At 38.9% G+C, this 1153433-nt stretch overlaps 15 protein-coding genes, 2 long non-coding RNA genes and 1 other non-coding gene across 66 annotated transcripts in view; 8 read left to right on the forward strand and 10 right to left on the reverse strand.

Moving 5' to 3' along the window:
* Positions 1–467: 467 nt before the first annotated feature.
* PARG (poly(ADP-ribose) glycohydrolase) lies at positions 468–70207 on the reverse strand. Of its 2 annotated transcripts, none has more exons than XM_075758709.1 (18): positions 70148–70207; positions 66436–66502; positions 62935–63918; positions 60268–60454; positions 59008–59130; positions 57639–57722; positions 56481–56555; positions 39561–39653; positions 37088–37245; positions 24501–24580; positions 21978–22038; positions 21250–21325; positions 18770–18917; positions 13209–13287; positions 12309–12417; positions 8392–8497; positions 4725–4853; positions 468–3985 (listed from the first exon to the last, which is right to left on the reverse strand). In XM_075758709.1, the coding sequence occupies exons 3-18, from the start codon at positions 63873–63875 to the stop codon at positions 3822–3824; spliced, it is 2613 nt and encodes an 870-aa protein (XP_075614824.1). In that variant the 5' UTR covers positions 63876–63918; positions 66436–66502; positions 70148–70207; the 3' UTR covers positions 468–3821. The 2 variants fall into 2 exon arrangements, with proteins under 2 accessions (XP_075614824.1, XP_075614823.1); XM_075758708.1 differs by having other exon boundaries at positions 69697–70150.
* On the forward strand, positions 70200–88740 carry TIMM23B (translocase of inner mitochondrial membrane 23 homolog B). The gene is made up of 7 exons (XM_075758720.1): positions 70200–70370; positions 70926–70984; positions 74292–74385; positions 74609–74693; positions 77003–77061; positions 79670–79780; positions 88077–88740. The coding sequence occupies exons 1-7, from the start codon at positions 70274–70276 to the stop codon at positions 88190–88192; spliced, it is 621 nt and encodes a 206-aa protein (XP_075614835.1). The 5' UTR covers positions 70200–70273; the 3' UTR covers positions 88193–88740.
* Positions 76175–76377, forward strand: LOC142602672 (small nucleolar RNA SNORA74). The gene has a single exon (XR_012836436.1). It is a non-coding gene; the product is annotated as a small nucleolar RNA SNORA74 (small nucleolar RNA).
* Positions 88741–92769: 4029 nt separating the features above from the next.
* On the reverse strand, positions 92770–106070 carry NCOA4 (nuclear receptor coactivator 4). 9 transcript variants are annotated; one of them, XM_075758716.1, is made up of 10 exons: positions 105973–106070; positions 99777–99930; positions 99186–99326; positions 98974–99062; positions 98382–98490; positions 97678–97749; positions 96839–96982; positions 95602–96609; positions 95138–95227; positions 92770–94605 (listed from the first exon to the last, which is right to left on the reverse strand). In XM_075758716.1, exons 2-10 carry the CDS (start codon positions 99915–99917, stop codon positions 94600–94602), a joined length of 1800 nt encoding a protein of 599 aa, XP_075614831.1. In that variant the 5' UTR covers positions 99918–99930; positions 105973–106070; the 3' UTR covers positions 92770–94599. The 9 variants fall into 9 exon arrangements, with proteins under 9 accessions (XP_075614831.1, XP_075614827.1, XP_075614834.1 ...); XM_075758712.1 differs by having other exon boundaries at positions 96839–96985; XM_075758719.1 differs by lacking the exon at positions 105973–106070 and adding an exon at positions 105487–105613.
* An 11433-nt stretch (positions 106071–117503) lies between these two features.
* Positions 117504–154429, reverse strand: GPRIN2 (G protein regulated inducer of neurite outgrowth 2). 5 transcript variants are annotated; one of them, XM_075758721.1, is made up of 6 exons: positions 154304–154429; positions 152204–152382; positions 151825–151876; positions 147988–149160; positions 146096–146180; positions 117504–120157 (listed from the first exon to the last, which is right to left on the reverse strand). In XM_075758721.1, exon 6 carries the CDS (start codon positions 120139–120141, stop codon positions 118354–118356), a length of 1788 nt encoding a protein of 595 aa, XP_075614836.1. In that variant the 5' UTR covers positions 120142–120157; positions 146096–146180; positions 147988–149160; positions 151825–151876; positions 152204–152382; positions 154304–154429; the 3' UTR covers positions 117504–118353. The 5 variants fall into 5 exon arrangements, with proteins under 5 accessions (XP_075614836.1, XP_075614837.1, XP_075614838.1 ...); XM_075758722.1 differs by lacking the exon at positions 147988–149160; XM_075758723.1 differs by lacking the exons at positions 147988–149160; positions 152204–152382 and having other exon boundaries at positions 154304–154418.
* On the forward strand, positions 148339–158856 carry SYT15 (synaptotagmin 15). Its single transcript, XM_075758727.1, is given in 9 exon segments — positions 148339–148402; positions 151751–151949; positions 152602–152744; positions 153257–153506; positions 153508–153550; positions 154401–154571; positions 155084–155204; positions 157248–157427; positions 158720–158856. Coding segments are annotated over 9 exon segments (1251 nt in total). The 5' UTR covers positions 148339–148395.
* Positions 158857–161831: 2975 nt separating this feature from the next.
* On the reverse strand, positions 161832–185229 carry SHLD2 (shieldin complex subunit 2). Of its 6 annotated transcripts, none has more exons than XM_075758729.1 (10): positions 184890–185223; positions 183493–183565; positions 175770–179740; positions 174426–174533; positions 173422–173616; positions 170955–171089; positions 168513–168719; positions 167452–167686; positions 163743–163858; positions 161834–163123 (listed from the first exon to the last, which is right to left on the reverse strand). In XM_075758729.1, exons 3-10 carry the CDS (start codon positions 177280–177282, stop codon positions 162951–162953), a joined length of 2682 nt encoding a protein of 893 aa, XP_075614844.1. In that variant the 5' UTR covers positions 177283–179740; positions 183493–183565; positions 184890–185223; the 3' UTR covers positions 161834–162950. The 6 variants fall into 6 exon arrangements, with proteins under 6 accessions (XP_075614846.1, XP_075614844.1, XP_075614845.1 ...); XM_075758730.1 differs by having other exon boundaries at positions 175770–178248; positions 184886–185223; XM_075758728.1 differs by having other exon boundaries at positions 175770–178248; positions 183440–183565; positions 184886–185223.
* A 16546-nt stretch (positions 185230–201775) lies between these two features.
* On the forward strand, positions 201776–232453 carry GLUD1 (glutamate dehydrogenase 1). The gene is made up of 13 exons (XM_075758733.1): positions 201776–202323; positions 214159–214239; positions 215068–215123; positions 216008–216071; positions 217702–217796; positions 221960–222139; positions 223900–224037; positions 225129–225266; positions 225392–225472; positions 226328–226451; positions 227719–227810; positions 230101–230163; positions 230807–232453. The coding sequence occupies exons 1-13, from the start codon at positions 201891–201893 to the stop codon at positions 230924–230926; spliced, it is 1665 nt and encodes a 554-aa protein (XP_075614848.1). The 5' UTR covers positions 201776–201890; the 3' UTR covers positions 230927–232453.
* A 13849-nt stretch (positions 232454–246302) lies between these two features.
* On the reverse strand, positions 246303–249722 carry LOC104640758 (uncharacterized). The gene is made up of 3 exons (XM_010309226.2): positions 249453–249722; positions 248026–248088; positions 246303–246723 (listed from the first exon to the last, which is right to left on the reverse strand). The coding sequence occupies exons 1-3, from the start codon at positions 249511–249513 to the stop codon at positions 246617–246619; spliced, it is 231 nt and encodes a 76-aa protein (XP_010307528.1). The 5' UTR covers positions 249514–249722; the 3' UTR covers positions 246303–246616.
* A 1420-nt stretch (positions 249723–251142) lies between these two features.
* LOC142602504 (uncharacterized) lies at positions 251143–256920 on the reverse strand. The gene is made up of 3 exons (XR_012836247.1): positions 256885–256920; positions 253274–253409; positions 251143–251276 (listed from the first exon to the last, which is right to left on the reverse strand). It is a non-coding gene; the product is annotated as an uncharacterized LOC142602504 (long non-coding RNA).
* Positions 256921–257754: 834 nt separating this feature from the next.
* SNCG (synuclein gamma) lies at positions 257755–277808 on the reverse strand. The gene is made up of 7 exons (XM_075758768.1): positions 277703–277808; positions 274630–274760; positions 273211–274338; positions 268068–268109; positions 267033–267160; positions 259291–259377; positions 257755–258150 (listed from the first exon to the last, which is right to left on the reverse strand). Exons 3-7 carry the CDS (start codon positions 273731–273733, stop codon positions 258130–258132), a joined length of 801 nt encoding a protein of 266 aa, XP_075614883.1. The 5' UTR covers positions 273734–274338; positions 274630–274760; positions 277703–277808; the 3' UTR covers positions 257755–258129.
* Positions 277809–281146: 3338 nt separating this feature from the next.
* MMRN2 (multimerin 2) lies at positions 281147–306175 on the forward strand. The gene is given in 12 exon segments (XM_010302426.2): positions 281147–281759; positions 294143–294265; positions 295504–295610; positions 297081–297149; positions 298403–298576; positions 299666–299689; positions 299692–299731; positions 299733–299829; positions 299831–299882; positions 299885–300060; positions 300063–301575; positions 302574–306175. Coding segments are annotated over 12 exon segments (3048 nt in total). The 5' UTR covers positions 281147–281475; the 3' UTR covers positions 302963–306175.
* A 1840-nt stretch (positions 306176–308015) lies between these two features.
* On the reverse strand, positions 308016–394509 carry BMPR1A (bone morphogenetic protein receptor type 1A). Of its 2 annotated transcripts, XM_075758766.1 has the most exons (13): positions 394135–394509; positions 354382–354503; positions 334152–334359; positions 322896–323058; positions 320929–321031; positions 319489–319588; positions 318274–318373; positions 317235–317379; positions 316272–316464; positions 315583–315880; positions 314647–314822; positions 313751–313881; positions 308016–312749 (listed from the first exon to the last, which is right to left on the reverse strand). In XM_075758766.1, exons 3-13 carry the CDS (start codon positions 334216–334218, stop codon positions 312624–312626), a joined length of 1602 nt encoding a protein of 533 aa, XP_075614881.1. In that variant the 5' UTR covers positions 334219–334359; positions 354382–354503; positions 394135–394509; the 3' UTR covers positions 308016–312623. The 2 variants fall into 2 exon arrangements, with proteins under 2 accessions (XP_075614881.1, XP_075614882.1); XM_075758767.1 differs by lacking the exon at positions 354382–354503.
* Positions 394510–404353: 9844 nt separating this feature from the next.
* On the reverse strand, positions 404354–532547 carry LDB3 (LIM domain binding 3). 21 transcript variants are annotated; one of them, XM_075758740.1, is made up of 18 exons: positions 532164–532392; positions 525693–525815; positions 491915–492066; positions 476494–476569; positions 469051–469457; positions 454798–454967; positions 453785–453821; positions 439114–439149; positions 437199–437405; positions 432774–432938; positions 431020–431127; positions 425886–425933; positions 423068–423195; positions 416552–416852; positions 415150–415330; positions 412827–412947; positions 411288–411403; positions 404354–409043 (listed from the first exon to the last, which is right to left on the reverse strand). In XM_075758740.1, exons 2-18 carry the CDS (start codon positions 525783–525785, stop codon positions 408954–408956), a joined length of 2436 nt encoding a protein of 811 aa, XP_075614855.1. In that variant the 5' UTR covers positions 525786–525815; positions 532164–532392; the 3' UTR covers positions 404354–408953. The 21 variants fall into 21 exon arrangements, with proteins under 21 accessions (XP_075614855.1, XP_075614856.1, XP_075614859.1 ...); XM_075758741.1 differs by lacking the exon at positions 532164–532392 and adding an exon at positions 526562–526671; XM_075758744.1 differs by lacking the exons at positions 469051–469457; positions 532164–532392 and adding exons at positions 460666–460869; positions 464287–464309 and having other exon boundaries at positions 525693–525908.
* LOC142602638 (uncharacterized) lies at positions 434345–445206 on the forward strand. Its single transcript, XR_012836390.1, has 3 exons — positions 434345–436339; positions 437009–437167; positions 444946–445206. It is a non-coding gene; the product is annotated as an uncharacterized LOC142602638 (long non-coding RNA).
* On the forward strand, positions 532459–690780 carry WAPL (WAPL cohesin release factor). 5 transcript variants are annotated; one of them, XM_075758737.1, is made up of 20 exons: positions 532459–532562; positions 539319–539446; positions 591268–591426; positions 623319–623842; positions 641210–642259; positions 648145–648263; positions 662269–662364; positions 665502–665654; positions 665903–666039; positions 668065–668176; positions 673217–673444; positions 678488–678599; positions 679611–679708; positions 681248–681324; positions 682483–682658; positions 682968–683083; positions 683793–683954; positions 685248–685455; positions 686652–686740; positions 687820–688014. In XM_075758737.1, exons 4-20 carry the CDS (start codon positions 623341–623343, stop codon positions 687997–687999), a joined length of 3615 nt encoding a protein of 1204 aa, XP_075614852.1. In that variant the 5' UTR covers positions 532459–532562; positions 539319–539446; positions 591268–591426; positions 623319–623340; the 3' UTR covers positions 688000–688014. The 5 variants fall into 5 exon arrangements, with proteins under 5 accessions (XP_075614852.1, XP_075614851.1, XP_075614853.1 ...); XM_075758736.1 differs by lacking the exon at positions 532459–532562 and having other exon boundaries at positions 539315–539446; XM_075758738.1 differs by lacking the exons at positions 532459–532562; positions 539319–539446; positions 591268–591426 and adding exons at positions 619533–619897; positions 688290–690780 and having other exon boundaries at positions 687820–687915.
* Positions 539792–571897, reverse strand: OPN4 (opsin 4). Of its 3 annotated transcripts, none has more exons than XM_075758765.1 (12): positions 571539–571897; positions 571332–571451; positions 563651–563793; positions 562216–562349; positions 560835–561038; positions 558805–558976; positions 557749–557913; positions 554335–554442; positions 553008–553188; positions 549754–549906; positions 549153–549221; positions 539792–547813 (listed from the first exon to the last, which is right to left on the reverse strand). In XM_075758765.1, the coding sequence occupies exons 2-12, from the start codon at positions 571356–571358 to the stop codon at positions 547622–547624; spliced, it is 1548 nt and encodes a 515-aa protein (XP_075614880.1). In that variant the 5' UTR covers positions 571359–571451; positions 571539–571897; the 3' UTR covers positions 539792–547621. The 3 variants fall into 3 exon arrangements, with proteins under 3 accessions (XP_075614880.1, XP_075614879.1, XP_075614877.1); XM_075758764.1 differs by lacking the exon at positions 571539–571897 and adding an exon at positions 569844–570081 and having other exon boundaries at positions 562225–562349; positions 571332–571390; XM_075758762.1 differs by lacking the exon at positions 571539–571897 and adding an exon at positions 569844–570081 and having other exon boundaries at positions 571332–571390.
* A 79370-nt stretch (positions 690781–770150) lies between the features above and the next one.
* Positions 770151–1153433, forward strand: part of GRID1 (glutamate ionotropic receptor delta type subunit 1) — a 533234-nt gene continuing 149951 nt past the window's right edge. For all 4 annotated transcript variants that reach the window (XM_075758773.1, XM_075758769.1, XM_075758772.1 and 1 more), the window contains exons 1-4: positions 770151–770567; positions 772782–772937; positions 989377–989661; positions 1070057–1070262. In XM_075758773.1, the coding sequence (XP_075614888.1) occupies positions 770489–770567; positions 772782–772937; positions 989377–989661; positions 1070057–1070262 (726 nt within the window). In that variant the 5' untranslated portion in view covers positions 770151–770488. The remainder of the gene's footprint in view (positions 770568–772781; positions 772938–989376; positions 989662–1070056; positions 1070263–1153433) is intronic.

Here is a 1153433-nt window from a genome sequence, read left to right on the forward strand (position 1 = left end):
ATATTTTCATTTAGGATGTCAATGCCACTTTTACAAACCATGCAAACATTTATGCAACATTTTTGTTATTTATATCTTTTTAGGGTTTTATTTGCTTTTATTTAGTTATATTTCCTTCACAAAGTTCAAAGAATAATCAAACACTTAAGTCACTTACCAAAAGCAAATTGGGAATTAACATGGAAATGCCTGCATACAGCCATACACACATATGAAATCTCACTCTCATGCCAACAGCCTTCCAATTTACAGTAGTTACTTCCTTTTTATATTGCTATGCAGATGGGAGGAGCAACCACTACAATATTGTACAGTAAGAATAAACTACTTAGCTACATTTTGTGCCAAAATACTTGAATTGTTACATTTACTGCTAGAACTATCTGTAGTATTGTGCCATGTACATTCAGATGTGCTGGAATTTCTGTCCTGGAAAGTATATTATGAGACAAAGCACACAATATTGCTTCAGTCAGAATTTTTTAATCTTATTCCTACAAAATCATGTAAACATTAGCATACAGATCCAGAAAAATCAATATAATATAATGGTGCATAAACTGTAAGTTTAGACGAATGTCAGGAACACTTCAACAGTTTATAAATTAATATATACAGTAATGGGTACTCATCATTAGATAAGAACACCTCAGAACTGAGGAATTTAGGTGCAAGAGCTGTAAAACAGAAGTGCTCCGACACCAAACTTGACTATGAGGCAACATTGCAATCTAGGTGACTGCCTGTTGTTGTTTCATATTGAGCATTCAATTTAGCTGCTAAAAAGTATAAAACAAAAGTTTTGGTAGGAAGTTTATTTTTATTCGAAATCATATAGCACACATCCCTAAAGTAATAAAAAACCCAAAAAATTGGAATACTCCATAAACAGGTTTCTAGAAGAGTGAAACTGAAGCTTATGAGGCTGCACAAAGAGATCATCAGCATCTCCACTCCATGCTACTTCAAACAGAGCACCAAAAGGCATCTCCAGCTAGAGAAATCATGTCAGGTAGTTTATAAATGGAGAGTGGTGGGTAGAGGGAAAAAGAAAGAAACAGAGCACATATCGGGCTGATGCAATATTCCTGTTTCCACATGCAGCATTCCAGGCAGTTTAGCTCTTTATTGAGTTAGAAAGTCATGGGAATGTAACACCATTGTTAGTTTGTTAACTCTGGGCTATTTTGCTTAAAAAAAAAAAACAAACAAAAAACCAACAACAAAACAACAAAGAAAAATACAATCATCAGCCTGTCTGCGATCAAAGTCACATACAAAGTGTTCTTACAGCACTGCCCTTTACGGAATCACGGACACACAGTAGAACACGGGATCTATCACTTATTCAGACAACACTTTAAACAGGAAAAGGAGTTATTTTCCTTTTCTGCTGTCCATACAACCATATTTCATTGGGGGGGGGGGGGGGGGGGGGGGGAATGTATGGTAAACATATCCTAGAGAATGATCTCAAATAAAAGGCATTCTTCCCCATATTAGAAAATTCTCAGATATCAGTGAAAATACGGATTGCATAAAATGATTAGGATTATCCTAGAAATGCTTGACACTGCAAAAAGTCTCTTAACTGGATACCCTACAATACCATCTTCAGAGAATCTTTCCAAAGTTAAACATATTTTTCTGTTTCTACAGTTGAAGTAGAATTTTATGCCATCTTGTTTTGGTACATTTTTCATACCTGACAAATCACTTCCCCTCACTATGAAAATTAATATTGCACTAATAAAGATGTATTTATTTACAATAAAGGGGAAGTCATATCTAGCTTTTTGCTATATTTTCTTCCAGTTGTTCAGGAACAAATTCTATTCACTTGTTCTATAGGAAATCCTGAGTAGCAAGGTGAAGATTTGGCAGATAGCACCAATTTTCCATCACTTGTCTTAATTAATAGGTACATTTATAATCAGTGATGCATTTATAAGTACGATCATAGTTGAACCTAAATGCCCAAATAAGAACTTATTATAAAACACTGTTACTCCTATGGCCAGAATCTGAGCAAATGCTGTAACACCAGGAGCAGGAGAAAAGTTTTCCACCGACTCTGAGGACACAAACACAGAAAAAGGCCTGAAATTCTAACTCAAATCTTTTCCTTCTAATGGATGGGGGTGAGGAAAACTACAGCTGGAGGGAAGAATGGGGAGAGACCCTTAAGCTGCTGTGTCTGTCATCTTCCAAGCTGCCCACTTCACATTCATGCAAAGGTGCAGCGCTCCGAAGGTGTTTATAAATGACCCAAACTCTTTGCTGTTGCTTCCGCCAGAGCAGCTCAAGCAGCGAGTGCTTTACTGTAAGCCAGACTGCCAACAGCTTCCAGCATTTAATTACCACGTTGTATTTCAGGCTTGGAGAGGTTTTATCTGACATTAGCCAAAGGATTTGTTGATACTAGAGCCTTTGCTCACTACATTTCCTGCTACCGTTTTCACTTGTATTGCTGAACTGGTAATAGCAACCATGACAGACCAGAAAATCTAACACAGAAGAGGCTAAACTTAGGAATTTGGGCTGAAACTTAAACTGAGTTTAATCTACTAATAGATAAAAGTTTCATTGATTGGCCCTGTACATAGGCCTGGAAAAGTTTTATCACAGATCTGCAGTTTTGTGTAAACTACTCATGTACTACAGCAACACTGGTTTGGTATTCACAGAGATAGTAACAGCACAGTTTCTACACCTCTTTTGCCCTCTCTCCATTGTTATCGTTCCCATGCCTAAAAAGACACAGGCACAAACACCTAACAAGACTTCATGTTCTTACCTGCAGACTTTCCTCCCACTGATACGTGATTGCCATTTCCTCACTCACGTTATCCCACAGGGATCTTACACTCACATATATGCATATTGTGCTAAAGGAGAACTTATATGACAATATAAACACAACTAGCAAACCTTAATTCAAATGATATGGCCAACAACAGTGAACCCTGAGAAACTTCAAATATACCAACGTGTCCAAGATCTTGTCCAATGCTGTAACAAACAGCACCAACGAAATGGTATTGAAGAGTTTCATGTGAAAGTGTTTCCCTCTGCTTCTAACTTCGGTCACGTTTCTCATTTTCTCACCCTCCCATACCTCGTTTTTTCTCTACTTCTTCATGCTAACTTTTATGTTTGACTCAAAAAAGACAATGCAGTTGTGAAATGCATTATAGTTCCTCCAAAATCTTTCCATTTTTAACCATTTATTAAAAAACGAAAGATTAAAACCAGGACATTTTAAGTTAAATGAATGAAAAAGTTGATAAGAACAATGAAGGTACTGTGGCAGGCTTACACAGGTAATCAAATTATTACAATTTTCAGTAAGAATGATCATGACAATGCTTCTCTCTAAACTCATCCCAGGAGTTACATGGCTGCCTGTACTCCAGCACTAAGCTTACATAAGAAATCTAGGTAAGATCTCTGAAAAATAAAGGCAAAGGAGTACAGAGAAATCTTCTGAAGTCTTTCAGCAGTCTCTTGACTGAAATACAAACGTATACCGGAATATCCTGCTTAACAAGGTATAATGCAAACCAGATTTACCAAAGAAATCTTTTCTGTACACACATGAACAGGGTTTTCATGTATGAAACCACCAAACAAAAAAATCTCATCTCGCAAAGGTGGTGTTTTTTTGGTTTGGGGTTTTTTTTTTTTGGTCTGGGTGTTACACATGACTACCAATGCTGTCAATATATATTAAGTTAAGCCAATTCATACATTATACCCAGCAATTCACACAATATACCAGTGGGAGGAAAGGAATAATATTCTGATCAAATACATTTATTTTAATCCTCAAAGCACAACCCTTTTTCTTCATCATCATCATCAGAATCTGCATAGGACTCAACGGCATTGTATATGAAAGAGTACAGCTTGATATCTGGTCCTGAAGTAGAACAGCTTCTGCATTCTTCATTGTAATATCTCAGTAACAGCCTGTAAATGTCCCCTTAAAAATAAAAAGAAATAATTAAAAAAACATGTAAGATCATGCCGTATGAAGAATGTATGACTGCAGCTGAAGACTCGAAATGCACACTCCCATTGCGGTAGTTCTTTAAACAAGCAGTGAAAGGAGGCAGGCAACTGTGTAAGGGGAATGCGCCTGTTTCCAAGTTTGTTCAGAACGCAGGGTGGGGTCCCTCAGCTTTCTGCACAAGCTATCCCAACATTAGGCTTTCATACATATTACCTACAAACGTACTTTCAATTACCTAGCTTTGTGCTTCTGTTCCAGAAATTAGACATTTAACAATTACAGTGGGCAATGGATACAGTGCTTTTGTTGTCTTGCCACTGGATAACACATCTGACCACATCTTGCAGGATCAAGCCAGAACCACTATAAGACAAATCTACATTGAGAATGCGTAAGCAGATTTTCCCTTTTTAAAGCATTTTGAATTATATTAATAACTTTCACAAACCTTCTGTCTACCACATGTATCTGTATTCTGGAGCATAACTCCCAAGTGAATTAGAAGAGGATTCTAGAAGCCGCCTAACAGACTAACACTGCACAGCTGACCCTGAATCAGAAGAGTTCCCCACACTAGAAACAGGTACAAATAAAGTGAGACCCATTTGTTTGTGTTCAGGACTTGATGACAATAATTCTTACCGCATAATTTCTACCTACAGAGATGGTTAAGTCTCTTTGCTGCATGAAAAGATTTCTTTATGCTCACCAATAGTTTGGCCCTTCTCACAGAGAAAAGTGTGCATGCTGTAAATATCCTGCATCAGCTCCACATCTCCAAAGGTAAAATAAACAATATCACGTCCAGCCTCAGCAGCTGCCAATATCTGTATTAAGGCTGAAACAACAAAAAAAGATTACACACATGAATACAGGATAAAACAGTTTGCTGAAGGGAAAAACACAGCCTGAGTTTACAGCAAATAATCATACTACCCATTGCCAGCTGAACACTGCAGAGCAGTTTGAACAATAGGTAGATAGGTATTACTTCCACTTTTAAACCAAAGTAAATACCGGGCACTGCAGCTCAGAGTGTTGAAGTATTCTGCTGGAGTCACTACTCACAACCACCTTTACCTTCTAGACAAGCAACGTGCTCAAAAATCAAAGGGTTTTTAATGGTCCTCCCCCGGCCCCCAAACAGCATGCGGCCATTAATTATCCAATAAATGTGCATGACAGCATAAGATGACAGAGCACCATCTTGCACCCTGGTTTAAGCTGCTTGCTTCGAGTCACAAATAGTGGGGTAAAAAGCATCCATTTACTAGATCACAATTTCCATTCTCTGCCACCCTTCAGAAGGCATGGAGCCAACCCCTTCACTAGGTAAGCTACACAAAGCAGGAGCTGACCCAACTTTTAGCTCCCAAGAGGAGATCTGTGGTTCTGCAGCCTCTTCTTGCACAATTTAATGTGTGCATTTTACCTATAATAGAAGTATGCAGCATGAAATACGATGGCTCGTTCTGACCTATAAAAAGCAAGTGGCAATGCCAGGAATGCAATTCAGGTTATTCAACTTCCAGCTTTATGTCAAACTTGCTGGACCAAGCTGCATCCCAAGTCCTGTCAATGGCTAACATTACAAGATAGAAAATATGGAAAAGAAAGAAGAATGCTTCCTATCTTGGAAACAGATTTTTGAAGATTCATTTTGATACATCATATGGGGCATTGATCAGTAGTCCAGCTGCATCAAGCTAATGACCCATGGCAATGGGAGAAAGTGGCTCTGGTCCAGCTGCATTTTCTCCCTTCTCACCCACCTCCTGTCTTCTCTGCAGCAATCAGGTGCCCATCAGACATCTCACTAAGCCAATTCCATTCACCAACCTGGCAGAGAAGTTATACAACAAAACAATAAAAGCTAATCATTTGCTGCTAGATTAGCAGTCGAATTGGCCAAGTGAAGGGTTTGCTAAGAGCCAGAGCTGATGCAAGGGAGGACACCAGACCATATGACCAAGAACAGCAAAGGGGAGAATCAAAACCAGGACCCTTTTAGGTAGCAGCAAACTATGACAAGAGCGCAGCTTCTTCACCAGCCAGCACTGCGAGGCTGCAGGGTCAGAGGTACGCCATCAATCACACGTTCATTTCAGGTAATGTTACAACAGTCCAAATAATGGACCCCAGCAGCAACTATTTAATCTATTGCAGCTTGTCTTATTTCAGAGCCTATGGGTGTGGTTCTGATATTAATTCTTTCCTTTTCACCCAGTAGAGTTAATTAAAATGTGATTAATGTTGTCTTTGTGAAGATTAATTTTAAATAAAACAGCATACATATTGCATTACCACCTGCCAGTGGAAACTACACAGAAAGCCGTTCATAGCTTAGCTCAAGAGTCTTTCACATTTCTAAACAGAGAGCTAATAAAATACTGCATTCTTTAAGCAAAACCACCTCTTGTAAACCCATAGCTAAAGTTATAAATTACATGATTCACATGTGAAATTAATCTCAATCTGAGAACACTATTTTAATTAAACTACTAAACCAGCTGTGGATTTGGTAAAGCTTCAGTAGTTCAGCTTTTAAAGGGTCTAATTAACTAGCTTGCATAAGGGAACAGAACCTAATGAATCTTATTATTCATTCCAAACAAACAATGCAGTTTCACTTTAAAGAAGATATGAAAAATATACTACTGTTTATTTTGCAGGTGCAACAATGTCACACTGGGTTAAACACCCAATACTCCTTGTGTGGTTGCCCAGCATGTAAGTTCAGAACTGCAGTACTACCATGGTAGCACCTCAATATTGTGCACATTTACATGAAGCAAGATGTGTACTTTTCTCTCCTTCCACTAATCCTACAAGCATCTTTCCAAAGTTGATAGCTCAATAAAAATAAAAATAAAAAGTTGATAGTTCAATCTTCCTATTGAACTGTATGTCCTCAGATGAATAAGAACACCAATTCAGCTAAAGAGTACTTTCTCACAATCATTGTAAGTTAAATTTATGTATGAGATGACTCATCAGATCATCTCTTTTGCATTTTCAATAAAACAACACTTTTCCAATCTTTAGACTGTTGCACAGAGCCCCTGCAGCTAGTAATCATTAAATTATCCTCTGGCTTGAGAAGCAAGACAAGATCTTCCAACTTCTCCCAGTTATATAAAGATTATTTTTTCAGTATTCAAAGTCCTAAGTTCATACTAAAATTTTGTGGAAATATCCCTAACTTAGCTGGAATCTGACTTGTTTATGTGCCAGAAAGCCAGATTATTTTTTTCCTCCCTTAAGACGACTTTAGTTTTCACATCATCTGTGACCTTGAGTGAAACCATATTTTATACACAATCATGTTAAACCTTCCTAACATAATCATAATCAAGTATGATCAGATCCTGCAGTAAATACTGCTTCTGATATGGATGGTCTGCACTTCACAGCCCATTTTATCTAATGGAAATCAAAAAACAACTGTCAGGAAATCAATAAGCATTGAGGGGAAAAAAAAAAAAGATGCTCAATGAATGAAACACATTAGGAAAACAAACTAATGAAGTTGGTAGCCTCATGATTGTTTGTCTCACTGTAACCACCTAAAGCTGTTCAGAAAAGCAATTTTAAATACTCTCCAAATGTTTGAAAACAACAAAAATGTAAATTTCTACTTAGAACTATATGAATCAGGATAACAATTTAAATGTCAGGATCCATCAATTCTTGACTTGATGGGAAAAAGACTTGAATGAATGTAGGCATGTGATATCTGCTGCATTATAAATACTCTAATTAAGAATAAAAGAACATGAGAGAGTGAGTGATATAGCAGGCAAGCCAGGAAAGAGAGAAGCATGTCTGAGTGACTGGAAACCTCTCTGGCATACAGCAATATATTAAGGAGCAAAACTGAACATGAAGCATTACCAGCAAGTTTTTGCAAAGCCTTGCAAATTACCAGATACTTTAAACAGCTTTGCAGAGATACAAATTTTAGGCATAATCTAAAAAGACTGCTCCAGGAAGGTCAACTGATTTACATGACTGAGAACTGCAATGAGCATGCTCTTTTGTGAACTACTATTACGTGCCCATGCTTTTGAAGGTTTTAGTGCTACAGGTCCTTGTAAACCCAGGATTTCACCACCATGTACTTACCTCAAACTTCAAACTGAAAACAGCATGTAAAAGCAGCGTGCATTTTTATTGTTTAAGGCCACATTACTCATGGCCTAAAGATCAAAGCTAACGAACCAGTTCTACAGAGGGTTTAGCTATTATTTAAATTCCTGGCTATAACGTATTAATACAAACAAAACCAAAAAACTTGAACAACAACAACAAAAGGCCAAGAATCAAAATCTAAGTTATTTCATTCATTTGGACATTGATGAATTGCTACAATTTACCTTTTAATCTGGAGTCCCCTCCAAAGGCACCACATCCCCAGTTTCCTGTGGCTATTGCAGAGAGATGTTGAGGTGGAACATTGGGTCTAGAGAAGCCACAGTAGGCCTGCAGGCAGACAAGAGATGATCGCAATCTGGCACGATATTTGCAAACAATAAGATGATAACAATCATCAGTATTGTCTTATAGCAATACCAATTCAAACCACTTCAATGCACCACTAGTCTTCCTTTAAATTTAAGGTCAATCACTAAAGAATTTAAGACAAGAAGAAATAGATATAGGCGCTGACTCCTAGGGATTTCATCACAGCTATAGGGTACCACAATTCAGAGTTTGCATAAGGAACACTTACACATCATCAGGTGCATGCAGCTTCTTGGGCTCTCTCAAGTCAGGGCTACTAGCGTGCTTAACGTCCAAAGCACATTTATACAAAACTAGAGGGTCAAGCAGGCTGCGTGGACAGTAATTCTCCAAACTCCCTTCTCTCAGGGAGGGACATGGATTGGTGTTGCAACAGAATGCCATTTTCTTTTCAGTTTTTATTTAACAGGCATGTATTTCCTCAACTTGCCAGGACATGGAGAACAAAAACTGTCTTGTCAGACACTGTAAGAAAGTCAGCAAATACTTGGAAGGACTTCAGCAGCAATGAATATCTAAGGAAGTGCTCCCCTGTGATTTTTTCATAGCAAATAAAGGATAAAAGTAAAACTAATCACTCTTTTTAAAAGGGAGACAATGCACCAGTATTTTAAATAGGTTTCACCTAGGAATACAGAAATAGGAAAGCTTTCTGTGCAGTTTTAAAGCAGTTAACATGGGAAACAGAAGAGCTGTTCCTTTACAACTACATAAATGAATCTGGTTTTAAGTGGTACACAACTTCAAAGATATTGTATCTCATTATTTAGAAGTTGTGTGATGTTTACTGTTGGTTTGTTTTCATATAAAACTGTTACATATAGTTCTCACAGTTAATGCAGTCTGAAACATAACTGTTCTGCACATCAGAATTCTTTTGGAAACATTTCTTGCCAGATATGAAACTGTAGCTTTTTTTAATCAGTGACTATCAAAATAGGCTAAATGACATTTATAATTGGGCTTGCAATTCCACTCATAAGTCAGTTGTTCCTTAGCATTTGGAAAGTGGAACTTGCAACTGGAAAAAATTATTGCTAGTGAAAGTCTTTATTAGGCAATAATCTCAAGGGGCCAGCAAGGATGAAACAGTGACATCTCTTACACTTATATCTGCAAATCTTCATGCTGAAATTGGATACAATGACCTTTTTTTTTTTCTTATTCTGAACAGTTGACTTTAGACAATATTAATCTTGTTTTCTGAGTATGGGTTAAACCAGAAACAAGGATCAGCCCTTACCTTTTGAAAAAACTAACCGAGAATGAACAGCTGGTTCTTTAAAACAAATAGTTCTTATAAAGGAGAAATCATATAGACATATAAGCAAATACAAGTTGTAAGAAGAATCACTAAGTTGTTTCAATCATTTCCTAATATCTAACAAAATAACAGACAAAAGAACCACTGGACGCTGAGCTGTGTCTACTAATACTTAATACACTCATATTTAAAAGCCCGTGTGCATATACTGTGCTTACTGAGTCCTGATTTATTAAATCATAATAGAGTTGCAGCTTATTCCATCAACTTGTTTTCACCCACAGAAAAATCTTAAGGTTAATATTAATCTTAAATCAAACTGAAAAAAACCACCGCAGTAATTTCAAAAATAATTGATTTGTTAAAATATTATAGAACCTCCAATAAACTTAATGAATTTTTTACTGTGGTAAACAGAGAATTAACTGAGGCTTAAAATTTTCTTTAAATACCAATCAGTCCTCATCAAACAACATCAGCCAAACCAATACACTGTATAAAAGTTGCACAGATCTACCATAATTAATTTTAAAAATCCAAACGCAGTCAATAATATTGAAAATTGTAGGCAGATCATAAATTCACTAGAGTAGGTAATTTGAATTTTGTACTAAGATATCACTGAAGTTTGCAAAATTTATTTACTGTCTTTTTCAGGGATAATTTCATTACCGACCATGAAGAAACAAGCTGATGAATGTTACTTTAGTCAAGATGCTAAGGTTTTACGACTAAATTAAATTTGTCCTTCAGCACCGTACATCATTTCGGGGGCGGGGGGGAAGATGAGCTCTCAGGAATATTCCCTTTCCAGCTGAGAATTAGGAACACACTGCCCTATGTTTGAATTCATTTAAAATGCATCCTATATTATTCTATATCCTCCTATACTACAGAAAGCAGATGACCAACAAAGTATTGTGCCCTTACATTTAACACTCTAGCTAAAGCACAGGCCTGCTCCATCTATAAACATAGACTTTATCCTTAGCATCTTTTGAATCCAAATATAACCACAGTAATATAGTATAACTGTATAAGCATTCTTGTACTCAACTGCCCAGTAAAAATAGCATTGCCATTGTTATGACAGGCCACAGACCTTTCACTACCTATGCCTTATACTAACCAAAGCCCTCATTCTGGCCCATTAGCTTTCTTATTAACTTAAGAGAATTAAGCTGCAGATTGATACCAGGCACCTCTTGTTAGGAGAGAAAATTTATGTGTGGGATAACAGCAAAGGCCTTGAAAACACTGGCACAGGTTGAAAGCTAAGGCCTCACAACTATGAGCAGCTCGCTGATGGCAATTACTAGTCACTGAAAAAGTACAACCTCAAGAGTCAGGAAAAGACTGCTTTAGCTTCGAGAACAGCCGCAGTAGCAAAGGAAGAAGAAAAAACAAGTAACATGAAAATCTCAGTCATGCAACGTGATAAAGCATCTGCTGTGGCTTGGGAAAGTAACCCCATGTTCCCAAACATTATCCAGCACATAGCCCAGGGCAGAGACCAAGGGCTGGGAACCATCTAGAAACTCAAATATCTTATTTAAGGACAAGATCCCAAATTAGGGAGGGCGAGGGAGAAAAAAAAAAAAAAAACAAAAAAAACAAACCACATGCCCACTGCAGTTCCAGCTTCCCTTGTCAAAGAACTCTTCACCCTGGCAACTTTGATGACTAAGACTATCAAGAACCATAGCCATTGGAGCAGCGCAGTTTTGATACACACAGCTAACGTTGGGTAAGGTCAAAGACTGACTCCTTTGAATACATAGTGATGATGATTAATAATGTATAAGAATTATTAGTAGGAAGTGTGTTGTTTCTGAATGTCAGTCAAAGTTTTGTTTAAAGGATTAAACAGGCCTGATTTATCGGACTTCTGAACATCCCCATCACTAAGTTCTAACTGGCATGTACATACACATACTCACTTGCAACAGCCCTTACAGCTATTGTGCAAATAAAGATAGGAGATTTACCAACAGTTGGATCTGTTTTCGAGACAACATCAATATATGAAAAGATAACCTCCCAGGTAATACGGCAATACCCCAGGGAGCAAACAACAAAGGTGGGGAAAAAAGCAAGTGGCACCATATTTATGACCTGTCACCACGTCAAAACACGAGGAACCCCCTTCTCCACCTTGACTGAGTAGGATTCAGCAGAGCCAATCACAGGAAGAGAACTTAAAAACTTAAATTAGAAGCAGGACAGGGAAGAGTTAACAAAATATATATATAAATTTCATTTATATTTTTGTAAGTTAAATAAAATACACCTTTGAATAGCATATCAAAGGATAAGAGTCATTCTATTTGAAAAGTTTCTGCTTTAACATGTGACAGCAAAACCCTGAAAATACACCTTTTGTAAGAGACACAACTAAGCAAGAACTTCCTTAGCAGAAGACAATAATACAAAAATATTTGAAAAGGTGCTATAAACATTAATGAAACAGCCTTAGACTGCAGGCCACTGTAAGAAGTTACTGGCCTTGTTGAGCTCTCTTCTAATTTTCTCCGGACCAAACTGATCAAGGAAACGTCTGAAGTGAAATGCATCTATAGCAACAATTTCAGTGTAGCGTCGCTGCCATTCATCCCTAAAATTGGAGGGAGGAGAAAAGTAGATGCCATTAGTTGTTTAATACTGGAGATATAATCATGATCCAAAATGAGCAATTCCCTGCAAAGCTTCTCTGTTAGAAGCAGCTAGAAAAGTGAGCTCATAACAGACAACGGAGCACTTTTTTGTGGCTTGGGTATGAAAGCAGCATCAGAAATCAGACAGGTTTTCCTATAAATTTAAAAATACTCTGGCTAGACTTTGGGCATAAACGTGAAACAAATCTAATTACATGGCACTATTTATTAAGTATGTAAGAACAGTGCAAGGTCAAAGAAAAGCACTTTGGCTCTCTGTCTTCCTCCAACATTTAAATAAGAGTACATTGTGTATGTTTCTATATCAAATGAATAATTTTGTGTATACACTATTTTAACATTGTTGGAGAAAAAGTCAAGAGCTCAGAACTTTCTACTCAGATTCATGATATTAAATCTTATCTGCCACATATGAGCTGCACTGTGGCACCTGAGGTATAATTGTCAAACTTCTTGTGACATTAGAATCCACCGTTCAGTCAGTACATTAACAAAAATTTGGATTAAATACGTATAAAATATGTTGGTTTAAGAACTGACATATTGGGAGGTACCATTTATTAGCATTAATATGAGATAACTTTCTTAGCTTGTTGGCTCTACTAAAGAGCAGGATCAAACAGTCAAATTCTCTATTAAGGGAAATACTAGGAAATACTTAAAGCACCAAGTTTTCACATTTATAACATTTATTTGTTCCTTCATTTGAAATATTTGTGCAGAACTTTACCTTGGGGTCTTATCTTCATGGCTTCTTGCCCACCGGTAAGTTTCTGCATAGCCTGTATACTCACTGTACTGCTCAGTACCTGAAACAAACGATTTTCCACATTACATACAAAATACGTACATATTTTTTCACTTGGCAAATCTTTCATAGGAATCACTGCTTCTCCAAATGAACATACAGTTCTCAGAAGCAATGGAAAATTGAAATTCATATCTGCACCAAGAATACAAGAAGCTTCTTTTCCACAGATGATGTGTAGCATCCACCATAGAACATGACAAGTGCAGATCTATATATGCTGTCCAGTACATATCAAAATACTTTTCAACTTTGCCACTCAACTTCAATAGCTTCTTAATAAACTGCCTGTCATCTCTAAGTTTTACTGGCTAATATCTGGTTAACAAAGACTATGAGCCTTTGTGCCACCAGCATCTTGCTTTACTTTTTTCTTTTTTGAGGCTACTACTTGTAAACACAATGATAAAACAGTCACTCCACTACTGAAAATGTGGCAACCCTACTTCATCACAATTTAGCAAACATCTAGGCCGACAGTTTAGGAAACATGAGAAGAAAAATATAAAGAGATTCAAAAGTGCAAGTGATGAGCTATGTTTATACATTTTATTTCTCTGTTAAAGTTTTATTTCTCTAACAAAATTAAAATCCATAAAGCCAAAGAAAACCTTGACGCTCAGAAACCTAGCGGATTTCCAACATGCCAATGTTACCCAGTTTGTTGCCCTACACTCTCGAGGGCAACCTTACATCAAGATAGGTAGGACTGTTAAGCATCCTATAGTCTCATTGCCCAATAAATCACTTCTTTCCCTTGTTATGGTTTTGTTTTACATTTGTTGAGCATGATTCCTGCACTGTGGTTCCTGACACGAATTCTCAGATACCACAGCAATTAGTGGCACCAAGTGGACCGAAAGGCCGCTGCCCTCAGCTGCGGCAGTCAGCACCAAGAAACTACTTCCGTAAAAGCTCAAGGACCCACAAAACCATGCTCTGGAATGTGCTTGGCTGCTCTGTGAAAGAGTCCAGCAGGGTATCTTGGCAGGCATTAAGGGCTATAAGTAGCTCATTAAGACATCCAGTAATTTTAGCTATTATGCTCTATGCCAACTCCTTTTCAAAGGTTTATCTCAAGACCAAGAAAGAGAGCATTTTAACTGAGAGTAAGGATCATAATCTTTCTAAATGGCTGCCTTTTACCTCATTTTGCCAAACTTCAGGACTTTGCTTCAAAACCTGGGGATGCACAAATGCTTCAAAGAAATACTACTAAAGTAATGCCACAGCAAAAATCACAACTTTTCCCCATTTTGAGCTCATGACAGCTGAATTTCAGAAGTAGAGGACTGAAAAGAATACCTTGTTTGGAAAATCTCGGCTCATACAGGCACAGTTTGGCACAAGTTATAAACAATAAGAGTAAGAAGAGAGGTGTTAAGCAACCCCTTAATTACAAACAGTGACACCAGCTATGCCTATAAATATAACCGAAAAATAGGTTTTAGAGAGACATGTAAGTCAACAGCAGAAAACATATGATTACTAAGTCAAGAGTAATGCCTAACTATTGCACAGATCGGTGATACTGAGAATACAAATGTTTAAATTTAATCTCCAAGTTTTTCAATCTCTAAATAAAAATAAAAGTTGAACAAACAGAAACATAAAACTATTCACTTTTAACCTCATCTGACAAGGGAATTTGAACGCTTGCTTTCAGTAGTCTCAAGCACAGGAAACACAGGCTGTTTAAAACTGTTTAAAATGATGCATATACTTCGAGACATTTTCCCCATTTACCCAAATTAATTTTAATGGAAAAGACTTATCAGCACTTCTTTAACTCATCTGCCATGTTATCCACTCATCATTTATTTGGATTTGTCTAGATGATTAACCATACTGAGGGCACAGAAATTCCACAAGGCTATTTTGAAAAGTTGCTATGCAAAATGAGGGGGATGGTAAAAGATTCCTCACCAAAAATTCACTTCCTGTTAAAAAAAAAAAAAAAAAATCAAAGTCCCAAAAATTCTGATGGCAGAATATGCCTAAATATTCACACACCCCCATGCCCTCATACAAAGGACAAGAGTGAGAGCAGCTGAAATATTCAGAAGTCAGCCTTCTAATTGAATTGCAGGCTATCAACCTTCAGTAAGACTTTTCCTGACTTAGGTAAAATGCAGTTTTACTGATATGCTTGGAAAAAGCGTCTGCGTAAACAGTAAGACAGACAAGGAAAGTGAGAGCTTCTTTTCTGAGAGGTCTCTTTAGGGGACAACCTAGCAAAACTTCCAGCTTTGAAAAGAAAGTATTTCCTTTGGTGTCTTGCATGTGGAAGAAAAGACTAGGTTATCAAGATATTGTAACAGGATAGATTAAACGACAGTCAAAGTATTAAGCTGACTTTCTCAAGGTTCATTGTTTTCATTAATTTTTACAGAAGTGCAGTGTCTGATGATGAGAGCACCAGGAAACAAACAAGCAGATACACACATATATTTAAAAAAAAATGTATCAACAACAGAGAAACTCAAAGAAATCACACAAACTCTAAACTCATGTCCCAGAAATCCAAAGTTAATGAAAATCAATGGGTTTTCATAAGTGAAGCTCTGGAAATTTGTCAGACAAAAATGGATATTCAACTGGCAGTACTTTTGCCTGAGAACTACTGGGATACAAACTGCTGTTGCCGGGAGAACAGGAGCACTATAAGATAAATTAGATATGCTAACATTTCTGGTGAATCTTTTTCCTTCCCATTAAAAAAAAAGGTAAAAAAAGCCAAGCCACAAATACAGCATAATAGCACAATTCCATCAGAACTTTAAAAACAAACTACAAATACTAAAAAAGCCTAGAGTCAAAAGAAAGTATATACAAGTATCATTCAAAAATACATTCTTTATGAAACTTGTAATAGTTACAGCATCAAACAGTGAAACTGCCAAGTGTTAGTGCTTATGGGACTTCATCCATCTAGAAAGAGTTACAATTATTACTAAAAATAAATATTTATGTCTCAGACTCCATAGTCTAGCTTTTCATTTGCATATGATCTGTATGGCATTATAAAGTTCCCAGGGACAGGGAAAAACGCCACCATACTGACCGTCCAGTATTTCTTAAGAGCTACAAATTCTACCTCTGAAGAGGCAGTACTACTGACACTGAATAAAAAGGAATACATGTGAAAAGTGCAAAAGTATAGTTTTGCAGTGACCAATATAAACACACATTTACTGCCAAAAGTGAGGCGAAGGTCCTTCTCTCCCTTTCAATCAGTTGTTCTGATCCTTATCTCGTGCCACCGTTAGTCTTCTACCTCTCCACACAGTGGCACGATCAGCCTGCTAAATCCAGCTGAAAACCAATTTTTCCCCTATGAGTAAGTTTTCAGCTGAACCAATTATCTGATCTCATTTACTGCACGGGTAATGTGCTTAGAAGTCTCTGAAAATGCATCGCTAAGAGGCAGTCAGGACTGGCCATTGTTCAATCTGTAGATTTAAAGCAAACATGGAACAATAGCTTCATCTGCTCTTAACACTGCCCGCGTATATGTAAACTCAAAGAAGGAAAAAACCAACAAAAACAAAAAACTGAATTAAAACACTGGCATTTATTCACAGCTCTACCAGAAACGCAGCTGTGGGAATCTTTGGCACTGCTGCTGACATTTCTGTAGGTAGCTGTCTGTGTTGAAGAACCTGACTGTTTGCATGACCAGTTCCATATTCATTACAGCAGTGATCTTAACCAGATGCTGTGCAATCACAACAAATTTAATTTCTCTCCAATTTCTCAGGCTCTTCTGCAAATTTAAGCTACACAGTTATACCCATTAGGCCGCTGAGTCAAGATGCATCACAAAGAATGTAATTTATCACAAGGATTGTGACACGCAGTGGAGACTTGGCTAAGAACCAAGGTGGAAGAGCTCCAGGGATGAAATGAAAATGATGGAATGACCGTTTCCATTAGAGAAGAACACCATATCACAAATACTAATGGCAAAACACTATAAAGCACTCAAGAAAACTAAAAGAATATTGCCACAGTGAAAAAACATCCTCATCTTTATTTGTTCATGCCAAATCGCTATTTTCTGCAGGAGGATGGAAGAAAGTCTTTCAAAACATTCATTTAGTGTTTTCCCCCAATCAGTTCCTACACAGACTGATAGCTGAGCTCTGTTTTTACCCTCCCCAGAACAGCCTCACCCAGAGGAGGGTACTTCAATATGTTAATCTTGTTGTAGTTCCATATCCAAAATACATGACAGAAATCAGCCATGGCCAAGAATTTTCTGACTCATTTTTTTAGAAAGGTAATCACAAAAGCCAATTTATCAAAAAGTTTTCACAGAAAAGGCATTAAATTTTGGCAGGGTGGAAAAACAAAATAAAATACTGTCTTAAAAAGATTGCAAAGTGTAAGACTGAAAACAAAAGATGCTGTGCCCAGTACAATCAATAGTTCAGGGCAGAGTAATATTTCCAAGATCTAAGCTCAAATTTCTACTGTGCATGTATGTGAGAGAAAGAACTGCTTTTCCAAGAAATGTGTTCTACTACCTGTAGAAATTCCTGACTGTTTAGGTAGCTCAGGTAATCAACATTTTTACTATAGTAGACTGAAAAACATACAATATACTTAATCTATTACAATATTTGCCCAGAGGATCTCTCTGATCAATTTTTTTTTCTTTAAAGTTATTCTTTAGAGTAAATAAAGATTATAGCATCACTTTATGTTTCAGTCATGAAAAATGCTCACTGTGTTCCCGTGTTTAGAACTGAGACACACACAGCATGACCTGGGCCTCTGCAGTTCTTACCAGTGATATTTGGTGTTTTGATCCAATGGATAATAAAACATTCCAAGTTCTATGACAGTGGTGGAAACAAAAGGAAAAACACTTTCAGCAGAGCACTGGACAGACAGAGCATCTACCTACACAGCCCCTCAACAACATACTGGAGAAGCATTTAGGTTTTGATGTTGTAATTACAAACCCTTAACTAACTTACAAGTAACACAAACACGTGTTCATAACTTACAAGATCAAAATGCTTAAGAGACTTCCTGCCTTTCTATCTTTTTTAATGGATGCTGATTTTCTCCTTTTCCACTTCCTCCCCTTTTTGGTAACCAGAAGGCAGTTCCTTTTTCTCAGGGTTTTCAACCTCACTGATCACAAAATATTACACATTCCAGACAGGAACAAACCCCCCCTGTTTAACATAACAGAAGCATTACCTGCTAACAGCTCCTAAACACATTTGTATAGGATAAAGTTCTTTCTGCTTTCTGTCACTTTTTTTTTTACCCTCCACAAAACATCTATTGGAACAGCAGTCCTACAGTCTTAAGAGGTGGGGTGAAGAAGGAAGCTCTTTGTCAAGTGAGTATTGACTTTTTTTCTTCCTTACCCCCACACTATTTAAACATGCTAAACTTCAACTTGAAATATATTTTCTATATATAAAACCAGAATAAGATATGAAACATTTTCTGCAAAGACTAACCTGTGATGATAAGACATTCATTGTGATCCAAGACTTCAGTGATGAGCCTAGATACAATCAGTTCTGGGTTGATTAAAAACCGAATTTCTTCTTGTACTAGTCCTGCCCCGGTCACACCACCTCCAACAAAACGGTTTGCAAAGTCAACCTAACAAAAATATATTCAGGAGGATTATGAGATAAATAGCACAAAATCCTTTCATTTACCTTGGTAAATAAAGTCCTATATACATTTCAAAAATTCTGTTGAAATCTGCTGCTGTCACTTAAAAATAAAAGCAGCAGGACAGAGCCTGATTAACAGCATACCTTTCTCTTTTTTTCCTTTCTACTTCTCAGAGAACTTAAAACAAGTGAGAAATTAGACAGCAAAATAAAGTTTTGTATCTCAAATGCTCTGAATCCAAGTTTTGTGAGTTTTCTTTGAAGAGCACATATTTAAGAATAAAACACATTTCAGTAAATGTCAAAGATTAAAATAGTAAATCACAGTATTCTTTGTACATTTTATGGACATTGAAGAAGTATTAAGTTGTCCTTTAATAAGCATTCTGCCCCAGCTGTCCACACTGAAGCATTTTTAGATTACCATTGCCCCTGTACCAGTTATTCTGTACCTAAAAGAATCTCTTATGAATTCTCCTTGAAACGTACTTGAACAAGGCAAGTCATTTTGATCATTAAGCTTTCTGCCTGAAATAGAAAAGCTCTGGACTATTTTTTGCTGCATAATACATATTTTGCAAATTACATTCTTATGTAGACAACAGTTTTTAAAGGGTTTGATTTATTCAATAAAGTGATTACTATTTATGCAAATTAACTGCCCATAAAAATTTATAATTTGAAAAGGTCACTTCACCTTTCAAATGCTATTAGCTTCTAACTGATTTTTATTTAGACAGCTGATGAGAACACATTTACAGGAAGGGAACAAAAGTTGCTGGAGTGACATGAACACCTGTGTAGGTTACAAACTGATTCAGGAGTCAGAGTCAAGTTTAAAGCACACCAAGAGCTAGCCACTACAACAGCAAGTGTTCCTGAAGTCTATCCTGGAAATACCAACCCGCTTCAGTTGTTAAAGATTTGCTGAACTTGACTACAATACAAACAAGTAGCATGAAAACTACCCATAAGTTCAGTGCGTCAGGGCCCCAAATGCACTTTAACTGTGCTGAGTAGCCTCACCTTGGGCCCCCATTCGCCCCCAGCATGCAGCTCCTGTACAAACACACACTCTTGTCCTGGACCTCACCTAAGACACGTCATGTATGGGCCCACGGCCAGCCCTGTCCTCTGCTGATGTCCACCTGCTGACCGGACACCTAGGACTGACCTTGGTGACCTGACTCACCCGTTGCCTTTGTCTGATGACAACCAGCCTGTCAGCAGAAACCGTTATTGTCACTGTCCCTGCTCTGCTTGTCCCAGCCAGCAACCCTGCCCGCTGAAGCTGGCGTTACTGTGGACTCCTGCATTGTCTTGCCTTGGTCATCCTGCTCCCTCCTGGAGTGAGCGCTCTTCCTCTGAGCAGAGATATTTTGTTTGATAAGACTTGAAATAGGCAGGAGGAAAAATATCACATCCTAGGCAATACCCACTTTTACAGTGTGCAACAGAAACAGTACACGAAAAGGCATAATCCAACCTTCTCTCACCTTTGAGGTTATAGTACGGTTGAGTATTGAGACAGCAGAAAAATGGTTACTACTGAGAAGTTGCTGAGTTCTTAATAATTTCAATACACCTTTGAGTGCTCAAGTTTCATAAAGTCATGAGACATTTTAAAGTCTGAGCAAAAAGCATTGCAGAAAAAAAGTCCTCCTGTTCTCCTTCCTCCTCTTCCTTTGCAGCACTTGTTCCTGGCTAAAGAAGCTGTAATTCTTCTTTGGTAAATGAACTCTAAAAGGCAATTTTTTTTTTTTTTTTTTTTTTTTTAAAAGAACAACAAACCCCAAACAACTAATTTGAAAACTCAAATGTGTTTCTTGATATCGATATGGACAGGACATCCTCCTTAAGAATTTCTTTTGCTGACTGGCTCCCAGACCGAAACAGTGGTGCTGGCAGCAGCAAGGAAGTCTCCTGAACCACTGACCTGGTCACTGTCTGGGGCACAAAAATAATTTTTTAAAAATACACTGAAACCCTTGACAACTCATCAAAATCACAGCCTGAAACTTTCATCTTGTCAATCTTTGATCCTGGTTTGAACCAAAAGACCTGAAGCTGTCCAGGGCTTGTGATTTTCTGTCAGCTCTTTCTGTACCAGGTACATGTGCAAACCAAGATGAGCTGGGGAATACTGACAAGTACTAAGACTGCCCATGGAATTAATTTTGATGTTTCTTTTACACTGCATAACATCTTGTCATTTAAATCAAACGAAGATAAATGCATAATTTCATTAAGCTGGCAGGCCATAAAGTATGACAAAAACATGACATAAGGCCACATTCACTGTTATATGCCCTTACCTGTAGCATACCTTGTCCATTGCTTTCGATGGTGCCTTCGTAGGTGACATGCAATCTAGACAGTTTTTTCTGAGATCTATCATTGAGGAAAAATATTGTACAGAAAGTATGATTACAGAATCTTCAAAGGCATCCATTTTAAAAGAAAATCCACCTAAACTTCTTACACACATTAAACATAGGGGTTTAAAAAAAGCCCCGAAGGATTAAAGAAAATGCATTTGCCTTTCAGAAACAATCTGTAAAGGTTTAACATAGCCAATTGTTCAGTTCCTCCACCTCTTTTACCACAAACCCCCAAATTTGAGATTGAAGTTCTATGTCTTTCATGCAAGTTTGTCCTACATTACCTTGCTAACCAGCAAGAAAGCTGCAACACTTGTGTTTTCATGTTGGTTATCACCCGTACTTCATTATATTTCCTGTCATTTCTGAAATCAAGTCATCTCTCTTTTTCCCACTTAAGCAACAGCACCAAAGATGTGCTACTGTTTTAAAAATTCACTTAAGACTTGTTGACTTCACAGGCAAACAAACATACTGGAAAACTAAGGGCACTCAAACTACTTGTGGCCGTTCACCCACTTCCTTCTGTACTTCTCTCCATAACAATCCATACCAAACATTGTTTTCTGTAGTACTTCCAGGCCTGAATCAATTCCATATGAATGGGATTCAGTTATCATTGATTTAAGTAATTTCTTACATTAACAGGATGTTTGACTTACCTTTCCCAGTCTGGAAACTCCTGGAGACACTGTCTTGTAAATGTCACCAATCCTGTAGGTCCTACAAGCAAACCAGCCCCAGAGGAAAATGTATTAACTGCTGGAACTTTAGTCCTTAGATTATTTTAAGTGGTAAGCTTTTAAAATTACAACAAACAATTTTTGGCAGAAACATAAGAGCTTAACCTTCCTCAAGAGCAGTTTTGAATCTTCCCCTGACAACCCATGCTCAAATTGAAAACAAGTAACATGAAGACCAAAATAGTCAATTCTCTTGTCCCTTTGAAGCTTGAGCATTTTTCTTTTTCCAGATCAAGAAACAACTATTTCGCAAGTGAATCTTCACTACTAGAAAGACTCGATAATTGAAGTAAAATGTGCTGCCACTTAGAAAAAAAGAAATTGTGAACCTTTAGAGATGACTACTGTTCAGTGTTAACAAGCAATGCACAGAGTACTCAACCTATGGAGGGATGAAGCAGCAGCTCGTATTTCCAGGAAAGTCCTACTATGTCAATAAAGATGCAGTGTTAGTGGATTCCAAGTCAAGCTGTTTTCAGACCTGCCAGGATGCTAGTGAAATTCACTGTATTCCAACTCAGAAAAGATGCCTGCTCTCAAGAGAAAAAGAGGAGCCATTGCTCATTGCAGGAAGGATGCATTATCATCTTCTCTCCTTATTTTACTAAAAAAAAAAATTCAGTTTTGCAACAGAAAGAAAATATCAACCTTTTGTTAGGTGATGCCATCCTAATAAAAACTTCATTTGAGACTTGTTTCTTTGCTCCAGTAAGTCTACTGCGCTGGCTTGTGAAAAACATTCAAAAGTTTGTATGTAAAGCACAAACATATCCTTCCAAAAGCCTTAAATAATTGTCTGCTTTTCTTCAAAATTATAGCGGTTTAGGGAAAAAAAGGGTTGCTTGCTCTTAAAAAAAGTGCACAGCTTTCCGTAATCAAGTGATTTTCCACAGGGGAACTCTGGTATCAGCAGCAATTTTTTATAAATTAAGCATTCACCTTTTGAGCACAAAGTCCTTAGCTGATATAGTCTCCACTGTATTCTTTTACAAGGAATTCAATTACCATTTACAGTAAGAAGAGTTGCAAAATTACTACAGTAATTTATATAGAGCTAGGTTACTTCAGTCTTACTAATTCGTTGGACAAAAAAGAACAAGAAATGGGCTCTTTTAAAGGTATGATAGGAATTTTTAATTCAAGAAAAGAGCACTCAAGAATGTCATTAAATAGTATTTAAAGTTACAATGTTAAGAAACCTAATACAGTAGTTTCATAAAGCACGTTCCCAACAGTTTTCATATGCACAGGGGGTCAGGGACAGCTGCATAAATTTAGGATTTGGTTTGCATGAAAACATTATTACTCAAGTATTAAAAAAGCTAGTATACTATATCTCTTCTCAGTCCCGCACATAGATCACAATTTACTTTTTACCTCAGAGATTTAGTTCTATTGACATTGCTGAAAGTTTGATAGCTGAAACAGGACGTAACTGCATTTAATTTGTGGTGAATTAAAATGATGAACTGAAGATGGACTGAATCAAGTAAAGGGATTTTTATATTTAATAGCTTAAAGCTGGCTTTCTTTTAAAACAAGCCCTTCTGAGAATATGAAGCTAACAGTGAAATACTGGCACGTAAAGAAAAAATTCTTTTAAAAAAATACTATAGTAAGGATATTGCTGCAGATGTGATGTATGCTACTGCAGTAAAATCTCTTTCTTTTCCAAAATACGATATAAAAGCTCTAATACAGTTCTCACAAAAATAAATCTATTTTTGAAAGCTTATGCAGATGTTCAAATTTACGGTAACAACAGAAGATCTGTCTACGCACACTAAGAAAAATATCATACTAACTTATAAAAGAGTTTGGGATATCTCATGTCTTGCTATCAGTAGTTTTAGTTAACTGGGCAAACCTCACAGCAGCTTTGCTTTGGGATAAAAGAAGAGAAAAACCTGAAGTATCAACACACGTAGGCAAAAATCCCTCAGAACTACAAATGTTCTAGTCAAAGGACTAAATGTGCATAATTTGAAGCTTGATTCAGAATCTTTAAGTCTGTGATTTTGATGACTACATATGGTGCTAAGTTCACTCTACAGTCTCACTCTGATGCGGGGCAGCAAGTAGTTGCATACATTACAAACATTATACATATGTATATTTATATATACACATATACATATTTGTATAGACACTTTTTATTTTTATATATAAAGGGGGGTGAAAATATATCTGTATATATTTTACACACCCCCCATATCTATCTCTCTCAGAAAAAAGAAAACAGAATAAGCTCCATACAAAACAAATTAATTGCATGCATCATCCATATGAGAAGTGACATTAATATGAATATCAGTGTACTTAGCAAGCTGGCTTTTGTTACATACTTCCATCATAATGATGCATAGTCATTTCTAAATCTAATGGGATTAAATTTTTCATGTATCTGTTTTGTAGCTAAAAAAAAAAAAGTAAAGGATATACTTTTTTCTGTGACTCTCCTAAAATAGCAGAAAAGGGTCTTAAGTTTCTCAGGCTTCCGTGGTGACCGTCCTTCAAACAATCTGAAAAACAAGAAATAAAAGCAATTAATTAGATTTCAGGGATATAGTGTAATTAGGCTACTTATTAATTGTGATTTGATTTTTTAACTATTATGCACATATTTCAATTATCCTTGCATTTAGATACTCTAGTGTGGAAAGTAAGTCTCTAGACAGCCCCTCTGTAACACAGGTCTTTGGGAGTAACAAGTTCACTTGCTAAGTTGCTGATGAAGACACTAAGTGAACATCCATCTCACTCATACTGATTTTGTAATATAAAAAAATACGATTTCAATATGAACACCCCGAAAAGCTACTAGTTTTATTTGAAACAGACTGGCTCGGATTAAAATAAATGTCTGAGGGGTGACAATATGTATGTTGAGTACTCCAAGATCCAAACGTCTTACCCTACTCTCAGCTCAGTGAGTTGCAGAGAAGAATTAATGCAACCATATTGCTTTCAAGAGTTGCACTGCACCAGCAGCATTTCTAAAGAAAAGAACCTACCCCCAACAGAAATGGCTTCATCCACTGGGCTACTACTGGCATTCGAATATTCATTTGTAAAAACCTACGCATTAAAAAGAAGCATCCTATTTTTAGCCATTAAGTGAATATATTCTTTTAAGGTTAGCTGAAATACTTTTACTGCATCATCTATCTTCCAGCAACTTGAACACGTATTACTTAATTTCACTTCCAACAAGTGACAAGGCATTGTTATTGACAGCACATAATGGAATTTATCCAGAAGGAAGAACAGAAGCGACTTCGGAAATAATATGCTTTGAGTAGGAAGTTCACTAAAAGATGTCTGATAGAGTGAAAGCCCTGAGGATGTAAGATTCTCCCCCAATAAACAGTCTAAGTAAAGGAATGACACAACATTATTCATTTGTTTCCATGCACTGGAATGACAACCTGCCTTTAAAACCAGAATGCTGTCAGGTGAATTTAGCTTTTAGTAGTGAAGTGAACCAGATTTTTTCAGTATTTAAAAATTCTTAGGAAGTATATATGCTGAAGAGATCAATTTCACCCAAAATCTATATTAAGTCAGAGAAAATTTTAAAAGGGTTAAAAAGGTTATATGAAACTTTTTTATTCTTTGAATAATCAATTTGGACTTAAACAGTCTATTTTAAAATAGGTCAAATTGCAAATTCTATCAAGGGGTTGTGCTTGCACAACTAATGAAGGGTTCATAAACGAAAAAGTTTGTGTATGTGTGTGCGCGCAGGTCTTGCCTAAATTATCTCTGACCTTTGATCAGGAAGTCTCATTTAAACTGGTTAATTTATCTCTTTGTCCAGTCACGCTTTTACTAGTTGTTTGTCTCTTTACATCAAATTGAAATCTTGCTTATGTTGCAAACTCTGAGGAGAGAGTTCTTCATGTCACACAAGCAATACATGATTCGGCATAACTAGCAGACTGGGCAGGGGAAGTCCAGAATTGGAAAAGCTGTGCCTGAAATAAGTCAGATCAAGCCAAAAGGCTATGGTAAGGCAAATGAACTTGGTTTCATCCATTACAATTACTCATCAAAATGAAGTCACTCTGCCAAGTAGGGAATTTCAACCAAATATTTTTTTTAATCTGAAGTGTTCAGAATGTCTTTTCTCTTGTTAAAAGCTGTGATAACCACCTATAATTACAATAATGAGAAGAGATATCTGTATTTCTCTTCTAGTCCTATATGGCAGGGTAAAAAACACAGGGCAACACAAAAGAATCTGAAAAGCTCTGGGTTCTGACACAGGCATCCCTTGCTGTAAAGTGATATGCCATATAGTGTGAACAGAAGAACACTGTGGCATTCAAAATTATCTGTATTTTGACCTAGTAGCTATATGCATCCAGTAACTACATGCATCAGATTTTTTACAGCAGTTAGCACAAGAGCTCTTATCACCCTTCTCTTCACAGTATTTGCTTTTCTTATATATGATGTAAAATAAATTGTACTTTCTCTCTGAAAAGCCACTGTTAAATACAGAAAAATACATTTTCGAAAATTATTTATTTATTAAAAAAAGCAGGCAACACCAGTTCCTGCACACATAGTTTAGGACTGAACTGACCAGAAATGATGTTTATTCAAAAGAGAACACACTCATGAAAGGATCGCCATTTATGGCAGGTTGCTGACACCATGTCCTAGAGTAATATGCTTGGAATTACTTCATATTTTCTGTGTGTAGAATTCACCTTTATTAGTGAGCTAGTGGCAAAATGAAGATGGCTATCTGCAAATATGTGTTTTATTATATATATGTTTACAAAATGCAAGTATATTACAATATACTAGTATATTACTGCCATATTTTCATATAACCAGACCAAGGAACTCTTGTCTTCAGCTATTTCAAGTAAAAGTACTTTACAACATTAGGAATTTGTTTGAAATGCCAAAATTCCCACAGATTAATGGGCTATGAATTAGCCTTAAACCCTCACAGTATCTAATTAAGGTTATTGATAGTCATTCAGTTTAATTTGATTGCTTCATATGTTCTTTCAAATTTCCACAGAAATCATATCACAATGACATCAATGATTTGTAAGACTTTCACCAAGCTAAAGTCAGAAGAAAAGCCCAAGAGGAAAAACAACACTCCCCCTCCATACACGCAGGCAGCCAAGCATCCCTAAGTGCAGTACAAAGTAACTAGTCATCTTTGTGAATGCAACAGTAAAAGCAAGTGATATTTATTTACAACAACTGAAAATGGTCCAGTCCTGCTCTATTAAGTGAGGATGTAACATGGCAAAGCTATGAAGATTTTAACCTCAAACCTTACTTCCACAATGATCAATTGGGCAACATTATGAGAAGTTTTCTTTCTGAAGCAAGTATCTCTATTTTGAAGAACAAAGCTAGATGAGGGCATCAATAAGATATTGAATAAAATTCTTCTTCAATCTCTGAGACACAGATCCTACTAAAAAAAACACTCAAAGTTAAGTGGAAACCACATAATCAATTTCCTGACAGAACCACCCAAGGCCAAACCCCATTCATTCCAGGTAAAGAACTCATCCAAATGAAGTGCACTGTAAATCAAATGCAAAGCACTGCAAGCCCACTTTCAGTCGAAGTAATTGAAATATTACTGGCAACTGCATATGTAAGCTGTTTTGCTTTGTACAAGATGTTCCCACTGCCATGCACCTAACTTCAATTTAGCAGATACAGGAGCTAAGAAAACTCACAGGGCCGATCACCAAACACAGCTGTAAATTCATCTCTGGCTCTCCAGCTTCCAGCTGGGGTAGTGGCAATGTTAATCAAATAAAGGACCTCTATAGAGAAACACTTAAGTATTCCGAGGAATCAAGATCAGAGATTTAAAAACATAATAAGGTAGATGTGTGAACAACGTCATAAACACAAAGTAGATTGTTAAAGTCATTGCGGCTAAATGAAAACTCTTTTCTAGCAAATATTCAGACACCTAATTTAATTGTTCTGAAGAGAAATCCTATATATGAGAAATAAAATACTAAAAATAAGAACTTGTATTGGAAAAATGTAAAAAAATTTTAAAATTACTCAACAACTGTCAGTAAATATACAGTAAAGTTACAAGACAATTGTTTATGCTATTTCAATAATTATTACAAAAATACAGGCATGTTTTGCAATAGAATTTTCATAAAATGTTAGGGTGGAAAAAGGCATTTTAAAAGTGTAATCAGTATTTGGGTTTTTGCAGTCTCATTGACTGCAAACTCAAAATTGTCTCATTTTCAAATAGCACTTTCACCTTAGAAAGCTGGAGCCAAAAGCTCTAAAGAACCTGCTCCTGAGTCCTTCGACAAGTGCCTCAGCCAGTGGTGCAAACAGTTCTGTAACCAAACACTAACATGGTAATTTCAGCATTATTGCGCAAGTGTGTCGTCTTTTCAGGAAGAACAGAAGCAAAGACTGCACATCAAATACAGACACGTTGGAGTAATCCATGCTCACACAACGTTTTATAGATTTTTTGAAGTATCTTGACAAGTAGCAAGGTACTTCAAAGGGTGCATTTCCAATGATGCAACATGAACAGGATTTAATAACATTAAGAGCTACACAAAAATGACCTCGGCAAGCATATAGTTTACTAGGGAAAAGTTGAGCCAGCTTAAGTAAACAGTTTTGAAATACGTTGTTTCCGATTGAGGTATAATTACAATATAGTCGTTTACTTGTAAAATTTAATTTCCAAGGAGCTAAATTGATCCCTTGATGTTACTCGAAGAACTGGCTCCAGTAATTTTACAAGCAGAAGGAACCATTACAATCATGTGGTTTAACCTCCCAGTTAAATAATTTCAGTATCAGTATTTCCATCCCCAGCCTGTATCTTCCCATCCCAGGCTGGGCTTCCTTTGAGCGCTACTTTGCAAAGACTATCACCATGTCTTTAAATTGAAACTGGAACCTCTCATAAAACTCAGAAAGCTGTCCACACTCTAACAATATGCAAAAATTTGCAATATGGATCGTACTTCAAAGAATAGTTCCCATAAATCCACAGCATTTCACATGCACTGATTGCAAAAGTGTGCATAGACAAATTTATAGCTGTGGTCCCCACAGTTAACTACTTGTGCTTTTTCTTACCTACCACAGCCACTAAAAAGTGCCTTTTTCTTTACTACTACAGTTGAAGACACACTCATACTGTTTCTTATATTTTAGCATGATCTCACTAAAGATAATACTGCATCTGAGCAAGTGCAAGACATTTTACTAAAACCTCATATAGATGAATTTCACCCAGTAAAGGGACTGAGCAGGGGGAAGGATGGCAAGTTAAGGCAGAAATGAAAATACTGACATGACCATCAATCTAAAGAACAGAGCTTTAGTCTAAGGTATAGAATGGCAAAACACTTGGGGAAAAAATAAACCAGGAATCTTACTTTTTCTATCTTGGTGCATTTCAAGCCTAAACTGATCTGGTGTATACATGCAGGGGTGGAAATACTATGCTTACGTATGTTACTGTCAAACTTGTATTACTCTCTATATGATTGAGGGCTACTTTCATTAAAAGGCTGAGCCTTCTCAATTGTTAGCAATCTCAACAGGAACCACTAAAATTTCATACTGATACACAGCACCCTGAAGGAAAAACTAATCTAGTGTTGAACAGCACAATAAAGTCATCATTTAGGATTACGTCAGTTGCACTGGGGAGCACACAGAAGCATCTCTTACATCTTTCTCTCAGTGGGGGGGGGGGGAGGCAGCGACTTCCAAAACCAGAAGAGAAAAATTAAACTCTTTTTCCAAAAACAGTATCATGTTTTTAGTGAAGTCTTTTTTTTAAGCTTTGATTTGCAATGCTAAGCATAGTTGATCAAAACACTTTGTTTCAATATGGGTTCTGTCACAATATTATTTGACATTTTTATTCAACTATGCTCAAGGTAACTTCAGTCACATGCACATTAAGGACTACCTATAGATATCAGTGTATCTAATATCTAGGAAATCTGTATGCATTAATGTGCACAGAGAGAATCTCATCACATAAGCGTTGGAATGCGTATATAATTACATGTGCTTATCACATGAATGCACCGGATAAAGAACAATCTCTTTCTCTAAATATATGGAGGTAATTCAGCCTACCACATAGGAATAACTGAAATAACATTAATTACTTGAGTCCTTTGCCTGAAGTACTTTCAGAGAAAGCTTTTTCAATTGATTAGGGTTCCCCTCCCCATACAGAAATATTTATCTGCCTTTTAAACCAGAGTCCCGCACCACTACAGCTTCACTTCAATGAAAGAGATGGAGGATAGTTCCAGTCACTTACTGATCAAGGACTTTTTATGAAGAACAGAGCTGCAACGAGTGTTTCATTGCTACCATTTACACTCCTGTGTAAATGAATTGGACAATTCATTCCTGCTTATATACCTGTATTTTGTGATTAACAATACCTCAGACCCACTCTGGTCTCCAAAGCACCCCAGAGGGTGAGCAAGACAATCCATTACAATAAAGGAAGAAAATACTTTTGTACCATTCATAAAATAAAAAAAAAAATTAAATAGTGTTTATTTCATCTTTATCTCATGCTTTTTTAATTTATTTTTTGTGCATGTTTTAGAATATATTAGTACAGTAGCACATGTATATAAGTAAATAAATATGCATATATTGGGGGTGCATGCTCAAAAAATTTTTACTGATAGGTATGTGTGATCAAAGAAGTTTGAGACCATTGCCCTAGACAGCTTTAAATACTTAAATGTCAATTACATAACTTAAGATGAGGAAACCTTAGCAAATTTAAAATGGGAAAATCTTATATCCAATATAAAGTATAAACCCCTTCTAGTAAAGTCCTGCAGCCATTGAAAAAATATTTTAAGTGAGAAATAAAAGTAAGGCTATTCAAAATATCAGAACTTCATGAAATTTGGACTTATTTATAGAAATCAAAAGCAAAATAATCCAGATGAGAAATTCCTCCCAGAGAGATGAAAGGCAAACAAAATAACTAGCGCTCCGAGAGCACAAAAGGAAATGCCCCTGTCCCAATCTTGCACTTCCCAATAGGAAAGCGTAGCTCAACCTTACACAAGTCAGATACAGTAACCTCAGTTCTGCTTTTCTGGTGCCTCGTCCATGTGCCTTCCACTTAACAACATCAATTCTACCTTTCTGTATTAGAACTGCCTTCCTTTTCTCAGTTTATACAGGAAGTAATTTAGAGTTTTTGAATTCCCTTGGTATCAAGTAGGAGAAAAACAACATATTTAATAAATAATTCAATCTCATAGGCAATTTCTTACTAACTGTCATGTGTCACAGGTACAAGCTGTTGTCATCTCAAAGTTATTTAAGAACATTGTACTATTCAACACCCTTAGGTTTAGTTAGAACATCTTTAGATTAAATAGTGACTTTTAAGATTTGTATAAATAAAAAAATTGAGCAATATAGTTTTGTTGGTAATCTAGATGCAAAAGCTATCTTTCCATCTCACACACTCACATTGTTATTCTCTGTGCTTTTCATTTTGTATTTTTGTTTATTGTGGCAAGTAACTTGGAACATTATAAACCTGTTTTAAGAAAAAATTTTGGTGATTTATGCATCTTAAAATTCATCAGATTGATACTTGACTTAGGAAATAAGATGCTAACTCCAAGTATTCGACACCAAGGAATAGCAGGGTAAAATGAGATTCTAAAAAGAAAGGCATCCCACAGCATGGTACAACTAAGTTCTGGACTAAATGACTGTATTTATTAAGCTAACAAAGTATTCAGATTGAAGATCGAGTACTGTTTTAATCACTATAGCAAAGTAATAATGCCAGACTTGTTAAGAATAGCGTCCTTTTAAAGTTGTCAATTCAAAGAGTATTTCATCATTTACCACACACAAATGTTGATTTAAAATTTTTCAGAAAATTATACTCTAAGTATTCCATCCCAGACTAATTAGAACATAGACCTAAGGCAGGCATAACAGAAGCAGTTTTGTAGGATAAGTGTCTATAAGCTCAGAAAACCTAGAACCATTTTTCAGAGGAGCAATGCATCTCTCCATCCAAATCAAGTTCTCTCCAAGTTGCTAGATAATTTATTCCTCAGAGAATACTATTAATGTTGCAAAATTGATGTTGTTTATGAAGAGACAATTGCATTACTAGTAAATCAGATTTCAATTCTCCTGCATAAATGTACTATACAGTTTGCCCATTTCCTTTCATATATTATACATTCCATAAAAGACATATATATCTTAACTGGTGGGTTTTTTCCCCTCATTTCCAATCACTTGAAATTACTTTAAAGGTTTGTTTGATAGATATGAAGAAATTCAGTCCTAGTGGAATACTGGTGGTTTCAGACCAGAGCATCCACTAATATATAGGTCAAAAGATCCACCAGGCTTATGTCATTAGACATACAACCTTCAATTATGAATATAACCTCAATTGCTTTGATGGGAGCTATTACAGATGCGTAATATCTCCAGTTTAACTATGGTAGCTTTTTGCAAAAGGAAAACAGAGGAGTTATTGTAACTTGACACAACAGCTAAGAATGGCTCTGCAGCAGGTCCACAGAGCAAAGTGAGTCCTTGACAAGCCTGTCTCCTTTTTGGTCATCCAGAACACTGACTCAAGATTGTAGAATTGTTTTCCTTGTATTTTGCTTTTACATATAATCAAACTAGATAGTTTCCTAAATTACCAAATTCTATAGCTTGGTCAACGGAGGAAAAAACTCCACAGACCAACGTCTTGTGCGACAGTGGACTGTACCAATTTCGTTACCTTCTCAAAAAGAAATGCAAGAAAGCATTTGCTTAGGGACGTGGTTTAGTGGTTGGATTTAGCAGTGCTACGTTAATGGCTGGACTTGATCTTAAGTGTCTTTTCCAACAAAAACAATTCTATGACAGTTCAATCTCATCTTCAACACATTTCCAGAGGTGAGGGACAACCACCATTTCTCCCTTTTTATGAAAATGCTATGTTACACCACAAACTATTCACAAAGATTAATTATAAGCATCACCATAAGAAACTACTTTAAACTTTGAAAGCAACATCATATTTGTAGAGATGATCTCAGAAGAGTCAATGCAATTCATGCTCCACATTCAACCAGCATGCAATTTCTGTGAAAAATTTATCAGTAAGAGAAATAAATGGCAAATTATTTTTCTTTTCTGATGGGATATTTTTGCGTAAACCTGATCAATTTCCATGTTATATATTATAAAAACATTTAAAAAAAGAAAAATCGATCTTTTTACATTTAGCTTGATATTTTGAAAAGAAGTAGTATTTTATGCTATTTAGTATGATCTAACATTTGGCCACTGAACAGAGGGCATTCTATCTACTAAAATTCATAAATGTTCAAGCTTTCCAAGTTAAACTATGGATGCCATTTTATTAACTACATTTTTAATGAATTATGGTATTAATGACTTAAGAATCATAATAGGCCCATCCTTGCCAAGTACGAAAGGGAAAAATTTAATTAAATTACTGAGTATTTAATTATCCACAAGGGACTTTCAGTCTGTAGCATGATGAACAATCAAAATAGACGGTCAGTGTCACAACATACTGTTGAAGTAAGTGTTTCAGTGTGAAAAGAGAAATGCTTTTTTTCCTCATCGCATCTGGCAAGACCAAACCGGAGATGACAGGTAAAGCACAGATGATTTATGTTAATACTAACACATAAAACGGCCTTCCTCCTTATCAGTTGCAGTTATTAGTACATCCACCAGCATTCCAGCAACTTGCCATCATCATCGTAGTTACCATTGCCAAGCGCTGGTGCACCAGAAAACGCTTAACGGCAGCAGAGGGAGGAAGAGTAAATTCTTATTATCTTGCACTGAGTGTCTGTTGTTTTGTCAGACAGATTTGTATCTTGGAGCAAGAGTGGAAGTCACAATATGCAAGTTAATACCACATAAAAACATAAAACATGGAGAAGACTGAGATGGAAGAGGGAATAGACAGCACTTAAATGTAGAAACCATAACTATTTTATAGTGTATAAAAATGTACTAATATTTAAGTCTGCATAAAGTGAATTGATAAATGACTGCTGTGTAAAACTGAAAACACAAGAAACAGCTTATGCAGTTGTGTTTCTAACTTAAGGCACAAGTATTTTTTTCCCCCAGTCTCAAAGATTTGAGAGGAGGAAGCCTTTTGTACAAATGTAGAAAGGGCATGCATAGTGGAGTCAAGGACCACCACATTTGCCAAAGGAAAATTCCCTCAAACGCTAGCATCCACTCAGTAATTTTGCTTTCTCAAGGAACTGCGGCAGGTTATTTTTTTTGTACCCAAAGAACAAAGTCATTCACTCACAGCCATGTAGCAAATGAATTATGCTGAGGAAAGAACTAAGCCTGAAAAAAGCTGCAGACCATAACACTGTGGGGAGAAAGGGTTGCTGTGTGGAACAATCTGTTACACCCATCCCTCAGCATCCCAGAGCAGAGCCGCAGCATCCAAAGCTTTTACATCAAAACATTGTTATAAAGAGGAAAAAGTCACAAACATTTTAACTTCAGTCATTGCCTACTACCTTTTGAATATAACTAGCTTCATGAAAGGCTTTTTTGTAAAAGCTGAAAATACACACTGCAATGGACCAAATTTACAAGTCTGAAACAATAGCTGGAAACACGACATTTTATTCTCTGTTACTGAAGAAATAACTTTTCAGGGTGAGAAAATACAGGGTTGACAGGAAGAAAAATGGATACTATCCATCTTCCTTCTCCCTCCCCATTTTAGATTTCAAGCAAGCAGGTTACATGCAGTAGTGCATAGAAAACTGTAAGTTCTTGTAGTACTCTCTCCACTCACTCACTCCAATCCCCTTTTGCTTTTATCCCGATAGTCCTCCTCTCACTGACACATTCCTTCTTTATTTTATCCACTGCCTGTCACACCTCTATTCTATTTCACTAATCTGTTCATCAAATGCAAAACACATGGGGCAGAGGGGGAGGAATTTTGGTCCAAGAAATGGTTAAGCAAAAAAAGGACTGAAAAAAATGAAACTGTAACTATATATAAATCACAAATTGGCAAACACTGAGGAGCAAACACTTTTAATCCTCAGGAACGAAAGGACATCAACTTCCCTTCTTTTCTCCAGTTTGGCAACAATATTATTGCACTTAGACAAATAAAAATGGCTTTCTACCCTATATGACTAAAGGCTGAGCATTACCTCATCCATAATGCAAGACTGCTGTATTACCCCTCTTAAATAACATTGTTGGAACTTACTATGAGTGATAGCACTAGGAAGCCAAGCCACAAAACAAAGGATGACTGACTGGAATAGGGTAGAAAATCCTAAATAGTTAGTACTTTATACTGGTCATTATTTAAGTCTATAGCAGGAAACTATTTACCTAATAATTTGCCAAGGCTTTTTTATTTAAAATGAGTTAAAAATATTATACCCCAAATTAACCACTAGTACTGTACTACTGCGACTTTACATTGCTGTGCAATGTTCATAGAAGAGAATATGAATCTACTCCAGTGATTTAACAGCATTTTATTCTGTAATTGGTGAGAATTTACCTGCTTGATTTATTACATACTTAAGTTACAACTAGTACCTTAAAGTCCTTTTTTAAAAAAAAAAAAAAAAAAATCAGCTAGAAGTGTGTAGCTGGTGCAAACAGAATTCTTTCCGGAACTTTAGTGTCTTCTTTCACTGCTCTGAACATAAATATTTTTTCATGCATGGATGGTACTTTTCATTTATTTGTTTTTATGAACTATTGGTGGAAAAATATGCTGAATTGTATGGTGCATCAATGCCCACCCACACTTCTCTTCTGTAACCCACTGCACCGTTGGAATAAACACCAAGACAGTGAGCCTTTTTCCAGTATAGTTTTCTGGTCTCTGTTCCGAAATATACAGTGTAGAGAAACCTGTGCTAGCCCTTAAAGCCAGCAAGCACCAAAACTATTATTACTGCATCAGCATGCCTGACAATTTATTCTGGGAAGTTCTAGTCTAATATAGCTCTTATGGCACACGTACCCAAGCATGCTGGATCACAGGTATCAGTAGTTTCATATTTCATCTCAGTGTTCAGAGCATGCGTTAACGTGAGGAATAAGAAAAACTCTAGATCAATAATCTATCCAAGCTCCAGCCTAATAAACTTAAGGTTGATCTACACAGACTTGTATAGAAGTAAGCAGAGGACAACAAACTCTCATTTCTAATCTATAAGTCCATGTGAATCATAATATTCTGCAGCAGGAAATATTTCCATTCTCTTCCTCTATTTAAAATTGAAATAAGCATATTTAAAAAATAAAAGATGTGAAGAAAAATTCCTAATCAAATATGCCTGTAAGCTAGTGTTGAGGAAAAAAGAATAAGCATTTGTTTAGAAATCAGAGTATCTTTAAATTCTTATGGTGGTCTTTAAACCTTTTAGGCTAACTTGTAGCATAAAGGACAGGTTTATTTTAACATGCAGCTCTGCAATTGCCTTGAAATGATAAGAGATTGTATAGATGCTGAAGCATCAAGTCCTATTGATCTGACAATGCACAGATCACCACTGCTGACACAAAGGAGACAACAGAAAAATGGCTGAGGAAACACTGACCTTTAGTTTAAAGACATATAGAACACTCAAAGCACAACTCAAATATATACCATTCGCAGATCAATGGCTTATGAGGAGGTAGAGAATCATATCAGCCTAATTATGCCAAAGCAAGAGCTTGTCTGTGCATGTGTATGCATGAAAAAAAGAAAAATTTGGAATATTAAACATGTCTTCCTGGGAACAAGATCCTTTCTTAAATAGTTGCATAGTTTTCTTGTCCCTTAGAGGTAAACAGAAAAGGCAGAAAGCAAACCACTGAAATTAATGACAAACATGAGAGAAACAATGAGTTTCTTCCCTAAATGACAACAGTAATATTTTCATTGAAGGGTTATCATCTTCATTTACTCCAGAGTGCCATACCTGTTGAAGTTAATGTCTGGATAACTAGAATACTCAGACTTCATCTTTGCATTGCGACGTGGAAAAGTACAGAAGAAAGCATTGGCCAGAAAACTAGCGATCTGTTCCTGTGACATTGTGATGGAGTGATTCATCTTTTGTTTCAGTAGAGGTATTGGCTACCAATAAAAGAAGTGAGGGGGAGGGAGGGAAGGAGAGAGAAAAATAATTAGCATACCCATTTTAAAAGAAAAAACAGGAGCACAAAATTACATTTGTTAAATTAGAGCAAGAGTAATTTAGGGCATTGGTGAACCCTTTAATCAGCAGAACCATTAAAGTCAAGAACAGTTTATTCCAGACAATTTGGAAAAAGCTTGCTTGACAAACTGCAGATTTCTAATCAATAATAAAAAGAAAGACCAAAAAACCACAACTTATCAAACAAAACCAAGGGGAAGGGGGAGCGGGGGAATAGACAGGATGTTGCAAATCCTGAGCAATCTTAAAAACTGAAGTAAAAACCCACTTTCAATAGCTGCATAGTTAAGAACCCTTAAGGAATGCTTTCAGCTGCAATAACCATGCTTTGTACTTTACAAAGAAAGGTGGAAGTCATACCACAGATCATCACCCTACGACTTGCTTTAATTGTTTTCCATCTTACTTGAAGAAATAACACTGATAACATTTGCAGAAAGTGCATGATTATCCATTCTTTTACAATCAGAATGAGCAAAAAGCTCAGCTTTACTTTGGTCTTCAGTTTGGAGTTTTATTTGACTCTAGTCAGGGCTTCTTTAACATAAGAAGAAACAAGGAGGGAGGAACCAAAATACAAACCTGAAGTGTTATACATCTTCCATTTTATCAGGCTTTAGCCTCCCGATTCGGAATTTTTGCTCATGACATTCATGGCATGTTGGGTTTTTTTAATTATGTGATAATACTGGTGTTGGTGGGGAAATCATTCTGACTGCCAAGAAGTCCAGTAACAGTTATGATGAATCCACTTGACAGGAGAAAGAGAACACAGTTTTCACCTCTTCTTCCAATATTCTCAGCTGTCATCATTAGCCTAGCTCCAAGGAGAGCTGAGCAGCTACATTTTAATCCTTTTACTTGTGAATACAGAAATTGCTACTAATTTAGACTGTTGAATACACAGCTCTGCTTACTCCAGATAACAAACAAGTTTTCCTTCATTCTTATAGCTACTACATTCACTGAATCTCATTCTGACTTCTATTTGATTAACAAGGTATACTGTGATGTCTGAAATCACACAGCTAGAGGGGAAAAAAAGCCTGAGAAGCTCTCTCTAATAAGTTCTACAAGCCTATAAAAGAAGAATATTTTTGGACAGTATGTTCTATGGGAATAAATTTAGCTTTCTGTCTAACCAAAAAAAATGAGTCTGACAAAGTTCTTCACAATTTACGCTGCCTAACAGTACATTATCTTTATAAAAGGCATTTCTACATGAACTTGCAAGTCAAAAAAACCAAAAATTAAAATGCAAGCAATCACACCCTTCTTCAGGGCAATATTTACTGCTGATCTTTTGTTTTCTTCTTTTTTTTAAAAAAAGGGTAAAAAAGTGAATTCAAGTTAAACGTGAAGAAATAACTAACTTGTTGCTTTGGTAGAACTCCTATTCATCAGCACTTCGGTTTTCATTTAAGTCATTTTCATTTGTGCTTGACTGTGTTCAAAAACTACACAGCATTCTCAAAAACTTCCCCATCAAGTGACTAGTAAAAAAAATTTTAAGAAATAGTCATACTGTTTGAAATTATGTATCTACTGTAGGACCCCTGCAGCATAACAAGGTAGGGAGAGATTTTCCCTGCTCCTGTCCAATAAAATCACTTTAGAAAATTGTAACAAAGGCACTTAAAATTTAGAGTCATTACCCTGCTACTGTGTTACCTATCATACATTCTAATTTACTTGATCAGTCCTACGCACTTCTACCAGCTTTACAATGTACAGAACTGATTCTCACAACAATAATAAAGAATTAGTTACGGTTTCCATGTGCACAAGTATTGTGATGCTCAAACTAGAGTAAGATATGCTCCCAAGTAAACAAAGGCTTTATGAAAATATTACTTCTATGATTAAAAAAAATTCTAAAATAAAAACCTAGATGTTTTAAGATTATTCAAGTATTTCAGTTTATAAGTGTGATTTTCAAACCTGAAAGGTTTCATGGTCATTTCATTTAAGAAAAGCAAGACGCAACTCCAGCAGATAGAAAGGAAAGTGTTACTGAAGTTCAGGCTAAAAATATGACAGCAGGATATTTTTTTTTTACATTCTATTATATCATCATAGATGTGCATTGTTTGTTCTTCACCCTAAGCTTAAGCTACATTCAACACAAAAACTATAGCTTTTAAGACCATAACATGATCCTGATGTTTTGACCTTAGCCATCAGTCACAGTTTACAGAAAAGTGGTCTGCCACAGAGGGCTCTGTTGACTTACCTGGGTGCAGATACTAGGTAGACAGAGTGCCAGTTTGACCATATCAGGAAGAATGGACTGGAACAAATGTTGAGCCTCTGCATCTTCAAGAACCTGTTAAAAAGAAAGAAGAGGCAGGGGGTAGGGGCAGGAATAGAAAAGAAAAAAAGCTTTTTACCCCAGAAATAATGATTGTACAAAAAGTTTATGAAAACAGGACACATCCAGAAGAAATGAGAGAAGAACATAGGTCCTATTAGCTTCATGCAAATTTGTAGCATTTTTCATGGTAGCACCTCACTGCATTTTACCTTGCAATAATCCACTAATCAAAACACAGAAACAACTCTCAAAAGTTGCAGATGAGAAAACATGTCACCAAATGCCCTATAAAGGAACCTTGAGTAAGTTCTCATTTGACTCTTTCCAAAGCAATGAGCCAAATTCTCAACTGGTAACAATCACTACCTAACTGCAAAAGTACTGAACAATTTACTTAACTCCTATTAAGGACATACGGAATGCACTGCTTGGTCAGGTCAGTGGTCCTCAGCAGCAGCAACAGGAAATGCTATGTAAGAAGAGCATGCAAGCCTGGCCACTTTCTGCTGTCCACCCCTACCACGTTCCCCCAAGAACTGTAACCGTTGGATTACATACATTAAAGGATGCAGCCTGCCTGGTCCCACATGCTGAAGTTACAGGAAGAGACTGAAAAGATGCAAGACAGCTGATCCTATGACTATTTTAGCTGCCACTCTCTACCTGCTCTAACATTCTTCCTGAGAAGGAGAGACCAGAACTGACAACACTCAAAAAAAAATGGACACAACAGTGTTTCACAAGGCTTCTCAAAGCTTTTACACTCAAGACCAAGTCACATCAAACCCTCCTTGCCCTATTCTCAATTCCCTTCCTGACACTGTTGACATGTTTGGCTGCCAAAGTGGATTAAGCCAATGTATTCAAAGTCCGGGATTTCTCTTCTAAGTTGCAACTGCCAGTTCTGAGCTCAACATCATGAACCCACCCATACTCCCATTCATGTATCACACGCCTATTTTTAAAAGGTGCAAAAAGGTTCTTTATGGTGGGCAATGCTGTTCTAAGAAAAGCTAGGATAGGCACATGAATGGGAGGTTGTGAAAAGAAAAGCAACATAAAGCAGTGCAGTTGCAATACACAAAGCGGCACAAAAGCATGCCATATCCTCAAAAGTCTCATATTCTGCCATATGAACGGGCTGAAGTAAGATCAAGCAGATAAAAGCACATTCTTCGTCTTCCTGTGCAGTAGTGTAGTTTTCCCCTGGATCTAGGGATCTGGGTACCAGACATGATTGGCTGTTAGATTTGCAGGCTGTGTTTAAGGCAAAAAGCAGAGAGAACATGCAACTTGCACTACAGCTGGGGAATGGAAGATGAAGGTTCAGCCTTCTGCCTCCCTCCTCCCTCTACATCCAGGGAATCTGTATTTGAGACAACTACCTTCTACCAGTTTCTAGAATAAAATAATTCAAATTCTGAAACAGTGGCTTTACTAAAGAATATTATTTTTCAAGTAAAACTGTTAGAAAATAATTTGATTTACTACCAATTTCACACAAAACCAATAGCAGACAGAATGAATAAAACAGCATTAAGGTATTATCAACTTCAGTCTCTGCAACACTTAAGACTAATTGTGAAATCACAGAAAGTGATCTTTTTAATCATATAATCAAAGCTTTGTAATTCGCACTTCAATGAAAAGTTTCACACAGACTTCAGAGCGTAAAAGAGATACTGGCAATTTTCATGAGAAGAAAATACGGTGCCTCTGTTTCAAAGCATACTGTTCCCCATAAATGCCAAACAAAAATATTGTTTGAAGGCTAACAACTTCTTTTCTTCTAAGATCATTAAAATAACTATCGAAGTATCTCTGCTCTATTCTCTCTGGCTCCAAGTGATATAAAGGGATAAGAGTGCTCAGGAAGTTAAAAAACAAAACAAACAAATGCTCAAAGGATGAACAACTTAGGGTATGGAAGGTGGGAAAATAAAACAATGCCAATACCTACACAGTTACTTGCCATGCATTATGTAAGCTCCCCATGGAAACATACAAACAAGGTTTTTAAATTGAAGTTTTAAATTGAAACAAGAACTTACAAAGAACAGCAAGCCCAGGAAATGTGAAAATCATTTGATATAATATAGGAGGAATCCAAGTAATATACAGCTTATTACTGAAAGTCAACTTTTTTTTCTTTTCTTAGGTTAAGAAATGAACAAGATACATCTCTCTCCTGCTGTTGGCTGCATATGCACGTACATATTTGCACACTAAGTCAGATATTGAAAATTATGACCTAACCTTTAACATCATCTACTTCAGCAAGAAACTTTGTTCTGTTCTTAGGCACAATGTTTTTAAGTGCCATAAAGTAACAAAATGAGAATTTAAAGGCTGCAATTTCAGATCTCAATACATAAAATGAATACGGAAGTTAAATCTATTCAAAAGATGACATTTAACCTCAGATGTCTACCAGGCTGTCAAATTCTGATATTCTCTCCCCTTCGGGTAACACTTCCTCTCTTTTAAAGTTGACATATAAATAGTGGCTGCCATGCTTTGCTGACTACCACAGACTATACAGTATCACTTATCTGATGACACATTATGGCACCAGACTTTGTCATAGCTGTCAAGACTTCAACCTTTTCTTTATGCTTCTTTGAAAACAATATAATAGTACTATGAGACAATTTCTTCCCAAAACAGAAGCAGGACCAGCAATTGCACAGCTCAGTTCTGATGCAGAATGCATAACTACAAAGGTCACTTTTTAAACTCTGAAATTCTACTTTTCCTTCTGCTTACCTTCCGAATGTTGTACCAGAACATGTTCTTCTCTCTACATTATTTCTATGCATGACTTTTACTAGACCTCCACTAATGAAAACCTCACAATTTGGAGCTGATAATGCCCAGCAGTGTTCTTGTTGGACTTCAGACAGATTATTCTTACACAAAAATTACAAATAAGGTAGGGTTTTTGGTGAAAAGCATTAGGTGCCACGAAAACCTTACTACATTTTCACGAGATAAGTCGCTGAAAGGACCCCACAACTTTAAGATTATAATTGTGAGTTCACAGACCTTGCCAAGAAACTCCTAACTCTGCATCGTTCTCTAATCAAACCACCAAGCACTGTAAGCATACCTGTTTTGAATACTCCCCTATTTAGGCAAAAGGTCTCAAATATTGCAGGGAAGCACATCAATAGTTTTTCAAGCTCAAACACAGTTTTTTCTTCCCACAAATATCATAACTTCACAAAATAGCTGCTGCAGTGCAGTCTAAGAACTCTCATTCAACTGCAGGTGCTGGGTTTTTTGTTGTTTTTTTGGGTTGTGGGGGTTTTTTTTGTTTGATTTTTGTTTTTTAATAGCAAACACCTTTTTCTCCCTAATAAACTTTCTCCCTAAAAATAACTCCTTGGGGAGCTACTCAGCCCTGTGCTTCTTATTTGTATCTTGAGGCTATAACTTGTTATTAAACAGTGGCAGTAAGCCAGAAAAACATAGCCTTCCTTGGTTTAAGTTTCTAAAAAAACCCAAACAAACCCCCAAACCCCCAAAAAATCTCTACCCCCAACAACAACAAACCACCCCCAAAAACTGTAACTTGAGTCACAGCTACATCCATGTAATCATAACTCAAACCCTTTCTGCCCATGGACTCTTCCTGTACAGGTAACATTCCTATGAGGTGTCTATGAAAAAGAACACCTGCAAACCCCTGGCTGCTTGGCCTTCATCCTCTTTTGACCACTAAACCAGCATGTCACCACAGCTGCATCTTTGTAGACCAACCATTGTCACTGCATATTCTCAGCTATGCTTGGTGCAACACAGAGCCTGGTTTTATCTGTGAGTCTTTTCAGACTTTGAAAACAACAAAAAAAACCCCAACAAAACCACTCAATCACAGAAAGTAAAAGGATTCCAGGACGTAGAGTGCTGACACCACAGCTCCATCTGACAGACATCCCATGATGCAAATGCCAACCTGGGAGAACCTAGCAACAGCACAGAGAATACCTGGTCACAGAACTGAATGAAGATTTATTTAGAAGGAAAACTCTCTTCAGGAAGCAGGGACTTGTACTGATGTAAAACCCAGCACATTTAGAGTCACATTACATATTCTACTTACTTGGTGCTGCTGAAACAGGGATGTGCCATGCTATCACCACAAATGCAAACACATACTCCCCCACATCTCACCAGTTCCCATGCTCATGTGATCATTTCCTGAGATCCTTCAGCTTACCAACGCTACACGAAAATAACTTGGGGGTAGTCTTCCTCTGCATTAAGAAGTCATGCATTATTAGATGTTGTGCAGGGTGGGTGGTAGGTGAAACAGAACCAGTCACACCCCTTGGCAATGGACTACAAAGGCAGATACCAGTTCCAACTCTTCTCACTGAAAAAGCAGTAATATTCTAGATAGTACGAAGCTGTTATAGCAAACACCTCACTTTGAAGTAAATCATCTACTGCAGGAACATCAGCACTGATTCAGTAACATACTTTTAACTGAACAAACTTTTTCAAGGCTACAGCTATGCAAACATTAAGAGAAAAGATTGGATTTTCATTTTTAAAAAACTAACATTTGTTTTATAATTTAAGGAATTCTAAAATATGAAATGGTGGTCAACAATTTTAAATTTTAAACAAAGGAAAATACATTAAGTATCATAGCAATTTTGTTTTTAAACAATTGATCTGTTTCTCCTTTCCTTATTATGCAAACATGTGAGTTGCAGCTTCCTTCAGGATTTGAAACAAAAACAAAAATATATTGTTGACCTTATTTATAGTCCTCCAATCATGCAAAAAATTATTTAGGAATGAAATAAAAGCAGGGGTTATACCCCAAGGGAAAAGCGTATGGAATCAGAGTTGCAAAGCATGACTTGGCTTTTGCCAAAGAAATCACTTGGCAATTTCATCAGTATTTGCGCTGGAGTGACTGATTAAATGAACACAACTTCGGGCTCCAATTCATAAGATGCAAATGGTTCAGCGAGCCGTAGCAAGGTAAGAGCTCTTGGCCAAACCTGCATTGCAATTTTGCAAAATGAACATTTATACTGCAAAGAGTCCTGACTAAACACTGCCATAAGTAATGACTTCTTGTCACTATAAACCAGTCCTCCAAAACGTAATGAACGAGTATGCTTGACAGTCCTAATAAGAAGGATCTGAGGTAGGACAGGGTGATAGTGATGGTAGAGAGTTTAAATCTAAATCTGACAGCTCATCAAACCAAACAAACTGCACATACAGAACACAAATTTGGACAGCTCTATCTATCACATGAGAAGGTAGAGTCATCACGCCAACAGGCAACCAGCATGCTAGGACAGCAATGGCTTAACGCTTTCAATTTGTTTAGGTTTATTTCCCCACATTAACTTTTGTGTCAGGACGAGCACTCACTGAAACACGTTCTTAAGGATGAAGGGCAAAACCAGAGTGCTTCCTTCAGATTTTGTGTCCTATTTCCTAATTCTTAATGGATTTTGACCTTCTGACTTTTTCCTTCCCGGCTGCCATAACGCTTCATGCATTTTCTTAGAATTACTTTGCTTCAGTTTGTGTTTGTAAGTGTTCTGTACCATCAGTTACTATGCTGAACTGTCTTTACAGTAACAGCTTTCCTAATTATTTTAATGTAAGACATCACATGGTCAGAGGTGATAATAGCCTCCTAATTAATTAGACAAACTGTGTAACTTCTATGTACTCTATTCGCAGAAAGTTCATTCTCCTAATTTCAGGAATATTTTTTATTATTATTTTTATTTCTTCACTATCTTCAATTTGCCTCAAATAAAAAAATTTCTGTATATTTTTACAGATCATTAAAATCCACATAATGAATAGTTCCAAGCTGAAAAACTTGGTTGCAAATAGAGGTGTAGCAAATAAAGGCATATATAGCCCACCTAGACATAACATTATTATTAAACCTCCTTCAAGTCTGCAATTCAAAGAAAATAACAAAGAATGACATGTGAACAAAGCAATACTATTCACATTCTCACAAACAGAAATATTTGCTTAGTGCTGCATGCAAGGAATATGCAGGTGTAACATGCCACAAAGTCAAAGATAACTCAGAATGGTCTCCTGAAAAATATTTGATCAACTTCTGTAATTTTGTAATTTCGGTGAGGGTAACAGGGAAAGCAAAAAAACTGAGGGGAAAAAAGTAAAAAAATACATTTGGGAAACAAAGACAATAGGAACTTGTATGTGAAGGTTTAACTTCTTTTTAAGACTGTTAACAGTCTTGTTCTACCCATAAGCATTTAAAATGCTTTTTTTTATTCAATGCATAGACTGTATCTCCCTTCCAAAGGCTCCTGGTTCACTGTCAAATGACATGTGAGAGTCCAAGCGCACTCTTGCACCTCAGACTGCTAACCCATTACTCCCTTTCTTCCCATAATCATTGTGTAAGTGCTTTTAAACATTATGGAATCCTAAAAGCAGGCTCTCAATCTGTTTTTGGAACAGCTGGGAAAAAAAGCATAACACCCCCCCCCCCCCCGACAAGGAGCCTAAACAAGTTCTTACTGGGTGACTTTGAAAGCTAATATATTAACTTAATACAGCTCCAATAAATCAAAAGAAGCTTCACCAAGTCATACTCTCTATAAATCCTTTTCTTCTGGATAGGGAGTAGATAAATTCTGCTTAAACATTGTGCCACAACTATCAATGTATCTGAGACAAAGACACTAGGCTGCAACACACTAAGTTGTATGCCTATGTAAAACAGACTCTTTGTCATGATGTAAAACATTATACATATAAACAAGATTGAAACCTAGAAGCAAAACATGTGTCTGTGTGTTTTGGTTGCCATTTTAAGTTAATGAACCTCCAAAACTGCAGGAAAGAATACTCTCATCTGCCTCCTTTAGTTCCCTTACAAAACTAATTCAGTAGGAAACACACTTAGCTGTCAAATCCATCCCATTTTTTGAGCACTTGTCTGATTAGAAACCAGAGGAAGGACAAAGTAATCTTTGGAGGGAAAAGGGGAAAAAACCATAACACTGGATTATGCGGAGAAGAATCTTATTTGAGAAGAAGAATGCTTCTGACATTTATCAAAACCACAAACTGACACTTCAAAAGGAAAAGAGAAGACAGCTTACAAGGCAGAGGTTAATTCATTTTTGTTTAATTTTTTTCCCCCTGAAGACTCATTCACGTCTTCTGCCAATCCAACCCTGGAATGATCTCTCAGGTGTATCATCCCTAACAACGGCAGCTTTGTTTTCAAAGCTTTTCAACATTCTAAATAAAATCTGAGAGAAAAATGTATATTTATTTTTCCATCTCCTCTTAATGATTCCAGAAGCCCAGTTTATACTTCCAAGGTACTGGGAATCTAACCTCAATCATTCTCATTACCAGTGAGTGAAATATCAGTCCCAGTTCTCTACAGGTCACCAATAGACTCTACCTGTGTGCTCTTGCAAAGCGATTCTATCATGAGTAGAAGCATCACAACCATTTCCAAAGCAGCAGCAGAGTCCTAGGAAGAAAAGTCAAATACTGCTTTCTGAATACTTCGAGTTATTCTTGGGAAGTACAACGTAGGGGAAAGGACAAGGACAATGATGTTTCTACAGCAGGGCTGTAACATGAGGGTGAAAAAAAAAAAAAATCTTTCATCTGACTGACACAAGCTAAGGGTGAAACGATCCATTTCCAGGTTCATTCAAAACCTTCACCTCTCTATAAACATAGTACTTGGGGAAAAATGTTTTATGCTGCTATGATTTTAAAAACATCTGCTAAGAACCACAATGTGAAAGCATTCAAAAGCCATCAGATATTTAGCTACAAATTTTTTCAACCACTTTTGAATCTGGTAACTTTGGCACTAAAAGCTTTGTGAAACAACATACCCTTACGAAAGCTGTATTTTCTTTAACATTACCAAAAAAAAAAGAGTCAAGCACAGACAGAAGGGGAAAAAGAAGGATCAACTAAAGATAACGTAATAGCATTGCAGATGTGAGCAAAACTAGAGACTATGTTTTACTTGATTATCAATATTATAGACTCAAAACAACCAATATCTTGCGAAAAATATGCCGTAATTAACATTGGTCAAATAAGACCTTCACACCATCTCCAGGGTACAAAGTCTGCCACCTTTGCCACCTTAAACCTGCTCTTTAAAGAATGCATGGCAACTAATAACAAATTCCAAATATAAACAAATTCAGTTTTTCAGATTAAAAAGTGGGAGAAAAATCTGGAATATAGTTACAATACACTTGATTTATGCCTTCATAGTAATCCTAACAACGACTTTATCGCTTCCCTGCTTCCATGTACACTTTGTCAGAGAGTATTTCTCTTGAAAGCTTTTACCATCACCAGTCTGTTTGTTTTTTTTTTTTTAATTCTAACTGCTCCAGACATTTAAAAAAAAAAAAATCTAAAGGCACAAAGCAGCTAGGGAAAGCCATCACAATCAAAGGAAGCTTCTCTTAGTCATTTGGGATAGATAGGTCAGCACAGATAAATGATGATTTATACAAAATCCAATAGAAGCAAAGAAATCCTTTTGTCAGCCTCCTGCCCCTAAAACAAAACAAGCAGCTATCAGAAGATAGCTTCTAAACCCAGAACATTTACATTCACTAGATTTGTTTCTTTTCTTTTTTAAACAGGAATGTTCTCCATACAGCGAAAACCTATGGAAGAGATTCTCAGGATGTATCTTTACATTGTCTCAAAGCAGAAAGTATCCACAAACACTTAAGACACAATTAAAACTCTATATCTGGTATGCGTAGATATTCCTTCTCTGGTAATTCAGAGTCAATAGTCTGATGCAATAGTCATTGTGATGACGCTTACAAAATACCACTTAAAAGACACTTAACTGTCTTGCTGAGAAAGCACAGAAAACTAACAATAAGCCTGCAATTCAGTACTCAATCCTATTTCTCCTCTACAATGCTTAGCTTCTAATGTTTTGAATGTGTTCAAGATGCATATTCGCCCTCACTCCAGAAAGGCTCACAATTTGTTCAATATGGGGACAAACTCCTTTCTGCTACTGTGAAAAGAAAACCCTTCACAGCACACTCAAAAGACCTTTTCAGTTTAGATTTTAAAAAGGTAATCTGATGTAATGAAAATTGTTTGAAAACATCTGGACTAAAATGAAATCCAGCAAGGAGCAATGGATAGGCTATTTTCAGCCTTGGGACATTTTGCTCCTTGCTTAAAAGCCTGCATTTGTAGTGCTGACATCTCTGCACAATGCTCACTTCTGTTAGTACTGTCCAAACAATTATAAAAATGATTTATCAAAAATCCAGTCACCAGAACAATTTGGTACTTTAAAATTCCTTATATCACTGACTACAACAATCATTTTTTGAAGCACATACAGGAAAGACTGACATAGTTCATAAGACCTGCTAGGAGACAAGAGTGGGGTAAAGCTTTATTAGAACATAAAAATCTCTGAAGATATGCATGTACTTAACAGTAGTAGTAGTGGGTGCTCTTAAACAGTCTGGTCTTTTTCAAATGAGTGAAAATCCAGAGCTCAACCATAAGCCAACTAGACTATACTACAGTTGCATCATCTTCAGATGTTGCATTTATAGTCTTTTTTTGGATGAAAAGTGGAAGTACAATTTCCAAAATTGTACACAATTTCCAAAATTTCTTAAAGTTATTAAGTTTAAGGTTATTAAACTAAGGTTATTAAGGTTAAGACCACACACACGTAAAAGTCTGTGGTTTTGTGGCTGTTCGAAATTTTGCAATTGAAGTAGAATATTTCATTGACAAGACACTTAATTTCATTCAAATCAGCTCAGTTCTCTCAAAACACAACCAATTCTTCTTAGAGAAACAGCAGACATATTGCCAATATTTGCACATCTGATTTTTCTGCTCAGTTCTCAAACATTTCATACACTCCATCTTAACTCACTTGCATCTGACATTTTCTGAAAGTACCAAGCTCATGCCAAATGTGCTGGTATACTCCATAGCAACATACATTCAAATGAGAAACCATAGTTTGGGGGGGGGAAAAAAAAAACCACCAAAGATTCTTTAGATAATATCCTACGTTTTACTAGGTTTATGTCACAATTCAGAAATTCAATAACATACATTTGTTAGGTTTTTCAGTGAAATATAAGAGTTTCTTCTATTTATTTTAATTATTCCTAAGTGCAAAGCATTAACTAACAGAAACAAGACTCATTGTAATATGCTCCACCACTCCCCGCTCCAAGAATATTCTCCTAAATTCTGGAATCTGCACAGAACACCTACAGTAAAAAAAAAAGTGTTCTTACAAGTGTATGCACATATCCATACGAATATTGCTAGGCCAAAATTTAAATAGTAAGGATTTGTGCAAATGAAAAATAATTTCTAGTATAACGCTTAACTTTAATTTTTCAAGAAAAGACTTTTGGAAGAGCAAAACATCTGTAATATGGATGTGTGTTACTTATGGAAAATAGAAAACCTGTATTTATAAATTAATTTATTTACATATTTATCTTGCATATTATATATTAATAAGTTTTTTATTATATTTGTAAGTGACATTTATAGAAAATTTGAAAAAGGTATTAAGTGAGGTTCTAGAAATTCACAGGCAGACACTTGCATGTAAAAGCAGACAATAATGAAGCTTCACATATTGACTGTTGCGGACTTTTAAAAGGATCTAGCATCCAGAAGCATGACAGTCATGCAAGTTTTAATGGAAAGAAGCAGGGAGAAATGGGATTCCTTTTCTAATCCTGTTTCAAAACTAATTACAACTGTAATTGTACAACAAACATTTTTAATAGCCCATATTCTATATCATGTAAAAGTACAATGAAAGGGTGAAGAAAAATAACAATATATTCCTTCAGCTTGACAACTGACCTTGTTTTCTTGCTACATAGCTTTTTTATCAGATTTTAGGATAAGCTGAGATTCGTGCCATTAAAAAAACCCCTGCTAACAGCCAGTTTTGAGGCTAAAACCAGTGAACTCATGCTTGACTGGAAAAGGAGAAAAAGGAGCACAGATAAAGTGGTCTGGTACATACTTCCTTTTCCTTCATGCTGCAGGTTCTTCTCTGCAATTAAGCATAGACAGGAGAAGAAACTGGGCTTTTTAAAGAGCATTATCATGTTTCTTTCAACCTCACACAAAAATACAAATGTAAAGGTTATACAGCTTCTTTCATGATAGAAAAGGATTTCCTGAATGCTGAATTCATATGAGAATCAACAGCAAATATGCAGATCCTGGTCATTAAATAGATTGACTGCCTTCAAAGAGCTTTCCCAAAAGGCAAAAAGACCACAAGACATCCATAAATAGGCACTGCAGACACACACATGCTGTTTCTTACACTAAAAGTCAAATCTAATGGTTCGAAACTGAGTATTATACAGTGGTAAATGAGAATGCCTTTATAAAGATACTGATAGCATATCCCCTTTAAGTCTTCCTACTTGCATCAAGTAGGCACCAAGGACAAAGTTCTGCTGAGAGCCTGGAAAAGCAAATTTTAAAAGGCATAAGTGCCTTCAAGTGAGGTTGATTTTAAATGTCAATTATCTTTATTATTTTATCCTCCTAAAAGAGGCTACTGTATAGATCCCCATGCCTTTCTGGCAGCAACATCTCATATTGGTACTACGCCACAATACAGCCTGCGTGACAAGGCCACTTCTGCCTCTCAACTTCAACTCGGCAAAGTCATAAGAATGTAAAAATGGACAAAACTTCATGAAAGCTCCAAAACCTGTCTGATAGTGATCAACAAAAGATGCCTAGAAAAGTCTAAGAGCAAGAAAAGCAAGTAATCAGCAGCACTTCCTCACAATGTCCTTTACTCGTAGTAATCAGTTTCAGAAATTTCCAGAGTCCATCACAGTATCTCTGTATGTCAATGGGATCTTTCTACCAGCAATTTCTCCAAATCCCTTCAAAGCCTGATGTAAAGCCATAGCATCCTCTACATTCCCTGATAAGGAGTTCCACAGCCTTTTCAGTATCTAAGTAATTATTTTTGTCTGGTTTTGAAACCCTTACCCACTAGGAACACTCATCTGGTGTCCTTTAATTGTTGCACTAAAAGAATGAACAGCCATTTCGTCTTCACTCTCTCTTACATTCATTTCGGACACCACTGTTATACCCTTTCCTAACTTCTCTCTTAACTAAGATGAAAAGATGAGACAGTCCTAGTTTATTTAGAAAGTCCTCATATGGAAACTACTACATACTTTCACACCATTCCTGACTTTGCTCATTAAATCTTCTCCATTTCACAAACACAAACTTTCTGAGCTTGATCATCTTGATGGAGAGTCCAGACAAACAAAAATAGTTACAGATACAATATGAATCTGCAAGATGTACTGTGATCCATTTTTCAGATGACTCAGAGAAGCTCTGAGACAATCACTGTCTATGCCACACAAATTTACTTAAACTCCCATCTTCAGTCCATGCTTCTTAAGAGATCAAACTTACGTCTAAACTATTTGCAATTTCCAATACATGAGCAATCACCAGAGGTTACAGTTTGTCTTTTAATGACATGCCTAAGTACTGGATTGAATCCTTTGCAGCACTGAAGAGCATACAGACATTACTTCACAAAGTAACTTTTTAAACACAAATATTCTGGGAATTCTAAATGCTAACAGTCCTGTATACGTAACTTGAGTCCCTCTCTCTGTTTTGCATGTACAAAAAAGCAGCAAGAGTAGCTAAAAATCAGATAACTAGATCTGATTCTTTCCTTTTACTGAAGCATTATCAGGGGAGCCTATAACTTAGATAACTAGCAAGAAAGGATTGAAAAGCATATGAGCATATTCCTTTATTTTCTGACACTAAAATGATGCAAATGCTATGGTTCTCCAAGTTTTAAAGGAGTTTAGAAGTCTGAAATTAAACCACGGGAGCAATAAAAGTGCCCATTGTTGCCTCATTGCCTGCGAAGTTCTTTTTTGTCACTTTAAGTGTCTGTCTTAATAACAAATTACTGAAAAATATGTAAGTATTGCTGCTAAATCTCAGAAGTTTTAGATGGGACCAAATAACTCAGTTTGATACAGCTCTACTGTAAAGGACAAAAAGTTGTGAGGCTGCTCACTGACTGGTTCATCTCAGAAGAGCTCAGGTGTTAATGATGACAGAGGTTCTATATCATGAAGGTTCCTGAAGCTTCACAACATAAATCCTGCTGACTTAAGTTCTTCTACACTACGCAACTAAAACTGAATTTAAAAGAAGGATCACCTTTAAAGAAAGTTATACACTACTTATAGAATGTCATGTCATTTTCAGATTTAAACACTTCTCTATTCCTGAAAGAGTAGGACAGATGCAAGCAATAAGAGGAAGAGTTCATGAAGCAACATTAACAAGAACTATGCTTAAGCTCTAAGAGACGTTAAAGCAATACAATAAAATAAAGCATGTTCAGAACAAGCAGGTTCAATCTACAGCAGCAGACCGTGTGACTGTCTTAAATGATAAAGCCCTACTTCTTCCTTTAAATAAAGTTGCTGTTGTTGCAGATTAGTCTAAAATATAAGTCTTGAATGACCTCACTAGACTTTATTTCATGCATTTGTGAAAAAGCAAAAGAATTTGGTCTTGCCTGGAAGTGGAAGGGCAAATCTACAAGAAAGAAAAAAAAAACACCACTACTACAGTATGCAGCACTGTTGATCAAAATCATGTAATAAATACCCAACCTATCATCATTCACATAAATAAAACTCATCTACACCACACTGTGGTCCCAAGACAGCTTCATTCACAGCAGTTTCCTCACATTTCCTTTTCTGCTTGTTTACTCTTTCCTGTTTGACTTCTGGAGAAAGAGATGCAAGGATGACTTCCAAGTGACAAAATCTTGCAAGTAAGAAGAAAAATGTTAGCACTAATAATTTTCATCCACTAAGTAATAACTTGAATAAATCCTAAGCCTGTTTGCCAATGTTAACAAACAGATGGCAAAACAAATCAATACAACAGTGAGGAAATTCTGTACAGGACAACAAAACTGTCAGATGTTGAAGCAAATAAGACCCCAAGAGCTTTATGTATATTATTGATGGGTGCTATGAACTTTTTAAAACAAACAAAAACCTCCAAGCTTTCAAATGTACTTCGCTGTACAAATAGGAATTTTACTTCCACACATAGGCTAGCATCCAAAAGATTCTTTTGAAAATAGTGTGAGGGCTCCCTCTTTTGACAACACTTTGAACAAACTGTAGAACTAGTCAGCCTATATGTGTCCAGGTATGGCGGTTTGGAAAATTCCTGGCTCACATACATGATACTTACTTCCCACTAGTTAAGAAAGCTGAAAGTGTTTTACTCTTAAAGGAAAATAACTTAAGTCCAAGAAACTAGTAATTGTCATTATTATTCTTTGAATCTTACAAGTAGGATTTAAAAGTCATGCATATTTTGACTGTGTAACTTGGAAGGAAACTACTTAAAATAGGAAACTCAATGTAAGACTGATATGAAAGCGTTTAACAGATTAATAGGTAAGATGAGCTGTGTCCAGAATCAGAAGATAAAATAACAAATGGTACTTCATAATTTATCAAGCACAGACCTATTGAAATAATATCTGAATACAGTGGCCTCACAAATCATTAAAATAGACATCATTAGATTTGTGGACCCAGCTCCCTTCTAAATCAGACCACAGAATCCTTGGTTAAGAATGCACTGGAAGTCAATAGTGCCGAAGAATATAAATCGGTCTTTGAGAATCACAGACTGTGTTTTAATCTTTTTCTTTTAATATATACATGTGACTTTCGCACTTTGTTGACCTGCTGCCCCTCCCTCCCTCCTGGCTGATTACTCAAGCCAGCTTTCCTTTCAACCAAGCCTCTCAACTTTTGCTGAGCAAATATCACCTGAAACAGTGCCCCTGCTCCCTCAAAGGCATAAGGTAAACAAGAAAATACATGGGCCAATGGTAAGCCCTTAATCATTTAACTCTCAAATATAGTAAGTCCAAAATTCACACTTGACTACAGCTAGTATATTTAGGTTATTTCCACAGAGGATCAACTTTTCACTCTATAGCTGCTCACTTAAGCAGACTGCAAACAATCTTTGAAAACAGCTGTCTTGTTAATTTACAAAGCTTGAAGAGTTCACACATCCCAAGATGTATCCTCTCCATACGTTCTGTTCACTAAACTCAATACATTCAATAAACACAGCCAGGGTAAGATTTTTCTATTGTGGTCTACAAGGAGCCACTGCCTTACAGTGCTTCACTGTTCCTTATTTAATATACTGCTGCACACTCTTCACCTTGGTCTAAAATCTATGTTTTGAAACAGCTCTCCTCCCTTCATCTGGGAACCTCACAAATAAATCATCATTCTCAGGTGATAGAAATTGCCTTTTCACCCTCAGTGAAAGATTGATGCCCAATACACCATTTATTTCCCTATTGTTCCTCACTTCTCTGGAGACAGCTGATATTACTTACTCTCCCTGGCTGATGATCTCTGAATCTAATCACCCATAGTTTCCAAACTCCCAGATGCACAATATGAATGCATCGGGACAGGCTCAGTTGTGTTTGTAGCAATATGCAAATTTGGCACATTCCTAACTCAGATTTTTAAATAAACAGTGCTTATACTTTAAAACATTCTAATAATTTAAATATGTATTCTTTAATAACACAAGAGTGAACAGTTAAGCGGGCCAAGTTAATTTTGGTTAGTACAAGAGTCAACAGGAGCAAAGAGGCCAAATGTCCACAGTCTGTCATCCAGCCGTGACAGCCTGAAAAACAGAGACATGCCACAGATGAGAGGAGGGAGCACTACACTGGCAAGATGGGCAAACACAGTAGCTCTCACGACTAGCAAATATGATACCACTGGTATTTTTATAAGTACCTTCTGTCAGTAATAACAAGGCTGTGTGGCATGCAAAACAAAACTCATTCTGTAAAATAGCAGTCCCTGCATGCAATGGAAATAGGCAACAGAAAGAACAGTTCCTCTGATCACATGAATTAAGCAGATACCTATTTTAAACATAAGTAACTAACAAAATTAACTTCAAATCAAATTTAGTTTCCACTGAACCTTAATACAGCTTAGCAACAAGAAAACAAGCACACGTGTTTTAAAAGCACTTCTGAGTTGGTGGAAGAAAAACACAACAATTTCTATTGCATCTCATTTAATCTCCCACACTGCTTTAATTAGCACAGTTTCTTATCGTCAGTCAGGATGTACATTAGTCCAACTTGCATTTGTCGCCTACTATTCATTTTTATTTTCCATCCTCTTCCAGGAAGGTAATAAAGTCATAAAAACCACCACAAACTTTCAAAGGCTCTACAGTTTAAATTCATCATCTCAGCACACAGCAAAATTTTACTGCTAGACCAGCAAAGCACACTCTATACAAACACCACCATAATATAACATTTGTTTAAGAAAGGAAAAAAAGAGCAACACTTTTTAAAACAAGAAACCATTACACTGGAAACACTAATGGAATTTCTTAATAAATCTGGTTTTCATAAGACAGAGAAAAGGCATTTCTCATCTTCAGTAACCTGAGGTGTTACTGAAGCATCTAAACTACCTGCTTAAGATTTAAAATGTGTCCAGTTTATAAAGTATAATTATCATGTCAACTGAAGTTAACAAATAACTGTCCACATAAACGATGACTGTAAAACCTTTACTTTTGAAACCGCAAATAAAGCCAAAAGCATTGAGACATATAAACAAAGTAGTCATTTGTATTTTACATTTCTTCCTATTTTAAATCAACTTGGTTTACCTTCTCACAGAAGTCAGTAAGAGCTGTGAAGTCCCATTTCTTGGAATAAGCAACGTTGTACCTCAGTATGGCCTCCTACGGAAAGGGCACAACAAAATAAAGCCTAGAGATACTTGTTAACAGAAGAAAAGATTGCATGAAGTTTCCTTTTTGAAGCAACAGTACCATCTAGTGGCTAAAACCTGTCACAGAGCCTACCAAAATTCATAAAACTACTATTATGATGCGACTCCATGATACTGAATCCTGGTTTTTAGGTTTAGTATTGAATAAGCTTTAGTCTACTGGGTTTTCCTCCTAGCACAAAAGAATATCCTGCTTGGATCTTCTTACAACATACAACATAAACATTCCCCACTCCATACTTGCTCTGTTTAATACCAGAACAGTGTCCCTCAGCAATATAGCAGAAGTTTTACCAGCTGAGGAGCTTAAAGAATCAGAACCACAACAAAATTAAATAGGCTTTTTACAACAGCCACCTTTAAAAAATTATCAAGAAAAAGGGTCAAATAAAATATTATTATCAAGAGAAGTTTCATTAGTTGCCGGGGGAGCACTATTTATTTGTTTAAAGTTTATCTGCAGCTTTTGCATCCTCCTCCTTCCCTGCCTTTCAAGTATAATCTGAATTATATTATTCTTCATTAAAAAAACATAACAATTCTAAGCTGCTCCAAATTAGAATTCATTAAAAGTCAATGAGAACTATAAAAGTCATCAACAGAGCATTAGTCTCCAAATCTACAGATTTTTGTCAGCAGCTTGAATTGTTGCAATTTTAGTGGAGTATACTGGTGTGAACAGTTACTGTTTCAAACTCTCTCACCTGTGCATTGCCCTGCCATCTGGTTATAGAAAAACCCTACATACTACATTTACCACTAATTAGTAGATACTGCTGGACACATGCAGCTTTGTGTAGACTTATAAAAGACAATTCATTTTAATAGTACATAATAAATTCAGTGGTAACACTTAAGACTTATTAATTAAGACCATTAATTCATTAGGGAATCCCTTAACAGCCTAGATTTTTTGAAATTTATTTTTATAAGTGATTAAACAACTAGGACTGAGCCAGAATCACTAAAAGTACACGGACAGCCTGAATGTACTTATATGCATATAGACTTGATTTCATATTAACAAGCTTACCTTCAAATCATGTGAGCAAGTAAATTTGTTAAGTAAGGCAGTTTGGATTAATTCCCATCGACTTCCAGCAGTTCTATCTCCGTTCTTTAAAACAAAAGCCCAAAACAAAGGCAGATTAAGTTATTCAGAAAGACATAAATACTACTAATTGTCTTCCTTGCCACTTTTTTTTTTTTAAATAAAAGTTTGCTTTATCTGTGAAGTTCTTTAAAAATAAACCACGTATTTTGAGTGACCGTAACTTCTAGTCCACTGCACTTTACTTCCTTAAGAGCTCCTTTTTAACTGAAGCATTCACAAAACTCATAGAGCTCTTTTCCACACATGCAGCACTCTTCCTCACGTCATCTCAAGGACAAATAACGTTCAGTACATTCCTCATGCATAAAGTGGATTTTGCAGATAAAACACAACCACAGTTTATAAAATCCAGAACTCAAATATAAACTGAACTGACTTTATAAAAACATAATATTAAGAACAGTAAAGACACAGACTATAAAAGCATATTGCTGTGGCTGACTTTCGCACCAACCCAAATTTAAGACATCCTGTGATACTTTTCCTCAACAGAAAGTCTTATTGCCCGTTGCAGGGAATAATGACATTTCTTATGAGACTACCACAAGGGCAGAGACAACTCATCTTGCTCAACTGGCAACAAAGACCTTATCAACACTATATCTGAAACATCAATTAAATTCATTTTACACTGTATCTGTAAAATTGATAAATGAAAATATTGGGTATTTCCTAGAGGCTATAAAAATTCTCTGTTCCAGATTCAAGTATCAATCAGTATACAATCTTTACTACAGGACACGTTGATTTTATTCACCACAATCTAAAGTATTTCAGTGGGTATGTTTAAGTCTCAAGCAGTGACAAGAAATACCAGATCAACAAACCATGCAGGGCCAACTCTAATCTCTCCGCCACTGCTTTAGCAGAACGGCAGTCAGATACACCTTACTATCAGCAATACCTGACAATATTATAATCAAAATGTCATTACAAATTCATTCACATTTGTTGGCATCCCAAATTGCTTCCCAGAAAAAATATATAACGTATAAATACATAAGTCTATAAATATATTTATAAGCTTATATTCCATATAAGTATAGAAATATATACACCATCAAATCAATGGCTAGGTAAAATAATTAATAGGGAAAAAAAAATAAAAATCTTCTGCTCTGCCTGAAGCATCACGACCCAGAATCCAGCTTTTCAGACCAGGTACGTTCATCTACTTGATTTTTCAATTTCATACACACAGTTTGCCAACTAGGCAGATGCAGTAAACGGAAAAACTCATCTATATGTAAACAAACTCACTTGATTACACAACCGTAAATTATCTTACCTCATCCTCCACAGGGTACAAATTTTGTTCTGAGCAGGGCATTTTAACATGTTTGTTGTCCCATAAATCTTTGTAGTGAGTTGGAAAAGGTTTAGGCACCTCTCCTTCCCTCAGAAGATCTACCTGCAACACAGAAGGAGGGGGGAAAAAAAGCTCAGACTCTACTTTCAAGTTTTTAAATGGAAGAAAAAAAAAAAAGTAAGCAGAAACATAGTTATAAAAAAAGCTCTCATCCACAGTCATCCTTTTTGGAAAGGGGAAAGCTACAAACTAACCACACAGTGGCTATTCATTTCAGAAAAAATCCATCTGTTACTCCTACATTATACTTGGCGAAAAGACCACCACCTTATCATTCGACCTCTTGAAACACATCAAAATTATTTTATGTCCAATTATCAGCTAAGGCCTCCTTATTGATGAATTTAAGTATCTACAGAGTTTCATCCTAATATTTGCAAAACGTAGTTTCAAATGTAACCATACTTGTGTGTAGAAATAACATTTTTTTAACCTAAAGTTGAAGAGGATGAGAAATCATTATCGATAATAGCAATATTTCAAGTTTACTCCACAGAATATCAGAAATGTAAAAGTAAATAACATGATGATCTTAAAGACTTAATCTGCTATGTGTACGGCATTCTGGCAACACTGATTCTCTCAGAATTTGCATTCAAACTTAATGTGCTTTTCTTTTGTTTGGGATTTATTCATGACCCTACAGGTTTCTGGTCACATGCTTTATTTCAACAATAATTTGACTGCATGCTACTCCAAATCTGATATATTTGCCTGTAATCCTTTGATCTAAAATGCTAAATGGTAAAATTGCTAAAAACTCCTCTTCAGTCTTTGTCTTTTTCCTATTTGGAATATCTTGAACCCAAAACAGAATCATATTCAAAGAAAAATATAACATGAAAATGTTGAAGTACAAATTTTACTTGCAGACATATTTAAAATTCCCAGAGTTTACATCTCAGACAAGAAATTCTATATAAAAGAAAAACACTTGTCCCTAACAAGCCAGAGGCAGTAAAAACATAATTACATTTCTTCTGGATCTTAATATCCTAATGCCATGCATCAGAAAAGTTAAGTTTTCAGGAAAATCAGTTGCCCCAGTCTGCTCACAAGGAATGGCAAAGAAAGATCTCCACAACCTGCTTAATACTATAAGACTGACATTTGGCATTTCCTATTATTGACCAATTCAGTAAGAAATTTAATTTCAAGTAACACACTGAATTATCGTACTCTGACGGTTACTGTATGATTGGCTGAGGGTCGCAGATGAGGAAGACGGGCCCCACACATAGGCATTCTTCTCATCTCTTCAATCGGTGTCCCAAACCATTTCTTATTAGTTGGAAGAGGAGGTGGCATATATTTAGGAATCTTTCTTCCTGGCCTTTGGGGTTTGAATTCACACTTTTCTTTCCTGCTGTTGAAATAAAATATGTTAAAACATTTTATTTCCACTGAAAAACCTGGTAGGCAAACACACAAGGTTACGTTTATAACAGACAGTTTATTTGCTAGCCTTTGCTGTGGCCCTAGGCAAAAGCTTTGAGGAAAACCCCTGCCATCAACAACCACCTCCTCCCCAACCCACACAACTACACAATGTCTATGAAAACACTCTTTTCCACAGGCTTACAAACACCTCCACAGGACTGCAGTGGGTTAGCAAGACAGGGTTTTCCTCTACAGAGTCATGCTCTTTCCCAACAGGATCTACTTAGCCAGGGGCAGCAGACTCACTGGTCACTGCATTTGTCAGGATACCCTCTACAGCCCCTTCTCAACTGTTAGAAAACAAGACACATGTGCATGCACAGATGTACTAAAAAAAATACCAAACTTCTCAATGACTCTTTCACTCTAGGGTTGCATTTTTCATGTCAGGCGTACAATACTTGCAATGGAAGTAGAAATTGAAAAGTAATCCAAAAACCACTTGCAAAATTCAAATACATGCAAAAGCAGATGAACTAATCCTCTTTAACGATCAAAGGTGTTTGCATGGATCTATGATATTTTAGGGAAAAAAAATCTGAATCTGCTGTATGTTTGATGTAACATACCAGATGTTTCTCTTGCAAGAGAAAGTACTCAGCATGAAATGCAGAACAAGTTAAAAGCCTACACTTTGAGGTACTGTTTAGACCTCTAAATTCCCCATAGTGAACGTACTCCACCCTTGGATAAAGACGTTGTTCAACCAGTTCACTGTGTCTATGCATATGCCGGTATTGTCTGGTGCAGACAATGCCTCCAACCTGGCCAATGACAACCAAATGGTGTAGCCACATCGGCATGACATGGGGTACAGGCCCACTGTGCTCATCTGCGACCCAAAGGATAATTCTGGCATAGCATTACTGACAACTGAAACCTGTTTAACACACTACTGCTGCTTTCTCCGCAAGTTAAGACCTGAGCCACTCTATTATCAGCTGTAGACCTGGCCTAACGAAACCCAGGAGGAAAGCTTTTAAGATTTTCTAATTGCTCTCTTAAGCACTACAGGCAATACCACTCTTTTGCCTAGCACTGACGTTTATAACCTTGTTTAGGCCCCCCCCCAAAAAAAAGAAAAAATAATCTCTGCTGACTTATACCCTACTTCACTAATTATTCTGTAAGGCACTGTTAGGATTCCTATCTATCCACACAGCAAAACTTTAGCATGAGTTTGCCTTCTCCAATGTGGATTTACTGCAACACACTCTAGCACCAACAAATGCAAGCCTCAACCTCTGCTGCTTTGCTACAACAGTAATTCATTTAAACTAGTGAAAAGAGTACTCTCTAAACCCATCATTTTAACTTTTATGACCCCCTTTTCCATACTTTTTTAGCAAATTCTTCATCCATCCATTTTTCCCAAGAACCACCTTTTTTGTTTTCCAAATACACTCTCAGCCTACTCATCTCTTCAGATTTCTGAAACGCAAGCTCCTGCCGCTAGTTAGCCACCTTCTGTCACCCTCTTCTTCATTTCCTTCAGAAGTATGGCTCGTGCTGCTCTTCACATCCAGAAAGGAATTCCCAGTAAAGGTGTGCAAAACTACTTTCTTGCCTTACTCAAAGGACATGAGTCTACTGAGATAATTGCTGCTTACACCAACACACACAGTTCTCTTATTTCTGCTTTCTCCTTTACTGTTTATTCAATTTCTCAGCTCCCGCTGAAATCTGAGCTCCTCAGAGCAGAGATTATCCTTTTGTACGTACACGAGACCTTGCATGTGGAGCCCTGGGTCATGCTCAGGGCTTCTATTTCCACTGATGTAACATGTAATCACCAGTCCGTCTCTCTCCCAAATTATGAATAAAGCAAAAAAAAAAACAAAAAACAAACCAAACAAACCCACAAACAAAAAAACCAACAAACCAAAACACACATCTCTACAACTGCTTTCAAAAATGAAATTTTTCATGTCTATTTCAATCAGTAGCACTAATGCTTCAACAAAACAGATTCAGAATTTTGACAGATGAAACTAAAAAAAAAAAAACAAACAAGAAAACATCAATTTCTTCAAGCATTCTGAATGAAATCACAAATGCTAGAGCTACACTCCATAAAAGACTCTTGTACCACCATTCATTTTCAAGCATTAAAAATCCCATGGTCTTAAATCACTTTGATAATCAACTTCCTACAGTGTCTTTAATTCCCCAATTTTAACAGATCTCTAATGATTTAAAAAGTTGCACTGGACAAATACATCCTTTAAAAAAACCACAAGTAGTCCCATTGAAAATAAGTTACTTCAAGCTTACATCAAAGTTGTCTTTGTGTCTAAACGTACATTTTGCAAAATTCTTCCTACCATCCAGCCTCCAAAGTGCTATCACCAGAGGAAATTTTTGAGCCTGAAAAAAAACCAGATGAAGAGGCACACAGAACGCTACCTTTTCTCCTCAACTTTAGGTATCCTCATGAAGTGAGAGGTGATTTTGGAGTCTCTCTTCACACCCTGTTTTGCACCTTTGCATTCTGACGATGGAGCAGGAGAGATCCCAGGTGGCTTTGTATGCAGACTGTCCTCTTTAACAGAATTATCTATTTCCTCAAAGCTTTCACAGCCTTTGGCAGAAAAACATGACTTTCTTGACTCCAGTTCAGCATCCCCATATTGAATTCTAAAAGATTTGTTTATGGATTTTGACATATTAATCTCCTCTCGCTCATCAAGAAATGGACTCGTTTCTTCATCAGCCTCTGACCCATGACAGCTATTTTTAGAGTTATCTACATCCATTGGCGACTCTGGTTCACTTTCTTTCTCAAAAGCAGGTGAATCCCCCGAACTGCTCTGATATTTGCTCAGTTTCCCAGGACCTCCAATATCAGATATACAAGCATCACAGCCAGCATCTGAAAGTGGACTTTCTGGAACTACATCTCTTTCTTCTTGTTCACCCATTAAACAGACAGAATTGCAACTCTTCAGCTTCTGTGAGTTGCATGAAGCCACTTGTCCATCTGTCTCGGTGTCTTTTGAAGAAAGTTTTGTATTTCCCATTTTCAAGGACCGGCCTGATGATAATTTCCTCTGAGTCCAATTGTCACTGCTTTCTTCACAGCCTCTCTGTGCCAGCTTGCCAGTTTTGTGCATCTGATCGATGTTGGCGTTTTTAAAGAGGTCTCCAGACTGCATCCCCCTCACAGGCTCTGTGTCTAGGACTGGATCTTTGTCCTCAGCCTCCCAGTTACACATACTCCCTGTCTGAGGCAAGTTCACATGCTTTGCGCCAACTTCCACAGATATTTTTGAATAATTCTGCTGACAAACATTCTCTAGCTTTGCCACATCATGCTCACAAAAGTTCTCTTTCTTAATGGAGGTCATCTTGGGATTTGCTTCAGTATTGTTATTAATTTTGCTGTGTAAGCTGTGGAAGAGAAGTAAGGGAATTTAAAGTCTCATCTCCAAATGAAATTTCTGTGTGTGTATATATATATTTTTAAAGGAAAGATTATAAGCATAAAATAGAAACTACAGAACTTTACCCATTAAACTCTGAGTTAGCACTACCAGGATCAACAAGTTCTACTGCACTGGGGAACACAGCTCAGTAACAACCTATTTACGTTCAAAGACTCCAAAGGATGATGAATCAGTTCCTTACCTTAGGAATCTATGCCAGTGATTCATTATCCTTATTTTCAAATCTAAACAGTATTAAGCTATTATTTAGTTATTTTCTTCAGATGAAAAAAAGTTAGAAGTCATGACAAAGTCCTCCTTAACTTTCATTTAAATCAGTTAAATACAGTGAGCAAGGAAATCAATGGTTTTGTAACCACTCCCCCAGAGCTACAAATTCATCTTTTAGAAGAGCAGGACACAGTAGTCCATAGTCTCAAAAACATCTTATTACTTCCTTATTTTTTGAAGAGTTGTGGGCTACTTATAAAAATCACAGTACAAAAGCATGAGTAAAATATATTCAGATCTGATAATAAAAATTAAAAGACATATTAAATCAATTATCGTTTTGAAGATAAAAATAACCTAATTTGCCCTGTGCTGTCTTACACAAAGAATGGAAAGAAATGTGTCCTAACGGTTACACAGAGAAATGAAGAGAGTTTTGTATGAGCAGATGAAACTTCAAGACATTGGCAAGTCATTTCACACTTATGTAGTAATTTTTGTGTCAGTGTGTTGATAAAGAAAATACTTAAGACACCATATAAATACTAAAAACCCCTGACTAGTCTTGGTGAATAGATCGCTTTGAAAAATACCTTCTCCTGAATGTATTGTTACAACTTCGTATATAACCAATGCAAACGAAGCACACTAAACTCTGTGTGTCTGGTCATTCCCCAATTTTCCATCTACACTAAATAAGAAAATACGCAATTATCACACAATCCTAAATTCAGTAACTAAACATTTTAATGCTGAAGGCATTAATTCTCTCCATGAATGATAACTGATCCTCTTCTAAAAGAGCACTCTGGATAAAGAGAGAGTATTCACTTCTTTACCACTACAGAACAAAAAGAAAAAAAAGGGGCTTGGAGCAACATATGATAGCTTAGAACTTCCCCCATAGGGAGATTATTTGAAAACAAAAGGATTTTAGAGGGTTTCATGTTATGATAATTTAATTCCCCATCTATGCATTTGTTCCTGCACTACAAATTTTGATGAACAAAAGTGAAAGTTGTATTACTGCTGCCATCTTAATAAATGACTGTTTAAAGGTATTGACAACATCTGTTGCCAACTTCAGAAATCAAATCTAACACAAAGACAGTGTTCAAATTCAAATAAATTAAAACTATGCTAAATACAATACAAAGGCACATGAAGTGCTCACATGACTAACCTGCCGCTTAAAACTGACTAGGCTGTAATCTGTCAGCAAGGCTGAAGGAGAGCATATAAAAGCAATACTCTAAAGTGAATCTTAAAAAAAATTAAAAAAAAAAACATTCCTTCCTTAAGCACCCTCTTAAGATCTTTCCTCTACTGCAACCTGTGAGCCTGTAACTGAGTTCTGTGTACTTTTATATTAATTATCATCACAAGGTTTCCTACTTTCTCTTGAACATTTTAGCACTGATATGGATTTCAGTTTCTATTTATTAACAAACATCAATAAAAAAATATCAATGACCATATTTACAATGGCAATTATAGAAAAGTAATATCTGATATTCCTCTGATATTAAACTCTTAGGAGTTTAATTTTAACGCTGCCTTGCAAACATTGCTCCTGACAGACTACATCAGCAGAAAATACCAAAATTTACCTGGTGCCATTCAGTAGCAAAACTTTCATAACATCTTTCACAAAATAATGTGAATACGTATTTGAGCACCTGTCAATTCTGGTCCAAATTAAATCAAGTTGCACATGCTTATACTACAATCACGGTCCAATGAGACAAACTAAAACATACTTTTGCCTGTAAATTAACAACAGAACTGAGTTGAATGCAGGACAGTCAGCCAAAATGTGTAACTGTTATTACCCTATATTAAATAAAGGTAAGAGCTGAGCTGTTGACTAAGGACACAGTCTGATACTACAGCTAACCCAATCTAGTGGTTAGAAGCAGCAGTCCCACTTTGCCTTCCCTTGCTGCAGTTTGCCATCTTTTTCTTGCAGGAGCAGCCATATTTATTTACCACAGTGAGGTGTTTCAGAAAGTTAAGTCATCAGAAAAGTCTGGGTTTAGCAGTTAGAGGGGAGGGGTGGGGGACTAATTAGCTTTTCATAGTGAAACTCTGTCAGTTAGTTATACTCAAGAGGATGTGCCAAGGTAAGGAAAGCAGTAGAAATGGGGTTGCCTTTTTTCAGTAGTTAGCTGTACTGGCAATCTGCACTTTTAGTTTCCCACAGACCCAATCAAAGAACACAACATATGAATAGGTATGCTGCACATTTTACCTTTTGGACTCAGTTGTCTTGGGTCCTTTATTCTCCAACCAAGCGGTAATTGTCCGTTGCTTACAAACTGAAAAAAAAACAAACCACAGTTCACTACATTATTACATGGAACATGATAAAACTGCAACATGATTGCATATGAATATGATAACGTGTATTGCATGAAGATAAAACCACCTCAATTAAGTTCTCATTATCATCTCTACTACAGGGAGCATCCAGACACTAACACTATTAAAACTACATGTGATACAATATTTAATTTGTATCAGTCAGCAGCTGTAGCTTCTGTAAAATCTTTATAAATGCTAGGCTTGGTGTGTGGTGTTTGTTTGTCATGGTTTTTTTTAATCCAACATTTTTTCTTAATATGGTTAAACACACACAGTGAATCTCTAGATTAAAAAAAAAAACCACAAACAACCACAACTTGAACTTTCCAGCTCTCATTATCACCTTTAATCACCACCACCACTGCGAGCCCTGACAGCTTTCTGCTGAATTTTAGAATAAAGAGACAGCATGTCATAACTTAAATAAACAGACCTATCAATTAGGCATCTTAAAAGACCCAGCTGAGAACCTTATTTGTATGTAGCATACTGTGAAACATGAGACTCGATATAAAAATTGGACACATTAGAAGTGACGAGCACTGAGAAAAGGACTTTTTTTTCCCCTCCAACCATAAACAATTTGTAAAGCCTACCAATGCTTACTCCCCTAAACAGCAACAAAATGTGAAGGACACCTTTTTTTTTTTTTTTCAGATTTTCTACCAAGAATGCAGCTCCAGTGAATGTGATCAGTCTTATCTCTGTGATGTTGCAGTTCAGATAAGCCTTCAATAGAACAGCAGCACACGAACTAATTATGTAGAGACTTGAGGGGGGGGGGAAGAGAGAGAAAATACTTAGAGCAGTTATTTCACAACTGGAAAGTAATCTTCGTTAGTATAAGAAGGGGTTTGTGGGTTTGTTTTGTTGTTGTTTAATGGTAATTCTGAAAATTTGGCAATGGGCTTCAGTTCCTTTTTTTTCCTTTCGCCAAGAGAAGTTATCTACCTGCCACTGCTGACTGTGCTTGACTGTGCAAGGTGTTTACTCACTGCTTTCAACTGGGAAAGCAAAATTTGTAGTTCCCTACTGCAACAGTAGTTTTGCAGAACTTAAAAACCAGTACAGCAGATTTGGCTATTCTGATTAATAATCACCACTGAAAGACTCAGCATTTTACTGCAAAAGGAGGTTGTGTAACTTGTAGCATAGCTAGCTTAGGCCATAGGTGACTTATGAGACATTATTTCAAAAACAACTTCCCTAACATTCAAGGCCTTGAACACTTTTCCACAGCTGGTTATCAAGTAGCCTCATCAAAAGTACAGAATTTCTAGAATGAAAAAGTAATCCTCAGAAAATATTTAAACTGTTTCAAGTTCTTCTGAAACAGCACAAACAACAGCACAAAATTGCCACCATGTGGCTAGGTCACCAGGGAGCAATGCCAAGCCATATGTGGATCAGAAGCACAAGGATACCTGTGCCATACTCAGCCATTCAATTTTTCAACAAATGCTCAGCTTCACCCTACTCAGACAAAAATAATAGCTTGATGGATTTTATGAACTTAAAGATGTTTATTTCTAAAGATTCACTGAAATTGAAGTATATTAGTCATTCTGTTTACCAAATTTCACCTTCTTATATTTGAAGCGTTAACCCAAACTGCCTACAGGAAGGGGGAAAGCAGCAGCCAAAAAAACCCAACCAAACCCAACTTGAAGAGACATGTTGAAACATGGGATGAATAAACCTCTCCAAAGGCAGCTAACTACCTCTTGAGGTATAAACTTGTGTTGAGAAAGTAATAATTATTCATTAGCACAATAAATAGAAATGACAGCAGCACAGAACAAAATGGCTTAGCTCCGAACTTTCACGTGTGATTCACCATTTAAGCTGTATAACCAACATAAGACACCATTTTTCTTTAATACTACTAATATGCTTTTTGCTACAGATAAGGTGGTAAAAACATGAGGCAACAAAAAGACAACATACGCTTACATTCAGTGTAAACAATAAAACCAGACTTTGGTGTAATTTTTTTAAAGTGGTCTCTAAATTTCTATTCAAGATTCCCCAAATCACTCCTCAGGACCTACCACTAAGAAAAACAACTGGATTTTTAGAAGATTCTTATTTATCACTCTGTTGGAGTGCAAACATCTACCTTCAAACTATTATCTATTCAAAGTTGCCTCTCAGTTACTGGTTACTGAGGTTTAACTCATCAACCAAAGACCATAGCAAATGTTTGTTTTTTCCTTCCCCGCACTGCTTTCTATTCCTGAAATGGGTACTTTATTGTGCATTAAAATTCTATTTTAACAGTGTTAGCTTCCTTAAATTATTTCTATTTAGAGTTATGTGGGAGCTTTTTCCACGCAGGTTTGTTACACAGCAGGAGCACCCAACATGACCAGCAGCACCCTAGGCCTGGGGCCACATGCCCACGTGGGTTCCTGCCATCACCCTTAGCTCCCCCTGCCCTGACAGCCCGGCACAGCACCCCGCTGAACATCACTTCTCTTGCAGCAAGTATTTGTCCTCACACGTACCAAGCGCACTACCTTTAGCAGCTTACACCTCACTTGGATAACTGCATTGTCACTGGAAGTTTGTAAAAAAGTGGGCACAAAGCCAGAATTAACCCATCCAGTTACCCAAAGCCGTCTCCAAAGCCAAGCAACCCGCACTGCCACACACCTCTGGGCTCGGGGACATGCTGGCTCCGGGAAACCAAGTTAGAGACGATTCAAGCCCGACATTGCAGGCCAGCTCCGGGGAGGCTACGTGCAGCGGCACAAGCGGCCTGTCGCCATTTAACGCTGCCCTCCCTTCAACGTATCGCGCGAAGAGAAGCACAGCACAGACGCGACGTCCCTCTCAGGTGCTTACTGCAGGTCGGCGGAACCCCCGCCCCGCCGCCTCCTCCCCCCAAGCCCCAGGCGCGGCGGGACGGAATAGGACAGGACGGCGAGGGCCACCGAGCAGCGCTCCGGCCCGGCCTGGGCAAGCACAGCACTGCCTCGGTTTTGCAGGCAGAGCCGTCCCGTCCCCTGACTCCCCGAAACCGCCCAAGCCGCCAAAAGGAGGGAGAGGGGCGAGGGAACCCCCGGCGAACCCCCTTCCGCACCCAGCCCTCGTCTGGCCGCTCCCCCCTGCTCCGGGGGACCGGGCAGCCCCGGCCGGTACAAACCTTTGTTCCCCACGGCGGTGGCGGGGCTGCCGCCGCCGGAGCTGCTGCCCCCGGGCCCCTCCTGGAGGGGACCGAGCGACAGCAGCCACTCTCCCTGGGAGCCGCCGCCGGGGCTGGGGGTGCTCGGCCGGGCTCTCTTCCGAGGGGGGTCCCGCCCGCAGCCCGCACTCATCCTCGGCGGGCCCGCCTCCGCCCGCCTCAGCCGCGCGGGCCCGCCAGCGGCCGCTGGGGCCAGGCGGCGGCCGCCCCCCGGGGACGGCGCGGCGATGCAGCGAAGGCGGCTCTACCCCTCCGCATGCCTCCGGCCCGCGGCGCCGGGCTCGTACCGCCAGCCACCCCCTCGGCAGGAGGCACGGAAAGAGCGGCGAGGCCGAGCCGCGTCCAGCGAGGCGGGCCAGGGGCTGCCGCCGCTCGCACCAAAATGGCTCCCCGCCCGCCTCACCCCTCTCACCATGGCGACCGCGCTCCGCCCCCGCCGGCAGCGGCCGCGCGGGCCGGAAAGCAGCGCGGCGCGCTTTACGGCGGCGCGAGGAGGTCGTTGCTGCGGCGGGCGGCCGGCGCGAGGCCCGGCGGCGCCATGGAGGGCGGCGGCAACTCCAAGGGCACGGGCCTCGGCGGCCTCTTCGGCGCCGGAGGGGCAGGGTACTCCCACGCCGACCTGGCCGGGGTGCCACGTGAGTACCGGCGCGCGGGGCCGACCGGCGCGGCCTGTGGCGGGTTGGGGAGGGAGACAGACAGACAGACAGGCTGGCATCCGCTTCCCGTCAGCGGGGCAGGGCCGCGCTCGGAAATCAACATGGCGCGGCCCCTCAGGGGCCGGACCGCTGCCCGGCCGCGCCTCCAGCGAACCGGGGCTCTGCGGGCCGCCTCGCCCGCATGGAGCCGAGCCACAGCGCTTTCTCCGGCTGCCCCTGCCGGGGGGCTTGGGAGAGGGGAGGGAGACAGCTTCTGCTACAGCTACAGCCAGTCCCTCGGCGGTGGCAGCGTGTTGCGACGGGCACTGGTTACAGAGACGTCGTGCCCATCCCATCCCATCCGTACCGCTGCTTTTCACTCCCTCAAAACAGGGGGCTGTCAGTCGGTGCCATATTTTAGTCAGTTGTGCAACTTAGCGGCAGAATTTTCACTGCTTTCACGCATGAGGTCTGCCTTCTTTTAACCTACTGGACATGGAATTGTAACTAGGGGAATTGGTGTTAAAGTGTGCAAATTTTTTTTTTTCCTTTCAGTAACTGGAATGAGTCCTTTGTCTCCATATCTAAACTTGGACCCCAGGTATCTAGTACAGGTGAGAAGGTGGTTTGGTTTTATTGTGTTGAACTCAATTCCATGTTTGTGCGGTTACATGTGAACACCTTGAAAATCCTGCAGTGGTACTTAAGTCTTGAACTGATGAACAGTTGTAAGAAATGATTTTTCCAGTATTGTTGCTAGTAAAACCTTGCATTGTCATGGTATCTAAGAGAAGAAAACCAGTTTTAATATAGAGGATAAGTAGGACTGTTGTGTCAATATAAGGCTGCCACTATTGCAAAGAGGTTCCCATTCCTACTCTGAGGCACACAGCCCCAACACACTGTTGCACAAGCTCTGGCATTTGTCACACTCTCCACTGAACCCCTTCAGTTATTGAGAGCAGCCAGAAACTCTCCACTCTTTTGATGGATTAGTTTTCTGTACTGTGATGAGTTCTGTCTGTTTACAGAGGTGTTCGACCAAACCCCAGATCTGATACAGGCTTTGTCATCATGTGCTGTCATGACAGCAGCAGCAAATTTCACACCACTTTCCTTAAGGCATTTCCCAGCCGAAGGGAGACCATCATGAAGTAGAGCTTTCTGTTCTGTTCTACAGAATAACATAGCTATTGTACTTACACAGCTTAATATTAGTTAACATAAAATGATGGCCTATAGGCCACCATAAGGAACACAAAATAATTTAAAATCCTATAATGTTTTCCTTTCTCAGCAGTATTAACTGTAGAAGAAAAGGTTGTAAGTTAATCCTATAAGTATGCATATCTTAATTTTATTTAGTTATATATTTATATACATAGCTTATATTGTCTGAGAACATTAAATTCTGCAGAAGTAGCACTGAAGGTCAGCAGTTGTATCTGCTAATCTGTGTGCCTTTTGTTTCATGGTACACTGGGTCACTGCTTCTTTTGTAAATTGAAAGCTCTGAATGCAGTTGTGGGGGCTGTTTTTTATATGTCTCTTTCACTAGAAGCTGTTGTAGTCAAGATTACAACATAACGTTCCCATAATGGTGGAAAACAGGAGATATGGCTTTGTTTGAAGTGGATTCACTAGCATGATTATCTTGCCTGCTGTTGTTGAGTGGTTGAAAAAAATGTTAAGTTTTGTTTAGCCCTCTTCCAAAAATACTCTGAAGTTGGCTTGTTTAGTTAGTACAGTATATCTGTGAACATGTTGGTGTTAAAAATGGTATAACAGGTTTTGGAACAAAATGCATGTATATTAATAGATTATTTTTTTAAAAAAAGGTTGTCTTAAAAGAAAAGAAGGTATTGGCTTTAGCATCATGAGTGACTTGTAACAGTTCTAAAAATACCTATTGACGTCACACTAGAGGCCATGGTTTGTGTTGTAACACTTCACTGATCTTTATGTTTAGCACTAGCGAATACATTGAAATAAAAGGAAATTCCATTTAAATGTGAGAATTTTTTTTTTTACTTGAACAACTCGCCCAGACGAGCTGCGGGGTCTCCATCCTTGGAGATGCACAAACCCCGGGTGTGGCCCTGAGCAGCCAGCACTAACTGACCCTGCTTTGAGCAAGGAGGTTGCACTAAACACTTCGCAGGTCCCTGGCGACCTTAACCATTCTGTGATTCTAAGAATACAAGGGAAAAGATGTAGCTAATATTTTAAAACACAAGAACTTAAATTACTAGCCTTTAAAATTGGTTTGTCTATGAAAGTGTGCGTGCAGGGGTGAGGGTCTGTAGTATTTAAAGACCATCCATTTGCTTTCAGAATGCAGAAAGTCAGCCTTATTAGGAATCTTACATTTTGATCCTGGCCTTCCCATAATAACAAATGCTGCAGTGGTACGGGTGACTTTAAAACCCACTTTCTGTGTTAGTCCATTAAGGAAGGCACAAACCTTCATTATGCAAAATGCATTTTCTGCAATGCTTGTTAACTTCAGCAGGTATCCATTATAAAATAGTGTGCCAGCCCTTGTGACAAACCTAGAGGGTGGGCTTCCTAGGTTGTTGTCTCTATAGAAACATAGAGGTTACATACAGACAGTGATTGCTTCATCCTGACTTTTTGGACAATAGTGAAAACTAAGGAACTGCTAACTAGTGTACGCACTGAATTGCTCCAAATACCTAGTTACAGGGAAGATAGAAACCATATTATAGGTTCAGTATATTGATAAAGTATTAACAATTTTAAAAGCTGTGTATTTTTTCTGTATTGCTATCCACATTTAGTGCCAAGTATGGACTAAGAAAACCCCTTAGAATGCAATTACTTGAGCCTGCGGTTGTTGTGGTCATATATATGAGTTAAATGGGGGGTGAATAGTACTATGGAAAGCACAGAAGCATTAAAAAGAGATCTTACTGCTTTAGCACCTTATCAACACATGTACATCTTGTCAGTGTCTCATATTGAAAAAATGCTTTGGCCTACCTTATTTCTACACATATGCTAGTTATTCTAGCCCATTTCTCTGGCTTTTTAGATCAGTCTGATTTATGAGAACACAAGCCTGTCCTTGTGGGAGAAGGTTCCACAAGTAAAAAACTACCAGCCTCACATGTTTCATGCCTGATCATCACTTGTTTTGAATGTATTCCTTGCTTTTTTTGTGTCTTCATAATAGTTCACTTATTTCAGTGCAAGGAAATATTTCTTTTGGTACAAAGGCCGTCTTTCTTTAGTATCAGAGTAGTGAGAAACCTTAATGCCTTACTGCTTCAGTATAGGTTGCTCAGTGAGGAAACAGTGCTGCATAACCAGACAAGAAGGTTTTTAAAAGACAGTGAGTCTTGTATTGTCTGCTGCAAGATATAATAAATAATTAAGCAAATATTCATTAAAAAAAAGAAACAAACAAACCAGCAATGCAAATTCCTTGGCTGGCTGATGTAATTTATAAAAAATTAGGACAGCTAGGGAAAAAAAAAGCTTGCAGTCAGTTTATCTATTTAAAGTCTTTACATTCTTATTAAAGTACACACTTTAGTGTATTCCATCTCTGTGCTAGTGTACACAAGAGGTTTCCAGAAACACTGGTTGTATGTGTTTTTTATTTAGTTTGTTGTATGGACTAAAGAAAAAAAAAATATGGCCTACATGAGGGGTGGTGAGGCACTGGCACAGGTTGCCCGGAGAAGCTGTGGCTGCCCCCTCCCTGGAAGTGTTCAAGGCCAGGTTGGATGGGGCTTTTGGCAATGTGGTCTAGTGGAGGGTGTCCCTGCCCATGGCAAGGGGATGGAACTGGATGATCTTTGAGGTCCCTTCCAACCCAAACCATTCTTTGATTCTACGCTTTTGGAGCGGGTACCCTTGGAAAATACAACGGTGTTTGTTTTGTTTCCCCCCCAGGATACAGATGAGTTTATCTTGCCCACAGGAGCCAACAAAACTCGAGGCAGATTTGAGCTGGCCTTTTTTACCATTGGAGGATGTTGTATGACAGGTAGGTGGTTGTGTTTTTGTCTATTCCCAGCTGTCCAGGTAACACCTATGTATTACAGTAATTGACAAGATTGTAAATGTCTTGTTCTGCAATCTAGTCATACATAAACAGCTATTTGACTTCAGTCTGTATGCTGAAGTCTATTCTCAGTATTTGTTTCTAGTGTTGTTCTTTTTGTTCCTTTTTCTTCTTAAAAAGTAATAACTGGTGTTCTGCTAACTAGGGGCAGCATTTGGTGCGCTGAATGGTTTGCGACTTGGCTTGAAGGAGACGCAGAATATGGCGTGGTCAAAACCTAGAAATGTACAGTAAGTGTTTAATCTTTAAAAAGTACACCTTGTTGACATAGTTCTTTCTTCCAGCTTGTACAAGGTGAGATGTGAATATACTGCAAAAATAAATGTATTTTTGTGTCTTTAGTGGGGACAAACGAGAGTCAGTTTTTGTCTTCAAGTTATGAAATGGTTTTAGTTATGATGTTCAGTTCAAGCTTTTTGCTTTTCATTTAGTGACAATTGGTATGTCCTCTGACTTACCTTAAATGTTTAAGAATAAATTACTACTTTGGTATTTCCTAGAAATCTACTTCAAAGTCAAAACAGTGGTTTTCTGCATTGAAATATTCCCAGAAGCAGCACAGTTTCCTTTAAGTTATTTTTTGCTGTCACTTACCTGAGAGCGAGTTCTCTCTTCTTTCCCAAACTTTTCAGCACCAGGAAGAGATTAAAATGCAGAAGCTGGGCCTACCTGGATTTGCATTAGGGATGACATTGGTGCATGCTGCTGAGCAACTGTTGCGTGATGGAAGTTGTTCTGGATTACGGTGTCCACGAACACCCGTAGTGTTGCCGTGCTTTCACCTTACCTGACTGAAAGAACGCAGTAAAGATAGGAACACATTTTTCCAGCAGTATGCTTCTCCTAGAATTATTGGTAGTGTAGACATAACCATAAGAAAACTTAAGTGCCTGTGAAGGAGACATGGGAAACTACAAGAGTGGAATAACTGGGGGAAACCATTTTTACCCCCTCAATACTTTGGAAAAAGGGAATTTTAGAGGAGGAATTTAATATTTCCTAGTACAGTTTGTACTGGCTCTGCTCCTTCTTAAATTCCGTTTCTGTATTCTTTATCCCCATCTCTACAGGTAGAACCAAAATATTCCCCACTAATAATTATGACTCTTCTATAATGTTCTAGATGAATAGAATTGCATTCTACGTATTCAGAATGAACAGACAAAAAGAGAGTTTGATGGCCGAGCCCAGCAGGTGGCAGTCAGTGCACATGCTGCTTTTAGTCCTTGTCCTTCCAAGGGAAAAGGCCTCTTGAAGGTCATCACCTTGAAACAGTGTATTAAGTTTCATGTTTTCCTAATCAGATGCAGGGAAGAGACTTACCTAGCTAGATTTCCTTCAAAGTTATCCTTAACGTACACAGATAGTTTTTATGAATTTGAATTTTGCTGTTAATCCCTGACATCAAATATCTTACAGTATGTCATGGTTATTAAAATTATTAATTTTCTCATCAATTCAGAATTTATGTAATGTTCACAAAATGGGGGCGGGCGTTGTAATTAGGGGGGAATTGTCAATACCCTAGCCTCTTGGATTTTTTTCTCTTGTTTCAAAATTAAGTTTTCCATTATTGTTTAGTTCATTACCTAACCATATTCAGTAATGGCCTGTGTCTCCTAATGAAAATTATAAAAAAAGAAAAGTAGTGGAAAATTAAATCAGAAGGAATATGTATGACACTTCCATTGCTTTAAATGATAAACTAAGTTCCAGTGGTAGTCAGCTGTCCAGAGCAGTACCATGCCTGTGATAGTGTTACACTGCTGGGAGATAAAGATCAGTCATTTCTTCTGGCTGCTGTTGTCACTGTTCTGGAGACAGCTGATGCCAAAAAGAAGTGGCATTGTGCTTCCTTGAGAGTGCACTAAAGATTCGCTTTCCCTCTTTAGTGCTAGTCTGGAAGCATACATACAAAAATACTCAGGGTGCTTTACATTGTGTTGGGTGCTAAGTTTGACAAGTGGAAGTGCTGAAGATTGCCTCTTTTCTTCCTGACTTGCTTTGGTTCAGACTTGCTTTTAATACCCACCCCATTTGTTCAGGCATCACCATGCTCCCTGCCACGTGGTCCCTTATTGCTTGCACCTTGTAGAAGAGCACTCTAGCTTTCTTGGAGCTCTTTGATGCAGTTAAGTCAGCATAAGTGTATCAAGTCATTCTCAGTAGCTATGTATAGTTACCACGTAAGGAACATTTATTAACTAGGGTTAGAAAGTCATTTGAAGGGAAGAAATTGGATTCTTGTCAAGGTGCAAGTTTGACTTGAAAAGAGAGAAAGATTTTTTTTTTTTAAGACTTGACAGGACTAAATATTTGCGTTCAGTATTGCCTGCATTACTATTTATAGTTTGCGTGATAGAGGAGATTATGTATTAACAAGCTCTGTAGTTTTTCCTTACTGTTTTATTTTGAGTCATTATTCCAGTTTTATTAATCAAATGTATAGTGTAAACACATTACACCTATTATCATAAACACTGCCTCAATGTAAACACAGAGAGCTAAAGGTTTTAATGCCTTTTTAACTCCTTTATAGAATTCTAAATATGGTGACAAGGCAAGGAGCATTATGGGCTAACACTCTGGGATCTCTGGGTAAGTAAACTCGTTATTTTGTAGGGAAAACAATTTAAACATGTAACTGTTTGATGAGAAAGTGTATTCTCTAAGTTTTCATAATGAAATCCATCAGGGAAAACTGCAGGTTTTTTCTCTTTGGGACATGAGGGTATTTCATTAAACATTGAAGAGGAAATTAAAGGCTAAAAAAGGATCTGAAGCATAAGTAGCCAAAAGCCTGTAATTAAACCCCAGTATTTTTAGTATATTACCAACAAAAACACTAGCTATTGGAATAACAGGAATAACTGAAAATTATGGATAATGCTTGCTTGTTAATAAATTCCAGTCAATTCACAACTTAAGGCAAAAATTATAATTGAAAACTTCTGAAATAACTTTAATAACCTAAGAAGAGACTCAGTGGTCATGTGAGCAACTTCCTGGTCTGTTTCCAGTTAAAGAGTGAACAAAATGTCTGTGGAAGAAATGTGATAGTGACTACAAAGATTTATCCTTTTGTGATGGTAGCTTAGCTAGAAAAATCACATATGATACAAGCCACTTCAAATCTTAATGTTGCTTATTACTAATACAGCTTAGGAAAAAAAGAGAAGAGAGAATGATCAAAAGCCTGATGTCTGAGAAAAACTTCTGTGAACTGAGGTTTGGTGCAGGGAGGGGAGTGGGAAATAAAATCACATCAGTTGCTTCATAAAACCAACTTCAGATGATTTCATAAACGTTAGTGGAATAACTAATGCTCTAGAGAATACAAGCTCTTTGGCTTCTCCCCCCTGCAATCTTAAAAGACCAGAGGGTGCTCAGTTACTTTGAAAGGAGAAATCCAAAACTGGTGAAATTATTTTCAAGTTTAATGATGGAACTTATTGCCCCGCAAAGTGGTAATAGAAGAGAAATTAGCAATATTTAAAACAGAAGTTACATCATGTTATAACTCAGTCTACTTATATTTGAATTTTGAAAAAATGCATCAAAGTGTAGACTAAGTTGCATTTATTACATTTTCTTTCAGCCTTATTTCTAAAGAGTAGATTAGCTTGCCCTTTAACTCAGACATCAGCTTTTGAGGCATAATATAGAGGCCATAGTTAGAGGCGGGATTCTGAACTACAGTGAGAATGGCACTTTTCGTAAGAGATGCTTATTGCCTAGTAGGTTTTATGGCGGGATTTTTTTTCTTGTTGTCTTTTCTTATTTTCTATTCCAAATCTAATCAAAACATGTCTGAAAACTGAGATGCAGGCACACTGCAGTTCAAGGTTCCAGGTTAAGTGACACATTAACAGGTTTTTACAGCTGTGTTTGAAGAAAGATTACTCAAGAAAATGTTTGTGCATTCCAGTAACAAATTGTTATTTTTCTTATAAATTATGGCCTCCCGAGTCACAGAATTAAGCAGAACGTGATATTTTGGTATAGCTCTGCCTTGTCCTAGCTACCAGACAAGTTCCTATCAAGGAGCTGAAGTATTTTGTGAAGTATTTTTGTATCTTACTTCATTTGTGCAGTGTTTCTGTATCTCAAAGATTCCTTTTGTCACTACTGACAATTTTTGTCATTCTGTTCCTGAACAGAGGTAGCAACATCTGTGTTAAACTGTTTTTAAAAAAATGTTGAATTCAGCTTTTCCTTTCCCTCATTGTTAATACTACATGCTACTAAGACAAGGTAAAATACATTGCTTATGCTGAATGGAGAAAGATGCTACTGTTCAAATCATTGACATTAATATGGTTGCTTAATTTACGTGCCTTTTAGCAGCAGGAAAAACTTCAAATTCTTGGAGGACAAGGGATAAATTAAAGTGGCATGGTGCCTTTATCACTTTAAAATGATGACATAGTCTACTCTTCTTTGCAGCATGACATATGATTATATCACGAGGGTGCCTTCTCCCTTCTTCAAAATGCATACATTATATATGTATCCATATATCCATACTAAAAGCCCATGCATTTATCTTTCTAATCCTTCCCAGGACAGTCTCCAAAGTTCTCCCAAAGCGAAAGGCCCTTTAGGGACAAAGTTTTCTTATGCAGTTAAAGGTGAAGCAGCTGCAAATATCAAATCCCAAGCAATCTAATAGTCATTTATAAGAGAAGTGTAGCCCATTGTACTCCAGCCGTTGATGACATGATCTGAATGCTGCACTTAACTCGTACTTCATCTCGGTCACACACGGGCAACAATTTTCTCTGCTACCTAGCAAGTATTGTTGAGTTTAGTTTCATGCCATCCACAGAAGACAATCTAAAACCTGACAGAGTTTAACCCTCAAAACTTTTTTAAACAAATTTGAACTAGCAAAATGGGCTTAAACTTCAGTCAGTGCTTTGTATCACATATTTATCATGTCTTGAGGCAATACTAGATGTCATGAAGAATGCTACTTTATAACCAGACTATAGCTAAAGAAAAATTATCTGTAAAACAGAAATAGGTCTGGAAAAACACAAAGATGGGATTTTACAGAGGATTTCCCCTCCTTTAAAAAAACAGAAAGTCTGTGCTTCAGAACCATAGTCTAAATAGTACACCAAACCTGGCTTCTAAGCCTTGTATCTCAGAGAATGGGAATTTTAACTTGAATTTTTTAATGCGGTCTTTTTTCCCCCCCCAGCTCTACTTTACAGTGCGTTCGGAGTCATCATTGAAAAAACACGAGGTGCAGAAGATGACCTGAACACCATAGCTGCTGGAACCTTGACAGGAATGCTATACAAAAGCACTGGTAGAGTAACAAAGTGTTTCTAGTTTTCCTCCTCTTGTGCTTTATCCTAGTTATTAGGATTCTCATTACTTTTACTAAATACTGTCCTGCTCTGAAAATTGGCGGTGTAAAAATGGTACACTAGGAACTAAAACCTATTAGGGGATACTGAACTAATGCACACATTGTTTTTCACACAGCTAAGACTACTTAAGGAAAACTTGCGCTTAAAAAAAAAAAATCTAGCTGGATTAAATAGAATTCTTTCTAACTTGCATAGGACTAACAATAATCATGAGAGCCAAATTATGTGTGTTATACATATGTACTGAAGAAGCACTCAAACGTTTACTCAGATGTATAGTGAGATTGTATAAAATGCATAGCCAGGTCATTCTTAGCCATGTTTTTCAGGTATAGCAGGAATAAAACCAATAGTTTCTCAAGTCCATGAGCAAATGCAGGCAAATGGGAACTACCTTCTAAAGTGAAAGGGGGCAGTGGAGGGGAGGGATACACAGAACACAGCTTGACTGCATCAAGATGAAACTTATTACAAGTGATTCCTGTGATAGTACCTGCAGCTGCAAAAAAACCTGCACCCAGAGAAACTGATACATTTATAAAGTTATTACTTAGCTGTTTGTGAAACTGTTGTCTTGTGGTAGGACTCTAGTCTTTGCATAGTGGTCAAAACCAACAATGTTATTTGAGAACAGGATGGATTTAAGGTTAGTTTGCTGACGCATACTGAATTGTTTACAGAAGAGAGGGTCTGAGCTTCATCAGCAAAACACCTGTAACACATATATCAAGCTCAACAATTTGGAGGGATCATCTTTTTTAAATGACTACTGGGTACCACAGATTGACATTACCACAGGAAAAAAGCATAAGTTTTAAGTACCTCGATAAAGGTTTGGCTAGATGATTCACCTGTATTTTACTGAGGAGATTATTATAGAATTAACCTATGTACTTTTACATATCTAACTTAGCCGAAGTGTTCCTGAAGGCCAGCTTTATATGTGGGGCAAAACAGTTTGAGACGTGTTATTTTCCTGGTGATCTAGACTAATTGAAACCAAAAATAATTGGCTTGAGCAGCCTTCACAAATACTTGCTTGTGCACTTAACCTTGCAAGAGCACGTAGCTGTCTTGTAATCAGCTACTTATTTGGGATTTCATGAGTGATATGCCACACTACCAACAACAGCTGGATAGGGTAGCAGTACAGAAGTCTAACATTTTCTGTAGGAAGTTATTAAGAAGGATAACTGCCATCTTACACTCTAGCAGAAGCTTTCCCCCTTACCTTTCAGAAGTATAGAGCTGGCATGATGGGCAATTTTTTTTGGCACAGTGCAACCATGGATAACTACTCCAGTCATATGCAGAGTCATCTGACACTACAAACATTTTTCTTACCAGAACACAGTGAGATTTTTGTTTTGTAACATAAGATCTACTGAGCTAATAGTAGCACTGATAAAGGTAAATGTAGTCAATAAGTGTATTCATTACAGTATTGTATTTCAAGTATGTGGCATGCATATGAACTGTAGTGCACAGAAACTCAGAAGAAGTGTTTTTCACTATATGCAGGAAATTTGAGTGGCATGATAGACCTTAAAGTTCAAGGATTAGCTCTGGAAGTTAAAAAGATGATATTCACATCTGTTTGAAGAGTTTAATTCCAATCTTATTTTCCTTTTTTTTCTTTCATGTTTTGTCCCTCTTGCTTCTCCCATGCTTTCTCTCCTGTCATCTTACGCCAGAATGCCCTTCCTTATTCTGTATTGTATATCTTGCTTCTAAGTTATGCCTTTACCCAGCATCAATATACATTTACCTAAAAAACCTTGAGTATTTGAACCATACACAAAAGATAAGTTCACATCTATGACGTATATCAAGATTGTAACCACTTCCTGTGTTACACAGAATGTCACATTGGCATTAAAAAAAGGAAAATTTGAAAGGCAACAGGGACATTTCTATGACAAATCCCCATATTTTAGTGTTGTCTGGAAACTCCCACAAACATGCCATTTCAAATCAAGGCTGTTCTGTAGTCCACAAAGGATGGATACAGACTTGGAGGCAGTGCTGTTCAAACACTCAGACTTCCCACTTCCATCATTCCTGTTTTGTAAAGAGATCAGGAATGTATTTAAGAAGAATCTGTATAAAGTATGGCACATTTTTTATTATGACTTTCTGGTTCATGTTTAAACATTGCACTGATAGAAGAATCACATCAACAACCTGCTGCACTGAAAAATACTCGTGTATGCTACAAAGCCTAGATTGAATTTCTGAAACAAATGTTTAAGCCTTTGCTGTGGGGCGTGAGTGGACAGGGAAAAAAAAAAGATAGTGGGAAGACTTTTTGAAGGCTGAGATTTGTTGCCCCAAACTGGACCCAGTTTTCACAATTTGTCCTTGTAGAGGTGTTAATCATTACCAAAATGCCAGCAAACAAAAAAGGCTTTCCAAAATACCCACGTTCTAAAGCAATTAGATTGTGAGCAGTTTTGTGCAAGGCTACTTAACAGCATTAAAGTGAGGACTGCGGAAGTTCAGCCCTCCTGTGTTCACTGGAAGCGGTGTTAGTCACTGAAAGTTCCCCACTGCAATTGACTAAGGCAGTTAAGTCCCCAAGACTTCTGATGGTCCTCCTTGGCGTGAGTCAGACACTGTTAACTTGCCATTATACACCAAGTGTTAGCTGGAATCCCACCCTACTGTGTGGCTTAGGCTAACTGATGTTGAATTGAGTTTGAAAGTAGAACTGATTTGAGGAGTTCTGAAACAGCACACTAGTTGATCCCTTTGACCAAAGGGATCTCTAGCTTTCACGTTTATTTGAAATGAAATTTAATACCAAGATCACTTACTAGATTTTACCCCAAATATAGCAATATGAGTACAGTATTAACTTGTTACACTAGACTTGCAACTTCTATGGAAGATTCGCTTTGAGCTCGCAACTTAAACTGAATGTTCTGGGTAGAAGTTGAGTGACGGAGAAAACCCTTTCTGTTCCTTTGCCAGTGGCGTATGTAGTAGAAGTGTTGTTGCAGCTTAGTCAATCCTGTTGGAGTTAGGATATCAGACTCCCTTTTAGCAAAAGTCCACAAGGATGGCTTTTCCATTTAATAAGATATTATTGTTCAATTTCAAGCAAAGGCAGAAATTAAGATCTGTTATACCAAGTTTTTTCTGATAAATGCTACAAAGCAGAAATACTAACATATCTTAAAACAAATTATTATTTAGCCCTGTTGCATGCATTTTCAACCTCTTTTCTAGCTCAAACATCTTTGTTTTTTCATAGTTGTATTAGTCTCTGAAAGTAGCAAAAATCAAAGAGATGATTGTCAGCATGCACTGTGTCACTATTTCTCCCTCCCACTAGGAAAATGCACTTGGTTCCAGTCATCATGTCACAAAGGTACTGCTGACTGAGGACCTTACACGCCTCAAGCATGCAGGATTGATCACTTAAGAAAAAGATACTGAGCTAGGTGGGACTTTGGTCTGACCCAGTGTGACAGCCATTAATTTCTCATTGAAATTCCTGTCAGAGACTTCAGTAACCAAAGTTGTTAAATAACCTTTACCTTTTATCTAAAGGTTACGCAGGTTGTAGATGTTCTTTTTCTTAGATAATTTTTTTTTCCACTCTTGAGGTTAAGGAAAACCAGAACGAAAATGAAGTAATGCTTTGAACAAACTAAACTGTTTTATTTACTGTATTTCTGTGCAGTAGGAACCCAATACTAGATAGAGCATCTCATGCCTTTTGCACAATAGATGTTACATAATGTGATATAAAATGGTGTGCATCTGAAAAGAAGGGAATTGCATGCTAGCAAGAGCTGAAGGGAGTAGTTGTCATTTTAAGACCTCAGAACACAACCCTGAAAAGTCAATACATTATGAATTAATTAACAAGGGCTAAATGTTTTATTGCTAGCAGTAAAGTCTGGCCAGAGCTAAAGATCAGTTTTGTGAGATTCAGTTGGGTAGGTGTTCAGGGCAGTTGTGTTAGCTAGCTATTTCTTGAGCTTAATCTGTGTTTTTCTTTGGGCCAGACAGGGGTTTGGGGTTTTTTTTCTTGTTTGTGTTTGGTGGGGAGGGCGAAAGAGGAGCTTTTTGCAGACTACTGCAGGTATGGCTCTGGGAGATCTCTTTTTCCTGCATTATTTGGAGAAAAGCAAGTAAAGGATTTGCTTCTGAACTTTGAAGTTAATTTCTAAAATGCCTGACAGCCCTTAAGAACCTCTGTCAAAACCTGCTTTTAATGTAGTAAGTCTATAGGACTATTAATTAAATGGTGTTTAGTGAAAGGATTTTGTTTCAGGTCTGAAGTAAGGAAGAGATAAGGGCAAAGTACAAGTAGATGCTATGGGTAACAGCTTGTTGAGGCTTTCTTTAGTACTTGAGGGCTAATGTCTAAGAATACACATGGCCACCAAGAGCAGTGCTGGCTTCTGCCCAGCTCTGCTAGGCAGAAACTGTGAACTAACTTCTCAGTGCTGCAGGGATTTGCAGAGTTCTGGCTGCCATGTACAGTAGCTGAAGTAGTCTCCTGTCAGTCAGGTGCTGCTGCTTTCACTCAGTGACAAAACAGGGAATTTTAATAATGTTTGCAAAGTAATTTCAATGATTTTAATATTTCTAAACTTGTAAATTATATTGTAAATTCTTACTGGTTTTCTAATTTAGCCTTCACAACAGATTAACTATAGGAAATTTTCCTTTTTTCAAGCTTTGTTGTTTCTGTATTTTAACCACTGTCTTACCTGCAGCAGTATGAAAGTGGAACATGCTTTTCTGGAATGTATCTTATTTCCAAAAAGAAGTTTCCATTTCCTCAGTACTTCCTGTACCCACAGACTTTGCCTCCACTTACAAGATTTCATAAGATGACCCCCATGGAACAGTAGGAGGAAACTGCTAGAATTTTCTAACATAGGACCACCCACAGTTGTTCAAAAAAATGTCTGCCTGATGGTTCAGAGGGTCTGGTTAGCTACTACTGACGAATTTGGAGCAAAACTGAGGTTGCCTTGTACACTTGAAAAGTCAAGCCCTTTAATTCATTTAAAAATATTTTTGTTCCTGGAAGCTCTAAAGGAAGAAAAACTGTTTGCATTCTGAATATAAGAGAGATTGGAAGACAGAAAACTAATCACAACTTAACTATTACACTTCTTTTGTTTGGCATAAATATGTGGGTCTGGGTTTTCAGTTAAGGTATTTCTAATGCTTGCTGTTGTATGGTTCTTGCTTTAAACATCCCAGGATAGTGGAGTAACACAGTCTGAAAACAGAGACAGTAAGGTCCTAAACAGAAGATTTTGCCCTTGTGGTATGCAATATAGATAATGGGTTTACCTAGTATATGGGTCAAATTCATTGTTAGGAGTGGCTCATGCCATGAAGAAATGCAAAGTAGTGCCATTAGAACACGGTGTGCCATTGCATAGTGTACTCTGAAACCTATTTTAAATGCATAGAAGTGGGACAGTTCTCTATGGCTTTAGCTGTTGCACCCTTTCACCAGAGAACTAAATTCTCAGTTAGACACCATTAGATGTGTCTGTTGGAAACCCATAGCAGTTCTCAACTATTGTGCAAGTTGCCTGATCTCAAAATACCTGCTTTCAGAAGTGTCTGTCAGCTGGAACTTGAAGTTATCTTACTCAGACATGCAAGATTAGAGGCTTACGACTATGTTTCTAGCAGGGGTTGTCAAGGCAGACGCAGTATCAGAGGATTGCAGAGGAGGGGTGGGAACGCGTTCTATCTTGCAGACACAGCTGGGATGGGAGTGGAGAATTTTATTATTTTTAACAAGGTAATCTTCTCAGAGGGCTTAACATTTCTTGCCTAGCAACTGGGCTGCGTTCTACAGTACATTACTGTTTGAAGTCTGCCACAGACCTGGAGGTGTTTACTTAAATACAAATCTAACCAGTTGGGAAATAAAAAACACTTACCCCTTTTTTCTGTAATTACTGCGGATAGTTCAGAAACCAGGTGCAACTGCTACCAAACAAATTACTGGTAAAATTTTGTAGCAGAGGCATAGGGAACCTGGTAGAAAAGCACTGTGTCCAAGTCTGCATGGATGCTACAAAGTGGCTGAGCTATCCAAATTAGATGCCTTTCTTGCACAGTCCTAACTTCATCAAATCTGGAGCCAGGCTTGAGCAGCCTCCAACCTACTTCTCTTCCATAGGAAGAATATGATTTTAAGGGAAAAGAAAAGAAATTGAACCCAGGGAGCTGAGGGAAAAGTCTATGGGAATAGTCATAGCTCTGTACTGCGTTGCGTTCTGTGAGGATGTTCCATGTTTCATACATTTCCCTGTACACCAGAATGGTTAGGAGCCCTCTCTGGGGGTTTCTTCTGTGAGCAATTGTTTCCTAGTACAAATAGCAGAAAAATCAGGATCTAATGTTTTATTCATTTTGTTCCAAAAGTAATGAGGACTTAGTATTTTTACAGACTCAAATACTTGTTTTGCACAGTGTCCTTTAGATTTCACCTGTGGCTTTTTGCCAGAAGCTGCTTGTCCGCGGTTAGTTCTGTGTACCCAGCTGCAATCCCTTCATGTAAAAAGCTTTTTGTGCAACAAATTTAGGATGAATTATCAAAAATAGAAGTCTACATTTGCATTCTTAAATCCTGATTTAGGCACATAGATGCATAAACAGTATGGCTTTCTTTAGAGCTGTTGAGTTCTCAACAGTTAGGGCAGTGAACTCAGGCTTATATCCCCAAAACTTCTCAAATTGTCACAGCTAGTCTGGCAATGAAACTTCTAGAAACTATGGCTAAACATGATCTCTAGTACAAAGTCCAACTTCTGCACCTTCTTGGTTTCATTACGTGCCTGGGCAATGTGAGTAGGTTTAACAATTCCAGTGAAATCCATTTAACCTTGCAGTCTCAATCTATCTGATGCCAACAGCTTCTTGCCCCACTACAAGCCTAAATTCAATTCTGAGAGACAACTTTATGATGCAGAATGGGGAAAAAAAAAATTAAAAAAATCACTGGTTACTGAGATGCCTTTCTTTTCCAGTTTGAGGAACCTGAATTCCACTGTCAGTTTTACCCATAAAGCAGGCAGGTTTTATCTAGCTGTAAGCAGAAACTGGCCTTGTTCTATATACTGTACACATTATCTAACTTGTTTCTGCTGGGATCAATAAACATTGCAGAATCAAACTGAAGTTTTCCTAGTGCTGAGGGTCATACTCTCAGGTGTTCCTGTGCACTTCTAGTGCATTGTGGGAACTTTACCAAAGCACTTTCTGCTACTGAGGAATAGAAACATTCTGCTGTTTAGTAAAATTAACAAAAGTCTCTACTTCTGCCCCTGTACACCACAACCCTCACGTGGGTGGAATGGAGTTGTGATGCCATCTGACTCCTAGCTTCACCCAGGTGCGCTGGCTGCTGGTAGTAGCTAAACTTGCCCTGTATTTTTACTTTCGCACCTTGCAGAAGCTTCAAGTCTTGGGTGAGCAGTAAAAAATAAAAAACCACCAGAATTTTTTTTTAAATTGTCTGTGTGACTCAATTTTTGCCATTGCAAGATGATAATTTTGAAGATTAATGGTAACAATAAAGAAAATTGTTCAATGTATGCCCTAGTAAATTCTTGCCAGTTGATTCCTTTCATCTACTTTTTGGTTTAATTTTTTTTCCAAAAGGCTTTAAAATGCCAAAGACACAAAAGCTGTGCTAAGTTCTGCATGATGGCCCTCATGAACCTCTGGCACCCCAGGTCACGTCCACATCAGCTGCTGTTTTGTTCACTTCCCTCCTGCCCTTTCTGCTTCCCCCAAACCTAGTTACTGTAACTGGTTAACATGATTATTATTTGTCATCTGAAATCCTAAATGGAGGAGTTCTTACAGCAGGAAGAGATCATATCTGTCTGTAAACACCTGTGTTGAGGACAGATAGAATAAAGTAGGACTTGGGAAAAGCCATCTTCGCTTCAAGTGTTCTATAGTGGTTCACTCAGGCAGTAGTGCTAGCGTAGTGTGAGAGGAAGGCATACCAGCAGAATTAGTGTCGGGATCAGAAATGACCTTTCTTGAGCCTGGCAGCAGGTTTGAGAGGAGGGTAGAATTAGCACAGGTACCCTTTCTGGAAAGTTATTCAAAAAAGAAAAACTGAGCTTCATTAAGATGCCTCTGACTTTGAACAGCTTCTTAGAAGTTGCCGTAGCTGAGTATTTCCTCAGGTGCAACTTTAATGGGTTTTAATCTGTTTTTCTTTTTCAGGTGGAATGCGTGGGATAGCACGAGGTGGCATTGCAGGCCTGACGCTTACTGGCCTTTACGCTCTATATAACAACTGGGAGCACATGAAGGGCTCCATAGCCCGGCAGTCCCTCTGAGCAGGGCAGCCAACGCTGGACAGAGGACACGCTTGCATAGTCACCAATCAAATCAGTTGCGAGATCTGTCTGGTGCCCCTTCCTATTTTATTTACGATTAGTGTGAAACCGAAGGAAGCTATGCTGGGAGGAACCTCCTGACGCAATGTAGCTGGACTGGTCCTTTCCTTCCTGCCAGCCGGTTGCTGGAGAGGCAGCAATATTTGTTGGACCTGCAAGTGAGCAGAGTGGCCACCGAGATAGAGTCTCCCTGACACGCTCACCAGCTAGCCCTGGGCCAGAGCTACAAGGCATGCTCCGGTCCTGTAGCTGTGCCTGCTGTGCTACCAGGTTTGTTCGGTTCCATGTACTGCAACAACAGCGCTGTGTAATAAAGTCTGTGTCCATAGAGCTGTTCACTACGGTCTTTCAGCATGCATCACCCAGCCAGCGCCAGCAGGAGCCTGAAGTAGCAACCGGCACAGGGCAAGGCTTGTTATTCCGGCAGTGCAGGGTAAGCTGTAAAAAGGGATGTCATCGTTAATAAAAAGGGTGGTACTTGCACAATACCGTTTCTATGCTTTGCTGTTCCTACTCCTGATGAGACAAAAATGTGCTGCATCCAGTGACCTCTTAGTTTTGTTTTGAAGGACTGATGTGATAAAATCCCAGGGGAGTCAGTGGGTAAGGGGAAGTGAACCAACAGGCTGGTTGTCTCCTGATGTGAGGTGATGGTGAGGCATACCAGGGCTTGACTCTGCTCCTTTATTTGCCCTGATAAATAAGGAACTGATTGCTGTTGCAGAACAGCTGCCAGTGCATTATGAAGACACTTGGGTGCTCCAGGATCCTAGAACTTATTTAGCCAACAGTTAGAAACCAAGCAGTATAAATACTCCTCTCATTACCTATTATAGGATTTTTAATTAGTGACAAGCTTTTTCCCCTCAAGTAATATTTGTAGGTTATTGGCAGAATAAAGAAGTGTGATGAACCTACACCTTCTCCAGTGTTAAACCATGTACCAAGCATTGTCTGCAGATGATAGACAGTAAGTTGTGAATTAGTTCAATAATTGGAGTTATTGTGTAACACTCATTGCTTCAGTTTTTAAATAATTAAACAGGTCTGAGATAGTATGAAGGCAGGGCAGGGGAAAAACAAGAGTTACTGCTCAACAGACAACAATGCAAAACAAGAGTTTACTTTGAGTCTCCCTACTGAAACAGCTCTTGATAACTACATTGCATTGCACAAAACAGAAACACTAAAAGAAGTAGTAGAAGGAAGGTGATAGCTCTTACCTTCCTCTGAGAAGAAACACAGCTTTGCCCAGAAGCCTCTTGAAGAGGTAATGACTCCTGAGACTAGCTTTTTATAGAGCAAGTGCTCATGCTAACAAGCCATCACAGTTGAACTCAATTAGCTGTGCTTGAGTACCAGGTCAAAGTAGATGCTTTATGTAGCACTTAACTAGATGTAGCATAAAGGAAAGAAAACGGGTCTTTCCTCTCCTGCTTTTGTAAATGCTGTTTCTTGTTAAGCCTTATGTTCTGCTGTCTTTTAGTGGGCTGCGTATCCCTGTTGTAGTGTTAGAGCTGGGCCATCTAGCACCTGTTTTTCAAGGGCTGTACTACCAAAGAAGCTGTCCTTTACTCGCCGGCTGTAGAAAGGTGACATAGGCACCAGCTGTGCAGCACTGTCACGTAGGACATCGGGAAACCACATGCACTTTCTTCCTGAGCTTTTTCTCTCCCTGTTGGCATCAATGAGTTTGTCCCCACTCATGTTTCTTGGTGACCATTAACAGGACTTGTACTCCTGTATACTGGACAGTGCTGGATTACGGATTGATAGCTGCTTTGGGGGCTGCCGGTGGGCAAGGGTTGCTTTTTAAGTGTCAGGAACTTATCAATGTATCTTTTAGGTTTTCTAGAAACTTTTTCAGGACTGAAATGTGACGCAGGAGCTCTGCCCCTAATTGAAGTGGGAAAGCTGTGAAGCTTAACAAATGTCTTTCCTCCTTGAGTTGCACTGGAGGTAATGTAGGAACACGGTCTTGTAAGTTCAGTTGCTGCAATCTTAAGGCTAGGCCAACTCTTGAGAGAGCTTAGCATGTTATCTGGTCTGCAATAACCTCACATTTCCTGGAGTTGCTTGTCTCAGGGGTAGAGCTGAGTGCATTTTTCAGAAATAGCTGTGTTTCTAGGGCTATTAAAAGCTTTGGTTCATAACCTGTTTGTATATGGAGTGATCTATAGCTTGAGCTATGGAAATACAACCAGCACAGAGGCAGCAGTGAGGGAGGTGAATTTTAAGTATGGAATACAGGAACATCTTTATCATGTTCTATGTCAAGACTTGCTGTATCACAACTTAATGGCAAACAATCGCTATAAAGTTGCTACTTAAAGATGTGACCAAAAGTATATCCCAGTTCAGTAGGAATAAAAGGAAGTAAAGTCACATTGCAAAGAGGATTTGGCAAGTAAGTTACCGTACTCCCATGCAGTATTACATAAACGTGGGCATGGGAGACCTTGGCCAGTGTGAAGAGCGGTGAGTTACCCTCTTGCAGCGCCAGACATGGCATCTAGTTTTGCTGATAGAGCGGAGACGGCTTTCCACACTGCGGCAGTGAGTGAGGGAGTCTGAGGCAACCTGTGTAAGGAAGGCTTTTTGAATTTTGTAAAGCTGCTTTTGTGTCATCTTTGGAACAGGGAAAGGCAAACCACTTTCACCATTCCCTGTCAGCAAGTGACTTCTTTTACGGTTGAGGGAATTTGTTGAAAAAAAAATCTCTAGTCATGTAGTAGGAATCTCCAGCTTCAGCTATGAAGCAGAGGCTGCTTCTGAAAACAGGAGGGAAACGTATATTAGGGCAAAAAAGTGATCCAGTGTTCATAGCCTGTGTTTCCTCTGACCTAATCTAGGACTGAAAAAGGAGGGGGGAAATCTGTTTTTATGCTTTAACAAAAGGTTACCCCTGTGCTTGATAAATTCTAGATAGGAAATTGGTATGTTTTAAGTGGAGCTTTGTGTACTCTGTGAGTATGGGCCTGTGCTGTTGAATGCCAGGCACCGCAGGGACACCCCAGGGGGTCCTACAGCAGTTTTGGTACTTTCCCAGCAGTTCCCCCCAGATGCTTCTTCCCCGTCAGCCACGCTCTCCCCGTCCTGTGGGTGCTGCTGCCAGACTTGCACTGCAGCACCTTTGGGTCCCAGGAGTCGAACGGCCCAGTGCCACGGGAACCCCGCGAGCAGCCCTGCTCCAGGTAGCAGCTACTCGTAGGGAAGGACGCCTCCCCTGCCACTGTGCCCTCCTGCTCCTGTGTGTAAAAGGCTGCAGTAGCGTCTGTCACCTCACAGCTTTGTAAAGGGTTTCCCCAGGCTCCACGTGTGTTGAACAGAGGAAATAGCGGTTTCATGTCTTGACTCACCTAGTCTGTACTGCAGCCTGCGCTGCCAGCATGAGTGACAGCCTGCCAAGTGCTGCCCTTTCCCCCTCTCTCCTCTGCTGTCTCAAGTCTGGGCTCCCACCTGCAATTAGGCATAAAGCTCCACACTTTCCCCAATACGTGCATTATGTCACCACAAAGCATTTTGGTTATTCTGCACAGAAGCAAGTTAGGAGGATTCATTTGTCACAGAAATTCCACTGAGGGAAAAGCAGGAGGTAACTGCTCCAGCTCCATGGGGAAGGAGAGAAGTACAGTTGAGCATTTCAGAGAGGACCCCATTCCTCAATACAATCTGATACTCTAACTGCTCAAAAAAAGGTTTCCAAATGTTATACAGAGAGGCCCTGAGTAGCATTCTCTGCTCCAGCCATTCTATCTTCCTTGTCTTTGAAAGGAGAAAATACCTGCAGCATTATCCCCTCATCTCTGAAAGCTATACTCAGGATACATGGGCAGGAGTGCTGCAGGTGGCTGCCTATAACAAAGAAGCTCTAGTCCATTTATAAGAGCTGTGTAGGCACAGCCACACATGAAATTCAAAGTTATTGTGGTTGAAAGACTGCCAGGCCCAGCTGCTCACTGTCTCATGAGCATGTTCACTTCATGCTCCACTGCAGCCTAGATTAAGTTACTTCTAGTTTAAAGGAAAGGAAAATCCTCAGAGGAGGAACAAAACATGCAGGGAGGCTGATGTTCAAAAACCAGGAGAGCAGAAGACAGAGAGGAACTAACTTCCACTTGTGCAGCCAGACCAAAGAGGTTCTACAGCCATGGGAGAAGAGGCCTGAAGGCCACTAAGATCTGTAAATCCTCCTTAAGTATTCAAGAGTGATAGGAAACAAACGTCATTTTGTCTAAATCCATATTTCTTAACAGCAGCAGTGGAAAGGCTGGGTGATTTAGACATACCAGCTGATTCTCCAGGGCCTTGTGCTGCAGCACGTACCTGCTGCCAGGGCTCCCTGGCTTTGACAGCGCAGCTGTGCGCAACTGCGGGTAGCGGTGAAATAAAGAATGAAAACCTGAACCAGTGCAGGGATGGAAGCACAGCTGCAGTGGCATCCACACAGGAGTTAACTAGGCAACGTGCCACAACAGTTTTTGTTCACCATCTTGCAAAGGAGACATACCACACCCTTTGGTTGCAATCATTTTTTAATGGAAAAGACTAATCAATGTTTTACATAAATATCAATTAGTGACAACAAGTCAGTTGAGTAAGTAAAGGAATACATACCCCCAAGTTTTAAAGGCTCATAATGAATTGACAAAGTAGCACACAATGACAACTACAAGGAATTATAAGAGGTGGGCTGCACATCAATCACCTTCATTAAGTTCAACTGCTAATCAAATTAGGCTGTTCAATATTGGAGTTAGTCACAGTGCAGTCTTCCCATGCAGCAACAAGGACATGTTCAAAGGGGAAAGCGAACTTCAAAAACATCTTTCCGCTTCCAGCGGAAAGCCCCAGCCATGGCAGTATGAAAGCCTCAAGTGGTCCAGTGCTGTTAAGCCCTTTTGGGGGTCTGCTTTCAGAGGTGCAGTATCCCCCTCAGACTAAAAAACTTACTTTTAACCAAACACACAGGTTCTATCACATGGGAATGCGTTCATGCTGCGAAGTGATACCAAGGCTGGATCTTGCTAATCATCTCTTTTCCACAGTGTTGTGAGGAACTGAAATCACTTTTATTCCCAGGCAGGCTGCAGGGATGGGGACAACGGGAGGCTATTTTTATAGTCATTAAGAGCCATTTCTTAAGTGAGTAGAAGTTGGAGTAGAAGTTGCACCAGAAACTACGTAACTTCACAGTTTTCCATGCAAGCTGACAGGCGTGATCCACATTTCCATCTAACATCTCTGCACTCCTTCCTGCGGGCTCAAAATGCTAAATACCTAAAGAGGTATTGCTCACATTATGTCCACAGCTACGGGGATCAGAGTAACTTGACCCCACTTTCATATGGATAACAGCATGGAAACACACAGCTTACGTGTCTTTGAAATGGATCAGTAGGAGCCACGCAGTTTGCCAAGTTAGTGTTTCCCAGTTAAACAGCATGACATCAAATCTGATGAAAAGGCATCAAATTCCCCAAATATTACTTTTAAATATTATGTGGCTAAGATGCCTGCTTTCCAGTGGTTTAGTCAATGAAAGTTCATTATGAGTTATCTACAACTAGCAGAAACATACACATTTCATCTTACAGCTGTTTCAGTGAAATTCAAATAGTTATTAAATGCTGGGGACACGGTAGGATCTGACCTACTGATGCATGAAAATTAACACCCCACCCTTTCTCTGAATGGCTCAAAAATTTGCAAGAAAAGTTTTCATTCAAAACTAAGTTACCAGTTCTCCTGTCGTGTGTCAGGTCCCATGAATACATGTCTTTTTCAGAATCTGGACTACACATACTCAGCCAGGAGACACACCAATACAAGATGCAAATGAAACCTTTAAAGTTAGCAACTGCTCAATAAAAGAAATTGCGTCCAAATACAGCCTAAATTACCTTGCAATCCCAGTAAGCTGGAACCCAACTCATGACAAAGTTGCAGCAGTTAAAGGAACGGCAACATATCTGAAGTCACTGCCACAGGTGGACATTTCACAGCACCAGAGAGGTTTTGCTTTGTATTTGCACTGGCTTCAACATACTTTAAGTGACAACCCATTAAAGAAGATGCATGTAGTCCCAGAACAGATACAAATTTACTAACACCTCTATAGTATCAGATTGCTTATGCTCAGTGGGTTTACATTGCAGAATTAATCATAACAAAAAGGCATCTTCTGCACCGTAACTCTATTATATGAGTAATCTTCCTTTTTGTTATAATTTTAGAAGAAAAAGCAGATGGCCAAACACAAACACAAGAATTCAGCTGGCTGCAGTCACTCAGCATGATGTGCGATTCATCAGCATGAAGAGGACAATTTCAATGCTTCCAGTTCTTCACATCTAAACAAATTTAAAATTGGGTTATTCTCTTTGATAAACAGAAAGCAACACTTTTGGAAAAACACATGTATAAGACAGCCTAGAAAAAAAAAAAACCATACTAAAATACTTCCTAGAAATGAGTATCTTGCCTTTTAGGGTTTAAAGTACGCCTGCTAAGAAGGACTTTTTTCATGAATTTCAAAAACAATGATAAAGAGTTATCTTGGCAGAAAGGAGAAACATGACGCCAGCTGTAAATGCACTACTGAGATAAGAAAGAAGCTGCCTGGAAATTTAGATGTTAATTGCACGTTCTAGTTACAACAGAAGTTACCAAGATTTTACCAAGTGTCAATCAGTTGAAGAGTGATTTAGTCAAGAACAGAGGTAATTCCCACCCTGGCTTGCCATCAAAAGAGGAGAAATAATGAGAAAATAGAATGGTCCAAGCTGTTAAAAAGGTATATGGGGAGAAAAATCACAATGCTGTGAAACATTCCGTACAGAGAACTCTGAAGACATCAGTTATCAGCCATCATCCGTATCCTACCTGTAAAGGAGTCCGATACAGCCATTTTTCTTTGTCTCCATTGAGTTTCATACAGGCAAAAAGGTCACAAACTGTAGGAAGGTCGAAGTCCTGAAAGAGAAGTCACCTTAATTACTGATCTCCAAACATAAATACATTCTGATGCATCTTCGAATTCAGTCAAGTGTTCTGTCAAAGAAAATAAAACTGACTTCTGAGTCCTGGAGATGAATACTGTCTTCACTTACTAAGACGAGCTATACTTCAAAATTAACTTGTTTTGTGTTAAACACTGGTCTCATCTACTTAAGTAACTAAGTAATAATCACTGAAAACATTAAAAGTGCTAAGAAACCTAAAAATTGTCAGTCAGTATTATCCAGAAGAGCTATGAACTTGGAAGAGAAGGCAGGCATTAAATTCAGTAGAACAATAGATCTGGCACATTGGCTTAAGACACAGCAGTAACAAAAACTTATGCTCACTTGTGCTTTCTTGCGTTGAAGCCATTTATCTTCTGCTGGAGGCGGGTTAGCGTTTTCTAGGTTGTTTGAAGTCAAGACCCAACTGTTTACATTCAAGGGGAGGTGGAATGGAGCCAAGAGGTCTAGGAAAGGACTCTTCGAACTATTATCTGCTTTTTCCCTACTCGCCTTTTCTTCTGCACTTTCTGCTTTGTGCTCAGACTTGGCTAGCCAGCTTGTCAGAGGCCTTTCGAGCAATACTTTCAAGGGTTCTGCGATCTCTGCTGAATAATCTGCTTTCTCTGCACTAATGGGTTCCCCTGTGAGCTGCTGTGCGGGGTTAAGCCAGGCATTGGCAGCAGGCTTGGTCTTCTGCTCAGGGTTTGGTACATCTTTGTGGCTGACTGGAACTCCATTTTTATCCTTCCCTTCTTTCTTCAGAAGCCATTTACACAGAGCCTCTTTTCCACAGTTTTCATCACACACGCACTCTGAAAAGCTGGCACACAGCTCATTAGCTTTGCACACATCTTCCACCTTAAATGGGGCCTGGGGATGCTGAAGCAGCCAAGCACTTACAGCAGATGTAGCGGGTGATTTCTTTCCATCAAGATGCTCGTTCAGGCACTTCAGGTTTCCCAGGTTCTCGATTTCCACACTTTTGATCTGGCTGCCACGACAACTGGTACACGTTTCAGCTTTGAGGAGCCAATCATTCAAATTAAATTCTTCCATAAAGGGTTTAAATTCATACTTCCATTTCTCATCTGAAGCACTACTTCCATTTTCTGTGTCAGGAGTAATCAGCCAGTCAGAAAGGTCCATCTCTTCTTGTCCAAGGGATTCCAATCCCTCCACCTTTTCAACTGTGGAAAAGGACAAGTTGAAAATAGAGGTGGAGTCCTTGCGTCCAGGGGAGTCTGTCTTCCCAGCAACATCACGCTGTTGATTCTGCAGCAGCCAGTTTTCCAAATCTTTCAGATTTCCCCAGGCTTGCTCAAAATAACAGACTTTGGAAGAATTTGAATCCTAGTAAAGACACATTGAAATGCATCTATTAACACTAAAAGACAACGTTCAGTAACTATTTGCACAGTTACAACTTGGAGTATTCTGACAGTAAGTGCAAAAGTATTAGTTGAACATGAGGCAGAGTGAAGAGAATTACAGAAGGTTTAATTCACACTATATTCTGCCTGCAATTGGATATTATGTTTTCCCCTTTATTAAAAACTGGGTTAGTGCATAAAGGCCTTACCTGGCTGGGCTCTGACACACATTTTTGTGTAACCCATTCCTCAAGGTTGGTGCTGGGAACATATGGAGCCTGGCAAACACCCACAGGTCTGCTTCCAAGTAGCCAGTCAGAAAGCGAGGCACTCACTGTCCCACACAGCGTCTTCTGCTGAGAAAGAACGTTCTTGGTTAAGAGAGAATCTAATTGCTGAGGCAGTCTATAGTGAACATCAAAGTGTTCACTTTGATGTCACTGCAGGCATCAGTGTCTCTGAACCAAAAGAAAACCCAGTCCCTTCTAATTAAGGAAGAAGTAAATCTTCAATTGCCTATATGACGTTAAGCCCCTGCACCGATAGATTGTTTTGTGATCCCAGATTCTTCAGAGAGCAAGTGACAAGAAAGGGAAACAACAAACTTGTACAGCGCACAGTTCTGATATGTGTAACCCAGCCATGACCACAATTCCGACTGCAATTCCCGTTACTAATTTGCTACCCTCCTTCACTGATACTGCTTCTGTGCAGAGCTCAGTATAAGATTTCCCATCATTTTCTGCATTACATGGAATCGGAGTGTTCAAAGTCCCAACCTGACAACATCAAGGAATATTCAGTTACAAAATTCTGCCTGACAGTCACACTCCGAATTCACTTTCATACTATGTTCTTGCCCATCTGTTCCTGGAGCAGCTAGAACATCAGATCGCTAATGGTCACCACAGTGACTGTTACAGGCTACTGAAACATCTTAACAAACAAACAGAAGTCATTACTCAAGCAAGCTAACATATTGTGCACTTAAGCTCTCCTTCTCCTTTTAATGCAATTAAACATTCACAGATACAAGTCTTAATCTTACCTGCTCGCGGTTCATTAGGGCACAATTCTGCCCTGGGAACCAGGGAGAAGTATTCTCTCTCTCTGAGGTTTGCTGGAAGGATAGAAAAGTTAATTTAAATCTGAATTTCATCCAGTTTCTAGAATGAATTCTACAATAAAGCACAGTTACAACTGGTCAGTTCTTTGTGGCTAACAACTTTCTCAACATTTAAAAACAGAATGAAGAAAGATTTACTACAAAAATACGACCTTCAGTCCACTTGCTTTAAGAGAATTATCTCCAATAATACAGGAGATACACTGCTTACATGGGAATCCCAAAATATTTATATCACAGAAAGCCATCTACAATGTATAAATATTAATAAATATTAGTATCTGAAGAAAACCATAACATTACTTTTCAGTTGCTGGAACAGAGTAAGAATATAATCATCATGCCTTCAGTATCAGCCAACATATATTAAAATGACATGTACGTAACTAGATCTAAGCTCAGTCAAAATCAGAACTACATGCAATAGTTAATAAACCACATGAAACTATATGACTCGTACACAAGATCCATTCGAGCTATAATTATAATCACTTGGAATATATTGCACTACTTTCTCAAAAAAAGTTTGGTTGATTGGTTTGGGTTTTTGTGTTTTGTTTGTTTGGTTTTTTTGTTTTTGTTTTTTTTTTTCAAATATTCCAACCCAGGAAAGTCTTGGTGCTTACCATCGTTTTAATTGAACCAAATGAGGTAATTGCCTGGCGAAGGTAAGATGTGTCAGCCTCAAAATTCAGGATGGAAGACTCCTCTGGTTTAAGAGTAAGACTTTCCAGTCTGAAAGGGTAAGATGACAGTTACAGAAAGAAAAAAAAAAAATCATCATCACTTGTCATGTTTTAGGTATCAATCCATTATTCCATAAAAAGGCTTCCAAACTGACTTGGCACTAATTCGGTAACAGGAAGACTTTTAATGCTTGCATAAAGAGATACTTATCTACAAACCAAGAACAGAATAAATAGCCAGCAAAACACAAGTTTCACCTTCTTGCTTCAATTGCCAACAATTAACATTTGAAATCTGCACCAACGAGTACCTCCACTGGTCATTATAGTCCCGTGTTATCAATCTAAGATAAAAAAGATGAGAGGAATCATACCTCAAACTGCTTTAAAGATCCTATTTCTAGGAACCATTAAAAATATGGAAACAGTGAGCTAGATCTATTATTAGTTCTATTAGGATAAAAAATCAGATTAAATTCATAAGTCAAAATAAATACCAATTGTATTAACTTGCATCATAAAATACATTTACCTCTCCAGGCAAACTGAAATCTGGTTTGCTAGTTCGTTACTACAGGAGCGTTCCAGCTGATGAATAAGGCAATTGAATTGTCCCAAATACTGCATGGAAGACAAAACACGTGTTATTGTTTTGGCTTCTAAGATTAAAATTGAGAAAATACTTGCAAGGACAATGTTGACTTAAAAATGCCAGTGCATTTTTGATTTGCAACCAAATCTTACCCAATAGAGCTGCTGTGCCTGCTGCTGCAGGGCCTCCTCTTTCAGCTGCTGAATGAGATCTACCTGCTCAAACAGCCAAACTTCACGACTGCGCAGGCATTCCAGGTGGCGGCTTATGTGGCTGTGAATCTTGGCTTTTACCTGTAAGGTAACGTGTACCGTTTCTAGCACATCTGTCAAAGTATGAACAAGCATGTGCTGCGCTGATTACAAAATAGTATTTGTCACAGCTAAGTGGTATTTTTGGAGCAATTTATTTCTCAAAGACTGACCACAGTCACTTACAGCACCATATGACTCAAGTTAGTAAAAGTTCCAAGGCTACCTTTAAAGAAGTATCAAAGAACAATGTTATTTGCAATATCTCTCTATTCTGATGTTTCAGCCAACAACTTCAGTAAATTATGCGTGCCTAAGCTAGTAATACAGGAATACCTTTGAGAGCATGACCAAGTTACAAAGCAAGATGCTTGCCAGTCTCTCGGAAAATTTCAGACCATCATCATAATAGAAAGTACTCTGGAATAATAAAAGCTGTCATTATAGTCATGTTTGTTATTAAAACATTTTTTAAGAAGAATTTAAAATTACCTCCTGCCAGTTCTCTTTAATCTGTTGTTCAGCTTTCACAATTCCAGATATAGCTGTTTCCAAGTCCTTCTTTGCTTGAAGGCACTTTGCCAGAGGCTCAATGCTGCAGGAATTTCTACTTCTATCTTGTGATGGACTCATTCTTGAAGTGTTCCTAAAACACAATGAACAAAAATTTCTTAATAATTTCTATTCCTCTTTAACGGAAGAGGAAGGGCATCATATGAAGAACCATCTGCTCTACTTCACTATAAAGGTGAACAAAAAGAAACCCCCCCTTAAGACCCTTCACTGATGCAAGTTTTCTAAACATAGACAAAGCTTTCTCCAGGAGCGTAACAGTCTCTTAAATGCCTTGGCCCACGGAGTTTGCACAATCACAGGAAAATCAACAGATATTTGACAACAGCTTCAACCACAGAAGCTTAGGCAATCCTCCCCCACCATTCACCTTCCTCTGGCTTTTATGCCCAGCCAGCAAACTGCAGCAGCTGAGGGCTGCTTCAGGCAAGGATCAGCAGCTCTACAGGAGCTGGGGAAAAATGGCCTGGCAAGGGGCAGGAACTGTTTCAGTTACCCTTTTTTTCAGCTGCAGGCAAATGGAACTGGCAATACAGTTTGCTCAGCTGAAAAACCAAGTGTTGATACGCAGATCACTCTTCACTAAGCTGCAAAGACCAAAACTTACAGCTGCTGCCTGTCATTTTTGTGGTGGTCACAGCCACATTACCGTACTCGGCTTCAGCATATCCTCAAGTAAAAGGAGCTCAGATACAAAAATTCTATAGAAGTTACACTGGTAAGGATTCAGCAAGTAAGGAAAAAAAGCTGAATATGGATTTTTAGTAAAAATGGGAAGCGTCAATATAAGCATTTTTTTCTAAGCAGTGGTATTTTGTTACCAAAGAGTTTCAGTTCTGTTAGTTTCATGAAATTCCTGAAGTACTAACTAAAGATTCATAGTAAACATTCTATCTAAAACAAGTCTTCAGCAATGACAGCTACGGAAATTCCCAGCAGAATTAATTAAAATGTACATGTGTGCCAATCTAAATACTTCATAGATTTTACCACTCCTCTAGAGAGAACTGAAAAGAATATTTTGAATATGACAAGACGACCACGGAGCTTGTGCCACTGAGCAGCTATTTAGTCTGCAATTTCCAAGCCCCACGACCATATAAACTGCAACCCAGAAATCCTTCTACAGCCAAGACCCACCAGACACATATAAGTTGTGCACTTCAGAGAGCTAGGAGTGGGTTGCTAGCGGAAGCCGAGAGAAAAAGCAGGTTTCGCTGTGAGGCAGCAGCAGAGGCCGCATCTCCCTTGGTTCCCTCCACTCCACAGGCTTCCCGTCTGCCAGGTGCCCCCAGCCATGAGACACACAGCAGGCACAGAAGCCACCCCAAGCCCCGGCACACAACTCAATCCTACCCTCACCATAATATCTCATCTCCTAGGAAGCGCAGAGCGCAACGACGAGAGAAGTGAACTTGAATTTATTTTTTAAGGTTGTGTTAATTCTACACCAAAGAAGACAGGGTGCAGAAGTCCAACATACATCATTGTCCATTCTGTGCTATGAATGCCAGTTTTGTCCTTGTATTTGCATATTCTAATTCATTCACAGGTTCAATTCCTTAAGGTTTCATGACCTTCACCTTGCTACCAATGTTCAATAAAAGGTAAGCTTTCTCTTCACAACACCCCTTAGTTTTTTATCTTGCTTGTCAACTCTTACATCTACAACCTATGGAAAAACAAAAGTGGGAGCCCTAGCTCTCAGATGTAAACTAGAAGTATTAAAGTAAAGGCAGAGATATATCCAGCCAAGAAAACAAGGATATATTAAAAGCTGTCATATACTCAAAAGTAAACAAAAAAAAGGATATTGTTCTTTATTATTTCATTCATTATACTCTTATGAAACAACCAAGTCAAAGTCTGAAGGGCTAAACATAATTGCCATGTTTGCTCACACAGCAGATAATGTACTTAAAAGACTTTTGTGAAAATTATGTTAAGCCGTGTATCTACAAATGCCAAGTCCAAAGCATGCTGCATTGCCATTTCGGTGTTTCACTTCTCACTGGCAACTTCGCACTAGCACAGTCAAATTTAAGAAACTTACATATGCTCCTCTAATGAGCTCTGAAAATATGTGTGCTTGTTGCTTTTCTGGTTTTTCATTTGATCCCACGAGTCTCCAAAATGTATACAGAAAGAATGAATGCTGCTTTCCCGCAGCCAGCCAGCTCTTGTAAAATGGCTGTTCTTATGCTTGGTCAAAAATTAGCCAATAAAGCTAACGTTACAGTTGAGGATGAGAGTCATTCCATCCTTCTTTTCAATTTCCACAAGCCTCTAAGAAAAACAAGCGGGGGTAGCCACCTATTTCCTCGCTTCCCAATTATCACCAAATAGCACTAGGAGTTTAAGACATTGTCAGGTCCCACGCTCTGAGATACCCGAGACCACACACTTAGGCTCAACAGTAACAAAATACGATTACTACTGTACTTGGATACACGGTTGCAATACAGTTACCAGTTTTGCCAATTTCCACGTCACCGAACTGTTTCCAACCACACGGAGGTATCCCACCACGGGTATATTGCATCACGGGACGCACGCACCCACCCACCCCCGCCATCAGCTGAATTCGCACTTACTTTCCGGGCGAACGCAACAACCCAGCAGCGCCCTACTTAGGGAGCTGCGGCCATTTCCAACCCTCCGTTCCGCAGAACCACGGCCTCCAAAATGCTTTTAAGCAGTCACGCGCAACCGCCTTCAGCCCCGCTGCAAATTCCGCCCCAAATACTCGCTCGCTGAAGGCGAGGCGAGGCGAGGCGAGGCGAGCCGAGCCGAGCCGAGCCGAGCCGAGCCGATCCCGCCCCCGGAGCCCCGCCCGCCGGCAGCCCCTCCGCGCCCCGCGCCTTATCGGGGCGGCCAGCCCGCGCCCCGCCCCGCGGCCACAGCGCCCGGCCGCGCCCGCACGTCGGCAGCGGCAGGGGGAGGAGCCGGAACCGCCCCGGGGGCGCGGGAGGGCCGGGCCGGGGGCGCTGACCTGGACCAGCCTCTCCACAGGGCGGGGATCGGGCCCGAGCACATCCATTTTACCATTTACCCACGGCGGGGCCCCGGCCGCGCTCCCCTCCCCCGCCTTCCCTTCCAAAATACCGAGTGCCTCCCGCCACCCCGCTGGCAGTTTGAACCGCAAAACCAGAACGTTTTGCAACAAAAACCACTATTTGTTGCAACTTCAGAAGTGTGGCAACGCGCCCTTTTCATGTAATGAGTGCAACAAAGCACACCCGAGCGCTAAGGCACTCAGCAAATGTTTCTTCTGCAGCAACGAAGGCTAAAAGGGCTGCGAGCCTCCACAGCAGCAAAATCAAACCTTCCGTCCCTGGCCGCGCACAAACCTAGGCACCGAGAGGCTCCCCAGCCCAGCGCTGCACCGGAGAAGTCGCAGAAATCTGTCTGATAATAAACCGCTAAGATGCGGTTAACTCCTGGAGGGACTGAAACAACACTTAGGTGCACAATTCCTACCACATCTGCTCTTGCTTCCACAATTTGACATGCAGATGAGGAAAGCACAAGTACATGTCTGCGGGGAATTAGTAAAAATGTTATAGCTATGAAACCAAAAGAACGGTCCAAATGAGGCAGGAAAATCATATTATTGTTCCTAATCACAAAATAACTACCAGCCTTTACAGGCAGATTCCTGGCTGTTTCCATTAACACCCAAAAGCCTTACTGGAGGGGCATCACTGCACGGACTCTGCAGCCAAAACTTCCAGTCACAGTATTGCTTCTCCTAGTGCTCTGCACTATCTCCAGGCTGCCTGCCCTCCACCCCCGAGGCGTGACTTCCATATTTGTCTTCTTTTGCTTTTATCTGTAGATCAGAAACTGCTGGACAAAAATACTTTTTTTTTACATTTTCATTAAATATCGCGTGGCTGGGGAGCAGAGGCGGAGTGGAGAACCCTTCCTCGCCTACGCAATCTGCTAACAGGCCAGCAGAAAACTGGTTTTACCAGCTTTTCACTTTCAGCACAACCATCTCCGCTGCCACTTGGGAAGATCATTGTTTTCCATTTCAAACGGGTGTTGAACAACCTCAGAAAGATGGCTGTGTTGAGCTTTCGGTGGGAAAAACTGCTGAAGGGAGCAAAACCTCACGTTGAACAGGCTCTATTTATAAATACGGAACGATTTCTTCCAGTTGGTAGGACAAGGCTGTTCCAAAGGTCTATCTGACTAGACTTCATGTGGTTTTAAAACAGCTGGCTTGTTTGAACTGAAATCCCTCCTCATTTCCATTTTACCCCACCAAAAAAAACAGTAGTTCCTCTTAAGTAACTATCCCAAATTAGGTACATGGGACTTGTGGTCAGGGAATGAAGTACTGTAAGTACACGAGCCGAATCACAGAAATTTCCATTTACATCCAAACATAACAAGCATTTTATATAGTACAGCATCAACACCATGAGCCAATATCTGTGTGGAGCTTCTGCTAGAGGGATTATTTTACTGCAAAAGAAGCGTGTACCACCGTATTTTGTAAGTCACAAGCCACGTGCAGAAAAAAATGACCTTCAATGGTTGTGAGTAAGAGAGAAAGTAAAAGTTAACACCTGAAGGAATAATAATTAAAGTTTCCAGTGATACATTTTCTAAAATTCAAGTAACTTTTACCTGCCTGCACTGTATGGGATCTGTGCCACAAACCTGAACACACACAGCTGCCTTTTCAGTCTGTTTTAGCCCTGGAAGAGCCCAGCCGGTGCACAAAGCACACACCCCGAGACAGGGGCACGAGAGCTGGGCTCCAAAGAGTCGCAAGTCACCAGTGCAGCTGAGACAAGAAGCTTGAGCATCATTTTATTCCATCGATCGTAAATATATTTTTAAGTACAGCACAGCAAGCGCATAAGTAAAATCACAAAGTATCTGAACATGAAGGCCTGAAATCACTATGCCATAACTACATACAATACCAAAGTAGATATCCCAGAACAGAAAAGACACAGTGTTATCTTAACGCAGATTTTACATTACAACACAACCATCTTTCAGACTTCTGCATTTAAAACCCCTTGGAAAACAAGTGACAAATCCCTTACTTTGCTTGAAGCATATGGCCCCAAAGATAGCATGGCCACGCTCTTTGTATATCCACCAATACAATGTTACGCACTTGCAGAGTTATGAACGGTATTTTTTAAATGACCATTAGCTTTTTTACTCTCCCATGACTGCATACCTTACCTAAAACTCCGGCGAAAGACAATCTTGTTCCTCTGACAGTTTTTCCCTTTAACCCCAGCCACAAATAACGAGTTTAAAGCTGAAAGAATGACTAACAAAATCCCTGAAAGCTCTGGCTCAAACCACCTGCCGTTACCTAACAACGGATGCTTTCCAAACTTTCAGTAAGCACGGTGCACGACAACTCCTGATCGATTCTAACCTAGCCTAGAACTGCTTATACAACCTTTGCAAAGCACAGCTGCTGACGAAAGAGTCTGACTTTTCAATTAAGGAGGGAGAGGACTTTAAGACCGCTAGCAGCCTCGCTTCTCACGGGCATAACAAGAAAGCGAGATCATTAAAAAAAAAAAAACAAACCCATGTCTTCGATTTCGCTCAATGTTAGCCCTCCACCACAGAACTATAATTTCCCGACCTGCTCGGTCGTGCCCGACCCCAACGACTTTCAGCCGGTTACTCTGGGTCGCATCCAAAGAGGGATGCCGTGCGCGGCCGGACCGCCGGACACCGCACCTCCCACCGGGCGCCTTACGGCTCTGCCCGGCCCCAGCACCACCCTGCACGCCGGGCCCAGCAGCGCTCCGCCCGCACTGCCTGCGCGGAAACCCGGCCCGGTAGCGCCACGACACGCGGGGGTGCAGCCGCCACCTCCCAAACAACCGGGACGCACGTTTCTCTTAAATCAGCCGGCGGCGACGCCGGGATTCCCGAGAGAAAGCCCTCACAGAAATTAACGACACACCACCGTCCCGCCCGCGGCTAGGAAGCGCGTGTTCGCCCGCGTGTCCTGTCCTCCCCCGCTCGCAACCGCCGCCAGCCCGACCCGCGGGGGACTCCGGCCCTGTCACTTGCACCCCCCGCGGCCGCAGCGGCCGGCGGCCCCCGGTGAGGCTCCGCTTACCGGCGTCCGGCGCAGCGGTGCCCCCTCAGCCCAGCGCCGCCGCAGCTGCCCGGCGACCAACGGCCGCTCTCGCGAGAGCGCCGCCTTCCAACCGCCCCGCCCGCCCCCTGGCGGCGCGGCGGAGCGGCTGCGGGGCTGGGCGGTGGTTGGCGCCGCCGTAGCGGCGGGTGCGGGGGCGGTGAAACCCGGCAGCACGGAGGCAGAGCGGGGGGGAAATGCTGTTCCCTAAACCAGCCTAAAACCGTGAATCACAGCTAAACCAGCACACCAAACGCTGCCGGCTGCAGCGCGGTGGCCGCCGTCCGTCGTGCCTGAAAGGGTGCCGGCTCCTGCGCGGCCCCGGCGCCTCCGTCCCGGTCCCGCACCGCCCTCAGGGCCTGCCGTGGCGGTGGCGCCTCGCCTCCAGGCAGGGCGGGAGGGCGGCCGTGCTGGTGAGGCCGGCCCGAAGCTCGCCAGCCCGTGGGCTTCCAGCGCCGGTGCGGCCCGCGGCAGCCCAGCGGCCCGGCAGAGTCGCCCCGCCGAGGTGCCGGCAGCCCTGCCCCGCCACGGCGTCTCCCCTAGCACAAGGCCTTGCCGCTCGTGATCCCCGGCGTCCCCCCGCCCTCCCCTCCGCCATTTTCCGTGCCCTGGTGGGAGAGCTGCTCGGCAGGCAGGGGGGCTGCCCCGCTCCCTCACCCCGCACAGATCGCTGGCGGCCGAACCGCGCCGCCCTGAACGTCTCCAGGCGGCACGTGTTGAAGCCCACGGCCGACGGCCGGGCCTGCTCCGAGAACTCAGACGGCACCGGGCCGCCCTCCTCACCCGCGACAACACAAAGCAGAGGAGAAAGATGAAGCACAGAACACGTCAGGGCATGGGGCAAGCCATCGGTTTCCGTCTTTTTCGTGCCCGCTGGAAAATTCCCAGTGTGCATTGTTTGGCTTGGCTTTACACAGTACCTTTTTTTGTTTGTGTTTGTCTTTTCCAGGTGCAAAGCAGAGCAGAACATTTCCTAATACTTGTCATCACTGTTTTCAGCTGGGAAAAGGATCCAGTTACTATTCTGGAGGGTAGCAGGAGCGGGTGCTGCCCGTGCTTTTAGCTGTTCAAGGCAAGGAGATCTCAGCCTTCCCGGGACCACCCAGCCAGCCCCTCCATGAATGCGTGTCTGTGTAGCGCTGCCTTTCATAGGTGTTTGCGCAGTACTTAAAACATACATTAACAGAGAGAAAGGACTTCAAATGGAAACTAAGTAGCTGTGCAGCTCTGCATACGTGTGGCAGCCAAATCACCATTTCCTACATACAGGAGCTCCTCTGGGCATGGACCAAGGAGCCGTTCTTTGGAACAGGATCTTACTTGTGGATAGGGCTCGTGGCTGCAGCCACAGTACAAATAATTCAACACTTTGACGTAAGAGAAAGTAGAAGTCAGCCACCTAATCCCAGATACGCTTGTTACCCTAGGAACCTGCATTTCAGGTATTTGGCTTCTTCGTCTAAACACGTGGGAGACAGTGGCTGTGCTATATGATCCTTCTCTGTGTATTTGGATTTAAGAGAAAATAGTGCCGACTCCATCTGACCTTGAAAACCAGCAGTACTCGTGTACCTGTTGTGTCCCCCCATCCAGTTACCCAGCAGGACTGTCCTGGGAAAAGGGAGAAGCCTCTCTTGGGCAGGCAGGCGCAGTGGACAAAGCAGTTGTTTGCCATTATGTCTTCCACAGGCTTGACCAAGGCAATATCATAATCCCAATGGTTTGAGTGGTTTTTGTGGAACCACTCATGGTGGTAGATTTGCTTCACGCGGTACGGTCTCTGTGTGGATTCTTTGTGGCTAAGGTTATGCTTTCCTAGGAGGATTCACCAGTTGGGATACATCTTCCATCTCGCTCCTATAGGAATTTCAGAGTAGGGAAACATATGCATGTTTTTAACAGGCTCTTTCCTCCCATGACTGATGGGAGTACGCGCCACTCCTCCCTCTGCCATACCCTTAGCCACACCAGATCTGCCTTTTCACCCAAACCTACGTAGCAGATCAAAAAATGAAATTTAAAATGGCATTAGCCTAAGCAAAGAACAAATTGGTAGTCTGCTAAAATAGGGGCAGAAGGTTGGATAGAGATGCAATGTTATGGGAAAATAAACAAGAAGATCTCCTCACATTCAAACAGCCGCAAAGATGGAGGCTTACGTACTGTGTTGTTCCTCAGTGCTGGATAAAACTGTGTATCAGTATTGACACTAGGCCTCCAACCAGTACAAAAAGAAGCATTCTAGATGTGTAAAAGGGATCTACAGACACATCAAAGACAGCTAATGAGGATTAATGCATGTGACTTTTCCCTTGGGAAGTGTATGACACCACATAATATGGTCCTGTACCCAAAATTCAGTACTATTTCTTGCTGAATGGGAAACATGCACATAGTCCTGCAGCGTGAAGCCCATCCTTCCTGCCAAACCACCACTTGACTTTGCCTTGATTCAGCAAAAGTGCTTACTGACCCTCTTGGTACACTCAAAGATGTTCTTCCTTGCTTGGCTGCAGCGTGAGAATAAAGGGCAGGGCAGGATTCATCCTCCCCACCTTGAAACAGAAGCCTCGATATAGAAGTGGAAGCTTTTCCTGCAGTTCTTAAGTACTGGCCTGCCAAACTGTACTATTCTGCACCACCCCAAACACAAAGAGCTTGAGGAATGTTCTCTGCTGTGATGATTTTATAGGAAATTTTATGGAGTTCATGCACATGTTCTTAAAAGAACATTTTCTGGTTCCTGTTTAGACCATTTCTATTTCAATAACTGCAGTAATTTAGTTGAAGAAAATCAGTTGTGTTAACTTCTACGTTTAACACCCCATAATGTAATTTCCCTGTTCTGCAACTCTGCCACACAGTTCAGCAGCACATCGCTGCTTTTCAAGAGGGACATAAAGAAGTGCAGCACGCTGAGAGCAGCGCAGCGTGCGCAGCGCAGCTGGAGGTGAAGCCAGATGCCAAGGCAGTCTAACAAGCTGACGGCAGCTCCTCTCAGAGACAGCAATGGTCCCAAAGCGGAGCATGAAATTATACAAGAGTCGTCATTGTAGGCGTCAAGGAAATTCAGGCAGCTCCCGGGGGAATCGCCAGTTGTTTCAAGCTCTGCCGTGGGAAGCCGGCTGTTTTCAGTTTGTCCCTGCCAGCCCAGGCGCGCGGCCCTCCCTCCCATCCTCTCTGACGTGTGTCCTTGGTCCCTTCCAGGCAGGCCGTGACCCGGCACTCGGTCACAGCTGTGCGCCAGATCCATCCCCAGCGTTCCCCCTGAGCTCCTCCTGCCCGTGGCCTGAGGCCGACCTCGCAGCCACCAACCTGCCCAAGGAGCCGAGCGGGGCAGCGGTCAGTTGTGCTTAAGTCCAAGGCTTTACTTCCCTGCAGGGGACTTTGAAATTCTCTGTGCTGTATTTACTCATCTTGAATCTTTGCTTTTTGTGTCGAGCTACGTCAGTGCCAGAGATAAACTAAATATTTTTAACTCCCACACAAACGGTTTCATATCAAGACTGCACACAGATGTTTTAACAACCTTTTCCTGCACTCCGCAATCAGCCTTTTCTTTAGTTTAAGGATTTCTCATTTCTGCAAACTTTTTTTACTTACTGTCTATCCCACTTCACATGAAACAGAAGTACAGAACACCTGACTCCACATGCATCTTTCATTTAACGAGGTTCCCACACAGGTTTTCTGTAGCTTCTCCAGGAACTCCCTTCTGGAAGCAACAGGCTGCAGTGAGAACCCAGCGTTTGTGAGAGTCCCGCCATGGATGTGAACAAATCTCTCACTTGTTGTGGTCCAAACCTGTCAATGCAAAAAAACAACAACAGAAGTTTTAACGGAAGAAGCGTCATCCCTGAGTAGAGGGATAGAGAAAACGAACGGATTTAACTTGTGATAACAGAAACGCTCTCTTCTGCAGTAGGGACTACTAGCAATTGTAGAGATGCCATGCTGACAAACACCTGAACGTTTGGGTATGTGTGTACCGACATGGCTGGGCATAGGCTATGGAGTCCCAATATCCTCACTGCATGCATGATGAAGTAGTACATAAATACTTTGTGATACAGGAAAAAGCTGGTGTCTGGCACAGGGTAGGAGCCTCCAAATTTAATATCCCCAATAAAGAGAAGGGTTTTTTTCGTATAAAGGCATATAATACCCCAATATTCCTTTTTTCTATGAGAGAAATAACAAAAAACTTAAATGAGGAGAAAACGCACAGGGAAGAAGCAGACCTGGTGACCCAAGTGCGGCGCTGGCCCCACCACAAACACCTGTATTTGAACACAATTTGTTCTATCACAAACATAGATTCAACCTGTAGTGAAACAGCTGTGTTGTTTTGGTCACTAAACATTGTGAACTTTCCCCCCCTCCCATATATATGTATATACACACACACACACACAAACACACATATTCCAGTCAAAATTGGAGCAGGAAAGGCTTAAAGCACAAGGGCTGTTTTATCTGACAACTGTGCTGTGTTATGGCTCTAGGGATTGCTCTCATTAAAGTGAAGAAGTGGGTTGTTGAGCTAGAGGCATCACACAATCAAAACAGGTCTCTTCTGCTTTCTCAGAAACGCTTGTCTCATCTTTTTCCAAGATCCTTTTTAAGAAAGTAGCTACAGCAGCGTGGCACTAAATTAACCCCTAATTCTACTGTTAGAGCGAGGCTGATGCTGAAAATAGCATAACATTTAGCAAACACAGATCACTGTGAAACCAAGGAAGAAATTACAACACAACCCATCACACCATGACATCAAATTAATGTACAAGCTTTCCTAAAAATGGATTCTCTGAGGCAATGGCATTTGTAGGGTTTTCCAGATAATGTGAATGCGAGACAGCATTCAATTTACCTACATGCAGGAATTTCTGCGCAGTCCCAATCTGGGGCGAAGCAGTTTGCACTACAGCCAGCGCCAGAGGCAGGCTAAGCAAATTACAACCATTGCAAAAAGCAACCAGAGGAGATTAAAGGACCGACTCTTTATACGTGTGTCATTACTGAGGGTGTTGTGTCGGGGCAGGGAAAGGATCGGAAATGCCAGCTCCTGCAGTTGCTGTCAGGGCAGCGCAGCGCAGGTCAGATCACGGCACCCAAGCCTGGATGGTTGTGTGCGCTTCAGGCACTGCGAAGAGCTGCCCGTCAGCAGTTGTGCACTGGAAAGCACAAAGGGAAGGGTGTATCGGCAAGGTTTGCTGCGCAGGGAGCCGTGACCCCATCTCTGCTTTACAGTAAAATTGTGGGAGGTGAGCAGGGACCAGAAAATGCAGGGGATAAAGAGCGGGTCTGCAGTGCCAGGCTGTGCGCCGGCCACCGAGCGCCAGGTGGAGCTAGAAGATGTAACCCAGGCCAGCAGTTCCCAAAAGCTCCTGACCCGGATTCATTATGTTACACTACCTTTAACACCACGGGGGACGAAATCTTTCCTTCCTTACACTGCTGAGCCACCTGTGACACCATTGTTGCTGGAGTTGTCTTTGCTGCCCGAAGGCGAGCTGGAGGTGGCTGGAACGGGATGGAGGTCTGCAGTGTCATTTCCTCGCTTGTGTTTCCCTGCTTTGTCTTCTAAGCTTCCTGCACACGTCGTCCGAGTGGCGTAGTCCGTAGTATGTTAAAAGGCTGATAATAAGATAGATGGCATCTGTTTAGGTCACAGATAAGATTAATGCCTCTAAAGACTTACAAGCTACTGCTTAGTACTCTGCTATCTGAACACATTGGTACATGTGATGGCTGTCGGCTCGAGACGCAGCACTTCTACAGCTTGAGAAAGGTGGAAGGCGGACACCCGAGTGACCACGGCAAAGGATACGCACCTTTCCCTTCGCTGATGCAGACCAGAGTACAAGCCACAAGCAACTGGATACTGGATACACTCATCCTAGCCTGCAGAGGTGAAAAAGGAGCATGTCCATTTTTATACAGGGCAGAACTGACTGCAGGTTTCTTTTTGAGTGAGAAAAAGAACAAAATTCTCACTAACCCACACATCACCTACAAAGCTTACCCGTCTCTTCCCTTTTATAAACCATGTAGGTCTCCAGAGCTGTGCCCCGGACTGTAACATCAGCAGAAAGCACCACGGCTCCCTGCCCCAGCAGGCACACAGCACTTGCAGACACGAGCAGCCCAGGGCTCTGCGCAAAGCTCACAGGCATTAGATTCGCCTTATTTGCAGAGGGTCAGCTGGATCTTGTGACCTGTGTAAATAACAACGCTTTGAAAAGAAGCTTAATAGGCACATTGTGTTCTTCAATTCAGATCTGTGGTTCTGAATGGAGGGAAAAGAAATACAACTGCGAAAGCAAAACTCGCTTCAGTCTTACAGATCTGAAGTCCCCTGAAAGACGCAGGTGAGTGATGCAGCGAGTCCCACCAAGTTATTTAACTGGTACCGTAGGAGTTGATTAGAATCATTTATTTCCAACTCATAAACTCACATGCTGCCTCCTCCTCTCTTGCCAATTAACAGCATTACTTAGCACTAATAGACTGCTTTCATTTTCAAGGGGCTTAAGACGACAAATTAATCACCTCAACATGTCTGAAAGGAACAGATGGTAATGAAGTATTAACATTGCGATTTCACAGTTGGAAAAGCTCCTGAGAGTGGGGGCTAGCAGTGTCTGGAGGGCACCTCGCCCCACTCCCTGTTTGGAGCCGGGGTTCCTGGGTCTCGTCCCTGCTCCGAGATTCTGCTTTATCCCAGCCTCACCACACGTTACTTTTCCTAAGCAAAACTGCATGGTTTTTCTTATTCCGTCTTTAACATGGAGTAACATCCTTCTAGACGGCCTCTTACCTCAGCACATCTTCAGGTCATTACTGCTTTGGATTTAAAAGACTAAATGTCTATCCAATAATGCAATTAGTCCAGCTTGCCATTATTTCTTACTGGCTATAAGCAGAGAAGCGATCAGGAAGAAATACATTCCCCTGTCCGTACAGTGGAGATGCTTTTCCGCCCTGAAACATCTTTGGTTCCAGTTGGGCACAGAACAGCTGATTGCATTCTCCTTCCTGCTCACTCCCCCCTCAGAGGACCACGGGCACAAAGCCGTGTCGCTCCACAGTGACAGCTGTACAACACATGATTTCTTAAGCTCTGTCTGGAAAAGAAGCTTGTTCTAGAGCAGGGGTTCCTACAGCAAACCCTGAGTACGAAGGGTGAGATCTGTGGCCATCCTGAGCAGAACCAGCTCAGGATCCAGGCTGTAGCAACTAAAGGTCCCTTCCAGCAGCACGAGGCCAAAGGCAAGTGGTCTGCAAGCACTGCAGACTGAACTGGGGGTGAGAGTGCCCACAGCACGCCCGGCACAGGGCTACCGGCTTCGCAGAGCCTCTCAGCTGCGTACCCCCATCCCCGCCGCCGTCTCCTCATCACCCTGGGGCAGCAGGAATCGCCAGGAAGTTTGTTATGGGGCACCTGTGTTACTGCGCCGGGGTGAAATTGGTTAGGTGGCCCTCCCAGCGGATCCCCAGCTATTAATCAACCTGTCACAAACACAACTCTAGAAAGCGATTTCTCACAACAAGTTGATATTTTCAGGAGAAAACCAAACAAATACATAAAATGATTTTAAAACTAACTGACATTGACGAAGCAACTTTTTAGTTTGTTGGGTTGTTTTTTCTTTTAAAGAATTGACTTAACCATGGAGGGTTTTTATTTAAAACATTGAGTGAATATCCTCTATTTCAGTATTTAACCCCACAAAGATTATCTCAAATTACAACTGTGCAATGATAATAGTCAGTCAGTGTCAAATGTATGACAGGTTTTGGCCTCTCCTCCAGGAACAGTAAAAGTAAATATGGTGATACGTTTCCTTTGTCACTAGAGCAAAATAATAATTCAGAGTGAAATGAATTATTAGAACTCTTTCAGAGCTATTCCATCAGCATACTGATATTAGTATCAATTCCCTTCAATCTGAAGGACTACCACTGACCTAAGCACCTCAGAGCATTATCAATGCCATCAAGTATCACAATACAGTTCGATCCTTCTGGAGACACTAGTGTCTAGGGATGACATAACATATCCAAAATACTGCATTACCAGGTGGCTGGTCACATATTTTAAGGGAAAAAAGGAGCACTGAGGGAAAAAGGTTAAGCTCCCAGCATACCAGCACAGCCCTCACTGACAGTTTGTGCGAAAGGCAACACCAATTTGATCAGCCGTACATGGAACTTGAGCGTTCAGACTGGGGAGCAGAGGCAACGTCATGCAATGCAAACTGGTTTTCAAGTGGGCTCAAGAATATAATACACCCTGATTTCACCCTAGCTTGACAAGCATCTGTGTTCAGCATTGACCCGCCCAGTTACAAATCTACTATACGTTTTCCTTCTACTTTATTTATATTTAAAAGTAGAATGTAATGGATTTGGATTTTCCTAAGTTAGACAACAGTAAAAAACAGAGATAGAGTTCTCACATTTACAAGAGTAACACTTGAACAGAGCACTAATATGAAGAATGCTTAATATACAATCTGACTGCATTTAAATTTTTAAAAAATTTGAACCCAAATGCAAAGTAAATCCAAATTCCCCCTTTTTTAAGAGGCATCCATCATACAGGTGACACAACTTATTTTATCTGTGTAGCTAATATTCAGATGAGTTGTTTGATTTTTCCCTCAGATCTCCATTAATATACCTTGTATTTTAATCCTTTCCAAAAGCATAGGAAATCTTCAAAAGCAAACACTATTTTTGATACCAACAGCGACTCCAATCAGAGTCACAATGCCTGTAATGAATGAGTGTCTGTCTTGATTAACAAATCATTGGTGTCCTTTCCCGTTGCTTGTCATTTATTTTTCTCATCCAGGAATGATAATCAGTGTTTAACACTGCAACAGCGAATCCATACCAATGCATGAATGATAGGTAATTCACACCAGAGCTGTATGAAATCCAAGAGTTGATCCAGCTTTTATAGTATTGTGTTGGGTTTGCGTGGCAAGGTTTTGGTAGCGGGGGGCTACAGGGGTGGCTTCTGTGAGAAGCTGCTAGAAGCTTCCCCTGTGTCTGACAGAGCCAATGCCAGCCGGCTCCAAGACAGACCCGCCGCTGGCCAAGGCCAAGCCAATCAGCACCTCTGTGATAACATATTTAAGAAAGAGAAAAAAAACAGTTAGAGAGCTTTTGCAGCCAGAGAGAGGAGTGAGAAGATGTAAGAACATCTGCAGACACCAAGGTCAGTGCAGAAGGAGGGGCAGGAGGTGCTCCAGGCGCTGGAGCAAGATTCCCCTGCAGCCCGTGGTGAAGACCATGGTGAAGCAGGCTGTCCCCCTGCAGCCCATGGAGGGAGGATGAGGGGGTGTAGAGATTCCACCTGCAGCCCGTGGAGGACCCCACGCCAGAGCAGGTGGAGACACCTGAAGGAGGCTGTGGCCTCTGGGAAGCCCACGCTGGAGCAAGCTCCTGGCAGGACCTGTGGACCCATGGAGAGAGGAGCCCATGCCAGAGCAGGTTTGCTGACAGGACTTGTGACCCCGTGGGGGCCCCACGCTGGAGCAGTTTGCTCCTGAAGGTCTGCACCCCGTGGAGGAGACTCATGTTGGAGAAGGTCGTGAAGGACTGTCTCCCGTGAGAGGGACCCCACGCTGGAGCGGGGGAACGAGGAGTCCTTCCCATGAGGGTGAAGAAGCGGCAGAAACACCGCGTGATGAACTGACCGTAACCCCCACTCCCCGTCCCCCTGTGCCACTGAGGGGGGCAGAGGTTGAAGCCGGGAGTGAAGTTGAGCCCGGGAAGATGGGAGGGGTGGGGGGAGGTGTTTTTAAGATTTGGTTTTATTTCTCATTCCTCTACTCTGTTTTGCTTAGTAATAAACGAGATGAATTCCCTCTCTAAGTTCGGTCTGTTTTGCTCGTGATGATAATTAGGGAATGATCTCTCCCTGTCCTTATCTCGACCCGTAAGTTTTTTTTTCATTGTACCTTTTCTCCCCTGTCTAATGAAAGAGGGGAGTGATAGAGCAGCTCTGGTGGGCACCTGGCCCTCAGCCAGGGTCAACCCACCACAAGTATACAAGAGCCAAAGCACCCAAACAACTTTGCCATATTGTTCCCGTCCCTTCTGCAAACTCTCTCTCTCTCTCTGACCGGGTTGATACTGGTCCTACTTTATCATCTTCCTAGAGTTGGGGGCTTTATTTTGGAAGGGTGCTTGGGATGGCAGGGGTGGGAAGGAGAATCAAGATTATTCCACATGTCAAATAGCTTGAAAGCATGGATTGCGATGGTCATGGGCACAAGGTACACTCGCCATTTTAAAGCTGTAGTTTGTTCAAATCTTTAATTTTCCTGCACACCTGAGGACAAGCTAACAAACACAAGGTTTTAGGCTGCTATAATGCTTAAAATTCTCAAAGTGTAATATTTGAAGAAAGGAAGACATCAATGTTTGGTACTGTTTATGATACCCAGGACCATAAAATAAGCCCATATAGAAACTGTTTAGCGAAACGCTAAGTAACAGAAGTGTTTTTGAGTTACTCATTACTTCTAGTAAAGTTTTAACAAAAGGAACTTTAACATCTTGGATCATTATCAAAACTTGGATGCTCACAGCTACAGATGTATCCTGAGTAAGGCATCGTATTCCAGCGGTTTAAGACTTGGTTTGTATAAAACTCATTTTGAGATCAGACTTTACTGAGGCCAAAGTCCTAGGGTGTGAATGAAGCCTCCTGAACTCAAAGCAAGATTTATAGCAGCCAGCTCTGTTTAATTCCACTTTGTCCATGAATGAAAATTTGATCCTGAACTACTCTACGCTATTAAATTGATGCATCACAGCACATTCCAGCTAGCAGGACCTATATTTAAGGATTTTATAGGTGAAATTTTAAAGCTGCCGTAAGCACCAGGGGCTCCTGTTCATATACAAATGTCAGGTGAATGTTATGCAGCCAGCCTGCTTACTTACTGGAACAAAACCCAAACCAAAACAACAAAAGCACAACCACACAGATTTAAAGAAAGAATGGATAATTCCACAGCACTAAGTTCTCTGATATTGCAAGCCTTCCTTTGAGACTGAAATGAATATTTCTCCTCTCTCTCCATCAAAAAATATTGCACACTCCTAGTTTCCTGAAGAATCTTAGACATTGACCAAAGGCCATATATGAAATAATGGTCTCAGCTTCCTTGACAAACCTTTCACTTCAAACGTGCCCGGCACTACGGCTGCATTACAGTATCATAAAAGGTTTCTCACTGGGAAATTGTTGGCAAAGTTGGTTTTGGGAGAAAAGAAATGTTTAAGCTGCCCATGTGACCAAGGCACTAGGAACAAATAACCTTAGAGCTGTACTGTGGTGAAGACACAAAGTCTCACTTTCAGCAGACTTGACAGCAGACCGGATAGGGAACACAAGGCAAGGGAAGGGTACATACAAACTGTCACCTGTGGTTTATGCAACAACAAAAGAACCACTGTTCAGGATACATGCACATAAAAAGAAGTCACTGGAAATTACTTTTAATATAAGCAAAGCAAAACTGCTTATGATTTGTAGGGTATGATAGCGTGACAGGCTAATCTGAGCAGCTTTTGCTTCATGTCTCTAAACCAAGCATTCGGTAAGTAATTCACATTACATGAGTCATCTTTGGTAATACTGTACATTTGTGTCAATCACTCGGTAAACATCAGTTCTGGATATTTAGAATGTAATTCATCATAACTACAAACTAATTTGAAAGTTGCAGGAGCATCCTCCAACTGTACATCAGCTTGCAAAGGGAAGAGTTCAGACTAGCAATATCGAAATTACTTCACAAGTTATGTGGCAAAATTTACAATTCTTTGTCATACAGCATTACACTAGTTTGTCATTTTGCCTACAGTTAAAGTGGGCTTATAGTCAGCGTTATTATAAATTAACAGCAAAGTAGCTCCCAAGCAATTTAAGGGAGTAGGATTGAAAGATAAGAACTTTGATTAAAGCATCATTTTCTAATTTTGTTTTCTAAACCTAAATTATTAAAATACAGAAAAAAAAATCATTATTTTAAAAAGACATCATTTAGAAAAGAAGTCTCATTCCTTACAATATGATTTTAAACTAACATAGAAGAATAAAACAGTGCTACATTAAATACAGTCAAGTCCATTCAGATGGCATGATGTAGGTACAACCTTATGTCCTGTTACACGGCCCAGCCACGGGTTTTTCCTTGCTTTGATATGTATTTGAACTTTTCCCACTTATCCTGAAGTGGATTGTCCACATGTATTGTGTTAACACGTAAGAATCAGCATTTATTTACAATTTAAGAGCAGCACAGCTGTCCTACAGCTGCCCTACAGCTGTGCTCACTCCACTGCAGTACTGGAACGAGTACAGCAGCTCGGATATCTCAGAGAGTGCATCATTGTTCTGAATGGCCTTTTTTTCCCCATTTTATCAGAAGATGGCTCCTCATTACTTTTCCCAGCCAGCTGAGCAGGCTCTGTCTGGAATTGTTCTATTTGAATTTCCAGATGTTTTTGAATGGCTAACCCAAGGACTTCTGGGTCCACAGATGCCCCATACACTTCCCATGTCATTCCTTCGTCATCCCATCTCACTTCACGTACTGGAGATTTCGGTGCCTCCAAGTCTTGCTCCAGGTTCACCTCCGGGAACACATGTGGGTGGCCTTCTGCTGCAGCTGCTGGGCTTGTTGCCACAGATTTGCATTCCATGGTTGGAAGAGTTTGTACCTCGGCATCTCTACGCTCAAGAGCTGGTTTCAGTCCTTTAGTTAAATCATTCATAGAGGTCATAGTCCACATATCCTTAGTTGTCATTACCATGTCTGCACCTTGCTGGCTGCTAAAGGCAACACAGGCAGCCTTTGTTTCTGGAGGAGCTTTCTCTTGCTGAGCACAGTGGTGAGTATGTTGCAGTTGTTCTCCCGGAATGCTACAGCACTTCAGGACTCTCTTGGCATCCATGCCTGATTCACTTACTGAAGATACCAGCTTAGGATATGTCAGAATGTCTGAAGTAGAAAAGGAATGAAAATAGCCAGGTGTTGCCTGCTCTTTCCCTGACTCGCTAACCGAGCATACCAACCGCGGAACAAGTTGTATAGATGGTATGGGCAAAGAATGGCAATAGGCGGGGACAGTAGCATCCACTTTCATACAAGCGTCCTGCCTTATATTACAGGGCCCTGCAGAATTGTTATGAACTGTCATCACCATGGGGGAGTATGCAGAGTTTGGAATACTACCATAAGTCAGACCACCATGCATAATCCCAGTGGCTTGACTGAACATTGTCCTGTTTGAGAAACCATTTCCAGGCATGTGGGGTCCTAGAACAGCAGTGTGAAATGTTCCAGGATCTGTGTAAACAGTAGTATTACATGGAATACCACCACTGTCGAAGCTATTTGTGGGTACTTTTTGGTCTCTAGGTAGAACTGGAAGATGAGTCATAAGGTTTTGACAGTGAGATGCATTTGCATTTGTTTCTGATCCATATCTCTGTGTTTGGAAAGACATCCTAGCCACTGGCGGACCATGCCTGCAGCTAGAAGAGCTTAGGCCGGAGTGAGTAGGACTGGTTTCTATGTGAGCGACGTAAGCCTGCTGTTTGCAACTGCAAGTTAGGTCTGAGTGGCTTCTCTGAAGGGCAGTTTCACACACGCTTTGCTGGTATACAATGCAGGCTGAAGAAACATTCTCAACAGTGCTGCTCTTTACACACATCTTAGTGTCCCCCATTTCCCAAGATGCTGGGGACTGTTCAGTGATAAGACAATGGTTTGTAGTCTTAGTTCTGCTCTGTGAATTGTCATCGTCTGACTGATCGCTTATGGTTTGGACCACTGATCCAAGTCCCATCACCCCATGCTGCGAGGACCATCCAGGACTCGGCACACTCCTGGCGTCACTCTCGTTTTCCAGGGTATGGCAGATGGTGCTACTGTGGCTTTTCTTCAGCTCCTGTTTGTTGCTTTGCCTTTCCTCTAAACTTGATTGCCCAGTACAGGCCAGACTTGAGGAGCTCTTTGACAGGGGGTGACTGTTGACATTCAAGAGACCGTGACAAGTAGAACTTAGTGCATCGTGGTAGGAATGAGTGTGGAGCTGGTGGCCGTCAGCTGACATGGCAATAAAGAGAGATCTGCAAGAAATAGTGGAGAAAAAACAAACAAAAAAAAAATTGAGAAGGAAATATATGCACTGGAAACTATAATCCCTATTGATCTTCTGCTTGGGCTTCTTGCTTTTCACAGTTCACAAATACTTCTAAAAAAGCACTGTACTGTAGTCTCTGTGTACTCAGACTGGCCAGTTTCCATTTTCAGTTTCCACAAAGGGTTTTTCCCTGAATTAGATTCAGGATTTATTTAAGTTCTGTGGGGTTTTATTGTTGTTGGTTTTTTTTTTTTTTCAATTTCATAAAACACAGAAGAAAAAAAAATCTTGGTTTCGACTTTTTAACAATAACAATCTCAACATTGCCAAGTTCTCCCCTGAAATTACCGGAGCCATTTTTAGGACATCCAGAGATGTCATATAACTTAAGCAAAGACAGAAGCACTTTTAAACAAGGTAGCTTTTCCCCACAGTGTTCATTAGCCTACAGTGTTAACTGTATCATCAAATGAAAAAACTGTTCAGTTTTTAGTCTCTTGACATTGCTATTTTGGAAGTTATCCAATCACTGCTGAAGCTTTCAAACATTAACAAAGCCTCAACAACAGAGCAAGTTCTCCCTTTTCCCACTACCCTTCTAAACAAGCTTCTCTGGATTTCCTGTCATAAGAAGATTGCTATTTTAGTCAACTGTTTTCCCAAGTGTACAGTAGATGCGGACAAAACTGTTTTGATCACCTGTGCAGAGGAGACATGACATGAAACCCCAGGAAATGAGCTCTGCCAGGCCCGTGTGGAATCAGTGCCAGTGTTCCCAGAACAAGTGATGCTGGGAAACACGGGGCGAAGACACGCAGCTGGCCCACAACAGGGTCAGTGGGCTTTCTAGAGGATAGAATGTAGCAGCAAAGAGGAATCCAGTCAGAGGCTGGAGGTGAAACTCCCGTAGGAACCACTGAGCTGTACAGAAAGCCTGCATCTCAGCACAGAGTCTGTTAGGCGCTTCAAGGGCATAGTTTGGGTTTCTTGTGCCAATCACCTTTGGGAATCCACAAGTTCACTGAAATAAAAATGAATGTGTGAAACAAGACAAGCATGTACACGTGGTGGACAAAAGCAATCTGTGAATGCAACAGGAAAGTTCACTCACAACACCAAGAGACCAGTGGCTGCAAGGGCTCACATTGAAATGTCTCAGTGAGAAGCTTTTAATATATGATCCTTTTAATAAGATATTTACAGGCTCAAAGAGTCATCTACCAACATAACTGATGAAAAGCACGCCTTTTGCTCCATCCACAAACCAAGAGCTCTACTGCTGATCCAGACAGCTATCAGTGCTTACACTTGTAATTCCATTCTCATTGTTACCTTTGCCAGGCTAATAGTTCAGGTTGCAATTTTCCCATCACCTGAAATCCACTTGCGTTGGCTGTTTTCCCATGACGGAATTAAATTGAACAAGACAACATTAAAACATAACAATGTTTGTGATGACTTTGAGAAGCTTCTCATTGTGGGCTGTGTAGTAGGGACTTGTGATTGGCAGTAGTATCCTCTAGCATTAGGGTTTGCTCAAATTTGGACTGTATGCAGAAAAAAGGCAGTTTCCCCTCCTTCATACGTGCTTGTTCAGTTAGAAGTTAAACTCATTACAGACTCCACCCGCATCAAGCCTGCCCTGTACGCCATGCACCCTCTCTGGCCTGTGGGAGTCCTCAGATGCCACCAGCCTGTGGAGAACACAAAAGCATGTGTTTTCTTCTGGGAATGGAATTTCAGATTCCTGGGCTAGAGGCGCTGCCGAGTGCAGCTGCAGTCAAAGCAACCGCTTCTTGCCAGGCTGGACATCAATGTATTTCTGCATGTTTTTCAAAAGCCCTCACAAAACCTCACTCAACACTTAGAAAAGAAGCAAGAACTGGGATAGTGACAGTTTTAAAGCACTTCACTCATCTCCTCCAGCATGTTATCTATCCAGCAGCCACTTACGCATATGAGTATAGTCTGTCACATAGAGTTCAAGGGAGTCAATAGGATTAAACACCAGAGCATAGCTGTCTGCAAGGTGAAGACCTTACATTTAATCTCTTTAAAAGATAACACCTGCAAAGGCTCTCACACACACTGGGATGAAACAACAGTTACTAATGGAAATCCTCAGTCACAAATATTGAGTCTCAAGTGAAAGGCAGCTTCAAACATATCCAGTTACAGATGATATAAGGCTGTGCAAACTTTGAGGAGCTCTCTCACAAAGTTTACAAGGTTCAAATATGCATATATGCACAGATACCAAGACCTCTATTGGCTTCTTTATGTAGCATTAACTGCAGAAACCTCTGTAACTGGAGGAAGTGATACAAATTTGAGATTGATTCATCACTTGAATGTGAAGAAACACATTCAGATGAATGAAACAGTCCAAATATATTGACATCACTGCAAACAACATCCAGTGTGATGTTTGCAATGAAACCTTTGGAGAACTCTGCAGAGATTTATTTTTGCCTCACCCACATAGGCTCCAACTGCAGCTGAAATCAAGACCAAACATGGGCCAATGCTACATATATTACATATGTACAGAAACGCATATAACATTATAACCAGCAACTACCAACAGCATTTGAACATCTCTGCTCAGATAGACCAGTGTTCCGTGCTAGCACAATTGTAACAATTATCCTGTGACTTTTGGACCTTAAAAACAAGAGGAACAATCACCAGTTCAGTAAAACAGCATCTCACTTGATACTTCAGGACATGGTTAAGGATGGGGAAAAAAATGGTAAAAAAGAAAACAAAGCCCCATTCAAACAAGATGAATCAGCTTTCTTTAGAATAACGCACTTTCCTATCGTGTTGAAATCCAAAGTTACGTTTTCCCGGACAGCCTGAACACTTTCCCATTTATAGGCTGCCAATTGCTTCCCCTCTCCATTCCCTGCTCCTTTTCCCCACTCTGGAAAGACCTTTGAGCTCTTACACAACCAGCACATTTTGCCCCCTGGCAGAGGCAGGGCCCTGAGCCAGAGCTGCGCAAGTGGAGCTCTGCATGGAGGGTGATGGCTGCAAAACAAATCAATGCTTGAGAGACCCGGCCTTTCCTCACCTCTTCTGCAGCCAAATGTTGCCACAGCATTTCACAGAGACAGAAGTGAGCATGCGGATGTCCCACAAACTACATCAGCTTGCTGACTCTGATTTTTTTTTTTTTTTTAAACTGGCTTAGCTCTCACTACATCAAATCATCAATCCAGCCACACCGATCACTAACGTCAGCACAGGGAGGAAACAGAAGACCACTCCCTGTTGCAGAAACACAAACTTACTAATGGCATAAACCCAGAGCAAACCTGCACACGCGGTGCCCTTCTTTCCAGGACTTTGGTAATGGCAAAAGTGTCTGGATGGCCATACCAACACACATACCAGGGAGGCATTGGCAGCAGGTACGGAAAATGCTGTGACAAACTTTTTAAAACAACAACCAAAAAAAACCCCAAACCAAAACATGGAACCTCTCTAATTTCACAGTCATGCAATGTCATTGTATTTTGTGAATCACCTAATTGGGAATGGATTACCTGTGTGAAACATGGATATAAATACAGCTGACTTAGTGGGTACTTAGGGACCTGGAACAACTTTTTTTTTGTGCATGTTGGGTGGAAAAGTCTGCTTTGCTTAACTGTTTTTTAAAAAGTAAATACATAATCTATAGGAAAGTATTTTTACTCAAAAATACCTATCGCAGATTCTCAGTTGATCTGAGAGATTTTTGTTTTGAAATTCAAAGGAAATCTGCACCTAAATACACAAACAAGAAAGCATGAACTTTGAGGCAGATATCCCACTATGAATATATAGAAAATTGTTAGACAAGCAGAGAAAGGATTAGGATAGAAATGGAATTAACATCCACTATTTTTGGCTTAGCTTCAGATAGCTTATGAGGGGATCTAGGCTGCTTTCACTAATTCCACTGAACTACTTTAAAGCAACAAATGTGTATTTTGCTATGACTTATGATTAAAGTTGCAACCTATTTAATGCACTAGTAAATTTAGTCTCAGAATATGAAATATCATGTATGTTATCAACTGAAAGACATTCACTGGTAAAATAACTATGATTCCAAAATTCTTCAGTATTTCTGTATTCTGTGCCTGTACTTTTAATTACAATTTTGGTAACAAACACAAGTGCATATAAAGTAGAATAATTCCTTACTATCACGTCAATATGTAAAGCAAGATTTCATGTAATATATGATAGCACGTAATATTTCAGTATGATCGTATTTAGCTTCTGCATTATGTATTTGCTAGTGATTACTTTCTCCCCTGCATTAGCAGGCTTCACAAGAGCGATATGATAAACAAGACATCCACAAAACAAATCAGTTTTCATAATGAGGATAGTAACATGGGATATTAACATAAGAGGATGCGTTAATAACAAAAGAAATCCAGCCATGCATGCATTTCCTCCAACAAGCAAAGAAAGAAACTACAAATATGCTATAAAAGTAACTCAGCTGTTGGATCCTTACCCGAGGAAAGGATGTTTTTGAGTATTGTCTTGAGCAAAAATCTGCACAACTTAGCAAGTTGTACCACACTGTGCTCTTGTGTAAGTACTCTGTTACTACAGTGTCCTGGTTTCAGTCGGGATAGAGTTAACTTTCTTTCTAGCAGCTGGTACAGTGCTGTGTTTTGGATTTAGGATGAGAATAATGTTGATAACACAACAGTATTTTAGTTGCCGCCAAGCAGTCAAGGACTTTTCAGCTTCTCATGCTGGCCTGCCAGCGAGAAGGTGCTGGTGGTGGGGCACCCAAGAAGCCGGGAGGGGACACAACCAGGACAGCTGACCCGGACTGGCCAAAGGGATATTCCATACCATATGACATCATGCTCTGTATATAACTGGGGGAGCTGGCCAGGAGGCAGCATTGGCTCTGGGTGGTGAGCAATTGTGCTGTGCATCACTTATTTTGTATATTCTATTATCATTACTATTATTATTCTCTTCCTTGTCTGTCCTATTAAGCAGTCTTTATCTCAACCCATGGGTTTTACTTTTTTTTTTTTTAATTGTCTCTCCCATCCCGCTGGGACGGGAGAAGAGAGTGAACGGCTGTGTGGTTGTTTTAGCTGCTTGCTGGGTTAAACCGTGACATACAGTAGCTAAACATATTGTGATGCAGTATGAATCGCCCAATAAATCAAACAATACAAGTTAGTTGCAGAATTGGGAAGAGACAAAGAGGAATTTAATTTGAAATTTAATACTGTTTACTAGAAAAATACATGCAATGCCAGACACTTATTTCTCTAAGTTTTCCACAGTTTATTTTTGCTTTATATAACTGTGATGGTCAACCCACAAATCAACAAGACTTGTAATAGTGAGTGCAGGCTGTTTCACCCTTCTTCACTTTGCTGATCATGCAATCAGAAAAAAAATAAATTTCGTCATACATTTCATTTTGTGCTTTCAAAACCAGCATCTGACTGCAAAATAAGTGATAAAAATCAGAGCCGGTTTCAGAGGTGAGAGCATTAATATGTAATATGCAAATGTGGAATATGGAAGAGCTAGGTGACTTGATCCATGTCAAAATTTTTGGATGATGACTGTTAATTTCAGGTACTGACCAGGACCTTCCAGGGTAAGCACTACAAGACACGAGACGTTAGGAGGTTGCAAGGTCTTTGACCAAAATTTGCTCCTATATTTGCATCATTCTGGCCCCGCTGCAATAATCAGCTTCCTAAGACAAGCACAGAATTTCTGCAATAGCACCAAACTCCAAGACAAACACATGTATGTTTTATACAAGGAGAATAGCGTGATTTTAATTATGAGGTTGGCTTCAATAGAAGGCTGCTATATGTAGGTTCTTAACTATTTAATCTTATTACAGACACCTTGGTTATGAATTTGAAAAGGCAAGAGCAGTTTATGGCTAAAATGACAGAACTTTAATTACAACCTAAGGGGCAGCTGTCACAGCCATAAACACTGCTGACACCTGCCTGGAACACAAGACAGCACACTCAGAAATAACTAAATTTATGCCTAAACAGCCAAGTTAACTTTGGTACCAGAAGCATTGCAGGATATTCACACTGTGTTCTCTTCAGGCCTGGTATTTTAAGCAATGTGTCTTCCTTGTTGGCGTCTACAACTGAACTTCTAAGGTAGACGTTTACCATAGTAAAATGACAAAAAGAACACCTTCTAATATGACATTAATTTCTTTTAGAGCTGTATTCACTCTGAAGAGACTCATACCACCAAAATTAAAAAAATCGAGTATGGTCATGTCTAAATATTTTTGTCCCTGCTTGCCCACATTGAGAATTACTGGTAACTTGCACAAGATAAGAAAGATCTGTTTTGCACTTACACAGAGATTGACATGCTAGTATTATGAGACCTGATGGCCTCTCTCTAACTACAGTCCCCTGAAAGTAGTAGTCCATTAACAGTAATCACTAATATCTACTGTTGGGCAGGGGGGTTGTCAAATCACTTGAAAGGCATTGACAAAACAGGATTAGCCATGGTAAAAAGCTTAGAGATTCAAGTGCCTGGGATTAGGTTTTTGTTTTAATTGTTATTTTATTTTGTGAAGTGTAAGGGAAAGGAAGAAATAGAGGATTTAAAATAAGGGAAAAGGTATCACTCATCAGGGAACTTCAAGGACTTTCTCTAAATTCTGTAAATACATCTATATCAATGCAACTAGATTAATACAGAATCAGGTTGAGACCCCAATTACTTAACCTTTAATCCATCATCTTCCTTTAGGCTTTCCATTTTGGAATAGCATTATAAATTAACAATGCCTTGTTCAGTTCAATCTGCTAATGCCCTCTTGTAAATATTTTGGGTCATCTTATAATGTTTCCAAGTATCAGACAGTACTGGTCTAGGCATCTACAAATACCCTCAGATGCACACAACAGACAAGTGCATAGTGTGTATGTGAATGAATGGGATTACTTTTCAGTTCTGCACCACGGGAAGCACCACCGACAGCGGTGCATGTCCCCGGGACCATAATTCACTTGTAGGAAGAAAAGTACATTTGACAGGCTAGAAGACACCAGAAGAGTTATGACACTCAGTACCCAGCACAGCAAAAGCATAGATTGTGTATGTTTTACATACATATAAGCTGACTAGTCACAGCTTTTCTTTAATTTCTGTTAATTATCACTTTGCCTGTCAGGCTTGGCTTGATATTTCCAGCCCTGACTTTGTCGTTTCCCCAACTGAATCTGAGCATGCTGGACAGATAAGTCTCTGCACTAACTGGCAACAAGATGAAAAAGAGAGTGCCTTTTTTACTGAGTATTAATGAACCTCAGCTATTTCCTTACTTAGGACCCAAGCAGAGATCTCTTCTCCCAAACATTGAAGTTAGCATGAATAGCCTGATGAGCAATGACCTCACCAGTGAAAAATAAAACAGTTGCCATGTCAGACAGTGAACAGAGTCAAGCATTTGCAGATACATTTACCTCAAGACTATTGTGTCCATAATTATCCCAACAGCATAAGAAAAGTCATGCCAAGAGGATGTGCATTTGCTTTTAAGAAACAGCAGGGGCAGCCCACAGCCCTGGTAGTGTCTGAGCCAGGAAAGAAGAGCTGGGAACTCTAAATTCTAAAATGAAAAAGGCTAAAATGAGAGTGCCATGAGAGAACAGCCTGAGAAGGATGAACCAAAGGATACTATTTTAATGACAACTTTAATTGAATTCCCAGAAAGGAGAATTTACGTGGGGCTGTAAATAAATTATTGGGAAACCAGAGGGGTGCACTCTATCACAAGGCAGCCATGTGTTGGAATGTGGTCCTGACACTGCCACGTGATGCGCTGTGCAACTACGCATCCTCTTCACCACCTTTCTTTCATCATCTGTCCCAGAAACAACTTTAAAGTACTCTTAGGATTTTGATCTTTTTTAGAAGACATCTATAAGCAAAATATCACTCCTACTATGTCTCCATGTGCATATAGACCTACCTCAGTATACAAGCTGCCCTGCGATATACCCGACAGCTAAAATATGAGATACTGTGCAGTCATATTTGATGGTCACTGGTAGTATTTGACAGCTCACTTTAAAGTTTGTCTTTTCAGTCAGAAGACCTAAAACTTTTTCATGAAAAATGAAATATGCTGATACAGTCAGCTTTTGGCAGCTGGGGCTTTAAAAAAACCAAACATCAAATATCACAACAGCAGGCAACACTGACCTAGAATCATGCTTACACTGAACAGTGTGTGCCTACAGAAGTGGTACATTAATATAATTGCCTTTCTGGTTTAAGTAGAACAGAATTATGCAAAATGAAACTGTTAATTCAGCTGCCAGGTTTACGTTGTTAAGAATTGCTGGCTACTGATATCCACTGGCAGTACAGAAGTCCTGCGAGAAAAACATTTCTTTAGAAAATTTTCATAATTTCTTTAGAAATTAATCTTTAATGAACAAAGTTTGCAGTAACCTATCTACATTTGGATTTATTTCAGAGATACAGACACCAGTGAACCATTTCCTCTTCACACCAGACAATCAAATCCTAATCCATCACATGTACCAATTTGGAGGGGACAGGGTCAGTCAGGTACTAAACAACTCATCCTCCTCAGAGCTCCCTGTTTGGGTCCACTTTTCTGTCCTGAACAGACTATCCCCAAAGCAGACCCATTGATCCAGAATTCTTTAAGAAACACATGGCCATAGCTTCCTCAGCAAGCCTCTACCTATCAGAGGCCCAAGTCTGCAAACTGGCTGAATCACAGTTGCCTGTGAAGCATCACAAACTTAATCGTACAGAAAACAAAAAACCCGGTTATGGCCTGCTTCCAATCTTACAGCAGGGGGAGTACAGCTACATATTAATGCAATCTGCTTACAAGAGACCAGCAATCTGCACGTCTAAAACTCCACCCAAACTAGGTAAGTGATTAAAATATCCACTTGCAAATTCATGTGTCTTAGAAGAAAATATTCAAATAGTCTTTGCTGTTTACTTGAAAGCTTAACATCAACAGTTAGAGGGAAGACATGTACTCAGCTTGGCTTAGCCATCCTGCCCTATGGGCATCCTAGCTTTAACTTCAGAGTTCAGCACTGTAGTTAGTTCCTTTTGAGTACGAGGGCAATGAGATACTCCACCCTCACAAATGAACAACGTGCATCTGACACCTAACGCTCTGTCACACAATCTGTGTGAGTTGATGGACAGCTAGTGTGTGTGTGCTCTGTGCTGGCTAGAAGGAGGTGGTCAAAGCGCCGAGCTCAGTCTCCATCTAACATGCCCAGCTTCCTAGAGAAACTCACTCACTCAGGTGCAGTGTTATGACGATAGTGATCACAGCTTTATCACTGGTTACGATGGCAGACAAAGCAAGCTCAAACCTGTCTTAAAAACACTGACTAGATATAGCTCCAAGTACAGCAGCTTTCATGTTCACGTATCATCCTTAACAGAAGGATGGCAATTCCTACAGTGGCATCAAACATGGTGACATAAACAAAAGTAACAGTAACATGAAGGTCTCCAAACACCTCTGTTAGGATAAAGGAAGACAATGTTTACAGATTGAAATATGCCCCACCAAAACAATCAAAAGATGGTTCATTCTTCTTCTACATGCAATAGTTTAATCTCTTTCCTGCCTAAAAAAACCTGGCAACTTCTCTAGCAAGATCTAGCAGTTTACCCTCATTTCTTGTTCCCTTATTTTTCCTTGTGACTGAACACTAAACAAGGGCTACAAACCCCCATTTAATTCTTGGTTTAAAAAACAGTGTTTATGAACTGTACACAAAACACTGGAGAAAAGAAAGATTCAAAAAGGCAGTCCATCTACCTCTAGAAGTTGCTCTCAGCAGTGGTAGGGAGAAGACTGACTTCTAGATTATAGTCTGACAGAAGACTGACTTCTACATTATAAAAAAACAATTGCTCAGTAATTAGAGGAAACAATTCCCTTCTAATTCTGTCTGTGCTCACTGACATACTGTATGACCTTGAGCAAGTCATTCAGTTTGTGACTCAGTTTACTCATCTGTGACTCAGGGATTAGATGCAGAAGCCCTGATGTAGGTATTTAAAAGCTTAATTCATGATTGCAAAGCACTCTGAAATCCCAGAATGAAAGATATTAAATGTAAGACATTGAAAAGAATGTACTCTGGCCCTTCTTTTGTAATATTTGGTTTGAAAGGAATAAATAGAGCATCTCTACGTGAAGTTCTTGTTGAACATGCAGAAAACTCATCTTACTGGTGAAGTTCAGACACTATCCATGCCTTAGAAGCATGTGTTTAAAGCACCCCCTCCTCCAGCTTCCCAGCATCAGGTGAGGATGAGTAATCTTAAGGATTCCAAATACCTTAAACCAGTATTAACAGAATTTCTCATATGTATATATTGTGTATCATATTATATATATATTATATATATACGGTACATTATTATATATTATATATACGGTACATTATTATATATTATATATATGGTATATATATGTATTTTATATATATACGGTACATTAAGTAGGAATGACTTATTGTAAGTAGATTCATTATACCTTTTTAAGCAGAGCTGTCACAACTGCAGACCACGTCTTGCAGTGCTGCATTCACTTACAAACTTTTATTTACTATGATGAACTTTTCTTGAAAATCTCTCTGGCAGAGAGATTCTGTGACAAATTTAAGTCTCTGGTTCACACTGCAAGCTGCCTTTTATATATCTTTAAACTGGAAAAGAACTGGCAATCTCCATTCAGAGGGATAAGTGGCGCTACACACATATAGTCAAGTGAGTATTGAAAAGGACTAAAAATACTATCTAATCATGTTTCATAGCGTTGCTCAAAGTTCCCATTGCCTGCCTGTAGTGTAAGCTAGCTTTGAAACTACATAAACAAAGAATACGGGAGGAAAAAGGAAGAACAAGTTTCCTTTTACAAACTTGATATTTTGTCAAGTAACAGTTATTATGGCAAAGTGGGTGGGTGTGTCTCAAAAAAGCAACTGTCCCAGTTACTCTGTGGTCTAATCAGACCTATGTGGGCAACTATTAGTTTTCACAACAATATGTGGGCAAAAATAGTTTTCAGAAAAAATCTGAAAGGGATGAAAGGCACCATTAGTGCTTGGCTAGAGAAAAGCCCATGCTCACAAGATGCTATCCAAAGCTTGTTTGAAACCACAGACCTTAAGGAGAGAAAAAACAAGACACAGTAAAGCAACAGACTAAAGCTTGCAAATGTTTTGTCAAAGTATGTGAAGAACTTCCTCAATAACTTATGTTTACACCCTGCTTTATGTACACAAGCAAGTTTCCCCTCTTCTTAGTTAGTCTCAACTACAAAATGAGCTGCAGAAGCCTCTACTTCCTTATTAACATTTAATAATGTCAGAAACACAAAATATTGAGGTATAAATTCGTAACAACTCAGGAGCTACAAGCCAATGCAGGTTCCTGTCATCACCAGGGTAGAGGAAGATCCCACCTGTATGACATGAACAGCTAGAGGACAACTCTTTAAGCATCTGCTGTTAACTGCTAGCAACAAGATACTGATTATAAAGAATTAAGTCTCTGCTACAGGAATTGTTTGCTTTTCAAACATTGGTTTGACCATATTTAAGGCCCAAGTGGACAAAACCCTCAGAAATCTGATCTGACCTCAGAGCTGCCTCTGCTTTGAGCAGGAGGTTGGAACAGATGAGTTCCCAAGGTCCCTTCCAAACCGAATGACTAAATTATCTTTTTTTTTTTTTATTGTTTTCATAATTTTGTGCTCTTATCTGTCATTGCCAATGAGAAGTTTTCATATAGCTTCTCATCCTGAGCTTCAAAAGAAGCTGGAATGTGCAACCATTTTGCAATATTAAACTCTTTGTTTAAATGATTAGTGGAATTAGTGGAAATGAGGTAAAACAGGAATGACTTTTGAAAGGAACCACAAAGTGATCCCTGTATTCTACAGACAATGTGATCCATATGAAGGAGGCAATGAACTCCAAAAGTTTCTTTCTGATCTCTTAGCACCTTTCTTGTTACTAAATCAACAAGAGCATTCCACCCCTTCCACAGTTTAGAGACCACTCAGAACCAAATAAAAATGCTAAGATGTATTTTTTCCTTGACAACAAGACATACTTATCCACCCTGTTCAGTCATAAACACTGAACTTGCCCAGCAGATTCTTTGCAGAAAGCAGTAAAGTAATTTTCAGTCTAAAAAAAAAAAAAAAATCCAGTTTAGAAGAGTTAGGGTGGCTTTGCATATTCATCATCTCTCCAATTTCCATGTCAGGTTTGCTTAGTTTGAGATGGAAAGGAAGTCAGATCTTTCAATTCAGCTCAGATGAACTGGGTTCTGTCAGTCTCACGCACTGTTGACTACAGTAAAGCTCTCCAAGTCAAATGAAGGTCTATACAGCTGCTCAATCCCATTAATCTTCATTTGCACACTCAGGTGTGCCCTTGCTAAAGCTTAATTAGCAAATATTCTGCAGATAGAGAAATACTCTTGCTCCTTTCTCTGTTTTGTATTAAATTCACACTGAGTAAGAGTTAAGCTATAAGATCATTTACAGCCTGAGATTCATGCTATAGTGTTGTTCTTGGGCCAGAATGGTTGGGACTACAAGCAAGAAAACATCACGTACATCTGCCAAAGATAAAAACTTTTGTTTCTTTTAGGAAGTAAGAGAATTGTCCAATGGCTTGATGGTCACTTGCAACAATAAAACTACTGGCATTTGATAACAAATATAGGATTATTTTTTTTTCTGATTCATTGAAAAATACTTATAGAAGACAAAAAACAAATACCATTAACAATGCTCTGTCAGGCTCCTGAGCCTTTGAAAGTGTCTTTCCCAGGCTGCATTCTCCTGCAAATTGTATAACCACTTGCCATATCCAAATACAAGGGACCAGTGAAGTACACTCCATCCTCATTTTAAAACATTAACTATAGGGGAAAGGAATGGAGAATTCAGCCTCTTTAATCTCCAGAAGAGTTGCTGAAGAAGGAAGAGGATTTTGCTGCTGTTCTGCACAGAACCAACCAGCCAGCAGACAGGTGTAACATTATATCGTATCACTGGTACAGCAAATACTCATCTGGAGTGTTTTAAAGCTACCTCCAATTTACCCATTGCCCTTAATAGAAAGAAAATTAAACTTCAGAAGTATAATGACTATCAATAACAATTTTTGTCTGTTCCACCCTCCCTCATACACTCTTATTTTCAAGCGTATTTTGAATATGTACAGTTTACTATGGAAGGAAAAACGTGGATTTGGTATGGTTATCTAATGGGGAATTATCACATTTGGTATTATAAACCAGCTCAGACATCACAAGGCTATATGCAGTTTACTGCTTTTGTTGTTTATGTAGTCCTAGATGATTGTCAGAAACTAAACTGTAACTGCAGCTCTCTCTAGAGTACAGCTAAGATAAAATGTCTGGATAGTAAAAAAATCAACAAAACCCTACGATCAGAGAAGAGTGTTTTACAGAGTAACTGAGCCACAACATGAAAACATGATGCTCTCATCTAATCCACTCTCATAAATGAAACCTTCCCCAAACCTAATTCTTTTCCACAAAGACTCCATGCAGAGGTCTTTGAACTCGGATCTTACTGCAATCTAAGTCCTGCAAACATTCAGACATACGCTGAACCTTAAACATGCAAACAATTGTTTGCAAGCTTTAATCAACATCTTGGTTCAAGGAAATCAATATTTTTGTATCAGATGATTGCTTTGAAGCATGAGTCACTGGAAAAGAGGTAGGTTTTGATCTTTATATGGTCCATCTTATTTTTGCACGAGCTCTACATCTTACAAAATATATTTATCCAATGGTTATCTTTCCAGCCACCTTTCATGCTTAGAGTTCTCTAAACAGAAATGACTGCTTGCTCTCCCCCTCCCTTTTAAACCCCTTCCCCTAAAACCAGAAGTACATCAGCACAAAGTCTTACTTTTAATCATAGGAGGTTATAAACTACAACATATGCACAACGCTCTTGTAGTATGTTTTTTGATTTAAAACATTTACTCTAGTGACAATAAAAAGTCAAACTAAATCAAATCTTTGACTTCAGAAAAGACGTGTCAGTTTAAGAGAAAATTTTATTGGTCATTCTAAATAGTGATTGATCATTTATCTAGACAAGAAGGGTGTAAAACAAAGCTGATATGCAGAAGGCACTTAAATACTCCTCAGTTTTTTTCTAGTGTTGGATATTAACTTCTTAGGAATTTCAAACACATGTGGCATACATGGTGGAAAAAACAAGGGAAACCATTCTCTGGCAGATTAGTACTAAAAGGTAACAATTTACAGGAATACCATTTACTCTTTTTTTTTTTTTTTTAGTGTCAAAACGCCAACATACACACAAAAGATAATCAAAAAAGCATCTTCATAAACTTGCCGATGTGCAAAGGAATAAGATGAATGGGATTATGGAGGTTTTTCTCCCCCAAAGAAACAGTGACAAGTATATTCTAGAAACACTTGCTGAAAGACAAATACATTCACATCTAAGTGAAAAACACCAGCACAAAAAAACCCACCTTCTGCAGAACTACAATAAATTCAATTAAAGCTCAGAGCCATAGTTCCCATCATTTCAGTAAAACAGAAAACTACTATTTCCTGGTCTTTTCAGTCCAGCTATCAACCCCCTGCTGCAAACACAGCACTTACAGAAGCCTGGGTCTGTCTCTGTGCAGCTCCTCTCCCTTCCCCTCATCTGCTTTGTTACTCTTAAAGACCTGCTGGCAAAACAGAGAGGATTCGGTGTCCTTACAGGAGACAAGAAAACGGGCAATGCATGACTCCAGTAGTCCTTACCTTCCCCCTACTCAGAGATTGCACATCCAGCTTCCCTGTCCAAGTTACTTGGAGGGCATTTAAAAAAGATGCTCAGAAATCTGAGAACAAAAGCCAAAAGAGTTCAGATTTCCTTCAGAAACTGGGCTCCTTGATCCGCCTGATGCTGTTGACACTAAGGTGAGCATATGATAAGGGGAAGGAGGAGGGATTGTTAGAGAGCATCAAAGGCAGGAGCCTGGGAGATGGGGTTTCTTCTGCCTAGATGTAACGCCCCTTCCTGCCTCCCCCCTTGGCTGGAGAGGAAATAAAATGGAGCCTGGGAGGGAGGGAGATAATCCTGCAGCTTCATCTGATTAGAGAAACTGGGCCTGTGCAGAGCCGGCAATGCTGCCAGGGAAGCACAGGGAGGGGAGGCAAAGAGGGGCAGGAAGAGGAGGAGCAGAGGGGGAAGAATAGAAATAAGGGAAAAAGGAAAATTATAAATGGTATACAAAGGAACTGGCGCATTGGCCAAGCCACCCTGGATATGCTCAATTTCTACCCTCATGTAAATGTGAAATCACCAGTAGGAAACACCCATTGCTCCTGGTAATCTGAAGCAATCAAAAAAACCCCACAACAAAACAAACCCAAACCCCAGAATGCACCAGCTGTATAGGCGTGGACTGGGAACAAGGATGCCCAATGGTTTGAAAAGAGTGAGCTGAGTAGGGAGAAATGGAAAAAGCAGTATGCTACAGATAATTGCCAAGTTTGCCATGGACAGGTGTCATGGTTTTGCCCCAGCTGGCAACTAAGCTCCACACAGCTGCTTGCTCACTCCCCCCCGCGGTGGGATGGGGGAGAGAATCTGAAGAGTAAAAGTGAGAAAACTCGTGGGTTGAGATAAATGGGCTGCAAAACCAGTCATTTTCTATGTGCTTCCAGGCTTTGTTCCTAAGACACCCACACACACACATTCACTGAGTGATTACTCCCTCGGGCTACAGGTCAGGAAGCACTTCAATAGTTAACAGCCATGCACGGGTCAGCAGCAGCTTTCTGGCTGCTTTATTTTACTTACTTTACTACAATGAAGCAGAGTAAGCACTTGAAGTCAGCTGTTTGAGCTGACCTTGTGCATCCTTCCTGCAAGGCTGGAAACAGAAGTTCCTTGAACCTATCCCTTCCAGAGCATTCTTATCAGTGTTCCTGGTGGCCCAGGATCATGCCCAGGTGACTCTCCCCAGAACATTATAGGACTACAATGCTGCTGCAGGGAGAGGACAACTCTACGGCATTTTACTTCCTTCCTTATTCCAGCAAAAGACCTTTGGCTGATGCGATGAGATGCATCCCTGGCACTCGTACCTCTTCCAACATTGTTCCACCGGTGCCAGTAGCCAGCTGTGGAACAGCTCGGTGTATGATCCTTCCAAATGCATCTTCCAAACTTGTCCCAAGTTGCCCAGATGATGTCCCAAGAACATACAAAGGATACAATGTGAGGATAATACTGCATTTCTCTTTTTCTTTAAAGCCTCTATAGGAGGAAGTTGCATAACTCTCTTGTCCTGGATTTGGTAGGTCCAGCAAGGTTGACTATTTTCATTAAAAAGCATCAAAATGCACTTACTGAAAGATACTGGTGACCAACTTTTCCCTCAACAGGTTACACACCTGGACATCCATAATGATGTGATTCGCATACAGCTTTTTCATTTTACATTTAATGAGAAAAGGTGTAAAGATGTCTCAAATTCAAATTTGGAGAATTTCTTTCTTTAATAAAATTGACAGTTAACGGAAACCGTGAAGTCAATAGCCTACAGATACATTAGGCTAAATCCAGACAATGTTGATGAATTTGTTTTGGGAAGAAGGGAAACATTGTTTTTCAACAGGGTATTTGCAGAACAGTTCTGCCAGGGTTGCTCAGCCTGACTAGCATTCATATTTCCCCAATGTCATGGTTTAGCCACGACACTCCAAGTTTAGCCAAGAACTCCACCCAGGGTTTAAACATGTGAGAATGTGTTTAATTTCATGAAATTAAAAGTCCTACGCACAGCCATGGAAAAGAGATTTCAAAATTACTATTTACTGATTTGGGTGCTTGAAAATCAGAAGAAAACAAGCCACCAGCCCCATGACTTTGAGTCACATCATGTGAGGGAAGGCAGTTAGCTCCGCTTGCCTGCTGAAGAAGGGCAGCACCGGGCAGAGCTGTCAGGCCCGCAGGCCAGTTTTTGTCACCCCAGCCTCCATCCGGGCAATCAGGGCTTCCACATTCAAGACAGAAACAGCCTAGGCCCAGCCCAGAAGCCCTCTGTCTAACCTAAAATTCACTAACCATGCTTTGGTCAGCTACGCCTTTTCAGAAGGGTGTATGGGGTGGGAAAACCATTCTGATCTCTTGGTTCCTCCTTGAGACCTAAAAACTTGTACTGAAGCCCTCCACTCACTCCTTCCCATTTGTAACTCTACAGCCTTTGCTTGCACTGCCCGGACTGCTGTCATTTGTAGCAACTTTTTCATGCCAGGTGGGGAGATTTGGACCCACCCAGACTGTGGTCGCTGAACTCCTCCATCAGCCATGAACCTCCCAAGCTCTGCTGCTGGCAGAGCTGCTCTCTGAGGAGGCAGGTTCAAGTGCCCCTGATGGGAGAACGCCCTACTGGAAGTGCCTAAGCTGACTCACAAAATGCTGCTTCAATTTGTTCATGTATCTCTGTCTGGGGGGTCTGTATGCAAACCCTGGAAGGCTGATATTTGCTGTCTGTTGATTCAAAGCCACTTAAGCCAGTGAAACTGCACCTGCAACCAGGCTGATTTTAGCTTAATGCATTTCTGGAGTACGGTCTAGTCTACAACAATAATGTAGCCCTCCAGGAACAATATGCTGTCTTGTGGGTAATACTGCTCATTTGCTTGAATGTTATCTGCCACAGTCAATTTAGATCAGGTCTTGGATATCTCCATTGTAAAGTATTTTTGAGTGTTTCTGAAGAGTAGCAGCACTTTAGTGCAGTCTGAGAGCTCCTTCAAGATAATAACTGATGCGCCATAGCCAAACTTAACTTTTACTGTGCCTATAACCAGCCAGGAGGTCTCCACTCCAGATACTGCCAGCCCCTTACTGAAATTGCCATTCTGTATGCAGTGCCAGGCTTTCAGGTTTTGCTTATACTCGGATACCCAAAATAATTCCAGTCAGTTCAATATAGGAGCTAGCATAGCAAGTGTTTTCACATGCACTTGAGGCAAGTGAAATGCATCTGAGATTGTCTGAAAACATAAAACTGACCATCATCTTCTATTTGATGTAAGAAGTACAATTATTTCTAACATAGACTTTTACAAAGAAAGCAATTGTGTCAGATAAGCAATATCACAAAAACCTCAAATTAAAATTTTAGATAAACATGCAACAGCTGTAATTCAGAGATAATTTACAGATAGAATCCATCTGATCACATGTTAATGTTCTACTTAAGAAAGCAATGCCATTTATACATAAATGCTTAATTTATTAAAAATATCTGCAACTCTAAACCATCTTATCATGTACAGGAATTATTTAAGAAAATGAGCTCTTCTCAAATTCTCAGACTTCCTAGTACTAAGAACTAGACCCAGAAAGTAGCGTTTGGGTATCTATGTCCAAATAACCCTCCGAATCATGACCTCCCACTGTTGTCATTTCCCCGAAGTGTAAACCAGCCTGTGTTATTTCTGCATTCCTTCCCCTTCTCCTACCACTCCTGGCACTCATCAGACTCCACAGTGAAAACCTTACACTGCAGGGTTAGATGAGCACTATTGCTACGGCCAAGTGCGAATACATGGCGGGGAGGGTGTGTGTTTGTAAAACCACACCAGCTTGGACTGGCCTTGACTGCTGTAGAACAACCTGCTTGCGCTAGTGTGCGTGAACATTTTTAGCCTGCATAAGACAGTGCTCGGCATTAACAACTTGAGGATCCACTGAGAATTATGGGAAAAAGTGAGAATGAACACGGCAATCTTTTCTAGTGATTAGTCAAAACGCAGACAGGAGACTGGGGTTCAGTCTCGATTCTAAGGGTGGTTTATTCATTTAATCCAATGAGCATTCTGTGTTACAAAACCTGAGACTGAACCCTTCCCCTAGAGATCCATATTGCCTGAGTTGCACTACGATGCATATGAAAGCCTAATAAAAAGTCACTGTTAAAAAGCAGTAACAGCCTTACTCTTTAAGGACTCCCACTATTATGTACTGAAGGTAGATCAATAGAAAATTACATTTTTATACATCTAATTAAGGATATGCCAGGTTAGGGAGGGTCTGTATATCTATTTTTAGAAAAAAAATAGCTGTCAGACACATGCGAGCAGCATGATTACTTCTGCTTCCTCTGCCTGGGAGAAGGTAACTGCTGGTCAGACAGTCCATTGTAGCAAGTATGGTCTATGAATAAGCCTCTATTCTGCAATTTTATTTTTCTGTGAAAAGGAAGATGATTTGCGTGGGTTTATCTCATCTGTTGATTTTATAAACTCATTACAAAATCTGCCAGGTCCTCTACATTCATCTTTCTTGGGAATAATGCTGTAACACTACTGGCATCACTTTTTCATGGAGCAACATAGAGGTAGTACTCTTCTTTGTGGGATTAATCTTTTTGAAAGGTGTCAGGGTTTTTAGTACCGTGAAAACCGGTGGTTTTGAGCGTGTCATCTCCTTTCTTTTTCATCTTGGATTTAAGAGCAGCTTTCTCAGCAAAGCAGCTCAGTTCTTTTGCCTTTATTTTGCCTTGGCAGTTTGCAAGTCAACCTGCTGATATAAGCAATCTCGTATATTTCAAAGACAGCAAATCTCTACACAGCACTGTTTTTTTGTTTGGTTATCAAATGAATAGGACAACAGCTGATTATGGAGAATGCAAACAAGAACCCTCTTTCAAGCATATTTTGTTATAAACTAAAGATTTCATGAGGTCAAACCTTAAATCTCATCTTAAGCCAAGGGACTATCACATGGACACTCTGCTCTCACTTCTCCTTTTCCCAGATCTCATTTCCTCCCATGCACAACCAACAGAATGTCTCCCCTGTTCTCTACAGTTGCTTAACATCCAGTACCAAAAAGCAATAAATAATCGCACAAAAAAATAACCCTTCAAGCCAGTTTTGGGGTAGCTTTAAGCTGCCTTTCATGCAATAAGGGCTTTGGCCTTTTTGAGAATTTAATCACATGTTTAACTTTGCTCTGCATTTCATTGCTAGGCTTCCATCTGTTCCGCTACTCTCAACTGGAAAGGAGGCAAACCAGCACCACATAAGCCAGCAGGGCTCCCAAGGCCTGCTCCCAGAAAAAAAAAAAACCACAGTACAAAATATTACCATTTGAGAAGTCACAAATAATTCTGCCCTTCATGACTTGTCCACCAAGACACTCTTGCAAATTTGGATCTGAACTCTTTTCAAAAACACATTCATGTATATACTAAACCTCTTTAGTTTACTTTTGCAAATGGTGTGATTCAAAAAAATTATTTGGTCTTTGGACAACAAATAAAAACAAAAGTATCGGAGTCTTTTCTAGATCTTAGCTGGTACCCAGGGCTGAGTGCTGTGAACAAAGCCTGCTGTAGAGACAGTTAGCTCTACTTAATGGGAGCCAAGCATCTAAATAAAGGCTTGAACTTTGATGCTTCAATTGCCAGATGTAAAATGAGGAAATGGTATCAGGGAGAAGCTGAGGAAAGTACCAAGGGAAACACTGTACAATAGGAAAGTACTGCAGCCTAGGAGCATGATTTCTGACCCTGATGCACTTTGAAAAAAACATAGCTCTGCAGCTCCAAGAAAGGCTTTGTTTTCTCATATGACCCAGAATATTCCCAAGCAGTTTAGACCACAGTCATCATAATATAGCTGTATGTTGGCCCCATGGCCTGTGGATTGACTCCAGCCCACCTAACACTCCTAATCCAGCCTCCCTTTCCCTAGACAAGATGCTTGGGCAGCACACCCATTCCCATTTCTGCCCCATGCAGCAGGAGCCTTCCTATACTGGTCTCCCAGATTTCTCTTAGATGAGCTGAGAGGCTCATCCAGGATATGCTGGGAGAGAGTATGATGGAAGGAAGAGAGACTGAGGACAGAGGCTTCAGGAAAGTTGGGGGAATTTGAAGAGGATTTGGATCTAGTCACTGGAGCTGCCTATATCAGACTGCCCTCACGAGGCATGACCCTTGGTTAAATGAAACAGAGACAAAATTATTATGCAACCAATATACCAGGGTGACATTCCAAATTAGACACAAGCTAAGAGCAACAGCGCTGTATATTAAATAAGGCTTGCACAAATGAGACCTATGAAGTAGTACGCACAGATGTCAGAGCAGCCCCACAGCAAGGGAATAATGCTATTTCAAGTGTATCCAGCGCCAGCCCAGCGAGATGGACTGTAAGCCCCCGGCTAGCTCTGCCTGCAATAATCTGCAGGGTTGACTCTGTGACAGATTGAAATGCAGTAACAGTGTTTATGCAACTAAATCTTGTTCTAATCTATTAGTTTATGTAACCTCTGCTCATGGACATACTGACTTAAAGGTCTCAGGAATCTAAAGAAAACCTCCTTTTTTAACACTCTCTCATCCTCCAACCCCTGGTTGCCAAATAAGCAAATAAATTGTCAGAGATCTCATTCATTCTCTTTGAGGAAAAATTACGTGGGTAGGGGGAAGAAAAGGTATCAACTAAAGTCCTAAAACCCAGTGTAATTGTCTATACATACAACCAAAGTTATGTAACAAGCTGGCTAATAGTAGGCAGGAGTCCTTCAGGTTAGCATTTCCAACAACAGAATGTACCATTTGAGCCTCAGGCTGGGAAAGGGACAGAAATTGTTTACTTGGCTCCTAGGGAAAAAATACTGCTTTCTAACATTCAGGCGTTACCTTTCCAAGTAAAGCAAGGCAACGATACCTGTGGGAATGCCACTAATTCTTCTTAGCTTGAAAGATTTACTTTCTTCCTTCTCATATTTCTTGCATTTCCTACAACATTTTCACATATATTTTAAATGAGGAGCTAACAGGAACAGCGTGCAGCATTCTTGCCACAGCAGTCATAGTTCTAGTGATTACTACATGAAGTGTGGCCACATCAGCTTATTTTGGCCCTTCCTGTCTAGGCTCTAACCTAGATTTGTGAAAGGATTTGAGTTAAGATGAACCCTTTTTGGTGTTTTGGGGTTGTGGGTTTGGTTTTTTTGTTTGTTTGTTTTTTACTGCCAATTGAATAGGTCACATAGCTGCTGCAATGTTGCCCATGTGACATTGGTTAGCTACACTATCCTTAATTTCTAACCCTTTGTATTGAGGATTCATGCACAGCCAAAGCCGAGTGATATTACTTGGAATTAAATGTATTTGGAGCCAAATCCCATTGTATTAGGTGTATTTAGAAGAAGTCATGTATTTTTGACCTATCAGTACTAGACAAATATTCCGTAAACGGATCAGGTATTCCTTATTATTTGTTGCAAAAGCAGTATAAGAACAGTCATGGTGCCTTATTCCACATAGTCCCTTGACATATTAGGATGGTCTCCTAGGGGATTCTGTGATGATATTGAGCCGTTTATTCTGGCAGAGCCAGGAGCTGGGTCCAGACAAGGTCAGTCACATTTTGGCTCTGCCCTGTGCGGCGGTTTGCGAAGGAAAGCCAGCAGAGAGCCCAACGGTGGTGCCCGCCCGGCAGTCTCCCAGCTGCTTTGCCAAGAAAAAGGAATCACTTCTGCAGATGAAATAAGGACTTAATTATATGAAAAGTTTATTCTTTTTTCCCTACACTTGGGATTTTTTAAATGTTTTTCTTACATCCTTGACCCTCAGGATGTCACTACATTCTTTCCCAGGCTTTTGGGTGGTGTTTTTGTTTTGTTTTGTTTTTTAAACACAAACATGTGTAGGACAGCACCTGTAAATTTGTTGCTGCTATACATGGAGCAGTTTTAGGTGCATGTGCTTGCAGAAACAACTGTAAGTTAAAGCAAACAGCTCTTCAGCTTTCAGTATCCCATTCCAATTATATATGCTCCCAAAAACAAACATCAAATTTTGCTCTCAAGTTAAAAGTTTGCATCCCATAAGGCTGTACCAATTAGAGCTACATTACATATGGTATAACTGCTATGCCATTTATATGATTTTGGGCTTTCCTACACTTCACCCAAATTTTAAGATGCATTCCTGTCCACAGATTCATCTGCCTGTTCAGCAATCCCTCCCCGTTTGTCTTAGGGTACTCATACCTTATTTACATTATGTCTGGTCTAAATCCATTATCTGTTCCAGAGGCAGAGAGAGTTAGGAAATATTGCCTAAAATGAAAACTAGCCTTGCCTTAGAGCACCATTTGTTGTTCATCACTACAGCTGTGTGAACACTTTATTTTGCTTGTGTACATAAGTAATTTTGCAAAGCCTCGTCAAAGTTATGAAGTTTAGATTACTATTACCAAGGCTAGGTAGTGTACAAAACCAGAACAAAAAGCCAGATATTGCCCCAAAAAAGCTTTAAAGCCATGCAAGCCAGAGCTCCGCACGTAATTTTCTCTGCAAAAATCTCTACAGACCTCATACACATTATCTGTGAACTTACAGCTTATTAATAAATGTAATTTTAAAGGAATGTTTTGTGCTTTTTCTTTTTTTCTTAAAACAGCACCAGCTGCTAACTTTCTTAATGCAATTTACACTAGCAAAAACCCCACAACCATGAGAACATGTACTAGTAAAAGCAGATTTGGTACGTCTGAAATTCCTATTGTAAAACACAGGAAGGAAAAGTCAATTGAAAGGAATAAAAGTTCACATTTTCTGCATTCTGTTTCATACAACAACAAGAACAAAATCCACCTTTAAGAGAACTTTTTGGTTTGCTCTACTGATTCACACCAAAGTCCAACTTTGGACAGGAGGTGGTGCTATAGCTTGCATAAATTTTATTATTAGGCAACACCAACAGTTAAAGCATACTAAAAGGAAAAGGTTAAAAAAAAAAAAGAGAAACATTCTGATTTCTGTAGAAGTGCTGATATGTGGACTTTACTATGTATACTTTCATATCAGTAGGTACAATATAACACTGCTGAAAAGATTTGTAAGAAGGCCCTAAAAACAAAGCAAATACATTGTGTGTTCATGTCTGTCAGGGACTTCAAATACCTCACAAAAGATGAGTATCAAAGTAAAAAGATGAGTACGGAAATAATCTGTCTTGCACAGCATGCTCTGTGCAAGCTGTAGCAGTTTTTCAGGTGCCCAAGGCTCCATGGACCAGTTCTGTGCCAGAAAAAATCTGATGGGAGAGATATGCTCAGGTGAAGGTTTGCACAGGTCCAGAAAGCATCCTGCCTGCCTCTCCCTGAAGAGTATCAAGGTTAGCTGCAGTGTCAGGGGTTTTACTGGGCTAAGATGAAATACCAAAGCAGGAATTCAAACCCCTTAACTAGGTGCATGCTATCTTGACACATCCCCCTTTCTTCTTTTGCTGTCTATCTCCCTAGGCCCTTCTAGAGGCACCAAACACAGCAGCTTTTGAAGATTTTTCCCTGTTGTTCATGTTGGCCCTGTCTCTGTTCCCATTTCATACCTGTAATTTTACTGGGAGAGCTGTTCTGGATAGTAGGATGAGACACTCTGAGTGCTTAAAAGCAACTACTGTCAACAGCAAAGTTGAGAGAAAACAACTCTGGCAGACTCATTCCCTTCTGGATGCACTTACTCTCCCATTCCCATCTTTTCTTTTGAAAGGAAACTAACGAATGGCTCCCAGAATGAATCCAAAGTATGTTTTATGACAGATTAGATCTTTCTTTCACATTTTCCTTTCTGAAACAGTCAATTATCCGTAGCCTGCTAAAGCCAAGAACTAGATGTTAGTCCAAGGCCAATAGTAGATTGTGGGAGAAATTTTTATCTCACACAAGTGTGAATCTGGAGGAACTATAAAACTATATTAAACAATCTATAAAATAAGGATAACAATAACTATTATTTTAAAAAGCTTTTATGATGATTAACTACCAGTAATTAATGCTGGCACAGAAATCAGGAGCCTGGGAATGAAAGGTACTATAGAAATTCTAGGTACTCATTATTTCTGCCATTCATAATTATACTTCTTGATGTAATCTGTTTGTTGTACCTAGGGTGCCCATCAATGCTCCCTGTAGACCCTAATCTATTACATCCCTGACTGATTCACCAGCCTCAATAAAATTAGTCACAGTTTAATTGGGGGGGGGTCCACTTTTTCTAGATGCCATTCCAGCTGAAGATACAACCAATGTGAAAGTCAAAATTCACAAAGAAAGTGAATTCACAAAATTCACAAAGGAAGTGGGTGCGAAGGCAGAAGAACTCGAATACATTTCACTTAAAAAGCCTGGATTTAAAGATCATTCTAGGTCTGCTAAATAGGATTAAAAAAAAATAAATTAAAAATCCTTTCATTGAAAAGGATCTGTTATAACCTTAAGATCATTAATAAATTACAGTAGCAACTAGACATGAGAGGGAAACTGTCAACTGAATTATGCCAGAATTACTTATAATTAGAAAGATCTACCAATGCTTGTGATTCTACAGCTATTTCTTCTTTAAGTACTTCTCTATCACAGGGTGTTCCTACAAATGACATTAAGGAATTACATGCAGTCAACTTGATTGTAAACAGAACGTATAAAAGGTGCTGAGCAAATATTTCACAAAGATATCCAATTTAAAAAATACATACATTTCAATGTCACCCACTGTAGTGGAATTTATAAGAATATCAGATGATAAATGATGCAGACACATTACTTAAGTTGATATCTCATAAGCAAAGTAATGACACTGTTTTTAAATTAACACATTTTAGAAAAGTGGTTTGTGACAGAATATTCTTTAGCTTGAGTGTTCTGACTTTTTAAATCAATTCCTTAGGAGGCTATAACCCATTTCCAACTCCTCTTTCTATTTTTCAGAGGGTTTAAGAGCAACATTACAGCAGATTTTGAGGCTTACCTTTTCTACACATCTCCTTCCAGTGGCCACATGTTCCTTTCCAGCACCAGTTTCAGCTTTGCCAAAGAAAGAAGAAAGCCTCCACCTGAGCAACCATAAAAATAATATCATCATTTCAGCATTCAAAACAAGACTAACTACCACAGAAGCAAGGAAATTGCCTATAAGCAAAGTGGTGTCAGACATACACAGTAAAAACTACAGTGTTTAGCATCTCCCCAGATGAGCTACACAATTTCATGAGAACATGTATTTTCAAAAACACAATAGGCATGTGCCACCAGATTTAGAAAAACACACCACAAAGGCAAACATACTTAAGAAATACGTATTACTATTTGGGGGCCTGACTCCTTACTTTTGTTGCTAATACTACAAAAATCATTAAGTTGAGGAGAATACAGCATCCTTTATCCTGTATTCTAAACTAGGATGTCTTGGTGCTTATTCTGAAGTATAGTAACTACAATTCTGTAGTTACAAATGGAATTTTTATGTGGGCTTTTAAACACCAAGGTTTTACTGCAAGAAGTGAGACCTGGATATGCACACTACAGTTTACATTACAAAAAATGCACCAGAAACCTAAAATATTTATAGTATAGTACTTAGGTCCACAAAACATTAAACTCGCAGTTTGCTCTCAGCTGTTCCAGAGAAAAATTTTCTCTGAGAGCACAAAATTATTTTTCAAATCCAACAGGTGAGAAACACAAGTGAGTAAATATTGACAGCATCAACTGAGAAGCAGAGAGTGTGAATCAATCCTGGTCAAAGCTGGAATGCGCAGAATACATATTTATTAAAGTAATACTATATACCTGAAATGAACAAACTTGTTAAAATGCCCAAACTTAGGACATTTCCAGAATTCTCTCTGATACAACAGTGAAGTTACAGTATGTGAATGTGTAACGTGAAGCAGATCAACGTTGTCTTGTATTTGAACTTAGAGCTGAGCTTTTAAAACAATAAAGGAAATCATACCAGCTTCTGGCTGGAAGCAATCAGGACCATAATCAGACACACAGTGGACACAGAGAAACATCCTTCATCTGTTGCTCCTGAGCTCTCCTCTGCCACATGCTAGAAGCACACACATTCAGACGTGTGGCAAACAGTATTTATATGTTTGGTTTCTATTAATCAATTTTAGTTCCTTCAAGTGTAGTAATGTATAGGATGAAAAAGGGAACCTGTAAAGAATTAGGGCGAAGAAGGAGGGTATAATTGTGTTTCTCATGTCCTGTATTTATTTGATCTAAATACTTTCTTTTTATGGAGGACTCTAATAGAAAAAGCTAACCATACTACATCCACAGCAGGACATTTTAAATGCAATTAAAAGAATTCTAAGATTGCACAGAAACAGATGACATTTCATTAGAATCCTACTGGTTTAACTCCTATGCATTTCTTGGGCTTTTAGATTAAACAGTACTATGCAAATGCATGCAATAGTTGCAAATAGAAAAAATATATATAATACAAACAGTTGTTAAATTATAGGTATGGATTCTTGTCATATCAGCTGAGAAAGAAGGAAGCATTAGCAGGCAAGAAGATGTGAAGGTGAATAATTTTGTTTCTGAACTATGCATGAGTAATTTTGTTAGTTAAGATCTGTTTGGCTACACACGCAAGAGATTAAAGATCACTACATTTATAAATACAAACAGGAAAAGCTGTAATTGCAGTTTTCTAAGTAGACTTTCTATGGTTCTGCTTATGCATTTTGTTAAAATTTTGAAATCCTAATTCCTTGCCCCCCCCAAAAAAAATTTCAGAATTAAGCTACTAATATTCTTTTTCTGATCATAATAGTAGTTTTTAAAGTTATCTCACATAGCCAACGTCACACAGGGTTTTTTTATGGCTGACAGATGATTTACCTAGTACAACGGCTACTTCTCTGCATATTTCCACATCTCCCTCCCCAGATGTGACAGCTGAAGAGCTATTAAAAACCCGCGATGGTAGTCCTGCCCAGCCCGCGCTCCTGGGGCTGACAGCGTAGGCTGGCTCGGCACAAGGAGCCTAGGAAAGGTTGGAACTTCTTCCCAATACGTCCCGTCCCTTTTTTCTGAGTGGAACCAGAGATACCTCTATTTTAACTCGTGTTTCCAGTCTCCCGTGCGCGACCCATGAGGGGGCGGGCCGGGGAGGGGCTGCCCCAGGGCGCCGCCGGCCCTTAAATAGCGGGGTGCGTGGGGGTGCCAGGTAGTCGCCGCCTGCGAGCGAGCGAAGCAGGCCCCAGCGGCGGTGGGACCGCGGCCGTGACCGCAGGGCATCGAGCACCCATGCCCGGTAAGTGCCGGTGGGAGCGCGGGGCGGCCCCGCTGCGGCTCTGCCGGGGCAGGAGGGAGGGGAGCGCTCGGCTCGGCTTCTCCGCAGCCCCGCTCGGCCGCTGGCACCCGCCGGGACGCTACAGCTTTTGCCCTCCTCGGAGAACAGGTAGGAGCCGCCGCCGCGGTGCGCAGCCCTGCTCAGCCCGCCGCCGCGCTAGCACTTCGGAGAAGTTTAGGTAAGAAATCAACTCAAACCTGCCTCTGAAGTTAAAGGGACAAAAACCTATCCGACCTTCTTCTGGAACCGGCTAAGGAAAGATCAGCCTGTAACCTGCAGGGCTGTTCGGCATCTGCAATCTTAGTCCATGCCCGGAGCACTTTGCTGTCAGAGGACAACTTGGCTCTGGGAGATAACACAGCAAGTGCAAAAAGTTTACCTCCCACCCTAAATAATGTGAGGTTTATACTGTACATGTTTATAGTGTAAATGTTAATAAATCTACATATTTATATAGAGATTAAAGCTCTTGAGAGAACTGCCTGGTTGTAACTCCAAAAGGCTTACTGCAAAGTTTAAGAAAAGCTTATTAAAAAGAAGCATATCACCAGACACTACACAAGAAGGGATCCAAACCCAAGAGAGACAGATGATGACCATCAACATTCTGCTGTGCTACGATAAGCCTGGCACCTATTAACAGTGGACAGTCCTCCAGCACAGGCCACCTGGAGATGAAGTGGTGCAACAGGTCTCTTCCATCTCCAGCTGCCACAATCCTATACCACCACAGAATACAATACATCAATTTCTCATCATGAGAGGTAGTTATTTAAAAAGATAGACACATTTTCTCCTTGCACACAATGGATTCAATGTATTTCAATGGTTGATTGTGACCAGTGCAGTGTTCAGCCGTTGCTGATGAGATAATAAAAGCAAGCCAAATTCTCCTTACTGAAATGAATAACATTTTACCTTATGTCTACCACTGTGTAAAAAAAACCCAAAAAGCAGAATTTGAGCTAATGGCAGTGGGTGGGTCATAAATACTTAACATCATTCTGCAGTGAACAAATTCAGGACATTAAACTCATTAGCAAAGAGACTAGAAACTCATTCTCTAACTCCGAAATCAGTGCACAGCTACTGTACCATATGCTGCATTACAGCAGACCCCAGCTTACTGTCTGTCCTTTATGGTAAATGGTTAGGGGAAAACACAGGACTGCTGCTGAGAGCATTAAAGACTTGGGAATGGAGAGGACAAGTTAAACAGTCCCACTGAGCTTGCTTGAAATGTTAACCTTTAAGATACCTATGTCACAGTAAAACCACCAGCCATATAAACATTTGTATCATTGATAGTACACCTATATTAACTGAAGCATTAATTTCTGTTATGTTCATGGGCATTAAATTAAAGCTTTTTTTCTGTCAGACCTTCTAAGCTGTAATAAAATGGCAATCTAACTGAAGACATACTTGAGCATGCCCTCCAAAACTAAGATGAGCTCTGAGAATTTCCATGCTCAGGACTGCATTTGTTACACATTTCCTCATACTGTGCATTCTTATAAACAAAGTTATCAGTGTAGCACAACCAGACTTGTCTCTGTATTAATATTAATCCATACTAAATAGGTACTCATTTTCTGTTCCTCAGAATAAGTCTTGTATTGATACTATTGTACGAATAGCCCAGCTAAATCCTGAAACATATTCAGCCCACCTACCAGCTGCAAGGACAGCAAAGTGTCTGTTGCTGTGGTATAGCCATGAGCAGGGTGGTTGCTTGTGGGAAACATGAGTGTTATATGACCCATGGGGAAGCAGCTAGCCAGTTCCTGCAGAGCACTAAGGCAACACACCTGGAGGGGAGCTGCAAAAATAAGTTGGCTCCTATGACTGTACCAAAGGCAGGAAAATGAGATAGGGTCAGATAAAGGCCTTTGAGGCACTATGGCCAGGTTAATTTTACAGCACAAGGTATTTACATAAGTGTTCTGTAGCTGAAGGACATTTCATATCACTTATTGCAACATGGCAACAGTGAAAAACATCAGTAATACATGTATTTGCAACTCACTTCCTATACTCTTTATAGCTCTAATAAATAAACTGTATCAAATTAGTTTTGAATTCTTATTCAAAACTACTACTAGTGTTGACTGAGTATTTTGTGCTTGCATTGTCTTTATTTACTTATACCATCATACAGAGGTGGCTAAGTGCAAGGTATCTACCAAGTACGGACAGATAAAAAGGAGAAAGGAATAAAGCATGATCACAGTTATCCCTACCTAGAAGCAGGGAAGAGGAAAAAAAGGCCAGTACCAGTTGTGGGAGAACACCAGGTTGCTTCAATTTCAGGGGAGAGCCAAGAACTGGCAGTACACAGTACTCAGCTGACCCTGAGCTGCCTCCCATGGCTGCAGAGTAATTCTGCAGCTTGAGGCTCATTTTCAGATTAAGGATATTCTGGTAGGATCAATTCTCCACTGAGACATAGTCATGTCTTGACACACCAGTAGTTGTTTAGCAGTATGCCAAGACAGGCTGGGTATAAGGTACAGTGCAAAAGTGGTCTTTCCAGCCTTTTATTCTAACATACTCAGCTAACATGAGAAAAAAAAAAATGAACTGAGCACATTACCAATTGCCAACCCTTGCTCTAGTGAGAAATTCTTGGAACAGAATGCCTCATATATTAGAGGCATGTATTAAATTTTCTATTTTATTAGTATAAAAACACAAACCCCATATTACACAAGATTTGGTTTTATCTGAAGTAATCAAGATTCAGGAAACAATGTTTAATGGTTACTTAAGTTTGACTTTACAGATCAGGAAGCACATACATCCTTAGAAAGAAAACAACCCAGAGCTTTGCTTTGTTCCTTGTGCCAGGATCTAGTCTCAATTCAACATAGGTCAATAGTTGGAAGAACAAACCAAAATAATGCTACCTTTCATATTAGGTGCTCCCAGGTTTTCTTTTTCTTCTGTTATGAAAGCTTTAGCACATCTGCCATGCTAAGGTAAATGTTTATGCTAATGTAAAATAAGAGTCCAAACAACTTCTTGGGTTTTGGAGGGTTTTTTTCTGTCTATAGTCTCTTACATCGCCATCAATGCCAGCATATCTGAACACTTTCTAATCTCTCATTGCCAATGTCATACATCTTCAGGTGTTGCATCATGCTATAAACCAAAGACAAATGTGCATGTGAGCAGAATGTTTCATTTGAAAATCATTTTGGAATGTAAATCAAATAAATTTGTCAGCTTTATTATTCCCATCTACCCCTAAAACATACATAACTTTGATCCTCCTATGATGCTTTATGTGCTTCCATATTTGAACAGAACAAGCAGTTGCTGTAGCTGGAGGTATAATAGGAGGGATCCTTTTATTTGTTCTCATTGGAATAACTGCATACCTGCTCTGGAAGAAGTTTTGCTGCCTCCTCTCTTATGAAAAGCTCACCAGTCCTGTCAAAACAACAAATGCATATGCCATCTTTCAGGATCAATCCACTTCTGAAATTCAACCAAAATGCACAAGGTATATATTTTAAAAGCATACACTATTGGTAATTTATTTCAATTTGTCAAATCTCAAATGAGGGGGTAATCTAAGTATCTGCATGTACGCAAATAAACGAGACCCCTAAATTACATGAGAACATCAGCCATGTTCTCTTTTGTTCCTTTAGGAAAATACTTTCTCTAATTATGAACACAATGATTATTTCCAATTTATGTAAAAGAGAGAATACATTGAAGTGTAATTGGTACAAGGATAGCTTTATCTGTTACCTAGACAAATTCAGCCTATGTTCCAGAGTCATTCCTGCTGGTCTCATAATGAAGCATCTGAGAACCAAACAGGACCTCAATTCAGAAAGGAGACTCTCTTAAAAAGTTAGTTACTGCAGGGCTTTGGGGCTCTCAAACAAGTAGCTGCAGTTAATTCTTCCTTTCCTTTGAAAGATCAACTGTGAAGGAGAAGAAAGGAAAAAAGTGAGGGATCTGACCAAAGAATTAAGATCTCATGTCCCTCACTGGACCTTCAGGCATGATACAAATACAATCAATGGCATCTCCATAGAATTTTTACAAAATTGTGAGATAAGAATAGTAAACTTTTTACTGTTAATAAGTTTGGTTTCCATATTTAAATGAGAAGAGTCAGTAGCTATTGTTGTCTTGAGCAGATCCAGAAGTGTTCCATTTATCATTCCCCCAACACTGCACAGGCAAGACTGGACTAACCTGACAAACAAAGAACATGTTCAGGAAGACAGTGACCCCTACATGATTCCTCAGGCTGGGCCACGGTCATCATTTCATTCTTTGGGTATGGCATTGCAAAAACAGGACTCTTTAAGGATGTTCTTTTAAAGGGTAACTTTATTATTATGAAGCATGTTTATTGGGGGCATACCAGACAGTGTTACACAGTACAAGCCCTAAACACTATGTATTTTTTTTTACATATGTAGGAATTGGGCTAGAACATTGCCATTCAGGTCCCAGTGCTGTGGGACTTTGCACATATGGCAAATAAAGCAAATCTCTCTTGTGTTTTGTAAAGGCACAACATGAGTGTAACTCAGGTGGTGTCTGATTCATCCCCAGAGTTGCAGATTGCAACAACAAATACCCAAAACTATCAAGGTACAGTCACAGGAACAGAAAGTGGTGTAGCCTAAAACTACTCCCCCAAATTTGAGGGAAAGAGAATACCAAGTTTAAGCAAAAATGGATTATTAATAAGAGATGTGATATCCCTAATATAGCAGTGGTTATAAAAATGCCTGCTACAGTCTTGAGACTAATCTGAGGGTGCTTGTCTTTTATTTCATGAAGCTGGAGCTTATGTTGTAGGGACCATTAACCCAGAGCTGTACAAGTTTCCTGAAGACAAAAGTGAGACAGATTTTCCTGAAGGCAACATTGGCCGCCTCTGGTTCTCCATAGAATACGAGCAAGAATCAGAAAGGCTCCTTATCTCCTTGATCAAAGTGAGGAAGCTGCAGCCTCCTGCCGATTCCTGCAGTCTGTTTGTGAAAATCTACTTGCTGCCTGATGAAAGCAGCTACCTGCAGTCCAAAACAAAACAAAACCCTTAACCCACAGTTTGATGAAAACTTTGTTTTTCAGGTACTTTTCCGTTTGATGAAGCAGATTTTTGGTTGCAAGTATTGACTTGTCAAACTACAGTACAGGTTTTGTGAATTTTTTTTTTTTTTTTTTTAACACAAACTTCTGCCAAGATAGAAGTTGTTTTCACTGGAGAGAGGATTTATTACTGGGGCTTCTGGAGATCCAAGGCTACTTAGGTCTGCAGCTCCAGAACTGATCTTATTTGTGGTCTGCACCAAAGCTGAGGATTCCAGAACTTACCCTGGGAGTGATGAGAACTCCAGTTTGAATTATGGCTGAGCAGCTCAGCCTAGCAGCTCTGGAAGTCTAGAAGCAACCTAAACTGAACTAATGTTTTCATAGCTTTTAGTTTCTTTACTGTGGAAGTAGGCTAGAAACAAGAACTCATGAGATGTCTGGTACAGTATGTACTGTACATACATACTTGTATGTATGGTGCTGTAAAGCTAGGAGCTTGGCTCCCTATGCCGAGAGGCTTTGAGCAGGTGTCACAAGACAAAAGCCTTAAACCCCAAAAAGGTTGTGTTTCAGACAACTGAAAAATCAAAGTTTACAGATTTCTAGACATTTGTGTCTGGAAGTGAATGCATCATATAACACTAGATCTATGAGTTGAAAAACCACCAGCTATCTTTGTATTTTTCAAATTAACTCATTCTATTTTAGCTTGGATCCTTAGACTCCTGCATAGCTAAACTTCAGGCAAATTAGAAAGTAGACTTCAAATAATCAAAGGAAATCTCCACCTACCTTTAACATACTTTGAAAAATTCTTCCTCTGAAGTCATGCTAGAGTAGAGATTTCACGTTTTACAATTATTAATGTATTCTTCCTTTCCCTGTACAGGTTTCTAGTAGAATGTTGCTCCAAAGGACTCTGAAGTTTTTGGTTTATCATGTTGATCAACAGAAAAAGCATCATCTCCTAGGCCAAGTTATCTTCCCACTGAAAAATGAAACATTAACTGATTGCAACAAACTAGTCATATGGAGAGATCTGGAGAAAGAGAACTTGGAGGTATGTGATACTAGGCACTACTTGAAATTGCAGAACCTGTGTCATCTTACAAGTATTGGAGGGGTATAGCTGAAGTAGAAGTGTGTAGTATCAAACACATCAATGCAAAAGTATTGATAAACATTTGGAATCAAAATTCCCATCTTACCAACCTGCAGATTCAGAGCTGTTGTATAGGGATTATCCAACTGCTCAGAAACAGTCACATGAGTTAGGAGACATAAGAAAGCCCCTTTTGTTATTTGCTTGGTTTGAATTAGTAAGAGCAGAAAAAAAACAGAAGAGGCAAGGCAATAGGCATCACCTGGAAGAGACAGGAATTCAAATGTTCAGGAAGGCTGATTAATTGGTTCTATCAAACATCACAACAGTGTAAGTAAAGCCATTATAATGCACTCACATGCCTTGGTGTGGCAGAAACCACTAGCACAAAGAACTTTTTTCCCCCTGTTTGTCTGTGTGAAGAGAGAGTTTTTCAGACATATCTGAAAAGTGTTCTTCTGCTTCCAAAGCCTCCTTCAGAGTACGGTGATATCCAGTTCTCCCTCAGCTACAATGACTACCTTGGCCATCTCACTGTAATGGTTCTGAGGGCAAGGGGATTAAAGATCCAGGAGGAGAGCCATGCTGTCAGTAAGTGTGATTTCCTCTCTGCTATCAGCTCCAGAATTCCTGTTTTAATTTACTCCTTCCTCATCTGTCCACCCAGGCTTGCACTGAGTGACTCTGAAGAGAAAAAAAAATAAACATCCATGTGATTTAACTTGACTGGAAACAAGCCATACTTTGTTACTGGGGTAATTAGATTTTGATAGCTCAGCTCTGCTGTTTTGGTTTTGCTTCATAAGAAATGGTTTGTCTCATGTCATCAGTAGCAATTTTTTTCTCCTGCTTTAATACAGTGAGCAACATCCTTTTATCCCTTTGCTGCACTCCAGTCCAGAGAAGGTAGCATTTCAGAAGATACTGACATTAACAGAATTGCCTCAAGGCAAAAGCCCAGAGGTAACAGGTGCAGAACAACTGCTTATGCTGAACAGCTGTCCTGGGTAGAACTGAACTGGGAAAAATAAGTCCCATTTTAGGACAGCCTGGCTGTTGTTCAAAGGACCATGTCATGGAGTCACAATTTTTCTCCCTTAGTGCAGTGGGGGTTTCCCTGGTACATCATGCTCATGTGTCCTTGGCCTCAGAGATTTTGGCTAGAGATTACCTCAAAATGCTGTTTAAAATCTAAAACACAGCAGAAATAGATGGAAGAAACAAACTTGTGTTTGAATCTGTAGTGATTTTTTTGAAGGGCCTTGAAACTAAACAATATAAATGTAAAATACACCCAGCAGTTAAAAAGAAAAGAGGTTTAGGTCTCTATATACACATATCAACTGTGAAGTTTTTCTGAGGTTTGAAGTGGGCTGTTACAAGGATGTTTAACTTTAGAAACAATGCCCTCTAAATGAGTAAGTCTACATTCACAGTGCTAAAGATAAGTTTTCTCTGTTTAGGTTCAAACTCATAAATGAAAAAATGCACAGTAAAACAATGAGAATATGGAGGTTTCCCGCAAGCAGAATCATACCTTGTGCACTTGGAAGAAAAATGCGTGAAGCAGTAAAAAAGTAAGGAAAAGTCAGACTGTGCAAGTAGTTTACATAGTAACTCTTTCGACATATAGCACTGAGGTAGCAGCTCTGTCAAAGAAGTCTGTTCCGGTAACGCTGAACTCCCTGAAACAGTAACGACAGCCTACTGGATCTGTGGAAATAACAAGGAGATATTAGGAATCTCTCAATGCTGTCTCAGTCTTGACATTTCTAATAATTTTTGCTATACAGATGAATCTTAATGAACTGAATAGCAGGGAGTAATAAACACAGTAGCAGCATGGAATCTATTGCTGCTTCACTGGAAAAGAACAAGTCTTTAGTTATCAATTAAGATGAAATTTCTGCATGCTAGTCACTGAATTTTGTAGAAGGGTAGGGAAGAATGGAAAATTTCAGGCTGCTTTGGCAAAGATCTGAATAAAACCATAATGCAATACAGGTCCCATTAGGAAGCAAAGCAAGATTTGTGTTGTTTTTGTTCCCACACTCACGCACAATTTTTATGATTTTTTTAGAAGAGCAGATATCATTGATCTTTTCCTCAAATTTTCTACAGAATCCCTTACCACAGGACTAGAAGTCATTAGTAAAACCTTTTGTTTAAGGATTCTTCTTTGATTAGGAGAATCTGTTCCCCTGAAATGTATCCACTCCAAGCACAGGCTGCAGTTCTACAATATGGCTCCTCCATCACAGCCTCTCTTGTGTTGGATCAATCATGTGATCAAATACATGAAATTAACTACTGACCCAACAAACTAAGCCTTCAAAAATGTCTCCATCAAATGAAGGGAAGGTACAGGAATTTAAGATCAAGGACGCAAGGTAAGAATATGACTGCTTCCTTTAACAGCTCTTACACTGGGAAGTGTACTGCAAAACTGTACCCTAAGTACTTTGCGTCCTCCCTGCTTAATGTTATGCATTGCCATGCTGCCATGTATGTTTCATGAATCATTCATGATCTAATTTTATACTTAATATTGACTCCTGAAAGCAAGAAATTACTTAAGCCTTCTCCCAACTGCCTCTGATGTATTTTCTTCTTAAATTTCTTTTTTCCCCCAAGGTGTATATGTCAAAGTCTCACTAATGAACCATAACAAATTAATCAAAAGTAAAAAGACAGCAGCTGTTCTGGGATCTCCCAATCCAGTGTATAATGAAACCTTCCGTTTCAAGGCAGATCAGACGGATCTGGATACAGCAAGCCTGAGTCTATCTGTGCTCCAGAGTATCAATGGCGAAAGTAAGCTACATACATTATTACAGTTAAGATATCATAGATCTCTCACATATTGCAGAGACATTTAAATCTGGGAAGAATTAATTCATTTTCAGCAATAATCAATATAAAAGGTTTGGGGTACGTCACAGGTGTTTCTTTAAAAAGCAGAACAGCTTATTTGAAGTGTACATTTCTCTTTCAGACACTGAAGATAAATTTAATGGAAGACACAAATAAAATAACTGTAGGCTAGTCACTGCCAGTACAGGTGCTGTAGTTTTGTTTCACTCTGATATCCTAAGAAAACAAGTATATGCAATTACATTTTGTGAACACTTGTGTGCATAATCTTCAACCTCCAAAATTTTGAAGCCATTCACTGTTCTTAATTAAAATTCCTATTCCTCTTTCAAATTTGGTTATCACAGCAGTTCAAGCAGTGAGAAAAGAAGAGATTACAAACATCTCCATTCCCTGGCAGAAAGCCTGATGCTTGAGGTCACCTCATACTTGCTGTCAGAGAATCCATTAAGGAGTTCTGCTTAGAGAAGCAAATCAGAATTCAGTATTTCCACTGCTCACAACAAAAACATCTTCCCTGCAGTACAAAGATGATCTCAGTGATGAAACATTAATACCCTTATTTGGATTCATACACTCCTAAAAAAATTCCTTTAGGTGAGATTTTGGGCAGGTGCTTTGGCTTTGAGGATCGACAAGAACTAGGATCAAGTCTTTCATAATTTTCACTGGCAGACATCCAAAAGCTTTACAAACATTGTGAAACTCATGTAAGGCAGGTTCATGTTATTTTCCCCATCCACAGTTGAAAAGTTCAGCCACGAAGAAACAATCTGCTCATCAGCAGAGGGTGGTCTGTGGCAACCCACATATTGTGACTCCCAGCTGCCTCAGTAATCAAATCTAGTCTTTCCCAAGCTAGAGCATCATATGAATCCCACTGAGGTTGCTGATGCCCAAAACTAGGGCATACTTCCACAGTACACTTGAGGTAGAGGGGCAGGGCAGACAGATCTGTGCACCTTATATTGATTCTAGTTTAGAGTGCGGGCAATAGGGTAGGCCTGAATTGGCTAAACACTGACTTACTGCAGTACTTTTAAAATGCTGAATCTTAGCATGTAAGAACTATAGAACTTGAAATCCAGAGTGAATTCCTTGACAAGAGTTTGGTTTAAAAATAACTTTCAGAACATGCATTAGGGAAATACAAGCTAGTATTCTAATGTAGGTAAGGATTCCAGAGAAGCACTCACAGGTGTTAACCGCTAACTGCTTTCTTTTTTTCCCAGAAACACATCTGCTAGGACATCTAGTAGTTGGACCTTTCATGTATACCCACAGCAGAGAACTAGAACACTGGAATGAAATGATCAGCAAGCCGAAGGAGTTGGTTAAACGATGGCACGCTCTCTGCCACAGCTTGTAGAAAGCACACATGAAAGAGCAACCTTAAAATGGAAGAGTTCTATCTTTCATAATCTAATGACAAAGTGGACAAAATCTTTGAACATTTTACACTCTTAAGTAGACAAGAATAAAATAAGTAAATTCAAACACAAAGAGAAGACTTGGTCCCTGGCAGGCTGGAACTCTATCTTTCCTATCTTCAAAATATATTTCCAATTTAATTAATATGCAGCAGAGTAAACAAAACAAGACAACAAACATGATGTCCCAGTATTAGTTATTTTGAATAGTAAATTCCAATTCTTGGTTGTGAGTTCTGGGCACAAATGATAATCCATCATGTAGACAGAACCCAAAATGACTTAAGAATTGTCAGTGATGATACCAGGCCTAACTGTCCACCGCATTGCATCACCACAGGCAGAACAGCTTCACCAGAAGGGACGGAAGCCCAGTAAGCATGCCAAAAGAGACAAAACCCAAAAGATGTTGACTGACTTCAATTTACAATTTATTTAAAATAGCAGCATTATATTTAAAACGTTGTTTCAAGATGAACAATGGAAAGCATTGTGTTTATTGATCAAAAACCTAGAAGCACCTGTTCACATCCCTCAGCACAGTATTTCTTGCAGTAATTCAGTTAAATTTTTTCAGCTAACCCACTGCACACTGTGTTGACACTAAGGGATAAGCATAAAAGAAGTCCTGAAGACACAAATGATTGGAGGTTTGCAAGAATACTGGAGTACTCTGAGAAAGACAATGGGCCTGTCCTGTCCTTACATATTTCTCCCTAAACACATCTCTGCTGGCAACAGAGCATTGATTACAAGAGCCTTAAGTTTGACCTAGTATGACCACTCCTACATTGAAAATCCAATTAGCTTGAGCCCCCAGGACATACATCTGTTTTAGTGGTAGAGTTTTCTCCATTAAATAAATTACTGTTCTATAAAATAATTCAGAGCAATTATTTTAAGTCAAAATAAAGTAAATAGGACATCCTTCTCCTTGATTGTTCACTGGGGACCTGAACTCTGTACCTCTCGCACCATACAGTCATAAACCAGACACACAGACTATTGCAACAAAACATTTTGTACAATTATGTTCCAAGAGGACTGTGATCTCTGCAGCTGAAATAAAGCCAACTTCCTTTCAAACAGGATACAGTATTAATTAATTCAATATATTAAAAAAATGAGGATTCTCTGGGGAGATGAGAACACTTTCCATTTTGATAACATTGTTATTATCTAAAGTAAATATTATGAATGAGAATACATCTGGAGAAGAACTGTAAGATAACAGACTCCACTTCATCTCATCCTCCATTTGAAATGTTACATGGTACCCTCAGTCGGTCTTGCTAACTGCACCATTGGATATAAGATGAGCCCAGACTCATTACATTTAATTGAATTTTACAAAATGTTCAACCTTCTGTTAAATGAGTAATGCCAGCACCCCAACCCCAAAGAGCTGTTTTCAAATTTTACTCCTACAAAACCACTGAAAACCAATCTAATAGGCAACATGTTCGATCTGGGAAGGAAAGCTATATATAAACTGTATAATAACTATATTACTACTATAAAGCAATTTTACCAATTATATTATGCCCCTCTATGATATAAATCACACTAACAAGCATTAAAGATCTTAAAAGTAAACTGTTAAGAATGTTTCAGACATGTTTACTAGGTTATGCAGGAAGATGCAGGTAATGTACAGTGGCTTTTAACATAAATACCTCTGAAGTGGGAAGTCACCTGACTTCATGTACAATGCGGACCAAGTAATAAAACAATACATCATATTAATGCGGTCTCTTTTTTGCCCTTCTTAAAGTACCAATACTTCTAGTTTCTGTGTTGAATAATTCAGCTAAAATCCCAAAGAAACATTTTTAAATGCACTTACCAATAAACTTGACTTTGCCCAAGGTCATCCAAGTGAAGTAAATAAGAAAGGTCCCTTTTGACTCATTCTGAACAAAAGAATTATTCCAGAAAAGTGAGAAACATTATTAAATAAGGAGTTATAATACAGCGATGTCAATTGTCACATAATAGAGCATTTTTTTTTACCTACTACCTTTTACAGATCATCCATCAGGTCTTATGCTTGAGACTTGTATCAAGATGAAGGAGGAAGAATGATTACAAGACCTCTCCATGGCTAACAGTGCTTCGTTTGCTCTAAAAAATGTTAAAATTTTACGAAAATACATAGCACAGAAAACCCTCATCCAAGAAATACACAAGAAATAGATATAAGATCATACAAGATGTGACACACTCCTCAATACTTCCCATTACTATTGACAAATACAGAAATTTCTAAAGCTCTGCAATAAGTCTAGCATGTAACTTCATGAAAGTACAACCCTGTCAAATGACAGTCAGAGCAATTTATCACCATTTTAGAACAGACATTGTGCCGGTTTTGGCTGGAACGGAGCTAATTTTCTTCATAGTAGCTGGTACATGGCTATGTTTTGGATCTGTGCTGAAAACAGTGCTGTGTTGATAGCCCAGGGATGTTTTCGTTACTGCTGAACAGTGCTTACACAAAGTCAAGGCCTTTTCTGCTTCTCATCCCACCCCACCAGTGAGTAGGCTGGGGATGGGCAAGGAGTTGCGAGGGGACACAGCCGGGACAGGTGCCCCCAACTGACCAAAGGGATATTCCATATCATATAGCATCAGGCTCAGCATATAAAGCTGGAGGTAGAAGGAGGAAGGGGGGGGACACATTCAGAGTGATGGCATTTGTCTTCCCAAGTAACCATTGTGCATGATGGAGCCCTGCTTTCCTGGAGATGGCTGAACATCTGCCTGCCCATGGGCAGTGGTGAATGAATTCCTTGGGTTTTTACTTTGCTTCTGCATAGCTTTTTGCTTTACCTGTTAAACTGTCCATCTCTCAACCCAGGAGTTCTTTTTACTCTTCTTTAGCCACTTTCAAGAACAGCACATGAAAGCTATTCAGTCCTATTACTTGCATTATAGTACATTTGACAACTTTAAATTTATAAATTTAGTTTTGAGAACAGTTCTATGTTTGAAGCCTAAAGATAGCTGAAACAGTACATGCGGAAACTGATTTTCTAAATGAGAACTGTGCAGGTAGAGATCTGCAAGGATCTAGCCAGACAGCAAATATGGTTCATAACTTACAGTTTCTATCAGCTTCTGTAAAAGGAACAATTTATATCAAAGATATTTATATCAGAGAAAAATACTGATCTATGTATTTAATAACTTTTACAGATTAATATTTATGAGATTGTTACTCTGAAGTCAGGTGCAGTCATTTACTCAGTCTTACTGATAAAAATCACTATCAGAATACACTAAGACTTTAAAAAGAATTAAATTAATTTCTAAATCTGATCAAGTTGGGAGAAAATTTTGCAGACCTGTGTTAAACTGATTAAATTGGCTTAAGGTGATTAAGTTTATTTGCCAGCTTATGCTGGATAAATACTACAACAATTAAACAATTTAAAGGGTCCATAAAAGAATGTACCAGTTTAAACTGTTTTAAACCTTTTAATTAAAATCTGTGCAATAACTTTTAGATACACAAAATTAGATTCAGTGAGACAGTTCTGTTTTACAAGAGAAAACAATGGCAGCAAAATTGCTGAGGGTAAGTGGCAGAGATTCTGCTGTTTAAAGGAAAGCAACCAAAATAGCAAAGCAAGCAAAGACATAACCAAGTTACAGATAATGTATACAATCAGACAAAGAAAAATCTTAACTAAAATATTATTACTGAATCATGGCTGTCTTCCTCTAACCTGCCATATCTGAGAAACATTCAGTCTCAATACTAGTGAACTTTTCTAGGGAGAAAGGGAAAACAGATACCCAGTAAGAGTTAAAGAAAAATACATGTATAAAAATATACTTTATGACAATTTATCAGTATTACAGCAGCAGTATACACTAGTAGCAGATATTCCATGCCAGTCTTTTTTTTTAAGTTAAAAACAAAATCCTTTCTTGTATTCTTAAGAATATTTGCTTCCTTGATTTTTCTGGTTTGCCATCTGTGTGTTCCTATGGTCTTTGTTTCTCAGTTATTGCAGAGGTCAATGCTTCAAAGATCAAGATGAAAGTTTAGCAGATGGAAATCCTTTTGCAAAGGATAGCTGTTTTCATCTAGAACAAAATGGCTCCTAATTTCCAACAAATAGGATGCTTCTGTATCTGCCAGCAGCAAATGACACAGATCTGCTACTATTATGCTGTATGTTATATCTGAAGAGGGCACTGCAAAAGACAGAACAACCCAATTTACTCTTTATTTTTATAATAGCACCTAACATTCAAGTTCTACCTCCATGAAAGCTACACTGAATTACTGGAAGTGTAGCTCAACATGAGTAGAAAATTAGCTTTTGGTTTTTAATAATTTTTAAAAGCAATGTGCTAAGACTGTTTCTCATTAAACTAACACCTGAGAGGTGTTTTACATGATTCACAAGTCAGACAGGATGTATCAAGGGAAGCCTGCCTGAAACATTGCTTAGTTATTTAGCTGGTATGCTTTCATGAGGTATTTCTAAAAAAACTGCTAAAAGATTTTATTTTGCATATAAGAAATCTATTTACTTACTGAATACTTAGTTATATAATACATAATAAATGTTCACACCATCTCAACTCTTCTTGTTGCTACATCAACTCTGAACTTCCAAGTTTGTCAGACAGTAACTGAAGTGTTCTCTTTGAGGTTGGGTTTGGTTTTTTGAAATCTCATACAATATAAGCAATCATCATATTTCCAGAACGATCTCATACCAATTTTACATTATCAATAATTCAAAGTTTTACTTCCATTGTGAACTTTGCTGCCTGTTTCTATCACAAGAAATTAATGAAACTGTACCTACTAATCTGTTCAACCAGTCTGCAGGAATATTGAGGAAGATTTTTTCCATTAACTCAGACACCACATGAACATAAATTTCATGTCCTCCATCTTCTACTGTCATCAAAGCGGGTCTAGATCAGAAAACAAAAGACTCTGGAAAGTTAGCTGCTATGTTTTTTGATTGAAGCAAAATTTCTGAATGAAAGTAATATAATGTAGTACTATTCTCCAACATAACACCAAGAACTAGAACTACAATCTCTATGCACTCATCTGTCAAATCTGTAGAGCTAAAATGAGCTTGAGATATATACACTGAATTTACTACTCAATGTTAAAATAACTTCTAAAGCTATCAAGTAAGTCTTACTTTCAGACAACTGCAGAAAATAATGTCTTAGTAGTGGTCTTTTCCTGGAAGACAAAGAACTGCACTGTTATGAAGTTATGTTATTCATGGCTTTGAACTTTAAATATTTAAAGTATAAATGTTAATATGTAAGTATATGTACCTACAAATATACAAGGGGTACATAAAGATTTGAAATGCAAAGCAGGGAAACAAGCTTAGGTGTATCACTTGGAATTGTATCATCTCTATCAACATCACCTAATATTGTCTGTCTTAATACACCACTTCATAGCCACTATATTACCAAGACAGTACGTCTTGTACTACGACAAATACCAAATGGTTTCACATACGACTAAACAAGTAAAATCACTCCTCTTCCTGGAAACCATTTTCTACATAGGATATGGTCAATAGTATTCCTGTTAGGTCTGAAATGAACCCAGTTAGGGACTGTTGTCCCACACACACTTATTTCCAAATTTTGCCTTTTCACATGATTCAAAAGTGATGTTGGATGACAGACAATTGGTAAGAAGTGATCCTTTTTGTAGTACAGGCATTCCATACATTTCAAGTGTTTGCCTTCTTTCCAACCTGTCATTATTGATGCCATACTTTTTTATTCTTCCCTCAAATAAGTCCTTGCTATTTGTTTTTGCTATGCTTCTGTGAAATGATACCTTAGCAGTCCTCTATAGTGATGTTCAACAGGTACTTTCTGCTTGCTTTCAAGCTTCTGAGTGATTTTACTAAGCCTAATAATAATTTATAAAGCTGATGCAGCTTCTACCCAACAAATGCTCTTTGACTGCCCTGAGACTATGTGCAATTTGACCTGCAACATCCGCACCATCACGATCCCCACGCTTTTTAGAAAATCTGCACTGCTCTGATCAAAGCAGGATGCAATGCTCAAATCCTGACCATCCCACAGAAGAAACTAAAATAGTAAACATCAGGACATACCACAATAATGTAAATCCTGATTGTAGCCATACTGAAACAGTATATGTTAAAGTAATAAAATAAGGCACAATCGTCTTCAGTGCAGAACTTTTCAATGGGAGATGCTCCCAAACGGAATAAAATATGCTCACTGCAGAGACAGCAGAAATGAAAGAAAGGCAGTCATGTCAAGAGACTAGCAGAACTGCACTGTCCAACAGGACAGTCAGCCAGTATTTCAGTATATTGACAATTGGAGAATGTTATTAACAGATTAATTCAGTTAGCATGATGCAGAACATACCTGACAGCATTAATTTGAATGCCTGTGAGGCACAAAGGCAAATGACTACAAATATACCACTTTCCCAAGTAGGCAAATCCTTTGACTTGCCATCTGTTAATCTAAAAGCTACTGCTAAATTTCATAATCTTAAGTGATCAAAAGAGATAAAAGAACTCCATGTCTGATTATCTGTGAGATTATTTAAAGTCTGTTAGTTTAGACAGAAACCAAGGCCCTGACTATTTGTCATCATTAAAGACCGTTGGCTCCCTTCATGAGAGAAAGCTTAACAATACACTTACATGCTCACCTTCCCAAGTAATTGTGGACAATTGCTATTTTATCTCAGAAGTGTATTTTGGTTTAGACAATCTATGCTGAAGTACAAGAAAATTATTATGACTTCCAAAAATACTAAGTTAACATTTTTGAAACAGTATTATTAACTGAAATATTTTTGCAGAGAAATGTACTAAGAGATGTTGCAACATTTAAAGCTTTCAAAGCCATAGGCAAATGTAGTCTGCAGATGTAACTCACAAACCAAGTAATGCATTAGGAAAGATTAACTTTGCTTCATTTCTGGTTATTATATGCTGACTACCTGTTTTTCAGTTCATATTCTATGTTTTAACAAGTATGCGGTGTTTAGTATTACTACATCTACTCATACTAAGTAAAAAATACTATGCAGATTTTACTCCCAAGGAGATGCTGGTAGCTTTTGCATAGCTAGAAATAGAGCATACTGAATTTACTACCTCCTTATAGTGAGGGATTAAAACCAAATCTGAGATAAAGGGGCATAAATTAGCAAACTGCAGAAAAGTGTAACTTTCTACTGGTTGTACATACAGTTTTATAAACAAGACTAACACTAACCATTGACATATCAAGCTACTGAGTAGCACAATAAAGCTAGGACAACATATTTAGTTAATAAGTTAATTTCATTTTAACAAGATATTTCTTTAGCAAGAGATTTTTTTTTCTCCTGTTAAGATGTAAGTGTACTAAGTTATCTTACAATACAGAATTTGGAAATACTACTAAGGAGATGCATTCTTAGTAAACTAAACAGAGCGAAATTTCAGTGCAAAAATGACAGACTTGACTTTGAAGAAGTTGTGCATTTAAGTTCCACTTCAAGACGTGTTCATACGCTAAGAATACAAACATTGGAAATATTAATCATTCTTCTATCATCTTTTGTGCATAAGTAAATTGAGGTCATTCAGGAACCTGAGAGGTCCTAATCTTAAGAAAGGGGGGGAATCTTTTTCTGTTAGGTAAGAAACTTTTTGGACTTAATCCACCCTTACAGGAAAATAAATAGCATATAAACTTAAAGATGCAAGACTATTTTACCTCGAGGAAAAAGACTAAGTCAATACCTTGTTAGACAAATGGGATTCTAGTATTTAAATCAAAGCCAAGAGAGGAACTATTGAGTATGCAATGATTCATTAAACTCACTATGAAATAGTTTAGGAATAATTTTGGTAGAAAATTTACATACTCTAGAATTCTATTACATCTATGATTGTTTCAACCTTCTCTACCTGCAGGTCTTTCAAGTTGCCATGACACATTTCAAAAGCCCAAGATGAATTTAAAAATTGAACAATTAATGTTGTTCCTACATCAAGCGGATCCGTTTAGTTTATTTTCTCAAGTAAACGTGCATATACATCTTGTCTCAGTGCCATCTACTGATAATTTAGCATCTTTGTTCTCTATGAGAATATTTATTCAAAACATTTGTTAAAATTATTTCTGCAAGGCTAAAATTGATTGATTCACACCATTTCAAAAACTTAGGCTGCGACAAAATGCCCAAGTTTTCCTTTGATCCTCAAACTTCTCCATCTTAGCTTACTGACACAGTACTGGATAAACCTTGCTACTGTATGATACAGTATTCAAAGAAATTAAAAAGTTAGATTTAAACGAAGAATATAACCTATGAATAATAGCAACATAATACAGCAATTCAAGAATAACTCCTTGAAAATTCATTAGAAAAACAGGAACTACTAGCCACACCGTAAGTATAGAATTCTATATATGGGGAAATTAAAATGGAGAAAGTTTTAGTTTACTTCCCTAATAGTACACATTATTTTCATTTTGTTTACCTGTAGAATGTTTTTACTTTGTTGTACGGCAAACATCTAATACATTGCTTGTAGATCATGTTCTCATCTGCCTGTAGTTCCAAACCACATTTAGCACACCCTGAATACGTAATCATAGGCAGAGAAGCCAAAACATACTCCAGTGAAGTGTCAGCACGGAAGACAAGTTGTTTGTATTGACCAGTTGAAATGGTAAACTTCAGTTCTAAGACACGAGCTTTCACTTGAACCACTCCTACAAAACAATTTCAATCAAATCTGCAGTCATTTACAACTGAAAGCAAAAGCAAGGGTTACAGCTGATTTACGATCAAAATACTTATCAATAAAACTATGATTTTTTTTCCTGTAGTAGCACATGCTTATATTTTTTGAGATGATTTATGCAGTGAAAAGTCATTGTGGTTAAATATTATTTTAAAATGTATAAGAGTACTACATTTTTAGGTACTATGGTGGTAGATTCCAATATAGAAGAGCCTGAATAAGAGATCAAGAGATTAGAATTGTACATATGATTCCCATTTGCTTTTCTTTCATACTAATTCAGAGACACTGAAAAGCATAGCTTTAACAACTTATCTTTCCATTATTTATACATAAACTAGAGTTAAATGCTGCAATACCAACTTTAAATACTACTTAGTGTTTAACAACCTTAATCTTCTAGGTTTGCCTGAGAAGGGGTGACTTTTGTATAAAATATATTCTTTGTTCTTTTGTAAGAAATTTTCTATAGCAGTAGCTATGTTACTCTTGCTTTACAGAATTCGAGTTTTGGAGAAATACCATTCAACAAACTTTCAGTGATTAAGCATTTCTCCCTGTGTTCCACAGCTATCTTGGTATGGTACCACATACCACACCTATCTCACCTCTGGGCTCATTGAATGAAGGGTGCCTTCACAGTTTGGCTGGGTACTGAACAGCAGCCTCCAGAATAAATTCAAAGTCCCAGAACTGTGCTAACTTTAAAAAAAACATTTTATTTGATCAGAGCATCTATTTTGCTTGGTTATGCACTGCACAACAGACATTAGAGCTATGGATAACAACCTTACCTGAGCATTTTTCCTCCAAATGTGCTGAGAGCTTTGTCATCTGCATGAGGGATGTTTTGCTTTTCTGAAACTTTTCTTTAAATTCAATTGCCCTTTTATCATCATCAAACAAGCACTCATAGGATGACCATGGAGTTGTGTGCAGTTCAAAGTCACCTGAGACAGAACTATGTTGGACCAGCAGATATTTAAAGTCCCATATGTGATCTACAGAACAAAAAGAAACCAGAAGAGTTTACTTTCTATGTCTTCATTAATTTATAAAAAGCCATGGTCACTTACATGTTTGAGAAACAAATTAGCAAGACATTCTCGTATGGTCAGCTCTGGCAACTTTATTTCAAGCCTGATGACATGTAGGGTTTTCCCTTTCCCTATAAACTATGCATGAGTCCTCCCACAACAGAACAATGCTTTCATTTCACTGGTACTGCATTCAGCTTTCAAGGCAATTCAACTTTTTGAAAAAGAAACCAGTTCTGAAATTTCTTGTCAGCTCTAGTAAGGAAAAGTTGGCAGTGTCTAGAAGAAAAAAAATCTTCAAGTTATTAATCACCTTCCATCTTTAGTAGAACATTAAGAAGAGGGACATAGCCTCACAATGCTCTGATTTAAAAATATTAATTTTTCCATCTTCCAGTTGACTCCGTAATAAAGAAAAATACTTTAAAAATTGAGATCACATAATAATATATTTTGGGTTGTCCTTCACCTTGTTATAAGAATCCAGTTGTCACCTATGAATCAAGTCTGATAACCATTTAGGCTGTAATTTTTCCTCCATGTTTGCTCAAGCTGAAAGTTGCAGCCAAAGTAATTGTCTTTGGAAATAAGGTTAGAAAATATAGATTTTTTTTAATGTATTCAAGTGTCCATACAAACATCTTATTAGCATGTTTTTGTATTTTCATATTTTGGATCAGTTTGACTTTCGGCGGTTGCTTGCTAAAATTGCAAGCTCCTGAGAAATCTGCTGTCAGTGTTTTACAGTAAAATACTCCAAAAAAACTTCTCTGAGCAGTCTAGTTTCACACACCTCCTATCTGAATAGAGATCTTGCAGCCCCCCAAAACTGAGCATGTTCCAGTTCAAAGAAAGATTCAGGCAGTAACTCTAGAGCAACACTGAGTGAACAGGAGGAAAAAAACAGGCACTTGGCAAGAGGGGATATATGGAAGCAGGACAGTTGAACTAGGGTACAAGGTCTGGTTGATACCTGAATTTAACCTATTCAGATCTTCAACATTACCCTGTTGATTAGAAAACTGATCACAAAACATGGGGAAACTATACGTCACTAAGTTTACAGAAAATTATTTAATGAAATAAATCTTTTTTGTAATCCAAACAAGATGAGTGTAAAGCATAACTTGAACATCTGATGACTTTATACTGAAAATTTGGACTGATTTAGCAAGAAATGAAAAATGTAACTTACTGGCAACAATTTTTAGATGCTCTAGCACTGTATAGTCTTGTGCACTTTATTTTAAGCATGTAGAGAATTTAAAAATTGCAAGTCTTCATATCTTCCTCTATAATATTATGAGGTTTCTAATCTGTTAGTACAACCAGTAAAGATGTACCACAGCTGATCTATGACTCCTAGCAAGGATGGACATCACGCTCTTCCCACAACTCACTCATACTTTAGCTGTTGCATTGTGAATGCTTTAGTTTCATGGGAATTTATCTTTTTGGCTATCTTACTGGGATCAAATGTTCATGGTTTGTCTGTGATTAAGTACTTTGCACTATACAAAAACTGGCTTTTTAGGCAGATATATCCAGCACTTCAAGTAATACGGCATTTATTTCCTATGTGTATCCGTTGCTCAGAAATACAAATTAAAATTACTTAAAACTAGTTTCACTTATTTTAAAAGAACAAAGCCAGGAATAAACCAAAAATTGGCAGTAGTCACTGCTAAAACACAGGCTATGTAATTCTTGCAAGAGATGCTTTTCATCAGTTACAGCTAGGCTTGATAGCAAGACCATTAGGATATAAAGCTTGACACCTGTAGTAAGGTGGAAAGCAGAGAATGAAAATCAGAAGTAAAGAAAACAGCAATTCATACTAAACCAGACAATAAAGAAGACTCAGCAAAACTGATAACATAGTTAACACAAGGTTTTTTTTATAGTTCCATAACTAGGCACCAGTGTCTTGTGTCTAGATTCAAGACACCATCTTGCATCTAGATTCAAGTTTCTAATTACTCATGCTTTCTCAATCTTACAAAGTGAGTGCATTCAAATGATGCTGCTGATGGCACTGCTTCTGAACAGAGGAGACGTGTTAGAATAGGTATCAGATATGTTGCCCTTCCAAGGGAACTATTAAAGGTTGAATGGAAAAGTGTTACCAGCTGAGCATTTTAGATATTAATAGCATCACAAAAATCCTTTTACAGCTACTTCTAGGTTCAAGGATTTTACCTTTTCTCCTTTGAAGTTGAGGGCACCAGGCAGCCCCTGCTCCCCACAGCACCATCCTATAGCGTTGATCTCTGTTCTGTTCTACTGTTAGAATAATTTTTCTTTGGTTGCCACCTCTGTAGCTGTATACAGATTCTGAAAAAGTTTCAAGTTATAGGACTTCTACAGTAAAAAGCATATAAGCACACAAACCCCCACATGCCTCAATACTAAGATGAAATCATGCTATATTGTATTTTATGGTACAGTTGTAAGCAAACAAGAATATACCTACAATTTCTTCAAGACAGAATGAGAGAGATCCAATTTCTTTAGCAACATGAATTTAGCTTGAAGGAATGCATGAAGTATATTAATTTATCTTTATCCACCTAAATACTCAGCAACTGGACATCTCCCTTTGAAACAGCAGGCATCTGAGTACCTTTCAGCTCCGACTCATCCTGACTGGTAAAGTGGAAAGAAATTGTGCTCAATCTCAGCAACAGACTGTCATAATTGGCAGTTAAAGTTCCTGTAACTTCTGTGGAATACACCAAAAGAAACATTTCTCTAGAAGTTTTCACATAAAGAAAGCTATAGTCACACACAAGCCCACTAAGAGGGTTAGCAACAGTATCTATAAATCAAAAACAATTAAGATCTCTATAGCACTCTTACCCAGGAACTGAGTTTCAGTTCAACACAAACTACAATATTTTTCTTAAACTAGTATTTTTTTGAACAAGAACTCTTGCTTTAAATACCTAACAGTTTGGAGATTTATGTACAATAATAAATTATGAAGATTTCTATCTACAAAATTCTCCATTTATAATGAAAAAAGCATGATATTATATTGACAGTGTGGGTAATAAATTGAATGTAATACAAGATAATAGTGCAATATGATCAAATTTAAGTGTAAAGCTTGAAGTCAATCACTGAGAAACAGTGGTACTGTAAAGAGGAAGACTCCTTTTCCAGGTGGGAACAGTGGTCTTTAACTGCCCAAAGCATGTTAAAAATACATAGCAAGGCACTGCATGAAATACTGAGAATGCCTCAAGATAACTTGTTTTTGTTCATTTCAGAAGGTGGAAAAGATGCTAGGAAGCAGCTGTAAAGCCTGATTACGAAGAAATAGAAACAAATTATCAATTTTAACATGGAAAATTGCTTCAGCAAAAGGAATCCTGAAATAACTGCATTCACAATTAGAAGAAAAGGAATGAGTGACAGAAGAATAAACTCACAAAAAATCAGTACAGGGAGCATTGACCATGATTATTCAGGGGAGAGGAGTCTTTATTATAAAAATATTCAGGAAACTCAGATTTCCAAAACAAATTGTATTAATGAGGTAGTTCTCTGTCATGCCTATGCAGAAGAAATAGGATTATCACAGTAAGACATCTTAGTAATTTCACACTGTGCATTTTCCAGCACTGAAAACCAAAAGTTGTACAAATGCACACAAGTAAGGATTATCATAAAGAAATATAGCACATATTTAAGAAACCAGGAATGCTTAGCTTTAAAAATTTAAGTAGGAAAAAATAGAAAGAAACAAACAAGAAATGTTCCAAATAAAACACTAGAAAAGAGCAACACAGTTCCATTATAAAGGCAAGTAAATCCTAAACCAGTAGCATAACTAATAACTTATTTTATTCTGAAAAACACAGGACTTATAGCACAATCAAAATTTCCTTTAATGACAGGATGCTTACATGAAAGGCAGTTGGCAGCTGAGCTTTGAATTAGTAAAGCTTGACTGTCCCACATGACATTTTCGTAAGCCGGCCCCCTTTCTCAAGCAGGGGTCTACAGCAAGAATGTATCTCTCCAATTTCAAGAGCCATAAAAAACACATTTACGTTCCTCCACCATAACTGCAGTATCATCCTCTTTTCAGCACTCCTGCTACATGCACCTACCTTCCCTTGAAAAGATTTCAAGCCCACACTCCTCAAGATAATTCCTGCTTCATTCCACCTCCCAACACTATACTTCGTATCTGCATCTCTCTCCAATCCTCCATCTTACTGAAGATCAGGTACCACACTATTTGGAGCTGTGGAGATGCTCAAGCCATCTCACTGACAAGTCAGTACATTAGTAACAGCAGTATGCGGTGAGTGCTCATCCCTTAGTGAACACACCAATCCCTCAGTGGGTAGGAACGCTGATCAGTGCCCACTGCCTACATGCTTCTCCCACAGACATGTATGCTGTTGATCAGCACCAGTGTGCAGTAACCTCCTTTCAGCAGCTGACTACAGTTGTTAGAGAAACGGAGTTAGAGACAAGAAGGTACTAACTACTATGTCTCCCATGAGTGGACCATTACAAAGGTTTTACTTGCGACTCCTATGCCAAACAGTGGCGATAGGATGGGAAACAACCAGAATTGCCTTGCAAAATTACTATTTAAGTTTTACCTGTTGTTAAGTGTTGGAAGTTGAAGTCCAGTGCATGAATTTACCTGTTAATACAACAATGTTGATAATTTTCAAGATGGCGTGAACCAATGTATTTGGCTGGAGCTGGTCAAGCTGCATGTATTGAACACTGTCCAGTCTCTGAACTTTTCTTCGTGGAATGTTTCCAAAGTAGGGAAATTCTGATGATATGTATGCCAATAAGCCATGGAGAACACCACCATCCACTATAGGATAAACTTATATGAAAAAACAAAGTTAAAGGGACACCCTTTTTTTTTAAGCTTGGAAGTACAAAATTTGTCAGTGTAAATATGTACCAACTAATAAAACCAAAGCCATTTCACAATAATTCTAAGGCAAGAAATTCTTGAGATGTGTAACACTTGATCCACTATTACACCGTACTTCATCTGCCTCCTTTTCTTAACATCCTAAAGTTAAGCTAATTACACCAAGAACAGGAAAGAAATCTTGTATCACAGCTTGGTAAGAGTAGCCATTCTCAATCACTTACCCCACAACCTGCCATAAATAGCTGGCAATAGTGGACATCAAGAGGACAGGAAGAACAATGCAAGTTCTTGGTGATACTTCCATTGTATTTTCCCCTTAGTCTCCAGCCCTGCAGAGCTCAAGTATCTTTAAAGACTTTGTGCTTAATAGCCTGCAATGAATTACCTTCCCTGAATGGATCTACTTACTCTACAAACCTCTAAAATTTTTGCAAAAAATTTAATTGTCATGAAGTCTCAGACATCTTATGGTTGATTCCTGGGATCAAGCTTAGTTTAAGAAAAAGCAGTTAAGAATTAAGTTTTTCAGAGTTTTGAAAGGTACATGCAGTTTTATAGTAGAGCTGGGTGATTACTAATCTGATGTCACCATGCCCACAGGTGTTCCTGTCATACTTTCCTAGAGTGTTTTCTACCTCAGTTGTTCACATTTCCAATCTACCCTGTGTATGAGGTATTGCCAACAAAATTGAGTACTTTAAAATAGTTACTTCACTGTGATTTTTGTGGAAACTTATGCACTATAATCTTACATTCTTCTGGATTGAGAGCCGAGCAGTTCCCCAGATTCAATAACTGACTGGTAAATGTAGACTGCAGCATGATTTCTCCACACCAGAGATTCTCGTACACTATTATATCTGCAAGATTAGAGCAATCTTAATCAACTCATGTATCGACAATATTGAAGTGTATCATACTTTTCTTGACTAGAAAACCATCACACATACAGATGTGAAACAGTTTGAAAGATCACTTGGAAACAAAGTGATTTTTTTTTTACTCTACCAACACCATTTACATTAATCAAATTTTCTCAGTAGTTTTATGTAATTCTTCAATTCATATAAAATATTCAATAGTCTTAGAGCAGGTACTGTGTAAGTGAAGTGGGTGACTGTATTGGGTAAATTACTGTGCAACATTTCAGAATGAGTAATAAAGTACTAGGCTTACCCAGAAACACTTTTGACATATTTTGAGATAAGAATGTCTAAGCAGAAAAGAAAAAACCCAGCTCACCTTCAATCTCTAAAATATCCCTTTGCACCCCCCCATAAGTACTTAAAGAACTCTTAACAAAGAAATAGGCATCTTACACTGTAATAGTAGTCAAACAATTTTATATTGTGTAATTTTTTGCATATTGCAAAATCTAAATGGCTAGATCACTATAAAGTTCTGGTCAACTCCAGCCCTATAACCAATATTGCAACTAATTTATAGTACTGCATTCTCTCACATAAGATATGTTCTTAGAGAGGGGTTTGCTCCTCTTAGGTATTAAGGAGTACAAAGGATTTATCAGGAGGCATCTTCATTATCATCTGACATGTTATGAAAGAGGTGAACTGCAAAGAGCATTTTATATTTCTGCAGTGTATGCCAGTTACTAACTCACAACATGATCCATCTCAAGATGCTAGTGCTAAGCTACAAAGTCTTCACAGGAGGAAAAGTATCTCTCATCCTGAAACTGAACATAACATCACAATTTTCTGGTCCATCTGCTGGTCTGACCGCAGAGAGTTACAAAAAAGTCTATAAATGAAATAACACATCTGTACCTTTCAGGAACAACTGTTTTAAAACAACACTGACAGGTTATGGAATACACCTGACTACCTATGACACTGCTGTAGTGTTGATGCACTGCTGTGTCTCAGACCAAAGACTACATAAGAAACTTCTACAGGACAGTCGATGTTCCACTGGCAGGATGATTGAGAATTCAAAGTGATGTTGAGTGATGTAAGTGATACAAGAAACTTACAAATGCTTAACCATAGTTCCAAATTATTGGTTACATATTGTTCTACTTCACACAGCCATTTTAAAGATCCACATTTTAAAAAGGCACATAAAGGAATTCTCACCTGTAAGCAGTACAATATCCCCAGGAAACACAGTGAGTGACCAAAATGCAGCACCACGCCACAGCACCACCTTTCTCTCAATTTCTGACTGGTCAATAACTGCAATTGTTGCTACAGGAACTTTACATGAAGATTTTAGTCTAGTCTTCACCTGTATTTCTTTGACATGACAAGGATGTACTACTGTGACCAAAACATTGTACTTTTGATTTTTGCAGCAGCAGTTCTTAAGTGGTGATAGTTTCTTTTGAAGTTTCTTGAACTCTGTCATCCTCTCATCATCTACTCTCATCCCAAGACCAGCTGGAGAAGAATTCAGTTTAGTCCTCTTTGATTTCAGCTGTCTGTTAAATGCTGAGGGAAAAATATGAAAGGAATCTTCACAGTTGTGGGCTCTTTCAGAAGAGCTCTTATGACAACTCTCTACTTGAGAGCACAATATTCCTGAGCTTAATGGTTCGATATGGATTTCATCTAAAAATTGCTCATCAGGAACTTTAAGTTCTTGAGACTTTTCTGTCTTTTCCTGAGCACTTCCTTCTTGTTTTGTGGCTTCAATGCAAACATTTTTCCCATCGCCCTCAGAGTTGAAAAGTTCAAGGGAACTTGTATACTCTTCCTCATATTCATTTCCAGCCACATTAAGACATGATCCAACAGCAGAATAAAATTGGAAATGATCACATTGCCTTTCTTCAGGTGTTTTGCCTGCTTCTGTTTCTGATAGTTTTATGATTCTTTCCTGCATCTCATTCTGATCCCATGCAAAAATAGCCATCTGACCTGAAGTCATTATACTACGAAATTCAGTATCTGTTGACACTGCAAAGTCTGAACAATCACTTGGTTCTCCTTTTGGTTTTGACTCTTGATTTTGGGGGAAACACATATCCAGATATCGACTTAAATGTTCATGGTGATCACTTCTACAATCTGATTGAACATCTTGTCCCACAGACCTTAGCTGTATGGTAATCTGCTTAGTACTGGCAACCAAATCAGAAATGTCAGAGCTGTTAACTTCTAAATGACTAGCTTTTCTTTCAGTGAGGTTTGAACAACAGCCATGTGATTGTGTATCTTTTCTAGCCGATTCTGCAAATTTTTGCGGAAGGTGTTGATCTGCAGCCTGATTTACATTTGCATGAGTGCATCTATCTGTAGATATTTGACAATCAGAATAAATCAAACTTTCAGTCTTTTTAGGTGTGATGGTACAAGTTACTGCTACAGGCACATGAGATGTCAAATATTCTTTTGCTACCATTAATCTTCCCTGTTCAGAGCTGTCATCATTTGTAGGAACTGCTGTGACTATAGAGCTTTCTGCCCGAGACACTAATTGGTCAGCACTTTTGACTTTTTCAGAAAAAAGACTATGTGTATCACAAAAACAGCGGAGTTCTCTCCACTTTTCAGCAGCTGGTGCTGAACTACTTTGCTCTGACACTTCCAGCAAGCTTGGAATACTGGGTGCTCCCACAAAAATATGAATTTGAGGTCTTTTTGACATTTTTGATTGCTGCGTAAGTTTCACTTTAAACAATGTGCTTTCTGTAATAAGCACACTAAATATTAGTAAATGCAAACAATTGCATTTGGCCTTTTCTTAGCAATTTAAATACCCAAAAGTCAAAGGAGTATTTCATATTTTAACTGGTATAAACACTACTTTACTACCTAAAGCCTATAAAATTAAGTGTACAAAATAAAAAATGGAAGTTATTGTGTCAAACTTGCATAGTAAAATAAATTTACAGTAGGGCTTAATTTCTGATTTTGATACTTGGAAACACATAGAGGTACGATTATAGTTAAGTTGAATTTAAGTTTAATTATTGAGCAGGCTTATCTTAATTTATTATTGCTTAAGACAAATATGAATTCAATATTCAGTACTTCATTTTAATTCATGTGAAATAAATGCCTGTAAAACTTTCACAGCATGATTAAGTTAATTTCATCTCCCAGAAAATTTAAATTTCAGCTAAATGATTAAAAATACTAGAGCTATTTAAAATTACTTTAAAAGTTTGCTAGAAATGCAGTATTTTACATGCTGCTTTAGCATGAAAATACTGTTTTAATTGATTATTTTATGAAATGGAAAGTTTCAGAATATTACTGATAAATTATAATTATTTAATAAGCATTAAGAGGTCAGTGAAACTTGAGCAGATGATTTCCAATTTGCTTTAATTCATTTATATAGTATCATACTACCCAAGAAGGGTAGCTAATCAAATTTTGAAGCTAGTTAAAAATAAGCCCACCTTACACAGCACAAAAAAGACCATTTAGTTTTAAATTTCTGCTGTACTATAATTTTAAAGTTCTCAGCTACGGCCACAAGTGTTCATTAAAATACAGACACCTAACTTCATGTTTTGGAAGTGTTGTTAAGAGAAGTTGCTGCAATAAGCAATTCTGCAGAGGCTGGAAACGGAACACCAGAAATTAAGTTCAGGCGCTAAACCAGCTGCAAACAGAAGAAAAAGAGCATTGAAACAGATACAGCATTGAAAAAGGTTTAAATTTTTCATTTAGCACTTATTAAATTAACAGCCATTTTCCTAACAACCCACTAGGGGTCGATAAATCTGCACATTCATAAAGTTCATAGTAACATGGAAAAACTATAAACATCCTGGAACACTAATCTCTAGTATATTACAGGTATAACTGGAAAAACAGCCACTAAAATTAGATATATCATAATACAAAGAAGCTACAAAACATAGTAACTGGTATCACTCAGTTTTATGTTCATTGCAAAGCAAATAATACTTAAGATTGGAGTACCCAGACTTCTACAGTTGTACATTTAAATTTAGGCTCATAAGAATGCAACTTTCAAAGGACAATTCCCACACTCATGAAAGTCTTAAGTTATAAGAACAGTAATTTACAAATAACCAAAAAGAATTTACAGTTCAACCTTAAAATAATGGATTAGGTAAAAAAGGAAAGACAAAGCAAAGTGACAGTGAAGTTGAATCCCTAAAGAAGTGATGTTAAGTTTTGTAGATAAAAGACTACCCAATATATAAGGAGGTTCAAGCGAATAAAAGGTTCAAATGAATTACAAAAGATTTCTTCCACATATATGCTATAGCACAAAAGAGGTTGAACAGCAGGATTCTGATGCAAGTCCATGCCATTTCTAAAGAACCTGCACACCATGCAGAGATTAATGAAATAATCATTCATTTCGAAACTGGGCTTTGGTAGAGTGAGCAGCTCTTTCACTTCAAACTTTACCTTCTTCTACAAGGGCTGAATACCAACCCATCACAAATATAAGATACCATCTTACTCCATTCTTACTGTCTTGTCACCAAAATTCCCAAGCATTTCTGCATCAAGTTTCAGGGAAAAAGAAAACTTAAGTAAACCAATAAATGTTTGTGACAAGATAACTTGCTTACCTGCTTTCTATACCTTCAGAGTAAGCTTATAAAACAGTGTTCTAAGTTTTCCTATAAGGAAAAAAATGAGATTCAACTACACTGTAAATGAGCCCCTTGAATACATCTGTTTTTGATGAGTTCTGAGGACACTATAAGGGCAATTTGGTTGCTAAATAGTGAGATTAGAACAGTATGTTTAGAGGCCAGCTTAAAACCTGGAATTGCAAGACCTTTCAGAGATTTCGTATTCATAGAAAAGTTGGTGTTTAAGATGCCATAAAGTACTCAAAATTAAAATCAAAAAGCTGTCAAGTGTTCTAGATTACTTCATGTCAATCTAATGCAGGACTTCATACTGTATTAGAGCAAAGTTTTGCACTTTATAGCTTAAAACCAGAAAACAGTAACAAAGGAAAGCTTTTAGGTAACTATATATTTCATAGGCTAAATGTACCTTTTCAATACTTGAAGTTCAGTATAAAAGTTTAAGATCCTAGAAATGCAGCTGTATTTCACTCTACATCTGGAGATATCCCATGTCATATTTCAAATGTATTCTTCCTTTAATCAGGGTTGAACAATGAACTAATCAGTTAACACTTGAATGAAAAAAAATCACTGAAGAATCATATTCAAGCATGGGAAGTAGACAGAATTACAAACAAAAACCCCATATTAAAACCATGGAAACTAACTTTGCTTTTAATTCCTAACCACTACTATACTATTTTTAATGGAAAGCTTTACTCATCTATGAAAACAACGCATGTAAATCTAAGTGCATCCCAATAACCTCAAACTTTCTTCTCAATGTGTGTATATATATATACACACACACACAAACTCTTTATGCAGAGTCTGAATTAGACGAAGCTGTTATCTTTGCATACTTACGGTCTTTATAAAATCTATTTACTATTTTTATCCTTGAGATTCAACTGGATGAATTTTTGCATTAAGACAAGATCTTTGTGGCAAAAGAAGAGGTTTAGTTTTAGATTTAAATAAGGGGAAAAAAGAAGAAATGGAAAGATATATATAACAGTAAAATTACATTTCATGATTTTCATTTGTAATGGATCAATTCATTTTGTGGTTTAAGTAGTTTTGCTTGCACTACAATATTAAGTAGTGTGTGTGTGAGGATTAGAATATAGCAAAAAAAAGTATCTATTATCTCCAGTTAAGGAAGTAAGGGTACATCACAACATAAGATTAATGAAAGAACAGACTGTTAAAAATAAAGGAACAAATAACTGGAAAGATTATGAAGATGAGGTTAGGAACAGGGAAGGTTGCATTCCCAAGTCTCAAGATAAGCCACTCTTGCATCAGAAATGAATCCCACTAGCCCTCATCTTTATGAGGTAAACTACCCACTTGGACATGTATTGAAATATTATAAATAATAAAAAGACAACTACTGTGCCCCTTCCACTTTTTTTTTCCCTCCTTGAGGATTTTATTTTGTGGACCTGGAAGATCTTGGCATAGTCTCACCATGTACTCTAAAAAAGCTAATTCCTCTTGCAACTGCAGGATTTTGGACTCAAGTTATAGCAGGCATGACACTGCCAAATACAATTGAAAAAATCTCTTCATTCTCTTCCAGAAAAACTCATTTTTTTTACAGCTGCATTTATAAATACACATTAAGATCTGTGACTAATATTAAGGAGTACTTTGAAAATACTTTTTAAAAAAAGTACCTGAATATTTGCTTTTATAAGCACACCTTATACCTAGGTAGCATTGACATGACAAAAATGTATGAATAATAAATGGTGACTTATTCACTACAGTACTAAACCCCCCAATGACAAAAGTCTGTGAACTACTGATCACAAAATAAACTGAACACTGCCAAGATCTACTACTTTATACATGTAGGACAAATGATGTCATGAAACAAATAAATTTCCCCGAAATAGATTAAATTGAATTTACAACAGAATGACAGCTATGCCAGCTTCTAGTACAAAGATGACTTTACAATAAATGTGAGTCTCTACACAAATGTATTCTGAATAAATATCTGGTATATAAGAACACACCTGAAATAGTATTGCATATAAAACATATGCAATTGCATTAATAGCACTAATTAAGATGCCAGCAATACTTTAATAGGAAAACACTTTTCAAAATAAAAATACTTCTATACCTTAGTAAACAGTTATACAGTGTTTTATCAGCCCACTTTAACTATTACTTCTCTTGGTTTTTGTCATGTTTAAAGATTAATAAAAGTTATACATAAATTCAGAAAGTTTTCCTTAACTTTCCAGTTCCACAACTTCTCTAAACTTAGGATTTTCTTTCCTGATTCATATTTTGCAATGCAAACATATTACATCAGAGCAATTGAATCTTGATGTTGTTTAATGAATTTTTGCAAATAAAATATCATGTATTTTCAAAACCTAAAATTTTGATTTCTCTTAAGCTATTTAAAGCTTAGAAATGGTAAGTGACCTCTGCCTACTTCCCGGTTCACCTAATGAGTCCACTATCAAATGACCTGCTTTGGCAATTTCCGAGCGACTCTTTAGTTCAAAGATACCAAACTCCAGTAGCAGGAATCACCATTACTTATAATCATTTAAGTCTGTAAATCAGAAAAAAATTAAAGTTTGGGTAAATTCTCTGTATGCAAAACTGTTTTATGAATCTTTGCTTTGTTTCTTTAGAACAGTATTATTACTTAATCAGTTTTGTTAGTGAAGTTCTTTGCCTTGTTTTGAAGAAAGTCTGAAAGAACAGCTTTTATTACAGATCTTAAAAAATGAGCAAAAAATTGTCAATCATATTAGCAAAATGTCACTGCCACAAAAAAATCCATTTTTATACTGTAGCTAAATTTATCTGTGGGTAGACAGGGGTTAACTACACCAAAGATAACAGGAACTAAAGCTCATAAAGATATAACTGAAACCTGAATGTGCATATCCATTATACCTGTTAATTATTACACCATTTCTTAATTTGTGGAAAGGTGCTCTATTCATAATAGCCAATGAAAGCCTAGCTTTTTATCTCTGAAATGGTCAGAGTCTGATTGACGGGTCAATGATCTATTAAAAAGCAGTAACTACATCAGCAAGTTCTACATTTGCAAGATACTGCAACTAAAGTTAAATATACCTATTACAAGAAATAAATTATGGTACCTAGCGTATTTCTCCTGACCTAAATGTAAGACAGGAAATTTAAATTTAAAGGTTTTTAAAATTAACAGCTATGTCATTAACAGTTTGTTAATCTCTAGTGATTTGCTATACATAGGACAAAATTTAAAATAGCTTTAAGTATCCTCTTCCAATAGTTAAATACTCTAGGAACATTGTGTGGTGCTACATATATGGCCTTAAATTACCCTTAAGATACTTTAGAAGTACTCATTACTTACTCCATATTTCACTATTCATTAACAGTATTCACTCACAAGGATAATCACTTAAGCATTAGGCCACGGTAATGTAAAGAGGGTGACACAGCTTTAGTTTCCTATCACTCCTAAATATTAATGGTAGTCAGATGCCTAAATCCCTGTTTTTAAAAGTTACATCCAAATATAGTTTCATCAAGTTTTTACTTAAGCCCTATACACTGAAAGTAAACCACACTAATTCTACCTCTGGGTAACAGTTTCTTTATGTCTGTTACACAGTACAGCTTCAAGCTCTAAATAAAATTACAGAAATAAGACAGCAATGCACCAGAAGACAAAGGATTGGAGCAATATAATGTGAAAATGTAACTTCCCCCCCCCCCCGGAATTCTCATACACCCCCAACACTGACGGATTAGGATTTTTTAGGTAAAAAACGTATATTCTTTTAACTTGCAGCTTTGATTTGGTACAGCTCGATGAATATCCTAACCTGTAAGTAGTTAATAACTTGATTCCTGTGATATGCACAAGCAATTATACTGTCCTTTATGGGATGAGAAGCTCGCCCTGTAGATATCAAAATAGGATATTCTTTAAATTCTAAATTTTTATTTCTACTATGAACTTTCTCCTCGCTCATTTGCACTTGATTTTACACTTCTATCCATAGTATAAACAAAATTAAAGCACTGTTTCACTGACCTTACAAAAGAAGAAACTGAGTTAATAGCCATCTTCAGAATACTTAGTTTCAGTTCAATTCAAGCTGTAGGGTTTTGTTTTTTTTAAACTAGCTCATCCCATATGATGGTAGAGTAGAAAATATACTAAGACACTAGCTAACCAAAGGAAAAATAGAAATAAACCTCTGGATGCAGAGTTCTGATTACATCACAGGAAACTCTTCTGGCGCTTTTACCATGCTGCTCAAATCTTCCTCCAAAATGCAACTTTGTCTTTTTAAGAGCCAGGTACTGTAGCTGTACTATAACCTAAAAAAATGAAGACACAGCAAGCAATGTAGTAACAGTTTCATACATCTAGAATCTGAAACACCTTGAGGATGAAGTGATGAACACATATGTCTGCTAGCAACTTGCGCAAGAGAAGGATGATCTCTATGCCAACAACTCATTCCAGCACTGCAAGTGAATTAATATACCAGCAACAGCACCTATCCTCCAAAACAATAAGAAGTTTGGTCCAAATATATGTATTAAGAACCCAATGGAAAATAAAAACTGCTACAAGAAATCAAGCTAAGCAACTCATAGCTGAATCAATCTTATTCTCTACTTAAGAACAAGGGATGTATCGTATGGGCTCAAAAGACAATTATACCTCTAAGTGAACGGCAGTTCAAGATTTAAGTGGGTTGATTTAGACTAGGCTAGTGGGACCTAACAAGAAGTCAAGAGAACATGCATGTGGGAGAAAGGACATGTACATATGGGCAACTGGGGAAATGGATAGGATAGGTAATTACAGGTCTTATTTTTGTCATCCTTTATTTAGTAAGGATAACTATCACCAAGTATCTTTCATCCAAGTTTTAATACCAAGATTTCAGGCAAAGACTGTAGTCCTATACCTGACTTGGTGTAAAATTACTTTTTACTAAACAAGATGGTTATTTGACTCACATAATAATGTTTCTGGAATACTGTACACAGAGGCAGCTGTTGACCAGACACAGTGGTATAGCAAGAATCCTGCTAGTCAGTATCTAAATTTATGAAAATAAGTCTTCATTTGCCTACATCAGTACCTGTAATAATTACTATACAGTTACCTCTAAATGCTATCTGAATAGAGATTATTACTGACCATAAAATAATTTTAGTACTTATTATTTATAATAAATAGCAGCAATACTAATCCATTCAAGTATTTAGTTCTTGTCACTGGCTACTACCAGAGGACTACACCACCATTTGGCCTCAAGACATGTACAGCTGGTTTACAAATACATAAAAGCTGTATTTGGCAATATATAGCCATAAAACAACATGTATCCAAACTTTTTTCCTTATCTGCAGCACTTTCAGTAACAAAACACTTTGAGTACAAAACATCTATGATTAAGGCATTGCAATAGAAACATTCCTAAATATTCCCACAGCACAAGCAGGGAGATGGGTAATTTAAACCAAAAATCAGTGTTTTGAGAAGTTCCATACAGTTTGACATTTTTCAAAAGTTACATCAAAACACTGAATAAAAGGCTAAAACCACTAAGTCATGCTTCATAACTATTAAAATGAATAAGGTAAGCAATCAAATGGCATTGCTAACATTTAGTGTGTACCAACTTGCCTGCAGGATCAAGTTGTGCTCTAAAAGGAAAATATTTTCCTTGATCTGAAATAAAGACATTTCTTTTGTAAATACAAGTTTGAATCAGAGGTATCTACTCAGCAGTTGCATCAGCCATTTTACTTTAAAAGGATTATTTTTTGGAACCAAATGATGCAAGAGACTGAACACTGACAGTACATTTTCAATTCAGCCAGAGAGATAGTCTTGATTGTGTTTGAAAATTAGAGTAAAGGTAATAGGCTTTTGTGATTAACTTGACAATTCTTTCCTCATTGCCTTTCTGCCTCGAAAGACCTCCTTTTAAGTAAATGCTATTTATTGACTTTTGTTTTGCAATACACATAATTAACAACATATGAACATACAGTGGCTGTTACAAACAAAAGAAGTTAAAAGTTCTGAAGATCAGTGACCTTTTGAGTAGGAAAGATAAAGGTAAAAGGTCAAAGATACACAAAAGTGCTGTGCCTGTTTTGTTAAAGGACACTCATTCCCCAAAACCTCATTTTTGAGAACTATTTAGGAATAGTTATAATGAACTGCTATACCTTCTGCCAAGAAAGATATTCTTCCAGATATTTCAGCATCTTCAAAAACCTCAAAATATTAGAATGACATTATCTCAGCTTTTTTAAAAGAATGGTTACGTTTGCAGAAAACTATCCACAGGTATCTTTACCAATGAAAATCTATTTTAGGACTTAAACCTTCTGATAAACTGAAGTTGATAAAACTATACAGAACCTAAGATGAAAGTGAGGCAACTGGTCAAAGAAGCATGATCTTAATAGCCCTATTTCCATATGATTAACTGCCTGTCAATTTGATTTATTAGGATTGGAAGATAAGAAACCCAAGATATCAGGCTAGTATCAGCTTTTAGTTTCTTCTTTTTAAAGTCTTCTATTTTCTTAAACTGATTTTTTTTTTTACCAAGCAGGAAAATAACTTTTTTCTAAACTGAGCAACAATTCACTGAGCTTTGATTTAATGGATTTCTGTAAAAATAGAAAAGCAAATACCTTTCAGCTTGACTTAGTAATACAAATGCCAGAACATCACTATAATAATGTGCAATAAGCATTATAATACTAATAAAGTACATCTTCCTGCACAAATCCAGTGTATTTCTCAAAAAATATCTTATTTAGGCTCAAATTATGTGAGCTGGTACTTCACATTATGAAAGTTATTGGAATCCATCCTCCACACAATTACATACATCACTGGTTAACTGGTTATAGCACACAACCATAATGAAAGGCTGCTCTCTGTTGTAGTTGTTGTAGTGGCTTGGGAAAGAGAATTTACTCCCCCGTATTGTATGTGGCTTCCACGCTATGGTAAGAAAAAAATATATATTTACAATACAAAGCCACCACTTATTTTCTCACCTTTACAAAAGTCTCACTCAAAAAAGATGAAGTTTTATAACTAAAAAAATTATTCTGACTGCACATTCATAGACAAAAGTGGGATATCATCAATGTTTTTGACAACAGCTGTAGGTAAGACTGTGCTAGTGCTTTGGTACTGTGGGAGACAGGGTGTTGAAAAGGTATCGTTCATAGGTGGGATAAATCAGTACACTTAAGTAAACTAAATGTTAATAAAATGCCTTTCACAAGCAGATATGTTAGCAGTAGACTAACAAAAGTCACACTTCCTCTTGTATTTAAGGCAAGTGGGGTATTTTTTCATTTGTCAGCATCACTAAATTCAAGTTAGATGTCTGTTAACTAAAAAAAACCAGCCATCCACTTGAAGTCATATTAGGAGCACGCAAGTCACCACTAGATCAAGATGTGCTTCAAGGCTGTGCAAAACTAGAAACTACACAAGCAGCTCCAGAAGCAGCCAGATGGCATACAAGCCCACAAGACCTCTGTTAGACCAACAGCTCCATCCAGAGTTCATTTACCTCCTCACTGTTTATTCAGCATCTCTCCAAAAAAGCAAATATTTAACTGTCCTGTAAACAAACAACAGCAAGTATTTTTTCACAGGACTGAGCCTATGGCACCAGACCTTTTCTACTCTTTCCCTACCCTGAGCCACATTCTGCACATTTTATCTATTTCTGTAGTATACAACTACATCCTTCATGTGGTATCATTAGTGTATTTTTGTGAGGTTCAAAGTAACTGGCAAACTGATATACTGAATAGCTGATGTCCCCAATACTTTCATATCTCAGGAAGATGAAAGCTGGCTTCATACAAAATATCTATAAATCTAAAGTCTCAAAAGGAAAGTTCATAACACAAGCTCCTGATGTGAGCGTTGTGTTTTAAACAAAACCACTGACAGATGTTAACTACATGGTAGTACTGACTTTTATATCCAAATCTCCAGTATTTTTGTTCTTAAAAGTGCAAAGAAATTTCCAAGTTATTTTAGGATCTTCCTGTTACACATGCTACACATACACCCCCCCCTCCAAGAATACACTTCAGCCTTAACAACTGAAGAAGATGTTCTCCTGTATCTAGAAGCTGAGAGAATTAAGAGGGTTTTTTTTCCAGAGATAAAGCTCCCTTAAGGAAATATAACCTTCAGACTTGGGCCAAGCTGGCTCCATACAATAGTGGATAGCACTACAAACACCACAGATGGTTCACTGCACACACCTGACTATTATGGCTACAGAAGCAACATACCTACCAACTTTATAAAACTGTATGAATGCCAGCCAAGCAAGTGCTCTTTCAGACATATTACAGCTAAGGAGTAAAGTTGTTAATTTACTAGAGCACTGCAGAAAAAAAATCAAGATAATTTCAGAGTATTTGAAGTTAGTGAAAACTACAGAAAAACTTCTGGGAACAGAAATAGTGTTTTAAAGTCCTTTAGCATTTACCTAGCAAAAAATTAAGATATGATACATAAAGGAAATTAGCATTAGCTTTTTAATACATAAACCTTTACATTTCAATGGTTTAGATAGATGTTAGTTTAGCAAACTGGTTAAGCTTTAACAGAGAACAGGTGACACTGAGTAACTATCAACACAGCTGACTGAGCCAAAGGTGCCTTTTAGATGCAAATTTCCCTGTTTCAAAGGGGTAACTTTTCTCTCAGACTTTTAAGGCAGCAATGCACTTACAGTAGCTATTCAAAATAATTGGATTACAGTTCAAAAAGTTGTAGATCAGTTTCTATCCTACTACGCCCATAAAAGTGAAATGAAATCATCACAATTGAACAAAACCTGTGAACAAAATGCTTGAAACATTGATTTATGGCCTGCACATACATCTACCCTTTTCCATGATAATTCAGCTGTCTGAAAACACCTCAAGCAAAATCAGACCACACAAGGTATGGTGTTATAAGTCATCTTGGGGCTCTACTGTTGTCAGTCCTAGTGCACAGCAGCACAACCACTGATAAAAACCTTCTGTACCTATGTTCTCAGTAAAGATGTATCATTTTCTTCACTGTTTTTACATTAGAGGCAATAACTCATTTATTTTCTGTACCATGCTAATATGATGATTGCTGTGTACCTTCACTCAGTTGCCTTTAATGTGATAACTTTTACAAATTATTATTACTTGCAGTACTACATAGTTCTCATTTGAGGTGCATTACAGTTAGGAGTTGAGACCAGCCCTATCTGCCTGACTCGAAGCCAATCTGAAAAGCCTTCAACATCATTTATTTCCCCCTCACCATTTTAAAATTCTGCCCACCCTAACTGTTCCATCATGTGCTTTGGGAGAAAGTCCAGCCAAGTATACACAGACTTACCATGTTCACACACACCAGCAACCCACGTAGCAAAAAGCACCTTTCTCCAGAGAGAAGCTGATACTCTAGATGATCAAATCAACAAACTATGTTGGCAAAACCAACAATAAACATGAAGGAATCATGAAATTTTAAGTTGTGTAACCTTCAAAGCTCCTAAAGCATGAAGAGTTAAGAATGGAAACTAAAGAGGTTTATCTGTTTATCCATTCATCATGCAAAAGCTGCTCCAAGCTGAAGTAAAACTATAAATTGCTTCTGAGTATAATTCAATGTAATGAGGAAAGACTACAGATTTAACAAATGCTCACTTCAGTTTACTGAATACTTTGCAGACTGAAACTGTAATCCTGTTTGCAAACACAATTTTTTCTGTCTACCAGATGTTGCAAGTTCTATACTTGATGTTTACTGGGATAGAAACAATATGACACAAGGCCAATGTGGCTACTAGTCTTCTAACATAATTTTTATCCACACAACCATGTGAGCTGATATACAAAGCTAAAATCACAGTAGTCTTCAGAAAAATATTTTAAATAACACTAGTAGTAAGTTTTCATATAGAATAGAAACATCAGTGTCAATTTAGAAATTTATCTTTTTAAGAAGAGTTCTGTTTAATGCCCCAGTACACAAATAAGTTTGGTACTAAAAGTAGCTCTGAATAGTTTTTTGTAATCTGCCCTTATTCTCTGTCAACTGACATACTTTTATGGAAAGACAGTTACAACTATGTATGACTTATGGTACATCAGCTTCATGTGCACACAGGTGAAATTTTATCTTCTGTAAAGACCTGAAAGATGAAAATTAGAGGCAAATTATGATTAATGCAGGGAGGTAAAGAAATACAGGGAATTTGCTATCCATCCCATACCAAACTATTTTCTTATTTAGCTAATGATTTGAGTAACTCTAGATTTTACTTGCTTGTGTTAGGAAGTACATGAAATGTAAATAATCAGCTATTGTAATATCAAGCATATAACAGGTAATGAGTAAATACACATTGGCTGTCCTTCCCATAAATTTCACATTAAGACTGGTTTACATGAGCTTACTTTAAAAGACTTTAAAATTAGCAGGTAAAGCAGAAAGCCAAAAAGCTATTATATTAAACATACGACCTATTATCTTTCTCCAGAGATTAGTAACCTTTACAACTGACCAGAGAAAGAAGAATTCAAAAAGCAGTAGTTTTTCTATCTTAGCTAATGTTCTGAGTTATCCGACATCTCATTGCAAGAGCTATACTGATGTTTACACTATAGATACATATATATAAAGCTTTATCTTGCAGCTAAAACTAATGTACCATCCAAATTAATGGTAGTTTAGGAGCCATGAGCTCATAACAACAAATATTAAATGAAATATAGCAACATTTCATGTTAATCATTATGAAACACTGGAGCAGAAGAAAAATCTAAAAGTTAAAATAAAAATAAATATACATAAACCCAAAGTAATTATCACATTGTCAGCACAAAGCTAAAAAGCAAGAAATGAAGATTCAGTTTATCGTATGGAAGTCAAATTAAAAAAATAGTTGAAGGCATCTTTCCCAAAATAAAGACAGTATTCATTCATTAAGTAGAAGGTATTCACTGACAAGTGAGAACCAAAATACTATCATGTTAACTGAAAGCTTTTCTCAACAGCTGTACATTACAATAGATTATACAATATATATGAACTGCAGCTGCCAACAGAAAAATCATGCAGAAAGCTGAATAGTCAGATCACAGTGAGAAAAAAAATTAGTAAGTGATGGGGTATGGATTGAAGGCTTTAATCTTCACAAAATAAGCAAGTGCAAGTACTTGATTTGATGAAGCTGGGAAAAAAACATTCAAAGCAGTGGTCATTTAAATTGTATTCCTCATTAAAAAAGGCAAATATAGGAGAGAGAAGAGGTAACACAATAATGTATAAAAGAATTAAGAACTATAGTGTGATTACACAGTAATTCTTTTATACATTATGGTGTTACTTGATGCCCCTTTCTCAGTTTGGCTGAGAAGTTTTACTCCACCAGCTCTCAAGGAAAGTAAAATTCTAATCCCAAATGGGAACCAGCTGTCAATTTCCTTTACCTATGCCTACCCCTTTAACCTGGGAAACACAGTGTTTAGAATACAAGTACTTATATTTTAAATTCAGGTAATTTTTGAGTCTGAAGCCCTGATCCTGAAAGCTACTCTATGCAGATACCATTCTTCAGGTACCCCAAAAAGACACACTGTTTAGTGGGAATCTCAGACTTTCAATGGGTATGTAAAAATGGAAAGAAAGGCTGTCCATCAGTAGTATCTTTCACTGCTGAGCAAAGCAAAGCCACTTGTACTGTACTCTTGTATAGAATGGTGGTGTTATGCAAAGTTTTTTCCTCTCCAATCAGAGCCCAGCTTCTTAAGACTGCAAACATCATAAAAATCAAAGACCATTAAAAAATACGTTGAGTAAAACTTATCTTTAAAAAATCTCACTCTTGTAGACATTATTTTAGAAAGGAGTGGGGAAACCTTACTTGAGACTTTGGAAGAATGGGGTTTGACCTATTCAACTGCTCATCTAGTATAAATAAAAATACAGCATAGCAGGGACTGAAGCAGTTCCCATTTAAAAGTTATCTAGGGTTTTCCACATTACATTAGATTCCTAGTTGGTTCCAGGCTCCATGACAGAAATTTGCCATCACACTACATACTAGTAACAGTATAATAATTCAAGAGTAGTCTAATCCCATTATCCAAAGGAAGAAATACTGACTTCTCAGGTCAAGAACTAGATCTCAAGAGCAGTACTATTGGAAGAGAGTTTGTCATTTATCTTTAGGATTAGTAGTGCTTTACAAGCATTGATGCAACAAGGGCTTTGATCTTGACTGATTATCCTACTGTAGGAATGAAAGTCTCACACCTGAGAAGTCAGAGCTTTGTCCACTGGGGTTACATTTCTGCACATAGGAAGACCAGGGAATAGCTAAAATGCTATGTTTGTACTCTCAACAGGTCAATTAGAATTAGCAGTCCCTGGAGTTAAAGATCCGATAGTCACCTTGGTCCATCTCATCTCCAGATTTTATATTCTCTTATGATCTAGGATTGGAAAACCAAATAGGGGAAAAAAAGTGCAGACAAAGCTCAAGAAATTACACTGCTTTAAAGATGTTGATCTGACATTCTCAGCAAAAAGGCACAATCATATCTACACTGGCACATTTCCAAAGAAATCATGCCAATTCCAGTATCTATTTCCTTTGTTTATTGAGTAATTTCACCTTACCTGGCATTTTAGAAATTTTTATAACCAAATATAGTCACAGGTCAAGTTATATTACCTTCTCTTCACCTGTCATCTATTTGCTCAATGAAGACTTGCTGAAAGACTGATTTTTTTTTTAGACTGTAGGAAAATCCTACATAACTTATATTTTTCATTATCTTCAACATAAAATGAATGAACTGTAGTTCCATTAGAGCTCATGTTTCTGTTCCTAACAGGGAAAAAACTGAGTAAATGTAATACGCTCTGATAAAGTATAAACATTCAAGGGAAGAAGGGTTTTACTTATCACTTAGACAACCTAAGACTTTCCTGTATTTCTTGAGAAAACCTAAGTTTGACAGGAAAGAAAAACTATCAGTTTACTAGAAAAGCAAATTCCATGAGTTTCTCATTGAGAATAATTATTGTCCATGCTTTGTAATTTCTGACCTATATTCATTCAGATATGAGGACCATACAAGTTTGCATAAGCAGCTCAGTTCCAAATGACACTTAATGTATTTGTCCTCCCCATACCTTTAAGTAGGGGAAAAATTATCATCTGTTTTTCTTATGGGAACTCAGGTTAGAAAAGATTAAGTAATTTACTTTGACTCTCACAGTAAGCTGAAACAAATGGTGAACACACTCTGTAGGAATCTTTCATACTCATACTTTAAACATTGCACTATCATTCCCCAGTGATTAATTCTTTGTCTTTTTGATAAGTCAAAGCTATCCTTTTCATCTCAACTTTCTAGCTTGTCTATTGAGATTTTAACATTCATCATCTCTAGCTAGCCCATTTCTATAGCTGCAATTTTCTCTCTTCCTGCAATACAAGATTCATTGTCCTCCTCAGTTAAAGGCTTTTATTCCTTACTTGAGGTCTTAGGTGCTGGCTCACACCAGCATAAAATAATCAAATGATTCAAAGTTGGTATTAACACAGGGCACCCAGTGTTACTTTTTTTGGTTTAGTTCTTGAACCTCACACAATATTTGAAAAATGTTTTCTCTTACCTTATGTATTGTGCAGAACCTACCCATACAACTAGCCTTAGTTTTCAAAACATTAAGAATGACTTTAAAATTCAAAGTCCTGTGGTAGCACACTATATTCTGATGTGACTTTAAGACTCATACACTCTGGGGAGAAAAGGGTGATGAGAATACAATGTTTTGCCAAATACAATATCTTTTCTTTTAGTTAACAGGCCCATTAATTTCTTTGGCTTAAAATAACCTTCACTGAATTAGCCATGTAATAAACAAGAATAAATTAAACCTAAACCTAAATAACACTAATGGCCTTGCACTACAAGTGCAGGTTCACTGGTAGGTGAGGCGTAAAGTATACAGGGGGAACAGAACAATGAAGGAGACTGGCTTCTTTTTCCTTCCTTCTCTATTACCTTCATGAGGTATTTGTCACATGAAGAAACTCAATTTCTGCTTATATAGCCCAATGATACATTTATTTACATAAAATGCCACAATGCTAGAGTAGACTATAAATCTGAGATGAACATACAGCATACACTGTTCAAGAAAGTTGGTTTCTAATAATTGTGAACAATCCAAAAGCATACATTATTTAGATTGCCAGCTAGTTTTCCTTTACAAAATTAAAGGCAAGCACCATCTTATCTGAAAAACTGATAAGACAAAACAAAAGAAATCAAGATAAGCTTTTACAAATTCCATCACAATTTTAACTCATTTAGTCAGATGACAGCAATATAATACTCCTTCCAACATCAGAAAATCTGTTACCGATGATGTGCTGAGGCTCTACCTTACCAGTATTTCAAAATAAGCTTACCTTCAACCTACTGACTTTTAAACGAAAAAGCAGAAGTAGAACAGATAAATTAGACATTATCTTGCCAACACCATCAAGATTAGACAATAAATAATAATCAAGAAAAACCTAAACAGCACACAATCTTCAGATGTTGATTAAAAGAAATGTTTATCCAAATCAGATTCTATAGGAGTGCTGAGGGTTTATGGCAGCACGTGCAAACTGTTCTCATGTCAACTGCCAATATCCCTTGGATGCTCCCCACTTCTCTGGACACTACTAGGCCCACCCCATCCTTGGTCCTTAAGGTGTTCACTGCTCCCACAGCAGCAACAAGTAACCATGACCGCAACAACGCCTCCAGAAGATATTCAGGATAAACAGATTTTTGTCTGTGGCAGGTTTTCCCACAACTCCATAAGCTGGCACTTATGTCTGACGCTGCATGGCTATATATTTAACATGACTGCCATATGGGCACCTAAACACCATAAATAATATGTGATTTTAAGGAATTCCAGCTTCTCCACAGAAGGACATTATAATAAACCAAGTTTTTTAACTAGAAAACAGACCAAAAGGACCAGAAAAATATTTAACTTTTAAAATATAGTGTTTTCAAAAATTGTTCAAATGTGGTCAAGATGGGACAACTTAATTAAAACAAATATTTTTTATTCTGACCTATTTTCCCATTCTGAGATTCCTCTGGGATGAGCTATATAGCAGTGACATTTTGCACTGGATCTCTACATCCAGTGGGTACCAAGAAAAATCTTTAGGTCTGGAAAAGATGACCAAGAAAAGATATCACATACAGATTTTTAGTATCCAGCATAACCAGTGATTTTTAGGAAATCCATAATGTGTTGAAAAAATACTAGGCAGTGTACTACTGGAATTTCCTGATATACAACCCCAATTGATTTTGTTAACAGAAATGCAAAGAAAAGCACTACAGGAGACTAGTATTCTCCAGTTCTTCTTTTCCAAAGCTTTAACATTTGTTATTTAAACAATATGTACTTTGCTTATGTCAACAACTTCTGATTGTCAATTGACTATTAAAGCAAGAAAAAACTGGTTTGCAGTCTCTGATGCTGTGATTCCAGGCTGTTAAGATCTCAGGTATAATTTTCAGTCAGACAGCCAAGGCCACCAAGAGTTGCAAAAACCATTCATTTCAATTGTCAATGTTACTTTCAAACAATTCTAGTTCACTCCTGGCAAACGATACTTTCTACTATCTGTTTGCTGTGTTGACTAAAATAGAGAGCAATTCACTAAAATACAGTGTAATTTCCAGGAAATAAACTGACTGAAGTACCTACTTTCCCTCCTAACCCTATTTAAGGCAACAAAGCTTGTATGCTCACAGTGCACACCTGTGAAGGTTTTTATGCCTGTATACCTGCCAGCTTTCCCATAACTAGCTTTTTGCATCAGCTAATTTCAAACACATTTAACAGTTAGATGGGAATCTCAAATGTGTTGGGTTTGGTAAGTATCATCCCCTCTTTTGTCTTTTAAACTAGAAATGAGGAAAAACCAATTAAGAGCTAAAGATTACTCCACAAAACCGCAAAACAGCTGCTTTAACAGATTCTCACTGATAGAGGAACTGAGAAGAGAAAAGACTTCACATTGACCTGCAAAAGACTCTATATCACTTCATGAAGGGCCATGCTGACTGAAAGGTAACTGAAATCAGATTAATTTGTTACCAACTTCAGTAAGCTTCAGATCAAATCTGCAGGCTCCAGAGAAAGTTACCTTTTGTCCTACCCATCTGAAAACCAGAAGTGGCATTACAGGAAATAAGTGGTATAAAAAACATATTTTATATTTCTCAGTTATATTACCTGGAAATGCCTATTAGTAACATATTGGCAGTAACAGTATCAAAACATGATATTTTTCGTATATCTACAGACTGTCTAAACAAGATATGAGGACATTATCTCCTGTATACATGAAGAGCTTTTTATATCTCTTCTGTCACAGAGCTGAAGTAACCAGTTGGCAACCTCAGTCATCATGCACAGCAACAATATAAACAGATGGAGACAGACAGTCTTTAAAGCTGATAAACATAAGCACCACCACTTTTCATGGCAATCAAAATTGTATTTACTCATAAGGTAGTTAGTTATCAGAATTTATTCAATATTTTCTGACTTATGCAGCAGAATTATTAACATTTTAAAAGCCCAAGAAACTGCCCTCGGACACCTGCTCTGAAATGTTGCTAATTAGTCCACTTACTGAAGGTTTTTCAAGTACCTTTCACTGAGAGAATTAGGAACCCCTGTGAAATTCACATTCCAGATAACTCACTTTAGCATTTCCTAAAGAAAGTCCCTACCATGCTAAACCTTCCAACTTTACTTGTACACTTATGGGTTTCACTTGCTACTTTTACAGTGCTAGACAGGCAAAAAGTTACTATTTATATATGAACAAGATGTTAGCAGCTTATACTTGAATTCAGCAATCATGAAAATAGTTAAAATGAATAATACAAAAATAATGTTAAATAATCAGACCACAGGTACCTAAGCATCTAATTAACACAAAGTATTGAAAGCTTTAAAGTCTTTATCTCAACAGAAAATAATCCAGATGCCACAGAGTTGGAGAAGAGGTATTACAGAAAGCACATCTCAGATTTGCAGCATGCACAAATCTAACTTCGGCAGCCTGCCTGGAAAACCACCAAGTTCAGGTTCTTTTGTATCAAGGCAAAGGGAGCAATTAAAGAAAACCTGCCAGTCTGCTCTCCAGCTTTGGTATGGCTGAACACAGCTGGACCTATTTATAAAGGAAAGAAAAATTATCTTATGGACCTCAGCTACAGCATTCATAGGTCTTCACTAGAATTTTAAATTCAGCTGACTCCCCCTTAGTCTCCAAGCCAATATTTCTAAGTATCAACACCTTACACTGCCAGTAAAATGCCTTTTTGTCAGCTCTAGTCTCTAATTTGTTGTAAAGAGATGTCTGAAACAGATTTCTAGTCAAGTGTCCATTTTGTAAAAATGCTTGTATAGGCAGGTCACAAGTCAAAGTCATCTTCTGGGATTCACCTAATTGATGTGTTGCCTGTAACAGCATCTTACAGAGCCAGCCCTCTAGCAACACCCTAAAGCTAGACAATCGCACCACACTTCTCATTCCATCCCTGTTATATCATGTACTGGCTTGGCATAAAAGGGAAGAATATAACCAAGAAATGTGGCACATAGATTCAGATTTAAGTGATAAATAGAGTATAACAACTTATTCACAAATTTGGAATTGAAATTAGGCTCAGATTAGATTCCTTAGATTCTTTAAACTGTAGTGTATTGATTTTATAAAAATACACATATTTAAAAGACCACATGCTTTATCAACATTTCCCCCATTATTCTGAAGACTGAGTGCTGGTACGACATTTTCCTGCAGACAAAGAAACAGCCATCTCTTCTCTACTTTCACATTCCATGCCAAAAATAATTATACATGAAGTTTCACTTAAAAGCATTGTGAAGGTGGAAAATACAATCCATAAAATTAAGAAATATTTCTAGCTAAAGACCTGCAAAAGCATTAGATTGCTCTTTGATAGTATTTTAACATATTTTGTCACACTATGCAGGCAGGTCCAATGCAGCAGGACTACTGTGAAGTCCTACATACTTGCTGCCTACTTGTATAGCTTCTATTTAACAGACACATGCACAGGATCTCAACCAAGAGGAATATGAATAGGACCACAGGGAGTATTCCTGACAGATTCACATCCTTCCATTCTCCCAGTAACTATTATTCAACCATCCACAGATCTGTTAACTCAGAGGCTGAACAGTTTTTCCTTCAGCAACAGTTTGGGATGAGACAGTAAAGCCAGCTCTCAGCTATTTAGTTTTACTATCAAGGTCTACATAAAGCAATACAACATAACACTTAAGTACAAGAAAAATAACCATTTTTTTGCTACTTCTGGTAAAATGAGGAAAGGAAACATAGTTGCTCATATAGGCAATTCAAAGGGGAACAAGAACTTGCTTTGACTTGTGTAATATTCTAAATTATCCCACTGGGCTAGAACTTCTGTTTTACAGCTTGCCACGTTATTTCTGGAATCACTAGAAAAAATGTAAGTGTTACCAATATTTGGACTTTACCTCAATCAATTCTTTAAGCAAAGATTAGGAACTGCCAAATGCTTCATGTAATATGTATGGCTGACAGCTTAAAATGAAGCTTGCTGAAACAACTTAATTCCATTTGTGGAATATTTCAAAATCCATTTCTGTTCCCAGAAGAAAATTTGTTTATCACAAAGGAATTTGTTCTCTCCCCACTGTACGGATCAACTTTGTTGTCTAATGGATGTTCAGACCATAGAGCCTCTGAACTGGAGGCAATTCCAGGGTTACCCTGGATTCGAAGGGCTTAGCCAGACTAGGTGCAGAGTTATTCAGAGCCTTGTGAGGATCTCTAATTTCCAGCTTCTCTGCTCTCTCTCACCTACTTTGGCAAGCCAGTAAGGAGACTGGGATGCAAACTAGGGACAGCTCTCCTAGCTGCTGAGAATCTAGTACATCCTGGGAACATTTTAGCCAAATTGACAAACTTTGATAGAGAACACTGAGCTGAACCTAAGTGAACTTGTAATTTTAATAAACATATTTTCCATGTATGATGCTATTAATGATTTTAAACATAGGAAGAAAGATTATCTTAGTCACCTACATATTCTCAAATAGCTAAAGCTTCAAATAATATAATGGATTAAAGCAGAAAGCACTGGATGCCTAAGATCACTTTTTCAATAAAACTTTAAAAGAGTAAATTTGACTCTACCTGGTATGAAAATTATAGTTTACACCTTAAAACTGTGGGTTGCTTCAGGAAGGCACAATACAGTGTTTATTATTGTTCTTATATATAATAAAAATAATCTGTTAAAATTATACATAAAGATACTTTAGAAGAAGCTTCTGAAATTAAATCAACTTGTCTCCCTCACCTATACTTCACAGATTTTAAATAAAAACTTATATCAATCTATCATGTATATACAGTTACATATAACCTTGTTGCAGAGCCCATGAATCATACAGACAATTCCTACCACACAGGTACCAAGTTTTCTCTGTGTATCTCTCTTCAGATGCAGGTCTAAGACCAACATTCAATAATAAACTCTGGTTGAGACGAGAAGAAGTTACCTTTTACTTCATCCAAGGGATTTTTTTTTTTTACTGATGCTACTCAAATGTGAATCTTCTGCTGGTACCCCATACGCTATACAAGAACAAAGAAGATACAGTTAATCTTTTATTATTGCAATTACCACTTTCACACCTACTAAAACTAATTCTAAAATGTAAATTTTAATTTCCTCTGACAAATGCTTTTTGCTTCAACTGCTTACCACTTATCGTACAAGAAGATTGGATTAGGACATATGACTCCTGTTCTTATTTTTCTTGAATATCCTCATGCAGTAGGGTTACTCTTGCCTCCACAAGGGATTTTAAGCAAACAAAAGTGTGGTAGAGACCTGCTGAGGTCGGTAAAGTACCTGTAAATTGTACACATGACTTCATTAAAAAAAAGTGCTATTTTTTCATTTACAATATTTAAAGACTAAGGAATTTAACACACTGATTCATTCAACCTTTGTGTCTGCGAAATAGTATTGCAAATAACGTACAGAACCAGGCAAAAATAATTAGCTAATAAGGACTAATTTCCACAATAGCTTTCACCACCTTCTTTCCTACACATTTACAAAAGTTAAGAGCTTGTACAGAAGTTGAGCTTTAGCTAAGGAGAACCTGGAAATGATAGAAATCAAGTATTGGCTCAAAACTGACAGAACCACCGAGAACATTGCAGTTCTGTGAACCGAAAATGGAAAACAATAGAAGTTGTCTATAAACCACCTTCAGCACATACAGAAAAACATAAATAAGCTTGTTTCTGAAGCCCTGCGGGAACACCCAAACAACCAACCCGCATAAGAATAAGCTTCTTTCTTGCTTTTGTTTCCATATCACTTGCTATCAAGGATCTTTGTTCTCTAGACTATGGTTACAAACCATCCTCATTACAGATAAGAGGCAATCATGGTCCTTATGACAACTTCTTCGGAATCTTAGGATACAGAAACAACATGAAATCAAGATAAAATTTGAGTATCAGTTATCTGAAAAGTTTATGTGTATTGAAAGAGCCTGTAACTAAGCTTCCTTCTGACAAATACACACAAAAGTTATATTACTTTCCCACAAGCCTTGCAGCACAACCCTTGGATGTCCACAGTGGTTAGAGTGATTCCCATAGAGATAAAGAACTTCCTGGTTATTCCCACCCTAAGGACATTGGTCTCCCACATGCCTGAACAGAAAAAAAACCCCTATATTTTCCAATTAGCAGCACAGTCCTACAGAAAGTGAACAAATCGCTTATTTCTTCTAAAACAAATGTGGCAAGAATGCTGCAATACCCTGTCTCCCAAGCCCTGAAAGCAGACCTTACAGCTTAAAACAACATTCTTAGAGATGTACTGAAAAGTCCAAGCTACACATCAAGCAACTCCCCTTAACGGACCAAGACCTGAGTAGACAAAGCAGCTGCATTAGCAGATGGCACAGTACCAATTTGAAGCTTCTGTCCCCATTTAACTGGAGTCAATCAAACACATGCAGATAAGCTAGGTTTTCTTAACAGGCTCCCTTCAAAAGGGGTTTTCACACAAACTGTACTTTCCCCAAAGAATTTTGTATGCTCCACTATGCAGAAGTACCCTTATGTGTATTCGTACTCGCAGCAGGAGAGGCCGCGGGTTTTTTGCCCAGAAGGGCAAAAGAGAAGACAAAGTTTTCAAGGTTTTCTCTTCTTCATGCAGCCTGAAGACAAAGAAAAATAGATCCAAACAGCTGTGCTATTTTCCAAACAAATACTGCTGCACCATTTCAGACTTTTTTCCAGTTATGCTAAAAAATATAGATGGTTAAGTGGCTAGAAGTGTCTTACATTAAAAAAAGCTATTTGTTATTTTTTATATAAGTGAGTTGAAACATACAGGTCAGTACCACCCAAGACAGAGTAAGAGAGAAGCACAAATGCATTTAACATGGGTTTCATTGTATATAGCAGAACACAACGGATATACTGAGAGAACTGGCAAGCATTAAAAACCTAATAAACAACGTTTTTATTATTTACCATTATATTATCTTAACAAATCAGTTCTCCAGAAGGGCACGCGACAGCCAGGCCAAGTCTCCTTCGCCCAGAGCCCTCCAGTAGCCCTGCCGAGCATAGAACCGGGGAGGCGGCGTTGGAGACCGGCTAGAGGCGCACACTTGTGCTGTAGGGAAAGCTACTTGCTCCGGGTTCTTCACCAGCAACTGCGCTTTCCCAGAGCAGGGCGAGGGAGCAAAGCACAAGCCGAGAAGTACCTCAGCCAGCGAGGGACAGTCTCCGCCCGTCAGCGACCGTTAACGGTCACCAGCGGGAGAGGCAGCCCACAACCGCGCGCACTAGGCGCGAGCGCGCAGTAACTCGCAGCTCCGCAAGAGAAAAAGGAAGCGATCCCGGCGGGAAGCGGCGGTGAGGCGGGGCCGCCTGCTACACACACGCCTGCCTGCCTGGCCAGCCGGCCGCCCCTTCCCGCCGCCGACCTACCGAAGCCCGTAGGGGGAGCGGCCGGGAGCGCCCGCGCCCTCCTCCACCCTCACAGCCAAGCCCCACGCGCGCAGCCACCAACACCCGTAACCAGCGCGCGCACCATTACCCTGCGGACGGGAGCGGCTTAGTAGGGAGGGGCGGGGGGCGTGCACCGCCCCCAGCGCGCATGCTCGCCACACCCCCTCCGTCCCGTCCATAGCGAGACTCCCGCGCGCCGCGCCCCCTTTCCCCTCCGCGAATCCCGCCGGGGGCGGGGCGGAGAGGAAGGGGCGCAGGCGCAGTCGGAAGGCGCGGCGTCCTACTGCCCCCCCCCCCCGGCGCCCCTCTCTGTCGCCCCCCCCCCCCCCCCCCCCCCGGCCGTTTAAAGGCGGCGGCGGCGGCGCCTCGCGCCTATTGTGGCCACAGCGCCGGGATCCGCCACCGGCACCCCGCTGCTCCCGTCCGCGCGCGTAGCGGAAGCGCCGGCAGCCGCCGCCATGTACCGCTACTTGGGGGAGCTGCTGGCGTCCCGCCTGGCAGCCGGATCGGTGCTGGCGGGCGCGGAGCCGGGCGGGCCGGCGGTGGCAGCCGGCGGGGCGGCAGCAGCGGCGGCATGGGGCCGGGGCCGGTGCCCGCGGCGACACTACTGCGAGGCGGCGAAGAAGGAGGACGATCCCAACTTCTTCAAGATGGTGGAGGGGTTCTTCGACCGCGGCGCCAGCATCGTGGAGGACAAGCTGGTGGAGGGGCTGCGCACCCGAGAGAGCATGGAGGACCGGCGCCACCGCGTCCGCGGCATCCTCCGCATCATCAAGCCCTGCAACCATGTGCTCAGCGTCTCCTTCCCTATTAAGCGCGACAACGGCGAGTGGGAGGTGATCGAGGGCTACCGGGCGCAGCACAGCCAGCACCGTACCCCCTGCAAGGGAGGTGAGACCTGCCGCCCCCCCCATACCCGCCCACCCGGTGCCCGGGCCCGCGGAGGGCCGTGCGGCCGTGCCCGCAGCGGCGCTGCCCTGCCCTTCTCCTACCCGGCGGCCGCTCTCCCGCCGCGGGGCGGGCGGTTCCCGCGCTCCTCTCCCTGAGGTACCGGGGCGGGGTGCGTGGGGTGACGCTTGGCTCCCCACTGCCCGCCCGGCCAGCGACCGTTAACAACGGTTCTGGCGAGGCTAGGCAGCAGCAGCCTCCCTCTGTCACCCGCGATATCTGGTATCTGAAGGGAAGGCGGCCCCAGGAGCAGAGCGGTTCCTACTCGGCCCTTCGGCGGTCTGCTGCCCGGGCTCCCCACGCGTGACCTCCTGGTTAGCCTAGGTGCAAGGTCCCACGGCGGCCGGTGGCACCGGCTTGGCCGCAGACACCGCTGGCCAGGCAAGGCAAAGGGTGCGAGGGCAGCCTGTGTAATTAGCCGGTGTGACTCAAACCTCAGTTGTGGTTGTTGGAAAACGCGTGGAAACTCCGCGCTTGAAGGGTCTGCTCTTGAGGCAGGAGGTGGAGAAGCCGTCCCTTAACATTGTATTGTATTTGCAAAACAAGCATGCTTGCCCAGAAAACGTCAGTAGAGAAAAATAACAAGTTTTCCCAGTTACCGTCTGGATACACAGGAAGAGCCAAAAGTGATTTTTCCACGGAAAGCTGATTTGGTATAGGTGAGGCCAGTGGCATGCCTGTGCCAGGGGACTGGGAGGGTGAATCCCACGGGGACTGAGCAGAGCTGAGCTCATGTGGGATCAGCTTTGGTCTCAGAGGAATTAAACTCCCTTTCAGTCTGGGATAGATGGCATTTCCTTGAAAAACAAACACAGATGCACTTCAGCATAACTTATTCGGGAGCTCTGATCTTTGTGGACAGTTGAGTATTGGAGACCATTTCAGGACTGTCTTAAACCAGAGCTTCTTTAGCCTGTAAATACGTTTCTTTTTCTTCAGCGTACACCAACTTTGTGGTAAATAATGATGGTTGCAGAAAGCAACATTTTCTCTCTGATTTCTTATCAATGAAGACCTCTGACTTATTCTAGAATAGAGTAGGAGGGTGGTTTTGATAATCAGTTCAGCTGGTGTGTTTATATGACATGGGAATTTTTCTCTTTGCAGCACAAATAATCTGTCCTGTTAATGTAGTTCCTAACTTTCCAAAATCAAATATGTAGTAAGCATCCTGTGACATGTTTAATTCTTACCCAACAGAGGCTAACTCAAAACGTCTGGTGATTACTTGGAACAAGAGTTACTGGCATCAGACTTAGTTGTAGCTGAAGTTGGGTATGGCTGAAGCTTACTCTCTGTGGAGCTGCTGTTTCTCTGCATTGCTATAAATTCTTTTAAAATACTGATTGTTATTACACTTGTGTTTTGTCACTGCTTAAGTTAAGTTACTTTTTGCTGCTGCTTACAAGAAGTCCTTTTCTGTACAGCCTGTGTAACACTTAAGATCCCCGCTTGTGTAATAAAATACAGTTCAGTGGCAAATGAAGTAAAAAGGTAGTATTTAACATATGATAACTTCTAATATTTCACATTAGTATTGCTCAGAACTGAAAGAATTAATGTTTTCAGAACAAAGAGTTATAAAATACTCTGTACATGATCAAAAAACACCAATTGAGTGATTGATTCTGATGCAGAACCTCAAGAGAATGTCTTGATTTTCAGTAGCATTTCTTATGCCTGTCTGCACTGACACTGGAGCAAGCACTGGAGCGTTTATGGAAAGTTACAGCTGTAAATTTCAAGGCAGTTGGAAATGACAGCTAAAGTAAATACTGTGTCTCAACACTTTGTCCTTTTCTTCCTGTGCCACTCCCCACCCCCAATGGGTTTAGGGAAGGAATTGCAAATGATATTTTCTTTCCACTCTTTTCAGTGTAGTGATCATAAATGGATTTCACCTTCTAATGCTCTCTAGGAATTTGCTCGCTATCAGATGACAGACCTGGCTTTGTATTAAATTTAAATGGGACATGTGATAAGTGTAGATCGACTGCTTGAAACCTGCTATGAAAAAAGGTGGGAGGAAGTAGAACATTTCTACTTACACTGCAAAGAAAAGGAGTGGTAAAGATATTTCTGCCTTTATGGTACATTGGATCCACTGGAAATGCACCAGCAACTTTTGTCTAAAAGTGATTTTTAAACTAGAATCTGGTAGATTCCACAAGGAAAATAGCATAAAGCCCAATGAAATACAACTCAGACTCCATAATAGTACGATACAGGAAAACTTGCTCAAGTGAGTGTCTCACACTCTGTGGAGTCCAGAGTCTGATGCGAGTAATTCACACCAGCAAGAAGCACCAAGGGACATAAAGCCACCTTTTGAAAGAAGGCATGAGTTGGCATCTGGAAGGCTTGCAGAGCAGGAGTAACACAGCTTCCAGATATTTTCACGTGCAGAATTGGGAAGTTTAACTTTGCACTTACTGAAAAGTAAAATTTTCAAAAATAACGTTCCCCATACCAGTTGTACGTTTTTTTTGAAGGATTTGTGTTTTGTACTAAGATAGCTTTTAGTTACTGCTAGGTAATCGCTAGCAAGTAGGGATGCTTTGTCATCTCTGTCATTCTTCTAAGGAGCATTGTACTATAAATGCTCATCTCTTGTATTTCTTGAGGTTTACACGTTATATCAATTGTAATCAAATTTGGCTTTACATCTTTAAGTACATTTGTAGGAAAAGTACATGGTATGCCCAGCTTATTACTAATAAGCTGAAGGATAAGATGCTGTTTAAAGAATATTGAATACTGTTCTATATGCAGATTAGACAAATAATCAAGTGCACTTTAAGATTCAAGTATGAAATGCAGGAAAACAAATGTTTTTAGGTCTTTTAAAGACTGTCTTCCTTTAATTTAGTTCCTAATTTCTTTTTATACACCCATACCAAAATCCTTCACTAATGATTGTATTACTTCTGTACACTATTTTTGCTTATAAACTCATTTAGAGATTTAGCCATGAGCTAATGAAGAATTTATACTGTAAATCAAATTAAAGAATCTTGATTTAAATGCTCTAAACCTGGAGACAGCTCAATTACTTGAGGGAACTGAGACTAAATAAACATTTGAATTATCTGCACTTTAGCAGCACCTTCTGTTTCTACTGAATGTTTTTAGCTTAACATTACAGCAGTTAGATTATGTTCCTTCTGTCACAGATGTCATCTTCAATTTCTTTGCCTGCTTATTCTCTTCTAGGGTGAAACCTTAACCCCTGTTTAGTAGTCTAGCCCAAGTCTGGAAAATGCCAAACTTCTTAATGCGAGGTTGATCTTTATGAAGCAGTCTTACATTTTTTGCATAGGCAAACTTCTACACCTTGGTGGGAAACTTGACTGTCATATTTCTATTTAAGAAGTACAATGCTCTTAATACCCTAGTTCTAACAATCTAAAGCATATTTAATAAAAAAAGGAAGTTATTTAGTGGCTTACCCTACTCTCCTCTCTCCCTGCAAAACAGGTGTAGAAACACAAGACAACCTGATGTACTGGACACAGTAGTCACTACATGGTAGTGCAGGTGATTCTTCACTGGGTCAAGAGCAGAGCTTTTCAGGAAAACTGGCTCTCAGTAGAGAAACATGCTTTTTTTCCGATTTATAACTTGTGAGGTTTTTCCACCTCGTTGAGATAACTCGGAAATAACATTTCTTGTTGCATCCTGTGGTGCTTACCTATTTTATTGTTGTAGAAATGAATCCTTAATTCTACTTTGGGGGTTGCAAACCTTTACAACTCGAGAAGGTGGCAATTCTTTTTCTTTTGGTGTGCCTCTCTTCTGTGCTTTAGGAATCTTTACGGAATGGTCATGAACATACCCATTTAAGTGGTAGGCCTCGCAGTATGTCCAGCATGCAAGTCCAGGTTTTAAAGACTCTATTTTCTGCAATGTAACTGTTTGCTGGAAAGGAAAATTAACTAGAAGCCTCCTCATCCCATTGAGAACATGGAGATAAGCAATTTTCTTGTGTGTTGGAACTCAAGTTGCTTATGTTCCAAACTTAGCATTTATATAACTGGATTGATGCAGCGTGGTAGCTGAAGTAATGCTGTGGGTCAGATCACTCTTTCCTTTGCTTATGCGGTGACTTGCGTGCTAGTGGCCAGCACTAACAGGAAACCACAGCTGCTCTTGTTCACTGCACTGACAGCTGCCTAAAGAACTAAAACAAACCAAACAAGGCACAGGAAATGAGATGGCTGAATACGGATGGCTGTTGAAAAGTACTCTGGCCATTCCTACTTAAAACAATGAATCTTTGTAAATAATTTTACCAGGTTCTATGAGAGGTATAATACCGGTTATGCTCCTTTTTCTTGTGGTTGTTGATGGCTGTTTTCATTAATAGGTCAGTTTCAGAGAAAAGAATAGTGAAAATAACCAACGTGCAGATAAGAATAAGCTTATTGAATTCCTACCTGCTTAGTAGTATGGAAATGATTCCGTGTTTGTTAGGCAGCATTTACTACAGGGATAAAGCTATTAAGTGGTTTTAAAACTTTTTAAAGCCTTTTCATGTTAACTGACTGTCCAACAGGTCTGTAATCAATGAAACCAAATGAATCAGAGTTGGGAAACAGCCTAACCTTTTGTTTATGCTCACCCAAATTGCCTTAACCAAGTCTCAATGGCTCCCTCAGTTCCGAAAGGCTTTAACACCATCTTTAGTTCTAGACTAGATTTAGTCTGACTTTCACTTGCATAGGCATTTTGAAAAGCTTTGTCATACGTTACTTCAAAGTTCACTATCTGTATATAGAGACAGATGATTCTTAGTTTATTTGTTCAGTTGACTTGGAGATGAATGAATCTGATTTCCTGTGTGGTGCTGCTTTGGCTGGTTAGTGGAAGGAACTATTCTGCATTACAGAACTTTGCTATCTTCTGATTTTGGCTGCTTTTCTTCTGCCTATCAGGATTTATCCTCCTCACTTGACTTATGAGTTCATGATAATAAGCTTCTTACTGCATAAGGTGACATTTATTTGTGCTATCATTGCTGCAGTTTTCCAGTTGCAGAGGTCTAAGGCTGGTGCATATCTCAGTGCCCAGTCACCAAATAGCTGCTGTTGTACACATTACCTTGTCTGAAACAGTATATGTACATCATGATGGTAACCTTACTTGCAAAAGAAAAAGCTTTACATACAAGAGTTGGACCAGAACAACCCTACGTGTTGCCTTGGCTACTGTGACATCGTTTATTCCCTTTTGTAAGTGAGGAAAGTGAGAAATAGTGCTATAAAGTATCTTCACTTCAGCAGAGCTCTTTTTATCCTGGGGTTGTATTGGTGGCTTTGCTTTTTTAAGTCATGCATGGATGAAAGTTCTGAGGTTGTGTCTTTGGACCAGGGGTCTCAGAGGGTAAGACACGGAAATGTACCCTAGGGACCATGCAGCAGATGGAACTGTAAAATAGACCATCTGTAACCTGAAATAAACCATGGAAACTGATCTAACTTCAAAGGAATATGAGAGTTTTACAGGAAAAAAGGTAATTAGCGTAACTGTGGTAATGCTTGCAGTGTTATAGCTAAAGCTTATATGAGTGCCTTATTTTCATAGGTTTCTCTTTTCTTATTGTAGTGTACCTAACTTTACAATTAGTACAGCAGCGGATATATACTTAAATTGCAAATTGAAAAAAAACCCACAAGACTAGGAATGAGTGTCCTGTGCTTTTGCTGTCCTTTAATAAACTAATTGCAGTTCTCAGTGAACCTGTACCAGTTTTGTGGTTTTACCTCTGATACTCTTGCAGGAACCAATGCCCTTGCTCTTCTGGCTATGAATCTTTTCAGTCTCAGCTTTTTCATATAATCAGCTCATAGTGTTTGTGCAGTAGCCAGCTTTGTCCTTGATCTTAAATAGTTGTTTTCCCTTGCTACTGTTGGCTCCTTGTCTATTTATAGAGAGATCATACCTCTCTCAGCATTGGGCTTTCTGGATAAACACATGTTGGAGGGACTGAGGAGGGGAATCTCTTGCGTGATAGCCTCCCTCCTGCACTCTGGGTCATCCTAGCAGGTATTCTTTGTTGCATGAACTGCAACAACTCCATCTTGTCAGGAAGTAAACTCTTAGGCAGAGAGTGGAATTTGCCTGCTTCATGTCAGCACTATGGTGGCTTATTGTTTTGTGGCTCCTATCGCATTTGGACTCATCAGGGCCAACTCGTGTGTTATTTCCGCCCTCTGCACACAGCCATGCATGTGGTATTAATATCTGCATGGAAGTAGTGTTACTGCATCTCTCTGTGTCAGTCCTTGTTACTACAGTGTTGAGTGTGGCTTAATGAACAACCTAATCCTTTAGGTAGGGTTGATGTAGTTCTACAGGTGACACTCTACTTTATAACCATATTTCTAAGAGCATAAGTTCAGGTGATATGTGCATGCCAGGTGATATGCTAAATTTACCATATTTGCATTTGAAACACAGGATCTTACTAATGCACCACAGGGTTTTTTTTACTAGAGAATATTCTCAGGTTTTCTTCTCTGCATGGAATGAAATAAACATATGCATATATGTTTAAGTATATTTCAAGTATAAGTACAGCTTATTAAAAGTGTACAAGAAGTGGTATAGTGAAGTATTCTGTCTGGTTGAGTACCTTAATGGTCACCAAATAGATACTTGTGGTTAAATCAGAATGGTGGGATGTGTCCATAGGGGAATCTCTTTCCCACCCCAGGTTATAGCTGGCTAATGCTTTGTGGGAAGAGATAAATATTTTTATCTCCTCTCTTGGCAGTTAGTGAATTGAATTTAGGAATGAGTAATTCTTATTGCTGATTGGCGTACAGTGTTCTTGTTTTCAGCACTGAATTACTCATCTTGCTTTGTTAGGTTTGACTGGAATTTCTTCATCTTCAATAATTACAAATTTGTCATTGTGCTGTTTACCCCACTTTCCAAATGGTTAAATAAGGCTAAGCAGTTTCCTTATAGGGAAGGCTGCATTGTTTTTCTGGATTTAGAAAAATGTACTTGTTCTGAAAGAGCCTAAGGATTGCTTGGAAGATCTGTTTATACTGTGTTTGTTGTCAATGATTACATAGAGTTTGACAGTAGTATAATCACAGTCTCACTTGCTAACTTCCCAAACTTCATCTAAATTAAAATGTTACACATAATCCAGAGTTAAAACATTAAGGAACTAAGGCATTGCAATAAATGCTGGAGCTGAACAGTTTGAACAAGGTGAGCATCTTTACTGAAGCTCCTTTAGACTCTGGATGTAATATCAGCTGTGGACAGGGCTGTTAACCCACAAAGCCACTGCAGAATACACTGTTGCTAATTGGGAGGTTAATATGGCTGTAGTCAGTCCTAAAAGCTTTCAAAGGAGATCATGAACTCTGTCTTGCTGAGTGCTGTATGGGTAGCGTAGGATAGTTGCTGCCCTGAAACGCTTGTTCTGGTGAGCAAGCATTTTGCAAATAGAGGTGAGCAGAACAAATGCACCATCTTAACAAGAACTGTCATCTGTAAAGGACCCAAATTAGTTTCAAAGTTCAAAAGATGATCACATCTAGAAGAAAACACTGAAGTCAAAGCAGGACAAAAGCCTCGGTTACATATTAATGATTCAGGCTGAGATGCAAATCTGTTCCAGGTTGTGGGGAACTTGAGAGACTTGCTAAGATTTGCAAGATGTTTAGTGCAGGAGGAGTAGTTTACCAAGTGTTTTGCGCTGAACTGTTACTATGGCAACTGTTTAGTTTTGAGACTTGTTTTTGAATACTTTATGGTCGGTAGTGGTGAGGGAATACACAAATAGTACCATTTAAGATCAGTGTACTAGAAGATCAGGAAATAATTACACTAACTTCCCTAAATGTAGATTTTTAGGCATACTAGAAAGGCAGTAATTGTCCTTGAAAGTTGGTGGGTTTGTATACCATGTTTCCTAAGGAAACATAATAAACACACTGAACATCACAGAACATACTGAAATCTGTGCAACATAAAATCTAGTAGGATATATAGCCAGTTTTCTCTGAAATCAAGATCTTTGTTACATGCCTGTTAGTACACTTCTTAGTACAAACCTGCTGATTAAAATAGTAACTGACTGCTATTATCATGGAATCCAAAATACAATCTTGCTGATAATTACTACTTTGACATTTATATAACAAAATACTAGTGTGTTTTAAATGCTTTCCTACCTCAATTTTGGAAAAGTGAAAGAAGCTAAGCTTAAATCATGAGCAAATTTTACTTTGATCAAAACAATTATTGGGCTCAGTGCAAGAGGTAACAGGCTGAAGTATAAGATCTCCAAAATACAGATCATAAAAAAGAAGTTTTAAAAGCAAAGACACTTGAATGTGATGATAAAACCTTCTCTTTATACTGACCAGTAATAAAACAAAATTAAAATGAAAACATTTCCTCATCTGATAGGTCTTGTGCTTAGAAAAACAAAGTGTCTCTCAGCACACTTCTTGGGGTGTGGCAAAGGAAGAGAATTCTCAACTAGAACAAGAATTTGTATGTTTTCCAGTGAAAAGTATTTTCCATGGCAGTGAGTCACACTGTAACTTGAGGCTTTATTCAAACTATTTTTTGTAGCTAGTTTGCTGTAAAAGTCATAAGTTTCCAGAGACTTACTGTGTGGGACTTGCCAGGGTTTATAAAAATTATAATCTTGCTGCGTAGCAGTGACTTTCATTTTCTTACGTATTAAGAATCTTTAAAAAAACAAACCCAGTATTCTCTCTGTGTATGTGGTCCATTTTTAGACTCAGGCTATTGAATGCATAGTAACACTGCCAAAAGAACCATACAAATGCATGGCAGTACTCTCCTTCTGCCAAATTAGGAAGCTGTCAAAATAAATTTCACTGATGTCCAAATAGAATAGAAATTAAGTCTTTTATCTTTGTGCATCCCCTTGCAGATGGAATGTACAGCATTCTCAGATGCCTGCTTCTCATCAGTCCTAACAGCTTAGCACAAATAACTTCCCTGTCAAGAGATGGGCCTCCTGTAGAGTAATTACAATTCCTGGAAAACAGTAACTGGCCAAATTATGAAAAGGAATGAAACATTAATGCATGTTAAATGTCATCCACTCGTGCCACAGAAGCAAAAAGTTGCCATGCCTGTCAGGGAACCTGGAATCCACACCCTGAACGATGCCTGACACTGTAATGAAAGTTCTTAGCAGATAAGCTGAAGCAAAGAGGCTAGTGAAGTCAGCACAACTCTCAGAATTTACTAGCCTCCCACTTATGAAGATAAAGCCAGCAGACAAGCCATTTCAATTAAAGCTATTTAAAAAGCTAAAAAGAAGCTAAATCTTGTCAAAAATATGAAGTTGTCCAGAAAAGGACAGTTTCAGTCTCAAGTCTAAAAGTTTTCCCTGTTCTGGTCTATGTACATGGGTGACAAAGACATTTCAGCTGAAAGCCTTTCAGTACTTTGTTAGTCTTGAGGCTTTTTCCCTAGTTCCCTTGGTAAAAAAGTTTAATATTTATTACAGTAAACTTTACTATAAACTTTATAGTAACCCTTGACTGTAATACAAGGAACCTGGAGATGTAACTGCTTTGCATGTGTTTGAGTCTTCTAGTTAAACTGCTGCTTGTTCACCTTCTCAGATCCCATCTTCCATACGATGTGCAGAAAGAGGCTGCTCTCTCCTTTTGTATTTTGTTTCCCTGTTAAAACTGTACAAAATAACTATCCCTAAGTATTTAGTCCCCCTGCTGCTTTCCATATGTCAACAAACAACATTTTGTGTGCCTGCAGGAGTATAGCTATAGCAAAACTGCTTTGTGTATGCAACTTGAAGTTTGAGTAAATATATGGGTTGAATAAATACACAGTGATCTAGTTCGGCTGGGGGTGGAAGGGCAGGGTTCATTTTTGCCCAGCATAGGCTGTGGCTTCAGACTTGGCTGGCTTAAGCAATGCTCAGATGAGGCCTGTCCCCAGAGTAGCTGCTCAACCAAGAGGGAACGATGTCCCTAGGCAGGACAGTCAGTGCCGTAGGTGGTGCTTGTTCTTGCTCAGGGCTTGACAGAAGGATAACTGCTCCTCTGAAGGATCGGAGTAAGACATGTTAAAAAACCCACATGTGTTGTAACTTCAACTGGTCTGTTTGGCTCTGGTAGATTCCACTTAAATTTCAAATATTACTTCATGTGAGAAGGTTCTTGAAAGCACAGACATTAACACCTTACAGCTACCTACATCAGAAACTAGTTAGTTTGCTTTTGGAGACCACCCTTCCCCATGTACAAACTAAATTTAAATTCTGTTCTGCAGAGGCATAGTACTTTAACTGATTGAACTCGCATAAGAAAGCAGCACTTGGCCCTCAGCTTTATTTGAGCAGCACTCAGTTCATTTCAAACTGGGATTGTTTCCAGAGCATTCAGGAATGGCTTTCATAGCAACACAGTGCTTTAGTTTGGATAATGTATGCTGGCCTTTTTTTCACTCCTGAGGACCTGAATATGGTCTTCTCTTTACTTAATAGGAAATTTGTGATGCCTTGTCCTAGCATCTAAAGGACACTCTGTGCCTGCTACAAACCACCGTGCAACTTGGCACAACCTACAGCCAAGGATTAGGGGAGTAGAGGTGGGGATAATAAATTCTTCATGGTTCTGTTATATGCTCAATGATGTAGGAGAACCTTGGATAGAAGCTAACATATAGCTGTAGGGATGTTTATTTTTCTGTGGCCATATGACTTTGGGCACCATATTGATCTTAAATGTCATGTTTAGGCTCCTGTAGTTCTGCATATGTGACCTGTCAGTTTGATTAAATATTTTCTACTCTGCAGCTACCTCCAGAATACGTCAATTTTAATTTTGAGTTCAATCAATTTACTGGACAACTACAATCCATTTTGAGAAGACTGGTAGGAGTCAGGCAGGTGACAGATCTCCCTAACTTTGTGTAATCATTTTCCACTCAGTTTTGAACTGCCTTGATGGCTGGGATCACCCATTTTGCATCTGAGCCACCAGGAGACCACAACAGTTTGAATTTGCATCTGGACCATGTGTCAGCACACACTTGCAGTTCAGCTGAATGACTCAGAACAAGGAATGCAGGTGTGGGCTGGCTTCCACATGGGTGCGGGATGGGTGGCCTGGTCACACAAGCTTGCAGGGGTAGAGTTATTCCATAAAAGTGTTTTGAACGAATTTGAATTAGTGGAGTGGCTTGCTGCTTTCTGTTATGTGGCTGTGCCTAGCAGCCAGAGCTCTGAAGCTACATATGGTTTTGTTGGACCACAGCCAACATATTGCAAGGCTCATCACTTAACAGGAGCTTGCATTACTCTAACAAAGAGATCTTGATTATAACCTGTACTGTTAAGTTACATTCAGGAGTAAAGTTCATCTTGTATATACAATGAATGAAGTCCAGAGCAAAAGATCTTACGGGATACTGATAAGCTTTATCAGCTTCTTGAAAACTCTACTCGGAGTTACCTATCAGCTTGGCTCATCTTCCTTCCAAGGAATACTCATTTCTGTTCCAAAGTTGAGTGCTGCTGTTAAACTACTTAATAGAGAATTGCTGAATTCTTGAATTTCTGCTAAGTAAAAGATAGATATTTAAGTAGGAAAATGGGGGATTGTTCTTTAAGCCTTGAAGCAAATAAGTTGATAAATTACATACCTGCATGTTATAGATGGCTTGTCTAGAATTAACTTTCCCAATTTATAAATACCTGTGAAGTTGTTCAGTGAATACCTTTTTTTTCTCATGTGTCTTTTGCAGGTATTCGTTATAGTTTGGATGTTAGTGTGGATGAAGTGAAAGCCTTAGCATCTCTAATGACATACAAATGTGCTGTGGTTGGTAAGTGATAACTTTTCAAGCAAAGATAAAATCTTTAATTTAAATCAGTATTGATGTAATTTACAGAAAAGCATCTAAAGAATTAAGTTTTAGACACTAATCTCTGACTAAAATCTGTAGCAAGATGGGAAAAATACATTGTGAGAAAAATAATAATACATATTCCCTCTGCTGTTACTGTAGATACTTGAATAAAATTACCTTTTCATTTGAACAGTCCAAATTCTCCTAGTTACCCCCTCCTGTAAAAGTACTGCTCTTGAACTCAAGTCAAAGTATGAAAAACTTGGATTAGGAGGGGGCTAATTTTAGGGGGAACAGATGGAGGCTGTAAAGGATTCAGGCAGAGCTGCTGTAGAGAGAGAAGGATAAAATTCCTTTATGGGTCATAAAGAAGTATAGTTCATACATGACTGCTAAACTGTAGGTGAGTTTGGAGAGAATCTGCACATTATGTATAAGAAAACAAAATACTACTTAATCTATATAGACACACTTCACTTAGGACTTCCAAAGTAAAATTTCTGAGCTAAACCAGTAAAATATGAACATAAAACTTATTGTTTCTACAAGTACGAGAGCTTGAAGCATAGAAAATTTAAATCATGAGCTTCTAAGTTTCAAAGACCATTTTCAAGCTGCCCTTGAAAGATTTCCCATTTTCATAGAAGTACCTAGATGAGATTATAGCTTACGCTTGTAGAGCCCTAAATGTGGCAAAACCAAATTCAATGCTAAAAATCAAAGATATAATTCCTCACACATATTACTGATGCATTCTGCCTTTATTGTGAAAAAGTAAAATGATTTTCCTTTGCATTCTTGTAGATGTGCCATTTGGTGGGGCAAAGGCTGGTGTCAAGATCAATCCCAAGAACTACACAGTAAGCTTAATCATAGCTAAAAATTCGGTTACCTACAGTACTGAAGCCAGCCAGTTAAAAAAACTCTTCTAAGGGCATTATTGACCACTTAAAACTTCCTGCCACTTCTGCCTCTGTAAAGGCTGAATTTAGCTTGTGCATGCAATAGGTAGGAAAAGAATTTTTTAAAAGTGTGTGTTTCAGAGGTGTAATACCTCAATTAATTAATTTCTTACTTTTTTTTCTTAAAGTCATAAGACTACAAATAATTTGGAACCTGAATTTTTTTTTAAGTTGGTACTGTTAATAAAGGCTTAAATTAAATTACTCTTAGAAAAAAGTTAATGGTTTTGTTTATTTTGACAAATAGTTTTATGCTCCATTAAACCTTTCTATGCAGTGTTCCAGTGTAAATAATAACTAACTTGGCTTATAAAAAGTTTACTGCAGGCTTACCTTTTTGCCCTAATTAAAATAACTTGTACAGAAAGGAATACTAGAATACATAACAGATATTCTAAGCTCAAGACTCCTGTAAGGATTTGTGTGAAGTCGTTCTACTGCGTTGATTATGCAACCGGCAGGCAGCTCTTGCTGGTTATAAATCTCTTACATAGGGTATCAGATTTATTTGCTGGAAATCTCTGCTACAAGCACAGGTGGTTCTTCCTGTGCCACACTCCTCACTTCTTGTGCATCAGAATGTATGGAAAGAAAGCCAAATGTTTCCTTGTGCTGCCTGAATACTAAGGGTCTGTTAGGGAGTGGCATATAAATTATATAAATATATGAATCATCCTTTCTTGTAAAAGAAAAGGGCATCTGTTTATGTTTGGGCATAAGTTCTAGCAAATATTCATAAACACTAATGATTTCTTGTGATATTTATTGCGTTTTGTTTATAGGACAATGAGTTGGAAAAGATCACAAGAAGGTTTACCATGGAGCTGGCAAAAAAGGGCTTTATTGGTATGTTGTGCAATTTTACTATTAAAATTTAGGGATCTGATTTATTGTGCATTGGCAGTGTCCACTATAAAGTATCCTTAAATAACCATATTTTTGAGAGCTGTAAATAATTTGGGTATAGAACTTTCAGCAAAGAGCCACAGAGAATTAAGTCATTGCGTCTTAGTGCATTTTAAAGGGAACTGTGTCTTAACTTTTTTCTGGTGGCTGTTCTGCTATGATAAACCACAAAAGCTGAGCTCACAGGATCCAGAATGAATCACATTTCTCTTAGAGGTAGATTATAAAATTGTGACCAAGTTTGTTGCAATTTTAATCTCTAATATCAAGCTCTTCACTGTTACTATTTCCTGTAGTCTCAGTTGAGGCTTTTGGCAGATATCTGAGGAAACAGAGGAAGGAAATAGAAGATCCACCCCAGAGAAAGTTGATGGCTTCACCCATGGCAACCACAGGCTGCAAGAGAAGCATAGGCAAGAAGCATAGGTGCCTGTTGTAACAGAACCTCAGCTTCTGTAATGTTAGTAGGTGTTTCATACAGACTTTGAACCCTGAATGGTCTGGAGTTGCTATCTGGAAGTCTCCTCTGGAGAAAGCTGAATGTTACTAGCTTGACTTGTAATTAAATGGAGGAGGTTCTTATTCAAGTGAATAATGAGGCATGTAACTAGTTAAAGGTGTGTCATGTATTCCTGATGTCTGACTGCCCCTGGGAACATATATCCATTTATCTGCGTTTTCTTGCTCTTCAGCTAGAGTGTTTCTCATCTAAATTAAGCTTCTGCATAAACACACTTATTGATGTTATATGTGACTAAGGTAATACTATACGCTATGCCAGCTATAGTGATTGTTAGTTCAGTGACAATTAAAATGGTTTGATTCAATTTGTTCTCCTTTTTGGCTCTATGGTTAGCACTATGCAGTTTTCACAAACCTTTTAAAAATACTTAGAAAAAAGGTAGAGGCAGAGCTGCGTTTAAAATCTTGCTGAGCAAGTCCCTCTGATTTTAAATAGGTTAGCCAAATGCTATTTTTAGTTATCTAGAAAAAACAGACAGAATTTGCTTTTATTGCAACAGATGCATGAAAGTTCTTTCAAAGGTTATTTCATCAAGAAAGATGTCTCTTTCTTGAAGTGAGGGGTAAAATCAAATGCATGTGCTACAATGCAACGACTAGGAACAGCCTATCATCAATTTTTAAACTCACCCAGGAACAAAAAGGAAATTCTAATGCAAAAAAAAGTGAATTAACATCATGGTATATAAAAATCATACCTAGATAGTGCCCTTCCAGTTGTTACAGCAATGATCATCAAAACCATAAGAATATAAATATGCTTTATTGCATTATCTTACTCTGACTTTTTATTGACAAACTGATCTTCATTTTACTGAATGGCTTGTGCGAACGGTTGGAGGTTTTGACAGTATTGTAAAAATGTGTGATACGGCATCTAAAACTGAACCCAATCCAGAAGAATTTGTTCCTTGCATAATAAACTGAGGATTAAACAGGAAAAAGGTTCTTCTCTGCCAAGCCCTGCACAGTTCCCAAGGGAATAATGGTTGAAGATAACTGTTCATGTTATCTTAAGCTTAAGAGCTTTTTTCACTGTTGCCAACAGGACCTGGTGTTGACGTGCCTGCTCCTGATATGAGCACAGGGGAGAGGGAGATGTCCTGGATTGCTGACACCTATGCCAGTACCATAGGACACTATGTAAGTTTTGACCAGAGGCTTGAAGTAGAAAAGCTTTCTTGGTCTTTGCAGAAATCTTTTTTGTCTAGAAATTTATTACCATGCTGCTTAATCGTGTAATGTTTTTTAATTATGTGGATCTAAATATATTCTTTCAAACTGTAACAACTTAATCAGTGTGAGGTTTTTAGGGTACAGTTAAGGTTAAGTAAACTTAACTTTAAGGTTAATGTTTTTATACTGGCTTTAAATTAAGTTTGTCTGATACAATACTGATTGCACTGTTCAGCAAAAAGAAAATACACTGTTTTTAAAGGTCTCATACTTAGCGTAGAATTGGTTTCTATTTCTACCGTTTCCCTCTGTTTTGCATTAGTACTATAATTACTAATTTAAAGTTGTTAAACAATTAGTTCATAGCAGTTGGTATAAAGTACTGAAATCTTTCCATTTCAAACTACTGAATTTACAGATGTTATTGAATAAATGCTCTGGTTTTGTGCACTCAAGACCATGTAAGTTTATTTCACACTGTTGGTATAACCTGTAAAAGTATTAGTTGTCTGTGTAACAAGTAACAAGTAATCAGTGTAGACTTCAGGAAATTCTCCAAAATGTAAAGCAAGAGGATGCTGATACAATTTATTGCCCACAAGGCAATAAAAAATTAAGTTTAGGTTTTTAAAAATTAGTGTTTAATTATAGCCCTTAATTTAGCCTTTGTCCTTATGTCAGTTTCTGGGTTATTTGTACCTATTTTGACTGTACCAAAAACATCATTGTTGACCAAACACTTTTGCTGTATACCTTCGACAGGTTGAACAAAAAAAAAAAAAAGTATTATGGACAACTTATTTCTTAAGGCTCTACTGTCTATGCTACCCAAGCGTTCTAGCTTTTCTTTCAGATGTTGTTTCTGCTACTCCCACAGGCTATACTTTGCTAAGGAGTCTTGTCATAGCGTTGTATTAGTGTATTAATATGCTAAGCTATCGTATGTTTGCCTATCCCAGCTCCTTTTGAATTGAAAAGATTCTTTCTTTTCACTTTCTGCAGTCCCTTGTAATAGTTCCTCAGAAATAGAGCAGGGTGTACACCCCCAGTAATAAGGCATTACAGCCACCAATACATATTTCTCTCTGGCATGTCTGTTCAAGACATAGCCTGGCTTTCCTGAGGCAGTCTCTTGGCAGAATACTTGTCTTGTGCTGTCTGATGCCTTTAATAATAAGAGAAGGGGATGGCACAGGTTATTCTTGATCTGAAATACAGTACAAGGTATTTTATGGGGGAGGGAAAGGAATGTTGGAGGAATAGGCTGTGGCATGCTGATCAGTTGACTTAAATCACTTTTACACAGAACAGTCTGTTAGATAGGGGTATCAGTGTAAAACATTACTTGCTTTTTGTTATTCACATATGTAAATGTATATTTTTTATTTAAAACTTTAAACTTAATAAAAAGCCAAAATTATGACTTCAGAAAGACTTCCACATGCAGAGTGGCAACTTGCTCCCCCAGTCATAACTTAAAATTCCAGCATTTAAGAAAACTACTGCCTCAAAGCATTTTAGGTTTTAACATTTAACTCATTGCAATAAAACATGTATTTCACCGTGATACAACAGCGTTACTATATTACAACTGTCACACAAGGCAGAGTGAATTAAAGAATTGAAATAAGGAAAAATTAGATTGGTTTACTTAATTTTGTTCGATTGCTTCTTTGTACGTGGAAGAGAGAATGGTAGCCGTAGTGGAACTTATGAGCTATTGTGGAGAATGACCAAGCGTAGAGAAGAAAGGTGGGAACTCTGGCAAGGCTGCAAAAAGTGGAATAATCTATCAAGACCAGTTTGTAGAGGAAGGTGTTTCAGATAACTATCTGGTTGAGACACCAAGAACAAAAATAAAGGTGATTAAGGAACTACTGAATATATAAAAGTGGCCATAGGGGAAGGAGGGAAGGGAACTGAGAGCAGAAAATGACCATTGAACAAAAGTGAAACCCTAATTCGGAAAACAGATGGAAGCTATGCGAGGGATTACATTCAATTGAGTGGAAAGATAACTCTTAGGTTAGAGGGATCTGAGAAATCTACAAACCTGATGAGTCAGCGTGGTTGCACATACGCGTTCAGGGAGTTTGAAGTGGGAAGGAAAAGTCAAATAACAGGTACCAACAGATAGGGGAAGTCTGCTCAAAACCTAATGTACAGAGCCAGGATGCTGGAGAGACAAGGAGAAAATTATTGCAGTATGGAAAGGGGTTAAGAAATGAGCAAAAGTTCAGTGTCTGAACTTCACCAGCTAAATTCCTATACTATTAGTACTAATACAGAAGTCTTTAATGCTAGCCATAAGCCATTTTACAAGCTGCTTGTTAAAAGCCCTGCTTTTCTTTTTGGCCCAAGATGTGTTAAACATTTTTTTGATTGATTTAAAAACAAAGTTTTTAGGACTTTGACATTGACTGTGGTTTGTATATGTGACTTCAAGAAGACCCAGACCTGCCCTCACCCCATGCTCTGTTTTCTTGCTAAACCATGCAAGTCTTTAATAACTACCATGTTAACTGTTCCAGAAAATCCATCTTAAGTTGCTAGATCACTGAATTATATATGGCTAAAGTTTTTGATTAAATTTATCCTTTCCACTCTTCTGTACTTCCTGATACACCCAACTGACTTTTGGGACATGTGAAAGGACTTAAATAAGTACATTCTGTGGATTGTGGGAGGCTGTATTTCTTTAAGTATTTATAAAACATACTTCTTCCTCCATGAATGCATGAAGGCTAAAATGTAGTTTCAATCTGAAACACAATGAAAGCTTAAAAATACATCAAAACGCGAGGGCAAGTTGTTCCTGGCAAAACACCATCACAGATCTTGTTTATAGTCGAGATGCCACCAGAGGGAGCATACAGCTTAATGCGACCAATGCAGCTATATTTTGTGAAACTGAATTAGGAATGTTGTGGCAAGCCCAGCATCACTTTTAGTGTTTTTAAAGAAGGGTTATCTTTGGCTTAATATGGTTAACTCACTGTCATTTTCAAATAATAAGTAGTTTTTGTTTCTATTACAGCTCTAATTGTCTCCTGCCATTCTGCCTCCACTTACTTTTGTCTGCTCCTTTCCTTCCTTCTCCCCAAGCATCTTGCAGTCACACCACAGGCATGCAAATATGTTTGGCACAAGTGATGGAGAGGGGGGAGCCTCCCGGTGAATATGTGGCTGGTGGAATAGAAACCCATCCGGCTGCTGGCAGACTCATTTCAGTGGATTCCCTTTCATCCCTACTCTTGCACTTGTGTTGGATGCCAAGCCACTGTGTGACTGTGCTCCTCGGGTGTAGGGAGCATGGGAACCAGAGGTGACAGAAGAGGGAGGCCCAAACAGTGTCTAGTTTAGAAGAAATTTTTTCAAGTTATTAATTTCAATTTGAAAAAAAAACAGCTTTGTTTTAAAATAGTCTATTTTATCTTGGCTAACTGTCTAGCATATGGAAAACTTAATTTTATTACCACCAAATTAATGATAGAGGCTTGATTGTATCTACTGTTTTTCTGAATAAAAGTAGTAAATGCTTACCTAACTTTTCCCATATGACCTTTGTACTGTAGATTTTTCTCTGAGATCAAACATCACTGTGTTCTGACAACAGGAAGGTATTAGGCCTGTATTGTTGTTTCTAAATAACTGAATTTGGTGTAAAGGAACACTAAACACCATTTAAAGATGATTAAACAGCTTTAGCTATGACCAGTCCAAGGATACATCTGAGCCCTTTAAAAGATTAAAATGTCAAGAACAATAATGGAAATTATGGCAGTAATAGGAGCTAATTTTGAGAAACACATCTCTCAAAGCTTTTTGATTTGTCAAAGGTCTGCTCTTTGCTAACAGTTCACGTATACACTTAAATGCAATAAAAAAATTACAGACCGTATCCAATACTGCATCACACAACTTTTCCATCATCTGCTAGAGTACTTCTGAGATGCTGTTCACACAAGCTCAGGAAGGAAATAATCTTTACAGACTAAATGTATATAAAGTATATAATTTTCTGACTCTCACGATTCCTGTTTTCCTTTATCTTTAAAGTGTACAAAACCTCTTGTTCCAGCTGTTCTTTGATTGATTCCATAGCTCACAAGTCCTTCACTGTTTTACAGGATATTAATGCACATGCATGTGTGACTGGTAAACCCATCAGCCAGGGTGGGATCCACGGGCGTATATCTGCAACTGGTCGTGGTCTCTTCCATGGAATTGAAAATTTCATCAATGAAGCATCATATATGAGTATATTGGGAATGACTCCTGGATTTGGGGATAAAACATTTGCTGTTCAGGTAACTTTTTTCCTTCAACTGCAGGGAAAAAGTAGTAAACAAACTTCCAGTAGAGCTGCTTTTAAAAAGGGCTGTAGCAATAAATCCTGTTAGGATTTTATGACTTCTAAGTTAACCTTTACTCTCAAACTTTAGAAACACTTTTCAAGCAACATAAGTGCCCTTTATTTTTTGGACTGTTTTTTAAAAACTGAACTTTCGATTGCACTCTACAAGCACAAAGCTGAATCTCCAGTCTTTATAAACATAGGCTGCAAAGAACAAAGTGAAATACTATTGCAGAAGTTCTTAAAGGCATTGCACACTTTTCAGTGAGCTGTGACACTGTTTCTGCCTACACAAAATTTGTTGCACTGTTTTATAATAAAAAAAATTTAGGGAGAGAAGGAATTGGGGGCTATGTTGTTCTTCCACTATGGAATGAGCAGTTGGAAAAGTGGAAACTGAGACCTTACCCTAAATTTGTGGGGTTGAATGTACGTTTTTGGTGTTCACGAGACTTCAGGATTTATGTAGTTGAATTTTGAAGGGGTTTGGTATTCAGTAATATGCGTTATTCTTAAAATTTTGAAGAAAGAACTGGTTCTGTTCAGTTTTGAACAGTATGTGAAATGGAGGATTTGAGGGATTGCTTTGTTTTGTTGTTTCTAGTACCAATGCATTGGTGGTTACAAACAGCAGAGTAATTGTAACCTCCAAGTTGTCCTCTAGTTAACCAGTGGGCTGAAACAAACATCTGTACCCTGCACGGACCCAGCAGCACACTCCTCTCCCTGCACTTTGGCATTTTCATGCTGGCAGAGGTCTAACCAACAAGCACTTAAGCATAACTTAGACTGAAAAACATGGCCAAAGGAATAGCTGAAGATTCCTTTATGAAAACAAGGATACAGTATTGTGAAGAAACCTAGTGCATAACAAACTGTTGTATTGAAGTTTCCTTCTAATATATAAACAAAAATCCTAAATATAATTGGAGCTGCGTTATACAGAAATTTAATATTCAACTTTTTTCCTGGCACAGAATCTTACTACAAACTTTTGACATGGATCCTGTGACCTTTTGGTCTGACATGTGTGTTTACTTCCAAAATGTTGAATAATGGCCTGGAATTAGGTTTTCTATACCTGTAGGCATGTAAAACATGCTAAAGAACTGCAAGATTATCTAAATTTAAATTATAGGCAGTCTGTTTTGTACAGGACCACTTCAGAAATGTATTAAAAATTACATAGCTTCTTACTAGTTTGTATATTTTTATGTGAAGAATTAATTATATTCTTGTTTAATGCTTTCCATTCTAGAGTGGTTTTACACTTGTAAGCCTTCCTTACCCAAATTAAATGAAAATATTCCTGGCCTGCAAATGTTAGTCAAACCTTAGAATGGTCATACAAAAATCGATGAATCCCTCTAAGACAGTGCCAGTTACAAAATACATACACATAACATTCTCATGTTGATAAACATCATAGTTTTGACACTTTCATAGTAGCATTAACACTTCCCTTCTCTCTTTCCAGTATAAAAAACTTAGCACAACTGTACACTGCTGTCTACAATGCAGAATTTTGAGAGTGGTATTCAGACCAGAATGCATGTGGATTTCTTCCATCTTTCCTGTACACATCATCTAATGCCAAGACATGCCAATAGATGAACTACTACTTAAAGCTATTCAAAGCTATGTAAGCCTTAGCAGTAATAATCATTTTAGTTGAAGGGTTAACTACTTTTCCCTTTCTCTTTCTGCCTTCAGGGATTTGGTAACGTGGGCTTGCATTCTATGAGATACTTGCATCGTTTTGGAGCAAAGTGCGTTGCTGTTGGAGAGTTTAATGGTTCTATCTGGAATCCTGATGGGATTGATCCAAAGGAACTAGAAGATTACAAATTGGTATGAAACTTAGCTGAGCAGAAATAGTTTCATTTTTGTCAGCTTTTGCAACCACATAGGATGATTGTAGACTGGTGTTAATTTGTGATATTTAGATCATACTGCAATTAGTACTTACAAAATGGCTTAAGAATGTTGACTCTTCTGGCTTTCTCCTTATCCCCGATAGGAATGCAGGTGGTATTTTTTAAGTCTTTGACCTGACTCTCATAAAAATGGCAAGGGCTTGCATGTACGCAAGCTAATTACTTTGATTTCAGCGTTGGAGTTCATAATTATTTTGCATTTCTTATGACTAAACTAGGAACGATGTCTCAAGGAAACAGGACAGGAAGGTTCCTGAAGGATTCCTGGCTGAGGATCACAAACATGTGGACATTTAAGACTTCAAAGTGCACTTTTGCTGCTTCTTACCTCTTGTGTGTTTTCAAAAAAATGAAAGCCTGTCTGGCAGTGTGACTTCAATATGTAGTTTATAATGAAAACTGGATATGGTCTTTTTATTTCAGTTTCCAAGTGAAGCAGTCTTGAGGGAACAGTTCACAGGCACTAAAATACAATCTTCTACTTAGAGTTTCTAAGGAGCTTATTTAATGTGTCATTTTATAAAGGGAGTATTCAAATGTCTTTATCACCCCCTTTATCAAAAGAATGAAAAGATTCTCTCACTAAACAAAGGCTATCATTGTACTGAATTTTAAAATGGTACTTCTAAATCTTATGTGATGCAAGTTACCCTGCATGTAACAGACTGGTGGGTCATTTCAGTTGTTTGAAAACTATTGCACTTGCCATGTATTTTAGGAGTTGAGAGAGACAATTTATTTTTTTTAATACTCCAGAGCGCAGATGGTTATCAATGTCTTTGGCCAGAGAGCAGTTATGTCTAAATCATAGGAATTTTGACTGTTCTCCAAGCTTTGTAGCTTGCTTTTTATGCCTAATCTAAGTGAAGATGGCAATTATGTTGTGTGCTGTCTTTCTAGTACTGTTGCTTTTCCCTGCTTTCTTTTTTGAAAGTTAGAAGAAGGGAAAGCAGTCATACAAGTACACACACACTAAAACCACTCTGATTTGTTTCCTTCAAACAGCAACACGGGACAATTATGGGCTTCCCTAAAGCACAGACACTTGAGGGCAGTATTCTGGAAACAGACTGTGACATTCTCATCCCTGCTGCCAGCGAGAAGCAGTTGACTAAGGCCAATGCTCACAAGGTTAAAGCAAAAGTAAGTTGTAGAGTTCAAATGCAAATGAAAAATAGAGAAGGCCTATTTAAATACTAATATTCAATAATTATCACGGACAGAAACAAACATACACCTCTGACTTACTCTGCTGTGATTCCTTTCAGATTATTGCTGAAGGTGCCAATGGGCCTACGACTCCTGAAGCTGACAAAATCTTTTTGGAGCGGAATATCATGGTTATACCTGTAAGGTTCTATTATGACCTTTGATTTTCATTACAAGGGTAATATTTATGTGAATTGTAGCAAGATGTTATTTATTGAAGATTTTTATTAATAGCTATTTGTTCTCTTAAAAGTGTTTTTTAACAACTGATGTCTAGGAAATGGGTGTCAGTGTTGCTTAAGATTGGTAATAATTAAAGATCTCACTGCAACTGTAAATGACCAAAGATAGCTATTGCATGAAGGCTGCATATTTCACAGAGAGAACAATCCACAATTAGTTCTTAAATATGTAGTTTTGCATTTTGGAGTATTAGCTGACATTTGCTCAACTAAATAGTCCACTAAGCAAGGGAAGAAGGCAGAGTAAATACACTGGCCAATTTGTTTGCAAACATCGTGTCTCTGGGTGATGCTCTGACAGAACTGTGTAGTGTAGATTGTATAGAGTAAATCTTGCCTAGAGCGATAACTTGAAAGAATAAGACGTATCCAGGTATAATGATAACCTGTTCCCAGAGAAAGGGTGTTCTCATCAAGTGATATTGATAGAAAGAGTGGTTGATCTTCAGCCATCTCACTGAGATGGCCTAAGAAAGCCCTAATTTTCTTGATTAAAAACTTCTGCTAAAATAAAGTAGTCAGTCAAGCACACCTGAACTTCACATGTTCTGAAGTCAAGTCCTGTTTTAAATCAGAAGTAATCCCTGGACTGCAGAAGGGGATAAGTGCTGTCATGTAAGAATAACAATCGGATTGTCTTCTACACTGCAGTTTAATACTTTGCACATAATATTTCTGCTTTCTTTTCCTTAATGCAATAGAGCTGTCATTGTCATATGGTCACAATTCAAGACATTTACTATTTCTGTGCAGGATCTTTACCTGAATGCTGGTGGTGTAACAGTATCCTATTTTGAGTGGCTGAAAAACTTGAACCATGTCAGCTATGGCCGCTTGACTTTTAAGTATGAAAGGGATTCAAACTACCACTTGCTCAGTAAGTGCTCAGTTCCACTTTCACTCATTGTTTAATAGATTGAACTAGCAAACACCAAATGTGGGAGAAATGAATACACAACTATTTTAAATTCACCTCAATTTCCCACAAGTCTATTATTGCTGCATACTGAAGAGTAGGGAAGATTTGATAGATTAACTGACTTGCAACTCAGATAAGTTAAATGCATATTTTTTTTAGTTATCTTTTAATTCCTAAAGGGATACTCTCCTCAGTGTTGTGAAAATACTGAACTCAAGCCATTTACCTGAAATATTTATTACTTCTTAATAAACATCTTTCAGCTGTGCACTTGGTATTTGAGAAGTAATCAAAATTTGAGTGGGTAACGTTGTTGTGCACATACAGTAATAGAGGATTTCTATAAAGGGCAATAATATAGTTAGTACAGGCACTGTAAAAATCTGCTTATGGCCTACAGCTCCACTTAGGGTCATTCTGTGCTTCCCAGTTTATGGGCCAGAATACCGATTACATGGAGACAGGAAGCTTAATGGAGAACAACTGCAGGGTATTGCTCCATTTTAAACAATATTTTTTAGAAAACATCTGGGAATGTTGGGACATTGGATTTGACAAAACATAGACCTGAACATAGACCTGTTTTTTAGTAATACCTTTTCTCATAAATGATACCTTTTAATGTGTTTCTAAAGTGGTTGAGGGTTATGGCAATTCTAATGTAAATCCCTTTCTTAACTTCAGTATTGTGTCGTCTGAGATACTCCATGATGTTGTTTAGGAAACCTTACTAATTAAATTTCAAGAACTAAGATGAAATAAGTATCAATTCAAAATACCAAAGCACTTCTCATGTAGTAAGGAAAAACTTAAAATTCCACATGGGCTTTTTTCTTAGCAAACAGTGTGTATGCAGAGTGCAATAGGAGACAATTGATTGCTTTAATGTCAAGAAATATTTTGTCTAATGCTATCTATCAAGTTACGAAAGTCAATCCAGATTTCTCTATCAACTTTATGAGGTTAGCAAAGTGGGAGCAGTAAATCCAGAGTTGCTTGCCATGTGACTACACTATAGCAATATTACTACTAATATTGGAGACATTCACTTATAGAAACAGAAAAAGTAACATCTTTTCTTAGAAAACAAAAATTTTTTTTGCCCCAATCCCATAGTCTGCATTTCATGCCATTGAATGCTCAAAGTCCTGGGGTCAGCTCCCTTTTTGGGGAGCACATTGCTTTCCTTGTCGGTTACCTTGCCTCTGCTTTTTTTCCTTTCTAGTGTCTGTCCAGGAAAGCTTGGAAAGAAAATTTGGGAAACATGGTGGGACTATTCCCGTTGTGCCTACAGCAGAATTTCAAGATAGGATATCAGTAAGTAGTAGTTACTGTAACGGTATTCTGGTATTATAACTGCAATATAAATTTTACCCTTGTAGCTGTTACAGAGGTTTTTGCCCCAAGCACGGCATTAGTCATACTTAGCCTATGACCAAACAAATAAAGCAAATGATCTGAACGGCTTAGGAATACTGGAAGTAAACTATTTTTTCTTTCTTTTATTTGAGCCCTTGAAAAATGCCTTCAATATTGTTAAAAAGCTACAGTTTTAATACAGATGCATTTTATATTTGTAACTAGCGTTAGATTACATGTTGCTGTTCATATACTGGAGTTTTTCAGAGCAACAGACTATCTCCATTATTTAGACAAACCATGTGAGGGTTTGGGTTTTTTTACCAGGTAAGAGGCAGGGAATGATTCTTTTTGCAGGCCAGTAAGGAGAGCTTAGAAACCTATGTTTTTCCTAATACTTTTGTTTGCTATGAAACGCTTGATATTTCTGCTGGCTAACCTGATAAATACATAGATTCCATAATTTCTTTGAACCCTAGCTATCAAAGACTATGGAGCTCTTGTAGTGGGAAATACTGCCTCAAACATTACCAGAATTTATTTTGGAGATATTGTTGATATAGTTTGCCTAGGTATCCAAACAACTTTCAACAAGGTCCCACACCACAGACAGTTCCGTACACCATTTCTGTAACAGCAGGCTAATGTAGACAAGAGGTGGGTGAAAAATTATAGAATGTTCCTCTAAGACTAAATTAATGGGCAAATAAATGTCAGGTAAAATTCATTGTTATCTAATGTGTAGCAATACATGGTGAGGAAAGTTTCATATAAAATGATGACTAGTGAGATTGTCCATTTGCATTCAAATGAAAGATCTGGAGGTAATGACAAAATATAAGCTTAGAAATCCATAGGAATCATAAAGCAAATACAGTGTTAAAAGTTGTTCTGAAGGGAAAAGATTAGGACTGACTAATAATGCCACAAAGTAAGTCCAGAGTGTGTCTACCTTCTGAATACTGCATGCAGGTTAGGTCTCTGTATCTTGAAACATTGTAGATGTGGAAGAAGTTCAGAGCAAGATCACAAGAATAATCAAGAGATACGGAAGCTTTTCATACATGGAACAATGAACTAACCTAGGTCCTATTGGCCTGAACACTGAGGTGAAGACAGTAACCTATAGACTGAGTGGTGTGAAAATGGATGGGTAAGGATAGATTGTTCACTGGAAGGGAGGGTGAAAGAGAAGGAGATACGTTCGAACAAAACCAGCAGAGTGAGGTGCAGAATGAAGAATGGGGATGGTTCCTAGCACAGCAAACAGTTAAGATGCATAATACTCTGCCAAGAGATGTATGGAAGCTAAAAGGCTTGGTCAGTTTGGTTTCTAAACACAAGCGCAGGAGGAGATGGGACAAATGATTGGGGGGAAAAATCCAGAGAGTTGTGAAAAACGTTAAACCATGCTTCCTCAGGAACAAATCAGGGGAAAGGCATGTAAACATGGGCCACTGTCAGATGATAGAAATAGACTTTAGCATGATCCAGTACGATGCTAGGATTTTCATCAATGTTAGGCTGACTGAATAGCATGATAGATAAGTTCTGTGGCTTAAAGCAATTGCTGTGATCTCTTAAACTCAAGCCATAGAAACTGGCCTAGTAATTTCTACATCCAGCCCGAATTGGTATTTGAGGGAAAGCATGTATTTTGTGAAGCCAGGTCTCAAATTATTAGTCAGTTACAGCAGTCAGGATAATGGAATATTGAAACTAATATTCAATCATACTAATTCAGGCTATCTTCAATTATTTATTTTTCGATGTATTTAAACTTTAATGGGAACAAAGTTATTGTATTGCTTAGGGCTAATACAATGTTGAGTATACGAATTGGAGATCCATGCCCTTCGTAAAACCTGACCGTGTTCAAAACGATTGCAAGTAGCTTCTATGGGTTATTAACTCTTGGGAGCTTTTATGTTTTAACATTTACTGTGTGTTCTGAAGACTGAAAACAGTAGTTACAACATCCATAAAAATTGCTAGCATCATGCATCTAGAAGCTAGGCATATAAAAGTCTTCAGTGCTTACGTCTGAGGTTTTAGAATTGAATTGACCATAATTAGCTCTTCAAGTAACACAGTAAAGGCAATTTACATTCTTACACCAGTCATTAGAAGAAAATGAGCGAGCAAGGTTGAGTAATTATGGGAATCCAACATGTCATTGTCCATAATACAGGACTAGTACCTTTTTGTGTTTTGGATTACACACTGATTTTGTTCCCTGTTCTTGCAGGGTGCATCTGAGAAGGACATTGTCCACTCTGGGTTGGCTTACACAATGGAGCGTTCTGCCCGAGTAAGTATTGCATTAGTAAATATACTTATAGGAAAAAACTTACATGACTTTGTGACAGTTTTTGAATGGGTTGTACAGAATTTCTTTGCAATTAAAGGAGTAGAGAAACAGTTCATGATAATGGAGGTCACTGTGAGTAAGAGGTATTTCTCCTCTGTGCCAGGGTGGCTAGCTTTCACTGGGTATAGTAAACATCAGAGACTAATACATGAAAGTATTAGTCAGGAAGTATTTTCAAGTAGAAGCTGTAGTAATTAGATACTTTTTAGTTGTCCTCTTGTACCTGACTAATCTGGGACGCATACCTAGGAGTGCTTTACTTTACCGTCAGCAGTTTTAGATTAATCCCTCTGTGCAGTATTTTTAGTTAGTGGGGCAAAGACTACTTGAGACATCTTGTCACTCCCTGTATCTGAGGTACACACGGATCCAAGACCTGGAAAGGGACACTGTAGTAATCTGAGAGATTTTCTTCCCTTTAAGATCTCAGGATCAAGAATTTTCAGAATTGATCCCCAAAGGATTGGAGCTCTAATACCAGTCTAGCAGCTCTTACACTCCTAACTTGGATCCTCCAAGGGAAATCTAGTGTCATTCTTAGGGAGAAACTTGCAGAAATCACATATAACCTTTTCTATTTCAGCAAATCATGCGTACTGCCATGAAGTACAACCTGGGCCTGGACCTGAGAACAGCTGCCTATGTCAATGCAATTGAGAAAGTCTTCAAAGTGTACAATGAGGCCGGCCTGACCTTTACATAAACAGGCATTACCGCTCCTTACTGTATCCCATCCCTCTCGCCGTTAATGTACCTACCCTCTTCTTGAGAAAGCTTATCACAAGTTTACATGTAACCACAAAATTTTCTTTTCTTCTGACATTATAGTGGATTCTATTCTCAATTAGTTTCAGTCCAAACTAGTCTTTTTTTTAACAATAAAAATCCATGGATTAGGAAATTGTATACAAGTATACATCTGAAGATAACAGTTCATCTGCACTTGTGGGGGCCATTCTGGGTATTTTGCCTACAAAACAAAAATGGTACATTTTATGTATGAAAGAGTGGTCTTGCCACCTGAGCCACTTCTCAGACTTCAGATCAGATACTGTACTAGATGAGCACATAGCTCATTATTACTTCATGCACTTTTGTTTAATGATGTAATTTTGGCTTTGGCACTTTCAGTTAGGCCTTGTATGATCAATGCTGTGGCATTGTCAAAGGAAGAACGGGCCTCCAGCAGGGATTAACTTTGATAGGAGTCTAATTTTTATTTGTAGTAAAGCTTCAGGCCTGATTCTCTTAGGCAATGTTTTTTTCTTTAACTGTGCTGCTGTTACAGGACTGCCTTTTATTGCTTTTTCAAGCTAGCTTGACTATCACCATGAAGTATGTAGAGGTGACAGACTAATATTTTTGTAAGCTGAAACTATCAAGCAACTCTAGTTACATTTTTAATCAAGTATCTACATAATTATAGGTTGTTTCCTTTTTTTAGAAAAAAGGAATTTGGTAAGCAATCATACTTAGGTTTTTTGGAATGCTTTTTCAGTCTTTTCATTTCAGAGGCTTTTTGAGAATTAGATACTGCCTCAGTGAACAACTAAAGTGAAACTGAATCTAGAAATCATTGGCCAAACTACAGAGGAGCTAGAATGCTGCTATAAACTTAATCCACTGTCTTAACACACACAGCCTTTTTTCTTTTTAGTTCCCCATCAGAAGGTCGTGAAAGTTTTGAACATACTAGAATACAACAAAATGGACCTCAACACAATATTGGATCAAGCACAGTTTTCAAAGTGTAAGGCTTTTGTCCAGTGGAGTCCCCTTGAAGTGCCAGATGTTATTTATGTAATGAATATGAATGTTTTTTTTAAAAGACAACTTAGTCCCTCCCAGAAACTCATGCTTTTTTTCTAACTACTTTGTAACTGCATGACATAACCTGGAGAGAAGAGCAGATATTAAAAAAAATTGACCTTTCCAAACCTACTATGCTGGTGTATTACTGTTTTCTATTTCATTGAGTAGCTTTCCCTAGTTACAATCAGTCTGTGACTCTTCACAGCACACTTTTTTTATTCATTACATGCCTACTGCTAAGATACTGTCTCTGAGTTATCCTGTGGGTCTCGGTCTCTTGAACTTGCCTGTCAACAAGATTTTTGAAGTTGAATATATTTGGTAAATCATTTCAGGTCTTTACTGTGTCCTCTCAAATATGTGTGAAGAACTATTCTGATAGTTAGCATTGAGCAATAAACCTGTGTGATGCATTTAACTAGTGGCTTACTCCATCCTATATGCTGATATCCAGGGTTATAAAAGTACTTCACATCACTTAAGTGCAGTGTGTGTGTGTATATACTGGCATTTATTTTTTTAAAAGATGAGAATCCTTTGAGCATGAAGGAATTACTGTCATCAAGGTACAGATCTCTAAACACAAGATCTGTATGTTGGATCATACTTTTCAGTGCAGTTTTTATGTAAACATTTATGAATTGTTACAGTTCAACTCTGAGAAATTGTAACCTACCAAAACTCTGATGCTAAAAACCTAACAAATATAGTTGTATTATTGACAGGAGAAAGTATCTTAAAAGCTGAGTTGCATTATCTAGCAGCAAAGTTGTTGAAAGCAAAGTGCAAGAGTAGTGAAGAGACATGGCTAATTTACTATTGTTCTCCCTCCCCGCCCCCCATTTCCTCTCCAGCTCAGGAAGCACCTCTAATTTGGCTGTGCAAACTCAAAAAATGGGGCCCTTTCAGTGTTGGAGCATATGGAAGGCTGGCATAGATAGCTGACTGGGCTCTCTTCTGCATCCTACTCAGTTTGAGCGGAAAAAAAAGCCAAGAGCTGCACAATTCCCCAGTTCATTAACATCTTAGATTCTTGTACACCCATACATTAACACTTCTTTTCCCAGGACATCATGAAAGAAAGCAGACCTACCACCAGGTATGATTTTACCAGAGATGAGCCCTGAAGGTTAACTGGATTTCTCCTCAGCCAACTTGATTGCAACAGTTACTGCCCTCTTGTTAACACGGGCAGCGTTGGAGACCTCTGAGACATGAATCTGAACATGTCCAAAAGCTGGTGCAGGGAGAACTTAGGGTACTTTTTATCAAATAATTGAGATTCTTGAGGAGATCGATACTTGGAGTCTGACTTAAGATTACAGCACATCAGCTGATTTGCCCTTTGCTTGTAGCTAAATGCAGGATCCACGCTATCAGTGAATCCACACTTCCTGTGATGGATAGCCTGTTCTGAAATAGTCTTGTACATTAAGGCTACACGGGTGCTGAGCATTGCTGAACTTGGTTCCAATGTGATCAGACAGTTAAAAAAAAGTAAAATTGCACATTCCTTACCACATTTTGCAGCACCTACCTCTCAAGACCTGGCAACAGCAACAAGAAAGTGGTAAAATTTTACACAGTTGCTGTGAGTTAATGTGGTTTTAGAGGCTTGGGTGCAAAGCAGCTCTAGCCTTTTCCCAGCCCCTAGCCACAGCTGCAAAAAGCAATCACGCTCTGGGATGTAGGTTATATGTATAACCTGGGGTTTGGTATTGTTCTTTTTACTGTAACTGCAATTAGGTGTTAGACCACAGTTCTTGGGGATTGCTCCCCTCCTTACATACACACAAGTTTTATCTTCTAGCTACCAACATTGTCACCACTGCTATTCACTTACACACCACTACACATTCACCAGGAAACATGGTAGTTTGTTTGGCATGGAGCCAGTCAGTACCTGAAGGTAGATTTCAGCACAGATTTGAACCTGCTCTGAAATACACTTACTACGCAGAGCAAGACACATCCTTACCATAGTAGGTATTTGTAATCTCTCATGCAGTATTAAGTGCTGATTATGTAGGTGGTTTGTGTGTAATAGTGGCTCAGGAAGTACTCTGAAGCTGCAAGTGAATTTCATAAGGATCACTACTACAATGGTTTGGCATACGTGCTGCCTGCAAGCTACTAAAAACATCTCTCTACTATACAGAAGAGCAAGTAGAACAATCATTTTTCATTCCTGTGAAGAACTCAGACCTACATCCATTTTCATTGATGGCAACTGTCACCGTCAGGAGGAAGGGCTGGCGCAATGATAATTCTTGCTGTGATTTCAAGGTGCCAAGTATGTGACCTTTAAATTACTCTGTTAGACTCACCAGTTACTAATATCAGATTCCTTACTCATTCCAACAGCAAAACACTTCTTCCCTCCACACTGCGTGCGGCATTACACATAATACTGTGCTGTGCAGAGCTGCGGAAGTTGTACCAACGATCCAGCTCAGGCAGGGCCAGGCAGTTCAGTGGGGAGCCGAGTGCTCTGCTGGCAGCGATGCCGCCTTCTGCTGTTAGCGTTAGTTTGAGTATCTCAGTGCTCTTTTACAGTGGTTATGTATACCTAAACACACCTGAATCTTCGTCGGCACAGTATCTAGCTGCAGTTTTACAGATAAGACCAGAAGTATGAGCAGAGTCACAGAAGCGCACAGGTGCTTACCTTGTAACGGCTGGTTAGGTGCTCAGCTTGTGCTGCTTGCACACATGGGATCACAACTTACACTCAGTGACAAAATGGGAGAGAGACAAATCTCGAGTCTTTGGCTTTATGTTGTGCCCACTCCGAGCCATCCCTTAGCTCATAAAAAAGAGCATGTTTGCATTAATAGCATAACAGAGCTTTAGCTCTCTGCTCTGTAAAGTAATCCAGTCTTTCTAGACCAGTGATTGTAAATGGTTTTTAATATGTGTAACCAAAGCATTCCTAAGGAATACACACAAGACAGATAGAGTGGAAGTATTTTCTTTATTTAAGAGTACATGTAGTAGAAACTTGTTTACAAAAATTTCAGTGGTGTTTGTTACATTTTTATCTTCATTGTCCAAAGCTTTTGCCCCATGAAGTTGCTTGATTCGCTACATTTTTTACAGCTTTTTCACCGGTTTCAGCAACTTTGTAGACTTCATCAAGAGCTTTAAAAACAGAAAAAAACAAAGGTAACCATAGCATCACGGCAATACCTTTCCCTCCCCGTGCGGGACAAGGGGCAAGGCAGGGTTGGGGAACCTATCTGGGAGTTCACCGATGTGACATTATTGAAACACACAGAATCGTGAGCGTACCTTTCTGACCAGCATCCTTAGCCTGTTCCACTGCTTGCTGCACAGTCTGGCCCACCGCGTTAGCTGGAATAAAGAGAAAAACAAGTATAAATCAAGCAGTCTTTACCCTTCCCCTAAACTCAGTAATCACATTTTAGAAGGGTTTGCAAAACATTTCAGGGTGAGAAGATGAAAATTATTCTATAAGGGTGGGCACTCTAGTCTAGCGGGAGAGAGATGCTATTAGTAAGCTGGCTGTGGTTCCCCACATTATCCCGTATCTTGGTACAGATGAAGCTTATGGAAGCTACAACATCTGTCACCTACAGTTTCAGAAAACAAACCCTAATAGAGACTCAGGTGCAATGAAACCTTCCTTTTACGGAGCCTGGCTAGGATCTGCAGAGAGCAAGCTTGGGCAGTTCTGTTGGTAAAGATTCTGCCACTGACTGCATAAAGCCTGATGCTCGCTGTTTACAAAGCGGCATGCTGTTAAGAGCAGCACATCAAAATTCAGTGAATACTCTAATACCTGCTCTTGTAGCTAGAGAAAATTTTGTTCTGTAAGAGACCAGACTAGTTTTAAAGGCATGGAATTGTTCCATAGAGGAGACTTGTTGAGACATGAGGAGCAAGAGAAGGTATTGTCTTGAAGTGGAAGAACTGCAGCCTAGAAAATAGTGATAAATACTTGGATGATTGGCCTCCAGGAGCTATGATCAGGGAAGTCTTGCTCACAAGAGTCAAATAAAAGTTTGGGGCAAGTGGCCTTCAGCTGAACCTGTATTTGTTTTATTGCCCCTGGCTCCAAATGCTACCTTTTAAAAAAATATTTATGTGTTCTGCACAACAGACAGTGAAGGGGGGGGCTGACTGAGCAAGCCAGATTCCTGGTGGAAACTGCATGAGGGAGAAGTGCCAGGGTGAAGAAGGACATTTAAGTGGACTGAGAACAACTAAAACTTCAAAGGTCTCCAGGCTTGGATTGAATGGCTTTTCATCAGTAGTTGTTTCGTTAAGTGCCTTGTAAAACCAGTGGCCTATTTCACCTTGGGTTTGTAGGACACTTTCTACCGCTTGAAAGACGTGCTAATTCTCATCGTGCATCATCTTTTGCTGCAGTTTCCTAACACGAATGAGGCACATTGCTCATAAGGTGCGGCTAAGGAAAATGCTTCCTGTAGCAATCTTGGGTCACAGCTGATTTCGTGGCTCCTTTTAGGAACGACGGGGGTAGGTGCTAATTTTAGCTTGGGCTTGCAAACTTGCAAAGCCCAGTTGCATCACTCCGATTTTAGCAATGGCTCGTGGGGCTGTGCCTTCAGGGCACGAGGAGGCACGACAGGAGTAGTTCAGAGACGAGATAATTAACAGTTGTACAGCCACCAGTTGGACAGTTTTCTTCTAGTTAAACACTAGCATAAAATTCCCCTTTGTTTTCATTTAAATGGAGATTTGGAGGGTAGCCCTATTTATAATAGTCCCAGTTCTGACACTGATGCAACATGAGTTCAGCATTACATGCTGCGTATTTACTGCTCGTCATCAAGGTACGCGCTGATGGCACAGAAGTGAGCAGCCAGAGTCAGACCCGTGCCCGGGATCCGACCCCGGCTGGAAGGGCTGTGCTGTGGCACAGGACTTGCTGGGCTGATGCGTGCAGGGTGCAGGCAAAGAACGTCTTCGGACCGCTGGTATCTGAGGAACTGGTTCGGCTTCAAGTGCTTGGGACAGAAGAAGGACTGCTGCCACGATTTAAAAACTTTGCTCTTAGAGTTTGTTGACACCTAAACACTGAGTTCAATCAGCTGAAAACCGAGATTACTACTCAGCTCCTTCAAGATGACAAATACTACTTCTGAAATAGCCACATCAGTCTTCTAACATAGGAAGCCATAGATAAATGTTTCCACGATATTAAAAAACCCTTTAGAAACATCAAAACACCTCCAGAAATATGCATTTCTATGGCTGCTCTACAGCAAAAGCAAAATGAAGAAGTCTTTATTTGAAAACAAAAATTGATGGCTACCCTCCTATTGCCCACATCCTGGTGTTTCAGCATAAAAACAGTTGATTTAAGAATCACCTTTGGAAAGGCGGCAGTGGATGCAGGATTAGGCATCTTTCATCTCCTTAGCAAACTGAACCAAGGATAGACGGTAAATTAGGCATCCCACTTGCTTCATTGAGGACATAACCTGCCAGTAATATTTCTACTGCATTTGAAGTCACAGACAAAGCTGGTTTTGAGAGTTTACTTAAGTGTCATGTAAAGAAATATGAACCAGTCTCCACTGCTCCTGTGTTATACTAAGCACAAACATTTCAGGAATCGCACCAGTGCGGATCTCTGTGTTAAAGCTTCACTAACAATGGCTCGTCTAAGTGGCACATTATTTAAAGTCAGGGCCGATCCTGCGAGCCTCTCTGCAGGAGTAAACTTGGCGCAGGTGCCCCGAGCCCCTGCAACTGCCCCCTTTGGCTTTCGGGGGGGCGAGCGGCTGCGACACCAGCCAGGCTGGAGCACGGACAGCAGAACGGAGCTGACATAACTGCGTGTATTTGTGCAGCACTGAGGGGATCAAAGCCCTCAGAGCTTCAGGAAACTAATCCACTACTGCAAACCTCATATTTCTCATGGCTGTTCACATCAGAAAACAAAGCCCTAGATAAGCAGCCTTGCCTCCCCTCTTGGCTTTCTGCTGGCCTCTTCTCTCTTCAGTGCATCCTCTAGACACCCACACAGTAAAAGTCGGAGTGGGAGAAGTTGTGGGAAGCCAGTAGTAAATATCGGTCCTTCATTTACTATAGTGTTAGAGGGTTTGGAGAATACAGGACATAGTGACTGCACCCTTGAGGAAAGCATCGATAGAGTTCGTGCCTGAGACAGATTTGCTCCCAGCTGCAGGGGTGGGAGCAGGACACACACTCTAACACCCAAGGTGCAGGAGGAGGGAAAGCAGAGATTTGTATTTACCTGCCACCTGTGCGGTGCTTTCAGCTTGTTGCGTGGCTTCCTCGGCAAGCTTCTTCCCAATCCCGAACATGGCTGCGCTCCGTCCTCTCTCCCCGCAGAGGATGGGTGAGTGAATCGCTAAATTCGGTTCTGTTACAATGTTTGGCAAAGTGCAGCTTTTTATAGACAAAGCAGGACTCCTCCCAGCAGTTACAGGGCAAATGCAAACTGGAACAGTGAAAAGCCAGGAGCCCTTGTTGGGTGATTAATACACGAGGCATAAAAGGGTGAAGAGACATGAGTGTTTACTGTTTTCCTCCCCAGAGAGAGGGTGTGGATTAATCAGCACAAGTTTTCCTTGGCCCAGGAATGAAGGCTTTGTTTTTCCACGTCGAGGAGTTGGTAAACAGCATGCATGCCACAGCTGTCCCGACCAAAGGCTCCCGAGCCCATGCTGCGGGAGGAGATACAGGCAGGCACAGCCCACTGTGAACTGGGCAGAAAAACCTTGCATCGCAAAACACTCAGCTGAAGAATTGCTTAAATCAACTTTGGCATTTCAAAACCTTACATAGAAAAGTATCCAGTCTCAGATGATTCCTGCCGACATTTTTTTCCTCCCCGATGGGACTTAAAATTCATGGCTATAAAGAGAAACAGGAGGAGCTAACTCTGCTTCTTAAAGTATCTGATGAAATCTTTGTTGTGTTAGACGACAGTAACAATCTCACAGTGCATCACAATTAATATTTTAACCCCTTGTTTCCAATGCCTGGCTCCAAAGAGTGAAGAGAAAACGTTTGCATGCTTCCCCTCTGTCCCCCCAGCGAACACTGGAACGGGCTCCAGGGCCGTGGGCCAGAGGGCTGCAGCCCCGCAGCCTCTGCCTGCCCTTACCGGGGCCAGGCGCCGCTGAGCTGCCACGCCAGGCTCGCACCGCCTGCCCCGAGCGACAAAAAGCTGAGCTGCCGCCTTGTTCCCCTGGCCAGAGCCCGCGGGGTGGGACACGGCACAGGGCCGGGCTGCGCGGGACGGGACGGCCGGAGGCAGGCTGCCAAGCACGCCGTCCCCTTCCTCTCACGGGACTCCTGTGTGTTGTCCAGCCAGCCGAGAGCTGCTCTCACCTCAAACATCTAGGTTTATTTTTTTTTCCTATGATCACCTGCTTTCTAGTAGAACCTACTTTTGTGCCCTTTCACACTGAACAGGAGCTTTCGCTCTGCTGATCAAATAATTGTTGCTGAAAAGGGGGGAAAAAGTGTAACCTACCTCAGAACACGGGGTTTATTATTCAAACTGACCTTCTGCCTACAGTTACCACCACAACAGGCTCTAGGAATACCTCTCCTGATCCCAGACATGTTGTTTCATGAACAACAATTCCTCTACAATATCCCTTCCAGCACTACAGCAAAAGTTCTGTTTTCTTCCAACCATTGCAGTTTCTTACTGACCACGAAGCCCTTCTTTATGTCATGTGAATACCACGTGGAAGGTTTTCTGGGAGTGGGGAGGGGCTTCTCTGCATTGTTTTATCTTCTGACAGAAGGAAAGGGCTTAGTCACCACATCTGAAAGCAAATTCTACCAGAATACGCTCACAAAAACCAGAAGGAATGTAACAATTTTGGTTTTAGATTAACATCTTCCTTGACATCAAGTCAAGATGCATTGACGAAGTTCAGAACTGACCTATGACGCAGAAAACCCCCTGAAACGTTTCGGATAATTCAGAGCAGCATTTGACCCATGGAAATTCATGGCACAGCAGCGGGGCGGTAAAATGCCCCCATTGTTCCCTGCAACATCCGCAGTCACCCACGGCTGGCCTTGCTTGCAGGAAACAGCAATTTCCTAGTCCTGCTCGGCTGCTGCTCCAGTTACTGACAGGGAGAGATGTGGGAAGACAGCGAGACTCAGAGTCAGCAATAGCCTTGTGTATTTAGCGAGGTGACTGTTTACGTTGTGGAGAGACACTAGAGATGCCCCTCTTCATGCTGTCTTAGCTGCAAAGCGACGACAGTTCCCGCTCTCCTATGCTCCAATACTGCAAACGCAGCTCTGTTTTCAAAAGCCACAGCATCGCTAAGTCGTGAGCAACTTCCACGGGAGCAGCTCGGTACAGCACCGGCACTGATGCTTTGACTTCCCGATAAGCATGAGCATAGAAATAAAGTTACAGAAACAATCCTAATTATATTATGCCAACACACTGCGGGTACATGTGGAATCATAACAGTAGCGAGAGTACACGCCATTGCCATACGCCCTACAAACAGGTGAAGGTGATATTTGCCTCACAGGAGTGAAAACATAACAGCATTAAAACACACAGCAGTTTTCAAATATAAAAAGGATGGACCTATTTCCTGTTACTATATATAGACTAAAACCACAGAAGATCAGTGAAGAGGTGTAGTTCTCTGCCGGCAGCAGGATTTTCATCACATACGCATTTAAACTGACATTAGATTGCATTCAGCGCCGCAGCTTTCACCACCCATCGTTGCAGCAGCACACGTCTCGCTAACCGCGTTTCCTAACTTCACACGAGCACAGGCGGCGCAGGTGCGTAGCAGCACCGTGGCTTTCTATAACACGAGCTGCCCCTCCGCGCCATGGCTGCTACTTCTCAGAGCGAGCGATGCCAGCACAGCTTGCTGAACACACGGGTTAAAGCCGCCGAGGCACGAACACGTACACACCCTAAGCCCAGCCACCAGCCAGCACGGGCACGTGCAGAGCTCGAGCGCGGAGACAAAACCCTGCGTCCTTTGCCACGGGCGCAGGCTGCGGGACACCCACCGCGGCCTGGCTGAACGCCGCCGCCCGCCAGCACCCACCACCGGCAGATACCTCAGCCTCTCCCGCGGGGTCACGTCCCACCGCCACACAGCCACGGCTCCCGGGGGGGGGGGGGGCAGAAATCACAGCGCTGGGGGCAAAGCCACGCCACATCACAGCAACCGCGCCACCGACACGACGCGCCACCAGCTTCCCTCCTCCCTGCAAAGCACACAGCTGCCTCACATGCCCCACTCCTACCTGCCCACCATGTCTGCAGCCAGGAACAACCCAAGCCCCTGCCCGCAGCCCCTTTAAAGCCTCCCCAGCCCCCGCCCCCGCCCGGGCAGAGCCGGGCAGCCCCAGCCCAGGTGCAGGCAGGTTTTAGGGAACGGCCCCTCTGCCCCAGCCCAGCCTGCAGCAGGGTCCTTATTTGCCAAACCCTGCAAGGTTTCAAGTGGAGGGGCAATCTATGCAGTTTGTGAGAGATGAATTTAAAACACGAAAAGAAGGTTGCTTTGGTCCCCTTGGCAGCAATCCCCAGTGGACCCAGTGCCGCCACAGGCTCTGGGAGCAGACGGTGCTGGCAGCGCCAAAAAGAAGCTGGACAACATCACAGACAACAGATCTGTTCATACCCAGAGACTCCAGGGAGCGGCCGGGATAAACCCTCCAACATAGTTCATCCAGCAATCATAGTTGCTCGGAGTAGGAGGGGAAGGCTGCAGAGCACGGCCCGTCCTGCCCAGGCTCCCTGAGTCCTATTGCCACCGCTCGCTGCTGCTGCTGCTCTCGGGGAAGGAGACAGCCTGGGGCAGGGGAGTCAGCCGACACTTTTTCAGGTCGTAGTGTAATGGCATAACGCAGTCAAAGCACGCAGCCAACACGGCAGCTTCACGCCCAGCACGTATCAGTGGTACGTGGAGAATAGCATTTGATGCAGCAACAGCTTACTCAACTTTATGTTTCTTGGTTTTACGTTTAGGAGGGCGAGTTTCTTTCTGCAGGCGTGCTGCCCCATCTCATGGCGAGCGGTTTCTCCATGGCACCCTCACGAAGCAGCGAGCTGTGCCCGCACTCGTGCCCCACGAGCCCTGGCACTGCCTCGGCTGCGGCTCCTTCCTGGCGCCCACTGGCCTCCTGCACCAGCCACCCGCGTCCTGCCTGCGCCCTGTCCGCGTCCCATCGCTCAGCCCCGGGTCCCCGGGCTGCGGCTGTGCCAGCAAAGCCCCCTGCAGCAGCCCCCCAGCCCAGGGAGGGACGAGAGGAGCCTGTGGGGTCTGGGTCAGGGGCGCGGGGTGCGCCACAGGGGTGAGAACCTGATTAAATGCAACAAGGGGGACTTGGGGAAAGAGGTAAAAAGGCGGAGGGTTAGCCCTAAAGGATGAAGGAGGCTGTATTTCATCGATGGTTAGACACGGGAAATGAAACGTGCAGCTAAAGCAACAAGGTGTGAGAGGGGGGCCCAGGGGAAACCAAGGCAAGGTGAGGTGATGCTGACAGGCTTGGGGGGCTGCTCGTGCCAAGGCCGACGGAAGAGCAGGAAGAAAGTGCTCCAAAAGTGTGTGCTCTCTGCTGTGTAGCAGTGTCACCGAAATCCGGGAATAAACCTCGTAACACCAATGTAGTGTTAAAAGGCAGGCATTCTTTATTGCAGCGCTGGATGCACGGGGGATAGTTCCACCTAACGTGCATACCTAGCCTACGAACACGCACATATTTATATTCTCAATACACACATGGTCACAATTACATCACATAGTTACATAGTTACTTCATTATGATTGGTGTAAAACTTTCTCGCTTTGCTTTTAAAGCTATATACTTAAAGAAATTCAGAGAGCATGCCCAGTGAGGGGTGGTCGTACCTTGGAGGTGGGTAGTTTTTAGCATGGAGGTGTGTTTTGGTATTATAATGAGATTATAATGAACAAAGTTCACTCAAAGGACATGATTTTGACAGAAAATGAAATATTATTTGGCTCATGTACCAACCATGCAGTTTATCAGTTCCATGGTACATACCAACCTCTCAGGTTCTCATTCCTAAAATGTTTTTCTCATTCCTTATTACTGCTAATAATCTCATCTTGATCCCATCACCATGGTTAAAAAGTTAAACACATCGGTTACAGCAGCTCTGCTCTCCCAGCTGTTAAAATTCACCACGAAGGCAAGAGACGCTCAAAGGGCACTCCTGCTTGCCTGGGCTTGGTCTGGGAGTTGCAAAGAAAGGAATAAAGAAAAATCTATATGTGAACTGTTACTATAAAAAAATATTGTGAACTGTTACTAAGTGGGAAGAAGTAGCTACTTGTAAAACAGGTTTGTTTGCATGAAATTTCCTGTAATTTCCTATCTGAAGGCAAAAGGGAAACTAAACAAGCATCACTTATGTGTGTACGTGCATGTGTACTGTCGTGGTACCGGCAGCGGCTGCAGGGCTGACACAAACCAGGAGAAGCATCTATTGAGGCAGGGCTTATGACCAAAGTGAAAATGGCTCATGCAAATCTTTTTTGGAGGCCGTTGGCCCCTGTGGTGCGGGGGTTGCGGAGCCCGGCCCAGTGGCACAGAACAGGAACACAGGCTGGGGTGTCCTGCTGGGGAAACTGCACGGGAACCTGATAAAGGGCACCAGGGTGGGGGAGAGGTGGTGAGGATTTAAAAAAAAAAAAAAAAAAAAAAAAATCACCTTTGCATTTTGCCACGTAATGGGAAACTGCAGCCACAAAGACAGGTTTCAAAAAGCTCGGATCTTTGACAGCCCACAGACCATTAACCAAAGCATTCACCTGAGATGAGAATTCATGTGTTCTTGGGCAAAGGAAGGAACCGAAGGTGGATTTCGAGCAGTCTGGTAAAATCTGTGCCCCCTGCGTCCCTGCCCTGCTGAGCTGCAAAGGGGAGATGGGGCGGCTGCTTGTCCCCCAGCCACCCTGGGAAGGTCTCTGGGGCGTGCGAGTGGGGCACAGGGCAGGTGGTGCTTGTACCGGGCAGCCCGGCCAGGCCGGCACATGAATCCCCTGCGCTCAGCACTCGGTGCCTCAGGCAGGTGTGGGCACACCCAAAAGCAAATTGCAGGAAATTTGAGAACTCAGGTGTTGGATATCTTCACGTGTCTCTTGGGCCGATGGCACATGAGCTGGTAGGAGCTCTAAGGATGTCCAGTCTGCTCTTACACAACGTCTGGAGCCTTCAGGTGGGATGGGAAGGCACAGTCCTGGGTTGGGACATGGCTCCCTGCACGATGCACGAGGGAGAGACAGCCCCAAATGCTTTAAGGCCAAAGAGCACTGTGAGTAGGGCAGTGACCTTCTTTGCGGAGCGAAGCTCTGAAGCTTAGACCTAGAAACACTCGCCAGCAAGTGAGTCAGACTCACAGGTGCCTGTGGCACGGCATCCACCCTCGGGACAAAAGAGATGTGACATAGCCTCATCAGGCTCCTAGGACTGGTGCCGAAGTAGCAAGGGCATCCCTGTGCTGGGGACCAAGAGTCAGGACCTGCCTCCTGGTGCTCCTCGGCCGGATGGAGAAAGACGCTTCTCCTCTCTGGACTGGGTGGATGACCTCCCGTGGTCCCTGCGGCCAGGCGGTCCAGCCCCGACCCTGCCAGTGCTGCTGCCAACACTGGGCCAGAGCAGCGCTCGGTGACAACTGGTGCAGTTACACTGAAAGTGCTGCCTGTGACCAGAACAAGGGAACATAAAAACCACGCACCAGCGGTCAGGGCTGTGCTCCCCGCACACAAAGCAGCAGGAATAGAACCAGTCATGTAAGGGGATAACTGGCAAAAACTCCACAACTGTTCAATTTTTTTTTTTTTTTCCAATATGAACTAAGAAATGGTTTGCAGGAAAAAAAAAAAGGTGTGATGGAGAGTGGTGCATGGACCACTGTCAGCCACAAACACAGCACCGGCGTCTGAAATGCCGAGCCTAAAGAGCTCATTCTCTGAAGATTTCACCATCAGGGAGGTAACCATGGAAAGTACAAAATAATTAAGTACTATTGAAGGTTGCCCAGTAACTGAGAGTGCAATAGACTAATGTTTTTTGTGTAAGCTTGCACTTGGGTAAATATTTAGGCTTTTAAAGCTTTAAATGACAGTGGACATTGCATTGGGACGCTCTGTGCAAAGCCCTGGATGATGTTTACTCACAGATGGTCTATTACTTAGAGGGTCCTCTAAAGGCTTTTCGGTCTGTGCAGGCCTTCCGCAAACTGTAGCGGTCTTTGGGCTCGGCGCTGTGGCAGTCTCTCCTAGGACCGCATTCGCAACGGTTGGCGCACACACGGCTTCCAAAAACCCCTGGTCAGCCCCAGCTCTTGGTCAACAGGTGCCAGACAGCAGTATCTCAACCCGGCCCGGATTGCCCTATTTCATTAAATCCGGATGGTTTGGGTTATTCTTTGGTTTTCTTTTGTAAGGCCCAGATTAGCTTTTTACTGAAATCAGGCTGGTAAGGCTTCAAACCAGGAGGAAAAAAAAAAAAAAAAAGAAAAGAGAAGAGAAAAGAAAAGAAAGAAAAGAAAGGAAATATTGCCTAGCAATGAGAAACACCCAAAGGCCAGGGTACGAGCACTCGCTGTGAGCAAGTGGGTATTAGTGCCTGCTGTTGACAGAGGCAGCGCTAAGTGGGCACCCTGTCTGGCTGCAGCAGCCTCTGATTGCCCAGCAAGCAGCAATCTAAAATAAATATTTCCATCTCCTAGGCAAGAAGATTGCCCACTCGCCTCTCCCGTGCCGGCTCCATCCCAGTGCGCCACGGCCTCTGTGAGCGGGCAGCCGCTCCGCAGCGCGGCCAGGGCTGCCTGCAAGCGCCGCTCAGACGCCGCAGCTCAGGCATGATTAGAGATGTGCCGAGCACCCCGCCGTGCCGTCGCTCACCTCGGCGCTGCCGGTCCTCTTCAGCGTTCGTGCTGCAAGTGCGCATTGCCATAAAGTGTCCAATTTATTTCCCCGTGAGATTGTTGTGGCTTTGAATCAAAAAGCAAAAGAGATCCGCAAGGCATTGTACTATCCTTCGCTGGAAGCCCAATAGAATAACGAGAGTACAAAACCAGGTGATGTATTCCTGGGTGGTGAAAATCTTACGATACATTTTATTTATCTTAATCTGAAAATAGAGCAGATGGGAACAAACGAACAACTGACATGAAATATAACCCCAGCTGAACTTTCGATTACTGGAAGGAAACTCTGTTTCATCACACGAATGTTCTGGAGTACGAACAGTGTCACCGGTTTTGCAAATGCACTCAGCAAATGTGGCAATAAGCATTGCGCTGTTGTAAGAGCGGGGCAAAAACATTGCTGAAGCCTTCTAAGTGATGTTGAAGATTTTGAACGGATGTTACATGATGTGCTAAAAGATGTATTTTTTCCTATATGAAGGATGAGAGGGGCCTTTTGCCTTAAAACTTTGTGTTTGGAGAGAGAAATTATCCAGATCTCAAACAGGTTTTGGTTTTCCACACAAAGGAGCAGGGAATTGCAGACCAAAGACAGATTTTTTTTTACCAAAGAGAGATTTTTACATGCAATACAGTTTGCTTAAATTAGCATTATTTCTTAAATCCACATTTTTTCCCAAGGCCAGACATTGCTTCTGCAGCTTGTCCGGTTGCTTTTTCTACCCCATCTTGCGCCAACTTGGAAGCCTTGTCGATAGCTGCAAGACAGGGAACAAGATAAACAAAAAGCTTGAAAAATGCAACGTGGTTTAATATTTATGATGGAAGGGGGAGGTGTGAAAATTATTAGATTATAAAAATACAGGAATATATATCTTTTTTTTTAAAAAAAAGGTTTCCCCACAGGTGGTTATAGTTGGGTTTGGCAGAATGTATTTAGGATGAGCTGCAAAATAGGGGGGGTGACGTGGAAGTTTTGGGTGCTGAGCTGAAGCAATATGAGATGAATGATGGGACAAAGCTGGAACAGGTCGATTTTGGTCTAAGTGTAGCCCGGCTGATGGAGGAGGGTGCTGTGAATACTGGGACGTTTGGGATAGACAACCCTATCAAGGGCTAGGGAAGGTGAAGGATACTTCCCCTTCCCAGTTGCTCATTTGAGGCACTGCTGGTGAGAGCTGTGCTCGGCTGTGGGCGCAGGGTCACCCCCGCACAGGGCCCGACGTGGGTTGGGACGGGAAACCGCAGCAGGGTCTCAGCAGGAGGGAGGAGACCCTCCCAAACGGGGCACAGCCTCTCCCTCCTCTCTGGGGTCTCGGATGTATTTTGGCAATTTTGCTGCCTTCCCGTCTAACGTTAACAAGCGCCCAGCTCCTGCCTTCTCATCCCATCACGGAGCTGTAGAGGGTACCTGCTCTGAGCAGATATTGCCAACACATTTTGGTTTTCATTAAAATTAGCAACTTCTAGATCCCAAGTTGCTAATTCTCCCCTCATTCTTAGAAAATTATTACAATTAAGTGAGAACTGCCTAGGTTTTCAGTTGAACTTGTCCCCAGTCCTCAGAAACGAGGTGCCAACACTTTCCTGAGGGCACCTTTCCCGCTGCAGGATCATTAACGTTTGACCCCGGCGCTGCCTCGGCAGGCCCTGGGGGCCGATGTGGGGCTGGACCTGGGTGGACGCCTGCCCTCCGGGCTGGGGAAGCAAGACGTATCACAGGGTTACCTAATCCTCAAGAAAAAACAACCAAGTTTTTTCCATGCTGTTCCTACAAGTGTTCTATAAAAGAAGCCAAAATCTGAGTTGTCATGCGTGAGACTTGGTGGCCGGGAGGGAGTCAGCTACAGTGGTACGTCTGCCAATAAACGCACGGAGCTCCTAAGGAACAGATCCTGAAATCTGGTCCCGTGAGACTTGTAAGAGGCCAAAAATTGTCAGTGAAACCACGGGCTTTCAGGCTGAGCGCACCCGTGGGACAGAGAGGAATGAGCACTGCCCGCTGCTGGCTTGTGCTGAGCTGCTCCGTCGCTTCTTGATTTGAACGCTATTTCTCCTACCTTTCTGGCTTGCATCTGTAATCTGGTTGACTGCATCCTGAGTAGCCTGTCCCAATGTGTTTGCTGTAATTAAGGACAAAAAAAATTCATTTCCAGATCTTCACGTTTCTGCTTATAGGAATTCCCTACGTCGTTCAGCTTTTCTGCATGTCCACAGAGGGTTATGCCCCTGGCAAGAGATCAGGCGGGGAGGGAGCAGGCTGAGGCCGTGTGCTGCGCTCGTGGGCACCCTGGGAACTATCGGTGTTGCCAGAGCAGCTTGCTATGAGATTAGCGCTCACCTAGCACCTATGGGCAGCTGAGCAAATTCACGACAGATAAGAAGATAACATAAAAAGGAGATAAAGAAGCAAAGATTAGCAGTGAGTTCGAATGATGACATTTAGCTGCCAGTTGCTTATTTTACACTACACTTGCTGTTGTTGATTTTTCTAGCTTATTCTGCTCAGAGAAGTTTGGCCCTCTAGCACGCATTTTCTTTGTGCGCCATTTGGGAGTTTTCCAAAATGGAAGTGTTTTCCAAAATGGAAGCAAACACGTTCAACAGAGCAGGACAGGAAAAGGGAGATTTTACAAACAAGATATTAATAGAAGAGGAGCAGAAGCTAGATATGTAATGGATCAACTCCAGAATATAAAGCATTTAAAAAGTGAGATGCCATGGAATTGTAAGATGTCTGGCAGTTTTTGAGGAATATAAAACCCTAGCATAAGCTATACACATGTTGACATTTTTCATTTAAAGGAAAAGCTATTATGCTTTCCATTGAAAAATCGCTAATAATAATACAGCGCTTGGCCGTACAACATGGGCATAGCTATGACAGAAACGTGTGCACAGATTGTTTTTTTAAACTCTACAAAGTCTGGTGATCACTGCTGGAGAAGAATACAACAGAAACATACTTGTACTACTTATTACAAACAGTCTGTTGCAATCAATATAGTTATTACCAGAAGGCATTGATAGTCAAGCCAAGTAGCAAACATTAATCAAAGGTTAGCTCCAACTTCTTAAAAGGAAAGCAGTTTAAAAACCTCTGCAGAGCATGAGGAAAGACCACCCTGAGCAAAGTAAATGCCAGACACAAAAGGTTATTACTACCAAACCAGGCTTCACTGCTCTGAAAACACAGAGTTTAAAGATCAGTTTGGGGAGCGATAAGGGTTGGATGATGTTCAGCAGCTGCTGAGGGAGCTGTGGGTGGGTGGGGGTGGTTGTCCACGCTGAGCCGAGAGCCATGGCCAGCCTGGGACCTTCTCCAGGTGACAACCAAAACTTGGCCCCCCAGGAACCAAAAGAAAAGGGAACGCCGTATCCTGCTAGCACTGCTGAAGCTAGTGGTGTAACTTCAGATCGTGGTTTCTGCAAGCGAAAGCGGCAGCTAAGCCCCCCCAACTATAGAAGGACATTTAGTCTTTCTTACCAGCATCTTTTGCTGCACCTTCAGCCTGTTCCTTCAGTCCCTGGAAGTTTTTACCCGACATTGTGGCTTCTGACACCTGTAAACACTCCTCCGCTTCAATAAAACTGAAGTGTCTGGCGATGTATAGCACACCACGCGAGGGGTGTCCTGACCTGTCCTGGTTTTATATGCGTGCCAGGAGACCTGCTGATGCTTTTGGGGGTGATTGGTACAATGGGTGGAGTTTGAATGTGAGGAATGAGCACTGAAAATACACACAGAAAAGCCATTTATTTATCCTTCCCAATGAGAGGGTGTGCCCAGGTGGAGATTTCTGCTTCATCGCATTGTCTTTGTTTATAAGTCTGATTTTTTTTTTTTTTTTTAAATCAAAACCACAAAAAAACCCTGTTCCACCACCACAGACAGAGAAAACCACTCAACTGAGCTTTGTGAGGAGTGCTGGAAAACTACTGAAGTAGCAGTGCCGGGGCACGGGCAACTTTTGTCCCCGCCGGGCTTCTTTCTCCTTCCTTCATCCTGAGCTGAACCTCCTGAGAACAGAAAAGAGCCCAAACTTCATCCATTTTTCAGCAGTTTTAGTCACAATCCCCTTTTCTTGCCAGATGGGATACTGTTAGAGTTGTAATTTACATGTATTTTTATAAGAAACTGCAAATCTGGTCATCTTTCCAGTTGCCGGCTCAGGTCGGATTGCAAAACCCTGGGTTAGGCAGGTAACCCATGTCAGCACTAGCACTTCTCAGGGGAAGGGAAAAAAAGAAGCCAAATTAGCAAAACCAGCTTTTCCAAGTGTAGCTTTGTATTATGGGTTTTGTTATTACAGAAATAACGTTTAAAATAATTTCCTTACCTAGCTTCACTACATTAATAAAAATTTCTGGCTTTAACCTCTGGCATTTCATGGATTTCCACCAGCCTGTAGAATTTATGTTTTCTGCCACCAATCCCCAGTACAAGGAAACTTTGTGCAAATAAACTATTGGCAGAGTCGGGGGCCAAAGGTCTCGTCGGCTTTGTGGGGCTCGGATTCCTCATCGCCATCTTCCAGCGTACAAAGCATCTCGGTTCAGATGGTCACACTCATACCCATATTCATCTTCTTGAGGAAAGCTTTTTTTGTTGAGAAATGGGCACGAGAACAAGATGCCGTGAGTAAACTAGGGTGGGAAGTGCCAGTGCTCATAAGTTTAGTACCTCATTAGTACCCAAGTGAGGAAGAGCAGCAGAAAACAAGGTTAAATGCATTCCTCTGCCGCTCCTATTCAGCCTGTCATTTCAGAGAGCCCTTTCCAACTTTCGCACCGCTGGCACCGCTCATTTATTATTTCAAACAGCAATTCTCTTTCCCCCTCGACAGGTCAATTAGCATTTTAATTATATATTCACCTCAGGCATCTTTTTCAATTCCTTGCTGATTTGTTTTTCTGAACAATTTTCTTACCTGGATTTGGAAAATGTCGGATGAAAGGCACCCAATATTTTGGGGCTCCTGGCATTTTTTGGACAAAACCACTAACATAGACCTACTTATCTTTCTTGCCCAAACCCGGGAACCTAGCAACAACAAACCCATAACAAACAGGCGGATTTCAGCCGTTCTCAGCCCCCTTAGCCAGATTGCTGCCGCCTTGATAACTTTGTGCAGAGCGCTCGTGAGAGCAAGGAGGCGGCTCTCCAGCACCCGCCAGGCAGCTCCTCACGGCCCGAAGGAGGACATGCCCAGCCTCCGGCACCAAATACCTTCCAGCTGCCCTCCCGGCTCTTTGCTGCTGCTGGATTTCCAGCTCCGGGGCCCCGCTGACGCTGGCTGGGGTACCCTGCCTGAAAGGGGGAACGGGAGGTTGGGACAACATTTAAAACTGATGCACGCTTACACCGAGTATTAAACATGCACCGCATTATAGCAAGATTTCAGGGACTCCTGAGCAGTTCTGGTAAATATTGCGCTCTAATTCTGCTCTGACAGCTGCCTAGATTACCCCATTCTACTATTATTTACTATTATTCTAATATATTTACTATTATTCTTCCAAGTGGAAAGCTTTGTTCGGCACTTTGGACTCAATATGGGTGTCAGATCCGTGCCACTTTACCTTGCTTTACCTCCTGATCAAAACATTAAGTAGCACGAATTTGTGAGTAAAACCCACACCACTGTCAGCATAGCAGCATGACGCCTCATCTAATGTAATCTTATCCTTAGCATTAATATCATTATCCTGATTCCAAGGAGAGAAGGAAAAAAAAAAAAAAAGCAAAGAAAGCAAATTACACTTGCCTGGCAACCTGACACGGTGCGATCATTATAATGCAGCCCTGAGTAGAGGGAAAAGGGACCTTTGGTATAGTATGTATTTATCCCATATGATGGGACAAATGGTCTGTGCATCAGGTGGCTCACAGAGTTACAAAACCACATCAGAAAATTAATGGAATGTATTGCATCGTCTTTATTCACTTTGTGAGTTAACATTACTCTTCTAAAGCTAACATGAAGCATTTTGAACCGATATTAGATATAGAGTGCTCAGATATAAAAAGGATTATTGACCTGAGCAAAAATGAGGATTTGAGTTTCATCTGCTCAGAAATTGACAGCAATTTATCCCTGAGTTTTCATTTTGTTCTGTTATGAATATTGAAACTACTAATGTAGATTGGATCTATACCTGGATTTTGTAAGAAACATATTTCTCAAAAGAATTTAACCTTCTCTTGGCCTCTAAAGAGAATAATAGCACAAGAGAAACTGTTGAAAGCTTTTCCTGAGACAGACTGTTCAAGAAATAGTAAAAATAAAATAGTAACTGATTTCTGATTACAGATCAATGAACTAAGCGAACTAATTATATGGCTTTAAATTAATTGCTGTCCTGGTTCAGGCTATAGGTCATCTGACTTACATGTCACTGCGGATATCTCCTGACACTAGGTATTTGTGATGGGATTCCATGGGTCTCTTACAAGTGTCTTGGGAAGTGTTGGAGCTCATGACGAGCTGGATGCCCCAGCTGGGCATCAGCCCTTCCCGTGACTGCAGCGGGAGCTCCACGCACTTGTGGCTGCCCTGGGAAACCAATGGCTACCTTCTCAAGAAACTCAACTTTCAAATGTGCAATCGTCTGAAATGCTGTGTTTCCGCTATCCTGAACATCTGGGTGAAAAAAGGAGCGTTTTCAATAACTTTTCCTCCTCATGAATCCCTGTCTTTGCTTTGACTCTTTTGTATGCTTTTCGATAGCCCGTCACCGCTGCCAGAGAAGATCCAGCCATCACTTGATGGACCTGCTGGCAACTATTGTGGGATTGTTCAGTTCTCAACTATGCTGTCTCACGACGAGAAAAGCTAGGGGTGGAGTGCGGTATTATAAAGTATTTTGAAAGCTAAACGCCGAAACACTCCAGCCTGTGTGCTCTTTGTCTCCTGACATCTCCACGGTATTGACCCAACGCTCCAGCCCCTAAGTACATCTGCAGTTTCTGCTCCTGTTCCTCCTGGGCATTACCTGTTTCTGAATGGGTTTCCTGGTCTTTGCATCATTCGGTGTGCCCTAAAGTCTACTCAGACTGCCTACAGGTGGATTTTGCTCCATTCAGCTCTCGGTATCTGCTGAGACTGCAGACAGAAATCCTGGCTAACGCCAGCTGGGGCGGGTACCGTGGTCTGCAGGCAGAGCCGTACGCCATGGTGCTCGTGAAATGTCAGGCTATTGCAAAAGTTACTCCTCCTGGTAATGCCAGGGCATGTCACTGAAGTTGTTTGGCCAGAACTGAGATGTGAAAAAGTGTCACCACCCCCAGCAGCGCTGTCTGCTCACCTCTGACGGGTAACTTGTCTCACTGACACGCTTCTCCCGTGCCTGGTTCCTTGGGATTTTTCTCCATATTCTGCCCCTTCTCGGTCTGTTGCCTGTGAGCAGTAGGTTGTTTCTGTTTGGGGGCAAAACCCCAAAACTGATTTCTTAATTGTTAGGAGGGCTCCATGACCCACAGCTCACTCTGGAGCTGGTTCACAACCCTAAAGACGTGCCCCGAGCAGCTGTGAGTCACTCTGAAAGCTAAATCTGAGGCACTGCAGGGAAATTAGAAATTGTTCCGGTTTCCTTCCCTTTCTCACCTCTTCTATATCAGTAACAGGAACCCTCCTGTTTTTATTACCTGATGAAGACAAGAGGTAATTGATCAGAGCTAGAGCTCATGTTTTACACATGAAAATGGGCAGATGGAGTTAATTATATGGGAAGTGTTTAAATTGATGTGTTTTGTTCAATTATAATTTTACCCTTTTTTAAAAATCCAATGAAGTATCAGGGCTGAAGAGTTTTACACAGACCATTCCCGAAATTAATGAAGTGTGCGGTGTTCAACACCCTCAGGTGCTAAAAGAGCCTGCGGAAGGGATGTGATGTTTACATCAAGAAGTATAACTGTTTTGAGAAACAGAATTTTTTGCTGATAAAAAGAGGATCGAACTAAAGCTGTTCTAATGAAGCTAAATTAGCCCTTCAGTTCAAATACAGGAATATATTTCTGGGAGAAAAGTAGGTCTAACTGATTCTTCATTTACTTGGGTGGCAACATTATTCAGAAATCATTAGCCAGCTCTGCTTCAAAGCATGAGATCAAAGTAAGGCCAGTACATATAGATTTCTTTACCTTCTGGTTTCTCAATCTTCAGGCAACGTCTAAGTGAAGTGCCCAGTTTCTGCCATCTTCTGGAGCACTGAAGACTAAAACCATGCTTAAAGACTGGGATTTTTGTAGTCTCATGATATCCTGCAGCTTGAGTATTAGGAAAGAAAAAACAAATTGTCTGGGCTTTAAATCAGAAGGGGTAAAAAGATGAGAAAGGCTTGACCACCACTTCAACATCTGGCACAGGGCTAGGGAAAGAAATAACTAGTCCTATCCCAGGAGTGGCTAGGAAAGCCGAGGATGGGAGGTGGGAGGTAAGCCGAGGGCGAGGACTACGGGAGGGCTGTGGATCTCTTTCTAGGCGCACTGAAGAAGAAGTGCCGTGGCTCTACCCCACTGGCACGCGGCCGTGCTGCCCACCCCACCTGGGGCTCAGTGGGAGAGGAAAGGTGGAGAAGCAGAGCTACCGAGCACGCTTCCTTCCCACCCTGGAATCCACCCGAAAAAAAAAAAAAAAAGCAGTGCCAAAGCTCGACAGAGAAACTTTGCACTGCGAACAGACCTGTGCGAAGTTGTGCAGGCAGGGGTTTTAGCTGACGTCTAGAAAGCTTTTAACCTGAGTTTCTTCTGATACGCTATTAACAGTATGCAGTATCTTCTTGTGATTTGGTAGGGTTTCAATGCATTTATGAAACAGTTAAAATAAGCTACATTTCAATATAGAAAAAAAGTCTCAAAATGGTGAGAATGTGTGATTGCGTATCCTTTATGGAGAACAGTATTAAAAAACCCTAGCCCTTCAGCTTATAATTGGGTGCTCTTTGAGTTCAGTTTTAGGGCATGCATGACATAGACATGAAAAATACGACTTTCAGATGCAGTGGGATTTTAGGAAGTGTATTATTACCTGATTTACATTTAAATTAGTGGAATGCACACTGAGATATTGTGGAGAGTGCCACTGCTTTCTCATCTGCAGCCCAGACAAACATCTCTGAAGAATCAAGCCCTGCATGCCCTTGGCTAAAATGTAATTGTGGGGGAGCTCTCAAAGGCTATGAACTGCATCCGAACAAATCACTTAAAGCTTAACTGCAGTTTTACATGGTAAGTAAGTTTTGCTGTTACAAGGGGGGGAAAAAAAAAATCAGCATTTTGCTGGTCATTTGTAAGGTAAAGTTGAGGCAACACTTGGCAGTGGCTGTTCCTGGCTCGTTGGATCACCACGGAGGTGTGAGCGTGAGCACCCGGAGTCACGTCATCGGGGACGGACTGCGGCCCTGCCGCGCTGGGCACTGAGTGCAGTGGGATTAAATTAACAGCCTCTACGAGAGAGGTATCACACAGACAAGGTCCACTTAAATAATTCACAGGGTGAGATGTGTAAAAGAAACTCTTGATTGCCCAGACCATGACCTGTTAGCAAAAAATTATTTTCCTAGTGTTTGCCTCCATCAGCTTTTACTGGGGCAGGGAGACTCCAGGCATCTCCCGTGTGAAAGCACCTTCTGCTGCAGGATGTTTTCTGATGCATCTCCTCCACTTGTTCATTTTTCAGTTTCCTTCCATCACCTCTCGTTATGCTTGTCTGAATACTCATTAAAAGTACAGACTTCTTTTCAACGCAGCGAACCCAGATGTACAGCGAAGTTTAATTAAATAATTAATAGATAATCTTTGAATAATTAATAGATAATCTTTTGGTTCTTTTGGCCGGTCTGGGGAAGCAAGAAGAGGAAACCGAGGCTCACGGAGCCATTGCACAGGCACAGCACTACCCTGTTCCCCCTCACTGATGCAGGATGCTCACGTGGGAGGAAACCACGTGTCCTGATTTCTGTCTCTAAGGCTTGTGATTGCCTTCTGCAACACGCATAAACACTCCTCCCAGCTCTGACTGCAACGGGACTAGAGCTCTCAGTGAGGTGAGCAGCAGGCAGGTGCAGACGCAGATCTTTAGGAAGCATTCAGACACTCTTGGTGCCCATGTTAGGCAATAGTTGAGCAGTGTTTTACACTCATGGTTCTAGATATAGGTGTGCAAATACCAGTTAAATCTGTTCCTTCCTGCATCAAAGAAGATGCTATAGGACAGCATATCGATGTGGAGTGCTGCAAGCCTCTCTCCTAAGGAGCTACGCAGCTCAGTACCACAGAGCAGCGTGCCTGCACTCTTAGCTCGGCAATTATCATTCTCTCCTGGTTTAAGTCCTTTTGAACCAGGGGCGAAGCCTGCCTGAGAGACGGGCGTTCAGGGAGCAGCTTACTCCTTGCGTGGAGTTACAGCCTGGCCCAGCCGATACCTGCTCTGCCTCCCACGTGGGCTGTAGCTAGTGAGGCTCTCGCCTCCCCTCTTTCCCCCTGCCTGGCAGAACATTTATTTTGTATCCTCATAAAGCAAAGCTTTGGAGCAGAGGGTTTTTTCCCTGTCTCTCTCTAGCGAGGACTAAGAATAGAGTCCAGCCTCCTGCTGCTGGGTGTGAGTATCGTGGCCCTTTATGCCCTCTTACCTTGGCCTCAGTTTTAGTTATTCTGTTTAATTGGCAATTTCTGCAGATGTTTTGCAGGACACCAGAAAAGAGCATGCACGTAGGGGATATAACTTCCTTTGAGGGGCCTTGTTATCTCTGCTAGGGCTCTTTTGTTCCCATTCCTTGTCGAGATCAAACATCCACTTGGATAGAAATCCTGTGGTCTCTGCAAGGCAAAGCTTTACGTGCATTGTTAATGTGTGAGAGGCTGGTATTACACGTGATGGATCCTTCCATGCTACAGCAAGTCTCGCTTGTAATACCTTTTGTAGTCATCATCATTATGCAGCTTAATGAAGATTAACGGTCTGATTTTGAAGTGGCTTAAATCTCTACAGTTTACACTGGCTTCTCATGGATTTGTGGGTGCTCTGCCTGTAGGTGAATAAAAGACCCCATTTTTAGATCTATATTTACTGACACGCTTTAGACTCATCCTTCATTATTTACAGCAATGAGCTTGTAGCAACATTTTCCCATTCCCTACGTTTGTGAACACGGAAGGTCTCTACTGCTCTCACTCAGCAGCTTATCTGCAGACCTGACCGACTGCTGTAACTGGTACCAGTCCCAGTGTTTGCCTTGCACCAGTAATTTTCCTTTGGCACCTGTTATCAGACTCATGCATTTCACAGGAATCCTGCCTGTCCCCGCCAGCACTAACGGAGCTCTGATCTAACAGGTCAGTGCCCATCATGTTTCTTTAATTACCTTCTAGCCGTTCGTTACACCTAGAAGTTGTCAGGATAGAATTTTCAAGCTCGGGTGTAAGCAGAATAAACAGCAAAGAACAAATGCAAACTGAGCTCAAAGTGACTTTCATGTTCCTTCAGAAAGCCTCCTTTTTTTTCCCCAATTTCCCCCATGCACTGTCTCTTGAACATGGGGAAATATTTAAAAAGTGAAACCTCTGTTTTTCAGCCCTGAGAGACAGAAAGCTGGCCTACCTAGGCTATTGACTTCAGAAATACAATTTTCATTATTCCCTGTCTTTTACATCACGATCTAAGGCCCCTACAGTCCTGAGATCCTTGTATTTTAACATCACACCTTTACAGGAAGAGTTCATCGGTTTGGAAGGATCAACGTCTAAAATATGCACATGAAACTGACAAAACAAAAAACGTGTTCAAACACTTCTTTTATTAGTTAAAAAAAAAAAAAAAAAAAGAATATTTCCACGATACCTAGAGATCCCAAGTGCCAGTGCAGATGGACGCAAGACACAGCTCAGTGAGTCCGACCAGAACGCGCAAAGCGAACGGGTCAGGAAGCCAGGAGGGAGGTGGGGAGGGAGACACGCACCCCGGTGCACGGCTGCACTTTACTTACAATCAGAGGGGTCTGGCTCACACATATTGCACGATTGGTTTATGAGGCAAGTGAAAGACTACAGAGCTGAATGTAGTTAGGCTATGGAGAGCGGGATTTTCCTGTTGTAGTGTCAGCTAATAGTTCCATGTATGCTCTTGGAATGCTCTCTCTTGAGCTAGAAGTCCCTAAGTTGATTAGTTGCCTTCATTTTCACCCTGTGAGAGAAGTAAGACAGGAAAATAGTTAAATATTTCCAGTGGAAAACATATATAAATAAAATTAGGAGAAACATCAATGCTGGTAGTCACCACATAAAAACCCCATAAACAACTGCATAACAAAAAGGACCGTATGTGGTGCAGAAAATAAAGGAATTATCCCTTCCTTCTGGGAGCCAGACAGACTCCCGCCGTAAGTCAGACCTCCGGGGAAAACGAGGATGTGACTTCACTTGTGGTTGAGGTCTGTGCTTTCCGCTGCCAGGTCTGCCTCCCGCTCCGACATGCAGCCCGACGTTAGCACTTGTGCAGCCATGAAGTGAGTCGGATTAGCAGGGTTCATTTTTGGGACCGGCACCAGGAGGGCGATGGCTGGCAGAAGGTGGTAGGCGCAAGCTGAGACTTTTGGGAGCTTCACGCACCGTGAAAACAGTCTGAGCTTCGGGGAAGCTGAAAAATGGGGAGGTTGGGTGCAGACAATACTGCGGGGCTTGTGGAATGGGCAGCCAAAGGCCTTAGGACTGAAAATGTAAAGGAAATACCACACAAAAAGTGTCTGACCATTTAAAGCATCCATGCTGAACAATAAGAGGTCGTCCTCCCTCGTTCAAGAGCTGAAACTGGCCCAGAGGCTGACATTTGACCCAGGACAAAAGGACAGTGCAGGTAGAATAGATCAAAAATTAAAAGAACTTATAGAAAAATCTAACCTGTCCTCGAAAGATCTATAGAAAAATCTAACCCGTTATCTAAAGCTCTTCTAAAGCATGGCTACAACCAGGAAGAAGTTATTCCGTGTGATGATGAAACCATAGCAAAGCATTAACTATTATACGTGCATTTACACCCCAAAATCAGCCCAAATCAGACAGCAGTTTACAATCTGCACAATGTGTCACTCACGGCAAATTCTTTGTCCCAAAAAAGGAAGTGGCAAAAGCGAGAACCAAAATGCTCAATTTTGTCAAATAACTCAGGAAAGTGGGAATATCGATGGGCTCCGTGCGCGGCAGAGCCGTAACCACAGAAAGCAAAGGGGAGATTGTCCCGGGGAAAACCAGTCACCCAGAAAAAGCCCACGTGCGGTCTGGAGACCCCAGGGACCCCGGGGAAGTCAGGACCGTGGCATCACCTTACCTCTCCGCCGCCGCCTGTGCTTGCTGCCGGGGCCCCCTCTCCCGCCACCCCCGGCTGCTCGGGCAGCTGCGGCGCTGCCAGGTCCTCCTGCCAAGTCACAAGAGAGACGTTTGTCCTTAATGCCACACGCAGAGTCATCACCCTAATCTTAGACAGACTATTTGAGCAGTCTGTGTGAAATGGGTTTGAGTGTTACACAGGCAAATAAAATACCAGGTTTAATAGACGGCAAACATTGCGCAAAATCAATTTTTTGTGCAGCTCGTTAGAGCAGATGTCTATGAAAAAGTAATTAAATTTCTTACAGCTTGGTTTAGGGTCTTTTTCATACAGAAAATCAGTTCTTTTTCTGAAGTTTTATTTCCTGTCATCAAGACCAGAGTTTTGGCTCCCTCAATATGAAGAAATTGGGGAGGAACAAATAAATTTACCTGGAGTAAGAAAGATTACGCCTAGCCTTTCCCTAACCACTCATTGCATAGACTAATACTAATTTCAGATACAGCAGTATTGTGATGGCATTAACGTCATGCCTCAGATAAAATATCATTGCCAAATGAAAAGCTTTCCTTCGTGTTTGAAGTCCAAGCATTTTCATCAACACTTTGGGCTCTTTTAGCTACGTCCCCACATCTTTCAGCTACCTTCCTATTCAAAGAAAGAGAGAAAAGATGTATTATTACTAGGCAATTACTTTACACATGATTTTTTCACATGGGAAGGGGGAGACAAAAATCCTGAACATACTGGATGTGCACAGGGGATGGAGAGAAACCAGAAATTCACCTTTGTGGAATCAGCCGGCAAGAACAGGAGGAAGCAGAAATAGCAGGACCTCTATAGTCCAGCCCCAAATCACCAGGGAACTCTGCTAAAATTACAATGCTTCTTTGTTTCCTCTGAGCACGTGTGCCCAGCACCATCCCTAAATTTTCACTGTCTTTTCCCATATGAAGTCAGAGTCACCAGGGAAGGAACCTGACAGACGTATATTACCTAAAGGAAAAGTCAACTTTGCACAGAAGGGAGACATATCATTTGAATTTCAGGATTTTGGAAGCATGAGGCTTTAAAACACTTTACGTGCATGTAGGACCATATAAGAAGGACTACACCCTACAACTTAACAGCGCACATTAGGTCAAAGCACGTAAACAGCCTCAAATTGTATTTTAAAGCTTTACAAGCAGTTTTTCTGGCTGTTAGGTGGAAATAAAAGAAACGAGATTCCTGTGATGCAAGCCAATGACAAGGCAGAGGTTCATAGCTCTTTTGCAGGTGGGGTTACCAGCTGCCGTGAGAAATTGTGAAGGTGGAACAAAGGCAACGGCCCGAGGCGCTGAGCTGCCCCAGGAAAACTGGGGGACAGCTGACAGGAACACAGGGACAAGTGCAGTACACCCCATCTTTCTACAGGGCACGACCACCTACGCTTCCTGCGGGCAGGGAGCTCAGCTCTGGCAGAGGTGGAAACAGCCACGGAAAAGGGGATGCCTTCCTTAGGATATCGCATCTGAGAGCGATGGGTGGGCTGAAGAATCCCCGTTCGGCTGTTGTGCTGCTTATTACATGCCTTAAATTGTACTTTTTGCCAAGACTCTGCTCCAGAAGGATAAAAGTGACTCATCCATCTATTTTTAGAAAGGGAAGCAACCATGTTTCTGGAGAGCGTTTCTAAACTGTAGTGGAGGAACCAGCACAATCACAGGATGAAGAGGTGTCAGGCCGTGTTAGGGACGTCGCCTCACAGCCTTTTTCTCACGCGCTTCCCACCCTGCCCAGAATAGCGAGCGTGAGATGAGGAAGGGCTGCATTCTTCAGCTGGGCGTCAGCTGGCTGGGGATTTCAGTGACTAGTCAGGAAAACAATATATAGAGGAGAACCATGTGGTGTAAGGGGCTTCACTTGGGATGAAGAGCCAGAAATTCCTGGGTACCAACCCCAGCTGTAACAGCGAGTCACAGCGTGATGCAGGCAAGAGAGCAACGGTGAAAATCCAGCTTCAGTAGAGGACACCAAGAACTTAGCCATGCCTTTCAGTGTTCATCTCCTCATTAAAAGGCACAAAATGTTCTAAGGGAAAGACATGTTGCAACCTTGAAGCAATTAGTAGTGCTCCTCCTATTCTTAAATGGCAAGCGGATTTTTTTCCCTCTCAAATTGTTTTGTCTTAGAAAAAGTATTTAAAATGGGGAGAAAAAAAAAAGGATTTAGTGTGTTATGGGCTGTTTTCTTCTATTTTTTTGGGGGGGGAGAAGGTTGAATCTTTTTGGCTAGAAAAGAGAGAAAAATGAAGTAGCTTAACATAATAGTCAAGTGAAACAAGACCTTAGAATTCATTACAGGAATACCACACAAATTTTTAAATATTTTATACGTATATAAATATATTTGTATACAGAATATATATACTATAGAAGGTTTATATATATAAAATACAATCTTTCTCTGAGGTTATGAAACATAGTTACATGTTCAGGTATCACTTAATGGAAAACTCAACCAACTAGGATTTGCCATTTATTATAGGCTTCAGGGTTCATATATTTTAATATGTTTTTAAAAAACAGATTTTGAAAGTCCATAGATTTTGGAAAAAAAAAAAATTAACTACAATTTAATTCTTCAGATTTCTCTGTTTCACGGGTTCTATGAAATTCCCTTTTTCAGCTCAGTGACCGTGCTGTACATTTCACTGGCTGAGTCCATACATGAAATGGAATTTATATTTTTATCCATATTATGTATAGGCCAGTGGGGTTTTTTTGCCATCTCCGCAAATTCTGAGATAAACAACCTTATCTAACAGAGAAAGCATGCAGAGTCTAAATGCTGGATGCTGGAACATTACTCATCAAAATCTCAACAAATTCAGGGGGAAGAAGGTTTTCTTTTTTTATTATTACTATTCTAAGGCTATAAAAGCAGAGAGGTTCACTGGCAACTGCTACAAATTTAACAGCCCACAATGGGACATGGATCGCATAAAGGTGGAGAAACGTTCAGCCTCCTGTAGTGCTCTTGACCTTGGGCGTTGGAGGAAAAGCAATGCTACTTGGCTGTATCCCCACACCACTCCCTTGTAATCCCTCAGGCAGCCTGACGGGTCCTATGGACGGGCTGTCCTGGATGGCTTTTGGGCGGAATGTGCTCAGAGTGATGCTGACAGCTCTGACTAGGAGGTCAACCCGTGATTGAAGTGAGTGGACCCACTGACAGGACAGACAGTTGGGCACACAGGGTTCCTGTCTTACCCTACAAATCCAGGTGAGCTCCTGGGGTAGATCTGTTTTCATCCAGCTCACAGCCAGACTCTCTCAGGGTTTTCTGGGGCTGCTTATACAAATAATACATATTTAATAATGTTTACATTATTATCCCACAGGATTACTGGGGCACAGCCTTTAGCCATGCAGCACACACACAGTCTCATAGACTTTAAGGCTTCACCAGCGCCCCTAACCCAACTATTCTGCCCATGAAAAATGTACACCTGGATGCACTAACGAGGCTGAGAGGGAAGCACAGAAACAGTGCCTGCAGGCAGAGTACCCCACCCCACGCTACTTTTGCAGTCTGTCTCCCCTGCTCCATGGGACGCTGAAGGATACCACGGGGATGCATCACTGCATCAGCGAAGTACAATGAAGCTTGAATACAAAAGGGAAGAGTTTTGACTATTTATTCTACTTAATTGCAACGTAGTTTGGCTGCTGCTTTCCCTGCTCCTCCTACTTAGCAGCTCTGCTCTCAGTGGCCTCTCAGATGCCCTTGGTTGCTCTCTCCTAGTGGCACTCACCCTGCCCAAACTAACTTAAACAGGGAGGTCACTCATCAGTTTCTGCTTCTAATTGCCTCGGTGCGACTGTCTTAGTGTCAGTGGCATTGCAGGGTTTAAGTGAAGAGAATTAAGGCCATGAACGTCAACCGTTTGTATTCAAAATGTGCAGTGGTTATGAAAGCGATAAGCTGCGGTACGGGTATGGTACACGTGCGCTAGATCAAACAGAGAGAAACGATGTGATCCAACGAACATGCCCGGTGGTTGCACATAACTGACAACTGCTCAAATAATTAATGGAGTGGAATAAAATAAAAAGATCAAACCCAATTCAAAATGACAGAGCAGCGAACTGACAACTAAACCATATAAAAACTGACAGAGCAAATAGATCTAAAGGGAAGATCTAGGTGGAAGGTGTAGGGAAGCATCAGCTACTGGGGAAATTCCTCCAGTCCCCGAGGGACATTTTGTGAGGGGGGTGTGTGTGTGTACGTACACGCGTTTGTTCCCAACCACATGGTGTCTGCAATGCAGCAAACTTTGCGCTGTGTCATGCAGACAAAGAATTAATCCTCTTCTAAGACAGGGATATTTAGTGGGTGGTTATCTCACTGAAATCCCTTAATGTCCACCCCAGCGACTGGGATGGGTGCAGAGCCACAGACAAAACACATTATTGATGGGTGTCATTCCTTTGCATATCAGAAAAATTGTGAAGGGTTTATAGTTTTATAACTTAGATATTTTTTACTTAATACTTAAAACAGTCCTCCAAAACAGTCAATACTTTCTTGTAGTCAGTTAGTGACCAGGACTGTGCCAAAGCCCTACGAGGCAATGCCAACGCTACTCGAGGTTGCTCTTGTCTGGCGCTTGGCATCCCTCCGTAGGCGTAGAGTTACTGCAGCCCCATTTCCTTCTGCCCGGCTCCAAGGCAGGCTGCCAACCGCCCCATGTGTGTCCACATTTCAGTGCCTGCTGTGCTCCTCAAAGAGCTGAATTCTTCCAACATGACACACTCCCCATGGCCAAAGTTGCCATCTGATATGCCCACATAGCTCAACCACCCTGTGGCTGCTGCCCTGAGCAAATCTTAATCCAGAATCCTTAGAGTTTCCCACTCCTTGCTAGTATGTGTCTGTCACTGATCCCAGCTGTCAAGTGCACAGATTAAATGTCAACGAGCTCTCCATAATTGATATTAATATTGGGAACGCTGAGCTGGGGACATGCCTTCTAGGCCACTCGTCTCCCCAGATTCAGGTCATCCTGCAGCGCTGCTCAGTCCTCACCATGCATTCACCCAGATCCCCTGGTGCTTTAACCAACCCCTCTCTAAAGTCAGCAGGGAACAACACTGGAGATAGTTGAAAACATAAATAATACATTAGCAACTGCTCTTTGCAATTAGAAAGGAGGAGGACTGGATGGAGCATGAACAATCTCAGGACTGGAAGCAAAAGTTCTCTCAAACTTCAGGGGCTGGAACACTTGTCTATAATTTCAGGATTGCAAGGCTTTAACAGTAGGTATTAATTTTTTTAAACATCTAACTGCTATATCTTATCACTCTCCTTAGTGTATCTCCAGTGGGGGTCTCAAATGCGTTACAGTGCCCAGCGCTGCTCCGGGCAGCCGCTGGCTGTATTTCCGTTAGCAAATTGTGCAGCACAATAGGAGCAGACCTGGAGAGAAAACAGCTGGTGCCCAGAGCCCAGCACAACCCCTCGACTCCTTTCAGAGGTTTCCCACTGGGGCAGCTCTGGCCCCATGGCCATTAACCATTAGCACTTGGGATGCACTCAGTGTGCGTATGGTGCTCAATCTTCCACGTCACTGCTATCCAAAAGGTGTCTAGCGGATGTAACTGAAGTATGGTGAGTGAGGATGACTACAAGATTTGCACTCCTAAACTAAGCTGAACTAAATCAGTAGAGTAGATGACCCCTCTCTCACGGAAACAAACACCTTTGCTGAATTTCTTTCTCCTATGACTCCTTTTGCCTTGCTTTTCTCCTCCTGCTTTCATTCTGCTGCCTACCTCTGCTATTTGGCGTGACACCATGATATTATATCCAAAGCAGTTTCCTGGCTCCCTCATTTAGTTTGCCCTTCGGCATGTTACACATCCCACTTTTTTTTCTTCTTAATCAATGCCCATCTTAACTCTAAGCAGGTGGACATTGACAGAAGACACCAGAATGACAGTTCAGATGCTTAATTCCTTAACCCTCTGGAAAACTCATGGCTTTAGTATATTGCCTGCAGTCTGCATCATCCTGAACCATCACGAGGGTGAAGGAATCGCTGATTTTCTAAGGGACTACCTGCACAAGGATGGAAACAGATAACATCGACTGGTTTGAGCTCTGAAATTATCACCTGTAAGTTATAGCTTGTCAGTCTTTGAGGGGGGCTCTCACTTAGGACAAAAGGGGAAGAGGATTGCTGCTGCTCACTCCTGGCCAGAAGGTGAGACAGTTAGGTATCTGCAGGACAGATTCCTACCATCAGCAAATTCCTAGCTCTCCTGGGTCAAGCACGCCGAGCCTGGTCAGTCAAAAGGTAAGAGGGAGTAGTCTGGCCTTATGGAATTAGGAATCACTGGTTGCATTCCTGCAGCCTAACTGCTGTTTTCTGGGACGAGAGATTAATCTTATCCCAAGGGCTTAGCAGAACTTCTGTATCTGCCCTTTTCACATGCTTTCAGGAGGACATTCTGCGTCACTCATAGCTGCTGTTCTCCTCTTTTGTTAGGCTATTCTCTCTGGATTATATGGTGTGTAGAAGTTTTGTTTCACATCACAATGTATTTACGTGCAGGTCAGGAAATTCATCAGCCAACTGTCTGAACAATTAAAATAATTTTGGCCAGCCTTGCTTTGCTTTGATTCTGGGCTTGGGTTTGTTGTGACTCATCTAGCTCATGTCGCTATCAATGCTATTGACCACAGCCCTGTGAGGAGGGGACACGCAGCCGGGCTTACCAAAGAGCTGCCAAATATTAGCCTCATGTACTGTAAAAATGGTTGCTGCTTGTTACCACCCGGTGAAAGCATCTTCTCTAATGATCAATTTTGGCTTCATCTAGGGAGCTGTTCTGCTCCTTCACATGCCCCTTAATCCCCTCACTTGAAGCAACCTTGTTTGTCAAAAGAGGCTGGAGGACAGGAGACACCTTGTCTGAATCTGGCTTAATCCGTGCACAATTTGGGTCACGTGGCCTTCATCAACAAGAGCTTGGTTGTTGTCAAAACCAGCACAAAGCAGAGCAGGAGGGCCAGGCTCTCTGCTGGGATGGGCTTTGCCTGAATTGCTGCTGCCCTCTGCTGCCTGCAGAGCTGCCGGGGCCGCACGCTGACGCCGGGTGCGAGGGCAAGCGCTGAGCCCCTCCGCCTTCACACCCAGCACGGCCCGGAGCTCTGACTCCGGCCAGATGCTCATGGCGGCCTGGCCGCAATTCTACTCGAGTCCCTGGAAAAAATGCTTTTCTACATTCGTAAGAAAACAGGGAGCCGGACTCTTGCCAGCAGTGCCCACTGATGGGACATGGGACAATGGGCACAAATTGATTAACGTGTCCATCCAAACACAAGAAAACACATATTTTTTTCCTGTGAGGGCGGTCAAATGCTGGCACAGGTTTCCCAGAGAGGTTGTGGAGTCTCCAGCCGTGGAGATGTTCAAAACCCAACCAGACAGAGTCCTGAGCAACCTGCTGTCTTTGACCCTAAGGGGGTCGGACCAGATGATCTCAAGAGGTCCCTTCCAAACTAAACAATTCTGTGATTATATATAAAGTATTATACAATAATATTAAGCATTCTATAAGAGCAGATACTGCAGAAAGCCTCTCATCAAATAGGTAAAACCATCAACCGTAAACGTTTGCAGATATTTTAAGTGTAATCCAAAGACAATTCTTCTGTCCTACACATTACTGAAGAAGCAAACATACCTTTTTTACAACTCCTGTAGTGGCCACGATGGTCTCTGCTCCTTCTACAGTCTTGTTTGCCACTGTGTTCACGCTGGCTACTACTGCTTCTCCCACCACATTGGCCTGCTCTTTGGTCTTCTCAGCAACTGGGATTTCAACAAAAGCAGAAAGTCAATGAGGTAGGCGCTGCCAAAAAGCTGCCAAATCCACTGGGACCGATCGCAAATGATTGCGTCAAGGTAAGAGAAAAAATCAGCCCTGGTACAGTCCTTATGTGGATTTTTTTATATGAGATCACATCTGAATTTAGATCATGTATATGAGGGTTTTGTCTGACTCAAAATGCTGCTCAGAGAGCAGCATTGCAGCCTGTCAGTCTTTGTGGGCAATTGGAGAACGAAAAAATCACTGTAAGATACTAAGAGACAATTGTACAAATAAGGTATTTTGCCTTGCAGACTGTGTATGACCTCTCTCCAGGTAACTTCTGTTTGATTTAATAAACCTGGGTAGGGGGGAGAATAAAAAAAAAAAATAAAAAGAGTAATTCAGTCATGAAATTCTCTAGGGAAAGGATCCATAAATCTCTCTTCAAGGCAGTTCAGATGTCTGCCCTGCCTTGGAGCTTGGGATACCTAGAAGGATCCCTTAGGGTCCCTGACTCTGTGACTGCCTGACAGGAGTCTCCCAAAGACCACAGTTTTGGCCCAACAGGACCCGATGTAAGTAAATCCTCTCAGCATGCTGGGCAGAACTCTTGACATTGTGAAATGTCTAAATGGCTGTGAATCATCTGAGTTTGCCAAGTGACAGTTGTTAGATTTTTTTTTTGACCTGCTTTACTGATTAAATATTTTCTCCCATCCACGTGGACTGCAAATGCTAGACCCTGAACTGTCGCTCCTGGCAAGCATCCTCCATTCATCAAATGGAAGGTCACGCAGACCAGTGGTGTCCCCCAGAGCCTTTCCATTTGGCAGGAATGATGGCCTTATCATGAGGTCCAGCAACACATCACAGATTTCCACATCCCTCTCGGGACTGTGCCCTTACCTGAGGTCACACTTTGCACTACACCTTCCTTGGTTTTGGTACCTGTGAAAGGAAACACACGATTCATCAGTGCTACCTGGTGAAGAACCTCCTGGTTTCTGGACATGGACGGCTTTTTGTTCTTAGGAGGCACACTGGGGAGCCGTGGTGCTGCTGGTGCCTCCTGCTAAGACATGAGCCGTTCACACAGCCAGCAGAAGCGACCAGCTTCCTTCCCCAATAAAGTCAATGAGTACCTTTGTGTCAGGAGTTGGATAACTTCAACCGCAAATTGTCTGGAGATGCCTAGATCTGAAAAATCTTGATAATACTATGCTGAAGTATGAAAAATTGTCCCTGGAATATTTCCAAAATAAATAAAAAAAACATACAAAAAACCAACCAGTCGAGTGGAGGTAAATCAATGTTAAGCTAATTGTAAAAAAATGAATGTATATTAAGTCACCTGGTAAAATCTCATCTACTTCAGTCTTTCAAAACAAGGATTCACACCCGTGACTCTCTCCTGCCTTTCAGCAGGATACTTGGCTGCAGTGGTCATTTAAAGCTTCATTCTATACCTCTAATAAAGACTCTGAAGAAACTTGAGGCTGAATTTACAGAACAACCACTCACTCACTACACACCTACTTACTAGGTTCCCATTTCGGTGCCACAGCCTAGGCTGTAAGTGCCTGCTCACAGCAATACGCTGAATGCAGAAGGTTTTATCTCAAATTACGAAAGTACACCATATGTATGCTTACATTGTAATTTATCTCGCTGTTCTCAAGGCAGAAAAACTAACAGGATGTGAGGGCATTCAGTTTGCAACACAAGTAGCCCTTAAGGAATAATTAACCTCTGCAGTTTTCCACCAAGCTTGAACTGACCTGCTATACATCCCTTCTATTCGTATACTGCAGCACGTATGTTCAATCATACAGTAGACGGGCAGCTCCCACAGTAACTAGATGCTTCTTCACATTACAAAAATAAAGGATCAAATTTATCTCTGTTGGAAGTTAAATAAACATGTGCCAAAAGGCTTCACTGGCCCCACTTTACTGTAGTTTGTAAATCATCTGCGCCTATACAGGCTCTTTTCAAGTTTCCCATACTGATACAACAAAAGGATTGTTATGGGCAACTGTCAAAATGACAGAAATAGAGTGCCGGGCAGATCTTTAACTCCAGAGGTACTGGGGCATCCACGGGTGTGGTGGGAGAAATCAGCTACAAACCGCACCTCGGTCTCAGTACCGGCCTGAGAAGCAAAACAGGTGCAGTGCCCCGATAACAACCGATCCAGCCCAGCGCTGTTCTGCCTGATACACGTTACGCATTATTGAATGCAATTCTCAATTGTCGAGTTATTTTGGTGGTGGCAATGGTTGCCTGGGGCAGAAGAAAGCTCTTCTACTACAACACGCCCCCAACGTTTCACTCCACTCTCCCAAACCGTGTTAAAACCAAAGAGATGAAATCTTTGTACTTTATACTTGTTACTGCTGTAAACTGCAATTCCTAATGATGCATATGGCGCGTGTGCATTGCTGTAAACTGGATTTAATAACGACGTGCATGATAAAACAATGTGCACAGAAGCACAGCAGTGAGCAGAGCAGATGCAAGTGCCAAGCCATGAACGTGAGCTCCTGAACGGGCCGAACGCACGCAGTTCCTTTCAGTCGCCACCCTGCTTCAGTTTCTCTCCCAGCACCGTTCCAATAAAAGACTGCCACGGTATTGATTTGACATACAAGATGATCTTACATCAGACACAGATGTTCAAGCTTAGCTCTTCCTTGCTGTTTTTTGGTCAAAGAGCAGTTGTTCGGTAAGCAAAGTATATAATTTGCTGTACTAGCCTTGCATACATTTCAGTTTTGTGGTAAACATGCTTAGTGAGACAAGAGCTGTATTTCAGTGGAATTTTTTTACCAGACTTTTGATTTAAGATCACTATCTGGGCTCAGTTCTTTTGCTGGGGGGAGTGGGTGGGTGCCGTATTTTGTGATGGAAAATAATTCCAGAAAGGAGGAACGCAGGTAGAAGAAAAATAGCTGAATGCATTTCACAACAGAAGCAATGGCAGCGGGAAGTGCCACCACCGCATCTTGGGGAGAGCTCGCCTCATCTTCCTAACCCCGTCATCTCCCGACCACACCCAATGACTCAGGCTCAGCATCCATTACGCATCACATGAAATCTGACCTTCCGGCGTATACCCTTGCCAGCAACCCGCATCTGTTGGATCAGAAAGCAATCACCTGATGCTCAATCTCATTTCGCTCATTAGTCCTTGCCTGCAGCTTGTGTACACAGAATTAAAAGTTCATGCATTCTACCTCTTCTGAGTGCTGTGAGTCATCTGTAAGAGCTTTGGAATCGCAAGGGTGCGACCGAGATGGTGGAGCGCTGTGCAGTGGGAAAAGGTTTTTAGTAGAAAAGGATATTATGATGTGTTTTAAGTCCTGCAGGAGTTCGTGCTGGAGCCACTTTAAGTAGAGCTTGGTGCATTGGGGCTTTCTGCGACATGCATGATCAAAAGCTGGTCTGGAAAACTAGAAGTGTATTCTCTGTTGAGGCTTCCTGAATTGTAGTATTAAACAGTACTAATGACCTTATACTCAATACTCTGATGCAGCTTTGCATTAACTTCATTAATTAGCTTCAGCATCACTTATCGCCCTATTTAAACCAAATAAAAAGACAGCCCATTGAATCAAATTCTGGATTAACTGTGCAAGAACTGACAACCACTTCAGTGTACACAGTGGCTGTTGCAATTTGGAGAGCAGACAGTGATTTTACTAAGCAATAAGCAGACAGTGATTTTACTTCTCTCCCCTACACGTTCAGCAAGCCATGTGGTGGGCAGGAGCACCCCACAGTTGTGACTCCCCCGGCGATGGCAGCATCTCTAACCAGCTATGAACCGCATTGCGGTGCTAGCACGGGAGGGAGGCACCTCGGGCTCTGGCAAGGGTTGTGGGAACTGAACCTGCGTGGCTTGGGGAGGAGAAACGAGGTGGCCGCAGAGCCCTGGTGACAATGTCCGCTCCAGGCAGGTGCCTCTGAATGAGCGCTGTTTTTTTTCTCCTGGGGTGGCAGCAGCAAGTGACTCACCAGATGTGGTGGTTGTGCCCAGACGGCTGGAATCCTCCTTAGAGAGTCAGCGATGAGTTAACAAACCTGAATAAAAGTCAAGGATACACTTCTTCCACCCTAGGCATTGGGGTTTTTCCCCCCTTTCCTGAATTTCTGAAAAGACCCTCAAGCTTTTATACAAGTATTATTTTCTCCTAGCATCCAAAAATTCAGGTTGCATCGCCTAACACTCCAGACCAAGCTGCTAGGATAGGGCTCTGCAAAGGAAGGAGCAGGGAAGGAACAGTTCAGGTCTCTGATTAACCCGTCACGCAGCACACAGTGAGAAAAGGCAGCACATACAAAATACTAATCATTCCATATACCTGGCCTCCACCTTCTCTGCTTTTTTAAAAATAAATTCTCTGAGCTAATCAGCATCCGGCCTTTACTTTTCCTGCCTCCGAAAGACTGAATATTCCCCAAAGGGCTGAGCACTCCCCAGCGTGCAACAGGAATGGAACCAGCCCCAAGGCAAAGCACTACCCAGTGCATGACAGGGCAGGAACCGGTGGTATATCAAAAAATGCAACAAATCAAAACAAAAAAACAAAAGGAGAAAGCACTTCATCTTCACCTTGATCCTTATTTGATCCTTATTCAGAAATTTAGGTTTTAAGAAGGCTTTTAGAAAACTTTATTGAAAAGGTTAGAATCTCATAAGCAGACTCTGTACCTCATAGTTGTACAAAAATGAAAACCAGGTCTCAGTATGGAGATGTACACATGGATATGTACAACATGACTGAACAGAGATGTGAGGAATTACGTATAAAAATTTGGAATAATCCTTGCCGACATTGATCAAATCAGGAAGCAGCCGGAGCAGTAGGGATGCCACAATTTGACACCTAGACGTGATGTTTCACAGGCTGGTGTTTCAGTTACTGTGGTTAGTTTAATTATTTACAGGGATGCTGTTTACCTTTTTTCTTGCAAGTCAGCTTCAAACTGAAATGCGAACTGTTACATATGTTCATTTACAGCATGCCAATAGTTGTGTTGAAAATTTTGGGATGAAGACATTCCCAGATCCGCTACACAGAAAATTTGTATTTAATTTGTAATGTACAAATATATACCTGTAGCTATTGTTAATATAGCTGTTTTAAATATAGTAACTACATAGAGCTGTGGATGTTGCAGCACGACAGCAGGAAGAGCCTGCACGTAAACTTTCCTACTAAAAAAACCAAACCCCTCTCTCTCACATCTAGCAAACATAAAAAGCTGTGTGAGGTGCAGCAATCAGCACCAAGGTAATCAGTCTTGGGAACATAAGACTGCGTAAATTTTATAATTCCTGGAATATCTGACCATCCAGCCATATAATTATATGCACTAGATAGGGGAGATAGCGGGTTTCAAAGGTGACCTTGAAGGGGAGGTTTCTGAAGCAGCACATTAACTGAGAGAGGTCTCTAGCAGGACATCAGACATGCTGATTTCCAGATCCTATCCTTTGGGCAAAGTGAACTGGGAGTCTCTTGTACAGCAAGATTAATGTGTGCAAGGGAACGAAACAGGTCGGTGAACAAGAGAAGGATTTCAGGATAAAATGGTATGTGCGGTGGGGAAACAGATGCATCCTGCAATCCCCACCCAATAACACTGCTGGCCCCTCTCGGGGACCTCCTCAGCATGTCTCTTGCAGCGTGGAGGTGAGGTGGAGATCAGCAGTGCTCGGATGGTTGGAGAGTGAGTGACTCACCCCGCAAACAATCAGTGAACAGTCATAACAGAAACCTTCCACCTGGGCATCTGCTCCTTCACATTGCACTAGTTCTGCCTCCCCTGAAGTAACGGTCATTTCTAAGCCTAAATTGCAGTTGGGGAAACTGAGGCACAAGGAGGATGTGGCACCCCAGGCTTACTGAGCTGAGGATGTTATCCCGACCTCCTGCTGTTCACTTCCAAGCTTTAGCCACAATATAATTTCCTCAGACTTTCTCAGAGATGACCTATGCAGCAGTTCATGCTCAAATACAGATTGAAAATAGTTCTCTCTTACCCACATACATCACCCCTTCTTTAGTCTTCTCTGCAGCCTCCGTCACTCCCTGCTTGGTCTTTTCTGCAGCAGCCACCACACCTTCTTTAGCAATAGAGAAACCTTTCTTAAAGACATCCATCCTTGTTGCTTGCGAGGGTATTACCTGGACGATCTGAGTGAGGGACAGCAGCAAAAAGCACCTCAAGCCCGGGACTGCAATATGCAGCCTGACCCTCGGCGGATGCTCGGTTTCTCTGCCAGTCTCTGCCTTTGCTCTTACTCCTCCGGTGGACGAAGGCAGTGTGGCAAACCTCGCAGCCCTTGCTGTCTCTTGTTGATGAAGTGCGCTGCAGTGTAGCCAATGCCTGCAAACAGCTGATACTGAAATATTAATGATATGGATCTGCTTGGGAAGATTTAAGAAGGGAGGGGGAGAGGAGGAGGACGACGACATTGGTGGGTAAGGGACCATCTGGAAAATTTCCAGACAGATAAAGCTTTTAAAATATGCTGCAATGCTCTCACTCAAGGATGCTCTCATGTGAGGAGGAAGACTTTTTATCTAAAGAGCTGAGTTCCTGAAAGGGCATCTCCCTGAGGCTGCAGCAGGAGGCAAACACTAGCTTTCCTGGGTTCCCAGAGGGTGGAGAGCATGTAAAGCTGGTAGCGTTTATAGCAAACAAACAGGGTCAGGTTTCTTGGTCTGGCAGTTACCAGAATCCACCCTGCACAAAATGGTAACAAGAATGTTATTTCTAGTAAATGCTGAGAGAAAAGGGGAACCAGCTAAAGCTTGGTGCTCAAGTGAAGGGGGCTGAAAGTCCCACTTGCCATGTTTGTAATTTCTGAAGGCATTTAGTATAAATTATGGTTTTTGCTTGGCTGTACATCCCGCTACAACAGCTCATTTCTGAAAAATCAGATACCTGTTGGGGGAAATCCTGTTTCCTATTTGTTTCTCCGAGTTGCTGTAGACAGAGCTCTGCTCGGCCACTGCAGAGTGAGATGATGTTTTACACTGACGCCATCGCTCACGTCGGAGGTCTGTGCTGCAGAGCACAGCGGGGAGAGAAAATCATCCAGTGGAGAACCGACTGGGGAGATCTTACAGTTTGCACAGAGGATCCAACCAGCCTCAAGGCCTCGCTAGGAAAAATACCAAAACGTACATGCATTAATCACAGTTGGATATCCTAATGTGCTTAAACTCCAGCTAAATTGTTTTCTGAAGTAGATTCCAAGTGGCTCAAATCAGCTATTCTCCCACTAATAAACTGAAATTCAGTGCAAGCACCTGTGAAAGCAACTGCTGGTACAACAAGGTGATTATTTATTTTTTTTATTATTATTTAATGGTTCCATATCTGGAACTACGGAAACCATGCAACATCGGACTCTGAGCACAAACCCTGACCGGCTTTGGCTGCTTTTCCTTACCATGCAAACAGAATATGAAATTCAGAGGTTTAACTGCGTTACGGGAGGGTAGCACATAGTAACATCATGAAGCCGTCCGTAAGCCACTGTTGCCACAAGTTATCAGCCTGGAAGGGCCTAATGGGGAATGACTACACAGAAAAGAAAAAAGTCTGAATAAAAAATGGCATGTCTGTACATACATGCAGATAAGTACGCAAACATAGTTCTTACTATGCAGAAGAATATTTCTTTAGGTTTTGAGAGTGTTTTTTTACTCCATACTAAAACAATTGAAAGACTGTTGAAAAATATCATATAGATTTCTTAATCTTTTCCTTACTTATAAATGAAGAAAAAATTTCCATTTGAATGTAAAGCATCAAACCTCTGACAGATCAGACTAATAAATTTATCAATTGTTAATTAAGAAAAAAAGTGCAAGATTCAGGTGAAGGCCATCACAACATACCAATTATTCTAAGAGCTCTTACTGTCTGTCCTAGACTGCTGCAACAAGGAGTGAAAAAAGGTTTTCTTGCCATCTTTCAAAATTTCCTTTAGGTGGCTGACTGACCACTACCCAAAGTGGACATCTGGTGCTTGTTTCTGCTCCTAGGACATTCTTAAGTTAGAGATATCTGCATCTTATTGCATCATACAACCAGTGGTTTAATCTAGCTGCACTTGGAGTCAGTCGCAAGATCCCCATTGATTTCATTAGGCACGGGGCAGGAGCCTTGTTTTTACTGTGTTTGGTAAAGAGTGAATTTACCGTCTTTGGGAATTGCCACAGGACCCATGTACTCTTTCACTAGGCTTTCAAAGAGCGTTAAAGCAGAGCACAGAGCTTCCCAGGCTTACGGGTTTTACTGGTATGTTCAAGAGAGCACCTAGCCCGATAAAGCTGAGACATGTATTTTGATTTTGTTAAGCTATTGTTCTGTCATTGTGATTTGTCCAACTGAATTCTACATATTTTGCATTGCTATAAAAGGTAAAAAATACATGAAATATCAAGCCATCCTGGGATATGAAACATGAATCATCATCAGATTGAATTAGCTGGTACTTGAGCGGGATACTCCTTTCCTGCGTTCTCCTCTCCCGATGACCTTCAGAAAAAGCTCACAAGAGGCATTTAAATGCCATTGGATCACTCCCAAGGCAGCAGGCAGTTTGCACAGGCATTGTTTTACCTTGAAACCCTTTTAGGAAAGCTCTGGACTCAGGACAAACATCGTAGGTGATCTATATAGGGCAAGCATCGACAGCGGCTCCTGAACGTTTGCCACCCCATGGCAACTGCGGTACCCTATTTCTATTCTGAGCAGAGGATTCAATCCTGATTTGTTGCCAATCCTGCCTCCGGTGAACCTAACAACAGGAGTCAATGTAAGCCAACTGTGGCTTTCAGATTTTGCTAGGATCTCAACTTTGTGCCTGAAAAACAATTTTCCCCTTGTATTAGATAACATAATCAGCAGCTAAAGAGAAGCTCCTCCAACGGGCAATTCAGAGAACCAAAGTTCCCATCTCACCTGGCAGCAACGTCTTTTTCTCTATTATCTACCTTGGTACACTGGTGAGAAGCCAGTTAAGCTAGACATTAAGTTCCCATTTTTTTTAATTGAGTTTAATTCATATTACTTTGTAAACAAATTTGTATCTCACAAACATTCAGCTGATCTGCGTAATACCAAAAGAAAGCCTGGTCTTGATTTGTGCCAAGACAAACCATTCAATGGTGCTCATTTAAAGTCTGAATTCTGGCTGCTCAGGCTTGTCCACTGAGTCTCCCTGGAAGTGTTCAAGGCCAGGCTGGATGGGGCTTTGGGCAACGTGGTCTAGTGGAGGGTGTCCCTGCCCATGGCAAGGGGATGGAACTGGATGATCTTTGAGGTCCCTTCCAACCCAAACCATTCTGTGATTCCATGATTCTCTTGCTGCATAGCACCGTAGTTTCCGGAGAGTCTCTGAAAGGTGCAGTTCTTCATCTCCCATGTGCCTAAACCTCTCTCTGGGTGTTGATGGCTAATATCTGGAAACAGGCTGGTGCAATGCCTGCCAGTAATTCTGGAATATGAGCAAGAGAAGTCGTACTCAAGTCTACCTATTCCCAAAGCACAGACGCAAAGGAAAGAGAACGCAAAGCAGAAACCAAGATTCTCTGTCCTCTACAGCCTGATTTTTTCTTTGTGTCTGCAACAGATTAAACCCGGACTTTATTTAATTTGTGTCTCTACCCTCTTTAATTTTTCCAGTTGCTAGTTACTCTGCATACAAAACCTTAGCCTTGTCCTTTAACGATGAACTTACGCTGGAGACTAACAGCTGACAAAGTCATCTTGCTGGATGAAAGGAGTGGGATTTGGTCATATTCTATTGAAGTATATAAATGGTGTATGATGTGAAAGACAGGTAAGGAAAGGAAAGGCAGACTGCTTTTGTGGCTGGTAAATATCCTTTGTTCGGGACGTTTTTGTATGAGAATAATATTGACAGTAACAGGATCAAACCTTGCTCTATATAAACAGAAATTCTCCCTCTCTCTCTCCATTTATGAAAACTTCAAAATGCTGAAAAGAGAACTGTCTCAGATCATTCATTTTCATGCCCTAACGAAAACAAGCAGTTCTGTCTGACATCCTCTTGGCAAACAGTTTAGGACTTGAATCCCTGCATGTATGCTTGCATAGTTAATGAGCAATTTCCTCTGCCAGCCAGCGAAGGCTGATGGACAAGCCATTTTTAAGGCACACAGAGCGAGCAGAGTGCTGCCAGTACAGCAGTCTTCAGTGACTGATCTCTGCTGTCGAATGCCATTGATAGCATTTGAGCAAACTAATAAAAATATAGTCAGCAAGAATTCATCTTCCTCCTCTGAAGGACAGACCACTGAAAGGAATCGCTTCCTAGTCCAGCAGCTTCTCTCCCAACACTCCTCTCCCCATGCTCCCCTTCCCTAGAACTCCTGCACAGGCACGTGTGTGCATCGGCAGCGGGCAGGGAATGAGACAGCGTTTTCCAGATCTGAAAACCAATGCCTAATGAGAAGTTATCCCCTTGCTGTGCAGCTATCAACAAAACTGACCTATTCATCTTCCCAGACGTAAAATCCTTTCAGTTATTCAGTCTGCTTCAGAGATTTGGAACTGGAATATATGAATCTAAAGGAACAGATGCTTATTAAAATAATTCCAGCTTTTCAAACATTTTTTCCAAGGCTTTCTTTTTTTTTCCCCTTTCAAATATTCAGATGCTGAATTTAAGGCTGTAATATAGATTTAAGAGCATTGTGGAGCAGGCAGTGAATCTGGGAAGATACAAACCAAACAAAAAATGGACTCTATTAATTGAAAATTTAATTTCTAAGGGCTCTTTCTCCAGAGAGAAACCGAGTGGAATAGCCAGTGTGTTTGCTTCCCAAGTACATACAAGCCATTGATCAAGCGTATTGTTTGGCACTGTTCACTGTGCGGCCACCCATCTCTTATCGAAATGTAGCTGCAGGGCTCTGACTCTAAAACAAACAGAAAGGGGCCAAGATGAGATCTGCCATCTTCCGCAGATTATCCAGAAGACGGTGACGCTATTTGACAACTTGATTATGGAATTGCAACTGGGACATTGAATTCTTGGTACAGGCAACACTGGAGGGGGTTAAGAGCTGTGTTTAATGCAAGTGGTTATAACTGCTAGACAAAGCTAGGGTAGTCATGGCAGTTAACTGCAGGATCCCAGGGCATACAGATGAATCTGGTGTAACTGGCAATATCAATTCTTTCAAGACTGAAAACTGTTTGAAGAAGCATTTCTCAGAAATGCTTGGGGGAAAAGTATTTTCATGAATAAGGACACAGGAAAAAAAAGCCACTAATATCTAGGGACCAAGAGTGGATGAACAATATCTGTCCCTTGTAAAATTTAGTTGCCAAAATAGAGTGCAAGTGGGGTGGGTTTTTTCACTAGTTGTTCTGAGAACTACTAGAAAATTCTGAGAAGTATCGAGGCAGCTCCAAACATCTCTGCACTACTATTATCATGTCACTTACGGGGTTTCAAGTATAGATTTGGAGCAACACCTATATTCCAATAATTTTCCAAACTATGTTTTAAATTTGATTTATCTCACCCCTTTCTTCCATTCCAGCAGTGGCACCCAGCTCCATAAGGTATACCAAGCCTAAATTAGGCAACTGAACAGTGAGTAAGTATCTATTGGTATTAGCTGGCGCACAGCTGATCTTCTCATCCAGCAGGTACCTCCTAGAAGAGACTGACCTCAGAAGGCAATGAGCAAATTGTTACAGCACATGACCTTATATGTCTGTTTTCCCTGGTTCCACACTAAAGCACCACCTCAAAAAAAAAAAAGTAGAAGAGATAAAGCTGGGATTTATCTTGTCACAACTAAATGGGTACTCCTCATATCTGTTCCTCTATGGATGTTAAGCAAGAACACTTATAACTCAGTCTGCCAATAAATCAAATGCTATGAACCAACAATATAACCTGAATAGACACCCCAAATCAGCACAGTTATCAGACAGAAATCTTAACTAGTGTAGTTTAGTAAGGAGGGTCCTCTGAATAATTCATAGCTGCCATGTGTTCATGGCAGCATCCTATGCTATGCCCATCACAAGGAAAGAGATGTCAGTCCCCAGTGTGCTCAATATTTTAACATCTTTCATAACTGCTACCAAAAAGTCCTGCTAAATTATTAACTTTCAAGTGGCTGAGTAATCTGTGCCTCTCAATTGCCACACTCGTAGGTAGCACCATTACAGAGGCACAGAGAATGGGTTCTTGCACCTGAAGGAGAAGCAGATGTTTTGAGCCAGGAGGACGGCAGAGAAACATTGCCCCACCACTTGGGAGGTATCACATCCATGAAGAATAAAGATTTAATGGATGAGTTAAGACTACATGGAAAGGTATATATTGAAAGACAAGTCCAAAGGGTTTGGAAGTAGGTCACAAGTGGGACTTAACTTCAGTATCTGTAGCACAAAATCACTTTTCTGCAAGCCATGATCACACAGCAGTTTAGGTTTTAAGCCTGTTGTTTGTTTGGTCTCATGTTTGTTTCAGTTCCTTCCCAATAATAGGTCTTATTAAGTAAACAAACATAATGTTTAGGTCATATCCAGTTACTTGTAAGAAATGCACATTTGTATGTGAAACATGGCACATAAAATATTCACACATTAACATGTATTATAGCAGGATGCACGCAATTCTGAAATAAAAGCAGCAGGAAGGAACAGAGGGAAATTGCTTATTTCTTTCAGTCTTCAGTCCAGAACTTGTGATTTCATCTCCCTGGAGAGGTGACTACAACAGCAAGAGCAGGTTTTGCCCTTAAAATTATCAAAATCTCTCTGCGCTTTGCCCCACATGCCACTGTTGCTGCCCTAGGGCCTCATTGCTCTTACACAGCGGTGTCTGTCACAGGGCAGTAAGGACATTTCTGCAGTTTTCTAGGATCTTCCATTAAGCATAGACGAAGGGCAGTCAGGAGGGGGGTTCATACCCAACCAGTGATGAGGAAATGCAAATCCACAGCCTTTAATGACAAGGCCTTTCACAATCCTAGAGATATTATTCTCTGCTTTTAGCTGGCATTGAAATGACTCCAGAAAAACTTTATATTTAATGCTCCGCAGGACATACTGAACTTTGGGCTGCATATCTCATCATTCAATCTGAGACATGATCTTGCAGTCCTGCACCATAATTCCCACCTGTTCTGTAGTGGAGCATCTTTCTCCCTCATTTTGTTCTCAAAAATGCCAGAATGCATCACCCTGCAAGACAGTGAGAAAAGAAAGACAGTTTATAATAGCAACAAAACTAAAAGCAGCACCATCAAGTGAATCAAAACCAGTAATAAAACTACATCCAACTTTTTTTTTTTTTTTTTTTTTAAAAAGTTATTAGGGTGAGGTGACAGAGGTAGCTCTTTACAGCAGCTCTTGGTAAATGTTTTTTGTAAAGCTAATTAAAAATGCACAAAGACATCAGGTGTGAGACCCAGAGATGAAAAGTCAAACAGAAATTCTTAAGAATGCTCAATAATCCTGACCATTCTAAAGGTCTACTTCCACTTTGATGGGAACAGAATATGATTCAGAGTTACCTTGCAAAGGCCACACAAAAATGGATGTCTGTAAGCTCTTTTTTGTTCTGCATTTACCCTGAATACATTAATGACCATAATTTGTTGTACATACCACAAATGTACAATGTCCATGATGGTTGGACTTGATGATCTTAGAGGTCTTTTCCAACCTTAAAGATTCTATGATTCTATATTCTGTTGCTAAAGCCAGGGTATTTCAGCCTTTAAAAAAAAATTAATGTGCAGACACTGGAGCAAGCAGGTCTGTGACATTTTCTGGCACTGTAACGAGAGTCTGTTACACCACTCAGTATTTTCTTTCCTTTCTTTTCTCTTCCTTTCCTTTAAAGCTAACATCCTTTTCCTGTGCCTGAGGGAGAAGGCAGTTGATAAAAGCCAAGTTCCTGTTCACAGATAAGTTTAGAAGGCAGCCAAACTCAGAAGTTCCTTGAATAAGCTATATTCCTACCACCTTTCCCCCCCCCCTCTGTCAGAGACGTTTGAGCCCCACACAGGAACCAGACTCACATTGTTCAATAGCCACGGACGTTTCCACAGTAGCTGGGAGGGTCGAAAGCTTTTTCCGCTCTTTGTTACAAATCTTTTTTTTTTTTTTTCCCCCCTTCCTTCTTCCAACTTTCCAGTTAAAGAATATTGCCGGGGCATTCCTGAACTAATCCAGGCTAAGCTTCAGAGAAGAGAACAAGAGACAGGTGTAACTGGGTGGGAAAAAACCCACGATGCTAGTGAAGCTTTTGCTCATCTGTAATACAGTAGGATTGGCAGAGCTGGTCAGACACTCAGACCATCATGGGCATCGTGATGGGTCAGTGCACAGCTCAAAGCCACAAATTTATGAGACCGCTGCATATCCCCAGAGGACTCCTCTGTCACACGAGGAAGAAGGTTACTGGGAGGCAGAAGGGCTCAGGGAGGATACTCAAGATTACCCTTCACGTGTGATCTCCTCACATCAGGGGGAGAGAGAGGATTTTGAAGCTGCAAGCCCAGAGTCCCGAAACGGGTAAGTACCCCAATGTATCTGTCTTACACATAACGACAGGGCAATCCTGTCTGATACCTTTATATCCTGTTGATAAAGGACCATTTTCATTAGAAGTTTCTTATTAAAGTATATTAGACTTTAGGGATCAATCTATATGCAAATGGGGGTGTGTGTGTGTGAAATGTTTTCACTGCAGAAACAAAAAGCTGAATTGCTTGCGGGGGATGAAACCACAGATGGGATCGGTTCTTTGTCCTAGTCTGATACGGCAGAACGGGGTTAGAGGTTTGGAGATACCTGGCAGATGTGCAGCCTTCCAGTTCTGCTGTAGCACCATAAAACAAAACACTATTTCTGGCAAAGCAGAACTAGATGAAATTCATTTACCGACTTTTTCTCATCACAAACCAATGCAGATTCCTTTTGCTGACTGTGGCAACCTTTGCCCACCATTGGAATGTGCCAGCCTGCAGACTTGGGCCTTGGGAATGGAAGGGGAAAGAGAATGACAGGATGTTAGCAAAATAAAAATAGTGAGGAGTAAATATAACAAAGGAATAATAAATAAGCATGAAAATTACTAGAAATTCAGTCCCCCAAAAGGTTTTCATGACAGCAAAATGCTTCTCATGGTAACCTGTAGCAGAAGAGTAGCCACCCTGAGTGGAAAAGGCATGTACTTCACTAGAAGGATTTCCAAACACTGTGATTTTTGTAAGTTTTACAGGGCATGTAAGTAGGTCTCTAAATGCTTAAAATAGATGAAAACCAAGCAGGACAGGGAATGAATCTTTTAAAGCCCTGATGGATGGGTACTGCAGAGCCTTGTTTGGGAGAGCAGAAACAGCAGCACAGTGAGTGCTGTTCACAGCTCAGTGCTTTAGGATGCCCTGGTATTTTTCCCTTCAAATACTCTTGAGGAAAAGAAGAAAGGGAGATGGAAAGAGACTATAAAACCTTGCTCATGCCATGCTTCCCTTTCATGCAAACTAAAGTATGCCATCTTGTTTCTAATCTCATCTACATGTAAAATTAAGGTGTCCCTTCTGCATATAGCATGGTGTGTGTATTAAAACCCTATTGTCCTTCACACCACATCTTCCCACAAATCTCTACCTCCTACCATTAACCTTAAGTCATTTTCTAAAGCCTGTAAATGTTGACTTCCAGTTTTCTGATGTGTAGTGTTCGATAATGACATGCACTGTTAATTCACCAACTCCTGGTTAATGCATTTCAGACAGTGGCAGAGGAAGGAAAACAAAGCCTAAGTGGTACTCTGGGCTTTCACGTCATATTGCAAGGTGGTAATCATTTGATTGCTCATTAAAATGCCAAAAGCATTCTGAAAACTGTAAGTACTATGAAAATCCAACAGTGTAGAAAGGTGCATGTATAGGTCAGCAAGATGCTGTCATACACTGTCCTAATAGGGATTTCTTTCTTTGCTATGTAACTTTGTTCAGCACCAGCTTGTGTAATTCAGCTCAGCACCAGCTATTACTCATCCTCATTTCCTCCCGAGAAATACTTCCTCCTTTTATGGAGATAGTTGCATAATGAGTCAAATCATAACATTCTTCCCAATTATAAAGCTATGCTGATGACTACAGGGAATCAAAATCTAGCCTGGCAGTAACTTTAAGGTATTTGTTCTTTTGCTACAGCTATCACATTTATAGTGCACACACGGACAGAAAGCTGGTACGTCTTATGAAAGAAATTTGAGACTTTGAGAGGAATTATGCCAAGGGGAGACAGTATGAATAAGAATGGACAGCATGGCTCCCCTTGTACCTGCACTCCAAATTCTAAAAGTCATTGCAAATGGTTGAAGCAATGTACCTTCAGAGCCTGAAGTCCTCAAGCGCATGCCAGGTGCTTACAGCTCAAGTACCCTGCTACGCACAGACAACAAGTTGTCATGAATCTGGTACTTCCTCCCTACATGTGTGACACATGCCCTGGAAAAAAAACATTGAGGAACTGGGCTTATATCTCTAAAGGGAGGAGCAAGAAGAAAAGCATCAGGAGTTAATCAGGAGTTAAGAGATATAGGGAGATAAAGACATGCCATAAAGAAGCCTGGGGTGGTGGAGATTAATTTTCTACCAAAACTATCTCCCATTTCTAGTTTGCTTTTGAAATAAGAAAACACTTTATTTTCAGAACTAGGAAACAAACAGAGTCTATGGTAACTTTGTCTCTGAGACAAAGTTTTGACTTTCATCATTTTCTAACAAAACTGATGTGGTTTCTTTCCATCCTCTTGCTATTTTTCCCTATGTATTAGGAATAGTGGTTGTTACAAAATATTCTTAGGTTTTTTTACAAATTTATAGTATTATTTTTCTTATTGCAGTTATTTGAATACTTGAGACCATCATAACTAATATGTCCAAGGTAATTGGTCAGAATCCTCTGGTTTCTGTTTCAACATGTAAAGGTGAAATGACTCATTAGATCCTAGTCAAGTGCTTGGATATGTTACTTTACTAATGAATTCCTCTTCTAACAACAAGATTATTCCAGTAAGAGTTTTAAAATAAGAAAATCAGTAAGAAGTCATGGGCCTTTAGGTGATGTTTTTAAAAGACAAACGTGTGGATAATAATCATCTTGTTTCAACTCTTCTTTAGAGAAAGAACTAGGTAATCTCAGTTCAGTATCTCAGTTCTTGCTTATATCTGAGTGAGCAGGAGAAGCTCTGCATGTTCAAAGTGGACAAGTATTTGTACATGTTACTTACAAAATCAAAACCATCAAAAAAAAGGGCCAATTTTCCAAAGGAAACCACCTTTTTTTTTTTTTTTTTTTCCTCCCCAGCAGCTATGCCTTACATGAGCTGATTCATTTGACTTTAGGTATTTTATTCTATGGCTGAGGTAAATGGACCCATGTGTACCCAAACTTTCAGCAGAATGAAATAAGGAAATGAAAGCACAAGTATATGAAGAAATCTGTACTGTGAAATTGCTGGACTTTATTAGCATTTGCTTTAGCAATGTGAGATGGAGTAAGAACAGTAAAAACAGATTCTGGATTTCATAAATACTCAATGCATAATACCCAAAATAGTTCATAAATACATTTTCACTCTTCATTTCCCATATAAAACAGATGCCTAATACAGATGTTCATAGGAATGCTCTGTCATTACTGGTGGCTTTCTGATATGTGGATACAAGCAGCTAAAACCAGGCTTGAAAAACTGCCCAGGACATGACCAGATACATGGAAGATCTAAAAGTGACCCAGTAAATAACAAATAAGAGCTTGCATTAACTTTGCATTAGTTTGTCCTGTACTCTAATACTTACCACTAGGTGTAACCAATTCAACTGCTGCCTGATCAAGCCATATTGAAAGGAATAATAAATAAGTCAATGAGATAATAGACCACTGTTTTTATCCTGACAATTGCTATGTGGATGACACACCTGATAGCTTAAACTGAAAGACACCTGGGAGATTTTTCTTTCTTTAGAGCCACTTCCATCAAATACTTGGCAATGACACATGCCTGAGCAAGGCATGGTGCTGAGCTGAGCCCAGGGGAGCTGAAGGAGAGGGCCACATAAGTATACAGCTGCGTGCCCTCCCTTAGGCTGTACAATTCAGACCCGGGCAGAGAGAACTGGACACAGATCTCCTTCCTCACATGGCTGTATGGGGGCCAGGAGCATGGTGACCCAAGCCTTTGAAACGAAAGATTTCCTGGCCCTCGGAAGAACGCACTATCTTCTCTATACCCTTGCCATGAACTTACCTCTGTTGATCAGAGATCCATGGAAAGATCTCTGCAGTAATTACACTCAGAAAGCCTTGTTTTTTCTCCCTACAAATAGATTATTTCTCAAATCAAGCAACACACTGAAGCACCATTAGTGGAGCACTGTAGCCCAAGCAAGGTTCCTATCTTTTCTCAGCACTGAGCAGAATTGCAGACAGCTGGCTTTAATCTAATCCATGTGCCCACAACACCAAGAACAGTCAGGCTGATACCTCAAGATTTCATGCACATAGTGTTCATATTTCACTAAAAAAAAAAATAAAAAAAAAAAAATAAATGAAGCATCTAAAAGGTGCAATCCCACCACACATTAGCTCTGATGGCAAAGCCCAAAGCTGCCTGTACCCTGAGTTGGCCTGACCTGCCTGTCAAGTAACACCGTAAACCAGATCCCCTAAGATTTCCAGGTTAAAAATAATCTTAGGAAAAAGCAGAAGTTATTTTTAACTTTCCCCCTCAGTAACCACACTGACAGAGGTGGTCCCCAAATGGATGGCTCAGCCCGTAAGGGAAAGATGGACTGTGGTGATGAAATGGGAAGGAGCAGAGCAACTAAAGCTGGTTTCCCTGACGATGACAGTCTCAGAATTTCTCTGTCTTTCCAAAAGTGTAACTGTTGCCAAGTAGCCCCTGTTTTGGATTTGCCGTCCAGTTGGGTAGGTAGTTTAGTTCTTTCTCTTTAATCCACAAACACACACTCAGCCTGTCATCTAGTGGGATTTTTCTTACAGTTACAATGTCTGAAAAAAACCAAAACCATAAAAATCCCCAACCCCCACCACCTGAACTATAAATAGGAAAGGCAGAAATCTTCAGCATAAGTAAATCCTTAACTGCATTAACATATTTTGAGGTTTGCATACATGATTCTGTGAAGTCACCCTTGATTAGAGGAAAGCTTCCTGATGTTAACCAGGTGTGTCATCTCACTGGAACACACACCTCTTCCTCTAATTCAGCACCAAGACAGCCACAAAGCAGCGGGCCTTTTTGTGATTACCCAGGGTGTCAAAATACAGAACAACTATCCTCCAAAGTGTAGACAAGCAGAGAAAACCCAAATCAGTCTTATTCTAGGGAAAGTAAGAACAATGCTTAATCTGAATAGCTTATTTTTTTTGTCTGCTTTTACAGGAAACAATCCATTGATTTAATTAAGACCAGTTTCACACTCATCTATTTCTTCAAAACTAGACAGGGACTTTCTTAGGAAGCTTATGAGATACTTATGCCCCAACAAAGGGGCATAGAACATGTGCTTAAAATAAAACAGGTTTGGATGAAATGCAGCTAAATGTCATCTTCAGCCCCTTACATCCTGCAAACTAGTGGAATGGCCATTGAGTGCTCAACAATAGCTTTTGCAGTGCCAAGTTCATTAACAGAAGCAATAGTTTCCTATAAAAGTTAGGCACTTGGCTCGTTTCAGGACTTCAGGAAATTCTCCGATATTTGGCTCTTGTTGAGCTGCACAGCTGCTGGTGGAATGGATGTCCATTAGCTTGTTTGATGCAAATGACACAGCTTCTTTGCATGCGATACAGGAGTTATGGAACCCTCTGTGCCCAAAGAATTGTTTTATTTCACAGCTCATTAGTCCAAGCTGCAGCAATTAATTCTTTCAGCAGATAGTAAGGGATCTCTTCTTTCAGCATAGCCACAGAACCCCCATCAGCACTATTACCACGTGGATCCAACATCTTCCTACTTGTGAGGGTCAATACCACTCGAATGAGTGATCGGTGGCCAACTCTGGACAAAATTACACTTGTGCCCAAAACACAATCAGGGCAAACCTTGGTGTACGTTGTCTGCACCATGAGTGCACGCTGTCTGGGAAGCTTGTCTTCCCGCGCATCTTTGACCCGCTGACATCAGCGCAGGTGTGCTAGTAGGTGGCCACTGGCTGCAATCCCTGCTTCAAGACAAGATCTGAGAAAGGAGCGAGCATGCTACACTAGGGGTGAACTTTAGTCTACAGGAATCAAAAGATGAAATCCAAGTGTAAGCTGCCCTCTGAACAGGCTGTAGAGCTTCCATTGTGGGGAGGATAACATAAGTGAGGTAATGGCTGTGGAAGCTTTGTGAAGAGGAAAAACCTCTTGCATTTGTTTCTCTGAAGTATCTTGTACGACAGTTGGATTTGGCTCAAAATCAGCTCCCAGCTGAATCTGCCTTCTCTTGAGCTCCTGCTCCCAGTGAGGCTCCACATTCAGGACCAGATTTGCTCAGAAAACCTTCACTGCAGTAAGTTTTTAGGACATTCTGCAGGACAAGTCCCAACTGATAACAGACTAGCTGGCACTACTGTTGGAATAAAAATGGCATTCAACCACCATTACTCAGGGCTCTGGAAGAGTTCCAGCACCCTGTGGAAATCCATATGTTTGAAACTACCACTGCCAGTCTTTGCAGCCCAGCTCACTAAAGTAAACCAGACATCAATCAGTCTACCTTAAATCCCAGAGGAAAACCAGGGCGGTTGGTGGGATGGGCCACAGGAAGATCCCAGACACTGTCTGAGAGGGAGCTCTACCCATCCTGAGGGAAAGACTGTGAAATACCAGTTTCTGCTCTCTGATTGTAATACAGGGCTGCTGGCTGCTCAGGAAGAGCTGGAGGATTCATTGACAGACCACCAGCCATCACTTGCTGTCTGCTAATTAAAAACCCAGTGGCACACCATGTTCCCTTGGAGAGCCAGCACCCTTTTCAACAGCTGAACATCATCTGCACTCCATAAGAAATAAAAAGATACATCTGTCTTAAAACTCATGTGCATAGTCCTAGTTTAGATTAATTAAAATATGGTATTTTACCTCTGTTTTATTGAGGCTGCTTTTTCTTGTCAATGAGAATTTTGTGCTGAGGGAAAAACAGAACATAGATTATTCCGCAGCTAAAGCCCCATTTTTTTCTGCTTCAACTAGTATAAATCAGGAGTCAATCTGTACAAATCAATGGAAAATCGCTTGTTTAAATGAGAAGAACATAGTCCTCTACTGCCATCTTATAGCACATTTCAGCAGCAATATTTGCTTATCTGGTACCTTTTGTACTGTATAGAAAAGGAAAGCGTTATGGACCTGAAAAGTTTTGCGCTGTCAGTAGTAGGTACAGGAATGACTGGACAGGAGTTTTCAAAAGTAATTATAGAAACTTGCTTCCTTGAGAATAGAAACCTGAGGAAACTGATGTGAAGGACAACTGAGTTATATTAGTACAGCCCAAGGAATAACAAAACTTAGGGAAAAACAACAGCCTGAAGTCCTGAGGCTATTGTTCAGGCAAAAACTCCACTGACCTAGGAAGTGTCTAAAATTATGCATTACAGTGCCAATCATGAGAACACACAATTAAGAAAAATACAGTATGTAAGTACCTACCTGAGCTGGGGGGCACTGCACACACTCACTACCATGCTGCAACTGTCGGTGTAGCAGTATATGAAAAAAGAGACTACTCCATATTCATCTGAGCAGAGTGATAATTACTGCAGACCAGCCATCTCGCTTTATCTCCTGGTTCTCTGGGTTTTGTTTGCTATGATGTAAGGTGGCCCAGCCAAATCCTAGAGTCAGAGATAGAACTGCCTGCGTTTTGCTGTTTCAGTAAAAGCAGAAATATCATCCAACATATTTAAGATCAGCTTTTATTTTAAAGACCCTAAAGGTTCAAATAAAAGGAGCTTGAGCTAACCTAAATTTGCTGAATCTTATTTAAATACAGAATGCTTTGTCATCAAAGGTATTTAAGCTCAGACAGAAAAGTACACTTGTCTCAAAATAAGGCAAGAGTGGACAGATATTCAATAAGGACATCGGAATACAGCCTAGGGAAAACAAAAAACAAAAAACCACAAACACCTAGTGTAGCAAAGAAAATTATCCAGATACTTTTTTCCTGGTTTAAAAAACAGGATTAATTTGCTTGGAATGTAAAACAAGAAAAAACAACTGAACAAATGAAACATCTGTAGCCCTGAATTTGCTAGGGTTCCCTCAATGTTGCTCTAACTCACAGTATTATGATAAATTTTACCATTCACCAGACTGGAAAGAAAGCTCTTCTGCTCTCCTCACATGAGCAACTTCTTTCTACTCCTCTCTCTCTCCTTGGCAGCAGAAGCTTGAATCAAAAGGAAACTGTATTAAAGAGAATAAAAGCAGAGGGTGTTAAGTTGGTTATATATTCAGTGAATGAAGCAACATAATTAGAAAGAGGGGAAAACAGCAAAAGCAGAACACAAAGCTGCTGTGTTCCAGAAACCAGCTGAATAAAGAAAGTGCTATTTGTGAAAGAGCAGCTCTTTGAAACTTCACAGCCTCATTCAGACCCCACTGGTGTCAGCACAAGAACTCCTGCTCACCTCACTGAACTTTAGATCAAGCCTTTCTTTAGTCTTTACATTGTTTCACTTTAATATTAAAGAATGACATATTTTCCCTCAAGATTAATACAGTTAAGGACTATTTTTAGTAATAGAAAGAAAAGTTTCCTTAAAGGAAGCATTTGACAAGATGTGCAAAAAAATACTGCAATAAAAATCTCACCTTTGGGCACATGTGTCTATATTGCAGCTCATTACTGTTGGGAAAAATAGGCCTGCCTTACTTATTTGATGAAAGAATAAATTTTGGTAAGCTTAATAGAACTCAAAACCAGTAATTTTTTTCCCTGATTAAAACCAAAACATGATATGATGTAGCCCTTCACCTCCATAAATAAGCTTTTCTGATCAAGTGAGGGAAAACTAGGGAGCAGACACTGAAGAAAAACACACAAAGAAATGTGACCACTACTAAAAGAGGTTTTTATTGAGAATCTGTCAAATCCCCTTTTTCCCCGTGCTATTCACTCTACATAATGCTAGTAACTGTCCAAAGTAAGCATCAAGTTGGGATCAACCATTGATTCAATTTCTGATACAACATAACCCCTTTCTGCAAGTTGGAAACTGGAAGTAAGCCCACCACGTACCTCGAGCACATTTACAGGTTTTGAAAGAGAATCCTTGTATTTTCTATTAAATGTGTGTGCGCATTTACATGTGCAATATAGCAAAAGTACTCAGTCATACGATGCCAAATTCTTGCTCACACACGTGTTCATGCACGTAAACATTTGGTTTAGATTTGTATGGCTTACGTGTCTCAAAGGACTTGCTTAGGGGCTGTGTATGGTGGGAAAAACAAATCAGCCCAGACGATGACTCATGGGGTGTGGATTGTTCTTATTTGGAAAGAACAAAACACGAAAGCCAAAAGAATCCTGTTTTAAAAGGAGGTTTCCACACTGAATGCAGACTCCTGCCTGGATCTGGCAGGCAACCCGCGGGCAGACCCAAAATACTGCACCTAGCAATGATGCCAGCGAGCTCCAGCAGCACCGGGTCACTTTATTTCCCCAGAAAAAAAGCAGAGAGGAGTTGATGGGAGAAAGCCACTCCCAGCTATGGCTTGCCAGGCATATAAGAAAGCCTAGATACAAGCACAGATCGGGTCTCTGTTTCAGAGTTATTCAGCTTACACCGACCACTGAAAAGCGAGGCAGTCTTAAAAGCCTGGGGGACACACGCACACACCAGAGCATGTTGTGTTGGTCTGCTGGCTTTAACTGAACCGCCTGGTGACACAAGCAGAGCGCTTGACTCTTCAAGAGTAATGATTTAATAAAAACTAGAGGACTTGTCTTCTGGTTCAGTCCCTTAGGAAACAAGGCTCCCATTGATAATAGGCACAAAAATTCACTCAGTCACTTGCAAAGGCCTTAAAACTACAGCTTGCCAAAACAGCTGTTTTGGCTTAAAATCACCATAAAGGCTGCAGCAGCCTGCTTTCCTGCTCAGCTTTCCCAGTGCCACTGGCTTTGCCAGATTCCTGTCCCTGCTTCTAAGAGATGAAGAATTTTGCTTGCGTAGGTGTTTGCTGAAATCACCATCACATTTTCCTTAAGAGACACGGGAGCAAAAAAGGTTGTCTACGTCCCAGCAAGCCTGGCAAAGTGTTCCCAGCTAGCCCAGGCTGTCTGCCCTTTCCTCCCCTTCTCCTGGCCGCCCAGCCGCTGTGGCCACAGCTTCTGCTTTTGTGAGGGACTCAGTTCCCCATTGTTTCTGCAACTCACTCAGAGGGGCAAACTTTTTCCATATATGCTGATTATCAGAGATTTGGTTCCTGTGTTCCCATTTAAAAATACACTACCTAAAGTTCAGCTATTTTTTATCAGATACAGCTCTCCCACACACAATGCTCTGCTCCATAACACAAGCTCTGACACACTCATGGAATACAAGAGCCACCCGATCTCTCAAAAAATCCCGTCTGACACAATCAGTACTGCATAAGGTCTGATATAACTTTTGTTCTGAGAAACTACTGTTGACTTCTTAAAGGAATTCAATAGCACGCACAATAGCATATAACATGATTTCTAATTTTCTTCCAGGTTTCGTTTAAGCAGATACACTGCATATATTGACACCGGCAAGCTCTAAGTCTCATAGTAACAGCTGTACTACCTCATACTGGGAGGTAGAACAGCAGATCCCTAGAGATGCCAGACAGAGAGGGGAAAATCCCAAATCATGTGAATAGCACATGCTCACTCATCAGATTTACTCTTGGGCATTCCAACTTTCCAACAGTGAATTGCCAGTGGCTGTATCAGGAAGAACAATGTTAAAAAAAATAATACCATCATGACCAGGTCTTGCCATCAGTAATACACCTGTTACATGGACATCTAACATAACAAGGTGGCTCAGTTTTTGAGATGCAAGTGGTCTTCAACCAGGACAGCTAATTTCATGATAATTAGAGAGCTGTTTCCTCTGCAGGTGCTTTACCATGAGGGAGTGACGAAGGCCTCAAACCCTTTTTGCAACTGATTTCATGCCAATCTTCCCTTCTGGAAAGCAAGACTGTGATTTAAACTGTGGAGTTCAGCGTTTTGGTTCAGAATAGTTAATAGCCCCAACCCAGCGAGCATCAAGGGATGTTTGGAGGAGCTGCAGGTTCTGCTGCAAAGGGAAGAGCTGGATTTCATGGGTCCCTGGGGAAAGATGGAGCCCTTTGCAGCCCGCCTGATGCCCTGGTGGCATGGGCTGTGGAAGGTCACCATTTCAGAGCCTAAACCATGGAGGCTGACCTGCCAGAGTTTGTGTGCTGCTCTGAGCCCCTTATCCCTCAAAAACTGCATCTTCATTTGAAAAGGAGAACTAAATCCAATCCCCACTTCCATTTCCCAGGACAGGAACCAGTCAGGTTAGCTGTGTTAACCTGGCAGCCTGCTTGGACCTGTCTACAGAGACACTCTGGAAAGTTAAGGTGAATTAGCTATCACAATAAGGGTGGTATATATATATTTAATGCCTCTCCCCACTACTCAGCCTCACCTTTTCCCTAAGGAAGAGGACTAGCACGTTTTAACATCAGTATGTTGTTAAGTGGTATGTTGCAGATTCCTAAATGCCCTGCGTGCGCGCAGTTTTAGAAACAACCATCGTAGGTGCTCTCCTACAATAGGCAGGACGTGTAGCCAAACTGTCTTTGGGACAAGTTATCTGTAAAATGCAATTGCTGGTTCACTGACATCCTCTGAAGGTTTTGTAGCCAGAGTTAAACAGTGAGAGCACAGGGAGCCATATAGCTTCTTTGTACAAACAAAGCTGTGACATCCCTTTTCTACTTTGTGTTTAACTGGTGAACTTCTGTAAACACACTATCTGAAATAATGCGTTGAATACATGCATAGTTTATGAACGATAATTGCAATTACTAATTAATCAGATGCTAATAATATTTTTTGTCATTTTCCATTATATTTATTACTCCTCACTTCCTGTCATTTCTGATCTTGGATTTTAACCAAACTTCAACTAACACTTCCACGTCTTGACGTTAAATTCTTGAAAAGGAAGAGGCTCACCTACACTCTGGGATTAATAGATGCCTGTGTAATTTGGACTTGAAAAATTTACCAGACTAAGTAAAACTCACTTGTCCTTGCTAGAAGCATAAAACTAAAATCCAAGAAAAACCCCCTCATTTTTCCGATATTATTTTCCTGCAAGAGATGGGAGGAATTATTTCAAAGCTAGTCTAATTAATAAAATCCAATCAGTTACTATATTATCTTAAAGAAGGAATACTTAGGAAGATACTGATAATTAACGGAGTTTATTTTGGATTAAGTTTTCAGAAGCAGTCTGCCTCAACCTGATGAGTCAGTCATTAGGCATCTGAAATGGCAACATGCCAAGAAAGGCAATTTGACATTTAAAGTGACATTAACCTGCAGGTTATCGTGAGCTGGAAATTTCTCCTGCTAAATGAAAGGACTGGAAATGGAACCAACGCATCAAAGTTCAGACAATCAACCCTTTTGTAACAAACTCAGATAAACAGCCCAAATGAAAACAAATGAACTGGGAGTGGAGGGAGAAGCTAGCAAACATTTTCCACTTTCCTTATCATCCACCTGAGGGAAAAAAACCCAAAACAACAAAAAACCAGTCCCTTCCGCTTTTTACTCTTCCTTGGCACTGTTACAAGCAGAGACTGAAAAAAGACCTACTTCAAATCCCTTTCCCATGTCTGTCTTCCACTAGGAACTGGTGTTCCTTCACGCAGTCCCGGCTGGTGACATACATAGAAGCCTGCATGAAGGAGAAGTACATTGTCAACTCCCAACAGCCCTGTCTAAATGGAGCACCAGACTGCCAGAAGATCATGTAAGTATCCTAAACAAAACCACTGAAGAAAACAGGATTTTCTTTGAAGTATCTAAATGATATTTCCAAATGTATTTAATGACACATTTTTAAAAAGAATTAAAGCATCAAGTCAGTTTAATATCAAAGTGGTGTAAGGGTCTGATGTATGTACCTAAGGTGATCAGGCATTTAAGTCACCAGGGAGAACAACTGCCTTTCCAAGCCATCAAGTACAGGACTACGAGGTGATTAAGCGCTATTTCAAATCCTGCCATATGTTTATTCAGAAAAAAACAGGACCATACCCTTTCCATGATGTCATCACACACACACGTAACTTAAAAAAAATCTCTGTCCATGGACATCAGTGAACACCACTTACATGGCAGGACTTAGAGATGTGCAATTGCCCAAGGGCTTATGCTTCCTTCAGCAGGACTGGCTGCCAAAGAGTACTGGTGACAGCCAATTGTGTACCTTAAGGTACCAGGACTGATACGTTTTTAAAGTTGGGAGACATTCACTCACAACACACTTTTCAAGTGAAATAATATTTACTACTCACCCGCATGTTTTGACATCTGTGTAGTTACTTAATTGCAAAAAATGTTTTTGTTATTTGTTAATACAATTAATTTCTCTTTCTCTGAACCAAAAAAAGTTTCATGACTATTTCTAGTGGAGTTTTTAACAAATTTGTATCTTCCTTGGTACCTGTGACATTTCAGAATATTTGTTTAAAAGCTTTCTTTACAACTCATCAGAATATTACAGAAGTTCAAGCACAGTCCAAACTTGATTGCAAAGGACTCTATTACAATAAATATTACAGTTGCGTTTCTGATAGTTACATAAATTTGCCATCTGTGACTTTTCTCCGACTTGTGTCAGATCAGTGCCAACGTGTCTGGAAAAAAAATCTCTGTGGAAGAACAATAAAGCATGAGGCAGACCACTGAAGCCCTGCCCACTGAAAAGTAGTTATATTCTTTCTGCATGTAAGAACATGCACACACCTCCTGCCACAGAAGGTACTCCTGAAAAGCAATCTTCTATAGGGAAAAAAATTGCTGATGACTGCCTAAATGTTTACGAAGCAGCAGTGACACAGTTTATGACAAATTTCTTAGCTGTGTTCTGCATTAGTCATTTAGAACATGCTTGGCACCAGGCTGCTGCTAAAGTCAGTGAGTTTACCCCAAGTGATGCCAGCTGACAATAACTTGCAATCTAATGCCCAGCCCCTTACTCCCCAGGTACAGAACAGCTCTGAAGCCAGTCTATCAAGTGAAGCAGAAGGTTTTGAAGTCTTTGCAGTGGAAATGCTGCCCTGGATTTATTGGCAAGGACTGTGAACAGCATGGTAAGGAAAGTTAGACAACAAGCGGGAAAACTACTGGCTAAATGCCAGTCATCGCGGCAAGAAATAAGTTTGCCTTTTTTTTTTGTTGTCTGGGTTTTTTTTTGGTTTTTTGAGAATTGATGCCTTATTTTCTTTGGTCTGCTATGCCCCAAATCACTGGTACCTTGAAAGAAGAAGTAGTTGCAAATAGCTGCAATTAGTGACTAATAGCATTAGCTACTTATTCTTCTGTTAGCAGCACCTTTGTAATCTTTACACACGGAGAAAGGTATTAATTAGCCAGTGGGGAGGCCTGTCAGATGCACAAGTCCATCTAGGAATGCCTAATTCCAGGTAGACACTGGTGACATCAGAAAGCAACACCAGTATGTGAAATGCCCCTAGGGTCAGTTTAGAGTTTGAAGTCACCTGCCTAGGGAAATCATAACACACCCAATCTGAAACAAGGTAGGCAGCATTCTCGCTGCAGCCTGCATTGCTGCCTCCTCTCTGCTTACCCCAGCCACAGATTCTGGCTCCTAGAGGGGGGAGCAGTCCTTACCACACAGGAACAGAGCCCAGGCTGTTACTTCCATGGAAGCTCTAGCAATAGCCTTTGCATACAATAAACTACTATAACTCCTTGCGCTGCTGCAAAATGATGCCTGCAGGTGCTAAGTAAAAGAGAAGAGGGACAGTGTGGTTTAAAAACTGGAGTGCTTCATGGCATTGGTAGGATTTAGCAAAAAAAATTTTTTTTTTTTCTCCAAAAGTAGGAGAATTTAAATGGATAAAAGCTAATTCCCCCCAGTAATTAAGGCAACCATAACAAAACCATCAACCACTTAAGTGAAAATTTTCACACAATCTTTGTGTAACTCACCTACCCAAACAGACTCCAGGGATAAAATGGCAGTTCCTGCTTTTATCTCTGCAGGTTTAGCTTTTCTTCAGATTTCTAAGGTGATGCTCCAGCCTGACCTTCATTTATAATGTTGGAAGGATATTACCAGTATCAAATACAGTGCTTCTAGTTTAGTCTGTCCTTTGTTACACTCATTGACCAAAACCAGCTGCTCCATCTTTATCTCATTTGTACAGCATCACTCACTGTAGTTGGTGCCACCAGAAAGTTCAGGGAACTGTGGAACAAGGAAGAGGAATTTGCAAATCTTTTGATAGGACTCCCTCGAAAAAAAAAAGGACACATTTGCAATAGACTCATTTTTTAGGAGCAATAACTCAGCATGAATTAAAAAAAAAACCACCCCTAGTGCATAGGATTATCATGTATGCAATGTTGTGTGCTAGTGCAGTACCGTAAGCAAAGTAAATTCTCCAGAGATTATGTTCTTGCCCTATGAAACCTGCAATACAGAAGCCTGTCTCATCAGTTATACTGCACATGAAATTGCCCTGCGGTGCCTAGCTAAACTGTAGTAGTTTCTGCATCTAAAATATTTTCACAGATGTATTACATCTCAATTGCAGATCCCAATTTTATTCTGGTGCCAGGAAATCAAACTGAAGGACAGGAAGAAGAGGAGTTCTCAAACCACAGTACGTGCTTGAAGTTATTTTGCTTGCCATTCTTTTACCCCTCAGTCACAGATCAGAAGAAAAGATACATTTTTTAGCTGCAATTTTAACATGATGAGCTATGGACAATATCGTTAGTGAAAGCATTATTTGGGAAAGCTTTTACACAACTATGTTTATTGGCATTTGCTATAACACTACATGAATGTGCTAGACAAAGTGTCCAAAAGTTTCAAAGTTGAACGCTGGCTGCTCTTCAGCGATACCTAGTGAGAACACCAGCTGGTAGAGAGCGTTAAACCCTTCAACGGCATGGATGTTTAACCCCTTGCTCTGCTAAGCGGATTCACAGGAAAGTACACCATGCTTGGAATCCTTACCAGAAAAGCAATCTATTCAAAATACTATTTCAGGGCAGCTACCCAGTAGCTTTGAGATTATTATTCTTATGAGGTACCATAGATGCATATCTCGGGCACTCTATCCTACCAATCTAAGTAACCAAGAAGGACCTTTCCATACCCTCTGGGAAACAGCGTGGCTTGCAGTGCTATTAAGTACCTTCTAGCAATTGGCTTAGGGTACTATTGCAGTCCTGAAAGAGAGTCTTCATTACATTATGCTCTCAGCACTGAAAGAATAAGCAGTTGCTTTACAAGACTTAAGTTAATAAAACATACAGATTGAAACATCAAAGGTAACCCTAGAGGATAAGAGGTCCCCAGGATGGCACAGCTGGGATATACCAGTTTCTGCAACTGTCAGTGTACGCTTCGAAATCTACAGCTCAAATAAGCAGCTATATATTTAGCATCCCATCGGTTACTGGGCCCCTCAGTGAGGGTCAGCTACACCCTACGCTTCTGATTCCTTAGTGAAACGCCTCAATTGCCCTATCATCCTGCCCTTTTATTCTGGGTGTTAAAGCTTGCTATCCTTTCAGTCAACTGGCCTGAAAGGAGTTATTGTTTCCAGAACATTTTTATGGTATGGAGAGATTTTTAAATTAAGAGCATTTTACTGTCATCATGGCTAGCATGGAAGAAGTTCTTCTGTTGTTTTTTAAATATATCAGGTTTTCCTCACTGTTGAAAAAAATCTTTGCAAAAAGAAACTGTGAGTTTAGGTGCTATAAGTCAACAACCCTCCTATATGTCAGTGAAAAATTTTCAGAGCACAAAGTACACAGGTGTTGTCAGAGGTCTTATAGGAATACCTGTCGCCTGGTTGCTGCACTCCGTTGCATTACTTTGTTTTTTTAATCTCGTGATTAGTGTCAACATCTGTGGATTCAAGAGAAATGTTGGAAGTCATTCAAAATCATGAGGCATTACTGGATGATCTTCAAAGTGATATTCATCAAGCAGTCAGCAACCTAGGTGACTTACAGAGAATATTTGAAAACAACGGTACAAGCATGGTGTTAGAAGTGAACCAGAGCAATTCAGGTGAGAGGTCTGATGCAGAATTATCAGCCTGCCAATAGGTCCTGCAAAACCACGCAGATTAGAAAGAAAAACTGAAAACAAAAATACCCTGATATTCCTTGGTCTGCTGGTTGTTTCTAAGGAGAGCAACAATGGATGCAATTCCAATACAAATGAATGAACCACATTCAAGAATAACTTGAAATGGGAAATGAGATGAAAGGCAGATTCCTTTGTACTTTTCTGGAATTTCAGAATATGCCTTAACCACAGAATAAAGAGGTTGCTCATACTTGAAATTTATTAGCTTACTATTATACTTCTATGACTTTTTCTCTTCTATGGGGATGCAGAGTATAGGTTTGTTTTGTGTTTTTCATACTCATCCTATATACTCCAATGTGTGGAATATCAGTATTTTAAAAAATTGTAACTTTTAACCCTTCTCTGGAACATTATTCTGCTGTATATAGGAGTAGGGGAAAAAAAAGAGCTACTAAATTGCATCTACTAATGTGAGCCAAACATTTCCTAATGATACAGACTACTGTGCTCAGTGAACATCAAGGCACTCAAGTTTGAACATTAAAGTTAGAAATCAAGCCTTAATATGATTCACACCTGAAACAGATAGTTCACAGATTTTTCAAGTCCTGGCCTGGAATATTCAGTTGTTAAGATCTTGTATGACTTTGTGAAGTAGAAGGGGCACTGTAGAAACCATCAGAAAGAGAAAATTACGAGCTAGTCAAATAAGCAGGACCCCACCAGCTAGAACTGTTGTGAAAAATGGGCAGTTACGGCCACTTATAAAACTGCTTGTCCAGGGGTTTCAAATGCAGTATTTTATGATTTAAACAGAGCAGTCATACATGTATCTAAGTTATTGTCCTGCAGACTCAAAGACACAATGTTGCTTCACAGTAATGTTGATGTAAAATTAGGCTATTTTTGCAATTATCAAAATTTATCATGTGGTCAGATTTTGAGGAGTAAATGGCATTTACTATAGAAAAATACATACTTGAGTTTTACCCTGGCCAGATTAAGATGTGTTCCAAAAGCAGAATTAAATTTAATGAAATTAATTTTTAAAAAACTGTGTAACAGATCTCCAGGAAAGGCTTCTGCAGCAGTTTTGTTTCCCCATGTGGAGAATTTTCTAAGGAACATTTTAACCCAATGTGGCAAGCTTCAACAGAAGCTTACAGAACCTCTCGAACATGGTAAGAAACCTGTCCCATGATGTGGAAGCCAACAAGAAAAGCATAGAAAAGATTCCAAGAGAGCACTGTGCCCAAGAAGGAATTCCAGGATCTGGGAACTAAGTTGAATCAAAAGTCCAAGAAAACATAGTGAAAGTTGATCAGGTGAAGAGAGATATAGAGACCCAACTGAAAATGCAGCAGGCTAGTATTCACTATAATCTCACCATGATCAAAGCAGATACCGACACAAAGCTCAAGAAGTTTCATAAGATACAGCAGTCCCCATTTCTTAGCTTTGAACCAACAGCACTGCAAACATGAAACAAGAGCAAAGGAATCTTGAAAATAAATTTGAGACTTTGAAAAAAAATTTAACAGAACTCTCCTCACATCATGGTCCCAAAGATGAAAATATCCAGTTAACCATCAGACAAATAAATGACATTCTGGCAGGGCATGCAAAGCAGCTTAAAGAACTTTACATGGAGTCAGATGTCGCCTTTCAGAATATTGCAGTTTTAGAGAGGTGGTTTAAGGAGTTAAAAAAGAATATTTCTAAGTACAGGCCAGAAGACCTTACAGTAACTTTAATGGAGAAATCACTTATGATGGAAGAAAACAAAGCAGCAGTGGAAAGGCAGATATCAGAGCTCAACTACACTCTCTCAAATCTTCGGGAGAACTATTCAGATCTGTTGAGGTACATGGAGGAATGTAATTGCCAAAGAATATCTTCTGACACTGATGTACCGGAGGAAGATTTAAAGAATATCACTTATTCCCTTGAAGGCACTCAATCAAACTTAAAGGATATGAAGCACTTAGAGTCAGTTTTCAAAGATCTCTTGAGGAATGAAATTGAAGAGCTCTCCTCAGCTTTTCCATCTATCCATCAATCCCTTAATCTCCGTCAAGAAGAAAACAGACAACTTCAGTCACAAGTTATGGCTTTTTCAGAAGACATAGGCTTCTTGAAGAAGAAAGATGAAGAAATTCATCGACACATCAAGTATCTCAACAGTTCTTTTGGTTCTCTTTTGGAAGATGCCATGCGGCATGAAGCAGCACTGGAGGCTTTACTGGGAGAAGAATTTATGGAAGTCTTGTTTGAAGAAGATCCTAGTATCCTCATATCATCAGTATTTCAGCTGCAAGAATCTCTCAGACATATCTCAGATAAGCTCCAAGAACAAAATGTGACATTAGAATCTCTTGTAAAGAGATTTCATCTCTTGGAGAGAGGTCAACAGAATAACCATGATGTTCGTACATCTCCTAAGCATCCCAAAGAAGAAACGCAAACACCCTCTACTCTAGACGAAGCTAGCAGTCAACGCAGCATCGTAGAACATATGGAACCTAACTATGAGGCTGCCAAAGATGAGTCCTTGGATAGCTCGGCTTATAACGATATCATGACTCTGAAGAATGATATTAAACACCTGAGCCTGGCAGTCAAGAGGCATGAATCCAGAAGTGACATGAATCTCTGCTGCAATCATACAATAGCAAATGTAATTGAGCCACTCAACATTTCTGTGGAAATTCTCTCAGGAGATTTAGCAACCATCAAACGGAAGCTGGAGGAACATCTGCTGATTTTTAAAAAGCTATTTGGAAGCAATGAAGAATTAGTTGCCTCAAATATTAGTCTGGATGTTACAAAGATTCAGTCAATGCTGACCAGAAAAGTGAGAAGGCAACAGAAAGGTCAAGACAAGCAAAGAGACAAGAAAAAGCCTGAGAAGCACAGAGAAAATATGCAAATGATAAGTGGAAGAAATACAGTGCAGACAGAACTTTTGGAAAAAGGTGGGTTCTTTTACTTGCTCATGTGCAGGTGTAGGTTCTTTCTGGGCCCTGCTATAAGTTCTACAAACGCAGTATATTAGTTGTGAGACTTGTCCAATATCTCGTGGGGTGCTGGAGGAATTCTGACATTATTTACTTCCCCTCCTTCATCAAAATAAACAGTTTGAGTGGGAACCAAGTTGATACACTGCTGCATTTTGCTCGAGGCCAACTAAACTACACCCATTATAGCTGCTGGAAAATTGGCCTTGAACTAATTCAACTTTAGATGTTTAGAACACAAATTTTGTTTGTAGATGTTCACATAGTAGCAGTTTGCTCTTTTGAAGCTGATGGGGAGTGGTAGGCTTGCTGGGGTCTTGCTTCTTTTTCCTCTGTTATTTGAGCCTAGAAGGAGCACACTCAAAGGACCAAATCCTTCCTAACGTGGGCAGATACATTAAATGAACTGCCATAATTTGCAGAAGTGGAACAGGGAGGATTGATCAGAGAGCACACTCTCTCATTTACAGCTAAGCTTCAGAGACAAGTTTTCAGCTTAAACTTAACTGTGACTGGCCAGCTCCCTTTCCCCATAAACATTTGGCCATAAGCACGTCGTAATTACAACCACCACAGCTTTAGCATTGGCTTTTATGATTGTAGCCCTTGTTATGGAGGAAAAAGCAGCCCCTTTAGGCATCTGTGCTGCAAAACTGTAGTTAAGACTGAAAAAGCAGAGAATGTATTTCAAATTAATTTATTTTTAGGACAGCAAAAAAGTGCTGCTTTTTTTTTTTTCCTGGTTGGTCTCAGCCTTATACTTTTCCAAGAGTAGTGGTTCAGATATTTCCAGGGAACCATTCTAAATCCAGGCACATACCCATTTCAAGCAGTTAGCTCTGCAAAAGAGAATATAGAAATCAGGCCTGATAGGGCTTCACTCTGTCTCCCACATCGATGATCCTGGGGAAAGAAGAGTGCTCACTGCTAAAATCCTGTTCCTCTTTCTTTTTCAGACTCATTGGTGGCATTCCATGTAGGATTCTCAGAAGGAAAGGATAAAGAAAAAACTCTGAGGTTTAATGAAACTTACTTCAATTATGGAAACAGCTATTTCCCTGAACATGGCTACTTTAAAGCACCGCATAAAGGTGTCTACCTGTTTGTCATCTCTGTGGAGTTTAGTTCAGGACCAGCATTAGGACAACTCTCCTTTAGCCGGGGGTACAAAAGAACTCTCTCAAGTAGTCAGAGGAAAACACCAAATGGAAACACCATGACTACTTTTGCTATGGCAGAAATGGGGAAGGGGGAGAAAGTATGTTTTGAATTGCTGCAGGGCTCTGTAGTGAAACGGAGTCCACCTGGGACAACAATGGGTGGATTCCTAATATTTAAAACTTGAATAGTGACATCTTGTTTTATTGATATCTTTTCCATAGATGCAATGGATCAATTCACTATTGCTTCATCTGTGATGTATTCAATCCTCCTGCATGTGTTTAAACATAGCACTACTCTAGATTTGTCTTCATGCTTCTTTTCTGGAAGTGTTTGGCTTTTGATTAGTTGCTTATAAGCAGCAATGGGAATTTCTTTGAAGTGATAAGCTAATGGTTTGGACTCCAGATCTATCAGCACACACATTCCCAAATCCTTCCACTGTGAGAATTGCACCTAATCAGAAAAAAAACGTTTTGTGGGACTTTCTTCACTTATAACACAAATAATTTCTCCTTTCCCCTGGCAAAAAGAGTATCCTTCCATGGCAAATACCCCTACCACTGACAAGAAGAAGATTTTAGGAAGGATTGTAAATATCAACTCTCATATTTTGTGAATAGTAGCTTAAAACCAAGACGACAGGACAATTTTACCTTTTAGTTCTCTGTGGTCCACAGGCAGTCACAGACTGTCTTGTAAACTTCTGCAACTCCAATTCAATGTTTCAGTCTGCGCACAACATGAACATTACAAGAGATCGATCAAACCCAGTAAGATGCGCCCTATGCTGGTATTTGTAGGCAAGGATCTTAGAAACAGGCCGGTCTCTTTGGTTCTGGGCCTCTGTTGTATTTCAGCTACACTGCAAAAAATTAATAGTAATATAACATTGTTAAGATGAATTACATCTACATTTAGACATTAGGAAAATGTTAACAATATAAAAAAAATATTAGTGAAAATGCAGTTTATTTCTAAAGTTAACCCTGAAGAACACTGTGAATTCAGCCCAGAGTTCAGTATTTAGTAAATTGTTTAAAACCAAGCAAGCAAGTACAACTAACAGCAAAGAGGCAAGCTCATTGGGCTGCTGTCATTGTTGAATATAATATAAATTTATGATTAGAGTAAACCAAAGAGAAGAATTTCTGAACTGTGGAGATTTTTTTGAATTCCCAAAAATCTCAAGATGACCATGTCTGGTCACATCCTAAACTTTTCTCTGTCAAATAAAATATCCCAAAGTCTCTAATTTAAAGAAGTTCAATTACTGTGGTAGTTTTCCTTGTCTATCCTAATGTATTACAAAACAATATTAAAACAATTTGCCAAAGTGAAATGCATTTAGAAATTCCCAATATTTTTGATGAGAGGTTAATTCTTACTATGTATTTTACCCCTTTTTAAGTTAACATTTTCTAACAGAAATCTATCCTGCTGTTAAGTGGTTTTCTCCCCATCTACTGGTATTCTAAGCAACACGAAACTACAAAATTATGAAAAACCCACGTTGGTACCAATACACATTGCACTTAAGACACCAGTTTGACAAGCAGACGATACGTATCTTTTGAAGTAAAGCTACAAAGCAGTTTCAGCTACTGACTGCCAAGAAGATTGTTATTTGCCATCCTGAAAAATCCAACAAAGCAAACAACTAAAAATGATCTCTCATCACGCGAGATTAACTGGCCAAGTCTCCCCATTTATCTAGCATGGAGCCACATCTTGCACTGCTCTGCGGCAGGCAGTGCAAAGTGCCTGCAAGCTCAGTGTCATCTTCTGTCCCACAGATTGCTCAAATATCTGAGGTAAGGAAGAGAAGAAAAATTTGAAGAGGTGAAATGTCAGAAAGGAAGAAAAGCATCAAATTGTAAGATTGGGTTCTTTCAGTTCAAAGCTACTATACTGGGGTGACGCAGATGTTTTTACCAGTGGTCCTCCAATTATGGGCTTTTTTGGTGGCAGCATTCTGCAGTGCCAAGCCGAGTGTGCTGCCCAGGTCAGGGTAGCTCAAGGAACACCCCATCTTCACTGCACGCCAATTCTGCAGCTACCAGCTGAGTTCCACTCTTAAATACAGACAGGAGATACATAGTTGAAAACACTTCGCGTGTTTTTAAAGCTTTGACAGAAAGCTTCAACTGGAACAAAAACCATACAGCTACTTGGAAAAGGACACGGTAGGTTGTAGATAGGATGGCAGTTCATCCTGACAGGACTTTCAAAGGTTGGTATCCTTGTGCTTACCAGAATTTACTTTTGTTGAAGAATAAGCCAGGCAAGTTCAGAGACTGACTCCAGAGTGAACACAATGTTTTAATATAAAGATGTTTTAATATTTGTATTCTTCAAATATGTGTTTAAGTTAGCCACCTGCATACACAAAGATGACATACTTGACTGGAATACTCTCATTTTTAGACTATGAATCAAAAAATTAATGAAAAATAATTCTATTTGCTTCCTTCTCAGACAGCAAGAGAAAAGATGATTAAGCTACTGGGTTGTGGTAATTCATGTTTTTTTAATTAATACATCAGCTTTTTAATAAACTCCCATCTAAACCACCCCTCAAATACAAGAAAACTATTTAACTATTTAACTACTGTCACACATTTCCTCCCCCCCCCCGCCCCTTTTGTTGTTTGCATTTTTTGGGGGGGTTGGTTTGTTGTTTATTTTGTAAGATTAACACAGCCACATCACCATGACGTGCATTATTAGGCTACAGACTAGAGAAAACCATTTCAATAAAAAGACAGCAGACTCCAGATTAGGACCTAAAGGAAAGAAAAATTTGCCACAAAAATGGCAAGAGGACACAGATAATTAACTGACAATTTTTTAAAAAAATAGCTATTGGTTGGCTCAGTGGACTAAGAACAGGGATTTTCAAACATGAAAACCAAACTGAAGCTGACCACAGGCATTAGGAAAAGAGAGTTGTCTGTAAAAGTAGACAAGTTGCTCCAGTTTATCTCATAGCGGACCACCAAGCCTAGCATGCCTGATGGCAATTTCAGCCAAGCACCAGGCACAGAAACACATATGCTCACTCCAAGATATAAATATCATCAACCTGAACCTCATATTTAAAAAACAAACAAAAAAACTCCACGAACAAACAAACAAAAGCTTCCAACTTCTCTTAGTACTTCTCAAAAATCCTGTACCTGCCAGAAAATGTTGCCAATAGCTCAAAGGTTCTGGATCTCCAGATCAAACTTTATTAAAAAAAAAAAAAGCCTCATTAAAAAGATTACAAAAGCTGTGCATCTTAATGCTTTTGCATAACTATTTTGTTACTGAAACTTTTACTGCTTTATCAATGTCAGCATCATTGTGCTTTACATTTTAAAATTAAAGCTTTCTAACGTTTTTTTTTTCTTTTCCGTTACTAAGATGATCTCCTTACTTTACTCAAAATGCAAGTATCTGTTGTATATCAACAATTTTACTTTCTATAGATCAACCAATGCCCAAATTCTGCAATCAGATTCACCTGAACCCATTTCAGATATCCACATCAAGCAAGTCCATGGTGGTTATCCCTCATGAACCAGATTCATGAGGTGGACAGCCCACAGCAGTGCTCCTCTCATGACTCAGATTCACAGCTGGTCTTGACTTCCTACATTAACATCAGAGAGAAAAACTCAAGTGGTATTTTGGGGAGAGGTGAAGATAAAGCTGCAGAGGGGATTAATGAAATTAATGGAATTAAATCGGACCTTTTATGAAATTAGTGATACTTCCGCAATTTATTTAAAAGCTTGTGATTCAATTCACCAACTACTCAGTGTGCTTTTTGGCTTGCACACAAAATATACATGTGGGGTTTTTAGACATGACACTGGATATGACTATTTCAGTTCTTAAATACTGATGCAATCTCATCAGTAACACATTTTTATATAGAGGTCAAAAATAATCATACACAAACATTTTGATACTTATTATTAGCAGGCAGTAGAATTTATTTTCATTTACCAACCCCTCCCATTTTTTCAAAAGGATCTTCATATCTTTAGGATATAGCACCATCCTGTGGTCATTTCAAGAAGCAACATCAGGGAAAAAAGTGCTCATCAAAACAAAAACAGGTGCAAAAAGTTTCAGTTACCCACAGTATTTTCACTATGTCCTCCTGTAACACTAATATAAAAATCCCAGTTTTCATCCAACCATGATCAGTGTAACCAGTGAAGATTTTCCACAAATTACACAATAGCTACTACCATAAGAAAAAGTTTACTTTGCAAAGATACTAATCGTAAAGAGACCAAATCTTTGTGCAGTAATTTCTTGGCATAATGTATTGAGGAAAAAACGTTTAAAACTACATACAGCCCAGTCTTCCACTGTACTTCCCAGAACCCTAATGCAAGAATTTAACACCTGACTTTACAGGAAAGAAGAAAAAAAAAGTGCTACAATTATCTTTACAATATACTGATAACAGTTTATATGATGCTCAGATATCAAAAACTTTCTAGCTACTGCAAAAAACTATCTTTAAAAGCTAAGATTATTCCTAATCAAAGACAAAAAGAGAATAGAAATTCATCTTACTTCTTCCAGCCTGCAAACTATAAGTGAACTCTATGGAGAGTAGTAGCCAATACATTTCTGCAATGAGAAAGTAAATTCTGAGATTTTATAGAATTGTGTACTCACAGATGAGATATCCCCTTGATTGGTCTTGACTTGCTTGAATCATAAAAACCAGAGTGAATTTAGCAGGCTATACAGAAGCACCTGCATAATTTTGTAACCAACAGCACATAAGTATATTAGCTCAAATCTCTTAATTTGGTGATCACAAAAGGAATGTTGTACACAGAGGGAACAAAAGCCAGTTACAGAATCCCCCATCCCTTTATTTTTTCTCTTTTTACTTGAAGAGTTTGAGGCAAATTTATATGGATAAAACCAACTTGTAGTGAACTTGCATATGCTCAAATAAAAGAATTAATCAATTCTGACTTGCTTCTGGCTTTGCTGTAAGTCAGGGATAAAAATCAGGAGAACCTGAACTTAGAGAGCACCAAATAATTCTGAACACCACTGAACAATAAAAGTGATCATTAACAACTTATTCAAAGACTGTGGGTAAAGAAAACATAAACGAGGTATTAAAAAGTAGAGAATTATTTAGTTACAGTATTGTGATTTCCAAGTCATTACATTTTTAAGGCAAAATCTTATAGTAACAAAACACATAACTAATGTGTACTAAAATAAGGTTATTTACTTAAAAATGATACATTGGACATAATCTGTGTACAGAACAAGCAATTCATGGTAAACTCAATAAGGCACCTTCTAAAGCAGATGCTGTACAAAATACATTAGTGTGTTACATTTTTAAAGGAGTATTCTACACTTCTGGCATATAACACACACAAGAGTGTGACCATTTGTCTTGTTCCACTCTTCTTTCATATTTTATTTACATCTTCTCTAGGTTAACTACAATGTTATTTATTCTTCTTGTATACAATATAGTACATTTCATTTTGGGCATGGCATGTCAGAGCACAAATATCACTACATGATGTGGGCTTCTATAATTGCATTCAAAGGTCAAATATTACAAAGCAACAATTACAAGAGATCTATTCAAAAATTAGACGTAATGTGCACTCCACTTCTGCTATACCAACCAAGGCTAATACACCATGGCTCCATAAAGCACTGTTTTTGTGCAACATTGTCAGCCACTTTGAGACATCACCCCTATTTGGAATAAAGATTGTGGGCACAGGATAAAGACTTTTGACTTCAGAGGCACTGTCAGAAGAATGAGGAAGTGCTACATCATTCTAATATTCGACAGAAGATGAGCACATAACTTCCCTTTAAAATTATCTGCAATAGTCAGAGAATGCCTTTTCACTTAGTATCTTTGCTTTTCAAACATTTTAGACCATTAAAATACAGTCTGTGATGGTAAGAGTAGATGAAATGTATCCAAATGATTTGTTTTATAAACACATTCAAATGGTCATTTAGATCATGATTTAAAATTTGATTCGAGATTACTATGGAGGTAACTTAAAATATTCATTTTACATTTTATTCAATACCTCAAAATAGACTAATTAAGAAAATAATTGGGAAAACCGTCAGTTTCTTGAGTAAAGCTCAGGAAAAATTACTTATTGAGTAAAACTTAATCAACTCAAAATGTAAGCCTACATTTTTCTGTAGGAATATCGCATTTCTTGTGGAATTTACAAGTTAATCAGGAACATAGAAACTTTCATTTCAGTTTCTGTAACAGTACAAATTATATAAGTGTCTCAAATTATTTTCCACCTAACTGAAATGACACGGAGCAGGTTAAACAAATACAGAAAAACCCCTCCATATGTGAGTGTTTAAGAACTTCCAAGGCACAGTCTTGATACTCCCCAAGATATTTTCCACCATTCTGATTTTTATATTTTAAAAAAAAAAACAACAAACAAACCAAACCCTGAAAACATTTGCCAGTTTTGGGGGCTGTTCTCCTTGGATGACAAATGCTTAAAATTTTGACCAACAAAATGAGATTAATCACACTCCAACAGAAGAATCCTGTTACTCTCCCTCATCTTAAAGGCTTCTGAACTCTACAATTTTGCATAAAGCAACAATTTAGATTTAGAATCTGCACTAGGTATGCTTAATTGTGTAAAAATTAATGGGCTAGCTTTGAGCTTTTTTTCCCCAAATGATTGCTAAAATATCAGTATAGACATACTTAGGCTCCACACAGTGAATCACTTTGCATGGAATGTAAGTATGTACTCAAGTGCTTTATGCAACCAAGTCCATTAGCGATAATTTTTTTTTTTTTTGGAACATCAGGGAATCAAGGAATGCTAAAGACCTAGCGGCTCCTGTTCAGGACAATGGCAACTGCACACGCATGATATGCTCGAGTATGAACCTAGTAAATGAAGTGCTGAAAAATTAAGATTAAGCTTAAGGTGAAGAGATTTTTGTTTCCTCTCAAAGATCATCTTTGTAGCAGTCAGCTCACCTCTGTGTTAAAGTGAATGTGTAAATCAAGTCAGCTCTTAAGATGTCTACTAAAGATCACCATCCTATTGCCTTGCAAATGCCTAAACAATGGAGAAGAAAATAAGTGAATAATTAAAAACTATCCAAATTCACATTTGCATCAGTGGCTTCCTAAAGACTTGGGAAAAATTAATTAAAAAAATTTCACAATCCAAGTTTACAGCTAATAATGCTGTGGCAACTTCTAAAAGAAAAGAATGTCTAAATAAGAATGGGTTAATTTAAATAGACCTCCATGCTCTCAAAGTTTAAGCTAGTAGGGTACTTACCTAAACATTTTTCCTTCTTATTGATAAAAAATCTTAGAGAAGGAAAAAAAAAAAAGCTTATCGCTTACTTTTTTGGCTCATACCAAATATTTTCCAACTACCTGTGCAAAAATTATGCGTGAAGACATGATTTCAAACTTATCATATATTTCTTGGCAATGGACGGAGAAATGTTCTTTTAAAAAGCCCTTTATCATGAGGATTGTGGCACAATATCATATATCTCTTGCTGTTTTCAAATAAGTTAAAATCAAGCTGACACACCTATGAACTTTTCAGCCAGAATACATATTAATACTTAAAGGCATTACCGAACAAAAGTAATGACTTTATTTTTTTAAAAAAAAAGAAATGTCCCTCGAAATAGCTACTTTTCTATAAAATATGTAGAACTGTTAAATAAAGTCTGTACATCACAATAGAAAATAAAAATACTGCAATCTTTTGCCTGACCATTTACATTATGTGAACTACAGAATTAGAACAAAAAAAATTAACATGTTAGAAAGTTGCAATTGTTCACAAATCACATTAGTTCTGCATTACGTTGTTTTCTATCAGTTGTATTTCCAAGGGAAATTTAAACACATATCAAAACAATCTCCATGTACATATTTTAAGACAACAAATAATCTGGCATAAATCAATCTGAAGTTTTAACATTTTTTCATCAATTTTAATACTATTCCTAACTTTTTTCTTCAAATCTCAACTATGGCATATGTGTGTGTGTGTGCATGTATCTAATTGTACATAGGACTAGGTGAGTTTTTTTAACTAAAGCACAAAATACGCCGTATAAATAACTTCCCTTTTTAAAGTTATCTAGAACAAGATTTACAGTACAAAGTTATAGGCACTTAAATTATCAGATAGGTTCAATGGTTCCAATACTGTGTGTTCATTCTTCTGATGATTCACGCATTTGAAGCTGCAACTTGAGTTATGGTACTATTTTCTAACTTCAAAGTAGAAGTGCCAAAGGAGTTATAAATCAGTAATTCTGCCTTACAGTAACCTCATGGAGGGGTTCTGGTTTTTAACCAACTTGTCTGGATCAATGAAGAAAAGGAGGGAACTATAGTTTCCCGTGCATGCCAAACAGTTGGCACAATAGGACCAAATTTTGCAATTATGTTAACTTTTATCTTCATGCATTACCTTTCAATGCTATTCCTCCCAAATGTGCCTAATGAGAATTTAAAACGCCCACTGATTTACATTGTCTCAAATCTTGAATTTTTGTAACTGTCCACTAAGTGGCCCACAGATGTGGCCTCCTGCACTTATATCAGGGCAACCCAGCTCAAAATCTTCTGCACGTCGTGGATCTTATCGTCAGCAGTTCACATATTCAGTTCTCCTGGTCTTGACCTTTACCATAGTCTCTAATCTTCTGAGTGCCTGGCCTGCACTTCCTGCCTTCCCTCTTTTGTGTCTGTAAATGAGACTTGTTCTCAAGCCTTTCAAAACTTACCTTCTGCCTAGTTTTGTCAAATGATGAAAAAGCAGGCTCCTACAGCCAAATGATTCCCTCCAGTATGGAAAAAAGTTCAGAGCATGACAGATGCCTACCTGTGAGTCCCAATAAAGTAGAAAGGCAAAACACATCATCAATGGTCTTTCTGTTAAGATGTGAAGTACTCTACAGCAAAACCGCTAGTTGCATGTGGCATTGTAAAAACATGTCAAATTTCACAGTCATCCAATTACGGAGCCCAATAGACTATAAGTGAGATGACCAAGGCAGTCTATACCTCTAAGAGTGATTGTTTCAAGGTCTCTACAGACTCAGGTAGGCATTCCTTACTTTATTTACGGTTCACATTTTTGCAGTTCTCCTTGTGACCAAAACAAGAATAGAAATAAAATTAAAACTGTAAATTCTGTAGCAAATCTCTGATTGTGGAGCCACAAAAATGCATGGAGCCCTAACCATAAAACTTTGTTCATTTAAATGGTTTCTTATCTATTCCAAATGACAGCAAAATAATCCTGGCACACACATAACGGCATAAGGAACTGTTAAACTGAGTAGTATCACAAACAGATTCATAACCTACAGGCTGTTTCACAAAAACTTGGTATGGATTGACTAGGTTTTATCAGGTAGAAGGCAAAAAAAAGCTTATATTCTCCATCTCTGTTGAATCCATATAGCTTGTTAGGCTTTCACAGAAAGCACTGTAATCTGAACATTCAATTCAGTACCCAGAGTTTTACTGGAGACTCACTAAGTATGACTGAAGTCTCAATGCAGCTCAAACAAAAACAAAACGTGTATTTTATCAAGGCTGTCCATATACGTAGCATGTAGTATATAGAGGCTCTCAGTATCACAGTCTATGAAGTACTGAAAGATTTGATTAGCAGCCTGTAGAAGTGTGCTGAGAAAATACACTGAATCTCAGTTATTTCCTCTTTCCACATAGGTCTCACCCACGTTTGAGTGAAAAGATCTAGGAGTCCAGCTTTGCTCTCCAATGTCAATTTACTATGTCAAATCTTTACATCTTGTGATTCCACCATCTTGGCAAGTGTCTTCTTGATCCTCAAGGCAGTGAGCCTTGAGGCAGGATTATGAGCCCAGCATTCGGACATTAATTTCAATATTGCTCTTAAACACTGTAAAATAAAAAACAAGGGAACAGTATTGTAAGAATTGACAGGCCTGAGAGGTGTATAATTTTTAGTTTGCTGTCAAGCCCAAATTATAGAACTCTTAAGTCCAAATGTGCAACTTCTACATTTTCTGCAAAATTGCTGACAGAGAACTATTATGAACAGATCAACTGAAAAAAAACCACAAACAACCATGGTGTTCCAGTCCTCCTTTTTCCTCCCCTTCACTGCCTGCTATTACAGTAGCTGGAACTAACTGAAGTGTTTCTTTAGTTTCATAAAGATGCATTACCAGAACTTATCATTATGACTCAAGAATAGTGGTACAAAAATGGTGGCAAGAAGCAGAAAAATTTTCATATACATGGCAGAAAAACTGTAGAGACTTCTTTCACTGAAAAAGAAGATGTGACAGAAGTTCTTTCAGCAGTCAAAAACTAATATGGAAAAACCGGGAATTCCTAGAAGAAATCAAGTTACATCTTATTTACTATGTTCAAGATGTGGCCCTTTAAAAACACATTTCAATTTAATATTTTAGTTAGATCATGGCTTGCCCTGGAATGTACCAGTAAAAAAGAAAAAAGAAAAAGAGGAAATCTACAAAGAAATTACTTCACATTCCATGAAATACTTTATCAACAAACCAATATGCTATATACATTAAGACTAATAAAACCAATTAAAAACTCATTTAAGTGTCAGCTCCAATCAAAACTCTGAAAAAATACTCCACTATCTAAAAAGAAGATCTCAGAGCAGTATTCATACACTTGGATGCTGCTTAAGGGTATCTTTCCCCTTAGATCACTGAAAAGATAGATACAAAATGTGGTATTTTAAGTTGATTTCAAACATATCTTTCTCCTACTGTTGCCGTGAGGTTTTCAAGACATCAGAATGTCTGGATGTAGTCTCTATTTTACAGTGTTTCAGTATTTATTAAACTAAAATACCCTTCCATATTAATGAACTGAACTAATTTTTCCTTTCAGCATACTCACTTCATCACTATTCCATCTATTCGATACTACTGGGCGTAGGCGTTTGACACACACCACTTCTCTCATGTCCTCATAGGATGGATCATTTGGCACCATGTCATAATATGGCAACTGATACTCTTCAACAATACCTGGAGATAATGGTGAAAGATCAAGAACCATTAAAAAAATATAAAATAAACCTATATATTGAGATTTCCTTAGCCAGGAGTAAAAGTTAACTAAATTTTGTACCAAGGCAAACCCACCACAATGTTATGCTGTGATAAAAATCTGAAAAATTCACTGTAACAATCAGACATTTACCAGAAAAGCTCCAATATTATGAATATTAAATTTAATAGCTACAATAATTCCTTGCAGTCTCTTTGACTTGATACCCAGTGTAGAACTTGACATCATCTAATCCACCACATGCTACAAAGAAACAGGGAGAAAGCTTAAGATGGAAGAAGAAGAGAATACAAGTAAAGATCTGTAAGGTCACAAAAAGAAGAGTGAAAGAAAAGGAAGGACGAGTCACGAAAACATGTGTAAGGGGAAAACTGAATGACACCAGAAATGCTAGAAAGTATAACAAAGGAATAACACCTTATCAATTACATTTTAAAAGTTTTATTAACAGCATGGGGATGAAATACCTTCGCATCCCACTATTTCTCCCAGAACAGGCATTCTGCTTTTCGAGAAAGGAAAAAAAAGTCTGAGATGCTTAATTGTAACAATCAAAAAGTTTTAGTTCAGTGATTTTCAAGCTGTATTCTGGACAGACAGCAGTCTTTTTAAACAACACAAGCAAATAACAGTGCTTTTAAATAACACAAGCTGTTGATATAGCAGGCTTGTTATATTATTTTTTGGAGAAGTATCGTTAAAGTGAGACATTAAAAGTTTACCTCCTGTGACGCAGCGCCGAGCCATTTCCCAAATGATCAGCCCAAAACTATAGATGTCAGCCATGATGTACGGTTGGAAATGGTTTTTATTCAGGCTTTCATCTAGGACCTCTGGAGCCATGTAACGTTTTGTTCCCACTCTAGTATTCAAGGGAACATCAACTTCATTTGTGTCACTATATGAAAATATTAGGAAGTTAGTGAGTTGTGGACTATTACAAGACATGGTACGAAATCCTGTATGATGCAATCACTACACTGCAAAGCTCCCATTTACGAATTAAATTATTTCTTTGTTTCCCTCTCAATATTACACTTACAATACAACGCACCTCCCTGAAACAGATTATCTAGAAAAATGAGAGTCAGTATGGAAGTTGACAGTTTACTGCTTCTTTTGCAAGACATTGAAAACATATATGAAAAAAATGAATTAAAAACCACTATAAAGATGAGTATATTTGGTAATGACTCAAAATTATTCGCAAAGGCTTATGCTTTATTTCAAGCTCTATTGTAGCAAACTACAATTCTCTGGCTCCATTGAAATAAAAAAAAAGTATTCAATAATACTGTTATAGTACTACTTTTTCAATTAAGTTTCAACTCCCTTTATGCTGTTCACCTTTTCTATGAGATAATTTATAATGAAACTGCATGTTAGCAATTACTATGAAAGTCCAGTTTTGAATAACAAATGAGTTAGTCTCCTCTTCCTTTCCTCTAAAAACCTTTTATTTTCCACAAGAGCAACCTATTTTCATCTCGATGTTTACCAGCATCCAGAGGAAGAACAGAATTTTACTCTCAAAACTGAAAAAAACTGAAAGCATGCAACCAAATGACTCCACCTTCCTTTTAAATTGGATGTCTGGCGCATTAAAAAAAAAAAATAAAATCAAAAGTTTTGCCATTACAGAGGATTTGTTCATCTACCTGTTAAACTTGACTGCAAGACCCAAGTCAGCAATGCAGCAGGTTCCATTTTTCTTTATCAAGATGTTTTTACTCTTCAGGTCCCTGTGTGCAATAGCAGGCTTGCCTTGTGTCCCATAAATTTCCGTGTGCAGATGGCACAGACCACAGGCAGCAGAATATGCCAGTTTGAGGAGAGCCCTGTTGTCTAATGTAGTGCATTTCAGAAAATCATACAATGATCCATTTTCATGATAATCTGTGATCAAGTAAAGCTGTGTCCAGGAGCCAGTGCCTTTAATATCTGCAGCTATGAAACCTACAAAATATATAAACAAAGTTACAATTTATTTGTACATAAATTTTTATGCAAGAGATTTAGTGTAAGAATTCCTAAAGCTATATTGTCTTGAACTGTATCAAAAGATACCTGTTCCCCTTATGAAAACTATTAACATAAAAGCTCAGATTTCAACTATACATGAGGCCACCATTCCAGTCTTCCAGCAAAGAGATTGCAGACACATTTCCAACCAAGAGCAACAAGATTCTACCCTTTATAATAATATTTTATTAGCATACATCAAGCGACACCCATCTGGTTATTCCATAGAAGCAGCCATATACCCCTCAAGCCACCCACTAAGAACTCCTCATCCTTCACGCTCACACAAGCCCTCCAGCAGCCCAACAATGTACCACTTCCTTACCAAGAATGTTTTCATGACGCATTAAAACAGTTTGGTAAATCTCTGTTTCTCGGAACCAACTGGCTTCTTCTGTGGTGAAAAACACTTTCACTGCAACTTTTTCACCCCTCCATTTGCCCATCCACACTTCACCATATCGTCCTTTCCCAACTTGCCTCACCATCTGAATTTGTTTGGCAATAGTACGCTGAACCTAAGGGGGGGAAAAAAAAAACCACAACAACCAACCCAAACAAAGAGGGGAAGGTGGAGGAGGGAAACCCAGCGATTGTCCAAAAGCACCCGAACAAGCTGCTTCTCCAGTTTGGATTGCCTTGAATTTTGATTCTATTATAAAATTTGTTCTATATTATTTTCCATTATTCCTATTTCAAACTCATTATTGCTGCCTCCAAGGAAGACTTGTATAACAAATCCAGAAAGATTAAATCAGCTCAACTTCTTATTTAATTCCAATGCATTCTTTTGCATTCTATTTGTTTCTATTTTAGAAATAGAGTCATCTGTCTCACCAGTGAATTTTTATGCAAGTATTACATAGGATGGTGAATCAAAAATTATGAACAACTATCAGGCAATAAAAAGTCAGTCTATTTTATTAGATGGTGGACACTAAGAAAAAAATATCTTTGAGTTTGCTCATTTCAATACTTGCATTATCCATTAGTCACATTTTTATCTTAGTGTCTGTAGGCTCTGGGTTTTTTTTAAAGTTTTGCTGATGCCAGATTTCCTAACATATAATCTAATTTTGCACTTCATTGTAGTTAATTATGTGAAGATGGTCTTTCATACATATTTAGTTTGTATCTTTAGTACTGTATCTTTCACAGTAATTGCATATAAAATAATTAACATAGTATATAGATAAACTGCTTTGTTCTAGGCATTAGGTACAAACCAAACTTTGTATTTGATGGAAAGGAGATCAGTGGAGAAAAAAAATCTTAGTTTATGATTTACCAACAACGGCAGTCCTGATCCACTCCCAGAACTCTGTGACTGGTCAATAAGGTCTTTTAATGACTCCCCAGCTGGAATAAATGCTTCATCTTGTTCCAGGTCACGATTATAACAGTGCCTCTTTGCCATTGACTTACAGTAATGCCTGCAAAAGTAACAGGAGAAATTAAGCTGAACTCCAAAACACTCTTCAAAATATGTAGTAAACTGAGCTGGGAAAAGCTATTTAAACATACAAGTTTTCTTAAAAGAAAGAAAAAATCAGATTTTTTTCTGTACCATTTTTTCAGAAATGAAATTTACATTGGTTTTTAACGTTAAGAAGTTGTGACGCATGTACAGGCACGTCAGTGGAAAAGCTGCATTTTTAATACTCAGCTCACAGCCAATGCTACACCACTGGTTTTGGTTTAAATTAACAGACTGATCCTTGAACCATAGCAGGTGAGGCTGACACATGCACATTTCTGCTGAAACTGCTAGAACAATGACCGTCTCCAGCACAGGGCTGGAGCTGACAGCAGCAGGCTCAGCTCATCAATTATTTAGTTTTGAAACACAGCAGAAAAAAGAAAAGTTGTAAAACACACCCTTGTCGCTTTAGGTTTGCAAAAGCACTTTACAAAGGTAAATCTCAGAAGTAGACGGAGTTTAACTATCAAAAGTGACTGAAGTTCCAGAAACATAAAAAGCATTAAGATATTCCTGTTTACTGGATGCTATAGCATCGATGTTACATGTAGCTTAGAAAACAGTAAATACTTTGTAGTCAGAGGAAAGGATCAAATTCACTTAAATTCTATGCTGTGAACATTTCATTTTACCTAGCAATGCATACTGCTATCCACAGAAATGTGAAATTAAATGACAACGGTTTCACTTCCAATCTATTTTTGTCAGAAATACAATGATTAACAGATGTACAACGTCACTTCCAATCTATTTTTGTCAAAATACAATGATTCTGTATAAATACCGTTCTGTTTACACTCATTTAGAAAATTAAAAACATTGCCAATAAAGAAAGCGTTCTCCTTACTTGTAACAAAAGCAGCTAAATAAGATGATCATGACAATTATGCAGACTGCCATAGAAATCAACACTGCCATCCAACGAATGCTGCCATCAAAGAGTCCATCTATTTAAGACCAAAAAAAAAAAAAAGGAAAGTCTATTAAACATTTGTTGTAAACAGTTTATTTAGGTATGATATTTTCATATACTGTGCATGCGAATGTGTGCAAACTGCAACAGAGAAGGTTTTGCCTGAACATGAGGAAATACTTCTTTACTGAGGGTGATCAAGCACTGGCACAGGTTGCCCAAGGAGGTTGTGGAGTGTCTCTCCTTGGAGATACTCAAAAGCCGTCTGGGCATGGTCCTGTGTACCTGGCTCTGGGTGCTCCTGCTTCAGCAGGGGGGTTGGACCAGGTGACCTCCAGAGCTCCTGTCCAACCCTCAAACAGTCTGTGATACTGTGACAGTGTGCGGAGCCACTTGCAAAACATCAGAAAGGAGCAAGACAGTTGATGCACATCATACATCTGTTCACATGAAATTATACAAAATTTATAGAGTGTTTTAGTATCAAAGCAAGTATTTACACCAGAAAAGCAGAGAAAACTTCATTTGGATGATAACAAAAAAGAAGGATTTAACTGGAGATTTTAGAGTTGGTTTTGGTTGACACTTGTTAGTTTGCTCTTAGAAATAGAAATGAAGGATTTATAGCAGTAAGATTCTGAGCAACAGTTAAACCAGTATGACTTGTCTAGCAATGACTGTGTAAGTCTATGAAAACAAACTATTTTCACGGGGAACAACAGAAAGAAAAGAATGAATTTACAGTAGATAACAGTTAACACTGTCAGAATACTTTTTTTAAAGATACATTCATCATGGCAAAAGCACAACAGAGATTAAGAAAACCATTTTAAAAAGAAAAGAGAACAGGCTGTGGAAACAAAATAAAAACAAATCAAAGGATCACATGCAGATGAAGATATGAGTAAGAGAATAAAAATACTGTGAGTGACTGATAGAGGAAAAGATTAACTTGGAAGTAGCAGAAAAGGAAAACTGGAAATAGAGTATGAAGTGTAGTACAGAGGTTCATATCAAAACTACTTAGTAAGGAAAAAACAGATCTGTGCAACACTGCAGTTACACTTTCTCCTTATTTTTATCTGTTGATAGGAAGAACAGAAACCACGTAGCATATATTTAGCAGTGTGAACATCTGGAGCTGTTTACCTGTACTATCAAGTGGTGGTAATGTTGGTTGTAAATCCTGATTGCAGAAATCAGTCCGACAGCACTCAATTGTTCGACGTAACTGTGCTTTAGGTGAGTCCTATTGAAGGAGAATTGAATAAACATTCAGATTTTGAAGTGATCAGCTAGAATGGGGACAGGTGATGTTACTGATGCAACACAGCACAGACAAAAGTTTAAGCTATTTTATTTAAAGAAATAGTTCAACCTCACCATTTAACGTATGAGACAACCTCATAGTGGTAGACAAACATCGTCTAATCTCTTTGGGTGCATATGTTCTATGTTCACAATTTTTTATTTTTCATGGAACTTTTTTACTTGGTGCACAGAAATAGATGGTTCCTACTAGAGTTGCTATTTCACACCTTGGAAAATTTTTAAGCTTGGTCAAAAGCAATTAATTGTGTGTTAAAAAAATACTGCTCTTAAGAAAAAAAAAACCAAACCACCTATGCAAGCCCTTTAGAAGTTTTTCTCTTGCACTCATTGTAGCAGCACTGTTTGCTTCAAAAACATCTTCAGAGCACCATACAAAAGATAGAGGGGCATGAAAATGAATCTGAAGGTAAGACACTAATATAAACACAAGAACAATTTCAGGAGGTGATTTGCAAGTCTGATTTGCAGTAACCCTAAACATTCAGAGCTGTAACTGAAGTCAACAGTGCTTCCAAAAAGCAGTACTACTGACAGCTACATTATATAGAAACTCAAGTCCTAGAGATTTAAAATTGAGTATCCAAAACAGTGATAGCACGGGGGGAGAAAGCAACCCAGCTGTTGATTACCTCTGAAAGCTTTGTTTAATGTAAGCAATATGACAAAAGGAAAAGCAAAATCCAGTCTTTCAAGGCAATATTCATTTGCCCAGCTAGCACTATATCCCTGTCTTCTAAACCAGTCCTTGCTTTATTAATGGCGTTTTCAGTTCCAACTTTTGCAACAGATAAAGAAGTTCTAAAGGCAGCAATCTGCTTAATTATACACCTCTAAATTAAAAGCAAGTTATATTCATGCAATTAATGATACATAACTCTTCTACAAAGGGGAAAAAAAAATGTTGTATGTCAGACAGGAAAACATACACATTTAATAAATTGTGTGAACATGTTCACCAAACTTTAAGGGAACACAACTCCTTATGATTATGCTCTTCTGTCAAATGAACTGAAGAAAACAAGAATTTTCATTAAAACAATCAACAAATACTTGCAGAGAATTCCAATCTTTGCTCAAACACCATTAAGTGTCCTTTCTGTCACTAGTCACCCATGATTGCTCAGTTCCATTCTCCTCAGTGATAAATGGCAACATGCAAAATTCTATGATTGCAGTTGTAAACTAAATTGACTGCTTATGCTGTTTCCCTACATAATCTCCATGGAGATCTTAAATTTTAATAACTTGTTTTTTTACCTTGCACTGGAAGTCTGAACCTTCATACTTCATGCAGCCAGAAGCAAGCGTGGGTTCTCCATGTTCATCTTCCTCAATGATAGCAAAGCAATGCCCATTAGTTCTGGAATAAACATATCAGTTGTGCTTTACCAACATGTTTGTTGTTTAATATGCACCTTTAGCTGACCACAAACCCATTAAGAATATTATAAAATGGCAGTATCTAGAAAAATTTTTCTTTATTACAGTGGTTACCATACAGTTTGAGAACAAAAGACCCTAACACTATTTTCAACTAGAACACTGTAGGGATGTTTTCTCCTGAATATTCTGCCTTTCATTTCCTCACCCCCCTTCAAGATTACTCTATCCAATCACACACACAGAGTTCTTCAGAAACAACTGAAGGGGTGGAAGAGCAAAGATCTGACTAAACATTCACTTTTATAAACAGGTAGATACTGATTACAACTTTATAGGTTAAAAAAAAAAAACAATAAAAAAAATCACTTGTGCCTGTTCTTGAAACTGCAATGATAAACTCTCAAAGAGAAGCCCCAGCATGTGAAAGGAGGCCACTTCAAGGCCAAAAGCTCAGCTACGCCTTTTCCCACATAAGCTCTCTCAAATATTCAGCCTTCAGGGCAAACCAAACAAATCCTCAAACTTGCTTTCTGAAGTTGACAGTAACAACTAGATAACATTCTTTCCAAAAAAATGGCACTTCAATTCCCCATTCTCTCTTTATACAAATGCTTTGATTTCTATACTATATGAAAGTGTCAATAGGATTTTAAGGAATCCCAAACCAATTCACAATGGTAGTTCTGTGCTACAGATACTAAGGAAAATAAATCCAGAAATATCTTTGTTTGCCAAAAATTTTTTATCTAAATGAATGTGAAAGAAATGCAGATTTGGGAAGTATAATGCCATAAAATACCCTGCACATGAACACTGCATAAGTGTTATTAACTCTCTAACAGCTTTATTATCAGAATAATGATCTATATGGCCATTAGTTCAGAGGCAAAAAATTATACTGATTGCATACACTAGAGGGCAATAAAAAGCAAAAAATAAATACCGAAGAAACTGAAAGCTGAAATACTGCATCATAACTGAACGTTTTCTAGGTACAAAACTATGTTTGTAAAATACTACCTGTGTTTACATTTTAAAAGATAGTAGTGTTTATTCCACCTCCTTGGGTTCCACAAAAACTGACTATCTAGCCAGTGACAGCTTTAGAGAGGCTTAATATCATGTGTTAGAGTGAAGATTCAAATTGCAGTAGCAAATAATGTTTTCTATTATATAGCTTTGCATTAATTCTTAAGGAAGAAAACAGAAGGGTCTTAAACATGGAACTGCAAATGAAGAGAAAAAAGGAAAAAAAAGGACATTTCATGACATGAAAAAACATCGTAAGCAAGGACATAATCAGCGCATGTGTCTGTTAGGATCCTTATGCCTATCAAAGTTAAAACCACCCTCCTGTCTCTATATGTTCAGACGGTTTTGGTCCCCCCCCCCCCCCCATATTCTATAACTAATGAACACGCAACAAGAATTCTTCTCAGTAAATGGCTATGTTGGCACCATTACCTTTTGACTACTAGCTAAAGAAATACTAGGCTAAGCAAGCAGGTGGTCATATCAGAAGGTTTAGATTTGGGTCATTTAATACTCACTCGGTTATAAAATGCTACAGGTTACTTAAACCTCAGTCCTTCAAAGCAGTTGCTGGGGGCAAAATGACCAGTTGCAAATGACCAGTTCTAAGGTATGGTGAAAGCAGTATTGTTTATGTACAGATAACCGTGGGTTTTAGTGCTCAGCTCTCCACAGAACCAGTGAGTTTCTAATTGATTATGGTCAAATCACCCAATAGAAGCTCAGTCAGTACCCCAGAGATAGTTTGCTCTCACAAGCAAAAATGAGCCTCTTCAAAGAGCCTCTTCTATCCTGTATGTAATACTTACATGCATGTGTTATTAATAGCATCATCTGGACAATGTCCTGAGCAGTAGCACTTAAGAAAAGGTAAGGTGTCTTCTGGAGCGAGTGTTACTCCATTTGCTTGTTTCTTTTGGTCAGGATTTGTCTTCATTCCTGTGCCATGAGGCATGCTGTTTAGATTTTGCCCTGGACATTTGAAAAAAGTAAAAACACCAAAGAATCTCTCTGATAACTGTTGAAGAGCTTTACAGGCAAAACATGACAATAGAATAATTATAGTAACAAATAATTAAATTATACAAGAACATAAGAACCTCCTCACCCAGCATTATGGCAGAAATTTCAGTTAATCATTTTATTCTAGAAATACCTAGCTCAAATTTTTTATATCTTAACAGCAGATCCAACCATAATCAATATAAACAGAAAGAGGATATTTTCCCTTTCTGAGGTAGGGCAGAAAAGTAGTGATGTAACTAGCAAGAATTTTCTGAAGAAAGCCTCTCTTATTCATGTGTTTAGAAAACTAAAGTGCTGACCGCTTGATAACCACAACAGTATAATTTTATGCATGACTGAATGTACTTAATATGCAATTTTCTAATTTTCTGAACTGAAGTAATTTTTTTTTTGGATTCACAGTCTCATAGGAGAACAGTAATAACTCCAAAATCTCTTGGGTTTTTTGATCTCTGTATGCATTAGTACTTCAAAACAGAGCTAAAGTAAATCTTGTTTGCAAATTAAATTTCAGTAAATGACATGAATATCCACACAAATGAGCTTTCAGAGAATAAAAATAGGGCTAAATTATGTTCCAAGGAGCCCTCAATTTCTCAACAGTAGGAGAGTTGAGCATCATTTGTTCTAGTTCATATTATTAAAGTGCATTTGCGAATGTAGGCATTCAGAAGAAAAAAATCCATCTGTTTTCTTCTTAGCAAAGAACATCCAGAAAAAAAAAATTAGGAACATCATCTGCCTCATTTGGAATAAGCTTTGTGAGTACTATATGAGATGAGAACATCATTCATCTCCTCCAGCTTTATCACGCACAATTTTATCAACAGAAAATTTCTTTCTGTCCATCTCTTGACAGTATTCTTGGCTCTAAGTCCCCAAGGTGTGAACCGATAAGGCTACAAGAGTTGTGAACAGACTACCACCTTCACTGACACAACTTACAGCAAGGGTCTGTGGGAGGCTCAGTATACAAGGTAAGAGAACAGCCAGTTAGGACCAATAGAAGCTTTTACAAATTCATTATAATGAAGAAAGTGGAGGTACCTCAGTACCTCTCAAAAAGATTTTAGTCACAATAAAAATTTCAATTTATCTGAGAATTAAAAAAAAAAAAAAAAAAAAAAAAAATTCTGACCAGGAAACTCATGGTCTCTTTTAACAGATTCTTGTGGCTTCCTGTCAAACCCACTGAACACTAGCTGTAGCCATCAAGAACCTTACTCTCATGTTGTACCTTCCTTGAAAGATGTACAGAAAAATTTGATTAAAACCCTGTGCAGATACCACCCTCTGTATCATTCTATTGTAACATCCACTACATCATTCAGCCAAATGTGTGATTAAGTATTTGTGAAATTTGATCTTGTGCTATAAAAAACATACTTGCATATTTCCTTATTTAATTAAGCACACCCAGTCCATTGTCCCCATTTTGCAATTTCCCTGAAAGTAATGAAACTGTGCCTTTTTCAGATACAATTAAGAGTATATCCTAAGTACAGCACCATTTACAAAACCCCTCAAATCACTTTGCCACATTTTATTTGAAATGTAGTTTTCAAACAGTACTTCAGTAATACCTGCGTTAAATATTCCCGGTATGTACAGACTTAACAAGAAAGAAGGTCCAGCGCTAGAATAACACAGAGTTTACCTGTGCAATAGATATTTCCGATTTAAACCAAAAGGAATTCTGCATGTATGAAATAGCAGCTCCTCCATCTGTCCCCTCTCTCTTTCTACAGATTTCTTCCCAGCATAAACTGAAAGCTCATTTTAATACTGTGCTACAGATGTTACACAACATTCTGTATTCACATTTAAGAGATCCTTACCTGCTCAGAGAACAGGTAATTCCACTTAATATTTAAAGGAAAAGCTACTGCATATGTACAAATATTTTCTTTCCTTCTAATTTGGTTGAACTACTAAGGTATCTTTCCTAATTAAGATTATAAAAACTCCTTTATCTTCCAAGATATTCCACATGTTAAAAAGTCTGAATACTTTATGATCTATGTCTCACAGTCACTCATCCATCTTCCTACCCTGAGCACTGAATGCAGCATTTTTTCAATTCATTGTAAGAGAAATCAAGGAACCCTTAAAGCATAGCTTCTCCTAGCTCAGAAGAGAAAGAACAAAATTTTTATGCAGATCTAGAATCTTTTAAAGCAGTATTTATTCTTTGTAAACTAACACCGAAGCATGACTATGGGCGTATCGACCTTTTATACTAAAACTGAGATGAAATACATTTTCCTCTTATTACAATGGATTGTATAACAAGATTTATGAAGAACACATACCAAATAAATCCAAAATAGAAAACTGTAATTTCCAAGAACCAGCATTTTGTCTTTTGTACAGTTTATATAGGCAAAGATTTTTATTCAAAGCAAAAACAGACTACAAGTTCACTATCTTTGTAATGTGAAAGAGAAACAATACTCCATGGTAGCTTTTTTCATCTTTAAGGTAACCTTTGTGAATTGCACAAAGAAGGGGGTGGGGAGGCACGAGGGGGAAGAAAGAAAAAACCCCAACCAACAATCCCCGCTGCCCCCCCCAAAAAAAAACCCCAACACCCAACTAACTGCCTTACTCTTGCATTTTTACTTTCTAAGACTGTAAAGAGAACTCTTATTAAACAGGAGTCTAATTCCAGGGAAGGAAGAAAAAGGAAAATATTGAGACTGTTTAGGATCACTTCAGAAGAAAGTTTTTAATAGCCCCCATCTTGGTATTATCCCAAACTGTATCCTTTACTGCAGTACAATTAATCCTCAGCATTTCAAGAAAGATCAGTGTCTAGCTGAAAGATGCTAGGTATTGGGAACGGCTTCTATTCACCTGAGATGTTAAGAGGGCAGATCAAGATCCAAATGGGGTCCCAGGATGTTTCATTGCTCGTTTTCCTAGTTACTAGACACTGGGTAAAAGAACAAGAGTAAATGAAGGATATGCTTAAATGACATCTTGCTTTAGGAACCACCTGATATTCTTGCATCAGTGCTCTCATCATCCCACATCCTCAGAGCTCCACCCTTCAAACATTCACACTGCTTTATCTTCCTTCTGGGAGCAGGACTGAGAAAGGGAGGATCACGTTTTAGGGATCTTGTGACACTACACTACTTGATGACGTAATTAATGGCTTCTCTTCCATGACACATGCAGTTGTCAGCTCTGCGGTGCAGCTAAGAAACACACATACACAGACCTTACATAACCTTCAAAGGGTTAAGTGCTATGCATTAATACACACAGCTTCAAAAGAAAAAGGTTTGCACCGAAGTACGGTACCCAGAAATTTCAGGCACAGCAAAGCTTCTTTCTCCATCATTTCCTACCCTCTACCTGTAAACTGCACAGGGCTGGTGAGGCAAAATAATAAACATTAGCAGCAAATGAACTGTCACACACTGGCGGACTTGTTCAAGATCCTGGACCAGTTTCAGCCTGTTTGTCCAGCCTTGAGAACGATACTATCATATACCTTTAAGCATACAAACTGCTCCATAATGTATATTTTACCACATTTCAAAAACTGAAAACATTCAATGAAATATCAGTGATAGTGAGCTGGAACATTCTCCTCTTCTCACGTAACCACAGCGTAAAACAACAAAGAGAAATAAGCTGATGGGACTTCAAGTTCCCAGTTTGTCATTTGCTCTGCTCTATTACAACATCATCTCACACACACTGCATTAATTTTAAATTTCTAGAAGTGTGAACTGCTCCAGATAAGAAGGTATTTAAATGGCTTTATGTTTAAAATTAAACTTTTTTTAATAAAAAGGAATAATGCCTGCCAATGTATCATATCCAGCCCTTAATCAAAAATAGAAATTATTCAAAGAACTACTTCTTCCAATCATAGAAAATAAGTTAGACTACAAAATGTATTTTAAAGCAGCACAGTAAAAATCCCACTAGGTTAGAAACGTAAGCCTACTTGAAAGCATGGCTTCAAATACTAATATTAATATGGATAATCTTTAAAAGGTACTGTGCGTGACAGTGAAGTGTTATTAACCACTGAAAACTGAGCTAACTTGGTTGCAACTCAGTGCCAGGAGACATACATAATTTCATTAAGTCTTCTGATCTAAGAAAAGATTTGTGTGATCCATAAAAAAACAGCTCTTAAGAAATGCAGAGACAAAGAGCAGTAAGTGAAAGAAGACAAGTACAAAAGCCAAATTATGCCTAGAATTTCTTATTTACCTGTATCCCCCCTAGCTCCCCAAACAAAGTTGCAATGCTAGAACTAGTAGCCTACAGCATTCAAGTTGTTCAATAGCCTTCTGAATTCATAATATAGTTGTTCCACATAAAAACGTTTTTATTCCAGAGTATATTATCCTTAAAAGGAATTTATCCTAGCAGCACTACAGTACTCTCAGCATTTCTTTGTAGCTATTCTGATCCAAGCTTGTAAAACCCAATAAATTCAATATTTAAATAAAAAGAATCTTTGTCAGAAGACCACCACCACCTGCCTTTCTGCTGGTGCTAAAGCTGTTTGCCGGGGCTAGCTGACACTCAGGGCTTGCCCACACTGGGCTCTCTTCATACAAGATCAAAGTTGTATCAAAGCTCTTTATGTTAGATAGACCTTCCTTATGAAAAAGATGTACCTTGAAATTTTTATGCAGTAGTTTTAAATTACTTTTTCTTGCTTTAGGATGCAGATACTGCAAAATCATCCACTCCAACAAGAACATTTCACCTTTCTGCCTGTCACAAGCTTTTATAATGATTTAACATGTACTGCTATGTGATTCAAACCTCGGTACAACTGTTACAGCTTGAGGAAAATACTAGTACTTTTTCTTAAAACACAAAATAATTTAGAAAAATCAGAAAAAACCCTTTTTATGAATGCAAAGAAAAGATCTTAAATGCTTCTATGAGCTCCGTGTCTGGCATTTTAACCATAATTCTCCCTATAGTGCTTTTTTATATATCAAGCCTGGGATCTCCAAAGACCAGGCATGTTAGAGGCAGCTCCATCTAGCAGAACTGGTTCCTAAAAATCACAGCATGTTCCCAGACTACTCGTTTAAAATCTCTACCACCCTCCAGCTCTCCCAGGAGCTACACCAGCACTCAACACAGACAGGCAGCCCCTGCCCCCCTTATCTTCCCAGCCAGCAATCCCTAGCCTCTGCTCCCACTTTCTTTGCCTCCCAAAATCACTTCTGAAGACGACTACTCTCTGCTCTTCTGTATTCAGTACAAAAGCCAGAGACAAGAAAATTTTATGGGTATTTCACTTTAAAAAGTACACTGCATTCTAATTTAAATTAAATGGACTTCTAAACACTAAAGTTACTTAAAACTAAATGTGGAATTATAGTAATATATAACCTTTTAACCATACATTAAACTAACTTTAATCAGATGAATATTTAACAATACATGTTTGCTGCCCATGTTTTAAAGACCCATGCAGCCATTAAAAGGGGAAATCACTGGTAAACAGAACTACACTGTCCTCAAGTAATAGATCAGCTTCTGACAACTCGAAGTTCCTTCTGCAGATTTTAGAATATTTTGTTTCAGATTAGTTTATGTTTAAATTCAGTAACTATTTCACCTGAAATTCAGAAAGTGCATAAAAGCAAAAAAATTAGGATCTTTTTCTAATCAAATCTTTGAATAAAAGTAAGTATGACAGTGAAGTCAAATCTCAACAGATTTTTTTTCAGTTCACTAACAGACAATGCCAACCTTAATAAGTCCTTTTTAATATTAATGTTAATTATTTTAAAATTTAACTTTCAATAAACATTTTTTCATATATATTGGATGCTATTAACACATTTTTAGTCAACTAATTTACAAAGTAAAATACTGGTCTTCTGTGGTGTCTCTGAAGAATGCAAAGCTGTGACAAACCACATATCTAACATTACATCATATAATAAACTGACTGTAATGAAGTACAAAATTTAGGAGAATGTGTTTAAGTACACATTAAGTTCTTTAACTACTCCATTAAGTATATTGATTAGTTATGCTCATCAATGCATTATAAAAGCAAAGAAAGAACTCTACTCAGAAGTAAAAGCGGTTCTCTGAACTAAAAGCCTGCACTAGTGGGAAGCCAAAAGCATATTTACCACAGTCCTCAACTGCAATTGGATCTGATAAACTCTTGCCTTAGATGAGCAAAAGTAGGTGGATCAAGATGCAGGGCAAGTCACAGGTCCATAGTGAGAAAGGAAACACAAAAATGTTTTTCTTGAAAAGGCTGCTATTAAATCTAGCCATCTGCTACCCAGGCTTATTTTTGATCATTTCTCAACGTAAGTGAAGAAGTCCCATGAGTTATAAAGAAGATACAATCCAAAGGGTCACCACTGTGTCCCCCTGCTCCGTAGTACCAACCTCAGAAACAGCAGCTGTTCACCAATAATTTCATGGAATTGCTTCTTGTTTTCTGCTGTTGTTGTAAGAATATCTTCACATTAATCAACACATGCAGCCACCTGCTTTTTAAAGTTACCTATTAAGGAATCTGGTGTATATATACACATGCATGTATACTGACACACTTGCTATTATCATTCTCTCACGCCTTGGTAAGCCCTGAAATTTCTACCATTTTGCAGAAGTCTCCAAAACAAATGAGGGAGCAAGCCATTAAGTTGGGTGCTAGACATTGAAAGTACGCACGCTGGGTGTTTCTACTTTCTCTGCTTTCCCTTTCTCTTTCTGTAAATCACACAAATTCTCTTCAGTTCCTCTTTATGTGTTTTCTCCACATCTTTTGGTTCCTTTATAGGCAGGATGTTACAAAAATGCATCATATTTTCCTTGTTGAAACTATTATTTCCACTTTCCATTTCCACTTACTACACTTTTTGATTTAGAACTCTTATTTCCTCTAAACATTTCAAATACCTGATGACTATCAACTTTATTCTTTCCTCCTCCCCAAGCACAACTCCTCCATGAATCTAGGGACAAGCAGAGAGACTTGACTGTTTTTCTACTCACCACCTCTAGAAACCAAGCCTATTTCTTATGTTTGAAGACAAGCCCTTAGGCAACTTGCATCAAAGAACCAACAACATTTCAGCAAGCTCAACTTTCCCATGGCTTTCAGAACTCACCCAGTATTGATCTGAAAGTCAGAAATATTCTTAGACAAGGCAATTTCTTCTTTAGAAGCCAAAAATAAAAAATTTACAGGGTCTTTAAACTTAATTGAACTGTATTATTTATTAGAAGCTATTTATTGAAGCATTATTAATAAATGTGATCAGGGAAGGAGTTAATGTAATTTAAGTCACTCTAAAACCTGCGTATTTGTATGATTATTTCTATTTGTATCTTGAGAAAAAAAATTTTGTTCTTTCAGTTGCTATTGCCTTTGAGTAAAATGCTGAATATTGACTAATGCAAAGGGGTAACCATGATTTCGTAAAAAGAACAAAGCATATCACTCCCAACCTGTTCAAGGGAAGAAGCTGGTATCTTCTGCAAGAAGCAGCAAAACTGTTTGAATACCAGCAGAACAAGCTCCACTGCAAAATGCAATGTCTGAGAGTATTTTAGAGTAGAAGAGACCTCTAGAAGTCAGCTGGTACCATCACCTAGTCAAAGCAGGACCAACTTCTAAGTTCAAGCAGGTTGTTCAGAGCCATTCTGGTAAAGTTTTTACTTTCTCCAAGGACAGATATTGCACCTCTCCAGGCAGCCTGCCCTAATGCTTGACCACATTCACAGTGTAATGAGTTTGTGTGGCAAGGTTTCAGTAGCAGAGGGGTAGCAGGGGTGGCTTCTGCAAGAAGCTGCTAGAAGCTTCCCCTGTGTCCAACAGAGCCAATGCCAGCTGGCTCCAAGACGGACCTGCCACTGGCCAAGGCCAAGCCAATCAGCACCTCTGTGATAACATATTTAAGAAGGGAAAAAACAGCTTAGAAGGAGCTTTTGCAGCCAGAGAGAGGAGTGAGAAGATGATGTAAGAAACTCTGCAAACACCAAGCCCATGGACGAAGGATGAGGGGGTGTAGAGATTCCACCTGTAGCCCATGGAGGACCCCACACCAGAGCAGGTGGAGACACCTGAAGGAGGCTGTGACCCTGTGGGGGACCCCCGCTGGAGCAAGCTCCTGGCAGGACCTGCAGCCCCGTGGAGAGAGGAGCCCACACCAGAGCAGGTTTGCTGGCAGGACTTGTGACCCCGTGGGGGACCCCACACTGGAGCAGTCTGTTTCTGAAGGTCTGCACCCTGCGGGACAGACCCATGCTGGAGCAGTTCATGGGACTGTAGCCCGTGGGAAGGACTCACACTGGAGAAGTTTGTGAAGGACTGTCTCCTGTGAGAGGGATTCCATCCTGGAGCAGGGGAAGAATGAGAGGAGTCCTCCTCCTGAGGGGGAAGGAGCAGCAGAAACAACATGTGACCAACTGACCGTAACTGCCATTCCCCGTCCCCCTGTGCTGCTGAGCGGGGAGTAGGTTGAAACTGGGAGTGAAGTTGAGCCTGTGAAGATGGAAGGGGTGGGGGGAGGTGTTTTAAGATCTGATTTTATTTCTCATTGCTCTACTCTGTTTTGCTTGGTAATACATTAGATGAATTTTTCTTTAAGTTCAGTCTGTTTTGCCCATGATGATAATCGGTGAGTGATCTCTCCCTATCTCGACCCACAAGCATTTCATTGTACCTTTTGTCCCCTGAAGGAGGGGGAGTGATAGAGCGGCTCTGGTAGGCACCTGGCCTCCAGCCAGGGTCAACCCACCACACACAGTGAAAATCTCTTTCCTAATTTCTCACGAATATTTCCTTTATTGTGATTTGTATGCATTAGCAATCTAAACACCTTAGAGCTACCTGTAAATATTTGTAAATCTGTACTATAAATTTAAACTATACCCAAACTAAGCTATTTCTGTCTAAATAGACTGAGCTATTTCTTGCCAATTAAAAATTCTATGTCCACAACAGGAAGAGGGACTGGTCTTGAGAATATTACTCTCCCAACTTAACTAATGTAACAAAGATGGAAGAATCCCGGATTTATGTTCGTTTTGTTGCTTTCAACTTCGAAATGTTTGCTGCAATGGCAAAGCTTCAAACCAAGACCAGTGCTCTTCCCCACTCCTGAAATACATGTGTGCATGCATACACACATGCATAGAGTGAATCAAGCCAAACATCAGCACTTAAAATGCATACCTAGAAGGTAGGAGATAGTATTCTGAGCCCCTGCAGGCTAAGAAGATGAAAGCGCTCAAATAACTTGGCAATTATACAGGAACACTCGTCCAGTTTTGGAAGAAAGTGTTTACAATTCTGTAGGCTGTACTCAATGATACAGAAGCCTTCAGTGTATTCGTGGTAGCCACCTGGACTGAACCCCAAAGGAAACTCAAAAGGAAGAATGGCAGTTTTAAGTATCTTTAACAAACTGCAATTCTGCACAGATCCAGAGAGAGGACTTCTGTTCCATAAAAGCTTAGCTGTGAATGTGTGTGTGGGATGGTACTCGAAAGAGCTTAAAGATGATCCTCCTTGCACTGAGGCACTATTCATTTAATTCGGGTCTTAGTGTAGTTGACAGCTCATTCCTGGTCAATTCCAGGTAAAATATCTTCGGTGTCATTTATATTTGCCGCTTAATAAAGGTTATGTTTAAGGGTACAGTCTTGTGCTCTGCCTAAGTGCTTCCTCCCACCCAGGTTAAGTCTGCTCTTAAAATCAGTTGTCAAGCTATGTATCAAACATAGCCCGATAGAGACAGCTCCGCTAAGTCCTTTAATCTAATACTTCAGGTACACACCAGAAACGGAACATAAAGATTGTAATTTCGGTACTTACCAGGCTTCCTCCTCTCTCCATTTAAAGAATAACAATTGAGTGAACCCATTAAAGTAAATAGGTCAAAGAATATCTCAAAATAAAATCAAGCACTAAGCAATAATTGACATAAGCATGGAAAGAGAATATAAACCCTTTTATATTCAAGTATTAAAATGGCAGTATTCAATTAGTCTTCTCTATTTCCCTGGAAACATATGGAAAGTTCTATATACTCAACTCAAACATGTGAGAGGGGCACAGCTGGGAGAACAAGAAATCTTACCCAGAGACCAGCTATGGATGTACATGCTTGACGGACATGGAGAGCACTACTGTTCACGCCCCAAACATGATATGCTATACCACTAACAGCTCAGATACCGTTCTGCTATTCTGACACTTCTCTGAACTACAAGCAATTACAGAATGAAATTTGCCAGGTACAGCTGCTAATAAGGAGTAAGAAAATAATAAAATGGATTTTCCCACAAACTAGTTATAATCTTTATACTTAAGCTTCAATTCCTGATAGAGCACAAGACATTTACATTGGCTGGTTCCCAATACTTTTCTTTTTAATTCAACCCAATTTGACAGAAGAGTTTAAAGTCCTAATGATAACTGGATTTCCAGAAGTTTTTGATAACTGGTGGCTGGAAAGACAACAGACATACAAATGAGTATTTTCACTAACTGAAACCCAGGCTATTGTGAACATCCCATAGCCTCACCTCAGCCCATTGAGTAGGCATAAGAAGTTCATTTAGATTATTTACGCCACACTATCTCTTGGCTGCTGGGAGCATCACAAGGCTTGGGAAACTGCACACTGCATTTCTTCAGTGGGTCAAGTTTAAAGGAATCAAAAATGATCTGAGCTGATCTGAAATTCTGCTGCTGATATAACTTGCTCCACAGTGTACTAGGCATTTCTGGTATTGCCTCTATTTATGCATTTGGTAAAATAGACCTCATCTATAATACGTACTACAACAACATATGAACACTATAATGTCCTTCTTTTTCGGGAAGTGTCCATGTCAGGCAGATAAGCCACCTGCCTGCAAAAGAACAAGAAACAAACAAAAAGCACCAAACCCCAAACAAACAAAAAAACCCAACCAAAACACCAAAACCCTACACCAACCACTGGAATACAGTGTCTCAGTTACAGATGAAAAATATAAACTTATTTCAACTAGTACATATTTACCTTGAACATGGAGAATTATAAGCAGGTAGGCTCCAAGCAATCGCTCATAAACTCTCAATCGAGTCATTGTTCACTTTTAATACTTCCTGTTCAAGGCAACTCGCCCTTCTGCTTGACAACTGTTAAGCTTAGTCTGTTCGGTGAAGCCTAATACAAGATTTGGTGCTTGACTGCAAAGATGCTTTTGTAACTTTTCCAACTTCGTTTCCTGAAAGATATAGTAAAAGAAAGTGTTAAGAAACTCCTTGCATTTCTGAAACAAGAAACACCCTCAATATTTTTTATCACAATGATCATAACCATGTGGCTGCAAAACATAATTAAAAATGCATATGTTTGTTAAGTTTAATAACTGAAAACATTAGCAGTATTTAGTATCCAGCGGAACAGCAGGGTTCTTCTGAAATACACATTTTTGGTAACAACCCAAAGGAATGTTTTTACATTCCTATTGAAAATATTAGATATATTAACTCACTAGTCACAGCCATATATTTTAGACTCACATACAGCCATCACAGATAATACTCAAGATTAACATGTAAATCTGAAAAATATTTTCTTTACAGAAATTAAAATTTATACTTATTTTTCTTAAAAATGAAACTCAATGGTGACTTCCCATAATATTTATTGTGGGGGAAAAAGCAACACCACATTGAGCCACCAGTTGAAAAATGCTCGCAGAGAAGCTTTATTGCAATAAAACCCCAGCCTCTCTGCTGGATGAAAGCTAAATTTGTATTAAAATAGTTTGTTTAGTTATGTAATTTACTTACAGTGTTAGTTTTGTCTTTTCTAGACTAGCACTGTGTCTTTAAAAAACCCCAAGAGAACACAACACAATCTCATTTAATATTTGAATGAAGAAATTAATTTCTCACTTAGCATCAACTATATTCCAGTCCCTCTTCCTGTAGACTACTGTGCTATATAGCATTTTCTGGAGAAAAGAAAGTTAGCTCAGTTCATAATACCAACAAACATTTATTATTAATCTGTTAACTCCAACTCAAAATCCTGATATCAATCTGGATTGCCAAGTTTTGTGCAGATTAATCCCTCCTGAAAAATTATGCTACTATATGCACACGCCATTTGCTCCAGACATAAAATATAATTCTACACATCCAATGGATGAACACATAGCTAAGACAGCCAAATTGAATAAAAGTTACTCTTCCAGACTGCAGTGTGGTCACGTTCTGCTTAACGAACTTTCTCCAGCGATTCACAAGGGAAGCGTAATTGGGCTTCAAAGGACTAAAAAGCAGCTCAAACACCTAAATAGTTAATCGCAACAAAAGCGACGTTGCACAAAGCCGAACAGAGGAGTGATTTTGCCTTTCCTTGGCCTCTTGTTTCGGTGGGCTTGACCCCCCTGACCCCTGTCAGCCTGGCGCTGCTCATGAATGCCAAAACTGGCGTTTGCTCGGGGATGGGCCGCAATTACTGTTGGTGGCCGCTTCCACCATCAATAACTCAATCTGTCTGTCGGTGAGACCCAAGAACTTTTCATTTTAATTAGTGCTTCGGAGGCATTTAACATGGAGGCAAATTAGTGGCCAAGCCGGGAGGTGTCCGTCACTTTCAATTTCGACCCCCGACCCCTGGCCTACTTTTCACACGTCTCTGACTTCTCCCTAATGAAGCGACAAAGCGCCTCCGCGCCAGAGGAAGCTGGGGCGAGCTGCGGGACAGGCAGGCGCTGCTCCCCGAATGCCGCGCTGCAGCAGCCCCAGTGTTGGCCACGATTGCTGCCAGGTTACGGCGGGCCGGACTCGCAACGACGCGCTTTGCAGATGTCCTAAGCACTACTACCTTCAAAATAAACTTCCTGGTGAGGCAGAGGTAAAAGCACTACGGGAACAAAAATACTCTGTTTAGTGTTTCCTAATCACAAGAAACAGGACCGATTCTGACCGCTGACAGGGAACGTCCTTCTAGCTATAAAACCAATGGGCCAGCAACATAAGTCTGTAAGTATTACTGCTTTATTCCATGTTTCAACTGCAATGAACTTCAATCCTCAATAAAACACGTGGACTGCCAACAGCTTGCATGTAGTAAAACAACAAAGGCTTTATTTACAGTATTATTTTTGCAGTCCATCAAAAGGAAAAAAACCCACTAATAGTCTGTTTAAAGTATATTTAAAAATGATTTCCGTCTGTCTCCTTCATGCAAGCTTTAGTAAGGACTACATATTCTCACTCTTCCCCATTTCAAGAGTAGGAGTGTTTTAAACGTTCAGAAAATTGGTGATCTCGCTCCCCAGTTCAATAAGGTAAGAGACCAATCTGCCACAGGAACTTAACGTGCAACGTGTATTTACCACTGTACCACATGGTACATCATATAAAAAAAAAAATCAAGAACAACTGGGAGGAAAAAAAAAAAAGAACATTTTAATGCAACCCACTTCCAATTTCATGGTGATTTTTGTTACGTGACACAATCTAAGGTAGTTTTTTAAAATGGTGCCAAAAATGAATAGGCTTATTCAAGAATGTAAGGCGCTCTGCTTAGAACCAGAATTATGTACCTGAATATTTCTTTCATTAATATTTTGCTTTTCACAGATATATATGTATTAAAATGTAATAAAATGACACTGAGAACAAGTTCTGTTATCATTCCCCATTTAAAAATCATTCTAATTTGAGAATGTCTATCAGCATTTAAAAGACTATCTTAAAAATGGGAAGTAAAACCCAGCAGGGCTGCAATTCCCTTCTCTTCCCCTGAAATGCAGATATGATGCCTTAGTACTATAATGGAGTTATCTTTCTGTTGCTGTTACTGTCAGCGTCAAGTTCGCCCTGAGCCAGGAGAGCCCTGCAGCTGGCTGCAGGGCTTGGGCAGAGCAGAACCGCTGAGCACTGAAGGTAATGTTTCACCGTTGGGCAGGTGAGCTTCAGCCACTGATGAAAAAACTACCGATTGACAATAAAATGTCCCAATAGGAACTACGTGAACTGCAGTGTGGACATACGTCCTATTCTACCACCCACACTACAGAAGCAACAAAGGTGGGTCAAAAACATGATGAGGATGGGGTTGAGGCAGTTTTTTCAGCGACCACAGTAAAATTCAGCTTTCCCGCCACAGCTATCAGAAGAGATTTCAGACATTTTTTACCCATCCTTTGAACTGTTCTTCCTTTTCCTCATGTAAGTTTCTGAGCTAAACAAAGACAATTAGTGCTCTAATAGCCTATGTTGCTCTTTCACAGAAAGGGAAACCAAAAACACTTCCTTTTTAAAATCACCTGGCACTCCAATATAGCTACATAGTTTAACAGCTTAAAGAAGTTTAAAAAAAAACAGACTAGCTGTTCTAGTGCTTCCACCAAAGCCACACCCCAAAATGACGTGGTTATGACCTTCGTATGAGAACAGCTTTCACTAAAACCAAACCAAACCACAACAAAGAATACAAAACTGAAGAGGCCGCAGTGACACCTTTTCTGAACCGTTTCCGGATTCCCATTAAAATGAAGACTGGCAGCCCCACTAAGGCACACTATCTAAAGTGAGCAACAGCTGGAATTTCTCCAAAACATGCCTGATATTAACAGTGTAGAATGACACAACTAAATGACTACTTCAAATGTGTTAAAGCACCAATTAACACCTGGAATGCTACTCTGCCAACAGAGCGATGCTGCAGAAATTCAAACCCATAAGCCAATCAGTTGATTGCAAAGTCCTCAATGTCTCTTTTTTCCCTATTGTAGCCATGAAGAACTATATTGTAGCCATTCAACTATAACCTGTTAAAGAGTAATTTATTCATCAATCATAACACTCAATTTGTCTTTGTAATTTATTATCCTTCCTAAAAATAGGTTATTGAAGAAAATGCTTTTGTTATTAAAACTGTGTGGGTTTTTTTCTGAACTGGAACTCAGCTGTGAATTCACGGCACTATCGATGCAGTCTAGCCCTATGCTCCGTGTGACTCCGAATACACAAAGCTAAAGTGTGAGAGATTTGTCATATGGTCCAAAATGATTGTGAGCGCAGAGAGTTCAGTGGTACCTGTTCTTTAGATGTGGCTCTGTAATATTTTTAACAGCATGATCGCCAAACCAAACGAGCTGCACTGTCCCAAATTTCAACAGTGATAGTGCTGAATGTAACAACAAAGGCAGTATTGTAAAAAGGGGAACACATGAAAAAGGAAACTTCCATCTCAGACTTCATAAGAATAAAACATTAAATCCATTTCAACAGACGAGATGTTTCAAAACATTTGCAGCAGTACACACAATACCAAGTAAATGTATTTGCCAAAGCAAAACCAAAGAAATATTAAATGTTTCTCCTATGTGCAATGGAGGAAAGAAGTGACTTAGGTAACTGTAAGCACATTACCTCAATCACATTGTACAGTTTTGAACACAACTTCGAGGTGGAACAGAATGCCAGAGATAAACTGGACTGTCAGTCTAAGCCAGTATGCAGCAGCAACAACAACATTTCTATTAGGGCTTAAAAAAATCTGATACTGTGCCACAAAGAAAATTATTAATTTGGATGAAGAAAAGAGGGATTGTAAGAACAGTAAAGAATTCACTACAGGGCAGACAACAAGTATTTTCAAGAACAGAGATTACTAGCGCAGTTCAAATGACATTCAAGGACCTTGATTCTTGAACCAGTTGGATTCCAGAATATTTACCCTTTTCATTAATGAACTAAGCGCAAAAAGTAAAACTTCGATAAACCTTGCTGACAAACGTGACTTGTCAATTTAGCTGAATATTGTTTTTATGCAGGAAGATTTCGATTACATGAAGAACTGAAGAACAGAAATGGAATGAAATACCACAGCATGAAACTGGGAAGTTACGCATATTGGGAACTCTGAAGAATTTCTGCTCGACATAGACTAGGAGTTCACGCATAGCAGATAGCTATGGACTATCCAAGGACTCAAGTACACTAACTAATTACAGAACATCAGACACATCCATGTGATGTTGCTGGGAGAAAGAGACAAAACACAACTCTAGGATTTCCTAGAGAAATTTCCCAGGGGAAGTGGTAAAACATAAACAGCGCAGAGACAGTATGATTGATAAATTCAGCATATACCTAGAAGGACTGATAATACTATCTGGAGAACAGGAAAGTCCTATGAATGGAGATGAAAAGAAAAGAAAAAGACTAATATAGTGAAAGCTGCAGGGAAATGATTACTGTCTGAAAATGCAACATAGGAATGAGCAGAAGGAAAGACACCCATTCAACCTGAAGAAAATTACTGGTTCAACAACAACTAGGCATTAGTTCATAGATCAGCCATTAAATTTTATTTAGATCAGAAATTAGAAGACAATTCCTAAACACTGGTTAGAAGGTTCTAGAGCAGATTTTCAAACTAAAGAGAGTCCAAAACCTTAATTAGTCTTTAGTTTACAGAGGCCACCATCTCATGTAGCTGCAACTGACAGGACGGGAGCAGACTGATCCAGGGGAGCCCTTACATCTCCATTTTGTTATTCATAATACAAAAGGAGCTACAGTTAACTTTAGCTTATGCAAAGTCAAATAGTCAAATTTAATCAATTCCATACGAAGAAGAAAGTTTAAATAAAAGTTTCAGATACTGTACGGTGTTTTTCTGTCAAATACTTGTACAAGTCTACTTTTTAAACATGTTTCTATTATTCTATTGCAAGGCATGCCTACACAAATTGTAGGAAAACGTCATATTGAAACAGCCAAACTAACTATGCTTAAGTGCTGTCAAATACGTTAAGTTAAAAATGCAGGTAAATCCACCAGCAAAATCTATGAAGAAATCATAGAGCTGATTAAGAAGACAGCTGGCTGTTACAAGCTAGTTGGCTGCATGGCCATCAACAAAAGCTACTTCAAATAAGGTCCTATTTCTTTAGGCACTAATTTGTGCAAGCTCACAAAAATAATTCCATTAAACTGCAGATTGTATTAGAATTATTTAAAACTATTAGTGACTGCATAAAAGTCAAAAAGATTGTGTAAATTATTTCAATGGTCCTTCTCCCTTTACAAACTGCTAGAAAATCTTAAACGTCAAATGAAGCACATGTGTGTGTATTACACACTTTTCGAAAGACTGAAATGAAAAATATATCTGAGTTCTATTTGTAGGACATTTCTAACCATGTGTTTGTGAAGCACGTACTGCAATGGTGGGTTTGTTTATTCAGAAACCACGAGCCTCTAACAACTCCTTTGTGCAACAAGCGAGTTAACAGTCTTAGAAAAGGACTTCCCATTTTTGAGCAGCTGGAAGAAAAGTCACCAAAATCCACCTTCGGTACTCAGAACTCTTATGAAAGGAGTATTTTACACTGCTTGCAAATATCAAATGTGTACACAATACGACAGAATTTAGAAGCCAAACTACTAAATTACGATGTATCTGTCCTGTTTCATAAACAAAGTTGTTAACCATGAAGAAATTAAAGCCTAGCTGCTTTTTACCATGCCCAGCACAATTAGGTAATTAGGGACGCCACTCATTGGACTCCTGAATGCCCATCTTACTGTTACTCTGGAATTCCAATTAACTAACTGCTACAAAGTTTCTGTCATTAAATTAACAGTAATGAAATTCAGTAAAATTATTTTCCCAGTGCCATCAAGTATTCAGACAAATCCTAGTGTGTTACAAACATGACACATTCTCTTATTTGAGCATATTCAAATAGGATTTCGCTACACAATTTTTATTCATCTTGACCCATCTCCCCTCTTTCAGCTCCTTCACTTCGGCAATTAGCTGGCTGAGAGCTTCTGCCCTTAAGACAACTGGCAAACAAACACCCATGCTCCTTCCACCAGAAATGACATCAACTTCTGCTATTCCACCCAGAAGCTATCATTCTTAAATGTTTTTATTATCTATTTATCATTTTTGCTAGTTCCTTACTGTCATACCAGGCAATGTGAATGAGGAGAAAAGTCTCCACATGTAACGCATTCCATCTCTAAATCTAACAAATTGAAACTGGGAATGTAACTTAAAACCTTTTAAATGTCATTCACAAAAAGAATTAAAGAAAGCCTTTCATTCACTAAACATAAGCAGTAAGAGAAAAAACCCACTAAAATTATTACAAATTTAATGATCACTATTGAAAATATTATGGTCATACTATACTGCCTACAAGACCAATCACATATTTTGGCTCTGAATTACAATTATTTTATACAAACAATATACCTAGACTGAGGAAAGGAAAAAGCTGTGCCTCAATCCTGAATATATATTTGCACCCTAAAATCAGGGCCTTTAACAGTACAAATGCTTTCACAGAATGGGTTTCTAAAATGCAACATCCATTTCAGCACTATAAAGAAGACTAATGAATGTTTTCACAACCTTACAGTATTTTTTTTTTTTTTTTCATAATTTAAGGACAATTGTTCATTAATCTGTGTGGGAAAAAACCCCAAACCAAAAAACTGACAAGGTAAGCTTTTATTATACTTAGATCCCAACGGTCTTAGCTTCTTTCTGTTACACCTATAACCTTTGCCCAATCTAGAAAAAGAAACTCGCAACTTCTTTTTGTCTCCAAAGCGAAGGTGATTGTGCAAACCCTGGGACTCACAAAGAGTTCTCCAGAAACTGGGTTTTTGTTTGGTGGTCACAGAGCATACTTTTCATTTCACGGTGCTTAAGTAAAACAGAATGTCTTTTTTTGGTTATTGAATTTAATCAGTAACAAAGCATGCTATACACACCCATGCTTTTTCCCTGATGTCCCTGACACGGTGTCTCCTACAAGAGAAGGAGCAAGGAATAGAAAACCAAAAGCCGCCCAAGGCCGTCCTTAGGCCAGCCTGCTGCTCCAGCTTCCAGCACACTTTCCGATCTGAACATTTTGCCCACATGAGGGTAGTGTAAGCTAACTTCCGAGTAGGGGCACGTTGCTAAAATCCGCATCTCTCACGCAGAACACTGTTTAGAAAAAGTGGTTACTATTTAAAAAAACAGATCGCTTGAATTTCAGTTTTAGTACGAAGAAGAAAATAGCAGCAACAAAGCTGAGACAATTCAATAGGGGTTTTTTCGGGCTTGGGTTGTTTTTTTTTTTACATGAAAAACAGTCTGCAACTACTTCTGTCCCCCTTCCCCTCACTTCCACCCTTAATTCTTGTTTTCTAGGTAGTAAGGTTTTTCCAAGTCTTATGGCCAGCTGCCAGCTCCCTAAAGTAAGCTGGAGGAGAGCTCTCCCCTCTGCTCGGGCCCCTCCCCGGAGCAGCCCTAGGCGCCCTGCCTGACATGCTTTTCAAGGCGTGCTAGGCTGCAGAGCAGACTTTCTGGCTCCACTTCCATTGTTTGCACGGCTGCTTTGCTCCTTATCCAGAGCCTGGATTAGCATAAGAATACTGTCTTCCCCCTCTGCAAGCCAGCTCCCCTCTAGAAGACCTCTACCGCTTAAGAATAAACATGGGGTTGGGTTAGGTTTTTTCAGATTTTCTCTTTAAATCCTCTTTTCCTATTCAAGTCTTGTAAAAAACAATAAATAAAATGCTAAGCAAGGGAGGCTGACAAGGGTCAGAAATACATAGATGCACAGATTAGTAATTACCAAGGTCAAAAGAGTCAACTTGATAATTCTGTTCACAGAGCCTTTGCTCCTCACTCACATTGCAGGTATGACTTCAGTTATTAAAGGATATACTTTCCCAACAGAGCAGAAAATAAACAAGTTCTAGGAAAAAGTAACAGACAGAAGACCTTAAACCTCCCCCTTCAGTGTTGGGGTTTTTTTAAATTTTTTTTTTTTTTTAAATAAAGTCTTTTTATTTACCCCTGGAAGACAGAGTTTCAAATTGAGAACAGACAGAAAGCACTACTTATCAACACAACCTCCAGCCAAAAATATAAACCCCCTCCAAACTGGTAGTAAACACAAGAATCGCTGCTGCCTACTTATGTAACTGCAAATCCTTTCCCTCTAGTATCTGACCAAGACACTACGCTGTCCCTTGTAAAGCAAGTGACGTGTGATCTCATATTAAAAAAGGCCAACAGAAGAGCATTTCACAAGAAGCAAACTGCTTGCCCTCAAAACGTTTAAAACTGTCAACATGGACATATTTTTTTGTTCTGCTACCCATAAGATAACTGCTGTCCAAATTAATTCATACATCATTTTGTGAACAAGATAAAAAACACATTTGCAAATGTTACTTCATAAATAAGCCACATAATTTTTAAATCATCAAATTCAGCACTCCTCATGGCAATGGACAAGAGAAAAGCTTTCTTTAACAGTATTTGCTCAATACATACAAACAGCAGAGACAAGACCTGCAAGTTCAACATCATCACAATTTGCTAATCCAAAACCCTGCTTGGCAAGGTAAGCCTTAATCCTCATTTTCCTCATCTGCTTGCCATGCCCATAGAGGCACCCTACGCTGCTGATAGGAGAAACTCTCAGTTTAGCTGTTCTCACAAATCACTGTAACACACAGATACTCTCAAAGGAATGGTCTCCATCAGTCTTCCAAAGAGGCCTTTTAATAGCTGGATGGGCAAAATAAACCAAGTAGTGGACGCTACTCTTTACACTCCTCTAAAACACAGATGTGGCAGGGGGAAATTATTCTTTAAAGCATTCTTGCTACAGAAACAAAATTTCAGATATGTACTTTGCACATTACATTTAACGGTTAAGTTTGCTCTTTGTGTTAGTTATATTGCCCTTCTAACTTTAAATTGCTGAAATGTGCCCTTTCAACCTTTCTTATAATTCTTTTGAATTATATGAATAGTCAGCTAACAGCTCTTCTGTCATCTGTGAGCCTCAACACTCACCCTAGAAACTCATGTTGGGATATTTTTACGAGGTTACAAGCTCCAGACACAAAACACAAGGAGGTTACCACCTCCACAGCAAGGGCAAGAGAAGTGAGCAAGTATTGTCAATGGCAAGTGTAGCATAGCCTAAACCAGAATCAATGGCAGTTTAAATTAATATGCCGGGCTCTGAACAGCTGTGGCTGATGAGCTGGTGCTTTGCTTGATACTGCCACAGAGGCACTGACCACCAGCAAGAGAGCAAGGTGGACGGTTGGGGGTAGTAACCTCACAAGCCCTCCCAACTAGTAACTCCCAAGAGCTGGCAAGGAGAACCCTGATAAATACAACTAGGTTAATCAAGCTTCAATAGGCCCAAGCAGAAAAAGAAAAAAAATAAGAAGGGAAAAGGGAAATAAAAAGGGAAAAAAACTCCTCAAATCCATCAGTGAGCAAGTATCTTGTAATTAGAACATTCATTATCTTATATAGAACCTGCAAAATATTCGGTTATTCTCAGTATCAGAGAGTAATAAACAGTATTAGAGTGGTAAACGCTTATGTATAAAGCATGACATAAGCACAGTTATTTCACAAATACTGCAGATATTCGACGGCTATATTAAGAAAGTGCTTCCACAGTGCAAATAATCTAAAATGTGTCCTATGTTGCATTCTGAAGTATCTGAAGGGGGCCTACAGGAAAGATGGGGAGGGACTGTTTATCAGGGAGTGCAGTGACAGGACAAGGGGTAATGGGTTTAAGCTGAAGGAGGGTCGATTTAGATCAGATGTTAGAAAGAAATTATTTACTGTCAGAGTGGTGAGGCACTGGAACAGGTTGCCCAGAGAGGCTGTGGATGCCCCATCCCTGGAAGTGTTTAAGACCAGGTTGGATGGGGCTTTGGGCAACGTGGTCTAGTGGAGGGTGTCCCTGCCCGCAGCAGGGGGGTTGGAACTAGATGATCTTTGAGGTCCCTTCCAACCCTAACCATTCTATGATTCAGCTTCTGCTTTCATCTGCAATACTTGATTTTTAATTGTGAAGTATGTTTAGAAAATATTGTTGCTCTGGGAAAAATTTCCAGGACCCTAGATGTATGTGTCTGAGCTTATCTTACCCTGTTAGTATTCTACAAGTTTTGCTGAGACAAAAATAAGAGTTTTGCATGCAAAACTTCGGTTTGCATTAAAATGTAAGTGCATTGTAGATCCGCTTGGTTAAATAGCTACAGAAACAACATGGCATGCACAAGCACACAAACTACTCCGCTTAAGCTTAAACAATGTACTTTCATCAAATGTAGGTTTCAAAGAGATTTCTAAATCCAAACACAGTAATCTTCCAATAAGTAGACAGAGTTCAAAGTTAATGTTTATACTTCAACAGTTATAGACCACTATATCCCTGCACTGAAGTGCTAAAAGCAATGCTGTTAATTTTTTTCACACAAAATTCAAAAATATACACACAAGAAGCACAGCTAAAAAGCTCAATGAGATTAAAATATTTACATTCAGGGTTCAGTAGTTTTATTAGTAGTATCTCTCCCATTAGTATTCAAGCAATCGCACCACTTCTTAGTGCAAAAGGTTATTTTAAATACATTAAGAAAAGTTTTTCAACAACTACTGCACAGTAGAGCTAAGAATAGCAAAACATCAACATATAAGGTAGCGGTTTGTTTGGTTTTAGATTAAATGGAACTTCAAATTTAGCTAATAAAATACTTAATTTTTTCCATTCAAATCTTTGCTTTTCTTTCCATATGGTAAGAAAGCAACTGGACTAAAACCTATGGAAACTAAGAAGGTACAGAGATTATACCATATATTCTCTCCTCTATCAATTTCACTTGCTTTCTTACTTTTTGTCTTTGACCCTTGTGGTGCACGACTTAAACTGCCCATACTCAGTACTACAGGAATGATTTGGACACAATTTTTAATTGCAAACATTTCCCCCAATCCCCGATATTCCTTAAACTTGAAGGTATCTCCTGTGATGTCTCAACAGTTCCTTAAGCTAAAAATCTTAAAAATAAATCCATCTGCCTCCAAAGTCACCTCTTCATTAACTTTGGCAATTCAGTTATTCCCTAATCATTCAAGATCCCATTCTTATAACCATCTCATTCTGCCTTTTCTTAGCTGCTTTTGTCAAGGCCATTATTGCATCTAAAAGTCATTTATTCATTCCACATCTCCACTATCGAACCCTTCTTTCTTTCATGATTCTTTAGCCTACACTAATCACCTCCAATAGGACAGAATTAAGGCTGATTCATATTAAATCTATGAAGGAAAAACTGAGAGGAAAACCACAGATTACATAATGGGAAGAAATTTTTGTTGTGAGTTGAAGAGAATAAAGAATTATTTTTGGCAGAAAGGGGACAAAAAACGTCATTATTACTGAACCTTCTCTATCAAACGCTGTACAGGATCTTGTTGTGATCAATCCTGAGTATTTTTTCCATTCTCCCTTTGAGATTTTTCACACATTTGGGTTAAGAACTGTACTGAAACAAAACCAGCAGATGAAAATACTGCTCTACTCAAGAGGCAGATTGGTCCATTGTTCCTATGCCCTGACCTTAAGAGCAGTCAGGTGGAAGTATTTAGGGCAAGAGTATAAAACCCAGAGAATGATTAGGATGCTCTTTCTCTGGATATCCCACTAGATTCATTCTCTCTGCTGCCAAATTTATTCATATCACCAATACCTACAGAGGGATCTACTCACCATGAATGTACCCCTCTACACCCTTTAATTCCATTTAAAATGTTGGTCTCTAGAATAGTTCGCAGTAACTGAATATCACATGTAGTTCTGCCCTGTGTTAAAAAGCCCATCACAGACCTGGAAACAGATACATTAATGTTGCTAATGCTTTCAAAGCCTTTCTTGATAAGCTATCAACTGGCTGTCACAAAGTATGTGAACATGCTTTATCCAAATGCCAGTTTTACAAGAAAACTGTAAAACTGTTTTCATAATCCTTAGAAGCATTTTGCTACTCACATCCCCCAGGACAGTGAGAGACATACAGCAGCCTATTTTGGTTTATATACTCTGAAGCACAGTTTTGATATTCTTGATATTCTGGCACAGAATAGTAGTACAGCAGACTGTAGAGAATGTACTTCTCCCAGATCACAAATCTATAAATGCATTAAGTGCCCAGTTATAACTGCTCTCCTTCTAAAACAGCAGCTTAAATCTCAAGTTTAAGCATTGCTACCTAAGTATGTAACTTTTATTTTCAATCATGACTTTTTTCCTCTTCCTTCGGTTACAACATGAGTTACATAATCATATTTTTCTTTTTCGGGGGGTAAACTAAGTATCTGTTCGCCACTAATACGAGGGAGAAAGACACTGTCTACTGATATATGCAGACAGTAAGAGCAACAGCGCTGTGAATGCTAATTTTATAAGACTGAAAGAAACCAGCAACTTGAAGCAACATGTTTGAGTGAGAAGAGGCATTTTAGATCTTGGAAGAACAACCACAAAATGCGTTTGAAGCATGGTCAGGCATAGCCATTTGGGGACCCTCCTGCACACCTTCACTGTGAAAACTCTCCTAATGGATAGGGCTACTGACCCTTCTGGCATTACTTTGAGAGATGCAAATTTTCTGTCACTAACTGTAATCAACTGCAACCATTTAAAACCTGAGTGCAAGATGCCCCGTCTATATGAAAACATGGAATAATCAGTGCACAGAAACTTCCTTATTACTGTAAATGAGCTGTAGCTTCCAGGAAATTCATGTTAAAAATCAGGAACATGAGGCTATTTCTTTCTTCCAAAGTTTGTATACAACACACACAAATGCAGGCATATGCATAAACTTTTTTCCATATAATTTATGCATTTGATCATCCACATTATTCTTTTTTAATACATATTAAACACTATTCCAGGCAAGTTTTCACTGACAGGCCAGAATTCAGAGAACTATGTAAACCAAGTCCTAAATATGTTGTCTTTCTGATTTGTGCATTCCCAGAGCTGCAGAAGAGAGAACATCCATGTCACTACCTCTATGCATGTATTGCAGGTGCTAATAACTAGGGTCATGAGAACAGATGGGTAACACTCAGGTTCTTTATTAAGATAACACAGTCTCTCCCAGCTTTCCAGATACAGGTATGCCATCATGTTTCTGAATCTTCACAGTAATGTCTACTTCTCCATTTCTTATCTATTGTAATGTTTTAATATTTTACAACTATCTGCCTTACTACTTTAACTATACGAAGAACTGTCTACTGCACGGGTGGAGATAGCAGCAAGGCTCCCCTTTTCTCCCCTAAGGCAAATACTTGACCACAGCTCATCCTACCTAAACAGTTATATTTTCCTTACCCTAAATAGCTCAAGTAACTTTTTCCTTCACCAGTCATTCTAGAGCTGCGTACTTCCTTTATTTTTCCCCCAGCTATATAAATTTGCCTTTTTTCCTTTTAGCTTGCTCTTCAGATTATTAGTAAATACAACTAAAGTATTACTGCTTTTTGGCATATAGCCGCCTCACCTTTTTTTTTTCTTTTTCAAACCATTCTGTTATGACACCTAATATTGTTATTCTGTTTTCTTAACTCATTGTCTAAGCAACTTCTGCTTATTTCTAACTATAATTAGCAAACTTACGAGCAGCCTGACTTTAACAGTGTATACACTTTAAGACTTTGTACACTTGTACATAGCAGCTGAACCAGTGTTTTCTGTCTGTTCTTCCCCATACATATAAAAGCACGCCATCCTAGTATTTGGATTACATTATCGGAAATAACTATTGCCATTATCACATCAAGTCAGTTCATGACAAAGCACATGGAAGAAAAAAAAAATTGTTGTTTTTTTAAGTTAACTTGTACCATCAACAGGTTACCTTCCGTTCTGTAGTATTAACAATTTCCCTGCTTTCCAAAAATGGCAAAATATTTAAATAGTGTTATATGACTAACTAATTCATGATTATTTACTTCCTCATTATTCAGATTTTTGTTACCATAGCTATTTTAACAAAAGTTTCAGAACAGAATATTTAAGTTTTAAAAGATTCAAATTATTACTCGAGATCCTGAAATTCCTATACTGTATTGTAAATGCAAAACATACATATTTCAAGGACATGATAAAAGTATGCCTTCTTTACCTAGATTTGGCTATGACACACATTTAACTTTTTTAAAGGATATCATATATGTGGATTAGAAAGATGAAAACTAGCAAGTTTCTATCACATTGTTTTTTATGAAGATTACGGATATTATACAAGGACCCTTATCTAAATCAATCTTAGATTTTGGTAAGGTAACAGGTAGATGTTTAGTATCTTAAAATACGTTTTAACTGGACCCCTACATTTATTTCCATGCAACTCCGTATCAGCTACAACACTTCAGAAACATTTCGCCTAACATTTCATGGAACTTATCATAACATGATAACCTTGGAACCTCTGGAGAAGGACATTCTTGACTTTGAAACGTGGCTCAGGGGAACCTAGTCCATAACTGACTTTTTAGGACTGTTCCAAAATTGTACCAGCAGAAAGAAATGTTTATCTGCTTGGTTCTTCCTCAAGAAAAAAAAAAAGGGGGGGGGGGAGTAAGCCCTGTATTAATGTTTAATAGATAACCACATTTTGCCATTCTTTATCTAAACATTAAGTCAACAAATAAGCAAAAAAGAAAGTCTGGTATGTTTCTAATTACATACCCATGTTACAACAATCTGATTGTAAAAAACATTCCTATCAATACAAACAACTTCAGACTGTACTGTGAATGCACCCCCTGTATACTTTTCTCACCATAAGTTCTTGAATTAGTTCTCTATCCTAACCCCATAAAATTCCCATCCTCAAATACAGAAATAAGGTACAAAAATGAGTGTCCTCTTACTACATAGGAACTTGTCCAGATTTTTGAGATATGTTACCCACTACACTTTCAACAGGAGCTTCTGAGCAGGACATAGCCAACATAAAAACTGCAAAATGAAATGATTCTTGGACAGCTTAACTTGACCCTCCTGGACCTGATAGTCTTGGCCTAGCAACAGGGAAGACTCTTGTTTTACGTTGTCTGAGATCTAGACGGTCACACTACTGCAACAACCTGGGCTAAGTCACAAAAAATGGCATCAGGAAAGCTCTGTCAGGAGGATACTAGCCGAAGGACCAGCAAAACCTGTGACAGCATGCCACAGAACAGAGCGGCTCCAGAGTGGAATCACTGGCACTTCCTGTTTTGATCAACTGGTTCCAAAGATGACACAGACTTCTGGTTACTCCACTCCTGGAAAATGCTTTGAGCACACTGACCTGCATTGCCCATTTGTGGTTTGAGCCTGAAGTGGCTCAGCCTGTTTGTTATGGAATTAACTCCTAGCAAATAGCTTGCCACCAAGGAAACTCAGTGGCACTAACCCAACCTTACAGAATAATTGCTTCCTAACTGAACGGAGATTTTATGCAGTCTTGATGGTTAATTAGAAAACCATTGCAGGAACACCACCTTGTCACTGGCAGAATACATTCTGAAACATGTGGCATGTGTTCCTGGATACTGAACAAACAAGCTCCATCGGATGAGAAGAGATGGTTCTACCACCACTGGTTTGGGAGGAGACAGAAAGATGACAACTCTACAGACACTAGAAGCTGAAAAGTAGGAAGTAATTTCTAAACTGTCAACTAAAGGTATTGGTGCAGCAGTTGGAGATTAAAGACCTCTAACGTACTTCTAGTTGATGCCTTGCTGCAGGCAAGTCAAACTAAGTGAGCATTTTACCTTGTAATGGAGAGTGTGGGATGTGTGTGGGGTAAGTCATCCAAGTCCAGTTTTCAATACCCCAAAGTAAGCACACAACAAAAATCTTTATCTTAAATAAACAACATGACACAGCAGAGCAGTTGCAGAAGGTAATTAGGCATACATAGCCATACTGATTAGGTGTAATATACTAAGTTGTATGTCTCCAGTTCCATCACACTAGAAATGCCGAAGACTTGCACAAATTCATGGTTGCAGTTGAAAGACAGACATCTACTCTACTAAGAAAGATGTAGGAAAATTTTATGCTGTCTCAACAATAGAACTAGCAAAAGTACAGTGAAGGCCATATTACAGAGAGATGCCATATTAAAGAAAGATTAAAATAAATCTTCTTGAGAACTGTCAGAGAGATGTATGATACTCTTCATTGAGCCTTAACATGGAGGACATAACCAGAGAGATTTAAGCACAATTTCTCTCTGTACACCACCTGGGAACTAACAAGTAAATTATCAGGCAGCAGTTTAAGATGCAAATAAAATGCACCTTTTGTTTATAACACATTTAAAACTGAAGTACTGACTTTCACGGGGTTTTTTTGGGTGTCAAAATCATAAATGAGCTTAAAAAATACACCTGGTCAGGCTATGAAATACAATACCACCGATCTCTCACCCAGGAAGTACATAAAATACCTGATCAACACCTGGAACAATGTACTCTGTCCCTGTCCACATCTCGTATTTATAGTTTTTCCCCTCTTTTAGCCTTGGTAACCTTAGTTTTGTCACCTTGCTATTGAAATTCAAGTATAAAAGTATGAAAACAGGAACATATGTAGGAAACAAAACATACACATGAACAGAAATGATTAGCAAAAGGACTTGGTTTTATTTGGTTCTGATAAGCTCCCTTCTTGCCATTTGTGTGCTTGATGACTTACAAGTTCACGCTCCTTAGTAAAAACAGGACAAGCTGTGTCAAGATGGGGAAATTTTGTGGTGGATTGGCGTTGCCACTTTATTTTTTACCAGATCAGCTATTTACATACATGGAAAGCATAAAACAACCTTCCTTCCTCAACTGTTGCTATAAATAAAGACAGTGGATAAGAAGGGAAAAAAAGTAACTTGTGCAGGTGGTTGGAAGGTGGAATTGGGTTTGTTTTGCTTTTCTCTTTTTAAAGTAATGCTGCATCCCAAGTTTTCAACTCAACTGTATATGCTTATGCCTTACCACTGGAAAGCTTTTGCCTAGCCACATCAGCAAAATAGTAAGTATCAGTAAAAAACCCCATTCTCTCCCTCTGCGTAACAGAAGGGCATCCACCGTTTTTCAGTTCATGTCAATTCAGGATAGCACTGAAAGTGCTTAAGTGAAAGACACTTAAGAGGTAAATACAGATGGTATCTCGAAGACATACTAATTAGCTTTTACTGGTACTCTTTATTCAAAGAGCTCACCTATACATGGCATCTCCAAGCCTTCCCTCAAATCTCATCTATGAAAGGAGTGAGATTTTTTCATTAATAAAGTTTACAGCACTACTTCTCTAAATACTGCATCGCTCTAAATGCTTTGGGAGTGGGATCACTGAGAACAGAGGGCAGTGATGAAAGAACTGTTTTATGATGACCCATTCTCTACGCTCTACCATTCTCTAATCCTATAAACCCCCGAGATTTACCCAAACACAGATTATCCTTTCACTTATGCATATCGATTGCTCTTCTAAACAGATGATGTGATTCTCTTGTCCATGGCAGACCATTCAGGTTAATGAAGCTATTTAATGCTACAAATAGCTCTTAAAGTACAGTCTTCTATTAGTATGCACATGTTCCCCAAACACTTAATCTCAATTTTTAAATTTGCTTGTAATTGCAAGCCTGAGAACAGAAACTGTTCTTCCTGGTAGACAAAAGAGTGATCTTTCAAGACAGTGCCTCATCATCTGCAGAGTCCTCTATTGATAAACAATTTGAGAACTGTTATTTATTGTTCAACTGTCTTGCTCACTGGAGAAGAAATTATCTGCTCCCCTCCTCAGGGAGGAAATTAGCTCTTGGGTTTATGTCAGTGCAAAGTCTGTAATTTTCAGCACTGACTCCAAGTCCTTTGCTTCTGAGTAGTACGCAAGTATGTTATATCTATGCTAGCTGGTGCTTTGTTTGCAAGATGCACAGTACAACTGCCCTTTGAATTACCCAACATCCTTTTAGGAATATATGATTGAATGAAATGAAATAATACTTGCCTATCTTCTTGTCTTGTCAGGCATAAAATAACCTGAGTAAAATAGGAAGGTGAAAGAAGCTAACATACATCATCAAGACATGCATTCAGCACGTAGACCAGATGACGATCTTTCTCACCTGAACTACTGTAGATTGACTACAAATTTTGCACTTGTCAACTCGAGTTCCAACTTCACAGCTTTGTGAATTTGCTTATGGTGTGCAGAAAGTTACAAGTTTTGAGCAGTAAGTCAGTTAAAGATAAAATATGGGTTAGCTGAATTCAATGTTGATCTTTCCCTGGAAACCATTTCTCTCAAATTCAATCTCCAGAAGAGGATACATGCCTTCCCTGTCAGTCAAATGTACGTAAAGATCCCTTGGCTGATCTCCATAAGTGAAAGAGGCATGGTCCTGTTGTAAGCAAAAGTTCCTATCCATCTGAAACGGGGTTCAACATTGTTTGTAACAGTGGCCAAAATCTGCAAGATAACCTAATCTGAGATGCAAACTTCCTTTGAGAACAAGCAGATGATGACTGGTGACACCTGCTAGTCTAAGTCTCTGAAGCTGTCCCACTTGTTATAGAGGTCCCATTTCTACCCAAATGGGAAAAAGTGAGAAGGGTCCACAGCATCACAACTTAAAAACCCCTGTATGTGGGCACTGCCTCAGCTTCAGTTCAACAAAACAGGAACAGTGAGAAGCTAGATGTAGGAGGGCCAATGCTCACTATTTATTTTTTTAAACAGATTTAGTGTTGCAGAGGAGAATTCTGAACTATGTCAGAAATCTGACATTTCAGGGTTATTCTACTTAGCCTCTTAGTTACATAAAGGAAAAAACCCAGCAAACTACAAACCAAACATCCCCATCATCCATAATCAATCACAGGAATGCCTTTAAGATACTGGGGCAGTGGAATTCAGTATGAAAAACGCCCACAACGTTTTATTAATAGCATTAATAATAAACCACCAGTGTAATAACATTTTATACCAATCAAACATTGTGCCAGAAGACAAGATGCCCAGCAGGCATGTCATTTAATTGTGTTACCAGTCCTTTATTTCAACTAAAGCATTAGTAATAACCATGACCACACAGATTGCACCAAGTAAAATTTGTCTGATATGGTAACTTTTTCCCAATGTATCTTTCTTTAACAGATGTCTCTCTAGTTGACAGTGTTTTGTCTTTTTTTCTTAATTGAAACATGGACAGAGAGTAGATCAAACAGCTGTTTCAGTATGGCATTAAAGACTATCATTAGCATAAAAAAAAGGCGGCTCAGAACTTTTTATAAGAAAGATATGGTGGCTGCTTATATGCTTTTTACTCCTGGAATACTTGAAATAAAATTTTGCATGCATTAACCTTACCTCGGAATTAGGAAACTGAATGAAACTGTATTGTACTTCAAGCTTCCTCCAGACTGTTTTCATCTGTACTTCCACTTCATTAGTTCAAAGGTGATATTATGGAAATGCATATTTCTATTAATCTGTAAAATGGGAAGAGAATTTGACTTAAGAGATATCTGAAGAAATTGTATTGACAGTTTATAGTACATAATGTGAACTGCACATTGCAGATACTGGCATCTAGAATTACAGAAGCTATCTGCTATTATGAACTGCTCCTAGCTAGAAAAAGCTTTTTAGACTCTTGCATTTCTAACAGTTGTACGGTTGCAGTATATTTGTAGAACACTAACACTAAAAAGCATTTAAAATTAATTTTATTTATATTATATCAGTAAATTATTCACTCATGAACAGCGTTGTCAGGGAGGAAGGGTGTTGAAAATATCTGTAGATAGCTTGCCTCTGAAAATAAGCCTTTGTGATCTCTCCCAATAACTCTTGGATTCACCTGGTCTAGACCAGCCAGGTTTGCAAGCCTCCAGCTACCAGGTTTCTCCAATTTTTTAATTTATTTTTTTCAAACAGGCAGCAGACTAGAGCAAGAACACATTGTTGGTGACACCAATGGAAAAACCAAACAAACAATACACAAGTCAATCTTTATTAAACACCAGAGAATCTGTAAGGCTGCAGCTTCACAACAAAAATCCACTGGTGTCACCCCACTAGTTCCAGTACACAAGGAACTGCAGTGTACTGAGAAATAATTGATAGGCTTATTGTAGCTGCAAACAGGCATGATTACTCCTGGGAAGAAAAAACAAGCGAAGAATTTGGAAAAAAGTACTGGAATAGGGTGGGGTTGATTTTTTGTGTCTTTGAACTGGTGTACATCCAAGCATTAGAGGAAAGCACAGCGCAGGCTCTTACCTGGCACTAACAATTGCAAGCAAGCCTGACTTGTGTCAAGTCCCAAGGTTTTCAAATGCATGTGGATAGCTAAGTTAGGCTTAACAGCTTTACTACTTAGATTCCATCTTGAGCGTGTGCCACCTATTGCCAACTCTTCCCATTTTATCACAGTGTCACAATTTTTGAATGTTTCCATCATCTGAAGGTTTCAAACAGTTTGTACAATAATTTTATCATTCAGAAGTCCCAGCCTTATGACTGCAAACATAACCTTGAAAGTAACACAAAGGCTCAAACACCAGTAATCCAGCTATACCGTTAAGAAACATACAATCAATCTTACAGTGTAGAGATTTAATGACTTATTTTTGAATGTCAACACCAACAGTACTGGGAACAGGGATGGACAAACCATGTGCCTGCATGATTTCCAGTAGAGGAAGAGTTTCAGCATTCACCTTCCTTCTCTTTTCCTTTCTAAGCACCATAAAGACCTTTACCATTACAAGAAGGTCAGAATACTTATGTCTCCATGTCACTTTATAAGCACTGTTCCTCACACACTGAGGTTTAATAGTCTTGGTAATAAATAATAAATTTGTGTAAAATGGTAACCCGAAACCATCCTGAATATCAGATAGCACCAGTTCTTAAAGACAACTGTCTCCACTGTGCAGACAGGCTGACACTTGACTGTTATTTCTTTCATGGTAAAACTGAAAAAAACATTTTTGCCATGCAAAAGTGTTTGTGGAGATTTTCACTTTTTAAAAGTAAGCTTGTAAAGAATCTGCAAAATGACATATATCCATCTCTTTCTCTCTATAATCAAGGAACTTGAGTTCATCGTCGGTTGGACTCCAAAAGAAACAACTATATACAGAAAAAGATTGGTAGGCTTTCTATTTTTACACCACCTCCAATCCCCTTGTATCTATTATCTGATTTACACAAAGGCCACTTTGTATTATTTAAAGAGGCTGCTTTACAAGGGTAAAGATGTTTCTGAACAATGCTGATTTTTTTGTTTTGTTTTTAAAACGATGTCCTCTTAATATTTTTCCAAACTCCCAATTTGATGAAATTCTTAGTAACTGTTAATTTCTGTAAGCATCCACTGCATTGCCTGATCCTGTATCAGATATCGAAGCTCTCTTACCAAACAAAATTATTTTAGTGAACTTCCTGATCTGCACAACTCTAGGTATGTCTCCATTAGTATTTTAATTCAAATCAGGACTGTGCTTTTGAAGTCAATCTTAACCAATTTTCCTTGCTTTGCTTTACATTGCAAAGCAGTCTCCAAGTACGTGAACCAGATTTCTTTTGAATAAAACTAGATCACAAAATGAGCTTCTGGTGTGCACCGTACACGCTCCAACCAAACAGGAGTTCAGCCACAGAATCAGACAAGGACCAGCTTGAAATAAAACCCTCACAACCTGTATAGCGTGGATGTCAGGTTCTCAGCACCCGACAGATCTGATCCTATTACACCACACTGCTTGGTAACGTGGACACAGCCTCTTTCATGACTTACTGAACTTTTGTGTCAGTTCCAAATTAATCTCTCTCTTTTTTAAAAGAGGAACTACAAAACCTCTATCAGAGATGGGAATGAAGTTAATGATGATTTTTAATTTATGCAAGTGACCTCACTGTGCTACTATTCCTTCCATTTCTTCATCAGCATGAGATGCTACTCAAGGACATACTTAATTTTATAAAAATCAATTTACTTAAATATTTATTTTATACAGTTATTCAAAATGCTTAATTATTAATGGATTAGTTTTTAAAAATGTTTAGTGTCATTCTTGATGGCATCTTCCAGAGAAATGCTATCAAGAACAGAACTACTGAAGAAATTATTTGCACAACTCCACCTTCACTTTATTAGAACTTTATCCGCTACAATGACTACAAGAAGCACCATAAAGAGCCTTCAGGCACTTGTCACTAGCTACATTTTAAATCCAGATTTATCTGGGAATTTTTCTAAGTGTTAAGATTAAATTCAGGATCTTCATATCCTCTCAATTCAGTAATATTAGCACCCAATCTGGGAAAAGAAAGATCTGAATTACATGACTAATTACCTAGCTAACTCAGACAACTGTAAATTTTCTGCCATCGGCAGGGCCCAGGAAACAGTCAGAGTATCTAAGCTGATCTAATTTAAGCCTCATTCTGTGTTTTGGGGGCGGGGGGGAGGAGGGCTACCCTGCTAGTGCAGGGCAGAGGGCAGGAACCAACAGCCATGAGCAGGACAGACACACAGACAAGGAGGGACTTGCAGTGGCAAAGCTCAAGTCAGACTGACTCACTTCAAGGAGGAAACCTTATTCGGGCTGTGGATTCCTTTTTCTTCCCACTTATCTCTAGATCTTGCTTCCCTTTTCAGTAGCTCCAGTTCCTCCAGCTCCAGGGCCACATCCAACCCATTCCCTCATCTGTCTCCTCTTTCGAAGAGAAAAAAGCTTTCCCGGCTCTTGACTCTCCCTGTGCTCTGTTCCTTCAGTTCATTCCCTGTTTTGCCCCAACTGCTTCACCAGTTTTCAGCTCAATTACTTTATTTATATTGAATTATCTCTTCCTCCTGAAAGAATCTTGTTACTTGTTACAGTTGGGGAAATATGCCAAACTTTGTAAATTGCCCTTTATTTTGAGGAGGAATAAGTTAATAAGGAATAAGTTACTAAAAAAGTAACTTTCAGTCCTTCACTGTGAATTAAGAAGTTTTACAGCAGAATAAGACACCAGAGGTAGATGAAGGACATTCCTGATGTGGATGTAAACATCCAGTACCCTGTAGCTGAATAAGCACCACAGTTTTCAGTCCAGAAACAGACAAGAAAGGTTGGTATGTGGGAAATCTGCAATTGAAGGAAGACAGGATGCTCAGAAGGGCTTTGCCTTTAAATGAAAATTGTCTTACCACAGTTTTTAGAAACAGAAGGGTGCAAATGGCAAATCTTTGTGCTATTAGACATCTCTAACTCAAGTGTGCATTTTAAATGCAAAATTATATGTATTTAAGGAACATAATTTTGGAAAGTAACTTTAATTAAAGTAACATAACAGTTAAAGTAATTCAATTGTAATTAAGTACATGATCATACAAGGACTCATGGGTACAGACTATCGGTTAAATACATCTCCATTCACTCCAGCTTACAGTTACTTCTTTCCTGCTCTTTTAATTCCTCCAGCCACCAGCACTTCACTTCTGCAGGGTTAACTGTTCAGCTAATCATACCTTTACCCCAATTTATGAAACAGAACTTGGTTTAAAGCTCCTGTAAATTCAGATCATGTCACAGACATGGGCTAGGGTGATAACAGATGAACAGTTAAATCAGAAAAAAATCCAGGGGTGATAAACTTCAGCATCTGATTTGGGGTGGGAGAAGAGGGGAGAAGGGGAAGAGCAGGTTGTGCTAGCAACATGTCTCTGTATGCAGTGTCAAAGTCCACAGCCAGCTGATGGTTCTGTTAACCATAAATAGGAGAAGTTTCAGAAGCAGAATTATTCATTTTGGGGTAAACTATAGTCCCAAACAAAAGGCTTTTTGTTAGAAGTCCTTGCACACAAATGCACTGCAGACTCATCTGACAGCCTCGAAGATGCTTCAGTTAACTATCTCATGCCTACCACTAGAAAATTTAGCCAGAGTTGCTGTAAGCTAGAAAGAGTTTGAAAAATAGTGAGTATATTGCTTTTAGAAGTCTATTATAGCTGTGAAATTTGAGTGGAATTTTAAAGGGAAAGTAACCATACCAAATTTCTAAATCCTACTTCAAAGTTCTGTCCAAGGATATTAATTTCTCAATGAAAACCTTTTCAACAAATTTACACATGAGAAAAACCCCACAGCACACTAGAAAGAGCAATCACCTACCGCCTGTGGCACATTTGGGGCTTGGTGGTTTTGTCTGTGGAACAGTAAAGGTATAGGAGCAAGAACATCTCGTTGAACAAGCAGTCCTTCCAAATTCACTGGGACCGTTATATGAAATGAAATGAACTGGCTGAGCAAGCACATCACTTTCCAGCCTTTGATCACCAAGTTTTCCAGGTAGCAAGTTGGGAAATAAGAGCCTGAGATATGGTTCAAGCACATTTATCCAATCCTTGAGGTAAGCTAGTTCAAAATCATTCAAAATCACTTAAGTAAAAATACACCTATATGAAAACTAATTTTTAAAATTAATTTTATGCCTGTGTTCCCCTGAGTTTTAATAAACAATCACCAGGTTATTCTTGCAAGGTATTAAAAATGCAAGGAATAATAAAAATTCCAGCACTTCATGTCATACTATTAGTCACACGTGTATTACAGTGGCTTGGTCTTTTTATATATCTGATCAAGACTCTTAAATTAGTTCAGGATACATCTAATGCAAAAGATTGACCTTTCATTTCCAGTCTGACAGAATATATAGGACAAATCTGCACAATTAAAAAAAAACCCAACTGCTTTTTTTTAAAGCCAGGTCTCCCACTTTTTTGGAAAAAGACAGAAGATACCCTGAACGGGTAATATCTGAAGGACCAACACACTGCTTCACAGCTAGGTACTCTCCCTGCCCTCGTTACACATTTCTGTTTTCATCATCTGAGTTTCCTGCTGAGATATAAGACAAAGTGTTCTACACAATCAAGCTCCTGAAAACTCATTGCCCTAGGACATATCTAGAAGTATTAGAACACAAATAAATTCCTGAGTAAGGTGGGACTGTAAAGTACCAGACAGACAGAATGTATTTTCCAGAATTACATGAATCCGCATAAATCACAATGCACCGTACTCTCCACAGCATCTAGTGACACAAGGAGTTCATTATTGGGGCCATAAGAATCCAGACATAAACCTCCTTAGACCCATAACGAAAGTCTGCCTCAGCAGCAGGGCCAGAAAATTCCACCAGGTTTTTACTTTGTCCTGGCAAATATAATTTCCTATAGTAGAAAGAGCTTAAGCCTCTTGATTTCTTAGAGGATATCTTGAATATTTTATTTTGGCATACATCATCTGCAGTCATCTGAAGGACCCCACAGCCTGCAGTGCTGAGAGCAGACTCTGCAATCCCAGTGAAGATGCAGTACTCCTCAATCATCTTAAATGTTCTTTGGCCAACAAGCCAGTAGAAGGCTGAAAAATCAGCTGACTCTCCATACGTTGGGGCTAAAAGGAATTTGACAACAGCTCGCTGTTAAAGCAAAAGCGGTTATATAGTAGGCCACTCTCAAAGGAATCCCATCAGCCTGCAGCACTGGTGACGCATGAAAGCCAGACAGTTCATTCAGCATGGAGAGGTCAAGTCAGAATCTGACTTGCCAAGCTTTGTCAAAAAACAACTGGACGAAAGCCTTCGCTGTGCAACTCCTCCCTTCATCATATCCCACAGCTCTCCAAGTATCCAAAACAGTTCGCTAACAAGTATTTTTGCTTTTCAAGAGAGATCTAAAACTCAACTGTTTTACCTCAACTTTGGAGGTACCCACCCAAAGCTCCTCTATCCACAACCTAAACTTCCTCTCAGGATGAAGACAGGCTGGCCCCACAATTAACAGTCTTCTGCTATGCTTGACATCCCTGAAAATATAAGGTTAGTTGTGATACCCTGGACTTCACAAGCCTTCCTAAGATTCAGAAATTTATCAAAAAAATACCTAGGCTCCATGCTGTTTAACCATCAGGCAAATTTCATAATCAGCTTTCCTAGCATGCTTCAGACCCTCGCTGGGCCCTATTCGCCACCTGGCTAATAGGTTGCTTTGCATGGATGGAAGCAACAATAAAATTTGATCATTTGGCACACAGACCCAGAGACGCGCACTCTTATCATAATACTGATCCTGGGAATGCTGCCCAGACTTCAATTTCTCTGACAAAAGAGCCAATGAAATCTAGCTTCTGCCTGTGCCGCAGGGCATACTAGACCACATTTTGATAGGTGATCCTCTTCTCCCTCCCCCTAAGATTCCTGTAAAAGGTCAAATATTTCTTCAATTTGTCTTTTTACAGAGTAAATCAAACTGTGAGAAACATTTTCTGGAACCCTTTGATTTTTTTTTTTTTAAAAAAAGTTCTGCCACAACTTTAAAATCCTATGGTCTTGGGCACTATCAAAATACAATAGTGCAAACAAGATCCCAAAACTGCACTGAAGTTCTATCACATTGACTTATACCTCTGCCTGTGTGGTGTAGGAGAAAATATAAAACGCTCATGGGTCGAGATAAGGACAGGGAGAGATCAGTCATCCATTACCATCATGGGCAAAACAGACTCGACTTGGGGAAATTAGTTTAATTTATTACCAATCAAATCAGAGTAGGATAATGAGAAATAAAACCAAATAAAAATAAAATAAAAATCAAAATCCTCCCCCCCCCTTCCTGGGCTCAACTTTGCTCCCAAATTCTTTAACTCCTCTCCCTGGGCAGTGCAGGGGGATGGGGTCTGCAGTCAGTTCATCACATGTTGTCTCTGCCACTCCTTCATCCTCAGGAGGAGGAGTCCCCACACTCTTCCTCTGCTCCAGCGTGGGGTCCCTCCCACGAGAGATAGTCCTCCATGAACTTCTCCAATGTGAGTCCTTCCCACAGGCTACAGTTCATGAACTGCTCCAGCATCGGTCCCTTCCACAGGGTGCAGACCTTCAGGAACAGACTGCTCCAGCGTGGGTCCCCCACGGGGTCACAAGTCCTGCCAGCAAACCTGCTCTGGTGTGGGCTCCTCTCTCCATGGGGCCACAGGTCCTGCCAGGAGCTTGCTCCAGTGTGGGCTTCCCACAGGTCACAGCCTCCTTCAGGTGTCTCCACCTGCTCCAGTGGGAGCCATCCACGGGCTGCACGTGAGTATCTGCTCCACCACGGACCTCCACGGGCTGCAGGGGGACAGTCTGCCTCACCATGGCCTTCTCCACAGGCTGCAGGGGAACCTCTGCTCCGGTGCCTGGAGCACCTCCTCCCTTTCCTTCTTCACTGACCTTGGTGTCTGCAGAGCTGTTCCTCTCACGTATTCTTACTTCTTTCTCTGGCTGCAAAAACTGCTGTTTGTTTTTGTTCTTTTTTCCTTCTTAACTATGTTATCCCAGAGGTGCTACCACCGTCGCACCACTTGGCCAGCAGCAAGTCTGTCTTGAAGCCGTCTGGCTCTGTCGGACATGGGGGAAGCTTCTAGCAGCTTCTCACAGAAGCCACCCCTGCAGCCCCTCCACTACCAAAACCTTGCCGTGCAAACCCAATACACATAGCTACACAGAATTGTATTAAACACAGCTTGTGGGGTTGGTAATTTCTGACAAGGAACACAGCAAACCACTAAGTCAGAGCAATCATCTCAACAGCTCTGAACACATGGAAGCATGACAGCACCTTTAAGAAAATCAGGAGACACCTCAGACATCCCCCTCTCCCCAAACGGTTAAAGGCCTTCACCATGAGCAGACTTATCAGGTACATAAGTTTTCCTGCAGAAAATGATGTGGACTACACTCTAACATTCAAGAGTAAAATAACACTCCTGTGGGAACCAATGCAACATGTGCTGGAGCTCAAAAATTACTTTTTTGTTCAGATATGAGAATACAAACATATCTAGACATTTTTGGCAGTTTAAAATAAGTACCAAGAGTCCTTATAACTAACGTTCTTCTAAAAGTCATAAACCAACTTCTTTATTAGCTCAAAAGTGTTCCTCCCCAAAAGCAAAATAAACACCTATGTCTCTGTCATAACTCGGTCTTTCACAACAGAACACTCAAAGTATGAATGCTTTCCCCTATTGGATCTGACAGACAGAAAACAGTTGAAGGTCAGTCATCACGCATTTTAGTTGTCAGCGATGAGAACTAGTTAAAAAAAATATGGAAATCTTAAGGTCCAGAAGTTAGCAGCTGGCACAGAGACAGAGTTGAACATTTATTTTTTTCCCCCGGAGCTATAAAAATGCACGTATTCTATTAAATGGCGTGTACTGAAACCAAAATCTTATTGGCATTAGAGACACAAAAGCACAGAATTCTTGCCTCGCTCAATAAAATCTGTTCAAGTTCTGCTAAAACATATAAACTTTAAAATTTGCATTTGTTTCCACCATTGTAAAGTAAAATGAAAGAATCAGTCAACTATCATTAAATCTTAAAATTGGCAGTGACTACAAAAGCAAGGAAAGTACAGTTAGATGAAATTCATGCAGTGTGCATCATATCAAGAACAAAGAGAAAAGCATTCACATTTATACACTAAACCCTAAATTTAGTCTCCTATCGATGTAATCCCTAGTGATAAAAAAACCAAATGCATACTTTGTTTTCTCTAACTAATTAGTCATACTTTATTCAATACTAGAATTTTATTAAAATGTATTGCAAAGTGTTTTCCTTCAGACTAGTTATGACTGATCAGTTCTGCTTGGGGAAAAACTGACTACAATAAGGATGCTCAAATAGGAAGCAGATGGGGCAGCTTATAATGCCACAAAGGATCTGTGCATCCTTTGGAGATTCCAGCTGTTGACAATCATCTATATAAGGATATATAAATATAAACATATAAGGTTTGGTTCCCAGTAGGCCCATGCATATTCCCCAGAATACAACCTCATTTCTGTGAAATAGTGATAGGACATTTGGAGACTAACCAAACTCCCAAAAAAAGCCCTTAGAGGAGACAACCAAGCACAGGGGCCTTTTGCAGACAACAGCTTTTAGCTAAAGATAAAAGACGTTGCAGCAGTCTCCTGCTCTCTTTTAAGTCATTAACTACACAATACTGTAAAACAAAACAAAAAGAAAGGCATATAAAATTAATTCAAATTATTCTAGACAACTTCAGAATTCATTTGGTCCAAGTGTAGTATCTAACATTTAGGTATTTCCATGGTATTAGATCCTTTTGGATAAAACTTCAGAAAGTCATAATCCAATATTCTTCTAATGCACAATGTTCTGCGGGGATATCTAAAGGAATGTTCTAGCTTTCTGCAATTAACTGATGTTACTGAAACAACTGTAACTCTTTTGGCAGAGAAGATACAGAACTGAAAGTTTTACCATTTTTTGTAATTCAGTGGTACAAAACCCCTCTTCTATATATAAGGAAAAGTGAAAGAGTGCTTTATAATCCAGAAAACCATATGAAATTACCTTGGTGGTATTTGATTGTATCTGATCTCAAGTGGACTGAACATTCCTCCATCTGTTTAAAAAAAACAGGGTAGTACTCCTCCTGATACTATAAGACTGGTCTGTTATTCAGACAACTATTGGTCTCATCCCCACAAAACAGAAGTCCTTTTTTTTTTGTAAAAGAGGCTACACATTAAAAAAAAAATTATATATATATAAAACAACTCAAAAGAAAGCTATAATTACAGAATCAGAAGTTTACACTAGGGACTTATTCCTGTACACTAGAGCATTTCTTCAAATTTCTTCAATTTCTTCAAACATTGTTATTTCAGAAAAGAACTAATTAGGGGAATTAGAAGAAAAATCCTAAACAATAAAACAAACTGGATACTGCTAAAGTATCCTTTTACTCTTTAGGATCATAGAAGGTACGACCATAAAAAGAATTTCCATCGTTACCACTTGCATGATGATACAGAACTTGATTTGCACGTCTAAACTCAGGCCACCATGGCCTCAACTTCTAAGGTTGAACAGCTTAGAGTAAGGCAATGCTGACTCATGTAAGAAGTAATACATAATACACAGGGGCATTCTGGCATAGAGACTAAGGTGCCCAAAAGTCTTCAGCCATTTCAGCCATTAAGTCTAACAACTCTACATTCAGAATGCAGGAATGTCATATTGCCTGTAGTTCTTTGGCCACCAAATCATGGACCCTTTCAACTTGACCTAAGATTTCTAATGACAGATTTATGAAAAAAAACCCACTACATAAAGAATAGACCTGAAGGGCACAGACACACACAGGGCAGGAAAACTCAAAACACCAGGTTCTTAGACATTCTGTATAGTTATCTAAATATCTAATTGGCCTCTCGCATTTCCAACCAATTTATACATTCAGAAGTAACGGTAAATAATTCCAGTTCATCACATCTCAAATTCTCCTCTCCAAATGCACAGAAGTACTGGTGCCCTCATCAAGGATCTGAAAGAAAACTAAGCCTTTTTTTTTTTTTTTTTTAAAGAAAAAAAAAGTGTGGTAAATGCTGGTGACAGGGCACTTACAGAGAACAATACAGATCTCTTCTGGTTAACTGCCTGGGAACAGGTTTGTTTTATATAGCAAAACCACCTTCTATGAACAAACACAGGGCTTTATCCTGAAAAAAAGCGCTTTAAAAAGAATGGCTAAATTAAATCCATAGCTTCTACAGCCAGGGAGAGGTTTTTGTCAACAAAGCTCTACAGGCACCAGAAGTATGTTACCACCCGAGCTAAAAAACACCCATCTGCTTAAGCCTGCTGAGAACTCCGACACCCTTGGTATTCTCCACCCACCTTTAACCACTCTGACAATGCTACATATGCTAACAAACTTAACTGACAGATGCTTTCCTTCAGACACATTTTAATATCATAGAAGTGTTTGGGTTGGAAAGGACCTTAAACATAATGTAGTTCCAACCCCCCTGCCATGGACAGGGACACTCTTCTATACTAATAATATACTAATACCTATACACCTATAGACTAACATAGAAGTTAAAGTATCATCTTACAAGTTGTGGATGAACAGGGTGTTCCAAGATAGACCTGAGTACAAGTGATCACACTCTGCTGCACTTGCTGAAGACATGTCACTTCACAGAGATGAGCAAAAGGCTCATGGAAGAAGGGGCAAAAGGGAGAAAACAGGCATAAAATGTTTTTTCGCCAATTAAGCATAGTTTGGGTGGGAGAAGACTCCTGAAATATGACCACACGTTTTAATACATGCTTTATAGCAAAATACACTCCAAATGAGAAATTACTTTATTCTTGGGAGGTGGAGAAAGTAGGTTAGACGTCACTATCTGTGTTCCACAGTGGCATAAAGAATAATATAAAAGCTTTTCCACCAACAGTGAGAGACCACCAGGGAAATATGTACATTTGTGATAGTTACATTGTTCAATAACAGTTTTGAAAATTGCATGTTTATTTTAGTTCTGGAAAGCTTGCCCTGCTGCAAGAAACTTAAGATACTTGACACCGTTGCTCTAAAGTGACTCCTAACAAATAAAGGAAAAAAACCCACCCAAGCCCTCTGACACTGGCAGCTTTTTCTATTTAGTGAAGACATAAGAGCCAGCAGCTGACATTTGAATCTCAACTAAATTCAAACAGGAAATACACTTTAAAGAGTTATCAATTATAGACTGATTCACCCATGACTGCAGTGGATTCTCCATTGCAAGAAGACTGCTAAAGGCATACTGGATATATTACAGTTAAGTGCATTTACGGCACACTGGGGTAGGCATTTATTTGGGTTTCCTTTTGCCCTGAAGTCCATGAACAGAAAACAATCTCAAATTCCTCAAACCTGAAAACAACACACACACACCTCTGTTCAGACACCACTTTGAACTTAGTGGAGACAGTTCCATTGCACAGAGCATGGACCATTACACGAAGAGCTTTTATCTTTCCAGCACTGCCCCATTTGTTGCTAATTAATATTCAAATTTAAAAAAAAAAAATCTTTGAAAAAAGATGGAAGTAGAGCTCTTTCAGATGTATACATTATTAGACCCTGTACTGGATATCGTTTCACAAAAAGCTAAAATAAGTTTTACAGATACACTTTAAACTGTTAATTATACTAAGTAATTACTGCACCATTATTATTATTTTCTGGGTTATTCAAGAGAAAGAAAAACGAGCATCTTTGTGTGTTCCCTTAACTTAGAGATTCATTTCCTATCCAAGTAAATGAACAAAATTCTTATTTTAACCAAGAAAAAATGCAAAAAGGAGTTCAGGAGTTCAAATATAGAGGTAACCTCTGTCCCTCTCCACACTGAGAATCATCTGGATTCTATTAAACTGTCAAGCAAGTACCAGGGTTAATAGAAAAAGAAATAAAAGAACCATCAAAATGTTTAACATTAGTAGCTTCTTTATAGGCTATGCTAAAGCTCTATATGAGCCTTAGCTGATTTAACACTTCAAATGCATGACATCTATTTTATAAAATTATACAGGCAAAATTGCAGCTAAATATTTTTACCTACTATCCTAGTCCATAGAGCAGCTGTCTCCTCCTAAGCAACTTATAGAACTATTTATAAAATAGCAATCAATACTGTGATATTTTGGGGAAGGCAACAAGACTTCCATCTAAGGTTGTCAGATTATCTTCTCTCTTATGTTTCTGTGTTTTAAACTTCTGTAATACAGGATACAGACTATACATAGCACTACTCACATTCAGCAAGTAAAGGGCTGTAAGTAAAGTAAAAGTAAAAAGTAAACTGCAGATGAATACCTCTTGGGCTCTAAAGAAATTTAGCCTCATCTAGGTGTATGCTCAAGTGACAAACTTGCATATGACTTACAAACCTCAGCAACAGGAGCATTCCTTGGAATTCTTTCATACTTTAAATAGATAATAACAACACAACTGAAGCATCAGTCTTCAGGCAGGCCTTTTCAGCATAACATCATTCCCACCAAACCAGAAAGCCTTTGAATTTCCTTACTCTTTGCAGAAACAAATTTCAGCCCACTAATGACTTACTGGAACTTCAGCATTCCCTGTTTGACAAGAATACAAGATAGTTGTGAGTGCTGATAGATTTAAATATGGGATAGCTTCCAAGAGCATTTATTGAAAATAGAAACGAATCCCAGTTCAGGGTAGCAGCTTCCTTATTCAGGTGAAGAAAGGTGAAAAGCTGTCCAAGAGCAAATTGAAAGCAAACAGAAAAAAAAAGTCAGTTTTTCCTGAAGTGTTTTATAAAGGATTGGTTACTTACATTTTGCCTGTTTTCTTTTTTACAGCAAGGTAGATTAAAACTCCCATATGTATACCATACAATTAAACAAAATTATAAAAGGAAGAGATATATACACTCTATCATGACCATTTTTGCTTGTTCAAATCTGAAATGCAATTGTTGGAACAAACAATTACAGGAAAAATGTATAGGTTATGGATTTAAAATTTGTAAGATAACGTCTTAAAATCCAAGAAGGAACAAGTTCAGCATTCCAATGTTTTTAAAATGTAAAAGAACATCAAGAAATGCTATTTCTGTAGCCCCTTCCTTATAAACCACAGAATGTTAGGAAGGATGAAACAACCTTCCACCTTTTCATAAGTAGCTTTGAAAATGACTAACACTGACACAGAATTACACAGCCACGCAGCAGCAGGCTCCGTTTATAGGAGTATCTTTCACATTGCCCCATAGAAGTACACAGCTTTCCTAACCATCAGTCCTACCAACTCAACCCAAATTGTTTTCTTGGGATTGCATTAACAGTGGAAGATTCTGCAAAAGAAAGTATAAACCCCAGATATGTCCCTGCATTTACTTCAAGTGATTTATTGAAGCATACATGACTGCAAGTCAGGAAACAGCTTTCAAGTACATGAGGAAGATTAGAAAGTCTGACCTGGTTCTTCTGGCTCTAAAAGAGTCACAAGATAAAACAATAAAAGTTACTAAAGTGAGCAGAAATCAATATGTTTAAACAGAAGTTCTGCTGAATAAAGCAGTACTCTTGCACATTCCTTCTCACATTAGTATATTCTCAAAACTCAAATAGAACAAATATTTAAGTATATTTAAACAGAACCACACAACAACTCAGTAACAAGCTTACAGCTCTTTATATTTAAAAAGAAAACAGAACTTAAAAGATCTAAGCAATGCAACTAAATCTTGATCAAAGAAGCATGCAATCATATTCTGGCAGTCACTAGAGCAGATGCCTGCCATTAGTGTAATATAAGCATCTCCATAATCTAACTCATCCTTATTTAGAAAGGAAAAGAATATCTGGGGTAATAACAAAAAATTTTGAAGTTACACAAAACCCAGGAAAGGGTAAGCTCAAGATGCTGTAATATATTTTGCTTGTGCATGTACGTTTGGAAGTCAGGTGAGACCCAGAAATTCTCAAGTTCTTTAAAATACAGGATGTCTGCCTCTAATAAACCAGAATGTTATACGGTAATTCAGTGATCTGATTAAATGAGTTTTACACCGTCAACCAGCCAAAATCGCATGTAGATCAGACTATATGGGTCTTGGCTTTTCCTAAAATCGGAGAAGAGAATGGGGAACATCAGGAGGAAACGATGACATGGGACACATAATGCAAGACCCAAAACAAGAACTCCTAATAGTGTCCTTGAACAGGACTGCTAACTCTTGTCAAGGCTTGCAAAGGCCTCAGGTTATTTTGTGTTTCCTGAGCCAACTTGGGAGGAAGGAGGCAACCCCCCAATATGTCGTCTCCAAGATACAGCTCAAAAAAACTTAAGATTCAAACATTAAAGAATTCTGATGAATGAAGAGCTTGTAGGCTTTCCTCGTCTACACGCTCACTCAGGTAAGGTTTATCTCTTTGTCAACAGAACCTAATACATTGCAATTTGTACAATGACAGCATCAGTTCTTCTATGCACAGTCCAGCAAACTGGTCTGGGGGAAGCGCAGTCTTCTTGGCTGGTTGTGGGGTTGTGTTTTCTTTTGTTAAATAAGCTGAGACCTGCTCGTGGTTCTTCCTTGTTAAAAGTAGCAAAATATTTGTAAGTTATCTCAAGAGGAACATTCTTACATACTGAAAAATAGCAGCAGTTCAGATACGTAATTCTTATCACACTACTTGTAACTTGATCCTAGATTTGATCAAACTGAAAAGCAGCCTTAGAACCCTATTACCTGCCTCTGGAGAGAAAAAAACAACAAACACCTCAAAAAAAACAAAACCAAAAAAACCCAAACCCAAGACGCCTGATTATTTGAAAACTGCATGATCAAGATGCTCTTAGAGATACAGAATATATTATGCCAAATACAGGAAAAACACTAGTAGGATGAAGTGATACCTTTCTGTTCAAGTTGATAGATGAGACTTTCAAAGGTGTATCAACAGGAAGAAGAACAGTATTTCACACTCCATCAGCTTCAAAGGTCTTAACAAAGAAAAATTTATCAGCAACATATATAGGAAGGTATCTTAATTCATAAACAGAAGATATTTATACTTTGAATGGGATGAAGAGGAAGGGGATTGTTTAGGATAATGACAGAGGTAAGGAAAAGGTGTGGAAAGAGAGAACAGCTTTGTTTTAGCTACTGCTCCTCTCCAGACAGAAGTTTAAATACTCCAGAATTCAACCAAGCCATAGAGCAAGGCAAGTACTCACTCCAAAGCTCCTCAGCCCCTCCATGCTGCTTCAGGTACACTGACTCTATAGAGCAGCATCCGAAAAAGCAAATTGTCTACTGCACATGAAGTAATGACAAACAACTTTTCCATTATTGCACAGTAATAGTACATTATTTTTCTACAGGTCTTTCAGCACCTGGATTATTTTTTTAAATATTTTCTACATTGAAAAAAAAAATTTAGACTTTTACAATTCTTACACTCTTTAGTCAACTGCTATTTCTTTCATGTGGTTGTAAATTTTAGAAGTTTTCACAGCTTAAGCTCTAACTTCAGATATAAAGTTGGATGTATTTTGATGAGCTACAAGGGCTTCTTTTTGCTTTAAAGCGTGACAGGATATGACACTGAACAAACAGAAATGCCCATTTAATACTTTAGACTGTTCTGATGTTATTTTTTTTAGGAAAAATAATTGTGTGAAACACCAATTATACAGCACTACCAGGATATGCAGCTACCACTGAAAAGCAGATAAAGCACTTTCCAAGCCACTGTCAGCAACAGTGAAACTAAAATGGTTTATGGAGAATCTAGGAACTATTAAAATCATGATTTCTGCTACTGCAGTACTAAGAAACACCGCACAACAATTATAATGGGAAGTTGCCTATAATCTGGTCTTATCTTTATTACATTTATCTTATTATCTTTATTTTATCCTCCTTAAAAAGGCTCCCTGTGATGCTATTCAGTTTATGTGCTACTAAAAATAATAAAAAAGCCACTTTTTATATGAGAAAATTTTCAAATACAGCTGTTACAAAGAATATACCAGGGAACGAACAATTTTAACTTCTTTCATTAGCTAATCCTCTGCAAGAGCACCTCTACTTTCTGACAGTAATGATATTTAAATTGATCATTCAAGTTTACATGATACACACCCCACCCCCAAAAGACACAGAGGAAAGCTCAAAATTCCAAAGAAATCCAAGGAAATGGACAGGTTTTTTAAAGCTTGAATTAATGCAAGAGGAAAGCAAAACAAAAACAAAAGAAACCCCATCTAATGAAAAAAAACATAGTTGTATTTGCCTGACAGTTTCTTGAGTTTTCTTTTACAAAACTACAGCCATATTTGAGAAAGCTTTCCAGCTCACAGATCCATTCTATTTCTTACTGATGTTACAATAGATTTTAATTAAAAACAGTAACAAAAAGGAAAACACCAAATGCACAGTTTTAAATAAAAGCCAAGAAAGATACAAAATGCTTGTATTTCCACCTTCTAATGATGTTTTGGGGAAAAAAAACAGGCTATAGAGAAGAAGGTAGAGTTGCACAATTGTTAACAGTGCACAATGTAAACAAATAAAGGAACATGGGGACAAACTTTTTAGCAAGCCTTGCTGTGATAGGACAAGGGATAAGGACTTTAAAGGAAAAGACTGTAGATTTAGACTAGATATAAGGAAGAAACTTTTTGCGATGAGGGTGGTGAAACACTGGCACAGGTTGCCCAGAGAGGTGATAGATGCCCCATCCCTGGAAACATTCAAGGTCAGGTTGGATGGGGCTCTCAGCAACCTGATCTGATTGAAGATGTCCCTGCTCACCACAGCAGTGCTGGGCTAGATGATCTTTGGAGGTCCCTTCCAACCCAAACCATTCTATGATTTATGAATATTCTGGTTTCGGGCTTAACTCACATGAACCATCTTACAAGTAAACATGACTTGCAAGCTAATACTGGTCCTTTGAAGTTATCTTCATACATTTATGTATGTGCAGTATAGAAATTGTCGTTCAAACAGTCAAAATTGAAAGTAGTAGTAACAAGAGGACAGGCTAAGAGATCTTATTTAATGCCAGTACGCAGCTGATATTTGAAAAATATACAAAGAACAGGTGAAAAAGATTCTTGCCTTTAGTATTTGGGGAATTTTCTCTAGTTTAGTAATCTGCCTTAAAGTTTCTGGTACCCCATCAAGTTCCAACACAGTTTCTTCAACTATTTGATTTTAAAATTTAAAATAAAAAGGATTCTGTGGAGTTGATCGATAACATTCACATTTGATAACTTGGCCAAGAAAAATCCAACTGGAAAAAGAATGTAATGATTTACTTGCACAAAACTTGCAGATAGCCAGAATACCAATTCAAAACCTGTCACAATTTATTACATATTCTTACAGAAATGATACCATTGTCCTTTCTTGAGTTTGAATACCTGATGTGCCTAAACTTATGCAGAAAAAAAATTTGCTGTCAGTTTGCGATTATATCTATATAAAAGTAATTGCTTACAGGCCAACAGTTCAACCTACAGCCATTTCATATCCTACCTCACAAAAGGAAGGAAGGAAACCACTTTTAGTTCACTTTGAAGTAAACTTTCACTGTTTAAGTCCTATAATAGGACTTTAACATTTGCAGAAAAATCATGGGACTCACAAGAAGTACGTTAAGAGTTACTCCTTAACTGGCAAATTGTTTCTCATGTTTGTGAATCCCTGCCAAATCTAACACTAACAGAAGAAACACTTCAGAACTTCAACATTTTTTAAAGTCTTTCCATTGTTTCAAATATGCTGTTAGAAACAAACCACATTTAACATCCATCATATTATGTTATCTTTCCCAGGTCACAAACACCCATAATTTTAAAAAAACGTAAATAGTGATGGCTGTAGCGCAAGACTGTACAGTTACTTCTGCTAATACAAATGCTAAGATTTAAAATAAAATAGGAGCCCAAATATTTGGACAACTAAGTGGTCAGACTGAAAAATAAAATAAAAAAAATGCTAGGCATCCATCCAATAGCTCTGACTGACAAAATATTCAGATTGAGATTTTCAGATAGCCTGTAGCACTAAACTATTTGGCTGCTCCCATGCCTCAGTTCTCTGTATAAAGATAGACTTAGGGAATAGAAGACTACCACAAATGCGGGAAACAGAAAAAATAGTCTACATAGTTCTTCATGCCTCAACCTAGACCTTTAGAAAGCTAGAACTCGGGCCATCTGAAATAAACAAACCTTAGTTACAAGTAACTAATTTTAGAAGTGAATTAGGAAAAAAAAAATTTAAAAAAAAAATCTGTGAAGTCTCCTTCTAAAGAAGGATCTACTAGAAAAGCCCATCAATCTGACTCTAAAAAAGGGCCATCACTCACTGCCACATCCATTAGCCGAGTTCTTCACTCAATTGTGAGACAAAAGGAAGATGGCGGTACACTTGCAAATTATACACTGAAGTTCCAGTTTTCATTTCAACCCCAATACACAAGACAAATCAAATTTAACCACTGCAGCCAGATAAACTAACATGACTGGTGTTGAACAAGGCCAAGCAATTTTTACTCTGGTCCTCCATTCACTAAATCAAGTAAAACGATGCCAGTTAAAAAGGACCAACCAAGCAACCTATTAGGCTGGGTTAGAAATCAGATGAGAGGAAAAAAAACAACTGTCAGAGCTCCAGAGCAAGACAAGGTGACCACTTCACATTGGCAAGCCCACACATCCAAGTTGCTGTCAGATAGAACTATCAACTTACAGAAGCTGGAAGAGACCTCCAGAAGTTACTTAGTCCAACCTCCTGCCCAACACAAAGCCAAGTTCAAGGTTAAGTTAAGCTGCTCAGGACTTTGTCCAGTAACACCTTGAACATGTCCAAGAATGGCAGTTCTGCAGCCTCTCTCAGCAACATGCTCAGTACCTCACCATTCTAATTATTTTTTTTTAATCCAGTAAGAAATTACCTTGCTGTAACCTGTAACCACTAATTTATCATCCTTTCAACATGCACTCCTGGGAAGACTCTAGCTCCACCTTCTCTAAAACACCCATCGGGTAGCTGAAGACAACAAACAGCTCATTCCTCAGCCTTCTGCAGGCTGAACGCACACACACCTGGCACTTAGCAGCCCCTCTGCTGCAGGCCACACCACTGCATCAGTCTCTCTCTTATACTGGGGGACCCAGGCCGGGAAGACCGAGCCTGCAGCCTGCTGTCTATGATTTCTGTTCTAATTCAGTGGAACAGTGAGCTAAAACCAAAAGGTTTAGTTTTGATCCCGCTATTCTCTTCCCACTTGCAGTCCAGAGCTAGTATCCCATGGAACTAAAGGATGAGGTTCCTCAAATAACTGATGTGATGATTTTGGTGTTGGGGTTTTTTGTTTTGGTCTGGGTTTGTCTTTTGATAGGCTGGATTTCTGACAGATCAGGACAATGAAATGACTTAACCTGGTCACCACAATTGCTACATGGTAGCAATATATAACAAAAGAAGTGAAAGGTGCAGAACCACCCATTATCTCACTGCCCTATCAGATAGGTGAACAAATAACTGAGGGAGTTTTACAACGAAAGCAGCACTAGAAACATACAGCATATCCTTCATTTGCAAGGTCATTAACTCAAATACCATGTTACTTTACTGCCAAAATAATTTTGTTGCTTGCCACAGCAGATCAAGGGAAATGTTTTTATGAAGATCTATGCAAACATTTTGCAAGGCAAGCATGCGTGGGCAGAAGCAACATAATTCAGATATGTTCGTTGCTAACTTACAGCGTGACTTCAGCAGCTACGCTCTATTTCAACTACAGCAGAAGTTGAGTGTTGGTGATACAATTTTACCCAGAGCTCTGCGTCTATTAATTTACCCTGGGTCTCAGCACAGGGGCTTCACCATCACAGTTAGACTACTTGAAGTTTCTGAACTGGCACATGCACCTAAGGAAAATACATTATATGTGCATTTATAGTCCTTTTTTTCCACTTCTAGGCATTATACATACTGAGATCTCAGTTTGAAAATAATGAAACTATCTGAACTGCACTGAAACCGATTATAGATGTACACATCAGAACAGAAACAAAAAGGTGTGGGGTTTTGGTTTTTTAATATATCAGTTACATTTATATATTCTCAACAGCAGCTGCATCCACTGCATATTGCTTTTTGGTAATAAACATATTTGTTAACCAACACTCCACATATTTCAAAAATACAGCATGGGACACAGTAAGTTGAGAAAACACTGAGAAGAATTTGGCTGAAGAGTACATGAGGTGATCAAGTAATTTATTTTTGCTATATATAGTCTTACTAAGAAAATGAGATATGGCATCCATTTTCATTTTTGCTCTCAAGGTAAAATTTTATTGACCTTAGGGTAAACTCAATCTTCCCAAAAAGTTTATGTTCAGATTTTAAACTTGTGGACAGTAGCCAGTTGAGACTAGATTTTTCACGTTCAGGCTGAGGAGAAGAAAAATTCTCCAACCTGTACCAGAGACACTTCTGCTGGGAGAGGTAAAAAGGCACAAAAGACTCCCTGCAGTGAAACAGAAACAAACAGTTTGACCCCTTTAGTTAGGGGGAGCTCAGGGATGAAGCAGCAGCAACTCTCAGAACGAATTTTCATCAGAACAAGATACTCTCTGCAAGTGCTTCGTTCTAACTAAAACAACTGCAGAATTCTGACACAGGATTCTCCATTTCAGTGGGTGATTGCTCTTATTTGTGGGAGGAGGGAGGAGAATAAAAGGAATTCCTTTGACAAGAGAGCTGCATTGCTAACCACAACCAGGATCATTTTACTTCTTTTGCTACAAAGAGGTTACATGCCATGAAGAAAAAATCCCATAATCTAACAGCTTCGTATTAATTTACAAATAATACAACTCCAACCAGTTGCTAGAGAAGATATTTTTGCAGTTGATTTTCCTTGCACATTTCACTGCACTTGATATACAGTATTTATGATTTAGGGTCCAATAAATGTGGTGTCTTATGCCCTTGTTGAGCATTCCCATGAACGAAGCTGTACTTAGCTCTTAAAAGAAATCTAGAGTCGTTATTTATCTCATTTTTGTGATATCACACAGAAGATAGAGAGAAGAAAAAAAGTCAACAGTTACGGTCACCTGATTGGCAGAATGATTTAGAACCTGAATTAAAGGGGGGGGGAACACACCAAAAACTACAACATGGTCAGAGTTTCAAATTCAGATTTCCTCCTTAGTTTCTTTTACCTGAAAATATTTATGCAGCCTCAGAGAAGTACATAAGATGTGTTAACGACCCTACAGGGAGAGCAGATATCAGCTGACGTTGCTGTATCTTTGCACTGTTAACAACTACAATAAATATTCCACAGAGCATTCTGTTCCAAAGTCAACTTGAAACTTTAAATACAAATACAATTCTATTATAAAAAAAGCCTTAATGATATTCTCCTGGTTTTTTTTTTTTTAATGGTGAAAGCTTTAAAAAGTCTGCACTAAGTACACAACCATTGTTCTGCCAAGAAACAACTGAGTACTGCTGCAGTGCAAACATTAAAAGGGAAATTATACGATCTTTAAAACACATTACTTCAAATTGCTATTTTGTATCCATGGGAAGAGATGGGAAAACAAGCAAAATACACAAACCTACATCTCCATGAAAAAGGTAAATATTTACTTAGAATTTACATAATACTGTAAATATAGGTACCGACTTGAAAAATAAGGGGGCAATTAATGCACCAGATAATTAACTTTCTAGCTCTCAAAGAAATATTTTAAGCGCAATAATCTGTTTCCAGAAAGTCCTTATAAACACTGTTACAGCTAAGCAAAATTAAATAGAGCCACAAGGATTTCTGCTATCTAAAAATACTTCAAAGCCAAGTTCTATCCTAGTAAGTTCTCATCCGCACTCGGAGCCAACCCAAAACCCCGAAATCCTCGAAAAATGAAAGACACTAGACGATAGTGTCTTTCTCCCATCTAGAGTGCCCGCGACGGTAAGATCGGGCCCGAAACGGCTTGAGGAGGAGCGCTGGGCTCCCTTTCCCAGGCCCCTTTAAAGAGAACCTCCCCGGGTCTCGGGCTGCCGAGCGGGGACAGGGACGGGCCCGGCCCCGGCGCGCAGCGGCGGCGCTGGAATGCGGAGCCGGTAACCCGATCTGCGCCCGCCCCTCCTCCCGCCCCGCAGCATTTAGAAAGCCATTTAACCTCTTAAAATGGCATCTCGGCTCTGCCTAGCAGGGAGTAGAGCCGCTCGTGTCCTCTCCTGAAATAGGAAAGAAAACTATTTATTTTTTGTTAAATAGTTCTTCCCTGAGGTAAGGCGGAGGAGCTGCGGCGCGGCGCACTCGGCGCTGTCAGTTACAGCCGCGGTGCCCGGTTGTTTCCCGGCGGGCTGCCAGCCGCAAGCAACCGGCTCTGGGAACAATTGCTGCTTAGTTAAGCCATGAAGGTCTCGTTTGTTCAGTTCACCTCTACCCTGACTCAAAATTCACCTGACTTTCACTAACCTTAGAAACGAACAGATCTTACTCAGAAGTAAGGAATTAATAAGAATAGGGAATAGCTCTTTTTCATCTAAAAAGCCTTGCCTCTCAGAACCAAAACTTTCACGTACATCCAGTAAGACAGAATTTCATCCGGAATGCCACTTCATAAACCCAAATGAAAGGGACAACTTTGTTATGAATTCGCTTAATTTTTCAAACTATATGCATATAGTTCATTTAGGATACGACGACACTACAAAAGGCCAATTCCATATATGCACAGAAGTAACAATAAACACAATAGTTACCCCTCAAGAGGACATATGTGCTGATCGTACAGATACGGAGACTGCCTCCACTTATTTTCTGTAAAAGAAAATATTTCTGTAGCATGAAAAAAGGCTGTGGCAATTCAGAGTAAGTATTTTGCTGTAAACAAAATAGCCAAGATTTTTACCATTCTGAACATACTGAAATTACTAAGATACCATTATCCTGCTAGATAAGAGACAAAGACTTGAAAAAAAAATTATCATTCCAGTGATAGCACAGTGTAAGGAGACAAAGAGTAACTTGAAAAACGTTTTTCCAGCAGTAGTAATTTTACTCATTAAACACACTAACAAATCTTATTCTATCAGGAACAGGAAAAAAGCCCTCAAGGTATCTCAGGAGGGGGCAAGTCTTCATGGCTTGTGCGGCAAGGAGGAGCTCACACTGACTTTCTCTTGTGTGATTTCCATAGGAGGTGGTTTATGTTTTTGTTGGCTTAACTAAATATGACACTGCAAATCACTGGTAAGGGTGGCAATTCTTCTGCACCTCTTCCAGGAAGAGACCTTTGGCCAGTGTACACTGTATCTGGAGAATTGCTCTGTCCGTGTAAAACACACCTCACCATCAACAGAGGCTGCCAGAAACTCTTAACTGTCATCAAGTTTTGGGCCTAGATTTTTAAATATATTTAAGAAGTCAAAAACCAGAAATTCAGAGCTGAGGGATCTTTAGATGTAGATAGGATCGTTCACTCAGTTTCTTGTACTCGTTCCCAACTACAAAATAGGAGCAAATTCTAAATGTTAAGAGATGTTGAACTAAAGCAGTGTTTTCATGCTAAAACCTGAGAATCTAGTAAGGAAGGTCAAATATCACTATGATAGGGTCTTCCATAAATCTGAAAAAAACCTAGAGTAGACAAGATGATTGAAATAGTCACCCTTCTCAATATACTAATCTATTTACAAAAAAAAACCCACCATGAACATTTCTTAACCTTGGTTACTTGCACATCAAGGACTGAAAGTACCACCAGCAGGCTTACATTCTAGGCAAAGTAAATGCAGGGTTGGTTTCATTGTTATGTGTCAGAACAAAAAAATCCTACTGAGAAGCCTTTGTTACTTACAGAATATGAGCACTTTAAACAAATATTTTTATTTGCTGCAAATATTGACTTATATTGGCAAGACCTCTTGTTATTTTACAGCAGGCAAAATACAGTCATTTTGCTTGTATGCATCATATACGATACGTTTCATCTTTCAGTTTATGCACAACTAAATCTCTCTAATCTTTCCCCGAGTGAACCTCTCTTATATATTATTCATCTACAGAATTTATTTCTGGATCATTTATTTCTGATTTATAATTTGTATTGAATAACCAAAATTCAAAGTAGGATCATAAATTTCTAACTGGCAGTATTTTCTGTTTTACTCAGCATTTCTCTGTTAACCTCAAGGTAACAGAAAATGCTCCAAATATTCTAACAAATCATCAGTTATTTTTCTTTTAAAATATATTTAATAACAGTTACTCTGTTGGAATAAAATTTATTCAAATTGTTGGTTAGAAGTAGAAGAGCAAGAATATTTACACATTAAAACTGAAGCTCAAAACACCGTAACATGATTGCCTGACAGCTATTAAATGACTTGCAAGAAGTTGTTAGTGTTGATTCTCTTTCAGAAGGCCTATATAACAGTTCCACCCTTTAGCATCCTCCCTGTAGTTGTACTTTGGTGCGTCTTTTTTTCACATAAACTTCCCCCTCACTCCCACAGGTTGTGTTTTGGTCTCAAGACCTATTATTGAGATATTTCACGCAAGCACTATACATAAAGAAAATTAAGACAGTCCTAAAAATACAAAGTAATCCTGAAGGCTTCAACAGGAATTACTAACTGTTTTAGCAAGTACCACATTAGACACCAAGCTCTAACATAACCGCGCAGAAGCAGTCCCACTAAGCTCTTGAGTCTAGCCAAATGAAGGCATGCCAACGTGTTACTGCTTTCAAGAGCAGAAACAATCTTCTGAAAGATGTATCAAAAATACTGTTTTAAATAAAGTTATTTTTAAAAATACACTTTTAGAAACTTGCATTCTAAATTAAAAACTCAACAGTATTAGCAAATTTGCATGAGAATAAAATATTTCCTAATATACCTTCCAAAAGCACAAGTTCTGGATGATACTGCTTCCTGCTGAAAAGAAAATTCAGTGCAAAAGAGTAGCATTCAGCAAATCCAGCATTTTCAAAAACAAGTCAATTTGCAACAAGATTTTATACAGAATCTGTTTTCTATTACAGTATAATGGGTTCAGTAGGTGGACAAGTGTGGACTGCATACATACTAATATATAAACATGTGGCTGCATCAGTACTCCTATGACCTTGTCAGACATTTCAACATTGTATTTTTAGATTATTCTCTCATACCAACTGCACTGTTAAGATGGCATTTAATTCCATTATGTCCATTGTCAAAATGCTAGTCTTCTGCTTCTACTGCAGCAGTTCCTTGAAAAATACATTTTAAAATACTATATTTAATTCTCAAATATATTTCCTCATTCATAGCTGGGCCAGCTTTGTGTAATACATAGAAAAAAGCATCCACATTTCACTTGCTAGATACTACGTCACTCTAGGCTCCTTTTGATCAACTCTGTAAAACTCCTTGGATTTCGGAATAGCATACATGTTGTTATATCTGTCCCTGCTATATAAAGATTTTATTGTGCTTTCTCTCTGTTACACTTAAGCCTAGGTTACATAAGGAAAACAGAAGAAAAAAAACTTAGCTGAATTGATCCCTTCTGCCCTGGCAGTGATGCCAAACACACACCTATAGTATTTCTGGTTCTTTTACCTCAAGTGATTCTTTCATCTCAAATTTTCCTCTTCGTTCAGGGAAGGAAACAAAAAAAGTCATAACAGATCAAACAAATTGCACTACAAGCAACAGATCTAGGAAGGCCTGGTTTCCTACAGATTTACGTTCTGTTTTGGTACATATCTTTTCCCAACACAATTGCGCCAGCTCTCTGCCTATATCCTGTATCATTTCACTCTCCCTGTTCTTTGCAATATATCCATTTCCCCGCTGATACTCCTCTAACCACAGTTCTCTCTCCCTTTCCCTCCCATGTCCTCTTGTGCCAAACAACATGTCTCACTGGCTGGACTGCATGTGCATATTGACTTCCTCTTATCAGGCATAACAAGTTTACTAAACGCTTCTGATCATAACACCCTTCACCTCTGGGGACATTAACACAGCTCAAGACCTTTGAAACTGAACCAATGTAACATCCACTCCATAATCTTACCAAACATCTAATCTTCAAGTCTGCTGATACTGCTTGAAGTTTTAGGTATTAGGAATTTGCCAAAATCCAAAACTTTATATGCTACATGAGACATAAACACTTAAAGCTACAAAATAAAGAACGCAACTGCAGAGGGAGGAGAGCAAAGAGGAGTGTGGAGATGGGAAATTAAAGCTTCTGCTCAACCTATTTTTGCTTTGGGGAGGGGGGAATATACTCAACAGACACTAAGAAGTTACATAGGACCACTATTATTCAAGCTAATAGAAAAAAAAAAAAAAAGCATTCCAAAACAGGTAACACTCCCAAACAGCAGCCTTACCCACATGTACACTGCACTACAGCTAAGCCGCGTCCGGAAGGGGCACTCTTGTTCTGTACGCCAACACTGGCACTTGGTCTGCCCGAAGTGCCAGCGCTGCTGCAAAGGAAAAGGCAAGGATGCACACGGGTGGTGTTAACAGGGAGTAGAACTGGCCCTTCGAGTGTACCCAGCTGCTAGGCTTGCTTGTCTGTAGCACGGAACTGCCCTCTTCATCTGCTAGTTACTTATGCACATAGCAGATTTTCATTGCAGACATCAATGGAAGTTTATCTGGCTGCACTGCTCCAGTCCTTAGCAAACTATATTATTAGTCTTTCCACAATAAGCAAAATAAGGTGCCTGAACAGAAAATGTTCGAGATAAGGCAGACACTAAAAACATGTTACTTCATCTTTGATGGCAATATTATTAAACCAAACCCAACTAATGTGTCAATGAAGGCAGCTAGATGCCAGTGCAATATAAAAAAAAGTTGTAGGCGTTGCAGACACTACTGAATGTAACAGCAGAGGAGCTGACATGCCTGGGTGCGTGTGGGTGTGATAAAAGGCATATGAATTAGCCTACTGCACTGTAGCAGATGTCTAGCCGAGCACTCTGTGACACTGCCTGCCTGCTATCAGACCAGTTGGGGAAGAAGGAAGAAGAGTCCTCCTCCCTTGCTCTGCCCAGAAGCCTGTCTAATTCCTGACCCACAACTGGACACAAGTGACTGTGCTATTGCCATCAATGGACACATCCTTCCACAAATCTGCACAACTGCGAACTGCACAATGCTTTCATCCCCAGCCACCTATTTTGGCAGCAACTCTTCAACCACAGTATTCACTGTGAGGAGGGCAAGAAACACCACGTTTTACTGTGCTAGTAACCTGCCATTCCCTTATACCATGGAGAAAAAAAAAAAAAAAGTGGTGAAAAACTATTCCCTATGAGTTTCTTAATTTCATTCAAGGTTTGATAGATTACTACCACCATTTCCCTCTCCACTGTTTCCCTGCCTCAAGAACCCAAGTCTATTTAGTACTTCATCCCATTTGTACTGCTGGAGGAAGGAAAAAAACAAACCAAACCAAACAAAAAATGCCTTCTAGTTTTAATGAGATTGTTGAAATTACGTTACCAGAACTACATAACATGCATGTCCATATATAATAAACATGTACAGCTGCATAATCACATTAAAAAAACCCCATGCCTTACATTATCACTCTACAGAATACTGCTTCAAAATTGGCTTCAACTTATTTAAGACTGTGCTGATTGTAAGAAGGGGAGTGCTGCCCCTCTTCTCCCTTTACTCCTCACATGGTCTCATAGTGAGCTGGAACTACTGAAAATGCAGTGGTTTTTATAGGGTTAGTTTTCAGCCAGATTAGCAAACAAACCCAACCTCCCACCTGGCCACAATTACACAAATACAAAAGTGACGGTGGAAACACACAGCCAAAGGGAAGAAAGAGAGAGAAAAAAAAAGTTTTAAACACCATAAGCAGATAGATGCAACCTAAAGTTGGAGCTTCATAGCAAAGAGCTGTTTGGAAAACTATCCAAGATCTCCCCAAGTGTTAATACCTAATTTAGAGCCTATTACCGTTTTTCCTCTGTCTGAATTAAATTACATTGCACTTACTGTACCTCATCTGATATTTTATCATCAAGGCATTGAGTACTGCTACAGCCAGTTTACAACACCTGCATCAGCTACAAGTTTCACCACCTCACCATCCACTCCCCTTCCCACACTATTTCCAAACACACAGAAGAGCACAGGCCCTGTCACTTCCAGCCTGGCTGTTAGCACTTCTCTGCCACGGGGGTACCTGCTGATTTCTTCCTGGGAGCCCAGAACTGGCCAGGGCCTTCCAGATGCATCTCACCAGTGCTGAGCTGAAGGGTACCATCACCTCCCTCAGCCTGCCCGCAACACTCTCCCTACCACAGCCCAGGAGACTCCTGGCCTTCTTTGCCACATGGGCACGTCTGCCGGCTCGTGTTCAACTTGTTATCTAGTACGATCCCCAGGTCCTTGTCTGCAAAGCTACTTTCCAGGCAGTCAGTCCCAAATCTGTACCAGCACATGGGGTTATTCCTTCCCAGGTGCAGGGCTTTGCATTTCCCTTTGTTGAGCTTCAGGAGGTTCCTCTCTGCTCACTTCTCCAGTCCATCCAGGTCCCTCTAAGCAGCTGCACAACCACCTGGCTATCAAACACTCCTCCCAGTTCTGTATCACCTACGAACTGGCTGAGGGTGCACTCTGCCCCATCATCCAGGTCATTTAAGAAGATCTTGCACTGTACTGGAACGCAACATCAGTCCCTGGGGCACACTGCTAGTGACAGGTCTCCAGCTGGACTTCATGCTGCTGATCACAATTCTGAACCTAGTAGCTCATCCAGCTTTCAATCTATCTCACTGTCCATTTGTCTAGTTTGTACTTCCATCAGTTTGTTGATGAGGATATTATAAAAGACATCGTTAAAAGTCTCACGGAAGTCCAGATAAACAATATCCACTGCCCTCCACTCATTCACTGAGCTCGCCATTTCATTGCAGAAGTCGATTAGATCCCCATCAATCCCTGCTGACCCGCTGCTAAACCTGACACATAAGCTCTCAACTGACTCCCCATCCACGCACAAGGCAGAGCTCCACAAAGTCCCATGGTGCTCTCACAAAAAACCCCCCTGCAACACCCTGCACCCCTCACCATCCCCACCTGTCCTCCCTGGAGAGCCCATAACCAGTTCTCGCAGCACTCTAGCCATGTCAGCTGTCTCACCACCTCTCTGATCTCAACAAGACTGCAGCCATGCGACTGCATGCAGACCTCTGATTTCTCCTGTTTGTGCCCAGTCTTTTCCACAACCTATGGCAGAGTCAACTCCAAATAAAGTATTAAACTTAGTCTGTGCAGAGGGAAACTTCATATTGGCTACACTTTAATAGCCTGAAACCTCAGTTCACACTAGGATGAAGTCACAGGTGCTGGAGGAAAAAATCAAAAGTGACAATGAAACAGTAACTACTTCCAGAAAGGAAATGTATGGATAGATATGGAAAGGTGTGCTATGCAGTTACATACAGAGAAAGGAGATATACGATTCTGTCGCTCCCACCCCCAGGTAAGGGACTCTTTTAGAGGAGGGCTCTGGTAAAGGATGAGTCCCACCTGCAGGGCTCAAACCTAGCAACCCTTTCTCACCACACCACTGCTCTTCTGCCCACACCCCCTGTTACCTAAGCCCACCCACTACCCTGCCCCAAGCCCCTTTTCTGCTCTTTTAAATCCTCAGGAGACCCTACCATCTGTATTTGCAGCACACCCACGGCTTCTCTTCTCACTGAAAGTAAACTGAAGGAAAATTATTTTACCTTCAGTTGTTCCAAGTACACATAGTACAAAATATCTTCCTGTAAACAATTACTTCTTCCAAAACCAGATACGCTTTAAAAACAATACTCAACATCTCTGAAAACCATGACATTTATCTTACATAACCTCAAACTTTAAAATTTTGGCTAAAATTCTTTGAAGCAAGAGTTACCTTGGTTGTTATCTTTTTATACAGCAAAAATCATCATAGGCTATTACACTAAATCACCATTTACATCAGCACTCAAACCAACCCCTGCTCAAAGACCTGCTCTAACATACGTAAATCTCAGTGCCAACAGGTAACTCTGATAAATACCAAAAATTGTCAAAAAAGTACAAAGAAAAAAAGAACATGAAGGAAAACAAAAAATTACACATTTTTATAACTTGATTAATAGCTTAGAGAGACCTTTTCTAACTAAAATGCTTTAACTTTTTAAGATACTGTATAAAAACACTCTGTGGTGTCCTGGTTTCAGCTGGGATAGAGTTAATTTTCTTCCTAGCAGCTGTTTAGTGCTGTGTTTTGGATTTAGGATGAGAATAATGTTGATAACACAACAATATTTCAGTTGTTGCCAAGCAGTCAAAGACTTTTCAGCTTCTCATACTGCCCTGCCAGCGAGAAGGCCAGAGGGGTGCCCAAGAAGCTGGGAGGGGACACAGCCAGGACAGCTGACCCAGACTGGCCAAAGGGATATTCCACACCATATGACATCATGCTCCGTATGTAACTGGGGGAGTTGGCCAGGAGGCAGCAAGGCTCAGGAACTAGCTGAGCACCGGCTCCGGGTGGTGAGCAATTGTGCTGTGCATCACTCATTTTGTATATTCTACTATTCTCTTCCTTGTCTGTCCTATTAAACTGTCTTTATCTCAACCCATGAGTCTTGTATTTTTCTTTTGGATTCTCTCCCCCATTCCACTGTGGGGGGAGGGTGGAGCCAGGAGCGGTGAGCGAATGGCTGTGTTGTTGTTTTAGCTGCCTGCCAGGTTAAACTGCGATATGTGGATATATAGTTAAACATATTCAATGTGCATTACAGTCTCCACTAGCTCCTGGTTATTGGGCTGTAGGAAGAAGCTTCCAGAGCAGTGTGACTCCACAGTTGTGTGCTGCAGACAGTCTTGCACTTTCCTCTGGAGCAATACTGCTGAACATTGTTGGGAGCAAAACGCTTGAGGCAGGTTTCTTCATTTGTAACATTCTTTTCTCACTAGTGCACCCTCATTTAATATATTTTTATTTGGTTATTTTTCCTGCAACCAGCCTCACTTCTGAAATTAAATCAGCAGAAATTAAGAGATACTCATAAAGAACTACCAAGAAAGAAAATAACAAAATTTCATTGCAGTGAACAACCATACACACTGCAGATGCTTAAGGACAAAGAAGGCAATTCTTGCATAAGCTCACCAGCTCTTCCCTCTACCTCTGTTCTCACCCCCACCCCAGGTTCCTAAGACTATTACCAAAAGTATTACAGAGAGATCTAAATATTATACAACAGCATTTGAAACTTTGAGAAAAAGTTGACTAATGCCATTTCTGCAGCAGAACCTCTGGCTAAGGAATGCACAGCTGCCAAGCAGATGTATAATTTCAGCATTTAGATTCCATTATTTCAAGGCTGATTTTTTTTTTACTAGATGTTTTCAGATTTTCTATTTCCATCTGTTTTTTGACCTCCCTCAGTTTAGTCCCCTCCTTTCTGTTTTAGTTCATTATGCCAAAATAATTTTCTAAATTAGAAACATCTCTACATTTAAAAACTTGTGAATTTGAAGAGAGGCGGGGGAGTGAAGCAGGGCCAGGGGCGGAACAAAAACAGACAGTTCAATAGAGGCTTGGGTTTGAATAAAAACTGTCCTGTCTGGGTCGAGTTTTATTTCACGGTTCCTAGTTTAACCCAAATTGGCGAGTCTCTAACTGCATTCCTTCCATGAAATTTTAAGAGCAGGAAACTGAAGAATATCAGCTATATGGAAATGTTGCTACACTTCACCAGACCCCTCTGCATTAACTTCTGAGTAGGACAATGTTCCAGGTTTTGATTCTTTCTTTTTAGAGTCATATTAAATTAATTGTAGTTGTAAGCTTAAAAAAACCCAACTCACCAAGTACCAAAAGAGCTTTATAAAAACATACAAAGATCAGTGCAAACCATTATCAGTGGTCGTCAACTTAAATCAATTCAGTAAAGTATCAAATAATGCAAAAGTAGTTTTAAAAAGTAATAATTTAAATGGAGTTAGGATTCTTCAAGAAAATTTCTGTTCATCTAACAGAAGTATACTAGGTCATACAATACTGTCTGTCTTAAACTGGTCCACACCATGAGTTTTAAAGAAGAATGAACACTAGTAGGATCACTGGTTCAGCTCAGCAAATGTGACAGACTGGCTGCAAAACCTACTGAATTTTTATTTTCATTTTAAGCTCACAATAATAATTTGCCTGGGTCAGGAAGAGCACAATCTTCAATCCTAGTGAATGGCATACACTTCAGAATATTCCTACAGAAAATTTTCTAAAGGATATTTTCACAAAAAAAAAAAAATTAAATGGTTGTGAACTAGTAAATATACCAGATAAAATTAGAAAAATACATCAATACATAAAACAAAAAAAAAGCACTTTTTCATTCTGTGACATTTATTGTTTGCTTTGTCTCTGAGAAAGTAGACATTCAAAACCAGTTTTAAAAAACACTTTAAAGCAATACAAATAAAATTCCTAATAAAACATCCCATATCCTCTATCAGAGACATTTCCACTTAACACTCAGTACCACTACTGAATTTTTTCTTATTGCTAAAATCCCTTCAATAATCTGAACAGAAGACAGTCCATGTTTTGGGTGTTGAGTCTAAGAACAACAGCTGCACCTCCTCAGCTGGCAGTGCCTTCCTGTGCCCTCTCCCAGTCCCATCTTGTAATTAACACTCAATCATCCAGACCAGTGTCTGACAACTGCAAGGCTTGCCCCTCAGCCAACGCTGGAAAGGGTACAGGAGGGTGTTCTGAAAACTTCTCCAAAGCTGTCTGTAAAAGATTCATTTCTCTTCCACAAGGGATATGCAGCAAGGAGGACCATGTTTTACACAGCTTTCTGGTTTCCTCATTCACATTTCCAGTCACTGAGGTTCACTGTCTTCTGATAAGCCACTCTTGCTCTCATACTACTCTCCAAGTTCTTTCATTCCCAAGCACAGGGGGAATGATACAGTATTTATTTCCAGTATCCATTCTTCCTGCTGAATGATTCCTCACAACTTATCTGTTCGTGCTTCCTTTTCAAACCCTCTATACCGCTGCACAACATGGGACAGTGCCTATGCCTCTCAACACCACACTGTCAATTTCCAACTGAACAAAGAATAGGAAAAAGAATGATTAATTTAGAAAATCATACTTGAGCTTATTCTCCACTTCTATATAACTGAAATTCTGACTCTGAGCACATAATGAACTCATTCGCACAACAAATCTTTCATGAGCAGGATATTAATTCTCCGCTGAAGTGAAATGTCTGACGACTTCGATCCTCCAGAAGTCATTTGGGCTCTGCCCACTGATTTCCAGTCAAGTTTGGGATCAGGCTCTCACAGAGGAAGCGTGAAGGCTTATGAACGTATTTAGGTTTTTTTCAAATCAAGAAAAAGTTGTTAATAATTATCACTATAAAGACAAGAGACTTAAAGGAAAAGCAAATTTCGGCTGTTTCAATAGCTGCAGCAGTGAAAAGGAAATTGCTTCCATGAATCAGATCTGTACCCTCCTTGTATGTGTCTTCTGAAACTTTCTTTGATATTTCTCTGACTTATCCCTGCTACATCTGCTTGCATTTTTATCAGCCAGAACACAGCAAGATTGACAGTTTTCTCTTCAAGATGGTGAACTGAGGGAATACAGACACAAAGAATTGCTAGTTGCTTCCACCCTCTATGCTAATAAAGTTGACTGAAGCCATCATGTAAAGCAATTAGCTGAGGAGACACTGAGAAAATTTAAGTGATTTCAAATTTTTTTGTAAAAAGCATTGCTGCTCTTATAACATATGATGCAAATTAAGCGACAATACTACAGACCAGAGTTAGTAATACTGTTTTTTTCCTCTTTTAACACACAGCCAACTCGTCACATACTAAAATTACATTTAAATCTACTATATTTTCCTCTGTATTTTGGAAAATTCTATTTTGGAGAAAAAAACCGAGCATCAGAGCACTCAGCCATATGCTGCAGGTATGCACTACAGTATGAACTACTACTACTACTACACAGATTTTGTCTTATCAGAACTTTTGAAAACAAAGTTCATACCTTTCGTGCTACTCGGAACATTCCCCCCTCCCCCAATGAACACAGCCACCAGTGAATTCGGTACAGGTAGGTACAGGTAACAGACTGGGCTGAGGACTCGCAGGAAGAGCTCCGACAAGCCAATCTCTTTCACTGTAACAATAGAGGTCACTGCAGAAATTCTGAGGTGGTAACACACTGGACCTTAAATAAGGCTTTGCTGTTGCTTCTCCTTTCATCATGCATATACAATCTATGACTATTACCACAATCATTAACTAGAGTTTATTTTCCTATTTTAATACTTATTTTGAATTTTGTTAACCAGACCATCATAAAACAGTAAACCTAACTGAAACACACATTATAAAAATGTCAAGAAATAAACCTATCTATCTGGATTATAAATCCGAAACAGAATGACCGTATTTTTCATACCATTTGTGTAGAGCTGAAACAACAGGGTCACAACCAGAAACCCATGCATCGTATCGCTACCACAACATGAATGAAATCCTGTCTTTTCAATATATCAAATATACACAACCTAAAATGCTTCAGTGTCATAAACCTACTACAATTAATTTAAAAATATATTGCAGAGTAGTAGAATAATTGCTTTGTTTGGCTTTTGAGGGAAAGGGGACATAAAATACACCTAATACACTCTGTAAACACACCAGCCGAGGTGCTGGGAAGCCAATTCACAACGAAGACCATTCTGGCAAGTTGGCAGCTTGTCCCCCAGTTGATTGCCTGGTCAGCAGTGAGCCAGCTATTTGTTTGTATCACACTAAACCTCTTGAGGATTATATATCCAGAGTGCAAAGTACTAAGCAGATGCTTCTGGACTGAATCCCTCACAAAATCGCTATTCCAAGTATCTTCTCAATAAGAGCATTCAGAATGCTAAAATGATGTTTTCTGTATAATGAAGACAAATGAGGTGACTATTTCAACTTTTTGTCCAATTTCAGGGATCACCTATTCCAGACTCCATGCTATTTTTAAAGTACACAATATAGCAGGTTAAATTTTACATTTGCTTTCAGTTTTAAACATTTTTCAGAATAAATGAAACTATGTCTGAGAATATCAAACATTCCACAGACTTCACAGCAACTTCTAAGGGATTGCATGAAGATCAGACAGAAATTCTTTGCTTTCCCTTTAAAGCACCAACCATTGTGGAAGGCACAGAAGACATCAGATGCTGACTGACAGGGGACAGTCAGCGTGAGTGTGGTGGGGTGACCACAGGGGGTTCCACAGATCTTGTCCAAGAAGGGAGAAAGTGGAACCACTAAATCAGCAGCAGTGAAAAGTTTGCTGTCAGGCACCAAGCACATGCACTCCGTGCCTGCCCCCAAGTCCTGCATTTTGGGAATATTAACAAGTGAAACAATGCTCTAAGTACTCCATCTGTGCCCACATACAACAACTCTGATGTGATATATCTTTAAATTAATGAGTTGCTTCTGTCATTTATTTACATATGATCATAAGGTAAGTGAAGAAAGTCCCAAGCACTGAAGATATGCCCTTTTTTTACTGAGGAACCAAGAAATATCAGATGCTTTCCCAGATGTCCAGAAAGAAAGGACAGATCTTGAACTGACGTTTGACATAAGCAAGGGAGAAACATACACATTTGTAACATGTTCCCTGCCATGTACTGTCTGGTCTCATTCATCCATCTACGCTCTTCAGCGACTTACAAAAGTAGTTACTGAAGCTCTGTGTGTCAGACCTTTACCTGCTCTTGGAAAGAAATATTGTGCTCATTGTTGTGGCTGGTAGCTTTGATGAACCAAAAAGGGGGTTTTGGGGTTTTTTTTTATTTTTTTGTTTGTTTGTTTGCTTTTAAGGGCTTTGGAAAAGGTGGGTTTGTTTCTCTTGGAAAGCCTGGCTATACCAAAAATAGTGCAAGAAGTAGTATCTGTTCTTTGATCCCTTCTGTGAAGGGGATGTACTCAGATCATCGTATCTACACGTTTGTGCCCCACTATGCCTTGGAAAGCTGTACTGTTCTTTGTTATGCTGACTGACACACAGTTTAAGACAGATTCCATTAATTCAGAGTTATTTAGTATCACTACTTTCAAAATACTTATTTCTTTTAAAAATACGAATATAGCCTGCACTGATTTCTCATCATAAAAATATAATATAGTGAATATTTAGCAAGTCCTTCCCTACTTTTTTTTTTTTTTTAGTATTACATAGCCACAGAACCTGTATACTGCTTCTTGGAGAACAAACAAAACGTTATCATCATTCCTAATTTTAAAACCAAGAAAAAAAAAATATAATAAGTTGTTAAAAAAATCAATTTATCCATCAATCTCTTGCCTTTCCGAACTCTGGGAAGTAGACAAAGCTATCTATTGCTTCTTCGAAACCCTTTTCTCTTTGCAACGCAATACTCCAATACAACAGTTATGCTCATCTATGGCAAGCACATGTGCATTCTGGACAAAGCTAGCAGGCGTCATTTAGTGCACATCTGAACAAGCACCATATTCAATCCCAAACATGATCAAAATTTTGTTAGCCCTGACTTGAAGTAGTTCAATAAATACACCAAATACTATAAAGTTAATTACTTTGGTTACATCCCTTACACTTTAGATCACTCTAATGTTGGTATCCAGAAAAAGCTCACGTATCATTTACACACTCTAGCACATTCAGTATTGTTAATTCTCGTAACAAGGATCTTGCAGAACAGTGTCAAAAACATTAGGATTTGGGTCCCATACATTGACTTTGAGAAACTCTACATACTAGCTACATACTGTTTTAGGAACCACATATTTGATCAGTGAATTCCAAGTAACTTGCTATTTCAAGCTTGCAATTTACCAACAGCTTTCTTCTCTAATTTGAACAGGGGCTGGACCGGACAACATCCAGAGGTCCCTTTCAAACCTGAATTACTTCACAATTTAAAAAAGATTCAGATCCAGCCACATATATTCATTGTCCCTGGAACAGAGCAACCAGCGGGACATACTAAGGACTGGCAGCTGAATCTTGCAGCTGTGCAAGAAGATCCTCCACAAAATTTCAGACTAGAACTGAAAGCCTAACAGGTTGTATGTCTCTAGATGAATATCTATAAAATACACACACTCACATAACAAACAAAATGTGGCGAATAACATAAGAGAAAGTTACAAAAGTAACAAAAGCACAAGGAGAAAGGACAAATACATTGCCATTTTATCCAGACTGCTACAAATGCCACAACATGGGGTATTTCTAGCTACGGACTTGACAAAGTATTTGAATATAAATTGCTCTCATGTAACTTTTTCATTCTAGGACTACGTTCTACTAAAAATCAGGCAACTTTTTCAATCCAGCAGAGTTTTCCTCATCTACAAAAGGAGCTTCTCTATTTCTATAGATAACAGGCCTGAACAATCCCTAGGACACCAACTTGATAAAAGAACTCAGAAATAATTACAGGTCCACAGAGAACAAAAACCGTAAATTAGAACCACAATCAATTTACACTGGGAAGAGAATCATCATACAACTTTTGACACAAAGTGACAAGCGACTGTTGAATGGAAATACCACACTTACTACCATTCCCTGCTGCTGAATTCACTCTTAATTTTACAAAAAGAAAAAAAAAAAAACCCAGAGGATGGTTGATTGAAGGGTGGTAAAGAGCCATTCATGCTTTTAAACCCTCTTCAACAGATTTTGTAATCAGTTATGAAAACATCGTACTTAAGCGGTACTCAACAGTACAGTCTTTTACTACTAAGGTACCCGCGATGACTTGAGTTTATTGTTTCTTCAGACAGAGTTTTTCTTTCACGTCGCTAAACGGCAACAGATTTGGAAAGCCGGCGCACAGCTTTGTTTAAAGCTCGCACAAAAGGAAGACGAAGCACCTTATTGCTCGCACCCTTCCCACGACAGGCGCTGCCGCTCGCTCCGGCTCGGGCTGCTGGGCACCGAGCCCGGGATTACAACACCAGGGGCGCAGACCGAGGGGGGAGGGAGCGCACGGCGAGAGAACGCAACGCGGGCTGCCAGGCGGCCCGGCCCCGCCAGCGCCGTGCCGGCGGCCCCCGTGCCCACGCAGGAAACCGCCGGCCCCGAGGAGCCCCTGCGCCGGCGCGGCGGCCACCCAGCCTCCCGTGGGCCGCGGCCCGACCCCCCGCCAGCGGCCCCGGGCCGGGCCGGGGAGCGGCGGGGCAGCGCCCCCAGCGCCGCGGCGGGGCAAGGGCGGCGCGGGGAGCCCCGGCGGGCGGTGGGCGCTCCCCGGCCCCCGGAAAAGAACGGCCGGGGCGGGCGGAACCGCCGCCAGACGGGGAAGCCTCAGTGGGCGCCCGCGTTCGACGGCGCTGCCCGAGGCCGGGCCGCGGAGAGCGAGCCCGGGGGCGGGAGGGGGCGCAGACCCCGCCGGGCACCGCCGGAGGAGGGACGCCCGACGGCAGGGAGAGACAAGAAGTGCCCCGCGCCCCCCCCCGGCCTGGCGAGGGAGGAGTGCGGCGGCGCTGCCCGGGGCGCCCCGACGCTCCTCAGCCGCACGCACAGCACGGCCGTGGGCCTCCGCGACGCGACGCGGCCCGGCCCCGCACTCACCGGCGGTGGGGGCTCCTCATCCTCCGCGGCGGGAGGGAAGGCGAAGGGGGAGGGGGCCCGCTCCCCGCCGCGCTCCGCAGGCCGGTCCCGGGGCCCCGACGGCTCCGGTGAGACGGGGGGCGAAGGCGGGTGCGTGTCGGGCGGGGGAGGGCGAGGGCGGGACGGCGCGGCCCGGGCTCGGCGCAGGCTCCGTCCCGGCAGGCGCTCCCGGCGCGGCGCGGCCCGTCCCTGCGGCGCGCGGGCGGGGCGGGGCGGGAAGGAGCCGGATTCCAATCACTGCAGCCGGCGGCTCAGGCCGCGCGCACGGCGGGGGCTGAGGGGAGGCGGGAGCGCGCGCGCGCGCGCGCGCGCAGCAGCCGCGGCCGCCCGCGGGCGTCCTCGCGCGGTCCCCCTTGGCGCGCGGCGGCCTCTCGTGGGTGCCGGCCGCTCTCCCGCCCCCCTCTTCCCTCGCGGCGGGGAGCGCGCGGCGGCCGTTGGCGCAGAGGCGGCCGTTGCCCCTCAGAGCGGCCGGGCGGGGGCCGCGCCCCGGGTCCCCTCCGCCCTTCCATCAACACGTGCCGTGGGCGGGAGGGCTGGCGGGGCACCCCGGGAAAAAGTTGGCCGGGAGGAACTAGCCGGGCCTGCTTTTCCTCCCCCGTAGTCCCTCCTCGGGCGGGAGCGCAGGCCGCAGCCAGCCGCCGCCTGAGCGAGCTTGTCGCTAGGCTCCCTGCCCCGCTTGGGCATCCGCCCACCGCCGCCAGCCCTGGGACGGAGACGTTATCGTACCCCGCCGCCTAGAAGGGCTTTCCCAGTGAAGAGGGTGGAGGAGCTCCTCTAGGAAAGGCCAGGAAGGTGTCGGGGCAAAAAGTGGCCAAGTAGGTGTCATGGAGGCACTGCTGGCCGAGAAGAGGGATCGAGATGGGAGAAGCAGCTATGGCTGGACACAGCTGCAGGCCTGGGAAGCTCTGTCCAGATGCTGGTGGAGTTGGCACCATGGAAAGTGGACAAGCTGCCAGGATTCACAGAGTAGGTGGGGTGGAGGATTACCATGGCAGCGTTGATGTGAATTAAAGGGGGCCTGTGTATGCGCTGGGGTGGGCAGTGAGCAGGCGATGATGGCAGCGGCATAGGGAAAAATGAGGGCCTCGAGTGGGCTCTGTGGAAAAACTGTTCTGAAAAGGTTGACATTGCAGTGCCGTATGAGGGATAGAGTTCCATTGCAAAGGACAGAATTGTTTGTTTCCCTTTTTTCCATTTCCTGTATCTCGAAATAAATAAGCCCAGTTAGTTAGATTGGAATACATTATAACATCTGCAATGAGCTGCTTTGCTCACTGATAAGGTTGCTGAAGGCCATGATTTGCATTGCATTTCCAAGCTCCTCATCATTAGGACAAATTAGCAAAGTAGTAATTTGTCTGTCTGTCTTCAAGTGAGGTCTCCCAGCAGCAGTGCAGAAGGAGCTTTAACAGCAGTATGTCATATGACAAGGAGATTGCACAGTTCCCACCTGGGCTGCTGTTTTTAATCCCTCACTCAAGGAAATGGCGGCAGTTGTGTTGTTGACGTGGTCTTGCCTTTCATTTGATCTGCCGCTTGGTTATTGTGCATCAAGAACTTTGTACACAAAGCCAACTATAAGGAGAAATGAAGATCATATGGATCATACAAACCTACTCAGTTTCCCTTTGCTGCAGACCAAAACACCCATTAGGCCTTCAGGACACACCAGCAATTCTAGTGTCTAGATGCCTGCCCAGATGAACTGTTTCTAGAGAATAACCAATTGGGAAGCAATGCCACTTATCGGTGCCAAATAGCCACAGGTACATACATTGTGGGAAACATGGGCTTGCTTATTTTGTTGACCTCTCCACAGTCTAGCTCTGCTTTTTGCATACTAGTATCAGATAGGACTTGTTAATGTTGTGTACTCCAGAGTTGTCACCTCTGAATATAAGATGAGAGCACTGGCTCTGCAATATTTTTCACATGCGTTGTACCTATGGATTAGGCAAGTGCTTAGCTTGCATACTATCCTATATAGCAAAACAAAAGAGGAAGTATAATTTTAAACCTATCAACTTCACAGACTCCTTTAAAAAGTAGGCAGTTAGAGGCACATCTAGTAAGTGTAGGTGGCTGGATACTATGGTGATAGGCATTTAAAAATACAGGTCTTGTCTTACTAGACTCTTAGAAATTTTTTTCTGATGACCATCATCCAGAAAAATCTGTCGGTGTCCAAAACAAAGACAGCCTGCAAGAAAGACAAAATCACAGCTTTCATGCCAAGCAATACAGAACTTGTATGCTTATGTTTATAATTTCAAAGGAAAATATGAGTCTGCTGTTCTTCCACTCTGTCTACTATCAGATTATAGCAACAGAATAGACACTCAATATGGAAGAAGAATGCAACATGCATGTGTGTGCTCCCAACCAGAACCAAAGCTGTTAGAGTTAGCATCTCTTCAAGTAATAACCTGTGTGGTAATTCAGTCCTGTGCTTTTCAGATGTTGCATATTGATTTAAATCCAGTATGCATGAATTATTTGGCAAAAGCCACTAGTCTTGAAATTTATTTGATCCCTTCTGTGAAATGGATCAACTGTTTTCATCCAATTTCCGCTGAGTAAATTTGCACACTGCAGAAATGGCCGTCTCGGCTAGTACTTTCCAAGACACTCACGCACTGAAGATACCACAAGTGATGGTCCCCGTCAGGTCGGAAATAGTGTTGCTGAAGCTTGCATTTTCGTGGCCAATATGCCTATTCGCTGCACTGTGTAAATACTTATCTTAATCACAGAATAAAGTCAGTAGAAGTAAACTACATTATAATAATATTAGGACTGCAGGAGACAGAACTGAATCTTGATCTAAAATGATGAATCATAACAACCTTAGAAAGTATTGCAGTGGGGCAGATGTCTGATGAAACATCATATGGAAAGTACTGGCATCTTTCAAAACAGTGCAGTACTTAAAATGTTTCGCATTTCATACAGGTATAAACTATCATTTTTGAAACATACAGATTTACAACAAAAGTATGAAAACAATGTGAGTAGACTAAAATTCCTTATTTATAATCATACAGTGGTCTGTCTGTGAGAAGGGGATTGTTGACCGATCCTGACATGTGAGATGTCTGACCTGGTAATGGAAGAGTTTGTGCGCCGCCTGAAGAACCCAATAGTATTTCCCCAAATGAAATTAACTGTGGAAATGTAACCTAAGATTTTTGTCAAGTAAACCATGAAGAATCAAACCTGATTTGTTTTGCTTTGTTTACCTTGCAGAGATACCTATTTAAACTGGAAGATGAACACTTTAGGTGATAGGCACTCAGAAAGGCACAGGGTTCCACTGAGCTAGTTATCAGTAATGGATATCTCACCTGGTGAAGGTTTTAGGAATCTGCAAAAACTCAGACACGTTAGGTTTTGGTAACAGGAAGTATTTATTTTGTTAATTGAGCAACACTCAAAGACACTGTAGTGAGAAAATCTGAAAATGAACATCTGTTCATTTGACATTTGGCCAGGATGGGATGTGGAAGTCTAACATGAAATACAGAAGAAGCAGTTCAAGACTGACTGTCATGATGAAGAGAGCTGTATGTAAAAAAAAATTAAATCATGAATTGGATAGTCTTCCAGCTGCTTGCTTTATCATTTCCTCTCCAGGAATTTCTTATTAGTTCTTGGAATCACTTGGGAACTGCAAATCTTAAATATCAAAAGATCTTTAAGAACAAAGAGGTATATATAGGGAGAAGGTCATCCATGTGATAGGACTTTATCTTTGTAGATCGTTCTTCCCTTCAGTCTCTGGAATTCATATGTCTTAAATCTGTGGTCCAAATATATTTTTGAAAACTGTTTGCAATTAGATGAGTACTTCTCTATTACTGTTACCAAAATAAATATTCCATGTTACATATTAAAAGAATATTACCCTTCAGCCAGGGACACAATTTTTTTTACTTAAAATGATATGAATTTGGCTTTGTCTTTTTTCAGAATTATTTTACTTGAAAGCACATTCTTTTGGTTATAAATTTATTCAGCTGTCTGTTACTTAGAAATGCCATGGATTTTATTAAGTGTTTTAAATGTAAGCATAATTAACTCAATAAGGCAGAATCAAATCCGTGAAGAAAAGTGTTTTTTAAGATTTTCTGCTAGTCTAGCACTGAAAGGCAAAAGTATTCATCAGCACTGCAAGCCCCAGCCAGCCTTCAGTCCAACAAGCGTGATGTGGAACTGAACACAGTGCAGCGCTGGAGAGCACTGTGGAGACACTCCAAAGAATAACAGCTCAATGTGCAGAGCACAGGCACAAGGAAACAGGAAACTGTTTCCACAGCTTAAGCACTTGGTGTATTTCGAGGTTACTTCTGAGTTTCTGCAGACCAGATTGTTCTTCAGCCTTGTGCAGGTGGACAGGGAGGAAGGAAGACATAATGGCTGTACCTGTCATGTGCCTTAGGCAGCTGCTGCAGGATGTGAACTGATTCCTTACTGAGCTGTGTACTAGGGAACTCAATTGCATCTTGCAAAGGGCTGTAGTAGTAGGAGCACTTTGCCTGGTGTTACAAGTGCTCTAGGGGACATTTTGCCAGTCAAGAACCAAATTTTGCATTGCTTTTTCTGTTTCTTCCTATGCCTAGTTGAGCTGTATGTTTCTGTTTTATGAACTCCTAGGTACAAAAAACATATTCCAGGCTTTTCACCAGGCCATAATAAACTCTGAGACAACTCTCCTTATAAATACAAAGAAACATTTCAAATTATTTTGTTTTTCTTAAAGCCAGTGTTGGGTAGTAAGAACATTAGAAGTCTTACGCAGAAAGAAAATATTTGTAGGCTCAGCAGAGGTTTCAACCTGGGTGCTTCACTCACATCAGTTTGTTTGGAGAATTAGTGATATGTTTTCCCCTAGATGCACACAAATAAAATCCTTAAAGTCTTCATTTGCTCTGAGAAGATTAAATATTTAGAATTAGACTCTAGTGCTGATTTTAAAATTTATATTCCGAATTATATACTATCAGTCTGCAGTGCTGAATGATCTACAAGGAAGTTTTAATTAGCTTCTCTCTGAGAATGAGCATATTGAAGATATGTTTGTGTTCCTCCATCTTTTATTATAAGATGTATTTGTTAGTTTCTTTTACAGGTTTGAATAATCCTTAGATCCAAAACCACATTGTATTAACAGCTCTCCTACTGATGCTGAGGCTTCATCCCCTCGAGCCTTTGTAACAAAAAATTCACTTCTTGATAATGATCCTTTTCAGCAATAGAAACTGAACAAATGCTGAAAGAGGAAATGTTTCTTAAACCTGCTGTTAAACACGGAGAATTCTTTTCAATACAGAAAATTTGTGTCTTGGTGTGTGTAACAGCTTTGTCTTCAAGAGGCATGGATTCAAGTGGATATGTTTCTGGCAGCTACAGTGAGTAGTGCAGAGATTTACAAAGATGGGCATTTATGAGACTGAAAGTGCTATGTTCTTCCAAGCTTAGAATGAAATAGATCTGAATCCTATACAACACAAATGAACCAAATAATTTCAGTTAATCAAATCCTTATTTTTTTCTCAGTCTAAACATATCTTTACCTTGAATGCATTGCTGTTAAATAAGAACAAATGCAGCAAAATACTCTCATTCTCCTCTTTTTTCATGTTCTAGCACAAACAAAATAATATAGATCTACTAAATGATAAGAAAAGGATATGCATGTATTTCAGTCACAGTAGTCAGCTAATGTCTGAAAATATGTAATGAAGTTAAAGACATAGCAATAAAGCTTTTCTCCCTTAGTCTTGAATACGTACTGGAACTGGAACTTGAACAGGTTAAAGAATCATATATGACTAAAAGCAAATTCTGACAAATAGTCTGTAACTTCCTTTGCTTCCAATAAGAAATTGGCCTGTGTCTGCAAATCTCCGGATTTGGCAGCTATACCTAATTCAGTTTAAACTCCCACTGGCATCAGCAAAAAAATTACCTGATTAGAGATGCAGGATTGGATCTAAGATAATAGCATATTAAAATTCCACTATAAATTCAAAAGCTACTAATGGAAATTAAATCCCAAAAATATAAAATGTCCAAAGCAGTTGAACAGTTTTCAGTGTACATACTCAAAATGCTAAACAATAGTAGCTATTGCATGTGTGACCATCAGGAAACACAGCTGTGCTTCTTTGTGTTACAACTAATTACTTCCGTTGTATATAAAATTGAAAGTATTGGTACTCTGGGGCGGAAAAAGGATATCCTGATACACTGCTCCTATTTCCTTACCAAGGCTTATTACTGAATGTTTCACCATTAATTCAGTTACGATGAATTATCCTGCGATGAATAAAGGAAGGGTAAATTGGGTGGTTAATTGTTATGCTAAAAGCTGCTTTTTCTTTGCATTTTCACTCTCCTACATTTTTATCTCATTTTACTACTTTCACATGTGCCCACTTTGACAGCAATTGTTCACTTTTAAGTAGTTGCACCTAATAATGAAAGTCTAAAATAAATGTTTACTTAACTATCCTTTGACTTAAAGATTGTTCTATTAATTTTTTTTATGCTATGAGATCAGAGAAGACAGAAGACTTTGTCTTTTAAAGGAATGAGCAAAATGTTCTCAGCTTAAGTATTTGCGGCCAGGTTTTCTGAAGCTGGCACACAGACATGTAGTTTATACCTTTCTGTCCCAGTGAATTTCTGTAAGCTGGAGGGGGATAAGGATTCTTACCCAGAGTTCGGGAGGAATAGTTAACAGCCCAGCATTTCTCTGTTATGCATTATTTAATTTTTTTTAGTGAGAATTCCATAGGAGCAAAAACTGTTTGAGATTCTACTAAATAGTGCAGATCTGGACCCTAAGGATATACACTGCCCCCAGACTTTAATATCTACTTTTTAATAACACCGTCTCTTTGTTTTTTAGAGAACTTCTGAACAGAGAGCAGCTGCTGTGACTGCTTAGGAAATCAATGAGTCTCTAACAGCCACCAGCCACGTAAGTCTATAAAAAGTAGATAATGTGTTATGTATTTGATACTAAGAATTTAATCTCTCAGGATGCTCCTCCTAACCTAAAAGTCTGCGGTTGTATGCCTAGGCATAATTAACACCACCAGACTATTTCCTATTCATTATAAGATGTGTAGCACAAAGCTGAGTAAGTGACATGGGGGAAACGTGGAGTTCTTCAATGTGAGCACAAATAAATTCTGCCAAATGAACTAAAATCTTTGCAAATTTGAATTCAGTCCAGTTGGTGTCACAACAAAGTAACAGAAGAATGGCAACTCAGAAAATCTCCCACTCCAGAAACTGGTTTACATAATACGGATGGCAGAAAATCATCATCCACATAAAATACAGCCCTATTCTCCTTTTGCTGCAGCAGCTGGTGCTGGGAATACAGTCTCAAATAACTATGCTCTGTCATTATTTAATAACAACACAGTTTAGATTCAGGTGTGCTAAATTCGATGCCATAGCCAGAACGTGAATCTCTCTGGCTAGTAATATCACATTTATTGCAAGAATTTTTTGGTCAGAAGTATGTGCAGTGTAGCGTAGATGCTGTTTAGCATACTTAAAGCAGAATCTTCCAATTAATGTCATATGTATCATGTATCCACAATAAATCTCAGTAAATCTGGTATTTCCAGGATGCAATAGGCTGACTGAATACACTCACATTAGCAGTACAACACATTTTGTTACTTTTTACCCCCCATTGTTACACAGCTTACAAGCATGTGTAACTAACTCTGGTTAGGCTTCCACATGTGCAGCAATCACAGGGAAATTTCTAATGTCCTCAGTACAGAAAAAAATTTCCAGGAAGAAAAAGAAAATGGGTTAGGGAACATGCAGGCCCACCAGCGGCATTGGGTACTGCAGAAGAACATTTGGTTGTGAAAGAATATTTTTGGTCTGTGTTTATAATGCACAAATGAAATTTTTATTCCTGAATTCATAATTTTTACATGAAGCCAGATTTTTGAAAGTGTGTCCTTCTTTTTGCACCCACATCTCCTATGGTATCAAAAGTCTAGAGAGGGTACCTCAGAAAGCACAAATACCTAACTGGTAACAAAAACTAGGTCTCTAGGTGCACTCAGTTTAATGCATTGTTACTATACTATGTATAGTAAATGAACTATACGACAACAATTTAGGCTCAAATACTGCAGGTATGAAACACATCCACTTAAAGGAAATCACAGCCTCACTTCTGAGTGTTTTAATCTACATACATGTTCCATACGTGCATATAGGAATACTTACATTTATCAACATTAAGATTTCTTTGAATCAAACTAAACCTTGATCCCAACATTATTTTCCAGACTATGTACTATTAGATCTTAAAATAATTAAAATCCTGTAAATCATTCTTTTGTTCTGAAATAAGAGCCTTAATTATGACTATAGATATTTATTAAGTTTCCTAAAAACCCAAAACATCCTCTTTAATGCACCATAGCAGTAAAACATTCTTGACCAGCAAGTTTCCTAGCTTTCTTGTAGCAAGCAGTATTCATTTCACAAGCACTGGAAGGATCATCATTTTTATGCAAAATTGTATGTTTATCTATATCTTCTAATTAAAAAAAAATACATTGTTAATTCAGTTTCAGAAATGCCTCAACTCTTTTTCAGTAACACTACACATAGTAAAACTAAGTGGAAGCATAAGAATTTCCATAACATCTTTGTCATTAATGAAAATAATCTGAATTCTAAAGTAGTAAGATTAGAAAATACTTTTGTAGTAGAGGCAGATTTATTAATGATACTTTATGCATACTAATTTATTATTCCCTAACAGTTAAAATCTGGAAACTTTTAAAGGAAAAACATGTTTTGTTCAAAAGTTTAGCTTTGTTCAAAAAAAAAAATTCATTCTGCTTGTTCTTGATGCACAGAAAAGTCTTGTGACTCAGTCTGACAGTCCTTATTAGTACAACACACATTTGTTACTGTTTTCTTTTGATGTAATCTTCCTAAGATGAGGAGGAACTGTATTTTTAACAGCTATCTGAGGGCATGTTTTATCGGCATACAGCACAGAATTTATGCCTGAATATAATCTGAATCTCATCCATAACTCTGATTTGGCTAGGAGAACAAAGCATTTCATTGTGTATTCAATAATAGTTTCAGCAATCTTATTCACACATTCCTTCCTTTCTTAATCAACAGAAACTGGCTGAATTTAAGATTCACGATTGGGGGGGTGGGGGTGGGAGGGGAGCAATGCCAAAGCATATCATTTTGAAATCACCATTTTCTTCAGCACAAATCATAATCTCTCTTCTATTAGCAATCTCTTAATGCAACACTTGTCAAGCTATTTTGCACCATGTCCTTTTCTAATGAACTTTGCTCTATTCACTTTTTGCACCCAATTAGCTGGCACAGTGCTATGCTTGTGTGTCTATTGCTTCCACTTCCAACAGCTGAACACTCCAGGGATCACAGTGCGCAGTTTAGGAACCACTGTCTTGTGCAAAGGTTGAAGGTCAGAACAGACAATCTGAAAAACAGCAATTTTGAACTGACAGAAAATTGCATACGTTCTGTTCATTCTTTTGAATTGTATTTTTACTTATGCACATTGTAAACAGAAATTAGGGCTGTAAAAGAAAAATCAAAGTGCACAAAGTTGTGATTCCTGATGTTGTACTTTGTAATGCCATCTAAAGCCAAGTCTGTCTATTTATCATGTGACTTCTTAATTAGGTTTAATATAATTAGTTGTATCTTTAAAAATCCTGCATTCCTGAGGGTGTGGATTAGGAATGTGCAAAATGGCTGTTTTTGTAAGCCACACTGTTATATGAAGATATCCTTTCATTTGGAAGTATTTCTTGGCACTAGAGCTCAATGAAGACGATTAAAATGTTTTGTATATTATTTAAAGTCACTTCTGCTAAGAAATGGAAGAACACCCACCTGAACTTATGCAATCAAACTTTGTGCTCAGATGCATCAATGTAACCTAAGACAGAACTTACCCATTCCTTATAAAGTTACTATAAACAGGATTTGTTGACACAATAAGGTCTGTGACTGTGCAAGTCTTGCTAAGTTACAACATGTACTGCTAGTACACTACATCTTTTAAGCATACTAATGTTTGCTTAAAACAGCGTTATTTGGTTAATAAAACATTCAAGACTGATATACAATACAGTTGAAACCAATGCTTTTAATTTTTATTTTCAGGTCTGAAGTAGAGAGTACAAGCTTGTGTCTGCTTTCTGATCAGTATTACACGGCTGAAAGCTGTCAGCTGTTCACATGCCATATTAATAAATATGCCCAAATCATAAAGCTTTAACTGTATTTGCACATTCCTTTTATTACTAGACTGTTTTATTCATATTGACACAGATAATCCATGCAAGGTAGTTACTCACACCTCATAAACCACACTACATTCTGGTTCTGAAATAACTAGGAACTTCGGAAAAAATACATATATAAAAGCAAGGGCACTTGTGGCATCAAGTCAATATGTCAATATATTATAAAACTTAGACTTCTAATATGATCACTGCAGGCAAGAAATCACTCAGTTTCAAATTTTGATGTTTATAAATACTAAACAAATTAATATCTGCTACCAGGAGACAAGTATTGCAAATAAACATTAGCGTGCCCAGCATTAGACACTAATGAGTGTGTTCAGTGCTGTGGACATTCACATTATTAAACATAAATACAAATAATCTTTAACAAAACATTTCACTCAAAGTACTGACCACTGAAGGACCAAAGTAAAACATTTTTCCTTGTTTTGAATTGATTTTAGAAACGTGTAATGTGTAAATCCAATATAGTAAAAACTAACTTCTAAAAAAAGAAGTCATGAGAGTGTTTTTTTTCTTCCAGTTAATAAAAGTAGTCTTTGGAAACATTTAATTTACTCTGTTCTGCAAAAAGAACAGAAAAAGAGAAAAAACATTAAGATAATTTTTGAAGCCTTTGGCTGAAAAGTTATTGAACAAAGACTGGTCTTTTTAATTGATCATTCAGAGGTACAGTATCTTTGTTTTATTATGTAAAACCCCATGTTAATTAGAATGAAAAGAAATATTTAGAGGAACTTAGGACTAGTCCCAGGCATCTATTACAAGACATAAAACATAAACAAGTACACATTATTAATCTTGCATATTTTTGTACAGCGTTTATGTTCAGTGATAACTGAAGGGCCCTATTCTGAATTTTATATATATATATATATATGCATCTTTCCCCCCTCCATATCACAAAGGTGACATGTGGCAGAAGAGTATCAGCAGTTACATGGTATTCTTCCCCTGACAAAGTTAAAATACTACATTATTATTCACAAATTTCTGGTTCAGATATGTGCAAAAATTATATCTTAATATAGATATCAAGGGCGGATAAGTGGATTCCCTATATTTGGACCACATTATGAAGCAGCACAAGTCAAAACAGGAAATTTATTACATGATAATCCTCAGGGTATCTCTGTTCTTCATTCAGAGATATCACTGTACCTCATATAGTGATATGTAAACTAGCTTTAATCTCACTTGCTCAGACACCAGCTGGAGTCAGGGCATGTGTTACAGTGCAGGTTATCTGTCCAAGGAAATTTTCAAGACTCTCTCAAGTTAGTACAGCTCCTCACTGAAAGGGAAATTTTCAGGACTCTCTCAAGCTAGTACAGCTCCCACTGAAAAGGAAATTTTCAGGACTCTTTCAAGCTAGTACGGCTCCCACTGAAGTCTGTGCTGCTGCATGTTCACTGTTGCCATGCCACAAGCTAGCTCAGCTATGCTCACATACATTGCATTCACCTTTCTGCAGTACTGACTTCAAATTTACTAGATTGGATCCTGTATCCCCCTTGCTCATCCATTCTATGCACAGTCATACTACCTCTCTGGACTACTGTGAGCTGCCTGTATCCTAATTTCTGGCTTCAAGCCCTTTCCCTGACTGTAGTGAGTCATCCTGGCTATTCCCCCCTTCCCCACCCCAACTATCTAACGTGTCGACTTAGTGAAACTGGCCTTTCCTAACTATCCCCCCTCTTGCAACCCCTGCTTCAGTAAGGGCTTCCCATCTCCTCAATGCCTCATCTTTTCACACTCAGACAGAGGCCCCCAGAGCCATTCTGGCTGCTGCAGGTGCTCTGCCTTCTCTGATGCAAGCCTCCCTTCCCCTACCCACGCTGAGACCCCTGTCCACCCCAAAAACTCGCATGCTGACCTGGGCCACTTCAGCTGGCAATCCGGGGTCCCCTGTGAATGTGAAAAAGAGACAGCCCCAGCCGCACTGCCTACCACCATCTCTGCACAGAGTGTGCCCCTGCCTAAGCTGCAGCACTCCATCTCTGGCCATCTCCTAAAATGCTTTATCCTTCACACTGCCAGTTTTTGGGGACACTGAGAGGGAGGGTGGAGAGGGAGAGAGACACGTATACACCCATGCAGATTAGAGGCAGAAGACCTCATGAAATTCTCCTGAGGCATCACAAGCCCTAGCATTTTGTGTCCTCCCAAGGAGTCTGACTCCCTGTTTTGATGTTGACAGCAAGAGACTTGTCCCAGTCAGTCACTAACACAGAAAGCTGCCTAAAGAGTGTCTTCAATGCAGTCTTAGTATATAATATGCTGATATGAATTCTCTTAAATAACAGAGAATAATAAACACCATTTTGTTGAATAGCATTAAAAATTAAAAGGAAATCTAGAATTGTCTCACTGTTATAAAAAGGTATTTCATGAAGTCAAATATGAGTGAAAAAATACTTAACTTCAATGATTACAATTTATTCCTCTAGAGAATTTTATGATCCAGATCTTTGGATTTTGTAATCAATGGAACCATATTCACACCAGCCCAGCACTGACTGAAAACAGAAAATTTGTTTGCTATAGAAAAAAAAAAAGGCTTTGCATATAATGTACCAGTGTTTTAGAATAATTCATGCATACAAAAATCTGACCCTGTAGCACTCAGATCAGATCACTGCTAAGATCAGTGAGAACTAAGATACCTACTGAATAAACACATCATACATGTCAAAACTGCCACAAGCAGTTCAGGTTGTTATTTTTGTCCAAGATGCAGACTGCCTGCAGGTAACTTAACTCTCATATTAGAACTCCAAATTTTTTTATTCCTCCCCCAATATTTGGATAGTTTTTCATCCCTGAAAAAGACACACCAATTTCCTTAAAATGGGCATTACCCTTAGGAGGGAAAAGGCAGACAATGCTATGTCATTCCTTGTCACTCAAAACCCAAGGTAAAATATAGATGGGACCAGAATGTGGCCCACAGAATGCATCCTCAGCCTCAGAAATACTAATTCAAAACTGTCAGTACGGCAAGCTGTCAACACACACATCATAATTCTCACTTAAACAAATTAATAAAACTTGAATAGTGATCAGGCTTCCCATTTTAACTCTATTTTCTATCAGACAGAACTGCTGTCTCCAATACAAAAGTCATTGATATTTAAAATAAAAATTCAGAAGTATTATTGGTACTACAAGTATTGCTCTTTTGCAAAAAAAAAAAAAAAAAGTTTTATAAATACCTGTTTGAACAACTTGAAAGTTGTTCTTAAAATATTAGAAAAGATGACTGTATGGTTATCCTAATTGTCAGAGCCTTTCTACTGTTTTACAAAGGCAAATACGACAATTCAGAATCTGTTGCATTTAAACTAACAAAAATAATAAAGAGTATGTGCCTGTGGTGTTATGCTGCCTTACGAATTTTTAATCAATGTTAATTTATTATAAGAAAAAAAAAAAAGAGCCTTTTTCCTGACTATGTGGCACAGAGTAGGGAACTTTTGCAAGCTATTTCCCACTTCCTAGCTGTGCTAGATGAATGTGTGTCTTCTGTGTTCATCAATGTGAAGGTCCAGATGTAGATTCCTACCTCCCACTGATATCAATGGGAATTACAAACCAAAGTAACTTTGAGCATTTTTTTTTCCACAAGAGGAGAGGAAAACTGGTTTCAAATTAAAAGCTGGCTTTCCTAGCCAGTGCTATTCCATTCAATGTAAGAGCAATTTGTAGAAAAACAGTTGTCCTTTTCCACTATGATTTGAAAGTGAACTAATCTATTGTGCACGTATAAGCCAAGTGCACTAGCAAGGTTGACCCAACATGCTTTTCTCAATCTTACTGGGTCATGGAAGGAATTAATTCTGTTTCCACTTTATTTTCAAACTAAGTTATTTGGAAAGAATCTAAAATATTTGAAGCTATGAGGTAGCACCACAACATAATGGAATAGCACTCACTTTTCATAGAGGAAACCCTAATCTATTTATTTTCCTTTGAAAGCTATGGCCTTTGGTTCTACAGATTATTGTACATGTGGCACTTACTCGTTCTTGTTAAGAAAGAAAATGACTTACTACAAAAGGACTTTTTCAGTTGTTCTTAAACACTAGTGTGTGGTCTAAGCAGTAAAACTGCTGTGGGTAGTTCATTTGAAACTGTATTTATGCTTTACTTTTTACATAACAGTTTTTAGTTAATTTCTATATTTTCCCCAACCATTGCTCTAATAATGGACTCATTCATTTGGTTTTGACTGTTCATTCTGTAGGTTTTTGTATGAACCTTGCAAAAGCATGTTCTGCATTTACAAAAGAGGTTAAACTTCAGAAGTATCAACTTCCTAGCTTTTACCAAGAAAAATTCTAGCCATGGTTATCAACTTTATAATTGCCCAGTTAGTCATCCGTTTTTCCCCAGCGTTACTGTCTACCAACTCTTCTTTTAAACATTGATGGCATGGGCATGCTTCTTGCACAGCGGCTTATCCTTCTTGGAGTAGAATGGCTGACCTTCCAAATTCACATGGCATACCTAGAATTAATAATAAATACGTTCAGGAATCATATTTAAAAAAAAAAGAGAGAAAGACATGATTATCATTTTCAATTGTATTTCTCTTCTGCCCACACATTTCTTTGGCAGAAGCACATCTGATTTCCTGGATCAAAGTGCATGCTTTGGTAGTTTTCCTACTCCATGTTGAGGCTAGATTCTGGTTTGCATCAGCTCTCCTTTCTGTATTTTTCTGCCACCACTACCCACTAAGTTCACTAGTTTTCATTAAAATGAAGTCTGGATACCTGATCTCCTAGGCAGCTTCAGCATGTCCCAGCAGTTGTCCCTTGGCAGCCCAGGTTTAGATCAGCTTAAACTGTCCTGGAATTGTACAGATATCTACACAGGGTAGCGCAACACCACTTGCAAGGTCAGAGTTGACTAGAACCACTTAAGGAAGTCAACACATCAGAATCTAGGAATAAACATTGTCCCTAATGCTTATGGCAGGCTTAAGACTAGTGAGTGATAATATCAGTGATGTGCTATTGCAAGTGGAAGGAAAATCACATGAAAGGATATGAGGATAGCATAGTTGAAATTAGGAATCGTGTTTATTTGCATTTGACTTAACCCACTGAAAGAAATAAAGGTAGCTCCTAACAAAAAATGCTGTGAGAACTGCATTAACAAAACTGTCACCTCCACAGAAAATTGGATTTCTAATTTAAATAAATACATAAGAATGCAGTTAAATGACCAAGTAAAAAAGAACATGAAATATTCAGAGAAAGTGTCTTTTATAAGTGACTCATAGCTGATAGTTTGTGAAGGAAACTTGCTGTCTTAGTATTCCTTTCTACATTAGAATTTCAAAAAGACTTCAGCTTTCACAGGACACTTTTATGTCACTCACTTCCATGTACCCTTGAAAGGCCAGTAGCTAGTTCGGCTTTAGATACTTATAAACATTTCTATACTTTCTACTTGTGACCAGCAGGTCGAGGGAAGTGATCCTGCCCCTCTACTCTGCTCTTGTGAGACCCCACTTGGAGTACTGCGTCCAGCTCTGGGGGCCCCAGTACAAGACAGCCATTGAGCTGTTGGAGCAAGTCCAGAGGAGGGCCACGAAGCTGATCAGAGGGCTGGAGCACCTCTCCTGTGAGGACAGGCTGAGAAAGTTGGGGTTGTTCAGCCCGGAGAAAAGGTGGCTCCAGGGAGATCTAATTGCGGCTTTCCAGTATCTGAAGGGGGCCTACAGGAAAGATGGTGAGGGACTGTTTATCAGGGAGTGCAGTGACAGAACAAGGGGTAAGGGGTTTAAGCTGAAGGAGGGTCGATTTAGATTAGATGTTAGAAAGAAATTCTTTACTGTCAGAGTGGTGAGGTACTGGAACAGGTTGCCCAGAGAGGCTGTGGAGGCCCCATCCCCGGAAGTGTTTAAGACCAGGTTGGATGGGGCTTTAGGCAACGTGGTCTAGTGGAGGGTGTCCCTGCCCGCAGCAGGGGGGTTGGAACTAGATGATCTTTCAGGTCCCTTCCAACCCAAACCATTCTATGACTCTATGATACTCTTCAACCTAAATTTTAGATTTCAACAAACATTAGAAATTGTCACTGTCAGTTTTGGTGTGGCTGACATACTATTTTTAGTTAATTAGAGGTTCTAGATATTATTACCTTAGGAATAATATGTTGTAGAGCAGCATAGCTGTATTAGAACCATAAGAAAAATACTGTTTATCATATGGATTTTACTACTTTGTGTGCAGTGTGGGAATATGGCCACACTATATAGCTGTATACACACCACAGATTGATGAGTTTGACCAACTTTTATGCTAATTACTATTCATTCTCTCTAAACAGACTCCTCTTTGCAAGTTTCAACAAGCGCTCTGCGTGGAAATACAAACTGCACTGCTTTGTAAGTAAGATTATGGCCATGCTGTTAATTTATTTTAAGTCCTGCTTTATCTTTCTTTGGTAAACATTGGAAAGCATAACAGCAACAGTGCTATGTATTACTGTACATATTCTCTAAAACTGGATGTTTTATTAGAAAACACTCACTTGTGATGGTCAAATTTAATAATTCTACGAAAAGTTAACAGAGGAGAAGAGAAATTACTCCCCTCCTTTTCCATCTGCAAGTAAAAAATAAAATTCAATCCCTCTGCATCCTTAGGCATATGTTAGCCATTCCTGCTTTCAGGTTTTCTGATGTTACTTCACAATTTGAGTGTAAAGAAATGAGATAGTATTTGGTATAGAACCTACAGCACAAATGAAGCAGGTATCATGCCAAGTGTGTCCAAGAGCTTCAATGAATTTATCTCCAGCTTCAACAGGAAAATCACAGCCATGGCATTTGGTGCTGAACAAAGCAATATAATCTAAAATAAAACAAAAAGCAAACTTAGAACAAACTCTTAATGTAATCATTTTAAATCCAAAAGAAATAGAAAGATTCCAGAGGATGAATTTTTTGATTGTTTTTGCTCAGAGTTTCCTACTACATTCACTGACACACTCACACTGAATTTTGCTTTTCTTTCATTATTTAAATACAAACTAAATGCAAACCTCCACATTAGCACGACAATTGTCATCACAAACATAGAAAACAAAAAATTAATGAAATTTGAAGTTATGTTTCCCACATTAGTTTTAAATTAGCTTTAATGTACATGGAAGCTATTCATAAGGACAAATATGGTCATACAAAACACAGTCTAATGGCCAGTGAGCGTTACCTTAAGGGTGGTATAGAAGCATAGTTTAAGTTTCCATGACTGGATTTATGTTCTCTCTGCATTAACAGAGAACATTATGGAAACCCCATTCTGGCTGGTTAACACATCTTATCTTTACTTTGAATATCAATTGCAATTTGGAAAGACTTGACATTGGAAAAAATTAGCAGAAATTCTGAAAGGTATGTGGAATTGTGAGAGTCATTAGATGTTATGGCAAAACCTTCAGTTTTAAAGGGTAGGTGACAAGTCAGTCATGCTGTATTGTTTTCATTCTTCATTAAGAGTTACTCTGATTTGTAAAATTGGATTTGCGCAACCATAAAGAAGGAATCTCCAGAGAGCTCATTAAATGGACAAGGCAGTGCTTACAGAGGGAATACCATCCTGAACCTGCTTCTTGACCATGTCAGGGAACTCATTTGCATGGCAAGCACAATTTATTAAACTATATTATCCTTTCCATAGTTTGGAAAAACCTGGCCTTTTCCTTTTTTTAGTTGGCAAGAAGCAGTTCGTTTGCTGCAGCACTCAGAAAACAAAATCTCTACTACCATGTGTTGCCCATCTGAGCAGAGCTGTCTCTTCATATATGCTGGTCGATGAGTTTTAGGGTGAGGCAGCAGTATCAGAGGTCATAATTCAAGCAACTTAGTAGAGAGAATGTGGGCAGCAACCCATACGTACCATATAGAAATGCTACCAGAACCCTAAAGGAAGAATTTTTCACCCTATAACATGTAGATTTCTAGTGAGCAGAATCTACCAGGGAAGGGAGTGGGACAGGGAAAAAAAGTGTAAGGAGAGTAATGGAAGTATCATAATATGTCAGGGAGAGAAATGAGGTCAGGCATTCTGGGACATAGAGGCAAAAGACCAGCACTCTGCCAGTCTATCACATAAAATGGAGAAAAATAACACTCGCATATGCAGAGAGCGGAAACAAAGCCCATGCTGGATGGGTAACTGGTTTTATTTTATTCATCAGCTGCTTTATTCTTATGTTGCTTCCATGCAACATGGAGCACATGGTTACTGAGCAGAACTGTCCAGTTTGCCATACCTTTCTCACAGTAAGGTTCCCCATCCTCCATGTGAAAGAGGCTATTCCCAAATGGCATCTTACAAGCAGCACAGACAAAGCAACTTGTGTGCCAAGTCTGTCTTAGGGCATGCATCACTTCCTGTAAAACAAACAAAAATCTCCAGCACAATAGCATGCTTTGCAACTACCTACTGGAGCACAAATACAAGGCAGACATGCTCTACGTTTTTCCCTTTTGTATCAGCCAATTCCCCCCCCGCCCCGTTAAAAGAAATAACTATGACAGAAATTGGGCTCGTTTGGAAAGAAAGAGGAAATAGGACTGCAAACTTTCTGGAACAATGTATTTGCCAAAATGAAACAACATAGTTCAGCCAGCTGTTTGTATCAACATGCCCAGTCGCTGTTGCAGGAGAGATTCTGCACAAAGATTCTGATTATTTTCTCCTTTGTTTTTACATGACTAGTATGAAATCTTCAGTGCAAAAGTGTGATTTGTTAAATAAGTTTTAAAGAGTTGTCTCCCTAAGACCAAGAAACGCATGCGGGGGATAAGTCTGATGTTTTCAAAGCAACTTAGATTATGTACTAATTTCTTTAAGCTTCTCACAGGAACACTTCACAAACCAATGTGAAAATCTAAAAAAAAAAAAAAAAAAAAAAAAATAAAAATTCTTAGATTTTAACTTATGTGATTAGTGAAAATGAGTCTGCATGTCTGTTCCTAGGCCATGTGTTCATCACAAAAAATAATTCTGTGCAACTGATGTTGTCTTGATCTGAGTATCCAGATTTTATCAGCTTCTTTCTTCCATCCAGTATGGAGCAATCTCTGTCACTGCTTCATTCTTATCCTGTCATACAGAAATCCTCCAAGTCCAAAAGCTGCTATACTGAGCTCTGATGCATGGTTACCTGCTAATTTGTTGATCTTACTTGTGCCAAAGACAATGTTTGACAGTGTATCTCTGTCAAACTGTCCAGATTTCAAAGGGCCATCTGTGTAACTGGTGTAAATTAATTTAACTTTGTTAACTTCAGTGAAACAGCATTGATTTACACCAGCTGAGAATCTAGATCCTATTTTATGTTGCTTCCAATTATATACGTAGACTCTGATTCTTTTTTAAAGATTATTTTTAATCTCCCTTGACTATGACACAAGGGATTGAAGTCCTCTTCCATGCTTTCAATCCAGTGAACAGACAAAATAGTCTAATTTATGTTCGCCATATATCTCATTAGAGAATCACCATTTGAGATTCATTAACTTCTGTTACTGTTTGCAAAACAACTATCACTGATAAATTGGTTTGGATCCATTTATGAACCTCACTGAACTATGAAGCAAAAACCAGATTGAGAAATCTTATTAATATAAATAGAGGCAGCTGGCATCTTTGCTATTTTCCTGATGAAAATCCATAATGGGGAACTGATTTGTGCCAGCATTAATTAGGTAAGTTAAGTCAGTACTCTGCTGTATAATTACTACTACTGCCATAGTAGCAAACAAGACTTGGTTGGAGCCAGAGCTTCACCATAGATGTCTGATGCTGCCATTCCTAATTGGCAATTGTAGAGAAAAGCATCCAGTCTGTCAATGCCAACATTTAGACAGATGTCAAAAGGTGACAGCTAAGCAGGGAAAAAAAATGTGTAGTATTCCTTGCTTCCTCATAAGAGAATCATGTCATATATTCACTATAACATGTATAAACACACTGCAAAAATTATCTTATGGTATTCCAACCTCATCACTAAGTTATATGTAGAGCAAATTTACTTGTACCTAAGCACGAGTACATTAAGACAAAAGTGGCATCTATTTTCGCCTTTCTGGAATTCAGATCTTTGTGTTTATTCTGTATTTTCTTAACTATAAGAAGTCAGCAGAATTCCTCTTGGCAGCTGTGTTGCTAGCTACCAATGAGGTGCAGCAACAGCAATGGGTCTCTTCCCAAGATCACTAACGTCTCCTTTGAAATTTAGATTAAGTCCTGTATAAGAAAAAAACCCCAGTTCAAGTCTCTTACTATAAATATAAAGAAAAGGTAGATAAAAGTAACATAGTGCGTATCAGATAGCAAAGAATTATCCAGAAAGCGTTACTTATGAGATGGTAATTGAATTACATATTCTGAGTTGAATAAGGTACAGAAATATCCAAGATTTTTGATAGATAAAAATTATTATAACGTTTCTCATTCTGAAATAATCAACAGACTGGGAAATTATTATTAAAAAGGGGGAAATAATATCTACATTCATTGCTTACAGTCTAAACTCACTATTTCAGTGAACCATGCAGTTGGAGAAAGGGTTAAGCTTATTCCCTTACCCCCATGATCTTAGTGTGGCATCTGGCACAGGTTGGTGCAAAGAACTGTTCATAACAGCGCTCACAGTACACACTATTCTGCTCCTCCACAAAGCACATATCAGCCAAGGATGTCTTGCAGTAAGCACAGTTGAATTCTTCTGGGTGCCAAGAGCGACCCATGGCTACCAGGAAAGGACCCCTGTAAACAATCATAAATATTTGTACTGCAAAAAGATTGAATTACCCTGATTACAAACTCACTTTGTCAGACACTGCATACATGTATAACAAGCATTCTACTTGAACCATGAAGGTGTGTATTAAAATAAGATCCATAAGCCTAAACAGTCTTTTTCAAGATCATTACTCAAACGCTTTGCCAATTGGTTAAAATACTTCACTATTGTTTAGTCATATACATTGGATTTACAGACAACTCTTGGAAAAATCATCAATTGTTTTCATATCTGCATAGCTCTAAGTGGTATTTGTAAACAGCTGCAAAGACAACAGGAAGAGGCCAAAGGTTGTAACACAGAAGATAATGCTACTACTTGAAAGCATGAAAAAGCAAGCAAATTTCCAAACCTACACACTTACACCTCACAATAGCTCCTAAAGTCTTCTGCCTTCTTTTCATCTGAGACAGCACTGCATACAGCATGTTCTAGAAATGTCAGACTATCAGATGACAACTTGCTGTTTGATTATATGGAAGACACATTAAACTTGTTTTGGTGATTTACTCTTGATTGTAGTTAGATATAGTGATTATTATTGGAGTGTTTCCATTTCAGAATATGTAAAGAGCAATAATCAGCAGTTCCACATCACCAAACTAGCTCCTTTTAGTGGGGGGAGACCATCATTAAACATGGATTACTTAAAGTTGGTTAGCAGTCCACAGGGTAACAATGGGCACCAGTCCAGCAGAATGAATTGGGAGAGGAGAAGGGAGAGGCATGCTATGAGTCACTGGTAATAGAGTGTAGGCATTATCTTTCTCCAGACACAAAAGCAACAATTACATTTGGCTGCTGTTCCAAAATGATGTCTCATTCCTTTTGTCTCCATAATCCTCCCCCCTATTCCCCTAACTCTCCTAATGAAGTTCTACGTACCTCCTTCAAGGGGTACCTTAAAGGACCAGAAACTTGTTTAAAAAACAAACAGTGATTTGCCACAGCATCCAAGAAACAAACAATTAGCATGGATAACTTTGCAGTGATAAAAAGTGAACCACACAATAGCAAAATGAGCTCTGGAAATGTTAAATTAATGAAGCAGACAACAGACATCCCTGCTGGGTAATTTAACTGAGTCTTAGGCTCTGGTACTGTATATTAATGTACAATAACCAGTCTCTCTGATTTTTTTTTTTTCCCCTGCTTCATCCCTCTTCAAAACCTCATGACCTTACCGAATTATGCTGTTACAGTGCCCGCAGAGAGGAGTTCGGCTGCTGGCTGGAAAACGCTCAGCCCTCTGAACTGTTCCCCGGGCTATTGCAGGAGCCTGGGAAGAAGTTGAAACTGGAGATGGGTAAGCAGAAGTTGAGGCAGGAGATGGTACTGGAGCACCCCTTGGTAGGATGTGCTTTGTGACAGTAGTAGTGGTTTTTCCAGGTGCAAATTTCTGGGAAAAGGAGTCATCTGTTACCCAGGGAGGGCGACTTGCAGGCTCAACGTTGGCAGGGGTGTAGGAATGAACTGGTGCTGGTGCTGTTTCAAATATCCCAAAAGAAACCAAGAAGTATTTTAAAGTCTTTTCTTCTGATAGCAAAACAGAAACACTTACCAAAGGGTACTCCATGACACACACAAAAAAATAAAAGCTTCATATGACACTTAATTATGGTCTGTCCCAATATTGCTCATTAATTCTGGACTGAAGCCAAGGATATCAGCACAATCACTAACTTTTAATCCACATGCATTGCAGAAGTCATTGCCTACTGGCTTTTACAGATTTTTTATGGAGACCATTTTCAAGGGCATTTCTTCATTTTCTAGTAGGAATGGATATGACAATTCTGTGATAATTTTAAAGACTGCCATGTAATCTGTTTAAGATAGGTTAAAAATAGAAAGGCCAGATCATGTAATAAAGTTTTAGACAGAATTCCCCATAATTTCAATAAGAAGTTATGCTTAAATTTTGATCTCATTATATTCATTAATATGCAGTGTTTTCCACAGATGTCACTGTTATCTATCACTTGTAGGTTTGACTCCTAGGTTTCTGAAGAAAAACAGGCTCACACAGGGAACACAGAGAAGCAATACTGAGGGAGCCAATTCAGCTCACATGACCAGCAAGACAAAGCCAACAGCACTTAGAAGAAGGCCAGGCTTGCGGTTATGACTGATCTCAGTTCAGTTCTTGGCTCTACCACAGACTTCCTGTATAACTTCGAGCAAAGCGTAGTATCTCTGTGCCTCAGTTCCCATGTATAAAATAGAAATATTATACTTCCTTTCTTCCACCCTTTGATTATCACATAAAATCTTAAGTGCAGACTGCCTCTGTGTTTGCATGCACCAGGCTCTAATCTTGGGTGGGGCTTTATCACATAAAAATAAGCAGAAGCTAGAGCCTGCACATACCGACAAGTTTTCCCATTGCCCTGCTCTTTTCAAAACGTCAGATCTTGCATTGTGTAGGACTGAAGTCACTGCCCAAGAAACTGCCTTGCTTTGCCAAGTACAGGAGCACTAAAAGCAGCTTTTGCACAGAAAACAGTGAATGATTGTTGGTTTGTGTGAGGAGGAACAGAAGCTTAGAGAATTGAAGTGTTTTGCCCAAATGAGAGAGTGCAGATCTGGGAACAGAAGTCAGTTCTCCTGCAGTCTAGGCAAACACTCTGCATAGTAGATCCCAGTGCCAGTAAAATGATGACCAAATACAACATTTACAGTTCTAAGGGGCTTGCAGGTAGAAAGGTATTTCAACCAAGAAAAGGGTTGTAACATGGATCTTTCTGAGTAATTAAGTGGTGAGAAGATTATGTTCTACTTAACACTCCTCCCTTAGCTCCCACCCTACCACACAGAATAACATACACTGATTATTGGCAATTGCAGTTGCTTAGATTTCATGTATATCAATCCACTGTGATCACCCTAATGATCTCTGATTTTCTTCTTTTTATTGAGTTCAGAGTTGAATCTAATGCATCTTCTTGATAAAACTTTCTTATGCTGCAGCATCAACAAAGTTTCTGTTTTGTAAAACTGTATCCCACCTTACCTTGAGGCTTTTTCTTCTTTTACTTGAGAATAGTAAACATGTTTAAAGATTTCAGAACAGGGAATTTTTATCCAATCTCTTTAAACCCTGGGGCTGTTACTATTTATGTATTACGGTATTAAGCTAGGCAAAATTAGAAGGCAGTATTTCATTTCTAATTGGTGAGTTCAAAAGGCTCCCACCTATGAGGCTCTCTAATTAAATAAGGTGACTTCTAGCTCATTCAGTTTTGTGAAAGGATTCTCCCTCCCCCAAGAGCCAATTCTTGTCCATGCAAAGTACAGCAGTGTATCCCACCGAGGGCCTAACAAAATAGTCAAATATTCAAACCCGGAGGTCCAGAAGTGAAGAACAAATGCAGTCCAGGTACCATTTTTAGGGTGTCTTTTTCTATGATTGTCTTTAGTAAATTCAGCTTGCGACCTCTTAGTTTTTCAGTTTTTCTTCCTTAATCTCACAACATTGGTGTTTTATTTTTACGGTTTGTTTATTCCAACCCATACAGACAGCATATGATTTATCTGGGTTCAGATTAATCTAGACTCCTTTGAAGGATAAACACTGGGGAAGGGGTTTTGTCTTTCATTCTCTATACCTTCTATTTCTTTTTACTTCATCTTTTCTACTTGCCGTGGTAAAATAAAGCAGCAAAATAATTTTTTTTTTCCAGTTGCTGAAAGAAGATACCAGGGGAATTATTGCAAAATGACAAATGTCGGGTGTTCACACCTGCTCTGAGTTCTCTTGTTGGCCATTATAATTTAATTTTACAGGCTGGATTTATTACAACGTATTTTCCCCTCAGTGAACAGGCTGGAATTACTATTGATTTAAATTAGTGTCATTACAATGTATTAGAAAGATTTCACTAACTTTGAGATTTGAGCTATTCTTATTAAGAGGGAATTATTATCTTGCTGTCTTATAGCTATATCCCTAACCTTATATTAACAATTCTTTTGTCTTAGTAGCTACTGCCATACAAATTCACCTTGCATGTTTATGTATTTCAAAGTTTTCTGACATATATGCAGCAGATGAAAGGTACTGTTTGCTGGTAAAATGTACTAAGATTCAATATATCAGAGAATAGATTCTCAAAATATCAATATTGTATGAGCTGACCTTTAACTGTTCAGAAATGAATACTTTAATTCAGTAACCCAGCCTCTATCACCTTGTTTCTCTCAGCCCTCAGACTCTCAGAGTAGGAAAGAAATTATGGGACTATTGTTATTTTGAGAGAATGGCAGAAGAGATCTCTCAACAGCCATAGAAACAAGCCAGTTCCTTGCTTCTGGGGAATTTGGAATTCTCCCCATCAGCTCTTCATTTATGGTCAATGAATATTTTCCCTCCAGAAAAAAAAGGCATATTAGTAAAGTGAAGATCCATATGGTCTCAAATGCTTTAGTCTTATATACTGGCTTGCATTGTGAAAACATTTTTTTTTCCTTAGTAATAGTTTTCCAGTAAAAATGTAATCATATTCGCAATTGATTTGGCTTGTTCTACACTTAGTGACCACATCCTTGAAGCCCAAAATTTTCCTATATGCTGTTTCAGTATATAGTAGATGCCAGACAAAGCAGATAACGCAACAAGTCCTGTGTAAGAAGGCACCATTCTTATTTAGAAGAATTTGAAATGAAAGATGGTACGTAACCTGCTGTTTTAGTCTTGAAGATGCTTAGGATTCAGTGAAGAGGTCACTGAGATCTATTGAATCTTTCTACCAATTTCTAAGAGTGGATCAGGCCATTACACTTGAGCACTTCTACATACATGAGTAGTCCTGTTTGGACTTACTGATTTAAAAGGAAAGATCTGCTTTCTTACTTTTAGGTGTCATCTTACTTAGTAATATAAAACTGGCATTTGGGTTGCTTGGAATATACGAAAGCACTATTCTAGGCTGGAAAAGCCTACAAGAAAGGAATACACAAGTACGTTCTGCCATCTAGTGGACCTCGTTCAGAAAAGAAATCTATGCTACTTTCAAAAACAGGTTCTGAAATTTACTGAACAGAGAAGGAAAAAAGATTATGGAGTTACAGCTTTCCGTATAGGAAGAAAACAAACATTTGTAACAGCAGAAAATTCCTACCAGATTTAGGGTTAGTCAAAGTAGTACTCTTTCTTTGCTTCAAAGCGTAGACTTACTGATTACTCCTATCCGAGCCAGATACTCAACAATGCAGTTTTCATTTTGAGATTGGTTTCAGTTTAACCAAATTTAGCCTCATGATTTTTTTTTTTTCCAATCTGAGACACAGTAAAATAGTCTTGTAAACCCTCTTAATGATTTATTCAGGTTTCTGGATATTGCATATATGAGACTGTTGGTGGGTGTGTTAATCTGGAAGTTGCTGGCCCATGTTTTTAAGGGAAACAAGTCATCTCATTCCCATTAACACTGAGGGCTAGCATAAAGGCTCTAAATTCTACATTGCAAATCCTTGTAGTAATCTCCACCATTCTGGCCTTTTCACGCAGCAGATTTACAAGAAAAGAAGTCTAAGAAATTATTTGCTAAAGTGAGTGCAGTTATTGCAACAGCCTGAAGTTGTACTTAGACTGGAAGAAAAAGATGGATTTTGTGATGTCGTATGTCATCATTTGAGAACAGCTGGTCCTCTCAGATTGAGGCTGTGTTTTACACTGCAGGACAGGATTTATATGCATTGACAGAGTTAGGTGAGGAAGTTTTCTAACTGTCTTGATGGTTTGTTTCAAAGTACTATTGATCTTTACCATCTGTGTTAGGAAATGCTGTTTCCTCCATTACTTCCCAACTGACAATTTCCTGTTTGCTCAGGACTGCAACTGCAACCATCTCTAGGGCCAGCTCATGTTCCAGAACAAGTATAAAGTGCTACTACATCAAATATATAAAACCTTAAAAAGGTACCAAAACGAAAATCAAACATCTTCAATAAAATATCTTTCTTTAATCTCTTTTGTACCTGAGTCACTTTGAAGTTCAATTATGGAGGTATTTTAGAATCTTTTATGGTATATCTCAAACTCCTAAATAATACAGGGACACTTACTGTTTCTTTCTTTGCAAACTTTAATGCTATTTGAATTTTATCTTTGTAATATATCACATTACATATTATTCTAAATTTTCTCCTGTTCTCTAGACTATATTATATCCTTGCAGTGCTTGCAAAATAAGAATATTTCACATGCAGGCAGACAATATATACAAGTTGAAGTAAGTTCTTTGTGTACATAGTGACACAAAACATAGTTTCCATACTGTGTATTTTAAGCATTTATTGGGAAGCAATGAGGCTTAAAACCAGCAATATAAGGAATTGCAGACAAGATGCCCATCACAGGGGAAAACAAAAGCATTGCTTCTTATTCTGAGTCTAATTCATCAGCCAGCTTCTTCTTTAACAAATACAGCTACTAATTGGATATAGCTACTAATATATTTCTGTGGCAGATTTGTATTGAGAACTGGAGCTTACACTTCCCCCAAATGAGCATGGGGCTTAGTATCAATCAGTGGATTTAGGAGATATTTCGACTTGTCACAGTTTTCTCTGTTCCCGATTATGGAAATAAATCCTTTGTCTTCATCTTTCTTTTTTTTTCCAAGACAAAAATAATTTGCCTTCGGTGAGAACACGGTATATGCTGACACACTTAACCATAAGCAAATGAGAAGCTGAAACCTTTATGGACTTTGAGACCCTTAAATAGCTCATGATAGTTATGAGCTGGCTTTTTTCACCTTTGTATCTCAAATATGAGGATCAATCAATTGATCTGTCTGCTTTATGTCTAAGTTTGCACTGGTTTCATTTCAGTAGATCCAGAGATAGAGCATTACAGAAGACGGAGTTTAAGATTGTTAGAATTCTTGGCCTTTCCATATTTACTTGACTGTCAAGATATAAATCAACTTTTTAATTCTCTTGCTAAGATCAGAATAAGCTTAATTTGAAACAGAACTGCATTTAGACTTATATTGCTGCCTCATTTAATTTGTTCATTTTGATGGTTCACATTTTGGTCATCAATGGTTTTAGAAGTTCACTCCATTTGTAACACATTAATATAAAGTGAATTTAAATAACATCAAGGAGCATATTTTCCACATGAATGAATAATCAAATATATTCCTTCAGTGATTGAAGCTGTGGGAAATGGAAGCATACCATTACAAAGTACTTTTATACGTCGTTATTTATTTCAAATATAAGCCTGAGTTTGAGAAGTTAAATATATGGCCTTATCTATTTTGCAAATATATCCTAGGCAAGCTACCTTCACTTATTTTATCTCATTCCCGAGTTGTACGTTCTTAAGCTATTTCATCAATTATGGGCTCCTAATTGGGCGCACTGGCTTATTTTCAAAATTTATTTCTTTTGAAAAGTCAGGCTACACATTTTAGTACAGGTTTTTCCTTGCTTTTATTCTTCTTCCTCCTTTTGTTCCACATGTATTTGTATTCTGCTTTGGAGTGAACAACATAATCCTCAATCTTCAGATAATCTGAAGCAAAACTAGCAGCATATAAATATTTCCTGATAACTCCATGCATATAAATATTTCCTGATATGTGTGTGTCCTATTGCAAAATGTGCATTCTTTGCATTTTCTTTTTCTAAAGGAAATGCATGTACATTCTCTTCTGAATCCTTTCAGTACTTTGAAGTCACCTTACCTGGCTGGTAGACAGAGGGCTTTATGCTGGCAGTAGTAACAACCCTTGGTTTTGAAGTAGCAGAAGCAGCAGGACTTTCACTGTAGCTTCCGGAAACTGGTGTTGGTGTATATGACTGGCTTGTGTTTCTAAAAGCAAAATGAAGGTACGAGCAACTTTATAAACAGCAAAAGTTACTGATTATGAAATAACAGATCGGGCAGCTTCCAAAGCACTCCAAGGGGAACTGTTCTTGAGAGCTACAGAGAGAATACTGTAAGATTCATTAGTCTTTATCATTGCTAAGTAAGGCTTGGACAATTCTTTGGAAAGAAAAATTAGCTGAATGAGGATATTAAATAATGGCAAGTTCCTCTTGTCATCACAGAAAATAGCTCACTGAAGGAATATGACAATTTTATTAAAGGAACTCTTGGGTTAACAAGGGATCAGACTTCAGGAATATACATACAAAGTTTGGGTTTTCTGTCCCTCTACAAACAGGCCTGTTCTTGTCTAAGATAAATCAATGAGGGGTATCTCCTTGACTTAAAAAGATACTGGCTCAGCACAATTAATACTGCAAATACTAACTACTGTTTATAAGCATTGTACTCTCTTCAAAAATATTGTAGTGACCTTTTAAAAACATTTCTGAAACTAACTCTTTTCCCTATTTAGGCTGAAACCACAATTTACATTAATTTTTCCAATGTTCAGATTCAGCTAACCCAAAAGCATGTGATATGCAATATTATGATACAATTTCTGCATTCCTAAATTAAAACCATTTGCTCAGGATTTCAAACATCAGTAGGAAATAATTTTTCTCTAATTTATGGTTCAGATGGTGATTCTCAGTTTGATTATATTTACACATTGAAATATATGCCTCCTCTATTTGCCCGTTACTTAGGATGATTCTATTTGTAGTGACTTCGCGTCTTAGACCACTAAAGGCACATTACAAACAAAGAAAGCAAGAGAGAATAAAGAAGTACAAGGAAGGGAAGCAACAGATACCGAGATGTGTGCAGTAATAAAAAAACATTCACTATTAAACATCATTCTTACCCTGAAAACAGAATTTTACTTTCTTTTTCCTTTCAGTTTCACTATCTGTATGAACCAGACCCCTATCCATTTGTGCTGACAGTTGAGAATTTATTTCCATAGGGGCATTGTCTATAGGAAAACATTTGTCAGCATAACAAAAGAAGCGTCCAGCTTTGCCAGACCATTGGTCCATCTTAACTTGTACTTTCTTTAATAGTGGAAGGAGATGCCATCTGGAGAGAACACGTTATAACCTTTGCGTATGGCAAACCCAGCAAATTCCTTCCAGTACAGGTAAAAAAGCATTCTGAGAAATGTAAACTTTTGATTTTTAATTTTGAACAAAATAAACCTATCCTCACAACGTAGCTTTTTGCTACTCTGACAGTGCTTATACTGTAGATCTAGTTTGCATAGCATTGCTGTCTCAGGCTAATTTATTTTGTCTGTTTAGTTAGACCTAGAAACCTAGCTATTGCTATAATGACTGTAGCTATTTTTTTCTGTACCTAGTCTAGCGCTTAGGGCTGGATTTGAGTCCACTATACCATGAGTGAACAGGACTCTCTGAGATAAACTGTTTTAGTGGGCTTGTATTCACTGTAAATTCCGTTGTGAACTGTGCTGTGATTTTACAGCCGCCAAAGCTGTTCTAAGCACAGTGAGACTTTTTACCTTCTGTTCTTATCATCTATTTCCTGTTGATACCCTATCTGTAGTGCGTAAGAACACGCTGTACTCTGGGTCCCTGGATCAGTCCTCCTGCCATAGCACAGACAGGAAGAGGTACGCTTCAGGTACACTGGCTTCACAGGCAGCTCTCAAAACGCCTTTAGCCAAATACACACTATCAAAAGACTTCTCCTTGTTTTAAAGTTTACTATTCGAGGTAAACTAGACAGAAAGTCAGTAAAACATACTTACCTTTACAGAATCACCGATCAATATTTACAATGTGCGTTAAAATATTTTAAATCATGTGTCATACAGCCTTAATCTGAAAATGGCATACAGTCAGGAAAGTCTACTCCCAGATGTGCAGGTCCATTGGCAGAAAGATTCATGTGAAGCTCTCTTAATGCACAAAATATATTAAGAAGTTCTGAGCCAGATTAGTGATACTGAGACTGTCATGAAGAAAAATGGTTATTCAAAATTCAAGTGTTTCCCAAAGTTAATAGCATGATAAAATCATGCCCCTAGATTTCCCTGTATGTTCAGTGAAAAGAAGTTGAAAAAACAAAAAACAACACACACACACAAAATTGTATTCATAGTACCAAAATCATGGCAAAATTAAAAGAAGTCAACTACTGAACTCTTACAAGTGTATGATGCATATCAAATAGAGTAAGGAAGATAAAAGGCTTGTCAAAGAGAGTAAAGTGTTATACTACACCATTAAGGGTTTTAGTGAAGTTAAAAGATTTATCAGAATTTCTGCTGAAAAGGAAATAGCATGTGATTAAAAAAGGGAAAAAAAGAAAGAAAGAATGAAAAGATGTCCTAAGGATCAAAGATGCTTTAATGGAACAGGAAGCAATGGCATCTTGAAAAGCAGTGAAAGCACCCTTACTGAATTTATCTGTAGCAGCCAATGGCATGTGACAGGCAGCAAATTAAATACTGGCTCTCAAAACTATTAGTTGTCAGAAAAAGAAAGAGTAAATATTTCTAAGCAGATAATTTTTAGGTTAATACTTCACTAGATGCCCACTAGCAGCAATAAACTGATTTGTTAAATGCTTTTAAGGTAGAGTAGCTGCACAAAACATTTTTATACCTCTTCTTTGACTGGTAGCTGATGGAGGTGGAAGAATGCCGGTTGAAACTAAAATGAGACAAAAGTTATATTTGAAAAAAAAATGCCAGGAAAGTTGGGATATCTTGTCCTACAGTGAATTTCTTTATGAATAAACCATCCTTTTATGTGCTAAACTAAACAGCATGTACATATTTATAATTATATAAGGTCAGTGTTACATTATATTTTGCTTATCTTATTTAAGCTAGGAATCATAGTGAAACCTGAATAATGGTAACATAAATAAATGAGCTGAGTATATTGCTCCATAAGTCACTGTCATCCAGTTTTGCTCCTTCTTTGGTTCAGGAATTCTAATTCAACCACTGGGCTGTTTTCTTTGACATTCACCACTTATTTGCATTAGCACACAAAAATAAGTATGAGTTTCTTTTTGTGAGTGTCATATCATAAGCTTAAGTTGCATCAAATATTAAAAGCAAACCTTGAATGAACTAAAGTCCAAAGATCAGCTAAGTTTCGTAGCCTGAGGCAACTAGGACAACCCCACAGAAAGTACAGGCTGGAAGTAGTTGAAGCAACAACATCAAGCCATCACGTTCAACTTTTCCCTTGCAGTACCATTCTACTGTTCATATACTAAACAAAGTCTTAGGTAAACAAGTAGATTTTTTTTTTTCTTTCTTAGGGAACAGCATTGTTTCAGAACATAGATGGTTCATTTATGTAAATACAGAAAGTACTTCAAAGCCTGCAGAAGGTACGATCTGAGAAACGAGGATTCAGAATGAACACGGCTCCAGTCTAAATGCAGAGCAGTGCAGGGCTACATGGCAACAATCACATCACGCAGGAGCACAGCCCACATTTGCCAGAATTACCAGAAGCCTATCACATGCCAGTTATTTTCCTAGCTTCTGGAGAAGAGTTTTCTTCCTTTTATCACAGACATAGTGTTTGGATTAAAATCCTAGGATCACAGAAGCTACGCTTTCCTTTTTGAACTGTAATTGTAACTATTTCCATCATTTCTTCTGTTTTTGTATTCCCAGAGTGCTGTCTTACTGGTTGCTCTGCTTTTACCCTCCAGATGAAATAACCAATTGCATAAAGATCTTTGTAGCTTATTTTAAATATATGATATACTTTTTTCTTTGTAAGTAAGATTGTTAAATGAAAAAGTAAGATTAATATTGCGAATTTAAAAGTAAGAGTAACATGATCAGTTAGGGATTAATGATTACTTCAAACACTCCTCTTTAGGAACATTATAAAGATTTTACTCATGTTAGGTGTTATGCATACAACCTTTGCTCCCAAAGCAAAATCACTATAGAGCTGATCTACCAAAGTTTAAAATCAGATTTAAATAGTTAAGGACATTGATAAAGAAATCCTCCTGCATATTCTTGGTGGATCTTTTTAAGGTATCTTGAAGGAAAACAACAACAAACACTGGAACAATGGTGCTAAAATCTCAGACTCATTCTACCTGAGCATGTTTTACAGGATGAGGATATTGCTGTAACTAAAGTCATCCATATTTTATTTTGAACTAAAATTATATGAAATGCTGCAGTGTTCCAGTGGTATATGTCAAAATGAAACTGGATTTTTAAGTCCATATTTTGGCATGCTAATGCATTGCTTGATTACTAAATGAACACTATCAGATGCTCAAAAAATTGAATTATAAATTAATTTGGAAGCCAGTTGTAGTCCCTTATGTTTGAATACACTGAACTATAATACATTACAGTTTTTAAAACAAACATGGAGGTAGTGCATAAAGATAAAGAACCTATTTCAGCTGCAACACAACTCAAAAAAACCCCAAACTGAATTTGCTTCTTCTACCTGATTATCAGGGAACCAATTTTTTTTACAAGTCCTACAAGTTTCTGATTTGCCTTTATGCCCAAAGGCTCACTGAATTACTGAACTTCCAAGAGAGATATTAGCTAAGACAGTAACTTTTGCCTGCTGATTACAGCTTGAAGTGGGATACCTGTGTCATCCATTGGGAAGTAAGATTTTAGGGCAGTAGCTTATAAAGCTGATATGCTGTATATCTTACATCTTTGACTTAAATAATTGCCAGGTATGAGCAATAGTTTTTAGTAAGTTTTTAGTAGCCTGAATAAAGCATAGCTTTCTGAAACGGACAGTTGTTTTTCATAGATTCACAGAATCTGTCAGGTTGGAGGAGACCTCAGGAAGTCTCTCATCTAACCCCCTGCTCAAAGCAGGGCCAGCTCTGAGCTCAGACCAGGTTGCTCAGTGTTTATTGAATGGTGTCTTGAAAACCTTCATGAATGGAGATGCATAGCCTCCCCAGACAACCTGCTTCCTTTCAAAAGGGCAGGAAAGGGTAAAATTGTCCATGCCAATCTAATGCAGGAGATAAGAGACATTTGAATTGGAAGTAAATTTTAATATCTCAAGGTGATCTTTTATCCTCATTACTCATTAAAATTGTGATTCACACTGATTAGTCCATATTGATACATAACTACAAATGGATTTATAGTTTCAAGGCCTCACTCTACTTCTCCCTGTGAAAGGAATGTGAAAATGGATAAAGGCTCTATCAAAAATAGTATTATATTAGCTCTAAGATAGCTATGCAAGTAGTATAAGCAAATAATGACTATACTAATTTATTAGGTTTTTATATGTAAATTATACATAATTGTTGCTTAACTGTCATTTCCAAGACAGTAATGAAAACAGGGCTCTTTTATGGAAGAGTAGACTTATCCCAGAAGATAACAAAAATATCTACATCTAATTCTTATACCAAAAGGTAACATGGAAAATGAAAGCTATGCCAGCAGTTGTCAATCTGTCGCAAGTAACTGTTATACTCTATTCCTGACCAACATAGCTACCATACTTCAATGTGAAGAGTGCCTGTTCTGGGATTCAGAAGGTCTATCCATAGTTCTGTGATTACTACAAAGGAACTATAGCTTCTTAAATTAATAGCCTTCAGTTAAAAAAAAGTATGCATGCATTAAGCATTTTGTGAAAATATGCCTTCTGTCTACTTGGGCAGCCTTATTTTAAAGATTTTCTATGATGATAAACTATCTGCCTCTGAAAAGTTTCTACAGATCTACCACTTTTACAACTCTGATTTAAAAGCTCACAATGCTATGATTCATATATTCATAAGGATTTCTGAAGTTTTAAGGTGACCAAGTATGGTCTTGTAAATCAATAAAATCTTGTCCAATTTTAGAATGACTAGCAGGATTCTCAGTGTTCAAACCTATGTCTGTCTTCTAATCAGACAGCTTCATGGAATAATAAAAACAAAATCCAAAGGAAGTTTTATTTCTGAAATAAAGCCATTTCTTAAAACTGGAAAATCTGTAGTTTTGACATTTTAAAAGTGTGATGTGTTCTTTAGCGCTCCCCTTATATCCTCCTAGTCAAGATAGTCAGAAATTGTCAATTAATAGAATTTTTTCACTCAAGTGTAAAATGCCTTTCTAATCTTGGGTGGGCAATAAAATAAACCTGATTAAGATTTTATCAATGGAGTCCTAAAAGTGATATATGCAATGCATCTGTGATTTTATCTTTCTGCATTCCTCCAAAATTGTTCATTAAAGTCTTTCATTATGCAGTTGTTCTTCTTGAAGAGGAAGAAACAGGGCCTTTTGTGACATCAGTGCTATAAGATGCTCAATAAGATATGCATATATTGCAGAAATAAAGAGTATTACATGCAGTACTACTACTACGTGCAGGCTTCAGAGACCTATTATTAGCTATTTCTCACTGAAGCTAGTAGAATACTAAGGAAATAGATTTAGATTAGATATTAGGAAAAAAATTCTTCACTATGAGGGTGGTCTTCACATTTAAGACCTTAATCATACCACAGGATTGAATGAAAAAGCAGTGTAAGAATTACTTTTGAAATGCACTGAGTACTCATAATGTGAAAATTAGGTCCTCTTAAGGTATTTTATGATGGATACCCACAAATAATGAATTCCCTAAATAACTCATCACTTTGGAATTGTGAAAGTTCATACAGAAAACTAGATGTCAATGGTAGTAAAACCCTTGCATCTGTTCTTACCTTCTATTCTTGGTAGCATTCTGGTGACATTCCATAGTTTAATTGAAACTAAAGTTGTGCTTAGCATACTTCCACTCAAATAAACAGAATTAGATGAGCAGTTAGTTTTACTTCTCAGGTTTCATCAGTTCCATATGGTAATTACATCCCCTATGTAATTCCCATGGCTGTAAACAGCCATGTTTACATCCTGAAACTCAGAACTCTTCTGATCTTCTGTTCTGTAGCTATTTCATTTTTGCATTGGTTTCAGTGATGTGAAGCCAAAATGCTTTCAAGTATGTACCTATGCATAGCCCTTAACTTCTGTTTTCTATGATACGCTTGAGAAAGATCATTATACTTGATGTGTAGCCTTCAAACTTGCATGCTTTGTAAATTTCAAACATCACCTTTGGGTGATTCCTAACTACCTTTTTATTTCAAGATAAGAGAGACAGGAATAATTATAATCTCAAATGTATTGCTGTTGCAGTTTTTCATTATTTATGAAGATCATGTTCAAATAATGAATCTCAAAATCTACTGCTTTCTCCTCTGTTAGTCTTGACAAAGTGTTAAAGCAATGAAAAAGCTTAGCAGTGAAAAAGTAGAGCAGCATTCTCTCTTGGTAGTGATAGGTGCTACCTTTCCCTATCGGTGGTCTTTCATTAGTCATGATTAAGAGCATAATAAACAGTGTCTGTGATTCCTGTGATCCTGTGTTTTCACCAAGAGAAAATAATAAAAAAAAAAAAGTCTGTTATTCTCACCCAGTGTCACTAGACAAATATTTTCAGTTTAAGATGGCAAAACCAGGACAAACCAACCAACTGAAATACCTTTGTTCCAAAGGATCTTTTGTTCACATATCCTAAATCTAAAACTTAGGTGTTTCCTAGCTTAGTTTTAACATGAAAGATAAGCAAGAAGGCTATTCCTTTAAACATATCATGCTTTTCAAGAGTCTCTACCAAGCCAATCTCTTAAGAAGTTGAAAACCTTAAATTGGAGAGAGTAATACAGAATAAAACCAGATTAAGTTAAAAGAAAAACAAGAGAGCTTTACAGATATACCTAGACTGAGACGAGATAGCAGATGAAATAGTGGAAGCTGCTAATGACATGTTCTTGGACCCATGGAAAGGCTTAGGCTGTGAAAGAGAGCTTGGGGCTGCAACCACTCTGCGGAAGACACATGAAAGCATGTACAAAATAATTCAACAAGGACAAAAAAAGTGACATAAAAATCAAGCTTTTTTGGAGTTCGGATACAAGAGGACTGCTGCATAGTTACCAGGAACAGGTTTTCTGTAGCATACATCTGCAGACTTACAGAATAGCACAACCAAGCACGTTCCTACAGAACACAAGACGAAATGCACACATTATGTAAAAGTCTTTAAACCAGAGTCTATCGATAACTAAGAAAGACAATATTTCAGGACAGGACTTTTGTCAACGATACATGTTTTTATCTGCAAGATCTGAAGATGTTTGAGTCTTAATTCAAGCTAAACTTTTGAATCTACAAGCAGTACCAGACAAAAGATTCTCCTATTTAAAACACAAATCATTGTCATGATTAGTTTAGTAGAGGCATTTATTTTTAAAGCATATATTAGATAACCCATTTTCTTCATGTTACAGTTTCAACTGAAAGATAAAAATTACTTAAACCTTATAATTATTTTGCATCAGAGTGCCTTATAGCACAGTTCTGGATTACAGGATACCACCTTATTCAAACCTTCTTTGCTGGCTGGGTGATTGGTTTTCTTGCACTGGAATAAAACCACTGGGGTCCGGCAGGTCATGGTTAGGTAAAAAACTAACTAAAGTCAGAAACTAAGTAGTTGGTATACATGAATAATTTAAGTCAACTAGCAAAAATTAAAAAAGAAAGAGAGCCAAGAGAACATTTCCAATTCCATTTGCACACATATAAGATATGTCAAACTACATTTTAGGGCTCAATTACTCAAAGTAGTTTACATTACCGGAAGTATATTTTTCCTTGGATTTTTAAAGCATGCTAAATATACATCTTTTAGGAATATTCATGTAGGAAAAAAACCAAAGAGAAAAGAATAATATGCACCAAAGGAATTCACCCTTACTATCCCTAAAATTACTATAAGGTAAGTGACAGCAGTATAAATCCCACACATTTCATCACAGACTGACAACTTTTAATATACAAATGTAACTCCCACTGTACAAGTGTTATGAATGCATACCTCCTTGAAACTCACTTTAGGTCTATAGCCAAATCTCATTAGAAAAAAGAGAATAGATACATCTAATAGAAATTAATTTACTTAATACCTTACAGAGCAAGTCAATCATCAAATGCATGGTTTTATTGACATATTGCTCATTGTCCACCATGTTCTACTGACGTCTGCTACCAAATGGTAAGCTCAATCACGTGAATAAATGACATTTTCTAATTTTCCCTTTCATGTCATACTGCAGTAACAGTATTAAAAGAACCTTCATTCAACCACTGTAACTATTATGAGGAGTTATTTTGGTTTTATTACAAGTGGTGAAAAAACACTTCTAGCTTTAGTCTTAGACTTGCTTTCTGAAAATGTTAACGGTATTGCAGACTTAAAGCTGCTTTTTGTTATTTTTTAGGGCAATTTTATTTGCAAATTCTTTGCAAACATGAACAATATACTTCAAAACACACCAAAAATATATAAAAGCATATAAAATAGGCTACAGCTTTTACATACTACATTCTTAATTTAAGAATGTGTATGCAGCATTTCCAGAGCCACACAGGGGTGTATCTGTGAAAGGACAAAGCAAGGAAGCATTACCTTTGGAAGGAGGATGAGAAAGACTCTTGCACTACTGAGGTGGTTGCTGGTGGTGTCATCAGACTGGCTGTATTTTGAGCAGCAGCAGCAGGCTGATGTGCTGAAGCGTATGGTGCAGGAGCAGAGGCAGAACTGGTAGACACCGGAGCATGCTCAACAGGGGTACTAATTAGAGTTAAATTAAATAAAACAAGAAGCGTCTTATGAAGGTGCATATTTAAACATAGAGCATAAAACCTACTATGTTTGAACCTGCAAACATAGTAGCAGGCTGTGTTACTGCGGGATAAGCACAATTATGCAAAGGCCTTGTCGGATGTGTAGTTAAGACTGTAATGCAGTTTTGGTCCTGCTTGACTGAAATTTATCCCAGGTGTTACACAGCATTTAAGTCCTGCTCCCTCTGAAGCCAGTGGCAGGAAACGTGGCATGCAGTACTTAAATGGTTGCAAAGAGCCTGTCACAAACTCTTTGAGTTTGGATAAATTTCATCCAGTATTTACTCCTGGAGCTGAAGCTTATGTTAGGAGTAAAGTTTTTAATTAGATGAAGAAAAGCAATTTAAAGGATGTTATTGATAATCTTGTATCAGCAGGTTTCCTGCAGATTCTGATAGTCTAGAACTCCAGTCAGCACAGGTTTTTTGTGTTGGGTTTAATCAGTTTTGTGCAATACAGGTAGTGGAGAGACGTTTAAAAGGAGTCCATTCATCTCTGACCTACATCACACTAGCCAACCCAAACAAGAAGATGCCTTTTTACACATAAAATAGTATGCAAAGTACAAGGGGAAGATGTAGCATAAAATTTTTCTACACCAGTTTTAAAACCACTTGAGTGATGAGTGTGACTTGTTATGCTTTTGGGCCTCTTGTGCTGTTGTGGCACAGATAACATAGAACAGAAATATTAATGTTTAATTCCTTTACTCTTTATTTGATTGCAGAATAGATTAATTGAAATGAATGATAAAAATCTAGTCTTATGTCCTGTGGCCATTTTAGTAACCTACTGAACTACTGGTGTCTTTCATCGCCGGCTGTCAAAGCACCCAGCGCTCACTAACATATTTCAGCCTTGCAGCCTCACGCAAATTTGGAAAGTATTACTCATCTCTTACAGATAGACAAATGGGGCAAAGTTATCTATTAGACAGCTTTGCAAGATAGTTTAGTCAAAGCCATTCACTGCTAAGAAAAGAACCAATCTTTTGGGAGGTTCAGTTTATTGTCTTCCACTAGCTCTTACATCAAAGAAAAACAAAACAAAAGTCATTAAGCAGACTTACAAAATTCAAGTTCTCTGCTGACTGTTTCAATGAACTTAATATCAACAAAAGAATAATTATATGTACATTCATTATTCACTTGTCAATAAATCTAACAAAAATCACTAGGTCATTTAAAATTAAAAAGGGGGAAAAAAGGAGAATCAAGAAAAGTAAAAAGCTTAAATTTGTGTTTAGGCAGATTTTACTGTGCATTTTATGAATTATTACCCACAGAACAAATAAGCCACTGAAAAATAACTAATTGCAATTTGATTTTTCAGATTATTATACTATTTTGGGGCACAAACTTCAGTGACAGTATAAGCATATATATGTCCCCGAGGCATAAGGAACATTTTTCTTGATGCCATATTATTATGCTATAGATTCATTTTCTTTAGTAGTTATCCTAATACTTTTTTTTTTTTTTTTTAAATTGGGGCATTACTATACATGACATAGTTGTCTTGTCCATGAGCAGTGGTGTAAGAACATAATGGATATATTTTTACTTCTTTTGACCTAACTCTTAAGTATATTGCCCCATCTCTGGGATCTTACAAATGACTCCTATCAGAGTGATGGAATTCGGCGATTCTCTTGTGCAATGTACAAAGAACGCGTGCCCCCCCCCCCCCCCCCAAAAAAATAATCTTTCTTGAGCACAGTAAGTATCAAATAAAAGAAAGCTTACAGTTCCACAACTGGTTTTCAGCCAAACCTTAGCCCTCAAACATTTTTTCTCTCAAAATTTCCCCCCCAAAATATTTGCACAATGGCAAATTCTAATATCTGTCTTTCAGCCATTCTATGTAATATTTTATTTTGCTTCTCTCAGAAGCACTGACTCAACAAGTTATACTCCTCGGGACCTAGCATGAGCACTTGGTACTTCAGAATTTGTGATACCCCTTGGTCTTCAAGGGCCTGTCCCATTTCCCCTGTCCTCCTTCTCCACCTTCTTGTATGGTTTAGTAATCTAAATTTAGCTGAATATTATACTGTTTGATTAGCTGAAATGGAAGCGTGGTTGTTATGCCCACCAATTTCAAAGTTGAACACAACCCACGACAAAAGCAGAAAAATCAATATTTTCTCCGTTATGAGTTTCATCTGCAATTATCTACATAACAAGGAATTTTCTGAAAATATCGTTTGCAATGCTGGTTTTCAAATCATGACATCAGAAGTTTTGCAACAGTTATCTTAATATGCATTTGAAATTCAGATCAGTTCTTCCATCTTCATGCATTTGCATTATGATGTAAATTCTTCCACTTAGCTAATACAGTATCAATTACATGGACTATGCAGCAGAGTAACTGTACGTCGTACGTCACAGCTATGGATCGTGAGATAGTCTGCTACTGAGTTTTAATACTCACAGGATTTTTTTCTACCTGTGCATTGGAATTGGGTACTGGAATTGTCGCATTAAAAGGTGTCGAGTCAAAATTTAGTACTTACACATCTCTGATTTGGCAGGAAAAGAGTGAAACTATACTGCACATAACAATGGAACTTAATGCATATCCTAAAAGCAAATACCAACTAGGATTTCACCTATTTTGTCTTTCTTTCTATTTTCACTGAAGTGAAAGAGAATTTGCTACAGATTTCAAAATAATCAAGACTTCATACCTTGAATAGAGGAAAACAGTGAAGTTACTTAATTGTTGTAATGATCTCCAAAATGTTAACCAAAACACATACTCAATGATGTATGTTTAAAAGAAAGAAAGAAAGAAAAGAGTATGGGTGGACATGGACCTGTGTGGAAATGGATTTGAACTAGACGAACACATATAAATAAAATAAATGCAAATATACTGGAATACCTTATAAAAAATTTAAAAGGAATACAAGCAAATTTTATCTTGCATGCTGTTTGTAACAGTTCTTTTTATATGATTAAAAAGTTAGAGGCTTGCACCTTCCTGCAGAGTACAATATATAAATTAATGGAACAAGGAATTGGAGTAAGTGTAAATGAAGTAGATATAACCTTAAAAATCTCGTTACACACATTACATGCAGTTGGTTACTAATTCTTTATTCAGTTTCATAGGAAGAACTCAGACTAACATGACTGGTTTTAGTTTAGCCACTATAAGTTTTAAATAATTTTATTTAGATATTCAAATGCAATAACTTTTTTTTCCCCTTAAGATTGCCTATTTTCTAGATTTTAAATCTGGTTTTTTTTAGTTCTTCAGGTGCAGAAGAATTTTAAGAACTGATAAATGTGAATGCTGCTTTATAAAATAGATCATCTATTATAACAGCTTCATTCTTACGTATGTAACAGGGTTTTTGTGGTGTTTTTTAATACAGTCATTCATACACTTTTAATCTTTACAGTATTTTGCATTTTAAGGAAATCAAAGGAAATGGATGTTCTCAAACATCTCCATATTTGTGGTTACAAATAAACATAAAATACACAATGTAAGTTAGGTGGATGAAAACAAACACACATAACTGATTTCACTCATGAAAAGGAACACAGATCAGTAGAGGTTAAGAGGATAATAATGGTTAACATACCTAATGAGAAAACACAGCAACAAATGCACTCTAACATTTAAAAAATAAGTGCAGATTATGCTTCTTTCTCTCAGTAAAGTCTTAAGTTCTGAGTCTTTCTGTCCAAATAAATATTGAGTGGATTATTAAAGCAATACTTAGTCTCCTTTATGTAACGCATGAAGTTCTTGTTTCAAATCCTCCAACAGATCTCTTGTACAGAATTGAAAAGATAGAGAAGAAAAATTAAAAAATGAATAGGCAAAAATTATCTCTTATTGTAGCATTTGTAGAAAAAAGTGCTGGAGAAGGTGTTTAGAGAAAGACATAACATGGAAAAATTTTGCATTTGAATGTGGGAATGTTCGTAGAAATAGAGTTAATATCAGCTGCTGTTCCTCTGCAGAAGGTGCTTAATGACTGTTGTCTCTATATTGTAGATGAGATCCTTAAGAGTGCCACTTAAAACATAAAACCCACATGAACTAGAAGTTGCTGGAATTTGTAGAACTTGGACATCTGCCTTTTAGGCAATGGGCATTTCCATCTGAAGGAGTTAGAGGTTGTTATTACCAAACCATTCCAAAGCTCCAAACCAGGTCAGTTATGCAGTTACACATCACAGTGTACCTTTTATTACTGGATGTAGCAAGAGGGACTTTCTGGCCAGTAGTGATGTAACTGGCCTCCCTCTGACTTGTACCCGCTCCAAGCCTCACAGACCCCTTGGAGGCCACTGGCTTAGCATTGTCAGTGTTGGCATCCATGGTGCCTGATTTAGGAGGATGCCAAATACTTGAGGTCACATACTGTGGCGCATGCGCAGTAGCTGTAGGCCTGGGTAACAAAGATTACAAGGGGATTTGTAAATGAGGTAGTTATTATCATGTCACCAATTTCTTAAGTGATAGCAAGGTTCTTGAGGGAGAGACAGAATTCCAGCCACAGAAGAAGCTGGTAGTTTAATAGAAAAAGTTTGTTCAATGTTTTTTAGTTTTCAGAGATACACGTGCTTACTGTTTACCATACCAAATAAAGTGGCATTTTAGAATGCTAGTGCCTGGCCCTTTAAGACAGCACATATATATGGAGTAAAGCCTTAAGAAAAAAGAAAAAAACAACAACAAAAAACAACAAAAGTGCTAAACATCACAACTGAAAAGTTAAATCTAAGTTTAATAATGAAGGCTTTGGTTTTCTGTCTTGTCTTTTTCCTGAAAGAAGATTTCTATCTGTAAATATTGTATCCTCTTTCTGTATCCCCAAATTCCTTATACCATAGGAGATCATTATGATATTGCAGATGAAGTCATGGCAAATCTTGATATTTATTAGTTTATTACTGTTTAATACCAGGAAAGACTTTAAGAATGAAAAAAGTTATCTTGTGTTAAATCTGGAACCCACATTGCTGGGAATATCAAAATAAGACACATAGCAGAGCTGTGGTGATAATGGAGGTGGAAAAAAGCTATGGTATGACAAACCATGCAAGATTAAGGCAATGTAGTATGACACTTAACACCAGTCATACATCAGAAATTGTTCCTGGTAAAAATAAAATGAAATAAAATAATTTAAAAAAAGATATTTCAGTGGAGCAGCTGCGTAGTCCTGTAGATGATTTTACACAAATGAAACTGCTAGTGAAATGCTAACATGTGTTACTTGTTTTTTCAATTGATTTATATACAGTTGTTATACAGGCATCAAGGGGTTTATTTCATCCTTTTGACATAATTAATTTAAAAATAAATATCAATTTTCCCTACTGTACCAAGTGCCAGTTGCCATTGTTTGAGTCATTAGTAAGGATAATGCTTGCACTTGGATTTTAACTCTATGCAACCTTTGTTCAAATGTGAGCACTCTTATAAAAAGTAGTTGGCATCGTTTAGGCAGGAATGAAGACAGAGGAAAGCAGTGAGATAGAATTCTTTTAATTACAAACTAATAAGAGGCTTTTCTTTGCTTTTGGTCAGATTCAATCAAAAAGTACCTGTTTTTCAGTACTTGCGTGTTTTGGTACATGAATAGAAAACAATACATTTCTATATGAAACTGCAAAATGTGCTGAGATTCTTTGGGAGAAAACAACTTTTGAAATGAAAGAACTTATCACAGACATACTATGTTTTGAACCTCACAACCCATCGAGGGTAAATCAAGAAATGCAAGAATCTGATACATAAATGTTCTTAAAATACCAGACTGATAAACTTATTTAGATTTTAAAAACATCTTGAACAATCTAGGCAAAGTTTGAAATGGAAATTGTTCTTGAAACTCCATCACAAACAGACAATACTCCATTTCAAGAACATTTGATAAAAGCTTCTTATTTTTCAAGTTTATAAGTTCTGAAAAACATGATCCCCACCTGCCCCATTCACAGACCTTTTTGAAGTCTACATTAGAAATAAATGCCAGCAAAACCACTTAGTTGAAACCTCCACATTCATCATCTGCTCAAGCAGTGTACAAACTTCATGGTTTTGAGCTAAGAACCATAGGAGGAAAGCCAAACACACAGAGCAAACATTACCTGTTTTCTGATGCTGCAGCAACATTTTCCTTGTCTCTGTGAAAGGAGGGGATACAGTATGAATAAAATAAATGCAATTGCTAATGGTGGCAAAAAACCCCAAACGAACCAAAAACAGGGAGAAAGAAGAAAGAAGAGGGGTTGAGGAGAAATGTTTGGTTGCAAAAAGCATCCTAGAGTGGTTGCTCAGAAATATAGAGAGCTGAAGAGGTTTCTCACAACTAAGTGAAGCCCACCAAATATGCAAGTTTACTGTATGCTTCTCAGTTGCAAACAATTTTGTTTCAATATTACAGTAAAATGAAGGAAAATTAACAGTTATAAATTAGACATCATATGTATGTATATAATTTCAGGCATAGTTCTTTACTTTAATAAGTTCCCTCTTAAAAGAAAATTTCAAGAATATTCCAATGGAACATAACTCTGATGCCAGCTCCAAGCGATAAAAATAATCAGACCTGGGGAGTCCTTAAGGATCCTATATTTTGAAGTGTTAAGCAGTTAAATAGTTAATAAAGACTCCTACGAGATGGATTATATACGTCTGGCATGACTTAAAAATTCTCTGTCCTACCCAAGTAAATACTAGTTTTCTCAATCTAAGTTGGATTAGAAACAAGTCAAATTCCTTCACTGAAGTAAAGGAGTAAGTCAGCCTGAATTTCAGTGATAGCGAATTTGGCTGCTATTCTGTAAATACATATACATGCTTAAAAAAACCCTGATCAGTTTAAGTGCAATCAATTGTGTATCTATGTAAGAAGTTAAGACATAGGTATTTTCATTAAAAATAGAATCCTTTACCCCTAGACTGCTAAGGTTGAAATCCAATTAAGTAATTGAGATAGTCTCAATATTTAGCAGTGTAGTGGGTAGTTGTGTCCTTTCCTACTTAAGGAATTGTGCTGGAATTTAAACATGTTTAAAGTTGAAATATGCCAAATGAGAACATTTTTCTTAAATGGGATCTCAGATTACAAAGCACAAAGCAAATGTCCTCATTTACTCAACTGAATCTTCTTTCTGAAAATTCCTTTGAAAAAAGGAATTTTTACATGTATTTATTTATGTGGATTTGTTGGGCTCCAATCATTCTCTTACATTATGTTTGGAAGGCTATTCTTAATATTTTCCACATTATTAGTAGTATTTCATATATTTGTCTCTGTGTTTATGTATGTACACATATATATGTACAGTCACATACTCTTTCTATACTTTAGCTCCAGTAAAGTTATAAAAACCAGTCCAGGTTACGTTAGAAACGTTTGGGCATAGGTGTTCTCCACCAATTTTTAAAATCTCTAACTAAAATGTAACCCATAAAATATATGGATCGAAGCCAGATTTTCAAACCCAGAAGTAGAAATGACCCTCAGATCTGGCTGTCTAAGAATGTTATTACGGTCAAAAAGGAAGAACCTGTCTTGAAAGAAAATACCCCAATAAGATCAATTGGTTCACCACTCTAAAGCAATGAGAAACCAAACACTATCTTTGTGGTAACCAAGCCGTGAGTTCACTGGAACATCAGGTATAAGAAAGCCAGGATGAAACAAGGTGGAGGAGGATGGATTAGAAACTGTACATGTGTTGGGGGAAGCGTTAGTATACCAAGAGCCATAATCATGCAAGAATGTTAAAAAATACAGTCACAGCCTGAAAAGAATAAAGCATTGTTTATTTCCAGTGTTACCAAATATTCTATAAGACATTATAGTCAGACTAAAAGGCAGGCAGTTGGGGGACAAGCAGCAGCAGCGTCAGGCCTCTGTTGTTATTATTAATCTGATCCAAACTTTTCTGCTCCACTAGTGCGACTATACTGAAGAATGCAGAAAGATGCCACTTGACTTTGAGGTCAGGATTTCATGAAAGCTTTTTCTGTGAGTGTACAAGTATAGGATAACATTGACGATGGCAGGGGAGTTGTGAAGGTTAAGAAGAGAGAGAAGTATAGTAAACATACTTCCACAAAATAAAGCGAAGGAAAAGGCAGAGAGGAAAAGGGACAGACGAGCTCAAAGGCACACAATATTTCTTCATGGTTTTGCTGCCAGGAATTCTTCCCAGTGAACAGGAGTAATTCCCATTTGGCTGACACTGAGAAAGGCTCAAGATCAGATGTGTCTCTTATTGGCAATACATGCATTTTGAGGAACAGACTATTGGATTTCTAGCCTTTACAATCAAATATTTTTTGCTAACTAAATGCAGAATTAATTTTACTCTCGAGTCAAATACATCCCTGGAGCAGGCTCAGTGAAGTCAATACCTTCACAACATGAAGGAATTTAGCTCAGAATATTATGAGCAGTTTGTATCTCCATGGCTACACAGGCTGCTCAAGTAACTGACACTAGTGGACAGTAGTTTTGAGTGATCTGGGAGAGATTTAATATTCATGGTTTTTTGTTTGCAGCCCTTTTAGTCCGCAGCTGAAACAGCTTTTGATAGAAGGGCCTTAGTCAATGACTATTGTGAGAGAACAGTGCAACTCCCAGATTTTATTACATATTGGACATAAACAAGATTTATTTATGCAATATACTCTGACCAATTACACAGTACATTATACAATGAAAATTATGAAGTATTTTCTTTTTGTAAAAATATACTACATGATATGGTCATAAAGGCAGAGTGATAGAGTCTTTCCCTCTCACACACTAGCAAGAATTATAATAGTTTAAGTAACAAAATGTAAATTTCATTTGCAAGCTAAGCTTGTGCGTGCACTATTGGATCCTAAACAGAGCCTGAAGAAATTTCAGAGAGTTTCCAATAAATAAATCTGTTGAATCCCAACTGTATGTACTGGACATTGGAATAATTTCCCAGTCTATTTTATTTTTGGAAACCAAATATAAAAGATTCCCAAACAAACAAGTACAAGTAACAAGCGACCTGAGGTGTAGAGCCTGTGCACCTTCCATCTGCCTTCTCCTTAGGAGATAACAGATCTAGACTCTCTCTCGAATAGCTCCTTTCCGTTCCATTACAGTGTTGTAGAGACAGAATAATTTAATCTGTAATGAAGATCTCATGACATAAGGAACATGAAGCATCCCGAGAGACCATGTGGTCCTTCAACTCTTCTGTCTTTCAGTAGTCAAGAAATAAGTGAATACTATAATTATTTTCTCTGCATTCTCATGGAACAAGACTATTTTTCTCATTCTACAAATAAGAAACTTAATAGAATTTCTCATGGTCAAAAAGAAGGTCCATGGCAGGGCAAAGAACTGACATAAGCTCTCCTGAATCTCAACTGGGTATTTAAAAATATCAGCTCATCCTCTTTAATAATAGATTATGCATTTTTTAATTAAATATTACTACTTAGTTTATCAGTATTTTCCTGTATTAATAATCCAATAGTCTTCTATAGAACCTGACAGATATATACTGGTCTTTTTTCAAAGAATAGTTATTAAGACTTACAGATTATTAGGGTCTATATCTATTGAAATGGAAAATTCTGTTTTTCTAGTAGTATATTGCAGATTTGCAGGACTTCTTATTAGACTTATAATAGCTTTCATCCAAACATGTACTTATATTTACATAAACATATTTGCCAACAAATAAAATTTGCTTTTTAAGAAGTAGAAGTCACAAAGTAATTTTTTAAAAAAATCTTATAGGGTGTCTGGCAGTAAAGTTGTGTGAAAGCTATTTCATTATTGCCTTCCAGACATTTTTCCCTCAAAGGCATGAGATACTGACACTGTTGGAAACTGGACACTGAGATTGATTAAATGCTGTTCTGATCCAATGACGCTATTTCTGCTTTTCTGTGTTTGCAGCTGAGAATTTTTCCATGGTCAGATTAATATAAAACTATTGAGATTTTTTTTTTCCCCCACAGCTATATTTTTGTCATCTTAACAAAGACACCATAAGACACACAAAGAAATCACAGGCAGTTAACTGGAGAGGACAGAAGACAACTATCATGCAGTTTAGTTTAAAATTTAGCCTGGGATCAGAAAAAAGGAGTAGAAGAGCTAGTCTCTCTTTTTCAGCCACTGTAGTTAAGAATGTGAGCAGCCCATGCTAAAACGATTGCAGTATACGCTGCTAGTGTGCCTGCTTTCCAAAACAGGGAAATACATTTCTCCCAGAAGGTACCCTGGTTTGTGCAGACAGTGCCACAGAATAGGAAAAGCATTATCATATATTCAGTGGGAAAAAACCCAACCAACAACTCATTCTTAATGAGTAGTATGGAACTCAATCAAAGCAGCTCACTAAAAATCAAAGCAAATACCTCTTATGGATGCATTTTAGTGGCGTCTAATGGTATACTGTTACATTTAACAGTCAAATAAGAAATGCAGCTGGAAGTACAGCAGCATCCATATTGGTAAAAGTTAACTCTTTTCCAAGATTTATGTATTTGGCATGCAAGTTTGTGTAGTCCAATTTGTCTTATCACTAAACACATCACTTTAATAAGAACAAAGACTGCAAAATTCTGAGTATGCAGAGCAATTTGAGCTGTGATATATTTCAGATAATTACTCCCTATCTTGGCCTCAAGTGTGCTATTGGATTTATCTGAATGGTTCCCTCTAGCTTTTTATAGCCCCACTGGTAAAGCACAGGTATCTGACAGCAGGCACCTGAACACAGGATCAGGACTTTCTGTTTGTGGCCATTATAGACAAAAAACACTGCAGAAGTTTAGGTATCGTACACTAGGAAATTATCCCCCTCTTGCTGAAGTGTTCTTTCTCATCATGACTTCACTTTTCTCCTGGAAAGCTGAGAGAAGAACAAGAACCCATAGATCTCAATTTCAGCTGGTAGTTTTTTAGAGCTACTTTTTAATTTGTGCACATCAACGATGGGAAAATTCATACTTTCTCTGCATGGTATTACCCTAAGTTTGAAGCTGCAGCTGAAATATACTAATGTGTGTTTTCTGTTTAGTTCCTGAACCAAATAAGTACACCGTATGTATTGAGGCAGTCATCATTCTTTCAGAATGTGGATTACATTTTATTTCAAAAATTCTCATAAGGATTTTCTTACTTTCCCTCTCTCTCATTTGTAATCATATAACATTCTGGGTCTACTACAACAAATGGTTACGTGGAAATGAACTATTAGGAAGTTATTAGCATTCAGCGTAATTTTGCTGACATTAATGCAATTTAGAAGCAGAATAAAAGGAAGCAGTGCCAGTGCTATGCTATCAGCCAGTTCTCCAGCTCACCCTAAACAAAGCTCTGTGAGCCAGTCTGATGATCCACAGACCACAACTGAGTACCTCTGCATTACACGTGCTTGTTGGAAAGCCTGCTACATGCAAGAACTGAGTTTTCCCTGTTGGACTGAAGGCAATGCAAGGGAGTAGTCAGAGAGGAAGGTAGCATCGTGCACCGGTGTCTGGGTTAGCCATCTACATCAGCAGAAGGGTGAATAGGAGAATCTTAAAGGTTGCACGGTAGGAATGAAAGTGATGTTAGTTTCTGACCATGCAAAAGTTAAATGCTGGACAGGAACACGCAGAAGACTGAGATGGTAAAGATGAGATGTTAAATATAGGTCAGCACACACCCAACCCACCCACAAAATTGAATCTTGAGCTTTAATAAGCTGTGTTAGCTTAAGCATTACTTTCTCCATGAACTACTTTGAGAAAAGCTTCATGGTATTTGCTAATTTCATTTGGAGGCCTCACATTTTCAATTTTAAGTGAGTACATTCAAATGGATACACCATACCTTATGGTCACCATCTTTGATCAATTGAAAAAAAAAAAAAAAAACTGGCTTGAAAACAAGGAATTTATGATCTCTATATTTATTTTTCCCACAGAACTTCCAGCAGTATTTTAGGGAAGAAAGACATGGTATTTGATCAACTTTCCCTTCTGGTTTAATTCAGAATTCCATAGAGACAACTGAGTCTATTCCTACATTTTTGTCACTCTTTAGGTGCTAAAAGGTCAGCAGGGATCAGGATATATTAAACTGATGTACTTATTCTTTATTGCAGTTATGTTCCTTAAATGAGAAAGCTACCTATAGAAGTCTGCTTTATTTCATGGGCTGTTGTGGAAAAATAAGGTATATCTTTCAAAAGGATTTTGGTAATCTGATTAGCGTACAGAGGGGAAGTTTGTGGCAATTGGGCAGGTCAGCAATGCTAATCATTGGAAATTCTGGCAAACAATGGAAGGAGATCAAGGTGCCTTAGCTTGTCTTGGTGGTGTCAGATGGTTTTGATAAACAGCAGTAGAACAAAGAATGTTATTGTGCTTGAGAGCAAGTTTTAGTCAATTAATTTTCATGTATATTGCAGAAAGCTGTTGATTAAAGGTTAGCTGATTAAAGAAAGTCATTATCTGGTACTACCACATACCATACCAAAATTCTAGCTATTTAACTTTGCAAACCAAAATTTGTGCAAATATTGATGTATTTTCTGATACATGTAATGATAGCGTAATGATAGTCCCAGTCACTGAAGCTCATGGTAGACACTGCTAGAGAAGCCACAAAATCAACTTGGTCCCTGTGGGAACCTGAGTGCACAAGTCAAAAATTGGCATCCCTTCTTCTGCCCCTGAAGAAGGCTTCAGACACTTCTGTGATACGCAAGAGATGGACTTTGTGATAAAGTAGTCCCTAAAATACTTGTTCCTTGCTACTGAAGATACACTCCACACAGTTGTGCATAATGAGAGAGAAATGGCAGTGAAGAGAAAGCGGCCTCTATATTACATAGCAGAAACTTACTCTCCTTCCCATGCAGGCAGGCGTGAAAAGAGGGAGGCAAGGGAAGGAGCCACAGAACCTTTCTCCTTTTGTAATTACTTCATGCATGAAAGAGAGCTCAAGTTCTCATGCCTGCTTTCCTAAAGTCACACTCTAGCCACATCCCATCAGCACACACTGCATGCAGTCAGTATTCCTGCTGCAAACTAAGCACTGTAGGAGGTGAGGAGGAGACCACTGAAGTGGAAGGCGAGGCAGCAGTATTCAGGAAACAGGTTAGTTTAGATCAAACGGTCGTATACCACAGCAGAAAATAAGCATTTCCCTGTGTCATAACCAGACAAGCAGATTTACCTGGAAGGCCTTTTGGGTTTGATTTCCTACTGGCATCAGCTTTGCTGTGTCTTCATTAAATGCTTATAACACTATGCTTTACTGGCAATATTGGTAAGGGCAGGGGGTTAATATCACTATCCACATCCTACGTTTTACTTTATTTTTGGCACAGCAGCTATTTAGAAGATAGTATTGTCACCAACCATTGTCCTCTGCCCAGCAGAACAGTCATGGTTCAAAATATATTCAGCATGGGACAGATATAGCTGCCTATCATCAGTGCTAGTTTGAAGAATTACATGACTCATCGAGTCTTCAATCAAGAACCTATTTTAAGCCTCACTGTCATTAACTGAGACTAGTTTTCCTAGGCAAACCAGCAGACTTCTGCAAATGGTCAAGAAACACTGTGAGACGCAGTGAGAAGCAACATATAGTGAGATAAACCTGGACGTATTAAAAAAAGGGCATAACCAGGCCAGACTTGACCTTTAGCTAGAACAAAGCTAGTGGTCTCTTAAAGTTGTTACTGATTTCTCATCAGGCCTAAGTCTGTTACAGTCTCTAGCAATGAGATGTAGTAGAATGACGAATCCAGCCCAATTTCTCCACCCTATAGAAAAAGTCTGCCTCCTACTCAGGAGGGAAAAACAAGGCCTCCTAATAGTTATGTAAAGAAAGATCTTTAATATTAATTTTCTGGGCTTGAAGGTTGCCACAACAACATACAGGCAGAGCTTTGAGGAGTAAGAGTTAAGGAATTACTAGTCTAAAAACCAAGAAACTGGACAGAAAAATTTGACCGACAATTTAATTAACAAAGCCCATCACTTGGGAGATTTTTTTGAGCCGGACTGTACTGAGCAGTAGAAATATGCAGTAGTAAACAATCTTGCCTTAGGGATTAATGACAGCATTTTCACAAAAGGTGTCTAACTAAAAAGTTACCAACTATAGAAGATTTTTCTACTGCATTTTCTCTGTGATTACATAAAGAATTGAAATTCTACAAGCTTGGAATATGTTTAAATTCTATTTTGTATCCTCCAGGAAAAAGGATTACAACTATTTCTCCATCTGATTACATGGTTTATATGCACTGATTTTTTATTATTAAATCCACTTGAAGCAGAGCTAAGGGGAAGAGGTTCCTCAATTGCATCTGCACTAATTTCATATCTGATCAAACTATGCTTTTCTGATTATTAAAAAAAAAAAACCTTTAAAAATAAGATTAAGCGTAAACATTGAGCTATAGTCTAGACATTTTCTTTTCCATTATAGTACATGCACTAGAACTATTTGAAACAAATAGTATCTGTATTGTGTCATAGAACATTAAGGAGACATAATTCCTATTTAAATGAAAACACTTCATTGTTACTTATTCAGTATACTTATTACCATTTCATTTGGATGAAAATTAGATCTGGAAGATTTTTTTACTCAGGTACATTTGATGTTTATGAAAAAAAGTTACTTGCCTATTTATATTTTAAATTCTATCAAAATTCCCCATTTATATTTATGTACATTTATTTATATACAATTCACCCACACTGAACCAAAGTTTGATCTCAGCAACATTCAGGAAAAGTTAAAATGTTGCTCTTATTTCATGCATCAGTTATGCTGATTTTCCACAGGCACTAATAAGATGGTACGATCAGAATCTCTTTGTGTTCCCATAAGGAAAATATAAATGAATACTGAGTTTTAAATGGCATGCTTACTGAATTGCTATGGTACTTATCTAAGAAAAGTTAAATGCATTTTAAAAGGAACTAATGCTCATGTACTCTTAAATAATGCTCAGAAAGTACTTTTTAAAAAAAGTACAATAGCTACATATTTTTTTCCTTTAAATGCTCCAATATTTGGTTGATTCATGCAAAATCTTCCATGAACAGTAGCTTTTCCTTCCTTCTATAACACAGAAAAACAATGGGAGCTTGAATGAACTTTGTTCTTGTATAGACTGCTGATATAAATTCCAGGTGTTTGGAAGCACTAAGAAGTGTAAGAGTTTCAGTCTAATCTCTTTGAGCAGAATTACTGCTACCAGATAAAGGTACCTAATTTGCAGCTTATAGAAGTTAATGAAAGAAAATAATTTATAGAGGGCTCTAGGCAGGACTTCAGAGTCAACTTTCTGTGGCAGAGACCAGTGTTTTATCACCAGAAACTTTTGCTTCAACCAATGCTAAGGACTCCTAATGCAGATTGTGAGGTCTAGCATCAACTGCGTCTATGGAAACCACAGTTTAATTTAGTTGCTTTTTTGGTTTCATTTAGTGATCAGAGCATAAACTGGAAAGGGAGGTGGTATTGCTCTTGATGTACTTCAACCAGAAAATAGAAATATTTGGAGGCCTTTGGTATAGGTTTGCCGTGTCTTGACCAACACAGCATAAAAGCAAAGCATTGTTGTAATGTTGAAACAAAAAGATCCCATTCTAAGCACCAGCAATGTCTCAAGTGCCTTCAGCATGGGCACAAATTAATACATTATTGCCAGAGAATGCATATTATTCAAATGGAAATACTAAATGATATTATCAATAGGTTGTCATCTAATATCTATTAATTATGCCTTGTTTTCATTCACACCTAATACAGTATTTGTTAATTTCTGTTGTTGTTTTTCTCAAATGCTTTGTCAGGTTTATTCTAATTCCAGTAACTTAAAGGTCAGAAAGAATTATACGTAACAGGGGAAAGCTTTTTGACCAAATTTTCTATTGTGGAAAGAAAAGTTGTCCGTCTTTCAATAATCAGTTGAAGCAGTTATTGTTTTAAAACAGAATAAAGTATTGTGTAAAACAGGCACATAATTATTTTCGTTTTAAATCCTTTTATTTCAGATAAAGCATGCTGCTATATACAGAAAAAACGTGGGTCAAAGCAAGAGGATTACAGAATGGGCAACATATTCCTTAAAACTTACAAGATACTTTTAAAAACTTCAGTGCACCAGTAGTACTGTATATTCTTCTCATTCCTAAATCACCCCTAGCAAACTGTCATTTCCTCACAGATCCTGAGCAACCACAGCCATCTCTAGCTTTCATATAGTGACAAAGTCAGGCTTCCAACAGAAAACGTACAGCAATTGTTTCAGCAAATGACTTCTACCAGTGTAATATATTGAAGAAATATAACTTCACATTGCTAATATCTTACTTCAAACAGCATCATTCAACTATGCAAACTAAGCAGGTTGTACATTTAGCAAAGTCTAGACCAGGCTCGGTCAAGCTTTCCTTTTCATCTCTCTTTCTCCTCAATTATCTTTTGAGCAGTAGAAATCAGTAAAAGTCTCATTCCTCTTCCTGCTAAAGTAATACTGTCAATAACTTCCCTCTCATTTTCTTCTAGAATTAAAGTCAAGAGAGTACAACAGTGATGTTTTCCTGTATACTGAAGTTACACTTGATATAGTAAAGGACAAAAGCTAATCTACTTTATAATGAAGAACATGAACCAGGTTGTATCATTATTTTTACTTTTGGTGATAGTGAATGGATACCAGGTTAACAACAGAAATCTACCGAAGACAGGCCCTAGCAGTAAGTCTTTCCTGGGTGTGTGACATTTTTAGGCTCTAACTCAGGACAGCAGTTAGTTTTTTACTGTAATTCTCTGTCTTGTGTATTTGCCTGTTAAATGTGAGCTTTTAACTTTTAACATTAAGGATTTGCGCCGATAGGCCATGATGCCAGTTGCGCAATTTGGCAAAGCGTGGGCTGTTACGTTCCGTTTCAAACCTTTCCCTGTGGCATGAAGAAAGAGAGAGAGACAGAGAGAGACAGAAGAAAGAAAGGAGGGAGAAAGAAAGGGGTTAGGGACCATGACTGTCACTCCCCTGCCTTATATCTAGGGCAATGGCAATTTATTTGGAATTTTGCCTCAGCTTTCAAATCAGCACAAAGGCAGCTGGGCGATCCTTTTCGGACCATGTATGAAAGGTTTTGCAGTTGTTCATTTCTGAGAAATAACTTGATATAACTTCATATTCTTTGACTTGTGCTTGGTATTACAGGGCTGCTTTTGCTAGAAATGCAGTGTAACCCCATTGTTTTGTTGCCAGCAGATTCTCTTGGCTTTTCCCTCCCTCCCCCCAACTGAGCAGTCAGTGAAAGTTAACTCCATACAAGAACAAAATTAATGCAAATATTTTCCATTCTGCAATATGCAGGTCAGCCTATATATATATATATCCTGCTGTCCTTCCTATAAGGACCATCAGCCACAGGTTTCAGCAGTACTTTTCTATAGCTTTTTTCAGCATAAGTGAGTATAAGAGTTGACATTTGCATAAATATTTCTGGTCATTTGTGTCAAAAAGCAGAATAACGTGAGATTTTCAAAGCACAGTCCTGTGAAGTATTGGCCACCTCCTGTGAACAGCCCTAGCTGCCTTTGGCTGCAGACTGGGGCACTCAAGCATTTAATCTTTTCTAGATGTTCTCTGGTTTAAATTCAGGTTTTGTAAATAAAAAGGGGAAGGAGGAAGATGTGGAGTGAGAGCACAGTCAAGGACAAGTATATCAAACAGAATGGAAAATAAAATGTTATTTGCAAAATGTATTTGATTCGTTGCAAACAAGGTAATTTTCCCCTCATTATTTACACCCAAAACACAAGACAATTGTGTTAGTGCAGCGGAACTTGACAGTGCAACCAGCCAAACAGAAATGAACAGACTTTGCTGGTTTCACTCCTCAGGCTGAATAAAGTGCAAAACAATGAACAGAGTAAATGCCAACAAATTCACTGATATTTCTAAACGTTCTGTTCCTAATAACACAGTGTCATGCAAGTAACACTCACAAAGGAGTCTTGATGCATGACTTCTCAAACTCTCTTTCATGCTTTTAAGTAATTAGAAGATATAAAGTATTCCTAGCTGAAATGATGAAACTTCATGATGGTATTTTTTCAAGTTACATTGAAGCATACTAGCTACAATGGGTCTTACATGAAATTTAAGAATTCCCTTACTGCTTTAAAGACATACCCCTCCATTCAAGGAAGAGGTATTCAGAAACATCTGTTTGGCTTGAAATGGATACCATCTTTCTGGAAAATATTGCATAACGATCATCACAACAGCAACGGAAAGTTTTCACAGTAAGTTATAATCTTATGTGTGCCTTCAAAATAGCAGTAGCATGAGCAAAGGACAGTCATGCAATGCGCTCATTAATATTAACTGAAAGGAATATTCTGGCACCTGAAAATTCCCAAGCTTTATGAGTTCTATTCAGAGCATATGTCATGAAGTTAGAAGCAGCAATCTAGAAGTGACTATTATGTAAAACAGTTCTGCCAAAAATAAGCTACATGTATTATTTTTTTTCCCCATTTTTCCCCCCCCAGGTGTTTGGAAGAAACCTGATCACCATTTCAACCAGTTCTTGCTGACTACACTGAAGAGCTGATACCAAGAGACAAGAGAAAGCACCAGAGAGAGAGATCGCTCACAGCTTGCCCAGAGACCAAAATTCCCCACACTGTGAAATCTCTGGTAGTTTCAGTTTTGGAACATGAAGGATTTTTCTAGAATGCCAGCAGTGCATAGGATCAATGCAACACGGAATCTGGCAAGACTCCGGTTCTGCAGTTTCATGGAAACCTTTTGCTTTCGGAAGCCCAGGAAGCCTTCCAGGACCCCAAACTGTGGGCATGGAGAAAGGTGTGGTTGTACAGGCTGTTTGGAGTAGATACTGAAGAGGAGTTTCTACTCCATCACTGTGCTGCAAGAGTGGAGTTAAGGTATGGATTCTGTGCATCTGACGTAGGTCCTTCCATCCTTTACAAAATCAAAAGTGGCAGGGGCCTTGCCAAAAGGTTAAATAGAAGGGGTCCAATAGGCCCCAAAAGTACTATATGATGGATGATGTGTGCATAACCAGGGCTGTTGCTACCAAATCTGCAGCAGAGTATGTGCAACATTTGAGGGAGGTACCAAGCCACTGAGATGGGACAAGCACTATCAATTAGGTAGGAAGGAGCCCCCATTTCATTCCTTGCACCAGAGCTCACGCCAATTGCACTGTACCTGTATAACTACTATATTCCCTTCTGCCTCTACTACCTATCAATGTCCTTAAACCTCTTTAGGTAATACAGCTGTGCCTAAATATAACCAGAACTGTGCTTGTGATACCTCAAAACTGCAGAAAATGTGCAAAGCACAGTGGTTATACTCATGTACTTTAAGTTACACTGAATAGAATGTGCAATTTACACGTTACCATGTTACTAGATAATTATTTTCAACATATCTGATACCATGTTAACTTTCCAATATCTAGTATTTTCCAAAGCCACAGGCTACAGCTAGAAAGATTATTTCTTTAAAACAACGTATTACTCTCAGATGTGTATGTGGGACTAAGTTCAGCACAGTGCTTGAAATCCCATCTTAAGAAGGATTTGAATGTGTGCTATTACATCAAAACACATAATGCACAATACATTTAAGAAGAATTAGGCTTGCACATTTGAGGGAAGAAATAAATCCATGAGGGATGTAATATCAAGCCTGATGTTCAGGCACCTAGCCATGAACTTTGGTGAACTGCAATGGAAAGTTTATAGCAAACATAAACTGAAAGTATACTTATTGTATTCTCACAGGGAAGATGACAGACATCTTTCACACTGATTCAACATTTTTAACTTGCACTGTGATCAAAAGCTCAGAACTTTTATAGAAGCCACATAGCGGTAAAAAAAACAAAAACAAAAAACCCCAAAAAACATAGAAAAAGAAGAGAAAGTGGATTGAGTATCAAACACATTACAAACTCTGCCAGCACCTTAGAGTCGCTAACGTGATATAGGGATTTGATGTATGCAAACAGAAAATCAGGCTTGCATACAGGATGCTCTGATTCAACTGCAGTTTTTAAGCTCAACATAAGAATCTCTAAGAAATCTATTTCCTGGCTGTGCAGGACAACATAAGATGATGATAAGTCTTCAATTCCTCATTGTATCTCTGAACATACCCACTTTTTCAGTGTTTTTGGTAGGTCATATGAAACATACATTTATCCACTAGCAAAAGCAGTCCTGTGCTTCCATATTCTACAAATTTGGGCTGTATTTATTCCAAAGAAAACATAAGCAAATGATTATGGAAACAACTCCTTTGCTGCATCATTTCAGGAGAGTCAAATGTCAGTCACAGGATCATCCAAATAAATTGCTCACAAATTTCAGTGCTATCACAATGTCATAGACTTTCATCCAGTTATACAATCAAGTAGTTACACAGGACTTGGTCTTAAAAACTCATTGCATTCATACACTCAGTAAAGTACATGACAGTTGCATGTGCAGAGAGCTTTCAGATTTGAACACACACCAGGAATTTTGCACCATCTTTCCTAAAAACATGCTAATTTGTTATCTCTGTCATTCAAATGCCTCTCACTGATAGCATTTTAATTTTAGTGATTTTTAAAGTAAATGCATTAGAATATTCTAAGACAAAAAAATAATAATGTACATTCATATTAATGCTGTTCTAAAACATTACTTGGTTATCAGTAAGGAGAAAGCCATGTTTTTCACAGTGAGTTGCCTACCTTGACCTCCTCAGGGCTTCTTCATCTGGATCTTGCACTGCAGGTAAAAAAATGTTTCAGTTAAGAAAAAAAAAAAACCAAAGGAATTGACTTTATGATGAAATTATAAGTTCTTTAGAAACGTATCAAAAGCCTATCTAAATGTGCATTCATGCTGACTTCGCAGCATTGAATTTTGTAAGAACAGCATGAAGAGGAGCAGTTCCCCAGAGCTGGGAAGAAGGCTGTTAGTAGGAAAGGAGCTATTACAACTACTTTCTTATTCATTTATTAGCAATGTTTCCCAGCTGTAGCTATCACTCTACAGAGAGGGCCTGCTGTTTTGTAGGAAAGCAGGAGAGGCAGCAGTAGCTTCATATGAGGAGGAAATACTAAGTATTTCCCCCTGATGCGGGAAAGGTCCCTGAACTAACTTCTCTCTGGATCAGCAACAAGATCTGAGGTTAGCACCAGGTGGTCAGAAAAATGTTTCCATAGGCAACAAAGTTCAAGCTCCCATGACATTCATAGCAGACCTAGGTTTAGGTAACAGGGCTGATAGAGAACGGTAGGTTCAATACAAATGGTGATCCATGATTCTTTTTGACGTCTGGAAGTCACTTCTATAAAAGACTGTTACAAGAGATTTAAGTTGTTTATCTTTTTTTCTAATGAATGGACAGCTTTGTATGTCTTGGCTGCTAGAAAATGAAAGATTACCCTGCACAGATTTGATTTGTAAGAAGAACAATGGGGTCCCAAATGCTCTTTTACTGTATAGGCTGTTATACTTTTATGGTGAGACTCCTGCCAGACCAAAAAGTTTTCTTCATAAAGCTTAAGGTGAGACTGAACACTTTGATTTCCTAGTTCCCTCAAGTTACGTCCAGGGTTCTCCGATCTTAGCCCTCACTGACAATGAGTACAAGCTGGACCCGAGTCTTCCTTGAGTATCAGTTGCTAATGCCGGGGTAAGAAAATAAAGACATGGATCTAAGATCAGGATGCGGGGGATGTTTTGTTATTCGACTTACTGTACTCCGTTCCAGTCATCTGGGCCAGGATGCGGAAAGACCTAGACTGCAGATTGGCAGAACGGCGACTCCAGTCTTCGGTTTCATCTTCAGGCTTGTTTTGAGTTTTAAGCACAGCCTGATACACCGGAGAGGCACTGTCTACGTGACGATCTTTAATAGGAAGGGTACTGCAATTCAGAAAGTGAAACATTGTGAAATAGCACACGGTAGCTTTCATCCCAACCCCTCTCTGGTCTTACAGCTTCTCATCCAGAGTAAGAGCAATCCAAAACATGGCTTTGAAAATAGCACTTTTAAAAAAAATACTTAGATCAATTTTATGTTAATTAAAAATCTTATGGCTCATTCTATCTTTGAAATGGCCTGTTATCATTCCAATCTGCATATTCAAAATAGTGTGAAAATGTTTGGAAATGTCTGTTCATGATTCCTCAGCCAATGCAGCCAGAACCTTATGGTAGTTAGAATAATGTGTGGTGACAAAGTAGAGTATCCCAGGCAAAAACATTTATTTCTCTGAGCATTCTTGTCCCATATTGTTTCTTATTTAAACGGCTTCATGGTGATGCTGTTTTATGTTATGTCTTACTACAGTTTTGAGCCAGTGTATTTTAAGGTTGCAATTAGAAATAAAAAACATATTTCATTAAAAAAAAAAGATAGGCTTTTATAGCTTTTTCTAGAGATTATTATTCTTTGCCAAACTCTGAATTAAACGTCCAGATGCTATAACTCTGGATTCATTGTCTACTAAACGTGAAGCATAAGAAGTTTGGACTTGTACTCATATTTATTGCATACATATTTTGTATCTATCTGAAATCTTCAACTGCAGAATGTATCTCAGAGTCTTACGACATCTCTAATCAACTTGCAAAGTGATACATCCAGGAAGAAACTTCCAATTTTGCACACCTAAAATCAAAGCAACGAAGCTCTGTAGCACAAGTGAGGTAACCTCTCTTTGATTTATGATGCAAGCTAGAAACAGACTTAGTAACTTAATAGCATTTTTTTTTTTTGCCCTGCAAAAATAACTTCTGCATAGCATACAGTTAAATATTAACAGAGCTGCAGAAATATACACTGAGGGGATGATGTGTGCTTGGAGTAACTTGGCTCCATAACTTCTCTAAATACAAGGTCTATTTTTGAAGCAAGTGATTTATTGTAACAGCTTTAACATGCTATTCCATACAGAGCTTTGCAAGGAGTATGCTCAACTTCATGAAAATTGAGAAATGGCTCTGTTAAAAGCTAAGGGCCGTTTGGTCCAACTAAGTCACTGCTATAAAGTTCTGGAGCAGTCACCTGCTATAAAAGCTGCTTCCTTGGTTCAGGCTTAAATTTAGTGTTCTCTAAGATACCACTGTGCAGAGAAAATCTACAGAGAAGTTGGGTTTGTGATTTGAAAGCCTGAGAGGAATCATGAAAAAGCCAAGAAGCATGTCTGATACCCTACATACAGCAATAGCCTACACTGTAATAAAAAATATCAGTATTTTCCAGCTGACACACTCCTCTTCTTCAGCAATGCGTAATATATGCTGTTTTAATGGATTTGCACCTAACAATAGCATGGGATGCATTCTTCAAGCAAGATATGTGCTTATATATGCTATGGACCCAAAAGTACTCCATCTCTTTAGGATTTTTTTATTAGAGAAGTATGTGTATTCCTCATAACCCCCAGTATATGCACCTTCTCACTTTCTTCAGGACCCAGCAGGGCACAAACCTTTCTTTTATATGTTTCAGTACAATCACCTATGTGATGGAGTATAGCTTCAAGAGAAACTGACTCTTCAGTTTAAGCTCTGCCACAAAACATTAAAGTTATGTAAAAAAGTCTGTCACTGTGGAAGATGCACTGTAGGAGGAAGCAGCATTTTCCAGCTCCTTTTTCACCTCATTTTTCCTTAGACCACTATCTTTGCAATATCTAAACAGTAGCAGGTATGGAAGGCATAACGTGGACTTTATTTTGGGAAGGGTGTGCCATCAGTGGCTTCCACTAGCGTTGCTCCTATGCGCACCGATGGACAAATTAGTGCCATATCCTTCTTCAGATGGAAGGTGGGAGAGAGAGCAGGACTTTGCTGGTGGAAAGGCTTGTTAAGGCAGGGAAGAAAGCACAGTAGCGAGTTCTGCCTCCTGCTGACTTCATGCAGAAATATAATCTTTACGTGGCACAGAGACAGTCTGTAATACCAAAAGGAAGGCAGCAACCCCCTCGTCACCATTCTGCTGCCACTTCTCACTCGTGGCTACACTGAAAGGTTCTAGTGCTGTAAAGGATCCAGTTAAAGTCCCCCCAAAGGTGACCCCATTTTCAAGTGCCCAGAGGCGCTTCAGGCCAATGTCTTAGTACTGACTAAGCACACAATACCTTGCCCTGTCTCGCTGCCGTAGGTGACTGCCTGGTTTTGGCCAACAGTTAACTTTGTATCCCCAGACTTACTTTTTACTCCTGCTGCAGCTTAAAAAACCTGCTGTATGTGACAGCAAATGTCACAGCTGCAGACAGTTATAGAGTGGATAATAAACCACTGGCTAGAGAGTACTGCTGATTTCAACCACGGACTGCTGTGGCAACAGCAGTGTGCAAGTCATGGACAGTTCAAATTCCTTTCTTTAAACCCTCTAGCTGAAATGCTCTGTTCTTATATTATGACCAATATTCAAAAAACACAGTTTAAAGTGTATGTATAGATATGCCATTAGCTCAAAGGCAGTTAAAAATCGCTAGAGGCTGGACCACAAATTTCACAGTAGCAGTGTGTGGCATTAATATGACATATTAATATCCTTATGGTAGATGATTAAGGCAGGAAATGGAGCTTGGTGAATTAACCTTCCCTAGCAGAGTGAAACACGCTCATGTAAATTGAACTAAATTAATGCAATACATTGGAATATTTCCAACTCTGTCTTTAATGCAACAGGCCTTTTTCTTTTTTCAAAATCATAATTATATTGTAGATGAGTAACTAGGACATATGAGCCACTCAGCATGGAAGCGTAAAATAGAGCGCATCGCTGATTATGAGCATTTCATAAACGTAAATGTGACAGTTGATTCTTACAGACAGCCTAAAGATGCACATAACCACGTTAATACCTCTGCTATACCTCTTCTTAATTTAATTTTTTTCCATCTGGGTGTGTATGTGCAGAAATATCACGCATCTTTAAGCATATTACTTTAAATTGATGTTACTGGAAAAAAGTTCTTCACAAATGGGTTAGAGCTTTTCAGGATTTTTCATATTATAGCCTAAGATATTTTAGTAGGATTCAATAAAAAATTGTCCCCCTTTTTCACATCATCATACAAGTCATACATGATTAACATTAAAACAAGCTTTAAAGACAGACAAACCTCTTTGCATAAGTAGCAATGTGATTTTTTTTTTTTCCTTAGAGTTCATTATAAACTATGGTTTATGATGTGAATCACTCCCTGGAGTCATTATTCAGTTTTAATTTAAGTAGATAAGAAGTAAAAACATAGGGATATGGCAGTGTTCTACCCTAGCTGTAGACATACAACGAAATATCGTGACTTTGGATATTAGACTGATTCCAACTATTAAAAAAAAGCTCTAAGAGGTAAAAAACCCCACAACCCAACAAACAAACAGTTCCTGCAGACTGTTGACTTATTGTAGAGGACACATGAGACTTTAGTTTGTACAATCACATTATTGATTCTGCTAGTAGAACTGTTAGATCTTAATCCTGATGAAGTTGTTGGATTTAGGTATACTTACACGACTTGTGAATTTGGCTAAAACTGCGTAACAGGATTTAGAAGACGTTTGACAGAAATGTACTTGAAATGTACTGACCACATGGGTTTACTGCAACCAACTCTTGGTTCTTGGTATAGCAACATCAATTTAAAAAAAAAAAGCAACATAGAGTGAGAAAAGATACAAAGCCAGGGCATTCAAATTTTTCTACCTTTAAGTTCCAGCATGAGGTCTGAATAACTGCGGTATAAATAATTTGTACGCTCTCCTTTATGTTTTCTATGGTGATCCGGTGCGTGTGGGCTCTTTTCTAAGTGACACGAGCGTGATTTTGATCTCACTGACTTAAGTTAAAACATCACTGATTTCAAGTGGTCAAGCTAGAAAATGAAATCTTATCTTAAGCCTGTCTATTCTTCATCACTGATAAAAGAAACAAGCAGTGTTTCCAGCTATTGTCTGCCAAAAAAGAACAGAAGCCTATTAGATCTGCAGTTGGAGTATGCTTACCATCCTACATATACCTTATGCCTTCAGGGCTTACCTCTATGTGAAATGAAAAGCCCAAAGAAGAGTAATTAAGTGCTGAGACGAAATTATAGGCAGAAAATTGACACAAAATAAATCAGTACACCATTTGGTCTGCTTTTATATGACAAACTTCTTATACAAATATTTCTGCATAAGACATATGTATATTAATATAATTATTACCAACTTATGATTCAAGCCTCTCTATTCAGATTCTTTGGTTCACAATTCTACATGTTACAACAAATCCCTAACCCCCCTGGAAAGTGTGCTGATCTTCTGGTTCTGGCTGCACTCTTTGGACTTCTCCCACCCCATCTGGGATTTTCTAGAAAGGGCATTTTCCTCTCCCTGCAACACAGTGTGTTTTGATCTCTTCCACAGGTGGGAAAAGATGATAACATTTTCCACTCCAGCAGAGCCACTCCTGTGATTGGAACTACATGTGCTTTAAGGTGCTGTTTATAAAATGAAAAGGATCCACACGCTCAGCAGTGAAACCTTATATCATCTGATCATTTAAATAGGTAAAATTTTTAAACATTACTATTTGCACTATATAATGTTACAGCATTTAGTAGAAAATGCCAATATATCATAAAATGTCTCATATAAGGTATGCTCATGAAAGATATGAACCATTACAAAGAACACAGACAGAATGTAAGTAAGAGTTTACTTACACCCATGGAGATTCACTGAGTCGGGGTCAAAACCAGCTAAAGGTATTGTTTGGGATCCATCATTAGGGAGAGTTGTGATGAACAACAGAATAACATTGGTTTAAAAAATCAGTGGGATAAAAAAAGAATTAAAAAAAAAGAAAAGAAATGGCCAGTGAAAGGGAGAACAAGCAAATATATAAACCATCTACATTTTGAATAAGCCTGCAGCTAACATCTTGAAAAGAACCTATGTTAAAGTGTGTTGCTACACCTGTATTTTGGTGTCACACGAAAAGAAGGTGAGTTCTGTTTTGGGTAGAAAGGTGCCCAATAAGACAGAAACCTGGCTATGTTCATTGCACATGTAATTTTAGTTTAGTCATAACAATTGTGGATGAGTTTATCAGATAAGATTACCAGAAATATGCATTGGAAAAGCAGAATTGTTAAAGATCAATGGATTTTGCTATAGTCCAAAGGATATGCATAAGACACATGTACAGTATGTAAACCAGTGCTAAATAAGTATTTTGCATTCATGCATCAATAAAAATTCCACCCGTCCACTTTCCCTTCCTTTGAGTTATGCAGATAATACAGTGGTTACTGCAAAGCACGGTCATCAGAAATGAAAAGCCATCAGTGTCATATACAGAGTGCTAGATATATTTTTGTCAGTTTTGCCAGTTCTAGGAAGAATACCAAAAAAAGAAATGTTACATTTTCTAACTATCCATCCTTTTAACTTCAAAAGAATGAAGTGCTTTCAAAAGCTATCTAGGATTGATTTGTATTTTTCACGTGTAAGATACTCCAGAAAAAAGAGTCCAGGAAGAGCTGCCGTGTCATGCACGTAGTCACTGTTAGAGGTATCATGCAGAGAAAGAGAATTCCATACAAGGAAATAACCTTACCTAGCAAATTCTCCACCCTGGGCTTGTGCCTGGCCTGCAATTGCATCCATGATAGCATCTTGGGAATACATGCTGATCGGGGTGTTATACTGGGCGTGAATTATAGTAGCCTTGCCGCCTAGGCCTTTCACCTCAATGGGTTTGTGTGTAGACAGGGCAGAGTCCTTCAGGACATTGGGGTTGAAACGCTCCGTGAAATCCGTGCTGGGTTATGCAAGAGTGAGGTTTGACAGGAGGGGAAGAAAGGAGAAAGGCATGACAGTTAAGTGAGAGAAAAAGCATCAACAGAGGAGTGTGCATGTCTGGTTGTGGTATCTCACCACAAAAGCTTCTGCTCAGAGGGTAAGAGACAACATAAGTAACAACTAACAGTTAAAAGCTGGCTGCACTCATGGATGACGTTTTGGTGTTGGCTCACAGATATAAAGAGAAAAAAAGCTGAAACAGTTGTCACTGTATAAAAAATCATGACAAATCCCTAAGTATTTATGTGATACTTACATATATTAAAATTCTATTCTTACATGCATGTATACATACAAGTGTACACAAACATATACACACACACACGTATATATGCATGCCCATGGATGTACATACATATAGCAGAGAATTCCCAGTTTATTCACTGCATCCATTCATTCTTTCAGAAGGGTCCTACAAAGTGCTAGAAAGTGCAATGGGGTGAACAGATGTCAGGTCCTCTTTCATTTAGAAGGTTCCAGTACTTTTTGTTCGGATTATTAATCAGTGAAATTTAGTACTTGTGCCTTTTAATCTCAAAGACTAAATTAACCTTCCCAAATCTCTGTACAGCCAGCCCTATGTGTTGCTATAGCATGAAAAATGCTCAGTCTCAGATCAAAATATCCTACATTGCGATCAACAGGACGACTGCAGTTGGAAGAGCAGCCGCCATATTTTCCAGTGGCTGCATTTACGAGGAAGGATTTTTATTTGAGAAACTGAGCCATGGGCAAGTTAACTGAAGCTCACGTTGCAACAGAACGAGTCAGTTTAACGCCAGACTTCAGCTAAAGAGCACCTGGCTTCCCTGTAGCACCTAGTTGTACATTGTTCTAGTCCTAGAGTTAGGACTGAGTATTGCCTGGAGTTTCAATGAGCAAGCTAAACCTCAGCTGTCAGTCACTATAGCACCTGCTCTTCCCTAACCTATGGGAGATCAGCTGGATCTCTGGTCTGCTATTCCTGTCCTGCCAGCAGCAGGAAGATCCCAGCAGTATAGATTCTGTACTGGGCAAACCTGGGAATTCTGTCCTTTGGAAAAGAAAAGATATTTTGAACTGAGCCCAAAAGCTGGAAATGGATAGATCTTTGCCCAAAAAGAAATTCTGAAAAATGTAATCCTGTTTGATTGGAACGATTTTCCTTTTCAGTTTAAAACCATTACACCACAATTTTATCAGCTAACGTGACTGAACGACAGCTTCTCTGGCTGGCAAGGGACCGCTAGCGTGCCTGTCTGCTGTGGGCTGGCCACTGAGGGTGTCTGAGTGTTAAATTCAAACCCTCAGCCTGGCATGGAGGAAAAAGTAAAATCAAGTAAACCTGGCAGCCATCTGTCTTAATCTTCCAGAGACTACCAAAGGTGATGTGCCACCTCTGAACCCAGCCAGGGATTCCACTATGCTTTCAGCCTTTTGTCTGTTGGGATGCCCTGACTGGAGATGGACAGTAAGAGAGATACAGTCACCCATCAGTCACAATACCAGCTACAACATTGACAGCCACATGCTCAAGGAACAGACAGCAATATGCACATGCTGTATCACAGCCACAGCGTTTGATCACACACATCAACATTATAAGGGAGGGAACCAGGAAGCTGTATTATGCATTCAAAAAGTGAAAATCATCTTTTTACAAAGACATTTTCACATTTAAAATGTCTTGCCATTAACTAATCATCAACTATGATGGTATTATTATTATACTGACGTCATCTGTTGAAGGGTGATGTGCTGAGAGGTGCAGGTTATTATACTCCTGACTTTTCAGCATGTACATGTCTTACTTTAACAATGGTATCTCTTTTCCTCGTAATACCCTAAACGATCACACAATAATTAGGAACACATAGGTCCTCGAGATCTTGAATTTAGTGTTCTCTTTCCCCCACACTGTTACAAGTATTGAAGAGGTTCTAAACCCAAGATCTGAGAAGACTGTGTGAAGGAAAAGACAGAGGTTAAATATGCCACTTTTAAAGAATAAAGTTAAAAGCAATTGGTTTCCACAATCAATTACAAAAATAAAAGCTAGCAATCTTAGGACAGCCTAAACTTCCCTAGCGGTAGCAGCAGGGGCAATTCAGGCTTTTACTTGTGGTATTTGAAGAGTTTCAGTGACGTCTTTCAAGAGGTTTTAGTCACATTACACGACACGGCAAAACTTTCACCGTACTTAACAGGATTCCCATAAAAATAACAGAAAAGGGTACAGATTTTCAACTGCAGAGTTTTCTTTATAACTCTGGAAGTAAACCGAAGCTATTAGTGCTTGTGAGGGGTGCTGTGCTCTAGGACCAAGTAGCAGACATAAGACCCTAGAGACAGCTGGAGCACCTCTGCAAAATGAATGGCATTTTTCTATCAACCTGGGAAAGGATCAGAAAAAATAAATCCCAAACTGAGTAAGATTAAAAATACTCCTATAATGTGAGTTCTGCTTTCCAAGACAATTGTAACAGAATAATTATCAATGTAAATTGGCTAGAGTTTCATCACTCCAAAGGAGCTACATCATTTGCATGACATTACACCCACACCTCATTAAAATCAACAGAGAATGCCGGATCAGTGTAAATTGTATGCATTAAACATTATTTCAACTTCATGTATGCTACTACTTCTTACCTTCTCTTGTCAGTTTAAATTTGACATTCAACTAATATCATTATTTATTTTGTGCTGAATTTAACCCAGTCTCTCCAGAAATTTCTGGACAACATTCAGTTCAGAGATAGAAAAATTTAGAGACAATCCTCTGCCCTTAGAAAACTAAAGATCAAGGCTGAGGATTCTGTGAACTTCCCTAAATAAAGCAGATCAATCACATTTTCAAATCAGTAGTTGCTTCTTGTTTGGACAATATGATTACTAAGGTAAATTAGTTTTTAGATCTTTTGCATATCAGTATTTCAGACCAACCTAAATAGGAATTTTAGTGGATTGGGACTTTGGAAATTAATTTAATGCTGAGGCTAAAAATACATCACTAATAACGCACCAAAACAGGCTCAGATAAGGCTCCCCAAATCCTGAAGGCAAGAAGACTACCTAAAGAGTTAGGAGGAATTAAACCTGGACTGTAGAGACAAAACGGTCTGAAAGCATTTGCAAGAACTGAGCAAGCTCAGGCGCCAACTCCATTTGCAGCATTAGAACATCACCAAGAAATGCTGAACATGTGGTGGGAGCAGCACCACTGGACACCAGTAGCAGCCCATGACGCTTGCCATACCAGTAACATTTTTTAAAAAATACTTCCACTTGCAGGCAGACACAGCAGGAACACAAGGGATCATGCTACTCCAGAAAGCAAATCTTCACACATACAGCGTAACACAAATACTTGGCACTACATAGAAGTGATACTAACTTGGCAGCGGTGTTGGTTATGACCTAAAAGAAGAGAAAGAGAACAAATAACATCAAAACCAACTGAACAGAAAAAGTCAATAGTTTTCAGAGTGCAAAGGGCAAAAGGTATTTACAAAAGCTCACTAAAGCTTTTTTCAGACCATCTACAAATAAGAACACAAAGTAAATGTATGCCTGAAAACCCCAACGTGATTAAGAAAGGAAAAAACGTAGGGATTATAGTTGATCCACTAGGACTTACTAGGGTACCATGGCATTTTGGCTGACCCTTGAGCATGATTTTATTGCTGTGCATCCCTAAAAGTACTATTATCAAAGTGTATGGGGGGAGGGAGCGGAGGGAAGAAAGAAGCATTTGCAGAGTCTATTCTCATCTGAAAATAGCAAACGAGTGGTAGAGATTATATTCTTCCCTCAGATACTAAACATTCAGGGATGAAGTCTGTTCTCCTCAGGCCGCCCTCAGAGTTGTCATTGCAAGATTGATTTTTTGGTCTTTTACATGCTGGAGAATATTCAAAGAATATATTGGTAGATGTTTTAAATCTAAAACTAAGGAAAATGCCTTTGTATTTAACAAACTATTTGCCTAAATCTGACTGTACCTATGTTGTGCCAATTGGTGTAAGCCAATTAATTTCAGAATAGTCATTCCTAATTTATTCTGTGTGAAATGAAGCAAGTCCATGCATTATGTGGTTTTTTTCGATAGTCATGTCAGGATATTTTATTCCATCAGGTATGTACACATATGAAAAAACATATGTTCATGCTACATCCTGCTTCACTGCATAAACAAGAAGTGACAGTGGCTTGCACAGCAATTCCAAAGAGACACAATACAAAACTCAGCATAGGCTTTGTGCAGGCCAGAGCTGGGAGCCATGAAGAGAGAGCGTGCTCAGAGTGTAATATTACATTATTTGCTCATAACTCTTTCTATTGGTTGCACAAATAGCATTAATGGGCTATGACATTTATTTTAACTTAGTCTTTTCAAAGCTTAGAATACCTATATTTTGCTTTTATATTCTTGGATGAAGAGCAATTCATTGTATTTTGCGCAAAATAAAAAGCAAGAGAGTCCAGGATCAGTTAGTAAACGTTTCTTCTTATTTAGCTGCACAGAATGCTGTTGACAAGAACTGGGCACTGAAACTTCCAACTTGCTGCTCTAACATGTCTGGGTCTGGGACTGATACAAATACTGGACAGCAATGTTACACTGTTAGAGTGACATTCAAAGTGGATTTGTCTCCTTCTGCTTTTACCTCGCGGAACCTTTGATATTACAGCTTCTTTTTACATACAGTCCTTTTTCATTGGCTCACCCAGGTGCCTTTTTCATGATCAAAACCACTCGAATGAGCCAAAGCTGTGGTACAGGCTTTGCACTTCTGCATTTCCATGGAAAAGCAATCACAGATCACCTTCTGCAGTCACTGTTCTTCAGACTCTTGGATTCGAGAATATTCTGTTAACTTTAAAACCCCTACATTAAGCCAAATATATCAGTCTGTTACAGGAACCAGTAGAGATATATTAGGAACAAGCTGTATGTAGCCTGTAAGCTCATCAGTGATCCTATGTCCATTTTAGGTATGTGCAGGACAGCTGGGCACTCATTTACAACGAAACGTAGTGTAATAGTATCATTTTCTGAAGTGCACTCAGATGCCTGCTTTAATCTTCTAATCCAGACCTCTGCCTTGAACATAAAATAATATTTTAAAGGCAGAACTACTGTCCCTAAAATACACCTTAATTAGAGGAACCACTTGTTTGCCTATAAAAATATGTTCAAAGATAAAAGTCATTATGTGCACACACTAAGAACAACAGCCGTGTCGCAGTAAAGATTTTTTGCATGTGAAGAGGCTACTATAGCTTCCCTCAAAAAGAGTAAAGGTTTACTTCTCCTTATGTTTAGTATGTTAGTATGTGATGAGAAAATTCTCTCCCATTCAGAGCCACGCATTACTTTAGCTTGAGTCTAAATACGGACATGTATGAAACACCCAACTTGCGGCTCACAGAGGTCACACAGTAAGAAGCTCGTAACCCAAGCCACCTGGCACGTACTTGTGGGACAGGTATTTACTGCCCTTGACCTACAATGTGAAAAATAACTTACTCTGGAATGAAAAAGAACCACATGTTACAAGCTATGACTCACTCTTCATATTTATTAATACTCCCCTTTCCAGAGCTTTCAGCACATCAAGTTCCACACTCTTAACAGGCCACCTCTATTTTCACCCTGGGCGAGGGTGATAAAGCTTTAATGTAAAAGGGTATCAGAGAAACAGATGCTTTGTTATTCTTCACAGATCAAGGACATAATCTCAAAATTAATTTTAGCTTTCTGATAGGATTTTCCAAAGGGTTTAGCTAAACCTCTAACAGCAATTCACACAATTATGTATAAACAATTTGGTGAAAAGGACACCAAATTGAAATATGAAATGTACCTTAAAATCAACCCCCAAACCTGAATTTTCTTAGAGCTTTTACCATACTGCTAAGTACATGTTCATGAATGCATAATAAATGCATGGTTTTGGAGCACCATAATTTCACAATCTTTCCGCAGTGTCTCATGATGTACTTTATGATAAGAATGTCCACAACAAAGTCCAGAGCTGATTTTGCAGAGCTCACAGTGCTTTCCTTCTGCACTCTTCGCGTATATATCCACAATGAGACTGAGATTATCATGGATGACACCAAGTCCCAAGGCAGGTACAGGCTCCATGTTAGTCTCCTCAGAGCAGTAGGAAAGATGCCTCTCACTTCATAGTAACACTCAAGCAGGAGTGGGAACGACAGGATTACTGAACTCTGAATTTTCTCTGCATGTAAGCAGAGATGTACAATTCACTAAATCTCTGAATCTACCTGAAAAGACACATGGACTTAGTAGCTTTGGGCTCTTTCATCTTTTCAGATTGTTCCTGGGCTCCTGGATAAAGGCTGAATTTTTTTAACATTTAGATGATTTCTCTTATATTTTCTTATTTGTTCATCAGTGCTACAGATATTACAGGTAGATAGATGGCAATTCCCTAAAATTTTCTTCAAGCTAAAAAGAAAAAAAAAATCTCAGATGGTTATTCTAAGGTAGAACCTTGCTTTGCAATTCAGTGCACTGCCATAGGCGTGCGCTAACGTGTACATATAAAGGAGACATAAAACATGGCAAAGCAGCAGAGTGAAGACAGTGAGGTGTTTTCTGCAGGTACACCTTTTCTGCACCCCATCACTGTTGTATTATGTAGTCATATCACAACACCCTCTGGAATCAACAGAGTGCTTTACATTGACTTCAGTGAGTGATGGGTGCAGCTGTCTTGTAATTTTGCTAACAAAGAACTAGCCAGAATGCTGAGCCATCCAAAATACAGCCCCTTCAGCCTCACCCTTGCAGATGTTAAGGAGGGTTCTGAAGACAGTGGGAGAAGGATAGTGAGATATCCCAGGAAACTCTGCACATTGAAATCAGACAAGGATTAGTTTTCCTCAAGAAAACTGTAAATTAAGAGAGAAGCATTCTGAGGTTTATTTTGCTGATCTTGCTTACTAACTGAAACTATTTTATTTTAAACACTAATTGCCTGCCTTAATTATCCAGTATGAGAAAGGAGGATAGGATTTTTTCAGATAAGTTAATTAGGATCGTTAATGCTGAGCACTCAAGAGAGTTATAATGAATCATCTAAACTGCTTGAATCATCTAGAACACGTATATATGCTCTTTTATAAGGATAAAATATCCTTACTTTGCTACAACTTAACCCCCTTGGTTTTACTCTTGCAAAGAGCTTCTGCAATGGGATATAAAGTACTTGAAAATATGCACTTGCTATCAGACCTTGAGTGGATTGTCTGAATTTTCCGTTTTTCCTCATACAGCCAGGTCCCTAGTCTCAAAAGTACACTTTTTCCCATATTCATAATAAGACATTTATCTTCATTTTAAATAAACACAAATAAATAAATTAGAGATTTGTTTGCAAATTACAACATGAAGGCAGAAAATTTATAAAAACCCGTTTCTCATTGCTTTTTCTCATGTATTGTAGTGCAAGCTCCTCCCTTCACAAACCTACAAACAGTTGATCTGTGATACAGTAACAGTGAAAACTTTGACAGCATGGGATCAAACCATCTGGGTAGTATCTAGAGATCATTCCTTGTTCTATACAAGTTAAGAGCAGAGCTAACAGATGTGAGATAGACAATGTTCAAACCAGAGGATTCAAAATATTGCAGTTTTGACTTATTTTGCACAGGAAAGCCAATACATTAAGGCAGGAATTGCAGCAGGACGCTCCAGTAGACTAGCATGTCAGATTTGCTGGCCAAAGCAATTTGTCTTTAGGAAAGTACCACAGATCAGCTCTGTTTTATAGCCGCTTCTATAATGGCCGGCAGGGATCCCTGGTTCTATGAGACTACACGCATTGGTTTAAATGGCTAAATGCCAGAACCCCGAGGTGATCGCAGTCACTTCAGTCATACTGTTCCTCCTCATGCTCTGGTGACTATTGCCAATCCATATTGCAATTCAGATACCAAAGACCAAGAGTTATTCTGTAATGGCATGGTGTGTACGTTTTGGGGGTACTGGAAAACTTAATGATTATTCCAGACCTTAATCATGATTACTAGACAAATGCACAATAGGGTAGGTACTATTACATTCATTTTTCAACAAATTCATTACATATTGAAATATTAAATATTTTATCATGGTACCTACCCTCTAGGAAGTCCACCTTCCGAAGCCCTTCGGTTGAGACTTAATTTATGCATCTCAGCCATTTCCCTTAGAGTCTCTGCTGAGTAAAGGCCAATAGGGTTGTTATACTGCCTTGCAGGGCTCAGCTGGTGTAAAGGACTATTGCCATCAGTCAATACAGGGCTTAGTTTTGAACCTAGATTACTCTTTGCAGGCGAAATATCAGGAGTCACAGACTGAGAGGACATGGAAGATCTAACTGTGGTAGTCTTTAAGTAGGAAGTGCTATTTGAAAAGCTGATCTCTTGCTTGTTGAGGTAGCCTGAAAACGTTCCATTGGCTGCTAAAATACTACCCATGGGCCCAGTCGCTGTGTTAGTTAGAGGACTGAAGGTTGTTCTATTGCCATTGATTTCCCAAGCAGGTTCCTGTAGTAGCGAACATGCAGGCCAAGAAAAGAAAAAAAAAAAGAAAAGAGCAGTCATAGAACACATGCAAAAATAACATATCTGCAATTACTGCTTTCTAAACATATCGATAAACTTGCAATAAATAGATTGGGCCCAAAGCATCCAACCTTTCAGGGAAGATTTTCAAAGAAATGCATTGTTTCAAAATAAGGGAAGCAAAACATACTCAAGCATTTTTTTACTGAGTTTTAGTTGATATCAACAAATGAAGCTTAACGTTAAAAGAGCATTTGCTCTTATTATTAGCAATAATTCTATATAAAGATGAAAGTGTCCATTAATTTCTAGGATAATTAAGAAATCTTAAAAATATGTCTTGAGGTCAGAATCATTTGAGATAAAATACAAACATAAAAGTCAATAACATTATTATAAAAACATAATGATTCTATACCGCACCATTCTATTTTCCACAAGTACACTTCAAGTTATTGAAGCCCACACATTGCATTGCTTTCATAGGCTCTGGTTCATGCTAATGAGGCCATGCAGCATGGTTAGCAGATGCACCAACAGGACTCAAGAACGGGTACTGCTCGACTGCCTCTATTCTCATCATTTCTGCATCATTTCCACTGGAAGGAATGTGTGCCTGAGTATGTAGACGATGAGTGTATGATCTTACAGTCATGTCCCAGATAATATTCCTAACTAGGACAGCAGGATGTATTGTCTTAGTCAGTGTCAGAGGAATCTCTCCACAACAGCTATACCCATAGAGGTCTGTGCTGGTGCTCAGATTAGAAATATTCCACCAAAACCTCATCCTGGAAAAATGCAGTACTGTGCTTCAGTTTCAGAAATGATTTGCTATTAATGCAGCTTAGTGAAGCCAAAATAAAAGGTAATATAAAAAAAAGAAAAATACTGCTTTTTCAGCAACACAATGCTGGAAATAAGTTGTCACATGAGTTCTGAGGAAGTTCCATGTAAAACTTCTGTGCTCATGTTGCCTAAAACAGCCTGTCACTGCTTCAAGCTCATTCTGATGCAACACCACTTAAATCCCTAGGACTGGAGGGGACTCAGCACTTCGTGGGAAGCACAGAGCACCCTTAGGATTAAAATGCCTCATTTCCTTCCAGCTACTGGCAGTGTATAGTGACCACAGGTCTATACTTTTTTGAAGTCTGCCTACCTGCAGTATGGACAATTTTATGAGAGAGGAATACAAACTTCACTTTCAGGTGGGCATTTTATAATTTTACTCTCAGTTTTCTCATTCTTTAACTTCTAAAAGCTCAGTGACTGGAACATGAATAGCAAGATTCTAATACTGATTTTTAACATGTCTTTAATGTTTGCCTTTTGAACCTAGCATCCTGAGTGCTGGCACTCATTAGCACATGTTTAAAAATGATGAATTATATACTTTCGAAAGCTGTTTCACTCTTCACTTTTGTTTGTCTGTAATTATGTTCTTTGGATTAAAAAAAATCTATAGCAGAGGTACCCAACAAACTATTTGAATGCTTGGCAATTTACTGATCTCTCTAGGGGCATAATATCAATTTGTAGTTTCTCTCAAAGCTCCTGGCTCCAGCCTAACTCAGGCTACATTGCTTTTCCTACCGAAGAAGGATCACTGCAACCTCTTCCTCTGGACCTAGATACACTGCAGCCACAACTGGTACCCAGATGCTGCAATGCTGACAGTGAAGAGGCCCCCAGTAATGCTGGCAGCACGCTGCAGTCCAGCTCTGGGGGACAGGGACAGGCAGGGGACATTATCCTGAGAAGGGACGGAGCCCACAGTCTGCCCTCAATGAAGGCCAGTACAAGAGCAGGTGGTGGCCCCCTGTGACATTTTGCCTCATGTGGGCTGGCACTGCTTCGGTTGCCATCTTTAGCATCTTACACATATCTCCCCCACAGCCTTGCATGAAACATAGGTCTGAGAATAATTTGGCCTCTGATTTTCTACTTTTGCCAGTATTGGTTATCATTAATGTCATTTACTGATTTTGATACTAACGTTCACTAGAAAGACAAATATTTTATATTCTCCTCTTGGATTTTTCTATATTGCATATTTAAGTTTAGGGAGATTACATTTGAAAAATCAAGATAATATGGCCTGATTAATTAAAATTGATTGCAAAAAAAACCCTGAAGGTCTAAGGATATAATTAATCATAACATTAAATACATTTAAGACATTTTTGAATCAAAAATATAAGGCAAATAAAATGAACAGAGAACATTTTTCTTAGTAATAAACAGGAAGAGCTTTTAGCTGGCATTAATAGCTGCCTGAGGCTGTAGAAATAGATAATCCTTAAAGCGTTTTTCAGACGAGGCCTTTCTAAATGAATACATTTGAATTACATACTTCAGTCATTATACCCTGACACAGAAAACAGCACCAACCAACCTTTAAGTGACCTACTGCAGGGCTCCAAGTATCATTAAACAAACAGAAAACAGGGATTCTCATTAAAAATGTGTTGTAAAAGAGGCACAAATGCACAAGACCATGTTCATAGTCAGTCACCACTTGTGGAAATGAAGTTTACATGCTGGCAGAGAGGGACAAAACAAATATTAAAAAAAAAATACAGAGGCAATAGAGAAGAAAAAGGATATGCCAGAGTTGTATTTGTTTGTTACCCTGAAATCTTTGTGGCTTTTATCTAAGTTAACTGGGGGTTTCCCTTCTAAACTCCATAATAAAAGGACATGCAAGGAGATCTGATTATAAAGTATCAGTTTCAACTGCTAATGAGAGAAATGCCAGATGTTCCCTTAATTCTAATGCATTTTCATAATTTTGGTGTTACTGGACACTAACAGTAAGCAAAGGGGAAATTACAGGGCTGCCATAAAAAATGATGGTTGATGATTTTGCTCACCTTTATGAGCAAAATGGTTTCACTCCTGTTTAGGTTTCACTCCTCAAACAATTCATAGCTGGAGTACCAGTGTGCTGGTAACCCAACACTAGAATTCCTAGGAACCCAGCAGTGCCAGGTTAGCATTCTCCATTTTGAGTTAATATTCACAGTAGTTTCAAGGTATTTGTTTTTCCTGTGTTTGGTGGGAAAGGGATGAAACAGGAAGTGTCTAAGAGAGCAGCTGTATAATGTCTTCTACGGAATTACAGCCCAATAATCAGCTTATTTAGCTCTCTGCTTTTGTGATTGACAAAGAATCTCTCATTCAGTTTATTCCCAGTAGGATATTTTAAATTTTTTTTTCCTCCAGTTCAGTGGCAGAAACAGATCAATGCAGCATTTCTGAAACGATTTCTGAATGTGAAGGTCAGATTTCTAATACTGAGCAGCAGCATGGCTTTTAGCATTACATCACGTGAAATGCAGCCAACAGTAACAAATGTTCCCCTGTTCCTCATCTCTCTCATCGGTCTCTGCGGCTGGAAAAGCAAGCAAACATTTCCAGCTCTGCGAGTCTGATGCTACCCTTCAGCCGCCCAGAAGAGGAGGCTCTGACACTGAGCAATGGGCTGCTTCCCTCCAGAAAGATGCTGCAATCCTGCAGCAATCCCTTGCTATGAGGGGCAAACTGCGTTTTAATTTCCCAGTGTGATCTCAGTGAATGAGCTTAAAACTCATAAATATAGGAGTCTCAAACATTTGGGAATAGAAGGAAGCTATAAATCAGCTCAATTGCCATTATTATACTTTTCTTTATAAATATTCAATTTCCATGAAAGGCAAATGCTCCTTCTTAAATATCAGAGAAGTGAGAAACAAATTTATATTGGAAGACACAATACCAGTTTTCCAGGTCCTCTTCCTCTGACAGCCCACGTTCTATTTATCTATTGCAATGACCATACAGTCTTTATTCACCTTCTGCACTTCTGGGAGAACAATTTTAACGCTATACTAATGAATTTGACCTCTCAACATGCCCAAGGAGCAGCTGTTGCTTTAAACTTTTTCTAGAAAGAAGGAAATGGAGGCACCATGGCATTAAACGACTCTGCTCAGAGACATCCAACAAACAGCTTTTGGCTCAGCCAGCATTTCCATCCTATGCTTTACTTAAAAAGTCAATCATCTCGTCATCTATTTTCTCTCAACCACATAGGTTCCCAAATTTGGCAGGAAACAAACCATAACCATTACGAGATCCTCCCTCGGACTCTGAAATAAGTGTGTTCAGTACTGTTTCATAAAGAGGACCACACACAGTGATATTATTAAAATTAAAGAGGCTGTCTTAATATCTTTATGCAAAAGGACAAATGGTAAAGCTATGCTTAAGCCTTAAAGATTCAGCTTGAACCTTTTGAACTGCACTGAGCTGAATCTTCACCTGTGTTGTGCCCCTCTGAAAAGCTGCAGGAGCTCACTGACTGATGATGGCTTAGTTTCGATCCCTGGACTCAAGCTTACTCTCCTTGTTATCTGAATGCTTTCAGGATTAGTTACACCTTTTCTTCCAGCTATGTCACACCTGTGCAAAAGACTTGACTAAATCTTTTGACTAAATGAAAAAGATTTGACTAAACTAAATGAAAATTGTTTCAAGTTTGAGATTAATGTCAGATACGGAAATAGTGAAACTGCAAATTAGTCAAACTTTTATTTCCAATAACAGCCCTACAGCTCAGTTGACGCCACATTATGGTTGCAGGACTTGTATCATCTATGACATTTATCAGCTCAAGAGAGTCAGGAGAGAATGTATGTTACTTGGGGAAAGTAGAAAAATTGCTATTGTGGTGAAGAACTCTGGGGCTTTTATACCTTCCTTACATCTTTGTAAAAGAATGTATGTTTATTTTTCTAAAACACAAAAACCCATGACCATAACAGTCAAAGAAGAAATACATGCTGGAAAATTAGTGGAAGCTGCAATCAGATCAGCAATAATGTAGAAGAGAATTTATGGTTTAAACTAGACATTGAACTTGCACATGCAGATTTTTTAGCTAACATTGCCATGCCTTAACCTTGACTCAGGGAAAGGTAAGAAAAACTTCTCCCGATGTTTGAGGACAACACTGTCATGACTGTCTTGTAATGTAGTTTTTTGCTGTTTTTTGAAATGCAATCAAATTCATTTCATGTGAACCATCAAGCACTGTCAAGCAGGGATGTGGAGGCGATATCTTCTGCCTATGTGTCACAGAGTTCTTCATTTCTACAGTGATACTGTTACTAGAAATAATAAAGGGACAAGCAAAGAAACCTTGTTTTTTAAAGTATATTTACTGTAACATTCCTTATTGCAACATCCCCATGGCACTGTTTGTATCAGTATAGACTTTTTATTCTGGATTTTGAGACTTCTCCAACAGTTCAATGCCTTCATTCCCTTCCAAACCACCCTCAGAGAAGATTTTTTCTTCAGTTAAAATTAGTGTTGTCTACTAGCATATAGTAGTGACACAAACGCCCCTCCTCTTGACCTGCAAAGGGCCCCTCACTGTAGCACTCTACTGCTGCCTGTTACCCCCTGGTCAAACACCCTACACCTAAGAGACCTTTCTGAATATTGCTAGATACCCTGTTTCCACCATTCCTTCTCTTGGATGCCACCCTTTTCCTCCAGAAAGGTTCCAGTAAATCTCTTTTCCAGCTGCAAGTACTGCCTATAGCCCATTCAGAACAGGCTGCCTCCAAGAGCTCCTATGAACTTTTCTAAGCACTGGTGCACAGAATGCTCAAGTGGGAGACAACATGCTCCTGAGAAACAGTTGAGTCCTTTGATCCTCATCTCTCTCCAACGGGTTAAAATAGGGAATGTAAAGTGACTTTATAGCTTTTACGCCAAAGGCACTTTCAGGGCCTTTAAAAAAACCTACAGTGCATGGACTTAACTTTTCTATAGGGTAGATAGTTAAGAAAAATGTTTTGTGTGGTAAACAGCATGAATACCTATGGTGGTAACTTTAAAATTGACACTTGCCAGGGAAGAAATGCACCCAATACAGAGTCATGAGAATCTGAGGTATAAAAGCTTTTATGTGCCTGTGGTGGAAGTAGGTGAATTTGTCATACCTGCACAGGTGCTACTGAGGGTCCCCAAAGATAGTTGTCAGTCTTGTGTTGGTGAGTAACTCGGAAGAGACATGTCTACTTGCTGCCTTGAGAACTAACAGTGCTCTGTGTAGTTCTTGATGGAAAAGAAGTAATCTCTCCCCGCTCCTGTCCCTATTACTTTGCTGGTGCAGTCAAACACCACCCAATTCCCCATGTATTTTGATCTTCAGTGTTTCTTATTTATACTACGTGCTAGGGATGGAACTGACACTCACAAAAGGGGTAAAGTTGCAGCAATGGAGATTTTAGCTCCTCTCCATTTGTCTAATTAAATGTGTCAGCAATACAAATGTCCTACCCAGTGCTTGAGCCTAAGGATATATACCATCTTTCAGGTATCCTTGCTCCTCAGTTCCTCCAAAGACACAGATGAGGAGTTGCCAGGTACAGTCAACGAATGCTGTTTATTCTAATATGAACATTAATTTTATGGAAGATGAAGAGCTTTGACAACAGAAACCAAGCCATCCGTTTCCTCTGCCACTTGCTGTTATTCAGGAAATTGACTTATCCTCTTTATTTTTTATTGTCATGTCTTTTGAATAACGTGACAAGAACGCAGTATGATGCAAGCTTTCAAATGCCCTTATGTCCTCTTTCCAAATCAGTGTCTTTTCAGTTACAGTCAAGATTTGGATACACTGAGGCACAGTCTAATGGTTTTTCCCCAAGAATCTACAAAAGTAAATTTATATTTTGAGAAGCTTTGGTAGCCTCTTGCAGCCTAGATGAAAACAAACTGCTCAGAATGGGTTAGACCAGATCACATCAGAGGATATCTGGATGCTTTGGTTGCGCTAATCAGAAATTAACAAGACACAAATTGCTAATACATTGCATTGTGGCAGTTTTGCTGCCTGTGCATTCATTCAAAGTTTACTTATTTAGGGTGGGCAAAAGCTATTTACTCTAGTAGGTATTTACCTTCACTGCGGTAGATAAGAATATTAACTTTGGCTGAGGAGAAATGTGTCACATACCTTCTGGTGGGGAATTACAGCCCTGGGAGAGTCAATTCTGGGTGCTGTGGTTGAAACTGGCACTGGACGTTTAGATCTGGGGACAAAAAAAAAAAAAAAAAGAAAGATTAGCAATCTGGACTCCTATTTTTCAGCTCTAATTTCATGCAAAAATGCTGCTTTATTAGGAGCGAAAGCTAAGCATAGCCTCATAGCCTAGACTTTTTCTAGTGATCATCATGCTTTTTCTACACCCTCATTTAAAAAGGTCTTAAATGTGAGAAAAAGTTTTATATGGTTTCTGTGAATGATGAAAAGCCACCAGTTACAGAAGCAGCATCTGACTTGGGAGATCATCTGTTTTCCACTACCTTGTGACAAACGGCATTTTCAGAGATGCCAGTCAGCCACAGCTAGATAAATTCAGGTTTGGGCAGTACTCTGGAAAAAGGGACTTAGAAGTGTCTTAAAATGCAGAGGCTAAACTTTGGTACTGAGGCCTCTCCAGATCAACTGTTCAAAAGATTATTACTTGATAGCTTAAACAATACAGCAACTGCCATAAGTGAAACCTCTCTGCAGGAAGAAACATGGGCTTCATTTCAGACAATTTAGTTTCAAAAGGAGATCACTACTGAGTGAACCACACTCCACTCCAAATGCCTGCCTTTCACCTGTATTTGACAAATATATGTACGTGATCATTTAAAAAAGCAAAAATAATTCCCACTAAAATGCTTTCAAAACACACAATTTGCCCTTTCCTTGGGACATAACAAAGAAAGCACAGTGACGAATGCTCTAGGATGCTCAGGTGAGTGAAGGTGTATTTGTGCTGTGAGAACCTGCATAGCACTGAACACCCCCTTGAAATCTTTCCAGTATATATGGGATCACCAGAGAAAATGAAATGAAAAATGTACAAATATTTAAAAGAATCCAAATTATACAAGTAATAGCCTATTGCCGACCTACAGATCACGATTATGCCTGGAATTCTCATCTTTACAAAGTACATTTTTAAAATTAGGACAGGTACAAAAATGAAACGAAAATAGGTAAAACCATACAAATCAAGCAGAAATGACTGAGACATTTGGAATTGTTTGCTTTAGAGAGGAGATGAATAAGGGAAGACATTACAGAGGCTTAGAAAATAACAAATGGTAGGAAAGGGAAATAAAGCTATGTTCCTGAACATTAAATGAAATTGAAAAGACAACACATATAAAACTGATAAAGGCAAACATTTTTTCCTAGAGTACTTGATTAACCTGAGGTGAAACTCATTGTTACAAGACATCATTGAGACTATGTGAACAGCAGGATATCAGAAAGGATTAGATATTCATACTTACAACAAAATCCCCAACAGCTGCTTTAGATTGGATAAAAATAAGTAACCATACAGATTCTCGTTTTTCATGGCACAACTTAAAAGACTGATAGTGGAAGACCTTCTGTGTCAGGCTCATTATTTCCTTACTGAGGGCTGTGTTGCACCCTCCTCTGAAATACTTACCAGTGGCATCTATTAGAGTCAGAAAGCTGAGCTAAACAAAAACTGGACTCATCCATAGTGGTAATCCTTGCATTAATACCTGGCTTCACACTGAGCTCTGTATTTAGCTTTAGCTGCCACACATAAAATATTTCCATAAGCAGGAGTAAACAAACAAACAAAAAGAAAACCTAGGAAAAAGGAGTAATCCTTACAGGAACTGGAAGATTTCCATATGGAAGATATGGAAATTATTCTACTTTGAGAGCTGAAAACAAGGACTATGTAATAGATGCCTACCTCATGAGGAGATACTATGAAAATAAACACAGTTTGAGGAGACAATGAAAACTGGCATTTTGTTAAACAATAGATAATTAACCTGTGAAATTAACTGACATAACATATTCCTGAAACAAGAGGCTAGAAAATTATAAAAGGCACTAATGTCAATACTCACAGTTGGAATTTATCTGAGAAATATATACCTTCAAGTTCCAAGAACAAGAGCTAATCACTAACTGCCTAGAACAAACTACTCAGAAGAGTTACCGACTGATTTTGCCTCTGAAGTGAGTGCTGTATCCTTCTTCCAGCCATTTCAGCTTAAAAAGAGAAACAATAAATCATATTTATGAGGCATACACATGTATCATGAAAGACAGCAAAAAAGAGAGAAAGCAAAAAAATCAGCTGCAGCCCAGAACACAGAGTTGCTGAAAATCGATTGCGACAATTTATGAACAGACAGAGATTTAGGGGGAGATTCTGATCCTCCTTCTATTGGTGTCATTTCTGGGTACACCCAGTTATTTCTGTGAAGTTATGTGGGGGGGTCTGGGCAGAGCAGACACTCAGTGTCCCCTCTGCTCTGTTCATTGACCATGAGTTTTAGTGCCAAAGCTGCTCAGCACTGTAAACGTTGTTTGTCACGTACAGAGTTAGAGCAAACAACCACATGCTGCATGGTTGATACATAACAGGAAAATATTTGTATTTCAGCAAAGGAATTTATTTACCAGGCTACTCCATCACTTCTGTTGTTTATTATATGTCTGTTTTTCCTCGTTCATTATCTGACCACAGAAGATGCTGCTGAAAACCCATATTCCTTCCACGTTACCGATAAGCTACCTCTGTCATTCACAGTGCTATCCAACCAAGACTTTTATTTTACACTGACTTTGAGGTTTCAAGATGTTACTTTAAAACAACAACATTCCTACATAACTCTGCCCTGGATGTTTATAGCTTTGATATTTAAAAAGAGAGTGATGAGGCTTGCTAGATTTAGCAGACACTTGCACCGGAGAAAAGGGCAGAAGAGGTGAAGTCAATTTGTGGAATGAAAGTGTATGCACTTACAGAATAAAGTGATTATTTACATAAGAGCCATTACTCCTCAGGAAAAAAACATCTGCAAGTTCAGGACATTTTTTCCCTCCCTCTTTTGCTAAATGAACCAAATCCTGCAGCAACATAAGTTTGCTTTTCAAATGATGATGGTGCTGTTGCAAACGTGTGTGTCCAGGTTTACATTTTAATCTACTGATTGCAAAATTATTTTATTCCAAAAATACTACTTGCTTAGTAGGGCTATGAGGAAGATGAAAGTCCAAATTTCACAAATGACTGTGACAATTTTAAATTTGATGTTGAAATGTTCCATCAAGATTGTTTTTCTGAAGCAATTAATTTGATTTTGACTTTTAGACATTTTGTTCTGTATTTTCCAAGTTACAAATGAAAACAAATCCCTCATTTCAAAATGAAAACTTGAAACAATTTTAATGATGACCAAATACATCATTCCAGTATTTTTTTAATTCTCCTTTCCACAGAGACACCTCTGCTCTCCCTCTGTACTGGTTCTCTTTCTTAACTTAATGAAGTTCAAAACAAGATGGATGACATTTTGCAAAGCAGTTCAATTTTGATAACACTGCTGATATAGCTGTCAAAATTTCTACTTGTTCCCACCTACCTAAATATATCTTTAATTGAAGAACACGTCAGTCCCAGTATGTGTGCACTCACAACAAAGGTTCATTAGGAGTCAACTGCATTAAGAGGAGCTGCCTGCCTAAGGAAGGGCTGCAAAAGAGTTCTGTGATGTACTATCAGTTTAACCCGTGTCCTCAGGGGAGCACAATACCGTACTTGCAGAGAGGTGACATATTCCAACAGATAGTAGGTCTTTTTCATCTTCATGTGACTTTTTTATATTTCGTATCTTCACCACTCAGTATCTACCTTCTCTTTTCTAATTCTCAGGACAGCTAAAAGCAACATTTCTTTTAAGCTTTTGCTTTAATTTTATTACATGTGAGAGCTTATTTATACCTTTTTGAGCATCTTAATAATTGCATCTTAATATCTCAGCCACCAGAAAATGAAAAAGGGTCAAATGCATAGAAAGGCAATAAACCAGATTAGATTAGGGTTAGAAATACTTAGAAAACATTTTACATACCTTACCTATCACCTAGTTGAAATGGAGTCGTTCTGGAGTGGAGGAGGTCAGCACATGACAGGATGCAAAACAACAGAGCACGTAGAATTGCGCTTCTGGTGATGCATCCCTTTTAATGCAATAATATTCCTGACAATTTGGCAGGGGTGGGAAGAGACTTAATAGGGACAGACTAAGTATTACTCATAGTTACCACTTTGAGGTGTCCATTTAATAAGTGCTAAGACCAGTAGTAATGTGTCAGTTAAATCTTCACCTAAATAGCCAATTAAGTAGCCAAAGAGAAGCTGCTTCTTTCCAAATCTTGCAGACAAAACTTGAGTCTTGTGATACCATAGTTTGATTCTCTAAGCCCTGCCTGGGACATCAGCAAACAGTCTTAGTGACTCCAATGAGAATCACAAAGACAAAACCCTGAACATTTCACAGTACTTCAGATATAACTGTGATTACTTTAGGGCTAGGATGAGACCTACTTTCCCTCTCTCAGGATATCATCTGTGCCTGCAATAAAATTGAAAACTATTTCCATCAGCAGTTTTGCTCTCTGTATATCAATGGCAAATGCAAATATTAGCATTTGGCCGGATGACTGATTTGTTAATTATTTCCCTGCATTGTGCTGCACTCAGATTGCAAGACAGGCAATTAGACTTTTCAGACCTGGTGTTCATACCCACAGCAATATATGGGCAAAAACTTCTTAGGCATAAATGGCACCAACCTAGGTGCCAAAGGGAAGTTTGGCAAAGGGAAACTTTCCCCTTTCCAAAGGGAAGTTGCTATCCGAAAAAAATCTGTGAACTAGAACTTGTTTGGCAGTATGCAATACCCTTTTTCCTTTACAAGGGATCTGAGTCAGGGGCAGCCACAAACATTGTGGAATAGAAAGGGAAAGGAAAAGGGAAGCAGCCTTGGACAGTTTTGTGGAAGGAAGGGAAATGGAGAGAGTATGCTTAAACCTGAGATTTTTGAAAAGGAGTATGTACTAAAAAATGTTGGAGTAGCAAATTCTACTGTCCTGGTCTCTCTCTGACCCTTTCTACTTCTGAGGCATCTGCACAGTGCCTGTTGCATCTTCTTTACACTTCCCTTCTTTCCTGCTATGCAAAATCCCTTCTTTCTTGAACTGCCCCACATTCTGCCCTCCAGCCTATTCCCTCCTGAGCAGAGCAACTGGCTACCGATGCCTCCATCTCCTCTTAGATGACTGGGCACCAGCCCTAAAATTTCTCCATCCCAGCAGCTCCTATGGGCAAATGGGGAGGCTGTGCCAGTATCCCTGCAGCTCTGCTCTGTGTGTGACCGCTCTCCAATGAGTACTAAGTAGGGACGCTGACACTCACCCAATGCACATAGCAAGCTTTACACTTAACTTCCATGGAGCATGGACACCTTTTTGTCAGGCAGTTTTTTTTCTTGCTGTCCTCCTCCTGCTGTCTTTGCACTAGTTTTAAACCATTTCCAAACCTTTTCTCCTTATCACTACCAAAAAGTCAGGTAATCCGTAAAGAAATGTGGGTTCGTCCCCAGGAAATTTCATCCAGTTATAGAACTTGTTTATGCTGTCATGGATTGAATTTACATGTGAGGTGTATTGTCATCAACACTGTTGAAAAAATACAATACTTGATATCAAATCCATAACTTTGTTTCTAACTAATCAGTTGATTATAAGAATTTGAAAATGAGCTTGCTGTAATGCTGCATTACCAAACGGATCGCTCAGTTATACAGTGATTTACTATACTTGCAAAACTTTGTTGACATCGCTACATTATCATTCAAATCTCTCTCACAGATAAGTTGCTTTGTTTTAAGCTCAAATATGGTATTTTACTAGTTTTGCTTGAGACCATTCATCCACAGATTATAATCACAATGCTGCTTACATGAGTTTTTAATGTTAACCCAATCCAAATTCACCTTTGACTTCACATTTCATTACAGAAGTTTTGCCCAGCTTTTCTAGTAATCCATACTAACTCAATTCACGAATAAAATACATTTGAACTAGGCTGAAACAGGATTCTATTGGAAGGAGAATATGGGTTCTTTTCACTTCCTACTTCTCATTTACATGTTTTCTATGGCTATTACTGATCAAAGTGTCACATGTTCCTCTCAAAGCTTGCTTTAAAATAACAGCAGAAACATTAGGATGAACAGAAGTGGTACTTTCAGCACAGTGTAGGCAAACCCACAACACTTCAAATACTCCAGAATATATAAGAAGGTATTGAGTATAAATAGGAAGCCACTATCCTCACCTCAACAATAAATCAGCTAAATGCAGAATTTGGATTGCCTAGCTATAGAGAATGGAGTTACAGAATCAAAAGTGAGAGGCTGAAATACAATCAAAATTATTAGAAAGGGATCAAACCTTAATGGTATATAACCTTCAGATATAGTGTCTCACCTGAAATCTCTAAATTCAGCATAGTTATTTATTATTAATGATTTCATTATTGATTATTTATAATTACTGAGACATGTTAAAAAGAAATCTATTTAAGGTAAACATACAAATAATAAAATAATTTGTCAGCTTAAGAAGAGCAGAAAAAAACCATTTGGGTTAGGAAAGGATCTAATAGTGTAGAACAAAAAATTAGCTATTCATAATAAAGAGCAGAAGCAGCACTCAATGGAGATTCCGTATTTTGTATGTAGCCTACCATATCCTGGTCTTAAGAGGTGACTCAACTCTCCTCAGTAAAGATAATAAATAACAATTTTGAAGAATCAAGCATCAAAAATATTTATGTCAGTTCTTTAGCTGAAAAATATCCAAAGTGAACCATAGTGATTTCCGCTGTTTAATTTTCCCCTGCCAGGCAGGTAGCGTACCTGAGACATAAGACTACCCCCATTCAAGTATGATCAGGTTCCACTGCAGTCCTGCAACTCTTGGCTTCTTAACGGCTTCCTTAAGGGTGAAAGTCACCAAGGTGCAGATTTCAGAGGAGCACTGGGGACTGCTGTAGAGCATCACGCTAAAGAGCCAGCTCTAGAATCAGGGAATCACAGCCAAACTTCAAAGATACGATGATTCACAAAAGAATAATACAAAGCTTTGTAGCTGCCTTCTGTTGATGTAGAAGCGTTGTCCAAATTCAAACAGATTTCTAATACTATGCAGATGAAGTCTATTTTCCCCCTTGCCACTCAATATCTTCTAAAAGCAAAAGCCTAACCCGGGATACTTTGAACACCTGGACCACAGGTTACTTTCTTTAGTTTCCTGAAGCTATCAATGAAGCATATTTACTTAGCTGATCTTCCTGTAATTCCTCTTGCGATGTGGAACTTACAGTGTGCCACATGGCTTTTAGAGCATTTCTAATTGATGTATATGGGAGAGAAAAATTAGTGAACATGGATAATTAGCTCTTAACTACAGTCCGCCTCATTTAGGCCTTCACTTTTTCTGTTTCTAAGCTAAAACACTTCAATGAGTTTTCCATTAATCCTGTATCTGAGAGACTTTGTCTGGAAACATAACTCCATGTCTTAAGACTGCTAAGTCAAGAAAGTTAGCCAGGACTTGTCAAAATAGTTTCCTTTTGAGGTACTCAAGTATTGTTTGAATTTGTCATTACAGGAATGCAGAAACATGACAGGGCCAGCCTGTACCCAGTGCTCAGTATTGCCAGGCCGCAACAGACACCAGCCAGGGAGAGCACAGGCACGAAGAGGTGGCCAGACCCTGAAGGTGCCAGACAGCCAGGGAAAACAGACCTTGGTCTGTCTCTGCTCTTGTGGTAAGAAACAATGGGGCCATCGATGATTAGGATCTTTGTGAAAAAGCATGAGGCCTGGCAGCTTTTATAGTGGCTGCTGGGCAAGAAACACCACAGTAAAAAGGATCCAAAGGAAACTACGAACCTCACATGCACAAATAAAACAAAGCAAGATTGATCTAGTAAATCCTTAGTATTTTATCTGATTGAACAGTTCCTCATTCCACTTAAAAATACTATATCAGCTATTCCAATTAGCTTCAAGTGTGTGATTTACATTTTGACATGATGATACTTAAGCTAATCAATGTTAATCAATAAGAAAAGGTCTCAGCCCTAATACATTGCGATCTTCCTATCTAACGTAACAATTAGGGTAACTTACCAACTTCCTCATGGCGGAATGCAATCAGTAACTGTTTGTCTGAAAGATTACAACTGTCGTGTATTTAGTAAGTTGTGTCAGCCCTCTGACTCTGGGGAGATGTGCCTGTGATACCCATCTTGACCTTTCCACGGCAAGTGCAATATAATATGTGGAAGGATTCATATGGAGATTATCTTTAGCTTATCCAGAGAATATTTGTCAGACAAATAAAATTAAGATTTTTAACCTCACCTCTAAGCTGGTATTTGGGGGGGGGGGGGGGGGGGGGGGAGTGATCTGCACTCTGAGAACAGTTCTGATCTTTAAGTAGAATCTTCTCGTAATGAAAACTTCATTGCCCTTTAACGCCTTGGCATATATCCACAGTTTCCAGGCTCTTTTCTAAAACTAACAAGGACACTTTATGCAGTGAGTGTAAATAGCAGTCCACTCAATTAAAGTGGTCATGTAAGGAATATATTTATATTTATTGCAGTGACTGACATTGATATTTTATTTCATTTTCCATGGAAAAAGCTGTTCATTAATTTTAACAGCATTAAATGTTACTACTCAAAGACAGTAACTCACAGCCCTGTCCAGATGCTAGCCTAACATCTATTAACAAATCCTACTGTCCTTGCATACCTGCGTACAGACACAGTTGGGTATACAACGGGATCCACCTCCATTTCACAAGGAGTGAGGGAGGACCACCTCTCTCAGCTCACAGTAACACATGGTAACTTCCTTAACGCACCAGTAGGACATATCTTTCTTTAATGCTTTGAGTGCACAGCATCATCAGAAGTTTGGGGAGGAAACCTTGGCTATTGGATGCAGATGCCTCTCACAAGTTCTAGAGTCACATGTGTAAGCAAAATAAATTAACTAGCATTACATGCCACATTCACCATTAGTATTCCTCTCCTTTTTTTACTAATCTGCTTAAAATTTTGAATATATACACATTGTGATTCAGTAAAGCACATAAGCAGCTGCTTGACTACTCTGCTTTTCTTAGCTTTCCAAAGTAGATTGCATAATACCTCTCCTGAGTGCAGGTACGTGCAGTTACCTACTAAGGTACTCCCTGAGTGAATTGTGGAGGGCTCCAACATGGACTGTTACAGAGCTCAGTACTTGGCCCAGTCTAGATCATAATTATTCCAGTGAACATCACATGGAATATCTAACATTGGACCAGCTTGAATTTTTGTATTTCTGATATTTAGCCAGTATTTTCCTAATTTAACCTTTAAATCCTGCTGAGAATCATATTGGCATATTTACACATAATTTCTGTAGAACTCAAGGGAACAGATTAAAGGACAAGTCTTCATTTTTAATTTTTTTCTTTTTATACTCTTATTTGATTTTTTTAAAGTATCATCTGATTTTGGGCTATATTTCTATGGCAATATGAACATATTTGTACTTGAAAATATGATAAGTGTCCATCATTTCTTGTGAAATGTTATCAAATGCCAATGGCACATTTTGTCAACACTTCAGGCTGAGTTGTTAAATGCTGTGTTCTGACAGGAGGCAAGTCCTTAATCCAGTCTGACATGCTCACAACCATCTCACTCTGCTTTCGGTAATTCAGACATCCTTACTGGAGTCTTGATGTGGTCCTTGTTCCCTAAACTGCTAGCTATTGAGTCCCAGGTGGGACTCCTGAGTTTAAGAGGGTTGCTGCAGCCTCATCCAAGGAGCAGTCATTTGGTACTGTGCAATCAGCTTCCACAGTTTTAACACTGCAGTCAGAAAGGCAGGAACAACCAGGAAAAACTTTGTCACTCCAAGAATGGATTTCAGGAGATATATTCACAATGCTGAACATGAACACTAGGAAATTATCACTAGCATTAGTGTTCCTTTCAAAAAAACCCCAACTCATTCACATGGGCTCAGATGCTACCTCTAGTATATAAGCAGTCCATGAATGAAAACATCATTAGTCTGATGAATGTCCAATTTTTTTAGAAAAAAAATCCAAATCCATATTTTCATTTTCTGTTTGTTTTTACTAATCATGTCCTACAATGCTTTTAGGAAATGTTTCTACAGAATAGTCTGTACCACTATTTCAGACTGTGCTTTCATCGGTATTGTTTATATAGTTCGAACTTACTCTTAAACCGGGATAGATACCCTCTTCTAATTTTTCTGAAAATAAATGCAGCCTAAATCTGGTTCTGATTTAAAATGTGCCCATCAGCAGACCTAAAACATGCACAGAAGTGGTTACTATTCACAGCTTCAGACAAAAGCAAGCCATTTACAGTAACCACTGAATTGCCCTTGCTTGCAGTTTGCTGTCACCACATGCTTTATTTATAGTAGGCCTGAAATAAATACTGCAGGATCAGCCATCTTTTGGTACTGCACAAAAAAGGAAAGCTATTAAATATTTACCGTAAGTCTCTCGTAGCTTTGCTTCTCACACTTTCCCTTTCACTAGAGAAAAAGACTATTTAGCTCATGAGTTCCCAGCAAAAGACAGTCAATTGCGACTGGAAGTGAACGGTAGCATCATTGGCATGCCCTGGTAGGGGGAGGTTGTGTCAACGCACCCAGGTCACAGAAAGCCTGCACCTCGCCTGCTCCTCCAGCAGCACAGGGTGATGCCAAGGTAGGAGTCTTAGAGCGTCACAGTAATGTTTGTGCCAGCAGAATGAGGGCACACTCATGTTACAGCACTTTCCAAAACTAAGCCAGTACATTTGGTGAATCCTTTCCAAGGAGGCTGATCAGATTCCTTGAGTTAAGATCAAATGAATGTTGTGGATGCTCCAGTGAAATGTGTTGATAAATAATACTGCACTCTCATGCATTGCATTTACTGTGAATTTAAAAAAGAAACCCATTTGTATGAAATAAAAATAGATTTTGCATGCACTTCGTTTTTCACGTGTGAACTGAATACTGTAGGACAATAAGCTGATGGCCTAGTCTCTGTGGGACAGCCAGCCAGTTACAGATGAACTTTGACTGCCCCAGAACTTAAAATGCCTGGGGGCAGCTGTGTAGCTCAAGTAACTTATTAGAAACTGATACTGAAAAATGACTGAGAACTAAACTCCAGTAGGTCACAAAAAGATTAAAAGCAAAGCAATGTCTTTTTCCACCACAACCCAGGTCATTATAGAGTATGATCACAGCCTTCCATTGCATTGTCTAGCAGAACTAGCACTAATCCCACCGCAGTACACCTAGAGTAATAAAGGTTTCTAAGGAAAAAGTGACAAATTTATCAGGGAGTTTAGAGAAGGAAACTGTTACAAAAAACTTGGTATCCACAAATTCCTGAACCTCTAATGGGATATCTACATGACTGAAACATGAAGAAGTCATCTCACGCCAGCTCCGCACACTAAGCACTCACCCAAGAGCTATGTTAGTGTACAGTGAACAGTGCAGACTGATGGTACTTGCAGAAAAGAACTAAGTTTGTATAGCCAGAGAAACACAGTCATTGTTTACGCAGGCAAGTACGAATGGGCATTCTTAATTCTTCCCTTCTGCTACATTTGATGTCGTGCAATTTGATGTCCTGCACAAGTGCTGACACCACAAACAGCTTTTCTTGACAGCCAAATAAAAAATAACCAGTTCCCCACCCTGAAAAAGAAATCCCATGGGGAACTTAAATGTGATAATAAAAGTAGCACCAAACACTGCCTGAACTGTCAGGTTATAAACAATGCTCATGAAACCTTCATGACCAGGATCAATAAAAGGAAAGGCCATTGCTCCTGAGAGCCAAGAGCCATTAGAAAACTAAAAAGCTTTCTGTCTCAGAGCGTTTATGCCTAGATTTCACGTTCCACTGCTTCTTCCATGGCCTTATAGACTAAACAAGCAAGTTCACTTCTACATCCAGCGCTGCAACAGCGAAACCAAGCCACCATTGCCTGGTAAGGAATTCTGTGACCTTGAAACATATTCTACAGAGCCACATGACTACTTTGCATAAATGTCCAAAATCATCAAAATTTAGGGCTTAAGTTTTCCCATCACAACAGTCGATTTCCTAATACACATATACACCTTTTCCATTTGAAAGGATTCCAAATGTTTCCAAACTTTGACACAAATTAGATAACTGAGTATACCCATCTTTACAATCTTCATGGAAACTAGCTTTTCTTTTCCATAGTAGTAGAACACTCCACCCCAGTTTCATTGCTGCAATGGAAAACATTAGACATTGCATATCTAAAAAAGTAAAAATGATCTCTTAGCACAGTCATCTTCCTGGCAACCAAGTCCCAGGAGATTTTGCCTTTCTCCTATTTTGTTCTTATTTGGTTGAAAATTACTATTATTAGTGATTACTCTCATATTTTTCATTTCAACTCTTCTTCTCAGCAATACAATCTTTGTAAAATTATTTTTGTTGGAAAAAAAGTGTATTTCATTCTAAATTTTGGGCAGGTGACTAAACTGCCACAATCTTTTTGCACTTAGGTAAATTAAACCATTTGTGCCTAGGAAAAATTACTTTTTCAAGGTGAGATTAATCTAACTTCCCGAATATTGTGGAGATGCCTTTTGTTCAAGACATTGGGATGCTGGATCTTTAACAGGGTTCTATGCATATGTCAGTTGGCTGAGATCACATGCTGATAGGGTTTAGCTTGTATAAATACTGAATTGTGCCAAGTGAAAGCCAGCTTAATGCCTCTGAGCACAACTTTTTTTAATAGCCCCTAATCATCTAAGAAACAACACTCTAAAAAAAACCAAACCTACTTTTCAGTCTGTCATTTGTTTTTTCCGTGTAACTCTAGTGAGGCCGAAGGGGTCACCAATGCAATCTAGTAACTCACATCAAAAAATCAGCTGTCATACTGAAGAGAAGATTCGATGAATTGTATAAGTTTAGAGCCAAAGCATCATCTGTGAAAGTTCTCACTTGCTAACAAAGAAGCTGTCTGTCCTATTTATGCTTAATAGTATTTCATATCACTTTACACTGTTTTTCTTCTTTTCAAAATGGATCTTAACTCATCTACATCTATTATCTATGCAAGCATATTTCAGTCTGTGGAACACTCCATTACTGCTTACTTTGGCTGTTCATTATCCATGTAACTTGATTATCTGAATCACATACTACTGTTTTGGAACCAAAAGACAAAGCCTTAAAAGCAAGCCTTAAAAAATAAAAGGAAACAATAGAGCAAGAAAGCAATAAATAATGATACTTCCACTAGTATTATGTGGACAAAGAATAATGTATACCACAATAAATAAAGCTTTAGCTGTCTGAAAATACTTCAAGAAACACTAACAATTACTTCGATCATTAAACAATAAATAAGATGTCCTCCTGGATGCTGTAAAACAATTCTTTTTTTTTTAATGATGTGGCCACTAGAGTTGCTGCTGTTGTAATTTAGAGGTCAGCAAGTACAAAAGCACAACAATTACTCACATGAAATACCCCTGCTAACACTTGATCAAAATTACTGTTTTAGATGACTTGCATCCGTGACATGTATTAGGATAATCTATTTTTGTTAGTGACAGATTTGGATGTGGAAGGAGAGGTGATAGTTTGTAGTTTTAAATGGCAGGCCATAGAGGCAGCCGCTGGACCGCTGTTCAGGTCCGATATTTAGGAAAATTAACTCCAGCACAATAAGAAGCATTTTCTCTCAATATAAAAACACAAGGATCCAATAGAAAAGCAAACAGAAGTTCTAAAATAAATTATCAGAAAGGATTTTCCTTAACTTGCAAATACAAAATAATCCAGAAGAATGTAAATCTTTTTTTAAAAAAATGTAATACATATATATATTCATACTATCACTAGCATTCATTAGAATGGAGCAAAAAGAAGCTGGAGTGGGCCATAGGACGAGAATCGAACTACATGCATCAAGATAGTGCCCCATCTTCCCTCAACAGCTTTAGAAGACCATTTTCTTCTGGCTTCCGATATAAAGCTCATTTCAGTACATTTAGGATTAGGCTCCTGATGTCTATTTAATTCTGGCTGAAAATCTTGCCTGGGCACACTAGAGGCACACATGCACGTCATACAAGGTGGCAGAAATTCTTCCATGCATCTCCCTACCTCCCTTGCATTCATTGAAACAGCTAGACCATACCCTCTGAGAAAAATCTCAGAGATTTTCTTTGAGAAAATCTGTAATATCTGAAAATCTGAAGAGCTTTAATTTAAACTCTTTTCCAGGAAATATGTAAGTCTACGCAGTGTACTCACAGAAGCTAACAAATACGTTGCAATTTTGTTAGCATCTTTCTACTTTGCATACTTATTTTATACATTATCTGCAACACCCACTTAAGGACAAACTTGAGAGTTACAAAGTCATGTGGGAAATTCGGCCATACATTTTGCTTTAGAGTACCCTGCCCTTTCTTGGAAACCGCAGCTAAAGATCTTTTTCCCTTAGGTGTCAGTCATTGCTGATACTGCTTAGATCTACTGCACATCCACATATGAGATTTTCTGGTATATTTTCAGAAAACATACTTCCACATTACAACCTTTCTGTACCAGTCTTTGCCTAGCCTATGTAAAATTATCTTCTCCACAATGCAATAAAAATAGCAGTTATTTTGCTTTATATAATTATGGAGATTTAAATATTAATGCAGCTATTACAGAAAATCTCTGTGCAAGATTATCTGATTTGAGAACAAGTTTCCTAAAAAGGAAGCAACATTAACCAGGAAAAGTTAAGAGACCTATTATGTGAAGACATTCTGCTTTCTCTATGGCAACACATCTTTTATCACCTCTCCCTGAGAAAGTCTGCCCTCTCCACGTCCTACTGACTTCCTTTCCTGCACTCAGGCCACACCTTTCTTATTCTGTCAGATGCCAAGAGGCCGCTTTCGAACTCACAGGTGCCAGACCATTAACACAAATTCTCAGCCTGCTGTGACTGACTACTCACCCAGTGAATGACAGGTTCTGGCCACACACTGACACCACTTGTTATGATGGTTGTTTCTGGAATAGTCGTTCATAAATTAACCAAATAAAACCGTGTGGTGTCCACATGGGAATAAGCAAAAGAAACATCGCTGTTGGATTTATTTTTAACAGAAGCCTGAATGGGTATGGGATTACACCTGTATGCAGTAGGCTGAATTCGACACAGATACACTCAACATATCAACCATACTGATTTCTGTAAGAATCCATGCTGATTTCTACAAGAAGCAGAGCAGATTTTGGCTTTCCATCTCACATCTGTGCCATGAACACTTCAAACAGATCTAACAGCCAGATAAAACACTTATAACCCTTAGTCGCGACTTTCATAGGATGCCCTTAGGAATGCAAAGACTTTATATCAACATACTTCTGAAGAGTGAGGCTCAAGTTGTGGCTGGCGGACTTGATCTTGTTCTGGGCCTCTAAGTGGGTCATGCTGTCAGTGTTGACTCCATCAATGGCTACCACAAGGTCTCCTTGGTTCATCTGTGACTGTGCTGCCTTGCTGCCAGGGGTGATCTGTGTGGGAAAAGGAAAAAAAAAGTCCTATCAGGATAAGTCATCCTGTACACAAAGCACTTACAGAGAACTTGCCCAGAATTATAATGAGGAATATATACAGCAATAAATACAGTAATAGATACAACACTAGCTATACCTATTATTGTATGGGTGGAACAACAGAATTTATGGAAATTAAACTCAAAGTTAACTCACATTTCTGCAAAGGTCCAGGACAAGATCTACTTGTCAGTACTTCCATTTTGAGAGGGTAAGCCCGATGTAGTGGTTCCCTTACCACATATTATCTCCTTCTCAAGGGGATAATTATCACTACTTATATTGGAGTAGTATATAGAGACATTATTCAGAAGCGGAAAACTAATGAACCACTATCTACTGCATGATTTTATCATATTTTTCCTCCTAAAAGCTATTTTTCCCAAATTAATTCATTATATTGAGCAGACAGAAAATGAATGTGTGTGAGGGACCTTGGACATGCTTTGCTTCTTTTATAGTGAGCTTTACAGGAAATCATTCTGCTTAACCTTACCCACATACAACTATAGCTGCATTACCAAGACAGATTACTATATACTTGAGATGACCTCATCAACCCGTTGGACCTGGCACTCCAAAGACAGACCAGCACTTTTAGAAATAAGAAGCCACAATGCTTCAACTACTGAGACAACAGTTCAGAAATTCTGGTTGTTCACTATGGCATCACATTTTGTTAGCTCCAGATGCCTTGTGAACTGCATCTTCTCTGAATGGATGGTATCCTGTCCCCAATTTTACACAGCCCTCTCGGCTTGCATCTGGATGACACTGATACTGTACAGCTACTTACGAAACTTGACTCCATTAGGGAACTCCAACTAAAACCGAAGAGCCTTCACATACCACCAGCTAGACAAATTTTAGTGAGGACATCAGTGTTGTCCTCTGCTTTCAGCACTCAGTACTTAAAGGCTACGGACATAAGCTATAGGTCTTTGCTCTTATTTTTAAGTACTCCCTTACATTCCTCACTTTTAAGAAAACCCAAGGACAATCAACAAAGGCTGCAGTCAAAAACTCTGTTCCTTCAGCATAGTGAGCATAAAAGAAAGATGTGTCTGCTATGAGCCAGAATTCTCCTGTGAATTCAGCCAGGCTGAAACTGTGAAGTTAAATTCCTAAGGAAACCAAACCCAACACAAATCCAAACATTTTTCCTCATCAAGTGAAATTCCTTAATCTGCCTTCCCTAATATGACCTCAAAACACTTAAAAATATGTACATACTCAAAACAAAAGTCTTTCCAAAACAATTCCCTAGACTGCCTGTTTGTGTTCTTCCACTGGCAAACATCAGAAAAAAGGAAAAAAAAACCCCTTTTGACACCCTGTTAACAGTGCTCAGTATCGAGGCTGGCAGTCTAATTGACAGTGTAGTCTGACAATGGGAGTTGTTAATTTACTAGAGGAGAAGCTGTAGTATCAGGTGCTAGAACACAGCACCCTGAATACTCGGACGCTCTACTTAAAAATAGAGATTACTTCGGAATTAGCCACTGTAAAAACCATGCCAGAATTGACCTGACTGCAAGAAACAGCTTTCTATACCTTTTCATTAGAGATAAAAACAATAAGAGTTCTATTTTCTGAGTGAAGGACAGCCACAGATATAATGTTCTTAGGCAAAGCAGAGTTGACTGATAACGGCAGTGCCATTCCCTGACGTATTTTTGTAGTGTTAAGGAATTCAGGCATGGGGGAAATACTTTGCAGTAATTTCAATGATGGAGTTTTATTCTGCACTTTAATGCACCCTCATAGAAAGAGATTAGTAGAAACAAGAGGTTCATATTACAAGCATAGTTTTCCCAACCTATTATACAAACATTAGCTTCTATGCATTTCATTGACTTGCATTGTGCAAAGTACACAGAATCCAGAAGCCTATAAAGAATATGGATTATTTGCATACCCACATGTACTTGTATAGTTACTGAAAGACCCTTCCCTGCTCAGTTCCCCAAATATGTCAAGAAACAGAACTTGCAATAAAATAAGAGGTCGGGAAAAGGCAAAATGTGAACAAAAGCCAAACTCAGATAAATCAGTCAGTAAGACTTGAGTTCATCAAGTAGGACACTTCAACCTTTCCCAATTTATCCTTTTTCTCAATTAACATGAACTGTTTGCCAGTCAGGTAGACACCAAGGCTGAGCCTTCTTGATAAAGATTTTTTAATAAATAATCTTCACACATCACTTTTCTAAGACACCACTTTTTACCTCCTTATGAAACATGCAAGTTCTTGCCACAAAACGTTAACTGTGTGATGCTGATAGTTCCAGTCTTCAGACAGCTGGTTCCAAACACTGGGAATTCCCCCTTTCTGCTCATCAAGAACGAAGACTGGTTTTTGAACATCAGCCCAGTTACTGAAAGTCAAATGTCTGCCCTAATTTGGGAATTCTTACTTTTCAGAGACATCTCTCCTTCCACTCCCCAGTGAGGCTTCAAACAAAATAAGCCCAGAGAAGCAGAGCTTCCACAGAAAGGATAAAGAAGTCTAGATCAGGGACAAGTTTAAGATAGCTGTAACATAGTGACTTCCCTCTCAGTTCGTCTGATCTCTGCTTTTGGCAGCCTCAAATTTAAATGTTATACTTAAAATAAAGATACAGCAGATAACTACAACTGTCCTAGAATTAGAGTAAAATTTAGAGGGCGGGGATGGTTATAACTAGTGACCTGATTTCACTTACTCTAGTGGAATGTTTTCTGCCTAACACTTTTAGAAAACATGAAAATGAAAAAATATATTTATCAGGAGAATCTATCAAACAAAAAGTCCTGGGTAACTTCAGATTTGTGATTTATACAAATTTCTAATTATGGCCATTGCAATATCCTTTCTGAGGCAAAGAGCTACCAGAACACCATACTGTGAAAGAGAAGGAAATGGTCTCAAACATGGCTTACCAGCCAGCATTCCTTTATTTGAAAATGAAATGAAAGGGATTTGTAGTCATGTCTTCAGCTAAGTATAATGGTAACAAATTCTGGCCTGGATTCCTTCATATAGCTCTACCTTTCAAATTCCCCTTTCAGGGGCCAGCACTCCATTGATGTCACTTTGCCTCTAAAATTCAGCTTACCCTAGCTTCATAGACAGTAAGACACACAAGTATAAAACATGGATCTAGTTTATCGTATCTGTAATTCAGAACCATAATAAGTATCAGGAAAGAATTACTTCTTCCCCCATTTCTCCCACTGGCTAAAGGCATGCTGTATAGATTATTCGGTTCTGTAGAGTTTTATATAGAAGGCATTATTAAAGTCTGGATGTATAATCTGTATAAAATATTCAAAGTACAAAATGATACCTATTTTTGTTAGTAGCTAACAGGTTTCTTTGTGACACTTTCAAGTGAACCCACAGCGTGCATTTACAGCAGACATTGAGAACAGTCAGTAATTGTTGGGGACAAAATACCAGTGTACAGATGGAGATATAGGGCAGCCAGATCTGAAGTGTCAAGGCACATTCAAGACTATCTTGTTCCCATTTTTAAAGATCCAGCAGAAAGGAATGGAATGCAAACTGTTTATCTGTTGGTATTTTCCTTTGAAAATTCATCTCTGATCTACTAAAAATTTACTAAATATAGTCACAGAGAAGATCTCACTGGGTCTGTGAAATCTTTAGGAATTATTTTCTATTTAAAAAGGTTTTAAAAAATATTTTTTAAATTAAGCATGAATGCTAATTCACCTTTGGAATTAGACTGCAAATCCAGATCTGTCCACGTTTGCTTTCATCTCAGCCTCTCTTACTACTTATCAGAAGTAACAAAAGAAGAGAAATACAATACTGTCTAGGCCAAATATGCATTTTTCAATTTGGCCACCCATGTTTTTTTTCCTTAAAACATCTCTGGGCAAGATCTAGACAGAATTATTTCAGAAAACCTTTGTAATAGTTTTAACTCACTTGCTCTGGATTGCACATAGCTTTCAGATGCTAGGTGTTGCAAATGCCTTTATTTAAGGCTATATGTTCACCAGAGATTCAAGGTATAGCTATTTCTGTCAAGGCAGCACACTACTGACACATCTGATTTCAATAGTATTTCTTTAGCACCTTAAGCCCAAGCACAGATTTCATCTTGAAAAGCCAAGCATCTTTCACCTCTCTCAGAAAAACAGAGGAACACTTGCTGCTTCAGAGATGTGAATTTTCAGCCTTCACAAATTTCCTATAAGGCAGGCATCTGACTTCCAATATTCCCAGCTTAAGGCAAGCAGGCAGGCTGGAAGTATCACATGTTGCTTTCAATGCACCACAGAGAATTCTTACTACGCTCTGTCGTGAGCAGATCTGTACACTGGGTGAATATATAGTAAGACAGTGACAGCTGTGCCCTAAAAAATAAGTCTGCACTGGGTTCAGAGTAAATACTACTTAGCAGGAGCTCTGGGAGGCAGTGTACAAAGTGCAGCTGTTGCTGCACCACCTTGAGAACAGCACATGTTCCCATCTAAGCTGCCTTGGCTACACTCCAAAGGGGGAAGAGATAGGGATCAGGCAGCATTTGAGTAGCTGAGTGTTAAAATACTAATGAGAATGCTTGTGTCAACAGATGGATGGACACTGCTTTTCTACTCTAAGGAACTCCTAATTTACAAGGCAGGCAAAAATACATAGGGAGGCCTATACAACTGAGAAGGTGTTAATATGGTAGCTTGCAGCATTGGCCAGGACCTCTTCTTTTTCCAGGACTTGAGCTATGCCTGACCCCTTCCTGACCCAACACCAAAATCAACAAGTTATATTTTCCGCTTCTCATTTAAGGACAGCATTTCAGAGAGACAAGTATTCACTAGCACTAGAAATATGCTGAAGCACTGGGAATGAATACCTTCTCCTCTTCAGGATCTCTGGAATAGAAGAAAATATTAAAACAAAATGTTCCCTTCCATAGTCAGAAAAGCTAGAAATCAGAGATAGGACATAGGCTATCAGTTACCAGAGATTATAATATACTCTTACAAGAAAAGGAATGGACACACACCAAGGAACATGAGAAAATATGTTTCCTTTATGGAGGAAACAGCATTTAAATCTGCCTCTCTCAAATTTTTCCAAGTGGGTTTTTGTATAGATGCTTCCAACAAACCTTCATAGGTTTTCTAAGCACTGAGACTCACAATGCCTGGGAGTGGCAGCAAAACTTCCTCGTTTTACGCATAGGAGCACGACATACTGAAAGGAGGAGAGACGTGCTTTGAAATCCCACCGCAGAACAGTTACACTGAACTGGTGAATGTATGAATCCAAGTAGTTATCTCTGGACTGAAGACATCAGTTCCTCTCCCATTGTGAACAAGTTAATTGAAGAAATTTATATTATTGTTTCTTGAATGTGTCACTTTCCATCCCTGTCCCCACAATAAATGTGTAACAGCTCCAAAAGAAAAATCATGGGTTTTCTTAGCAACTAGAAGACAGTTCTGGACAAGAAAAAACAGCAAAGAAAAGGAATAAAACCCACTGGGATAAGTCATCAGGCAGAAATTCACCATTTCATTCAACACGTTTTAAGAAGGCGTAAAACAGGAACAAAGAAAGAAACGGCCTAGATAACCTACACCATAGAGGAAACATCCCACTGTCTTTGATGATGGCTTTTATACCTTTCAATCTCAGATGGGAGAGCTGAGCAAGACCGATTAAATGTAAAGTCAGAGGACTGTATGAAACTGGAAAAGAAAGTCCTTGCATGTACGACTAACCAAACCTAAAGAAAGTTCCCTTTTTGCAGCTACAAATATGTCTCATTGTTTTCAATTTACTACTAGGTTTTACTTTTTTTTTTTCTGTTTTTTGTTTTTAACGAGACAACAAAACCTGCCTTAAATGAACACTCATGGCATCTGCAAAATATGCCACTGACACCTTGAAGAGCTTCCGTCTATATTAAACAGAGCTGAGCTGGCAAGCTGCAGAGATACTCTGAAGTGGCCTCTCAGGCTATGCTTCATCTGTAGATAAGAAGGAAGATTACAACACATGTGAGAACACCCAAAATAGCTTTAATCTACCTCTCTTGGCTACCAGGAGCCATGATGCCACAGCAGCACAGAGATTTTGTGGGATAGCCAGCCAAGCACTTACAATTCAGGACACCCTGTGCTGAAACGTGTACTACAAGAGCAGAAAGGCCATTGGCACTTGAGCTATCCGGCTTACCTCAGTCTCGGGTATGCCAGGCCACACTAGAATGATACCACCTCAATTAACATCACAAATTTTCCTTCTGCTTAATGCCTTTACAAGGCTGCTTTTCAGGAACAATATATAGGCTCTTCAAGGAAGACGACAGAGAGCTAGCCCTTCTTGCCAAGCTAAATAGACCCAGGTGATGAAAATAAGCCAAATGTAAAAGATTTTCAGCTGGGAAAAGAAAGGAAGTGTAGAGGCAATGGCACTAGGCAAGGCTTTGGGGGATTTTTTGAGGGAGGGTGTCAATGCTCCAGTGCCTGGTTAGAAAGAAGCTCATTCTGTTCCCTGCCTGAACTCCACATTATCTGATTGAAAAAATTTTCAATCCTTTGTTAAAAAATAATTTAAAAAAATATTTTGGAGTTTGCAGCTGAGCCTGTTAGAAGCATGACTAGTCTGTGTACACCAACTGTAGAGATAATACTAAAAATGTGGATGTGGCTTTTTAATAGGATGCATTGGCATTGCTAGAAGACTATGCAGCTTTCTAAATCTTGTATGGTATGACTAATAGTAATCTCTCTTCTCCCGGTCTTCATCTAAAAATAGCTGTTAGATCTATTCAGTCTATTCTCAGTTAGCATCACGTACTGTGCCAAGATAATGTGTGCTATGTATCTTGCAGAAATGAAATGGCAGCAGAGAGATGAGTCACATAATAAACTTTGATTGTTCTGTTTCGATAACAGTTTTTAAGTAACAATTGAGTAAGTTCTTCTTTAGTATCGATGAGTTTAATAACCTTAATGCAAATCAAAACTGAGCATATAACTGAGGGACCGATCCTTAGTATCCTGGCAGCCCGGTGTGTGTCAGCAGTTCTGTTGACTCCCCTGCAGCAAAGTTACACTCGGCTTGTGTTTGCAGGATCAGAACTGCCAACATTTTTCAAAGGTTCCCCTTCCTCTTCCCTACTTCTCTTTTTCAAATTTTAATTCATTTTAAGGCAGTTTTATAAGGTGGATGTTTCTTTGTGTTTCAATTAGATCTCAGTTATCAATATGGCCTTTCACATTTTCACAGCTAATGGCTTCGTGAATTCTACATTCTGTGCAGTTTTTCGACCTCCTCGTACAAACACAATTTGTCTTGTCTCCCCCTACAAGCATTAGCAATAAACGGAGGGATGTATGTCTTTTGCTATTGGTCACTATGGTGGCCATCTTTTTTTCAAGTTCATTCTGCTTAATGCATTTCATTGTATAAAACTAAGACCACAATGCTTTATAACTTTGAGGGGCTTTTGATTGGTTCAGCAACAAGAAGGCCTGACTAAAAGGGCATCTGAGACAATACTGAGAGTTTTAGTTTGGCAGTTATTGGCCTGCAGGCACTTCTGATATTAGAGCAACTCGAACGAGCTTTGACTTTAAGTTCTGAGGTTCCAGCACTGATTTGACTGATGTATAAGTGACTCTTCTGCTCCTGTGTGTTTGTAAATTATTACTTATTACACTGATGCAGGCTTACATTTAACCGTTCTTTAAATGTGCATTTGTTTACTGTGTTTGTTTGTTTTTCTGGCCACCAGAATACCAGAGGAGTAATTCTTCCTCTGATCACTAAAACATGAGCTGCCAGTTTGACACAGCAAATAGCAGTCCTGTCTCCAAACCAGAAATATGTAGTATTCAACTCCATGCTTGGCCTACAGATGCTAGAATAGTATACACAGAAAGGCAATTGTATGAGAAAAGATGAACTGTAGCACTCGTCCACAGTGACAGAGATGTTGAATCAGAACTAAATTTGCAGGAACTACACTCGATTTCATGCCATTACTTTTGTGTCTAAGGTTTTAAGAGGCCATATTGCCCAATGTGAATCTGTTCAGCATTAAACATCCACCCTATAGCATCAATTACTCATTAAACACTCTCCTTATCCACAAGAATAACTGTTTTGTACCCGTAGCATTCATCCATGCTCTGTGAGAGAGTAAACAAAAGCACAGGCTTCAAACTTCAGAGTGAAGAACTCCTTTCAAGATCCAAGTGAATAAAAAAAAGAACAGAAGCAAAGTTCCCCTGAGAAAGTGCAATGCAAATTTCTTCTGTGATATGCTGTATCATGTTTAGTGCATAACATGACATCCTGCCACATATCCCAGCAGGACCTTTGAAATTTAAAGATGTAGCAAGTAAAATACAGTCTTGACACATTTAACAGGTATGTAAACTGTTGGATGTTTCAGGAAGCAAGGGAAATTGTAGAGATTGAGGATGTTTGTTTTATCTGTTAAAATGTAATAGCTGAAGGTTTGTTTTCCTAGCTTTTCAAGCACAGAGAGAGATACCACTTCCCCTGTGAAGCCACAGGAACCACATTTGTTTAACAGGAAATAATTTGAACATATTGATATAATCTCAAATCTAAAAGGGAAAACTTGCTATGCTGAAGATTGTGAAGACTGACAAAATAATTAAATGCCACACAATCTGAATTTTAAAAAAAGGAAGCAGCTTGTTTTACCTCCTCTTTATCTTGACTAAGGAGGGTTGTGGCTATTGCTGAGGACAAAGATTGAACTGTATTTATAGAGTGATGATGCCAATGCTGGTTTTGGGTGTTTTAACCCACTATAGTAGTGTGTACAGCAATCTTCAAAAACTTCCCACTTAAAGCTTGCAAAGTATAATAAAAACCCTCAGTTTTTATTTGACAAAGTACAAGCCAGTGACATACGTGTTTTTCTCAGGGTAAAAGCATCACTCTGAATGAATTTTACATCCATCAGCTTCATAATCCTCTACTGCATAAAAATGTAGCTGAGTACCTTCCCATACATCTCACCATGGCTTCAGGGCACACAGCAGTATCAAGCTGGAAAGTTTTCAAAATGTGTTTTTTGTCTTTTTTCCATATACTATTTTCCTCATATTCTAAAATAACCAATTTTTATGTGACTTTAGAATGGCTTCCTGTTTACAGACAAAATGAAATAATAGAAAATAAACATTTTAACATACTAGTACTGTCTCTAGCTAAAGGCTAGTTCAGACTAAAAATAAGAAAAATTATCAAATTAATAAGATGTAATAAATATCATTTATTAAGATACAGTGATTTTTGTTCAACTACTAATGCAACATGGGTAGGTTTGGTGACCATAAGACTTTACCTACTTGACTTCTCTCCTCTACCCACCCATCAAGCTTGTGATGAAACAGGAGGCCAAGTAAACCCGTACAGAGTGGCTCCTACATTAAGAGAGCTCACAAGCTTGTTTAATTTCTGGCCAGAAAAAAGTCAGAACAACTGGGTGTGCTACACATAAAGGTAACCTGAACTGATAGTCGTCTTTCCCCACAGAGTACTGCTTCATCTGCTTCCCTTCCCAACCTGCCCCATTTCCTAGGGAGAATCTGAGGTAACGATCTTGTACAAAACATTACACAAAAGACAAAGATATTATGTTCTGAAAATTTACAGAAAGTCTTCATCAAACATCGATATTGTGTATTAGCCAACACATCTTGAAAGGTACAACTGAAAATACTGCCAGCTTGAAAAAATGCGACATCGAGAAGGGTGCACTGAAATAAGGTTTTAAGAAGAATGTCCCATAAATTTGAGAAGCCATAAGCTGATTTAGAAGCAGGTTGTTTGGAAAGAGCTTTAAGAAATGAATGACCTCAGCTAGTTAATATCAATTTGCCTATGGCAAATGGCTTTTCATTTAAGCTGACCTGTGTTTGAAGATCAAAACAATGCCACTCCCCTTCATCACACTATGTTTTCTATTTTCATGCTCAAGTTTTGGGCTGAAACTTGACTCAAAATTTCCCAAGCATGACAAGGAAAGCTGTTCTTGGGGAATTTCCATTGCAGATAAAGGCAGGAGCCTGTGATCTCATGATTCCTAATTCAGTAGAGTGCATAGTTCAAGCAGCCTCAATTATTTTTGGATAAGATACTGGGTTTTTAATTTATTTTTTTTTGCAGAGGAAAAATTATGTATTCCAACTCCCAGTCCCTCTCGAGTTCTCTAAAATGGTAAAGCATATTTACCTGACCGTCCTGCTCAGCAGCATCTTCCCAATACTCACTGTTAGAAAAACAGAACTACTTCTACAATATGAACACCAGAAACTTTTTGACATTCACAGAAGACCTTATTTAGTTATTGTTGTGACAATGATGACATTTGCCCCCCTTGCCAGCAGTAATACCAGGTGTATTACCCACTTTGTCAACATTCATCCACCAGTCTTTTAGGTGCCCAGAGAAGCAGTCCTTTAGGTGCCCAGAGAAGCAGTCCTTTGTGGACAAGCTGGTACGTTGTCTCTGATGATAGGCTTTGAATTCCCTGAGGAGTTACTGTGTGGAGGGGGATTTCAATGTTCAAAGACTATGACCAGTAACTGGCAGCTGAAGGAAGGTATTAGGGCAGGAAGAGAAGCCTGATCAGTATTTCCTATCCTGACATGCTACTGTGTGCGGACAGCCTTTCACCTTTTGAGCTGCTCACCCTGGTGATCAACAGGTAAGGGTTAGAGAGCTTTCAGTTTGCACTGGAATGCTAAGTAAGATGTATCCCATCTTAACAAATTCATCAAATTCATTTTGTACCACATTCCAGACGGTCCAATGAAAAAACTCCGTTATTTTAATTATGGATAGCAAAGTTGGCAACCATCAATTGCAAGTGAACAATTTCTGTCTAACCAAAAATCCCCTGCAAAACACAGACTGCTGATTTGCCTGTGATACAGTCATGATATCACTCGTTAGTGATACTTTTCCCTCTTAACCTAGGGAGCAACGTTTCTTCCAATTCCTTTTTTGGTACTCTGCTTCTCTGCTGTTTTTTCTCATCTAGATTTGGTGTTCATCATTTACTGGTGTAAGGAGCACCAAGCTAAGGCAAGATTATTCTTCCAGAGCATGCTGATTTTACTAAGAGTGTTTCAGGTAGGGCCTTGAAGCATGCCATCTACATATATTCTTCCAACTAACTCTCCTATGTGCATTCCTCTTTCTTTCAGGTAATTAATTACACTCTGAAGGAAAGTAACAATGAATCGTAAAGATTTCTACCAGTTTGGCAGTGTGAACAGTGGTTTTAGCTTAGGGTAGATTTTTAAAAATGGCTTACACATTTGTATGTAATAAACATTCTTCGATAACAAAGGTTAGGTGCATCAATTATGTATGAAAATCATCCTTAGCCTGGTTGGTATATTTAGCTAGGTTTTATCTAGATGAATGTGGCTCTGATTTTTAGTTTAAGATATTCATTCATCCTTGCTTCAGAGCACAACTCCTTATGGATCATCAAGCTGTGTAAGTTATGCATAGCTTGGGCATAACAGAATTATTCTGCAGGATGCTTCACTTCCATTTCAAAGCTTTCATTCCTTCCTTGATAACTGCAGACATTTTTCTCAGAAGCAGTGGAAGCAGAGGTTGTAATAAGCTACACACTTAGCCACCACGATTTTCAAAATTCTGCATGTCCAAATAAAGAATTTTCTTCTCCTGGTCCACAGTAAATACACTAATTATGATAATCTGATTGCATATTTTGTTATGGAATAAATGTTCACAGGACATCTATTTAAGTTCGTGGAAGAAATGCAATCGAGTTCAGAATTTGGCTTAACAGTGTTTTCCTTGGCTGCATTAGAGACTAACTTCTGCAGTGGGGCATGTCAAAATAACTGGTTTGGAAGAGGCAGCAGGAAAGTTGTTGTTTGACCAAGAAAGAATTTCAGAAGTCTAAGGTGGTCTGCTTTTCTGTGCCCAGTCTGTCTTTTTTCCTTCATCTGGCATCAAATGAATTGCTAAACAATGAATTGTGTAGATGACAAAATATGACAGTTACTTTAAAAGGGATTCCTGCTGATAGGAAACCCGTTATTTGCCTGATACAAATGAGGAGTGAAAGGAAGACATGGAAAAATGTTAACCCTCCACTTTGACCTCAAATGAGGACTTAGCTAAACTGCAGGACAATGAGCTTCATTATTCTGTCATCAAACAAACATCTGAATGGCTAAATTAAAGTGACATTTTGGACTGCAGAAAGCAAAAATGTCTTTAAAGATGACTGATGTATTCCCTAACACCAACATCAGATCCACCCAGAATTATGCCTAATTGAATTATGAAAGTTCTCTGTTCTAGGCAGAGTTACATTTACAGTAGTATTTTTTCAGAGCTGTACACCCATGTGCAAACAAAATCTGTAGGCATTTGAGTTTTAATATGTTGTCAGAGTTTGATCTTGGCCAAGTTTCCCTAAACCCTCTTAAATCAGGTGATTACTTAGTGGATGACAGGCTCCCACCATCCCTAGTTTTTATTTTTCATCTATTTCCTGTTTCTATATTCTTCCTTCTCTCATAACATCTTGTTCAATAACATTGCTTAGTCTCGTGAATATGTTTGCAGAGAAAATATTTAATAACTGTCAGCGATGGAAATTTGATGTGCTTCACATCAAGACTATGCCAACTGCAATGGCAGCAGAAAACATTTCTCAAAGTGAATATGCACCTATTTAACAACAGGAGGCTTTTACTTCAGATACCAAGAAGCGGAAATAAATGAAAATTAAGAATGCTTGGATGGCTATTGGGCAGCTGGGGAGATTCCTGGGGCAGACACAAGTGCCAAATGGAGCTGTATTAGTAATCTCTCTTTATCCTAGGACGGTTCTTCTATTTATAGAATTATATAGCTCTTCAAGAGACTGTAAGATTACATATGTATATGATATGGGAGCAACATATGCATTTTAATAAAGTCCAAAGATGCTCCCAAACTTTTACTAGACATATTTTAAATAGTACCACAGATTATGTCCATCTGGTTCTCTCAGCTGGTGACAGGCATTTTCTTCTGAATGGCCTTCCCCTCTGTCTTTTTCTATCATTTCCAGGCTTGAAAGAAATTCACCTTCTTTCTACCTTCCGGTTTCATTTCCTGTGCATCTCCTACATAAAATCCTCAGAAAAGAGCTCCTTCACAATTCCAGATCATACCAATGAGTCTTCTGAGTCATACCCAGTCCAGCATACATACAAATAAAAGTAATTTCTATTCCACACAGTGACATTAACCTCCTATTCTATATCTAGAAAGCAACAATTTCATAATGCCGCTATTCTTCAACAGCTATCCAAAGTCAGAACTAGAAAAAGACTCCTATTATTCAGTCTTGAGTCACTACTGGAAATAGAATTTTACCAGCAGAATTTTATTATCAAATTGGAGAGACTTCCAAGGCTGCAGGGGGAAATATTAAGCATAAACAGTAGCTGATACTAAAGCTATATACATCAGCCACACAGAGAAAATGTAAATGTAAGGTGAGATTAATGTAGCTATCTATCTTCTCTGATGAAAAGACACGCCAGAAATTTGAGGAAATTATCTAGTTTTAAACAGTGAGGCATTGAAGTCTCTTCCACGTCTGTACTATGCCTAGCATAATGAGGCCCAGACCTTCCCTGGTCCTGTACCTCAGGGTAATACAAGGTTTGAAAATAAAGAATCAACACATTTCACAGAGTGACAAACAAGACATCAAGCAGTATTTTAGACAAATGTTACAGAAGAATAGTATAAAGAAATCATCCAGGTATTAAAATGAGTTCCTATCAAAGATACAAATAGAAAAAAGGAGAAACTGAGACATAAGAAAAAAGACAAAACTTTTTTTACAAGATTTTGGCTACACTGGAAAAGAACAAGACACTGTCTTTGCTCTCCACTTCAAAACATCTAACATCATCTCATCTAATTCTGCTGATCTGTGTGAATACCACAGACAAACAGAATTCACATGAAAGCATAGATTTCAAGCTCTATGCTCTCTGCCCTGTAGTCTAAGCAATAATTCTAGCATCTGTTGCAGCCCCTGTGAAGAGATTTGCAGTGATAGTGCAGAGGTAAAAGCTCCACAGACAATAAGGTATCGGTCACGTCTCTTTGGAGGCCCCTTATCCTTTTTTATCACGCATGACCCCGTAAGAATGTGCAATGTGATATTCTAGAGAGAAAAAGCACTAGGCTGTCAAGCTGAGCTTTTGCTGGCTACAACTCAGATATGTCACAAAGTCATGCCCATCTTATGTAAAGACTAATAAGAAGGCCGTGCACCATTTATACTTTATCAGTGTGCAGTTAGAAAGTCTTGTGCTTGTATTAGCAGGTACACTGATAATCAGCCCTCAGAAAAAACACAGAACGGAGAACTGAAAGTATGAACGTCAAAAGTGGTTAAATCCTTCTAAAGAAGGAAGGGCAAAGAACAGAACTGCTCTGAGATTAACAGCTTTTGAAACAGCACAATTATAAGTACCTTCCCCAAGTAAGGTGTGAATCAAGCAGTTGTGGAAGTTAGTGAGTCAAGGAGTCTCATGCAGGATATTAATTCCATTGGGCATACTCCTCATGTAATCCCAGCCTGTTTGCTTGGAGGACCAGAGAACTATCTGTTTGGTTTTTATTTTTCTGTCTTGTCTGTCAACACATTAGAAATAAAGCATTAGCACAGCAAAAAATATTATATTCCCCATTACTTAGCACAAAGTTTCTCTCTTCAGTGCAAATGCCAGTGTTTCAGTTTCTCTGTTAAATGCTTTGTAGCACTACAAATGCCTGCATAGCTGCCTGGCAATAGCAAATCAGAGTTTGCATTTTCACTCAGGCAAAATATCAGTGATTTCTTCTCAAATAACATTCGGAACATATACCTTTAATTTACAATAGGGTTCTAAAAGCTCTTCTATTTCCCCCAAGAGGTTTATGTTAATGTTTATTGGTTTTATCAATATGGAAGTAAAACTAAGGATTGCGGGCAGCCTGGTGCTCATGCCCTGGTTTCCTTCTGTCCTGAAGAGCAACCTCCCTGCTCTTCTTATCAAAAGTAACAACATGTAAGTTCACCTCACCTTTACATTTGCAACCCCCTCTCTAACAACTATGGCTAGGGCCACAGCAAACTCACTTCCCAAGAGAGAGCTGGCAGAGCTCACATCTAACTTGCCATCTTCCAAAGCCAATGTGTAGCACATCCTCCTCTTAGTACCACAGTCCTTTTCTCCTCCAGTATGTGAAGTGAGCACTCAAAGCACACAATCTTTGCAATCTTTTGAATGACATATAAACCTAAATCACAGAAATTAAAGTTTGAAGATGCCTGTGTTGGCAGAATGCAGACAAGCCCATGTTAGTGGCAGAAAATCAGGAGAATGATCCATAGGATCAAAAGGATCCATCTACCTTTATCTGCAGTCCCCTTAAGCAATTAATTGTCAGGACAAATCTATGAAGCATGGAGATCCATTAAAAAAATAAATAATCATATAATGGATTTAGGAGAGACTGGATTTCAGAGTTCTACATTTATCTCAGTAGGAAGAAGGGATGACTACAGAAACTTCTGAGATAAACATGAGTCAATACTAAGAGAGTAGCTTCTTCCCTCCCTTAAAAACATATTTTGTTTCCCTTCATAACTTTATGTAATAGATCTAACAACTGGGAAACATCATCCATGTGTAAATAGTGCACACACTCAAATCCAGTCATAATATGTAACATGCCAGAGAGGTTGAGGGATCCGTATGTTTTTGCATAAGCTACAGACAAAGTATTTGTCAATCCATAGCACAGGTATTTCCATAGTGGACAGTAATATTATAATACACCATTTTGTTAACGCATCTTCTAAACTGTGTTGATATTAATAAAGGAAAAAAGTTTAATCTATTTTTGTTATCCATATATGAGGCCTGTACTTACATACATGGCCCCATTTCATGAAGGGCACTAATCCAAATTATTACAAGAACTAAATGCCAATTAATTCTCCCATATGGGTTATGATAAATGATTATTTTAAAGTGAAGCTATACATTTTCCAAAGGGGCTTTATCACAGCTACGTTGACAGGACTTTAAGTATGGTGGTATGCTTAGTACTACCCTAAAGTAGCTGAAGTATGTGCCACAGCAGGTGCCACAAGTAGAACGTAGATTTGCATTGACATTAGAACGTAGAGTATAGAGTGAGTGCAGGATTGTTGGATGGATTTAAAGAGAGCATATGTTGTGAATGGTTTGGAAAAACAGAACCTTCGGGGCATTAGAGTCAAAGCTAGCTAAATTTTAAGAAATTCTGTCTTGTTGTGGCAACAGTTGTTTGTACTTTATGATCATCAGGGTATCTGTCATTAAAGAAACACTTTGCCGCCTCTAAGGGAAAAGCTTACTGAAGTGTAACCTCTTGGTGAGAGTATTAAACCATGGTTTTTGAGCTTTAAGGGATACATTTCTGCCACAGAACTGTAAAAATTATATTTGCATCTCTTTTACAAAATGTAAAACATTGTTTACATTTATTTCACATTCTTGATAATGCCCTCTTCATAAAAACGTAATCTTGAATTTTTTCACCAACTCCCAGTGTCAGGGGACGTTGGTAATCAATATAATCCTAGTCCTTCAGGCACAAAGTGGCATACAAGATGACAGCTTTTACCAACCAAAGGATCTCTCTGCACCTATGACTTTATATGGCCCCAACCTAGATTGATCAATTCACTCCAAAGCAGGAGATGAAAAGCCCGTCCTTGTTAGCCATAGCTGTATCTCCCCACTGACACACATACACCTCTTGCATCAATAAGCATGCATATGCTCCTCCACTTTTCACAATGATTTGGAAACAGCCGATGTGGTTGTGACCTGTGCAAAGTTTCTCTTATAAGAAATTTTTCACAGCTTCTACTAGTTTTTGCCTTTGTGATGTCATTCTACAGAGATGTTGATTATTCCCTAATACTAGAACAATGGTACAACGGTATCTAGTTTTCATTTTCACAAATTACTACTGACTTTTCTTGATCCATCTGCAAAATTAATTTATTGCTTTGTATATAAATTAAGGTCATGGATAACTTGTAAAAATCAAGTATCTAAGCAGTCTGCTTGATAGTTTATAGACTTGAGGTATGCCAAAGCTGTAGCTAAAACTGAAGATCTGTGAAAAATAATGGAAGCATCCCAAATGCCACTAGGAAAGCAGCCTAAGCACCACATACATTTCCTAAATTAACCTTAAGATATACATATAGCCAGAAAACCTTAACCTCATCTCTGATTAAAAAAACTAGGGCTAGATTCTCAGATATTAGAACAAATACCACATTCTATGGTGTTCATGCTTCTTAATGGAGTTATGCTGCTTTATACAACATAAAAATATTACTCTTATCTTGGTGAGTGTAGCATTTGTCTTACAGAAAGAATTTTAACTTTATGTTAAATGATGTTTTTTTCCAACCTCCTTTTAATATACAAGTGATTGAGAACAGCAGTATTATCCTTCAACTCATTAAGCTCTCTTGACAAATATATTTCCCCTGTAACTTCATAGAACTAGTGGAATTATACCAGGAATAAATCTGTTCCAGTATCTTCAGTTACTCTATTTGGAAACCAGTCATTTGCCTGACCTTCAGTGCAATGCTAAAAACAGAGTTTGTCTGTCATCAAGAGCCAGTGAGATTTCAGATAAAACAGAAGTCATGGCTCCTGCAATGAAATTCCAGGAGTGTCCATCAAAAGCTTGCCAACAATAGCATCTCACTCAGTCAATACTTTCAGACTTTGATAAAACTAATGAATAAAAAAAAATTAATAAATTGACATTTGGACTTGGGCATGTCACAGAGACTTAATACTCAGTCCAAAGTATGTGAAACCAAAAGACTGCTTTAATTATATTCTACCTAAACTTTTATGACTTTAATAGCTTTGGTTCTTTAAAGGCCAAATAATTTCTCATACTAGTGAGAATTTACTTTTGTTGCTGTTGTTATTTGGGGGTTTTTTACCGATATGGGGGAACATTCCTTCTTGTTACCAACAGAATGTATTTAAAATAACATATCGATCAACACAAATCATATTTGTTCTAAACTCCAATATAAATATTGTGAGCAAGCACTGAAGTGGAAGCAGGACTATTTATTTGCTAAGTTTCAAACTTCCTTGTTTAAATTAAAATAGATTAATCTTGTGTTCATTAGCACAGGAGGAATTCTATAGAAGGATAGCTGCCAGGCAAGACTTCAAACTTCTTCCTTATGGTCCTATGCCAGTACATAGCCTTACAGTGCTCTCTCTCCTTTCAGACTTGACCCTGCCATTTCTCTTGACATTACTCAATACAAATTTAAAGTTCAATATACTATCCCAGCCCTAGCAGGATATTGCCAAATGCTTTGACAGTGAAAGATGGGAATAGCAAAAATTACCAGTCATTTCCACATGCATCCTAAATGCATCCATTAATATATACATAGCTTGCTAACAACCGTGCAGTTTGTCCAGTCTTGTAGTTACTTCTTACTTGGTTTTCTACTTAAAGACTATAAACAGTGATGGTTACGGTAAGACTAAGGATAACACTGGGTTGGACTGAAGCTAGCAAAAAGGATAGCATGCCATCTTTAACATGGTGTTCTCATATCACAGAATGAACAATGTATATTTTAATAAAAAAATAAAGACCTGTCCTAGTCTCTCATTAGTCTTTGTAATGAAAAATAGCCATAAAAAGAGAAGATGGAGGTGTCAGAGATAAGAACAGGAAGGAAAAAGACAGTAAATTTCAAGACAATGTCAGGCATTACAGGAACTGAAAGCCATATTTCAAAGCTAAGCTGAGGTTAAGATTCATACTATCAATTTTTAAGTGCAGCTTACAGGCAGCTCTCCTTAAACATGAGGCACTCTCTTCTGTTATCTTAATTAAATTTAGAATTGTCACAGTGCAACCTATTTGCAATACTAAGTGATATAAGTCACCAGAGGAAGAGAGGAAAGTGTCAAGAGACACAGTCAAACCAATGCCTGTTTGTCCTTGGTGTCACAGTAGTGCTCTGAAGTTCAAGAGTCAAGAGTATTTGTTCATCACAGGCATATAAAAAAAGAAAAAGCAGGCGAGATTTTTCTATAGGCCATTTGCGTCCAAAGACAAACACACATATCACAAGCAGTACACATTCAGGAGGGAAAATGGGGAAAACACGTCTTGCATGCCAACCAAAAATGTAAAACTATGCTCAACTAAAAATGTACCAAGGACATTGCAAGTCACTACCTTCTTCATCTGTTCTCAGGATTTGATATCTTGCTAAACAAACGTGCTTTTACTTGATTTCATATTTCCTTTCTTTTCTTTTTTTTTTTTTTTTTAACAGAAATAAACATAGGGATTTGGAGCTTTTAGTAGTATGGCTTTACTCAATAAATATAAGAAAATATTCAAATAAGTATTAAGAATCAATTAGATGTTTCAACTTTATCTCTTCAAGGTGGTCAACATCAGCTTTTGTAGGGTGTTAGAATTTAGCCAGAAAAATGCTTTTTTCCTGCAACACACTGAAAAAACTAATTTTTACTGAATATCACATTAATGTAATTGTAGCAATGGTGGGAGGATATGAACAGCTTTGGAAGATGGCATGCATCCTCTTCTTTTTTTCCAGAGAGATTTTGGCAATTTGGGGGGTTTCTTGCTAGTTCCTGATCCATATTTTGTTATTGTAAAATTGGGTTGTCTGCAGTGGAAAAATAGTATTTGAGTATTTTCTACACATCTCTCTTTACAGCACTAATATAACCCAGGACAGCGTCATACTAATGTGGATGTATGGGCTAGATAGCCATTACTCTCAGCAGCCAAGACCAGGTATTTTAGGGAAAGATTAAAACTAAGAACTTCTGGCATCCAGGCCAGAACATTCACTGTGGGCGTTCTAAAATTAAATGCCAACAAGGAAAGTTTCTTCCTAAAACCTTTATCTACACATTGAACAAAGAGGCTTAACAATCAACTATATGGCAAGAGCACTTCCTTGGCCTCCTAAGCTTGGAGATGCATTTAAGATTGGGACCCAATCCAATTTCTGCAAAACCAGTGGAGGAGGTTCAAGATGTAATGTAGAAAAAAGTAATATTGTTTATAAGTCCTCTTAGTGATGCTTTCCTCAGATATAACTCATCAAATGTCCAGTTAATAAGGCAAATAATTGTGTTAAATTATATTAAAACTACTCCTTTGTGCTGTTTCCTGGCCTATAAAGAGTTTTAATAGACCAAAAAAGTTACAGACCAAATCAAGTAATTGAGCTAAACACTCACAGTGGCAAGAGTAAAAGACATCCACCCGTATCATCAAATGGCATGAAACTCAGATCCAGCTTTGAATTCCTTCCCTATGGGAAGGATCAGCACCTCACACTGTACTTATAGAATATAATACTGTACAAGAGAGTGTCCTGCCTCCTTTCCAGGTTGTCTTTAGGACATGTGAACTCCAGGGAATCGTGGGTGGAATGTATAAAAGATCTTACTGCAGCTGCTTGTACTGCACCTGTTCAAGGGATAAATAAAGCAGCTACGTTCTAGTTTTGGTTTCATTCGCTGCCGGTCCCTTGATGTGCAAAGAAATGATATACCACCTCCTCATCTTGTCAATCATACTGCAAATATGTCTTCAATATTATGGAAGTGATGATCACTTTTTTTTTTTTCCCCAGGAATGTTCCCACAAGCTGGGATAACCTCTACAACAAGGCACGCACACTGGGAAAAACCAGTGGCTCTTCATATTCTTCCAGACAGCGAGCAGCCCTGTTTATGTAAATTATCAATCCTTAGACCTCTTACCGTTCCTATAGGAAAGGAATTAGAATTGGGTCTAAATGAAACTGATCTGAAATTAAACTGAATTAATTCAAAAATTCTCTAGAGCTTATAGGTTTATTCTGCTTTTTTCCCTCTCTACTTTATTCACCTCTGGCTGCCAAACCTAGAAACACATTATCATACCATATAAAATAATAAATACTAGATCTGTGTGAGTTGAAGATCCAGACCTTTTTGATGTGTCACTGGGGTCTTTGCATTGCAATTTAGGAAACACATGCACATCTTCACAAGGCACATTTTCCACAAAAGCTTGTTGCTGTTACTCTGCAAGACAGATTTTCTTTTATTTTTAAACTCTTGCCCACTTGCCTGTTTCTTTAGGTCACTTGAAGAATGTTTTCTAGAAATTCCATGAAGTAAATGATGTTAGCCTTAGAAGATACAATATGGGCTTAGAAAATATGCACATACTCCTGTGTTTTGCCATGAAGAACTTACAGAAATGTTCACAACCACTATCTGTTTGTATTTTTGTTCTTTTTTTGAAGATTAATGTGTCCTACTATCTATGCTCAGTATATTTTCTCCAGAGAAAAAGTAGGAGATTACAGTCTAAAATGACATTTTGCAGGGTGAGGAAGCAAAGTTCTGCAGAAATGCGGGAATTGTTGATGAGCAGGACTAAAACATTATTTTGTGGGCCATAGGATGTGTGGCTGTAAAGGGAGGAAAGTCTCTTCCAGGGATTTGCAGTGGAGATATACTCTATTCTCAACACAGAAGTTATACTGGTATTAGTTGCAGCTTGGATTCCCCAACATAGGGTGAAGAAGACTACTTAATACAGCAACATGTTATCAGAGAAACAGGAAACCCCACAGCTACACACAGAGCAGCTGTGAACCTCCATAAGGTACCCTGTTTAGCCAAATCCTTCCTGCACCCTTACATCTTGCATGTTCTTTCTCTTTCCCTTCACTGTTCTATAAGAAATTCTAACACCTTGTGGAAAGGTCTGCAACTTTCACTTTCCAAATGCAGCCTTCATCTCTTTGCTCCTCCACTCACAGTGCCCTTAATCCAAACACCATCAAAAGCTGGGAGCAAAGAAGGGATGGCAGACTCCGAGGAGGGAGAATGTGCAGGATAGAGCAAGGAAAGGCAGGCAGTGGCGGAAGCCCACATCAGTGTCCAAGGCATATGGAAGGAGACAGCAGAGAACCATTCCACATGGAACAAGGATGAATGTCAAGAGCCAACATTAGGGATCTCCTACACAACCACAGATGACAGCAATATCAGTACTTAGTTGTAGCAGTTGGCTGCAAGGACAAGGCATACAGTTCTCAAGTGTGGGATAGTTGCTTCCTCAAAAGAGAGGATAATTTTGCTGTGCCTCAGGGATGAAACAGCTAAACAATTCTGGCACCCTAATAATCTGTTCACTCTTCTGTCAGGGGCTTACCTCCAGCAGCCTGCTACCACAACTCTGCGCACTCATCCTGAACTACTGACAACTATATGCCAACACAGCATGTACTTTAATTTTAGAAGTTTTACACTGAAAAGAAACAGTACCAAGCAGTAGGCAATTAAACTGAGAAGAGATTGCTCTTCAAATAGGTTTGGTTTGTTGTTGTTCAAACAAACGATGACACTTACAGACTTTTGACCACCTCTTGTCATCAAGAAAGCAAAGTAGACACGTAATAGAGATCCTCATCCGCCCCACTCCATACAACTGGGAAAAGGATTTAATCCTGAATAATTTGTTAGATAATTTAAGTAAACAAGTGAGACAAGAATCTTATAGACGGAAAGCAATTTTGACAGTAAGTCAGGAGTGTACTTGTATTTTGCAACTCTTGTCAAAAAATTAGCAAAAAAGACTATCCATTTATTTTCTACAGCAGTTAATCTTAGCCAACTATGATGAAAGAGAACATCTTGTTTCAGCTGCCTATTTCTTTTTTAAACACCTGCCAGAGTACCAACTGCCCTTGGCCATTTTTGAACCAGCTATGACTGGGTAAGGAGAGAATGCTGACATTCTCAAATAGAGCAGGATGGTCCCAGTGACCCCCAGGATCGAGAAAAGGCAGCCCAAATTCACCCTAATACCAGAGCATTCTGATTTGGCACTATGTACCAGAATCTGGGGTTACATGTAGTATTTTGGGAGTTTTGGATACCATGTCCCATTCCAATAGCTTGAGGTAAATGTAGCATTTGTTCCAATTCAAAATAGCTTCCTAAGTTACAGGGTGCTTTAAATATAGCATAAGAGTCCCACAGAGGCTTCTGAAGGGTGTGCATGGCACCCTAACCAGGTATAATAAGTAGAATCATAGAATCATTTAGATTGGAAAATACCTTTAAGATGATAGAGTCCAACCGCTAACCTAGCACTGCTAAGTCCCCCACTAAACCACATCCCTGAGCACCACATCTATATGTGTTTTAAATACCTCCAGGGATGGTGACTCAGCCACTTCCCTGGGCAGCCTGCTCCAATGGTTGACAACCCTTTTGGTGACAAAATTTTTCCTAATATCCAATCCAAACCTCCCCTGGCACAACTTGAGGCTGTTTCTTCTTGTCCTATCACTTATTACCTAGGAGAAGAGACCAACATCCACCTGGCTACAACCTCCTTTCAGGTAGTTGTAGAGAGTGACAAGGTCTGCCCTCAGCCTCCTTTTCTAAAGGCTAAACAACCCCAGTTCCCTCAGCCATTCCTCAAAGACTTGCTCTCTAGACCTGTCACCAGCTTCGTTGCCCTTCTTTGGACACACTCCAGCACCTCAATGCCTTTGCTGTAGTGAAGGGCCCAAAACTGAATGCAGTACTCAAGCTGCAGCCTCACCAGTGCTGAGTACAGGGCAACAGTCACTTCCCTAGTCCTGCTGGCCACACCATTTCTGATACAAGCCAGGATGCTGTTGGACTTCTTGGCCACCTGGGCACACTGCTGGCTCATATTCAGCCAGACGTTGACCAACACCCCCAGGTCCTTTTCTGCTGGGCAGCTTTTCAGCCACTCTTCCCCAAGCCTGTAGCATTGCATGGGGTTGTTGTGACTGAAGTGCAGGACCCAGCACTGAGCCTTGTTGAACCTCATACAGTTGGCCTCGGCCCATTGATCCAGCCTGTCCAGATCCCTCTGTAGAGCCTTCCTACCCTCAAGCAGATCAACACTCCCACACAACTTGGTATCATCTGCAAACTTACTGAGGGTGCACTTGATCCCCTCATCCAGATCACTCATAAAGACATTAAACAGAACTGGCCCCAGTATTGAGCCCTGGGGAACACCACTTGTGACCAGCCACCAACTGGATTTAACTCCATACACCACAATTCACCACAAGTACTACAATGCCTTACAGTTATTTTTTTCTTCATGCCACGAAGACTAATTGTCACTAATGCTGGCTTTAAACTGAAGAGCCATAAATTGTTTATAGTAAGTGTGTGCCCTTAAGCCTGTTACCTTCAACGACAATAAGGGTTTATGTCAGTATTAACAAGTATGGCTAACCAAGAGCAGCAAGTGAGGGAGCCAGAATAGCCCAGCAGCTGGAATGTGGACTCTAAGCAAGGGAAAGGAGGGGATATGGTGCGAGCGTATGAAAGGCTGAGTTCCTCCTAATCCTCAGCTGCCATTGCTACAAATCAAGTGTATTTGGAAGGATTTTGGGGAAAGGTTAAAACCTATTTAGGCGCTCTGTCCAGGCACTGAACACCTGTGGCACAGATGATCACAACAGCAGCTACGCATGTGGGAGGTGCAGAAAGTAACTCTACCCTCGCCAGAGGATTTGCATGCCTTTAAGACATTTGACCCATTACGTCTTCCTAAAACAGAAGCAAGATCTCATTGACTTTCTGGAAAAATGTCTGCTAGCCACTGCTAACAAAAAGACTCCTCTTGTATGAAGCACATTCAAGATGTCATCTGGAGCCATTTATAAGCTGGAAACTAATTATTTTGAGGGTACCTAATTTCAAAAAACAGAGTGCTTACACTGAAAGGCAGTGGGTGGGGGAAAAAAAAGTTCTTCCTTCCCCCTATAAATAAGAGCTGGGTGGTCCTGTTCCTGAAAATCTCTCAGAACACACAAACAGCTCCACATTTGGGGGGAAAAAAATTATACTTTATGTGGATCTGAAAATGCAAGTTTTTAGGACTAGTCCCAAAGAATATCCAACAGTAGGGCTGTTCCCAAAGATACCAGCTTCAGGCTGATGGCTCATACGATCAAGCTTTTATTTCACTTAGGTCCTTAAGATATGACAGCAGCTAAGTAAAATACATCTTTTTTTTTCCTCCTCTATGCAGCAAATTTTGACAGGTGATACCTGTTTGCTTTTAAATATATGATATTATTTAAATAACTGATCAACACAATGTGACTGAACAGCACACTTGTTAACATCCTTGTCCTCACTCTGTACTGGCAAGAATTAAATTCTTTATGAAGTGCTATTTATTAAGTATCATAACACACTTTTATCAAAAGGATTTAAAAATTTAGACAGTTGTAACAAAAAGCCTATTCTGAGATTTTGCTCTCAGGTAACCTTTTTATTAAGGCTTTAATTATACTAGTACAGAAGAAATAGCCCTTTAACATGCTGTATAAGCCAACCTTTTTCAATTAGCATTATTCATTTCAAAGCATACCATAGCTGGCATTGCTAGACACTTTTCTAAATTAATTTCTTTTCTCAAGACTTGCAACTACTGATTTTTACCACGTTCAGCAAAAATGTCCCTTCTTCCTCATGATATTTCAATGGAGATTAATAATTTACCTGCACATTGAGCATCAAGCTCTTCCTGCAACAAAATCCAGTGAAAAAAGAAAAGCAGTATCTCATATTATATTGAACACTATTTAACACTATATTATGCATTAAAATGCTGGCATCTTAGGTACCTATGTGCAGAAACTTCTAGTTACACACAAAACAAATCAACTACATCAAATCGTGTTCTCGTCTAGCTCCAGTCCACTATGAATGCTAGATTATAAAGACCACCATTGCGTCTTGTACACTGTTTTGGTACTTTGAGTGTTACTGAAGATTTGGTTTTGTTTTTTAAATACCCACATTTTATAGTTAAAAAATAAGATACTTTTTATGCTGCTAATTAGACAACAAGACTGACCAGATGGGAAGTGCTGTTGCTAGTATAGAAAATTAGTGTTAACAGATTCACAGAGCTTATTTCCCTCTTTGTGTTCCACTAGCTGCAGAGTATTTTGCAATACTGTATTCGGAATGGAGCTAATGACAGGGTTATCTGCTGTGTTATGAAGACAGCCATTTACTGAGTTCAGACATGAGACACTAATAAAAAGTTCTACCTGCGAAAAGCTTATTGTGCATTTTAATTATAAAGCACTACCAGTTCAGCAGCTTTAAATTAATAATTTAATGGTTACCTCCTGCTGTGTTTACTAGTTCTAAAGGATCTGCAAAATTATTAACTTTAATAATAATAAAGTAAATCTGAGGACTTCCTGAAATACTACATCGACTATATTCTTAACTACATAAACTCTAGGTCAAAGGCTGAGCCATTTGTCAGACCAGGGAACATATTGCTAAATGTTAAAACAAGAAAAAAATTAAGATAACATTTGAATTGTGGACATGTTTCCTTAGGTTAAGAAACCTTGTCCTCTTCCTCCATAAAGACAGAATAACTATGGTTATCCCCACTTGTGAACTTCTCAGATTCTCACAGTTAACACTATGTCTCCTGTTCAAGGGAAGGGTTATGTTCCTCCCCCTCCTTTTGCAGGAAAGCAAACTGCAAAGTCACTTTGGAGTGGAGTGGGTATTGGCACAAGTAGTAAGCTAGCACCAATAAATACTGACAGTATTTAAAACTGAGTTGGTAACTGCATAGATGACATTCAGCCCGATTATTTCATACACCGAGTTTTTTTCATGGATGATGCCACATAAGCACTGATGATTCAGATAACAATCACACCTCAAAGAGAAAAGTTGCATTTAGCAGGTGAAAAAGAACGGGCTTCAAACCCACGGGTTATGTATTGTGTGTCAGAATAGTCAGAGCAGCAGGTTTGATGATGTAACATCATTTAAGCCAGTACCTCAGCTATTACAGTCCATTATTCATATTAATCTGGCCTACATTCTAGTGGGGCTAAATGTTTCTCCTGAAATTCAAAACACTGAGAAACAATCTTAGAGCTATGCATGATGTCTGCACAGATACTGTGCAGAGTACATAATACTCCTTATATACTCCTGGCCTTTAGCGAGCTTAGCATTTAGTGATTACTTTAATCACACAGATAAGAGGGGCTGCCTTTCAGTTCCAAGCACATACTTGATTTAAAGGAGAAATCATTTGACCAAGAGCTGTAGTTAGCTCCATATCCTTCATGCAAGTTATTTGGTTGAGTACAGTACCTGCATTCAAATCACATTGCATTATGATGCTAAGATTTAAAGAAAAATTATAATAAATTGACTCCTCCCCCCAAAAAAAACCACTGAGTTTAATAGTACAACAACAAGCTGCATGGATTTTTCAGAATGTTTTCTGCAAGGAAAGAAAACAAAAGCTTCTTATAAAATGATTGTTTAACCAGAAGGGAAAAAAATGGTACGTCTTGTGCTGGAACTGCTTTGTATGACAAAAATTGAAATCAAACCTTCTCTTGAAGCATTAGAGGCTTAGGTGAAACATCCATTGGGATTACTCCTCAGACCTGATACAGTACTTTTGATCAAGAGAAGGTCTGTTGTCTACCTCAGAATAACGAATGTCTTACCTCTTAGAGCACCTGCACAGCCCCATTTAAACCTGTTCTGCTTTATTCAGAGCAGAGACTTGAATCAAGACTCCAGTATCCAGGGTTGTTCTAATCTCCAGGCCCCAGAACCCATCTCTTTCTCTGGCCAAATAAATATTATTTAAACAGAATGCAACTAGAGAATTTAATCTCTCCCTCCTTGTCCAACATACACACGCCACTCATGTTTGAGGAGAAATGCAACCATATCATAGGAATGCCCTATATATTGAACTGTCATTCATAGCGTAGATGCTGACTACTGGAACATCTCAAATAAACACTACCAAATCAGGAGTTTTAGGAGTTACGTGCAGGGTTCAGGCTCACAGAAATGCAATCATTTCTGATAACTGTGACTGTAACATACCAACTTGCAGATTAGTTTGAAAGCAAAGATACCATCTAAAGTAACTAGTTTTCCCTCATGATACTGACACATCCGTACATATAACAAATGACTGCACATAATAAAATTAAGAATGCTATAACTTTGGATGGGGTGACTCTGTTGCTCAAGAAGTCATCTACAAGTTAAGCAGATTATCCTAAAGCAATGCTGACACCCACAGAACAATTGTTTTATCAACAACATATAGGAAAGTTTTGGAGTGTTCTTAAAAATTGGCCTGGAAATATTTCATTTTCCTCTCACAAGGAACTACTTTGAGCTAAATTGTAGAAGACTGGAAGAATGTGAAACCACCTGTGCATAACAAATTACTATAGCTTATCTAGACACAAGATGGTCATTACATTAAATAGCTTACTCCCCCTCTCAGAAGTTCACTCAGTGTCATTTGAGTTTTGGGGGAAAAAGGAAACATGTCTACTGAATAATAGTTTAAAAAGAAGGCTTTTAGAGGACATGAGACTTGCCTGTTAGTTTTGTAGAGTATCAGCTATTTTAAATACCAATCTATAGCTTTTATTATTGTAAAGGCCTTCACACTTGGAGATGAAAGAAAACCTCTCGAAGTTGTAGCTATAGAACAACTACTCAGCAGTTCAGTTCATCAGAGATGGATGCTTAACAGGTGATGTCGAATCAGCACTTCAAGGGAACTTGTTAAATTTCCTCAGTTCAGTCAATCAAGGTACACTTCACTCTTATTGCAATTTCTGTACAGCACCACGTGGCCATCCAAATGACAGTTGCAACATGCATAGTGCTTAACCCAGATAATCTGAGTTTCCCTGCCTTCAAGAATGGATGACAAAAAAAAAAGCCAAGAGGGACTCCCTTCGCCCATCACTTGACTGTTGTAAGTCACTGATATCCCATTTGCAATAAGGCCAACACGAAATGAATACTCTCACAATAGCTCCTCTAAAGGAAGCACAGTCATAGCAAAAGGTTGACATATGTATGCTCAGGAGTCAAGGAGGGACAGAAAGTAATCAGGAAAAGATGCTGGTAAAAGGAAAGAGCCCAACAAATGTGAGAAAAGCCTTCCTGCTCCTCCAGAGACATGGACTGCAAAATGCAAGAATAAGGGCTTCCCCACCACCACCCCAAAGAGCTGTTTCAGGCTGCTTGTATCAAAATAAGTATATAGATCAGCTAATTTTATTTTTTTCCTATTAGTGTTTGCCATTTCCCCTCACTGCGCTTATGTCATCACCAGATTTCAACTTCTTCCTCACCTAATAGAATAAAGCCAAAACACTTTTGTTTTAAACACTGTCTGCTTCAGGATGTGGTTTTTGATTTTGAACCCAAGAAACATTAAAAACCCCTTCTATTAGGAAATACAAAACTGTATGGATAACCACAGAGTGAATATACCACTCATGACTTACTACACTGTTCTGGATAATATTTCTGCTATCTCAGACAACGACAATTTTTGCATACCTTTCAGCTCATTGCATTATCTACAAACCAGTCTGTCTCACTAGAAAAGCTTGCCGTTCAGCAATAATCATTCACAAATATATGAAGGAGCTCTGCTATTGCATTCATCCATGTACAATCGTACCATCTTAGGTAACATGGCAACACAGCACTTAGATAATTAACTATGCCTAAAAGCCTTCTTACAGAGGATTAGGTCTATAAAATTAATGAATTCTGCTTGCTTCCAGACAGTTCATGCGAGCAGCAGAAGAAAATAACCTGCTTTGCTGCCCACGTCAGTTTGGAAAGACCAGATTTATGCATATGATCACTCCGCTGGTGACAGCTCTTAGCATTGCCAACAACCTGCAAGTCGCATTCATTTCAGTAGACCTGACAGATGCTGAGCTTTACTAAGAGTCTGTCAATACTGTTTTTCTATCTCTGCTACCTGCTTATGAATTTGTTCTAGAGGGTAGGATGGTCTGCAGGGTGGGGACTGCAAAAATATTTTTTAAATCTTCCCAGATTATTTTCTAATGCCATTGCTAAAAGAGTGTGAAAGCTGCAGAGCGACCTTACCTTTTCTCCACTTGTTTTTGTCTCCTCTTTTCCTGTCCCTACCCCTCTACGTTAGTCAGGCACTTATTTTTAGATAAAGAACAGATAAGCAGAACAACCCATTTCAGTGGAACACATCTTCACCTGTCACCTAGCTAACTGACTCCTGTGTCTTATGCTGTGGACTATTCAGCAGTGAGCTGATCACCTGGACCTACCTGAAGGAAAGAAAATAGAGTGTCTCAGACAGCATTTTAAAGAGCCTTTTGAAATAGAACTGTTGTATAAAACAGCTCTGAGTAATTCCCTTCTTTGCCCACTGTTTTAAATGTATTTTCCTGAACAAAAGCATTAGCAATGCCACAATCTTGTATTGTGCTTTTGTCAGGAGGCTTCAAAGACCTTCAGGTTTTCTATCCTGCTTCTCAGGTGGAGAAGTGCAAGCTGAGTGGGAATTGTACGGGGCTGGCTGACAGAGTGCAGGTCAACAGACAGCTAAGCCACAGCCCTAGTTCCTAAGTCCAGGGTGCCCACTTCATGTCTGAGTGTGGGCTAGCTTCATACTGGCACCATACTAGCTTCCCCTTTCAGGAAGGTCCTTGGAAACATGCAGGTACAAGACTATAGATGGGATGAACAATCCCACTGTGGTAGACTGTTGCCGTCATCTTTCTCAGGAGCTCAGAGGCAACTCTCTCACCACATGACTTGGGGCATGACAGAAGAACACAGAGCCTCCATGAAAAATGATGAATCTTTGTTCTCTGTGGCCCACCCACAGACAGCCTTATTGATTGGCGATAGTATAATGAGTGTGTCTACACGTAAACCCTATCTGCCTGCACAGAGGGATACTACGCATAAGCAGGAAAAAGGACCACGGCACATCTAGTATTAAAAGCAATTATAAGACCCTTTAAGTTGAAATGTTTGGTGTTTAGGACTCATCTTGCACATAGAAAGTCTAATCCCATCTCAGGGCAGCTGTGGATCAAACACGGTCCTTAGATAAGTGTACAACATCCACTGGCAACATTTAGAACTGTGTGCCCTTCCCAAGAAGGGGATTTTCCTTACAGTTATCTCCCCTTCCACCCACCTGCCAAGAATATCTTGAGAATACAATACAGCTTTCCTCTTCCCCCCATGGTAACATTGCAATTATGGCTGAGTTCACAGCTCACCTTCCTTATGACTGCAGATTGCTGATTAAGGGGAATATCTGATTTGTTTAGAGATACTCTTAAAGTCTATTTTTTCTTTAGCATCTTTCACATAAATATATTATCATCAAAAGCCATGTATTATACTGTGTTCCAATTAAAAAAAAAAATTACAACCAGCAGGCATTCCTACTCCAGCCCTCCCTGAAAAAGGCCTACGTTCATTTCTGCATGCCTGCTTTTCCCACCTAAGGCAGGCTATAAAATCCCATCCCATCCCAAAGCAATGCTCCCAACTAAAAATTTGACCTCACTGGGGAAGAGTTCAAAACATTTAACAGTGCTTTCTGACACTTCTAGTGCTGGAAATGCAGCCAGCTGTGTGAAGAGGTAGTTCCTCCACACCTCTGGGAATCCAGCCATTGCAGTTTCATGCCCATTTATCATATGCTCTCAAAAGCCTCATGAGAATCATATAGCCTTTGGGCACAGTAAGTATACTTTACGAGATTATAATCTGAGACAATGGGTTATTTGGGAAACAACTGGTTTTTAATTTCTGATTGTGTCATATACAGTGCAAGTGCCATAGCCCCAGCTCTTGGGGCTGACAACCTCTAGGCATGACTGAATTACTTACACCCCCCCCCCAAAAAAAATCAACACCATACAGCACAGGCTTCAAAGTGTCATGAAATGCCTACAGAAATATGTTGGCACCTTTCTGTACTTACCTTGGATAGCATAAGAAAAGAAATATCAAAACTATTTACCATAGTGAAATTAGTGCAAGTTTATGAAGTGAGTTTATTTTTGTTGTTTTTTGTTTGTTTTTAGTAACACTGACAGAACAGCCTTCTTTGCAATCACTATGCAACTCCTGGCAAAAGGTGTTATGAAAAGATCGTCTCATCATCATAGGACTTAGTACTAAGGTAAATACAGCTCTATCTACAGAGAAAGGAATATTGTGCATAAGAATAAGGGAGATCAAATAAGCCAGAGCTTTGTGGTACGAATATGAAGTAGGGTAGTTAAGATTTCAGAAGCTCACTGATAACTTTGAATCATGATTGTTGCAGGGATATCAATTTGGTACCCACAACTTAACAGACTGTATTTTTTCTATTATGCAAAAAAAAAAAATTTTCAAAGTAGCGTAGGTGGCTTTTTTGCAGTGGAGCAGACCTTTTGTTTGCATTCTATTTGTTTACCTGATTAAATCATTCTGGTATTCCTTTTAAACACTGTTATGTAAGTAACCTCTCTTGTCATTGCACTGCAAAATAAGACTTCTGCAGGTGATTTGTGGAGGAACCAAGATGTCTCTAAAAAGATCTGAACATTCTGCAACAGATTTGAGACTGTCAAAAAAAAAAAACAAAGAAAAAAAATGAGGAGGGAGCTGTAAGAAGTAGTAGAAAGCAGAGTTCCCAAAACAGAAGTTACACAAAACTATCTAGTTGGATAAGAGAAGGGTAAGGGAAACGCTTACAAATTTCCTGATAACCATTCAATGTTAAAAACTTTTAAGAAACTGAGATAATTTGGGTAATAAGAGCACTCCACTGCAACACCTTAAAATATTGCTCTTAGGAGAAAAAAAAAAAAGAGAGACAATTAGGAAATAAATGAACTAATCTGTAATTGACAGATACACCAAGGTAATTAACTATTAAATCATATCCTGTTTGTCAGCTGCAAATGGAAGGCTTCTGCATAATTTAAGACTGTATTTTAAGTACTATTGAATCTTCTGCTTGACATGTTTAATTTTCATCCAATTATTGCTCCCACCCAAAAGAAGGAACATTTATCCTTATCTTTGTCCAGTTTTTCATCCAGTTTGAACACCTAGATTTCACATATTTACAAGCAGTTACATGTTTATTTTCTAGAAATATAATTTTATATTCCCATTCATAGTTGTTCTACTCCCTTCCCCCTAAATAAACAGCACCACTGAGGCCCCTATCAGCAGAAAAAGAGACAACACTGTAAAAAATAGAACTGGAATCTTTTTTAAAAGAAACAGTATCATCATTCTTAAAAATATACTAACCAGAACTGTCTTCCTGAGGCATCATCAATGCCAGGTTGTGCCTTGAATGGGCATAAAGTCAACATTATATTATCTTTATTCAGATCTAGCTGCAAAGACCTTCTACTTTGCTAGGCCAGGTCAGAGTGTAAATACAATTAGTTTACTGCTATTTCCCACCCTATACAAGCTCAATGAAGTTTGGTTGGTTTGGGGTTTTTTATCTCACTTACTCTGGAGATGGTCAAGGGCATGTTGAAGTCCTTGCCCCCTTGCAGTCGGAAACCCCATGGTCCAGGTCCATTCAGAGTCACGCTGTAAGCCATTTTGTACCTCTTTCACAAGGAAACAAGACACTGCAGACAGAAGGATGGGGTAGACAGAGAAAGCATGAAAAAGCAGAATGACAAAAGGGAAGAGTTCTATATACTGAAAGCAATTCTCTTTCTGCCTTGCCTGTTCAGTCGTGCTGGGATATCACCTAAGAATAGATGGGAGCTATAACGCAGATGCTGATATCCCAGCTGAGTAGGACCCATAAAAGGTTTGTAACCAGACACCTACTATGCAAAGACTTCATGACTCAGAGGTCTAATATAGTCCCCAGGGAAATGGACAGATCTTTCTAGGCTTCTCAAGCCCCTCTTCATGCTCAGTTACTTTATGGGCAAAACATTTTTTGTAATAAAACAAGCAAACAAAATCCCATGCTAAAATCTCAAACACCCAAATCTCTTTACTAACCTGTTAACAACTACATAGCCATTTATAACTTCTGCTTCAGAACATATGTTTATTGCACCGTGATATATAATGTACTACAAACAAGTTCTTTTTACATAGATCTTTCCAAATGTAGCAGTAAAGGCACCAAAAAGAATATTTACCTTCTGCACTGGTTTGTTAAACTGAAAAAGTATATTCTAGATGCATTTGGCATCACATAAAACCCCACAACTTCACGTTTGGCTCTTGGTTCCACAGTCCTTGCTTTCTCAAGGGAAAATTAAAATGTATTCTCTTTCAATGCAGATAAAGGTGTTATGGGTTATTTCTAATCAGCATTTAATTTCCATGGCAAAAGAATAGTTTCACTACATACCTGTCTCATTGTTTCAATACAAGCCTTCTAAAGGCATGACACTTAAGTAGAAAGCTAAAAATACAGCCAGCTAACTGCTTCCTTAATGCATTCCTTGATTTTTCATAGTTTATATTCAAGTTGTTAGGTTTTCCATAAAAACTTTATAACCCTTGTTCAGTAATGCTGGATAGCATTTCTGCCTTAGATTGGGAATAGCTAAAATACAGAGAACAAGAGGGAAGGGGAGAAGCTGTTGGCAGATATAAGCAAAAAGCTTCTGCTCTCAGGATAAAGCTATAAACATTAAATAACATTCACTCCTTTTGAGTCATTAATATGTGCAGGACTTCCAGAACCACTCTACTGTATCTCCAAAGCAACCCTGCCTTTACCCTCCAGTTACAAAGAAATTCCCATTACATTAAGGTGGGGGGAAAAAAAAAAAGCATCAGTTCTACTCTGATAATCAAAAAGTCAACCAAAACCACATAATGCACTAGAGTGAGGTAGCTCAGTCTGAACATTGATAATAGATCACTCTGCCCATACACCTACCTTAAAATGTGATAGAAAAACTGATGGTGAAACAGCAGAGAGCAAATACTACCAGGGCCTCAGTGTTTATCCAAGAAGATGGTCAATAATTTTCAAAATCATGAGGCAATATAAGTGTTTGTTTAGTATTCACAGTGGCAGAAAAGCTGTTTGTACAAGGGAATAATTAAGCTCCACATAGACACTAGACTAAACCACGTAACCATATTTTTTATTCAGAGGTTCAAATTAAACCACAGCAATTCACACAGATTTGAGTGAAATCTGCACTAAGCCAGCAGAACTGGCCCAAACCAAAGCAAATAGCAAGACACAGCTTGAAAACAAAACTGATTTCTGATGTCTCACAAATACCTCTACGGCAAATCTACATTAACAGCATTGGTAACCTACCCTATATGAGTCCAGAACCAGTGATGTTTGGATGATGACTTTGAGGGGAGACAAAACTGACTTGTTGCACTTCATATGTCAGAGTTTTCAGGCCTGGCAGTTTATCCAGTAAGTCTCTTTCTAAACACTGGTACTGAATTTATTTGTTTAAAGTCACATGCACACACACAAGATTGAAGGTGAATTCTCATTGCACTATTCCTTTCCTTTTCCTAGGAAAGTTTTTCAGTGCCCTTTCTTAGCTCCATTTCAAGGATTCAAAATGGAGTAAAGACAGAAGATAAACATAGTAAGTCACGGTTTCACTAGTAAAGACAGTATCATGGAAAAAGTGTATGCACCTTACCTTCCTATATCTAAACCTTCAGTTATTTGGGTTAAAAAAAAAAAGGGGGGGGGGAAGCAAAACCCCAAACAGAATAAAACTGCACAGCAAGCTGAATAGAGTTAAGTATTAAGGAACAGAAATGCTGTTTAATCAAACACTATGTGCTCCTATCATACATTTAACATGCCATTTGCTTATCAGTTTAGAACATCTCAAAGGGTCTGTGAGATCCTTCAGGCTAGGTGGTGTGCTAGGAAACTAAAGTGGTAATCTCATTAGAGGCACTGTCATTTGAATGAAATGTTAAACTGAGGTCACTTGTTCCTACTCCTTTGGTTTCTGTCTGTGTCAATATGAATGTTCAGCATAGCTTGGCACTTTTAAAAAGAAAGCGCAGGGGATATGCCAGTGTCCTGGCCAACATTCCCCTTCAACACAACAGGACCACGGCTTTTTCACGTGCCTCCAGGTGCATTTTGGAGTAAAAATATTCCAATGGTTTTCTTTCTCTGGGCCTAAGTCCTTTCCTTCCTCCATTTGTTTCCCCTTTGCCTGCATGGAGAAAGCTCTGTGTCTAATAATGAAGTACAAATGGTAAAGCAGCTCACACTGTAGTCACAGCTTCATTTGCTGGAGGCACTCAGCACAGGTCTCACTCGTCTTCTGCAGATTTTTAATACAAGCAACCTTTAAATAAGAAAACTGGTGATCCACTCAGATGACTATTTCAACCCTGCCTGTTTTCAAAGTTGAGAGACATGGGTGTTCTCACTGTGTCAAACATCCGGAGTAAACCCAGGAATTGGACTGGTGCAGCAGGTATAGTGCCATCATGCCTACCAGCACACATCTCAGCAAAACCTTCTGGGAAACCCAAGGATGAAATAAACTGTGTGTACATAATAGACAATGCCCTTGTTTTCAGAAGCTTGTGATGTTTAGATTAGGTTCTAGTTGTTTTACATAACTGCCTGTTACTGTTCCAAAAATATTTTTTGTTTGCTCAAATAACAGTATTTTGTTTCTCTTGGTGTGCCTTCTTCCCTCCATTCTCCAGCGATGTCAAAATCTGACTTGCTTATAGTTCCCTCCCTTCAGACAGAAGCTATGCTGAGTCAGATGAGGTCACTGGTGTAAGGAGTGACATTTAAAGAAAAAAAAATATATTCCAGGATCAGGGTGACATTTTCTCTGCAGATACCAAACCAGAGAATTGTCCAGAGCTCACCGGGTCCCCCCCAAGCTGTCCCCAGCTGACTGATGGGAACAGCTGTAAGGAAGCTGGATGGGTACCAGGCTCCATGGGCTCTACAGCAGAGGAGAATGCTGCCACCTCCAGCAAATACCTCAGAGCCTGAGCAGAGCCATCTTTCCACAGCTACGTCACAGACGTTACACTAGCGGAAACAATCTACATATGCTAGGAGACCATGTTGTATTACAGTGAACTGACTTTAGGAAAACTACAACTGCATGTTTGGGAGTCCATAGCCATTAAGTGAATGAAATAAAAACCACTAGTGTCAATGCTAAATTAAGGTGGAAGGAAACAAGTAATGGAAATTCCAATTGTTCAAGTTGCTACTACTTCATTAAGCTGGCCACATTACTCATCGGTTATATTTTAGCTGCAGTGGTAGATGTACTCATAGAAGAGCCCTGAATTACTGTTACTGCAGCAACCAGGTTGTATTGTTTGTATCATTAAGCATTTCAGAAGTAGATTGCTTGAGAGCTTGACTTCTGATCTCCAATAGACTACGCATGTTTGGCATATAAAAAGATGCATGCAAGGTCGTGGTTTCAACAACCTTTTATGGTTTTCTTTAGGCAAGTGAAAGACTTGCCCTGCAAAGGAATTAACTATCATTTCTTCTTTGATAAAAAGATCTTCAACAAGTTGGACAGACACTCCTTTAAAAAGTAATCAGACAAAAATATTGGCTGCCTTTGTTTCAGTCTCCTTCACCCGAGGGAGTGGCAGTATGAGAAGGCAGCATTCAGCTTTATGACAAACATGTCCTTTTTGTCCCATGGATTCCTGCATGTCCCCAGTAGATTATCTACACTCTTTCAGAAGAGTAGAAAGGTGAGGAGAATAGGTTGGGAGTGTGTGAAGAAACTAGTCACCCAGATGCATGCATGAATAAAAAAAAAGCTTTGAACCACATGTCTGATATGTGCAGTCCTAAAGTTTTCCAAAATTTTGAATGAACCCAAAGCTAATTATATTCCATGTGGAATAATGAGGAAACAACTGCTGTGTCTGGGGACTGATCTTCATTGCAATACACAGGATAAAATAGCACATATTTACCATATATTGGCTAATCAGTGCTAAAGAATTTGAAACTGACACATTAGAGATGTAAAAGCTTTTTAGCTATGAATTCCTACCTTGCCAATGTCCAAATGAATATAAGAGTGCTTAGCAAGAGCAAAGCTTTTTCCCACAAGTTCGGCACAAGTTCAGTGTTGCTTCCAAAGCAAGACTACTACAACGCAAAAGAACTCATTCCATCTCCTTTCCTTCACTGCTGAGCTAATTCTACTCGTACTTCCATGTACAACTTTGTTTCATCCATTTAATCAGAATCCTTGAATTCTTGTGGAACTTTGAGTTCCTCTTAGATGTCCCTTTACCAAGCTGTCTTTTGATCTTTCTTAAGAAGCTAAATTTTCAATCACACTTGGCTTCACTAAATTCTGCTTTGTCGATATCTTTCTAGTAATGTGGTTTGTGGGTCCCAGAATACAGTATTCCTTGGGAGATACGCTAGAGCAATATAATGATGGAATATTATCTCCCTTCTCTGTAATACAATGCCTTCAGAAACACAGCTCAAACTGTTTTCTGTTCAGCTGTTTGCTGCTGCCAGTATCACCTTATCAATTAATCAAATTTGCTGTTTACCCTTGCCTCTAGTTCCTTCACCATGACTACTTTCACCATTACAGAAAAATGACATTTCACACTTTTTTTTACTGCCATGACCTCTTTTCACTACCATAAGAGATTGAGTATACATCATAGCATAGTCAGACTTGATCTTTAAAAGATCTTAAGATTTTTGGCAACTATGTTAAACTGGAAACCATACCTGTGGAGAGACAGGCTACTGAGGCATGGGAAGACACAAAGATACCCGTCCAGATTGTTTACAAAGACTTTTTTTGCCCCTGTATTACAAAAAGACTTAAGTATATGTTACAAAGCTCTCACCAGCATTTCAGTCATTGTTTTTAAAGGCATCCACTACAGCATGTAAAACCTAACACTTCTGTGGTACCTACCTTGCCAAGATACCAAATTTTTTTTTTAGGTAAGGAACACCTAAACACCTGCTATTGTTACCATCTCCATTTTATATACATAGCCATAGTGCTTAGGTTACCAGCTTTAGGTCACAAAATGAGTCAACAGCAGCAGCTGGATTAAAATGCAGAGCTCATTTTCTAATCCAGGTACTTGAACCAGAAAAAGAACGCTACAAAATGCGTTGCTGTTCTGTTTTTATCATTTTTCCCCAACTCAGGGCTGAAACCAGGACAGTTTATAGCCACCCTGTGACTACTGTAATTTGTGCCTTGTTGCAGGGGATCTTAATTGACTGTTTTGGCTTACTGGAGAAAACATTGAAAGAAAAAACCCAAGCACACACACAAAAATGGCTAAAGAGGCTATGTGCAGATTATTGTCAGCTCAACATAGACCAGGGACTGAACTATGACACTGATGTCACAGGACCTCTACGGTGTTGGCTTGCCTCCAGAGAGCCTGAGGTTTGGCACAGTGCAATGAACATGCAACAAGGCTTAGAAGAGGGATCCTGTGCCATCAGTGTAGTTTCTCCATTGCACAGATTCCTCAAGGGTGACCGATTACACCATGCTGGTGGAGCGGTGAGCCCCTGTGCATATGCCCATATGCACAAGGATGCAAGATTTAATATTAAATTGAGCAGGCTCCCAAAAGCTAGATTTCAGCCATATGACTCACTCATTTCTGCCTTCCCAGTAAAGGCTTTACTGGGTAACTTTTTCCACTAGAGAAACTCTTTAAACCTGCAAGGAAACTTTCAAAGACAGCAAGGGGGTCCCACCCTACAGTCCTTATTTGCGAGCTGTCTTCGGCCAGCACAGCGCCTGCTTTCCTGCCCGTTAGGCTTTCTGTCGACCTCTTAACCGGAGAGCACTTGCAGCCTGCTCTCTTTACGCAGACGCGGACCGCTGGAGGCTGCGGGCGGCCCCCGCCACCCCCGGCCCCGCTCTGCGTGACAGAGCTCGTTCCCCTCGCTCCGGCGCCGGCGCCGCTCCTTCCCTCAGCGCCGCGGTGCGACCCACCTTGCCCACTTGCAGTATCTCGAGTAGCACAACCGGTAACTCTAGGCCGACCGGGAGCCCACCGCTACCTCCGGCCACGCACTGCTTTACCGTGTCGCGCCGCAGCCGCAGCGGGTGGGTGGGTGGGTGTCGGCAGGCGTGGGACGGCCGCTCCGCCACGGCCAAGCCCCCGAGCGGACCGGCGGGCGGACGTCCCCGCCCCCGCAGGAGCCGCAGCTGCCCTCAACAGGCGGCGCTTGCGGTCACACGCACCCACAGACAACACCCCCCCCCCCCCCCCCCACGCCCGCCCATCCCCGGGCCACCGCAGCCAGAGGGCGGCCCCGGGGAGGGGGTAGTGCGGGGAGCAGGAGTAGACGGCAGCAACACCAAGACGAGGAAAGCACCACTGCTGCCAAGGTGGAGCTTTTAAAGCGCCCGCGGCCCTTCCGGGCGCCTCCGCCGCGCGTGGGCGTGGCGTGCCCGGGGCTCCGGTGCCCACCTGGCGCGGCCAGTGCCGCGCTGAGGGGAGGGGAGGAGAGGCGAGGCCGCCCGTCAGCGGGGCGACGGCTTCCCCGGGGCCGCCGCGAGGGGGCGCTGCGCGGGCGAGGAGGAGCGCGAGGGGATTTGCCGCCACGGGCGGTTGCGGAGTGACCGTTAACCGAGAAACCGTTATCTGCGGTGCCCGAACACTTTTAAAAAATCCGTGTTTGAACGGAGATCACCTCTTGGCCGTGGTGGCAGAGCAGGAAGGGGACACAAAGCTGTGGGGAGCAGTTCGGCTGAGCGCCGGGGGAGCAGGTATCGAGGGGGGGGGGGGGGCGCCGGGCGTTACGCGTCTGGGTGCCCTCAGGGCCGCGGCGAGGGAAGAAATGGCGGCTGCGGGGGCGGGACGGGGGGGGCGCCCGCCTGAGGGACCCGGAACATTCTGGAAGGCGGTGCGGGAGATGGGTGCTGCCCCGGCTTCCCGGCACTCCCCGCAAGGGGCACTTGGCTCCTCGTCTGACAGCGGTCCGGCGGGGCGGGCGGGAAACCGGTGACCTGCCCAAGCTCAGCAGAAGCTCTTAAGCATGTGCTCTTCTGGAGCCTGCAGCCTTCATCCCCCCCACCCCCGCCTTTACTCACCGCCGGAACACGTGGGAAATCGGTGATTTTCCCTTATGAAAAGTGGAAGTGAAGTTCTTTTTTCCCCAGTGGTTCACTGGTGTTGAGAGGTAATGGTTGTTTTAATTGAGTGGAAAAGTTAAAGTGACAGTCCAAGAGGAGAAAAAGGGGTTGGAAGACAATTTTCAAAAAATACAGAATGAACAACCTAATTACCCACCTGAATTGAAGGGAGTTTTTTCCCTTTTAATACTTAGCCTTGTGGTAACTTCATCTGACTGCTGAGTTTTGTCAAGATCCAACCTACCCACTACACACATCCCTCTATTCAGCAGTGCTATGTGAATTTTTTTATAGTCTGCTCCCAAAAGTATCTTCCAGAAAGGCAGCTGTTTTCTCAGTGTAATGACTGAGATACTGCTTTACGAGTTTTAAAAAACAAAAAAAACGTTGAAACACTCGAACGCATGCAGTGCCCCACCTGAGTCGCCTGGGATTTGCACAGGAGCGAAAATACCCTGAGCTGGGGAAGCTCCCGGCCGAGGCGGGAGTCGCGCTGAGCTCGGCTCCGCGGGGCGCAGGGAGAGGGCTGTGGAGACTGAGGGCGGTTTGCTGGGACCGGGCTGGCGGCTCCCCGGCGGGCGGCTCCCCGGCGGGCGGTGCGGCGGCCCCGTCAGCACCAGGGACAGGCGCCTCGCCGCGGAGCCGCGGCGTCTCGGGTAGCCGCGGTTAACAAAACCTTTGGGATGACAGGGTCCGAAAGGGTCTCGGGTCGTGGGCGGGAATAAACCCAGCAATGACATCGCTGAAATACAAACCAACCATTTTTAATACGTTCTCAGCGCAGCTGTGGCCTATTTAAAATAATTGCAGTTGGGGTTTAGTATTTCTCGTCTCAGGGAACCTAAAGTCTGTTTACTTCACATGTGCACCGTACCTAAGTACTCACTGGGATGCACATTAAGTGGGGTATTTTGGTCCAATACACAGGATGCACAGGCCAGGCCAGGAAATCATGATCTCAAATATTTCTGTATTTGTATTTGGCCAAAGTTCATATAGATTGTGACTTAATGGTAGTGGCAAAAATATTCCACTGACAAGTCGGCATACATCCCCAAAGGAAACATTTTGCATCTTGTCAAATGCTTGAATACATTGCTTTACATGGACTATTGAAGTTATCAATAATTACTAAAGACAATGCAGCTTATATGAAAGGTTTGTCAGATATAACAACACGCAAATAGAGCAGATCAGTTTTACCATTGATTATAAAAACAAAGTCCTTGCAACTTTTTTTTTTCCCCCAAAAAAAATATGACAATAAAGAAAGTAATGGGATGGCTGCTGTGGGAGGAAGAAAAGCATACCATAGTGTTGTGCACAGTCAGTTTTATAGATTACTTAATTTTCAACAGTGTATTAGATATCACTTTTTCTAAAATTCATTCATAACTAATATTATATATCTCATTAGAGAAAAAAATGTTGATACTGACAGCAGTATATGTAATAAAGAAAGCAATTAGAAAATTGATTTTTAAACGGCTGTTTGTGGCTGCTGGTGCCTCGAGCCATGGAAATACCAAAGTATTTTTTTAGAATTGCTTCTTATTGCACAGTTATCAGAACTATGAGCCATTGACTGTTCAATTAGTCTTGAGGCAGCAGTGAAATTGTGTGGTAAAATGCTCAAATCAACTTATTTAAACTTGGTGTATCTTTATGTACAAATGGTGATCTAATCAACTCTGATGAGGACAGATACTTCTATATCTACCAATTAATGAAAATAATGGATATTTGCAGGGGGTAACTGCAGTGAGGTGCTTTTCAAGTAAGTGATTATTTGATCCTGAAGTTGGTATAACAAAAGACCTAAATATCTTTTCCTTTTCTGCCAGAAGGCTTCAGAACTTCAAGAGATGTTTTGTTTTTCAGCTTTGAATAATGCTTTTACCATGCTGTAAGCCTCCCTTTTGTAAAAGTTCATACCCTGTTTGCATCAAAGCTATTTGATTCTCTTTGGGAAGATTAGGTGGGAATAAATGAGGGCAGAATCTGATTTGACTTTCTGTGGCACATGGCTAGGCACTTCTGTATGCTCTGTACTGGTTTCATCATATGGTGTATGCATGTGCATTTAAAACTCTCCTCAGACCCTCAGTAGTGTGTTTAAGGAGTAGGAATTTTGATTGTCAGAGGCTTTTTGCAGTGGGATCTGTGTGAACAAATATCAGGATGAAAATACATACTTTTATTATCCTTGAAGTTACCTGTAGCTCTTTGTCATCCTTTGAATTCCTCATCGACTTGCTTTTTAAATAACATTTCAATAATACATTGCTGGCCTACCAATGGCCTTGGAATAGTTCTGTGAAACACCTTCAGGATCACCACTTTGTACAGAAAGCTGAAGACTGCTCTGGCCAGGCCATCCTGTGTGAACAATCCTATTTGCTTTCTGGAAAGTAGCTTGCTGGTAGATTTAGCTGTCCATTTTTCTCTGTGACTCACTCAGTGTGATTTGCTTTTGACCCATGAGTGTTGTTCCAGCCTGGGCAGTTTCCTTTCTTGGGAAATTTGGATAGTTCTGCCAAGGGCTAATTCTGGGTTTTCCACAAGTCTTTATCCAAGTCTTGCAACCTTTATGCAAAACCTTCCTAATTTTGCCTTGCAGAACTCCAAGAGTAAACGATATGCCCGTTTACAGATAAACTTGGGCACTGCAGTAAATTTAATTATCAGGATCACAGAGGGAGTTTATGCCATACTCTTAACTCAGAACTGATTATCTTTGATACCACAAAATAGTGTCTGATGAGCATCAGTCTTGTTCAGTTTGATTACTTGGTGCCTTGATCTGATGATTTGTTCAGTTGAGCCTACTGATCTATTGAAACAATTTTAATTATGACATTTGAAGACTAGGATACACTTAGCTGAGAAAACTGTGAGACAGTTGGCTCTTCCAAATGAGGGCTTAACTCAAGCACCACTTTTCCTTGAGTACCAAAAAATTGTGTGAGCATTAAAATATGCATTCCCAGGGACTTTTAAAAGAGGTATTTAGAAGGGAATAATGACCTTTAGATTATCCAAATGAAGAAAGACTGCCCAGCTCACCTACTTTAACAAACCAGAATTAACAAGTGTTTTGCTCTACTGCTGATAGTTCACTGCATCAAAGCATTAAAGGAGGAGCAAAATGACCTATACTTTTCTGAGAATTTTTCATTTAACTGTAAATAGAACATATGAACTGGCTCTGTGTTTTTTCTCACAGTGGCCTATAAGTAATGCTTTGGCCACTTTGTAGTTGCAGGTAAAGGTAATGATTTTAAAATAAACTTGGCAGCCACTGGAGAATGACTGCTGGTATATGTTTTTCAAAGGGAAGCATCTCAGTGCCCCACCTTTCAACATCCCACAGAACTTTTCCTGGCCCTTCAAACATAAAGTAAATTTGTTTAACATCACTGCCTCAACAGATAACCTGGAGTAAGCTATTAAATATGTCTGCTAAAAGGGAAATAGAACAAACTAGAGTGAAACCTAAGCACAACAGTTTTAATTTAATACATTTATGCTAGCAGTCTGTCTTGCCAGTTACATAAATCTACACAAGAGAATATGTGCAAAAGCAAACACTTGCAACTCAACGTCAGTTAGGAGACTGTAGCCAAGTGCTCCAACAAAATACAGTGACAGAACTACTTCAGATGAGGACTTGGCTATTTAATAATGATTGAACCAAAGTCATCTCAGTTTTCATTTGCACTTTCTTCCATTCCTTTCTTAGTGTTTTTGGTTGTGTTGGGAATAAGGGAAGAACTGAACTCAAAGCAAGAAGGGCCATGTGAGGGAGTGTGCTAGCTGATTTAGCTTGATTCTCGCAAGTGGAAACTTTTTTTCTATTTGAAAGGTGTGTAGGAAGATTGTTTCTCAGTTGAGAGGAAGAAAAGTCAGGAATGTCTTGATGGTCAGACGCAAAACGTACAACTTACGTAAGACAGGAACTGACAAATTGGCTATGTCATTTGCACTTGCACAACGTTTTCATGCAGTAAGCAGAATGAAGAACTAGTAGAGAAAAGCACACCAAGTAAAAAAAATGTTCTTGACTACCTCCATTCAATCACAATAAGTAAAATAAACAATTTACTATGTAGCTTTATTGGCTATTTCAATAATAAAAAGTTTGTTTAGGGTCAGCCAAGCTTTCCAATTGAGTTTCAGTGGCCTAGGTGAGGACAAGTGGGATGCAAATTCAGGATCCTGTTATATGAGTAACCTGATTCAATTCCCGCATGTTTAGAGGAATGCATGAGTTAACAAGAACAGAACTCCCAGATGAACCAACAGGAATGCCTTATTCCATTTATCTTATTTTGTTCCTCAGCCCTTTCCTTTACAAGTTGGATATTAGTTGTAGAGGGACTGGTATGAAAGTTCTGATGAAATGTGTGCTCTGTGATGAGCTTTTTTCTTTTGATGAGATCTTGCAAATTGAGATCAAGTAAAATAACAGTAAAATTATAACTGAAATCAAATAATTCTGCTGGAACCAATGTTTCTTAAGTAGAACTGAGCCACTAGCTTTTGGAGGGAGGAAGTAGAGAATGACAGGTGCCTACAAGTTAGTCACATGTTGAAACAGAAACATTATCGTGTCCTCTTGACTTGTCAAATCAACAAATATTTTGAGTGTGATTTGCACTGAATACGTAATATCTGGGACTGTTGCATTAGTACTTAGGGTGGGACTTCCAAAGAGTTTCAGTTGCTGAAGTACAATTGAATATCCCTTGCACCAGTAGGATCCTTTTTCAAATCTGTCTCTAGTCATGAGAGATCCAAAACTGGGGAAGAAATACTAGTATTGTGAAAATCTTAAGCAAGTAGGGAACTGATCACTAAGACACAAAGTACTTAGTGGAGGATGTTGCTGTATTGCCATGGGACTTTTGTTTTAACATTTTTAACTGGCAAATTCAGAACTGATTTGAGATTCCTGTGAAGTGGTTTAACTGTCATGATTTTCTGTTCAGAGAATCTTCCTTAAAAAGTGGATGAGAAATTCCATCTCTCTGAAACCCAGTTTCCATCAGGATCCATCTCATGTAGCTGAAGCATTGTGCTTTAAATCCTTACTGGTGTCACGCCATTCCTACCTGTATGACTGTTCTGGTAGGGCTTGTAGCCCTGGCCATCTTTTGGCAAAACAAATGCACTGATCTTATCTCAAACCAAAATCCTAGGTTTCCCAGAGATGGCTTCCAATGATGTTGGACAGTCAGCTGAGTTATTTTGAAAACTCCTGCAGTAATTTTATTTCTAAAAGCTGGAATTCAGGCAGCTCACACTTTTGCCATGTTCATGACCTGAACTAATAAGCAATTGCCTTTGTGCTGTGACCCAGTAAAAATGGAGCAGGTTCAGCTGTGATGAGGATTCATTCTATTTCAGGGGACAGTACAATGAAGGGAAGCTGCCAAATGCAGCCCTCTACCACATGCTGTGGCCTCCTTAGCCCTGTCTCTGACGTCACTATGGTCTGGCTCCTACACAAGAAAAATCAATGAGGGTTGAGTCAGTGAAAGAAGCAAAGAGAAATCTGACCCAAGATGGTAGCTCTAAGTTCCTTTGCTGATAATGGCCTACAACAGGAAAGAGAAGAGACATATTTCGTATAAAGTTATTGTGGTTTGCAACACTTCAGGATTCCTTATCTTATCTACAGTCACTTTATTTTGATGCAGTGCTAATAGGTATCCTGAAATGTGTTTCTTTTTTGCTTCCTTTGCCTTTGGCCATCCTCTACTGTTAATAATTTGGGGTAAAGCAAGAATTAAAATGCATGTGATTTATTGAAATGGAGTTTCACATGATGTTTCATGGAGGTTTCATGGTTTTAATTTCTTCAACTGAAATAAATGGTCTCTACAGTGCCCAAAGAGAATAACTTTTACTGCATGAAACTTATTTCTTCATCTAACTGAACATAATGATCCAGGTGTGCTTTTTTCCAACACCAACACAAGATTGGTGTGTTTTTTTCTTTTTCAGAGGAATGATTTTCAGAAGCAATGTATGCAGTCAATATGACCAACTACTGAGCTGCCTGATGCTACTACCTCAACTCTGTCCTTCATCAGACTAAGTTCTCTTCTTACTTCACTGAGCAGCAGCAGAAAGTGAGTTTTAATTAGTGCATCTTGAAAACAGCAGTTCGAGTAAGATGTATCGATACACATTAAGGGGTCTGCTATGTGCTTCTGTCACTCAGAGACTTCAGCTGAGGACAGCAGCCTCAAAAGGATTCATATTTTTAAATAACAGTTGGAGGATTATTATAAACCCAGATTCCATCTGTTTATATGCTAAGGTGGAAGCATATGTGGTTTCTTTAAAAGCCAGGAGGGGCCTGTGTTTAGTCTATGCTGGCTTTGGCACCTGAGGGCATTGGGAACTGCTTGGAAAGGGGTACTAGAAGTGTGAACGAGTGAGAATAGGAGATGATGGTGACACTGCTGGGAGGGCTTGAAGGCTGGACTGCTCCAGGATTTTCTCTGGGGTGAGCGACAAGGAATGCTTGACCACAGGATTTGCCTGGTAGAAGGGAGCTGAGACCTGAGTTTACAGGCACTCAAGAGATAAGGGTTACAAAGAGAATTGAGGTGAGAAACATCTATTTCATGCCAGGTCCTTGGAAAGGGTAAGCAAAGGCCTGCACTCTGGCCCTGTCGATTAGCTAGCAAAGAGCTGATTGGTCATTCTGCTGGGACTAGGGAAAATGAGAAGAATCTCTAGGAGATGTGGACTGAGCTGAGTAGGCTCTCTGCTGTCTACACAACAGGATGAAGGTGAGCAGTGGCATTGGAAAAGAACTTCTAAATTCAGATCTGAAACTTTTGGTTAAAAAAGAAAATAACAATTTGTCTTGGTTTGTTTTAAACCTGTCTTATTTTCCTCTTTTTTTTTAAAGTGAATTTGCATAGCATGTCTAATATAGACAAATAAGGGGAGGTATATTACCCAAAAACATTGAGGTGTATTCTGTTCTCTAGTTATGTGTTTACAACTATGACCAGTCTAGTGTATATTAATACTACTAGCAGTCTGATGGAGAACTGATTTCCTTGAAGTCACAGCTCAGCACTGGGCAGTTACCTTAGAGAATCCAGCACTCTGTGATAATAGCCACATGCTCCAGGCACTAGAAATGCTTCTGTAAGTTTTTAAGAATATAGTCTTATTCTTTCCTTCATTCCTAACTTTTATGGCTGAGCCTCACTGTATTTTTAAAACTTGTTGGAGTTCAAATTTTGATGAATTGCCCTACTTTAAATCCTTTGACATTAATGGAGCAATTTTGTGCATGAAAGTAGAAGTTGGCCTTGAAAAGGGTAATTCATGTCTGGACAGGACAGAAACAACTATCTGATGTTCAGAGCAGGCCGCACTATGCAGTTTTCTCTGATTTTCATTCTAGGCAATATCCAGGGAAGGTTGTGAAAATCTTGTTGGTTTGATGTGTGAGGAGTGCTTCATCTTGTTACTGTTGCCCTTGTTTCCTGGATGACAGTGCTGGTCAATGACTGCCTTCTTCCATTGATGATTGTTGCCCTATTAATAAAGCAGAAAACCCTAAAAATGATTCTACTATCTGTTTGACTTTGCTGACTTCAAGGGACAAACCTTACCTATGAGACCTCAGCCCTCTTTCAAGGATCCCTCTCTTAAATCACCTCCTGTTAATTAGATACTTCTCCCCATAGATCTGTTTCAGCACCTTCTCCACAGATAGTTTTCCTTTTTGCTTACGTACCATAGAGCAAAATTTCATCCAGTGATTTTTAATATTCAGTTTCCTCAAGGGAATACATTATTACATATGGGGCTCCTTGATCTAAGAATGAACACAATTGCATGATACATATTTTCGTAACTTACATTTTACCATTAAAATGCTTGATTCTACTTCACTCATGTTACAAAGTAAAATATGCCTGTAAATGATGACTGAAGTCAGCTTGGTGGTCGTCTGTGAATTATTTCTGTTGAGTAACTCCTATTGAGAAAATAAATTACTATGCAACCCTTATCCACTTCAGTAACAATCTCTGACTTTCATATGTAATAGTATAGTTTAGACTTTTTGATAACTGTACAGTAAAGGAAGAAAATGTGAACAGTGGAAAAAAGAAATTATATTTCCAGTTCTGAATCCTGGAACAACCTGCAAAAGCTAGCTGAGAGTAGCTTCATGATGAAGAGCATATTATCTCTATTTTACAGGTAGAAGTACTGAGATATGAAAAGATTAAGTAATTTTGCCAAGGTCACACAGAAAACATGAAAAAAAACCCAAAAATAGAATCTTGAACTTCTGGTTCCAACTTTTGTGCATTTTCTCAGGATTGTTCTTCCTCCTCTTTGTAAGGTTTGCTATACCAAAGTACTACTTTCTACATCGAATCACAGTAAGCCTAATAACAATACAGTTTGCAGCCCAGCTCATCTATCAGTATTAACCTTGGCTTTAAAAATGTGAAACTTAGGAGATTTATTAATGTACAGTTCCATAGAGTTAGCAGCAAATACTAGAATGGAAAAATATTTTTTAAAGTTGGTAACTTTTAGCACTGACCTAACATACTCTTAACTCTTTCATTTCAGTGGTGTGTCCTGAGGGGCTGTGTAAATGTTTATGCACATGATTAATTTAGGCATCTGAAAAACTTTATAAAAATCAATTATACCAATCCAAAGGGTACATCTGCGCATATGTAATACATTTTTAAAGTACTGGGGCTTTTGAAGGAAGTGCTGTTAGATTAGAGGTACAGTCACTTTCTGTGTGACCCTTCAGGCATGGCACTGTGTGGAAGGGTATGGATTTTCCATGCTATTTTTCCAGTCAGTGGAAAATATGTAGCAATTGTAAGCATGCCTGTAATTGTCCCATGGCCTATTCAGGAAATGTCCTTTATGAAACCTTACATAGGAGAGCTTGTGCTATCCAATGACATAGTCTCAGATTTTTGTGTCTGTTTCTGAACCATCTCCTTGTACACATGTGGAAGTCACAGTGAAGTCTAAATGTTGAGGGAAATGAATAATGGCTTTCTTTTACATTGTGGGTGAAACCTGGTTCCCAAAAGTTCCCCTTAGCAAGTTTTTTGCATATGTGTCATGTTAATTTTTTTAGTGGCTGAAGGTAATTATTCATTACAAGGTACAATGCTGAAGTTGGAAGATAATACTAAGAGCAGATTTTTGTAGGGAGAAAAACAGAAATTCATATAATGCAACATGTACCGCAACTGCGCTATCATAAAATTTCCCATTACTAATGTAGGACATAACCATCTCCAGAATAAACTGTAATATTAGAAAATCACATACGACTCCATAAATGAAAACACCAAACAATAATGGGCTAAGAGGCCCATGATGAGCTTACTTTCATGTTATCTCTGTGTTTGATTGTGTGCTAAGACAGTTTAACCTGAGCTGCAGCTCACTCTGCAGCATACCTAAGGCTTGGCTCAAGCCTGATGAAGTTAAAAAGGGTGTTTCTACAAATTCTACTTCTCTTTCGAGTTATAGTCAGCATCAGAAGACCTACTTAGGTTGTTTTTACTGTGAATTTCTGTGCTTCTCAGTCATAGATCTGATGGATTATGACCGAGTGTGTATTGTAGTAGCCCAAATGAAAATGGGTCTTAAAAAGGTTCTCCCACATAAAGTCTCCTTGGCAAGGGTTGGTTGAAATTTTCCTGAAAATGATCAAAAAAGTTTTTGGTACTAAATCTGCATCAATACTGCTGTTTGTGTAAGTTTAAAAATAAAAAATAAAAAAACCCCAAAAACCCAAACCCTAGAAGGGTAGGGAAGAAAAGTTCCCTGTAAAGAGGATGAATCCCTTTCCATTCTTCCCAGCCACTGGTCCTACTATTTACCCGCAGTTTCAGGTGAATCTTAATCTTGAGAGCCAATTTCATTGCATAAAAGTGTTTTTAGGTAATATGCCAACCAACCACCATGAGGCCAGCTTTGTAGTCTAATATCACGAGATCTTGACATCTCTATACACAGTGAGGTGATATCAGTGTTTGGAAAATGTATTCGCATTTTCCTATGCTGACATGACTCTTACAGCATTTGCATTGCTCTGCGAGCCAGGTACATAGAATTCCTGTGCTGTGTCTCCAGCAGAACCTTGCTGCTGCCAGGACTGCTGTAACTAAAAGAAGTATTTTCCTACAAAAAAAAAATCTTCTTACTAATGTTTTTGCTTTATATTACACTGTTAAAGCTAGATTTGCTCTAGAGAAACTTTTCTGGCTTTATTAAGCTTACACTGATGATCTGCTCAGTCTACTGTCCTTAGAAGGGGTGTAAATAGGACAGCTTACAAATCTTGACAACTGTGAACTTTGCGTGAGTTTGAAAATGAGCATTTAGGCTGTAAATTTGATGAAGGTCTAGTAATCTTGTTCTACATGAAACGTTTAATGTATGGGATTGTGGCCCATGTCCAGGGTTGCTAGGAATGACAGTACTAATGATTTATTTGTTTTAAGACTGCTTTTACGTAAACCTATTTATAACATGGGACTTCTCACATTCCTATGACATTAACAACTGCAAGGCTACAAGTACAAGTGTTTGAACTCAGCTACCTGTTGCTCAGCCACTGAAATACTGCTGTATGATACTAACATTACTTTGCAGATAAGGGCCCTCTCAATATAGCCCTGTGGAAATAGTGGTTTCAGAAGCAGAGACAGATGCCCTGTCAGTTACTGAGATGGCAGTACTTTCACTGAAGTATCAGAGAAAGATGAGGGCCACATTGCAGCACTTCTTCGATTGGCCTAAGTAAAAAATGGCACCAGTCACACTGAGGAAAATGGGAACACATGGAAGTTACCCATGTTATGCCCTAAAGAGCTGTAGAAACACCCAAAAAGCATTGGAGGTGCCTTTGTTTTTTTCTGAATATCAAGCTTGCTGTTGGTTTTGTATATGACTTCAAGAAAAATACTCTTTACTACTCTGTCTTACCTGAGAATGTGTGAAAATTTACTTAATGTCACATGCTGTGATGACACTTTTTAGTTCAGTGGTGGATGCAAAACAGTTTCCAAAAGTATGGAAAATAAGGCTGTGACCTGCAAAACACAGGGACTAAAATCCCTGGCACTATGTGAAAATTGGAAAGATTGGCAACTTGTGACTGCTGCCATTTGCAGTACTTCAATCTTGACTTGCAACAGCCTTTTATTACACTGGTTCTTGGCACCTTCTTTGCAGGACCACCAATAGTGACCATTTGCTCAGCAGTTTTGCAGAATTGCTTGGATGATCAGACCAAGCATTTTCACTTGTGACCCGAGTCTGGATTTGAACTCGAGCCCATGGACGTGAAGAGCTTGTCTGTTAACTCACAACATCGCTTGCTATTGCCTTTGCCAGCAGACTGGTCTGTGAACAGCTGCTGTTGCACAAAAGGCCAAAGGGAAGAGCCTCAGTTTTGCCCTAGTCCTTTCACACCTCCCAAGTCACTGGAACATACCCAAGTGCATGGTAAAATACAGGTGGTCTCTCCAGTGCAGAACAGGCTGTACAGTTGACTTCAACTGAAACATGAATCATCGTCTCAGTCCTAAATTATTTTAATCCAATCAGTCATCTGTGTTAAAGGGTGTAAAGAGACAGCAAAGGGAAAGAATGGCTGCCAAGTAGAGGATACAGGACACAAATAAAGCTGCTAAGATGAGATGAAATATGAACTAATAATGATTTATTCCAAATGCCACTGGGGTTACAGTGTGAATCACTTGGAGAGATATTCAGGTGAAATGAATTTTGTAGGCTTTCCCCTGAAAGATTTTTATAGTCTCAGTAGAGGTGAAGGGAAGGCAAAGCTGTTAGTTACACAGGGAGTACACACAAGAGTTTTGAAGTGCTCCCAGACAAATTCTCCCTAATTAATATATGCTTTTCAAGCCTCTTCTAAGTAGATGAGCATGAACAGCTGTAGTTCTTTTTATAGATACAACCTAATCTCTAGTACATATTGGGGTTGAAGGATATAGAGAACAACATGCTGTGGATTCGTAAGGCTTTTCTAGCCATGGAAGTATTCTTTTTATATCGTCTAAAAGTGGAAGGGAATGCAGAAGAGAGCAGAATATAGTCTTCAAAATACTACTTGGGAACAAAATCATGACAGCAGCAAAGGGTCTATAATGACACATACCATGCACTTCTTATTTACACATGAAACAGCATGTGTGAGTTTTAACCTATTTTCTTCACAGGTTCAGCCTTTTGTGACCTGTATGAAATGGGCAGCATTTGCTAGCATTTCTTCCCAGTTTTCAGTAGAGTGAATGGCCTTCATAGGAAAGGATGGGAAGAATTACATGCTTCATGTTTTTAAATGATTTTAAAAGCCTAAGCAATAAGTCATAATAAAATTCCTTAGAATTGATGAATATCTTTGAACATACTTCCTGTTTGAAGATGATATGTTTTCTCCCTTCTTTCTCCTTATTGCTAGCTGTATATATTATCAGTTTAATACTGTCCTCTGCCTGGAGATAATATCCGGTTGTGGTAGGTGAAGGGAGGAACTGTAATAACTCCTTTCCATCTCTAATGGCTATGATTTTATTTACATAAAGACATCCTGGATTTTGAGCAGTTTGTTTCTTTTGGCATTTTATTACCAGCCTGAACGGCCACTTTTTCATGATCTAACACTTGGTTGCTGCAGAAGTCATTATCACCTCCATTTTTAGTTTTAATAACCTTCCATTTAATAAACCTCAGTTCAAAGTAAGTTTCCAAAAATTTGCTTCAAAACAACACCTCAAATCTTCTGGAACCCACCGATTACTTCCCCCCCCCCCCCAAAGGAATATGCTGGTTACATTTTTATTGATTTTATGGCTTTTTCTGGTGTGACATAAAGAAGACCTCATTTACTTAGGACAAAATGACTTGCTGGGTTCCCTCTATTATTGCAACCAAAGGGAGAACTACTGGAGGGCCCATGGGGAAGAACTGTTTCAGGAGCTCTTCGTGCCCTGTGCTTTTGGGTTCAGAAGGTATATATCCCCACTGTGGACTGACTATACCTCCTAATTCTTGTGATGTAGACTGCTAAAGATTGCAAATGAATTCTGTCCATTTATTCTCAAGTGCTAGAAGGAGCACCAGGGAAAAACAGAAAATCACTGTTTCATAGAACTCTTTTCCTTTCTTTTCAGGGGAAAAAAGTACAATCTAATCGATTTAGTCACTGTGAAAAAAAACCCCTGAACTATAAGGATGCTGCTGTTTAGAGAAGGGAAAAATTAAAAAGCTAAAGTGGGAGGTGGTGTGGATTCCACACATCTCTAGAACAACTATTTTTGGAGAACTAACCCATCTCGTCCCAAGGCTTACCTCAGAAAAGCACATCTAAAGGGAAACCACTGAGATATTAGAAGGCAGATGTATTGACTTACCCATAAGACATTTAAGTACAAACATTGCTTTGAAATCTGCATTCTTCTCATGAAACCTGCTAAAGGAAGGTTGGAAGGAGTTTCGTAATACTTTCCTATAGCTCTGGGGAAGTTATCTAAGAGTGGGTTAAACTGGTCTCTTAAGTGACTGTTGGAAAAAGAAGCTAAGTAGGGAAAGGACCATAGCCTCATCCTCAGTGTGATTCCTTTCTCTTTGCCCAAAATCTCAGATATTAAAATAAAGATCTGAGACTTCAAATTATTGCTCAAGTGCATTGCCTTTTGATTGGATTGCAGAAAATGAGGGAAAATGTGTCATTAATGAGAGAAGGGAACACTGACTGTGTGATTAAGTTTTCATTTGGTTGAGGAACTTCACACTAATGAAGAAACCATCTTCAGAAAGTAATGTATGTTTTCCCCCAAATCTCACAGCTTTAGCTCAGTAATAGGTTTGAAGTTAAACTACACTAAGTGAACAAAGGCCAGTTTTGAATCTCATACTACCCTTTCCTCTCAAGTTAATCCTAGGAGACTTGTAGGTAAGATCCATGTAGTGGCGGACTATACCTGAGCAGAGTAAAATCCAAGTGGAAGAAATTGTTTCATGAGCTGCATAAAGAAGAGATAATAAAATTACAGTGTGACTCAGATCAGGAAGTGAACCACTGAGGGAATTCTGATGCTGAAAAGCTTACTCCTCTTGCTTTTATCCTTGCTTGTCTTGTGTTGTGTCTTTGTAGGAACATTTCAGAACAATGTAGGAAGGTATTCTGGATTCAGCTGGTCCATACTTGTTCCAGAGGTATTGGCTAAGGTGACATTCTGGCTTGCACCACTCACTTAGCTGTTTGACTTCTTGTTCTGCTTGTGGCTGTTGATCTTAGGGTACAGGAAACCGGGATTGTATCCAGAAGGCAGGTCTGCTCCTTGGACATTGCTGTATGTTATTGTAATGCTGGGTATCTGGGCTGCAGATGGTCCGTGGTGAGACTCTCCTTTTCCTTGTCCAATACCATTCAGACTCTCACCTCTCTAAAGGATGCAAGAATTTAAAAGAAATGCAAAACACAAACATCTACAAGAAGATCAGGTTGCATCATCTATGAAAAAGTGGCATATATTTAGATAAGCCAATCCCCATGACTAACTCAAAACCAAACAAACGATGGAGGAAAAAGTAGATCTGAACATTTTTTGAATGTTTCATGAATAACTTAGTAGAAAAAAAACCTGTTAAACAAGTTAATGTACTAAAGCACAGACTTTGCATTTGCTACTTAAGAGCTGGTCTACTTTGATGAAAGACCAGGTTCATGACAGCGCATTTGGCTATGAACAAAAGTGCTGTGAATATGCTCAGTCTATAAATTCAATGAAGTAAGGAATCCCTCCATAAAGAGGAACTGTTTAGGTTCACTGGGGCAAGAGGTGTTGTAAAATGTAGTGATAACAGCATGGATAGTTTGAAGGCGGAAGCAAACTACAGAATGAAGTGAAAACAGGAATTGAGGGAAAGATCAATTACCATTTTTTGACAGTAATGATGTTAGCTGTCACTTGCACAGGACCAAAAAATGAGTGTGTTAAGATGAGGCTAGCAATAGCTCATAAGGATCACTACTGACAATAAAGAGATAAATTAAGATGTTTATGTTACGTTGGGGTTAATACTACAAGATAAAACTGGCTTGTTTTCACCTGTCAACTCTTTTTTCTTATTTCCCTGTCTGCCAAGAATTAAGGCAAGTTGACTCATTTGTGGCAGATGTCAAAAAATTTTATCGGTGTACTGTAGCTTTGTTACATGGAAGAAGAAACAGACACTAGTACAACCTCTTACTGAAGAGGTGATATAGCATGTTTCAAAAACTTATCTTGATTTCCTCCAAGTTGCATTTTTTAGATGTTCGGTAAGACCCAAAACAGTGAACATTAAATAGTTTATAATGTCACTTTATACAGCAGTACTTGCCACAAGACTATGGCTGTCTCAGAGGTACAGCCATTGGAATGGCTATCTCAGCTTACTGTACTGTGTATATTATTCATATAAAGATGGCATAAAATTAATGCTTCCGTGCTCCACTAAGGAAATCACAGACCTCATCAGGGGACCTTACTGAATTCAAGAAAATATTCAAGTTCCTTGAAGAAGTTGGACTTAAGGAGAATCCTGTAGTACATGTGATGTTCTGCTTAGTTTCAGCAGTTATCTACCCTGTGTGGTCATGTTTTCTATAGTCTGCTGGGAGTATCATGTGATTTTTGCATCTCAAAAAATAATTTAATTTGTGCTCAGAGACTGGGATTGTCATTAGGTTTTGTTCCCTCAGTTAGTTAGACCCATGCCAAATATTAAAATAATTCTTACAGTAGGTGTAGCAGTGTACTCTGTGACATTCAGTTCCACCATGGATAGGTCATCAGCATCTACAACTGTCTGAAAAATGAACACAGAGAAGAAAGACATAAATGACATATAGGTATGTTACAATATTTTACATATGTGAAATGCAACGTATAGGAAAAAGAAAAAAGGGGACAGAAGAGGACTGTCAGAAAAGTAATGATATGCTAAAGATAGCCTTGGTTTTTACCTCTTACTGTATGTGTTCATTTGGTAGCAAATGGTGAGCAACAGACAGATTGACCAAGTAATTTAGACAGTGAAATACAAGTATTACTGAACACACACTTAAAACCAAACACAAGACAACATACCATTCAGATGCTCAGTTCACTAAAAGAGCACTATTGCTTGTCAGAAATGCAACAAAGATTGCTGAATAATGAAGCAGGGTGGGAATAAAAAGCTGATGACCTTTTACAGCCTCTAAGTCATTACTCATTGTGTTAACTCATAGGTTATCCCCATCTTCTTGGCAGGAACCTTCACGATTAATTATGATAAAATTTGCGTATTTGTTAACCTACCAATTGTAAGAGAATTTAGATATTACACAGACTATTACCTTCTCACAAATCCCAGAATCGTGGCGCTTCAGTTTAGGTTTGGCTCTTACATCACTAGTTTGAGTTGTGTCTTTACACGTTTCATAGGAAATCTGTCTGCTAGCAAGTCTGGAGAACATACTGGGGGTATCAGTTTCTGTGTCAGTACAGCCCTAAAATAAATACAGCAAAAACAATCACACTAGATTCCTTAGACTGCTCTCCAATTTGCCCCATGAGAATCAGTTTTACCTAGACAGAAATTGTAAAAGAGACAGACATTGTATAAAAGATATTTCACAAAAAGTTAGGCCATGTATGACTTCATAAAATCTTTGCTTAGAAGAGGTACAAACAAAACTATCAAATCTGTTGAGTCTAAAATTTGTCCTACTTTTTTTTTTTCTGTCCACAGGATGCAGTGCAAAGTTTCAAACAAAATAGTGTTTTGTTATAGTCTATTGTTGAAACTTCTCTGATGCACTTCGTAGCTCTGAGGACACAGCATTTCCATAGTAGTACCCAATTAGGTAGCACAGATGTTTGGAGCAATTAGGGCCAAAGTTTCCAAAGTGGCTTGGGTGGAAGCAAAAATAAATAGAAGGAAATGTCTGGGGACTGCAGAATTACTACTTTAGAAACATTTTATTCCATGAAGGAGCCCTGATTTTATAAACTTTTTTCCAATTCATGGGAAAACAAAAAAATAAAAAGACAAAAAACCCCAACCCACCAGAATTTCCTGGAAGTCATAAATTCTGTTCTTTTTCCTCTCTCTGTCAGCCTTTTCACTACAATGAGGAAGAATCACAGAATTCCATAAATCATAATAAAAGAATGAAACAGCTACTGGGGTTGTGATGAGCAGCTCATGGCAAAACAGCTTTAAAATGGGGGAACATAACAGTGCGATGTACTTTCTTAAATTTATTCATGCAGCAAGGGATTTTCTTAAGCAATCTATGTTCTTTGGATGTAGCTTCCATCAGATGAGAGTACACAATTGCTTGAAAATACTCAAAGCAATTATTGATACTTTCAATATTTGATACTTTCAATATTTGATACTTTCAATTATTGATACTTTGATAAACTTTCCCCAGGGTAGAAAACAAAAATAAGAGGTGTAGAAAAACATGAACTTTGATGGAACTGGAGAAATTGGTCTGATGAATCTGTTACTATTAAGAGAGAATCCCAATTAGTGATACCATACGAGAATTTTAATTCATAATAGATTGATTGCTCTAAGGAGGGTCAGGATCATTTTTTCTGTGTAACTGTGGGGAAGGATAAGGGGAACACAGAAGAAGGGGAAACAAAAATTCATTTAATTTGGAACAGTGACAATCGAGACTGTATTTTCATAAGCAGCTTTCTAACTATTGGGGAAGAAATGATGAAGATGAGTCTACAGGGTGAAGTGTCTCCAGACTGAAATGTCTCCATGGAAGTTTTTTTAGAAGAGTGTAATAAAATATCCAGGAGGACAATCTAAACATATGTTTTCCTGCTGAAGCACAAGAGGTTGGGGTAGACTATTTCCTGGATCCTTTTCTGTCCTGTTAAACTGTCTTTATCGCAACCTACAAGTTTTACCTTTTTCTTTTCAATTCTCTCCCCCATCCCACTGGGGGAGGGGAGCAAACGGCTGCGTGGTTGTTTTAGCTGCCTGCTGGATTAAGCCACGACAAGCACTTACAGTCCCATTTGATTGAATTTTAAAAAGGAAGCAACTTTATTTTCTGAGTATCAGTTCTGGGGCTTGGCTCCTTTTTGTTGCAAAAAACTGACTGGAAATTTTCTTTAGTATTTTCCAAGGTGCAGAATATATTTGCTTCCACAGGAGTACAAAAAAATTGCGTAAGCATAATTTATCGGCTTACAGTTTGATGACTGGCCTTGACATAAAATACATGGCAGCATATGTACTGCTTTTTTGCATTGTGAGTATATGTCTAGAAATCTTAGAGCGTAATTGAGCCACATATGGTGCAAAAAAACCCCAAATAAATTATTAGCGAGCATCAAAGCAATTTTGTTTGTTTGTTTGTTTTAAACTTGAGCCCTTCTTTCTGCTCTGTACTTCAGCTAAACTGATATTACTTATTAATAAATCAGAGTATTCTAAGGGCAAATCAAATAGTTAAGGGAACATGTATTCTTGTCAGAAAATCTTGACTCTATCACTGTTCTGAACAAGATCCAGAACTTACTGAAGGCTCATAGAAAATTCCGGACTGAAGCATGCCAATTGCTTGGAATTCTTTAGGTAATTTTTGCTCTCCCTTCCACTGTTTCACATCGACTATTAAGAGTTGCTTTCTTAAGCAAAAAGAATTGTTGAATTGTTTGTATGGTTACCCTTCCCCAGCACTGATAGGAGTACAAGAACACACAGTGTTACTGAAGGAATCTGTTGTTTTTTTTAAGAATCAGGATTCACAATCTAAGAGATGCAATATAAAAATGTTCCTTTTTTATTAGCCAGTTCTAAAACTTTCCACCTGAATGGTCGCTACTAGCCAGAAGAATTTAATTTTGATTAGACTGAGAAGTCAAAAGAATATAGAGTACAAAGAAATTGAAAGTTCACTCTTAAAAACAACTGTCAGAATTCAGCACTTGGCTGGATTAGATACAATTATTAACTTGACTATAAAAAAGAATCACCAAGAAAGTTAATGGCTTTTCATATATTTGGAAATTTAATTTAAAACAATTACAATGAACTAACTAATGTGCTTAGCTAGTTAGTCATGTAACTTTGGGTTGCAAGAGAGAGCCTAAGATGCCAAATATTTGCCGTTTCCAGCTGCTGTGCAAAACATTTGATTTCACTTTGACTGGCAGAAGCAAGCTGTTGAGGTCTTCTGTGGGAATGATTCTGTAATGGATTTACTGATTTGTCTAAATCTGATGATTAATATGTTTCGAAACACAGCCCACTTCACTTTCAGAAAGCATTATCTGTTTCATTACAACCTTGACTCTGACTCTAAGCTTCCCTTACTTTCTGAAATACCTGTTGTTCCATCTTTCCACTCTTCCTTCAGTGTCACAAACCATCAAGAATACAGAGAAAGATCTACATTCTGCTTTTACACTTCAGCCTTCTGTCTTTTATTTCACTTTGTCCCTCTACTTTGTTTGGAGCTTTTTTAATGAGCACCATAATGCATTTAATCTAAAGAATTTACCACTCTGAAGGACTCTATATGAAAATGAATTACTTTTCAATTAAAAATGGATGTATGGGAAGTGTCTCCCTTACTGATTCACTGTCAGAGAGAGAAGACAGTCGCCTTTTTCCTTTCTGTGGCCCACTTAGCTCAGAAGACTGGCTGGTTACCGTTGCTCGTCTGGAGGAGGGATAAATGCTGAAAGACTGTGAGTCTTTAGGAGAAACCCTCAGCAGGGATCCAAGGCAAGGAACATATGTTGCAATGGCTGTTCTAATGGATGAGAGGTAGAACCAGTCAGATTTTTTCTGTTAGCATAAAAATTCAGTCAACATAAACAATGCATTTATTCAGAGAGATGAACTAATGCTGCATGGACTGGAAAATTACTGGGTACAAAGAGTTTTCCAGACATCCAATATCTCATATACAGTCACCCTGCAAGATCACTTATTCACAGTGTTCTGCAGAACTCAAATTTATTGCTTGGCAGGGATAAAGGCATTAAAGTATAACTCTTCGAACTGAAGGGAGCTATTAAAATGATGTTTTATCTGCTTTCAGCTTAATCAGGACAAAAATAAAATTCTGTCCCTTTAAACTGAACCTCGCAGAAGTACCACATAATGAATTGTTTTAATCTTCCCTTAAGCAGCTATTCTAGCTTCCTCTTACAGATCTGTTTGCTAGCTATCTCTAGAGTTGTACAAAATGTGCAGTTGTATTACAGTATTTCTTTCCTCATATGCAGTGTAAGGGAACTCTTTTGCCTAGCTTTCCTCTTCCTCCCAGCCTTCCCCACTTAGATGTTCATGCCCACCTCTTCTCTATCCAGTTCCCCAGTAGGTCTTTGTAAAGGGTGAAACAGCAACATATATATGGCTTTGCTGCCATCCATCAGATCTCACAGCCTGTATCTGAACTTGATATGTTAATGACCCTAGACGTTACAACTCTGAAGAAATAACTATCTGAAATATTAAAGCTTGAAAGGTGGGGAGGATGCACAAAACAGGGAAGAGGTAGATCGATGTACTGAATTGCATCTCTCACTGGCCTGGTTAATTTAACAAACCATTTGCAACACTGAAAAATGCCCACATCTCTCATTAAGGTAGTTAGAAAAATTACGGTGTTTTCCTTTGAGGTGGGAAGTTCTCTATCTTTTATCATGTAATCTGTAAGTACAGATCAGTATCCATAAACATCTCTAACTCCCATCTGTGTAGTAATTTGTTCCAAGTACAAATTCCACTGATATTTATATGGCATTGGGAAGTTTTCTTGGGGAGGGCGAGGCTGTCTTGCAAAGGTAAAATAAGCAGGTGAAGCAGAGTTCAGGTACTAGTCCTAAGAGTGACAAAGTTACTGTCTGATTTCCTTTGCTATATTAAACATAGCTTATAAGAGTGAACTTACCTGTATTTGGGGTGTGTGATAGCATAAATGATGGGGTTATGGATGACAGAAGCTTTGGCAATCACAGCTGGTATGGAGTTCATGAAGGGTGTTAGGACGTGGGAATACCTGAAGTAATGCAAAAGCATTATAAATTTAGTATTTTCTACGTAGTCTATGCAGTTATACACTGACAAGACAATGCTTTATTAGTGCTCCAGAGAGAGTAAAAGGGGGAGTTCTGTACCCAAACAGTGAGAAATCAAATTTTATATCCTTTGCTTGTAAAGATCAACACCAGCCTAACTGCATTTCTGAGAAACATGATTTTCTTGGGACTTCTCTTGCAGCACTTCACTGCTATGCTCAGGATGGTGGTAATTCCCATGTTGTTTACCTTAGGGACAAAGTCAGCCTTCAATAAGTGAATGTACATTCATCAGAGTATCTATGTGTTCCAAACTCAGCAGATATACTTGCTGAGTAATATGTCACTAAATAGGTGTGCAGAATGAGGCATTATAGGGAAAGATAACTAATAAATCTATTTTCCTATTCAAACTTTATTTTTGGCCTGATCTGAACTAAAAAGTGAAGGGGAAGTGTTTTCAGATGTCGTATGTTAACCTCATGTGTTACTATGACCATGCATATATGCAGGTGATGTGACTCTAAAGGATAAAAGAATTTTGATTGATGTCTATTGGCCATGATGGTATCAGCCAGTTAATTTTTGAAGATAGCTTGAAGTAGCCCACAAGGTCTTGGTCAGAAGAAAGTCAAGAGAACAGCTCAGACCAAAATAACAATAACACTTCATAGGCAGTTCCTGCCAGGCAAATTCTCCATAGACCTGCTTAGAGACTATGAAGACCTCTTCTTGCATTGGCAGAAAGAATTCTAAGTGAAATGGCCCAGTAAGTCAGTCTTTCCTCCCAAGGATAACATCCTTTCTTTATTACTGCTCTTCTTCCTGAGAAGGCAGCCTAAGCTCCATCTTTCAGGTAGCCTTGTATTCCTATAATATTATGGGAGAAAACAGGTTTTCCTCTCAATCCTCCCTCAGAAGAAAGTCTCTCTCATGACTGCTGCAAACAAACAACGAAGAGGTGGCATAAGGAGGTGGCAGCTCATCTTCCTGGTGAAGGAATTTTTCATCATACTATGGGAATATTTATGTTCTGTGATGAGGTGGAAATAGTTTGCCAATGGTAATACAGGAATCATTTTGTCAGCTGCCTGAATGTTGAGATGCCATTTCACCTCTAATTTAAGGCTTTTCTCTGTAAGCATGTTCTCCATATACAATTTTAAACATGGTTTCTCCTAATCATACTTATAAAGCATTGGTTAGAGGTGTAAATCTTCACGAAGTCTGGAGAACACACAACAATATGACCTTGCTGGAATGGAGTTTCTGACCCTGAGATGAGAGGGTGCTTTGGTAAGACTGATGGAAAGTTTAGCTAACAGAAACAAAAAGTGACAAAGGCTTTTGTTTAAGCTAACCATCCCCAGAAAATATAACCTGTAGACCAACAATATTAGTGAGAATGATGGTGTGCTAGCTCAGTATTCCTCATCCAAAATATTTTCTAAAGGAATTAAGGTTCTTCCTTAATTTTGTGTATGTTGTTGCTCTGTCAGATGAGTTGTCTTTAGTCCAAGACTATAGCCACAGACTCTGTCTGCCTCCTATATATGGAATGCAATGATTTTATCTGAGATCATTGTTAATAAAAGTCCACAGAAGGCCTCCAGGCTTGGTCTATTAATCTCTGAAAAATCCCAGAAGGATTGCCTAAAAGGCGTAGTTCAGAAATGGGAAAAAAGCTGAATAAAGCTATGTTGCTCACCAGATGTCTTCATGAGCAAAATTTGCAAATGCTCATTTGTCACATACTGTAGAGTTATAAAATTTTGCATTTGTTCAGATTTTTGTTAATGTGAGACACGGGCTAGAAGTCAAGTTCAGCAGGCACTTGATCATCCTAAAGTAGATGCTGAATTGTATGGGACAGCCTGACAGTTCTACATAGCTAAAATGCTTAGCTTAAAGCATCTTCTAATTTTGGATTTTTTGGGGGTTTTGGGTTTTTTTGTTTTGTTTTTGGTTTTGAGGTATCCTAGAGCAAGTAGTGCTGCAAGCTAGCTGTGCTGCATTTCTTTGTCTTCTTGTTCTTCCTCTGTCTCTAGCTGGTCACATATCATCACCAGTGGTGGGTGCCCAATACCTAAGTCCCCCTGTGACAGGAAACAGGAGACTTGGACACATCCTAAGGATTTGTGTTTCTGGGTGAGGAAACTGTTTACTTTATGGAGAAAATGTTTGCTGCTGCTTGGAATTGCCCCTGTGGATACAAAGGGAAAGAATCTTCTTCTCTTAGCATTTTTTCTTCTTAACCATAAGATTTTAGAACTGCTGTGTTTAGGAAGTTGCCTTCCTATGTTATGTTTGAGAAGAGGCCTTGCAGTGGCCTCTTCCTTAAGTGTGCAACAAAAATCACCCCTGCCTCCCAAAATGCTCCATCACAAGTAAATTTATCCTCTGTGTCAATTTTGGGAAAACCTACTTTTTATTTCTGGCCTAAAAAATACAAATATAAATGTTTTGTACTGACGTAGAAGTCTTCCACTTAAGGATTTGTAGTTGACAAGGCTTTCTAAAGGAGATAGTTACACCCATTTTACAAAGGCTAAACTGAAGCACAGGAAAATTCACATGTTAACATGGGAGAAATATCCACATAAAGCCAACGCATCCACGGTCCCAATCTGTTACTTGTACCTGGATTGTATCTACTATAGTCTGATGTCAAGCTATGTATAGATATATTAATAGTATCATGCTTTTGTTGAATTATTGTATAAAATGTTGATAATTAAATAGATGAAGAACATGCTTAGATTATTTATATTTAGGATCTTTTATATCCAGCTCCCCAATGCATGTATGTACTAATTTTGAACTTGGTTATACATGTAAGGAATTTCAGCAGTTTGATGTAACACAAGAAAATGAATAAACTTTTGTAAGTAAAAGAAATGGACAAAGAAAAGAGAATCAACCACTAGGTGGATCTATTTGGTGCTATAATTGGCATTTTGGTGTTAAATAAAGTTCAGATAGTTCAAATATCCTAACATAAAGAATCTGCATTCAGAAATCATCAGCACAGTAATGTTATGTTGCCAGTAATAACCTTCCTGTTTTCCTTTTTTTTTTTGTTTTACTTTTTTTTTTAAAAGTCAAACTAAGAAAAAATCAGAGGCAGCGTGTGCCCCATTTGTTAAATGTCACTCCTAAATATGTGAATGTTTTGGATGCACTTCAGGCATTAAACTTGACAAGTAGCTTTGACTTTCATCTGTCTTTTACCATTTCACACCTTTTGCTTTCACTGAATATTCCTTTGCTGATACATTCATAATTACCCAGCAAAAGCTACCAGAGCAACAACAGAGTATGGTGACCAGGAAATGACGTAAAGCAAGATGACAATCAGTGCAATTTTGGCCATCTTCCACTCATTTTTCATCCTCTGATACTGTTTCTGGAACTCTTTATTTCCATGTTTGCATCCAAATGTCTGAATAGACCTAGGGGAACAACAGCAGCAAAAAGAGGTAGGGAACTGAGCAAATAGCTTCATAAAATTACTCTTAGGCTGGTTCATGCTAAAAGAAGTTGTGCACTTTTAATGTGTGTTAATGTATGTATATGACCAGTCTTTCACAATTCAATGCACTTATGTTGCACTAATCAGTGGCACAATTCACATGTGCTTCAGTGAAGAAAATTGTCCTGTACCAGAAGAATTTCCACATAAATCAGGTCTTCAAACCAATTGAACAACACTATATTAAATACAGTTAGAGAAGTCTTTGCTTCCCTAGCTCCAATTTTGCTACCTTACTCTCACTTGGTACTTCTGAGCTATGTGACTAGATATGCTGGTATTTACAGGACAGATAATCTACAGATTACAAATGTAGTAGCAGACCTTGGCCTTTATTTTTACAATAGTTTTTGTTTCAGAGACCTGCGATGAATTGTTTTACCTCTTTTTCACCCTTTATCAAACATAGAATTTGTAGTTCAATTCCATCTATTTTTCTGTGGAATAGTTGTTGATACACTGTTGTTAGGTGTCTATGATGTCCCTTTAGTATTTCTTTTGATTGGTTAATATCTGTAGTCCTTTCTCATCCTTCAGATTTCTATTGCTGCTACTCATATCCTTTTCCGCATCATTAGACAATATACTGAACGTCTCTGGCTTAAATTCAGCAATGGCCCTTCCAAGGGTCATACTTCTTGCCATGTTGGCTATTGACAAAATTCTTGTTTGGTTTCCTGTCTCAATCTTGCATACAAATTCAAAGTGAAAAACTTCCCAATTTTCTTATGTTAGTCTTTGTTTTAAGAAAATAAACAGTCACTTAATAAATAAACAGAAGGATAAAAACTTAAGCCTGTTGGCTACTTACTTGTTGGCCTTCTTGATAGCCTCAAATATAAAGACATAGCTGTAGATGATAGCAATCAAAGGAATGAAAAAGACAAAGCAGAAAAGCAGCATTGTGTAGGCACGGACTGATGGTGTGAAAGTCATGTAGTCCCAGGAACAGGAAGTCAGCAGACCCTCGGGAACATATGCACCTAGAAGGAAAGGCAGGAGAAGGCATAAGCCATGAAGTGATTCTTATTCTGAGTACAGAAGTTAGAGAAAGATACTCAGAATAACATGGGATTTAGTCCTACTCTCTTAAAGGGAAAAAGACTTTAAAAGGATACACCATTCTTTGTTTAAAGCACCTCTTTTTATTTTCTTTTACTCGGTTGCCCTATCGTATTTATGTTTAGCAGTCTAAGGCTTCAGATTGGAAAAAATAATAATTTTGTTTCAGTTTTTTTAATATTGTTTAAAGCTCTACATAGTCAAAGAGCATCTCTCCAAGTACTTCAGTGGGTCTTGGATCAGACTCGTATTGTTTTTGAATATCTCTGTTTCCTGTCAAATTGCTGTCTTCCGAAGGAGTGAAATGGAATTGCTATAGCTACCACTTTTTTAAGCTTGTGCAGATAAGATAAATTTACTGTGCAAAGGAGAAAGATTTATTGTGCAGATCAAATTAATTTTGTTGTGAAGTTGAGTACAAGTAAAAAAATCCATACATACATAATATTCTGCTTGAAATAAAATATAATCTCCTTAAAGGAACTGTATCAAACTGTTAAGTAAAGAAATTTTCAACAGCAATGTCTTTTTACCTTTGTATTTTGATTTTCACTGTTTACAGTGGTATTTTCTGTTGAACTCTTAAAAATATTGTACCAGATGTGCTCAGATGCATCTAATTACTGTATGAGAGTTAGTACTGTGGGTACTATTAGCATCTAATTACAAGGTAAGAACACCCTTCATGCAATTATTCCACCTTCTTCAATTAAGAATATAGAATCTAAGACTATATTGTCATTTTGTTGTTCTAACAGCTCCTCATTCAACTAAAGCTGCTTCTTCTCGTATTGCAGTTTGCCTGCTTAAACATGCTTCATGTTTTTGGGGACCAGAACGACAATAACAAGACAATAACAAAAATCTGCTGAAATTCTACTCAATAACTGAGTTGGTTGCAGCATCCTTTGGGAAAATCAAACACTGCTGTGTTCTCACTTCTGCTGAGCTGACACATTCTCTTCTGGAATTAGGGAGCACAATAATGGGCTGGGGTTTTGAATGATGAGTTCATTCAACTTATTGACTGAAGCTGGTGACTCATAGAAAACAAATTAATGATAGTGAGGCAGATTCAAATGAGGAAGAATAACAGAAACTCTCTTTGTTACAAGTTGCCAGGATCAAGATGCTGTATGTGTGTTCCAATTTGCAGGCGTAAAATTCACATTTACGAGAGCAAATCAGGTATTACTAAATGCCATCCTTATTGGAAGCCTTATTGAAGATACCAATGATTGAATGGAGCATGTGGCCAAACACTCAGTGCAATTTGCCCATCTAGAACACAGTCAAGACTTACTGAAGATGTACATGCTCAAAATACTCTGACTGTATTCCTCTTTTATGTGAATAAAGACATTTAGATTGACACTACTATCTTAGCACCTTTGGGGAGGAAAAAGTCATCAGAAAAAGCACAAATGCATTTTTTTTCATTTTTATATTGCTGAATTTGGTTCAACGGAAGTAGGTATGGATAATAGGCAGGTCCAGCCTTCATAAAGTTTGGTTTTGATTTTATCTACTGTTCTTTTTTCAGTAAGTAATGAGCTTAAGTAAAAGCGCCATTGTCATATAATATGCTGTAATATACACTGGATTTTTTTTTTTCATTTGATTAGAGATCTTCAGTTTCAATACATATTTTATCAGTTTTCTTCAAATCAATTTATTCGAGCCTAATATGCAAGCCATACATTCAACCCTCTTCTCTACCTGTAACCAGTCTTTAATCCAATGCTATGAGGGAAAAAAAAATTATTCCATTTCACTTACTCCATCCAAAGAAGGGCGGGAGGCTCCAAGCCAAAGAGTACAGCCAGACTCCTACCAGGATTATTAGGGCCTTCTTCTTAGACATCACTCCAACAGAAGCCAGAGGTTTTGTGATGACAAAATATCTGTCCAAGGCAATCACCATCAAAGTGATCATAGATGTAATGCCAAAAAGAGCTCCGCAGAAGGCATACAGCTCACAGCCTTTCAATGAAGATGACAGAAGTAGCAGTGAAATTAATCTACCCGTGATAATTAATTTCTGGGAGAGTTCAAGTCTGTGTTTCTTGTGAACTAATGTCTTCTGGAATTTGTAAAGCAATGGAACTTCAGTTTTCCTGCAGTTGCAGTGCTATTTCAAAGCTGCTGTCTGTCTTGCTAATTACACTATCCATGGAGATAAACTGCGAAGATTTTGTTTGCTTGAATTGCTGGAGATAGTGATATTTAACATATTTTCACTCGTTTGATTTCTGATGTTTCTAGTGGGACTGCTTCAGCAGTCCATTAATATCTTGTTACACTCCAGTTTTACAGCAGCTCCCATAGAAACAGCTGTTTTGCCTAATAATGGGTTGCAGGTACTTTGATATCATGGAACCATTTATATCTCAAGGTCAGCATAACTGGCATAAATATGCAGGCTATGAATATATTAATGAGTGGTTTTAATTATTCAAACAACCTAATGATTAAAAGCAGGGGTTTGTTTTGGTTTTTTGTTTTAACATCTATGCAAGTGAACACTTCATAGAACTAAAAAAAGGTGCTTTTGGTCATCAGAGGTCAAAATAGCAACATTACTTCTCTGACCTTCCTTTCTGTCAATACCTGTTCAAGAGGCAAAGACTAGTCTTCCTCTTATTACAGTTATATAGGAAAGATGAAAGCACCTTCATTCCACATTTTCTTACTGCACAGGAAATGTTCAGGTAATATTTCTGTTGCAAAAGCTCCCTTTTGCCAGGCTTTCTTGCCTCACTTTGCCAGGTGCAAGTCCTAGAGCAGGTTATTTAGAAGAGCTTTTAAACTGGTGCATTGAGAGGTGGTGCTTCTTTGTCATAGGACTCTGCCAGTAACTAAGTTATGAGATGACTGGGGAAAAATGCTGGCAAGAAGACTAGTCCTGTGCCTTACCTTGCCAATGTCACCTTTGTATCTATCTCGTGTGTGTAATTTTCCTCGCCATGATGGGAATGTATTTATTGCATGCAGACAAAAATGTTTAAGGAAACATTTGTGTCAGCAATGAACCAATGTTGAAAAATGTTCTCAACATTGCAAGTGTACCTCAGGATAAGGAAATAGTAGATTAACTTTCCTCAGCTGCCACTGAGGAAAGAACATACTTAGTGATTTCTTAGAAAGAATATATACAAACCTTTCTCACCAAAAATCCAGTGTTTGTGGAGGCTGTTGGTGAAAAAAACTGGAGACTGCGTAATGGACATCAGGAAGTCACTAATAGCTAGATTGATGATGAATATGTTGGCTGGAGTCTGAAGGCTCCTACTCCTACAAAGATCAGAAGGAAAGTTGCTAAACACTGCTGCACTGTTAATTATCTTGTTACTCTTTCCTGTGAGCCTTAGCAGCTTCACAAATACCAAGACATACTACATAGCAAGCTAGAGCAGAGTGCTTCTCATTTCCCTCATGAGAGAACATAAGGAAGGCTCAGTTTGACACGCTTATATTCCTGTGCACTGTAGAAGATTGTTTTGATAACCAGCTTGGTGATGGGGATAAATCATATTGTTCTTTAAATATTCTGACCCAGTGCACTGCCTGTCCATGATTAACAGGAAATTAAAGTTGATGTACTCTATGGATTTGCTGGATCTGGGTCGTGTTAAGCAGGGGGAGGGCAGCGCATTTTCCACTGCTGATAAGATCAACTGTGACTTCCAAATACAGGGATTAAGCAAACTCACTATGTACTGCATCAAGCATTTTGTTTTACATCAGTTCTTCTTTATGACACCCATGTCACTGGCCCAGACGCTGATTTTAAAGAGAGCAATAGCCGGCCTTCAGTGTATCCTGCCTGTATATGTTATTCATTATATTATAGTACAGTCTTTTAAAGGGTACACATAAAAGCACAACTGTGTTAACACAGCCAAATTCTCATATAATTGCTATTATTTTGGTTTATTACATTAGTTCCCAAAGACCAATCGCAAAGTAGAAGCTCACTGGCCCAGACATCATGCCAATGCTCTGCCCCAGTGTGACAAAACAGAAACAGGATGAGTGAACAGGAATAATGAAAATATTACATTGTTGTCCGAGATCCAGTTTCCTTCAGATACAAAAGTTGGAATGTTGTTTTAGTTAAAAGGAAATAAGCCAAGTGTTAGAAAATGTGAAAACAAGAGACATGTCCAGTAAGGAACAGAGGGGGGAAAGAAACTCAGTAGTAAGCAGGAGGAGGAAGGAAACATCTGAAATAGAGAAGATATGCAGGAGACAGGTGCAAAACATCCCATCAGTCCAGTGCAGACACAGTTCAGCCAGTAGAAGAAAAATCACTGGAAGGTTTCTGCTTTGGCTGGCTTTCTATTGCTTGGCATGTCTGGGTGATTCTTTGCAATCTTGCTAACTATTTTTCTATGGCTATGGTTAATGGGAGGAGCTCAGAGGCAAATGGCAGGTTGTCACTTTTTTTCCTACAGCAGTGTCTTTTGGTGCATTTTACTATGTCTGCATAGTAGTCTGATAGTGTGCCTGCACTGCATTTGCAAAGCACAGTCAAGGTACTATTAAAGTTCATAAATTTGAGTATTTAAAAAATATATCCAAAAGAGAGATACCTGCAGAAAGCATAGATGACCAGGAAATTACCCAGACTTCCTGTGATCCCCACTATAAGAATGACTACCCCAATTGTATAATGGGCATGGTCTGGGACATCCACTGTAGGAAAGGCACCAGGAACATCTTGCACTGTCCTCTCCTGTGGAGTAAACAAGAGGTCATAGGTATATTGTCAGACTTTACTGAATAAGCTGGCATGTGCTACTCTAGAAGAGGAAATGGTCAAGAATGCAAAAAGACAGCAAGCAAAAAAAGTTAGAATAATCTAATTGCTTTCAAATTACTCTTGATCATCTTCAGGGGATAAACATGCCATCAGCAGTGCAAAGGTCAAAGGGTGGTTTATATGTTTACCGTTGATTTAGAATTTTGATGAAGAAAAGCAATCTATTCTCTCTCAAAGATAAGGCTATAGAGGAGAAAAAGAGAGACAAGAAGGGACCCTTTTCATTGCATCTGACATCAAGTAATGCAGTACTTAACAAGAAGTAAGTTTTCTGTAGTTTTCATTTCAGGAAAGTTTCTGTGCCCGTGAAGTATGATTTCTGTTGTCCTCTGACATCACTGGCTAGACTTCTCTAACTAAGCAGAAATGGCCTTCTATAGATAAACATGCATTTATTCCTTTAGTAGTATGGCTGTTTCATTTCTCCCACTGCGTAATACTGAATTGCATGCTGCCCTCAAGACTTGGTTACTAAAAGCCTGGCAGCACGGAACAACAGTCTTTGGGAAACTAAATTAAGCATAAGAAAATCTAAACCACAGATCCTTTATAACTTATGTCTGGTTTCTTTACCAGTTCTGGTTTTGCTCTGCACTGAATGAAGGTATTTTGCTCTCTGTGAAGTATGTGATAAAGCACTTGATGAAAGCATTTGTGTCTTAATCAACTAATAACCTGTAGCAAAATTCAGTAGCCAAGTCTGAAGACTACAGCATTTTAAAGAATAATTTAAAAACAATTTTTAGTTAAGTACTGGGAGCCACAAACACATTTTAGGTCAAATGACCCCAGATTAGTAATGAAGCAAATAATAAAGCTGCACCCAGGAAGCAGTATGACTTGATAGAAATTGAAGAGGAGAGAAGAACAGCTGTCCAGACCATCACTGTTCTGCCGCCTTTTGATACAAGGTCAGGCAAGGAGACTTAAACACACACCTCTGTGTCACTGCTGCTGTCCTAAACGTGTCTTGGCATCAGCTCCAACCAGCTAATGTAGTAATGAAAAATACCAAGCATCATCTTCATTCATCTGCATGGACAGATCCTGTCTCAGTAGCCAGGCTTTTCTCATCAAAGGTGGCACTCACTGTGGAATGGCATGCCATGACCACTGCTCATAGCTCAAGCTTGCAAGCTGCAGCCATGGCATTCCTCAGCTACTGAGCTACAAGAATCACATCAGGGTTGAGAAAAGCCCAGGAAATATTTTGAATTGTTTGTAGCCCACGTACTGTGAGTACTGTCAACCTGGCTGTGGCCTAGGATCCAAGACAAGGGAATTGCCTGTACCAAGGTCTGTGCCGGTAACAAGCTTAAATAATACTATGAGTCTAGATATGTTCTTTCCAATCACAAGTACTGGCAGGTGGTGGTACAGCTGTCATATGCAGTCATTCCCTCCCAGGAAAAGGAAGGTTGCTGGTAGAAAAGGAGAAAAGTACACAGAGGTAGTTATGAAGTTCTCCCTTTTATGCTACAGTTATGTTAGTAGTTGGCATTCACTGTTCGAGTGCAACTTAGAAACGCCTTTGACAACACCCCAGTTATCAAAGGAAATGGGTATTTTCAGACAATAGAGGCAGACTTTACTTCTGAATATATCTCTTGAGATTGGGATGAAGTTATTAGAGACAGTTTGTATTTAAAACCAATGTGCCAGTAGCAAGAAGTGAATCCCAGGAGTGTCTAGAATTCTGGAAGAGATTGTCTTTGCTTGTGTGCTGAAGATCTGCCCACAGCAATCCTCAACAAGTAGAGTGAGCTCCCTGGGTTTCTACATTAGCAGCAATGATGTGCTGGACAAATACTCTGATCTTAGAGACAGAAAATGTAGCTCTGGCTGTTACTATAATTGGAGAAAAATGTTAAGGTTGATACACTAACTGAATGACAGTATCATGACATTTATTGTTCAGGTTCCTGCAGCAAAGTGTAAGTTGGTGTCACATTATCAACAACAACAGGCATCTTGCCTAGGTAGAAATTGTTGTGCTTAACACACTGCCAGTAAAATAACAAAAAAAATCCCATACTAATAGCAAGTGGGAGGGAGAGTCTGAGATAAAACTTTTTTAAATAAATGAGATCCGGTGTTCTTTGGGTTTTTTTTTTCTCCTTAGCTTTGCAGCTAGAACACTTTTTAACTGCTCTTCTACAGAGAGTTAATGATGATTATTAATGGAACGGAGATTTCTGGTATTATTCCCTGTAGCTAGCCATTTAATCAGAACTGGATCAAGGTAACAGAAATGAAGCAACTAAAGGAGCTTGTTTTGGCTACAAAGAACAGATTAGAAAGGCTTTAATTTGAATTAAATTTGTGGAGGACTAAGGACAAGGAAAAATTTAGAAGATAAATATAAATACACAGAGAAATCACAAGAGAGGAAAGGTTATTTAAGAGACAATAGGAGACTTTAAAATTACTTATTCAGGAATCAAGCAAGTTCAGAGTCAATAAAAATGTCAAGTGTGAAAAAAGTAAAGGAATAATATATATACTGGAGCAGTGACAGGACATAAGTAATACTAAATATATGGGCAAATAAAAGGTCTATGTCAAAAAGGAATAAATTCACATTTTAGTGTGGAGTTCCTCTAGGTCTGGCATTTTTACCACAAGGTCCAACTCTGGCTGTTCTCTAAGAGGAAAAAGTCAGTTATTAAAAAAAGTAATTTCACTGTTTTTATTGGAAATACAGATCTTATTCAAAGCTTCTTTAAGTCAAAGAAAGGGACTAGTTGACCAACAAGGCATTAGATGAGGCCTAAGTACTTCAAATTCATCACTAAGTTGCATATATACAGCTTCCTTACTAGAAGATGAAAACATGTGCCTGTTTCAAGTTCAGCTCTAGATCTTCTAAGGGAATTGTATGTTAAAAGAAAGGACAGGGAGAATAAGATAGTACTTGAGGAAATCAGGTCAGCAGGATAATCAAGAAGTCAGACAATTCCCAAAGCTTTTCTCTATTCAGTTTCTCCAGCAGATTAGCCTTCTTTAGCCTCTGTCTTTCGTTGTCACCCCATGGTATGACTACTTGGTTGGCAGGGGAGAATAAAAATGTCACTGTTGCAATCTCTACTGCAGCAATTGTCTCCTTTGAGAATAGTCTGAACAACCATTTCAATTGCACTGATAATACCTAGCATTGTTGCCTTGCATGTTTTTCTCTTCAGCCTTCTTTCCATAAACACCTCGTAATGAAGATAAGAAAAATGAACAGGCAAAACCAGCACTTCATTATTTCTCTGTCAAGTGATATGACAACAGTTTATTTAATGTAACATGGTTCAAAACATCACCAAGTGCACAAAGAAACTGAACTGGAAGCTAAGAGGTTGGACATTTTCCAGTGGATGGACAATGGACTACAGCTTTCCTGAGCCAACAAATAAAAGATGCTTGCACCTGAGGCTCTGGACCACTGGGTGCCAGTATACCCACAGGCCTCCTGTGCTGTGGGTGGCTTAGATCTGTATTAATTCTGTAGGAAACAATTCATTGGGAAGCACCAACTTTCTGACAGTCAATATAAATATTGCACGTCTCAAGCAAGCAAACAAAATAGTCGTGGAAGCTGTGGGGAACATCAAGGTGGTAACTGTAATGTACCAAAATGTCTTCACAGTAAGTACTGAGGGTCAGTTGGACAACATATCACTAGCCAAGGACAGCATTTTAGTCAGCCTTAAAAGCGGGTTTTATAATACTGTTTGATTGTATATGAAAACTGGACTTTTGCTAGAACTGTAAAAAAATTTGTGTTTTTAATCTCTGATAGGCATGTCATTTATTATTTATTTACACAAGTTTTGCACAATCAGATGGATAATTTTGGAACTTGGGAAGTGCCACACTGATTCAGACCAGCATTGCTGACAAAACACTAGCCTGCCTTTAGTCATGACTGGGTGTTTCACACAGCTGCAAAACATGCATAATGAATAGTCATGTGGGAATTTAATTTTAAGTGTAGAGACTTAGCAGTTGGTTTGTACCCTTAAAACAGGGTTATTATCTGTTTGAAAGGATAATCTTAGTGTAGGATATTTTTATCCTCCATACATAGGTGCAATCCTTTTCTAAATCCTACTCTATCATTTGCCTCAATAGACTCAGTGACAAGAAGTTATGAAGTTATGAAGTTGCTCTACGTTAGTGTATTTCCTTCCAGCAGGTTTAAGTGTGTCCTTGTGGAAATACTATAACAGAGGGAAACAGCTAGGTTTAATGCAGTCTGCCTTAAAATGCATTGTTCTCCCTGAAGGAATGCTTGTCTACTGCCTACAACAAAACAGCTAAAACAGAACTGACCATCTTTTCAGTTGTCATTCAGTAATCTTGACTGAGACTTACAAACTTGAGATGCTTTTTGGGAGTTTGGAGAAAAACAAATGTTTGATAGATAAATATGTCTAAATCCTTCCTATTATGGCCTTGTCTCTGGAGACTGCAGTACAACACAGAGCCTCGTTATTCTATATTTATGGCCTGCTGCCACAGCTGGTTACAAGAGAGGCAGAGTTCTTCCTGGAGGGCCAATTTGAGGAGCTAGCCTGCTTCTTTGGGAAGAGAGCGGGGCACAGTTCCTTCTGCTAAGTCTTGGTGCAAGCAGAGAAGGGGTAAAAATGAATCAGCCACAGAGAACATCATTGTAGGGCAGAACTTGTATGTCACTGTGAAGTTTGTCAAGACCCTGGAAGACACTGGTCTGAAGGGAGTTAAAAGGGTAAAGGAATTCCTTTGCAGTCCAGGACAAAACCATGATTCCTAAGTGGAAGTCTAGATCAGATATAAAACCCAGGAATATTTGATGTCTGCATCTATTCTGTCTTGGGAATATGTTTATTATACACATTTTCCTAAATAGAAGGTTTTCTAAATAGTTATTTCATAATTGATTTTAAAAAAACCCCAAACCAACCAAACTAGCTCACCTCTGAATAACTTCTACTAGAAGACGTAACATTTTTCAAAGTCCAACCCTCACTGTCCCCCTGCACATAGCATGAGAAAAATATTTGTGTGAAGTGAAAAAAGGACAACATGCAAAGAACACGGTTCAACTGTTATTGGAGGAAAAATATTTGATCTTTTTCAGAGTAAGAAAAAAGTTGTATCACTTAATTACTGTTCAGTTGGAGATGTCGATTACTGAAGTCCTGCTAAAGCTACAGTGATGATAGTAGGAGCAAGGCCATGCATGTAAATACTTGCAGTGAATATAAATCATAATTGATATAGCCCACTCCTCACATTCTCCCAATGGCAAGAGTATAAAAAGCAAGGTTTCTAGGAAAAGAAGAAATCCTCATAAGGTCATTTGAGGATTTGAACATATTTCAATGCCGGTTCTAATTGATTTACTTATATGGCATTGTTTCAAAAGCCAGAAACAGAAAAGGCTAGGACAAGGACAATTTCTCAGCTACTTCTGCCTGGACATCAGATGGATTCTATCTAATTTGGTGTTAAAAAAGGCAAGGAAATGGAAATAGGGACTGCTATGTCCTCGCTTTTATGAATTCATCTGGCTTCAAACTGTAGGCATTGGTTTTGCAGAATGAATGTTTTAATAGAATAGAGCCCAGTTCCAAAACATCGCAAGTTTTGGCAGTCCCACATTGACTTTGGCAACGTATCAGGTTTCTGTGTTCTTAATTTTCCTACAAATACAGGTAATGAAGCTGCTTATTTACACAGTATGACTTATACAACCAATTGTAGGGGCCTTTTACATTACAACAAATCATATAGTTCAGAAAAATTACCAGAACAGAAATACTGTAATTTCCTAGGGTTTCTATGTGCAGTGTTTTTACTGCCTACCTATAAGAGGCCTCACACAACTGATAGCACTTATTTTTCTTCACAGTTCCTTGCTCTGATTTCTGAGCTTGCCTCTGTAGGCACTTGCTGTGTGATGACAGGCAGCACAAAAAGGAGTGTAATCCCACCTCAATTATGGTTTCAGCAGGGTGACGCCAACTGCTAAGCCCTCTTTCCAGTAGGCAGCAGGGCTTTCCGTAGATGATGTTTGTCCTGTTGAGCAATTTGGATAGCAGATTTTGTATTCTATCTTCTGGATTTAATGTCAACCACAAGGAGCACATACTGCTTTCAGTCCTGAAACTCTCTTAAACCAATCTTTGTGTCAAATTAAAATGCAGAAGTTTGAAAATACAGTCACTTAACCTAGGGAGAGGAAATGGACAGCAAATTACCTTGTTCAGCAGAATAAGGAAAAAATCCATTTTTAATTTTCCGATGTAAATCACTGTCCCCAGAATCCTTTTCCATTTTGCCATGCGTTCTCCAGTCCCTCTTCCCCCTCCCTGCTATGTTCTGCTATCCTCTTTCATATGTTATCCATCTAATTTAGTTTGTAAGCGCCTTGGCTCAGAACACTTCTCTGTTTAATTTTCTGTACTACAATGCACATATCCAGGTTTTATTAAAAAGTAAACAAACAAACCACATTTTTACTATGCAAATAATAAAATATTTACTGATCTTTCATTATAAATTAGGATCAAACTGAAACACCCCAATCCAACATCCTATATGCATAAAAACTTCTGGAGTGTTTGAAACTTGCACACAGTTTTTAAGTGTCCACTGTGTTATGTGGGCCTGGTGTGACCACATCAAGATTTTAAGCTGAATTTCAGATTTTAAAAGCTTTAAAAATTAGCTTAAGTCATTTTTTTATTCTTTACTTTTAAACAGACTTTTGTATAAACAGCAGGCCAACAAAACTTTTTAGTCCTCATAGTACACCAAGATACACAACCAGGAAAAGGACTTCTGAGCTCCTTTGGTTCAGGCTTGAGGGGTGGGATGGAGAATATTTTTAGCAAGTCCAAAGAAATTCCAGCCTGAAGCATCATCACAACAGATTCTCACCTTCACACTTCTACGGAAATTTGCTTTCTGTTTAGTATTTAACAACTGAGAAAGAGCTTTGATAGAACCTACCTGGGAAAACCTTCTGAACAGCTGTCTTGGGTAACTGCAAATAACAACTCTTTAACATTTGCATAAACACTCCACTGCACTTACAGACTACTACAGAAATGACGGGGATTTCCATCTTGAATCATAACAAGAGAGAGCATTGGGTTTGAACTGCTGAACAGCTGTTCAATGCACAAGAACATGTTGTTTTGATAGTTTGCAACATGTTTGGTGTACTTTGCCATTAGATGTTCCTCCCTGCCTTCTGCCCATGTAACTCTGCTGAAAAACACTGCTCCTACAGTCCTTTCTGCAGTAAAAAAGTAGTTAATGAACAAAAAGATTTTAAAGTTTTCATTATGTTCTTCATTATCACATTACAGCATTAAATGCATACATACACCTTAAATGTCCATTTAGAGTTCTATAAATGCCAGCTTTGCCAGCAGAACTACTTGCTACAGCTTTTAGTGACAGAAAACACTTACTGTTGGGGCTCTAAGAGGCAGGTCCATCAGTGTGTAGGCATTGGCTTCCAAGTCATTCCATGCATTGAAGGACTCCACAATTTTGGTGCTGTTGGGGTCCTCAGAGGGACAAGAGATCCTCTTTCGAATGGGCTGGTTATTCAGGTGAACAAAATCTAAGCAAAAACAAAGAAGAGCTCTCCTCTGAATTTATGTCAGCCAATTTACCTTTTCGTGTGTGTGTAAAGCAGATTGTTAGCTTCTCTGGAATAATGTGAGTGTTCTTCAGTGCAGAGTTTCTCACTAGAGCTTCAGATTGCTTCACTTCATCTTCAGCTTAGCACAGGGCAGCAGCAGCAGCTTCCATTTAAATACAGGAGACGGCAGGGGCTGCACATGCCCAGTTTGAAGCTTGTTCCATCCAGATTCCAGCTTTTCTTTAATGACAGTATAAAACTGATGCTCACTTAAAAGTGCTGTTATCTTTTTTGCCTTTGACAGATTTATGTCTGAATTTTAATGCTATATCCACATTATCCCTGTATGAAAACAAAGAAGTTAAAAGGTTGACTTCACTATCTGTCTTTAATATTAGACCTTACTGTTCATTTTCACTATATTGGTGAATTAGTTTTTTGTAGTCTACTTTTAAAGAAGATGCATGTGTACAGTTCTGCTGAAATTGTCTGAACTCAAATAGATTCTGATATTTAACAATGTGCTTGTGTGCACTTCTGTCTTGTAGAATTTAGGTCATGGTTATTTGTTGGTCCGCTTCTAAAAATAAGCAAAAAATAGGGATAAAACCCACTGACATCATCCTTTTCTGCTCTTCAATTTGAAAAAAAAAAAAAACCAACCAAAACCCACACAAATACCTTAGGCAGAGAACAGCAAATAACCACTTGTTTCAAGAGTTGTCTGCTTTCTTTTTCAGTTGTGCTTAGTTAGGGTGTACATGAGCAGATTCTTATTCACACAAATCTTCCTTTACATTTAAATTGCTATATTCCCAGTTGAAAGCTCATTACTGTGGTAAAGTGAAGCTTAATTGCAATAGAGAATTAGGCAGAGTGTGAAAAAGCTGTTCTAGCAGATACTGCAACCTGAATACCAGAGTTTAGGCCTTCCACCCATCGTTGAAATGACCCTAATGCAAGCTATTAGCTTCATTGCAGTTGGTAATAAAAATAGATGGTGTGAACTGTTTCTAGAAAGCCTTTGTGAGAAGGTTGTGATAGTAATGGTGGGAACTGTATTCCCCCACCTCTGTGCAGATTCCTCTTCTCACATACCTTTCCTTAAATTAGCGCTTGCAGTACCTAACCTTAAATTGAGGGAAACAGGATCACATTTCTTTGCATGAACAGGAGCCTTGCCTGTATTTCAAAGGCACTCACCTATAGTGCTGCAGATTCCCTTTCCTTGACAGTCATTTAAGGGAGGTAGCATTTACCTTGTGTCACCAGGCCACTGAACATTAACTAGAGGAGACACTTAGTCTCTACAGGCTCTCAAACTGTGAGACCTTAAAAATAATTATTAGCAGACCTGTGGTGAAAGGCAGAGATTTCATCGAGTATCCCTGCCCTGGAGTGTTAGGTAGACACAACCAAGCCAGATTTAAACTAGCTGTGGCAGAACTGAGCCCAGAGGTCGCTAATCACCTGACAATTTTCAACTTTGTCAATATGTCTGAGATTCTGTGGTCATTTTCTAGGGCATGCTCTTCCCCTCTTCTCTATGTGTGATGTCAGACACACAAATATCAGAGCAATGGTCGATGTGACATTAATACTACAAACTTCAAAAGACATTGGTCTGAACTCCAAATCCATCACCGTCTGTTCTTGCATATACAGTGCTTGCATGCAGCATACTGTGGGTATGAGGCAGCAAACAATGCTGTTAGACCTTTTGAGTGGCAGGACCTTTTTGGAAGATAATTTTGCATTTTACTACTAAAAAGGTAGGAGAGGTCATTACAGAAAGCCACAACGCAAAACTGGCAAAAGCTCGTACTGTCTTCAAATAAAGCTTATCAGGGGAGAAGAGCAGAAAGAACATTTTAATGATTGAAGTGCAGAGAAAGGAGGCAATGGGAGATCTCCCATTCATGTGAACTTTATGTTCAAAGAACTTGTGTACAGTTAGATCCTGCTCTTATCAAACTGGTAAGACATAAAGTTTGAGACATATAATCTTCAAGAACAGGCATAAATACTAGATCAGAGGTGTTCTTTGACTCGGTATTCTAATTTTCTTTGCTCAAATCCTCTTAGTTTTCTGCTTTATGTCTTAGTTTTGTGCAATGCCAACACTCAATCTGTTTACATACAGCTTGTACATTAAGTTTTCCTTTTCCCTGGGTCACATTCTTGTTCCTTCTTATTTCCTCTCATGCTAATAACAAGTCAATGCACTGAAAATACTTCATTTCCAGTTAACCTGGAAGCATCCAATTTTTCACATTTTTAGGGGAACTCGTATTATGTTTGGCAGAGTAATTGTAGTGGGTTGACCCTGACTGAGGGCCAGGTGCCCACCAGAGCTGCTCTATCACTCCCCTCTTTCATTAGACAGGGGAGAAAAATACAACGAAAAAAAACCTTACGGGTCGAGATAAGGACAGGGAGAGGTCATTCTCTAATTATCATCACAAGCAAAACAGACCCAACTTAGAGAGAGAATTCATCTTATTTATTACTAAGCAAAACAGAGTAGAGGAATGAGAAATAAAACCAAATCTTAAAACACCTCCTCCCACCCCTCCCATCTTCCCAGGCTCAACTTCACTCCCGGCTTCAACCTCTGCCCTCCCTCAGTGGCACAGGGGGACGGGGAGTGGGGGTTACGGTCAGTTCATCACACGGTGTTTCTGCCGCTTCTTCATCCTCAGGGGGAGGACTCCTCTCATCGTTCCCCTGCTCCAGCGTGGGGTCCCTCTCACGGGAGACAGTCCTTCATGAACTTCTCCAACATGAGTCTCTCCCACTGGCTGCAGTCCTTCACGAACCTTCTCCAGCATGGGTCTCTCCCATGGGGTGCAGACCTTCAGGAGCAAACTGCTCCAGCGTGGGTCCCCCACGGGGTCACAAGTCCTGCCAGCAAACCTGCTCTGGCATGGGCTCCTCTCTCCACGGATCCACAGGTCCTGCCAGGAGCTTGCTCCAGCGCGGGCTTCCCACAGGCCACAGCCTCCTTCAGGTGTCTCCACCTGCTCTGGCGTGGGGTCCTCCACGGGCTGCAGGTGGAATCTCTACACCCCCTCATCCTTCCTCCATGGGCTGCAGGGGGACAGCCTGCTTCACCATGGTCTTCACCACGGGCTGCAGGGTGATCTCTGCTCCGGCGCCTGGAGCACCTCCTGCCCCTCCTTCTGCACTGACCTTGGTGTCTGCAGAGTTTCTTACATCTTCTCACTCCTCTCTCTGGCTGCAAAAAGCGCTCTCTAACTGTTTTTCTCTTTCTTAAATATGTTATCACAGAGGTGCTGATTGGCTTGGCCTTGGCCAGCGGCGGGCCTGTCTTGGAGCCTGCTGGCATTGGCTCTGTCAGACACAGGGGAAGCTTCTAGCAGCTTCTCACAGAAGCCACCCCTGTACCCCCCCTGCTACCAAAACCTTGCCACGCAAAACCGACACAGTAATCAAATCAGGGAATAAGTGTAGTCCTTTTTAAAGTAAATCAGACATTATGGAACCTATGTGTCTTCTTGTTTCATTAGATTTGGCATTGTTTTACATGCCTTTCCAGATAATCTGATTCGTTCAGCAGCTCATTAGAGTATATCATGAAAGAATACACAGTATAAAGGAGAGAAGGAAAGTTTCCCAGTGAGAATTGAATGCTAGTCCAAACAGGGTTATTGATCTGGTACCCTTCCATAGCATCCGAGGTCTGCTTTTGTGAATGCTAAGCACTTACAAGCTAGGTGAAATTACTTCTGCAGATTGGACCTTAACACGCAGATTCATGTCCAATGGAAATGTTCTCATATGATTACAGTTGTCTAATCCTGTGTTATAGCCAATTGCTAGAGGCGATTCAGCTGACCTATTTTATATGCAATGCCTCAGCTTCCATGGAAGGAGAGGAGTCATGTCCTAGAACTGTACAAGGTGTGAAGTATGAGGCATCTCATTCTCTGTGCCGAGGCCTTGGGTAGTCAGTCAGACATATAATGGCAAATCATTCACAAAACTTTTATCTCTCAGATTTGCTTTTGGTTTATATGCAGTATTAAACCAGAGAGAACAATTTAAAGTATTTTACTGAGCGATAATTGTTTTTCTTTATAGGTAAGGCTATTTCACTTGAAGTTACCAGGATGCTAGACTTATGGATCTGGAGGGAAATTTGCCTTCTGTCTTTCCCTTGTTTATTCTCCACAAAAGGCTTACCTCTGTTGTATCCCTGGGAGGCTTAATGGAGAAAAAGTATCAGTTCATGACCTCAGGTACTTTCTAAAGCCATCCAGCTCATCCTAAAGTTTTCAAACATTTCTGCCACAGTTTTGTGTGTGAAACATGCTGAAAGTATGACAGGTTTATGGCCCAGGTCTGAATTGCCCTCCAGCCACTTCTGGAGAAAAGAAAACCTGCCCAGAATTCACCTCTCAGAATTCTGTCACATTGAAGTATGGTGAGAACATCCTTTCCAGTTTTAATGTCCTGACTTTCACCTGCACCTCTTGGTACTGATAATTAACTTCTGTTCATAGCTTTGTATAAACTACAGGGAGCAACAGCAGAAAGACCATGGACTATGGGGCCCTTCCAGGAAACCGAGAAAATTGTCTAACAGTATAAGGGAAAGCTAATGCATGGGTAAAATTTAATTAAAATCCAAATATGCATAGGAGTTCTTTCACAATGAGTGAAAGGGAACAGTGTCGTCTTCTTTGGCTGGGAGCTCTGTGTGGAATTAGGTTTTAGCTCATCTGCAGGACTACAGAGTGGACTGAAAGAAGAGGTAATCTGCTGCTTAGGAGATAAACAGACTGCTGTTGGGAAACACCAGGAGAGTTAGAATACCAGGAGTATGGTCAGCCAGGCATTAATGTCCCAGAGACATATTTACAAAAGCTCACCTAGGCTTCCTTAAATTTTCCAAAAGATCACCTAGGTTTCCAAGGCCAGCATGAGGAAAGAGGAATAGACTACTCAGTAATGCAAAAGGTAAACTCCCACTCTCCTTTGAGTGCAGATACAGTTCTGGGATTTGAGTTACTACAAATGAGGAATGCACAAAGCAGGGAAGTTGGGTGTTTCTAAGGCTTACTATTAAGTTGTGTGATTTTTTTTGCCCCGTTATGATGGGGAGAATGATAGTCATAATCCCTGTAAAACATCTTGGGGATAACAATGCTACCCTCAAAATATGCTCTGCTTGCTCTCTAGACATGCTAGGTCTTCCTGTAAATGATGGGATAGAGGGAGGAATTACTGATTTTTCACTTGAGAGCCTATCTGTTTTCAGTATCTGCCTTTCAAAAGGCAATACCACACTATAAAATCTGAGTTCATAGCAGCCTTCCTTACTCAGTCCCTCCTGTATAGAAGTTGTGAGCTCTGGGTATCCAGTGTGGTATTGCTTGTCAGTGGCTGTAACATCTGAAAACATGTTTGTCTCAGAAGCATTTTCAGAGGCCTACTTTTGTACTGGTACCTGCAACAAACTTATCTGCTTAGATATGCAGGTGAAAACTGGTTGCTCATTTTATACAGAAATCTGGTTTCAACCATCTGTGTTCTTTTGCCTTTTAACAGCTAAGATCTGTTGGGTGGGAACTCTCCCACTTCCTAGCTGTTCCCAGACAGCGTACTGCAATTTTGGCACCCCAACTAACAAAGCAGGGAGGGAATGTGTAATATATAACTTCTTTGTGCTCTATTAATCATAGAAATTAAATTTAGTTCTTCATGCTTGGAGTAACTTGGCAAGGGGACATGGAGACAAGAACACCCTTTGTAAATAAAACTGTTAAACTGAGTACAAAGTTCTGTATGGCCTTTTGTGGGACCACACTCTTGGGACTACCCAAAAATTAATAGACAAAATAGAAAACAGTAAATTAAATCAACGTGGTTTCTGCTCAGCTGTAGAAGTGAATATTTCACTTCATAGGTAGTTCTAATTTTATAGTGTAGCCAAGATCTACAGTGAACAGCAAAAGCATGAACCGCAGGGTGCAGCCAGCAAGCATGTAACACTGTTGAGCTGTTTAGCCCCACAGCAGGAGAGCGAGAATCCCAGGGCTCGACTTAGTACAGAATGGCCAGACCAGAAAGGGTGGTTTAGAAAAGTCCATTCAAACACAAGTTTTTTACCTAACACTTAAAAAAAATAATAAATAAAGTCTTTTCCACTGAGATGAAAAGATTGTATCAGTGATCTTTTCAACAGTATGAATTTATCTCTGTAACATGGCATTAGACTGCCACTCTATGGCAAGACACAAACCAGCAGGTGATCTGCCTTAGTTTCCCCAGTAGTATTTCCAGCTTTCTCTAGTGGCTTATGGCTTCAAGGCCAGGTAGCTTGAAAAGATCAACCCAGCTCTGTCCATCTTGTCCTTCGTCACAGACTCTGAAGACAAAGTGGTCACACAAAGACCTCTCCAGACCAGCCAAATTGGATTTGCAATACCTCCAAAAAAAGCTTCTTACCTTATTTTGTGGGCTGAGCTCTCAGATTCATCCTTCCCTGTTTCCTGTGGCTTAATCTATGATGTCCAAAGCCTACTCTTCTCCAGGGAACTCTGCTTAGCCAAACTCTTCTCAAATAATTTCAGCTGGAAGCTTCCCTACTGCCAGTTCCCAAATAAAAGCTCTCACCTTTCCAGACCTTCTGACATGTGTGAAATAAAGCTGATTGTCCTGGTGCAGTTTAGTGCCTACTGTAGGCAGGGATAAATGATATTTTAAAAACAATAGATAAGTTGCTGTATCATTGCAGAAAGAACAATCTCCCCATCTTTCAGGCAATAATTAGACAAAAAACTTAAAGGAAACTTCCCTTGCTGCTCTCTTGCCCATAATAAATCAGGTCTGAGCCACAGGCAACTTAGTCTGCAGTGGGCTGAAATGTGGGGTCAGACATGGTGGTCTCCAAGCTGCCTTGTCATCTTTGTTGGAAGCAGGCATTATGAAAGATTTGCTTATGCAAAGATATAGCAGAATAGTGTGTTTCCCAGCTAGGGTAGGACTCAGATTTAAAAAAAGGATTATTGGTAGAGAAGGGGTGAGAAATAAAATTGCAGAGAAATTCTATTTATCAAACATTTTCCCCTAGTGAGGTACTGACTGCCATTAGAAATGCACACAGTGGCCAGTGACAGGCAGCAGTGCCAGGTTTGGGTCAGCATTAATAGAGAGCTTGTGCTGCTTACGGGAAGAACAACTGGTACTATTTGGTTTTTGATTGTTTTTTAATCTCATCTGCTTATGTAGTAATTACTTCTGAAATAGAAAGAACTCAGTGACTAGAGCCTATCATGGGGAGGGGCTGCAGAAATATCTTGACAGGTAAGATAGAGGACAGTAATGGAGACAGCCAGGTCTCCGATGAAAAGATTAAAGGAAGAGGAACAATAAGAAGCAATTTGTACCCACACATAGTAATCAAAATGAAAACCCTGGGGTTTGAGAAATAATAGTTCATGATAACCAGAATTAAAACAAAGTGTGGTCTCATTTGATATTAAAGAATTATCATGTTTCTCCTTTGGTAATAGCACTATTGTCTTCAAATGATCCACAGAGAATACATATACTGACCTCCTGGTTATACAACTAGTTTTCCTTGCACATACTGTCTTGTCTTACAACATCCCTGTGAAATAAATCCTATCCTTGCTAGAAATACCATTGTTGATTCTGTTAAAAAAACCCTCCACATCCCTACGATTGTCAGTCCACCAGTAGGAGAAAATTATGTTACTGCACTAATAAGCAGACAGCTTTATCAGTGACTGCAGCTTAAGTCTCAGCAGCTCACAGCTATTGCAGGTACCTTGTGCTTTGCTGTTCTAGACTGCGCTGTGCCCTGTGCTTTCAGGAATTGGGGCAGGATGGAGAGGGAGAAACAGACCACTCACTAACCTCACTGAATTTTCAAAATCTTTTATTCAAATTGGTTGTGAAAACAGCCTGAAGAGTGAGCACAAATTAAAAATAATAGAGGAGGTATAGCCGAGTCTGTAAAAGATTTCAGTGACAAATGTCCTGCCCCTGACGAAACAACCAGCAGCAGCTGAAGCAGACGGAGTATTTGGCTCAGACTACAACAGTGTTGAAGATTTGGGCAGGATTCTGTCATGACCATTGAGAACAGAGACATTCTGAGGAGTTTCTCCCTGCTGCAACTTGAAACCTTTCACACGAAGTGCAAAATCAAACTGACCTAATGCTTAAGCAAGAAGAGAATCTACAACAGTTCTATAAGCAGAGCTTCTCAGTTTACAGAAGTGTAAAGCTATGTGCCCGTTTCTTTATAAACTCTTCTGCTAGGGCTATCATCCAGCCTGTCATCACCTTGGACTCTGATTTCCCAAGTGTTCATATGAACCCTCTAAAGGAACAGAGATTCTTCTTTGTTTAACTCTGCAGTGCATCTTTATTAATACCCACTCTGCTAAATGCCTCCTCTGGATCCTCACTGACTTCTGTTTCAGTTGCTATGACATCCTTTTTCTCTGATCTTAATTAATGGAACGTACAGGGCAATTATCATAAGGCTGCAGACAGGATGCAAGTGTGCCAGTGCAGTTATGTCCAGCTCAGTCTGAGCCCTTTTCATGTTCTGTCCTCTCCTAGCCCGTTGCTTTGACTGTTATTGCCATACATCCCCTTCTTTGCCCATCCTCTCTTTTCTGTTAAATCAGATACATATTGCTGGTCTTCACTTCCAAGGGCCTTGATGGATTATCTATCTCCAGCTTACCCATCATCTTTCAGACAGCATTGGCTTGCCAGCTCTCATATCCTGTCAGCCAGTGATGCTCATTGCCATCAGTCACTGGACACAGTTTCCAACATGCATGATTTGCTTGTCTTCATGCAGCTCCTCATGCTGGTGGCAGTGGCAACAAGAAACGTTGACAGTAGCTAGGCTGCAAGCACACAGAGCCTGCTGGCCATATTGTCAGCACTGGCCTATATTGTCTTATTGTTACCTGCTACTCTCCTGCCAGTATGCCTCCATTTCTTGTCTCCCTATACCTTGATAACAATCTCTTTGGAGCAGAGACTTTCTGTTCTGTGCTGGTATAATGCTTTGACTTGCCTAACATTTCTAGGCATGGGAGGAATGCAAACATGGTGGGCTTCTATTCCCCGGTAGTGTCATGAATTTCCTTAACAAATATACTCTGCTTAAATTTTTGGTGATGAATTGGTGAGTAGTTCAGTATGGTTACAATAAAAAGTCAATTGAAACTCAGGGTTTTGTTTTAATACAAATGTGGACATCTGTTTGAAGACTGTTTTCAGAGTTTAAAAAGCAAAAGAGAAAGCCTTCTGAATAAACAAACATCTCAAAAGCAAACCTATATGAACGAAAGTGATAAAAAACACTGGCAGTGATCCTCAGAAAACCAAACTATTATTTCTCACTTTACGTTTATAGTTCTGCCTGCTCCCTATGGAACCAGCATTCCTGTTCATGACTTGCAGACAATGCTGCAAATCATGAAAACGTAGTTGGGTGGTAATTTTGCAGCACAGCAGACAAGCATAGACAAACATGTCATCTCTACTTACCATAATAATTTTTCACTGAAAGAGTATCTTGAAATTCATTTATGTGATTGGGAAAGCTAGGCACTGCATTCTTTCTGCTCTTTTGAGATGGCTACAAATATGCTTGAAACACCAAAACATGCGTCCTTGAACATGGACTTAATTTCTGAGCCTGATTCCCCAAAGCAGTTGAGCTATTTTGCACACCACCATATAGTTTCCTTCTTGTATAAACAGAAATTTAAGAATGTCACCAGAAGGAGGTGACTGACATCTCCCTGGATAATAAACAAGTAGATCCCATGATGAGGGACATCGGATTTAGACAGACCTTATCTCACTTCTGAGTGAATGATTCAGCTACTACTTTTCCTAGTAAGAAAATCAATGTGCTCTTTTCTAAGCACAGTTTCAGTAACGGGACTTAAGACTGCAGAATACCTTGAGAAAGAATAGATATTTAGAGGCATTTTTCCCTGGTTACAAAAACATTTTGTGTGGTTTTACCCCTTTTTGCAGCTTTAGTAACAAAAAGTAATTTACTAAGAGTAAAATTCTCATCCTCTCTTGCTCCACCCCAAAAAAACCCACTACCCAGCCAAAAAGTTAAGCCTTTGCCCTTACTATACAAAGAATATTTTACTAAACAAATGCATTGCTGCTGCCTTTGACACAAGAAGTGAAAATGCTACATTTTTGCAGTGTTTATTTATACTAACTGATTGTCAGGGAGAAGAGATAATGAGAAATAAAGTCAATTCTGTCTTCACAAATTTAAGTGAAGATAAGTTCAAAAAATCCTAGCCATGCAATCAGTACAAACTGTTGCTATTATATTGCTCACTAAGGACATACTTAACAGTCTGCTCAGTCTTTTTGTTTTCAAATTCATTGACTTGTGGTAGAATTACTTTCTTGGATTTCTTTTAAAGTGAGAGAACAGGGCTGTTTATTTTGCAGTTCACAGAGAAATATCCTTGTGCAGCAATCAGAACTAGTTAGCATCATCAGACAACTGCAGTGATCTCAACGTGCCCTAGTGTCTTGCAGACAGCCAGTCAACAATGATCATGTTGGTTACTCCATAAAAACAAGAGAAAAATAATCTCATGGCTGCATTCTGAAGCTAGATACCAAAGAAACTCAAACCTATTTTCTGAGCATAAACATTTCACATTTAAGGAACAGTATATCTGTTAGGACTCAATTTTACAGTTCACCAAAATAGATATTCCACAGAACATACAATAAACTCCCAGGTCTAATTGCCCTTACAGAATTAAGCAGTTTTGTGCTTTTATCATGGATCTACTCCTCAGATAACATGAGTCAACATGGCTCTACTAACTCAGCTCTTACAGCTTGAGGATCTGGACTCCCCGTTACAAAGCAACTGCAAAGCTTGTATAACCTGCCCAAGAAAGATTCTGCCACAGAAGGAGTTTCCAAGCTCTGTACAGAAGCCAAAGCATGTTCCCTTCCTAGCAATACTTGTTACCTGACAAACTCTAGTTTCTGGATGAGCCCTCCAGAGCTGCTTTACACTGGGAAAACAATGGAGGTTTTTTTTCCACTCACTGTGCTGATTTGAGCACTACAGGAACTCTTTCTCCAGAAGAACTTGATGATTTAACAAATGACTTGTTTCTGCTGCAGCTCCAGCTCAATACCCATAGAGCAGAAAGAGTAGTATTTCTTTTCTCATGGGGATGTTTTGAGATGGTTAAACAGTCAGGTGTTCAAACACTAAAGCAAACAAACAAAAATTGACCTACAAATAAAGAAAAGCAAGCATTTAAGACTAGAATATGAGCGTTGAACTGTGTCAGGGAACAGCAAAGACCAGCTGCTCTGTATGAGCCAGGAGGGTGATAATAAATCAGGAAGGCAGAAGCCTCAACAACCAGGGCACCATCCCACAGCACACAAGTGAGGTGAGCCAGGCAGACCCAGGAATGGTAGCCAGGATCAGCTGAGAGTCTGGGCTATCAGGCAAGTCCATGCCAGCAAAGCAGGCCTGAGGCAAACCTGGGAGCAAAAGTCAGAGTCAGTGACCATACCCAGGGCCAGATCAGTGAGGCCCATGGCTAGGCACAGGCATAGCTGTGATAGGCTCAGGCAGGGAGTGCAGAGCCAGGCCTAAGCTTAAATGCAGCCCCTGGACGCATGGATGGAGGAGGTTGATCGGGGTGTCAGGTGAGGCTGGTCAGGGCAATTAAGACCTATTAGTGCACTCAGCTCCCTGACAGACCCCGAGTCTCACATTCTTATTAAAATCTCACTACTAAATTCTTTCTGCTAAATTAAATTCTTAATAAATGAGCACATTTTCTCAAATGCAGAGTCTTACTACATTGCACTGTTGTCACCCTAAATACCATCTGGCCATTTATTTAGGATCTTAAATTTGGATTTGCAATCTTCTGACATTTTGGAAGTTTAGAGCAAGAGATCTCATGAGGGATTTTTTCTTTTAATAATTATTTTAAATCATCTGTTGCATTAGAGAAAGATGTTGATATTTAATAAGTATCTGTAAGAACACAAGAGTATGAGAATGACCATTCTGAGTCAGTCCAAAGGTCTGTCTAGCCTGACATCTAGGGACTAAAAGCAGCATGCCAAGAAAGAATGCAAGAATATGGTGAGATTTCCCTAGAATACTCTTCCAGCCTCCAACAGTATGCAGCTCAGCAAATCTGTGCCTCTGAAACCATATTTCAATGATCTAAATCAAATATTGATGGGGCTTTTGCAGGTTTGTAAAAGGATTCTGGATGTAAGAAAGAACATAGTTTCAAGTTGTCACCATAAAAGTCAGGGAGAAGAAAGGCTGAAGTCTGATCCATGAAGTTATTTTGGTCCAAGCCAAATTACTCTTTAGCTTGAACACACATAAATCTGCAAGCTAACACAGCCTCTCTTGGAAAGCTTTGTATAATTTAAATGACAGTCATACTACAAAACCAGTTTTCAGCTCAGCAACTCTCTTCCTGATATGCAAGTGCCTTTCAAAAAGTTACCAGAACAAACCAGCTGAGACACAAGTTCCCTTTCTGTCCTTTCCTAATGATTGGAAGAGAAATCATTCCTCTTAAAATGAATTTTTGGTTCACAGATTTCAATGCAACATCTTTTATTTTATTAAAAAACCACGTCCTAAATAGCCTCGTTAAAAGCTCTGATTTTCAAGGCTTGATGATCAGAACTCTGAGATTCACATTCCAGAGAAGTGCGTGCAACTGAAGCACCCAGACTGACTAGCTGAAGATTTAGGAACTTGGGGTTTGTATAAGAATGAGGCTTTAAGAACTGAGATGCTGAATAAAACCAGAAATCTAACAGAGTAATGCAACATTAACATTCCCTATGTTGGGAATAGTTTCTAATCACTGCTATTTCTCAGGCTTTTGTTGTGGTACTTTGATGGTGCTTCTACTGAATTTCTTACCTCTGCTTGTTAGACATTATTGCAGTGAAAGGCTCTTCATGATTCACAGAGTGCAGAAAAATAATGGAGGGGGGGCTTTAAAAAGAGCAACTATTTTGCATTCTCCAACATTCCACTGAGGCTGAGTTCTTAATTTTTGGTAGCCAGTAGAGTTATGAATATATATGCTCCAAACTGGAAGGTGTTTTGCATGTTTTGCTTAATGATCAGCATTGAGTCATCATTCTATGAGAAATATTCACCCACAGGGAGCTGGTATTTTAGTCCTTTAATGATCACCTGTGCATGCATTTTGGAGCACTTGTTATGGAATTTCACCTATATACTTATTGTGAGGTCACTCAAAGCACTTTTCTGAAAGTGCATACGTAGGACTCAAACATGCTGATGATCTTTTGTGCAGGGTACTTGTCTAACTAAACTGAGGAATTATTTGCAATTTGGTTTTAGTTTTGAAAGCTGCTGCTTTTACCTGCCCTGCCAACTTGTTACCACACATTAATTTGTGTGTGTGTCTGAAAACTATCTAATTTTTCCAATTATGCCAGTTCATCTAATGAAAGATATTTACCTACAGAACTTGCACAGCTTCTCTTTACACCATAACAGTTACAGCAAATACCAACAGAAATAATGGCACATTTTCCTGACTTGGCAGCATCCCTCCCCAAAATTCATGAAACTACACCAGAAACATAAATCACAGGAATAAAGTCATTAAAAACAAAGTGTGTGTCATGCGGAGAAACAAAGGAGAGGGGCAGCTGTAATCCAGCCCACAGATATCATTTGCAGCTGATTTTCCAGTAGCATAATGAATTGTTTCTCCATTGAAGTTAGACCAGCTTCTGTGGAAGGACATTAAATACAATAGTAGGCAATGTGCTTAACGGAGTAAAGCACAAACCATTCTTTGGTCCTCTGTAAGAATAAATGGTTGTGTTTTAATAAAAGAGTTGGGAACTGGAAAGCAAGGCTTTAGGAGACTGGGGCACAAATTTTGAAAGAGAAAAATTCCAGCTTTACTATGGAATGGCAGACACTCCATATCCTAGTGATGGTACATTTTGCTGTCTGACATCAGTTCTAGTTTTACAAATACACCAGTACTTAATTTCAGTTGTCTCACAAATTGTATCTGGAATTCAGCAACTGAACTGGATTATTTAAGATTTCGTCCATTTCTCTAGGAATAACAGTTTTCAGTCATGTGTTGCTAGCAACTTTTATGATGCTATATGAGCCGAGATGAAACTCAGCAGTTTCCCTTGATCATACTGTCTCTGTACTGTTAAAAGGACTTCAAATTTCAGAACTCCTGTTCACAATTTACATTATGAAATGTAACGATGACTGTGGCATAAAAATGCTCTTTTAGCAGAGTTTTTTATTTGTCCTAGCTATAAATATGTTTCAAAAATAAATGTTGTAAAAGATTTGCCCTATGACATACTAGTGACTTGGCAGGATTAAGTACCAAAAAAAAGTCAGCAACTCATTTTTTTAGCTGCTACTGCAAGTCAAAGAACAGACACCTTTACCATATGTCTGTGTAAACATGCCATTTTCCCATGAGATTTCACCTGAATATTTGTGTCAATAGTCACATTATTATAAAACTATACTAACCTAACACTTCTGAAGAACTAGATTAAACTCGAAGGCATTTGGTTGTTTAGTGCAGCTGTTATTGAGATAAAGTCATTATCAGAACAAATATTGTACAATGAAAATCTTGTTTCAGACATTTTGCTTTAATACAAAGAATGAGATAGACAGGATAAGAGACAAAGGGCACAAATTTTAAACCAGTAGTTTCCATCTGAACACTTTTTTTACTGTGAAGGTGGTCAAATGCTGGCACAGGTTGCCCAGAGAGGTTACAGAATCTCCATCATTAGAGAGATTCAAAACCCAACTGGACAGAGTCCTGACCAACTTGCTGTAGCAGGGGGAGGGACTGGATGGTCTAAAGAAGTGCTGTCAAACCTCAGCTATTCTGTGACTCTGACTGTAGGAGGGAAAGTGAATTCTTCCTTGTTGACCGGGGTCTATTAGCCAGAAGAGCAGTAGGAACACAGCAGGGGTCAAAAAGTCTAACATGGATCATATGAAAACAACAGTTCCACACTCTGACAAGCTAAGAATGCAACTTCAGGAAAAAAACCCCACACATCTTCGGAAGATGAAAATCTGAAAAAGCTCTCTATTACAAAGAACCTAACCTAAAAGTGAATGCTGACATGAGGAGTTAGCCATACGGATACTCATTCATGGACTATGAACTCCTTTAATTCCTTTGGAATAATATAACTCAGAATTTGATAAGATTTGGTTATAACTTGACTTTGTAGACATGGTTATAACTAGACTTTGTACCATGGTAATCAAGGTATATTTTTCCCAGCATATTCCCATATACTACTGTCGCCTTTGTTGAAATAAAAATATACTAAAATTATATAGGTTTTCTTTGTCCAGCTGTTTGCAAGTTGTTTTCCTGTTCTTGTACCTGAGAAATCACAATGGAAACACTTCCCCACACACACATCTGTTAATAAAATCCAATTTTAAACTCATCCATTTTGTCAATCTGACAGTCATGAGATTTCATTAGTTAGTCTTTGATGAAATTAATATTCTGAGTTAGTGTCTTTATTGATGATGTATAGTCAGTAGCAATTCCTCTCCTCTAAAGATAAATATATGCATATATTTTTATAACTAAACAGTTCTTCTAGAAATATATTTGGTTGATGTTTGCAAAAATGTATGTGATTATTTTCACTGTGCTGTGTTATTCTGAAACAAGATTGTAGGCTTCCCAGGGAAACTCCTATAATGCTAAGGAAATAGCCATGAAACTTCTGTGTGCCTTCAGGGCATATGGGGCTCATTTACATGACTTATCAAAATAACCATGTCTGCTTTAACTGAAGCCTTTTGCCAGTTGACAAAATATGCAGATGTTCTTGGAAGCATGGGTGTCTGTCTTCAGCTGAAGACAATAATTATAGCATGGGACTGATTTAAGATTTACTATTTTAAGACAAAAAGATTAAGAGTATCCACATATTGGACTTGCATAGCAAGAGATGTAAAGAGCAGTGTAATTATTCTTGCGACAATTGATGCGCAGATCAACACTTAAACTGTGTTCACTGTCAAACTAAACCTGAATTTCAGGCGTTTGTCCTCCTGCAGTGCCTGGGGTCCTGCAAGGAGCCTGTCAGCCTGGCAGTTTGGACTTCTCCCAACCAGATCCATGCATCCCTGGCTGTGAAAGCAGCAATTACCTTCCCAGGCCTTTCATCCTTCTCTGAACTATTTCTTCTCTTCAACTGATGCTTTTGCCTTGATCACATGGGACAAAGAAACCAAGTTCCCTCTTTGTCTTTCCTTTCTTCAGGAAAGTCATAGGTCTTCAATTACGCAATACTCCAACTGTTTAGAATCTTTTTTGCATTGGAGGGTTAAGGCAGAAATCTTTCTTCAGGCTAGACTGCAGTATCTAGAATGCTACCAAAGATTTTTGTTTACAACAGATGTTTGTTATGTTTTGCCTGAGGCTTGAACAGCTTCTCCTAACCATCAATTGTTAGTACAAAAAGCAGATACAGAAAAGCTGGCATTTCTTCTGTCCTTTTTCAACAAATTTGAGTAAAGAACGTTATTTGTCAGCTATAATATGAATTCGTCATTTCCCCTTTACTGAATTTTAGAAGCGAAGTACTGTGTTGAAACTGAAATGGTCTCCAGGTAAAGTATCTTTTGAGAAAATGGTGGCACTCTAAATAGAAATTTGGAATAATACTAGAGGGTTTTCAACTGTAACTTGGGCAATTTCTCACCAAGCCTAGATGTTGGTTTATTTCTTTGCAATATGTTGAATAGTTTGTATTAAATGAAATAACAGCAACAGGGAAAGTAATATATATTACACAAGACAGTGCTTTCTCAATCTCTGAAGTTGTGGTCAGATTTAAAGATAATTTTTTTTTCCTCTATTCTATTTTACTTTTCTATTATTGTCAGCAAATTTGAGGTCTTCTGCAAATTAAATAATTTATGTCCTTTTGACATAACTGACTTCTGTATTCTAAGAAAGTATTGTCTACCAAATACTGCTCATTCAGTTTTAAGCTTGTCTGCAAGCTGTAAAAAGGCAAGCATTTACCTAGCTCATATGAAGCTTTCACATGGCTTCATTTTTTTCTGTCTTACTCCATGGAAGAGTAAATCTCCAGCTGGGACCAGCATAAATGCTAGTATCTGATTCTATGGAGCATACCCACTGAAAATTCCAGAAAAATCAGCACTCAAGCCAAAAGAATCTGTATCCCCATTAAGACAGAAATGTTTGGACATCTCCCAGGGCTCCCGTAACAGCTTTCTGGAAATGTAAAAAAAAAGTTATAATCACAAGGGATAAAATTCTTATGATTGACAGGAAATTTTTATGCAGAGATAATGAAGACCTCAGAAAAGTGGATATTCATCTTAATAGCCCGAGCCATTGAAAACTTAGTTGTCTCTTCTGAACTAGCTGTGTGCTGTCCATCCCAACTCATCCCATTAAGATAGGTGTCTAAGATCAGCCAGAACCAGCCACCGTCTAGGGCTGCCTGTCTGTCTCCACACTATAGAGGGCATAGATGACTAGCAGAAACAAGGGGTAAAACTCTTGCTAAGATTAGCGAGTTGAATCCACCCTCAGGACATAGCTATGGGAGAAACACAGCACGTGATAAAAAACTTCATTATGCTGGGGTCTGGCTTTTTTTAAACATCTTTAATTTTTCTGTTCACTAGTATTACTAGACCCAAGAAACAGGACTTTGAATTAGCCTTGAGCTTTCCATTATTATTTGGACTACTTCACATACCACTTCAACAGTAGCCTGCATTACTTAAATGTTTTATGTTCAAACCATACAGGAGACTGTGCTCTGTGTATTGAAAGAGATTCCTTTTTAGGAAACAGGGTATTAGAATGTTACATTAAAAAAGAAATCTCTCCTTAAATACCCCAAAACTTCAAAGTCTTCATGATGAGACAGTGCCAGCAAAAATAAATTGTAAAGGACTTACCACTGTAGTAATAGATAATGCAGGAAAATTACTGCATCTGTTCCTAAGGTAATCTTAAAGAATCTTCATGTCTGCAAGAAAAAAACTAGTAAAAATCAGCAGTGCTGGAGCTAGTGAAATAATTTCCAAACAGTTCCAGTAAATAACTGTATTAAATGCAAATACAGAGCAATTGCATTATGTCATTTGAAAAGTTCCTTGCTTTCACTCCTCTGTTTTCCTGTTTCTGTGATGACTTATTTCAGTTGTTTATCTATAGGAATGTGATATTACTGAGTCTAAAAAAAAAAGAGCTTCTATTGCTGGAATTAAAGAATGAGGTTGATTAACTTGCAGGGTTAAGCCAGGCTAGGTACTAGGGAGGAACAAAATGACCTGTGTCATAACTGGCAGTGCAGTTCTGACATGATGCATGTTATTAGTAAACAAATGTGCAACAAAGATCATTTGTCATAGGAGCCCTTAAATTGCTAGAGGTACTCCTGTTTAAGTGTATCTCTATCTCCCATTCATGGTCAAAATCAGTCTATCTTTAGCAGGAGTCAGGGAGGACAACTTCATACTTGAGTTTCCTAGAGGTCTGCAGAGACACTGGGGTACATCTTTCCTACTGTGGAAAACGACAGTTCACCGTGTACTGTGCTCTTCAAGGGAGCACCACAGCCTAACACTTGAAATTTGAATTTGCCTGAAGGTCTGACTTTCATTTATGGTGACACTCTGTCTTGTCATACAATGGGACAAATCAGGTTTGAATGGGAACAGATCCTTGTATTCTGGCCATACCATAGAACCCCTCTGCTTGACCAAGGAGGTCAGTGTTACTGGAAGAAAATCAGAAATTCTGTTTCAAGTGGCATTATCTTTGTGGTTGCTGGGAGAGTGATAGAAGGAAATAGGATCTTTTGACTATTCTGTTTGGTTTGGTAGTAAGTTGGCAGCTAGAAATTCTAAAGCTATTTCTATAGTTATTTACCTGTGAGCACATAGGTATTTCCAAGTTAGTATTGCTTATGTATACATATTAATATGAATTAATAGCATCTGTATTTATCACTTGAAATCAAAAGCTTGTTTTCATAGGTCTAGGGGATGGAGTTCAAAAGACTTTGAATGGATTATCAACAACTTCTTGGCTTAGGATAGGCATAGGAAAGCAAGAAAGAAGGAAAAAATATTCCTGAAGGAAAGTCCTTGTAGTATTTTAAGATTGTTGGAGTCCTGAGGTCCAAAACGTCTTGGACAAATGACAGTTGTATTTCTAACCACACGCCTAGAAATAGATTACTTTGCAACCATATAGCTCTGAACTTAAAAAGACAAAGTAGTTTTAGATGACAGTCTCTTACGGGTTGCCACTTACAGGGGACCAGGGCGCTTTAATGTCCTCCTGTGTATTCTGAAATCTTTTACAAGGTCCAGAAGCTGGGGACATAGCATTAACTTTTCCCCTTGTTGGTTAACAGAAATTGAATAATAAACTGTAATGTACTATCACCAGGTGATGAGTGAAAAGAGAAGGTATGAGTGCCAAGGAAAGAATGAATTAGCATTGTATGAGGCAGAAGATTAACAGTCTTTAAATTCAGGATACAACTTTACACTGACTGATATATTTACCAAAAGATAGGTACCACTAAGTTGATTTAATTTCAATCTTATTCCTTCACAGACATTACCAAGAAAACCTTTTTAATAACTTGTCCCCACCTGAGGAACTTTCTGCTCCACTTCATATGGAATGCTTGGCTCTGGGTCTCCTTGCAGAAAAATAATGGCTATTAGGTGACACGGTCTAACAGAAAAACACCACCCAGACATGTGGAACCAGGTACATTTAAAACCTCTATTCTATAATGCATCTTCTAGAACCACCTGCGCTATCCTTTATATCAAAGTCCCAAGTCTTGATTTACATAGGCATGTGATCTTTGCATTGCTGTGCCCCACAGCTCATGGAGGTGGCACATTCTCGTTTCTGAGAATTAACTTAGGTGACTAAATCTTATAGATGTTTGATAACTTGATATTAAGTAAGATTTTTCCCAAAATAGCATTTAAGTACTTTAAAAAAATGGCCTGAAAATATGGTGCAGATTAGTGCTGACAGCCTAATATGAAGTCTAATTATTATAACTGGGCAACAAAAATAGTGAGGGACTTAAAAATGCAGGTGATGAGTTAAATACTATATCGAGCAGAATGTCCATGGTCTAAGACAGAAGCTATCAGACACCTGTAGAATAACATGCAGAAGATAACCAAAGATATATTATCTGTACTGAACAGAGATGCTAATGACTGAAGCGTATGTATTAAATGTATAAAGTAATTCCAAAGTGCAGAATAGAAGATAACAGCTAGAGGAACACATACAATGTATAAGTTACTATTTAAGATAAAAGGACTTGGAGTTTGTAGTCTTTGAATATAAGAGATTGAAGAGCGGGATCTGGTTGTATGGGGCTTGGTCAAAAACCCAGAGTGTGCTGTACTGCCCTGAATGAAACCCGAGAAATGCAGTGCTGAGTAAACCCACATACCTGGGTACCACAAAGAATCTGGAACCTGGAAGTGGTGGGATGAGGAGCTGTTGCAGTGAACGAGGAGCCTCCACAGTGCTAGCAGCACACTGTGGTTCCTGGAGATCAGTAGCAGCCAGGGAGAGAGCAGCTCGTGGCCAGTGGCAGAGTCAGGCTCTGGAAGGAGCAATGGACATAAAATAACACCCTGTTACCTTTGAAAAAACACTGCTGCACATGCATGAGTTTTCCATTTTGTACTACCTTGTACTTTCCAAAGTTTACTGCAAATTCCCCTTACATTGAAGGTGGATGGAAGGCACCTATAACTTTTAACCGAGTATTAGAAAACCATAGTAAAGGGGAGAACAGTACAATGGCACAGGGCACAGACAAGAGCAGAGGAAGGAAAGGAGCAAGGAACTGACTAAAGCAAGCAGTAACATACCATTCATCTAACAACAGTAACAAAAGGTGCCACTCTTTAGGAGCAGAAATAAATCTACTTACAGCATTAATCAGTAATGCTTGAAATCAATAATACATAACAGACTAATGGATCTGAAAAGTCATTAGCAGTGTGTAGGAAGCTTACTTCTTAAAAGTAATCTGCATGAACATTAACATTAGAGCTAGTCAGAAAATGGATAATTTCGCCTGTGCAAAAACTGATATTATATCTTGAAGTGGTATGAAAAGCATAAATTCTGGGGTTTTTTATGAAAAGAAATGTCAAAACAAGTCTCCTGATAGGTCACTTGCAATAATTTTGCATGAAGCTTCTAAACTAAAAATATGTTTATTTCAAAAATGGTGTGAAAGAATGCAGATATTCAGGGTTTTTCTTCAGGATTACATCAGTAAATTTGCTAGGAAAATATCTAGTTGAACTGTCTTTTGCCAAGGGACAACTACAATTTTTTTCAGTAAAGCTCTAACTAGCACCAGAGGTTAATGATGTGGGAAATAATGAAATACAATGACTATGCCATCTTGCTACCTTTCTCTTTAGCTACATAAAAAGCCAAATAATTTTATCTATTGTATCTAGACAATAAAAGGCTGTTCCATTACAGGAGTGTTTTGTTGCAGATTTTTTTCTTACTCTTTAGACAGAAGGAAAAAAGCTGCAAGGGCCACAATAAGACAAATAAGTCAAATCAAATGTATTTTTTGTAAGGAATATCTGACATCAAATATGTTGATCCTGCTAATGGCTCTGGCATAACATTTATGTGAGAGGATTATAAATTTGTAAAGCAAGTCTGTCACAGCAATTATCTGTTCAAAGAAGGTACTCCTCTGGAAGAGCAGCTGTACTTAGACAAGAATGGCCTTTGAATGTCCAAGGCAGATGAAAAGGTCCCTTCCAGGCTCTGCTCACCAAAAGACAGATATTTCTATTAATAAAGTAGCATAGAAACAGAAGGGGAGGAGGTATCTTTCCCATTCCCACCACCTATGAGGGGGGAAAAATGTCTAAGATGGTTTTCTGAAAAAAAATATTTCATAGAATAGAATGATTCATAGAAATTCTGTATGAAATATTTTTAGAAGCAACCAGTAGACATTTGAGACCTCCAAAAGTTAACACAAATGCTTATCATATTACTTTCCTCCTCACTCTAAAGGAGATGTAGTAACTTCAGGCCCCACTACTAGTTGGCTTTCCTTTGCTTTACCCTGTTGGTCCCTTTCTTTTCTTTCTGTTTGTGCCTGGAAGCTGCTGTTTCCTTGAAAGACAAGTTGAAAACTGAATGTGAGCTGTAACTGGAAATAGCAAATGAGGTTAAATTAATTTCTAAAGCAAATTCTATTAATAAAACTGGTTTCTGAAAAATGGGCAAGTTTCCAGAAGTGTTTATAGATAAAATGTATCAAATGAGATTGCAGAAGGTCTGTAGGAACCAGCATGAGAACTTAACATAACTGATATCACTTAACCTTTATCAAACCCGATAAAGACATGAAGGTTATGGTAACTAAAACTAAAGCATATGTAAAGTCATATTGATTTTAATGGTGTGTTTGTGTGTGGTAGATTAAGGCATGGTTAGCTTTAACAGCCCCGTTGCTAGTTGGGAAAGTATTGATATGCCCATTTCACTAACATAGATCCTTGCTAAACAAGCAAATAATTTACAGCACTCAAACCCTATTGGTCTGGCTATAGTCCACTGACCTGGACTAAAGCATACTCTGGTAAAAGCAAGAACTCAGGGGAGGTCTCAGTCATAACAGCTCCAGCCACCCCTGAACACATGTGTTAAATCCCATGACAGTAGGCATTGGAGGGAGGTTGTGTTCTTTCAGGAGTTAGTGTATGAAGAATCATTTTATATAGTATTGTACATACCAATCTACCAGTTCAGAAGATGTCGGCCTAAGGGTTGGAGTCCTGTTGAAAAGAAATTGTGAGCATAACTGGAAGAAATTAACACCAGGATGGCCACAAAAAAATTACACCCAGAATTATTTAGTGTTCTGTAAAAGCTTGACAGTTCAAGCAACAGTTCATTTACCCAACTTATGCTGTTTTTTATTGCACTATAAATATTGCCTTAGTGATGAAGTAATTTCTTTTCTCACCTTTTTCACCTTACTCAGTTCTTTCTCACCCCACCCAACTTATTGTTCTTTCATTTTCCTCACACCTTTTATTTCTTCCTTCCTTCCAACTGGTATCTTTCATTCATTCTTCTCTCACTTATCCCTTCTTCATTTTGATATATTTTAGTCTGTGGAAGAATACTCAGTTTTGTAGGCAACTGGAAAAAGCACAAAAGCAAGCTATTTTTCTTAATAGGGAAGTGGTGGACCATATCTGCATAATCTCTGCAAACTAATCTCTACAAGTCTAACGGGCATTGCTTGGAATAATTCGGAGTTTCATATCTGCCAGTCCCAATCTTATTTTGTGTTCAAGAGTTCTTTGCAAACCCAGCAAGCTAACAAGTACACAAACTTTGTAACAACAACAACAAAGCTTTGTAAAAAGCTTTCACTACAACGTTTGGCACAAACTTCGGGACTTTTTGTTAGCTAATGAAGGAGGCCTCCATTGCAGAGGATGACATTACTTAACAATAAGATGAAAACAAGGAAACATGGGTTTCCCTCACAGAGTAAAGGCAAATTACTGCATGTTGCTGCATGTAATGCACTAGTTGAATTACAATAATTTGGAAAAGCCTACACTTAGACTGAAAATAATGAACAGTTTAAAAAAGGTCCACACCTAGTGCTAGAAGGCTATAACTATATAGAAGCCATTTCATAGATAGAGCTGTTTTGTTAAATAGATATTGACCTAGTTGTAAGTTCTAAAATAGCATCATTCTGGTTTTAGAAGCTAGATAAGGAGAATGGAGGTATTTTCTTTTAACAAATAGCCTTAAGGGAAGCTTTGGTGGTACTTAGTGAACTACTACGGAATCTGTTTTACAGTCTATTGAACACTAAACAATGAAACTGGGTTTGTACACATTGTTGCTTCATTTGGTTACATTGTTCCAGCAAATGCAATCACAGCAAAATTAACTACCTCCTGAGATGAGACATAGGGCTCAGCCAGAGGCAGCTGTTAAAGTTTCCTATCTTTTACAAGCAATTAACTGTTTTCAAGTAAGCAATATCTTATAAGGAAGGGCTGGGGGATAGCTTGTTCTGCATGAAGGAGGACAAATTCCATCTTTGGCTACAGTTTCATTTGAATAGCTATTCATTTTTAATTTGAAAGCTTTGACAAGGCACAAAACTTTACTTACAACCTATCTTGTCACGACAAAACTACAGTGCCTTGTCTCCATCTCCTGTGCAGCAAGATATCCAGTGTATATTTGTTACATTATAGGAAGTATTTTTAAGTGAAATGATAGCTCCAACTAAGAAAGACTTTCTGATACAGTACAGCAAAAAATATTTTAGCAAAGACCTCAAGTCTTTAGAAAGACTTCTTTCCCACTCATTCTTTTGTTCTAGATCTCATCCTCTGCAGTCACCTCTCTCCTTCCTTTGTTATCAGCTGTGATGAAAGGCATACGAGAATCTTCTGTATCTATAGAAGAATAATGTTCTCCTGTTGGACCTGTCCTTTCTGTAATGGAACCTGTGAAGGTGCACATTTCTCAGACTTCTCTCCCTTCCTTCCACTTTGAAAGTAATGTTTGATATTATCTCAGTTGTATACCTCTCTATTCCACTACTATCGCTTGGGCCTGAGCAGTTCTGAGTGCTTGAAGAGCAAGTTACGCCATGACTTACCTACCATTCATTAATATGAATAGATTATATTATCTGTTAGATTATGATTAATCACTAAGTAGATCTCTAGGAAATTTAAGAGAAGCACATACTGTTTCTGTTACTTCTCCAAGCCACCTGCTCTAGTGCAGCTATTATGAAACAATATCATATGATCACCTATGTTTTTCCTAGCCAGCTTATCAGTTTGATTATAGCAAGAGGAAAAAAAAGCAGCAAAATAATTTCTTAATTGTTAGAGAAAAGATTCAATATTCTGACAGTACTGATCAGAAGAGCTGGGACATAAAAAAATATCTGAAACATGAACCACTAGCAAGGAATATCATCTCATACTCACTCACCCTTTAAGGAAGTTCCTCAGTTGGGAGTTGCAGCAAGATTCACACCACCTTTATGGACAGTCTGGTTCAGCAGAGAAAGGCTGAGAACCATTGCTGTAATCCACAGTAAGCATCAACAATTGTTTTTAGTCCTTGTCATAATGTACTACAGTATTGTCCAGTTTAAACTGTAAATTTTAATTAGCAAAGAGTGCAAGTTAGTCTGTCAAGGATCCTGGGGCACTGTCACAAGTCTAGAGCTATAATGAGACAATTTCATGAAAAATTCAGTTTGAACAAGAATAGCCTTTCCTAAACAGGGCTTTATCGTAAGGGCTCTGATTTTAGCTCAAACAATAGAAGTAGTTCTCAGTTGTGTTTGCCAGAAGCAATTGTTGGATGCAATAAATCAACACAAAATATACATCAGTGGTTCCTGCTCCATATTTATCACTTGATTACAAGTTGAGAAGACTTGTACATACTTAGTGAACCCTACGACTTTCATCTGAACCCCGAAATTCAGGGCCAGTGACCAACTCAGGGAGAGCTTGCTTCTTCCAGTCTTGGAAAGCCTAAGGATCACAGGGGATACTGAGAATGTTACTGTAGTGCATATAACAGGATAGATGACATTGTTTATTTACTCATCACTTAATAGTGGATACCCTTGCTTTAAGTTACTACAGAATTAATATTTTATATGTAGGAAAAGGATTAATACCAATTGGAGTTTCATATAAGAATCAAGTGCAGTTTATACAACAGTAATTTCTAATGTGAATAAGAGCTTCATAAAGAGAGGAATGCTACTGTATTAACAGAATGAATAAGAGGCTTTAAATTAAAATGCAGTTAGTATTTTTAACAAAATTGACTGCAATAGCCTGAATTAGTCTTGAAAGACCCATAGAAAGAATAAAAGTGATATGCAATCTCACAGGATCAAACTCTTACCTTTCGCATAGAATGCTTTTAGGATTCTCATCAGCAGTTTTATTGAACTAAATCCATTCATCTTATCAAATTAGTGCCATTCATTTACAAATGTAAGAGAACATGAGAGGTACTTAAAATATGATTTTTAGCAAGTGAAATTGGTGGAAAAAGCTTTGTGCCAGGAAACAGCAGGGGTAAGCAGCTCCCCAAGGCCCTGGAAACCAGATACAGCAGCACAGCCAGGAGAACAGGGACCCCTACCAGCCAGGGCCAAGCCCCATTATACCTGAGAAAAACACAGGACAGGCTGAGGATAGCAACTGGGAGCTGATCCTCATGCATGCCCCCAAAAACTATGAAGCAGTTCTGAAGTCAATTTGAGAAGCAATATCAGAATCAGACCCACTAAGGGCAATAAAGGCAAGACATCTCAGAGAACAGGTCTAAAGTCAAGCAAGGAAACCAGAACAAAGACCAGAAAGACACAGACATAGCAGGACCAGAGCTGGAGCTGCAGACCTGCAGCATACCTACAGATAAGTTCAAGCAGGAAATGAGTATCCAGGGCGGAGCTAAATAGAGCTCCTGGGTAGAAGGGGTGGGTGGAGGCTACAGGTGAGGCTGGTCAGGGGAATTAGGGCCTGTTAGTTCACTCCAGGCTCTGACAGTTCGAAAGCACTCATGCTTCTGAAAGAAGCTGATTTACTAATATCTACATAGCTCTTCTTTTGCCTTTTCTTGCCAGACTTGCCAAGGTAAAAAGTTAAAAAGAAAGCAAAAAATTGCAATTTGATCACACAAACTTGAGTTACATCCCCAAACAGTCCTCATGTCACATTTAAGTTCACCATAGTTTGTCTTGAGGTTCCTGAGTAAATGATATTTAAGTGATTTTCAGCTTGTCTTTTACTCTTTATAAGTTGGACTTTAACAAGCTGCCAGATCAAATAGACATGAGACTGTTTATGTTTCTACTCATTTTATGAACAGAGCAAGAGTACTCTGAATCAGGGAGAAAACAGAGGCCATGTAAACACCATACAATGAGCATCATGCAGAGATGCTAGTTTGGATTGTGGAAGCAGAACGGAGACATCGGTACAACACTTCTTCCCACCTAATTACTCGTGCTGAGCATTGCTTTTCAGTAATGTTAGCTATTCTAGTCATAGTGTTATGCTAACTTTGTTCCATATCTTCTTTTGCTACTACTACCTTCTCTGCACAGCACAATAGCACATGGTATATGCACACTAAAAAAAAAAAAGAAAAAAGAGATGGGGATAACAGTCAAGAATCTGCACCACCTTGTGCTCTTGGATGTCCCTGGGTTGCATACATAAAGATCCCTGATATGGGGAAGGTATACGTTGTAGCATGTTCTGCAAGGCATTTTAGGATATTCTTTAAAATAGCAGTTGAGAGGGAGAAGGAACTGGCCACATTGATTCAAGGCACATACTGTGGGGCTCCTGCCATTTTCTGAACAGTAAACCCAAAGGCTGCAAGTGAGCACAGGCAGGGAAAAATGTTTTGAGCTGTCAGAAGGCTGTGAGGAATGTGATCACATGCTGTGCAGGTTCAAGTCATGTGCAGAGCCAGCTGTGCCAATAATCACTTGAAAATTAAATTGCAAGAGCAATGGTGCCTGTGTGGTCCTGTGATACTGCTTGAGACTGTACAATTCCTCAAAATATGTTTGGTTTGTGCAAATACAGTGTTTGTGTAGCTGTGGATTCTCTGAAGAATTGTGTTGCCTTTTTTTTTTTTTTTCCTTAAGATAAATGAATTAAATGTGTCAGGGCCCTGAGTGAGTAAGCCTTGAGGGCCCTAATCAACCTCATCTGGGACCCTCACCCATACCCTCTGGCTAGGGGCCCAGGAGCTCTACTTAAACTCAGGTTTGAGTCTTCAGTATTTAAGCTGTGCTGTAGGAATAGCGGTCTCTAACTTAGTAATAGTCTTAGCTGGTTACTGATTCTTGCCCTGATCTACATGCTGCCTTCTAGCTTCATCTCAGGTTTGTCTTGTCTCTGCCGAGTGCTTAATGAGCTGTGTTTGACCCTGGCTCTTCTTACTGAACCAGACCTGATCTGTAGATTAATTTTATGGTTTGACCTTGGACTTACACTATTGCCGTAAGTTGCTGGATAACCTGAATATTTCATCAAAGCTGGCTTTTCTCTCTGGGTTTGCTTTGCTCAGGTACTGTGAGCACTACCGGCATTGTTACCATGCCTGGCCCTTTGTCTTTTAGGGAACAGCTGGTCCTTGCTGCATCCTGACAAAGTGAACCGTAGCAGTTATACAACTAATATGACTGGCTTTCAGACATCTTCAATGACTGTATTTCTAGTCAGTGTAAACTTTCTTTTTAATGTTACTGTTAGCAATGCCTTATAGTTTGCAGAAATCCTTCTGCTTGCTCTCCTTAACTGCCCTTCAGGCTGTTTTTGTAGTTTGTTATTTATGTAATGTATTTTCATATTGCTTCCTAAAGCATGGTTCTTCATTTCTGTGAAATGAGCTAATTCAGAGAACTGAAAACAAAGTGCAGCAGAAGTGAGTACAGAAAGCTGATGAAGGCTGAGCATGAGGGTTGATACAGCTCTCTTCAGGCTTCTTTAGATATGTCTATTAAATCACTCATAGTCTTTTTTCCTAGCTGTGCAGGAGACATGTTGCTTTTACTACTTCTGAAAGCAATTACAGAGCAATTGTTTTAGGGAAGACTTTTACTTTATTTGGTGTTTGAGGTAGCCCCTGTTGTCAAATCTCAGGAGTAAAACAGTGACAGGACAGTCCATATGGCACTGGATTATTATGTGGGGATTTTGACTTTGTCTTATCCTAAAAATGTGAGAAGGCAAAGGTTTGTTATGGAGCACCATGGGCCAAACTGCAACTCAAATGTGATTGCTCCTGTTGTATCAGTCAGGTCCTACCACGCTTTGAGGGAGGCCTGCCAGGCCAGATGCTGTTCTTGTAAAGCAGGCGACTGAGGAAAAGGAAGTAATAACATTCCCTTCTCTCCAGTGCAACATTTCTCACCACAGAATGAACTCTTTTAGTGAGAAGCTGTAAAAGACTGCAAAGGTCAGCAGGCTTGTATTCTAAGAGTGTCAAAAAAGGGGGGTTCTGCCCATCCAAAACTACACAGAGGACAAAAAAGACAGAAAGGTAAAAGTAGTATCTTGTAATTCAGAAATTGGACATGAAATGAGTAAGAGTTGTGTAAAGCCATTCAGGAAGTCCATAGCAGGAATACAGGCTGTCTGTGTCCCACTTTCATCTAGAAGACTTATCTGTCCTTGCTTGCACAGAAGGCTATTTCTTCTAGAAAGAAAAAAAAAAAAAGTCTGCCTCATGGCTACTACCAGAGAGGATGTTGGCTGTACAGTAGCAGAGTCTGTATCTGTGGGTGTGAATTTGAGGGATGAAAAAATTGAAGGCAGAACTATAGCTGCTGGTTATAACTGCCTAGTGGCCTGGGAGTGGTTCAATGTGGCAGCAGGTACAGCCTAGTCAGATGGGGACCATGGCAGCAGAAGCTACCTCAGCAGCATAATTATGCAAAACAGACCAGATGCTGTTTACAGCATGTGGAAATTATTTATTAATATTCAGAGATACTAATGGTAATAATCTTAGGTGGTGTTTATAGGAAATACTTAAAGTGATTTAGTCAACCCTGTCTGACTCTGCCAGATGCCCAAGAAAGGAAAATTATATCCTCTTCTTGCCCTCTGGAGATACAAGAATCTGTTTTCAGTGTAGGACTTGTGTATCAAGTAAGTTTCTTTTATATCAGTGTAGTGGAGGATCCTGCCATTAGGCAGGAAAATTACTTTTTTTCCCCCTCACTTCTGTAGCTCACTCAGACTTAACATTCTTCCACCTTCCTCTTAGAGGCTGTGTGCATTTGGTTGTTAAATCACTTTTGCCTCACAAAAACCTGCTTTTTTCACAATGTTCTGTATACTATTTACATTGCAAGTAATTTGTCATGGAACCCTGGTCACAGGAATTAATGTTGATCCTAAATCACCAGTCTTTCTAGTATGTCAGGCTAGTGTATCTCAAAGGATACTGCCTTGCACTTAGCCTTCATGCTGTTCTCTACCTTCCTTAGAGCCTTTCTTCAACCCCTGCAGCCTTTTAAAGGCAAGGGCCTCTGGGGCACCAGTGACCCTTGGTGCTTCCCTTAGGAAGGCAGTGCCACAGTCTGTAAATGACCTGTTCACCTGCTCTCAGCAAGCTTTAAAGTCTTCTGCTTTGTGGGAAACGCTTTTCCTGGACTCTTCTCCTACCACAATGCCAACAGTGCTTGGCAGAGTAGGGCCCTGGCTTCTCATGCTTTCAGGCTCCAGTGCCCTGTGCATGGGGTTCAGGCTGTGCAAACCATAAATGGTGCATGGATGTTACACAGCCATGTAAAGCTTTATTGAAATACTGGCTGAGGCAGGAGGCATGATAGTGAAACAACTTTCAGGCCTTGCACTAGCATGCTCCATAGCACTGAATAGCTCTGTCAGTATCAGAAGGAACAGTCCTACACTGACAGAAAAAGATCATACATAGAAGAGGTGCAACTTTTTTATCTTGTAGAACTTCAGGTTACAGGTTGCCATGTTGAGTTTTTTCCAAGGGAAGGGTGACAAGAATATAAAAGAAAAACAATCAAATACCTGTTAAGAAAAGACAAGTTGGGTATTAACTTTGGCTAGAAGCTTTTATTTAAAGTGTGCAGGAAAACCTAATCTAAAAGCATGTTGTTTTGTCTTCGTAGCTATTTTAATCTGAATTAGAACTTTTCTTTCTTGTAGTGTAGAAAAGCCTCTAGATTCATGTGTATCTTAAATGCTCCTTAATTATTGATGTATTGTGAGTTATCAAGTAAATATTAAATATACATAGGCTCTTATATAAAGGCAGGCACTTGCAAACAATGGAAGTGGTAATATTCTGGTATGTCAAGGCCTATTTACAGAGTAACTCTTAGGTACACTTGTCTAACAGAGCTATTCAAATCTATTGAATAGAAGTAATTCCCACTGATATTTGGAGCTGTTACGATTTTATGTCAGGACTTATGTTGGATATTTTCCAAGCCACAAATTATACAACTGAAGAGGTTGGGAGCAAGCAGTGGATTTAGATATTCAAAGTTATCATGGTACAATACACTGTTTATAAGGAGATGACTGTAAATGCAATTCTGTAGAAGAGGATTGACTGTGCTCAGTTTTGAAACATAATTACTTAATTCCTCTCCTGAAAGAGAAATCAAATGTCTGTGGGAGTCTTTTGGAGGTGAAGAAAGTTTTTTATTAACATAGAAACATATTTTATATATATATTTTCAAAGTATAAAGTAATGTTTGACTAAGTTGCAGTCATCTGGTGTGAAGGAGAAATAGGATAGTTGCATCATTGTGCCATCCTCTCAAGATCTATCCTTTTTCCTCTTAAACATGTCAGAGAAGCCAAGGTAGAAAATACAGGAGAAGTAGGAAAGGAGGAATGTGGTAAGGAGAAATGGATGTGCTGTGAAATGCCAGGGGAACAGTGAGCAGGTGAAACTGAATGAGGAATGATGATGGGAAAGACCGCACGCTTGTTTTGCCTGAATAATGGAGAAGTGTCTGGTTTGCTAGTTTTCACTCTGTCTCCATGATGATTACAGCTATGACTGTGCAGGACTGACATTCTGCAAGATGCTGATGACCTGTCTTCTATAGCTGCTACTTGGTGAAGATAGACACTTGGCTAATCTGGGAGTCTGCTGGCCATGTCTGTAGTTGCTGCAGTTAATAACTGGTGCTCTTGAACCTCTGCAACTGCAGATGGACTTTGTCATGCAGTCTGAGGAATGTCTGTGCCAGCTGTACCTGAAGCCTCAAGTGAGACCACCTAATGTCTCTGACTATCCTACTCCAGCGCAAGTCTGCAGAGTCCCTGCTTGCAAGGTTCAAATTACATCTTTTGTAGCAAGTGACTGGCTATTAGACAGCCAGGTCTGACATATGGAAAAGTAGATCCCTTTCTCTTAAAGGACAGCATCTGCAGAATTTCCTCAAGTAGGCAAAATCAGGAGTATGCCTTACACAGTTCTTTGCAAGACTACATCACCTTTATGATCAAATCTTCAGAGTTTTGAAAAGGCAAAACTGTTGCATATTAAAAGGTGAGCATAGGTGGCCGATCATCGTGGACTTGCTGCTTTTACCAATTTTCCTATCTCTGGTAGTCCTCTTGCTCTGTGTGGGAGCTGCAAGTTAAGTGAATGTCATGTTGTATTGAATTGTTTTGTATTGTGTGCTGGCAAACTCTACAGTGGAATGGGACCAACGGTGCCAATACAGCAGTTCCCAGTGAAGCTCTATTTGCATTCCTTGTGAAGTGCTACTGCTGCCTCTGCAGGATTCCATTTCCTTTCTATTTTTATATACTTTTCCAAGTCTGTAGTTAATATTAACTGACAGGGTCAGCTGAGAATCTTGGGATTTCCTATTACAGATAATTAAGGAAAATACTCATTCATGTGCAGACAGATGCCTTGTGGTAAATTACACTGCACGAATATCATTGCCTTCACTGCTAATTCTGTTTCCTACTGATTACTGAATCTATCTTCTAGTATAAGGTGCTAGAGGCACGCAGCAGGTTTTCCACCAAGTAGATGAGTAAAGAAAGCTGCAGAGAAGCTTATTCCTATTTTTTTTCTGAAGTGTTGCTTTTATGGGCCAGTTATCCTAAATTGTTCTGTGCCCAGAATATATGAGAACTTCCATTTTATGCTTTCTTAATGGAGCTTGGAGGAAGACCTGCATTCATCAAGGACTTTTCCAGTTCATCTTAGTTATGGAACCATATATCAATTTGGTAATATGAGGATAGACTCAAGCTTCCTGTTTTCCTCAAAAGAAATATTGCTATGAGGGAGCAGCAAGAGTGGGCTGCTCCCGCAAGGTAGGCAAGCCAGGAGCAGAGGATGACAGCAAGGCAGGCAGAGGAAGTGGCTTCACCAATCCCACAAGACTTGTGCAGTAAGAGCAGAGAAGGGCCAGTGGCAGGGGTAGCCACAGTCATCACTGGGCAAGTCTATAGCAATGAGACTTGTCATGGTCTAATGAGAAAGCTGAGTCAGGGTCCAGGTCAGCAAGGCACATCACACATAGTGATGCTTACTTACAACGTAGCTCAGGATTAGAGACTGCACTTCAGACCTGCTCAGCCAGACCAGTGTGAGGGTTTGAACTTAAATGCAGCTTGAAGTGGACTGGAGGAAGCCCTGATGAGGCTTCTCACAGCTCTTGCACACAAGCCTGACCTAGTGTTGCACTACACTGTATCTGAGCTGGCCTTGAGCACAGGGTGCTCAGAGGTAGGGGTGGCAGGTTGCAGAGCCTGTTGGTGTGCTCATGCAGCAGTTGTAAACTATTATGTGCTTGCCCTGTTCTTGAGCTATTTCCTAGACAGGAGGCAGGGTATTGGGCTAGATGGATCTGCACTCTTACATGGTACAGCCAGTGTTATGGTAACACGTTAAACCTTTCTGGACTCAGAATAATCTTAATTTGGACATAGAAGAACAGGACTTCAAAATTCAACTGAATGAACTGCCTCAGGTTGAGCAGGTTTGAAGTATAATACTTCTGCAAAATACTATTTCCTTATTAGTTGTTAGCATATACATATAGCCAACTATTTGAACAAGCAGGTAGCTGTGATCAGAATTACAAAGCTGGCCTTTTAACATCTTGTGGAATAGATCTGTTTCCTGGGAGACTGGCTGTTTATCTTGTCAGTGAAAAGATCTGACAGTTTAATCCCTGTTCTCTAGGAAGGAATGTGCTGCAGTCTCCTGACTCAACTTATCAACAAGCAGAAGGGTAAATGTAACATGTCTGACGAAACATGAGCAGAGAGGAAGGAGATCAGTGCTTGCCTTTCACCTTCTCAAGTGTCTCCTGCAGAGAGAGATGAGAGCGGCTTCACTGGAGTCACAGCAGTTTGCTCTCATCTGCCCACGCTGGGTACCAGCAGCAGGGACACTATGGCAGGTCTGGCTTTTACAGTCCTCTACCTGATGAAGAGCTAGTTTGTGTGCAGACTCAGGCCACAAATATCATGCCTGCTGTACAGATGTGGTCCCCAACTAAGCAGAGTTCCTACTTTGGTGGTGTGGGGGGGAAGACAGATCTGTAACCAGATCAAACTTCATCTGGAATCAAGGAAGCACATGTATGGCCTGAAGCAGATCAGAGGTTACACTTCAAACCTGCTTAACCAGAGGCAGTTCATTCAGTTGAATTTTGAAGTCCTGTTCTTTTATGTCCAAGTTACCAATTTGAGGGCACTTTGGATGAATCAAAGCTACTAGCAGGCATGCTTAACACTAACTTCCTTGTGCTGTAGGGAAAAATACAGACTAGATTCCTGGAATTTAGAATGAAAAATTGGAAATCAATACAAATAAACAGGACATAAGTTTAATATAGCATGAATGTACTTCGTTGAGGTTGCTGAGTGCCCTTTAAGACAAGGATATGACAAAGCTCAGTAACTGGATTTTGACAGTCTATTGCAACAGCTTGTTTTTCTAGCCCTGTTGTGCCTCTGCTTTTATCTAATTTTACAAGTTCCTATCTCAGCATGGTTAACCTTGACTATGGTCATTCTGATATCTATTAAATGAACTGCTTTTTACCAAGCTTTGTTTCCAAGACCCTTAAAACCCCAAAGCCTAGTGTTTGGGAATAACTACTGGCAGAACAAAGACAATCCATGCACCTCCAAATCCCTGCTAATTCTTTATCTCCTCTCCCTTGGAACACTGCAAAAACAATGTCTAACCAGGCACGCTTTTTCTACTGATCTGAATAACCCTGTGAGTGCTGAGACTTGTATTTTCTGTTCATCCACTGCAGCCATCCTAACCTACAGTGTTGGTGTTACAGAGAATGAAGTTCCTGTGCACTCTAATTTAAGCAGCTAATATTAGAGTTGAAGCTAGATTTCACTGTATGGGTATTAGTGTGTGTGTATACATTAATGATGCCATTTTCAAAAAGCATATGGATCACTTGGCACTTACTTGGATATGTACTTTATTGTAGAATCATAAAATAGTCCTGGTGAGAAGGGGTCTCAGGAGGTCTCTCATCCAACCTCCTGCTGAAAGCAGGGTCAGCTCTGAGGTCAGACCAGATTGCTCAGGGCTTCATCCAGTTAGGTCTTGAAAACCTTCAAGAATGGGAACTGCACAGCCTCTCTGGGCAACTTGTTCTCCTGCCTGCCTGAAAAGAGTTTGCTGTACCTGCAGCTGGAATTTCTCTTGTTATTACAACTAAATCTATATTGTAGAACAAATATGTTGGAGTGTAGTTCAGCTGTTTAATTGGGAGTAATGTCAGATGCAAAATGCAATGCTGAGAACCTATGTGAGCCATAGGTGAAGTGCTGCTGACAGGGACAGAGGCTGAGGTCTGTAAAATTTAGGCTCCTGTAGGGATACAGGGGCCTTACTCATGTGGTACTTCATTGCACATGGAGCTCAATGTCTGTAACTTAGCCAGAGTAGAGGCTGTTAGAGAAGCAGTGCCATGACACCAGAAGTACACCAAAGTAAAAGATATGTTTGTAAAAGTTGTAGTGACTGGGTCTTCCATACCTTGTTTTCCTAACAAGTTTTATGCATCTTCCTCCCCTGCAATCTAGACATGATTTGTGTCTGTCTGCTGCTGCTTATATCTTTGTAGAGCAGCAAAACCAGCATGAAATTGATGTGATCTTCCTTCATTGCTGCCTAAAAGGTTCTGAATAGCAGCCCTAGAACAGAGCGGGCTTGTTGACTTCATTCTGCAGCTGCATGACAAATCTGCCTCTAAGCCTGCAGCTTCAAGAAGACAGCACAGCATCTGTTCACATAAAAGATAGCTTTTGGCTTGTCTTTTTGAGAAATTTTAACTACTAGGTTTAAATGGAAACTTAGAAACAGGTGACTTGGGCTTCCCTCATTTGCCAAGAAAAGCTTCCCACTTATCTTTGACAAAGGACTAGATTATCCTCAATTCCAATTAAATGTTTTTGCTCCACATGTGGAGAAATTAACATCTAATTTACAAGAAGCTTTAATCCTAGTATAATAATTGTGTTATGTGGATGTTTAGTCAAGGTATGAATACAAAGTCTCTGATTTTTATGGGCTAGTTCTTTCTATATGCATCTCTTTCTATATGCATTTGCTTGTCACCGTGACAACTTTCCATCGGTTTGTCTGACACTGTGGACTTCAGAGAAGTTACAGTTAACCCAGGGCCTGAATGCAGTATACCAGGGAGTAGCATCTGATTTACATGGGCTTATGCATAGTTCTGCTCTGCTGAAGTCTGATGCATGCATGCGCATTTAAGAACAAGCAACTACTTTCTTTTACCAGATCTTCAAGCTGTGGCATACTGCAATTTCTCCAATATTTTCATTCTAATTAGGTACACAGGTTTGTAAACCCAATATTATGAACATGTCTGTAAAAACAATGTGTTATGGTTTTGCTGCAGCTAAGCATGATGCAGCTGTTTGCTCACTCCCTCCTCCAGTGGGACGGGGAAAGAATCAGAAGAGTAAAAGTGAAGAAACTCATGGATTGAGATAGACAGTTTAATAGGGAAAGCAAAAGCCATGCAAGCAAAGCAAGGAACTCATTCACCACTGCCCGTTGGCAGGGAGGTGTTCAGCTGTCTCCAGGAAAGCAGGGCTCCATCATGCACAATGGTTCTTGGGAAGACAAACGCTGTAACTCTGAGTGCCATATACACACACACTTGCTTCGTCCTCCTCCAGCTTTGTGCTTAGCATGACATCATATGGTATGGGATATCTCTTTGGTCAGTTGGGGTCAGCTGTCCTGGTTGTGTCCCCTCCCAACTCCTTGTGCACCCCCAGCCTACTCACTGGTGGGGTGAGAAGCAGAAAAGGCCTTGACTTTGTGTAAGCACTGCTCAGCAGTAACGAAAACATCCCTGTGTTATCAACGCTGTTTCCAGCACTAATCCAAAACATAGCCCCATACTAGCAACCATGAAGAAAATTCACTCTGTCCCAGCCAAAACTAGCACACAGTGTTTAACTATCACTTAACAGATTTATAGCCTGACATAAAAATATCTCTAAATTTCTTTTATTCTCTTCATAGTCTAGCTTAGAAGTTTTTATTATTGAGTACTGGGATCAGCACTTAATTGGCAAGTATTCTACCATAGAATTAAGCTGCCTTATACCTGTCTCTATCTGCTCTCTAGTAACCTAGAAAAGTATTCCTGCTTGTGTAAGTCTGGCTGATCTGCTCTGTCAGGAGCAATTTTTCAACTTAAACTTTGATACTCAAAAGATCTGTGCATGCTTTGATCCGAGATGCCTGGGCTGATGTGGATGTGAGCTGTGTGGCTTTGTGTTGCTGGGCGGTGATGCTTTGCCATGCTTCCTTACCACTCCATACAGCGTTTTTGTTGTCTTGGGAGAGTTTGCAGTGGAGGCTGGCAGACTTTACCAAAGTAGGCTTTTGGACAGGAAGCTGTAGTTCCTTGAAGGAAGGATTTGCAACAAGAGTTGAAAAACTTATTTGGGGCATGCGGCTTTGTTCAGCCATATCTGCAAGTGCCTCAACATTAGAGGTAAAACTGAGACAACTCTAAGCCTACCAGAGGTAGTAAAGGCAAAGTTTCCTAATGAAATGTGAATGGCTAGACCTCTTTCAGTGACGTTTACTGCCAAATGTTTGGCGAGACTGTGGTTTAAAAACCTTGCATATGTTATTTCCCTGTCAACCTTAGAAGAAAACCCTCGATTGCAAATTGTCTTAAACAGAAATATTCATGCCCATACACTGAACTAGCTTACATAGTGGAGCCTAATGGTACGTGGCGAGATTAGTCTGCTGCTCAGAGCAGTAGCACTGCTTTTGCTTATTGTATTGATTGTCCGTGTTCCAGCTGGCAGCTGCTGTGTCTCTGAATGTACATCATGCATATTACATGCATGTAATGTGTGTAAAAGCTTTGCATCATGTTTGGCTTTTTTGAGTTGTAGTGGATACTTGAAAGATGCACAGGATTTTTTCTTTTCCTAAATTAAATATCTCAAGTGTCTGAAAAGGAAATTGGTTACCCTTGGCTGCATTATCTGATCAGAAAGGCATGCAGAAATGTGACAGTTCTAAGTATTTCCACCATAGAAAGAGCTGCTTGTTCCAGTTTTTGCTAAAAGGCCACTGGAAATACCTTATTTGAATTATGGTATTGGAGATGGGCTATTCCTTCTGTTTTGTCATTGAGATAAAGCCTTCCAGAAGGAGCTTTCTAGACCTCATCATTATAAAAATCTCACAGTAAGAGGATAAGAAAGTCGTTTTGTGTCACCTAACAGAAACAGAAGGCACAAAACACTTAAGAGGGGGAAGGAAAAAAAGACTCCCAATTGACTTTTAGGGAGTTTATTGGTATTTATTCTTTTACAAGTGCTGGCTGAAGTTATGTTCAGAAATACCTGTATGATCTAGAAGAGTAATACAGCTGTGACAAACCAGTTCAGCACTTCAAACAGCAGGGATTTGTCAGAAGCAAAACCATTATCTTGGCTGGCTGTGCTACTGATGAGACTTTAACTTCTGGAATCCATGCTAAAATGCATGTAATTGAAAGGAAATGAAGATGAATTAAACTATTTACTTTTTGACTATAGTTATATTAAGGAAATTGTTGGAGACATGTCCCAGTGTACTCCAGTAAGCCAAAAATTCACTAGTCTATTTTAATGTACTGCTGCCAATAGCAAAATATATGACTTGACAATATCTTCAGAATTATAAAAATGCAGTTCCAAGTAGTTAATAATCAGATGGAATCAAAATCCTAGTTTGAAAAACAAACACAACATGTTTCATTAACTATAACACCAAATTGTAACGTGCTTCTTAGCCTGAGCTGCCAAAAAAATTTATTAGCAATCCTAAAGGCAGGTGCATAAATTAATGCATCGACATTTTCAAGAAATGTTTGGTAACTTCTTTATTTACCAGTAGGTGTCACTGGAGTCCAGCAGAGAGCTATTATTACTTTAAAACATCTTTTCTGCTTAATCGAACCTTTATTTCATAGAGAAACATTTGGGATTTGTACATCTTGACGTACATCCAATAAAAATGAAGAACTGCAATCAATGCTCTTTCAAATATGTTTTTTTTGTATCAGCTACTGATAACCGTTGGTAGATAATTCAATGGATTGAGAAAGAATTCTGAATTATTTTTTTTTCTCTGCAGCATGCTTGAATCTGGTCCAAGCTGATGCAAAGGTGAAGCCAGTTAGCAGTGCCTGTATGATTACTCAGCCCTTCCCCAATCTTCCTTTTTTTGGGGGGGGGGCTGGGGGCTGGAAAGTCAAGCCAAAAGACCTAAATCTTCAGCTTTTTTGGCACCTATGCTGAAAATTACAGAGAGTCTGGGAACTGAATGGAAGAGGAAGGACCTGTCAGCTCTCTGCAAGACTGAGAAAGCATTTAGGAAGGAAAACTAGTGGAAGCTCTGCTTGTTGTGTCTGTAGGTACCTACCTCTGAAAATAAGCAGTATGGTCTTACTAATGTCAGATGTGTTTTTCCTCCAGTCTTAAGTGTAAATTACTTCCAAAGAAGACAAAGAACCTATATCATCACATGTCATTATGCATTCATACTTTATTATACAGATGTTTCTCTGAAGATCTGGATCTTGCTTTCTATACCTTGCATTAGAAGACAGAGCACTGTGCTGAACAAGGCTGCTTAGGATTGAGCTGAAGTAGAGCACGGAATGATTTTTTTCTATTTTCATAGAATCATAGAATGGTTTGGGTTGGAAGGGACCTCAAAGATCATCTAGTTCCAACCCCCCTGCTGCAGGCAGGGACACCCTCCACTAGACCACATTGCCCAAAGCCCCATCCAACCTGGTCTTAAATACTTCCAGGGATGGGGCTGCCACAACTTCTCTGGGCAACCTGTTCCAGTGCCTCACCACTCTCACAGTAAAGAATTTCTTTCTAACATCTGATCTAAATCGACCCTCCTTCAGCTTAAACCCCTTACCCCTTGTCCTGTCACTGCACTCCCTGATAAACAGTCCCTCACCATCTTTCCTGTAGGCCCCTTCAGGTACTCGTAAGCCGCAATTAGATCTCCCCGGAGCCTTCTTTTCTCCGGGCTGAACAATCCCAGCTCTCTCAGCCTGTCCTCATAGGAGAGGTGCTCCAGCCCTCTCATCGTCTTCGTGGCCTCCTCTGGACTTGCTCCAACAGCTCAATGGCTGTCTTGTACTGGGGCCCCCAGAGCTGGATGCAGTACTCCAGGTGGGGGAGTTTTAATGAACTGTAGTTATTGTCTGCTATGTGTTTGCTAGACAGGTGATCAGCAAAGGCATTTTGATTGAAAAGGGCTTTCTCAGGTAATGCTCAGATATTTGCTATCTGCAAGGCACTAAAAAGCACCAAGTAGAAACCTGTTGTTACTATATAATGTTCAAGCCACTTAATATCATACATCAAAAGATAAAAGGAGGGTTAGGTTTTGGTTTCCCCCAGGTATGGTAAAAGGCTTATTCTTTATGAAAACCACCAGGGAGACATTTTGAGTTAGCTGAAGCAGTCTTAGTTTGAGCCTAAGCTCAATACATTCTTCCAGTCTCTTTCAAATGTTTACCAAGAAATGACTGCTACACAGTAAACATTTATCTCAGAAATTCAAGAGTGCACATCCAGTAGAAAACTATAGCATAAGGAGGCTGCTGCAGGCCAATGCATTATTAGGATAATAATGTGCTTTTGGGCAGTAAATGCACTGCCTGTTCTGTTGCCCTTACATGTGGCTAGATCCATATGAGTTATTTGTTTGATAGGTCTAAAGAAGTGGTCAATAAGCAGGTTGTTTTTAGCTTTTTGTTAATCTTCTTTAAATACATTTCTGAAGTACACTGCCACCACTCGTTACCGGGCTCTCTATTGCATGCTGTAGGATGATCTTTGACCATTTCAGAGAACATGGTTATGTTGTACACAGTAAATGTACATTGTTAAATGCGGTCAGGATTGCAGAATTGGCACAAGGTATGGCCCTGGATGTACCAGAGTCTTGTGCAACAGGCAGAAGACGTTGCAGCTTTCCTCACAGTGCTGCACTGTAATTTGAATAAAGGTGAAAGTAATTCGTTCAGGGCTGTATTCTGGTAGGAAACTAATGAAGTCACTAACTGATACTTTGTTGCCTCCTACCTTCCCATGAGGAAATCTTTATTTTTTTAATTTTCATTTTATCAGCTTAATTTGCTAGATAGTACATTAATTCTGCCATGATGTTCAGGGACATGTCCATCTAGTCCTCCTTAGTCCCACCAGTTTTAATTCTCTGTGGATTTTCTTTTCCAGTTGTAGTTTATGTTGCTGTTCTTTGTATCATTGTACACAATCCTTGAAGGTGATGCATACTGGTCTCAGTGCAGCAGCTTATTTGTTTGACCTGATATTGCTATGGTTTAATGACTTGTAACTGCTGTAGAAGTGCTTAGTTACTGGCCAAGTTCTATTCTTTCTGAAAAGTAGAAACAAGTACTTGGGAAATACAAAGATGAAAACAAAAATCTTGTAAACAGAAACTGAAAAGGGAACAGAGTGATTACAGCATCTGTATGTAAGAGCCCCACACAAACCTAATAATCAAAAATAAGAGGACAAAGGAATGTAATATATAAATGTTGGTCACGTGCATGCCCTTTTTAACTGATGAAGGAAGAAAAACTAGCAAAATCAGCAACAGAAATGGCTGCTACCCTATGGCTGGAGAAGGAATAGAATAGGACAATGACAGTCCCACCAATGAACTCTTCATAAGAGCAATTTAAAAAAAACAATTGCTTGTTGCATTCTGATGTTTTTCTTTCCCCAACAAGCACAATGTTGGTACGTTTTGTAACTTTCCTTAAGGGCTGCCATCATGAAGACAGACATAAATTAAAAAATAATATGAAACAGTGAGTACTTAAAAGAAGAATTAAAAGAAGAAAACACTTCAGGGAGAGGATGAGGTTGGTATTGAATCTGGTCCTCTTGTAAGGCTGCAACAGGTCTCAAGTGTTTGAGAGACCTGGCCCCTTTTTATTGTATAACAAAACCATGGAAACTTTACCTGACTAAAGAACTTAAACTTTCCTTGCCGCTTTTAAAGTTAGGCTGCATCCTCACTGCAAAGGAGGTTGTTTTTTCCTGAAACACCTTGGCATGTTGTAAAATCTTCATGGGAAACATGAAGCATATGGGAAGTACAGATAGTTACTTTCTCAGCAGAGCTTGCTCAGATAAACTGCATGGCAGACTAAAGTTCTGACCTTGAAAATTATAGCAAGGTGAAAGCTACTTTGTGCTTTGTACAGGTTTTTCCAGTAAACTTGCAGGCTGATCACCTAGGGATAAAAACTGCACAGAACAGCCACTGAGAATTTAGCCGTGGGTGAATGACTACTGTTGGTTCATCGAGTAAAACTAGTCTTTCCAGAGGCTTTTATATTGCAGAGACGGTGCTGCCTCTCACATGATTGCAACAGATGGGTGTGCAGTCTAGAAAGAAGGTGGAGTAGTGCAACTTATTTCTGTTAGCTGCCTGGGTCTGATTCATTAGTGCCACAATCCAAGGAACTTTTTTTTTTAAATCTGTCACAGAAAACTGGCTCTTTGCTGCACTCCTATAAGCATTCCTTTGTTCTGTCCAGTGGTAGTGCTTTTAATCTTTCAGTTAGTGAACTTAATGCCTTGGTTCGACCACCTCATATGAGGAAACAGATACACTGTGATGCAAATACTGAAAACCATGATCCAAACCTTTATGAAGATCCCTTATTTGAATGCCTTTCAGCCTTTCTTCTCAGGGTTCAGCGTCAGAAATAAGCAGTACGCTACCTGTTGGAAATATCTCACTGAGAAAAGCCATATTCTTGACAGAAATCACACTTCGCTGCACACTAGGTTGCAGATGTCCTCTCCCTCGCCACCCCTGTATGTTCTGCTTTATGATCTGCTCTGATCCAGCCTCTGCAGCTCTCAGTGCAACCCAGCTGTTCTCACCCTCTTCCATGCTGCTGCTGGTGGGGTTGCTGAACTTCCTCCAGCATGCATTAATAGTGATACTAATGTATAAATCACTATTTTCAGAGCTGTTTCAGAGAGGTTGACTAAATTAGTTACTTAATGTGTCTCTCTACCCTCCCTTCATCTTTGCTATGCAAATAGCAAGGGGAAAGTTCTAGCCCCAGTGAAGCCAAATGGCAAAGCCCTGAGTGCTCTCACTCAGGAGTGCTAGGTGACACTTGAAGGACAGGAACAGGAGGAGACTGATATTTTGCAAAGAAAAAACAAAACACACTGAAATGCTTAACATTTTAAGTGGCACTAATTGGGACATGAAAGCACTGCAGCAGCTGAGTGCAGCAAGAGCAGCAGGACGTCCTCTTCTCCCCCATCCCTTCCCACCTGGAGAACAGACCAGGAAGGAAATATGATAGCAAGCTGGAGAGAACTTGGGAGCCAAGTAGTGACTAGGCTGAGACACCCAAGAAGGGGGAAGAGGTGAAGGAGAAGTCACTGAGTGGACTGAGGGACCACTGGCTTTTGTGGTTCTGGGGGTAGCAGTCTGGGCATGAGGAGTAACGGGGACAGTCTTCCTTTGAGTTACAGTTTACATCTTGGGTAGCACTTTGCAGGGAAGTGGGGCAATGGGTTATTGAGCTGCTTCTCTTGTGGAAAAAGGAGTGGAGCAAGGATGCATTGTGCTGTTAATTTGTGTATTTGATATAAAGGATACCTAGTGCTATGGTTCTTTTACAGTCTGTAGCCTCTCTTTAAGCTGATATTGCTGTCAAGTGATAGTTTTTGTCCATGAGGCAACACTGAGAAACCTTCCTGACAGCTTCTGGAAGGATATGGCTGTCTTCATCTCTCCCCCGAGTATCTGCTGTATGGCAAACCTTCCATTTTCCTACTGCATTGTTGCTGCTTTCTTTTGGAGGAGACTGCAACAGTTTAAAATGTTTAATGGCTGCCTCAAGACTGAATTGTGTGAAAGGCTCCGTACTAGGCTGCAGCTCATTTTGAAAAGTCTGTGTTGTTCCCCCCACGGAGATCTCAGCACAGAACCTCAAAAAAAGAACTGGGAGGGTTCTAGAGTGTATTAAGATGCAATGTATCTAAATAACTGTTCTGTCCTTCTTATATGTTCCTTCTACAGTTAGACTTTTCTCTCTCTTACCTCCCGCTTTGATGTATTTGAGCTGTATATTTCAGTGCTTTCTGACTTAATATTATAAATAGTGAAGATGCTCATTTGCGAGGGGGAGTAATGGAATGCAATAGGAACCTGCAGGTCTCACTTTGGCTTTCCCAGAAAAGTTTTTAAGATGGAAAAACTAAAGTGGTAAGATGGCTGCTTACCTCCCACTGCTTTTCTCATGGAGGCAAGTGCCAAACTTGGAGTGCTTGATATGCTGCTTTTTTTGTGAAGCATTTTGTGTGGTTGGGTTTTGTTTTGGGTTTTTTTTGTGAAGGGAGATGATAACTATCAATAATAGAATTCCACAAAAAGCATGAGATGCCTGCTGAATTCCAGCCTGTTTGAGAATTAAATGTACCTACTGCCAAACATAGATGGGATTTGGCTTTTATTTGCTCTGTCTTGGTACTTGCATATTTGAGGTAAGCCAGATGAAAATGGAAATAGCAAAGCTTAACATATTAATTGTGAAGCTTATTAAGTTACAAGGTGTGAAATTTTCAAAAGTATCTAAAGTTAGGTGCAGAAAAAATGGCCCATCTCTGCTGTCCTTAAACATAACAATGTTTGTTTTCCATCATCATCTAAACAGTTTTATTAGACTTACAGGCTTCTGCTGATACCCAAGATAGGATAGACGGCACATATATTAGTTTGATTTATCCTGTTAGTTGTGTGAAATTCCATCGTGACCATGCATCTGCAGTATTTTACTCTGTGTCAGGATTCTACAAAGACTGAAAATACTGTTGGAAATAAGAAGTGAGGCCAGGGGGCATAGGGTGTGTGAGAGCTTTCAAATGACATACAGTTATTATCACTATACTGCAAAATTATTTAAACTACTATTTGAGTGACTATTCGTAGTTTAACTCATCTGGCAGCTAAAACAACCACACAGCTGTTCCTCACTGCCCTTCCTTCCCCCTCACCCCCCCCGTGGGATGGGGGAGAGAGCTGAAAAGGGAAAAAAAAAAAAAGTAAAAGTTGCAGCTTGAGATAAAGACAGTTTAATAGGACAGACAAGGAAGAGAATAATAATAGTAATGATAATAGAATATACAGAACAAGTGATGCACAGCACCACCCAAAGCCAATGCTCAGCTAGTTCCTGAGCCGCAATCCCACCTCCTGGCTAGCTTCCCCAGCTTTATATGCTGAGCATGATGTCATATGGTATGGGATATCCCTATGGTCAGTTGGGGGCACCTGTCCTGGCTGTGTCCCCTCCCAACTCCTTGTGCACCCCCAGCCTACTCACTGGTGGGGTGGGGTGAGAAGCAGAAAAGGCCTTGGCTCTGTGTGAGCACTGCTCAGCAGTAACTAAAACATCCCTGGGCTATCAACGCTGTTTCCAGCACAAATCCAAAACATAGCCTGGTACTAACTCCTATGAAGAAAATTCACTCTATCCCAGCCAAAACCGGCACAGTGACTTATGTGGCCCAGGCTTTAAGTTAGAAATATACTTAATTTAATTTCAACTTTTAACTGTATATAAAAATAGAAACTATTTCCAAATAATTTCTTGGTGTCATTTCCTTACTCTGGCTATATTCTTTGCTTTTGCTGGTTCTCAGGACAATAATTTTTTTAATGTTGTAAAGAACTGCACAGACCCTTGAAGTATTTTAAGCGCTCTCAGTATTGTTTTTTCCTCTTTTTCTAACAGATCAGTTAGTCACCAAATAAGACTTTCAGACTCATGCAATAGTATGCAAAACTCAAACTGGTTTAGCTATCCATTTTACTCTTGAAGTTTAAACCAGCTAATTAGTAGCTCTGATACAAGAATACTCACTGAAGGAAAAAAAAATCTTCTCACTTTTTGTACTGAAATGAGGTATTTTAAAATTTGTAACTTGTTTTCAGTAGCACCTCAATAACTGAGGCAGGTGGATAGCTATAGGTAAACTTGTAAGCTGCCTTTGAAACACAACACCAACCTCTACCATTTCTCAAATCAAGCTTGTACATCTGATCGCAAGGCCTGGTCTATTTTATCTTCACTTTCTTTAGCACCAGGTGTATACTGGCTTTAGAGAGCACATTCGGAGTGTCTTTGTTCTTCAGGATACCTAAAAGCTACCAACACATCAGCAGGTACCAGGTAAAGGCCAAACAAAACCATAGTCTTTCACCTCTTTATTGAAAGCCAGTAATTTTGCATTAGGTCAAGTAAAGGTAAAATTAAGAAAAAAGTCCTGTTTCTTAACTGGAAGTATTGAGACAACTCTAACCTATTCTGTGCAGTGAAATCAGCCTCTTTAAAATTTTTTAAATTCATTTTGCATTTGGGACCTGTATTTTAAAACCTCTCCTCAAGTGACAGATGGCCAGTATGGTCACATGTGAAACCATTTTAGGTTCCAAGGTTGTGAAGTTCTTGTTTTGCTTTTGTTTTTCTTTTCTGAGCTTCTCCGTCCTCTTAAATTACCAAACTACATCCATGAGTATGACGTTCTTTTATACTGCACTACTTTTCTAGTAGCATATCCTTAGTTTTCTATTCCACAAGCATTTTATGAAATACTGCTTAGAAAATATAAGTGGATTTGATGATTGATTGATGCCTTTACCCATCTGCTGTGTGACACAATCTCCATGGAGTATTTTTTCACTCTACACAGAGTGTATCATTAATTAGTCTCAAAGGTGTGCATAAATATAATGTATGTGGGTGGATGTAACTGCTTTGTATAAGCTAGCGCTTGTAGAAGTAGGAGCATGTGAAAGCCACTATTTCATGGTCTGCACTATGTTTGTTTCATGGGACTTCTCTGCAGAGCATGTTTCCTCCCTGGAGCGGATGTAAAGGCTGGGGACTGTGCAACCACTGTGAGTACGAATAAAGTGCCGCAAGGAGTGGAAGGGGCTCGTTTCCCCTGGGTGAGGTGGCCCGCTGCTGCTTGGCATAACAAACTTTTAATGGAGTTGACGTAGGGCTGGTTCAGTGCCGCCGCGTTCCGAACCCCGAAGGAGGGTTTTGACCTTAGCTCTGGCCGCCCCGGCTCCCTCCTGCCGCCAGGCCCGGGCGCAGCCCCGCCGGGCCGCCCCGCACCGCGGGGCCGAGGGTGCCCTGAGAGAGCCCGGGCCCCGCACGGGGACCCTCTCCTCGAGCCGCGGCCTGGTCGGGCGCCACCGGGGCTGGGCTAGGCTAGGCCGCCCGCGGCGGGCCCCGCTGCCCCCGCCTTTAGAACCGCAGGGGCGGCACGTCAGCCCCCGGGGGCGCGGGCCCGAGCGGAGGGCGCCGCGGGGAGGCAGCAGGTCCCGCCAGGCCGCGCCGTCCTGACCGCCTCAGGCCGCCCGTTAGCGGCTGAGCCCCCGCGGGCCCGAGGCAGCGCGGGCCCGTGCGCTGGTTCCTGCGGGCTGCGCCGGGGCCCGGCGGGGCCCCATGACGCGGGGGGGGGGGCGCCCCCCTCTCGCCCCCCTCTCGGCCCGAGTCGCGCTGGGCTGCGGACTACAGTTCCCAGCAGGCGTCGCGCGGGGCGGGCAGGCGTCAGCGGGGCGCGCGGGGCGGGCGCATGCGCAGCGGCGGCGCTGTCGGTTGAGTAAGGCGGGGTGCGATTGGCTGCGGGCGGCGGCCGGGCGTGGGACGCGCAGTGACGGAAGGAGCGGGGCAAATGGCGGAGAGATGGTCCCGGGCCCCGTCCCGAGAGCGGCGATAATCCCGGCGCGGAGGAAGCGGCGCCGGAGGAGGCGGCGCCGGGGGCCCTAACGCCCGCGCCACCCCGGGAGGGTGCCGCTGCCGCCGCCGGGGGAGGGGCGGAGGCGTCCCGTCGGCGAGCGCCTTTCGCAGGCGGTAGATCGGCGGCCAGAAACCGCGGCGAGAGCCACATCCGCGACGCCGCCCGGAACGCGCCGGGCCCGCGCCCGCGACCCACCTCCGCCGCCACGACCGACGTCGAGGTAGGTGCCGGGCGGGGGAGGCGGGCGGGGGCGGCCGCCCGGCGCCCGAGGCCTGTGCGGGCCGCGGAGCAGGCCCCGGCATCCCGGCGGGCAGGAGCCGCCGGCCGCTGCCCCCGGCGCTGTCCCGTTTCCGGGGCGGTGGCGGCCTGGCGGGGCGCGGGGGGGGGGGACAGCCGCGACCGCCCCCGGCCCGCCGGGAAGTTTTCGGGGCGGGAGTCGCAGGACTTTGTTCGGGGGTGAAGTGCGGGCCGGGGCCGGGAGGGAGGCGGGGGTGGGGTGCGGCCTGCGAGGCCGGCGGCTGCCGGCGGGCGCTGCCGTTCGCCCCGGGGCGCGGGCTGCCCCGCGGCCCGGGGACTTGTGTAATGGGGGTTGATTTTCCTGCGGGGCGGGGGGAGGGGGCCGGGGAGGAAGGGAAATGACATCAGAAATCGCCGGGCGCACACGGTGGGGTGACCCGGTTCCGCTAACACCCCCTCCTCCTTCCCCCTCCCCCCCCCCCCCCCCCGCCGCAGGCGGAGGGAGGAAAAAAGAAACTGTCACCGTGGGATTTCATCAGCTTCTTCTGCCTCCGTGCATTTAACCTATTTTCCTTTCCTTTGATTATGTAAGAGGAATGGTGTAGAGAGGAGCAATGAGTAGGGATGGCTGATGGCTTTCTGGGGAATTACCAGGTTTTTTATGTCTAGCTGGTCTGCCAAGTTAGCTCTGGGAAATGCAGGAGAATTGTGTTTCGGTGTTTTGCTTGCATTTACATTTCTTGCATTGCTCCAAATGTTGCATTGCAGTGCAGGAGAGAGAGGCAGGGGGTGGAAAGAGAGTGAAATTGGCCAAGTTTTTTATTTCACATTGAGTGAAAAAGCAAGGCAGAACTGTAAGTAAAGAGTGAAAATCCTGTTCTGATGATGTTCTCATGTAAAGAACTACATTTGTATTTCCTTATCTTTAATTTCAGCCAAAGATATGAGTTTATAGCATAGTGTACTTCTATTTTCCCGATACTCGTCTTTTAACCTATTTCCATGATATTGAATACTTGAGTTTTGACATTTTGTTTCAGAACTCCTTATGAGACAATCTTAATTTTTAAACTTATAAATAGAAAAACGTAGATTGAGGAGCTCTCTTTTCTGAAAACAAAGTCCTCTTGACTACAGGAATCTTCTCTTTAAAACTGTAAGCCATAAATCATAATTTAAATCTGTTATTTTTGCAGGTGCTGAAAATGTGGTGTTGGAAATACTTGAGTCAGGGTTTGGGGAGGAAAATGTGCTGGTGGCAAATGAAGTGATTTTATTTTTTAATTTTTTTTCTGTAACTATTGTATAGAAACAGAGATATTAATAAATATTTCACTTTAGTTTCTATAGCTCTAAAAACTGGCATTTGATATAAAATACTTTGATTACTGTTCAAAGTATTTTCAAGCATCAGCAAAATAAGACTAATAAGTTGGATTTGGTTTGCTGTTTGTTTTCTGAAGTATGTGGGGAGGTTTTAGTTTTGCTCTTGGGTGCAAAATAGGAAATTAGAGCTACTTACAGGGGAGCTAAAAAAGAAAAAGTGGTTTGACAAGGATGTCTTTGGAGCACCACAGAGTAGGGTGATGACCCTGTGGGGAAAAAAGAGGATGCAGATGGGGTTAAAGAGTAACATCTACTAGGAGCAACCAGAAGCTGTCTGCAGAATGGTGTTTCACAGATGAATTCTGGTCAGTAGATAAGCACATGCCTTTACCATCCATCTGCTGAACTGCTGGGGAGAAGAGTGTTTCCCAAAGTGGGTGTTCCTGTATCTCTTCTGCATTGCAACACCATCTGTCTGGGAAACTTGTGAAGGTCAAATTTGATACTCCTAATTCACTTAAAATTTGCTCAAACATAGATGACCTGATGAATTGCTTGGTTCATGTGATAAGTGAAGGTTGGCCTGGTCTGATAAAGGGAGGCTGTTACTAGTGAGACAGTCTTGCTAGAGCGAAGTAATAAAATGGCGTTGCGGGAAACCAGTCTGGCTGTTTTGGCAGAAGATAGTCTAACACTTCAGGTTGAGAAACTGTGAGTGTCGAGATGAAAACTAAAATATGGAAGACAGACAGGATACCACGTATTCAGAGGACTAATAATAAAAAGTTGTCTTGAACAAGTAAGTAGATCATGTGATAAGTTTATTAACAATGATTTTAAGCCCTATTTTTCATATACTTTACTATATATGAAGGCAGTTGACACTTTAAAAGTTGAATGTCTTTGATTCTGTAGCTTAAATAAATGCCCTCCCATTTTTTTTTTTTTTTTAAACAGACTTTTTCTCCAGTATGGAGAGTAATTTCAGAAAGGTGAACTTGATTAGATTCAGGCTGACTATAAAGAATTCCAATTTCCTATTTATGTTTGGACCAAAAAAAAAAAAAAAGAGAGAGAGAAATGCTGTTTTACAAAACAGATATGATCTTCGGTGTTCTTATGTTGTCTCTGTCCAGTAGTTGAAGTATTTGTTTTGGGAAAAAGAAACAAAATGATCTGTCTTCCTTCTTGAGTTAAACAAAAGTAGGAATAGAACACATGCAGGGAACTGTTCAAATGTGTTCCTGTTTAATCTGTTCATATTTAAACTTTATTCTTCTGTGAAAGCAAGCTGTGAATGGGGCTACAGCTGTAACAGCCAGCAAGCAGTCATGGCTTATGCTGCTCTGCATAAGGTGTCCTCCATGTTCTTAGAAATGGATTGAGAAGTGTCTCTTTGTTCCTGTCCTTTGATCAGTCAGATTTACTCATGAGGGACTGCTACGTACCCGTCTTGACCATGACCGTGCAGATGGCATAAACGACATCGTACTAGCAAATAATATGCTTGCTAAATAAGTCTGAGTGTGCAAGAAGAACATGGGGTGAAGTTGTCATCGTTATTTGTGATTAATTAGTATTTAAAATATCTGTAGCAACTTGAAATGTTCTGACAGTTTTTTATTTACCTACAAAGAGTCTTTTTAAAGCCATACTGTGTTACTGAACTCTAGCAGAGAGCTGCATGTTCAGATGTTCTGAAAATATTGTTTAGCTCTCTGCTGATGTTTCATGAAAGCAGTGCCATCTATATTTGAAAATATAAAATCAGAGCAAAATACCAAAAGTAATGTATTCATAGCAGATTTTTCTTAAGGATCCATCTTGCCATTGTTTTATAAATGTGCGAGTAACTGAATTTCAAGTTAAGTTGGTAGATACATTATTTATTGCAGAAACTTCTGACATAATAACAATTGCATGTAAGTGAGTTAGGCTATAGAAAGAAGCAGATGATGTATCTGTTGCTCATGTGAAATGCACGTGCCTGGTGCTTTTAGGCCCGATAAAGGATGGAAGGACAATCATTTGTACTAAAAACTTTTATGAATTTATGTTTCTTCTTTCTTTTCCAACAGAGAATATGAAACAGGAGCCAAAATGACATCCCGATTTGGAAAGACCTACAGCCGGAAAGGGGGAAACGGCAGTTCCAAGTTTGACGAAGTATTTTCCAACAAACGGACCACCCTTAGTACAAAATGGGGAGAAACCACCTTCATGGCCAAATTAGGACAGAAGAGGCCCAGTGTCAAACCAGATATTTCCGAAGTTCCTAAAAAACCCAAAGTAGAAGATGAGGTAACAGAGGATCCATTTGGATTTGACAGCGATGAAGAATCTCTTCCTGTGTCTTCAAAGAATGTGTCACAGGCTAAAAGCTCCTCTCAGCTGGAACCTGGTGAAGCTGCTCAGTCTGAGGACTTCACTCCTCTGCTTGAAGCTAACAGCAGAATTAATCAGCCAGACAGTGGAGAAAACGTTTCATCCAGCAAGTGCGTATCTTTTGACAATACTGTTCCTCTCTCAAAAGAAAAGAGCACAAGCAAAAACATGGAAGATGGAGAATGCAAAGGCAGCAGTGCTAAACTTATAACTGCAGGTATGTTTACTCAACTGTCCAGATAGTTCTGTTATCTTCCAATTTTTACTAATCTACATTTAGACTTTATGTTTTCAGATGTTGATTAAATGTTCTAATAAAATCTTGGGGCAATTAATTCTTAGTTGTAAGAAATTGTAAATGATATGCTATTTAACTAAAAGCGCCAGGGAGCATTCTGTATTTGACACGTTGGTCTGAGATCTTTGGCACTCTAATCCTTATGTCTGCAAATTGAGATACAGTGGGAGATTGTAGCAGAGAGGTTTTACAGTGAAATAGTTTACATGTAGAAAAGCTTTGTTAGAGTAATATTTTTCAGTTTGGAAAAGAAAATGTGAGAGCTGTGAAGAGAAAATGAGACAGAGATCTGAAAATTCATAGTGCATGAAAGACCAAGAGGAACAGACTTCAGCAGTTTCATTGGTGCTTCCTGGTTCCAGTATTGTGGAAAATAAAACCCCACAATATTTAGCACAGAAAAACTTTGTAATTTGATGCCTATTTAAATTCTGGAACTCCTTGTCAGACAACAGTATATATACTATAAATATATACAGCTCTAAAAGGAAGGAAGCTGATGATATTTGGTGGATAAGTCCATCAGTGGCTGTTGAGTGTGGTGATGGTGGTCTGGATGCAGAGTGGGAGGTTGCTTAAACAACAGTTTACTGAAGGAATTCTGTTCTTGCCCGCTTTCCGGCGGTATTTGTTACTGACTGCAATTCAGCCAGAAGTAGTGAAAGCCAAGGTGGATCTTGACCTGATGACGCTGTTCTTTCAGAATCTATTACATTCTGTTTACACTTAGTCAAATGAAGATAAAAAACCATTTCATAACTTTCTTCAGAAATTAAATTTAACTGAGAATGAATCTTTGCAAAAAATCCTAGGAGGGTCTTTAAATAAGGGTAAGGAAACCAAGACTGTAGTTCTGGTAATAGTGTTTGGTTTGGACAGTTAGTGTAAATGAAACTTGGATGGTTTAAGAAACTATTATGCTTGTGTGTAGACTGATCCAAAATAAATAAAAATTGTCTCTGAATACGTCACTTAGAACATTGAGCAATTAGAGATAGTGGTATAGTTAGCCAGTGTAAATGTAGGTACTTCAAAGGCTTCTTTGTTATATTAAGTTTGATGATATGAGGCTATCTTTCAGAACTGGAGAGAGTTAATTTTATTGATTTGGGGGTGAGGGCATGGGGGAAGAAGGAACCTGGGGGAGAAAAACTTAAGTAACAATAAAAAGGTTGTTTCTTGTTGTGTGGTCTCCTACAGTATAGTGTATCTACTAATACTGCTTAAATGTCCTTACCCTCCCCGTAATCATTTTCCCCTTCCTGGTTACTCTTGAACTCCAGGTTCAACCAGATTTGTTCAAAGGGCTTATAGATCCTTGAGACAGCAAGCTCAACTATTCTCAGAGAGGGAAGGAAGAAAAAAACAAACAATATTAATATTCCCAGTGTGAGAGACACTGCAGTGTGAGCTCAACCTTAACCCACGTACAACAGTGTATCTCTAGGTATAGGAAACGGGGTGAATAGTGGTACTGATGTTCATGAAGGTGCTCATTAACTTGTTTTAAGTGCAATTTGCTAGTCCTTGTCCTGAACCGAGTAGACAGAGCATGAATTAAGGTCTCAAGTCTTCCTGATAGCACGTGCCATCATTTTTTCTTAATTCTTAACCTAGAATAAGGTGAAAACTGTGACTTAACATGGCTATGGGCAAACTGAGAGCTACAGTTTAGCCTGCTAATTCTGCTCCAAATGTATTATCCTGCCTCAATGCCCATTTCTTTAGACATTAAAATGAAGGTGATGCAATGTCGGTTAATTTTAACTAATGTTTGGTATTAAAAAGCAGTCCATTTTTTGTGTTGTTTTAAAGTTGTGCAACTGTGTAACACAGTTGAGGATCTCTCTCTTTTATTTAAAATGATATGACTTCCTGTTGGAGGTTTTTTAGTTTTTTAATAGCCTTTAGCTAGTGCTTGTAACAATCTCATTTTAAAGGCTTTGAGAAGCTCTTAATGTGGAAAGCTTCTCATAATCTTACCCTAATGTTGCTTGATCAAGACTTAGTACTGTTGGAAGAATGTTCATGAGTAATCCTGTACGTAACAGGTAATGTACAGATAGTAGGAGTTCAGGTAAATCAAAAATAGCAAAACAGTATTCAGTATTAGTAGATACTGTTAGTTCACTTTTGTTAAGGTAGGAGGAGTTGGTAGCTAGACAGTAAGTCATGTCATTGGAAAAATATTATACTGGTAATTCATATCAAGCAAAAATGCCACAACTTAGTAGTTAGAAGGTGAGCTTTTTTTGAGAGAGTCTTACAGTAGGATAAGGTGAAAACCTGCAGAGCAATACTTACTTGGATTTCTGAAACACCTTGGTGGGTTTTTGTTTATTTGTTTTTTAAACTGTTAACCTTATTCTGTAAGAAATAAACCCATACAGTATTTCACACTAAATTCACTCGCACACAAACTTTAATATAAAAACACTTATGACCTTGCAGAGCGAATTGTGAGGTGCTAATTTAAAAACAAAAATTCTAATAACTTTGTTCTTGGAATATTTATGTTAGCTTGTGTGCTCAAATTAACATAGTACGATTTTTAAGATGAAAACGAAAGTCAAAGCTTGATGAATTTTAAAAGATGGTATGGCATTTCATAGTTATGTTAGTATATGAATATGTTTGGATAACTACTTTCCCTACTCTGGCTATTTCAGTTAAGGAAATACCACTTCTGGCCTTCTTGTGTGTGAGTGTACATTTTGACTCTGGATGCTGTGATGACGTGCTGTCTTTTGCTGTTGTGTGCCGCAGTGCTGAGTTCTGTAACTCTAGCCTTTGGAGGGTCTAGTCCAAGATGCTGATGCTGTTCATCAGAGAAGACACTTGGGTCGAGAGATGTCTCAAGTGGTTGGATGGTGTGTCTCATCTTTGCACACATCATTCCTGTTTGTGGACTACGAAAGAATATTACTTTTTAAATGTTAATTCTAAGTTAAAATATTAGGTATTTGATGCTTTTAACGGAGAAGTATTTTAATTGGGCATGGCTTTAGTCTGATTTAAGATTACGTTGTGATGCTAAGTACAGATTTTGTGGTTATTCTTACCAGTGTCCTTTGAGGCTTTTTGAGATTAAAAGGACAAATTATTGCATATAAAGTATTTGTGATATTTGCTTCTCCCCCCAACATTTAGAGTAACAAGAAAATAGCTGTCCGACATCTTGTCATTTGTTACTATGTACTGGTATTCAAACAAATCTTTATTCTGGAAGTAGTTTTGCTCTTGGTGCTGTAAGGAAACATTTACCTGTTGTCTGCTATTCAGTTCTTTTGTGTTTCTAGGTAGTTCTTAATGCCCTTGTTTCTGGCTTGTGGCTCATGCACCTATCCATAGCAAATCAAAATAACAAAATGAATCCTTCTTAATAACTTGTGCTTGTGCAATACTGGAGTGAAGGGATACTACTGTTCTTAACTACTTCATGACCCAATATGCAGAATCTAGTTGTGTTTAGTATCTTGAAAAGCAAACATACCGAGTGAGTAATTTGCGGAAAACTCTTGCCCTGAAAAGAAGATAGTTCAAGTCATCAGGTCTGTTCCCGACAGGCTATGCTGATAGTACCTTAGTGAATGCATCTGCAAAGCCACTGCATCCTGATTATGTGGGGGGACCCTATCTTTAGAGTTAAGTTTCAACTTCTCAAATGCAGATTTGTTATATAATTGCTTTTGACAACAGGATTTGCCAGGGTCTTCCGTTCACATTGTTTTAAGGCTTCTATTTTGTGTTTAAGGGTGACATTGACATTTCAGATAATAGTTAGGTCTGAGTAATCTTATCTTTCTTCCTCTGCAGAGTTGTTGAGTGCAATTTATTTACTTCTTGAGGAAGAATTTCAGTTTAGTCATTTTCTGTCCAAAAATGGAGCAGAAAGTTGGGGGAAGCTGAACGAGGTCTAAGCATTTGGCTGTCTTAGGAGACAGCTGGCAGCAACCATGATTAAAAAGAACTGCAGCTGTGCTCTGGCTGGCTCAAAGCATTAAGAAACTGATAGCAGGGAGGGGAAAGGTCTGCCAGAAAATGTGTATGCCCGTAGAGTTCCAGTGTTACAAGGTTTGTTTAGATGGCAGTAGTTATACTGGATATATAGATAGCTGGGGTTTATCCACAAGTCCTCTCTCCTTCAGTTGTTTTTGTTATGTTCCCCTTTTTAAGATATCTCTTCTCCCTTTACACACAGAATTTTCTTGTTGTGTCAGTAGCCCAAGTTCAAACTAGTGTGATAATTGTTCTCAATTTTTTTTTTCGCTTTGGTATTACTCTGATACTTCTCTGAAGATTTGATGCTGGTTTTTTTTTTCTTGGATGTTTTTCAAAAGTCTGAAATGACTGAAATTCTGTTTAAATTTCAGTATTTATCTTGGTTTGCTAGAATAGCAATAAGGAAAAAGGCCCCAGTGTTTAGGAAGGAATATTCTGATTTCTGCAACATGTTTTTCCTAATGGCAGGGCAACGCATACTATGTATGTCCATGTACAGAGAGCACAAAACTTTTTTCCCTCTCAATCTATAACTCCTCTTTCCCAAATAACAGCGAGATTCTGAATACCTTTTTTGGAATCAATTTTTTTAAAGTCATTCTTTCTTGATGGACTTGTACAATGAACAGTTCTTAAAAGGTCAAACTTTTGACTGCTGCTTAAATTCTTTCATGTTTAAAAAGTTGAAATACCTTTACATTCAAAACAGTTGGTCAGTGCTTGTGGAAGAAAAAAAACTCTTAAGGCGCATACCTCTTAAGTGGGCCAAAGCACACAGGAAAGCAGAAAACAGTTGGTAAGGAAGCCATTTCAGGTTCAAACTGCTGAGATCTTATTAACTGTATGGAAAATGATTTTCAAGTTCAAACTTAGCTCATATTTTCTTTTAAGAAACTGCCACTGTATTCAGTAAAGGATTTCAACATATTTGAGTAGTGTCTGAATTCAGACTGACTTAGCCTAAGGATGCATTTGTTTTGACAGTTATTAATGCTATGATATAATATGCTTTAATACTTTTTTTTTCATAAGGGCTAACACTACAAAAGTCGATGAAAGCAAGCTTTTTTGGCGTTTGCCAGCCCTATGTGTTGCCTGTGACACTTTGTCTCGTTTTCTCTGCGAGGGGGAAGTAGTTAGCTTCCCGGATCTGCTTTCTCCTGCTGCTCTGAGCAAAAGATGCCTGTCTGAGCTACTGGTGAGGAAGAATGTGTCTGTTACACTGGACTTTCCATCAGAGGTGAACACATGATACAGCTAGTTCAGGCTCTGACAACTCTTCTATTACAGAGCATAGCAGCTCTTCTAACCCTTGGATTTGATGTTGCACAATTTCTCGTCTCTTCAGGACTGTTTTAGATTTCTAACCAAGTAGTCTTGTTTGCACTGTTGTAGAGTTCTTCAAAGTTTAATTCTTTGCTGAAAGACAAAAAATAGTTTTCTTTCTGTAGGAAAGGGTTTTAGCGTCGTTTACTAAAACTGCAATTTGTCCTTCACTTGTGAGAGTTGTAGACTTTGCATGCAAGTTGGGAGAGGGCATGTAGTATGTTGGGTTTTTACATAATATCAGTGTCTGTAGAGTCACATTATAATTTATATTGTTATGAATGTGGATAGATACAGGTGTGAGGCAGTGTTAAAGTCACGTTTTTCTTGTAAGTGTATACTCACCAGAAGAAAAACAGACTTTTAGTGAGGTTTTCAGAATGTTGTTGAAGAGTTTTAAGCAAAGCTAGAAAGAAGAATGAAGGGGGAGCAACAGTTATTCCAGCTCTGAAAGATAAGCTGTAAGACTATAGGTGCAACTTGAACAAAAATACTTACCTGGGAAAACAAAAAGGGTCAAAGTGGAAGGGAAGTTCTAGGGCTTTAATTTGATAGAAATTGAGAGGCTGGATATAGCTGATGACAAGCAACCTAGTTTAATTTTTAGCTATATTATTATTGGAGGAGGAAATGCCTTTAGTAATGAAGGAGTAACTTAGTAATTTTGATGGTTTTCCCCAAAAAAGTTTGCTGGGCAGGAAGTTGTGCTGAACACAGCACTGTTTGTGGTTTGGCCAGGTACGTGTGTACAGATTGGTATGAAGGTGGTATTGAGGTATGCAGTGGCTTAAGTTACAATGAAAGATCAGTGATCAGGCTGAGTATCTATTGATTGCTAGCTGAAGAAGTAGAAGAAGAAGAGAAAAGCAGTTTGATTGTTACTTTGAAAAACATCTTTCCATACCATTGAAAATTGTGCCTGAGATAAAGTGATTAGCTCTGTGAATATTTTCTGCACAAGAGGGAAGGTGGTCATATCAGCCTGCACCCCTGTGAAAGGCTTTCATTTCCATTGAAATACACGGACTTTAAAAAAAGCTGTACACTGGCTGACAGGAGGTATCCCTTTTGCACCGCTGTAAGACAGCCTTTCAGAATGCCTACTGGTATTCCCCAGTGGAAGAAAAGTCTATGATGAATTACTTCTTATGGCTTAAACAGGGGTCCAAGGTGAGAAGCAATAATGTGGTAGTTAGGGTTCAATCCGTCACAGGGTGGAGGCACAGCACAGTGGGGAGTTATGGCAGCAGCAGCAGAACAGTTCATGTTCTGAAAACGTGAAAATCTGTTAGGTTCGTGGAATGAAAATAATGGTTTATTAGGGATGCTGAACATGGTGGTACCTAAGTGAAAGGCTGCATCTAGGTGATTTGAAAAAAGAAAAGGTGTCTTCTGTCTCACAAGCTATGTATTTAGGAGAATAGCTACTCTAACCGAAGAGATGTAATGTGATTGAGAATTTGTTTTGTACATAGTCTTAATAAATGATAAATTCAAACTTTTCATATAAATTGCTTTGGAATTTTGATATTCAGGGTGCTGGAAAGGAAACAAGAAAAGCTATTCTTAAGGAAAATATTTCTTTGATGGCAGTAAATTAAATCTCATCACTTCAGGGTTTTCTGTGGAGTTCTTCTGCAAAAGATGATGCCACTTAAAACATCTGCAAAGAGGCAAATAGTGTCTATCCAACCTGCACGCAAGCTTGTTGGGAAGTCATTTTGATTCAAAGAGAGAGAAGAACCAGAATTACTTAAGAATTTGTAATCATTGCTATGGATGTGGTCGTTCTATAATTTTAGCTATTTTCGTGTGATTGTCAACCATGAAACTGGTCTTTGAGAGTCTAGTCTTCTGAGGCTCTTATGCTTCTCATCTTCTGTTTATGCCTGCTAACAGGCACTGCTTTTCGAGATCTTATAGGCATCAATGGATAATGACAGATCTAAGTAAATTTTGTCGATTTCTTAGAATTGTGTATTTTATATCCATAAGCTTTTTTTCTGTGTTTCCCAGCTGTTCAATCATAGGCAGAAAATGGATCAAAGGAGTTTAATCTGTAACCTTTTCTCCTTACCAACCAAAACATTTCATTTCCAATGTAGAGTAGAAGAGAGAAACTGTAATGAAATTAATTTTCTTATTTGGCAAAAAGTGTGGCTTCTCTGCAGTTGCTGGTTTTCTGTCCAAACCAGAGAAGACACTGTGGGTATGTCTCACTTGGGCTCTCATCCCAGAAATGAGGAATGTGATACAAGCACCTGGTAAAGATTCGTATTTTCCGTTAGCTTGGTCAGCTTTAAGTTGTAAAGTGATGTAGCTTTGTGCTTGGGAACATTGGTGATGGCGTAACAGAGCCATAATAAATGTTTCTGAGTGTTCAGGAACACCAGACTGAGCTGCAGCTCATAATGAGCTTAACAAACTGTTTCCTACATCCTGTGTCAGTGGTCTGTTCAGGAGCTCTAGCCTGGAGGGATCTGAAGGCTCTGGATACATCTTTTTTTTTCTTTTGTCTTACTGCTTTCTTCTTGATGTTTCGTTTTCTTGCTTTTACATCTGTCTTGGTAGTCAAGTGTCTATTTGAAGAGAAATAAAGAGGAATATAAAATTAGCATCTTGCCACCTGCCTGCCCTTTTAAAGATTTCATTGCTTCTGACTAACTTTAATATTATCTATACATTTGCAATGAATTCTGTGAATGTGTGGCTAATCCTAAAAGAAACCTAGTTTAAATTTGTAGATTTCTTTCCCATTTATAATAATTCAGTCATGATCCTTTCAGCATGAAAGTGAAGGCTTCTACAGCTAGTTACCACAGCAATGAAGATGCATAAGGTCTCATGCTACAAAAGCTATAGAAGACAACATGTTTTTTTCATTTGTACTTTGGAGGATGCTTTCGTTAACATCATCAAGAATTGCTAGAAATGAGAGAAAACTAACCTGGAGTTCAAGTTAGTAGGGCTAACATTTAATACTGGCAATTCTTCCGTGAGTATATAGGGGAAATAAGCATTTGTTTTGCATATGTGATAATATTTTACCATCTTACCATGTTTTCTTAGCATACCAAAGCTAACATTGACTGTCCTTTTCTGTTCTTCAATTTCCTAATAACACTTGTTGACCAGTTTTGATCAAACTTTGAGTGGTAGTGAGAGATTTCAAAGATACAATGCTATTTCAAGTGTGATTAAAAAATGTTTGAGTGAAAAACTGAGTTGAATCAATTCATCCGTTCCCTTACCTCTCTTGTCTGCATGCTGGTAAGGGTAATGCAGTTATAACTGGGTCCCTAATCCATTTTAAAAGGCAGCAGCAAGCTGCTAGCCAGCACATGTTGCTGTGCATGATCCGCAGTGCGTGCTGTCTCCTGCCCGGTCAAAAAGGTTGGTGTTGAGGAGGCTGCGGGGGGAGGGTCGGGGGGTGGTTGAGTTGTGGGGCAATGAGCTTTGTTCTGTGAGCCTGGAATCTCTTCAGGACAGAAATTTACATCAAGAGACATTGTTCTCACAGCCTGGGAGACTGTTCTGTGCTCCAAGTAACTAAAAAATAGCAAATAAGGTACTGTAGCTCTATCGGTGAATTGTTAACAAAAGCATATAATATTTTACTTTAGGCAATTAGTGTTAGACTGTTAATGAGGATTTGATTTTTATGGAGCTGAAAATTATGTTTTCAGACTTAGAGCCAAGCAACTTAGTCTTGTTAGTTAAATGGAAATGAAATTGAAATGGGGGCTAGGCTGGAGGATATGTTGTTTGATGGCTGGTTTGGGTTATGGTATTTTTTTGCCAAGAAGAGCATTTGGTTTCCTAACAAACTTTTCCCCTTGACTTTGTTTTGGATTCCATCTTGGTAGATGCTGTACCCTAAGGATCAGAGTATGAAATTGTTAACTCTTGCACCATCGGTAGTTGATGATGAGAGTGTTATCTTTTCTTCAGACTTCAGTGTTTTCTCTTCAAGTAAGAAGGTTCTGTGAAACTTCTAATCTCCTGTGAGAAATTGTAATAATAGTGTTTATGGCTTCCCCTTTCAGCATTAACCTGCTCGCTGCTTTTAGGCCATGCCTGGAACAGGTTTTGACCAAGTTTGAGTCAATGCAAGGGTAAATACCGTTATGGTGAACCTTGAGCAGGATTGAGGATAGTTTCTTGTAATGTGTACCTAAATGCTAAATGAGCAGTCAATCATATCAACATAGTTTCATTACTGTAAATATCCTAATATGTCATTAGTGATGATATGAGAAAATACTAGTTTGAGCTGTCTAAGAAATTCTTGGAAGAATCTTTGAAGCTGTCCAGCAAAAAGATAAGTAGCTGTAGTTTGACAAAACAGAGCAACTCTGGCAAGATATATAACAAATCCTGGAAAAACACTTCAGGCTCCTGGGACCACTTGTGCAACCTCTTTAAGCTTCTGTCTCTGCTCCTCCCTGACATTTACTTTCTCCTCCCTTCTCCCCAGGTACTTTCAGGTAGTTTCTAGTATTCTCTGCCTGTACCTCCTTTCAAAATCACCAGTAGGAAAACTTTGTGTTAATTACTCATTGAACTGTTTGTCATACTGGGTGTCTTTGCCTGGCTGCTCTGGATTCTGCTGGCCTATTGCAGCTGTAGGTAACACAGCTGGGTTTTGCTTGTTCCTTTTGATCTCTTGATGCTTATCACTAGGTGCTGGAATCAAGCTCACTTGTTTCAGAGAAGATTGCATTGTACGTACAGGTGGTATTGCTCAGTGGCTGTCACAGCTTTCTGTTGCTTGTACCAGTAATTTCACCTTATGTGTACTTGTCATTACCAGAGGTGAGAAGGAAGTAATGAATGTGTTCCACATCACTCCAGGCAGTGGGGGACAGTCAAAGGTCAGATTTAGAATTACTCATATTTTTGCATTTTTAAAACCTTTATGCATTTATATCTGTGGGTTTTTTGCCATTTTTTATACAATACAAAGTGAGGGAATCACTTAGCCAATTGTGGAGATAAATTGCCAGATGGTCTCTTTATTGGTTCTTCTTGCAATTTCTTTTTTCTTATTTCATCATCAGTCCAGAAGTGAAATTTTTTTTGAGCCAGGTGAATAGAGAGATCCCTTTTTATGTTCACTGCCTGTGCTAGAAGGCAGCTTGAATTAGTACCAGAGGTCCTGCTCAACTTGGTCTACCATGGCTTTTGCTCTGGAAAAACTATTGGCTTTCACGTGTTTGTTCTTTAAGACAATATACAACTAAAGATTGATGGTAAGAAGCATATTGGAAGTTGTCTTTCTATCTTCAATTAGTAACTTTGTTTTCTTTGTAACATTCAGTTTAAAACACATTTTATGGATGGCATAGAATTAAAAACAAAAAAGTGATTCTTTTCACTATGGCAGTTTCTGAAAGCCTTGCAATTTTTTTAGACCTTTCACCATCTCGACAAGTCTGTAATTACGTGGTGTCTTTTATTATTACCGTGATTGAACTAAATGTTTTGTGGGTGGGGAGATATTCCTTCCTTTTTTTCATATAGTACAATGAAGAAATAGTAATGCTTCTGAGGGCTGTTTGGGAGCAGATTTTCAGGTAGATGTTAGTTCCTTAAGAACAAAAAACTTGGGCAAAAACTTGGGTTAAACTTTACTTGAAAATAAGGGTCAGATGTATTATGGATATTTAATGAAAAAATGAAGTTGAAATTTGAGACATGTTAATGTTAAAATTATCAGAGATGTGTCGTATCTCTAAAGAAAATTAATTTATCTTTTTAAAAAAGTCTTTTAAAAAGATTGTCTGAAATAGCATTCTTCCTTTTGTACATGATCTTAAAAAGGAAAAGGCTAGAGGTAGTCTCACTGCAGCTACTTGAGGTAGCCAGAAGGCATTTTCTGTGTTGTTGAATATATAGAATAGTATTTGTTCCATCTAATAAGTGAGTGCTTATATTAAATAAGTACTTTTAAAAAAGATGTGAACAGAATATTCTCTTTGTATCCATCTAGTGTAAATTATGTAAGTCTAGATGTGCATTTGTTTAATGTTTAAAGGTTTATTACTGAAAAACCAAAGGTTTATTACTGGAAGAGCAGTGGGATTTTGAGAACTTGGTTATATTCCCACTGTTAGAACATTTTCATATATCTAGAGGACTATAAACTATTACTTTATATAAATTGAATATCTTGCAGTGTATGAACTTGAATTTTTGTCTCTACAAAGCTGACTTGGAAAATAATCATCATAATCACTTAAATACAGCTTTGAAGTTCGGTTGTGTGCATCTCTCTGTGAAAACATCTCAAGGTGTTTGGTAGGAAAGAGTAGAAGTTTGTTGTTTTTTTTTTTTTAAATTCATCAACAATACTTATGACATCCCAATCTTGCTAGTGACATAAACTAGAGCATAAAATAAAACAAAAGGTATGTATGAATGCGTGGGTGGTTTTTCTTTATCAGTTAACATTTAATTTAGACCTGCCAGTCATTTAGATTGGTTCTCTCCTACTCTGGTAATTAAGTTCTAGAGATTTAAACAGAAAACAAATCATGATTACTGCAGAAGATTGTTATGGTTCTTAAGAATGTTGTGCTAGTACCTGGGGAAAAAAAAGAGTCTCTGGTGGATTATACAGTTAAATGCTATTGCTGATCTGAAATTACTTGAGTCTTATTCTGGTATTTGAGCCTAAAAAAGAGCTGTTAAAATTGGGAGGAGAAATTACATGACTCTTTTGAACTACAGAATATCTAATCATTCAAAATTAGTTCATTTTCTCATATCTTTTCTCTGCTTTCTGTACCTGTAAATAAAATTATATGTTACATGTTTCCTACAGTCGTGCTACTGTAATAATTACTACAGATAAATATAGTAATTTTTTAAATCAAGGTTATCAGAATTGCTGGTATTGTACACCTTTGGGCAATTAGCAAGTGATTTGCAGTAATTTCTGGTATAGAAGCTTCAGTCTGACAGCTATTGACCCACTGATGAAATGAAAACAGTGGCTTGACAAAGTATCCTTTGAGGAAGTATTCCTCTAAATGTCACTGCTTAGTTTTCCACTAATGCATTATGATGATCCAGTTATAAAGCCAAACTTTCTATCTAGTGTACAGGAAACAGTTCACTGGTTACATGTTCTATCAGCCTTGCTTATTATTAGAAATGGAAAAACTTCCCTGCTGCCGTTACTGAGACTTCTGAAGTACTGGGTGGTTTTAAAATTTCAGTGTCACATAGGCACAAAATGGAGGAGGTGAACTGCCACTTATTTGGTGTTCAAGAGTAAGCTTGTATGCTGTATTAAATTACTAGCTGAGATTGAAAAGTGAGATGTAACATTTTGTTGATACTTGTGGAGTCTTTTCAGAGACAACTCAAAATTCTAAGTTGCTTATGCACACACTTAAAATGATGCATAGCTTATGCAAAGGTAACAGAAGTTCTACTGTGGTACAGAAAGCTGTTAATGATGAATGTTTGACTTTTAAGATAATTTCTTGGAATTGTAGTAAACCACCAATAAAGCTGTTTGACTGAGATAGAATGGATTTTAATTTATTAGTCAGCTGAGTTGACTGGAGAAAGTGATTTTCCTCAGATTTAGAGATGAAGAGAAACAACAAATTCAAGGCTGGAAGGTGTAGATGTGTGGTGCTACTGCGTTAACCCATTCTGATCCAATTTTACTAGTATGTGGGTGTACTAATGCCTTGAAGTACCTGTGTGTTTTTGGTGGTTCTCTCAGAGGCGGTGGAGACTGGCGTTGAGGAATTAATAGGTAGCTCAGTTTCCTCAGTTTTGTAGTTGGGGCTGCTGAGAACGAGCATGAGAAGAGTCTGCAGATGGGGTAAGTGTGAAATTGGAGATGCTAACAGGAGCCGCTCTGGGAAGAAAAAAGGAGAAGAGCAGGCAGGTTGGGTAAGTGTGAAATTGGAGATGAGAATAGGAGCCACTCTGGGAAGAAAAAAAGTTACAACCTCATTGCAGCAAGTACAGAAAAATTGAAATAGAGAAAATAGATGTGAAGATTGTTCTTGTCATGATGCATCTCTCAACTGATGCTTCAGTTTGTCCAAACGAGGCTGCTGCAATAAGAGAGTAGAAAGTTTTGTTCCCTTAATAGGTCACAGACTAGACTGTGTTGCTTGCTCAGAGTCCTACAAATATTAGGCTAATTTTAGCACATTCTGAAATATTCTAGAACAACTTGTAGAATAGTTGTTCAGTGTATGTAACTACATCATCAAAATTAATATTTTCATTGAGTGAATTTTAGTTACCTGTTTGGATTTATTATTATTTCATGAAATATCTAATGTATATTAGAAAAACTTTTTAAAATAAAAGCAGCACTGTATTTGATGTGTCATAAGGATCATCTTTCTTACAAAGGCCTGGTAGGTGATGGCTTTAGCTCTTGGTTACTGACAGAGTAACTTCCTGGCAAGGGACTGAGAAAGTAAAGTGCTTTCAACTGCTAAACACTACTTCAGAACTGATGAATGAACAGAAGAATTCAGGGATTATGTTTTGGATGACATGATCTTAAGTGAAAGACTTAAATATGCACTCCGTGAATATCTTTGCTTTTTGCTTATTGAAAAGCTGGCGTTTTAAGAGAACATATGTGAAAGTATGTATTATAGAGTAGTCATGATTTTTTTGTGATGTGTAATAGCAGAGTGTAAAAAAACCCAACCAAACAAAAAAAACCCCAAACCCCACAACCAAACAAAACCCTCCAATTTTTTCCGCGTAGTTGATTAATGTTTCTTTGGAGACAGATTCCTTGGTAATTTTTTGCATTCATTTTTTGTCAGTGCTATTCACATGTATGTGCTATATATATTTTTATACATCTTTGGCCTCTTAAGTCTGTGTTCCAGGCTTGATGTGTTCATCTTTTCTGCTTGAGAGTACAGACTGTAGCTGAGATAGTGATTCAAGCTAAGACAACGTAAAATTAAATTTCACCTGTTGTCACCTGAAAACAGATTCCTGAATTATTTGACTCTTTGATTGTAGTGTGCGTGTACACACATGTATTCTATTCTTGCCCTGGGAAGATGAGGTTTGATTTGGTCCTGGTATGAAATGCAGCCCTTTAAAATCTCATACTTCCTAGGGATGAGAAAACCATTCCTTTTCCAGATACATGTACTGAAACTTCTTACTAACAATTCAGTAAAGTATCATTTAGTAAGCAAAGACAGGCATATTTTAAATGTTGCTTAAACTTCTATTAATGCAAATATGCATTCAGACATGGAACAATGGTGGTGAGGCTGCAAAATAGTGTATTTTAGCAAGAAAGTCTGAAAAATTTTTAAGTTCTATTTGCTGTTTTTCATGCCTGACTATTATGATGGTCTTCAGTTGCACAATAATATTAAACATATGGGGGGAAAAGGAACATATTGTACATTGTCAAACTCACTCTTTGATTACAGACAGATTAATTTTGGTTTGACCTCTTAGATTATCACAAGCATGAGCTTGAAATGGGAATAACAAGATTTTTTGTCTAATGTATTGATACTGAAAAAGGTTAAGCAAGATTCCACCACTGAGATGGCTAGGACTGACGTTCTTGGGGGAATTTAGTTTTGCATTTCATATATTCTGTAAAGAGCTTTTATTATTTCTAGCTGACTGTGTAAACTTCTATGGCAGACCTCAGCTGGATTCTCAGAAAACTTAGATGCAGTTTGTGAGATACTATTTGTCCTGTCTCCCTGAGGAATTCAAGCTTGGACTAAACCAATTTCCTGCAAAACTTGACTTGGTAGTCATTTCTTTTACTAGAATTTTCTGCTTGTGCCTTAAAGTTCTTTTATAAGCCATATGTGCAAGTATGGCATTTAGATGATGCCATTTTAATTTGAAAACAAATGAACAAAAGTCCCTAGAACAGTACCAATGCTCACTTACTGATCAGGAAGGTTGAAACCTTTTGGTCACTGCTATGAAACCCCTGTGCCATTTGGGTAAGTGGTAGCTTGCTGACGTTTAATGCAGTCAGGACTAGTGCTAAAGGATGCTAAAGCCTTCATTTTACTGGTGAGTTTAGGAAGCGTTTGCTGCCTCGCAAATTTGAACCTTATGGATTGTGTTCTGCCAAGGGAGCTTCTTTTGTTACTGTAGCATTCTGTGTCTGTGTCTTTTAAGCATGTTCTCTTCTAGCATTTTTTCCGTACTTGTCCCTGTCCTGGTTGCTTCTGTTTCTCTAGTTTATCTCACCATGTGCTAGTCTTCTATGCATCAGGGTCGTCTGCATTCCAGTCAGACTTCTTATCTTGCTTCTCCTGGCCCAGGCAGCCAGTACAATGAGTGTTGATAGTAATGGTAGACACCTTGGTTCCTGTGTCTGGTTATACTGTCTCACAGAAATTTCAAAGAAATTTCAAAGAAATTTCTGCTCATCTTGTTTCCAGGAAGTAACGCACTTTTGTTTCTGGGTATCTTTGTGTGTGCATGAGGTGCAACAACAGAGCATGACAGATGCAATCTTCATGAAACTCTGATACCAAATCCACTGAGCTTTTGTTGGTATTCAGGGCAACCAAAGATAATGGTTCCCTACCAGTTTAGAGGACAAGGGGTGGAAGACTTAGTATTTTCTTTCCTGGCATTACTGTTGTGTGGGTGCTGCTCGGCTGGAAACAAATCTTAAAAAAACTGATTTCTTACAGTGGAATTTGACAATGTAAGATGCAGGTGTGGCTATGAGTTGGAGAAGTGCGACGCTAACTTTTGGCAGCAGCTCTTCAGATCTGTAGAAATTCATTGTAGAAACCTGCATTTCAGAAGTGATTGAATTTAAAAATGTGATGAGAATTGCATTTTCTGTATTTCTTCTGGAAGTCCAAATATTTTAATTTGAAGCAGCAAAATAAAATAACAGTTACTGAAGTTGTGTGCCATTCTGTTCAGGGTACATTGATCAAAACTTATGATATAGTCTGTAACAGGGACTGTAGCATTTTTAATAGAGATATGTTAGTGGATTACTCTTACTGGTTTTAGTAGCTGTACAGTTGCTGCGACAGGCAGGGAATTATAGGATAATTTTCAGCAAATTTACTTAACTTAATTGGTAGGTTCTGTAGCCCATACTTATTTTCATTTCTACTCTGATGTTGCCTCACTACTACCTAGTTCTTAGATCAGGAATATCTGAAGGAGCGGCTGTAACCTGCTCATGCATTCCCTTTCCTGACTACAGTAGGCTACTATAATGCATCTTGTAGTATTAAAAATGAATATATGCAAACTTAAGTAATTCATTGATTCATACATGTTTTGAGTTTCCAATGATATTATCCGTTCTTTTCAGGTTCTATGCAAAAGCAAAAAGTACTTAAAGTGGGTCATCTGAAGCAAATCGGACACTAAAATCTATATCATAAAACTTTCATTTGAAACACTAGTGTAGTTGCAATAGCTTGCTGTAAACAAGGATTTGGGAGGGGTATGTTTACATAAGAATAAAATACAACACTTATAACCTATGTACAGGAAGGAGGTTTTTTATTTTATAATTAGAAAATGCTTTATAATCACTTTTTATCTCTATTGACTCTAATTCATTTGTGTAAAATGTTGATTGACTTCACTGAAAATTTCACTGCAAACTTTTTCTCCTTTTTTGTGTAGGTTGTATAGATAAATAAGTGGTTGTATTTAGGGTTTACTACTGCTTTTTTCATTATGCACATGTTTTCAAAGTGACACTTACTTCAAGTTAGTGTATATTTTTGCTAGAAATGGTGAGAAGATTTTATTATGGCAAAAATTTTAAACTGGAAAGCTTAAAAAGTATAAGCCAGGAGGACAAAGACCTCTTTAATGTTTTTTTGTCATTGAATACTGTTATATTGTGACTTTTCAAAGTTGCCCACAAGGGTGATTTTTTTTTTTTTTAATAATGCTTTTTAGTAATAAATTTATCTTTTCTTATAGATAAAATACAGAATTTGAATGAAGATAATGAGAAGAACAGTCATTTCATCTATGAGAATGCTGAAGACAGTAACAAAACCAATGCTGAAACTACAGACACTTCTGGATACAACATTGAAGCCAAGGACTTGCCTGATTCTTGGGACTCCCACGTTGGAAAAACAGCAGACTCTTCATCAGAAACATCTCAGATGAAGGGGCCATTAAGAACTCACTTGTACGAATGGGAGGATGAAACTGAAGACACCAGAACTGGAGAGTGTATATTAGATTTTGACAACGAACATCTCTCAGAGATGAAGAGCAAGGATGAGGAGTGTGATAAAGAAGATACTGAAAACCCAAAGGAAACCATTAGTGAAGAACTCGTGCAAACTATTCCTAGGCCAAGCAACTGTAGGACGTATTGTCGATCCAACAAAGCAAAACCGCAGGGGGCAACAAATTTTGACAAGCTAATGGATGGCACTAGTCAGTCTTTATCCAAAGCAAACAATGAGTCAAATAATGATGGTCTGAACCCAGCAAGAAAAGTTTCTTTAAGTAGTGGGACCAGTTTTAGAGGGACAGTTGGACGGACTAGAGACTACACTGTTCTACATCCATCTTGCTTGTCAGTTTGTAATGTTACTATACAGGATACCATGGAACGAATTGATGAATTTACCACAGCAGCCCCTACTGACTTGGGAGAAGCTGGACGCTTAAGAAAAAAAGCAGACATTGCTACTACAAAAACTACGACCAGGTTTCGACCAAGCAATACCAAATCCAAAAAGGATGTCAAATTAGAGTTTTTTGGGTTTGATGATCAAGACGAGGGAGGGGGAGATGAAGGCGCCTCTAGGAGTTCTGGGAGTTCCAATTACAAAATCAAGTACTTTGGGTTTGATGACTTAAGTGAAAGCGAGGATGAAGATGAAGAGTGGCAGGTAGCGGAAAGGAAAGCTAACAAAAAACGAAGTAGAACCACACCATCTTCTTCGTTACAGTCAACCTCTGATGGCAATGAAAACTGTTCCCAGGATAGCCAGCTCAGTACTAATGCAGGTAAGGAGAATTCTTCTGGAATACATACTTAGATTTTAAATTTAGTTGACCTTTATATTTTGTTCTTTTTGCAGTATACCTAGGAGTTTGTTGAACAGTACTACTGATTTGGAAATGTAAAAGCTAAATTTGCTTATTTCTGCTGTGGTCCTGTCTGGTGTTTCATAGCTGTCTTGAAGTGTGCTTTATACCTCTTGATCTCTTGCCAGAGGTAGAGTTTTTCTTTTTGAACAGAAGATCCTTAACTTTTTGGTGTGTAGAGCACACAGTATCTATGCCTGGAAGGCAGATATCTTTCCACAGAAGCTTCACATCAATCCAGAATTATAGAGTTGAGTGCAAAAATTGAAGTAGCTCTTGGGCATGTGAATTATCTTTTTCCTCTTTGTGCTTTTGAATGTGTTTGTAAACAATTTGGACCTTTCTCAAGTTCCATCTTATCCAAGGATGCACGGCTCGAGGGAGAGGCTGTGGGGACCCAGAGAGTGTCAGTCAGATGACTGGCTTTGGGTATGCCTCTGTGTGTTGGTGTATTTCTGCTTTTGCTTCCAGTTTTCAGATATCTCCATCTTCGGCATAGGTGGTACGTGTCTGTATGTACGTATGTGTACACACACACATAAATGAGTAAAACTGTTCAGGCAGAATTTACTGTGCAGGTTCTGGTGTTTGAGTGCCTTTGAAAAATTAGACTTGCTTGGTGGTCGTTTGGGTCCCACGACTTTGATCGAGGTTGAGGTGCGTTGGTGAAGAAGAGGAGGAATAACTTTCGTGAAAGATTGCCTTTTGACTTTTTCTTTTTGGAAAAGTCTAATGCTGAAGAATTATGCATGTTGGAACAAGTATTTCAAAACACTGTTCCTGTTCTAGGGAATGTTTTGGTCCTCCATTTTGGAGCATGAAGCATGAGAAGTTTTTATCCATTCACTGAAGTTATGTCTTTAAGACTTTGGCAAGATGTATTTCATTGTGATGGGGAGAGGGGAGGACTGAAGTCTAGCCTTGCAAATGTTGGAGAAGACGTTTTTTCCCTACAAATAGCTTCTGCTAATACAATCCAGAAATAAAATTTTATAGGAAAACAGTGTTCAATTCTCTGTTCTAATTATAGTGGTCTCTAAAACCAGAATTGTCTCTAAGACGTTTAATCAAAGGTAAATGTAACTGCTAGGTTTTTTTGTGAATTCTAAAAGGGCCTAATTGATATTGATGTTATAGGAAAAGATTGTGTTTTCAAACAAAAAAACCTTGATTTGTTTTCATAAAATTTAATTATAGAATCATAGAAGTCATGAGACACTTGCATTCCAGCCTCCCTGGAAAATGGGTTTAACTTATGGCTGCTTATGAAAGACTCCATCTGAGTCCTCTTCTCTGACAAGTCTTTGTTCAGCCGTTTATTCCAAGGAAAAACCCTTATATAGTTAATGCAGCTGAGATGCTGACCCATCAAATAATCCTTTCAGCTGCTGTCCCCTGGACTCTTAAAATATCTACAGTTTGCATTCAGCACTACATTCATCAAGGAGACCATTATACTCTGAGGTATCACAGATTATTTCCTGAAATATTTTCCTAAGAGATTCCCATGGCAGGTAGATGTAACAGTGTGTTTTGTTAGTTTCTTAAATACACTTCTCCAGTAAAAGCTACCTCTCAGTGTCTCTGCTGAGAGATGCTTCCCCTTTATTTTGCATCTCCTCTGCTCATTTGATGCCTGTTTTGTGCTACTGTAGCCAGGTCAGATTTGACTTGCACTTTTTCTTCTGAAAATTGAGTGTGGTGTGAAATTATTTCCCTACATTGCAGCACATTCCCTAGTTCAAACTTGTACTACAGATTATAAGAACTGAGAGTTTGATGTTGCCCTAAAATTTATAGGACTCCTTGGTGTATTTCATGCTGTCTTCTCTCAGATCTTTGAAAATTTCGGGCATCGTGATCACTCAGAACAGCCATATTAAGGTTCTTAAGTATAGTAATGCTGAGTCTGATAATTTATCAAGGACTTCCGGATCTTAGCCTGAAGTTGCGGTAAATTATGTGGCATTGCTATGAGTTATCATCTTTACGTACTGAAAAAAAGTGACTTCTGTGTTCATGGAAAATGCTAGTTTTGGATTCAAGCCTCAGAAAAAGCTTTCAGAGCATCCTGTGCAATAAACCTTTTTCCTGAAGTTATAAACAGTACTGAGAGGTGCTAATGCTACCCGAGTTCTATGTGTGCTGTTCTTTTTTGTACTAATGAATAAATCCACATATGAAAATCCAGTGTTCCTGTTCCAGGTTGACAGGTGGGATGCCAGATTGCTGAATTCCAGCCCTGGGAAGGGTGTGGAGTTGTTTTAGCTGCCTGCCGGGTTAAACCACAACAGTACTTTGTAACTTTGAGCCTGAGATTTTTGGTGAAGCTTTAAGTTCTGGTTAAAGTTGCTTTTCCCCCCCCCCCGCCCCTTTCCATTGCAATCTAAGATTCTCTCCTATTTGTCAGTGTAGCAGGCCAGTGAAGCAAAACCCCTTTCATTCGTGAGCCTCGCAGCTGTAGTCTGCCAGAATGCAAGGGCCTAAAAGTACTGATGAGACTTTACTAGATCCAAAACAGTACCCATATGTTTCATTAGCCAGCATACAGGGTGACTGTAGTAAAGAGCAGCTTTTAATATCTGGAAAAACGACTTAATTACTTGACTATATTAATCAACGGGGAGTTGTATTGAAGAGAAATCTGAACTAATGGCGAAGAAGAGTAAGGCTTAGCCAAAAATAACTTTTAAGCTTCAGTTGTGAAGAGCAAACCTGTATCTTTGGGATGGCGTTATATTCTGGAAATAATGGCGATATCAGTTTCTTTTTCTAAAGATCCTCCCATAGCTGTCTGTAGTTTTGGTGGTCACTAAAATTTCTAATGTATTTAACTTCTGAATTGGTAGTCTCCCACCTGTTCAACTGGGACACCTAGGACTGTGTTAATGCATGTTTTACTACATTTCATTTCGGCCAATGACAAAATTATTACAGAAAGTGACAGGCATTTAAAAAAAAAAAAAAAGGAAATCTATGTAGATTGACATAGAGCAGTTGCCCTGAAACCTTCTGCTAAAGGAAGGTGTGAAGATCTGTCCTCTATTACATGCTCATTTTTATTTGGTTCACCTCCTTCTTCACTATGTATGTCATAAGCAGTATAGTAATGATGAACTACAGTATTCTTGATTTAAATTATAGTAGCAGTTATCCTGTTGTTGTAGTGTAAATATTGCAGCTTAGCCTTTTTTTTTTTTTTTGGCTTTGTAAATCAGTTCTGATATGCAACTAAAACCTTGTGTCATGCATTCATTTTCCTTTCAGTGATCAAGAGGAGATTCCTGTAATCTTTTTGGATAATAAAATAGCTTTTGTATATCAGCATATTTCTGGTGAGCAAACTTGCCCTATTTTTTTTTCTGCCTTTGCATCTCCTCAAAAACTGAGTCACCTTAATTGAGTAAATGTTTTTAGCCAGTTAAGAGTACATCAAAGTCCTCAAAGGCAGAGTCCTGTTTGGACTTCAAAAACTTCCGCAGAATTACCCTCAGGCAGTAAAACAAAACTGGGTTGTTTTTCCCCAGGACATTTACTGTGGTGTTGCCTTCTAGCTGGTCTTTGAACATCTTTCCAATTTTAGCTGAGACAGGCAAATTAACTCAAAGATTATAAATACCTTGAAAAATAGTTGGATAGAGGAGGAAAAGGACTTACATGCTCCCATATTGAGAAAAAGGTCAATATGCTCATCCTTTCTCTGAGGGGTGGGGGACATAACCATCCATACAAGAGAGAGCCTTTGGAAAACAAGCTTGATAAGTGTCACTGCTCACCAAACTACTTGTGTCTTTGCCTGGCTCAGTTAATGTTAACAAAAGACTTCTCCCCCACATCCTATTTAGTTTAGATTTGAAAATCTGGTAAGATATACATGCAGAGTGCTTTTAGGATACCTAGAAGGCCTCAAAGAGCATTGTTCATATAAAAGCATTCCAGATAATCTTACAAAATTATAAGTGTGTCCGATACACTAGCAACATCAAAAAATGCAAAATTATCCTATTGTAAGTAGGAGTTGAAACATTTTTATCAAGAAGTTTCTTTGAATTTAAAATTACCTAATTTAAATGGGATAGTTCAAGATCACATAGGAGTAGAATTCAAACAAAGAGACTTGGATGATTTTAAAATTGTGATTTAGTTGATACAGAGCACTATTAAGCACTATACCAGCTCTTAGTGCAAGGCACAAATTATTGTGCTGATTTTGTGGGTGAAGACACATCTTGCATTTCTAGAGTGACTTGCGTGTTTGTAATTACTGTAGTCAGGTGAGTTACTTTTTAGCTTTTAATCTGCAATAGGAGGGTTCAGTTCTGTTGGTTTGACTGTCTTTGGGAATTGCATTCAGGGTCTGTCTTCTTCAAAAGTATTTCAGGATTTGTAAGGATGTATACCAAAGCAATTTGATTTGACTCCTTTAATGGATAAGTTCCAGCAAAGACTAAGTTGACTTTTATATAGATTTGGAAGTATTTTGCGTTATTTAAGTTAAGGAGAATTGGTCTGTAATAGTTTTTACTTTGTTAGATTAATTTTGTCAAAACATATTTTCAAGGCAGTTATTTTCAGAGGGGTTGTTCATGTTGTGTTCTCAAGCTTTTGTGCTGACATCGTATGTCTAAACTGAAAACCAGTGGTTTAGGATGCAAAAGGCTGGTTCCAGTGGGTGCCTTGCAGTGGGCATCCTACCTGCCTTGGTGCTGCCAAGTCCATTGAAATTTACTGCAATTTAAGAAACTTTTGAGCCTTACTTTAAGAATATTTCTGTCCCTCAAACTAGATTAGTTTTGTGTCCTTGTGAGTGCCCTTAGAAATTCGCTTCCCTGATTTGCTTTTGATTGCTTCCTTACCCTAGGTGCTTAGCTGGTCCTGTTCACTGGATGTGAGTGCACTTGGGATTAGAGTAACTGATCCAACCTGCTTGTGGTTGTGCAGTGCAGTTTTCAAATAGTGGCAGCTTCTCTGGAATAGATAGGTTTTCTAAACTGTTCATCAGATGAAACAGTGCTTCTCTGTGCCTGTCTTTATTTCCGTCTTGAAATTTATGGTAACTTCTGGTTTGTGCCAAGTAAAAGAACATAAGCTGGTCTCCAAGGGATAATGCTTCAAATACAACACAAGTTTAAAGAAAAAAAAAAAAATAGGACAATGATTTAATTAGGTCAGTGAATTGAAGATTTACAGTCCAAATCTGAGTACTAGAACTACTGGTGATGCAAGTATTGAATACATTGAAAGTTCCTTCTAGCTGACTCCTTTCTGAGTTGATGATCATATTTTTTTAATACTGCTTATAGCAGAATAAGCAAATAAAACCTGGATGCCTTCATGAAAAGTGAAGGAGGATCAATTCTTCAGTCCTGTAATTGCAGTGGGAGGTATTCTTCTTCTAAATCTCTTAACTTACACTTTTGAAGAATCCTGTCTACTGTTTAATTCGTCTGCTGCTCAGAGTTGTAGCTGTAAGCCATAAGTAGGCACATATAAAATGTAACGTGGGATTCACAGGAGTGTAAAATAGGAAATAATGATGCTTACACAACGGGCAAGAGGTGCTACAATAATTGTGACCATGTACCTTGTAACGTATCTTTTGTGTCTTATGACAGTCCAGTCAGTAAACCTGAGCTCCCTATAGAACTGTTTTTGGCTTTCAAGCTGATTTTTCTGATGGAAGATTGTTTGTTTATTATATAATTTCAGAAGCTATACATGTGGAAATGTCAGATGCAAGAAATGCTCTAGCAGCTCAACAGCTTTCAATATTGTTGTTTCATGTCTATATTTACCTTTTACAGATCTTCTGGAGTTCTCAGAGGACGCATCTGGTGTGCCTGAAGGCAATAAGAAATCCACAAATAAACAAGGTGATAAATCTAAGGAAAACACCAGGAAGATTTTTAGTGGGCCAAAGCGGGTGAGTAATAATACTGAGACCAAGACAAAGTTCTTATTTTAATTAACTCTTTAGTATTGTTGTTTCTTCCTATATATGTAACAGGGCTTTTGTCCCAGTTTATATCTGCACTTGAGATAGTTTCTTGGCTTTGAAGATTACATCTGGAACAGTAAAACCTTCAAGTGCAAAATTTTTATATCACTTACTGGGAATTTCACTTTTCATATGCAAGTCTGGGGTTGCACTGGTAACGTACAACCTAAGTGCATTACCTTCTAGATGATTGTTAAAGCAAAGGACCTTTAAATTCTGTGTGGTTTGGGGTTTTTTTCTTCTTTCTTTGCTCTCCTAAGAAATGTATATCATCTTGTAGGATTGAACCTTTCTGCAAGCTTCAAATTTGTCATTGGTGTAGTCTTCATAAGGACAAGTGCATTTATAGCATGTGGAAAAGTGAAATTTTATTTTAGTTAAAAAAGAAAAGGAACCCCAGATCCCACACCCCATATACCCCGGTTATGTAGTATTCAGTATGAATTTGCCCTTTCATACTGTGAATGCAGCTTATTCATTTTGTTAATGTGTGTGGTTATTATAGGTTACTCAGTATTTTGAGGCTTTTAGAAATGTGCATACAACAAAAATTGTGTTTAGCTATTAGGTGAAAGTTTGCAACAGTGGGATCCATGTAATCTCCATTAAATGAAGTTTTTATGACTTGACTGTCCAGGATACCCATTTCTAATGCTTAAGGCCTTTTCATACGCTTTTTGCATAACACGTTCCCGTTGTCTGGTGAAGAGAGAAGCTGTCTCGCCATCGTTGCAATCCAGAGCTGGTGTATAAGAGAAAGAGGCAACTGGGGAGGGAAATGCACTTGTATTTCTTCTTTCCCTTTGAGTTCCATAAGTTTTGCAAGACCCAGCAGTTGCATGTTAAAATAGAAACTCTTTTATATGTGTTCAGAATGTCTTCAGCAGTCTAGCAGTTCTAAGAATTTTTAAAAATTATTTTCCTTGTTATTTTTCCTAAACAATTCTAATGATTAAATCACACTCTAAAAGTACTCATAAAGGTAACTAATTGCTTGTGTTATACAATAGTTTCACTTGAAGTAATTTTTTAAGGCTTTTTTTGGTCTTCTAGAACCAGAAGATTTATTATTTCCCCAGCTGTGTTGATATATAATCATTTTCCATTTAAAAATGTGGATTTGTGGGTGGAGGAAGGAGGACATGTTTGTTTTATTTCTCAAAGCATTCAAGGGAGTATTTTCATTTGGAGGGACATGTGACCAATAAGTACAGTCAGTTGTGATGCCCTTTTGAAAAGACGTTTCGCTACTTGTTGCTTCATGACGTTGGACAGAATGGGGAGCTTGTAGCTGCCAACTCTTGCTTCCAGAGTTTGAAGTCAGGCTATCGAAAAGTGAGGAGGGTCTTTTCAGAACCAAAGTACTATTTCTTGAAGATAAGAGTTCCTCAGCTTCTGCTGATGAAATAATAATTTTTAAAAAAATCAGCTTCCTAACAGTGAACATGTTACAGTAGGCTGAGAATCAGAAGTACGGTGAATGTAAATTTAACTGTACCTTTTTTGCTGTATTTTTTAGCAGCATAAAACAGCTGTGGGTGTTCTGGTAAACATGGAATTTTTTTAATTAATTATATATTATTAAATATATATATAATTAAATATTATATGCTTCAAATACTATAATAGCATATACTATTATAGCATTTTATGTGTTTCTGTTTAATTTTTATACTTGAAATACTTGAGGGTTTATATGAAAACTGGTTTAATTTTGAATGTATATATCATGAAATTATGTGGGTAAAAACTTTACAGCAATATCGTAATATATGAGGGGAAAATGGTTTCAACTCCAGAAAATTCTCAGTTGGGAATAAACTTAATTCCAGTGGGAAAGGTGAGAATAAAGCAGCTTTTTTGACCCTGTAGTGATATAATGGACCTAGAAATAGAAATTGCTGTAATTGTAATTCAGATTTTAAGCTTCAGTGTTCTCTAATCATACGGCTGTTACATGGAGTTACTAAAAGAGCTTGTAAAGCTTGTTTTGATGGTAATTAGAGATGCTATAATTATCTTCCTAAATTATAGATATAGACTCGTAATCTCAGTTGCATCTTAAGGGAATTTTCATTCTGGGAATGAAAAAAAAATGAACTAAAAGTATTAATCTGACCATAACTACATGATCTTAAAAAAAAAAAAAAAAATCTCTGGAATTTCTTGCACTGTCTCATTACCATTTTTATTTTCTTTTAGAAACTAGCAGTTATAGTATTAACCATTTTCTGCTAGGTGGTGATGTTAGAGATACGGCACTTTGCATCACACTGAGCTGAAAAGTAAACAGCTCTCTCACTCAGGAAGCAACAGGTGGTATTGTTAAACTTCAGTAGATCCAGAAAGCTGAAGTATTTTTTCCAGTTTGTAGTCAGCAGGACTCTTGCCTGTGTTTGTGCTTTTGAAACCTGACCATTGTACTCTTATGGTAAAGTCCAGTTCTTGAAACTTTGAGAATGTGTGTTATAAAAGATTGCAGACATTATTGACTTAGTGAATAGCAGTGTTTCTAAAAACTGCTTTTAACGTAAGGAGTCTCACTGAAATCACTGACTATTCGCACACATCATAATGAGCATAAAAGTTGCAGTAGCGTGTATGTTATGATAGGTATGTGAAGTCTCAACCAGAATTCTGCTTTTAAGTGAATTAAATCTCTTTATCCTGAACCTGAGTTACAAGGGGAATGTTATGTTCCATAGCAACATAATTATGTACTTACAGTACATAAATATTGGCATTACTTGACTTGCAAATTATGGGTGTGAAGCATACATGAGTAGCAAAAGTTTGTTTGCAGCTGTTTACAATTTTAATTCAACTGGTTCAGTAACTCATGCTCTAGCACATAAGGTTGAGAACTCTGTGGGGCTGTGACATGCCCACCTGCTGGTCCCTTTGAGCTTAGTTCCCCTTCTAGAGATGAAACTTAATTCTCAGGCAACAAACCAGTAAGATATACAAGAACTTTTTTGTTGTTGTGGTCCAAATCTATTCAGACTAAAGGCTTGAAAATAGGAACCATAAAAATTCTTTCCTGAGATTTCTAGCTCCTGCCCCTTTCACCACAGATTTGGGCTAGAGTCAGCAAATGAAGAGAATCAGTTTTTGTAGGAATAGTCTGGAACAGTTCCCAGTGGTCTTATGCAAACTATGGATGTCTCTAAATAGGAACCTGGGAATAAAAACAACAAACACCTCCAACAAACAAACCAAACAAAAAAAAAAAAAAAACCCAACACCAAAACCAACTTAGAAATGTAAGATAAAGAGAACTAGTCTATCCCAAACTTTATCTTTTGATCAGTCCTAGAAGTTGATGACTGTCCCTGGTATTTTGTGCCAGAGCTATACTGTCTGTTCAGTGTTTCTGTTGCCCAGCATGTCATTAAGGACAACCACATCCTCTGAACTGCAAATTTTCTGAGATGGTTCTCGGCTCTTAAACTTGAAATGTATGATAAAGAGTGACCTGCAACTCTGTGCTGATCCTAGGTCTGCCTGTGGCCAACCTAGACAATGTGAATACTGGTTGCCTTTGAATATTCCAAGGTAAGAATGTAAACAGAGCCGCAAATCATAATTAAAAGCTATGGGAGCCTTCTGTTAGTGCTCTTCAGTGCTGCTAAGACATATGGGAAGACTTACTGTGTCGCATGAAGTGGGACAGGGAGGTGTAACAGAGAAAAGCACTGACTCTTTCAAGTAGACATAGCCAAAAGCAGTCTCTGTGTTGTGTTTTTCAAACTAGCATGAAATTTCAAGATATTAGTTGAGTGCTGTATCAGGACTTTTTTTTCTGTGCCTTAGAATAGGTGAGCTTTAGAAACAAATCTTTTGGAATTTATTTCTTAGGTGTTGATATTTTTTGCACTGAGCGTATTTCATAAAGCTTCAATGCTAGTATTGACAGAATGCAATTTAGCACCTATAAAAGACTGACATTTTCTTGAGAGGATAAAATATATACTTTCTATGATTGGTTACATGAGGAAGAAAGTACTTGCTGCATGGACAGTCTACACTGGTGATTCATGGACTGTTGTTCCAACTAAAAACTACCCTGAATGCTTGTCCATTGCTTAATGACTTCTGACTTCAGTTAAAATGTGTGTATTTCCCTTAACTACTCCTTTCTGCAATGAGTTGAATGTTTATAAACAAATTTAGAGTAGCTTAAATATTTTTTTCTTGTTCTCTTGTCTTGCTATGCCTGGATAAATTTCTCTAAACTCTTGTTGAGGCCTTAGCTCTAGAAAACCTGTCTGTTTTGTGACTGTATACATTTCCCCACGTGTACATAGTGAATGGGAAGAAGAACATTGCTGCAGTGTGCTTTTTTGCTTAGATTTTTTGTTTTTCTCACTCTTCTTGTGCACACATTGGTTCGTGGAGGAAAAGGTATGGAAAAACCTCTTTGCCACTAACTTGATTATCATAGTGTTTCCTTTGGGCCACTCACTCAAGTACTACACCACAGAGTTCTCCGTGCAAAGTACTTTCCTTGTTGTTTAACAATGGCATTGCTTAAAAATGATTCCACCAGTGTGCAGTGCATTTGTCAGGAAAAGCTGAGATCGTCTTGTATTATGCATTAAAAAAAACCCAAAACAACGCCAAACCCAACAAAACCTAACCTACTTTGCTCTCCTTTTGTTCCACCTGCTCACTCCTATTCTTTGCTCCATCAGTTTCACAAAGTTGTGTGTTGAACTCAATTGAGGAACCCATCTGTGTTTAAAAAATAACCCACTGAAAGGAAATATTTAACATAAATTGAAGTCTTGTTCCCTGGGAGACTGTAAACAATTGTATCCACTCAGTTGAGGGAACCGTAGAAGAGAGATAAAGTCGTCTTAACCTGGTTAAGTCAACATTGCAACTGAGAAATGCTCACTAAACGCAGCCGGCGTTAGCAGGATTATATACGTTACTTTGATCAAGTGACATTAATAGAGTTAGTCATGACAGCAGTGTTGACTACATGAATGAAATTATTGCTGAATTCAGATGTGGCTTAGCCAACAGACTGCTTCTGAACTCTCTATCCAAGATAAAAACTTGATCCAGTCATAAAGTTGTAACTAGTCATTGCTTTTCATGTTTTATTCAAGTTCTATGAATAACTACTGTGGTTTCTGCCCAACAAGGTACAGAAATGTGTGCAAGATTTCAAAATGTTTTTTGGACAGATCAGTTGGAAGGACTTGTTAAATCACTACTGCGTGAAGAGCACTGATAGCCAGTTACCAAGTGCTGAACCAGAAATACATTTTTTTCTTCTGGGTGACTTCAGTTTCATCTGCAACTAGTCCATAGTTGGTTACTTAATTGCATCCTTCTTGTCCTGCAGGCAGGTTTTTTCCATAAGTAGGTTGTTTTCATTGAGTTGCCATATTCCTGTTATAAATTTTTTAGGTGATGCAAGAAACCGCCAATATTTGAAAATAAAGTTTACTTGTGATCCTGTGGTTCCGAATAGGATTTGCTATAATACAAGTTTAAGGGTATAACCTATGAGATCTTTTACAGGTTGATGTGAGCTTTTTCCACTGGTGCTTCATGCTGACTGGAAGAAGCTATAAATATCAGCTTGAAACAAATGCTGTGTCTAAGTTTACTTGAAGTCCATGGTGAAATACTTGTACCTGATCTTTGGAAATGTTTTGAAATTGAAGTAGTACAAAACCATGCTGGGCTCTTGGTTTGACTGAGTAATCTTACGGCTAATATGAAAATGATGTGCGCGTGGGAGGGGAAAGAAACTAGGCTGTCCTGTGATCTGTAGTTTTCCACTTAGCTTGTATTATACTTCACAGTAGATGTTTATCAAAGACATCCTGCAAGTAACATTTATTTTTGCTTGCCTGCAAATGAATCTCTATTTCCCCAAATTAAATTTTTAAAGATTTTTTTTTTAGATTTTATATTTAATATATGTGAAGATTAATCTGTCTTAAGTGCACAACCTCAGGTGGTTTTGGTTAACTATTTTTTCGCAGCTTAATTTAAGTAAAGAGCAGCAGTGGAGGCATAATTCTGAAGTTTTGACATATCAGTCATAGTCCTTTCCATACATTTAATGGTAGGATCAGAGTAGACTGGTCAGAATTAATTTTATGAAGAACTGCTTGTCTTTATCTTTAGGAAAAGAGTGTCCTACCACAAGGACGAACAGTTATAACAAAGTATTTTTTTTCAGTGATATTAAACTGCTGATACTACACACATTGAGCTGCTATTTTCATCCTGATTTAGGATGTCAAAATTGTGTGGGTTTTTTAATAGGAGAGATTATTAGTTGACATTTGCTCTTTTGACTCTGTTGAGGAGTCGAGCTGAATTTTGACGATCAAAATATTCTGTGAAATCTCTGGCTTGTATCAGTTTAACTCTAAGCCAGCAGTCTGTTTCATCAGTGGTTTGACACAGTTGGTCAGATCTGACAACCTGTGACAGCGTGTTGCTGCTTCTGCAGTACATTCCTTTCATTTACTGATTGGTGCTTCTGGCAGATGGTCTTGCCCAGTCCTGAACTGAAGTGGTTTTGGTGGGGTTTTTGTCCAAAAACTGTTTTCTGGAATGATGCAGAAGAGATGAGCGATCCTAAGTGCTGACCAATTATAAACCATGTGTGTATTTTAAGCAACTTCTATATTGCTGGAATAAAAATGATTTTTTTAAAAAAAAGATAAAAGGTAAGAATAAATGTGTTTCTTAAATAGTTGATTTATTAAAAACCAAGACTTCATATTGGTACGATTATTTCACTTAACCTTTGCAAACCCAGATTCTTTGATAAGCGTGTTTGTTTAATACTGGCTTCCTAGCGCTTACCATTTAGGGATTTTTTTTTTTTTTCCTTCTTCTTCTATTATTAATGGAAATAGACCAAAACCAATTCTTCATTTTTAAGTTGGCAAACAGGATACTAGTCAGGACTGGCAGGTTTTTAGATTAGTCACCTAATTCGAAGAGTGGCCACTGTAATCTTACTGAATTGAGTTGGGGCATAACACCTTGAAGCCATCTCAGAGTAAAAGCAAATGTCAAGAGTTGGTCTGTTAACTTCAAGATAATAATTTGATGCTGATCAAAATTATTTTCTTCCCACTCCTTCATATTAAACCATGGTGAAGAAGGGTGTGTTCTGGTAGATGCTGAGCTGAGATCCTTCCACCTGACAAAACTGCTTCCTCGTCTGTCCTCCACAGGCAACTGTTAGGTGGAACTGTGGTAGCAATGTTATTGGAAGTGCATTTCTTCTCCTATGCAGTGTCAAGAAAGGTGTTACCAGTTGAGACACAGCTTTGTTCTGAGAAAGGTAGGGATGTGAAGTGCACCGTGAAGGTAACAGGCTAAGTCCTCATAGAGGCAAGAGGAAGAAATGAAAAATAAGCATGGAAATCCTTCTTTCCTTATGTGTACTTAGAATTTCAGGAAGTAGAAGAATCAAGTTGAATGGAAAATGTTTAATGTCACAGTGGAAATTTCATGTTTTATACTTCCAGCTCCTACTGGTATTAACTCTTGGGCAAGAAGCATGAATGCATTAAAATATTTTTGAAACCAGATTCTCTCTTGAATCTCGGCATTCCCCTCCCCTCCATCAGTTGCGTAGTCCTGAGAAATTAACTCAGTGTTGTAGTGATTAGGCAACGCAGGATAACTGTGTTGGATAAATGTTACATTGCACAAGACCTCAGTCCTGTAGAAAGCTCTAAAATAGGAAAAATGCTCAAAGAGATTAAAATGTACCCTTTTCATTTGCCAGTGGGAGCTTAATTTATATGCAGATGAATATGTAAAATTGTCTTCACAGCTCCCATGTACTATATGAGCGTGGTTGGTTCACTCAGCTGTGTGACTTTATGTATGTTAGGTAACAGTGCGATGCAACATGAGCACATCTAGAGTGAAACAGTTGGTGTCGAGGAGTTTTTACTTGGAATTAGCTTTTTTTCTGATCTGCCTGAGAGAATGCCCAGTAACAGCTGGTGTGAGGTAGGTACTCTCTGGAAGAGCATCTTCAAGTTTGATTTCATCGGAAAGGAATCAGGTGGAAGTACTTGGAGACTCAGTGATGCAAACCACCATGTCATAACTGAGAACATCTGGGAGATTTATTTGAAAAATGTTGACTGATCTTTATGGAAACACTTACGTGGGTGTACATGCATGCACGTGCACCCCAAGCATATGACCTCTGGAATTGCATTGCTGTTGCAATTTTGTATGGCTTTCCTGTTAGTAGATTGATACAGTTTGAGTATATTAGGATTAACAGGGATGGGGGGGGAGTGCGGGGGGGGGGGGGGATGTACGTGTGTGTGTGCCTTTATATAGCAACAAAGAGAGCAGGCATTTTGTCTAACATTTTTTACAAGGATGTGTTTGTGCCAGTACAGTTACTTGCAGGCAGATGCAGGTTTTTCTCTTTTGATTGAAGTGATACGTTTCCAGTAGCGTGGTGATGTGTCTAAACTATTGTACCTTGTCCCTTTTAATTAGACTTAATGTAGGTTTCAGGCCAAATTAGTAACCACAACCATATGGCCCCTGCTTCTGAGCTGACCGGTTTTGAGTCCACTCAGTGCAAGCAGCATATGGAACACTGTTAGCTATTTCTGTTAAAGAATGAATCTCAGTTTATCAAACTGTCCTGTTTCTTCAAGTTAAATTTTCATGTTTCACTTGGATGTTTGACCCATCGTCTTTTTCTGCCTTGTGGGCCTCCTTTGAGGAAGAAAAAGTATTTTGCAGTTCTTCAGAAGTCTGATGCAAGAAAAGCTTCAGTGACATTTCTCCCCCCCCCAATCATTGTGCTGTCTGCTACTGATACTCTTCAACCTTAGCTAGACAACTACAAGTTGTTAGTCAGACATGTGCATGCATAATGGTTTTTGTGCACTGCATTAGATGGTATAGCAGCTCATGATTAAGCAGTCCATGGCACCCACAGGTGATTTATGGGCACTAATCTGCTACTGTAATCCAAATAATGGAGATTTGGTTCACATTTTGAACTGAATAAATGACTTGGTCCTAGTTTGCTTCTGTTTTTTAACTGGTGTTGGAAATGGCTATCTTATCTAGAGTCAAAATTAACTTTTTTGTGTAACATAGACATGGCTCAGCCTGTGCTGAATTGATATTCCATCTTCCTGTTTTGAAGCGTAATTTCTTTTCCTGTGCTCTGAATGGATGTTCATTCCTTTCCCTTTTCAAAAGAAACGGTCCATTATGAATAGCTCTGTGCTGCATAACGTACTTGTTATCTTTTTCCTGTTCAAAGTGAGACATGCAGGACAGTGTAAGTATTCTTAATGATTATCGATACTGAGTGGTAAATAATCATATGTTTTGGTTTGAGGTGGGTTATTTGGATTTTTTAACTTGTAGTTTTGACGAGCATCTGGCATACAGTCATACTGAATGCCCTTCAGGTACAAATAATGCATTTATCAGGATATCTGTTAAAAATGGTTTTGGTTTTTCTTTCGCCTTTGTCTTGTACCTTGGAAAGCGTTCTTGCCTGCAAGTAGCTGCTGTCTGTCTTGTTTTGCTAGTATTCTCAGCATGACTCATGTCCCTGGCTCTTATTTTCTGCTATTCTTATATCTAGGAATGGCAGGCAGTGCTGCATCAGAATGTGCTGAGTACCAGCTCTTGAAAATTTCAGCTTTGAGGCTTTCAGGGATGGGAGGTTAAGCATGACCCATAGTTTATGCCATGTGGAGATGATCTTACAAAACTGACAGCCCTGTGCATTTTGTAAAATCCCTGGCATTAGTTCTGCATCCCAGTTCACCCACCAGAACCACATGTGGAGTCCTGCAGTATAATACGCTTTATACTCTCACCGGAATATTTGCACTCTCTCTGACATCTATCTGTGTGTAAACAGCTGTCAGTTCTATACATATGAAAAAAGGAAACTATTCTGCTATTCAGCAGAAGCTCTTAGAACTGATTAATATTGCAGAACTTATTTGCCTTAAGAACACAGAATTCAAAGGAGTAACATACTTGCGTCTATTCAAGTTAATCTCGAGAGGAAAAATTCATGAAGAAAAGTCTATTTGAATAATTGCAAGGTTGTCTTGTCTTTAAGAGAAAGTAAGTCAGTTTCTTAAATTACCGCTGCTTAAATATCAGTGTTACTTCTTGAGGGAAGCTTGTTGTCACAAGTTGCAAAAAACCCCCAAAACAACCAAACAAAACCCAAAACAAAAACCACACAAAAAAAACTCAACACAGAAAACAAACAAACCCCTTTGCTTTTGTGATCAAGCCCTTCTGAAAAGTCTTTGTTCACCGGCATTCATTTCTTCTTTGACGCTTTTCCTGGCTTCAGTTCTGTCACACAGTAATCTAAAGCAAGTCTACAGGGTTCTTACTGATTGATAAGTATTGGCGCAGTTTCTTTGCCATTGTTTTGGAAATTCATCTTTGTTTTGTGTTGCACAGGAATATGTGAAGGTTTCTGTAAGAGGTAGTTGTAAAGGAGGGGGATGTATTTGCTGTGTTGATGTCCACGTGAGTTGCAGAGAGAGGCTCCAACATCTCTGCATAATGTGTTAGAACTGATTAGAACATATGTCTTTGGAAGGCAGTGTTGGATTTTTGGAGGTGTGCATGGTGGTTGAGCTATGTGCAGTCAGAGTGAGACGGGGTTCTGGACCAGACAGTCGGGGTGCCGGGGAGCAGGGTCTACTGTCTAATGAAATATTGCTGGGAAGGCATGGAATCACAAGCGAAATTACCTTGATCTAAAAATAGAAGATATTACAAGTGATAGTGGCTAAAACTGACCTTCCATAGGTATTTGGGGTTTTAAATAATTACCATTTTCAGTTACAGTTCAGGTTCTGTTACAAGAGAGCTATTCAATGAAGACGTCCTCATTTCTCAGAACAGGCATTTATTGGTGGCATTACTTGATTTCTTACATAAAATGCAGCTTTCTTGTATATTGCATTGGTGGTGCCTCGCAAGCTTTAAAGTGCCTTGTCACAAAACACTTTGGCATGCCCTAGCTTTTGATTTAGTAAGGGATTAAGGAAAATCAGCGAAGAAAAGCCCATTTTTTGACTGCTAAATAAAAAGGATGCCACCTCTGACTCGGGGAGCGTCTGAGCCCTGAGTATTTAGTAGGAATTGTCTTTATCTCTTTGCCCCATTGAACTCTTTCCTACGCATCAGCTGTTGCTCTCTGCTGAAGAAAGCACACTAATGCTGTGTGGACCTTTTGATTGTGCTGGTGCAGCTGTTTGTACACTTTGTTCTTATTCCATATCAAAGCACTGAACTTGGTCTCTGTCATCTGTGCTTCCTTGCTGTATGCATGCGTATGCAGCAGAGGTGCTGAATTTTGAAAAGCCAAGGCTGCAGACGCTCTTGTTGCACGGTCAGCAAGGGCCCGTCCCAACCGCTACCTCACCGAGAGAAGCGTGAACGCCGGCATGACTGTGCTCCCCCTGTGCCCAACGAGGGCCATGTTTAGTTTGCCATGGAGCACAAGACCTGAAGGAAAAGGAATAGGCAGAGGCTTTATGAACTGGGGCAGCGAGTATGGTATGCTCTAACCATGAACTTCATAAATACGGGAGTCCTGCAGCACAGCCTGCCTTAGTCTGTGCCCCCTGGTTTCTGTATCCAGCTAAGGGAATGGCATAAATCTGGAATCCGGTTGCCTGGGTTGCATCTCCCTATGGGTGCGCTGAGCCTGACACTGCTGGTGCAGAGACCTGAAAAGCTTCTGTGCAGCTTGTAGCTCCCAGGCAGGAAATTCAGGATATATTTGTATCCTTTAAGTAGGGATAGAATACCATTTGAGACTATAACTGAGATTTGGGACTCTTAATAAAGAACATCTTATGTTAACGGGACTTCTGGCAGCTGTAATGCAGTACACTGTTGTCAGAATTATAGTAGTTAAGCTTCCCTGCAAGGTTAAGAAGAATTATGCATCAGCTGAAACTGAGACTAAATATACGCTGTACTTTCATGCTGGTTACTTGATAGAGCGCGTTATTTCCTTGAATTATCCCATATACCAGGATATGCCACCCAGAAACTTGTACCCTCTCTTCCAAATCTTAGATATGCACTCAGATAATTTGTGGAACAGTTGTAATTAAAAAAAAGTAGTGAGTATCTAGAATATAGTCAGTGGTTCTTTTCCATTACAGGCATTTGTGAAACACTGTATATTTTGTGATTAAAAAAAGCATATCTGTTACTAAGTTGTCCTTCCTTTTTCATTGCAAACCCAGAGTCAAATTCTGGTTAAGAATTTACTACTCAGAAATGTGTAGGAGACAAGAAAGTTAACCTATTAACCGTTTTGTCAGCAGTTAACTTTTTTCAAATAAGGATCTATATGACACCGTCTTCCTATTTGTGGACAGAGATGTCCTCTTGTAACTGTAGCAGTATGAACTTAAAGCTGGTTTCTCAGTTTAACTTTTTGAGCTTGATGAGATTGTCGGGAAATTGGGCAAGTTAGTGCTTCTTTTACTTGGGAAAGTTAAAAATTGAAATTATCGAAAACTTATTTTGGTATTTCTGTGTGTCACCATGGTGGCTACATGTGGCTGCTGAAGGACTTTGTATAGCCATCACCTGAAAACGTATTGTTTCAAAGAACCTTCTTGGAAAATAGATAAAACTGTTAAGGCAGTGGCAATTATTTACTTGTTGCTGAATGGTACCTGAGCACTGCTTTAAAAATATAATTAAAAAAAATCAAACTAAGTTAAGTTTCTTACGACTGCATCAAAGCTCACTGTAGGAGGGAAAGAGGATTTTCTTGTCTGGAAACTAAAATGATTCAGTGCTCGACAAGTCTTCGGGGCTCTGAAAACTCATAGCTGAGATTTTCATTCTGCTTATATTCTTTGAAGTTTTGCTAGTCAGGGCTTTTTCTTCTTGTAAAGAATAGAAGAATGCAGCACAGTAGAGTTTTCACAGTAATACAGAAACTCTTAACTTACAAAATCTACTTCCCAGCTTTTGACATGCCAAAACCTCGTTACACATCATGGAATGGTGTTCAATCCATAGCTGGTACTGCTGGGTTTGCTACGCAGAGCCACTCTGTGGGCTGTACTCAAGCCAGTATCTGGTTTAAATAGTTGATACATTATATTTTGACAGAAAGTTATTTTTAATGCCCAACTTCTATTTTTTTAAAATATTTTTTCCACATTTAAAATGCTACATAAGTGTGTGTGAGGTGGTATGTAGTTACATAGTTTACAAAATATATGGCATGTTGGAAAATTGTGAAAATAGTATGGTATATTAGTCTGGAATATTATTATGCAATTAGATTGGTAAACTCAGATGCTAGAAATATAATTCTGTCGTTGCTTCCTTTAAGAATTATATTGCATTTCCCAAAAATTGAAGGACAGTAAATTTTGATGCATTGTGATTTGCCTTGACATATTTTTAAGCAGGAAGAAAAAAAACGCTTCTTAATTTATTAATATGCATTTCATTTGAATGTTTTTCTATTCTTCCAAGCATCAAAGTCTGTATCAATTCTACATTTTGGTTCTAAACCAGTCATATTTTCTACTGACATGGTGTTTGCTAACATATTTTTTTTTTCCATAGCTGTCTGGTTTTGTCTATAGGAAGGTTGCAGACCTTTTATCTTTGAATAAATTTAAAAAGTAGAAAAACTGAAAAATTCTTGAAATACATAGACATCATATCTTTTGCCATTTGAATTGGTCAAATGTCTTTAAAACCGTCAGATGCTTCAAAGTCTTTTGGGTTTTCTGATATATATGATATTGAGAACTTGTGTTGCTGGGACAACATAAGAGGGAAAAATGAAGCTACATTATTGCTACAGTAATTTTTGAAGTATATAGTGACTACTGGTAGATTTACTTCTCTTTTTGTCTTTTAGTCTCCCACAAAAGCTGTATATAATGCTAGACACTGGAACCAGCCGGAATCAGAGGCTCTGCCAGCACCACCGGTTTTGAAAACTCCCAGTGTCCCAGTAAGTAGACTGTTTTTTCTCAAGCTTAGTAAGTCTCTTTTTACGATTCACTGATACTTTTTGAAACACAAGTTCTTGATATCTGGTAATGTCACAGTAATTCAGAATGAAATCCACTTTGTGATGTGAGCCATTGCATATTTGATAGGAAAGACATTATCAGTGGAAATACTCTAGAACGGCATCATCCGTATCATTTCAATATACAGATGGAAAAAAACCCCAAAAACCCCAAACTCCAATCAAGTTATGTTCCCTAATCTACTGAAGTTAAGCTTTTTAACAATGGACTCCATTTTGTCTTCTGTGAGAGCCCTAAGATTAACTTGCTAATACCCATAAGAAAGCAGCCAGTTGCAGGTCAAAAATGAAAAAAATTAAAAAGAGATACTTCATTTCTTTTTCCTTTCTGATGGAGTAAAGTATTGTGAATTGCTCACTTGAGTCATTGGACACTATTCAGCATACAGCCAGAAATGCTGATATGAACATATTAGATCTAAGCATGTCTATAAACAGTAGAGAAGAGCGAAAACCGTTCTAAAAGTAACTTGTTTGTTCAAAAATCAATGATTGTTCCGAGCCTTAAGGTAATTGGTTTTTAACTCTTTTGAGATCCTGAGAATCCAGGGCCTTGGGCTTATATAGGTGTAAAAGTTGTTACTGATTATGCTAAGAGAGCATTGTACATTGTCAGTAAACTTCATTTGATGCCTTCCTTACAGTACTTGCCTGAGAACAGAAAATCAGAATCTAGGTATTTTTGCTGTGATAAGTCTTTAGCTTTTGTTCTTGTCACCAGTTTCAGGGTTGGGGTTTTTTTGTTTGTTTTTTAATTCTACCTCTGTGTGTGTTATTCTGATACTAGTTCCTTTTTGATTTATGGTTGTTTTTTGGTTGCATCCTCACAGTATTCTGAACAGCCTTCCTTCGATGTTAGCTGCACTGCCTGGAAAATGCAGACTGACTCATTTTAAAATAACTATTACCACTAGCGTTTGAGGAGAGCAGAAATTTCAGTCCTGGGTTTCTCCTAAACCCCTGTCTCAAATTTAAATTACGTGCATTTGAACTGAAGCTTCTGTTGCGTACTGAATCTTTGTATTGATACTGATTCTTGTGAAGTACTTTGATAGCTAACTTAAAGGCAGATTTTGTGTGAGTCTTCTCAGACTTTGAATACATGTCCTCTTGAGACTAGGAAAATGCCTGGATCATTCATATTCAGACAAGCCATTTTGTCTTCTATCAAACTTCCACTTTGTAACTGGAACCATCAAAATATTAATTCAGGAATATGGCAGAGGTTTGGCTAAACAAACCAGTTTAGGGAATTGGTATCTGCTTCTCATGTTGTGATGTACATCTGAAGTTACTTCAGCCACTTTTTTAACCTTGATTTATGTGTGTATGATTAAGATTTAAGAGTTACAAGATAAATGAGCCTTGATCTAAATGTTCAGCAGTAATCCCTGCTCAGATGATCCTGCCTCTTTAATTTCTGTAGAAATTTGTTTCCTAAAGATCTGGATAAATTTGTCTTAAATCTACAGTGAGAAGCCCATAGCATGCAAACTGCTTATGCCAAGTACTCTTTCTTATGGCCTCTCCAAGCTCCCTTGGAATTTGCTTTGAAGGGGAAGCCATTAACCAAGACTTGGATGAGATACTTGACTGGATCTCCTGTGTTCACAGACTGATAAGATCAGAGTCCTCCAGTATGTGCTCTAAACCAGCTTTTCAGGGTGGCTTATTAGCATTTTGCCACTGGAGCCTAAGTGAGCAAATACTGATGTGCTGCACAGTGATAGAGGCAGCATGTACAGAATACTCCATTAATATAGTTGGTTGTTTTGGCTTATATTTTATATTTTAATTCTGACTGTCAATGTACAATGCACAAGAAGGTTTCCTCTCAAAATATCCCCTGAGTGAGCAACAGTTAGTGTGTCTTCTATGCTTGCATGTTAATTCTATTATTAAAAAAAAAATAAAAATCTTATTTCTCCATGTAAGGAAACTAAGTACATGATATTACTTAAAGATTGAGGGTGAGTAAATGACCACTGGCATTGGCACTTGTAAATTTGGAATTTGGAGAACCTTCCTTTATGCCTTGTTTTCTGTAGTTTGTCTTCACATCTGAATTTGTGCCAAAATAGTAATCTGAAGATAAGCTGACACTTAAACTTATAATATCCTCAAACTGATACAGAGTAGTAGGTTAAGCAGAAACCTGTCATACTTACCTGAGACAGCTGGAAACTTGTCAGTAGTTACTCTAGACCTAACATCCAATTCTCTACTAGCTGTTTTAAGTTCAGAATAGGTTTTGCTGTATTTGGTGCTAAACACATCGCTCCTAAAATATTAACAACACAAATATGAATAAGGCCAGTGTACGAAGAATACCATGAATTTAAAAGTACATACTCTACCTGTTTGAGGCATGCACTGTGCCCCTCTCCGGCAGTTTGTTATGGTGCTACAGAATTTATATTGGTAGTCTTCTACCTACAGACAAAGCACAGTTTGGAGTATCAGGCTGGAGAGGTTGGTTTTCTGATAGTTACACCCTGAGTACAGTAGTGCAGTAGCCTCCGGTAGTCAGAGAAGAGAACAGTAAGCACAGTTTTTCAGCTGAAGCTCTGTTGAGACAGTGATTACTCAATACTGTGCTCGTATCCAGACCAGTGTACATAATACCAATGTTCAGGGTAGCAATCAACTCAGTCCTGGAAGCTCCATTGTAAGGGGGTAAGATACTTGTAAGTATCAACAAATAATTGTTTTTAATCACTGAACTTGGTTGGTTTACTTGCCCTAAAGCTTAAGGAACCAGTGTAAAGGGTTTTTTTTTTTTCCTTCTTAATTTCAGAATTCCATTGGAGCTTTCCTGACTACTTAGAACTGGTTTTTGTATTTAAAAATTGCATATAATTTCTGTCGATTTTTTTTTTTTTTAAGAGTAGGTACATTATCACACAGCTTAGGTACATCTTGGTAGTGTAAGGCAAGGACTAAATAGTCCCAAAATGTGAATTTGACAATTGCACACCTGTACTGTTTCCTGATGTGTTTAGTGTATGTTTACATGCTCAAAACATCTGCCCATTTTAGCACTTTCTTATTAATAGGTAAGGCTATCTTCAAAGGAGGCAATTCATAAAGATGATGGAGTTTTTAAGGCTCCTGCACCACCTCCCAAAGTGATAAAAACTGTGACAATACCTACTCAGCCCTATCAAGAGATAGTAACTGCATTGAAATGTAGGAAAGAAGACAAAGAAGTAAGTATTCTTAACAAATTTTTAAGATAAAGATTTATTGGTAATCCTAAGTACTGAAGGAACAGTGTCAAAATGAAATTTGGCTTTCCTATTAAAGATAATATTTTTGTCTAAATAGTTGAATGGCCTTCATTAACTTCTTAATGTTTCCTTGCACTCAAAACTGAGTAGATTTTAAACTGTACTTGTTAAGGTTGTAATCAATCCCAAGAGCAACTTACCTAGGTCAAAATATTTGTCTCTTCCAGTTATACACTGTTGTTCAGCATGTAAAGCACTTCAATGATGTAGTGGAATTTGGTGAAAATCAAGAATTCACAGATGATATTGAGTACTTGCTAAGTGGATTGAAGAGCAATCAGCCCCTAAACACACGTTGCCTTAGGTAAGATATCTTAATATAAAACACTGAACTTACATTTAAAAGCAATATTGAATTAAATACGTATTCATCAATGAAGTGACTGTGCTTTAAAATGATGCTTGGGTAGTTACCTGGCACTTCTGCTAGAATGAATAAAATTTAAAAATAATCATCAAGATGATATATTCTGAATAATCATAAGTAGTATGGCTAGGAAGATGAAATGGAAAATTGTACCATAAGAGACACCTTCAACACGCTTGTTTTCCTTGCTATAAATTAAAAAAATATTTTCTAATAACTTTTCTTTGTTTAGTGCAATCTTATGTGCAATGTCTGTTCTGGTTTTTAATGAAAAATTCAATTCTAAAAGAAAATCCCTAAGACTGGAAAGTTTGCTGGCTATAATCCAGAACTAATGTAATATTGAGATACTTGTTTAACTCCAACCCCCTATTCTTTATCTTCTGTTGAGACATAACATAGCTAGCATCCACTGGAAGTATTGTGGCCTCAATATTAATTGGAAGTTTCCCTAAGTTGTCTTGAACTACTTGTTGCACTCTAATACTAAAGTTACACGTTATTGTGAAGTTAGTATCAAAAATGTTAGTTTTGCTTTGAAAAAGTTTGTGACTTAATATTGGTGTCCATTCCCTGGACATAAAAGTAATGAGAATAATGTTCTGTAACCACATAATAATCTTTTTTTTACACTTGTAAATTTTCCTTTCTGTTTAGCAAAATTAAAATACTAGAGAAGGAAAAACTTGGATCCACAGAGGCAGGTGATGAGGACACTTTACTTGAGATTTGACTGTGGATGAGAAAAAGCTTTATATGCTTTTGAGAGCTGTTTAAAAAAAATTTTTCTTCATGTTCCTCAAAAACTAGCAATATTGTTGCTGGAGTATAAACACGCGAAATCTATTACCTAGTTTGTATGTACGTTATGATAAGAATAAATTAATACCATAATGATAGTTTAGGAGTGTTTTTCGTATTAAGTGCACTTAATTTGCTCATATGGCAAGCTTCCTAAGATCTTAAATTGAGATTATTTTTTTTACTTTCCAAATTTATATCATGAAATGTAACTTGTATCAACACCATAAACATTTTTTCTTTCAGTTAACAAATTAAAAGAAAAGTATTTTTCCAAAGGAAATCAATGTGTAAGGATAGGAATAGACGTAAAAGAATCAGAAACGGGTAGGTAAGCTCTAACTGGTGCTGTTGTGATTGGAGGCAGAAAGACAACTTGTTCTTTAAACACCATACCATATGAATCTGTCATAAGAAAATTCCACAGTAGTCACAGAAAACTTGATTGCAGAATCACTCCCACATTACTCCACATTTAAAAGCAATATATTTTTAATAGTCTATATGTTGGGCTGTGCTAGAAATGGCAGACAACTTGCTAGTAAAACTAAGGGAAGAATTCTATTTTTAAAATAGAACTGTTACACTGATCACTGATTAGACTAATATATTTGTCAGATTTACCTGAAATCTGTAGTGTTTCCATCAACCATGAACACAGCAATAAATATTAAATATGTTTGGGTTTTTGTAAAAGTATTGTCAGGCGTAAGCAGGACTAATCAGTCCATTAGATAACTGTTAGATAGCGATGGAAGCTCACATTTATAATTTCTGATAATGCCTCAATACATAATAAGGTCTCCTGTGCCTCTAAATCAGAGCTTTGTGCTGAATCCATGAACATTTTACTTTTAATTTAACTATTTGAAATTATTTCAACTTTGGTTTGAAAGAAGCAAGTTCAGGGTACCCTTTCAAATCTGGTTTTTAGCCAACCTTAAAATAAAGGAGATGTAGTTTGGTGCTGGTAAGCAACTATTGAATAAAATGCTGCTCTGTTCACCGATTACAAAACTGTCTTATACAAATTTTAAACGAAACATCCCAGCAGAGTTTGTCAGGATCTGAGATATATGGTCAATCACGTTTTGTAGACGTGTTTGCCATTTTTGTAAATATTCGTTTTAGTTGTTCTAATCCAGAATTAATTTTCTCTAGTGTAATCAGCTTGGCGACAAAGTGCGCCATGCCCAGCTTCCGAATGCATCTGAGAGCACATGGGATGGTAGCCATGGTTTTCAAAACGCTGGATGATTCCCAACACCATCAGGTACGGATACATTGTGTATTTCATTAAAGTTTGATGATACCTGTCTACTTGGTGTGAATTTTGTGTACACGTAATTCAAGGCCAAGTGTCCATTATGGTGTGGCTCCATTTTAGAAATCTGTAGGGAAATGAAAAATAAAAGCACCTGCATTCCAATGACAAATTCCCCTCCCACTGTTTATGTGCCTCTGGGTTTGGAAATTATTTAAAAATCATTTAAACTGTTTAAAAATACTGACTGTGCTTTGGATTGCTATTTCTTATCTTCTCTTACGCTTTTTTCATAGTTTTATTGTTCTATTTATAATTTCCCTCAAAATAGACTTGAAAGGAATCCTTTCTCCTTATAAAGATGGCTCTAAGTGCTCATCTCCAGACTTGCTTGTATGTGAATTAGTGCCTTTTCTGTAGCTGTCATGGGGCATTTTTCAGATGCTGTGCTTGTCTCCTTGAGCAGTGCCACAATTACAGTTGTAGGATGCCTTTGAGTATGTGCAATGTCCTATGATGAATCTAGGAAAGGTAAATTTTAACTACTTATGGTAACGTGACCTGAGAGTTAAAAAACTGAAGCAGTTTGGGTTTTCCTTCTTATCAATTTACAAGTTCAATTCAGCTCTAATAGAAAATGCTTCCTGGGGCTGATGCTATTTTTCCAGCGGTTGGAAACCGTGCTTCTGTGGGGCATCCCTTGAGGTGTTGTTACAAAAGCTGAACATAGGAAATGTTACTTGAAGGGGGTAGTAGATATGTATATCCAGTCAAGTTTATTACTTTTATTTAATAACTCTGGAAAAATGACATATAATGCAGAAGGAAATTTTGCACCCAGAGAAACAGACATTTAAGAGAATGTATTTGACATCTTACTGTTACGGGGGGAAAAAGCTGTAGAGCTTGAAGTAGCTAATTTAGGATAATAGCTTATTTTCCATCTCCCTCAAAAATTAGCAATGCCTAACTGTAAAACATAGGAACCCAGTTCAATGCAGTCATTATTTTGTGAGCTGTCAAAATAGTGCCAAGTGATACTAGAAATAAAGTATAGTCACACTATTTAGGACAGTTGCCACCACTGAGTTGCAGGAGATCTGCAGAGGAGAGCTACAGTTCCTTGGAAAGTGTACAAGCTTGCTCGGTGTATTTTTGGCTGTCTGTTAACAGTTACCATTATTCCTTCATTTTCAAAAGAACTAGCACATACCGTTCAAAAGGAAATTGCATGCTGCTATTAGTCTGCAGTAACAAAAAGCATTGATTATATTCACTACTTTCAGTATATTTGATTGAACGCTTCCTTTTGTGAGGAGGAAAAAAAAAAGTAGTTAACGTTTTAATACAGTGCATTCTTGGTACAGGTTATACAGTATTATAAAATTACTGATTTATCAAACTACTATTAATAAATGCTAAAATGTGTGCTCTAACTACTGACAGTATATGCTTCAGCAATGACCTTCTCTGTATAAGCTTGCTGTCTTTATGTACTAGCCTTCCATCCACTAATAGACTGAGAAAGTAGGGGACTTTATTTCTTATTTCCATAAGAATATGGAATAGCAGGGGGTTTTTAACCAGCAAGAAAAACAAAATAGCCAGTTATCTTACTGAGCTATGCCCCAAAATATTTACATGAAAATTACTTGTTGCACCAAATTTTTTGTTGTAGATTTGTCTTTAAGCTACAGTTTCAGTTTTTAACTGATGTTGTCTCTTCAGCCATGCTGTAAAGGTTTTGGAATATTACTATTTTTTAAACTAAAACCTGTATTTTCATTGTAGCTGTCAGTAGTTAAGCACAGAAATGTGGTTTTGTAATGTCTTCAGCATGTGAATAATAAAAAAAGTGCATTAAATGTAGTGCTGAACCCTAGAAAATAACCATCTGTTCCCACAAGCTGGAGTATAAATAGAACAAGCAAAGGAAGACAGGGATGAGAGTGGGTGTAAATGGTCTGCCGTTCCTGGAGTATATGTTCAACTAGGATGTTTTCCTGAATTCTGCAGAAGTATGGGGTGAAATTTCATACTTAGAAATTTCTGTCTAGAGCAAATTGTATTTATTTTACTCTTTTTCTCCCTTCCACGTTTGTTTGGAAGCAGAATGTGTTTTCAGCATCTTGAGGAATAGAATGGGGGGGAGGGGGAAGCCCACCCAAAAAAACAGCTTCACCACTGCAATTGATGAGGGTGGGATTTTGAGGGTTTGATTGGGTTCTTTGGTGGTTTTGGTTGGGTTTTTTTAGGATATTGATCAAAAATTAGTTGTACTGACAATTTGCCCCTCTTTCTCAACTCAGACTTCTGTGTATGGTAGGGCGTGAGCTAGCTTTCTGACAACGTGGTTAACTTTTTAATGCTTACAGATCACAGCAAAATGTGGAGTTGCTATAGTCAAGATTAAACCACCTTGCCTATAGGGACTAAAAAAATATGAACTTTAGAAAACCCATATTGCTGGCATGTAGCTTATCATGTCCCACATTATAAGCACCATTGACATTTGAGGTCCTACCTTTTGCAACATCACTATTTTCCTGTTGTACGTCAGCATTTGGAGGTTCGTTGGCCTGATTGCCTTCTGCTTATAAGCTGTTGCAGGAATCTAGTTCTTGTTACACATACCTATGGCACTCCTTTTTGCTTTTCTGGCAGTCCTCCTGCAGCCTGAAACCTTCTGTGTAATGTTTTAGTTCCCTGCTTGGGTCCCTTCTGATCATATTTAAGTATCTTAAAACCTGGGTTGAAGATCAGAAGGGAGGTGTTGACACAAGAGCTTGTGCGGAGGGAGAACCAATACTCTGCATAATGGGATGTCGGCTGGATTGCAAAGAAGGGAGCCTTGGACAGGCAACAGCTTGGTATGGAGGCGTACAAAATGAGCGTGATCACCCTTACCAGACTTTGGAGTATCTATAAAGCATTTCTGAGTGATCTAAGAACAGTCTCTGACTCTTTGAAAAGCCTAAATATTGGCAGCCCAGATTATAAATTCAGCAATTTCCCCCATTAACTGCTGCATACTTTCTAGTTGATAGAAACCTCTTTAGGTGCTTAAGGATTTTTTGTTTTTGTTGTTTTTACCAGGAAGTTCACCTAGGTAATGCTGGTAACTAGAAAGTAGTTCTGCATAGCTATTGCTTTATGAGGTCCCACATCAGCTGAACGACCAATCAAACCCTTGGTTTCCCCAGAATGCACGTGCTCCTTTGTCCTGTTTTAGTAACTGTTGTTCTGAAGGAAGAGAGGTCTTCTTCCAGGAAGCTGACATTTCTTACCATTTAAACCAGTTGAAAGTAAATCCAGAGTAAATAATTTATATAATTAAAATGATACAATTGCAAGATTTATTGGGGAAAGTTAATAGAAATTAAGGGAAAACAATGTGTACCCTGTCTATGTAGTCAAGCCACATAGATTGTTTTCTGCTCTACACCTGACAAGGCTGGAGTAGTGATATTCACAGCTAAGATTGGTGGTTTGGTTTTGTTTTGGTTTGGTTTTGAACTAACCCTGTGTCTCAAGGTTGTATTAATGAAAGGAGATGTAGATTTGGAAACTTGCTTCCTTCCTTTGCTGTTCCAAATGCATCTTTGGTAGTTAGTCACATTAAAGTCTTTATTCACCTGACAGTTTCCTTGACTCAGACAGGAAGGAGTTTTAACATAGCCTTTGATAGACTGTCAGCTGCCTAATCCTGTTTTGGAAATGCTGATACTGCTTAGTATGACCAGGTATGATTATTACTTGCTTCTAAAATAAACAGAAGCAGCTAATGATTGCTTGGTGGTTGGCTGAACTCTAAACAAGATGTTAATCTACTATGACAAAGAAATTCTGCTCTTTCCTGTTGAGTTGTACAACGTTCACATCCCAGAATTAGTTTGTCTCCAATTTTATTTTACTTTATACAGAAAAAAATGGAATAGATGCATGCAGCCTGTTGACGAGAGTTCAACTCCGTAAACTCTCACACACACACCCTTCAGCTCTTTTTTCCTCCAGATATGGTCAAAGGTTTCTGAAAGTATTGTGCCCAGCACAACTCAATTCTCCATGAGCATTTCTCTCCTTTACCATAACTTGGAGCTCACCTGGATGGATGAGTCTTCTGGTGCAACTGCAGTACTTACCAGCCCTGGGGACAGATAGCTTTGCTCTGATCTCTTCACTGTTGTTTGTCCCTTCCTGACAGTCACCTTCTGCCTTTGCTTTTCTGGATCCTCATGAAGATGAAATCTAGTTCCTTTTTGAAGAAGGATTCAGTGTTCTTTAGCCAGGAAGAGGTCCCTGTACACCAATTCTGTGTAAGATAGGGATGGTCAAGAAAAAAACCCAACATTTACTTGTTAAGGTCTGATGGGGATGGGGCAGAGGGGAAGCTGGTTTGTACTCTGGCTACTTCCAGAAGGTGGAATTCCCCTGGAAGTTAGATGTGTTTATGCTGGAAAGGTTTGGGTAAACTATTGACTGATAGACCCGTTTGTCAGAATCAGAATGTCACCAGGTGCTTTGTTTTGGTTTGGTTTTGTGTTTTAGTTTTGGGGGTTTTTTGTTTGTTTTCTCCCCTACCCCCTTCGCATGCAAACACTGTCCCCATGATCTCTGTATTTTCTGGTGCTGTCACTGGCTTATCCCATCGAACCAGAATGATCACTTAGCTTGCGATGTACCCTGTGCTTTTTCACTTTGTTCCCCTGCCATCTGTCTCTTCTATAATGTCGTGTTAATGGAGTTACTGTTTTTTATTCTGTCTGCAGCACTGAGTCCCTTAAAAGTAGAAAACCCTGCTTTTCTACTTGGGTTTTGTAAATATATTAAGTGATTTATGCCTCAGTTGTATTAGTTAGGAGAATGCATTAGTAATTGCTAGAAGAAATCTGCGTACAACAGTAAGTACTCATGCAAGTGCTAGCGTAGATGAAGACTTGTCAGGCTTTTTCTTTTGCAAATCTTCAGCTTGTTTATTAGAAATTGTAAAAGATCTGCCTAACATGATTACTAAAACCTCTTTTTTTTTTTTTTTTCTTCCAACCCAAGAATTTGTCCCTTTGTACAGCAGCTCTAATGTACATCCTGAGTAGAGATCGTTTGAACATGGATTTAGACAGAGCTAGTCTAGATCTGATGATACGGCTTTTGGAATTGGAACAAGATGCTTCTTCTGCCAAGCTGCTGAATGAAAAAGACATGAATAAAATTAAGGAAAAAATTCGGAGACTGTGTGAAACTGTTCACAACAAACATCTTGATCTTGAAAACATCACGGTGGGTATCGTGCTTTTATTTGAAAGCCTTGGCAGTAATGGAATGCTTAATAAAATGGAACTTGTAAGCATCATCCTTAATCTCCTATCTCCCAGCTAAGAATTCATGACGCTTTATCTACCTTCCATGTGTATATGACTGTACTGCAAGTATTTTCTTCTTTAAATCTGAAATTTCCTTTCTAAAAGGCTGTTAGTAGGATAAAGTTACGACTTCACTAATTGTTCCTGCTAAGGGTTGCCAGTTACAGGTAGCAATTAAAACCAAGTAACGCTTTAAATTACCGTGTGTTTGACACTGTTTCTTTGCCTAAATTTTATATAAACATTGACAAACAATAGGAGTTCTTACATGGGAATGAGAGTATTGTGTGTCAATTGAAAATGTCGTGCAGCTTCTCCCATTTAAAAAAAAAAAAAATCCAACAAAACTGTCCTACAGAAACTAGTTTGTCTCTGCCCAAAGTGCGGTGGCAGATCTGTTGAATACCATAAATGTGATTTTTTTTTTTTTCCTTCCTTTCTCAAACATACTTGTTTTTTTATGAATGGGTCTTCAACTGCAACAGAGAGAACTGTTTTTGTTTAAAAGTAAATTTGGCCATGGTTTGATGCTAGCATCAAGCTAGCTTGAAAAATAAAGGGTAAGTTGCGAGTCTTCTTAAAAGAGTGTATTTAAAGAATTGATGACAGATTGACTAGATGAGTGGTCATAGATGGCAAAAATTAGTAATGTGGTTTTGCTTTCACTATATTTCAGTATAACAGATGTTAGTATGATCTTAATTTTTTGACATCTTGTAATAAGTTGTTTTAATGTTTTAAAGATTCTTACTAAGTTTTTGCCATTTTTCATGTAATAGAGCTGATAAGAGAAGCTTCTGATATATTGTTTATGAAGTGAGCTTTTCAGAGCTTTATCTCTGCAAGTAATGTTTCAACTCTTGCTGGTAATGTGCACTTAAGATTGTATTCCATTTTAGGTTAGATGAAAAGATGATACGTCTTATTGAGCTGGCATTTTCTTTTATAGTTTTAGTGACTTTTTTGTTGGTTTAGGAAGGGTTTGGTTTGCGTTTTTTTCCCAAAATTCTAGCTATGAAACAGCTGAATCGATAAGAAAAGTCAGTATTATATAGCAGTACAAAGAGCTGAATTTTGGGGGAGGAAGGTAATATTGATGACATAACTCTTAACCTCGGTAATCAGTTTATGGTGACAAAGCAGAATTGTTTCAGAGTTTGTTTTAGGCTTGTTTCCTACAAACCTATGAAACATGCGGGTAGGGGGCTCGTATTGATTTCTGACCTTTGAAATCTGCAAAAGAAGAATGAATTTGAGATTATTTTCTCCACTTTCAGCTTACTCTGTGAATTCACATGATACAATCTGAAGATGCCAACACAGAATGACATTTGTTCTCTAGGTGGTGATCAGGGAGGCATTGGTATAATCAGTGTCTTATTTCAGTGCTGTTTTGGCACCAAAGGCAGCTCACGTAGCTCTCAGTCTGTCAGTGCCAGGATATCTTTTGCACTCTAAAATGTAAGACAGCTCCCTTTATTAAGCATGGAACAGCTGGTACAGGTTCCTCATTGCTAAAGCATCCAGCCACACAGACCACTGTCTCCTCTTTGAGCTTTTCTCATATTCATAATCTGAGCTAGCCTGATGGGTTTTTATGAACTGTAATTCTGTTCTTGTGTTTTCTTAGGCATGGGTTTGAAAGGGAGAGGATATATTAAAAGGGACTCTCTTCCCTCTGTGAGGAAGCTGTTCATGAGTAGAGAGTAATATTATCACAGGCCATCAGTTTCAGCTGGTTTGGTTTTTTTTGGTTTGGGGTTGTTTTGTTTTTTGGTTTTTTTTCCTGAGGCATCTCTATTTCTTACATTATGTTGAGCTGTTGTAAATGTGTTGAATGCTGTAGTACCTCGCAGATGGAAACTGGTACCCTCCCAGCTGCACCATCTAGATGCAGAGACTATATAGTGTTTAGAGAATATATGCAAGCCAAATGAGATGATTAGATTCTCTTCCAATTTATGATAGTAGCAGTGGTAAGTTGAGATGATAATGAACTTCGTATGTAAAAGATAGTTGTTTTCACATAGATCTCTGTCATGAGATATAATCTCTGTTTAGTACCAGATGACAGGCAAAAAACACTAACAAAAATGCAAATCTTCTGGGGGTAAAGAAAAGATCTGTGCTTTTTCAGACTCCGACATATCCACTGAGAAACAGGAGTGTAGCAGATGTTTTGATAACTCCAGTTTGTGCCTAACTGGTTACACCTTAATTTTTTTGTATCTTACGCAGATCAAGTGAAGGTGATCAATACTGCCTCTTTCCACAGACAGTGTTGTTTGTGTGACTATCTAGATGTTAGATTGGACTAATTTTTGAGTACTCAAACAGGTATTCAAAAGATTCTGTTTTCTAGAATGCATGAACATTAAAAATCTAAAAGGAGTTCTCTGTGGGTTGAATTTGTTCCAGGGTTTTTTTTGCTGGCTTAGAAGATGATAAAACCTGAAAAACCTAGCCTTCATGGCAGCAAATGGCACTTGCCTGTCAGTCAGCACAGCCCTCTGTAGCTGATGCTTGCAGCCAGCTCCTCTCCGTTGCATCATAACGAAAACCTTCAGAAGTGACTTCTCTTTTCAGCTGGTGAAAGAGGGTATTCTGTTTTTTCACTCTCAGCATAAGGCTGAAAGCTTAAGGGAACCATGTTTTGAACCTTTGGTGTTAAAATTTCATAGTAATTGACATAAAAATGGATAGAATGGATTGTTTTCCTCAAAAGCAAAAGGTTGACAAGGTTTGGTTGATTTTTATTTAAAAGAAAAAACAAAAAAAAAAAACAAAACAAACAAAAAACCTACAAAAAAAACCCCAACAGTTGAAAATTGTGCTCTTATACCCAGTAGTATAAATATCGTGTTATATTCTCCTGGAGTTTTTTGAAGTCTTATTACCCTTTGGTGGAAAACTAAGCCTCATATTTTAAATACTGTGTGGCCTTTGAGCTTTCATAGTGAAGGTATTTAGGAAGTTAACTAAATCTTTTGTACCCCTAAAGATCTGTAAGGAGAGTTTTCAATCAGCTTCTATCAATCTGGTTTCGGTTATGCATGATTTCAGATATCCAAGTTAGAATATTTTCAAGCTCAGTCTATAAAAGTGAAAGGCATCATCTGAAGAGGATGGGAGAGCGTCAGAGAGCTAGGGATCTGTCAAACTGCTGTTTTCAGGTCCTCTCCCCTCCTCCCTCAAAACACTTTCTTGTTTGGTTGGCTTCCGAAGGGAAGTTCTCCATCCGTTGCTTAAAATAACCTCATCTCCTCTAGCATTATGTTTTTAACTTACAGTTTTTAAAAGTGTGAGGTTTTGGATCTTGTATCTCCCAGTGATGAGAGGAGAACACTCTGTAACCAAGCGTGTTTAGTTTTCCTCCTGTGGGAGGACTGGAGGAGTGGCTGTTGGCAATGACAGGTAGTTAGCAGTTTCCAGGGTGGTGAAACAGTTGCAGGAGTAATTGCAGCTTTGTCTTTGTTTCCTCTGCGATGGGGAATCAGATGCTGCTGACTGGGGGAAGAATGGCCTATTGCAGATTTGCTGCTGGTTGTGTTCTCTTGTCCCCCACAGCACTGTCATGACCCAAGGACACCTCCATTTACACTGGAGAAATGCTGTGACTCACTATGTGCTCATCAGTGACAGCGTGTTGCAGAGCTTGCTCCTAAAAGAAGGGAGATAACTAACTATGGATGTTAACTCTTCTTTACCAAGACTAATCTTCAACTTTCTTTTCCTCCTTGGAAATCAATATTTTGAAAACAAGGAAAGCTGCTGAAGCTGTTGAGGGGGTGTCATACAATTTATAACTTGGTTTTCCAAGACAATGGGGTGTTTACTCAAGCCTGGTGAGCAGTGTTATTCCCAGGAGGTGCTGAGGTTTGAGCTGATATCCTGGAACACGTTGCACAGCTCAGAATAAGCACAGCCCTCCTGGAAGCGTTGCAAATCAAATGTGTCAGGGAGGGAAGATAACTTGGGAGTGGTTAAATTCAGGTGGCTTTAATGAGATTTTATGGCCTTTTCTCTGACCTTTCATTGCTGTATTTTTGTGCCATATATGAAATTATTAAGATTATAGTAGTCCAAATTTGCCTGTGCATTGTCCAGGTGTTACAGAAGTCTATACTGATTTACACCTTTTGTGTAGGTGTAAATTTTATATGTATGTATGTGTTCTGTTATTAACCTTTGCCTTTTATTAGAGGCCTTTGGAAAAACAAGTTATAGTCTTGTTATTTTTGTTAAAAAGATGGCAGGGAATGGAGATTAACTAAGATAATCACCTAAAATCTTTTCAACTTCCATTTACAGGGAGTAAACTTATCATGGAATCACAGAATGGTTTGGGTTGGAAGGGACCTCAAAGATCATCTAGTTCCAACCCCCTGCCATGGGCAGGGACACCCTCCACTTATCTTTGCTGTTGTTGAATTTTGATATGTATTCCTCTTTCTAAACAAACAAACAACCCACAGTAAATGTAGTAAGATTTTCTACAGTGTTTTAGTTTAATTACTATCTTCTAAGAGTTTAAAATTAAAACCCCAAAATACCTACGTTAGAATCAAATGTATTCTACAAGCAGCAAAGCCAGTGTCTCTGGGAGACAGAGAAGCAGTGTTCAGTCATGATTTTTTCCTGGCTGGCTTATTTGTCCATTCCCTTCCTTCACTTGTTTTTTTCGATAACAAGAGAAACAGATGAAAGGAGGCTGCTTAGGTTTTCTAAGCTATTAATAAAATCAAGGAAAAGTTGAAAATGCAAAGTACCTTTTTATTAGTACCAAGTAATTTTTTTAAGATACGCCTATTTTTCAATCTGTTCTTGCTCCCTCTGGTGGTGGTTCTACTCGGACACTAACTTTGTTATGGTTTTTATATGATGTGTATTTGTATGATTTGATATATTGGCTACAGCTGCATATGATGATTTCACTAATTCTGGAACCTAACTCTTTCAGACCGGGCATTTGGCAATGGAGACCTTGCTGTCTCTCACCTCAAAACGAGCTGGAGACTGGTTTAAAGAAGAACTGCGACTTCTAGGTGGTCTTGATCATATTGTAGATAAAGGTATATTGGAGATGCTACTTTTACAGTGTGAAAAACTAATGAATCTTACTAAGATGTTAGGTTTTCTTAATATTCATTTTCTGTGGTTAAAAATAGAAACACTATCTTTTTCTCAGCAATGTTAAAAATAAAGTACGTTCTATATCAATTCACTGGGAAATACTAGTGACTTTAATCTGTTGCATGTGGGATTGAAAGTAGTTTTAAGGTTAAACAGAATGTGTATAATGTTGCACATAATGTGTGAGATTAAAAATGGATTAAGCTTAGACAGAATACAGGTTACTGTGTTACATATCTCTGTACAGCACACAAATACAGCACTCTTATTCTAGAGTAAAATCTCCTTTACAGTCTTCTAGAATTATTTTCAGGCCTGATATTTTTAAACTAAAAATCCCAGAGGAAGTCAGCCCTTTGAGAAGAAAGGGGGGGGGGGGCGTTGTGTGTGTTTCCTTATTTTTTTAAAGATATGCCTTGGTTAGGTTTTTTGGATGAGCATCTCACAGATAGGAAAAAGGACATTTCTAAAATGAATTCTTGAGCTGAATAAAGCTTGGTCTTAAGTAAGCAGAGCAGTGGACAAAGGAAGGATTTGAAGAGATGAAAGCATTCGACTTGCGCACTGTTTCAGACTTGTAAAGTGTGGGGAGAGTGTGCATGCTCTATCTTTTTTTCTCTTCTACAAAACAGTGCATTACTGTTAAGGAACATGGTCATGTGCTGTACAATCTCTTCATGGTCAAATAGAAGATAAAATATACAGATATGTAATTTGTGGCAGCGCTCACAAACTTGTCAAGCCAAAATTATAAGGGTTGGGTTTTTTTAATTTACTTGGAGGAATGAAAAATTTTATAATGCTGATCACGTGTTCGTGATTGTTTCCTTGTATTACAGTTTTGTAAAGTGTAAAACAAGGTTGATAGCAATTCTGAGTAGCAGGTTTGTACGCTTTGCTTTTGAAGACCTCTTACTGATAGTGGAAAACAACTTCTTTGTGTTGTTTAGTTAAAGAATGTGTGGATCACCTAAGCAGTGATGAAAGTGAAGAGAAATTGGTGGCTTCCTTATGGGGTGCAGAAAGATGTTTACGGGTCTTAGAAAGCGTGAGTATTAGCAGATGTGTTACTTTTCCCTCAACCAGACCTTTTCAATGTTACATTCTTTCAATATATGGTTATGTAATAACACTATAATGTTAATTATTTTTATAGAAGATAGTAACCCTCTGATGTTTATCAGTGTTCCTGGAATGTTTGTATGAAAATGTCTTTTACCGTTCTGTATGTATGTACAGCACTGCAGTTTTATTTTTGGTAAGAATAACTGTATGTAGCAAAAAGCTGCTGTGTATGAATGTTGTTTCTGAGGCATAAGTTCGACTCTCTAGTGTGTGTCTAGTAATAATGGATTGTTATAGGAGCAATAAATCAATGTATATTTTTGAAACATCAGCTGGCTAAGTGCTGAAAGTCAAACTGGTCCTGTAATCAGTTGAGTGTGTATATTGAGATGGTAAATATTTTTGACGAGATCTTTGAACAAAATAAAAACACGTGGTACTTCTGTAGAGCTTAATTGACAAGAATTGTGAGCGTATGCTTCTCTACAGTGCCTTGTTTTGCTGAGTTTCATATTTGTTGCTAGTGTTACTCTTTCTGTATTGTGATACAGTAAGCAAGCAGAGGAGTGTTGTGGTGTTTTAGCAGTCCATCTCCAGGCATCAGAAAGTGATGTTTGGGTTCAGACTACAGGTCCACGAATCTTAATGAACACCTTAAACCCAAGTCAGAGTGCAAATAGCTGCAGTGGTAACTTTTCTTCACCAAAATAGAAGGACAGACTCAACGATAGTATACAAGTAAGGTAAAAACCAAGAAAGATGAACAATTCCTGAAGTCCTAATTCAAGGGTGCCTGCTTAAGAATTAATGGCACCTAGCTCTTTACCTGGCTCCTGAACAGTGAGAGAAAAAAAGTTCAGATCCAATCTCTGCTTTCATATTTGATAGCTGGAACTGCCAAGCAATAGTAGAAGAGCCTTGTTTACTGGTAAAATATACAGATTTGAAGTTAAGGGTGGTTTGTGATGTAGTAAGATCTTTAGGAACTTGGGAGAGATGACAAAAATCAACACGCCCGAACCAGTCAAATTTCAGAGAAGAACTTCGACTGTTTCTGAAAATTGATTCTGAATTTCAATCAAGGGAATCAAAGAAAAACTTGATTTTTATGGTTGGATGCATAATAAGCTCTCAGAAATGGAGCTGGTGTCAAGTCCTAAAAATAACATTACATATATAGTTATGTTCTGTGTTATTTTTATATATATTTACATACACTTATATACATACACACTTGGGACACTGTAGTCCCAGGATATGGGTTCTGCTGTGGCAGAACACTGCCACACGGTTTCTGTACTTACTGTATCAGAGAAGATGGTTTTACCTTCAGTGCTGCAATTTTGTGTGATTAATTACAAGGTGAAAACTCCAAGGAAATATTGGAGAATGATAAATGGAAGTTGACACTGGATAATAACCAAGAAATGTGGAATGAAGTGGGGTGGTAGTGGAAGGGAATGCTTCTCTTTCAAGGGAAAAAAGTCCCACTTTAAATATTACTTTTTCCTCCCCTTTTTAGGTAACGGTGCATAATCCAGAAAATCAGAGCTATCTGATAGCATACAAAGACTCGCAACTCATAGTCTCCTCAGCTAAGTAAGTTGTAACAAAAAGGCATTTTTGCAGAGCACTGCACATAATAGGGAAAAAAATAAATGTTATACCAGAAGATTCTAGGGGGGGAAATCCATACTTTTCATTAAGTAATGCTAAAATTAATTCAGATGAGGGTGCAGGTAACTACCTGAGTGCTACCAATATGTAGTGCTGCTATTGTTGGTTCTGTAGAAGCTGCAAAGTGTGGATTCTGCTCCTTCTGTACCAAGTTAATATGAACACAGAAGAGGGCAGTTAGGAAGCTACGTCTATTTATTGTGTTTTCATTATGCTAAAGTGTTTACTGAAATGGAGCATAACCGAATTGACAGTGTAACTAAGAATTTAGAATAGTGAAATTCTGTTCTTAGCTGTTCTCCCTGGCAAAGATGCTTATACAAACGTTTCTAACCCATTTATCAATCTGGGTGAGGTCTCAGTTGACTGGCAGAGATTGCATCCCTCTTGTACTGCTCTTCATAAGAGAACAAATTAAGCTGAAAATTTGACTCTGCAGACCTCATTGGAAACATAATTTCATGGTTGTAGGTTAGATATTTTGAGTATTTCTTTAAATTAAAAAACCCACCAAACCAAAGTTTACTATGCTATTTAGACCAATATATATTTTTGACACTTTTGTTTGTAATTGAAATCAGTGTTGTTGGTTTAACATTGAACTAATGTCATGCAGTAGAATCATGCCTGAGGTCCAGTAGTATTATGAAATTAAGATTTTACTGCTAGGAAGTCATGTGCCATTTATTTATTTTATAGAGTGGAAATAGCTCTGAGGACGGAACAAGAGGGCATTTAGATAACACTGTCAGAATAATGTTGTGCCTTGATGGTCAGAGGATATGAGAGGCTGGGTTTGTAGGCAGAGGAGGTATCTTTTGTAAGACTATGAATGATGAATTTGGAAAGAAAGATTAACTTTAAAGCTTTCCTGGTTTTTGTTTTCACAGTTTCAGTTGAGCTCATAAAAGATTTTATAGGTGATAAGTTTATTATCTCTCCCTACAGACTGGGCATCTGGGCATCAGAAAAATTCTGCATAAAATTTGCATTTGAGTTTTTCTCCTGGTGAAATGAGTGTAAGGGTAGAGTGTCTTGTATGTTGTCGAGGTAATTTTGTTCTGCATCTTCTCCCTGCAGAGCACTGCAGCATTGTGAAGAATTAATCCAGCGATATAATCGTGCTGAAGACAGTATCTGTTTACCAGACAATAAGCCTCTGCCTCACCAGAATGTGACCAACCACGTGGGTAAAGCAGTGGAAGACTGTATGAGGGCCATCATTGGTGTCTTGCTCAACCTAACAAATGATAACGGTAAAACAAACAAAACAAAATTTTGCATATTCTGTGTTAAAGCATCAAATAATACATTAATGTAAACCCTTTTATTGATTATGTTTTTTCCACGTACAGTGCAATAAAGCAATTAGGTATGGTAGATGCTTGCTTTACAGTAATCAGTAACTTGTCTTTGCAAAGTGGATAAGTAATGGCAAGTATTAAGTGTTGTGTGCTTTGGGTAAGAGTCCCCTTTGTCTTTAGGGACAAAAGGTTATCAATTTGCTTACAACTATGAAAATGAGTATTTTCAAAATTGAGCCTCTCAACTGTCTTTGTTTACAGAATGGGGTAGTACAAAAACAGGTGAACAAGATGGTCTGATAGGCACAGCTATGAATTGCGTGCTTCAGGTTCCAAAGTTCCTACCTCAAGAACAGAGATTTGATATTCGGGTGCTGGTAAGCTATTGTATTTGTTTCATTAACATAAAGTGATTTGCCCCCTTGTGCATTTGTCTACTCTGGCTCCAAATTAAGGAGCAGCCTCTGCAGTTTTCATTGACCATATATATACTTAATGAGGTACTTAGCGAACGTTCCTGGAAGGATTTGGTAGGTTTGAGCTCTAACCATTTTCCCTGTGTTTGGTGGGAAAAAGTGCACTGCTAGATGAACAACAAGATTTGGCTAAATAAGTGTGAATTATCTAGTTTTCAGATGTCTTTTCAATTTTAGAAATATGGTGAATGTTATTGTTTGAGATAAAGGCTTTGTCAAATTTACTTCGGTTTACGTAAAATGAGTCTGTGTGGCCTAAACAGCGACAGTGTAACTGTGTATGTGAAGGGTCTTTTAAGAATGTAAGCTGAGGGTTGGACACCTGAATCCCTGATCTAGAAATGAAATCTCATCTTTAAAAATGTTTCCATGTTCAAAATTGGAAAAATGGAGATTCCTGCATACAAGTTCTAGTATACAGGGATCTCAGTTTTACCTCCTATTTCTTTAAACCCTGATCCATCTGTCTATCAAACTGTTTCATCAAGGTGTAAGTTATGTATCCTCAGAAAGATAAGGCCTAAAGAGGACATTTATCTGGATAGCTATTTTTTTGCTAAATTATCCTTTTTTAATGTGTGTAATCTCTTTGACTCTCCAATTCTTGCAGGGATTGGGTCTATTGATCAATCTAGTAGAATATAGTGCTCGGAATAGGCACTGTCTCGTCAATATGGAAACATCATGTTCCTTTGACTCATTCTGTACGGGAGAAGGAGATGATAGCCTAAAGATAACTGGGCAGATTGATGCTGTTCAGGCTTTAGTGCAGGTAAGAAATGTGTTTTCCCTGTAATAGTTACAATTTCTCATTATCAGCCTGTCAAGGGGGAAGGGAGAACTCAGCACTTGAAGATTTGTCAATATTTTTTTTCCTGTTTCGTATTTTGAGTACTGCAGCACAGTGGGGGAAGAGGGGTGCCGCTCACAACTTTGACTTCTTCAGTACTGTCCATTACAGAAACAGCTTTCCTGGTAGAAGACAGTGGTATCGTTATTACAGACATCCAAAGGCTGCTTTCATGCTCCATAAAGCTTTCTTGTTCCTATATGGTTTATTTCTAGTTTTCTTGTTCCTATATGGTTTACTACTTGTTTTGTTTTAAACCAGCTGTAAAAATTGTAAGCTATTTTTGTCTTACATACTTTGCTTCCATATATTTTTTTTTTTATTTAAAGTAGTATCTTTATTGGAGTTTGTGACTTAAAAAATTCATGCTTTGTAAGAGCAGTAAAATATGGATGTAATGAATATGGATGTGAAAGAGCCTTCTTAAATATTGTATTGACTTGTTAAAAAAAGAAATGCACCAATAATTTTGATGAACAAGTTCTACCATGCAAGCTAAAATAAAAGAATTGAAAGGGTTTTAAAGTGCAACCATTTTATTTCAATTGAGATAATTTTATGGACGCTTCTACTAGTTCTTCTTTAACTATGTGAAATAATTGTCCAGCAGCAGACAAAAAAAAATCAACAATAAAAATAGTATTAAATATCTTAATATACAGCTCTGCAAAGCAATATTTAAAACTGGTGGTTGTATGGTTTGGGAAATAATTCACAAGATACAAGTGCACAATATGAGATCGCTGGTTCAGTCACATCCTTGATAAGTCATTTTAAATTACTCTTTCAAATTTTTGCTTTTTCCGTATCAGGGGAAAAGCTAAGAAAGCAGAGGTGATAGCTAGCATGAAATGAAAATGAGGATTCATAGAGGACAAAAACAGACAGGAAAATATGGCAACTTTTAATCTTCAAGCTGTGTCTCAAAGACGACAATTAAACATTTACGATGCCCAAGAGGAGCCTGCCAACTGGTTCAGCACTGGAGGGGGAGGAGGGGAGGGAGGGAGAGACGCCTTTTCTGTAGAGCACAGCATTGGTGTTGGGGTAAATTATATTTTCCTTTGAAGAAGAAAAGGCTATTGTTAAGAAAAGTATTGAAAACTGACTGCATTAAGGGGTGAATTGTGTAGGGGAAATAAACTTTCAAGTATTAATTCAGTGTGTTTCGGATTTAATTTATAATAGAAATTCTCCTGAAATTTTCCCCATTAGCTATTTCTTGAGCGTGAGCGAGCGGCACAGCTGGCCGAGAGCCAGACAGATGAATTGATTAAAGAAGCTCCTACTGCTCAACATGATAAGAGTGGGGAATGGCAAGAGACGAGTGGGGAGATACAGTGGGTCTCCACAGAAAAGTCAGATAGTACTGAAGAGAAAGATAAGAAGGAAGAAGATGATGAAGAACTTGATCTTAATAAAGGTACGTTGTCTGGTTGTGATGAGCTCAGAAAAGGCAGAGAGGTCCGTGATTGCTTAAGTTGCTTAAATTATCCTCTGCTTCTTAGCTACGTGCGGTCTCTTGGGCTGAGATTTCCTCAGTGTATCTCCCAGGTAAAACTGTTACAGATCCTAAGTAGGAGCAGTTCAGAGCTGAAGCATGGGAAGTGGAAGAAGTTATGCTGCTTCTTATTTTCTTAATAGTACCTTCTGTCAGTTCCTTTGTTAAAAAAACCAAAACCAACCAACCAAAAAACCAAACCCAAACCTTTTTAGGGACATTCTGTGTAAGAAATATTCTGGAAGGTACGGCTTTTAGGCCTTTATCTTATTTAATGAAACAATCTTTGAGTCACCTCCCTTAATTTTGTTTTTCCAGGGTATCATGACCTGTTCTTGTTTCATGCTGCTTTTAGGGTGGTTTTTTTTCTTCCCCTCCCTGTTTGCACATATGCTTCTTCTGTCCCCATCTTCTTTGTGCCCAAGTTCTTCTCACTCTGTCAGTGGTATCTCAGGTCCCTGTGCCATGCCTTGATGTGCTGCATCTTTGGCAGTTCGTTCCAGGAATTGGAGTATCTCTAAGCTGATTTATGTAGTTTGTCTCTGGAAAATCTATCAGGTCAGAAACGTCGATCTTTCTTGTTTAATAGTAGGTGCAGTGTATTACTTCTAATAGTGTTGTAACCTTCTAATAGTAGGTGCGGTATATTACTTTCTCCAACCTTGCTTTATATCCTTCCTCATTTTTGTAGCTCCATCAACTGTTGTCTGCAGCTATTTGTGGTTTGCCCAAAAATGCTGAGTCATTAGCAAAAAATGCTATATCTGTGCTTAATAGAATAAACGTCTTTTGGTGGAATTCTTACTGGCTTATAGTATCACATGAAACATTTATACTTGTATTTTGTTGTGTTAAGCATACACTTTGCACGTTAAAAGTAATTAATAAAATACCATGTAATTAATTGAAAGCAAGTGAACGCCGTTTTTCTGTTGAAGAATGTGCAGCTGAGTTAGTAAGGAGTTTGTCTGATTCTCGCCTCTGAAGTCTCAGTCCGAAAGCTTGCTTTATTTGGGGAAAAAGAATTCAGAAAAGTGATAATAAAAGATTGTATTTGAAGCAGTAAAAGATAGAAGCTGCTTAGAGAATACAGTACACTCGGTTGTCTCTCTTTACAGCTCTTCAGCATGCTGGGAAGCACATGGAAGACTGCATTGTGGCCTCGTACACAGCGTTGCTTCTAGGCTGTCTCTGCCAAGAGAGTCCAGTAAGGGAATAAGTCCATAACTTGCTCTTAAGTCCAATACAGTTTTTAGTGAAGTAATAATTTGCAGTATTAAAATGAGTTTATTAAATCAGGGTTCAATGTGAGCTAGTACATTGGTGACGCTACATTGATGTATATAGTTCTGTGGAAGGTTCCCAGAGGTATTCCATCCAAACTAGATTTTCTGGACCATCAGTATGTTTATCAAAACCAGTTGGAATTGAATATTGAACCTCTTCCGCCTCTCTCACCTTTGCTGTTAGTCTTAGCCTGCAAATGAACAACTTTGGGAAAGGCAGAGGAAAATTGGCTCACCGGTTCTATAATTACAAAAGCTTGCTTTATTTTTTGGTAGTTTCAATAAGCAAGTTAACATCAGACTTGTTTATTCTTTTTTATCAGTCTGCTTTATTTCCTCCATTGAAATTACATGAAATTGTATATGTCCATATTAGTTGAAGATGATTGCCTCAGATTGGAAATGCATAATAGAAACCTGAAGTTAAAACTTAAAAGTCTGGAACTCTGATGGCTAAGAACTTCATAAACTGTCCTGTCAAATACATGCCCAAATGAAAATGAGGTTCAGACCTGCCTTCAGCCTTGTCTAAATTTACCATGACGGCAGAGAAGGTCTTTAACATGCCGTTCTGTACCTTTTGACTGATTAGCGTCCGTACAATTTTAGTGTTTGGTGTGACACTGACAAGTTCAATCATTTTCAACCCTTAACAATTACAAAGGAGGATTCTCTCCATGTCAGGAGAGTATCTGGTGGAGTTTTTAGTTCTTGGTAATCTTGTAGGTCCTGGGGGGGTCTGGTGGTGGTAATGGTCTGTAATGAAAAAAAGAAGGTGGGGGGGGACACACAACCACTAAAGATTTTAGCAGGTGTTTCCTAGAAACATAAACACCATAAACATGTGAATATTGCTTGAGAAACTTAATCATAGAGATGACACCAAAAGCCATCTTAATGCTCTGAATATACTTGTCTTATTGCATCTCACATGCAGAGTAACACAGTCCTATGTCAGAAAAATATTTCCCAAATTAAAATAGATTGTTTTATTTCTTAGATCAATGTGACTACTGTGAGGGAGTACTTACCTGAAGGAGACTTCTCGATAATGACTGAAATGCTCAAAAAATTTCTCAGTTTTATGAATCTTACTGTAAGTAATATATATTTAAAATCGATGTTTGTACATATTTTTGTGTTTTCTGTTAATAGTCCGTACATTTTTAGAAGCATTTAACATTTTTCAGTTGTCTTTAGAAAAGCACAGGATGATTTTCTGTTTTCTTAAATACTGAAGACCCATTTGTCTGTCATTATTTTGGCAGTAAATGGAATGAAGCTACTTTCATTCCATTTGATTGTCACTGGTCAGGAAAATATTTTTGAACACTCTGCCTGAACCTAACTGCTTTTACGCTATGTAACGCTAAATACTAAAATTCTGAAAACAGCATAGCGCTCAAGTATTTTAAAGAGGTATTACAAATGCTTGTTTGTTACTTCTGTTTTCTGTTTTATGTTTTGCAGTGTGCTGTTGGAACAACAGGCCAGAAATCTATCTCTAGGGTGATTGAATACTTGGAACACTGCTAGATACTTAACTTCCGCAGCAGGCGCTCTAATGCTGGAGCTACCCTTAGACAAAAGAAGAAGTCATGAAAGAAGTCCTTGAAGGATATACCAAGAGCATTCATCTGTGTCATTCGTGTTCGGATTTTTAAGGCTACCTGGTCTCTTAACCATGCATTCAGCATTTTCTAAATGACAGTTACTACATCAATCTGCAACTATCAAAAATGAGGGGAAAAAGGTTCTGAGGAAAATAAATAAAGAAACCATGCTGTTTATGATGCAGTGCAGTATTTAAATATTTTTTGGCAGGGCTTACCCTCCCTATCTTTTTTTCTTGCTTTGTTTGTGACAAGTTTCAAGGGGAAAAACTTGCTGCTGATAGTGCAACTGCTGTTTACTGTTGAGCCACTGTTTCATGCCAGCCAGGTGCAAAGGCAGCTTAGCTACTGAGGTATCAAACAAATGTTCTAATAAAGACGTTCTGGACAGCAGCACCGCTCCTATTTGAGTTTAATTTGCTCTTGCTTTTTTATTACTAGATTATTCCAAAATCATAAAATATAAATTTTTAAATACTTTTGTGATTTTAACTACTGTCTATATTTAAAATTTGTTGGAATCCAAAGAGGCGAGGATTGGATAGTTTATTTTTTATACTGTTTTGATTGAAATTAGGTTGTTGAACTATTTCTCAGTTCTAAAACTGTCATGGCCCATGTACTGTAAACTGATAGACCATAACACTTTGTATTTCAAGAAGCATGCAAATTCATAAACACACAAAGCCATTTGAGGGTATGTTATCCACAAAAGAAATAGTAACTGTAAAAAAAAAAAAAAAAAAAATTGCCCTGTTAGGGGGGAAAAAAAAAAAAGAGGAGAGAAGGAAAAAAAAAAATGATATTCAGTCCCAGGGTAGTTTACACTTCTAATAAGCAAAAACTTTGCAATGCTGTTTTAATTTGTTTCAAGGAAGCACTCAAAATGTATTTTATAATGCTCAATACAAAGAATTTGGATGTTTTAGGGGGGAAGAATTTTAAAGAAGCTAACACACCAACGGGGATTAATGTTTCCAGCTGACATAATCTTTCTATTTCATTCTTCTGTAGTATGACAAAGTTTAAATGCATACAACACAAAGCCTTAAATTGCTGATATAGCTAAGATTTTGTTCAGTCTGAGGTCTAGTTCACAGCAAAGCATTGTGTTTGAAGACTTTAAGTGGAACAAAGAATCCCAGAAAACACATGACTTTTTTTAGGAATTCTTTTCTTGCACTCATTATTCAGACCAACAGAATTGGTAATTATTTTTATTAAGCTGGTCTTGAATATTTGCAGACTGTTTGGAGATCTGCTTCATTGACATTTTTAAATACCTGTATAGGTAGTTACATCATGTTATTCCATTGAATTTGTAAAACTTGAAGCCATAAAAATATTAGTTCTATGTATAATGAGGAGGAAATAACAGGAAATCTAACCTGCTTTTAGATCTTGTGTTATCTCCATGTATAAAGTTAAGAACTCGTGCTTTTGTATCAGTGCCAGCTGTAAATTTTTTACATACAGTGGCTGCCTTCTATGTCTTCCTATTTTTGATAATGCAGATTGTTGGGAATTCTGTAAGGAAGTAACTGATTAGCGGCAAAAATCCTATGTTGGTCATACTCTTTTGCGTTTTCTCTCATCACCTTCTAAAACCTAGTGTATCAGTGTAACTTAGAAAAGTTTTTGAGGTTGTGTTCCCCTTTATTTAAAAAGAAAAAAAAAACAAACCCTCGGTATTGAGAGAGAGAGAGCAGCTGTATGTAAACGGTCTACATCAGGATGAAATTACTGAAGATTCTGTCCCATCAAGTTTTCTGATTTTAGAGATTTTCACTTATAATGGGATTTCAAATTGATTATATAGTTTTCTGTGGAGAGATGGCAAGAGAAAATAAAATCTAGATGTGATGATGGGGGAAAGCAGGGACAATTACCTTTCTTTGTTACACTGGTAATTGTTTGGGAATTGATTTACCTCAGTGTTTAACAGGTTTTTTTAAATGTAACTAATTGTCAAGCACTGACAAATGCAGATTTTTTTTTTTTTTGAGGGTGGGGGGAGAAATCACCCTGTGAACTGCAGTGCATTTTTGTGTGTTAGACCCTCAAATAACTCTGCATTAAAGGGTACTTGAGGCCAACTTGCAAATTAAAGTTTTAAAGTAACTTTTTTTCCATTGTAAATATTTGTGTAAATACTCTCAATTGGAAATTAGAACAGTAGAGTACTTTTCTGAATCCAATCCTATTTTTATTTTATACAGTATTTCTCAGCTGTGATCTTTGGAGCAAAAGCCAACGGCAGGAAAAATAGTTTGTACCAGTTTCATGAAGTATGTCTTTGGGTTTTTGTAAATAATTTTAACTCAAATAAAATTGCTACTTTCAATACATATCTTGTCTTTTAACATGAAATAAAACACTCCTCTGAGTGATTGCAGAAAGAAGGCAGTGTCAGGTAAATTGTTAAAAGGGAGAAGGAGGAGAAAAAAAGAAAGATGAGGAGAAAAATAACAGTGGAGTATCCTGAAGGCAGTGCTCCATTTTCCACTGTGGTGTTGGGACAACAAAATTCAGTGCCTGAACCAGAGGCTGTGGTCAGTCAAACCAGCTAAGGCTTGAAATTTTCTGGAGATGATGTACTCCATCTCTTGATGCTCCACACAAGTTGCTATTGATGTTTAGCTGCAGCGGCATGTCACAGCTCTGAAGAGCTGTAGTTAAAATAACAAAAGCATCCTAAAGCATAGATGAAATGGAGCAGTTTCACATCATGGGGGATGTTAATGGCTGCTCTCTTCAGTGAAAAATGAGAAAATTACCATGAGCATTGCTCTGTTTCTCTATTAATATGAATGGTACTTTAACTTCAGGATGGATTTTTTTCCCATGGATTTTTTTTTCCTTAATTGATACAACTAGATACAGGTACAATATGCAATAATTCATGAGTTGTAAAGCAAGCTGAATGTGATGTGTCATCTCTATTGCCACTTCAACAAGTATCAGCATAATGTAGCTTTATTTCTGTGCTGTAAAAGGGTGATACTGGAGTTTGAAATACGGAGCAGTATGTTATTAGTATTTGGCACTGTAGGAGGCAAATACAGCTTTATGTAAGCAAATGTTTTTCCCCAAAAAATCATAACATCCGGTAAAAGTATTTCTTGTTTATTTTGTCAGTAGATATGTAATGAAAGCATTACGTGTGGGTGCTTTGAGATGACATTGGCATTTTCAGATTAACAGGACAATTGTGAAGCTTCTATAGAAGATTTGGGAGTCAAGGCCTTTCACAGACGGTATTTCACTGACTGTTTGGAAATGCATGATTTGCATAACAACAAAGTGATCTGGTGGGGTCTGTACAGCACTGATTTATCAGAAGATGAATGTAAAAGCAGGTAGTGGTGCTGCAGATGATTTCTCAAGCTGGCCTAATGGAGTCATGTTTGTGCTGTCAGCAGATTGAGCAGAAGATTGGACAGTGATCACAAAGGTATAAAAGCTTTGTTCTTCCCCCCGCCCCCCAAGCCGAGCACCTGTGCCAAGCGTGCAGCTGGAATAGCGCAGTTCTGCTGGGGAGCTGAGTAGGCACTGCATGGCTGCTGCTGGGTGGGCAAGAAGATAGTGGGAATCCTCATACTAATTTGAGGGTGCTACATTTTTAAACTTTTTCTGTAACAATATTCTAACAGGAGTTCCTGCTTTTAACCATGTTTTCAAGTACCTCACTGAATTGGTAATGATGTTTTTTGTGTCAGATGCACTAGCGAGTATTCTGTCTTCTCTCATTTTTCCTTTCCAGACATCTATAATTCCTCCTTTGAGTAAGCAGAAGTCAAAGCATACTTACTTAGCTGGGACTATTACCAGGCAAGCCCATACGGCTTTTTCAGTAGAGGGGTTTTTTAATTTGATACTTGCCTTGTTTAGATGGCAAGAAAAACTAAAAATGTGTATTTGAGTTCAAAAGGTAAAGAGGACTTAAGTAGTTGCCATTCTTCCGCATCAAACCCTTATAGGATGGCTCATTAATTGGGTTTTTGAAGATAATGAGATTGGAATTTGCTCTGAATCATGCTAGCCAAGTGTTTTCAAAACCAGGCCAATGTAATTCTCGATACTAATGCTGATGCTTCTCCTCCTCTGTGTAATACGTTGATTCATCATTGGGTAAAGGACACTACTGGATTGTTTTAGCTATGTGGAACAGAAGCCATTCATACATATTCTTTTTTTACCGGCCCTAAAAGTCCCCTGTCTAAGGGACTAATTTATTAAGACGTTTGCAGCATCAGTAGGTGCGGATAGTCTTACTGTAAATAAAAGTGAAACCATTATAAATAATGCAACTGCTTAAGTCCTTATCCAAAGGTAGATTGATTTACTAATGCCACAAGGATCTTTATTCCAACTGTGAAAACTGAACTTAATTTGCAGCTATAGGTTAAGCCTCAGGTTGCCGTGCTTGGTATGGTATGTCTCTGTGACAACAGGCGCTCTGGTGATGCAGAGGGTGTTGTAAGGAGCCCTGGAAAAAGCAAGCCCTCCTTGGGAGGAAAGTGAACTGCACTAGAGACTGCCTTAAATTTGAAAGACAAACATTCACTTTTATCTTTCACCTCCTGTCTTGCAAACTGTATCTCTAAGTCTCCTAACCCCCAACTTTTGCTACTACACATTGAACTTCCATCAGCTTAGACCTGTAAAGGCCAAAGAATTGCTTGAGATGTGTGGAAAGCTAGATTGCTAAATAATAAAAATAGTTACTCAGACAGTAGTACCTATCTCTTTTTTATGCCCACTGTGTAGAGTCCAGATTCTCATCTGTCTTAAGTGATCCAAAGTTACTTAGAGGAAGGTTCATTGTTGGATAAATATTAATAGCAGGGTAAAATCAGGTGATATGGAAAAGAGGACTCTCTCTAGAGTAACAGGAATTTTATTTAGATTTACTCTTTAGTGTGGGAATTCTTTGCTTTCTGTATTAGAAGATTTAATTGTGTCTCTGCATTTAAAAGTGGGGAGGAAGAGTGTTAACATGGAGTTGAGTGGATTAAATGATTATTTTTTTTCCTCTCATCTGTAAAGTTGACCCTGTGATTGTGTCCTAGAACAACAGTTCAGTGTTGGTCAAGTGAGTAATAATAGTTTGTGTGTGTGTGTTGCTCTTTTTTCCTGAACTTCCTAGCTGTTACTTAACCCTTTTAGGAGGATTAAATGTATTCTCACTACTGAAAATAAGGAATGAAGACACTGGAAAGAGGATGGTCTACCAGGAGAAAGAGCTGAGTGAAACGTGCACCAAAGAGTTTGTGTAGATGGGTATTTACCACCTGGATAAATACTTAAAGACCCAAACCAGACTTACTGAACAGGCTCTTAACTTGCATTGTTTTCTCCTTCAAATACACTGGTGTTTAATCAATAGAAAGCAAAACTTGAGAAAAGTTACAAGGGCTACAATTTGAAGGAGATAAAACCCAAACAAATAAAATAATTTTAGCGTTTTTTCCAGCCAGTAATTGACCCAAGAAAACGTATTTAACTAGCCTGCTTGATGGGAGAAGGACTTGTGAATGTGGCTGTGATAGATGGCCTAGTGACAGTTGCTGCTGTTTGGTTTCCTTCCGTATTACAGCATTCTACTTGGTGGAAAGCAAACCTTGAGGAAAAATATGTGGGAATGTATGTGCACGCGCTCACACACATGCGTATGTATGTATCTCTAAATATAGTTATTTTGTTTCTCTGCTGTCACCAGTACCTAATGCATGCAAATCAAGGTGAAGGGCCTTTCTGCAGATGTTTCAATGAGAAAGGAAAGAGAGGAGCTGCTTTAGCACCGAATGAGACCGTTCAGGAGCTATGCGCGCACCTTACTGCCTCTGGGAACAGTCCCAAAGTCGTGATACTTCGGGTTTTTTTCATGGGTCTGTTATTGGCCTCTTATCCCAGACATGTGGCTCTTGAAAGCCTTTCTGGGGCAAAAAGTTTTAAAATATCCAGTCTATGTTGTTTTCTAGTCTGCTGTTTTATTTATAGTCTCTGAATAGAATATAAGCACAAACCATAAGGAAAACTTGCAGTAAGATCACTTTGTGTCACAGCTTTACTCTGAGGCATGAATTTAGGTTCAAAAGGGTGATACTCAGGTTATAGAGCCTCAAAAAGTAGTTTAGTAATGTGCTATATAAACTGCTGTGTAACATCTAGTGTCATTTTGCTGGCTCATATTTTGATTTTTTGTCTTCATTCAACAAGGAATTTTAAGGCAAAGCTAGCTTATCCAAATTAAAAATGCCATCGTGTTTCTCTAGGTTAAAGTGCTATAATGAAATTATACTTTAGCAGCAGAAATGGAGCATTGTAAATGAAATAGAAATGATGCAATTTCTGTTTGTAGTTTCCTTTGCCCTAACTATTTTTTAAAACCTGGCAATAAATTTTTAATAAGAAAAATGTAATCTTCCTAATGGAAAAATCTGATTGGAATCTGTGTGCCAAGTATATTCATGCATATCATACATCCAGTTTTAAAATGGAGCTTCATCTTGCAAAACAACCTTTTTTATTTGTGATACCTTTGATAACAATGAGATTCTTATTGAGGATTTTCCAAGAACAAATTTATAGCAATTTTATTCCAGGTAATCATAAAATTTCATCCTTCCTTATTTGGTGTAGGTTATAATGGTTCTTCAAATATCATCTCAAATGTGAGACAAAACCAAGTCAAATGTCATTTATGTGTTCCTGTAGAACATCAATTAAAATCACTGGGACAAACCAGTACTCTACAGTGATTTGCTAGTCTATTATACATCCAGTCTAAGACTGTAAATAATAAAAATCATTCTGTTGAGAGAATTAAATCAATTTTTATGTTCCTCACAATGAGACAAATAATATGGCTTATCCTAGTGTTGTCATACAGTGTTAAAAGGTTTATACAAAAATTAAATATACCACAACTTTAATTTTATTTAACAGTTGTCATTAGCATTCAGAAGTTTTCAGGAGAACTGGTTTGTGCTGTTTGATTAACATACATAATGTAGCTTCAGCTTTTTCAAATCTTATGAAAATCACTAAGAATGTGCTTTGGTTTCTGAACTTTGCTAGCTAGGACCAAATAAAGTGGGCCTTGAACCACAGCTGTCTACAATCCTACCCTCTCTGAGGATTTTCACTGGACACAGCTTTCAAAATGCTGAATTCAAAGCCTGACACTGTGAACCTTAGTCTGTCCGGCATTACGCTGATGTTCTTTAAAGCTGAGCTCAGTCTATATACTTTTTTTCTGGGAGAAACCCTCAGTAAATGCTCAGTACGTGCTTAGCTCTCAGCAGGAGCAGAAGTTCTCCTAAGTCAATGTGAGCATGAGGTCAGACCTAGAGGAGGTTGGCTTGGGGAAGCCCGTGTGGCCAAGCCTATGCACTTGAAATCCACTGAGCAGGGTTGCGACACCAAATACATCTGAAGAAGTTGGCAAGTTTATAGGGGTTTTGCTGAGGTCACTAGAAGTGGCTGTCTCAGGCTGTAGCCCAGAAGCTCAAGCTGTTCACAAAGGAAAAATATAAGATGAAATGGGAGAGGTACCTGCTCAGGCTGTTTCTGCTGAACACCAGATTTTGCTGATACTGGAACCCCACTGTGTGTTTCCCAGGCCCAAATTCAAAACCCACCTGGTTGCTGAGCCGTTGCTAGCATCATTTCAGCAAGAGGAGCACGCAGCACATTGGTATGTACTTTCTCTCCTGGGCCTGGCAAAACAATCATTGCACTGAGATGCTGGAAATGATATACAGCCAAAAGACCCAAGGGAGTTCTATGAACCAGGATTTCACTAACTACATACATGAGATTCTACTTAGACTTTGTATGTGGCTTGACTTCCCAAACAGGAGATGTGCTCTTAGAGAGGTGGAGATCATCTCCCTTTCAAACAGGACTTTAGGCATATGTAAGACAAGAATATCCAGAAGAGTAGGATTGTTCTGTCATTGTCTTAACTGATGATGTTTTCTCAACACAAGTAAATGTCAGATTATTTCAGGAGCATGTGGAACTGTTGATGTCCGGGAAGACAAATAAGAATTCTAGAGACTTGTGAAAGAAAGTAATATTAGTTAGCATGCTAGTGCTGAAACTTGTCATTCACCTGTGATTAATGGTGAGGACAGAGAATACACTTAGTTAACAAGCTTTCCCTGGAGGTGAAACCAGACATAGAGAGGTCTGACAGGGTGAAGAAGACCCATCATGCAAGTTATGACATATCAGAAGCTGGATCAACATCTGGGCCTGGCATGTGTTTGCACAGCACTTCTTGTTCTGAAGTGTCAAGTATTTCTTGTAAGAACAAGATGCCACTGAGAGCTTTGAGGAGCTCCAAATGGGCTAGCAATTAGCCTGTGAGTACCTTTCACTTCCCAAATGAGATTCCAGTAGTATCATATGCCACCTAGGATTACGTTGCTATCTTCCAGCATATTGCAAAACATCTCGCCTGCAAAGTTGCCACAAAGATTGCATACAGTACTGCACCACAAGCAACTTGGTTGCAACACTAGGAACTTGTGAAGATACAGCTAAGGTTAGTATTCTGCTTTAAGTTTAGTGGTACACAGCATAACATCTGCAAATGTGATGGCAGGCTCCAGAACCAGAGTGGCACTAGGCTGCCAGGGGCTTTCCTTGGAAGCTGCTTTGCTCTTTGCCATTGAATGCAGTTGAAAATTGTGGTACAGAGCTAAGAAATCCCTTTACATCATTCCCCATTTCTTTTTCAATATCACCACCAAAATAAGATTTTACAAGAGAAAAGTCCTTGTTGGACAGAAGTACCGGAGGCTTGTTCTTCAACACCAGGAAGAAACTTCTATTCTCTACTTGTTCTAGGGGAAAGAAAATTCATCCTGATCTACTGAAAAGACTCAAAATGGCTACTGTTTTAGGATGCTGATGTTTGCTTCCATCAACCTAAAGTCCAGGCTGCTCCACGGCACTTGGTTTATGGCCCAGCTTCCCAGTGCCAGTTCCACAGAAATACTAAGCAGACATGAAGTTATCAATCCTGAACAGTGCACATCACAGTAAGGACCAGCACTCGCTGGTCTGCAGAGTACCACGCAGTAGTAGTAGAAAATAGGAAGTGGTTTACTCAGAAGTGAACTCACCGGCCATGATGTCCAATTGTAAGAGTAGATATTTACTAGAGTGTAATACTAGTTGTTTGAGATGCTGTGAAAGGTGTGAAACCCATAATCTCTTGCTCTCAAAGTTTCAGAATAATCATTATTGTATCAAACTGCAAGAGAACAAAAGGAAGATTAGGAGTCTTTTGCTCTTTTTTACTCTCCTAAGGAGAGCACCAGGAGGCCGAGGAACATTCCCAACCCAGCTTTGAATACAGCTTGCCAAAATGAACTCCTCAAGACCCTGAGCTCAAGAGTGACAAGTATTCCTCTAGCAGGTTTCACGCTGACTCCATTATCTCTGTAAACATACAGTAACCGTTGGAGGCACATTGTGACTCTGCCTCCTCTGATCTCCCCACAGCTGGCAATAGCCCCAAGGAATTCTCTTGCTGAGTTTCTGTGGCTCTCTGGAGCATTTGATGGGTTGTTAAAGTATGTCCGAAGTCCTGTCTCTGTGATGCTCTGCCCCGTGGTGGTGATCTGAGCTCTGCCCTGCTATGCGTGTATGAGCGAAGGAGGTAAGTGTGTGTGCACTTGGCTCCAGAATGCCTCACTTCTCTAAGGAGCTCTGCAAAAGCACCTGGAGCCTTACACGGGGGATGCAGCACAGAGAGAGCAGAGGAGTTCATTGCTACTCAGAAGCTGTCATACTGGTTTATGCTGTCCTAGTCACGCTGGCTGGGAACTGCTGATGTTACTGCATAACAGGTACCACACTCTAGTCAGACTGCAGAAGTGTTCAAAGAAGATCTTTTGAACATACAGATTGTTGGTAATAATGTGGGATTTGGGATGGGATTATGAGATTTTTATGAAAGGCAAGTGAAAATAAGGTGTTAAATTGTATCCTGCATAGGGTTAAGAGGATTATGAAACATGAGAAAAGCCACTACACCTGCTGGAGATCACAGATGACTTTATGAAAGAGATCGTGCATGAATGTAGGATGTCTTTAGTTAGCTTCCTTGCAGCACTTCTACTTAAACACAAGTTTTACTAGAGAGACATCACTGCCAGTGCTCTGGCAGACACTACTGTCTTACTGTTTGTTGCTATTTGCAAAGGATTTGAAGACAGAGAGCACATTGATTAAAAATAGACTTGTTGGAAACTTGGTGGAGGGAAAAGTGTGAAGGAGGTGCCAGTGTCAAAGCATGAACTGTATAGGAATGAAAAGAGCTGATTATCAATGACTAATCAGGCCCAACTGGTGTGAACCAAGATCTCTAAAGCAACTCAGCAAATGGCTGTGGTTTATAACGTGTCACAGTTGGAACTAGAGGAAAGACTGTGACCACAAGCTTTCAAAAGAGCTTCAGAAATAATCCTACTAACCACAAGCTAGCAAGTTTAACTTCATTCCAAAAGAAATTGCTAGAAGTTACAGGCTATAATAAAGCAGAAGCAGCTGATGAGGTACTTGGCCAAATGTTGGCAGGAACCAGCTGCTGTAATATTAAGAGAAACTATAAATAAGGATTGCTATTAAAACTCCTAAGGAGCTCATAAGTAAGCAGACAGGCATGACATAGTTAATATAAAACCATGCAAGTGTTGGTTGAAAGGAACTTAGGAGATCATGTAGCCCAGACTTGTGATCAAAGTGAGATGGCTGACCAAGCTAGTTCAAGTCAGCCCCGGCTTTGTCTAGCCCCACCTTGAAAACCTCTAAGGATGGAGATTTCACAGCCTCTCTATTCCACACCAGTGCTGTACTGCTCTCCAACTGGAAAAAAATAAGGTGTACTTGACAAATTAAAAAAAAAAAAATATTCACTGAACCTCCTAGAAAGCCCAAGCTATGCATAGAGAAAAAAGTCCTCTATTGGACTGATGACCTTCTACCCAAAGGTTCAAAAGAGAAGAGATGAGCAGAAACAACAATCCCATCCCTGCAGGAAAGGAGGATGTTGCTGAGTTACCAAGGGACATGGGCTGAGTGCTGCACTGTTGCAAGCGTTCATGATTGACTTGACAAGGGGAGTGTGGTGGGTAGGAAGGGTGATGGACTGCAGGTATTTGGCAGTCTGCAGATATTTGGCTATTCATGACAGTCAAATACAAAGCTGAATGCAAAGAGCTGCAGAAAATAATGAATGATGGCATGATGAAAACCCCAATGAAACGCATGTGAGGAAAAAACCCTCTATACCTACAAGAAGTTAGACTGTAAGTTGCTGTCTGACTATTCAATTTCAGCAGAAGGCAGAAAGACAATTGTAACATTAGATTTTATTAGGAAACAAATAGAAGAAAATAAGAACCATCTTCATATCACAGGATGCATCCATGCTGTTGCCTTGTTCTGAATATGGCATGGATTTTAGGAGATAGTAAGACAGAGGCAGATACAAAAAACAGCCTCTTTATCTTCCTTTCTTCTGCTTTGTACCCTACTCTGAATAACCAGCAATATGGAATAGTGAAAAGAGGTTAAATAGCCCAGAATTCTTCGGCTTGAAGAAGAAATAATGACTAGAGGTATATGACTGGGAACAAAAAACTCAAATATGATGTGGAAAATGTAAATAGGAAATGTCCGTTTCTCCCAGAGCTATCCTTCTTTCTTACAAGAAGGAGCCTAGTGCAATTATCAGGTAACAGAATTTAAAATAAGCAAAAGAAAGTACATTTTAACACAGCACAGAATTAAACTGTGAAACTTGCTGCCTCACAATACTGAAAGTGTTCACTCTCAACATTTTGCTACTAAGCATTAACCTTTGCATAACAGGCAGCTGAAATTCACAGCAATGCATAAGGGAGTAGTGGCAGGTCTCTCTGGTGTCTATAAGAATTGGTCTTCCCTTTCAAATTTTGCATCAGTCCCCCCACTCCTTACTGCACCGTTTGTTTGTGGCAGCGCATATGCTTCCCAGCGCGTAGGTGCAGCAGGAGCAGATTTACTTGGAACCTAATTCCTCAGTTACCCAGCAGTGCCCCAGACACCACTATGCTTCAGGATTAGCCGAGCTTAAAGAGTCGTGTCCCTGGCTGGCAATCTTAGAGTGGCAGGCCAGCCAGACCCTGGCTCCCCCATGGGGCAGGGAGAGGGTTTCCACCCCCACCGCTAAAGCACGCTCCTTCCTATGGAAGGATTTCCTTGCATTTGCTTGGATCATAGCATGGGTCTATTCCCATTTCTACCATACTTTTGGTATGTATCTTCCAGAGCTTACCCATTTTATCCCTTTCCTGCCTCTCTTTTAGCTCTAATTCCCCTTCACTTCACTGCTTTCTCCCAGCCTCCATATGCCTGCCAACCCCTGTGTAAATATTTTGTATTCTTTTAAAAAATGGTTTCAGTCTCCTCTGAATAATCTGCTACACTCAGCAGCATTTCCAAAAATACTAAACAAATATCATGGCTAGACAGACATGCTGTGGCAGCAGATCTTGCTCACATTTTGACCCTGGGTAGAGTTCCAGCTTCTGATGGCTGGAGATGGCTTCAGTTCAGTTGTCATACGTATCCCCTTGAGCTGTTCAGGTCATATGAAACCAGGCTGGCGAGAAACCTCCTTACCCAGCCTTTCTGCTGCTCACTGCTTGGCACATCACACATGCCTTTCAGGGGAGCTCAATTTTTTCTTTAATGCTCTTTTCCCTGTGGCTTCCTCAGAGTGACAGGGAGAGCGCTGTGAGATGGATGTCCAGCCACTGAGATCAGCGAGGGGGCAGCCAGAGCTGCTGGCACACTCCCACGCACCCTACGAAACACTGGTCTCGGGGCAGTCTGTATGCTGAGAACAGCAGTTCATATCCTCGTAAAGCGGCAACGCTGAACTCAACCCCTGCACTGTCACACGCTGCTTGTTCTGAGTCCATCCAAGGATGCGTGAGGGCTTTGGCATAGTTAGGAAAGTCAGTCTTTAAACAGGACTCCCTAAACTTAATTGCATATGGAAGTGACATAAATTCAAGGAGCAGCTTGCAGAAATGTAAACTGCTCTGGTGTAAGTCCAGCTCTGTGTTAATTATTAAGGCGTGGTATTTTTAGTCAGCATTTGCAATGGATTCCACATGCCTGAAACCTTGTTCCCATGAAAGTTCATCACAATGTCAAGTGTTTAATTACTTATAACCTTTATTTTAAAGGTGTTACTGCAATTAGTAGAAATGTTTGTAAAAACGTGTTTGATTCCTTTCGTACCCCCTCCCCAGTGGGAAGGCTAAACAATCATGTGAGTTTTAGCCATGCTTTCTAATATCACAGAATGCCAAGTGTGCCTAGGATATAAATGTAAATCCATAGAAGGGGGGGAGGCAGGAAGAGTTGGTTTACAGGAATACGGAGATTCTTTCAAAGAAATGTATAACCATCTTAAGTCACATTCAACACATAATCTGCTACTCTGCAAGCAAGAAATGTATCCTTTTTAAAACAAGTAAATTAAAAAAAATGTAATTGCAACACTTGTAATCTTTCTCAGAAAAAAAAAATCCTTAAACAGTTGGCAGCTCTTAGTATCATTTGCCTAAATTCATAGACTAATTTACATTTAAAAGTACATTACCATGACAACTTCTAAATCTTGCTAAATTCTCTTACTACTTTTTTTCTTTTTTTTTTTTTTTTCCTGTACTTTCTTCAAGAAAAGTGATCTGTAGTCTGGAACCTCCTCCACATGCAAGGACCTTCACTCTGCATCTCTAATTCTGAGTGCACTTTGAGTACTACTGTTACAATGTGGAGTAGCGTTAAAGCATGTTACCTTCAAAATGTTGTTTATGAAGAAAAAGGGAACATATCATATATAGAAAGCCAATAATTTACTGTTAGTATAGTTGAAATCTTAAGTCTCATCTAAGAATCATTATTAGTCCAGATCTAATTATTACAGAAAAAGAAAAAAACATTTTTCTACAGAAAGAGTTGCAATAATAATAAAAGTAATAACACAGTTAAGATTGTTATACTCACACTTCCTAACTTCTTCCCCCTGTCCTGATGCTATGCTCACCCTGCCACTGGGGATCTTCAGGTTGGTGGCTTCAGTCCAGCAGGTGGAGTGGTAAGGCTGGTCACCAGCACATGGGGTCTTTTGCTGGGAGGAATGCGATGTTGATGGCTGCATCTTTCACACTCCAGGATCTACTTGGGGTCTTTTTTATGTTTGCCAATGAGCTTTCACACTTTGCTGTTTCATCACTGGTTTGCAAGTCCACATGATATCAAATTTACCATATATGATGTATCTTGCCTATGCTAGAAACTTGTTCTTTGGTCTGTTATCCATAAAAAGATGGTTTTGTCTAGGTCTGTATTTCTTTTTAATGGAAAATAATTGTGGATTTGTTTATAGCTGTGGGGCCTCCAGTGGCAAGGCTATGCCTCATCATTTGTCATCTTGGCGTTTACACCTCTCAATGCCTCTGCTATCATCCCAGGCCTGTATTTCTCCACAGTACAGCGTTATTTTGGATGTAAGCATCTTGTTCTGCACAGAACAACTACTTGTTACTCCTGTCTGTACACAACTACAGTGGAACTGTACAAGGATAAGCAAAAGTAAAACCAAATCATCTATAACCACCTGGTCAGAAGAAAAACAGCTAAGCCAACTTAAAAGAAAACTTGCAAGCAGGTCAGCAAACGTTCAGCTGAAGCAAGCTTGGCATGACTCAGTGCTGAGGCCTTGTAAACTCAGTGCAAAGCACGTGGCCTGTTATTAACAGTGGCTGATACAGTCTGATACAGGGCTGTAAGTTCAAACAAGACAAATGTCGCATCAGCAGAATGTAGTAAGTGATGCAGTAAGTAATGCTGCTGTGTTACATTCCAGCTGCAGTGACAGCAGTGCCTGCCCTGCTGACAAAAATAAGGCTGTACAGGTGCAGAGCAGCAACATCTGGGATCTTAATTACCGCTCATACAATAAAAGAACCCAGCCTGGCGTTACGGTCTCGCTCCAAGTTGGCTGGGCAGATGCTTGAGTGAAAAAATAGCTTACTGGTGAGATCAGCCTGTTCAATCCAGGGAAGTGAGAAGAGCAGCTCATTATTAAAATAGAAGGCAAAATGAGGCAATTATTCTGCCTGTCAAATAACTGGGTAAATCTTCTCAGAGTCTTTGCTCCACGTGCTTTGTTAGATTTGTTACTCTGTCCTATGAGAGTAAAAAATTCTTGATAGGGCAAATGCTGTTTTCACAAGTACCAACTGCCAAGCTTTTTAAAAGTAAGTTTTAGACAGATTTTAAATAATACTTTGCGTATTTTCAGGAACAATGCCTGGTTTTCACGGGAAGCACAATGGGGCTAGGGATTTCTCAGTAGCTACAGGTGAATTTCAGGAATTCAGGAATACAGGAAGGGCGGCAGTAGTCGCTGGTGTGCCTCCAACCAGGAGGGTTCGAGGTAGGTGGGAGACAGTGGCTTGTGCTTGGCCAGAGGTCTCTTAAGTGACTTTGACCAAGTCTCCCTTGAAGTTGCTCACCCTGGGCACTCCAGAAAGTTCATCCAAGTTAATGAAAGGCAGGCTCCATCAGTTAAAACGTCATTAAACCTGCAGACTGGATGCTAAGCCTATGCTTTATTTTAATTCACAAATGGGATTCAGCAAAGCATTTACCAGCTCTCCCTGACCCAAATCCCCAAAGGCTGTGTTCGCTCCTGAGATGTGAGCTTAAATGTCTCTGCAATCCTGTTTCTAGGCCAGGCTGTACGCTGAGGATGGATGTGTTTCCTTGCCGCGGTGTCGAGGTGCGGCCCGCCTTTCATCGCCGCCTGCAGACAGCCCGCCTACCCCAGCAAGCACCGGCCTCGCACCGTCGCTGCTGGCCCGCTCCCCGCCATGGCTGAGCGGCGCTCCGCTCCCTTCTTCTCGCCTCCCCCCAGCGAGGCGGAGCCGGTGGCAGCCGGGGCCCCGCCCGGTCGCGTGCGAGTGGCCTCCGCTCCCTTCAGCGCGGCGGCCATCTGCGGGGCCCAGCCGTGGAGCGTTATTCCGCGCTGCGCGGCGATGCTCCGGTCGGCAGCGCCGCTGAATGCAGCCTCCCGCCGTCCCCGTAGCCCCCGGCCGTCTCCGCCGCCGTGCCCGTGCCGCGGCGTTGCTGCCGGGAGCCCGGAGCTGCCGCCCCCCGGTGGCGGCGCGGCGCTGGGCGGGGGCGGTTGGTGTCTGTGGCAGGTGGGGCGCGCGGGGCGGGCGCGCGGGGCGCTCAGCGCTGACAGGATCCCCCCCCCCCCCCCGTCCCCGTTCCCCCTCCCGCCGCGCCTCAGCCGCGAACTCCTCCGGGAGAGATGAAAGGAAGCTGAAGAACTCGTCAGGGAGAAATGAAAGGAAGCGTGTCGAATACATTCGTGCAGTTTGGGTTAGTTTCTCACTACTGCTCCCCTGGGTGCGACACCAGGAGTTGGGGGGGATGCTACCCCGTGGCCTGAGGTGCCACCCCAGAGCCCCAGGGGGTCCTCACCAGCTGCAGCCTCCCCTCGTCCCAAAACCTGTCCCGAATGGCTCCCCTTGGAGTTCATCCAGCAGTCCAGGCTGCTGCATAAGTGTGAAAATTGAGAAGCGCCAAACACCTCAGATATCCGTGGCACCCCAAGGCGAGTGCCAAGCACCTGCAGGGTTTGAGGCTTTGGCCCCGTCATGGCACTGAGGGATGGGACCAGCCCTGCACCACAACAGCATAGTGCCAAGTCCTGCCAACAGCTCTCAGGGCTGTGCCTGCAGTCCCATGTGGGCTTGCTGCTCCCCAGCGGCAGCAGGGCAGTGGGAGCTGGAGGCTTCCAGAAAGTTCCTCAGGCAAGTGAGCAGACGGGGCCCTCGCTGGTCTTGTGGCAGCATTGGTGCTTGCAGGTGCCGGCCAGTAGTTTCTTCCCCTGGATTTTGGGGAGAGGTGACAGTTCTACACCAGTATGCAAGGAGGAAGCAACTTTGTGCCACCGTGCTTGTGCACCCTGCCAGGATGCATGGCCAGACCCCTGAGGAGGGCTTTGCGGTCAGCACTGTGTGCCAGGGTCATCTCTAGGCCTCAAAGGCTTAAAAAACCCCAGGTGTTTCGCTGCTTTAATTTGCTTTTAATAACCACCAGAGGATGATGTGCTGAAATTTTAACTTTGCAACTATGGAAGTGAGGCATTGAATTCTTTGAAAGTCAGAACTCATAACAAATTCTGCAGTTAAAGAAGACGTGTTCTCTTGTGAGCTATTGATGAGATGATAGTCACTGCTCTGCTGCTCTCTAGGGCTGTGTTTGAGACACAATTAGCTGTGAATTTTTTGTGTAAACGTTTTCCTTCATGGAAAAATAGTGATTTGTTAAAGTTGAAACTGTAGGAAAGTAATTGTTAATTCTGCATTTTCTGATGCGAAGAAAAAAAAAAAGAATTTGAGTGTAGTTGGTATATTCAGTTTCACTAATATTTACAGTAATATATTTATTTAACTTACTCTTCAGTTTGGAAATTTACATTCTCCTTTTTCCTTAGGAGACCAGGTAAAATGAGTAAAACAGGTTTCTAAATGTTAGCATCCACATTCTGAAGATGTTTTGTGTCTCCTCCGCCCCAAACAGAGACTGCAGTCCTCCATGCTGCACACATCTCCCTTCAACCCTGCCTACCGAGCCATTATCTCCCCCATGGCAGCAGTGTTTGATGCCACATGATTTACTTGTCCCCAGTGTGCACCATGCGGTCCTTTCATCCCAGTCACTCTCCTGCATGCCAGCTCATGATCTGCTTTCATTCTATGCAAAGCCTGAGGTGGAGGCTCCTGTGTATGAAGGAGTAGCCCATGGTAGGACCAGTGACTGTGGAAAAGCTAGATGATGTGGAAAATTAAGCGTAAACAGTACTGCTGGTTTGCTGTATGGTGTAAATGGCTATAACTTATAGATGTATAGATGGTGCTGATGTGAAACAGATCAGGTTTTGAGTGACTGATGTTGAAGACTTGTGTTTCTGTAGAGATCGGAAATGAGTTTGTGTGGTCATTTTGGGCATAATTGGCTACCCGTAGTAGACAGTTATGAAAGCTACTTGGTGTCACATGTTACTCGGGAGCTTACCAACAAGTGGATCCATGCTTAATGACTTGATCCATTCAGTTGCAGTTACTTCAATATCAAATACTGTTGTTCCTGTCAGTGTAAATTCTGTGTGAAAGGACATAAGCGTCAAACTGCAAAGTAAACATGAAATAGACTGTGGGCCCTAGGGATGCACTAAGGCTCAGGAAGGCACATTCTGCACCTTGATGAAAAGAAAACAATAAACTGAAGGCCGAAATGTTACTATTGGGGCCTTTTAAAAAGATTATTCATTGCATGTGTGCAAATTAAATGATGGGGTACTCAAAAAAACCCAAACCAACTAACAATTAATAAGTTGCTTTGACTAGCGATCAGCATGCTTATACCACTAAAAATCTTTGCATAAAACAGAAAACGGCCTAATTTAACACTGCAGGAACTAAGCAGGTGATGGCCAGAGCTTAAGCAATTAATAATTAAGAAGCAAGAGCTAGAATATACTACCTGAGAAGAAAACATGCTGTGTAACGTAGAAGTGACTGCCAAAGTGCATGCATAGTGAAGATGTGACTTGGTTACTTTGTTCCTGGGCAGCATTTTGTCAAAATACCGCTGCGTTGCAGATTTAAGACTCCAGTAGAATATAGAAAAGATAGAAAAAGATCACTCTTGCAACTGTAGTCCTTACTCAGTTTTGGAAGCTGAGGAGGTTTTTGACTTCTTCAGGAGTTTCACTGCCAAAAGTACTTTCTAATTTCTAAGGTTAAACAACAACTTGGATGGAATACATACCTTGTTTTGTGGTTTTTTTCCTGATCTTGTTCATTACACAGGGAATGAAAAGGGCTGTAAGTGGTTCCTTGCTAAAATCCAGCCATGCAGTTTCTATTTTAAAACTCAAGTGTAGGTTTTTATGCTACAATACTGCTGACTCTGCTCTAGCTATACATAGTTCCTTGCCCTCTGTCCAAGCCATTTTTAACTCCACTGTTCTGTTTTAAAGGAAACCGAATCAGAGAAGAAACATACTTCTAATTCAGTCTTTTTTTACCTCAATGGAGATGAAAATTGAAGTTGCTCTTGAAAGAAGGGTAGTAGATGGACCAGAACTACTTAATATCAGAGTCATAATTCATGCTACTCACATCTTATCATAGAAGTACAAATTGTACTGTTCTTGAAATTTCAGTGTTTCCTTCCCCACATTTAAAACAGAGATTCAATTTCTTCATTTTGGAAAAAGGAGTTGGTGTCTTTGTTGACTTCACAGTACAAATTCTTCAAGCAAAACCTGATTTCTCTAAGGATTATGAGATAAATGTTAGCTTGATAGCAACAAATACAAGCAGAGGTTTTGTTTCTGTTGAGTCACTTCTTTTCTTATCCGATTTGTTTCTAGGTAATAAAACAGTTTGTTACTAACTTTTTATATGTACTTACAAGTGTAGGAAGGCTTGTGAGTAGGCTGCATTTGAGAACTTCAGTTGCAGCTGAGCCACATTCCTAATGATTATATTTAATTGTTATGATCATGGGCCCATGCCAGTTGCTGTGAATTTTAGATAGACCCTGCCCAGCGACAGATCCTCAGTAGCCTAGTGAATTCAGTAGGAGTTTCTCTTCTAGTGAAAATTGTGAAGGTAAAAAAAGAGGAGGAGGTCATCCTTTTGCGGATCCATGTGTGCCAATTGTACTGCTTCCAGTTGTTCATCATTGGTTCCTGGCTATACTTTCTTGCCTTCACAGCTTGCTATCCATTGACAGCCATCTGAGCAGTCCCTGTAGAACTCTAGTTCTGCTTCAGAAAAAAAAATTGCCAGATTCATTGTGACCTCAACAAGGCCAACAGCTGATTTCATCAACTCTGCCCATCATAGCTAAGATGCCGGAGCTGTGCCCTTCTCCATGTTTTTAACTGACATAATTATGCTGTCAAAATGTTGTTGTGTAAACCAAGCTGCAGTGTGTTTGCAACATTAGTGCTAACGTGGCTGGTCTAACACTTCCTTCTAATTAAAATTTGCATATTGGAATTCTCCAAGGTGAAGAAAATTAGTAGGGTAAGCAGAGTTGCTCCTGACCTTGTTGCTAAAGCATAAGGCTTCATCTTCTACCCAGCTCCAGAGCTGTCTCAGAGGTTCTCATCTTGGCAGAAAAGCATACGAGAGCCTTTTTAGGATAGTAGCTGTCAGCCTGGATGGATCTGTATTTTCTAGGAGGAGTGTGGTGGTAGTGGAGACTGTGGTTGGCAGAAGAATTGATGCTATGTGGACCCCTGTGATAGAGGCAGTACAGTGTCTTAGCTGCTTGCTTACCCCGCTACAAAGATCCCTCAGAAAACTGAAAAGGCCTCTAGAGCGGATTATATTAATGACTATGTTCTGAGATCTGTACTTCAGCACTTCCTGAAAATTTGATGCAGTACAATATATAAGGCAAATACATCATCGGGCTTATAGCAGTCATCAAAGAGATTCCTTGGGGGTGGTAGGGAAGAGAAGAGGTAAATATTTGCCCAGACAAGCTTTACAATTCTTTTGTGACACGTAGTGCACAGCAGACGTTTTTCTGTGATAATCATAGATTCTGAAATGAGAAACAGCAGGCAGGAAAATTCAGCCAATAAAAGATAGGAATTAAGCCACTGTAGCAAGCTTTTAAGCCTTTCACTGCTATGTCTTCATAACTGAAGTGTTACCATGCATAGGTGTTGTTTAGGAGAGATGTAACTCAAAGAATTTTTCACTTTGATAATCCAGGTTGATGCTCTGCAACGGAGAATGCTGGAGTAGGGAGCATTGGCTTTGATTCCTTTCTGCTTAGCTCAAAAATCTGCAATGTTTTTATGTTGTTAAGTAAGTCACTCAAAATTGTGAGCACCTACAAGCATTAGATTCCATAGCAGACTTGTTTCTCCTTTCCTAAAGCCCTCTAAATTTGCAGTGCATAATTTTTCTAAATCCTTGGTCTAGATTTTATCAAAAGTTACTCAGGGAACATTAGTGATTTTTACTGGCTTTGCTACATGACCATCAACTGCACCTCTAAATGCAGTTATTCTGTTGAAAACAAATGCCTCAGTCCTTCCATGCCTCCCCACCCCCAACACAAAATGCAGTATCCAGCTTTTATGATTAAAATAAATGACAATGTCCTTCCTCAGAGCAAAGTCACTGAGAACTATCTGCAAATACGATTTACTTTAGCATAAATACAGTGCGGCCTACAGTTCGCAGAGCAGTGGTAGCTGCCTGCACGTGTGTCCTCGTGGGTTGGATAGCTCCTTGCTAGTTCCCTGTGCTTCTCACCTTCCCCGGACAGGCCTGCTCCTGGGCAAGTCAGGCTGATGTTTCTAATGAGATCTATTGGCACAAGAATGGAGATGGTGCAGATGTACTCTTGTGTGTCTCTCCCTCCCCTACCTTTCACCCCTTGCCTCTGAATTGCCAGCTCCAGAGCATAAAAACAAGTGATTTTTTTTAATAGGGAAAACAAGATACAGAAATGAAGCTAAATGAACAAGCTCATTGGTATCCTGTTTGTTTGGAGCAGACATCGCAAGACTAATTGGCAAAGAAGCGTGAAGCAGAACTGGCTGGCAGGGAGCCCCATAATGCCCTGCACCATGGCCCTTTCTACCTCACTTGGAAGAAAACATGGTAACTCACCTCCACAGCCTTGAAATGAATCCTATTAGACACTCTTCTGGGGGAAAAAACCCCACAACCCCCCCCCCCCCAAAACCCCCAAAAAACCAAAACCCCCAAGAGGCATACAGCTTTCCACTTTGATTAATCCGGTGTGAATCCATTGTAAAGACACCCTCTCCCATTGTGCCTCACTTTTCCACACGCTCTTGAATAGAAATGAGCTCAAGACTGTTGAGAGCTTCAACTGTTTCAGAAAACTAGGAAGATAGGAAGAGGCTGTGACAGCTTGGTCTGCTTTGTTTATTCAATTAACAGACCATCCAAGGAATGGAAAAGTTATGAGAGAGCTGTCCCTGTCCTCGGTGTCCCCTGGTGGGTTTCAGGTTTTCACAAGAACAAACTATTTGCCCCTGGGGTGAAGCAGAAAGACCATTTTCCATAACTGAAACACACCAGCTACTGTTTGTCCAAGCCTGTCATCCCTTTCCTCAGACCCTTCCTGAAGCAGGTGGGTATTCATGGGGATCTCTTCTTGGGTACAGATCTGTTATTACCACCCTTCAGGATGGACACCAGCCTTGCAGTGATTTACTTTTCTTTGCATTAAAACAGAAAAGCAAAGGGTGAAGTGAAAAACTTTGATGCCACTTAATGGACTGGGGAGGGGTGGAGATTTTCTTAGTGAATTCCTGGTATGAATGGTTTTAGCTTGAGGAAATTATATGTGTGCTTTTGAACTGTGTCTGCTTGATTCTTCTCTAATACTGTATGAACCCATTAATTGCATTGAGCTGAATTATCTCAGAATTTCTGTAAATGCCATGGAAACTGGTGGCTGAATAAGGGGAGAAATACCCCGATGGGTTTTCCCATAGAGTCAATACTGACAGATGTCAGGTTATTTGTGTTCTCTTTGGCATCAGCCAACTGTACAGGCAGCACAGGCTTAGCCCTGTGCTGGCTCTCCCTTCCTGTGGAGTTAGCACAAAAAAAGATGGAGCTGCTGCTAAGAATAAGGATAGTGGTGGTGGTCCCAAGCCCATAGGAAACAACATGTTGTTGATTTCACTATCCTTGTTTCTAAGGGGGCAATCAAGCTGCTTGATTTGAGAACTCAAAGTACCTTTGAGTTAGCTATGCTAACAACTTGTATGTTTTCACTGTCTGACTCTCCAACACTCAGAGCTTTTGGAAATTTTAGGTTGGGTTTTTTTCCCCAATTAATTTGTTTTGTCTGTTGCACATGGCTGTTGTATAAATAAGTCTTTAGTGTTTTCAGTTAAAACATTATGAGAAAAACATGAGTGAAACAAGCACCTTTGAGACAGACTCCTAAGTTAGAGAAACCCCATGCAACAGGAGAAAATACTAAAGAGTAAAAGGAAAATAATCATATTAGGAGAGGAAATGTTGCTTCAGTATTACTGCACTGAATATTACTAGGGAGACTTGCAGAACCTATGTGTCATTGAGAAATAGCATTTTTAAAGCAGAATTCTAGCAACTTCATAGACAAACTCCACATTTGCAACAAAGTGAGAAGAAATTGCTTCAGGTTGAGGAAAAGGATCACAGACCTTGCTATATCTACAGAAAAATGGAGATTCTTTTACTTTATGTGTTCAGCAGAAGTGATAAGAAGTGGGTGTGTCTGCTGGATTTCAGTCCATCCTCATTAGCTCTGCTCCCATTACAGAAATGTAGGGCTGGGGAGGAGACAGTATTTGTATTTTCTATTGCCCTCTAAAGGGTCTCGGAAGTAAAACACCAGCTTAAAAATAGGGAAATATGTTGTATTAAACATTAACTAACAGCAATTTGCACATTATAAGGAAGAAAGCTGAAAAGATGTTAAGCATTATTTACCTCTGAACAATACACTGCTGCCTTTCTATGGCTAAGCTGGAAAACTGCATATGTAACTAACTTATTGATTAAATTAGGTTTTAAATAACCACAAAACTCCACAATGATCCTTGCTACTTTCTGTTATCACTGAAAGTGTTGCAAACCCCATGATACTCTATGTTTTGTAAGACTGCAACAGGCTCAGATTGCTAACATTCCCCTCCTCTCCCCTCCCCCCGGCCTGAAAACAGACTACTTGTTTTCATAACATTGCCATTTGAATCTACACAGTTTTGGGGAACTCAGCATATTCCTATCTGTCAAACAGTGCTTTTTGGTGTGAATTTAACTCCAATTCTGAAGAGTCAATAACATTTGAATGCGTTCCAATTTCCATTGTAATTCATGCTTAGAAGTTTAGTCAGGCTGGAAATCTGCAGAATAACTTGGGTTACACGAAACCAACATTACAGCCCTGAACAGGAGTACTTTAAAATCAATAGGAGATGTTTTCTATTCACTTCCATAGATCTTGAGTCTGACTGTTAGTTGCTCTCCCTTTGGACAAAAGCTTTCAGGTCTCTACTTGCATGTTTACATTTCTACAATGTTCAATATGTCTCTGCTGGGCAGTTACAAAGATGTAGCATGACACAGCTTTGCCTCAGCATTCTTACAGACTGGACCTTTTTCCCAGTATAGGTAGGGCTGGTATTACTTAGACCAATGTCTGTTACAAGAGTAGCTGTTTAGTGGTTTATAGCTGAAATAAAACATTTGGTCAGAAATTTTCCATACTGGTGATATTGTTTTTCCTGGAATAAAAACATATATAGTTTTTTGGTTGGTTTTTTTTGTTTTGGTTTTGGTTTTGGTTTTTTTTTTTGGTACTAATCTCTTATTTTGGAACAGAGACTTATTATACAGTAGGAATGATGCTTCATATCAGGGAAAACTCTTTTACTCTGTACTTTGAATGAATTTAGAATTCTCAAAACACTGGATTTTATACATGTTTCACCAAAGACTGGCCAGAGCTGAACAGCTAAAATTTCTATCCACATCAAGACTTAGTTTGCAAAGTAGCTTGTGAGCAATAAATTCACACTGCTCTCCTTTTGTACTAATGTTCTGTTTAACCAGTCCCTGAATTTGAGGTAAATCATGTTGCCTTATGAAAAGAGAGGTCAGAAAATAAAAAATGTATTAGAAAAACAAACAAATGGGAAGCTCTAAGCAGTATGATGAAATATGGTATGTCTGTTAGCACAGGACGTTTTATTGCTAGATATTGCTATAACATCAGAAAACCATTGAAAATCAACACTGAAATCCGATGTGATCCCTAACTATACGTTCTTTTATGTTTTAGACTTGACTAATATCTACCCATTTTCAAAATGAAAATTGTTTGGTTGGTGGTTTTCTTAAAGCAGAGTTTTCCTTTCTCACATAGATGAGTAATCAAATTTGTATGTGCTTGTTTTTAAATCTCTCTGAGGAACTTTGTTATACTTTTTGACAAAAGCTACACTTGGGATACAGGCAAAAAGGAATAGTACCTGTCAAAATAACTGTATCTATCATGTTGCATCATTAAGAGAACAGGCTGATAAAATGTGTCAATCTTATATCAGACAACTACGCAGATAAATTGCTGTTGACCTATCTCTTTCATGATCCATCCTTCTTTTAGGAAAATGGGTAGGTGCAGTTTCTCTTTCAAGAAATTTTTATAGTCATATAGACGAGGGGCAGGGAAAATGCGAACTAGTCTGTTACTATTTATTCTCTGACCAGTTTCAATCCTTACGCCACTCTATATTGGCTTTGTTATATCTGTTACTGCCAGGTATTCATCATAGGATTTATTTTTCCATTGCAGTTTTCCTGAAACAGTGATAATGAGTTTATTTTACTACCTTATTGTCTTCAGAACACACAAGTTTAAAACTCACAAGTATGTAATTCAGGATGGTTTCAGAAGAGCAATGAAATTTGCAATTGTATTTTAGAAGACAGGATCATCTTTTCTTGTAGACATCTTTTTCTTGTAGACATCTTTTTCTTGTATTGTAATACGTAAATCTGTGACACAAATCTTCATTTCCATGTCATAACTGTATTGAGAGTGACATTGGAGGTACCATTCAAATCAGTTTGTAATGCTGAAGTGCAAATCTTAGATGTCAGCTGTGATGTCAGGCTCCTAGCATTACTTTGAGTATGCTGTGATAAATTAACCTGTAGACTGAATTCCTGAATCTACCTTTTTTTTTTTTTTTTAAAAAAAATGGTAGAACCATCTATAGCTGCTAAACCATTATTTCTGTGGAAAAAATGACTGCAAGTTCTGTTACATTTTGTTCCTCTTATTGACACAGCAGTTACTGAAGCTAGCATATAGTGAGAGCCACTCTTAGCTCCTGCCCTCATCCATAATCAGGAAGATAATAAGGTACCTTTAAACATTTTTCTTTCTTTACCCCTCTTACAAGATGAAAGTGGATCAATAGAGAATTCTATAGCAAGCTGAGCTGTTTTTGTAATCATAATGGCTACAAGTTGAATCAGGTAAAATTAATTCACTCCTATTGCTTATCTATTGTGGTTATTTTTAAGAATTCTTCACAAAATGGCTCTTCACGTGAATGCATTTTAAAGGAAGTATCACAAAGCATTTTGTAGCATAAAATGGGTTTCTTTGGCATGCAGGTGACAGCTGAATGCCATAATGAAACATTCAATAATTGCATGCAACTGGGGAAACCCTGGGGGTCCCACTGGGATCAATTGCCAAGTTTGGGTCATTTGTAGATGAGTGGCTGAGTAAGTAGTTAATCAGGCACATACACTAATAATAAGAGACCTCTATCTCCTATAGGAGACTGAGGGCATATAGTAGGCTTTGTCCCACTTGAATAGTTCTTCCATTAAAATGACTGTATTACCAATTAGACTTCTCTAAGCTTGTTTTCTCTTACATCAATATCCATTGTGTTTGCCTTGTCTTTTAATGATCTTACAATTGATTTATTTTCTCTTTGATCATGGTTAGCTGACCAGGGGTGGGGGGGGTGTGCGTCAATGTTCCATTGCAGTCACCTGCTTGTTGGTTTTGCTTGCTGATGATTTCCTTAGATTCATTATCACTAGTTACCATGGATTTATTTTAAGTTAGGAGATCAGAAACAGAGTTCAATGTCAAATCTTTAGCAGTAATTAGGAGGAGGATGGAAAACAAAAATTCAAGTTGAGCTCATACAAGCTGTAAAAGGCAAAATACAAACTGTGACCCTAAAGTAAAAAGTGATTTTTTTTTTTAAAAAAAAAAAAGCTTACCAACAAAAGTGCCATTTCAGGCTTTGTATTATTTTTTATGCTGCCAGGTGAATTTGTTTCCCAGACTACTCAGAGATGCTGAATTAGTTCTGTTTAACCTACAGACAATTTAGACTTTAAGAGAAAGTTACTAATCTGATCATCCAGTTAATCACTCCAAAAGGTAGGTAATGATGTAGGTGTTCAGTGTGCATTCATGGTGATTTACTTTGTAATTATAGGCTCCTTAGGCTGACGTACTGGATTATTATTGTCATCTTTGTCATCTTTTGTCATCTTTGCTTCTTTCACCTAGTCTGCATACAATTTTAACTGACATAAGCACAATAATTCTTGAATAACAAACCTCTTAAAACCTCTTAAAATCTTTCTCTTGAAAACTAACTTACTTTCAGTTTGCATATTGTTCTATTGCCTAAAATATTATGGGAGAGAGTCAATGGGAGTTGTTTGTAATAGCTGAATAGCTTGCCGAGTCATGATTTTCTAGGCTCAAATGACTGTTGCTTCAGCAGGTATATTTTTTATTTTAACCCTGTTGAGTTAAATGAACAATTTGGACAGTTTATTCAATGTTTTTATAATAAATTGCTTTCAAACATTCACAAGTGTACAGACTGTGCTAGAGGATGTTGCTTTCTTGGAGAAAAAACACAGTTATATCTCAAGGGGAGCGTGGAATTTTCATCCTTATAGGCCTAGTCATGAGCGTGGATATGCCAATCTAACTGAGTTCAGTAAGTCTGGGCTGAACTCTGTCAATCAATTTAATTTTTAAACTTGAGACACAAAGGAATGAAAGGCTTCTTCATGTTCCACACTGGGCATGCTATGTGGATGATCCTACTTGAGAACTTTCAGGTTTTTAACCCCACCACACCTGGTCACCATTTAGCCTTGTGCACAGATGCCACAGCCTTACTTGGTGAGCACTGTGATGTAGGAAAGCTGAAAGGTAAGTACGATGATTTGGCCTTTTCCAATCTTTCATGATTCACCTCACCTGCCTCCTCTGTATTACTATTCTGAAATGCCCAGTAGAACTGAGGAATTCAGTGTGTTCAGTAGGGTAAATCTGATCCGAAATGCTGCCCTGCTGTGTGTCAGGGAATAAATTGAATGTGGTTAATACTCTGTTCCAAACAGTTCACAGTTTCCTCTGATTTATGAGTGGAGATTTAAAACTATCCAATGAAACATTTTTCCCCACTCACTCTTGGCTTCTGCTGATCCTTTGGAGTCAGTTTCCTGAATTCTAATGTACTTACATGTGAGCTGGGGCAGCATAAGATGCATAAACATTCTATTGTAAGTGCTTATGATTACCTTACAGAAGACAATAAATTTTATACTTATTCTTCAGAGTTCCTTAAAATGTGCTGATCAGTAAATATGCATGTGCCTGTAAGCCAGTTCAGTAGAACAATTGTGAACTAAAACCACAATAGAACACAACGCAGACTTATTGTAGGACTGGGAGTTTAGAGTTTTCAAAAGCATCTAGAGAATTTTGGAAAACAAATACCATTGAGAGTCAAAGGGATTTGTATGGTTAAATCCTTCAGCCATTTTGGAAAAACTTCTGCTAAATGAATAAAGAGAGGGAAACTGTACAACAAATCAGTGTGTTCACTCCTAAAGGAAGAAAACAACTTCAGGATATATATAGACTTCAGATGACAGCAGGCAAAGCAACCTGAAAAAGTAGAGACAATGGAGGAAGAAGAAGGAAAAAAAAAAAAGATGACTCCCAAGTTCTTTTTTTTTTTTTTTTTTTAATATTTTTGCTGGTGGTTTGTGGTGTTTTTTTTTTTTTTTTTTTTAAGAATACCTATCCTAACTGGAGGCTAAAGGCTGAATTGATCCTAAATATAACTGCTATGACTTCAGAGGTTCAAATTTCACTCCTCATGTTTTAGGGAAATAGATTTGGGGCTGGCTGGAGCATATAAATCTCCAATATCCTGCAGTGAATGTTGTCTCTTTCACTGCTGCCTTTGATTTAAAGACCATATAACACTGTGTTATATCCAGCACAACTATATAAATTAATTACTTGGGAAGATGATGTTTGCATAGGCTGGTGTTTGCCTGCAGTCTGTCAAGCAGAGTCTAACTCAAATCATTTGTAGTCCAATATGTAGGTACCGTGAATCCAAGTGTATAGGATGGAGACCAAAAGCCCAGACAGAAGCCCAGTCAAATGACAGTTCATATTATGCACCAAGTATATTTCTCAAAATTACTTTTTGCTGAGATGAAGTTTCTGTTACTCTGATCAGTGCTGAAGGAATGGTATACTCCTCGCTCTGAGCTCAAATGCTGATGGCAGCATAGGTATGGACATCCATCCTTCATATATTACCACAGTGCTGGTAATTCTTCCCTAGTTCAGATGGGTAAACTAATGGAAATATATTGTACATGTTCTTGGATTATTTTTAAAACAAAACAGCCATTTTTATTGTTTGTGTTCCAAGAAAGGTCTGAAGAAAACCTGAGATTTAAATATGCATCTTAGCTTCTGTTTCCGTGCTTTTGAACCTGTACAATGCGATTGCTTCAAATTTTGTTTCAAATGCAAGGGGTTTAATTTATTTTTAAATAAAGGGTAAGATTTCTAATGGATAAGGATGTAAGAGGAAAAAAGCACTTAAAAATATGAGAAATCAGCATAAACCTGTCATTCTTTCTGCATAGACTGGTGAAAGGAAATGCTTGGACTTACTTTTTGCCTTTGGCAAAAACATTGCCCCTGTAGCTGTTGTGGTAGATAACCAGATGATGGTTAGTTTTGTTGGAATCAAGTCCAGTCAAAATTATATTAAGAGTATATAGATCCCCAGGGTATTATTTTTTGCATGGGGTGTGATGTGGCAGCATAGGGGATCAAAAAACTGTTTATCATGACAGCTAACTATTAGCAAAGTTTGAGGGATATTTTGTGCTCTTACCTCTTCCTCACTGGTGTTTGAATTATTTCTGCTATCTTTTGCTAGTTAGAGGGATTATTTTTTCTAGTGCTCTGATACATTCATAATTATTTAGATCATTTAAGAGAAAAATAAATAAGCACACACCACAAATAAAATTGGCCCCCTCCAGCAGTGCCTGAATCCTTAATATCTACAGAGGGAGTTGAAAAAGAAGACAGGTTCTTCCACACTTCAGTCAGTAACTTAGTAGAAGATATATCATATGGAACAGACCACTCATTTTAACAACAACAACAAAAAGAATATTTTTTATAAATTAAAAATATTCTATTCCTTACCTCCAGAATAAATAAAATCAATAGAATTGATTCCAAGATCAGAAAATCTAGCAGGTATTGAATGGGGAGAGCAGGCACTGCACAGCCCTCCCATACTGAAGAATAAAAGATGGTGACAGAGATGGAACAGGGTTACTGTGGTACCTTCCCAGGCATTTACTGCTGAAAAGCTATCCACCCCCTCTTTTGAATTTTAAGACAGGATACCTGGCTGTAAAACATGAAATAAAATAGAGCACCTGCTGTCAGAGCCCAGTAATAATGGGAAGAAAGGAATTTTTGAGAAAAAATGATGAAAAGAGAAGGGAAAGGCACTTTTAACTCTTGAAATGAGGAAATTGTACAAGGCAGTAAGTTCTTTAAGGCAAGTAGTAGTTAAATCAGCCTGGAGCTGGGATGTTCTGAGGCCTGGAAGGTCTGTAGGAATTGCACATAACAAGGAAAATGAAGGAAAAAAAAAGCAAAGCTGTAAATGCATCACATCATCTATCTGAGGGAGACAGCTGAGAAAAGATAAATATTTTGAGTGAGAGAGACAGACTAGGGCTGGGGAAGGATCTTTCAGTCTCTTTAGCTCAAAGGGCTAATTTCACTCTGAGTAGAGTGAATGAGGGACCAGAGGGAAGGCATGATATTCTGGTTTGAGAGATTGGTTATGAACTTTTGGAAAGTGAAGAGACAGCAGGAACAGAAATAGACAGATGGGAAAAGATAGCTTCTGTTTTGAGATCTATGAGCTTGCCTTGTGACTGGGAGAAAAAAATACAGTAGTTTCTGTGCTAACTCAGAAGAGATGGAATTTGTAGTTTGGGAAAAATGAAAACTGGCCAGTGATTAAAGCCTCAGGACTGTGACACTTGACTGTTACAGAAGTACCTCTGTATGTGCTCCACCATTTTTATTCTATCTGAATTTTTACCATGCAAGAAAAAAGTTTCTTTAGGACCTGTAGAAGTATGAGTCTGTAAACTCTCACTTTCCTACACTGAGACACTTGTCAAGAGCAAGGAGACCAAGGGAAATGATTGATTTTGACATTACTGGGGAGAGATATGGTTGAGGAGCAAAATTCTGCATGTGACTGCCTAACTCCACTGTAGTACAAATTTAAAATACAGCTTTTCACTGAGGAGATGGACAACTTTCAATTTGTGAGAGGGAAAGTCTTAAAAATGTGTTCTGGACAATTAACTTGGCGGCACTGTATCTTCAAATGAGCTGTTTATCCATGTGATAGAGACAGCAGAGGCATTAGCAGTACAAACTACCCTGCCAGTAGGCCCTTACATTACTGTAGAAAGTAAGAACCTCTCTGGAGGCAAGAGGGCAGTGAGTCTTCAGTTCACTCTGCCATTTGCAGCTTGTCTGAGACTGCCAGTTACTAGATGGTAACTAGTGCCAGCTGTTAGTCCTGAGAGGCTCTTCAGATCAGACACCCCACAGCCAACACAAGGGGACTGCTTTATTTTCACAGAGTAGTCTCAATATGTTTTCATTCATGCAGAAAGGATAAAACTCCATTAGTTATGCCAAGACAAAAAGGTGCAAGGAGTTATTTATCTAAAATTCAAAGGGAAGATTATCTGAGTGGCTATATGATAATGGAGGCATGCAAAATTGAAGACAAAGGTACATGCCTGTGTATGTCAGACCTTTGACTTTCTAATCCTGCCCAATTGCTGCAGTCAGGATCATAGAGATTATTTTTGTGAGCTATTGCTCAGCAAAAGCAAACCAGATCAACCATAGTTTGTAGAATTAGATCAGCCCTGTCCTGAGGCATCAAGCACAAAATACAAAGCTTCTGGCAAAAATAGAGAGAAATATAACCAGCTTGTCCTTAAATCTAAGTGAGGAAAGTGCATCTGGTGTAGCCATAAAATAAGAAGTGACTTGTTTTAAAAGGAAAAAAAAGCATCAATTTGTCATTCTGGAGCTATGTTTTTTGCAGTGCAGAATTGCTGTAGGGATCACAGCAGGCAGGGATAAAAGACAACTATTAATTGAGTCCATTCCCCTGCATTCATGGACATAATCCCCTGATGCAAATACATGGTTTATTAAGGTTGCAGTGTACTTGCTATGGGAATCAGACCTCTAATAACATCATCCCTGGAGCTCTGGAGGAATAATGCTTCTTCTCTTTAGAAGCGTGCTGTGGATGGTCGTACACCAATGCTATACACTGGTAAAAGGAATAGACCATGGAAGTGAACACAAAGCAGTAAGAAAGGCCGTTTGAAAGAAACCATAAATGTGCAGATTATCTGCAGGCATTAAGTGTTTTTAAATAGGTCAGTATTTGATGAGAAAACTGAGATATGTTGGCTTGAGACATGCTTAAATTCTCCCAGCAGATCTTGAATTTCAGATCCCATCCTAGTACACCTCAGCCTAGAGGGGAAAGCTGTGTTAAATGGTGCAGAAAATCTGAAGAACAAGTGTCAGAAGATAAAAAATTCTGGTGCTATTGGAATCTCCATCAAATAGTTAAATAAAGAAGACCAAAAGAATAGTTCTAGCAGCCCAAACTGAATGCAGGGAAAAGACTTAGAGTCATGTAGCTTTATTGTATTTGTTATGGAACATAATTCAGTAAAGACTTTTGCCGAGTTCTCTGTCCTCCTCTCTTCTCTGTGGGATGTGGCTTTTGGTCTACAGCTTAGCTGTTAGCAGCAGAGTTGGAAACACAGCCATGTCATACAGATGTCTGTGATTGTATCTGACCCAGAATTTCCTTCCTCGTCCCCCTACTCCAAGCTTTTGCAGCTGCTCTGACTGCTTCATCTATACTGGCAGACACAATGGTACCAGCACTGGGATACATAAAGTGATGGGCTCAAGCCACTGTGTTTGTGTATTGCAGTGCACTTTGAGGACTTAAGCTCCGAAACCTGGAGAACAATTGCAAAAATATCTAACTAACTTGCATCACGAGAGTGAGCTTGTGATACATGCCTCGTTTTTAACTGAGCTGATGTTTTTTATCATGAGAGGTTCAGTTAATCGCAATAAAATTAATTTATCCTTTACTTGCCTGCCAGATCCTCAGGGCTGCTTCACTTTTTTTCTACTGTAGGAGATGATGTATTTGCAAAGGCACACTAAATGCAGCTGAAAATAGTAGTTTTGTGTACTGCCTTTACAATCTCAATGTAGCATAGGACAATACAGAAGAGAAGCCCTGAAATCAGGGCTAATTGTTTTCCTAGGATTTTGGTTGAGGTTTCTAGAAGTTGTAACTCACTCCGGGTTTCAGATTGACTTGCTGCCGGGGTCTATAATCCAGGGAAAAAAGCCCTATTCCTCAGAAAAAAGCTCCTGGTGAAGATGTTAAGTTGTCCTTTCAAAAACCAAGACACTTAATCGCTGATGATTTTTTAAAATATCAGTCCTTGGTTTAAATCCTGCTGCTAATTGCTCACCCATGCAATTAGAAATGCTAGAAATTTTGAATCTGAAATAGTATAACTTTAAAGCTTTGGTGTTCACCTTTTAGTGACTTAGTTACAGTAATTTTCCCCCTTCCTAAAATAAATGTGAGAGGAAACATCAAATTAATCATATGTACAAAGGCTGCCTGTAGTGAGGTAGCTCATTAAGCTTCCTTTTTCCAAGCTCTGTGTTTCTTTCAGAATTTTAATCTTCATAGTATTTTTTTTGTTTGGAGTGTGTGTGGTATTCTGCAACAATGAAATGCTTTGCTGGGTAATTTATCATCCTTTGTCTTGAGGAAAGTCTATACAATTATCTTTTTGCTTGTGTTACACTCTAAAGTTATATAATCCCGGTACTTGCAGGCTTCTAGAACTTGTGCAGTGGAAGATGCACATTAGAGAAAATGCATCATTGCTTCTGAAGGCCCATCCTCGGAAGTTACATAGTTATATCTCCTTACACAAAGTAAACTGTTTATTTTTCCATTGCTGTTCTCTGGCTTATAGCACCACCTACAAGCTATTTTCAAATTGCAGATGCAGGCTGATGATCTTTGCTTGTTTGTGTACCCTCTTCCATGACGTAGCTGCAATTGCCTGCTCTTCCGCAGCCTCATGAGAGCATCAATGACTACAGCTATAGCAATTTGCTGCGGTTAAGGATACTGTGGCTCAGTGATTTTATCTGTGTCTCAGGAACCACTGAACTTCATCCAGTTCCAAAGGTCAATACAAGTCCCTGCATCCCATTTATTCCTCGGCTCTGGATTTTAACTGATGAGGGAGGAGAAGGGGAAGGGTGTCTTTGCTGGCACAAAGGAAGATCCATGTGCCAAAACTTGGTAAACTAGTATAAAAGGCCGTGATGGAAGATCAGGTCCAAAGACAGTCACTATGGGTAACCAAAAGCAATCTTATTGTTCCTTCATCATGTGGAGCTTCATGCTAAACCATTGGGGTTTTTTCACTTCCATCTCAAGCTCTTGTCAATTTAACAAGTTTGATTATTTAGGTTTTGTGAGAGTGAAACTAGTTGCACTGTGACAGAGGGATAACTGAGCTGAACACCCCAAATATCAATAAAATATTGCAATGTCTGTAAGGGCTTTGGTGAAGTTTCTTCTTTCCTGTCTTTCTCAGAGCACAATATTCCTCATGTACTTCCATGGCATTATGTGCAGTTCAGGAAATGTTTATCTGCAGCTCTGCTGTCGGTTAATCCCTCTCCCCTGTGTAGCTGGAAAAATTTTACTCTGGTGGAAATTGTGATGATACCATTCATTCTTTCATTTCTGTTAAAAAAACAAAAAAAAAGGAAAAAAAGGGGAAAAAAAAGAAGGATGTTATTTGTACTCACAAAAATAAAAGGCACTTACCAATATGGATGTACTCTACATCTATTGGAACAGCTCACACACAGCTATTGCAGCTGCTGTAACAATACAAAATGAAGCCTGGGTTCATACAGGTTCTTCTTGCTATTGTTAAGCAGAAGAGGGAGGAGATTATTCTGTTCCATTTGAGGGAATATTGTTTAAATTGAAAAACTTTCACCATGCCCCTTAGTTAAACTTATGTTTACTAATATATCCACTCTGAGCATTAATTATGGCTTGTTTGACATACACGAAACTAAAACTTCTTCCACAATATCCGTAATGCCATCCCATTCAAATTCTCACTGGTTCGATTTGGGTGACAAGGCTATGAGACTAAGAAAACACCTGGTGTGAATATTCTCAGAAAAGCATAGGCAAAATAAAAAATAATAATTAAAAAGTATTCCTAGCATGAGAGCACATAATCTTTCAATGTAAAAGGAACCATTAAATTCCCAAGTGTACTACTAATAGCAGTGGGTAGCTTATCAAAAGGATTTTTCTGCCTGGGAGTAGTCCTACTTCATCACACAGACATGAACTTCCTGACATGTCAGGTAAACTTTGAAAAGCATATTGATGAGCTGTAATTCTGCAGATGCTTTTGTTTAATTTCTTCTTCCTTCTTTTTTTTTTATTGCCAAATACTTTTGCATGAGGATGGGATTCAGTATTTGAGAATTCATAGGTTCCTGCTGCTTCTTCCCTGAGTGAAGTTATAATCAACTTGTGATACCAGAGATGGCTGTTGTAGAGGTAGTTATGTCATAAGAATGTGGTTTCAGGTGGGGAGAATAAGTAGTAGGAGCAGAAGAAATGTCAAGTAATTACACAGGTTTCATATTAGCTACCATAGTAATATAACCAAATACACAGTGCCTAGTCCCAGCAAAGAGTCAACATTTTTTCTAAACTGAGAATAGCTCAAAAGTTTTGCATATCATGTCAGGTGCTGTTTTGGATTCTGTTAATTTGATAACCAGGTTACCAACTGGTAGACAAAAAAAAAAAAAAAAAAAAAAAAAAAAAAAGAGAAAAAAAGAAATATTTGTTTTAGTAGTGTGAATTGTGGATTTTACTGAGCTTTTTATTATATGTTACATATAAGAAAGAGGTAGATTTTTGCAGCATAGTAACAGACAACAACTCTAGTCCAACAATTTTAACAAAATCTATTACCTGAGAACAGTGCTTTAGATATCTGTGGGAACAGCTGTAATGATTAGCATTTTTTTTCTTTTAGCAGGATACCTTGGTGTTATGCAGAAAAGAGGGAAGGCCAAATGATAGCAGAATACCAGATGTGGAAGCTTTAATTACAAGGAAATCAAGCAAGGGCTTTAATTTTGGGGTTTAAGATGCTGGCAAAGCTGTCTGCAGAGCCTCTGCTGAGTCAGTCACGTCAGGAGGAAGTCTTGTGCTGTCCTTGTAGACATGACAGTTTGCTTGAACAGAACATGTTTTTCTGCCAAGACACCCTCCTTTCCTCCCCCCTCTCCTTATTCATTTCAAGAAGAGCAATGGAAATAGTACTCTGAGGCCTCATTTAGCCCAGCATCTTCTCTGTCCAATTAGCAAATATCCTGCGTCACTGATTTTAAGAATTAATGTGACCATAGTACTCTAACTAGTTACAACATATTGACTCCATCTTGAACAGTATTAATTTCCAATTATCAGGGAATAATATACAGAAATAATAGCAAGAAAGGTTTGCTCGCACTCTTCTTCAACTACTCTTTACATGAGTGTTACAGGTTTTGTCCCACCTGACCCCATCTTATTGCTGATATTGATCTACTCATATTGCTTAAACTGAACTACTGCTTGTGCACCTTGCATGGACATTGTGTTCCCAGCTGAGTTCTTGAGTTGGTTCCTTAGCCTCAGTTTGGGGATGTAGACCTGACCATAGCAGCTGGGAGCCTTCATTTGCAGGTTAAGGAAGTCCACTTAACCTGGACCCTAAGTCAACCACCAAGCACCTCTGTCCCCTTGAGGGACTGAGGTACTCTGCTCCATGTCTCAGTTTTCCCTCCGTAAGATGAGGGTAGAATAAATCCACCTGTAAGATGAGGAATGCAAAGGCAATAAATACTTCAGCAGATAGGAACAGCATTCACTGAAGCCTCAGTCCTTCATTTTCTTCATTCTCTGTGAAGAGTTAAGCTTATAGGGAAGGCGGACTTCTGAATCTTGTCAGTCACTGACCTCAGGTCTGTGTCACTCCACTGGCCCTTATGTTGCTTCCTGTAAATCTTCTGATAAATCCATCCTTCCAGTTGGCTTTTTGTGTACTCTTCTAGAGAAACTATACGTACCCTCTCCTAATATTTCCTTTTTTTTTTTTTTTTTTTGTCTTAACCTAACAAAGGTTTAGCCTATTTGGAACTCAGAGCAATATCCAACTTTACCACCTGATACAATGGTCAGGATCAAACCATTGATCCTGATTTCACAGTCCCCCTAAGTACATTACAAGAACGCTTACCCTTTTTTAATGCAACAGCACGTAACTCTAATGACGAGTGTTTCACAGAGTGCAATGTTCACACGCTATCAATTTAGTGATCCCACCTGCAATACAAGGTCTCCAGTTCTGTAGTTTTTATTCCTACCATTTCTTGTCTTTGGGTATCATTGTTAAACATGGGATGATCTTCTCTGTTTAACTGTAGTAATAGTAATCTCATAAGCTGCTTGCAGTTACTATAAGAATTATTATCCTGCTAGAACACATAAAATGTCCTGGGTATTGCTGGCAAGAAAAGTTGTACTGTAACTTTATTTTATTCCTTAATAAGTAGAAGGCAAAATAGGATGATCTCAGATGGGCTGAGCCCTCTCCAAGCTTATTGGACTATTGCATTTGAAATGGAGAAATTACTTTATTTTTATTTATTCTTGCTCTCCAATTTAATTGAAGCATTTGAAAAACTAGGGAGATTTTTTTTTTTTTACAGTATTTGGTATCTTCACTTTGGATTTCAGGAAATAGTTCCTACTGTTTATTTGTAGTTTATGCAAGTCATCTGTAAAAAATGTAAATAAATTATCCATTTGAGTATCACTCTTCTCTATGTATCTGTGCCTTTTCCTTCCCTGGATTTATGGACTCTTTCATTTATTGGTGTTACCTTTTTCTTCTGTAGTTGCAGATTTGTCAACATTGCTTGATAATCACACCTTTGTCTATCTGAGTGCATTATGCCTCCAATGGTGAGATCACCCACTAAGCTAACTCCATCCAAAAAAAGCCAAATAAGGTACAGATAAAAATTCCTGGTTTCAAATATACTTAAACAAAAAACCCCAAACACACACATCTTTAGAGAGCCTCTAAAAAGTCTTGGACCACTTGCTTTCCTGCAGAGACCAATGTGGTTTGAAAAATAATACATATTTCACTATTTCTACTCTGCAGACCATGTGTGGGATGCAGGAAAAAATCTGAGAGTCCCTGAACATATTCATAGCTCTCTGTCCACACCAAATCTGCAATCAAATTGGCTATCATCATGCCATCAGGTTCTCTTCTATGGCCATGGCTGACTCAAATGGATAGTTAATACTGGCTTTGCAACTGACTTCTCAATCACAAAAATACTGCTGTCCTTGCATCTAACTGTTCTCACATAATGCAGGCTCCCTCCTCCCAGAACTCAATTTCACTGCCACTGAACCGGTGATAAAACCTGAGCACTGACAGCACGAACAATTGGCATTCTTAAAGGTAAACATGAAGCCTTATCACTTGGCTGCTGCAGATTGCGATAGGGAGATGGGTGCTGCGTAGTGACAATTGAAGATGAGAGATTGCAACAAGGGGGGAAATAAAAGTCTCTGTACTGATAAAGAAAGTACTTAATAGTACTGACTTATACATAACTTTGAGCAAGTTACCTCCCAGTCAAATCATCACAATTAAATACTCTCCCAAACTGCTCAAACAACAGAAGAAATAACAATATTTTTCATTTTCACCTTATATTAACTTGGATATCTTTACCTATTGGGTATAAATGCTGTGAATTTGACAAGAATGGGACAGGCAATAATTCTAAATGATACTGTATGAAGGGGTTATCGTGTTGAACTCTTCCAGCTGTTTTGTTTGCTTAGCAGGTGGCAGGTGTTAAAACTTGAGTATTTGAGATCGAGTTACCTTGCTTTCTAATGAGGTTGGCCTATCCTTTGCTCCTTGATTTCTGTTCATAGTTTCTACGCCCCTAGAGAATATATAATACTGATGATCAGATCTGAGGCATACTGGCAGTACTAGCTATGATATTAGGTATTTTTTCTGTTTACCAATATACCATGTTTTAGCCTGTACAGGCACTTGTGTTCATGTTCTCCATAGAGCTAATTATCTCAAGTGCAAATTCACTCCTGTGCAATTCTGTTTCTAGTTTCACATTTAGCTAATAGGACTCCTCATCTCCCTCCACCACAAAATCTGTGCTCAGCTGCAGCTTAATCCTGTTCCTACTTATGTTTCAGAGCCATTTGCAGCTCTGAGTTGTGCCACACATAAACCGCATTAGAATTTTAAACTGAGGATTTTCTGCTTCTTTTGCCTGGGCAGATGATCTGACAGGCATGCCCAAACTCTACTGGGACCTTCCCTGCTAGCCAATTCATTTGAGATGTTAAAATCTGTGGTATGAGTCAAAGTAAAGATGAGAAGCAGGGGTATTTCCTTATTTCTGCAGGTGAGTGGTATTTTAGGTAGTTGGGATTGGGATGACAGAGTCATTCCTACACTCTGGCCTACTGAATGTTTGAATGCTTTTATAGGGTGAACCAGCTTCTATATATGAAATTGAGAGCATTTAATTTCTTTTCAGTATTCCCTAGAAGTCAATACCCTAAAACCTCCAAAATGTTTATTTTGATACCCACCTCCTGTGCAGTCACTGTAGTCATTTGAGAACTTGTGAATTCCAATCAATCCAAGGTTATCTAAAAGTTATTTTTTGTGTTTTGTTAAATCTATGCTTAGTCTTTAATTTGTGAGGGAGAAAAAAAAAAAGAGAAGAGTAGGTGTGAATGCAAACCAACACAGAGAAGCAAATAACCCCTCCCTAATACTTTGGGAGTTCATAATCTAAGTAGCTGACAAGATCCTCACAAATTCTTATAGATACTGAATTAAATATCCTGCCCGGTGATGGAGAAAGGAGATCACAGCTGTCTTCTAATAGAGCTGCCTCTCTCTGTGGGACCTGCAGTGGGTAACTCCATCAAAGAGGATAATTCAGACTTGCATTGTGTCTTCTAGGTTTTATATTATGAAGGTCTTTATCATGAAGACCATTTATTTCCTGGCCAAACAAGGGTCAGGTGGATAAATGATTGTACATATGCTGCATATCCAGACCTTAAAAATATTTCTGTGAAACTGGAAAAAGGCAGAGATACTTTTCACGAGGGAAGGGAGAGAGAGTGCTAATTGCATTTACATTCATCACTTCAGGAGTGTGAGTTGTTGATAAGGTGTTGATATCTCAGATAACAAGCTGCATCCCATTTCTACTTGTTGCCTTACTTCCTAAAGCATTTGTACAGTGCATCCCTGAAGCAGGGTTTCTTTTTTGACCTGCTATTTGTTTGTATGAAAAAGCTAAGGCCATGTATAGCATTAAAGCTTTTTCCTCCACTGTAACAAAATATCAACTTTCTGTCAAGGGCAGTGGCATCATTAGCACAGGCTGTATCCTAGACTTACTGTGCCATTGCTTGGGATGTCTGATGCCAGGATGAGCTCCATGTGGGATCCTTTAGAGCAGAGTTGCTGTATTTGAGTCCCTCATGACACATACCCAAAGGCTTCAGTCTTCCTTTGAAACATCTCAATACTTTCTTTAATGTGATTGGCTGCTGCTGCTGTTAGTTAATGTGAGTTAAACCTTATTGTTTAAGTAGAGACAGGAGCATGAAGAAGTCTTGCTGCAGGAATTACTAGGTAACGACCTTTTATTTTAGTGGTGCTGTTTGAGGGGAAAGGACTTCTGACCTGTTCCCCTAAGAAAATAAAGAGCATGCTAAGCTTGAAATTATGGAGGCTTGTTTAGTGTTCACCTTTAACCTATGCCAGCCTCTGGCATAGAGGGCCCTGGTTCTTACTTTGAGGAATATTTTACCTTGTAAAGAATGTCCAGCATTGACCAAAGATTCAGGTGGGTTTCAGTTATAATCTTTTCTAATTGTACTCAGTTTAGGAGGATGAGACAGTTGGGATTGCTGTCCAGGGTTGAAAATCTAAAGGAGATCTGTAATGGTTCCTCATCTTGGAACGGCACCCAACACATACAGGAAATCTGTGCTGCTTTAGTTAAATTCTTCAAAGGCTTGTTTACATCGATGAAGATATTTTTTAGGTACTAGCTAGTCAATTCATATCTGGAATATCGAGGCATCTATTTTCTCTCTCATTCTGTTTTTTGTGTCATCTATGTTAAAAAAGCACCATGAGAAGAGAGCTTTTTCACTGCATGGATTACAAGGTGCTAAAGAGCGAATGCATTGTCTGATTCTTCCCTCTTGAATGTTCTTTATGGCAGTCTTCAGGTTCATAATTATGTTATATTAAAAAACTTTGTTTGTTTAAAAGATTTATGCTTTCATGCACAGACTGTGGCAGCAGAACAGACAGTGAAAAAGAAAAGACTTTTTTTTCATGTTCAGCTCTCTCTTTCATGGTGTATTTGTGTGCCTATCTGTACAAGCTTAATAATGCCTTAACCTAGTTTTTTGCATTCACTGTGAAATAAGGTTCATAGAGGTTCATGATAACAGCCTCTACTTTGAACAGGAGGGGGAGGGGAAAACCCACCTTGAAAATACTGCTTTAGACAGTCAAATGCTAGATTCTCTGGAGTTATACAGACAAACCCTATTTAGCTCTTCCCAATGTGCATGACTATTTCAGCAAATATAAGCATATAAAATAATCACTGACTATTTGAGACACTTGACCAGATTAAAATAACTTCCAAGTTGCATTGTCACATTGTGAGCACAGTTGAAATGTTACCTGATTGTGGTAGGGAGAAGAGACCTGGAATAGAACCTTAATTCAAAATTCTTTGGTGATGTCTATTTGAAGAACAAGAGGTCTAGTTTTGAACTTTAGAAATAGAGTGCATAAGGACCTGAGGAAGGTAAAAATGTAGCACCTTCATAGCTGGCAGATCTACTTTTATGACAGATGATAAATACAGATGTTTGGGTTCTGCAGTACAGCCAGCAGGAACAAATAGCTGCTGGAGAGCAAAAAAGATTCTCCTTGGCTCCCTGCATAATCAAGAGGTTCGTTATCAGAGGCCCCATTGCCAAAGAATTGTCTGGAGAACAGTGTGTACTGTAATGAACTGCAGGGAGCCACATCTGCAGATAATCAATTATAATGAAGGAGCATAGCTTAATTTTTGAGACCTCGGGTTGAATTTGCAGGACCACAGCTAAGAAAAAAAAGCTTTTCTTTGCTTATAAACCAGACAAACCTGGTCAGTGAAACAGTGAGACAGAATAAATGTGTAACCTCACAATGTTTTACTGAGTCACTTTTCAGAGCAGAACGCCACTTCATGTTCACTTTTGACATTTATTTATCTCTGAGGGACCATACAAAAATGAGAGGGGAGAAAAAAAAAAGTCTCCCAGAGCTCTCAGATGAGGTAATTTTCCACAAGATTGCAGAAACAAGAACAGAAATTTACCCCCGGGTGTTCAAAAGCAGTAGTCAAAGCTGTTTTACTTAAACAGTAGAGTTTATTAAAGTTAACTCTTGTAGGGTTCTGTCACAGATCAGTTTTGTCAGAGTGGTAATGTGACATTTAGACCATTGAAAAACTGCTGCCAACAGAATGTAGTTCATTCTGAGCTACATCTTCCTATCACAGAATGGCTGAATTTGTGTACTAGGTGAATAATAACATACTCAAACCTCTGAAATTAAAAAAAATAGCTCCTAAGAGTATAATTCTTCTCCTTCAGTCTCCATGCAGATTATTGGGATATACTCAGCAGCTGCTCTTCATGTGAACAACTATATCCATGTAACTTTTTTTGCCTCTACTCCTGAATGCAGATGATAATTAAAACCTCTTCTGAATGGCCCATATGTATGGAAAAAGTGTTGTTGAGTTAAGTCTTCAAATGAGTCCCAAATATGCCATGAATGTCTAAACCATTCTGTTGATTTCATGTTTTTTCCTGTCAAAGTCTCACTGAAAAAGTGCGTCTCTGGAATAAGAAATTTGGGACAGCTTAGAAAAATATACGTTTGCAATATTTGATGGCCCCCTTCTTCCCTTCACTGAAAATATCTGCCACTTAGAAAAAGTAAAGTTATACTGATTATCAATGAACATAAAATAGTGCCTGGCAATTAGCTCTCAACTTACAATGTGCAAGAGACAGTGGGAAGTATATTATACTGAATGCTGGTATGCATACCTGGTTTCTCAGAAGGTTAATCTAATAAATGCCTTAAAACTTTTTTTTTGTTTAAGTAAGTTTGAGATAATTGCTAATCAGGCTTTAAAATGTGCAATAATGAGAAATTAAGCTAGATTTTCTTTCCTTCCCCCTCCTTTTTCCTTGTGTGAGGAAAAAAATCCTCCTTATTTCAGAAGCTGCTAAAAACACCAATTCAGGATTTGTACCTGCAGAGTCTAGGAAGTACATGTGAATTGTTAAATTTTCATCCTCTTAAAGGTTGATTGAGAGTAATTTTCTCAGCTCCTGAGCATAGGCTGAAACAGAAAACAGACTGGACAGATGTTATACAGGACTTTGTGTAGATATTCTCAGTTCTGAGACCCAAAGCACTGATGGAAATGTCTTGAAAAGATGCACTGTCCTGAAGCAAGTGTTATATGCAGGCCAAATGCCATCCCAATTAAGATGGCTAACTTAGTCACAGAATTACCTGGATTTGAGGTTTTCCTTGAACTGAGAATATTAATAACTCTTGATTATATGAGTGGTTTTCTGTTTGAATTATGGAGGATTAAGGTATGGGATAGGGTCTGAGGAAAGAACAATGGCATTTTTGCATGTAGGTTTTTTTCCCTCTCACTGTGTTCCTAAACTCCTTCTGCATCCATACCCTGGATAACAGTGAAAATTAAGTCAAAACAGACACTTGATCTTCTGCTGTTATGAACAGAAGTCTTTGAAAAAAATTTCTTGTGTATGCATGGGACTTGTGATCCCCTTAAATTTCTTTTTTAGCCCCAAACAAAGATAAAATTAAAGTTTTGAAATCAAACTTTTCTGTTTTGCTAAATGGCAATTCAGCTTTTGCACTCAGTGTCTAGTTAGTTAAGACCTTAGGAAATTATGCCATTCTCACTAAAGGATTGTTTATTTTGAATAATTCTGAAAAGCACTCCAGCATTGTTGGATAGAAATGTTCTGCGTGGTGCTACATTTTGTGTAAAATACTTGACATTTAAAAATTTGCTTGGAAAGGTAAATGGATTAAAATGTTAATTTGTTACAATGGGTTTCCATGATGGAAAAATTCAAAAAGTCTCCTGTTCACATTTTCAGGTCAGGAGAGAGTTTGACTTTTACAAGTCAAAATAAAAGGGATTTCTACATAATGCATGAATGATGCCTAACTTCAGAGGGAACTTTCCTGGAGCAAAGTTTCAGTCTGTTCTTGCCTAACTTCTCTTAACTGGAAGAGATAGAAGATAAAGAAATAGGCACACTGGGTTGCTTGAAGGATTAATAAAATAGTAGAGAGACTTTTGCTTCCAGAGTAGATCCTCAGTTTCAATCCAGCAGAACTCATCACTACTGACCAGCTGTTCAGTGGTCTTTTGCTGATTACATCTTTTCCAAGAGGGTGATGACGCTGCAGTGAACATCAACTTGAGGTTGAGACAGACTGCAAAACTGAAGTCAGTTTCCAAGACTTCTTGATCTGAAGACCTAGTGAGTTTGTGATATCTTTTTGCGCTGTGGGACTGAAGAGGCTGTGGAATTTCAGGAACTGTGTAATATAGTCCTTGCAACAAACTCCATTTTAAAATGAGTTAGGCTGAGTCTTTGTCCTTTCTGCTCCTGTTGGAAGGCTGCCTTAGGTTTCTGTAACGGCCTTCTCCTTTCCAGTCTGCTCTGGGCTGACTTTCCTGCTCTAGACCTAGGAGCATCTTGTCCGGCAGGGCAGACCTGGGATACGGGCACAACAGTTTGAATAGAGAAGTCCAGTGTTGATAGTAAATGCTGTGGTCACTGAAAGACATTGAACAGACTACTGAACCTGTGTGCATAACAATAATCTATATGTGGTTCCAACACCTGGAGTTCTCTTCTGCTTTAGGAAAGTGGAGAAAAAAATACATGCTTTATTGTCTGTTTATTTTGTTTTTAAACCATGATGCTTTTGTAATAGATGTGGCCAAGTAATTAGTTTTGAGTTGTTTGACCTCTATTTAAAATTAGAATCTGGACATATCTCAAAAAATAAAGCCAACCAACAAAGAAAACCTTTAAGAAAAGAGAAACCATTTAAGAAATCATTTGATGGATCTTAAATTTTATTTTTCTGCTTTGACAGCTATTGTGTTAGTGATCATTCCAACTCTGTTTAAAAGAAATTTCATTCTAAAGAATAGTTGTAAGATAGCTTCATGTTTCCCAGGGACTAGGAATCATGCATGTAATTTTTCAATTTAATGACAAGACTTGGATGGAGTGTGTACTCTTAGAACAAAACTGTCTTGTTAAAAAGCACTGTGTTTGGACAGCTTGCAGCAAAAGGAGATTAAATTGCTGGATTGGCCTTTTATATGGCTTGATTGATGAGAAAACTATGCTGCAGTATTCATTGTTTATCAAATGCTACTTGACCAGTGCCACTAACAAAAACAAATATTTATTGGATGCAAGATTAAAAAATGATATTGCAGAAATGTGTGACTGGTTTCAGTAAAGATTCCTATATCTCCGTAGGGGTGAAAAGTTAAGATGTGCTGAAACAATAATGAGAGGCACTGTGCAATGTAACCAGGGAGACATCAGGCAGTGCCTCCTTCATAGAAAAGAGGTTCTTGTTCGTGATCTCTTATTGAAGGGTGTTGCAGGAATAACCTGCCTGTGTTTATAAAAACAACTGCTTTCTACAATTGCCTTCTCTTCTCCATCTTTTCCTTTCAAAAATAAACCACCCCAATCTACAATGGATGTCCCTTTATTGTCACTCTTCAGATGTAGCTTTCTCTGTGGTGGGTTATACCTGGGCATTATATTTTATACCCACTTAGCTGCAGCACTTTTATCTACAAGCAGGAATGGAAACTTATCTGTAGGATTATCTGGTTTAGACATCATGTATGTTGTTTTGGTTAGGGTAGTGCTGTGGGCTATGTTATCAGAATGAGTGAGAACCTGAAAGGTGGATTATCACAAAGTTAATAATTTAGAAAAAAAATAATTGTCATATGGGGACAAGTACATTATAGATATATTTGACATACTGTTTTTTCTCCCTATTTGTAGAAGTGGGTTTAGCAAATAATGGCTTTTCAGGATCTTGTGTGTGTGCAGTAAGACCAGACTTGGGGTCCCATTTCCTCTGTAATTGCACACCATGAATAATAAACAGGTATTACCTGTTCATTTGCAGGGAATCCTCTATGTGTTTGTTTTCTGGGTTTTTGTTGTGGGTTGGTTCCCCCCCCCCCCCCCCCCCCCCCCCATGCTTATTTAAATATGACATTTGTGAAAATGAGTCTCATATTACCTGTAGGTTAAAGTAATGTGAAAGAAATGCTGGGCAAACATGCTTTAGCCAGTCTGTTTGGAAACAGCTATGATCTGTGAAATGTTATCTTGGCTAGTTTATGTCATTCCCCAGTGAGTCAGTTTAAACTCTGTTCTTTTATTGCATTATTATTTTTTGGAAGGTAATTCTCAATACATTTGTATTCATGAGGCAATGGACAGTAGGTAATTCAACACCTGGTATCTACAATCTCTGTCAGCAAATGGCCTTCTCCTAGTGGGATTTATAGTTACTTCATGTTTCAAAGGCGGAGAATTCAAATCCTGTTTAGTTTGCTGTGCTATGAGCAGACTTATAGTATGCACCTTCTTTCCCATCACATTTTAGCCTGGTTTTAAACTAACACTGCTTCTTTTATTCCAAAATGGAGCAAAGCTAAAACTTGGTGAGGGTGAACAATTGTTTCATCCATCAAGGTCGTCTTCCTCTCTAAAAGAGGAAAAGGTGGGAGTGTGGGGAAGAAATCTAAGGGAAAATTAATGCTAGTCCCACGTTATTTACTGTGAATATTTTGTAGGCTTATTGTCTTAGTGTCTGCATTGTGTTCTCCTATTGATTTTTGAGGAGGAAGAGTCTGCATAGGTAAGAGGCAGAAGTGAGGTCTAAAGCTGTAATCCCCAGAGGTAAGGATTGTATATTTGTGTCTCTCTAGTTCCTGTTGGGAGGTTTGACTTAAGGTTCTTTGCATACCACTTCAGCTCTGTTTCAATTTCCAGTTCAGGTTTCATTCAAAAAGTGTAGAGAAAGTGTAAAATGGGAGGGGAGGAGGAGATTTTAAGGAGATACTGATATATCTTTTATACTTCTCATTTGAAATAAGGGAATGCAGTGTTTGTGACTGATTTTTATTCCCTCCTCCCCTCAGTACCTACTCTGTAGAAACAGAGCATGTGCTATATCCACCCTACTGCAAAAGCCCTGTGTTTAGGAGATCATTCATAGCAGCAGCGGTTGCCCTAATGTTAATAGGAATAAGCTAAACTCTGTTAAATAGAAATGAGAAACTGCCTTTTGGTCAAAAAAGTAATCAATCAGCATTGCCTGACAGATAATAGACAACTATTGCCTTCTCACAGCAAAACTCCACTTAGAAATGTTCACTCTAGCTGGCTGAGAGACTGTTAAACTAGATTGAGTATTCTCTGGTATGTTGGCCCATGTGATCAACAACCTATTGCTGATTTCAGTCATTTGCTTAAGATGAATTTTATTTCTTCAGAGAAGGGAAAATGTTTTGGGGAGGAGGGGTACCTCTCTCCCCCCCATTTCCCTAGGAAACTGTGATAATTTACAGTGTTTATCAACCTTTCAAAGCTGTATAGATGGAGTATGTTCTAAAGCAAACTCTCCCTTTCCTAACTATGCATCCTCTTTCCTTTTTCAATCTGATGGACAGAGGAAACTCTGTGCTCTTTTTAGAATTAAAGTAAAAGCGGCGTTTGCAATCTTACCCTAGATTTCCATCCACTTCTCTAGCCTCTGACTGTGCTGAGCTGAAGTATGGAAAGCCCATGCTCCTGACTGTGTGTCCCCAAATAAACAGGGACACATTTTAGACACAAATGGCAGAGAGTATGCAAAACAGAGACTTAAGAGCTGTACAAGAAACACTTTGGAAAGGCAGTGAAGGATGCGCTTTCAGATCAGGCTTTCTGCCTGAAAGGTACCGGAGAGAGTGGGAGTTTGTTAAAGAGCATGTTTAGTATGGGGGAGAGTTACTAGCTGCCTAAGGAGGAGCAGTGGTGCGCAGTGCCTGGGTCAAACATGGACCATACAGGAAGATTGCTAGTGTTGGGGTGTTTCACATAGAAGCTGTAGGTAACCTTGGAGACTGGGAAGAATAGCTGTTTCTGCTGGAGAAAGCTTGTAGCCTCACTGAAACAGGAGGATGGAGCAGCTGAGTGGTTGGTCATGCATTGTTGATAGGTCTGGTGGAACAGAAGAGTTTAAAAGACCTTACAGAGAGCTGCATCTCAGAGAGACCATGCAGCCAGCCCATGAGTACAGTAGAAAAGCTTGATTTGGATGCTGGAGTACCCCATCTCTTTTAGCTGTGTTCCTGACATCGCCTACCTTACCAAAGGGAACGAGTGTTATTTCTGTCCAGATGGAGGCTGTCCCACAAACAGAAAGGACATTGGTTTGGGGACATGTCAGTCTAGCACCTCTGCAGTGCACTAATGCACATCTCCAAAAGGTAAAAACCAAAGCAACAAGCAAACCCCAAACAAACAGATTCTTGGATGATGTATAAAATAGAGCTAGAGCTCTGCTTTACCTTTACAGAAGCAAATACAGTTTATGGCTGGTTAAGTAGGGGCTTTCTGTACCATCTGTTGAATCTTGCAATTTCTCTTCCCTCCTGCTCCAGCATCTGTGAGTCTCAGTAGCAGAATCGTTGCTTGGAAACTCAGTCATCTTTTTGCACCTACTGGTAGAAAAGTGCTCAATTTCAGTAACTTGATTATCACAACTTCTGCATAGATCTAAAGCTCCTTAGCAAAGGCAGTTTCTTAAGTGACAGGCTAAATGCTGCAGATATACAAGAAGTGTTTGATAGTGTTTTCAGCAGGGGTGGAGTTGCTCAGATGTGAACATTTGTTGGTATCATAATTGAAGAATAATATAAGTTGCATGGAAATGAACCTCTATGTGCTAGTATTGATGTGTCATTTCTACCTTCTTTTTTTTTTTTTTTTTTTTTTTTTGTGTAGTAGAAAACCACCTATGAGTATTCAGGTTGCCTGTGGGTAAATTTGGGGTTGTTTGTTTTTCTTAATTTTTTCATTTGTTAAACTTTAGTTCTGCAGTGTATCCTGACAAGTTATTTTGTGTCTTCTGGAGAAGTCAGATTTCTAATACCTATCAATCAACTTATGGTAAAGATCCAGTCACAACATGTTTGTCTAGTCTTAGAAGACAGCACAACAGTGTATTGAATCTTTTTGTACAGATAGACTGTTTGGAGTTAAGTTTGTCTGAAAAAAAGTGTAACTGTGTTTTGTGACTCATTGTATCTAATCTCTTGATTCAGACTGCTTAGGAAACAGACACTCCCTCCTATTTCTTGAGATTCATATTCCTAAGTTGAAAAACTGATGTCAGGAGGCTCACTCTATGAGAGATTCACAAATAGTATGCTTAATGCTGACAACTGGTTTTTTTTCCTCTATGCATGTTAATTTAAATAGGTGTGTAAGTGCCTTGCTGTTTGCCTTAAAGGACTCCTTTTGCCAAGAAAGTTTGGACCAGGAGATCCTTGAGGTCCATTCCAACCTGGTATTCTATGATTCTACGGCACAAGAAGGATTTTGAGTTGAGGAGAGTTTAGGAAGCAGTCATAATATCAGGACGCCTGATATGCTTTTAATTTTAAAGTTTTAAATTATTTTTTTTAAAGTTGGTCACTGTGACCTTATCTCATATTTTGGGGGAATAAGTAGGGAGGACAGAATCTGAATTGCTTCATAACACTCTTGGTCAAATTAATCTTCCGCTTTCTGTTTGAATGCATTCTTTCTCCAGGGTCCTTGTTTCTCCATTTCCCCCTGTCCTTCAGGAGCTTCTTTGAGGAGCGTAGTACGGATAGATGTTCACAGCTTGGCAAGAAGACTTTTGTGGGGATTTTTGGTATGATGGAACACTTCTTGAGTTTGGTTTCTTTGGGACTGTTCATTTTGAGGGTTTGGTTTGAAGGGAGGGAGAAGGAAACAGTGATCATTGGCTTGTTTTCTGGGAGGTTTGGTTGTGTGGTGGGATTCGGTGTGTTTTTTCCCCCCCTCTCTGTTGCCTGAAGTAACATGAATTTCACAAACCGTGTAGAATCAATACTTAAACTGCATGCTAATGTGTTTTGGAGAATTATAGAGAAGATAGGTGGATGGAGAACATGGAGTGACTCTGTTCACAGTGTGATTTGAGAGAAAAATAACAGAGCTGCAGTTGCCATCTGCAGTTATGCTCAGGATTCCCATTATCTGAAGGTGGCTCTACCAACACAAAGAAAGCTTAAGAAGGGTTTTGTGTTTTATTGCCATGTGAGTTTAAATATTGGATCATATGTTGTGTGCTCTAAAGTCATAGCAAAGAGATATTCTTCACTCAGTTTCCAGGAGATATCACAAGGGCTGAGAATTGAGCTAAATGTCAGAGTAGATTATATGAAGCGTTAGATCAATACTTGAAATTGGCACATGTAATGACAGCTTTGAAACTGATGTGCATGTAAGCATGATTGATAATTGCATTGAGAGCCTCTTAAGAGAAACTTAGGGATTCATTTTGTTTAAAATGGAAGGAAAACAGTATCTCTACAACACTATGTAATATACTTTATGGTAAGTGTTACACATGAAAGCTTTAAAGGGTATTTAAGTGCGTTATGCTATTAGTTATCCTCGAGAGTAGTATGAAAATCAGCATTCTTGGTTACAGAGCTTGTGGGGTATGCTTTCCCTTAGGGTGGAGAGGGATGGTAGCCTTTGTGGTTTGGCTAGTGCTTGGATTCTTCCTACACTGCCACCCCACCACCCCCAATCTGTGGGGGACTTTCATTAGCAATTATATGTATCTGGACTTAAGAAACATCTATTTTATATGACCTGAACATAGGAATTCACACATTTGTGTACTTCTTTTAAAGGCTGGGTATGGACTAGCAAGTATCAACACTTGATCAATATTTCCACATCACATGTCTTGTAAAATTTAGTGGCTTTGTCTTCATTCTGTGGACCATATAGGGGTATGAAAGTATGGGATGATACCATGGTACTTAATTACCTGTTATTCCAGTGTAGTCAGAAGCCTAGGATGTTTGCACTCCTGAGAAAGTTATTTGGCAGTGAACCAGGATTATAAAGAGTAAAAGGAGAGCAATGTGCTGCTTCAGTACTCTGGTATAAAGGGCTATTCTTGTTTTCTCACAGAATATAACCACTGAAAAAGACTTATAGCTCCCAAGTTAGGGACAGCCCCCAGTTGGGGCTAGGTTATTGTGTTCCATTTGTGGCTTGGATGTTTTCAGCCAAGAAGAGAGCAACTTCCTTTTTTATTTTCAGGATTTGGGGACCTTCAATATTGGACCCTTAGGCTCTTTTACTGCCATCTGAAGTTATTTATTATCAGGTAGGAGGTAGGACAACAGTTGCTCCTGCAGAAGGCTCTCGCTAGACTTTGCTCTTAAAATTGACCTGCTAGAAAAGATTTTGTAAAGGACATGTGTTCCTAAGCACTTTTCTCTCTGGAAACTGTTGTTCTCACTTCCCACTGATCACTTGGAAATTAATTCTTACGATTTAGTATTGTGTTTGTTGTCTATAGATCTTTTGTTCTTTTAAAAAATCACTGAAGTAGTGAGCTGAAAGTTTGCTTTGGCATGAGATAAAAATGAAGATGAGCTACTATTTTCTGAAGCAGTTATTGCTGGAGGCATTAATACAGGTCTGGCTTTAATGACAGTTGTTGTTTGGATTTGCTTAGCAGTCTGACTTCTTAACGTCTGAGCATGTAGCCGTGTTGAAATTGGCCTAAATGAGGTTAACTGGAAAGAAGAGAGCTGCAGTTGGCATGAAAGAGAGGTGAGTCAGCAGAGGTTTAAAGCAAAACCATGACTTGTTGAGAAGTGCAAGCGGCAAACTGTGAAGTATGTTAATTAACTGCTAGTACTGAGAAGGTGGGGGAGACTGCATGTAACAAGGCAGGGAGTCATGTAGGGTTTAAAAAAAAATCTAAACCAAAACTTAGGAAATAAATTGCTTGCTTTTTTTCATCTTTGCTCCCTTGCCTAGTTGTAATAAAATTTTAAGTATTTCCAGTTGGGGCCAACAGATACCAGACTTGAAATGTTGTGATGTTATGGGTTAACAAAAGGCTTTGGATGCCAGGTAGGGAGGATTGCATTTTCCCATTTTATACTGCACACTCATGTCTAGTGAATGTGCATTTAAATCCTTGACCTTTCATATGAAGTTTTGAAAGATCCTATGGCACTTTATATGGCTAATATGACTGCTGTGAGGGGGTTGGTGTTTGCTAATTGGATCTGGATTGTTTGATTTTGTGATGTGCTTTTAAAAATTCTTTCTAGAAACTTCCTGGTAGCAGAGAACAGGCATTTTGTTCTTTTTCTTTTTTTTTTTTTTTTCTCCCCCCCCCCCCCCCCCCCCCCCCCCCCACTGTGCTAGTAGATTCTAGGGTAAGAACTCTTATTTTCTGTTTTCTGGAACAGAATCTATGGCTCCTAGCATGATACCAGTATTTTAAAGATGAAACAGAGAGGCGCTTGCTATACTCATAGGATATTTTACTCTTCCTTCTTGCTGGCTTTATCTTGACATCTTTTGAAGGCTAAGTTCTCTGCCAGCAAGATTACTTTAGCTTTGAAGGGAAACCATGTTGTTTGAGAACTGACTTAAAGCAGACCGTGTTCTACTCAGCACAAAAATAACAGTATTCTACCTAGAATCAAGTGAGTGTGGTAATAAATTGCCCACATAAAATTCATATGAATGTTTCTTTAAGAAATACTTTCCTTTACTTTTCAAATAGCAGTAATGAATAAATAACAGGGCATCTGCTGGAAGAGGTTCTGTATTTTACCTTTCTATACTGAAACATTTCTCCAGTTTGCTAAGGTGGTGGAATTCTTTAGGTGTTGTCGGTTTTTTATTTATTTGGTGTGGGTTTTTTTGGTTTGTGGGTTTTTTGTTTGTTTGCTTTGGTTTTTTTAGTGGTCATGTACATTAAATTAACCACAGAAGGTACCAAAGAAAAAATTCCATGATGCTGGATCCAAATGTCACTTTTGTGCCACTCCAATTGTTTGAGGTTCTATTTCCAGGGAGTAAAAAGAAAATCAGTTGCTATGGGGAAAAGTTGTTTCAATGTATCCTAATTGGACATACATAGAGACCTTCCATGCCTTTGCCAGCTTCTAGGGTAGCATTTTTTTAAATTACATTCACATTATTGAACTAAGGAAAGCTTGTAGTTCCACATAGGCCTCAGTTTTGTGTTTTCTTCAATGATGATGATGATTAGGCAGGCTGCTTGTGGCCAGAACTGAAAAAGTAAAGGCCTTTTGTAAGGGAAACATTCTTATTCCATATCTCAAGAAATGGTCTGTCTTCTGTGTAATAACCACCAAGTATACACACCCTACAAAGGAACACCACATGAAGAAGAAAGCCTCAGAACTAACCATGTAATTCTGTTAACCTGGTGGAAATAGTTTGCTGTTTCTTGGGTCCAGGACATAGTTTGGGCTTCATCCTGTTCCTTAGTTTTGTAGCTTTGGCTCCCTAAATCAATTTTCTGTATGTTATACTAAGAAAGTACACAGAATTTGCCTTCAAGGTAAACAAGACTTCTATAAATTCAGTCTAGGAGTAGGAATGCTCAGAAGCATGACATGAGGAAACCTCTTAGGAAATTTGGTAGAACTACTAAGACTACTTCTTCTTAGCATAATCCTGCTCCAAGTTTATATCTAAAAGAGGGAGCTTAACAAGACAGTATCTCTTCAAAGCATGAATGTAATTTCTCTAGTAAAATGAGCATTTTTAGTAGCACCGCTTGGTAACTCCCGTGGCAATGTTTCCTCATTAAATTATAACTGATGAACCTGCCCCTTCAGGATAGGTGGCATAGCTAATTCTCAGTCATATCAGTTTGTCTGTAGTTTTCTTGATTGTGTATGACTGTTTATTTGGGTAGATTGAGCTTAAATTCCTGCTAGTTGGAGACTTTCCACAAAACCACTTGCTACTGTGAGATTTTACAGCAATTAAAACCAGTTGTTAGTTAAAGATAGTTAAGGTAATTGCAAAATGTTTGAGGAGGAAGAGACCACATCAGCCTTCACAAAATGAAGAGATGACCAGTTATCTCTAAGGTAAAGTTAACTGCTATGGGCTAACTGGCAATTTATTAACTCTAGAGGTTAGATTTTGTTTTGTTTTAACTCCCCATCCCTGACTTCTTTTGTAGAACAGCTCTAGCTGTTACTTTTGATTATAAGAACCTGTTCACAACAAAGTGGAAGCTGACTTGCTTTGTGCAAGCTCAGATATTAGATAGCTATCAGATGCTGCTTCTAATATAGATAGGATTTGAATAAAATATTTCAGGCTTATGAAAATAAGAAATAAAATATTTCAGGCAATGTGTCTGTCATTCTTATCACATCCCCCATGGAGTTGCTTTATGAGCTTTGAGCTAATGTCAGCTGCAGACTGAAACTGGAGCATTAATAGCAAGTTGAATGTGGCATGCTGGCTGGTTATCTAGAACATCATTTTACTACAAGGACCCATAACCACAAAGAAGAAAGCTGAGATTTCTTGGAAGTATTCTCAGACAGCAGTGAATGAAGAGTAATGTTTCTTTTCTGCTTTTCCTCGTATGCTTTTCTTCTGAAGAAACATGAAAAGAACATGTACAACCTGGCTTGGCAGGGATGACTAGGCCCCGGTGAAGTCCTATCACTGGTCCCCTCACGGAGGGGGCAGTGTGGGTGTAGAAAAGCAAAGGGAGAAGCAGGTCATTGACATTTCACTTATTCCTAATGAAGCAAGGGAATTACAGGGCAGCTGCGTAAGAACTGCAAAATCTGCAGTTATGTTGCAGCAACAGCTTCCCAAGATACTAATTGAAAGAGGCAATACTTTGGACTTCAGTGATTTTAATAGGCTGTAGTTCCCTGTACTTATTTAATGGAAGTGACCATAATAAAGGTGATTGATAGGAAAACCACAACAAAACAGGCTTGCAGCAGCTTTAAAGACAGTTTTGAACTCTGTTGATCAAAACAGGGTAAATAGCCTCTGAAATCTAGGATTTAACATTCCCTTAAAGTAATTGTATGGTAGCCTGTACTAGAGGATCGATAGCATGTAAGAGGTAAAAGACTTCCTTCTCTTTAGTGGGTAGATCTGCTCTTGGCTTGCAGGACTGATTTAGTACTATATTGAAAGAAAAGAGTGAAGGAGGTTATGCAAATGGCTCTGACTTTACTTGCACTTAATTGAGATACATTTAGGAAATCAGCACTAATAGTGCAATATACTAGTTGTGTGGCGTGGGTATTTTGGGGGTGTGTGTTTGTTGTTTGTTTTATGTTTTTCTCCTTGTAAACATGGATATCAGCTTAGGATATTTGTGGGGGTTTTTTGGTTTGTTTTGGGTTTTTTTATCTTCAGAGAAGGAGACACTTGTAAATGGCATTTACATTGTTCCTAACTAGCAAAGAATGATCAGCTTGAATTTCTACTGCCAAGTGCAGGGAATTGGAAACCACATGACTAATTTCATGGTCAGCTTGTTGCTTAATTTCAGTTTCTTCTTGTTCTTGTCCTATTATCATGGAACGGATGAAAGCATCTAAAATAGACAAAAAAGAAGGGGTCAGAGCAAATGTGTCCTGTCTGTGCCCTTAACCCATGGAAGTCCCTCTGGGAGGCCTGTAAATGAAAAATAATAATTGGGTATGCAACAACATCCAAAATTCTGGGGAGAAATACTTTTTGGCATGCCTCTGACTGCTTACTCCTAAATTTCTTCAGGCTCCTGGTTTGTGTTGCAATGTTTCATTCTAATTTGCTTGAAACTATATACACTGTGAGGTGTTATAGCTGGTACAGTGCTTGGACATTTAATAAGTGCTCCTTGCTTCCAGTAGAAACAGGAGTGGACATGCAAAACAGTAGTATAGATGAACAGATTTTCTTCAGGTTTGTCTAGAAGTGTGTGGGAATTTGCTCCTTTCTGCTTACTACAAAACATGCAAATTGCTTTCCCTCCCCCAGACTGTACACTGAATTGTATCCTGAAAACTGAGTTTAAATGTAAAATTTGTGGAATCTCTTGCAATATATTTTGACACAAAGTTGATGGCACTAGCTAGAAGGAAACTTTTTTCAGAACTTAGGTTGTACAGGGAAATTCCCCAGCAGCATTACTATGATGCAGTGCACGTGGCACTCATGTTGCTGTTCTCTGGTAACCTTCCATCTAGATCCAGCAGGCACTGGTGGAGCATTTTAGTCCTTGGCTTTTCTGAGAGACAATGATTTTTGCAGACAGGGGATGGCACTGTTGCACTGTAGCTCCTCAGCCTTCCATCCAAAATGTCTCTATTTATAAAGAGGGCTTGGTATTTACCAGGAAGGGAGCAGATGAATCAGATGCATCACTGTGAGATTTTCTTGAAATAGTTCTGCATAAAATATCAAATCTGGGTTACCAGCAATTTTATATTTTGATAAAACCCCAAAAAGAATGTGTTAGCATGCATCTAAATTGGATGTAAGCAGTAGTCATAGTTTAAGACCCTCTTATTTATTTTAGCTTTAAAATTAAACACCTGTGTGAAGCTCCGAGAAATCATTAATAATGCAATAAACTCTCAGCACCATGCCAGTAATCATTTCAATAAGAATTTGACCAGCAAGCACTTAGAGAAACTCCCTTCTACCTTTCTGTTATCTGGAAAATGCAAACTTCCTCTCCCCAAAGCCTTAATATATTGTTGTCTTCCACAGTTCAGCCAGAAATTTCCTAGGGCAAGAGGCCAGATCTGAAGGATGCCTGGTCCACATGGGCAGGCACATATGTGAGTGTGGAAGAAGCATTCAGCTTGCTCATCTTGGCTCACCAGAGTCACAGGAACATGGCAGATGGACCAAAATTATTTCTTTTGAAGGACAGACTTTGGCTATGTAAGGCATTACAGATCTTGATCAGCACTTTCAACTTTAGCTGCTAGTTGAGTGCAGTCAGAGCTATTACTTGAGCACTGACACCAGCATGTGGCAATGAGGACTCAAACTCTGCTTCAGTCATTTGATGATTCTCAGATGGAGAGTCTGGGATGTGCTGTTAACAGCTTCAGTCTTGAGGTGATGAAAGTATAGGTAACGATTGGAAAGTCTGCATTCAAAATACAGATGGTAGGAAAAGCTGCCCAGGCTGTTGCTGTAATGTGGTGGCTGAAATTAACTCAACTGATTCAGTCCCTTTTCTTGGAGGAGTACAGCTACCTCTGGCACCAATCCACTGTGACTGCCTTAGTTTTACCTGAAAGGTAGCTGTCTCATTTTCACCTGCATCTTTATTTCAGGAAGGCACAGACACTAGTCCTGAGCTGCACTGTGCAAGTCGGATGAGGGAAAGCTGTGCAGCTGACATGAGTTTGTACATAAAAACCACTGGCATTTGTGTTTCCTGTCTAGGCCTCTGGTCACTGACCAGCCACTTCAAACTGGTGGTGTGAAACGTCTGGTGGGGAAAAAAAAAATAATAATAAATGGCCATGTCATGGTTATCAGCAGAAACATCTGAACTGAAAAGAATGAAACCTCTCAAAAGAAAAGTTAACCTGCGTCAAAGTCTTTCTCGCTCTTTTCTCACTCTTTTCGTGTTCTTTTCTCCCCTCCCCTGAAAATACGTGACTTGAGTCAACTGAAACAATCTGTGTGATATGACTTCATGTAGTTTTCTGGGGGGAGGGAGGAGGGAAAAGATACAGGTAATTGTGGTCAGATCGTTTGATTTGGCACTACACTTAAAAAAAAAAAATTGCTTCAACTTGGCATTTAGTTTCAAAAGTAAATACAAAGTGTTCACTATGCTTAGTTCTGGAAGAAAAAAAAAAAAATCAACTTGAACTCACCTCTCCCCATCCTTCCTGCTAGCTGTGGGAAGAATTGAGAGAGTGAACAACTTTTCAGGAGCTTGATTTCTCACTTGAAGGGCAGACCCTGTTGCTGCCTGCTGAGGTGTGTAGGTGACTCAACTCTGAGGTCTTCTTACTCTAAGGAAGTCAATTTATTTTCTGGACAAGATAAATCAGATTAGAGATAACCTGTATGCTTCTGTGACAGTATCAAAGGCAGCCAATCAAGCTAATAATAGCAGCATTATTATAAGGCGTCTGATTCTCATCCATCACTAGAAAGAGATAATTAACTAAGAAGTCCGTTGACTTATTCTAAGTCCATACCTAGATTACAGTGGTCAAGTGCATGAAAGGCATATATATGCTAAAAGCAGACTCACAATCTGCCTCAGAAAGAGGAAATGAAATGTTGGTTAGCTATTTTATGATACTCTGGTGATTTCTGGAGAATGCTTCTTTCAAAATTATATTCAACATGTCTTTCCTGAGTGGCTGATGATCATTGCTGGCCTGGAGTTTGGTAGCTGTCCTTAGGACCCTAGAAAGAGATTACACAGGGCTAGTGGAAAAGGTGTTAGACTATTTATTTATCGTCCCCAGTACTCTTGAATTGTAGTGAGACAGTAATTAGCAGAAACAGGCTAAGGGCCAGCAGAATACCCAGGGAGCTGCCTCAGAAGATTCCTCATCTACCTACTGCCATGCAGTGCCACCACAGTCATGTTCATGGTAGCCTGGAAACAGCATGAATAGAAATGTGCTAAAATTGTCCCAGCTTTGTTTCATTTGGGGGCTTGCATAGTAAAGGTAGTATTCTTTCAGGTGCTGTTTTGGACAGAGTCCATTTCATTCTGCTTGGTTTGGTTTTGAACTTAGAAGAACGTTCCTCAAAAAATGTGTTGGAACAAAGTGGAATTTTCACCTTTAAGATTCATCTTATCATGCTATGGGTGTCTGTCTGTCTAGTTATGTGATGACTCCTTCCTGGGAATTAGGAATTGAAAAAATGAACCTTTATAGCTAGAAACACTGTTGGAAAATTATTTCACCTGAAGTAAATGGCTGGTCACCAGTGATGATTATTTAACTCGAAATAGGTAAAGCTAGACTGGAAAAATAATTAAAATTATATTGTAAACCTAAAAAGACTGCAGTAATATAATAATAAGGTGGAAGAATTTAGAAGCAAAACCAGTTATCTGTATTTGCAATGCCAAGCACTTTTTTGATAGGTATTAATATGTTTAAAAATAGACGTATCATTCCCATTTCAGAAAGGGGAAACAAATGCACAGATGCTAAATGTGCCAGGCCTCCTAATAATATTAGAACATAAGGTTACCTCAGAGAGTTAAAGAAAAGCTAAACTTTCTCCCTTTTTAATGAATTATTATCTTAACCTAGAAATTCAAACTGACCATATGTGTAAGAAAGCATTTTATGGAATGTCATGCAAAACTCCATGTTCTGCTTTAAGAGCAAGCCAAGTTGCTTGATCATGGTGTTCCTCCTGCACTAATTTTTTTCTTTTCTTTTTTTCTTGTTTTATTTTTTCTCTTTTTCTTTTTTTTCTTTTTTCTTTTTTTTCTTCTTTTTTTCTTTTCTTGACAACACTGAAATGTTCCTGGAACATCCTATCGGAGCCTCAAGTGTCTTCAGCAAAGTTCTGCCTATCAATCATGAATGAGGAATGTCCCATGTGAAACTAATCTAGGATATGTGGCACTTATGCATTTAGTGCTGCTGAAATTGGGCTGTGAGTCAAAATGTTGATGACCTACCATGCACTGAAATGAGGCTGATGATGCGTAAAGTGGTGAAATGTTTATTTCAATACTTAGCTGATGATGCACTATTTATTTTAAGACTATTGAACTGTGTAGTTGTAATAAGGTTTTGAAAGGCAGTTATGAAATGTCCTGATTGTATACCTGCCACAGCTAAAGATGAATCTGAACTCTGGAAGCAAATACTGATGGATTCCAGTTGTTCAATATCTAAACTTGGTTCTGAATTGCTATACCTGGACATATATGTCATTACATGGAGGTGTGTATCTAATTACATAGAATATTTGATTACGAAGCATCCTGGTCTGGAGTTCAAGATGTAAACTCTTGCAAAGCTCTGTTTGGATAGGGATTTTTGGACATAGACCTCATAAAGTCACTGTTGGAAGGTTAACTCTGACTTATTTATTCCTTTACAGAGCGAGTATTCACACAAACAAGATTAGGTTCTGCATTTATGGATAAGTGTTCAGGATTTTCCTTCCTGACATCCTTGTGTTAGTGTTGCCTCATCCATTCAACCTACAGGCCTGAAATGTTAACATTTTTTCCTCCTCTGGAGGTAAATTCCTTTAAATACATAGTATTTATATGCAGGAAAACAAAATAAAGGACACTTTCTTGGAAGACATTAGGTTTTTAAGTTCTGTGTCTGTGACTATGAAACCTATCTTGTCATAGTTTCTCTAGGACTCTGAAGATCCCTTAGTGCAGAACTGATGCTTCCCTGCAGGGCTTCCTTGGAGAAGTCCAGTCTAGCTTTCTGCCTAGTAGGTCGACCAGCACATGGGGTGGGTAAAGTCATGCCTTTCTTTAAAGCGTGTATTTGCTATATGCATCAGAAATATGAAGATGGGTTTGTGGGGTTTTTTAATGATGTTCATTGAATAATAGAGTTTAAAAAAGGCAAGTGAAAATCTACTGACACTGAGTGCATAAGGAGCAGAGACATTTTTGGATATGTTTTATGAGTAGGAATAGTTATTTGAGAATATAACATGCTTTCATTTTACTATTAGGAAACAATCTATCAGTTGCCCTCTTTTTTTTTTTTAATTAGGAATTTTGCATTGTCTTCTGCAGATGGTGGGGTTTTTTTGGTATTAGTGTTGTTGGGTGTGTTGGGTTTGCATGGCAAGGTTTTGGCAATGGGGGGGGGGGGGGTGTGTCTACAGGGGTGGCTTCTGTGAGAAACTGCTAGAAGCTTCCCTGTGTCTGATAGAGCCAATGCCAACCGGCTCCAAGACGGACCCGCTGCTGGCCAAGGCCAAGCCAATCAGTGCCTCTGTGATAACATATTTAAGAAAGACAAAAACAGTTAGGGAGAACTTTTGCAGCCAGAGAGAGGAGTGCGAAGATGTAAGAAACTTTGCAGACACCAAGGTCAGTGCAGAAGGAGGGGCAGGAGGTGCTCCAGGCGCTGGAGCAGAGATCTCCCTGCAGCCCGTGGTGAAGACCATGGTGAAGCAGGCTGTCCCCCTGCAGCCCATGGAGGAAGGATGAGGGGGTGTAGAGATTCCACCTGCAGCCCGTGGAGGACCCCACGCCGGAGGAGGTGGAGGCACCTGAAGGAGGCTGTGGTCTGTGGGAAGCCCGTGCTGGAGCAAGCTCCTGGCAGGACCTGTGGATCCATGGAGAGAGGAGCCCATGCCAGAGCAGGTTTGCTGACAGGACTTGTGACCCCGTGGGGGATCCCATGCTGGAGCAGTTTGCTCCTGAAGGTCTGCACCCCATGGGAGAGACCCATGCTGGAGCAGTTTGTGAAGGACTGCAGCCAGTGGGAGAGACTCATGTTGGAGAAGTTCATGAAGGACTGTCTCCCGTGAGAGGGACTCCATGCTGGAGCAGGGGAACGATGAGAGGAGTCCTCCCCCTGAGGATGAAGAAGCGGCAGAAACACCGTGTGCTGAACTGACCGTAACCCCCATTCCCCGTCCCCCTGTGCCGCTGGGAAGAGGGGCAGAGGTTGAAGCCGGGAGTGAAGTTGAGCCCGGGAAGATGGGAGGGGTGGGGGGAGGTGTTTTAAGATTTGATTTTGTTTCTCATTCCTCTACTCTGTTTTGCCTAGTAATGAATTAGATGAATTCCCTCTCTAAGTTCGGTCTGTTTTGCTCGTGATGATAATTAGTGAGTGATCTCTCCCTGTCCTTATCTTGACCCATAAGCTTTTTGTTATACTTTTTCTCCCCTGTCTAATGAAGGAGTGATAGAGTGGCTCTGGTGGGCACCTGGCCCCCAGCCAGGGTCAGCCCACCACATGGGGTTTTTTGTTTGTTTGTTTTTTCCCTCCAGCTGTATAATATGAAATTGGGGAATGAATTTAGAAATTCTCTGATGTGCTTTGTGAACTATTTTACAATGGAGCCTAGTATGGCCAAACACTGGTGGGCCATAAGCCTACCTACTGCATCTAGATCCAAGAGCCATCTAAAAGGATCTCTCTAATACCTAGGATCTGTTTGACCGCTGTTATGGAAATTGTGCTTCATAACCTGTTAAAGAATTTGCGTTGGCACCTGAAGTACACAACAGCATAAGATATTTTACTTGTTAAACTACGGATCATAAATGATCTATTTCAAGGAACTGGTTGAGTGATCTTGCTTCCTTCACCTGTTTGGTGACTTGGTATGCCATGTTGTCTGAAGGTATCAACAGAAACAAATGTCTCCCTATGCAACTGTGATTTAATGTGGTGATAATAAAGTGTGAGTGATGGCCACATGAGTACTGTTTTTCAGGAAGACTTTTTTGGTAAAACTGTTACAACTTGCATATAAATAAGGACTGTTTTAAAGCCACTTTACTATGATTGCTCATATTTTGAAAATAAGATGCATTTTTCACTTCTTAAGATTGGAAATAAGCACTTTAATTATCTTTTCGTTCACCTTAGAGCATTTGATCCACAGTTAATACTGCTTACACTAAAAGAAGAGAAGGACTTGACTTGTGTATTAAAGGTCATGGAGTTATAGAGGCCCATAATGAAACTGTCTTTGGGGATGATTGAAGATGTCAAGCAATAGTGGCTGTCAGCACTGCTTTGGGCTGCTAGATCCCCACATTCTTTCTGTTTAGAGCGACCGATCAAAGGGAAAATTTACAGCAAAGTCACGTTTTTCAAGCCGAGAGGTCTAAGGGATGTCAGGTTCCAAAGTGTAACATGCAGGGGCTGAGGAAAAAGGATGTGTGGGAAGGAAGTGTGTTAACCAGATGGCTCTGCTTTACTGTTTTTGGGAGCCCTCGAGGGGAGTGAGGGAGTGATCAAGGCAGCAAGTTTCTGCCTGAGCGGAGTTTCAGTCAAAGGAAGCTCTGTGTGTTCTCTTCACCTCACTGGTTCAACTTGACAAGGCTTAAGGTATACCCTGTAAATAAACTCCCTTGTACTTTACTTTTCATCTTTCCAAGCACACTACTATTGAATTGGACACTTTATATGGTACTAATGGGGATCCTCTTTCTTTCTGGAAATGTACAAGCCCCTATTTGCCTTTCCATTCAGATCAATTAAAAAAAAAAAAATCCAATTTTTATAACTGTTTAATTACAGGGCTTCTGTTAATTAGAAGTTCCAGGCAATGGGAACCACTCAGTATTTGGCTCATTGATGTCTGTGTGCCCCTTGGTGACCTTTAGAACAATTTAATTAAAATGACCCAAAGTACCTCTAGAGACCTGTCTCTCCAGGCTAACCATGGATAGTATTGTCCTCTAGGGCTCCATTTAGTGTCTTTTTAAAAGATAAACCATACGGGGATTCTAGGCTACTGCAAAAGCACAAAGCAAAATATAGGAATGAAAAAATGTTGTGTAACCTGTAACATCGCTCTGACGAACATACCACTAATTACTACTGAAATACTCCATGGTAAATGGTGTAAGAGCAGCCTTTAATCTAACAAATGAGAGGATGAGAAAAAGAGAGATATTATTAGCAAGCATAAGCTGAATCATAACTATATATTCTCCAAAGGGGTGAAAACAACATCTATTTGTGTTTCCACTTAAGGCAGATTTCAACACGAGGGTACATTGATTATTTATTTGCTGCATCTAGAGATAACCACCATTCATTTAAATGAGTTTGAACAAACTTTAAGTAGTGGCATTTAAGTAAATTACAGACAATGTTTTCCAATTTTCGTTTTAGAATTATTTGTGCCAACTGAAAGCATTTTAGTTCCTCATCTCGTCTCTTCCTGATATTATTCATTGTTCCTCTGCTTGTTACCGCATCACTTTTCATAAACTAAGTGAGGTTGCTGTGATTCGTGCCGACATGGTTTACTGAATTGCCCTGATCTCCTGCTAAACTTGTCTACCATTAGCTTAACACTCTCTGAGTTTTGTAAGAATACCTCACTGACAGTGGATTGTCTAGAAAAACAATATGATTTCCTTCATAAAGCATCTGTAGGACACAAATAGGAACTTCTCCATATTGACCTCAAAAGCCTCAATCCATTTGCAATTAGCCTTGATCTTCTGGCCAAATTCCAGTATTCCTGTAAACTGTATCTCTAAGAGAAAGGAGAACACCAGTTTGCTTTTTGGGTACATCACTGAAAAGATTGATACTGGAGGTTGTTTGAGTGCCCTTTCATGAAACAGCTTTTTTGCAGGGGAGGGGGGTGTGTGTGTTTGGGTTTTTTTGTGTGGTGGTGTTCTTGATGGCATTTCTTAGACTAAGTGAGTCCAGGCTATAAGCAGCACACGCTGCTGCTCTTTGTGTATCAAAAATGCAAATTATTGTCAAAACTTTTCCATTTCTCTGAAATACTTATGTCAACCTGTCTTAGCACTGAGAGCTGTAAACAATCAAACAGCGACTTCATTTTTGGTAGAAACTTGGCAATTTCTGCCATTTATCTAACCTCTGAGAGGGTAGCAAATCCTGTATTCTGGGATGGAAGGCATTATAATCCTGTTGGTTCAGACATCAGGCTGCTTTGTTGTAGTGATGTAGAGAAACAGCAAAGATGACAGCTTCTGTCCCAGGCAGCTGATGCTTCCAGTTATCTGACAGGCTGTGATGGAGGAACACAATGAAGGACTGTGGCAATGTAGGAGTGGAGGGCTGAGGCGAGAGCAGAGACTGCAGTTGAGGTGAAAGCAATTGAAAGTGGAAACGGAAATCGTATATTGATATCCCTAAGAAACTGCCAAAGTATATATTGTCCCTGGCAGTGTTTAGCTATTTCTTTCTTCTGTGTTTGCTTGCCCTATGAGCAGCTTAGTGTTTATGGTTCCTGTTGGAGTAGTCCTAATTAGACCTGTAGCCAGTGACATAACCCCCTCCAACTTCATGCTGATATGAAAACACTGTGACCTATTTAAAAAAAAATCAATCACAGTTTCATTAATTGCATTAAAACCAGTGGTTTATGCTCAAAGCTCTGGATATTGGGACTTTTGGTGACATAATTAGATATAAAAGTCAAGACAGTCAAACTTACTACAGCTGATACACTCCAATATTAATGTTCATTATGAGTACTTTATTTTCGTGGTTAATATATAAGAAAAGCGCATGCTTTAGGTACTGACAAATTTAATGCAGATATATCTGATTCTAACTCTTCTGTGCTTTAAGAAAGATTTTTTTTTTAATGCCTGTGTTTTTGTTTTATTTTTTAAAGAAAAACAGTAGCTGCTCTTTTGCCTGTTGTAGTTTTAGATCTCTGTGAGCTTCTCTTATGAGACACCTTCTCTTGTGGAGATCAAAGAACAAAATCACTTCTATCACATTTGTGGATCATTGCAATGTATCATTTTGTGTATGTTACGCTATCAGAATGACTGATCAAAATCAATTACATGGAAGTGTAAATTACTTTTTAAATAGATTAGAATAAGTCAAGAGGTGCACTACTCAGGATATCTATCCAACCTGCTTCTTGATGTTTAATGGCTCAAGTTCTCATAACCAAAGGTTTTAGTAGTACATGTTGTAGCACTATCAACACTGCTGAACTGCAGCTCCTGAAGTCAGAAATCCTATACATTAAAAAGAAACCAACAGATGGCATTTTAGAAACCCCATGTTTCATTGTCCTATAAATAGAGATTACCAAATGCATAATGAGCATCCAGCAAGAATAATATTCCTTTTCTGTTAACTACTTTATTAATCATATGCAAGCAACTAATACCTTTTTTGCCTCTTGCTGGTAATTCTGTTTGTAATATACATGGCGTGTATATTGTAAGGCTGTGCTCATCTGTGAATTAACATTTCAAGTTAGACACCAAGAACGCAAGTGGCACCCACTTCTTTTTTGTTTTCTGCTAATCATATTCCTATAATGTGCATACACTTCCATTATGATTATATTGTAGCTTACAATAAGGATGGATTTCAAAGGGTTGGAAATCAGATTTTCTTTTTCTAGTAGGGAGGGTGGTAACTGGCAATTCGGTTTAACTTAAGTCTTAGTTGAAAGGAGGTGAAAGAAATTCCTTTTAAAATAATAATAATGCCACATAGACAGAGATTGCTTATGGAAGGTATAACCAGCTGTGCAGGTGAAATGTCAAAAAATGGTTATGGGAGCATTTGGAATGTAGAAAAATCAATCTGAAAGGGTGTTACATAAAAACATACATCTTATTATGATGTTGCCTTAAGACTATTATCCTGTATCCTGCCATTAAGAAGTTCTTTCTGTTGTAGAGTTACTCTACCTTCTCTTGTATAACTCCCTTAATGTTATTTATTGTCTTTTGTGGAAGGAAAGCAATGTGCTGCTTTTAGTCATGTAAGAAGTAATGAACTAAACGATCTTGTTAAAAGAAAATAGATCAGCAAATCAAAAGTGTGCTTTGGAACAGAGAAGGTATTAAAGAGAAAACAACTCTTATTATTTGGTACATCTCCATTCTTTGTGCATTTGAAATCCTGTCAGCTTATTTAAGGCCTTGTTGATGCTACATCCATGTAAGGGTTTTGGTTTTGCATCAGCAGTTCCTAGTGACTTCTTGGCAAGGATTCATCTTTTCCAAGATAACAGGTCATCTGAGACCTTTTCAGCTCTGAAGAAGGAAGGTGATTCCTACCAGCACTTATTTTGGGATTGATTTTTATACATAGAGAGTGGTACTTATTTTGGATGTTGCTGTATTTTTCTTCCAGAAAAAACTTCTTTTTGTAAGGAAAATTTCTTGCAAACATAAAAAGGGAAGCTTTGTTCTTTCGTGAATTGTTTTGCACTATTTGTTGGTAGACAATGTCATGAAAGGAATGAAACTGCCTCTTTGTCTTAATGAGGAGTGAGACCAGTAGCCCGATAATAGTTTCATTAATAGCTATTTGTCTATTAGTCAAAATGCATAAAGAATGACTATAGAAGTGGGATTTGGACCTGTGGCCATGAATGTCTATTTGCGGGTGGAACTTGAGCTTCCACTACAGTTTTCATGGTGCAGCCATTCTGCTGCAACAGGCTGGCCCTGAGAGCTGTGTTGGCTTCTCTGGATCCCTCCTTAGAGCCACAGGTTGTGCTGTGGCTGTGAAGGAGGACTGCATTAATCCAACTAGTGGTGGGAAGAAAACCAATCCAAAGCCCAGGCTTAAAGCTATCCCTGGGATGAGCCTGCAGACTCAGTACTTGCTCGGTCAGTCAGTTTGTTGCCCTTGTCTATGAGGGTGATCATTAAATCATAAATGAGGGATTGATTTTTACATTCCTGTTGTCTTCCTAGAGCAATGAGAACAGAATCCAGCCTTCTATAGCTAACTTACTTACACATCACTATCAAAGTACTAGAGGAAGCCACACTTTTTGCAATAGTACCCCCAATAAACTTTTCACTGGTGGGAAAATGAAAAAGAAATGGAGAGGTGAAAATTTGAGCTACTACTAAGAAGTCAGCCTGGAGAGATTTAATGCATTTCAAACCAGCCAAGAATTTCTGGCTACTGTGTGAGCTAGAGACCTTAATTTTAATCTCTTGTATCTAAAGGGAGACCTCTATATTTTACTCTTCTGCCTAGTTTTGTAAAAAGCAAGAAAGGCTTGAGTGATTGCAGTGTACGTATATTTCAGTCACTTTTCCACCTCTTCTTCAAGAATTTAAAATATAAAAAAGCAACCAAAAATTAAGTTCCACAGCAGCGGACATGCAGGTAGAGAAAAGAGGCCAAAATGAATAATCCTGCTGAGAGAAGGCTACACTATAAGTTTATAAAACAGTCTTGCAAAGTTCTATTGTGTACAGAACCATGTGTTGCATTAGTGAGTGTGTGGATGGACCACCTCAAAAAAATCTCCTAAAAGGAAATGTAAACACTTCAGTGAATTATTAGATTTTGAGGACTAAGCAGTAAAGCTGAAAAGCTACTGTTAGACATCATCTTTTGGTTACTGTAAAAGAAAATTTAACACTGTGCAGTAGTATATGATAACAGTGAAGGATAACTGGGAAGTGACATTCTTGTGAAGTCCAGTAAGCACAGCCTCACTAGTCAAGAACCAGGGGATACCACCCCAGTGGAAACTTTTCTTGGCTTGAGTTTGAGGTCAGACCTGCTGCTGGCCAATTGGCTTTGTTTCCTCACCTATATTTTATTGTCTTTTGAAATCTGAAACGGTACACTGAGCAGTTGCCTATACTCATCACCAGCATCGTTTATGGACTACATACAAGCTAGCTCTGGCTGTGGCCTTGTGTTGAAAGGGAGCTGGCTATTCCTTTAAATCCTCTCTCTATAGCATTAAGCCAAAGCAATTCATTCTTTTTTCCTATGAGCTAGAAAGCTTATTCTTCTTGTGAGCTGATTTGGTTATATCTGTTGCTGTATTAAGTTAGTGATCTGATCTTTTGAACCTATTGATTTAATTGTAACTGTTCACTCAATTTTGTTCATTGCATTATTCCATCTTTAATTAGTTTAGTAAAACTGTATAGTGAATCAGCTTAGTATGACTATGGTTATTTAAATGTTGTTTTTCTTGTTCAGCCTTGAAATGAAATCCATAAATGCAGAGAACGGATTTATTCCACTACATTGCGACAAGATGAGATCAAGGTTACAGAAACCAACAGATGAGAAATTTGCTTGCCTCTTGGTTTTGTTTCCTCACAGGTGTTCAAGAGTCCCTTTTAGTCTCAGACAGTATCCTGAACCTGTTTCCCCTCTATAAGCAATATAAAGTTTGATTGTGTGCTAATGGAAAATCGTTTGAGCTGGTGTGTTGTCACCTTCATCAATAGAAGGATGTTTTCATCCTGTGCACAGAAAATCACACGATTTACTCCTAACTGCAGATAGTGAGAACTTCCGCTCCAGCATTTAGAGGTCTAAATAGAAATCATTCACTGTGCTTTTTAAAATGCATCCTCTCATGCTGTATTGGCCAAAGCACACTAAAATACAGTGGCAACCACTGATAGAATGGAACAGGCTACTGCCACTGAAAGGGAGAGAAGCTGTAGATTTGTGCCCATGTACCTGGTTAACAGGTGTCATGCGGGAACCATGCACAGAGCTTAACCTCGAGGTAGGGAGCGAGGCAGCTTGCAATTTCCATCTCTTTAACACAGTTAGGCACATTTCTCGGTTTGTTCTCCATCTAGTGGCAGATGGCCCTGTGGTTGGCCAGCATATGTATGCACATAATGGAAACTTGTGATCTTGTGATTTTCACTAGTAATGATCTAGATAAAAATGAGTGCATGATTAGGTGATGATCTGTGACTTTGAATGGCCTGATAGATTTTATTTCTGCTCATGTGGTTTTGTAGTCAGGCAATGATGTGGGTAGGTGGGCAAAAGGAAAGGGAATGATGTCACTGGTGGAGGGCTTCATCTTCTGGGGCCAGAAATGCTGCTGCTGAAAAAAATACTGAGCCCAGATTATAATGCAAAGTTATTCGTCCCAGATTATTACACAAAATCAATGCATACATATCCACTTTCACTTTGAACAGGGAAGGGAAAAATTCTTTGTTGCTAACATATATCGGGCATTGCCAAAAATTTGTTGAACTGGGTGTCTTGGGCATGCTGGGGTGAAAAAAAACTCCACTTGCAGGGAAAAAATGTCTGTCTTAAATCAAGTACTGCACCTAATAATTACATGTGCTTGTCAGGCTTTAAGAAAATAAAGTTGTGAGGTTTGTTTTCTTAAATGGATGGGAGGATATAACTGTGAATTGATAAAGTGTACCAAGAAGCATAGATTTGCAGAGATATGTTTCCTTATAATTGTTCCTTACTATAATAGCATTTATCTTCAATGTGGAATTAGAGAGAGGTAGAAGTTCACTAAAAGGTGTCTGTACTGTATTTATTAAGAGGCTCTTTTACGTATATAGTGCAAAGATGGTCAGTAGCTAGTTTGCAATAAAAGGAACTTCCGAGTTTTCAAAAGAAATCCAAGTAGGTGGCAACAGAGCAGCAAGAGAAGATAGAGTGGCTGAAGCAAAACTGTCCAGCAGCTCTCCACAGTGTAATAGTGCTGAGAGCAATTACATGCCTCTGAGTGGGGAAAGACTTCTCCACAGGTCCCTTATTTCAACAGCGAAATGAGGGACCTATGGAGAAGTGACAATTTTACTGTGGTGATCCTAAACCAATCTAATTTTCTTCTCTTATTGTATGGAAATTTTGAGGTTTGCTCAGTGTTGAGGGGAGGCTAAGTTACTCTGTTGTATGGACTCTTCCTAAATCAAATGCAGAAGTTTTTCAGGGTTCAGGAGGACTATGGCACTTGCTACTGGTCCTCCTGTGCCCTTCTTGGTAAGCCCTGTTAATTCAGTTGATGTAGATGAAGGTGTTGCAGCAGCTATGGCTTTTATCCATTTCTTAGGACTGGTTTGCCCTTAAGGGGGAATCCATGAATGCAGGTCGAAAAGGGAGGCTTGGAGTGAACAATAGGGCTTAATGGTGGCAAATGCTGCTATGTCACCTATCTATCTTAAATGCATTTTATTTGGTAAATTATAGGAACTATGTGGAGTGATTGAACAATGGATGCATCTTCAGTTAATGTTTCTACTGGATTTCTTTGGACCCTGACTGTAAATCTGCCCCTTGAAAGGGAAACCTATCTTACCTGATAAGCCCAAGTCAGGTGGTGGAGTCAAAGCTCTCCAAACAAACCACTGAGGAAAGTAAAATATCAATAATGGTAAGTCCATCAAAAGCATAAATGACTAATAACAGTTTAGAAGTATGCTCCAAACAAGGCTCAGAAACAGAATCTTGCTTTATTGTAACACATGACATAAAAGGTCCCTGTATACTTCAGGGTTTTATATTCCTGGTGTTTATATGTCCTAAGAGTGAAACAAGGAGTTTGTGGTAAGAAGGGTAAAGTCTAACTATTCTTGGATTTCCTCTACCTACTGTGTGAGGAAAAGGGTGTTTACCTTCTTTGGGTAGCAAGTTTTATGGATCTGCACATAGACCAGCACAGGTGAAAGCATTGATGCACGCAGCAGCCTTCCTGGCAGGAAGAAGCCAGAAGTAGAAAAATATGGTCCTTGTGTTATTGCAAGAAACTCACTTTGCAAATTGGGATTAAGCTGGCAAAGCAGTAAGATAACCAGGAATTTTTTAGCAATTTAGGAGCCATTGAGGATATGAGAACAAAAGCACAATCTGCATAGAAATCTTGGAGAGGTATTTAAAAGTTATTTTTGGAATGGAGTAAGCAGCACCCCAGGGAAACTGGTCAAGTAATGATATGGTGGTGATAAATCTGGAGGACTACTTGGGAGCATGAAAACTCTCTAATGATTTTATACCCTCAAGTATGTAATTTAAAATGTAGGTGCAAGGATATGCTTTGGGTTCAAGGTAGATTCCACACACACACTTCTCCCCACCCTCCACCCCATGTATAATTTATTTAATGTAAAGTGTTCTTCCAAGAGTGGTTTGCTTACTTGCTTGTAGACTTTTGCATGACTCAGAGCAGTATGTGAAGAATCTGTCTGAGTTTCCAGGGAGCAGAAATCCCTACCTAAGTATGCTCTAAAAGGTCAAATTCAATTTAATAAATTTATGTCTCAGGAAAACAAGCATCTTTCTTAGCTAGTGGGGAGAAAAAAAGGAAGGTTTTACATTAAAAAAAAAAAAATCTAAAGCATATTACAGTTGTGTAAGTGTGAAGTGCTAAAAGCTCATATTACTGAAACCATACTGGTGTAAATCCTCAATATGCATTGAAGTCAGTAGCATTACTCGTAATTCTATTATATAGTCTCTGTAAAGAAAGGAGAGCTGCTGGGAAATGCAATTCAAATTTGGTCTTAAAGTACTTAGATAAGGGCTGTATCCTGCCAGCATTTTTAAAATAAGAGTTGTAATCAATGCCATTGCTTAAAAATCAATGTTGCCTGGTATAGTCGTGTGTGCTAATACAGCACTGCAGCAATCAAAGCTATTTCAACTGCAGACTTGCATTCAGCTGGACAGTATATAGCTGTAGTATAATATATTGCTGTATAATGCAGCACAGGTTAGATTGGAAGCATGATAGAGTCTATTTAGTGATATTATGAAGATATCAGAGAACTTGGGAGCTTTAGAAACCGTTGGTCAATGAAGTTTCACAAGGGTGCTGTGAAAGGGACTGTGATTCATGAAGTGCTGGATGCGTAAAGTGGCTCCTGTTTTTTATCCTCCCTGCCCTTTGCATAAACCCTTTACTGCAATATCTCTGAGTTGTCAGAATACCAGAAAAAATGTTTGGGCCTCTTTATATTCTTTCTCTCAGAACTGGTAAGTCGGGTGTGTAGAGTAATAGTTTTAAGTTCATTTCTAATAAGAATCAATAAAAAGAGGTCATCGTTTCCAGTGCTTTCAGATGTTGTGTACCAGGAACTGGAGTGTTTTGAAGCTCTTAAACTAATTTATATTTTTTCTGTGGCTTAAATGTATATATTGTGGCAATAACATCCAAATGGTGTTATGTGGAATGCTACAAAGCCATGTGGTCCTGGGGTGCCTGTTTCTACTGGCACTTTTCTACTATAAAGACTACTGCAGATATATCTATGATATACACTTATGTTTTTGAGACAAGCCTTATACTGAGGCTATGTAAATGGGAATGGATAGGTGGTGAAGGGATGAGGCACCACTCAGATGTGGCTTGTGTGACTTAAATTTTTGGAAAGGTTGTGAATGCCTGGATGTATTCATAGGTAGGTGTGCTCATAGGCAGGAGTGTTCATAGAAATAGCTGCTTTTCAGGGAACAGCATAAAATGCTCACAGAAAAATGAACCTGCCATGAACAAACTTCTTGACACAGAGGAACCTGGGTTAGAAAGCTATTGTGTTCATACACACAAACACCCTCTATAGCCTAGAAGTAAGAAGGAAGCAGTGCGCTTTTCTTTTTTTCTCTTCCCTCTTTCTCACCAGGCCATATGGAAATATTTCAAGGTGGGTTTTTTTTGGTTGGTTGGGTTTTTTCCCTCTTTTTCTCAAAAGAAGTGTATATTCTTCCCCCGCTCCTTCCCCAACACTTAGTCATCAGGACACCCCTTTCTCAGGTGGAAGACCTCATTTAGGTGCCTACTCTAGCAGAAATGAAGTCACTTGAATGTAACTAAGACGTGAGTATAACCAGCTTGTAATTCTGGGTGGGCTTGTCTCTAGAGTTTTTCCTATCTGTCTCAAGGTGTCATCTTCTGCCCCACTCCCCCAATTAAAGAATTAAAAGAAAAAAAATCATTAGACAGCTGAAGTCCTGTCACTCAGGTCAGCAATGGAACTTGGATACTGAATATTTGCATCCAGACTCAGCTGCATGGAATGGGATAGTCACAAGGACCACACAAAGCATTTTCTGTTTGAAATTATTTTAAATGTGAGAAAAATTTTTCTAGCCTCCTGATGATTTACAGACTTGAAATTACTTAGAATTACCTGTTAGACCAGCCAAAAATAAACTTAGCGTGTTTCCCCTACACCTCCTGGAGAAGTAGGACAGCTGACTGAGTGCAATAACTGAGGAAAGGAACTTGATGTTCTTGTTCACCCTTAAATTGAGAACTGAATACAATGTTCATGCAACAGTCCACTCAATTAGTCATGAAATGAATCGGTGACTGTGGTGGGAATGGAGCCCAGGAATCATGGCCCCTCTGCTCCAATGGCTGGATTGCACTGCCTTTAAAAAAAGATCACCTTTTTTGAGTAGGAAACTTAAGAAATACCATGACAGTTTACCATACTGGTTGGCTTGATTTTTTTTTGTCTTTTTTTAAAATTATTATTTTTCTTTTCCCTCTTCTCTCTCTTTTCTCTCTCTTCTCTAAGAGACAGAAATACAATAAGCGAAGGCTTTGCTAGGATAAATTTTGAAGTCAGCATACAATGAGAGTCAAGCTGATGTTTCTGTTATAAAATCTTCATTTCATCCCTTTCTGGAAACATGAGTATGAATTATGAACTCCATGACTGGCAACCTTTTCCTGAAGAGAACACAGATCCCTGGGAGAATATATTCTCTCCTGCTCTGTGTGTGTGACTGCCATTAATGCTAATGCAGTCACTGAAAAGGCAAATATGCCTTTGTTTGTACAAATGGCTGTGAAGTAGATGTTGCAAAAACATGCTGGAAAAAAATAAAATCCTCCATGACACAGCACTGCAAGCCAAAAGGGAGACCTTACCAGCTGGGAGAAGTGGCCCATTGTGAGATAGTCATTAAATATAATATGGTTTAGAATAGACTGTTGACAAAGTTCAGGTTTTCTTAAAGGTAAAATTACTTTCCACTTAGAGTACTTTCCATTGTGAGGCTTTTAAAGGACTCTGCACACATAAACTGCATCAGTATTTAGTGATGGCAAAGGACTGAGTGCAATTGAAAAGGTCCCTATTCTTTGTCTGAGATGCAGCAAAGGGCAGTGTTCAATTTCCTGGCTTGTAGCAAAATCTTTCTGCTTACATCACTTCTCAGTGGAGTTTGCAGTGAAGAAGGAACAAACACAAGATCAGTTACTGTGTCTTGGCTGGAGGGCAGAACTTTTCAAATGTGTATGTTCAGACTTTTCTGGCTGTTTGTTTCACCACGCAGCAGCATCTACTTTACTGGTTTTGTTACCATCTAGATGGGTAAAGTGAGAAGTAGCAAGAATATGTCTTTTCCAGAGTCCTGTGCCAACTGAAGTGAACATAGGATAACTTCTAGCAACTTGCTTTTTCCTCTGGCTGACATATCCACCCTGCAGTTTCAATAAATTCTAACAAGGCAAGGATATATTATCATAGAATCATAGAATGGTTTGGGTTGGAAGGGACCTTAAAGATCATCTAGTTCCAACTCCCTGCCATGGGCAGGGACACTCTCCACTAGACCAGGTTGCCCATCAAATCCATGCCTCTCCAATTTAGAGACAAGGATGTTGTGTAAGACAGTGTCAAATGCTCTGCACAAGTCCAGGTAGATTACATCAGCTGCACTTCCATTATATTCTTACGGTCAAGTGTTCATGTTTTATAATAGTGGGAGTACTGGGAAATGTAATGTAAATACTTCACAATGAAGTATCTATACAATGTGAGTGTCATTCTTGGCCTCCTCTTACCTGAGAAAGCGTGAGATTGGTCAGTATGTATTTATGGTGATTACACAAGTAATGAGATCTGGGGTTTTCCTTTTCAGATTTGTCTATCTCTGAGTTGCTGTGATGACAGAGGACAGCTGTCCTAGCAATGTCTTGTCATCCATAATAGCAGCTCATTGAGACTGGACAGTGTGTACAATGTGGACAGATCAGTAAGAGGCACACGAGGTGTTTTTGAATAACATGTAACCAGTTGGATAAGGGATGCAGTATCATTTCTACTCCTGTCTGCCTTAACATCCAGGAGCAGGAGTTCCCCTGGAGAGGATTTTATCTGTGTGGTGGAGCATCTTGTAAATGTTTTTCCCTCTCATCCGAGTGCCAATGAAGTTAGTTCATAGATTATCTTGATATGGCTACTATTAAATTATTAATTAAGAAAAATTTTTACTTGGGGAGTCACATCCTTATGTATCTGTACAGTAGCAAAGATGGCAACCATACCTACTTTGCTCCTTTATATTAAAAAAAAAAAAAAGAAAAAAAGAAAAAAAGATTCATGCTCAGGAAAACAAAACAAGCTTACAGAATTTAGCCTTCTCCAGTCAGTGTCCAGTGGATATAATGACAAGGAGCTTGCTTAGTAGTGAGGGAGAAAGGGTTTTTCCTGTAACTATGAGTTACGCTCGCATCCTGAATGGTAATGACAGAGGATTCTTTGGCCACCTGTGTGTTAGAGCTCTCCACAAAATACATATTGGTGGTATTAAAATGTTGTGAATAAACAGATTCCTTTTTGAGTTTCTTCTGAATCAAAGTGTTTATTAAATACAGATGCCAAGATAGAGATTACATTTACCAACACAGATACAGCTTGCCTCGGACTACATTAAGAGTGCATTTATGCAACCACAAAAATGTGGGAGACTGGAAAAGCCTATGTAGGCCCTCTTCTGTTGTAAAGAAAATACATCTTAAAGAAAAATAAGGCATGAAAAGGCACAGTTGGAAGAGAGAAGTAGGGAAGTAAATGTGAATCTTATCAAGATGCAACAGATATTGAACTGATGGAATTAAGCAAACATTAGTATGAATTAAATCAAATCTAGGTTGTATGTACTCTGCTGAATTAAATCAGGTAAAAATCTGGAAATAATAGTGCTTTGCCTTCTTTATGGCATCTTAAAAGGCATGTCAATCCAAATAAAGTGTTGACTGTAGCAAAGTTTCAGATTGTTAGTAGGTACACAACAAATTAATCAAGAATGTCAACTGTCCTGTAAAGAACTCTATAATTCAACAGCCTCTTCTTGCAGAGAGACTCTAGTCCATTACTGCTAGAAGATTATCATACTATGCTATCAACCATGAAGAGAGAAAAGAAGTTTTCAATAAGCTAAAGGAGGCTTCAATAAAGCAACTGAAACCTTGGGCTGTCACAGCAGGAGAATGACAATTAAATGATTTTTTTTTTTTTTTTTTAAATACAAACATCCTCAAAGTTAGGAATATATAGTAGGTTTTAGTTTTTGCATTACTATTTCCAAAGAGAAGCAGAGCTGTGAAATTTCTTATTCTAAAATGCAATGAAATTTGACTTTTTTGTGTTTTTGTTAACTGTAGATGTCTTGGCTCTTGGAAAGGAGGGGGAGTATTACCATGTTGTATATAATTTTGATTATTTTTTATTATGTTTTTTGTTTTTATTTTTCCAAGTCCATAGACTGAGCAGCTAACAATTGGAGATATTTGCTGCATCTTTATACCTGTATAACTGATACAGAGAAGGAATTCCATTCACTTTCAGAGAGAATAATAATCATTGCTATACGTACACGTATATATATACAAACATATTTTACGGGCTCTTACCTTAGCTAGGTGTAAATGCATGGGCCATTATAGATTTGTGCTGTCAGGGGGACTAGAGAAATAAACCCCCCTCCCCTCCTCCTACTAGATATAAAGGTTCTTGAGAAAACTCTAGGGCTAGCTGTGGAGAGGATTATTTCCCCTATCTAGACTACCCAGACTGTGAGTCTTTTTTTCTCCTCTTCCCCTTCCCAAACAAAAGCCATAATTTCCTTCTAATGCTTCTCACACTGTTTTAAGCTCTTAACGTTGTTCCAGTGTTTATGTAGGAAAGCCTCAGCTTAGCTATAGTAAACAGGTAGAAGTTAGGAGAAGACAGAAGGAATGCTGAATCCTAAAGGTACTGCACTTATTCTGAGTATAGGCTATGATATAAGTCTCAATGTTCTGGTCTTGCAGAGCTCCTGCTTGTGAAGCAGCTTTGTAAATGCTCAGTAAACATGCGAGTCTTTCCAGATCCAGGCATATCCTGCAGCTGTAGTTCTGGTGAGGTCTTTCAGAATGTGCCTCGTTCTTCTTGTGGCAGCACAGAGGGACAGAGGCATAGGCACAAGGCTCTGAGTGTGGCACTGCACAAGCCTTTTATTTCACCTTTTTAGGACATTCTGTGTTTTTAATTGCAATGTAGTTTTCAGAGCCTTACTCAAGCTTTTCTCTTGTGGTAGCAAAACCCCTTTGGTACAGATTTTATAGTGTGTTTGTTCTGACAATTGAAATAAGCAATAGCTCAGCAATAGCTCATGATAGGTTAGCTTAAAATCACCACAGTGGTTTGCAACGGTAATAGAGCTATTAGAGATGTGCATAGAATTACATCTGTTGCCACGGAGTTGAACTTTGAATAGTGACTGTCACTTGAGTTGGTTATTTATGTTGCATATTTCTAATGAGATGTCATTCTTCCATGGGTACTGTAAATCCAGTGGTACCTTATGTAATAATATGTAATGAGTTGTCCCCTACATGACGATGATGGAATATCATGGCGACTTATAACATTCTTAATATGCAAAATGTTGGCAAATGGATTCACCTTTTAGTGCCAACTGCGGCATCTAAACAACGTACACCCACCGCAGAATGTCAGCGCTCTTCTGATTGCAAACAATGAATGGCAGAAATGAAATGACCTCTCTCACTTATACTGGGCTTAGAAATGCAACATCGATAGCTTTTTTTGAAAGGAGGGAAATAATAGGAGAAGAAGTAAGCATTATGAAAAATGTAATCCAAGCCAAAGTTTAAAAAAAAAAAAAAGTGGAAGGGGAAGAGAAAGAATAGATAATGCAGATAATGGAAAAGAAAAGGTAATGCAGCCTGACTTAAGTCAAGTTTAAAATCAGACACCAAGAAGTTTTGATGCTGCAACTCTCCATCTTGCAGAGATGCTACTGGAGCTGCAGTTCTCTTTGGTGTGGTGGATCCATTTAGGTCTCGTTGTACTTTGCATGTTTCAAATCAGGTTTTATGGTATTTGATATTTATTCTAGGCATTTTCCTTGTTTGTTGTTGTCCTCTGGCTGTGACAAATAGCTTTCTGCCCTTTTTTGGGGCCTGTTTCGGTTGGTCTGTTTTATGGTATTCTGGGCTCCTGTCTTTTTTTTTTTTTTTTTTTTTTTTCCCCCTCCTGGCTGGGACTGGATCCTTTTCTGCATGCAGAGTGTTTGCTCATGGATTTCAGAGGAAATTTTGTAACTTGTCCAATTCATGGGGTTTAGATTTTTAATATTTTATATTACTATTTTACTATTATTGAAATAGCAGCCAGAGGCATCCAAGTTGAGGTCAAAACCTCACTGTACAAACCTAAGTAAGAGACAAGCCTGCTCCCAAGTGCTTGGAACGTAACTGACTGGTGTTCGGATGCCCGCATAAATCACGGGGTTAATAGCTGCATATTTCTACAGGTTTCAGGCTAGGATACCAAAGCATTTTTCAAACACAAATAAATTTAACCTCCTTTCCTCTATGGAAGTCAGACATTGGTTCTGTGGTAACACTTTCCCCCTCTGTAATTCCTACACATATACTTGTTACTGACATATATACGACTATTTTCAATATAGGTACTTAACTTTTTAAAGAGCCTATGTAAGTCACTAAGTGCATATTGATTTGAAGCAAATGTAAATTAGAATTAATTTTGACTTGCTAACGTAGTCAAATAAGGAACATTTCTATTGATCTTTGTCCCAGAAGCCAATTATCTGGATTAAGTGTTTTTATTACATGAAATACAGCATATAGTATATATCATTCTGCATTGATCAGTGTGAGATTGCATATTTAAGACAAGGACTGTAAGTAAGAGTATTTAACAAGTGATTTATTTTTTAAAAAGTATACCTCGTTTTATTTAGCCCCTGCTTTTCCCTATTCAAAAGCTGTGCTTGTAACTACCACTGAATAGGAGGCTGTTGATGCGTGTGGATCAACAGGGATTCTTGTTCATATCATTTCCATTTCGGCTTCCTTCCTTTTCACTCTGCTTCATCTATACCGTGTTCCCTCCCCCTTCTGCCTCCCCAGCCACTGTAAAGCTTATTTATATTCGCTACTCCTTAGCATTAAGTGTTTTTTGCCGTACTGTGCTCTGCATGAAAAAAATGTTTTCTACATTAAATAAATACATTGCAGCAATCTCTCATGCAAGCAAACAATGCTAAGTGGCTGGAGAATTTAGCAGCGCATGTACAGGTGATGGCTATATGAAGAACACTGAATTTACATGGCAGTGCTGGTGTAATGACGGGGGAAACGGACCTTTCGGGCATTTGCCCCGGAGACGCCCCTCCGCAGCCCTCTGTGGACAGACTCCGGGGTAAAGCGGGCGGTGGCCTGATCCTTCCCCCGCCGAGTCTCTGAGCTCTGGCGTTACCTCCCCGGGAGCAGGATCCGGCCCCAGCGCTCTGTTACTAGACTGGCGCTTGCAAGACGGCGACCTCCAGGAATCGCTCTGTCTCCCGTTACCCAAATGCTGACATTATCTGTATGTATCGCTATAGTGGCCCGCGCCTCAGCCCCACAGCAACTTAATAATCTTGGTAACATCCTGCTCCCAACTCGTTTTCTTGGCAGTAGTTTTAATTACGTTTCGGGCTCCTGAATGAATTTGTTTTCTCTGGATCCTTGGCATATTGAGACGCTTGTCACGTTTGGGTGCCTGCAATCACTGATGCGTTTGTTTTAGCGGATGAATTAGTCTTCTGAGCCTGAGCATGTCCAATTTATGAATTAGATTTCATTGAAAGCTAGAACAAAACAAAACAAGAAACGGTTTTGCTGTACCACTTTTCTTCCCCCTCCCCGCCCCCAGCGCGGGGGTAAAAATCTCTCATTTCCATTTCGCTAGTCAAACGCAGATCATGTCCCGGGCCCGAGCGTACGGAAGGAGGAAGGGGCATCCCCCTCCCCCTCCAACCTCCGCCCGGTGCCTCCGCGTCGCCCCCGGTTGCCGAAGTTGGGCGAGCGGCAGCGGGCGCAGGCCCGCGCCCTTACCTCCGGGGGCGTCCCGCCGCGCCGCGTAAAGCCTCGCCCCGGGCCGGGCGGGGGCTCCGGGAGGCCGCGCAAGGCTGGGCGCCCTCCGGCAGGGGCTGCAGCCCCGCGGAAAAGCCTGCGCTCGGCAACCGAGGAGCTGTGGGGCCGCGTCGCCTCGCCCACTCCTCTGCTCCCTGCGCTTGGAGCATCGCCTCCCCTCCCCTTTCTCCCTCTGGGAGATATACATTATACATATATATATATAAATTCTGGATATATCCCTATATCTTTGATTGCAATTAATTGCCCTGTTCTTGCATAGCCATCCCACTTCCTCGCGGAGCTGCAAACTCCCCTCCGTGCCGCCCGCCCGGGCGCCCCACTGCCCGCGCCCCGTCGTTGTTGCTGCTGCCGCCGCCGCGCCGTGCCCCGGCGGCACCGAGCGCCGAGGCTCCGCAGTCACGTGGCGCGGGGGGCGGGCGGCGGCGGCGGGGGGGCCGCTCCGCAGTTCGCGGTCTGCCGGCGCCCCGGCACACACCGAGCGCTGGAGGCTCCGCCGCGCTGCCTGCCAACCCGGGATCTACCTTCGTGCTATTTTAGCCCCGGCTTTTCTTTTCCTTTCCCAGTCGCCAGTTTTGCTCAATCTTGGAAAATTCTTGGGGTGCTGGGGGAATTTGGGATTTTTTTTCTAAGGGAGGGTGTCTGGACATCCCCCCCCCCCCCCCCCCCCCCCGCGCCCGCTGCCTTGCTCCACCTGCCCTTGCGCCTTTTTTCTTCTTTTCCCCTGTCTGTCTCTCCACCAAACCCGGGCTGATGTGCTGTGCGAGAGGCTGGAAATGGAAGTGTTGATGCTCTGGCTTTTCCCCTGGATATTTCAGTGCGTTTCGGTGCGGGCGGACTCCATCATCCACATTGGTAAGAGAGGGAGCGGGGGGGGTGTACTGGAGAGGGACGCGGTAGATGATAAATAAATGAAGGAAGCGTCTCGTTTAACCCCGGTCATGTCACAGGCAGCGATTGAACTCAACTCCGCGGAGAGACAGGAGGAGGGAGGGGAGAAAGGCAACAGAATCCCCCGCGATTGTAAAGTTAGGGGCGAAATGCCGGCTGCGCGCCGGGCCGGGCCGGGAGCGGGCCGGGGGACTCGCCGGGGCCGTCGCTGCGGTCTCCCATGTGGCTGGGGAGCCGGTGCTTGGACCTGTTTGCGTGGAAAGGCTTTCTCCCCCCCCCCCGCCTTTTCGCCACCGAAAACAAACAACCGCCCCCAACACCCGAGCAGGAGAGAGGCATCATTCGAACGTGCTCGTAGGCGAAACTTTCGGGGAGAAGATAATCCCCCGGTTTCCATCCCCTGTCGTAGCAGGTGTCAGCCGAGCCGGAATGCGGGGAGGGGAGGGGGAACTTGGCTGGGAAAGGGTTAGAAAGGCGAGATTCGCAGTGGCTCTGTGTGTGTGTCTGCGCGCAACTGTTGTGGTTTGAATAAGATCTCATTAAAACCCCTGGGCAGCAAGAAGGCTGGATCAGCAGTGGGAGGAAGAGAGGGATGAATAAGAGGCAAAGGAAAGACTGATGTGAACTTTTATGGCTTCTGGGAGCAAGGCATGGTGATGTCCGCGGGAAGTCTGGCAAGCAAAAGCGAGGCTCTGCAGTCACCTTTTGGCTGGTGTTGAAAGGTACCAGCAGGAACGCAAATGAGGATGTTTAGGGGCGGAGAGGGGGGAGACAATCACTTGTGGAGGATGACAGAGGAGGAGACGGGAGTACGGCTGGGAAATGAAAAGCCGTAATTCCCACCAGCCTTTTGGGGAAGATGGGAGATCAAAGAAAAGGAGGGGGCCAGGGCGGGAGCAATCCTGGCGAGGGGAGGCTCCGCGGAGACGGGAGGAAAGTCCCGTGTCGACCCGGGGCGGGGAAGGGCAGAGGGGACCAGCCCCGTAGCAAGTTTCCCGGTAGAGGCGGCAGCCCCGTGCGGCAGCGGCTGCGGGGCCGGCGGAGGCGGCTCCGGTCGGCGCCGCTCGCCTCCGGAGCCTGGGGGCGCAGCCAAGGCAGACAGCATTGCGGAGCCATTAAGGAGACGGGGTCAGCCCTGACCGCAGCGGGTGACTCTGGCCCAGGGACGCTCCCCAGGGGTGGGCAAACCCCAGTGGTACGGGGGCCAGCTCCGCGGGGAGGCAGGGATGCGGTAGGGCCGCCTTGGGGAAGTGCCCGGGCCGGGGTGGGAGGGGGAGCCAAACAGCCCCCGCGGCTCTCTCCCTTGGCCCCCTCTTGTCTCGCGGGTGGACGGTGTCACCTCGGCTTCTCCCCGCACGAACTTCAGCCCGAGTGGTGTTTGCTAACTAACTCCTCGCAGAAATAGCGGTCCGGCGGGCAGGAGAGGAGAGATGCTGTGTGCGGAGCTGTGATTTCACACGGGCGGTGCACGGAGGCTCCAGCCACAGGCACGCACAGTGTGAATCAGCAGGACTTTTCCAGGCTGGGGGATAACGTTTTTTGGCTTGTTTTGTTGCCAGCACTGAAGATCTCCCACCGCAGCGCAGAGCAGGGCTGTAAGCCTGGTGCGGGCACACACACGCTCCGTAGAGAGGGGATCTTATGTAACACACATCGCCAGATGTTTTCACGTTAACTGCATAAACAGGACAGTGAAATTAAAGCTTCCAGGTTACTGGGCACAAATCCTGGCTTCACGTCCATATGTGTATGTAAGCCTCAATAAAATCGCTGCCCGAAAGGCAGCGGCCCAGGGAGCGGCGAAGCAGTGAGCAAAAAGTTGGTCAAATTCCCAAGCTTGCTCCCGTTCCCGAGGCTGGCGGAGCGAGTCCCTCACCCCAGCGTGGCTCCGGCTCAGGGCTCCCTAAATGCCGGTGGAGCAGAAGTGGTCGGGAGGAGGGATGCGCTTCCCCGTGCCCAGGACGAGGCCGCGCAGCCAGCAGCGGCCGCCCACGCGTGGTACCTGGCCCCACCAGCCCCCGGTGTCCCTGGAGCTGCCCCGCCTGGCAACTTGTGAGCCCGGTCGAGCTTTACACGGCCCAGCGGGGAGCGTGGGCTCTGGGGGTGCGAGCGGGCGGGCCGAGCCGGTGAGAAGCAGGGCCGAGCCCTCCTCACCCTCTGCCGCCTTCCTCCCCGCAGGTGCCATTTTCGAAGGCAATGCTGCCAAGGACGACGAGGTGTTCAAGCAGGCGGTGTCGGATCTGAACCTCAATGACGACATCCTCCAGAGCGAGAAAATCACTTACTCCATCAAGCTCATAGAGGCCAACAACCCCTTCCATGCGGTGCAGGAAGGTGAGCGCCCCGGGGCGGCACCCACGGCGCGGACGGGCTGGGCGCCGCGACGGGACGGGGCTGAGAGGGGACCGCCCCCTGCCCTGCCCGTTGGCGGGGAGGAGGTTTCAGCGTCGGTGGCAGCCCGGACCTGTCCTGGCGCTCGACTGGAAACTTTTCTTCGGTCGGGGGTTGGCGCTGTCTTACAAGGAAAGGGGAGGGACGGCGCGGTGCTGCGGCTGCGGCGCCGTGTCCAGCTCAGCCGTGCCCATCTGTGCCCAGCGCAGGGCAGCCTAGGCTGGGGGCGGGGGCTCCAGGTCGCTCCTGGATCCGCAAGCGCCCCCTCTCTCCACCGCTGCGGGGGGGAAGGCCAGGCCCCACCGCCGCCCCCGTCCTCCACCGCAGGACCTACGCGTGGACGCGGCGGGGCAGGGCAGACGTGGGGGTCCCGCTCGGAGGGGGGGTGGTTCGTGCGGCGGCCGAGGGGCCGAGCAGGAGCAGTCGACGCTTGCGGGAGTTGGCGGGGCACAAGCTGGCACCTCTCCCTGCGCATCTGACCCCGCGCCCCCCAAGGGGAAGCAGAGTTGGGGCGGCCGGCGGCGACAGCGCGGCCCTCCCTGCGAGTGGAGCTCCCTGCCGGGTGACCAGGGAGAGGGTAAGGTAGTCGAAGTCGCCGGCTGAAAACCTTCCCAGAGTTTACAAGATCTGACAAGTAGCTACGTGGGTAAATCATTTCAATTAGATTTTTGCAAAGGGAAACGTTTAAATTAATCAGCTTGCCTTTACAAATAAGACTTTAAAAAGATATTATTTCTGATTTAATGAACCCAAGGTTAATTATGGCCTAGGCTATTTCAGAAGCTGTGTTTTTCAGTAGTAATTATTCTAGAAACAGAGAGCTATTTATATACCCAGACTAGAATATTTAAAAAAATGATTCATCACCAGCCTTACCCTTAGTTTTACAGAGCACAGAGTGAATCTTTCCCTGTACGAAAATTTGCATTAATCCATATGTATTTATATCTAAGTTGTGTACATGCAAATTATGGCTACAAAATTACACCAAATGTTAATTTTCATGAACTCTGAACAATTTCTTCTGCTATCTTTTTTCCTTGAAGTAGGTGCTAGTTAATATCATGCACATTCAGGAGGAACAGCAATATATACCTTTTCAAGGGCCTGATCCCATTAACAATAGGATTCCTCCTGCTGCTCTGAAAGCTTAGCAAGGCAGTATGAAAAAAATCTTTGTGAAAATGGGAAGAAAGGGACTTTAAAACAAAACTCTACAGATCTCTAAATAATGGTGGGTTGATTTATTGGCAAAGATTAACTCTGAACAATTGGATCTTCTTACATTTGCAAAAGCTCAGTGTCCTATATTGGAGCTTATTCATATTCATGGAAGTGACAGTAGTTGGCTGGCTGAACAATTGCTTTCAACAATGTCTCTTCTCAGAAGTAAAACTTTATGAAACTATTCTGAATGCCCTGGGATCTGAGCTGACAGTCTTGTGGACAGAGTCCCTTTGCTCAGTTTTGTTGAAAGCAGAAAAGCATGACCAACTGGAGGATTCTTCTTGATCTAGCAGGAATTCATTTTTTTTAAGTTGGTTTATTTGCTAGCCTTGAAGATTAGCATTGCATTTATGAAGACTACTAACAAAATAAAATTTCTCTGTTGAAAATCCACACTGAAGCCACAGAAAAGACTCTGGTCAGGTTTTTAATCTTTCCATACATAATCTTTGTGCTATCTGAATGTAAATAAAGATGTTTATCCCTTCCAGTATGCTCTTTCAGGGCTCATGTGTCCATTGCAATTAGAATTGGTCTTTGATGAACTGATCCTACACTGGAGAATTAAGGAAATGGCTGATGAATGTTCACAATTCCAAAGAGAAATTGTTTCCTGTCACTACTTCATTAAGGCATATCAACGTGTCTTCTTTTGGGAGGACTATGAAATGATCCTATCTGCGAGTAAAACCTTGCCATGGTGGGAGAACTAAGAGAAGAGTATCAGACTTTGCTCAATTTCCTGGCTTGCTTTGTTGGTTCAGGTCAGGTCTTTTTTTAATGTAAGAATTAATTTCCTACTTTTGAAACTGCTATACAACATGCTGACAGAATGATCCACGGGACGCACAAGTTGCCGGGCTATTCTTACTGAGCAGCATCTCTCTGTCCAGTGTTACCTGGTGTCATTCTGACTGTTCAAAATCTCGTTGTATCTCACTGTATGGATGTCCTGCTCATTTTGGTAGAATATTGTGTATAGTAGTCAAAATAACCTGGAGCAAATCTGCTGCCCAGACTGCTTGCAGAATCTTGCTGCTGCTACATAAAATGCCCTGACATCCACATTATTCTTCTGCAGCGTCTTTCTAAGCAGCGCCATGGAAATCAATGTTGCAAGCATTAGTTTCATAGCGATGGAACTTTTTATAGTAAAAACCAATCTGGATTAAAAATAGGCCATTGTCATACTACTGCCAGAACAGTTCACACAATCAAACCAATCACAAATATTGTTTTTATTTGAAGCGCTTTTTGCACAGTCTTGTGAGATGATTTTGTAAATTATTCCTTAAGTCCTTTAAAAAGAGTGCTGCAAGCAAGGACCTTCATTTCAATGATACTGTGCTGGTAAAATTATGGAAAGTCATCCTTCCATGTAACAAGGTCTATTACACAGTAACAAGACTTTAATTACTGATGGAGATAGTTTTTAACATGTGTTTGACCTGGCATTTATTGTGCAGTTGGAGAACTCCTGCATGGGTAGGAAGCACGAAAGAGTAGTAAACGTAGGGTTTTCTCAGTAGGAGCAGTGGATTAGCAGAACTAAAGGCCCGACAGAAGATACTTTGCCTTTCATAAATGCAGTAGGTTTTAATGCTGTAAGGTGCTGAGAAACATCGTAAGATTTTGAAAAAAAGCTTTAGGGACTTTGCTTTAGAGAGAGAAGGGCATTGTCATGCTAATTTCTGGTGACTGAAATTGAGAAATAAAATTCAGAGATCCTTTTTCTTCAAAGACTTGGTGGACACTCATGTTAACAGTTGTATTGGGTGCTAGAGAACAGTAATAAACTAAAAGTGTAAATTATGTTCCATCTTTATCTTTCATTTTAATATACATTGCAGAAACAAGATCCTGTTGTGCTGATAAATAAAGAGATTGTTTTGGCCCCATCAAACTTATGTTCTATAGCAAAGTGTGGCAAGTGGGTGGCAGGAATTCCAATGACAAGGAATGTAACAGTAAAGAATAAACAGACCCTGGTGTACACATAAAATAGGATTTTGTTATCTGTTAGCACTTGCAAGCAGTTGTAACATTTCGTAGAATATTGCTTTTATGTATGTGGCAATTACTTGAGGGAAAAATTGTTTTTTCACTAACTGTCATGGGAGAAAATATACATGAGGAATCATTGTTATCTTCATATGACTTTAAGGAAATGAGCTCGAATCACAAACATGACGTTAAATTATATCCTTGCTTCCAAAAGAGCTATGTGCTCAGTTCCTGTTAAGTGATTGAGATGTGAGATAATAAGCGCTTGTTCGTGTGTGGTGTGTATTTAAGCTAGTACTGTGGCAACCTTTTGTGATTCAAGGATTCAAAAAAGCTCAGAGGTATGAGAAGCACTTTACAGCTTTCAGTTCAAATTGGGATTTTTGAGCCTGCCATTGGTGTTGAAAAGGGACTTTGTGTATGACGCATGGGTAGCAAACAAGTTTCCAGCTGGACTTCCAAACATGATGGCATGTTTAAACTAAAAGCCAAACAAAACTAACATGCAAGTTTTGAAAATGTTGTTTTTGGAGGGGAATAGTTAGCCATAGATCAAAACAGTGGCAGAGGAAAGCTAATACTTAACTTTTGTAGTGCTTTTTGGAGAAGGGATCCAAAGGAGATAGTCACCTAGAAACTGTGAAACTTTAAACCCCTGTTTCTCAGTGGATGATACTTGCACATCTATGGAGCTTTCCTGGAGCCGAAACTTGTTGTTCTCTCTGCATAGCAATTTCAAATGAATTGTTTCTAATTTGAGCAGCCTTGTGTGTGTGCTTGTTGATGTTAAAATGCTGTCAGCTCTGGAAACCAGAACAAATTTGGAAAATCAGAATGTGATTTGAGAGCAAGAATGGTGTTCCATAAAAGGGTTTATTGTCAGTCCCATGCATGCTGCTGCGGTTTCAGGGCAACTCAGATCTGCTGATTTTTTGGATGTCTGTGTTGTATACCATTGAGTGAATCTGAATCTCTTGTCATAGTCTGTAGGACTTGGTAATGGCACATACTTGGCATAGTTCTTGAACTATCTTGGCTCAGCACGTATATTTCAAGTTACTACCACAGTTGCTTTCTAACAGTTTTATTTGTTGAGAAGGTATAAGCTGATCAATGTGTAGATAACTGAGATGAAATACAGACCTGGAGAATTGAACTCAGCAGCTCCATTGCTATTCGTGCATTTATTTGCCTGGCCAAAATCCCAAGCAGAGCTATACTTGTCATATGTGCCTTGCCCAGCAGTAGGGAACCGTGGAGGAGCAGAGTGACTGTATGCTTGTGTGTATGCATGTCTTGGAATATTTACACACAGCTCTTTTTGCAAACCTGAAACTCTGTTTCAAGGTAGTGCAAGTGTCCCTGAGTAGAAAAATCGCAGGTGGGCCAGAAGCTGTGTCCTGGTTTTGGCAAAACATAGATTTCAGGCTTCAGATAAAGGACTGTTTTCTCTGTTGGGAGAATTTAAACTTGGGTGATTATTAAATATAGAAGAGGAAGACCTAATACCCATGGGTCATGGTGATAACCCTCCCCTTGCCATTGTGTAAGCCCAGATCCAGCACCATATAAAGCTACATCAAATATGTGTTTGTGTAAATGCAGAGTAAGATATTTTGTTTTGTTGAGCTATAGTTTCACGTGCCCCAGAAGTGAAGGTTGTTGTTTTTAGAGTTAGGATGTTTTAATATCAGAATGGAAGATAGAGAGAAAGGAAAGGGAAGCCTAACAAACACAAAGATGAAAATTCATAAAATGTTGAATATACAGGTTATTATTTAAAAATAAATAAATAAATAAATAAATAAATAAATAAATAAATAAAGGCCTGATTTAACTGCATTGGATTGGGGAATTTGGTGCCTAGCTAGAAATCACAGGCTGTACCTAGATTTTTAACATAAAACATTAAAAAAAAAAAAATTCTCATCTGTCAGAATTGTAAGGATTGGTTTATATCAATGAAGAGTCAATTGATTTCTCTCCAATAGTTTCTCTTGAGTCTTTCATTGTCATACAATTTTACCTCTATCTGCTCTTCTTTCATGGCTTGCTTGAACACAGATTTCACACTGTTTTCATCAGGATACGGGGTCTTGTTTGGAAATTTTTGACAGGTGAACTCTGAGCTCTCCAGAAAGAACATATTGTTACATACATTTTTTTTCTAGTTTTAATCTGAGCTTTCAACACATTTTGAAAAACAACCAGAAAGAGTGTAGGCAGGGGTTCCCTCCCATGGGGGGTTCCCTCCCATGGTCAGAGAGATCTTGCTGTGCAACTACATGGTTTTTCTACTAGTCTGCTGCAGTTAAAAGCTGTTGCTCAGTGGGGTGAATGTGCTTAACAGTTTTACCTCCTTGTGCCCTCTGAGACCAGACCAAGACTTGTTAAGGACTGCCACAGTGAAGACATCTGTGACACTGTCATCTCATTGTGCTTGTGTTTTTATGCTCTACAGTTGTGTGGCTCAGTGTATTATAAACTAGTGTTTTGCAGAGCTGAAGAAAGCAACAAATTAAAATGTCCATCTCTTCCCATTCTTGCATTTTTGTTACGCTGAAAGCAGGGACCTGCAGATGTCTTCAGCAGGATGGAAAGCAGTCAGTAGTCCATAAAGGAGTCTGTCTGGTGTTGAGGATGAAGGCAGGTTACAGACTGTGGGCAAACATCCAAAGGAAGGTTTGTTTTGTTGCTTCGTTCCACTTGAGATTTGTTACTTTGTAGACACAGCTATTTGGGTTCTGGTCACAGTTTAACTACAAGTGCAAAATATTTTGTACTTTTGGGAAGCAATTAATCTGAAACACATCCCTGGTAAGTCTATGGCTTTTTTTCCAGGATGTAGTGGGGTTAGTTCGACCCCAGCCATATTCCCCGCTTTTGCCAAGGCTCCCATAATTGCAGGCTGGAGTTGAGCAGCCCGGGGAGCGAGCTCCAGACAGTGCGAGGTATCAGGGTGCAGCGGGCAGTGAGGAGTCAGGGGAAGAAGCAGGTGCTGGTGTGAGTTCACAGTTTAGCATCCTGGGATAGAAAGGTGTTTCTTGTGTGTTGGGTTTTTTTTTTTTTTTTTGTGGAAACACTGACAGCATGGATGAGACCTGTTTGGAGCACAGAGTCCTACCCCAGCTCTGTGGAGGATGGTGATGGGGACGTGGCATGCTCAGCCCACCACACGAGGTGTCTCAGCCGCTGCTTGCTGTGGGACAATAGGGAATCCCTTGTTGTTTTCATGCTTTGCGGTTAAAAGGTTTTTACTTTGTCTGAAAGATTTTTTTTTCACTCCCTCCATCTGCATAACAGGTTAAGCTCATTTCTTCTCTCTCTTCAAATATGCAGGCTTGTAATATCTCTATTTTCATGTTGGGTGTGGGCCACCCATCTATTTTAAGCGTCTCATACACAAAAGCAGCTGCAGGTTAGGCTACAATTCTTTTTCAGTACCTAATAGTCTTCCCCACTGATTCTGCTGCTGATCCTGCTCATTTATTAAGGAGCTGCAGTTGAGTTTCTTATTCTAGGATTTCATTACAGAAAATACGCTACATCATTAACTAGCATGCTAGAAATTATCCCAAAGGATCAGAAATAAGCAGTGTTCATAAAAATATTAGCCAACGTGTTTCAAGGTTAAAGATTTTCTTTCTATTTCTCTTTTTAATTTTATTTTTTTTTTTTCTTGAAGAAAATAATTTTCTGAGTGCTTTGTTTGTCTATGGCAGCTTTTCTCAGTCATTACTGTGGAGGAGGATCTGTAAATGTAAAATGAGTATACAAAACTGCCTTAGCCTGATCTAGTTAAAATAATGGCTAAAGAAAATGATCGTAAATTGTGAAATACAATCTGTATATATACATATACATGCATGCTCATATACCCCGTACAAGTAATTTAATTGCTAGGCTTACTGCAATGTGTCCAGCAGGGAATATGCCTTGAGCCTTTCTGTGTTCAGAATCTTCCAGCTACAGATGATTAGAGGATTGACTATCTAAGTATTACATTTTAAATTACATCTTCATACTTGCAGAATGAGATGAATTTAATATTTTAATGTGATTTATCATGCTGTGGTTGAGCCATACAGCAAAAGGAGTTAAAACTACATGTTCTCTTGAACAGAGGGGATATTGTCATGTTTATTAAAACTGTTCATGTCTTACCATAGATATTTACTGGAAGGAAAACAAAACGAATGTTAGTTATACAAATATAATGGTGCCTGACCATAAGACTACAGCACACTAAGACAGTGGCTGATATAGTTACTTTGCATTAACTTTTTGCCATTTCAGAGGAGCCACAGTCAAACTCTTATTCATTTTTTGGGCAAAAATCAAAATGTTTTTCACACTTTTATTCATAATAAATTCCCTCTGAGGGGTTTTCCTGCTGTGTCTTTATTTGTCTCTGTCATGCCATCTTTAGAGGTGTTTTTTTGATTTGCCCCTCAGAAAAAAAATGCTTAGAATGCATTGTTGGAATCATACTGCTGTGTGAATCTTATAATTATATGAAATGAAATTTTTTTTTTTTTTTTTTTTTTTTTTTTTTTTAGCAGATGTCTTTGTTTATGTGAAAATGCCCTGCTAGAATGGAAATGGTCCACACAACTATTGCTTCTCTGGCCGGAAATTTTTCCATAATTTAGAGATATTTGAGTTGATGATTTTGAAAAATGGCTTCAATGTTCAATTTTGCATTTTGACAGATTCTTTTTATGTAATAGAACTTGCAGTGATCTTTCTTACACACAGAAATGCTGTGTGGTTCTTTCCATTTGGAAACCTGTTGAAAGAGGCCAAGTTTCAGACCAAGTAATACAAGTTATGCAGACTACCTTACACAAAAATGTGTCAGCTCTGAAGTTGAAACCTAGGTGCCATCCTGAGAATCCTTTCCGTTTCACTCTTCACTGAGGAAAGGGGGCAGCTAACGCTGATCCTTACTGTAACTCTTTGGTTATTAGGATTCTTGTCCATGAGAAAATTGAAGTGAGACCATTAAATAGCATGCAACATTTTGAGAACCTCATTTTATATCATATGTAGATCTGTAATCATTTCAAAGGCAGATAATAATGATATGCTAATATGCTGGGATTTCTTTCATTTACATAACTTTAAGGCAATAAATATCTGAAATGAGAAATATGTTGAAAGGGTTTCTTTTATGTTTTTCCTAATAGCTTGCATTGAATTATAATTTGGAGACCTGATTGCTGTACTTGAAACTGTGTTCAGGTTTGTGGGTTTGGAGTGCTTTTTATAGCCTAAAAGATTCATCTTATCAGAATGAGGCTGTCTACACTAGCTCAGCTTTTGTGAAGTTCCATTCCTTTGACCCTGTTGTGGCATCTTGATGCCTGTCCATTTTTTTTCCTTTTGCCTATTATATTATGTATTCAGATATGCAGTAAGAATTAATACTGGAAAGCACTAACAGCCAGTGCTTAAAGGTAAATAGAACCAAGAGGCATTAATTTCAAGTGGTGTTTGGCTGCATTAAAACACACAGCAGGATTTCTACTGTTTGACCTTACTGAGAACCATTCCCTTAGCAACCTTTCATAGAGAGAGTAAAAGGACAGTAAGAAAACAATTCCCCCCCCCCCGCCCATTCAACAGAATAATATCTAAGAATTAACTTGCTCTCTTAAAAAAAATACAAGCTCAAACCAAAAAACTCCCAGTGGGTCCAAGCTCTCATTATGTATCCTGTTTCTCAGTCCAGTCATTTAATCCTCTGCTTTTTAACTTCCTTATCTAGTCTTTGAGATTTTAACTGATAGCATTGCTGATGGAATACTTTCAATATCTCAAAATCTCATTGACAATCTGCTTTGTTCTTATTTAGAAAGTAAATAAAAGGATTTTCCATATAAGCAAATGTTTGTAAAGTTGAGAATTGCTTTTGTCAGCAGGTAAATGACTACTTCATACCATTACTTGATATTTAGGAAATACCAATTATTTGTTGCTTGGTAATACTTTAGGTGGAAAAGCTGTATAATGATCTAGAGCAGCATTTCCATAGCCCTTTGTTTTCTCAAGCTCTCTGCTCTTGGATAAAGGTAAAACTTGGGATGGTGGAAGGAGGAGTTGGTTTATGGGAGACAGAGTCTCTCAGTGTCTTTTCTGTGTGTTTGCAAACCCTTGACTTAATTTTATGTTTATTTAAAAAACGCTTTAGAACTCCAAGGAAAACTCTGGTATAAACTGAGCATTGTCTTGTGTGGAATATAGCTGCATTTTAATCTAAAGGACCAATGTTTTGTCCATTTTTTATCCAACTTGAAGACATTTTTGGAATGAGAACAGTTATCTGAGAGGCTCAGAGAAAAGGAACTTAATATGTGATGTCTGCAAGGGTCAAAACACAGAGGGCTAGAATGTTGAAGTGCACAAAAATAAAAGGGAACAACCCAATTATCTACTTTAAGTTTATTTTCACTGAAATTTTATTTTTTTTCTTTCAGCTTGCTTTTGTCCTGAAGTACTTCAGTTACTGTGGAAGTAACAGTGTTTTTGATATAGGTAGGACTTAGTGACCCAAACAGAAATAGAAAAAGCTTGCGCTTCCTCTGGTCTAAGATGTTTGCACAATATGGGTCTGGATTTTTAAAAAGACTGGAGAAGGGCAGGGGTGCCACAGGGTTAGCAAGTAATCAGTCTGCAAATAATCAGCCCATGGCAGGCATTTCCCTTCTTGAGAGAAGAAAAGGCATTTCCAAAGTGGTCACAGGACAAGATGGGGAAAGATGTGGTCTACCAGAAGTTGAGGCTGACTGATCTGCTTGTAGAAAGGTATTTGTCAGGGAAGCTTGAAATGAGAGTGCCTATATCTGGATTAAAGTGTTATATAGTCCACATGAAAAGTAATTTCACATTGCAGCACTACTTAGCTTTTTTTTTTTTTTTTTCCTCCTTTAAAAAAACCTCAACAAATTGTAAGGGAGCTGATGGACTGTGTGTGGTAACTGTTAGGGAACACTTGGGAGGAAGGTCTTGTATCAGGCTTCTAGACAAGTGGTATCCTCAGCCACACGTTAGTGCACCCATTAAATATGTTACAATGCTTTGGCAGCCAGTGGGGTCTTGCCTGATCTCTGCATGGGTACTCACAAAGTCAGCAGTGTAGGCAAGCAGAAGTGCTGTTGTCAAGTGTGATTACAGCCAGTCTTCTTAAAGCAGGTGCCTTCCCTCCCTTTTCTGCCCATGGCAGTGGTACTGGTATGGCAAGACTGGTTCACAAATGGGTTTCTAAAGGCTTAATGCCTTGTCATGTGTTGAGGGCAGTTTACGTTTTTGTAACCCTAGTGTGTCCTCTGTGCTTTTGCACTGTTGCTTAAAAATAAAACATGATGTGCAATGCAATGACTAGTGATGCCTGATTTTTTTTTTTTTAAATCAAATCTGCAATCCTAGTTCTCAAAAGGCATTTTGTGGTCTTTCATTAGATCCCCCCCCCCCCCCCCCCCCCAGTAATCTAATATTTATCTCAGGAAGGGCTTCCTTCTGTTATCCATTTGGTTTATTCTTAGTGTCTTATTGCCAAGTCACAGACCGTATAGTTGCAGCTGGTATCTTTAATGCCTGGGGTCTTCACCAAAACTCCAGTTTTTCAAAGGCATCTAGCTGGTGAGACACATACTTTCTTGCCTGTGGTTGTCCTTTTCAGAGCCACCTCCTCACTTCCAGCCATGCCCCATTTTATATATGGACAGCAGATTCATCATTCTACTTCCAAGTGAGGTTTGTAAAAGTAAACTGTTTCTCCAAATTCTGATGTCTTTTTAACCTGCCTTCTCTTGTTTAGTAGCATGGTGTTCCCCCCATGCTTCCCTCTTCCCTGCCACTACACAATGCAATAGATTTTATGAACATGCTTTCTGTGATTTGCTGGATTATTCTATTTCCATTGCATTTTAATCATCATGATGACAACATCTGTTGGCAGCAGTACACAGATGCTTTTCAGAGTATATTCTAACATTTGTGAATGGTTACTATATCTACAGGAGAAAACTAGGTTTTGTCTTTTCCATTTACATTAAAAGAAGTGGAACTGCATTATGAAAATGAAATGTGTGTCTCTGGGAGACTTACCGCCTTTCAGTGACTGCCGGGGAAAGCTTTACGTTTCATGCAGCTTCCTCTGTGTTGCCTGCTGCAATGAGCCTGGGGTTTGTATTACAGAATTAAGTCTCTCATCCTGCTTTCACTGATATGATCGGTAAACTCCCTCTCTTTTTAATTTTATTTTTGATTTTAACCTTTAAAGCTGTGTATCTCTGACATCGTAAAGAAAGGAGAACATGCGTGGACAAGAAGCCAGAGGTGCTGCGTGAGAGCATCATAGTAGCTCTAAAGAATGACAAAATATCAAGAATGTAAAAAAGAAATTACAACAGTCGTTATTTATATTTGCTATAGGGCATTCTGGCAATGCTGGCAGTTAAGCACATTCAGACTAAAATGGCAATTTGGTCAAAAAGTACTTCATAAAATGTCCATGATTATGTATTGTCATAATTTTAATGCCTTTTTATTTTCTTTCTTGTGCTAATTATCTTCAAAGAGACATTGTCCTTTATGCAGCTCAACATGTAGACAAGCACCTCATGGGTATGCAAGAAATAAAGTTGACCAAAGATGGGAGTTCATGTCCTGCTCTCATGGTGGCAATGGGACTCTAAACTGGATTTTGCTAATCTTGCCAACTGGTCTTTTATTGTTGCTGGACTGTAGGGAGATATTGTTTGTAAACTGGAGTCTTGTCTCTCGCCCTGAGAAGTTCTGAATGGTTGTGTTGAGTCAGTGGAAGTGGCACATCTCCTAAAGGAAGCTGTAAGAGGAAGGCTTGAAGCAGGATGTGTGTGATGTTTTGACTCTGAAATTTATTTTCTCAGAAAAATAAATTATTAATCTGTTATGTGGGTAATTATCAGGAAATAGATTATTTTAGATCTCTCACATATTTGTAAAAAAGACAAAATGTGTTTTAAAATGTTGATGTTCTTTTGGTCTTGGAGGGACAAAAGCTTACAGTCTGTGACTTGTGACAGACTTATAAAGGTACAAAGTTGTGGGGTTTTTTGTTTGTTTTTTTTTTTTTTTTTTTTTTTTTTTTTCTTGAGAAATAGCACTGCTAGTTGCCCAAGGGTGTACTTTACCTCTGTACAAAACCTGTGCATGGAATGTAAGTTAACTGTAAAATTTGTACACTGTAAAATGCAGCGCATGAGACCAGAGAACTACTGTACAAGGCCCTAGAGAAAAATATGTATCATATGTACACACAACACTTTACCTAGTTAAATTTCTGAGTTAAACTCAGTCACAAGATGATCAAGATGGAAAAAGGTGTGAGCCTGTATTGCTCAGTTCACTTCCTGGGACAATTTGGTGAACTAATAAGATCATTCTCTCTGAGGTTGAAGAAGAAATAGGAGGAGTTTCTTTGAATGTAGAACAGCATGGTGACAACTGAAAAGGCTCTGTTGGTTCCAGTGCCCCTGGAAAGTGCCTTAAGGCAAAATGAGGGCTTGTGTCAATTTACGGTTTGAATCTGTTCCCAACTACTTTGTTGGTGAGGTGTATTGGACTTAAGAAATACAAATAAATATATGGATTTAGAGAATTCTGTCTTTTAAAAATATGTCTTTATCTCTTCAGGGTTACTTTGAAAGTATGACTTGCAAATGGATTTTCTGATTATTAGATTAACTGGGAAACAGTCTTAGGTCCGGGGGCCTTTGGGAAATGCACTTTGAAGCTGAGCATTTTTTTAAAGTGGGACCTTCAAGATTTTGTTATTACAATGTTATTAAATAGCTTGAGAATTGATAAAAGAACTTATGATACGGTTGATAAAATGTGAACCAGCTGAAGAAGCTGTTTTAAAGCTAAAATGGGCATGCATGGGGAAAAAGGAAATACCTTCTGAAAAACGATTTATTTATATGTGAACTTTGCACCTCTCTTAATTTTTTAATATTTCTAGTGATGCTGTATTGATGTTTAGAAAAAATAATTTGTCAAATTATTTTAGCTTTTGGCCTGAAAGTTTTCTAACAGATATGACAAAATCATCATCTTCATGAAACCATAGAGAGAGACAAATGTAGATGTACTTTGGTCTTGGTGTCATAAATCTAACTTAAAACAAGTCCTTTGAGTTTCTTAATAAGAGGTTGTTAGTATGAAGTGTGTCCATGTTCTTTCCAAATGATTACCAGCTCTCTTTTTTTCCAGGGTATCCATATTTGCAAATAATGACTCGCATGGGAAAAGTGTGGCCATCAATCTAATAGAGTGTTTATAGTGCTTTAAAAAAATGTGCCTGCAATGCATTCATGTGGAATAATATTGAGATTTAAGCTGAAGATGGGAAATATTTGCTGACAGGGCTGGCCTCAAGGTGTTCTTTTTCCTTCCTAACTGCTGATAAAATTGCTTCAAATGTTCTAAAGTTTATTGAAGGTTGTCTCAAGATGGATATATTGGCTTAAAAAAACAATTATTCAATTCTCCCTATAGTTTTATTCTCTCTTTGAGATTTTGTAAGAAACTTATTTTATCTCTTTTTCTGTAGAAAAATATTAATATAGGAAGTAAACTTGTTGAGAGTATTAGTTATCTTGATACAGGCAAAGGGTAATTGATTTTCTGGATGCTGGTGCTAGATTAAGTTTTAAATTGTGGAAGTTTGACTCTAACTTTGGTTGCTGGTGAATGATAATTGCTAGCTGAAGAGAAATGGGGCTACCAATGCAGTTTCTCATGTGCTTGCCCTGCTCTGCTCTGTACAGCAGGATAAGGAGGAAAAAACCCTTTATTTTCGTGATCTCTGTAGGTGTCCCTGGGATTGGACTTCCTCTTCCCAGTGCTCATGTAGTGTTATCACCTACTTCATATGTCCTTCTGACCTGTCTGTAGGGCCAAAGAAAGGATCTACCTCTTGTAACGTAGCTTTAGGTGCGTGGTAGTCTTTTTGTTTCATCCCTTATTACGTTCCCTCCCTTCTCTTTGCTCTCATCCTTTGATCACCCAAAGTACCAGACTGGCTAAAGGAAGCGATGGGATGTTTGGTATATTAGATTGGTACACCTATTGATTAATTCTGTTATTGCTAAACTGCATTTGCTTAAACCAGAAATGGGTTAAACTAGATTTGGACTTGTGGAGGAATTTGTCTCCTTGGTGAGATAAGTAGGGACCTGCTACATCTGTAATTTTTACTCTCTATGCTGTGTGGGTTGTGATCTATTTCTTAGGATCGTCTGAACTATTTGACATAACACATTTCTTGATATTGTTGGGACCAGCATGACGTCCTGAATTTCCTCTGCTCTCCTCTTGAGTCACCTTGTAGTTCTGGCCTTTGGCCTTTTACTGTAGACTTTGGGATGGCTGTAGGCCAATTCTTTTCAAGTTTTTTCAATTTCTATACCTCTGGAAAATTTTCTGAGAGGGTTGATAATTTAAATCTACTGACAACAGACTTGATTTTTTTTTTTTTTTAATTGCCTAGATTGGTCTGTGAACCACAGGTTGAAAATAGTGGTATAAGCTTTAGGAAACAATCCTTGGTGTTCACAGGACTGATGTGTTCTTGACCCCTTGATTGTATTTTTCCTGTGATTGCAGAGAATTGGAGTCAGTGACCCAGACGATCCTCCCAACTTTGTTCCCCCGATGTGGAGCATAAGTATGTTCGTCATTAACCTCGTGCTGTTTAATTTCCTTAAAATGGTCTGTTAAATCTTTATTTTAAGTACTGAGGGTTTGTCTTATTAACCAACTACAAAGACTAGAAAAATTGCCTGATGTTCTTGAACAACAAGCTGTTATCTAAGTGCTGACAAGCAGATGAACAACCCCTTCAATTTGCTAGTCTCAGTTGTTTTCTGTAGGAAAATACAATGTGAAGGAGGAGAACGCTAGGTCTTTGGAGGTATAAGCCTCAGAGATATAAAATAAACATGAGAATTTGGGATGTTTGACAACCATAAGCTCAGATATGGGCCTGTTTGCCAAGCATGACTGTGCCACTGTCATAATGCAGACTAGAAATCTTTAATAGCTGTACTTCAGTGCTTGTAAACTAGTGAGTGATTATTTCATCTTCTGTTTATACCATTCATCAAAGCAGTCTGGGCTGACAAGGCCTGGAAAATTCTCAAGGGTTTTGCTGCTGTTAATGCAGCGCGTTACAATGGGACCTCTCTTGTACAACAATGTCACTGAGTACGTCTGATATCATAGTCTATATTGGCACTAGCTCTCTGAATCATAGGAGTTGCATATTCCTACCCATCTGCCTCATTTGAACTGATTGCAGCAAATTCCTTGGAAGTTCTTCCTTTTGTATATTGGATGTGAACTTTGGAAGTTGCCTGTTTGTTACCATTAATAGCACACAGTGGCTATTTGATGATTTTGTAAAAACTCAGGCCATTTACTTTGAATAAAAAATAGAAGGGATTATTTCTGTGAAGATTTTGAGGAACTTAACCTTTTTTTTTTCAGAAATTTGAATAAATCTCTCCAAGAAATCACTGTATGTGGTAATGTTTTACTGCTCTAATTTTAAAAAATTTATTAAATGCTTCTGTAGCCTTGTTCAATTCATAGAAGCTTAGTATGGGGACCATAACCTGCTTGCTTTCTGTTCAGAGAACTGAAAGCCTAACCTTATAACCATCAATAATCATGTGAAATTTTGCCTGGCTTGATCCTCAGACACATTATAGCTGAGGTTCTAGACCACACATAACCCCACGCCAACTCTGATTTTAAATAATGCAAATGATAGTTATTTTTTACAAGCAGGCTGAGACCTTGTGCATAGAAAACTTTCCAGGCTCACACGCATTTAGACCTGACCTGTGACCAATACAGTATAAGTACTGTGAAAATGAACCAGATCCAGTCCTAGGGACACCTATGGGTACAGGATGGAAGCTTTATCTCCTCTACCCTGCCATGTGTAGCAGAGCTTGGCATACATGTGAGAATCTGCTTTGGGATGCATTTCTTTCCTTCTTTCTTTCCGAGTTAGCTTGGCTCTTCAGCCTCAATGAGTGGGCATCTTATACAACAAAACAATTGAATTGGTGTAGTGCTTATGCTTATTGCAGTCACAAAATCTTTTGCAGGTATATCTGAAATATGGTAATCCATCCTGCACGTGGGAGGAACTTGTCACATGCATGGGCTTAAAGGCAAGATGGCTCAAGGCACATGCAAAGCAGGCAGCTCTGGGACAAGTGACTGCAAGCGTAGCATCAGCTTTAATTCTAGCGATGAATTTGGCTGCTCTGCGAGGCTTGCCAACAGTTGGTGCTGCTCCATGAGAAGGGCTGGGAAGTGGGAAAGGCACCTGTTGGTGGGGGCAGGGAAGGAGCACCCCTTCTCATATTTTCCATTCTCTCTCACCTGACATGAGGAATAATAGGCTCCACTCACCTGAGTGCACCACTGGGACTTCACCTGTGGTTTGTCCCTTCATATTTCTTTCCTATGGAAGAAGCAGCCTGGACCTGGCCAGAAACAACCTCTTATCGTTCTGGCATCAAAATTCAATTCTGCTTAAACTGCTCAGAAGATATGAACTGTCTCTGCTTAACCATCCATATGATACATTGTCTGCTTTACCCGGGTGGGAACTGAGTCCATATTTCCGAAAGGTACAGTTGATGGCAAAATAATTGCAAAGATGGAGCTGCACCATGAGCAGAATTGAAGCAATGCTGAGTGTTCTCAAAGTTACATCCCTTTAGCTCATACACAGGAGATCTCTCACAGGCGATGGCATGCTCAGCTGGCTAGGGAAAGATGAACAGGACTGTGTCACTGGAGCGACTGCTTCCAGCTAAGTCGTGAGTTGCAGCAGACTTGGCTGATCTACAAAGACTTGAAGTGATTCATTTCTAAGAGAAAGAACTGCAGTCTGATATATGCTATTCAATATAGGCACAAGAATAAAGACTATACTGGAGGAAGTTATTTGTTGAAAATTATTCAGTTGCCTCTAGTAGAAATAGGGAATAAATCTGCTTGACTGTCTTCATTAAACCCAAAAGCATCTGTTGCAACACTTCTTATGGTAACTGAAGTAGGTATTAAGTCTGACTGTAAAAGTTATAGAAAACATAGCTTTAGCAATTCATTGCCTGTTTTACTAGTGATTGGTGAATAATTCCTAAAAAGAGACCCTAAAGGGTCAGATCTGTGGCATTCACAGTTCTCCAAGTCTTGTTTTGGGTTTGAGATCATCTAGCTCTTTCAAGGAGAGTCTGTTTGCAAATTTACAGTCAGTATCAGATGTTTTTCTAAGTTCATAGCCAACTATTACACAGAAGTAAGCAAGAGCTAGCCATGTAGGGACAATCGAAAATTAAATTAGACAATTCCTTACAGGGGTCCTTCAGACCTCAGTGCCAGCCATGCAAATGGAGCTTGGTATCCCTTAGGAATATCCTTAGATTGTAACAAGAGAAAGGATCTACTTCAAAACTCCACACTGCATTTACTGATTTACTGTGACTTCAGAAAGTGAAACTAGAAACAGATATGGCAAGAGATAAGGCAGAGCTGTAGCTGCTGTTACTGGATAGTACAAAGCACGTAGAAGGTAAGAGTTCTGAACCTATAATTTTTTAATACCCCAAAATGGCTACATGTAGCACAGAATGTATTCCATAGAGGATTAGATATTCATCATTAGTTTTTAAGCACTTTCAGCAGCAAAATATGGGAATGGTGCTTTGAAAAGTCATGTAGGTATCTTTGCCCCTTTATCATCTTTTTGAGAAAATGTAAAACAGAAAATGCAAACAAAATTAAACTCCCAGCTGGTTTGTTTGTTTTTTAAAGATCATTCTATGAGATTTGAAACAGCAATTGGGAAAATCCTTTATTTCATCTTAGTTTTTCTGAAAGTTGAATAGAATGCAGTTTTTCTGTTACAAACTTATTAAAAAAAATATTCCTGCCTCAGAATGTATAATTTTTGGTGACAGTAATGTTTTCTGTTACCTCTACCCACTCTCCCAAATGAAACCCAAGGAAACTCTTGCTGTCAGTGCAGATTCTTCTTGTGGTAAGAGAATATTTTTGATCTGAAAACTAAGTAGCTAATAAGGGTCGGGCAGTGGCAGTCCGTAGAGAGAACTGCTGCCTTTTTTTACCCTCTGCAGTTCTCTTTGTTTAATATCTTGAAAATATTTGGGAGAACCCCCTAACCAAAATAATCTCCAGGGAACTGTTTATTCTTTCAGCGTAGCTGGATACCTGACAACAAAACCTCATTGTATTTTAGAAGACTTAAATGGAAAATACGTGACTTTTATCCAAAAGCTTTAGTGGATTTTATAGGCAATGGTTGCTTGGTCCAGGGCCTGATGAGGCACAGCCTGTGCTGTCCCACCGCTGCAGAGCTACCTTACACCTGGCTGGTGTCCCCGCTTCTGTGCAGGCACTCCTCGTGGGAAGGAGGCAGGAGAAGCGTGGTACGGCTGGCTCTGCTGCCTGGGCAGCCTCCTGGGGCTGCTGAGGCTTCCAGACAGGCAGTCTTCAGAGGTCTCTGGTTTGTGTCTGTGGGCCAGCCATAAAAGGAACCTAACAAACTGTCCTTGGGAGTTTTTTGTCTAATAAGGGAGCAGGATATTTTGGGTTGCTCACAACTGATTGTCTGGTCTCTTTCTTGAGAATTATTACTGAGGTCTGTGTCTGTGGGCAACATTTCCATTTAATTTCAGCAAGGAAGGTACCAGCTGAGGCATGGAAAGTTGCTAAACTGGAACTTGAACCAATCAATTGGCCTGTATTTCTCCCATTTCTGTGAAGTTCTTTTATACACACACATATACATATCAAATAGCTGCTCACCATTAGGCAGATTATGTACATATTAGGGGACACCTTTCTTTCCAAGAGTCTTTTTCTGTAATTCCCAGCTGTGGTAAGCAATACACAGAGATGGATGTTATTTTGTTATGATAAAATCACTGTTCTTAACACTAGTCTTTATTTTCTACTGCCTCTTATGAGATTTAAGGCTGTTGTTTTCAGGGGCTTTTTTTTTTTTTTTTCCCAGTAAGAGGTTCCTAAAAGATATGTCTTGTTTTATGCTAAAACCCTTCCTTCTTAGGATTTTGTTCAGGAAATCCTCGCAGTTAGGACAGGTCGATTGCAGCCCCTGAAGAGCAGTGAACAGCAGTTTCTTGACCACTCTGCCCTGCAGGCCCAGCCTCTGCTAGGCTGGTCTTGTGCTCCAGATGACCCAGCCATCAGCTGCTGAGGCACAAGGTCCTTGCAGCACTTGCCAACACATAACCTTATGTTTGCGTTTGCACTGGAACTCTTCAATCAGGTATTTAAATGGCCACCTCAGTGTCCTTATTTGTCACAGAATATTGAACCCTTCATTTAATATCTCCTTTCATGAGGAAGGACTCTACACAAACTTTAACACTACTTGAATCCCATTAAGAATTGCTGTGATGCCTAAAAATGTATGTCTTGTAACTTGCTATAGAGACAGTTCCTGTTGATTTGGTGCAACAGAAAGAAGGCATACTTCCATTGAAAATACTTTACCTCTTGCCATTTGTTCAGCCAAATGCTTCAGAAATAGCTATGGTGCTTGGGTTTACCTTTGCAAGCTTGAACATTTCCTGTTCAGAAATTACGAATTAGCTAAAGGCTCAGAATAAAATAAGGAGGTGTCAAATGTGATAAAAATATCTAGGGAGGCTGCTGTGTACATGCACTATGTGTTTGATTAGGGAACACTTTTTAAAGCATGGGAAGCAGAGAGGCTGTCATTCTTCCCTCTAATGGGATGCCTCAGAGATGGAGCTGTTAACTGCTCTAGAGATGGCACTGTGGATTTCCCTTTTGAAATAGTCTTGAGAAAAGATAATGCTGCTTCACCCAGATCCCTGGTGACATGAAGGGCTCAGGAGTGTGTGTCTGACTTACAGCCCCTCAAAGCTTTCTTATCCAGGGAAAATCTTCCCAGGAGTCTCCATAAAGATACTTGAAAAGAACAGGAGATCGCTGCTTCTCAGGGCCATAAGATCTCATAAAAAGGAAAAGCTTTGCAAAGGATTTTTTTTTGGTCATATACCCGCTAATGACTGAAATTGGTAAAAATCGCCAAACTATAGCCTATTACACAGCGAAGGAGGAGGACTTGGGTTACACAAAGTTTTTAGCTTGATATAAACCTTCTTTGTGTTTTGTATAATAGCTATGTGTCACTGTGAAGGACTCTAAAAGGGATTTTATCAAGAGAGATTTAGATGAACACTGAAAGGCAAGGTGATAGTAGCACTGACTTGTTTCACATGTAGTCTTTGTCATTTTAGCGATGTCAAAGTTTCTTATGCCTTGGATGTTTCAAAGAGGCAGATAGGTACATGTTAATGCATTGATTGTTCAGGATGGTTGTAAGTTTCAGGCTTGTCAAGCAGAGTTTAAAAATCTCAGTCTTTATTCGAAGTAGGAAAAAAAAGGCAATCACTTTCCAGTAAATCTGTATTTTCTTAAACAGAAACATTTTAGCTATTCTAGACCATTTTACTGTCTATCACTGTATAGATACTGATATGGTTGCTCCGTAATAATATAATCTTTCTGCTCTACTGACTTGTGAGGAGCATTGTGAGAATTAATTAACAAGTCCTGATAAGAATATTCAGCACACTCTTAGAGTATTTTATTCAGAGATATCTTGCCTTCACTACAAGAAGTTGAAGTGCTTTTCTTTTCTACATTTGCATTAGAATAAAAGGTCAGGAAACGGCATTGCAGCGTTTGATCTGAGGGATATGTTTTCAGATGGTGGAGGTGGGGTGGCTGGCTGCACCACTTAGGTAGAGAGTCTCTGAAATTGCTGTTTTGATTGCCTTTGGATGGGTTTGCACCAGAAATTTTCCCAGTGGAGCTTTCCCTTCCCTACTGGTGTCAGATTTTGAAAGAGAATTTGATGGCACACCTTCTAAGTGACCAAATTAAATAGGAAACTGGCACGGTCCTGTCCATGCTGCAATCACTTGGCTGCATAGTGAGAATGTTTTCAACTTTGTCTGGGGTTTTAGGCAAAACAATCAGTAATACTTAATTAGTTAACTAATCACAAAAATTAGCAGGACTTCAGTGCATGCAGATCACTTTTACTTAAAATAACTCTCAGCTTTCCTATAAACTATCCTTGATCTTACCAATTTTTTTCCTAGCTTTTCATCAGTTCCCCGTGGTCAACTACAATGTTTAGAAGGTCTTTCTTCATTGGAAAACTTACTAAGTGCCAGAGGAGGCAGGCTCTTGCCTGGAAGGAATTTATATGATATTGATAAAGGTCTATTATTTTGTAAATCTTGAGAGTGGCAATATCCTATCATTTGGTGAAAACTCCATACCCAAGTCCATCAAGCCCTTCAATTCTTTTCTATCACCTTTCCCAGTTCTTCTGGTTGTCCTTTTGTTTTACACTCATCCTCAGAGAGCTAAGTCAAGGCATGGTTTGGCCCTTGGCATCTACCTGTAATTTTCTAAAGGAAAATAAATGAAGACTGCGCCATTCCTATTTACCTTTTAGACTGATCTTCATTTGCTACATATCTTTGATAGCTGCCAGAATGCATTTCCAGCTTCCTCGAAGGTTGAGTTTATCTTTCTTCAGATCTCATTATGTTCTGCAACTTTACTGCCCTAGGAAGCAAAAATATATATTTCTTCATCATGCTATTTTTCCTCTACAAACATCATCTCTTCTACTTTCTCCCTTTTCTGAATATGTGGATAACAGCAGTTTTCCAGAACACTTCCTTTGTATTCTCTAAATCACTGCACCACAAACAAGTTCCCTTTTTGGATGTATTGATGTCTCTTTGGCCCCTCTTAGTCTTGTCATCACACATTCCTGCATCATGAAGTGCTTTCTTCAGGCTCATCTATTTCCTTCCCTACCACTCCAGACTTTACTTATTTTTCCTCTGATCTGTCCCTTTCCTTTTCCTTGTCTACCTTTACTTTTGGACCTCTTTTCTATTTCTTCTACCAGTGCAACCAGTGCAACTATCGTCATTAAATGTTTGTGATGTAGGATGTCTGTTGTCTTAGCACTTTCAGAAAGCTTACGTCAAAAGAAAAAGGAAGCAAAACTGCACATTGCTTAGAGGTGAGGGAGGCCAAAGTGGAGGGGTCCTTGTGCCAGAAGGAAGTCCTTGTGTTCCTCACTCAGGAGAAATCTGAGGACTTCACCAGAGTGGAAACACTTCCCCACACCTTTCTATTTTGCCCACATTCCTCTCAGACTGGATGTACATAAAAGTGTTTATGTACACTTATGCAGCAAGTCAAAGCAGGAGCCATTTAAACTGACGAGGTCTCAGAAGCATTGCATGTGCATCTTTCCTACAGCAGCCATGCTTTCAGATTTTATATACCCTGGAATGCATATTTGCTCCCTCTCTGTCTAGGCTGTATTTCCTATTTACAGTGGAAGAACTGATACATCTCATCCTTTAAGATTTATTTTTTCCCCCTCTGTGCATCAGCACAGCTGGAACTCTAAAGGATACACTTCAAATGAGTGCTGAATTCTTATGTTGTTTGCAGCAACAAACACTACAGTCACAAAAAAACTTCCATTATAGTCTCTCGCTTGGCTCTTGCCTCCCACCAGCTCCACGGATCCCCCTTTCATTTCTCCTATTCATCTCTAAATAGCATATGTTATCTGCACACACAATGGAGAGCCGAGCTTTTCAGAAATGTATGTAATAATAATCCATTCTGCATGCTATTCAGTGTGAGGTGGCGAGTACTTTGGGATCTGTCCTTCTGTAGGAAAATAATGACATTTCAAATGAACTTTATTTTGGAGAAGTAAGGTAGGACAGTGCCCTGTTTTCCAAAAGAGTAAGGGAAGTACTTCATGTTAACCTGGCTTTGTGGATTTTACAAGTAAACATGAAATGCTCAGTCATTCTCTTGGATCTAGGTGACTTGAATCTAGTATGTTGAATCAGAAAGAACAATGAGTGTTTGTTTTTATCTGGGATGTACAGTGGTGAATATCAAATCAGCACAGTGCTGTACATACAAAATCTGTCGGTCTCCAATTTGCTCATGAACTTGAGAAGGATAGAGAGATACGGGATTTTAGTCTTACTGAGATGAGTTCCCCTCTCTTAGTAAGTGTGGGGATTTCATGCACTATAGACAGCACGTTTTGGGCACAATTAGTAAGTGACAGGAGACTTCTGTGTATGTTGGTAGGGAAACAAGGAAAGCTTTAGTCTCACTTTATGTTCCTTCTATTTGTCTGTGCACATTTTTAAAAGTAGAACAAGTTTCCTTAGATAGGAGACCACAGTAGGCACAAATGGTCTCAGCTGCATATTTGGTAGTTGCTTGTTGATGAATTAACAGCAGTCCACTATGAAAACTGGATGTGCACAGTAGGCTGTGGTTCAATTTACCTAACCCAAAGGCTTTGGTTCTCTGTATGTGTGAGACAAGTTTCCAGCTTTATGTATTCCAGTGGCTTTGAAACAGCTAATTTGGGGGTCTTTGTTAGTCAAAATGAATGTTTAAAGGAATTGTACACGTGCAGATTAATTTTCTCAGTTTGGTTAAGGCTCTGGGGTCAGTTTGTCACCATTAAATGAGAGAGTTGTTTGCAAGATCTGGAAAATAACAAGTCCAGACACATGCAGTCATTGTCACGTAGCTGCATTATGATATGTGAAATTTCTACTGTGGTTTCTAGTTCTCTGAAGATTTGTGTTGTTTCTGCAGGGAACAGCTTATAGTACCCAGTCGATATAAAAGATCTGTGGGAAATTAGAGTCATTGGGAGAGACTTTTTTCCCTCCTCCTCTGGTTTGATTCTCCCTAGTCTTCTGTTTGAGAGGGAAAAATGTGTACCACATTGCCACTACTATAAAATAATTCCTGCTGCTAAGCTGTGCAAGTTTGGTGGAACACAGTAAGTAGCAGGAGGATTATGTTCTATATCTTGCTCTCCCTGAGCATGCTTCTTTGTGTGTCTGTCTTGTTTGTTTTTCTTTTTTTAAATTTTTAGTGTCTTCTGTTTGTAGTCTTTCTTTCTAGCAAAAAGAATTTACTCATATGATTTTTGATGAAGGCAGAGATAGGAGAAACATAATGAAAGTTTGTTTTCGAATACTTTTAATAGGCAGTGATCTCTAGCCTTTTTTTACAATTTAACTGAAATTCAAGATTTCTGAAATAGTATTTAAAAATATTAATGACACTAGTAGCAAGAAGGATTATCAAATAGGCAACTCCTTTAACCCCTGCCATTCTATTGGGTGCCTCCTTTGGGTTTCCATCAGAGGCTCAAGATTTGAGGCTCGGGGACAAAATGGAGTGACAGCTTCTGTCATTACATCTTTTGGAAATATGGGCCTTAAGTGACTGTGCATTCACTGGGTTTTTTGTAGGGTACACCGAAAATCCAAAATGCTGAATTTACCTCTTAAATTTAACTTTCTTCCATTGTTCTAATTAGAAACACAGGAATGCATAAAAATTCTGTGTAACATCAGAGTACATGGCTATCGAAAACCAGCTTGTGCTATTCATGTGAACTTTTCATTAGATCCTGGTAGATTTTGTACTTGGCAAAAGCTGGAGTTTCAGAGGGGAAGGAGAACATAGACAAATTTAGGGTGAAATGCAAGAAATTTTTCACATAAAGAAATGGAATTTAAAAGGTATTGCAACATTTCTTGCAGTGTCTTCACATAAAATATTATGAATTTTTGCCTTTGGAAATTATCTAGTTCAGGGATGAACCCTAACAGTTGTTTATGTAAAGCTATGGTTGGGAAGTCTCTACACCTTTTCCCATTTTTCTTACATCTCCAATCTTTCACAATTTTTTGCTCTAAAAATTCCCTAAATTAAAAGGAAATATTGTTGAAAGGATAAAAATGCCAAATATTTGCATTAACAGTAGGTCTTTAAGAAAAAAAAATTCTGCTTCAAAGAAGCATTGTTTTTTCCCAGTGTTTTGGTACTAGAGTGGATTTTAATTTTTTTTTTTTTTTTTTTTTTTTTTTTTTTAAACCTAGCTCCATCTGTAATTCTAAAAGGTGTAACTGGTAAATATTCATGGGTAAATGAAAAAGCTCAGCATATTTCTGTACATACAGACAGCATGGCATTCTAATATTCCCTTCAGGCAGGGAATACGTTGTGAGAAATCAAGTCTGCAAATTATCTGTAGTAAAAATGCATTATTTTTGGCAAAGCTACAAATGGGGTGCCTGTGTTGACGCATGTCCACAGTGTCATTAACCATGTTCCTTAATAACTATTAATTAGTTTCACTGGAGCTCTGGTTGTCCAGATTAATTGCAGTGGGAGGGTGAAGAGGAACTAAAACACTCCTTTATTTCAGTGCTGCTAAGAGTTGACTGTGTTTATTGACAGGAGGCTGCCTTTGGTCATTCTGTAACTGTTTGAGTGATGTTATTTACCTTGGATCTTTTTACCTGTCATTACTGAAATAACACCTATTAACAGTACCCAAAACTAGGATGGGAAGAAGAGCACTCTCCTCCTTTGCATGCCAGTATGCAGTTTCCAGGACTGTACACAGATAATGCGCAGGTAGTATTATGGGATTTTCCTGATTTTCCTTCATCCAAGTATGTTTTCAATCGGTACCTTTTATTGCAAACTTTGCAAACAAAATGAGGACAGAAAAGCAATGCAGTGTTGGCCAATGCCCTGATGAACAGAAAACAGGAAACTGCAGCAGGACAAGTCATAAGAATCTCTTCCTTTGCTCTTTGGACAAGTTTATCTTCCCATGGAATCATAAGGGAGCTCCCATTACACATCAATCTGCTCAAGGACAACTGTTTTGGTAGAGAATTGAATCTTCTTCATTTTACCAGTTTTAAGAACTAGAAACTTGTGATTTTTTTGTTTTGTTTTGTTTTGTTATAGTTCTTCAATAACTGTATCATATGATCATTTCTGTTGACCTAACTCAAAGAAGTACACTAGATGGATTAACCATAATTATTGTTTATACACAGCTTTGGTTGGGAAATTTCAGTATTTTCTCAAGCTTTATCTATTTCTAGTTATTATCAGTGTCTCTGTACAGGAATTAGCCATATTAAAAGTTACGCCATATTTTAAAGTTATTGCTGAAGAGCAGTTCCTTTTCTCTCATTTCAGAGCATTTCATTCTTTTACTGATTTCTGAATGGTTATTTCTGGTATCTTTGTTCTTCAAATTTCTTTGAGTTCTGTTAAAACTAGTACAGAAGACTCACCTGTTGTCACGCAGTCGCTGATGTCTGTGATATCAATGGTGTGAGTGGCTTGAAGAGGATATCACAGCATCTGAGTAGAAGAGAAAGACTTGCCTGTGACTCCTTGCTTGTCTACTGTATATTCCAAATACATCTTTTGCTTTTATATTGTAGTTGAACTTTGGATAAAATACAGTTTAGGCTCTTTTACTTAAGTCCACCCCCTATGAACCTCTCACATCCTTTCTATGAACAAGCACTTCCATGACCATTGGCTCTTCACCAAACACTCCATTGTTGATACACTGATGTGTTTTAAACAGACATTTATTAATTACTGATTGTTTTCTTAATTCTAGCTCTGTTTTTTGCTGATACAGTAGCATTAATTTGTCAAGAACACAACAGTCATAGCTTGTTTCTTGAGAAAAGCAATTTTAGTTATTAATTTTTTACGATGTTAAAGTGCTTGTATACTTTAAATTCTAACTTCCACATCACCATCAATCTATTGAAAATGCACTGTAAAGTTTGATGGTTTGTGTTGCTTACAGTTTTGTGGGGTTTTTTTTGGGTGGGATATTTTTTTTTTTTAACAATTTGGAAGGGTAGAACAGAACTGGTTGATATGATCATCTTGTAATTTATATAGTAATACTAGAACTGAGTTACAAACATAGGTATAAAACTGTCAGGTGCATTGGTTTAAATAAAGAAGTTACCATTTAATCTTAGACTACTGCAGATAAGAAGGAAACACTGTGTCATTCAGGTCGCTTTCTAATTAGGAAGCAGGTTGGCTGGACTTTGTGCAAATTGCAGGCTTCCAGCTGTAGTAAAGAGCTCCAAAGCTTTTAACCCAGTGATTTCTAATTCAGGTTTTTATACCACTTAAAATCCATACACTTGAAGAATTTTCGAGGTGGTATTAAGGAGACTAAATAAATGAAACTTGCAGAAATCCAGAGGGAATAGGAACTCCAGAATTAAAACAGTCTGTTTTTAATGGCATTTGCTGATTGCCTTTAGAAATTCTTGTTGTTTTCTGTGGTGTTTTGTTCTCCGCAGATTTTGTGTATTGACTGATCTTTTCAGAGGCAACCTGCTGGGAAGTGGAAAACTGCCAATTTTTTTCTATGCATTCACTGAGCTTGTTAGAGGTGGTTCAGAGTGGAAGCGGAGGAGGGAAGGCGATGTGGAGTGTGTTAATAAAATCAGCTGCACTCATATTGCTTCAGAATGTGTCCTTCCTATACAGTAAGAATTAAAGGATACCAGCTGTCTGTGACAGAGTGATATGTTGCATCATAAAGGCAATGGGCTTATTCATTGTGTTTTGGGAACTGCTGACAGTTGAAGTAAATGTGAAGCCTTCTGTATATGTAGCTAGAAAATTATCAACTGTGGTCATCATTAGAAAGTTGACTATCTGTCCTTGGCAGCAGCACAGTTGTATTTGTAATGTTTCTGTATTTAATTTGAAGGATGCTGAACTTGTTTTCTAATGTCTGTGTAGGGATAAAAACAAATATAAGAATAGTTATGTCTTCATGTTGCATTTCTTCTAGTTGTATTTAAAAATAGTGCCTCTTTTGTTCTAATGCAAAGCACTGTTAACACCTACTTTTCCTTTTCATGAAATAAGGCAGGTAATACTGTATTATTATAAAATGGATAAAAAATTTTATTCTCTTCAAATGGATTACTTCTGTGAGGAACAGAGCTCAGTTTGTATTGTGAGATTTAGGTTGCAACCTTCATTTATATATGACTTGCTCTTGCTCTTTTGCTTCATGATAGACTGATGAAATTTCAGCCAAATATGCAGTAGAACTGGTGTTAACGTGTTTTATTATAATAATTTTGCTCTTGTTCTTTCTCACTTTGAGTTTTTATTTATTTTTTCCCCTGGTATAGTCATTCTTTTAATATCAAACTATACATGTAACAAATGCAGGGTTGGTCCACTCTTGCAGCTGGATTTCACAGGCCAATAAGGAGTGAACGGCCTTTGCTGGGACTACACCCTCTCTGTATGAATGTGAAGCCAACTTAAAATTGATCTTATTTCTGAATAGTTGCTCTTTGTGATTTAAAAAATCAGAGTTGAAAACATTTGTTTATTGAAGAAGATGTAAAACTATCTGTTGAATTCATGTATTCACGTTGTCTAATACTTATGTGAAATGAAATAAGCCAAGAAAAAAACTCAGGCCTCAATTTTCCATTATTTACAAGGAAAAGATATCACAGGGTCTTAAAAGCAGATTGTCTCTACATGTAAGATTCAGAACTATTCTACTGCACCTTTTAGTTCAGATAGGATAAGACCTATTTTGTTCTCATTAGATTTATAATCCCAGAATTACTTTCAGCACAGATAGCTTAATGGAACAAAATTATACCTATATTAGATAATAAAGTAGATTTTTATAAAATTGAAGGTGTGAATATAACCAAACTTATACATATCACTCAGAGGCTTTTAAATTATCAATTAACTCTTGGCTTCAGTAATATAAAACAGATATTAAAATGTAGTTTAGTGATTAATCCTTGAGCTTTTCTCTGTTCTTATACAAGGTTTTTTTAGTAAAGTTGCAGTCCTAATTCTTCATACAAAACCAGCATACATCTGTTGCTCAGAGTAGGCAGGATACTGAAATTACAAACAGATAAATTTCTTCAGCCTTATGATAGACCTTTAAAGATTTTTGGTTGTAAGGCATGGGTATTATATGGTGTTAAGATTTAGCATCTTATTTTGTGAGGTGCTCATTATGGTATTGCAATTTCTTTAAATACTGATAGACAGTTGGAAACTGGAGAGGTGAACCCAATCTTCGATGTGTTATCCAACTACAAGGATGTTTTAGAGGACAGTTTTCTACATGCAGATTTGTGGTTCTGTTTGTGTCTGTGCCATTATGTTTTACTGCTGTAGGTCAGCACTAAAAAGGAGAAAGAGGCAAAGGTGAAAATTCTCTTCTACCATGGAAATATAATTGTGTGGTGGCCTTGTCTGGTTCTGTCTTATTCTGTGCAACTGTTATGAAGGGAGATGCATTATAGTATGCTAATGTGGAAGAGACCTAGTTTTTGCTCCAGTGGCACATAATGTCTCTAGGATGTCATTTAATCCCAACTGCTCCCACTCTGTAATTCTGTTGTAGCCACGATTGGTGGAGAAAAAGCTACTTGGCATACGGAGGTCTTACTGGGCAGCAAAAATATATGACCTATTGAAAGAACAGCTTGTGGGTGTATTGCTGTAAGAAAACAGAATTACTTCATGGCAGGAAAAAAACCAGAAATAATGTAGATCTATTTGGGTTATGCTTCAGTGTGGAGCATGAAACCATGTTACTTTGTCACTTGGAGGATGAGTCTCAGTGAGAGAACAGATGAAATTTAATATGTGCTGGCTTTTAACCAAATTTTAAAATACAATAGAAAATGGTAATTTTAACATTTTATTATACTGAAGGAAAACTCAGTCTTTGTAGTCTCACTAACTCACTTGTGTATGTTGTGTAGCTGATGTTAACTTTATCTTGAGGTATACCAATAAAGTCTACAGACATCCTAATGAACATTTAACCTGATGCTCAAAGCCATGTGTAACCTAATGCTTAAAATTGATGTTGAAATAATGCTGTTTTGGTTTTTTTTTTATAACTGATTGACTTGATATAGATTTTCTTATTACCAGAAGTGAGTTTTTTAATCTTATCTAGGATATTACTGGGAGATGCAATATGAATTTGGTGATGAAATTCATTAATATTTTGCTATCTACTATTAGGTTTAGTGTTGCTTATATGTTATAAGCCAGCTGAAACAATACTTTTATGTTTAGTGGTGTTGTGAGTATATGCGAGTCCAAAGGTGTCATTTTGCAAACAGTGTTTCCTCCGCACTGGGACCATTTGTGCTGTGTTAAGACTTTACACGTTCTTGTTGAAGGTAAGAGGTGTTTAAAGAAGAGTTTGTCTTTTCTCCAAAATTATATGAGTGTAGTGATTTTTAAAATGGGAAACAAAATCCTGATATCTTTCCCATTTTGCAATCTTTATGTGAATTTTTCGACATCTTCCTTGAATTACTTGCATTGCTGGAAAGCCTGTGTCGCAACTGAAGGATGCAACTAGATAAGGAGTTGTGAGAGGGAGAGTTGTTGTCACTGTTCTAATTCTTGGAGGTCTGTGATTTTACTCTTTTTAGCTTTGTCATAGTCCAAACTGTTTTGTCTGGCACTGTTTAGATATGTCCAAATCACTTTGCAGAATGCAATATCTGGAGAATATTTAACCTTTGTTCTTTTATACCCTTCACAGGTGTAAGCTGGCTGGAAGATCTCATATGAATGTAATGTAAGGCTTTATGACTGTAGCTCTACTGTGATTACCTTTATAAAAGAGGAGTTACAAGCCCCTAAGTTCTACTGAATTCCCTTGTTAACAGCCCCCATATAGTACAAAGCTTATTATACCTAAGGGAAAAATAATATAAATGATATTGTAGTATGCCATTAACAGGAGGGTGACAGTTTTACTTGCACTATTACATTCAGGTTAAAATCCTGGAGAGCAAAATATTTCATGTGCACCTGACTATAATTAACCCCTTATGTCTTTCTTGTGTAGTCATGTCCTTTAACAAAGCTTCTTTTGCAGCGGCTCAGTAACACAGCATGCGCTCCAACACATGCAAAGACCACTTCAGTGATTCCCTTCTGCTAGAGGCTGGTTATACCGTAGAGCAACTTGCAAGATTAATTAGTCACTCTCTGAATTTCTTACTGCTGTTGCAAATTTTAAACACTAAAACAGTAGACAATTCTGCATTCCCAGAGTCTGTAACCACCTTCTGCTTTGAATTCTTTATTTCTATGTAAGTACTTATTGCTGGTTGCTTGGTTTGTTCAGTACAGCACGGGCACATACAGGACAATAAATGCTGTTTTTCAGGAGAAAGGAGAATGCTGGTAAAGTTGGATGAAATTGAACATTAGTCATATAGTAATTGGCATAGAGTTTGTGCGCTGGTTATAGTTCAGATCCACAGCAGTTAGCTGTAGCATCAAGCTGTGTCCTGCACTGGTCTAATGTTGAGAAGGAGGGTATGTCCTCTCATCCTTCCATCAACTTCCTGGACTCTTACTGGTGATGGGCTGCAGAAAGGTAACCTTGCACGGATGGTCCTGTCAAGACTAGTGCTTAAAAAAGGCATGTGGCTGGATACTTTGCTGTTTCCACTAGGCTGGTTTTTTGAACATTGTAAACCAAAGATCCTGTCTGGATCTGATACGTCACTCACTTGTTACCGTTAACCAGGAGAGTTTGAAATCTAGAATAGTAAGTATTCTTACTGGATTTAAGGCAAAAGGAGAATAAAGGTTTGTGACTCAGCACCTTGCAGTTTATATTGTTGGAAGTGAAATTGCTTGAATAATCTTTTAACTGCAGAGCAATTGCTTAGCTCAAATGTTGAGTACCTGCATGGTGACTGATTAACAAACATCCATTGTAAGTCTCAGTGCACTGTCAAATATACTAGATACTTTTGAAGTCAAAGTTGGTGTTAAGAAAGGTAAGATTATTGAATTGGAAGAGGAGAACAAAGAAAAATAAGTGAACTGGCTAAATAAGAAACAAGGTTTACTGTTCTTTCCAACTTACTTCATAGAACCATAAAATGCATGCTCATATTACCATCTACAGTAGTAAAATACTTCCCTGAATGCTGTTTGCATATTTTTCTTGCATGTTGTGTACCATCCTGTAGATTAGATATGTAAGTAAATTTGTTTTCTTTAAGATTTGCATTTGCTATAGACTTGTGCACCCATATTTGCTGAATCGAATCTGGAGTAGACATTGATTAATGGAACAGTTGCAAGAGCAACACAAAAATCACAATGATATTTTGAGAAATTTATTTCTATATTGTTTTCCAGTGTTGGAAACTTGTATATGTCATGTGCATTTGAACTGGAAAGTCAAAATATTAATGCATGGTTGGATTAAAAAAGTAAGTAAGGAACAGGATATAGTAAGAATAATTCAAATTATTTCTATTTAAGATTTTTTAAAAATTGTTTAAGAAACTCTATCCACTATGAAAACTAATTGCATCTACGTGTGTTTTTTTCCTGTTGATGTTAATATTAGTTTTCTGCTCTCTCCTCTACTTCATTTTGAAATTAAGGGAAATGGCCAGAATAAAAAGATGTTCACAAATCAGAGGCATCATTGAAGGAGCTGGTAAAGCATAGCTGTACTCTGGAACCATATTTACTTGTCAGCTGTTCAGATGCTCCTGGTCAGCAGAGTCTAGACAAAATCTAAAACTATTTTGTGACTAGTGTGTCTAGATCAAGTGAGATACTAACCCTCCCTTCAGCAGAAGCAGTAGTATGATAAATATGCGTGGGATATTCCAGGACTTGTAATCTTTTTTCAGTCTGAAAGATTAAATCTTGTGTGGGCAATAGTGTTCTTTATTTAAACAGCAATTACTACAGCCTCTGCCATCAACTTTAGTCAAAAGGAATAGTTGATTCTTTTCCTCCTGGTGTGAATCTAGCTATTGAGAATGATATTTTCTGAATTTTCATAACACAAATTCTGAATGGCTTCATCATTAAGCTTAAAAAATTATAACTGCACCTCAGCTGCCTAAAAAAGGTCAGACACTTGGATCACATATTTCCTTTCATCTCTTTCTCAGTCATTTCACAAAACCATATCCTGCCAAACAGAGTGCTAAATAAGATGGCTGCAGCAGGTGTCCTTGCTGCAATGAGAGACATGACCATATTTCAAAATTCAGGTTTTCGGTCATCTCCAGCCTGAAGGGTGATTACATCTCATAATCATTGAAGATGTGTAAACAGTATGTACCCATCACTTGTTCATGTCTTGTATGTGAAAAACCTAATCTCTTCTTGCTTGTGCAGTATTTATCCATGAGAATAGATTTGCTTCTTAAAAAAAATTTGCTTATACCATATGACATCTGAATTGGACTGAACATTTAAAAGTGTGTAAAAAAAAAATCAGGGCAAAACAAACTTGTGAAATATATGTTCTTTTTGTATGCTGTGAATTGCTGCATGGTTGATGATGTTGTAAGGAGTTAGGGATGTCAGAGGGGAGTTCCTTGTTTTGCTGGTGAAGTGTTCTTGTGCATTGTGTAACTGTATTTTCATTATGTTTGTGCTCCTATTTTATTTTACATAATTTGATGGTCACTTTTATGAAGTTCTATGAAGAAAATTAAGTCAATGCTCTTAGAATAAATTTTAAAGATAGTATGAAATTAAAATTAGAATTAATATCTTGTGAGTTTGTACGGGAAAGGAGTGATGAAAATATAGTTTTCTCTCCTTGGGTGGTCCCTTTAGATACAGAAGTGCAGAGGAGTTTGTAACAGAACCAGATTCCTATTAAGTTCAGATTAACATTTCTGCACAGTTTCAATGCCACAAATATTTTTTCTTCTCCAATATTTAATACAAAATATTTACATTAAGTTTTTTGTTTGGTTTTAATAAAGGAAGTTATAGTTAATGGATAATTGAGTAAACAGACTTTCCCATTTTGCTGTCACTTCCACTTGTGTACCTTTCTAATTATTTAGCAGACTGTTCTTCTAATATACTGTCTGTATTTTTTCCCAAAGAGCAGCAGTTTTTAGTTTTCTTTTTGTAACTCTACTGCTAGCATCACTGTCTGTGAAACGTGACTATACGCACCTGTAATCACCTGCAATGAAACTGGAAAATCAAATTTAGCTCATAAAGTATTCATGTGAGTCACCCGCCTAGTGATGCTTCTGATGTTCTCTGGAGTTCTCAGAGGGAAGTGAGAAATGTTTCTACTACTGCCACTTAGTGATCCTACAGTCTCTGCCTCTCTGCTTCTATTGCCACAGAGGGAGGAATGTTTCAGGTAAAGCCCTGGCTAACCAAACCTGAGCTAGGAGGTGGGTGTTCCCTTTCGAGTGAATTTCTCTTTTTCTTTTGCTTGTTTTCTGGTAAGTTATAGGAGATTAGTTTACCTTCGGAAAGGTCCACAATGTGTATTGCCACATCAGTAAAAAGCCACAAATTCTACTACATAGTCAAACCTATTGACTTTGGTGAAGTGTGTTGAACAATTTGAAGAAAACTAGCATTTCTTGCAAAGTAAAGGATACATATCACGTGATTTGCTTGTAAACTTAGCTGGAAATCTGAAATGCCAGCTTCTGGCTGCAGTCTGTTGGCACAGCAGGTTACGAAGGTTCTCAACCCTGTTCACGTGCAAACTTAGGTGGGAATGCTTTCATTAAGACTTGCAAGATTATAATAGGAAAATCTTTCTTTTTCTCATAAATGGAGTAGAACAGTATTTTGCAAGATAAGATTTACAACATAATCTGCTCAGATGATGAAGGTATGAAACTGAAGGATTAGTTTGGTCACCATCCAAGAAATACACTACATTGGAAGAATCTAAGTGGTGTGGTATGTTCATGAAACATGTAAAATGGTTTCTGTAATCTTCTGGTTAACAGGCATGACAGGTGCAGTATGTTCTAGTTGCTCAGAATTACACTATTTGAGTTTCTCTTTCTTGTTTTATTACTATCAGATGTCAAGCCTCTAAATGCATTCATGCATCTAGTGATAATAAAACATGAAAATGTCCATGTTTGTTGTTTTTCACATGTATGCACATCATCTTGGCTTTGATTGCAATAAAACTCTGAGACAGCCAACTACTGTCTGTTCATTTGTGGATGGGATACCTCATGCAATGTAACAGTTCTGGAAGTAAGCATTGCATATATGCAAAACGTTTATTTTTTCTGACATGATACTTACTGTGGAAGTTTAAAACATTTACTCCTGCCCCCCCCCCCCTTTTTTTTTTCATTTTTTGGGGGGAATTATCTAAAAACAAATTATTGCAGGGCTTATTATACCTTTTGCAGATACTGAATCATTATTAGATGCATTTAAGTGATTGATACAGTTTTAATTTCTGCTAAGCTTTTAATAGTTTTTCATCAGCACTGTCCATTTTCTTCTGAACAGAGGGGTATCTGGATTACAAAAGAATTGTCAAACACTGTCATAAAAAAGGGGAAGGGCTACCTGTGACAATATTAGGTGCTGTAATGAAAAGCAGACAGTATTTTACTGGTGTCTGATTGTTCAGTTACAATACTAGTTTTCATGACAGTTACAGTATAGTGCCAAATCTTGTAGAAGTGAATTGAAAGTGGGTTTTTTTGACAGACTAAATAGATTAACAGAATCTATACTCCATAAGCCTGGATTCCATTAAATTAAATGTTTAGTTTATTCAAGAATAACTATTTTCTTTATGCTCTAGAGAGGCTGAAAACAAGATAAAAAATCTGGTGGGATTTCCTGTGTTCACTGACATGGAGGTGAAGGGAGTCCCTCTAAATGAACTAAAGTTCTTTGGAATAACACATTGTTAATGATCAAAACTATGTAAGATCAAGCCTGCAAAAGATTGGCTTTCTGTAATAAAAAAGGTGTCAAGCTACTTAGCTGGAGCTAAGAGAATTAAATTCATTAAAGGCAGTGAAATCATGTCTCCAGTGAGTACAAGCATCCACTGATCAATATAGCACATTAGAAAGTACCGGGGAAGGATCTGTTCAGAATGCTAATGGTGTGCAGCCCGCTAGAAACAACCACGGCTAGCTGGGGAGCTGGTTCATGCTTCCTCATGTGCCTGGTGCAGCTCATGGCCAGAGAGCCAAGGGGCTGAGCCTTCTTTAACTGCTTCAAAACTGTGTGGAAGGGATAGCATGATGGTGCCAATAAGTGCATTGTTAGTCCTGGGTTCATTGTTGCAGTGTGGCCCTTTTCCAAGTGGGAAAATGCCTTTGTCTAAGTGAGACTTGGAGAATTTTGTCTGTACGGCCTCAGTTAGATGTAAGGCACAATTGCCTTGAGTGGTCAGCTGGTGCTGTCAGCCCAAGGAACCAAGGCTTATACCAGGTCTTCTATAGTTTTACATTTAGTTTATAAAAGCTTTCAGGAATAATTTACTGAAAAACCTTTCTTGACTGCTTTGTCTAAGACTATCTGAAGCCTGATAGCCTGTGTGTGATAGGGAGGTATGTGTGACAGTTGAATTATGCAGCTGGAGATTTTCTGCTGTTTTCATACAGTGCAGTAGAATCTGATTATTAAACTGATTATGCAAAATGCTGCTACTACTGAGCAGCCCCTCACAGTGAAAGAAATACCCCAATTTATGAAGTGAATCAGAACCCTTGAAAGGGACATGGAGTAAACTAAGGGAATGATCTTGTAGGAAGTTCTTGCCTGAAAAAGATCTGTCAGCCATAAACCTTGCACCAAGCCTGTCAACCATATTACAAAAGTCTGAAATGAAAAAGAACAATGTTAATAGTGAAAGTTAGAGACAAGAGTTATGCAGTTTTTTTATTGTCTATGTAGTGAACAGGCTTAGAGGCTTCAGTATCATCAGAAAGCTTTACATGACAATTAGGTGCTCAATTGTAATAATTTTAAGTAAATTAACAAATAAGATGACAATGGAAATGACAATAAATCTGAAAATTCTAGCAAAGATAAGCAACAGGAGGATTTTGTATTTGGCATTTTTCTGTTGGAGTAACTGGCAGGGTGTTTGTTATTTTTGCCCAAGGTAGATGGGAGGAGGAACAAGATTTTTTTGCCTGGGTGATGACTGCTCTGGTTCTTAAAGAGCCCGAGGCTCACATGGGAGTGTGCCAGTTCAATTGTTCTGACCAAATACAAATTAAAGAATTATCATCACTGTACTTTTATTGTTCCTGTAGCTAGAGATAAGTACAATAGTCTCTCTTATACTACAATAGTCTCTCTTACTTTTAGATCAGTCAACTGTACAGAATGGTGCTTGTTTTAAATTGCTCAAGTTCAGGGACTCTTCAGAAGTGTGTTGGTACTTGCTCTCTAAATATTTCAACATTTCACTTACATGTGAAGTAATTTTTAAAGAACTTGCCAGTTTCTTTCAGGGTGCAATAAGAAAAATAATAGTCATGAATTACTAGAAGTATTATTTAAATGCAGGTCTGGAAGGCAGAAACTTGTGACATTTAATCCCCGTACTAAAACTAATCCTTCTGTGGCATTTACTTCTCCTAAGATTCTCCTAATCTTATTACTACAAAATTATTTTTATTACTAACTGTCAGGCACCTATCTTCAGGCTTTAGCAGTTAATCCCCATGCCTCGTTGGACCCATTGGTACAGATGGGGGGGTGCTGCTTTTCTGCATTCCACCATGAACATGCTGTGATTGTTGTAACTCAGACTCAGGAAAAACCCTAAAGTCTTCGGTCCATTGTGTTTGTGACTTGAGCTATACACATGCACACATTAACTTTAACTGGACGTACATGTTTTATCCTGGGTAAGGATTATTTGGGAGGAGAATGGAAGGGGCTAAATCAAATTTACTTTTAGTGCCAACCAAATGCTAGTTCTAATATATCCTCGCAGTGATCAACAAAGAGTTATCCCAGATTTATTCTTTTAAAACTATTTGTGAGGTTAAATGACCAATTGGTTCAAGAGACTTGTTGCCTTTATCAGACTATTGCTTAGGAATGGACTGTTGCGATAAATGCTGTTAATTAAATACAAATCCTTTTCTTGATTGTGCAGAAACAGCCTCCTTACTGGTCCCTCTCCTAATCTTGTTATAACAGTCCCCTGATAGGTCTCATTAGGTTGTCTTGTTAGCTGATACAGAGTCTCTTTTGCAGCAGAACAGACAGAAAAGTTAATCTTAGTCAGTTGTAATGTGTCTCAACTGCTAAAGGGTTTTTTCCTCTTACTTTATTCACTTTTGTTTACTCTCATCATCTAGTTCCTTTTGTTCTGTTGCCTAAAACAATAGACGTGTGTGAAACCAGTAATTTATTTACTTTGATTAATTTTCATTTAATCTGTCCTGGTTTATTTAATTTAATTACTTTTAAATCATTAACTTTAACCGAACAACATGAGGGGGAGAGAAAAGCCCTGAGCGTCTTGTACAGTGTGAATGGGTCAAGCCATGAGCTAGTTCCTGATTTGTTGTACTAAAGGAACTTCTTTAGACATAGAGTTTTAATCAAGAATACCCTCTATTTGTCAGGAGAATTTATGGAAATATTGTCACCCATAATTGCATATGTGGGATCTTCTCAGTTTCTTTCTTTGTGATTTTCTGAGAAAGTCATCTGCAGAGCTGACTCTCAGTAATTTGAGAGATCCAGAAGACCAAGGCCTCTTGAAAAATTACTCTTTGTACAAATGAACACTTGAATAAAGTAATTTCAGTATTTGGAGTTGTCCATGATTGTGCTAGCTGAATAGCCCATGGAAGGTGAATTTAAGTAGAAGTAGCAAGTTTTGTGGTAACAACACAGTTGGCAGTGTTGTTAACAGGAGACTTAGGAATTCCTAAGCATCAAGAACTCAAGATTATTTGCTCTGGTACCTATCAAACTCTTAAGACTTGCTGCTGAACTGTTGCTTAGGTACCGATATTTGTGTGTAATATTTCTTCAAAGAGGTGTGGCTGGCCTCCGAGATTTTAAATTGACAGATACGGTGAGGTGCAAAATTAGAGAAGAAACTAGTAAAAACCACGGGGAGAGTCAGATTGTTGACTGAATGCAGTCATCTGGCATTACTTGGCTCATTTTTCCTGCTGTTTCTTACAATGATACACCATGTGAACTATTTTTGTGTGGGCAAAGTTCTCCTATATTTTATATAATGATTTAAATATATTTTTATATATTTAATATAAATATATATAAACCAGAATAATTTTCTTAGAGTTTAATAATATACTAAAGCTAATGATTTGATTTTTTTTTTAAAGTCATTGATTGTTGAAATTGAGGCCTTATTGAAAAAGCTCACCTTCACTTTTTGTGAAGGATATCTGGTATATTGGCTACCTAATGTCCCACTGGAGACCAGTAGTTTGAGTTTTGACCTTGCAGAATGATCACATCACCCTTCAGGTAACAAGGACCTCATGTTCTCCTGTGTCTCAAAAATCATGGTAGTGAAGGTGCCTGCTGCTGAGCTCTTTTTGCTCAGGTACTATCTGCTTTTACTTCTTCCAATGTATGCCTTTGCTTTTGAGCCTTAACTTGGTTAAAAATTCTGAGGAGTCAGAGTCTGGGGATTTTCCTCTTCCTTCTCAGAAATCTTTTGATGAAGTGAATGTATCCTAAGAGGCTGATGTCAAGCTAAATTGATCTTATCCACAAAAGACAGACACCAGTGTGGAGTGCAGCGTCAGGTGCACAACCCATCTGTCCTGGCTTCCAAATCTCTTCCTTTTTCAAGTGTAATTTTATTCTCTTGTCTTTCATGTCCATATTATGTACATGACAAATCCCCAGCTATAACTGGCTCTCCGAGGAAGAATATAGGTGGAAAAAATGATGGCACTCTTTAGGCAACACTGCACGTTCACATTTTCTATTCATTCTTGCACGGACACAGTTTTATTCCATTTGGAGCTGCTGCTCTAAGGTTTCTACTACAGCATTTGTAAATACATACGTGATACTGGCTCACTGTTCAAAGAGGGAAGGATGAGAGTATCCTTGGAGAACAGTGTTGGGAGTCTTTGCCAAGTAGCTGTATGTTTTAAGGAGCAAAGGATGATTGCTTGGCAGATGAAAAGTGGGTGGGCTGATTCAAGTGTGGGTGCTGGCATGAAAGAAGAAATAAAACTGAGAATAAGTACAGGAAACAAGTGTGCGGGTAGGCGGGACAAGGGAACCGTTTACTCAGCAACCTAATAGCCTTTTCAACTCCAGCATATCAGAATCACAATGATCTTGGTGATTTTCACTTAACTGGTCAACAACCACGAGTTTACTGTCCAAGCCTTTTTAAAATTCAAAATGTGTATGGCTTTGATGAAACTTGAGGCATGTTAAAAGACATATCTGGCTACACTGGACAAAGTTTTAGCATGAATTATCATGTACAGTTTAATTTGAATTAAGAGTGTACATACAAGTGTTTTGTGGGTATGACTAAGTGGTCAGCTATTCTTATTTCCGCTAAATCTGAGTTCAGACCAGGCCTAAATATCAGCTGGCTTCTAGAATATGTGGTTACGTTTTAATCTTCTAACAATTGTTGTTTTCTGGATAAAGATTTTTGTTGATGTTGTTCAGGCTTTACGCATGAGTAAAAAGAATGGTAAATTCTTCCTTGGGGCAAATACATTGTCTCTTTTTAGCATATCTAGTTTTCAGAGACCCAAGTTCAGCAATATATTGTACAAAAGAGCACCTGAGGAAATGTGCTTGAACAATAAAGAGAGCTGGTAAAGCTGCTTTTTTTGTGTAGTGTAATAAGAACAAAAGGCATGACTGATTACTTATTTTTTTGTCCCAAGGGACGAAAAGTCTGTGAGTCTTCAAAGACATCAGGATACACCTGAACAACAGCCATTCCAAATTTTGCCTTGTATAATGTTGGTAGCATGGGCTTGTAGTATGAAAATGGCTCTCACTTCCTTGGTGAGCAGAGCCCTGCAGATATTCTGGCTATGAGCATATGATGAATTATTCTATGGGAAATAACAAATGTTTTCCTCAAGCCCATATTGGATTTTTAACATGCATCTGCTACTTTACCAACAGCCTCCCACATGCTGCCACAAAATCATAACTTGCACATTTTGGTCTTGGAAGCAAATGTTTCCTATAGGCCTTGACTTCTACCTCAGCATCCCCAAGGATGGTTATAAAATGTTTGCATAATTAATTTTTTTATGGGATACAGCTTTTGTTTATTTAAGTGATACTGAATGCAGTAATATCCAGGTGTCCTAAACTCCCACCAATGGTAATGATGGAAAATTCACAAGTATTATAGGCTGAATCTTTGAGAAAAGATTGTCACTTGCAGAAATACAGTGAGCAGCCCCTGCTGCTACTAAAACTACTTGCATGAAGACTGAGCATCTGACCACCTGTGGCTCCTGAGAGCTGGAGAGTGTTTGGCATCTCTTCTAGACACAGGCAGGAAAAAATCCTTCATCTCACCTTGCAAAAGTTCAGTCATTAAATCAAATGGTACTTTCACAGTTAGCTAAGCCCCCATAAAATGTGAGTGGCTAAGCTTTTAAAAACCAGTTCTTTCAGTTTTTAAGACCTGTAGGTTAGGAACAGAATAGAACCATAAGTTTAGTAATTGATAGATACACCACATTTTAAACAAGAAACACTTGAAAATCTATCCCCCCTTTGCTTGCCTAATTAAGTACTGAGTTCTGCACCTCATCCTGTCATTATAAGTGACAATGTCAGCAATGAAAGAAGATAAAAAAAACTGTTTACACTTTTCAGTCATTGCCAAAGAGACATTAAAGAGCTAACCCAAATTTCTTTTGCAAGCTTATGAGCGCAGTGGCAAAGTACTAAATGACGCAATGCAGAGCCAGGCCTTCCAGTGACTTCTAGACCAGATTCTCATGTCTGAGCCTGACCTAACTCTGTCTGAATGCAATCCTAATATCCTCTAATTTTGTGGGAGTATTTTTATGATTTACCTCAGAAGTATTATTGCCAATTACAGGGGGAGTAGCTTTAAGCTGTCGGTGTCTGTTGTGTGAAGCCAGACAACTACATTGGCTTCCACAGTTATCCAGAACTTAAATGATTACAGCAAAGATTGGAGTCTGGCTGTACAACCCGCAGTGCAGTAAAAGAGGTTAAAGTATAATGGCTAAAGGAGAAATGTGTTGGTTCTTCAGCTATCAGTGATGAATAAGTCCAGAGACTTTTACTGCCTGGTTAATAAAAATGCTTCCATTTCGGGAAGGAGAGGGATTCATATTCTAAATGTTTTTAATCTAAGGGCTGAGAAGTTGTCTGACCTGGTCCTACACTTGCAAGCATTTTAAAAATAAGATAAAAACATGCTAAGTAACATGAAATTTCAAAGAAGGGTAGGAAGAAATATTTACATTAGTGGATAGGTTTTTTACTTTTTTTATCACTTTTTGGTTGTTGTTGAGTTTATTACCCCATGGATCTATTTAATTTTTTTCTTGCAATTTTATTATTTCTTGGTTGTTTTTCTGTAAATTTTAGAGTGTTGCATTTACATAATGAGCATAATTACATCTAATTATATGTCATCTCTCCTCTGAAACTTGTAATTACAGAATTATGATGTATAATGACATCCATGTTAAATTTAGTGGGGGAAAATATAGAGAAAGACCATAGCAAATTCATTTAGAAAATGAAAACCTTCCCAAACAGAAATAACTGAATTCAATCCATTGGATAAGTTCTTATTTCAATAGTATTCACTTGTTTGTTTGTTTTTCCCTGGGAAAATTTTGTTCAGTTTCTTTTGTCAGATAGCATTTAACTTTCTCAGATTCAGAGGCTAAATTTTAGGATTTTTCCCTGGCCAATAATTACACAATGTTTTGTGTAAGCATTTCACTTATGATGTGCAATTAGGTTAACCCAGGGAATTCGAAAGCTGCAAATTGTGTGAGGAGTACAGAAATAAATACAGATTAAAGGAGAAGATCTTTTGTACCTTAAAATCTTCTACATTTTAAGGAGAAGTAGGGCTTTAGCAGTAGTAAATATTTAATCAACAACTCCAAACTTTTCTTAAAAGACAGAAATTACTTCCTTCATTACCCAATTGGAGTAAAGCTGTAATCAAAGGCCTAGACAGTCATTTCAGAAGTTGATTTTAGTGTTGCAAATGCATCATTAATTTTATAACTGAGAAGCCACTAAATGATTAAAAATTTTCTAGTCCTGCTGTAGGTGGGATAACAGCTAGATAAGTAGACATGTAGCAGCTGTGGACTTTGACAGAGATGTTTGAATATACTTCTTTGTTTCTATGCACTGTATGATTTTCACCTCAAGAAGGTGAAGGACAGAACTGTGTGACCCATTGAGTTACTTTGTGCTAAAGGCTGAACATCTAGTGGAAATGAACATCTCTTAGTGGCTTCATAGACTCTCGGGCATCACTGAAGGGGGTACTGAAGTACTTGTGTAGCAGCAGAGGCCTTTAGGAGGGTCACCATACACAGCTTTTCACCTGCCCATCTACGGAGAATCTAGAACATACGTTGCTTCGGGTGACGCAGAACTTCAAATAAACTTGGTAGGGAAACTGGAAATTCTGGTTAGCAGTCTGTGAAGAGGGCACACTCAATATTTAATGGATGATGCCTTAATTATTCTGGTGCCTCATATTTATATTGTTCTAATTGATTTATGCTTGGTACGAGTGAGAAGGGATACAGGCCTTTTTATAATAGAAAATATTCAGAGCAGGCTTTCCTGAGGTCTTGAGACCAAAGTGCAGTAGGCGAGAGATGGGGAAAATCCTGACTTTTGGCACATCAGGGTGAAAACCCGAAAGGTTCTAACTGTCCTGTGTTGGTAGCTAATCCTTTCAAAAAGCAACAACAGTTGCTTGCAGTCTTCTAAAGAAAGCTTATCTGGCCCAATTCCACCTTCAAACAATTCTTCTATTGCCTCCTGAGAGCCTCGTTTGCCTCATCAGTGCAAGGTCAACGTTTGCCCTTGTAGTGAGTTGTGGCAGATAATTCTGTTCACAGTGCATTCTTTCTGCAGTACAGCCTTGTCAGTAGCCTCTTCTCTGCAAAAATGCTTCCCAGGATTCATTTCACAATCGCCACCCCGTTTATAAATGGGCTTTTTCAGGCAAATGATGGCTGAGCTGAATTCCACCAGAGTCAAACCACATCACTTGTAACATGAAAGGGATTTTCCTTGATAGGCTGGATTTCTGGACTTGTTTATCAAAACACAAGAACTAAATGCTGTACTCCACTCCCCCTCTCAGTTTCTTTATGTCCTTCCTCTCCTCTCCATTTCAGTCATTCACAGTAGCAGACTCCTTTACATAAATGCCAGCAGCACACATTTTCCGACTGTACAAATGAAATGAAACCACTGAGCATAGTTGAACCAGAGGCATGATTATATATATTATAAACTACCAAGAATAGAAGAAACATGCCATGAAGGCATCATCTATCACAATGTATGTGGGGGGAAGGAATCTGTCAACTTATTCTATGTTAATGCTGTGATAAATTGGTACTTACTTTCACATGTGTATGTGTATAGCTGTTTAGTCTCAATTTCTTTGTAAATAGATGGGAGAACAGCTAAATGCCTGTGAAGACCTCTCAAGCTATTGCTCTGAAGTTAGCAAATTCTTGGCTCAAAGTAGCTTGCTTGCAAATGAAGTCTGAAAGCTGTTTATGTTTGACTGAAATACCATAATGGAGAACAAATGAATGACACATTTAATTACATCTGTGGAATTAAATAAAACACACTGCTAGAACATATGCGTAAGGGTTGCAGCAGAGACTTTTATTTTCTGAGAAATTAATTGGTTTATTTATTATTCATAAAGTAAAATCACACAAAATGGTATTTGATATATCTGGGCTCTTTGTCTTTAACATATTTTCATTTTCTCTGAAACAAGATTTGTTGAAAGAGCTTTTGTCTGTTAATGTTTTCAGGAGATACTTTCTGAGCAGCCCTTAGATATTTGATAGTGGCTCTTAGTTTTCCACTTCCTGAGTTTTTGTTAAAAAAAAAAAAAAAAGAAAAAATATATCTTAATATAATGTGTGTGTATGCTATTTAGCAAAAAGTTATTTCATAAAGTGGTGCAAAATATCCATGCAAGAAATGGAAAAATTGATCATAGTTTGCTGTAAATGTTACATGATCTGAGTGGTGCACAGGATAGGTAAGGATCTGCCACTGAATATGTGTGCGCACAGTTAAAAGGTCTGTTTTGGAGTATCCCTGTACTTGCCCATTATGAGCACAAGATCTGGGGTCAATTTCCTTACCTCCATCTCAAAACACTGGGTAGGAGCATGATAGGAAAGCCAGAGTAGCAAGGCAGCAATTTATTGTTCATGATGATTTGTCTATGCAGTGACCCACACAGCAACCCGGAGCCTAAGGAGTTGGAGTAGTTGGGTCTGCTCGGGTTCTCTCGGAAGCAAGTGGGTGAGGGATAGATGATGACATCTGTCTCCTAGGGGACGTATGGGATTTCCTCTTGCTAGCTGTTAGCTTCTGTACTCCATGTGGCAATACACCATTTCCCAGAATTGAGGGTCTTTACTGTTTCATGATAGATGGCTTTTGTTTAGTCATCCAGATGTTAGGCAACAGTATAAAGCTACCTTGTTTATATTCAGTGATGAGTATATGGGCACAAGGCTATACTGTTGATATATGTTACTTGAATCTAGGTGAGCTATTAATTGAGAAACAGTAAGTCAAACATGGTGAAGTTCTAGCCAGAAAAGAGCTAAAGGTAATTCTGGGAAAAGAGCAGGCAGAAGGTGAACATCAGTGCTCCTGTGAATACTGGGAAAGAAAGAAGGAAAGTCCCTTTGGAAGAAGAGAAAAAAGGATGAGGTTGCACCCAGGTGTGTTACTTTTCCAAGCTAGCTGCATGAAGAGCACAAGCTGTGGCTGAGAGCCACCGAGAAGCAAAGCAGACCCAAAAAGAGCTGAGAGATGTAGTAGAGTAGAGCAAAAGCCTTAAGGCAATTGTAAAATATTAAGCTGTCATTCTCACTGAACCCTGGGCTCCATGAGATGATGCAGTGTGGACCTTCTGCTTCCCTGTCACAACAGGAGTGGGCTCTGTGGACTCAGAAAGTCACAGGGAAGGACCAGTATTGACTGCAAGAATACAGATAATGTTTTCTGTTCTTTAATTCCAAAGGTGCATAACTGAGGAAGGAGGAAGCAGAGGAGGAAAATACTAAGGCTGATTCCTTTCTCCTCTCTTTTTTCCCCCTCTCTTCCTGTAATCCACTGTATCCTAGCAGCCAGCCTGCAGGTAAAACAACAGAGTCACCGCTCTACAGGGAGAAGTAAGATATGGCCATTTAAATATCAGGGATGTGTTCTGGTTAGTAATGCTTAGTTAGGTGGTAGAAACAGTATCAGTAGGTAAGCTGTTGATGATTTGATGATAGCCACCACAGCCAACAGTTGAATTTATCCATATTGCCTGGTTTAGGACAATGCATCTCAGCCATAGTCTGCAAATGGAAAAGCAAAGAAATATTTTTGAACCTGTGTTATCAGTTCTATTATGAACTCCCAAATAATGTTAATAAATCTCATTCTTGTCTACTTCTTATTATGAATTTGCCATATAGTATATTTTAATTTATAACAAAACAAGGCTTTTCTGTGACTGCTTAGCATGATGATGTTTTTCTCAGATGGCTACAAAATATATATGACACATCAAGCTCAACATGGTGTTGAAACTATCTAGGAGAAAATCCAAAGTACATTGAAGTCGATGATGGAGTTTTCAATATGCTCACTGACTGCTAGGGCCCTGACAATTATATTTTCTTTGGCTGATTTTCAGAAATAGTTAATTAATGTCATTAATGCAATTTGATGTTACCTATGCTGCCTTTGAATGAAAGCTGATCTGAAAGTTGACAGAAGTAAAATACCATGAATTAGTTACATAAAGACCAGGAACTAATAAAAATGGAATGTCAAGTACAGTTCATGTGGTTGATCAACAGGCAATTACAAAATCTACGGGCAGACATGAAACTGAAAATGCAAGTTGAAATAGGAGGAATGGACAGAAAATCAGTGAGACCAGATGGAAATTTTTCTTGCATCTCTGTGAATTTAAATTAGGTATGAATGCCTTTAGAATAAAATCTTAGGATTTCTCCACTACCACAAAAAACTGACAATTTACATGTTAGGTCTAAAGCAAGGGAATGTTTTCTTCATACCTATCTGCCATATGACCATAGCTACCTGTTCCATTTTTAACAACAATTTTCTGCAAAAAAGGGGTTTATTCCATTTGTGTATTTTGTCAGAGAATAATTATTTATGCAGAAGCAAGCTAGGGAACATTTTAAATTCTTTAAGTAAAAGTCACAAAATACATATGACCCATTTTAAAAATCAATTTTCTTTCATTCTGGGTTTCTTGCACTCTAGACAATTGCTTCTTTTTTTTGTCATGATGGCTTGGGGTGACTTAAGGCTATGAAATCTTTCAAAATGACAGGGTGCGCTTGGTGCTCTGAGGACATGAAATGGGTTCTGTCTATCAGGGTCTTTAGAGAATTATATATATGGTGGAAGTCGTGTCAGAATTTATCTCGGTCAAAGCTAATATTAAAATCACTGTCAGTTTCCAGGCACCTTTACTGTGTTGGAAAGCGTTCCAATTGGTTAACATAGTCATGTTTACTGATGTCAACTTTTGATGGATTGTGTGAGTAAACTGAGGAAGAAAAATATTTAATATCTATTGTACCAGACATCCACATTTCAGTGAAGTATGAAAAAGTACCTATGGGTAAAGTGTGTTATCTCTTAAAGTGTTGCTAGTCACAACAATGTATATAAAATATAAATGTTCTTTTTGCACCATAATACTTGCAGTGAATTTCCCTGGAGGAAAAAATAAGTGTATAGTCATAAACCAGACAACAGTTTTCTTGTTTGATAGATGTATCAAGTTCCATCCAGTAACAAAGACAAGGGTGGATGTGAATAGCAAACTTTCCTGATCCATGCATGTTCCAGCATAAATTTGATGTAGCCACAGTTGTCAGAGAACTCACCTCATGCATCACCTCATTTAACCTATGTGGAATGAGGCCCCCTGAATCCAGTTCCAGTACTGACTTGTACACTGATGAAGGTAAGAATCAAAGAAGGCTGGGAAAAACAGGTGCTTGAGGGAAGTTAACATGAGGCAGAATGAGAAGCAGAGATTTTGTTTCATTGGTTACAAGAGATCAGTTCAGAATAGAAGATGAAAATATGGAAGCTGCTTCTCAGCTTACTAAAGAGCATGAATGAATTTCACTTTCCAGTGTGCATGAAAAAGCAGTTTCAATGTGAAAATCTCATACACATACACAAGTGTTACTGTATTACTCAGGGAGCTCATGCATTAATGCGATTATGGGTGTAATACCTGGATTTACATTTCTTTCTTTGTGCAATTCTTACTTGTGTCAACTGGCTAAATCTGTCACACGCCAGCAAGGAAGAAACTTTTTTATATTATCATATATAGTATATTGTTTTGGAGAGCTCCTTTTTCTTTTATAAATTAAAATGAATTAAAGTCATGCAGAAGTTAGAATCCGTATTCACAACAATTACAATCCTAACGTCAATTACCTCCATCAACACTGAAGTCGGTTCAATTACAGAAGAAATATATTTCCAAAAATACCTGAAGCCCATTTCAGAAAATGTATACTCAAGCCGGATGTTGCATTTGGCAGCTATGTTTGGTTATGAATATAGGAGGTAACTAAAGGGACATTAATGCAGTAAGACATATTTTTACTGTGAAAAGGTTTCACTGCATTTCCTCTGCAATATAGAACTGTTGTTGGCTCCACATGTGGCTTCCTGACATGCTTTTGTTGTGGTCATATTCATGACCCTTCCTTTATTAGGAAGAGGAAGATAAATTGTATTTTTCATTTAAAAAAATATATTTAGAGATTTGGCCCTTCTTAAAATCTGCACAAGGATTAGTTTGCTCATTTGAGACCTTACGATCTACTTTTTTAAAAGGGATTTTGTTACTCACAGAGAGCAGAATTATAACTTAAAATATATTTATTCTAAAATAATTTAAAGATACCTATTTGCTTTTTAGGGGACATTTTAATATACCTTTTTGTACTCCATTTTTGAGTTGGCTGTCTTTAAGTTGTCTTTAATGTTTTAACACTTCTACTATAAAAGTAATCATAATCCAATTTGTATAATGAGTTAATTGCTAATTGCTAGTAATTGTTAGTTAAAAAAAACCAACAAACAAGCTCTAATAATTACTCTGTAGTAACAACTCTGTACAAAGAGCAGAATTCCCATTCTTGTTTAGCTCCATCACTCACTTTATCTTGGAAAGTGCGGCACTCTCTTTCATAGGAGAAGCCTCCTCTCTTTTTGATGGGAAAGTATGCCAACACGATCTGTCATGAAGAGAGACATGTTCCAGGAGACTGCCTGCCTCCAGAGGGAGTTCTGTGGTTTTGTTGTTTTCTAAATGTAAGTTTTCAAATGTTGAAACATATATTGCCTTGAATTAGTGTGAAATTGATCTGGTCTTAGAATGGGTCAGGAGGAAAAATAAACGAGCACAGAAACATGTTATCAGTGAACTCGGCAGTCTTAATTGGTAAACAATAGAGCTGTAACTATTTTATTTTGATTATGTTCACTAACAGAGTAATTATCATTTTAATTGATATGTATGAACAGGTGCTTACACTGAAAGCAGTTTCAAACTGGGATGCGTTATGCTTGAAAAGTAGCCTGGGTGATTGTTCTCATTAGCCAAACAGATGGCTGGACGTTTGCTTGCCATTTTATGGAGAGAGAATTATAATCTGACAATATTTTACATAGTGTGAAGTATTTATAAATCAATAAAAGATGAAATTTATGCTCAGTATTAGTGTAGAGTAAACGCAACTCACATGCTGGGGAATGGCATCTCCATGATAAATATCAAGCTACTGTTCTAATTAACTCTTTTGGAGGGTTTACTTTCAAGTGCAATGAGGCTAGGGCATTGACATGCTCAGGAGTATGTGGAGACAGACCTTATTTTAAATGATGGATTTTAGTGCCCTTCTCTGGACACTGTGCATCTATCTGTTTCATTCCCATCTATTGCCTGTTTTTTAAAAACTTAGGGCTTCTTTGGAGGAGCCTTGCTATGCATCTCTGAATGTTAATTTGGCACAGTCTAAATGTTGGCTTGTATATTTTAGTTTTGTTGAAAATGAGGTTGTGTGGGGATTCCCAAATTTTTAATCTAAATTTACTTTTAGATTTGAGAATCCTCTTCCATTATCCTCTACATAGAGTAGGATAGTTCTTGTAATCTGTGGAATAGTTGTGATGGATATGTTGTGCTCCCTTGTCTGGGTAGTAGTGCCGTTTTGATAGTGTTCGCTCCAGTATCATTTGAACTTTGACTCAATTTGTTACTGTACTTGGCCCTGCAAAAATGTCTGATTTTTGAAAACTTCTGTTTTATGTCAAAATGAGTGTTTGTGTGGGCCTTTTGCTCCAAAAATTGAGAGAGAAGATATATTCTGTAAACAAGTGAAGGCAGTCACCTCTGATTTTTGGAGTGACAGAACAGAAATATTTCATTGTCTTTCCATATTCCCATGAGTTACATAGACACTGGGCTAATAAATGTTTTTTGGTGCACACCTTTTGTAGTCTTGGTTCTGGATCCAAAAGTCCTTTTCCAGTGAGACTCACTGAACTTTGTAAAGTCTCCTGAAAAGTTTGGCTTTCAACCAAAACCAATCAACACCTAAAATAATAAATCCCAGAAATCTGCATCAGAGGCTTCTTAACGGAGTTGATTGGGACTTTTTGTTTTTACAGTTATAAGGTATTTTAGGCACAGCTGGTTTGGTGGTGGCAAGCACCTGTGAAGTCTTTTTAGGTATCATCTCCCGCTATGAAATTCTGCACCGGAATGAATCTTCTTTACTTGGCACTGTAATACTTTCCAGAATGTTGACTTCAATATCTAAAAGAGAAACATATGACCAGCTTGAAGGATCAGCAATGGCTCTTCACGAACTTAAGAGTTCTTGATGACCGTATTGCTTTAATATAATGTTCCTGTTAATAAATGTCAAAGAAAAAAGAATTATGATACTGAAACATAATTAGAAAACTTAGAAAGAATAATTCATGTTACACAAAGTATTCTGAAGTGCTGGTAACAATTTTTTTTTACATTCAAATTCCATAAAAGCTCACATATTAAATTTCAAATTATGGCTTCAAACCTGGAAACAAATTTGGGGGACGTAGGAGGGCTTTTTCTTTAGCACTGGCACTGAAACCAAGCTGTAGGTACCTGTCCTTTTTACCTCCTCCTTCTTTTCATGCCTCCATAGGCACATGATGACCCTTTTTATTTTAGACTTTATTTCACCCTTGGGATGCAGATGAGACTGCAGCCACACAAATAGCCATGCTGGCAAAAAGGATGAGAGTGTCATGGACTAGGTGGAACATTTGTGACTAGAGGAAAGCAGAACTTCTCTCGGTAACAGCAATAGCTTTTGCTGCATTAACATTTGTTTGCTGCCTTAAAATGTTTAAACTCCTGCTGTACCTGGAGTCCTTTGAGGACCAGGCTTGGTGCTGCCCCAGCTGGGGAGCTCTTCTCTGCAACAAACACTACCCGATGAGAGGAACTGCAGCGCGCTGTCCCTGTTGCACCAGGTGTTACACTGTTAAATAAGCGGCTGTGAATGTCAGATGGTGCTGAGTTGAATAAAAATGATTCTTAGCACTTCCTTGTTTTCCCTCCTGTATGGGGTAATGTCCCAAGTGCACAGCTTCCAATGATTATTATAGCTGCAGTTGTACAGTCTATATTTTGGCTAAGCATTTGAAACTAAGATCCAGAATCTTTCACTCCAGGCAGGCTGTAATGCACAATGCACCTAAAATAAGTTGTTTCCTCCTTGGTCCTATGGGGCCAAGTGATAAAGCATTTCATGCTAACCACTGAAGACATTTTTGGTGCTGAACAGCATTCCTCTTCGTTTGTTAGTGCCAGGGGCTTCAGAACAGTAAATAACATCAACAGATTTTCTCATGTTTTAGCCATATTGTTCTGCAATCCAAAGACAAGGCAAAAGACAAAGCTAAAAAAGAGTTGTTTGAGTCAAAATATGATGAACAGCACACTTTTCTGAAACTCAGTTACAAATCATTCTGTCAACAAACTGAAATCACTTGGCCTTCCAAAGGCGGTGGTCACCATGGTAACAAAATATACCAGATACTTCATTTTCCCCAAACCTTTATTCATGTCATAAATGGAGTGGGAGCCCATCCTTCTTTTACTGAAGGAACAGGAGAAGCATTTTCATTGGAGCTTGTTATCTGCTGAAAGATCCTCACCACCAACTTGTAACTACTGAGAAATGTTTGCTAGGGCAGGTGTTCCTACAGAGCATCTGTATGTGCGGAGAGACTCACTTGAGTACGAGTTGAGACCCAACTCGGTAAAGCATTGAAATGGTCCATAATGGCTGATGAATTGCCAGGGGAGACGAGAGGGGGAAAGAGGGAGAAGGGAATGTTTGGTACTACTTGTATATGAGTGCTGGAAGATAAAAGCAAACTTTGGAGAAAGCTAGTTATCTTTATTTCCCATGGTGAATTTATCATCTTTCAAGGGCCCAGAGCTCATAAACACACACCTGGCTCTTGAGCTGCAATTTGCGTATTGAAGCTTCTTGTTGTGAGGCTGCTGTACTGGAATAGGCAAAGTTGTTTTACTATTATTGTAGATGCAGTCAGTTCTTTCTTAATTTGATTTTATAAGCATCTCCACATATTTTGTCTGCAGCTCTGGTATACCATCTGGAGCAGTCTTGTTTCCCTTCTTTTACCTTATCACTTCCACATTGAATAGTAGCCCTTCGCTTCATAGTCAATTATCCTTGGGGCAATCCCAAGCACAAATACAGACTGGGTGGAAAATGGGTTAAGAGCAGCCTTGAGGAGAGGGACTTGGGGGTGTTGGTTGATGAGAAGCTTGACGTGAGCTGGCAATGTGCACTTGCAGCCCAGAAAACCAGCTGTATCCTCGGCTGCATCAAAAGAAGCATGACCAGCAGGTTGAGGGAGGTGATTCTCCTCCTCTGCTCTGCTCTCATGAGACCCCACCTGGAGTACTGCATCCAGCTCTGGGGGCCCCAGTACAGGAGAGACAGGGAGCTGTTGGAGCAAGTCCAGAGGAGGGTCACAAAGCTGATCAGAGGGCTGGAGCACCTCTCCTATGAGGACAGGCTGAGAAAGTTGGGGTTGTTCAGCCTGGAGAACAGAAGGCTCTGGGGAGACCTTACAGCAGCCTTCCAGTACCTGAAGGGGCCTACAGGAGAGCTGGAGAGGGACTGGTTACAAGAGCACATAGAGGTAGGACAAGGGGTAATGGGTTTAAGCTGAAGGAGGGTCGATTTAGATTAGATATTAGGAAGAAATTCTTTACTGAGAGGGTGTTGAGGCACTGGAAGAGGTTGCCCAGAGCAGTTGTGGATGCCCCATCCCTGGAAGTGTTCAAGGCCAGGTTGGGTGGGGCTTTGGGCAACCTGGTCTAGTGGAGGGTGTCCCTGCCCATGAGATTAGATGGTCTTTAAGGTCCCTTTCCAACCCAAACCATTCTATGATTCTAATCTTCCATTTCTCCCCCATTGTTATTCTCTGTTACCGGTTTACGGAGAGGCTTCTTTTCTCAAAGCTATTTTGTAATGCTCTTCTTTGCATGGCTGTAAACAAAAGTTGGAAACAGTCCCTGATGGAGTTATTTCATCATGCTATATATATATGTATTTTTGGGAACTATTGGAATGCCAGAACACTTTCATTAAGAGAACAAGTTTTCTAAAAACATCCAAACAGTTGACTCTGACTTCACCTTTCACTAGCTGTTTTCTTTAAGGAGAGAGTCTATTGCTCAGGCTCAGAAATTTGTATAAACAACTATTTTAATTTCCAAATTCAGAGATTGTTTTGAAAAGCAGCACTGTTTCAAAGTTAGTTTTGGAGGTTTTTTTCCCTAAATCCAACCTATGTGTAATGTTTTGACTGAAACCAATAGATTTACTACTAAAAATAAACCTAAGGTCCTCATCTATAATGTAATCTTCATTATAGATCCTGTCTTTATTTTTCATAGTGAGATGTAATGGGATTTTCTTTCTGTTCTTTATGTTCTTTTTTATGTGATTCTATGATGAAACATTGATCTTGAGGTTTCTTGTTTGCAGTCCTTAATTATAATTTAGATTTTAAATTGAGAGTATGGTATTTCAGGTTAAAAAAGAAAATAAGGATATAGATACATAATCACCTGTAAATTGTTTTCTGTTTTAAGAAGAGAAACTAAATGCTAACCAGGAGAAATTTTCATGCATCCAAAGGAAAATGTTGACATAGTAAACTTGATCACTTAAAAAGGAAGTTCAGATAATTCCATTCCAATATTCAGCTGAACCACAAAATTCAGAAGTTCTGAACATATTAGGAGGGAAGATCACAGAATGGTAGGAGCTGGAAGGGACCTCTGGAGATCATCTAGTTCTGCCTCCCTACAAAACCAGGATCATCTAGAACAGGTTGCACAGGTTTGCATCCAGGCTGGTTTTGGTTATCTCCAGAGAAGGAGAATCCACAACCTTTCTGGGCAGCCTGTCCAGTGCTCCATCACCCTCAAAGTGAAGTTTTTCCTTGTGTTCAGATGGAACTTCCTGTGTTCCAGTCTGTGCCAGTTGCCCCTTGTCCTGTTGCTGGGCACCACTGAAAATAGTCTGGCCCCTCCTCTTGACATCCGCCCTTTAGGTATTTATAAAGACTTTCCAACTTTGTCTGCCTGTGCTTTGCCCTCCCCGGTGCTACATAACTACTACCACTTTACCTTTAATGAAAATGTTGTAAGGTTTAGTGGACACATCATTTAGGACTATCTGCTAGATTAATTTCACTTTACTTTCTGTTTCTAGCTAGTATCAATAGATGTAGATCAATAGATCAGTAGATACAGCATCTTCAAACTGATGCATTATTTGAGTAATCAAATAAAGTTCCTGATAAATGTTGTTATTTTCTTTTTGTATTCTGAAATTGTACTGTCACAATTATTTTCATTTGAATATGTGCTTTCTGCTAATGAGACGATATTTCTAGAGGAATTGCTGTTTTAATTTGTTAAGATCCCAGCTATTTGCTTTCTTCTGTATGTCCTTCTAGTTAAAAGGTAGACTGTGTAAATTCTTTGTGGAAAACATACAATGAAATCTGAATGTGTTTAAAAAGTATAGGAAATATTTTCTTTGCTCTTTTATTGCTAGCAGGTGATAGTATTTAATGTATATGACAGTGAGACTGTGATACGTAGTACAGTGTAGCTATGTGTGCACAACACAAAGTAGTATGGCAGAACATCAAAATCTCTGCGGTGTGACTGTTATCAGTATGTCATAGTCCCCCCCCATCCTTTATGAGATAAGTATGCTTCAAGGCTTTTACTCAAGCTGGGAAAAGAATAGATCAAATGTCATCTCAGACTATAATGTCCAGTCATGTACAACAAATTTTGAACTATGTAATATCTGAAGGTTAGAAATAGTTGATAGAAACCATAATTTACATAAAAGAAAATTTTAATACTGTAAAATTACTGGTCAAATAGACTGTTTAGGTCTATGGGTGTGAAAGAATGATACAGATTATATCAAACATTTGATTGAAGAGATTTCAGGTTAATATACCTTTTGGGGGGGGGCGGGGCGAGGGGAGCAGAGGAAGTACTTAATGCATGATTATCTGTCTAGGAGAAGTATTTCAGGTTATAATATTACCAGGAAAATTTTGGCAGGTTGATTTAGGCAATGGGCAAGGGTGGTGTGGGATCTTGGCTGATTGGCTTAGGGAAACAGCTTGAAACAAAGATCAAAGTAGGGCATGAGCAAAATACCAGCAACCTGGACAAGTGTATAAAGATTAAAAGCCATAATCCCACATTGCAAGGAGAAAAGCTTTTAATTTTGATAATTTACAAAAAATGAGGAAATCAGGAATCTGGTGAGACGGTTTTTAATGAATAATTTTATAATGACAGACAATACAAGATTTGGTAGACTGTGATGTTTAAATAAGGAGGCATTATAGGGGGTAAAAATTGGTGGATGCTCAGCAGAGTCTTGGAATTTGTCAGGCTGATTAATTGATAAGTAATTGTTTATTGATCTGTTGCTGATAGGGACAGTGCAAAAATGGAAATTATTCAAACAGCCTTCGATCTGATCTAGAAAAATCCAATGCTGAGGAAGTTTGGTTGGGTGAGAACCGCTAGAGGGACAGAGAAAAAATGGTTTTAAGAAGGCAGACATATAATACTTTAAGATCTCCTTGGGGGACAGTCTAAGAAAAACAGAAAGTAAGGTGACCTGCTTTCAAATATATGACATTAACAGCATAATTCAAAATTATCCATGTGCAGAAGAAGGATAGCAGAGGAAGATTATTAAAGACTAACCTGGCTAGATCATGAACTCCCCACTGGCTTTATGTAGAAAAGAAAATTATTTAGTTTACTAAGAACAGCTATAAAAGAGTAACACTGATTTATAGAGCAGTACTTAGAAAACCAAAGCTCAAAATTAGATGCATTTAGCAAGAAACATTAAGGATGTCAAGAAATACTTCTATAATTTCTTTAGCAGCAAAAGAAAAAAAAATAAAATCCTCATTATCAACAGAAGGGAGATTTCTCAGGAGATGATGTTAGGAAGGCCAGTATTCTTAATGTCTTTTGAAAGAGATCAAATATAAACAAGAAGGTAGCAAAATTAATGCTATCAATAAAAGGAGGAGATATCTCCCAGCTTGGGAAAGATCTTTGCATTTAGCACTTTGAGAGTTAAAATGTTTTCACATCAGCCCAGTATAACTTCAAGATAATATGTTTAGAAACTCCTTGAAGGAACCTCAGAACCAGCAGTAGCTTTCCTTTGGGAGCTTGTTGAGGGTGGCTAAAGTCAAAAGAAGACACAGGTTTGCCCATCTTTAAAAGAGGCCAAGGAGGAGAAGGAGAAAAGAATTATTAATTTGGGCAGTTTAGTTCCTACACACGTTTCTGAAACACACAGTCTATTTGTAAACATCTGTGATTTGAGGAGAAGATAAGTAGCTGCCAATCAGGTCAAATAAGTCTGATTTTCTTCTGTGCTAGGAAGATGAGGTATTATACGCAGGGGAGAAGGAGTGGGTGCTCTCTATCGTGGATGTATTAAGACTTTTGCAACAGTCTTATATGCCCCATTCACTTGTAAGCTAGAGAAATGCTCTTGGTAGAGGTCCTAAGGGGTGACTTCAAAGATCAGAAAAATAAAATTAAGAATTAATCAATAAATACTGTGTGTGCATACTGGTTACTTGGATAGATCAGATGTTTCTCATCCTAATGCTTTTGAAAATTTTTTATGGTAAAGTTAGTGTTAAAAAACAACTCCACTTAGGAAATTAAGTTTAAAATTTAATTATTTATTTTTTATATAGTCATGTCATATAAAGATGTCAGTACTGATCCATTGTGTGAAATAATGGCAAATGTTTTGAAATAACAATTGAAAAAAATTTGGGGGCAAATTTCTAAACTTAATCTTGCTAAACTTTAGAAATAAACAGACTAACTCCAAACCAGAATGGAAAGAAAAAAATTGCCTTTGCACAATGAAATGGTACCTCTCTGGTAGAATGCCTTATTCAGTACTGGTGTGAACATTACATATATACATACATATAACTTTCATCTCTCAGTATTTACTTCACTTTTTTAAATTTTTTTTTTTAAGATTATTTTACACTTGGATAGCTCTCAGTAGCTTAACCTTCCTGTCATGTGTTAAGAATACAAAAACATGTCTTCAACACTTCACAGGAAGATTTTCATGATTAGAAAGGTGCTATACTCTTCCTCGCGTTTTGCCATCCCTTCTTCTCCATCACTTTGTCAGGAGTCTTGTTAAGAAACTCTTGCCTGGTTTCTAATTGTGGCTTACTGAAGCAAACACATAACCTTGTGTTTCTTCTCTCTGTGCTTTCGTATCTTACTGGGAATCATGCACCATTCGTTATGGTACCCATCCCTCAAAAAAATCTGTAATTTGCCAGGATACATTATCTTTTGTATCACTCTTCAGATACACTTGGTCCTATCTTCTCTGTCAAGATTCTGTCTTTATCTTTTGATCTGTTGGTTGAAATAGTTGACAGCAACCAAGTAAGAAACAAACCTATTTACAAAGAGGTCCCTGAAAGCCTTTTGCTCTGTTTATGTCACTGTGTTTGCCATATAACATAGGGCTGGGAAACAAATTTGTCAACAGCCTTGAGGAATTTCTTACTTTCAGCTCAATAAAAGAGGAAATAAGTATTAACCCATAGGTCTGTGTTTTTTGGTAGTTTATTTTTGTTTGTTTGTTTTTTAAACAATTTAACATAAAGTCCTTAAAATAGAGGTTAGTTTTCTTTTAACAGTCAGAAGAAATTATTGATTTGACAGAATCAAAAGGACTGCTGACTCTAAAGTAAAGGTCATTGTTTTACTTTAAGAAGTTACCAAGAGTAATGCAGCAAGAAATAGAGGTCTCAAAATGGGCCTTACAAAATCTGATGACAAATAAGAACTTGATAGGGTGAAATACTTGTGACTGATTGATTTATAATGTTTTTGTTTTCTTTCTGCTCTGCACCTGCCATGAAAATATAGAGAAATGATCTTGAAGCACTTAAAAATTACTTTTCTGTGAAATGAGTGCAAAGCTATGTTATGCCTATGCTTCATGTGTGGATGAGAAAGGACACTAGTGAATTTTTCATGGTCAAAGTGGGTATAACAACTGCAATTGATAGAAAATGTTTGCTGGCTGATAATACAGGCCTGAGGAGGTGTGACACCCTACGTATACTCTATATGCAATGTTATGTTAAAACAAAACTAACAAAACTTAGCAATGAACTCCATCAAATTCTCTATCATCAACCCTAATATCTCTAGTTTAGCAGCCTTGGAGAGTCAGCAAGAAAAAGCTTGTAAGGGAGATAAATATCCTTTTGTCTTTCTATTTAATTCTATTTTGATTGCGGTATAAAATTAGGTCATAGTCAGACTTGTGGTGTGTAGAAAATACTAGGTGATGTGAGCATGAATGTTCTCAACAGGATACTTGACCTATGAGGACATGGAAAGATTCATGTAGGCTGTACCTCTCCTTTCTCTTTCCTCAGGATTTTCATAATTAGGGAAGGGAGAAGAATTGGTCAGAAAGTCTCTTCTCTGCTCCACTTCCTAAGGTCTCACGATGCCTTGTGATGTGGAAGAATCACGTGTGTTTTGTGGCCAAAATACAGGTGTCTCGTCTTTTGAGAACAAAAAGGAAATTTTGTCACAAGGTAGGCAAATTGACTGTCACATGTTGAACGCTAGATAAAAGCAACTGGGAGGCCCAGGCAATCCTCTGTGAATGAGGATATGGTAGGGGGAACACATTCCCATATGAAATATGAGTGATTTTAGACTCAGTTATGCTTAAACCCAGCTGAGGCTTCTCATGCCTAATACATCCTCTATAGTCCATCCTCTAAAAACTTGTGCCAGTTGATGCTGCATTTCAGGCCATGCAAGCTCAGATCACAGATCCTTTTTTGGAAAATGAGGAAAAAACTATATAGAATAAAACCTGCTGTCTTTTTTATATGTTGTTTTCAATGGTAATTTCAGTAAAATTCAGCAGTCAGGACTAAAACAGTGCCAGATTTATGGTTTGGTGACATTCATTTAGATAGTTGTGCCAGGTTATTCTGTTAAACTTTTAAATGACGTGATTACATCCTAATTTTTCCATAGGACCCATATTGCAGTCTTTGCACAGTGGCATATGTGAAAGGTTGGTTGAGAGCAGCATTTGGCCTTAGTTACTTTTATTTTAAGAAACAGAAAAGTAAAGTACAAGTATTCTAAATACTACATTAACTGCTAGTCAATGTTAACTTTTTTAATAATGACAATACATACAGTAGAGTTAAACACCACTAAATTAAACTGCATAAGGGTGTAGAACTAGGTATTTAATTAGAATTTAATAGTATAGTAATCACTTGCAAAATAAATCAGTTAGGAACGTATATATTATAGATATATATTAACCATTGCATGAGAAGTAAATGTCTTATAACTGTTTAATGTGTTTAATATTTATGTATCATTAACATACTGTGATTAACATACTATTAAATCCTAAAGGATAACAAATTGAATTAGTTAAGCTGCACTCCCTTTCTTCCCCTTCATTACTGCAGCCGTACACTGTAACTGGTTAGCATTCATTATTTATACAATAAATGTTGCTAGCCTTTTTTCTCATATAATATCTCTGTGCTGCTTCCCTCCATGTGACCTTGTTCTTCACTCCATATACATGCTTAGGCTGCCAAAAGTGGTTTTGCAAACGCCTGCTAAGTGTTGTGTGCATGTGCAAACTCTTACCTGCTAACATTACTAAATATACGCATTGCACCTTTACAGTTTTATATTGGACTTTCCAGTAAATTGGAGTTACTGACTTCACAAGTTGGAGAAGGATTGCTAATGGGGATATATCCCCTTAGAGAGTCAGTAGTTGAAAGTATCGCTGGGGATAAAAAGGAGAAAGAAAGGTGGAGATTAACCAATAAGGCTGTATTTGTTAGATCAATAGGATCTCAGAGTCTTTTTGCTCTCCAAGAGGTAAGATCCTGCTGACAGAAGCTAATTGGCTTTATCTTATTTCAGTAAAAGGTAACATACCCTGTTCCTACTGACTCAGGAGCTCAGGGGAGGCTGGGACCCCAAAGTGGCTTTCTCGGCTGGCTCTGTCAGGCTGAGGCACAGCTATATGAGTGCTGTGACCCTGTGGAAGTGACAGGTAGAGCAGGAGACGTGCCGGTCGTGTCTTCTCTGACACCTTCGGGTCAGCATGGGGCCCCTGCTCCGCTGTGCTTCTCGCTTGTGCTTCCCACTAATACCCTGGAAGTGGCAGTGGCAGATGAGTGGGGCACCTTTGAGAGCAGCGATGACAGTCGCAGTGGCCCTGAGGAACAGGCCATATGCTTTGCTGGTGGGTTGCAGTCCTGGCTGCCTGCAGGGTACTGCGTGACTTATGGGTCTGTGAAAGTGTCTGTCTTAGACTGTTCTGCATGAAAATATAGACCATCAGATAGTGTGGTGAGAGCCTTCCCCCATGTTGTGTGGCTGCTTTGCTATGAAGACAGTAGCTTATTTGTAGTCAGACCCTAGGTTAGAAAAAGACGTAATTAGGAGGATGGGAAGACAGTGATGACTGATGCCTGAAGAAATTGCCTACTCCAGATGGTGATCTGGGAGCTGAGCAGAAGTGTAGAGCTGAAGCCTTCAGTTGCTGTAAAGAAGGAAACAAGAGAGTGAGGAGGAGGTTAGTGAGAGCTTCCTCTCAGGCAGAGCGGGAGTTGTGGCTTGGTGTTCCTGGGTGCCTGTGGCTGTTCTGTCGCTCTGTCCTGGGGTGGACGCTGTGATGGGGTGTTGCGTATCACCCCACTTGGGACCCTGATTAGGACCTGTGTTGCAATGTACAATAGACTTGGATGGCATGTAGTCTTGTCTCTTCCATTATCATCACCTTTGCAGAGTTTTGATGTTGGTTTATTTTTTTTTGCCCCCTATTATCCCTGAAATATGAATAGTTTTGTTTCTCTGACTACTGTCAGCAGTGGGTGGTCTATAATTTTATTTCCTCTCTGCCTTTCATTCTGTCATCATCTAGCTACAAGAAATCTCTATCTTTCTTTACATTCTTTCATGAAAATAAATAGATGATAGCAGATTTGCAAAACTGCATAGTATACTTATTTAACTTTTCTGTATGTGGGATGACCAGCCAATAACAATGGGCTAGTGATAATGTTCTACAGTAGTCATACTACTGGTAGAAGTGTAGTTTAGTTCAGAATTGCATTTGTAATTTTAGATTATCACATTTGTCAAATCACCAAAGAGGCTATTTACCTGTTCTTTTGTTATAGTAACACAAATGTTAACCAGCGTGCTTCGCATTAGTGCTGAAGAGAAGAGAGAAAGTTCTTTTCATTCTGTCAAGGCAAGATAGCTTCTGGCTTGCTGGCTTGTCAAATTTCCTTAGTTTTCACCATGTACAGGAACACTCATTTATCCTATTTTATGGGGCACCTAAAGATGGTTACTCTAGGGCTGTAGGAAAAGTAATTCTCATTGTTGATACTATAGTGTAAAAGACACATCAAGCATTTAACTTCCCATTATCCATTTGGCAGGTAAAGTTTTTGTTGTTTTTGAGTTCAGGTGATATTTCTAACCTGTTTTGTCTAATTGAAGAAATGGCAGTATCGTACTAACTCATATTTAAAAATTGATAAATCAAGGCATGACCCTTTAGGATGAAACATAAGCTTTGAGCTATGGCTAAAGGAAAATCTAGTGCCTAATTTTTTAGTTTAATTTTACCAACAGCAAATTTTTTATGTTCTTTTAAAACAGGGCACTCTGACATGAAAAATAAACTATACAAATGGGCTTTGATTAACTCAGCACAGGGTTGGCTTTGCTCTTGTCTCTGTGATTTCTGAAATTGTTGGCCATTAGTTTGTCTTATCCTAGGACATTTTTTTGATTTATAGGAGTGAATGTTTTCATTGTCTCTTAGAATCAGAAACTTGTATATGCTGGACTGTTGCTGCCAACAGAATTAATGTAGGTAAGATGTGGAACTTACTTTTCATTTCTTTGGAAAGAAAGATAGACCTTCAGCGTGTTTTATAGTGTACTGCAGGTTTTATAGTAAAACAGTAACAGAAGAAGAACTGCAACCAGAAATGGTGTATGGCATAATGAATAAAGTTGACTCAAATCTGACTTACCTTCTTGCCAGAATCTTAGGTCATTCCTTTTGGTAGATAGGTGAGAGCAATATTTACAGAGGTGGAGGAATGACATCTGTTTTATAGATGCTGGAATAAATATGCCACAGAGGATTAAGACAGTCTTTGCCCAAAGTCATGAAATAATTTAGTCAAACAAGTTGTGACTAAATGTGATATCTACTACTCATGTGTTGAAATGTGACAAACTATTCCCTATTTTTTTACATTCATTATTATTAGGCCCTTCTCCTGTCACTTCAAATCCTTTCTCTATCCTTACGCTTTTCTTCCTGTAGGCTATTTCTCTTATGACAGTTTTATGTCCACTTTATTACATATGCATTTGTTACTGTGGTGTCTGAATATCAAATATACAGATAAATACATTTGGTCCAGAAAAACGCAAAGAGAAAAACAATTCTCATCTTTGTGAAATTCTAGGAGTTAAATAAAATTAATTAAGGCTAATTTTGAAAAGAAATTATTAATATTCTTTAAGAAAACCAAAATATACTCTCAAGAATTCTTTGCTACCACTTTTAAAAATGTTGTATAATTAACTATAAGTAAAAATATTAAAATTAACCATCCCATTTAAAAATTAGAAATTGGCTCTCGCATAAAACCTTCAGATTTTAACAGTTCAGCAATCTCAGATGAGAAAAAATGCTGGAGAATTTGCAGTAGGTAAACTATCATTCTCCTCGACTAGTCCATCAGGCTGTGTTGCCATGCTAATTTATAGCAACAGTCCCAAAGCATAGCATGTCCTTCAGGAGGTTAAAGGTTGTTGAACCCTTGATATATAACCCGTAGTAACATGTTCCTGTAAAGTGGGCTGTTATAGTCCTGCTGTGTTACTGTCCTTTTCTTTTTCTTTCACTTTCTTGAATAAATTATGATCTTTGACAGTCTGAGAGAAATAAATTTCTCTTGTTTTGTACTGTGTTATAAAGTGTGTTGTATCAATTTCTCCTTTTTTACGCTGGCTGAACTGATGGTCCTATTTTGGCTTTGTGACTTGTCTCTACCTGCATTTTATTATTGTTGACTGGGTATTTTTGGGAAATCTGCTGAAGTCTTTGTATTTGTCCTTGCACTGGGATAGTTTTCTGGGACAAGACCACTGTTTGTATAAGACATACAATTTTCGCTCAGCAGCATCTTTTGATGGCATGGCCAGGCAGAGACTGTGTTGACTTTTATGCTTCGCAAAGGTTGTATGTTGTTTTATTTTCAAGTTAGATTTGCAATGCAGAAAATGAAAATCTTTGTTAATACACTCTTATGTGTCTTTGGTTGTTTTTTTTTTTAATTATTATTATTTTTATTCAGAATTTGGGTAAGCAACTGTGTTCTTTCTCTGTAAAGAAATGTTAAAGATTTGATTTTGATACCAGTTTTGTGCTATTTTATTCATGTGGGAAAAATCTTTCAGACTTGACAATTTTTCTTCATTTAATGATTTATCTGCAAGCTCAAGTAAAATGAAATCTTTTACTTCTCAGGAATGACCTTGAAATTTAAGTTCACATATTTGCATTTAAAACAATATACAAATTGAGTTTTCGATTTGTACTGCATGTCTGTACTGCATTTTGTTATGTCTCAAGTGCCTGTAACATTTTCCAAAGAAGATGATCCTTGTTACACCCTCAGCATCAAGAAGGTTTACTAGATTTTTTTTTCTTTTTTTTTCTTTTAACTTGTTCGTATATTCAGAGGCTTTTAGGAAAGTATGCCATCTGGGCCAGTGTCTTCACTTTCTGTATGCTTTTCTGTAATTTGTTCTACAGTACTTAATTCCAAATCAATGTAACAAGGTGCTCTAGAGGAACCAACTAAGACTCTTCCAGGGCAAGCACTCAAGGACGAGCTGCAGAGGATACGGCATATGTTCCTAAAAAGGTCAAAGCACTGCTGATACGCTGAGGAGCACTCTGCTTACCAATGCTTTCCTTTAGAGGTTTACAAGCTGAAAAGAAATTAATAGAAAGGAGTGGATGTTGCTGAAAGGTAGTGATTAGTAGTTAGTCCCTTAAGAAACTGCAACATGATGGCTATGTGGGTCTAATTTTCCCCTTCGTGCACCCACAAAACTCCCACTTCCATTAATGAAAATTGCATGCAAGTGCCAAGGGAAGAGCAAACCCTGTCTGTAAACCATTGGAATGAGCTTCCTTATTTCTACCCAGGAGCAGAGAGAGTAAGACTAACTCTCTGCTTTACTGAGGATAGTTTTACTAAACTCAAAAATCACCATTGGCAGTACATAAGTCAATTTTATAGCAAAATGTTACAAACTCTTATACAGGTTTATGCCTCTCCTTGCCATCAAATTCCTAGCCAAATGTAAAAGAGCAAACTCTCCTGGATCTTGGAAAAAGGAAAGTACTTTTCTTTCCAAAGCATTCTCTTTCATATCCCCTCCGTCAGGGTAGTGATCACACATTGCCTTCTATCTCATCTCGTGTGGGCAGTAAGCTGTATGCCACTTCTATGCTGAAGTGCCAACACACTCATCAGCTCTGTTGTGTCATTAGAACAGCTGTGTGACAGTGACAAAAATCATATAGTTTGTGCTCTAAACCCATATAATCAAAGGAGAAGTTGGGAGGTTTGGCACAAAACCAAGTATTTTAAGGCCTTTCCAGCAAAATGCATTACATTCTTTACACACTATAGGGAGAGTTCTAGTGATCTTATGGTGACAAAACACCTGTGAGCTTGTAAGTGAAAGTGGGAATTTAGCAAGACCCGCAAGGTTATAGTGTTGTTCCATGTACTGGTTTCTTGTTACACTGAGTGCCTTCTCACAGCTTGATAACTACAAAGCAATGAGAAGAGGAGTCTGCATTTTGGCAGATTGCATTTTTCATGATATTGTTTTGATAGTAGATGAAGAGAGGAAATGTAAGGGAGGAAAAAATATTTTGGATGTATTTGCTGATGGATTCAAATGATTAGCAACCTAATGATGTTGATCTCTTAGTCGTAGCTTCTGTGGGTAGTGGTAGTATGAGGGAGGTGAGCTTATAGCAACAGAAATCAGCAAAAGTGCCTGTTTGCTGGTTTATTGATTAGAAGGAAAGTTTTATAGTACTGCTGCATTACACCTGGGTAAGTCGCATTCTGGTATGTTTCTTTTGGTGAAGTCAAGGAACATAATTATGCTCTGAAAAGTAGTGTTTATGAGAGATGCAGGGGCTGGGTGGCAGCATCCTTTATGGTTGTCTTTTAAGCTGTTTTCAGAGAGGATTATTTCTTCCAACTTCTTAGATTTCCTTGTAGTTAGAAACTCTCAAAGATGTACATGTATTTGGGACCCAAAACATTAGAAGTCATTAGAATCTCAAATGTGTCGACAACTACTAATTTGAGAAGCATTTGTATTAAAGCAACAAAATTTCTTCTTTTTATTCCCTTCTGCACTTGAAATCTTGCTTGGCAGTAACTGTCTCCAAAGCGAATAGCCATATTTTACTATAAAATACCTGAAGAGCTAAACAATACCAAGGATACTGCACCTCTTTCCCCTTTCTCAGCTGCTTGCCTTTGGCTTAAATGACAGGGATTAGTTTAACACTGTACTTAAAATTGTATTTGCAGAGAAAATGGGAGTCCTGTAAACAAAATGACTGTGAAATGCACTCCTCCTAGTTTTTCTTTCTCCATACCTCGCCTGCCATGTTGAGCGACCTTAAGCTTTGAACTGTGGCAGTGGAAAAATGTTGTAACGTAGACATTTTGCCCCATGATATACTGCCTATCTTTGCAGTTAACATGAAAGCTCTCCATGGCACCACATGAAAATTTTTATGTTGACTGATTGCTTTTTGATGTGTTGTACATTTATGATAGAAAATAATGATGTTGGGATGATAGCTGCGAAGACTGACAGGACTACTACTCTGTGGTTCACTCATGAGCGATGCATTACTACAAGTTGGTTTTGGTATGATTGTGTTGTGTGTTATCTGCCACAATTGCAGAATCACTAAGTTCTTCAAAAAAATGAGGCGTTTAGTTTTCAGTGAATTGGTAAATACTCAGGCAAATGTAGCAGGTGATGTGCCTTCGACAAAACATTGGTTGTTAAGTTATAGCTTCTAGCGCTCTCGCTCTCTATCTTAGTCATTAAGCACAGTAGTTTTGCCCAGTGATGCTGTGCTGGGCCAGTTCTGTTCTGGGATGGGAGACCTTTAGGGACATGCCTTTGTGCTGGAGAGAGTCTAATGATTATGCACCATTATTTGGACTGGTATTGTTCCAGTTCTTTAACTTTTCTCTAGTGGTGCTCTTTTCTGGGTAGTAAAGAAAATAGATACTACAGCTACTTTATGGTATGAAAAAAATCTCATAACACGTAGTGAGAGCACTGGTAGTTGCCACTTACTTTTAGTTCAATTTCCCCAATTGCAAGGCTATTTCATCATCTTTCAGTGTTTTCATTATAAGGAATGAGTTAGAATACAATTATCTGAGTTTTGTTTTAATGATTATGATAGGCCTCCTCATTTCCTGTCCTAAAATTGCTGTAATTAAATAGCTTATCTGCATCTCAGAACTGGCTGAAAATCAGAGGCTAATGATGTGATTGCCAGTCTTTTACATGTCAGCAGTGTGACAGCATTTTGAGGTGCTGATGCCCTTGTATTGTCTACAGTTAAGTATAGATGCTGGCTAATTCTTGTGCTATGGAGAAAAATCTTACATTCAGCTAAGAAAACTGAACTTGTTAAATTCTTTGCTGTTATAATTTCCCCACTGGCCTGAGAGACAAGAATTTTGAAGGTCACAAGTCTATTCCTCACTTATTTTGCAACATGGATTTATATGCAGCTGGTTGTATTTCAGTGTCACTTTTCACTAAAAATCCACAGAGAAAGGAAAATAATAGAATAAAGTAATTGTTCTGTCAAGGCTAATAATCTTCATTAAAATCTAATCTGTTTAGCGGCTATTTTTCAGTTTTTTAAAAGGCTGTTAGAAATCAGATTATCAATAGTGTGTTATACAAGTCTTTTATTAATGCTGTCAATTCATCTTTACATAGAAAACTACATAGCAGTCTGGCTAGTTCTCTATCTTTTTACTGACTAGTGTTGTTTTTTAATGGAAAGGAAAATAGTCTGCAGAAATTGCAGTTCCATGCATTGCCTTGAAATCGCAGATTTTAGGTTGATCAGTTACATTTCTTTATTTGGTCTAGTTATTATGTGGTTTGATGGTGAGAATTTTGAAATGCTTTGTTGCCCTAATTTTGATTTATTTATTCTGAAAGAAGAAACCATGCAGTCAACCTTGAGACAATATAATAAAAGATGAAATCTATATTATGCTCATCCCAACCAAACTAATCTTTGGAAGCATTCCTCTGATTCCTTTTGTCACACTTGACCCTCCTTGATATAGTTGATACATGGAAAGTCCCAGACAGAAAATCTTAATAAAGCAAGACAAGCAGATGAGTTTTCAGTGTGAAACTATCAGAATGTCAAATTCTGAATAAATTCCTTTATTTCATGAATACTGAAGAACACAGCTCACAGTAGGTGAACAGTCCCAGAGTTGTACACAGTAAACACTCACATATGGATGGTGGATTACCCTAGTCCTGTTTTGATTTTTTGTGTTGTATAGCAAATATTATGGAAAGACAAACAGAGCCAAACTCTATTTTCCATTTCTGTTAGCACCTGAAAGTATTTAAAGACACAGTTGATTAGGACTGGCTTGTCAGAATCTGCCTATCAATTTTCTATCACTTTGTGTCTATATGTTGTTTTTGTGGGTTACTTTCAAGTTCAAGAGACATTTGTGTCCTCATGGAGCAAAAATCTGTATAATAGAATGTCCTTAGTTGCCATCTTAGTTGCCGGCCAGGGCTAAACCACGACATAGAATTAGCTTGAATTAAGAAGAACTTGTGATTTTAGTGAGTTTTTCTATGAATATATAGCTCATTTTCTAGCTTCCTGCCCAGCTTGGGAAATCTGTACAACAGTGGTTGATGTTTACCCAGTCAGTAGCTGAGACTTGTCACATTATTTAGGTAATGTTGGCTCACACTGTCTTTGGAACCATTCACCTCATGCCTGGGATGAAAGAATAAGCAAATATGGCAGAGTATTGTAAAATTCTAGTAAAATTATAGTGTTTCTTTAATTAAAATTTAGCTCACCTAATGTATGCAACCAAGTGGTACATGTTTAAATCAGTAATGGCATTTCATGTTATCTAGCCAGCGCCTTTATTGTTATTTGAATGGCAATCAAATTTCTGAGTTACCCTTGGGAATACCACCTCCTCTTCTGAGAACCCTCATCATTTCTGCAAATAACCATCAGTCTAGATTTGGTACAGCAGCAAATGTGTAATATCACAAAAACTGTACTGTAAGAATTTCACTTGATAACATATCTGGGTTTAAATAAAGAAGTGTATGTACTTTAACTACCAAAAGAACTAGCAAACAAAATATTAACACAAAAATAATCGCACTCAGATGTCTTTGTTATTGTGTAGTTATTGCTGTTGGGAGATACCGACCAATTCTTCAGATATTGTACTCTGCCTTCTTTTTCACGTCCCTCCTGAAGATAAACTGCGCAGTTTCTGCAGCTTCACGTAGGTCATCTGTTGCAATAGAGGGATTAAATGACTGTTGGAAGTTACGGAAAGATTTAGCAACACAAGCATGACGCTCCTCTAAGCTGTATTTGTACTTAAGAATTAGCTATCCTGGCTACAGTTTTTTCCTAAGATTCCTGGAAGTATATAGGTCGTCAGGATATCAGGGACTTTTCACTCATAATTCCTCAGTTAGGTGCACAGATGTTCTGATTCCAGATATTTTTGTTGTTACCATCTCCTTATAAACCCCCCAAAATACAAAAAGAATATACAGGACTATTCACAGGGACTTTCAGGGAAGTTCCTATTCCAGTTCTTCCATTGCTTCAGTTGAGGATTGTGATAAAAGTTGAAGGAAGAGGTTTGTTTTGGAGAAAGATAGAAATATGATTAAATAGATTTTTTTTTTTTGTTTGAACATTTTCCCTCCTTTAAATTCAAATAAACATGTGATTTCAGTCTTTAATATGGATTTGGATCATCCAGTATTTTTGAACTTGTTAGTCTATTTTGTAAATATAGAACTCAGAGAATATATTTTGGTCAAATAGGCGCACATGCTCTGAAGCGATACTCTAGCAGAATGACAGTGCAAGGCTGTACAGATGCTTGATTAACATTTAGCATCCTTTCTGCTAAGTGTTTTTTTCAGTAATTGAGGGTTTTATCACCACGTCTGCAGCTCTCTGTGTTTATCAAAGTCTCCTCAGATTCCCCCTCAGTTCCAATGCCTCCCTCCCCCATTCTCTTCTAGCTCTGGGCTCTTTCCTGACACACTCTCTTCCTTTCTCAGTATGCTGCTATTCAAAACATGTAGTTATACCTATTCCTACTAGCGTGCAGATCCCTCTGTCCAGGACAATGCTGTCTTATGTGCCTGTTTAGTGCCATCTGTGTAATTGCACTCAATAATAATATAGCATCTTCCCTCCAATGATATTTCCTACACTTGAAAAATAGAAGTAAATATTTGACCTTATCTCCTAGTGCAGGAATCAGGAGTGTTAAGATATATTCACTGGTTTTGTGGCCACCTGTAAAAGATTTCTGTTCATTTAGACAGAATTAATGTACTTTTGACCTATTAGGGCATCGAGAGCTGCAGAGCTAATTAATTAGGAAATTATTTTTGTATGCATACAGGTGCACTCATTTAAATGTCACTGACTTAATTTAATAACATGCTGTGAGTTTGGACACGCTGCCAATTTGATAGAGTTGTTTGTTTCTTCTTTAATTTATACTTAGTAAGATTCTTTGCTTTTTTTGGAATCTCTGAAGACTTCAGATGACAAATAATATTCTTCCTTTATGAAAAGAAAGTGGGTTTTTTTTTTGTTTAAGTTGGTGATTAGACATTTTAAAATAGTAACAATTGTTTAGAAAAAAAATCATTTTCAATATTTGGACAACAAGAAGAGAAAGACAACTGCATCTTTGTCAAGACCAGTGCTTTAGAGAAAATGTTTGCTTTTTAGAATGTCTTAGTAAAGACTGAATAGGTGTTGGTAGGGGAGTTAGTATTTCTTGGAAGCATCTATATAATTACTCATAAATATATTTTCAAGGAATTTTTTTTCTCTATTTTTTGGGGGGGAAAACATTCATTGTACTCATAGGAAAATAATATTGCGGCATGTTACATATCTAGACAAGTCACCTAGAACCTGCTCTTGAGGCAACATATTCCCTGCCATTCATTGCCCACTCCAGCACAGTTCCCTAGGCCAGGCTTAGTCCGAAAGATTGCCTGGCAAACTGCGTAAAATAATGATCGTGGGAATGAATCCCATCGGGTGTGCTGCTGGGCTCAAGGACCTGGAGCTTGTGTTTTATTCCCATCCTGAAGAAATCCAACCTTACTCATTGGAAGGAAAGAAAAATGGCTTCTTGTTCTGTGCACATAAGGCTGATATTACAATATCTAAAACAGTTCCAAGATAAAATTTTAAGACAAAAATACAGTCAGTGTTCTTCATGTATATATTTTGTTGGTTTATCAATATTGTTGGTAGCTTTCTTAGAAGTCAGTTCTGAAGGGTTTCGGACTATTAAATTGTTCAGAGGATTAATGCAATGCTCTTAAAGTCTGAACTAAACACGGTTCGGTTAAGCCATTAATTTGCACAGAAAGATAAAGTGCTTCTCCTTCCAATCAAATTGCACTGAGCTGAACTTCTAGTTTTCTTTCCTAGCAAAGAGTTTTATTGCCTACCCCCTTCGCAGGGAGCACAATCTCTATTACACCGTGATCTTCACTGTCTTTAGTTTCAAATCTTACCCACTGTAAGAAGTATCGGCCAGTGCAATGACACTTACTCATATGAGGGAACAGTCCTTGACATTATCAGGGAAGAAAACCTAGGGTGTGGAGGGAAGAAAATCTTGCAAAGACCTTTCTCACATTAACAGAAAACTGAGCTTTTTAAAAAAATATTTTAACAATACTGTACAAGAATCAAAGCACCTTTTTTCCTGTCTTGAAAGGTATCTAAAGTGCAAATCGGGATAAAATGTGTTCAGTTTTGTAGTTCAAATATACTGTCTTTACAATGTCTTCCTGAAAGAAAGTCCCTCAATTTCTGCAGTATCTGCTTCATCAAATATCTACTGAAAATACCTAGGAGCTATTCAATTAAGGCACAAATCCTGTCTCTTGTACAGAGCCTGGGTGTCTGAGAGATGCAACTGTGGTGGGCCTGGCAGGAGGATGGCTGAAACTGGAAGATTCCTCTCTTGCTCTGAACTGCAAAATGTCATTACAGCTCTTCCCTCAATATTAATTTAGGATTCACAGCTTAAATATCTGCAGCAGCACCAATGCTCATCCTTCTAACCATCAAGAAAGAGCTACCTAATGAAGTCACTAACCCAAAAGTATTCCCAGATAGACAGCTTAGTCCAAATTCCATTGGCATTTTCTGCTATCAAGCTTGTCAAGCTTGGAACCACTTTGTTTTTTCCCAAGGATCCTTAGCCTCTCTTGGCACAACCATTTTTTTCAAGTTTCTCCTTTCCAATGCTACTCAAGCTGGGAATTATTTGTTTCCTTGATTCATTGATTGTTCTCTTTTCCTAGCTGTCATTTTCTTGGTGTTTATTTCATGTCTCTCTGTTTTGTTTGTTGGTTTTTGATTTTGGTTTTTTTTTTTTTTAAATATTTTCCTACCTACTTCATTGTTGTTTATTGCACATTCCCATTTATGAATACATGTCCTTAACAGTTTTTTCATTGTCTTCTATCAGGTGTTAAGTGACAAGATGTAAACCAAGTACTTTTATTATCCCACATGCTTTTCTCCTTACAACTACTTAATTTTTTTTACATATTTAAAAATGTTTTTTATCAATGTTTTTCATGAATTTTGAACACAAGTAAGAAAAGTCTCCCTCTCTAAGAAGGTCTTTATGTAAACTAGTAACTAAGCTCAGAGTCAAAACGCTTCCTGAACAAGGTCTTTAAATAAAAAGCAGAACTCTAGGAGAGAATTTATCAAGTTATTGCTGTCAAATTATACATATGTTTTGTGTTCTTTTTATCTTAGCATATAGCAGGAATTGCATGAAAGTGTCTTTATGACCACCTGCTACTCATCAATCGCAGTTTCATTATACTCTCAGTTGAAACTTTTTGTTATTACTTGTTCTGTTGTTTTAACTACAATGACAATACAGGTTACATTTATTTCATAATCTGAACATTTACTCAACATTTTTTTCTGCATTTTATATTTATGTAATATTTTTTCATTACTTAGAATAATAGCAGGAGTCACAAAGACATGACATTTCTTTTCTACATTCTGTAAAACACTAGCATGTATATCCATTCAATTTATAAACACTAATATTTTCCAAGAGCTTCTTAGCAGCTCTTTATCAATAACTATTTCCAGGCTGTTTGTCATACAGCTAAATTGCCATTTTTTTTGTTTATATCGGGTAATGGAAGGGTATAAAATTATTTGTGTAGCTGTTTACTATGAAGTTTCACACAATTTAGTATGATTAAGCTCTGATGAACTTAAGGAATGAAAAATGAGTTTGCGCAATATTTGATTAAGTGACTTCATAGCTGATGATTACTATAATTTATTATTCATAGGAAGAGAAACAAAGTATCCATGAAACTTTTGCTTTCCCACTTCCTTGCATTTTAAATTTACATATAACACTGTCATCTTTTTTTTTTTTTTTTAATTCCATCAGTAACTTTGTGCTGTTGAAATACACCATGATCTTCACTGTCATTGTCTCACATGAGGTAACAAAAAGTGTTGATTTTGTTAAGTGCTCCTAATGGAGTTTCTCTTCAAGAAGTTTCCATTTTTCATTATTCTATGTTCTCATAGTAAATAATAAGAATTTCTAAAAGTGTATAGAAAAACCTCAAATCATCTGGAATGACTAAAGTAAGTTTAGGGAGGGGAAAAAAGCATTGTGAAAAAGTTTATTGTGTATAGTCTGAAAGCTTGTTTCATATTAGCATTTGAAAATATAAACGTCATTAGAAAACAGAATTCAGCAAAGTGAAATTCAAAATAATAAAAAAAAAAGCATGAGAGCTTTGCATGGTGGAATAGGCTTCCAGTGGTGGTAACAGCCCCGTTGATTCCGTTGTTTTAAAATTGGAGAGGATACAACTGTTGAGTTTGTTACAAGAATTGGCTTACATTGGCTTTGTAATACATGGCCCACTTTGAAACACGCTTTCAGTCTGCTGCAATTTTTAATGTGGTTTTATATAAGGATGTGACTCACTTAAGATGATAAATGCTTAATAAATCTAATCTAATAAATATGTCTGTAGTGGCTGGTAGTCAGACTTCATGCTTTACAGTTCTATCATGTCAGACAGAGGGCAAAGCACTAACAACAATTTTGGTGCTCAAATAAGTGATGTGTACTTCCTAAAAATTGATCTCTTCTAAATCACTTATTAATTGAGTGTCTGCTTAGTTTTGGAATATCTTGACTAATGTAATAAATAAACGTCTCCATTGCTGAGATCTAGAGAATGTGAGGTTATATTTTTGCCCATACCTCTCATGGGTTATTCAAGGTTTTGGAGGAGAATGCATCAGTTCTTATTGATCAAAAGATTCTTCCAGGAAAACAAAGTGAAAGTTACACTCATATGAGTAATAAGTGAAAGCTCAAAAATCATCTCTTGATACTCTTAAACATATACTGCCCTATCACAAATGTTTTCCTTCACATGCCGAAGTTTTTGATAACTCTAAGGCAACTCTCATCTGATGTTACCTAGAGTCCTCAGATTTCCTTTACCCTTTTCAGGCTGACTTAGGCTTCCCTCTGTATGTTAAATGCTATTTAAGTTCTCATGTTGTTACTGATTTCTTCTGGTTAATGGACTAATGCCAGGTGTCTATATTGATTATTTAAACCTCTCAGCAATCTGCAATATTATTGACCATTCAGGTGTATTTGGGTCTTTTTAGGACCTCACGTGGGTATTTGGGCGCATGCTTGAGCAGCTCCATTCCTTTTTTTTAATCAAGGAAGAATTCGTGAGTATGGTATTAGGCAGATTTATTACGCACAAGGAGCTTTGTGGTCTCAAGTGCCACAGGCATATGCCGTCACCCTTCTTGCTCAGATCCATTTGTGTTTGAGATCATTAGGGGCAGCCATGGAATATTTTGGATTGCATTGCTGTAAGGAAGTAGATTATATGCTCCTCCTCACTCTCTTCATGTCATGACACTTGAAAGAGACTGTTATCCAGTGTATGCTACAATTTTACCTAATCATCCAGAGTTTTACAGTGACGAAATAAATATAATTGGTGCTGTGTACTTCAAGAACTTTTAAAAGTTTACAATGAAATTGTTTCCTGTAGTGATAATTCTATGGCAGTAGACTACCACATGTATTTTATACAAGAAAATTTGTTCAGAAGTCAGCTGCATAAATAGCTTTTTAAAGTGAAATATTTCCTGATCAAAACATTATCTCTAAACATTGTGTTACTGACTCCGGTAATTGAAAGTAAAGATCTATCTCCCAAGAACTATGCTTTGCTGATGGTCATCCTTAACCAGTTACAGTGGAACACTATTTTTTCCATACACCAGGAATTCAGGACTGCAGGAAAGTGAGTTGTTTTTAAAAAAGCAAATGTCAAAGTTTACTTTCTATAATGCAACAGTGTCTGAATTCCCCATGGTTCAAATTGGGCCACTTGAGCCACTGGTGATGACAGTTACTGAAAGAAAAACACGCAGTATTTTTTTGTGGTGTTGGGGTTATAAATACTTGTTCTGTGATTTCTGAAAAGCTCCAGGGTTGTGGTTAAATTTCTCCCCGATGTGCTTCTTGTAACATGCCTTCATAACGATGCATCCCTAAAGGAAAGGTTATGACCCTCTAACCATTGAGCAGTGTGATAACTGCGTGCTTGCTTTTCTTCAGAAATCCATCAGTGAATTTGTTGCTTAGGTACCAGCGACATTGGCTGGAGTCAGTTGCTGTATGGGCAAGTTTCAGATGATACTCTTTTGCAAACCTCCCCTCAAAATTTTGCTCATATGTCTCAGGCTTGCCTGCAATGCTGGCAGCTATTCTGCACGAGACCAAGCTTCAGCAGAAACTGTGAATGGTGTCACATCAGGCGATGGTATTGTGAAATGCTGTCCCTTCATTCATTCATTTCACAGTGTGGATTTGTTCCCCAGGGAGTGAAAAGTCCTCAGTATCTCACTGCACCAACTGAGATACTAAACGAGTCCGTGTAGTTGTACGGTGGAAGTCTACCAGTCTGTTTTAGAAGAGACATGTAGTTTATTGAAAGCCTCACCTCTGGCTGGTCTACCATTCTTACTTTTGGAGCATTCAAAACAAATTAGAAATAACTTCAAAAGGGTAAATGCTAATAATGAGTCACTTTAATTGAATAGCCTCTGCTGTCAGAAAATTACAAAAAGTGTTTTAGTTCTTTGCATAGGCAGGGTGCTTTCATTGTCAGTCATGAGTTTGTGTCCAAGGGCAAGCTCTGTGAACATTTATAGAAAGATTTCATAGGCATTTCATGCCTACCACAACTCATTTTAATTATCTTGTTTTAAAGAAATAGTTTAGCTTGCAATAAATGCCATGCTGTGTGTGAATACTAATGTTTTATAATTTAGTTCTTAAAATGTAGTACAGAATACAAATAAGATGCAATAGATTGTGGGCTCAAGAAGCCCAATTCCTGTTCTAAAATAACTTCATCTTTTCTGTTCTCCCCTTCTCCTTGTCCCCTTTTTCCACCTCAGAAAACAAACAAAAGAAAGCACCACCTTTATTTGGAAGAGGAGAACTGACTTCACCTGCCATAGAATGGAAAGACATTGCTTTCAAAGGCTAGAGGAGAAACCCGTCCATGTTATTATTACCTTTCTGTTGTATTACAAATAGTACCAATGTGGTATCATTAAAAGCCACGTACCAATATGCAGATACGCTGTCAGCTCTGTAGAGCTGACCAGATTCTCGGGTGTGTTTTCTTTATTGAAGAAGCATTTCATTATATGGTGCATTTTTATTTTATTTATTTAAAAGAAATCCTAACCACTAATTATTGTAAGCCATTTAATATATACCATGTATTTAACACAGGCTGTGACTCTCCCCTTGCTTTTGTGAGCTCTGTGCTAATGCAATGCTATTTCTGACTCTGGTTGACATGAAGTTCTATAAATGGAGATAATTTGTTTTGCCTATTGAGACACTAAGTTGTCTGAGCTAGGACTGTCTCCTACTATAAACAGTACTTAAAATGAGGTGACTGTAACCTCAGCTAGTGTTTTTGGGTACTGTTGCATGCTAATGCATGTAATATATGTCTGCTGCCAAAAATGAAGGATTTTCTATTGCTTTAAGGTCCCTTGCTGCCTAGTTTTCTCTCCTCTGTCTTTGTATATTCCCAAGCCATTTGTGATTTCACCTCCTTTCTTCACATGGTTTTGAAAGTTCAGACCTAATATATTCAGTAGTAAAAAGCCCAAGGCACCAATGTTGCATAGGCAATCAAATATTCATGCACTTTTCAAATATTTATTTGTATAGTGTTAATAAATTAAAAGACAAGAATGTGACCTTTTCCTCTCTGTGAGTGAGGGCAGCTATCTGACATAGCAACATCTATAATAAGTCTTAAAAGTGTAATTACATGGATCTAACAGTTTTCTTTTATTAATTTCTTTCTTGGTGATCATTCTAGTAGAGGGATCTGAGATTTTCAAATAAGACTCCCACATATCAGGGTTTCTCTTATGTGTGAGTATTTTGATAATTTGTGTTTTAGGCAAGCTTCTAACTTTTTGACAATGCACTACAAGTTTTAAAATGCAGGAATTACATTTTTATATTTCCATGTGTATTTTAATCTTGGATCTTGTCAAAATATACTTTTTTTGTGTTTAAATCTGCACTGTTAAGATGCTGTTATTGCATACTCGATTTGTGAAGGCAGAGATCCAACTGATAATGTAGGGTTGATTGTAGGACTGTAAGAAGAAAACCAGCAACTCAAGGGCATATGCAGCTGCATAGTAAAGTTTGTATGTGTAATATTTATCCTGGCTCAGAGAGGAACAGGAGAATTTCCTTTTTGAATCTGTAAAGTAAGTATTGCCAGCTGGAGCTATTTAGGTGAGTATAGACCTCCGGGACTTAAGTTGGAGATTCATTCATGAGGGAAAAGCAGGATGGTGGGGTTGAAATCTATCATGGTCAGAGATATTTAATAAGTCTATGTTTTGTGCCGAATATAAAGCACAACAAGGTTAGTTCTGGTTCTCCATGGAATATTTGTATGCTATCATAGTTCAAATACTACTTGCAAACAGATTATTCCAAAAGCAATTGAAGTTGATGGAAAGACACTGTATTTCAAACTGTTTTGCCAAAGAACTTCCATAAATTAAAAAAATCTATGAACAAAATCATTATAAGCAGTTTAGTGTAGTGGGAAAACAGCAAACACTCTTCCACACCCCCCAAAAAACCCCCATTGAGTCTTCGTAGTTACCCAAAGAGATTGTTACATAAGCAATTTCTAGAACTTGTAAGTTTAATGAAACGTGGCTGTAGAAATAAACTCAATTCCAGGATTCAGATTGTTTGCTTATTTCTTAAGCTTATTGTGCTCAGGGTTGGTTTTGTGGTTTGGTGTGTGGGCTTTTTTTTTTTTTTTAATGTTCCTCTTCCACATAAGAAAAGTGAATTTGAATTTTATTTTCCTAGGAGTTGTGGCTGCGTACATTAATGTCTTCCTTAGGATACAGTATAACCTTCAGGACCTTCATTTGTTTTCCAGGGTTTTTTTTGTATTTTATCAAGGGCTTCAGTTTAATGGGGCCTTATTGGATATTTTGGAAATTACAGGATTATGCAAGAATGGAGCATGTATTCAGTGATCTTTCAGGGCTTTTTCTAAACCTACTAAATGTACACAGCCAGAAATAGTAATTGTTCTAACAATGTATTCATTATTTAGATGTCGAGTATAAAAAAAGCTATATTAATCCAAAAAGTTAGAATATTTGGAGTTTTGTGAGCTGTTGGGAGGGCAAAATGAGAGCAATACAGGGACTAAGTTCTGTTCTCTCTTCCTTTTTGAACTCCTTTTCTCTGCAAAACTGGAACAGAGGCATACAAGGGGCAGAAAATGGGGTATACAAGCAATATTTCCTTCCTCCTTCTCCTTCCCCATTAATTTTGGGGAGAATTTTATCAGATGTCAAGTTTTCGGAGTATGCTCTCAAATTTTGAAGAGATGGTTTAGATGTACCAACACCCTGGAGTGCCAAGTGAGATAGGTGGAAACTGATGAGGGTTCTTCCACTGAAAGTTTTGGTGGCATTGCTATTTTCTTGTAAAAGATTCTGATTCAGTTAAATTAGGTTTTTTTTAACAAAAAGTTTGCAGTTTTGATTAGTTCCCTCTCCTCATCTCTTCATTTGCCTGTTTTTTTTCCTGAATACCAGTGTATTAGGCAAGTGTGTTTTCAAAGCAGCTTTTTACAATTGACTTATGCTTTTGTTTTTCATTTGAATACTCCTTAGTGTGGCTGAAACTTCAGGGTTATGTCAAGGCTCATTCAGAAGCATTACAGTGTTGGTGAACAAACCTTGGGGCAACCCTGCCAAATATGATTTGCATTGCTGCAGTCTCTCTATGTTTACAGAGTATTATTGTTTTGACAGTGTCTTAGAGGATATGTTTTTGTTGTAAGGATTATGACCAGGTAGTCCCAATTTACCTCCAGATGGTCATATATCTGCTCTCCATATTAACTTTTTATTGACAAGTACATTTTTCTGTGTGCCTTCAGGTAAAGGATAAATATCCGTGTGATGCAAGCACAGTCTAACTTGTCAAAGGAACTATTTGTAGAGCAATATGCAACTCAGAGTAAGGTCATCAAAATCCTTTTAAAAATTATTTGAGATATATTCAACAGTTTAAATCTATCAAATGTATCTAACAAAGAATTTGCCTTTTGAATGTTGATAGTATATTCATGCTGTTTGAACATAAATAGAAATCTTTGGATATCATTTTTCCAGGCATCCTTGAAAAGGGTTTAGTGTAGCTTCTTAGGAAAAAATACTTAGGCATGTGGGGTTTTTACTTGTTTGGTTGGTTTTGTTCTTTAAACAGTATTTTATTGTTTCATAACAATTTTCCCCTTCCCTCAAGTGTGTCATTGGTATCCTATAAAATGAAGCATTGTATGCACACTAGAAAAATGCAAATTTATGCAGAGTCACACTGCTTTAAAACCCAAAACTCACAATAGCTTTTCCTGAACAGAGAGAATTCCCCATTCCTTCAGGATTGCTCAGGGGTGCTATTCTTCCATGTTCACAGCAAAAAATCAGACTTGCTAGCTAAATGGTGAAATCTTACCAACAAACAAATTGTTTCCATAGCAGTGAAGATTTCCTATTTGTGTGTCAGCTACCAGCAGTTTCATGGGTCAAAAGTCTTCATCTGCCCCTCATTCCATTTTGTGAACACTGAGTTCACAAAAGAAGAGATAAATGTTGCATCTTCAATAAAAGGTGGGTTTTAATGTGGTTTGGGGTATATTTCTTCTCCTGATTGGAATAGACATCTGCTCTGCATGTATGTTGCTGTCCTGCAGAAGAGGTGAGGTTTTAGTACTGCTCTGGTGTAGTGCTGCTTTTCTGCTCGGACTCTGAACATCAGTCTCTTCCCCAGAGGCAAAGTGACCAGCAGCGCGCCTCCAGAGTGAGTCCTACTTTCAGACAGACAGAGCCTGCTCTCTGAACACAGCAGTGGATCTGTTGTCACTTTACATACTTTCATACCTAAAGTAGTAGCTGACCTACTTTTTGCCTTTCATTTAAATATTTTCCGTTAAATCTTTTCCTAAACTCTTTTTCTTTTATCAGTAGGTACTATAAGTTCATCTGGCAAATCACTGCAGGTGTAATCCCAGCTCTTTCTCTTTCTTTGGATTGCATCTGTGTTGTACTGAATCTGGTAATTTGCACTGAAATCTAAGCTTTATTTTCAGATATTACATTTTTTACTCTCCTTGCTCCCGCAGAATTGTTAACAGGGAACAAACAAACAAACAAACAAAAAGAGCTGAAATTAATAGAATGTATCAGCACACACTAAAGCTCTTAGAAAGAGTAAGTATAATTTAAGTTTATAGCATGATGTCTTGCATATGTCCTCTAAAATGACATCCTTGTTTATGTCTAGAATATGCTAAGATTTTAAAATCAATTTAGAGAAAATGTAAGGTTCTGCAGGAAAATTCATGTTCCACTTTCAAGATGATTGCCCAAACCTTTCTTCCTTTCTTCAGTAATGAGATACAAACCTGGGAAATGGAAGATTTGGATCAAAAGGTGGATTTGATTTGTATGTGTGTGTCTGTATATGTGTGTGTGTCCCCATCCTGAGAAGATGCTGAGCTTCCTATGCCCCAGCAAAGTGCTATAATCATTACATTTTTTGGAGAAAAGGCATCTTTGTTCCTAGACATCTCATAAACCTTCCAAACCACCAAAATATTTTTCAAGCTGAAGGTGTTGGATGAGTTTCCCAATTTCATATTTTTTTTTCCCCTGGAAAGTTATTCTAAAAAAAAAAAATCAAAACTGTGAAATAGCTCTTCCAGCCTTTGAAATTTAATGTGTGTCATTCACAGACATGTACATATGTACATATACAAAACTATGTAGTTTCAGAAAACAAATAAATTCTGGTGAAGAGTTTATAGCCACTAAATTGCAAATGTGTTATTTCCTAGTATTTCTGGTTTTGAATAGGGAAGGCTTTGTCATTGTTATATTTGTTACTAAATTTTATGAGCAAGATTTGCAAACTTAACGTGGTAGAAATGCTGTTCTGTCATAGAAAGAAAACACAGTCTCTCTTTGTGTACTTACTTGATTCAAATACCAAATCTATTTGTGCCTGAGAATCTTCTGTTTAAACTTGAGTTTTATGCTAATAAATAAACTTTTGCTATATATTTTAATATGCAGTAATGAAAATAATTCAGTACCTTGTCACCACTGAGAAAGTTGCTCTTAGGAATTCCATTGTCATTTAATTTTTCTTAATGATAATCTACCTAAAAATAGTTAATGATAGTTAGAGTAATAGCAGAAGCTTTGCTACACTCAGTCCATGCTTATTTACTGTTGAAAAATAGATTGTATGATGATGATAACAAGAAAAGAAATAGATAAAAGATTGACAAATTAGCCTGGGTTGTGTTTCTGCTCTTACTTAAAGAATGGAGGATTAATTCTCCCAGTTTGTCAGAGTACATGTGCAGTGCAAGGAGTGGTGTGCTTTCTTTTATGCATGGCTCCTTCAGACTAAACACATTCCCATGTCTTCATATCAGCTGCATTGCAGTGATCTGGTCTAGCACCACAGAGCAAACTGTGTGCAAGGCTTAAATATCACATCCTTAGAGATGGAAGAGACTACTGAAATGTTGCAAATTGCAGACACAGCAGAGAGACTTTGATTTATAGGCTTGTTCTTTCAGCAGGAATGCATGAATGCTTCATTTGACTGAGTTCTGTTTCAGATTATGCAAGTTGCGAGGGAGATAGGTGGCTTAAGAGATGAGGCATTGAAGTTTTTCATCTCCACGTCTCCATTTCAGATTCTGCATGAGTCAGAATGACTGTGAAACCTTGCTACCAGACTGCTGTTTGGCCAGCAGTCTAAGTGTCCTGTGTGTTTTCAATCCATGTTACTGGCTTGTCTCTACTAATTAGTATGAAGATTAGCAATTTGAGCAATGACAACAGCCAGTGTAAATATGGAATCTACTTTTTCAAACATAAAGATACTTTTCTAAGTTGACAGCAGTGCAAAATGGGCACTACAGGAAGCTTATGCTTCTGCTGTCTTCTGAACACCAGGGTTTATTATCCAGAGTTGTTAGGCTGGAATCTTCTATTACTTTCTTGCAATAAATAATTACAGAAATTTTGACTATGTGAAATTAGATGTATTTATGTTAAAGTTAAGTCTGTTAGTTTCTATTTTCTTCAGTAATTTAAAACCATTTGTCTTGATCCACTGCATTTCTCAAAGGGATACATGTCCGTATTCTACTTCTCCTCATATCTGAAGAATACGTGAACTGACTTACAGCAAAGCCTGCATAAAAAAACCCTTTCATGGTGAGAATGGGCCAACTCTGAATGCTCTGGCTCCCTCTGAAGTGACCATGTTTGGTTTTGTGTGTAGAAAAGATTAAAAGAAAGATGTTTCAAAGAGTGAGATGCTTTCTTGTTAAAGATGTCCCTTTAGAAGTTTCCATCATGGTAATGTGAGGTGTGGAGACGCAGCAAGTCCAGGCTGTACCAGATGGGACACTTTGCTAATTGGTTAATTCTGCTTTAGTGCCTGGCCACCACTTGGCACCGTGGCACAGAGAATTTTACATAGATCCAGCAGGGAACCTTCAGCTTTTTATTATTCTGAAATAAGGAAATGGCTTTGATGAAATGAATCTTTTTAGTGAGATTTTCTTAAATTTTAATGTGTTCTAAGATCCTCCTCTTTAACCCTGCATGCATATCACCTTTTTGAAGTCGAAATTAAAACTGGGTCTTTGTTTTTTTCAGTAGGATCTAGTAATCTTAAGATCACGTCTAGTGATTCTGATAGTGAAAAATAGCATTTCGGTAAATGTGCTAATAATAGATTTTGCTTGTGGCCTGTCATTACTACCGACTAATGGATCTGTGGACAAGATGAGTGCACTCAATTCTACTATTTCAATAAAGCAAGTACCTTTCTGGATAGTGGGACAAATTTATTCTTGGAATTACTCCATACATTTAAATGCACTTACATCTGAGCTGAATTTGCCCCCTAAGGTCCTATTTGGAGAACAATATTCATCACTTTTAAAGTTATGATCACAAAGTACAGAGGCATCTTTCTTTATTTTTAGTATTGTGAAAGACACCAAGAAGTTCATAGTAACATAGTAACTCCAGGCTCCAAGCAGATCCTACAATGGGAACTAGATAGCGGGAAAGAAGGGAGTATCGCTTGCAAGATGAAACTTGCAGCACACAGTTTATGATAGAGATGAGAGTTACTTAACTGGCTCTTTCCTTAGCTTGGTAATTCCTTCTGAGCTTTGGGAATGTATGTTTTCATTATTTAAAATGAAGATACAGGCTTCCCAAAGGCTTTATTAGGAATAATTTTATTATAGGACTTGGGACTGGGAATGAACAATTTTAGAAGAAAAGTTTCTTGTAAGAGTAGTGTGCTTCTCAGCTACTCAGTATACTTATGATAGGCTTGTAACCCTGTCTATTATATTATACTTCAATGACTATTGCTAGAAAATCAAAATCATTAAGAGAATTGAAAATGGAAGTCTACAGGAACACAGGCCAGGTTAGCTTTGTTCATAACATGGAGCTTGGGATTTGGATTGGATGAATCCTTCTATTTCAGTGCCATTTACAATCCTGCATTCAACAATGACAGAATCATAGATTAGTTTGGGACCTTTCAAGGTCATCTAGTCCAACCACCCCTGCAATAAGCAGGGACATCTTCAACTAGGTCAGGTTGCTCAGAGCCCTGTCCAACCTGACCTTGAATATTTCCAGGGATGGGGCATCTAACACCTCTCTGGGCAACCTGTGCCAGTGTTTCACTGCTCTCATTGTAAAAAATGTCTTCCTTATATCCAGTCTAAATCTATCCTCTTTCAGTTTAAAGCCCTTATCCCTTGTCCTGTCACTCCATGCCCTTGTAAACAGTTCCTCTCCAGCTCTCCTGTAGGCCCCTTCAGGTACTGGAAGGCTGCTGTAAGGAGTCCCTGGAGCCTTCTCTTCCCCAGGCTAAACAAGCCCAACTCTTTCAGCCTGTCTTCATAGGAGAGGTGCTCCAGCCCTCTGATCATCATTGTGGCCCTCCTCTGGAGTCACTCCAACAGCTCCATGTCTGTCTTGTACTGGGGCCCCCAGAGCTGGACGCAGTACTCCAGGCAGGATCTCAGGAGAGTGGAGTCAAGGGGGAGAATCACCTCCCTCAACCTGCTGGTCACGTTTCTTTTGATGCAGCCCAGGATACGGTTGGGTTTCTGGGCTGTGAGCATACATTGCTGGCCTATGTCCAGCTTTTCATCCACCAGTACCCCACAATACCTTGTCTTCTGTACTTTAGCAATGAATGAAGATAAATAATATCTTGTGGATATTTCTCTCCAGCAAGATTTGCTATGAGAAGAGCTAAAAGAGGCTTTAAAAAAACCTCAGAGAACCTTTAGCATGCCCGAGTATGTAGTATGTTGGGGGTAATTTTAAAAGGAATAGGGTCAAACATCAAATACTCATACATTTTATGTCGACAAACATTTATTACATTTCACAGAAGGTGCTTTTTTTCCTCCAAGGCATGTCGGTTGCCATACTAGTAGATGATTCCACCTACAGTGTATTTACATTTTCTAAAGGCATTCCCATTCTTGGTTTCTTGCAAATATGTTTCGGTTTTGACGGTGGTGGGAGGAAGCAAAGAACCTCTAGTCCTGTGGTGAAGTCAGTTTAAAGATTTAAATAGCAAATTCAAATCAGAAATGAGACACTTAAAGCAACCTTTCAACAAGAATTACTTTCTGCAGGAAGATATATTTGTGTTTGCGTAGGCAGATGCACACATTTATACCTCATTTATATTAGGAAGCATAAAAAAAGCATGTACATCAACTATTAACAGCTGACTTTGGCTTGTGGGTCCAGAAATTTCAAAGTGCTCCATATTGTCATGTTAGCCTAGCCAAACACTATCTCTGCATATCGCTGCCTGAGAGCTTTATTCATTCTCTGACATTTGGGAATCCTCTTTGGGAATCTTCTTGCCAAAGTGGACAGTCATGATAGTAACTTTATGGGAACCATAAAGCTCATTGGAAATAGGTCATCAAGCATATATTACGGTAACATGCCTAATGATTTGCCTCATACAAGCTGGGTTCTAATCAGCTGTCTAGGAGGTAAACAAAGTTCACTTTCCCATTCCAGCCTGCCAGTTCATCTGTTTTTCTAGTGTACAGTTGTGCTTATTTTATCTAGAAACATCTAATTTTTAATTAGTTTTCTTTTGTCAGTTGGCAAAATAGAATGGCATCTTGTCTTCTCTCCATCTATCTTCTACCACTTTGTTAATCAATTTAAATGAATTTAGAGAGGTCTCTTCAGTCTAGAAAAGAGACAGTTGCAGCAGAATATGATAGAGGTCTATACGATCTTGACTGACATGGAGAGGAATCAACCACTAACTGTTTCTTCTAATGCAAGCACTTGGGTTCACCAGGTGAAACTAATAGGCGGCAGGTTTGAAACACACAAAAGAATGTGGATGTTCTTGCTACAGATTGCTGTGGAGGTAAAAATTTACATCGATACAGGGAAGTGGGGAAAAGTTAATGAGAAAGACAGAATGCACTGAGAATAATTAAATCCATAGAAACTATATCCAGGTCCCCAGTCTGAAAATTGTTGCCTTTCTGAGCCGTGTGTATTGGGTTGAAGTAAGGAACAAGTTTACCTTGTTCTTATTCTCCTCTGTTGGAATCCTTTCATGACCCCTGGTGTGGAGAAAATGCAGAGAGTTGAGAGTAAGGGTTTGGGTAGCAAAAAATCTATTGTTTCTACCTGGAAGAATGATCAGCTTGTTCATGGTCAAACTGATGATGAAAATAATAGATGATTTGGAAGATATTTGTAAACTTTAGCTAGTCAAGATTTTAAAATATTTCTGAGATAATAGTGAAGTCAAGAAAAAAAAATCAGTAGTCTGTAACCTGTAATCTGTAATCTCTTTTTCTATTTTGTAGTTCTTGGGCATAGTATGCCCATGTTTCCATTCATTTGTTTTTCAGGAAAAGTACAAAATACAAAACATGCATTTGCCAATCAGTAATTAAATGCTTTGCTTTCTATACTTTCTATATCTGCTTCTGTAGGAAAAAACAATGGTAGATTGAACTAACCAAAAAATGCCACAAAGCAAATGATGTTCTAAACTCTTTAGGCCAAAGTATTGCCATACTGGAAGAGGGTTTTGGTGTAGTGCTGTTGGTGAGATGGTGAACATCTGAGTGTTCCAGAAGAGAGCTTTAGAATAGATTGAATGTTGGAATAGGAATTAGGATGCATATTTGGCTAATCCTTTGGATTATAAGGCTATATTTCAGTAGTCGAAATACATAACAGTGCTCAGGAAAAATGTAGAAGAGAACATGGTTCTGCCTATTTTTGGTTTATATCTTGGTTTATGTATTGTTTCAATGTGAAGGAAAGCACGAATACAAACAGACGATTTACACTCATGTTTTGTCCAATCCCAGCAAAAAGAGCTGAGATTCCAGTGCAGACTTGGAAGCCTTCCTGAATGGTGTCCTGACAGAGCCTGCCATGCATACAGCTCCTTCTGCTTGTGTTGTTGCCTAATTTGCAGAAATGTGTTATCCCATTCGCTTTTTTTTTTTTTTTTAATTTGTCCTTCCCTTTGTAAATTAAGGAATCTTAAGACACATCTGGCGGTCTTTTGCCTGCTCAAGAGAGAATGAGGAAGGAGTCTGCTGCAAGAAATTAAATTGCTGGTGCAGAAAGTAATCGAGCACCACAAGGTGCTGCACAGAGCCTGAAGAAGTAGTACAAAACCAACATGCCCTGAATAGGACCCTGTCACAAGTGCTTGTCTACTGCAAGGTTGTGAAAGAGTTCAAATACCAGGGGGAAGAAAGCTTTGAAGAGTAGCTGTTTATCACACATGCTTCTCCTCACTCCTATTTAGAGACGCTTGCAGCTACTTTCCGTTCAAGCCATACAAGATGCATAAAGAGAGGCAGATTGCTTACAGGCTGGTAGCACAACGCTTTTTTTAGCACAGAGAGCACTGTATTAGCTCCCTTTTAATGCTGTGCATGTCAGTACCCTGCCCAGCTAATACTGCCAACATGTTTTCCCTGGAAAGCTTTAAACAATATGAAAAAGCACTTTGGGAAAGCTTGTAAAATTCAGTCAATTTGTCACAATGTTTTATAGTTTTATCACCTTAGTCAGTAGAGACTGAGTGCTGCATATCAAAACAAAAAGTAACAAGCTGGAACCATTACTGCTTTTACGTGGTCTAAATAGTCTCTGACATGAAAACACCATGTTAAAGGGCTGTCTAAAATTGACTGCGGTAGTAGATTTATCATGGCAGATAGGCCACCTGGGCAGCAAAGTAAGTATCTGGAGGTGATTGTTCTCTTTTTCCCTTGCTTTTGATAGCCAAGATTATTATTGCTTAGGTGAGTTTCTCTAACTTCTTTTAAAGGTGAGGAAAACAAGTTAAGTAAAACAAAAACTGTGGTGGATTCTTTTAAATGCATGCACAAGCAAATGAAGTGGGAAAATGTAGCACTAAGCAAATTATTTGTTATAACTCAGAAGTAAAATAGATAATATGAAAATTTTGTAAAATTGGTGCCTTTTGTTTTAATGCTAACTGCTTGGCAGACAGGCTCCTGTAGCTAAGGATGTGGAATATGGAATTGCGGATTATAAGGGCTTCTAGGATTTTTCTGAAGACGAGTGTGGTTTGTATGTGTTTATATGATAGTAGTACATGAACCAAGTGCCATAGTAATTCTTGTCTAGAAGAAACAATGTTGAGGAGACACTGTTTTTTTTCTATTCTGAATCCACATTTTCAAGCCGTATTTGGTTTTATCTGAGTCCCAAATGGGCTGGCCCTCCTCATGCTCCAGAAGCAGCTCTTACTGAAAGTCAAGAAGATTAAAAGGAAGGTGTTATTTTGTGACTTGATTTCAATGAAACAGCGAGATAAAGCAATGCCCAAGGGACACCCTGAGCGTGTAGCAGAGCAATCCAACGATAGGTTTCAAAATTCAGTATCTTATTTTTGAAACTGTCATGCCTCTTATCTTTTGTCTTAGCTGTTCAGAAAACACTCCAAAATTTTCCTTTATTTTTCCCCAATAATACTAATTTTAAAGTAATGTATTACATCAGATCATCAGAGTATGTTGTACTCAAATTTTGCTGCTGTTGTGTAGCTGCTAGTCTCCTACAGCTATCTTCCTGTATTCTGACATCTTCTTGCTCTTCTTGTCCCAGCAGACCTGAGATTTCATTTCTTTCTTTCTTTGTTTTCATACAGACAACTGTTCCAAGATATTCTGCAAAAGAGGAATGTGCAGACTTTCCTTAACACAGTGACATGTCAGTCTTGGTGTTCAGGTGGTGCTTGGGTTGCACTTGCTCTGCAAGTGGTCTTCCACTTGCTGTTACAGCACTTGGTCCTCTCCCCTGTCTGTTCTTAGTAAGCAACCAACACCTCTGTATTTTCACCATTCTCTACTTTGCAGTTTCACTCAGAAATTCTAGTCCAAGGCATGACATGTCTGTACATATGGTAAAACAGTGTATACTGGGGGTGATGGCAACAGAGCAGTCTGTTCCCCAGGCAGCTGCTCTATGGAGGCATGCCATAGAAGCTGTATGAAATACGGTTGTCAATCAGTAATTGATTTAGTGATTACTGTTTTACAAATGACAATACATTTGCTTTTCGTTGTTTTTGTTACAGTTTTGTTAATAACCTTAAGCTAGAAGTCTAAGTGGCACTCAGCACTGAAATGAGAAATCCCAAGGGTGGGGAAGGATGAAGCAACTACAGAAATTTAAAATGTATTGCAGAGACAGCAGGTCTGCTACACTTCAGATGTTGCTTGTAATTTATTCCAAATCTATTGTCTGTGCAGCAATTGTCATGGAGAGAAGATGACAGAATGGAGTGATAATGGTTATCAGGGTTTTAAATTTTTTTTCCCATCTGATTATCAATGGTGTTTACAACATAAAAATTAACAACTCTACAAAGAAATAATGGATAGGCACTGCTAGTATAATGATATTATTGTTGGAAGCTTGGTGTGGAATAAGTATGACTTGAAAGGAAGCTGGAATTGGAGATGAATGTGTCAATGGGAGAAAAAAAAAAGTAACTGAATGTGATTTACTAAGTTAAATATTTGTTAGTGTTATATTCCACATGCAGAATAAAAATGCAAGGATACCAAATCTGAACACTTGCAACATTTCAGCATATTTAAAATATAATTATTACTGTATTATTTAGTGTAATGACTAAAATAGTTGCACAAAATACTTTATTTATAGCAACATTTGTAATTAGGTACTGGAACATTTGTTATTTCAGACAGGAATGTCCTGTAGAGCTAACCCATGTGAAATGAATTCTCCAATTAGTGAATTTACATATCATGCTTGTTTCTATGAAAAGTAAAAAGAATTTTCTTTTTCTTGGCAAATTTTGTTTTTAAGGAAACAATATAAAATAACTCTCCTTTGCCATATTTAATTCTTAACTCGGTGATTGTGTCCACAGTGAAGAAATATCACAATCATTTTCCAACTGGAACTCCCCAAATAGTATTGTTTCATGTGGATTACTTGATATACTTCTGGTTATATCCTGGTTTTGGCTGAGATAGAGTTAACTTTCTTTCTAGTAGCTTGTATAGTGCTGTGTTTTGGATTTGGAATGGGAATAATGTTGATAACACACTGATGTTTTTAGCTGTTGATGTTTGTAGCTGTAGTGCCTACACTAAGCCAAGGATTTTTCAGTTTCTCACACCCTGCCAGGTGCACCAGAAGCTGGGAGAGCACGGCCAGGACAGCTGACCCAGGCTGGCCAAAGGGATATGCCCTGCCATAGAACGTCGTGCTCCAGATAGAACTGGGGAAGCTAGCCGGGAGGTGGGATTGCTCCTCAGAAACAGTTGTTTGGCATTGGGTTGTTTTTGTGTTTTGGTTTTTTTTTTTCTTCTGTTGTGATGAGCAATTAAAATGCTTTTTATTTTTATATTTGTAGCTCTTCTGCTTTTTCCCCATCTTCCCTCCCCCAAAAAAGAAGAAAAACCCAACAATACCTAACATAAAAAAACCTAGGCATAAGATATTCCTCAAAATGAATCAAGTTTGTTCTTTGCAAATTAAATATTATCAAGTCCTTAGTAAGTTTTCTCTTTCTTTTAACAATGTTAAATTAATTTAAATTAGCAAATTAGAGGGGATTGTGCCAGGTGTATAAGGCACAGTATGATGAAGACCATTCAAATACAGCAGTCTAGAGGCTGGTAAAGGTGTTCACAGAACATAAAAGCTTTGTATAAAACCTTGATTTAAGGTTGAAGAAAACTCCTTCGCCACCATAGTACCAAACATAGGAAGTGAATAAATAAATATTTAGATAACATAAAGATTCTCATGACCTCTACTGAAGTAGTCTCTAGCCCCATGGGGGCTGAAGTTTTTGTATGCAAAGTTCCTCTCAGACCAAATTTCTGCCACTGTTCATGCACAGGATATTGTTCTGGTGGGTGGAAAATATATGGTCAAATGCTAGTTCCTCTCCTTGATTTGGATCAGACTGCTGAACTCAGATTTCCTACTTCCCAGGGGCTGTTGTGATCACTGATCTCTTGAGTAAAAAAGGATCATTCCTGGTCTCCTTTCTTCTTTTCCATCTGACCTAGCTGAGATATAGTCTGTAGAATAAGTTCTTAGCTGTACTCTCTACAAACCCCACAGCTTTTGTGATTTGCATTTGTGGATACTCAAGCTCCTCTTGCACAGTCTGAGAAGTCTGGGTGCTGACCACAGGGCTCCAGGTGCCTGTTGGTGAAGGGACAAGTTTGACACCCTGATGGCTGTGTCCCTGGGGGAGATGTCTTCATTTTAACAGGAAGGCTTGCTTCAGCCTTGGTACAATAGAACAGCTGATTTGAAAACTGTATACGTGAGTTTCCATATAAGAGTATGTAAGACTATAAATGTCTTTCTCATTTAAATGCACTTTACTACTTTGTATTTGTTCGGATGAGGGAGACTGCCAAGGAACAACACCAGTATTTCAAACTTTTCCTTTCAAGCTCCAAAACACCTCAAGAGAAATAGAGTTGTGAAATTTCTACTTTTCTTGGGAGTAAAACTAGTTTGCAGGCAATACCACCTAATCTCCCATTTCCTAATAATTTGCTAAAAGTGAAGGGATGAAGAATTTGTCACATGGGAGATAAGAAGTAACTGTGTTTCTGGGATCTGATCTGTTGGACTGGCTGTTGGATTAAGTCAGTGAAACACTGGTAGTGTTCTACTTTTTAATAGATTATATTTAGTAGATTAGTAGATTTCTAATAATAATTATAACAATGCATTGGTGTCTTTTATGGCAGTGTGTATGCCTTTAAGAGTGGTAGTCACCCAAGCCAAATTAGGAAAGAAAACAGTATTTGGATAAACTGGAGTTTTAAGTATTTACTATTGTGAAAAGAAATAATTCATGCCCATTAGCACTGATATTAGGTTACGGAGAGATGTGTTTGACCTTCCATTTTCTGAATTGCCAAACACTGTCAAATGTTAGTATATGCTTCTGTGTCCAAAGATGCTTTATTCCTTTGTAAGAAATTCTTGTTGCTCTTATTTTTCTGAAGAAGCAGAAGAGGTGGTTTTGTACAGCAGTTCACACCTTGCTGGGAAGCAGGGAAACAGAAGCTGTTCGAGTCCTATATCTTATGCTCAAGCAGCTGAAGTGGTTTCTACAGTCCCTTAAAAACATGAGTAAAAGAATTGCTTTTGATCACTAAATTCCAAATTGTTGAAATGATACCTTCAGGAACAGATATCCAGATCCATACCGGAATTTCTTGAGAAGGAGACAGATTCTGATTTCAGACAAATGGATGGCCTGCTAGCTGTGTCTAACCATTGAGGGAACCTAGGGCTAGTTTGTTTGCTGTTTTACTGAACACAGGGATTTGAAATCAGGCTATTTCTGGTTCAATATTTAACTGGCATTGAACAGTTACACAACGGCTTGGCATCCCTTGGGCAGGGCACTTGCTGGGATAGGAGACTCTGGTGTTTTAAACTGGTCAAAATAAAGCTAATTTGTGGATAGGATTTGCATTCTGTGATCACCAGGCTACTGGATGATCTCTGTGTGTCTGTCTCTGTCTTGTAGTTGATGAAGGCTTTCCCCTCAAAGATAAAGATTCCAAAATTACTTGGAATATAAGGCATAGGTTTCTCATCCTATCTTATTAATGTGTGAAAGGCTAAAGTTCTATGGATATTTCTTCATGACAGTCTCACTTGGACCTTTCAATGACACACCAAAGGCAGTGTCATGGTAAGGGGAATATGGTAGAGATTTTTGCCTGGCCTATATATGCCCCTTTCTGTTAAGTCCAAGACCTGATTGTCAATTCAGAAGAATTTAAAGCCCTCCTTTTTTTAAGTTATATCTTAGTAGCCTATTTTAAAGGCTGTATTTTGGAGAAGCAATGCTATATCCATAATGTAATATTTTAGTAGGCATTTAAAATGTAAAGTGTGAACTCTGAAATATTCTTTTAGCTTACAGAATGAATAAAAATAATATTTCATATCCATTCCCTTTTACTTCCCATGCTTTTCCTTTGAGGTTTTTAATGTGTCTGAATGTTAATTTAGAACATGCACTCTGATTTCTAAGAAAATACATTTTAGTAAAAATTATTTCACATTTCTAAGAAGTGTCATTTTCTTTCAGAGTACAGCTTATCACAGCATGATTGCTTTTGAAACATTATAACACAACACAAATGCGGTGCCAGGTAACATGACTAATTCAACACAGTCTGATGTGTAATTAATGTAATACTTCACAATATGAATGCTTTTTATAAGAAATAAAAATGCAAGGGCAATTTTGGAAGATAATTAAGAAGTAAAATAACCTGAAAGGGATGTCATTTAACTGTTACTTTTTGGAGCAAACAGTGGCTGTTCAAGACTTGGTAATGTATATCTCACATACTTGCAGACTATGTAGTTGGTGCTGTGGGTAAAGGTAGCAAAGGAATTGATGGCAAAACTGGAAAAAAAAAAAAAAGGCTGATAAATGTCTTTAGTTTAGAGAAGACAATTGAGCATTGTTTGAATATAGCGGAAGAAAAGAAGATTTGCTGGAATTTATATTTATAGCTAAACATCTCCAGTATGCTGAGATTTATTTGGAATATCAGGTAAATAGAAAACTGTTTATGCTTTTTTTCCAGTCCTTCGGATTTGGCAGGTGATTTTGAAAACTATCTTGTAAAAAGTATAAAAAAAATTACTAGAAATCTGTGTTTTATGCAGGGAAAAAAGGAGTCTGTGTTCAGAATACAGTGTCTTGTTATCTATATGTTGTTAATTATGTTCAGTCTTCTGGTAAAAGGGATTATGTAAATTCTCAACAATAGCAAATTTGGCATTCCACTCAAAAAATTCCCAAACTTAAAAAAAATTTCAACTTCCCCAAAGAGGAAGGTCAAAGCAGCCCAGGAAAAAAGCTGTGAGTGATGAGGAGAGGTTGGGGAAAGACATTATGTATGGTTCCTGGAAATGACAAAACCCCTGGTCGGATTGGATATTCTTTACTTCTACCTCACATTCATTATATGGGATGTGAAACATGGATGAGACTTGGAAAGGCCTCCGGAAGGGAAAATGCCCACAGTCTTTCTCAAGCCCTGCAGGCATTGCCTGGAAAAAGCTGTCCAGCTCCTTGCAGCAATACTGATCTGGAGAACTCTGCATCTGTAGGACTACTGTGGGAAGAGAACAATCAGGTCTGGGCACCATACTAATCCCATACTCACACTGTACACTTCACTTCAGGCTTGAGAGCTGTTTTTATCCTCAACCTTGACACGCAGATGTTCTTCTCAGTCATTGCCTAGTACCATAAAGCTGCCACTTTCAGGGCAGACTTTTGTCCTCATGAATTACTTCCATGTCTGAAGAGTGCACTTCAAATATTGGTAAACATGGGTGTCATACAGATTTGAATAGCTGGTATGTCACATTACAGATCAGCATGTTTAGAAGCAGAATACCTACCAAGTAAAGGTAACTTCCTACACCTAGCAGCCTAAAAACGCACTTAAATAAGACTTACCTTCTAATAGTGCCAGAAGACTGCTTTTAAGTGCTCAAGGGAATTCAGAGAAAAGGTTGTCTTCTCTGTTTTAAACTCAAGCTCCTTCAAAACAAAGCATCCCAAGTGTGTGAGAACATTGGGTAATCCCTAGAACTGAAAAAATGGTAACAAACTTAAAAATGGAGTGCACCTACGGTAGTCATGCAAATATAGTACTCTGGCTATGGTTGTCTCAAAGACTGTGCCCAATTAATTAGTATTTAGCAATTAGTTATTCAGACATATAAAAAATGCTGGGCTCTTGAGCCAACATAAGACTATACTGGCTCTGCAAGTTCATCAAGACAGAGGTAAACTGGTGAAAAGAAATGCAAATATGTTTCTGCATTTGTGTGTGTTTGTGTGTGTCCGTCCCTAAATGTGTGCCGGGAAGCAGGGATTCTACTCCCTTTCCTAAGGACTCCTGTCTTGTTTCTGTTTGGCAGTCAAGCAGCTACAGCCATTTGCAAACAAATATCTATTCTGCTACAGGTCTTAGGTCAGCAAAGCCCAGAGTTCAGCTGAAATTAGTAAGGCTTAGAGATACAACTAAATGAAATGTTCCCCTGGGTATTTTGCTGACCATGGTGCATTTTTTAATCCTTTGCAGCGTCTATATGCCACATTCCTGTTTTATATGTTACACACCAGTATCTTCTTCTTTTGTTTGTTTCTCTGAGTGTACTGGTGTCCCTGCAAGGGTCCTGCTGTGCTGCCCTCACTCGTATTGCCCTGCTGCATTGGCTTGAAATATGGTGGGGTCTTGTTACAGGTGCCAAAGTAGGTTGTTTTACTCTGCAGCTGGCTGAATACACAAGTGTTTCGGGAAGCCAGGAGTGCATGGCCATGGAATAGCACTTGGCTGGACAGCAACTACATAAATAATACCATAAAAGAAGGATTAATAGTCTGAGCCGCTTAGAGGCTGTGTGGTCCTGCATCTCACCAAGGGTTCTCCTTGCCATCCAGCACCAGGTGCTTTCCAGCAGGAGAAATCCATATGGTTGTTGTCTGCTTTTTGTTCGGTGAATAAATTAACAATATCAGAATTACTTATATACTTATCCTGGCATCTTCAATATGTGAACATGCAGGGTGAGATTTTGTGTGTGTATATGTAGTCAGAAGAAAAATAGCTCTAAAGTAGAGAGAGATATTATTTTGGTGAAACATCTGTCTTTCTATATTAGCATTTGTACTGAATAGCAAACTTTATAAAATCATTTAGCTACCTTTAACTCTATATTTTTATAATTAGCAAAGGATGTGACATCTGATTTTTGCTTTATACTATTCATCTCTCCTGTGTCTTGTGTGGAATTTAGATACACTTCATTACTGGTTTTGGTTATTTTCTAGAATGTCTTAATTTAATTCCCATCCGTTCTCCCCTGTGGCCTCCAGAGAAAAGAAAATACTTGGGGCAGACAAATTGGAAAGTAGGAAAATACTGTGTGTCAGCTTTTCTGATTGCGTCAGGTGCACTGAAGAAAAAAATAATCTACTTCATTATCTCCTTCTTCAAGTGGAATACTAATCTATATTGTGGACTGAAAGAACAGCATTTGACAAATACAGGATGCTACTGACAGTTCACTTTTTAAAGTGATCATTCTTTTTTAATAGCAACTTGCAGTTAACTATTGGTTTAAATGGTTATTAAATGATTAATAATGGTTTAAGAATGCTATGGAATCACTTATGCCCTTGAAAAGGAGACATCACTGAACTGTCCTACTCCCCCTCAAAAAAAAAACCCCAAAACCAAAAAACCAGAGCAAAAAAGTCTTTCTCATTTAACTTGTTCATTTAGAGAACAATCATAAGAAGTTCTGTTATTCTAACAGCTCTTTTTCCTTATGCTTTATTTTTCTTTCTGGAACAAGCTTTTCATATGTTTGTATTTGTTAGTATATGATATGTAGAGAATGCAGTAGTATTAAATAAAAGTTACATAGGATGGATTAGGCAACCTCAGAAATAAAAGACAGTGGAGATATCATCAAGAATATTTTCCGTTTAAGGTAGTTTTTTACCCCGTGAAGAATATTAACTCTCACTGTGGCCTAAAATTAGATATCTTCATCTCTAGAAAAAGTAATGTATACCACCTTACTCCTTTTTGATATGTCCTGCATGTAGGTCAGGGAAATCCCAAGCACAACTACAGGCTGGGTAGCAAATGGATCGAGAGCAGCCTTGAGGACAAGGACTTTGGGGTATTGGTTGATGAGAATCTCAACATGAGCCGACAATGTGCGCTTGCAGCCCAGAAAGTCAACCGTATCCTGGGCTGCACCAAAAGAGGTGTGACCAGCAGATTGTGGGAGGTGATTCTGCCCCTCTGCTCTCATGAGACCCCTCCTGCAGTACTGCATCCAGCTCTGGGGGTCTCCAGTACAGGAGAGACAGGGAGCTGTTGGAGCAAGCCCAGAAGAGGGCCACAAAGCTGATCAGAGGGCTGGAGCACCTCTCCTGTGAGGACAGGCTGAGAGAGTTGGGGTTGTTCAGCCCGGAGAAAAGAAGGCTCCGGGGAGATCTAATTGCGGCTTACCAGTATCTGAAGGGGGCCTACAGGAAAGATGGTGAGGGACTGTTTATCAGGGAGTGCAGTGACAGGACAAGGGGTAATGGGTTTAAGCTGAAGGAGGGTCAATTTAGATTAGATATTAGGAAGAAATTCTTTACTGAGAGAGTGTTGAGGCACTGGAACAGGTTGCCCAGAGAAGCTGTGGATGCCCTGTCCCTGGAAGTGTTCAAGGCCAGGTTGGATGGGGCTTTGGGCAACCTGGTCTAGTGGAGGGTGTACCTGCCTGTGGTGGGGAGGGAACTAGATGATCTTTAAGGTCCCTTCTGACCCAAACCATTCTATGATTCTATGTTCTGAGGTAAAGGTGAACTCAAGAGCTCTATCTTTCCCCTTTATCTCTTCTGGGGTTTTTTCAGCAAGTTTATAATAGGAGCAGCCTTGGTTGGATCAGGAGACTTAGGCAGATGACAAACCACCTTCTTAGATATGTTCTAATTTTAAATTTAGTTTCTTGTTTTCAGTACACAGGGACACAGATCTTTGACAAGTCAGTCTCCCCTTTAAGGCACATTAGTGAGGAGTAACACATTTTCAGTATTTTCGGAGAGCTTAGTACCCAGCATCTGGTACTGTGATAACTGAGGTCAGATAATTAGTGTTGAAATACTCCTCTGGGCTTGCCTTTTTTTTTTTTTTTTTTTTTTTTTTTGGCCCAGTATTGGGAAAGAAGGCTTCAACCCAATTTTGAAAATTCTGATCACACTGTTCCTGTAACCTGGAATTATGTGGCGGTTAAATGGAGTTCCTGTATACTTTCCGTGGGGCAATGCTATGTAATTGAATTTCCTGGAATAGTATTTTTGTGTGATAGACAGTGACTGTGTCTTAAATGGTTTTCTGTAGCCAGCAGACAGAGCAAAAGCCATGCAATTATAGACACTTTAATATTAGAAGTCATCTTGACACTCAGAATTGAAGCATGTGTCTTTTTGTGTGGAGGTTTACATTCCTTCTCTGCTGGCACACCTGTGATAGCCATCAGGAGGTGACTGTGGTGTTTGGTCTTGCTGTTCCTTTATGGATCATTGCTCAGCTGTAGAAGATCCATGTGCTCCAGGACTACCTTAGAAAGGGAAAAAAATTATTTGAGTGGTGCTCTTGCTGGGTTTGTGTGTCTGTCTTCCTGTTCCACTTAACAGAGTGGGCAGGCAGCTGTTGACACCTCAGCCCGGGATCCTCTGTTAGTGACCCTCTGGGGATGTGCAGCCTTGTCTCCAGAGCCCATGTGCCCTCAGTAGTGCCACAGGGACTAAGCTGGAGCTGCCACTTCTTGTTTGTGCATGGGAGTTGAGGCAGAGCTCCATGTTTCATCAGTGAAGGTGCCAGCTGGTTCAGGAAAACAAGAAGTAGCAGTTTTTAGTCTTTAACGTGCCTGATTACCTTTTTTTTTGGATGGAGGGAGTGGGTTAGGAGACAGAGGTTGAAGCTCTTCTCTTGTTTTATCTGTTCAGTTACACTTCACGCTGCTTCGTGTTCTTCACCGAAAAAGGAGTTATTAAAAAGCAGTCAGTGGAGCATCAGGGTGATACATTTACCACATATGTGACTAGAAAGGAATATAAAATCCATATTTAAATCCTGTGCTTATTGCTCTACATATGCTGATGATAATTATGTAAGTTCCTTTATTAAATAATGCCCCTGTTTATGGGCTGAGATACCGTTCTGCCCATTCTTTAAAAATTGCCTAAAATTTACATCCTTCTGCATTTTGTCTAGTTCAAGTTGCAGCCATGAAGGTAGAACACTTCAGGTCTCTTCCTGAACTCTTGAAGAGCTCTCTATACACAATCACTCAGAAACCCAAACATTTCTTTCTTAGGAAATATTCCTCCCTGTATCTGCCCTAGAAGAAAAGATGTCTGCCTCCTCCTTCTCAAGGTATACTTTACCACAGTAAGAGGTGTTTACTTCCTCTACTCTAATATCAGCTTTACATGGCTTAATCCTTACTAATGACTGCAGCTTGGCTCTGTGCCATGAATCTACCTATGTCTATAAACTTCAAAAAAAACCAAACTGAGAAGAATATTGGAAATCTAGCCAGAAAAACCCTCTAACTTCTTTGGCAGAGTGCCTGGAAAGGAAGAGAGAACACAGAATCAAAATAAATTACAGGATTCAGAAGCGCATTAAATTAGCCCTGAGAAATTGCTTTCTCCTTGTATTAGTGACTAGTGATAATTTGAAACACTTCAGCCCTGGTCACTTTGTTATTTTAAAAGAAATGGAAATAGAGATGTAAGAACAGAAAACTAATAGGGCCAATGGTTACATTTCAAAGTAGTAACTTAAATCAAAATGTTTTGGTTAAGAGGAGACACCCTAGTGAAGAGTTAATTTTAAAAGGAGTAAGAGGAATTATAGGATAATTTAGTCTGGAAGGAATTGCTGGAGATCCTCTTGTCAATCCCCTTCCTCAGAGCAAGGCCAGTGGAGACAAGGTTGCTCAAGACTTTGTCAAGTTAAGTTTTGAGTATTTCCAAGGCTGCAGATTCCACGACCCATGTGAATTTTAGAGGATGAGGTGCACATTTCTCAGTACAGATCAGAGAGAGAAGAGTTTTGAATGATAGGTCGCTCACACTCTTTATAGGTGCCTTCTTCATAAGTTTTTATGAAAGGAGGAAAGGAGTGCATTTTGGTTGCTTGTTTCTGTTGACACCCCCCCCCCCCCCCCATTAATAAATAGTATAGGTCTGTCTCTATGAAGAAAGAGAAGTTCAAATTGCTGATGTTCATTGTTTAAATCAATCTTGTTTGGCCATTGTTCAAATGCTCCTATCGTTATTTGTCTTCTCTGAGGATTAGGAATCCCCCCAAAGAGGTTATATAGGTTCAATATAAAGCAAAGACTAATAGTGTATGGGAACTGACTCATCCAAATCTGATCAGGTTATTCGGCTACTGTGCTAATCAACTTCAAAAATAATTACAGCTAGGCGTTCGAAGCTTGCCTAGTACAAGCATGCAGAGCTGTTACAGAGCTCTTCTGGATGCAAAGACCTTTCCACTAAGTTAGACTTCAACTTTTTTTTTTTTTTCCCCCCCAAAAGTTGACCATATCTATAAAGTAGGAAAAATAATTCAGAAAGGACAATACTGTAGTTTTCTCCATGGCTTAGTGGGAAAAAAGACTGTATTAACAATAAAAAAAAAAAGATTTATGGAGCATGCAGCACAAAAGGGACCTCTTAATTTCCTGTAGGTGAAGATAATCCTTTATTTATTGTGCAAATGTATAATCCCAAAGGGAAGGATTTGCTGCAGAAAGTGAAATATTCATCTCAAACAATAAATGAAAGGATTGTCACTCCTCACAATCTTTATACAATCATTAATATTGGATTCATTTATAACTACCAGAATCAACTTCTTTCTGTTTATGCTTTGCTCCTCAGTAAATGCTTAAATGAAGGGAATTTCTAAGGATGTACCATAAAGGCTTTATAAAACTTTCATCCCATTGGAACCTGGTACGGTCCAAGGGGAACAGATCTGAAAAGGACATTCTTTGGTTTGTGTCTGCCATCCTGAGTATCTGAATTATTTATTTATTTTATTTATTGTGTCCTATACATATTTCACTGGCTGTGACTACCCGAGGTGTCCTTAAGGATTTGTTTTCCAATATCTATTCCTTTGTTTTCCTTGGTGGCTTTATTGTAACGGAAGGAAGACACAGTCTGTTTTCCAGGAGTTGTCTGGATCAGCATCCTGTTGTCTTAGAAGTTGGAGATGTACCACGTAATGAATGCAGTGACACAATGGGAGAGACAGATGAGTGGAGGTTATAATTTTTTTTGAGTAAAAGGAATAGTGTAGACATGCCTGTTAGTACTAGGGGAGAGAAATGAGTCTCCAGAGAGTAATTCAAAGAAGTCTTTGGAAAAGAAAGGTGGCACATTCCCCTGTAGTTCATAGGAAGCAAAAAGAGCATAGTTGGTACTCTGTCACATCAGAGAGGATGAGTAAATGATGAGACCTTACTTCAGGACGGTCACAGGCTGAGGGATCCCTAGTTATTTATCAAGGATATCATTTTGGTTCAACTATGAATTAGAATTATTATAGTTATTATGGGAAAGTTGTTCTACTCTATAGGTTTTTTCTATAATACATGCTATAATTTATTTTGGTTTGCTTTTTTGGGGGTTGTTTTGCATAGAGACTTGCTGGCAATTTCTGCAGCTTGCTAGGCTTTGTAACTAAGAAGTATTAGCATATGCCAATGTAACCTACAAATAAGTAACTTGAGGGAAGAAAGGATTTAAAGTTTGTTTATATGAAAAATAAATGAGAAATTACTTGCAAAGAGAGATCCAACATAAGTTTAATTGAATATATTTGCATTTAGAATGCAAGAGATTAATAACTGTAAATTTAATATTTTAATGTGCAGTGGTAAGCTGTCTTTCAATGAGAATAATGTGTTGGAGAGATCTCTGGAAAAAGAAAATCTGCAAGCATGTTTTCTAGTATTTCTCTGGAATGACCACAAATCTTTCTGAGTTTTAATGATAATGATGTGTTGGGTTTGTGTGGCAAGGTTTTGGTAGTGGGGGGTGGGGGCTACAGGGGTGGCTTCTGTGAGAAGCCACCAGAAGCTTCCCCTGTGTCTGACAGAGCCAATGCCAGCCGGCTCCAAGACGGACCCGCTGCTGGCCAAGGCCAAGCCAATCAGCACCTCTGTCATAACATATTTAAGAAAGAGAAAAACAGTTAGGGACAGCTTTTGCAGCCAGAGAGAGGAGTGAGAAGATGTAAGAACATCTGCAGACACCAAGGTCAGTGCAGAAGGAGGGGCAGGAGGTGCTCCAGGCGCTGGAGCAGAGATCCCCCTGCAGCCCGTGGTGAAGACCATGGTGAAGCAGGCTGTTCCCCTGCAGCCCATGGAGGGAGGATGAGGGGGTGTAGCGATTCCACCTGCAGCCCGTGGAGGACCCCACGCCGGAGCAGGTGGAGGCACCTGAAGAGGCTGTGGCCCGTGGGAAGCCCGTGCTGGAGCAAGCTCCTGGCAGGACCTGTGGATCCGTGGAGAGAGGAGCCCACGCCAGAGCAGGTTTGCTGGCAGGACTTGTGACCCCATGGGGGATCCCATGCTGGAGCAGTTTGCTCCTGAAGGTTTGCACCCCATGGGAGAGACCCATGCTGGAGCAGTTTGTGAAGGACTGCAGCCAGTGGGAGAGACTCATGTTGGAGAAGTTCATGAAGGACTGTCTCCCGTGAGAGGGACCCCACGCTGGAGCAGGGGAACGATGAGAGGAGTCCTCCCCCTGAGGATGAAGAAGCGGCAGAAACACCGTGTGCTGAACTGACCGTAACCCCCATTCCCCGTCCCCCTGTGCCGCTGGGAAGAGGGGCAGAGGTTGAAGCCGGGAGTGAAGTTGAGCCTGGGAAGATGGGAGGGGTGGGGGGAGGTGTTTTAAGATTTGATTTTGTTTCTCATTGCTCTAGTCTGTTTTGCCTAGTAATGAATTAGATGAATTCCCTCTCTAAGTTCGGTCTGTTTTGCTCGTGATGATAATTAGTGAGTGATCTCTCCCTGTCCTTATCTTGACCCATAAGCTTTTCGTTGTACTTTTTCTCCCCTGTCTAATGAAGGAGGGGAGTAGAGCATATACAGAGCGGCTCTGGTGGGCACCTGGGCCTCACCACTATAGTTTGTCTCAGAACAAACTTCTGGGGCAGAAAAATGCTATCCTTAGCGGAAAAGTGCTACATGGCTTTCCTAAGCTGCAGGAAGATGTGTGAAGCAGAGCAGTAAGTGGCAACTCAGTTTCCCAGGCTGGAATGCTAACTCCCAAATATATCTGCATTTAAGATTGCAATGGAATCTGGTTTAAACAAGCTGGTTTAGACACTGATAATGATTTCTATGGCAGAATGAATTTCGGTGCAGTCCAGATTACTCTGCCTCTCATCTCTGTAGGTTATACCCAAGACTAGTGAGCTTTATGAAAACTTAGTTTCATATTCCTAGTCTAGCTAATGGAAAGGCAGTTTTAGGGTCACCCACTACACTAAAGTGTGTTGAATAAACACCCTATTGTATAAATGCACCCTGTTCTGTGGATTGAGAAAGCATGCTTTTGTAGTTAAGTCTTCTTAATTTATTAAGTCCAGGGACTTGATAGTTCAACCAGAATCTCCCAGTTCTGCCACAGGTACATGGATGTGTAATGTTGGTCAGGATACTTATTCAGCGTTGCTCTGCAGTTTTGCTTCTGTAAACTGGAGGCAACGTTTCCTTGCCTCTGGACAGTGCCACAAGAATAAATTCATGTTTGTTAAATGCCAGGAGCCAGGAGGAAGGCAGTCATAAAAATACATGTCTAAGTACCTTAGACCATTGAGGCTTTGCAGCTTTGTAACAGCCCAGACTGCTTTATTGCTGTTAAAGAGAAAATGAATATTGTACAATGTCTACATCCTGTCAATGTCTAGAAGTACAGTTCTGGGAGAGAGTAGGGAAGGATGAAAGCTTGAGTTTTCTCTTGTTTATTGTTTTGAAACAGAAAAATAAATTTGTTATTATTGCTTTAGAAGTAATCTCAATTACTGAGTTCTAGAATAAGGCTGCAGCCTGCTCTATGCCTGTCGCTGATGTGATTTTGGAGAGGTCAAGGATAAATGTTTTGTTGAGTTTTCAACCTTTCATTAAATCTTTATCATTACACTTTGTTGCCTAAAATTCTTTGTTTCTTCTCCTGCCATAAAAGGAGCCACAGAAGTTTTGAGTGAGTATAATGCCATCTTAATGTAACTGCCTGAATGTGGGTTGCCAGAAGGCTGTACGTGTGCACGGACACATGCCCACACAAATAGACACGTACACAAGTGTCCAAGGAAGAGTTTTAATTGAGGAACACTCTGCAGCCAGAAGTTAAGGTTATGTGACATTTAGTGCCTCTCTGACTTAGAATAACTTAAAACTGAAACAATTTTGGAACCTCCTGCTCCCCACCTCAGTTAGCTAAATGCTCCAGGAAGCAGGATTTGCAGATCACCTTGTTTTAGAACAGAGTAAACAACCATTTTAGAGGATTAGAGAATGGACAGATTTTCTTCCCCTTAAATGTTGTTATGGATAATCTTTCTGGAGTCCAAAAACCCTGTAGAAGTGATTGAAAAAATGATCTGTGACTGAATGGCTGAAGTAATTGATGAGAATATAGGATATTTCATGTTTCTGTCATTTTTTAATCCAGAGCAGGTAAAAGGGTTACGCTCAGACAATTGCTGAGCAGTCTATGCAAGATAAAGTAGTGCACATTTAACAAAATCTAAAACCTTTGTGAAGAGTTCAGATTATGTTTTAGAGCTACTTAGTAACGCAAGTATTTACTTTAAGACCAATGAGTGAGGGGAATTCTTAAGGCCAGACTTCAAAAATTAAAAATTACTAGTCTGAAATTGGAAAGGAATGAGCAGCATACCTTATGAAAAAATACTTATACAATTTCTAACAACAAAGAATAAAATAAAGAACCTGGAGAAGAGTTAAAAATAAGACCTTCTGACGTTGTATGAGGAAGTATTTGCTCACTTTCCCAAGAGACTGAGTTACTTCATTCAGGAAGCTTTTTCATGCTTCATCAACAGATCTGTGACACTCATTTTGTTATCGGCTTTGTGTTTTTCTACGCTCCACTGAGAAGGAGAATGTTACATCTGAAAACTCATCACCTTTCATTACAATTTTTGTGCACTACCCCATGTGAGGCATTCATTAACCCATGACGCAAGATGCAAATTAAGCTAATAAACTAGCCCATCACAGAGCACAAAAATAACAGATCTCTATCTTATAAGCCTAATGTTTGTAAAGTCTGCCAGCATAGGCACTCAGATCAGAGTTCTGTGCTGGGAGTTGTCATGAATTTACCAGTAGGTGTATAATCAAGCAGTGTCAGCAGTAAAGTTTTGATCATGGTTTGTTTGCTTTATTAATTTTCCTTCATTACTGAGGTCAGAGTCAAAAAAACTTGTAAGTAGATGCGATATGTTTTGCCCTAGAAGTATTCTTTGAAATTGCCCACGGTTTGCCTTCTCCATATGTTTCCTTCCTCACCTAGGGTACTACAGAGGTGGAGTTTAGGACGCTTCCTCAGAAGTTCACCCTGCAGTGATCTGGGTTTTTCTTCCCCCTTGAATGTTATGGGGGAACTTTAAATCTTGGACTCTCACAGACTGACGAAAATATATTTTGCATTTCTAAACCTCTTGCTTTGATGTCAATGTTTGAAAGCAAGAAAAAACTCTATCAGCTTAATAAGTTTGAGAATGAAAAATGCCCCAAAACAGATATCTGAACTGGAGTTGAAAGCCTTCTAATTACCCGGGCAAGAGCAGAAATTATGCTTCATGAATCATTCAGAACAAGCATGCTTATAATCTGCTTCTTGATTATACTTTTCAGTTGATATGCTGGAAACACCCTCCTTCCTCAGTTCATTTTGTCAGTGATGAGTTTGTCTGCCAGAGCCAGAGCAAAGCTGCTCCTTCCTGGCTCTGAAAGGTTCATCGTTATTGGTTTGATTCTTTAATCATGGCAAACCTGCAGTTTTTTAATGGAAAGGAAACATGTCATCTTAGATGTTAAAGTGATGCACGAATATATTGCTATGGATTTTCAGTGAGCAAACCCTTTAATTTAGCATATTTATATTTATATGAAGTGAATTTGAACTTTTGCTGTACTTAATTTGGTGGTGGCCTAATTACACAGTTCAATAAAATCTAATAATACAGGACAGTAGAAGATTTTTCTTTCTGATTTAGCTGGCAGCAAACACTAATCTTTGTGGTCATTATCAGAGAAAGACATCTGAATCTATAGCAGTATTTGTCTTTTCCTGGCACTCAATTCCTTCTTTCTCTGTGTGTCTGAGTTTTGTTTATCGTTTCCGGTTGTTCTGGGCTCCTGACATTCATCTTCATTTCTGTGGTTTTTTCCTTCCCTCCGTGACTCACAGCAATAACTTATTTTCCTTTTAGGTTGGTAAACAACATATTGATGTGTATTCCAAATCTGATGCAGGACATTTCTGTTAGATCAGAAGCAGTGACTCAGCTTTCTTTAGCCAGCAAGTGGCCAGTTGCTGAGTCACTTTGGCAAATGTCTGGTTTATGGTGAACGGTGATGAATCCGACTATATTTAAACAACTGCTGAATAAAATTTCTGCTCACTTTAAATGCTTTAAAGGCTGATACAGGCATAATTGAAGGGAGAATGTATGTTTTAAGTATGTTTAAAGAATGACCTTGATCATTTGAAAGAATACATTCTGTGATATAAAGTAAACTTAGTTGCTGTTCCATTGTGAGAAGATACCTAATAAACTGAATTAATTCTTGGCATAGCTGCTGAATAGGTAAATCAGTAATAAAATTATCTTGCTTTGCTTTATTACTGTACTTCATATATTTATATAAATAGTTACGGAGAAATTAATGCACATTTGTTTTGCACATGTGCATATTTTTTTGATTTGTGGTACAGAATGCTATTTTAGACTGCATAAAAACATCCTTTACTAACAAACCTGGACTGCTAATTACTGCAATACCATCTCCCCTGTTCCTCCTCCTTTCTTTGTCTAGTGACTAAAAAGTGATGAATCCAAGTCATCAGTCATCACTAGCATAAACCTGTTGTGGTATCATTTTATATGTCTATTCTGCTGTTTCTGCTGCTATGCTTTAGATGAAGGCCTTATTAACAACAGAAATTAAAATAAGGGGAATCACAGTGATTTCTAGAGACAGATGGTGTTAATTGATTACATTTTTCCCCTTCGCTTGCTTTCTTAAACAGGAAGACAATAATCCTTCCTTATCAGAACAGAATTTTGCTTGTCAGTGATATTTAGAGAGGTTATTCTTAAAGCCCTGTACGTTTTAAGATTGTAAATACGATAAGGCTGTAAGTGTACAACCTTAATACGTGAAGATTGGCAGGACTAATCAGATAAGTAAGAATGTGCTTTTTATGCATTTACAATTTCCACTTGCTTTTGTACCTCTCTGCCTCTTTTTTAAAAAAATTAATTAATTAATTAATTTATTTATTTATTTATTTTACTACAGGGCCCTATGTTAGTTAGCTTTTGTGGTATTTGTGGTAAAGGTAACCTGCTAGCGATGACAAAAAAATTTAAATAGAAGAACGACTATTTTTTAATTAAAAATTAGTTTTTTGATTAAACAAAAATTGGATGTTATGCTGGGATTCAGGATACAAGAACTGGTAGAGTCAACGTAACTGAACTAAGCCAAAGTTGTGCCATGATCCTGACTTTTTCCTAATTCTTCTTTTCTTCTTTATTAAACAAAGTAAATATTTCCTGTAGGGAAAATGTAAATCTATACTTGGATATGTTTCTAAATCTGTGGCTAGATTATTCGGTCTGCTACATCAAGTATTTGATCTTTCTTTCCTTGCAAATGGGTATTGGAAAGGAAGTGTCCTCTAATGTACATAATGTTGGATATGCAGCAAACCATCTTTACTGACATCTATTCCTCTCAGAAAAGCTTCTTGTTTAGAGGAGGAAGGTCATCTGATCTAATCCTTTTGAGAATGTGTTGAAAAGCACCTTAGGAAAACTTTGGTGTAACACACCGTTTCTGAAGCCTTGTACCCTTTCTGAATTACTGTTCATTCCTGAAAGATTTGCAGAACACAGAGTTTCGCCATTCACACTTTGCACACGTTTACCCTTCTGGCTAACTTTGTAACTGCTTTCCTCATTTTCATACCTCTACAATGACAAAACTGAAAAGAAATGAAAAAGTGGTAAAAAATAAAAAAAGGTGAAAGTGATGAAGCATGTCTATTTGAGTAAGTGACACAAGGATCACCTAATAAACTACAAAATAGCTCCAGTGCAGTCGAAGTGTCAAGGAGCATCTTATGATGTCCTTCTCTGAAGCCTTGTATCTATGGAATCCCAACAACAGAAAGCTGTTAGAAGGTGTAAGTTGCAATGAGATAGTATAAGGTAAATATATTTCAATTTAGATTTTCAGAACTATCAGTAACTGTTCTGGCTACACATTTTTTTTATTCTTAATCTCAAAAAAGTGAATGGATATGTAGAATAAAAACAGTGTCGCTTGACTGAGAGCTAGTGAACACATACATTTTGGAGAAGTTAAAAAGCAGTGACTAATTTTGTTTAAAACAGTTACATGGATAGTCTATCACTTACTTACTGGTCTCCTTCCATCTTTCTGTTTGTTTGTCTCAGACAGTTGTTTCATCTTATCTTTCATGTATTTTACTGGCTGTTACACCTTGTGAATTATCTTTGCCAGGAACTGCCATTTATTTTATGTCTGTACAGGGCCTAGCACAAAGAGGACCCAAGTGTGTCAAATCTCTGGTTGCAAACAGTAATATTAATAATGAAAAATGGCACGGGAAAATTGGATTGAGACTGGAGTTTGTATGAAACAATATTGAATATAATAAAAGAGAGTCTTTAACATATAAATGGGTTTGAGAAGATACAGAGTAATCAAATTCAACTGCATTTTTTTTTTTAGTACTTCTCATGTCATGTCTCCCAAGGTGCTTTACAGCACAATAATCATGATTAACTCTGGATTTAATCAGTGAACTAGTGCAGTAATCCACAAAAACGGTACAATGAGTTAGAAGAGCTTGATGTTGGTGAGGACCCTAGTGACCATGTTATAATTCATGAAGAGATGTCAGTGTAACCCATAAAGTCCAGGTGTGGCAGAGTTCATGGGTAATCAATATTTCAGAGGAACAGTCAGAACAAAAGTCCACAAACACTTCTTAGATAACATAATAATCTGAGGATGGGAGGTCTGGGATGCGTGCCTTGCTTTAGGATGGTACTGACAAATCGTAAGAGGAATTCATACCACATTTTCCAATTTGCTTCAGTTTTGCTTTCATAAATGTTTGTAAGTGCAAATTTCTCTCAAATGTGAACTCTGTGAATTGCAAGTACTGGTTTCTTGGCAACCACATCAGGACTTTGTTATTTGCAGCTAGAAAGGAGAGTACATTTCCAAATAGACTGCAAATTTAGAGATTTTGATGGCATTGATGGTAATGGAGGTTTATGGCTTGTGGTTTAATTTTTTTTTAATCTTGCATTCTCAGTCCTCAGACCCCTAAGTGCAATACACCATCAATGTGGTGAGTACCAAAGTAATCTTGAATTACCTAGGTAGTGAAAACTTGGGCAGTTTTTCCTGGTTATTAGAAGACAATTTTTGAAATATGAACCTTCCTTTTAAGGATGTTTCATCACCATGTGTATTAAATAAACTACTTGTATAGTGTGTTTCAGATGTATAATGATGTAGACTCATTCTCCATGTTACTGAGAGATTATGATGAGAGGAGCAGACGAGACAGTGTTTCGGAGTACGCGCCTTGGGAGAGGGGGATGAGGTTGTTCAGGTACGGAAGAGAAGAGCCTGGGAAAGGTAAAGGGTATTTGATGCAGTGGTGTGACTCAAAAAATGTCAAATACCGTTTTCCTTTTCTTTCTACCTCTCTCTTTTATCTCTCTACCTCAAATCTAGGGAAAGTATTCACTATCTTGGATTTCTGTAGAGCATGGAGAGACTGATGGATGTCAGATGGAGCAGGCAATAATCCGGTTGCTAGGGTCCAGACGCCTGATATGCAAGCAGTACAGTTTCAAGTCTTAAATATATTTTTCTCTGCCATTCTATGTGGTTTACCTAAATTGGTATTAAAAAGTAACAGTGTGGATGAAGAATTCCTTTGAAGACTTTTATTATGGTGAACAATTAGAATGATTTATGTTAAGGTTTTATTGCTCTCTGAGCAAATGAAATCTGTGGGTTTGAGAATTGGTTCTCATTTTGTAAGGTATTGATTCTACTGCAGTTCAGGTGAAGAAAAGAGAAAGGTCAGTGATAGGAGAAAAGTGAGATATTTTAATTCTTTTTTTGTGGATGTTGGCACAGGCTCTGGAATGTATGTTCTAGATGTGTGTTGGATCAAGGTTTTAAACTGTGGACTCTTAAGATTAGAGGGAGTTTTTAAATTATACCATGAGGGATTTATACCCTACTTTGCATAAATGCTGGCTAATACTAATAAAACAGCGTAATTGTCATGACTGCATCAAAGTTTATTATAAAGCTTCTCATTTTGTGGCACAGCAATCTAAATGCCTTGGCACATTTAACAAACACAAATGAATTGGCCTTCCCATACCTTCAGAGAGCAGATAATTTTCCTATAGATAAGGGGCTCACAATAGAAGTTTCTAAAGGAGTTGCCAGGCTAATTGAGGAGCTATAGCTAGGAAATAGATTTTGTTCTTCATTGCCCTGCCCAACCTTTCCTCACTCCACACACCTTTGCTGTCCTTTAGCCTTTTCTTTGGAGTTAGGCCCCTTTGAAGCATATCTGTTATTTTGATGGCAGTGATCGGTCCTTTTGTCTCTTTTTTTTTTTTTTTGTTTAAATATTAACACATTTTTTTCTTCTGTGAAATGGAGACACCAGTGCTCATATAACCTTCAAGGCGTTTAGTAGTGTTGGCCGGTTCAAAGATGCAGAACTTCTTGAGCGAGGGAACTGGGACTTTACTTGTATATCCACACAGGGAAGAAGAAATTAATACCTCCTTCATACCTGGAACTTCTGATGTCTCCCTGGACTACTGATGGATGCAGCTAGTGCATCACGTCTTTCTCAAGCTCACTCTGCATGAAGTCACATCTACCCATATATTATTTAGTAAATGAAATATTTATTATTTTATTTTTTCTATTATTTTCAGAATATCTTGACACAGTTATTGAATAATATATGCTTATAGATATGTTAATTTTTGCAGAGATGAAGACGGTACAGTATAGATTTCTATCCTTAGAGTTAAGTAAAACCTAGCTACATATGAAAAACAACATATCCAGATGAATTATCTATTATGCTAAAGCAAATGGTGTTACCTTTTACTACTTCCCCTGGAAAAGGGCCATGTTCTTGAGATGAAATCCAGCATCTTAAATGAATTTTTTATATTACTTGCATGTAGCAGGATTCATTTCCTCCATCATCTAATGGGTTGTGTTTATTGAATCTGACAAACTCGAGAAACTGAGCTTTCAGATGTGGAGGGCAAACAACTGCCTGCATTTGTTTGGCATCATTGATTTATCAAGACTTTCATCTTGTGCAGATGATTATAGGTTGAGTTTCCATCCCTTTGTGAAAAGTCTCATTATCTTTCATAAATCTTTAAAAACTAGTATTGATGTATAGGAAAACCACCAAAAATATTTTACAGAAATTTTATAGGGATGCTATAGAGTAAATGAGCAGTTATTGCCTTTCCATTCATTATTTTGATTCAGTGGAGGAGAATATGACTTCTTGAAGGAAAAAATAGTCTTGATCCTGCTTTTAGTAAGGTCGGTAGCAAAAATTCTGCAGTTCTGCTTCTCTGATATGGATACTCAGCTGTTTGGGCTAAAGAAAGATATTTTCTTCTGTTGAGAAGAGATTTGGCATCTGCAGGAGTTCTTCCGGTTGAACTGTCTGTCTGGTAGAGAAAAGACTGATTGCTCCTATCACCATGGGACAGAAACCTGCATCTTTTCTCCTGACACTCTCCTTGCTGAACTCTGTGGCATATCGCAGCTCCTCAGCAGTAAAACTGACCTTGTTGCATTGAAATCACCGGGGAGGATTACCACCGACTTCCACAGGAGCAGGGTCAAGCCTAGAGTTACACAATCCTTTCAGCAGGTACCTTGAATCCACCACCGGTTAGTTTTACAATTTCTGTCAGCTTTACACGTGCCACAGATATGCAGGGCAGTTATGGAGTGCATTCAGGGGCCAGCAGCGACTGTGGGTGGGTGAGCGGGCAGGTGTGGGGCAGGGGAGCGGGGCGGGGAGGCAGCTGTGAGGAGCCTTTCTAAGGGAACTGGCAGCACCTGGGTGGGGGTGGCCTTGCTGGGAGCAGGAAGCTGGGTGTGCTCCATAAGAATGGTGGTCTGCTGAAATGCTGCCTTTGGACCGCAGCTCTCAGGTAGGGTTTTTGCATTTTAGAGGTCAATGATATAATTCATCTATATGGGTAATAAATAAGGCTTATTTGTTTGCTTTTTGGACTTGGTTTTGCTTATTGTGAGTGTGCATATTTGTATATATTTGGAAACTTATTTTATGTTTGTGAGCTAGGCAAGGCATAAATCCCTTCTAGGGCTACCTGTAGAGTGAGAAGATCAATGTGTACTTGGGGGCACAAAAAGTCAAATGTGAGCTAGAAAACTTAGAAAAATCTGTCCATGTTTCAGGCCTAGGAACTCCTTTGGGCAGAGAGCTATTGAATTGCTACTTATCTGTTATTTAGGTATGTTGGGCACCTGGTACTCATGGACAGATAGCTGTTGTGCCTGCAAAAGGCAACTCTACTGTTTGTTCAGTGATTATATATAATGTTTTGAGGTGTATTTCAGTAGATTTGCATATTGACTGATTTAGTGCATCTTGGCTTTTGCATTGGCTCTTCAGTGTTAGTAAACTAGAATGAAATTAAGATTTTTGTGTGTTAGGTTACAGAATTCAAATGGATGGTACAGATAGTGAAGGACGTATACCAGGAATTGCTTTGGATTTGCTTATGTATTTTTATGTTGGGTGGCAGATATTGTACACTGTACTCTATGGATTGATTCTCTCCTGCTTGTTTTGTGAAACTGCTTTCACCTGTGAAAAGTGGGTGTGAAAGGCAAGCAGCCGTCTTATTCTTAATGGTGCTATGGATTTAAGAAATTATACAAGTTGTAAGACAATGCATTAGTATACATGGTTCTCTTTTCGTAACAATATCCCCTTTAGAAAACTAGAGGACGTATAGTTAGGAGGATGATTGGAAAAACTTGACTATGCAATTGCTAAGCTCTAGTACTAGGAAACTAAGACCAAATTTCTTCAAGCACCAGCTGAATCCTACTGTGGTTTATAATTAGGTACACTTCTCTTGCATTTTAACAGACACTTCATTTTTATTCTTCCTCTCCTAGATACCTTATTCATACAGATTACAGGAATTTGAAATGAAATAAGGTGTACGCTCCAGGGTCCTAATTGCTAACTGTTAGTAAGCAGAAGTTTTTTTGTGTTAACTTATTGCAAAGGCTGCTGAGCAACTGTTCTGTGGTATAGTTTGCTCTTGTTTGGGGGGGGCTATTGCACATTTTGAATTATAAGGCTTTATTTCAGAGGCTGCAAAAACTGTGAGACACCTATCAGCTGGAAGGGAGCTCAGTGTTCTTAAACTACCAGTGTGTAAATGAACTCTTAGATCGTACTCTTTGAGCTCTGTGAAGTGCTGTAGTGTGCACATTTCCAGCTGTGAAGGATTACGGTTGATCCCACTAGCTCATCTAGAGAGAGGTTTTTATTTTAACTCGTGCTTTGAATGACTGATTTGTGTCTCGATGGTATACATGCATAAATGTAATCCATTGATTACTTTACTTCCTACTATTCATAGGCACTGCTTATATGTTGCTTTATCAACTATAAACCTTCATCACTGTCATCATTGAAAGCTCTTATCTGGAGTGCTGCTAATAATGAGAAAACTTATACCGTTGTTAACTGTCTCTGGTGTGGTAGAATGGATTGCTTTACCTCTCAAAAATACATCTGGGAAGTGAAAAAGGGGAAATAATTAAATGAAATGGTGATGTCTAAAGCTGCCCTTGGGAACTCCAGCCAAGTCTTCAGCTCCTGATAAAATGAACTCATTCCTGCTTTAGACCCAGAGCAGAAATTGAGGTAGCTCCTCTAGCCTCAAATAAGGAGAAACAAACTCAATTAGTTGAAAACCAGTCTGAGTCAGGGGTTTCTTCTTACTGCCTCCAGTAAGAATGTGGAGAGGATACATTTATTCAAATGTTATAAGGTAAGTCAGAGATTCTGCTTTCTCTCTTTGCTCTTGAATTCTATAACTTACATCCTCACTGGCAGATATATGCAAAATTTCAAGGTTAAGCATCAGCTGTCACTGAGGTGTACCACAGTCTGACTAGGGCAGTATATTAACAGTGGGCTATTGGATATAATCCTACACAAGAGGTTAGAGCTACCAGAAGCTGTGTCCTGTCCAGACATTGTGGCATGACATGCTTGGATGCTTGTATAAACAAGTATTTTGTATATTCTACATGTATGCCAAATAATTTTAAAATTAACTATTTTTTTAATTAAAATTCAAGGTTAAATAATATTTTTAGTGTAAATTCATCAGATCTTTTCTGACACTTAACAAGTCAGTCAAAAGTTGAATTCAGTGATAAGCTGTATTCTGAACTGACAGATAACTAAAAATATGATTAATTTCAACCATGGAGCTATGATTTCTCAAGGTTTTCTTGTAACTCCATTGTACATGAGGGAAAAATAATGAAGAGCTCCCTTTATTTTCTCGAAAAAAACAAAACCAATAGTCAACTCACTATATTCTAAAGAATGTAGAAGTACATTCTGAAATCTAAGTGTTTAAACTGAAAAAATGACGTTATATATAAAAGCTCTTGCTGATTTTTTGGAAGATGTGTCTGTAACAGTCTTGGCACATTTAAGTCTGAGCATGCTTAGTAAGTTTAGTCTCAGTACACTTACACCTTGTAGCTTGTTTTAGCCTTTTAGCTAAAAAAAAAAAAAAGGTGGGTTTTTTTAAATCCAGTTCAGACTGGTTAGTGATTTTTTTTGTAGAGAACTTAGAAGCAGAGGCCTATACGTAGAAGCTGATGATTCCAAGGCAAAGATTGATAGCAATTTACCTCGTAACAAGTTTAAGCTCTTGACATAATAGCTTTTTGCAAGTTAATCTTGGAGTCATTTTATGCTTTGGAAGGTGAGAAATGGATCATGCAGTGAAGAGCCAGGTGTAGTGTGTGTAGGGGCTGTAAAAGCAGCACCTGTGTTTTACCTGCATTTGAACCAGCTGGGACTGAGCCTCTCCTTTGTACTTAGCACAGGTGAGAGCTGTGAGAATATTTTGTTTCATGTACAAATGAGATGGACATACCATGCATGCTTTCTTTGGTGACCTTCACAAGAAAAATTGAAATCACAACTTGGAGTTAGGAGTGTGAGTGTGTATATGTGAGCTTGAATCACTAGGTTAATTTGGAAACTGGTCTGTTACCACCTTTTGTTTTGTGTCATGAAGCAATTTCAGACTGCACAAACTAGGCCTTTTCAGATGAAATTAAACTGGAAGATGCTCTCCAGGAGCACACCTAAAGCTGATAAGGGACAGTTAGGCCACAGCACAGGATCAGCACTAGTCCCAGGTAAAACCCTGTAGTCCTATTCTGTGAGTCCTTGGTCATCAGCACCAGCTGAGTCACTGCTTACAGTGTGAGATCTCCTCACATTGTGTTAAGTGACTTGATAATATAGATAAAGCATGGGAATTATTTTTTTTTGTGCGGTTGAAAAGGAAAGGGTCATTTGGGACTGAAGTTGAGGGATGGAGAAGTGTGAAATATCTGTTGAGGTGAACTGAAAGTATCAGAGTAGAAGTTCTTCTCATTGGAATAGAACTATTTATACTTGTATTTTTATTATTTTAATGAGGATAAATGAAAGTCTTACCTTTTCCACTGTTCACAAGGGATAAGGGATGATTATGACAGTAGTCAATGAAACATGTAGGGTGCTTTCCTGAGATACAGGAGAAATATCTTTTAATCTCCTCTTTGATGAGACTTAGACATCTCTCAACTCTTCCAGGAGCAGGGTAAATGCCAGCTTTGTAAGTGATTACAGGAGGGTTTATTTTGCTTTCAGTAGTTCCCATGGAGGAGTTCTACTTTGCATACAGTATGTTTGCTGGACTAAGAAAGTAAGAGAGAATAGCTCAAGTCCCTGATAATCAGGTCCCAGTCCCTGTTACAATCTTACGTTGCAAAACGGGGCAGCTTTAGCAATTTGTGTTGCATGTGTTACATTCTTAATAAATAAGATTAAATGCCAGTTTTGGGACTGTGTTTATAAGAATATTAAATGATGGTTGGAATTCCAAAAGATTAAGCAAATGTGGGTATGAGGAGAGGTGAGGCGAGGCCAGGCCCAAACTCAGTAATTAAGTTTGTGTGAATCTATTGCTTTCATCTCTTCTACTGTTTCAATTTTCCTCCTAACATTTTATAGATTCTTTTTAATCTGCCTCCTGGGCGATTTTTTTTTGAGAGCTTGTTGTGCCATGGTTACTGTGGGGGATAGTGTGCCATTTTTTCCTTTCCTGCCCCTATTTATCCAAAAAGATGAATTATGATTTTTTGTATCTTGTTTCTAGTTTGAGAGAATGCCAAAATTTTTTACGGTTTGACGTGCCTGGTGCCCTTTCACTGTGGGGCTGGACTATACCTTCTGCAATGCCAAAAAGCTATTTTCCCTAGGGGAAACAGAAATCCAGCATACTGGAAAAATCATATGCATACTATTACCATGTTTTGGTAGGTCTTTTGTAAGAGCTTTCATATCTTAAAGTAACATGAAAACTGTGAGGGGACTACTAGATGAAAGTACTGTCAATCAAAATGTAAAACTATGTATCCTTGCTAGAAGTTAGAATAATATATTTTCATGAATGATGCATTTCAATGCAGAACTTAATTTTTTTGTCTCATAGGATGTTACCAATTATTAAGGAAGTAAAATATGGAGTAGTGATTCCTGGGCAAAGTTATTAAATCTCAAATCCTTTCTTTAAAAGGGTTCCTTTTGTATTTTTTTTTTCTGATTAGCATTTATTCTTGCATGAGGTGACTGGCTAGCTCAGTGTTTTCAGGCTTTTTTTTTTTAGGGATGAAATAATTCTAAATAGCCAAAAGGGGGAATAGCATACCTCATTTTGCCTTTTATATGTGCATATAATCAGACATCAATGCTTGTGTGTGTGTATATATATACACACACACACTTATTTATATGAATGTGAAGTTTAAGACAGTTTTGATGAACTTGTAGCATACACAACATGATACATGTTTCTGCTTTATAATTACACTATGCTTTATGCTAATTACAAGCTAAGAGAAAACTTTCATATTACATTTACCATTTTATTTTGTTTTCCAAAGGAAATTTGTTTGTGCTTGCATGTGTATTTCTTATTCCCTTGTGGTTTCTGGTCTTATTTAATTTCAGTTGAACTTGGCAGGAGGGTAAAATTAAAGAGGTGGCTGGTTTGAGGAGATCGTATTAGCATGCCCTGCTGTGAAGGAGCCCCACACCAGGAGGAGGTGCTCCCTTGTTTTGACCACAACAGAAATTCTCGGCAGATGGACAGTCTTGTATGCCTCTTGGCCATGGAAGCCACTGTATTGGCTGAAACAGTTCATGCTTTAGCTTCCAAAATCAGCAATTGTCAGGACACAAATCCATGAGAAATGACACTTGACTAGTTCTGCTGCTTAAAGAACTACTTGTTACACTTCCCCCCATGAAACCACTGTAGAACAGTGGAGACTTACACTTGCTTTCAGAAAAATAAATTTTAGAAAGCGTGCTCTGTTAAAGAGGTAAGTGGACCACAACATCTGATTTGTACAGACAACGTATCTTTAGTTAATTAAGCTTTTTGGTTGATCATCTTGCTAAATTATTTAATTTCACAACAATTGGACAACATTACTTGAAGCAATAAAAACAAATGTGCTAAATGTTGCTCTACTTCAAAAGTTTTTCTAGGATATTTCAAAGTTGTGTGTTGATACCAACTTTTTACAGCTATTCTGTATTTGAACTGTATGACAGTTTGTCATGGATGGAGAGGATAGAAGCCTCTTGTGGTATTTGATGTTAAATGACATTAGTTAAACTATAATCAAAATAGTTTTGTTCTTTGGAAGGGAAATGTAGCAGGAGAAATAGTCTGCATTTATAATAAAGATGATTTACTACTATTTTGTAGTAAACTGTGTAGAAGAGAATGAAGTTTTTAACTCTTTGGAAGCCACTCAAAGAATAAGCATTTCTGCGGTACTGATGGATTATTCAGGCCAGGGAAAGGCTAACCTTCTCATGAAGCAGTAGGGGAGATAGTGAGCTGCTTGTCATCTCATGGAACAATGTATGAGGCAGTTTACAAATGTTTCAGAGTGCTAGAGAGTCTTGGATGCTGGATTGTTTGATAAAGTACTCATGAGTGTAACAGAGCCTTGAATGTAAAACATCCAGCTGTTACATGCTGTGAATTGGCATGTTCCAAGTACCTGCAAGCTGTATTTAGAGCTAATGCTTTATGTGCAACACATTAAGTCTTGGATACAATATTGGAAGCTGATTTGTAATGTTCTGCATAACTCCTGTGTTCTTGCGGAGTGAATGTGGAGAAATAGACAATTACAGTTTTTCAACTAAGATAGGTCTTTGACAGTAATTGTGGAAAGAAGCCAACCAAATATTAATATTTGCTGTGTGATCTGGTCTGAAGGACCCAAGTTTGGTTTTATTGGTAGTACCAGCATTGCGTGTTTATGTGGTCCCTCAGCAGTTGCCATGGAAGATCCTGGCTTTGCAAACAGTTAAGCACTTAATAGACTACAGTTCTGGAAAGTGTTTATGTTTCGGACAGACCACACTGATAGCTGAGTGCGCGATTACATAGAGTTATATATATCACTGTCTTTTGATAAGGTGATGAATAACCCGTAACATGTAGTTGTCATCTTTGTTCAAGGAATATAAATAACGCAAATTTAATTGAGCCTTTTGGGTAATGAATTTACAGGTTTATGTGCTTAGCACTTATTTCTGTTCTTTAAACTGAATGAGAGATGTTTTGGTAGATTGAAGACCTCATGCACAGTGCACTCCAGAATAGTCCATGTGGTATTTGGCCAGCTGCTGAGCAGGCATGCAAGTCAGAACCTTGTGTGAAGTCACCAGGAGCCTCATGTCTCTGAGCTTAATGTTTGTCTAGCTATGTTATTGAAGCTTTCTCAAAGAAAGGAGCCACAAGTGGAAGGATGGTAAAAGAGGATGGGGAAATGAGCAAGTACTGCTGAGGTTTTTGCATCCAAAAATGCAACGCTGAACTTTGCTCCAAACTTGACTTAAAAGTTAATCCTATCTTCCTCTCCCTTTTTTCTCTTGATTCTGCTGGTCATACAATCTGAGGAGGGAAAAGCTACATCCTTTTTTTGAGCCAAAAGCTGTAGAGATTGGCTTAAGGTAGTTTTGCCAGGCCAATGGGTTACCTTGGTTGACATATGGATTCATGAAACTGAAAGAAAACTTGTTTGGAAAAAAAAATATCTTGCATTTCTAAATATAATTGTCACTCCTCTGTTCTATATCTGCTCTTTACGACCCAATTTCCATGTGAGTGGAGAGCAGTGCTTGACTACCTTGCAAATATTTGGGCTTTTCTGATTATTCTTTTCAAGATACTTGTTGCTTACCTGGGTATGCCAGGACCATTGAATGCTTTGTTTTGGTTTTTAACAGTGGTTGTGTTACATGTTTTTATTAGAGATTTGACTTCTGTTTTACTTGAAAAACAACCTTTCCCCCCCCCCCCCCCCAAAACAACCCAAAACTCTCTCTAAATTGGAAATACTTTCTTCGATAGCTTGTGTTGTAGTAACTACTCTTCTAGCAGTATGTTTGCTTGTGTGAAAGCTGGTCCAGCTGCCTGCTCTTGCAATTGTCACAAAACTCCATTTGTGTGAATGTTATTGGCCTATTAGGTACAAAGGATGCAATTGCATTTACATATAGTGTATGGTTTTTTCAAATGCTAAGTCTATTTTCTTTTGCTGGGAAAATCTACCCTCTAAAACTACTCTGCTTGATTAGAGAGATATAACATGGGTTAAGCTATTAAATTTAATTTGAAAATATAGATTCAGAGAATTGTCTGCAACTGAAGATGGCTCTTAAGTTCTTTGAAAGATAAATATAAGGGTAAGTTACTGCAGCTTTCTTTTTTAAGGTAAAAATTACAGTAAGTGCTATTTCCCCTATTTAAAAACAAGACACTTTTTGTGTCTTTACACTGTTGAACTCTTCTTTTAAAAGGTAGAAATGAATGCTGTGAAAGATAGAGGTGAATGTTACCTTAGTAAAATGAGGTAGCTAGGATTTTAAAACCAAGAAAGCTAATAAGACAAAAGCATAATTTTCAACTACAAAGATTTGTTCTTCAAGATAAAGTATCTTAAACTGATCTGGAGACTACAAGTTATTAATAGTAAAATATATATTAAAAAATTGTAAAGCCCTCTGAGGAAAATGTATGATTAAGTCAAAGAACCTAATCTATCAGTGTAGCTTAGAGCTAGTTTGATCAAATTTGAATCTCAGTAGTGGTACTTTATTCTTATTAAGCTGCATAAAGTATATTTATTTGAAGCACAGTAGTTCTTCATTGGTATTTGTCCTCTCTCCCCCATAAATAATCTTAGCTACCTAGTTCAAGTATTTTAAATACCAAAACAAGAGGAAAGTAAAAGAGAAACCATTCTAAATATCGGAACAAAGATATTTTTGGTTTGTATGTGGGTTTTTTATCACTAAGTACAAATTTTCTTCTGTATGAGAAGAATAATGTGCAGTATTTTGTAAATAAGTTTTAAGCTCTTTAATTCCATAATGTTAGGGGTTCAACTTTTTTGTTAAATTTCTAATTCTCCAGAAACTTTTGCTTACCAATTAAAATATTTGTTAAACAAAATGTTTGTTTTAAAGTTGTTTCTAATTTGAACTATATACTTAGAATGAATTTTAATATTCATGTCATATCATATAACAGACTTTACATGGATTCAGAAGTGTCCAAAGGTATCTTGAAGTTTAAACAGTGTGTCATACCACACTGTAATGTATTCCCTATAAGAAGCTTCTTCCAGAGAAAGGAGGAGTTGAAATATGCTACAGGGTTTTTTCTGTTTGTTTTTAATCTGGTCATTTTCTTGTTCCCTGCTACCAATAAAACCTCTCATCCTTAATAACTAGAGTCCAAGGGAGGGGAAAATGAAAACTTATAAATTTTAAAACATCTCATAAAAGAGATCTAAAACAGCCTCATGATCTGTAAAAATGTTACAGATTTTAAGTCCTGTATCTGGGGACCTTCCAGAGCTAGATGCGAGTGTTGCTGCTTATTGGGCAGTTCCTCTTTCTAATTGCCTGGGGTTTTATGATGCTAAAGCTGTAACCTGTAAGTGGAGCAAGACTGAATGTGATCTTTTTGGAGCTGAGAACAGTATTTATTCTCAAATCTGGGGCTGGAGCAATGGACGCACAAACAAGATAACTAGAGATTACATGCAATTCAAATCAGTCAAATGTTTGTTAGTTTGAAAAGATTTTGTATTTTTCAGAAGTCTGCATCTGTGTAAATTGGTAGGGATTCCTGATCGTTAATGAATGGTGACTATATGGTAATGGAAAAGAAATTTTCATTTCAACCGGCTTTCATATGACAAACTGCAAAGAATTGTCACCCTGGGGGGTGGTGGGGGAAAATGGGCTGGTGTGAAAGAGGAAGGAGTCTGGATGTATGTGAAATCCTACGGTCCTCACCTCTGGGTGTACTTACAATGTCATTGTTACCTAAGATAAAAAGGTAACTTAAAAAAACTGGACTCTTCTCTGTTGTGCTCTCTGAAAACACCCACAGGAGGTTCTAGTTCCCTCTAAGTACAGTAGGAATAGGATTTAAGATAATTTAGATAAGTGAGTTTCAGTTCAGTTCTTAGAAGACTTTTAACCCTTGCTTGTTAGGGGACTGAAGGACTCTGTGGTATTCAGAGGTATCTCTTTAATTTTCTCTTCCAAGAAGAAAACTGTTTCTGTGCGAGCATGTTCTTGGCCTTAACTCACAACTGCTACTTATCCCAGGCAACTCTGCTGTTGTGCTCCTTTGGCTGAATGTCCGAGGAATCGCTTGTCCGGCTGTGGATGGGCCTCCCCAGCCTGTCTACTGAAGATGACACTGACCCCAAGTAACTGGCTCAGAAATTCTTTGGCTGTTTGCGGTGTTTCCACCTAGAACTGGGGCTGTGCCATGGATTGGTACTCAGCATATTGCTGTGACAAAAGACAAGTTTGCTGTTGCTCTTTTTTTCTTTTGGAACAAGAGTTGGCCATATATAAGTAAAGTAGTTTCTATTGAAAGGAGTCTTCTGTTGACATAATGAGAAAATGAAGTCCAACGGTAGTAATGTAAAGGACTATAAAACAGGATTGTATCTTGATGATATGCTCAGAAAAATGCATAATTTTGGGGTTTTTCCTCCTGCTGCTATGATTTAAATAATACTAGTGTAAACAATAGCAAGCCTATCACTGAGTCTTAATCAGATTTCTACCCAAATCTCCCTTTGGCTTTTGGTGATCTAATCTATTCCTGCAGTGAATCAGACAGTTATGACTGATATAGATTTAAGAAAATCAGGGGATTGGTTGGATAAAAAGCTGAGCTCCCCATTTCTGAATGTATTGTTACCTTATATAGTGAACATTAGTTCAAAAATGGCTATTGCAGCACACTTTTCATTGACACACACCTGTACCAGTTGCTGAATGTGACACAAAAGCTCTTCCTGTAATAAAGAATTCATTTTTTGATGGATTTTGCCTTTTGGAAATAGACTCTCTGTTCTCACATCCATGCTGGTGATGGTTCAGAACAGAATATGCTTTATTTTCATCTTATAGAGAACACTGAAGAATACTGAGCTGATGAAAGTGCCAGTACCTGTATCAGTTATTTTTTTCATTGATGTGACAAAGCTGCATGCCTAGTTGCAAGCACAGGGAGACAGATGAGCCCAAAAGGTTAATTACTTCTCATTTTCTTACCCTTATGTTTATTTCAAATGCTCATCTCTTTCAGTGCCTGAAGGTGGCCAATTAATCTTATGTACTTTTGTTTCTACCAAAAGAATGGTTGTGGTGCGTCTCGCTGTTCTTTCAAAGTGTGAAAAGTTCTGTTCTGAGGAAAAATACCAAAAAGAAGAGAAAACCATTTTTCTTTCAGAAGCCTTTTTGACAGCTTTTTAAAAGCTAAAACTTGTAGTGAACTTAGCATGAAAGTTCTTCCATCAGGAAGATTGTGGGTTACGCTTGGAGAGAACCATGGTCTCTAACTTTCTTCAAAGTAGAGTCATTTCATTCCCTGCAAGTTGTATTCAGAGGTAAGGCTTTCAAATAGAAACCCAACACCAGGGAGGCAAGCCACCTCCCTCAGTACAGTGTCTGTACTTCCTAGCTTCTCTGTTAAATGATTTGCATCGTAGTGGATTTGTCACTGTGAGCTCTGACGCTTCCCTGGCTGTATGGAACAGGTGATGGAGCTCTGCCTGCTGTTGCGCTATTTATTTTCATAGCTCCATAAAAATAGGATAAATCAGTGTGAGTTTCTCCTGTGGTACTCTTAAATCTAAAGCAAGCCACATGTTTGGGTTTTTTTTATGCTTATTGTCCTCTTGTATTTTCTGTCATCTCAAAATAGTTTCTTTGAGAAACTATGTGGATACAAAAAATTGTCTAACAGCAATTCTTCCTGCCTTCTGCAGTCACTGTTAACTCTTATTTTTACTATATAAGAAACAAAAATGACTGATTAAAAACAAGTGTAAGAAAATATTTTTTTCTCTTTTTCTTTAAATTCCTCAACCTCCAATTTTTTTATTTATTTTTTACAAATTCCCTCATACAGAGCAGTGTTAGAATTACTCAATATTCAGTTTCACTGTCTAAAAGTTACCTCTTGGCTGGCAAAAAATCAGTAATATATTAGGACATTTATCTTGAAAGGATGTCAGCATGAAGTCACCATGCAGAAAGTAGAATCAGAAGTCCAGGAAGTTCAGTTGTTATAAATGTTATCTGGCAGATAAAGGCAAAATACTTTAGAGATGACCCTAAAGACTCATGCAAAGGGATCTTTCTGTGATCTTCATCGTAAAATAATAATATTTTAAAATATTTTAAGAATTCTTCCTTTTTTTTTTGTTATAAGAGACCTCTTTACTCTTGTTCTCCTATCTTTTTTTCCTTTTCAGTTAAGTATTATTCAGAGCCACTGATGATGCCTCATTTAGGGCATCTCCATGTCCTAAAAGGCATGGCTCTGTAAACTGTGCCAGTGATGTGGTGTTGAAAAGAAAAAAGCAAGAGAAGCAAAATAATAAAATTAGTTTCTGATGCAGCTCTGTTGCCTTTAACAGGTGATCAAGCAGTCCTCTCAATGTATCTTACAGTTTACCTTAAATTCGTTGAAGGGAACTTAGCTAGCTTGTTACTCACAGAAAGCAGTTTTGTTCAATGGCTATAAAGAAAATTTGGGAAAAGAGAAATTTTGTGATGCTCTGATTCTAGTGACACTTCCCTGGATTCATAGACCTATTCTTAAATCTGCCAATTGATATTGCAAGGTTACTCTATTGCTGGGAAGGAGTGATTTCCAGTGAGGGAATGCTGAAGTGCTAACATGCAACTATCTGGGAAATGTGGCTTACTCTCCTTTGAATATGATGGAAGGTTATATATTCAAAATTGAGCAACGTAGTATATGGCTAGTCACCTTGCAAGATGGAGGATGTGCTTTGTAGTTTTATTGATGTTTATCCTGGAGGAAGGATGTGGTGATAGCGTGACTATTGGGCACAGGTAGTTTTCAGAAGCTCTCAAATAAGCAGTGTGCGGGTAGGTGAGAGGCTCTGGAAAGGTTTTTGTGAAATATGTAAGGTGTAAAAAGCTATTTATTTTCAAGCATAATATGACCTGGAAAAAAGTGGAATATTTCCAAATACAATTTTGCTTCTTGCCTCACTTTTGGAAAGCATTTATTTCTCTCATGCTACGATACAGTATACCATGTAACAGGAGAGTTGGAAAAGGCTATTTCCTCCATTCTTTTACAATATTTGGTTTGATAGGTGTTTCTCCTTTGTTGCACTCTCACAGTTTATTCTGTTAAAGCTTTCCATTAATAAATACCACTTATTGGAGATACAATATTATGGTAGTGAGAAGTGGTTGGACTAGTTTAGCAAGTGGAATACCACACATACTCAGGAGATCCCTTCAGCTTTGGCCCTGCTTCTTCTACTCTCCAGGGCATGTCCAGTGTGTTTTGCCATCGCTCAGTTTCTTCCTCTTCAGAGCAGGTTTGCTAACACTGTTTTAAACTGCCTCAAGATCTGTTTGTATAATCTCATTGTATGGGATTATTGTTTTTTTTCTTTTTAAAGTTGTGGTTCAATAGTTCTTCTAACTGTTCTATTAAAAAAGAGACTGGAATTGTTGCAGCTTTTTTGATTGCTTTCCCTTTCCAGCCAGGTCGTTTCCCTGGAAAATGATAGTTTATTAAATTTTCCTAAAGTTGAAATTTCCATTTTAAGCCTGTTACAATTGTGCATAAATTAGCATGCAGAAGGCAGTACATATTTATTGTATAGCTCTTCAACTCTACTACTTTTTAAATTGCTGTTTAACACAATAATTATTGAATTCAGCTTGAATTAATTGCAAAGTCATGCATATTGGAAATTACTTACATTTTTTTTTTCAGAATGTAATGATTTTCTGGGCATTTCAAATGTTAGTTATGAATATAAGATTCAGTATAATTGTTTTGCTTTTTCTAAGAACTGGTTCTAGTCTAGCTCTCTTGATCGATCACTCCTCCCAGCCTTCCCTGCCATACAGTAGGATCTAAGTCTGAAAAACCAAGATTAAATTGTTAAGTTCTGCTACTCTGAAACCCTGCCAGCCTGTACTCAGTAATCCCAGAAGAATTAAGAAAAAAGGGGATGGACTGTGTCACATTCATTCACATCATCTTAGCTTGTCATCGGGTCACAGGCTAAAGGGAACAATTGCATAACTGCTAAGGCAGAGAGATGGGCGCTGTCGTTAAGGAACTGGGAATCAAACAGGCTGCTCAAGTATGCATGTGGGCAGCCCTTGGGACAGTGCTAATCACTAAGATCTCTGTATGCTGGAGGTCTTAATTTGTGGAATCTGCGCACACTGAAGTCACCACGATGCCATATTATTATTATTTTCAAATTATACTTTAATGGAGTCGGAAGGGAAATCCTTAAATATAGATGTGGATGTGAAACTCCTCAGCAGCACTGTATAGGTTGAAAACGTACTCTGCAGTGAGCAAGCAATGCCGCTCCTATTGGAGACCCTCTTATGTCTCCTTTACTCCATGAAGCCTGACCCCAACCCTGTGCACTCTTACCTGCTGTATGCTTCACTTCCCAAGACCTGAGCCTGCATCCTCACCTGGCAGAGCACAGCTGGGTACCTGGGTGCTGTTGAAGGGGGGGGGGGAAGGTAGAAGGAGACTTTGGCCTCGTGCATTATGAGGTTTCATGTACCTTCTGGCCATGATGATATACAGTCAAGAAGCCGCTAGATGCAATTGTGCAAGCTCTGTGCTCAAGGTAGATCGGCCATGGCCTTGTAATGTGGTGGCATGGGAGATGGACTGGGAGAGCTAGGTGCAAAGATGCAGCACAAGCCTCGGGCTGCTTGTTGTCAGGGCTGGCCTTGCTTGTTGCATTCATTCACAAGCTTTCAGGTGTCTAACTGAATTAGTTAAAAGAAACAAAGCTGTGCAGACCCCCTGGGAGAAAGGAAAGGGACTCTCATTGCAACTCTGAACTCTAATTATTTGCATCTATGCTACTGTGAACTTCCAGATGGTACGTTGCTCTGTTTTTTTCCAGTGCCATGCACCCTTTGGGGAATTTTCCTGAGGAAGAATGAAACATATTTGAATCTGCATTCCATCCTAGTACCCTGCAAATGCCTTGTAAGCAAGACTCCCTTGTCTGGCAAAAAGCGTCTGTGAATGAAGAGCAACCTGGGTTAGGAGTCCACATGCCAAATTAACTTAGTTTCATTCAGCAGCCCCAACAGATTTTATTTAGCAGGCAGTCTGTTCCACGTTTGGATTATCTGCCGACATCATGTGCTTCCTTCATCTAAGTCATCCAGGATGAAAACTGGGATTTTATCATGCATTGAACACATACATACATTTACTCTTTCTAACCGACTAATGCAAGATGGAACTCGCCTATTTTAGCTAACCCAGCTCTTGACATGCATACACACAAGTGCTCATCACAAATACTTGCTTTGAAGAATCCAAGACGTAGAATGTATACCAGTATTGATATTTACAAACCTTCAGGCTCTTATTGCAAAATGTTATGTATTATGGAACAAGTCCTCTGCTATTTCAGGTATTTTCAGTTGTGATTTCCTTCTTTAATCTTCCTTTCTGTCCACCTTTCTACTTGCTTTAGTTTTTCTTCCTTTAAGCTTTCCAGATACTTTGTGCTTATTTTCCCATATAAAGACACCATCTGCCCTGCATGATATCACAACTGGTGACGAAGCTGTTGTTATTAATAGGAAATTTAGATTTATTTTTTAATGAAAAAAGGGGAACTAGAAAGTAAATTCTTTAGTAATGAATAGCTTGTTTTCATCTGTCATATTAAAAGAAAATGGAAAAGTATGGGAAATAGTGGCAGCTCTTATCTGCAGGCATATCTCCATCAATTGCTCTTTTGGTTTATGATTTTTCATTCCAAGAAAAATGCATGTACAACATCTGCACTCTGTAGGTGAAACTCTTAATCTCCAGGTATGACTGGTTGCTATCACATTGTAGGAGAGTTGGTTCCTGAGCCAGTAACGCGCTCTCCTTTGAACAGAGACAGTTAAGATTGGCACAGTTCTGCTATCTCTGATGTGCTCTCCTGTCTGCTTACCGTAGCTGCAGTGATCCTTGATTGAAAATTTGAGAGAACAATTTAATTCATGTCAATGTCGCTTTTAGTTTCCTCTACTGGAGCTGGTTCTCTGCTTTGAAAGAGCTCAGAGACCAATATGTTTGTTTCATAACAGTACTTGAGGAAGAGAATTCACCTTTTTGTGAGAGAGGATTTCCAACCCATGTAGTGCCTGGGCAATGGAATTACAAAATTGGAATTACTGTCTGACTAGCGAAGGGATAAACCCAATTTAAAATAGGGGATTTGTGCTTGTCCAGCTGTGCATCTACTTTAGGACTACCAATCACTCTGTCAAGTAGCAGGCTTCTTAATGATTTGAGAAACTTGTTTTCATGGTAGAAATTGTACTCTAACTGTCCTGGTTTTCAGTACGTACAAACAGCTTACCATGTATCTCTTTATTGCCACAATGCAGATAATTTCCACTTAAACAAGAAACCTCCCATCACTTTTCAAGGTAAGGTCTTGTCATGAAAGCAAAAACCCCTCTGCTGATGTGAAGTTACTTTGAACGATGCTACAATGGAATTGTAAGAATATAAGATTTCTTGCTTTCACTCCCAATCCCCTCGAGTTTTAACAGCTGTACAATGCCCTCGAAAATCAACCCAGCCCCAGTGGTTTAAGACCACCATTCGGATGATCTAACTTAGAGGAAAACCTAATGCTCGTGTGTTGCTTGAATCATGTACACTATAATGCAGGAACTATAGGGGAGAGGTTGAAGTTCAGTTCTGTTTTCATTTGGAACCAAATAAAAATAAAAAAAAAACTTTCTCTTTTCCTGTGCCAGGAAGGAGCTGAGAAAGTGTGCTGTATGAGCAGCAGGGGAGTGTGAACGTCCTCGTTACTGTTGAGATGGACATAGTCTCCCAGGGGGGATGTATAATAAAATTCTTGTATGTAGAATGCAGTAGGTACACATGGATTAATCTTTTCTGAAAGTGCTGAGAAACATAAGTGGAAGTAGGAAAAAAGATCAAACACAGTTCTGTCTTGTCTTCCTCTGTTTTGTGCAGGAAGCCTGAACAACCGTGGCTTTGGGAAAGGGGTAATATTTCTGCAGCTCAGCCCTTCAGTTCCTGGGCCAGTCTGTGGTCCCTTGGGATGGGGCTTTATGTATTTACCACACCCATGTTTGTCCTGTGGTTCTGATCTCCCTTAGGGAAGGGCTAGCAAAGCCCTCCTAGCTCAGGAAGTTGAAACTGTGTTGTAGCTGTTGCTTTGTACATAGAAGTAGACTAGAAAGGAAGGGACAAGTATCTTCTCTGTACCTGTTTCCCGTCTTCTGCTCTCTCCTTTCCCCTCCTTACCCACTTCCTCCCCCTTTTTATTTTTTACAGAAGCAGTTGAACTCTGGCCCTATGCCAGCAGGTACTGAATAAAATGAAAATCCTCAAATGTGTTTGAAAATGTATTGGTGAAGACTGGCTGATGCTTTGCTCTGTGTGATTTATATTGGGACCCATGAGGTTTGATCTGGTTAGGTCATTTAGTCTATTTTACGCATTTTTGTTGGTGGGTTTTGTGACCAACTGCTGAACATTAATTTAAAGAAAATCTTATAACCAGTGACATAAACTATGTGTATTTTTTCAAAGTTATAACTGAAATGGAGGATGAATTATTAGAAGTAATATCTGCTACCAAAAAGTTTGTCTTACTAGTTCCTCATGCACTAAGCTATGGTAGAAGTGCAAGAGGCTGGAAGACTCTCTTGCCGAGCCTCACTTGATCGACAGTAGCAAGACACATCATTGTGTGGCTCTAGGGGTGCCTAGCTATTTCCTTCAATCCTAGCTAGACACAGCAGCAGTTCCTATCCTCGCTGCTGGAATCAGGAGCAGTGAAGGCTTCTCTCTGTTAGCACTCATAGCTGTGTACTGCAAAAATGTCTTTTTTCACTTGCTGGTGACTGTGGTTTTTCCTTGTGTAACTTTTGCACAAAATTGTGTGCCGCTCTGTTGGGGGTAAATGCTTCTGGTTTTGAGATACTTTGTGAGAATGAGTAAATCCTGCAGTTTCATTTTATAGAGATCATAGAAACCAGACTTGCAGGTGCATTTCCAGACTTCAGAAACAAGCCAGCAGCAGGTACGCTATGATGTCTGCATTCTGTGGACTGCCTGCTCTGTATGTGAAGCACCAAGGACACCTGTGGCATTGCATGCAGAACAAATGTGGCATAGAAAGCACTTTGTAAATGAAATTACATGCCTCTTCCAATTGCTTGTACTGAGGAAGAATTTGGGATAGTTAACTAGGAACAAAAAATTGTTCCTTGTTTGATTTGTATGCCATCCCAAGTAGGGTTCTGCATATAAACAAGCATTACTGCATAATTAGAAAATAAAATGCATGAAAACTTTGAAAATATATAATGCTGTTCTTTACTGGATCAAAGTACTAGCAATTTTTTTCAATGGTCGTGTTACTCTTGCTATCACTCATGCAAAACGCTTCGAATAATTTTTAAGTTTTATGCATAGTCCATGGAAGAAATCTGCTTAAAAACTGCCTGCAGTTTTCAACACATATACATTTTATTTTAGCTGTGGTAAAACTAATGCTTTTGCTTACTTGTCTATACAGTGCTTAAGGAAAGGCTACTGTTCTTAATCAGGATTCTAAGCCTTATCTCAATATACATAATTTAGTAATTATTAAAATTATTTCCTTCCTGCCTCATCTATTTGTTACTGTAATTCACACTTAATAATTTGAGAGGTTGATAGCTGTTGGCAGAAAGTCAGTGTTTACATGTGTTAATTTACTGGTTTATTATTGGTGTGCTGTGTATTGCAGTAGTCAGTTCTGCCCCTTCTATCATGGATTTATAATCAAAATATAAAAATGAATACCTCATTACAGACATAGATAGTCAAGACATCAGTGACGTGATACAGTTGAAACAGTAGTATTAGGATACCAACCATCTGACTAGAAAAGCTAACCAGAATTAAAGAAAATGATTGTAGGAGAGGCTGTTGTAGTAAGCCAAGCCCTTACAAATCATATTATTTTGCATTGAAAGAGGTGGAGGTTTTAAATATTTATGGTCTGAACCTTCAGTTTCTGGTTTCATTGGCCATAGGAGAGGGAGAATGTATTGGCTTAAACCTCTTGAACACCCCTCTCACCCGCCTTTAATTCAAAACTGAAACATCCTTGTGGAGCTTAGTGTGGATGAGGTTTTATTCTGCTCTTTCCTCTGCTCTAGGAGGCAGGGAGCTGCTGGAACAACTATGTGCTGAGTGCATGGATCATAAAATATACACAGACTATGTCCCTTTTAAAACTTAAAGTAGCCTTCTGTGATCTGTGTAGCTCACATGGTGTTTTTCTGTAGCTATGCTCAGCTATACCTGCAACAAATAGCAGAATTAAGACTAGCAAGAATGCCTTCTCCATATGAAGAGAAAAAATTGTCCTGGGAAAAATAAAATAAAAAAAAAAACCCCAAACCACCAAACAACCCCTTGATATCTCTTCTCCTCCTCTCATACTCTAAACTGCAAGCCAACCCCCCCTAAGGTTTGACTTGGAAGTAGCTGAGCTCCATCTGGCTATGGAGGTCTTGTGAATCAGTCTGTGTTGGAACAGGTTGAATCCTTGACTTTGGAAACTGCTACTTAAAAGTATTTAAAAAGAAAAATCAAATACAAATGCTGTACTATAGGTGTCATCCTGTGTTGTACTTGGCATGATGAACCTCTCGAAAATTGTATATTCTACCCAACATCTGTTATTGCCATGATTATTTTGGAGAGTTTTTTAAACACTGAGGTGTCAACAGTTAGAAATCCTAGGGTCCTGCTTTTGAGTCCATTTCCAGTAGTCGTGTGGCCCCAAAGCAGACTGTGACTCTGGGAGTTGTGTTAACTGGGTGGTATGAGGAGATAAATATTCCAAGCTGTTTAGATTAATTTGAAATTAAAATACAGATGTTGTAGGTGCACACAAGTTCCCCGATCCTTCTAATTGTGAGGTGCAAAAAATTGAAACAATTTCCTGTAATTTTTTTCCCCCAATATTAGGTCTTGCTCAAACCATGCAGGCTCAGATTTTCTAACATATATAGCAGAAATGAGATCCAAACCATTTAAAAACCCAGAGGCTTAATTCAAAATTTGTGCAAAGATAAAAGGGGCCATTTGTAGTTTATCTTAACTAAACTTCTGTTTATTTTCCCATAGTATAAAGTAGTACAGGACAGTATTGCTGATGTATGTATGTGACCAGCTGCTCCATTAAAGAATTCAGGGACTTCCATGGTGTTACTCCTAGCACAACGAGGTGATGGACCCAGTTATAATTTGAGTGGAGAAAATCTGCAAAAATCTAAAATATTTCAAAACCTTTGGATCTAGATGAAACCAAGAGAGGTAGAAGTAGAATTGACTGTTAAGGTCTGTACTTTCCAAATCTTCTCTCTTAAGAAGAATTGATGTGTTGATGAGATCATTGTAGGATTGAACATGGAACAGTGTTCACTTAAAAAGTTTTGAACAGTTTTCGTGTGCTTGCTTAGAAAGGACCCTTGTGCTTCTGGAATATGTCGTTAGGTGCTGGGCTGGCTGAGGGGTGCAAGAATTTCCTGATTTCCATCTTTAAAGACACTGTTTTCCAAACAGTAAAGGGAAGAATACTCATCACCGGTTTAGCAACCATCACGCAGCAAAGGACCTGTTCTGACACTTGCAGTTTTAAATGTGTAAGAATATATAAGATGAATTAATCAAATTTAAAATAATGAAAGGAGCTATTCAGGAAACTAGTAATGAACTCAAGGTGTGTGTGTGTGGGAAGGTACAAAATCCATGGTAAGACTATAGAAATACTTAAAATAAGAAAAGGAGACTATGGAAGAGTGAGTAATTTTAAGTGCAGCAGTCTAATGTCCATTTTCCATAAGGTCATGTCATTTTCAAAGAGGTACAGCTGCTGCGTAGATGTAATCTGCAAGAAAGCAACTTGGTGACAAAGTTCCATGTACTAGACAGTTCCTCAAACTATGAAACTTGTGCATATATTTGCATTTGTTTATGATAATGGCAGTTTGAAAATGCTACCTGCCACTGTTAAATTTTCAGTTAGCATTTTGGTTGTGTTCTCTGAAGCTAGCTAAAGGTTAGAGAGAAGAAACTAATTTATGTCCCATTAATTAGCAACACAAGAATAATAGCCAATATTTATTTGTGGTCTGAACTTTAGGATTATTTATAAAAGTTGCAAAATTAGTCAAAACTCAGGACGATATCCTCCAAGGCGTAATATTCCCCTAGGATTGCCTTAGAACATGTGGCTTAGGGTTAGGTGCTCAGATTGTGAAGACTTGTTAACATTTGATTGTGGGGCTGTTTTTGGAGGGGGGGCAGGGATATGTGATGCTTATACTGTAAAGGGTATTTTTTTTTGTTTAAAGTAAAGCTCTCTTATTTCTGTCCACACTTCCAAAACAAGAGTGCAAAACTGCATTTTCAGCATCTGTATTTTAAAATGAGTCTTTGATTTAAAAAAAAAAAAAGAACAAAAGCAGTTTTGTTACCATAGAGATCCAGTCCATTGTGCTCAGTTTGTTCCATGCCTTGAGGCATGTGGAGCTTATGACTGGACTACTCTTGCAAAGCAACAGGTTTTGGTTCCCTTCCTGATTGTGGTCCTCAGAATGCAGCAGCAATCCAATTGTTTTGAGATGGAGTTTTCCCTTTCTCCCCTTCTCCCCTCAGTCCTTGATGCTTCTCCGTTATGCCCAAGGACTATTGCTTCCCCCGAGAAAACTCCCAGCTCAGGTTAAAGGAGTAGGGTGAACTGCTACTATGGCAATATGCAAAGATGTTAGAATGCGCAAGAGACCTAGTGTTCAAATGTGAGTGCAATACGGACATTTCTTTGGCGCTCTCAAACTAGGCACGGAAAGGAGAAGAGTGATCATAATGCAAGCAAAACTCATGGCATCAGCTTGTGTTTTCTCCCTTTGTCATGCTGTTTAAGAACCAGTATCATGTCAGTGCCTTAACTAATGGCAAGCTTAAGATCAGCTCTGAGAAATAGGCTTGTTTGCCTGAAGGGAACCATGTGCATTTGGGTTTTGGTATGGAGAACAATCATTTGCTGCTTTAGGGCTGTGACTCACTGAGAACATTATTGTGCTTTGTAGGTATGGAATGGGAAGGTGGTTTTCCATGAAATCCGCAATGACGCGAGTCTAGTCTTTGAATTCTCATGCTCCAGAAGACTTAATCTAAAACCTTGTGAAGTAAATGCAAAGACCCTTGTGGCTTCTCAGGACTTTGCGTCAACCTGTTGAGCTGAGAACCCTATATGCTTGTCTAATGACAGTCCTCCATGAGACAGTGCATGAGGGCCTGGTTCGACAATGGCTCTGCATTGTTTAAAAAACAAACCAACAAGCAATGTCTCACCAAGCAATCCCAGAGAATGTATTCTCTGATTATGTCCATTTTTACACTCACCAGTGAAGTTTAGTAAGGCAAGAAGAATGTAGTTTCATCCAGTCCTGGTGGTGATGATGGATGCTGAAGAGTACATTAGAGGAAAAACTTGAGCAAGATTTTGTATCGTAAGACAGATACTTAGCTGGAAAGCTTTTAGAATGACAGGAGATTTACACCATATTGTGTGGTAATACTTGGACCTCTCTTGAATAGACCCATTGCAAGCCTATCAGTGCTCCAAGAAATAGTCACTGCAGAAATACAAAAAAAAAATATTTCTTTGATAGTTTGCTTTAATTGCCTTTCTGTAGTTCATTCTAGTTTCAGGTTAATTGTGTACAATTTGATGACAATATGCTGTGTCTACCAAATGCAAATTCTCCAAAGTCTTCGAACAGCGTTTCATCTTAATGAAAATGCCATTTGGAAGGGAGAAATGTGGTTAAAAAGCAGAGGTCAATTTTGGCAGCTAATGAGTTGATGTAAATGAACAGAAATTTCTTGCAAAGGGATTTTTTTTAGACTAGCAAAACATGTTTTTTCTCAGTCAGGTCTTGCAGTGATTTAGGAAGGTAAGATCTTTTTCTTATGGCACTTCTGAGAAAGTGTACTTTGGCGAGGCTTCCCAAATCTGGCCCGTTTCTGTTACAGATGAGAAGTGCCCCTTTCTTATAGCCAAGTATCTTGTTAGCCAGAGATGTGAGTATAGGGGCGGGGGGACAGAAGCAGCAGAGTAAGCAGAGTGGAAGCTCACGTGACTGTTTTGAATAATCCACGGAGACTGAGTAATTATGTATGACTTAATGGGGTGAAGATGTTATAATAGGATTTTTCTGAAGCAAGAAGAAAACTGATGTTCAACAGACTGAGAAAATGTAATGTGGAACTGTAGTCCAGTGCTAGCTTTGTTTAAAAACCTACGGTGCCAAGTTGCAAATGTTTAAGACTTATTCACATGTCAAGGAAAAATAGCATCAACTGAAAGGGTGGTGGTTTCCAATTTATCTGAAGGAAATGACCTTGCTGTATGCTTTCTCCTCTTAAAAGGGTGTATGTGTGGGAAATCCCTTTCATGCTGCGTGGTTCTTCATCCTGTGCTACTCATTTGATATTGGCCAGGAAGCTGATAGGATTTGAACATTGACTCAGCCTGGACATAGGAGAACTGGTTTTTAATTACCCAAATGGAAGGGAAGCTTGTATCCCATTAGCAATCCTCAAAGAGTAAAGCACCATAAAGTGTAATCACTTAACAACGTGTGTATCTATAGTATTAAGCACATTTGAATGCCAATGAATGACTTATAAAATGTAACCAATTATGAAAGTCTTGGGGCATACAGTGTTTGTTTTAAATTTCAGAAACAAACATCAAATAAAACCCAATGAAAATGGATTTATATGGTTAGCCTTTTCTCTTCTCAGATGGAAAGTAATGTCCTCTCTTGAATGAAATCTCGCACCATAAGCAGCATATTCAGTGAAAATCAGTGATATTTAATTGGTAAACCTGTGCAGGAATAATTTTTAAGTGAAAAATTCTTTTGTAAGAACATTTGGTCTAATGCCTTTTTTCTAGCTGAAACCATGGGGTCTGTTAGCAGGCATGCTAGCATCAGAATACAGGGGTTTTTCTCTCAAAGAGAACCTTTGGCAAATGATTGAGCTGTGACAGGGAGATTTTTCAAATGCCAAATGGGAATTAGGTGCCCAGTTCTCACTGACTTTCAGCATCTGACTGCTGTTCTTTTGTTAATCTCTCTTTTTGATCCAGAGTAATTGGCTTCTGCCTTTGTATCTTTATCTCCTTCTGTGAGGCATGTGTGAGGAGGAATGTGTTGTAGGGAGATTCGGAGGGCTCATCAAAAAGAGCATCATCTGTGTGCTGGCAGTTAGTTGAATGTGACAGCATGCTGAATGTGGATTGCGGAGTGGGGGAGGATGGGAGCAGGATTCACCTTCTGGTGACCTTATTATGCCAGCAACCAAAATGAGTTGCTCAAATATGTAATAACCAGGTAGAGACTGGATTCAATGGATTCACTGCAAGCTATGCATTGACTGCCAAGGCATGGCTGCTCTGGCTGATTAACCTCAAACGCTGTCCTGCTCCTGATATCTGCAAGCTTCTTGACTTAGATATGAGATAAGAGGTCTCAATTTTTTTTTGCTCTTTCAAAACTTCAGCCAGCTCTTTGCTGCATCAGAATGGAGGACCAATCCCACCCTCAAACCACCCTGCCCATCCCTTCCTCCCCCCCCCCCCCAAAAAAAAAAACCCAACCAAAAGAAACCAACAACAACCCAACAACAAAAAAACCCAAAAAAGAACCACAGAGATGTCTTAAGAGCCTTTGAATTTGCATATGGGAATGTTAATACTGTTACTTGAAGTTAGAACGTTTTGTACTGAAGTCACAAAACCACAAAAACATGTAAAACATTTTTAGCCCATTTGTTACAAAACTCCAGCACAATGCTAAGCCAATTGCCTTAACCAAACTTTCTATCGGTTGCTAATCCTACCTGGCTTATGTCATGATGTCTTAGCTTGAGTTGGAAAACTCCCGGTCATTAACAGGTATCGGAAATATGGCTGGGTGCTGAGCTAGGCTGTGTGATAGAGAATACTGAGTGAGGACCTGTCTCTGGGCTGATTTTACTGGTTTTGAACTGGATAATCATTGTTTTGTATGTTTGTGTGGGTACCACCCCATGCGTACGATGGATGCAATGAGTGAAATGTTTTTCTAGCATTTAGATGCTTAATAAAATTAACACCATAGAAAAATCCTTGTAGGAAGCGAAGGTTTGTGTTCAAAGGTAAAACTGAGAAATGAGGTAGGCCTAGATGTCATTTTTTCGTTGTTATTCAGTCTGCTTATTGAGTTCCTTTTTTTTTTTTAGCTCATTGGATGGCATGGGAAGAAGGGCTATGCTGGGGGAGTAGCATCATATAATTAACAATTGTGTAACAATGCAAACAAGGCTGAACCAATTCTGGTTAGGCAACCTGTGCTGTGTAACTAACTTTTTATTGTAGGGGTGTTTGTGGAGGTGTGTGCAATTCTATTGCAAAGCAAATAACAGTGGGTAGTTTATAAACATTAATTAAGCCTTGTGGTGTGTTTATAAGTGAATATTGTACAATAGCTAGGAATCAATTACACGTTATTTTTTTCAAAGGGCGTTCAGTGACACAAGTTAAGCCAGCACATGGAGAAACTCCCTTGGTTCTTGACTCATAGCCATAACTGAAGACAATAGTTCTAAGTAGTAACTAAGTAGTCTTCTGCTATTTTAAGTGAGGAACATTGCATTAGGTTTTCCTGTAATTCCTAGGTGTAATGGATTTTGAGCACTGCATTGTATAGTTTTATATAATGTAACTGTACAATAAATTTAATAATACATTGAAATAGATAAATTAATCTATATGTTATGCAATAATTTGTATTATTTTATATAATTTTACAGCATTTGTATAAGCTCAATATACTTTGTTTTAAAACTGCAATTTTAAGTTCTTGACATCACTTTTATTAAAGAACAGGATAGTGCCCATAGCCCTATAGGAATACCACAGTACATTAGGTGAATCCATTTGCCAACTGGCTGGTTCTGTCATGTGAGATTCTTTCCTCTATCAAGCACAATTAAAGACCATGGAAGGTATTTACAGGTGGAACAAACCCAAACAAATAGTGCTTTAGGTCTACACTGGTTTTGGCTGGGACAGAGTTAATTTTCTTCACAGTAGCTAGTAGGGGGCTGTGTTTTGGATTTGTGCTGAAAACAGTGTTGACAGCCCAGGGATGTTTTAGTTACTGCTGAGCAGTGCTCACACAGAGCCAAGGCCTTTTCTGCTCCTCACCCCACCAGTGAGTAGGCTGGGGGTGCACAAGGAGTTGGGAGGGGACACAGCTGGGACAGCTGCCCCCAACTGACCAAAGGGATATTCCATACCTTATGACATCATGCTCAGCACGTAAAGCTGGGGGGAAAAAAAAAAGGAAGAGGGGGACATTTGGAGTGATGGCATTTGTCTTCCCAAGTAACTGTTGTGTGTGATGGAGCCCTGCTGTCCTGGAGATGGCTGAACTCCTGCCTGCCCATGGGCAGTGGGGAATTAATTCTTTTGTTTTGCTTTGCTTGTGTGTGCAGCTTTTGCTTTCCCTATTAAACTGTCTTTACCTCAATCCACGAGTTTTCTCACTCTTGCTTTTCTGATTCCACCCCTCAGTGGGGTGGGGGAGAAAGTGAGCAAGTGGCTATGTGGTGCTTAGTTGCTGGCTGGGATTAAACCACAACAACTGGGCATTTAGAAAGTTGAAAATTCTACGTAGAAATCTCTCCTTTACCAAAATGTAGTGATATAGAGAATGTATGATTGTTGCACTGTGGGGTTTTTTAATTTTATTTTTATTATTATTAGCTAACTTTAGCAGCTCTGAAAATGGAGGAAGAAATCACTTTGGGTTGACAAAACATGAAAATATTTTAGTGATCTGAAACAGTAAAAAAGGTATTTGGGGTCAAATGAAGCATTTTTTTTGGTCCAAATAGTTTCATTATATTGATGTATTAAATATGTCAACAGATGTAATGCATTGTAAGTGGAGCTTTTATTGCTTTAAAATCAGTATGATGTACAGCTAAAAATAAATGAAAGGGCTAAAAAACCCCCAAACAATGTAAAGGGCTAGAAATCAATGAAAAATTCAAAGGCTTTGTCAGAAAATATCAACGAAACTGTCTTTTAAAAATGTGCAGACAATTTTATGTTCTGGAGACAAATCTATTAAAACTTCTTACATCAGCCTATTACCAAATCCTGGTGTTACTCTTCTGTCCTTTTGGTTTTCTGACTTGAGAGGAAAACCCGAACTGAGAGACTTCACCCAGCCTCAGCTTTGTATCCTCTTGAAGTAAGCAGCAATTGTAAGATCAAATTCTGTTCTGAGTCTTAAGTTCCAGAAAATCTACTTTTGCCTTTGTTAAAATGGTCTCAGGGTTGAGCGGCCGTTGGCAGCCGCGTAAGTGCGCGCTAGCCTTTCCCCTTTAGCTGCTTGTGCTCAACTTTATTGTTTGGAAAGGAAAGATGTTTTCGGGTTGCGCCTTACCCCACTTCACAGCTCTATCCGCTGTTTGGCTCGCTTGCCTGCCTGAGCTTCGGAGAGGCTGAGAGTGAGATAACAGAAGGATAAGCAGGTTGGGGCTGACCTGCGGCACGGGGAGGGGTCTGTGGCAAAGCTGGCTCAAAGGCTGTCCAGGAGCTTGGCACAAAGCACCCTGCTACTTGCTCGTGGTTTGGAACTGTCACTCAACTCTCTTCAGAAAATCAAAACCTCCTATAGATACTGATGTCCTAAGATACTGTATAGTCTAACAAGTTTTGTACTATGCTCAAGAAATAACTGGCCCATAAAATATATCTGTGTATTTGGAGGCACTGAAAAACTGACTGGGGATAAAGTGTCCAATATTGCCAAGAGGATAGTTACGATTTAGAAAAGAAGGTAAAACATGCACTAGACCTATAGTACTTGACTCCATTGCACAAAAGAGAGTTTCAAGCCTTTAAGTTCCTTGTCTGAGGGCTGTGTTTGGTATCTGATGTGCTGTAATGGCTGAATGTCAACTCCTACAAAAGTGGTATAAATACTGTCAGAATAAAGCTCACTTTGCGAAGATCTAGGACAGGAAGCTCCTGCTGTGCAAAAGCCACAATAAAGAAAGTCTGTTGCTAGTGATGAGAAAGCTGAGTAGGAACCCACTTAACGCAGATTGAGGAATTACTGCTGTGCTGAACTGGATCCTGGCAAAAGTGTTTGTACCTATAAATTACCTGAAAGTTCTGAAATTTTTGAGGGGGAAAAACCCGCTTTGGTGTGGGCTTGGTACTGGGAGTAGGATTTACTTCTCTGGGACTTTCAGACCACACCTGTAGCATCAATCTAACCTAATCTGATGCTTTTTTGTTGTGATTTAATGCCTGTCTTGCTCCACAATGGTCTGCCATTCCCTCTAGGGACGCTCGCCTCTGAGGTGAGCACAACAGGGCATATACTGACTTGTGAAGGGCTTTAGGCATTGTAAAAGTTTAGCTAGACAAAAAAATAAGGACAAAGATCTCCTGTGAGGTTCTATGATGATCTTCAGTTTCAAAACTTTGATTAGTCAGTATTTTGGGGGCAGAGGGGGAGGAGGGAAAGGAAGAAACATAGTTGGTGTGGGAAACCATTTAGAACTGGAAGTGGATGACTATAAAAGCTCAAGAACTGTTTGCAGTTCTCTGGACCATTTGTAATTCAGGGTCCTGATCCTAAAGCTGCTTAGGCCAGTGAGTAATATCTACTCGAATTAGTTTGGGGGGGCAGATAGGTAAAATTATGCAAGTAAAGGTTTTTTTCCAAGTCTGGATCCATACTGTGGCTCATGCCTGCTCAAACCTCCCTCTTTAAAACTATTTGCATGTTTTATTGGAACAAAAATTGGTAAAGTAGAAATCCTAGGTGGGAGCTCAGTCACCAAGGTCTATGTTAATTTCCTCTCTGTTACTTCCAAAAATAGTTGGACCATGGGAGAGCGTGGTGAAACATCCCTGCATTTCCCATCATTATGGAATTCTGCTGACAGACCAGGATAGTCGCTGGGTGCTCTGAAACCTGCCACAACTCTGCTCCTGGGCTTCCAATGCTGGCTCAGTCGGCTGTGCGCAGCGCAGCTGATGGGTTATTGGCTTACGGCTGTGAGTGACTCTGTGGCAAGTATCCCAAGGTCCCTGCCCTAATCTGAGCCTTATAATATCATATTAACAGATAAATATGACTCCTGACCTATTTATTTTCAGAACGATTTGGGAAGTGCTGTGGGTTGTGTGATGTACAAATCTAAGATTTAGAGGATTACTGGAGAACATTAAATTGTTGTGGCTGGATCACATTCAGTCTAAGAATACATTTTGTGGTTTTTTTTTCCTGAAAGTTGATACATAATGTGATTTTATTCTTAGTCATCACAAGCTTCCTGTTTGTGTGGTTTTGTGGTTTTATTGTGGTTTTTTTTTTTTAATATTTGTCTTCTTTGCAGAAGCCAATAAGCTACCGACAATTTCTGTCAGCTTAAAAATCACAAAGATCCAAGGGTTCATGAAAATCTAATTCTCACTAAAGGCAAAGACTTTTGTTCCCTATCTGGTGAGCATTATCAGATCCTGTATCACTTGGATGAAGAGAGGTGAATGGGAATAGTTTCTTAACGTGGTACTTTTCCTTCCACTATGCTTTCAGTAGACCATTGGAGAAGTGGGCACGTACCCATTATATTAATGCAAGTAGTAGCTGGAGGCCGAGTTATGCTGAGACTTTAACTCAGAGTAACTACCGAGCTTAATCGTGTTAGTAATGTAAACATTACCCCAGCATAGATGGCATCTGTGGCTTTAAAGTGAGTAAGGTTTAATGCATAGTGGATAACAAAGCTATCCAAATAATGCCTCTCTTTCTAGGTCAGCGCTTCTGTTCCGAAAGGCAATCGGTACACACGGTCTGTTGGGCTCCGTATTACGTTAGTGTCATGTTTTCACTTATTATATATGTTATAGTGTTATATATGATATTGTATCTGTAAAAGCTGTGCTACAAAAGTTGTCAGGCTGCAGATAACAAAGTGTGCTCTTCCCTTAGGAGATACCACTATAAAATTAGACATTTGAAAACAGGATATAACAGAAGTAAAGATGGGGGAAAAAGGTGAGAACTTGGATGTATTAGATCAGTAAACATTCTGAATTTACTCAGTAAAAGTGGAGCGCATAGAAAGACAGGTACATAAAAGAAGGAATGACCTTTGTGAGCTCATCCTCACAGTTGTCAGCATAAAAGGGGATCCAGGGAGATGTGAATCAGGAGAGCGGAGCAGATGGGTATGGTGAGGGTATGCTGTAGCTGAAGAATGAACCAGAGAACAAGAAGCAAAGTTTGTTTTTTTATGGGAGAAACGGGTGCTCCGTGGAGTTTGATCTGCCAAATCCAAAGTCCTTGAATATTTGATCATGTTTAACTATGGATCTGGATGAAAGAAAGAAAATGTACTTAAATATAAAGAGAAGCCAAGAAGGTTAAGGCTAAACCCCAAACTTTCTCTTGTGTGAAGAAAGGAGAATTAGTAGAGGGACTTAGTGAAAGAGTCAAGTCAAGGAAATGCAGCTCTTAGCAGCTGTGTTTTGTTGGGAGTGTGTCCTTGTGTCTTGGGTGCACAGAATGAGAAGGCTTCGCTAGTCAAATCTGTGTGATGAGGGCCTGGATGAGAGTTTTAACTGTCAGAGCTGAAAGAGAAGGTCACTTCCTAGACACTGTGGTCTTTGTCCTTTTAGTTGTGCTCTTAGGAAAGGCTCTAAATGAGGTAGTACAGGATGAATATGTGGCCCATGAAGGGTTTACAGTGGAGAACAAACTGTATTAAATTGAAATATGCATAAAAACTAAATTAGACTAGCTTATAAAGTGAAGTTGAAGCCAATTATGGAAATTAAGCATGATGTAATAGTTAATGAAACCAGTGTAGCAAGCGCAGTGAAGCTACGCTGATTGCCAAGAACATCTTGCTTTTACAGTACTTATGTAACCGTCAGGAAAGGCCTCAGAGTATTTTTAATAACAATAAGTCTTTTTAATAACATTTCTTTTCACTTTTTTGTGGTTTTTTCCCTATGACGTTTTTGCTGCAGGTGGAGTGGAGGGGGATGGCAAGTAAAAACAATTTTTGTTTGTAATTTTCCCAAGCAATATTCTAGGTTATACATGTATTTTTATTGCCATTGTGAGCTTCTATGAATTGTATGCATGTACTTCATTAACAAGGAAAATTGTAGCTCCTGAGGAATTTATTGCCCTTACAAGCTGAATAGAAGATTTGTGTGGTTGCCTGCCTTGATTTGCTTCTGTTTTCAGCAGTCAAAATTTAATTTCATTAGAGGAAAGAAATACTCAACAAAACATAAAGCAATATAATATTGTGTTGAGTCTCTGATAGTAGCTGTTTCCCAAATTGTTGTGCTCTTAAAAAATGGCATGACATGGATCTAAGCATTACTGAACTTAATTTGTCACTTCTCAGAATTTTTCAGCCTTATTCCCTCAGTAGAAAACTAGATTTCACTTCACAAATCCTTGTCTGTCTAAAGTCATAATAACATAAGCATAATGGATAGGAGTCTCCATTTTAAAACAGAGATTTGTTCTGGTACAGGCTGATAATAGAAGTTTACCTGCTACAGATCATCTTTTCTTTCAACATCAAGCAAGTTTTAAGTTTATTCTGTGATTTACAGATATATAGTAAAAGCTAAACTTACGACTAACGTGCTGGACTGGAAGCTGAGTGACTATCTCTTCATGAGCTGCTAATAACATCCTGGGTAATTTAGGTTACACATACTTCAGTTTCCTATGTACAAGATAAATGTTAAAAACAGAGAGGTTAGAAGGTTTTAAAATGTGTTCTGAATTGTCAAAGCCTTGTAGAAATACCAGCATTTGACAAAATGTTATCTGAAAGGAGCGACAGTAGAGTAGGACACGTACTTGGGTATGGGAAACTAAGGTGCTGGGCTCTGCTCTGCCTAAACCTTGTTACTGGCATCAGAAGGGGAGTTTACTGTTGTTTTGAATCACAATTAAATGATATAGTGTGGTGCCCAAAGAATTTATGCTTTTCCACGTTTAGCTTTTTTATATTTGTAATGAAGATCCTCTGTTTGCTTCAGTCAGTATTTGGAGATTGTTATTGTGGTTACCCCTTCTGCTTCCCTGATTTGGGAAGGCTAAAGGAGAACGTATTCCTTCTCTCCTGCATCAAGCCATCTTCTGGCTTCTCTTGCAGCCAGCTATCTGGTTCATGCTGTATTTTCCTGAATTAACCCAATTTTGATGGGTGTTACTGGCTGGAAAACAGATCATCAGAACTAAACTACTGGGTGGAGCAAGGGACTTGCCAGACAGCAAAGAGAGTATATTTAAACAGTCCATTCGGCTGTGGTGCTTGTTTGCCTTAACAGGGCACCATGCACTCAGCAGTACTGTCGGTCCCATGAGAGAATCTCTGGATCATCTGTGAATTAAGGAAACAGGCTGTTAGCCTTCACCTGAGAGGTTTGATTCAAAGCTCCTATCAGTGAGTTTTCAGTGAATTTCTGAGAAATGCAAGGTGAATTAAGTAAGAAAAGTTTTGTGTCTGAGCCACTCTTGCTTATTTGTGAAACATCATTTCTTAGCTGGAAAGTGACCTGAAATGTTGAAAAAAATTAATAGAAGGAAAACGTGGCCCTTAGAGTTGGCTGTCTTGACATCCATTCTCCTGCATCTGTACCTGCTCAGTACCTGTATTACTTCAAGTCATAGAGGAGAATATGTAAAGAGTGTTGTTAAAATTTTTGCATGTTTAAACAGGCCATAATCTAAACTTGTGTTAATACTGTGCAATAGAGAGAAACTGTTACTAAGTACTTAAAAGTTCTCCTGAGCTGTGCACTTGGTAGCAAGATACACTAGCTAACTAGGATTTTTACCATACTAAGGCAAATACATTGAGACGGAATGAAACCCTGGTTTTGGATTATTAGTATTTAAGTGAAGCAGTGTAGGTACAAAATTATCAGTAGCAGAAAATTGATGGGTAAGGCTAAGCTTCAAAGAAGTCTAAGCTTTTAAAAGTGAAGCCATACTCAGTTAAAGCTTCGCTCTTCCTGCAATTACGTGGTAGGTTTTTGATTATAGTACTATTCTGTGTGTGATCCCTGGCTAGCTTTAATTTTAAAAAAATGAATAAATAACAAAATGAATTAGATAACTTTCTCTTTTTGTCCTCCCTCTTAGGGAGTTGCCAAACCAACTTTGAGTTATTTTGCAAATAATTTCTGAGCTTGAGAGCACTAACTCTATTAGACATGAAATATTGGAAACAATGCAACAGCTCGCTGCGTTGTATGTGTATTTTTCCCTTGTCATCTATGCTACCTCATAAATCAAAAATCCCAAACAAAGAATAAAAAAAGAGAAAGCATAAAAGAAAGGGAATAAGACAAGAATAGGAGAGGAGGAAAGCAGATTTGAATTTTTCTTTTTTCAGAAAAATTGATTATAAATGAGACACAAACAACTTTCTGAAACACTGAATATCACTTTCTTTCTATATTGACCAAACACAATAGTATTTTGTATCTGCACAGAATCATCGCATACAAATAATTTGATGTTGCCTGTTTCTATAGCTACAGTAAATGTAATTACTTAACAGCATCTTTTGCAGATGCCTTTGTAACTTCAGGTAACTAATGACAAATTTACTTTTTTTAACCGTCTGGGGCAAAATGCTCATTTTGAATTTAACAAAAGTAATACTATTTTCCATCTTAGTTAAGCACTTTGTCATAAGACTTATCTCTGCAGAGCCTGGGGTTCTGTCTGTAAGCATATTACAAATATTATTGCTACTTATTTTCTGGATGGAAGATAAAGTACTATGTGTGTCCAGAAAAGCTTCTCTTCCATTTTTACTGTCCGCTACATACCACTGCAAATTCAGCATGAAATCACTGCAGAGATAATTCATACTGTTCTCCAATATCTTGCATTAAACCAGAGGCACCTCGGAGACCATAACATTATCTCTGGGAATACAAACTATGTAAATATAGACTTGCTACACAAGGTTACATTAGGCTGTGTAATTTTCTTAAGAACAAAAAAGAAACTGGGTAAAGAATGCTTATTTTTCTTTTGTCCATGCAAACCAGTTTCTCAGCTAACTGCCTCCTGATTATTCTGCGGGAGGAAGATGACTTTTTTGCGGTAGTTTCTTGATGAAAAATGATAAATGCAGTGAAGTACAATGCAGGCTGAACAAACTTCTAAATTGTGGAATATGAGACATTTAAGGGATATGCATACGAAGGGAGTTTGTTCTGAACCCATGAAGGACACAGTAGCAGAAAATAGATACTGAGTTTATCTTAAAAATGTGAAAATTAGCCTGGAAATATTGTATAAACTCAGTTGGTTGCTCATAAGAGCTCTAGTATATTTTGACTACACTAAAATCAAGGAACTACTTTTTGTCATTTGTTCATGACTAGACACAGGCTCAAACTGTCATCAGGTCAGAGATTTTCAAAGAAATTGGTAAATTAAGATTTCATTTTACTGGACTGAAACACACTAGAAGCAAAATTAATCTGTTTAGGGATGAACTTTTATTTGACCTAAAATTCTTGACTTTGTTCATCTGTTATGGTGTGCAGCATGTTGAATTTGAAAATAATATATAAAAAAAGCATTACTAGTCCATAGAAAGCTTTCTGGGATACCAAAAGCTCTGAGACAGACAGTAAAATGGCAAGCTGCCATTTTGTCCTTCCAGAAGAACCAGCTGACTTCAGTGTCCTTCTTTATTGTGTGCATGAAATACATTTCCAAATGTTTGCTTATTTTGCATACATATAAAAACATATTTAAAAAACCTTTATATGTATATACACATTTGGATGCATATATATATTTAGTGCTCATACATTAAATAAGGATTTTTTTTATTCTAGTACAGAATTATCCTTGCTGACTATCTTGAGAGAACTTACTAGTCTTGATTCTCAGTGAGTTGGTTAATGGAGTTTCTCTTAGAAATTAAACCACTTACAAAGACACAAGTTTTGGCTTGAGAGTTGAAATTTTATTCCATTATCATCTTTGTCCATGGTAATGTTTATACTTGCCAGATGTTTGCCACTTTGTTCTATTTGTCGTTTCACAGGTTTGGAAACATCATGTGTGAAATTATTGAGCCTAACTGGGCTGGTGTGGAGCATGGTCTAAACTATTTAAACGAAGGGAGTGACAATGGCACTGAATCATGTGGCCAGCTTCTCTAGCTATGTGCTAAATCTTATTGCGGTCAACAGTCACAAGACAGGGATCGGATACACTGGAAAGCTGGAAGACAGGGGCATTCCAGGAGAGTGTCACAGGCAGAACCTGACAGTGGTTCCTCCAGACTTTCAGGATGGAATTTACTAGTGAATGTGCCTTAGCAGTTCCCTGTCAGTTTGCTGCTTTTTTTTCCCCATAGCTGACAGCTGACTAACACAAAAGCAGCTATGCCAGGAAAGTCATGATACTGATTCTGTGATTTGCCCTGGCATAAATAAGAGCTGGTGCTTGACCATCTCTTACATGGCATGGTAAGAAAAAACAAGAAAAAACAGGGTTGAAGCATTCAGCGGGCAGGGCTTGCTTGCATTCTGCCTGCAGTTCTTAGGGCATCAAAAGGCATAGAACCAAGTTGACAGATTGTTAATTCCTTTTATTACACATAGCACCCGTTATAAAAATAGAAAAGGAAGGAGGAGGTTTGGGTTTATTCCAGGCAGGATCCCAGTTCCCTCCATTTGGTACATGGGTGGTGTTTCCTCTTCTGGCACTCAGGGATTTGATTGTTTACACAGGTTTGCTTAGCGAGTGCACAATTTAAAAAATGATTTGACAGGAAAAGACTTGCCTGTGTGTGTGCACATGCACGTAGAAATTCACACGTTCTGTGTGAATGTGTGGCTTGACAAGAGCTTGCTCCTTTTGACAGTACAACAGTTGGGTATGATGGAAACATCATGGCACCTTGCTCTGTGCTCGTGCTCAGCCTTTCTCCAGCAGCCCCTTGGTGCGTGGCACCCTCCCTGCCGGCTTCTGTTAGCTGGGTTGAGCAGGGAGGCGGATGTGGCCGACGCGGTGGCTGGCAGAGGGGATCTGAGAGCCAAAGAAAGGTGAAGTTATTTTTCAGGACTGGCAATTCTTACTACTTACTGTTGATACTTGGTGTTTAGGGGGCTGAAAGCCTGCTGGGCGTAAATAAAAGGAAGACAAAGCTGAGTAGATAGCAGAGTGTCTCACTGTGACTCGCTCAGCTGTGCGTATGCATTTATTTTAGATGCTAGCAATAGTGATTTGTGTATGGATAGCGTCTATATTGCACATAATGCAGCAGCTTTATTAGCTGTGGTTTTATTGTTGATTGCAAAGTAGATACTTCAAAAAAAAGTAGAAATGTGGCACGAGCTAAAAATATTTGGATATTAATTGCATGATTAGGAGATTCTTTCATTTAAGTTCATTGGGACTCTCAATATCAACCTTACGTGTTGATGATGATCTGTGTTCTCTTCAGCTTTTATTGAATTCTTAAACTGTACTACTTCAGTCTCTTGTATTGTTTAATGACAACTCTTTTAAGTGAAATAAAATATGTGAAAAGAGAGATAAGGTGACTTTCTCTTATATTCATATAGTTAATCTTACAGTTACTTGCTTGTGTTTATTTTTTTGCAGCAAATCCTGAAAAAAGCAACACTCAGTTCAAATTTCCAAGTTCAGTGTTAAGATATAATGCAGGAGGAGAAGTGAACACAATATTAGGGTTGTACTTGAGAGAAGCCTTTTTAAAGCCTGCATAAAGTCTAATGTTATTAGCAGTACCACAGCAACTTGTAAAAGCTTTGGATGTCACCTGTGCTGCTGTTTTAAACTTAACTGCTTGCCCGGTGTAGTCATCCTGTTGTGTTATGTGAATTGTAGACTGTGTGGAAAAAAAGGAAGGTATTGCAATATTTCCTTACAGCTGCTTCAGTGATTTCAAATGAATCAGATTACTACTTTCAGTCATCTCTCTCACAATTCACATTCCTCCTTGGCAACACTAATAAAGGAGAATATAAAGGGTGGATTGAAGGATGAAATGACAATTGTACAAAAACTTAGGACAACTTTTTCTCCCTTCTCAGTCCAGTGAGAGCTAATATTGTGCTCACATCACTTTGCATTATGTGGATGTGGTAATCGGGTTAAGTAGTGGAGGTGTTATCAGCAACAGGGATGCAGAGAATATAGTCTTCAGTCTCTCTGAGTCCTCCTGTTTCCAGGGATGAGCAGGACACGTTTTTGGATTTGAATTCTGTTTCAACAAAGTTGGACCAGACACATTTGTTCATTCTTGTACCTGTTATGCTTCTCTTCCCATTTTCACTTTGCTGCCAGCCATGCATTTCCTGCCCGCGGGGTGCTTTCCATGCTTCTCTCCCCTTTATCTTCCCGATTTCTTTCTATATCTCTGCATTTCTCTCCACAACTTACTGCCACTAATTAGAACTCTTGTGGAAGTTACATTGATAGAGATCCCTAAAACTGATCTGTGTTGATTGTGCAGCCAACAAACAATGGCAGAGCCAGGGCTGTTACCAGCCCTGGTGTCAGCATTGCTTGGCAATGTTGTAGCAGCCCAGAACTGGCTGGTTACAGTGGAATATTTTTTTTCTCTTCAGTTTTTCAGAACTGAAAAAAACTTCTGTGCAACCTGAAAAAGCCTGGCTTTGATTTTTCTTTTTTTCTGTTTTTTTTTTTTTTAATAAAGCTGAATCAGTAGAACTTTCTTTAAGACTGATCAGAGCAATGCAATGCAGTTAGATTGCAATTACAAGATCTGGTTTAACTTCAGGAAAATAACCTTTCAACTGACAACCCTTAAAATAATGCTGCTTGACTCCATCAAATAAAAGGATAAATCTTGGGCAAACACATCATGGTAAAGTTCTTTCAGATTTCTGAGACAGGCAAAAGACTGTTTTGTGCAAGCGTGTCATTTTTGTGTTGTAGGAATGACAAATGACAACCAGTGATTAGGAAATGCTTTTGTAGAGTTATTAGAGAGGTATTTAATAAGCAAGAAGAGTAGTTTAGAAAATGCCAGTGTACACTGAGAGTATGGTTTTGGAAGGGATGGCAGCATTTTCTGTGACCAATAACCTGTCTAGTGTTGAGAATTCATTTGAAATGCAAAGTATAGGACAGGTCAAATAAACCTGGAAGAAAATGTGTGGCTCATTGCAAAACTAGCTATGTAAAATGATAAAAAGAAAATTACATCTTGATATCAAACTAGCTCATGCATGTCTTTGACTGGAATGAGTGTTGGGCTGTGTTGTGGAGGCAGTTTGGTCCAGCTGAGTAAAACTGGCTTCTAAATCATTGCCATTTCCTGAGCTGGCTGCTCAATAATGCTTCCACCAAGCTGTGCTCCCTGTTATTGCTGGCCCTTCTCCTGAGAGCTGTACTTCCCGTTCTTAATTAGATGAGTAAAAAGGATGAGCTGTTACTCTCTTTTTCCCTTCAGGCTCGTGTCTGGAGGGTCCTGATTCCAGGGCTCAGCAGCAAAGCTCACTGACCTGGCTGCTAACCTGAGAGCCCACCTTCAGTGAGATGATCTGCTTTGTCTTCTCAGCTTGAGAAGAGAGTAAATTCCAACTGAAATTGCTCCTGTGTTAATATCAAAACCAGTGTGACTGTGCTTTGGGGGAAAGAAAATGAGGGAAGTTCCCATTGCCTTTGCCATTTTGTGTATCTTCATAGCTTTAAAATCTTCCTTTCCTGCTCTGAGTCACATCAGTATGTGGAAAATCATATCATCTTCCCTAATTAATGGTGAAACGAGTCCTGGCAAATACAGGCCTCCATGTACCAAGGAGCCAGATACGGTTCAAATGTTCCAATACCGGGCGACATCAAGCTTGTCTGGAAAAGCCAGCTCTAATATGAGCTAAACTGGATCAGCTGAGTTCTTGGCTTCTCCACAATGATGTGCAAAGGGTACTAATTAGTACTATCTCAGCAGGTCTACATTTGAAAATCTTCAGTAAACCACCAGTGATGACACTTGGTGGTAACATTTGCATCAGTCTTGTCAGTAAGGATAAAGGTTCAGAGACAGAGGTTGTAAGGAGATTATATTAAATGGGTCAGCTGCATTTGGTGCCTTCCATCCCACACAGCTGGGAGACGGAGAGAGAAAACAAAACTGTACACTTGCTGTGGCCACCCTTTCTCTCTAATTAAGATAAGGCCTTTGCTGTGTCTGTTAGATTCATTCTAATGACAAGGTGAACACTTTTATTGGGGTTACTGCTATTTAAATGCAAGGTGTGTGTGTGTGTGAAAGAAAAGCTTAGGGCTAGAACTCATCCGGAGCAAACCTAGGTGTGCCCTTTTCCTACTGCTGTGAGTGACCCCCCAAGCACTTCTACAGCCATGGGAGGCCCCTCTCCCTGTTGGGGAGTACCATGAGACCCCCAAGGCTGCCCTTTTTGTACCCACCCCCTCCTTCCCTCCTGCTAATCTACCTTCACTACTATCTATACGTAGTTTTGCCTTTTGCATTAGAACAGAATAATCTCAAATTAAAATGATATTAACATGCACACACAGAAGCAATTAGTAACAGTAGACAAGTACTCATCTTTGTTTGAAAAAATACATGCGTAATGACCACTTTCCTTCCTAAGAGAATAGCTTATTGCAAGCAGCGAGAACAGGACCATGCCTTTTTACCCATTGCTTCTGAATTTGGCAAAATATTGGGGGAGAGTTGGAGGGGATCAACTTCATTTGTTACAGTATTTGAAACCTTTAACTGTTCCCGGGGGGTTATAATCAATCCTCTGAAAAGCTGTTGTTATGGGATCCACACAAAGTTCCATCATTTTGGGGTCAGAAAGGTCAGATGCTAGAATTCAGAAAAACTATTCACCTCGGATACCAAATGCAGATTATCTGAAAATAGCCATATGCCTGTTTGTTATGGTGATGTGCACATGCTTGAGCTAGTATGTTGCCTTTCATGCCAAATGTCTCTCTCAATGAGATGAGCAGAAGCAGAGTGTCGATGCAGTGAGTGTAATCCATTCTAATATTAGAATGCGGGGCCAGATCCTGCAATCCCTGACAGCGCAGTGGTTGCAATAGCAGCTGGGAGCGCTCAGGACCCCAACGCTCTGCGTGAACAGCATTCACTGCTTCTAATTATTTTCCTTCTTTTTTTAAAAAAGTATGAGTAAAGGACAACTAATGCCCTCACAAAATATAGTTGCAGTGGTAAATATGGTCTGGGTGTGGAAAAGTACTGTGGTGTATTTTTAATCTCAATTAATGCACTTCTAGCTTGATGGACAATCCTATCCATAGTCATCCTATCTAGAAACTGAGTTTGTAAGTGACAAAAGTAATACCATAGGGGAAAAAACCCCAGAGCAAAACTAAAACACAGCCCCCCAACTTTAACTTACAGCCTTCTCTGGATCTGAATACCAAGGTCAAGGACCTCTGAAAGTGATGTATGCCGAAGTAGTAGTGGCTAAAAGTGGGGGATAGGTGGGTGGGTAGGTGAGGTGTGTTACTTCTCAGGCTCTAGCTTGCTTTGTTATTAGGAAGGGAGTTTTTTGGAATCATAATGGCAGGTGGGTACCTGTATCCCACCCCAATCCCTTTGGAAAACCCTGTCCCAGAGCCCTGTCTTGACTTTGAAACGCCAACTGGAGCAGCCTGATAGGAAGGGAACTGTTCAGAGCTGATTGCTGCCACCTTTAGGCCTCCTGGAAATCGGCTCCCCATGGTCTTACATACATCCTCCAAAGTACCAGTTGCAAATGTAATTCCAAACTCCCCTAACCTTGAGAGATTTGGAGCGTTGATCTAGTCTAAAACTCACCTACATTGCAGGCCCACGGTTTGGACTTGAGAGAACCTTAAAAGCAATATTGTACCCATGTCACCATAAGTATTTGTAATGAAATTTACAGCATGCAATTGTAAAGAATGTGAGTGCTCATTTTAGTTGATATTAAAATTTACTGTTTCCTGTCTTTGTTTTATTTCAGTTGATATTAACTTCTAATAAATACATCAGTGTTGATATTTAATTCAGTAGTATATTTGCTTAATACACGTTAAAAGCATAAGAAAAATCTCACAGAATCTTCTTTGCAACCCCTTGTACTTAGCACTTCCCACCTGTCAAATCTGTCTATTTAAATGCTTTTGGTATTTTGGTCTGTTTTAAAAGCATTAGAGGAGGATAAAGATAGTTCTGTAGCTCATTACAAGAGGATGGTTCTGAACAAAATTGAAAAATAAAGATACATTGCCAAAAATGTGTGTTGCTGTGTCTCTGGCTATGGTACTTATAGGAAACCCATCACCATAGTAACTAAGTCTCTGCTAAATAATTACTAACAGATTTGTTCTTTTTTCCTCTTCTTCTAACTTGTATAATATGTCTAGCCTTGATTATAGCTTTAAATATAAGAATTACATGTGTGTGTATATATATATGCATGTTTGCATGTTGCATTTGGAAGATAAGCCGAAGAACTTGCCATGTATGATCCTAATTCTTGCTGAAGTGACTCCTGGATTCTAGGTGTCCAGTGGCTGTTGTTTTCTCATGAATGAAAGAACAGAGCAGAACAGTTTTAATAAAGGCAGTTTTAGCATTACAGTAAGATGCAGCTATCATGGAAAGCCAGACAGGAAAAAACAAGTGTTTTCCACAAAGCCAAAGCAATTTCTTGAAAGACATTAGATGTGTATTTAACAAGAAGCTACTTCAAACAGCAGAGTGGAGTTCCCTGCCTTGGCTGTTCCTCCCACTCCATCAGCAGCACTTGGGCAGTCCCTCACTTGGCAGCAGATCAGTGGTGTTGCAGTTCACCTGCTGGTTTTTTGTTTGTTCACTGTATTGTGCAAAACAAATGTATAAACTTGTTTTGGAGGATTTACTGTCCTGCAGGCTACAATCTGTGTGAACAATGGGCAGAGAAGCCAGCTGCAAACCAACAGGTTTCAGCATCTTTGTTCACTCTTTCACCATTTCTCTGAACTCTGTGCTCAGTCACCTCCACAATTTCTTCAGAAGCATTATGGAGAATGCTGGAGTGTTTTACAAAATCTGTGGCTTCTCCTATAAGTGGCCTGCTTTTCCATTGTTTCATTCCCCAGAAATGCTGTTTCATGGACATACTCTGGTTTTAACCTTATTCTTTTTGGAGGAATCTGCTGGCTTTTCATTCTACTCTTAGCAGTGAGATAAGTTATCAGGGTTTGCTCTGCATAATAGATCCTTAGTTCTTAAAATGTGCTCAACTTGATCGGTCTGAAGAGATTTAGTGAAGTAGCCATACCTCAAATATGTCTGGCAAAGCATTTCATTTGGGTTGAATGACACGGTGAACTCTTTGTGCTTCTGGCTCTGCTCAATTTCATCTGGTTGGGAGATCAAATGGGTTTATTTGCTCTAGCAGCTAATGCGTCTTAGTGCTTCAAAGAGCTGGCAACCGAATGATCCCTGACTTCCAGGGTTTTTGTTGTCAGAGGGTTGTTACTCATATTAAAGAGGCCATGAACCATTTAGGACCAGACTTCTGAAGCCAGTAAATTAATTCATCTGTATCCCTATGCTCACAACAATTAATTGAGGTGAGGCACAGACAAACCAGAGTTTGTAGAATTGATTGTTCATCTTCAATTATTTGCATTAAAACTCACCTCTTTCTTACCTGGTGAGGAATAGTGTCCAGATATCTGATCAAGGAAAACGTTTATCTTGGGGGTGTTTTTGTTTGTTTTTGGTTTTCTTGTGGTGTAAGTGACGAATTTGATCTTGACTTTTTCTTGTGAAATTCTGGCATAACTCATAACAGGCTCTTGGATTACAGACTGGTGTTGTAGAGGTTGGAGGGTTTTGTTGTTTTTCAATGCTACTGTGTGAGTTGGAGCTAGTCCATAGCACATTAAATATTCATCTGTTTGAGGTGCAGGCATGAGGTCTCTAAAGACACTAGCTGCACTATATGGTCTTGAGCAGAACGTGGGTTACCCTAGAAACAGTAATAGTAGCAAGAGCAGTAGCATAGAGGACACTGTCATGCGGTATTTTGAAATTAGCACAAGTAACTTTGAAGCTATATTATACATATCTGTCACCACTATAAAAATCATTTGTTGCAGTAAAGCACCTATTTAAAATGGGATTTTTCTAAATATGTTTTTTTATTATATTTGTGCAATTGTTCAAATGTATGTATGGAATGGGTTAGGAGATGAAAAAGACAGTTCAGAGCAGCTTTTCTGTTTCTGTGAATATCGTATAGGAGCCATGTACAGACATGCAGTTTAAAAATTGAACTGAATCAATGAGATGGACCTAATTAAACAAACTCAAATTGTTTTCCAAAGAATCAAATTTGCAATTTTCAGCACCACCACTTCTTTGAAATCTATAAACTTAAATATGTTCCTGAACTGGATGTGGAACATGTCTGCAAATGAGAAGGTAGATCCAGTGAATGTGTTATGAAACTTGTTAAACTTTGGTTCAGCAGGGCAGAAAATGTATGTACATGGATCTCATTAACTCAACCCATGTAACGTAGCTCTGATAAGTACTATCTCAATCAGTTATTTAACAACAATCTAAAAAGGCAGTATGCTCAAATTCCAAATATCTTTATTGGCGCAATAAGTGAAAAGAGTTTTTCCACTTCTGCAGATGATTCATTTTGGGAAATGCCCTTGAAAATATCTCCTTGTATTTTAGCTAAAGACATGCATATTAAGTCTAATCTGTGGTTTTAAGTTCTGCTAGAGATGAAGATTTATGACCAAGGTTAGACTAAACCATGGCAATATTGCCTTGGTTAGTATAACAGCAAAGTATCTAAGTGAATTTTAAGCTACAGAAAGTACAATTTCTTGTTCACAGTTTCTATTCCACTTAATCTGTATCAGAGAAGTCATGGATATAACATCTCAATCATTATTGCTCTTAACAGACAATTACTCTTCTACTGACTCATGTCCCCTGACATACAGTTTGTTGCTTTTTAAGCCACTTCCAGACTGTTAAATAGCCACATGTCCTATTTGAAGTGAGTGTGTGGACTTTCAATTGTAGCTTGTATTTATGCATTTGACTTCTTTGTCAATGTCTCCTATTACTTATTTTGGCTTGCATATCTTAGTTTCTTTCCTGTTAATGTCTATCAATGATTCCCTAAAAACATGAATGGAATTAATTTTTTAAATTTATTACTGATCTGAATTGGTCTGGAGGATATGATTATTACAATAAACCATTTTGCTATTGCATACTGAGATATATTTCCAAGAATTAAATCTTACCCAACAACAGTTCTGTATGTTAGGGGTCACTAAATAGCAGTAAGTAGTTTGACAAAATAATTTTTCCAGTTTCATCTTGAATGTTTTCTTTTAGAATGTTTAGTTGGTCGTTTGATTCTATGTAATATAATTTAGATACTCGGGAACTCGCATAAAATTGTTGGATACATAGTCCTGTCTACCATAACTGAAATGAGAGAGATTTTAATCTACATATGCCTCTCAGTTTCAAATTTCAATGTCATCTTTTCCAGTTATGTTCTACCAAAGAGGACAAAACTAATGCAGAGCCTAGATTTCTTTCAACTTATTCTCTGACCTCTGTGCAGTGTAGAACATGAGGTACATAAGGGTTAACTAGATCTGGTTTGTTTTGAAAATGGAATTATGCCATGTATGCTAAATGACAATCTGTGTTGGGGAACCCTGCTGACTAGGAAACCCAAATCTATCTGGATTTTGGCAATACATTGTGTAACAATCAGTGCAAGTGAACAGATACTGAGAAATAAGTTTTTTTTAATAAAAATGTAGTGTTTATATTGCACGATATCTAACAAGGGAAGCCTAAGACTAGTGGGGATGAAAGCAGCAACATAACACAGAATTTTCTCTGAAGAATCTATAGAATTAAATCAAATGATCATTTCTTTTTCATAAATTGAGGCACTTCATCCTGAAGAGTGCTTTTCATGGCAATTGCTGAGTTCTGTGGAAAAGTTGTTCTACTCTAATGGTCCTGGGCAACTTGCTGTTGTTCATCCTGCATGAGCTGTGAGGGTGGACTTGCTGATCTCACCTTCCAGCCTTAGCCGTTCTGTCACTCTGGAATTAATTGAACTTTGTCCGAAGAGCTAACTTGACAGGATTGGATTTTTCCCATAATGTCTTCCTTTTACAGTTCAAAGAGGTAAATTGAGTGGCCTTCTGTTTAGGACGGCCATGAAATTCTGTGGAGTCAAATTTTTCCTTTGATTAATAACATGAATTGAATTAGAGGTGACTGTTTGCTTCTGTACTTTGAATTAGCATTACAGGAGTCCTTGCTCCTTGAGGGAAGGTGCCAGGGAACTCTGAAAATGAATGGCACAACTGATTTTCTTTATGCTTAGAAAATAAAACTACGCAGAAAACTCAAAATTCATGTAGTTGTCAGCTGAATTCAGTAATTTATCTGTATGACTTAAGGTTTCTGGAAACTGCTTTCTGTGGTGATTAAATCAGTCTGCACCATGCAAAGATTTGTAGTAGATTTTTGAAGAGAAGATTGCAGCAATATAGCTAGAAAAACTCGTGAAAATATTTTTCCCTTAATGATGGGGATCTTTACACTTTAAAAATTGAGATGGTTTTGCCATTGAATATTGAGTCCCATAAAGGAACCTTTAATTGATGTTTCCAAATTGCTTAACAGCCCTTTATTGCAACAGTCTTTATTATTATAAGGAATTGATCAACATTTTTAAAAATGAGGCTTTTGTTTGTGAGCTTATAGTGAATTTTAAAATTTCCCATGTTCTTGTGGACGTAATAGGATCCATTATGTCTTAAATTTTATTACTTATTGCCCAATGGAAATACATGTGTCTCTCAGGGTGATCTCTCTGCCTATTCTCTACCAGCTATTCACTGCAAAACCACTAAAATATATCCTGATTTAAATTATGGGATAGGTAAGCGTTGTGGCAGAACACAGCACACTACATTTGTTGCCAATTGAAGCCGATTCTGAATCCAAGTTCCTGACTTCCTTTACATGTTTATTAAAACCATAAATTTCAGTCATTTATCTGAACCTCTTATGCTGAGTCTTCAATTATTCCTTCTTCCCCTTGTTTTGTATAAGTCCTCTGTATGCACCAACAACTTTCCTGTGTCCGTATTATTGTTATTTTTCAAGAGCTACAGGAAAAACGTCATGCTTTGTCTTGTTGAAACAGATAACATGAAAAAAGATTCAGAAACTAGCGTCGTGGGTATTTCCAAGGGCATAACAGTGCTCATGTAACAAAGAACAAATAATAAAATCTATCACAGAGGGATTTCAAGTCTATAAAACAAATAACTTGTATGAATATGATAATGGACCAATTGGGTACAGAAGTGATTTGCATTGGTACAGCTACAGGTCTTTTTTGAAAAATGTAGCTGAATATTGATTTGAATATTTTCATGATCTGAAAACATCACTGTCAACTTCTATTCAGAAATTCTTATGCAGGAATTGCAAAAAAGCTGTGCTTATACACATAGGTTAGAAATAAAGACAATGTAAAAGAGATTGCATAGCTGAATATAAACATCTGAAAGGTAGAAAGTAAATTACTATTTTTCATTTTAATACTTGAAAATTTCAGCAGGAGAGTTCAAGCTCAGTATAAATATATGCCACAGGATGTGCCTTTCATTAAAGGCTTGTATTGAACCTTGTACAATTTTTACTTTAGTAAAAGGCGGATGGATGTAAAGGGTGAACACTTTGAATCGTTAGCTTTTACCGTGCTGTCGCGTGAACCAGATGAACAAGCAGCCTGCAGGGTGCTGGGAGGTCAGAGCCTCAGGATGGCATCACATGTGCTGGGGTGAAATTGCTGATGCTTGGCCCCTTCCTCGGTCACGCTCTCCCTATCCAATAAGTGCCCACGTGTGCAGGCAGATGTCTCGGATACCCCCCTGGTAGAGTGGGATGTCCTTACTACCGCAGCAGGAATTGTAGAGTATTGGAGCCCTGACCTCCTGCGGGTTAGAGGCCAGCGGTGCTAGTTGCCTCAGTTGGTGATGAAACATGAGGACGCAAAGCTTCAAAACCACTGTAACAGTACATGTGTGTATTTGTTATATTTATACACGTATTTTAAAAATTGAGTGCAATCAATTTTACTACTGTGAGATTGTTACTGATTTATGCTTGCGTAAATGAGAGCAGATTATGGCCTCCTTTCTGCTTACGTGCCTGTGGGTAGATCCGGTTACGTGCCTACAGTGTGTATCTGTAGAGTTGGGCACTTTTTCTGCATGTGCCATCACTTAGTAAAGGCATGTGATGGGTGTGTATATATTAAATTTATGAAATGAGATTTAAACTTGATTAAAGCAGGCACAAAATAATTAAACTTGTTTTTCAGGGGTGAATTCACTCCATAATAGAACAAATCAAACAAAAACAATGGAGAAATATTAATAAGAATAATCTTCCAAAGGGGGGAAAAAAAACAATAAAAGCTTTGAAGTCAGCCTGAATCATGCCTGCTATAACACAAATACTTAAAACAAAGATAATAATTATTCTTGAGTTTTAATTCATTTTGCAACTTGAAAACAAGCCTGTATCCTAAAGATATGGGTTCAAATTTTGGTTGTATTACTTATTTCTGCAGAGTCTTCAGCTAGTTACTTAATCTACATTTTACAGTTTTTAATCAGTAATATACTTTGACACTATGCCTTTCTCATACTCTGTATGTCGTGTCTAAAACTTACTGTGCTTGTCTAACAGAATTCCCACCACTGGCTTGACCTTGTTTGGTTTTTAGGTACAGCTGCTTTGCAATCTACTAATTCAAACATATTTCAGGCTGAATTCTTACTTTCCAAGAATCAGGCCATTATGAAAGTCAATTACTTCAACAAAAATATGTTCCTATAATATGGAATAATTCAGCAATAGAGTTAACACCTCAAAGAATTTAACTGCTGACTGAAGGAATTTAAGTGCTGAATTTAAATGTGATCTTCTAGTGTCTTGTATTTTGAAACTTGTAGAGAAAAGATCAGTTTAATAGAATTGTAGCTCCTCTTGTCTCATATCTAACAGAACATAGATACAGATCATAGTGTCTATTCAATGTGACATACCTGCACAAAACCACAAAGGACAAATATAGCCAGAAAAAAAACCACCTTTGAGGGACTTGATCAGCTGTATAGTACACAAGGAGGAGCAAAATCAGATGCGGAAGGTAACAGAGAAGGTCAAGTACTACACCATTTCAGGACTATGATATCAATGTTGATTAGCTGGAAGATGCCTTTATTTTAAGAATGTTGTATGTGTGTCTAATTTGACTGTTGTGCTATTTTCTGTGTGGATTCAGGGAGCTTCTGGTAAAAAACAAAAGACATAAGAGGAGTCTAAAACCATACTAGCAAGTACTTGATTGACTTTGTATTGCAGTGTCACTTTACTGACACAAGTGTGCTCTAACAGTACTTTTGCCTCTGATGCTAAAACTGTACTTGATGTCCAAGGTTTTACAGGTCTTCTGGGAAAAAAATACTATGGTAGAGTCAACTTAAGTCTCTGACTTTAGAAGACAGTGGTTTACAAAATTGGTAGTGACCCTAATCCCAGGCTTGGGGTTAGTCTGCCTAACTTGATCTAAGCATGGGCCAGATCTGCTGGGCACGTCGTTGTATTGTTTTCTTCGAATGAGGTATTTGATGCAGAATCTGCCAGCTGGTCACAATTGCTGATACGTAGTGGCCTATAAATCTAAACCCTCTTTGCCTTGTAAGAGTCATAGTTGGCTGCAGACCAGTGATCAAATCCCTGAGCAGGCGAGGAGTACAGGCTGCTAGCGAAGAAAGAAGATGTTGCTGTCTGTAGTCTATGCATGCCTAACAGAGCGGCTAGAGAGAGCTTGGAGATGCAGCTGGTGAATATAAAGACAAAGTAAACCTGGTTCTCTCGGGGCAGTTTTGCAGTGGAGTATAGTATGGGAAAGATAAGCAGGGAAAGCAACTCCTCTTCTTAAGAAAACTTGTTGAGGAACTGAACCTTTTTGGACCATCATTGGTAGATCAGATACTTAGAGGGCTGAGGGAAATTTCATTTACCTTCATTAAATGTTGATGATGGCAAGGGAAACGATTGAAACAGCTTCTTTTCCAACCTATCATGGAGAAAATCCCTGAAGACTGACTTCTTGAATGTAATCATCTGATCAGGCTGGTGCAAATAGGGTGCATGCCACAAACGTACTCCTTGTTCTTGTAAGAATTATGTGGATTGAGATTCCTTTTTGGCGAATCAGTTATTTGACTCCAGCTCCAGCATGAGCTGGCAGAGCAAATGACACAAGATAGCGTCTATCCGCAGATATATTAGTTGTCCCTTACCACCAACAGCAGGTGAATTTCGGAATGTTCCCAGGACTGACTCTGAAGGTCTCTGAATAACTGTCAGGTCCCACACAATTTATTTGCCTCTAGGTGTGAACAATGAAGATGCCAGTGTTACTGTGTGCTGGGAAGCAGTGTAAGATGAACTATGCCGTGGATGGCAGCATTAAGGACAGGGAAGCTCTAATGAGTGCAGTTATCTGTCAGGCAGCCACGGGTGCCAGCCTGGCTCATGTGGTGCCCGGCTCAGCATTTTCTCTTTCTAGTTTACAGGTGCTAACCTGGTAAGCACTATGCATGACAATGGTGGGGTTGGCTGTGTATTTTTTTAGATCTCCAAAGTGTCCTAAAGCTCTGTCCAAAATGAGAGGCTAAGAAGTAGCAATGCGCTGGTTATGGCAAATCCCAGCAGCTATTAGATGGTTAGCAGTAGCAAAAGCTACAGCTAGTGGTATCGTTTTACTGAGAAGAGGCTGTGTTGGCTAATACATAACGATTAATTCCCTCATGCGTTTTGAAAAGAATCCTAGGGCCCTTAATTTCTCTTTAAAAGTCACTAGAGATAAGCAAAAGAGACCTTGTTTTAAGTGCTTACCTGAAAGCCAGTACTTCTATCGGCACAGCAGAAGCTGTGTAACTTCCCCATGCTGTGTAGCACACCAGCAGGAGTACTTTAAGTGCAGGGTTTTGTGAGGATTTCCACATGTGATTCCCTTCTAGTTCTGCCAGACTGCTGACATCTCTGAGCTGATGATGTTGATAAAGTGCTTAATACATTCTGCTGGTGCTGCTGGATTCCTAATCTTGAAGAAGTGTGGGTAAAAGGAAACTGGCTTGAAAGACGCTCTTTCTCTGACAAACTTCTTTGTAGTGTACATATAGTTTTTTGGAATTACAGTACTTGCAGGCTTCACTTACACAGATTTCATTCTACCAATTCAGTGCTCAGAATACGATACTAAAAAGGGTGTTCAGTCTGCATTAACAACAGCCAAACTGCCAAGATCTTGATATAAGAGAAATGACAGCATACTGTGGGGTTTTAAACCCTGTTGCTTTTGTAAAAAGAAAACTTAAGGTAGAGATGTTATGCATGTATACACAAATAGAAAGGGTTGAATGCTTCCTGAATGACCAGGTTGTGTTGTTGGAAAATGCTGTATGTGATGTGTATGGTGGGGGGGTGGGCATGCATGTGCTTGTTAGGTGTCTACTTAGGGGTTTTCAGAAGGCTGTGGGTTTAGGGGAGGGGGTTGAGGCATCTGAATTGCTAAATTTGCATTGCTTTGAATGGAGATATGTTGTTTTACATTACAGATACTTTGCTAGGAACTTTGCATGGGCCTGATAACAGCTGGGTTACTTCTGAAAGCAGATTGAAAACAATTGGGCAGAGTGCTTTTGAATGACGCATCATTAAGAAACTACCGTGGTTAGACATCATTATTAATGTGTGCTATCTTCTTAGGCCCTTCAATGTAAAAAATTCTCCCTATTAACTCTTCCAAATGTGTCATTAAATCTCTCTGAAAACTGGTTAAACAGGTAGTATTTGAAGAAAATGGCTTGTAATTTAGTTATTGCTGATTACTCTATCATTTTTTTTTTTAGTAGTTGTGTGTATAAGCATGTTACTCTTAGGAGATAATTTACAGCTTAAAGAGACCCTGGGTCCGTGTTACTGTTGAAAAGAATTTTTCTTCAGACAGCAGTAGGTGTCAGACCCTGATTTGAGGTGTAAATACTGGAAGGAAGATGTCTCGCTGGAAGGTGATTTTGTGCTCAAATATTAGAGGCTTATGTTCAAAAACACATGTTAGGATTCTGAAGCTCCGGTCTACTTAAGAGCTGTGCTTTTCATCTGGATCAATGTATTCTGAGAAATAGTGCCTAAGTGCTATTTCATTTTACAAGAAAAAAATCTTTTAATGAAAATCCTCTTAGTAATAACTATATAGCAAATAACAGCTGTTCACGTTTACTGCTAAATTCTGCCTACAAAAGAGAACTTGCAATCCAGCGGCAGTAACAGCAGAGCTCCTTTACCTGAATAAGAAAACAAACCTTCCAACCTACTAATGCTCTTTGCCCCGCTCAGTGGGTACTTGTTATCTCAGTGGTGACTGAAATTTATGGTAAAGATTAGCCTACTTTGCTTTATTGTGAGCCATACCATTTGTGAGCTCTACCGTGTGCTTTGCTCGCTTTCATGCAGCAGGACTCCCAGAATAAACTGGTACCCCACCACAGCACGCTTGGCAGGCAGTTGTGTAGTGGGCTTGAGGGTCGCTTAAAATACAATCTAAACAGGAAATGGTTGTGTAAAGTGAGAAGTAGCCTTAATTGTCAAAAGAATTTAGGGAGTAATTTTCTTGCTAGTAACTCCACTCCTATGTCATATGTTGCAGAAACTTGCTAACTCAATTTGGAAGAGGAATTAGAAAGTGAATTTGCAGATTTTTATGCCTCTCTTGTAATCTGCAAACAAATACATATTGCTTTTGGGAAAAGAAGGAAGGTGCTGAGGGGGGTGTGTGTGTGTAAGGTTAGTCAAGCCAAGTCGGTTTTGAGCGTTAGATGCCAGACCGTGAGCTCTTTGTAACTGTTACTTGCAGAGAAGAGCAATTTCCGCATGTGGACATGCTTCTTAATGTGATGTGAAGAAAATAGTTTCATTTTACTTGGTGATTTAATGTTGTTAGACTCCTTGCTTTGTTATTGCTCGTGCATTTTTAGCAGCCAGAGACTTCAGTTTTCAGTCCAGGCAAAAAGCAAACAGAGAATTTGGGAGGACGTGCACCAACACTGGTGACTCAAGGCAAATTTTAGACTCTGCTACCCTTCTGCTTTTGTAAAAGTAGGAGCCCAATTCCTTGCTCCATTTGGCCTTACAGTGTATTTTCAAAAGAATTACCAAAAAAAAAAAGGTGAGGTTTTACTATCACTTAATCCTAGTGGATGTCAAGGGCAGACAAGTTCTTAGTACTTGATGTTCCACTCTGGCTAGTCCCTGGCAAGAAGCAGAGCGTAGGGAGGGGAATGCAAGGAGCGAGGTCTGGACGTGCAGCAAAAATAAAAGGACAGCATCTAAAACTAGGAGGGTAGTTTTTACTTTTCAAGATGAAATGATAAGAGCTTTCTGGAGGAAGGGGAGCTGTGCTGCGGTGTTCTCAACTCCTTTCTGCAGTTCTGAAAGCATAGCAAAGAAAGAAGATAATTTTTAAGGCAATTTCAGTAGTGGAGACAAAAAGCAATTAAAGCCCAGATAAGGCTTCTAGCTGAAGCGACGAACAAGGTAGAGATGAATTTTGGCAACTTGTCCACTGCTGCTCTTTCAGTAGCAATGGTTACTTATGCTCAGCACCTCTCTTTGCTGGGAATGGCAAACGATTGCTGCTACATCTGGTGGCTCTGACAGATCTGGCCAGCTGGCAGGGAAATACCTCTTCATGGATTGAATGACCCTGTCCCCTTGGAGACTGAATGTGGATGCTGCATCCGCTGACCAAGGGAACAAGGGGCATTCTGTGACTCTACTCTCAAGCTTGCGTTTCTCCTGGCTGGAGCGGTGGGAAGGCTCGCCATGTTATTGTACACCACTGCTTTGCCAAGAGTGGTCTTGTAAAATCCTTTCTTTGAAGTCTAATGAGCTTGGGGTGTTGCAGAATAGGGGAATATAGGTAGTAAAAGGTCATGTCCCTGGGCCTTGACTGTGCTTATATCAAAGGATACTTTTAAAGTTGTCGATAATCTGTCAGGCATCGTGATGAGATGCAGGGTAAACCAGAATCTCTTTGATTTCTTCACTGGTAAGGTTATCTGTATGCATGCCAGTCTTGTTTTTCTGTTCTTAGCCTTGGGCTTTATACAGCTATTGATTTTTTTTATTTTTTTTTTCTCCTGGTTGTTACAACATTAATGCTTATTCAGGTAAAGGTATTTGTTATTTTCCCAACAGAGCCTCACAATTCATTAAGAATGTGATGGGTTCCTGTGTGCTAGTAATGGCTGCTTTAATTCCAGCAAACAGGATGCCTTACAAACAGCAGGTTAGATATTCACAGCTAGTTCCATGGTCCATTACAGCAATTCCTTTTCTTCTTCACTACAGTCAGCATTAGTATTCAAAAGCTGAAAGCATGCTGGTGGAAAGCTACCTAAATATTTATGGACTATTGCTAGGGTCAGAGTAACAAGGGCAGCAAATGAAATTAAAGATTAACACCATGAAGCAAACTGACTTATCAATCACTCTTTGCCACGTTGCTTATGCTGTTTAAAGAAGAGATTTTTCTAAGAAGATATTTTTAAAATGAATTTCAGCATGAAACTTTGATCTGTAGTTTCACTTCAATCTCTGCATTATTTCTTCCAACAAGATGAGCGAGTGGAGAAGAGGTTGCACAACTGACAAAGCTGGCTGTTGCATAGCTTGATTTCATAAGAACAGTACTCCATATCTTTTATCTGAGTATATCAAAGTCTTTACCAAACTTCAGGGTCGTAAGTACCCCTGTGTGAGGAAAGTAATGTGAGGGGAGAAACTGAGATGCAGCAACCTCAGAAAATTCACATGCCAAGTCAGACTTAAGAATGGAAACTAGGAGTTGGGCAGACTTTGCTTTTAAACTTTGCAGTCAAACCTCGGGCTGGACAAGGAGGCTAGCTGTGCTGAGCACGGAGACAGTTTTATGTTTTTCTGGAGGGCTATGAGAACCTGGATAACTTGGCATCTGCATGAAATGAGAAATGACACTCTTCTCCTTTGTGGAAGCATGACAGAATATATATTTGAAATGGAAATTGCCTTGATTATTCATATGAAAACCTCTGAGCACAGAAATCTACTTTCATTACTTTGATTAGAAGCTAAATATTTTGCAATAGCAAGCAGGTAGGAGAAAAACCAAATTGGAGGGGAAGAAATTTTTTTTCCCTTTCAAAATATGACTTTTTTTTGTTGCTTTGGGACATGCGTGTGAATTCGTAAACCCAAAGTAAAACATAAATTTATCTCGGAACAACAACAACAACAAATTTCAAGTGATTATCTATCAAAACCTCTATAAGGGCACAGCACAATGCGAATAAGTACATCACCTAGAGAAAATGAACTGAACTGTAAGTGACTTTAATAAGAAGCATGCTAGCTTTTTCTTTTGGATTTTAGCTAGAGATTGCATAAAACAAAGCCCCAGGAACTAACTTAGCATTAATGCATTTTCTAGTTTTCTCTCAAAGTAGTGTTAAGTATTTAAACAGAATAAGGCTGAGGTATTTTATTTCAGTACAATAATGATAAATTAAAAAAAATTAAAATTATATTTGTCTAAAAAGTACATGCACATGTGTAGGATATCCTTTGGTTTGGCTAGGAAAATGCTAAGGTAGATCAGAACCTGTAAGAACAAATGTATAATCTTCCAATTAAATATTGAAATAGCAATTATTACCCTAAGTAATGTATGTGTGTACCAATGTCAGGACAGTCACGTTGTTTGGAATCAGCATTTGCATGTTGCAAATGAAACTGGCCTCCTTTGATGGCTCACTAGAGTGGAGTTGTGTTGATAATCACCCAAAAGGGATTTTGGATATGCTTGGAGAAGATACATTCTTGTTTCTCTTAGTGGAGTGCCTTAGCATTTGCAAATATTTTTGTTTGCTGGTAATTTGTGGTTCTTTTGCTTTCCAGGGAAATAAGACCTTAATGAAGGTGAAATAAAAAAGAAACCTAAGAAAGGCATGATGTGATTGTCATTCTTAATATATTAAGGCCAAAGGATTTGCAGAGAGGACCAGAAATTTATTATCTGTAGATGAGGTTGCTGTTGTGTGTCCTGTCCCGTCATTCTCCTGCCCTGATGAGCAAAGTATCTGCACTTTTACTGAAATCCACAACAGCTTTAGGCTCAGCATAGCCCAAAATCACATCAGTGACAAGGGCTCTAATTCAGAAAAGTAACTTTGTGTATTTTCCAGTGAACTGCACTGTGATTTAAACTGTAATATTTTGCTTAGAATCCCAGCAATTCAGAATCTGGATATATCAATCACAGTACATCAACTGGGCCACAAAACAAAGAAATTAATATCTTTAGAGATTCAATTTTTGCTGATTCTTTGCCTGAAAAGAATCTCAACCTGAAGAATAGCTCTATTAGAGAAAGCTCTGACATGTAAGCACTCCAGTCTCCTTATTCTGGCTCATTAATATTGGGCTGATGTTATGTATGCTGTATGGCCAGTGTGGAAATTCCAAGAACTTCACCAGCTTCAGAGCATCCCCCCTTATTTAGCATTCATAGACACGCTTGTCTAAACATAGAGTCTTTCTTCTGTATTTTACTTAGTCTGCAATCTTTTCCCCAGTGAGAAGGAAGGCATGCGTAGCCACAGATGCCTGAGTGAAATATTCCTCTTGCTGCTCTGTCAAAAATTCTGAAAAGTCCCTATCAGTGAAGAATTTTAGATGAAGATATTTACCACTAAGGATCATTAATAATAAATGGTCATGATTTTTTTATTAAAGGTTGAACTTGCGATATGTAGTTTCCTCAACTTTTGAACCCTGTGCAATATCTAATTGAAAATGTCTTTGTTTCTCCCACCCAAGATGAAAGACATCGAACATTTCATAGCTATTTATTTTGATTAGAGGAATTATTTTCTTTTCCCTGTGAACTAGCTAATTCCTCCAGAGCTTGTCTTTCCCTCACTCTCCATTTACCAGCTACAGTACTGCATGTCTCTCTTAGCCAAGGGGACTCTGACAGCACCAGTGAGCTGTTTCAGTGCAAAGAAGTAGTTATGCAGCAGCTTTAACTGGGTCTGAAGAACGGCTGCAGGGAGTCGTACACTGAATTACCTCGTGGCACCGACCACCTGAGAGATGGAAAGGCACCTTGCAGAACGATGAGGCTTTATGCATTCATGTACTTCATGCAGGACCCTAAGTAAAAAATAATTTAGTGAAAAAAATAATTCCTGATGATGACAGGGAAGTTAGGTATGTTGTAGCTCTACAGCACAGAATACCGATTCTGAGTAGCGGTCTGTCCAGAAAGATGCATGTGGATGTGGAATGGAATTTTCCTTGCTTCATTTTTTTTTTTAATACAAAGAGCAAATGCACACTAGAATACAGTGCTTCAGATATTTTAAAATATATGCATCCCCTCTGTTTGCCTATCTGTTTTCCACGGTGTGGGCTGCAGGATGAGCTGTACCTTTCACATTTCTGTCAGTCATCTTTTTGTATGAAAGACTCCTGAGGATTTTTCCTGCAGTTGCACAGAGTTCCTAGGTCTCAGAAATCACTTTTGAAGTTGAAGGGGACATTTTAGCAGTGGGTTCTCAGTACTGTGGGTTGTGTGTTATACCCTTAGACTCTGATATTTGAATTAGCTGTTGTCAAAAGAGATACTTTCCTAAGAGACACATAAGAAATTTTGCCTACTGTGTGTGTATATACATACACACAGTGGAAACCATGTCCATATATATTTTTTTTACAGCAGCCTTGGAAGAATTCTGGTCAGTTCCATGTATGATAAACTAAGTGCAATTTAGGTTCCATCCCCATCCTCAGTTTTTGCTTATTGTAAAAACATGTCTGACTTCCCTGAGCTAGTAGATTTGAGGGGGAGAGAAAATGAAGACATTGAATATCTTGATATGATACTTGGAAGTACACAACACAACCTTTCTCTGCCAGCACAATTTTGGTTTCCATATTGTGTCTATATTTTTCTTAGCTTCCTGACAGAGAGGCAGTCAATCACCAGACAAAATGGTTTTACATGGACGTGCAATTCTTACATGGTGTTGTCTGCTAAGGGTGGTTTTAAATGTTTTAGATGAACAAAGTGTTGTAGGATACCTCCCATAGTTTTCCAAGGTTGATGGGGCTTCCCCATGGGGAACTGCAGTGTGGACAAGGCCTCAGAGTATGGATTTTTTTTTCCCCTTGGAGATGAAGGCGATGAAAAGCGTGTAAGGCTAGCCTAGCTAATCAAGCTGTCTCATGTTTGCCAGCAAATGCAGCCGATTGGGAAGAGAACAGCAGAGATGGATGGCTTCCTCTCTGCCAACAGGGAGTCTGGCTGTAAGCGACGTCTCCAATAACTCTGCAGGAGGTGCCCTTTGGAGTGGTGTTTGGGAAGCTCAGCCCCATGAGGCGTACAGTTGCCCTGGTCTCAGTGCTACGTTACTGCTGTGGTTGACTTCCATACTGACTTATTGAAAGAGCAGTGGTGAGAGGCATCATCTCCTGGGGATGTGATTTGCATTCTGTGTTTAATTAAAGCATGACAGTTTATGCCAGAGGATGTTAAATGTGAAATGGAATGGTCTTTGCCAAATATTGGGATTTTATAGAGACTTGGAAACTCATTAGTAGAGAATTTTATTCATAATAAGTGTGCAGCCTGTTTTGCAGGGCCCATTGAGTTTGGCCTTGTTTTCTCTTGGGTTTCTCCCTCACTGAGTTGTTATTTCAGCCTCATATAATGCTGATGGAAATGCCCTGCTCGGTGACAAAACTATTTGAGAAACGGGGCACAAAGCAAAATGGTTCTCTACTAAGGACCTGTGTCAGGGGACTGTTACTGATAAAGAGCACATCTTCCACACTAGGTCATAGGTTTCAATTTGATCACATCAGTCAAATTTTAACCATCTGATAAGCTGTTAAGTGGCCTGTAAGAAATGTGGTAGGTATTTTATACTGCTTGTTAGTTGGGTTTTTTTACAGGACACCTGTACAAACCTTGTGACCCTGACAGCTTGATTGGTAGTCTCAGAAGAAAAGTCAAGTATTAACTAGGAACACTCACGTGGATAACTGTGCATAAATGCTTAGTATAGTGGGTCAATAACTCATAGCAAGACACAAATCAGCTCATTTTGTAAATTAGATCACAAATTTATCACTTTGAAATCAGCTATTAGTAAATGAGTTAACTTGAAACATCTGTCAGTTTTAAGTAAGTATGAAAAATCATATTATTTTTACAAATGCTTAAAATGTCAGGCCACCTGAAATTTAAGCAATTTTTTTTTTTTTTTTTGTACAAAGGTTTACCAGGAGTCTGATAGAATTTATCCTTCTCTTAATTATGAGGTGAGATCATCAAGATGGGGGTCACTTTGCCCTTTTTCCTGGTTGTGTAGTAAGAAATGCCTAACCACACTTCAGCTGTGTACTGTGGAGACAGGCATGGTTGGTCAGTCAGCCTTGGCCATGAATTATTAATGTGTGGATTCAGAGTTGCTAGAATTATTCAAAATCCTATTCTTTCATCAAAAATTGAGCTGTAAACCATGGTAAGAAGTGACATTTTCATGTGCATGAATTGAACCTCTTTAAAAGTCCTTTCTTGATGTTGTCAGATAACCTGCACAAAGTCAGAGGAGGCGACAGAATTCACCCTTGAGGGTGAGGGAGATAGCAACGAGGGTCAGAGACTGGGAAACTATTAGTGAAGTGTTTGTGTGATAGACTTCTCTTGCGATTACCCGCAAATATCCAAAACATTACTTGATTTGCAAGGGTTTGGGTTTTTTTGCAGATAACCCTGGGTTGTGTGTGTAATTATGTTAATAGTGCTCTCTACCGCCTACCTAATGATGCTGAAGAGTTTACCTTGGTTTTTCTGGATTGCTGGGAGAAGCTTGATTGGACCTGCTTAAGGAACAGGGGGGAAGGCTGCTGATGTGAACTTGTTCTCTTGTGCTTTTTCCATAGCTGTTAATACAGAAGAATTGTAGAGTAAATGACGCATTTTGAGTGAATGTTTTCAGTTCTGTCTGACATGTCTCCCTGATGTTTCAGTAGCGCATCCATTCAGGGCTAAGTGTTGGCTGTGGTGTTCATCTTCCTCTGGAAGAAGACAGTGATTTTGCAATTCATGAGGGTTTGTAACTCTAGGCTTTGGTAACTTTCTTCTATATGTGTAGCTGCTATTTGGAGATTGTGATTTCAGAAGGCCTTGGGAAATAATAGGTACAGCAAAGGGCTGTGGGTTTTTCTTTGTTATCACTCCCTGTAGTGAGGGCTCGTTCCTTCCTCATCCTTTTAATTCGTGGACAGTCTCTTACCAAGCCTCAGCAGAGCATGAGCGAAGCCCTTGCTCTGCTCCCTCTGGCTGTGCTCCTGCCTGGCGGTGTCTGCTCTGCCGCCAGCGCGACTGCGGGAGTTTTCTAAACTGAAGCAGGGACTGCAAAAGCATGTAGTAAAAGACTAATTTCTAATGACTTCTGTCTTACAAATGAGCCATGATAGCATTTAATAGATGGTTTAACAGAGAGCTGAGACGTCCCATCGTGAAGAAGTTTATTCTACTCCTAAATATTGATGACTCATGTTAAGTTTAAATTTGACTTCTTTATTTTTTGACCTAAGACCCGGAATGGAGGGAGTTAGTTTTACCTGTCATAAGTAGTAAATATTCATGATTTTACATGAAATTCAGATTGTCTGAAGGTAAATTCCTTTGTTTGCAATTAATAACACAGATATAGCTGACTTCTTATTTAGTTCCTATACTAGAATGATCATGCAGTAAATCCTATACTGGACTGTGATTTCCTGTTGATGCTGAAATATTGTAATGTAATGGCCTCCTGTGCTCATTCATGGACATCCAGAAATAAATAAAGCAAAGGAAACAGTCTGTTAAAATGCAGTTTCAGCATAATTACTAACACTTTATATGAACTAGTCCTTGTGCTATTTCTTGTAATCAAAAGATATGAAAGATGTGGATTTTTAATCAGCTTTTGTGGGAGAGGCTTATTAAAGAGATCTTCAGGGATTTAATTTAAAGAAGCAGAGCAGAAGAGATGATAGTTGTGTTAGTGAAGCATCTTTTAAAAAGTCTTCGTATTTTTATCAAACATATAGTGTAATCTGTAGACACATGATGACAGAACAAACAGCATCCAGAGGATATCCTTTGCAGTGCTGTATACCTATGATAAGACCTTATTTTTTTGTGTTGCATCTGGTTATATTATGTATTACAATATCACAGCCTATTATGTAGCCTGAAGCCCCAACAATGAGAAAGGAGGTGGGAGATTGAGCAGAAGTGTCTGTAATCTAACAGAAGTATGGCTGAAAGAATTCAGCAGCTCAAATATTTTTGTGCGTAACTGCAAATGGTCAGAAAACCAGGCAGATTTAGCAGCCTTTGCAGCTGCAGTACTAGAATTTTTCAACAACAGAGCGAAATTGCAAATGAGATATTTAGAAAATTGTTGTATAGGCTTTTTAATAGACAATACTCATAACATGTATTCAACCAAATTTGAATATAGAAAATAAAATTAGATTCAGATTGTAGTTAGTTTTTTTCTGAAATTACATTTTGAAACCATAGATTCTGTATTGAAGCTTTTTTTTTTTCCAAAATCAGTGGGATTTCTACAGTACTCTCAGTTGTTCAAAGTTGCCATTTTCAACTACTGTGGTAGTTAAATACAATTTCTGCTTCATCATTTAAAATCTAGGTACAATTTTTATTTATATGGTTAGGTATGTGTCAAATACTTCTCTCAAACAATTCTGGGGTGTCTGATCCTGTAGACGTGAACTGCCAGTATGCTTACTCTGTACCTCCGCTGAGAAAGTGTTACAGACATAAGCCAGATTGATGGAATCAGAGCTTTGACCTGGCCGAGAACAACTGGCCATCCCAAGGATCCATGCATGTGGTTATAGGATATATGTTTGCTGCTTTATTGTGCTACTTAAGTGACAGGAGTTCAATGTGTATTAATACTAAGCAGACAGCACTATGTATTAATTGTTGTATTACAAATGGTGTGTTTGTGTCTTCTGTGCTGGTCACTACCAAGATGTTCTTATTTGTCAGTGAAGATAGTAGCAATGTAAATATTTTGTAATCATTGCAAATAATTACAAAACTTTTTCTTTAAATCTTTTGTCAGTTCTGTATTCTGGCTAGCAACTCATTCATGTCTTCGAGAGATGTTGAATTCTATTGATAGTACCTAAAAAGGTCAAAATCATGTATCAGTTTGCTCCAGAGACTTGCTGCATGAATGAGGTCTGGAGCAATCAAATCAAAATTCCATGAGATGGACAATCTCTGAAAATCTTGTAGGTTTCTTTTCTTAACTGGAAATCCATGTGGCTGGTTTTTTGTTATCAAAGCTTAGAGATTGAGTTTGGTCGTTTTCTCTGTGCTTTGTTGTGCTTCAGTTTGTGTGAAGGAAGCCAGAAGGCTTCAGTGAGTTATGAAGCAACTTATGTTACCTCATAGCTTTTTCTGGTTCTAGCTCAAGGGTCACTTATTGCCCAAACCGTAGACTCCTGTGTGTAAAGGAACATCATTGGAGTACATGGAGAGAGTACCTGCGTGCCCGAGAGTGTCTGGGGAACTGGTAGGAAGCTGTTACTTGGCTGCTTGGTCGTTTGAAGTAGGGGACTTAATTCTGCTGGATCTCTGACTCAAATATGGTTGGCATGGTCCTGAGTGAATAAAATCTCTAAAGAGAACCTAAAACGCTATTGTGCATTGAGGCTATTCTCAGAAATGCACTTTTCTTGCTATAGCTAAGAAGCAGTATAAAAGTTGAATTCTGCAATGAAAGAAAAAAATTAAGAGTTAGTTTTCACATAAAATAAATGCTCAATGGGAAGCATTTTATTTTGTTTTCAGTCATGGATAAAGTTGTGCCCACAAACTTCCAGCGTACCTTGTTGTTCAAATCAGCAGTCAGGACGTGCAGGATGCAGGTGGGAAGTTGTGGATTAAAACTTCTTGTAATTTGTGTTGGAATATTTGTAAATGGCATGCTCTAAATGGGGAGGATTAATACATAAGCACCAGAAACAAAAAACAGTGTTTGTATGTGCAGAGCTCGATTTAGCTTAGTTGGTTAGGTGTATCATGATAAAGTCAAATTTGAACAAAGTGAAGGGCACTCATCTTAAATGTGTAACGATGGTAATGTAATGGGTGGATTAGAGTAAACTGAAATCTGGGTAGTAACCTGAAGCTTTTCAAAACTCTGTGGTGCCTTTCTGCCTGCAGAACAGTGGTAGAAGATAAATACAGTTTTGGTAAAAATCCATTGTGGGAATACTTGTATTTTGATGAAAAAAAAATTCATTTTTGTTCTGATAAGAGCCAATACTTTTGATTAATGTTACACTTTCATTTTTATATTATATGTGTCTTCTTGAAACTAATTTAGCTAATATTTCATGTTTGGGTTTTTGATTTACTATTTTACACTACCATTGTGTAATGATATGAAATGACTATGACTTAGCAGCCTTAGAGTTTTGATCTTTTGTTCTGATTTAGAAAAAATTATCTGATATGTCATGATTTCCTATAGAAAGAAAAATGTATTTTGTCTCATTATTTCCAATTTTATTATAATTTCAAAACAGGGGAGGCTCTTTTAAAATAAGGTGGAGGAGGGGTGGAATTCCAGCGGAAAACTATCTGTCTTGAATTTCTTAAAGGTTTAATTTGAACTCTTATCAAAACCTTGGGTGATTGCTAATTGTTTGAGTTGTGTTTTCTCTGTGAAAAAGGAAATTTTCAGATTACTCCATGTGAAGGTGGAGCAGAATCACGTTTATGAGGAGAGGAGAAAAGTAAGGATCTGGCCAACTTGAATGAGTTAGGGAGCAAATATTGAAGGAGAGAGTGGGTGGAAAAAAAAGATGACCAAAACCCCAGGTTCCAGAGTTGAAGCCGGAAAGGGAAGATGGGGAAGAGGGCTGGGCTGCGCAGACGAATGGGAAAGGTTGCCCAGTGTGCAGTGGAAGGAGCTGGTGCTTGGCTTTTAATTGCCTTACCAGTTATGCTGGCACCAGTCTCCCATATGTATGCCCAGTCCTGAGCAAGAGTTCAGCATGGATAAATCTCTCCGTTAGCTGTACGTGCAGCCATCTGGAGAGGGAAATTCCCCCGCATTCCCCCAGGCAGCGGAGCAATGCCCTTCACTGGGAAAGCAGCGGCGAGAGGTGTGTTGCTTAGAGTTATCGGGAGGGCGTCAGTGGGACGAGGGGCCGTGCTGGGTGTGGGCAGCTGCCCGTGGCATGGATGTGGGGGGGCCCACGGGATGGCAACTGAAGAACTCTGGTGTGGGAAACTAGGTGTGGTAATTCAGACCTCTGAACAAGGTCTGTAACATGACAGATGAAAGCTAGCATTAAGAGACAACTGATTGTGTCATTTCTGCTTCTGCAATAGAATACATGCCAGCTTCTTAATTTCTTACTGTTTGTTGTCTCACTAATTTTTGTCTCAAGGCTGTGTAATATTTTATTACCTCTTTTTGCCAATACTTGTTATAAACACCTACTGAAGCTTCATGTTAAAGTAGTCTCACTGCTGGCATTCCAGACTAGATTTCTCAGTTCAGATTTGCCATAAAATGCAGTTTGTGAGATAATTATATTAGAGAGAACTGCATTCTGCAAAACCCTTTAAAAGCTGGAGTATAATTAATTATAAAGTGACCTGTTAGAGTAGATTTATTTCTTTAGCATGAATTAATTTCCTGATAGAGATTTTGGATTGCCATCAAACCAGAATTGAATCTGTCAGTCTCTGTGTCACTGCTACCACATCCAGCAGTATTTACCAACTTTGACACAATGGGAACTCTTCTGTGGTAGAAAAGGCTGCTCGGAAGCCAGAGCTTTCCAATCCTCAACTTCCTTTGAGTGTCACAGTAGTGCTGATGACTATTGACGTGTCTACTGTAATTTACTAGAAACTGTAATGAGATCAACAGCTCCATTCAGAGAAGTGGCCGTGTGCCAGTGAGGTGGTGTCAGCTGGTTCAGTCTAACTTGTACCAAACTCTGATTAAGACCGAGATGATAGAAGTTCGTATTTCTTTGTTACTGTGCTGCTGGGGCTCATAGCATTGATCAGCATCCTGTTGTTTGTCTTTTTAACTCTGTGCTGTGTCTCTGCAGGAAATGCAAATCCTTCAATGGATAAGCCTTGTCTTTCCTTTATGTTTTTTTTTTTTAAATATAGCTTTTGTATATAAGCTAGCTAGACAGTGGTTCATTTTGGATATGCTCTCAATTCCTCTCTGTAGCTGCTGACGGTTCTGACTTAAGCTGTATGCAGCTCATCCCCTGTTGAGCACTGAACCTTTCGGAAGTGCCTGGCAATAGCCAGCGGGTGTGGATGGCCCTGTGCAGAGGCTGATGCTGGCTGTACCCATGGGTTAGAAACTCTGATGTCAGGCTAAACAGATCTCCTTCCAATTCATGGGGCTGAGGGATGACTGCAGCCACGAGGTAAGACAACTGGGGTGGAAGGGGGAAGAGAGGAAATATCTCACTGGAATTGAACCTCTTTGGAAATGTATAAAAGAACTGAAGCAGATTTAGAAGGCGCTTTATTTTTCACCTGAAGCAACAGGTGGCTTGTGCAGCAAGATGGTAGAAGAATGGCTTTAATGAAAGAGTAGGAGAAGGTTTTGAAACTCTTCATTTTTCTAGTAGTTTTAGGTTAACTGAGGCAAAAAAAGCTAATGAGCAAAACCTGTTACAAAAATCTGGAAAGTAATTAAAAGCAAAAACTGGTTTAAAAATTCGAGTTCTGAGAGTCTGTAACAGTGCATCCTCAAGAAGAAACCAGGTTGTGATCCAAATGTGCAACAATATAGTACTGGGTTGGCGTAGAAGCCAGAATTAATGTTTAATAATGTGTTAAAATTCAGCCAACCAGAAGCAACTGCCCAGTCCAGAATGAAGGATGGGCAGTGCGCTGATCCCAGGGATAGAACAGAACATTGTAAACACTTGAAGAAAACTTGAAGCTGAAAGGCATTTAAACCTGAAAGTCAGGTCAAGTGTCAGCCTGGCATTTGGAGAAAGAGGAAAAATTGTGGTTTGTAACACGAATTTGCAAGGACCAACAAATATGTCCAGATGACAGGGTGGTGATCTTAAAAGTACTCCTTTTAGAAGCAAAGGATGAAAGGATACAACAGAAAGAGTGGGACATTTATGAAGTAAATGGCACTTCTACTGACTTTAGGGTAGACGTATTGGTGCAGCATCAGGAAAAACAGTATTATCTAAAGAAAAAAAACATATGGGTGAAAATGAGGCTTAACAGCAGCCATTTCATCCTTGCTGTAGAAGTAAAGACAATGTCTGCAAGAAATAAGAACAGTAGTGATTTTTAATTTTTTTTTATTGTACTGAGGGAGGAATATCCTTTACTGGAAGAAGAAAGAGAATCCATTCATGAGGCCACTTTTATAATCGGCTTGGACTCAGTCCCCATTATCCTTAATTTAACAGGATGACAGAAAACAAGTATGGAAGGAAATAATAAGATACATCCTATGATGAGTGCATTTAGAACTGATCATAGAGTTACAGTAATTAAACATCAGTGGTCACCCTCTGCTGACTTGTTCAGTGGGAGAAACGAAATCGAGAACGCTTCCCACAAGGTGGAAACTAATGACAGAGATGCTGTGAATTACATACATCTAAAGAGACAGACAAGAAAGGCAGAAAAACGCTTCAGCGTTTTTTAGGGTCCCAAGTGCTGCTACTACTTAGGAAAATGGATTGCATTTTTTTTTCCCCATATTAGAAACAAGGGTTGGAAACTGCCAAATTATCACAAAGCATAACTGTGTGGCCATGTGTCGTTTCCGTGTTGGGCAGCAATGTGAGGTTACTCCATGTGGAGCATTGCTTAAAACAAAATCAAACAAAACAAAAACCCCCTAATTGAAGCAGTTCCCAAACCTTGCATTTCTCTGGCTCCACCTTACGCTGTAGACTCCTCTCACTTCTTTCGTCATCTACGGGGAATTATTTCTTGTGATATTTTTGGCTGTGCTTGCAATGTGGCATTGCACATCAGGCACATGAGCATGTGTTTGTGGGAAAACACGCACTGAAGGAACACAAATGCATCCACTGAGCCCTGGCACAGCAATGCCCTCATTCTCTTTTTGTGGTTCGGTCAGGATGTGTTTCTGCTTTTAACCATCTATCAGCATTGCGTGTATTTCCTCTTTCTGTGTTTATAGCACTACTTCTATTCCCATGCACAGAATTAGATGTTGTTGCATGGTCTATCTACGCTTGGGGAATTTGTTTGCCTTAGCACAGCAAATTTTTAAGTTATTCCTGTGGATAACGGCTTTCTGTTAGCTCCATCACCCCAGATGCCATATGTATAATACAAACATTGTACTATAAAGGGGTGTTACGGAGTGGAACAGGAAATATAATCATTCAGAAGTGATGCTATTGGTATAACCCCTATGCTGAAATCAAAGCTGAGCTGACAAAGGAAAGTATCCAAGTGACGTTGTTTGCAGCACAATGAATAGATACGGACCCCAAAGAAGGGGTGGGGGAACAGTGCTGATGGCTCCATAGCTGCTGTGCCCTACTGAGCTGGGGAGCTGCTGTCAGAGGGGAGAATTTTCTTGCAGACTTTCTTCCAAGACTTTGGTACCAACAAAATTGGAGATTGGGGTTGTGTGGATCATTATTTTTATTTTTTTACTTCCCCTTTAGAAGATCTGTAATTTCAGTGCCATCTGTGGCTTTTGAAATAGGATTTACTCCCTAGAACTTACTCCTTTTGAAGTCTTGGGTTAGTGTGGTGAGTAATAGTGTTTTAATAGTCTATAACACATTGCTTAACTGACTATAAGTGAAATCTCATTAGAATTCAAATATCTGGTACTAAAATGCCTTGGTGTTGTAGCAGCAAGGGTTGGGAAGCAGTTCTGAGTAAAACATTTCTAGGAACGAGGGCTGGGTAGCTAAGGACTTTCAGGGACTCTGGCAGATACTACAAGATTATTTATGGAGCACTGAACCAAATTATACCTGACTCTGTGGCATAGCTATCCTTCAGCTTCTGTATTTGTAAAAGAAATGTCTAAACAAAGACTATCTGTATTTACTGACTAGGCTGATTTTGGCAGGATGCTTTATTTCTATGCTGATCATGTTTGCTGCATCTTGTGTGGTTTGTCTGAATAAGAGACATAAAAAACCTTAAATGTTTTTCTGAGTTCCTTTTCTAGTGATTTGAGAATTAAAGGAGGTATCTCAAAAAAGGAGAATAAAAAAATAGGATTTGTTTTCGGCAGTAGAGACCAAAAGCCTTGTAAAATAATAATTGTTGTGAGTTTACATTTAATAGGGATTTTCATTGTGATTTAAACTGTATTTGTTATAAGTCCCTTAATTGTAATATTACTAATCCTGCTGAATACAGCCAGTGCATCATCTGTAAATTTTTTTTTTGTGACTGGCAGTATGTTTACAAAGGTTGTTCTGCTCCTAGATTTACCTCTCTATTCAACCCTGATACCAATGCCAAGTATTTGAAATATTTTGTTGTTTTTTGTTCTTAATATTTTGTACTTCGACAAGTTAAAGGTATTGTCAGTGAGTGTTTTAAAAGCAGAAGAAATGGAATTATATCCTCGAGACAGATTGGAGTGTTTGTAGTTTGAAAAGTGGTTTTGTATGTTTATTTTGGAGTAGTCAATTAAAGCCCCTTTCAAATGGCAGGAACAAGCTACCTCGTGCCACGTGAGCAGCATAGAAGGTAAGGCGTACTGCGGTGGCCCTGTCAAAGAAAATCGCTAGCAGAGATGTCAAATTTAGCCTATTGCTGTGAAGACTAAGGAAGCCTGACATCATGATTTGGAGCCTGCCACCTGCGCTCGAGCGGGCTAGTATCTGATTGCACGAACGCTTGCGCTGAGCGTGCTGTCGGGGAGGCCGTGATCAGAGCGAGGAAGAGCAGCAGCGCTTGCCGCACAAGAGCGTTACTGCACCGGCCTCTGTCCCAGCCACGCGGCCAAGCGTGCCGCAAAGAGCGGCGCACCTCTTCCTGTGTCCCTCTCGTAGCGGCTCTTCAGCGAGGGCACGTGTCTCCCACCTAGCAGCGTGGCAGGAGAAAGTGTCCCTGAAGGCTTCACAGCAGTAAAAGCAAAAGAAAATGCTGTGGGTCTGGTTGTGGTGTGGTTGAGGAAGGCTCGCTGTCTGTGGCTTAGGAGGAGTCTAAATCAAGGCCAACGAGCACGTTAGTGGTTTTTTCTGTTGTGGGTTGTTTTTTGGTGTATTTTTTTTTTGTTTGTAATTCTAATTCTTCTGCGTGGACCAGCTGTTGCATCATGATGTCCTTTGCATGTCTTACCATGAATTTGTGATTCTCACGAGGGAGACGTGTTCCACTGGTGGGTCTGAGGTGGTTCTCTCGCTAAGGACATCTGAATATAGAGATCCTAAGGAAAGCAGCTGGAGCAGACTGGGACAGAGAACCCAGAGTACTCCAGAGAAACTGAGGGAACTGTATTCTCATAGATCATTTTGCTTTCTTATTTTTATTGAATAGCGTAGCATGAAGAGCCAGTAATCTGTACCCTGTACTCTACTCGTCCACCCCACCTGGGGATCTGCCTCACACGTGATGGGACTTGAAGCCCAATTTGGTTTGCTTGTGCAGAAAGTTGGTTGCTTTCAGGAAGCACTTGGCTTTGGCTTATACTCTTTATACAAGCTTTATGATGCTTTATACACCTACTCTTTATTCTTTTAAAACAAGTGGTCTATACTGGTGTAATTGAGGAGCGTGGATGTCTTGATCAAAGTCTTGCATAGCAGGAGCCAGTCTGTGCCTTTGTCCAGAGGTTGTAGCCTGTTGCTTTCTCAGTACAAAATACACGCTGAAAAGTAAACATGTATATCTCTATATTTGAACGAAAGAAGGAACCTCCAGCTGCAAGCTGAGTGAGGGTGATTCCCTAGCCATCATAACAGGCATTTCAGAGCCAAGAATGAAAGAGGCCAGCAGATGAGAACAGCCATCCATAATTTGTGTCTGGCTTCCACTGTTTTCACAGCTTGACCTCAGAAGCAGCCATGATGTCTGGCTTTGGGAGGCAAAAAACCATAGCTGGGTGTGTGTGTGTGTGTTCATTAAAGGACACAGTTGTTGTCTAGAATTAACAGGATGCAGAGCCAAGCGGGTATTGAAGTTGATTGCATACAGCTCTGATTTGGATTTTGGAGCTATATACAATTGTACAAATTGTATCAAAGGCAGCTTAATCACCCTAGATTTATTTGTGTATATGCTGAATCATAATGAGAGGTCAGTTATCTTATGTGGGAGGTGAGATTTAAATGAGTTCAGCCTATGTTTACACAGTGAAGTTTGTTCCACCTCTGGGACCACAAAACCATTTCTTTTCAGCTTTGCATGTACAATGGTTCTGCATTTTGCAAGTACAGTGTGATGAATATGTTTTGGCTAGAAACTGTGAAAGTTAAAAGTACAGTGTGAAAGGCATATCAAACTTGATTACTTTTCTGATAGAATTACAAATCTGGTGAACGAAGGGAATGCAGTAAACATAATATATTTAGATTTTAGTAAAGCATTCGATACTCTGTTTCATGAAATCTTATTTGAAAAATTGATTCAAATTGACTGTGATGGAGATGCTGCCATATGATCTAAGAGTTGGCAGGGCAACTGTAAACAAAAAATAATGCTAAATGGATGAGGCGGGAGCTTTGGGAAAAACCTAACTGGGGATAATGTTATATGTGTTATGTTTAATATCTTTGTTAATAGCACAGAAAATGAAGAATATAAATTAAATTCTGTGGAGGTACTGAACTGTGATAGCACCAGTACAGAGGAAAACAGTTAAATAACACAAAAGAACATTGACAGTTATTAGAAATGTGGATGAAAAATAGGAGGAGAAGATGGATGTTGAAAAGCATAACCTGAATCATGGCTGAAGGGAAGAATAATGCATAACAGAAAATTCAGAACAAGCTCACAGGGAAAGTTAGGAAATAGATTTATTTTTTATTATTTTTCCCCTCTTCTAATTAACTCAAATTAATAGAAAATGGAAAAAGTTTTTTCTTTGGGGCTTCTCTGTTATAGGAACAAAGACAGTCAATTCTCTTAAACAAACGAACAAAAAAACCCCCAAAAGCCAAAACACACACACAGCCCCCTTGCCTCAAAACCCCAAATAAAAGACCAAAGCAAACCAGCCTTCTCCTCCTCACCCAAGCAGCGGTCGAATTGAAAGGTGCTTGTTGCACATGCTGAACTGCGCAATGCAGAAATTGATGGCTACCTGGAAGTTCAAGCGGATGTTCCCCTCGTGACTGGTCCTGAAAGTGCGCCTCTTATTTAGGATGTGAATTCTTGCTCTGTGTTTGGCTTTTGTTGAACTCATGGGCATTTCATTGTGTGTCACCTGCTACTCAGGTGGTGAAATGCTTAAAAAATAAAAGCCCAAAACAAACTCCCAAGCCCCACAAAAAAAAACCAAACCCAAACCTTTGGAAAAAGCTTTAAAGAAACTAAAGGACTTATCTCCTTAATGCTACTGTTGGTGCTACCCTGAGGTATTACTGATAAAATATGTGTGTATACCCAAATCTACAACAATTTTGTTTTCTTCAAGAAATATCAGAAGCATCTTGACATTTCTCTTGAGTAAACAGAAAAGCATCTTTTTCTAAACCACCCTTTTCTATTTTCTCTTGTGTTATTAATGAGCTCAGTAGTTGCTGATACTTCTGTATGAGAAAGGCTGCACTTGAACGTTGTGCATTTCAGTACTACAGTTATTAGGAGTGCAGATCTTTTCCAGGAAACTGCTCCCACTCTCAATTGTACTCCCATGCATGAGGAAAGTGGTAGCCAGCACCGCTGAAATACACTGCCTAGGAGAGGTGTAGTTGTACTCTCCAAAGAGTTTGCCCAAGAGCTCTTACAAGACTTATCGCTTAGCAGACTACTGTTTGGAAGAGCCCTATCTCTGAAAGTGTGACTTCAAAGACGGAAATGCTATTTGTAAAACTTATTTTTTAAATCCCCTAAAATGGATTGTCACTATGAAGCCTGTCAGGAACACGGAAACTGTTATTAAAAGCAAAAAACCCCAAGCTCAAACCAAGCATGAGACACACCCCACACCTCCCTAACAAAAAACCCTCAAAACCCCCTCAAAATACCCAAAGGGAGTGGATTCAACTTTCTAATCCTATAATTGCAATGTATTTTTGATGTTCCCATTTAATCATTCTATAGATTACAACTTCTATTCACATCCCTTCTGACCTATGGACAAAGCGAGTTTGGCATTTCTCTCACACAGTTTCCCTCAGACTGATGGATGCTGGTGTTAACGAAGGATGAAGCTAATCAGTATTTCCAGTCTGGATAAGCGTAAATCCACATGTAGGGTGGGAAAACAGTGACTTCGATTTTCAGTAATTCAGATGCCTACCTTCACATAATACCCTGCGTAGGATTTTTGTCTTGGGAGAGTACTGACCAACTGCAGCTTCATTGGAAGTGGGTAACTTTTAATATATCAGTACAGAAGAGTAGGAATCATTAAGAGGTAAAATGATAACAAATTGGTTAAAAATGTGAGAGTTTGCTATCACCTTATGCTGTCTGCTCACCTAAATGCAGTGGTGTCTTTGATATCAGTGAGTTACTTGTGTGCCTAATAACAAGTTCCCCATAGCTTGGTTTGGATGACATCAAGAAGACTTAAAAGAATAACTAGGATTATTATTATTAACACAAAATTTCAACATCTACAGAGAAGTTATTTTCAGGGAAATTATATGGGACATTTCTACAAGTATGTTAACTAAAGATTTGGAACTTGGGCGGATATTTAGCTATTCCTTACTGGTGTTGCAAAGAGCATTTCTGTTCTGCAATCATGTTAAAGTGTTGTAAGCGTATGTCTCCAGGAATGTACGCTGTGTAGCATACTTGCATAACATAGGAGTGTATTTTTGAGGAGCTGTGATTTAGTAAACGATATGGGTCATTACCTTCTATGACTTCTAAATATAAGCTCTTAAAGATTCGTAGCAGCTATGAGGAGAATGTTGAGTGACAGCAGTAGTACCACTGTTACTGCAAACAGTCTTAAAACACAGTGTGGTTCAGTTGTGTGGGCTTTATAAAGTATATGGGCAAGTCACTGTGTTAAGTAAAGAACTACAAGGCTGATTTGACATCTCTTTCTCTTGTTCTAAGAAATTAAAAAAGGTTCACTTTGTTCAGAAAAGTTTGACAATCTTTTTGTAATGACTTTGAGACAATATTTCTGGTAGTAAGGAGCTCCATACTGTTGTAGGAAAAGCCTTTACAAAATGGAGAACCTAAAGTTAGGAAAAATTGAGGCTGAAACAAAAGACTTCATGAAATAGTAAGAGTGATAAAACATTGGATCAGTAAAGCCAAACATTTGGTGAATCCTTGAAGCTCTAGACTTGGTATGAGAGTCACTTGATAATATTTCATAGCAATATGATGCAGCAGCTCAAACTAGATGACTGTAATGATATCCTCCTGGCCTTAAATATGAATCTTTATATTTATTGTAGTCATTTCTAGCTGGTGAAATGAAGATGTCAGATTTTTAAAGGGAGTATTACTGTTTTTATATTATTATTGTTTCTAATACATTTTACCAAGTGATCAGTGACAGCTGCATATTGATACAGTGGTAAATTTAATGCAGCTTATTTTGGGATATATAAATACTACTGACTTCAAGATTCCTATTGTGGAGCCTGGAAGGGAACACCATGATCTCTTTGCTACAATATCATCCAAGTCTTGCTAGCCATCTCCTCTGACCACCTGCATATAATTGCCAGAGATTTGTGCATATCCCTCCCCACTGCAAGTGTAACTTTTTTATTTTTTGGTCAGGTATTTAATGTTTTAAAGACTGAGAACAATGGCATGTGCCCTTTCCCCAGATCTGCTTGAATTTTTGACTATTATCACAGCTAAAAGTTGCATCTTTGGTTGGAAAAGTGGTGGGCAGAACACCAAACTGTGCCATTGCTGCGGAGACTGCAGAAAGTGGGGACGTGATCATGCTGCCGTGAACAGCTCTGTCTGGCCCTTGGGTTGTACGTGGTGGTCCAGCGTAACTGCTTCTGCCTAAAGCATTCCTCTGGGGATGCTTGCAAGCTGCGGTGAGCTGGGAGTTTCTCCAGAGGATTTTAGCGTACCTACCCTTAAGACTGTTGCTCCCAGATTTTATGTGGCAAAAATCTCACTTCAGAAATGTGCAGATGGACCTCCTGCCTGAGGTCATCAGCTGCTTTTTATGGTGGCTCTAATTGCACTCCTAAAGCTACAAGTTGCTGAAAGAGGTTGAGTTCTGGAAATGTTGCTCTAAATTTTTATTTGTACCCATATGCATTTATGGATTTTGCTGCTTTTGCTTTGATAGCTAGATGATTTCTACTCGGCTATAGGTGGTGGAGTGTTGCAATTGAAATTACTTAGAATCAAGCAGTGGTGATTCCACAAGATTTATTACATCCTTGTTTTACTTTTTTTTTTTTAGTTCAAAATGTGCTGGTGTGCCCAGTAGCAGAAGGATAATGACTTTTTGGGGGGGAGGGGAAATAAATAACCACCCCCCCAACTTTATAATAGATATTTTAAGCAGTGATTTAAAATATATACTTTATAAGTGTTATTAAATATTGCATAATCAAAAAAGCCCATTTAAAAATATATATTTAAAATGTTATTCATGCAAGATTTATTCAAAACATTACAAACTTTTGAATACTGAAAGGAGATTTTTCTAAGCCAAATCAGCTTAATCTGATTTTCAAAGTGCTTTTTGTAACTTCATACTAATGTATTCTTTTTCTACTCTTGTTCATTGTAGGCTTATTAACAGTGCATTTATTTTATAATTGTTGCTGTCACTTCCATATCATTTCCCTGAACTAGGAAAAAAAAAACCCAAACTTGCACCCCTAATTTCTAGCTGACTGTCCAGAGGCTTTTGGGGGGCCCTGGCTTACTGCTCAGGTGGCAAAATGAGCCAGCGACGTTTGCTGTGCTGCTCTTTGTGAAATCTCCAGCATCCCATCCCTCCACTAGAAAACCTTCTTGCAAAGATGGAAAATCACTGACTAGGATTAAAGTGATCGAGACTTAAAAATGAACGGTTTTAGGAATACACCTAACTGCTACACACACGCAGTTAGTTAAAATTGTAACACTGTCAGTTTACTTGAATGGGGCACCACACAGCTGTGAACGACTGCTTTTTATCGCACAGCATCTGCAACCTGCATTGAACCCCTGTGCCCTTTGGGCATCACCCATACAGCCTTCGTCCCTCCCTGGACGGGAGCCCTCCGTCAGCCTGGCTCTGCCTCCCGCTCCTCCGGGCAGTGCTTTTTCATACAGTTGCATCTGTAACCCTGTAGGCAAGTACCACCCGTGAGCTATAAAGCCCGGCTAACTTTTCTGCCTGTTGCTGATAAGATGTCTCTGACAAATGAAGCTCCTGAAAGACAAAGATTGTTTTCTCTCTGCTTGCTATCTTTTCCTTTTTGAAGCAGTGTTGAAGTAAGTACGGGGATATCATCAGCTGTTTGCGGTGTGAATCAGGCCGACCCCTGATGGGCAATGCATGAGTTAAGTGCTCTTGAAATAGTATTTCAATAAGGAAAACCAAACACACATACAGATCACATTGCTCAGAGACACAATTTGGCTTTCCTGAACTTTGAATGTGGAGCAATTCAGGCTTCTGAAACAATTGAAGAGGGATTTCAAAAAGTAAAGTATTTTAAACTCCTTGAAACAAGGGCAATACGCAGTTAAGTTTAAAAGGCTGGCTGGAGATAAGAAGTATCTGCCAGGCCTCCAGCTACGTTTGTCAGAGTATGAGTTTTTGTACTGCTTGGAAAAAGTGTGTAAGATGTACAAAACAGATGTAGGGAAGTGAAAGAAGTTAATGTTATGGAAAAAACCTGAAATTTTTTGTTCTTGAATCCAAAACACTTTTCCCATTATCTGTTTACAGCACAAGACATGCTTCTTCTGATAGTCTCTGCTTTGAGGATTAAATTAACTTCTTGGCATTGTGTTTTTGGTTTGGTTTTTTTTTTTGAATTAGGGGGTATATAAAGGCCATTTAATAGGAATGCTTCAATTGATGAGCAGAAATTGAAGACAATAAGATGACATATAGCCTATTCTTTAGATCCTGCTAGGATTGTGCATTTTTCTAATGTTAAAAACAGGTTCTGCAGTTGTTTGCGGCTGCAGTGTAATTTTTCACTTATGTGAAGCAACACGAAGTGTGCGGCTATTCTTTGCTCTCCTTGAAATTAACTGCGGATAGTGGAGGACTTATGCTGCAAGTGTACAGATTATAAAATAGGTTAAGGAAATATTTTTCCAAGATGGTTAGGACTAAGATAAGCTTTCTTGGTTTCCTGTGCCTTATATAATGAATATTATTTTTGCCAGTGCGTAGTTCTCCTTGAGCACTCGAGTTCATTAGTTCCTGTTTGTGGTTGTACCATTCCTTTCCACCGGTTGCCCCAGCGTTGCCAAGTGCGTTGCTGGAGCAATTCTTAAGGAGAGGAGACCTAATGTAAAGAGAAATCACTCTCCATTTGTGCAAATAATTTGCAGTGGCAAGTTTATAAAATTGAATAAAGTAGCAAAACAGGATGATAGATGCTAGGAGATGGAATCACCAACTGGAAAACAAAAAGTTATTGCAGCAGATGAGCAGGTCAGTACAAAGGAACTGGTGATGTAGCAGTGCTCAATTGGGTGCAAATGAAAAAACACCCAGACAATCAGAAAACACAAATAGAAAACCTGGCAAGGAAATAACTTCTGGTGCCTCATAATATGCTGTCTGATTTCACTGAGACAGGTAAAGATGTTCACTGTGTTTTCTGAAAAATATGAATTTAAATGTAGCACAGAAAGAGGGTTTTTTTAAAGGAACACAATCATATTTGTTTGCAGTTACTAGAGTTTGAAAGAATTTCATCATCCTGCATTTCTACAGAATATATTTTATCTTCCTGTGTTCCTAACAAATGCATTCGTTGCTGCTCTCTGGTGTATCTATCAAGTGTTTGGTAATAGATGTGTTCACCCCTGTTGTCATGTGTGTTACCGTTATCTTTCTGGGTTTGGATGGATGTATTAAACATGCTTGAGAAGATAACAAAAACCAAATCTGTAGCCTGGATGCAGAAGCCTCCAGTCAGAGCACGGATATCTGGACGCCCTCCTATTGACATGGAGTGTGCTGGCCAAGAGGTCTGGACGGCAGCCTTCACCCGCCTGGCGCTTGTCGTGCCCTGAAAGGGCCTGAAGCTCAAAATCTCGTGTGCTCCATGCAGTGGCTTCCAGCGATCTTGGGAGACTCTGGATCAGGCTGTGAATTAGCCTTGCAGTCCTTGCACCCTGTAGGCTTCATGTTAGCTGACAAAGCAACTTTTTTACCTCTTTGAGCTCAGGTGGTGTTTCTGTTTGAGCAGTCTGAGAGCAGCGACAGACTCCTGGCCACGTGAACGACCACCTGCAACACACATGTGGTGTGGTGGGAAAAGCGTTTGATGGTCACCTGCCTCTTAGCTGGTGGGCACGAATCTGTGCTTGACGTCTTTTTGGATGCTGGCCAAACACCAAATGTGCAAATGTGTGTCCTCCTGTTTTTAGACTGTCAAAAGCAGGAAGGAGTTTCCCTTGTACGCTTTTATGAATAATCATCGTTTTGGGGGGAACGGACATAGGGATGGGTAGATGCATATAGTTCAGTTGTTATTTTGATCTGGTATGACAGATTGTTGTTGGGTGTGGTTTTTTCTTTTTCCTGGGGATTTTATTTTCTTAGCATTGTTGGGGCTGTCAAGAAACATTTCCTGCTGCAATATGCTTTGTATGTGTTTATGTACAGAATATATACGTGTTCATGTAGGCAGTAGTAAATTCTAAAACTGTTATTATAATTCAGGAAAGAGATCTTGCATCTATTGTGGGTATTTCTTGGAAAAGACTAGTTGAATGCTTGGTGGCAGTAAGAAAAGGCAAATAAATCTTTGGGATTCTTAGGAAGGGAATGGAGAACAAAACAACCTCATTTTTCAAGTATACTTCTGCATCTCAAATTCTGCATGCAGATCTGATGATCCTGCCTCTCAAAGGTCACAGTAGAACCGATAAAATCTGGAAGAAGGACAAGAACAACGGTTAAAGGTGTGGGACTGCCCGTAAGGGAGGAGAAACAGAGTAGATTAGGATTGCTGCATGAAAAGATATGATAATAGTATAATAATAGCATGTAAAAATATAGATGGTAGAGAAATATGAGTAGGGAATGAGAATTACCTGCATTTTGTAACGTGGGAACTAAGGGATATCCAACAAAAATAGGAGAAGATTTAAAATGAACAGAAGGAAGTACTTTTCCATGCAAAGCACAATTAAATTGCAGAGATCATTACCACATAATATTAAGGAAGTCAAATTATAAAGGACTTAAACTTTATCAATTTTTATCAAGAATAGTTCTTTTGTAGACTACTCAAGAAGTGGATTGGAAGCTAGCTCTAGCTCAGGTTAATTATGTTAAGCTGGTGGAAGCGCCGTGAGTGCACAGACAGGAGGATCACGCAATACATGCTCTGCTTCATAGAGCCTTTCTGTAAGTATCAGCTGCTGTGTGGTGTTTATTTACAAAAGGAAAAAAAAAAAGAAAAGGGGAAGGCAGTATTGGGCTAGGTGGCTCCTTACTCCCTTTCAGTACAGTCATTTCTGTGTTTACTGAGTGTGGCTCTTCTGCGGTGCATGGCTTTTAGTCTTTAGTCATCATAAGACCTAAGCAGTGGGTATTATTTTGTTTTTCTAATTTAAAAAAATAGTGTAAAAGTGATGCCATTTAGATGTCACTTTCTAAACTACTCTCTAATACATACAGTTTTTCTTTTAAATCTTTGCTGTAGGGTTTCAGGCTAGGAGAGCAGAATGTCTTCTATGATATGAATTGACTCTTTTTTGTACCTCTATTCAGAAAGAGAGTTTTCAAAGCGATGGCAGGATACCTAATGAAGAGAAAAGCAACTGTCAACACTGCAAAAATTATTTACTGAATAGTTTCAATTTACCAGCAAAACAGTAGACATGAGGCATATTTACTGTGAATGGTATACTAGGGTCTGCTTTCTCGTTTCTACATTATAGCCAGATATTTTAAAGATAATATCCAAAATCAAGTGTTTAGGTGTTGCTACTCTTCCAAGAAAGCATCTCAGAATAGTGCTTCTTCCTCTTTTAACCAAAATTGAATGTAATCAATTGAATTTCAATATTTGCTTTAGGTTTAAGAAAAATTGAGGGTTGAACAGGGGATGGATTTTATCATGCAGTTAAGTGGTATACTAAATGTTTTTCTGAATTATCACATAAATTTTTAGAACTTATATTTTCATTCAGGTTCTTCTATAATAAGAAGAAAGTACTTTACACTCCAGTATCTGACATTATCTGAAGTGGTCCAAATGGTTAAGCCAGAAAGAAGTGGGTATATTCATTAGCCCTTTTTAAATTTTCTTTTGCTGTTCTGTTTAAATCTGGGATTTGTCCATTTTGGTGAAGCCGAGTTTTGAACTGTGACCAAATGTTTCAGTAATGGGAAGCTGAGGGATGAAGGCAGACAGCAAGGTTGGGGAAGGAATTTTGTTTTCCTTTCTTAAAAAAAAAAAAATAAAAATCAGGCCATCATTTACCTGTGTAGGAGATAAAAGGTAAAAGAAGATTTGAAGTGTGATGACTCCTTCCTAACACAAACACCATAACTTGCTCAGTGATTTTTAGGAGCATTTGAATTTCAGATTTACTGTTCTCAAGTTTTGAAGCGGGGGCTTCTGCTGACCACAAGAAGCTGATAGTTCAGCAAAGATAATGCAAACAGAAGAGTGTTTTGTCAGGGGTAAGTGAATACTTTTGTGCAAGATATAGTCGGTGGATCAAACAGAGCAAAATCTACACTATGTACTCTGAGGTGTTCCTCTTCAAAGACAGGAACTCTTGATGCTGCAGCAAAGCTCTGTTTCCATTATTTGCTTTTTGTTTTACCCAATGGTGTACAGGAGCCCAGTGGTTTTTACATGATGGTTATTGAGGCAGTAAAATGAAAACACTGACCGTGATTCTGCTCTTTGGTTCAGAAAAACAACTTTGATTTTTTTTAATCTCCTCAAAGTTCATTCTTAAAAGAGCAATTTAAGTAGTTAGCATTCTTCATTAATGTATTGGGGTAAAATACTAAGATATGTGACATGTGTATATCTCCACATGCTTTACTGAACTACAACAAATATTCCGCATAGAAAATTCAGTACAGTCACGATCCAAGTGAATATAAGATGAAACTTCTTCTAAACCCAGTAGCAGCACTGTAAAAGTTCATGATGGTATAATAAATCATTCACCATGTTAAAAGGGTTATCTGTATGTCCTGAAATTGCGTTTCTATTTAAAGTGTCTTATGAGGGTAAAAGAAATGAGTCATAAGGATTCAGATGCTGACAATAAGCAGTACATGGTAATTTCTTGCAACTCAGCCACAAGAAGGAACCCTCATTTCCAGTTTTAAGTGGCAAATCCTACATGTGACAAGCATAAAGAGAGATTTGTACTAGGGGGAATAACACCCCCTTCCGCCTCTGCTGAATAATGGGGTGAAAACCTTATTGAAAAGTTCTATACAGAATTTTGTACAGAACTGTGAAGTATTTCTAAGGCGTTTTTAACCCATGCCTTCAGCCCATGAATTCCAGAGCAAGGGTAACAGCAAACTAGATCCAATTCAATACTGAATTGTTCTTTTTTTTGTGATATCATTTTCCGATGAAATTATGTAACTGTCTAGGGTGGATTCTGTGTCTCTGAATCTTGAATTCCATCACATTTTGCAAGATTCATTGATGGAGGAAACCAATGCAGTGTAACTACCGCATTGACTCTGCGTCAGAAACATGTGAGACTTAACCAGAACGTCAGACCTCCTGCCCTACTTTGCATTTGTGAGATATGTGCCACTTATGAGCTTGCCTGCACTGCTCAGTGCACTGTAGCACAGAAAAACCCAAGTGACTTCAGAATGACCTAGCTCACATACCAGAAGCTGATGCAGCTGTAATCTGCACAGTGTAGACAAAATGTAAAGTCCTTTTACAGGTTTATATTGGTTCTGTTTTTCGTGTCTTTCCAGAGGTGGCAAGATTTGGCACTGCTAAAGCTTTAAAAAAGTAGAAGTAGCTCTACAATCAGATCACTCTTGTTTTGTTTTTGTTTGTCATCTTTTCAAGGAACCGGAATGAGATACTTTGCTGTGAGGCCACAAATGCAATTTCATTAAAATAGGACTGCTGCAATGCCTTTCAGATCTTACAAAAGAGCTTGTGGCTTTTGCTGGAGCCAGAACACAATTTCCCAAAGTGATGTCCAATTAAACACATGGTTATAAACCAATGTGAACTTTACCAAAGGCAGAAACATTGCCTCTATGGTATAGATATTTTTTCAGAATGTTCAGATGATACTATTGTAGGTCAATGGGTTACCATATGCAAAAACTGTGCGCTGGCAAGTGCTCTCAGAAGAAGGCAGCAACAAATATAAGCAGTTCTGGAGAAAGGGAGAATGGAGACGAGGAGCTGTTGTAATTAGGGAGTTGTCTATGAAAGTATCTGAAACACAAATGATCAGCACAGCAAAAACCTAATGCTGAGATCCCCACAAGTTCTATGCTATAAATAATGCTTAATATTCTCACCTCTAATCTGGAACTGGGAAGAACAATTATGTATGGGTGACACCCATTCAGACTGGAGGAGACTGCAACTTTAGTGATGCCTAGCAAGAGTAGGTGCATGGGTAGTGTAATGGTGGGTGAAACTCAGTGCTGAGACTTGTCAAGTTGTGCTCATGGAAAAATAATGACTTTCACAGTTGTGTTGCAATTTATGGGGGGGGGGGGAAGGGCTGAATGGTCACTTAATAACAGCAAGAATTTTTTGAACTTATGAAGTTAACATATTGAATGCTTAGGGTCTTAGTAGGTTTGGGTTTTTTTAAAGGATTATACTCTATACAGATAATTAGAAAATGCATGACTATATTTGATAGGATTAAGAAACTATAAAGAATTTAAATCCTCATGCTTCAGCACAAAAGCCACTGAATATGACAATATCCTGAAGAATGTTCTCTTATGGGAGTTTGGTTTCATATATGTCTGCAGATTTTGCAAGCTTTAGTGACGCTCATGTGGTATTGGTGACAGATATGGAAAAGACACTGGCCTAGACAAACCTAGCTAGCTGATATGATAGATTCAATATTTACCTTCAGTGAAGGTGTTGCTTACATAAGGAGTGCAAAATTGAACCCTGACAGAGGAACAATTAAAGGGTAACAAAATTCTATAAAAGGTCCACAAAAGTTTTGCCTCAAAAGAAACTTCATCCTTAACCTATCTTTCAGTAGAACTGTGACAGATAACTGCAAAACCATATTGCATCGTGTTTTGTAATAGAAGAGGGCAGATCCTGGACTACATAAGAAATACATGGACAGTTATTTATATTGAAATAGTTTATAGAAATTCAGATTTCTGGTCATTTGCTTTTTTATAACATCTGCACCGTCTTGCTTTCAGTAGCCAAAAATATTATTACAAGTGATTTTGCTGTGTGGATCCTGAAATGTCATGACAAGTATGGATTTCTCTTCATGCTATATTACCACCCAAATAGAATGTCATTTCATGCTTCATGCAAGTACACCAGGAAAACACAAGAAAAGAAATAAGCAGAAATGACTAGACAAAGTAAATTAGACATTGCTATCATTCATATGTCTGTATAAATTATCCATGTGACTCCTGTCTATATGCAGAGGTCAGAAATAAAGTTTCTCAGCTAAATCCAATTGTGACGCTGTAGGTAACAAAACTTTAGTCTGTCCTGATTTGTCTAAGTGACTTGAAGCGCTGTGCTCGTTGTGGCTCTGACCGCACTCGAAACAAACACTGGCATTCTTGGTGAAGTAGAAGGCCTGTCATTTTTGGATAGGGTTTCTGAGTGACGGAGACTGGAATCTGTCAATCTGTGTTTGACAGATTCAGTCACCATTTTAGCTGGCACGTACCCAAGGCGTAGAATGGAGCCAGGCCGTGCTTTATGCTGGAGGCTTTGTATAACTTGCCCTTGAGATCCCAGACTCTTCATAGCGAAGAACTGAAGCAAGAGGTTGCCAGCTGATGCTCACTGCAAACTCAGTTTATAGAGGCCAATCAGTTGCCAAAATTTTCTAGCTTGCAGACCCTTGACAGAAGTGCCTGTCTTGTGGGCTGAAGTAGCACGTGGGTTGTATGATGCGTGAGGTGTTGGGACTGGTTATTTAACCACGGCTGAGACCCACAGGATCTCCTGGCTGCTCAGGGGTGACGTCAAGTGTGGGTCAGCAACCAGAGGGCTCAACCCAAGTCATGCCTGAGCCCTGAAGTGGGGAGGGAGGAATGGGACAGCTTGGTGGTGATAGGAGAAGGGACCAAAAGTCTTCTGGCCTGGCAAACTCAGCTAGCAGCTTGGCAAGAATAGTTAGAGCCTGTGGTGGCCCCTGGCTGACAAGCCAAGCCAACCTCTGTCTGTGGCACCCCAGAGACAGTCAACCTGAACATCAGCCCACAAGGAATATAAAGTGCTCTGTGAGAAGTGCATCTGTTCTGGGACTTACAGCAGAGTTTAATCTACTGTATAGGCATGTGAAAATTTGTCCCGCGAGGAATTTACCTCCTGCTGTATCAACAGGTGCTATATGCATGTGTTAGAAAAAGTAATGTCTGTGCACTTGTGAGTTAGCGTTGCCTCAAAGTACACCTATGAGAGAGCTTGTAGGTGAGTGCAAGAGAGACGTTTAGCAATACCGATTTGCTCTGGAAAGATGGGAAGTGTGTTGTGAATGTGTTCATGCATAGGCATCACTGCAAATCAACATCACGTTTCCACAAACTCTTTTCCTTGAGGGCTTCCAATAGGATGTGAGCTGCTGAACCACTGTTACTCATTTTTTGTTTGTGCTGCCCAGTGATGATCCATGGGAGTGGGCCGCTGGGATGGACAGGTAGCAAAGAGACTTCAGCTGTAGCACAATACTGTCAGCTGAGAGTGCAAGTTCCAGCTGGTGTAGTATACTTAAGCTGAGTCCTACTGGTTTGCAGTTTCAGAATCGAAACAAAATTACACATTTATGTTTTCTTTTTGCAAGTATTTAGGTCATAAAATAAATAAAGAAAAAAGAGATGTTACCTGTATTGAAATGTACAGGTTAGATTTGAAATAAAATTCTTTAAACTTTGTTTAAAAAAAAGTTTCTTATGTTCTTCATATGAAACTTCTTGTGGTTGATCTTTTGCTTTGTAGATCTTTATATTTAAATGACTTCAGCAAGGGTCAGTGGGCAAGAAACTGTCACTTCAAAATGATTATTGTTTTGGGATTGTATTTGGTTTTGGTGCATTAGCACATTGTGGTGCGCAAAGAGACCGTTTAGCTGATTATCTCGTATGAGGCTCTGCGTGCACCCCAGGTGCCTGTTGTCACTAGAAGTTTGTGTTGGCTCCTGGGGCTTGATGCAGTCCAGCTGGTTGGACTCTGAGCATCTTGAAAACGGTATATTCACACAACATGAAAATTGTGTTCTAATTAACACAAAACAGTGACAAGACTAGCTGAGAGCATTGGTAGAAAAATATTGCCTTTTTCTTTATGCATTTCTATACGTTCTAAAATCAGTCTATAAATTGAACGTTACCTATATGAATAGCTCATCAGTTGCCTGTGTATCTGAAGTATTATTCTAATATTATATTGATGAGTCTTTATTCAGAGTGCATCTTTTCAGGGAAAAGATGGATATGATGCAAGTTGCATGTGATTTTTCTGTATCACAAGTGAGCTAGTTAGTTTGGAATCTTCAGACTTGTTGAACAGAAGATTTTATTTTTTTTGAGAGTCTAATTTAGCTGCTACCAAATTCCTACTCTGCCGCCTACCTGAGCATAAATAAATGACCAACTGATGTTGAAAATGTTTTGCCCAAGTATGATGTAGTTGTCATTCTCAAGAGGGAGCTAATGAAGAATCTGTGTTAGGACTCTACACATCCTTTTATCTAATTTGTACAATCTTTCTGTTTTGCAGTCTTTCTAACAGTTTTTAGCTGATCTATTTAATCATTGCTTACAAAAACCTTTTCATCCAGTTTTGATATTCAAAGAATTTTAACTCCTAAGAGTTACCTGAAAAGTTGTGGTCAATACACTAAGTGTATAATTAATCTGGGAAAAAAGAAAAGAAAAAAAAAAAGATAGGCACTCCTCCTACTTAGAACCCCCTTCTTCCCCCACTTAAGTACACCACAACACAGTCTCCTGCATGCACAGAAGTCTGAGGAGATTGGGAAGATCTTAAGTGTGTTATATTACACTGCAAAGAAATGTCTCTTAGACTGGAAGGGACTTGGAGTGGAAGGGAGGAAAAGTGGCTTTCCCTAATTGTCCAGGTTCCTTGTCACGAAGTAGGTTTGAATGCACTTGATGATTGCTCTCCTGCTGGCAGGATCCCATCACGCAGCTGACTTGTCACATCTTGCTGTGCTTTGTTGTAGCCACCAGGCCAAGGAAGAGAGGAAGCAATATGTCCTTACAGTAGACGTTGACCTTGGTCTCCTGAGTGTCCAGGCTGTGTCTGCTGTGCGGCAGCCACCCTGCGCTAGGAGAGGGCTATGAGGAAAGAGCATCCATATATGCCTCCGTTACACCTAGATGTAATATGTAAAGCGTACAAGAGCTAAATTTCCCCCCAAGACTTTAAGCTTGCTTTAGACCTAGGCTTAATTAACGCCCTCCACTGATACTGTGGCCAAGGATAATGTATTATGCCTAGGGCTGTACAGGTAAGGAACCCTGTTATCAGTGGAAAAAAATCACTTTTCTCTGGTTGAACTGAGAAATACTTGTCAGTCTAAATGTATATATAAAATAAGACTGATCTCCATGGGATTTCAGAGAGTAGTAAAAGTGCAAGGTTGCCATTGTCTGCTAGACAGATGGTCTCAAGATGTAGATTTGGACTATATCAAAATATTCTTATCATGTAAAGATGGAGAGTCTCTCTGACAAAAAGACCCCCTGAGAAATCAGTTGACATGTCTTTTCCAGCAGGTAGTTTTCCTGGTTGCACAAAATAATTTCAGCCTGGTGAAGGAATAAATGCCATCTGATTTCAAAAAGAAGTTGCTTATTCAGATGAATCGGGTCCAACATGTAAGTGATTCATAGTGCTGTATGTTTAATACTGTAGAAAATGCTCAAGATTTCTAGAAAACTCACTTTAAGGGATGCGGGAGGGGTGAGTAAGTATGTGCTTTCTAAATGTGTTTTAACACAACTGTGCACTTGCATTGCTGAAGAACTTGTCTGTCTATCGTGATTTTAGGAACTTTCTAAGCCAAGGCACTAAGTAGACCTAGCTAAAAATTCAGTTGTTCTGGTCCTAGCTTTAAAATGTAATTTGAGAGAAAAGTGAGCTGTAACAAAGGTTGAAAGGGACAACAATAATAGAAGGCGTTTAGATAGGCTGGTAATGTGCAAGCCTATCTTGGTGATTCACATCTGTGACTAAAAGAGTCTGAAACTACTATTTCTGGTACGAGAAAGAAAGAGTTTTCTAGCTACACTAACCAATGTTAAACCCTTAACATACCTGATAACAGAACAAAAGATATGGGCAAAGCGTAGCTCTCTTCTGAAGATGATGGAGCTCTGTAGTGATGAATGATTTACCTCATTGGGAAAATGCATCTGCTCTGCTATTAAGTTCACATGAAAAATATTTTGTGATGTGTGAATTATTTTATTCTGAAACTTCCTTCAGAACTGGCTTATTTACAACGCATGATTTCTTTCCAAGATTGTATAGAGTTCACAAAGATATACAGCAGCTCAAAGTCCACTTTAAAAATGGATATTCTCCCTTCTTTTTGTCTCCTAATTTTTGACACAATTTTTTATTAATAATATAAATGTAGCAATGGCAAGATCCACAAACCACCTGTGACTGCGGAAGGCCCTTGAAGCAAAGGTCGGTTACTGTTTATGAAAAAAAATCTGTATATAAAGACCAAAGTCAAATTAAGGCAGGAGGCTAAATTCTCAGTGGAGACTTCAGTCAGCTGATGACCAAAGGGTTCTTCACAACGTTGACCATGTTTATAGAATCATCATAAGAGATTATAAAGGCAAGGTCTTTCACCACTCATTTTAAGGAAGGAGAGAGGAAGTTACATGTGAGAAGACACTCTATGGTCCACGAAAGAAAGGGGCACAAACAAATCTTCAGTCTGGAGCCACCACACGAATCTAGGAGAGTCATCCAGATGAGGCTATTGTGTTCAGGAGACTGGAAAGGGAGGGAGTGTTAGTGTTCTTACATGGTTTCTTGTGTTAGCGACTACTTCAAAAGTTATGGTACGTATTTTGACTGTCAGAGATCCTTGAATGAAAAATTATAGCCTAGTCTAGCGCTCACAAAATTGGATCTTTGGGAAAGGATATTTTAAGTAAATTGGGAAGCTTGGAGAGGTAATAGTAACCATTGGGTCTACGGAACCAGGCTACAATGTCTGAGCTCTCAGAAATTTTGCCTTCATGATGTGTCTAGAGATCTAATCTCAGATGGCAATGCCTCACTTCTGGAGAGATTTGGGAAACTTTAAAAGCCCACAATGCCAATCGGTTATTAGAAATCAGACAAGTGAGATTCTAGAGGGGAAAGGAACCATCAGGCCTGGGTATTGATTCCCCCCAGCCCCTCACCTTATAGTCAAGTTACTTTATGAAAAAAACTCAGTGATTTAGAAAAGAATAAAAGGTATAAAGAATGTGACAATTTAGCTGGTGTATATAGCATATGTTCCAAATGGGACAGTGATTTTATAAAGATGATGTATAATAAAAGAAAAAAAATCAGAGTATAACAATCATACAATGATAACTGAAAAAAAATCTTAGTCCTGCAGGGAATATAACATAGTTATTGTCAGTATGTCCAGGATCTCAAGCTAATATTTTGTTGTCTATGGTGCCTTGCTGTAACTTGATTTGTAGCAGTCTTAGAATTTGCTTGATTTTCTCACAATAAAATTCCCTAATGCTTGGGACAGCATGGGAATCCCAAGTAGGCTGTAGCTGCTGCTTCTAACATTTGGCTTCTGATTTTTTTTATTTTTTTTTTTTACTTGGCTTATGACTTGAGCATGCAACTATATGTATTCTCAAAAAAATCTGTATGACCTAATAATTAATGCACACTTAGAGATGCAGTAAAAGCCTTTAGTGAGAAGCCGGTGACCTATGAATAAACAAACAAAAATCCTCATTTGTAGTGGTACTTCTGATTAGAAATTCATTTTTCTAATAAGTCATTTATTATTTTGTAACTAGTAAAAAGAGAATTGATATTTGAAAGCAGGATCCTTCTCTGACCTACTCTTTCTGCTTCTGTATTTGAGGTGCATCCTTTTCTTAAACCAATCCCTCTGCGTGCCCAGGTTGGAATTTGGTTCCAGCTGCTTTGATATGAGGTCTGTCTGGTCAGTTTAGGTATTTTTCTTTCCATCTGTGTTTAACTCTCCACACAAGCTATGGTTACTAGTATTACAATGTCCTGCAGAAACAGATTCAGGGAGATCGGTACTGGAATTCCTTACTGAGCCTTGCTTGTTCCATCACATGTGCTAACATCTTAGTAACTGTTTATTCCTTAGGACTGGTTCCTCTGACCACAGAACACTAGTAGCTCCCTTGGTCTTCCGTAGGATTCATTCAAATCCTGTGGCAGGAGAACAGGGACAAAATTATTTTGGTTTTAGTCTGTGACTAATGAAATTACCTGGAGGTTTTATATAATGAGATTTTATGAATACAAACATAACAGACAGTTAAGCTTTATTACCAACATGGCCTAAATAGCACCTAATCAGAAGTGTAGCAACATATTTATGTATAGATAATGTCATGGGGCTTGAGTTATCCTCTGTTACACCCTTTGACAATTTTCTGTTATGCAGTTACTGAAATCAGATGGAATTGAAGGAATTGTATAACAGCTGAGAGCAGAGCCTTTAAGTGAAACAATTGCTTTCAGTGGAAGGTGAGATGTTTAGATAGCAGATCCTTTGTATGTGGTTCTTCCTGGCTTGCTTACTGATGAAATATTTGGGGTTTGGATCTTTCTTCCATTGTTTGGTCTGTAGTCCTTTTTTATGATCTAATTCAGTGATTAGTTTCATATATATGACTCAATATCTCATTTGCCTTAAATTATTCAATAAAATATGTAAGCATTGCAATTAATTACAGGTCTTTGCAAATATGATGCTTTAGAATAATTTAGTAGTCATAAATTTTCTTAATAATAAAAAATTTTAAATGTTAGCACAGTATTTTATCCATAGAAACTTTATTACAAGAAGCACTCTGTATAATTGTAATGAAGGTGAGGAAGGACGAAATATAGAGGACAGAAAGCTTGAAGTGAAGGTCTAATAGGAAGATAGGCTAATCAGTGATGGACACCGTTTAAGGCAGAACAGGAGACTAGTGGAATAAAATATTATGTATTTATTTTTGTTCAGTGAAGTACTGTATAAAGTTGGTTATTTTTTTCTGTATGAATGTAATATACCTGTTTCTTACTCCTGGGTCACTTTAGCATGTAATTTTAAGGCTTATATATATATAAAAAATTTGCTCTGAGCAGCTCACTGAAACTTGAATTACATTAACAGACTCTTTCACAACTATAATTCAGGTGCTTTAAAAAAACCCCAATAATTCTGTGAGTTCCTAGAACCCAGTCAGTAGTTGAACAATGGAGAAGTAAACCCTTGTATTACCAAAAAAAAAAAAAGCAGTCACTGCAGTGCTCCAGTCCCGAGAGAGATCCCACAGCATCCCTGTGGGATTGTAGCCCTGTGACTGCGCCCACCCTTGCTGGTTTCTCAGAAGGGGTGTGAAAGCATCCCCCATCGTGCTGTCCTCTGGCCATTTCTGTATTTGTGTGCATACACTTGGCATGGCCCCTTTCTGTCCTGTTTTGCTCTTTTCAAGGTCTCTCTTGTGCATGGCAGCCTGTGTCCTTGCTCATCAAACAGGTTCCCCGCTTCCTCACTCGATTGTGGGCTGCCATTTCCCTTCCATGTTGCTCCTAGCTTAAAGATCTTTCCAGTGATTTGGCCAGCCTGGTGGCAAAGATGTTTTACACTACTGAATGGATAGGTCCTGTCTCTTCCCAGAAGTTCTTGGTCTTGAAAGAGGGTTCCATGGTTGTAAAAGCCCTGTTGTCGACACTAGCTGTGCAACCAGGTGTTAAAACCACAGGCTCTGTCTACTCTGCAAGCACTTTCTCTTCACTAGCAAGATTTAGGAGTAAAACACTGGTGTCCTGCTCTTGGCCGTTGCTTTCTGAGCCGTGTAGTCGTGCTTGATGTGCTCTGAGTCTCCTGGGCACTATCACATGGAAGAGCAGCAAGGCCATACTGGTGTGTGGCCTTTGTGTGCTGGGAAGATGTGTGCAATAGGAGGAGAGGGAGGGAGACCTTCAGAAACTCTCTATTGCTGCTCAATAGGAACATGAAAAGAAAATGTATCCAGCAAAAAAAGAGGCTTGACCACCTCTGAATGACTCTTGATTTGCCTTTCAGTGTGACTTTTTCTTTGAATTTTCCACTGTCACAATAGATGTAGCTGAAAAGGCACTCACCTCTATCAAACCTGTCCACCACTCCAGGATACGTTGTTAGTTTTCAAATTAGTGTTTTCCCTAGAGTGACTTTCATGTGCAGAGAAACCTTAGGTGCAAGGTGTAATTAGGCCAATTTTTAAACAATTTTATATAGTATGAATTAAAGAAATATTCTGCATCTGTGCTGGTATGAGGTAAACCTGGTTATCCACAGTGTAATATCTGCTTATCCATGGAGATGGAGGTTGAGACAGAAAAAAAAAAAATGAAGTTAAAAAGAAGTACAATCCAAAATGGGAGCAACTTTTAAGAGGTCAGGTATCATTTAACCATCAAAAGAAGTGGCCTGGTCTTCAAGCAGCCTTTGGGTAAGAGGTGTGTAAGTGTTAAGGCTTTTGGAAAGTCTGTCCTAAGGTTCACAGTGGGAACTATCAGGTGTTAAACATGTTTCAACAACTGGCTAATTTCATGTAGTCAGATGAGAACTCTTAAAAATTTGTGGGTTTTGATGTTTTTCCCTGATTTGACTCATGCAGAGCTAAAGGAGAAATGCAGAGTAACACTCCAATAATTTAGAGTAGCTTTATTAGGTGTTTAAAAAGTTGTATGTGGTGCTGAAGTTACTCTAGGGTGACTGCTAAAAGGAAAACTGGATAATGCAGATGAGCAGTATTTTAATGCCACCTATTTTATAGCACTGGATGGTGATGGGGATTTGAGATCTGCAAGCAAAGTGTTTTTTATGTAAGGAATACTGGTGCTGAGTGAGGACAGGATCTTTTTCTTAGTACTGAGCAAAAATAATTTTGGCATTCGTTATGTGTTTCATGGGTGAGGAAAGAAGTAAGTGTTCCTTTTAAGGTTGATTTTAGAAAATGAAATAGCAGCTTCAAACTGTTGCTAGGCTTTGGGATATTTGCATAATCCTTGAATGCAATTGTATGTGATACATTGCAGAGATCTTCCAATAGATCAACCCCTAAAACTTGTCAATAAATATATGCTATAAATATGTACTGAGTCACAGCTAGATTCATAAACACAACAAGTCTTTCAATAATTGGCATAAATAAATGAATGTTGTTTGGCTAAGTTGACTCCTTCACCATGGGCATGCTTCCTCACCTATGTGAATTGACTTCTGGTGTCTCATCTGCCTTACGTAATATTGCTTTCCACTTTGCTGGCAAAACTAACAGCTAATGGAAGGGGAAAACCATAGACAGGATGGTAAGGATAAATTTTAGGGCTGTGCATTTCTAGACCTTGTTGTTGGAGTACGGAACTTACTGTCGTTGCTTGAGGCAACGGTAGCTTTTGTGAATTTACCTAGTCTTGTAACGTTTAGCTTCTCATAATGCAGCAGCCCTGATAATATTATATATGCCCTAGAGGCTCCCTTCTAAGTCTCCTGCTTAAAGTGTAGGTCAGAGGATGTGAAATGCCGCTTTGGAGCGATGTTTGCAATTGTTTGAATTTGCTGTTTTCAAGTAGGTGTTTTACTTAGGCACAATGGCAGATAAGTTAGGGAAAAAAGATCACACGTCAGTGTTTTGGTTTGCTTAAAATTTCTAGGTGAGTAGGAGTGTGCAGTGAGTGGCACGTGCTCCTAGCGTGCTGGGGAAACAACAGAAGAGAGAAATCTTCTGTAGTTAGTTCAGAAGCAATGCCGTGATGCTTAGACTGATGTTCATCCCTCCTGCTTTCAGCATAAGGCATGATACAAAGGAGAACAATTTAAGGGGGGAGCCACCCAGAAATTGAAGCTTCTATTGGCACTTTCTGTGCAATGTATCATTGCAGGTAATTAGACAGGCAAGCAGGGCTAACATGTTTCTTGCTTGTCAATACTGCTCAGAATCCAAATGAGTTTCTTGGTGCTAAAGAACTGGGGGGTTTTATCAGCTTGTCTGGAGTTGCTACGTTTGACTGCTTTTTGTAGATGGCAGGAGAGCGTTTTCCTTTTGTGCTTGCTGGATCCGAGCCTGAACCATGCTGATGTTAAAATAATACTTAGCATGTACATGTAAAATAGTCCTAAAGGAGGCGGCAAAGTCAAGCATCCCTGCAGAATGCTAATGAAGGTGTGAAAAAAAAATACTTTTATATCGTTATGATTTGTAATGAAAGGCAGGTGAAAGAAGCAGAGGGTGAGAAAGTGCAGTTTATTCTGTGCTGAAGGGCAAAAGAAAACATAATTATGGAAGAACTTGCAAAGAATAGAAATCAAATATGTAGTATTCAGAAAAGCAGTTGTTTATGTCCCTTGAATAATTGAGTTAATTCTACCTCAGAAATAGTGTTGAAGGAGGAACAGGGGGGAGAAAAAAAAACCCCACCTCAAAGCTGGGTAAGTTCTACCTAGTGCCTTAAAATAGTGTTGATGTCATTGTGATTAATGTGTAGATCTGTAAAACCATGCTCTATTCAAAATTACCAGAAATGCTTATTCACATTTTTAAACATCAAGTCAAACTGTGATTCTGGGAGAAAACCATTACTAATGGAATTACATTTTGTTGAAAATATAGAAGTACAGTTATTCTGTATAATTTCTGTACTGCCAAGGTACTATTCAGCTGCTTTAAGGACTTTTTTATTATTAATTCAGAAAAATGTTTAAATTCCATGATGTTTTACATCCTTAACTACTTACACTGCTAAATTGTTGTCTAAAAATTTTTAAGGTTTTAATACGTACATTTTGCAGTCTTTCCTGGTGCAGTCTTCCAAATCCACGCAACTGCAAAGCCAATAGCAAAACTGAGCTGTAAAGCAGATTATTAGCTACAAAGCTGGTTTTGCTCTCAGAGACTCTCACCTTCTTTGGAGGAGCTAGAGAGCAGTACCAGATCTGTCTCTTGTAAAAACAAGGCCATCTCTTATCTGTCACTAGTGCTCTCAATTAACACACTTTTATCAGTGGACTATGCCTTGTACTGATTTCGTGGTGGTAGCTTTTCTGTGCAAAATGCAGCGTGTTCATTGAAGATTAACTCAAAGACCTTAATTGGAAAATAACTGGTGCATTCGTTGACCACTTGATGGCATCACTCAGTTGTATGGAAACTAAACTGCTTTGCTAGTGGAACAGTTTTATTTGTGCTTGGTGCAAGAAGAGTTTCATGTTTTGTTTTAGACTATTGAAGACTGGAGAGCGCTCTTAACATGCTCCCATAAATTAAGTGAAAGCCGCAACTCTAGTTTTGATAATTGCTTTCCTTCTTTGTGGTATATTACGTACGATTTTGAAAATTTCTTTACCCTGTGTAATGCAAACAGAAGACTGGTCTCGATTGCTCCTCTTCCTGCTCCTGGTTAACGTTTCAAGGATGGCAGCTAGCGGTTTGTTGGGTTGATACGGACACAAAGAATGTTGTCATGCACTGAAACGTCTTTTTCGTTTGCTTTTCCAGGGAAATTGCTTTAAACCTTCAATTGTTGCAGTCAATGTTCATTCTAGGGAAAGGATTTATGCAATTTTGTGTGTGCTCACTATAGGTCCTATTAAAAAACAAAAAAAGTGTTTTGTAGCCTTCATACCACAACTAGGTGGTCTGTCTGTGTGTGTACAAGCCAACAATGATGGTTTATTGAAAATGCTGAACCAAGGAGGTAATAGAGGAAACAAGGCACAGTGACTTATTTAGAGGTAACGGACAGTTCTGGTAATGTCGGGGAGCTCTGACAGTTTATACATGCTGAGAATTGGCCCACAAGATATCAGGGTTGAAAGAGAGTTAAGATCTAAATACTGCTTCTCCTATGCAGCCAATGTGAATGAGCAGTAAGGAGGCACCCCGTTAGTGCTCTGAGCAGTGACACAAAGGAGATGGAGCCAGTGTCTGACCCCAGAAGAGGTAAACAGGCAGTGGGGGGCAAAGCAGCACGAGGGAGGCGATATCGCCACTGTGCTCCTGCTCTGCGAGTAAGGGTTAGTGTGCTTCTGGAGGATAAAACCTAGGAAAAATACATATAAAAAAACTATTCCTTTTTTTTTTTCCTTCCCCTTGTTCAGCTTAGGCTGCTGATTGCTGGAAAAACAATAAAAAAGCAGCCCAAGAATGGGAGAAAGATCTTTAATAACACTTTTCTGAAATTTTTTTGGTAATCATTTCAAAAATCTCATGCTTTCCTCAGCTTTTGACGTGGTTTTAGATGCTGCTTTATCAGGCATATTCTGATATACTGTTTACATGTACACTTAAACATGCACACTTATATCTGTATGTGCTGGTTTTCTGGAATTTTTTCCTCATAATTGATGACCTACTGAAATAATCATCATTATCTTAGAAAATGTAAGCAATGATGCATATCTAATTTTTGGATCACAAAGTGCTTTAAGCTGGCCTGCTGAGAATTTTACCTAAATTAGAAAGTAAAGTGTCCAGCTATAGGAATTTACCTATACAATTTATGATAATTTTTTTCCTAAAAGAAAAAAAGAAAGTGTTTATCAACTGACTTGACAGTCTTATTTCAGTTGCTAAGATTCAGTTGCTAAGAAAAAATACCTAAGATTCCCTTATCTTGTGTTTTCTAAGAAAAAAAGAGATAATGAAGGATGGAGAAAGAATTGAGAACCAGGCTAAATGGTAACTATTCATTTTTTTCAAAATATTATCTAGTGTAATGGTTTTGGTTGGTAGTTATTAGGAGACGAAGTAGCAAAAAAAAAAAAAACCTCATGGAGGGCTCACAATGACAATCCCACTGCTGGCAAATACTATATTTCTTCCATAGTTGCACAAAAAGGGAAAATTTGAGCATGCCACAGGTCAGCAATGAACTTTCTAATTTTCACAGAGCTAGTGGTAGTCTGTGCCTCACTGGCAGTATCTCATCCATGCAGAGATGCTACAGGTTGGCTTATACATTCTTTAGCTTTGGCACCGTAAGTCTGTGATTTCAGAGACCGTGGTTTTATTGCTGTGGCCAATAACTTATTAAGGATCTTGCATCATATGTATTTACATAAGAGAAAATATCAGCATCTTGTCCAGAGATACTGTGGCATTTTGGGGGGGGTGTGTGTGTGTCAGATTTTGAAGCTCTTCCTGAGCTTGCAAGCTGGCAGGAGAAGGTATGCTTGGCTTCTTGGAACTGGAGAGAGCCCTGCACTGATTTATTGTGAATTCTTCCTAATGTGGGTTTCATGGCTTCAGAAAAAGGCCGTGTAAAGGGAGGTTAATTTGACGTAAGACTCTAGAAAATGGGGGCTTTGAGGAAGCATGCATTAGAGTTTGCTTGGTCTTTGTTTTGGGTACGTGGTTCCTCTGTTTTAAGTTTGTATCATGTTTCTGTGAAGTCCAGCAAGAATATTACCGATCTGACAAACTTCCAGGCATGTTCTGTCCTCTTTGGGTCTCAGACTGTTTGTTTGTTTATTATTGCAAGACAGTCTGCAGTATTCACTGGCGGTTGCATTTGTATTTCAAATGCTGGGCTAGTCGCAAACGTTCTCCAAGGCTCTTCTCGCAATGCATTATTATACATGGGGAATACTTTCATGATTTTAAATTCTTATCTCTGGTGGAATACTTGGCATCACATTTGGGCTCTGAGTGCTAGCAAGTAGGGGAAGACAGTTGCCATCAGGAGCTACGGTGAGGCTATGTCAGACTTTCCTGTGGCTTCCAAAACAATCACATCGAGGACTGTGGGACCTCAGAATGCCTGTATCCTGGTCCCAGGTACAGAAGAGCTATTTACACGAAAGGGAGGAGATATTATTTTCAAATGTTATATCAAAAAATATACACATCTAAGTTGGGGTAGTTAGGGGTTTTGGTTGGTTTGATTTTTGCATCAAACCACAGTGAACTAATTGTGAATTTGCTTTCTTGTCTTAAGATGCATTTTGGTTTTATGAAGGTTTGTGTAATGGAGTAAGGAATACTCACCTTCACTACATATAAGGTGATACAGCAATGAAAGTGCTACATAAAATATTTTTGCTGTCTGTTTGTTATCTTTTCTATTAACAGTTACTCTGTGACAAGTAACTATAGCTTTATGTAGGGTTTTCATAATAAAAATAACAAATTTTTAGTTATTTGACTAAACATAGTGTAAGTACAGAACATAAAGGTAAGTAAAAGTCTACAGAAACAAAACAAAGAATAATACATTTATTACTGGGTATCCAAAGGAAGGACAACTGCACAGCATGACATTTGGTGCCAATGATGGAAATTCATATTGAATTGCCTTTCTCAGTTAATGAAAGAAGCTGAAGAGTAAGCAAACATCATACAATGTAAAGTAAGGGAAAAAAATATTCTCCAGGAAACCCCACTTAGCGAAGCATCCAGTTGAGTGCTTAGATGACTAATTTGGTGTCCTCAATTTACCAATAGTAGGAGTGAATCTTTCTATAGATCAATATCTTTAACAGAAGCATTTCAGTGATATTAATAACATTATTCCATAATTTTGTCTGCCTGATGGACTGTTTTTGCATGAAAGCATTTAAATTTTAAAGGTCTTTTGAGGTCTAAAGAGAATTAAAATGTAGATAGATAATAGTCTTTTGCCATTTCTCTGTGTGACTGAATTAGCTGTGGGTTTGTGCCCCTGACTTCGTAGAAGTTTCTCATGTACTACGGCAAAAACATTTGGATTTTGTTTAGGTATGCGTGAAAATGCTCACTTCTTTAGTTTGTGTTATTTTGGTTTTAGCTGAAGAAATTGTATCATCATCCTCTTGATTTTGAAATAGTATTTGGAGATCTGCAGTCTTTTTCCTTGTATCATCATCCTTTCTATCTCATCTCAGTGCTGCAGACAAACCTCCCAGAAGGACTTGTTCCATTTAATTTAAGAATAGCCCTATGGATATGTTTCCTGAAGACCTTATATCTTGATAAAAGACACAGTTTTTCAGCTTTCTGAACTGAAAGATTTTTATCTCTGAACTCTTTGCTATTCTAGTGTTTCACCCAAAACTTTTGTCATTTGTGTCTGTTTATATATAAAATTGGCTAATGAACCAAATTGCGGATTAAATTTTGTACACATGAATAATACAATAGCTAGTTTATTGTGTCTTTATTTGTATATAGCACACAATATTCTGCATCTAGTTGCTTAGGCCAGTTGGTAGATTTGCCAGCTATGCACTCTCAGTAAAAAAAATTACAGGCCTTGATAATGTCATGGAATATTAGGATTTAGGTTCCTAAACTAGATTCCCCCCCGAATTTGCTGGGGAAAAAAAAATGATTTTTTTTTCTGTACTGGTTTTTTGAATGTAAACAATGTGAAAAAATATTTTTCTGCCAGATTGACTGAGACAATATTACTAACACAAGCATGAAGTCTCTCATCTCGGCAGGATGGTAGCTTTGAAACCTTATTACAAACACTTAAGTGCCAACTTTGTTAAACATTTCATTGCAGAGTACTGCCCCAGAAATATCAAGTGTATGCAGTGTGGCTGAATTTCCATTCTCCTGCCAGATCTAAAGTTCTCTTCCTTCATTTGAAGATCTTTCTCAGCAAAAAGGCAGCAACCTCTCAATTTTCAAACTGAAATTTTTTAAAACACAAGTTATTTGTGATTAGGATGATTCTCCATTTGCAGTGCAGTAAAGAGCTCCTCAGGGTTAGTCAAACTGAAAAAGAAGAAAAAAGTTCAAGTAAAAAATAAAAAACAACTCAGAGGATTTATCAAATATGATCAGATGGTGTCCAGAGTGGGTAGGACCAGCTACAGCGATACACAGAAGTGAGAGACAGAAAGGCATTGAAGTTTGAAGAGGCAGTGCGAATGCCAGTAGGTGGATATATTGTTAGATCTGAAATTACAGTGGCAGCTGGTCTATTGATAATTGTGGAAACAAAGGAACAAGTTTCTACCCTTTTCTGAATAATAGGAAACCACTGAAAGGGAGACTGAAAGATGGTCATATTGTCATGTTGCCAGGAGCAAGATAACAGTTTCTCTTGGAGAATTTTGATTCCCTGCAGTTTGGAGAGAGAGGGATTTAATTACAGAGAGCTCTGAGCTAAAGCTCTTAATGCAAATATCCCTGTGAAGATGGTGCCAAATCAGGACTTTGCCATCTGCACCTGTCTTCAGAAATAGGATGGCAATACACGAGGCAATGGTAGAAGAGCAAGACCTTAAACGTGATTGTAGCAAAGTAGAATTCTTGCATCATCTAATGTGCCATGAGGTGTGCCACTGATTAAAAAGGTCATGTGGATAAGGTGCAGTCTGAAAAAATAACAGGTGCTCTTCCAGGCTTAAGTGTGGTCTTAATGGGATATGGCTGGAGTTAGAGATGCAAGTCATAGAACGAGAGAAAAGTTTAGTATACGTTGCTATGATGTAAGAGTCAAGTTAGACAAATGGATGGCAGAAGACGCTCAAAATATATTAACCTGTGCTAATTCTGCCACATTATGACAGAGGTAACATGGAGAAGCTAAATAAGAAAAAAACAAGGCAAAAGATGGAGAAGAGAGCAGACAGTGTCTTGTGAAACTCTAATAGAAATAACTGTTCAAGATGTAAAATGTGGAAGCAGATGTGGAAAGGGCAGTTTCTGAAAACAGACTTCAAAAGAATAGGTTAGGAGAGGTATTTCACTGAAACAACTAAAATCTGGATTATTCAATAATTTGGGAAACTTTAATGAAATCTAAGTATAAACTTGAGAGCTGGTCTATTGGAGGCCAATATTAATGAATAACTACCATGACATAATTTAATCTGATCAAATAGATGAATGTAGATTTATTCTTTAGGTATAGTGATGTTCATGTTTTCATCATGTTAACATGCATATTTAGAATCATAGAATGGTTAGGGTTGGAAGGGACCTTAAAGACCATCTAGTTCCAACCCCTCTGCTGCGGGCAGGGACACCCTCCACTAGACCACATTGCCCAAAGCCCCACCCAACCTGGCCTTGAACACTTCCAGGGATGGGGCATCCACAACTGCTCTGGGCAACCTCTTCCAGTGCCTCAACACCCTCTCAGTAAAGAATTTCTTCCTAATATCTAATCTAAATCGACCCTCCTTCAGCTTAAACCCATTACCCCTTGTCCTACCTCTATGTGCTCTTGTAACCAGTCCCTCTCCAGCTCTCCTGTAGGCCCCTTCAGGTACTGGAAGGCTGCTGTAAGGTCTCCCCAGAGCCTTCTGTTCTCCAGGCTGAACAACCCCAACTTTCTCAGCCTGTCCTCATAGGAGAGGTGCTCCAGCCCTCTGATCATCTTTGTGGCCCTCCTCTGGACTCGCTCCAACAGCTCCATGACTGACTTGTATTGGGGACCCCAGAGCTGGACACAGTAATCCAGGTGGCGTCTCAGGAGAGTGGAGTACTGGGGGAGAGTCACCTCCCTTGACCTGCTGGTCACATTTGATGCAGCCAGGATAGGGTTGGCTTTCTGGGCTGCAAGTACACATTGTCGGCTCATGTTGTGCCTCTCGTCAACCAACACCCCCAAGTCCTCTCAGGGCTGCTCTCAGTTTCTTACTGTATGGTTTGTAGGATGTTGGCATCCTCTTAACATGCAGCCTGATGGTGATGGAGGCATTCACTACAGTAAACTAATAACTATTGCTATTCATATAGCAGTGAAATCTGGAGGCAGGATTGCTAGAACATTGTGTCTTTTTCTGTTGAACAGATATTTTAAAAGCATTATTTCTTGAAACTTACCTACATAAATATATCTATACGATAAATAAATATGAAAGTGTCTTAGTTATAACAATATGAAATTGTTACAACTATAGTGATTGACGATCACTAAAGATCTCAGGGTGTTTTGATTCCCCTTTCCCTTATTAGTTAGTAGGTTGACATGAACCAAGGCACTTCAACTCTCTGTCTTTCAGCTTTGAGCAAATCAAGATGGAGTTTATGAAATTCATGTGCAAAAATTGCAGGTCCTTTTGAGTGCTTATGAAGCTGCAACTGGCCTAGAGAATTAATGATTTACTTAGTCACGTGGTCAGGGATGCTCGATTGTTGCTGGAAATCCATAGCTAGTACAAAGTGAAATGGAAAATTACAAAGCTTTGTGACATGAGAAAAGATGTGTATGCAAGAAAGTACAGGCATGTGGGGAGAAATAAAAAAAAAATTTGTCACCAGAGTTTTCTTCTGGGATTGTATAATCCCTGAGCGTTCTCTTGCTAAGTAATTTCGAGATGTCTTAAGAGTTAATGAGTTTTTTAATGAATTGGAGTCTGTTATGTAGTTGTTCCCCATTGCGTTACTCGTGTAGAAAGTAATACTTTTCTTTATGTGCCGAAAGCTTATTCTCACCCTTCGGTGCAATAAGTGTGGAGAGCTTGAACTTCTTGGAATCCATGGTATTTTTATACAGTGAAAGTCTTCTATTAGAAATATGACACATTCTGTTTCGTATTCTGTAATTTGACTAAAGAAAGCAATTCAGAAAATATGAAACCTTTTTTTCCTTAGTCATTCCAGTTTTTTTTATTGCCTGCTGTACTATCTCAAAACAGAGAGGCAAGAGGAGATAACACTTATTGTGTAGCATATGCTTTCAGGCAGAACATAATCAATTGACAAAATATCAGAATGTAGAAGCGTATTGATGGATTCTTCATTTTAACCCACTGACACAAACTACAAAACACTGGGAAAATGCCTCAACGAAAGCAGTCTCTGCTGAGATATTTCAGCTGTGTTTGGTGGGCTGTGCTGGGAGATAAGGGGGCCATTTGCTGTGGTCTGTCATATCTCCTGTCTTTTTGCTGCTAATAAGTGAGTAGCTTTTGATTAGTGTCAACAACTGAATTAAGTTATCTCTTGTTATACAACTGGTGATCAGTTCTATATTCCACAAATTAACTCACTCTCTGAATGCTGCCTCGCATCAGAAAAGGCTTTGGTTTTTTTTCTCTCCTCCTGTCTGCTTTGCAAGTAAATTGTTCCGTCCACAGACCCGTGAGGTTTGCTTCTCTCACCCTCAGCGACGGCAGAGCTCGCTGGTTGCTGATCTCTGCAGGGGTTTATAGCTCAGCTCTGCTGTACTCTCCCTCTGTTCCCACTTCTCTGTTCCCTCCCCTACTGTGACTAAATAAATTACCTGTATGACATGTTCAGTTTTCTCTGGCAACAAGCCTGGGAAATCAAATCTGTTCCCAAACCTGGGTGTCCCATTTGGCAAATGTAATGCCTCCCCGCTGTTAAATCAGGTCAGCTCTCAGGAAAAACAAAGAACAATTTCATATAACTATAATCAACACAGAGCAAATTTAGATAATGCAACTGACATATGTTTATTGTAAAGACCATCAAGGAAATAATTTAAAAACCACTTCATCTTTCTCTGTTGCATTAGGATACGTGTTGAATGTTCTGCGCATAGAGAAGATCAAACATTTTCTGTCTGTTATCCTATATCAAAGTGAAATATATTTGTTTTCTCTCTGGTCTAAGAAGATATTTGATAAAATGGTTCACTGGTTGCATTAGAAACAGTTTTATATTTAATTACTGTGGCTTCATGTAATTAATATTAATTTATAATTAACTGATAATGACTATTAATGATTCATAACCTGTACAGTCCCTCTGACTTTTTGGCCTCTGAAAGTGGAGATAAAAGTGTTCAGAGGAGGAAAAATAAATCCTTTTAATACATCGTGTTCAACTTTCTACCTTTCTGCCAGGGACCAGAGGCGGCGGGTCAGTAACAGGGTGGCAGTCTGTCTCTCCTGTGTAGCCAGACCCGACGCGTGCCCAGCCTGCTCCTTCGTGGCCGAGGCGGTCACCTTGTACGGGGGAAGCACCAGCGCGGGCAGCCTCCCCGCTCCAGCTGGAAGCTAAATTTCCTGCTCAGTTGCTCTGCAGGTCCCAGAGGAGCTCTGAATTATGCCCCAGAGGCTCTTTCATTTATCCACCGTTAGCAAGCTTACGCAGGCTGCAGTTGGACTCTGGAGCGTCTCTGGTCCCCTCCTGCCTGGCTTTATTATGGTGGGTCTCTGCCCCAGGGAAGCATTGTGGCTGGTTTCCTTTGGGCAGGCTGGCCTTGTGCAGGTGGTTGCTCCGGGACTGAAATGGCTACTGAAACCCTGAGCTCCCCCTCCTTGGAGGGAGGCGTAGGGAGTGCCCCGTGCCCCTGGGGGACCCTCAGGGCTGGTGCAGTGCTCACCTGTGAGCGCTCGCTATGCTGAGCTCCCAGGGGCCAACTCTTGTTCAAGGGTTAGTGAAAATGGGCAATCAACAACTGCCTTACGTTCTTAAACAGTCTTACCACCACTGACTACACAGCTGCTGAGTTATAGCCAGGGCCCTTGGCTGGGAATGTTTTCCAAGCCCAGGTGAATATCAGGCTGCCTTACCTGGAGGAGTCCTGAGAAGCGTGAGCCGTGCGAGAGGCTGCCAGGTGTCCTGAGCAGCAGTGCCAGGCTTCACGGGGCTCTGCCAGGGCTGCCCGACTGGCATGGCCTGTGTTTCAAACTCACCTAACACCTCATTCTCAAAAGCAGATGCTCTCAAGTGTGTATGCTGTGTTTTTAAATGGTACGTGTTTTTCCAGATCGCTTTTTAAGACAGCTACGTTGTTATTAATAATTGTTTAGTCATTCATGAGTTGCCTTTGTTCTAACGAGGGCCTTTGTTTCTTCATTGCTCTGAGACACACAGAGAATGTTTTTTCATCCATTTAAAAGTCCTTCAAAACTCTGTTGTATAAGACAAATCCTTGAAACTGAAATTGCTCTTTATTTTCTGAAGTCTTCATCCAATGTGCACAGCAAAGATTAAGAGGTGAAAGCAGTGAAGCGAGTTTTAAAAAATGGGAGTTAAACTCCTGCTTCCACCAGGAATGACCTGAAGCAAGGGCCACAATCTCTGCCCTCATCAGCTCCCGTTTGAAGAAATGACAGTAGTAGTGTTATCTGTCCTCAACTGTGTCTTATCAGTACAGTTTGCAGATCCTGTCCCTACTGTAAAGGTACAGGACCTGTCTCTGAAAGGCTTCTATTACAGCTGATACTCTAATAGAAATCATTTCGGCTCTGTGTTAATGGCGAGTGTAAAGCCTGTCTTGTTGCTGCCTTAGTGTCTAGGTTGGCCGAAGGAATTGTTGAGCTTGTTCTAACCCTGCTTTATTTCTTGTCTTCTCCAGCCTGTGACCTGATGACCCTGGGGATCTTAGCCTTGGTGACGTCCACCGGTTGTGCCTCGGCCAACGCACTGCAGTCCCTGACGGATGCCATGCACATCCCACACCTCTTTGTACAGCGCAACACGGGAGGCTCCCCGCGCACGGCCTGCCACCTGAACCCCAGCCTGGAGGAGGAGGAGTACACGCTGGCTGCCCGGCCGCCGGTCCGCCTCAACGACGTTATGCTGAAACTGGTCACCGAGCTGCGGTGGCAGAAATTCATAGTATTCTATGACAGTGATTACGGTAAGTAAAGTGGAGAATTTCAGATGCTATGAAATGGATACATTTTTCTTTCCATTTCCCAGATAAAAAGGGAGGGGTGGAAAATAACTTGCTGGGTTCTTCATTGACAAAGGGGAAAGTGTTTCAAGTGGACGCAGGTCTTCGGTTTGAAGGAAAGGTTACTGTGAAAACTAGTTCTCAGACAAGCAGCAAAGTTGCTTAGCAACACCTACCAAGACAGCTGAAGTTTGAATCATCTCACGCTTTTTCAGTAAAATATTAATAAAGTGTTGACATTGATTGGCAGGGGTCACGTAGCTGTGCAAGGAAGTTCAACATGGCCTCTACCCGTTCCCAGAGAACACTTTCTATCAAAGCTGAGTACTGTTCTCTTTAAAAATGAATTTTCACAATAACTATTACCATTTCTTTTTTCATATGTTTCCTCACACTGTTCTCCATTTGGACTAAATTTCACAGTGATATACTTGCTGGCATTAAACCAAAAGGTAGAGTTAGCATTTTCACTACATCTGATGCATCTCCTTCAGCAAAATTTTTACTTTGGGCTGAAACTTGAGGAAAAGGAGTCTCTGCTCAAGCAAATTTAGTACCTTGTGGTTGGTGTAAAGAAGCAATGGAAAAAAAAAGTCTCTCATTGTGCCAAGCTCTTGGAGTGAAAGGGAACTGTGTGCATAATTTTTTTTATCCTCTCCCACTGCCGCCCCCCCCCCCCCCCATTTGATAGGAACACAGTTCCATATGTTTAACTCGTATTTTCAGCACTCTCATCTTAGGATATAGGATCTGTAATAGGGAAAATAAATTTTCTACGGTATGCTTTAAAACCCTGCAAACACTTTTGATTTAAAATGTGATGCATATGCTTTTGGTGTGGTGGCTTACTATGAACTGAATACGAAGAAGGGAAATTAAGTTTAAATTGCAGTTGGAAAAATAATCTTATGTGCATCTGTGCATATAGTTTAGATTTTATACGTAGGCTTCCACAATTGCAAAATAGATCTTTATTTGTATTCTTTCTTTATAATGACAGATTTTCAATGGTGAATCAGGGAGAAATAACATATTTGATTTTTCAAGTTGGGCTACTCCTGGTTTGAAAAACAAAACAACAAAAAGACTGTCCAAAGGGTCTGAGCTTGAATGATGTTCCGAAAGTCTTGGGTACAGCTTTCTGTTCTCAGTTGTTAGAGATGTCACTTGAAGTTTCTTCAACAGGCAGATTGAAGATGAGGGTGATTTTAAGTGGGACATCAACTGAGGCTGTAACATCCTTTTAATTATATAGAATGATTTTAAATATGAGAAGGCTGCCATGATACTTGCAGAGTTAACCTGTAGTCTCGAAAATCTAGCCACCCAGCAAATAAACTGCCATGCAATCACTGTCCTATGTAATGCTTGACCAGTGAATGCTCTGAAAGCAAAACCCACAATGTATGTGGTAGGCGGTGTTTTGCTGGCCTTCTGTTAGTGATGAGGAAGTTGTTGTGTAGCAGAGGATTAGGCTTAATAAGTTAAAATTATTCTGTTATTTCCAAGAATAAAAAAAAAAAATTCTTAGAAGGATGTCTTACAGACATCTTTTTATAGTTACTGTTGTTTCTCTCCTGCTGATTTGTAGATTTAACCTTCCAAAGCTGCTTGAGGTTTAGGATCTTTCAACCGCTGGGAACCCTGGCCCTGGTAACACCCCAGATGCTCTGTGTACAAACTGCTGTCACCCCTTTTCCCTGGTAGCAAACCTGGTTACTGAACTAGGTTATCACTTATTCCAGTAGTATATCTGTGTTTCTTTGCCCCTTTCTGCAAAGGGTTAACATCTCAGTACCAACTCCTGAAACCCTTAATTCACATACTCTGTAAATTCAGTTATGATCAAATTTATCTTTTCCATTTATCACAGACTGACCTTCAGTCTGTACCAGTAAGACACTAAAAGGGGATGGAAAATTGCCGCAGGCATTCTGCCCTTCCAGTGGAGAGCATCGCATACTGTAGCTGCCCATGCGCTGTTTCCTCTCCTCTGCCTCTTGGATGCGACAACCATCTTATACTAATTCCACTAGAAGAATTTTTTTCACAAGAATTTGGTGGGAGGAGTTTCCAGAAAGAAGCCAGCTGACCCTTACCAGCTCTGGGCAGGCATCAGTGAATAGGGGATAAATATCCTAGTTCCCAGGATATTGCACGCTGAGCTCAGGACCAGCAGCCTGGCTCCCAGGGCATGCCCGTTGCCCTCATTAGTTAGCTGCAGCAGAGCTGTGCTTACGCATCTCCAGCAGCACTTCCTCGCTCAATGTGCGGATGACTGCTGGCCATGAGGAGGGAGGTCACTTGAAGAACACATGTTTATGATTACAGAAATTTTTCCAGTGCTGGGCTTTTGTGGTTTACTGTAATAAATGGTCCTTCTCTACCTGCTCTCTGGAAGTTATACTATCCCCTTGAGTAATGTTTTAATTTGTCCATCTGCTGATCTCTAAAAACCAGCCAATCCCTTGGTATCCTCCTTGTGGAAACTGTCAGGTTTTCTAAAGAGAAAATAATGTTGCACAATTTAAGGAAGTCCTATGTTTATAGTAATGCTGTGCTATACCGGAGCTGAAAATTATTTACCTTGTGAATTATTTGTCCCTTATCAGACATACATTTTTGACTATAGTTTCTGCACTGACTAACTTAAGGAAAAGTAACTTGGCAATTAGACATAGAGAGTCACTGAACAGCCTAATGAGCCCCTTAGTATTGTTGTGCTTACGATAAAATATGCCTTGTTTTACACTGAAACTACAGATAGAAATCTGTATGCACAACTGCAGTGAAAGAATATGGTCCTTTCGGGTAGAATGCCTTAAATTCTGTAAGAAGAAATGGAGAGAGTTCACAGGAAGGATGCAGAAGTACTAAAGAAAAAGATTCCTAAATAAAAACGGTGGAAGCAGGGTACACACTGTGGCATTCCACCTAACCTGAAACCAGCTTTTAGATTTTGTCACTTGTGGTGAAGAAATGGATAATAGTAATAGCAAGAAATGGGTCATGGTTTGGTTCTGGAGAAGTGACCTTTCAAAGACCTCGGACTTGATATTTGCAGCATTCAAACTTTTCTCAAAGATATACTGTTCTCCTACTGAGCAGTACCAATGGGGGAAAGGTCAGTTGATACATATCCTTAAAGTTCTCTTGTATTTGTATAAGAAAAGATAAGGGTTCATACAGATACTGCATCTCCATGACTCAGTCCTTGTTTTCCCATTTCTCTCACTTATGGTTTGTGCATAATTTCAGAAGATGTATAGAAATCTACTCCCCATTGATCACAAAGGGAACTTTCTGCCGATAAGACTGCTGCCAGATAGGAAAATGATTGCTAGGCACTATAGCAATTCAAGTTAGGTCATAGCTAAGACAAGACAAGTCTCCTCTCTAGCTGATGTCTTATAGAGCTGTTGGAGCTTGAGACCAGAATGAGACAGTCTGAGCCCTCCCTCTGTCCCTGCTATTCTTTGCCATGTCATCCTGAGAAGGCTTTTTAGCTGCTGTATACTTCCCTTTCCCATCTGTGAAATGGAAAGAAAATCCTTCCTCACAGTGTGACTGGTGTTTGAAATGTCTTTAGAAATTCTTTAGGCAATAGACTTAAGCAGCACATTCAGGAATAAGGCAATTCCAGTAAGACCTCCAGGGACCAGGGTTATATTAAATGCATTATTTTACTTTAAATGTCTTTATGAAAATCTCATGCTAAATAAAAGGATTTGACATTAATTTTCTGGGGAAAAAAATGAATTGACCTTAAGTTTGTCAATGGCTGTCAGATGGTGCTCTATGGAATTAGATCTACCCACCTGTTAAAGAGACTGCAACAGAAGTCAGATCTGGTGTCATCCTAAAAAGATTCTGCTGCACTGATGTTTTTTGAATTGTTTTTTCCTTTACAGGAGTGTCTTTTGTGCCTCTGCTTACATTGCATCAGTGTGTAAAGGCCTGCTGGGAAGTTTAATGTTTTACTTTGCTGACCTCCTGGATGTAGAAGCATCAGTAATCAAATTTTCTGACGCAAAAATTGGTAGCGTGGCAAGATTCATGAAGAATCTTACCCAGCTCTAAAAGGACTTGAGGTTAAAAGCAGTGGGTGCTGCCCACAGTAAGATAAGGTTGGGTAATAAACAGTTGACAGTGTGCTTCTGGGGCAAGCAAATAAACAGCTGTATGGTTAGAGGAAGGATTTGAGAAGGATTTTGGAAGCTGGATGTGAAAATGAAAACAATGAGGAATACCAAGTCATGTTTCTGAAGAGAAATATGAGTAATAGTTATGTTTTCAGTAGATTAATCTTACTGTTGAAAAACACTTTTTCTCTGTGGTTATATCAAGTCTCTCTGCTTTCCTACGTATGTGCACACATACCCATAGTACAAAATGTAAGACAAAACGGGGTTTTTTGTGACTCTATTTTGTCAGTGAAGATGGTATTAGACCTGAGAAAGGGAGCCATAATATTTTATTCTTAATGCTTGGTGTGAATAAGTGAGTGTTGTCTGGTTAAGGAAAGTGTAGTACAAAAATTTTACAGAAGAAATTTTTTGAAGAATTTTGGGCCTTTCAAATCTATCTATGGAGCCTTGTTCTTACAGGAAAAACCCAAAACAAATCCAAATGCACAATTTATTGATTTCTAAATGATTTTCAAGTTTAATTTTTTTAAAATATTTCACTTTCATTATGATCATTGATGCCACGTTAATTTTGAATGCTTCCTGATGAATCTTGCTATGTAGAAAGAACTTGGTTTTAAAGGTGATGAGTTTCACATGAAGTTTTGTTTCCTACAGCAATTACATGGCAGTTCTCTTTCTGAGTCCTACCTCTCAAGGGCCTCACACTTGATTGGAAGTTACAGGAATTATGCTGTCAACGGTTTTACAGCTAGCTATTGATCCTGGAATGGTCTCTCCTTTGTAAAGATGTTAGAAATAAATTCTTTACTGTTAGAGTGGTGAGGCACTGGAACAGGTTGCCCAGAGCAGCTGTGGCTGCCCTCTCCCTGGAAGCGTTCAAGGCCAGGTTGGATGGGGCTTTGGGCAACCTGGTCTAGTGGAGGGTGTACCTGCCCACGGCAGCGGGGTTGGAACTAGATGATCTTTGAGGTCCCTTCCAACCCTAACCATTCTATGATTCTATGATTCCTTTGTGCAGACTGCTTCTCTTACAATTACTTAATTTGCAAAGGAGTATGATAATGACAATTGAGAAATGCACATTTTACACAATCCATGCAAAACCCTGCAAATCAGTTGTGATGTGAAGCATTGGCTGTCACAACAAAAGCAAAGTAGAACATTTGCACGTAAGATACTTTCATATTACCTGCTTTTCTTTGTCTTTAAGGTTTTTTTACTCTTGTCGGTATAATGTAAGTTATCTTCTGCTTTCTGCATTGTTATCTCAGCTGTCAGACAACCACTTCTGCATCACTAGGGCTGCCATATTTCTCTACAGGCTTTTCCAGTGAGCATGCATTGTTTAATGCAAATACAGGGAATCTGGTGCTTGAGAAGCGTTGAACCAACTGCACGTGTTGGTATGTGCCTGTTCAGCAAATCTGACACTACCAGAAAGTGTTACGCTTTTCTGCATGTGCTATGTGGTTGACTTTGCATGTGTTATTAAAAATACCTGAGTTTTTTAGCTGGTTGGAGCATCCCAGCTGGGGCTGTTGCAGAGAAGTTTGAATTGGGATTGCTGTGTTTGAATAGTAGAATGTATAGAATTTAAGCAGCCAGGCACAGAGAAACGTAACTACTTTCTGGTCATCAATTTGCAACCACCATGACTTAGGGAGGGAATCCTTGGACATGTCTGTCATTGGTGCTGCTGTACAAGATGGTAAAGGGAGGAACAGACTGTGCCTAAGCACCTTTTGGTCCAACAAGGAATAGAATCCGCTGGGCATTTATTCTACACAAATTCTGCACCACCTAGTTATTCATGCATAAGCAAGCATACTGGATGTCTGGAGTCCAGAAAAATATAAAATCTTAAACTTCTCCCTGGAAAAAATGAAGGCTTTCCTGTGAAAAGTGTGTGTCTTGTAACGTAATGTATAACCATCACTGCTACTGTGGAGAATGCCAGGAGAAAAAGAATTTAGCCAAGTTCTCAAAGTCCCATGGGGAGTTTGTGATGCCATGGGGTAGAAGAAAAAAAAAAATTGACCTTTTAACTTTTACATTGAATTTGATCTGGAAGCTATTGAATAAATGGCATTGTGCATTCCTGTATTTATCCTTGAATCACTTTTCTGACTGTAGCAGCACTTAAAGTAATTGGCCTACTTAAATTAGGCACAGATTTTTGTCATTTTTTTGATAGGATTTTTTATTTAGTGATGCATCGCAGTATATAACACTAAATGTAATTAAAGAAAGTCAATTTCACTTCGAATTATTACTTATAAATTAATTTTAGTACTTTGATTGTTAAGGTATATAAGTAAGTGTGCTAATAGCAGAAGTAAGACTTCCCCTTCCCCAGCCACCCCATAATTCCTGGCAGGGTATGGGAGTAGTGGCCAGAGGTGGTTTCCCACAAAAGCTATTCGCTAAATACTTTTAGGGAAATGCCTGATATGATACCATAACTTTAAAATTGTTTGTATAAAGCCTTTATTTTGAACGAGTGCGATCATAGCCTACCTGGAAGTCCAACGGTAGTAGAAACCAGTCAGAGATCTTTGGACAAAGAATTTGGGCAGTTTCAGGCAACTTGTCTTACTCCTAAATTCAAGGCAAGTCAAGGAAATAATTTCAGTTTGAATATGTTTTGCAAACAGAGGATGTGTGTTCTTTTGAAAAATTAAAAATGCTGTGGAGTGGCACTTTGAAAACAGAAGGCTTGCACTCTTTATTTAAAATAGTTATTTTTAAAATAATTTTTTTTAAAAGATCTCAGACGTATATATCCGGGGCGGGGGGGGGGGGGGGGGGGGGGGGGGGGGGGGGGGGGGGGGGGGGAAGCTCATGAAAAAATTAAATGAAAGGCTTTATTAGAAGCAGTTTTCCACCAGTTTTTCAGCTCAGCTGTCTGGTCAAAAGTGGTTATTAATCTAGTCCTGAAGGCACTCATTGTGCATTCTTCACTGTCTCTTTTTCAACTCATTGTAACACTTTAGTGAACAGTCTCCAGGCTCAACTTTGCAGAAACTAGTAGCTATTGGTGACTCTGTTTCTTTCCCCTTTATATTCTGAAACAGAGAAATGTTTCATAATACAGCCCACACTGTCTAAAGAAAGTGCAAAGTTCAGCAGCCTGGAACTGGAGGGTGCAAATTAATTCGTTTTGAACAGAGAGGTCTTTGAAAATTGTAGATGTCATTTGCAGAAGGTCTTAAGTTCTTGGACTTTCTTTCCCTGGCTGATGGTAGTTTGACTCTCTTGACTTTTCAAGCCATGGCATGAGGCTAAACTGTTTGTTCAGGCGTGCGAGGAGTTCAGATAAGGAGAAATGTAAGGATAATTTGGTGTACTTGAGCAGGGAATCTGAGGAACTAATTCTAGAAGGGAATCTCTTTAGCTCATGTCTGTTAGAGAGTGAACGTTTATACATCCATTTAGAAATTGTTCGATAAATGCATAGCTGGAAATTGAACAGCGGAAGGATGGAGATCCGTCCTGGAGGATGTATGCAGGGCTTCAGGCAGTAGCACTATCATTCTGAGAAAATATATGCACATCTCCCAATATGCAAATGAGCTTTGGTGAATAAGTTCCCAATCTCTGTTGTCTTTCATGGAAAGTAGCAGATGAGAGGGAGGGAATACGTGTGTGTGTGCGTGTATCCACACACATATATTTATGTATGGATTTCAAGGAAAGCATTATAGGAACGTGTATATTTACATACACATGAGTATATGTTTGTGTGCAAATGTATACATGAGTTAATGTATGGAAGCAAGCAAATGTATTTTCTCTGCTTCCTTCCTGCCTCTGCCCAGTCTCTCCTAGTAATTTTTCTGATGCCACTCTGAGCAAGAATAATTTGGCTTCCTTCCTGGATGGAAACGGTTTCTTTTTTGTTTTACCCAGTGAAGAATTGGTGTGGATTCCCATCACTACTCTGTCTTCCTTATTGAGACAGAAAATTCATTCTTTCTCACACCTTTTTTTTTTTTTTTTTGTATTTAGATACTGCATTTTATTTATTTTTCCTATGGCTAGTCTTTTTTGTGGGTTTGCTGGCTTTTTCAGCATGCTTTCTATAGGCTGGGACTAGCGGTTTAGCCAGGACTATTCCTTTTATCTGCTGACTGATGATAAACTGTGAAAGAATATACTCTGTGAAGGATTCTTTTTGTTTCTTCCTTGCTTGTAAAGCATAGTAACTGAGTACATTAGAGAAGAGATAACATTATTAGTCATTGTCTTCATAGAAAGGATTAATCTTGGGGACCACAATGAATGTGAAACTCCTGAAATCTTTTTAGAGAAGTATGGGAGGGAATGTAGTTTTTAGAGACCTGAGGGTCAAAATGATTTTCTACATATTGTGTAGCTATCAACAAATATGTGCTGTTACCACTACTGCGCGGCATTCCTCTACTTGTGATATATTCGTAAAGTGGTAGACTACTGCATTTGTGTGAATATAATGCAGCAAAAATATTAGACAGAACCAGCCTTTTGTTCAACATCCGGGAACTGGAAAGATCTGATCCATGCAATCCAAGACTGCATTTAAATATAAAGCCACATTTTTTTCTTCCCCCCCCCCCCCCCCCACCCCCCCCCCCCCCCCCCGAAAAGACAAGTTAAGACTGTTAATAGTCTGTACTGCAGTGATCTTTGTAGAATATGAAATAAGTATTCATACTGTGAATTAAAACAAACACAGGGTCCATTCTCCTAGCCCTCAGGGAAATGAAAGATAATCTTTTATTTTGTAACAGCAAGCAGGAAAGCAACATACTTTTCCTTAACTGGAAAAAAGGGGTCAATGATCAAGAAGGGTAAGCAAAGCTTGCTTATTTTCAGGCAGAGGTGAGTGCAAACAAACATAAGCTACATAGTGTGGCTAGGAGGTTATTAAATCAGGAAATGAAGAAATGTGAATTCCTGTCAGTGAAACACACTTGGGATTGGTACCGTACAAGTTTCTGTCTCGATGCTCCCTCTCTGCAGGAAGTAGTTGATGTGAAACTGTGGAGACTCCTTCAACCAAGCGGATCTTAAAGCACTTTGAGTTGTTTGGGCTTAGAGTAGAACCCCAAGTTGTATGCTCAGTCAATACTGGAGTCACCCATGTTATTCACTACCTTGATGACTTTGCATTAAGCTGTCCATTTAGTGAGGTTTTTTTATCATAGCATCTGAGCAATTTACAGTTTATTGCATCATCCTACAAGATAGGGTAGTTGTGCTTGTTTCATTGCATAAAAATTGCAGAGCCATAAGAAGTGTTGGACTGCTAGGTTATTTGTGTGACTATAAACTAGGCATCTTACTTTGATTTCAGTAATGTTCTGAAACTTGTTTTTAATGTCTAGCTGGCTGTCCACAGCTACACAAGGTTCTCTTCCTGGCCAGAGGAAAATGCGGCAGAGTTTGACTCTTCCTTGAATTGTGCTGTGCAGGACTCTTGTGCTTTCTGCATTTATGTCCTGCTGTATTTAATGTTTAGATCTGTTGCTTTGGGAATTATTTTAAGACTTCAATCATTTTAGAAGCAAGTGCATCATTAGACTGTGAAGAATTAAATAAAAAGCAGGGAAAAAAGGCTTCACAATTTGGATTATTCAAAGTCAGAGCCCATTAAGAATGTAATCTGATGTCTGAGTTCCATTGGAGAGTGATTTAATATTCATTGTGTTGTTATGGCATTTGTTTAAATGGAAATAATGCACTATTTTTTTTGTGGACAAATTGAGTAAATAGGATTTAGTCTCATTACTGGGAACATTGAGTCCTACAGAGATCCTTTTAATACTGGATACTTTGTTTTTGTATCTCTCACTTTAGTAATCAAGACCCAATAGGCTGTTTCTAACAAACATATGGGAGGCTCATGGAGGGCCTCAAGAAAGAGAGGAAAATTGAGTTGGGATATCCCTCGCAACAATTTCAGTGATGATTCCCTGAGATGGGAGAGCTCTGAATGGGAACAGCTACTGTAGCACTATTCGGAGGCAGTGCTTCCATCACTGGAAGGCCTTACAGGGTCAGGAGCTATTGATGGTCCCCATTTCCCAGCAGCCAATCTCATCTATCAGTAAGAGTCGAGCAGCTGGCTGGATAAATCTTCAGCTGTCGCATAGCAGACTTGGAAGGGAACTCAGGATAGTAATTCTGCTCTGGTATATGTTATGGCTGGCTTGAATTTCATTTCCAATGTGATCGTGGTTTCCTCTGGTCTGCCTCTAGTCACCATTTGCTTATATCATCGGCAAAATATCTTCATGGCAAGCACCCGTGCAGAGTGAGGAAAATAAAGAAACTATGCCATGGAAGAATGGTTGTTATTTTTAAACTGAAAGACCCAGAAATATTCAGTCCCTGAAATACTAAATGCCTTCCTGGCATTACGGACCATAACCCAGAGATCTCATTTGTCCTAACGCAACTCCTCAGTGATTTTGAAAGTCATTTTGCTTTGGGACACTGATATTAATATTTGACATTGTCATTAACAGGAATTAAGATATATCTTGTCTTCCAAAAGTCATAACATCAAGGGAACTTTATTAAGAAAGGAATAATCCATTAACTAGAACCAACACTTCTCTGTAATCACCTTTATCCTTCAAATAAAAGAATCTTTACAAGAAGGAACTGTCTTCCATTTATTTTTTTGTAAGTGGGGAATATGAATCCCCCCCTGCTGTGGAAGAATAATTAAAGGTCAAATTCTGGCATTGTATTCATAAGTCAACGCAGCCTGAGCACCAACACCTAGCTGGATACCCCACCAGGCACTTGTGGTGTAATAGAAATCCTGTTGGCTGAAGGAACAGCAGTGTGCTTTAATTTTGAGTGGAGATCTTCCCTGTTGCTCTGCATTAAGGATGCTGTGTTGTGATTGCCTTGTATGGAAGCGTATTTAAGCTCATAAAATTTTATTAAAAAAAAAAATCAAAAATAGTGTGGACTGCAGATATTTGACTCCAAATGACAGTTTTGGTGCCCAAGGTTCATTCTCTCTCCCTTTAGCAAGCAATATTTAGTGATATACTCCCGCTGCTGCACCAAGTAGTATCTGTGGGAGTCTTTGTGGTGGTTTATATCTTTTCTTCTCTCCCATCTTGTGCAGCCACATAAGTCTGGAGAAGCTGTAATTAAGTGAAACAATATATTATGGTATTAAAGAGGAATAAGCGTGGCCTTGCAGTGGGAAGGGTGGGAGGCAAAGAGGGACAATTTTAAAAGTTGGATTATTGGCCAATTAGTGGGAATGACTGAGTACTGAGGACAGACGTATTTAAGTTTTCTTTCCTTCAAATCCAACTTGTGCTGTTGGAAAGGAACTAAATTACAAAATGTGATAACAGAAGGGGTTGCAACCCCAGAGACAAGTGAGTTTCAGATACAGAACCCTGCCAGCACCCACAAGCTGGCCGCAGGGAGATGTTCCATTGCTGCAATGGCAATAAGGTAGTGACATTAGCTGACAGAAGTGGGGGTTTTTGGTGGAATCTCAGACCGTCCTCTTCCCTCCCAAGCTCATAGCAGTTCTCCTTGTGGCACCACTCTTTCTTTCTTCAGTGCTTGTGTGCTTCCTGTACATCTCTGTATGCAGAACAGAAGCAGACTGTATTTGTAGGCTTTTCCGTAGTATCCTGCAATACTCTTTCTCTTTGGATTACTATAATTTAACCAGTTTGCTTTGGATCTGGTTTAGTAACTCCTGCTGTGCAACAGTAACAGAGAGAAAATTAGCTAATTAGCAATAATAGAAATCTTGAATGGTTTTGATTTTATCAGAGAACAATAAGACATTTAAGGCGTCTTCAGACAGTTGCATCAGAAAATCATTTGATGGTTTATAACATGATGCGATTGAAAAAATCTTATTAGACTTAAGTGGCAAGAATAAAAACTGTAAAGTTAGCAGAGATTTATCTGCTTCCCTTTATGGGCTTAGCTCGTGTAGTGGTGGTGGCAGAAGAGCTTAATTTCCCTGATTTAGCAGCTTCATTGCAGTATGTTTAAAAAAAAAAGCAGTGTAAAAATTAACTAAAAGCTTCATTTTGGTGGGGGGCGGGGAGAAGAAGGAATTTTGTTTTGTAGACTGAGATCTATTTTCTTGTTTAAGTTAAATAATCTGGATGGGGTTGGTTTAAATAATAAAGTATAAAGATGAAAACTTTATTACCTTCTTTTTCAATGGAAGGGCATGTACATAACTCTCTAATTATGCAAGAACTGATGTACCAGTGTAACTTTAAATGAGTGAATAATACCCTTGAAATCCAGATATAAATGAGTAATCACAGGAAGTGTATTGGAGCATTTATAGCCTATCTAAAATACTCAGACTGACTCCTGAGTTCAAATCCTGTGGCAGAAAGGCCTGCCTGATGGAAACACCTGCGTGAGGCACTTTTGAGCAGCAGTGCCTGATACCCTCCCTGCCAGGAGGCCCATGAGACGCTATCGGCTCCCATCCCGCAGAATGCATCCGTGTGCCAAGTGCTCTATCTTTAGACTGAATAGAGGGGACTGTAAAGGCTAAATATAACCTCAGATTGAAACACACAGAACTGTTTGCAGAATGTGGTGTCCACATGCACGCGAGGACTGAATTGTTCAGGTTGTGTTGAACTCTACTTCATTCCTGAAAAAATACGGTTTCAGTGATTATACTCTGCGTGTGCGAGATCATATCTCTGCTTGTGTCCTGAATAATTTTGATATTGTTGACCAATTTCAAACCAATCTAATGTGGCAGAGGCCTTGAGCATTTTCGATACATTTTGAAAATATAAGTGGGCAATAGAAGGGAGAGCTCCAAATTCCTACTGCACAAAAGGTTGCGGTGTGAACTCAGTCACAAACTATTAGACAGCAAAGAATCAGCCCAACAGCAGCCAGGTGCTCCCTTAGGTTTCACAATCAGGGAATCCCAAAAGAAAAGGGTCTTATAGAAGGTTCAAGGGTGCTAATGGTTTTAATCAGACATTATTAAACATGAGGTAATCCAGCCATCAAACACGAAGTCACAGGATTCATGACTGCTATTGCTCAGGAAAGGATTTGTTTCTAATGTTTCAGTGTTTAATCCCTTTTGTACATTAACCTTCTGTGTTTTATCATCCTCAGTTGATGTCAGGAAGACTCATTATAATTAGAATGAATAATGGATTGGGATGGAGTACACCATCTCTAAAATGGGTTTTAAAAACCTTGGTCTACAGTAGTCACTGTTTTCTTAGGATCTGCCAAAAAAATTTTTGAATTTTGTCATGGTTGATCCAACATTTACCTTTCTCTTGTTCACTTTGTTTTAAATTCCTCTGAAGGTGGCCTTTTTCATTGCTTGGGACTTCATGAAATTTATTATTCTGTGCACTGTGGCCATTAATCACTTTATAGTAAAACCAGACAAATTTGGGACCCTTCTGCTGCAGAAGGGCTGGCAGTACCACCTGAGGGAAAGGAAAATCCTTACAAAACTAATAATCATTTGGGGCGGGGGTGGCTATTTGAGAAGCTCTGACCCTTTGCAGGAGAAGAGTACATTTTCGTTGCAGGTTTTTAATATTAATGTAGGAAGAAAGATTACCCTTGTTATCTAGCAAAACAATAGCTAATTAGATCTTTGTTTCTTAATAATGATGAAAGCTTAAGTGTTAGAACATCAGGAGAACCATCTGGGGATTCTGAATGATTGCTTAGAAAACAAAAAGCCTAGCTGAATTTCCTCTTATTTGTAGTCATTACTGTTTTTAAAGTCTTGCTCCAGCAGAATCCATAGGACATTTTTTGGTCATGGATTTATTAAAAAATTAGGAGGTAAGAATACCTATGGCTTTTGTGTGTAAGTGTGAGTGATTTTGGAGATGTTTAGATCAGTGTGTTCCTGAACGTTCTTATTTATTTCTTGGTTGAAATGCTGCTATAAGGAATTGCTATTGATTTGAGTATTCTCTTTAGCAAAACATGCTAACAAAAATTTAGCAGCTAAATGGTTTTTTTTGCCTTAATGATTTAAAGACTGGAAATTGGCAAGCAAAAGGAGACCTGTGGGGATATATGCAAATAGCTTTGTTTCCTATATGTCTTGGGTGGGAGGATGGCTGCTTTTATTTAGCTAATTCTTTATGTCTAAAGAGATGTTTTGTTAGGGAAAAATATCTTCTTTTTTTTTTTTTTTTTTAAGGAAAAACTCAAGACTCTGATAATGATCTGAAAGAAAGATTTTAAACATTCAGTGTTTATTGCTGTTAATTACTGTGGTAATTGCATAGAAATGGCAATGTGTGATGTTAATTCCTAGTTTATTTATTTGAAACATGTAAATGCATCCACAAACAAGTTTTTCATTAGAAAATCTTGTGTAGGGCGTTGCCATGTTTTCAGACACCATAATCTCCCTACAGCCTGTCTTATTGGGGGGGTGTCTCTTACAGAACTTAACCTGTTGATATGACATTTTATATGTTTAAAACAAAGCCAAAATAGTCCTTAAACTTAAATACCACAGAAGTTGGCACGACATCTCGTCTCTATGCTTTGAACTTTATTTAATTTCCAAGCAGAAGTTTTTGGAGGTCCGATGGCAGGGAGATGACCAAGTTCTGCTGGCTTTTAATGTCATCTAAGTGCTTGGTCTGGTACTATTTTACCTTTTGAATATGTTTTTGTTAAGACCTCTTTTAAAAATGTGGCAAAAATTAATTTTACTGGAGTTTAATGGAATTTTCCATATATCGATTCAATGTCATAGGAGACTGCAGATTCTCATGGAGAAGGATTTATATATACTCCTACCAACCACGTTTGCATGAACATATCCTTGTCAATCATATTAATCCTGGCCCCAATCAGTCAATCAGACTTGATTGCAATGCACCTTGTTCTTATTAAGGTAGTTTGTACCTGGCCATCATCAGTCAGGTTTACATGCGTGGCCCATAACCTCCCAGTTCTCACATGGCTTGCAGCAGCCCTAGATCTAATACTCAGACCCAGCAATGTTCACATCCCTCTTGCTGTGAGTTTTCCACAGCTTTTCTGTCATTCTTAAATGTTCAGGTCTCAGGGCGGAGGGGGAGTAGATTTATTTGCTTTTTTACAAGTGATAAATATTTATCACAAAGGAAGGTGATGGCTGTGGTGAGGATTGAGCTGAAGTCCAGCTCCTAAAGCTGCTTATTAAAATGGTAGTAATAGAAACTAACCTAAAATCTAGTTCTTCATACCTTTCAAACAAACCTCTTGTGAATTCTTTTAGAGAAAAGATGGTATGGCCCTACTTTATCTTTGAAAAGAAGATCTGCCTATTACTTCATAATAGGGGCTGTATTTGTTAGCATTCTTGTTGGAGAAGGCTCTTCCTCCTCTCTTTGACACTTTGACCCAAAGTGCTTAATAAGGCAAAGAATTATTGAACCAATGGTTGTTTTTTTTCCCCAAAGTACAAGCTTCAGGAGGGAATACTGAAGGGAATACTTCAGGAGGGAAAACTGCCTCACTATACTCACAGGCAGTTTTGCTCTCTTTATTTTAAGGGCGAGGAAGTTAGATCAGTATTTATTAAGTTTGAAGTGGCTTCCGTGTTCATTTGTGGTTGTCTGACAGCCGTGTGCTTTGCAGTTAGTGTGTCTATTTAAGGTACAGTCTTTGTCTTTCTAGTCGCTTCATGCAGCAATGGGGACTGGAGCCACCCCTATTAGAAGGAATTGGTGAGAAGCCATAACTACTGTCACACTACGCAGTGAGACTTATATCTCATTTTAGTTGCTGAGGCTGCACGTCAGAGCCTTCAAAATGATCTGCCTTTCTCCCCTTGTGATCGCACATTGCTTCAGAGGCTTCGCTCGAACGCAAATCTTGTGGACTGAGTTACGGTTCTGTCCTCCTGCTTGCGAGCTTTCCCTCCTGACATGAAAAGCTGCGGAGTCATTTGGGTAACATTAATCAGGGGGCTAATCAGAAGCTGGCTGTCTTCCTTTCCCTGCAGTCTTCACAATTAGGGACATGCTTCTTTGATAGTGGCTGTTCGTACTGTGACACAGCAGCTTACAAAGCAGAGCCAGCTTTTTGAGAAAGTGCTGTTTATTTTGCATGTCTGTCCTTACGGCTAGCCACCTGTTGCTGAGACTAATTGGTAACGTTTCAGGTTCAGTAAGGGATAGGAGAAAAATAGGATAAACCCATATGCACACAACACCCATGAACATATGTGCTTAGACTATTTCAAAGGGTGCGGTTTTGTGTTTGTTTTCATGTCCTCCTGCTGCATATAAGTGTGTAATATGTATATACATATGTGCGCGCACATATACAGAGCAATATCCATACGAACGTGTATGCATCTGTGGAAACAAAGAGCAAAGGCAGTTTGTGCTTATATTGATGAATGTCAGTTACCTGCAGTCTGTGATCAGAAAGTCAGCTTTAATGTAGAGGTAGCATAGAAAAAACTGTGCAATAGGAGTTTGGTTTGTATTATTTGGACGCGTTAAAAAGGTGAGTCTTCTGGGGGGAAAATGCAAATTTCTTGTTTTGCAAATCACACCTAGCTTTCCAGATTCCCAGGTACGTCGGCATTATGAAGTTGGAGGGTAAGGACTAACGCATGACATTCAGGCTTTATGGGAACATATCTTCAGTGAAACTGTCTACAATTTCTTGTGCTAGTTCCTTTGCGTGCACACAGGGCAAGCGTTAGCTATGTCTACCATCTTTGCAACTATACATGGAAAAAAGCAAAACCATAGAGATGAGTAGTGTCTGATTTTGTTGGAGTTTTAAAGCATTTGAAGTTACATCTTCATTTCCACGTAGCCCTGCTAGCTTTCTTTACCATTCTGCTTTCCAGATGAAATTTGTTGTTTGGTCTGTCCCAAGGAGTGAATTGTTTTGGCAAGGTCAGGCTGTGTAGGTAACAACACGCTGATTTGCCAACATAGAGTATCTGCAAACCCAGAGGCATTTGTATGTTTAAGTACTTGAGCTGATTACCTCCTAGGATTTTCTTCTTTTCTTGCTTTTCCTCTTCTCTCTGGTATATCAAATGGAAAAAATCTATGATTTCCATCATACAACATAGTGTATGCCAAGCACTTGGTTATCAGGGGCTTCCCAAGGTGAGGCAGCCCAGGTATTGCTGTCTTCACCATAGAGTGGATGTATCGAGTTTTTTCTCCCTGACTTCCCCTCATTCAGTCAACACTCTGTTATTAACACGTGATATCAAATGGGTAGCACAAAGAAGTCCGCGTTACCTTAGTTAACATTCATGCTTAGACTTTACTGAGAGCTTCTGAGAACTTCATCTGATAGATGTGGTATTTGAAGTTAGCTCCACGCTTATTATAATTAAAGTCAGACAAGCTGATAAATATTGGAAATGGTTGGCTGTAAATTGTGATGATAGTCAAGGTAAAATATGTTGTAACCTACAAGATACTGAAGTAAAATTAACTGAAGGACTTGTCTCAAGGTCAAATTCAGCTTCTTTTCAGGGATTAACATATGTTCTATGTTAAATTGAAAGATAAAAATTAAATGTGATGTTAAGGTGTTTGAAAGTTGTGAGGTAGTAGAATATTTTAGTGTGTATTTAATCACACTTTGAAGGACTTCCACTTGAATGTCTACAAGTTAGAAGAATGAGTGCTAGGGATACTATGAAGAGACATTGCCTTGCTGTGCTGGTCCTCCCTTTTAAACAGTTTTGTTTACTGTTTGGAAGTTTTAAAAAAAATTGTAATAAAGCTCCCCACCTCCCAATTTTCTTCCTGTAATGTGTAGTGTTTCGTATCGCTATTAAGGCAGTTGACAAAAAGTATACAGATCAGCAGATACGTTAGCGTAGTACAGCTGAATGAAAATGGCTAAGCTAGTTCCTGCTCCCCAAGACATTTTGATAATTGAGAACTTGTTTCTGTTACCCAATGTGCATTAAAAGGGCAATAATTACAGAATCTCAGTCCTATCATGCTGTATTAATTTTGAGTTCCCACTGTATTGGTCTCTGTTTCATTATACTCAGGCACTTGTGTGGCAAACATTATGACTGGAAGGTAGTTCTGCTTCAGATAATGCTCTCTTTCTCTAATGTCCTTGTATACTGGTGACTGAAAGTCTAATGTGTTTTACACAGAGAGGATTCCTGCATAAAAGTGATTGTTTTTTTTTGAGAGTGGGACTTGTTTAGATAGCAAATGTTTAATTAATCTTCCTAATTTTTTCTAGTGATTGAATTTTTTTTTTTTAAGTGGAAGGCATCTATTAGTGAAAGGGTCAGCAGGAGAGCAGCGGTTTTATTTTGGGGTGGTTTTATTATTAAGATTGTATCAGGGTAGGAGTTGTTTCATAATGCTCCGAATGATAATTTCTTTATTAGAATCTTTTGAAGAACATTGTGCCTGGACAGTGGGGGACGGGCCTGTCCCCTGGGAGTGAAAGAGTGGTGCTGCTGCTGTCGGCTCCTGGCTTCGTGCTGCAACGCTGGAGAAAGGGTTTGGCATCAGGAGGGATTTGGTTTTGTGCAGCATCAGAATGTTCCCGAAGGAGTGCTGGCAAACCTGGCAGAGACAGGGTCATGGAAAAATGTCTCTAGACCATGGTAAAAAAGGTCTCTTTCCCACAGCTCTCCTCCAATCTGTCACAGATTGTTATGAATTACACGGATTCGATGCCCGTTGCCCACACAGTCGGGTATGGTCTGTTTCCAGTTTCAGCGGGAGCCATGGAGAAGGGCTGGGGTTTGCTGTTGGCATGGGACAGGGTTCTCTGCATCCACCCGTGGTTTCTTGCAAGTGGGGGCTGATGAGAAAACAGCTACAATGTGTTTCAGAATAACTGAGATCTCAGTCATTTGTAGGCTGCAAAAAATGCTCTAAAAACTTAATTTTTTTTCTTTCACAAAAGTGAGAAATAGTTTTTGCTAGTAGTTTCTGTCCACCAGAAATACAGCTACACTGGGATCTTCAGACATTAGCAAGGAGCAGAAACTCTAGAAATGCTGGGGTTTTTTGTGACAGCAGACCAGCTGCCAATAAACATTTGGGTCAGTTGGCCTGTTTGCTCCATGGAAAAAAAGAATTTAATACCTTGATTGTGAGTTCAAAATATAAACCTGCTTTTATTTTACTTAATTTTTATTTTCTTTGGGACATTTTGAATTAGTTTTGTCAGTGTAGACACTAAAGTGCTTCAATATTTTAACTGCAATATATTTCATCTTTAGAGGTAAATATTATTCCTCTTGCATATGTGTTTTTCTGGAAAACATTTAGGAGCAAAGGGTGAAATTAATTTAAGATGTGGATGTGTTTTTGGATGTTGATCTTCCCAGAACAGCAGTAATGACCAGTGATGTTTTGAAGGCAGGCATCTTCCTTTTATCTCCAGAGCTTTTCTGTATTTTTAAATACATTAAATAAATTGAAAAGTAAATGGAAAATGTTTATTTTTATCTATGGAATTATTTTTCTCTAGTTCTGTTTGTTGACAGGCAGGCACTTTTTATTTCATTACTGCACAGTTTCAGTCAGCAAATTGATCTTTATATTAAACAGGCATTTAGTGCAAACTTTACCAACAGGTGACATCTTTTTTCCTTGCTTGTTTCCTTTTAACCTTTGTATTTATTGAAGACCCCTTTCAGTACATCAAACCTTACAGCCTTATTATGTTTTGCAAGTTCTACGGTACTAATAAAATGGAAATAATCTCCAGCCTTAACAAACGCCAACACTGTTGATAAGCTTTTTAGGGGACTTAGTTCAGCTAGACTACTAGACAAAGAGCTCATTGCTGACTTGTTTTTATGTGCAAATTGGTCTTCAAATTGTTGTACATAGGTATAACATGAAGTATTCATGAAGGATGATGTTAAACCTAAGCACTCTTCCCTTTCTACAGATTTGCCAATTTCTGCCTGGTTTGCAATATTTGCTACTTTAAAAAAAAAAAAAAAAAAAATGAAAATGTGTTTGCATGATTTCAAGTTTTTGTCTCCAATTTGGACATCCCAGTTTAATTTTTCTGAATCGGTAATTAGCATTGACTAAAAATTAGCAAAGAGCATTGACTACAAGGGATTATTTATTTTATCTTTTGTGGTTTCCAATTTTTAAAAAGCATTTTAAAATTACTTTTGCTCAAAAATGCTCCCAATTTTTCCATACCTTTTATAGAACAATTTTTTCAATTTTTCAGTTTTTCAATTACTTGTAAATCCCGTTGAAGTTAGGTAGCCACATAAACATCCTTTAAAAGTGTTTGAAGAATGCTTAATTATTTGTGTGTACGTGCATGTGTATGTGAATGTATTTATAAGAACATGATTTGACATGTATGTTAAATTCATTCTCGTATTTTTATATTTATCAGAAACTATAGGTCTTTTTGCATTCTTAGGAAAAGCTTTTCCCATATTGGTTACGTTTGCTTGGTATGTGGAAATCGATAATTACAGTGATAAGAGCAGCTTCAAACGTATTCTGAAGTGTTGGGAGAGATTTATTTATCTGTATCCTCAACACAGATTTCAAAGTTTTGGACTGAGTCTTTCAACTCGTGGGCTTATGCCTATAACAGAGCACATTATTGAGTCTAGCAGCCATCTGCCCATCACAGTATGTTGTTAACCTGTTGTCGCTGAGACCGCTCAGCAATGGATTCCATGACAGTTCTTAAATTACAGTATAAAGAGACATATGTACCGCCAGAGAGAGAATGAAAGATCGCCTAATATTTTCTCTCTCTAGAGAGAGAGTCACTTCTAGAGGGTCAGTACGTTACTGCGTTTTGCTTCTGAAGCCAATGTGTGCTGCGGTGTATCATCTGCCACATCATTTCAGATCAGATTTGCAGGGTTGTTTTTCAACACGTCAGGTTGCACCATGTTCTGCTTCAAGCTGACGGTGTGTAGCATTATGGCACTTAACATGACCTGACATAACAGAAATCCAAATTCAGTTAGAAATAACCTACTGTAGTATTTATGGGGTGATTCAACAGGCCAATGAGCTATTGGTTTCGTAGACTGCTTTGCTCACAAAGTAAATTCTGCAAGTTGGGCTGGAAAATGGATGCTCTTGTTTCTGGCTGCATCCTGTGCAATAATTTACCAAGATATGAAAATACAGTTATGTTGGTGTCAGATACTGTTTGGATTTGAAAATGGTGGGAAACTGTGTCCGCTTGCCTCTGCAAAACTAATCAAGTATAATCAGCAAAGACTCAGTATTGGTATATTAAACTGCAATAGTGCTTAATCCTTTCAATATGTTCACTCCAGTGTTAAAACCAAAAAAATCCCTCAAACATAGTAAGCATAGAGAAAGTATTAAAGTACGGCAGGGTGTTGAAAAGAGTGGGCCAAAGAGCTGCCTGTGGATGTTGCCTGCACTATGAGATAGAGTTATTATTGCCATATCAATAGGACTGTGCTCTTTAAAGTCCATGGTTCCTCAAAACTGCTTGGAGCTGTATTCTGTGCTAAATTGCTAGTTCGCAGAGGGAAGCATTTGATTTAAAAAAAAAAAAAAAAAGAAAATAGGTAATACTAATGTGAAAACTTGGTCCATAGAATATAACATTGTAAGAATCTGTGTAAATGGACTATTTTTTGTCTGTGCCACCTGTTGTGTTGTCTTCTACAAGCTACCTATCTTACCTATCTGCTTTTGAGCATTGACGTTCACTGTTGAAACTACTCTGCCAATACTGTGAAAACTGAATCAAATCAGAGTTGAGATATCTAGCAATAATGCACGACAAACACTTCTAATAATTCTGTATACCCTCTGTGTGCTGTGATTTCCGCACTGAGGTAGCGAGGTACTTTATGAGCCATGCTATCTGAGAGAAGCCACAGGAAATCCCAAGATTTCACTCTCTTTGTTAGCTATATATTCATTTTCAAATGAGACTCTGGACCTGAGTACTGAGATGATGTGCTGAAGTGATAAAGTTTTGGGGTGATATGACACCAACAGCATTCTTTAATTTTCATGCCTACGCATCAGTAGATTTTGAGAGAAGACATGCAGGAAAACTTATAGTTATGAAATGAATGGCATTCATGTTTTCTGAAGAATATTTTGACTAACTTGACTCTACAAAAGGTGTAGTTTCTTATATACAATCTGAGGGAACATGGAATCGCTGAAATATCTTGGCCTTTCAGAGAAGCATCCAAAGTGAGGGGCAGAAAGAGTAAAAGCTCCTCTAAATAGCGTAAAGATACAATGAAATAAAATATAAAAAATAAGCTCGCCCTTCTTGCCCACTCATTTGTTAGGGTGCAGGAGAAAAATGGAGTAAACTTGGGGTTTTACACAAAGTTAGTTTTGGGACAGCCCATAGTAAAAAAATATTTCATTGGAAAATGTGTGTTTTAACATGGTAATTACTAGTCACTCGCTGAGGCTGATTATACGGTAAAGGAGCAGTCTAAAGGCCCAAGGGGAAATACATGATCAGAAGGAAAAATTTGTTCAGCTACCTATGCAATCAGCAGAAATAGAGAAAATTTTTTACACAATAACAGGTACAATAGTGGGGTAAGGAGCCAGAAGCCAAGGAACCGTCAGCCTGAAAGGCAGCAGGAAAGCGTGCTGCGAGGAGCTACTCCTGATGAATCAGTCTGTCTCCATCTTAAAGCTATGGGTGGCATGAAGACTCCCTCAAAAATGAAACCGAGCATTAAAATCGGCTGATGATCAGATGATTTGAATTTTTTTAAATATTCTTTTTAAAACCCACTGGAAGAACTAGTTTGAATTGGTAAGTTAGTTGTAATATAGTTTCTTAAATGGCTGAGGAAGGGTCTATGTTTCTAGAAACACAATTTGGAGTAGAATTTGTATCGCAGCTTTTGAAGGAATGTCTAATTTTTTATCTAGTTAATTCAGACACTAAGAACAACAAAAACAGCTTAAGGTCTTAGTGTCCTGCTTCTCAAGTGCAGCTTTCTCATGCTGATCTGTCTCGGTCACAGCACTATCAGTATTTGAGCTTGTCACTTGAAAGCTGCAGCCCCACCTTTAATTGCAGTGCAGGCAAACTAGGATATAACCACTACAGATCCAGCTGCTTGCTGTCATTCGCTATCACACATCATTCCTGTAAGGGGAAAGTAAATCTGCTAAGTTTGTTCTAGCCAGTTTCCAGCTGTCAGAATTGCTTTCTGCCAATTTAGAAATACGTAGTCTCAGCAGCTTTAATTGTGTGAGCAAGAAAGTTCCCCAAACTGTTTTTCACTAACTTTGAGTTCCAAACAACACCCAGAAAATGGTTGAAATTTGAGAGATAAGTTGGTCCTGTGTGTGGCTCGAATATTTATTTGTTTATGAAAACAAGGTTCAAGGCATAGATGTTTCTCTCATGCTAGAAGGTATTTCCCAGAATAAAACTTTAAATCTCAAAACTGCTAAGTAAGTGTAAGGTAGTATCTAATGGAGAAGTTTGGGAGGAGACAGTTAAGCAGCACCATGATCATCTCCTCAATGAATGAACTTCATCTCTCCATGATTTATAAATTAAAGAATCAAGCCTTAAAGATTTCAGTGGGAAACATTATTCCTGAAGTTAATGTGTGGGATGTTTTTCTTAATGCTTGATAGATGAATTTTGTTCCAGTTGGCATCATTAATTGAGTAAAATAAGCCATTTATTTCAATTCTCAGAAAACCTGATTCAGAACTAGCATTTAAATTAGAGTTTTAGTGTGAGATTGTCTCTTCTCTTTATGTGTCTGTGTGGGCTCTAGGGGCAGATACATTCTCCCTTAGGCCTGATCTGCAGATGATGAGTGCCCCATGTTGCCCTTTTAGGCATTATTGTGGTTTTAGTCAGAGCCGGAGGAGCTTGTTATAGTTCTTCAAGACTTGGTTTTAATCCACAGTATGTGAAGGAAGCAGCTGTTTGCCTAAGTCACTTCAAGAAATGATAGAAAAAAAAGACTCAATATTTGCATTGTTATGTGTATATAATTAAAAAAAGGAGGAAAAAAAAAAAAAGAAATGGCTTGAGGTTGAGCATGGTCGTTTTGACTAACCATCAGCTAAGGTGAGCAATACAACTAATTTAATTCTGTTCTCATAGAGTTAGATTATATTAATTCCAAACAGCAGCAGAAGTGCCTGGATAGAAAGGAACTATTTTGTCTTTTTCAGGGCACTCATTGCTCATTTTTCAAACTTGATTTCTTAAACTTGGCAGGTTGAGGAGAATGGCTTATGTTGCAGGGAGCTTCAGGCATTATCAAAACAGTCAAGAACTTACAAATGTTGTGCCACTAGAATCAGTAAGGAAGAAACACCATCTGCTTTCTGTGACTACGGGGCTTAGATATACTCCAATACATTAAGGGTCCAGTTTTGGAACCCATATTCTTGAGTGCGTGCATTAATAGTCACTTAAAAATGCTTTCAAAGACACAGAAGTAGAAGGAGTCGAAGAATCAAATGTTAGGGGAAAGGTGTTTGTGGTTCAAGGGTGCACCACCAGTGTGTGCATTAATGTTCGGGAAAGAACATTGGCACATTTTTTTCTTATTAAGCTTCTTTTCTCTTTGTGTTGACCTGGAGGAAGAGAAAAGGTACTGGCTTTCCTTTTGGTGTGTCTGTAAGAAACTGTAAGAGTAGGAGAAAGAGAACAATATGCCTTGCTCATCAGCCTGAGTTTGGGATGTGTCTGTGGTTTGATTCTTTGTTTCAACTTACTCGTCTGTTCAGGTTCCGTCCGACATTGGGTTCTCCATGCTGGGTGTATTGAATGTGCAGAAACTCATGTTGGTCTTTTTGAATGCAGAATAGGACAGGAGCCCTTATTGGATGAAAAAAAGGTGATCCTGGACCGGTCTTCGTCACGCTGTTTTGAAGAATGTAGAAAGTCTGAATCAGCCTGGGGTTTTTTGTTTGTACAAGGCAGGAATGAGAGTCCATTTTAATATAATAGATGTTGGGCTGGTGAAGACTTGCAAGCGTTGAAGTCCTGTAATGTTTTCTGGCTTTACTTTTCAGAAAAAACTGTGACTAAAACATGGGTTTAACCATGTCCTTTCCAGCTAACCTGGGCATCCCACAATCTCTACCTTCAAATGTGAAGACCTCAAAGCCTGACTTTCTACATCACCTATGTTCTGTGTTTTCCTTTTAACTGTCACATTAAAAAGATTATTGGCCCAATTTACTGCACACTTCTATCCACAGGGGCTCAGATCTGTATTTTCCACTTCAAAGGTTAAGTGTCAGATTTTGCAGTTGGGATAACTTGGACAGAATGCTAATCAGCAGCTCTAGAAGCTTTGTGAAGGTCTTGTTATAGTCCATTTGAGGACTTCTCATTGTGAATAGCTTTCTCATGAAAAGATTAATTACCAGAAACACATTTTCTACTTTGCCACAATCACCTCCCACTTCCTAGTGAGACTACAGACAATTTCAAAGTTACTTACTTTGTAGCACACACATCATAGAAAAATGGACACTGAATTGGGCTTCCAAGTGAGACATCCACAACCTGGAGTGAATTGCACTGTAATATCCATAAAAGTTCTTGGTATTTAAAGGAATCCAGCCAAAGGTCTCTCAACTGTTCATATGCATGGATTAATATTGCTGATTTTTGCTCTTGAAAGAGTGAGCCTTGCCCAACAGCAAAGCAATAGTGTAACTTGGGACATGGTATTTCCCCCAATGTTCTTTTCTCCTTGCAATTCTTCCACATCTCTGTTTTCCACAGTCCGTTTAGATGTAGCTTGTGCTAACTGCCCGTTTCGGTGATACCTAAATATCCATCAAAACCACCATTTTATTAGACCACTCTGTTCATACAGTGGGAGCACCTTTCTACATTCAGCTAGCCAGAGTTGCTTCTCAGGTGAATATGGCAATGTAACTTTCGTGAGGATGGAAACAGCTATTGCTGACCTGCGTTACCTTTTCCTTAAATCATAAGGCCAGTTTCCTGAGCTTGTCAGCCATGGTAAACCTATTTTCTGTCTGATTTTTCTCTCCATTCATGAATTATTTCTCTCTCTAGGTACAGAGTATTTTTCTTTCAAAACAGAAACAAACAAAAAACCAACTTTAAGGTCAATCCTTTCTGACAATCCCTATCGTTCTCTCCGTCGAAGACTAGTTCTTTAAAAATATAGGATGCACTACTAGAGTTATTCCCAGTATAATTATTGGTAGCCCTTGAAGCATTGGAGATCTAATCAAGACACAATAACAAAGTCAAACCGTGAAGAGACTGGACAACAGGCAAATAACCATCAGCATGTTGCATGAGGAAATAACAAAGGGTAATTTTAGTGTGTACACTAAAAGCTATGGAGACTCCTTAATATGACTAGAACAGATAGACACGCCCCCCCTCAAAGGCTGGATGTTTCATTGCCTTCAGCAAAACTCTCTGGGACTGCTAATCAGTTTAAGAAGCTGAAAAGACAGTGTTTTCTGCTTTATTTATGTGTTTAGAAAGTGACTGGAGGGTATCACAGATAATCCTTGAAATGTCCTTGAGAAGATTAACATTGACTTTCCACTGAATGGGTAATTATCTTACAGTATCACACGGAGTGGGTGGGCTTTTAGGTGTATGTGACAAAGAGCTAATGTAATAGCTTCAGGCAGAATGCTTTGTAATTGACTACCAGAGAGTTCAAACGTACTGCAGACCATTAATATGTGTCTAACTTCTCTGCTACCTCTCCCGGGTAATGAGGTGGAAATTAAGAGAGATCGTTCCGAAAAGTCAGTTGCTAAAGATGTTTCTGTTTGTTGAAGATTTTGTTTCAACTGTTGCTTGTTTTTGTTGGGGTGGTTGTTGTTTTAGTTTTGGTTTTTGTTTGTATGATGGAGATGTGTAAACTTCTGATAGTGACTTCCTTCTCTTTGATATCTCTTTCCCTGTCCTTCCTTTCTTTGCTTGTTTACATCATTTAAATATGGTTGGTTCTTTTCTTTATTTGGTGGAGAGATGCCTTAGATATTAACAAATTTGAGGAACTATCTCTGAGAGAGAGGCTTACAAGAGACTGTGCAGGTAGAAGATCAAATCCTGCTGTAAGGTGACAGGTCTTGCACAGATGGACTCGCGTACCTGACTTCACGTTCGTTCCTATCGTGCTGCTGCCCACAAGGAGACAAGCACGAAGTTTTGATCCGAGGGCGCTGAGAGAAAGGGGCAGGATCTGTGATGCAGGGCAGAATGCATAGAGCAGCCAACTCAATTTGTACCAAAGATGGTTGGGATTTTTTTCAGTGGCTTCCTTCATGCTATCCTGCAAATTCATGGAAAGGATCTTGTGCTGTGACTTTCCAAGCAAAACAACCTCTTACACGGTATTGCTTCGCAGGAGTGTCAGAGCAGATATTTGGGGCATTTGCAATATTCTCTTTCAGTTCTAGTTGGGAATACAGTGTTGGTACTGTAACTGGGTTCTGCCCTCTGACCTGCTACAGGGGATACTTGATGGGAAGGAGTGGTGCTGGAGTTGTGGGCAAAGAAAACCTCCACTGATCTGGTGTATAAAAGATCACACACAAAAAGCGAGGAGAGATTTTTCTGGACAGTCGTGACAGGTGCCTGCACTGTGGTTTGTTTTCTCCCACAAATTATTATTCTTCTCCTCTCAGCACAGCTCCAGCAAAGGATCAGGTCTGTTCTCTCCTGGTGAGAGGATATACAGCTAGCTAACAAACTGATTCTACTCTGCTGCTGACAGAAAGCAAAACTCCTACTGACTTATATTAAAAAAAAAACCAAAAAAAACACCCAACCAACAGCAGAAAAACAAGAACAAAACCCCCTTATGGTGGCTCCTAAGGCCCCATGACAGTTTCACTGTTTTATTTCTGAAGAAAATTACTTCATCTCACTTTTTACGATCACTTTTTTTAAGAAACAAAAGGCGGACAGGTAGCAAATAGCCTATTTGCTGATGACAACCTGATCTCCTCACATTCTGCCATAGATGTGCTTAATTGATGCAACATCGATGAACTCAGTATCTTGGTCTCTTTACCTTTCACGAGCTTTTGTCACAAAGGGTTAGATAAGGTTTCCCACTATCTATAATAATATCAAAATACTTAATTTTAATTTTTTTTAAATTTTTTAACTTTAGCTTGCCTGGTTAGATCTCTGCTAGTTTTTAGCCCATATACAAAACCAATGTCTTCCATTGCCTGACAAAGAGATAAAGCAATGGTATATATTTTTAATATATTTTTTAAATCTTATCACATTAACGTATCCTTAATCTAGATTTAAAAATTCTTAGTTTAACAACTCCTAGTCTTCAAGTGAGAGCAGAACTGCTGTCTCAAAATCCCACAAAGCACTTCAAAAAGGAAATCTGTAGCCCTGTGAAATTTGGCAACAAATGAAAAATAATGTTCCTTTGCTATTGTTTAAATATAAAGACCAAATTGAAGGAGTAATATTGCAAGACAAATTAAGCAGCACAGCAGAGGTGTTGTGCAAACAGAGAAAGGTCTTGTCAATAAAGGACTGTGCAGTGAATAAGTCTTTGCTTCCTTTTTGGTGCGTAGCTCGGGAAGTCCAAAACGAACATGGTAGAGAAGTTTGCAAATATATACTAAGATCGGCTTTCATGGCAATGGGATTAACCTTTAAGAATTCTTTATTTCTAAATTCTTTAATAAAAAAGAGAATTTTATTTTTATCATAAATGAAGTAATAATTGAATCTTACCAGAATATAACTTACTTATTTCTTCAGTGTTTGTGGTGTTTAGTTTGGAAACGAACTTTGAATTTAGTGTGCTGTTTCAGCAGTAAAAACATTCTGCTTACTTTTAGAGACATGGATGGTAAATGTCTTTTGTCCCTGAGTTAAGGTGATGGATAAACGGCAAATAATTTTCTTTCTTCTTATAAGATTTACCCTAGTGTCTTAGTGGATAAAACTGCTATTATGCAAGTTTTCTCTTTGTGGCTTTTGCAATAGTTTAATTAGCCGTATTTTACATTTTTACAAACTTATATAACGAGGCTGATGGAAAAGAGTCTCTCTGCATATAAAGACAGTTTACTGAAATTTTTTCCTGTGTGGGTGGTTTTTTTTTTTTTTAAGCCAAGCATTAACCTAACTATTGCCCCCAGCTGACAGGATGATAGGGTGCAATATTAACAGAAAGCACCAAGTCAAGTAACTAGAGCAGGAAGTGATATCCAGGGTTGTCAGTGTCTGGTTTAAAAAATTATTTGACAACCACAGCTTCAGAGCCAAAAGACAGTAGTTTGCATTCTGTCTTGCAAGATATATTGCTACAAATAGAAAAGTGGGCTTGAGTGTAATTGGCATAACAGTGATACAATTACAGTGATAAATTACAGACGTGCAAAATCACTGAGAAGTGCCAAGGAATTTATCTATTTTTTATGCCTGTAATTTTTATATTTTTTTAGCCACAGTGATTACTAATATTAGATTACAATATAACATAATTTGGAGGATATTGCACATTTTTGTAAAATGCGTTAACAGTGAATCCAGTGTTTACGGAAGGTAGGAACTAGTGCTTGAACTTGAAGTCTTTTTTTCATGTATGTCAGCACCAACCTGTCTCATATTTAACCTTAGGATTCTTTGAAAATCAACAGGCAGAGTATTTTTGTTACATAGAAACACAGGGCAGATGACACCCATGTTTTGATTATTTGAATATAGGTGAGTAATACTGTGGGACAGGAAACAGAAATACATATACTGGCAAACCTGTGTTCTCTGTTCATAGCTGCCTCCAGGAGTCAGCACAGGTTGCTGTCAGCCATTCGTTTATCTTGAGCCTTAGCTGTCATGAAGACTTCCTCCTTCACCCTTTTCACCAACTTCCCCCTTTAATACTTTAACGCAAACCTCGAAGGGTGGTACGTACACGAGGATATAATATCCTTTCATGGATGGATTTGCAGAAAGGGGCTGAAAATATTTGCAGAGGGTTTTGCCTCTCCTCTACCACTGTGATTAACCACAATTTCAGAAAATTGCATGTCACACTTATTTCTCTCTTTGATTAGGAAAGAAACTAGAATTCATATTTTGCAAGGCTGTGTTGATAAAGACATCAGGTTAAAAATATTTGGCTGGGCAGGAAGTAGAAGTAATTTAATAAAGCAATGGTTTGGGCTTTTATTTTTGGGTCCTCTGTTGGCCCGTTGCTGACCTTTCTCTGTCTTGTTGTGCTGTAGCTTTTCTGCCTGAAGATTGGGACTTCATTTTTCTGTTAAGGATGAGCTTGGTGTTATTGTTTGGGAAATAAAAATGTTTTCTAATCACTTACTCTGCATATCATGTTTGATATCTCTGCTTTCATGTTGTTTATTTAGAAAGAAAATGAACATAAAAATTGAAAGAAGATCAAGTACTTCGGTACCCAGCTCCTGCCTTTTTTGGTTTTCTTCCTCATCTGAAAGGATTTGAGGTTTTCAGTATGGGTGTTTTACTTAAGTGTGGAAACAATAGCTTGCTTGTTTGTTTGTTTGAATGCACATGATTTAGATACCTGGGTTTTAGTGACTGAAGCAGCTTGAAATACAAATCATTTGCTACCTATATTGTGATTGACTGCAACAAAGTCTTTTACTCCACCAAGACTGAATTCTGGTTCAGAATGTGCAATTCATTTAATGAACATAGAACTCCAGATGGAGAAAAAAGGCAAACAAACTAAACCTTCCCCCCCTAATTCTCCTCCCTGAATATTACTCCAAAACTAGTATTTTTGTGGCTGTCAGGGAAGAGATTGAGTAAATATATTCAGGATTTTTTCATGTTAAAGTGTCATCATCAGATGATACAGATAAAGTAGAAGTTCACTTTCTAAGGTACCATAGCTTTCTCAGCTGTGTATTAACTTCCTTAGGTCAGTTTTCAGAGAGAATAATGTCCATAATGAGATAAAAGATGAAACAATATCAATTTGAACAAAGTGGATCAGGTTGGGGTTTTTTCTACATAAACATAAAAATATTTCTGAAGTGCTTCAATAACATTTCCCCCTCCAGTTATTCAATTTAAGATAGATTGAAAAACCATGTCTGCTTAAAATATAGACTCACACGTGTAGTTGTACCAAGACTGAAAGACGTGTCCTTGTGGGTTCTGTCTTTTTAATAAATTGAACAACAAGAGCAAGTCTTGGTCAGCTCAGCAGAGAAAGTGTCAAGCTGGAAATTAGAGATGATGTTCAGCACACTAAAATCTCTGTGTCTCCCATCATACTTTTAAAGTTGTTCCATGAGTTAAGTCTATTGTATTAGCTCTTAATACTATCAGCTGTTTTCAGCTTGATCTTGCAATTCACTAAGTGCACTCAATGTTTTGCTGACTGTGACATCCTCAGTGTCTATTATGCACATAGGATTGGCTTTTAAATATAATACTGTTTATTTCTTGGCCAATGAATTGTGTTTTGAAGAAAGTCTTAGAAAAGCCATATTCCTTCCCCCCCCCGCCCCCCTTTTTTTTGTGTGTGTGTGTATCTGTGAAAACAGCACACCTCCTTCAAGGACCGAGACTAACATCTTAGGGTAAAGTTACCATATTACTAGTGGTACTTGTCAGACCTTTAATAATTTTGTCAGTGTTCATTTTTTATGAGTCTGCTCTGCTCCCTTTCCCGCAATTCCTTTGTGTATGTTTACTTAATGTCTTTTTTCTGTGTCTTCAATTGAATGATTTTCTCTGGCAATATGAGAAGAATGATAGGGAGTGACAGGTTTAAGGGAGTATCTTAGCAGTGAAAAGAGTAGCCTAAAGAATAGGATGCTCAGCTGTGAGTATGAACGTTACAGGGAGCAACTTCAAAGGCAATATATTGGCATTAAGCCAGCATCAGATTTGTTTGTAACTTTACTCCAATGATGCAATTTAAATTCACAACTTCCTTCAGCTCCGTCAATGCAGCAGAGAGCAGATCTACCCCAAACAGAGTGTAAAGTGCCCTAGGTTTGGATCTCTTGCCTGAAGGCCAAAGTAAGTATTTACAGCAAAATCTGGCATGGTGATTTTTTTTTTTTTTTGACATGCTCAGGTGCTAACCAGTCTGGTGAGCTTTTCACCAAATACATTTCAACTTCTGTTTTTTTAACTCATGTTGTGGCTGCTGAAATGATGTGACCTTCTTCAGAGCACTCACTTGCATAATCAGCCTCTTCAATAACGAGGCATTCAGGTAGGGAGAAACGTTATTTATTAGTTTATGTGTGGAAATACAAGTTAGAAAATGTTAAATGTTCTAAAATCCCCACTTTCTATTTCAGTCTGCTCCCGCTAACCCATAAGGCAAAGTCTGGCTTCCAACTTGCCAAACACTAGTTGATATTATCTGGAACTGTCTGGACAGTCAGAGGTTTTGGGCCACTGTGGAGGCCTGGGTGGTAGCAGAAGTCAGCTGGCTACAGCCTGCCTTGAGACAATCGCCCATCTTCTGAGCACTCAGTTCCTAAATTCCAGTTCTAGCTGATGACATGGTCTTGGGAAATGTCAGGCTGCTTTCTCGGCAATTCTCACACCTGCATGATGGGACTGAGCCTAAAGGGCTCTTGTACGGAACGGCGCTGTGGGGGCACAGGTGTGGCTTCTGCAAGGAACTTTGAATTGGCTTATAAGGCAGGTTCTAAACATCTGTTTCATGGTGCATGACTTTGCAAATATATTATTTATTGAGCTAATATTTTTCTTGTACGCTACTCTTGTCATTATGGTAAATTTTTTAGAAAATGATTGTATTTCAATTTGGTGCTACTTACCTCACTGTTGTTTGTACTGTACTAGCATAAAGTCTTTAAGAGAAAATGTGTTTATATTGGATTTTTTCTTTACTGGACATGCGTTACTACGGTCCAGATATTTTCCTTAAATTCTTTTGCTAAGTCTTTCAACAACTTAAGATAGTTAAACTTCTATCACACTGTGGCCATAGTATTTAATGAAGAAAAGTCTGTTTTGCGAGTAAGGAGGCTCAAGTGTTAAAATGTTGTTTCATTGATTAGCGCCTAATTTTTGACACGCCAATGTTGGGCTGAGGAGCTCTAAATACAAATGGCAATGGTAACATTTGGAATAACACCACCCATGGCTGTCTTGGGAGTTCTGTGTGTTGAAATGGACTCAAGTGATGCAGTTGTCTATTTAAAATGTAAGAACATTATTGTATACTGACTATATTCTAAGGCTTTGTCCTTTGTCTTATGTTCGAGTAACTGAGTGCTGTACATTTAACCAAAGGTTCAATTCCATGAATCTCAGTTGCATACTTAGTGTTTCTATCAGATTGCCTGTATTCCTGCCTGTACATCTCTCTTCTAGTTTTGTTTTGTCTCCTTACTTTAGTAAAGGAAGCATCATGCAAGGAATCTTTGTCAAAAGGGAAAAAAAATTAATATTATAGTTCTTACATTAGCTGTAATGCAACTTCAGAAGAGGTATATATTCAGGCATAAATTTAAACTCACATAAACTATGAAACATGAAATGTTCTGGGGCAGCTTTCAATGCCAGTAATAGCTATTTTATTGCTATTTTGTGTGCTTGAAGTCCCTGCCACTGAGTTCTGCCTTTGTGTCTTAAATATAAATTCTCTGCCATGAAAACTGTAATCTTGTGTGCAATAGACTTTCAAGCAAAATAGCTGTGTAATTGCAAACTTGGACTGGAAAAATCCACTGTCATAAGAATACCTGCTAATTTTGAGAATACAAAATGTTTGAATCTTTCTTCTGGGAATTTGTGTTTGGTTGGAGTTGTTTGTGCTTGCTACAGAAGAAGGAATATTCTTGAACTTGAAGTGATTAATTGTAAATAGGAAATACTTGGAAAGTTTATGCCACACCCTGTTCTTGAAACCTACCAGGTACTATTTCATAAACTATGGAATATCTTCTTTCAAAGGTGCAGGGTGTCATGGAAAGTTGCATTCTAAATTTTTTAGGGTTTTTTTGCTTAGTTGTGGTGGTGTTTGTTTTTTTTTTTTTTTAAGTTAAAACAATAGAGATAGTTGTATATATTCAGGGTCTTGGAAATAAAATAATATTGATGAGTACATATCTATATGAAAATGAGAATTATGCACTTAAAAATTCCTAGTATGGTTACACATTTGTTTTGAAGCTTGAAAACAATGAGAAATTCTTTGTTACCTTTTTTGAGATATGTTACATCATTCTTTAAGTTTTGCCCTTCCTATCCTGTAACCTCTGTTCACTTCCTTCCTTATCTGAGCCTTTTAAAAATTCATGTATTTTAAGGCCAGAGAGGATTATCTTATTTGATCTGTCTTGAATATTACTTATGCAGCAGACTGATTGAGTTACAGCATATTGCTTGGAGAGCTATTCACCTTGAACAAAGGATCTCGAATGAAGGAGAATCTGCCATTTGCCTCAAGTAGATGGTTCTCAGAGATGCCACTTGTCTGATTCTTGCTTCCTTTTTCTGTCTTGCCTTTTTAGGCTTTGCACTTCATCCTCTCTTTTGAGAAGAAGAAAAAAAAACAATCCAAAACAAAAAAAGTCATCTTTCTCACCTTTTCCTTTCCTTCTGGCTGTCTTTTTCTGTTTAACCTCTCTACACATCTTTCATCCTTACTTGGCGATGAATACATCTCTTGGCTTCCTTGTTCCAATGAGGAGAAGGAATTGATAGATATTCCTCTTTCTTGGACCTTTTTTTTTCTGCTCTGCTCTTGTTCTTTGATGTTTGGGTCCACGTGTGTTTGCCAAGGCGCAGGGCAGGCGCATGTCTTTAAAGTTTCCAGGAAGGCATTGTTGAAAACGGGTTTTCATTGAATCATTTCTGTGTTCATCTGTTTTGATCTAAATCTGGGAGCACTGCACAGGGAGAAACGGGCTACTGTATGGCAGGAACTTGTAGCTAAAATGAAATGAAAGCGGCATTGGCAGGAACATTATCGTAAAACTCATCGCAGTATGACAGGCTTCAAAAAATGAGTTTGGAAATGTTCTACAATAACCACTAATGGTGGTTCTTCTACTGCATGTAAAAGCAAATGAATTATGCAAAGGTCACAAAAGAACATTTTTGGTTCTTAGGCTTATTGCTGACATTATTGCTGAAAATCTAGAGAGTTGTCTTCATCTTGGTCTTTGGAATTTGTATGCTATTATGAATCATTCTGTTCAGACACTCTTGTCTTACGCACAGTTCCTTTCATGGTGTTTTTACGATGACATAAATTCTTTTATGAAACTAATGAAAAGTCCTCTGCTGCATTGCACAAACTATACGAGAGATGCTCACATGCACAAAGATTTATTAGCAGGGTCTGCAGCTGATGTCATACCTTTATTGTGATGATGAAGATTACTTTTGGAGAAAAATGAGAACAAAAGAAATGTGTCAGGAAAGGGTGTTGCATGGCTGAATTAAAATTTGTAAATGTTTAACAGTCTTCCAATAAAGGTGCACTAGAAGGGACCCAAGTATAAAATATATTTGTAAATACTGAGCTAGGCTCGGACCTAGCACCCCAAAATTAAGTGACTTGTACTGCATGGGAAAAATTTGGTGAGGTATTTCTCCTGTCCTATCCTCTTTAACATTTTTATTTCTCCTTCTGTCTGCTCTCTTTCTTAGTGGTTTGGTGGTTGGTTTTGTGGTGGTGGTTGTTTGTTTTTTTTTCTTTTTTTCCGTCCTCATTTCACTTTTCTCTTTTTCTGCATCAGGTCAAACATAGCAGCTGCTAAGAAATTGCAGCAGAAGTGACAGTTGTGTACACAAGTGCTGTACTATACGGATTGCTTCAGCTAGTCTGCAGCTGGGTGCTTATATAAAATGCTTCTTTCTCTCCATATTGTGACTTCCACTGATATTCCCCCCTTCTGATCTTCTGAAGCACTACATGTGGAAGACTGGTCAGCCAGAGATCTGGTGGTTGTGTGTGTGATCTTTTGAGAAAATGCTGCAGTTTGCTGCTCAGGAATGAAAGTACAATCCAGGATACCGGTTTCCAAGTTTGGCAGGGATAATGGAGTTGCTTTGTTCACTAGACGTAGTCTTTTTCCAAGATGTCTGGCTCTAGACAGACCTGTAAAAAGCACACTGCAATGCCACAGTTATAGACTCTCATTCTAGCTGACTGCTGCATCAAATCTGCTGTATTAGAGTTTTCCTGTGAGAGCATTCCACTTTGTAGCAGTAATGCTCCCAGTATTGGGCAAATGGTATTTTATGTCCTGATACCTCCTTCAAATTATTTATTTTCAATTTTGAAAGTCTTCCTAGCTTGTTAAGAGTAGTAGTAGCAGAGAAACAATACTGTCCCTTTTAGCATGCTGGAAAATATGAGCGGAGTTGAAAATGCGTGGGCTAAATGGTGAGCACCTCTGTGAAATATGATTGTCATGCAGACGCCTGATAACTGTCAGTGTTGATCTCCTAGGCTGCCGATGTACTGATTTAGCTGAGATCAAGGTAAGCGTTGTACTCATAACTTATGCTGCTGTGCACTGAACTGCACAGAACGCAGGAACTATGCTTCTGAAAGGATAAATGGCTATTACTTTCTTCCTAAATATCTTATCATTTATGTCTGCACAAGGTAAAGTATGAGTCAAGAATAGTTTGGTTGGATATTAAGTATTCTCCTGCCATGTCTGTACGCTGCTTTTTAGAAAGTGTTTGTTCAATTATCAAAAGGAGTGAATGGGAACTAGATTATGGTCTTTCGCCTGTAGCTTCAAATACAGATCATGCACTTATGTTTCTTGATGCTTTTGTAATTAATTGGTTCAGAGTAATTTCATACTTCAGGGCAGTAGAAAAGTTAAGCAAACATTTGTTTAGATGCAAATACAATAGAAGCATGGAATTTATTGCGGGGGGGGGGGGGGTGATAAAGTTTTTTCTTTTTTTCCCCTCCTGTTTCAGAATCATCTGATTTGTCAGTTGACAGGTTCAGTCAATACCATGGAAAACCTCTGATCCTTTTTGTTAAGAATGAGAGTCAGAGAAACATTAGTTTTTCTACTATAAAATGTTTCTTTAAAACCTAGGTTAATAAATAGCATGAATAGAAAGTGTAGAAATTCTGTTTTGAAAATGTTTTGCTGCAGAGCCAACATAGCAGGAGGTAACTCCCTGAATTTTTCAGTTTCTTTTAATATGCAATTGCATACAATCAAAGGAAGAAACCCAAAGTCAGCTTTGTGTTTTGATTCAGTACAAAACTTTTGTTTGAAGTAACGCCAAAGGCATCACCGCTCAGTGATTACTGGGAGAAAACTGAAGCCTGAGATCCTCTGTTAAAGCACAGAAATCGAGGTGTGCCTCGTGCTGAGCATCACTGCCCAGCTTATTGCACTGATTGCGTTAGTCCCTTTATGTGATCTGCTAGTGGCCAGAGTCACAGAAAAGAAGCCAGCTGCACCTTCCCTAGAATAGCATCACTATTTCTGGCATGGCCGGCTGAAGCCCAGGGCAGAAATTTAACTGGTGGTTGGCCCTGAGCCCAGACCTTACACAATATGTTACAATCACCAATCTCCTCCTGAAGTTTTCTCTGATCTTCACATTTTCGTACTTTAAAGCAACACACAGTCTTGTCCTCCTCTCTGTTCATATTTTACACTTTTCTGTATCAAGATCAAGAGGATAGAGCATTTGGATCTCTGAGGTCCATCCGAACTAAGACAGTAATTTAAAACATATGGGATGTTTTACCCCAAGAAAGATATTACGTACAGGTCCACTGACTAACAAAACACTACATCAGATTTTCTTCTGGTAATAGTAAATATACTGAAAAAGAATTAGGTAAAGAAAGAAGCTTGAACAGCAAGAGAATAAATGAACTGATTTAAATTAAGTGGAAAGGCAAAAATTAGTCTATATCTGAAGCTCCTTATTTCAAAAGGTGAAATGCTGAGAAAGTCAAGGAGATAACTCTCAAATGCTGCTGAACTGCACAGCTCAAGAACTTGAACATGAACTATGACAAGTCTTTAAAACAGCAACACACACCCCTCTGTTAACCTGGGCCAATGATCATCTGAAAGAACACTGGGCACAAGCAAACAAGGAAAAGATTATGAATGAAGTGTATAACATCTTAGAGGCCAAAGCTCTAAAGGCCATTTAGAGCTAAAGGAGAATTGGCAAATTCAAGCTAAGTTAATTCTTATAAACAAAAGGTTCTCTGGCCAAATAAACAAAAAAAGATAACAATGAGAAACGTGAAAAAGAAAAAAAGAAGATCGAGCTAGGCTCACAAAGCTCAGTAAATACATTTGTGTTTGGATTTCAGTAAGATTGATGAGTATTGACCACTCCAGCAAAATTAGAATGGCTAATCAAAGGGACGCTAAGGCGACGGACAGCAGCTCAAGTAAAGCTGGAATACAGTCTGAAGAGTGTGGTAGAGTTGAAGAGGAGAGACCTGCTAAGTTCTCAGCTGGACTTGGTAAAGAACTGGCTTACAATAATACAGAAATGTATTTCTGATGATTGTACCCACTTAGCAGCATTACTGTGTGATTGATGAGTAGCAACCATAATAGTATATTTAAGAACTGTACTTTAGAAGTTTGTGGTGCAGGGGAAGAGGAGGGAGAGAAATAGTAATCGGGAGAACAACAGACTTTGTAAGTCTACCTTGAGTAGAGAGTAAGAATTTAGAGAAGGGGGAAAGGGAGAGAGGATTTTTGGGTTTATTTTTTTAAATAAGTAAAGATACATACATAAAAAAGCAAACAGGATTAAAAAACCAAAGATGTTTCTAAAGGCAAAGTATGTTAAACTAAGGTGATATCTTTCCTTGGTAAGCCCACTAATTGCTTAGGTACAGTGAATGCAGTGGTTCTTATATGGCTGAGTTTTAGCAAAGTTGTCCATGCCATATCACGTGGAAAACGGTTGGTTTCAATGGAGGTTGATATAAGAACGCCAGCAATGGCTAAAGAGGAAAGGGTAACCTGTTGTGCTGAAAGTGCTATGAATAGGTCAGAGGGACAGTATGATTTAAGGACTCATTTTGGAACCAATCTTATTTTCATCACTGGCTTTGGTCTGAGAGGTTGCGTAGCACGCTTTTATAAATGCAGGACGACATTGGTTAGTGGGTATCTGAACATGCCACACGTGCTTCGACTGCCTGTTTAATGGGGGCATCTTTACACCCTTCATGGTGTTTGCATGTTCTACTTCTGTGACGCTTCACACTGTGGCAGAGCATCAGGCCAGCGTGCTGTCAGGGAACAAAGCGTCTTGAGATCGCTTTGCAATACCCACTCCTCCTGCCTCAAAACCCAGCTAAGCCACCCGCCCAGCCCCTGAAAAGGCAACTCGCCTCCTTCCGGGGGCTTCCGAGCCTCCTCCTGCTCCGAGTCACTTGTAATTTGCGGTGATCTTTGCCATCGTTCTCTACAGAAGAGCTGAATGGGGGCCAGGATGGCGAATGTGGAACTGGCACTTCTAACGAAAGTGCATGGGAGGATCCTGATGAACTTTCCTTCTTCACCTGTTTTTTGAGATGTCTAGAAATAGGCCTTCCATTGTTTCCTGTGTTGGGATGTACATATTATAGAGCAAGGAAGTACTCAAATATATTTTGAAAACAGGGCTATTAATCTCTAATCTTCCTTAAAGGGATATGTAACAGCTGGTATGCTGATGACAATGGAAAGATAAAAATAACCCAGGCTTCATTAAAAAAAAAAACAAACCCCAACCCCCCCCCCCCCCCCCCCAAAAAAAAAAAAAACAAACCTGACTGACTTTATTTTGAGGGATTGTATCTAACAAGTAAGTTTTTCTTTTCTACATAGGAGGATTGTTGCAGGTACTGCTTGCACAAAACCTGACAGCTATTATTAGTGTAAAAGAGTGCTTTTATGTGATAGAGTTCATAATGACTGTAGATTGATGACATCTTTCTCTCAGGAAGTTTATAATCAAAAGTGTAATCCCAACCCACGGGATTTTTCCTTCTCTATACTGCTGATAAGCTCCTGTCTTGAAGATGTTATCATGGGAGATTTAGATGACTGCTCTGTGCTTTTTTATAAGTGGAGGAATGGGCAGCAAGGCATTATTGCAATAAATTTTAATACATTTTAAAAAGTGGTTATTTGGGATGGAATATTGAGGATTCAGTAAAATTCAGGTTGTTATCATCAAAGGGATTGTTTTGGTCTTTTCAAAGTCCCCTGTCTTGTCAGCAGTGTATTGTCAAGTTCTGTGAATTCATCAAGAGCATTGTGTTGTTTGGTTTCTTCTTTTCCCATCCCAGCTCCAGGAGTTATGACAGAATGTGATTATTGTAATTCTTATTTGCTTATTTGTTTATTTAGCATGAGTGTCTCCTGTGTCTGATTTTAGGGAGGGAAAAAAAATTAATGCTAGGAAATGTAACTGTGAGATAAGCTAATTGTAAAAATAATTCTGCATTTCATAGCTATCTGCATTTTTAATGTAAGCATTACTGGTTTGTTTTGAAGGCCTTTTTTTTTTTTTTTTTTTGATGGTTGAGACTAGCAATACTGACTTTACAAAGGCCTAAAGCTTAAAAGGATAATACTGATATTAGGAAACATAATAAGAAAAAAAACGGATTTCCCATGCCTGCGAGTAACCGCAAGGTGATGTGACATCATAGGTGTGAGGTGACGTAACCACATCTCAGTGCCCTCTGTTCTGTGAGAAGCGAGGAGAGCAAGCAACAGGTACTTTTCTGCAGGCGTGGTTAGAAGCTGTAAGGCAGGGCCATGTCAGAGAACCAGTGAATATACATAGCGATGCAAAGTTTCTGTAGGTCTCTACATTTTTATTAGGTATGTGCTTTGGAAGAATGTTTCCCAATGTAAATACTGACTGCAACATTTCTGCTTATCGGTACCAAATCTACTCCTTGCGTTCTGCAAAACCCACTGGATAGCTCTGTTGTCTCTTCTTTTTGAGAAGCTCTCAAACATGGGCGATGTTGCTGGTCACATCAAAAATGCATTTATAGATGTGTGGGAAAGAGGAGGAGCAGATGCAGGACTCATGTAGGTTTTACTTAGACCATAGTTTGGTCTAGTGCTATTAGCTCCTGCTTTCTTGATGAAATATGAAAACCCCAATGTTTCCTTGGAGTTACTGTGCTAATCATTCGTTTATGGGTCGTGCTAGCCCAGCCTGGAATAGTAACCTGTAGGTAATGCTAGTGATCCACTTGGTGCTAAGCGGGTATTCACACCTCGGCTAACCAAGTACACATTAAAATCCAGGATCCTTTCAGTAGGCATCAAAATGAATTAGAGCTGAGATGTTGGCTGTTGTGGGCAGGGGGCAACAAAACCCTGTGATCGCTACATGCCTTTGCAGATTCTTCCAAGAAAGTCAGCTGTGCTGGAAACTGCTACTTGTTAAGGCTGATATGTATTTCATTTGTAATACTCGGTGGAAATGCACATGATTAACCCATCCCTCCCTGCTGAGTTCCTATGGAGAGATTCAGCAATGATTACTCACCATTACATCAAAGTGATTTTATCAGTTCCATGGTTGCTCAGCTGTTAATGCTAATTCTACAATTCTGTTCATAATCTGCACAATTGATGCCATTGATTGGCACTGAAACTGAGTCATCTGAATATAAGATGTGGAATAGACTTAGCAATACCTGAAATTATTCAGGTAGCAGTCAGCTCTGAGGGGGGAGTATGAGATGATTGTGTGTAGACAATTTCAAAGTGGTAAACTTGGGGTAAATTGTCAAAACAGTCTGGACCGTGGCTACCTCACTGGTGAACTTTGAAGCAGATAGTAAAAACCTGAAACAAGTGATGTATCTATTTTCTGTGGGATTTTTTTTCTCCAGTTTTTACAGCAGAGAAAGAAATTGTAACAACTGTATGTTAGTGAATGAAGATTATACAGGCAGAGACAATTCAGATGTTACTTTGTATAGAAAAAATTGTTGTAAAATGATTTAAGTCTACAAAGCACAGGAAAGCCATAGACAGCCTTTTTATTTCCTCTGTGTAAAGAGCAGTATAGTTTACTCCAAGATGTTCCTTTATGTCGAAGATATGGAAAGGTCATGGCAAGGATAGTGTGGTGTAGTTTTTAATATTTTTCTACATCAATTTACTTATGGCACCACCATTTTAAAAAAATTGTCTTTGCTTGATTATGACTCTATTTTCCTATATGGGAGACTAATGCTACAGAAATTGCTCCTTTGTTTCTCTTTGTGGAATAGTTGTAATGTGGATTGCAATGTAACTAGAGTAGATTTTTAGCTTTGGGGGACTTGGGTAGTAAAAATCTGAGCGGAGCTGAGCACCCTGTCAGTATAAGCAAGCGTGAGCAGTTAGTGGGGATGAGCCGTAATCTCCACCTGCATTGTCAGTCCACATGTCGCAGCCCATGCTAATATCCCAAAAAGCACACCTAAGCCACCATGACAGAGGAGGAAATGCGTGCCACGTGTAAAACCAGATTAGGTGAGCTTGTGATGAAAATGCAATATTTAACTATAGACTGGTGCAATCTCAAGCAGGCATTTCAAGTGATAACGTGCTTGTGAATGCCCACAGGCAGGTGAGAGCCTGCTACACCTACTGCGATCATTTGATTTCTTGGTTGCCTGGGCTCTGAGAGTCTGCAGACATTTCATAAAGTAATAGTAAAACTGCGGAATTCATTAAGAATGAGAAGAGGAGAGTAGTTCTTATGTATTGATGAAATTAAATTTAGAAAAGGGTGTTTAAAAAGTGATAATAGAATTAAACAGTCCCATAATCTGGTAGGAGGCACAGAGCATGACACTATTGCACAGCAAAACCACTGACATTTTTGTTGTATGTTCAGATCATTTCTGTACTTACTGTAATTGGGTTTCCTTCATGCTTCATTTGCTTTAAAGAACTATATATTTTTGAAGTGAACACTAATTGTTGCCCTGAAATTTCATGGAGCAGACATCCCTGGTCACAGTGGACTACGGACTGTTTTCCACAGATGTGTCCTTTCTTATTTCTTGGATGTTGTGCTTCTAACACGCTTCGCAGCACGCGTAGCTTTCCTTTAGAAAGCCAGCCTAACACAAAGGAGGTAGGCGGGTATATTTTTCTTGCAAGCTCGCTTTTTTTCATTGCCTGGCTAAAAACCCTAGCTAGACTGTTTCTGTACATTATGTATTCTTCCTCTCTGCTTAATTAAGTATCTCTTGATTGAAAAAGCAGCTGCTCCAACCGAACACCCTGTACAACCTCTCTGTCTTCTCCAGGAAGGACTGACATCATTCACAAAGCTCCAGTTAAGCTCATAACTGAGCCAATGAAGCAGATAAAGTTCCAGCCTTGACTTCCAGTGGTTTTTGAATATTTTTGAAGCCTGAGTAGAAACCTTGAGAGGATGGAGTCAATATGGTATAACAGTTGCTGTATCAGAAATACAGAGCTGAAAGCTCCCTATATTTTCACCGGTTTTATAGGCACAAAATCCTGTCTGTCTTCAGAGAACTGGGAATCTTGGGCCTGTGTCAATTTATGCTCATGTTGGGATCCCAGCCCAAAGCTTTCTGAAAGGCACGGACTCACTGCTGCCTTGCCCATGTCGTCAGCCAGTGCTGTGACTTCGGGCACTGCAGCGTTCCCCATCACCCAAAGGAATGGGGCATACCTGTGACTGCGAGCCGGTGGCTAGTGTCCTGCCCCGGGAAGGAGGAAACTGAGGGGGTTTTGTACTCCTAACCACTCATCCCTTTTCTCAAAATAGAGCTTTGCCTCCTAATGGGTTAACATTAGTTAGTGCTTTGTCTCTTTGGATCGATGCATCTTGCCTACTTTTCACTGCAGTGGAACAGCTTTGGCAGAAGGGACAGGGAGAGGTCGACCTAAAGCAATAAAAATGAAGCTTGTCAGAGGTGCAAGCAGGCCGAGGAGACTGGTAGTTGCTTGCCCCCCCCTGCTGAGATGTGTAGGTGTCTCAGTGACTGTACAGTGAAGTAGACAAATTTATTATTACTGTAAAGCATTGGTCACTGCCCTTTGCAGAAAGCATGTAGAAAATAGGACTTGTGCTCAAGAATCTAATTACTTAAAGGCCTAATCTGATACTTGTTGAGGACAATAAGAAGTTTCCAGGTAAATACAATGGCTAGTTCTTCACACTTAGTAGCGTAAAACCAGCTCCATGCTGTTTGGCAGCCAGGGGAGGAGAGAGAGCACGTGGTTTCATCGGTGTTGTGCGTTAATGAGGTGGATGGTAGGAATGGGATTGGGCAGGTATTAAATTTAGGCACACATACAAAAAATGATACAGCTTTTAGATTGCCTGACTGACGGTAATGTGGACTTCAATTTCTTCCAGCGATTGTCTCCGTAAAAATTACATAAATGCGCACAACCTCTGCCTGAGCGCTGCAGAGCACTGGGAGGTGGGTGGCGTTAGGGTTGGGCCGCTGCTGGTACCCTCCTTTGCAACCTGTCTTCGATGGAAATGAAGTGTGCTGCATGCAGTTACCTGCTCACCAAAGGGAGGGCACTGTTTACCATGTTAATAATTTATTATTTCCATGGCAACTAGCAACCAGTATCACTTTCAGAATATTTCCCCAGTATAAACATTGTGCTGAAGCAGACTAAGGGAAAGAAACTTCTCTAGTAAAGAAATACAGATAGATTCTTATTAGACTATGATATATCATGTTGAAATCAGTGAGAGATTTTCTCCAGTCTGTACATAGATTACTGGGTTCAATTGTTTTATCTGACAATGACATTTATACTGTAAAGGTCAGCAAAAAAAGAAATCGATGCATTTTAAAGGACAAAAATCAGTGGTAAAAAACCCCCACTGAATTGAAAATCATGCTTTAAGAAGCAGGTATTGGTATTAGTGCATTTGCTGAGGTTTCTACCAGTTTTTTAAGGGCAGTGTTCCTTTCGTTAGAAGGAAAGGAATTTCTCTAGTGAAGTGTATGGAGAGAAAATCCAGTTGCATTGACTTTGAAGACAAATGGAAGGAGCGGAGTTGTGAATCCTAAACATCACAAGGACATGTGCTGCCATTATTAATAATGTTTTAGTCTGCATGATTTGATTTGTGATAATCTGTTTGTATATATTCAGAATGTATACATTTTGAATTGTAAACTGAGGAGGATTTGCTAATGACATGGATTTTTCTTTATGTACTTACTTTTTTGTGCTGAAATGCAGTAATTAAACTGCATTGCTGGCGTGTAAGTACCAACTGGCTGAGTGATAAGTTAGTTTTCTGGTGAACAGTTGTCTGTTCTGACATTGTCAGAAAGAGTTGGGTTGCGTAGGATTTGGAAAATACAAGTTAATGTAAATTACTAGCACATTGTTTTTTGAGCGTAGGTAGGCAGTGTGCCTTCTACATCCGTTAACATGTTGAGTTAAAATCTGCTGGGCTATTTACATAGTGGTTAATACCTTCCAAATCCTGGTTTAGAGAAACCAGTATGTGGCATTAAAGGAAACTAATCTTTTGTCCCAGAAATAAGCTTATCTGAAAAAATGAGGCAGGCTTCATACAGTTTCAGCTGCAATTGCCCTGCCAGTGTCCCCTGCAGGTATTTTGTAAAATGTTGACATCACTGTCAATCGAACGTCTTTCATCTGTCCCAAATTTGCTTAATATTTGTGTGAAAGTCATCTAGAAGTCTGGGATGCTGGAATTTTTAAGGTCAGAATTAGAGTATATTGGCAATATTTAGAATCACAGACTCATTTAGATTGGAAAAGACCTGTAAGATCATCGAGTCCAACTGTGACGAAGACCTCTCTTCGTATGCTGCCCTTCAGACAGTTCTGCCACTGCCACATAGGATGGGTCTCAGTTTAGCCTGGCAGCAATTCATTCTGTGTTATCCACAGAGTTTCTGAGCTGACACATGACTTGTCTTGTGGAATGAATATTGAGAATTACATATTTCTTGTTCTGAAAATGATTTCAAAAGACAAAGTTTAGCTGATTAGATTAGAAGAATGACCCAGCTGAAAATAGTAAAACATGAGCAACACTCAATTCTCAGTGTATTTGAATTATCTGCTCAGACTGTCAAAAAGCTAAGGGGAGAAGTACTGCTTTTTTTGTGTCTATGATCTCTTTGCTCTCTGACAAACCACCAGGCTCAGGGTGAGACATCGTTGTTATTTTCATCTATTTACTGCCCTCATTTAGTGCAGATATGCAGATGAAGATGTTACAGTTACCTTTCTGTCAGAAAAGGGTACTAGAGAGGTACCAGAAGGAAGTTAATAGAGCAATAGTTGTTCTTTTCAAGTCGGATTGGTATCATTAAGAAAGTAGTCAACAAAGTGTGCAAATGAGACTGCTGGGAAGGGGGGAAACCTTAATTTTTGGTTCCAAGAGGCTCCTTTCAATAAAATAAAAAGATTAGGAAAGGACTGCAGCTAGTGATGGATTAAGTTCTAAATGTTCAGACACTGGGGATTCAGAAGGTATGCATAACCTCAAGAAAACTTGGCATTTCTTTTTCTGTTTTTTAGTTTGGTCATTGTCCGGTCTTAGAACATGCTCCTTTCCTCTCCTTCACTGAACAAGAACATCATCTTCTTTAGTGGAAACTGCATGATATATGGTAGTTACTCTACTTGGACTTGTTTTCCAACTTTTTTTTCATTCATCTTCCGGTACTTTTTTGTGCTGTTAAAGAGCAGTGAATCTTAGAATGGCAACTTTGCTGTACTTCCCGGTGTCACGGAAGAAATATTTTCCACTTTGGAATCTAATAAAACCCTGAAAGTTTGAACATTTGGCAAACTGGCTCTTTCCCAGTGAGGTAGCAAGTGGGGATGGGCTCTTTGTAACTTACAAATTTGACATACGGTTGGCTCATTTTGAGACAAAAAAGTCAGTTAATATTTTCCCAATAATTTATTTTGAGTATGCTTAGAAAAAAAAATTCTGTTATTCTGAAAGTAATTGGAGAGCACTAACTATACCTTACCTTCCATTATTAATTGACAGTATGTTTTCTCCACCACCATCTTAATTCTGATTTCCACGTACCCTTTAATTAGAGAGTACTTCAAGTGCATGATTAATATCACACTTTAATCAAGCTCTGACGTGTTGAGTGGAGTTTTGCCATTTGTGGCTCTGTGAACTGAGGTTCTGTTGAACTTGGAATTCTTAATTTGTTGTGACATTTGACACAAATAATATGTCTTGAACTGGAGGTATGATCTATATGTAGCAATTTGGATATGGTTTCATTTCAGGGTGTGTTTCTTGTAATTCATTTTTCGTTAAGTCACTGAGTGTATCTCTGTCTCCATTTATGCAAGTGGTTGCAGTTCCTAAAGGGTGACTTTGACGTGAGAGCACATTGAAAGTGTTCACAATTTGAAGACAAGTTCACAATTGCTGGCTTCTACATGTTGCTGAAATTTGGTGAAATACTGGATAAGAAGTTGCACTTTGCATAGTGATCCCATTGCTGCTCATATCAGACCATGAGAAAGAAATGATAACAATTCCCTCTCCACCTGTCCCATGTGGAAAACCATTTCTATACTACCTTAAAGAAATATATGCTACTCCTCTCTAGAGGGCTCACAGCTAGGGTACCTTTACAGCATTTGTACTTCTACTCACCTGAATTATGAATTTCCTCCCAGTAATTATGAAGCTCATCAGTACTTTTGAATTTCCAATAATAAATTTGAGTATGAATTTCCAAATACATTAAAGATTTACACTAGCTTCATTTCATTATTTAACAGCCTTCAAATGATTGTACCAAGTAAAAAGAAAAGGTACACTGGTGTGCTTGCACCGAAAGCATCTTCCAAGTTTGAATTGGGTGGCTGTGGGGAATCATGACATGACACATGTGAAAAGTTTTTGGCCTCTGAGAGATGAATTAGTTTTTTGACAGATCTTAGTTACCTTGTTCATGTAATCACATTGGAGTCAATTTTCCTGATGTTGGATGATGTTAAGGGTATTATGAGTGTCTGGCATTACTATTTTATCACTCTTTGGCTATGAGCAAAGAAAAGTAAACAAAGTAGTAACCTCTTTACTCTTGTTGCACACATGTGAATGCATTTAACATTAACAAGTAATGCATGTGCTTTGGTCAAAAGGAATAATATATGATTTTGAATAAGCCATGAAAATATCAAGGTAGTAAGTCTGTACCTAAAAATAGCTGGTTAGTGCTATTGTAGGTGTCTGGGGTACCTACAACAGACCATCTACATATATTCTGTTAGGCCACTATACAAAGGCAGGGCTCACTTGCAGGCGCTGTGTTATATCTCCAATGTCATGAGACACCTGTTTGCAGATGTTTGAATTGCTTCCAGTGTGTCCGAGAACTGAAAGCTTCAGTTAAAGATGGGTAACAGATGGGGATATTTAATTAGGTTTTATTTTACTGGATTTTTTTTTTTTGGTGGATGTTTATTTCAAAGACTACAGAAAACACTGAATGAGATGCACAAGTTAAAAGGTCCAAGTAATAAGCCTATTCGGTTCTTAAATGAGATACAAATGTATTACTACTTTATTCTTTGAGGTGCTCTGGATTTTTCCAGAACGTTTAAGTGAATGTCTAAGTATGTTCAGAACACAGTTTAAATTCTGGACTCTGAGCAAGTCCAGTTTTTGTGTGGGGTTTTTTTTGTGGGTTTTTTTTTTTTTCCTTCTGGTAAAACTGGTGGTGTTCATGCTTCAGAGATGATGATATAAGCCATGATTTTTTTTCTGTGCCTTTTCTGACGATGGCTGTGCAAAGGGAAACTAGCTATCCTGTGGCAATGCCAAAGAAGAAAGGTGGAGGGAGAAGGGCTAATCCTGACACTGTGTGCAATAATGTTTCTCATTAAATCAGGTTCTGATGGTCCATAGTCTTAACTAAGTTATTTTAAGTGTACCACTACTGATACTTTTGTTTGCACTCTCAGTCATTGCATGACATGTCCCCTGTAAACTTTAAGTCCTGCGTAAAAAGCTTCTGTGAAGAATTTTATATCTTAGTGATCAAGGTAGCTAGCCTAAATATAACTGACAAATTTATCAAAAATAGTAGTTCCATGAAAGCAGGTTACATTATACCTGTTTTAAACCTTATTTAAGTGTCTGGATCAGCTTTCGATATGATAAGACCTTAGTTTTGCTTTGTTACTAAGTTGGATCCCATGCAAAATCAGTATAAATTATTGCATGACTTGTCAGGCAAGAACACAGAGTATATTGTATTCATTGTGGGCAGCATAGTCTGGTACTAACCTTTCTCCATGGGAGACACGGGGGAGGGTGTAGTTTGTGTAGGTCTGGCCAGTGCGTTGGGGCATGTAGAGCAGTTTGAGGCCATAAGTGAAAGCAAATTATGCCAGTTGTCAAAGTAACTTCCATGGTGGAAATTTAGTTGGAAATTTAGATCGTGAAGAGGAGCAGCAGAATATGAGAGGATGCTTTAAAAGAACAAGGGATAAGCACCAAATACTACAGAATGTTAAATGGCAAAGACATCAAGCATTGCATTAGCTTTTTTTTTTTTTTTTTTTTTTTTTTTAAGGAAAATGCTATATCCTTGCACTGATCTGTTTTCTGTTCAGAATCCCGAGTCCATAGAGCTGCTGGCTGGTTCGCTACCTTGTTCAATCTCAGGGAAAGAAATACAGACAAAACACCCTTTCAAGTCCTACTTGGTCATCATTCCAAAAAGGAAAGACTTGTTTGGAAATAAGAGTTCAAACTAGAAAGGAATAAAAAATCATACATTGGCTTTTGAAACTTTTCCAACTTAATGACACTGCTACAAAGTCAGTCATTTTATAGATCACTTGCACACCATAATTCATTTAAATCAAAATGTTATCCAGCTGCTAGAAACAAAAGAATTAATCTTGACCATCACTGGCATGATTTTGAATGAGGCTGAACAGGTATCTTGTAAAAATCTGGAGGGGAATAAAAACCAGGTAAAATGTTTAGCCCCAGGTAAGGATGTTTTATTGCAGGATTTTTACAATACAGCCCAATAAACTTTTATTTTTATTTGGAATTCTTATTGTAAACAATATTGCAAGGTATGAAACAAACAAAGAAGAGATAGCACACCCAAGTACTGCTTTTCTAATAACCACAAAAGAAGAAGAAAATGTGGAGTTAAAAAAAATCCTATTAGAGGCACATAAAAAAAAACCCCAAAACCCTAACCAAAACCAAAAGACCGGAACCCAAAACCAAACCAGAAAACCAACAACTGATTTTTTTTGATCATGTGTTAAGTAAAAATGAGGATAAGATGTACTCTATTCTGTTTTTATTTAGAAATGTGAGTATGGTCAGTATTATTTCATGCATTCTTTCACAGTGAAGGTAGGCCTTGTTAAACCTTTCTGTTGTCATCATTACATTTGTGGAAATGTCACATGTATAAAATGGACATGAGTATAAATAATTGCCCTGAAAAGTGGTATGTGCTTGTCTGGATGGCAAAACAGGAGTATTTTGCTATTTGCATGATTTACATTCCCTTAAGTGGAAAGACATTAAAAGCAAAGGCCTTTGGAGATGTTTTTCTGCATGTGTTAGGGGAAGGCTTAGTGCTGTACTGACCACAGTAAAGCAAGTTGGTGCATGAGTCTCCTGTTCACTTTTTACAGTGCAACTCAGTCTTTACTCAAAGTCTCTTCCCTTCATGTTTTAAACTTAAGTTCTCTGAGTCATAGGGACTGGGTGACTTGGTGAAGAGCTATAAGCCAAAACCCACCCGCTCTTTTCCAGAGGTCTGGGGTGTCTTCAAATGGCTTGGCAGTTTCTGGAGAATGGTAGTGTTAGGTTAACTCAGATCTGTGCCTCTTCTCTGCCTTTGAGGCTGAATGGATCAGAGAAGATGATGATATACATTATTCTTGTAGGCCACCTATGGATCCTTCCAAGGTCAGGTATCACATAAAGAAATAGGGCACTGCTTTCTGCCATGCCTTCTTCACTAGTGAAATACATTTTAAAAAAATCTTACTGAACCTGTTAAACCAGATGTCCAATTTTGACATCTCTAAAGAATGGAGCAGTGGATATTCCTTCAGCATTTGAGTCTGACCTCAATTTGCATGGCTCCGTGACAGTTATATCTCTAGGAACTTTTTGTGACTGAAAAGCTGGGATGCTGAATTGTAGGGTAGGAGCGTGGAAAGTGGAAGTCCCACCTCAACAAGCCACCACCACCCGTTTGTTCCCTTTGGAACACAGTAGGTATTTGCTGCAGCATTAAAACAGGGAAGAAAGTGCACTGGGGAACAAGGCTAGTTTGTTAAAATTGTGTTTAGTTTTACGTGCGTGTTTTTATGATCACGGCAGAGATCTTCATGTTGTCAGCCCTGTCGCTGTCTCAGTGCTTGCAGTTTCCTCAGCGGTGTGAAGTCTGATCCAGTCAACTCTCTAGCTCTGACATCTGTCTTGTTTGCATGTAAGGCACCATGCACTCCTGGGGTATGAGCCCAGTAATAAATAATGGTAATAACTGTGATTAGAAGCAGTTATTATGAAATCACAAAACCACTGAATATAGCACAAACTTCCATTTAAGCATTTGCATACACATGTACAGAAGTGTGTGTGTGCAAACACAGATAATCTAATTGATGTATACTTGGTAGGATGTGGACAGGAACGCATTGGTTCGAATGAAGAAAAACAAAATTTATGACTGGTATTGTTTGTTTAAGCTCTCCAAACACCAGTTTCACAAAATTTGACTTGTGCGTTGTTCACACATGCTAAATATTTATATACTGCTGTCATAAATACTAAAACATGGGATCATGAAGACTATGTAGAAATCTAAGTTGATGTGGAATGTATGCATCTATCAAGAAAGACGTTGTTTCATATTCCAAACATAGAAGGTGATTTTATTTTTTCATCTGTTTGTTTAGCTGTGGGCCCAGGTCTCACAGATGGACCAAAATTCTTACCATAGGTTTGACTTTGAAGCAATTAAACCAAACAAGCCAGTAACATGTAGAGATCAGGGCTGCGATGCAGAGCTGTGCAAGTAATGAAATAAAGTCTTACTGTATTTTGCTTGTGTCTAAGAAGTTAAAACCCTTTTCAAGTTAGTTTCAGCACTGTTTGGTTTTAATATTAAAAATACCTGAGGGTCTGTAAATACACACAGTTGTGTTTGCATTTTTGCTGCAGACGATTTCTAAGTAGTTCATTGATTTCTTCCTTTTCTCTTTTTCATTGGTTTCAGCTGTTTACATTCAACTTATTAATAGATGCTGACTCTGTTTTACTGTACTATAAGAACCTTGGGTTAAGCATTTACTCTATCTTGGATTCATACAAATGGTGTACAGGAATCTTCTGATAATTAGGCAAGTTTAGAACAGCTTATACAATTGTTTATAACAGTTTTTACAACTGAGATGGATTGCTGACTCTGTGCACTCTGACTCCTTCAAACAGCCAGTGTGAATTAGAAAATTCCATGGCCTTCAAATGTTCAAGTATCTGGTCTGAGTACTTGTGTTATTTTTAGAAATAAGATACAGGCTCTTAAATGTATGAATGTTTTTTAAATTTTCATTTGCCGAACTCGGCATACTATTATGTATTGACAAGCTTCTTGTCCTTACATGGCAGTGATTAACGCTAATATTTGAAGTACATGACACAGGTTTAATTATGTGAGTTTTGCTTTTAGTAAAAATACTGGAAATTAACCTGGAACTAAGTATATGTTTGACCATTAACTGAACTGAATAAATGAACTCTGTACTTACCTACAAAATTATCCTCGTGGGTCAAACCTGAGGCATGGAGAACAGCACAGTAGCAGCTTATGTTAGAGCTTTTTATGCTGTATTTATTCAAGGAGTAAGTGGAAATCTTTAAATGCTGTCGTCTTGTTTTTTCCTAGCTGAGATTTGAGGAGCACTGATCGAAGTCATGACTTTTAAAAGCCACTTGAAACTCAGTAGTTTCCTCTAATCTTGGATTGCAGTGTAGCACAATGCAACAGTCACACTTCGACACGGTGGGCTAATGTGAAACTCAGGATCAAGATCAAACTAAGTGTGTTGAAGCATTAAAATGCGTTGAAATGTGAAAGAAAATAATTTATTGAATCCTTTTCCAAAGTTTTGATGCTGATATAATGAGTGGCTGCTGTTATATATTCCTCACCTGGAGTCATAGATGTCACTTAGTAGCGTAGTTGGTTAGAGCTAAAATAATGACCGTGTCAAAATACAGTGGCGTAACTACTGGGGAGGGAGTCGGCAGCAGCAGCAGATTGCAGCTTGCCTCTTAAATCAGATAAAAATGTTGTGCAAATGTCCTTTGCAATATTAATAATTTAAGAGCCAAACTGTGGTTAAATGCTTGGGAATGCTAGAGCCCTGAAACATCATTTTGGGTTAAATTGTTTGTTATTTATGTTTCCCTTGAACTGTCAGTGGTCTCTAATATATGTATGCTGGTTTGTTTCCCAGCCTGCCAAGCGGAAGAGGAGTTTTGATAAACTCAGTGAGGCTTCGGTCCTTTGAACTGGAGGAGAATGCTATGTAATGGAGTTGATGGGTTTTGTCTTCTGAGGAGAGATTTTTGGCTGCTTCACGCTGCAGCCCTTCAGACTAGACAGTCGAATGCCATTTCCTGTTAAACACGCAGTCAATCACGACCTGCCCGTCTCCGAGCTGGAGAGCTGTGCCTGGTGACAGACACTCCCATTCTGTACAGTGCAAAAAGGATTTCCTCAATTTGTGTTTCAGTCCAAGTGCACCCTGAAAAACCCCTGCACTACGTGCTTGGGAAAGTGGGTGGCTCATGTAACCTTACAGGCAGGATACTTTGAACACGGTTGTTTAAGACTTTTTATACAAGACAACATATACACATGGTCTTGTCAAAACACAGGAGCTCTTCCTCTTATTGCTTGAAGTGCATTCTGTAGGGGGCCGTCTGATAACTTCAAAGGAGAGTTGGCACGCTTGCATAAAAGGAGATCAGAGCAGAGCTTACAAAACTATCTGTAGCATTTGTAGCTGTCAAATGGTACGTGCTTGTCTCCTCCTTCTGTTTGAAGTCAGCATTGTTCTTACAACTTGCCCTGTCCAAAATATAAATGCTGTCAAACAATTACAAATTTAATCGAATATATATGTAATTAAATACCAATGGGCTACCTACTAAACCTACAAAATTAAACATGACTAGCACTGTGGAAGTTTGGAGCTAGATAGGGGCCTCATGTCTGGCTTTGGCACGATCTGTCATGCTGATCATGCTAACACAACCAGCTGCTTTCCTTGAGAAGTGAGTTCGTCTTACCCTGGGATAATTGTACCTATTTTAGTTCTCTGTTTCAGCTTGAGGGTCTCAATGGGCTGTGGGACAGAGGTGGGTTGGGACACGAGTGAGAGTGGGAATATAAGCTGGAGAAGGACCGGGAGGCAGGGGTGGGGGTGGGGTAGCTCTGGAGGGGCAGGGCTCCCTAAAGAGAGCAGAGGCTGTGCTGGGTGGAGCTGGAGATGGCTTCAGAAACTGAAGTCCACAAGGTAAAATGGTGGTTGTCTCCATGGTTCAGTTCTTACCCACAGATTTCTATGTTGGTTCATTGCTGATGAAGAGCAGCTTCACCTTTCTTTTTGTAGCACGCCTCCTGCCCCAGGACAAGAAGATATAAGCACTTATGAGACAACTGCAAAATTACAAGTACATTGTTTGGTGCTCTGGTGTATCTGTCCTCGGCCTTCCTCTGAGAGATAATCTTCATGGCTCTCTTTCCACATTTCTGTCTGTCTTAGTTTGTTCAGAGGCTGACCCCCAAGCCTCTGACCTAAACTGTTTGGTGTGAAAGACTTGCTGCAAGCAACTTCTCCCTGCCCCTTCCCAATCTGGGAAGATCCACCACAAGGCATGTTCCTTCTAGGGTTGAGGGAACTAGAAAATAATTTCCCCCCACCCCCCCTTTCACAGCATGTTTTGCTAGTGTCTGTCTTCTGTTAGCTTTCCATGCTACAAGTCCCATTGCATGTTACTGAGGCTAGTGATTACCCATAGGTATAATTAGTTTGTATACAATAGACCAGAACAAATTGTTGTATTAAAGCAAGCTGGGACACTGGAAAGGCTGTTTTGTATCTGGAGCCAAGCTCCTCAAATCAAGTTTATTTCCAATGGTAAATACTATGTACTCCCTCTATATTTTCTTTTTCTGAGTGTCACAGCTCCTCTCTCACCCAGGGGGGGTCCTCAGCTGCAAGGCTGCATAGTGGACTTGTGTTTGTTCTCTGCCATTGTTTTTGGAAGAGAATGATCTGGAAACAAGTGTTAGGCAGAGCTCAGCAGTAGAGGTCAGAGTGACCTTTCCCTGTGTCTGAAAGCTATCCTTGCTCCAATGTACTGTTAGAGCAGTAATTGAATGGGTCTCACAGTGAATAATAGGAAATGAATCATGCTTGTTTAATTTTATTTTTTTTTAAAACTCTCCACCAGCCTAGAAAGAAATTAATCTGGCAGAAGTTGCATGTGTTGCCTTTTTCCTTTCTCCTGGTTTTCTGCCTTCCATGATTACCATGACAGGGCATAAAAATACTAAAGATGAAGGAATACTTCTGAGCTCTCGCTCTGTGTGCCGCGTGTTGGAAGCACGGCAGACCCACACCAGGGAAGCAGAGTGCATCCGCTCAGGAGCGTGTGCGTGCAGTCGTGTGCGTAGGTGTGCCGGGACAGGGGACTGCATAACGTTGTCTCCTTGTTCTTGAAATGATATTGCCCGTGCCAAAGGCACTGCAAAGTAATTTGGTAGCATAGATAGTGCAAAACTGGTATTTTTCTATTAGGTCTGACCTGATTTTAGAGAAAGAGACAGGAAGAAAGAGAAGATTGATTTAGTCTCTGTGTGTCTGCCATATGCTGAGGGAGCATTAGTCTGCACCTGCGAGGTGGCAGAGGTTGAAGGATGTGGAGTCTGAGCTAGTGGAACGATGAGGAGGAAAGGATGGAGGCTGCAAAACCATTTCTTTAGGAAGTCCATGCAACACATTGCACTGAAGGGTTAATATAGTTTTATTTGTGTTACTCTTGTTTACCGAATCCTTTAGGATGATCATATTTATCTTTATGACCACGTACTTTAGAGTGGGTGTTTCTAGAATTATGGAGAAGTTACTTGCGTGAGGCCTGTTTTGCAGCAGGAACAGCTGATGCGGTCAGACATGTGATGTTAGCACTGAATTTTTCAAACCTCTGTTTATGTTTTTGAATGTACAGGTCTCATTAAAATCAATGGAAACTGTAAAGCTGTTTGCAAGCTACTGTTGAAATGTTCAGGGTTATATGTTTTAGCCAGCAAAAGGAGTTTGCTCCATGAATGTTGGACCAGAGTGCTTGAAATAAGCAGAGTAGGAAGGAATCATCAAATAGAGTTTGTGCTGGATGCCATGGTGACAAGGATGGCATAAATGCTTCGGTTCAAATCATTAGCTAGTTGCAGAGTTCCTGGACTGTGCAAAGCTTTTCCATATTAATAAAGCTTTTAAGGAGAAATAGTTTAAAAAACAACTGTCAAGGGGCCTTATTAAAAGGTAGTTAAGCTTTAATTATTGTGATTGCTATGGCCCTTAAACAAAGTCACATCAGTGGTTAGCTCTGAATATTAACCCATACGTTTGTCCTAAACAATTAAATGTATAAATGAAACATGGAGCCGAGTGTGTCAGTAGCAACCTTGCTGGACTAGGATTGCCAATAGATTCATATTTGGCTCTGCAAGAAGGGAGTTTGTTACCGGGTGAGGTTGTGGGCTGTGGCTGCCTACAGAGCGGCTCTGTGTGAGTGATACCTACGCTGCTGTTAGGGGAAAGATTTCCTTCCAGTAGTGTGCTGACTTGAAATTGCACGCTGAGCTGAAGTCAGTAAGGTGAAAAGAAGACAATGTATTCATTTTCTTGTTTCATGTGCATCTGCCCCTGTAATTAATGATGGCATTTCTCATAGGCTTCAATGGTGGATGCTGGCTATTTTGAAAGCAAGGCTTGTGTGGCCTGATAGGATAAAATCTGGTTGAAGTTCCTGAAAGTGCAGCAAAAGGTACAAATTGGTGGGTAAAACTGATGGTTTTGGTGAAGCACGCTCAGGGTAACGTAATCTGTAAAAGAGTAGAGTGGAAAATGGGGAGGGAACAGCATGAGGAAGGATGCTGCCGTGAGCTTGACCTAATAGACTATCCGTTGTGCTGCTGGAAGTTTTCTGACACGGGTGCTACCATTGGAACAATTGGGCAGGAAGACAACCGGTATTTTGTGTGAGCTGGAACAGGCGCGGTGGCTGTTAGGAAAGCTCGAAAGAGTACATATTCAATGTCAAAAATAAGAGACCTGTATCGTGGCATTGACAGGATGGAAAGTAGACAGCAGACAGTAAAAATATTATGAAGAAAGGAGTAACAACTTTTTGATTGACCCAGTTTATAGATATTAAACTATCTGGGAAAGAGAATGGAATTCTGCTGCTGCAGTTCAGCCAGAGAAGAGGGGATGAAGGAAAGACCACATGGGAAAGAGATTGGAGGACAGATTAGCATTAGGGCAGGTCACAGATGTTCAGGCTTTTCTGAAGTTAAAAGTCATATTAGAACATGCCAATTTTCTTAAAGTAATTTTTTGAGCTTGTATCATTTTGGATAACAAGTTTTCTTACGGTCATTTTCTAGTCAAAATCACAAGCACAATTTTTCCAGGACAGCCCTTTCCGAGATGATGGGAGGCCCAGGCTGAAGTTGTTTTGTTGGTTTCCCCAAACTCCTATTAATATTAATGCTTATTGTGTGCAGTAATTGGAGACAGACTTGAAATGGCATTTAGCCTTCTCATTATGTTTAACTGTGTATTTTGTCTGTGCTCAAATGTCTCATTTTGCATTAGAAAAGGAAGAGGTAAGATGACCTTTATGCAGACAGAGGGTTTGCAATTCCTTTCTATCTTAAGATATAGTGGTGCTCCTCACTGCTGTTTGTACTTGGAATTTGAAGAAAGAAAACGTAGAACCACTAGGCTGGCACCATAATTATCACTGATCTATAGTTTATGAAGAAAAGCAGCAAAGCTGAAATTGGAATTTTAGAACTCTGTTAAAGACTTTGACACCTTACTCTGCCTAGTGAGCTACTGCCAAATAAATACACAATTGAATCTTTTTTATTCTAGATGACAAGATTTGAAATGAAATAATCATATTTTACTCCTAACTGAATTTTAGTGCTACTTCAGAAGGGAAGGATTAATTTTAAATGCTTTCCTGGATATTCATTTCCCTTAAACTGGAAATTGCTATAATCAAAATGAAAACCCTTGACAGCGAATTTAAATGTTCGTCTTCTGTTTCTCACCATAACTTTGTTTAATAGACATCTACAGTTTACTGGAGAAAAGCCATTTTAATTCCTCACAGGAAATGAAAGCAATTTCTGTATTAAAATTTCAGCCTGTAGGGTGAATGAAGGCTAGACTACATACTACTTTTCTCTGAAATGGTGCTTTGTGATTTGTTTCTCACAATTTATTGCATGGATGTATAAGACTTCAGATAGATTGCATGAACTATATGAACAGACTGTGAAGAAGATTTATTCCATTTATTCAATTTAGATTTATTTTTGAAAGTGCAAGTATTAAATCATCCATCCTGGTAAAGTCATTGCATAAGGTATTTGACTAAAGCAACTTATCTTTGGTAGCTATCCAACAAGAAGTAAAAGGGTGATGATTTCTTACGGCAACTAAGACTGTCTGAATGCTTTCTGGTAGCAAGATACATTGTTGTAGATATACAAATACTGATTAAAAAAAAACTCTGTCTGGAATAGCTTAGCAAATCATCTCCTGTGATGTTACACATCTATACTTCTGGATTTTTTTGGTCATCCATAGTGAGATTTTCTTTTGGAATAGGCTTTTCTTAGACTAAAAGTGTATTATAGACCTGATTTCTAACTGAATTCTTGTTTGTAAGTATGAGTAGCCTGGAGTGAATCTTTCTTACAAGTTGAAGAATGGGCAAATGTTTTGGTTCCTGTAGAAATTTCCATCCCCAGAACCCTTGCTTTCTGAGGCTCCTGCAAAACAGCCCCCAATTATGTTCTGGTAATTGGTCATTTTTCTACCTGAATAACTCTTTCTTGGCTTACACTTCTTCCCAAGTCATTTACTTTCTCTGATAGAGTGGCATGTAACATATCTTTTGAGTAAGCTTTTAATTTCCACTGTGTAAATAATCACACTCTTGTGCACCTTAGGCGATGTAGCTTTGCTTTAGCTGAATTTCTGTGGTGGTTTTCTGTCTTTTTTGGTTTGTTTGTTTTAATTGGTTGTTGTATAAGGTTTTATTAGTCCTGTGCATTCACTCTCAGTTTTTTGTTTGCCATTTACTAACACTCTCTATCATGTATAATCTCAAATGCATGTATTGGATGTGGCAGTACCGTTCCCACCATTTGCTCTCATATGATTGATTGTAACCATTGAATCGCAGCTTTGATTTATTGTAAGTCTGGGCAGTGATTGTGGGTGATGGATCATGACGGTCGTGATATTTCAGAAGTAAAGTTCAAATTATATTTTAAAAGAATTTTCCCCTCCTTTGAAGCATCACATTTGTAATATTCCCATAGAGTTCATGGCATGAGATGATTATAGTGATTGATTCTTCCAGGATCCTATTAGACTAGCTTTATTTTGCCAGTATAACTTTTTAATTAGTATTTTTTTTTAAATTATCAGCAAGAATTGATTTTTAAAAAGAATCACAGGTAATATTTTTAATAAGTCACTCACTATAGATACTACATTCCTTCATGCTGGCAGTAAACAACGTAAGGGAATAGATTTTTGTCACAAAGTGCAAATGTTTTTAATCTATCTAGTCCCTGGATATTAAATATGTTGATATTATTTGACTTTAACTTAATAACTGAAATATAGCCAGTATCTGGTTTTAAAATTGAGTTGATGGTGCTGTTTTGATTGTCTCTTAGTACTGTGGAGTTGAAAACCCATCCCTGAGTAAAATTCTGGGGTGGTTCTAAGACAGGCCAGGAAGTGAAACAGTGACAAACATCGCCAGAAGGGAAATGCAGGGGACAACTTGTGCAGCTGTACGAGCCCGGCTTAGCAGCCCATAGAGTGCTTTAGAGTAGCTTATGGCAACGCTTGCTGGTGTTCCAGATTAGAGCTGAAATAAGGAAATTTCTGTAAGGGAAAATACTTCTATTGCTCAATTTTAAAACATCTTTGAGCACAGCATAGCGCATTGCCCCAGCTCAAGAATAGCAAAGATACAACTGCAATGTTTTGTAAAATGCATTGTCATACCAAAGGAGAAACGTATCCAGCTTTTAAATGGGCTATGTGGAGATACAGTTGGTAGCCAGGGCAGAGCAGACAAAACTCTGTATGTGTATGCCTTTTCCCTTACACGGTTGTCTTCTGTTAGAGGAGGCTGCAGCAACATCCTAAAACACATTGAGATTTTTGCTCTTCTGCGGTTCCTCTCTTCTGAATCCCAAAGAAAGAGGGTCAATGTATGTCCCCCTGCCAGAGCTACTTATGTAGACTTCGAGTACCCCTTTTGATATCTAAAGGTGAATATCCATGTAACATCTCTTTCACACCTTGAATGGCATCAAGTATGTCTGGTATTTCTAGACCTGACTAATAAGCATCATCTCAAGTCTCCATCCAGTAACCTGGGAAAACAAACCCAAAATATTTAGGTCACATCTGCTAATGACCTTTCCTCACTCCTAAATGAAGAGCCAAACAACTTTGTACAAACATTTTTCCCCTCCTTTTTAGATGCTTCCGTGTGCAAATCTCCTTGCTAAGGGCTGCTTTTTCTTAGGTCTTGCCCACCAGGCAGCAGCTTCCAGTTGAAGCTGTTTGCATTTACAAACACCCCTTCTGGCCTGGGGAGGGGAAGAGAGCAGGAGAGACAAGCAAACGCTCCAAAGCTATCTATCGCTTGCAGTAAGTGGGTCTCGGATGTTTGGATCTTAATGAAGATAGAATATAAGGAGTTTCTGAGCCTTTGGTTGTATTTCTTCATGATCTGTTTAAAGTAAGAGGGTATTGCTTCTGTTAATGCAGAATCTGGGTAATTTACCCACTTTAAAGCATTTTATCTTTGCAATACCCATGTAAAAAAACGCTCTTAATGATTTAGATGGGCAATGGAGGCACAGGCATCCAGAATGAGATTATTTTCTTTTAGAAAAGCATTAAAAGTATCCTGTTGCTTAACAGTTTTATTTGGAAGTAGACTAGAAAGTTCTGAAATGTCCTTTCCTATCCTTTCTGTTTGCACTTGTAATTCCTCAGAGAAGGAATTGTCTCTCAGGAAGTGCTGACAGGACCTATCACTGGGCGGATGACGTGCAAGCCAGGCCTCCGGCTGCCTGTCCCACAACAAAGTAAACTCAGGAAGATTTGATAATGAAAAGACATGAAAAGCATTGGCAAGATATTTATTCAAATGTGCCTTGGATGTTAAGACTTTTTTTTTTTTTTTTTTTAGGTAAAACTAAATGTTAGATTGTTGGAAAGATTATTTTTTCTTCTAGTAATAGTTGGGAATTACATATCTAAAATCATAGTTACAGTTAGGATTACTTTGTATTGGCATTTTTTAATGCTGAAATGGAGTCTGGAAATCTCCCCTCTTGTTTTCTGGCTCATGTCCTTCAGGACCTATGGTTTTCAATGAATGTAACAATCACATACCCATTTAAACTGGTAATAAAGATATGGAATTTAACTTTCTAATGCTACAGTTACACAAACTGATTAAAATTAATGACCGCCAATGATATAAATCACATTTTAATACAGTTTATATTTTTTGCATTGCCAGTCATACTGTGGCTGGTGGACAAAATATTCAGCTCTCTTTGCCTGTACCCTACCTGTATGTGACAAACAGACCCAGTGTTCTTACAATTTAAATCATGGGTCTATTCACTCGAGTGGCCCAGTACTTTCAAAGTTTTTACCTAGAATTCTTTTATCTCTTTCACCATAGCCAAAGCACTCGGTAAAGGTTAATATCAGAACTTCAGTATTTATATGCATGATAATACAATTCCTTAGATGAGTAATAAAAATATGTGTATTCATCCAGTGTATCAGATTTAATAAACATTATCATGATCAAAATCTGCTAGTACCAAAAGACTCCTTGCCAGTGCTTTCTTAATATTATTGCCTTTCCAAAATAGTTAGATGATGTTTGCTGGAATGACCACCTGCAGAGAAGGACATGTCAGCTTGATGAGCATAGACTGATGAACACAGTTGGCTACAAATTATTCAGGATCGAGGCAGCAGGAAACCATGAAAAAAATCATCTGCTCCTGTATGGAGAGCTGGTATTTCTCTCTATATAAACTAAACATCCCAGCTCCATCCAAATGGACTGGTTTTGCCCATTTTTTTCTCCATCTGGAAATAGTAGACCAAGCTGTCTTTTCTGATGTCAGGCAAACGGAGGGTAGAGGAGGGGAATATTGTGCTAAGAACTTACATGCACTGAGCCTTAGAATTCATGTAAGAGGTGGGGGGTGGGTATCATGCCACTGAAGTGTGATGAGGAAATTTGCAGATGTGCTGTGGAATGTCATTTTCCTGACTGCAGCAGTATATAAAAGCAAAATATACTGTTAAACAAACAAACCCCAAAACCACAACATCCTCTTGAGAATGGATTCCATCTTGTAGGGAATAATCCTGACCTGATGATAGAGTTCTTAACCCCCGTCATGAGTTTGATGTTGCTAAAGTGGCGCAATGGACCTTCAGGAGCTGACCGATCACTTTCTGAATTACAGCCAGGTCCCACACTACAAGGCGGTGGTTCTTCAGTCCTGGGAAGGGCTTGCAGAACAGAACACCTCAGCCAGCCATGGTTCCTCTCCTTCCCTTCGCTTGTAGATCTCCTGCCTTCTCCTCCATCCTTCCACCCTCGTCTGCAGCAGCTCTGTGCTCTGCAGGGAAAAGTAACGTTCATGTGGAGTTCACAGGGACTGCAGGGAGACGTCTTTGGAGGTGCAGGAAAGGATCCTGGCATCACTGTTAATGAAATGTATGTTAATGTGTCACATGTAGCAAGGGAACTTTTGGGGTAAGCTGGTCCTGCAAGAGTGAGAACATGCAAATTAGGAAGCGCTTTTGGGGACTCTCCGTCCCCCTGCCCAGCCAAGTCCCTTATGGGGCAGTGGCCGCCCTGGCTGACTTGGGAGAGCTCTATCTCCTGTTTTACTCAATCCCTAAGGGGACCACACTCTGTTTTAGAGATACTTTAAAGTGGGGGGCAGTCTTTTGGGGGCGGAAGGGGAAGAAGGTGGTAGACCATTAATCATTATGTAGGAGGAGTGATGGAGAGGTGAGGATGGGGTGAAAGTGAGGGCGCTCTGGTGTAAAGGTGAGTAGATGGGGACAGAGTTGAGTCCACAGAATTGTTCAAAAGAAAGAGGTGATGTGAAAGACTTGATAACTGCTGCCGTGAAGAATGATAAATTCTAATTTTATTAAGTTTCCATTAGTTATATGCCCATATTGAAAGCAAAAGTACAGAGTTATTACTTTGTAGTGTAATCCCTGAAAACTTTATCAGATTAAATTTAATAAACCCGCAGGATATGATAATTTTAATTTTCAGTCTAACATGACTTTCAGCTGCTGTTAGTAGAGGCTAAAAAGAAATTGAGCAACTTTAAAGGGAGCTGTTTTGTTTATAACAGTAATCAGATTATATGAAATCTATTAATTAGAGAACTAATAATAAACATTCAAATGAGTTGAAGTACAGGCTGCAACAGAAATAGGCACTGGATGTCTGCTGAGTCTGAGACGTCAGACATCTGGGTATGTATATAGACCTTTGGAAAGTCTATAAGAAGAAGGAGGAAGATAGAATGGTGTTCAACCTTGGTTTTGAACTCTCCAGTTCTATTATGTAGAAAACTGCAACAAATAGCTGCTTATATCTTTAATGGTTATATTTGCAGCTTATTTTCATCTTTACACTGACATTGCCACAATAAAATCGTGAAGACAATTATAAATAGAAAAAAGGAAAGTTCAAATCCTCATCTTACAAAAAAAGCTACAACATATGAACTTCCATTTTGATTTTTTTTATTTTGATTTTTTATTTTTTCTATATATATAATCCTGTTTGCTGAAGGGAATTGTAAATCAAAGTGACTATTTATTGCAATGGGAATAAGGGATAGGTTGGATAAAAAAAAAGGAAGAAAAGAAACATCAAAGACAGTGTCAGATAAACATCACAGAAATTCATTTGCAGTAGTGAATTATAAAATTAGAAACAAGGAAAAGTTTTTGAATAGTTATTCTGTAAACTTATTTTCATCGTGATATGTGTAAAATGCAAATTTTTATGATTATGTAAATTGGTTTTGGTATGATTTATATAATTCAAACCATGTAAAACAGTTCTTGTGGGATATTCTCTTAATACCAATATATATATATCTTTTAAATGTTTTTAACCTGGAATTTTCAGAGTTTCTGAGTTTTTTCTACTGGTTATCTAAAAAAAAAATATTTTAAATATTAGAAAAGGCAGATTTCAGATTAAGGGAGAAACTGAGACAATAAGTCTATGCAACTTAGTTTTCTTTCCTTGGGATAGATCCTTTCTGGGATCATGGTATTGTTTAATCATACAGACTGTGATATAGAAGCAACTGATAGTTTCATTTGCTTTCCTCTCAGTTTTGGGTTATTCAGCACATATATTTTTTTTTTTTTTTTTTTTTTTTTTTTTTACTTCTCTGGTCAAGCTGTATGAACCCCTCATGCAGATGAGATGGAAATTTCCATGAAACCTTCTGTGTACTTCACCATACTCATGCAGTCACGTCCTCACAATGATGCAGCACTACTGAGGATATACTTGGGTTTCTGCTCAGGTTTATTTTCAGGTTTATATTGTTGCTTTGTTAGCTTTGCAAATATTTTTTCAAACAGACAGACATGTTCATTGAATTCATAGAGTCAAAGATTTAAGGCCAGAATATTTTGACTCCTTATATAACACAAGCCATAGAATACAACATTTTTATTTTCAAATTAAGCTTATGAGTTCTTTCAGCTCTCGCGTATCTGTTAGAAAACTTTCACATGGGGACTTGTAAATGTTTAATCTGAACCACCACACCCCAAGGGAAATTGCTCTATGAAGTTCAGTTGTTTTCACTAGTTTAAGAAATGTAGTTTATTTGTTTTCTGATTGTTTTGGTTTAGATTCTGCTAGCAGACCTTGCCCTGCTGTTTCTCTGCTTGATGAAAGAATTGTCTATCACTGTTGTCCTTGGTTAAATTTTCATTAGACAACCTTCTTTTCTGTAGACAAGGAGCTCTTCAGTCTCCCACTATAAAGCACGCTTCCCAGACTCAATAATTTCTGTAGATCTGTCCTGGGTTTTTAACAGTTCCTTTGAAGAGCGGACACTGGAACTGGACAGCAGTGTTGAAGTAGCTTGCTTTCCTTACACCGTTGGCTGAAGTGATGCCACATCTCTGAGCCTGCTCGATGTTTCCTGCTTACCCTTCCGCTGAAGGAATGAACTCCTCAGGAGTGCATGAGTCTTCTTTCCCTTTCAGAATTCATATAATGCGGTAAAGATTGGCCAAAATAGTAATGACTGAAATTCTTTTCAATTTGAAGTTTTCAAACATGATATAGAAATAATTATTTACTTGTAATTATTTATTTATTTTTAAACAATGATTTACTGGAAGCATCCTCCGTAGCAACATGGCCGTTCTTTTGGAAGTCTAGGAAAACAGGAGCATAAGAAAGCAGTGACATTCGCAGAGGACGAGAGTTGCACTGCGATTGACAGGCAGAGCTGGGATAGGGGCAGTGAGAAGGGGACCTCTGGCCTTGCGCGGGATGGGAGAGGAGGAGGAGGAAGAGGAGGAGCTGGCATCCATGTAGAAACAGGGGGATAGCAGCACAGAGGGCAGAGTTTTCAGAAGGTGGAATTTAACAGGTTTTATGAATAAGATCGATCATCCACGTTGGTGAGTGCTTGTCCCGGATAACCACGCGTTGTCGAAATCTTGCACAGGGAAGATGATGCTTGATTTCTGGGAGTTTAGTGCTGTGAATATTTGTTTGCCTCTGAGAGAAGGAATCCAACTGTTTGAATACAGCACAGAGATTATAATGGAGGGGTTATCTCCCGCATGTAATGACTGTTACTTTTTTTTTTTTGTGCTAAATTAAAAAATCCTTTCCACTTTTCCAGACTCTAAGCCTGAAAAAGCTGTGATGTTTTGGCTGTTCATTTGGACTATTCTCAATTGGTTTTGGTTTGTGGGTTTGCTTTGTTTTTCTTTCTTCAGAACCAGGTCAAAAATGTAAATGAAGTAACAGGCTTGAGGATACACTTCAGTTTGTGTTGTTTTTTCCCCCTGTCTATTCTTTAGTAGTTGCTAAAAGAATCTGCCTCAATATTCCCATGGCACTCTTCAGTGTCCAGTTCTTTCTTTTTCACAATCAACCTTGCTATCTCTCTTCACATCTCTTTAGCCCATGGGACTATGCACTTCACTAAATCCACTGCAAATTTCAGATGATTCATACTCTTCTAAGTAGGTTTTTTACTCACTGCCTCTTCAAATCGTCATCAGCATACTGCAAAGTTCAAGAAGTCTTCTCCCCGCCCCCCCCCCATATGTTTATCCTCAATTAACTAGTCTATATTCACTCTAATATTCCTCCCCTTTGGCTTCTACACTTAAATTCCTCCCCTTTGGCTTCTACACTTAAATTGCACCATGTTTGCTCAAGGGAAATATTTTTATTGCTTGTTATTTACTGCTATAGCAATGGAGTCCTATTACCCCTCCCTGCCTCTCACACTACAGAGATGTAAACATATACTCATGTTTTTGGTAGCACCTTTCCTAATTGGGGCTAGGAGAGAGTACTTATATACACACACATGTAAACCTCTCAATATTGTAGGATAATAAATTGATCATTGATCTCTTCAGATGGAAATGAATGACTGCTCTATAAGAAGAGAGTAGGGACTTATTCCACTGTTTAAAAGTCAATTTAAATGGTATGTTTCAATCAGTGAAATATAAAATAGAAAAATAAAGATGGTATAGATTCGTGTACGTATATATGATCACATTGTACTTGTATCTGAATATGAGGAAAAATTTCTTCACTTGGAGGGTGCCTGAGCACTGGAGCAGGCTGCCCATATTGGAGGGGAATGTGAGTATGCAAATCAGAGATCCATGAGCAGAAAGATTTTAAAACTTGAAGACATGGTAACAGGGAGTGAAAGACAGAATAAATTGAGATGCTATTATGATATAGTCAGAAAATGCAGAAACTGATATTTTTAGTATTAGGTTCTTTCTATGTAAAAAATGTGGAGGAGGAAAAAAAAAATCCTGCTGTATAAAGAATTTCATCAGCGACTTCCTAACTCTCAAGAGCCTAACTTCCAGTGCTCTCTTCTTCTGGTGTTACAGCACATTTTGCTGGTCATTCATTCCACTCTTTTGAGCAGAAGAGCTGTGTTCATACAAACACTGAATACTTGTTTCCGGGGGCGGGGGGGGGGGGAATATTCTTTTTCTTGCAAACAGTAGAGAGTGTAATAGAGCCTTGGAGGCGGCTGGGATGTGAGGTTTCAAATACTGTCACTAGATACGCACAGTAGTGGTTCTGGGAACATGTCAAAAGAAATGAAGTGTGAAAACTGTATCTGCAACCTCTTGCCAGAAGGTTTTGAAATAAGGGTGTTTCCAGCAGTTTACATGGTTGTCTCATTCCCTGAAATTTACAACTGTATTGTCTGCGCTGCTGTAGAAGTCATCGTAGTTATATGTCAGGAGGCGCATCTAAATAAGTATTAAGGGTGAGAAGAAAGAAGGTGCAGATGAAATCTGTTAATGTACTCAGTGACCAAGAGCAACCTCATGATGGTGAGAAGAATGATTACATGAGCGAATGAAGAGATTTGAAGAAATACCTGAACTGGGATGAACATAATTTTTTGCTAAAATGATGAGATTGAGATGATAAAATAACAAAGATGTCTAAGTTGAAGAAAATCACTCAGTGTTATTTTGCCTTCCAAAGATTTCCATCTGGCCATTCTTAAGTGGTATCTCAGAGATCTGAGTCGCATTATCCTGACAAGAAGTCTCTCACCTTGCAATATCAACTGCAATATGATTAATAAAAGAAGTTATTAATCATATTAACCAAATATATTTCAAATACACAGAAGTGCTAGAACATCTTATGTAGCATGAAAGCACTGTGATTATCAGGATGATTAAACTCAAACCTTAACAAAAAAAAAAAAAAAAAGAGAGGCATTAGCTATACTTGGTGCATGAATGATCTAGTAGAATGAGAAATGTTTTTATCTGGCCAGTTTATAATTAATTGCACTATGTGGAAGTTATCTTAAAGCTAAAAAGAGGCAGAGCTTGATGTGTTGTGTCCCAGGAATAAAAACCTGGGATTGATTCTACCTGGAGTGAGAAGCAGAATAAAAGATAAAAATAAAAACTCTGTATGTTAATCTGAAAACCTGCAGTTGGTTCACCCTAGAGTTCAAATAGACTTTCCGTGCCTTTATACTAAAATATCACATGGTTAAATTGTTCTCATGAACTCAGCAGATTTATTTTTTTTCTCAGGAATTGGAATGTGCAAAACTAGTGTGAATTTACTAGTTATATTTTTCATCTTTTATATTTTCTTTTCACTGCGTTGTAGCAATGTAAACTTTTGTTAAGGAGTGGGTTCTGTTTTCCCCTCTCCAGCTATTCCACAAGAATAGAAAAATGAGAGAGAAGCCAGTAATTACATTAAAATCTTATCTTTGCCTGATTGATGGATTTTTTGGATGCCTGGCAATAATATACTATCCTGTCCTTTCTGGCATGACATCTTGTCCTCTTCCAAGCCATTGGTTTATTTAAAGTAACTGGAATTAGCACAGTGTCTGCTGCTGTGAACTATGTTAAGGTGTGCAGATTTGCCAGCACCCACCAAAGATATCCGTACCTGTGTGGTGCTGCTCAGCCAGAGATGTTCTTCACAGTCTTTTCTAATGATAAATTCTTTCCCGGTGACATTCAGAATTGCCTAATTCCTTTCCAGTAAATTAGAAGACATTAGCTAAGACATTAAGTTAATTGGGGGGGGGGGGGGGGGGAAGGAGCGGGGATAGACCTCTTCATTCAAATGTTAACCTTAGGGTATGTTGGACTTCCTAACTGGCCTTCATATTAATGGCTGTAATCAGTAGATAAAAGCTTGTCAGATTTTGGGGGAGTTGCACTGAAGCTTTGTCTCGATAAGTCCCACCATCAAATTTCAATTTAAATTTACTGAGGCATATAGCTCTCTTGTTTAATTTACTCATAAATATATGTAAAGCGGATGCTATAGTAACCCTCAATTTTACAACTATGCAAATAAAACCCCCTAGTGTCGTTAAACTGACAGCCCTGAATACTACTTGCTTTTGAACGTGAAGTTTTGTTTCCCTTGTCCAAGCACTTGGGAATCTTTGAGTGTAGAGTTCTAGTTAGTTGTGACCGGAATTTTTTTGAGACCTATTCTGCTGCCAAACTGGGGATGGTTTTGACTAGTAAACAAAGGGCTCTCTTACTGTACTTGACTGCTTTTATTCAAATCAAGGTATTTTAATTCAATTTGTGTGGGACATGCTAATGGAGTCAGAAAAGTCTATGTATGTAGCGTTATGCTCCCGTTTTCCCATTATCCTTTTCTATAGCTGAGTTTTTAATGAGGGGATGCTATTTTCCTGAGCCTGTAAATATTTCTCTTTGCTGTTGCTCTATAGAAATATAGTAAAGACAAGAAGAAAAGCTATTGTTACAGATGGCTGTTAATTTTCAAATGGAGTGCTTCAGTGAAACCTGGGTAATTGCTCTTGTGCCTGGGCGCATAGGAAACAAATCAGAGGCATGCTCTTCAAGAGCAAGTTTACTGTGCCTTCACAAAGGCCACGTACTCAGCCATGGGCACAAGCTGTTAAAATAGCAGGGTTGTAGTTTGGAGAGGAGGGTTGCACGGGAGTATTGGTTAAAAAGGTGTGAAGCTTTTTGCTTGTTTTTTACTGCCGTTTTAAGAAAGGAGGGCTGCACATCTGGTAAGGTGGAAGTGCATTCTACACGTTTGAAGTGTTTATCTTGATTATCATCATAGGAATAAATCACAGTGTGTAGTAGCTACGTGAACGCTTATTCATATGTTGAGACATTTTGTACGTGGGAGGAGACGTGGCATTGAGTTTCCTCACGCAAAGCTAAATACACACTTGAATGTTTGTAGGACTAAGGCTTAAACCATCTCATTTTTCAGTCTGTTAAAATGTATTACTTTTGCAATACGAGGAGTGGAGAATCTTTTGGCACTACTCTTGGTACAGTGTACTGCCTCAGCGTTACCAGTTGTCTTTTCAGTAATCATTACTCGTTATTTTCCAAAAGCAGGGAGCTAACAGAGGGATGCCTGAGGACGTTTTAGCTGATGAGGAAGTATAAGCAGATTCATGTTTTTATTCTCTAGCGTGTTGTTTTTTGTTTTTCCTCTGGGATCAGAGTCATGTTGTCAGAGAATGAAGTACTTGTATTTGCCATTGTACTAAAAGTAGTTGTTATAATGCAAATGAATAATTGGCAATTGATTTTTTCTGTTTGTTTGTTATTGGCATATTCCTACAAGAGGGACTAATTGACGGTCATTATATGTGACGTGAACTTAGTTTTTGTTTTCAACTCCCTCCCGCTCCTGCTAAGAGATTTGTTATCTCAGTAGGGATCCTTCTCATCTTGTTTTTAACAGAAAACACTGGAGGAGAGAGGAATCTATTATTGATTTTTGTATCCTTCTGCATTTTTTGCAGAGTTTTGTGGAGGCTGTATTGCAAAAATGGGCTTTAAAAAAAAGTAGGACGTTAAAGAAGGATAGATAATTTTTCTAATTTTCTGAATTCAGTGTCTATACAAAAATGAATTTTGAGTCAAAGAGCTAGCCAAGGAAATTAACCTTCAGATACCACCATCCTCATTGCAGCCTGATGGACATCATTTAAGTAAAATGAAGATTGGCCAGAGGGTCCTTCTTCCTGTGTTCAGAGCTAAAAAAAATGCACACCATTGTCCTTAGCTTGCTGGCAGGTGACCAAATACCGGCCAAGTAATTCAGGGTGGGCTTGTCAGGGCAGGTGAGCTCTGCGCAGCTCGGTGCCATGCTCAGGCTCCACGTGAGCTGGCATCCGTATGGTGCGTGTGGTGACACAGAGCCTGCGTCATTGCAGCCTGGCGCTGACTCGGTCAGAGCGAGCTCTGGTAATGGTGATAAGGCTCAAGACAAGGTATGGATTCAGTGCCCGTGTACCACCTTGCACCGAATGCTCTGAAAAGCGAGCAATGGAGTGAAGCTGGGGCATCTACCAAAGCGACATCTAGATTTCCCAGTGTAGAAGATTGAACCTTAAAGAAAACTCCTGTTTCCTCAGCGAAGAGGAGTCTGTCCCTAGGTGATGCCAACAGCATGAGAGCTGGCAGCTCTGACAGCCGTTCTGTTATCTGTATGTCCGGGGCTCCTGGCTTTTGCTTGAATCTATAGAAATACTCCAATGGGAGAAAGTTTCTTCAACAGAGAGTTGAATAATTATTTCCTGACATGTAGTTAAGTAGGTATAACAGTGACTAGCTCCTGTAATGTGTATTTATAGTGTATACTTTATTATACTGTACAGGTGTTTATAAAGTACATTGAGATCCTTAGCTGAAAGGTGGTGTATAAATGCAAGCAATAATTATTGTTACACATATAAAAGAGTAAGGCCTTTCTGCCAGTAGCCTTTGCTCAAGGGGGAATTTAATTTCTTTATCTGCAGTAATTTTATTGCAGTCTCTCTTGAGATCAGAATGTGCAGTATTTAAAGTTGATTTAAACAAGAGAGAGACTCACTCTGCAATCCATTAAAACCAAAGGGATGTGCATCTACCTTTTCTTTGCTGGCTGCTCGGCTATAAACCCATACAGAATGCATCTCTCAAATTCTCGGATGACTTCTGGTTCTCTGAATGAGAAGAAACACCTTTTGCCTCTCTAAGGCATTCCCTTTGCACATTTGGTTTGTTTCAGGATATGCTTATTTGCATTTGCTTATCCCTAGTTTAGGGTTACTGATCTTATTTATATGAAGGGCATACTTCATGTGTCAAAGTACAATAACCAAACTTGCAATACAGTAACAACTGCATTTGTATTAAAGCAGACAGGCTTACAGTCCTAACATCCTGAAAAGACGTTATTAATTCAGATGTTCATGTAAAATCATATGGCTTCAGGAAGGTGCATCTCAGCCCTCCAAAAGAAGATAGATATATTTTACTAACATACTGGTGGATGGATGTTTAAAATTGCTTGTATTCAGCTGTAGCAAATATTAAGCTTAGTAATTTAATGCAATAATTGAAATTCATTTAGGTGAAAGAAATATTTTGTTTAAACTTAGGATATATGTCAGCAGAAGCATAGTTTCTGTTAATACATCTATTTTTGTCTCATAAGATGCAGCAATAACACTGCGTAGTGTCTTTAAAAGTGTTTTAATGTATTAACAGCAGTAGCGAGATGAGAAGCTATTACAGCTCATTTGAGTGGTTTACCATTGGGCAAACAGTTGGCAATTATTGCACTTGGAAGAATTAAATGGATGATTTGAATGGAAATGCTAGTTCTTCAGTGGAGTCCCTTTTTACATCAATTGTAGCATATGTCCACATTTTTTCCAACAGTAATGAATTTCCTGAGGTGGTTTCCCTTGTGCTTTTGAATGCTAAGTGTTAAAATCCAGCAGGAGAGACCTGTAGTTGACCTTTCATGCTAAATGTGAAAGGGCTGTTGTAGCCTTTAAAGGCTTTTGTGCTTCTGGGTCCCCTGGGAAGCTCCAGTTACCTTCAGACTGGATCAGCTGTTTCAGGTAGGAAGCATCAGTTGTGCAGAGAAACTTTGTAATGTTTTTAATAGTGATGTCTGCCTTCTAGACCATGGTCGAATCTGAAAACATCTGTTTGTGTGCAACACATCTGGCTTTATGGTGCGTTCTGTCCCTTTCCATCTGTTCAGGAGTGAAAATCGCCAATACCTACGATTTGTCTCCAAAGTCCTTTTCATATTTAAAAGCCTAATAACAAAATTGATGCAGGCAGTATAACTGCCCAATAAAAAAATTCTGCAGCCATTATACAGGCTTCAGCCTTTGATAACACAAGGGGTTCTGAGTAGACCTTTGCATTTGAATAATCCTGATGCTTGTATCAAAACACATGTGGTAAGATTTTTTCAGTTTCTACCGAGAGATGGTCAAATGTCACCCTGTGATCTAGGTTTAACTGGCAAATCAATGTTCCCTGTATTTCTCAAAGATTCTGCTTCTGATAGCCTGCTTTATTCTTTCCAGAAATCTCTGATTTCTTGCTTTTCTCTCCTGGCCGAGAAGCGGCTAGGCACTTTCTAGGTCTGAATGGCATTACGTAGTGCCTGGCTGGTCAGGCAGTGCAGGCGCTGGCACGCTGCTTTGTGTTGGATCGATGTTAGTACAACTATCCCAGAGAGAAAGGTGTAAAAAGGGGAAGGGAGAGTCCAACGGGATCCTGAAAATTCCCAGGTTAAAATGCTGAAGGTGAGCTGATCTGGATGCTCATATTTTGCATGGGCTTAAATGGAGGAGAAAGCCATTGAGGGCTACGGTGCAGAAACACACCTGTGTAGCGCACCGAAATACACAGAAACCACACCTGCCTGCGGAATCCCCTGCACTGCGAACTGTGAACTGTTGAGAGGGTGTTAGAGGGAAGTATCGCTCCATGGTTGCTCCTGTTTTGCACTCTGTTTATCAGAGCCAGGTTATGGAGCTCGGCAAAACTTCTCATCTGTTACAGCTTTTGTTATATAAGTTGAATAATAAAAAATCCCCAATTTAATTCATGAATTTATTGTACTTGCTATTATATATACTTGCTATAATAACTATTACCTAGTTACTTCATTTAAAAAAATAATAAAAAAGGGGGTATAATTGCAGGGGTGTTACTTTGAGCTCGCATGCAGGAAGGCAAAGACTTCTACTTTTTAGCAGAAAGTTTTTGAAGTGAAACTTCATTAGGAATGAGGTGATTAAATTGCAGGCATTGTTTTGAAATAGTGAGTTCTAATGTTTGTAGAAAAATTATCTGGCTGATAGCAATTATCTTAGCACTGATTGTGGGAATATAGCAGGCAGAGACATGAGGAAATGTGGTAGGTGGAGAGAGATTGTAAGACCAGGGGAAAAAAAAATTATAGAAGTAGAAAATATACCTTACTAGGTCATTTCACATTTGCACTTGGATCCAATAAGCATTTACATTCAAATACTAATGTAGTCATATCTATTGTAACAGACTTTTTTGTTATACTTTCTGGTCTAATCACTCTATTTGAACAGTTAAAAATCATATTGTGAGTATTTTAGGTTGAAAATTTCAGTGCTGGCTCAAAGTCTAATTCTTACAGGTGATTTGGACAAAATAATTCCCTTTTGGAAGCATAAACAGTAATCTTCTCTCTATTGTCTGAAGGAAAAGAATTTTATTACTTAAGACTGTAAGAATAAGAGCTGCTGCTGAAGTATGTCCACTTTCAGTTTTCTAAAATACTAGAGTATATTCAGATCCTTCAGGTAGATTATTATCTGTAGCAAGGACCCAAAGAGGATATTCAAAACCATTCATTCAGAAAGCTTACAATGCAGCAGGAGTCTAATCATTAGGAAGCGCATTTCTGTTTCTTACACCAGTCTTATTATCCCTTATTTCTTATGTAAACAGTTTGCAGTTGCAAAAATGAGGGACAACAGACATTGTGAAATAAAATCAATGAAACCTATGAAACTGAAGTGGTTTCGGAAACCTGTTTCATAGTGCTTATAGGTTATCTTCCAAATCAGTGTATCCTAGAATGTGTATTTTGTTCTGTCTTAACAAATGAAATAATAACTGGGATGTATTCTGTTCCAATTTGCAGTCAAGAGAGGCAATACTACAATAAAGCAGAGTATCTTTGTATTAAAGATAAGAAATAATCATTTTTTGTCTTCTCTTAGAGATAAGTATAAGGAAAAATGCCTTAATATTGTTCCTAAAATGTTGGAAAAGGTGAATATATTTTTTACAAGTGTATAAATATTAAATAATGAAACTATCCAAATCTCCTTGACACTCTTCTCACTACTTTAAATATATCACCAAAATAACACTCAAATAAAACTAACACTGGAAAAAAAAGTGTGAAGTGTAAAGCCTACAAATCAGCAAACGAGAAAACTCAAAAGCTCAGCATTTCCTGCCTGATCTCATTGTTTTTCACACTTATTTACTTTTCCCTCTTACAAATGTAAAAGTGAAAGGACTGGTGTAGGTCATTTGCAAATAGAGCCTGGTGATGATTCAGTCCTTCCAGAATTTACTTGTGATGGGTGCAAAATTATTTCTTGGTGCTTCTTGAGCCTTGCCTTCAGCTCCAGCGTGGTAATTCAGTTTGCTTCCAGCTGTTTTCTACCCAAAGTAAAATGTTTCCTTGCTATGTGCTGCCTCTATTTCTGTCAAGTGGGGTTAGGAATTGGTGTTGAAAAGACAATACACTGCTCTCTACCTCCTGGAAGTTCCTTTCTACAATGAGCCATCCTTAAAGGCCAGCTGTGTCCAACCACACAGCTGTTTCACACAAAAATAATAACTTAAAGCTGCTTGTGTCAAGGCCAAGAATCAGATCCTGTAAATTTATGAAAAAGAATGCTATGGTAGACTCTGCAATCTTTTTTTTGTTTGGTGGGGGTTTTTTTGTTTCTTTTTTATATATATATATATATATAAAGAAGATTATAACTAGTATAATAAAAACAAATCACTTTGTAGATGATGATAAGCTTTACATATAGGTAGCTAATGCCACATTTAGTACTATTTTATGTTTGGGTTCCAGTCAATCAGCACAGTGACCAACCTAACTTCCAGCAGGAAACAATACATCCCATTATTCCTTATAGTACAATAAAGCCCTTTATTTATGGCAAGCATTAGTTTTGCAGTCACAGTGACAGAATTCATATCTTAGCAGTGCATCAAGGCTTTTCTTACCTCCTTGTAACATTTATCCCTGAAATTGTCCTTGTTCTTCTGTTGTCAGACCTGAACATATGGTATATCTGTCAGAGGTAGGAAGAAGGCTCTCGGCCACCGAGATTCTCTCTCCAGTAACAGAAGAGTCACAAAGTTCATAAGAAGTCTGTTTTCCTTATGAAGCTCTAGTGAGTTAGTTCCAATTCTAGCCTGCTAATTGCACATGATTGTGGTTGATGCTAGAGTATTGTAAACATCTCCAATTACCATACAGGTCACTTTTAGGAGAAATGCTCACCTGAGTGCATTTTGTATAGTGTCATCTGCCTGCTGGAGTGCAGGTGTTGCATCACCATCAAGAAACTGATGTTCTCCAAAGAGAAATTTTCAAATATTGTCTCCAAAATTCTGCATGTTGAGCATGCACAAATCCGGCAGGCAATTAGATAATTAAAATAGTACTATGTGATTTTTATGGCTGAATGTAGGCTACACCCTGAGCAAAAATAACTAATTGGAAAACTGAAGGCAGAGATAGCTGTAGGTTGTGTAGTTACAGCAAACTGGTCTTTCATTTCTCTGATGTTCTAGACAGAAGTGTTTAATTGAATTTGGATTGCTACACTTTTCCTATAAAGTAGGAAATAAACAGCCACAAGGAATTATTTTATTAGTAATAGTTCAGGATAACTTTCTAATGTTAAAATCTGAACTTTTCAATAGAAGTCACTCTTAAGACTACAGGAGACAGAAAGCACGTGTATTTTAACAGGCAAAAGCATTTATAGAATCCTTTAGTTTTATTAAATTCTACATGAATTTTATAAGACTCCTTTTAGTGTGGAAGAAAATGAAGGATTAACTGTGCTAAATTCTAAGAAGTGGAAAGAAATTCATAACTGTTTCTGTGAATATTTCTGTTTGAGCTGCCATGGAACAAAGCTCACTTTTTCTTTCATGTTGCATGGATTTGTGATCTACTAAATGGAGGGAAAAAAATGAAAGCGTCAAACTCACTTGCTTATGTGATAAGTCAGATAAAATAAAACTGAGCCTAATTCATTATGATTTATAAACAGATGCTCCTGCATATGTGCATGTGTTTGCGTATTTATGTAGGGATACATTTTAAGAAACGATTGCCCTCTTGCTAATGATTGCAAATAATTAATTGTGAAAAAAGATCCCATTGTGCCGGCACCTAAAATAGTCACCTCTGAAAACACTGCTCTTCAGTTCCCACTTCCACCTCTGAATTCCCACCAAGGCTTCTCCTCCTCCCCAGTGTCATCTGGGAACAGGCATGTCAGCATTCAGGAAGATACAGTCACGCGGTTCTTTCTAATTGCCAACACTGAATAAATTCACGTTCACTTGTATCTGTGAAAAACTGACAGATTGCGCTTGTACGTTTGAGCTTGGACAGTCTCTTCCATCTCAAATTTTGCGTTGTTCTCAAGCTGGAAAAAGTCTGAATCCTTTCCGTTTTACAAACTGCGAAATAGCCTGTTTTCCTTGGGGGAAAAACTTGTAAGGGAATACAAAATGCTCTTCCAAGTCCAAATAGCCTTACCATGTGCATAAAGTATTTCGCACTGGTCTACAGCACTTCTAACCAGTAGTTCAGCAGGTTCACCTGAAAACATAAGGCAAAAAACCCTAGAGCGATATCAGCACAGTTAATCTTTTGTAAACAGCTTTCCTTTGTGCAGTGATAACTTTAGAGCTTGCACAAAAAGACAAGTCATTACTAAACTATAAAAAAGGGAGGGAGGGAAATTTCTTACTGCTTGTCAAGCACTGCAGTAATTTTGAAGGACTAAACATCATTAAAAGAAAAATCTTTGTGTTTCATGTATCACAGATCCATAAAGCGAGCATAGATATACTAATGTATGCTAGTTTCCTGAATTTAAATTAGCAAAATCCAACTTAGCTTGACAACTTTAATAAAATACTTTAACCAGTAAACAATAGTTGTTTGTTGCTGTCATTATTTCAGCACACCTGCAATATTTAGCAGTTATACAAGTGCTAAAGTCGTCTGGCATTTTCCAGAAATGTCTGCATAACAATAAACCCCTTCCTTTCCTCAGTGACTTGGGATTTTAGACAGTAAGTGAGTCTAGCAGGTACTTGATGGTGTGATAAAACCGCTACAGACTTGCCTTGCAAAATCCTTCTGAGTTCACCTTTCCTGATGATGGAGTCAGCTGGAGTGTTGATCGTGTCAACTAAAGCAGGGTTAAAAAGGCAGTAAAGAATCTGCTGTGGTTGGCACAGCCCTAGCTTAATTTCTATTCCTTTCTGATGTTTCTCTGTAATTCAGCTGTTTTCTGAAGCTGAATTAATCACATTAACAAACATTCTCGTGTTTGGATGGAAGTGCGAAGCCACTCGAGGTAACTTTCAGTACTTCTCTTGTGGACCTACTGTTTACTGGTTACCTCGTTGACCCTAACATATTGTGCTTCTATGTGAGCTAAATTCTTTAACTGTTGCATCCTTGCAAGATGCTACTTGTATCAGGTTCCATACAACCTTTTTTAGGGGGAGAAAAAGAGAAGTTCGTATGTGTGTTCTATGGCCATGCAACAGCAATATTGGTGGTGGTGGTCTAAGAGCCCACCCCGATGGGGCAGCAAGGAATGCTACTGGCTTGAATCAGACTGGTTTTCAGTCCTGTGGCTTTAGCAGTGTCCGTGGTATTAAAAAAAAAACCAACAAAACCAACACAAACCCAAAAAATCAAACCACCAGCTGTTTGAATCTAGTTTACAGAGATCATTAGAATTATAGTGAAGTTTTCTAAAGAGTGGGTTTTATTATGGGAAAAATAAATGTACTCATACCATTTGCTTCACCCAGGAGCTGAAACTTGATGATAAAAGTGTGAGAAAAGAGGATTAAATACTTTCTTATTCAAGACAAGTTATACATGTTTCACATAAAATTAAGGGCTCCTAATGACACGGTACAGCTGTGATCAGGTCACTGTTAATTCTGAGAGCAACCTGGTTCGGTACAAGCTTTGACCTTTTTCTTGCTCTAAATTTCACTACAAAATAAAAACTCAGACGTTTATTATAGAAAAATGATGAGAGTCATGAAGACAGGGTACGGTTTGAACCAGCAGATTTCAGCATGAAAATAATATAAAATGTGTATTCTCCATGTTAATGTCCTAACAAATGCGATTAGGAAAATATATGGTTTTTGCAGTCAGCCTGAAGCTGAGGAACAGTGCTCAAAGGAACAGGTTTTGAAGGGGTTTGTTTCTATGATTTCCCTATTGAAAGACATTTTTTTAATTTTATTTTTTTTTACACTATAATATATCATAATAATGTGGGGCTTTGTGTACTGTTTCATAGGTTTACAGGTTAATGGTAAACCTCTGGTTAGGTAGGTTATTTATAGGAGGGGAAGAGGCAAAAAGGGGTTCAAAAGGAAGGCTGTGTGTATTCTGGAGATTGTAATTTTTTCATGTAAAAAGCAGCTGTGATCTTACGTAAGGCAGAAGGAAAGAAGGTTAGGGGTGAGCGATTTATCCCCGTGTTTATCTGTTCCTGCATTTATGCATTTAAACTGTGATATTGTTGGGGTGGGACTGTCTTTTGTTTGTGCAGTGTTTTAAGCCCTGTGGCCCTGAGTTTCTGGGGAGGCATCCACAGCCACCCAAATATGTGAACTGGCTCTGCCTAAAAGTCATTGAGAGGCCTCTGGGGAAAGGTAATGGATGGAGTTTCCCTGCTGGCATTGGCTATGAAAGGGAGCTGTGGAAGATGGCTGTGTGGAATACCCTTCTTCTGACAGCACTGCAGGAAAAACCAGTCTTTTTCCACCTAATTAGTGATGCTTGCCTAATTAGCAAAGGTTGATGCAGTGGTTTTTTTCTTTTTTTTTTTTTTTTTCTTTTCTCCTGTGTTACAGATATACGCGGACTGCAGGGATTTCTCGATCAGGCCTCGAGACTGGGACTTGATGTATCGTTACAAAAAGTGGACAGGAACATCAGCAGAGTCTTTGCCAACCTTTTCACTACCATGAAAACAGAAGAGCTGAACCGCTATCGGGACACATTGCGAAGGGCTATCTTACTCCTAAGCCCACGGGGAGCCCAGACTTTTATTAATGAGGTCAGTGCACAGTTGTTTTTATCTTCAACATTTCAGGAACGTATATGGTGACTCTTGCGATACCTTGCCACATTTTCTGAAGTGGTAGATTTTGACAATGCTGGTTGGTAAGTGTCAAAGAAGATTGTCAGACTCCAGTGTTACAGAATTGAAATATCAGGTACTCCATGTAATGCATACTTTGTGGTTAATGCAAATGGGACAGTATGGACCAGATGGGTACTTTCAATATAATACACAGCTCGATGGGGTAATTATTTTTTTTTCTAATTGTCTTCCGTACCAATAATTTTGACCTGTATTTCAACCACTGTTGATGAGTGACCAGAAAATCTAGTGAAGTCTATAGGAAATGAAACACAATGTGCCTGATAGTAGTCTTTACTGTGGAAATCTCCAGATTCACGTTAAAAGGGCATGTTATTGATGTTTGAAAGCTGAATCAGAGTTTTTATCAAGTATGAAGTAGGAATTATATGTTCATCTTTATTTCTTAGTGGTTTCTTGAAATCAATGAGGCTAATTAGGACAGGAAGGTAGCTGTCGGGCAAACTTGTAATTAATGTTGTGCTGCGGGCTAATTTTTGGCATTAATTAGTTTTATCCAGCTTTTTAATATTAAATAATGAATTATTTTACAGTGCTTTATGTGTCAGAGTTGAGAATGAGAATTGGATCCTCAGTATAAATATATGTGTATTCATTAGCTAAGAATTTGGCAATGAAGTAGGGATTTTTAAAATTTTTTTAACTAACCGGAGATAAGATTGAACCAAAAATGTTAAATGCGTGAGAGACCTGTTTCCAATTATCAGGTTTGCTGTATCAAAGCCTGCTAAATTTTAAAAAAAAAGTCAACTTAAATTAGCTCATTAAATTTTTTTATTGTGGCAGCATAAGTAAATTCTCCTCATTTATGTTCATCAGTGATTTTAAAATTAATAGGGTAAATTTTATCATAAATAAATGAGGCAAATGGGTAGCTTGAGAAAGACTAAGCACAGGGGCAAATTCTATTCGTGTTTGTGCCTAGACGGGGATTTTTCAGTAGAGGAATGAGGGAGTACTTGCCCTCAAAGCGTAGTAAGCTATATGCAGCTCAGTCAGTGCTTTTATTTGCTTCATAATAGACCTCCAGCAAAAAGAATACATTACTTAGTTTTCTGCTGAGTCCTAACAAAGTATCCAAACCAGTATTAAAAAGAAATCAACATGTGTGTTTTATTCAGACCCATGCTGGGTAGAAGGTCTGTTCCCCTTCAGTTCGCAGGGCTCCAGAAATGTTCGTAAGAGTTACGTGCGTGCACTGTCAGGACCCTGCAGTTCTCCCGAGTGTAGGGGCTAATGTATTAAACTGTTTTACTACTCACTTCACCTTAAAGCAGTGTGTATTATAGGCATTACGGCTAATGATCTTGATATATTTCCAGATCCCTGCAGGAGTTTAACTGTGGGCAGAAATGAAAAGTAATTTATTTGGCACTCTTCCTATATTGAATCTTGATTGATTCAGAAAAGCTTTATAAAAGAAAATTTAAATCTTGGAAAGGAACTCTCAAAAGGCTCGAGGTGCACAGTGGAGGGAAGAATCCTTCGCTAGCGGAGGCCGGGCTTACTTCTTGTGGAGAGTTATGGTAACTGTGATTCCTCAATATCTGAGTCGATAAGTGCAACAGATTATCTACAGCACAATTTCAGGCAGTCTAGAATAATAACTTTCTGCTTAAATGAAATATATATTCTTACACAATTCACAACGTGCAGCACAAAGTGCCTTCAATGGGTTTACATATTTCCATGGATAGGAAATACTTCACGCTATAGGTACTATATAGATATATACTGATGAGTATTTTTAAAAATCCGGCTATGCATCTTGGAAGTAGTTTGAGGCTGTGAAACAATTTCCCTCTTCAGTTTTAGGGAAAAAAAAAATCTAGGTCTCAAAAAAAAAAAAAAAATTAGTAACCTGAGAAGAAATTCAAAGACTTTATTTTTAAATTTTGGGTATATTTATTTTCATCTTTTCTATTTTAGCTCAAATTACAAATAAGAATTTAAGAACAAAGAGAAGAAATTGAATTTAAAGCTTTGTTTCCATAAATTTCTGGAAATGGAAAATTCCATGTGAAAAAGAAATTCCTTATTAAGATTTTCAGTTTTGCTGAGTTGATGCTTTGTAGCGGGGGACAAATGTCTGAAAAACTTCAACTGGATCTTATTAAAGTCTATTGCCTAATAACATATCATCATAAAACCCAGGTGCTGCACACAAACCCTCCTGTGGAATGCAGAACAAAAATAAGAGACTTTCTTGGAGAGTGTCTGGATTATGAACACTGGCATGAATGGTTTTAACAAATTTTTCTTAGCACAAGTCATAGACATCAGCTATTGGAAGCTAGTACAAGATTTATTTTGCCTGTTTGATATTGCAAGTGATAGATTTTTCCCTGCTAAAAATATAGATCCAGATTTCAGCCTTGCTTGTCCTCTCTTGGGTGGGCCAGAGAGATCCCATTTGACTTTGGATGCACAGGTTAGGGGACTCTGACATCTCTTACATGAAAAACTGTCTAAATCCCAGAACAACTGAATTTTAGGATTATTTCTTTAATTTTTGTTTAAGCATCATTTTCACTTTATTGGCTTAGCATCCTCAATGCTTGGTTCTGCCATGTGTCAAACTTACTGCAGCAGAAATTATAGACATTTTCATAAGTTTTCAAGGTTTATTATTCTGCTATAAAACTACTTTGACTGTAAAAATGGGGGGGGGGGGGGGGGGGCAGGGAACAGAAAAAAATCTTTTCAATGGTATATAGGTATAAACATGGAATTAGCCTGTATTAAGAAAATAGGAGGTAAATGCATTTATAAAATTTTAGCTACCCTAGGTTTTGCATTAAAAGGTCACTTGGGGATTAAACCAAAGCTAATATAAAGTATGTCCCTCCTTAATCATTTGGAGAAAAATGTTCCCTTCTCCACCTGCGAAAATCCTCGCTATATTTGGCCTGATGCCGTTGTTCGGGTTATATGCAAGCCCGGCCTTAACTGTAACAGGTATGCATATAACAACAAAAATGATTTTATATTTTGAAGACTGTGTAATCTCCTTGCAAGGAAATATGTATAGAAAGAAAAGAATAAAGACTGGTCATTCCGAAATGGGAAGAGTATTACTTTCAGCTATTCCGTTAGTGTCTTGGGCCCAGGCACAGGATCTGAGACTCTCAAAAGTCTCCCTCTTTGCGAAAGCCAGATTTCACCTGCCGCTTCCATGTCCCAAGGGATAATTTTGTTGCTGTTGTTGCAAGTAGAGATATAGTTGTGTGGATTGCTTTGATCATTAAGGGCTCTGTACTACATAGTGATATGAGTACATGGAAGACAGTTCAAAGAGAGGTGATAAAAGCTATAAAAGGAAAGGAGAGCATGGCTTATGAAGACAGGTCTCAGGAGCGTGCTATATACGGCCTGCCTAAGGGAATATAACTGGCAAATACTTGAGAAGAAACATGAGAGGAGGGGGAGGAGGAATTATTTAAGGTGATGATGGGTGGTCTAACACGAAGTAATGACCTGAAGCTAAACAGGGAATGCTTTCTAACAGGGAGGTCAATCAGACAATGTGAGCACTTGGTGAGAGAGGTCAGTGAGGCATCGTTCTTCAGGGTGTTCAGGAGTTCACTAGATAAAACACTTGGGTAACTTTAGCAGTCTTTCCTGAACTAGTTCGAAGATAACCCAGGGGGGTCCTTCTGATGACATATCAGGAAATATTTGTTATGTGAATAAATTCAGACTTTGTACATTGTGTAACATATTTGAAGAGGAGGAAGAGATCTTGTAGTTTGGTGTTCCTCAAGTTTCCTATTGTAGAAGTGCAGTAACTGTTAGCTCTGGAGGCTTCGGGATTTTTTCTTTTTCACAGAACACGTATGGTTTGTTTGGGATATGTATTTTAATGAGATTTTTCTTTAAAACTGTAGGTGATATCAGTTGCTTTATAGACTTCTATCATCTTTCCAGAATTACTACCTTTACTTTTGCAAACCAGTAAAATTGAGGCTGTAACACAGTTGCGTGTGGTTATTGATTTGAAAAGAGAAATAATTCTTGGCTTTACAAAACCTTTAACTTAGTGTGACTTGCTTTTTGGCAGCTTCACTGAAGTGCAAAATATTTCTGTTTAGGTGCGTCTTTGAAAATGATATCATTACTTGTGAGTCTATCTTGCCTGTAAGCTAGTAAGCTTGCTGCAGTAGGCTGCTTAGTGTGCATGCATATCGCTGCAGCATCCCAGCTGAAAGCAGAACTCTTTGCATGCCTAGTATAGTAAACAAGTTTAAAAAACCATTTAATAATAAAAGAGAGCAGATTAATTACATTAAAAATTCGTGCTAAAACCCTGTATCATTACAGCAGGGTTATCTGAATCACAGCAGTCCCAATTTGTGCCGAAGCTATGAACTTCCAGAATAATACTAATTTTGTTAAACAGTTGTTGTTATTTCTCTCTGCCCTGTTTTTGTAGTCACCTCTGTGTCCTCACTGGAAGGCAGAGACTGCTCTCTGTTTCTTTTTTACCCTAGTTCATGTCAAATGTTCTGACTGGTTCTTTAAAAAAAATATAGGTAGTCAGCTTTTGGTTTAGGCTTTTGGGATCATTTCGTGCTGATTTGTGGCCTTCCTTCATTCCTGGTCATTGAGGAGGCGCAGTACGTTGCTCCCGGAGCACTCCCAGCTGGCCCTTGTTGGTGCACAATGCTCCAGACTTCTCTTTCTCCCTTCTGCAGTCGGCGACATGCTATTACTTGACTGGAGCTGCAGGAATTATTTATGGCATCTTGAACAGTCTGCACCCACAAGGAATTGTATGAAATGGTTTTTCACAGGAGGCAAAGACCTTTACTTTTCAGAATTTAACAGCAAAAAGGTTTAATACTAATTTTCTGGCACTTGGCATTTCATATTGGCATGTCTCTCTTTTATTTGTGTAGTAAATGTTCAGCATATTAGTCTGTAGCTCTGTTTTATACACAGTATATAAACATCTGGAAACATTGGTGAATAATTTGGGGAAAAAATGTTATGCCTCTTCTGTTTTTAGAAGGCAATTTCTTTGTTTAAAGAGTTGGTAGTGATTTGTGAATGCTGGTAACAGAACTGTAGAAATAATACATTCTTCTTTCAATAGTTCAAGTTAAATTATACCCACCTTATTTTTTCTAAATCCTCCTCTGATTTTTCTGTTTCTTCCTCTGAGCTAAAATCTTGTCTGCTATTGTTGCCATTTGCAATACAGTAAGACTCTTTGTGCTTAAAGAGAATAATAATTATAATTAAACCCCAAGCAAACCTCATTAAACTGCTAAAACCTAATGGAAAACAAAGCCTCCTATTTTGGGATAAATTGGCTTGGAAGCAGGTTTCTTTCCACTGGGCCAAAAAAACCCCCAAAACAAAAACCCTCCCACGTTTTGTTCCACTGTGCTTAGTCCAAGCTATGGAATCACTGTGAGAATGTGTTTGGAGAAATCATTTACATATGTTGGTATAGATTTGTTGCCACTGTGAAGAGGGGAAAAAAAAAAACCAAACCCAATCATAATTTGGTGAATAAATGACTTTAGAATTGTTTACATAGCTTCATGTAAATGATATTCTTTTTACTACTTGCAGGTATGTTTAAAATATAATTTTAGAATAATTATATCTTATAATTTTAGAAGAAATTTTTTCACTCAACTGTTAACATTGCATCAGATTTTGAACCTGAATGTTGAAACCATAAGAAACATGAGGCTTGCATCCAATTTTGTACATCTCTAACAATAAGTGATAGCAGCTTTGTGAGGCTTTGTGGCTCAGTTGAGAAAAAATTATGGAAATTGAATATATTGGCAAGAGTTACACAAAGTCCTTATGAGTCTAGAAACTGCTTTACTAGCAGTCTCACTAAGTCCCTCAATGTCAGTAATCATATGTCTGGTCTGAAGGAACTAGATTTTTCAGCTCGTATTTTGAATCTGATGACTGAGCACATATGCATAGGGGATAATTTATTTTTAAATGTTATTAAATCTGTATGTACAGGAACTGGGCGTTCCTCTTGCTCCAAATGCTTAATCTTCAGTGTACTTTGGGGTTCTTGTTTCATTGCAGGTGTTCAGTAGCGAAAACATGACTCAATTCCTAAAAAATTTGCTGCTGTCCACAAGTAAGGACGTCAGGTCTAAAGGAAACTGTGCCAAATATCTGGCTGGCAAAATTGTTGAAATATTTTAAATTAACTTCTAGTTATTTCATGAGCTTCATTAATTTTCTTTTTTTTTTTTGCTATTTTTCATTCATTAATTTTTTTTCATTCTTTGTTAATTCTCTCATCTATTATATTTTTATCTTTCCTCAATCTCACGGAAGTGGTGTATTGAGCCACACATAGTGCTTCTTCATTAGTAGTGCATTTAATAGCACCCAGCGTGGCTTTTGCAAGAATTGAGACATGACAACTCTCAAGTGAGCAGTAAAAAACCAAGGCTACCAGAAACTAACCCCACCTCACCTACTTTTTCATGGCTGTTTTTTCCAAATTATTTTACTTCACATTGTTCATCTGATTACTGGAATACTGTGTAATTTAAAGATAAAGATTAGATATATATGTATTTTTAAGGTCATGGAAAGTTAAATTAAATGCTCTGACATATCTGTGGTCATTATAATACATAAATATATGCAAAATGTTTCTCTAAAATATTGCAAATCTGCAGATTACTTTATCATTCCCAGCAAGGATAATTTTCTGCAATTTAGCGATAATTTACCAGAAAGCAGAGACTACTAATTAATTATGGATGATTAATTTTAAAATAGGCTTCTGCATTTGCATTTCATCACTCTACCAGTGTTTGCCTATTGTAAGATGCGAGCAGAAGCAGTACAGGTACATGAGAAAATGAATTTGCCTTACAAAAATCAGAAAAAAGTATTGGCCATACAGAAGCTATTTGCCATTTTCCGGTTCTACTTTTTCATATAAATTCAGTGAATTGTTCAGCTTACTCTGCTAGGACAACTTGACTTTGAAGATTATAAAACCCATACTGCAATTATTATATATTCATTTTTTGAACCTTCAACACAACTGTGTACACAACATAGCTATAGGTTGACTTTTTCCATGGGCACATCTGCACGTGTCTCTAAGCACAAGAATTGACTTGGAGTACAGAGTTTTGCACAGACGGTCAATCATCTCTCCCCTAAAATGCACTTCTAGACCTGCTGCTCTGGATTAAGAAAACCACTGACTCATTTCATTAGTTTTTTCAGAGGTTATAGAAGGTGGCCATTTATCCTTAGAAAGGATGAGTAATAATTGCTAATAATAATTTGCACCTGCTTTGCATCTTTTCACAGGAGGTTTTTAATCACTTTTAGTAGGTGAAATAAAATGATATTTACCCAAGACTTATTTTTAGTTTCAGACTAATTTGGAGAATGATTTAAGCCTTCACTAATTGCTTGCAGCATACAGTATAGTGCAGTCTGTATGTGAGATAAAAGCTTGGGCAAGATTTACCTTGGTTTGAGAAGATTAATCCCAAGCAAGGTGTCCTAGGACTGATGTTCTGTTTCTCTTAGTTATTTCGATGTCGGGCAGGCAGTGTACAACGTAGGTGCAAGGGTTAGTGTTGATGCAGTGCTGCCCGGTGTGTAGGAGTCAACACTGAATGCTATGCCCGTTTCTTCACAGTTCAAAGTGTAGACCTGCTCAACAAATCCCAAGTTAGAGGCTCATGGGAGCTCGCTGGAAACGTAAGGGAAGAAGTATTTGGGAACCTTGTTCATCAAGGACAAGCAGTTAGATCCGATTAAATTAAGCTTATAACTTGAGACAGTGTGGTAACTGCAATAAGATTGCCTTTTCCTCAGGCAAAGAATGTTCTGTGTCAAATGAATAGAGTAGTATATCATGAGCATAAAGCATGATATGTCAGTTCATTCATTTACCTTTGTACCTTGAAGGGTGGCAAATGCCTTAAAAATTAGCAAGGATTTAAGAGTTAGTTTGAACAGGGAGTATGGTCCTATGCTAATAATTATTTTTCCTATTGCTACTGTTAGTACTGGTGCTTGTTATACTCAAGTGTCTAGTATGAACCGGAATGTTGTTTTACTAGATGTGACATGAACGTGTGTCCCCAAAGAATTTATAGTGTGAAAAAGGTGACAGAGATATCTGGGGAGCAAAGGGAACAATGTTGAATGTTTAATGACAGAAATAGTGTCTTCATACCAGGATCTTTAAAATTAGCATTTTGAAAAGAAGATATAAGGGAATTTAAAGATATTTGTGGATTTTTTTTGTTTTTTATAAATAGGGGTGGGTGCAGAAGGTTGACACCAGGGCCAAAATCTTGATGATGAATTAGAGGTAACCTGGAAGATTGGAGTGAAAAGTATAATGTGTTGGAAGTGAACATAGTTATATCTTTGATGTGACAGATAACATGGGATCTATTAGAAGCAATGTGAAGAGATGGGTGAAATGATGAAAGCAAGGGGCTAGAGATCCTCCTTGTAGCATAAGTTTCAGCAAGATATGAGAGGAGCTTGAAATTCTTAAGGCCAGAAAGATGAACTTTGTAGTAATCAATATGTAATGTCATCAGAGCTGGGCAATGACGTTTTAACATTACAGATGGCTAAAAAGAACTGTTTGTTGGAAAGGTTATGTCTAACGAATCTGCAAGATTTTGGGCTTATCCTGGATGAAAGGCTTCAAAAGAAGTAAGAGTCAAAGATGACACTTGGATTGTAGCCCAAATTGGCAGGTCTGATGTTCTAGCTGTCTATTTTAACTGAGAAAAAAGGATTTCCTTTCCCTGAAGGGAGAGGGTTGAGAAATCTCCTTACCCAAACAAAGCTTATGAGGTCATACAGAAAGCAAGTTAACAATTTAGATTGAGCAGAATATGAAAAACGTGTCACAGAGAAGTAGATCGAGAGTTATCAGCATGTGAATGGCAATGGATTTTTTCACTGGTTTGCTCGCTGGATGAAGTTAGCGTAAATAGAGGAGATTACACAGTGAATGGGTATGGGATTCTCCTCAGGAACTCAAAGAATATCATGGGAAGTATCCCCTGGAGAGGCTGTGCTGAAGGAGTGGCATAGGGGGAAGCCCAGGAGAGAAGTGCAGGGAAGAGGACGTTTACCAAGAAGAAACATGATAAGCTGTATTAAAAACATCTGGCAAGTCAAAGAGAAAACAGTAACAACTTTAGAGTTTGGCTAAGAAAACTGAATGTCAGTAGGAACAGCTTCAGTTAATGCAGAAGGCAGAAACCAGGATGAAAAGAACTTAGACCAAGACCAGAACAGAGAGTTCAAGGCGGTGTATGTGAAACCTGTTTTAAAGAGTCTGCAGGTAGAAGGGAGAGGGAGAATGGGGTGATAGGGATAGAGCCATGAAGAGAAAGGAGGTGTCTAAAATACTTTCTGGCTTCAGGGAAGAGAAACGGGGTGAGAATAAACTATTTTAAAGATATATAAGGAGATCTTCTATTTCTTATAATGGCAACCGTGTGGAAGATGTCTTCAAAGGTACTGGGAACTGGAAGGCATTGCCCATATTGTGCGTAGAAACAGGCTGGCGGTGGCAGCGCTTTGCTGTGGGCTGAGGCTTACATCATCTTTGCAGACGGGCAGCGCGTGCTCTCCAGAGTGACGAGTTGGCCCTGTTTGCCTTTGCAGTTTGCCTCGTGTGCTGTCCTCTAACCATTGGAAAGCCGTGTGTCGGTAGGCAGTAGAGATTTTACTCCCTGTTTTTTGTTGTTGGTTGTTTATTTATTTTAATGAAGCAAACAATAATGTGCAGAATTCCTTATTATCAGTCTTACTGAGAAAGGAGAAAATTTTTCAGGTTTTTGGATCATTTCCTTTGCCGAGTGAGTGCTAAGGGAATAAAAGCAGCTCTGACAGCTTTCTGTATGGGGCAGGACATAAACTTGTTGTCATAAGGACAATTTCTGATAGTGTTTTAGTTTTTTGTAACGTCTTTTTAGTAGAAAAGTCTTTATGGTGAAATTTTCATAGAAGGTTTCTGCACATGGATTTGTTGGCTTTGTCGTTGTTTTTGTTCACTGCTTATTCAGGGTTTTGTTATGATACATTCTCATAACGTTTTTTCAAGGATTAATTTTCAAGGTTGATCTCTTTCTGTTGAGGCAGGTACCTAATGATTATCCCTACAGCACATAAAATGTGGAGGTAAAGGATTATTGTTCCCCTTGTTGCCAGCTGGGGCAGGGGGGGTAGAGAGAAAGTAGGCGATTTACTGAGTTCACTTGAAATGGGGACTGAACTTCTAAATGTCAAACCAAGAACTCACCCAAAAGGTCATCCTTTCATTTGATACTGCCAGGTATGCCTTTGCCACCGTTGACCCCTAGTTGTTTCATTTGACAGAACTGATAGTCCTGTCACTCCAGTGATCCTTTTGTCAGACATGCAGCCTTTAACCCATACACACTGTGTCACATATTAAAACACTCTTCGAATGGTGCATGTTGGCTTTAGTTTCAGATAAATAATGCAGCTTGCACATAAAGTCCTACAGAGCATTTAAAAAGCTGCTCAGATAACTTTAAAAATTTGTATTTTATTTATTGAATTGAGCCCTTTCATTGTAATGGAGTTGTAGTTTGCTATAGACCGTGCTCTGGGAATGAGATCAATTTGTTTGGCACTGACCCATTCGTTCAACTTGAAGCAATTAGATTTAAAAGCTTTGCACTTTATTAATGTGTGTGCAAATAGCAATTGGATTCCAAGGACACTCTTTAGCAAAGAACCTTGAGTGATTGGTCTTGATATATAATTCATATTTTGCTTCCAACTTTCCAAAGGAAAAAATCTCATTAAAACTATTTTTAGATAATATTGAAAAGGGAAAAGACCCAAGCCTTGAAGTATGACAATGACTTTGTGTGTTTAATGAAAGTATCTTGACTTGAAAATATTACAAGTTCCCCAACATGTTTGTCTATAAAATTATTGGTATAGAGACTATTTTGAGGTGTGCATTAGCACATTTAAAAAAAAAAAAGAAAAGATACCACAAAGCCACTCAAAACCATAACACCATAGTGTTCATTTTCTAAACTGTATTAGCATTCAAGATATGTTAAAAATCAATGTCAGTTCTGAAGGCATCTTGATTTAAAGTAAGAACAATCTAGCAAATACAGAACTTCAGCCTGGATGCAGTTATGAATACACAATAAAAGTTCAAGTCAGACTCATCCCAGACAGCTCACATAACCAAGAAATGCCCTAACACTGGAAACACCACCACGTAAGTAAGATGGTTGCATCATCCAGGCCAAATAAACAGTAGAAGTGTCTGATCTGGAAAATGTGTGGCATGCAGGAGTGCTTAAAAAAATACCAGATACAAAATTGTGATAGAAAGGACCTTAGGGGCTTGATGCCAAGTCATCTTAAATCTTTGGGAAAGTATGGCTGGGATTCTCGCTGCCTGGGATCCTTCATTAAAATCCCAAAGTGTGAACCATTGCTGCAAACACCACAATTGAGCTCCAGGTAGTTTTCATGTGTGTAGGATCCTGTGAGTCAGGGCACCTCCTCTGCCAGCAGCCAGAACATCCCCCAGCTTCCTTTGGGGAAAAAATTTGTGTGAAGTAGCAATTTCTATAGAATAGAGCTGCTGGTTGGTAGTGGGTTTTTTGGGGAGGTTTTTTGTTTTTTGGTTGTTTTTTTTTTTTTAATTATATTTCTCTAAAGAACTTAATAAAAGAACTTGCATATAATCATTCAGAAGAGTTCAGACAGCCCAAACCACTGGAGAACCAAGTGAATCTCATGTTTAGGTTCCTGGTTTGGATACTCATAACACCAGTTTATATTTGCATCTTCAACTTCTTCTATCTTTCTCACTATGTTTGAATATGCTTTATACTTTTTTGTTTTTTTAAACGTACATCTGGATTTCAGTAGAGATACTATTCTCTGTGGATAAGGATTAAAAACCTTTAAAACAACTTTTTAATTTTTTAAAAGAAATGTCTGTCCAAAGATCATCTAATTTTCACCCAATTAGTTTTTATTATATATATCTACATAAAAATAATTAATAGTTAATAATTAATAGAGATAATTATATGTAACATAAACCATATTTGAGTAAAATATATATATGCTTATACATTATATAACATATTTACATATAAAATATGCGTATATTTTATTTATAATATCTGCACACACACAACATGCATATTATACCATACCCAGGTCAGTCACTTAAGGAGGAATTAGCATGTGTGGAAATATGGAAGAATAGAGAGTAAATGTTTGCATTCTGTGCAGCTGGAAAAGGCAAATAAAGATACTGGAGCAGAAATGAGCCAAAGAGTGCAAGTTCCTCAGAGTTGTTCTGTTTCAGCTCACTGAGAACACTCATGTTTCTGATGTGCTCCACTGATATTTTCAAATGGTGTCAACATCTTTCAGGGTAAACTAGGTGGAGAACTGTATCTTTAAAAACCTCTTGGAATTGGTTATTATTTCACATGGGGGACTTGCAACACTGGTTGAATGGAACAAACACAGTGTAGAAAACCCACCTTGCTCAGGCACATTGGCACTGAATTTTCTGAGAGTGGTGAAGATACCAAGAGTAAAATCAAAAAAAGGTCAAAGCCTGAACTTGAGAGCGAGCAGGGAAAAGCCGCCCCAGTGCTGGCATCCTCGCAAAGGGCAGAAGCCTCTTGGGGAACGCAAGGAGCTCTTCAGTGTGAGCGATAAACTCAGCAGGGCGCTCGTTCCTAAACCCTCCATAGTTTAATGGGAACTTGTGCAGAAGCTGTTGTTTGTGATTTCTAAATGAAATTTGTGGAATGCTGCAATCCCAGTTGAAAGGGAAAGCAAACCTGAATGAAATGTGGAAGTGTCAAAGCATCAACAAATGTGTGAATAACCTGAGGCTGAAGAGTCAGTCTTGCTATTTTAAGGCTCGTCCCCCTGGTGTCTGCAGAAGAAAGGCTCGGTCAGCTACCTGTATTTAGTGGTTAATAAGAATGTGAAAAGGAGTCGGAAGCTCTGTAGTCTTTTAAGTAGAAAAGCTATGAGCGTGTTCATGTCGACCTGGCTATACCGGACAGCTTGCATTGCTGATAGCGGCTGCCTTATATGTCAGAAGTATAACAGTCACATTGATGTTCCCACAACATGGTGTATGTAATCTTTATCTCTGTTCTGGTTCTTGCTGCTTTGAAAAATGAGATTCAGCTTTTCTAGCCGAGGAGAATTTATGTCTCTCTCTTGTTCTCTTTATTTCACTCCCCTTTTAAATATTTCCCTTTGTGATAAATTTAACTCACTACTTGTGATAAATAGATTAAGAGTTTGAGATCCTAACAGTAAATAATAGTGGTGCTGATGTTAAAATGAGCTACATAGGCACTTAATGAGATGTGTTTGCCTTGTTGCAATTGCTAATCTAAAATTAGAATTAAGACTACACATAAATCTTTACAGGGCGGTAATGACCCAGTTAAACAATTGCCATATCAAGGTGCTTTGCTTATGTATAAAGCTGAAGTAAATTCTTTTCACCTTGACAAAAAATTTATTTAAAAAAAAAAAAACTTGCCCCAAAGTACTGAAGCTTTTATGTTGACTGCTGTAATTAAAAGTGAACACTGAGGTCCCATCTGTTTTACCACATCACTGGAGCTATGAACACTGTCAGTGGCCGTGGGCGAACAGATAAATCAAGAGGCTAGTGGGCTGCTCTAGAGCATAAAGGCACTCCCGATTTTCCTACTCAGGTCATTGAGATTGATTTGCAAATGAATCTGCATGTTTGTTGATTGGAATCGCGTCATTACTTCAGCAAAGTGTTCCAGCCAAGATAGAGCAGCTTTCCAAGGCTCTGGATTTTGTTGTTTATCACTGTCACTTGCTTGTGGAAGGATCAGGAAAACTAGCAATGGGGACTTGTAATATCAACAAAAAACCCCAAATGATCATACAAACAAAAACAGGTGTGAGTTAGAAAAGTACTTTGGTGCTGAAGGTTTTAAAATGACTAAATGAAGCTAAAAGGACAAGAATGCAGCAATGCTTCAACTGTGTTTTAATAAAGATAAAAACAGTGTAGTGTGGAAAATCATAGCATGTATGCCACTGCTTTTGCTATTTGCTTGTTAATAGAAGACCAAGACTAGGGAGATGGAGACTCTGTGTGCAGTAAACATAATTGTATAGATATTTCAGGGATAAGTCCTTCCTATCAAAGGAAAAATGTGAGGATAACACTCACAAGACACCAGACAACAAAGTAATGAGAACAAGACAAGCTAAGTGGATGGGGTAGTTTAGATGACTGGACAACTCTGATGTTTGTTGGAGGAGAGTCATGTCGGTGTCTTGGGTTTGAACTACACATATAATGAAGGTTTGAAAATGCTTTGAAAGTCTTTTTCATTAATCAACAAACTCTCCAGTTATCAAAAATGACCAATTTCCACACGGCGTGTTAACATTAGGAGGACAGTTAATGATTCTGAACCTACCTATGTGTTGTTGTGCACATTTTCCCTCGATCTTGTTATGTTTTTCCTTGGCTCTGTGCAAGAATGAAGAAAAGGGAATAGGGTTTGTCTTTTAAAGAGCTGGGTAAACTAACATCATCTGTATGTGAGACGAGAGAGAGAGAATGGAATAGAGGAATGCTGCATTTGTCGTGCCTTCGTTCAAGTAGGGACGTTTCCGCTCATCAACTGAACCTTCTAAAGAATGTCAAAATGTTATTGAAGAAAACCCCATGCAAACTCCCTTCAGCTCTTTGTTGCTTTTGACAAGAGTACATGAAGTTCCTCTTATGTGCAAGAGAACTATATCAAAATGGCTGGTTTTGTGCATTTCCTGCTGCTATTTATTGGCAGGATGGCTTCTGGAAAGGTTAAAGTAGAGTCTATTCATCCAGAATTCTGGCAGCAAAGGTAGCCAGAGATTTGGTGCCAGTCCCCTTGTTTCAACTTGACCTTGCTTCCCTCTTGGTGTTCCCTGCATACACTGCCTCTGTAAAACTTCACTGTTTCAATACTAGAAATATTTTTGGTGAGAATCCTCAGTTCAGCTGAGTTTGCATGAGAGCTGAGCCACCTCTGCAATTCTACGCTTAATGTTTTGAGATTATGTATTACTGGAGGAGAAATACATGATTTCTTTTTCTTCCCTGGTGGTAAGGTCCTAGAATGGGTAGTGTTCCAGGACAGAATTAAGTTTTTGTTTTAAAATACATTGAGTTTGTAGGTTATTTAAAGAATAATCTCTTGCTCTTTCTTGACTACAAGCAATGACTAACTCCTGAGAAAGATGAAAAGTTTCCACTTTGTTTTCACTAATCAATCTCAAAAGCCAGTTATTGTGAATATAAAACAGAGTAGCACAAACTATCCCCATTTCACAGTCATTGTCTAACAGGCAAAACCAGTTGCAGATTTTCTGTGAAAATCTGGAAAAACTTCACTTGTTCTTTCTCTGATTTTTGATTCACGTCATAACAGCATAAACCAAAATGAATACATCTGTTGGAATTAAGAAATCTAAACAAGGATATTTTACACTTTTGACAAAATGTAACTTAACCTACTGATTTGAGACAATAAGCAATGTGTGCAATGTACACTGAAATCCTGTCATATGCTGTTATAGATACAATCATTCTTTTGATTGTTATTGTTTTATATTGAATGATCAGACTTCAGATCCATTTTGCATAGAAAAAGCTTTTAAATGTCAATGAGGGTCAGCCAGCTTACCACTGAGCACAATTTTTCCACTGTGTGCTGTAGTAATATCTGGCTCCATTTAAGAAGCTCTTATAAAAGTCATGAACTCTTGCTTTCACTTGAAGCTTCCACAGCTGATACTTGGGTAGAACGTGTTACTGACCAATACGAGCAAAAGGCTCTGACACATTGACACCGGTGAAATAGCTTTTGGAAAGAAAATTTTGGTTGATAGGTTAGGTTGTTCATAGCAACATCATGTTAGAGTCACGTTCTAGTATTTCCATCTTTTTGTATTGCAGTGGTGGTGTGTCTGTGTATATGTGTATATCTTAAAAAATCTGAAATCATTATTATTTCTTTCTCTTGGATGAAAATGGTGACCTGTGGTGGCTAGACAGTGGTCAATTGCTTCTACTGCCTGGGTGCTGAATTGCCAGCCATTTTCTCCACAGGTATTTTAAGTCTCTGGAGGTGCCTGTGTCCTCTGTTCATCCCTCAGGTTCCTGTTAGTGCTCAGACTACAAGTCCTCCTCTTTGACACCTTTGCCTAAGTGCAGAAGCCCACAGGATACCTGTCCCCAAGACCAAGTTCAATCTCCCCAGGTTCATAATGCAGTGTAAGCAATTCCTGTCTCTAATCTCAACAAAAGTGAGTTTTCAGTTTTCAGGTTTATAGATAAATTTTTTTAAAGGCATGGTTTGAAAGATGAAAATTAATATGGGCATCTGTTCAAACCCAAGACCAAACAGAAAACCACCTGTCTTCCCTCTTTTAAATAAGTGTCCTGGTTTCAACTGAGAGTGAGTTAATTTTCTTCATAGCAGCTAGTATGGGGCTATGTTTTGGATTTGTGCTGGAAGCAGTGTTGATAATATAGAGATGTTTTTGTTACATAGACTTGTGTTTGTCGTTGTTGAGCGGTGCTTACACAGAGTCAAGGCCTTTGCTGCTGCTCGCGCCGCCTCACCAGTGGGATGGCTGGGGCTGCACAAGGAGTTGGGAGGGGACACAGAGGGGACAGCTGACCCCAACTGACCAAAGGGATATTCCATACCTTATGACGTTGTGCTCAGTTTATAAGGGGCTTGGGAAAGAGGAAGGACAGGAGGGGCGGCAGTGTTCAGAGCAATGGCGTTTGTCTTCCCAAGTAAGTGTTATGTGCGATGGAGCCCTGCTGTCCTGGAGATGGCTGAACTCCTGCCTGCCCATGGGCAGTGCTGAATGGATTCCTTGTTTTGCTCTGCTTATGCATGTGGCTCTTGCTTTCCCTATTAAACTGTCTTTATCTCAACCCAAGAGTTTTCTCACTTTCACTCTTCCAATTCTGTCCCCCAGCCCGACTGAGAGGGAGTGAGCGAGCGTCTGCGTGGTGCTCAGCTGCCAGCTGGGGTAAAACCACAACAATAAGCAACATGAGAGGTTTCCAAACCTGGTGATAAAATCAATACTTTCCTGTAGCATTATGTCCCTGCTCAGACTCTCTGGCAGCATGTGCACGTTCAGAAAAGCAGGTTCCACTGTAGCGTGTCGCCAGGCTCCTTGTGTTAAGCGTCCCAGTTAGGCTGAGCAAGATGTAGAATGGCAGGGAGTTTCTCAGCATATCTATGGAAAGTGGAAATTGCCACTTTTCCACCTGGTCTTTACTAGGCTTTTGAAGTGCTCTCCATTGCTCTCTTTTTCTGAGTGCATTGCTGTTATTTGGTGGTAAAACAAGCTCTCTATAGATGGGGGTGCGAGTGAGGGCTGTCTTCATCTCTTTCTTCTCAAATTGGAAGAAAGTCTAGTCAAAGGGAACTCAGACCTCTATGTAAAGAACATTCTGGTTGCGTATTTATTGTGATTTTCTTTAAAACAGGAGCAGATTTTTTTCTGAGAGCAGGAAAGGAGGTGGTTTTCCTCTTATTCTCCTGGCACGTTTCCAAACCATTTGGGAACAAATACTTGAAAAAATTTGACTGTCCATGAAAGATAAAATCAGACCTCATGGGGTGGTAGCAAAAGAGAAAGTATAGAGAAGAGAATTCAGAATGTGCTGCTGAGGGTGTTTGGTGGTGCTTGAAGAATAAGTTGAAAGCAGACTGAAGAGCATTAAGAAAGGCTGCAGGGTCACAGGATTTTGTTAGAATTAGGGGACAAATGCCTTTTGGGATCAAGAAAAACTGTCTGCAGATTCATAAAACTAATATTCATATTATATCTCATCTCTGCTGAGGAGGCCAGCAGGATTAAATGGGAGGCTAACTGCCTAAACAAGGTTGAATTTCACCCTTGAGATCTTAGAGCTCAGTAGAAGTTCTAAAATGTTAAGACTGAAAAATTGAATGATACCTGTTTTGTACAGAAGACTGTAACGCTAGTGCAGATAAGGAAATACTTGGTAACTGCAGTGATGCCTAAGAACAAATATGTCATGGGGGGGGGGGGGGCGGGCGGTTTTCAACAAACATCTTGAATTTTCCTAGCCTCTGCTTGTCTCATATATTTGAATGTTACTTGCGCTGTTGTTCTGCTAATCTTATTTTTTTTTTTCCCCCAAACCTAAAGCATTGAGAAGGAGTATTTATGATGAAAAGGAAATGCTAAGTTTCAGGAGAGTATTCAGGGACTTGTATTTGTTTTTTGGGAGTCTTTTGGCTTGCCTTGCAAGAATCCCTTTTGCATTTAATTTAAATATTTATGAACAAATAATGAATTTGAAATGGAATTTAGTGAGAAGAGTTTGAGTTAGCTGCCGGTTCTGCCAGTAAATAGTAAATTCCCTTTAAGATTACCAAATGAAGTACGATATAAACTATTAAAAATACTACCAATAGGAATCTAGTTCATTAGCTACATTGTTAAGGCTACAAATGAGTTTCCCCAAATTCATAAGCAAGTTCTATATACTGTACATGGGGGTATACAACGAACATCTATTTTTGTATATTGGCTATAACAGCATATAATGAGTGTAATGTATATTGACTTCATTGTAGTTGAATAGTATGAGTATAGGTATATAGTATGAATTTATATGCATAGACTATAATGGACTATAATATTTATATATTTTGAACATATTATAGCTGGACTCATAAATTAGGTGTTGGACATGTAACTACCCTCTTCATATCCAAATACTACACTGTGCGTTTAGACAGTTTATCAGTGTTGGTAGAAAGCTGTACAAACAGCCATGCATAAAATTTTTAATGCAATATAAAAGAAAGCCTCTATGTTTATGTTTTGGGTAAAATGCCTCCTGTTAGCAAACAAGCCGCATTTCCAGACATCTTCAATGCACAGCATCTTGCACGTCAAACTGAAAAGGTGCAAGCCCACCTCAGTATTTGCCCAAAATCTGGGATTGCAAGGGGTAAGGTGTGGAAGAGAGGAGTAGCGGCTGAGAAAGGTAATAGTTTTACTGGATGGTTTACCTGGATGTATGTCTGTTATTACATATCTGTGGAGTTTCCAGATTTCCTTGATCTTTGTCTGAGGACCTTGTTATTTGTTTTCTTGATTTGCTTTTCATTGCATTATCCAACCTGGAGACTTCCCAAGCCTATCTGTCGCTGTTTGTGCTTTCTAGTGTACTTTGATTTTTCTATGCAACTGCACAGTTTTAAGAAAAACTTTTACTTCAGAGTTTTGATAGAGAAATCAAAAATGCAGCCAGTAAAGTATTGCATCCGATAAAATATATAAGTTTTGGTAATGGCACTATTTTATTTTATTTTCCTCTGAAATTTGGATTCTGCTTTACCTTGTTTAGTCTACAGTTATACCCTCTCTGAAGTGAGCCCAATGTTCATCATTTCCCTGACTGGGCAGCTCTCAATAGTTCTTGCTTTGGAATAATAAATTAACAGAGTATAACAGATTTCCATGTTTTGTTTGATTGGCTCTCAAAATTGATTGGCTGATCCTTATTTATAGGATCAAAAAATGTTTTTAGCCATGCAAATGCTACTTTTGAGATAAGTAGACAATTGAAAAATGTTAGGAGCTCTACTTAATGGCATGTCTCATATAGAAAATTGATAATAAGAATTTAAGTTTATATTAATTTATTATTAAGTCATACTTAGATCATATTTTCTGCCATTAAATGTCAAAAAAACCAAACAGTCGACATGAAGTTGTCATATCTGACTCGAGGTACCTACAGAATGTGTGCAGAGTGTGCTAGAGACATTTGATAGATTTTATTTCTCTCTTTTACTTTAGTGTTTTATCACAGAGGGTTTTTTTTCCTTAATGAGAAAGTTCATAGCTAGATTATGCTAAACTAAGCTAATCTCTGATTTAGCCCTATGGCTTGTTATTTCAGCTTCTTTTGTGACTCATTAGTTGTCCTGCCTGCCCAGAGTAGCTCAGCAAGGTCTCAGAAGCAGCAGATCAATAGAAAATACTCAGATGCACAGTCATTTACAGATACAGCTGTCTCACATACATGCAGTTTTGAACATTAGTGTCTTTCAGGCCTTTCTATCACTTCCTTGATTTGTAGCAGTGCTATCAGTATTTCATATTCTTTCAACATAAAGTGCAATTGAGATGCTTTGTCTGTTCATCAGTGAATGTCACAGGCTTTGCACTGTTTTTACCGATGCTCCTGAGAGATCAAGGAGCTGGACTTTTGACTTAAGTCAAGAGGACTGACTAGTTTACAACCAGCATCCCTATTGCAACTATCAACTAGCAATGGGTTTGTTTTGTAATGCAAAGCCACAGGGTTGTGTAAGAGAAATTACGTGAGATAGGGCCCTGTATTAATAAAGCAGAAGACACTAATTCAGTTACTTCAGTTTGACTACCTTGTTGTGTTGACTTAGGTTTTTTAGTGCATTCCAGTACAAGCCCAGGTCATAGATCAGTTAACAGATTGGTTAGAGCTGATGCCGGGGCATATAAAATCACCTCAGTTTGTCAATCAGAGATAAATGCCATTGGAATAAAATTCAAGGAAGTCTTAGAGGAGGGGAAATTCAGACACGGGATGACACTGGGACCTTGTACAACACCACAAAGACCTTCTGTCTGTCATGTGTAGAAAAGAGATACTGGTTATGATGGTGTGAATGGATGGACTTCTAGGACTTATTCTGGAGTGGCATATGTGCTTGAGTAACTCTACTAATTTCTGTGATAAACACAGTTTTTCCCTGTGCTGATAGCAATGCATTCAGGACTGTAGGTTCTAAAAATGTTTGTCCAGAAAGGGTTCAGGGGAATTCCCAGTGCCACGTTACCCTTTCAGGCTGACTGCAGGCTCAGGGTAGACCTGTATCATCTCTTACCCTTGGGTCACATACTGAAAGCTTGGTTTTTTGTCGCAACTAGTAGACCTAACAGTTTACTTCAACTGTAACACAGGGCTGGATTCCCTTTGGCCTTCAGACCCTGGACATTTCAAGACTTGGGGGTTTCTGCCTCTATCAGGCTATAGTAAATACTGCTCCTTCAATCTCAGGTCTGTATCTTCACATCTACATCAGCTCAAATCTGAGACAGACTCCAAATCTTTTGTTGTATCAGACTGCACTCATTTCCCAGGACTAAGTTTTTATTCCTAAAAAAGGAGGTCCAATTAAAGGCCATGAAAGCTCTCCTCTGAACTTTTTCCTTCTCATGACTGCTCCCAGGCTTCCTTGCTGGCAGTCTTGGTTCCCTCAGAAATCAAATTCCCAGGAGCAGTGTGGCAAGGGCAGTGTCCCTTCCATAACAACGAGCAAACAAGGTAATTACTTTTTAGCAGTGTACTGTCTTTAGGCAAACACTTGCCAGACTGCTGCAAATAAGTTGGTATTGAAGAAAAGTAATTACCTCCTGAGAGACGTTCAGTGTGGCAGGCTGCTCATATATCTGAAGTCACTCTTGCATTCCCTGGAGAGCCTACAACAATTGCTAAGACCCAAGAAATGAATCATTACGATCTCAGCCATCCCTTCCTGATGGCCTCAGATGTCCGGGGGTGGGTGAATTGACACTTTTGGTCCTGAAGTTATTGCAGCGTAGTAATGGCTTGGTCAGACCAGATCTCGGTGATGCATAATATGAAATCAAGCTCTGCTAATGCTCAGTGCTACGTGGGCTGAAGGAAACCATGAAAGCTCTGGAGTAGGTAAACTCACATGCTAAAGTTGCTGATACTCTTTGAGAGAGGTCCCGTAACAGAAGATTTGCAATCAGTTCCAAAATATTTATTATCATTAACTTTCTTAATTCTACATATTTTTTTATGTCCATTTTAGTGTTGGTTATTTTTAAAGCTTGCTAAATTCTTGATCTCAGTGATTTCTGTAAAAATTTTGTTTACTTAATGTCATGTGAGAAAAATATTCTTTGTTTTACTGTGCTACAAGGCAAACAAAATAACAGCTCAAAGGCTGCTTTCTCTAGATAATTTTTTGTACAGTGTAATATTTTATTACATCCCCTTTTATTCATCATCTCGCTAAGTATAATTTCATTGTTGAAATTCTTCTTACCACTACTTTTCCCTGGCTTTTGAGAATTCTTATCACTTTGAGTTCTTCAAGTTCTTTCACCTAATATAGAAGTACCACAGCTTTCTGTCTGTGTTGTCCTACAAACTGACACCACTGGTGAGCTCTAGGAAAGCCATTTCTTTTTAAAATATTCCAATAAATTGAATAAAGGAAGCATAAACCATGTATGCAGCTTATCTAATCATAAGGTGATGAAACAAAGTAGGCAGCAATACAAAAGAATATCACTGGATGCAAATTATCAGATGGAAAGCGGTGTAGCACAGAAATGACCTCAGATCAACTTTCTTAATCCGTCATTTGATTTGAGCTGGGAACAGAATACAGTAACCAACCAAAGACAAATTCAAACTTTTATTAAATACTGTGGCTTTGTTTTAAATAACTCTGTAAAGACTGATGGATTCATTCAGATGTACTATTTGTCTTTGGGGCTTCTATCAATGAATCAGTGTCCTTTATTTGACTGGATGACATGTATTTAATTTGGTGTAATATATGATACATGGAAAATGCCTTTCAGACATGACCGATAGTTACCAACATTCAAATTCTGCCTGTTACAATTCAGAGGGGTTTTTTTCCCCTCTACTCATCAAGTTTACTAATCGTGATTAAAGATTTTCTTAGATACATACTTTTTGACAGCACTGATGATTAAAGACACAGGCAACTTGTAGTATGGAACAGTTCACTTCTATCCATCATTGATCTTCCTTTCCATATTATCTGCCAGCTAGATCTAAGTGGAAGTATAGAACAGCAAGGTTATTTGGCACATTTGAATGAGTTATTGATGAGTAGACATCAGTTAACCTAGTAAAATATATATTTTAAAACTGGTAATCAAGAGAATGATATTTCATGCTCATGAAAAATTGGCATTACATTGGAAATTAGATACTTGCAATTAAGACAAATAATGTGTTACATTGTAATATATAATACAAGGGTAATACATGGATTTCAAATAATTAAAACTCACACTTCATTTGCAGTTTAAAACTTTCTTGTGAATTCTCTATCTTGTTACATGGAAATCTTGCCACCTTTTTTTTTTTTTTTTTTTTTTTTGAGGGGAAGAAATGCTACTGTTCCCTAAATATAAAGACCTGAAAAATAAAATCAGTACATAAGAAAAAACCCCGAAATGTTGAAGTTGGTACACATGACTGATCTGAAGTTTTACTTACCAAGGGCATGCAGTGCTGAAATATTTCCTGGCTTAGGTGATAGGCACATGAATAGACTGAGCTGTCTTGTTTTCAGTTCCCAGCTCTGTCGCTTGCTTCCTGGCTGACCTTGGCAAGCCAAGGTCTGTGCGCCTTAGTTTCCACAGCACCAGAATGAGCTTAATGCTACTGACACCCTCTTTAAAATTTATTGAAGATCAAACATATTCTTATGAACAAGCGTAAGAAATGGTTGGTCTTTAAAACTCTATTTAAAAGGGGACTATATCTATTCATTCTCATGTGAGAAGAGTTTTCTGGTCAGTCACTGATACAGAAATCAGTGCTTTCTGTTCCAAGCTGTAACAGAAGGTGTAACTTCAGGAAACTACTTTGTCTTGCTTCTGTTTCTTCTATTCCCATCTGTCAAATAAGGACCATCACCTTCTTTCTAAAGTGGTTTTACTTGTGCTGTGTTTTAAATTTTGTGGCCTAAATGGCCAAAGTATACTAATATTTAGAGAGGCATCATTAAGGTTTTCAGTTGTATAGAAGTAATTGGATACAAATAGTAATTCTTAATGTGTAAATAAACTTCTACCCTACGCCATTTTTCCTCTATTTTTTTGCCACTTTTTAATGATAAGTTACAAAATCCACCACCAGTTAAACTTCTAATCTGTCATTAATACTTCCAATTCAGTAGTTTCAGGGTGAGCAGTGTGGTTATTGATTTCTGTCCAGAAATTTTTTGTAAATATTTTTTCTGGCAAAATTGAATAATAAATCAGAATAATCTTAAGTAAAAATGTGCTTGATGCGTTTGGATATAAACTGTCATATTTTCTTACAGATATTTGATCACTATTTGCGCCTATGATTTGTGCACATACTACACATTCTATAGAATATAATGTATTTAAATAATATGTATTTGTTGATATATTTGTGTATTGCAGAAAAAAAAATGCATTTAGAAGAGCCCTAAAAGAGCTAAGCCTTAGCTAGCACACCTAAGTATTACTACTTTTAGGCATACATTCATGGTAATTATTCTGCAATCTTTCTTCTTTTTGTTTAAATGGACTGTAATTTAACAAAGCGAGATCTTAAGTCATAGTACAAGGACATGGGTGCATTCTATGAGTGACTATATTTAGACCAGCACATCTTCTGGCTGAGGATGTAGAAATATTCTTTTTGCCTTCAAGCTTCAGTTCAGAAATTCTCTCTGGCCTCTTCCTAGGAATTCACCAGATCTTACTACATTGTAAAGTAGGATATGTGATGATGTCTTAATTTTCTGTCGTTGTTATCTGGTTCCTTGATCTTGTGCATGTGTGTCTGGGTCTGTCATGTAAGGTTGAATACAAATCAGTCTGTTTTCAAAGTATTCATCTCTTGAGTAGCTAAGTGCTAGGCTACTCCTTGCATTAACTGTTGACTTGCATACTTCAGCTGCAGTTCTGACCTTGGTTACCTAATAATTCATATGATATGTAGATATTTCAGCTATTTTTTGAACCCGTGGAATCATGCCTGGCTTTAATGCTTGCTCTTTGCAATGTGACTGCTGCAACGTTTAGAAATGTGTTAATCCCTGATATTCTAGAAAATGCAAAAAAGTACAAGTAAAATATGAGCTGTATAGCTTACGTGGATCTTTTCTCCAGATTTTGACTTGGGGATAAAAGTAGAAATTAATTGAGGTGTGATGATACGTGTTTACTTCACATGCGTTGAAGTAGCCCCAACTTTAGATTATTCTTATTTGAGTTTTCTTTTATCTGCAGTCCTGCATGCAGTTTGTTACAGCACTGTACGCTCAGGTAGAAGAGTGCTGCTTTAGCAGCAAACATGACCTTTACGTGGAAGAGGCAAAATGGCTCATCTACATAAGATAGAACAGCAAAATGAATCTGAAGTGTTTGTTGTTAAGAAAGAAGGTATTTTGTAGACTAGAAAGGAAAGTTTTACTACAATTGAGAAGAAAAGCTGCAAATAGTGATAAAATCAGGGTAAAATAAATGGAAAGAAAAAAAAAAGAATTTCAGAAAAATAACAGTAATAACTTAAAATCCCTGCTGGGTCAGACCAACATTCCCAGCATTCTGCCTCTGACGGTGGCAGCAGGAGATGTTAGTTAGGGACAGTAGGCAAACCTGGCCACCCTCTGCTCCCCATCGTCCCCCCAGCATCCACATCGGTTGGATTAGGAATATTAAAGAGAATAGGCAGGGATGTATCCTCGTGTGTGTGTGTATATATATTTAACCTGTTATCTATTAATTTCAACCTATTGGAAATGTTTGCCTCCACAGGCTCCTGTAGCAACAAATTCTAGTTCATGACCCAAGATGTAAAGTTCATATGGGCAAGAAAGGGTATGTTAAAACATAAGGATATATTATCTTAGCTGTCTGATCCCGGTGGCATAAAGCCTAGTAGAACAACCTCAGTCAGTTTTTTTGGACAGAAATGAAATGGAAACATTAAAGGGGATGTCATCATGCAGGGACAAAGTTGTTCACGTTTTGGGAATAAATGGATTCACAAAATGAAGAATCAAGTCCTGGCACAAGTTAGTGATGCAGAGGTAGAATGGATTTCAGCAAAAGTTTTCTGCCAAGCATTGCCAAGGGCAGGCTCAGCTGTGAAGATTCAATGGGTTTGCCTGTATTTTGGAATAAACCTCACTCTGTGCTTTGTGAAGACCAAGTCACATGCTCCTGTCTGTGCTCAGCTACAGCTTTTAAAAGTTGTATGGCTTACTCAAGATGATGAAAGATACAGAGACGGATGGATAAAGGAAGGGTTTGGCTTTTGGGATTTTGCTCTCTTGTAGAAAGATTTTGAAATGCCAATTTTTTTGATGAATGGAGCTGCAAATTATCATCCTCATCTAAGATAATTAACAAAACTCTTTGAGAAAGTAGTGCCCTCACTTGATCATTGATTACATGACCAATCTCAAAACAACTATTTTATTGATTTATAGGAAAAAAGCAGATTGTCCAGAATTAGTCTTAGATTTCACTCAGCTTTGTGTGTTGGTTTAAAAGACAGTTCTTAGGAAGGAGAGGTTCACAGCATGCACTTTTGTTACGTTACACAAGTAAATAATCCTTATTGTACAGCTCAGCCTTCTGCCATCAGTAAACTGTAGGGCATTCCTGCTTTAATCCTGGATTTGTCATTACTAGCCTTTTCATAGTGGTCTTTCTCTGTAGTTTAATTCTTTGTTGTTATCAGTTTTTTAGTTGTTGACACTTTTGAGGCATGTAATTTTAGTAAAATGGGATGATACATGTCAGCTAATTAAGCCAGCAATACCCTTATGAGGAAAACAGGAGAACAAAGGGAGTGTAGCTGGAGACTCCTTCCATTGCTGTTAACAGGTTTTGAGGAAAACAGATGTTCATTTGAAGATTATAGAAGAAAAATACAAATGTTTTGAATTCAGCTTTAAAGTGGGAATAATATTTGGCTAAATTAATATGAAGTGATAAAGAACAAATTTATCTTCTGAAATAAAGGCAATAATTGCATTATATTCAAGTGCATCTCCCTACACTAGTAAGGCATTTAGATAATGGGTTCTAATTACCATTCCTTATTGTAACCAATGCCTAGAATTAAAAAATGTGGATGTTTTTTCAGATCTGTTTCCTTATAAGTTCATGCTTTCTCCAGCAAGCTCTTGAAATAAGAACAATGAAGTCAGCAGCGGCTGATAACCTGCTCACATTTTGCAGATAAACACATTTCAGGATTGGGACCTTGCTGCTCCCAGCTGTGTTTCAGCTATAACTGCCTGTCTGCCACTGTTTAACTCCTTGGTCTGTACAGTGCTTGTAGATACCTTAAGTAGGACTGGCTGTATGGAAAAGGAAAACTTCCATCTTCCTCTGTCTAAATAACGGACAAAAGATTTACTCTGTTGGGCTCTTTCTAAGTGCTGTGCTGGAGTAAAGATGAGGTAGGAAGGTAAGATTATATGCTATAGTAATTAAATGGAGTTAAGTGCTTTCTTCTCTTCCACTTGTGTTACTTCTGTGTAAAATCCTTCTGAAAAATATATCAAGTTGATGGTCTCCAGTGCAGAGACTGTCTAGAGCCCTTCTTTCCAAATGAACAAGCCTATTCATCATTTTAGCTTTTTGTAGAATAAATGCAGTTGTAAAGGGACTGATCATTCACTGAAGTACTGGGATGGATTAGTTTTGTTGTAAGGACACAATAATGGGGTTCTTCATCAATAAGGGGCATAGTTTGGGAGTTTATCTACAGCAGCAATGAAACAAAAAGACACATTTTTCAGGCCGTAAACCTCCTTATTGCTGTTTCTACATTTCAGTGGCAGACTCTGCACTGAACAGTGTAAAAAGGATCACTTGGGCTTTTTTTGCATCCCAAGTCTCATGGAAAATTGTAAACCTCTTTGCTCAGATACAGGAGAGAATGCAATACTCAAAATGCAGTTGTTATGTTGTGTAATCCTGTCACGGCACTTCAAACCTGGATTTGTAACACAGATGCAGCGTGGTATGGGTTCAGTTCAGCTAGCTTATAAATGGGCTGTCTGGGGCGCAGGTAGTTGCCTAGTTGTGTCAGCACTGGTTTTAGCACTGGTTCCCACTGGGCTTGCAAAATGCTCAGCCAAGTTTTAGGTGGAGGGTGTAGACTAAAAAAAAAAAATAAAATCACAGAATATCATGTATGTATGTAAAAATATATCTTATGTATGGTGATATGATGATCAGTGCTTCCTCCTTGATTAGCTCTTTTTTTTTTTTGAAAGAATTGTTTGATGTCAGAAGCCTCACAATGATCATGTTCTAGTTTTCCAAACAAAGCTTTTTTTCCTTGATGATATGTTTCTGCTCCAGAATGGAACTTTTAGTCTGTCTGGAAGGATGTGAGGATTAAATACCTTTGAAAAAAGCTACAGGAACTCATGGGCAGACACAGGCCTGTTTCTGAAACTGTCATTATTAGCTTTATTGCTTCTATTCCAAGAAAATTAGAGGGGAGCACAGTGAGTTGCCTGAGGCTATTTGCTTGATCAGTGGCAGAGTCAAAGAATCAGCTCTTGGCTGTTTCATCTCAGCCCAGTGCAGTAACTGCTAGATTGCCTTGCCTTGTCAAAGAAACCCTTGCTAATTATATTAGAGCTCTTGGCAGACTTCAAGGATTTGACAACAAGGATTTGTTGACTCTTTCCTAGAAGTGGTTACCATGGCTTTCAGTGGGTTTGTTTCTTTTTCTGACAGGTCATGGAAGCTGCTGGTAAGATACTATTCTGCAGGCACCAATGTGTGTTCTTTTAAGTCCTGTTGTTGATGCTGATAACTGAATAATCATCTCTGTTATAACTATCCTCTGAAAAAAATCTATCCTGTTCCCAGGAGGCTCTTGTCAATGGAATTCTACCTTTTCCTGCTGGAAAGTAAACAAAACATACAGGTGGGAGTGAAATATATGGAAATCTAGAAAACATTAAATACTTCAGTCATTTCAGATCATGTAAGATTGAAGTTTATGCACTGGGGAAAACTCAGGTAGTTAAATACTGTGCTTTCCTGCAGACTCTTTATGGGCATAGGAACTTTTATGGTATTTCGCTGTGAATAAATAGAGAAAACAGTAAATAGAGTTCAGTTTTTGCAATGTAGAATTGCCATGGGGATTCAGCTGAATGCCCTTTACTCCAGCAAAATATAATGTGTGGGTCCTTGCTTTTAACATCAATTATTTGTTTGATGCACACTGAGCTTTTGAGAGACTGCCTTTGATGTTCAGTGGTAGCTGTGTCTACTGTGACCCTTGATGCTTCTTCATGGTCGGACAAAAAGTTGGTTGTGAAAACATGGACAAAATCCTATTTGAGCTCGTTATGTTTCTATTGAATTTTATGTTGTCCTTCTGGATATGATCATTTGTCTTATAAGAACAATACCACAAGAAAGCTGAACATATTTGCATTTCTTTCTTCCTTTTGTGAACTCTTGACTCTTTCACCTTGGTTTAGTCTCCTCTTTACACTCAGCTACCCGGCGGCAGCTTTATGAGGATTCATCAATTGATATTAATAAACTGCCTTGAAAGGTTTGGGGACATCAGAGATTTTAAGAATTGATTTTGGTGTCATTGAAGTAAATTTGCATTTTGCATTGACCTCAATAGATGAATATTCCTAGCTGAAGACAGCAATGTTTGGGACATGACATAAAGCCCTACATGAGGAAATACAAACTAATTTCCATTTATTTGCCTTGCTATTATATTAATAATTTTAAATTAAGCTATAAATTAAACATTTACCAGTATTAAAGTTTTCTGGATAATAAATCTGTGTCGAAGCATGTTGAACAATGCTGACAGTGGTGCCGTGTGTTGTACAAACATAGCATTGCAAATAGTTGCAATTTCAGCCTTGTAATGAGGTAGTTACAGGCAGCAAAAGCCCTCCCTCCTCTTCCCCCCAATTCTCATTCCATTTCAATATGTCCTTGTAAAAAATATTTTCTTGTGATAAAGACCAAAATGCAAACTTCCAAAGCTCAGTGTGAGTGGCTATCCTTTTAATTCCAAAGGATACATGCTTTTAGTTAAACGTACACGTAATTGCTTCCTATCCTCTCAGACAATAGTGGGGGAAATAAAATTAGCTACAAATAACACATCTAGAGAAGCTGAATGGAAGAAAAAAAAAAAGATAATAAGCAGTTTCATGGCATTTAATTTATGTCATGGATTTGTAGCAGAAAAGCAGAAACCAGCCAGTGGACAACAGAGTATTAATTCCCTTTTATATTTAAAGATTGACAGCCCTACCTCACAGCATTCACAAGCTGTATTTTGGAACGTTGAAAATAGAAAATAAACTTTGTAACTTCAGATCTGGACATCTTTAGGAGCTCAGACAGTATCTGATTGAGTCTGTCAGGAGCAAGACATTGGATCAACAGCTACTGAGTTCACTTAAAACCTCTTTGCAGTTTCTTTGACCTGGTTCAGTTGAATTTACTGTTACTTTCAAGCTTTTATGTGTAGTACCCACCACTGCAAAGGTTGGGTTGCAGGAGAGTTTAGCTAAAGATATTTTTAATGGCCAATTTATTATCCTCAGGCTTGAAATGATTTTTTTTTTTTCATATCCACATTCCATCTTTATAGATTCTTTTCTTCCTTCTAGGTTGAGTTGAGGTTGTGTTGATGTAGTAAAATTGTTTTGGTGCCACAGCTGCATCAGTCACAAGCAGTGATGTGGAAATGGCTGGCTCTGTTGCTCAGAGTGTACCTTAATAAGGAATTAGTCTGCAACCAGACCTGCAGACTGTGAATTTGGACATTTATTTGGATGGAACTTCACCAGGGAGAACTCAGGTACAGTTAGGTAGCTGTATTCAACAGATGTCAGTGGGACTGAAAGGAGACCTCCTGCACTGGTAAGTCTGGTACATTAGATGAGATTTTCCATGCGGCATTTCCTACAGATGTTAAGACTTCAGACATAAATAAGTTGGCTAAGTTCCAGTGAGGAACCCCTCAGCCCTAGCACTACTCCTTCTAGCATTAATTTGAGTTTGTTTTTATCATACTTCTGTCTTCAGCAATTGTTCGGTTGTATTAAGGTCTTCTGGAATACAAAAGCTCCAGAGAATATTGATTCCGCTGTGACAGGAATGAGTTGCTAAACTGATATTTGTAAATACTCCTGTCCCAGAGAGGGGGTCTGTCATGGTGTCCTGTCATGCTGTAGCAGCCAGTTACGCCTGGGCTGGCCCATGCATTCACCAGTGAAGACTGAAGGACAGTGTGGACATACTAGAGCAAGGGAGGTAGCTTGACTATTGCATGGCATAGAGAGACACCTGAAAGGGCGATATAGACAAAACGTGCTCGTAAGGTTTCAAAATTTTTAACCTGACGCTTGAAAGATGTCAGCTCAAGAGTCTGGGCAGTCCCATCACCCAGCAAGCTCAGGCATGGGGATGGATATCCAGTGAGATCTGGGAGGGGGTTGCAGAACAAACAGCATACCTGTTAGGGAATGGTTAAGACCTTCAAGGAGACTCTGTTCTCCTTGATTGTCTGGAATTGTTTTCGTCTTCCCTTGTGAGATACAGGAACGTACAAGTTTTTGATAGAGTAGCAGATTGTGTGTGGTCTACATAGATGACGTTTTTACCTTGAGAAATAGCAGTAGAAATATGTGACTAGTGTCATGAAGCAATTTTAAGTACAGTTTGAACAATGAACTGAAACCAACACCCACCCACACTACCCCACCCCACCCCCCCAAAAAAAAAAAAACCAAAAAGCAAATGAAAGGGGGATGCATAATAAACTCAGCAAAAATTTACAGGAAGGTGAGGCCACCTGTAAAATACCCTCCCAAGAGACAAAGAGGAGGAGGGTCATTGCAACTGTGAACTGTCTAGAGAAATTTGGCTAATCTACCTGCTTAATCCATCTAGCCTAAGCCCAGTGCAGGGCACAAATGTAAGGTGGACATGAGAGATGAATCTCAACAAAGGATTTGAAAATCTGAAGGATTTAGACATCCCCTATTACCTTTCCTCTTCTGGGTGAATTTGTGTAGATATCTTTCATCAGATACTGAGGGTCTCTCCAGTGAGGATGTACTTGATTCAGATACCCTCCAGTGTACACACAGCTAGTTCTGTAGCAGAATTATCTCTATGAAAAATAAATATCAAGTATCTTCATATACATTTTAAGGTTTTCCATCCTGAGTTTGGGAACCAGGAGTGGGATAAGAGCTCTACCAGAGGACTGATAATTAGTGAGAAAAAGACAAAAAGCACATGCATTGAAAAGGCAATAAATACTTCCAGAGCAATGTGCTGTCATGTAGGTTTGGGATGTCCTCAGGTAGAGGTACGTAAAGAGCTTAGGAACTGTTGGCTCTTATTGAAAGTGAGTCTCTTTGAATGTTTTCATATTGCTCTTTCTGAACAGCTCATGCCATGTTTATTGTAATCGTAGTGGGGTGAAAAGGTGACATGTATTCTGTTATGCAACTGATTTTGCACACACTGAACTGTATTTAAGTGCATGAAAAAGCATGTGTATCCATTTATATTTGAAGCTTACCTAGACATAACCTTTTTGCAAAACAAAACATTCCTAAAATGACATTTGTTTCTTCATATTAATTGGAAAGAAACTTGTGTATAACATGATGCCAGATGTTCTCTACCATCACAAATCCCCCCAGAAGAAAAAAACGCAGGCATAATTATCTAAGGAAATAATGAAGCTAGAAGTTTGGGGAGTAATTTGTCAGGTAAATGAATCTCAACATGAACTGTACGAGCATGGGATGAAACCTTATTTGTCAGAAAGCTGTTACCTATCGGGGAGGACAACTGCTTCATTGCTCTGTTTTTCTTTGCTTCACTTCCTGGCTTTGTCTTATGCTCTTCCTTACCCAAAACACCCATCTTGAAGTAGACAGTAAAACTCTGAGCATCCAAAGTGACAGGTATGAAAAACTCTGGAGCTCAGTCAGATAAATACTGATGAAGGAGGAAACTCAGACCCCTTATAGCATTACAAAGACTCTGCTTATAATTGTTGAAGAGGACAACATGGCCAAAGTATATTGCTTATATTTTCTTATTCTTCCTGAATTACTCATTATTAGGTTTCTAAAAGTGCCAAACCTTACCTAAAAGCAGTTATGCAGCTTTATTTCAGGTTCAACAGGCAGTTGAACAAATGAGAGGAGAAATTCTTGATCTGGAGCCTGAAACAGATACAGAATAAGTTCAGATTGAACCAAAACATTTTTTCTGACCTTTTGGAAAGAAAAAGATCAGTCCAAAGAAATAATTGGTTTTTGCACGGTCCTGGTTTTGGCTGGGATGAAGTTAATTTTCTTCCTAGTAGCGAGTATAGCACTGTGTTTTGGATTCAGGATGAGAATAGTGTTGATAACACAGTGATGTTTCAGTTCTTCCTGGGCAATGTTTACACCAAGTCAAGGACTTTTCAGCTTCTCATACTCCCCCACCAGCAAGGAGGTGGGGGGTGCCCTAGAAGCTGGGAGGGGACACAGCCAGGACAGCTGAGTCCAACTGGCCAAAGGGATATTCCATCCCACATGATGTCATGCTGAGTATATAACTGGGGGGAAGCATGGCTCAGGAATTAGCTGGGCATCAGTTGTCTGTGGGTGGTGAGCACTTGTGCTGTGCATCACTTGTTTTGTATATTCTATCATTATTATTCTTCTCTTCCTTTTCTGTCATATTAAACTGTTTTTATCTCAACCCACAATTTTTTTTTCCTGATTCTCTCCCCAGTCCCGCTGCGGAGCGGGGGAGGGAGCAAATAGCTGCGTGGTGTTTTAGCTGTCTGCCTGGTTAAACCACAACATGCCCAAAATCAAATCTTTTCGTCTAAGGTAATTACACCCTCTATTTAACATTTGAAACAAAAACAACCCCCATGCTTTTTAAAATACTAAACAATCTAAAGGAAGTGAGACTACGTGATAGATAGTGTGTGTGATTTGTTAGTCTACAAATTTGATCTTGTTGACCTATTTTAACCAGATTTGATGTGGAAGTAGAAACCTCAGAGTTGTTACTTTCCAACATATCTTGTGGGAGGGAGGAGGGGCGTAGCAGTGTTGTTAGACCTGGCCCTTCTTTTCCAAAATTAAAGCAAGAACGAATGTATAACTTAAACAATACCATTTTCCTTTTTGAATAAATGAATAAATCAATCCAGTGATGAGGTTATAGAAACATAATGCACTTTCTCTAAATAGATCACTGAATAAGATTAATAAAAATCTTCATCTAGGATGAATGAAATTATGTTGGCTTAAAAATGTAAATTGTTCATTTGTGACAACCTCCCGGGTTCCAGTAATTCAGACTCTGGGATAACATCAACATGGCAGTTAAGCTTCTCAGAAACAGACTTATTTGAGTTTTAGGTGACTTCTTGTTATTATTTACCTGTTATGTAAGCTATAATGTAAATAGAAAAAGGTTATTTTAATATACTCACCAAGTATGCCATTCATGTCCGTGCACGCATGCACACGCACGCCAGCCATGTTCTTCAATCCAGCTTCCCTGAACACTGCTTTCAGCAAGTGCCGTGGAAGGGTGCTGCTGCTCGTAAGATCTTGCGAGGTTTTTTCACACCGTTATGCTGTAGCTTCTTAGCGTATCATTTCATGCTGTTGTATCTCAATCAACTTCTTTCAAACAGAGCCAAGGTTGCCCATATTGAGTTCCTAATTGTGGACACTGCTGCTGCTCTGTTTGTAAACAGCAATCACATTTTCCCCTGATTTCCCTAATAATAGAATAAATGTGTGTGTATGTACGTGCTTTTGCAAGGAGAATGATGTGGATTTGAAATAAAAGAGGTTGGAATGAATATTTAGATCTGGTGGTCCAAATATTTTCCAAATAAAAAGGATGTATACATCATTTCTGACTTCCCCAAACCTCAGAAGTCATCGGAGCAAGTCTTAGGAAAGAGTGGCAGGCGTGAACGTAGTGGAGCAGGAATAGCGTGTGGAGAGAGGGGTACAGCGCCGCTCCTTTGGGGATTTGCCAGCAATAGAAGAGTTTTGCAAAATAGAAAAATGTAATTTTGGTAATAAGAGTAAAATGGAAGGTATTTTGTATAAAAAGGTACTCATCGACTGGAAACAGTGTTTCCAATTTTTCTTTTTAACTTTCCATAAACATATTTGTTAAGATCAAATGGCAGCATTAAACAAATAACAACTAGAGCAAAATTATGCATACAGTTGCATTTATAGTGTTTACTACTTGTTAAAGAAATATAGTATCAATGGTAAGATATGTAAATTACTAATGTCACCACTCATAATGTGGGTGTAACTTCTTTTGATAGCCTGTAGACAGTCATCACCAAGCAGAATGAAAGGCAGTAGTGACTGCAAGGCAGAGCATTAATAGGAATAATAAACTAAATATTTAGATAAGATTTTCCCTTCAAAAAATGTGAGTCAGGGAAGAATCAGAATTGGGAAAAGAGAACAGAAGTTTTCAGAATGATATTTTCAATTAGTAGCACTTGGAGCTCTAGCAGAATGAGGATGGGAAGGAGAACAGAATCTGCCTTACTTTTTTTTTTGGGGGCGGGGGGGAGGGGGTGGGATGAAGCTGTTGCAAAAGAAAAAAAGTTGGGATGAACCCACCTGGGGATCCAAATATTTTGAAACTTAAAAGGATTTCTCTCTTTTAAGGTTCACTCAAAACAGTTTCCAGTGTAATATAAAACCACATTGCTAATTGTTTCTCGCACAATGCATGACAGTCAAACTGACTTTTAAATACTCTTTCCAATTACTTCCACAAACCCCTTTTTATTGTATGAGCATAACGAAGCAATTTTTACTGCAGCTTGCTGTGGTGCTGCAGATAACATACACGGCATTTTCTACTTTAGTGCTTTGTACCACAGAGGGACCCTAGGTCATTTACTGAACTAGTGTGTTGTAGAAGCTGAGAATCCGCCTTCAAATAAGGCGGTGACTTTTGGAGGCACAGTTCTGGGGTGGCCATAGGAGGTTACCGGTGAAGCCCATATAGCTGCGATCGCTTGGGGGTGAGGGGGAAAAGGACTAGCACATCTTCACCTGCTCTCTTTCTGCTCTCCCGTCGTGAAGGCACGACTATTTTGGGCACAATGTAAGTCTGGCTGGAAGCTATTACAGCTGCTGTCCTTGAACTAGCTCTCCTTGAAGTGGAGCTTTGCCTTTATAAAAGTTTTGGGAAATTGCTGGCCAGGGGAGCTGCCCGTGGTGCGTGGGGTTAGTGCTGTAGGGACAAGCAAGCACAGTCAAAAGACGTAAACCAATCACTGTGTCAGATCTGTCTTAATTTAGTATTGTGACAATGTGATGAAGGCTGCAAAAATGGAACAAAGAAATGAATGATATTATAGTAAAATAATTAAGGCTCATTTGTTTCTTCATTCCCAGGAGGAGAGCATGAAGCTACTGGTCAACAGTGAAATCTAATCATTGTTTTGTTAAAAAATAAGCTAATATTTTCTTTGTCCTCTGCTGAGTTCAGGACAGCCCAGGGATTGGTGTTCATGGAGGATATTGATTAGATTTTGATTTAGCTTCCGCTTTACTCTCCTGTTGGTTAGGAAGGGCAAGCGTGGCTGTCAGGTCAGGCTTCCTATCTGATTTTATCATGGGTTTATTGCAAAGGCATCTGACAAGTAGCACTGGGTGTTCTTTTACAGTTTTGATTGTATGCTGCAACAAATGATTCAAATACAGGATTAAAATGAGATACAGAGCTGTTTTGAGTGGGCACTTTGAGTGTTAGAGAGGCTTGTGAGTTGGCGTATAAAAGCAACTGGAGTCTCTTCTGTGCTTACTAAGAAAGGTGGGAGGGAAAAATGACCATCCTGCGCCTGAAAAGGCATGTGAACATAAAAAATATGAAATGCCCAAGATGATATAGGATGCTCTAAATAGTTCTAAAAGCATCCAAAACTGGTTCCTCATACATATATTACTCGTCCATATATTAGCAAGCACTATTTTTATCTAATAAAAATGTAATCCAATGGAATAATGTGCAAGATGTCATGCAAGTGATATCTGTTGTTGCCTAGTACATGCTAACATCTGTTTATCCCATATGGAAAGCTTTAGAGCAGTCTATATAGAAACAATTCTGCTAACTGAACATATTTTGTTTCTCCTGACTCATTATTTATTTTAAGAACTCCTGTTTGGTATAGCAGCTCACTCTTTCTCAAGAGCTTCTTCCTTTATTATAATTAATATTCATCTATATTTTACTTTAATCTGTATGCTGTTGTTATTCCTACAAAAGCTTACCTGTGATGGGCTGGAGAATGGCAGCTTCAGGTGAGAAGCAGACACTGGAAGTAGTTGAGCATCGGATCATGAGCCACTAACGCATGGGGCCTTTAGGGGGTAGTTTGGAGGCAGACCCGGCAGGGAATGTAAGAGCTCTTGTGGAAACTGAGATTTGTTTCCTCTGTATCACCTGTCCCAGCGCCGTGCTTGGCTGTGATGGCACTAAGCACGTTACAAAACTTGGTCAGTGCTGCCAGACCTTTCTTATGAGAAATTTTCCCCGCTAACAAGGTCTCGCATTTAAAGCAGTAGAGTAATAGAAGGATAATAGCACAGAGAGGATTTCATTCCAAGCCTTGCCCGTATTTTGTGTTAGACATTTGTCTATATAAAGAGTAAACAGACAAAGCAGCCTACCAAAACTGTTAGAAAACGAGAGGGGTGCCCAGCAGGTCCCTGACCTGCGATGCTCTGTTCAGGCACGCTACACCCCATTTGCTGCGCCTCGAACCATCTGCCGTGGCACGTTCATCTGCCCGCCGCAAGCCTCCGCGGAGGGTCCCGCAGGCGGTGGCAGCAGCGACTGGCTCTGCACTCTGCAGGCACCGGCCGCGTGAGGCCGGGGCTCCTCGCAGCCTGGGTCGGCTCTGCCCGGGGGACAAGCGGGCGCCGCCACCCGCAAGGACCCTGCTCTTGGCATCGCTGCTTTGCCGCTGGGAAGGGTGGTTTGTGATTACGGAGAGGCGTTTCTTCCTCCACGTAATCCCGGATTTTTTAAAATTTTATTTTATTTTGTATCTCCACATCGACATGTGATGCCCATTAGCCCTCCTGCAGTAATTTTGCATGCAGGCATCCAGCTGAATGCTTGTCTTTATTATTTACAGATACTTTTTCAAGCTTCTTTTCTGTACGTTTTCTTTGCACGCAGAAGCCAACTCTGTAACAAGAAATTCTATGACTCCGATGAATTTCTGAATCCTTCACTTAAAAAATGATAACAAAATAGATTTTTTCCTTTGGAAAGCCAACTTTTGTCAGCCATTGCCTCTCAGTTATAGTATACAGCTTTGACTGAGGTATAAATGATCCCCTTGTAATCTCTAATCGGTTTGCATAAGTGTTAGAAAATGCTGACCTCAAAGTGGTGACTGCTGTATTTATAAATGGAAAAAAGATTGCTTTAATAAAAGATTTGAAAAGATTTATTTTTTTTGTGTGTGTGGCGTGTTAGTCTTAAAAAAACCCCACCTCGCCAACACTCCATAAAAATGCAAATACTGTTCTTTCAAGCCTTATTAATGAATAAATTAATTTGCATGATTAAAAAACATAACTGGAACAAAATATATAAAATATAAAACATTCCAGGTGAAAGTTAGCTGTTCTGTAATGAAGAGCCAATTGAAACTCTTTTACCACTTTAGTTTATTGTTTATATTTTAATTAAGTTGCTCCCTAATAGAATATCCTTTTTGTAAGAATAATTTAAGACAAACAATCGTACTGCAAACCTTTTCCTGAGTAATTATGTACATTTTAATTTTAGCTCTGGGAAGTTTTAGGACTGCTCTTTGGCAAATACTTTCTTTGCTAATTGGCTGCCTAGAAATATTATTGTCAACCACAAAACAATAGAAAACAAGAAACGCCAGCCCTTCTGAAAAATAATTTTGTTAATTGAGGTGAACTTGCATTAGTTCTATGTGATATAAATGGGAATTACTTTTGCGTGAGTTATAGGTGGGAAGATACTGCAAAGGATGACTAGGAGAGCTGTAGTTTTGTGTGACCTGAGCAGAGGAATGAATTTGAGGAGGACATTTGTAGCAGAGGTGCACACTAGAGGGTGCTAGTATTTAGCGGCATTACTATCAGTTTTATTCTTTTGGTATTAGGAAGTAATCGGGAGCTCTAAGGAGTTTCCTATAAAGTGTGGGACCAAACTTTGAAATCTCTGCCCAGTGTTTGCTATGTTGTTCCCATAGTGTGTTTCCATTTTGGAGTTCAGTGAAGTATTTCAAGTAGCGTTTATCAAATATTTGTGGCATGATTTGTTCAAGACCCTTCCCTTTATTGGAGTGCGAGACTTTACTTGCATTTCAGTAAAATTTGAATCGGTCCCCCAAAATTTTAGTAGATTACTTGTGTATTAATCGTATTTGTTCCCCCAACTTCTCTGTTAAACTTTGATTTTAGGTTTGTGCCTTCTAGCTTTATTTCCCACCTTATAAAAAGCATTATTTAGAAAAGCTGAGGGTTAATGCACGATAATGGCAGAGGACTTTCTCTTTGTTAACTGCACTTCTCTACATCTGCTCTTTCTTTTCTGGTTCTTTTTTTCTCATAATTTCATCTCTGAGCTTGCTCACCTAGGCTGACACTTTATCTCAGGACCTAATTTATCTGTCTTTAACTTCTACCTTTGAAGGCTGCACTGATCAATTGTATAATATCAGAGGATGTTCTTAGCACCTCTGGCCAGAAACATTTTGTTTTGGGGAAATGTCAGAACATCAGCCCAGGGAAAACTGGTAACCAACCTTATAGCAGAGTTTGAACACATTTGCATTTGCCTGTAGATGAGACTTTTTTTGTGTCAACAAGTCATGTCCCTCACTGTAACAATAGTTCTGCTTTGGTGTATGCCGCATGTAGAAGACCGAAGACGTGGAACAAATGGCCAAGTGTCCATGTGCAGTTCTGTCTTTAGGGGATTTGACTAGTGCTGGTCTGGCCTGGGGGACGGAGCCCGTCAGGGGCAGCGCAGTGAAGAGGACAGACCCTGCATGGGGTGTGGGAATGACTAAAGCATGGAAGGGGGTGCATAAAGCCCTGGTGGAAGGAGAGAAGAGTTGATTCTCATAGGCAAGGTTTAGGAGGGAAGGGGTTGCACAAGGGCGATGGGTGTACATACAGAAACCCCTTGAGGGATAGGTAGGCAACATTAGATGATGGAGGAGTGAGAGACCCAAGCTCACGTGGGATCCTATAGAATTGAAGGGAAAGGAGCACAGCGGGTCCTGCTGAGGGATGTTTAAGGCAACATTGGTTTCGAAGGAAGGTTGGCTGATAGTGGTGGGAAGCGAAGGGTCAGTGCAGGACCTGTGACTACAGGGAGTAGGGAAAGGAGAAATAGAGATCACACACACTGTGGATGCTCTATGGGATGCTGGAGGGCACCCCTGCCAGAGAAGGGGCAAGCAGATGCTACAGGGGACAGTGGGGTGGGATGTGAGACGCGTGACAGATCTGGTCTGTGACACAGAGCACGGCTTCATTTGTTCTTTATTGTGTTTTCTCTGCCTTTGCCTCGCTTCACGCCTCCCTCTATGTTTCCCAATACTTGCTCTGTCTGGCAAGGTTCCCCCCGTGCTTTTGGCTGGTGGTGGGTTGCTGACCTCTGCTGTCTCCAGAGGAACCCTTGCTCTCGCATCGCTGTGAATCATGCGCACCCATCGCAGGGCAGCACTGCAGAGACCAGCCCAGAAGCTCAGCACTAATCGGTCTCTCTGATAAAGCTGCAAGTGGGTGACGTAGCTGCATTTTTTTCTTCTTTCCATTTGGCCTCAGTCACTTGCCATCTAATTACTGAGCACCTTGTGCAGTGAACCATACAACCAGCCTTTTCAGTGGTCTTGTAATTCAGTCACTGAATCATAGCGACCCTCATTTTGTCCTTTTCCTGATGTATTTATAAAGCTGCTACGCTGTGCCTGTGATAGTAAAAGTTGTGAACTTCAAGTTGTTTCAAAGATGGTGAGAAATTTCAATTCTCAAATATTTTCTTGTGCTTTCTGTAAAAATAAGGCTCATCTAATTCCACTTTCTTCTACTTGCGTCACGATAATACAGCGTATGAACTGAAGGGAGAACCAAAGCTGTTTAATAGTCTCTTGATTTAAGGCAGAGTTGAACTTCAAAATGTGTTGTGTATGTGAAGATATAAGAAAGTGTATTATACAGGGAAGGGGTATAGCAAAGCAGCACCTGTCAGCATTTAGCTTGCAGGTGTACGTGCCAGCTTTCAGTGTTAGGCGCCATGCAATGTGAGATCCATAAGCTCAGCGGCGTAGGTGCTAAATCCAGAAGCGCCAGAAAAAACGCTTGGTTTCAGAACAGCACTACTTTTAGTCAGGGTGTTGCCTAAATATGTGACATCTCCTTGTTGTGGGTGCTACATATAAATGTTTTTTCTCCTGCATATCAGACCTCGGGGTTGTTCATTCACAATTCCCCTCCTCTGTCTCTGTGCTTGTCACTGATGAACTTCATGGGCAATTGAAAAGCTCTGTCCATTTGAAAGTCTTTTCCACCTAATTACAAGGACAAATAACACAGTGCTTAAAAATCCATCTATTTTACTCAACCCGGCAGTCAACAAGTTAGAGCTTGTCTCAATGAAGAGCATTCAGAATGTACTTAAAACCACACTTAAGCTGTTCTCAGTCACCTATTACTACTGACCTTCAGCTTCTAATGGGAGCAGACTCTTTTAGGGCACTGTCTTTTTTTTTCCATATCAACTTGCTCCCCAATGTAACCATTCTAAAATTCTTCTAATTTGCTTCTTTTGATGTATTTTCCCTGTTAGAAGATAAAGTGCAATTTTGTGCAGTAGTGAGTAGAGGGGTATGTATTATAAAAAGACCCAGTATTGCCAGCCTTTCACTTAAAACATAGTTTTTCTGTTGCATGGAAACAAGGCAGATTAAAATAAAGACTTGGGAGTTTTCTGGTGAATTGTGGAACATCACATTGATATTCCTGTGTTCAGAAGATCTCACAAAATAGGCATCCTTGGCGTTGAAGGGGAGGGAGGAATCCTCTGAAACCAAAAGACTGCTTCAATTAACAGATATTTTGCAACTGCAAAATTGTATCCTTGGAAAAATGTTAACAAATGTGTACTAAATAACGAGGAGTCCAAAATGCTCCCCTGATTCATTAACTTATGATTATTGTTTTCCTTCTAACAGTGGTTTTTCCCATCATTTGTATTCCCTTCTTCAGTCCCATTATTAGCCTGTGATTAAATTGATTGTACTCTTCTTTCTTGAGCTCTGACAACAAAAAAATTCTCTCACCAAAGTATTCAGCAGTGCAAGTTTGGGCACTTCATTATTTTGTTTCTCGTAGTTGATCACAAAGTATTGTGGGTTTGTGTTTTTTGTTGTTGGGGTTTTTTTTTAAGAAAACAGAACAACTTCAAATGTGTTAAAGTGAATGTACTCAAAAGTGAAATGCATAACATTATTGTACTAATGGCATCTGCTGTGGGTTGGACTCTGCAGGAGAAAAAATGAGAGGAAGTCGCTTACAATCCCACATCAGATGATGCTCTCTACCCTTTTATTACAGCACCCAGCCTTTCTCCCATAGGCATCTGCTACTCCCTCCTACACGGTGTCTTCCCTTTTGGAGGACAAGCACAGCAGTCTGTTCTGGCCTAGAAGACACAGGATGCTGATGTCTTTCTAGTTCAAGCACCAGGAGCTGCATGTACTTATCGCTTTTAGGCAGTGTACGATTTTCCTTAGCTGCCTTAAGCTCTCCACGTGGCATCTTTCTCTATGCAAAGACATCATCTAAAGATGATACTAAGCAGTGATCCTTTTCCTTTCCTGATTTTATGTGGTCTGCTGCTTCTCCTGTTGACCACAAAGCTTTCTCTGATACATTCATACCCTTCTGGAATAGATGTGTGTGCTCCAGTCCCCAGTGCCAGCACCCCTGTTATCACAGGCTGGAGGGTATCTGTTAGAGGATGCAAGGAAAGGGTTTGTTGGTCTGATACAGTGTAGCAAAAGAAACAAGGTGTTTTGCAGTGGTACTTAGAGAAAACTGTGAGTGATGCTGCATGTGACCTGCTGTCCCTCCAGATATTTTGCTGACAGATATATATCAAAACCTTTTGAGTTATAAAATACTCTGTAAAATATAATAAAAATAAATAGAATGCTTTGAAGGCATAAAATAGTTTTTTATTTCCAAGCTTTATACTATGAATCATTCCAGCAGAGATAAAGATGTCATTAGTCCGCTCAGTGCTTGTGAGGTCACACCTGGAATACTGTGTTCAGTTGTGGTCCCCACTATACAACAAAGATGTGGATGGGCTGGAGAGGGTCCAGAGAAGGGCCACAAAGATGCTCCAAGGACTGGGAAGCCTGCCATAAGAGGAAAGGCTGAGAGAACTGGGTTTGTTCAGCCCTGAGAAAAGAAAGCTTAGGGGAGACCTTATCACCATGTTCAAGTACTTGAAGGGTGGCTACAAAGAAGATGGAGACTCCTTTTTTTACAAGGACTCACATGGAAAAATGAGGGGTGATGGGTGCAAGTTACTCCTGGGGAGATTCTGATGGACTCAAGAGGTAACTTTTTCACAATGAGAACAACCAGCTCATTGGAATAGTTGGATTCTCCAACACTGGACACTTTTAAGATTTGGCTGGACAGGGTGTGGGCCGTCTTGTCCAGACCGTGCTTTTGCCAAGAAAGGTTGGACCAGATGATCCTTGAGGTCCCTTCCAACCTGGTATTCTATGAGTCTATGAATCATTCCCTTGATTTATATCCTAATAATCTGATTTATAGTCATTTATTGTTTACTTTTGTTTATATATACTCTGTCTGATTCTGGTTATCTTCTTTTAGGACTAAAAGAGGATAATGAAGTTGTGATGTAAAACACCACAAATGCCTAATTATTCAAAGTCACCATTTTTTGTGCATTGCAATGAATATAATAGATTAAATAATGCAATAATTTATGTGAGCCAAAATAGTTGTAATTCTTTGTTTTTTATTTAATAATAATTGCAATATTCTTATTTCATGTTTTCCATTCAAATGGAGATTTTCCCCATGAAGCCATACTGGCCTGTTCAGAAAGGAATGACTAATAGTACCTAGGCAATCAATTACTAATGTTCACATTCTAAGACTTTTAAAATCAGTTATTCCTCACACTTCACCTGGGAGATGTGTGGGTAAATATATTAAGTCTATAGAATATATTTATGAAATACCATTAAGTGGAGCTGAATAAATGAAAAAAAAATCATTTTTTTAGTAATTTTTTTAATTTGTAAAAGCCAAAATTTAAAACATACTGTGTGTCAGCAAATAAAGAAAAAAATCCACAAAACATTTCCTCCAATCTCAAATATGATTTTCAAACTGGAATTTAAGCAAACTTTTTTCTTTTTTGGTTTCATGCAATTCTGAAGTCATTACAAATGAGGTAAAATAGCAAATCACCAGTCTACCAATCAAGGGACAGTAATGCTGATTCAAGTGGGCATATCAAGTTAGTCTATGCAAAGAGACTACCTAGCCATCTCAGTATTCACTTGAAAATATTTTCTGTCTTATTTTTATGATTTTTTTAATGCTACTCTCCTGTATGTATTATAGCAGTTTTTTATGATCTGCCTGAACAAGTAATAGGGGTCTGCCAAAATAATTTTCATCTGCCACCCATTTAGAATCTTCATTTGAGTAAAACAGCCAAGAAAATGGAAAGGCTCACATCTCAGTTCACAGAAAGCTTTCCTGCTGTACTGTGTGAAATATCATGTGGAATACTTAGGTTTGGTCTAGCTTACACCAAACTATGAGCACAAAATGTCTTGACTAATGCATACCTAATACAAGGTGGTGAGGACCATTTGCTTGGCAAATTACAAGTCCTGACTTTGACTTCTGAAAGAAGACTCAAATTGATGTCTAATCATTATAATCCAAGTAAACATTTTCCATGTATTTTCACAATTTAGTTGGGAATACTTAATCCTAGGAATTGTATACACAGTTTTGCACATAACAAATATTTTCTGAGTTCCTTATTTTTACCTTTAGATTTCCTCCTTTTCTTTAAATTAGACAACCTGATTAACCAAATCTTTGGCAGAACATTGACAGATGATTATAATCGCCTGCATGTAATTCATGGCACAAAGAATGCCTGACTTCTTGCACTATATTGCTGTCGGGGCGGGGGAGGTGTTGTGTGGTTTTGGGTGTTTTTAAGAGAGACAGTTGAGAAGAAGGTGGGACTGTGAGGATTCCAGGCTGTAGAGGGGAGCTATATATTGCGTAAGAGCAGCCGTCAATGAGGCAGCAGGAAATAAGGGGAGCCCGTGGAGCTGTCCGGGGTCCTGCTGGGACCGGGACAACCCGTTTTCTTTTGTCACTTTGGCTCCATGCAGCAGAAGGCTCTCCCCAATACGCCAAAAATCAGAGCGTGTGGAAACAAGCCCTTTTCTTGTCTTCTCTAATCACTGCTTGCAGAAGCACCTCATTTAAATAAATAATAAAAAATAAATCAGTTTTTGAAAGAATCTTTACGGAGCTGAGCGAGTTGTATTTTTTCTTTGAGAGGAGGCAGGCAACGAGTACATTTGCTCTCAATAGTGTCAAGATAGCTGTCATGCCTTTCAAGTCAAATTGGTTTTTCTCTTTACCACTTCTAAATGTGTATATGTGCACATATTGCTGACCATGTGACTTCAAGTTGGAAACAAACTCCATTTTATCTTTCTGTAGAGGAAGGAAATTTGAGGCTATATAACAAATTGGTTTTATAGGAGATTTTTTGGATAAAGTTAAGTGAAGTCAGAGATGGAATTGATTTTTAATAAAATAGAGTGGAGTTAGAGCCCTTGGAGTAGGATATTCCAGCCTACCTCTCCTGTGACTTTGAACAATTGGCCTCTAAGAGTCTTCACACAACTAATACCAAATCAGCCAATGCACCTCATTTTGCTCCTTGTGTCCAAGTCCCTTTAGTATGAAGAAGCATCCTTCCTCAATGATAGGTTCAGCAGAAAGCCCGAGTGATGAATTGTCAGTTGGATTGAATTATCTTCTCACTCCGAGAAGAGGCTGTGCTTTATCATTGTGGAATAATACTGAGAGGGAAGTAAAAAGGAAAGGAGGGGAAGGAAAAGAGAGAGGAGACATTTTGTATTAGTGTTATCATCAGTACTATAAAATTACTGATGGTATTGAGAGTTCTTCCATTCACACTACCTTTATAAACACTAAATTCACTTTAAGTGGTGTGAGTGTTCCCTTGCTGAGCCTTTATGTGCTGAGTTGCTACCCAGAGCACATCTTTGATTGTTATAAGTCCTTAATAAAAAAGTTTCTGTGAGAAATGCTGTCAGAGATTTAACTAGAACACCATGAATAAAGTTGTGAAGGAAAGTGTGCTGAATAGAAAGTCAATATTACGAAACTTGTGTTGTTTGGAGTAATTCCCCCAATATTCCTACAGTAATAAAACAATTAAAAATCAGTGCCTCACTTTTTTTTTTTTGTAAATATGTTGTCTGCTGGACAGCTGGAATACAAAGGTGTGTTAGTGCTAATTATATTCCTCTCAGCGCCCATAATCCGTATTGTACGTAAGTTTTAGCAACAGCCATGTCCTGCTTAGGATTCAGTTCACGTTCCTCTGCCACATTCTGCAGCCATCGCATTATCTGCAGAGGCAGGAGAGACTACAAATAGTACCAGAATGGAGCAGCCCAACGACTGACCTGGGAGATGACAGCTGTTTGCTGAAATGATTAAAAGAAAAAAGTGCTTACAGCCCCCCCCCAACATCTCCTCAACAAATATACATATTTGGCACGTTTCTATTCCCTTCTGCAGGAAATCGTCATTGCAAATCAAGAACAGAGGGAAGCGGGGGGAGATTGTTGCATCATTTGTATTTCTGTTCTTGCACTCTTTGGAGTGAAGGACAACTGAATGTGCTCCTTATGTTCCAAAAGTGTAACAAGTAATGATTTGCTATATAGGGATGGCATAAAAGGGCACTTTATCCAGATTTATTCACAGAAAAGAACTTGACAATTGCTAACTCTTTTTCATGATTAACACAGGATCACTAGTATTGCAATTATAAATGCTGTGTGTGATTTGCTGAGTTCTACTTTATTGATTTTTATTTTGATTGGAGTAAGACTGATTGCCACCTTGGAAATCAAAGTTGTCCTTGAATGACACTATTTAAGTATTACATTCCACTAAACATTCATTAAGCATCATGCTTTAATTAAACCTAAGTATTACCGGTTAGTGTTGGAGGTGCTAGAACAGAAGAAGCAGAAGCTGGACATACCTGAGGCCCTTTCACTAGAAAATTTCTAAATTGCCGTGGAAGAAAGAAGCCAGTGAGGTTTTGTTTTGTTTGGGTTTTTTTGAGAGACCAGCTACATTAAAATGTGACTTTTCTGCCTATATATTTGTTATTAATAGTTTATAAAACACTTTTTACTTCTTAGAGGAAAAAAATTATTTTGTGTGTGTATACATGTCTGTTGCTTTTGTGCTCTTTTACTGACTCTGTGAAAGCTAATGAGCTTTTGGGCAAAGGAGGAAGCCAGTCTGATAGGCTCCTGTTTTGGATTCATCAGGTCTAGACTCTGTTCCTACCACCTGCTGCATGATGTTGGACAAATAATCTTTGTTCTTGTATTTCCTTTCCTGTCCTTTTTGCTGCCACCTAAGTTTCTTTTTAATGAGAACCTTGCTGAGTTTGATTAGGTTTATATATCATTGTTTTCTTGCTGGCTGTGGTTACAGGCCACTGTATTTGTTTTGCATGACATCTTATCTTAACTTCTCTAGTGGTTCTGGCATGTCCCACATACCTCTGTCAATCACCACATGGCTGCTACTCGCTCATCAGTGAAGATCCACTTCTCTTGGCTCTGCCACACTGCTGTCACCCAATATTCAGCTCATGTGCAGAAAGAGCTAAAAATAGCTCCTTTTGTGTGTGTGTGTGTAGAACTCTTTATCTGTAGATCTAGAGTTGTTTAACAGTTCGCATTTCTGTTTCCCAGCATCATTACAGAGGTGCAGAGAACACAGACTGAGTTCCCAGGGTCACATAGCCAAGTTAAGGGCAAAATAAAATGCTAGAAGCAATCATATGGCTTGTCCTGCTTGTGAAAAAGTCTGTGTACGTGCAGGTACCTTGATGTTTTACGTAGCTCGTGTTCACTAGGATGAACAAGACTCTATTTAATAAGAACACATTTACTTCTGTCTTGGCATGTATGTCATAATTGAAAAGTATTTTGCTAATATTTTCTGCCTGACACATCTGTGCCTGTTTAAGGAATTTATCCCTTCTACAGCAAAATAGCTGTGGTTGAGTCAGCAGTTTCCTAATATGATGTAATAATAAAGAATGTAAGAGATTTTGGCAAAAGAATTTGCTTAGTGTGTGCTGGTTTATGATTAAAGATAGCACCTGGGCTTTCAGGTAAAGTGCTTGAAGAATTTAGTTAATAAAATACTGTGTTTTGTGCACTTTTGCCTCCCAAAAAGTGACACATACATGTTAGAATAAAGATCTTAACTAAAAATTTGCTTTGGCCCAGTGAACTTTGGAAAAAGTGGGGAGATCTGTCTGTTGCTCTTTATTACTTATCATTGTTCACTCAGGTGAGCAGACTCAAACATCGCACTTTTGGCGTTTAATTTACCAGCATTGCTATCTGTAGAAAATGCAACAATGTACATAATGAGACAGCCATAAACAGAATTTGCTAAGGTTTATTAACGCCTTATCGGGACTTTGGAAGGCTCAGCACATATGCACTCTTCATTTGCATTATCTCACTTCATGAAATTCGAAACCCGCTGAAGTTAAGGTGTTTTCCGCGGCTCATTAGCTCCTCAGAGCTTTGACACAGGGGCATTGGTCAGATAAATCAACAACATGTAACATTAAAAAAAAAATTGAGATTTAATTTTTAATTGTATAATTGCATTCAGGGTTGGATGCAAAAGCAGTGTCATCTCTGCAGAGGAAATCCATGTTTGTAGAATTATCCTTGGGTAATGGAAATTACTATTTGGAGGCTAAAGGACTATATTTTTTCCAGTGAAGTCAAGCTATGAAGAAACAAAATGTCATGTATTACTTTGTGGTAATAATTGAGAGAGAAAGATATGTTAACCACTGTTTGCAATCTCATTTGTAAAATACTTCAGCAGATAGAGCCTGGTGTAACTGAAAGCAGATATGGTGGAAGCACGTAAAATACCATGTAATTTATGACAATTTCTATTGATAGAAGAATTCTGGTACATACAGAAAAAAGACCAAATGAGTTAAGGTCATGAGTGCATTGGGTTTGCGTGGCAAGGTTTTGGTAGCAGGGGGGCTACAGGGGTGGCCTCTGTGAGAAGATGCTGGAAGCTTCCCCTGTGTCCAACAGAGCCAATGCCAGCCAGCTCCAAGACGGACCCGCCGCTGGCCAAGGCAGAGTGTTTTATGGGATAACATATTTAAGAAAGTGAGAGGAAAAAAAAAAGTGCAACACCAGCACAACACTGTTGATTGTTGCCTTCTGAACCTGGTGGTTCAGCACATTTCCAGCCTGGCAAACTGCCTGGTTGTCCAGGCCATGCTCCTCCACCAGCCAAATGAGTCCCCTGTGCGTGAGAGTCCCAGAGACCTGGTGGAGAGGAGTTTCGGATCTTGAGAGTTCTGCTATTTCAGTATATCTTTAGTTTCAAAATGGGGTAAACTACAAATTTTTAAAGAATTTTCAGAACATCAGAGTGCCATTGTAGAAGTATTAATTTTTCAATTTTTCATTACACTGAAATATTATAATGAACTACAATATGAAAACCACCTTTTCCTGATATTTTAAATGAATAGCCTGAATGATATGAGAAAGCGTCAGGCAAGGGAACCTGCTAGTTTTTAAATAATTGTTCAAGTTGAAATATTTCACTACATTTCACTGTCTTGTGGTGGAAAACAATTTCAGCAAGGACTGGCCGGTTTAATATATGTGTACTCCAACACAACTAAATGTGTGTATTTTCCTATATGAGTTAATACTTTTAGTCTTAACTTTTATTCAAGGAATTGCACAATTTCATGCTTTTAAAATTTTCAACTGTCTTTTCAAAATGTTCTGTCAATCAGAAAATGTTGTGAGTTGAAATGATTGCTGATGAAAAATCTAATTCCATCTCCAGCATTGGAGGAATCTGAAGTAAAGAAATGAAATTAACTTGTATTGTTTAGATTGAATTTTACTAATCAGAATTCCGGCATGCATAGTTTGAATAATACCTTCTATTTAGGTAACATTTCTAGGAGGTTTCAAGGATGCTTGACTGAACAAGAGTAAATCAAAAGAATAAATCAACTTAATCATTATTTATGTAATGGAAGAACTTATTTTGGAATTTGCTAGGGATGGAATGGCTTCCACTTGTGGAAACTGATGGATATTTCTTTGTGATGGCTGGAGGATACTAGCTTTGTTGAGCAGCTCTTTATGAGCTCTCACCGGATCTGATGTGCATCAGCTGTGTGATTCTCATTGTGTCAGAGGAAAGATACCAACCTACAGTCTGTCACCAAACACCCAAAAAGTTGTGTCCACGCTATTGTATTTGTGTAGCATAATGAAACTGATTTCAATTGGACCGTGCAGTTGAGGACGTGACCTCTCTTGTTATGGATGGCTTTGAGCCTGGCTCGTTCATCACTCTATAACCTTTTGGGAATTGCTGGGTTTGAGTATTTGGTGTATTCTCTTTTTCACTCTCCCATTACTGTTAAATTAATAATAAATAATTCTGACAAGAATGGAAGAAAATGAGCCGCCTCTTCTCCTTTCATCTGAAGCAATACCAAAATTTTCCATGCTTTGATGATTGTGACTGAATAGACTTTCTGCAAAGTTTTAAAACAGTTTTTACCTGTAAGCAACCTAAGTAACCAAGCAAAAAGATATACACAGCATAATTCTATCTGGGGACTACAATACTGTAATAAGCTTTCAGACATGGGCTTTTCTGATTAAAATTACTTTGCAACAATTAGTCTAATACCATAATTAGCTTTAAGGAGTTCAGTAAAATTGGAAGGTTTTGGCTGGGGTTTTAGGGTTTTCTTTAACATGGTTACTTAACACTTTAATTCTTAAAAAAACATTTTTCTTATTAGTGTTTTTAAATGTTTGTATGTATATTCATGCATTACAAAAAAAAATAGCATTTTGCTTGTTAATAATACAAATTCAGATGTTCATCATACACATTTAACACCATTCAGAAAATGTAAAAATGCTGGCATTCTGTGAAGATAGTTTAGAAAAAATTACAAGGGTGGGAAGATTCTGTGATATTCTCAGCTTCGAGTGCTTTCCTCTGCCTTCTCCCATACTGAGTTTAAGTGATTTCAAAGACATGCTTCTCTGTTGTGCCTTCATCCATTTCTGCACGGTCTTGAAAGATGCTGAGACAGTGGTTGAGCGTAGCACTGCCTTTCACAAATGACAATTGATCCAACCTTCCTGTTTGTAACTCTTAAGTGAGATCATTGCGTAATCTTTAACATACTACTTATGTAAAATTATGGTGCCAAAGGCTAAGTCAGCACATAACAAGTTAATGGGACTGTCTGCATAGAGCACCAGTGGTTATTTAAAAAGTAAATATTTTGTATGTCAAATAATTCTACATTAATGTAGAAGACATCCTTTTTCCTTGTTACATTGGGATTGTAGAATTAGTTGTATTCACTTACATATACTTCAGACTGTTGAATTTTAAATGCAATTTAGGGAATTTTGCCCTGAGACTTACCACAGCATTTGCATTTGGTAGATAGAAGACAAGGTAATAGGGAAAGCTTTGAAGACTGAGAGCAAGCAGACTATAAAATAAATAGTGAAGTCTATTAGGCTGAAAAATACATTATGGAAGTCATGCCAGCAAGACTGGAAAAATCAGTAGTCACTGGCAAAGGGAGAATTAAGAAACCTATAGTCTTTTCTATCCAATTTTCATAATTTTGTTAAGTTTTGAATGTTTGAAGATTGAGAGGGTTGGTCTGAGGTGGTTAAAAACTTTAAGAGATAACAATTTTTAATTAATGTGGGTTAGTCAATTTATTAATTGTAATTTACTTTGTAACAAGGGAAATGTTGGAAAACTGGAGAGACTAAAAATGTTGTTTAGAAATGTAATGAAACCTTTCATGAAGAGTCTTAATTAACCACCAGACTATGCACTGCCCTTTAGCAGCAAGTCTTTTTAACTTCATTCTTCAAAAGAAGTAATTGCACCGTTTTCTCAGGGCTGCTGCAATACTGTAGCAAAGGGCCAAAATCATTAATTGTCATAATGCAGCATAAGTGATTTCAAGCTTCTGTTTTTATGACCTGCGCTCAGCTCACTGAATATGAGCCTTCCACTTCACTTACTCCTGTACGTTTGTATATTAATGTATCTGCATGTTGATTTAGATTTGCTAACTTTAATCTGCATAGGTACGGTGATGGCAGTTATCCATTTTCTAGAGCTCTCTACATTTCAGTATGTTTGTCTGCACCCCGGAAATTCTTTATTTGATAAACCAATTTTGCATGTTTCTGCTCCAATAGAAAAGGTTCCTGAGTACTTCACAAAGATAAGTTGGTGTTGAGAATAAATAGCTGCAGTCAATCACTTGTTCTGAAGTTGAAAGACTTGGATTCCAAATCTAAGTTAATGTGACTGTAGGTTACCTGAAGCACGGCTGATCGTACAGCCAGAGTGTTGCTTAGAGGTCTAATATTCAATCCAAATTTAGGAACGTTTGTGGCTGTTTTGTTTTCAGGCAAATATTTGCATTGTTTTTCCAGAAACAGACAATGAGCTTACAAATACCCGAAAAGAAGCTTGTGTAAAGACAGTAGACTTTTTTACAATAACTTGTTTGTGATTAGTCATATCTAAAACCATATGGAAAAAAGTTAGTTAAGCAGCCTGTTGGATTTTCCATCTAAGCACACAAGCGAATGCAATGTAAGTGTTCTACAGATTCCCTCTCCACAGTGTGAATACGAAAGTCTGAAATGCAGTTGCAGTGTATTTTTCCCATTATGGCGTTCTCTAATGTTTTCTTCCTTCACATCTGCTGCTCAGCTTTCAATATTGATTAAATGGCAACACTGTCTTTGCTGTAATCAAATTATTCAGTAAGTCCTGCTAAAATGAATTAAAAAATGATTAAAAAACCTAAACCGGTTTTGTTATAAAAATGACTAAATGAATAATCAGATAGATAATGGCATGGTTTTGTGTGAACACTATTTATCAGTGCATGAGTGTGGAACAGAACTTGCAAAATTGCAGTCCAGTATTTTATATCTATTTATAAATAAGTGTGAATCAGAATATTCTATGCAACTCCTCAAAGAAATGCAGAGATTATATTATTTCTTTGTATAATTTTTATCCTCATGGTTAGCTAGTGAATCTAAGCAGATAGTAATCTCTGGTTAAGGAAGCATTATCTTTCTTTTACAAAGGGAGCTGAAGCAGAAATTAAATTATTTTCCCAGTGTTTTATATGGATTCTTTTGTACTGATGGAATTAAGTAAATTCATTGCTGTCTTTAGATATAAAAAATGGATTTCACTCTTCAAGGCTAAATACAGGAGCATTTTTCTTTCTTTATATACTTGAACTATATCTGTGCTGGTGAATTGATCTTTAATAGTGCAATCTTCCCCCCCAACCCCGCTAGCTTTCTTCCATTACCTCATTTTGTTGCATATACAAAGGTATTTTGTGCCAGGATCTTAATATAATGTTTAAATGTAATCACATGCAGAGCTATTCCCATAGGATGAAAGCAAGCAAGGGAGAAATTAAACTGTATGGCAAAAATCTTTATGGCAGAGGTATATCAGGTTGTGAAACAGTCATTTTGGGGGAATATTAGAAACCCATTCACTTGAGAGTTTTATAACTAGAATTGACAAAACACTAGAAAATGGTCTTTGGAGTGAAAGTTGTGCAGTGCGGAGAGCTAGATGAAATAGGATAATGGAGATTTTCAATCTTGAAATTCAATGATTTGGGGATAGTGAGACAAATCACATCTGTGGTATATACTTCAGACTTTCATGTGTTATCAACACATCTAAAAATTGACCCATTTAGACACTGAATATCTAACTTGCTTTTCTTGTTCTCCCTTGATAGCTAGCTTGAAAGAAATAGTTCGGATAATGGTAACCTACTCCATTTACAACACAGGATGCTGCATTACAAAAAGATTTGCAAAAAGTATCCTTGAAACAATCCCAGTATAGATAGACTTCAGGGTTTTATTGTCCTTTGTTTGTATTTTTACTTTTTACAGTACTTTTAAACTGCCTGTTGTAGTTCTCTTTCCTGAAGTCTAGTTTTATGTCCAAGCATGAAAACCTGTTTATTTTCGATAGCTGGAATGCCTCAACCTTAATGAACTACAGAGCTTCGTATTTGTATTTCCCTTACAAGTTCACGTTACATCATTAGATTGTTGACATTCCCTAACAATATTTTCTCAGCAGAATTTGCTATAATTATTTCATCTGTAAAGAAACATAAGATCATGGCCATTGATAAAAAAGGAAATGCTTACTCATGCAGTGACTTTTAAAAATTATTCCGATGATTTCTGTGGTGTTTAGGGTTGTTTGGTTTTTGTCGTTGCTTGCTTTTTCAAAAAAGAAGACATTTGGATTGTTCAGAAACTCGGTGATCAAAAGACATTGTTATTTGCATGAATTTAATGGATTTTCTGTTAAATTTACACAAAAGTTTTATAAAAAAGTTCTAGAAGTTGTGAAGTTTCCTTAAACTAAGACTTGAGATATAAATGCTATTAAGGCACTTAAAACAAACTTGACATGCAATATAAATGTAAGTTGTCTTTAAAAGCCTTTAAAAAGAGTGTCCTGAAAGCAGCTCTGTTTTGTTGTGCCTTTAAGGTCACGTTAATGAAAACCTAATTTAGAACATTTGTGTACTGACACTATTTTAGTACAAAACCCATGGAATTTTGCCTTAAGTTAAAAATTACAAAGAAGGACTCATTTGACTGTTTGATCTACTTATATTTTCTTTGGATCCCTACAGACTTTTCTTGTGCAGAGCTTTCATTTGCTGCATTTGGTTTTATCTAGCTGAGATACGGGGTCAGTTGTGGAATCATAGAATAGTTTGGGTTGGAAGAGACCTTAAAGATCATCTGGTTCCAATCCCCTGCCATGGGCAGGGACATCTTCCACTACACCAGGTTGTTCAAAGCCCCATCCAATGTGGCTATAAATCCAGAAATAATAGTAAACCCTAGATAAGGTTATTCTGGTGATACTTGGATACTTAGTAAACTTGGGACCTCAAAGTGCTTCTCAGTTTAAAGTCAATGGGGTTTCAGCTGGTAGAGGTGCTGGTTGGATCAGAACTGCATGGATTGTGGCTAAATTCCCAATGTGTTACTCTGAAACATGTACCTTCGTATTTGAAAAGCAGATTATTTTCAGAATCAGACCGATTTTGTGCGTTGGATTAGAAACTAAATCAGAGCTAAAGTCTGGATTTGCATTCCTACCTCATGATAGAAATCTCCCGTAATGCCGGGAGACATTTTCCTGCTTAACATCATGGAAATCACATCTGAATGTGGTCTGGGAAACAATGCTTTTCTACTGCGGTTGTGCAGTGGAGCAGGATTGGATTTAATACTTGGGAACACTTTTCCAAACCAAGAGAGTTTTTGAAGAAAACTCACTTTGGCGTCTTAATGTCTGTGTTAAAACTTCCCAAAGAGGACGTAACCAAGAATAATCTGTTAAGTCAAGGTGGTTTTCCTTCTCCTATCCATGCTTTGGAGAATTTTCACTTTTTATTAGCTAATACAACTGAAATGACTTGAAGTTCACTGTAGAAGATCAATAATATACATGAACAAAAATTCCCAAGATGACCTAAATTCCTATGGCAAAGTTCAGTCAAAAGTTTCCAAAGAACCTCGATGCTGATAATTTTCAACACTGGAAAAGGAAAACCGTGTTTTGGTAACTGAACTGTTATTTACTGTTTCCCGACACCATGACATCTGTGCTTCAGACGAATCAGCATGAGCTATTGCTACCTCTGTATCAACTTCTGTGTGCTCAAATGTCTCCTTAATATTCTGCGGTAATTTTCATTTTTTGTCTGCTTCAGGAATTTTGCCCGATGCGATTGTGGGGTAACAACAACAAAGTCCTGGATTGTGTTGTACATTCTGTCTGTACTGCTTACTTTAGGAGTGCTTGTCGTAGGAAAATAGTCTCTCAGAGCAAAATATTGTAGGTGCTATTTCTCAAGTGGCACTGCATAATATTGCGAATTTCTTCATCAGCTAGTAAGTAACTGTAAAATGTAATTTGAATTTGTTACGTGCATTCAGGTAGAAAAAGAGTATGTATAAAAATGTTATTTCATTTCTTGAATGCTGCGCTAAACTAATTGTGCCTCGTGAGCATCACGGTTAATGGGAAAAGATTTGTAGAAGGACCACGCTCCTTTTGTCAGAACAGTGCTTTATGGGTGGGTGTGCGTGCACATGCAAGTAGTGACAATTTGTAATTTCATATTGATCTTTTCACTATCAGACACTCTAAATCTTACAGTTATAATGTAGAATTGATGGCTTTGAAAGTCAGGCTGTCAGATATAAATGTTTCAAATGTTACCCTTGTTTCAATCATTTTTCCAGAAATCATTCCGCTGCTGGAGATTTTGAAATTGCAAGATTTTTTTCCTCTTAAAATACTTGCACAGTTCCACTGGAGTTAAGATAATTACTTGGCTCTACCAAATTAGCGAAACAGAGAGATACCTTTTGGGTTCCTATATAGTTTATTGTCTTCATTATTTGCCTTAAAGCGCATTGATGAATAATGTAGTTGATATTAAACTGGAGGAAGCGGAAAACTTTGAGATTTAGCTAATCAGTTATGTAAATCTCTGCCAGATATGAAGTACCTTTTGAGAACAAGCACCCTGTTGATAAAAATTTGAATATTTGTAAATTTGGACAGCAGAACTAATACTGCACTGGCAGCATTTTGCATCTGTTCACAACTTTAAAAAGCAGCAGTTTAAAATGTGCCATCTGTAATCACCAAATGCTTAAAAAGAGGATAATGAATGTTTGGTATTAACTATTAACATGGATCAAGACATTTAAAAGATGAGCCAAGCTATGTGAGATTTCTTCATGTAATCCTCACTGTTGACTGGGAATGAGCTGTAGATACAAACTGCATCACCAGTCCTCTCTCTCTTGCAGCATAAGTACAGTAACATATAATCTTTGTTTTGAATGATCTGAGACCTTTCTGGATTAATTAATGCTTGTTCTCCCATTTATTTTTTTTTTTTATCACCTCTCCCTGCATTTCTTGCTGGGATGATGCTTCTCCCGATGGCATCACCCAAGGCGGTTGTGCATTCTCTGCCTGTTTGACTTCTTGTCTCATCGCTGAGTAGCAACTCTGTCTTCGAACATGTTCTGCTTCTGGTGGTGTTAAATTGCTGTGGTACCCGTACAGTTGGGAAGTACACCAAAACAATTTCTCCATAACAGCAAGTAAGGCTGATAATGTAAAAAAATATGGTCCTTAGCTGTAAGTTTCTCTAGAGGCTTAAATTTCCATCTTCCGTAATCAAGGAAGGTCTCCTGAGTTTTCTGGTGACAGAGGTTTGTGAGCATCAATACGACTAGATGTCAGACATCAGCAGCTAAAGGTACAGTTAGGTCTCCAAGTCACCTTCGTGATTTTAGCACTAAGTATTTAATTTTTGCAGAATAAACAAACGTAAAATATCAGCAGCTTCCCACCGGGATACATAGTAGCTTTCTCCAATAAACTGTTTTAATTGCCTGCGTTTTAATGAAAGGACAGTCTGTGATGGAGATTTTAAAAATTAACAAACTGTTAAATGATCGGTGCAGTTACAGCAGTGGTGGGAAATTATTGTTTTGGCTTACCAGAAGCAGGAAAACTTTTAAATTCTACTGCCATATATAAGACTGTTTCTTCAAAAATTTCATTTATATGCAAATATTTGGGAACATGATGCATACAATGCCTGTCTGTGGCAAAATATATGTGAATCTTGTGGCCAATGTGGATATTTTTTTCATAACTTTAATTGCCACAGGAATTCATAGTAGGCTGAGGAAGAAATAAACTTAGGCTGAAAGCTGGGGAAGGCATGACAGGCAGGTTAAAATAGAAGGAATTTATTACGAATGTCTTCAAGGAGATCAGTATTTACATAGTTTCTATTATAAATCTACAAAAATCACTCACATGCAGGAAAATTTGACTTACACATGAAGACTTGTATCACAGAAATACTAGGGCTTAAAAATAAATGTATAAAACTTGTTTTTGTTAAAGGTAATGTTTACAGGTATTTGGCTGATACACGCTTGTGTAGTGTAGATATGGGAGGTACCTTTCTCTCTAGATTAATGCCAATTATTTAAAACACATTTGTGTATCTAAATAGACTCCCTCGATTGAACTTGAAAGCGCAGCACAGTAATGCCTGCAGCACGGCAGTAATGGATGCAGTGTATGTAAGTAAGTAAAATTGGATTTATACACCAAGACATAAACAAAGGGCACAAGTTATGCTATAAAGGAATCAGGGAAATTTTAAAGAGAATTTTGAAAGGAACTCCAGGGTAAGGATATGAGGCTTTTAAATGACTAGGAGAAGCCTTGAAAAACAGTTTTGAAAGCCAGTAAATTTCGTGGACTTTTCACTGAGAGTCTGAGCAGCATAATGCAGTGCTGTGATTGCTTATGTCTTAATTTTGTCACCCTTTTTTTGCTTTAGGATTTTTTTTTTTAATTTTATTTTTTTAGTGGGAATGTTAATAACAGAAAAGTCTTGGAGAAAATCTACACTGTTGTAAATATCTAGTGGAGGGTGGTTTGCAGTGACTGCTGAGGGAACGTGCATCAGATGAGAAAGTATATATTAAAAATCTGGCATGTTCCACCTGGCTATTTTTAACACACTGCAGAAAATGTGACTGATTCCCCTATCTGCTCACACTTTTCTCTTTGAGCACTAGCTGTCATATTCCTGTCGCATGCACCACATTTTTCAATAGGTTGTCTCTTTTTCACCCTATGCCTCCTCATTACTCCATTATAAGTAGATTATAACTTTATGAAATTGATCTCAAAAAAGAAATACCCAGCCCTATTAACTTTGCTGACTAAGAGCAGTGTGTAAGGATTTTACTTTCATGTTTTAATTTTGAATTTGATCTCATATTTGTAGTTGGTTGTTTGCATTGGTTTGGGTTTTTTGGGGTGTGTGTTTGTTTGTTTTGTTGGGTTTTTTTTAAGTTCTGGTTGTTTGAGATTTTTTGTTTCTCTGGTTTTGGGTTGGATTTGTTTTGGGTTTTTTTTCCACTTTCTGGTGAAAAATATTGACAAGCACAAAAATAAACTGGGTTAGACTTGTCTGCCTTTTCATTATGGAGAAAATATTTCCACTTTTCTAGTCTAACTCAGTGACCTAGACTTTAGCTGAGGGATGGTGTTTTGGTTGGTTTGTAGTGTTTTGTTTGCTTCTTTCACACAAGTGTTTTGGCAAATCATTTATACGATAAGCATTAGGACAAATAGCAACCATTGTTATAAATAAAAGTTATGTGGATTCTGTTTATTATTGCTTGTGGAAAATAGAAAATATTTGCTTTTATTATGAGTAATAAGTTCAAATGTCCATTGGATAGCTTCTTGTATTTAGAGAAAACTATCCTTAAATAGCGTCATTCGTCATCATATGTGGAACGACAATAATATCTGTGCTTTTTCAATTCCATCTCAATATTTACAAAGCTCGAAGCAAGTTGGTTTTTTGTTGGTTTTTTTCCAGACCGATTTTTTGAAATAAATGGTAGCAAGAGAACAACTGTTTCTCCTTAGGTAAACCTGGCTCTTTTCACTATTCTAATTAGCTGGTATTGATTAGTAAAACATACTGAATACATGTAATGTGTCAAAATCTGGGCAAGTCTCACTTATCTATAAAAATGCTGCTATTTCTTTAATTTTTCTCAAGATTCAGTTTCACTTGAGAAACATTATCTGGGTTTAGCTATGATAGTCTATACCTGCAAATATTTTTTAAAGCATGTGATACAAGCTCATTAATGTCAATGGAATGGACTTTTCTGTTGGCTTTAACAAGGTTTAGGTTAGGTACAGAATATACTGGAAATACTGAAAACTATCTCATTGTACTAAGATACTGAACTAGGTTGTGACCTGATTGCGTTTTGAAGGTATAAAAATGCTGTTCTACCCAGAATGAAGTACCACTGCAGCAGAGATGCTAATTCCAAGTCAATGACCATCTCCTCAGCCAAGAACGCAGGGCTGCGGTTTGAGAAGGGCAATGGCTGCACGCCAGCCTGTGTCAGGCAGAGTAGCCCCTTTACGGCTATTAATATACAGGACACTTAAAGCTACTCTCTGAATTAGAATTTTAAAATTAGATTTTTATCTTTAAATGACTAATAATACCATAATAATAATATCTCTGCAGTGTTTCATTTGTCCTCCATTGTTTTCCATTATTCACTGATAGAGAGTTAAAAGCTTTGCTCACTAAAAAGAGCACTTGGTAACTTCTTTCTACTGGATGAATGTTTTACGATAAAAAAGAACTTACAGTAGCAGTGTTCTGAGTTAAGTATTGACTATGGCTATTCACTGGGGAAGGCAAGTTCCATAGAAAATAACCTGTATAATGCTTGTGTTGTTATGAAATACTTTTAAAATAAGCATAATCTATAAAAGAATACAGAGTATGAGAATTATTGTGTATGTCAGCAATTCTTAAATATTATTTGAAGGAAAAATATTATACATCCACCAGCTGAGGTAAGCAGGGACCCCTATTAGTTTAATGTGTATCTGCAACTCAGAAATATTTACTTATTTTAGAAAATCTGAGTTAGAATCATAGAATGGTTTGGGTTGGAAGGGACCTTAAAGACCATCTAGTTCCAACCCCTTGGAACTTGAAGCTAATCATATTCTGGTGGGTAGTGTTACTTGAATCAGTATAACATATTATGTACTTTTATTTCCTTTTAATTCAAATTCAATTAAACAATGATCCTTTACAGCAATCAAGATGGAAGTAATTATCCAGTGGAATGAATATGGTCATGTTTAAATGAAATCATTGTTTTGATTTCAGACCTATCTTAGGCTGCAAATAAAAAAAATGCAAGTTCAAAAACATTCATGGTGAAGTCAAAGTAATGCTGTCAATAACGGGACCTCTGAGAAAAGAATTTTGTATGTTGAGAGTGATGGCTTGCACCGACTGGATTCTAAAATGTGTGAGAAAGGAGAATCTTTGCTTTTGTGGCCTCATTTGCTCCCAGGTCAGTAAAGTTGTGAATGCAGTGCTTGGCTTCAGGGGTAGGGACTTAAACAAGAAAACCAAAATGAAACAATCCTATTGAGGTGTGTGACCATTCCCCCTCACGTCTGTAACACTTTTTGTAGGGGTAACTCCCACCTACACGCAGACGCCACTGGAAGGATCCTCTTTATCTGGGTACTCTCCAGGGAAATACTTGTGGGGAGGGGGCTTCTGTGGTGCCCTCTGTGGACCGATTTTCTCCAGGCATGGTAGAGCTGAAGGCTGAGATTTCTTGACTACAGCACTTCAACATCCTTTTCATTTTGATAGAACTAAGTGTTTGTGTGACTGGGGGTGCTTTGACATCCTTGGCTAAAAAGTTCAGAATATTGAGTCTTCTGTTCTCCTGGCTCCTGCACAGCAAAAACGCAGACAGCACACAGCACCACTCCACCAACAGAGAGATGTCTCGTTTCTGGTTCCAGAAACTTTACAGTCTGGTCTTTGAGTGTATACCAGACATGTAATTCAGACTGACTTGGACTATCCTGTATCAGTCCTCAGGTGTGGACAGCAGACGACACATATGTCCTGCTCCTTCCCCACCCACCCACAGTCATACCCTGCCCGTTTCTCAGGTATGGGTGATGGCAGGGAGTTTGGAGGAGTTGTCTGAGGCAGCTCAAGCAAGCTGGTCACAGGCCTCAAGCTGTTGATGCATCTGCACTTCATGATCACCGCGGCATGCCAGGAGTAAGGCCAGGTGTGCCCTACCTTAAAGATCCTCTGCAAGAGGAGCTCAGCGAGGAGGTGGTGGGCTCTGCAATGTGTGCAGCAGTAGAACTGGGTTGGCCTGGGTGGGAGCAGTCTAATGGGGTAGCTTGTAGGTGACAGAGGCGGCTGAGAAGGTCATGATTTCCCCCATTATTTTTTTTTCTAAAGATTTAAGGCTTAGAAACATAGTATAAAATGACAAATTATTATGATAGTCTGGAGATTCTTAGGGTAACAACGGCTCTTAAAACATATTCTTTTTCCCAGAGCAGCATACTTTCTTACAATCAACCTGCTGATTGGAGACACATACTTATCACATATTTGTGACAGAACCTGAAAGAGAAGTTTCTTTTGGCAAAGTTATAAATGGAAAACAAGTATAAAATGATTATTTTCCAGGGAGTCAAACCCCAGAAAGTAAATCTTTCATTTCAGTATGTGTGGCAGATAGATTAAAAATATTCATACCTTGAACACAGGTACTCATCGGAATGAAATGTCTCTTCAGTTGCTCAGTTAGTTCTTGTTGTAAATGATAGACTCGGATCCTGTGATATATTTCAACAAATGCTTTAGTTACATATATGTTTTCACATTGCACAGTATGTGTTATTGTTAATTGACTATTGCCTTAAAATCTTGATTGATTCTCCTTACTCTTTAAAACCATTTTAATGGGTGTTTTATAACATTTTTAATTATTTTTTTTAAATAACCAATTTCAACACAACTCCAGTGAAAAAAATCTAATTATTGTACCGTAGAAAAAAGAGGAATGTGGTTAAGGGACTTAAGAGTATGTGGAGCTAGGGTGTGTTCCTCTCTAGGAAGCAGAAATTCCTGAGGGCACCTGGTTTCTGTGAGTGGATTTCAAGAGGAGAAGGTCGTCAGTCCTGGTCGGACATGTTTTTGGCAACAGAGAGGTTTGTGTGGATGAAAGCTCTCGTGTTGCTGATGCAGAGACAGGAGTTGACAAAAAGGGGCTTGATAATTCAGAGGGGAAAAAAAAGACCTTGATGAGAACAGAGTTTAGGTTATTTCTATGATATATTGAGATAAATATGTCTTTCTCTTTTGAATTGTTTCTTCATATTTCTCTGAAGATGCCACTACCAACACCATCTCTTTATTGCTCAAGTTCATTTGTTCAATTCTGTTATTTAACAGCTCTGTACTAGGCAACTTTTAATAGGGATTATCAAGTGAGGTTCAGCTTTTGAGAGACTGATTTACCCCTTTTCTTTTAGAAATCCTATAGTTTGATGGCAATGTTAACTTTTCATTGTGCATCTTGTTTTCTGGTACATCTTTATGCTTAGCTCTAGGAGAATGAATTCATAAATAAAAATCCACTGTTCCTCTGCTGCTTTGCTGCCATTTAAATCCCTATTTATCTCACTCTAGGATGCCAGAGAGGAAATTTAATGTTGAGTATTGGTTCAATAAATGTCAGGGAGGGCAGGCAGTTTATATCCTCTTTTGCAATAAACATTTAGTTCTCCTGACAAAGACGGCATCAGAATATTGGGAGGGAAAACCTGCTCTGGTGGCCTCTGCTCCTTTCAGCAGCTGAAAGAGTGATAATGGTGACCATGCACACAAAGCTGAATCTCCAGGAGTGGTTGATTCAAATGCTTTTCTGATAAAAGTCAGCAATTCTTGTTTAGGATGTTGAGCTACATGAGACTTGATCTTGCAAAATGTCATCGCAGTTTTCCTCTCATCTGTAAGTATTGTGTAGGTTTAAACTTTCCATGAATGTAGTCTCTTTGCACATATTATTTTTTGTACGCTGTGTTTGCATTACAATAAGAGACAATTACATCTCTTACCCATCAGGTTAATGAATGGCCAGAGACTTACTGAGCTAAACTTGCTTGTGTTATAATCCAGGGTGCATGGTAGGTAGGAAAGGGCAGAAGTACAGATTTAGAATGCAAGTTATCTAAGAGTTGTTGCCATGGCAAGTGAGTTAAGACGACAGGTTAAAGAACTGACTATGCAACTGTTTGGTTTATGCATAGTTAATATGTGTCCTGTGCATTTTACAGTGAGGAAATTAAGGCACAAATGGAAATGAAGGTATTTTTTCTACAATAAAATATTTATTAGTTAGTGGTACTGAAGGGAAATCTCTTGAGTACCAGTTAATTGCCATATCTATCAAGATGGTCCTTTCCTTCTGCATTCATGGGGATGCAGAAGCTTGCTTTCCAAGGGAGCTTCACTAAGGTGATGAAGTGGTACCGTGAACAGACGTAAAGACATCTGAACAAAACTAGGTTAAGATTTAAAGTTAAGGCTTTCCTTGATAGGCTGGACAAATTTTGGTGAGCTGCAGTGTTCTAGGTTTGCTTGTTCAGTATAAAATGCATAATGGTGTGGAAAAGCTTACAGCGTTAAATGTCATATATTGAAAAACGTAAGTTCTATGATAGTTGGAATAATGTAAGAGTAATATGTTTATCATACTTTTTTGAATCAACTTATATGCAATATACACACTAAATATAAAATACATATATATAATAATATATACATATGCATTGTATATGTTATGTACATAATTTCCTATACATACATATCATATAGCGATATATTATTTTATGTTCTTTGCCAATACCAGAGATCCTTATCAATGAGCTTTTTAAATACATGTAATTAAAATTTCTCTTCATTCTTCAAATCTAATATTTCTCATCTTCTCATATCCCTACGACTCTGATATATTTAAGAATCTTTCCATTTCTTTCTGAGCTTTTCTTATTACCTTTCTGCTTTTGCTTTAAGCTCGTGTTTAAAAACAGGAGCAAAAAACCCTCAAAATGAAGTCTGCAATTTGAATAAAGAATGGAATTAGAAATACACTTCAGAGATAAACTTTCATCCCTAAGTGTGGTGACTCCTTTATGCTAAAGCTCTTCTGTTTTAAGGCTTGTTTCAGCTACTTCTCAATCAAACTAAAACTGACTTAGCCAAGTAAGAATTGCAGTCCTTTGTCCTTGACGAAATGAACATGACTAAAACCATTGACAAAACATAACTTTCAGCCTAGAAGAAGAGGAGCAGAGAGAATTTACGAAACCTGTCTCTAACTTGTCCCAGAAACTTAACTTCAGGCTGGATGAAATCCCTGACCATCAGTTTATTTTTTTGACCTTGGTGAACACCAAGGCCCTGGAAAGCTGAGGACTGGGCTATCTAGGGCTCGTATGTCTCAACCAGCTTGTGCCTGTGCTAAAAAAGAGGGGAAAAAGTATTGAGACCAAGTGACTAGGTAGATAACAGATCAGCAGGAAGGGATCTGATGCTCACAGCATGTCACAGGCTGAAACATGCAATTGAGAGAGCAGCAGGTGGTACTGCTGTCCACAACTCCAAGCCTATCACTTGCAAGACTTGGTGAGCAACTCCTGTGTGCTGCTCAGCACCGGTGTCACCTCAGCTGGGGCACGGCAGTACCCCACTGCCTGGGCATGGCCTTGAGGGGAGCAGCGAGAGCGGGCTCATCCAGAGCGTACCACCCTCAAAGGAAAGATTGATTCAATGGCATTTATCAGCCTTGACCCTGGAAGTCTGGAGGAGTAGGACGACTACGACAACAGCATCAGAGCATGTCAATGCCTCTTGCAAAAAAAAGGGTGCTAGAGAGAAGGGAGAGGAACGGTGTGACCGTGCATTGACACACAGGTAAGCACGGCCACGGTGCAGGCTGGAGAACCCATCCTGGGCTGCATTAAGCAGGGTCTGAGGGTGAGTGCCTGGCAGACTTCTGCAGGCAAACAACTGCTTTCCAGACCTGGATTCAGCTGGAGCAGGAATGACACATCAAAATTGTCCTGAACACATGCAGAATTTCAAAGCACGGGAAAGCACGAAGGCTACAGAGCGTGGCTGCGGAGCATCCTGGGCTGCCGCATGGTCCCAGTTGGGCAACGGCAGGACTGTGCCTGCAGACCGTGGTGCCTGTCTTCGCTCTCTGCTGTGCTCTGTATTCATTGGGTGCTCCTGGATCTGGCCTCAAGCTTTCAGCCAACAGCGGCCCTATCTTAGAGGTAACGATCCTGTTAAATAACTATCATGTGAGTATGTCATTCAGGCTGTCAAGAACACGGAGACCAAGCATGATCATTTCTTCTCCCCTTCCTCTTTCCCAATTAAAGAGCTTGTTACATCTTCCTGATAGTTTAATCATTGAAAATTGTGCCCACGAATCTTGACGCTATGCAAATCAGGGATGCCATCTGTTGATCAGTTCTGTGAACTCCCCAGGCTCCGCACCGAGCGGTAAGCTGGCGCTAGGTGTGCTCGCTTTATTTCCCTTGCACACGTGAGTACTCACGGAGGGAATCTGATTCAGAGATTTGGAATGAGGTGTCCTCTCTTCACCCTCACCATGAGTTTATTTCAAGCAGGAGCAGGACAAGTTTCCTTACAGACACCCACTTTACCATAGTCTGAAGAAAAACGCGCATGTGAATTTGCTGTCTGTGCTTCGTTCCCGTAACAGTTTCAGCTGCAGGTGCTCACGCTGCCTGTCCCGACAGGGCCCTGCCGGAGCACACCGGGCCGTTTCCCCCTCTCCTGCCCAGCGCACAGGTATCCTTGCAAAGGGAGGGAGACTCCTTCAGTAAAAATGTAACATCTGCTATTCTGAGTCAGAGCAGTGGCCCAGCTAGGCTTCTGTGTAAAAGCAGCCAGGGACAGATGCTTAACAGCAGAGGCAGGAGGTGGGTGAAGAGGTGCGCGCCCAGCTCCTGCTCTTCTGCAGTTTCAGTGCTCCTGGGGCCAGGAGCTGCATGAGAGGTGGAGGTACCCTTTGTGAGTGTGCCGCCTCCTTTCCTGAAGGCAGATCTTCTTTTGATTTCTACTCGTTCTTTGGAGGTGAATTACATGCTTTAATGTGCTTTGTGTGGAGGAGTGCTTTTTTTAAACTACAATCTGATAATATCATTTGGCTCTGTCTAGTTCTTGAATTGTGAATAATCATTTCCTATTCACCTTTTCCAGGCTATTTAAGATTTTAGAGCTGCTATTCTACATCCCCTCAGTCACATCTTTTTTCCAGCTGAAAAGCTGTAGTCTATTTAGTCTCTTCTCCCATGGAGGAGTCATTTGACTGACATGGCCAACTTGTTTTAGCTTTCTTCACTGAAAAGCCATTGTACTGGAATCATTTTAGGTTATTAAGGAACTAAGAAAGAGTCATGTTTTATTTTAAATTACTTAAAATATTTTTACTCTGCTACCAAAACGTTGCAAAAGTGGTATAAAATCCTGAAATGCTGCTTTCCCCCTGCCTTGTGCCCCTCCCCCCCAAAAAAACCCCAAACAACCCAAACCCAAAAAACCAAACCCAAAGACAGACCTAAGTATAGTAATTCAAAAGGAAGTCTTAAGAATGATAATTCACTGTGAGGATGTCTGTTCCTTCCAGGACAGATTCATATAACACATATTGACATTTAGCAGAAGTTGTTGCTGCAGGTTGAAGCCAAATAGAACAACCCAATTTCATAATAAATTGTTTATGGTTGAAGCAAAGTTAATGTCCTCTACAATCTACCAGGACAGGACCACTAAAACATGAATTATATTAACATCATGTGACAGAAAATTGACATTTTATTGGTCCTATTCTGGTCGACAATTCTGGGCTCAGAACAGGGTTGACTTTGAAGTCAGCTCTGAACTTGAAAGCTGGATGAGCTTTCTCAAGGCACCTGCACACTGGTACATTGGCTGTCTTATTTTGGCTTGTATTTGCTCTTTTTTCTGATTTTTATATTTAAAAAAGAGGGGTTTTTTTCTTTTTTCTTGCTTGAATAATAACATTTTAACAGTCTTTGTTTTCTTTTAAGAGCATTTATATACATCAGTGCCCAAAAGGCTACTTTAGGTTTAATTCTCAACTTTTTTTTTTTTAAACTTTAATATATATTTCTTATCTTAATATTTAGACTCCTCACCACCATTTGTTCAAAACTTGAGAGCAGCAACACAGTCGTCATATGTCTGAGCTTATAGGGGCCCTAGGGATTTATTGTATGAGTTCTCTCAGCAAAGACCTTTCAGGTAAATTCATTTCTGCTCTGTCTATACAGTCTACTTTGGGGACAATTTTTGTCAGACTTTTAAAAACTAGTAACCCCATTGCTCCTGTTTTCTGCATTGTCTTCTGGTATTAAAGTGAAGAAAAGGAAACCCAGCTGTACTGTTTTTCATGAGCTAAACAGCCAAAAGGTTTTTCCATCCCTTTCTGTCACAATGGACTCTTACTAGGTCTGGCTCAAGTCTCTGCTTCAGCTAATCATCACTGCAGAAGTTGGTTCCTGGTGTCTACAGCACAATTTCTGCTGAAGCTTTCAGAGCTACAAAACTGCTGTGTACACTAGCATGCATTTTTTATTTGGTACATCCTCTTTTATGACCTCCTTGACAATTTGTTTCTCTTGTGCACGCATGAGACTGGTGAGATACCATGTCAAATAGTTTCCTGTATGGGCCTGAGAACTGAGCAGAAGGAATTTAGTTTATTAACTAGCACCTTCTGTTTTTTTAGAAGCTGGATTTTCACAGCATCCCACATGGGAAAAGGTCTCTACACCTACGTTTACTACAGTAGACACGGGGTCCGAAGTGCTGATTCTGCTGATGAAAGATGGGGAGTTCATTCTGTGGGGACTGAGTTGTCCCTTGCTACTGTTTTTCAGTTTAAATAAATGCAGTTCTGTTACAGTGTAGAATATGACCATCTATAATATAGTTTAAATTGCTCATTGGAAAAACACTACATTGAACATGGTTTCTGATTAATAATTTTTATGATCTGGTCTCGTGTAGCTTCTAAGTGTCTTGTAAAATAGGATTTCTATGCAGAATGGGTGTTATTCATGTTCCTTTGGAAGCTGAAATTCTAGTGATATTAAATGCACGTGGTTAATAATGGCTTATAAAGATGCCAGAACCCTGGCAGCAAAAGGACCAGCTGTATTTGAAACACTTATACTAAATGCTACTTATGAGCTTATATAACCCACTTTTTCTTTTTATCCTATTTTGATACATTGGCTTTGCTGTCAGATTATCTGAAACTTTGGACAAGTGAGTTTCTTGAATTCATTAACTGAAAAATAAGTATTTTTTTAAAGAATTAAACTTAGTTTATGGAACAGAATTCACCTGCAAAACAACAGATGTACAATGACAAAGCATCAGAGATATTAGTCATGTTTTTATATGTACTGGGATAGTGAATCTAAGACATGTCCAGACTGATGAGACAGATGTTACAGCTATTTTGCACTGAACATTGATAACAGAAAGATTATTTCCCCTTCAGCATACAATAAACAGTAAATGCATGAAAGTGGACTTAAGGTGATGCAAAAGTTGGACTCAATAAGCCTCTTAAAGTTGTGGCTGTTTATCTAGATGTCTTTGGTTTGTTTTTCTTGGAGGAATACCAGTATTTTCTCTTGACTGAAAGAGAGTGTTGAAGTTCGTTGTTCTGGCATTGTTCCACTTTTAGCCTTCTACCTAAACTTAGCAGTTTATCCCAAACAGACATATTGCTTTCCCAAAGGTAGTTTCATTCTGCCTCTTGCAGATTACATCTTATCTTTCATCCATTGACTTTTTCACTCCTAATTTGTACCATGAATGGTAGCATGCCAGCATACTTCTGATGCAGAGGTAGTCGGTTGTTTAGTATTTCGGTCTGTATAATGCAAAATAGACAAATAAAGTTTATAGACTTTGACTGTGCAACACTTACACAGAATAGTCAGCTAAGCACAATGCCAGGTGCGTGAAGGTATTATTTTTAATGACATGGAGGTAAGATATGGCCTGCTACCGTTAATGGTGCTAAAGTATAAGTAGGCTTCAGTTCATTCGGCGTGACATCATTCCCCAGAGAGTTGTGTTTCTGTAAATGCAGGATATACTTTTTGCTAATAAAAGTGGCGACAATCATAATAACTAATATCATGTCAACATGTGGCCGATAGTGCATGCTTTGGATAGCTCAAACTTTTTGAAAAAACAAACGTGAATAGAAATGTTCTGTGCTTTTTTTTGCTTAATTTTAAATTGAAACAATTTGTTTTAAAACAAATCAATATCCCTGAATTCTTTGCAATCCAGCACAACATTAGAGAAAACCAAACAGAACATAAACATGCCTAATGTGATTCATTTTCTTTGTCAGATACAAGGGCAAGATACAAGGTAAACTAACAGTAGTTCATAGAAGGGCATTTATTTCTTTCCAGTGTGACTTTTAAACTTCATTGTTCTTTTAAATTCAGTTGAAATCAAAGAATCAAATTTACTTTTTCATTATTATTTTTGCATTAGGCTGTAAGAATTTATGGCTTGTTTATTCTCTTGGTCCCCTCAGTTCCTCAGTCTCTGATTAACATTAGAGCTGTTCAGATTGTATATTGTTCCAGGCAGACACAGTTGTCTTTGTATGCCACATACAATGTATTTTCTGTATGTTGTCTTACTCTTGCTGTAATTACCAGGAAAATTTCCATGAAATGGGATTTTATTTTATAAGAATTTACCTACTTGTGCTACTAAATCCCATTATAGTGAGGCCATAAATGAGCATTGTCAAGGGGATAAGTAACAGGAGGAGACGAAATCTTATGAAAAAAGCATTCCATTTAAAATGAACCTGAATATATGTCCAACAGATTTGTAAATTGTCTGCATAAGTGAAATATTGTGCCCTTGTGCCTAAAAAGTTTTCAGTTTCCTTCAGGAGTCTTCACAACAAGGAGTTTTTGTTCTCTTTTATTAACATACTTTATGAGGAAACAAAATGTTCAGAAAATAGTTATCGCAATATTAGAAAGAACCCATTAATTTTTATCTTTATTTGTTCAGTATGTAATTTCCACAGAAAATTATTTTATTAAAATTGATATGAGCTCCAAGACAGCATATTTCTACCTCACCTTACTTTTAAGGTTCCAAGTCATCGTTCTATTGCGACACTCTAGGATAGAAAAAGGAAAAAAGGAAATTTGCTGGGTAATTAACATGTGAAAATATATGAACTTTTTGTGTCCCTTTGTGATTTGCATCTTTATCTTTTAGCATTGTCCGTAAAGAACACTAAATTCTGCCTACCACATGTATTCTCCTATACTGGGCTACCACTGCGAGGATATTCTTATGCCAACGTAACCCTGACAGTTTCGGCTGATCGATGGATATCCTCTCGGTTAACTTGGAACCACGTTTCTCCATAATGGCTGTGAAGCCAGCGGATCAGAACCATTTATATAGAGGCTCAGAAGGCCTTTGCATACTTTTTTTAGAAAACTCATAGTTGTCAGGACTTGAGAGGAGCATGACATTTATATAACATTAGCACCTGCTTAGTCTTTGGGTAGAGTGCAGAGTTTTAAAAGTGACTTAGATGGTGATAGGGGATGTGTTGCTCTTGTTCACTTCAGTAAAAACTTGCAGCTTGTTAGAAATCAACGGTGAGACTATTTTACTGAGCCAGTGCAACACTGCCTAGTATTATTTCTATTTATTACATTTAGTATTGTATTCTGGTTGTCTCTTCCTCATTTTTACCTTTGTAGATCTTACTTTTAAGGGTCCAAATGTGTTTGGAAGTTTTTCCAGAAAGCTATAAAGCAGTAGGCATAAACAAATGCTGAGGCCAGAGGTTTTACTCTTTGATGTGTTGACGATCTCATAATTTAGGTTGGCTATTACAATTAATTACAGTGTTACAATTAAGATCACTTGTTGCTATGGTTATCTCATTGCTCTAATCTGCTAGCATCAACTGCGCTGCTTGTTGAAGGCTGCCTTGCTGAGAACTAACTTCTCATTGCGCAGAGGGACCGAGGAGTTGTCCTGGGGTCAATTTTTGCAAAAATCACAGTTACTTCAACCAGCATGGGGAAAGTATTATTTATACCCTTAAAATGGGAAATTTTGCAGAGTGGAAGAGGCTTAGAAAGAAACAGCATATCATGTCTTACTGCTGAAGAATTCTATATTCTCTACTTAAAGTATCTGTCCATTAAAATAATTCTGTGCACCCCCCTTGCCACAGGGTCTAAGTTTCTCACAACTTTTTGTCCTTTATTTTGCTGCCTGACAGAGATTCCTGCTCCTTCAACAAGGAAGTAGGGGACAGAGACAGCAAATGACTCAGGCGAAATGAATCACGTAGAGCACATCTGTAGCTTATGGATTTAGGCTGCCTTTTCAATCCCAGACCAACATTTCTTCCCAGCACAGAGAGGCTTGTGGTCACTGTAAACAGGATTTTCGCAGGACTGCTGTGTGCTACGGAGTTCTTCCTGCGCTGCAGTGCTCAGCATCTTCACAACTGAGTACGTTTAGAAAATTATTAATACATTCAGAGGCTCTCATCCTGCTACTTATGTTCCATGTGAGAAGTGGTAGAGAGAAAAATTGCTGTTTCTATTTTTAGAGTACTTTCAGTGAGCTTACACTAAAAAGGTCACCTATACATTCCTGTGGTGCCTTGTGCCAGGGAATAGGGTCTCCAGGCACTACCATGAAAACAAATAGTGTTTCCTAATTACAACAGAAACCAAGGATTGTTGGAGGTGGAGTATGAGTCATAAGTCTCGAAAGTAATGTTATTTAACGTTTACTTTGTAAAAGCACTTGGAACCACTTATAAGATTGGGCTCTTCACTAGACCGGACACTTTGCAGAATTTGAGTGAATGACTGTCCTAGTTCACTTTAACAAATTCAATTAAAAAAAAAAAAAAAAAATCAAAGCAGTCTACGCCCTCTGCACAATGTAGGTCCATTATATTTCCATTTATCAAGGACATATTTGTAGCCATTTTCTTTCCTGAATGTGTTTTAACTGTATTAGAGTCTTTTTCAGTGGTAGCCGTGATGATGCGTGTTACGTGGTGCAGCTGAGATGTTTGTCGGTGGTTCAATGCTATGCTAGCAGGGGCGTCAGCCTGGCAGCTTTTTAATATTCTCTCCTCATCTGTAGCTGCAATATTAGCAGATAGTGTTGAAGAATGATTCCCATTCTAGCAGGAACTAGCTTCTCCTTCAATTTACTGTTAAAACTGCCAGATCCCTGCAGTGCCATTTTTTTTTTTTCCCCTCTCTGAGATTTTTTAATTTGCTAGGCTTATGCTAGTTGTTTGTGTTTGTAACATGATGGTGTTCAGTCTAGACTCATGTCTCACTATTCTGAAATTATTCTGAGTTGTTCAATCATAAAAGAATCTCAAATTAGTACAAGGGGTGAGGTGGGGAAAGAATTGGTAGGTAGTGGTGTTGATTTTTATTCTCCAGAGATAGAATTCACACCAGTTTGTTGCATGATGCTGATCTGGCTTTCTCGGTATCTCCATTTCAAATGCTGTTCTTTAGAGTCAACTGTAAAAGTATCATCTTTTGCAGAAGCACAGGTTTTTTTCTTGCCTCACTCTCTTTGCAGTCCAGAAAGGTGTGTGTAACTAGAAACACTCCAGACTTCATGTACACGCATAGATGGTGTGCAGATGAAATAAGCTACTTTTTAAAAACAAAAAACAACCCAAAACTTTGTGTTTTGTTTTTGGTTTTTTTTTTTTTTTTTTTTTCTTTTCCTGATCAGGCAAATTGGAATTGCCTTCCTGTGAGCTGGATCTCTTGTTCAGGCGAGCTCAGGAGATGTTCTGTCATTTTTGTTTGGTGACACGATGTTTCTCACAGTGATAAGCAAGAAATGAAACCTCTTCTGACGGGAGAGAAGATGCTTCTTTATCAGCAGCTTTATCACTATTGATAATGCAGTGCTGTAATCTCTCCAGATTGGAAAAGAATGTACATTCTTTATTTTTGTTATTGTTCTGGTCTTGTGGGACTTGGTAATTATCACATTTATGATCAGCATAAGTCACACCCTCAGCGTGCCATTAAGTTGAATTATATCCATTTGGATAAGAGCAACAGCACGCTTGCCCTTCGAGGAGTGACTGCCTTTTTACTCAAAGCGTTATCTAATTTGGGCTGTGACCTGTGCGAATATTCAGCTGGAGTTAAAACTCATGGCCTGGAAAAGTGATACAAAGCAATTTCTGGTATCTAAGAGTTTTCCTTACAAAAGGCTGTTGCTCTGTGTCCCCTCATGAGGAATGGCTTCCAGCTACTCAGAATTCACATCAAGTGCTTTTCATAGAGTTTGGGGGAACGTAGGCAACTTGAACATCTATTTGTTCTTATCACAAATAGGGCCTCACAGGTCTGCATGAATCTTCTGCTTGGGACAAAAGTCTCTTGGTACGTGTGTCTTGGGGGAGAGAAGGTTCACTGATTTGCTTTCACGCGTCAGTTTGTTCATGCCTGCTAAGACAAGAAGTTCATCCCGTACTGTGTGCAAAATAAGGTACTTGGCACTTACACAGAGGTTTTCAACAAAACATCTCAAAGATTTCAAGCATTAGAAAAAAAAAATTCAAGAGCAACCTACGGGGAATTAGCAGTACTGTGTGCAACACTAGAGACGTGGGGCGATATTCTGATGTCAACTTTTCATCAAGCTGTGTCATTAAATTAAAGCAGAAACTCTTTGTCAGGTTCTTTTTTTGAAGAATGTCATGCTGGAAAAATAATCAAACAAGTTGTTTTAACATTTCCTAAATAAAGCCTCTTATTTAAAATTATTTGTTAACTTTTGAGAAAAATAATACTTTTACAAAGCTTAAGAAATGGCAGGAAAAAATTGAAATTAAATTTTCGTGTCAGATAGAAAAGAAACTTAAGGCTCTGGGATATACATATTATCAAGGGAGGTAATTAAGGTGATAAGGGTGTAGGAATACAATGTAGTATTGCCTTCGATGTCTATAATTCCCTCTTTATTTTTTTATCTTCTATCAGCCCCCTAAGTGAATTATAATTAATTTCTCTGGCCATATACATTTGGGAAATAGCTAGTTCCTTGTGGTTTAAAAGTAGTGCCTAGAACACATATTTTGTAAACAGATTGTGTATATATATAATATATGTAACTCCACAACTGTTTTATAGTAAAAAAAAAAAAAAAAAAAAAAATTATTTTCTGATCTAGTGGTTAAGCAGAACTAAAAGAGAACTACAACGTCAAGTCTATGCAGTTTGATGCATGTGATGCACAGTAAAAAAGCCCTCCTAACATACCCGCTTAAAAATTACCCATTGAATAATGCTGAATCCCTTCATTAATTTTATATTTGCTGCAGTATAGTAGTAAAGCATTAAGACATATTGCTCAACTAAGTGTAGGATAATTTTAGATAAACATAACTTTTTGAACTTTTGGTGGAAAATACGGGTAGTAAAATTTTGCTGGCAGTTGTATATCAGTGGGATTCTTTTCTTGCAAGAGTTTGGTAAGTATCTTGACAACCAATAGAGAACGTCCAGCAGTGAAAACAGTAATTTTTGAACTTCTAGCATAGTACAGCTTAGATTCAAGTTAAAGAACACTTCTCTTTCTGCTGGTGCCCTGCATGACCTATATAGGACAAGTTATCCTTTTTTTTTTTTTAATACACCTGATGTTTATAAGCATAAGAGAGCATCCTAAGACCCAACAGAGTGGCAAGTACCTTTGCCTTGCTCTTGTATTTAGATCTTTACGCTTTTTCTTCTGCTTGCTTTCTCTGACTTTTGACAGCTGTTGTCTTGGCTGTCATATCTTTGGGCAAAGAAATCTGAAATACATTCAGAACCTTCTAAATACTACTGGTCATTGTTTTTATGTGATGAGGATGCTTTTAGTCCCCATAGATATGTAGTTCTACCTGTTCTGAGATTAGTAAAGCCTGGGCAGGAAAAGAAAACTGCCAATGTTGCTAGTGTTTGAGTTTGCTCTATTGTAGGAATGATGCTAGGAATTCATCACCTGAAGGAAAAGATGATATCAAAGTAAATATTTTTTGTAATATACATTAAAAAAATCATAGCTTCAGCTTTAGTCTTGAAATTTTGTACATTTTTGAGTCTCACATTTCAGATGCAATAATAATGCTTAAACATTAATTTTAAATCTGCGCATGTTAATAGATACCACAAAATCCTCCTCTCTTTCACTGATGAACAGGGCTTTTTGTTTATTGCTAGACAAAATGTGATATTTTCTCTTTAGAAGGTCTACATTTTAAAAGGTTTGGTTTCATTCTTACGTGCTTGAGGCAGAATGTGGAGTAGCTCTTGGGAAGGGAAGTGTTCCACAGCAGTTTAAAGCCTCCTTTGAAGAAACAAATGAAGGAATCTGGTAATTTTTGAGGTGTGGATATTCTCGAAGTCCTCAGGTTATAAACAAGGTGGTATTGGATAGTGAAATTTGATCCTGGAAATTATTAAAGCATGAGCACTAGTGGAATATAAAGTAAAACTGTCAAAGAGCAAATATCTTCTTCCTATTACTTATTTACAGTTCTTCAAGGGTTCTTAAATGAAACCCAGCAGGTGACAACATCTTCTGTGGAGTTTAAAAGTTGTGCATTATATTACACTTTCAGTAAGGAGTTGTATAGCAATAAAGATCTGTAGCAGTAATAAGAGAAAGTTCTGTCAAGCTTTTCTCCAAAGGAATCATTGACTTTTACTACAGAGCCAGCAGTAGTTAAACCTATTCTTTCCTCTCTCTAGGATCATTGATGATATATTATTACAGTTTTCAGTCAGATAAATATGGGTCAAAAACTTGTATATTTTTATCTTGCAATTTGTTTTTCACCAGGTCTTGCCATCTAGTTCTCTCTACAGTTATCACATTTTTATTTTCAGCCTCTTGAATAAGAATTTATATGGTTATGTAGTTTATGTTAAATTCAAAAGTTTTGCTATAAATTTCTATCAACTACCACCAACTTCAAAGTTTCGAGGGCTGAATGCTTTATATGAAACTCAATACAAGATATTTTCAAATTCCTTTCTCACAGTATCTAATGAAGCTGTATATTAAGCCTGAAAATATCCACACTGCTGCGAAGTCACACCTGACTCGTTGAGCCTCCTGACCTCCCCCTAGTGAGGTGCTCTGCAATTTCGTGGAGCGATACAAGACCTGGCCATACCCGGCAGTGAAAGAATTCACAGCGCGTACAATACTGAACAAAGATGCAGAGCCCAGTAACACCGGCATCAATTAAAAGCACCTTCAGAGACAAGACTGCATGCTGGCTAATACACTCTACCCTCAGGAAAGTTGCTTCTTAGTAGTATTTTGATCAGTGCCCTAAAAAATGACACTTTTATCAGAGGTTCTCAGCTGTGGCAAAAGACGCATAACTTTTAGTGCTTCTGAGGCTAAAAGGTTGTGCCCTAAATCCCTTAAGTTTCCTGACAGAATTTCAACAAAAATCCCTTGAGAGTTACCAGCAGGCACTGCAGTGCACTGCAGCGAAGAAATATAAACCATATTTATTATGACGTCTCCCCTCTTTCCTAATGCAGTTAGTACGCCAATATTATGCTGTGGCTAAGCTCAGCACAGAGAGAGATGGGAAAGGAATAGAAGGGATTTATCTCACTTTCCAAAGCCTTGTTGTAAGCTGCTTGGAGGACCTTTATAGTAATTTTAATTTACGCATTGGTTGTGGCGAAGTCAAAGACAGAACTGTACTGAAGCACCACCTCCAGCGCTTCTCCAGTCTACTTCTCTACATATAACACAAGTGTTATTGGTCATTTTCGAATAAAACAGTATTTCAAAGAAAATAAAATGTTCTGGCATTTTCTAAATGCAGTATTTTGACTTTTCTCTCATTTCGAAAGAACTTTTTTTTTTTAAAAAAAAAAGAAGAAAATAAGCTACGTTTTAGGACACAAACAAAAAGTTTTGGTTTGAATGATTTTGGTCAGTTGACCTAAAGTTGAATTTCTTATTATTTTTAAAAAGATTTTGCCAGAAAAATATTCTTGAGGAAAGACTGTTTCAATTCAGTTGAAACTGTGTTTTATGCATTTTTTTAAAACTCATCTACCAATCCAAAAAAAGTCATTATGAATTGAGCTCTAACCAGAAGTATTTAAACACAGGAAACTATAGCAACATATAACTTGCCTTGCAAGTAGGTGTATAAGACATATATGTTCATGTATAAAGAACAGACTACATCAATCACAAAAAGCATGTTTTTGTGAAAGGACAAAGCATTTTAATGTGGCATATAAGGAAAACATGATAAGTTCCTAATCATATATAACACAGCCCCCTCTGTCTTACTCAACAAAATCGTTTTGGAAATGAAAGATGTTCTTTAACTTTTATGAAGGAAGAATTCTATTATTAAATTATACTGGGAATAAATCAGGTGGCTTTTTTCTTTTACGATTATTCTTGAAATAGAAGAGAGATTTAAAAAAAAAAAAAAAAATCCTGAGTTTTCCTGTAAGATATTTATTACTTGTTAAAATTTCCTATGTAATAGTGTCCTGGAGGAAAAGTATTAACACATGCAAATGGTGTATTAACCTGTATAATTTTTATTTTATGGAATATTATATATATTTAAAAAAAGATAGTATTAAAGATGTGTCACAAGTCATGGTCAAAGTTGCTCTCTTTCTCAAAGTTGTAGAGTACAGGTTATGAAATCCTCAAATATCTACTTTCTTGCTGGCAGAAAGAGATACTGTAAGCAAGCTGTTAATGGTATGAAAGAAATTGCACTGTCATAAAACATCTTTAATCCAGTTTTGCAAGATGATATTTTCTTTTGATGCTTTATTATCAGGTAGACTTTACATATTAGTAACACCATTACCTGTGTGTATGTTTCACTTTTATTTGTTGTGTAATAGGAAAAATAACGTAACACTCTTATCCAAACAGACCTTTGGAAGCATCTAATTTGAAATCCTTCTGCCTTTGCAGGGATGGTCAAGGAAAGGAGGGAAACTGCAGAAAGGGAAGGACATGTTGATCTTGAGGGATAAAAAAAGGAAATAAAGTTTTACAGTTCCCTTCATACTACTTCTTGTGTTGCCCCTTTTAGTGGAATTTTAATGTTGGAGCCTTTTTTTATAACACTAAAGTCTTTGTTAGTTAGTTTTAATTAATACATTTTTTGCGTTATTTACAACAATATGATTTGTTTCTTTTCCTCTGGACTGTTGCATTTTTTATAGCTGTTTAATTTTGTATTCTAAGTGGATGTATTTTAAGTCAGCAAGTATAGAGCCTTTGAATTATACAATATGGCAGTTTTAAATTCAAGTCAGTATTTAATAAGCAGTTTATGTTTTAAAATGTTTATAATTCATGCTTTCAGATTATATGTATTTTTGCATTTTCTGCTGTACTAATGCATAAATACGTAAATATTTCAATCAAAATGTGGATTCTAGTTCAGGAAAGTACCTAAGTGCGTATTTAGCTGAAAATGAACGGAGAGGCATTTTCAGAAACAGGACTGAGATATTACTAACTCAGAATTAATCATGATTAATTAAGAGCTTTGCTGGATCAAGGGCATGGCTAGTAGTTCTGGTGCGGTGCAGGCAGGAATGCATTTCTTCTGTATGCTTTATAGAGCAGTCACGAGAAATGAGTTCCACTGAGATTTCCATTGCATGACTCATACCGCCCTTGTTTCCCGACAGTGTGATTCACACCCATGAAAACATTGTGTAATGAAAAGCTGTCCACTTTGTGAAATTGCAAAGTGGACAGCTTTTTTGTGTTTTGGTGGTGGGTTGTGGAGGATTTTTAATTTTTTTATTGTATCTTCACTTGTTGAAGTGAACCAACTCTCTCAGTATTTGAAGATTACTGAATAATTTTTGTACTGTGCGTTATAGTAGTACACAAATATCTGTTCTAAACGGTCTTCATGTTTTGTTGCTGATGTTAAGACACCATCTGGGCCCTTCATTACAAGTCCCTCTAGAAAGTCCCTGGTGTTTGGTTTCTGCTTCCTTTGTGTTAAGGCTGTTCACTTAGTCTTTGCTGGGCCTGTAACCTAGGGGATGTGGACCCCAAGGTCCTGCCATTATAAGTGGAAGAAGGGAAAAGAACTGTAACAGAGGTTGGGAGAACTATGCTTATTGCTTTTACTGCCACCAGAAAAGCTGGAAGGGAGACTGTCAACTGCTGTTTCTGAGAGCAACATAATCCCTTCAAGTCCCTCTGTTGCCCCTCCATGACTACATGGCAGGTGGATTTGACATAGGCAAAGCAGGCCTTGGCATCACCACCGCTTCACTGTGGTGGGCTGTCTGCTGTTTTCCTCACCAGTACTCATGGACATGGCTGAGGAGCCAAACTCCCTGCACTGCTCCACCAGTTAGTTGTGGGACTGGTCATGGATTGCCAACTTGCCAGTCTTGATTGGAGCATCTCAGAGCTATAATAAAGACTGGATGACCAAGGAACATCTGTAGTATTGTGGCCTTCTCTAAGCTTATCACCTAGATTTCTGCTGTAAGCAAAAGAAAGACCCTTTCAAAGGGTGAGTCATTAAACCTGTCTTGAATAGGATAAATTACTCTGTAGCTGTATATCTATTTCTATTGACTTGGCCTTCTAGTCAGCTACTTGGATTAGGCATCTAATTTTACATACCTAAAGTTAGCTAAGTCTCTTAGAAGCGCACGAGAAGGAAAGACTAATGTTTCTAATGCTGGAAAAAAATGTTGTTGAAAATAAAATGTGGCTTGTTACCACGTTTAGCTTTATTACCTAAAAGAAAAGTCATTAAGTGGTGCTGAGTGCAGTACAGATCTCTATAGAGGACTGTGACTTAGCCGCCTAATGACATGGGATATTCAGGTTGACAGTAGTGACCATTTCACGAAAATTGCTTATAAAAAGCAAAGTATTGGAATTACAGTATCTTAGACACTAAGCAGGACTGCATGAAATGCGTCAAAAAGCTAATTATGATTCAAGAAAATATCTTTGGCTTTAGAAAAGGTTTAATATTATGAGTCATTAGTAATATTTTCCTAATTAGTCTTTTGAAAAGTTGCCCCTTGCTGTTCAAGTGAAAGGACATTATTTCCTGTCAACTTAAAGAACTGGGCAGTTAAGACCAAAAGGCATTTACATTGTCATTCGAACAGAATGTCATTTGTTTTTTAAAGCAAATGTGTATGGGTCAGAAATTGGCACTTTGAAATAACTATTTTTAGGGCCTTTTGGGAGGAGTGGTGGAAAAGTTAAGAAAAGGAAATGGAACAAAACCAAACAAAAAAGACACTTCAACAAAGCCAAACCACTCCATTAGTAGATAAAACTATTATTCTTCATATGTCCCGCACTGACTGCCTCTGACCTTGGAAACATAGTCTGTCTCCCCCACCTTTGCCTGTTTCATGGCTCCACTCTCACTGCTCTAAATTTCCCTAACGCACTGCAGAAATACAGAACCATTTCAGGATGCTCACAAAATGCTGTATGTCTATAATAAACTGGCGATCTCACTTCATAAAGGGAAAGCACAGGAGTTTGGAAGTTGTGTCACCCAGTAGCATAAACTTCTGTCCTGTCTCAAAGACTTCAACTTGTTTTCCAAAATACTGTGTCAACAGTAGAATTTGGTACTTCTAGTACGATGATGTTAATGAGAGAGGATCTCCAGCAACACTATGGCAATGGAAGTAGAAGGATATTCGGTTTTGGCATTGCCTTTTACGTCCTCAGCATTGACTGGACAGAGTGGAATAACTGGGAGAGGTAGTGTTTGAAGCCATTTCAATGGATGTCATGCCTCTTGAAATCAATGAGCTTGGTCCAGAGGTATTTGTGAACTGAAATGATCCCCAGTACCAGAGCACTGAGATACAGTACTGGTGGTTCACAGAAAATGCTATGTAAAGGTTATTATAGGCTGGATTTCATTTTTATCTGTAAAACAGATAAACCACAGGTTCTATCTAGTCCTGTCAAGAAGCCTTCATACCCAGACTCTACTTTGCTTTAGCTTGTATATGTCTTACAAATATCTTAAAATGTAGCCATTTATCCTCACTAAAATCTCACCATTACTAGATGTACGATAAATGATCAGTATTGACCAAGCCTGGATTTGGTCCAGAGTCAGATGCAAGGAGATCCATATGTTAGAGGATTTTTATCAGACTATTTTCCTGAGCCTATTTTCAAAAGTAAAATGAAGTCACATTTTGGCAAAATATTAAAGGCATAAGGTATATTCATGTAATTTGTTTGTTCTTTTTTTATCCAAAGGAAAACTATATTCTGTAAGACACATTAATTTCTTAGAAGGATTTTCAGCCAAAAATCCTGCCGGAGGATTTCATTAACAGTAAATACAAATAGGTTGTAGATTGGGAGAAGAGCAAGAACTCACAGGAACATTTTAATATAAAAATATTAATGTTATACTACAGAGTACCACTTTCTGCTCTAGTAAAATAATAATTGCTCACCTTTTATTGTTTATGGTATAATACTGATAATTTTAATTTTCTCATGGCAAACTCAAGGTACTCTCTTTTTCCCCCCTTTCCTCTGATAATGTGAGTGACGTGCTGTTATATCTCCTAGCACCTTTTTTCTTATCTCTCTACACTCTCTAAATGAGGTAAGAGTCTATGCTGCAGAAACAGTTTTCAGTTTGAGTTGGTTTTACCTTTCCCTACACCCTCTTAAAGTAAAAGAAGAAGAAAGTCTTCTCTTGCCACATCAATTAACAGAAAGTAATAGAGCTCGAAAATGTTAAAAAGAGCACTTTATATACAACACAATTATACAGAAACATCAGA

Source organism: Balearica regulorum, chromosome 7, assembly GCF_011004875.1.
Source record: "Balearica regulorum gibbericeps isolate bBalReg1 chromosome 7, bBalReg1.pri, whole genome shotgun sequence".
In the NCBI taxonomy this organism is placed as follows: Eukaryota; Metazoa; Chordata; class Aves; order Gruiformes; family Gruidae; genus Balearica; species Balearica regulorum.

What these genes read in the sequence shown, in the direction of transcription:
- PARG (XM_075758708.1), bottom strand. Translation starts at nt 69,868, where the DNA reads ATGAGTGCGGGCTGCGGGCGGGACCCCCCTCGGAAGAGAGCCCGGCCG. An exon ending in TGTACCCTGTGGAGGATGAG is followed by an intron (nt 57,723 to 59,007) that starts GTAAGATAATTT and finishes TTTGTTTTAAAG; the next exon opens with AACGGAGATAGAACTGCTGG. An exon ending in TGAGAAGGGCCAAACTATTG is followed by an intron (nt 3,986 to 4,724) that starts GTGAGCATAAAG and finishes TTTATTTTTAAG; the next exon opens with GGGACATTTACAGGCTGTTA.
- TIMM23B (XM_075758720.1), top strand. Translation starts at nt 70,274, where the DNA reads ATGGAGGGCGGCGGCAACTCCAAGGGCACGGGCCTCGGCGGCCTCTTC. An exon ending in CGACCTGGCCGGGGTGCCAC is followed by an intron (nt 70,371 to 70,925) that starts GTGAGTACCGGC and finishes TTTTCCTTTCAG; the next exon opens with TAACTGGAATGAGTCCTTTG. An exon ending in TGGAGGATGTTGTATGACAG is followed by an intron (nt 74,386 to 74,608) that starts GTAGGTGGTTGT and finishes TCTGCTAACTAG; the next exon opens with GGGCAGCATTTGGTGCGCTG.
- NCOA4 (XM_075758710.1), bottom strand. An exon ending in TTGGTTCAATTAAAACGATG is followed by an intron (nt 97,750 to 98,381) that starts GTAAGCACCAAG and finishes CTATCCTTCCAG; the next exon opens with CAAACCTCAGAGAGAGAGAA. An exon ending in TTCAACGCAAGAAAGCACAA is followed by an intron (nt 95,228 to 95,601) that starts GTGAGCATAAGT and finishes CTTCTCTTTCAG; the next exon opens with GACTTCGACCTTCCTACAGT.
- GPRIN2 (XM_075758722.1), bottom strand. Translation starts at nt 120,141, where the DNA reads ATGTCAGCTGACGGCCACCAGCTCCACACTCATTCCTACCACGATGCA.
- SHLD2 (XM_075758729.1), bottom strand. Translation starts at nt 177,282, where the DNA reads ATGTCAAAAAGACCTCAAATTCATATTTTTGTGGGAGCACCCAGTATT. An exon ending in GGCTCTCAATCCAGAAGAAT is followed by an intron (nt 173,617 to 174,425) that starts GTAAGATTATAG and finishes TTTTCATATAAG; the next exon opens with TTTATCCTATAGTGGATGGT. An exon ending in CTGGTTGAACAGATTAGTAG is followed by an intron (nt 163,124 to 163,742) that starts GTACAGTTTCAT and finishes TGTCTTTTGCAG; the next exon opens with TGCCCTCTTCAGATATAACA.
- GLUD1 (XM_075758733.1), top strand. Translation starts at nt 201,891, where the DNA reads ATGTACCGCTACTTGGGGGAGCTGCTGGCGTCCCGCCTGGCAGCCGGA. An exon ending in CTCACAAGGTTAAAGCAAAA is followed by an intron (nt 225,267 to 225,391) that starts GTAAGTTGTAGA and finishes GATTCCTTTCAG; the next exon opens with ATTATTGCTGAAGGTGCCAA. An exon ending in CAATGGAGCGTTCTGCCCGA is followed by an intron (nt 230,164 to 230,806) that starts GTAAGTATTGCA and finishes TTTCTATTTCAG; the next exon opens with CAAATCATGCGTACTGCCAT.
- LOC104640758 (XM_010309226.2), bottom strand. Translation starts at nt 249,513, where the DNA reads ATGTCGGGTAAAAACTTCCAGGGACTGAAGGAACAGGCTGAAGGTGCA. An exon ending in AGGTGCAGCAAAAGATGCTG is followed by an intron (nt 248,089 to 249,452) that starts GTAAGAAAGACT and finishes CCTTAATTACAG; the next exon opens with CAAACACATTGGGACAGGCT. An exon ending in TACAGATGCAAGCCAGAAAG is followed by an intron (nt 246,724 to 248,025) that starts GTAGGAGAAATA and finishes CCTGTCTTGCAG; the next exon opens with CTATCGACAAGGCTTCCAAG.
- SNCG (XM_075758768.1), bottom strand. Translation starts at nt 273,733, where the DNA reads ATGAGAGCATCCTTGAGTGAGAGCATTGCAGCATATTTTAAAAGCTTT. An exon ending in AGTGCAAAGTGTGACCTCAG is followed by an intron (nt 267,161 to 268,067) that starts GTAAGGGCACAG and finishes TTGAAATCCCAG; the next exon opens with TTGCTGAGAAGACCAAAGAG. An exon ending in CTACAGGAGTTGTAAAAAAG is followed by an intron (nt 259,378 to 267,032) that starts GTATGTTTGCTT and finishes GTGACTTGGCAG; the next exon opens with GAGGACCTGGCAGCGCCGCA.
- BMPR1A (XM_075758767.1), bottom strand. Translation starts at nt 334,218, where the DNA reads ATGACTCGATTGAGAGTTTATGAGCGATTGCTTGGAGCCTACCTGCTT. An exon ending in ACCACCACTTGATAGTACAG is followed by an intron (nt 318,374 to 319,488) that starts GTAAACAGCTCC and finishes GGTCTTAAATAG; the next exon opens with ATGGACTCTTTGATGGCAGC. An exon ending in ATAGATGGAATAGTGATGAA is followed by an intron (nt 312,750 to 313,750) that starts GTGAGTATGCTG and finishes TTTATTTTACAG; the next exon opens with TGTTTAAGAGCAATATTGAA.
- LDB3 (XM_075758740.1), bottom strand. Translation starts at nt 525,785, where the DNA reads ATGGCTTACAGCGTGACTCTGAATGGACCTGGACCATGGGGTTTCCGA. An exon ending in TTGAGCCTCACTCTTCAGAA is followed by an intron (nt 476,570 to 491,914) that starts GTATGTTGATAT and finishes TTTTGTCCCCAG; the next exon opens with ATCTAAACGTCCAGTGCCAG. An exon ending in GATGACTGGAACGGAGTACA is followed by an intron (nt 453,822 to 454,797) that starts GTAAGTCGAATA and finishes TTTTACCTGCAG; the next exon opens with TGCAAGATCCAGATGAAGAA.
- OPN4 (XM_075758762.1), bottom strand. Translation starts at nt 569,999, where the DNA reads ATGTGCTCCTTGTGGTTGACATTAAATCCAGAAGATAGAATACAAAAT. An exon ending in GTCATCTATGCTTTCTGCAG is followed by an intron (nt 562,350 to 563,650) that starts GTATCTCTCTTT and finishes TGATCTTTGTAG; the next exon opens with GAGTAGGAGCCTTCAGACTC. An exon ending in GCTATCAAGAAGGCCAACAA is followed by an intron (nt 557,914 to 558,804) that starts GTAAGTAGCCAA and finishes TTGTTCCCCTAG; the next exon opens with GTCTATTCAGACATTTGGAT.
- WAPL (XM_075758737.1), top strand. Translation starts at nt 623,341, where the DNA reads ATGACATCCCGATTTGGAAAGACCTACAGCCGGAAAGGGGGAAACGGC. An exon ending in CAACCTAACAAATGATAACG is followed by an intron (nt 682,659 to 682,967) that starts GTAAAACAAACA and finishes CTTTGTTTACAG; the next exon opens with AATGGGGTAGTACAAAAACA. An exon ending in AGAACTTGATCTTAATAAAG is followed by an intron (nt 685,456 to 686,651) that starts GTACGTTGTCTG and finishes CTCTCTTTACAG; the next exon opens with CTCTTCAGCATGCTGGGAAG.